At 42.1% G+C, this 1,119,869-nt stretch overlaps 4 protein-coding genes and 1 pseudogene across 20 annotated transcripts; 2 read left to right on the top strand and 3 right to left on the bottom strand.

Annotated features, from left to right (window-relative positions):
* Nucleotides 1–12,042: 12,042 nt before the first annotated feature.
* On the bottom strand, nt 12,043–178,584 carry atp8b5b (ATPase phospholipid transporting 8B5b). Its single transcript, XM_080211768.1, has 26 exons — nt 178,515–178,584; nt 173,455–173,594; nt 165,191–165,289; nt 155,354–155,415; nt 154,287–154,359; nt 146,680–146,750; nt 138,400–138,482; nt 128,828–128,986; nt 125,763–125,851; nt 119,922–120,118; nt 109,048–109,256; nt 101,186–101,229; nt 85,713–85,878; nt 80,015–80,203; nt 79,790–79,905; nt 76,524–76,688; nt 63,757–63,868; nt 61,145–61,250; nt 51,750–51,888; nt 49,648–49,828; nt 45,868–46,091; nt 40,421–40,504; nt 36,441–36,686; nt 30,940–31,078; nt 14,987–15,117; nt 12,043–14,005 (listed from the first exon to the last, which is right to left on the bottom strand). Exons 1-26 carry the CDS (start codon nt 178,582–178,584, stop codon nt 13,790–13,792), a joined length of 3,510 nt encoding a protein of 1,169 aa, XP_080067894.1. The 3' UTR covers nt 12,043–13,789.
* Nucleotides 178,585–244,616: 66,032 nt separating this feature from the next.
* On the bottom strand, nt 244,617–824,866 carry LOC145340852 (protein unc-13 homolog B-like). Of its 9 annotated transcripts, XM_080185311.1 has the most exons (42): nt 824,675–824,866; nt 704,062–704,091; nt 630,260–630,359; nt 552,707–552,824; nt 504,868–504,991; nt 474,594–474,667; nt 467,722–467,779; nt 447,512–447,547; nt 446,579–446,801; nt 433,225–442,191; nt 426,467–426,799; nt 420,931–421,021; nt 393,075–393,127; nt 392,348–392,426; nt 384,439–384,513; nt 380,745–380,964; nt 378,592–378,819; nt 373,847–373,988; nt 369,684–369,853; nt 360,394–360,509; nt 355,901–356,064; nt 353,582–353,732; nt 351,127–351,195; nt 344,703–344,792; nt 340,020–340,154; nt 336,665–336,798; nt 332,615–332,700; nt 325,192–325,318; nt 323,191–323,287; nt 322,343–322,486; nt 320,494–320,571; nt 317,185–317,262; nt 307,069–307,157; nt 303,940–304,092; nt 302,363–302,486; nt 274,698–274,754; nt 273,683–273,763; nt 268,475–268,622; nt 264,863–264,919; nt 260,220–260,312; nt 252,822–252,981; nt 244,617–246,547 (listed from the first exon to the last, which is right to left on the bottom strand). In XM_080185311.1, the coding sequence occupies exons 1-42, from the start codon at nt 824,694–824,696 to the stop codon at nt 246,262–246,264; spliced, it is 13,860 nt and encodes a 4,619-aa protein (XP_080041437.1). In that variant the 5' UTR covers nt 824,697–824,866; the 3' UTR covers nt 244,617–246,261. The 9 variants fall into 9 exon arrangements, with proteins under 9 accessions (XP_080041437.1, XP_080041453.1, XP_080041462.1 ...); XM_080185327.1 differs by lacking the exon at nt 264,863–264,919; XM_080185336.1 differs by lacking the exon at nt 274,698–274,754.
* A 45,114-nt stretch (nt 824,867–869,980) lies between these two features.
* LOC145351203 (U1 spliceosomal RNA) lies at nt 869,981–870,158 on the bottom strand (annotated as a pseudogene).
* An 18,876-nt stretch (nt 870,159–889,034) lies between these two features.
* On the top strand, nt 889,035–1,034,564 carry atosb (atos homolog b). Of its 9 annotated transcripts, none has more exons than XM_080185283.1 (12): nt 889,035–889,151; nt 949,928–950,070; nt 972,165–972,224; nt 974,774–975,008; nt 981,011–981,115; nt 994,225–995,262; nt 1,002,644–1,002,702; nt 1,009,650–1,009,749; nt 1,012,287–1,012,445; nt 1,015,708–1,015,776; nt 1,029,079–1,029,275; nt 1,031,513–1,034,564. In XM_080185283.1, exons 6-12 carry the CDS (start codon nt 994,360–994,362, stop codon nt 1,031,664–1,031,666), a joined length of 1,641 nt encoding a protein of 546 aa, XP_080041409.1. In that variant the 5' UTR covers nt 889,035–889,151; nt 949,928–950,070; nt 972,165–972,224; nt 974,774–975,008; nt 981,011–981,115; nt 994,225–994,359; the 3' UTR covers nt 1,031,667–1,034,564. The 9 variants fall into 9 exon arrangements, with proteins under 9 accessions (XP_080041409.1, XP_080041184.1, XP_080040971.1 ...); XM_080185058.1 differs by lacking the exon at nt 972,165–972,224 and adding an exon at nt 951,630–951,755; XM_080184845.1 differs by lacking the exon at nt 972,165–972,224.
* A 22,599-nt stretch (nt 1,034,565–1,057,163) lies between these two features.
* stoml2 (stomatin (EPB72)-like 2) lies at nt 1,057,164–1,110,664 on the top strand. Its single transcript, XM_080184738.1, has 10 exons — nt 1,057,164–1,057,243; nt 1,084,494–1,084,646; nt 1,089,566–1,089,665; nt 1,094,839–1,094,897; nt 1,097,525–1,097,626; nt 1,102,924–1,103,058; nt 1,103,760–1,103,904; nt 1,106,426–1,106,505; nt 1,106,618–1,106,746; nt 1,109,289–1,110,664. The coding sequence occupies exons 1-10, from the start codon at nt 1,057,205–1,057,207 to the stop codon at nt 1,109,442–1,109,444; spliced, it is 1,098 nt and encodes a 365-aa protein (XP_080040864.1). The 5' UTR covers nt 1,057,164–1,057,204; the 3' UTR covers nt 1,109,445–1,110,664.
* Nucleotides 1,110,665–1,119,869: the final 9,205 nt, after the last annotated feature.

Below are 1,119,869 nucleotides of genomic sequence, written 5' to 3'. Positions count from 1 at the left end.
GAAATGGCAAATGGAGCTAATTCAGACAAATGAAACCAAACATGCCGAATGTTTTCTTCACCACTGTTGTGCCTTTCTTTAAAAAGGGCTGCAGGGAAAAGCCTGCAAACAAGAGGCCAGTGAGCCTCACATCTATTGTGCGTAAGTTGTTAGAAGGTATTCTGAGAGACAAGATCTACAGACATTTAAAGACGCAAGGACTGATTAAGGACAGCTTTATGAGTGGAAAATCATGTTTCACAAATTTGATTGAGTTTTGTGAAGGGGTAACCAAGAAGATAGATGATCAATGCAGTTGATGTTGTCTACATGGACTTTAGCAAGACCTTTGACAAAGTACCACATGGTAGGTTTTCTTTTGTTTTTATTCCAATTCAATCCAATCAAGTCCAATTCAGAGTCTCAACAAATTGAGACATTCCCGATCCAAACTGACAAGACAGGGCTCTCAGCTCCTGTCTTGGGCTTGACCTACATGATCCAAGCTGAATGAAGTTGGCATAGCTCCTCCTCCAAGGCTTGATCTCATTTGCATCTCAGCCAAAAGGCCAAGATGCCGCTTTAAAAATTGCGTCAAATGAAGATGAAATGTAACCTAATGACTGGAACCAAGCACAGCATGTCAATACTACACTTGATCTTGGCCAATCTCACAGGATCCAGGGCAAGGGAGCCAAATAGATACAAAATTAGCTTGACGACAGAAGACCGAGGTAGTTGTAGAGGATTGTTTTTCAAACTGGATGCTTGTGACCAGCAGTGTGCCTCAGGGATTGGTGTTGGGTCTACAGTTATCTGTCATTTATGTTAATGATATGGATCAAAATATAGGAGGCATGGTTAGTAAATCTGCAGATGACATCAAGATTGGTGGCATAGTGGAAAATGAAGGTTATCCAAGATTGCAACAGGATCTTGATGAATTGGGCCAGTGGGCTCACGAATAGCAGATGGAGTTTAATTTAGATAAGTGCAAGATGATGCATTTTAATAGATCGAACCAGGGCAGGACTATTCAGTTAATGGTGGGGCGTTGGGGAGAGTTACAAAACAAAGAGAGTACAGGTTCATTGCTCATTGAAAATGGAGTCACAGGTGGACAGAGTGGTGAAGTAAGCATTTGGCATGCTTGGTTTCATTGATCAGAACATTGAATGTAAGAGTTGGGATGTCTTGTTGAAGTTATACAAGGCCTTGGTAAGGCCACATTTGGAACACTGTGTATAATTCTGGTCACCCTATTCTAGAAAGGATATTATTAAACTAGAAAGAGTGCAGAAAAGATTTACTAGAATGCGACCGGGACTCAATGGTTTGAGTTATAAAGAAAAGCTGGATAGACTGGGACTTTTTTCTCTGGAGCGTAAAAGGCTGAGGGGTGATCTTATAGAGGTCTATAAAATGATAAGGAACATAGGTCAGCTAGGCAATAACTTTTCCCAAAGGTAGGGGAGTCTAAAACTAGATGGCATAGGTTTAAGATGAGAGGGGAGAGATACAAAAGGGTCGGGGGGGGGGGGGGGGTCAATTTTTTCACACGGAGGATGGTGAGTGTCTGGAACAAGTTGCCAGAGGTACTAGTAGAGGTGGGCACAATTTTGCCTTTGAAAAAGTGTCTAGACAATTACATGGGTAAGATGACTATTGAGGGACATGGGCCAAACCTGGGCAACTGGGATTAGCTTAATCGTTAAAAAAAGTTGGGTCAAAGGGCCTGTTTCCATGCTATAAACTTCTATGACTCTAAATGTGAGGTGATGCATCTTGGAAGAAATTCAGGTGAATTATATAATAAATGGCAGAACCTTAGGAGCATTAACAAAGAGAGGGATCTGGGTACATTTAGAAGGAATACCACTGGTCCATGAGTCGTTGAAAGTGGCAACAAGTGGATAAGGTGATCAAGAAGGCAAACAGCACGCTTGCCTTATCGGCTGGGGCACTGAGTGTAAAAGTTGGCAAGTTACATTAAAGCTGTATAAAACTTCAGTTAGGCTGCATTTGGAATATTGCATGCAGTTCTGGTCGCTACACTGCTAGAAAGACTTGGATGCTTTGGAGAGGGTGCAAAGAAGGTTTACTAGAATGTTGCCTGGCCTAGAAGGTTTTAGGTATGAGGAGAGGTTGGATAAACTCAGACTGTTTTCACTGGATAGATGAATATAAGAACATAAGAAATAGGAGCAGGAGTAGGCCATCTAGCCCCTCAAGCCTGCCCCGCCATTCAATAAGATCATGGCTGATCTGTCGTGTCTCAGTTCCACATTCCCACCCTCTCCCCATTACCCTTAATCCCCTTGCCTATCAAAAACCTATCAACCCGTGCCTTAAAAATATTGACCGAGGCAGCCTCCACCACTTCAACGGGCAGAGAATTCCAGAGATTCACCACCCTTTGAGTGAAGAAGTTCCTCCTCAACTTCGTTCTAAACCGCCCCCCCTTTATCTTGAGGCTGTGCCCTCTAGTCCTACTGTCCTTTCTGAGCGGGAAGAGCCTCTCCACCTCTATCCTATGAAGGATGAGGGGCAAGCTGATAGAAGTCTACAAAATTATGAGACACATATATAGGATGGATAGTCAGAGGCTTTTTCCCAGGGTGGAAAGGCCGACTACAAAAGGGCACAGGTTTAAGGTGAGAAGTGGTAGGTTTAGGGTAGACGTGCAGGGTAAGTTTCTCACACAGAGGTGGTGGGTGCCTGGAATGCACTGCCAGTTAGATGTGTTGGAAGAAAGGTATGTGAGCAATGTTCAATGTTGCTATCTTGATAGACACATGAACAGGATAGAAATAGAGGGATAGAAACAGAGGGATAGAAATTGTGTATCACCGCAAGCTTGGTGGACCGAAGGGCATGTTCCTGTGCTGTATTGTACTTTGCATCTATAGGCTGGATTCTCTGACCTCACTTGCAGCTGGGATTCTGTAGTCTTGCTGCAGCGAATGGAGACTTGGTTGAATGCCAAATTCCCTGTTCTTGCTGGCAGCAGTGGCAGGGTGTGACTATCTGGAGAATTCCAGCCCTTATCAATGAATTGGATGAAGGAACCAAACGTATGGTAGTTACATTTGGAGGGAATACCGCTGTGCTGCAATTAGTAGCCTCTTTCAGTCATTCAAAGCACTTAGTAAGGGCTGAGGGTGTTGCAGAGGATGGAGAGAGTGCCTTCACGGCACTTATTATTTTCATCCTCCTTGGTCTCTCTGTTTGGCTCAGGCACTATCGTGCAGCAGGATCCCATGTAACAGGGAGAGGGAGATAAATACAGAATTGTTACAAAAACAACAAAATTGTTCAGCTACTTTTTTGAACTGTGGTGTTCACTATGTAAACCAAGATCTTTTCCAGTTAACAAAATTGAAGCCCATGGGTTGAATGGTGCAGTGTGGATACAAAATTGACTTACAGAAATTTGAGAATAGTCATGAACTATTACTTATGTTTTTGTTTCAGCTTTTTAAGTATCTGGGGTATTTTGCTTTTGTAAAAGTAGTGAATAGATAGGAAGTATATAGTGGTGAACTCAATGATCTCAAGGGCAATTTGGGATGGACAACAAATGCTGGACTAACTAGCAATGCACCAGGCTGGGAAATAGGAAGGCTGGCAAAAAGGCATGAGAAGGTGTGAGATGGTGTCTGATGTCTTCTCACTGCCATGCCATTTGCCAGTGGACAAAAAGCAATTCTGACATTGGAAGACCACTTTTAGAGGTGGTAGACTCTGTCCTGGGCACTTTTTGGTCTAAAGGGACTGTTGTTGGCAATGGTTGCCCTTATGGCAAATGAACAACTTGCCCTCAGTGACCCGTCCCTCCCTACTGCCAGAGCTGGTAGGTCCGGTGACTCCAGTTACCTGATTTTGAGGACACATGGTCATCCTCCATCACTGATTCAGCTAGTGGCCACCCTCCATCATAATAGGTTAGATTGATCAGCCAAGCTAAATTGCCCCACAGAGTCCCAGGATACGTAGGTTCGAGTGATTAGTGGGGTAAATATAGGACCTCGGTGGGATTGTTGTTTCTGCAGACTCGATGAGCCAAATGGTCTCCTTCTGCACTATAGTAAGGCTGTAGCTCTATTGGCAGATACCTAACTGGCTTCTGGCAGCAAAATGCAGTCCTGGTAGTGAAGCTTCAACTACAGTGGCACAGTGATTAGCACTGCTGCCTCACAGTGCCAGGAATCCGGGTTCAATTCTGGTATTGGATCAGTGTGGAGTTTTTACATAAGAACATAAGAAATAGGAGCAGGAGTAGGCCATCTAGCCCCTCGAGCCTGCCCCGCCATTCAATAAGATCATGGCTGATCTGTCGTGGCTCAGTTCCACTTTCCCCCCCTCTCCCCATAACCCTTAATCCCTTCTCTTATCAAAAACCCATCAACCCGCTTCTTAAAAATATTTAGCGAGGCAGCCTCCACCACTTCAACGGGCAGAGAATTCCAGAGATTCACCACCCTTTGAGTGAAGAAGTTTTACATTCTCCCTGTGTCTGCGTGGCTTTCCTCTGGGTGCTCCTGTTTCCTCCCACAGGCCAAAGATGTGTGGGTTAGGTTGATTGCCATGCTAAATTAACCCTAGTGTCAGGGGATTAACAGGGTAAATATGTGGGGTTACAGGAATATGCCTGGGTGGGATTGTGGTCAGCGCAGCTGAGCCAAATGGCCTCCTTCTGCACTGTAGGGATTCTCTATACATATTGGCTGTAACTTCCTCAGAGTGGCAATCAGCATGGATTGCCACTCCTACCAACTTACAACCAATTCTTAAGTGCCTGTCTCACTCTACCTTCCAGACTCAGGCTGGTGAGACTTAAGCAAAGTGTGTCCACAACTCCAGTGGCAAAGATTAACAGGAGCAGAGTGAAGGAAGACATTCCTCCTTTTTATCGCACTAGCTGCTGTAAAGCACCGAGTTTAAAAGTCCCATTGAAAGGGAGAAAGTAAATTTCTAAGGTAACTTGAAGGAAAGTGGGGTGGGTATTTTTGAACATAGGTGGGATTGGATATCAGAGGGTCAGGTTCAGGCAGCAGGTGGGGTGGGTTTAGACATTGGGGTTGGAGGATTAAGACATTAGAAGGGTGGGGAGGGTTAGGACATCAAGGGAGGGTGACGGGATTAGGTACGGGGGTAGGAAGTGGATGGATTCAGACATGGGAGGTTTTGGGGCTTGGAACAAGGTCTGGGCTGGGTTTGGTGGCAGGTGGTTCAGCAGTGGGTTGGGTTGAGGGGGCATGGGGAACCCTACGCAGGTGGGTGGTTATGAATGCTGTGGGGCTTGAGGGGTATCGCATGGGGGTTGGAGGTTACACTGAAGTTAGAAGTGCTTGTTTTCCATTTAACTCTTTCAGATTAACTATGAATGACAAATTGGTAGAACCATCTGAAGTTAGTGATTTAAATCAACCCAGCGCAATTGTCCAGGGGAAGTTAGCGTTTCTGGACAATTGCCTGGTAAATCCTTACTTCGGAAATTTCAACAGGGATTCCCCAGTGTACCCCTCTCAAATCTGATGCTGACGATCTGGCAAGTTATAGGCCTATGTAATATTCAATCCCTGAACTTAACTAAAGAGGACTAAAACTTAGAGATGAATTAAACAGAAAGTGTTCCCTCTCAGTTGTGTGGCTGAGCTCCTGCGCAAAAGTCAACTCATTTAAGTTGACAATAACAGACTCTGCGGCACAACATTTAAAGGGGTCAGACACTTAAACACTTGTATACACATCAAAAATAAGAGAGTATGTTGAACATCAGCCTCACCTTTCCCAATGTTCATGACTCAGCCTAGGTTACTAACGTTCAGGGCTTTGAGCTGTTTCAGTGATAGCTAATAGCTATGTTATTCTGTATTCTTTCCCCGGTCTTGGCCATCTATCTGATGTTGGAACATCTTGTCCTGCAGGTGAAGAGGTGAGGTAATGGTAAGGGAAAAGGTAAGTGGGGATCCATAGAGTTTGTACATATAGTACACGAGAGAAGTGGAAAGAAGCAACGTAAAATAAAGGCATAAGGCCAACTTTTGGAATGTGAATTGAGCAAACGGGTGGAGTAGGTGGTATTCAAGCAGGTACTAAGATATGAAAATTGTTTTTCATTAGGTGAAAAGAACAAAAGATGAATTTAGTGTGTTTGGAATGAGAAAGGGTGGTGTTCTTGTGATGTATACTGAAGAATATGATGGATGGAAGGGAATTGCTCAGTGGTTGAGTTTGATGAAGAATGTGTTATCATATACAATTGAAGGTGGAGAACTAAAGAAATGCACTCATGAGACTATTTGCCCACTTCCTATATTGAATCCAAATCCAGGGGATGATGTTTGGAGTTGAAACTAACCCTGTCAGCCATCTCTGTTCGAGGTCTGTTGAGTTGTGTCCCTGGGGATGCACCTACGGATGGTAAAAAACAGTATCTCCTTCCTTGCCTTAATCTCCTCCATGAAGTAAAACTTTTCCATAATCTTGTGGTCTGCGCTCTCATGCACACCAGGGGCCAATGACAAAACCACCAGGAGAATTCAAGCTTCAAATGATTAAGTTTTATAGCTTTAGCAGCAGTGAAGGAGAGGCAGCAGAATAAGCAACGCAAGATTTATGTAAGTGAAAGACCATAGTCTTGGTGATAGTTCAATGTGCAGAAAGAATTTGAACTCAAAGAGTAACAGTCAGGTGAAGATTCCACATCACTTTGCTCTGCCCAAGTGAAAACCTGGGAGGCTATTAGACTAGAAATAGATAAATGATGTTAGCGGGAGGTAAAGTAAATAGCTTTGATTTTTTAATCTGCGATACGTTTCAGCAGGTTCCACTGTAGTATTGGACAATCAACAACTTTGAGATCAATGGAGAAGGCAGAAGTATCAAGTGGAAACTGACCTTGCTCTCGTAATTGACATTACCAAATGCAGAATTTAGATGAAAGGAAAAATGGGCTCCTGAATGGAGTCTTGAGGAGCATCAAAGATAACTAAACATAGCAAAAGCAATTAGAAGAAATATACCGATTCAACTGGTACAGGTAGGAATAGCATGAAATTGATGCCAAAGAGATAGATCACAGAGGACAATCATTGGAGGAAACTGAGTGCTCAACTATGTCTCGCCGCAGAAAAGTCAAGGAGACCAAGGAATGACACTATGTAGCCATAAAGGACATCTCTGTTTTCATTGATTTGATTTGGTGATTTGGGCAAATTTAAAACATGACTGGAAAGAACCGAATAAAGCACATTTAAGGGTCACAAACAGGAAAGCAAATGAGTTTGGACGCATGTAATCACCAACATGTCATTTTATCAACTGGTTACCACACCATTGGTACACCATACTTACCCACCTGTTATAGTATAATTAAAATGCAGTTGTACCTATGTATATAATTACATAAAAGGCAGAAAAGATAGTTTTTAATGGCCACTTTAAATACAGGAACTTTAAATAATAGTGACTTGATGGAAATCAGCAGAGATGTATAATGGCCAGCTGAATCAATATCATTCACTTTATGCTATCACTCAACATCAAAATTATTCCCAAACATGCAATAGGCACACTACTTTTCCCTTACCAAGTCTCCACTGAAGAATCTCCAGAATACAAGTCTAAATTATCAATGTTAGAATTAATTGGCAATGTTTGAATAATTAAGGTTTATGGTGCAGGTGAGCCACCTCCACAACTCTTTACTCAGGAATTTACTCCAACCAGGCTGTTTTATGAGGAATTTCTATGACGTGTAATGCAGCTGATTAACCTACATAACATAAATTTAATATAAATTATTGGCTAGTCATTATAACACATACCTTTCACTATAATTACAGCAATGAGTTAAAACATTCTTATAATTAAAGAAAATGCAGGAAACACTATTAAGAGATATGAAGTCCTGATAACCATGAACAACAACATTCTAAATTACAACATCATAAATCAGAAAATATTATATTCTGTTGTAAATGAATTTGTAGAGTTGAGGCAAATTTTAAGAATGTGTTACAGTTCACATGGCAAGATTGATATGAATGTACATAACAACAGAGAAATGCAATCATTTGTTACTTTAATTGTAAGTGATTTGATAAAACACTGATTTAAAAATATATATTTAAAGCATTTGCTTTCTTTGGTGTCCATTCACATAAAAAAATTAAAATAATTTTGCCATACATATATTCAATTATACATATTTTTTGTTTAAAAGCGACAAATGAAAACATGTTTAACAAACCTATCATTATTAAAGAATGGAGTGGAGCCAGAAGAGCATTTTTTGGCATGATGACATCACGTGCAACTTTATGATAAAGTGTCACACTATAATCTGTCATTATTCCATATGGTTGATTGCATATGAAAATTCCAATTCCAATTAATTGGAGTAAGCATTTAGACTTTTTGAATACATATACACCTAACTATAAAAAGATTTGTATTAGAAAATTATTCATCACTTTGGTGTCATGTTACCAGCATTTACTCAAAGTGTAAGTAAAGCTGGCATTGTTAGAATTCTTCAAGATCAGTTTTACTGTCAGTAACCCAATTGATTCACATTCCTAACTTTTGTTGTACCCATCTCTTTTTAAAGAAACCGCTTTAGGCGGGAATTCTCTGAACTTGTACGCACCTGCCACTGCTGCCAGCGAGAATGAAGAATTTGGCAAACAACCAAAGCCCCATTCACTGTAGTGGGAGCGGAGAATTTCAGCGAGGTCAGAGAATACCAGCCTAAGTGTTCCTAAAACTTTCTGAACAAGCACCTTTGTTTATTTTAAATTAAGTTATCTACCTTGCATCTGATGTTATGCACCACAGCCTAAAACATTGACTAAAATATTTGGGTGGCAACCTTCTCCAGCTGCTATTCATCTATCTCAGCAAAGGACTTGCACAAGTAACTTTGAAGAATATTGTTAATTGTTATTTCACTCAACAGCATGGTCGAGCCTGAGAATTCATTTTGTTGAATGAGATCATGATTTTATTAAATGACAGAACACGCTTGAGGGGCTGAATGAGAACAATGCTTATTAATTAGATTCATACAAATTTTGAGAGAAGTACAACTGGAGCAGCTTGCATTTGTGCATTCATACATACTTACCAGTGATTTTAAAGGACAACTCACGGGAAAGCCAGTAAACAAAAAGTTATAATGAATTCTCAATCATACAATCTAGATTCAAATCTGCATACCGTGTTGCCAGGAATTGGGATATGTTTGGTGCATTCTTAGTAAACACTGCAAAAGCACAGTATTAAACTTAGATCGTCCAGCAAAATTAACATCCATCTATAAACATGCAATTTGATCTTAAACCTGTTAGCCATACACATAGTAAACTCTATGGTTATGATTACTATAATGTTCTCTAACGTTTAATGGTCGAAGACTAAAATTTTTTGAGGGGAAGGACTTAATTATTTCCATTTTAATCACCTAAGTCTGTCTATTTTTATTGGATTAGTAGTCAAAACTATAAAATAATTTGATAATAACATAAGTTATTTTTAGCTTTCTTCTCTCAAGCAATGCAGTATAAAATGTATGATCAAATGGTGCTGTAAAATGGCTATAGAAATAGCCAAATGTGTAAACCAGAGAATTGCAGACTGTCCCCATCATATTTGGGCAAGTTCTTCTTTGCATATTAAAAGGTAGACATTATATACTTCTTTCAGACATAAATATTTTAGTATTTGTGTTTCTACAAAACATATTCTATGGGCATTTTACCGTTCCTGCTGGTGGATTTGTAGGCAGGGGAACTGTAAAATTCTCCAGGCAGAATTTAATGTCTTCCCACACATTGGTGGCAGGAGTAATTAATCAGGTAAAATAGTAGTGTGTGGGGATCCCTTAAGCTTTAGGTGGTTGTCATAATGGCAGCAGCCACTACCTCCGAGTAATTGCTGCCAGAAACTGGCAGCCCTTGGCAGTTGAGACTTCCATCCTTGGGGTTCTTGATCCCTGAGAAGACGCACACAGTCCAGTTAGTTCCTGAGTGGCAGTTAATTTGGCAGACTTTCCCTAAAGTACGTGACGGAGGGCTGAATGAGATTGCTATCAACTCCATTAAATACGGTCCCTCATGTGGTCAATCTGCCATTCTTCCATTCACCTTAAACAATCCATACTTTTATTGTTATAGTGGGGGAAAGGGAAGGTGAAATCCTGTTTGAGAGACTTGGCATTGGGGCAAGAGGAGACAACAGAGAGTATCAAATGGCTCAGGAACTGTGGATGCTTTTTCTGTCAACATATTGGGTGGCAGGGCTCGAAACCCTGCATCTGAAAAATCTTGCATTACGCTTTAAATTATTAGTAAAATTAAATATAAAATTATGCATATTATCTCTAACAAAACTTAACATACCTACTCAGAAGTTAGCTTGTTCAGTCTTTGTCAAAGGTTTCACAAGTTACCAGGTTTTGAACCAGTTTCAGAACTTTTTCTTACTCCTAATGTGATTCTATAATTTTGCAGACATTATGCGCAACTCAACAGTTAGTTATTTCAAGAAACTATAATCATGGGTACGTAAACAAGGTTTTTTTTCCATTTCAATATGTACATTCATTAAATTGAACAACAAAATGGAAGAGTATCCAGAGGATATGCAGAGATAGAATTGCAAGGCATGGCTTTAAGTATAAAACAAATACACAATCATAAAATTGTTACAGCACAGAAGGAGGACATCTGGTCCATTGAGTTCATGCACAGTCTGCACAAGAGCAATTTAGCTAGTCCCAATTTCCTGGCCTATCCCCATAGTCTTCCAAATTTTATCCCTTTACTTATTAATCCAATTTCCTTTAAAATATCACCCTTTCAGACAGTGCAATCCAGATCAGAAATGCTCTACAATAGATGTTATCCTATTCCTAACCTTTGTACGACTGATTTGTGTTACTCACTAACTTTATATTGGAGCTACATCAAGTCGGGTCATTTTTAGGACCTTCCTTAGTAGTGACTCAACAATGATGCACCCAGTTGGGCATTTTGCACATTTCCCCAAATGTTGCTAATTTTCCGCTTCTAACTGGGCAGACTGATGAATGAAGAACAGACATTTCCAAAGGAGCAAAAGAAAGAGAAAAAAACTGATAGTTTCAATGGAATTATTGGCCCAGCAAAAAAGATACGTCTCAAGATGGAAAGGAAAGACAAAGGCAACATTTTCTAAGCTCTATTTTAAACCTGCTGTTTTAGTTTATGTTAAGCATATATTCATTAGTTATTGAATGGTTACAGAAGACAAATTCACAGTCTGCATATGGTTCCTGAAAGAAATAGTCATGATGATGTGTCCCGAGCTGAAATATCAACTTGAGTGTTCTCTCCACGGTTATTGTCTGACCTGATAAACATTTCCAATTTTTTTGTTAAAGTCCCCTAAAAATAAACTTCAATATTGAACAAAATGCTGCACAAACAGAAGGCCTGCACAGATAAAGTATAGAAGATTGAAGACCCAGGCTTGTGCATTTGGAAATATAAACCAAATTGCTAATCATTAATAAGGCTGATTACAGGATCTATTTGGTCCAGCTCCTCAGACTGAAGAAGTTTTTTAAATGTGCTCAGGACAATTGTGATCAAGGTACATTGAATAAATGTAGATTAGTTTTGAGGAATGCATATGGTGTGTTTGTGCCTAATATCATTTTGTCATTGGTTGTGTTCCGCACTTACGATAAATTTCTTTTATTTGCAGCGGTTGTTGGCATTTCCCACACTCAACATATCATTCTTTTTTTTCTCTCATACAATATACTGTCCTTCGTTGGTGGAGGTATAAAATAGAAGAGCAATAAATTATGCTACAGCTGTATAAAATACTAGCTGAGCCACAGCTAGAACACTGCCTACAGCTCTGGTAACTACTTTTATAAGAACAATATGATCGCATTCAAGCAACAAATTTACCAGGATGCTGTCAGGAATAGAGAATTTCAACTGGGAAGAAAGTCTGGGTAGGCTGGGGTTGTTTTGTTTGGAACAGAGAAGGTTTGGAACAGAGCATTTAACTGAGATGTACAAAATTAAGTGGGGCCTAGATAGAATTGATATGAGGGACCTATTTCTTTAACAAAGGGATCCATAATAAACAACATTTAAAGTAATTTTGTCTGAACGATTAAAGGGGAGTTGTGAAGAATATTTTTCACCCAGAGTATAGTAGGAGTCTGGAATTCAATGGCTGAAAGGATGGTAGAGACAAAATCTTTCATCAGACTTAGAATAGACCTTGACGTGCTGTCACTTGCACAGCTATGGATCAAGAGCTGGAAAATGGAATTAGGCTGGATAACTCTTCACCGAAAACTTCTCCTCTGGCAAAGAAACAATGCGGCCAATTGCCTTCTGTGCTTCAAATTTTCTATGTTTCTATGCTTCAAAGACAAGAAACTTAAATCTTACCCAACTACTTCATCTGTTAAGGACTATACAACAGGTAAAAGAGAGGTGATGTTCGCACAACCTAGAAGTATTGTGACTAAAATAGCACCCTTTTAGGTCAGACTATTAAATTAGAATTCAGGTTGCAAAATATATTTTGGATTCTGTACTTCAAGGTGTCCCCTTCAATCTATATTGAGATCGCCATGTTTATCTGATGTCTTCCATTTCTGTTTCACTAAATTTAACAATCTTCAGTTTATGCATAATATTAGGAAGCTGAATAGCTTTTATCATATCTTAATTCGGTAGGAGACTATTTCTTTCAAATTTTATTTTGTGATTTCCACCTATTTATTGTATTCCTCTGCAAGGTAGCATGACTATTTCATTTATATGATTGTACTTTAAAATTTAAATTTCTCCATATTTACAATTAAGCTCTCTTAGAATGTTTCACCAGAGCACTACCTATAATAAAAATATCCTCCATGAGATCACATTCCAATAGTAGCCTCAGTGCATCCAAGCTATTCCTGATATGCTTGAACATAAATTTGAAAGCTTAACTTGAACATAGTATTTAATACCTGTAGGATAAGCTTAGCTTAATAGAGAGACTCTTACGTCCAATTTATACTGGCAATTATCGAGCGTTTCCAATTTCTACTACCCTCTGGTTTCCAACTAATAGTATAAACAACTCAGATATTCTTTAGAATAAAGTCATTTCTTTCAGACCTCAGGTGGATCCAGTTTTACCAAATAACTATTGCAAGAAGCAAATAGAAGTGATTGTGGGATATAAACATTAGCCACTGTTGGTATTGATAAACACAAGAGGAATTAACTAGTGCGGCATACAACCTAGCTTAAGTGATTCTATTAATAATCTAGAAGCTTTCTACCTAGTTTCAAAAGCAGTTGTGATTTCTCATTAATGAGAAATTCTAAGCATTCCGGATAGAAAAAGGGGAAACGTAAAAAAAAGTCTTCTTTAAAACAAGCTCCATTTGAGAAAGTAATCTATTTTGGATTACATTGTGATTTTACTGCTATTTTGATTCCTCTACTGTAAACATGTTGCATTTAGCTTCCAAATGTAAAGATTGTTTAAATTTAGTGTGCTTCTAAAAGTCAAAAATAGGTTGTCAGCTGAAGATCTATTCTTGCTATTTTAACTCAGACATCATATCTTGATTTCATTTTTGCACTGTTTTATGAAACTTTGTACTCTTCATGTAAGGTGGCCCCTGTACAGTCAGTACCTTAAGATGCGTAAATACTAAATGTTGTCTTTACCAATAGTCATTTGTCACACTTCCCCACATAGAATTCATTCCAATGTGGCTTCACATTTTAAACCATGTTCATGTTTTCAGTTGATCAATACTTGATGATGTGTTAGTCTTAGAAGGTTTTAAATCGATAGCCCTCGTTCGCATATTCTTCCCTGAAGTAATGAGGTCACCAAAACCCCGTTGATGAGAAAAAGCATATGCAGACCGTCGTGCACTGGGTCGTCTCAAGTGTGGAATTATTCGTTTTGGTGGAAGCATCTTCATTTGATTAATTCTATACTGCAGCTGAAAATATATAAATAATTCTGTGAGTGTTCATAATTAAATAACACATTCAACTAAAATTAATTTCCATATATAGCATCTTCAGACTAAAATGTTAAATCGTTGCTACATATTTGCCATTGTCAATGGGTTGAGACAAAATGGGTATAGCTTGCAAATGCTGAAATGAAGAGTAAAATTTGTATTGACAAACACAAGAGGAATTAACTAGTGCAGCACACTACCTGGCTCACGTGATTCTATTGATAATCTAGACACTTTTACCAAAAATCACAATTGCTTCTGAGAATTTTACCAGCATGCTGCTTCAGAATTGAGGTGGGTGAGGCTTGCAGAATGGCATTCTCTGCTGGCCTCAGACGGGATCTTACAAGCCTCAAGCAAGCGAGGCAGTAAAATTCCAGTAATGATATATGTTCCCTTACTCTTTGGCTTTTGCCACTTTCAACAAATAACTATTCGATGCTGGGAAGTGACAATAAGTACTGAAGCATCAACTTTAATGTCCAGGCTCAGGAATATCAAGGAAATGATTATCCTGTGTTCCGCGATATCTTACATTAACTCTAAAAATAATTAAAAGATGAAATTGCTATCGTCCCAGATGACCATATGCTGCTGTGCTTTTGAGGTGGAGAACTGACTGGTGGTGATTTTAACCTGAGAGTTACTACACCTCAGGCAAGAGAAGGTAGCCCATCATGAATAGGTTCAGGTAGTATGAGAATTGAACATGCGCTGATCGCATTGTTCTGCACTGTGAACCAGCCATCCAGACAACTGAGCTAAATGATTTCCCCCTAAAAATAATTACATTTAAACAAATAACAATATTGTATTTTTACAACTGAAATCAGAAGGATTGCAATACTGTTGTTCATAGTTACAGAATATTCTTTCAAATAATAAGTAACATAATTACAACTAATAAATCATTTTCCTGCAAATAGCCTTATTCTATGCCATGAATTAAGAACGTACTTTATTGCTGAAGGTAGGTTTCAATTCAAACTTGAGGTATCGCACAATAACAACTGGTAGGACACACAACGCTGCTGTTAGAAAAATGGTCAACCATACATGTGGTTGGTTTAAGGCATTTCTTGCAGTACCTAGACAAAACAGAACAGTAAGCTAACTTTAAAATATTCCAAAGTGTTACTTGGCTATTGATGTTCATAATTTTTACTTATTCGCATTAGCAACTTAGTGGTTTATGTAGTTTATGCAATTGATCATTTTCAGCCTCTTGTCGATTCACAGTTATCCTCCTTTTGTTGTTTGATTCTCCCAAAAAAGTTCTAAGTGCTAAATTGACAGGAAAACTGATGTAAATCATGACTGTTTTTCCAATGGGAGTTCGGACTCGAATCTCTCACATTCTATGCAATGCAGAGGTCTCAATCGCGAATATTATTAAAAGATCGGAGGCGGGACCTATTCACGCCGGAGTCTGACAGTTCTGGGCCTCTGTGCACATGCAGTGGCCCTGAACTGTTAGCCTGCAGTTTTCTGGCCAGCTCGATCGCAGGCCAGCCTGGGACCCTCACAGTGGTGCCCCTCCTGACACCCCCACAGCCTGATCATGAACCCCCATCCCCATTCCATCCTCCTGCTCCCATCCCACCTCCCCCCCAACAGTGATAATCCCCCCCACCCTTTTGGCAAATCCCTCTCCCCCAGGCAGACCCCCCAACCCGGCAGAGTCCCCTGGCAGACCAGCCCCCCAGCCCACCCCGATTGCTGGCCTCCCTCTAGCCCTGACCGATCCCAATGGCAGAGTGGCAGTGGAACCCCACACTCCCACTGATCACTGCTAAGCCCTGCCCCCCTAGGCTCTGACCTAGCTAATGTCCGATGTCCAGTGGGCAGTGCCAAGGTGCTCCCTGGGCATGGGCACTTAGGCCTTGGGCAGTGCTGGGGGCACAGGCTAGCACTGCCAGGGTGCCCATGCCCATGGAGCACCAGCCCCCCACCGCCCAACCCCCGAGGGGCCTCGATCGCCCCCCCCACCTCACTCCAGCAGGATCAGGCCATTAGCTCCCCGAAAGTGGGGAGCTAGTCTAAACTCCGCCAAAGTGAAACTATTGGCAGAGTGGTAGATGCTATTGGGTGCAGAGGATTCAGTCCCAGGCCTGATAATGACATTTAAATTACATTAAAATAAGATTAAAATAACTTACTGTTCCTGGCACTTTCCAGCATAGTCCCGACAATGCCGGATATCCAGCGCTGGGAGATGTTTGTGCATCGGGAACGCATGCGCGAATCCCACAAATTGCTGCACACGCACTAAAAAGTTAGTGCATTGGGATGGGAGTATTGCCTCCCTTGTCTCTATCCAGTATTCCTTGTCTGATGCAGATTTTTGCTATGCTACCACTCAATGCAAGTGAGATGGTGGAATATGTAACACACTATTCTAATGTGTTGTGCATGTTGGAGAAACACCCCAGGCCTGTTGAGACACTTGAAGGTCTGTTTCAGCAGCCTAATGATGTGCTCAAAAATCAAACTTGTGTTCTATTACTTTGGTTACACCTATATATATTGCTCAGGTGTCGTAGATTGCAGAAGTATGTCAATTATAACAAATTCCTCAGCAATCAACCTGCTACATTCCTATGAATTCAACATTTGGAGGAATAGTTGAGTGTCACAGGATAGAGGCAATGTGACAGCTAGCCACAGCTAATAGAAATGATATATTGGTTATATATAGTGGTTATATTATTTGACTTGTAATAGAGAGGCCTAGATTAATAATTGAGAGACATGAATACAAATCCCACCATACCAGCTGGGGAGTTAAATTCAATTAATTAAATATGTTTGAAGTTTAAAAGCACACAGCAGTATAGGTGATGAGACAAACAGGATAGTCATACAATCTGGGATACAAATGTAGTTAAGGAAAATAAATGTGCTACCCTTGGCTATGTGTTTGTAGTCCTGCAACAATTTAATTGTTTCTCAATTTTTGTTTTTCATAACAGATCTGGGCTTCACTGGCTAGGCCAACATTCATTGCCCATCCCGAATTGCACTTGAGAAGGTGGCTGAGGGCTGCCTTCTTGAACTATTGCAGTCCCTGAGGTATAGGTATGCCCACACCACTTTTGTCCATATTTGAACCAAGGAAATTGTGGCCTTAGAGGAACACAAACTGAGCATCAGTGAGCAAGTTATTGCTAAGATAGTGCTGCTTGATTGCACTGTTGATGACCCCTTCCATCATGTCACTGATCATCAAGAGTAGACTGATGGCATGGTAATTGGCCAGGTTGGATTTGTCCTGTTTTCTGTGTACAAGATGTACCTGAGCAATTTTCCACATTGCTGTGTAGGTTCGAGTATCATAGCTGTACAAAAACAGCTTGGCTCGGGGCATGGCAAATTCTGGTGCACGTCTTCAGTACTATTGCTCACAGGGCTCACAGCTTTTACAGTATCCAGTGCCTTCAGCTGTGTTTTGATAACACATGGAATGAATTGAATTGGTTGTGTCTGGCATTTGTAATACTGGGGACCTTCCAAGGAGACTGAGATGGATCATCCATTCGGCACTTCTGGTTGAAGATTGTAGCAATTGCCTCAGCCTTATCTTTTGTACTGATGTGCTAGATAGGGCCCCCATCACTGAGGATGACAATATTTATAGAGCCTCTTCCTCCAATGAGTTGTTTAATTGTCCACCTGATGTGGCAGAGCTTAGATTTGATCCTTTGGAAGTAGAATTTCTTAGTCTGTCAATCACTTGCTGCTTATGTTGTTTGTAGCTTGGAGTTGGTTTGTAGCTTCACCAAACTGACATCTTATTTTTAGTTATGCCTCGTGTTGTTTCTGTCATGCCATCCTGCCCTTTTTGTTGAATCAGGTTGATCCCCTGACTTGGTGATGATGGTAAAGTGGATGATATGCCGGGTCATGAACTTACAGATTGAGGCTGAGTACAATTTTGCTGCTGCTGGTCATCCACAGCACATCATGGTTGCCCATCTTGAGTTCTAGATCTATTCAAAATCTATCCTATTTAGCATGTTGCCACATAACACAATAGGCTATATCCTATATAGGACTGTGCAATTGTCACTCCTACTGATACACGACATGGAAAGATGCATCTGTGGTAGGCCTACAGGTGAGGATGAGGTCAAGCATGTTTTCTCTCTTGTTGGTTCCCTCACCGCCTGCCATAATCCGGTCTAGTCACCATGTCCTTTAGGACTCAACCAACTAGGTCAGTTGTGGAGCTACCGAGCCACTGTTGGTATTGTGATGACATTGAAGTCCCCACCCAGAGTATGTTTGGAAGAGTACTGATTTATCAGATAAGAGTTGGGGGAGGGGGGTGCTGTTGAGGTGACAATGCACAGTATGTATTAATCATCAGGAGGTTTCCTTGCCCATGTTTTACCTGATGCCATGAGACTTTATAGAGTCCAGAGTCGACACTGATGACTCCAAGGGCAATTCCCTTACACTGTATACGACTGTGCCACCAACTCTACTGGCTCTATCCTGTCCTGTCTGGTGGGAAAGGATCTACTTAGGGATGGTGATGGTGGCATCTGCGACGTTGCCTGTAAGGTATGATTCCGTCAGTATATCAGGCTGTTGCTTGGCGAGTTGGTGAGACAGCTCTCCCAATTTTGGCACAAGCCTCCAGACATTACTAAGGAAGACTTTGCAGGGACAACAGGGATGAATTTGTTTTGAAGTTTCTGGTGCCTAAGTTGATGCTAGATGGTCCATCTGATTTCATTCCTTTTTGCAGGCTTCATAACTGTCTGATGCAACCAGGGCTGCAATTCTCTCAAATTGGGATTAAGTGCCCATGCCAGCAGGAAAGCTGGAGGGTTTCCTGCTGATGCTGCTAGCAATCTGCATTCACAATTATGTCAATGGGGCATTTCTTCCCCCATTTGTTTCACATAAACTTTCTAATGCCTGGTGCCCGATTTGCCTCAGTCAGGATTTAGTTGTTAAGCCTCCACAAGCAGGATCGATATTTCAGCACTCACTTCAGCAGCACTCTCACTTCAACCGGCAAAATGGCCAGGAAAAGGTCAGCTCCCAGATTTCTAGAGTCAGAAGTTGAGAGGGTGTTCAAAGCTGTGGAGAAGAAGACCACCTTGTTCCTGCAAGTTGACAGGAGGCTGTCTTCAGCCTAGTAGCAGAGGCATGGGAGGTGTTAGCTGTGACAGTGAGTACCAGGAGCTTTACAGAGGGCAGGCATGCAATGCCTAAAGATGAACAACCGGATGGCAAGGATGAGTACCCACTTCCCTGCCTGCCATCACTCATGTCCCTTACCTCTACCATCTTGCCTTAAACCCTCCTCAATCCCACTATCGCTTTCTGCTGCTCTTGTCCTTCTAGACAGTTGTGATTGTGAGTTTGGAAGGTGTTGCTTGAGGAATCTTGGTGAGTTCCTGCAGTGCATCTTGCAGATGATATACACTGCTGCTGCTGTGACTCAGTGGTGAAGGGAGCGAATGCTTGTGGAAGGGATGTTAATCCAGTAGGTTGCTTTTTCCTGGATGATGTCAAACCTCTTGAGTATTTTTGGATTTGCATTTATCAAGGCAAGTCAAGAGTATTCCATCACATTCCTGATTTGTGTCTTGTAAATTGTGGACAGACTTTGGAGAGGCAAGAGAAAGGGTGCAGAGGAGATTTACAAGGATGTTGCCTGGACTGGGAGGCATGCCTTATGAAGTTAGGTTGAGGGAGCTGGGACTCTTTTCCCTGGAGAGACGAAGGTTGAGAGGCGACCTGATAGAAGTTTACAAAATGTTGAGAGGAATAGATAGGTTGGACTCTCAGAGGCTATTTCCCCGGTTTGAAATGGTCGCTACGAGAGGACACAGATTTAAGGTGCGGGGAGGGAGGTTCAGAAGTGATGTTAGGGGTAAGTTTTTCACTCAGAGGGTGGTGAGTGAATGGAATCGGCTGCCGTCAGTGGTGGTGGAGGCGAACTCGCTGGGGTCTTTTAAAAGACTTCTGGATGAGTATATGGGGTTTAATGAGATTGAGGGTTATAGATAGGTCTGTAGGTTGGTAGGTGATGTGGTCGGCGCAACTTGTGGGCCGAAGGGCCTGTTTGTGCTGTAGTGTTCTATGTTCTATGAGTAACTTGATGCAGGATCTCTAGCCTCTGACCTGCTCTTGTAGCCACAGTATTCATATGGATAGTTCAATTCCGTTTCTGGCCAATGGTAACCTCCAGAATGTTGGTAGTGAGGGATGCTGAGATAGTGATGTTATTGAATGTCAATGAGTGATGGATAGATTTCTGTTGCTGGAGATGGTCATTGCCTGGCACTTTAATGGCGTGACTGTTACTTGTCACTTGACATTCCTGGATATTGTTAAGTCTTGTTGCATTTTGACATGGGCTGTGTCAGTATCTGACAAGTCATGAATGATGCTGAACATTTGATGGCACAATGGGTGGCACGGTGGCACAGTGGATAGCACTGCTGCCTCACAGAGCCAGGGACTTTGGTTTGATTCCTGGCTTGTCTATGAAATCTGCATGTTCTCTCTGTGTCTGTGTGGGTTTCCTCTGGGTGCTCTGGTTTCCTGCCACTGTCCAAAAGAAGTGCTTGTTAGGTGCATTGACCACGCTAAATTCTTCCTCAGTGTATCTGAATAGTCGCCAGAGTGTGGCGAAATGGGGGATTTTCACAGTAACTTTGACTGCAATTTTAACGTAAGCCTACTTGTGACACAAATAATAAAATAAAAATAAGAAACTAAACATTGTGCAGTCATTAGCAAACATCCCCACTTCTGACCTTATGATGAAAGGAAGGTTTTTGATGAAGCAGCTGAAGATGGTTGGATCTAGGACATTACCTTGAGTAACTTCTGCTGTGATGTCCTGGAACTGAGGTGATTAACCTACAACAACCACAACCATATTCCATGTTTCAGATATGACTCCTACCAAAGAAGGATTTTCCAACTGATTCCACTTGACATTAGTTTTGCTAGGACTCCTTGATGCTATACTCAGTCAAATGCTACCTTGTTCTCAAAGGCAGTACTCTCACCTCACCTTTCGCATTCAACTCTTTGTCCATGTTTGAACAAGGCTATTATGAGGTCAGGAGCTCAATGACACCGATGGAACCTAAACTGAGAATCTGTGAGTAGATTATTGCTGAGTAAGTGCTACTTGATAACGCTGCCAATTACCCATTCCATCACTTTGCTGATGATCCAGAGTAGAACTGGTCAGGTTGGATTTGTATTATTTCTTGTTCTTAGTCAGCTTTGCCAGCTGTAGACTGGGTCCTGAAATTAAATGGGTGAAATCCATCATGATCTCATTGAATAGCAAAGCAGACTTGAAGGGACAAATGACCTGCTCCTGCTTCTAATTCTTATGTTTTATGTTCTGAAAGTGAAATGCCAAGGAATGTTGAAGAAGGAGGAAACAAAAACCATTGATGACATCAACATGAAGAAATAAGCTGATTCACGAATAGCTGGTGAGTTTTCTTTCCAACCTTAACATTATCTGGGATATAATCAGTGTAAAAGACACAGAGGGAGTAATTTCTTAAATAAACACATTCAGAAGCATTTTAGAGTCATAGAGGTTTACAGCATGGAAACAGGCCTTTCACCCAACTTCTCCATACCACCCTTTTTTTAAAACCCCTAAGCTAATCCCAAATGCCTGCATTTGGTCCATATCACTCTCTACCCATCGTACCCATGTAACTATTAAATGCTTTTTAAAAGACAAAATTGTGCCTGCCTCTACTACTACCTCTGGCAGCTTGTTCCAAATACTCACCACCCTCTATGTGGAAAAATTGTCCCTCTGGACACTTTTGTATCTCTCCCTCTCACTTAAACCTATGCCCTCTAGTTTTAGACTCACTTTGGGAAAAGATATTAACTATCTAGCTGATCTGTGTCCCTCATTATTTTATAGACCTCTATAAGATCGCCCCTCAGCCTCCTACGCTCCAGAAAAAAAAGTCCCAGTTTATCCAGCCTCTCCTTACAACTCAATCCGTCAAGTCCTGGTAGCATCTGAGTAAATCTTTTCTGCACTCTTTCTAGTTTAATAATATCCGTGCTATAATAGGGTGACCAGAATTGCACACAGCATTCCAAGTGTGGCCTTACCAATATCTTGTAGAACTTCAACAAGACATTCCAACTCGTGTATTCAATGCTCTGACTGATGAAACCAAACATGCCTTCTTCACCACTCTGTCCACCCGTGACACCAGTTTCAAAGACCTGTGAACATGTATCCCTAGATCTCTTTGTTCTGTAACCCTCCCCAATGCCCTACCATTGTCATTAGAGAGGTAGTGCTTGATAGACTAATGGGACTGAACGTAGACAAGTCCCCGGGACCGGATGGAATGCATCCCAGGGTTCTGAAAGAAATGGCAGAGGTGATAGCGGATGCCATAGTAATTATTTATCAAAATTCGCTGGACTCCGGGGAAGTGCCGGAAGATTGGAAAATGGCTAATGTTACGCCGCCATTTAAAAAAGTTAGCAGACAAAAGGCAGGGAATTATAGGCCGGTTAGTTTAACGTCTGTAGTTGGGAAAATGCTAGAATCCATCATCAAAGAAGAAATAGTGAGGCACCTAGAAAACAGTGGTTTGATCGAGCCGACGCAGCACAGATTCGTTAAGGGCAAGTTGTGTTTGACGAATTTATTGCATTTCTATGAGGATGTGACTAGTGCAGTAGACAGAGGAGAACCGGAGGATGTGGTGTTTTTAGATTTCCAAAAGGCGTTTGATAAGGTGCCTCACAAAAGGTTGCTGCAGAAGGTTAGGGTGCATGGAGTTGGGGGTAAGGTGTTTGTGTGGATAGAGGATTGGCTGTCTAATAGGAAGCAGAGAGTTGGAATCAATGGGTGATATTCTGGTTGGCGGTTGGTGACTAGCGGAGTGCCGCAGGGATCAGTGCTGGGGCCTCAACTGTTTACCATTTATATAGATGATCTGGAGGAGGGGGCTAGGTGTAGGGTAACGAAATTTGCTGATGACACGAAGATGAGTGGAAAAACAAATTGAGTGGAGGGTGTGGAAAGTCTGCAGAGAGATCTGGATAGGCTAAACGAGTGGGCGGGGACCTGGCAGATGGAGTATAATGTTAGCAAGTTTGAGGTTATCCACTTTGGCAGAAATAATAGTAGGAGGGATTATTATTTAAAAGACGAAAAGCTGCAGGTGCTATGGTGCAGAGGGACCTGGGGGTCCTCGTGCACAAATTGCAAAAACCCAGTCTGCAGGTGCAGCAGGTGATCAAGAAGGTGAATGGAATAGCGAGGGGGATAGAATATAAAAGTAGTGAGGTCTTGCTGCAACTGTACAGGGTACTGGTGAGGCCGCAGCTGGAGTACTGTATGCAGTTTTGGTCGCTGCACTTGCGGAAGGATATTTTGGCCTTGGAGGGAGTGCAGAGAAGGTTCACTAGGCTGATGCCAGAGATGAGGGGGTTAGCCTATGAAGAGAGACTAAATAGATTGGGTCTGTACTCATTGGAGTTTAGAAGGCTGAGGGGGGATCTTATAGAGACGTGTAAGATAATGAAGGGGATAGATAGGGTAGAGGTAGAGAGATTCTTCCTGCTTAGAAAGGATAGCAGGGCTAGAGGGCACAGCCTCAAGATAAGGGGGGAGCAGTTTAGATCAGAGTTGAGGAGGAACTTCTTCACTCAAAGGGTGGTGAATCTCTGGAATTCTCTGCCTGTTGAAGTGGTGGAGGCTATCTCGCTGAATATATTTAAGTCATGGGTAGATAGGTTTCTGACAGACAAGGGAATTAAGGGTTGTGGGGAGAAAGCAGGAAAGTGGAACTGATCCACTTCAGATCAGCCATGTTCTTATTGAATGGCGGGGCAGGCTTGAAGGGCTAGATGGCCTACTCCTGCTCCTATTTCTTATGTTCTTATTAACTGAGTAAGTCTTGGTTCAATCTACCAAAATGCATCATCTCGCATTTATCTAAATTAAACTGCCATTTGTCAGCCCACTGGCCCAATTAAGAACATAAGAAATAGGAGCAGGAGTAGGCCACCTAGCCCCTCGAGCCTGCCCCGCCATTCAATAAGATCATGGCTGATCTGTCGTGTCTCAGTTCCACATTCCCGCCCTCTCCCCATAACCCTTAATCCCCTTGCCTATCAAAAACCTATCAACCCGTGTCTTAAAAATATTTAGCGAGGCAGCCTCCACCACTTCAACAGGCAGAGAATTCCAGAGATTCACCACCCTTTGAGTGAAGAAGTTCCTCCGTTCTAAACCGCCCCCCCCCCCCCCTTTATCTTGAGGCTCTCCCCTCTAGTTCTACTGTCCTTTCTGAGCAGGAAGAGCCTCTCCACCTCTATCCTATCCATCCCATTCATCATCTTATGAGATCGATTATCAATGAGATCTCCCCTCATTCTTCTAAACTCTAACGAGTACAAGCCTAGTTTATTCAGCCTCTCCTCATAGCTCAACCCCCTCAACTCCGGCATCAGCCTAGTAAACCTCCTCTGCACTCCCTCCAAGGCCAAAATATCCTTGCGTAAGTGCGGCGACCAAAACTGCACACAGTACTCCAGCTGCGGCCTCACCAGTGCCCTATACAGCTGCAGCAAGACCTCCCTACTTTTATATTCAATCCCCCTCGCTATGAAGGCCAGCATCCCATTCGCCTTCCTGACCACCTGCTGCACCTGTAGGCTGGGTTTTTGCGACTCATGCACAAGGACCCCGAGGTCCCTCTGCACCGTCGCATGCTGCAGTTTTTCGCCATGTAAGTAATAGTCCTTCCTACCATTATTCCTACCAAAGTGGAAAACTTCACATTTGCCAACATTAAATTCCATTTGCCATTTCCTGGCCCATTCGCCCAGCCTATCTAGATCCTTCTGCAGACTCTCCACACCCTCCGCACAATTTGCCGTTCCACCAATCTTGGTGTCATCAGCAAATTTCGACACCATACACTCGGTTCCCTCCTCCAGATCATCTATATAAATGGTAAATAGCTGAGGCCCCAGCACCAACCCCTGGGGCACTCCACTAGTCACCAACCGCCAATCCAAATAGCACCCATTGACCCCCACTCTCTGCCTCCTATTTGACAACCAATCCTCTATCCACGCTAACACCCTACCCCCAACTCCATGCCCCCTGACCTTCTGTAATAACCTCTTGTGAGGCACCTTGTCAAACGCCTTCTGAAAATCAAGAAACACCACATCCACCGGCTCTCCTCTATCCACCGCCCTAGACACATCCTCGTAGAACTCCAATAAATTCGTCAGACACGACTTCCCCTTAACGAAACCGTGCTGCGTTGATCAATTGATCAAGATCCTGTTGCAATTGGAGATAACTTTCTTCACTGTCCACCATGCCACCAATCTTAGTATCATTTGCAAACTTACTAACCATGCCTCCTATATTCTCAAGCAAATCATTAATATAAGTGTTAAATAACAGTGGACCCAGCACTGATCCCTGAGACACACCACTGGCCAAAGGCCTCCAGTCTGTAAAACAACTCTCTACAACCACCCTCTGGCTTCCGTCAAGGGCCAATTTTGTATCCATTTAGATACCTCACCCTGGATCCCATGAAATTTAACCTTATGCAACGACATATGGTGTCAAAGGCCCTGCTAAAGTCCATGTAGACAACATCAATTGCACTGCCCTCATCTACCTTCTTGGTTACCCCTTCAAAAAACTCAATCAAATTTGTGAGACACGATTTTCCACTCACCAAGCCATGCTGACTGTCCCTAATCAGTCCTTGCTTCTCTAAACGCCTGTAGTTCCTGTCTCTCAAAATACCTTCCAACAATTCGCCCACCACAGATGTGAGGCTCATTGGCCTGTAATTCCCAGGCTTTTCCCTGTAGCCCTTTCTAAACAAAGGCACAAAATCTGCCACTCTCCAATCTTCAGGCACCTCACCTGTGACTATTGATGATTCAGAGGTCTCTGCTTGGGGACATGTAATTTCCTCCCTAGCCTCCCACAATGTCCTGGGATACACTTCATCAGGTCCTGGGGATTTATCTACCTTGATGCGCTTTAAGACTTCCGGCATGTCCTTCTATGTAATATGTACACTCCTCAAGACATCACTATTTATTTCCAAGTTCCCTAACGTCCATGCTTTTCTCAATAGTAAATACTGATGAGAAATATTCATTTAGGATCTCATCATCTCTTGTGGATCTGCACATAGATGACTTTGTTGATTCTTAAGAGGCCCTACTCACTTCCTGTTACTCTTTTGCCCTTTATGTATTTGTAGAAGCTCTTTGGATTCCTGCCAAAACAATCTCATGTCTCCTTTTTGCCCTCCTGATTTCTCTCTCAACTCTACTCCTGCACCCTCTATACTCTTCAAGGGATTCACTTGATCCCAGCTGCCTATGCATGTCATGTGCCTCTTTCTTCATCTCGACCAGGGCCTCAATATCTCGAGTCATCCAGGGTTCCCTACTTCTGCCAGCCTTGTCCTTCATTCTAAGAGGAATGTGTTTACCCTGAACTCTGGTTAACGCACGTTTGAAAGCGTGCCACTTACCAGATGTCCTTCTGCCTTTCCACAGACTCCCCCAGTTAACTTTTGAAAGTTTCTGCCTGATACCATCAAAATTGGCCTCAATTTAGAATTTTAACTTTTGGGCCAGACCTATCTTAAAACCAATAGAATTATGGTCACTAGTCCCAAAGCGATCCCTCACTAACGCTTCCATCTCCTGCTCTTCCTTATGTCCCAAGAGCTGGTCAAGCTTTGTCCCCTGTCTAGTCAGGCCATCCACATACTGAATGAGAAATTCCTCCCGAATACACTCAACAAATTTCTCTCCATCCAACCCTCTAATACTATGGCTGTCCCAGTCAATGTTGGGAAAGTTAAAATCTCTGACTATTACCACCCTATTTTTCTTGGAGCTATCTGGAATCTCCTTACATATTTGCTCCTCAATTTCCCGCCAACTATTCGGGGGCCTATAGTACAACCCTATCAAAGTGATTTCCCCCTTCTTATTTCTCAGTTCTACTTAAATAGACTCAGTGGCTGAACCCTCGGATATATCCCCTCTCACTACGGCCGTCATGCTTTCCCTAATCAAAAGTGCAACTCCCCCTCCTCTCTTACGTCCTGTTCTATCTTTTCTATAGCATCTGTACCCTGGAACATTAAGCTGCCAGTCCTGTCCCTCCCTTAGCCATGTTTCAGTAATTGATATAATACCTAAGTCCCACATACCCATCCATGCCCTGAGTTCATCTGCCTTGCCAGGCCTCTTGCATTGAAATAAATGCAGTTTAACCTGGACTTCCCTTGCTCTCTGTCTTGCTTTTGCCTGATCTGTCTGGTACTAGGATTACTGTCACCACCTTTACCACTTAATGTGCTCTCTTTAACTTCTGTGCTGTCCTCAAACTTCTCTTCTGTCTCCCTACTGCTTTGGATCCCACCCCCTGCCAAACTAGTTTAAACCCTCCCGAGTGGCTGTAGCAAATCTCCCTGACAGGATGTTAGTCCCACTCCAGTCCAGATGTAACCCACCCTCTTTAATAGCTCAGCCCTTCCCTACGATCCAAAAATCTAAATATCTGCTCCTTGCACCAACTCTCACGCCAGGCATTCATCTGCCTAATCCTCCTATTCATACTCTCACTATCACGTGGCAGCAGTAGTAGTTCTGAAATTACTACTTCGAGGTTCTGCACTTTAGCCTTATGCCTAACTCTCTATATTCACTTTTCAAGACCTCATCACTTTTCCTACCTATGTCACTGGTACCAATGTGTACAACGACCTCTGGCTGCTCACCTTCCTCCTTAAGAATGTCTGCAATCGCTCAGAGACGTCCTTGACCCTGGCACCAGGGAGGCAACACAACATCCTTGAGTCTCGATCGCGGCCACAGAAATGCCTGTCTGTGAGGAACCGGTGAGTCCCCTATTACTGCTGCTCATTTGCTCTTTGCCCGACCCTGTCCCACTGCAGAAGCAGCTGTGGTGCCACAGGCCTGACTGCTGCTAGTATCTCCCCCTGACAGACTATCCCCCTCAACAGTATCCAAAATGATATACCAGTTTGAAAGGGGAATAGGCACAGGAGACTCCTGCAGTACCTGCTTGCCTCTCCTGGCAGTCACCCATCCACCTGACCAAACCTGTGATGTGACAACCTCCCTGTAACCAGTGTCTGCCTCCTGTACGCTCCGCAGTGCATCCACCTGCTGCTCCAACCAAACAATGCGGTCTGTGAGGAGCTACAACTGCACGCACTTCTTGCAGACAAAGTTGTCAGGGAGACTAGATTGCTCCCTAATTGCCCATCTCTGGCAATTAGATGTTCTTGCCAATATGTATCAAGCTCAACAACAGAAGGGCAATTCTAGATTTTGGCTGGACTGTTGGTACTGAGGTGGCTAGCTCAACTCAGGAGATTTCCCGATTCAGCACACCCACCTTGGTTTAAATGACTCTGTTAGACCCAATTTGCACTCTAGGGAGGTGAATCCACTGAAAGGGAAAGCAGATTCAAGGCAGTTATGGATGAATGGCAAGATAGGCTCAGTAGGAGGTCTGCATTCATTCTCTGGACTTTGTCCCAGTTGTTTTAGAAACTGTTAGACCCTCTAACCCTCATTCCCCCAATGCCAACTCATTCCCACCACCCAACCCCATGACCCCTCACACAATGACATACTCATAAGAACATAATAAGAACATAAGAAATAGGAGCAGGAGTAGGCCAACTAGCCCTTCGAGCCTGCCCCGCCATTCAATAAGATCATGGCTGATCTGTCGTGGCTCAGTTCCACATTCGCGCCCTCTCCCCATAACCCTTAATCCCCTCTCTTATCAAAAACCCATCAACCCGCGTCTTAAAAATATTTAGCGAGGTAGCCTCCACCACTTCAACGGGCAGAGAATTCCAGAGATTTACCACCCTTTGAGTGAAGAAGTTCCTCCTCAACTCCGTTCTAAACCGCCCCCCCCCCTTTATCTTGAGGCTGTGCCCCCTAGTCCTACTATCCTTTCTGAGCGGGAAGAGTCTCTCCACCTCTATCCTATCCATCCCATTCATCATCTTATACGTCTCAATGAGATCTCCCCTCATTCTTCTAAACTCTAACGAGTACAAGCCTAATTTATTCAGCCTCTCCTCATAGCTCAACCCCCTCAACTCCGGCATCATCCTAGTAAACCTCCTCTGCACTCCCTCCAAGGCCAAAATATCTTTGCGTAAGTACGGCGCCCAAAACTGCACACAGTACTCCAGCTGCGGCCTCACCAATGCCCTATACAGCCGCAGCAAGACCTCCCTACTTTTATATTCAATCCCCCTCGCAATGAAGGCCAGCATCCCATTCGCCTTCCTGACCACCTGCTGCACCTGCAAGCTGGGTTTTTGCGACTCATGCACAAGGACCCTGAGGTCCCTCTGCACCGTCGCCTGCTGCAGTTTTTCTCCATGCAAGTAATAATCCTTCCTACCATTATCCCTACCAAAGTGGACCACCTTGCACTTGCCAACATTAAATTCCATTTGCCGTTTCCTGGCCCATTCGCCCAGCCTATCTAGATCCTTCTGTAGGCTCTCCACACCCTCCGCACAATTTGCCTTTCCACCAATCTTGGTGTCATCAGCAAATTTCGACACCATACACTCGGTTCCCTCCTCCAGATCATCTATATAAATGGTAAATAGCTGAGGCCCCAGCACCAACCCCTGGGGCACTCCACTAGTCACCATCCGCCAATCTGAATAGCATCCATTGACCCCCACTCTCTGCCTCCTATTTGACAACCAGTCCTCTATCCACGCTAACACCCTACCCCCAATTCCATGTCCCCTGACCTTCTGCAATAACCTCTTGTGAGGTACCTTGTCAAACGCCTTCTGAAAATCAAGAAAGACCACATCCACCGGCTCTCCTCTATCCACCGCCCTAGACACATCCTCATAGAACTCCAGTAAATTTGTCAGACACGACTTCCTTTTAACGAAACCGTGCTGCGTCTGCTCTATCAAGCAGTTCCCCTCAAGATGCCTCGCTATTTCCTCCTTGATGACGGATTCTAACATTTTACCTACAACAGACGTTAAACTAACCGGCCTATAATTCCCTGCCTTTTGCCTGGCACCCTTCTTAAACAACGGCGTAACATTAGCCGTTTTCCAATCTTCCGGCACTTCCCCGGAATCCAGCAACGTCTGGAAAATAACCACCAAGGCATCCACTATAACCTCCGCCATTTCTTTCAGAACCCTCGGATGCATTCCATCCGGTCCTGGGGACTTGTCCACAATCAGCCCCTCCAGTCTGTCGAGCACCGCCTCTCTAGTAACATACTCCTATCATACATGCAAAGCTACTCACCCAGTGTCCACCATGGGCAAACCTCAGGAGCCATGTGGAGAAGAGAAAAAAATAAACTTCTAACAGTCTCATACAGGTCACATTCATACATAGTTGTAAGTGAACAAAATAACTTCAAAGCTTCAAGAAATCCATTCAAAGATTTTAAATTTCCTCAGGTGATTAATTTTTTTTATAAACATTAACTTTTACTTAAATCCCATATCAAAGTTAGTTAATCCTTTAATCTACCAATTAAACTATGCATTCTGAACCTCCTGCTGAAATAACTATAGATTTTGAAACTTAACCAAGCATTCATAATGACCAAATTAGCCCTTAGGAAAATATAAACAAAGTACTGCATTGAAATTGCATGACACAATACTTTTTTAAAACTTATACCAGATAGCCTGTCATTCAAAGCAGTTCTGCAGAGTGTTTCTTTAACTGATTGTTAAAGTTTTTCCATGCTTTATAGAGCATTGAATTATTTTAACATAAAATTATTTATACCAAATTATAATAACTGCATTTAAAGTACATACCTATGAAGGGAAATGATGTTGGAAACATCAGATACATGCCATTACTGTACATTGTAAAAGTTATTGCAAAGTAAATAGCTAGACTTCCCCAGATAAAAAAATGGTTGATTGCCGTCCAATATGTTGTATCCAATGCAATCTGTTAACAAGAAGCAAGATTTGTGAAGTTAAAATTAATTTATATAAAATCTTCATTTTATATAAATACACATTTTCGTTATCTGAAGGATTATGTGTAAGTTTCAGCAATATTTGGACGTGGCTTAATTGGGGGCAATCAGCAGCAGATTGTCACTCCATATTGAATTACCTGTGCTTAACCTTTTAAGTACCTGTCTCCACTGAACCTCCTGACTCAGGCCAGGTGAGACTCAGGTAGTAAAGTGTGTACCGGCTCCAGCAGCAAAGCACAAAAGGAATAGGCAAAGGAAGACATGCCCCTTTTTCATAGCCCTACCTTCTGTAAAGCAGGTAAGTTTAAATGCCCCACTGAAAATAACAGGGCAGGGAGAAGTAAGTGTCGAAGGTAAGTGAACTGGATGTGGGGGCCGCAGGTTCAGACATTGGGGGTGTTAGACATCAAGAGTGAGGAATTAAACATTAATGGGGTGCGGGTTGAATTGGGGAACTCTGTGGGGTTGGAGTGCTTAGTTCAGCAAGGTTGGAGTTGGTTGCTGAACTTACGTTGAAGTTAGAAGTGTTTTTATTTCTTTTAACTTATCCAGAGTAACAATGAATATAAATCTGGCAGAATGACATTAAGTTAGTGATTTAACTCATTTTGTTCGATGGTTCCCAAACCAGCGCAATTCTCCAGGGGAATTTAGCACTTCTGGACAATTGTCAGGTAAATCCTCAACTGGGAACCTCCAAGAGGGATTTCCCAGCATATCTTTGGGGTACCCCCAAATCCGACACTGTGGAGTCCAGAAGTTAACAGCCTATTATCAAAGTTATCTCAAAAAGCAGAAACCTATATTAATATGAATTTGTGTGCCAAGAAATTACACAAGTTGAACACAAAATAATGATATACAAAATAGTAATGATAATTATTTCTCAGAAATTGAATTGTCTATTTCTATTAAGCAACTCATTAATCGTAAAGATGCCTCTTAGGCAAAAAATCTGTTTTCCTCACCATAGGGAACTACAAGAAGGTTTGAATTCTGAAAGCACAGACAAACAAAAATGAAGAGAGCCTTGTTAAAAGTGCAGATACACTTCTGAAAGGAAAACCAGTCCAGTACAGACCCTTTACTTTGATTTGTGTAATGTATTTTGGGTCCAGACACTCCTTAGATCAAGATTGCTTTTAAAATAGTAGCTGGCAGGTAGGGAGTGTAAACTAGAAGCTACTGGCAGAAGGTTTACTGACCTGAAACAAACAGTGTGTTGCTCGAAGGTTGTGAGAAACTGCAATTCAGGATTCCTGTGGAGCTTTAACTCCACAGCATGTTAATGGCATCCTTGATTAGTTCCTGATTGTCAGGTGCTCAATTATTGAGTCTACACCAACAATAACTACCACTAAAATTGCACTAATCCCATTTTCCAGCATTTGTCTTATATCCTTGAATGTTCATAAGACATAGGAGCAGAATTAGGCCACTCGGCCCATCGAGTCGCTCCACCATTCAATCATGGCTGATATTTTTCTCATCCCCATTCTCCTGCCTTTACCCCATAACCCCTGACCCGCCTTATTAATCAAGAACTTATCTATCTCTGTCTTAAAGACACTCAGTGACCTGGCCTCCACAGCCTTCTGTGACAAAGAGTTCCATAGATTCACCACTCTCTGGCTGAAGAAATTCCTCCTCATCTCTGTTTTAAAGAATCGTTCCTTTAGCCTGAGGTTGTGCCCTCTGGTTCTAGTTTTTCCTACTAGTAGAAATATTCTCTCCACATCTACTTTATCCAGGCCTCGCAGTATCCTGTAAGTTTCAATAAGATCCGCGCCCCCCCCCTCATTCTTCTGAACTCCAATGAGTGCAGACCCAGAGTCCTCAACTGTTCCTCATACAACAAGCTCTTCTTTCCAGGGATCATTCTTATGAAACTCCCCTGGACTCTTTCCCAGGCCAGCACTTCCTTCCTTAAATATGGGTCCAGAACTGCTCACATAATGGGGTATGACCAGAGCCTTATACAGCCTCAGAAGTACATCCCTGCTCTTGTATTCTACCCCATTCGACATGAATGCTAACGTTGCATTTGCTTTCCTAACTGCCAAAGTTAACCTTACGAGGATCTTGAACAAGGATTCCCAAGTCCCTTTGTGCTCCTGATTTCCTGAGCATTTCCCATTTAGAAATAGTCTATGCCTCCATTCCTCCTTCCAAAGTACATAGTCTCACACTTTTCCACATTGTATTTCATCTGCCACTTGTGTGCCCACTCTCCTAACATGTCTGAGTCCCTCTGCAGCCCCCCTGCTTCTTCAATACTACCTGTCCTGTACATATCTTTGTACCATCTGCAAACTTAGCAACAGTGTCTTCAGTTCCTTCCTCCAAATTGTTAATGTATATTCTGAAAAGTTGTGGTCCCAGCACTGACCCCTAAAGCACACCACTAGTCACCAGCTGCCATCCTGAAAAAGACCCCTTTATTCCCACTATCTGCCTTCTGCCAGTCAGCCAATCCTCTATCCATGCCAGGATTCTACCCATAATACCATGGATGCTTAATGTATTTAACAGTCTCCTTGTCAAAGGTCTTCTGGAAATCTAAATAAATCACATCCACTGGTTCTCCTTTATCTAACTTCCTTGTTACCTTCTCAAAGAACTCTAACAGATTTGTCACTCATGACTTTCCCTTGACAAAGCAGTGCTGACTCAATCCTACTTTATCATGCACTTCCAAGTACTCTGTGATCTCATCTTTAATAATGGACTCTAAAATCTGGCCAATGACTGAAGTCAAGCTAACCGGCCTATAATTTCCCATCTACTGCCTTCTTCCCTTCTTAAACAGCGGTATTACATTAGATACTTTGCATTCCTCTGGTCCCCTCCCTGCCTCCAGTGATTCCTGAAAGATCACGACCAATGCCTCCACCATTTCCTCAGCTATCTCTTTTAGAACTCTGGGTGTAGTCCGTCCGGTCCAGGTGATATATCCACCTTCAGACTTCCAGTTTCCCCAGAACCTTCTCCTTATTGATGGCCACTACACTCACCTGATTCTCTGGAGCTCTGGCATTCCACTGGTGTCTTCCACCATGAATGTTATGATGTTTCATGTGCTTATTCAAATACTTTTAAAGATTCTAAGATTTGCCGCCCTCCACTACTTTTCCAGGATTCCCACCACCCCTGATTGAAAAAAATGTTTCCTCAAATCCCTTCTGAACCCTTTCTCTAAAAATATGAGCCCTCATGACTGACCCCTCAACCAGCTGCTTGCAGTTCACCCTGTCCATACCCTTCATAATGTTATACACCTCAATCATATCTCCCCTCACCCTTCTCTGCTCCAGAGAAAACAATCCAAGACTATCCAGTCACTCCTTACAGCAAAAGTGTCCCATATGCTTTTTTAACTATCCTTTTCATTTGCTTTGCTGATTTCAGGGATCTATGGATAGCTATCGTAAGATCCACCTGTTCCTCTGAGCTTCCTAGTGTCCTGCTATTAATTAAAGACTCCGTCATCTTGTTATTTCTTCCAAAGTATCACTTTGCACTTATCAGGGTTAAAAATGGAACCACATTAGCCATCCTCCAGTCCTCTGGCATTTCCCCCATGGCCAAATAGGAATTATAAATTTGTGTCAGAGCCTCTGCAATTTCTTGCCTTGCCTCACACAGCAGCCTGGGATGCAATTCATCCAGGTCTAGGGATTTGTCCACTCTTAAGCCCATCAGAGCTTCCAATACCTGCTCATTTCTTATGTCAAACTGCAAGTTCCTCCCAGTCCCTTTCCTGAATTCTGTGCCTACATTTCCCTTTTCCTGAACAAGACCAAAGAGAAGTATTCATTTAACACCATTCCAATGTCCTGTGGCTTCATGCACAAATTTAACCCTTGGTTTCTAATGGGCACCACTCTTTCACTGGTTAATCTTTTCCCCTTAATGTATTTATAAAGTATCTTAGGATACTCCCTAATCTTGTTTGCAAGTCCTTTTTCATGCCCCCTTTTTGGTCTATAGTTCTCTCTTGCATTTCTTATACTACTCGAGAGCAATAGCTGAGTTGCTGCCTTTGGACTTGTTCCACTTTGCCTTTCTCTTCTTCCTTTTCCAGTCCTGAATTGTCCCAGACATCCAAGGTTCTTTGAACTTACTGTTCCCACATTTCACCCCCCAAAGGGAACATGTTGGAGATATACTCTCCCTAGTCCTTTTTGAATGCCTCCCACTTCTCTGCTGTATACTTCCCCAAAAGAAGCTGTTTCCAGTCAACTTTGGCAAGATCCTGTCTTATTTTAATAAAAAACTGCCCTCCCCCCAATCCAAGACTGTCTTTGTAGGCCATCTTCAATCCTTTATACTTCCTGGCTGATTTTACTTTCCATTGACTGGAGTGCCAACTTAAGCTTAGTAGATTCTGGCTTCTGAATTGCTAGACGAGTAACCTTATCACTGTTATGATACTCACTGCATGTTTCTCTTTTTACTACAATTAACATAATGGCATGGATTTTCACTCCTGAGTTGATTAGTAGGAATCAGGTTTCCACATCCATCTTGGGAGAAACTCACCTGAATGGTGGGATCTTTGTTTCAAGAAGCAGGTGTGGAACGGAGTTAGTCCACCACCATCAGATCAGCCATGATCTTATTGAATGGCGGGGCAGGCTCAAGGGGCTAGATGGCCTACTTCTGCTCCTGTTTCTTATGTTCTTATGTACCACTGGATGCAGAACAGAAGTGGTCACAGAGGCTGCTGAGTGCCAAGATAGATGTTTAAAAGGCCTGCCTCAGTTCTCTGGGACTTGGTCCCAGCTGTTTTGTTAAAGATTAGGCTCTCCAATCCACACATCCCCTTACAGCCTCTAAGCTAACTTAATGTCAACATACATCCCCTACACACCCCTAAGGTTCTTTATAGCGCCTATGAAAACTAAATGCTAAACTAACCAGCAATTTTTGCTCTCACCCTCTGCGCCAACCCACCCAGTATCCATCATTGGCAGACTTCAGGAGCTATGTTAAAATGAAATAAAATGAAGTTCTAAATATCTAATAGAGTTCACTATATAAACAAAACACTCTCATCCATCAAAGCCCTATCAAACTCTGAACCTATAATCCCCTCTGACAATGATATGTTCTGGAAATCTGCCAGGCATTAACTATGATATAATGAGATCCCTTAGGGTAATCTCATGAAAAAAATAGCTTTGCAACTACTGGAACAGATTTTTGTTTTACATCTATCTCATTGGCAGAGGCAATTTGTTTTTTATGATTTAAAAAAACATAAAGAATTATATCTCTAAAATAACATATAATATCCATTACAACAATATGCAAGTAATCAGTTACCTGTAGAGTAACAGCCACAAGCAAGCATGTCTGAGCAATTAAAGCAAAGGACTGATAGTCAGATACAGTCTTCCCATCATCCCTTACAGCTTCAAAAAGAGCACCGTAAGGAACAAAAAAGAGAACTAGCGAGCTATAAACTCCATGGATAATACATTCCACAAAAGCTAGTTTGTTGAAATAAAGATTAAGCGGTCCAGGTTCATAAAGTTCGGGATACGCCATACTCCAGCGATCATTAACATCCTGTAAAGCAAAATCAATTGTAATCAATATTAAATGTCAGGTCATGTACATTTGCTTACATTTTGTACACATTTTTACCTCAAATTTTGTCCTCCTCTCCCAGAAGTGCTAAATCATGCCAGGGTACAACTCTGGAAACTACACAGTACTTCATCCAAGTGATCATTGTCATGTGTTAACATTGAGAGTGATTGTCAGAAACATGTCCATTCATGTGCCACAACTTAACTGAACCTCATTCTGTATACATCATTTTTTTAAACTCATTTATGGGGTGTGGGCGTTCAATCCCTAATTTATTACCCTTGAGATGGTGGTGGTGAGCTGCCTTCTTGAACTGCTGCAGTCCCTGTGGTATAGGTATACGCACAATGCTGTTAGGAAAGGAGTACCATGATTTAGATCTAGCAATAGTGAGGAAAGGGTGATATAGTTCCAGGTCAGGATGGTGAGTAACTTGGAGGGAAACTTCCAGTTTGTGAAGTCCCATATGTCTACTGCCCTGGTCCTTATAGATGGTAAAACAGTGAAAAGAGGTGCTGGAGACTGTAACCACCACATAGAAGAGTGAAAGAGCAGCAGCAACCATTGACAGTGAGAGAGAAACGGTGGGGTCATCCACAGTGAGGGAGGTGCAGTGGGACCCAAGGAAGAGAGGAGCAGTGAGGCTATTCACCGAGAGCAGCAGTGGAGCCCATTCACAGCGAATAAGGACCAACTAAGCCACTGACAGTGAGAGGTCAGCACAACCCTTGTGAGGCCACCACTGCACTTCATAATTCCCAGGGAGAGAGATCTTGTGGGAAGGAGAAAGGAAGACAATAGGAGTATGTATGTCCTATTTACTTACAGGAGAGCCTAGTCTCTAGTCATTTTGGACTGCTTGCCACTGTACCATCAATCTTTGTTCAATCAATCCATGTGGTAGCTGGTGTGCAACATTAAGAGAACTCAAGCACAGGCATCTTCCACTTCTTAAAATGAAATTCAGGTTCTGGAAGATCAACACCCTCATAGACAACCCCAAAAGTGACAGACCAGAATGGCGTACCGCTATCATTATCCAGGAGTTCGGATGTTTTGCCATTGATATCGCTGCCCTAAGTGAGACCCAGTGGGCAGGGAAGGCTTGTTCAAGGAACAAGGTGGCAGTTACACCTTTTGGAAAGGTAAACCTGAAGAAGATGCCATCTCCGTGGGATTGGTTTCACCATTATAAACAAATTAGTTGGCCATCTCAGATACTTCCCTTGTGGGATGAACAAACTCCACATGACCATTCGGCTCACCCTAGCCTAGAACCAGTGCGTAACGGTCCTTAATGTGTACGTCCCAACACAGGATGCTACAGACAAATCCAAAAAGGAATTTTACTTCACCCTCAAACAATCCTTAACTCAAGTCCCAACAGGCAACAAGCCAATCTTCCTTGGCAACTTCAACGCCTCAGTTGGAAAGAACACAGATCTCTGGGGGGTGTAATCAGCGCACCATACCCACCCCACCCAATTATCAAAATCTACAATCAGGCCTTGGACAACATTGACCATTTTCCATAACTTGGGAACCTACTGTCAAGAAGGCCAGAGATTGACCATGAGGTTCAACACCGCCTTCAGTGTGCCGGTGCGGCTTTCAGTCACTTAAGGAAGAGAGTGTTTGAAGACGTGAGCCTCAGTCCCAACACTAAGTTCATGGTCTACAAAGCAATAGTGATACCCAACCTCCTATAGGGATCAGAAATGTGGATTATTTAACAGGCACCTCCAAACCCTGGAGAAGCACCACCATTGTTGCCTCCACAAGATCCTGCAAATCCATTGGCAGAATAGGTGCATGAACATCAGTGTTCTCACTCAGGCTAACATCCCCAACATCGAAGCTTTGACCATGCTCAATCAGTTCTGCTGGGCAGGCCACTTCATCCACATGTCTGACACAAGAATCCCGAAATGAATGTTCTACTCAAAACTTCAACATTACAAGTGAGCCCAAAGTGGACAGAGGAAACTCTTCAAACACACCCTCAAAACCTTCTTGAAAAATGCAACATTCACAATGACACCTGGTTCAAGACTGCCCAAAGTGGAAGAAAAGCGTATGGGAAGGAGCTGAACACCTCGGGTTTCATCACTGAGAACAAGCTGAAGCCAAGTATTGACAGTGAAAGGAACACATGATGATAACTCAGGCACCTCACCCATCGACTCCTCCAACCACCATCTGCCGGATCTGTGACAGAGACTAAAGGTCACTCATTGGATCCTCCATCACCTGAGAACTCATGCCCATGCAAACTGGAGGAACAGCACTTCATATTCTAATTAGACACTTGAAACCTTCTGGACTTAACATTGAGTTCAACAACTTCAGACTATGAACTCCTCCATCTTCACCCACTTTTTTAATCCAATTTTTGTCACAATGCAATTCACATTTCCCTACAGGCTATCTGTCTTTGTTCTTAAGTTCTGCTTTTAGAGCGCTGAGCTTTGTTCTGCTATTAACACATTCTGTAATCTTACCTTTAAGCCGCTGTCAGTGTCTTCTTTACTCTTTAACGCTACCATTAACTCTTCTTTGTGTTGTACCCATAACACCTTTGCCAAATCTATCCTAGTTCCCACCTATTGGTGACCTTCTACTTATCTCCATTTGCTTCAGCCTCTTGTAAACTAACTGTATCTTGGGCTCTGATTAAGAATCATATGGATTTGCAATGTTAACTCTGTTTCTTGCTCCGAAGATGCTGCTTGAGCTGCTGAGTTTTTTCAGCATTTTCTGTTTTTTATTTAAATTTCTATCATCTGCAGCATTTTTCACAACACCTTCCAAACTCACACCAATACCTGCAAGATCACCTCTAAGCACATCATCCTGATTTGGAACTTTTTTATTTAATTCGTTCAAGGAATGTGGGCTTCCTGACGAGGGCAGTATTTATTGCCCATTCCTAATATCACTCCTCCTTCACTGTCATAGAGTCATAATTTTGGAACCTTCTCCCTAAAAGCACTATGAATGCACTTATACCACACTGACTACAGCAGTTCAAGAAGGCAGCTCGCCATTACCTTCTCAAGGACAATTTGGAATGGACAATAAAAAAGTTGGCCTAGCCAGTGACGCCCATGTCCTATGAAAGAATAAAAAAAATGAAAATGCTACGTTCAGGCCTGAGACAAGACTCCCACAAAAATCAGATGAAAACCTAATTCTAAAGTTAGAGCTACAGAATTACAATACCATCAATGCCATGACTTAAACAGAAATTAAGCAGGAGACCTGAGTTGTGGCATTCCTGGCAGCTGAACTAAAGTAGAAATGGTGGCTTCTGTGGTTTGTTCAGTGCTCAGGATTGTGCTTTCAGTACAAAGACTGCAACGGTTTGAGATCACTCAGCACCATCTTCTCAAAGGTTAAATTTGTAATTTTTTAAAGTTTATTGATTTCTATGCGCTGCCAAAGCCATGCACACATGATAACCTAAAGCTTTGCTCAACCTGCACACAAACTTCTAGTTGCTGTGCAGCTTAGGGGGTAACAATTATTCCTACAGGTTCGGCTTGACAGAGAAATCAAAACTGCTTCCCTGCTCAGGCCTCAGTTTAAAATCACAGATTGGCCCCAACAATGTCATCATAATTTGTTTTGCATATTTAATAGAGTCCCATATAGGCTGGTGCGGCAGATATTATAAGAGATAGAGCCAAACAATAATTTTATTGACATACCTGATCAAATAAACTCATTGCCAATACAGGAAGAGATGTATACACTAAATTGTACAGTGTAATAAACCATTGATCGTATACAGTCTGTTCAAAGAAAAAAAAATCATTAAGATTTATCAAATCTAAATATGAACAACTAAGTATGTAGTACAGATTCAGAAAATTTAGTGAAATAACTTCAAAATAAAATTGGGAACTATGTGGAAATCATGTCAATCCTCAAGTCATATAGCATCCCATTGCAAATTTCCACTAGAATTTTCTTGAATCACTAGTGGATATGACATTTTGATATTTTGCAAGTTGGTTTACCTATGAAGTCCACAGAAAAGTTAGACAATTAGGCAAAGGAAGATAAGGAGAGTTATCCATTTTCAACTGGAAAAAGGATGCATGGGTGTACTTTATAAAATGATGGAAAACTGGAAGCAGTGGAATTTCAAAGAAAGCCCATGGACATAAATCTTTAATACTTTATGGACTGGTACAAAAAAAGTCAAAAAAACTTAATGGAATGTTGACTTTTATATCTCGAGAATACAAATACAAGGGGTTAGATATCAAGCTAGAGCTATACTCAGTTTGGTTAGATGACTTCTGGAGTGCTGTAAGGAATTTTGAGCATCACATTTTGAGAAGGGTGTATTTGTCTTGGAGGGTATGCAGTGTAGGTTTACTAGATTAATAGCTGGACTCCAATTAAATTATAAGGAGAAAATACACAAACTAGGGCTGTGTTTCTTGGAAATTAGAAGATTAAGGCATAATTTAATTAAAGTGTTCAAGCTATTAATAGGAACAGATAGGATAAATAAAGATAAATTATTTATATTGCTGAGAAACATAGCACTAGAGGGCTTGGCCAAAAAAAAGAATCAAGCCATTCAGAAGTGAAGTTTGGAAACTTTTCCACATGCCAGGATGTAGAACTCTCCTCTGCAAATGGCAATTGATGCTGGGTCATTCATTTAATGTGAAATTTAAATTTGAGATTGATTAGATTTCTATTAACCAAAGCATTTGTTGTCCATCTGCAATTGCCCTTGAATTGAATAGTGTGCTTGGCCATTTCAGAGGGCAGCTAAGAGTCAACCACATTGTTGTGGGCCTGAAGTCACATGCAGACCAAACCAGCTAGAATTAATTGAATTACTACAGTGCAGGAGGCCATTTGACCCATCAAGCCTGCAACGATTTTCTGATACAACTTCCCCAAGCCCTATCCCCACAACCCCAATAATCCCTCCACCCTATACACCTTGAGATGCCAAGGGCAATTTAGCATGGCCAACCCACCTAACTTGTACATCTTTAAATGGATGGCAGATTTCCTTCCCTAGAGGACACTAGTGAACCAGATGGATTTTTATGACACTTTATTAACTGAATTTAAATTCTCACCAGCTGCCGTGATAGGATTTGAACACACATCTTCAAAGCATTAGCCTGAGTCTTTGGATTTCTCGTCCAATTACATTACTACTACATCACCATCTCCCCCTACAATTGTATTGACCAAGGCCCTGATACCTACTGGGGCTGGATTTTCAAACTTGGGAAGGAGCTCTGCTTGGGGAATCTGGAAGTATTGGCTAAGATAGACTGGGAAACATTACTGAAATGTAGGACAGTGAACAGGCAATGACACGCACTCAAAGAATGAATAGGTGAACTCCAAAAGTTGTTTATTCCTATTTGGCGCAAGAGTGGAAAGGGAACTATGGCCAAACCATGGCTTACAAGAGAAATTAGGAATAGTATTAGATTCCAAGATGAAGCATACTAATTGGCAAGAAAAAGTAATAAAAGGAATAGAAGCAGTTTAAGATTCAGCAAAGGTGGACCAAGGCATTAATTAAGAAGGGGAAAAGTAAGCTGGCAGGGAACATAAAAACCAACAGTAAAATTTTCTACAAGTACGTAAAGACAAAAAGATTGACAAAACCTAATGTAGGCCCCTTATAGTCAGGAACAGGGGAATTCATAATGGGGAACTAAAAAATGTCTGAGGAACTGAATTTGTACTTTGCCTCTGTATTTACAAAACAAGACATGAATAATGTACTGGAAGTTCTAAGAAACACAAGTATTAGTGAGGAGCTGAAGAAAATCAGTATAAATAGAAAAATGGTTTTAGGGAAATTAATGGGATTGAAGGCAGACAAAATCTCCAGGGCCTGATCATTTTTATTCCAGAGTACTTAAGGAAGTGGCACTAGAAATAGTAGATCCATTGATGTAGATTTCTAAATTTTTTTGTACTCTGGAATGATTCTTACAGACTGGAGGGTAGCCAATATTAGCTCATTATTCAAAAAGGGAGATAGAGAGAGTCCATTATCAATGATTTCATAGCATAGCATTTGCAAAACTGTGGTATAATCAGACAAAAGATAACATGGATTTACAAAAGGGAAATCATTCTTCATGAAATCATAGAATAGAATCATAGAATCCCTATAGTACCAAAGGAGACCATTCAGCCCATCGAGCTTGCACCAATAACAATCCCACCAAGGCCCCACCCTTCCACATATTTGCCCTGGTAATTCCCCTGACATTAATGGTCAATTTAGCATGCCTAATTCATCCAACCTAAGTTTAAGCTTATTTATCAGTATCACAGATAGGCTTACCTTAACACTGCACTGAAGTTACTGTGAAAATCCCCTAGTTACCACACTCCGGTACCTGTTTGGGTACACTGACGGAGCATTTAGCATGGCCAGTGCACCAAACCAGCACATCTTTCAGACTATGGGAGGAAACCAGAGCACTCAGGAGAAAATCCACGTAGCCAAGGGGAGGACATGCAGACTCCACAGAAAGTGACCCAAGCCAGGAATTGAACCTGGGTCCCTGGTGCTGTGAGGCAGCAGTGCTAACCACTGAGCCATCATGCTGCCCAGTATTCTGAAGGAGAATTTAGCATGGCCAATGCACCTAACCAGCTTTGTATGTTACTGTGAGTGTAGAGTCACAAGTAGAACAACAGATCTCCTTCCTCAACATTAATGAATCAGATGGGATTTTACAACAATCAACAATAGATTCCTTGGTCACTATTACTGAAACTAGTTTTCAATTCAATTTTTTTTAATTAATCGAATTCTTTGGAGTGTGGGAAGAAACCCACGCCGTCAGGGATAATGTGCAAACTTCACACTGACAGTGACCTGAGGCCAGAATTGAACCTGGGTCCCTGGTGCTGTGAGGCAGCAAGGCTAACCATTGTGCCACCCACTTGATTAATCTACTGATATTCTTTCAAGGATGTAACTAGTGGAGTTGACCAGGGAGACCCGGTGGATGTGGTTTATTCAGATTTTCAGAAGGCTTTCAACAAAGTATCACATAACAGATTACTATGTAAAGTTAAAGCACATGGGATTGCAGGTAGAGTCTTGGGACAGATGGAAAGCTGGATAGCAGACAGGAAGCAAAGAGTTGGAACAAATGGGTCTTTATCCAATTGGCAGGTGTTAACTAGTGGGATACCACAGGGATCTGTGCTAGGACCCCAACTGTTCACATTATATATTAATGATTTGGATGAGGGAACTAAATGTATTATCTCCAAATTTGCAGATGATACAAAGCTGGTTGGGAGGGTGAGCAGTGAGGATGCAGAGGTGCTTCAGTGTGATTTGGACAGATTGAGTGGAAGATGCAGTATAATGTGGCTAAGTGTAAATGTTAATTATTGAATTTGATAGCAAAAATAGGATGGCAGATTTGAATGGGTGTAAATTGAGAGAAGTGGATACTCAGTGAGACCTTGGTGTCCTCATGCATCAGTCAATGAAAGTAAGCACACAGGTAAAGCAGGTAGTATGTTGGCCTTCATTGTGAGAGGATTTGAGTATAGGGATAGAGATGTTTTACTACAATTGTATAGGGCATTGATGAGGCCACACCTGGAGTATTGTGTGCAGTTCTGGTGTCCTTACTTGAGAAAGAATGTTCTTGCTATAGAGGTAGTGCAGCGAAGGTTTACCATACTGATTCCTGGGAAAGCAGGTCTGTCATATGCAGAGAGACTTAGTTGGTTAGGTTATATTCATTGGAGTTTGGAAAGTTCGGAGAGAATCTCATTGAAACTTATGAAATTCTAACAAGATTAAATAGGGTACATTCAGAAATAATGTTCCTGATGGTGGGGGAGTCCAGAACTAGACGTCACAGTTTGAGGATAAGGAGTAAACCTTTTAAGACTGAGGTGAGAAGAAATTTCTTCACTCAGAGTGATGAATATGTGGAATTCACTACCACAGAAAGTAGTTGAGGCCAAAATGTTGTGTGATTTCAAGAAGGAATTAGATATAGCTCTTGGGGTTAAATGGACAAGGAATATAGGGGAAAGGCAGGATCAGGGTACTGAATTTGATGACTGTCCATGATCATAATGAATGATGGAGCAGTCTTGAAGGCTGAAATGGTCTATTCCTACTTCTATTATCTATGTATGTTTCTATGTAAAAGTATTCACGTATTTTTAAAAATAAGTTCTGCATCCAGAAGCTAGCCTGATTGACAGGGTGGGATCCCTATGAGGTAGGGATTTTTTCAGAAGACACCACATTCCAGGAGCAGAAAAATTTTCTCATGGAAGAGTTGGAAAAGATCAGAGAATAGATGGAGTTGGTGATTGGAAATTGTGGGGGGAAAATCCACATGGAAACAGATTTGCTTGGGGTCAGACTGGGGAATACACCCTTGATCCTCCTGATCCATAAGCAATGCTAGAAAAGCACTTCTGATACATAATAGCTGTCGCCTCCCTTGAGCTACTGGGCTTCCCTGTGAAAGTTGGACGAGGAATAAAATCAGATGCACACACTTCATTAAAATATTTAAATGAATGACCCAGTGCTTGGGTGTTCTTTGGCCATGCTCTGCAACTTGCTGCACCCCACTCCCTCCCTCCCTCCCTCTATAAAAGCCAGATGTAGGCTATTTCGAGGTAAGATGGGTTTGTGTTCAAAATTATTTACATCCCAGTTGACTCAAATATACAGGCTTTTGGGGTTAAAATCACCTTAACTAATTTGGTGCACTGCAGGGCAGACTGATGCTGATGTTATTGAGCTTCTCCACTTAAATCCAATTATAAAAATTCTATTCAAGATTGTTCCTTTCTCATTACTGATTGATTTTAATGGCTAAATCTTGTTCAATGCAAGGAACAACTTCCTTAAAAGCATAGGCTGGGATTTTATGGTCTGCTGTGGCAGGTTTTCTGGCAGCAGAGGTGGCTTGTCATTGGCCACTGGTGGGATATTTGGTCCCAATGACCATTTGAGTTGCTCACTGGCTGCACTGGGCAACAGAGAAAAACCCAGTCATAGTGTTCCACTTGAGTTTTCCCTTCATTCTGCAGATTAGCATTAATTCCAATTTGTGTATGGGTTGAATCCGTGAAAAATAAAGTTTAGGAGTGTTCTCACCTGTGCTGAAAATCCACAGAAAAATCCATACCAAAAATGGACAAATGTAAAGGCAAAATTTTTATAGAAAAAGTAACGGAGAAATCTGCACATGCGAAAATATGACCATCTTCCATGGACTAATAACAGACGCTGGAGATAACGAAACTGAGCAAAGGAGAAATCACTTGAAAGGACAGCCTGTGTTCCTTCCTCACCACTTATACCAACTCCAATGTGAGCAGCTGTAGGAATATGAAATAAACATTCAAAATAACTTTACATCTTTGAAAGCTAGAATGGGAGAAGAGTAAATAACCAACCAGAGGCTCATGAATCAGAATCTCTAAAATGACTAACATTCCATTAATTTCTCTTCCACATAGGAATGTTCCTCAAGAACACATTAGCAAAGTTCAGACCTTCCATGCCCCACCTTCCCATTTTTTAAATCAAAATCCTCCAGAAATCCCTTCACAATGGCTTATTCAAGCTCCTTTCAATCATTCATTCAATACCTGTTAATGTTTCCAGCTGCCCAAATTATGCTATAGCCCCCTGGCAGCTACTATTTTCTGCCTGTTTCAGCTGGGGCATATAGCTCAAGTTCAGGAATGGTAACACAAATCTAATTTTATGATGATGTCCTTTGTTTTGGATTCTTCCATCAGAGGGATTGTACTGACCCACTCAAACTCAATTAAATCACCCTAACCATTCAAACTATTGTGGGAAGTCGATGTCATTGGCAAGGGTCGTATTTATTGTCCATCCATTACTGGCTTGATGGGCTATTTCAGAGGGCAGTTAAGAGTCGACTATCATTTTGGACAGTCTAATACAGATAAGAAATATGCAGTAAATGGCAGGACCCTTGATAAGCAAAGGAATCTGGGTATACAGGTACACAGATCACTGAAAGTGGCAATGTAGGTGGAGAAGATAATTAAGAAGGCATACGCCATGCTTGCCTTCACTGGCCGGGGCATTGAGTTTAAAATTTGGCAAGTCATGTGCGGTTTTATAGAACCTTAGTTAGGCCGCACTTGGAATATAACATTCAAGTCTGGTTGCCACACAGAAGGATGTGGAGGCTTTGGAAAGGGTACAGAAAAGATTTACCAGGATGTTGCCTGGTTTAGAGGACATCAGCTATGAGGAGAGGTTGGAGAAACTTGGTTTGTTCTCATTGGAACAATGGAGACTGAAGTGTGGCCTGATAGAAATCTACAAGATTATGAGAGGCATGGACAAAGTGGATAGTCAGAAGCTTTTTCCCAGGGTGGAAGAGTCAATTACTAGGGGGCACAGGTTTAAGGTGCGAGGAACATGGTTTAAAGGAGGCAGATTTTTTAAACAGAGGGTGGTGGGTGCCTGGAACTTGTTGCCGAGGGAGGTAGTAGAAGCAGATAGATAGTGATTTTTAAGGGGCGTCTTGACAAATACATGAATAGGATGGAAATAGAGTGATATGGTCCCCGGAAGGGTAGGGGATTTAAGTTAAGTCGGCAAGCATGGTCGGTGCAGGCTTGGAGAGCTGAAGGGCCTACTCCTGTGCTGTAATTTTCTTTGTTCTTTGTACGTTACTGTGAGTGTAGAGTCACAAGTAGAACAACAGATTTCCTTCCTTAACATTAATGAATCAGATGGGATTTTACAACAATCAACAGTAGATTCCTTGGTCACTATTACTGAAACTAGTTTTCAATTCAATTTTTTTAATTAATCGAATTCTACTAGCTGCCATGTTGGGATTTGAAGCCATGTTCCCAAAGTTTTAACCTGAGCCCATGGATTAATAGCACAGTGACATTGTCAATGCATCAACACTAAGGAATCCTTGCCAATGCAATATCTCTGTCCTAAGAGCTGGTGCCCAAAACTAAGTGTTCCAGATAGGTTTAACTAAGGTTCTGTACAAACTTTCTTGCTAATGAATTCTAATCCCACAAAAATAAATGCCAATATTCCACTAGCCTTATATATACATGTGCACAAAGGAATGGAATTTAAAAATGAATAAGTAATAAAAAACTCATTAATATTTGCTTAGACCACATAATACTGTGAACAATTTTGGTCACCTATATTACAACAAACATATAACACTGGAGAGAGCATAAGAATAATACCAGAAATGTGAGGATATGCCTACTAGGAAAAGATGAAGTAGCTGGGTATGTTTTCTCTTTAAAACAGAAGCCCAAGGGGAGATCTAATGGAGGCCTTGAAAACAATTAAAGGATTTTCTGGAGTTGACTCAAAGATAAAGTTTCTACTTTTGTGAAGGACATAACTAGAGGTTTAATTTGCAACTAATTTTTAAATCTATGCTTCTATTTAATGAGGTAATATGCAAAGAAAAAATTTGTAAAACTTACACCAATGTTTCTTATTTTTGTTATTCTCATCTCTAACATTATTTAAAAGTAGTCCAGTGATCAGTTAGTTCTTTTATTTAGCGTTTATTTATGATAATAAATAAGTGGGGTCTGACAAGGATCTTATAAAGTTGCGGCATTATCTCCTAACTCCTAAACTCAATCCCTCGATTAATGAAGGCCAGTACACCACACGTCTTCTTGACCACATCCTCCACCTGCGAGGCCGATTTAAGAGTCCTATGGACCCGGACCCCAAAGTCCTTCTGATCCTCTACACTGCTAAGAGTCCTACCCTTGATATTATACTCCTTCATCCCATTGGACCTGCCAAAATGGACCACTACACATTTATCCGCGTTGAAGTCCATCTGCCACTTCTCCGCCCAGTCTTGCATTCTATCTATGTCTCGCTGCAACTTCTGACATCCCTCCAGACTATTCACAACACCACCAACTTTCGTGTCGTCGGCAAACTTACCAACCCATCCCTCCACTTCCTCATCCAGGTCATTTATGAAAATGACAAACAGCAAGGGTCCCGGAATAGATCCCTGGGGCACTCCACTGGTGACCGACCTCCATGCAGATAAAGACCCATCCACAACCACTCTCTGCCTTCTGCAGACAAGCCAGTTCTGGATCCACAAGGCAACAGCCCCTTGGTGTCCTCTCACTTTCTCAAGAAGTCTTGCATGGGGGACCATATCAAACGCCTTGCTGAAGTCCATATAAACCACATCCACCGCTCTTCTTCGTCAATGTGTTTAGTCACATTTTCGAAGAACTCAACCAGGCTCATAAGGCACGACCTGCCCCTGACAAAGCTGTGCTGACTACTTCTGATCATACTAAACTTCTCTAAATGTTCATAAATCCTGTCCCTCAGCATCCACTCCATCAACTTACCAACCACTGAGGTCAGAGTCACCAGTCGGTAATTTCCTGGGCTATCCCTGCTCCCTTTCTTGAAAGTAGGAACCACATCCGCAATCCTCCAATCCTCCGGAACCTCTCCTGTCTCCATCGACAACACAAAGATCATCGCCAGAGGCTCTGCAATCTCTTCCCTCGCCTCCCACAGTAACCTGGAGTACATCCCATCCGGTCCCAGCAACTTATCTATCTTGATACAGTTTAAAAGTTCCAACACATCCTCTTTCTTAACGTCCACATACTCAATCTTTTCAGTCTGCTGCAAACCTGCAGTACAAACACCCAGATCATTTTCCACCGTGAATACCAAGGTAAAGTATTCATTAAGCACCTCTGCCATTTCTGCTGGTTCTGCATAGACTTTTCCCCCTTCACCTTTTATAGGTCCTATTCCTTCACATCTCATTCTTTTACTCTTTACATATTTGTAGAACTAATTTCTGCAAGAAAATTGGAAATCCAATTCAGTATTTGTTTTACTTACCTTTGATCATGCTTACATCATTTGCACCATCCCCAATTGCCAGCGTTATTGCTTTCTTATACTTTTTCACCAGTTCTACCACCTGAGCTTTCTGAAGGGGTGTTGCACGACAACAGATAACAGTTTTACAAAGGCAAGCTGTTTTTATGAATTCTACTTCCATGTCTTCTAAAGCATGCGCCTGTATTTGGATAGAATACATATTAGCAAAGCTACTTAATTAACTGTAATTCAGTAGAAATTCATTATCTCATGTACAGTTTGTACATGACAGATAACAGAGGAATTCAACATTCAAAGGATTCAATGACACATTCATTGTATAACAGTTATTTTGAAGGCTCTGACAACAGCTCTGGAATTAGTTTGAACCTGTAAGCGGGCTTTGTGATTTTAACTTTTTCTGTAGAGTTTCTATTAGGTTGGATTGTAGGTACAGTGAGCCTGTGATTTTATAAAGATCAGTGGAAATTGAAATGAATAATGGATTCTTTGCATAAAAGGAAGCAAATGGCAATGTCAATTTTACCCATGGTTGGCATGTTTAAAATCTCTCTCTGGATATCCAAAAAAAGTGGAATAAAGCTAGTTATTAATTGTGCATTTCTTCTGATCTTCAGTTGACATTAGGATTTTCCAAAAAGCAATAACAGTAGGGTTATACAGGTTGAGTATCCGTTATCCGAAATCCTTTTGGCCAACCTCATTTCAGATAATTTTGGTTTTCTGATACCACATACATTGACCTGATACCTACTTATACTACAATAGCCTGTCTTAGGAAAGCAATAGTCCAAATTAAATAAAATGGTCAGTAAAGTAAGATGTACCACTGAATATTAAATACAGGATACCTGTATTAAGCTCCCACCCATGGAATCATCTGTGCTTCTATTTGTAGTAGGGTTCAGGGTGTCGATGTGCAGATTAACAGACAGATTTCCTGTGCTAAAGGTTGGGTACAGTTGGTGAGGTTTGTGTTGGCTTGGGTCAGGAACTTAATGCACTAGAAGTTGGATGCCGTGGTGAGGTTTGTGTTGGTTCGGGTCGTGTTGGTTCGGGTAAGGGATTTTCCACTCTCAAAGGCAGTGAGATTCAAAACAAGGGGCGGCACAGTGGTTAGCACTGCTGCTTCACAGCTCCAGGGACCTGGGTTCAATTCCTGGCTCGGGTCACTGTCTGTGTGGAGTTTGCACATTCTCGTGTCTGCGTGGGTTTCCTCCAGGTGCACTGGTTTCCTCCCACAGTCCAAAGATGTGTGGGTTAGGTTGATTGGCCATGCTAAAATTGCCCCTTAGTGTCCTGAGATGCGTAGGTTAGAGGGATTAGTGGGTAAATGCGTAGGGATGTGGCAGCAGAGCCTGGGTGGGATTATGGTCAGTGCAGACTCGATGGACCGAAAGGCCTCTTTCTGCACTGTAGGGTTCTATGATTCTATGATTCAAGTGCGGTGTTTGGATGTGTTCAGTTTTTAGGATTTACAGATAAAGGATACTCAACCTGTATCTGTACAATTAGACATGACTTCACTGGGATACACTAGTTTACAAATACCTGCGGTTTAGCTGCAAAAAAATACATTAAATTGTCATGGGATACTAATGTCCTTTCTGCTTGGTAGAAACAGTGTAACACCAGACAGTTTTCCATTATGGAGAAACCACCATCCTTTCAGATTTCCTAGATGGATTCTACTTCCCTATTACTGACAGCTGCTGATCCTGCCTCACCCCTTGTTGCCCCACCATAAGCCCCACACCATCACTTTTATTTAAAAGAGGCCACACCATCATTTGAGGATATTTGGTGACTTTGCCAATTATTTTAAAGACTTGTATAACCCTAAACTTGTGAACAATTTATAAGGAGGTTAGGCAGGGACACCAAGCAGCACACCAGGCCTTAGTCTATATTCTGGAACTATTGGCATATTTCCACCAGATGAATGGCAGATTTCCAATCTCATTATATTCTCTGGGTAAATATGATTAACATTATGGGAATTCTGCCAGGTTTCTCAACAATTACATTCAAATCTTATTCTTCAATAAATAAAAGCAATAATTATTTCACTTTAAAGGTGTTATGTAAAGGTTTTTTACCAGCGTGTCTCCATTGATCACAAGTCCATATTCCCCATCAACATGTTCTTCAGGTAGGAAAACCTGTTTCTTTGGCTGCTTGATGTTGATTACTTCATCTTCTGTTTCGTCCTGCTCTTTCATTGTTGCTGAGGCTTTTCTATGTGGACAAGAGGTTTAATTACATACCAAATACATGACTTAATGAAAATTATATAAACTTGCACTTTTTGTTCAGAAGGATAAGTAGTGCTCTGTGGTAGGAAGTTTCATATTCTCACCACTTGGGTAAAGATGCTTCCCCTGAATTCTCTATTGGATTTAGGAACATAGCAGAAGGAGCAGGCCATTCCACTACATTAACATTCAATCCTTCCACCACCAGCTCACAGTGACACCAGTACGTATCATTTAAAGATGCATGGCAGCAGTTCCTTCAACAATACCTCCCAAACCTCTAGATTTGGCTTATTATTATTGTCACATGTATTAGTATACAGTGAAAAGTATTGTTTCTTGCATGCTATACAGACAGTGCATACCATTCACAGAGAACGAAAGGGTGCAGAATGTAATGTGACAGTCATAGCTAGAATGTACAGAAAGATCAATTTAATGTATGGTAGGTCCATTCAAAAGTCTAATGGCAGCAGGGAAGAAGCTGTTCTTCAGTTGGTTGGTAGGTGACCTCAGACTTTTGTACCTTCTTCCTGATGGAAGAAGGTCGATGAGAGTATGTCCAGTGTGCATGGGAGCCTTGATTATGCTGGCTGCTTTTCCAAAGTGTAGACAGAGTCAATGGATGGGAGGCTGGGTTACATGATGGACTGAACTTCATACACAACTCTTCATAATTTTTTGTGGCCTTGGACAGAGCAGGAGCCAAACCAAGCTGTGATACATCCAGAAAGGATTCTTTCTAGGGTGCACCTGTAAAAGTGGGTGAGAGTTGTAGCAGACATGATGAATTTTCTTAGCCTCCTGAGAAAGTACAGGCATTGGTGGGCTTTCTTTACTACAGCATTGGCAAGGAGAGACCAGGACAAATTGTTGAAACTTGAAGCTCTCAAACAATTTCCACTCTCAACCGTTTTTAGGAGGGCAAGACCTATTAATGCACAACAACACCACCATTTGCATGTTTCCTTTCAAATCAGACAGGAACACTATTACCTGAAAGTTCCCTTTCAAGTGACACATCATTCTGACTTGGAACTATGGATAGAATTCTTCTCCTCTGGCCAGAATGGCATAAACTCATACCCAATTCCGTGCGAATCTCATTAATTAAGCATTTTTCCATATCGCTTGGCAGGCCATGACCTGATTTGATTACCCACCTTTAGTTGGCTGATTCCAAAGTCTAGGCAGCATATTTAAAGAGCAGTGCTACACACTCGTATCACTCTCTCCAGCCCACTTGTGTATATGGCACCATGCAGGATGTCAACAACCCAAATAGTTTGCATCTTGTTTTAATCACCATGCCTGAAGGGCTTGATTTGAGTCCAGGTGCAGGGGTATGTCCTCTAACCCATGGATGGCTCCATCAAGCACAGCAGCCTCACCTCTCCTGCCTGGGAGGCTGTTGCTCAGGAGGCTAGCGTGGCTGGATACGCACCAGAAGTGCATGCAATGCAGGAAGTGGATGAGCGATCTCATCTGATCCATCAGGATAAATCCTCTCTCGGCTTTTTCCATTATCAAGCTCTCAATATGGCATCATAACAATTATTCTCATCATGTACCTTACATCAGTTAACGGGGACACAAAGCAACACTCATACTCTCGTGGACAATTTCACATCACCACTGTACTGTGTCATGCTGTTCACACGCCATCCTTTGGCACGTCTGGGGACAGCTCACCACACACAAGAGACATGCATTTCACTCAATCTCTGTTCCATCTCTCTGGTCACATGCCTTTCTTTCATCTTCATCCAGAGCAAATTGCACAGAACAAACATGAGCAAGCCCAGACCAGGAAAGGGACGGCAGAAATCATCATCTTCACGAGGAGGCTGCAGTCAACCTTGCTGGGGTGGAAAGGGATCTCACTGTGGCTGATACGGAGATTGGCCTTCCCCAACAACCTAGTACGAATCTCAGCTACATCACTTCATCAAATCCTGAGAATCACAGTGAGTCAAATGTATTCTGAAATAGCTTAAGCTCATCTACTAAAACTGTCATTTATTTCTTGCAGGCACCAGCAGATCAAGGCTATCCATTCCTCTGAAAAGCATTCCATGTTCCCAAAGCACATCTGATTATGAGAGGCTCACAAAGAACTATCATAGTGTTTTCCGGCGATTTCCACAAGCGCAGAGACACAACCTTGGTACAGTATAGCTCTATATTAGACTTGAAATGATTTTCTGGCAAACACCTCACAGCAGTCAGTGGCAAGGGCAGCCCAGGTCTCCGGCACATAGAGAACTGCTGGAGAACAGCCATCTGCTCAGTCCCAGTTAAATGATGAGTTTCTGGAAGCAGCTGCCAGCTCACTAGTGGAGATGCAACATTAAACAGTGAAAGAACCACGGTTGCTGATGTTCTAGACGCCGAAAAATCCAGGCACCTGTGAGTCTGAGGATGTAAGAATCATGGAATGTCCCCGGGTAACGTGCACACATCTACAGGATGAACTTGCAGTGGTCACATGCTAGTTGCACACTAATGAAATGGTAGCCCTTGTGGTTCATAAACATTAAGGGCAGCTGCCAAAGAGGCTAATTAGCCACATCTATTGAACTGTGCACTCTTGGGAAGCCTAAGATAGCTGCAAAGTTGGTGAATCTTTGAGCTTGGCTATCCTCATCCAGAACAATCCAGACAAAATTATGAGCCTTCCTTGTATCGATCACCTCCTTTATGCAGCAATATATTGCCAACTGAGAAGTGCTGCATAGATCCCCTGTTGATCCCTTGAAAGATCCAGATGCAAAGTAGTTGCATTCTACTGTCACCGTCTAGGTCACTGCCATGGGAGGCCTTCAACACAAAAGGGGTCCGTTCTTCATGAAGAATATGGCAAATGTGATTTACAAGATCTCTGGACCCGACATTGCCTCTCACTCAACTGTGAGTAACAGATTCTTTGACAATAAACCCATCTTTTCCTCAGCCTCCTGTTCATGTTCAGTCTTCCCTTGGTACTGCCTCCTGTTGGAGTTGTGCATGCTAACATCTCTGTTCTTCGTCTCCTTCACTGAATGAGTATTTGGAGAAACAAAGCCTGGAGCTCCGGATTAATTTGCATTTTTGCCTTCTATATATAAAAAAACAAAGACAACAGTGGTCAAAGGATGTGGAAACTGGAAGCTGTGCCTGATATGACCTTGCCACTGAGACCCTAATACACAGATAGTGATGACCAACTTTGTTTCCAGACCTGTGACATCTGGAGGAGTGATAAGTTGTGAATGGGATGATTAAACCAAAGTATCCCTGCACTGCATTCTTTGATTTGGCAAAACCTGACCTTTTAGTTGTTCATGGTGAATGGAATTTGTTTAGTCACTGATGAATTGCATTAATTGATAACCCATGACTTCCCTTCACTGATGGGATGGCAAAATTGATGCCCTCTTCACTACTGATCACTCTCCAAGGCTGCATTCCTACCTACCACTATTTTGATGCTGAAACTTTGAGGTGAGGCTGTTGTGTTCTATCTATTCCTTTAATAGTGCAGAATAAGATTATTGGCTTGCTGTTGGCTCCTGGGCAATGAGATGTTTGTCCTATGTAATTGACCTAGATCCTGTCCACTGTGCAGGCATCTACAAGTGAGTCTGAGTCCCAAGACGTAGCTTCATAGCCCAGCTTAATGATCCTCCCACACTTCCTCATACCTCTCCCAGAGAGAACCAATTTTAAATTTGGTTTTCATGACACCATTGTTCTGGCACTTCAAGATGATGGGACTTCACCTTTACTGCAGCACAGAGTTCGACCCTTCCTCCCTCACTGTCCAAATGCCTCTGATTTACCCGGAGCCTCCGGGTAAATGTGCAGGTACGAATGCCACCAGCTATTTTCCAGCCTCCCCTGCTAATACTGGATCCTGTCATTGTTTTGATGGACATTCCCACCCTTTCCTCCCATCAGCTGCTCATGGCCCATGTGGACCTCTATCCATCCCATCTGGGACGTGTGTGCACTGTTATGCACGTAGGTGACACCCCTCATCTCCCACTTCGTATTATGTCTTCCCTATCTATAGGCTGCAGATGCCCCCCTGTGTCCATCACCATTCCCTCTGCAGCCCTGTACAGAGCCTGCCAAGCCCAAAGACAGCCCTGTAAGACAGTCCTGCACACCAAGCTGTATATTTTTCCTGTGGAGCACACAACCATGCGCTTCCCTGCAGCTGGAATACACTATATTTCCAACGATCGCTTCTGCTTCATGCCCTCTGCACTTCTGCACTGTCTCCAATCTCTGACTTCTGACTGTGAGGTCCGCATAGATCATGGGTTGCCTATTATTTGTGACTCCTTTCCATTTCACAGGAAGAATGATTGCACCCTGTGAGTCCTTTCTGCTAGTCCCTGAACTAAAATGAGAACCTTGACATAGTTCCCATTTCCAAAGCGAATGGAGGACAACAGTGACACCCCCAACCACTTCAGCTGACGTCTGAGATTTGGTGTGTACCATCTCTAATTCGTCACACTAACAAACCTCGACCCTATATTCTGGATCGATGTGCGTCCCTTTCCAATAAATGATGTAGAGTCCCTTTGACCCCCTTATTTGTCATCATTTCATGCAGTTTTGTCAGGGTCTAGCTTCCTATCCCTTTGTCTTCCCTCCACCTTCCATTGTTTGTCATTTTGATCCATCTCATTATCCTTCTACCTGCCATTGTGCTCCCTCACCCCTTCCCACTGCCCTTGCATTTCCCTCATTCCACATTGCCCCCTTTAGTTTGCCCTCTCCCTGGCCCTTGCACAGCCCGCCTTCTACATTGCTTCTCTTGTCTTTGTCAATGACTATCTCCTAACCTCGGTCAAACATTGGTTTGTTAGAATGAAGGCTACATGAGTCCAGCAGCACATGGCTATCCAGACAGATGACAGTGTGTGGCGCTTTGGGGAGTCAAAAGACCCCTGTACTCCCCAGTCCCAGACACAGTACTGATCTAAGTCGGTGAAATGGGAGGGTCCATGAATCCAACGTCACAATACTGACCATCAGGACCAGCTCAGCATGCAGCTGGAGGACACGAACTGGTCTTCCCAGCAGAGCGGCTTTCAAGGAAGCTTGAGGGGTAAACCCTACAGCAGGTAGACTGTGTATGTTGCACTCACCTCAAATTCTTAAGTGAACTGGAGTCGACTTTGTGCGCATCACTCTCTCTCAAACGAGTTTGAGGTTGCTATGTCTCACTGGTGTGACGCAAGATTGGAGTCCTGATGAGATTTTGATGAGTACTGTTTTAATGAGCATTCATGAGATGCAAATGACCTTCACATCATCCGGCAGCGGTAAAACAGACCTGCCATTAACCTACCATTGGGAGAACTTCTAACTGTTTTTACACCAGAAGGTTTCTTACTTTTCGGCTCCCACTGGATTCTCCACTCCCATCAGCCACAAAATCTGGCATGGGCAGGATGGGGTAATTGAAACCATAGAGCAGTTGCAGTGCAGAAATAGTCAATTATGACCATCACGTCTATGCCAGCCAAAAAAAAAGAAAATAAAGAAACTAGCATTCATTTTAATACCACTTTCCAGCACCTGGTCCGTAGCCTTGCAGGTTGCAGCACTTCAGATGCAGATCCAGGTATCTTTTGTTGAGCATTTCAGCCTCAGCCACCAACTTTGGCAGTGAATTCCAGATGCCCATTACCTTCTGGGTGAAAATGCATTTTCTCATGTCTCCTATAACTTTCCACCAATAATCTTAAATTTTCTCAGCTCAAGGAAACAAGTTTTTGCTGTCTCCCCAACTCTGCCCTCAATAATTTTGCATACCTCCATTAGATCACTTCTTAGCACCCTCTGTTCAAAGAAAAAGAGCACCTGCCTATCCAATCTTTCCTCATGCCTGCAATTTTCAAGCAGTCAGGACGCAGTTGTCCATTGTCTTCAGGCTTTTGAAGACATTAGGAGTTCTGTCAACAACTATCCCACCTGCATCTTCACAGAGCAGACTTGGCCATCCAGAAACAGGAAAGACTTGGCCATCAGGAGAGAAGGCAAACTTTGCCTTTGAGAAAGGGGCATCTTGTTGGGCACCAGCTGAGGAGAGGGCAACAGGTGAGAAGCAGGAGCATCTTAGAACATAGAACATTACAGCGCAGAACACGCCCTTCGGCCCACGATGTTGCGCCGACCAGCTTTTAAAAAAAAAACAACACTAACCCACTAATCTAAACCAATCCCATTTCGTCCATAAACCTATCCACAGATCTCTTAAACACCCCCAAACTAGGCGCATTTACAACTGCAGCTGGCAGGGCATTCCAGTCCCTCACCACCCTCTGGGTAAAGAACCTACCCCTGACATCAGTCCTATAACTACCCCCCCTTAATTTAAAGTCGTGCCCCCTCGTGCTAGCTTTCTCCATCCTAGGAAAAAGGCTATCACTATCTACCCTGTCTAAACCTCTAATCATCTTATATGTTTCAATAAGGTCCCCTCTTAGCCGCCTTCTTTCCAGCGAAAACAACCCCAAATCTCTCAGTCTCTCCTCATAGGATCTCCCCTCCATACCAGGCAACATCCTGGTAAACCTCCTCTGCACCCTCTCCAAAGCCTCTACATCCTTCCTGTAATGTGGGGAGTTCCCATTTTGATGTCCCTTTTGAATGGGCTTACCTTGCATTAAGTTGATCTTTCTCTACACCCTAGCTATGAGTGTAACACTACATTCTGCACTCTCTCGTTTCCTTCTCTACAAATGGTATGCTTTGTCTGTATAGTGTGCAAGAAACAATACTTTTCACTGTATACTAATAATAAACAAAATAACAATAATAAATCAGATCAAATCAGAAATAAATGCACTATCAGAAAATGTTTAACAAAATCTATAGTATCTGCTGGAAGTCAAAAACTCCACAAACTGTAAGAAAATTGCCGCATAAGCACTATATTGGTTTATTGTTAGCACCTGGAGATTCTTTTAAACAGCACTTGGAAAAAGTTACATCAAGACTTGTACTGGCTATAGTTAGAAGGGAGGATAGTGAAGTGATGTTTGGAGAAGGTATGACAAGAAAGCAAGAAAATTATATTAGCATCATAATTATGTTTCATAGGATATGGGTAACAGGATTTTGGACAAGCTGAAGTTTATGGAGGTCATAGAATGAGTGGATGGGCAAACTCACTTCCCATTTGGCCCTGAGCACACCTCCCAATTTGCCCTCCATCAAAATAGATGCTTTATTTCACTTCTATACTGTTATCACATCCACCACATAAGGTTAAAAGACATAGGAGTAGAATTAGGCTACTCGGCCCATTGAGTCTGCTCTGCCATTCAATCATGGCTAATATTTTTCTCATCCCCATTCTTCTACCTTTTCCCCATAACCCCTGATCCACTTACTAATCAAGAACTTACCTATTTCTGTCTTAAAGACACTCAATGACCTGGCCTCCACAGCCTTCTGCAGCAGAGTTCCACAGATTCATCACTCTCTGGCTAAAGGAATTCCTCCTCATCTATGTTTTAAAGGGTCGTCCCTTTAGCATGAGATTGTGCCCTCTGGTTCTAGTTTTTCCTCTGGTAGAAACACCCTCTCCACATCCACTCCACCCAGGCCTCGCAGTATCCTGTAAGTTTCAATCCCCATCATCCTTCTAAACGCCTATAAATACAGACCCAGAGTCTTTAGCCGTTTCTCATACGACAAGTTCTTCATTCCAGGGATCATTCTTATGACCCTCCTCTGGACCCATTCCAAGACCAGCACATCCTTCTTTAGATATGAGGCCCAAAACTGCTCAAAATACTCCAAATGGGGTCTGACCAGAGCCTTATACAGTCTCAGAATCCCTGCTCTTGTGTTTTAGCCCTCTCAGTATGAATGCTAACATTGCATTTGCCTTCCTAACTGCCGACTGATATTGCATGTTAACCTTAAGAGAATCTTGAACAATGACTCCCAAGTCTCTTTGTGTTTCTGATTTCCTAAGCATTTTCCCATTTAGAAAATAGTCTATGCCCCATTCCTCCTTCCAAAGTGCGTAACTTTTCCACATTGTATTCCATCTGCCACTTCTTTGTCCACTCTCCTAACCTGTCCAAGTCCCTCTGCAGCCCCCCGCTTCCTCAATACTACCTGTCCCTCTACATTTCTTTGTAACATCTACAAATTTAGCAACAATGCCTTCAGTTCCTTCCCCCAAATCGTTAATACATATTGTGAAAAGTTGTGGTCCCAGCACTGACCCCTGAGACACACCATTAATCACTGGCTGCCGTCCTGAGAAAGACCCCTTTATCCCCACTCTCTGCCTTCTGCCAGTCAGCCAATCCTCTATCCATGCCAGGATTTTACCCTTAATACCATGGGCACTTAACGTATTTAACAGTCTCCTTGTCAAAAGTCTTCTGGAAATCTAAATAAATCACATCCACTGGTTCTCCTTTATCTAACTTCCTTGTTACCTCCTCAAAAAACTCCAACAAGTTTGTCAGACATGACCTCCTCTTGACAAAGCCATGCTGACTCAGTCCTACTTTATCACGCACTTCCAAGCACTCTGCAATCTCGTCTTTAATAATGGATTCACATATCAATACGTCAGTTGTTAAAGCCCCAATTCATGCCGTTGTCAATTCCAGACTTGACTATCCTATGTTCTTCTGGCTGATCTCGTACCTGCCTATACGTTATCTTGTACCAAGTCCTATTCATCCATCACCATTGCTTTTGATTACCCTGTACCTCAAAGCCACCAATTTCACATTCGTATCTCTGTGTTTAACTAAAGCCTTCATGGCCATTGTTTTCATTATTCTGTTAACTTCCTTCAGCCTACAACAACCTCTTAATTTCCCCTTTCCTATATCTCTGGCTATGTACATTCCTTCCCTCATTTCATTCCACCTCTTGCAGCTAGGCTTCAGACTCTGGAATTTTCTCCCTAAACCTCTCAACTTCCTTTAAGTCCTGCCTTAAAACCCATCATCAACCAAGACTTTTGTCACATCCTTCCTAGTGTACAATGCCAGAATATAATAGCTTCTGAAATTATATCTTGTCTTCAAATTTTAATTTAGTTATAAGGAGGAACTAATATTTTAACACATTAAAGTCAATTTGCAAGTTTGTATGTTTGGCCTCGTTTCCTAGACAAATTATGAATTTCATCCTGTCCATTTTTTTTTGTCAATTTCAACCTTTTATTGTGGGTAAAAAGTAGTCAAATTTAGTTTCTCTACCTTAGTTCTACACGTACTTCTTCAGAATTGTTGCCTTCAATGATGAATATTTTTCTCATATCTTCATGCAGCATATTACAAGCATAACCAATATTTACAGCTGTCTCTGTAAGAAAAAATATTATTTCCATTTCATAATTTATTTTTATTGCTTTTCCACAACAATAGTCCAGATTATCAGTGCTTTTATACGCACAGTAAAAATTGAGGCTGAAATGTTCCGACCATTCTTACCTCAGGTCTACTGGTAAAATGTCATCCAGTTCTCGCCACCCACTATGTTCTGCTTTTGAACCCAGCAGCAAGACTTTTTAACCTCGTGACAAAACTTAGTTTCATTTTTAGTTCATAAGGTATAGGAGCAGAATTAAGACATTTGGCCCATCAAGTCCACTCCACCATTGATCATGGCTGATATGCTCCTCATCCCCATTTTCCTGCCTTCTCCCCATAACCTTTCAACCCATTACCAATTAAAAATCTGTCTAACTTCTTCTTAAATTTACTCATTATCCCAGCATCCACTGCACTTTGGGGTAGCGAATTCCACAGATTCACAACCGTTTGGGAGAAATAGTTTCTCCTCAACTCTGTTTTAAATTTGCTACCCCTTATCCAAAGGTTATGATCTCTCCATCACTCCATTCTACAGAATTGATTGCACTTGTTATCTCTCAGAAACTCCAAGTGTGAGCAGACCTCTTCAAAGTCCTCTGACTAACAGGAAATGTCAGTTTCATGAGGTGGGGGGAACTTTTTTGCTGAATGAGCAGCAGGTGCAGAACTGGCCACTTTGAACTGCTCTGACTGACAGCTCTAGTACAAAGTCTGACAACATCAGGTTAACACCAGGTCCACATCATGACACGTCTAGAGCAGATCAAACAGTTAATGTTGATACAATCCAATAAGCCTCAAGAACCTCCTAATTCCTGTGGCAGTGACGCTCTGGTATGAATGCACGATGTCACTGCCAGAATCACACAGCCAGGGTGTCCCTGCCAGGGTAGTCTCTGCCACTATCACACAGCCAGGGTGTCATTGTCAGTATGTCACTGCGAGGCTCTTACTGCTAAGGTGTAGCTAGGGTGTCATTGCCAGCGTGTCACTGCCACAGTCAATGTCCAACTGTGTAAAGTTACCTTCTCTTTGTCCCATTTCTCTCAATCCAATCATGGACAAACAACTAATTGCAACAGCTTTGATTCTTACTCCAGTACCGTTACCTCTTGTGTTCCCAAAAGATCTATCCGTGATCCCCTCCTATTTCTCATCGACATGCTACCCCTTGGTGATATTATCCAAGAACATGAGGTCAGGTTCCACATGTACACTGATGACATATATCATACCATCTCTTGATCTCAGCACTGCCTTTAATTTTACAAATTTATTGTCTAATATGTCGTACTGGATGAGAATCTTTTTGATGTTTTATTTGCGCAGTATGGTAGCACAGTGGTTAGCACTGCTGCTTCACAGCTCCAGGGTCCTGGGTTCGATTCCCGGCTCAGGTCGCTGCTGTGTGGAGTTTGCACATTCTCTTCATGTCTGCGTGGGTTTCCTCCGGGTACTCCGGTTTCCTCCCACAGTCCAAAGATGTGCAGGTTAGGTTGATTGGCCATGCTAAGAAATTGCCCCTTAGTGTCCAGGGATGCGTAGGTTAGGGATTAGTGCGTATGATATGTAGAGATATGGGGATAGGGCCTGGGTGGGATTGTGTTCGGTGCAGACTCGATGGGCCAAAGGGCCACTTTCTGCACTGTAGGGTTCTATGATTCATCAATGGGATGTGGGCATCACTGCCAAGGCTAACATTTATTGCTCATCCCTAATTTCCCTTAACTTGCTAAGTCAATTCAGAATCAATCACAATGCTGTGGGTTTGGAGTCACATGTAGGCAAGATCAAGGAAGGATAGCAGGCTTCCTTTTCTAAAGGATAATAAAAATGAAACAGATGGATTTTTACAACATTCGACTTGTTATGTGACCACTATTAAAGATTTATTAGCTGAATTTAAATCCTTCAGCTGCTGGAATGGGACTTAAATTCACACGTCCAGGTCATTAGTGCAGGCCTCTCAATTGCTAGTCCAGAAACATAGGCGTTATGTTACTGTTGCTTCCAATCAAACATTTAGGATACAGAGATTTTTGTGCAGAATTTTAACTTCCTCGATTCAGGTGCAAGTGGGGGAGAGGAATGTTTAAGTGATCAGTGTTATATATGAAAATGTTTTATGTGTCAAGATTTGCCTAGGATAAATAATCACATTTCAACTATCACCAATGCTGGATAATTTTTTTCAGTATCATTTAAAGGGCCATATCAGGTTAAATTGATATCATTCTCTCTTTACATAAGTGTTCATTCATTTGGTAGAGTGAGAACAGAGCTAACATATCGAGCCTGGATGACTGTTTGTCAGGGCTCTCTTCACAGATGCTGTCAGACCTACTGATGATAAACTTTACTAGCAAAACTGCAAAAAGAAGAATACACAATATTGTAATTGAAAAAAAATGTGAAAATCACCAAAAATCAAAATGCTTTTCAAATATACTCCTGGCCATTTATTTCTATCAGTAGCAAATCAATCATTTGTTTACCTTGTTTGTCACCTGTGAGGACCCATATCTTGATGTTTGCTTTTGACAGTGTTTGAATTGTCTGTGGGACACCATCTTGGAGTTTATCTTCGACTGCTGTAGCTCCTAACAACTACAAAAAGGAAAACTATGATACAAAAAATATATAATAACCTTTCCTAAATCCTTCTCATGTAACTCTAATCGTTTGTTTTAGCTTTCATTTTTGTTACACAAAGATTTATTTTTGTTACACCAAGGTATTAATGGATGCACCCAAGGTAGGGAGAAGAATTGAGATACAGATAAGAACATAAGAACATAAGAAATAGGAGCAGGAGTAGGCCATCCAGCCCTTCGAGCTGTGATCGAACCAAATTGTGGAATAACTCAAGAAAGCAGTTTGTCTCAGAAATAACTTTGCTTGGAAACTTCTGAAACATAACAAAGGCACAAAAATTACTCATATGAAGATAAAGCTAAAAGCAAATAGAAGAGAAAATAACTATGGAAATTGCATGCAACATAAATTCAAAGCGCTACTGGAAGAAGGTGCACCTGCATTTGAACAAAAAAAGTTAACGTTTACAGAATTCTCTGTATCGATAATATAAATTGATCACTTCTCTTTTCAGGTGCTGGTGGAAATATTTAATCTTTACAATGTTATGATTCTTGACCAAACCCCAAACCTTTGATATGATCTGGATAGGGGCCAATCATGTTTGGTTAAAGTAAACAAGTTTTGAGATTCAAGATACTTGCAAAGAGAATAAAGCAACAAGAATCCAATTTTGGAGCAACAAGAATCCAGTTTTGGAACAACAAAATTAAACTTTACCAACAAATTTTAAAGTTTATTTATTAATGTCACAAATAGGCTTGTATTAACACTGCAATGAAATCACTGTGAAAATCCCCTAATTGCTACTCTCGGGCGCCTGTTTGGGTATACTGAAGGCGAATTTAGCATGGTACATCTGGTACGAATGGCCTCCTTCTACACTGTAGGGATTCTATTTATCTTGGAGAGAAGTAAGTCCTGGACAAGGATCAGGGGAGGTCCCAAAAGAAGCCCCATGTGGATGGTCAGGATTTTGTGTTGTCATTCTTTAGTCATTTGAACTGAGCCCATCTGCTGCCTGAAGAATCACAAAAACACTGAATTGCACATTGATGGGGGATAGTATAAAATGAGGCCCTTCTTTTAGTTATACAATAATAGGTAGACTAGGTTAAGGTAATTATAAAGTGCCTCATATATATAGTAAGAATTTGCAATGTGCCTGGAACAAAAATGCAAAGGTATTATTAGCTGTATATCCACAAATTAACCAAGTACTATAGGGTTAAACTGTATTTTCAACCCTGTATTGTGCTCCTTGACAAACTTTTTCTGAATGCAGCATGATGGGTAACAGTGGTAGACAGACCAAATTCTTTTAATTCAATGGAACACAAAAAGGCAGCTTCTCTTATCTGTTTTTGGATACACAAAAACAAATTGAATCGTAGTCCTGCTATTTAAGTAAGTAAATTCGTTCACGGGTAGTGAGGCTGGAGTATCGCTCAAGCTGATAAAGGAGGCCCAGGTTCCAGTGAAAGAGTGACTCCTTTCACCAATTAAAAATCACCGATGTTAACAATGGCCTTGGTTACTGGTAATGACACGGGTTAGATTTCCTAGGTAAAGGGGGAAGGAACCTACATGGGCAAAAGCTAATAAGCTCCTATTCCTGATGACAGGTGGAATGTTATTGGCGAAGGTAATAATGTTGAATATTGTGATTGGGCCCTCCAGTCTGATTAACAAAACTAGGCGGGATAATGAAATGTTAAAAATAATATACTAATTCTACCTGGAAATATTAGGTAGAGAGCGCAGTCAACCCTCAATGACTGTATCTCTCTTCTGATGCATGCATTAGTAAATAAATTCCTTTTCATTCTTTAAATATATGCTGTCTTTTGCAGTCTATGTTTCGGTTAAGTGAGGTTGAACACATACAGTGCAGCCCAACGGGAACACCCTTCAGAAAATTCCTCTTATACGCATATACCACCCAATCCCAGGCCACACATGCATAAAACACCCAAGGCCTGCTGGGACATGAACATGCCAGTTTCCACTCTCAACAATAAGATAAAACTGGATTTCTTAAAACAGATCTAAGTTTCTTGCACTAAGATTTGACTGAAAGGAGCAGCAAAAGTAATCTGGCTGGTGAGGTCAGTCAGACATTTCTCTGGCTTTTCATCGATTGAAATTGCCAAATGCCATCACCATTGTTAGGATCCCTTTGGGGGAAACATAAACTAAAATAACCAAATTTCCCATACAAATTTAAAAAAAGCCAATAAGATTCCACTTTCTGCAACTTCTGCTTTTACACAAATAAAAAACAACACAAATTAAAGTGAATTAATATGCAAATGATATTTCAGATAAAAAAGTAATTTTCACTTTAAAAGTCACCCCCACAGACATGTGGCTCTATGTAGCTGCATTGTCCATGATGTGCTTTCTTCACTCAACAGAAGTCCAGATACAATTATCATCAATAACTCACACCTCCACAGATCTTTTCTCCCTCAAGTCTCAACACTCCTGCTGTTGTAACTTTCCAGAGTTTCTTTTCAACTGATTAATCAAAAGCACCACAGTTCCTAGCTTGGCCACTTCTAGAAAAACACTCTGTTAGCATCTCTGAGCTATTCACACAGCTTTCCAGGTTTTAGGTCTTTTAAGAACATAAGAAATAGGAGCAGGAGTAGGCCATCCAGCCCTTCGAGTCTGCCCCGCCATTCAATAAGATCATGGCTGATCTGTCGCTGCTCAGTTCCACTTTCCCGCCCTCTCCCCATAACCTTTAATCCCCTCTCCTATCAAAAACCCATCAACCCGCGTCTTAAAAATATTTAGCGAGGCAGCCTCCACCACTTCAACAGGCAGAGAATTCCAGAGATTCACCACCCTTTGAGTGAAGAAGTTCCTCCTCAACTCCGTTCTAAACCGCCCCCCTTTTATCTTGAGGCTGTGCCCCCTAGTCCTATTGTCTTTTTTGAGCGGGAAGAGTCTTTCCACCTCTATCCTATCCATCCCATTCATCATCTTATATGTCTCAATGAGATCTCCTCTCATTCTTCTAAACTCTAACGAGTACAAGCCCAGTTTATTCAGCCTCTCCTCATAGCTCAACCCCCTCAACTCCGGTATCAGCCTAGTAAACCTCCTCTGCACTCCCTCCAAGGCCAAAATATCTTTGCGCAGGTGCGGCGCCCAAAAATGCACACAGTACTCCAGTTGCGGCCTCACCAATGCCCTATACAGCTGCAGCAAGACCTCCCTACTTTTATATTCAATCCCCTTCGCTATGAAGGCCAGCATCCCATTCGCCTTCCTGACCACCTGCTGCACCTGCAAGCTGGGTTTTTGCGACTCATGCACAAGGACCCCGAGGTCCCTCTGCACCGTCGCCTGCTGCAGTTTTTCGCCACGTAAGTAATAGTCCTTCCTACCATTCTTCCTACCAAAGTGGACCACCTCACACTTGCCAACATTAAATTCCATTTGCCATTTCCTGGCCCATTCGCCCAGCCTATCTAGATCCTTCTGCAGACTCTCCACACCCTCCGCACAATTTACCGTTCCACCAATCTTGGTGTCATCAGCAAATTTCGACACTCTACACTCGGTTCCCTCCTCCAGATCATCTATATAAATGGTAAAAAGCTGAGGCCCCAGCACCGACCCCTGGGGCACTCCACTAGTCACCATCCGCCAATCCGAATAGCACCCGTTGACCCCCACTCTCTGCCTCCTATTTGACAACCAATCTTCTATCCACGCTAACACCCTACCCCCAACTCCATGTCCCTCGACCTTCTGCAATAACCTCTTGTGAGGCACTTTGTCAAACGCTTTCTGAAAATCTAGAAAGACCACATCCACCGGCTCTCCTCTATCCACCGCCCTAGACACATCCTCATAGAACTCCAGTAAATTTGTCAGACACGGCTTCCCTTTAATGAAACCGTGCTGCGTCTGCTCTATCAAGCAATTCCCTTCAAGATGCCTCGCAATTTCCTCCTTAATGACAGATTCTAACATTTTACCTACCACAGATGTTAAACTAACCGGCCTATAATTCCTATAATTTAAGCCAGCTCCCATATTGCCTCCCAAGAGCACTAATCTCCTTTCCTGGACATTCTCAAGTATGATTGGCAATGTTTATCTGCACTCGATGGGACCATGATTTTAGAAAAAATGCTGAAGCAAAGTTCTCAAAAAAAAATCCAAACTAACAGGTTTATTTTACAAGGACAAGTTGAAATCTGGGCTGCTTATATTTATGAAGAAAAGGCCCATATCTTTATTCTGTGAGCCAATCTTAATTTTATTTCTATAACAACATTTGTGGTGATGTGTGACCAACATAGCAGCAAATGTGGATACACTGGAAACTGCAGCTGCACACAAGCCATAGAGTCATTTTTCACTGGAACGAAAGAGAAATGGAACTCAGCAGCTTCCTGAGTGACTGAGCAACACACTGCTCATCTTGCTAGTATGAGGAAGGGACCAGAGGCCACAGGGATCCTAACAATGTGGCTGTAAACCAATCTTGAACGGAAAGTAAAGGTGACAACAGTCACCATTTGCACATGGAACATGCTGACTTTCATGGACAATGCTAAAGCTGACAGACTTGATGGAAGAAAGACTCCTGTTGGTAGAGAGCTGGCTAGATACAACATCCAGATCACTGCCCTCAGAAAGACACATTTACCTGAGGAGGATCCGCTTAAAGAAATCGGGGCTGGTTACACATTCTTTTGGAACGGCCATGGGAAAGGAAAATGGAACAAGCTGGCTAGGCTGTCAGGAATTATTTTGTCAATAAGTTGACTTGCTTTCCAAAGAGTGTTAATGGTTGTCTAATTGTGCTTAATCAACTATGTCATCACCAGGCAGAGGGAGAGGGAGGATGTGTTTGTAACGAAAGCAATGTGTGGTGCTGAGTGCTGAACTTACTGTTTCAAAGCTAAACACCAAAATCTATCCTACTTAACTGCCTTATGGAATGAAAATCCAGGAGCTTTTCAATGTCTCAAGACACAAACAAGTAATCATGAAGGGAACTGGTTCAGAGAAATAGAGTCACCTGTCTGACAACAGGTCAACAGTACTCACTGAAAAAGCCCAAATCCTAGAAAGATTGTTAGATAATTCTTAACCACATCCCCAATCAGCCTTCATCCATCAATCAAGGGACAATCATCAGGCAGCCACACGTTGCCATCAACTCTGCTCTTGTTGACCCTCCCATGTTGTTAGAAGCAATGAACACAAATAACTCCTCCCAGCTGGGGTCTACGTGGTTGCAGGTCAATTTGATTTGATGTATTTGATTTGATTTATTATTGTCACATATTAACATATAGTGAAAAGTATTACTTCTTGCGTTCTATACAGACAAAACATACCGTTCATAGGGAAAGAAATGAGAGAGTGCAGAATGTAGTGTTACAGTCACAGCTAGAGTCAATGCCTGGTCAAGAAGCTCACTGAACTCTTTCAGTCTATGTGGAAGCAAGGAATCATTGCAAAAGAATGTAAAGTTGCCTCCATTGCCCATGTGCATAAGCAGAAAGAAACTTGTCTATCCTGAGGGGGTTGAGCTATGAGGAGAGGCTGAATAAATTAGGCTTGTACTCGTTAGAGTTTAGAAGAATGAGGGGAGATCTCATTGAGACGTATAAGATGATGAATGGGATGGATAGGATAGAGGTGGAGAGACTCTTCCCACTCAGAAAGGATAGTAGGACTAGGGGGCACAGCCTCAAGATACAGGGGGGGCAGTTTAGAACGGAGTTGAGGAGGAACTTCTTCACTCAAAGGGTGGTGAATCTCTGGAATTCTCTGCCCGTTGAAGTGGTGGAGGCTACCTCGCTAAATATTTTTAAGACGCGGGTTGATGGGTTTTTGATAAGAGCGGGGATTAAGGGTTATGGGGAGAGGGCAGGAATGTGGAACTGAGCCACGACAGATCAGCCATGATCTTATTGAATGGCGGGGCAGGATCGAAGGGCTAGATGGCCTACTCCTGCTCCTATTTCTTATGTTCTTATGACAATAATGGAGAAGTCTCATACTTTATTGCCGTCAAAATCTTCACTGGAATCCTTCTGAACCTTCATTGCAACATCTCAATCAGGATGTGCTGACATTGTCAGTGCATTTTCAGAAATGTTCGAGGAATCACATAACATGTTTGCCATTAGAAAACTCCACAGGAGGTGCCAGGAACAGGACATGGACCTCTATATCACTTAAATGACCTAAAGGCCACCAACACAGTCAGCTGTGAGGGTCTTCAGAAAGTATTTGTAGCAATTCAGCCAAAGCCAGATTCCTGTAACCAGAAGACCTCCGTGGTAAACCAAAAAGAGACACACCTTTTTAAAGTTTATTTGAACACTTCATTGCAGTGTTAATGTAAGCCTACTTGTGACACTAATAAATAAACACTAAGTAGTCTTAACCAAGAATGAAGCTGCTGTTCCATTAGCAGTTCTGCTGAGGCAACTATTGTTGTTGTGTGCGGCTATAGTCCTATAGTCAAACAAAAGTTGTACAAATTTGGTCTCCAAGAATGCTGCCAGTTGCCTTTTCATACCATTTTTGAAGGCTTGCACCACCTGTTCCATCAGTCCATTTGACAATGGGTGATAAGGTACTGTTCAAATATGTCACACACCATTAAAGAACATGAAGTTCTGGAAGCCACCACTAGTAACTGCTGTGCTTTTATCAGAAAATAGAATGTCTGGTATTCTGTCTGTACAAAAGCTCAGTTGTAATTTCTCGATCGTAGCCTGAAGTTGTGAAAAATCATGCAGTGCGCCTCCAACCATTAGGAATGTGCATCTACCCTGATTAAAAACATGGAACCCAAATGGGCCCTGAAAGTCCACTTGTACGCACACCCATGGCCTGCCAAGCCACTCCCAAGGGCATAGGGAGCAACTTTTTGATTTTCTGTTTCACCAAGTCCATAACATCTGAGTTTAGGCCAGACCATCAGGCGTAGCTCCTGGCCAGCATTTTTAATTTTGATACTCCAGGGAGGCCATTGTAATGACTTCAACAAGGTCCTTAAGGTTGGCCTCTTGGAATATGAACTCCCTGATTGAAGCCATAATTGCCTCCCCAATCAAGGACCCCCACTTGTACATAAAAATGGGAGTGCCAATTCTACTGGCACTTCAGATTCTGACTTTGCACCTGGAAGTGGAATTGAGGTGGTAAATAAAGGGAATCTGGTGAAGGGACATCAGCCTCTGAGTTATTTTAGCCATCACGTATTTCCATTAATATTGGATGTCGTTCTGGGGGCAGAACAACTACTTGGGAACCTCAACACTGAGCCTGTCTTACTTAGCTAGGTACGTTTTCATTTCTTCAGTGGGTCTTCCTTAGAATCCACCGTGTATCATAGAATCATAGAACTCTACAGTGCAGAAAGAGGCCCTTCAGCCCATCAAGTCTGCACTGACCACAATTCCACCCAGGCCCAATCCCCATATCCTGACACATTTACCCGCTAATCCCTCTAACCTACACATCTCAGGACACTAAGGGGCAATTTTAGCATGGCCAATCAACCTAACCCGCACATCTTTGGACATTTGTAGGATTGTATGCCTTATTTTAAACAAGATTGGATCATTTTGTGTTGAGGCTTTAATCTGCCTTGTGGGCACTGGCAAAGTCTCCAAAAAAATTGAGGGTTATCACAACTTCTTCTAATGCTGGTAAATGAGCCAAGCTTCTGGGCATTGGAAGTGACTCAGTGCATTGGCATTGGCTATCCAGGTTCCAAGTGCAGTGTTCTAAAAGATATTCATAGACTACCAATTCCAAGGGGCCCAGTGCTGTATCTAGGCGGAGGAGACATGGGAGATCGCCTTGTCCTCTTTGAAAAGGCACTATTAAGGGTTCATGAAAGTTAACTGTTATGAAATGTCTGCCATAGATGTATTGATGGAACTTTTTTTCACACCAAATACAACCAGCAAGCCTTCTTTCTCAATCTGAGAATACCTTTGCTATGCATCTGAAAGGATCCTGGTTGCGATGAGCTTTTCCATCCCGTCTTTCCATCAGTCTTACAGCATCGTCCCAACTCCACATGGGGAAGTGTTGAATGTCAGCACAAGTTCTTTCTTGAGATCAAAATGGGCCAATAAGTTAGATGACAGTGGTGAAAGCCTCTGTCTGAGGAGCTTCCCAGGACCATCTCTGGTATTTTCATAAGAAGCCGTGCAAAGGGACCAGCATGGAAGTCAAATTCAGGATAGATTTTCCACAATAATTTACTAACTCCAGGAAGGATTTTATCCCCTTGGTGTTCCTTCAGGTTGGCGTTTCCTTGCTGGCTGCTATCTTATCCTCTACTGGATGTAATACTTTTCCATCTACTCAGTAGCCTAAATAGGTTACTAAGGTCACTTGGAAGATGCATTTCTTCCTCTTCAAATGCACTCTCTTGAATATCTCTGCAAGACCTCTTCTACGTTTGTCAGGTGTTCCTGTTCCAATGCCCAGTGAATGGGACTTCATCAAAATACACTGCTACTTTGGATAGCCCTTGAAGGATGTTGTCCACGACTCGTTAGAAAATGGTACACACTGACAAGATCCCAAAGGGCAAGTGAGTATACTCAAAGTCCCCTGTGCATGTTGATCATCACATATTTCTGGGAGGACTTGTCAAATACAGGCTGAAGCTAGGTGTGGTTCATGTCCAAATTGGAAAATGTCTGGTTAACTATTAGCTTAGCGTACAGGACTTTGATTCGGGGCAAGGGGTACTTATCGAGTTTGGAATCCCGATTGGTTGTAAACTTATAGGCCTCACAAAGAAGAACTAATTTGTCAGGCTTAAGAACAGGGACTATGGATGCAGCCCATTCTGCAAATTGCACAGGTGTTATTATGTCTAAACTTTCAAGGCATCCTAGTTTGGTTTTCACCTTCTTCAGCAGAGAGTATGGAACTGGTCTTGCTCCGAAATGCCTAGGTATAGCATTGGGATTGATATAGGTCTTGACTTTAGCCCCTTTTATTTTTCTTAGGCCTCCAGGGTATCTACTAATAACTTTGTACAGTCCTCTCACGCATAACCTGAAGATCTCCAAACAGTTCAATCAGATCTGCTGGAGCCAATCTTCCCCCATAAGGCTTGGTTCTTGTCTTCATACAACAATGAGTAAGGCATGAGCTGATTGCTGCCTATTAGTCAATGGGATTGTTGTGGTGCATTTTATTTGTAAAGTATAGGTGGCTAGTCTGGCCAAACTTAGGAGTTAGATATCAGATTGGAGGCACTTGTGTGTCTGTTCGCCAATAACAGAGACCACAGCCTATATCCACCTTCATTTTCAAGGATACCCATTCATCAGTAACTCTACCATTATACGGGCAATGTTTGTTGTGATGATGCAATTCAACTATAATGTCCCTGTTTCTGGAAGTGGGGATACTTGCATGGTACCATCAGATACTGGCTTTCGCTCTTTACCAGACAGAACACATTTCACCTGTTTCTAAAACTTTGCCTTGGCTGTGCCATTTGACAATGTTTACAATAAACCATTGTCTGGCATCTGCACCTTTCCAAAGCATGTCCTCTAACACTTTGGGTCATCACTGTCTTTCCATGACTGGTAGTGATATTAGAAGTCTGATATTGTGAGGGGCCCTTTAAAACTTGATGCACATAAGCATTCTCCAATGAGGACAGATTACACAAACCGCCTCCCCTAGCTGGAAGACATTGCTGTCTGACATCCCATGTAGTTCTTGAGCCCGTTTTTCTAAAATGTCCAGTGATAAGGTTATTTCTACGGCTTTTTTAAGAATCCAAATTGGGCTCTGCTAACTCTTTGTTTTGGGTAGTTAGGTCATTTAAGCAACATACTAATCTATCTTGCAACATTTCATTTCGAGGCGTTCCAAATTTGCAATGATCAACTAATTTTCATAATCTAGCCAAGAATTTGGGAGACAGATTCCCCAGAGGTTATTCCGGCCATGATCAAGCAATATCTCTACACAATAACATAGTCATAGTGGTTCTTCACCAGACAGAAAAATTTTCAAGTCAGGGGCTTTCAGACAACAATAATCTCTTCCTCAATGTTAACAAAACAAAAGAGATAGTCATAGACTTCAGGAAGCACTGTGGAGAACATGCCCCTATCTACATCAATGGGGATGAAGTAGAAATGGTTGAGAGCTTCAAGTTTTTAGGTGGTCGAGATCATGAACAACTTGTCCTGGTCCCCCCATGCGAACACTATAGTTAAGAAAGCCCATCAATGCCTCTGCTTTCTTAGAAGACAAAGGAAATTTGGCATGTCCACTATGACTCTCTCCAACTTTTACAGATGCACCATAGAAAGCATTCTTTCTGGTTGCATCACAACTTGGTATGGCTCTTGCTCTGCCCAAGACAGCAAGAAACTATAAAAGATCGTGAATGAAGCCCAGTCCGTCACTCAATCCAACCTCCCATTCATTGATACTGTCTATGCTTCCTGCTGCCTGGGAAAAGCAACCAGCATTATTACGGACTCCACACACCCCAGGCATACTCGCTTCCATTTTCTTCCATCAGGAAAAAGATACAAAGTCTCAGATCACGTACCAAACGTACCAAAAGCAGCTTCTTGCCTGCTGCCATCAGATTTTTTTTATTCATTCGTGGGACATGGACGTCGCTGGCTGGCCAACATTTATTACCCATCCCTTGTTGCCTGGGGGCAGTTGAGAGTCAACCACGTTCCTGTGGTTTGGAGTCTCAAGTAGACCAGACCAGATAAGGATGGCAGATTTCTTTCCTTAAAGGATATTAGTGAACCAGATGGGTTTTTCTGATGATCGACAATGGTTTCATGATCATCAGTAGATTCTTAATTCCAGATTTTTTACAATCTGAATTCAAGTTCCATAAGCTGCCATGGCACAGACAGTTACCCAAGCTGGGAATTGATCCCGGGTCCCTGGTGCTAACCAATGTGACACTGTGCCACTATGGCTAATATTACATCCTCTCTACCCTCCTTCTCCATGTATGGTATGCTTTGTCTATATAGTGCGCAAGAAACAATACCTTTTGCTGTATAGTAATACACGTGACAATTATAAAACCTATCAAATCAAATTAATTAACCAGCATTTGACAATGCAATTAATAACTTTGTCCTCAATTATAGGGTAGGGTTCTCCCATCTGAGGCTAAGATCCATTGCAGAGGGAATATAAAATGTTTCCCTCGTGAAGGTCAGCAGGAAGTCACACCATATCATCCAGCCCCAACCTCATTAATTATGCACCCAGGAGTTTTACACCATATTCCATGCTGGGGCAGGCCTGATCGCACATTGCCAATCATTGTATCCAGGCACCATATTGATAAGGTGCCCAACATGACTGATCCATTATTAAATATAGAAAATGGAGCTCCTCAAAATGAAAATGAATCTCTGGGAGCATCTTCAGAATGGAAGATTGATGCCCAGAAAAGAAGATGGATCTCCAGGAACATTCTGAGGTTGGAAGATGGACCTTCTCAATGACACTGAATATTCAAGATCCACCTGCAGATGCTTCCCCACCCACTACTGTGACATTTCAGGACTCGGGATTTGCTGGTAGTTTCCATTCCAGACTCCAGAGGCAGCCCTAGGCATTGTTGAGATGAATCCCTCCGTCTGCACCTCATGTTGTTCCAGACACGTTTTGCACCATCATGTTTGCATCAATATGCTGATGTTATAGAGAATTGGACATGGGGGAAATATTCCAGTTAGGCCCTCATCTACATCCCAGGAGCAGGATGCAAGTAATTGTCATGCCAGTCTTCAATAAGTTTCCGACCTGCCATGGCAGGCACCAGCGAACGATTCTGTGGAAATTCATACCATTGTAACTGGTATGAGTATCTCTCTCGCCTTTGAACCTGTCAGCTGGGCATAGTCTTCTAGTACAAATAAGATCATCTTGGATGGGAATTTTGATTTTTCTTGCCTAATTAGCCTTTGAATTTTGATCTTATTTTGAACCTTCTTAGAAGACAAATGACACCTTGGGAATAAGGAATTGCTGGATGTGATCCACAATACATAAAATCAGTATGCAACCAACAAGATGGACCAGCTGGCTTGACATTTTCCTATGGCAAAGCTGGAGCAATCCCATGACCTCAATTACAAACACAACATATTAAATAACATGGATGATTTTATCTCAACATAATGCTAAACCAATTCCTGAAACTATTCTTTAATAACAGTGTTTTTGTTGTGCACACACAGAAGAAAATTTCCCACCAGGGAGATAAACTGATAGGCTGAACATTAAAATTGCTAAAGTTTGTTCAATAACACACAAACAACTAATCAGACAATATTAGCTGAACTTTATCTGAGCTCTAAATAATGATTGTAATTGTCCTTTGTATTAAGCATAATTAAAATAAATATGAAACAAGTTATAACAGCATTGTTTCCATCTTACTATTTTTCCATATTCCTCAAAGTAAATTTCACCAAAGTTATCAAAACTACCAATCCTGAAATGATGTAGTTTTCAGTGATAAAGTTATAACTTTCCAGTTGTAAAATAATATTCCATAGGTTTTTATGTAATAAAGATTTATGCAGTTTTAATTCTCTGGTAAACACATTGATACAGGTGATATTAATAAGTAACTGACCTTTAAGTCCATTTCAATTTCTTCATATAATTCAGACAGTTGTTCATCCCGATTTTCTAATGCAGTACTTGCTTCCTGGTACCGTTTTTGCCAGTTTGCAAAGTAATTTTTATTTAATTTTTTATATGCCAGGACTAATGTGCGTAAGCCATCACCCGCAAACTCCTGAAAGTAAAATTAGACGATATCTCAGAATGACTGATTACTTCACACAGAAATAATTCAAGATTACTTGTTTTAAATTATTTCATTTGGCAGTGATGGGCACTGCTGGGACTGAATCCAATGCTGAACAACAATTGCTGGGGGTTATTAATACAGTGAAGAGTTCCCAGTAGCCTGGTTTATCAGAAGATGAAAGAGTAATAGCAACAGCTGGCAAAGCCAGCACACACATAGGAGAAGCTCATATTCTGGTTGCTGACCAGCTGAAGGCTGAGAGAGTGGAAGGTTCCTGCTGTTGCATCTCTCTGGGTGGTCTTTAGATGTAATGATAGCACGTGGGTACAGATGATGATGCCCTGCACCTGGACAATCCAATGATGGCGGAGAACCTATATCTTCAATGCTGGTAAGGGCACATTTGTTGTCAACTGTGTATATTGTCCAGTTCTGGCGAATTGTGCATCCATAAAATGAGAAGCAGTGGTGTGCTATCATTTGCAAGATGCCATAGAGGTCTGCAGCTGATCCATGGAAGGAGTCAGAAGTAAAGAAGTGTAAAGCTATAGTGATTTTGACAGCTACTGGAAAAGCATGGCCAGTGGTGCAAAGTGTTGGGCATGATTTTCCCATCCCGCTGCACTTTGAGTATGCAGTAGGCCAGGAAATGAAAGTAGGGGGCCTGTAGTGGGAGTCACGACTGGTGTCCAGCCGATCATGACTTTCCCAGGCCCTTTTTTCAACATAAATCAGTCTCAAGCTGGAAATCATCATGAGGCTGATTACAATATGGAAATTCTTATTTCCATATCTTCCATGTGGGTGGCATGGTGGCATAGTGGTTAGCACGACTGCCTCACAGCACCAGGGACCCAGGTTCAATTCTTTGATTGGGTCACTGTCTGTGTGGAGTCTACATGTTCTCCCTGTGTCTACATGGGTTTCCTCTGGGTCCTCCGGTTTCCTCCCACAAGTCCAAGAGACATGCTGGTTAAATGCATTGGCAATTCTAAATTCTACCTCAGTGTACCTAAACAAGCATTGGAGTGTGGCGATGAGGGTATTTTCACAGTAACTTCATTGCAGTGTTTGTATAAACCTACTTGTGACACTAATAAGTGAACTTTAAACATCAGTGAACTTGGAATAGCATTGTCCAGGCTCACTAATGCTCCCCTCAGCCGTCAGGAGAGATTCCCACCAGCGGGGATTAAAGCTGGTCCCCATCAATGGGCCCCCTCCCCAGGTAGTCAGGGGCTGAGGGGTGCCCTTTGGGCAGGGCCACTTGGCACTGCCAGCCTGGCACCTTGGCACTGCCAGCCTGGCACTCTGGTACTGCCCACTGGGTGTGTGGTCTTAGCTGGTGGAGCCTACATGCAGGCGGGGCTGATCAATGCTGGGGGTAGGGACCTACTTGATACTCTGCATTAGGGATCAGTGGGGTTGGGAGGGCAATCGAGGTGTAGGAGGGACAGGCTGGCCATGGGTTGGTGGTGATCGGGGCTGCCTGGTATGGGAAGGGTAGGGATTCCACTGGTGCTAGCCTCTCGGGCGGGCTTAGGTCCCCCACCCTCCCCTTTATCAGCATGAATCCTCCAGTGGTCTCTGTGAAGCAGAGTGCTGGAAATTCATCCCACTTAATCCATCCCAAAAAACAACCGGGCGAGAAAATTTTCCTGCCTGTTGGCCACTTAGAGTTTTTGGGGGATAATCGCCTTCGTTATGTTTTTGGCAACAAGGTCACAGATACCTGTAATTAAATGCCTGGAGTGTTGCAATCCATTGTGGCACTGGTTCTCAGTCATCTGCAGGTTGCTGTGATTTCACCAGTTTATCCTATAGTGAGGATATGGCCTCCTGTGTCTTTCCTGTCCCTCCTTGCTCTCCTCTTCCCCAGATACCAGAGGCCCTGATCTTCCTGTGGAGGATGTTGCTCGTTCATGCCATTGGGCCCAAAATATAAGAGTCGTGTATCACTGTTAGCAGTTGCCTTTCTTAAGACAGTGAAGCCATTCTCTTCTGCTCCTTTGATGCCAAGAGAATGATGACCCCCTAAATCGCTAGATCATTTAATTGCAATGTTCCATGTGCAACACCAAGAGCATCTATGTGTCTATGATGGGCACCCTCCGTTGCATAAATCCTTTTATGGAGCTAAGGCAGTTCGGTGGGTTCCCCACTTTGTAACTACCTTTCTTTATCTTGTCTGCCCCAAGCAGTGCATGCAATTCATCTGCCACTGTGAAAATCATAGTATTTTTGCTAATAAGCTCACAATGAACTCAACAACCTTAAATGGCCTTGGTTAAGATTGGGTGTGATCACGGCAGCACTTTCCCCAGCCAGTACTTTGAACTCTGGTTGCCTACATTCCTGTCTGAGAAAAAGCTCAGCTGTTTCTTGAGGATTTGAATTTCATAGCAGCATTATAATGGCTCTTTCTTGAATTTAAGCTTGTGCGGTGACATATCCAATGGAGTCAGACTGTGTTGAAGCTCTGGAGGACATAGACTATTATCATCTGTTTTGTCTCTAAGAATCAATGCTGATATATTCATTTAATTCATCTGACTCAATTGAAATGTAATGATTCCATATTTTTAGCATTTGTATAAGTTGCATCAAATAATTGCCCACATCATTTTGTCACACTTAACCAATTCCATCTCATTCACCCCTCCCATGCGATCCCTTCTTCTCACAAAGAAACCATCCCATGCCATTCTATCCTTCTCCATGCTATTCCTCTCATGCCATCTCCATCCCATTCCTTTCATCCTTCTATGCATCCACAACCCGCTTTTGCCATTCCCAACCCTTCCATCAATTTCATCTCATCTCACACAGATAAAATCCCTACAGAGTAACTTTGTTTTTGGATTCCCCTTACCTTCTGATCTCCATTAAATCCCAACTGAACCATTGTTGCCACCTACCATTCACTGCCACACATGTGTCAAGCTCACCATTCCTCCACGTGCCTCTCATGAGCCAGTCATAAAGCCACTAACAGACGTATCCCTTAAACTGACCAATCAAAATAATCTATCCAGTTAAAAACTGCAGTTACAATTGATTTTAACAATATCTATATATTTACTTACATCGAGATGTGAAGTAGTTATATCCTTTAAATGCTGAGATGAAGAATTAAGTCTCTCAAACACAATGGTGTCAGCACCCTTGCAGTACAAATACAGTTTCTTGTCAGGATGTCGTACTATGCAACAAAATAAACCAAAGATGTAAGCAAATGAACATTGCTTATTGGTCACAATCACTCTGAGAGTAAAAATCATTTATATTAATTTTAGGAAGAATAAGCTCACCTATTACAGACATTCTTTTCCTCACATTATCAAAGTCCAGAATGGAAAGCAATTCATAAGTTTTAGTTTCACCCATTTCAACTACAGTTATTGTCTCAGGAGTACGGGATCTGAATACAAAGCCAAAGTTCCTTGCTGCAGTGACAAGTGCACCTTCATCTGGAGATTGAGCCTGATACACTAGGAGACCTTTACAAAAAAAAGTGCTGTAAAGTGAGATACCTCTGAGAAAATTAAAGTTATTTTCAATACCAATACGTTAAAATTGATTATTCATGGCTCAAGTAATTGAATAAAGACCAGTGTCAATGTAATTTACTTCTAACAAAGTTACAGCTGATTTTATATGTAATGAAACACGAGTATTTCATTAAAATATTAATCTATAATTGCATCAACCCTGTGCAGCCTTCCTGCTGTTCTGTAATGACAGATGTCAGACAACAACATTTGTCTGATATTGAGCTTGTCACCACAAGATAGGTTAAAACATCAGAATCCAATGCAGGTCGCAGGTCCATGCAAGAGGGCAGGGCAACTGGACCATGTCAGCAATCTACCTGGAAGTGGTTAATTAAGAGGCCACGGGCAGGCCTATCATCCAATTAAGGTAAACCACCTGTCTCCACAAGGTGCTGTCCAATTAGAAGGCTGTCTGCAGTGCCACAGTGTATCTAAAAACCAAGAACCCATCTTCTTGCCCCAGGAATCCCCCATTGTCCATGCAGTTGACAGCTTCAGCAGGCAACAAGAAGCACTGGCGCCATCGATCGGCTTTTTCATCATGAATGTGGCATGTTGAGGTGGGGGAAGGTAAAGGTGGTCCCTCCTGATGTCTTTTGCCACCATTTCCATGCCCCTCTAGACTGATAGCCCATTTCCCAATGGGCATGCAAAGTCGTGGCCAAGGAATCTGATTTTTCTTTAAAATAAACTTGTATTTATTTGATACTGTTACTGACGAAGCATATTAAGGTTATGATGATCAAGAGTGGGACTGTTCACTGCTGATTATACATTCACTATCATGAGACGTGTTGGATGTGATTTTCCCATTCCGCTGTGTAATTTTGTAGCACAGCGGACTGGGAGAATCATGCATCGGCCGATTTGTGGGATCACTGCAAGCGTTCGCACCACGCTTGTGTCTCCCAGGCACGGATTTCCAGCGGTGTCTGCCCGGCACCACAAATTGGCTGGGAGGCAGTGCTTGCATTTAAATAATATTTTACATACTATTTAAATACTATTTGCAGGGCCAGGAATGAATTTTCTGGGCCCGCTGGCATCTCCCACTCCTGGACTTGCAAAATCTCACTAACTGTCCTGTCTGGAGGCCATACACGTCTCTTCAACCTGGACTTAACGCTCTCTCCACTCACATTGTTGCAACCATTAAGGCTTGATTAGCTGTAAAGGCTCGCATTCCAATCATTATTCTGTAAATTGAGTTTGTGCCTTTATGTACCCTGTTTATGAACAGAACTCCCACTCACTTAACAAAGGAGCAGCAGCATTTGCTATCAAATAAACCTGTTGGACTTTAACCTGGTGTTGTGAGACTTCTTACTGTATCTCTCACCCCGCCAGAGTATTTCACTCTCGTGAGGTTCACACCAGCTTCCCACTTCCAGGGGACTGGCAGCCCAACCCGCTGAAGTGAAATGGGGGCAATCGGGGTCCTCAAGGGGTCGGGCGGGGGAGGGGGTCTGCCCTTGGGCAAAAACTTACTTATTCTGTTATTCTGTTCTGTTATTATAATTTCCATTGAAGGCTTTCACATTGTAAAATTTTTATTGTAAAGATACCATTGACTAAATACTATTTTCTTTTTGTAGCAACTTACACTTCATATTACAGAAAGAGATTCCCCATTTAATTTTTAGCGCAGCAAAAATTTTCCCATTACAGTTACACATTAAATTATTACTTATTCAGCTTCCAGGAGCTAGGCTAAAATTATACTCAGTTCCTACCGGCTTTCTTCCTTTTCACTTTCCCAATTGAGTATCTTCCAACACCAGAACTGGCTTTCACTCCAAGCGTCGCCCTCCTGACTCCTCTCCTCTAACACCAAGCTAAATGAATCTTGCAGCCTCCTTTAAATTCTCAGAAACCTGGTCCTTTCAATCTGAGCACAAGCTCCCTCTCATGTTCTGCATGGTAACAACAGTCAGCATTTTGTCTGCTTCAAGTGCAGAACCGACTATTGCTCCGTTTGCTTTCAGGTGATTGTTGTTTGTCTGTAATAATTATGGGTTTGTAGGCAAGGCTCTCACCTGATCTCAAGAAAGCCTTCCTATGCTCTCTTCCCCATGGTACTGGGAAACACATTATTCACATATCTGGATAGAAATGCTAATTAATCTCAATTTTTTTCATTTTAGAAGTAAATGGATAATTGTTTACAACCTGATATACATTATACTTTTCTGGGATGTTGGCAGACTCAGGGACTGGAATTTACCACTTCGCCTGCTGCAGGAATCAAAGTGGGCGACGGGCAGATCTGTTGACCTCGGGCAGGATTTTACGGTTTCAGAATGAGTGAGGCCATAAAAGCCCACCTGTGGTTTACTCATGGTATTCGTATGATGTTGAGAGACTTCTTACTGTATCTCCCATCCCGCCAGAGTATTTCACTCTCGTGAGGTTCACACCAGCTTCCCACTTTCAGGGGACTGGCAGCCCAACCCGCTGAAGTGAAATGGGGGCAATCGGGGTCCTCAAGGGGTCGGGCGGGGGAGGGGGGGCTGCCCTTGGGCAAAAACTTACTTATTCTGTTATTCTGTTCTGTTATTATAATTTCCATTGAAAGCTTTCACATTGTAAAATTTTTATTGTAAAGATATCATTGACTAAATACTATTTTCTTTTTGTAGCAACTTACACTTCATATTACAGAAAGAGGTTCCCCATTTAATTTTTACCCCTCATGAGGTAGCTGCCGCTACCATTGTCTCTATGTATAAATACCTTGTGCCTTCTTCAAAGTAAAAAAAATTCAAGCCTTCATTTGATCACTAATAATCAAACCACCCAGTTTTAATATTGCACAGACTGCAGAACAGGTCATGCCTGGGATGGCAGGACTGATGTATGAGGATAAATTGAGTCTGTTAAGATTGTATATGCTGGAGTTCAGAAAAATGATGCGCATTTCTAATAACCAATAAAATTCTAACAGGACTAGACAGGGTAGATGCAAGAAGGCTGTTCCCTGTGGTGGGTTTGTTCCACCAGATTTCCCAGTTTGAGGATACAGGGTAAACCATTTAGGGCAGAGATAAGGAGAATTTTCATCATTCAGAAAATGGTCAGCCTGTGGAATTTGCTACCACAGAAATTAGTTGAGGCCAAAATGTTGCATGTTTTCAAGAAGCAGTCAGATATAGCACTTAAGGCCAAGGGGATCAAAGGATACGGGCAGCAGGGGGAGGCGATTGGTGGTGGTGGTGGTAAACCATCTCCTATGCCACTGCTCTCATCGTCTCCCCACCCTCCTGGAAACAAGATAGGGCGCCACTTGTCATCTCACTTTTCACCCACCAGACCTGCATTCAAAGGATCATCCTCTGCCCATTCTGTCAACTTCAAGCATGATGCCACCACCCAAATACCTCTTCCCCTCAACCCACTTGTCAGTATTCTGCATGGACTGTTCCCTCTGGAACACTGTGGTCCACTCCTCCATCACACCCAACACCCCATGCAATCACAGAAGGTCCAACACCTGTTTCTTTACGTCCTCCATGTTTAATATCTCAGGTTTCAAAAACTCATTTCAGGTGAAGCAGCGCTTCATTTCATCTTCTTTAATCAGGACTATTGCATTTGTTGCTCCCAATGTTGTCTACTTTCCCTCGGAGACACCAAAGGCAGACTGGATGACCGCTTTGCAGCGGCACAAGAAATAGAAGATCTATTGGTGATCATTTTCCAAACTTTTTTGGACTCTGGATTGGTTTTGTCAGAAGTACTGCCTTTTAAATGTACATTTAATTATTCTAAGCTTAATACATAGACATACAGAACAGTACGACACAGTACAGGCCCTTAGGCCCTCAATGTTGTGCCAAGCTATGTCCAAACCCAAGATCAAGCTATCCCACTCCCCATCATTCTGGTGTGCCCCATGTGCCTATCCAATAACTGCTTGAAAGTTCCTAAAGTGTCCAACTCCACTAACACAGCAGGCAGTGCATTCCACACCCCAACAACTCTCTGAGTAAAGAATCTACCTTGGACATCCCTCCTATGGCTCCCACCATGAACCTTATAGTAATGCCCCCTAGTAACAGCTACATCCAGTCTTTTTAAGTCTCTTAAATTCATTGCTTATCAACCCAATTGAATTGAGGAGTAAATTGTAAAGGCAAACACACCTGTCTTTCCAGACAGTTGGTACGACATAATGCATTTCTGTGCATTATGTTTGTTTATCACACTACAGAGATATAATGGGCACAACCTCCGATTGGCAGGAGTAGGGGCTTGGAACCTCCTGATGACTTTCAGTACTATTTTGTTACAGGAAATTAATTTATTGGTGACGTACATAGACAGAATTTTATGGTCCCGTCAAAGTCAGTGGTCTTGTTAATTGTAGGACCTGCTATGAAGGGGTCCTACAATTATGCCCAATGAGTCTAAAATTTAAAGGGACAATGCACAATTGAGGTGTCGAGGGATCATCCCTTCAAGTGGCATCACAGATCTGATTCCAGTAAGAAGTCTCACAACACCAGGTTAAAGTCCAACAGGTTTATTTGGTATCATGAGCTTTCAGAGTGCCATTCCTTCATCAGGTGAACACCTTCATCGGGACTCACTTGATGAAGCAGCAACACTCCAAAAGCTTGTGATATCAAATAAACCTATTAGACTTTAACTTGGTGTTGTGAGACTTCTTACTGTGCCCATCCAGTCCAATGTTGGCATCTCTACATCAGATCCAAAGCCCAAAGGGGAAGACATTTAGAATGCTGGTTGCAAGGAAAGTGAAAGTAATTTAGCATGGGACTCATCCTCCCCGTCTTTCTTCACTCTCAAGCACTGGAGGGGATGTGCTCATTGGACTGTGGCATTTCAATCTCAATGGAAACCAGCGTTGCCACCAATTGATCTTGTACGATGGTAGAGGAATTTTCTCCCTAGACTTTGGAACATCCTTTTCTGCTGAAGCAATAGAAAATCAGAAGCTGGAGACTCAAGATGGAGAGCACTCTTAAAAGCCTGCAAGCTAATTTCCAACTCTAATACAGGATTGGCTGCTCTTTAAATATGGCATAAGCTCCTGAATGACCATCAGATGATGTGGGTTTCTTGTCCCCACAGCTGCCCCCACCATATGATCCAGCAACAAGCACGTGTTAACTGTATTTATGCCATGGAATTGCATTCAGTTCACCATTACAGGTCTGTGTCAGATCCTGACAACTTCCAAAACCTGTTGGCTAATGGTAAGACTAAATGCAGCCCTATACAACTGTTTTTCTGTATTTAATAGTTTGTAGCTTAAACATACCTCAGCATGGTTTTTTTTCTCACTTGGGTATGAAAAGCGAAATTAGTGTAATTCCAGTATTGGCAAGAGAATGGCAAATATTTAATCTTTAAAAAAAAGTAAAAATTCAACTTCATTATTCATTCTCATTAGCGAACCTCCTCTTACTCAAGATTGACAACTTTTTTTTACCTTTCTGCTTTTCCTCAGGCATCACTGTATGGCAAAGTGAAAGCAGACGAAAAAACTCATGGACTTCAGGGTCACCAGTTTTAACAGCTTCCAAGAGACTGTGGTCATGGAACACAAATTTTGGGTCTGCCATGGAGTTATGTGAAAAGTCCACTTTCTTTGTTCTCTGTAGAAGTGAAAAATAAAAATATTTTAGCATTTCCAAAATACTTGTTTGTTTAATATTTGTGGATTAAGTGAAAAAACTACAGGCAGAATTCTCCTACTTTGTGACTAAGTGCGGTGCAGACAGCTCCACAGCGCCTGTTCCACCAACCAGAATAGAGGGATCTCCTGCCACATTTTGTGCTTGGAAGCTCATAAATTATGCACAAGCAAGTCCCCTTCCAACTCTCCTGGCTGGCTGGCACCCGAGGCTGACAGATTTGAAGCGCCATATTTAAACAGCAATCCGGCATACTCATATCACTCTCTCCAGCCCACCTGTCTTTATCACACTGTGCAGGATGTCAGCAACACAGAGGAAAAAGGTAGGCAGCATGAAGAAGTCTGTTCCTTAATTTAACAGCCCATCCCCAAGACCATTGTTTGTGACATATTTGTGTCCCCTTGGATCTCAACGCACTGAATCTGGAGCTTTTGTTAGGCCAGCTTTTTTTCTCCCTAGACTCAAGTCGCATCTATCCTCAGTTAAACTTCAGACCTTTTTTGCAGTGGTAGCATGAGTCCTGCATTACAGTCTTGTGTGGCACCAGAAGCAAGGAGACCCCTGTACACACCAACCACAAATGCAGTACTTATCCAACTCAATGAGAAAGAAGGGTTCATGGGTCTAGCAGCAAGGTGCCATACATGATGACTAGCTTGGCGCAGAGATATAGGAAGGAACCGTTCTGCCCTGGCAGAGTGGTGAATAGTGCATCAGGAATAGTGCAGCATTATGGCAGAGAGCTGTTGCACTCACCCCTGCATCTCTGCAAAGTATTTGATTTATTAGATGTATTGGTAGACAGTGAAAAGTATTGTTTCTTCCGCCCTATACAGACAAAGCATACCTTTCATAGATAAGGAAAGAAAAAAGTGCAGATGAGGGGCCGCCTTCTGCTTGCCTCTCCTTAGCAACTGGATTAGTACCGATGTAGCGTCCCACTGTCATGACACAAGATTGAAAGGCCTGACAGGATACTAGCGAGCAGCTGTTTTAATGAGCATTCAAGAGATGCAATTGAAAGCAAATGCTGTTTGCCAGCAAGAAATGCGACTTGCCATTAACCCACCAGTGGGAGAATTACAATGCAATTTTATGCTGGTGGGTTTCCAATTTTTTGGCTCCTGCCAGATTCTCCACACCTGCCCACCACCAAACTTGCCACAATTTCGTTGGGAGAATTCCACCCATCTAACATGTGAAGCCTAAAGTTGCAAACAGGACAATGAGCTTTCTCATTTTCGTGAGGTAACCTATACTATATGGAGATAAAGTATATGAACAAAGTAGTTGCAGTTTGGTTCCCATTTAATGGAACAATATGCACTGATGATTTAACTGCAATATGTACAAGGCCTTATATGTAATTAAATAAAATTGCAAGAACTTGATTTGTTTCATGAAAGATATTTTTTAAATAAATAAAACAATAGCAAATTTACCATAATAACAAACAAATGTATTAATATATCAACACAGTTCGAACATATATAACATAAGTATTTTGATGTAATTTAAAACCAGGCTCACAGCACAGAAAACCCCTTAGATTGGGTGGAATACTAGTTTTACACCCTGTCAATTGACTTCAAAGGAAAATAAAATCAAGTAAGATAATATTACCAGCACTCAATCAGATCTCATCAGTTTCCCGATGGGTAGGTCAGGTTAAAATTATTCCTTTACTCTTTATTTGAAGGGCATAACCTAATTTTTAAATTACCTTTAAAAAGGATCTGGATGAGCACTTGGCACATTATAATATTCAGGGTCATAGACCAAGTGCTGGCAGACGAGATTAAATAGGAGTTCAGATGTTTCTAATGTTTTAGTGCAGAGTCAATGGGCTGAAGGGCCTCTTCTGCAGTGTATGATCCAATGAATTTTGCACAAATTTGATACAATCAATTGGCCAGATTTTTACTCTATTGACCTTTAAAAATGATACTTGGGACCCAGATTCAGAAAATCAGCCTCCAGTTCTAACAGATCCCATTTTCCCAGTCAGGAATGAGAAATGGGGGTGGCTCACAATGACGGGAACCCAAATCCAGTGCTTAATTCAAATATGCCCCATTTTCACTGTAGCACAGACCTTAGTCACCAGTGCCAGAGTCACAAATGTATAGCATTGACATTACCACTAGTGGAGGGCATATAAAAATCTGTAGAACTGTCAAGCTGTGAAGTCAATTAAATCTCCAGCCCTTTAAAATTATCTCAGGAGAGATAGTGGGGATGGAGGAGGGGAGACATGTAAGTTCACAGTATGACTGACAGTTGTACAAGTTTATTAAAATATCAGCTGTCTTTCATATGGAGATATGAATAAAAGTCTCTTTGCTTTTATAGCAGATTAAGTGTTTGTTGGGCTCTTACGGATTTGAATAGTTTTCACGGTATTTTTAAAATATTAAAGGCTCACAAAAATATTCCAACCTTTATTTGGTTTCATCTCAGCTGAAGTCTGCCCATGAAATATACTGGACAAGTTTGGCCTGGAGGGTGTAAGAGCAAAGAGTGGTGAGTAGGAGGCTTGGGTTGCCATGAATTGCCATACAGGCTAGACGGAGCCATAGGAATTAGTGGGGGAGAGTGAGGGCTAATATGTAACAAAATATCTGGGTCAAAATTCCATAGTAGGAAGGTACTAAACAGCATATCTCAGTACTCAGCAAAACCTGCACCTGCCTCCAACCTGTGTCCAGGGACAGCAGGCCTGACTCAATCCCATACCTCCCTTTCCAGAGCAAAAATCAAGGCTGATGGAGCATTTTTTTCCTGAGGGGGTCGTAATGAGCCAGGTAATTTTCCAACCTGTGCCATCCAGCTGCAATGTGCAAACCTGTCCCATTATGCCTGCTTGAAAACAACAGAAGTTGGTACAAACATTAAAGTCACTAGGCCAGGTTTCTAAGGTGTATGATGTTGATATTAGAATAATAAGGGATGCTTTCAGCTAGCTATCTGTCATTTCAATGTTGTTGATCTTTCTCCCTGAAGGGCTTACTTCTGGGGTTTCAGTTATTCTATCTCGCCTCATTGGAAACTGCTGGGTCCCAATTGAACAAAAGGAGCAGGAACGTACAGCATTCCCAACTCTGCCCCGTCCCTAAACATTTGGTCTGACCCATTATTCATTTCCCTTGTATGGGGATCAGAGTTTCTAAGAGACTGGCCAGCACAAGTCAGTCTCTATTGATTTCTCTCTGGGTTCTGCCAATTTCACACAATTTAAGTTGAATACCAGCAGAATTACCAAATAATTTTAGCAAAACTAATACTGTACCTATTGGAATAGATTATATTTTTAAATTTTCATTCAATCACACAACAATTATGGACAAGGCTACTTATACCATTTGGATACATCGATCATAAATAGTCCTAATATCACCCCATTATAGCACATAATTGTTTCTTAAATTGTTACAGGAATTTTCCTCCACCTCTTTTTCTGGAACTCACCTGCAAGTACTGATCACTCTTTACGCAAAGAAAGATATTCTGCTTTTAATCCTAACCTTTATAATTTACTGATTTGAATCTGTATCTGTTTGCCTTAACTTATATTGCAAAATTTTAAGTCATATTCAGTATTAAAATATCCTATACCAGTAACAATCTCAACCACCGACCACTTTTATAAAATCACCTTTCAGACGCTGTCCTCACATCTTGAAATGCCAAATATTCTTCAGTTTTCCTTCATATCTCAGACCTATGAAACTATGATCCTGATATTGTAACAGATGGGCTGTGTAGGTGAAGTTCTGGGTGGGAATCCAGAAGAATAGGTCTCTCTGAGTGCTATGGGATTTTAACTCACAGCAGAGAGCGTACAAAATTTCCTTTGCGAGAATCCGTGCTTGGAACCAGCCTGATTGAAAAGCTTTACTTCCAGTTGGGCAGGGTACATGCTTAGACAGGTTACAGCAGTAGGGAGGGAACCTGCAATTTGATTTGATTTGATTTATTGTCGTAGGTACTGAGATACAGTGAAAAGTATTGTTACTTGTGCTATACAGGCAAACACACCATTCATGAAGTCATAGAGTCATTGAGGTTTACAGCATGGAAATATGCCCTTCGGTTCAACTGGTCCATGTTGCTCCTTTTTTTTAAATCATTAAGCTAGTCCCACATTTTGCCCATATCCCTCTATATCCATCTTATCCATATAACTATCTAAACGCATTTTAAAAGACAAAATTGTACCCGCTCTACTATGACCTCTAGCAGCCTGCTTCAGATATTCTTTGTGAAAAAAATTACTCCTCTGGACACTTTTGTATCTCTTCCCTCTCACCTTAAACCTATGCTCTCTAGTTTTAGCCACTCCTACATCTGGGAAAAGATATTGACTATCTTTAGCTGATATATGCCCCTCATTATTTTATAGACTTCCATAAGTTCACCCTCCTATGCTCCAGAGAAAAACGTCCCAGTCTATCCTGCCTCTCTTTACAACTCAAACCATCAAGTACCGGTAGCTTCCTAGAAAATCTTTTCTGTACTCTTTCGAGTTTAATAATATCCTTTCTATAATAGGATGGCCAGAACTGTACACAGTATTCCAAGTGTGGCCTTATCATTTCTTGCACAACTTCAACGAGATGTCTCAACTCCTGTATTCAATGTTCTGACCAATGAAACCAAGTATGCAGAATGTCTTCTTCACCACTCTGTCCACCTGTGACTCCACTTTCATGGAGCTATGAACCTGTATCCCTAGATCTCTTTGTTCTATAACTCTCCCCAACATGCTACCATTAACTGAGTACCCTGGTTTGATCTACTAAAATACGTCAGCTAGCACTTATCTAAAGTAAACTCCATCTGCCATTTGTCAGCCTACGGGCCCAATTGATCAAGATCCCTTTGCAATCCTGGATAACCTTCCTCACTGTCCACTATGTCACCAATCACTGAGAACAGAATCATAGAATCCCTACAGTGCAGAGAGAGGCCATTTGGTCCATCAAGCCTGTACCAACAACAATCCCACCTAGGCTTTATCCTTAATCTTTAAAGATTAAAGATAGAAGGATGGTAGGAGATGGGGTCCTTAATTCAATTACTGTCACTAGAGAGGTAGTGCTTGATAGACTAACGGGACTGAAGGTAGACAAGTCCCTGGGACCAGATGGAATGCATCCCAGGGTTCTGAAAGAAATGACAGAGGTGATAGCAGATGCCTTAGTAATTATTTATCAAAATTCGCTGGACTCTGGGGAAGTGCTGGAAGATTGGAAAATGGCTAATGTTACGCCGCTGTTTAAAAAAGGTAGCAGACAAAAGGCAGGGAATTATAGGCCGGTTAGTTTAACGTCCGTAGTTGGAAAAATGCTAAAATCCGTCATCAAAGAAGAAATAGCGAGTCACCAAGAAAAGAACGGTTTGATCAAGCAGACGCAACATGGATTCGTGAAGGGGAAGTCTTGTTTAACGAATTTATTGGATTTCTATGAGGATGTGACTAGTGCGGTAGACAGAGGGGAACCGGTGGATGTGGTGTTTCTCGATTTCCAAAAGGTGTTTGATAAGGTGCCTCACAAAAGGTTGCTGCAAAAGGTTAGGGTGCACAGAGTTGGGGGTAAGGTGTTAGCATGGATAGAGGATTGGTTGTCTAACAGGAAGCAGAGAGTTGGAATCAATGGTGCTATTCTTGTTGGCAGTTGGTGACTAGTGGAGTGCCGCAGAGATCGGTGCTGGGGCCTCAACTATTTACCATTTATATAGATGATCTGGAGGAGGGGGCTGAGTGTAGGGTAACGAAATTTGCTGATGACATGAAGGTGAGTGGAAAAGCAAATTGTGTGGAAGGCGCGGAAAATCTGCAGAGAGATCTGGATAGGCTGACTGAGTGGGCGAAGACTTGGCAGATGGAGTATAATGTTAGCAAATGTGAGGTTACCCACTTTGGTAGAAATAATAGGAGGAGGGATTATTATTTAAAAGGTGAAAAGCTGCAGCATGCTACGGTGCAGAGGGGCCTGGGGGTCCTTGTGCACGAATCGCAAAAACCCAGTCTGTAGGTGCAGCAGGTGATCAAGAAAGCGAATGGAATGTTGGCCTTTATAGAGAGGGGGATAGAATATAAAAGCAGGGAGACCTTGCTGTAACTGTACAGGGTACTGATGAGGCCACAACTGCAGTAATGTGTGCAGTTTTGGTCGCCACATTTGCGGAAGGAAATATCAGCCTTGGAGTGCAGAGAAGGTTCACTAGGCTGATACCGGAGATGAGGGGATAGCCTATGAGGAGAGATTGAATAGACTGGGTCTGTACTCATTGGAGTTTAGAAGGATGAGGGGGGATCTTATAGAGACATATAAGATAATGAAGGGGATAGGTAGGGTAGAGGTAGAGAGATTCTTCCCACTTAGAAAGGATAGCAAAACTAGAGGACACAGCCTCAAAATAAGGGGGGGACAAGTTTAGAGCGGAGTTGAGGAGGAACTTCTTCACTTAAATGATGGTGAGTCTCTGGAATTCTCTGCCCATTGAAGTGGTGGAGGCTACCTCGCTGAATATATTTAAGTCACGGGTAGATAGGTTTCTGATAGACAAGGGAATTAAGGGTTATGGGGAGAAAGTGGGAAAATGGAACTGATCCACTTCAGATCAGCCATGATCTTATTGAATGGTGGGGCAGGCTCGAAGGGCTAGATGGCCTACTCCTGCTCCTATTTCTTACGTTTGCCTCATATATTTACCTTGCTAGCCCCCCTGACACTAAGGGGGAATTTACCGTGGCCAGTCAACCTAACCTGCACATCTTTGGACTGTGAGAGGTAACAGGGCACCTGGAAGAAACCACACAGACACAAGGATAACATGCAAACTCCATGTAGTTACCCAAGGCTGGAATTGAGCCCGGGTCCCTGGTACTGTAAGGCAGCAGTGCTAACCACTGTGCCGACCCTAAGTACATAGGGAAAAAAGGATTATGATAGGATGCAGAATGTAGTATTACAGTTGCAGGTAGGGTGAAGAGAAAGGGTAGCTTAACACATGAAACTGTTCTTGAGTCTGTTGATATGTGTCTTCACACCTTTGTTTTCTTTCTCCAACAGAAGAAGGTTGAAGAGAATATGTACGGGGTGTCTAGGGTCTTTGATTATGCAGGCTGCTCTCCTGAGGCAGTGGGAGGTATGGATGGAGTCAACGGACAGGGGGCTGATTTGCTGATCTATATTCACAACCTTTTGTAGTTGCTTACGGTCTTGGTCAGAGCAGGAGCCATACCAAGTTGTGATACAGTTGGATAGGATGCTTCCTATGGTGCGTCTGTAAAAAGTGATGAGAGTCATTGTGGACAAGCTGAATTTCCTTAACCTTCTGAGAGAATTGAGGTGTTTGTGAACTTAGAATCACAGAATCCCTACAGTGCAGCAAGAGGCCATTCAGTCCATCGAGTCTGCACTGACCACTATCCCATTGAGGCCCTGGAGCAAGACCTAGCTCCTGAGCCACTGTAATGTTTACTTAACTATTGTGTCAATGTGGAGGATCCAGGACAGAACGTTTATGATCTGAACACCTAGAAACCTGAAACTGTGGATCATCTCCACTTCATCACCATTGACCCAGACATGGACTTATCCTCCACTACATTTCCTGAAGTCTATGAAGTTTTGCTCCCTATCCTTGCAGATTGTGGTCTATGGGTTAGGAAGTCAAGGATCCACTCTCAGAGGGAGAAGCAGAGCCCTAGGCCATGGAGTTTGGCGATGGAATCATGGTGTTGAAAGCTGAGCTGTCGTCAATAAACAACAGTCTGACATAAGTGTCCTTGTTATCCAGGTGTTCCATGGTTGAGTGTAGGGCCAGGGAGATGGCATCCACTGTGGGCCTGTTGAGATGACAGTTGGGACTAGGCAATCTGGAAGACTGGAGTTGATGAATGCCATGATAAAACCTTTCGAAGCACTATCTTCTACTGAGAATTTAGTGGTGGTGACGAACCCTTGGAGCAAACTTCAATTCCTGATTTTGTGAGGGATGGGGGCACAGAGAAGATGCTAACATGACTCCAGGAATTCTTGCTATGGGAGAATCCAAGGGAAGAAAGAAAGATTGCCATTTCAGGGAGGGGGAGGAGATCAGGCAGGCACACATGAACCTCCATGAACCACTGCATAACAGCACAGGGTTAGCACTGATGCCCACAGTGCCAGGGGCCTGGGTTCGATTTCCAGCTTGGGTCACTGTCTGTGTGGAGTTTGCACATTCTCCCTGTTTCTGCATGGGTTTCCTCCAGGTGCTCCAGTTTGCTCCCATAGTCGAAAGATGCATGGGTTAAGTGGATTGACCATGCTAAATTGCCTCTTAGTGTCAGGGGGATTACTTAGGGTAAATGTGTGGATTTATGGAGATAGGGCCTGGGTAGGATTGTGGTCGGTGCAGACTCGATGGGCTGAATGGCCTCCTTCTGCACTGTAGGATTCTATGATTTAGAAGCAATGCTCTCACCAAATTGTCCCCATTTTCCTTGGCCAGCCAAGATGTGGGTGGCCAGGGTTAAACCTAATAAGTAGATTAAATATGAGATTGCCAACCTCATTAAAATAATTTGTTAATCCAACTCTTGGGAGTGGATTGTCTGTTTTTCCCCTTTTCCTGCTTCTGTTAAGCCAAGAAGTGAAAGGTTGTGAGGCAGGTTGAGGTCAGTTTTGTGATTTTGTAAAATTTTAACATCTCAATTGACCCAACACACCCACTTTGGAGTTACATGTAGGCCAGGCCAGGTAAGGATGACAGATTTCCCAAAAGAAAGATTGGTGAACGAAATGGATTTTTACAATAATCAACAATTTTAGACTATTAAATCCAGATTTTTTTTATATTGCATTCAAATTGCATCATTTGCTATGTTGGGATTCGAAGCTGGGTCCCCAGAGTGTTACCCTGGGTCTCTAGATTAGTAGTCTAGTAACAGTAGCACCTTGTTACCACCTCCCCTGCAGTACTTCAACCGTTGTGACAGAGTTCAACTAATGAGTACTCTACATTACCCTTGTAATACTTTTTTTTATTCATACATGGATCATGGGTATCATTGGCTGGCCAGCATTTATTGCCCATCCTTAGTTGCCCTTGACATGAGTGGCTTGCTAGCCCATTTCAGAGGGCAGTTGAGAGTCAGCCACATTGCTGCGGCAATGGAGTCACATGTCAGCCAGACCAGATAAGGACAGCAGATTTTCTTTCCCTGAAGGGCATTAGTGAACCAGATGGGTTTTTCTGACAATCAACAATGGTTTCATGGTCATCAGTAGATTCTTAGTTCAAATTTTTTTTATTGAATTTGAATTTTACCACCTGCCACAGCAGGATTTGAACCCGGACTCTCAGAACATTAGCTGAATTTCTGGATTAATAGTCTAGTGATAATACCACTAGGCCATCGTGGATGTGCCTTTAGTTGCCTAAGCCCCCAAGCTCTGCAGTTTTCTCCCTACATCTCTCTCCTCTCTTGCGTCCTTCTTAAAACACTCCTTTTTGATCACGTGCTTGGTTATCTGACCTAATATCTCCTTACATAGCTAGGGATCATACTTTGTTTTATAGTGCTTCTGTGAAACACCTTGGGGCATTTCATTGTATTAAATATGCTAAATAAATATAAAATACATGCGGTTGTTGTTTATCTTCAGCCCTTCTCAAGTCCAGTTTGGTTGAACAACAAATGTAGCGTTAATCAATTTCATGAACGAATAAAAGTATATATTTTTAAGTGTATGCAGATGCAGCAGGCAGTAAAGAAGGCAAACGGTATATTGGTCTTTAGAGCAAGCAGATTCGAATACAGGAGCTAGGATGTCTTGCCGCAACTATGCGGGGCTTTGGTGAGGCCACACTGGAATAGTGTGTGCTGTTTTGGTCTCCTTATCCAAAGAAGGATGTTCTTGCCATAGAAGGAGTGCAGCAAAGGTTTATCGCACTAATTCCTGGGACAGCAGGACTGACATATGAGGAGAGATTAAGTAGGGTATATTTGCTAGAATTTAGAGTTCAGGAGAATGAAGGGGGATCTCATAGAAAATTTAAAAATTCTAACAGGACTAATCAGGAGGAAGTAGGATGAATGCTCCCAATGGTAGGGAAGTTCAGAAACAGGCATCACAGTCTAAGGATAAAGGGGTAAACCTTTTAGGACTAAGAGAGAAATTTCTTCATCCATAGAATGATGGGCCTGGAGAATTCGTTACCACAGGAAACAGTTGTGGCCAAATCATTGCATGCTTTCAAGATGGGAATGGATATAACTCTTGAGATAAAAGGGACCAAGGGATATGGGGAGAGTGGAATCAAGCCATTGAGCTGATCAACCATGATCAGCCAAGAATGGCAGAGCAGGCTTGAAGGGCAGATTGGCCTACTCCTGTCCCTATTTTCCATGTGTTCGCTTTTCTCCAGATTTCTTTTTGCCCATCTGAACAGCCTTTTAACTTTTTTCTTCATTTTCTTGCATTCGTCTTACTAAAACACCTTTCCCTTCAAGATTTGTGCAAGCCATTTTATATCTCCCTTAATTTGTTAACCTGAAGAATTCTGTTCACCACTTTTATTTTTAGCACAACTTCACTGTGCATATTATTAGCCCAAATGATTTGAATATAATTTAACAGATATATTAAAAGTTCTGCTTCCAATTGTTCCAATTTTTCCCAAGTATACGGACAAAAGTCTTCAGCACTTCTGACAAACTCCTGACCTAACTCTTAACAGGAATTAAAACAAAAGCAAAATAATGCAAATGTTGGAAATCTGAAATAAAAACAGACATTTTCCGTTTTATTATCTTGACAGCTGCTTAGTGGACGGGCCTGAAAATAGCTGTGCCTAGAAATGTTGGAAATACCTAAATGAAATCGTGAAGGGCTTTTGGAATCACGATGTAAACGTGAAAAGGAGTTAGCAAAAAAATCCTGCTTTTTAACTTTCTACCTATGATGTTGCTACTACAGAGACTTGGTTAAGGGAAGGACAGGATTGGCTGCATAACATTCCAGGATACAGAAGTTTCAGATGGGACAGAGGTGTTTGTAAAAGGGGCGGGAGAGATGCACCACTGGTTAAGGAGAATAGCTGTACTGTGGGAGGATACCTTGGAGGGCTCATACAGTTTGGCAAGATGGGTAGAGCTCAAAAATAGGAAGGGTGTAGTCACAATGTTGGAGATTTACTATAAGCTGCCCAACAGCCAGCGGGAGATAGAGGAACAGATATCTAGGTAGATATTGGCAATGTGTATAAGTAACATGGTTGTTGTGGTGAGTTTTTAACTTTCCCTATATTGACTGGGACTCATTTAGTGCTGGAGCATGGATGGAGCAGAGTTTATAAGAAGTATCGAGGAGGGCCTCTTGAAACAGTATGAAGGTAGTCCAACTCGGGAAGGGGACGCACTGGAGCTGGTGTGGGGAATGACCCCAGCCAGATGGTCAACGTTTCAGTAAGGGAGTAGCTCGGGAACAGTGACCACAACTCAGTAAGCTTTAAGGTACTGAGGAAAAATATAAGTGTAGTCCTCAAGTGAACGTGCTAAATTGGGAGAAGGCAATTACAAAACTATTAGGCAAGAACTGAAGAATGTAGATTGGAGGCAGATGTTTGAGGTCAAATCCACATCTGGTATGTGAGAGGCTTTCAAGTGTAAGTTGATAGGGATTCAGGACTGGCACATTTCTATAAGGATGAAGGATAAGTATGGCAAGTTTTGAGAACCTTGGATAACAAGAGATATTGTGAGCTTAGTCAAAGAGAAAAAGGCAGCACTTGTCAAAGCCAGGAGGCTGAGGACATACGAAGCAAGAGTGGAATACAAAGTAAGTAGAAAGAAACTTAAGCAAGGAGTAAGGAGAGCTAAAAAGGGTCACCGAAAGTTATTGGCCAGTATGATTAAGGAAAGTCCCAAGGCCTTTATACATATGTAAAGAACAAGAGGATAACCAGGGAGAGGGTTGGCCCACTCAAGGACAGCGGAGGGAATCTATGGATGGAGACAGAGGAAATGGGCGAGGTATTAAATGAGTACTTAGTGTCAGTATTCACCAAAGAGAAGGACCTGGTGGATGATGAATCTGGGAAAGGGTGTGTAGATAGTTTGAGTCATACTGAGATCAACAAAGAGGAGCTACTGGGGTTCTTGAGAAAGGTAGACAAGTTCCCAGGGAATTATACCCCAGAATACTGAAAGAAGCAAGGGAGGAAATTGCTGGGGTCTTGAGAGAAATCTTTGTATCCTCACTGGCCACAGGTGAGGTCCCAGAGGATTGGAGAATAGTCAACATTGTTCCTTTGTTTAAGAAGGGTAACAAGAATAATCTCGGTAATTACTGGCTGGTGAACCTGACATGAGTGGTAGGGAAAATATTGGATGTGATTCTTTGAGACAGGATTGGCTCCCACTTGAAAATAACTGGACATATTAGCGAGAAGCAACATGATTTTATGAAGGGGAGGTCATGCCTCACTAACTTGAGGGAGTTTTTTGAGGGAGTAACAAAGATGATTGATGAGGATAGGGCAGAGGATGTTGTCTACGTGGACTTCAGTAAAGCCTTTGACAAGGTTCCTCATGGAGACTGATGCAAAAGGTGAAGTCGCATGGGATCAGAGGTGAGCTGGCAAGGTGGATACAGAATTGGCTCGGTCATAGAAGACAGAGAGTATGCATTTCTGAATGGAGGGCTGTGACAAGTGGTGTTCCTCAGGGATCAGTGCTGAGACCTTTGCTGTTTGTAATATATATATATAAATGATTTGGAGGAAAATGTAACTGGTTTGATTGGGAAGTTTGCAGACAACACAAAGATGGGTGGATTTGCGGACAGCAATGAGGACCATCAGAGGATACAGCAGAATATAGATCAGTTGGAGACTTGGGCGGAGTTTAATCCAGACAACTGTCAGGTAATGCATTTTGGAAGGTCTAATACAGATAGGAAATATACAGTAAATGGCAGAGGCCTTAAGAGTATTGATACGCAGAAGGATCAGGGTGTACAGTATACAGGTCACTGAAAGTATCAACGCAGGTGGAGAAGGTAGTCAAGAAGGCATACAGCTTGCTTGCCTTCATCGGCTGAGGCACTGAGTTTAAAAATTGGCAAATCATGTTGCAGCTTTATAGAACCTTAGTTCCGCCGCACTTGGAATATAGTGTTCAATTCTGGTCGCCACACTACCAAAAGGATGTGGAGATGCTGGAGAGGATACAGAAAAAATTTACCAGGGTGTTGCCTGGAATGGAGGGCATTAGCTATGAGGAGAGGTTGGAGAAACTTGGTTTGTTCTCACTGGAATGACAGAGATTGAGGGACAACCTGATAGAAGTCTACAAGATAATGAGGGGCATGGACAGAGTGAATTGTCAGAAGCTTTTTCCTATGGTGGAAGGGTCAATTATTAGGAGGCATAGGTTCAAGGTACAAGGGGCAAGGTTTAAAGGAGATGTACGAGGCAGATTTTTTATATAAAGAGTTGTGGGTGCCTGGAACTTGCTGCTGGGGGAGGTAGTGGAAGCAGATACGATAGTTACTTTTAAGGGGCGTCTTGACAAATACATGAATAGGATGGTGAAGGCGGAAAAAAGCCATAAAGATGGGTACCTGGCATAAAAATAGCTGTCCGGCACAAAGGGGGTTAAAAGGCATTAAACCTGCACTGACTTCCAACATAGACACTGACTTTCAAACACAGACAACTACTTAAAATTTAAACCACAGGACAGACAGTTCATTGAATTAAAACAGGAAGCCAGGCACCTTAAAAGAGATGAAGATAGTCCTGGGACAATGGGGTCTGATAAGGAGATTAAGAACACAAAGGAACCACTGACTACAAGAATAGAATAAAATTAAGTAATTGATAAAGAGAAAATGTACCCATTCATGGAACAATGTGATATTGAAACGATCATGGCTGTACCTGTCCATAATTATAAGCTAAGAAATGTTGTACCCATTTGACTATAACGATGAGATAATAGTGTCCGGTCTACCTATTGTGTAAAGGGTATAAAGATGGATTGCTTCTATTGTTTCAACAAGAGAAGGTAGCTGTCCAGTACTGTGGAGTGCTGGTGCCTTTTCTCCATGAAGCTTTGTTAAATAAAACTGTATTGTTGTTCCTCCAGTCTGACTCCGAAGTGGTAATTTTCCCACAACAATGGGAATAGAGGGATATGATCGCCGGAGGAAGGGGATTTTAATTCAGTTGGGTAGCATGGTCAGTGCAGGCTTGGAGGGCCAAAGGGCCTGTTCCTGTGCTATAATTTTCTTTGCTCTTTGTTCTTAAAGGTGGAAACTATTGCTTCTAAATAAAAATACCAGACAATAAGGCATGTAATTCAAATCAGGTACTGGGCAGGAACAAGCCACCTGAAAACTGGACTGCCTGCTACAAAACCAACCAATGCCCATCCCACCTCATTGAATCCCCACAACAGCAAATCAACTTTCCAGATTTAACATCTTTGTGTATGCAATAGAATTTACTGTGGACAATGCTAGACAGTGGGCATAAATATTCACTGGCATAGTACAAAGGGCCCAAAATATTGCAACACTGAATCACCTCAGCCAGAACATTCAGGAAAAATTTCATTAGTAAAAAAGTTAGTTTGAAGCAATGGTAACAGGGACAACCAGCTCACAAATAGAAAAGCTAAATACTGTAGCTGCTGGAAATCTGAAGCAAAAGCAGAAAATAGTCGAAATATTCAGCAGATCAGGCAACATCTGTGGAGAGAAAACAGGATATCAAAATGTTCTGATGAAAGATCACAAGAACTGAACACCATTTTTATCTTTCCACAAATGCTGCCTCATATGCAGAGTATTTCTAGCATTTTCTGTTCTTATTTCAACTATCTCACAAATTTCACCCTGGTGAATGAAAAAAAGAACTTGAAACTCTAGTCCAAGTCTTAATGGATAGATTCAATAAGTAGGATTTAAAAAGCAACTAAAAATGCTGAAAATAAAACTCCAAGCATGATTATAGTTTCATTTGTATATCTTCTGATCCTGTAACTAAGTAACAAACCAATACCTTGAAAATGTTGTTGTCACTGCAATTGAATTAATATCATTGCGTGATGGTGCTTTGGTCATATCGTGTAAAAGTCTAATTGCCCAGCATGTTCTCTGGAAGGTTTGTAGAAGATTGATTAAACCATGGTTTCATATATACTTTTGCTCTATGTTATGTAGTACATAATAAATCTAGAGTAAAGAAGAAAAATTCTTACTGCTGTAACTTCTGTCCTTTGCCCTGAAAAATCGTACACATGCCCTGTGAACACAAAAAAGCAAGAAATGTTTATAGATCAGTAAAAAGAAAAATATTCTAAATGTAATATTGCTTTCAACACAAAATAATTTCAACATTCCCATTCAATCTGATTTATTAAATCATTTATTGATTTATTAAATGTAGATATATATCTCACAATACATAAACTTTTCATTTTGAGTCATATCACCAAACTCTACAGTTGTGGCTAAAAGACAATGGAGATTAGTGTTGGCAATGATTTGCATCTGACAATAAGAAATCATTCAGATGCAACATCTACATACTGTACAACTTAATGCCACTTCCAATTTTGCTTACCAAAAAACTGGATTTAATAATAATTTATTTATTTTCTTCCTTAATTATCTTTCTCACTTACAATTCTTTAGGTGACGCATCCATCAAAGAATTGCAGGTCAGGATTTTCTGTTCCGGGCCTAAGTTCTATGAAGGAGATGAGAAGCGAGAGTATTTCCCTCCAAAGAGCCCAGTAGGAAATTGCTCCAAATCATGCAATGTAGACTCATCAATTATGCAGCTGGGAGTTTCCTAATGTTCTAAAGGTGGGATAGGTAGGATATTGCATGCCCTACTGTCATACCTGGGAGCCATATTTAAAAGGAACATGGACGGCTACTCTTACAAATCTGAACATCGGTCCAGGAAATGGCCCGGAAACACTGAGCTGCATTGGCATCCAGATTTACTGACATTTCCTTGGAGGGACTGCTAAAAGCTTCAGAGGAGAGACATCCTGTGCCCCAGGGATGGAAAGAGGAGACTCAACAATTCACCAACCCCGCCTCGAAGGTAGTTACCAGGGTGGTGAGTGTAAAAATCAAACACCAGTGGACAGCTCTGCGATGCATGTAAAGGATGAATGACTTCATTTGCACAGACAAAGTAGGAAAACCCTCTACTGCTCCAATCTACTTAAAGAGTTGGATCCGGATGATGCACCTCAGTGTTCAGGGTACCATCAGCACTATCCATGCATAAAGGGCTTCTCAACATGAAGCGCTGAGTGTTCACAGTCATACTGCAGATCACACAAAACTTGGAAATATTGTAAATCGTGAAGAATACAATGTAGAACTTCAAAGGAACATAGACAAGTTGTTGGATTGGGCAGATAGGTGGCAGATGAATTTTAGTGCAGAAAACGTGAAGTGATGCATTTTGATAGGAAGAACATGAAGAGACAATGGGATGAATTTTCCAATCCCAGCTGGAGATCAGAAATTCCCACCAGAGGTCAACAGATCTTTTAATGGTCCATTAAATTGTTCATCCTACCCATGACAATACCTACAGTGGGTGTTATAGGAAAATGTACTCCAATAAGGGGTAAAGTTCTTAAAAGGGATCAGGAGCAGAGGGACCTGAATGTATATGTACTAGAGCACTGAAGGTGGCAGGACAGGACAGGACAGGGTGAATGCCATGGAGGTCCTTGTCCATCACAATGACCAGTTTTGGCTGTACATGTATGTTGACCTGCACTTTTATCATAGTACCCATGGGTGAGGTTTCACAGTGGCTCTGCAAGAGGATGACAGGGGAACTTGACCTCCATCCAAGTGCCCCTTCCCCTCAAGGGCTCTAGGGCACACAAAGGAAAGAGGAAATGCAGGCAAACATCCATTCAGGCCTCTCAGAAGGTGTGGTGTCCTTCAGAAGATCCTCAGTCTGTGATCCCATCAACCTGAATGTAGAAGGTGCAACTGCATGAGAGCTGTAGACCCAAAGTAACCCAGGGCCCTTTAGACAAAGAGGCCACCTGCCAAATTCATCATGGGCAGAAGGGCACAGTGGCCAGTGGGCTCCCTGAACCCCTGATCAGAAGTCTGGTGAGAACCTAGACGTGGAGGCATGGTATTAAAAATGTAAGAATTCTATTTTCACGTGGTTACACAGATGCACTTTAATTGTTCAATGCAGTTTTGTAAATAGACTGCATTTTCACTTTAATCAGAGCTGATTTGATTTCATTGTGATTCTTACCCGTTAAGACTGTGTGAGCGTGCCATTTTCTGGAGGAAAGAGCAGGCTGGACCTATCTCCACTGAAATCATCTATGTGCTGGGAGAGAAAGGTATTTACCATGGCCCTTGCAAGCCATGTGCAAGGAACCTCCTGCACATACTGAGGCTTTGCCCTTCACAAGCCTATCTATTCCAATGCACTAGCATTAAGTGCTACATACTTTTGTTTCCCTTGGGTTGCCCAGTTGAAATGACTGACATTCCACCCACCCCTGAAGAGGCTCTTGATAGTTGTGAGTGATGTGGAGATACTGTCATTGGACTGGGGTAAACACAGTAAGAAGGACCAATCCCAGACGCTCGTCTTCTTACTGTAGTTGTGAGTGGCCATATTTTGTGTAATATTTGAAGGGCAGTCCAATACCTTGACGACTCCTCTCATCACCCATACTATCCCTTCTATAACCATTGAACCACTGGGTGTAACACTTGACTACCCCACATTTACCCTTAAACCTGCCCCATCACCCTCCATCACGTGTAGATGAATGTCTATGTGCTCTACCTTGCTGAGGAGCCTACCACTGTGGCAGTGGATATGTCCCCCTCATTCTGCCGACAACCAGAATCCACTTTCACTTTATCCCCTGCAACAACCCTCATTGCCCCTTTGTCCATCACTGCTGAATCCTGACCCTCCCACCATACGAGCCTCCCACTATCCCTTTTAACTCTGACCATCTCTTCCTCCATGTGGGCAGGATGGTGGCACAGTTGTTAGCACTGTTGCCTCATAGCACCACTGTACATTAACTCCCACATCCTATAGCTCAGACATAGATTTGGAACAGCATTGCAGCGTGTCCCAAATGATCGTTCTTATTCACATTATAATTTTATTAAAAGAGAACTCAAAACCATTCATTTTGTGTAAAAACGGAATATATGACATAGGGGAGCTGAACATAGCTCCCTGATTTACAGCCAATGTACCACTGGCTGTAAATCAGCACCATCACCATTCCTGGGTATGTCCTATTCCGCTCCAGCAATCCAGAAGATCCAGCAAAGGCAGTACAGCAGTCAGAAAGGAGTCAAGATCCCATGAAGTCTCACAGTATTAGGTTAAATATATGCAAGGAAGCTTCCTACTGGTTACGATCTGTGACACCGCCCCCCCTAATAAATCAGTATTCCTCAATGTTGAGCAACACTTATAGGAAGCACTGAGGGTAGACAAGAAGTCATGATGTGGAGATGCCGGCGTTGGACTGGGGTAAGTACAGTAAGAAGTCTGACACCATCAGGATTAAGTCCAACTGATTTATTTGATAGTAAACTCCTGTAAAAACTTGATATCTGTGTCGATATGCGCAATCTTCTTGGAGATCCTCTCCACTTGCCACTTGGATCCGGCAGTTTACAGTGTCGATAGTAGTCATGATGTGGAGTTTACTATCAAATAAATTGGTTGGACTTAAACCTGGTGTTGTCAGACTTCTTACTGGGTAGACAAGAACACAGAATCTAGGTGGGGCTGTTAACACCTATCACCAATAGTGGTTTAGTAGCACCTGTACAGACTGTAGTCTGCTCAACTGGGTCTGTGGCAGGTGATGAGGGGAAAAGAAGGAAAAGCCTACTAGGCTTTTCTGTCACAGATGCATCTCTCCATGACAGAGTAGATACAATGGCCACTGTCCAGTCCTTGTGAAGATGAAGTCCTGTCTTCACACTGAGCATGCCCTTCATCGTGTTATGTGGCCTACCACTATGTCAAATGGGACAGAACAAAACTAGCAATGTAACATTGGGCATCCAGGAAATGGCAAATGGAATTTAATGTTGGTAAGTGCGAGGTGGTCCACTTTGGTAGGAATAATGGTAGGAAGGATTATTACTTACGTGGAGAAAAACTGCAGCAGGCGACGGTGCAGAGGGACCTCGGGGTCCTTGTGCATGAGTCGCAAAAACCCAGCTTGCAGGTGCAGCAGGTGGTCAGGAAGGCAAATGGGATGCTGGCCTTCATAGTGAGGGGGATTGAATATAAAAGTAGGGAGGTCTTGCTGCAGCTGTATAGGGCATTGGTGAGGCCGCAGCTGGAGTACTGTGTGCAGTTTTGGGCGCCGTACTTACGCAAGGATATTTTAGCCTTGGAGGGAGTGCAGAGGAGGTTTACTAGGCTGATGCCGGAGTTGAGGGGGTTGAGCTATGAGGAGAGGCTGAATAGATTAGGCTTGTACTCGTTAGAGTTTAGAAGAATGAGGGGAGATCTCATTGAGACGTATAAGATGATGAATGGGATGGATAGGATAGAGGTGGAGAGACTCTTCCCGCTCAGAAAGGACAGTAGGACTAGGGGGCATAGCCTCAAGATAAAGGGGGGGCGGTTTAGAACAGAGTTGAGGAGGAACTTCTTCACTCAAAGGGTGGTGAATCTCTGGAATTCTCTGCCCGTTGAAGTGGTGGAGGCTGCCTCACTAAATATTTTTAAGACGCGGGTTGATGGGTTTTTGATGAGAGAGGGGATTAAGGGTTATGGGGAGAGGGCGGGAATGTGGAACTGAGCCACAACAGGTCAGCCATGATCTTATTGAATGGCGGGGCAGGCTCGAAGGGCTAGTTGGCCTACTCCTGCTCCTATTTCTTATGTTCTTATGTTCAAAAGATCCTGTGAGCCTCAACAGCAATAGAATTGCATTCAACTATAATCTATGACCTCATGGCCCACCCAGATCTCTTAATCTACCATCACCATCAAACCAAGGGATTAACCTGAGTTCAATGAAGAGTGCAGAAGGGCATGCCAGGTTCAGCACAGGCATACCTAAAAATGAAGTGTCAACTTGGTGAAGCTACAAAACAGCTGAATGCCAAACAACTGAAGCAGCATGTGATAGACAGATATGCGATCCCACAACTGACTGTGGCCAAACGGGCCATCTAAAATGGTGATCTGTAAAGCACTCTGGGAAATTGGACAAGAACTAAAACGACAGGCTACAGTTTAAAGACAGAGACAAACAGGCTGCAACCCTGATGAGTGAATAAACAGGATATGGGTCATCTCCAGGATGAAAGAGACTTTCTGGTCACACTGGGTTGTGTACCAGATATAAAAGGCACCATGACCCCTTATTTAGGAGGAAGGTATGTGACCTATGTGTCTCTAGCACCTACAGATAGGGCCGTTGGGGACACACTCAGATTGGTGTGGTAGCACCTGATTGTACTCTTATTGTTCAGGGGGATCAAGTTCTGATCGATTGATTGGCAATGGCCAAAACGGGCGTGAAACCAAACGGGGTATAAAGGACGCTGCGTAACCAGGAATCTCTCTCTCTGAACCCATGAACGAGCTACAACAACAGAGAGCCACCACACCCGAGAAGGAATTAAGGAACACTTCAGAGTGCCAGACCAGACCAAAGAGTGCCAGACCAGACCAAAGGACCAAACTTCGCAGATGACTACCGAGACCAACGCACAGATAAAGGCTAATATCTGCTTGGGTGCTTGCCAGTCACGCAAAGTTAAGGCAAGGTTTTGTATTGGACTTGAATTCTAGTATTTTCTGTAAGATAACTTATTGTTGGTTAGGTGGGTGATTATTGATTGTGTGGGTTTAAATAAATATTGGTTGTATTAATAAGACGTCTACTCGTAGTTATTTATCCACCGTATAAGAGTTAAAACAGACCATGCAGCAGGCAACACAACAGATCAGATTAAAGCACTGCAGTCCTGCCATTTCCAGTTATGAATATTGATGGACAATTAAACAATTAATAGGAGGAAGAGACTTCAGAAATATCCTCAATCCCAATAATGGGCCAGCCCAGCCCTTAAGTGCAAAAGAGAAGGCTGATGCATTTGCAATTATTTTCAGCCAGAGGTGCCACTTGGATGAACCATCTCAACCTCCTCGTGAAATTGATTCTACATAATATTAAGAAATTACGGAAAGTACTGGGTACTGCAAAGGCTATGGATCCTGACAGCATGCCAGCAATAGAACTGAAGACTTGAGCACCAGACTTCGCAACACCCATTGACAAGTTGTTCTAGTGCTTAACACTAGCATCTTAAGTGCAAAACCCATGAAATACTTGGACAAATGGTGCAACTGACTAATATCAACCATTTATTCAATTTCTCCAGGCACTCTAAAGATCTTCCAGTGAAATTACAGTCATAGATTCATAGAGTTTTACAGCACAGAAAAAGGCCCATCAGCCTATCATGTCTATGCTGGCCATCAAACACATATCATAGAATGCAAAGAATGCCTATAGTGCAGAAGGACGCCAGTTGGTCTAGTGACTCTGCACTGACTACAATCCCACCCAGGCCCTATTCCCATAACTCCACTTATTTACCCTTCCAATTCTCCTGACACTCAGGTCAATTTAGCATGGCCTATCAACCAAATCCGCAGATCTTTGGACTGTGGGAGGAACCTGGAGCACCCGGAGGAAACCTACGCAGATACATGGGGATAATGTGCAAACTCCACATATACAGTGACCCAAGCCAGAAATCGAACCCGGGTCCCTGGTGCTGTGAGGCAGGCAGTGCTAACCACTGTGTCACCATGCTGTAATTTAATTTAAACTGACATTCCAGCATTTGGTCCATAGCCTGATATGTTATGACATTTCAAATGCTCAGCTAAAAATGGTGTGAGGCTTCCCACCTCTACCAGCCTTCCAGGCAGTGAGTTCCAGATTCCTACTGCCATCTGGGTGAAAATGAATTTCCTCAAACACCCGCTAAATCTCCAGTCCCTGTCCTTAAATCTACGCCCCTTGATTGTTGACCCCTCCACTAAGGGGGAAAAGTTTCTTCCTATCCATCATCTACATCTCCCATAATTTTGTACACCTCAATGAGGACCCCCTTAGCTTTCTCTGCTCTAAGGAAAACAAGATGTGGAGATGCCAGCGTTGGACTGGGGTAAACATAGTAAGAAGTCTCACAACACCAGGTTAAAGTCCAACCAGTTTATTTGATAGTAAACCCACAATACAGTTTACTGTTTCTGTAAACTGTGTGTGCCTTTATACGGCCTTCTCTGATCAGAACTTTCCACACACCTGACGAAGGAACAGTGTTTCCGAAAGCTTGTGAGTTTACTATCAAATACACTGGTTGGACTTTAACCTGGTGTTGTGAGACTTCTTATTAAGGAAAACAACCCAGACTGACCAGCCTCTCTTCATAGCTGAAACACTCCAACATGCTGATGAATCTCCTCTGCATCCTTTTTAGTGCAATGACATCCTTCCAATTTGTGGTGACCAGAGTACCAGGGCTCTTTTATGACCGAACAAGGGTTTTATACAGCACCATTATAACCTCCTTGCTCTTATATTCTATGCCTCGACGAATAAAGATAAGTATCCCATTAACCTCTTAAATCACCTGTCCTGCTGCCTTCAGGCATCTTTGGACATGCACCCCAAGGTCCCTCTGGTCTTTTGCACTTCCATGCATATGAACAACATACCTACAAGTTCCCCTTCAAGTCACAGAATACTGTCTTGGAAATATATCACTGATACTTCACTGTCACTGGATCAAAATCCTGGAACTCTCTCCCTAACATCACTGTGGGTTTACCAACACAGTATCAATTGCAGTGATTCAAGAAGGCACCTCATGACCAATTTCTCAAAGATAATTATGGAAGACAGTAAATGCTGCCCTAGCCACAGAATTCACATCCCATGTACAAATGAAAAAAAGATTTCTGGAAAATACTGCATAAATTATTTTCCATTATGCTTTCCAGAAGCATCTAGACAAAATGCATTTTGCAGTTCCTTACCATACATTTTGCCATTAATTGTGCATTTGTTGAATATCATGATGTTCTGTGTCAGAGTTCCTGTTTTATCAGAGAAAATGTACTGGATTTGTCCAAGCTCCTCAGTTAATGTAGTAGTACGTGCTGATGCAGGAGTGTTCTTTTTTGGGTAATACATTTTGGTATCCCAATCAATATAGAAGCTACTGCCCAATCGTATTACTTCAATACTAGTGAAAAAAGGGAAAAATCAGTCAATTATTTTCTTTAAAAAATATAACTCCAAAAATAATCCATTAGGAACAAGATTAAAATATTTTCTTAAATTTACTTTTTGATAATATGTATTGCATTACAACAAGCCATATTCTTAACATATACTGAAATTGCTCATGTTTTCATCAGTTCTGGAAGAAGCATTGCACTGTTGGAGGTGCCATCCTTCAGATGAGACATTAAATCAAGGCCCCATCTACATGCTCAGGTGGGCATAAAAGATGCCATTACACTGGGAGAAATTCTCCCAAAAAAATTCTAAGTGTCAAATTCACAGGAAAACTGGAGTAATTCAAGCTGTTTTCTTCTGTGGGAGTTCACACTAGAAATTCTCACACTCTGCAAGCAGAGGCCACCAGGTGAATCTCATTAGATTTTAGGGGCCGGGGCCTATTCATACCAGAGAGCTGAAATCAGCGGGCCTCTGTGCATGCGCAGTGGCTCTGAAGTGTCAGCCTCTGGTTTGCTGGTCAGCTCGATCGCTGGCCAACCCTCGACTTTCACAGAGCTGCCCCCCAAACTCCTACAGCCTAATCGTGGCTCCCCTGACCATTCCCAGGCCCAGCCATCCCCGCCAGTCCAAAGCGAGCAGATCTGCAGACCTACCGCTCTGCAGTGACAATTCACCCCACCCCCCCACCCACAGGCAACCCACCGTGGCTGACTGTCCCACACACTACCCTCCCAGCCCATCCCAATGGCTGGCCTCCCCGCAGCCCTGACCAGATCCCAATGCAGAGCAGCAGCAGGATCCTTCACCACCACCGATTGCCCCTAGGCCTCACCCGCAACAGACCCTGCCCGTCGGCTCACCCCAACAGCCCAGCCCCCTTGGCACTGCCGTATGCCTGGTGGGCAGTGCTAAGGTGCCTCCTGGGTATGGGAACTTTGCCCCTTGGGCAGTGCTGGGGGGTACAGGTTGCCACTGCCAGGGGGCATCACCCAGCCAACCTCCCGATCCCTGGGGGGCCCTGATTTCCCCCTTTCAGGCCAGCGGAGTCATCCCGCTGGGTTCCCCGAAAATGGGGAGCTAATGTAATCTCCGCTGGAGAGAAATACTCTGGCGGGGTGGGAGATGCTAGAGGGCCCAGAGAATTCGGTCCCAGGCCTACTGATAGTATTTAAATATTAGTTAAGATTCTGCTGCTGTCCAGACCGATCGCGCCCTCCCCTCAATCCGATTGCATTGCAGATTGGCAGCAGGGCCCATCCCATAAGCCCCACTCATTGGCACTATCCAACAGGCAGTGTCAAGATGCCCAGTGAAAATTGCCAGGTGCCAGTCTGGCAGAGCCAATGTGCCAGGATTTCACTGCCAGGATGACACTGCTCAGAGACACCTCTTCTTGCCCCCAGCCTCCCCAGGGGCCTCAATGGCCTCCAGTTCCACCAGCAAGGCGAACACAACATTCCCCGTTCATGGAGAGCAAGCATTTTCCTCGCCGGAAAGAGCCTCTCCTGATGAGGCGTTAAAGAAGAACAAAAACAGCCCGGGAAACAGGCCCTTCGGCCCAACAAGCCCGCGCTGCCATTTTAACATTACCAGTACCCCCCTCCACCCATGACCCTTATCTATTGTTTTATGGCAATCCACATTGAGGGAAACTAATTTAGGGACCATCTATTACTTCCAATCAGCCTAATATAGCACATCTTTGGGGTGTGGGAGGAAACCGGAGCACCTGGAGAAAACCCACGCAAGCACGGGGAGAATGCGCAAACTCCCACAGACACTGGCCCGAATCCATGTGTCTGCACAGCAAACAGTGATAGTCACTGAGCTGTCGTGTTGCCCAGCATCTGGTCCAGTTTAAGCACACACTATGAAGCACTAGGCCAATGTCGAACATTCAGGAGCAGACCAAGTACGACCCATCGCGTATATGCCCCTCGTTGGACAACAAGGCAAGTGAGCCCAGACAATTCAGTGCCAGGCTCACAAAACACAAGTAAATCAGTACTGACATAAACCTAAATAAATTATTTAGCCTCTCGCCCATTTCCTGCGAAAAGCTGACCTTGTCTGAAATCTGGCTCTTGTAAAATCACTACAGCCGAGAAATTGGGCATGACCTTGATTTCCCAGCTCTCGCGCGATTTTACCATGTCAATGGGCGGGGTGAACTGGTTAAATCCTGGCCTTTCAGTCCAATATGTCTCTTCTTTGGAATGTCGGACCATTGAACCCTTACATTATTTCGTATACTACCTTACTTAGTGTCATCAGCAAACTTGAATGTACTGCTTTCTACTATTTCATGTAAGTAATTGTTTTAAAATGTATTTATTTGTTAGCATCATACGCGGGCTTACATTAACACTGCAATGAAATTACTGTGAAAATCCCCGAATCTCCACACTCCGGCAGCACCTGTTCAGGTACGCGGAGGGAGAATTTAACATGGCCAACGTACCGGATAACACAGTCTTTCAGACTGTGGGAGGAAACTGGAACACCCAAAGAAAACTCTCGCAGACACAGGGTTCACACAGACTTCACACAGACAGCGGCCCAAGCCAGGAATCGAGCCTGGTGCTGTGAGGCAAAGAGTCATTCAATGGGCTGAATGACCACCTTCTGCACTGTACAGTTTCTATGATTTCTATGAAATATGTGGGGTTACAGAGATAAGGCCTGAGTGGGATTGTTAATGATGCAGATTCCAAGGGCCGAATGGCCTCCTTCTGCACTGTACAAATTCTGTGATTCTATGAAGAACAAAGCAATTGCTCCCAGTGTCCTGGTTAATATTGCCCTCTCAATTAAAATCACACATGGTGCTAATCACTGTGCCACCATGTCGCCCTCTGATAAATTGATTGATAAATGTGGTGATAAGCTGGACCTTAGTACAGATCCCTGGAGGGCATCACTAGTCACAATAGGCTGTATGTTGGCTATTCTTCCTCTCTGTCTCTTGCCTTTGCATGAAAATTAAAAGGGAAAGTTTGAGTAAATAAGTATGAGCCCCCATAGAGGTAGGAGAAGGGAAATAAAGAAGTGGAAAAATTTCAAGATGCAACTGGTCAAGTGTCTCAAGATTCAGTGCTTGGGCCTCAGCTATTTATAACCTACATTTATACTGATATTAAGTGGCAATACCTTGTAAGAGAGTATACTGTGTGAAGAATGCAAAGAAACTGCATAATGATCTGGACTGATTAGGAGAGAAGGTGGCAGAGGGTGCATAATTTGGGCAAGTGTGAAATTATTGGAAAGAATGGAAAAGCAAAACAGTGCTTGTCAGACACTAGTAAATGTTGCTTTTCAAAAAGAAAGAAAGACTTACATTTATGTTGAACTTTGCATGACTACCGGATGTCTCAAAGCATCTTACAGCCAGTCGAGATCATTATGCAGTTTTACAGCCAGTACGCTACTTCTTGAAATATTGTCATTTGGGAAATTTGTTAACTAATTTGCGCTCAGCAAACTCCCACAAACAACAATGTGATAACAACTGGATAATTGATTTATTTTTCACCTCTGACAAAGGGTCATCCAGACTCAAAACATTGGCTCCGTCCACTCTCTCTCCACAGATGCAGTCAGACCTGCTGAGATTTTCCAGCATTTTCTGTTTCTGTTTCAGATTCCAGCATCCGCAGTATTTTGCTTTTAATTTACTTTTGTGATTTTCATTGAGAGATAAATATTAACCAGGACACTGGGAGTAATTGCTCTGCTCTTCATAGAATCCGTACAGTGCAGAAGGAGGCCATTCGGCCCATGCAATCTGCACCATTAACAATCCCACTCAGGCCCTATCTCTGTAATCCCACATATTTCATAGAAATCATAGAAACTGTACAGTGCAGAAGGTGGTCATTCAGCCCACTGAATGACATTTTGACGGTGAATCTTACCCAGGCCCTCTCCCCTTCCTATTCCCATAACCCCATATATTAACTATGGGTAATCCCCCAACCTACACATCTGTGGACAATAAGGAGCAACTTAGCATGGTCAATCAACTTAAACCGGAGGAAACCGGAGCATCCAGGGAAATCCACACAGACAAGCTGAGAATGTGCAAACTTCGCACAGTCATCAGAGGCCGAAATTGAACCCGGTCCCTGGTGCCATGAAGCAGCAATGCTCCCCACTGCGCCATTGTGCTGCCCATATTCAAAATAGTGGGGGTGATTCTTCCATCCTGCTGTGTTAATTATTTAGCGCAGTGGTCCGGGAGAATCGCGCATTGGCTGATTCGCAGGATTCCCACGAGCATTAGCTGGATTCCCAGCGGCATCCGAAAATACCTATTTTCAGTCAAGCTTAGTTAAATGAATTTAATGAATCCCCAGCAGGGGATTTATGCCGGTGGGAGGGGCAGAATTTAAACCTGCCCGAGAGGTGGGCACTGTACTGTCAAAGGGACTATTCAGTATTCATTGTATACAGGGAGATTGGTTGACTTCCACCTCCCCAACATTGCCAGCCCTGACTGGCCCCCTAATACCATGGCCAACCTCAGCCTCCAAGCACCGGCTGTGCCACCAGCCCCCATCCCTCATGCTGAGTTTCCCCCAATACCTTCCCTCCTGCCTCCCCCTACCTCTATGTCTGGCTCTGCGTCTGCCTAGGCCCCCTCAGCCCTTGCCCTTTTGGCAGCCTTTTCTAAAGTAATTAATGTATTTCTGTAATAGTAACACATATAAATAATAAAGAAAATTACAGCACAGAAACAGGCCCTTCGGCCTCCCAAGCCTGCACCAAACATGCTGTCCGACCAAACTAAAACCCCCTATCCTTCTGGGGACCATATCCCTCCATTTCCAACCTATTCACGTATTTGTCAAGATGCCCCTTAAAAGTCACTATTGTATCTGCTTCCACTACCTCCCCTGGCAGCGAGTTCCAGGCACTCACCACCCTCTGTGTAAAAAAAAAACCTGCCTCGTATATCACTTTTAAACCTTGCCTCTTGCACCTTAAACCTATGTCCCCTAGTAATTGACTCTTCCACCTTGGGAAAAAGCTCCTGACTATCCACTCTGTCCACGCCTCTCATAATCTTGTAGATTTCTATTAGGTCACCCTCTCAACTTCCATCGTTCCAATGAGAACAAACCAAGTTTCTCCAATTTCTCCTCATAACTAATGCCCTTTATGCCAGGCAACATCCTGGTAAATCTTTTTGGTACCCTCTCCAAAGCCTCCACATCCTTCTGATAGTGTGATACCCAGAAATGAATAGTACATTCAAAGTGCGGCCTAACTAAGGTTCTATAAAGCTGCAATTTTTAAACTCAGTGTCGATGAAGTCAAACATACCATATGCATTCTTGATTACCTTCTCTACCTGCATTGCCAATTTCAGTGACCTGTGTACCTGTACATCCAGATCCCTCTGTCTATCAATGCTCTTAAGGGTTCTGCCATTTACTGTACATTTCCTATCTGTATTAGACCTTCCAAAATGCATTACTTCACATTTGTCTGGATTGAACTCCATCCACCATCTCTCCGCCCAAGTCTCCAACTGATCTACATCCTGTTGAAACTCTGATGGTCCTCATCACTATCTGCAAATCCATCAATCTTTGTGTTGTCTGCAAACTTTCGAATCAAACTAGTTACATTTTCCTCCAAATGATTTATATATATTACAAGCAGCCAAGGTCCCAGCACTGATCCCTGAGGAATACCATTTGTCACAGCTCTCCATACAGAAATGCACTCTTCCACTGCTACCGTCTGTCTTCTATGGCCGAGCCAGTTCTGTATCCACCTTGCCAGCTCACCTCTGATTCCATGCGACATCACCTTTGGCACTATCATTATCATGAGAGACCTTGTTAAAGGCCTTACTGAAGTCCATGTAGGCAACATCCACTGCCCTATCCTCATCAATCATCTTCGTCACTTCCTCAAAAAACTTGCTCAAGTTAGTGAGGCATGACCTCCCCTTCGCAAAACCATGTTGCCTCTCATAATACGTCCAGTTATTTCCAAGTGGGAATAAGTCTTGTCTTGAAGAATCCTCTCCAATAGTTTTCCTACCACTGATGTAAGGCTCACTGGCCTGTAATTACCTGGATTATTCTTGCCACCCTTCTTAAACAAAGGAATAACATTGGCTATTCTCCAATCTTCTAGGACCTCCTCTGTAGCCAGTGAGGATACAAAGATTTCTCTCAAGGCCCCAGCACTTTTATCCCTCGCCCCTCTCAGTATTCTACAGTATAATCCCATCAGGCCGTGGGGACTTATCCACCTTAATGCTCCTCAAGAACCCCAGTACCTCCTCCTTTTTGATCTCAACATGACTCAAACTATCTACACACCCTTTCCTAGACTCATCATCCACCAAGTCCTTCTCTTTGGTGAATACTGACACAAAGTACTCATTTAATAATCACCCATTTCCTCTGGCTCCATGCATAGATTCCCTCCACTGCTTTTGAGTGGGCCAACCTTCTCCTTGCTTTTTATATATATATGCCGTAGGATTTTCCTTAATCCTGCCAGTCAATGCTTTCTCGTGATCCTTTTAAGCAAGGAGTAAGAAGGACTTAAGTTTCTTTCTACTTACCTTGTATTCCACACTTGCTTTGTGTGTTCCCAGCCTCTTAGCTTTGACAAAGGCTTCCTTTTCCTCTTTGACTAGGCTCACAATATCTCCTCTTATCCAAGGTTCCCAAAACTTGCCATACTTATCCTTCATCTTTACAGGAATGTGCCAGTCCTGAATCCCTATCAACTTACGCCTGAAAGCTTCCTACATGCCAGATGCTGGAGCAGAGGAGTGAAGGAGCAGAGAGAGAGATAAGAATTTACCTGTTAAAAACCTGTTTAAATAAGTTTAAAGCACTTTGTTCCTTGTAGAACTGTTTAAATCATTTAAAAGCATTTTTGCCGGCTTTTTGTATTTACCTCTTTAAGAATTCTGAGGGAGTGGTTAAAAGGGAGTTGTGGGCCAGCAAGCTTTAAATCAGCGCCAGGTTTAAAAAGAGGCCTGGTGTAGACAGCGGGCAGCGTCGGAGTGGGCAGCGGAGTGAGAGGGAAGCAGAGTGAGCTATTGGGGCTTAATATCAAAAGGGCTGGAGAGAAAAAGGGCCAGGTAAGTTCGTGTTGAAATTTTCAATACTACTACAGTGAATAATGGAGGGGCATGTGATGTGTTGTTTCTGTATGATGTGGGAACTGGTGGACCCCAGGGTCCTTCCCAGTGACCATGTCTGCAGTAAGTGCAGGTTGCTGGAGGAGCTCCAGCTCAGGGTAAATGAGCTGGCCTCTGAGCTACAGACGCTGAGGCTCATCAGGGGGAGAGAGGGTGCCATTGTCAATGGGGTGCAAGTGACATCCACCCCGCCTAGACTGGCTAACTCTAAGGGTCAGCAACAAGAGGGGGCTGCTGAGAGGAGGAAGGGGGGTGGGGAGAGGAGGAAGGAGGGTGGGGAGAGGAGGAAGGATGGTGGGGAGCGGTGGAAGGAGGGTGGGGAGTGGAGGCCTCAGCCTCTCAATCTGCATAACAGGTTAGAGGCTCTTGCTTCCAGTGTGGACGAGGACGAGGGAGGTGAGGTTGGTGAGCAAACTGCACACGGTACAGTGATGCAGCAGGACATAGGCAAGGAGAAGGTGAAAAGGAACATAGTAGTGATTGGGGATAGTGGGGTGAAGGGTATTGACACTGTCCTTTGTCACAACGACAAAGTGCACAGAAGGGTGTGTTGTCTGCCTGGTGCTCGGGTCCGGGATGTCGCATCTGGGCTACAGAGGAACCTGGAGTGGGAGGGTGCGAATCCGGTCGTTGTGGTACATGTGGGTGCCAATGACGTAGGCAAAATGCGAACTGAGGATCTGGGGAGGGAGTATAAGAAGCTGGGAATGGAATTAAAGAGTAGAACCGACAAGGTAGTTATCTTTGGGCTATGCCTGAACCGAGTGCAGACGGGCGTAGGGTTGACAGGATTAAGGAAGTGAATGGGTGGCTCAGGGATTGGTGTGGGAGGAATGGGTTTGAATTTATGGGGCATTGGCATCAGTATTGGGGTAGGTGGGACCTGTTCGGGCGGGATGGGGTGGGTCTGAACCGTGCTGGGACCAGAGTGCTGGCGAATCGAGTAAAGAGGACTGTAGACAGGGCTTTAAACTAATTGGGGGGGGGAGGGTGCAAGGGTAGGTGACATTACGGGGTCTAAAGTTGAGGAGAGGGTACAGGTAAGGGAAGAGGCCGAGGATGTCCCAATAATAGAGGGAGTAGGGGGCATGAGCATGGTTGGTGGCGTTACGGCAAATAGGGTCCAGGTGAAGGCTGGGATGAAGGCACTTTACCTGAATGCACGAAGCATTCGGAATAAAGTGGATGAGCTGGTGGCGCAGATCGGCACAAATGGATATGATCTGGTGGCCATTACAGAGACGTGGCTGCAAGGTGACAGGGACTGGGAGCTGAATGTCCAGGGGTATCAAGTGTTTAGGAAGGATAGGCAGGAGGGAAAAGAGGGGGGGTGTAGCTCTGCTGATTAAGGAGAGCATCAGGGTGGTAGCAAGGGATGATATTGGAGCCAAGGAGCAGAAAGTGGAATCGTTGTGGCTGGAGATTAGGAACAGCAAAGGGAGGAAGACGCTGGTGGGTGTCGTCTATAGGCCCCCGAATAATGATCTGGAGGTGGGGCGGGCTGTTAACGCGCAAATAAGTGCAGCGTGCAGGAATGGGACGGCCGTAGTTATGGGGGATTTCTCAGCTATTTACCATTTATATAGATGATCTGGAGGAGGGAACCGAGTGTAGGGTGTCGAAATTTGCTGATGACACCAAGATTGGAGGAAAGGCAAATTGTGCGGAGGGTGTGGAGAGTCTGCAGAAGGATCTAGATAGGCTGGGCGAATGGGCCAGGAAATGGCAAATGGAATTTAATGTTGGCAAGTGCAAGGTGGTCCACTTTGGTAGGAATAATGGTAGGAAGGATTATTACTTACGTGGCGAAAAACTGCAGCAGGCGACGGTGCAGAGGGACCTCGGGGTCCTTGTGCATGAGTCGCAAAAACCCAGCTTGCAGGTGCAGCAGGTGATCAGGAAGGCGAATGGGATGCTGGCCTTCATAGCGAGGGGGATTGAATATAAAAGTAGGGAGGTCTTGCTGCGGCTGTATAGGGCATTGGTGAGGCCACAGCTGGAGTACTGTGTGCAGTTTTGGGCGCCGTACTTACGCAAGGATATTTTGGCCTTAGAGGGAGTGCAGAGGAGGTTTACTAGGCTGATGCCGGAGTTGAGGGGGTTGAGCTATGAGGAGAGGCTGAGTAAATTAGGCTTGTACTCGTTAGAGTTTAGAAGAATGAGGGGAGATCTCATTGAGACGTATAAGATGATGAATGGGATGGATAGGATAGAGGTGGAGAGACTCTTCCCGCTCAGAAAGGACAGTAGGACTAGGGGGCACAGCCTCAAGATAAAGGGGGGGGGGGGGGGCGGTTTAGAACGGAGTTGAGGAGGAACTTCTTCACTCAAAGGGTGGTGAATCTCTGGAATTCTCTGCCCGTTGAAGTGGTGGAGGCTACCTCGCTAAATATTTTTAAGACGCGGGTTGATGGGTTTTTGATAAGACAGGGGATTAAGGGTTATGGGGAGAGGGCGGGAATGTGGAACTGAGCCACGACAGATCAGCCATGATCTTATTGAATGGCGGGGCAGGCTCGAAGGGCTAGATGGCCTACTCCTGCTCCTATTTCTTATGTTCTTATGTTGATTTGCTTTTAAACATCTGCTCCCAATCTACATTCTTCCTGCCCTAATATTGCTGTAATTAGCCTTCCCCCAATTTAGCACTTTCACTTGAGGACTACACATCTTTATCCATCAGTACCTTAAAGCTTATTGAATTGTGGTCACTGTTCCGAACTGCTCCCCTGCTGAAACATCGACCACCTGGCTGGGTTCATTCCCCAGTACCAGCTCTAATATGGCCCCTTCCCTACTGGACTATCTACATATTGTTTCAAGAAGCCCTCCTGGATGCTCCTTACAAACTCTGCCCCATCCATGCCCCTAGCACTAAATGAGTCCCAGTTAATATAGGGGAAGTTAAAATCTTCCACCACAACAATCCTGTTACTTTTACACCTTGCCAAAATTTGCCTTCATGTCCGTTCCTCCATCTCCCGCTATCTAAAACATTGGTTCCTGAGGGCAAAACTCTGCTGTAGGAGAGTGGGAGAGAAGTGAGAGCAACTTACATAAAAAAAAGAGAAAAGATAGATCCTTCTATGCTGTTTCAGTTCAGTGATTAAAGTAATTTACAGAAGTAGTGATAGCTATACAGAAAAAAGATAATTACAAAGAGAAGACAGACGAAGTATGAAGCTAAATGGATGTGTTGTCATCTTCGCAACATTCTACAGTGTGACAGTCACACAGAAAACAGGAAGAAAGATGAGGTGGAAATTGTGAATTACAAAAATAAGGGGATAAAGAATATATTAGGTAAAGAGATGATGAAAGAGACAAAGAAGATAAAAAGAATTGGATGATGGGAGACAAGCAACCAGAATGATATTTATAAAGATACAAAATAAATGTCCCTAAGCGAATAATGCTGTTATCATCGGTGAATGATGCATTCACACAAAGAATGTTTTAAATAACATTGGAGTGAAGGTTAAAAAAACTTACCTCACATAAAGGGAAATTGGGACAACAGTATTCAGAATAATCACATATGACCAGAACATAAGAAATCCAGAGAAAGAAGAATTTGGCGGGTCATGGATCCAAGGCAAGTAGACTTGAAAGTAATACCCTTTATAAGATTCCCAGATACCATTTCCAACAGCAAGTACTGTACACATCATGACAAGGAAGCCAAAAATCTGCAATCAAGCATAAAATATCAATGTTATTTTAAGGTTGGCAGTAAATAATACCCACCTGATTCATTACGTTGACTTAAGGGGTGGATTTTCTAATCTCCCACAGTTACATAAATGGGGAGTAAAGGCAGCCCTTGGACTTACTACACAATTGGTTCCTGAGAACTGTACTGTAAACTGAAATTTAGTAAGTTGGAACTGGTTTTCTCATAGGAATAATGTTATACGTAGGGTACAGTTTGCAAACCAAAGCACAAAACCCTATTTTCACTAAAAAGTTTCTGAAATCATACTCAAGTAGTGTATTCCCCATACAGTAATGCATTTCCTTACACTTTCAAAGACACTTCTATATCTGAGAAGTAATTTCCCCTGCCTAAAGTTCTGCAAGGGGGAAGATAACAGTTTGTGAAGACACTGACATTGTGACATAAAAGCAAACTGGGGTTGTAAACTTGAAACAGGGTGTTCATTTATAAACGTTGCAATGTTGTTTGTCATAACTCGAATGTCACAAATTCAAGGACTGCCTGTAATGGAAACCCTCAAGAAATAGCTGCTTACGTTAATCTTCCACCAAAGTTTGGGTGGAGGCCCAGAGAAATCCCCTGAAAATTATAGTCATTGAACTTTCCCAAATAAGTTGTGACTACTTAAAGCATATACACAGAGCAAAAGAACATTCAGATGTATTGGAAACTTAAAACAAACTATATGCATTCTCCTGTCCCTTAACTTATGTATTCTTTTCAGCCATGTTGGTTTAGGAGATTTGCTTTTCCTCTGTGCATTCTGACACTGGCAACCACAACAATGTCATAGATCATAGAACCCTACAGTGCAGAAAGAGGTCCTTCGGCTCATCGAGTCTGCACCGGACACAATGCCACCCAGACCCTACCCCCATATCCCCACATATTACACCCACTAAGCCCTCTAACCTTCACTACCCTGGACACTAAGGGGCATTTTGTTAGCATGGCCAATCAACCTAACCCGCACATCTTTGGACTGGGAGGAAACCGGAGTACCTGGAGGAAACCCATGCAGACACAAGGAGAACATGCAAACTCCACACAGATGGCAACCCGAGCCAAGAATTGAACGCAGGACCCTGGAGCTGTGAAGCAGCAGTGCTAACCACTGTGCTACTGTGCCGCCCGTGTCATGTGGGGTGGGGCTCTACAGGAACAGCTGTCACTCTGGGCTTAACTTGACATTGTCTAGGTACGGTTCCATAGGCTGACTTGGGCTCCCTCATATTCGAATCCTTCCGAAGGGCTGCTACGTAGTGGTCTGCCCCCTACTGGTAATCCCCTAACCCAGTCTCCCTGGTGTTGGCCTCTATCTCCATCGGGGTACCTTGGAGTATATGCGCTCCGCTTGTCGCTTTTCTAATGACAAGGACAGCTGTAATACCTTTTACAGTCCGGCTGAGCCTCTGCCAACAGGCATTTCTGTATAGTCAAATCATTAATTCCACACACCAATTGGTCTCGGAGCATTTGTCCCCCGACAGTAGGACTAGGGGGCACAGCCTCAAGATAAAGGGGGGGCAGTTCAGAACGGAGTTGAGGAGGAACTTCTTCACTCAAAGGGTGGTGAATCTCTGGAATTCTCTGCCCGTTGAAGTGGTGGAGGCTGCCTCGCTAAATATTTTTAAGAAGCGGGTTGATGGGTTTTTGATAAGAGAGGGGATTAAGGGTTATGGGGAGAGGGCGGGAAAGTGGAACTGAGCCACGACAGATCAGCCATGATCTTATTGAATGGCGGGGCAGGCTCGAAGGGCCAGATGGCCTACTCCTGCTCCTATTTCTTATGTTCTTATGTTCTTATGTTCTTATGAATTCACAAGCCTCCACCAAACATCTTAGCCTTATCAGGAAACTGGTGATTGACTCCCCCGCTTTTCTAAATGGAGAGTAAAATCAGTCCCTCCGCAGGATCAAGGATGGCTTAGGGTCATAATATTCTTGAACTAAGTTTGACAACTCTTGGAAGGACTTTGTATCTGGTATTGCCTCTGGGAAAGTTAAACTGCTTATAATCAAAAAAGCAGCTGATCCACACAAAGTCAGGAAGATAACCCTTCACTTCTCAATCTGAGGTTATGTCATTTGCCCTGAAGAAATACTTCATCCTTTTCACATATTGGGCCCAATCCTCCACTGAGGGCTCAAAACCCTCATGTTCCCAAACATGTTTTCGCTACAATATGTTTCCCTCAATATGTGCAGTGATTCAGCAAATTCCTTCAGATCACTCCTTTTTTCTCATCACCACTGTAATAACTCCACGGAAGTGAAAGTCCTGTCATCAAGTTACTTTATTTACACCATACATCTGTACACAGCCAGCTCTCCAGTTGCTCCTTGCTGAATGTAGGCTGATAGGCTGCCACATCTGTTTTAAGTAGGGAGCATAAGACTTCCTGATTTAACCATGAATTCGGGTTCTTCATGTAGTTCATACGCCAGCAAGCCAACCTCATTAGCTTGGCTGAAGTCATCACACTTACCAATTTAGTTCATTTTTTTTGAAGAGGTGACAAAGATAATTGATGAGGGAAGGGCTGTTGATGTAGTTTATTAGGATTTTAGTAAGATATTTGACAAGGTCCCACATGGCACACTGGTTCAAAAACTAAAGTCACATAGGATTCAGGGTAGATGGACGCAAGTCTGGCTTGGTTTATGGAAGAGAGAATAATAGTGGAAGGATGTTGATCAGAATGGATATCTGTATCTAGTGGTGTTCCACAAGGATCAGTGTTGGGACCTCTGTTGTTTGTCGTATATATAGATGGTCTGGAGGAAAATGTGGGGGGTCTGATTAGTAGTTTGCAGATAACATGAAGATTGGTAGAGTTGCTGATAGCGCTGGGGATTGTCAGAGGGTACGACAGGATATAGATAGATTGAAGACTTGGGCACAGAAATGGTGGTTCAAGTTTAATCTGGGCAAATGTGAGGTGTTGCATTTTGGAGAATCAAATTTAGATGTAAATTATATTGTACATGGCAGAACCCTTTAGAACATTAACACATCTGGGCATGCAGGTCCACAGTTCCTTAAAAGTGGCCAGACAGGTGGCCAAAGTGATGAAGAAAGCATATGGCATGCTTGCATTCATCAGCTGGGGCAATGAGTACAAGAGTTGGGAAATCATGTTGCAGCAAAATTAGGCCTTGGTTCGGCCGCAATTGGAATATTGCGTGCTGTTCGAGTCACCACACTACCAGAAGAGCATGAAGCTTTGGAGAGAGTGCAAAGAAGGTTCATCAGGATGTTGCCTGGTCTTGAGGATGTTGGCTATCAGGAAAGGTTGAACAAACTAGGATTGTTTCCACTGGAAAGACAGAGTCTGAGGGAAGATCTGAGTTCCTCAAAATTATGACAGGCATAAACAAGGTGGATAGTCAGAGGCTAAGAGTGGAAGTGTCAATTATGCAGGGATACAGATTTCACAGTGAGAGGGGGAAGGTTTAAGGGAGATGTGTGAGGGAGTTTTTCATGCGGAGGGTGGACGAGTGCTTGGAATGTGCTGCCAGAGATGGTGGAAGTAGGCACATTAGCAACATTTAAGAGGCATCAGAATGGGTACATGAATAGGGACAGAACAGGGAAACGGATTGAGTAAGAGCAGAAGATTTATTAAAATTTAATTAGGGAATCATGATTGGCACAGGCTTGGAGGGCTGAAGGGCCTATTCCTGTGCTGTACTTTACTTTGTCAATCCAAGCCTGTGTGCTATCCAGCCTGTGTTGTAGACTGGCATCATTATCTATGTAATTGTGAATGAAGCTTGACATCAAAATTCACATATCATCACATCACTTTGAATATATTGGCACAACAAATTTGAATTTGAATTTGAATTTAAACTGTTTGAAAGAAAATACAGCAAGCAAAACTAGCGGTGCAAAATTTCCCTTTTTGCCAATATAGTCAAATAAAACATCGAGGCCAGAACTTTCTGACCATTCATGCCAGCATGATCTTCCAGTCAAAGAAAAAAGAAAATTAAAGCATGGGAACAGGCCCTTTGGCCCTCCAAGCCTGCTCTGACCATGCTGCCCATCTGAATTAAAGCACCCTACATTTCTGGGGACCATATCCCTCCATTCCCATCCTATTCATGTATTTGTCCAGGTCCTCTTAAAAGTCACTATCATATCTGCTTCCCCCAGCAGTGAGTTCCAGGCATCCACCACCTTCTGTGTAAAAACCTGCCTTGTACATCTCTTTTAAACTTTGCCCCTTGCACCTTAAACCTATGCCCCCTAGTAATGACTCCTCCAGCCTGGGAAAAAGCTTTGGACTATCCAGTCTGTCCATGCCTCTCATAATCTCATAGACTTCCATCAGATTTACCTCTGTTGCTCCAGTGAGAACAAACCAAGTTTCTCCAACCTGTCCTCATACTTAATGTCCTCCATACCAAGCAACATCCTGGTAAATTTTTCTGTACCCTCTCCAAAGCCTCCACATTCTTCTAGTTGCGTGGTGATCAGAATTAAACACTATATTTCAAGTGCGGCTGAACTAAGCTGCAACATGATTTGCCAATTTTTAAACTCAATGCCCCAGCCAATGAAGGCAGCATGTTGTATGCCTTCTTGACTGCCTTCTAAACCTGTGTTGCCACTTTCAGTGACCCGTGTACGTGTACACACAGATTCCATAGCTGATCAATACTCTTAAGGGTTCTGCCATTTACTGTATATTTCTCATCTGTATTGGACGTTCCAAAATGCATTACCTCATATTAAGCTCCACCTGCCATCTCTCTGCCCAAGTCTCCAGCCGATCTATATCCTGCTATATACTACAATGGTCCTCATCGCTATCCGCAAATCCACCGACCATTTGTCATCCACAAGCTTACTAATAAAACCAGTTACATTTTCCTCCAAATCATTATACATATATATATATATGGCAAAAGCAAAGGTCCCAGCACTGATCCCTCAGGAACACCACTAGTCACAGCCCACCATTCAGAAATGCGCCCTTCCATTGCTACCCTCTGTGTTCTATGACTGAGCCAGTTCTGTATCCATCTTGTCAATTCACCTTCTCTACCAGTCTGCCATGAGGGACCTTGTCAAAGGCCTTACTGAAGTCCATGCAGACAACATCCACTGCCGTACCCTCATCAATCATCTTTGTCACTTCCTCGAAAACTCGATCAAGTTAGTGAGACACAATTTCCCCTTCACAAAACCACGTGCACAGGCTTGGAGGGCCATACGGCCTATTCCAGTGCTATACTTTCTTTGTCAACTCAAACCAGTCCTGCCAACAATGCACCCTGTTGCGGGTTTCACAATGTGAGAGGTGCATTCAATGGAAAACTCTATTGACAAACAGCAGGACTAGAAGTTCCCATTGTCAGCAAATGGAGAGCCACCTCCGCCATTGAGAAACACATGGTAGGTTGTATGGAAAATCCTGCCCTATGTGTTTCAAATACACTTGGCAAAATTCCAAATTTAATCCCCATTTTAAAGTCACGATGGTGATTTTGAGTATTCATCTAGTTGATTCCATTCAACTGTTTGAAAATTCATAACACAATGCATCAATATTTATACAACACTGGCTGACCCTGAAGGAAATGGATTCATTACTGCCACTTACCCATAGAACGAGAACATTCATCAATCGATCTATATTAGTCCGCTTCAAAGCTGACAATCCACTATTCTGCATTAGCTTTGTGTCTTGTCCTTGAAATAAAAATTGACTAAGTTACATCTAAGAAATACAATGTAACATTTTCAGAATGTTTCCATTAATACTATTCTTTAAAAAAGTATACAGGATCATGAGCTTTATAAATATAGGCATAGAGTGTGAAATTAAAAGATATGGGAACGTTAAATCACTCGTTAAGTCTCAGCTGTGAGCTGTGTACACAATTCTGGGCACCGCACTTTCACAAGGATGTGCGAGATTTGAAGAGGATGGATTAAGGAGATTGAGTATAATCTTACCAGCCACAGTAATGACGGTCTTCAGTTAAGTGGAGAGGCAGCACCTTCCAAACCTAGTCACCAACACTTACATTCTAGAAGGGCAAGAGCAGCAACACCTGGGAGCACCACTACCAGGAAGTTCCCCTCCTAACAACTCATCAACTTGACTTGGAAATATATTGCCTTCCTTCACTATCGCTGGGCCAAAGTTCTGAAACTTTCCCGAAGAGCACTATGAGTGCACCTACACCACAGTGACTGCAGCAGTTCAAAAAAGCAGCTCACCATCACCTTTTTAAGGGCAATTAAGGTTGGGCAATAAATGCTGGTCTATTGAGCAACATCTGCAATATGCAAATGATTTAAAAAAAGCAGGGATTGTTTTTCATAGAGCAAAGAAGATTCAATTAAGTGCAAAATTATGAGGGATTTAGATAAGAGTAACTTGGAAGAACTTAAGTTTACTCAGAGAGTCATTGAGCTTTACAGCATGGAAACAGGCCCTTCGGCCCAACTTGTCCACGTCACCCTTTTTTTTAAACCCCTAAGCTAATCCCAGTTGCCCGCATTTGGCCCATATCCCTCCAAACCATTGTACCCATGTAACTATCTGAATGCTTTTTAAAAGATAAAATTGTACCCACTTCTACTACTACCTCTGGCAGCTTGTTCCAGACACTCACCACCCTCTGTGTGAAAAAAATCGCCCCTCTGGACACTTTTGTATCTCGCCCCTCTCACCTTAAACCTATGCCTTCTAGTTTTAGACTCCCCTACCTTTGGGAAATGATATTGACTATCTATCTTGTTTATGTCCCTCATTATCTTTAAGATCATCCCTCAGTCTCCTACGCTCCAGATAAAAAAGTCCCAGTCTATTCAGCATCTCCTTATAACTCAATCCATCAAGTCCTGGTAGCATCCTAGTGAATCATTTCTGCACTCTTTCTAATTTAATAATATCCTTTCTATAATAGGGTGACCAGAATTGCACACAGTGTTCCAAGTGTGGCCTTACCAATGTCTTGTACAACTTCAAAAAGATGTCCCAACTCTTGTATTCAATGTTCTGACCAATGAAACCAAGCATGCCAAATGCCTTCTTCACCACTCTGTCCACCTGTGACTCCACTTTCAAGGAGCTATGAACAATGTACCCCTAGATCTCTTTGTTCTGTAACTCTCTGCAATGCCCTACCATTAACTGAGTGAGCCTGCCCTGGTTCAATCTACCAAAATGCATCACCTCGCATTTGTCAAAATGAAACTCCATCTGCCATTCGTCAGCCCACTGGCCCAATTGATCAAGATTCTGTTGCAATTGGAGATAACTTTCTTCACTGTCCATTATGCCATCAATCTTGGCGTCATCTGCAAACTTACTAACCATGCCCCCTATATTCTCATCCAAACCATTAATATAAATGACAAATAACAGTGGACCCAGCACTGATCCCTTAGGCACAGGCCTCCAGTTTGAAAAACAACTCTCTGCAACCACATTCTGATTTCTGTCAAGAAGCCAATTTTCTATCCATTTAGACATCTCACTCTGGATCCTGTGAGATTTAACTTTATGCAACAACCTACCATGCAATACCTTGTCAAAGGCCTTGCTAAAGTCCAAGTAGACAATGTTGACTGTACTGCCCTCAGCCACCTTCTTGGTTACCCCTTCAAAAAACCCAATTAAATTTGTGAGAAATGATTTTGCACTCACAAAGCCATGCTGACTATCCCTAATCAGTCCTTGCATCTCTAAATGCCTGTAGATACTGTCTCTCAAAATACCTTCCAACAATCTACCCACCATATATGTAAGGCTCACTGGCCTGTGGTTCCCAGGCTTTTCCCTGCAGCCCTTTTTAAACAAAGGCACAACACATTTGCCACGCTCCAATCTTCAGGCACCTCACCCGTGACTACCGATGATTCAAATATCTCGGCTAGGGGATCTGCAATTTCCTCCCTAGCCTCCCACAATGTCCTGGGATATACTTCATCAGGTCCTGGGGATTTATCTACCTTGATGCACTTTAAGACTTCCAACACCTACTTCTCTGTAATATGTACACTCCTCAAGACATCACTATTTACCCAAGTTCTCTAACATCCATGCTTTTCTCAACAGTAAATACCGATGAGAAATATTCATTTAGGATCTCGCCCATCACTTGTGGATCCGCAAACATAGATGTCCTTGTTGATCCTTAACAGACCCTACTCTCTCCCTTGTTACTCTTTTACCCTTGTTATATTTGTAGAAGCTCTTTGGAGTCTCCTTTACCTTATATGCCAAAACAATTTTGTGTCCCCTTTTTGCCCTTCTGATTTCTCTCTTAACTCTACTCCTACACCCGCTATACCCTTCAAGAGATTCACTTGATCCAGCTGCCAATGCATGTCTTGTGTCTCTTTCTTCTTCTTGACCAGGGGCTCAATATCCCAAGTCATCCAGGGTTTCCAACTTCTGCCAGCCTTGCCCTACACTCTAAGAGGAATGTGTTTAGCCTGAACCCTGGCCAACATATTTTTGAAAGCATGCCACTTACCAGACATCTCTTTGCCTTCCCATAGGCCTCCCCAATTAACTTTTGAAAGTTGATACCATCAAAATTGGCCTTGCCCCAATTTAGAATTGGGTTCAGGACTCTTTTAGGAAAACGTTAGCCTTTTGGTCATTGTAATCCACACTACAACTGAAGTGTCCTCTTGCTTATAACTTACCTGCAAAGATAACAAGTCCAAAACACCATTCTGTATTCCTCAAAGTGCAGCCACGTAGTAATATTTTTTCATTGTCTAAAGAATATTTATTTGCCTTGTAGGTAAGTGTTCCTCTAAATTTGTCCAACCTGTTATTGGGTGCTTCACATTTAACCTCACCTAGGATATGAAAAGAATGAACGTACCATTAAATATTTTCTGAATCATTTCATTGGTATGCTTAATATATAATATTGGGTGATAGGGACTAAGAATTTGTAAGGAAGGAACACAATTTTAGGATCCTCGGGAGATTGAGATGTAACGCATACCAAAAAAGATGATGAATCACTTTCTTTTTGTCCTCAACCTTAGAGGTTGCACCTATTTCTTCGACTTAAATGCTGAACATATCTGACTGAAGAACAATCAGCTTTGAAAAAAAATTCACAAATTTTCAGATTGATGTCTGTAATTAACAAACTTTATTAATGTGAATGATCAAATGTTGCATCCTGATCAAATTTAAGAACATAAGAACATAAGAAATAGGAGCAGGAGTAGGCCATCTAGCCCTTCGAGCCTGCCCCGCCATTCAATAAGATCATGGCGGATCTGTTGTGGCTCAGTTCCACTTTCCCGCCCTCTCCCCATAACCCTTAATCCCCTCTCTTATCAAGAACCCATCAACCCGCTTCTTAAAAATATTTAGCGAGGCAGCCTCCACCACTTCAACGGGCAGAGAATTCCAGAGATTCACCACCCTTTGAGTGAAGAAGTTCCTCCTCAACTCCGTTCTAAACCGCCTCCCCTTTATCTTGAGGCTGTGCCCCCTAGTCCTACTGTCTTTTTTGAGCGGGAAGAGTCTCTCCACCTCTATCCTATCCATCCCATTCATCATCTTATACGTCTCAATGAGATCTCCCCTCATTCTTCTAAACTCTAACGAGTACAAGCCTAGTTTATTCAGCCTCTCCTCATAGCTCAATCCCCTCAACTCCGGTATCAGCCTAGTAAACCTCCTCTGCACTCCCTCCAGGGCCAAAATATCCTTGCGCAGGTGCGGCGCCCAAAACTGCACACAGTACTCCAGCTGCGGCCTCACCAATGCCCTATACAGCTGCAGCAAGACCTCCCTACTTTTATATTCAATCCCCCTCGCTATGAAGGCCAGCATCCCATTCGCCTTCCTGACCACCTGCTGCACCTGCAAGCTGGGTTTTTGCGACTCATGCACAAGGACCCCGAGGTCCCTCTGCACCGTCGCCTGCTGCAGTTTTTCGCCACGTAAGTAATAGTCCTTCCTACCATTCTTCCTACCAAAGTGGACCACCTCACACTTGCCAACATTAAATTCCATTTGCCATTTCCTGGCCCATTCGCCCAGCCTATCTAGATCCTTCTGCAGACTCTCCACACCCTCCGCACAATTTGCCTTTCCCCCAATCTTGGTGTTTAAGGAAAGAGAAGTGAAAATAGCAATGAAATTGTTTCAACAGCAAGGCCTGGATTTTCCACAGCCAGGGCAGCTTTGCAGAGTCAGGAAATCTCCTGATTCACCACACCCCGCTCAGGAAAAATTCCTGTGAAAGATAGGATCTTGATTCCAGGGAAGTGTGCGTATTGGAGTTGGACCATCAACTGAGAACGCAGAAACTGAGGTGGTTATGGGGGCAAATCAAATACCAAGGCAGGCTCATTAAAAAGCCCATTTCAGTTTTCAGGGACTTTGTCCCAATTGTTTTGTTAAATCTTTGGCCTTCCAACACATACCCATCCCCATTGTCCATTGATGCACCTTATCCACTTCCAATAGTTGGCCAATAGTGCCAACTCAGGTCTCCCAACCCCCTGATGGCCTCTTCAATCCCCATGCCAATTTCTTATCAACCTTGGTCTTTTACCCATCTCATGGTCCCATGCCAATTTGGTGCCAGCTTTGAGGGGCAATTGACCTTCAAAGGACTACTCAATACTGTTAGCAACTTGATAGCATATAAATAACCATGTCCAACAAGAACATGCCCAATTAATTCCCATTAATCATCATTGGCTTAGCCATTATTGAGTCTCCAACCATTAACATCTTGCTAGTCATCACTAACCAAAAGCTTAACTGGACAAGCCATATCAATATCAGGAGTTAACAAGTAGAACATAGAAAAGGTACTTTATGTCATGAACTTTCAAATTCTCTCCACATTAGGAGTGTGATAGATGGGTACAGCTGCAGCAATAATCAGCATCCTAAACAAAGCACTTCACTTATATCACACTAGTAACAATATCCATCCCTCCACCACCTGAGAACTGTGTTCATCTACGCACCATCTACATTTAAAATTCACCAAGCTTATACAACAGTACCTTCTGGGCCTAAAGCATTTATCTCAGAGATGGACTTCCTAGTATTCCATCAGAACTTCACAACAGTGATCTGTGTTTCTACTTAAAGCTACTGTTTTCCCTCTGATTTGTTTTGTCCAAGTTAATTTTTTTTAATGATCAAACAATCCAGGGTGTTTTACTCAGCGACAGTAAGAGAAATGGATGCTGAATCAAGGATTAAGTAGTGACCAAAAGCTAGGTGTCTGATTGGCATGTTGGACACAGGTGTAGTATAAGGGTGTTCATCAGATGAGAACAGTCTGTACTACATGCGTAAGTAGAGACTGGAAAGATCCAGCATGGAGAAAGAACCTATGCAAGACAGTACTTTGGGTATGTACAAAGATATGGGTTACCAATAAATGGTTTATATTTAATCTTACAAGCCTCCAGATCTCTGCACGAGACACCAAGCAATCTTACAACATGGCAGCAATAAATGATGGACGCCGATGTCCCAAAGAAGATAGAGAGGGAACCCAAATTCTTAAAGCATGAGAAACTAAAGAAAATTAAGCCTGACCTGAGAGATGTAAGAACATAAGAACATAAGAAATAGGAGCAGGAGTAGGCCATCTAGCCCTTCAAGCCTGCCCCACCATTCAATAAGATCATAGCTGATCTGTCGTGGCTCAGTTCCACATTCCCGCCCTCTCCCCATAACCCTTAATCCCCTCTCTTATCAAAAACCCATCAACCCGCGTCTTAAAAATATTTAGTGAGGCAGCCTCCACCACCTCAACGGGCAGAGAATTCCAGAGATTCACCACCCTTTGAGTGAAGAAGTTCCTCCTCAACTCCGTTCTAAACCGGCCCCCCCCCCTTATCTTGAGGCTGTGCCCCCTAGTCCTACTATCCTTTCTGAGCGGGAAGAGTCTCTCCACCTCTATCCTATCCAACCCATTCATCATCTTATACGTCTCAATGAGATCTCCCCTCATTCTTCTAAACTCTAACGAGTACAAGCCTAATTTATTCAGCCTCTCCTCATAGCTCAGCCCCCTCAACTCCGGTATCAGCCTAGTAAACCTCCTCTGCACTCCCTCCAAGGCCAAAATATCCTTGCGTAAGTACGGCGACCAAAACTGCACACAGTACTCCAGCTGCGGCCTCACCAATGCCCTACACAGCCGCAGCAAGACCTCCCTACTTTTATATTCAATCCCCCTCGCTTTGAAGGCCAGCATCCCATTAGCCTTCCTGACCACCTGCTGCACCTGCAGGCTGGGTTTTTGCGACTCATGCACAAGGACCCCGAGGTCCCTCTGCACCGTCGCCCGCTGCAGTTTTTCGCCACGTAAGAAATAGTCCTTCCTACCATTATTCCTACCAAAGTGGACCACCTTGCACTTGCCAACATTAAATTCCATTCGCCATTTCCTGGCCCATTCGCCCAGCCTATCTAGATCCTTCTGCAGACTCTCCACACCCTCCGCGCAATTTGCCGTTCCCCCAATCTTGGTGTCATCAGCAAATTTCGACACCATACACTTGGTTCCCTCCTCCAGATCATCTATATAAATGTGTACATAAGTTGAAGACAAAGTTGGAGATCACCAAAGAAGAAGTTGAAGACACAATGGAGATTGCTGTGGTAAAATGCTCCATTGCAGACATGGAGGCTGAAAGTCTCCTCCAGGGTACACAGAGGTCCATTGCCAGTCCTGATAGAACACAAAGTCAGGGATCTAGCAATATCAAAAAAATGAGAAAACGGCCAAAAGACAGTCAAATAATTCACCGTTCAGATGAAAAGTCAGACCTGCTCGAGCAGAGTCAAAGGTTCAAAAAAGAATAATCTACTGTGCAAATAAAAGGAAGAACCTGAGAGAAAGCAGTCAAGATACCTAATCAAATCGTAAGAAGGATGAGCAAAACTGGCATCTATCCTGATCAGCGCATCCAAGAAAACTGCAACAAGTAGGTCCACAGACTGCAGTATAACATTTAACAGTTGAGCTTGGTTAAGGGGAAGAAAAAAAGTTTTCAAAAATAACAAGCAGAGTTAAAAAAAAATCTCCTGCCATTTGGTTCTGAGGCTTGGAAGAGCAGATTACTGGCCCAAATTTATTGGAATTTCCTGAGGATGTAACTAGTAGAATAGATACAGGAGAACCAGTGAATTTATGTATTTGGATTTTCAGAAAGCTTTTGTTAAAAGTCCCCCGTAAGAGGTTAATGCGCAAAGTTAAAGGAAGAGGAAGCGAGTGAAATGTATCTCTCGGGGTTGGGGGAATGGCTGACCGTTGTCTGGTTGTAGGGGGGAGGCACAATCACTCACTGATGGGGCGGAGGGCGGATGGATCTCTGGTGGGGGGGTGGGGCAGGGGTGTCTGCTGCCACTCTGCAGGCGACCCCTCCTACCCACTGGAGGAACAAATCCCTCTACATGGTTTCCTATTGCTTTAATATATGTAAGACATGAGAAATATACACTAGGTGTCATTTAAAAATTGAATCGCTGAATTTATTCATAAGTGTTGGAGCTTAGGCTCATTGAAACATGCATTCATTTAGTTGGTGAGAAGTGACGCACTGTCACAATGGGGAGGAGGGATTCATTCCTCCGGTGGGGAGGATGGGTTGCCTGCACAGTGGCAGCAGACACCCCTACCCCTCACTCTCCACCAGAGATCCATATTCCCCTCCACCCCCCCATCAGTGAGCAATTGGGCCTCCCCCTCACCACCAGACAACAATCAGCCCTCTTGCCGCACCACCCCCCCACCCACCGAGATACATTTGATCTCCCCCCACCTCCAGAGGATGCCTGACCACTGCCCCCGCCACCCCAGAGGATGATTTGGGTCAGGGAGCTGTTGCAGGCTCTGAAGCTGCTTCGAAGGCTCCCCTGCAAAATAAAAATTGGCTTCAGATTTTTATTTTGCAGGTCGTTTACAGCGTGGATCCGGAACAGACCAGAAGAAGGTAAAGTGGGATTTGGTGGGAGAGTTGGGCACATGGTTCATTACATCGATTTAAATGCATGCTAATGCATTTAAATTGTTGGGCCGCCCAATTCGGGTGTGGACCAGATCCGCGCCCAAGTCAGGTGTTGGTAAAGCCGTGATTTTCTCGGATTCGGGTGCAGATCGCATTAAAGGCCTGGAGCCTGAATTTTCCGCGATTTCATGCCTGTTTAAAATCGGGTCCACTCTGTGCAATGCAGATGCCACTAGCGTAAAAATCATTAAATTTCAGAGGGTGGGATCCATTCCTGCCTGGGAGGCTGAAACCATCAGGTCTCTGCTCATGCGCAGTGATCCTGAACTGTCAGCCTCCGGAATGCTGGCCCCCACAGTGCTGCCCTCACAAAGCCCCCACGGCCTGATCGTGGCCCCCCCGACCATTTCTGGGCTCAGCCTCAGCCCACCCCTCATCCCAGATGCCCCCGATCCTTAGTACCCACCCCCCACAGTTTCCCACCCTCCAACAACCCCTCCCCTCCTTCCCAGACAGTACCGACCCTCAGCAGGCAGATCTCTCCCTTGGAGGCAGACCACACCCCCCCAGCTGACCTCCCCGCAACCCCAGCAGACACCCCCAGCTCACCCTGATTGCAGGCCTCCCTCTTGCCCTGAGTGATTCTATGTAGAGTGGCAGTGGGGCACCCCCACCCCCCACTGATTGCCCCCTACATCCCGCCTTCACCAGGCCCCGCCACCTTGGCACTGCCCCATGCCCAGTGGGCAGTGTCAAGGTGCCCTTGGGCATGAGCACATTGTCCCTTGGCAGTGCCGGGGGTACAGGCTGGCACTATTAGGTTACCACCCCTCCGTTACCCAATTCCCTGGGGGGCCCCAATTGCTCACTTTACTCCAGCGGGGTCATCCCTATTAGAACAAAGAACAAAGAACAAAGAACAAAGAACAACCCAGCATGGGAAACAGGCCCTTCGGCCCAACAAGCCCGCGCCGCCGCATCACCCTACACCTATTCTACCCTGCGTGTCTACGAATAGAACCCCTGACTTAGCCAGATTCAGGGGAGAATAGTGTCAATTTGGTAAAACCAATCAGCCTAAGAGCACATCTTTGGGGTGTGGGAGGAAACCGGAGCGCCCGGAGGAAACCCACGCATCCGCAGGGAGAATGCACAAACTCCCACAGACACAGGCCCAAATCCATTTATCTGCACAGCTAGCAGTGCTAGTCACCGAGCTGTTGCGGCGCCCGTCTACCGGTCCAGGATCAAGCACACACACTGACACGAAGTACTAGGCCACTCCTGGAACCTCCAAGAGTAGCCCACGCACGACCCACCGTGTGCATGCCCCTCGTTTGACAACGAGGTGGACCTCCACCTGCGGAATAAAAGACAAAAACGTTAATCACAAGCCTGCCTTTCCGGTCTCTCCTGAGGTTCTAACCCTTATTTAATACCCCTACCATAACCCTCCATCCTCGTTTCACTCATGTGCCTATCTAACTGAACCTTAAACGAGTCCAACGTTCCCACCTCCACCACCCTACTCGGTAGCGCGTTCCATACCCCCACAACTCTCTGCGTAAAGAACCTTCCTCTCATATCCAAATTATATCTCTCCCCCCTCACCCTTAAATCATGTCCTCTTGTATTTGTTACCAATCTAGGGAGCAGTCTCTCACTATTGACTCTGTCTATTCCCTTCAGTATCTTATATACCTCTATCATGTCCCCCCTCAATCTCCGTCTTTCCAAGGAGAACAGTCCCAGTTTCTCCAAACTTTCCTCGTACCCCAGCCCCTCCATGCCAGGCAACATCCTGGTAAACCTCCTCTGCACCCTTTCCAGAGCCTCCACGTCCTTCCGGTAGTAAGGTGACCAGAACTGGACGCAGTACTCCAAATGCGGTCTAACCAACATTCTGTACAACTGAAGCATTAGACGGCAGCTTTTAAACTCTATCCCCCTTCCTATAAAGGCTAGCATTCCATAAGCCTTCCTGACAACATTCTCCACTTGTGTTGCAACCTTCATGGATTTGTGAACCTGCACTCCCAGGTCCCTCTGTGTTTCTATACTCCTAATTTGTCTACCTTTAATCACATAGCTCCTCTCTACATTATTCCTTCCAAAATGCATCACCTCGCATTTGTCAGGATTAAATTCCATCTGCCACCTATCTGCCCACTGCACCAACCTATCTATATCCTGTTGTATCACCTCACAATCCACTTCGGTACCCGCCAACCCTGCCATCTTGGTGTCATCAGCAAACTTGCTGATCACACCACCTACGCTCTCTTCCAAGTCATTTATGTATACTACAAAGAGGAGAGGTCCCAGTACTGAGCCCTGCGGCACACCACTGGTCACTGGCCTCCAGCCGGACAAAGTCCCCTCCACTACTACCCTCTGTCTCCTATTACCCAGCCAGTTCTCAATCCACCTAGCTACATGACCTCGTATCCCATGCGCCTTAACCTTTTCTACCAGCCTACCATGAGGGACTTTGTCAAACGCCTTACTGAAATCCATACAGATGACATCAACGGCTCTCCCATCGTCAACCGTTTTTGTCACCTCCTCAAAGAATTCCACCAGATTCGTAAGGCAAGACCTCCCTCTAACAAAGCCATGTTGCGTATCCCCAATCAGACCGCAATGCTCCAGATGCTCATACATCCTACCCCTAAGTACTTTTTCCATTTATTTCCCTACCACCGATGTCAAACTCACCGGCCTATAATTTCCAGGGTTATCCCTGCTACCTTTTTTGAACAGCGGTACCACATTTGCTACCCTCCAGTCTTCTGGGACCTCACCTGTGTCCAAAGAAGAGACAAAGATTTGCGCCAGAGGCCCAGCAATTTCATCTTTCACCTCCCTAAGCAGCCTGGGATAAATACCATCAGGCCCCGGAGCTTTATCCGTCCTTACACTACCTATAAGCCCTAGCACTTCCTCCCTCGTAATAGATATTTCCTGCAGCTGATCCTCAGCTCCCTCTAACAGACCGCACGATTCCGAACCCCTTTCCTTCGTGAATACCGACGCAAAGTATTCATTCAGGAGCTCCCCCATTCCCTCCGACTCAATACATATCTCCCCACTTTTGTCCCTAAGAGGACCAACTTTCCCTCTAACTACTCTCTTGCTCTTAATATAGGAATAAAATGCCTTCGGATTTTCCTTAATCCTACCAGCCAAAGCCGTTTCATGCCCTCTCTTCGCCCTTCTAATTCCCCTTTTTAGCTCCCTCCTACTCTCTCTATATTCCTCCAGCGCACTCTCTGTACCCAGTCGTTTCGACCTAACATACGCCTCCCTCTTCTTCCTGACCAAGTCTTCAATACCCCCTGTAATCCACGGCTCTCTAATCCTACCTTTCCCATCCTTCCGCTTAACCGGAACATACCTCCCCTGCAACCATTTCATTTTGCCCTTAAAAGCCTCCCACTTGCCAACCGTGGACTTGCCAGCTAACAGTCCCTCCCAATCAGTGTCCTGCAGCTCCCTCCTAATCCTGCCATAGTTCGCCTTTCCCCAGTTCAGCACACTCCCGTTCGGCCGGCACTCGTCCCTTTCCATTTTTATCCGAAAGTAGACGGACTTGTGGTCACTATTAGTCACATGTTCGCCTACCTCTACCTCTCCCACCTGCCCCGGCTCATTACCCAACACTAAATCCAGTATAGCCCCTCCCCTAGTCGGACTAGTTACATACTGCTCTAGAGACCCTTCCATTGTTCCCTGAAAGTGGGGAACCTACTCTAAATCCCATTGGAGTGAAAACTGATGGAGTGGGAGAGTCTAGTGGGCTGGAGAATTCAATCCCAGGCCCGTTAATTATATTTAACTTGTATTAAAAATAATTGACTAACGTACCTGGCCAGCAGAGAATTAACCTTTCTGCACTCCTCAACAGAAACCTTCTAAGGTTTTAGGTATACCACTGATTTGATTGTAAGAATTTCTATCTCTAAAACTGTTGTGGCCAGTAAAACCAATTGTTTGAAATGATTAAAGCCTTTGTTGACTTTAGCTCTAGATTATCTTAAAATGTATCGCGGTATTTAAAAAAAACCTCCACACCCTTCAATTTAATGACTGCATTTTGACTAATTTTCTCAGCAATTTGGACACAATGAAGTATCCTTGGTAACGCCTTCAATGTTCAAGTTAACAATTGTTATTGCAGCATTCACATGAAATCAACAATTACGATATGTTTCTTTGTTCCACTATTTTAACAAAATACTTTATAATGAAAATTAGCATACCATCAAATTCTGCCAGATCCTGGGTGTTCTCTCCCATGTCAGAAGTTACTGTTAATGCCTGCTTAACTTTTAGATTGGTTTCCCTATAACAATCATATTAATATTCATGAAAATCATAAAATAGCCTTCCAGAAATTATAACAGAATGGTCACACTTTGCAATTCAGCCCTTCTAGCAGAGATTTGCACAACAGGGATACACATTAGAGATTCACATAAGGAAACAGTCCACAAGAGTTTGCATTTATTTATCTCAGGGTATTATAGTGGGCAATACAGGAAGACAACAAAAGCCCCAGAATCACAGGAAGTATATTGAGGAAACCCCCAAACGTTTCAGACCTAGTAAATCTGGCAATTTTATTAACTTACTAGAAGATTTAATTCCTAACTATATTTTGGAGCCCTTGATTAGTGTTTACATTAAGACAATGTTAACTTTAACCTATGTGAATATTTCTAAATTATATGTCCTTTGCAGGTGACAACATTCCAAAATTAATACTTGCAAGACCATTAATTAGTATCTGTAAGATGTCAAATGAAAGCATGTACATATGCAAAATGTGCTTCATCAAAATTCAATAACATTTTGTTTGTGAATTAGAAGCTTGCATATAATAATAATAAGTGCAGAGGAGGGAGGCTACTTATCCATCCAGCTCAGCCTTGCACAAAAACCAAGGCAGACTTTTACTAGTCCCTTGGAGATGGGCTGGAAGGCAGTGGTAAAATGGCAGTGAAAGGCATCATTAGGAAAGCCTTTTTGTATCCAATATGGTGTGCTTGAATGCACCACTTATCAGCGGTGCCGCAGAGGCTGCAGAATTGCTTGCCCTTGACTGGACAAGCAACTCAGAGAGGCAGACCACCATCCTTAATAAGATAGTGGCCCTGGCAGAGATCTCTTGATTGGTCACCAGTTATAACATTATCACTGCTTTCCTGCAGTTCATCTGTGCAGGCTTGGAAACTGTTCATATGGGGAGGCAGTGCCCTAGTGATATTGTCACTTGACTAGTAATCAGGAGACTCAACGTCTGGGAACCCGAGTTTGAATCTCACCACAGCAGAGCGTGAAATCTGAATCAAAATGTCTAATGATGACCATCACACCATTGTTGCTGTTGCCAAAAACTCATCTGGTTCACTAAGGCCCTTCAGGGAAAAGAATCTACCATCGTTACCTGGTTGGGCCTACATGTGGTTGACTCTTAACCGTCCCCCTCAATTAGGGATGGGAAATAAATGCTGGCCTAGCCAGCAACACTCATGTTCCACCAAATAATTAAAAATAAAATTCTAAGGCAGCTTGACAAAGTAGACACTGGGAGTGTTGCAAGTGATTCCCCTTATGGGAGAGTCGAGGACCAGGGAGCATAATTTTAGAGTAAGGGTTACTCATTTAAAACAGAGATGAGAAGGATTTTTTTCTCTCAGGGGGTAGAAAATCTGTGGAATTCTTTACTGCAGAGGGCTGTGAAGGTTGGGTCATTAGAGGCTGAGATAGATTTTTACTTTGCAAAGGAATTAAGAGTTGTGGGGATAAGGCAGGAAAAAGGAGTTGAGGATTATAATTTCAAATAAGTCATGATCTCATTGAATTGTAGAACAGACTTGATGGGTTGAATGGCCTGCTTCTGCTACTAGGTCTTATGGTGACCTCTGCTGCCAGACAGCAACAGAGCACGTTGGTCGTCAGGTAAGGCATGGTGGTGAAAGGTTTGCAGTAGCAGCCCATACAGGAAATCCTTCTACCACCTTTTTAAAGGACACGGAGGATATGTCTGTGACAACTCAGATTGTTGGGTACTAGCAACTGAGGGAAGGTATGGAGCTTGGGACCTTGGCAGTTTTAACTGGGAATGTTGACATCTAATAATATTCTAGTTAATTTCCAAGTTGTTGCACATTAGATCGATTCAAACTGGTTTGAATATTAATGAGGCAGATAGGAGGGGTACAGGGAATGGGGCAGATAAATAAAAAGAGAAGAGGAAAGGGGGAAGTGATGGCAGAAGAGAAAGAGAGATACTGGAGAATTAGAAGAGCAATCAGTCGATGGGTAGGGGAGCAGAATGGTGAAGACAATGGAAAGGACAGGGAAAGAGAGGACTGGGGAAAAGACAGAGTGGCGAGAAAGAGAGATTGGAGGTGTTAAAATAGCCAATTGCTTTGACATTCTGCACCTTTGGTCTGTCATTTACATGTTTTGATCTCTTAACAGATGCTACGAGTATCATTCTCAGCCTTTATCACCACCATTTACATTCCCTTTGTCTTTTTATCTATGACATCTTGGTCAATTAGACAACAACCCCCCCCCCCCCAACCCCCTTCAGCTCTGATGAAAGGTCATCCAGACTCGAAATATTGGCTCTAGACGTGGCTGCAAGGTGACAGGGACTGGGAGCTGAATGTCCAGGGGTATCAAGTGTTTAGGAAGGATAGGCGGGAGGAAAAAGTGGGGGGGCGTAGCTCTGCTGATTAAGGATAGCGTCAGGGTGGCAGCAAGGGACGATATAGGAACCAAAGAGCAGAAAGTGGAATCGTTGTGCGTGGAGATTAGGAACAGCAAAGGGAGGAAGACGCTGGTGGGTGTTGTCTATAGGCCCCCGAATAATGATCTGGAGGTGGGGCGGGCTGTTAACGCGCAAATAAGTGCGGCGTGCAGGAATGGAATGGCGATAATTATGGGGGATTTCAATCTACATATTGATTGGTCGACCCATGTTGGACACGGTGGGCTCGAGGAGGAGTTCTTGGAATGCTGCCAGGATAGTTTCCTTGAACAGTGTGTGTTGGAGCCGATGAGGGAGCAAGCTATCTTGGATCTGGTGTTATGTAATGAGGCGGGTAGAATTAGGGACCTTGTGGTGAAGGATCCTCTGGGGGAGAGTGATCATTGTATGGTGGAGTTTCTGGTGCAGGTGGAGGAGGAGAAAGTGGGTTCCCGGACACGCGTCCTTTGTTTGAACAGAGGGGAGTACGGTAGGATGAGAGAAGAATTGGCGAATGTGGACTGGGGGAGCGCATTGGAAGGTAGGTCTGCTGAGGAGCAGTGGAGGATCTTTAAGGAGATCTTTCTTGGTGCTCAGCAGAAATTTATTCCGATGGTTAAAAAGGACCGTAGGAGGAGAGGTAATAAGCCGTGGATAACGAAGGAGGTGAAGGAAAGTGTTGAATTAAAAGCGGAGGCGTTTAGAGTAGCTAAGAGTAGTGGGCGAGAAGAGGATTGGGAGAGGTTTAAATGTCAACAAAGATTGACAAAGAAGTTGATAAAGGAGGGTAGGAGAAACTATGAAGCTGGGCTAGCGCTTAATATAAAAAAGGATAACAAGAGTTTTTATAAATATATAAAATGGAAGAGGCTGGCTAGGGTGAATGTTGGACCCTTAGAGGATGAGAGGGGGGACTTAGTGGTAGGGGATGGGGAACTGGCTGAGGTCTTGAATAAATTTTTGTTTCGGTCTTCACGGAGGAAGACGTGAATAATTTGCCGGGTGTTAGCGATGGAAAGGTGGTAGGACTGGAGGGTCTCAATGACATTACTGTTACTAGAGAGGCGGTGCTCGACAGACTAGAGGGGCTGATTGTGGACAAGTCCCCAGGACTGGATGGAATGCATCCGAGGGTTCTGAAAGACATGGCGGAGGTGATAGTGGATGCCTTGGTGGTTATTTTCCAAACGTCGCTGGATTCCGGGGAAGTGCCGGAAGATTGGAAAACGGCTAATGTTACGCCGTTGTTTAAGAAGGGTGCCAGGCAAAAGGCAGGGAATTATAGGCCGGTTAGTTTAACGTCTGTTGTAGGTAAAATGTTAGAATCCGTCATCAAGGAGGAAATAGCGAGGCATCTTGAGGGGAATTGTTTGATAGAGCAGACGCAGCATGGTTCCGTTAAGGGGAAGTCGTGTCTGACAAATTTATTGGAGTTCTATGAGGATGTGTCTAGGGTGGTGGATAGAGGAGAGCCGGTGGATGTGGTCTCTCTTGATTTTCAGAAGGTGTTTGACAAGGTACCTCACAAGAGGTTATTGCAGAAGGTAAGGGGGCATGGAGTTGGGGGTAGGGTGTTAGCGTGGATAGAGGACTGGTTGTCAAATAGGAGGCAGGGAGTGGGGGTTAATGGGTGCTATTCGGATTGGCGGTTGGTGACTAGTGGAGTGCCCCAGGGGTCGGTGCTGGGGCCTCAGCTATTTACCATTTATATAGATGATCTGGAGGAGGGAACCGAGTGTATGGTGTCAAAATTTGCTGATGACACCAAGATTGGTGGAACGGCAAATTGCGCGGAGGGTGTGGAGAGTCTACAGAAGGATCTAGATAGGCTGGGCGAATGGGCCAGGAACTGGCAAATGGAATTTAATATTGGCAAGTGTGAGGTGGTCCACTTTGGTAGGAAGAATGGTAGGAAGGACTATTACTTACGTGGCGAAAAACTGCAGAAGGCGACGGTGCAGAGGGACCTGGGGGTCCTTGTGCATGATTCGCAAAAACCCAGCCTGCAGGTGCAGCAGGTGGTCAGGAAGGCTAATGGGATGCTGGCCTTCATAGCGAGGGGGATTGAATATAAAAGTCGGGAGGTCTTGCTGCAGCTGTATGGGGCATTGGTGAGGCCGCAGCTGGAGTACTGTGTGCAGTTTTGGTCGCCGCACTTACGCAAGGATATTTTGGCCTTGGAGGGAGTGCAGAGGAGGTTTACTAGGCTGATACCGGAGTTGAGGGGGTTGAGCTATGAGGAGAGGCTGAAAAAACTAGGCTTGTACTCGTTAGAGTTTAGAAGAATGAGGGGAGATCTCATTAAGACATATGAGATGATGAATGGGATGGATAGGATAGAGGTGGAGAGACTCTTCCCGCTCAGAAAGGATAGTAGGACTAGGGGGCACAGCCTCAAGATAAAGGGGGGGGGGGGGGGGGGGTTTAGAATGGAGTTGAGGAGGAACTTCTTCACTCAAAGGGTGGTGAATCTCTGGAATTCTCTGCCCGTTGAAGTGGTGGAGGCTGCCTCGCTAAATATTTTTAAGACGCGGGTTGATGGGTTTTTGATAAGCGAGGGGATTAAGGGTTATGGGGAGAGGGCGGGAATGTGGAACTGAGACACGACAGATCAGCCATGATCTTATTGAATGGCGGGGCAGGCTCGAAGGGCTAGATGGCCTACTCCTGCTCCTGTTTCTTATGTTCTTATGTTCCACGGACACTGTCAGACCCGTTGAGATTGTCCAGCATTTTCTGTTTTTGTTTCAGATCCTAGCATGTTTTGTTTTTATTACTTCATTTAAATTTTGTTTTTTGACTTCTTGTTCACTTTACCCACTCCTTCTGCCCCACCATTGCCTGCTCTGACACTCTGAAAATCCTCCTGTCCCCCACTTAAACCTCTCCACCACTCTTGTCTCTTTTAAGGTGCCGCTTAAAGCCTCAGGGTAGGGTTTGTGGCACAGAATGAAGATTATAAAGCAGAGTTTGAAGACTGAACAACCTGAGGAGCTTAAAGAAGCAGAAAGTGCTAAAGGACTGCAGCAAAGATCAGGTCATGATTTAATGAGAAAAGCCCTACTCTCCATGGCTGCTTTGTTGGGGCTGGAGTAGATGTCATGGGCAGGTGAGGAGGCTACAGTTACGGAAATGGTGTCACCACCTGTGGAAGTCATTTACAGCAAGGTTAAGTGGGGTGGCATGGTGGCCTCACAGCGCCAGGGATCCAGGTTCAATTCCCAGCTTGGGTCACTCTGTGTGGAGTTTGCATGTTCTCCAGGTGTCTGCATGGGTTTTCTCCAGGTGTTCCAGTTTCCTCCCACATTTGAAAGACATGCTGGTTAAGTGCATTGGCTATACTAAATTCTCCCTCAGTGCACCTGAACAGGTGCCGGCATGTAGCGACTCGGGGAATTTCACAGTAACTTCATTGCAGTGTTAATGTAAGCCTACTTGTGACACTAATAAATAAACTTTAAACTTGAGTTGTGGAGGAATTACTTGATCAAAGAATTGTGAATCTTTGTGATTTTCTACTCCAGAGGGTTGTGGATGCAAATCATTTACAGATTTAAAGCTGGGCTAGATCGATTTTTCATCTCTCAGTGAATTAATGGATATGGAGAGCAGGCAGGAAAATGGCGTTGAAGCTCAAGATCAGCCATGGTCATACTGAATGGCAGATCAGGCCTTGATGGGGCATGTGGTCTGTCCCTTCTCCTATTTATTCTGTTCCCATGTTCTTTTCAATTATCTGCAGAGCATCAAATGGAATATAGGAACTGGAAGTAGCCACTTACTCCCTCAAACTGTATACTGCATTTTATGAGATCATGGCTGATCTGTACTTGAATTGCAATTGCCTACCCTTATTCCATAGCTCTTGATACATTTATCTAGAAAAAATTTATTGATCTTGTCTTGCACATTTCAATTGATCTAGCCATTTGAGGAAAAAGTTTGAGATTTCTACAAGCCTCAGATGAAAAACTGATTCCTAATTTCACACCTAAATAATCTAGTTTTACTTTTATGATACTCTTTTTGTTCTGGATTCTTCATTTGCAGGAAATATTTTCTCTATATTTACTGTAATAATTTTGTCAAAGCCAGTCTTCCATCACCATCACCCTTTATTCACAAAATGGCTTACAGCACACCAATCCAAGATGAGGACCTGCAGAATATTGGCCAGGTTGAGGTAGCAGGTTTTAAGCCCCTGCTGCTTATTTCCCCTTTTCACTCAACTGGGGATTCCGTATTCCACTAAGCCTATGGGAAGATCTATTGATGATCCCAAGTATCCTTCGTGGTCCATATAACCTCTACCCTCCCAGGTCACTTGAATGTTTAAACATACTTCAGAGTGTTCACATCTGTGATGGGTAAATTGTTGGAAGGTACTTTGAAAGACTGGAACTACAGGTATTTAGAGATGCAAGGACTGATTAGGGAGAATCAACATGGCTTTGTGAGTGGAAAATCATGTCTCATGAATTTAATTGAGTTTTTTTGAAGGGGTAACCAAGAAGGTAGATGAGGGCAGTGCAGTTGACATTGTCTTCATGGACTTTAGCAAGGCTTTTGACAAGGTATCGTATGGTAGGTTGTTGCATAAAGTTAAATCTCATGGGATCCAGGGTAAGGTATCTAAATGGATACAAAATTGGCTTTTTGACAGAAGTCAAAGCGTGACTTCTTGACATAAGTCAAAGAGAGTTATTTTTCAAACTGGAGGTCTGTGACCAGTGGTGTGCCTCAGGGTTCAGTGCTGGGTCCATTGTTATTTGTCTTTTATATTAATGATTTGGATGAGAATATAGGGGGCATCGTTAGTAAACTTGTAGATGACATCAAGATTGGTGGCATAATGGACAGTGAAGAAAGTTAACTCCAATTGCAACAGGATCTTGATCAATTGGGCCAGTGGGTTGACGAATAGCAGATGGAGTTTAACTTAAACAAATGCGAGATGATGCATTTTGGCAGATTGAACCAGGGCAGGCTTACGCAGTTAACGGTAGGGCATTGGGGAGAGTTACAGAACAAAGAGATCTAGGGGTACATGTCCATAGCTCCTTGAAAGTGGAGTCACAGGTGAACATAGTGGTGAAGAAGGCATTCGGCAGGCTTGGTTTCATTGGTCAGAACACTGAATACAGGAGTTGGGACATCTTGTTGAAATTGTAAGGACATTGGTAAGGCCGCGTTTAGAATACTGTGTGCAATTTTGGTCACCCTATTATAGAAAGGATATTATTAAACTAGAAAGAGTGCAGAAAAGATTTACTAGGATGTATCAGGACTTAATGGATTGAGTTATAAGGAGACGCTGAATAGACTAGGACTTTTTCCTCTGGAACATAGGAGGCTGAGGGGTAACTTTATAAAGGTCCATAAAATAATGAGGGGCATAGACAAGGTAGATAGTCAATATCATTTCCCAAAGGGAGGGGAGTCTAAAACTAGAGGGCATAGGTTTAAGGTGAGAAGGAAGAGATACAAAAGTGTCCAGAGGGACAATTTTTTCACACAGAGGTTGGTGAGTGTCTGGAACAAGCTGCCAGAGGTAGTAGTAAAGACGGGTACAATTTTATCTTTTAAAAAGCATTTAGATAGTTACATGGGTATGATGGGTATTGAGGGATATGGGCCAAATGTGGGCAATTGGGATTTGTTTAGGGGTTTTAAAAAAAGGGCGACATGGACAAGTTGGGCCAAAGGGCCCATTTCCATGCTGTAAACCTCTAAGACTCTATGAGAGTAGAAAATGTTTATAACTTTGTAATTCACTTACCCATCAAGCTCAGCCGTCTCTATGTAAACCAAGCCATATGGTTCACTGCTGGATAACAGCAGCAGGTCTGCCTAAGTAGAAATACAAGGGAAGAAGCACCTATTATATTACATATAATTAATTTGAATAGGTGCTTTGTACATCATAATAATGTTTATAATAAAAACACAATATCAAATTTACTCCTTTCATAGAACAAATACAATCAATCTCACCCTGAATTTGAACCTTGATTTTAATTTATTTAGGTAGAATAGTTCTGAATCATTCCAAAACCAAACTTCATCAGCTCCTAACTGACAAACTCAACCAGTTTGGCTTGAATATAAACAGAGAATGCTAGAAATGCTACGGTCAAGCAGCACCTTGAACAGAACAAAACAAACGGTTCAGGTTAATGACCTTTTGTAGAACTGGAAATCATGAGAGATGTAAAAGGTTTTAAGCAAGTGAACAGTAAGGTTATGGAGAGAATAAAATGTAAGGTCTGTAATAGGATGGAAGATAAGAGAGATTGTATGACAAAAAGGTGACTTCATAAAGCAAAGGAAATGGGAATGCATTTGCTTTTAATCAATATTATTCTTTGTCATCAAGTTCTCCTGTCTTCAAAGGGTGGTGAATCTCTGGAATTCTCTGCCCGTTGAAGTGGTGGAGGCTGCCTCGCTAAATATTTTTAAGATGCGGGTTGATGGGTTTTTGATAAGAGAGGGGATTAAGGGTTATGGAGAGAGGGCGGGAAAGTGGAACTGAGCCACGACAGATCAGCCATGATCTTATTGAATGGCGGGGCAGGCTCGAAGGGCTAGATGGCCTACTCCTGCTCCTATTTCTTATGTTCTTATGTTCCTTTGGTTAATACTTCAGCCATCCTTAACTTTCCCAATTCTGACTAAAAATCATTGACCTGAAATGCTGGGCATAATTTTCTCAACCAGATGGAGGTGGGTTCCAAAGCATTCAGTGTGAGGAAATCACAAAAATGAATGTCAGATTGGGATGTCAATGTGATGCCTCCGTCTTCTGGTTTTCCATTGGTGAATTGGATTGCAAGTTTAGTGGGGAAACCTTGTGGATTTGGCAGGATGTACATTAAAAGGCTTTTCATTGCCTGTTTAAGTGTTAAAGTTTATCTATTTGTGTCACAAATAGGCTTACATTAACACGACAATGAAGTTACTGTAAAAGCCAACAACATCCAGGTTCGGAGGTGTGTTGACACCACCAGTTGGTGAAGAGAATGAGAATCCATCAAAGAATGAAACAGTCTTGATACGAGCAGTATAAAGAATGAAACTGGCAAGCCTGTGGTCAATCACAGTAAAAGGGCTGCACTGTTGGGGATGGTTCTTTCAGCTTAAAATCACTGATTTTATTGGGGACAGCAGCACTGTGCAACTTATGTCAAAGTGCCTTAGTATTACTGAGAATAATCTCACCTTATTGTTCATCAAACCTCCCTGTAACATGGTGTTTACATATTCTGCAATTTGTTGGACTGAGGTGGAGCTGCAGCTCAGTCCAGGACAGCAGCCAGAGTGACAAGGGCAGCAACTTTGGATTGGTGTAAATTTTTGATTGATTACACTCCTGTGAAATGCCTTGGAATATCACAATACCTTAAAGGCACTAAATAAATGCAACCTGCTGTCCTGTAAGGTTCTTGGCAAACTTGCACTCTTTCTTCTCACTGAAGTCTCACCCTCACATTCTGTCTGAAAAAATACAGCTGCTTTCACATAATCCAGTTTGTGTCTGGTCTTCCAAAGCGCAACAATACTAGAATTCACACCTTTGAACTAGCGTTTTGGTTCGCCCTCTCAGGAGGGCACACAAGATTCAATAACACTAAAAAAGGAAGGAAAGGGAATTCTTCTGGAGGCCTTGCCAAAATTGAGCCAACCAACACCCAAAACTGGAATGAAGGAAGAATGTACATAGTTATAGGAGGAGAGGGGAGAAATGATATGACAGCAGGCGCAGATACGACAGGCTGAATAGCCTCTTACAGTGCTGTAACAAATGGGTGGTTCTGTGAAATAATTTATTTGTTGTTTCTGCATAAATTGGCTGCCATGTTTCCTACATCAAAGCTGTGACTACACTTCAAAAAATGTCTCATCGGCAGAATATATTTTGGGATGTCCTGAGGATGTGAAAAGAGCTATTTAAATAATTTTTTCTTCTTTTCCAGAGATTGATCATCAGCCTTCCAGCTCCTTAGCTCATGCAATAAGAGGATCTCAGTGCATCGTCAGAAGCTCAGAGGCCAAGCTTTGAGATATTGCATCAGAGTGATTTCAGTTCGGCATTAAGAGAAGTAAGTTTTGTCAAATCCAGAATGTAAAACATAGAGTTTTTTTTTGCATAGATGTTGATATTTCTAGTCATGTGTAAGTTAGTACTAATGGAGGGTATTCAGAAGGTAGGTGAAAGGAGTGGGTCAAATAGAAGATGTGACTGTGTAGGGCCTAGTGAAACGAATCTCTCCTCACTAATTAGTTGTCCTTTATTGTTTATAGTATCTTTCGGCACTGCTCATCTTTGGTCTTCCCCAAAATCTTCATATTCCTCATTCTCTTGCTCCTCCACTACTTCAGGTTAGAAATAAAACAATACAGTGCAGAAGGAGGCCATTCAGCCCATCAAGCATGCACCGACAACAATCTTATCAGGCCCTACTCCTATTCACGTATTTACCCTGCTAATACCCCTGGCACTAAGGGTCAATTTATTATGGCCAATGCACCTAACCCGCACACCTTTGGAGTGTGAGAGGAAACCGCAGCACCCGGAGGAAATCCACGCAGACACAGCAAAAATGTACAGACTCCACACAGATAGTGACCCAAGTTGGGAATTGAACTCAGGTCTCTGGCTCTGCGAGGCAGCAGTGCTAAATACTGTGCCACCATGCCACCCTACATGTTGTGATGACTGAAAGGTTTGGCCTCTCTTTATTGCATAATTCTGCAGCAAGTGGTAGATATTACAAATCTGGGGCCCGATTCTCCATCCTGACACACACATTTTTGGTGTGTCAGGTTAGGAGATGCACACGTCGGCCATTTTGTGGGATTAGCACATGCGTTCCCGAAGCATGCGTGTCTCCCACAGCCAGACAGCAGACGCAGTCAATACCACGCTGGAAATCAGCGGGAAGACAAGGTAAGTGATTTAAATCTATTTTTAATCTATTTTAAATGTCATTATCAGGCCCAGAAGAGAATTCTCCGGCCCGATAGCATCTCCCACCCTGCCAGGAGTATTTCACTCCAGCAGGGTTTAGAGTAATTTCCCCCTTGTGGGGAACTAGTGGGAGAACCGGCTGGAGTGAAGGGGGGACAAGCGGAACCCCAAGAGGGTCGGGTGGCAGGGGAGGGTGTTGTCCCCTGGGCATGGGCACCCTGGCAATGCCAGCCTGTGCCCCCTGGCACTGCTCAAGGGGTAAAGTGGCCCTGCCCAGAGGGCACCTTGGCTCTGCCTACCAAGCATCAGGCAGTGTTAAGAAGGTGGGACCTAATTAGCAGGGATAAGAGAGCAAGGCCTATTCTGGGCAGGGTTTAGGGTGTGAGTGGTAGGGGTGGGGGGGTACCGCTGCCACTCTGCAGATAGGATCGGTCAGGCTGGAGAAAGGCCAGTGATTGGGGTGAGCTAAGGTGAGGGAGGGGGATCTGCTGGGGATGGCGGGGATCTGCCTCCCATTGGGGACTGCTGGCCCAGGAATGCTTGCATGTTGTGTGGGCCACAATCAAGCTGTGGGGATGTCACGAGGGACAGCAGTGTGGGCGTTCCGAGCTGGGCAGCAAACTACAATCTGACAGTTCGGAGCCACTGCACGTGCACATGGGATGGGAGAATCGGCCCCAGATTTGTAATATTTACTGCTTGCTACAGAATTATGCAATAAAGAGAGACTAAACCCTCCAGTCGAGTTTTTCAAGGAAGTGACGAAGGTGATTGATGAGGGTAGGGCAGTAGATGCTGTCTACATGGACTTCAGTAAGGCCTTTGACAACGCCCCTCATGACAGACTGGTGCAGAAGGTGAAGTCGCACAGGATCAGAGGTGAGCTAGCAAGGTGGGTACAAAACTGGCTTGGTCAAAGAATACAGAGGGTAGCAGTGGAAGGATGTGTTTCTGAATGGAGGGCTGTGACAAATTCCTTAGGGATCAGTGCTGGGACCTTTGCTGTTTGTAATATATATAAGTGATTTGGAGAAAAACATAACTGGATTGATTAGTAAGTTTGCGGACGACAAAGGTTGATGAATTTGCAGATAGTGATGAGGACCATCAGAGGATACAACAGGATATAGATCAGTTGGAGACCTGGGCGGAGAGATGGCAGATGAAGTTTAATCTGGACAAATGTGAAGAAATGCATTTTGGAAGGTCTAATACAGACAGGAAATATACAGTAAATGGCAGAAGCCTCAAGAGTATTGATAGGCAAAGGGATCTGGGTGTACAAGTACACAGGTCACTGAAAATGGCAATGCAGATGCCGAAGGTAGTCAAGAAGGTATGTGACATGCTTCATCGGCCGGGGTACTGAGTTTAAAAATTGGCAAGTCATGTTGCAGCTTTATAGAACCTTAGTTAGGCTGCATTTGGAATATAGTGTTCAATTCTGGTTGCCACACTATCAGAAGGACGTGGAGGTTTTGGAGAGGGTACAGAAAAGATTTACCAGGATGTTGCCTGGCATGGAGAGCATTAGCTATGAAGAGAGGTTGGAGAAACTTGGTTTATTCTCACTGGAATGATGGAGGTTGAGGGGAGGCCTGATATAAGTCTACAAGATTATGAGAGACATGGACAGAGTGGATAGTCAGAAGTGGTGGAAGCATCAATTACTAGGGGGCATAGGTTTAAGGTGTGAGGGGCAAGGTTTAAAGGAGAAATATGAGGCAGATTTTTTACACAGAGAGTACTGGGTGCTTGGACCTCGTTGTCAGGGGAGGTAATGGAAGCAGATATGGTAGTAACTTTTAAGGGGCTTCTTGACAAATACATGAATAGGATGGGACTATAGGGATATGATCCCCAGAAGAGTAGGGGGTTTTAATTAAGTCAGACAGCATGGTTGGTGCAGGCTTGGGGGGCCAAAGGGCCTGTTCCTGTGCTGTAATTTTCTTTGTTCTTTGTTGTCTGTCATCACAACATTTAGGGCGGCATGGTGGCTCAGCACTCCAGCATGAATAGCCCAGCCCCCCTGAGCTTTTAATGAGATTCACGATTCTGATCTCTGCAGTGCACAGAACGTGGGTCTGAAGTTGTACTGTAAAAACGAGCGTGATATACACCAGTTTTCCCACGAATTCGATACATGAAACTTTTTTGGAAGAATCGGGCCCTGGAGACGAGTTCAGTACTCCTCTGTATCAGTACAGGCACCAAAACCTTCACTGGAGGGTGTTCATGGTTGGTTCTCTGAGATGTCTATCTTCTCTGTGACTCTGATTGACCCTTTACAGATGTGGTCATCTCTGAAAGCACTTCAACTCCTTCTTCTAGTAGTATGTCCTGCTCTGCTTGGTCTGTTTCCATTCTACCTCATGCTGGTAAGTGAGGTGGATAATGATATTATGTCATACAGTTCAGTGATGACTGCATAATGTTCAGCACCATTCGTGACTCCTCAGATATGGAAGCGGTCCATGTCCAATGGCAGCAAAGCTTGGACAAAATCCAGGCTTGGGCTGACCAGTGACAAGCAATATTCACGCCACACAGGTGCCAGGCAATGTCCACCACTAACAAGAGAGGATCTAACCATCGATCCTTGACATCCAATGGCATTATCATCACTGAATCCCCACTCATCACATGCTGAGGATTACCACTGAGCAGAAGTGGGACTGGATTTGCTAATATAAATATTATGGCTACAAGAGCAGGTCAGAGGCTGGGATTTCTGTGGAGAATAACTAACCTCCTTATTCTTCAAAGTCTGTCCATCATCTACAAAGTCAGAAATGTGATGGAATAATCTACACTTATCTGGATGAGTGTAGCTCCAACAACACTAATGAAACATGACACCATCCAGTGCCACATAAAAGATTTGCGAGCACTATCCCAAAGCTGAGCTAGGAAAATTCTTCTAGGAAGTTCCCAGACAAGAGTTTACCCAACAATTGCCCAAACATGCTAAATTTCTCTGGACAATGGGACACTGGGCTGGGAACCATTTGACAGAAGTAATTTAAATTGCTTTGGATGGTTCTGTCATTTTTACCCTTATAGTTACTCTAAACAAGTCAGAAGGGAAAAAAAGTGACTTCTAACTCCAGAATAACTATCTGAACAGACCCAGCATCAGACACACACACGACCCCCTTTAGAGGACCCATCACAGCAGCTTATCCTCCGACACCCAACCCCAGCCCCCTGTGCCACTCTGGCCACCATCTCATTATGCTTTATCCCTCTTTATTCACCTTTATCCCTCCCCGTGGCTCTGCTTTTGCCATACTTCTTCAGCTTTGACCCCCTCTTCGTTCTGGTCCACCTGCCTGCTCTTCCCTCCCAATTTCCTTTGAAACTCATCTGCTCCCTTTAAATTGTGCTTCTAAACATCCCCTTTGCTGCAGCTACTTCCATAAAAGGGGGGAATGACTTAACTCTCTGCATCCCAGTTACTCCATGCTGATGCTACTGGGGATGTGCTTCTTTGCTCTGTCTCACCCAGCCTGGGTGAGGAAGGTTGAGTGAGATAAGCCCAAGTTCATTCAGAATGGCAATCGACAGAGATCGCCACTCTGAAGTAATGGGCCCATCATCATTAAACTATATTCTAAAGCACTGAGACTAGTAGGCAAGATTTTGCCTCTCTAACCTCCACAACATGTTAGTGAGGTGACAACCCAAGTGGACAGTATTTGATAAAGTTCCATGTGAAAGACAACTAGTTAAGCTCAAAGCACCAGGAATTCAAAATAGAATATAGAAATGCATAACAAATGGGCTAAAGGACTAAAAAATACGGGTTAGAGAGGTAGAGAGATTCTTCCCGCTTAGAAAGGATAGCAGAACTAGAGGACGCAGCCTCAAAATAAGGGGCGGGGGGGCAGTTTAAAACAGAGCTGAGGAGGAACCTCTTCACTCAACGGGTGGTGAATCTCTGGAATTCTCTGCCCGTTGAAGCGGTGGAGGCTACCTCACTGAATATATTTCTGATAGATAGATTTCTGATAGACAAGGGAATTAAGGGTTATGGGGAGAAAGCAGGAAAGTGGAACTGATCCACTTCAGATCAGTCATGATCTTATTGAATGGCGGGGCAGGCTCGAAGGGCTAGATGGCCTACTCCTGCTCCTATTTCTTATGTTCTTATGTTCCAGAGATGTGAGCTTTATTTCCCTCCAAGTGGCATAATGGAGAACCACCATCCTATGTAAATTTTCTGCTAACCCACTGCAATTTCCTTACAGAGTTTCCATGAGTTTGGGATAGCACTGCAGCTCCTAACTGAATTTCCTTCCTTTCCTGTAGGCAAGCAGGAAGGAGGGAGGGAGGCAAGAAGGAGGGAAGGAAGCAGGGAAGGAGGAAGGGAGAGAGGGAAGGATGGATGAAGGAAAAAAGTTTTAATTTCTACTTACAGTCACAAAATGGTTATTCTCCATCTTAATTATATCTCCCACTTGAACATGCATCCATTTTTCTCTTCGCAACCTACGAGAAAATAAAATGAGCAGTGCTAGATAACTTCAAAGCAAAAATCATTTTCGTGGATTTCCAGTGAAATTGCTTATGCTAGTTTAGGATATGAGCATAATGTGTGATGCACAATTGGAATGAATGCCTATGGCAAAAGTTCACATCCAACGATCTTAACTTAGTTTATCTCCTCCGATAAGGCTCATGGTCAAGAAAAAAACCTCCCACTCTTCTTATAACTAACTGTCCCCTTATTTTTGCTTTTTTTTGTGCTACTCTGTATGCTATGGCTTTTCTCTCTTCAAACCTTTATCACTGCAGTTTCTGGATCATTCTCTCTGACTTTTTAATCATTGAGCTGAGTTTTACAGGATGGCATGACCCAACTTGCTGGCTAAAAGGTCAGTGACAAGCCTATCCAACATAATGATGGCTGCCCTCAGCAACTTAATGTTGAAAGCAGTGTTAATTGTTTTAAGATGAGTCTTCCAATCCTATCTTGGGAAGAAGTCCCACTTTGGAGAGTGGCTAGCCAATTAGATGGCTGATAGGCTACAACAGTAATTGTTTGAAGGGAATAAATCTAAATGTTTGTCGAAGGACAGTCTGCACTGTTAAAGTCTTGTTCTAACTCTAATGCTGTCCCTAATTATCTTTTTATTATTATATCCAACATGTGAGTGCACTACCTTTGGCACCCTGAGCTAACTCAATTTTTAATATAGAATGGGTATATATACTGGGAAGCAGAAAATAAAGTTGGCTGAGTACAAGATATTCTCTGGTACAGGCTAAGAAACTGAAAGTTTACTGTGGCAGTTTTCATTATAAATATGAATATATGAACTTGTACTGAGAAATAAATGGCATCAGAGCATGACAAAAAATATGACAACAGGCAGTAAAATTCTTTAGACAAGACATATAAGCAGAATATAATGTAATAATTATAAATAGGGATATAATTAATTTGTGGAAGGCAAACAAGTAGCAAAAGTGTGTGACTTACTTCCCATTGATGAGAATCATAACCTCCCGATTGTTCACTTGATTGTCACTCTTATAGCGATGCTGGAAAATTAACCAAATAATACAAATCAGTGTTAAGTTCAGAGAGAATGCTATCTAAATAGAGCAACACATAGCAGTTTGAATTTACATTATGCCAAAACAATGCTTTCTGACTCAGCATGCCTGAATGAAAATAATGCATTTTAATATCTCAATACTGATCCATGGACCACTCAAGTGAATTCAGTCAACATACTGATTTCGAGAGGCAGGCATATGTTTTAACAGGTAAGATTCAAGAGAAAGTAAATAGGACGAATAGCTGTTATGAGTACACAAATGAGATCAGATTCCATTGTGAACTATTTTGCATTTGCAATTTTAAAATTTCAATAATAGGCAGAACTTTGAGTTTCAGGAAGGAATAAAATAGAAGGATTGTTCACTTGTTATCTTCATTGAAGTTAATGGAAAACAGAATGAGGAAGGAAATATAATGAATAGCTGAACTGATCCCTCTTTAACACACTGCATTCTATATATACACAAGCTGAAAGTTCTGTCCACAGGTTCTTAATTAGAAGTGTGAAGTACTTTCCAAGAGGCATGAGGTTGGAATTTCTTACTGTTAAGGACCCTGCTAATGTTAACTGTGAGAATATCCCACAACCCAGAAGGTAACTTGGACAAAGTATTCTAGGGGTACATATTTTCAATTTAATATACTGTGAGAAAAGGTATACAAACAAGGGAGGAACAGTCCAGTCATTTTGTGCTCGATTAATAAAGATTATTTATTATTTAAAAAGAAAAATGCATGACAAGAAGGACTATAAAACACTACAACAGTACACGTATCTACACTGATGGCTATATGTGATGAAATTATTCCTTTGTTCCCAACTACCTCCGTGTCCTTTCCCAAATAACATCCAATATTATATAACTCTATGAGCTAAATCCAGCAGATAATTACCATGCCCAGGTTATTTGTCCAAATTTGGAGAAAACCATCTTCCCTTTGAGTTTTGAATTTTAACTAGCCACCCTTTTAGTGATAACCTGTTTTCAGGGGAGATTGTTTTCTGCAGCTGGGTGTGGCTGTGATTGTAGCTGCTGCTACTACTGTGTGCCTTCCTTCATTTATTGTGCCATGAATATATCATTCTTTTCCTTTGATGTTACTCACCCTTTTAGGATAAACTTAGAATAAACTTCCACTCTGAAGTTTATTCTTCTACCCTCACTGTTCTCCCCTAATCATGTGGATAAGCACTGGCTTTTCACATTGGTATGCTAATTCACATGTCAAAACCCTTTCAGACAGCTGCCCTTATCAATTCCTCTTTTTATTTTATCCAATTTCATTTGTAATCTTAATTTTCCCTAATTCCATTACCATTAGAATTTATATATGTCCCCTTAAACACAAAGGTTAGGAACATGGATGACAACCCAAATTTTTGCCTTGATGGAGAACACAGCATTTTCCATTTTTATAAGGATGGGGCAAATTTTACGTATGCATGTTTCAGAGGCAGCTGGCCATTTAAATCATCACCTGCCTCCACTCTAGTCTAATTTTGGTAGCCTAGGAGTGTGGATCCAGGTATGCAAAATAAACCTGGTAAGAGCAGATTTGAACTTGGTGAATTTCTTTGGGTTGCCAAGCAGTCCTTTTGGAGAGGTAGAGTTGCTCTGTGGAGTTTGCCTTAAAATTTTGTTCACAGCCCCAGAAGTGGTACAAAGCAAATTCAAAATTTAGGAAGGTGGAGCTTCTTGTGTCACAGGGCAATTATTGTTGCCCCTAGTAACTCATGTGCCCAGGTGCCAGGACGAACTTCGTGCTGGTGAAGAGTGCATAGCCATCTGTGTGAAAGAATATAGAAGATTACACACAGAAGCTGTAAAAGCCAGTCGCCATGAGCAGAAGGAAAGCAAAACATTAGGAGGGAGAAGTTGCAGCCCACACAACACCAAGGAGGAGGAGAGGCAGGACCTGTGGAAGGGTGCTCAAAATCAGGACATCCTACCTCAACATGATAGAGAACCAGTATTGTAGGCGACTGAGGTTAAGCATTGAGATGGTGACAGACATGTGTCGCATGGTCCAGCAGCAACTCGAACCTGAATCTATCAATCCCGATGCTCTGCCAGTGGCTGTGAAGGTAACTGTCACTCTCAACTTCAATGCTTCAGGATCTTTCCAGACATCATCAGGAGACCACTCTGGTCAATCCCAGTCAACAGCACACATTAAGGCTGTAACTGTTTGCTCATGTAATGGATCATATTAATTTCCATTTCAATTTGGCATTTCAGATGCAGACAGTCATGGCCTTAGCCCAAAATGCAGACTTCGCTCAGGTGCAGGTAATATTAATAATTGTAGCCATGTTGCCATAAAAACTGAAACCTAATATCTGCACACCTTTTTGAACTGTAAGTCCTCCCACTCAATGTGCAGGTGATTTGTAACTATCAAAAGGTTCTCCTTCATGTGTGCATAACAGTTTGCAATTCCCTCAGCCGTTTCAGTCACCAATGTATCTCTGTGTTCAGTTATCACAGAACAAGGGCTACCGTTTAAGAAATTTGATAATGATCCTCTTTAGGAATCCACAAATGGGCACAACTTCAGTCATACTGCAAGCCCGATCTGTGAGCCCAGGATCATATCAAACAGCATGGCCATTCAGCTGATCACAACAAACAATGTACTATCCATACCAATCAGCCTAGGCTTATAAAACTCAAAACAATGGGCGGGATTTTAGGGCCTCATTCGGGCAAGACTGGAATTTCTGCCCACGGTCAACTGAGATTTCCGTTGTCAGAGTCTCATCTGCTCCAATTCCACGACGGGCGAGGTAGTAGAGTTCCGGCCATAGTGTCCAACATCAGATGCAATTGTGTGATGGGACAAAACTTGCTAAACAATCCTATTCGTGCTAAGAATTACACTGAAAACCAAAGTAAGAATGTCAGTCGAACTCACAATGTAGCTCAGAAATACTTGATAGAAGGATACTGCCTCTGTAGGCAAAAGGAACATGTCCACACATAGAACATAGAACACTACAGCACAAACAGGCCCTTCGGCCCACAAGTTGCGCCGATCACATCAATACCTACCAATCCATAGACCTATCTATAACCCCCAATCCCATTAAATCCCATATACTCATCCAGAAGTCGTTTAAAAGACCCCAGCGAGTTTGCCTCCACCACCACTGACGGCAGCCGATTCCATTCACTCACCAGCCTCTGAGTGAAAAACTTACCCCTAACATCACCTCTGTACTTGCTTCCCTGCACCTGAAATCTGTGTCCTCTCGTAGCGACCATTTCAACCCGGGGAAATAGCCTCTGAGAATCCACCCTATCTATTCCTCTCAACATTTTATAAACCTCTATCAGGTCGCCTCTCAACCTACGCCTCTCCAGGGAGAAGAGTCCCAGCTCCCTCAACCTATCTTCATAAGGCATGCCTCCCAATCCAGGCAACATCCTTGTAAATCTCCTCTGCACCCTTTCAATAGCTTCCATGTCCTTCCTATAGTGAGGCGACCAGATTGTGCCTTTTTTAATTAAACAAATTAAAAAGGGAACAGCCACTCTTTGGTTTGCTCCCCAGGGCAATGTCTTGACTAATCAGAGTTGACTTGACAGGTTGCCCCAGGGATCTGTTCTAGGACCCTTGTTGTTTGTTGCCCCAGGAATCTGTTCTAGGACCCTTGCTGTTTGTCATTTTCATAAATGACCTGGATGAGGAAGTGGAGGGATGGGTTAGTAAGTTTGCCGACAACACAGAGGCTGGTGGTTTTGTGGATAGTCTGGAGAGATGTCAGAAGTTGCAGCGTGACATAGATAGGATGCAAGACTGGGCGGAGAAGTGGCAGATGGACTTCAATGCGGATAAATGTGTAGTGGTCCATTTTGGCAGGTCCAATGGGATGAAGGACTACAATATCAAGGATAGGACTTTGCAGTGTTGAGGAGCAGAAGGACCTTGGGTCCGGGTCCATAGGACTCTTAAATCGGCCTCGCAGGTGGAGGATGTGGTCAAGAAGGCGAATGGTGTGCTAGCCTTCATTAATCAAGGGATTGAGTTTAGGAGTCGGGAGGTAATGCAACTTTATAAGACCCTTGTCAGACCCCAACTGGAGTACTGTGCGTAGTTCTGGTCGCCGCACTACAAGAAGGATGTGGAAGCTATTGAGAGGGTGCAGAGGAGATTTACAAGGATATTGCCTGGATTTGGAGGCATGCCTTATGAAAATAGGTTGAGGGTGCTCGGTCTCTTCTCCCTGGAGAGATGAAGACTGAGAGGCAACCTGATAAAGGTTTATAAAATGTTGAGAGGCATAGATAGGGTGGATTCTCGGAGGCTATTTCCCAGGGCTGAAATGGTCACTACAAGAGGTCACAGGTTTAAGGTGCTGAGGAGCAGGTACAGAGAAGATGTCAGGGGTAAATTTTTCATTCAGGGGGTGGTGAGTGAGTGGAATTGGCTGCTGTCGGTGGTGGTAGAAGCGAACTTGCTGGGGTCTTTTAAGAAACTTCTGGATGAGTACATAGGATTTAATGGAATTGAGAGTTATCGATAGGCCTGGTAGGTATGGATATGATTGGTGCAACTTATGGGCCAAAGGGCCTGTTTGTGTTGTAGTGTTCTATGCTCGATGTTTGAATTTGAATAAAGTTGGGCAGTTAACTGTTCGATGCAGCACTTTCCATGGCAACACCTCCACCAATCAGAGTCCACTTTCCAACCATAGAAACATAGAAACCAGAAGCAGGAATATGCCATTCGACCCTTTGAGCCTGCTCCACTTTCATTTTGATCATGACTGATCATAAGAACATAAGAACATAATAAATTGGAGCAGGAGTAGGCCATCCAGCCCTTCGAGCCTGCCCCGCCATTCAATAAGATCATGGCTGATCTGTCGTGGCTCAGTTCCACATTCCCGCCCTCTCCCCATAACCCTTAATCCCCTCTCTTATCAAAAACCCATCAACCCGCGTCTTAAAAATATTTAGCGAGGCAGCCTCCACCACTTCAACGGGCAGAGAATTCCAGAGATTCACCACCCTTTGAGTGAAGAAGTTCCTCCACAACTCCATTCTAAACCGCCCCCCCCCCCCGCCTTTATCTTGAGGCTGTGCCCCCTAGTCCTGCTGTCCTTTCTGAGCGGGAAGAGTCTCTCCACCTCTATCCTATCCATCCCATTCATCATCTTATATGTCTCAATGAGATCTCCCCTCATTCTTCTAAACTCTAACGAGTACAAGCCTAGTTTATTCAGCCTCTCCTCATAGCTCAACCCCCTCAACTCCGGCATCAGCCTAGTAAACCTCCTCTGCACTCCCTCCAAGGCCAAAATATCCTTGCGTAAGTACGGCGCCCAAAACTGCACACAGTACTCCAGCTGCGGCCTCACAATGCCCTATACAGCCGCAGCAAGACCTCCCTACTTTTATATTCAATCCCCCTCGCTATGAAGGCCAGCATCCCATTCGCCTTCCTGATCACCTGCTGCACCTGCAAGCTGGGTTTCTGCGACTCATGCACAAGGACCCCAAGGTCCCTCTGCACCGTCGCCTGCTGCAGTTTTTCGCCAAGTAAGTGATAATCCTTCCTACCATTATTCCTACCAAAGTGGACCACCTCGCACTTGCCAACATTAAATTCCATTTGCCATTTCCTGGCCCATTCGCCCAGCCTATCTAGATCCTTCTGCAGACTCTCCACACCCTCCGCACAATTTGCCTTTCCTCCAATCTTGGTGTCATCAGCAAATTTCGACACCATACACTCAGTTCCCTCCTCCAGATCATCTATATAAATGGTAAATAGCTGAGGCCCCAGCACCGACCCCTGAGGCACTCCACTAGTCACCATCCGCCAATCCGAATAGCACCCATTGACCCCCACTCTCTGCCTCCTATTTGACAATCAATCCTCTATCCTCTATCATCAAATTCAATATCCTGATTCCCCCCTCCCCCCATATCCTTTAGCTCCAAGAGCTAAATCTAATTTCTTCTTGAAATCAGACAACATTTTGGCCTCAACTCCAGTGCGTGATCGTGAATTCCACACGTTCATCACCCTCTGGGTGAAGAAATTTCTCCTCTCCTCAGTTCTAAAAGGTTTATCCCTTATCCTCAAACCATAACCCCTAGTTCTGGGCTCCCCCATCATTGGGAACATTCTATCTGAATGTGTCCTGTCTAACTCAGTTAGAATTTTATAAGTTTCTATGAGATCTCTCTCAGTCTTCTAAAATCTAGTCAATATAATCCTAACCGACTTAGTCTCTTAGTTTACCAGACTGATTCCTGCCTCGCAGTACAGGCCCTTCGGCCCTCGATGATGCATCGAGTCTGGTAAACTTTTGCTGTACTCCCGATATAGCAAGGATATCATTCCTTAGATAAGGACACCAAAACTGAACACAATACTCCAGGGGTGGCCTCACCATGCTCTGTACAATGGCAGCAAAATGTTCCTGGCCCTATACGCAAATTCTTTCGCTATGAAGGTCAACATCCCATTTGCTTTCGACCCATCAAGTCTGCACTGACAATAACTACCATTAAAGACGCACTAATCCCATTTTCTAGCAATTGTTCCATATCCCTGAATGCCATGACATTCCACGCGCTCATCCTATTACTTTTCAACAGTTGTAAGGTTTCCAGCCTCCCTACCTTCCCCGGCAGTGCATTCTAGATGCTCATCAGTTTCTGAGTGATTTTTCAATTCCCCTCTAAATCTCCTGCCCATCACCCTAAAACTATGCCCCCCATGACTGACCCCTCAACCAACTGAAACAGCTGCTTCTTATTCACTCTGTCTATGCCCCTGATATTATTCACTTCAATCATAACACCTTCAGTCTTTGCTCTAAAAAGAACAATCCAAACCTACCCAGTCTTCCCTTATAGCTCAAATGCTCCATCCTAGGCAAAATCCTGGTGAATCTCCTCTGCACCACTCGAGTGCAGTCACATTCCCCGATAGTGAGGTGTCCAGAATTGCACACAATACTCCAGCTGTGGCCTAACCAATGTTCTGTATAACTTCAACATAACCTCCTTGCTCTTATGCTCAATGCCAAGACTGCTAAAAGTTAGTGTCCCATATGCCTTCTTAATTACTCCATTCACCCACTCTGTTGCTTTCAGAGTTCTGTGAATAAGTATCCCTAGGTGCATCTATTCCTCTGAGCTTCCTAGTGTCCTGTCATTCATTTTGTACTCCCGTGTGTTGTTACTTCTTCCAAAGCGCATCATCGCACACTTGTCAGGGTTAAATACCATTTGCCACTGCTCTGCCCATCTGACCAACCCATCTATATCTTCTTGTAACCTATGACTGTCTTCTTCATTATTAACCATCCTACCAATCTTAGTCTCACATTCTCATCTATATCATTTATGCATATAAAGAACAATAAGGGACCCAGCATTGATCTTTGGGCATGCCACTGGACACCAGCCTCATGTCAGTCAAACAGCCTTCTACCATCATAATTTGTGTTTTATTATTAAGCCAGTTTTGGATCCATCTCTCCAATTTTCCCTGAATTCCATGTGCTTCAACTTTCTCAATTAGTCTTCCAGATGGGACCTTGTCAAAGGCTTTGCTAAAATCCATGTAAACTATATCAACTGCACTTCCCTCATCCACACGCTCGATCACTTTTTCAAAAAATTCTATCAAACTTGCCAGGCATGATCCCCCTCTGACAAAGTCATGCTGACTGTCCCAAATCAACCTATTCCTTTCCAAGCGGGGATTAATTTTGTCTTCAGAATTTTCTCCAATAGTTTTCCCACTGCTGATGTGAGACTCATCAATCTGTAATTCCCTGGTTCATCTCCACCACCCTTCTTCTCATGCAGTATAAACCGTTCTCCCATTAATGTTGGAAATTTCTTGCAAACTATGCTGATACTGCAAGATGAAAAACTTTGATGGTATGTTACTTTTTTGGTAATACTTAGTGTTAATTATATGATTTATGAACATAAATAAAAATATCTGATGAATTTTAGACATGCGGGTATAAGCTTGCGATTACCAATCATTTGTCTCAAATTCTTTCCTTCTCTGTTTCATGAGAAACTTTAAAATAAATGGTTTGATGCCTGAGCTATTCATTGGTAATGATATAATTGCAGAATTCATTTTCTTACAATATAGTGGAATGAATTTCCACAAAGATGTCATCCATCTTAAGTATATACAGGCACTATAAAAAATGCAACATAGATTTGCAAGGGTGATACTGGAACTGGAATTATACCTACCGGGAAAGACTGAAGAAGCTGGGACTGTTGTTGAAAGTTGAGGGATGACTTAATTTAAAAAAAATGAGAGTGTTTGATACAGTAGACGCAGTGACAGGCAGTGATTCTCCCATCCTGCTGCACTAAAAAATTAGTGCAGTCAGCCGGGAGAATTCCACGAAAGTCAATTTGTGGGGTTTAATGAGAGTGTTCATACCCCACTTGGGTCAGTGTTGGATTTCAGGCAGCATCTACTCCATGGCGGAAATCAACGGGGAGATGCAGAACATTTAAATGGTAATTTTAATATTATTTGAATGTCATTAGCCGGCCCTGGACTGAAGTGTCTGGGCCCACTAGTGACTCCGGGCCCACTAGCATCTCCCACTCTGTCAGAGTGTTTCACTTCAGCGGGAATTACCCCAGCTCTCGCAGGGGGGGGGGGGGGGGTGCCACCTGGGCATTGGCATCCTGGGCCCCCTGCACTGCCCCTTAGGCAGTGCCCCCTGGGCTTTGGTACATTATCGGGCATGGTGCAGGATTGAGGCTGGGCGCTGGAATGGTCGTGGGGGCCAGCAAACGGGCAAGGCTGGCCAGCAATTGGGAGGCTGGCAATGCGGGGCCACTGCGCATGAGCTGATCTGTCAGTGCATGTGCAGTGGTCCAATCCGCCTCTCCAGTGTGGATAGATCCTGCCCCCCGAAATTTAATGATATTCATGCTGATGGCCTCTGCAGTGCACAGAGCATGGGAGATTCTTCTCTGAACTCCCAGTGAAAAAAGTGTGAATTATTTCAGTTTTCACATGAATTTGACATTTCGACTTTTTTTGGGAGAATTCCACCTAAGATGGTTCCTCTTGTGGAGCATTATCCATTAAAGATAATCACTAATAGATCTGATAAGGAATTCAGGAGGAATTTATTTATCCAGAGGGTAGTTAAAATATCATACTTGCTAACAAATGGATACCATACAGTTGAAATAAATAGTTGAAAAAAGCAAATTACTGCGGATGCTGCAATGCGAAACCAAAAAAGAAAACACTGGAAAATCTCAGCAGGCCTTTGACAAAGGGTCATCTGGACTCAAAACGTCAGTTCTTTTCTCTCCTCACAGATGCTGCCAGACCTGCTGAGATTTTCCAGCATTTTCTCTTTTGATTTGAGATAAATAGTTTATATATATTTTTGTATGCAAGCTATTTATCTCAACTATGTGGTATCCATTTGTGCATATATTTGGAAGCTAAATTTTAAAAAACTATGTATGGGAGAAAGAAATACAAGAATATGCTGACACTTTTAGATGGAATAGGTTTGTGTTGGGCCAAGTGTCCCTCTTCTGTTTTGTAAGTTCAAAATAATTCTATGTATGTTCAGCTGAAAAGCCATGAAAATCTCTGAAAACCATGTTTACTTATTATTGAAGGTCATTAAATAAATAGCTAGCTAAAATTACACTCCACACTGAAACTTGGGACTATTTTCATAAAGTAAATAAAGACATGGAATTGTTAAAAAAAACTTACAAAATCATCAATGGCATCCTTCACTGCTGTAATTATCAATACCAACATTAATGGTACAACAGTGGTGTACCAGGACAGGGACGAAATTTCTGGAATAAGCTGAAAGAAGGAAGTGAGATGTATTTATTACATCCAAAGTAAATAACAAAAATATCTTGTAAATAATTATTATAAGATGCATTTCTATTATTGCAGTGAAAGCATCTAGATGTCTTAGATTGTAATATTTCATAAATAAATATAAATGGTTTGAAATATACATTATAGCTTTATATTAAACATATATTTTAGGTTCATGATTGTTTTGAATATAAATTTGATTGTATTAAATTTAATTTGGACACTGGTAATGCAGTAACACACAATGATACCTTCATGACAATTTACTGCAACATTTCATTCACGTTTTAGTGACTCAATCTGCTGTAACTCTTATTTGGAACTGCTCATCTTTCCATACTTCCTGTAATCAATGGGTAGAATTTTACACCCACTCTGGAGGCAGTTTAATAAATGGGCATAATATTGAAGGCCATGTCACAGGCCCTGTACCCAGCACCTATTCACCTTTCACCATCCCCTCAGCAATTTCACCCAAGGTAGGGGAGGCATCAGGCGGGCCAGTTTAGCCTGTGATCTAATTAATGGCGACTTCAAGAGCTCCTCATGCCACAGCTGGTATTTTAGTCTTGGTGCACCAAGTTCAAAGCCCAGCAGCCTTCACTGCTTGAGTTGGTTGAAAGCATTCAGGGTTATCTCGTTTATAGGTCTCCTGTGCTCACTGAAGTCTCCAGTTGTAACTTCCAAGTGAAGGCTTTCCCTCTGCCATGATTCCCCTCCCACTCAGCCCTGTACCAAGCCAGCAACCCCACTCCCCTCTTCCCAGCCAGAAAGTCAGTCCCTGACAAGTCCCCTCCACCATTCCCCTTTTAGCTCAGTGTGCAGCTGCAGCAATCACTGTTGCTGAGGACTGGTTATAGTCCCAGCAGTGGTCACTGTTTCTGGTGGCATAGCTAAGATCAGAAAGTTGCCAGCCATTTGATTGGCTAGCAGTTGTTGGAGGTGGGACACCCTTTCTCAATGAGACCTAGCTCAAGTCAATTAATGGTCCAAGGTGCCCCATCACCAGTGAAAAAGCAAATTGAATGTTTCTATATTGAAGATTATCGTTTCATGCCAACAGTAAATGTCTATTTATGTGCATGAATTTTTATCAAAATAAAATATTAGAACTTAAACTTACTTCACAGGAAAACAATCCCATTATTATAAAAATAATAAAAACGTATTTGTTGAAATTATGTACTTTTTAATATAATTTAAAATTTATAAATTTTAAACTATCATAAGACAACATTAGGAAGCCTTTTGAGCTCATTCACCAAAAAAGAACACAGAATCTCTTTGAGCTACTCCTGCTCCATCACGACAACCTTAACATAAAGAGGATTTCTGAAACAGTTGCAATAAACTTACAGCAAAAGAGTAGGAATTTGGAGGAAATTCCCATATAGGCAGCCTCAACAAAGTATCCAAATAATTTGAAAAGATTTTAGCCTGATCAATGGTACACACAGACAGGCAGCAGGCCTTCTTCAGTAATTTATAAGCAAGTCAATTAAGGACAGCAGGCTGGAGAGTTGACCGATTAAGGGCAGTGGGCAGTTCATAATGCAAACAGCTTGCATTTAAACAACATTTTTTAAAGACACATGTACAGCATCAGGCAGAATGCAGACATAGACAAAAAGGAGGGGGTATAGAGCAACAGACACAATGATGGAATGGTGGACAAAGAAGGGTCACTCCAAGATTCAGCAACTGCCCCATCGGAATTCCTGAAGGCTGTAAGAACAAGGAGGTGTTCTGTTTCGGCGTCATCAAGAGGAGGCCAGCAAGCCTGACCAAGAAGCATAGCTGGAAGTGGGAGTCAGACAAGAGGTCCTTACAAGAAGCTGGATTTTTAAAATTATTTTTTATTCTTTTCATAGAATGTGGGCTTCGTTGGCTGGTGCAACTTTTATTATTTAAAATCTTTGTATCCTGTTTAGCCATGGGCGAGGTACCAGAGGATTGGGGAGTAGCTAACATTGTTCCTCTGTTTAAGAAGGGCAGAAGAGACAATCCATGAAGTTACAGGTCTGGGAACCTGGTGCAGCAGGTGATCACCAGGTGTAGCAGGTGATCAAGAAGGCGAATGGAATGTTGGCCTTTATAGTGAGGGGGTTAGAATATGAAAGTAGGGAAGTCTTGCTGCAACTGTACAGGATGCTGGTGAGGCTGCAGCTGGAGTACTGTGTGCAGTTTTGGTCGCCACACTTGCGGAAGGACATATTGGCCTTGGAGGGAGTGCAGAGGAGGTTCACCAGGCTGATACCGGAGATGAGGGGGTTGGACTATGAAGAGAGACAAAATAGACTGGGTCTGTACTTGTTGAAGTTTAGAAGGATGAGGGGGGGATTTTATAGAGACGTATAAGATAATGAAGGGGATGGATAGGGTAGAGGTAGAGAGATTCTTCCTGCTTAGAAAGGATAGCAGGACTCGAGGGCACAGCCTCAAGATAAGGGGGGGGGCAGTTTAGATCGGAGTTGAGGAGGAACTCCTTCACTCAAAGGGTGGTGAATCTCTGGAATTCTCTGCCCGTAGAAGTGGTGGAGGCTACCTCGCTAAATATATTTAAGTCACGGGTAGATAGGTTTTTGATAGACAAGGGAATTAAGGGTTATGGGGAGAGAGCGGGAAAGTGGAACTGATCCACTTCAGATCAGCCATGATCTTATTGAATGGCGGGGCAGGCTCGAAGGGCTAGATGGCCTACTTCTGCTCCTATTTCTTAAGTTCTTATGTCCTTATGAGCCTTACATTAGTGGTGGGAAATTATTAGAGAAGATTCTGAGGGACAGGATGTATTCACAATTGGAACAGAATAGGCTTATTGGTGATAGACAGCATGGTTATGTGAAGGGGAGGTCATGTCTCACAAACTTGATTGAGTTCTTTGAGGAAGTGACAAGAAAAAATGACCAGGACAGGGCAGTAGATGTTGCATACATGGACTTCAGTAAAGCCTTTGATAATACTCCTCATGATAGGTTGATACAGAAGGTGAAGTCATATGGATCCAAGGTGGGCTGGCAAGATGGATACAACAAAACAGGCTTGGGCATAGAATGCAAACAGTAGCAGTGGAAAGGTATTTTCCTAACTGGAGGTCTGTGACAAATGGTGCTCCACAAGGATCAGTACTGGGCCTCTTTTTTGCAATATGTATAAATGATTTGGAGGAAAATGTATGAAGTATGACAAGTAAATGTGCAGATGATGCAAAAATTGGGGAGTAGCAGATAGTGAGGAGAATTGTCAGATGATACAGCAGGATATAAGTTGGCTGGAGACCTGGGCCGAAAGACAGCAGTTGGAATTTAACCCTGACAAATATGAGGTGATGCAATTTAGAAGGTCTACTGCGGAAGGAAAGTATACGGTAACTGATACAGCCCGTAGAAATATTAGCATACAGAGGGATCTACGCGTGTAGATCCACAGTTCCTTGAAGGTGGCAACTCAGGTGGACAAGGTGATCAAGAAGGCATATGGCATGCTGGCCTTCATCGGTCGGAGTGTTGAGTATAGAAATTGGAAAATCATGTTGCAGCTGTGTAAGACTTTGACTAGGCCACATTTGGAGTATTGTGTACAATTCTGGTCGCCGCACTACCGGAAGGATGTTGATGCATTGAAAAGGGTGGGGAAGAGATTTACCAGGATGTCACCTGGTTTGGAGGATATGGACAATGAAGGGTGAACAAACTTGGACTGTTTTCATTGCAGCGTCAGAGGATGATAGAGGTTAACAAGATTATGACAGGCTTGGATAGAGTGGATAGTCATAGACTTTTTCCCAAAGTTGAAGGATCAATTACTCGGGGGCATAGGTTGAAAGTGAGTGGGGGGAAAGTTTGAAAGAGATGTAAGGGTAAATTTTCCACACAGAGGGTGATAAATGTCTGGAACACATTGTCAGAGGAGATGGCGAAACCAGATTCTATAACAACGTTCAAGGGGCATCTGGATAGATACATGAATAGGCAGGGAAAAGAGGGATATGGACCACATAGAGGCAAGAGAATATTAGGTTATAGAGGCATCTGTGTCGGCACAGACTTGGTGAGCCAAAGGGCCTGCTCCTGTGCTGTATCATTCTTTGAGACAGAAACTGAGCTACTTGTCATAAAATCTTCTTGCCAGATCATGTATCTTCAGTATTTACAGGCTGGTCTAACGCAGTTTCTAGTTAATGGTAAGTCCAAGATTTTGATAGTGGGAGTTTAGCAATGGTAATGCCATTGAATATCAAAGGGAAATAGTTAGATTTTCTCTTGATGGAGATGGTCATTGCTTGTAAGTGAATAGCTGTTATTTTTAAAATGTTTTTGAGGAATATTGTTTTTTTCTGTAAATAAGGGTGTGTGCGTGTGTCCTAAGGCAAAGTTAATAAAGTCAACTTGTCTGGAACAGTTGAGAAATAAAAGGGCTAAAGGTGCTACATTTGTAAAAGAAGGCCATGGTGAAGTGGATTTATAAATAATTATTTAGGTTTAGAAATTTACATTAGGAGAGAGATAGGCTTAACTTCTCAGTTATAGAATTTCAAAGGAGAATAAGGAATCTTTACAACTTACAAAAGTTTCATAAGTAAATAATAGAGGGTTATCAAGTTTTATTTGACCTGAACAGGGAGCCAATAGGAAGACATGAATGAATTTTACATTGTTGGTAAAGCTAAGTTCAAAAGGGTGCTGAATCATAGGATCCCTACATCACAGAAGGATGCCATTCAGCCAATCGAGCCTGCATTGACAGCAATCCCACCCAGCCCCTATCTTCATTAGCCTATATATTTAACCTGATAATCCCCCTGATTAGCCTTAGGGGCAACTTAGCATGGCCAATTAACCTAACCCGCACATCTCTGGAGTGTGGGAAGAAACCAAAGCACCAGGAAGAAACCCATGCAGATATGGGGAGAACTTGCAGCTCCACACTGTCACCCGAGGCCAGAATTGAACCCAGGTCCCTGGCGTTGTGAGACAGCAATACGAACCATTGTGCTACCATGTCACGCTGAGGACAATGTGATCAAAACAGAAAAGTCAAATTTAAGGAGTGATGTTGAGTTGAGTTGTGCTAACTGTGTGGGGAAGATATCCTGGGGTCAGCTGTGCACTGATAGAACATGTGAAATCTAAACAGCCATCTAGAAACCAGAAAGTCTTTGTTTCAGAAAGTAGTCTTGTTTCTGACTTTTCTTGGATCTCCACATCAGAGTGGAAAAGTTTGAGAACTTGAGGCATATCTTTACTAAAGGGACAAATGTTTTGCGTTGTTAATATTACTGGATTTTTAGAGTTAAAAATTTTGTAAGGGAGTGTTCCAAGCTGTTTACTCATTCTGACCAAATGGACGTTTTGGAGGTGTTTTGTAAGTCTGCTTTTAACTGGGTAACCTTGACTTGTGCGCTTAAGTTTTTTTTTCTTCTTGTTAATAACTCTTTTAATTTTTAAAATCCTAAAAATGTCACTGGAAGTCTATGCTCTGGGATTAGTAGGCTTCTTCTCGTTTTCAGAATACAAAAAATAGATTATAGTCAGTATGACAAGTTTCCCTCTGGAATTTGACCGACTGAACAAATGACATCCGCTGTGGTCATAACATCTGGCACTTGTGTGGTGTGAGTGTCACCTGTCACTTATCAGAGGTAGCGCAGGAAGTGATTTCATGACCTGTTGCAGTCTTGGAAAGATGAGTGGTTTTGAGTTGCAAACTGGAAATCCAACATGAATTTGAAGTTTTGCATCAACTGCAACAATAGGTGGTTGATCCATGCATAGGGCAACAGCAAGCAAACAGGTGGCTGGCCCATGCATAGTGCAACGCCAGGTGCTAACATTGACGTTAAGGTGTCACATACACACAAACCCAATGGTGAGTGATGGGTGACTATTGCATTGAGATAACTAAAGAGCCACATCACCATACCATCCCAGCACTTGGTAGCGCACATTTACTGTACTTGGAAGTGAGCAGGATAGAGTGTGACAGGGGAAGTGTGCCCATAATGCTTCTAATCATGGGGAGACTCCAGGCCTTGGTTGAAGGAAATGTTGTTTCACTGAAATCATGTCTCTCCAGCAGGTAAGAGGCAAGGGCTACTGCTACAAAAGAAAGGTCAGAAAATGCAATACCATCACAAGACCACTTTATTCCAGCACATCTTCCACCAGCACAGATATATTCTGGAAAGTAAGTTTTGTTGCGTATGTAGAAAAGGTGTCACAATCTAGTGAACATCGCACAGATACATAAGAGGTAATGGAGGCAATGAGAGCTACGGCCACATACTCTTGGAGAAATGAGGAGAGGCCCAGTGATGCTCAGCTTTACGTAGACAGTGAGCCTCTGGTATCTCAACAGTAAAACTGTAGATACTTCAGCAGTTGCATTAAAGGTACGACTGTCTGTTTGAGCTTCCAAATGCAATACAGCAGCATACACAAATGATGGAGGAATTGATCCATGCTGTAAGTAGCAATATTTCTATCACATGAACAAAAGTTGCTCTCAATTGCAATTGCTTAACATATCAGAGAGACACATCAAGATGTGAATGGATGAAAAAGATGAGCACAGACTTCACAGCATGGCCTCTCCATAAGAACTATGAAGCAATGAGTCAGCAAGATGCGCCAGCCATACATCTCCAGATGGTGAAGAACTGAGCCACTCTAGGTAACCAAGGAATTATATGCAGGGCCTGAAAGGGCAGATTGAAGACAATGGAGGCTCCTCACAAGATGCATTAATTGCTGAAGGCAGATCCTCAATCCCTTTGACAGTGACACCAATTCTGCATGTGGTCTTATTGACTGAGGCATTTCGGCACAAATACAGTCACCTCAAATGTGCTCAGTCCCAATAGGATTCAGGCAGCAAGAAACCAAGCCATTTAATACAGCACGCAAGAAAGGTAGCAGATGGCTCAGTATCAACTACAGGTGCAGGTGAAACACCTGTAAAAGTTACTCTAAGCCAGCACATAAGTACACTTGGGATTTCACTTAGAGTTAATGATGTCTAATGAAACAAATGGACAGGCAAGTGTCAGATGGAATTTAATACAAAAAAGTGTGAGGAGATTCATTTTGGCATTTGTAAGTCTGATAATGGTTTAGATTGGATAGAGTACTCAAGATATGCACTACCAAAGTGGTGTACTGAAAAGGTATACAACTATTCCCTAACCTATATTCTCTGGGATTTAGAAGGAGAGTTCATAGAACCATAGAATCCCTTCCATGCAAAAGGAGGCCATTTGGCCCATTGAATCTGCACCGACCACAATCCCACCTATTCTTGTAACCCCACATACTTACCCTGCTAATCCCCTGACACTAGGGTCAATTTAACATGGCCAATCCACCTAACCCACACATGGGAGGAAACTGGAGCACCCAGAGGAAACCCACACAGGCATGGGGAGAATGTGCAAACTCTACACAGACAGTGACCTGAGATCGGAATTGAACCCGGGTCCCTGGTGCTGTGAGGCTGCAGTGTTAACTACTGTGCCATGAGTTGAGTTCATTGAACCAAAATATTCTGAAGGGACTTGGCAGGGTAGATAACAAGTCTGTTTGCACCAGCCGGAGAATATTAAACATGGGGACAAAGTTTCAGGATAAGAGGATAATCATTTTGGACTGAGATGAAGAGAAATTTCCTCACTCAAAGATTTGAGATTTGTTGAGATTCTCTGTCCCAGAGGGTTGTGGATGTTCCACTGTTGACAGATTTTGATCCTTCAGGAAATCCAAGGATATGGGGAGGAGATGTGAAAGTAGAGCTGAAGCCCAAGATCAGCCATGATCATATTGAATATGGAACAAGCATGATGGCTCATATGATTTACTGCTCCTATCTCTTGCGGTCTTTTGTTTGCACAGGACATGAGTTCTGAGGAAAGGCTAGAAATGCAATGGTCTTAACTGTTGGAAGGGAATTACTTAGAGAATAATTGATTGCATGACAATACAATTTCTACCTGTACAGGGTTTAATGTAGAAAATATCCAAAGGTGATTCACAAAAGTGTCAGCAAGCAAAAATCAATGCCAAGCCAAAGGAGTCATCCAGGTGACTAAAAGCTGGGTCAAAGTGATGGGTTTTAAGGTAACATAAACACATATTAAGATAAACACTTACCTGCAAAATAAGTAAAAATAAAAAATAAGCATTGGCAATTCGCTGGAACTGTTCAAACAAGTTGATTGGCAAGAACGTGAAAACATTATATTTGGAGGTTTTAATTTGATTGTTCTGAAATGAAAAACAAAATTTGGTAACTATCGAAAATTAAATAACAAGTTACAAAATAAATAATTGCACTATGCTCATATCAAATTCAAAGTTCTGGTGATTGCAGAAAAAGATATGATTTGGAGAGGATGAATAATCTAATGCAAATAATTTTAAAACAAAATATGCTTAATTTAGTAACAATAGAAATGTGAAAACTGCATTTTTTATCCCGAACATTCATATGCATAATAATAAATCAAGTAGAAAGGAGCATCCTCAAATCAATCCATGGAAACCACTTTTTATTAAATTATTGACAGAAATCTTGTAAAATGTTTTGCCTGTCCCTCTTCTACTGATCAGTAGAAGTTTTTTTTATCTATTTCAATGTCTGTAAAAATAAGATTTGACTTTATGGTTTTAGTGTAAAAAAAAGTCAGCAAGTTCTGGCCTGTGAGCTGTGCCCTGATGCTTCCTGTGTTGACCAAATAAGGATAGTTGTTTAAACTAAGATTGATATGGGTTAAGGCACTGCCACCTACATGCCATTTAAACTAAGCATTACAGGTTTTCTGTGATTAACTCCATTGGCCTGGTCAGACAATCTGAAGGTTTTAATGTGACAGAGTTCCAGAGAACTTTCTAGGAGGTTGGGACAGTTTAGGGATAAAAGAGATATTTCAGTCTTTTGGCTTCAGTGATAACTATGAACAATGTTAAGTCAGGGCCTTGGAGGAAGGTACTAAATTGTGGGGGGGAGCTATTTGTTGTTTAAGAAGGGTCAGAGGGATAACCCAGGGAATTATAGGCCGGTGAGCTTGACTTCGGTTATAGGCAAGCTAATGGAGAGGATCCTCAAGGATAGGATGTATGAACATCTGGAGCGCTGCAATCTGATCAGGGATACGCAGCATGGCTTCGTTACAGGGAGGTCGTGCCTTACGAATCTAGTGGAATTTTTTGAAGAGGTGACAAAAACGGTTGACGAAGGACAAGCCGTTGATGTTGTCTATATGGATTTCAGTAAGGCGTTTGACAAGGTCCCTCATGGTAGGCTGATAGAAAAGGTGAAGGCTCATGGGATACAAGGCCAGGTATGTAGATGGGTGGAGAACTGGCTTGGGAGGAGGAGACAGCGAGTAGTAGTGGAAGGCTCCTTTTCCAATTGGAGGCCTGTCACCAGTGGTGTGCCGCAGGGCTCGGTACTTGGACCTCTTCTATTTGTGGTATATATTAATGACTTGGAAGAGGGGGTAGGTGGTGTGATCAGCAAATTTGCTGATGACACCAAGATGGTTGGATTGGCGGGTACTGAGGAGCAGTGCCTGGCAACGCAACAGGACATAGACAGGCTGGTAGATTGGGCAGATAGATGGCAAATGGAATTTAATCCGGAGAAATGCGAGGTGATGCACTTTGGCCGGAATAATGTGGAGGGGAGTTATACGATAAAAGGTAGAACTATCCGGAGTATAGATACGCAGAGAGACCTGGGGGTGCAAGTGCACAAGTCCCTGAAGGTGTCGGTACAGGTGCAGAATGTGATGAGGAAAGCGTATGGTATGTTAGCCTTCATAGGAAGAGGTATAGAATATAAGAGTAGGAGTCTGATGTTGCAGTTGTATAGAACGTTGGTTAGGCCTCACTTGGAGTACTGCGTCCAGTTCTGGTCGCCGTACTACCAGAAGGATGTAGAGATCCTGGAGAGAGTGCAGAGGAGATTTACCAGGATGTTGCCTGGTATGGAAGGGCTGTCTTACGAGGAAAGATTGAATGAACTTGGGCTGTTTTCCCTTGAGAGACGTCGGCTGAGGGGGGATCTAATAGAGGTTTATAAGATTATGAAGGGGATAGATAGAGTAAATGGTGGTAAGCTTTTTCCGCTACAAGAAATGGATAGAACGAGGGGTCACGGGCTTAGGGTGAGGGGGGCTAGGTATAAGACAAATATTAGAGGGCAGTTTTTCACGCAAAGGGTAGTGGGGGTGTGGAATGCACTGCCGAGTAAGGTGGTGGAAGCAGGCACGCTAGGGTTGTTTAAGAGTCACTTAGACAGCCATATGAGCGGGCTACATATAGGGGGATACAGTAGGCCTTACTGAACATTGTAGGCTTGGGAATACGTTTTGCCTCAGGAATGTTAGTCTTTGCCTGTTTAATAATGAATTTTTTTGTCTCCACAGGCATTTAAGTCCAGCAAGGGGCATGCAGGCGGCAGGTTGTAGTGGGCTGCTCTTGGATGTTGCTTCGGGAGTTGCCTATTGCTTCATGTCGTTAGTGTGCTTAAACTGGATCATCTCGAGGGCAACATGACAGCTCAAAGACTATCTCTGTTGCTGTGCGGACACATGGATTTGGGCCTGTGTCTGTGGGAGTTTGCACGTTCTCCCCGTGGTTGCGTGGGTTTCCTCCGGGTGCTCCGGTTTCCTCCCACATCCCCCAAAGATGTGCTTTTAGGCTGATTGATTGGGTACTAAATTGTCCCTAAATTGGACCTCCCTGATCCTCGCACGTTAGGTGTAGACTAAAATCATGAATAGGTCACTGAGATAGTAGGACGGCGGCGCGGGCTCGTTGGGCCGAAGGGCCTGTTTCCCGTGCTGTGTTGTTCTTTGTATCTTTGTATTTATGACAAAATTAGGCAAGAGGTAGGGACAGTTACTTAGGAGCAGCTGATATCATTTGATATGCTATTTGATAGTCCACATAGTCACATTTGATATGCTATTTCATAGTTGTTTAAAGACCTTCTAATCAGAGTTCAAAACCAGCATAGAATCGGGTTTACAGCATGGAAACAGGCCCTTTGGCCCAACTTGTCCATGCCACCCTTTCTTTTACCTACTAAGCTAGTCCCAATTGTCTACATTTGGCCTGTATCCCTCTGTACCTATCTTATCCACGTAACTATCTAAATGCTTTATAAAAGACAAACTTGTACCTGCCTCTAGTACTACCTCTGGCAGCTTGTCCCAGACACTCAGCATCCTCTGTGTGAACAAATTGCCCCTCTGGACCCTTTTGTATCTCTCCCTTTTCATCTTAAACCTATATCCTCTAGTGTTAAACTCTCCTATCTTTGAGAAAAGATATTGACTATCTAGCAGATCAATGCCCCTCATTATTTTATAGACCTCTATAAAATCATCCCTCAGCCTTCTGCGTTCCAGAGAAAAAAGTCCCAGTCTGTCCAGCCTCTCCTTATATACCGCAAACCATCAAGTCTCGGTAGCATCCTTGTAAATCCTTTCTGCACTCTTTCTAGTTTAATAATATCCTTTCTATAATAGGGTGACCAGACCGATACACAGTATTCCAAGTGTGGCCTTACCAATGTCTTGTACAACTTCAACAAGACATCCCAGCTCCTGTATTCAATGTTCTGACCAATGAAACCAAGCGTGCTGAATGACTTCTTCACCACTCTGTCCACCTGTGACTCCATTTTCAAGAAGTTATGAACCTGTACTCCTAGATCTCTTTGTTCTGTAACTCTTCCCAACACCTACCATTAACTGAGTAAGTCCTGCCCTGGTTCAATCTACCAAAATGCATTACTTCGCGTTTATATAAATTAAACTCCACCTGCCATTCATCAGCTCAGTGGCCCAATTGATCAAGATCCCGTTGCAATCCGAGATAACCTTCTTCACTGTCCACTAAGCCACCAATCTTGGTGTCATCTGCAAACTTGCAAACCATGCCTCCTATACTCTCAGCCAAATCATTAATATAAATGACAAATAACAGTGGATCCAGCTCAGATCCCTGAGGCACACCACTGGTCACAGATCTCAAGTTTGAAAAACAACCCTCTACAACCACCCTCAGGCATCTGTCATCAAGCCAATTTTGTATCCATTTAGCTACCTCACCTTGGAACCCCTGAGGTTTAACCTTATGCAACAACCTACCATGCAGTACCTTGTCAAAGGCATTGTTAAAGTCCATGTAGACAACATCAACTGCTCTGACCTCATCTACCTTCTTGGTTACCCCTTCAAAACTACAATCAAATTTGTGAGACATGATTTTTCACTCACAAAGCCATGCTGACTGTCCCTAATCAGTCCTTGCGTCTCTAAATGCCTGCAGATCCTGTCTCTCAAAACATCTTCCAACAATTTACCCACCATAGATGTGAGGCTCATTGGCCTGTAGTTACCAGACTTTGCCTGCAGCCCTTTTAAAACAAAGGCACAACATTTGCCTTTGTTTTCTTCAGGCACCTCACCTGTGAAGGATGTGGAGGCTTTAGAGATGGAGGCTGAGAAGTCTATAAAATTATGACAGGAAGGTTGGGTTGATGGTCAGAATCTTTTCCCATGGTTGAAATGTCAAATACTAGGGGGTATGCACAAGTGAGAGGGGGAAAGTTCACAGGAGATGTTACACAGAGCATGGTAAGTGTTTGGAATGCGCTGCCAGGGTGATAGTGGAGGCAGATACGATAGAGGTATTTAAGGGACTTTTAGATAAACATATGAATATTCAAGGAACAGAGGGATATGGACCAAAGGCAAGCAAAACTGATTAGTTTCATTTAGCATCATATCTGGCATAATATCCTGGCCAAAGGGCCTGGTCATGTGCTGTACTATTCTATGTTTTATAATAACTCAGAGATCAACCATCACAAATGTGCCCTGAAGATCATCTTTAGAGAAGACAAAAAACCACATGGAATCTACATTGGGAACGAAATTGGCCATTTTGTTCTAAGCTGGGTAGTATCCATTGTCAATTAAAGAATTAGAGTTCATTTTCATTTAAAGAGTAAATGTTCAATAAAAGAGTTAAAGGGTAGGATTTTACTGCCTTCCTCATCCAGAAACCATAAAATCCCGCCTGAGGTCAATGGACCTTTCCATGGTCTGCCCCTTATCCATTACAATTTCTGTGGCAGGCGGGACAGTAAAATTCCAGCCAAAGTGTTGCAACAGGTATTGGTTTGAGATTGGTACCTGAAGTGTTAAACAAACAGAAGTTTGTTGAAGTGAATCTGAGTCGACTCAAGTCTTTTGCTTTTGTCATTGTAAACTGAGTGCTTGGAGAGAGTTTAAGTTAGTAGCTGAATAACACCATTTAAGACAAAAAAAAATTTTCTCTTAGAGTTTTACAGCACAGCAAAAGGCCCGGTCCATCACCACTCAGAGGGTAATGAGTCTTTGGAACCTTCCACAAAAAGTAGTAGAAGCAAAATCTTTGGATGTTTTTAAGGCAGAGGTAGATAGATTCTTGATAGACAAGGGAGTGAAATTTTATCAGGATAGGCAGGAAGGTGCAGTCAGATCAGTTATGATCATAGTGAATAGCTGAGTCGGCTCGAAGGGCCAAGTGGCCATACTCCTGTTCCTAACGCATATGTCTGTAATTACTTGTATTTCAGCCTGTCCCTTTAAAGGCACACTCAAAAGTTTGATAGGATGGGAATAGAGATTCCAGGAATCCTGAAATTAAAGAGTTCCTGAGTTAACCAAAATATTAAATCCATTTCCCTCCATAAATGCTGCCAGACCCACTGAGTATTTTCAGCATTTACTGTTTCTCTTTCAGATTTCTAGTATTTACAGAACTTTGCTTTTGTAATTCTGTATTTGGATTAACAAACAAATTAAAAATGAGAAAAGAAGGAAAACACCTCTGCAACAGCTGTAGGAAGAAAGGAGAAGAAGCTTGATGGGAGGAGGAGAGAATCCATAAAAACAAGTTAAAGGTACAATCTGAAGGTTAAAGACAGTTTAATAAAAGATTTGATGCAGATATGCTCAGTAAAACACTCAAAGCTATGTAAAGCATCAATCACAAAAAAAGGAGATGGATAAATACCTAACTAGTAACAGGATAAAGGTTCTGTGGAAAGAAACAGTTTGAGTTGGACAAATGCTCCCTGGGACATCTGAGGGGCAGAAAGGGAAGTAACTCATCTGGGGAACGTATGATACAAATATAGTATATTTTTCTAGGTTTAGATTGGTGGCTGTCTCTTTAAATCCGAAGCAGCAAAGAACAGTTAGCAGGTCTCAGTTCAAATACACATGGGGCAGAACGATACTGTCTATGTCACTTTCTTCTCAATCCCTTTGACATCTGGCCCCCTTACTTAAGGATGGTGATCTTCATGTCTTATCACTTTACTTTGGACATGAACCACCTGAGACTAACAACATTCAATCAATTATTAACATGCCTTTTCTCTACTGCATACGTTGTGAACTCATGGGTAGTGTAGCCGTGACGATTGGGGGATCTCTCCATTAAGCCTTCAGGATGACATGTAATTTCCAGTATGGAGCACATTGAAGCTTCAGATTTATATTCCTCATACCTAATTTCTCCTATCAACATTGTCTGAAGGCATAATTGAAGGCTCCTAATTATTGCCCATTAGATCCATGGCCCACCATGTGACCATTTTGATGCAACATTAGTGAGTGCAGCCAGTGGTCAGGTGAGGAGGCGCACTGTACTGCATCATACATTGAAACAAGAGCCATGTGGAAACAACATACACACATCTTTACAATTACACACACTCTTAGACATGTAAGTTCAAATGCAAGGATACAAGGTTGGCTGAGAGGACAACATCTCATACTTTCAAATTGGAAAAGTGCTCACACCTATTGTATTAGATGTATTCAGGAAGTCTCAAGTGATGCTGCCAATGGGATCATTCAGGCCCTTGCAGTTTGGGGTCATTGCATGCAAGCGCTGACTGATGAGACTACATGAAGTTCCAGGGCATATCACTCTTCTCCATTTGTTAATGCTTCTGTCCTACATGATGTAAATGCACCCCTGCATTTATGTCACACAGTCAACACTAAAAAGATTATCCTGAAAAGCATTTAAATCACATGCCTTTCGCAAGAGCAGATAACATGATGGGTGCTGCATCACTAATGTCAGAAACGAAATGAAAACAGTCAAATGCTGCAGTAAACATATAACCAGTCTACAAAAATAAATGCCCATGATCAAAACATGCACAAGAAGTGGAGGGAGAGACTATAGTTTGCCACCTGAGTAATTGCAACACAGCTCTTAATAAAAACAAAGACAAGCACAAGAGGAAATGTGGAATGGGGCTTTTCCTTTATATCGTTGTGTATATTATATACATCTTGTGAGCATCCATGGCACTGCTGTACTCCTAATATTTCTTACTTTTCTAAACCCTACTATTGCATCTTGGTCCATCCCTGACATCCACAGTGGAGGTGGAGGCAGCCTGCTGACTGCTACGCTGTGTTGTCTATGATGGCCTTGGTGGGCATCCTCTGGTGGACCAAGACTTGGAGGACCCCAGCCTGCTTAGGTTATTCTGCTATGGGCCAGGTACACCCTGCTCAGCTTGTGGAGCTGAAATTGATGACATCATAGAAAGAGGACACTGGATCAGCTGGATACTCCTGGAACCACCAGGGTTGTTGGCCATGGGATGTCAAGCTGCTGGTCCTCCTCCCTATTCCATTTCCATTGATACTGTTGGAGGCCAGCGACTTCAGAAATTTACTTCAGCTCACGCAACAGTGCTGGACTAATGTCCTGGAACAAGGTCTCCACAGCAGCTGCCAACCTGCCAGAGTAAACCTCAGTGTGTTGGCAAGACAGTGTGATCACCTCAGACTGAAGGAGGATGGACTAGTCCATCATGCATTGCAATCTGAGGAGCACAGCTCACATCCTTTCATGATGGTACTATGATTGACGCTGTAGTTCCATCAACTGATTGAGGACAGAGCCCAGAGGCTCATCATCTGTCTCAGCAAACTGCTTCCTCCAGCAGTCCTCTGACTGAACGTAAGAACATAAGAAATAGGAGCAGGAGTAGGCCATCTAGCCCTTTGAGCCTGCCCCGCCATTCAATAAGATTATGGCTGATCTGAAGTGGATCAGTTCCACTTTCCCACCTGCTCCCCATAACCCTGAATTCCCTTATCTATCAGAAATCTATCTACCCATGACTTAAACATATTCAATGAGGTAGCCTCCACCACTTCAATGGGCAGAGAATTCCAGAGATTCATCACCCTCTGAGAGAAGTTGTTCCTCCTCAACTCTGTTTTAAACTGTGCCCCCCCCCTCCTTATTTTGAGGCTGTGCCCTCTAGTTCTGGTTTCCTTTCTAAGCGGAAAGAATCTCTCTACCTCTACCCTATCTAGCCCCTTCATTATCTTGTAAGTCTCTATAAGATCCCCCCTCAGCCTTCTAAACTAAATATATTTAAGACACGGGTGGATAGGTTTTTGGTAGGCAAGAGAATTAAGCGTTATGGGGAGAAAGCGGGAAAGTGGAATGAGCCACTTGAGATCAGCCATGATCTTATTGAATGGCGGGGCAGGCTCGAAGGGCTAGATGGCCTACTCCTGCTTCTATTTCTTATGTTCTTATAAACTCCAACGCGTACAGGCCCAGTCTATTTAATCTCTCCTCATAAGCTAACCCCCTCATCTCCAGTATCAGCCTGGTGAACCTTCTCTGTACTCCCTCCAAGGCCAATATATCCTTTCGCATGGCAGCAACATCTGCAGTACTTTCTTCCACCAGCTGTGGACCAGATTGTGATCTCGAACCTGCTCTACACTTAAGTCCCACCAAGGTGTGTGCCCATTGGATGGCGTTAAGGCTGGAACAAAGGAAGATCATTGGTTTTTGGAGATCAATAATTTCAGTTCCAGGACATCACTCTAGGAGAACCTCAGGATAATGTCCTTGGTGAATCCATTTTCAACTGCTTTTTCAATGACCTCTCTTCCATCATAAAGTCAGAAGGAGATTGTTTGCTGATAATTGCACAATGTTCAACACCATTTGTGACTCCTCAGATACTGAAGCAGTCCATGTCCAAGTGCAGCAAGGCTTGGAAAATATCTAGTCTTGGACTAACAAGTGGCAAGTAACATTCACACCACACAAGTGCCAGGCAATGACCTCCTCCAACAAGACAGGGTCAACCTTTGACATTCAGTAGCATTAGCATCACTGAATTCCCCACTATCAACATCCTGGGGGTTAACAGCCACCAGAGTAGGAACTGAACTAGCCATACAAATACAGTGGCTACAAGGTGCAGGTCAGAGGTTGGGAATCCTGCAGTGAGTAATTCACGTCCTGACTCCCGAAAGCCAGTCCACCATCTACAAGGCACAAAGCAGGAGTGCGATAGACTACTCTCCACTTACCTGGATGGGTGAAGCTCCAACACCCAGGAATCATGACACATTCGAGGACAAAGCAGGCAACTTGATTGGCACCACATCCACAAACATCCCTCCACCACTGATGCACAGTGGCAACAGTGTGTACCATTTACATGATATGCTGCAGCAATTCACCAAGGCTCCTTCGATAGCACCTTCAAAACCCATGACCACTACATCTAGAGGGACAAGGGCAACAAATACATGGGAAATACCACCACCTGGAAGTTTCCCTCCAAGCCACACATCATCCTGACTTGGAAATATATCTCAATTCCTTCATTGTCACTAGGACAAAATCCTGGAATTCCCTCCATAATAGTATTGTGGATGGACTTACACGATATGGACTGCAGGGATTCAAGAAGACAGCACATCACCATCATCTCAAGTGAAATTAGAGATGGGTAATAAATACTGGCCAGTGACACCCTCATCCAATGAACAAACATAAAAAAAACTAGAAGGGTCCTGCATAGATTAGTGCTTGGGCCTCAGCTATTTGCAATCTATATCGATGACTGAATATCATGCATGTAAATAGTAAAATCTTAGGTAGGATGTAAGCTGTGAGGAGAACACAAGAGGGCATAAAACTAAACAGGTTCAGTGAGTGGGCAAGAGCAGGGCAGGTAGAATACAATGTGCTGAATTGGCGAGAAATGATGAAGTGTGAAATTATCACTTGGATTGGAAAACCAGAAGAAAATTGTGAGAGGGTGTGAAATTCAAAGGAAGCAGGGTTTATTTATGCACAAAAGCCACTTATAGTTAGAATCGCTACAATGCAGAAGAAGGCCACTTGGCCCATTGAGTCGACATTGACCACAATCCCATCCAGGCCCTATTCCTATAACCCCACATATTTACCCTGCTAATCCTCTAACATTAGGGTCAATTTAGCATGGCCAATCAACCTAACCCACACATCTTTGGACTATGGCAGGAAACCAGAGCACCTGGAGGAAACTCACACAGACACGAGGAGAACTAGGGTTAACAAGCCCCATTAACATAATAAAATGTTCCGAAGTGCTTCACAGATGTATTACAAAACAGGATATGATATTGAGCCGCATAAACAGATACAAGGTCAAATTATCAAAACCTTGGTTAAAGATTCAGTTTTTTAAGAGATATCTTAAAGAAAAAGCACAATGTGCTGAGGCACAGGTGTACTGGATAGAATCTTTTTGTGGCATTGGGATCTCACTTGTTAACTGGAGACCCAGAAAGAGACCTCTGCTGCCTCTTTTCAGGAAGGCCGTCAAAACTGCATTGCAATCAGGCAATGGAGAGGCCACTGATAGTAATGCCTAACAAGAGCCGTTGGCCAATCAGAGGCTATCAGACATTGCATTCAGCAACACCACCGAGGAGGCTGTGACTGATGCAGAAAAGACACCCATCAGAGTTCCAGCATTTCTTTGTGACTGAAGCCACAGGTAAGGAACAAGGACAAGTGAGAGTGGGTTTCACTGGGAGATTGCAGGGAGAAGGGGGAAAGGGGTTTAAAAGCAAGGGTGTTTCGTTGGCTATCAGAAGCCTTCCCCTTCTCTTCCCAACATCCAATCAATCAAGGAGAAATCGGCTGCCTCTGATCAAGAACCACACCCCCACCAACCTCCACAGTGACAAGCAAAGGTTCACCGGACATACACGACATACAGGCTGCAATTCTCCCAACCCGACCCGCAACTTTTCTGGCAAGTTGGGTTGGGAGATGCGCATCGCCGGCCTTGTTCCAGGTTTTGCACATGTGCTGGGACTGCATGCGCATCTCCCAGAGCTGAAGAACAGTCGCTGGTCAGACCACGCTGGAAACTGGCAGGAAGGCAGCTAAGTAATTTGAATCTGTTTTTATTATATTTTAAATGTGATTATCGGGAACTTGCCGGTCCCGATTGAATCTCCCACCCCGTCAGGAGTAATTCATTCCGTTGGGGTTTAGGGTAGCACCCCACATTCGGGGAACTGGTGAGAGACCCCACCGGAATTAAGGGGGAGGCAATCAGGGCTTCTTAGGGGGTCAGGGAAGTGGTGCCCCTTGAGCATGAGCACCCTGGCAGTGCCAGCCTGTGCCCCCGGCACTATCCAAGGGGTAAAAGTGCCCATGCCCAGGGGGTATCTTGGCACTGCCCATCGGGCATTGGGCAGTGCCAAGAACATAAGAACATAAGAACTAGGAGCAAGAGGAGGCCATTTGGCCCCTCAAGCTTGCTCCGCCATTTAATATGATCATGGCTGATCTTTTTGTGGACTCAGCTCCACTTACTTGCCCACTCAACATAACCCTTAATTCCTTTATTGTTTAAAAATTTATCTTTCCTTGCCTTAAAAACATTCAATGAAGTAGCTTCAACTGCTTCATTGGGCAGGGAATTCCACAGATTCACAACCCCTTGTGTGAAGAAGTTCCTCTTCAACTCAGTCCTAAATCTGCTTCCCCTTATTTTGAGGCTATGCCCCATAGTTCTAGTTTCACCCATGGGTGGAAACAACTTCTCTGCTTCTATCTTATCTATTCCCTTTATAATCTTATATGTATCTATAAGATTTCCTCTCATTCTTCTGAATTTCAATGAGTATAGCCTCAGTCTCTCCTCATAAGCCAACCCTCTCAACTGTGGAATCAACCTAGTCAATCTCCTGTGCACCCCCTCCAGTGTGGTGTCTATTGTGGGTGGGGCTGGGGGAAGCACAGCTGCCACTCTGCAGACAGGATCGGAGGTCTGGGACAGAGGGAGGGCAGCAATTGGGCGTGCTGGGGGAGGTGGGGGGAGGGGTTGGTCAGCCAGGGTGAGAGGGGTGGGGGTATTGCCACTGCTGGGAGGTAGGTGTGGGCTGGACATTGGGATGCTGGCTAACAAATGGGGAGTTTGACAGATCAGAGCCACTGCGCATGTGCAGAGTTCAGAGCTGTCAGACTCCAGCGTGAATAGGCTCCAGCCTCCTGGGTTTTTGATGAGATTCCTGATTGGGACCTCTTCAGTGCACAAAGGGAAGATTTGGGTGAGAATCTGAACTGACAAAACAGTCGGGATCTAGAACAGTTTTCCCGTTAATTCAGCACTTTTGGGAGAATCACGTATAAGATGATGAAAGGGATGGATAGGGTAGAGGTGGAGAGGTTCTTCCCGCTCAGAAAGGACAGCAGGACTAGAGGGCACAGCCTCAAGATAAGGGGGAGGGCAGTTTAGAACGGAGTTGAGGAGGAACTTCTTCACTCAAAGGGTGGTGAATCTCTGGAATTCTCTGCCCTTTGAAGTGGTGGAGGCTACCTCGCTAAATATATTTAAGACGCGGGTAGATGGGTTTTTGGTAGGCAAGGGGATTAAGGGTTATGGGGAGAAGGCGGGAAAGTGGAACTGAGCCACTTCAGATCAGCCATGATCTTATTGAATGGCGGGGCAGGCTCGAAGGGCTAGATGGCCTACTCCTGCTCCTATTTCTTATGTTCTTATGGCTTCAGATTCACTTGCAGCTGGGTTAATCTCAACAGCAACAGTCATCAATTTACCACTTAAAGGTCTAAATTGGCTGTGATGTGGGATGATTGACCATCAGCCATCCCACCCAGAACTTAAATCTGGTGGAAGCAGAAAGGCAGAAATATTTCAGAAAACTGGAGAAAAATTCTGTCTATTCAGTACTGGATGCTGAATAAGCTGTCTAATAATTTAGCTATAGAAGTTGTGAGAGCTAGGCGGTGTTGGCGTACATGACGGCAGCAGTGGTTAACACTGCTGCCTCACAGTACCAGAGACCTGGGTTTAATTCCAGTCTCAGGCGACTGTCTGTGTGGAGTTTGCATGTTCTCCCTGTATGCCTGCTTGGATTTCCTCTGGATGCTTCAGTTTCCGCCCACACTCCAAAGATATGTGCGTTAAATGGATTGGCCATGGTAAATTGTCCTTTAATGTCAGGAGGATTAGCAGAGTAAATATGTGGGGTTACAGAGATAGGCTCTGGGTGGGATTGGTGTTGATGCAGGTTCAATGGGCTGAATGGCCTCCTTCTGCACTGTAGGAATTCTGTGATTCTATGTGAAAACTAATACTGTGCTTTTGGATGATGTGCCCAAGGGCAGAACATAAATGAAAAACAGAGGAACAAGAGTGGATCCATACGGAATACCAGAAGTTACTCTGCAGAAGTCAGAAGAAAAGCCATTGCAATTTGTGATTAGATAGTTAAGAATGAAACTAGATGAGGGCAATCCCAGCTGCTAGCCAATACTAGTAGAAAGGTATTGGAGGAGGTTGGTATGGTCAACTGTGTCAAAGATTGCAGTCAGATTGAGAAGGACAAGAGGGTTAGTTTATTTTTATCAGTCATATAGATTCACAAATTACAAAAGGTTAACATGCAGGTACAGCAAACAGTTAGGAAAACAAAGGCTTTCTTAAAAATGGACAAAGACACATTTCTGCAATTATATAGAGTCTTGGTGAGATTACTCCTGCAATATGTATTGTATACAACTTTGACCTTACTGCCCAAGGAAGGATATAACAGCCCTAGAATGAAAGCAACTAGATTTCTGGGATGAAATACCACAAGGAAGGATGGAGTTGACTATGCCCATATTCACTGGAGCTTAGAAAAATGAGAAGTGACCTTGTAGAAATATGTAAAATTACTAAGAAACTGACAGGGCAGATGCTGGAAGTATGTTTCCTAAACACTAGTTCTAGTGTTTAGAACTATGGTCTCAGAATAAGAAGTCAGCTGTTTAAGACTGAGATGAGGATAAATTTCTTTGTTCAAAGAATTGTGTACTTTTGGAATTCTACATCCCAAAATTCTGTGGATAGAACATAGAACAGTACAGCACAGTACAGGCCCTTCGGCTCTCGATATTGTGCCGAGCTTTGTCCAAAACCAAGTTCAAACTATCCCACTCCTTCTCATTCTGGTGTGTTCCATGTGCCTATCCAATAACCGTTTGAAAGTTCCTAAAGTAATCTGACTCCATTATAGAACATAGAACACTACAGCACAAACAGGCCCTTCGGCCTACGAGTTGCACTGATCATAGCCATACCTACCAGGCCATAGAACTATCTGTAACTCTCAATCCCATTAAATCCTATGTACTCATCCAGAAGTCTTTTAAAAGACCCCAGCGAGTTCGCCTCTACCACCACCGACAGCAGCCGATTCCACTCACTCACAACCCTCTGAGGAAAAACTTACCCCTAACATCTCCTCTGTACTTGCTCCCCAACACCTTAAACCTGTGTCCTCTTGTAGCAACCATTTCAGCCCTGGGAAATAGCCTCCGAGAATCCACCCTATCTATACCTCTCAACATTTTATAAACCTCTATCAGGTCGCCTCTCAACCTTCGTCTCTCCAGGGAGAAGAGACCTAGCTCCCTCAACCTATCTTCATAAGGCATGCCTCCCAATCCAGGCAACATCCTTGTACATCTCCTCTGCACCCTCTCAATAGCTTCCACATCCTTCCTGTAGTGAGGCGACCAGAACTGCACACAGTACTCCAAGTGGGGTCTGATAAGGGTCTTGTAAAGTTGCAGCATTATCTCCCAACTCCTAAACTCAATCCCTCGATTAATGAAGGCTAGCACACCATTCGCCTTCTTGACCACATCCTCCACCTGCGAGGCCGATTTAAGAGTCCTATGGACCCGGACCCCAAGATCCTTCCACTCCTCAACACTGCTAAGAGTCCTACCCTTGATATTGTACTCCTTCATCCCATTGGACCTGCCAAAATGGACCACTAACACATTAATCCGCGTTGAAGTCCATCTGTCACCTCCGCCCAGTCTTGCATCCTATCTATGTCATGCTGCAAATTCTATCCACAACACCACCAACCTTTGTGTCGTCGGCGAACTTACCAACCCATCCCTCCACTTCCTCATCCAGGTCATTTATGAAAATGACAAACAGCAAGGGTCCTAGAACAGATCCCTGAGGGACTCCACTGGTGACCGACCTCCATGCAAAAAAAGACCCATCCACCACCACTCTCTCCCTTCTGCAGGCAAGCCAATTCTGGATCCACAAGGCCAAAGCCCCTTGGATCCCATACCTTCTCAAGAAGTCTTGCATGCGGGACCTTACGAAACACCTTGCGTTATCACAGCACGCAGTTCATTCCACACTCTAACCACTCTCTGAGTAAAGAACCTACCTCGGACATCCATCCTATATCTCCCACCATGAACCTTATAGTTATGCCCCCTAGTAACAGCTACATCCATCCAAGGAAATAGTCTCTGAATATATTGTTGTTGAGTATATTCAAGTCAAAAGTCTATAGAATATTGGTTATTAAGGGAATTAAGAGATATGGGCATAGTACGGGAAACTGTGGAAGATCTTTCATAATCGTACTATATAACAGAGCAAGATCAAGTGACCAAATAGCAAACTTAAGAACTTCAAAAAACCTCAAAGGGCCTTGCAGGCTCGAAGATCAATCTTCAAGTATCTGGAGCAACTGACAGGTAAATTTGTTCCTGCGGCAAAATCACAGACACTTTCTTGCAGTTAACAGTGCAATGTGGGACAACTTTACAATATCTGTGTGAAAACACGATTCACAGGCTATCCTGCACAAGACAATTAATTGAATTTTATCACTCATATGTTATCTGATCATCTTCGCTTATGGAAATATGAATTATATGACATAGATGTTCAGGATGTATGTTTCACTGAAACACCCCCAACTAAGCTTTGCTCAGGAACATCCATAATGTAGTTACACACTGCACTAACTTTGGCTCTAGCAGAATTATCCTTTACTCTAAGGGTAAGATACCAACAATGCAATGACAGGTCAGATATTTGATCGTACAAATTATATTACTGTGTATTGTTTTCCTGCCAATACACACCAGGGATTATACGATGGATCTTCAATGCCATTTTATTCAATATATTTTCCCACAAAACCATCAAAAATGCTTTGTCAACATTTAAACATTATGTCTACTCACCACATAATTGAATTTTAGATTGAATTCTCTGTCATTTGCCTTTAAATATCTCTCTTGCTCTGTGGAACAAAAACAAATAATTGTTACACAAACATATGTATTTGAAGAAAATTAATCTCCAAGATTATGGGAAAAAAATTGGAATGTTGAACTAAGTTGAAGTTCTTTGGACATGATGAACTGAGTAACGTAATTGAGGTGGAAGTAGGAAGGTGACGGGATCTCCACCTAGCTTCCTCCCATCGGATTAAATGCCCCTCACCACCAAACTTCCTATGGAGGACAGCATTAAATTCCACCCTATGGGCACCCAAGTATGTGTACCCAAGTACTGATCCTTGCAGTACCCGAGTAGTCAAAACCTGCCATAGTGTGAATGAATCTTTTCTCCTTACACATTGTTTTCTGTCTGTTAACCAATTCTCAGTCCATATTAGAACATTACTGTGATGTGGAGATGCTAGCGTTGGACTGGGGTGGGCACAGAACATTACCCCGAATTCCACGTGCTCTAATTTTGCATACTAACCTCCTGTGGGGACCTTAACAAAAGCTCTCTGAAAATCCAAATACACCACACCCACTGGTTTGCCCTTTCCTTTTTTCAAATTAATTCATGGGAAGTGGGTCATAAGAACATAAGAAATAGGAGCAGGAGTAGGCCATCTAGCCCTTCGAGCCTGCCCCGCCATTCAATAAGATCATGGCTGATCTGTCGTGGCTCAGTTCCACTTTCCCGCCCTCTCCCCATAACCCTTAATCCGCTCTCTTATCAAGAACCCATCAACCCGCTTCTTAAAAATATTTAGCGAGGCAGCCTCCACCACTTCAACGGGCAGAGAATTCCAGAGATTCACCACCCTTTGAGTGAAGAAGTTCCTCCTCAACTCCGTTCTAAACCGCCTCCCCTTTATCTTGAGGCTGTGCCCCCTAGTCCTACTGTCTTTTTTGAGCAGGAAGAGTCTCTCCACCTCTATCCTATCCATCCCATTCATCATCTTATACGTCTCAATGAGATCTCCCCTCATTCTTCTAAACTCTAACGAGTACAAGCCTAGTTTATTCAGCCTCTCCTCATAGCTCAACCCCCTCAACTCCGGTATCAGCCTAGTAAACCTCCTCTGCACTCCCTCCAAGGCCAAAATATCCTTGCGCAGGTGCGGCGCCCAAAACTGCACACAGTACTCCAGCTGCGGCCTCACCAATGCCCTATACAGCTGCAGCAAGACCTCCCTACTTTTATATTCAATCCCCCTCGCTATGAAGGCCAGCATCCCATTCGCCTTCCTGACCACCTGCTGCACCTGCAAGCTGGGTTTTTGCGACTCATGCACAAGGACCCCGAGGTCCCTCTGCACCGTCGCCTGCTGCAGTTTTTCGCCACGTAAGTAATAGTCCTTCCTACCATTCTTCCTACCAAAGTGGACCACCTCACACTTGCCAACATTAAATTCCATTTGCCATTTCCTGGCCCATTCGCCCAGCCTATCTAGATCCTTCTGCAGACTCTCCACACCCTCCGCACAATTTGCCTTTCCCCCAATCTTGGTGTCATCAGCAAATTTCGACACCCTGCACTCGGTTCCCTCCTCCAGATCATCTATATAAATGGTAAATAGCTGAGGCCCCAGCACCGACCCCTGGGGCACCCCACTAGTCACCAACTGCCAATCCGAATAGCACCCATTGACCCCCACTCTCTGTCTCCTATTTGACAACCAATCCTCTATCCACACTAACACCCTACCCCCAACTCCATGTCCCCTGACCTTCTGCAATAACCTCTTGTGAGGTACCTTGTCAAACGCCTTCTGAAAATCCAGAAAGACCACATCCACCGGCTCTCCTCTATCCACTGCCCTAGACACATCCTCATAGAACTCCAGTAAATTTGTCAGACACGACTTCCCTTTAATGAAACCGTGTTGCGTCTGCCCTATCAAGCAATTCCCTTCAAGATGCCTCGCAATTTCCTCCTTAATGACGGATTCTAACATTTTACCTACCACAGACGTTAAACTAACTGGCCTATAATTCCCCGCCTTTTGCCTGGCACCCTTCTTAAACAACGGCGTAACATTAGCCGTTTTCCAATCTTCCGGCACTTCCCCGGAATCCAGCGACGTCTGGAAAATAACCACCAAGGCATCCACTATAACCTCCGCCATTTCTTTCAGAACCCTCGGATGCATTCCATCCGGTCCTGGGGACTTGTCCACAATCAGCCCCTCCAGTCTGTCGAGCACCACCTCTCTAGTAACAGTAATGTCATTAAGACCCTCCAGTCCTACCACCTTTCCATCGCTAACACCCGGCAAATTATTCACGTCCTCCTCCGTGAAGACAGAAACAAAAAAGTTATTCAAGACCTTAGCCATATCCCCATCCCCTACCACTAGGTCCCCTTTCTCATCCTCTAAAGGACCAACGTTCACCCTAGCCAGCCTCTTCCTTTTTATATATTTATAAAAACTCTTGCTATCCTTTTTTATATTAAGTGCTAGCCCAGCTTCATAGCTTCTCCTACCCTCCTTTATCAACTTCTTTGTCAATCTGGGTCTTGCTGGCTTGGTGAGGATTTATTGCCCATCCTCAATTGCCGTTGAGAGGGTAAGTCTGCTAGTTACACCCTCAAAAAACTAACTGGTTTGTCAAATACGATTTCCCTTTTATAAACCGATGTTGACTGTGCCCAAACCTTCCATTATTTTCTAAGTGTCCAGTTGTCAGATTCTTTATAATAGTTTCTCCCATTTTTCCTATTCCTGATGTCAGGTTAGTAGTTCCTTGTTTTCTCCTCCCTCCTTTCTTAAGAAGTAGAGTTACAGTTGCTAAATTACAATCTGCAGGAACTGTTTCAGAATCTATAAAATTTTGGAAGATGACCATTAACACATCCACTGTTTCTACAGCCAGCTCTTTCAACACTCTAGGGCGTAGGCAAGACCGCAGATGATCAACTTTCAGTCCCATTCATTTCTCTTTATTACGAATGCTTTCTTTCAGTTCTTCATTCTTGTTAGCCCTTTGGTTCCCTGGTATTCCTGGGAATTGATTAAAGGCTCATTTACAAGGGTTGAGAAGATTTTAATGGGAACTCATGGATTGCATGTGATGTCTATGGCAAATCAGGTGAAAGGAGGTAGACACAGAATAGATATCAGTCAGCGCCACCACGGGAAATAAGCTTCGACTCATAAAAAGGTGAACAGCGCAAATTAAGATTCTCCTAACAAATGGTCACAGATATCTACACCCTCATCACCAAAGACAGTGCAAGTGGACTCAACATTGACTGCAAAACTTTAGAGCATGACTTCTGCCCCCATCTTGTTTCATGCTTTTTTGCTGATTCAGTTTTCCTTGTTTCTTTCTTTATTTCTTCATCTTCTATTTGACAGTTCTAATCACACCTCATCTGGACAAAACTTTCATTTTTATATTTTACTCATTTTCACAAATTCTTCTATCATTTAATCTTTCTTGCATTCTTTCCAATCATAAATCATTATTTTTATTCTTTCTTTCCCCTCCTCACTTCAGTTGTTCAGAACATTTAAATTTCTATATTTTCTCAGTTCTGTTGAAGTGCCTGACTTGCTATTTTCTGTTTTTATTGTCTTGAATAGTATTGAGTTTCTTGAATGTTGTTGTAGCTTCATTCAACCAGACAAATGTAGAGTATTCTATCACACTGCTGACTTGTACCTTGTAGATGGTGGTCAGGCTTTAGACAGTTAGGAAGTGAGGTCTCAATATAGAATTCTGATGCCTCTGACCTGCTACTATGTTCTTATGTACGGGAGCCACAGTATTTTTGCGGCTGGTCCAATTCAGTTTCTGGTCACTGGTAACTCCAGGATGTTGATAAAGGGAGATTCAGTGATGGTAATGCCATTGAAGGGTTAAATTCTCTTGCTGGAGATATGGAATAGCTTGGTGCTTACGTAGGCAAAGTGCGGACTGAGGATCTGGGGAGGGAGTATGAGAAGCTGGGAATGGAATTAAAAAGTAGAACCGACAAGGTGGTCATCTCTGGGCTACTGCCTGAACTGAGTGCAGACGGGCGTAGGGTTGACAGGATAAAGGAAGTGAATGGGTGGCTCAGGGATTGGTGTGGGAGGAATGGGTTCGAATTTATGGGGCATTGGCACCAGTATTGGGGTAGGTGGGACTTGTTCGGGCGGGATGGGGTTGGTCTGAACCGTGCTGGGACCAGAGTGTTGGAGAATCGAGTAAAGAGGACTGTAGACAGGGCTTTAAACTAATTAGGGGGGGGGAGGGTGCGAGGGTAGGTGATGCTACAAGGTCTAAAGTTAAGGATAGGGTACAGGTAAGGGAAGAGGCCGAGGATATCCCAATTGGTGGCGTTACGGCAAATAGGGTCCAGGTGAAGGCTGGGATGAAAGCGCTTTATCTGAATGCACGAAGCATTCGGAATAAAGTGGATGAGCTGGTGGCGCAGATCGACACAAATGGATACGATCTGGTGGCCATTACAGAGACGTGGCTGCAAGGTGACAGGGACTGGGAGATGAATGTACAGGGCTATCAAGTGTTTAGGAAGGATAGGCAGGAGGAAAGAGGGGGTGGCGTAGCTCTGCTGATTAAGGATAGTATCAAGGTGGTAGCAAGGGATGATATCGGAGCCAAAGAGCAGAAAGTGGAATCGTTGTGGGTGGAGATTAGGAACAGCAAAGGGAGGAAGACGCTGGTGGGTGTCGTCTATAGGCCCCCAAATAATGATCTGGAGGTGGGGCGGGCTGTTAACGCGCAAATAAGTGCGGCGTGCAGGAATGGGACGGCAGTAGTTATGGGAGATTTCAATCTGCATATTGACTGGTCGACCCATGTTGGACGAGGTGGGCTCGAGGAGGAGTTCTTGGAATGCTGCCAGGATAATTTCCTTGAACAGTGTGTGTTGGAGCCGACGAGGGAGCGAGCTATCTTGGATCTGGTGCTATGTAATGAGGCGGGTAGAATTAGGGACCTTGCTGTGAAGGATCCTCTTGGAGAGAGTGATCATTGCATGGTGGAGTTTCTGTTGCAGATGGAGGAGGAGAAAGTGGGTTCCCGGACACGCGTCCTTTGTTTGAATAGAGGGGAGTATGGTAGGATGAGAGAAGAATTGGCGAATGTGGACTGGGGGAGCACGTTGGAAGGTAGGTCTGCTGAGGAGCAGTGGAGGATCTTTAAGGAGATCTTTCTTGGTGCTCAGCAGAAATTTATTCCGATGGTCAAAAAGGACAGTAGGAGGAGAGGTAATAAGCCGTGGATAACGAAGGAGGTGAAGGAAAGTGTTAAATTAAAAGCGGAGGAATTTAGAGTAGCTAAGAGCAGTGGGCGAGAAGAGGATTGGGAAAGGTTTAAATGTCAACAAAGATTGACAAAGAAGTTGATAAAGGAGGGTAGGAGAAGCTATGAAGCTGGGCTAGCACTTAATATAAAAAAGGATAGCAAGAGTTTTTATAAATATATAAAAAGGAAGAGGCTGGCTAGGGTGAACGTTGGTCCTTTAGAGGATGAGAAAGGGGACCTAGTGGTAGGGGATGGGGATATGGCTAAGGTCTTGAATAACTTTTTTGTTTCTGTCTTCACGGAGGAGGACGTGAATAATGTGCCGGGTGTTAGCGATGGAAAGGTGGTAGGACTGGAGGGTCTTAATGACATTACTGTTACTAGAGAGGTGGTGCTCGACAGACTGGAGGGGCTGATTGTGGACAAGTCCCCAGGACCGGATGGAATGCATCCGAGGGTTCTGAAAGAAATGGCGGCGGTGATAGTGGATGCCTTGGTGGTTATTTTCCAGACGTCGCTGGATTCCGGGGAAGTGCCGGAAGATTGGAAAACGGCTAATGTTACGCCGTTGTTTAAGAAGGGTGCCAGGCAAAAGGCGGAGAATTATAGGCCGGTTAGTTTAACGTCTGTGGTAGGTAAAATGTTAGAATCCGTCATTAAGGAGGAAATTGCGAGGCATCTTGAAGGGAATTGCTTGATAGGGCAGACGCAACACGGTTTCATTAAAGGGAAGTTGTGTCTGACAAATTTACTGGAGTTCTATGAGGATGTGTCTAGGGCAGTGGATAGAGGAGAGCCGGTGGATGTGGTCTTTCTGGATTTTCAGAAGACGTTTGACAAGGTACCTCACAAGAGGTTATTGCAGAAGGTCAGGGGACATGGAGTTGGGGGTAGGGTGTTAGCGTGGATAGAGGATTGGTTGTCAAATAGGAGGCAGAGAGTGGGGGTCAATGGGTGCTATTCGGATTGGCGGTTGGTGACTAGTGGGGTGCCCCAGGGGTCGGTGCTGGGGCCTCAGCTATTTACCATTTATATAGATGATCTGGAGGAGGGAACCGAGTGCAGGGTGTCGAAATTTGCTGATGACACCAAGATTGGGGGAAAGGCAAATTGTGCGGAGGGTGTGGAGAGTCTGCAGAAGGATCTAGATAGGCTGGGCAAATGGGCCAGGAAATGGCAAATGGAATTTAATGTTGGCAAGTGTGAGGTGGTCCACTTTGGTAGGAAGAATGGTAGGAAGGACTATTACTTACGTGGCGAAAAACTGCAGCAGGCAACGGTGCAGAGGGACCTCGGGGTCCTTGTGCATGAGTCGCAAAAACCCAGCTTGCAGGTGCAGCAGGTGGTCAGGAAGGCGAATGGGATGCTGGCCTTCATAGCGAGGGGGATTGAATATAAAAGTAGGGAGGTCTTGCTGCAGCTGTATAGGGCATTGGTGAGGCCGCAGCTGGAGTACTGTGTGCAGTTTTGGGCGCCGCATCTGCGCAAGGATATTTTGGCCCTGGAGGGAGTGCAGAGGAGGTTTACTAGGCTGATACCGGAGTTGAGGGGATTGAGCTATGAGGAGAGGCTGAATAAACTAGGCTTGTACTCGTTAGAGTTTAGAAGAATGAGGGGAGATCTCATTGAGACGTATAAGATGATGAATGGGATGGATAGGATAGAGGTGGAGAGACTCTTCCCGCTCAAAAAAGACAGTAGGACTAGGGGGCACAGCCTCAAGATAAAGGGGAGGCGGTTTAGAACGGAGTTGAGGAGGAACTTCTTCACTCAAAGGGTGGTGAATCTCTGGAATTCTCTGCCCGTTGAAGTGGTGGAGGCTGCCTCGCTAAATATTTTTAAGAAGCGGGTTGATGGGTTCTTGATAAGAGAGGGGATTAAGGGTTATGGGGAGAGGGCGGGAAAGTGGAACTGAGCCACGACAGATCAGCCATGATCTTATTGAATGGCGGGGCAGGCTCGAAGGGCTAGATGGCCTACTCCTGCTCCTATTTCTTATGTTCTTATGTTCTGTGAATATCACTTGTTACTTTTCAAGCACAAGCGTTGTCCAGGTCTTGTGGCATAAGGGCATGGAATCAGTATCTGAAGAGTTGCAATAGGTACTAAACATTGTGCAATCATTAATGAACATCTCTACTTCTGACCTTATGTTGGAGGGAATTCCATTGATGAAGCACCTGAAGATGAACCTAGTGCCACCTACAAGATGCACTGCAGGAACTCAGCAAGTATTCCTTAGGCAGCACCTACCAAACACACAACCACTAATACCTAGAAGGACAAGAGCAGCAGATACTTGGGAACACCACCACCTTAAGAAAACAATTAGGAGGGGAAAAATAGAGCCGTGAAAAAGGTATAGTGAGTAGATTAGGGAGAATCCTAAGATATTCAATAAATACATTAAGGAGAAGAGGTTAACCAGGGAAAGAGTAGAGCCTATTAGAGACCAAGAGGGCTATCTGTATATGAAGCAGCAGGATATTGGAAGGGTGTTAAATAAATACTTCTCATCAGTCTTCAGTCAGATTAAGGATAATGTGGGTACAGAATTCAGGAAAAGGGACTGTGAGGCACTTGCACTGTTCGATGTAGGAAATGAAGAGGTATTGGAGGCTTTGACGGGCTTAAAAACAGACAAATCTCCAGGCCTGAAAAAACTGCACCCAGGCTGCTGTGGCCCTTGAAGCAGGAATTACAGGGGCTTTGAGACAAATTTTTAATTCCTTTCTGGCCACCGGAAAATGCCAGAAGACTGGAGGACAAGAAATGTGGTTCAATTGATCAAGAGGCTGGCAGATAAAAACCAGGAAATTACAGACCAGTGAGTCTCACTTCAGTGGTAGGGAAACTATTGCAGAAAATTCCTAAAGAGAGAATTAACCTCCACTTGGAAAGACACAGATTAATTAGGGACACAGTAAGAAGTCTGACGGCACCCGGTTTAAGTCCAACCAATTCCAAGCAAATAAATTGGTTGGACCTAAACCTGGTGTTGTCAGACTTCTTACTGCGTTTACCCCAGTCCAACGCTGGCATCTCCACATCTTAATTAGGGACAGCCAGCATAGCTTAGTCAGGGGGAGATCATGCCTAACAAACTTGATCAAGTGTGTGGATGAGGGAAGTGCAGTTGATGTAATTTATTTGGATTAAAGCAAAACATTTGACAAGATCCCACATGGGAGGCTGATAAGCATATTTAATTCTGGGAAACTTAGCAAGATGAATCAGAAACTAGCTTAGTAATAGGACACAAAGAGTGGTTGTGGAGGTCGTTTGAGTGACTGGAGGCCAGTGTCCAGTGTAATACCACAAGATTCAGTGCTGCAGCCCTTGTTGTTTGTTATATACATAAATGATATAGATGACAATATGGGAGAATGATAAGTAAGTTTGTAGATGACAGCAAGAGTGTTAGGGTGGTTTATAGTGAAGAAAAAGGTCATAGGTTACAGGAAGATATGGATGGGTTGGTCAGATGGGCAGAGCAGTGGCAGATGGTACTTAACCGTGATAAGTGTGAGGTGGTGCACTTTGGAACAAAACATGGGAGTATTTAATGAACAGCAGGACAGTTAGAAGTTTAAGGGAACAAACGGATCTTTGGGTACTTATTTACAGATCCCAGAATACAGCAGAGCAGGTAACTAGGATAGTTAAGAAGGCATATTGGGCAATTATTTTAATCAGTTGTAGCATATAGTATAAGAGAAAGGAGATAGTGTTGGAGCTACACCGAACACTGGTTAGGCCACAGCTAGATTACAGTGTGCAGTTCTAGTCACCGCAGTATAGGAAGGATGTTTTAGTTAAGTCGGACAGCATGGTTGGTGCAGGCTTGGAGGACCGAAGGGCCTGTTCCTGTGCTGTAATTTTATTTGTTTTTTGACGTGATTACACTAGACAAGATACAGAGGAGATTCACCAGGATTTGCCTGGGTGGAGCATTTGAATTATAAGGAGAGGCTGGATGGGCTTGGATAGTTTTCTTTAGAGTAGAGAAGGCTGAGGGGGGACATGATTGAGGTGTATAAGAACATAAGAACATAAGAAATAGGAGCAGGAGTAGGCCATCCAGCCCTTCGAGCCTGCCCCGCCATTCAATAAGATCATGGCTGATCTGTCGTGGCTCAGTTCCACATTCCCGCCCTCTCCCCATAACCCTTAATCCCTTCTCCTATCAAAAACCCATCAACCCGCGTCTTAAAAATATTTAGCGAGGCAGCCTCCACCACTTCAACGGGCAGAGAATTCCAGAGATTCACCACCCTTTGAGTGAAGAAGTTCCTCCTCAACTCCGTTCTAAACCGCCCCCCTTTTATCTTGAGGCTGTGCCCCCTAGTCCTACTGTCTTTTTTGAGCGGGAAGAGTCTCTCCACCTCTATCCTATCCATCCCATTCATCATCTTATACGTCTCAATGAGATCTCCCCTCATTCTTCTAAACTCTAACGAGTACAAGCCCAGTTTATTCAGCCTCTCCTCATAGCTCAACCCCCTCAACTCCGGTATCAGCCTAGTAAACCTCCTCTGCACTCCCTCCAAGGCCAAAATATCTTTGCGCAGGTGCGGCGCCCAAAACTGCACACAGTACTCCAGCTGCGGCCTCACCAATGCCCTGTACAGCTGCAGCAAGACCTCCCTACTTTCATATTCAACATATATGTTGATGTGTATATGTTGAAGTGTGTGTTGATGTGTAACATCATGTGTATAACATTATGAAAGATATAAACAAGGTAAATAGGAAGCAGCAGTTCCTCTTGATTGAGCGGTCAATCACAAGGGGGCATAGCTTTCGGGTAAGGGGAAGAAGTTTCAGAGGGGATTGAGGAAAAAAAATCGCTCAGTGGAAATATGGAATGCACTGCCTGGGAAAGTAGTGGATGCTAGAAACCTTACAACCTTTAAGAAGTATTTAGATGAACATTCAAGAATATTCGAGGGTAACATTCAAGGACATGGGACAAGTGCTGGAAAATGGGATTACCACTTTAGTGGTAGTTATTGTCAATGCAGATTTGATGGACCGAAAAGCCTTTTCTGCGCTATGACTCACAGACAGAAAGACAAGCATACTAGCGCATTGAAGTCTGAAATTAAGATAGATAGAACAGCTATTGCAAGTATCTTACCTGTATGTTTGGACCGCATGCAATCTGTACCAAATAGTGGCATTTCAAATGTTTGTTTTCAGTTCCCTATACATCAATTCCTGTTTAAAAAAATAGTAATTAATACATCTGCAAATATAGATCATAAAATTAAACATGTCTTCTAATGCCTCCCACAACCACCCCCACCAACCCTTATCCCACCCCAGCCAACTCTCATTTATTTTGCATTTTTCTATTTAATTTGTGTATACCACAGTAGTCATGATGTGGAGATGCCAGCATTGCACTGGGGTAAACACAGTAAGAAGTCTCACAACACCACGTTAAAGTCCAACAGGTTTATTTGATAGTAAACGCCACAAGCTTTCGGAACGCTGTTCCTTCGTCAGGTGAGCGGAGAGTTCTGATCAGAAATAGGGCATATAAAGGCACACACAGTTTACAGAATACTGATTAGAATGCGAGTCTTTACAGCTAATCTGCTATTCAAGTCTTAAAGGTGCAGACAATGTGAGTGGAGATAGCATTAAGCATGGGTTAAAGAGATATGTATTGTCTCCAGACAAGACAATAAATGAGATGTTGCAAGTTCAGGCAAGTCATGGGGGGTTACAGACAGTGTGACATGAACCCAAGATCCTGGTTGAGGCCGTCCTCATGTGCGCACTTCTTGCCTTCAAACAACCGCACAACCTCAAACAGACCATTGTCCACAGCAAACTACCCAGCCTTCAGGAGAACAGTGACCACAACACCACACAATCCTGCCACAGCAACCTCTGCAAGACATGCCGGATCATCGACATGGATGCCATCATCTCATGTGAGAACACCATCCACCAGGTACACGCACATACTCTTGCAACTCAGTCAATGTTGTCTACCTAATACGCTGCAGGAAAGGATGTCCCGAAGCATGGTACATTGGGGAGACCATGCAGACGCTATGACAACGGATGAATGAACACCACTCAACAATCACCAGGCAAGACTGTTCCCTTCCTATTGGCGAACACTTCAGCAGTCACAGGCATTCAGTTTCTGATCTTCGAGTAAATGTTCTCCAAGACGGCCTTCACGACATACGACAGCGCAGAGTCACTGAACAGAAACTGATAGCCAAGTTCCGCACACATGAGGACGGCCTCAACCAGGATCTTGGGTTCATGTCACACTACCTGCAACCGCCATGACTTGCCTGAACTTCTAACATCTCACTTACTGTTCTGTCTGGAGACAATACACATCTTTTTAACCTATGCTTAATGCTATCTCCACTCACATTGTCTGCACTTTTAAGACTTGAATAGCAGATTATCTGTAAAGACTCGCATTTTAATCAGTATTCTGTAAACTGTGTGCGCCTTTATATGCCCTATTTCTGATCAGAACTCTCCACTTACCTGATGAAGGAACAGCGTTCTGAAAGCTTGTGGCGTTTACTATCAAAAAAACCTGTTGGACATTAACCTGGTGTTGTGAGACTTCTTACTGTGTTTACACCACAATACCCATTGGGACCCACAGCAGCAAGTAATCAAAGGTTAGGTTTTCAGTGTACTGTACTTTAATAATTTTCTGGAATAAGCATTAGGATAACGCAGTTTTGTGGTACAACTACTTCTTTCCTTCTTGGGAACGGCATAGAATTAATTTTGCTAAATTTGGTAACTTAATGAAATGGGATCAACCCAGCATCTGACTATTTCAAATTTAGCACACCGGCATGCTACACCAGCACAAGAAATGTGAATTTGTGAATGGCATATCAAACAATGAAAATTCAATTGTGTGATGATACTATGCATTTAAGAAATGTATTTTGTTCATATTCTCAGCAGACAGACCCGGTATTATAGTGTTGCCATTTGTCTAGCTGGCGTCCTCTAATTGTTACTGAAGCAATACAATGGATCTCTGAATGTTGACTGGGGGAGCGCGTTGGAAGGTAGGTCTGCTGAGGAGCACTGGAGGATCTTTAAGACGATCTTTCTTGGTGCTCAGCAGGAATTTATTCCGATGGTTAAAAAGGACCGTAGGAGGAGAGGTAATAAGCCGTGGATAACGAAGGAGGTGAAGGAAAGTGTTAAATTAAAAGTGGAGGCGTTTAGAGTAGCTAAGAGTAGTGGGCGAGAAGAGGATTGGGAGAGGTTTAAAAGTCAACAAAGATTGACAAAGAAGTTGCTAAAGGAGGGTAGGAGAAACTATGAAGCTGGGCTAGCGCTTAATATAAAAAAGGATAGCAAGAGTTTTTATAAATATATAAAAAGGAAGAGGCTGGCTAGGGTGAACGTTGGACCCTTAGAGGATGAGAGGGGGGACTTAGTGGTAGGGGATGGGGAAATGGCTGAGGTCTTGAATAACTTTTTTGTTTCGGTCTTCACGGAGGAGGACATGAATAATTTGCCGGGTGTTAGCGATGGAAAGGTGGTAGGACTGGAGGGTCTCAATGACATTATTGTTACTAGAGAGGCGGTGCTCGACAGACTGGAGGGACTGATTGTGGACAAGTCCCCAGGACCGGATGGAATGCATCCAAGGGTTCTGAAAGAAATGGCGGAGGTGATAGTGGATGCCTTCGTGGTTATTTTCCAAACGTCGCTGGATTCCGGGGAAGTGCCGGAAGATTGGAAAGCGGCTAATGTTACGCCGTTGTTTAAGAAGGGTGCCAGGCAAAAGGCAGGGAATTATAGGCTGGTTAGTTTAACGTCTGTGGTAGGTAAAATGTTAGAATCCGTCATCAAGGAGGAAATAGCGAGGCATCTTGAGGGGAATTGCTTGATAGAGCAGACGCAGCACGGTTTCGTTAAGGGGAAGTCGTGTCTGACAAATTTATTGGAGTTCTATGAGGATATGTCTAGGGCGGTGGATAGAGGAGAGCCGGTGGATGTGGTCTCTCTTGATTTTCAGAAGGCGTTTGACAAGGTACCTCACAAGAGGTTATTGCAGAAGGTAAGGGGGCATGGAGTTGGGGGTAGGGTGTTAGCATGGATAGAGGATTTGTTGTCAAATAGGAGGCAGAGAGTGGGGGTTAATGGGTGCTATTTGGATTGGCGGTTGGTGACTAGTGGAGTGCCCCAGGGGTCGGTGCTGGGGCCTCAGCTATTTACCATTTATATAGATGATCTGGAGGAAGGAACCGAGTGTATGGTGTCGAAATTTGCTGATGACACCAAGATTGGTGGAACGGCAAATTGCGCGGAGGGTGTGGAGAGTCTGCAGAAGGATCTAGATAGGCTGGGCAAATGGGCCAGGAAATGGCAAATGGAATTTAATGTTGGCAAGTGCGAGGTGGTCCACTTTGGTAGGAATAATGGTAGGAAGGACTATTACTTACGTGGCGAAAAACTGCAGCAGGCGACGGTGCAGAGGGACCTCGGGGTCCTTGTGCATGAGTCGCAAAAACCCAGCCTGCAGGTGCAGCAGGTGGTCAGGAATGCGAATGGGATGCTGGCCTTCATAGCGAGGGGGATTGAATATAAAAGTAGGGAGGTCTTGCTGCGGCTGTATAGGGCATTGGTGAGACCGCAGCTGGAGTACTGCGTGCAGTTTTGGTCGCCGTACTTACGCAAGGATATTTTGGCCTTGGAGGGAGTGCAGAAGAGGTTTACTAGGCTGATACCGGAGTTGAGGGGGTTGAGCTATGAGGAGAGGCTGAATAAACTAGGCTTGTACTCGTTAGAGTTTAGAAGAATGAGGGGAGATCTCATTGAGACGTATAAGATGATGAATGGGATGGATAGGATAGAGGTGGAGAGACTCTTCCCGCTCAGAAAGGACAGTTGGACTACTCAAGATAAAGGGGGGGCGGTTTAGAACGGAGTTGAGGAGGAACTTCTTCACTCAAAGGGTGGTGAATCTCTGGAATTCTCTGCCCGTTGAGGTGGTGGAGGCTGCCTCGCTAAATATTTTTAAGACGCGGGTTGATGGGTTTTTGATAAGCGAGGGGATTAAGGGTTATGAGGAGAGGGCGGGAATGTGGAACTGAGCCACGACAGATCAACCATGATCTTATTGAATGGCGGGGCAGACTCGAAGGGCTAGATGGCCTACTCCTGCTCCTATTTCTTATGTTCTTATTTATTTTTAACCTGGCCTAATGGAGTGTCCTGAGGTTTTATGGTCCTTTTGGAATTGTTGGGTACAGCATGATTGACAGGTCAGGTTTCTAAACAAAGTCCAATATTTTAGTTTCAGTTTAGATGCTATTTGGATGTGAGACAAAAAGCCATGGCTCTGGTTTTCCCTTCCCTCAGGAGTTGAAAATTCTGCTTTTTCAGTTGCTAGCTAGAAGCTGGAGGAGGCTTGCATGTCTCTCTCCCTCTCTCTCTCCAGAGGCGTGCTGAAAGTTACAGGACTGGGGAGCCACAGAGTTTCGATCCAACATTCAAAGGACTATTTCACAGCAGGTGTTAAAAAGGAGCAAAATTCAGCATCACGTGAGCACACTTGTTTTCTTTGCCAAGTCTAGAAAGAGGCAAATGTTTGTGGGGTGTTGTTTGACTTGGAACATCATTGTTAACTGTTAAGGTTTATACTATATCATGGTTGATTTTTATAAATAGTAAAAGTTATGCTATTTTTTCTGATTATATTCTATCTGTGTTCTTAAATAAACTTTGTTTGATAAACATTTCCTAGTGGGTCACTTGAATCATACCTGGAGTGAAACCCCTGATGCTTACCTATGCTAAATTCAAAGCGAAAGACTTAGAGTCTATGCTATCTTCATAAAACATGGTGGAGTTTCTGGCCTGGCCACAGCAACTGGATCAGCTATTTGAATGCTGTGGCTAGGATAGCAGTGATGTAGAGATGACGGCGTTGGACTGGGGTAAACACAGTAAGAAGTCTCACAACGGTAGGTTAAAGTTCAACCAGTTTATCTGATAGTAATCCCACAAGCTTTTGGAAATGGTGTTCCTTCGTCAGGTGTGTGGAAGGTTCTGATCAGAGAAGGGCATATAAAGTCACGCACAGTTTACAGAATACTGATTAGAATGCAAGTCTTTCTTTTAAAGTGCTCTGAAAGCTCATACTACCAAATAACCTGTTAGACTTTAACCTGGTGTTGTGAGACTTCTTACTGCACCTAAAAGGAATGTTTGGAGCCATGGACAGTGAGGGTTAGGAGGCAGCAGGGTAGGTGTTACAATTTCTACTATTTTATGGGAAGGTGCCATTGGAAGAGAATGAGGAGTTGGGATGATGGAAGAGTGGACCAGCATGTATGGAGGGAGTGGTCCATGCACAATGCTGAAAGAGTGAAGGGGGAGATTGTGTTTGATGATGACATCAGGCTGGAGTTAGCAGAGGTGGTGGAGGATGATCCTTTGAATGCGGAGCCTGGTTAGGTGAAGAAGAATCAAACAAACTTGAAACATTTGGTATGATTCTCCAGCCCCATGCACTCAAGCGCAAGTCACACAAGGGCTGGAGAATTGTGGGGGACGGGCCAGTGCACGGTTAGCACTGGCAAGAACTCCTATGGGATTCTCCCAACCCCCGTGCCCCAACGTAAACTGGTTCATGTGCAGCAAGGACATGATGATTAATGACAACTCAGGGGCAGTAACCTCTAGCTGGAAGAGTTACCTAACCCAGTCTAGTCTCGGGCAGTCGTCTTCTGAGAGAAATCCAACTGTGAGATCACGGAAAACAGATAACTGATTGGTTGGTGAATATTTTGCTTGTTTATTTTCAGAACTTGTAATTTATCATTAATTGTAAGTTTCTTTATTTCCTGTAATAAGATTTACTAGCACATGTAAGGGGAATATTGGGAATATCAGTTTTATTTATTATAAATTAATTAAGATTAAATTAATTAATACAATTGAGGAACAGTGAAGGACTTTCAATGCGATTTTTCGCAGTGCTCAGCAAAAGTAAATACCAGTGAAAAGGAAGGACTATGGGAAAAGGAATAATCAGCCATAGATATCTCAGGAAATAAAGGAGGGTATTGAATTGAAAGAAAATGCATACAATGTGGCAAAGATTAGTGGGAAACCACAGAATTGGGAAATCTTTAAAGATGAACAGAAAGCCAAGAGAAAAGCTATAAAGAAATGTAAGGTAGACTATAACCAATTTCACCCAAAAAAATTCTAATTGTTGAATTTGCATGAAAAACTGGAATAGTTCATGCTGTTTTTTTCAGTGAGAATTCAGACTGCAATCTCCCACATTCTGTGCACTGCAGAGACCACCGGCGTGAATACCATTATAGATTAGTGGGCCAGACCTATTCCCACCCAGGAGGCTGAAACAAATGGGCCTTTGACATGCGCAGTGGCCCCTGCACAGTCAGCCTCCCTCCTGATTGCTGGCCAGCTTGATTGCTGCCAGCCCCGCAACCCCTCACAATGCTGCCTTTCCAACACCCTCCAAGGCCCGTTCGGGGGCCCCCCAATCATTCTCGGGCCAGCCCCAAACCCCCGTCCCAGACCACCCCGATCTCCACGTCCCCATCTCCACCCGATTCCCACCCCAGCAAACAGACCCCTCCCCCATCCACTGTCTAACCCTTCCCCCCACCCAGATTGCTGGCCTCTCTCCTTAGTTGACTGATCCCAATGGCAGAGTGGTAGTGGGACTCTCCACCTTCACCAACTGCCCCCTCGACCCCTCCCCACTATGCCCACCCACCTGACACTGCCCTATGATTGATGGGCAGTGCCAAGATGCCCCTTGGGCATGAACACTTTGCCCATTGGCAGTGCCAATGGGTACAAGCTGACACTGCCAGGATGCTGATGCCCAGGGAGCACCACCCGCTTCTGTCGCACCACCACTGTGTGGCCCCAATAGCGCTTCCCCTTCATTCCAGCAAGGTCAGGCTGCTAGCTTCCTGAAAGTGGGGAGCTTCTGTAAACCCCGCTGGAGTGAAACACTCTGGCAGGATAGGAGAATTCAGTCCCGGGTCCACTAATAGCATTTAAATATTTAAAATATCATTTAAATGCTAGCGCCTCCTCCCCTTCTGGCACAGAGCAGGGCATGAACTCTCACACGAATCCTGTGCATTGCCCTTCGTGCGATTCTCCCGGCCCACTACGCTAAAAAATTAGCACAGCAGGATGGGAGAATTGCGGCGAGCAATATAATATAACACAATATAATAGATAGCAAAAGTTGCTACAAATATATAAAATGAAAAAGAGTGGCTCAGGTAAACATTGGTCCTTCAGAGAATGAGAAGGGGGAGTTAATCATGAGGTAACTGTGTACAGTTTTGGTCTCCTTACTTGAGAAGATATGCTGGCACTGGAGGGGGTGCAGAGGAGATTCAATAGGTTGATTCTAGACTTGAGAGGGTTGGCTTATGAGGACTTAGTAGACTGGGACTATACTCATTGGAATTTAGAAGAATGAGAGGGATCTTATAGAAACATAAAATTATGAAGGGAGTTGATAAGATAGAAGCAGGGTTGTTTCCACTGGCGGGTGAAACTAGCACTAGGGGGCATCGACTCAAAATAAGGGGAGCAGATTTAGGATTGAGTTGTAGAGGAAATTCTTCACTCAAAGCGTTGTGAATCTGTGAAATTCCTGCCCAGTGAAACCGCTGAGGCTATCTTGTTAAATGTTTTAAGGTAAAGTTAGATAGATTTTGAACGGTAAAGGAATTAAGGGTTATGATGAGCGGGCAGGTAAGTGGAGCTTATTGAATGGCTGAACAGACTCAAGGATCCAGATAGCCTGGTCCTGTTCCGAGTGCTTATGTTCTAATAAAAATGGCAGGGAAAGTGATGTGACAACACTGCAGAATATGGAAAATATAAATCCAGGTCAAACACATCTGCAATAAGTGTTGTGGCGTTAGGTGTTTTGGCTCACTAAGCTGGAGGCCGAGCTGCAGACACCGTGATGGTTCAGAGAAGGAAAGCTTTTTGGGCACTTTATACAAAAAGGCAGTCACACTCCTTAGCATTGGGTCTTCTGACTTATCAGTGGTCAAGGACAAGAGGATGAGAGTGTGAGTGAGGCCCAGAAGGTAGAACTGGAGGAGCCTAAGCCTTTGCAATTATCCAAAAGCTTTGAGATTTTTGCAGTCTGCATGGATGAAAGTGGTGGCTGCAGATAAATGAGCAAACTGACCATGCCATTTAAGTGGAGGAGTTAATAGGAATGTAGCTTGGGACAGGATAGTCAGGGGCAGATAGACAGAGATCTCTATAGCTGAGACAGGCATCCAAACTGCTGTGTTGTCTTCTTGGTTCCAGGGTTCTGGCCATCAGCTCTGGACTGGAAAGGAATTTACAGCAGGAGAATCCAGTGATTGGTGTCCAGGTTGATACTAATGACATGGGTAAAACTAGGAAAAAGTTCTGAGGGGCTTAAGCAGCTAGGGGCTAGATTGAAAAGCATAATCTCAAAGGGAATAATCTCTGATTGCTCCCTAAACTTCAACTAAATTGACCTAAGGTAAATTAGATTAGAGTCATGGCTTGAAGAATGGTATAGTAGAAGTGTGTTTCACGCAACACTGGTGCAAATCCTAGTAAAAGCAGAAGCTGTACCACTGGAATGGTACCATGCTGGGACATGTGTTTTGGTGAGTTCTATATGGGAAGAAGCGAAGGCTGTAAACAAAATAGTAGGGGCGAGGGATTAAGTTTGAGATGTGATAAATTAAGTGGAGAACTCAAGCAAAAGAGCAAATAGAAATAAGGGAAATGATGATCAGAGCGTGGCAAGAGAGGATGGTATGCATAAACTTAAGAGTGCACCAGCAGATAAGGCTAGCAATTACAAATAAAAGTAAAAGGGCATCACTAAAGGTTCTGTATCTGAAGGCACATAGCATTTTTAACAAAACAGCTGAATTGACAGCACAAATAGAAATAAATATGTATTAAAGAGACATTGCTGCAGGATGACAAAGACTTGGACCTGTACATTCAAGTGTGCATTACATTTAGGAAGCAACAAACTAGGAAAAGATGGATATTGATTTGATTTAGTTTGATTTATTATTGTCACACGTATTGGTATACAATGAAAAGTATTGTTTCTTGCCTGTTATACAGACAAAGCATACTGTTCATAGGGATGAAAAGGAGATGGTGCACAATGTAGTGTTACAGTCACAGCTTTTTGATTTGATTTGATCTGATTTATTATTGTCACATGTATTAGTATACCGTGAAAAGTATTGTTTCTTGCATGCTTTATAAAGCATAACGTTCATAGAGAAGGAAACAAGAGAGTGCAGAATGTAGTATTACAGTCATAGCTTTTTGATTTGATTTGATTTGATTTGATTTATTATTGTCACATGTATTCTGCTGCAGAGGGAAGGGGTAAAGTGTGCCAGTGCAAAAGTTATAGGGGAGTCAACTATAAGGGGAATAGATAGGCATTTCTGTGGCCGCAAATGAGACTCTAGGACGGCATGTTGCCTCTTTGGTGTTAGGTCAAGGATGTCTTGGAGTGGATACAGGACATTCTGGAGAGGGAGGGGGAACAGCCAATGGTCATGGGTACGTATTGGTGCAAACGACATAGGTTAAAAAAAAATAAGGTTCTAAAAGCAGAATACAGGGATCTAGGAAGAAAGTTAAGAAATTGGACCTCAAAGGTAGCAATCTCAGGATTACTACCACTGCCACATGCTGATTAAATTAGAAATGACAGGATATAGTGGATAAATACGTGGCTGAAGAGATGGTGTCGGGGGAGGGGTTTCAGATTCCTGGGACATTGGGACCTGTTCTGGAGGAGGTGGGACCTATACAAATTGGACAGGTTAAACCTGGGCAGAACTGGGACTAATAACCCTCAGGGGATTGTTTGCTGGAGCGGTTGGGGAGGGTTTAAACTAATATGATGTGGAGATACTAGCATTGGACTGGGGTAAGCACAGTAAGAAGTCTCACAACACCAGGTTAAAGTCCAACAGGTTTATTTGGCTGCACAAATTTTCAGAGTCTTGCTCCTCCATCAGGTGAGTCACGTGAGACTTCTTACTGTGCTTACCCCAGTCTAACACTGGCATCTCCACAACTTGGCTACCATTGACACTGCAAACTGACAGCTCCAAGTGGAGAGGATCACTAAGAAGATCACGCATATTGAGACAGACATCATTCACCTGATGAAGGAGCAAGACTCCAAACGTTGTGCTGCCAAATAAATCAGTTCGACTCTAACCTGGTGTTGTGAGACTTTTTATTAAACTAATATGCCAAGGGAGTGGGAACCTATTTAAGGACTCAGAGAAGGAGGAAGCAAGGTCAAAAACAAAAGGTAGAAAAGGAAATAAGAACAGTAATAGGCACAGAAACCAAGGTGAAAGTTCAAACAGGGCTATAGACAAAAATATTGGAAGCAAGACAAACATTGTTAAAAAAAAGCTGAAAGGCTCTGTGCCTTAATGCGCAGAGCACTGGTGATAAAGTGGATGGACTAATTGCGCAGATAGTGAACAGGTACAATATAATTGGGATTATAGAGACATGGCTGCTGGGTGACCGGGGTAATATATACATATATGGAGGACATACTGAATGTCCCAGGGTATTCAATATTTAGGAAGGATAGGCATAAAGGAAAAGGTGGTGGAGTGGCACTGCTGGTTAAAAAGGGAATTAACACAATAGTGAGAAAGGATATTAGTCTAACAACGTGGGGTCTGTATGGGTAGAATTGAGGAATATCAAGGGGCAAAAAACTTTAGTGGGTGTCATATATAGGCTCCCAAACTGCAAATGGTGCTGTTGGGAGTGACATTAAACACAAAATTAAAGATGCATGTGAAAGGGAATATCGATGATCATGGGTGATTTAATCTGCACATAGATTGGGCAAATCAAATTCGCCACAATGCCACTGAGGAGGAATTCCTGAAGTGTATATGGGATAATTTTCTTGACCAATATGTGGAAGAACCAACTAGCAAGCAGGCCATCTTAGACTGGGTATTGTGTAATGAGAAGGGAATCATTGTCAATCTAGTTTATGAGACCTCTTGGGGATGAGCGATCATATCTTGATAGAATTTTTTATCAAGCTGAAGAATGAAATAATTGATTCGGAGACTGCTGAATCTTAATCAAGGAAACTATGAGGACATGAGGCATGAATTGGTCTTGATAGATTGGGGAGAGTTATTTAAAGGGAAGACAGTGGATAGGCAATGGTAAACACTCAAGGAACGCAAGGGGGAACTACAGCAATTGTTTATTCCTGTCTGGCACAAAAGCAAAATGGGTAAGAGGGCCAATTCATAGCTTACAAAAGAAATTAGAGAGGGTATCCAATTTAAAGAAGAAGCATATAGATTGGCCAAGAAAAATAATAGGTCTGAGGATTGGGAGCAATTTAGAATTCAACAAAGAAGGACCAAGGGATTGATTAAGAAGGGGAAAATACAGTACAAAAGTAAGCTTGCAGGGAACACAAAGATTGACACTAAGAGTTTCTATTGATATGTGAAGAGAAAAAGGTTAGTGAAGACAAATGTAGGTCCCCTACAGGCAGAAACAGGGGAATGTATAATGGCGGACAAAGAAATGGCCAAGCAACTGAATATTTACTTTGATTCTGTTTTCACAAAAAAGACACAATTCAAATGCCAAAAATGTTGGAGAATGCAAGATTTAGTAAGAAGGAAGAACTGATGGAGATCAATATTAGTAGGGAAATGGTGCTGGGAAAAATAACGGGATTGAAGGTGGATAAATCCCCAGGGCCTGATAATCTTCATCCCAGAGTACTTAAGGAAGTAGCTCTAGAAATAGTGGATGCATTAGTTTTCATCTTCCAGGATTCTATAGGGTCTGGAACAGTCCCTGCAGATTGGAGTGTAACTAGCGTCACTGCAATATTCAAAAAGGGAGGTAGAGAGAAAAAAGGGGATTATAGACCTTAATATCAGTCGTGGGGAAAATTCTCAAATCCATTTTCAAGGATTTTATAGTGGAGCATTTAGAAAGCAGTGGCTGGATCATACAGAATCAGCGTGATTTATGAAGGGGAAATCATGCTTGACAAATCTGTTGGAATTCCTTGAAGATGTAACTAGTAGGGTTGACAAGGGGGACCCAGTCGATGTACTATATTTGGACTTTCAGAAAGCATTTGACAAAGTCCCTCACAAGAGATTATCGTGCAAGATTAAAGTGTATGGGATGGGGTGAAGTGTATTGAAATCAATAGAGAACTGGTTAGCAGAGAGGAAACAAAGAGTAGGAATTGATGGGTCCTTTTCAAATTGGCAGGCAGTAACTGGTGGGGTGCCACAGGGATCGGTGCTGGGACCCCAGCTATTCACAATATATATTAATAATTTGAATGAGGGAACAAAATATAACATCTCAAAGTTTGCAGATGATGCCAAGTTGGGTGGGAGGATGAACTGTGACAAGGATGCACAGATCCTTCAGAATGATCTGGACAGGTTGGGTGAGTGGGCAGATCAATGGCAGATGCTGTATAATTTGGATAAATGTGAGGTTATTCACTTTAGAAGTAAAAATAAAAAGGCAGATTACTACCTGAATGTCTGTAAATTGGAAGAGGAGAAAGTGCAGCAGGACCTGGGTGTCCTTGTGCACTGGTCACTGATGTTAAGCATGCTGGTGCAGAAGGCGGTAAAGAAGGCAAATGATATGTTGGCCTTTGTTGCGAGAGGTTTCTCGTATAGGAGCAGGGACATGTTGCAATTATACAGAGCCTTGGTGAGGCCACACTGAGAGTATTGTGTGCAGTTTTGGTCTCCTTTTCTGAGGAAGGATGTTCTTGCTCTCGAGAGTGCGCAGCAAAGGTTTACCAGGGCTGATTCTGAGGATGGCAGAACTGATGAATGAGGAGAGATTGACGAGGTAATGATTAGTTTCACTGGAGTTCAGGCAAATGAGTGGAGAATCTCATAGAGACTTATAAAATTCTAACAGGACTAGACAGGGTAGATCTAGGAAGGCTATTCCCAGTGGTGGGGGAGTCCAGGACCTTAGGTCAGAATCTTAGGATTCAGGGTAGACCATTTAGGAAGGATGTGAGGAGACATTTCTTCACCCAAACATAGAAACATAAATGATAGGAGCAAGAGGAGGCCATTTGGCCATTTGAATCTGCTCTCCCATTCATTATGATCACGGCTGGTCATCCAACTCAACAGTCTAATCCTACTTTTTCCCCATAACCTTTGATCCCGTTTGCCCCAAGTGCTATATCCAGCTGCCTCTTGAATAAATTAAATGTTTTGGCATCAGCTACTTGCTGTGGTAATGAATTCCACAGGCTCACCAGTCTTTGCGTGAAGAAATGTCTCCTCATCTTCATCCTAAATGGTCTACTCTGAATCCTAAGACTGTGACACTTGGTTCTGGATTCCCTCACTATTGGGAATATCATCCCTGCATCCATCCTGTCTAATCCTGTTAGAATTTTATAAGTCTCTATGAGATTCCACTCATTTGTCTGAACTCCAGCAAAAGCAATCCTAACCTAGTCAATCACTACTCATACATCAGTCCCGCCATCCTCAGAATCAGCCTGGTAAACCTTTGCTGTGCTCTCTCAAGAGCAAGAACATCCTTCCTCAAAAATGGAGACCAAAACTGCGCACAATACTCTTGGTGTAGCCTCATCAAGGCACTGTATAATTGCAACAACACATCCCTGCTCCTGTACTCGAAACTTCTCATAATGAAGGCCAACATGCCATTTGTTTTCTTTACTGCTTGCTGCACCTGCATGCTTACCTTCTGTGACTGGTGCGCAAGGACACACAGATCCCGCTGCACACTCCCCTCTCCCAATTTACAGCTATTCAGGTAGTGATCTGCCTTCTTGTTTTCACTTCTAAAGTGAATAACTTCACACTGATCTACATTATACTGCACCTGCCATTGATTAACCCACTCCCCCAACCTGTCCAGATCATTCTGAAGGATCTCTGCATCCTTGTCACAGTTCAACCTCCCACACATCTGCAATCTTTGAGATGTTACATTTTGTTCTCTCATCCAAATCATTTATATTGTGAATAATTGGGGTCCCAGCACCGATCCCTGTGGCACCCCACTAATTGCTGCCTGCCAATTTGAAAAGCATCCATTAATTCCTACTCTTTGTTTCCTCTCTGCCAATCAGTTTTTTATTCATCTCAATACACTTGCCCCAATCCTACGCACTTTAATCTTGCACGATAATCTCTTGTACAGGACTTTGTCAAAAGTCCAATTATACATAAACTGGTTCCCCCTTGTCAACTCTATAAGTTACATCTTCAAGGAATTCCAGCAGATTTGTCAAGCATGATTTCCTTTTCATAAATCCATGCTGACTTTTCTGATTCTACTACTGCTTTTTAAATGCTCTGCTATAAAGTCTTTAGAGTCCAAAGAGTAAGCTTGTGGAATTCATTACCACAGGGAGAAGTTGATGCCAAAACATTGAATGTAATGAAGAGGTGGCTGAATATAGCACTTGGGGTGAATACAATCAAAGGCTATGGGGAAAAAACAGGATTAGGCCATTGAGCTGGATGATCAGCCATGAAGGTAATGATTGGCGGAGAAGGTTTGAAGGGCCAAATGGCCTCCTGCTGCTCCAATCTCTATGTTTCCATGTCTTAGTATACAGTGGAAAATATTGTTTCTTGCACTATACAGGCAAAACATACTGTTCATAGAGAAGGAAATGAGCAAGTGCAGAATGTCATGTTACAGTCATAGATAGGGTGTAGAAAAGATCAACTTAGTGAAGAATAATGAGAGAAGCAAGGGAGGAAATTGCTGGGGCCTTAAGAGAAATCTCTATATCCTCACTGGCTACAGGGGAAGTCCCAAAGGATTGGAGAATAGGCAATGTGTTACTTTGTTTAAGAAGGGTAGCAAGAATAATCCAGGTAATTACAGGCCAGTGAGCCTTACATCAGTGGTCGGGAAATTATTGGAGACAGGACTTATTCCCACTTGGAAATAAGTGAACATATTAGTGAGAGGTAACATGGTTTTGTGAAGGGGAGGTCATGTCTCATGAACCTGATCGAGTTTTTCAAGGAAGTGATAGAGATGATTGCTGAGATTGATGGGGGCTGGAGAGTGGTCAGCAATCGGGGTGGGTGGGGAGGGGGGGTGGTGGTGGCTGGGGGGTTGGGGGGGATTGTGCAGAGAAGCCTGCCTCCTGGGAGGAGGGGAGGCGGGGATGCAGTTCTGTTGCTGGAGATGGATCTCCTTGGAGCGCTTTGTCAAATTGAAGACATATAGTTATGAGCCCACTGACGATAATGGAACATCTCCTGCCTCTTGTAGAATGTTGTTGTGGCTGGGTGCTGAAGAAACTCTTAAAGAGGCAGCACTTCCTGATGTCTGATGACAGATTCCCTTCTCCGGTTAGCACCTCATGTCAGCAATGACACATGTTCCTGAGACTTTGTCATCCTTCATAGGATCAGATAATGTGAGCCTGATGTGTAACTAATCCATCTGCATGTTGAAATGCATGGTTAAAATGAGAGGAATAGCAGAAAGCGTTTGACAAACTCCCGCATATGAGATTATCATGCAAGATTAAAGGGCATAGGATTGGGGAAAGTGTATTGTGATGGATAGAAAACTGGTTGGCAGACAGGAATTAATGGGTCTTTTTCTGGATCATTCAGACCTCTTTAGGGGCAGGTATGTCCTGTACAAAAAGGACAGGTTGCATTTGAATTCCAGGGGAACCAATATCCTGGCGGGGAGGTTTGCTAAGGCTACTAGGGAGAGTTTAAACTAGAATGGTTGGGGGGTGGGAATCAAAATGAAGTGACTGGGAGAGAGGTTAGCTCGCAAATAGAGAGAGCTTGTCGACAGTTTGAGAGGGAGGATAAGCAGGTGATTGAAAAGGGGTGCGCTCAGACTGAAGGTTTGAGATGTGTCTATTTTAACGCAAGGAGCGTTGTGAACAAAGTGGATGAGCTTAGAGCGTGGATCACTACTTGGAAATGTGACATGGTGGCCATTACAGAGACTTGGATGACTCAAGGTCAGGACTAGGTACTTCAACTGTCAGGTTTCAAATGTTTCAGAAAGGACAGGGAGGGAGGCAAAAGAGGTGGGGGAGTGGCACTGTTGATCAGAGATAGTGTCTTGGCTGTAGAAAAGATGGACGCCATGGAGACATTGTCTATGGAGTCTCTGTGGGTGGAGGTTTGGAACAGGAAGGGGCATTAACTTTACTGGGTGTTTTCTATAGGCTGCCCAATCATAACAGGGATGTTGAGGAGCAGATAGGGAAACAGATCCTGGAAAGATGCAATAATAACAGAGTTGTAGTGATGGGAAATCTTAATTTCCCAAATATCGATTGGAATCTCCCGAGGGTAAGGGGTTTAGATGGGGAGGAGTTTGTTAGGTGTGTTCAGGAGGGTTTCCTGGCACAGTATATGGATAAGCCTACAAGAGGAGAGGCTGTACTTGATTTGGTTATGGGAAATGAACCTGGACAGGTGTCAGCTCTCTCAATGGGAGAGCATTTTGGGGATAGTGGTCATAACTCTACCTCCTCTACATTAGCATTGGAGAGAGATAGGATCAGACAAGCTAGGAAAGTGTTTATTTGGAGTAACAGGAATTATGAGGCTATCAGGCAGGAAATTAGAGGCATACATTGGAAAGAGGTTTTCTCAAGAAAATGTACAGAAGAAATGTGGCAAATTTTCAAGGAATATTTGTCTGGAGTTCTGCACAGCAACGTTCCAATGAGACAGGGAAGTTATGGTAGATTAGAGGAACCGTGGTGCACGAAAGCTGTAATGAATTTCGTCGAGAAGAAACGAAAAGCTTACAAAAGCTTCAGGAAGCTAGGTAATGTTAGAGATCTAGAAGAGTATATGGCTAGTAGGAAGAAACTTAAGAAGGAAATTAGGAGATCCAGAAGGGGTCATGAGAAGGCGTTGGCAGGCAAGATTAAGGAAAACCCCAAGACATTCTACAAGTATGTGAAGAGGATAAGTGAAGGAATAGGACCTATCAAGTGTGACGGTGGGTAAGTTTGTATAGAATCAGTAGAAATAGCAGAGGTACTCAATGAATACTTTACTTCAGTATTCACAGTGGAAAAAGATCTTGATGGTTGTAGTGCAGACTTGCAGCGGACTGAAAAGCTTGAGCATTTAGACATTAAGAAAGAGGATGTGTTGGAGCTTTTGAAAAGCATCAAGTTAGGTAAGTCACCAGGACCGGATGGGATATACCCCAGGTTACTGTGGGAGGCGAGGGAAGAGATTGTAGAGCCTCTGGCGATGATCTTTGCATCATCAACAGAGACGGAGAGGTTCCAGAGGATTGGAGGATTGCAGATGTGGTTCCTTTATTCAAGAAAGGGAGAAGAGGTAGCCCTGGAAATTACAGACCAGTGAATCTAACCTTAGTGATTGGTAAGTTGATGGAGAAGATCCTGAGAGGCAGGTTTTATGAACTTTTGGAGAGGTATAGTATGATCAGGAATAGTCAGCACAGCTTTGTCAAAGGCAGATCATGCCTTAAAGCCTGATTGAATTTTTTGAGAATGTGTTTAAACACATTGATGAAGGGAGAGCAATAGATGTAGTTTATATGGGCTTCAGCAAAGCGGTTGATAAGGTGCCCTATGCAAGGCTTATTAAGAAAGTGAGGGGGCATGAGATCTAAGGGGACATTGCTTTGTAGATTCAGAACTGACTTGCCCACAGAAGGCAAAGAGTGGTTGTAGATGGGTCTTCTTCTGCATGGAGGTCGGTCCCAGGGATCTGTTCTGGGTCCCTTGCTCTTTGTGATTTTTATAATTGACCTGGATGAGGAAGTGGAGGGATGGGTTGGTAAGTTTGCCAATGATACAAAGGTTGGAGGTGTTGTGGATAGTGTGGAGGGATGTCAGAAGATGCAACGAGACATTGATAGGATGCAAGACTGGGCAGAGAAGTGGCAGATGGATTTCAACCCAGCTAAGTGTGTGGTGGTTCATTTTGGCAGGTCAAATAGGATGACATTATAATATTAAGGGTAAGACTCTTGGCAGTGTGGAAGATCAGAAGATCTTGGGGTCCAGGTTCATAGGACGCTCAAAGCAGCTTCGCAGGTAGAGGCTGTGGTTAAGAAGGCGTATGGTGTACTGGCACTCATTAATCGAGGAATTGATTTTAGGAGTCGGGAGATAATGCTACAGCTATATAAGACCCTGGTCAGAACCCCACTTGGAGTACTGTGCTCAGTTCTGGTCGCCTCATTATGGGAAGGATGTGGAAGCCATAGAAAGGGTGCAGATGAGATTTACAAGGATGTTGCCTGGATTGGGTGGCATGCCTTATGAGGATAGGTTGAGAGAGCTTGGTCTTTTCTCCTTGGAGAGACGAAGGATGAGGGGTGACCTGATAGAGGTGTATAAGATGTTGAGAGGTATTGATCGAATGGATTCTCAGAGGCTTTTTCCCAGGGCTGAAATGGTTGCCACAAGAGGACACAGGTTTAGGTGCTGGGGAGTAGGTACAGAGGAGATGTCAGGGATAAGTTTTTCACTCAGAGGGTGGTGGGTGCGTGGAATCGGCTGCTGGCAGTGCTGGTGGAAGCGGACTCTATAGGGTCTTTTAAGACACTTTTGGATAAGTACATGGAACTTAGTAAGATAGAGGGTTATGGTAAGCCTAGTAGGTAGGGACACATTTGGTGCAACTTGTGGGCCAAAGGGCCTGTTTGTGCTATAGTTTTTCAATATTTCTATTTCTATGTTTTCAAATCGGCAGGCAGTAACTAGTGGGGTGCCATAGGGATCAGTGCTGGGACTCCAGCTATTCACAACTAATATTAATGATTTGAATGAGGGAACAAAATATAACACCTCAAAGTTTGCAGATGATACCAAGTTGGGTAGGAGGGTGAACTGGGACAAGGATGCAGATATCCTTCAGAATGATCTGGACAAGTTGGGTGAGTGGGCAAATCAATGGCAGATACTATATAATTTGGATAAATATGAGGTTATTCACTTTGGAAGCTAAAACAGGGAGGCAGATTACTACCTGAATGATTGTAAATTGGGAGAGGGAAGTGTGCAGTGAGATCTGGGTGTCTTTGTGCACTAGTTGGTGAAGGTAAGCATGCAGGTGCAGCAGGCGGTAAAGAAGGTAAATGGTATGGTGGCCTTCATTGCCAGAGGTTTCGAGTAGAGGAACAGGGATGTGTTGCTGCAATCGTTCAGGGCATTGGTGAGGCCACACTTAGAATATTGTGCGCAGTTTTGGTCTCCTTTCCTGAGGATGTTCTTGCTCTCGAGGGAGTGCAGCGAAAGTTTACCAGGTTGATTCCAGGGATGACAGGACTGATGTATGAGGAGAGATTGACTAGATTAAGTAATTCTAGATTATTGTTTTTGCTGAGTTCAGGCGAATGAGGGGGGATATCACAGAGACTTATAAAATTCTAACAGGACGAGACAGGGTAGATGCAGGGATGATGTTCCCAGTGGTGGGGGAGTCCAGAACCGGGGGTCACAGTCTTAGGATTTGGAGTGTTTCATTTAGCGTGGAGATAAGAAGACATTTCTTCACACAAAGATTAGTGAGCCTGTGGAATTCATTACCACAGGAAGTAGCTGATGCCAAAACATTAAATGTATTCAAGAGACGGCTAGATATAGCACTTGGGGCGAACAGGACCAAAGGTTATGGGAGAAAGCAGGATTAGGCAATTGAGTTGGACGATCAGCCATGATCGTGATGAATTGCGGAGCAGATTTAAAGGGCCAAATATCCTCCTCCTGCTTCGATCTTCAATGTTTCAATGTTTCAATGTTTCCCATGCATGAATATTTAACACAGTGGGACACAGACACTGTGTACATAAGAACATAAGAAATAGGAGCAGGAGTAGGCCATCTAGCCCCTCGAGTCTGCCCCGCCATTCAATAAGATCATGGCTGATCTGTCGTGGCTCAGTTCCACATTCCCACCCTCTCCCCATAACCCTTAATCCCCTTGCCTATCAAAAACCTATCAACCCGTGTCTTAAATATATTTAGCGAGGCAGCCTCCACCACTTCAACGGGCAGAGAATTCCAGAGATTCACCACCCTTTGAGTGAAGAAGTTCCTCCTCAACTCTGTTCTAAACCGCCCCCCCTTTATCTTGAGGCTGTGCCCTCTAGTCCTACTGTCCTTTCTGAGCAGGAAGAGCCTCTCCACCTTTATCCTATCCATCCCATTCATCATCTTATATGTCTCAATGAGACCTCCCCTCATTCTTCTAAACTCTAATGAGTACAAACCTAGTTTATTCAGCCTCTCCTCATAGTTCAACCCCCTCAACTCTGGTATCAGCCTAGTAAACCTCCTCTGCACTCCCTCCAAGGCCAAAATATCCTTGCGTAAGTGCGGCGACCAAAACTGCACACAGTACTCCAGCTGCGGCCTCACCAGTGCCCTGTACAGCTGCAGCAAGACCTCCCTACTTTTATATTCAATCCCCCTTGCCATGAAGGCCAGCATCCCATTCACCTTCCTGACCACCTGCTGCACCTGCAGGCTGGGTTTTTGCGACTCATGCACAAGGACCCCCAGGTCCCTCTGCACCGTCGCCTGCTGCAGTTTTTCGCCATGTAAGTAATAGTCCTTCCTACCATTATTCCGACCAAAGTGGACAACTTCACACTTGCCAACATTAAATTCCATTTGCCAGTTCCTGGCCCATTTGCCCAGCCTATCTAGATCCTTCTGCAGACTTTCCACACCCTCCGCACAATTTGCCCTTCCACCAATCTTGGTGTCATCGGCAAATTTCGACACCATAAACTCGGTTCCCTCCTCCAGATCATCTATATAAATGGTAAATAGCTGAGGCCCCAGCACCGACCCCTGGGGCACTCCACTAGTCACCAACCGCCAATCCGAATAGCACCCATTAACCCCCACTCTCTGCCTCCTATTTGACAGCCAATCCCCTATCCATGCTAACACCCTACCCTCAACTCCATGCCCCTTGACCTTCTGTAATAACCTCTTGTGAGGTACCTTATCAAACGCCTTCTGAAAATCAAGAAACACCACATCCACCGGCTCTCCTCTATCCACCGCCCGAGACACATCCTCATAGAACTCCAATAAATTCGTCAGACACGACTTCCCCTTAACGAAACCGTGCTGCGTCTGCTCTATCAAACAATTCTCCTCAAGGTGCCTCGCTATTTTCTCCTTGATCACGGATTCTAACATTTTACCTACAACAGACATTAAACTAACCGGCCTATAATTCCCTGCCTTCTGCCTGCCACCCTTCTTAAACAACGGCGTAACACTAGCCGTTTTCCAATCCTCCGGAATCCAGCGACGTTTGGAAAATAATCACCAAGGCATCCACTATCACCTCCGCCATTTCTTTCAGAACCCTTGGATGCATTCCATCCAGTCCTGGGGACTTGTCCACAATCAGTCCCTCCAGTCTGTCGAGCACTGCCTCTCTAGTAACAATAATGTCATTCAGGCCCTCCACTCCTACCATCTTTCCATCGCTAACACCCGGCAAATTATTCACGTCTTCCTCCGTGAAGACCGAAACAAAAAAGTTATTCAAGGCCTCAGCCATTTCACCATCCCCTACCACTAAGTCCCCCCTCTCATCCTCTAAGGGTCCAACGTTCACCCTAGTCAGCCTCTTCCTTTTTATATATTTATAAAAACTCTTACTCTCCTTTTTTATATTAAGCGCTAGCCCAGCTTCATAGTTTATCCTACCCTTCTTTATCAACTTCTTTGTCATTCTTTGTTGACATTTAAACCTCTCCCAATCCTCTTCTTGCCCACTACTCTTAGCTACTCTAAACGCATCCGCTTTTAATTTAATACTTTTATCTCCTTCGTTATCCACAGCTGATTATCTCTCCTCCTACGATCCTTTTTAACCATCGGAATAAATTTCTGCTGAGCACCAAGAAAGATCAAAAATGTACAAAAACTCAGCATTGCAGCCAATGAGTAAAACACCATTTTTCACCTCTGCTACTGCATTTAGTGCACTGAAGGGAAAATCTTGCCCTTGGACCTACAGTAAAATATTTGGCAAAATGAGGAAAATATTTTTTGAAAAAAAACCTTTCAGAAGGTCTCAAAATTTAGAAATTGAGGCTGGAAAAAAATTTAATTCTTTAGTTTTAAAGTAGCTTGTTTCCCATGGTTTGTGGTCCTAATCTCAGATCTTGTTTCTTAAAGAGGTACCTGAAAATATAGTGAAGTTCAATCCAGCAGTCTATCCTCAATTTCTCAGGATGCCACACATCTACGTACATTACTTTAAAAAGAAATATTTTAAAACCATAATCCTAAAGAACCACTTCCACCGATGACATAGAATCATAAAATGTGAGGATCTTCAACATGGAAGCAGTTGTAACATCCTTTGTGATTACACCATTCGACTGATTATCAAATTAGTGAATGTCCTTGTACAATAATTAGGTGAGTTTACTTCAATTAGTCAGTTGCTTCCACATCTCCTAAAGCAAATCTCTGCATTTATACTTTAATTCCCATCACCAAGCAAGCAAAATTCTAATTTTTTTGATTCATCTATCTCCAATACTTAATCCTAAACAACCACTTCCACCGATGACATAGAATCATAAAATGTGAGGAGCTTCAACATGGAAGCAGCTGTAACATCCTTTGTGATTACACCATTCGACTGATTATCAAATTAGTGAATGTCCTTGTACAATAATTAGGTGAGTTTACTTCAGTTAGTCAATGTTATACATGGTATGTGTAAAATAAGACAGTGTGGCACATATATACACATTGCAATATGAACGTTCAGTTCCTAAACTTGCTTTAATTATAAAGGATTAATTGTGGTCTCAATACCAATTAACCATCATGATGTATTTTCTGTATAATCATCTCAGGCTTTTATGGTGGTTGTAAGAACATAAGAAATAGAAGCAGTAGATCATTTGGCACCTCAAGTCTGCTCCATCATTCAATACGATGATGGCTGATCCTCTACTTCAACTTAACTTTCCTGCCCGCTCTCCATATCCCTTGATTCACAGAGAGATCAAAAATCTATCGGAGCATCCACCACACTGTGGAATAAACAGTTCCAAAGATTCACAGCTCTGAGTTAAGAAATTTCTCATCTCAGTCCAAAATGATCAATGCCTTCTGACAAACTGTATTATATTTTGCCATTAATTAACAATTGCTCTGAATTGTGGTTACTTTATCAAAGGAAAATAGGTAAACATAATTCTCACCTGAGCAGTTCCTGTTTTTAATTTCTGCTTTTCTTCAGTGCTTAGTCACACAAGGGAAATTGCACTTAGTAACTTCAAACCATAGCACCACAAGCTGTTTCTTCCGTTACCGTCAACAAATGTCAGCGACAGTATAGAACCACCCAGTAATTAAATCCATCAAACATCGGTTTAGTTCTTATGTTCTCAAAACTGAAACAGAAAATTCAAATGACAGAAAAACTTTAGATATTAAGTGAAAAAGTACTGGGTTGCTTCAACGAGTTGATTTGAACCCTTGACTGATAGGTACACAGGGCAATTTTAGTGACGAGGTGGGTGGATCAACCTGGTACAGTGCAGCACTGAACAAACAAAGGTAATTGATCGTTGGACCTGTTTGTACATTACATCATGTGTACATAACACCTGAAAAGGCACTGACTCAAAAAACTGCTATAGTAAATGGGGCACTTCAGTAGTTCTTCATGTGAGATAGAATACAATATCACCCTGAAAAATTATAGTACAATTCTTTCTAATGAATTACGAAGTTTTAAAAATATTATGCAAACCAAGCCATATTACAAAACTTCTATAAGACGTCAAAAGTAAATCTGTAATTGATAGAAGTATATCTGACACATGGAAAGCTCACTGGGATATTCAGAAAAATACTTGTCACAGTTAAATAGTTCAGTAAGACCAGGATATGGACAAGCCTGGTAACATAAGGACTGCAAATAATTGTTCCATCTGTTCATAGGACCTCTTACTATTCCTTTACGTTTACTGAGAATATTTTACCTCTAATGTCAATTTCAAGGCAGCAAATTGATCCTTCACTCAGCTTACATATAGTGCAACACCAGTAACCACAAAGTGCTAGCTGAATTGATCAGTAATGTGAATGGAGTGATAGCTTTGATAATAGGGTATCAAAGGTTATTAAAGAAAATAAAAGTTCATGGAGTAGGCATAACATATCGGCATCGATTAAAGGTTGGCTAGCTAACAGGAAACAGAGAGCTAGCATAAATGGATCATTTTCTGGTTGGCAGGATATGACAAGTGGTCTGCCACATGGATCAGAGCTGGGACCTCAACTTTACAATTTATATAAATTATTTGGATGAAGGGACTGAAGGTATGGTGGCTAAATTTGTGATGACACAAGAATAGGTCGGAAAGTAAATTGTGAAGGAGGCTATAAAAGGATGTAGATAGGTTGAATGAGTGGGTAAAGAATCTGGCTACAATGTGGGCAAATGTGAAATTAGACATTTTGGCAGAAAGAATAAAAAGTAAGCTTATTATCTAAATTGTGAGATTGTAGAGCTCTAAGGTACAAAGGATTCCTGGTGCATGATTTACAAAAGGCTGATATACAGATACAAGTAAGTAGGAAAACTAAAAGGAAAGTAGGAAAACTAAAAGAATGTTACCTTTTACGGTGAGGGGAATTTATTACAAAAGTAAGGAGATTATGCTTCAGTCATACAGGGCATTGGTGAGACTATATCTGGACTACTGTGTACAGTATTGGTCTCCTTATTTAAGATGTAAATGTGTTGGTTCCATTCAGAGGTTTACTAGACGAATACCAGGAATGGGTGGGTTGTCTGATAAGGAAAGGTTGGAGAAGTTAGATTTGTATCCATTAGAGTTTAAAGAGTAAGAGATAACTTGATCAAATCCCGAGGGGCATAGACAGGGTGGATGTGGAGAGGATGTTTCTCTCGTCGGAGAATCTAAAATTTAGGGTGACTGTTTAAAAATAAGTGCTCGGGTCCAGTTAAGACAGAGATGAAGAGAAATGTTTCTCTCAGAGGGTTGTGAGTCCCTGGAACTCCCTTCCTCAAAAGAGTGTGGAAACAGAGTCTTTGAATATTTTTAAAGCAGGGCCAGATGGATTTTTGATTAACAATGGGGGTAAAAGGCAGGATTGTGAGGTTGAAAATACAATAAGATAAGCCATGATTTTATTGAATGATGATTCAAGAGGCCGAGTGGCCTCCTCCTGCTCCTAATTTGTATTTCTGCATCATCATATGACAAGAGTACTTTCTATTGACACAGTCTTTTGTAAACTTGACTTTATTTACTTGTTTATTTGTAACACATGTAAAATATATTTAAGCACTGACAAGTAACCTTTACTCTGTAACTACTTGCATTTATCCAGCACCTTTAAAAGCAAAAACAGCCTGAGGCTAATGTGCAAAATCCTTTCTCAAAGCAAGGTGAGAATGATTGGCTTTAATACCAAGGCAGTATTTGACCAGGCGTAGCATCATAAAGCCCTAGGAAAGCTGAAGTCAATGGGGATAGGGGAAAACTCCACTGATTGGAATTGTACCTAGTATAAAGGGAGATATTTTTGGCCAAAGCAAATTACTGCGGAAGTTGGAATTTGAAACAAAAGCAACATCCGTGTAGAGAGAACGGAGCTAATGTTTCAAGTGTGGAAGACTCTTCATCTGAGATATTTGTGGCTGATAGAGAGCAATCATCTTAGTCCCAGAACATCGCTGCAGGTGTTCTTCAGGGTAATGTCCTAAGTCCAAACATCTTCTGTGACTTCAATAACTTTCAATCATAGGTCAGAAATGGGAATTCTCACTGTTGCACAATGTTCAGCATCCCATGCATGACACCTTAGAAACTGAAGCAGTCCACATCCATGCACAACAAGACCTGGGCAACATTAAGTCTTATGCTGATAAGTGAAAAGTAACTTTTGTGCCACACAAGTGACAAGCAATGGCCACTTCCAGCACAAGATAATCTAGCCATCACCCTCTGGCATTCAATGTCATTACCATCTCTAAATCTCCCACTATCAAAACCCCAAGGGTTACCATTGACTACAAACTGAACTGGGCCAGCCATATAAATAGTATTGTGTTGGAGCAGAGAAGACTGAGGGACAACCTGAGTGAGGTGTACAAGATTATGAGATACATGGACAGAGTGGATAGCAAGCAGCTGTTCCCCTTAGTTGAAGGGTCAGTCAGGAATGTGAGGGAAAACCAGAGGGTGGAAACAATCCAAAATACACTACCTGGGAGGGTGTTGGAGGCGCGATGCCTCACATCCTACTTTTTAAAGTGGAAAAATTGGATGAGAACGTAGCATGTCATAACATTCAAGACAAGGGGCCATGAACTGGTAAATGGAATTAGGTAGATGTGTCAGGTGTTTCTCACATGCCAGTACAGACTCTTTGGGCCAAAGTGCTTCTTCTACACTGTGTGATTCTTTGAGTAAAGCTACAAGAACACATCTGATGCCGGGAATTCTGCAGTCATTATCTCACCTCCTGACTCTTCAAAGCTTGCTGTCCATCTATAAGACACAAGTCAGGAGTTTAATAGAATACTGTCCATTTATCTCAATGAGTATGGATCCAATAACACTAGAAGCCCAACCCCATCTAGGACAAAGCAGCCCACTTGATTGGTATTCCCCTCCCCATCCAACACAATAAACATTCACTCCGTCTATCACCAGCGCACCTAGAAGATGCTCTGCAGCAACTTCCAAACATGCAACCTAGAAGGACAAAGGCAGAAGATACATGGGAACACCACCACCTGCAAATTCTCTTCCAAGTCAAGCAGCATCCTGATTTGGAACTCTATCAGCATTCCTTCACTGTCACTGGGTCAAAATTCTGGAACTCCCTCCCTAATAGCATTAAAGGTGTACTAACATTACATGGTAAGCAGCTGCTCAAGAAGACCATCATGGGCAATTAGGGATGTGCTAAAAATGCTGGACTAGCCAGCAACATTCACCTCCTGTGAAAGAATACAAAAAAAACAAATTTACAGACAATTGTAGGTACAAACATTTCTCATTTTCTATGATTCTACTTATCTCCACAGTTCCCAATGATCTGTCCAGAGCTCTTTGTGTTCCTGTTTACAGGTTATCATTTGACAACAGAAACTTGGGGTTATCTTCTCCATGCATATTCACAACATCCAACTTTACCTTTTTGCCATCTTGCTTAACCTCTCTACTGCTTCAGTGTTGTCAGATTGTTTCTCCAACAGTCAGTCCTGATTGAGCCACAGCTTCCTTTGGTTAAACACTGGAAGGATCAAGGGCATTGTCTTGACCAAAATCTCCATGGCCTCACCACAGATTCTATCTGCCTCTCAGTCATTGACCCGATAGCCAGACTGTTCACAGTCTGACCAGCATCATATCAGAAGCTGAACTTTCAACTCCATATATCCTCAATTACAAACATTTCTCCTATTCCTCTTCTGAGAACCCTCAGTACCCCATAAAACTAAATAATAGGTGCTAAACTGCCCAAACAAATATTTAGTCCAAAATATGCTTTGGTCCAGACCAGTTCAGATTTCTGGTTCTTTACTGTGTTTTTGCAAAGAACTAATTCTCTTTATTATAATTATGATTCATACAAATAAAAAAATCATTTCTCTCCTTATTAGAAATGCCTTGGAATAAAACACAATTTCCTTGTAACCACATAAAACAAAGACTTAAGCGCATGCAAGAGCCTTACTAATGGAATTTAATAGAAAAGAATGCTTTGGTTTTTTCTTTAATGAGATATTGTAGCTTCATCTCTCCAGGGTTTATTTAAAGCATCTTAAATTTGTTTTCCTTAACATTGTTCTAGTGAACCTCTAATCCAGCTGGTAACAAACAAAACATTAAGCCGACAGAATCTGTTGGTCTCCCCATGGGATCAATAAACAATTCAGAGGTTATATTGTACCTGATGGAAAAAAAACATGCAGAACTCCACTATATAAAAAGGACAACATTTCAATGTTGTTTCACGTGAACAAGTATTTCTGATAATATATAACTTGGACATTTAATCATCTGAAGAGCAATACATCTCATTCTTGCTCATCGATTCCACTCATCTTCCTTTATAATTTGTATTACAAACTTAAAGAAATTTAATTGGAAAAAGTACTGAATAATAGCTGCACAATTATCACAGCTATATTCACATCATAATTTTTTAAAGACATAATTTATATAACAGCAGACTGTTCACTGTTGCTAAAATCTTGTTATGATAAAGAAATTCAACACCACGTACAAATAAGGATTTGCATATGGAAATGAAGGAAATGGTCGTGCATAATCCAATCTTTTTTTCACTGTTATCTTTAATTTGCTCTCATTAAACCTTTTTTGAGTAATATTACTGGTTCCATCCAGTAAATCAGCCTGATAATTACAAAAGATGACTGCAAGGAGAAATCGAATTAAGCAAAATACTTGGATGCTGGAATGCTGAAACAAAAGCCGAGGATGCTAGAACTCAACAGTTCCGCCAGCATCGATTAGGCGAGAAAGCAGTTAACATTTGGAGACCTTTTACTGACGAAGAGTCAAAGGACAAGGAATAATCTGTTGTTTCAATATATATTTTCAGTTTTTAGTGATCTTTGGCTTCCTAATTCACAAAATCCTTTTTTTAAATAATTATATAAAAGAATAAGAACTGTAAAAGTGGAAACTCAAGCCCATTTCAGGGTTTACAATAATTAGAGAAAATGGAAAATGACTTTCAAAATACATGATAAAGAAACAAACTTGTTCCCTCCATCAGACATGCACAATTCAATTCCCATCAGGAATACTCAGCAAATGTGTTCCTGATAATAGACCAGGCAAAAGGAATCAAGATCTTGCGCTTAACCTCACATTTCCACTCTAAGTGTTTGCTGACTCTTCAAGACTTCTTCCACCCAGGCATTATACATTTCAGAGTGTGGAAGTACATATCAATGAGTATTGTTTCCAATTTTTTTGTCAATGTGTGGCAGGAAAAAGAATAAACTCTAGATTCAATATTAATACTCACTTTGTTGATATAGTTTATTTATGAAATTTAACTGGTGTTATTTGTGCATCAAAATACGGTGCAGGTTTGCACTTACAACAGCACCTTTGGCCAACAGCTATTTCAGCCTGGCCATACTTGTCAGAAGATTTTCGAAAATAGCTGAGACCTATTTATAGCATCATGCCTGTTTAAACGCTGTTTATCTTACACCCTGTGAAGAGAATGAAAGACTTCACTATTTCCCTTCTCGTTGTGTTTTTTTTTGGTTTGGGATATCAGTCCAGGCTTCACTTGCACAGAAAGGGCAAATCTTGACAGTCAGAAGATTTGCTGAAAGGTTGCACCTCACCCACCTTTCCGCGGTCCTGGGTCGCTAACGTGCAAAAGAAAAATACATTTCCAACCACTCGCTTCCATCCCCCTAAGGAATTTAATGAAACTCAGTAAGTTCACTTCCGAGCCCACCCATCTAGAGGAGCGAATCTATCTCTCTCTCACCGGCTGCTGGGGTCCCTCATCTTCATTGCCCGCGCCCCCGCCTCAAACCGACTCCTGCCCGGGAGCCAACATTTGAAAATCCCGCCTCGCGCCGCCCGCCCCTCGCGCCCCCGCCCCCCGCGTTCCATGTGGAACCCGGGGGGGAGCCCACGTGGTGCCCGGCTGGCGCGCGCGACGCGGCTGCCCGCACCCAGCGGCACCGGCAACTCCGCCACACCTCACACTGCAACTTCGCTTCTTTTTTTCGCGAAGGGTTTGCACTCATTTCGAGTGCAGGTTTGCCACATTGGAAAACACGCCCGCATTAAACTTGTCGGGTGCCCCTTCATTCCTGGGCAGCAGGGCTTTGCAAATGGGCAACAGGCGTGAATCGCACATAAAACTGCAGTTGTTGAAAAGTGTATTAACATTTTGCCTTCGAAAATCAGTCCCTGATCTAATCGTGAGTTCAAAGCGATTGTTACAGCAAAATTGGAAATGGCACTTTATGCGAATATTTTCGATCCATGCCTTATCAAATATGAGGAACTTAATCTTTACCACCAGCGTGTATTGCTCGTATTGGTAGTGAATGACTCATGTGACATATATTTGAACCTGCCCTCGGGGTTTATTACCAGATATCCTAACCGCGATGAAAACCAACCAGGTGAAATTATAACCGCAAAGAAGCTGAAGCTATTGTAATGTTATATAGCCTAACTGATCAATGCAACCGGTGTTTAGAAGGCGAGCTACATTCAATGGAGAAGTTTTCAGTAGGCAAGGAAGTGTATTGAATAATTGGCTGCGAGATATTTGCAACATTTAAAGCCAATGGTTCCTTCATAAAATAATGTCAAGGAAATAAATAAGACAGCACATATTGTTATGGACATGAGGGGATCAGTTCAAACAGCACTGATTTCCTTTTACCAAAAGAGAAAACGCTGGAAAATCTCAGCAGGTCTGGCAGCATCTGTAAGGAGAGAAAAGAGCTGACATTTCGAGTCTAAATGACCCTTTGTCAAAGCTAAAAGACATAGCAAGTGGGAGATATTTAAACTACAGGGCTAGGGAATAAAAGATGAATTATAGCTGCAGAAACTAAGGGAAAAGACTGCAGAATAAAGTATGAATGGCCAAACACCAGAGAAGCTATAAACTGACAGACAAAGGTGTTGGAGGAGGGGTGGGAAGATGAGACAGGTAAAATGTAGAGAAGGGGAAGTAGGCGGGGGAGAAAAGTAAGGGGAGGGGGTAAAGTAGGGAGAAAGAGTGGGGGGAGAAAAATGAAGAAAGCCAATAAAGAAATAAAAGGTAGAGAACAATAAAAAAAATTAAATAGAATGAAAACAAAGGAGGCCAAGGTGGGTTAGAGCTATTCAGCTGAAGTTGTTGAATTTGATGTCGCAACTGGAAGGCTGTAAAGTGCCTAGCCAGAAGATGAGATGCTGTTCCTCCAGTTTGCGTTGAGCTTCACTAGAAGGGCATGGGAGCAGGATCGCATGTTAAAATGGCAAGCAACCAGAAAATCAGGGCCTTGATTGTACACAGACTGAACTTGCTCAGCAAAGCGATCACCCAGTCTATGCTTGGTCTCTCCGACATAGAGGAGACCACACTGGGAGCAGCGATCTCTGCCTTCACTTTGAAACAGCTGTTTCAAAGCTAGACCACAATGGGCATTCGCAGTCTGGCCCCGACAGAAGGGGTTTATGGCTAGAGTCCTCCTGCATTGCGCCGGGGCTGTGGAGATTGTAACACTAAAGGCTGAAGGCTGTTGCTCCAATCGGGAATTGGATTGCAATTTTTGAACGCAGGCAAGTGGGCAAAAGATCAACTATTTTTGGCATCCTATGGCTTTCCTCTGCTGTTCATAAGAAGTAATTTGGTCATATAGATTCTTGATTAACAAGGAGTGAAAGGTATTGGGGTGGGCAGGAGTGTGGAATGAATGTTACAATCAGATCAGCTATGATCTTACTGAGTGCCAGAGTTGGCTTGATGTGCTGAATGGCCAACTCCTGCTACTAAGTTCTATGTTTGCATGGAAATAATCATTGTGAAAAAATACAATAGAATTTTACACACTAGAACGTTTAGTTTCATACAAGACTATCAGAGCCTCTCGAAATTCTTGAAATAGACTGTGGGGTTTCCAAAAATTGGGATAATCCTACAGTAGTTATATGAGTACAGTTTATCTACAAGAATAAAAATAGAAATATATTTTGTCATAACATTCATATTTATATTTCAAAACAAATATTTTCCACAGTATGAAGTTGAACACAGATTTAATTATTGCCTGTCATACCCACTAGATGGTGCTGATTAAGGTTTTAAATCTTAAGTCACAACACTCATGTAAACCATTATATAGTCATATTAATTTTTAACCTACAAATTTCTCAGAATACTTCCTGAAAAAGTAATTTTCCCCAAGTTTTTTTCACAGTAACTGAATGTCCAAAATAAAGACTTAAACAAAACAAAAAAGAAATCTTTTTCACAATAACACTATTCATTTCACAAATTATATTTTATTCATTGGTCATTTAATGTCTTCAGGTTTTAATGCCCTGAAGTTTTCTGAATCCTCAGAATCCTGACTCAGGTACTTTCTGTTTTGAGTGCAATCGTGAAATTGTGCCAGCTAGGTTGAAGCTTAAATTTAAGCCGAGAGTTAATTGCATAATCACAAGTATCAAATTTTTTTTTGTACCTTTTGGTACTTTATTCCTAATGACAAAAACCAGTTAAGTACAATCAGAGTCCCTACACAAGGGACAAACCAGATCCAAGCTGACAAGGCAAGGCTACACATCCCATCTTGGGCTTGATCAAAACAAGATCCAAGCTGACAGGAGGAGGCATTACACCCCTTCCCGATGACCTAATGCTTCTAAGCCAAAAGACTTTGGAAAAAATTGAATCAGGTAAAACCTCAGTTTAACCTCATTGGCTACCCTGATCGCACAATCTACCCAGGGAAAATCATGATCACAAGCATCAGCACAATTCAAGTGAAATGGGCCAGCCACGTTTTTTTAACCGAGAAGCTGTAATTTTGAGAGGAGTAAAGAAATAAACTACAAACTTTGAGACTTATGAGCTTCAGCAAGCATATTAAGATAAGGCAAATCTAACAGCTTTCCAAATCTAACTGGAATTCATTTTTTCAAAAAAAGTTGCACTTGAAAGTAATCTGAAAGCCAGCACATTGCTGACACTGACATTTCTTACCCAAATGTTAGTTAAGAACATAAGAAATAGGAGCAGGAGTAGGCCATCTAGCACTTCGAGCCTGCCCCGCTATTCAATAAGATCATGGCTGATCAGAAGTGGATCAATTCCACTTTTCCGCTTTCTCCCCATAACAAAGTTGCCACTTAGCAGTCTAAGCCTGAATGTTGTCCAGGTCTTGTGGCATACAGTCATGGACCATCAACAGGTGAGTAGTTATGAATGCTACTGAACAATCATCAGCAAAGCTTAAACTTTATTTATTTATTAGTGTCACAAGTAGGCTTACATTAACACTGTCACCACACTCCGACGCCTGTTCGGGGCAATGCACCTAACCAGCACGTCTTTCAGAATGTGGAAGGAAATTGGAGTACCTGGAGGAAACCCATGCAAACACAGGGAGAACATGTCTCTGCTCAGACAGTAACCCAAGCCAGGAATTGAAGCTGGATCTCTGGCGCTGTGAGGCAGCAGTGCTAACCACTGTACCACTGTGAGCTATTCAAACATCCATACTTCTGATCTCATGATAGAGGACAGGTCATTGGTAAAGCAGCTGAAGGTGATTGTGCTTAGGACACTACACTAAAGCACTCTGCAATGATATCCTGGGACTGAGATGATTGGTGTCCTACAATCTCAGACATCCTTCTTTCTATCAAACATATGACATCTACCAGGAGAATTTTCACGATTCTCATCGACTTCAGTATTGCTAGGGTTCCTTGATGCCACACCCTGTCAAATGCTGCCTTGATGTCAAAGGCACTCTCTCATCTCACCTTGAGTTCAACTTTTCAGTCCATGTTTGCACCAAAGCAGTAATAAGGTTAGGGGCTAAACACAAGCTGGTGGAATACAAACTGAGCATCAGTGAGTAGGTTATTGCTACAGAAGTACTTCATATATTGTTGACAATGCATTCCATAACCAAATATTGGATGTACACATGTTTTCTGGCAAATATCCTACCTCCTACAATTTCAGTGGTGTGAGAATTGATCTGACCCAGGTAAATTAGAATCAGAGATTGGTGGGCAAAACTGAACAAAACAATAGGCTACCTTCAAAGAGTAGATAGTGTGGATATAGGTTTGATACATTCCCGCAAGGAGGCAAGGTAAAACAACAAAAGCCAATGTTTCCTGGAAAACAAGAGAGTTAAGACATTAAGATGGAGCAAAGTTGCGTATGGCAGATGTCAGGCTAACAGTACACTTAAGAACCAGGCTAAGTATAGAAAGTTCAGGGGGGGAGTGAAAAAGAAAATAAGGATGCCAAAGAGAGAGTACAGGAAGAGACTGGTAACCAACATTAAAGGGAACTCAAATGACATATGTAGGCATATAAATAGTAAAAGTGGAACTGACTAGGAACCAAAAAAGGACCTACACATTGGAGGCAATGGACTTGGCTGAGCTACTAAATAAGTACTTTGCATCTGGTGAAAGAAAAGGTAGTTGAGACAGAGGAGATAATAGGTTGTACTTAAAGCTGCTAAGTCACCAGATGAGATGCATTCAAAGATAATGAGGGAAGTAAAGGGAGAAATTGCAAAGTCATTAGCCACCAGTTTCTGATCTCGCTTTGATACAGGAACGGTGCTAGAGATCTGGAGAATTGCAAATGTTAACACCCTTGTTCAAAAAGAAGTGTAAAGCTACATCCAGCAACTTCAGGCCCATCAATATAACCTTAGTGGTGAAAAAGGTTTTAGAAACATTAATCAAGCCAAAATTAAGTTACTTGGACGAGTTTGGATGAATTAAGGAAATCCAGCGTAGATTTGGTAAAGGCAAATTTTGATTAACTAACTTGATTGAGTATTTTAATGGGGCAATATAGAAGATCATCTGAGGAATAGAGTTGATGTGGTATACATGGACTTCCAAAAGGCTTTAGATGACATGCCATGTAATAAGCTTGTCAGCAAAGCTGAAGCTCATGAGCTGAAAAGGCAACATGGATACAAAGTTGGCTGAGTGACAGAAAACAGAGTAGTGATGAATTTTTTTTTGGATTGTAGGAAAGTATAAGTAGGTTGGTACTGGGAATACTGCTTTTCTTCATATATAGTAATGACCTAGACTTTATGACGGAATATTCCTGTCCCATCTGCCATAGGAATTGTAACAGGCAGGACACGGATCGTGCAAAGATCCGTTGACCTCGGGTGGGATTTTCCCACCTTGGCGCGAGGGTGGCCGGAAAAGCCCACCCGATATGTAAGAATACAAATTGAAGGAAGTTGTGATGAACCTTTATGAATATTGGTTCAGCCCAAACCAGAATATTTGTCCATTTCTGGGCATCACGCTTCAGGGAGAATGTGAAGGCATTCGAAGAGTGCAGAAAATATCTTTAAGGACGGATCCAAGGATGAGAGACTTCAGTTACATGGATTATTTGGAGAAGCTATGATTGCTCTCCTTAGCAAAGAGAAGGTTGAGAGATTTTATAGAGATATTCATGATTAAGAGGGGGTCAAGACAGAGTAGATAAGCAGAAACTGTTTATTACCATTGTTGGAAGGGTCAAGAACCAAAGGATATCTATTTAAGGTGGTAGGAAAAAAGATACATGAAGTTTTTTTTAATACAGCTATATATTTATCCCCGCCTGAGAGCTTGGCTTGGCTTTAAGAAAGGAATTGGATAAGCATTGAAAGGCAAACAAATGTGGTATGTAGGAAGGTCTGGGGACACGGATGAGCCAAATAGCTCTTGCAAGGAAGCTGGCGTGCACTAAATGTGCTGAATGGCCTCCTCTGTGTTGTGACCATTCCACGATTCTAAGCTTGATGAACCTCGGCAACTGGTCTGATATGATTTGCTCCTTCTACATTAATAATGGCTGTCTTATCAAACCTTCTTATTAAGTTCTTCTAGATAGTCCCTTAAAATACAGGGAGGTTGTGCCATAGTGGTTGTCTCTGGACTAGTAATCCAGAGATCCAGAGTAATGCTCTGAGGACCCAGGCTTGAGTTCCACCACTGCACATGGTGAAATTTTAATTTAATAAAATCTGTCATTTAAAGTCTAAGGATGACCATGAAACTATTGGTTGTTGTAAAAACCCATCTGGTTCATTTAATGTCCTTCAAGGAAGGAAACCTGCCATCCTTATCTGGTCTGCCCTATAATGTGACTCCAATCCACAGCAGTGTGGTTGACTCATAACAGACCCCCTAAAGGTCAATTAGGGATGGGCAATAAATGCTGGCTCAACCAGTGATGCCGACATCCTATGAAAAGTTTCAAGTACCTCCCCAAAAATTAAAGGTTTATATTTTGCAAGTTGATATCTTGTTCTTCTTTTAAAGATGGGAGGACTAATTGAACTTTAACATCTTGAACATGAAGCATGTTGTCCTTCTGATTTTTCTTTGTTGATGTTATATATAATTCTGGACTGAAATCTAATTCAGAAGAAATTTCTTCACGAGAGAAAATAATGTAGAACTCACGACCAAAGTATGTGGTTGAATGGTATAGGACAGATGCATTTAAACAAAAACTAGACAGGTAAATGAGAGAGAAGGGGATAGATGGGATTTACATAAGAACATAAGAAATAGGAGCAGGAGTAGGCCAACTAGCCCTTCGAGCCTGCCCCGCCATTCAATAAGATCATGGCTGATCTGTCGTGGCTCAGTTCCACTTTCCTGCCCTCTCCCCATAACCCTTAATCCCCTCGCTTATCAAAAACCCATCAACCCGCGTCTTAAAAATATTTAGCGAGGCAGCCTCCACCACTTCAACGGGTAGAGAATTCCACAGATTCACCACCCTTTGAGTGAAGAAGTTCCTCCTCAACTCCGTTCTAAACCGCCCCCCCCCTTTATCTTGAGGCTGTGCCCCCTAGTCCTACTGTCCTTTCTGAGCGGGAAGAGCCTCTCCACCTCTATCCTATCCATCCCATTCATCATCTTATATGTCTCAATGAGATCTCCCCTCATTCTTCTAAACTCTAACGAGTACAAGCCTAGTTTATTCAGCCTCTCGTCATAGCACAACCCCCTCAACTCCAGCATCAGCCTAGTAAACCTCCTCTGCACTCCCTCCAAGGCCCAAATATCCTTGCGTAAGTGCGGCGACCAAAACTGCACACAGTACTCCAGCTGCGGCCTCACCAGTGCCCTATACAGCTGCAGCAAGACCTCCCTACTTTTATATTCAATCCCCCTCGCTATGAAGGCCAGCATCCCATTCGCCTTCCTGACCACCTGCTGCACCTGCAGGCTGGGTTTTTGCGACTCATGCACAAGGACCCCGAGGTCCCTCTGCACCGTCGCCTGCTGCAGTTTTTCGCCATGTAAATAATAGTCCTTCCTACCATTATTCCTACCAAAGTGGACCACCTCGCACTTGCCAACATTAAATTCCATTTGCCAGTTCCTGGCCCATTCGCCCAGCCTATATAGATCCTTCTGCAGACTCTCCACACCCTCCGCGCAATTTGCCGTTCCACCAATCTTGGTGTCATCAGCAAATTTCGACACCCTACACTCGGTTCCCTCCTCCAGATCATCTATATAAATGGTAAATAGCTGAGGCCCCAGCACCGACCCCTGGGGCACTCCACTAGTCACCAACCGCCAATCCGAATAGCACCCATTGACCCCCACTCTCTGCCTCCTATCTGACAGCCAATCCTCTATCCACGCTAACACCCTACCCCCAACTCCATGCCCCCTTACCTTCTGCAATAACCTCTTGTGAGGTACCTTGTCAAACACCTCCCGAAAATCAAGAAAGACCACATCCACTGGCTCTCCTCTATCCACCGCCCTAGACACATCCTCATAGAACTCCAATAAATTTGTCAGACACGACTTCCCCTTAATGGAACCGTGCTGCGTCTGCTGTATCAAGCAATTCCCCTCAAGATGCCTCGCTATTTCCTCCTTGATGACGGATTCTAACATTTTACCTACAACAGACGTTAAACTAACTGGCCTATAACTCCCTGCCTTTTGCCTGGCACCCTTCTTAAACAACGGCGTAACATTAGCCGCTTTCCAATCTTCTGGCACTTCCCCGGAATCCAGCGACGTTTGGAAAATAACCACCAAGGCATCCATTATCACCTCCGCCATTTCTTTCAGAACCCTTGGATGCATTCCATCCGGTCCTGGAGACTTGTCCACAATCAGTCCCTCCAGTCTGTCGAGCACCGCCTCTCTAGTAACAATAATGTCATTGAGACCCTCCTGTCCTACCATCTTTCCATCGCTAACACCCGGCAAATTATTCACGTCCTCCTCCGAAACAAAAAAGTTATTCAAGACCTCAGCCATTTCCCCATCCCCTACCACTAAGTCCCCCCTCTCATCCTCTAAGGGTCCAACGTTCACCCTAGCCAGCCTCTTCCTTTTTATATATTTATAAAAACTCTTGCTATCCTTTTTTATATTAAGCGCTAACCCAGCTTCATAGTTTATCTTACCCTTCTTTATCAACTTCTTTGTCAATCTTTGTTGACTTTTAAACCTCTCCCAATCCTCTTCTCGCCCACTACTCTTAGCTACTCTAAACACCTCCACTTTTAATTTAACACTTTCCTTCACCTCCTTCGTTATCCACGGCTTATTACCTCTCCTCCTACCGTCCTTTTTAACCATCGGAATAAAATTTCTGCTGAGCACCAAGAAAGATCGTCTTAAAGATCCTCCAGTGCTCCTCAGCAGACCTACCTTCCAACGCATTCCCCTAGTCAACATTCGCCAATTCTTCTCTCATCCTTCCGTACTCCCCTCTGTTCAAACAAAGGACACATGTCCGGGAACCCACTTTCTCCTCCTCCATCTGCACCAGAAACTCCACCATACAATGATCACTCTCCCCAAGATGAGAAAGATAGAAGTTTGATTAGAGCATAAACTCCAGCAGGGATTGATTGGGCCAACTGATCTGTTTCTGTGCCATATATCTGATTTAATACCATTACATTACTTTCCATTTCTTCTTAATGTTACCTCAATGGCAGCATAAGGCAAGTAGTTGGTATTTTCCATCTTATTACCTCATGTACTGGAACCAGACTGCAACAGGTCAAGGCAACAGCTCATCACCACCTGCTGGAGGGCAGTTAGGGCTAGGTGATAAATGTTGGCTTAGCCCGTAATGCCCATGTGAATGAATAAAATAAAAAAGAACACATTGCAGCACCAAAATTCTACAGTAGTATTTGCAAGAGAAGCTCTGACTGTAGTTCTGACTATGAAGGCTCAATTGCAGATTGCCTTAGAGGTGCCACATGTTCCATCATGGAATTGTCCACATCAATGATCAGATCTTGGATGGTGTAGCAGGAGACACTGAAACCCCTGCTTATTAAGGGGCTTTTAAAACAAAGTAGACTAGTCTAAAATATGGACCATAATGTGCCTTATATATATACAAGGGTGTCACAATGTGTCTCCCACATATATGAAGGTATTGTCTTAAATTCTGATAGATTTTTAACAAGTGTTGTAACTTTGAAATGTAGTTTTAAAGGAATTTGTGAGTTTTGATCAAAAGCACCTGTTCAACAGCATAGTGGGAAAAAGCAGAACCAGACAGGCCACATTCAAATTCAAAATACAACTTAATCAGTGAGAGGCTTTGGAAGACCTTGCAGCTGTGTAGTACTAGATAATGGAACAAATAGAAGGATTCAATTGCTAATTAAAATGAATCGGAGCATTTTGTTTCTCATTTGGCCTAATAAGATATAGGCAGTTCGGCAGGATGACTCCCTTAGTTCCCACAGCACGCAGGTAGTAGGAGTGAATGAGCTGTCTTTGTGATGGAGGGTATTATGGGGTTGGGAGTGTAGGTTCAGGTAAAAGAGATACATTTTGTTGATGTTTGTAGATCATTTTCTTTTATTTATTCACTTCTTCCCAACCAAAATTCTACTGAACACAAATCTGAATTCAGATTTCAGATAGCACAGTGGTTAGCACTGCTGCCTCACAGCATCAGGGACATGGGTTCAATTCCTGTCTTGGGTCACTGTCTGTGAGAAGTTTGCACATTCTCCCTGTGTCTGCATGAGTTTCCTCCCACAGTTCAAAGACGTGCTGGTTAGGTGCATTGAACCTGTCAGACATGCATAAGCAGGTTAAGCAATGGAGGAAAGATTTTTGAGTTCAATTAGCCAATGAATTCCTACTTATTCCAGGAGGTAGAATGCTATTAGCCAAAGTAGAGTTTGTATGACAGATTGGACAAGGAACACGAATCTTTGAAAATAGTATATCAGATGGGTTCATGTGATGTAATTGTAGACAGAAGTTGAAATCCATCTGGTATCTCTCTCCCAAGTGTCTTGGTCAAATAAAGAACGTCTTTTGCTGCAGATGGTCTCTCGCAAGTTTTGTTTCAGCTGAATTCAGCTCATACAGGACCACCAAAAGGAAGCCCTCAGAAAATTACCCTAACAGATGGTGTTTACCACACTGATGAAAAGACGTATGAAATGTTAACTCTTGCCAAACAAAATGCCAAGCAGCATTTTCTGTTTTTATTTCAAATTTCCAGCATCTGCAGTATTTTGTATTATTTTATGTTCAATATAATTGCTTATAAAATATTGTAGAATCTGTTTTTGTAAAAGATGTGGATGAAGTAGTTTATCTATTAGTTACAAGTAGTCTTACATTCACACTGCAATGAAGTTACTGTGAAAATCACCTTGCCGCCACACTCTGGGTACACTGAGGGAGAATTTAGCATGGCCAATGCACCTAACCAGCATACCTTTGAAGTGTGGGACGAAACTGGAGCACACGGAGGAAACCCATGCAGAACGTGCAAACTCCACACAGACAGTGACCCTAGCTGGGAATTGAACCTGCATCCCTGATGCTGTGAGGCAGCAGTGCTAACCACGCTGCCCCTTGAATTCAGATTTGTGTTCAGTAAACTTTGGTCAAGAAGAGAATGAATAAAAAAAATCTACAAACAGCAACAAAATGGATCTCTTTTGTCTCAACCTACATTTCCAACCCCATAATACCCTCCATCACAAAGACAGCTAATTTCCAACTCTAACATCACCACCCAGCCTACTCTAGTCTCAATCCATCTGCCTTTGAAATCTTCATCCATTCTTCATCACTGTCAGATTATTCCAATGGTTTTCTGAGTTGCCTTCCCCATTCCCCAACCTATGTAAAACTCTGTTCCCCAAACTTGGTCTAGTTAACCTATCAATCCTTTCCTTGCTGAGTTACAGGAAGTGCAGGAAGGATGTTCCCAATGGTGGGGGTGTCCAGAACCAGGGGTCATAGTCTAAGGATACAGGGCAAACCTTTTAGGACTGAGATAAGGAGAAATTTCTTCACCCAGAGAGTGAAGCCTGTGAAATTGCTACCACAGAAAGTATTGAGGCCAAAATATTGTATGTTTTCAGGGAGGTGTTACGTATAGCTTTTGGGGCAAGATGGATCAAAAGATATGGAGGGTGGGTGGAGGCAGGGTCAGACTATTGAGTTGATCAGTCATGATCATAATGAATGGTAGAGCAGTCATGAAGGACTGAATGGCCTTTTCCTGTTTCTATTTTCTATGTTTACATTGGCTCCTCATTCATCAATATCTCTAATTTTAAATGCCACTGCATATATGCTAATCTGTCAGCACCAAAATCGGCGCATGCACAGTGGCCCTGCATTGCCAACCTCCCGATCACTGGCCAGCCTTGCAACCCCACGTTGCTGCCTCTCCAACACAACCCCCTTCTCCCACTGCTGGTCTCCTGGGCCCCTCCAGGCAAGCCCTGTGTACCCCTCCCACACATGACCAGCCCTGATCTCCACAACACCTCCCCACCCAGATGGCCAGCCCTGGTCAACCCCCCCACCCACACACACACACACATCACACTCCAACAGGCCCTTCCCCCTCTGGCCCTGCCCTGTTGATACTGCCTAATGACAAATGGGTTTCCCTTGGGCATTGCCAGTCTGCCCCTGGGCAGTGCCAGGGGGGCAGACTGACAGCGTCCTGGGGCACCCCCCACTTACCGCTGACCTCCTGGGAGGAGGGGGGGGGCCTCCATGGCCTCATTCCCCATTAGTGGGGAGCACGAGTAAACCCTGCAGGAGTGAATCAGTCCTGGCGGGGGAATGGGGGAGACTCCAGCAGGCCCAGAAACTTCAGTCCCAGGCCCGCCAATGAAATTGGAATTTAAGTATTTAAATCAATCCTGTGTCGTGAAGCTGATGATTCCAAAAATTTTGGAGCCAGAAATGCATTGAGGCCATGGCACCCAGTGGGAACCCGCTAAATGGCCTCCGTTGATGTCTCCTTTGTTACAGCAGTGCAGCAAAGTGGGAGAATCATGCCCCCATAACTTTCTGATTTAGAGGTGTGTACTCCTTACTCAGTCAAGTCGACATAACTCTTTACAGACAAGAGAGAAAAAAAAATCCTTCAAATCATTATGTTGGGTCAGATGCAAACCCAGGCACCACTGAGGGTGGCATGATGGCATAGTGGTTAACACTGCTGCCTCACAGTGCCGGGGAGCAGGTTTGTATTCCTATCTATGTTTGGAGTTTGCACGTTCTCTCCATGTCTGTGTGGGTTTCTTCTGGGTGCTCAAGTTTCCTCCCACAGTCAAAGATGTGTAGGTTAGATGGATTGGCTATGCTAAATGCATGAGGTTATAGGGATAGGGCTGAGGAAAGGGGCTATATGTTCTGTAGTTCCTTTGATGTGTTGGGAAGATACATCATTTATCAGCAAATGGAGTTACATGTTTCTTTATAAAGAAATGTCATTACAGCAATGCCACAGCCCTGTAAAAGTTTTATTAGGGCACATGAGAGAACAAACTATTGATACACTTTTCTCAATCCATTCATAGAAGCTCCACCCTCATCTGAAGTAATTCTTCTTCAGACCAAGAGCAGTCAGAAGCAAATTGTACCCTTAGCACCATGTTACTAATGGTCTAAAGAATTCTTTCAGGAAAACCTACAAGTTCTTCTAGATTTGAAAGACAGAAGGAAGTGACTCCTGGGCAACACTGCAAGGATCCCCTGTGGCAACTTGAAAGGATGCAGTTTCAAAAACGTTCAGGGTAGATGTCACTTTCATAATGACAGTCAGAACTGTTCTTTGCAAAGATTGCACAGATGTGTGATGGCAGATTTCATAATCATATCTTTCATACACAGAAATCCTCCAAGTGTTGCCTGAAGGACTTGTACTGCCCATAAGATACTGTGGAGGGTGTTTTGCCATGCGGCCTTATTTTCTCAACATCCATCTCATTCTGCATAAAGATGGCATGGAACACAATGTCCAAACTTCTCCAAAGTTGTTCTGGGTATGTTGGGGAGAATGGAGGGAAAGGTCTGGTGTGGGTAAAACTCTAGAGGCAAGTCTGTAGAACTGTGGAGGAATTGGTCAAATGCATGTCTCAGACAAAATAGGGAAAATAGCATGAGAAAACAGAAACCTTAAAAAATTTCAAACAAATTTCTGTTGTACAGGTGACCAAGGATGTTGCAGTATCTATTTTATATTGGTCTAACCTTTGCAGAATGCAAGTGACATAAAACCACAACATTCCCAAGGATAGTGCTCTTATATGCGAGTGAGTCTGACAAGCCTTGGACAGAATTGTCTAAAGATACCAAATGCACCGACCAACTCACATTTAGTATTGTGATGGCACTAAAGCCAAAGACATTGAGGAAGTTCAGAGGAAAAGGGTCTGCCTGTGACTGTCTGAATCAGGGATAATTGAAGGAAACACCTTAATCATCAAAAATTAGCTGAAATCATGACTTGTTTGCACAAAGATCAAGCTGAACTTGGTTGACTTGATGTATGTAATCTTACAGTTTACATATAAGACTCTCATGTCTGTTCAATTTCTTGAGCATGTTACTTATTCAGCATTTATACTCATGTTTCATTTACAGTTCAAAAACCGTAGAATGAATTTTACCAACAAATGGATCTCCTTCCTTGCAGTTAATTCATTCTGACAGTTAACATCTGCTTAATTATACATTCTCGTCAATTTTTGTCTGATAACATTTCTCTGAAGCACCTTGGGATGGATGTATTTAAAAAACTAATGACTTTGATAATGTGTTTCACCAACTTATTCAAGGTTTGTTTTTCAATGCTTTCTGATATTCAAAATAAGGTGTACCACCATTTTCCCAAGGGCAATTAGAAATGGGCAACTGTAACTTGCCCACTGTAACTTTGGCAAAATATCCTCACAAGCATTTGAGAAGCAGTGCAAATACTGGAGAGAATCTTACTTAACAACACTCTGCCATTGTTTCCGCCAAGAAAACCAGCATGTTTCTCTTCAGATCTTATGACAGTCAGCCAAAGATGGAGCCGTGTTAAGCCATCATGCAGGAGGATAGGGCTTCAACACACAGGCAAAACCCAGTTGCACTGAGAGCATGACACCATCTTTAAAGGGTGCCCTGATCAGAACATGTATATATCTCCCCACACCCGCTCCTTAAAAGGTCTCAGGGGCTTTCCTCTCCACCCCCGATTGAGTTGGCACTTCTCTTCACATCCCCACCCCTGATCATTGGCCCCTTAGTCCCTTCATAGCCATTCCCCCCCTTCCCCCACCCCCACCAGCTGGAGCTGAAGCTGGCACCCACCTCCCCACACCCTTCCCTCCCCCTGTCCCCAACCACCATCACCAGCACCCTCAACTCCTCTCGGCTAGCACCAAATACAAATTAACCCCTCCCCATGAGGCTCCCACTGGGGCCTGCTCCTTGGCATAGGTTGGCACTGACAGATTGGAATGGGCATGGTGCCAACCTGACAGTGCCAATCTGTGCCATGTGACAGTACTAGGGGCATTACCAGGCCACTGCCTGATCATGTCCCTCTTCCCCAGGGGGTATACTCACCTTAAACACTTGGGGAGATCCCCCTCCACACAGTGTAATGTCTGGCTGAACCTGTTGTAAACTGTGTCAACATGATGCATAGAAGTCAGAGGGTCAACATCTGGCAAGTGGGCATGTAAGTGGTGGACATCACAGGGGAGAGGTGAGGAAGATCGGAGATTGAGATCTCATCTGCATGATATGTGATTTCTGGATCTTGAGCCCCTGCCAGCATTTGCTTGGATGGCGAGCATGGGCTCAAGATTGCCCCACTGTTTAGAGTTTTCCCAAGGTTTGTGTGGACTCTTTGCCAAAATTACATGATTGGGTGAACTCTGAGGAATTCAATGCCTGGAGATAAATATTGATTTTCCCAACAATATTAAATACATGAATGTGAATTACAAAGGAAATTATTTTGTACACGTGTTGCTGAAAATGTCATTAGAAATGCAAGCACAGCATTTCATGCAATCCTGAATGAAGCTCCACAAATATCACTAGTGCACAAAGTTATTTGTAATCATTTTCAAAATATTCAGTATCTAAGGACCATATTTTCAGTTGGCTAGGAAATTACAGAAATCAAAATGGTAACAAATTCAAGATAACTTTCACATTTTATCATAAATCTATTCAGAAAGAAATAGTGGAATAAACATTTGGTCAACTTTCTTCCATTTCCCTATCCACTTATTGCGGGATTAATTTACTTTAAATTCCGAAAAACTATTGCATATTGTAACAAAGTGACACTTGCTTTAAAAAAATCAGAATTTCATACTTACACCACACTGATTAGTTTCACAAAGCGTCAACGCAACTATTGGAAGTTTCAAGCTTGACGGTATGGCTAAAAGACCGTAAGCACAAACTATTTACGTACAGGAACCTTGCTGTACGTGGCAATGCATTTTCATGGAAACAGCTCGAATGTTTTAATATCAATATTCCTATAAATAAAATGCGTGATTTTAACTACAACAGTGTAAAGACATCCTTTGGCAATCCTATGGGAGGGAGACGAAAAACTGAGGCACTAGGATGGAGTGTAGGATATTTTTGACCATTTCTCAGTAGTACATCTCACTCTGAAGGATGGTATCACAGTGCTCAATTAAAGTGAAAAAATATTCTGGGACTCTCAGCCTCAAGTCCAGTTCATAAAATTATTTACATAAATGTAAGCGTCCTATTTTTTTTAAAGCAATAACCTTTTATTCTAAACATGATTTAATTTTCTGCTTACTGTAAATAAATAAAATTCACATAAAGATCTATACTTTGATTGGTATACAACACATGCTTATTAACAAAGACAAAGTAGTGCACAGAGTTCCATTTACAAAAGAGAATTTGTTGAACACTTGCACATATTGGCACGAGGTATAAATTAGAAACCAAAAAAATGCAGTGACCAATGCCACTGAAATAAGAAACAACACTCAAATAATCCATGATTCAACTGCCCTCTTCAGCAGACCGTGATTCAGATTTCAGTTTGACAAATTCTTTTGCTACTTCGTCATTGGTTCTTTGTGATAGTATACGGAGAACAGTTAGTCCTGTCTCATCCATATGAATTCTGCGACCCAGTGGACACCAGCAAGCACAGCTGCCTTTATCTGCAATGTCTCGAAGCTGCATTAAAGCAATCCCAATAATACGATCTTCTCTGGCAAAGCAGTAATCCTTCACACAGACTTGAAGTTCGTAAGAGTCTGGACCATCCTCATTACCCAATATACTGTAAAAGGAGGAAATGAAAAAATAATTTTATTTCACATTGAGAACAATTTTCTAATTTGACATCTCAAGATCAATTAAGCAATAAATGTTGCCTGAGCCAGCAACACCCACATGCCATGAAAGAGTATATTTTAAAAAATTATCACAACATTGTCATCAGATAGTTTTGATGCTTTAAAACAATCAATGAAATTTAATTTATATCTCATTCTTAATCTTTACATAATATGCAACCTGAAATTTTTAAGTTTCCACAACAATACAAAACAACGGCAGGTACCCAGTTTGGCACTGTCAGTGTGTCTGGAGCAGTGTGGAGGGGGTAGGGCCTGAGCAGGGGATGGGCTATGAACTGGTGGCTGGTTCGTGAATGGGGAGGGGGGGCCGTGATGTGGTGGTACTGAAGGGGGGTCATGAAGAGGAGTATGTTGCTAGCCATGAAGAGGGGCATGCACCAAACATGAACGGTGACCCACTGGGCAGGTCTCAATGTCCAGATGCTGGTGGTCTATGTCAGAGAGGGGACAGGGAAACACGCTGCCAATGTGTGTGTGTGGGGGGGGGGGGGGGGGGGGGGTGCGGTCTCCAGTGCAGTGTGGTATTGAGGTACGCTTCCAGAATCGCACCTGATCGCTTTGCAGCCAGGTTCACTGGCATGTTTAAGCCCCACCCCTCCCAGAACCAGCAAGCAAAACAACACTCCCAGAAAATGGCTAGGTGTGGGATGATTGTGGTCTGGTCCATACTGAACAGGCCAGTGCTGATCGCTTGGGTTTTCTCACCATAATAATATTTAGTGTCAAATGAGCAAGAAAATAGGAGAGTTTCAAATTTGTTTTTTGGGGAAGTTTGAAAATGCAACCTTATAATATCTAATGCGAAAGAAGGTACCAGGATGCAATTCCCGCCAGCAGGTGCAGGGGGCACTATCCTATCCTGCCCCCGACCACCCAGGGACTTCAATGGCCTCCAATCCTCCCAGCAAGGCCTTAACATCTAGTCCCCGTTGGTGGTGACCATATGTGATTCTGACCAGGGAAAACTCGACGGGCGAGGTGATTAAGGTAAAAATAGCATCCGGGACTCATGTCATTAATACTTAAATGAGTGGGTGTGAACTTAATTTTGCCAGCAAAACAGAGCCGGTACGATCAGGGGAGGTGAAAAACAGGGCACGTTTCTGATTTTTCACCTCCCGCCTGATCTTACCACCTTGCCTCGCCAAATGTTGAGCAGGATGAGATCGTAAAATTGTGCACTGAGTCACTTTTTTGGAAAATCGCAGCCGATATTCTGGCATGGATATAAGATTGGCTAACCAACAGGAAGCAGCGAGTAATGATAAAGGGATCATTCTCAGCTTGGAGATCAGGAACGAGTGCCACAGGATTCAGTGCTGGGTCCGCAGCATTTCACAATATATATTAATGATTTGGAGAAAGGGATAGAGCATTCTGCGGCCACATTTGCAGATTATACAAAGGTGGGAGGGAAGGCAGGCTGTAAGGAGGATATAAATAGCTTACATAAAGATATAGACAGGCTATGTGAGTGGGCAGAAATTGGCAAATGGAATTCAATGTGGGGAGAAATAAAATTATTCATTTTGGCAGAAAGAATGAGAAGGCAGATTATTATTTAATTGGAGAGAGACTGCAGAAAGCTGTAGAACAGAGGCGCTTGGGGTTCTGAAACCCAGAAAGCTAGCATACCGGTGCAGAACAATAGGGAAGGCAAATGGAATGCTGGCTTTATTTCAAGGGGACTGGGGTATAACAGTAAAGAAGTATTGCTGCAACAATGCAAGGTACTAATGAGGCCACATTTTGGATACTGTGTACAGATTTGGTCCCTTATTTCAGGAAAGGTATATCATTGGAGGCAGTACCTAGGAAGTTTACAAAGATGATCCAGGTATGCAGAGATGCCATATAAGGAAAGATTAAATAGATTGGGTCTATACTCCTTAGAGTTCAGAAGAATGAGAGGTGATATGATTGAAACATATAAGATTCATAGGTGTTTAAACTTATTTGTCTTTTGTCATTTATATTAATGATTTGGATCAGAATCTAGGAGACATGGTTAGTAAGTTTGCAGATGACACCAAGATTTGTGGCATAGTGGACAGTGAAGAAAGTTATCTCCGATTGCAATGGGATCTTGGTCAATTGGGCCAGTGAGCTGACGAATGGCAGATGGAGTTTAACTTAGACAAATTTGAGGTGAACCAGGGCAGGACTTCCTCAGTTAATGGTAGGGTGCTGGGGAGAGTTACAGAACAAAAAGATCTAGGGGTACATGTTCATAGCTCCTTGAAAGTGGAGTCACAGGTGGACAGAGTGGTGAAGAAGGCATTCTGCATGCTTGGTTTCATCGGTCAGAACATTGAATACAGGAGTTGGGACGTCTTGTTGAAGTTATACAAGTCATTGGTAAGGCCACACTTAGAATACTGTGTGCAGTTCTGGTCACTCTATTATAGAAAGGATATTATTAAAATAGAAAGAGCGCAGAAAAGATTTACTAGGATGCTACCATGATTTGATGGTTTGGGTTATAAGGAGAGGATGGATAGAGTGGGACTTTTTTCCCTGGAGCACAGGAGGCTGAGGGGTGCACTTATAGAGGTCTATAAAATAATGAGGGGCACAGATCAGCTAGATAGTCAATATCTTTTAAGGTGAGAAGGAGATATACAAATGTGTTCAGAGGGGCAATGTTTTCACACAGGGAGTGGTGAGTGTCTGGAACAAGCTGCCAGAGGTAGTAGTAGATACGGGTACAATTTTGCCTTTTGAAAAGCATTTTAGATACTTATATGGATAAGATGAGGTATAGATGGGCCAAATGCGGGCAATTGGGATTAGCTTAGGGGTTTGAAAATAAGGGCAGCATGAACAAGTTGGGCTGAGGGGCCTGTTTCCATGTTGTAAACCTCTATGACTCAAACAGGATAAATTTTGGGAGGATGTTTCTGCTCAGGGAGAGTGTGAGACTGGAAGGAAAAGTTGCAAAATAAGGGGAGGCTCATTTAAGACAGATTTCTCTCAAAGCGTGGTGAATCTTTGGAATTCTTTACCCTGGGAGGCTATGGATGCCGAGCCGTTGAAGCATTCCAAGGCTGAGACTGATAGGCTTTTAATCAGTAGGAGAATTAAGCGTTACGAAGAGAAGGCAGGAAAATTGTATTGCTGAGTGTTAGTTTTTTCAGCCATGATCTTATTAAATCACGGAGCAGACTCAAATGGTTGAATTGCCTACTCATGTTCCTATTTCTTAAGGTCTTGTTAGATTGTGGCAGATTCAGGATAGGCAGGAGGTTATAGACAGATTAGCCATGATCTTATTGAATGGTGAACCAGACTTGAAGGCCTGGGTGGCCTACTCCTGCTCCTAGCTCACATGTTTGAATTCTCATCTTCCAATGTAGAATAGCTAAACTATTCTCTGTCACTCATGCATTCCCAAGCTTGGAATGTAGCTTGGCAGTGGCTTAATTGAATTGTCACCAGTATCACAGAGACCAGGGTAATGAGAGCTTATAGAATGCCTACAATGTAGAAGGAGGCCATTCAGCCCATCGGGTCTGCACCAAATCTCCAAAAGAACATCCCACCAAAGCCTCCCCTACCACCACCCTGCAACCACATGCATTTACCATAGCTATAGAGACGTATAAGATAATGAAGGGGATGATAGGGTAGAGGTAGAGAGATTCTTCCCGCTCAGAAAGGACAGTAGGACTAGAGGGCACAGCCTCAAGATAAGAGGGGGGAGCAGTTTAGAATGGAGTTGAGGAGGAACTTCTTCACTCAAATCTCTGGAATTCTCTGCCCGTTGATGTGGCGGAGGCTACCTCGCTAAATATATTTAAGTCACGGGTAGATAGGTTTTTGGTAGGCAAGGGAATTAAGGGTTATGGGGAGAAAGCGGGAAAGTGGAACTGAGCCACTTCAGATCAGCCATGATCTTATTGAATGGCGGGGCAGGCTTGAAGGGCTCGATGGCCTACTCCTGCTCCTACTTCTTATGTTCTTATGTTAATCCACCTAACCTACACATCCCACCACAGCAGATAATGAAATAGAATCTGGAATTAAAAGTCTAATGATGAGATGAAACCATTGTCGATTGTCTTAAAAATCCATCTGGTCACTAATGTCCTTTAGGGAAGGAAATCTGTTGTCCTTACCTGGTCCTTACACGTGGCTGCAGATCCACAGCAATGTGGTCGACTTTTAAAATACTTCCTCAAGGGTAAATAGGGATGGGCAATAAACAAATGCTGGCCCAGCCAGCATGAAGTCCATGAAATAATTTTTAAATATGTTAGGGGGGTGACTCTCGCATAAATTATTTAAATACCAATTGAAATATATTTTAAGTACAACTAGCGAACCCAGGATTGAAGTTTCCAGACCCACTAGCCTCCCTTCCCCTCCAGAGTGTTTCACTCCAGTGGGCTTTCCTGGTGCTCCCACTTTCAATGAACCAGTGGTCCAACCTCACTAGAATGAAGGGGGGGTCTCTCACAGAGTTGGACAATGGGAGGAGGAGGAAATAGTGCTCCCTGGTCACTGGCACCTTGGCAGTGCCAGCATGTGCCCCCGGCACTGACAAAGGGGCAAAGTGCCAATGCCCGGGGGCACCTTGGCACTGCCCATCAAGTATTTGGTAGTGCCAAGGGGCAGGGCCTAATAGTGGGTGAATAGTGGAGGCGAGGGGTCCTGCTGCCACTCTGCGGAGGGGATCAATGGGGGGGTCGGGACTGCGGGGCAGGGGGGAGGATGTTGAGGCCGGGCTAAGCATGCTTGGGGGGCAAGCAATTGGGCCATGAGTGAGGCGGGGGTGGGTTCGCAGGGCTGGCCAGCGATCGGGAGGCCAGCAGACAGGAGTCACTGCACATGTGCCGATCTCTGCGCTGACCAATTGGTGCATGCACAGTGGCCTGCTCACTGCTGGCCTCTCCAGCGGAAATAGGCCCCATCCCTTGAATTCTGGAGTGAATCACGTGAGTGCACTCTGCAGTGCACAGTGTGGGAGATTCATTTTGAAACTCCAGCTGAGAAAAACCAGCGTGATTTACTCCAGTTTTGACATGAATTTGACTCTAAGGGCGGGATTTTACAGCCACTTTAAGTTTCGTGGTGGGAAAATGCCATAAAATTGGGCATAAAGCGGCTAGTGTGAATAGTGCCGGTTTTCGCAACTATCGGGATTTTACGGCAGCGGGATTTCTGGTGCGGTCAGCCTCTCGCTGGGAATGGGCGAGAGGCTGGTTAATTTATTTAAATTGATCTGAATGTTTATTTCATGTGTTTAGCGAGCTCGGTGCTCAATCATCTGGGCTCGCTTGCCTTTATGGCCTGAGGAAAACACCTGCTCCCCATGAACGGGCAACAGTTGTGTTGACCTCGCTGGTGGAACTGGAAGGCCAAGGGTAAGCTGGGGCTGTTCCTTTGGCAGTGCCACCCGGGCACCTTAGCAATGCCAGCCAGGCACCTGGGCAATGTCCACCAGGCAGTGCCAGCGGTGGGGTCAATGGGGACAGGGCCAATGGGGGTCAGTGCCAGGGCTGAGGCCTGTTGCCAACTGCACACTATCGGTGGAGGATGGCCAGAGTCCACAATCGGTGGGGGAGAGTGCTGCAGCTGCGAACTTTGGGGGAAGGCCTAGGTGGCGGGGTTGGTTGCAATCTGTCTGGCTGGTGGGGGGGGTGGGGTGGTTTCACTGTCAGTCTGGGCGGCGGAGGCTGCATTTTAGGCCACGGGCCTCACAGGGTGGGGTGTGGGGTGTGGGTACAGCTGCTCTCAGCTGCCTGACAGCTCTCTCTTTGTCCATCAGACCACTGCTACTGTTAATGTGCATGTGTAGCATCAGAGGTCTGCATATGGGCACTACCTCCCTCTACAGGTTGTGTTAAGCCCCACCCACAGCCTCTGGCCAGAAACTTGGGTTCAAAATTTTGCAGATAGAATGCATAAGATCGAGCCTGAAACTCCCCCCAAAAAAATTGATCTTGAACTCTCCCAGTTTCACACCCATCTGACACTTAGAAAAAAATCACGTAAAATTCTGCCCTTAAAAATTTTGTTGAGAGAATTCCGCCCATTGTCTTAGCCTTTAAAATGATTCAATCCTCTTCGACTAAACATTTTCAAAAAAATTGTTAATTCATATGGATTTTGTTTCTCCCTTTTTATGTTGGATTCCGTACAAATTCTGATCATGCTTAAAAAAAATTGCAACTAAAACCAACATTTACTCACAAGTGAAATGTCTCGTTGTATTTTGGAGCCCAGTTGTTGCTCTTCGATTTTGTGGTGAACTTTCTTTTCTTGTCACTAAGGTGTGGTCCAATCATAGTGACCTCAACAAATGGCCGAAACATACCACTTGTCTGCCATTTTAGATCATTGGCCGCTACCACTGTAACACATAAATCATCTCAGACTGAATTAACTGTTTCAACAAACCTCAGACCAAATCCTAGAAAATACACTGAACCCTTTATAAAACAAAAGTATACATCTACTTAATGAAATTTGAATCTGTCCATCCAAAAGCTCCAAAAAGAGAACATGTGAAATAAACCATTCTCAACAGAAAAACTGACTACGATTACCAATAATTGAAATATTCCGATGTTTACCTGAACTACATCATGCAAAACCACAACATTTTCAGACCTGAACTTTACGTTTGGGCGATCCCAAGGTTTACAAGAGTTCGGGAGGTTGTGAAACCCACTCCCGCCTGAGACTAAGCGGTTAATGCAATATTACATTAGATGGTCAGTCAAGGCCAGCTGAGCATGTTGGGACTCTGTGTGGGTTAGGTGGGAACACACTGGGTCCAATACAGATCTGGTGAGCAGTTTAAAAGGAGAAGAGGCAGCTTCCTCAATGCTGCCTGGTTTTTGGGGAAGGCTGAGGGCATAGTGAGGCTGAAGACTGCTCTCCAGAAATGTCATCAGCACCAGGAGGTCATGGAACATGGGGGGTGGGGAGGGGGATGCAGTTGTGTGGGCTAAGTGGCCCCATTTCACAAATAAGTGCCTGTGTGTGTTGGTGCAGGAGGTCAGTGCAAAGTTCAATATCCTTCCCACCCAGGGACAGGAAGAGAAAGCCGCTCCACCTGAATAAGGCCTGGAGTGAGGTGCCCGATGAGGTCAGGGAGTGAGATAGAACATAAGAACATAAGAAATAGGAGCAGGAGTTGGCCATCTAGCCCTTCGAGGCTGCCCTGCCTTTCAATAAGATCATGGCTGATCTGAAGTGGATCAGTTCCACTTTCCTGCTTTCTCCCCATAACCCTTAATTCCCCTGTCTATCAGAAATCTATCTACCCATGACTTAAATATATTCAACAAGGTAGCCTCCACCACTTCAACAGGCAGAGAATTCCAGAGACTCACCACCCTTTGAGTGAAGAAGTTCCTCCTCAACTCTGATCTAAACTGCCCCCCTGCCCTTATTTTGAGGCTGTGCCCTCTAGTTCTGCTATCCTTTCTAAGCGGGAAGAATCTCTCTACCTCTACCCTATTTAGTCCCTTCATTATCTTGTAAGTCTCTATAAGATCCCCCCTCATCCTTCTAAACTCTAACGAGTACAGACCCAGTCTATTCAATCTCTTTTCATAAGCTAACCCCCTCATATCCGGTATCAGCCTGCTGAACCTTCTCTGTACTCCCTCCAAGGCCAATATATCCTTTCGCAAATATGGGGACCAAAACTGCACACAGTACTCCAGCTGCGGCCTCACCAGTGCCCTGTACAGTTGCAGCAAGACCTCCCAGCTTTTATATTCTACCCCCTCACTATAAAGGCCATTTGCTTTCTTGATCACCTGCTGCACCTGCAGACTGGGTTTTTGTGATTCGTGCACAAGGACCCCCAGGTCCCTCTGCACCGTAGCATGCTGCAGCTTTACACCCTTTAAATAATAATCCCTCCTACTACTATTTCTACCAAAGTGGATAACCTCACATTTGCTCACATTATACTCCATCTGCCAGGTCCTCACCCACTCGCTCAGCCGATCCAGATCTCTCTGCAGACTTTCCGCGCCTTCCATGCAATTTGCTTTTCCACTCATCTTCATGTCATCAGCAAATTTTGCTACCCTACACTCAGCCCCCTCCTCCAAATCATCTACATAAATGGTAAACAGTTGAGGCCCTAGCACCGATCCCTGTGGCACTCCACTAGTCACTTTCTGCCAACCAGAAAAGCACCCATTGATTCCAACTCTCCGCTTCCTGTTAGATAACCAATCCTCAATCCACGCTAACACCTTACCCCCAACTCTGTGCACCCTAACCTTCTGCAGCAACCTTTTGAGAGGCACCTTTCTGAATGCCTTCTGGAAATCTAAAAACACCACATCCACCGGTTCCCCTCCACATCTACTGCAGCTTGATCTTGGGTTCGGACAGTGAGGGCCGAAGGGCCTGTACTCTGCTGTACTGTTCTATATTCTATGTCAGTGAGCCCTACCAGAGCTGGAACATCAGCACAACAGGCTTAAGTGCATTGGGAGGTGGGTATACCACAGTGATGCCACAGTGAGATGGCCCACAAAATGTCTCCATGTGAGGGGAGGGGCATCTGTAATGGTCCTCAGGAAAACAGAACCTTAATGAACTGTTCTATTGCTTCCTGTAAGCAGAAGATAAGTCACAATAATGTGGTGTTGCTGAACTAGTGGGTGAGTCCACATTCGACTGGTCCTGATTAGGAGTGAGAATAATGCCCTGGAGCTTGCTCCCATGATCCTGGTCAGGCAGGGGTCTGAGATGAAGGTAGGTATGTAGTACTAGATGGATGTGCTGTGGGCATAATGGAGTTCACGGCCCTTTTTATCAAAAAGTAAGCTGCCCAAGTCAGAGTGCCCATTGAAGCTCCAATGCAGTTGCCACCATGCAGCATTTCTGCATTGTTTCAGCAGGTCACCTAGCATCTATGGTGATGATGATGATTGAATTCACTAATATTGTGTCTTGTTTCACAGATGAGCCAGCCTCACCAGTCACAGGAGACCTCAAGAACCTCCCACAGGCACACACACAGGAGGACATTGCTCCTACACCTGTGCCATGCTGTCTTTTGTTACCAGACAACAATGCAGAAACTCACACATGGGTGGGCATTAGACTGCCACTACCATAGGTAGTGCACAGTAGTGAGGGCACATCACATTCGCTGAGATGGTGGCAGAGAGAGAGGTCCCAGGGCACCAACAATGGGAGCACAGTTGGAAGCCAAGATAATGCTGAGTCAGAGGCAGCCTCTGGAGTCACACTGTATTGATCCTGAGTACCCAGCACACAGCCTCGTCCACTGAGAGAGTGATGATTCTTGGGGATATGCTGCTTCAGGGACATGTTTAGAGGTTCCAGGGGTCACGCTTGGATCTGCAAGCCACCACACAGGCTGTGACCTCTGCCAATGTGAGAGATGGATGTGACATCTAACTTCTATCACAGGTGCCAATCCATCAATGGTCAGCTGGGAAATACAAATGCAAATCATGCTGGTGGATGAACTGCCGGTCTTCTTTGTGGGCTCCTCTATGGGCACTCCTTCATCCCTCTGCTCGTTGCCACTGCAACTGACAATGCCACAACATCTCAAACATCTTCCCAGTTGGAGTCTACTCAAGCACTGGTAGCCAAAGGATGCCCGCCAACATAATCAAGGCCACCACAATTGTAAAGTCAGCAGGTTGCCTGCAATGTCACTGCCAGTGAGGGCGGTGGGGTACCAGGGCGCAGGACTGGTACTTAAGACACCTTAAGCACAACAGCGGCATGTTCATTACATTTTTGGATAAATTTGGAATATTTGTATGCTGTCCTTATGTTAATATGCAGTCACATAAACATATTCAGCAATTCAACAGGCTGAGTTGGCTACATGCTTTGTACATTGACCAGATGTTGCACAGCTTGTAAGGTGAGAGCTTTCTGTGATCACAGATTACTGGGTTGGATTCTGAAGAAAAATTTTATTATGAATGAGACATTACCATTGGATTTAGACAGTCTGCATGCCTTGTAAGTCTAGCTGAAGGTTTGCTGTATCAGTGCATCCTTCGCATCCCTGCCCTCCCTTGAATGTTCCTATCATTTGCCTCAATGTCCTCACCCTGGCCTGTGGTCCTACTTCACTCTCCTCCATGTCCACTGTGTTACCCCGCTGTCAGTGCTATATTGTGCAGGATGCAGCATGGGACAACTATGAGCAAGATACGTTTTAGTGGATATTGCAATGACCTACAGAATAGTCAAGGCATCAGAAGTGCATCTTGAGCAGCACGATGGTGTTCTCCACCACCACTCTTGTGGATGCATGGTGCCTGTTATATCTCTCCTCTGCCTCAGTTCTTGGGTGTTGGAGTGGGTTTACTAGGTGGTCTCTCCACACAAAGGTGTGCTCTCCCAACGATAGCAAAATGCCCTAGAGGCAGGAAGAGAGTTTCAATTGATCATTTAACAGTCTTCATTGAATTCTGGGTGGGTAGGCCGTCTGCCACTTTTGCTGTCATCGATAAAAGGCACCTAATGCCAACCAACACCATTTTGCAAGCCTTCCCAGTACCCAGCCCATCCCCACACGGTTGGTAAGATAGAGCCCAAACTTTCAAGTGGAACTCAAGTGCTGCTTTTTTGAAAAATATTGGGGGAACCCAATAATTCAATGTAGTTTTGGATAAGTTTGGAATATTTGTATGCTATTCTTATGTTAATATGAAGTCACATAAACATATTCAGCAATTCAACAGGCTGAGTTGGCTACATGCTTTGTACATTGACCAGCTGTTGCACAGCTTGTAAGGTGAGGATCCGCAGAAGCCTGAAACAACCCATTTACCTATGTTTATTTAAAAACATGTGGTCGCTTTACCAAATACCTCCTGCTGATTTAGTTCTCATGATTAATGCGTACTTCACATCACTGCTTTGCTTCATACTTATGCTTCAGTCAATGTTTTGCATTAGAATTTTATTATAAATGCTGCATTCATTATATTCTAAATTGTCCTTTTAGCAATCAAATTACTTAACAATAACCTTTGTTATCACACAATGAGCTTGGTAAAACATTAGTTTTTATTTCTTTTCTTTGTACCTTGAAAGTCAAGAAGCAATTATCGCAAACTACTTATACTTCTGAGTCGCAGGGATATGAACATGACCATTCAGATACATTTATCTGCTTCTTTAAGGGAATATCTTTGGTGGAAAAAAAAGTCAAGGATGGAAGCATTAAAAAAATAAAAATGACAAATGGATAGTCATGAGAGTCACAGTTGAGGTGCCTGAAGATTGGAGGGTGGCAAATGTTGTGCCTTAGTTTAAGAAGGGCTGCATAGAAAAGCCTTGGAACTACAGGCCAGTGAGCCTCGCATCTGTAGTGGGTATGTTGTTAGAAGATATTTTGAGAGACAGAATCTACAGGCATTTAGAGACATAAGGACTGATTAGGGACAGTCAGCATGGCTTTGTGAGTGGAAAATCATGTCTCACATATTTGATTGAATTTTTTGAAGAAGTAACCAAGAAGGTAGATGAGGGCAGTGCAGTTAATGTTGTCTACATGGACTTTAGCAAGGCCTTTGACAAGGTACCACATGGTAGTTGGTGCACAAGGTTAATTCTCACAGGATCCAGAGTGAGGTAGCCAAATGGATACAAAATTGGATTGATGACAGAAACCAGAGAGAGGTTGTAGAGGGTTGTTTTTCAAACTGGAGGTCTGTGACCAGCAGTATGCCTCAGGGGTCAGTGCTGGGTCCACTGTTACTTGGATGAGAATTTAGTAGGCATGGTTAGTAAGATTGCACATTAAACCAAGATTGGTGGTATAGTTGACAGTGAAGAAGATTATCTAGGATTGCAATGGGATCTTGATCAATTGGGCCATTGGCTTGACAAATGGTAGGTGGAGTTTAATTTAGATAAATGTGAGGTGATGCATTTTGGTAGATTAAATCCTGTCCTGGTTCACTCAGTTAATGGTAAGGCACTGGGGAGAGATATAGAACAAAGAGATCAAGGGTCCTTGAAAATGGAGTCGCAGGTGGACAAAATGGTGAAGAAGGCATTCTGCATGCTTGGCTTCACTGGTTAGGACCTTGAATACAGGAGTTGGGACGTCTTGTTGAAGTTGTACAAGACATTGGTAAGGCCACACTTAGAATACTGTGTATAATTTGGGTCACCCTATTATAGAAAAGATATTATTAAACTAGAAAGAGTGCAGAAAAGATGTACCAGGATGCTCCCGGGATTTGATGGTTGAGTTATAAGGAGAGGCTGGATAGACTGAGACTTTTTCCTCTGGAGCGTAGGAGGCTTAGGGATGATCTTATAAAATAATGAGGGGCGTAGATTAGCTAGATAATCAATATCTTTTCCCAAAGGTAGGAGAGGGTATAGGTTTAAGGTGAGAGGGGAGAAATACAAAAGGGTCCAGAGGGACAATTTTTTCACACAGAGGGTGGTGTGTGTCTGGAATAAGCTGCCAGAGATAGTAGTAGAGGCAGGTACAACTTTGTCTTTTAAAAAGCATTTAGTTACATTGGTAAGATTGGTGTTGAGGGATATGAGCCAAATGCAGGCAATTGGGACTTGCTTAATAGTTTAAAAAAAAAGGGTGGCATGAACAAGTTGGGCTGAAAGGCCTGTTTCCATGCTGTAAACCTCCACCATTCAATGGATAAGGAAAAACTTAATTTCTGTAAAATTTTGTGCCTAGACCAGTATCTCATATAAAAACAGGAAGTGCTGAAAGTACTCAACAGGTGTGGCAGCATCTGTGGAGAAGGAAACAGAGTTAACATTTCAAGTTAAATGTCACTTCTTCTGAACAAGTCATATGTGACTCAAAATATTAACTCTTTTTTGAAGGGTTTTTAAGTGACACTAATGGTATAAAATGGCAAGTTCACATCAGTTCAGTGATGTCAAGTGACTGCAGTCTGGGGCGACTCTAACTGCACTCTGGGCACAATAACATCTGGATCTCTGTGTACAACTTTGCATGCACAAGACTCCAGAAACTGCTGTCAGTTTAAGAAGAATGATGACGAATGTCGACAGTTTCTTTACCAGTATACATGATATATTTTTGCCCTTAAAAGAGCAGTTTAATTTATGAATAATGTCACCGGAGATCAGTTAGTTTCCTTTATCATAGGATCCCTACAGTGCAGAAGGAGGCTACTCAGTCCATCAAGTCTGCACCAACCACAATCCCACCCAGGCTCTAATTCCATAGCCCCACATAGTTCCCTGAATTGAAAAGTTAAAACCAAGAAAATGAATGGAATTAGACTTTTTAGAAAGAAAAAAATTTAACAATTACAGAATTAACTTTGACAGTAAAATATGAATTTAAATAACAAAACTGCACAAAAGATCAATGAACGATACCAAAAGAAATAATTTTGGAAGGGCAATTAATAACTTGCTGTCTTTTAATGTGACTGGGAGGGAATGGGAGACACCTGCTTTGAAGTTTGACAGCCAGCAAAACAGCGATCTCAAGCCATGTAGGTCAATGAGGTTCTCCAGATTGCTGCATTGGAGTTTGAATTTGTTAGGTACTTTGGAAGATCCAGTGCCTTTCTATTGAGTATCTGTTGATGATATAATTCTTACCTTTCACTGTTACTTTATGTTCTCCTGTTCCTGGATGGGTGAAAAGATCTATTTGTATGGAGACTTCACCCACTGGGTCATCCACACCACAGCCTGATTAACAATTAAAACGAAAAGGTAAGCCTTAGAAATTACAGGCTCATTCTGTAACTACAACATGTAAGTGCAGTCATATCATTGCCACATTCATATCAGGTTACGGTGTAGCATACTTGAAGAGGCTGTGCCATTAAAATAAAGGATTTTCATGCTTGAAAACATTCTGATGTGGTGTCATCCATGCAAAACATTTCCACATATTCATGCATACATTCTGGTCAAAACTAAGAATTAAAGATTACTTCAAGGATAGGAGGTAAGAAACCACTGGCAGAGGAAACTATTGCTTTAGTTGGGTTCATGTGACATTCAACAATATATAGCTGGTATCTATTGATTTGTGTATTCACTTTTAGATCCAGTAGATTCCATTTACTGCTTCAAAGGCTTTTGCATGGAGCTGTGTTTTAAGGCATGAAAAGGTAATTAAATGTGAAGACTTGGGAACAAGTAAAGAGTCGAATGCAAGGATACCCTGCTAATTGAAGATCTAATTCACAAATGCAGACTATCCTGCACATATAGGTGTTGACTCCAGGCAGCATAACATTTACATAGTTTTCATTACTGTAATAATGTTGAAGTATCTATTTTTTTCCATTTAGGAAATACTATACTTCATTTTTGGTAGAAACAGATCCAAAGCCATTTACTATAGAGTTTCAGGTTACATTATTGAAGTTAGTGCCATTTTTAAGATAGAACTCATAACATGCCCATCTTATGAGACAGCCATTATTCACTGTAGCCTGGTTGCAGTCAGCTCTGTCTCGGTATAATCCTCCTGTCACTGCTGGAAATGACATGGAGTTGCTTTTGCCAATCGGTGGCTTTTCCATTATGACACCTGGAAACTAGTTTAGCCAAAAGTTTCAGTTCTTCACAAGTCAACTAATGAAGTGGGCTATTTGAATGCAAGAACAACCTCTTTCAGAAACGAAAGGTCATAGTGCATAATTTAACTACATAGAATCCAAAACGTTTCAATGAAGTAGCTAAATGCAGCCAAATCAAACTTTTTAAGGCCACATAAATGCTAAATATTGAAAGTTACAATTCGGATGTCAATTGTAAATTTTTCAGTTGCCACTAATTTCTGAATTAGTAGAATGACAAAACATAAGGAAAGGAAATTTGGACAAGGAAAATTTACATCAGATTAACAAAGACAATAGCTTTGCAAAGTAAATTTTTCAATTTTCTATTTATAGCATTATGTTCAGTGACAACAATTTATGTATTTCTTTCCTCATTAGGCCTTTCCCAATTGAGGGTGAATAAATAACTTTTCCTAGGTTAATCTTTAGCCAGTTATTGGGGCTGTACAGAAATGTCTTGTGAAGTGAATTTCTGTGGCAGTTTGTTCTCTTGCAGTGACTCATTTCTCAAATTTACCCTCCCTCCTTTCAGGAACATGTAGTTACAATTCAGGCACTCCTTCAGTGGCAGAACCTAGACTTGTTCACTGAACAACAGTCCTGCCCTCCAGAAGATAGTCTCTCTATTTATGTTAATAAATATAAACACAAGTGGTGGGGTGTTTGTGATACTGGACCTGATGAGGCTAAAATCTAAGTTTGTGCAACAAAAGTCAGGTCAAACAAGACTTTGCTTGCGTAAAGTCAGATTCATTCATAATAAAAGCTTCAGAAACTGCTGACAAGGCTCAAGGGGAAATTAATGATTGTAATATAAATATCTTAAAAATATTTAATGGGAAGTTTTTCAAATATTCATATTAGATATTGTTTTAACGTCTTTCACGGCAGTGCACTGTGATAAGAATCATTGCACAGTGACTTTGTTTACATCGCCTTTCTCCACATATTAGTTTGTTGTTTGAAGGAGAGAACATCACATTCCGTCCTTGCCTTGAAGCCACACTTAGATATTTCTTTTGAGGTTGTTACAAGGATGAGGAAACATGTCTATTTTTTTCTCTGTCATTTCAGGGTTGTGGAGACTAAATGCACTTTCCTAACTCCCACCTTCAGATTAGCTAGCTTGGCCTGGCTAATTGGGCAGACAAGCAATGAAACTTTCCTGGACTGTGGTATTCAGTATCATGTTGTGAAGTGCATTTAAAAAGAATTCAGTATAATTTAGGAACTAGAAGCATTTAGGAACTAGAAGCAAAATAAGATAAATATGTAGATTGATAATCTCCAATGCAAATCAAGGACAAGAAATTATCAATCTCCTGCTGTCATTACACATAAGTGAGATATGGTTTCAAATTTCAATGTTCAGTAATATGTTTACTGACATAATGTTGAGTACGGAAACAATAAATGAGGCTAGCGAGACAACTTGTTTAATAAAGGCTTGCATATTGACCTTTCTCTGAACTGCACTTCAGTTCTTTGTTCTAGTGCAGTCCAATTTTGTGTAGTTTGATTTAGCCCATAAACCTGGGTTTTAAGTTGGAGTGATTGTAAGAAGCCAATTGGGTACATGCAGTTAATTCATAAAAGCCATGCAAGTAGCATATTAAATGGGAATTATATCAATGACATTGTAAACAGAATGCAAGTAGGCAATATTCAATCAAAAATGCAGGCATTTAAGTCTGGTCTCTAACCAGGACATGATGCAATATTAAATAACACTCAGTTGGTCAACAGATGAGAAGATTTTAGGTTTAATGCTGTCAGTTACTATTTGAATAGATTTTCATATTTCCCTTTAATTCCCTTACATCTGTTTGCCTCTCTACCTCACTTTCTTCCTTTAAGATACTGCTTAAAACATAACTTCTTTGACTAACCTTTGGTCATCTCCTTATGTGGCTCTGTGTCAGAATGTGTTTTATTCTCTGAAATGCTTTGAGATATTTCATTATGCTAAATATGTTGTTGTCAAAAAAATCTTAATTAAAACAGGTTAATATGAAATTGTTAACTGCACAAAAGCAAAACTACAGAAGATCCGATGGCTGCCTAATATAATTTTGAATCATTATTCTGAATTGTAGAAAAATTAAGCAGATAAATTATTTAAATTTAAAGAACCAGTCCAATTATTTGTTTACTGAATGAGGTTACAATTTACAACGTGTTAAGCATTGCATGTGGAAGATTCTTTAATCTGTTATGAAACCTTTCATAGCCACCTGAACGACAAAAACATGCAGCTAGGTTTAATGTCTTAATGGAAGGATACATGGTGCTTTAACTTCAACATCAATATTACTGAGCTTCATGGCCAAGTGAACCAATGGAAAGAGCCAAAGTATCTTTAGGGAAAACACAGACAGGGTACAGCAGTACAGCTGTGCTATCTCATCACCAGTTGTTTTTACAGAGACTCAACCTTTGGAACAATATATCATGTGGCTTGTATGTTAATATACCATAAACCTGCTGGGTATGCTGTAACTGAAAAATATTATACTCAACTGGACTCAGTGGGTTTTCTATTTATAACATACAGCATAAACAACTTAAAGTTATACTGTAAAGAAAAGGTTGGAGAAATTACTCAGAGTGGAAGTGACGTATAACATATTTCAGGATATCATAAAATACATAGTGTTATGATAAACCAAAATAGAAAATTACAATGATTGATTATTTAACTATTGCTGTTTCTTGAACCTAAAAATCACTTTTCTATAATTAAGTAAGGACTGCTGCCAAAAAGACCTCCAGACACACAATACGGCTGAGATGAAAACGGGACATGACCTCTGTGATGAAAAAGTTCCATGTTCCGATCCTCAAGCATTCTAAAATGAGTTCATTAGAAATTTAGTGCTAATTTTAATGTTTGTGTTTATATAAGTTTTATGAAAGCTCAAACATATTTTTGTCATTCTACCGTTAGTACTCTGCTACAGCTTCAAATGTTTAAAAAGTGTATTCTATTTGAAATGTTCTATGAAAAATGTACCTTGTGAACTTTGAACGATACTATAAAATCCCTATTGATTACAGAGCTGTAAAACAGTTTGACAGCATTCTGCTTACATGGGCAGATGATCTGGAGCAAGAAGTAGTTTTTGACTTCAATGTTCAATGAGTTTTACCAATCTATAGTTTCTCCTAGATAAACTAAACCTCATGCATAGAGTAATCTTTTTCAATCGCACTTTGGCTAGTTTATAACTTTACAATTTGAGTTTGTTTTCACAAAAGAGATTTGTTAATGTAAAATGTCCCAAAATGTCTCACTGTTTGTTAAAAACAGTAAAGCAAAGACAAATCAAATTTGTACTTTACTTGTTACTTTGAATTTTTTAATACTACTTACATTACTCAATGTTCAATTCTTTGCATTGAATACATTAATATGCATATTCAGTACAAGTAATTGTTTTATTAGTATTTCTTCATAATCTATAGAACTTTTGCAAGTTATAATAGACATGCTCACTCTAATACGATTTCTACCGTACAATCATTAGAATCATGAGCAAGGACTAACTCTACAGCAAGGAAGCACAGCCCTCTGAAGCATTCCAGTAATAATGGGAACGGTTTGTTTTATTAAGTCTCTATTTGGCTAATGTTGTCACAGCTGGGCAACATTAGTTGCAGACATACCCTTGTCAGGAAGAGCGTCCTCATTAGCGGTAACCCTAATACCCTTTCCACCATGCACTGATTCATGTTATCAAAGCCAGCAAGCAGGATAAAAGGGAGAAAAAAATGGAGTGAGATTATAGGTTACACCATCAAGTCTTGTAGCAGTGGAAGATGAGAAAACCATGGAAATGAGGCAAAACCCATACTTGTTGTCCTTGCCTACATGCACATTACTGCCCAGAGGAAACAGCCTGAAGGTTTGTAGAAGAGAACACTCAATGTTAAGTGCAAAGACCAATAGAACAACGTTAGTTTTAAAAAGTAAAGTCACAAGTAGGCTTATATTAACAGTGCAATTAAGTTACTGTGAAAATCCCCTCGTCGCCACACTCTGGCACCTGTTTGGATACACTGACAGAAAATTTAGCATGGTCAATGCACCTAAGCAGCACATCTTTTGGAGTGTGGGTGGAAACTGGAAGAAACCCACGCAGGCACGGGGAGAATTGCAGACTCCACATGGACAGTGACCCAAGCTGGGAATTGAACCCAGGTCCCTGGCACTGAGAGACAGCAGTCCTAACCACTGTGTCACCATGCTGCTACCAGTACTTCTTTCATCATTACTGCTCTTTTCTTCATTATTTGCGGCATTCTCAATGACATTCAGTCTTTCCAAAAGAAAAGAAATGCTGGAAAATCTCTGCAGGTCTTACAGCATCTGTACGGAGAGGAAAGAGCGGCCATTTCGAGTCTAGATGACTCTTTACCTTTCTTTCCTTACAGATGCTGTCAGACCTGCTGAGATTTTCCAGCATTTTCTCTTTTGGTTTCAGATTCCAGCATCTGCAGTAATTTGCTTTTATCCAGTATTTTTTACATTCAGTCTTTCGGTGACAGTGATAACTTATTTGAAAGAATTTAAAGAAAAGACCACTCCCAACAGTAATGTTTACCACAAGTGGAGAGCAATAGGCCATAACCAGAAATCTCACCTCAGGTATAGTGCAGATAATTTGTAGCTTCAAAATTAAAATATACAAAACATTTCTGTCTTTATAAGAGATCCTTGAAATATCTTGAGTTATCTATCCAAACCATTCAAAGCAAATAGTTCATCTCATATTTTAAATATGAAGAGTATTGAAAGATTCTTTTGGCATAAATGAATGAAAAAAAATCACAATAAACAAACAAACATCCCAGTACTACAAGCTGTTTCAAATTAACTTGGTGTTATACCTCTCAGCTTAGTCAAGCTTGTGAGCTTTTCTGTTTGTCGTCAGAGTAATTAAAATACTCCTAAAGAGAGCATCAGTTTTCAAAAGTAATTAAGCCCTCCAGAAATCATTGCAAAATTGACAGCCAATAATATGTGATCTTTCCAGTTTACTCCCATGGGGAGATGACAGAAAGGCCATAAATCAGCCCAGGAACTGGACCCACCAGTGTTGCTTGGGAGTTAACATCTGATTTTTAGGGGGCAAAACACCAGTCAAAGGTGATGTACTGAAAGGAAATTTTTGGCTCTGGAAAAGCAACAGACTGAGACACTGAGTGAGACCACACTAACTGAGCAGTCTAATGGCAGAAGCGGGACACAGGATTTTTGAATATTCCCACAACTTGTTTCTGCATATTCCCTCTTAGAAAATGGGCCTAAGGAGCACTCATCTTGGGGAGATGGGTCCTTCCCCACTGCAAACCCATCCCACCCCCTCCATGATTCATGGCCTCTAGTCACATCTTCAGACATGTCCCCTAGTGCTGTGGGAACCCATCCAGGAAAATGTAAATTAGATAACCTCCCACTGACCATCCAAACTTTTTGGGGAGGGGGGGTGGTGTTGTTAATGTGTTAGATCATGGGTGATCATATCCTGCCACATATAGCTGACTACTGGGCGATGGATTTGCATTCCCCATTATTCAACACCTATCTTGAAGTACACTTTTTATGTGCTCAAAATATAAGAAACATTATGCACCTTATTTATAATTCAGGACTATTGTAAGATAGGGTATACATTCTGTAGGTCAGTTCTTTATGATACATTTCATTCTCACAGCAAAGTCAAGTGATTTCTGATTTATTGATGGTGGAGCCAGCTATAGCTCACCGTATAGATGAATAGAATTTGGCAACAAAAAAATCCTGTGCAACTCACTAAATGAGATACTGATCCCTGCATAATCAGCACCCATAATTCCTGAAAACAGTTGATTAAGCAATAAAAAGGCTTAATAATACAAGAAAAAATTAAATCTAAAATTTAAATCTTTTAAATACTGCAATACTGAAAATAAATCAGTAAGAGCAACATGCCTATTTGGCTCTGTGTATCTCAGCACGTACATATTTTTAAATGCATATTGTTGACACTATGCATATCTGCTATTTTGGACAGTTAAATAGTCGCTAATGGACCAATCATGAAGCAACATTCACCACCAGGTCTTCTGGGTACAATGGATCTTGGCATTCCTTCAGAGTCTGATTTTTATGGGCAGATAATCTGTTTTCTCCAAACTAAGACAGCAGAGTTGAAGGGGATGTGGCTGAGGAACAGTTCTTTGACTATGGAAAAGTTGTGGACTGGGACACTTGAGAGATACCAGATTCACTGTAGCAGAAGTAGGGAACAAGCCTGGGTCTTTGAAGGTCTGTTCTTAGAAAACGGGCCAAAGGAAACTTCTGTTTCTTTGTGGCTAAATGGAACTGATGTGTCAGCCCACCCCAACCTTCTCCACGGTGATCAATGCCTCCCTTCCTCACTGCTTTCCACCCCCCCATATTCTGTAAAACTACAGACCATAAATTGTTACATGTTCAAATATAAACAGCTACATGTACAACATAAAAATGACTCTATTATTTTTTAACTTATATATCTAAATACTTAATTCTTCATAATTTACATTTTCAAGCTACTCACTCCCACTTGTGCTTTCTTTAGGAAAGACAGACATAGAGGTTGCTAATTTTTCTTTAATTGCATGAGCCAGTTCTGCCCTAGAGCTCAGTTGACAGAAATTCTATTGGGTCATTGCTATCATCTTCCTCTTAATGTAGCACCCTTCCTTGTAGACCGCCTGATAACCAACTCCTTCCCAACAGATTCAGGTCATGGTCACAAAACTAATTTTCAAAGCCACCTTTCATATTTGATTTAATGATGACAAAACAGAATTACTGATCATAATCTTCTGAATGGGCTAGTACAATTTTCTTTTAGGACCCATATTTGACAGAAAAATAAAACAGAAATAAAATGCAACCAAAACAGACAATGCTGGAAAATCTCAGGAGGTCTGGCAGCATCTGTAAGGAGAGAAAAAAAGCTAACGTTTCAAGTCCAGATGACCCCTTGTCAAAGCCAAATACTGTTCTTAATTTTCAGTAGTTCCGTAACACAATAGTCCAGTTTTCCAGGAAGTCAATATCATTATTTCTAGCTGAAGAAAACTAACTGCTAAGTATACAAAAATATATGTGTCTAAGAGCCTTTGAACTGAGGAGGAACGTTGAATAAGAAAAGATCTGGTTTGCTCACTATGCTAATCAGGAGTGCAGCTCAAACTAATTATTTCAGAGCTTGGTGCAGAAGACGACTCCTTTAAACTACTTACCCTGAGCAGTTTGAGATTGGACGAATGTTTTGATGAGGGTATCTGTGGTCTGAGTGTAGAGCGAGAGTGCATATCGCAAGGACTGAAGGTCTGGACTCTTCTCCAAGAAAGTTTTTTTCAGACCATTTCCACCAGCATGGAAGTATTGCTGTAATATCAAAATTTAAAAATAAACACTCTGAACTCATGAATTACTAACATATGTACCATTCTGCTATAAGACAACTTTCTAATAACAGTAAAGCGGAAGTTATCATCAAAGCTTAGTCTGTAAAAATGTATCTTGCTTAAATAAACTCAAAATAGAATGGTGCTAATGACATCTAAAAATACTTATATAGGAGAATAGTTATGCATTTACATTGTTTGCTATTCGTCAACCATCTCATTTGACAAAATGACAATGGGGGGATTCACTGACCCAGTTCTCTGCTGGCAGAAATCCTGATGAATTCCACTGAATAGGGCATCAGGGCTAAAACAGGATTCCCAACAGATGTGAAACATGCTGCCATTTACCAGGTCTGATCCGATCAGATTTAAACTATTGATTTTGCAGAACTGCCAATTCAAATGAAATTAGTGGGCTTGAAGCTCAATTCAAAGCTCTCCTGCTATTCACTCACCTCCCCAGTAGGGTCTCACTAGGCAGGCTTTGGTACTGATCATGAGTATTGTGGACGTGGTGCGGCGGGGGTCAAGGAGGTAAGTGCAGTGCCTATGTGCCCTTCTGCTGCTGAAAAGGGAGGGTTCTCCAATGCTGCTGGGGATTGGGTGGGCTTGGGCTGGAGACAAGTTGTTGACCTCGGCACTCTCCCCCAGGATGGGGATCTTGTGGATAGACTACCCCTTCTAGCCCTGGGAACCATGAACATGGCTTCAGGTATAGTGCCGGAAGACTGGAGGATAGCAAATGTTGTCCCCTTGTTCAAGGGGAGTAGAGACCATCCTGGGAATTATAGACCAATGAGCCTTACTTCTGTTGTGGGCAAAGTTTTGGAAAGAATTATAAGGGATAGGATTTATAATCATCTAGAGGGAAATAATTGATGAGGGATAGTCAACACAGTTTTGTGAAGGGTAGGTCGTGCCTCACAAACCTTAGAGTTGTTTGAAAAGGTGACCAAAGAGGTGGATAAGGGTAAGGCAGTTGACGTGGTGTATATGGATTTTAGCAAAGTGTTTGATAAGGTTCCCCATGGTAGGCTATTGCAGAAAATGCAGATGCATGGGATTGAGGGTGATTTAGCAGTTTGGATCAGGAATTGGCTAGCTGATAGAAGACAGAGGGTGGTAGTTGATGGGAAATATTCAACCTGGAGTGCAGTTACAAGTGGTGTAGCTCAAGGATCTGTTTTGGGGCTACTGCTGTTTGTCATTTTTATAAATGACCTAGATGAGGGTATAGAAGGATGGATTAGTAAATTTGATGACGACACCAAGGTCGGAGGAGTTGTAGACAGTGAGGATGGATGTTACAGTTTGCAGAGGGACATAGATAGGCTGCAGAGCTGGGCCGAGAGGTGGCAGATGGAGTTTAATGCGGAAAAGTGTGAGGTGATTCACTTTGGTAAGAATAACAGGAGTACAGAATATAGGGCTAATGGAAGGACTCTTAGTAGTGTGGGCGAGCAGAGGGACCTCGGGGTACATGTGCATAGCTCCCTGAAAGTTGGCACCCAGGTTGATAAGGTTGTTAAGAAGGCGTACGATGTGTTGGCTTTTATTGGTAGAGGGATTGAATTTCGGAGCCATGAGGTTATGTTACAACTGTACAAAACTCTGGTGCGGCTGCACTTGGAGTATTGTGTACAGTTCTGGTCGCTGCATTATAAGAAAGATGTGGAGGCATTGGAAAGGGTGCAGAGGAGGTTTACCAGGATGTTGCCTGGTATGGTGGGAAGGTCTTATGAGGAAAGACTGAGGGACTTGAGATTATTTTCATTGGCGAGAAGGTTACGAGGTGACCTGATTGAGGTATACAAGATGATCAAAGGATTGGATAGGGTGGACAGTGAGAGCCTTTTACCTCGGATGGAGATGGCTAACACAAGGGGACATAGCTTTAAATTAAGGGGTGGTAATTATAGGACGGATGTCAGAGGTAGGTTTTTTACTCAGAGGGTAGTAAGGTCGTGGAATGCCCTGCCTGCAGCAGTTGTGAACTCGCCAACTTTAATGGTCAAATGATCTGTGGTTAGGCATATGGATAGCATTGGAATAGTTTAGGTTAGAGGGTCATTAGATTGGTTCCACTGGTCGGCGCAACATCGAGGGCCGAAGGGCCTGTATTGCGCTGTAATGTTCTATCTACCTATCTATCACTTTTGGTATGGTGATTTCAGAAATCTCTCTGGTCAAAGTCTTCATTCTGGTCATGGATGGTAAAAACTTTGAAATGGGTTGGCCATTTTAATCTTCTTGCCCTCTGGACACCTTGCAGGCTTCTAAATCACAGCAGCATTCCATTATGCGGAAGTGATTCCCCTCTCTCTCTTTTTGAAGCTGCAGGTGGGAGAAAGCCCCTTTCAAGTCCTCTATCTGATAGAAGCAGTGACTTTCACTGGGGTGCGAAGGTTGGCGGGGGGGAGCGAGGGAGGTGAATTCCCTTCTCCACATCAGCTCATTCAGTCCATTTTTTAACACTGCATTTATTCCTAGTCTCTGAGCTTTCTGACAAAGCATAATTCCTTGGAAATCCTTTGCTTTCCTTTGAAAACATTTGCTTTTATTCAATTTCATAATGCAGCCTAACAAGCCTTTGATTGACAGCCTAATGGTTTTTGCACAGCATGCAGCATTTATCTTTCCCTTTATGGTTGATTGTATCTGAATTATCCCCCATTGTTCCTACCCGTAATGTTTATGCAAAAAAAGAACTAACATCACTTGGCTGCTTTGCAGTTGCCTGCAGCTGTCAATCAAGACAACTGGCAATGCATTTCACATTTACTAGATAAAAATGATTCATTACTGAACACACCAGTCCCTGAGCTATGTGCCATGACAGCCCAAAATGAATTATTGTGAATTCACATTATACAGATTTCAATATCTTAATTAAACAATTTTCATTTTACATAGCTTCAGCATCATTGAAACAAAACCATAGAACCCATTCCTGATGAGGGTCACACCTAAGCACTAACCTATCCATTTTTCTTTGAGATGTTAATTAAATTATTTGCATTTCCGACGTTTTTTGTATTAAAACCTCAAAATAAATGACACTAGAAATTACAGTGGCACTAATAGCAGACAAGTGCTTTGTCTCAGTTATTTTACAGAATGATTAATACATGTAAAAGAAAGAGAATAAACACTTCAGCTAAAACACTGTCAAAAGGCTATCATTCAAATATAATGAATAGCCATTTACTATTATTGTCAACTGTACTTTCCAACCGACATTGCATTTTTCTTCCCTGTCAATGAAAGTTTATTTTATTGAACCAGAAGTAAAAATGATTACGCACTGCAATCGTTAAAAAATTATTTTGCTCTTGGGCAGACCTAATCAGTGTGTTAGTTAGAGAAATGCCATCTATTGACAACAAAGTAAATAAATTGAAAATAGCATTTAAAATTACACAAAGTAACTGAGCTCTACAACTCTTCCACAGAAAGACAAAAACCTGTATCATACACCATAGTAGTAAAATGTAAATTAGTAAGTTCAAATATAGTGAATACATTCATCCAAGGGAGCAACCATCCAATGTCATAAAAGCAGCCTGAGCCAGATTTGAAGGAAATAAACCTTTATGTAAATCAGCAGCTGGGCAAGTCGCAAAGATGCATTTAGCAGCTTACTTGATCTATATTTGGAACAAACACTTCACAAATGTATCATTAACTGTGATACTCATCAATTACATTTTAAAATTTGTTTGTAACCAGTGCTGAAATAAAGTAACATCTGACTGATTCATTACTGAATAAAATAATACAACAAAATAAGTGTGAGGTTATTCACTTTGGCAGGAATAATAGTAGGAGGGACTACTATTTAAAGGGCGAAAAGCTGCAGCATGCTACGGTGCAGAGGGACCTGGGGGTCCTTGTGCATGAGTCGCAAAAACCCAGCCTGCAGGTGCAGCAGGTGATCAGGAAGGCAAATGGGATGCTGGCCTTCATAGCGAGGGGGATTGAATATAAAAGCAGGGAGGTGTTGCTGCAACTGTACAGGGCACTGGTGAGGCCGCAGCTGGAGTACTGTGCGCAGTTTTGGTCGCCGCATTTGAGCAAGGATATTTTGGCCTTGGAGGGAGTGCAGAGGAGGTTCACTAGGCTGATACCGGAGATGAGGGGGTTGGACTATGAAGAGAGGCTGAAAAGACTGGGTCTGTACTCGTTGGAATATAGAAGGATGAGGGGGGATCTTATAGAGACGTATAAGATAATGAAAGGGATGGATAGGGTAGAGGTAGAGAGATTCTTCCCGCTCAGAAAGGACAGTAGGACTAGAGGGCACAGCCTCGAGATAAGGGGGGGCAGTTTAGAATGGAGTTGAGGAGGAACTTCTTCACTCAAAGGGTGGTGAATCTCTGGAATTCTCTGCCCATTGATGTGGTGGAGGCTACCTCGCTAAATATATTTAAGACACGGGTGGATAGGTTTTTGGTAGGCAAGGGGATTAAGGGTTATGGGGAGAAAGTGGGAAAGTGGATCTGAGCCACTTCAGATCAGCCATGATCTTATTGAATGGCGGGGCAGGCTCGAAGGGCTAGATGGCCTACTCCTGCTTCTATTTCTTATGTTCTTATGATTATTTTGACAAGCTCCACTCCCAACTTGCAACCAACCAGAATGATGGTATCTACCAGAAGTGATTGAATCTGACCTTTTAAAACAATCAGTTTGCTTCTGACAAATACTAATTGTATCTTTAAATTAATCTGATTGTTTAATATTCTCAAGTTTTGTCAAAATGATGATTTTTCTTGTGAAGTGGTAACAAGCTGTGTTGAAATACAAACAACTTTAAAAAAACAAGTGGTTGACACTTGGATACAGCCCAAAGAATATCAACAGATATACAAATAAATATTGCAGGAAAAGCATGACTAGGTATGTTCAAAATATGAGAAATTCCGAGTAAATGTTCATCTGAAGGCTTGGTTGCTTACAGAGTATTGGGATTATCCAGAATTTTTCTGATCTCAGTTACATAGATTAATTTTAGAAATTAAGCTAAATTTCTCTCACCTTAATTGTGTCCAATGCCAAATCCATAATGGCACATTGTTTTGGTGTAAGGCTTTTGGCTTCTTCCCGAACCATGTGATCCTGGAAAATTGAATCTTGCACAGTCAGACATTTCATAAAGAAAAGAATATTGCTTATGAATTGCAAGAAAGGGCAAGTTTTTCTGCCTATTCGGACAAAGAGCCCAAAACATCAAAATTAGCTTTTTTTTTGGTCTGAGGGTAAATAATTTACTAAGAATCTTCCTCAAATTTTTCTGTTGGAAACTTCCTAACAGCTTGAGAGCTGACCACCAAACACTTGCCATGCAGCAAGAGCACATTTGTCATCAATTGTGCTCAAAAAACAAAATTAAAATTTATTGCTTCAAGAAAGGAAAATAATCTACAACTGATGAAAATCTATTATAAAGATGCATTAGGGAATTGCATGGCTACTCACTTTTGTTTACGAACAGCCAATGTTACTAGAAATGTAATAATTATAAAAGTTTGAACGCAATTGAATTTCTGCTTATGGGCATTTTAGTGTGATTCCTTCTCCTGGTCCTGTGAAACAGAATGTTTATTTCAGTTCCATTCCAGAGAGCATATCAGTGTGTATTAATCCATGCTTTTCAAATTTACAATAATAAGTACAGAACGCCAAAAATGCACCCATTTTTGCTTCACTGGAGGATTTTATCTGAATTCAAGTTTACTTACAACCATTGGCATGCATACAGAAAACAAAAATTTGTATGTTTTGATTTCTCATCTTTCTGTTGTTACAATTCGCTTCAAGGCAATATTGTATAATGCACACTGGAAAAACACTTTTTTGTAAACAGATTGCAAATAGTATTCTTGCAGTTCATAAGACAGGCAAAGATAATTTATTTATTTTAATTGCTCATAGAAAATAAATATTTAAAAAAATTAAAAACACACCAAGCTTTCTTTCTTTTGAACACAAAGCATGCATTTTTCTACACAGCACACAGACTTACTGCTCGTGCAACAAAAAACACTGATACCTTCAGCTTGGATAGCTGCCCCAGTTCTTTAGCAGCAGTGAAAATCAACTGCGTACCCTGTGATTGCATGCATTAAAAGGAAGAAAAACAATTAAATGTTGAAAATTTTTACAAAATCTTGTGAAGCTATTTAGCAAAGTAAGTGGACTGCAAGTACTATACAGATACACACACACATTTTATTGTCTGGATTTTGCAGTCAGCAACAGAGCAACATGCCATTAAAGTCCTGTCACACCTCATTAACAAAGAACATAAGAAATAGGAGCAGGAGTAGGCCATCTAGCCCTTCGAGCCTGCCCCGCCATTCAATAAGATCATGGCTGATCTGTCGCTGCTCAGTTCCACTTTCCCGCTTTCTCCCCATAACCCTTAATCCCCTTTCTTTCTCAGAGTTTTTTTAAGAGTGATGTTACGTATGCATGTCAGTTCACTGAATTCTAAACATTGCCATCTACAGAGACTTCACAACACAATCCGTGGAGGAACAGCTCCCAATCTGCAACCTCTATATGTAACCGTGCATCTGCAAATGCCAGAAGATGCTTCCCGTTTCACATGCATGATGGTCTCAGCACTAACAGTTTCACTGTCATTACTACCACAAAATCCAGGCCTAACTATTACATAAAGTACAGATTTTTAAAACCATGAAGTATCTAATTATACAAATGAAATTATGACAGGAGTGGAGTCATTATCTTTCAAATGAAGCAATCTCCAGTGCCTCTTAGAATATCTTACTTACGAATTAATCTGCCACATAACGCTTGAGGTAACAATTCATCCATCAGCAGCCCAGTATGTTCCCAGAGTTTAAAGAAACTGCTGAGAGTGAATCAAAGATTTGTATGATTCATATGCATTTATATAATTAAATGTCTTGTGTCTCATTATAGTTTCGCAGCTCTCAAAGGTGTCACATCCCCACAGAGCTTAAAAAAAGGGTGGTTGAGAAAACCGCTATCTGATCATTCGTGATAAAGTTACAGATCCCATTAACTAAATGAAAATCATTTAATAGGTTAGTTTGAAAAGTACCAGTCAATAACCACAACTGTCATAAAATATTGCAAAGGAGAAGGGGGCTTGTGGTGTTTTTGTGGGATGGAAGTTGAAAGCCCAATTTAGACTATCACATAAAATCAAAATTACCATCAATGATTGCAGGTTGTTATGGGGGGAAATCTCTGAAAAAGTCAGTAAGTTAACTTGCATTCCCAAGAATGATGATTGTCTGTTGATGTTTAAACTCTGTTTGCACAGCAAGAGGTAAACAACTCTCAGCAGAGTGTACATCCCTACCATGACCAACCATGAAGAAGTCAAAGACAAATTCTATGACGTCCTCCACTCATTGATTGCCACTGTGCCAAAGTCAGACATAGAAATCACTCTTGGTGACATCGACACAGAAGTTGCTGCAGATCACCAGGCACGGGAAAGGGTCATCAGAAAAAACAGGGTTGGCACTTTGTCATAGTAATGGTTTCCTCTTGCTGAAGATGTGTGCTGAGCATGAGCTCTTCATTACTAAGTTTTTCATCTCCTGAAAAGCATTGAGACATTTTGGATGAACCCCTGTTCTATGCATTGTCATCTAATCAACTACATAATCACCAGAGAGACAGATAGGATGTGTCTGTACAAAAAACTGCAGGACTGACCAGTGTCTTATCATTTCAGAGCCAAACATCAAGATCTATTTCTCGAGCTGTCTTCTAGCCATGAAAGTCCAGAAGCATTTCTATATCTCAAAGATCAAACAAGCAGTCAGAAGGAACCTCTCTCAGAGAAATTAGAAAGCTGCCTGTGCACAGTGAAAATGGACTCTCACTGCATCAAAGATGACCGGGCAACCTTCAGGTGTATTCCATCACTTCAAAGTCCCTCTCGTCAGCATCTAGATTGTTTTGATCAAAATAATGAGGCAATGCTGAAACTACTAGAGGAGAAACATCTCCTCTACAGGATTTGCCTCAATGACAATCATCATTGTCCAAGCATGGTGCCTCCCAAAATATCTGCAGGACTGTCCAAGTCACATTAGGAGAGATGCAAACACTTTGCTGAAATCAAAAAGCAAATAAACTTCAGACATGTGCACAAAAAGGTTGGAACAAATGATACAATGCTTTAAAATCTGTCTACAGGTTACAGCCTACACGATCATCATAATGTTGACCAGTCAACACTGCTCACAGAAAAAGTCCAAATTCTAGAAATATGGCAGAGCACTATAACCACATCGTCAATTAGCTCTCATCCTTCAATGAAGAAGCAATCAACAGGATGCCACAAGTTGGCATCAATTTCTCTCGATGACCCTACACTGTTAGAAATAAAGAATGCTGTTACTCGTGTCTAGTAGCAAAGTTATAGGAATAGGTAGTGGCACAGTGGCATTGACGCTGGACTAGTGATCCAGAGAGCCAGGATACTGCTCTGGAGACCCAGGGTCGAATCCCACCTCGGCAGATAGTGAAATTTGAATTCAATTAAGATCCAGAATTACAAGTCTAATAATGATCATGAAACATTGTAAAAACCCATTTAGTTTACCAATGTCCTTTTGGGAAGGAAACTTGCCATCCTTACCTGGTTTGACCTACATGTGACTCCAGCACTACAGTAATGTTAGTGACTCCTACTTCCACTCAGTTCAAGGGCAATTAGGGATGGGCAACAAATGTTGGCCTATGTGGAGGGTTGGATCAGTATGTTTGTTGATGACACAAAAATTGGTGGGGAATTAACAGTGAGCTTACAGGAAGATATAGACAAGATAGTCAAATGGGGAATAAGTGACAGATGGAATTTAACCCTGAAAAGTGAGAGATGATACATTTTGGAAGGATTCATTTGACAAGGAAGTATACTATGAAAAGTCTGACCCTAGAAAGTTCCAAAGAACAAAGGAACCTTGGTGCGTGTGTTTTTTGCCATAGATCTCTGAAGACAGAAAGGCAGGTTAATAGGGTGGTGAAAAAGGTATATGGTACATTCGTCTTTACCAATTGGGGTATAGATTACAAAAGCAGAGAGGTCGTGACGGAGTTGTATAGAATTTTGGTGAGGCTACAGCTGGAATACTGTGTGCAATGCACATGTCCCGACTGACAGTATGCCTTCTGAATCACCCCCTATTAATAGAATTAGACATGATTTTGTGCTAGTGCCAACCCTCTTCAGCATGCTTTTCTCCACCGTGTTCTCCAATGCTTTCCTTGATGGTGATCTTGGAACAAAATCAGATTTTGCATGGATAGGGAGTTGTTCTATCTGAGACTGCTCCAAACAAAAACCAAGTTTTCCAAGGAAATATTTTGTAATTTTCTGTTTGCTGATGACTGTGCAGCAGCTGCCTATTCTGAACTGAACATACAACATAGCAAAAATTTGTTCTCCAATGCATGCGACAACTCTGCCTTACAATCAGCACAAAGAAAACTGAAGTGATGTACCAGCCTGTTCAAGGGAAGCCCAAGGTTTCAGCCCATGATGAGAACCTGTCAGCAATGGATAAGTTTACTAATCTCAGCAGCACATTATCTAAGGCTGTCTGTGTTGATGAGGCACATGCAAGAATTGCCGAAGCACTGAGGTCAAGCTGGCAAAGCCCAAGTTGGCATGCCAAGCATCCACATCATGTTGAGACAGTCATAACTGAGTTGAGCTTGTTATGTAGCCAGAATGCCTGACATTTGCTAACCATGGACAGCATAAGTTTGGGGTGCAATCCCATGATGATCAAAGGAAGCATCACTAGGTTTCACTTCAGTAGGAATAGATTTGCTTCAATAAACTGGCAACAATTTTATCATCAATCACCAGAGGGAGACATACACCACCTAAAGCAACTCATTTTAGTTTCAGTCATTACATTTATTTCCCTTTTTTAACAAGTCACCTATAAAGTCATAATTTTCTATATTTTAAACATCAACAGTGGCAGCTAAGCAGCACATAATTCAATTTTGATATTTTAGACACACAAGGCACGAAATTTGCCAGGTGCCAGGAATCGATCAGTGAGTCTGTGGCCGGGGAATCTAGAAATACTCGGAAGATGAGGGTCCTGCTGAATTTAGGAGCAAGATCTCATTAACACTTTTGATGGGGCGTTAGAGATCTCGGGAATGGAGGAATATTAGGGAAGAGATTGGCTTTAGATTGGCTAGGAGGGAGTTGAAGAGTGAGTTAAGAAGGGCTAAAAGAGGACATGAGAAGACTTTGGCTGATAGGATTAAGGAGAATCCTAAGGCGTTCTATAGGTATGTCAAGAGCAGAAGGTTGGTTAGGGCAAGATTAGGGCCAGTTACAGACAGTAGAGGGAAGTTGTGTGTGGAACCGGAAGAGATTGGAGAGGCATTGAACCAATATTTCTCTTCGGTGTTCACGCAGGGGGACATGAATATAGCTGAGGAGGACACTGGGTTGCAGGGGTGTAAAATAGACAGTATTGCAGTTGATAAGGGGGATGTGCTGGATATTGAGGGTTTGAAAATAGATAAGTCCCCTGGTCCGGATGGGATTTACCCTAGGATTCTCTGGGAGGCAAGAGAGGTGATTGCAGAGCCTCTGGCTCTGATCTTCAGGTCGTCGTTGGTCTCTGGTATAGTACCGGAAGATTGGAGGATAGCGAATGTTGTCCCATTGTTTAAGAAGGGGAACAGAGACTTCCCCGGGAATTATAGACCGGTGAGTCTTACTTCTGTTGAGGGCAAGGTTTTCGAAAAAATTATTAGGGATAGGATTTATAGTTATTTGGAGAGTAATGAATTGATTGGAGATAGTCAGCATGGTTTTGTAGCGGGTAGGTCGTGCCTTACTAACCTTATTGAGTTTTTTGAGAAAGTGACCAAAGAGGTGGATGGGGGTAAGGCAGTTGACGTGGTATATATGGATTTTAGTAAGGCGTTTGATAAGGTTCACCATGGTAGGCTTCTGCAGAAAATGCAGATGTATGGGATTGAGGGTAGTCTAGGAAATTGGATCAGGAATTGGCTAGCAGATAGGAGACAGAGGGTGGTGGTTGATGGTAAATATTCGTCATGGAGTTCAGTTACGAGTGGTGTGCCTCAGGGATCTGTTTTGGGGCCACTGTTGTTTGTAATTTTTATTAATGATCTGGATGAGGGTATAGTTGGGTGGATTAGTAAATTTGCTGATGACACCAAAGTCAGAGGTGTGGTAGATTGTGAGGAAGGGTGTCATAGTTTGCAGGGAGACTTAGACAGGTTGCAGAGCTGGGCCGAGAGGTGGCGGATGGAGTTTAATGCGGAGAAGTGTGAGGTAATTCACTTTGGTAGGAATAACAGATGTGTCGAGTATAGGGCTAACAGGAGGACTTTGAATAGTGTGGATGAACAGAGGGATCTAGGTGTATGTGTACATAGATCCCTGAAAGTTGGGAATCAAGTAGATAAGGTTGTTAAGAAGGCATACGGTGTCTTGGCGTTTATTGGTAGGGGGATTGAATTTAGGAGTCGCAGCGTCATGTTGCAACTGTACACAACTCTGGTGCGGCCGCACTTGGAGTACTGTGTGCAGTTCTGGTCCCCACATTACAGGAAGGATATGGAGGCTTTGGAGAGGGTGCAGAGGAGGTTTACCAGGATGTTGCCTGGTATGGAGGGGAGGTCCTATGAGGAGAGACTGAGGGATTTGGGATTGTTTTCGCTGGAAAGAAGGCGGCTAAGAGGGGATCTTATTGAAACATATAAGATGATTAGAGGTTTAGATAGGGTGGATAGTGATAGCCTTTTTCCTCGGATGGAGAAAGCTAGCACGAGGGGGCATGGCTTTAAATTAAGGGGGGGTAGTTATAGGACGGATGTCAGGGGTAGGTTCTTTACCCAGAGGGTGGTGAAGGATTGGAATGCCCTGCCTGCTGCAGTTGTAAATGCGCCTAGTTTGGGGGCGTTTAAGAGATCCGTGGATAGGTTTATGGACGAAAAGGGATTGGTTTAGGTTAGTGGGTCATTGTTTTTTAACTGGTCGGCGCAACATCGTGGGCCGAAGGGCCTGTTCTGCACTGTAGTGTTGTATGTTCTATGTTCTATGAGACTGGAGGATGGGGGAAATGGGCAAGGACTTGGGAGAGACTATATGGTAAACAGAAGAGAGATTGCAGTGGATGGTTTGCTTGTGGAGCCAGGGATGCAATCCTGCTGTTCCCAGCATCTAAGCAGTGCTGGTAAAAATGCTGGGTCCACCAGCTCCGGCTAGGTTTTCCTGCAGCCACTGAATTCAAATAGCTCAAAGATTCTGAGGAATGGAGGAATATCAATAAAATATTATAATGGTCAGCATGCCTCTGCATAGTGGGTTATTTTAATGTTCCCAAACCTACTGCAACTAACCTGGAAGCAGTTGGGTTTCATATTTTAACAACTTATCCCACCTCCGCAATGCTCTCCCAACCATTTTGGGGGAGTGGAAAATAAAATTCCCCCATTACATTCACACAATCTGAATAATGATACAATGAATATTAATTTTACTCTTTACCACAACATTGTTTTGAAAGATAAATCCATTCAGCTCCATTGGAATAGAAGGAAAATGACAGCCCATTTGTAAGAACACAAGAATGAAGAGCAGGAGTAGGCAATGTGGCCTACTGAGCTTACTCGGCTTTTCAATAAGATCATGACTGATGGCATTGAGGTGTAAACTCCACTATCCTGTTTGCTCTCTGCAACCCTCAACTCCCTTATAATCCAGAATCAGCCTAACTTAGGCTTGAATACATTCAATGCCCCATCTTCCAGTGCTCGGTCAGGGAGGAAATTTCAAACAGTAACAAGCCTCCGAGAGAAGAAATTCTGACTGATCTCTGTCTTGAATGGGAGACCTCTTATTTTAAAATTGTTCGAGATTCCTTCACAAGTGGCAACATTCACTCAATATCTATCCTATCAAGTCCCCTCCAAATCCTATATTCCCTACTTTTATACTTGCAATAAAGGGGAGCATTCAATTTGAGATCCTATTTACCTGCTGTATCTGCATGTTAACTTTCTGGGATTCAAAGACACTCTGCTTGCAATATTTCACAATCTCCCACCATTTAGGTAATATTCTGCTTTTCTATTCTTCCTGTTAAAGAAAATAATGAGATCTTTTGCATTTATTTCATGAGACTCAAGCATTGCAGGCTAGGTGAGCATTTATTGCCCTTCAGGTGGTAGTGGTGATGAGCTGTCTTCTTCTGCAGCTACACCCAAAGTGTTGTTTAGGTAGGTGTTCAGGAATTTTGAACCAGCGACTGAAGGAACAATGATATATTTCCAAGTTGGGTGTCCTTTGAATCTTTTAAAGTTGATGGCCCCTGCCCTTTGTCAATCTGACCCCTATCCCTTTTTAAGATCACATAAAGCCTGACTTTTCAGGAAGCTTCCATGACACCATCTAAAAACCCCCCCATAGGAACAGGAGTAGGCCTTTCAGTCCATCGCGCTTGCTCCGCTAGTTAATATGATCATGGCCGATGAAACACTTCAATGCCTTTTAAACCCACTATCCCCATAACCTGTTAGGTTATTGTTAATCAGAAATCTATTAATCTCTGCTTTAAACACATTCAATGATTGAGCTTCCAAAGTTTTAAAAGTTTAATTTTCAAAGTTTAAGTTTTCACAGCAATTTCGTTGAATATGTTTAATTTAAAGTTTTTTTCACTTTAAACTTTAAAACTAAACATATTCAATGACTGAGCTTCCACAACCCTCTAGAGCGGAGAATTCCAAAGATTTGCAACCCTCCGTCTAAAGAAATTTTTCCTCATCTTGGTCCTAAGTGGCATCCCCTTTATTTTGAAATTACGTCCCCTGGTTCTCGACTCCCCAAGGGAAAATCTGCATCTACCTTGTTGATACTTCTAAGTATTTCAATGAGATCACCTCTCATTCCTCAGAAATCGAGAGAATACAGGCCCAGTTGCCCAATCCTTCTTAATAGGAAAGTCCCACAATTCCTGGAACCAGTTTGGTGAACGTTCGTTTCACTCCCTTTGTAGAAATAATATCCTTTCTATGATAAGGGGACCAAAACTTTAATACAATTCTCTAGGTGTGTCTAACCAAGCTCCTGCACAATGAAAGAAAGACCTCACCATTCCTGTACTCAAATCCACTTGTGATAAAGCTAACATTCCATTAGCCTTCCTAATAAACAGCTTGTTGCACCTGCAGTTAGTCTTCAGTGACTTGTGGACAAGGACACCCAGGTCTTTTTGTACATTTGCATTTTCTAATTTCTTACTATTCAGGAAATATTCTGCACATCTGTTCCTTCTACCAAAAAGCAGATTACCTCACATTTTTTCACATTATATTCCATCTGCCATGTTCTTGCCCACTCACTAAGTCTGTCCAAATCCTCCTGTCGCCTATAGGAAGAATGCTTTTTGTGGTGCATCTTTAAAGTTGGAGAGAGCTGTAGCGCACATGCCAAATTTCCTTAGCTTCCTGAGACAGTAGAGGTGTTGGTGGGCTTTCTTAATTATATCATTGGCATGAAGGGACAGGTTGTTGGTCATCTTGACACCTAGAAACTTGAAGGTCTTGATCATTTCCACTTTGACCCCAGGGGCATGTCCTCCACTATGCTTCCTGAGTTCGATGACCATCTCCTTTGTTTTGTTGACATTGAGAAAGAGATTATTGTCGTCAAACCAGTATACCAGATTTTCCATCTGTTGCAACATAAGAATTATAATATATAATTATTCTAGATTTTCTCGACTACTGATGTAAGGTTAACAGGTAGTAGTTACCTGTTTCCTTTCTCCCTCCCTGCTTCCCTTTCTCCCTGACATTTGCCACCTTTCAGCCTTCAGGAACCATTTCAGAACCTATAGAATTTTGGAAGATGATCACCAATGCATTCCATTATCTCAATAGCAACCTCTTTCAACATTCTGGGATGCATAATGTCAGGTCCAGGGATTTATCATCTTTCAGTCCCATACAAAGAACAAAGAACAAAGAACAACACAGCACGGGAAACAGGCCCTTCGGCCCAACGAGCCCGCGCCGCCGTCCTACTATCTCAGTGACCTATTCATGATTTTAGTCTACGCCTAACGTGCGAGGATCAGGGAGGTCCAATTTAGGGACAATTTTAGTACATTTCTCCAATTCAAACTTGTTACTCATAGCAATTTCCTCCAACTTCACATTCTCCCTAGTCCCTGGGATCTCTATATCTAGGAGATTTCCTGTGTCTTCATAGTGAAAATTGCATTGCATTACTACCACTGACACAGTTTAAGGACAGAACCTGGAAATGTTCCAAGCACCAGGTTCCTGGCCCTGAAATGAAAGTTCTCCCTTTGGAGTCAGTGGATGCACAGTTCAACGCAGAAATCCAGAAGTGGCTGTCAGTGATTCTATGTTTCTCCATTAGGTGCACTATTGAAGTAACCACAATAAGCAAACACTAAAGAAAAATTGAACTGACAAATGCTTTCCCCTTTACATTATTAGCCTTGTGAAAATGATGCACCCTTGAGAAAGCTACCCCCCTCCCCCGACCCAAAATTCCCACATGATGTTTCAATGTGAACTCACAGAGCACAATCTTACCAGCCATTCATGCCACGTTCCCACTGCAGTGAAGTCAGAGAATTTGGCACTCAGCCAAATCTCCGTTCACTGCAGAGGGATGGGAAAACCCCGCCAGTGTGAATGGTCACAACATTCCAGCCACAAAGTTTACTCCCACTACAGAAGTGATGGTTATGTTTGAGTGCCTTGTAGAACATGAAGAAAAAAAAAACATCAAGGAGTACTCTGGTATAAAAGTCGTTGGAAGCTATTGACATAACTAAATTATCATGTTGCAACATACAGAACTGCTCAAAAATATACACATATGCTGTCTAACAAAGGCAAAGGAGCATGGCATGACATGGGTTAGTTACAAAATTCTCTGACTTAGTAACTGAAGCCTTATTTAGCTTTTTTAAATTCATCCATGGAATGTGGTATCACTGACCAGGCCAGTATTTATTGTCCATCCTTAATTGCCCTTGAGAGGGTAGTGATGATGAGCTGCCTTCTTGAACTGCTGCAGTCTATGTAGTGAAGGTACACCCAGTAAGAAGTCTGACAACACCAGGTTTCAGACTTCTTACTGTGATAACCCCAGTCCAACGCCGGCATCTCCACATCATGAAGGTACACCCACAGTGCTGATAGGGTTGGGATTTAGGCCTGGCAACAGCGAAGAAACAACCAATTATTTCCAAATAAGGATGGTGAGTGTCTTGGAGGTGGTGGTGTTCCCATGCATCTTTTGCCTTTGTCCTTCTAGGTAATAATGGCCATGGTTTGGAAGGTTCTGGTAAAGGAGCCTTGCTAAGTTCTTGCAGTACATCTTGTAGATAGTGCACACTGCTGCTGCTGTTCATCAGTAATGGGGTGAATGTTTGTGGATGGGTTGTCAATCAAGCAAGCTGCTTTGTCCTGGATGGTGTCAAACATCTTGAATATTGATCGAGCTGTGGCAAGTGGAGAGTATTTCATCATATTCCTGGTTTGTGCCTTACAGATAGTGGACAGCCTTTAGGGAATCAGGATGTGAGTTACTTGTTGTAGGATTCCTAGCCTTTGACCTGCTCTGGTAGCTATTGTGTTTATAGTGGTTGAGTTTAGTTTGTGGTCAATGGTAACTCCTGGGATGTTGATAGTGGGGGATTCAGTGATGGTAATGCCACTGAATGTCAACAGGCAGTGATTAGATTCTCTCTTGTTGGAGATAGTCATTTCCTGGCACTTATATGGCACAAATGTTATTCACCACATGCCAGCCCAAGCCTGGATATTGTCCAGATCTTGCTGCATTTGGACACAGGTAATTGCAGGACTCATGAATGGTGCTGAACATTAAACAGTCATCAGAAAACGTTACTTCTGACCTTATGATGGAAGGAAAGTCATTGACGAAGCAGCTGAAGAATTGTAACATTTATTTTTTGCCCTTCACTCCTACATTAATCACAATTGTTTCTTTATAGTTAGAAACAACATTACTGATATTCAGCTGCCACCTCTTTTCTAATGTGTTTTTGAAACTTAGCCTAGTTTTTACAATTTTATTGCAGAATTTTAACATTTATCTTTACATGTGTGCAGGAGGGTTTCCTGACACAATATGTGGATAGACCGACAAGAGCTGGGGCCACACTGAACTTGGTACTGGGTAATGAACCGGGCCGTGTGTTAGATTTGTTTGTGGGAGAGCACTTTGGAGATAGTGACCACAATTTGATGTTTTTCATTATTGCAAAGGAGAGGGATAGGGCCATACGGCAGGGCAAGATTTATAACTGGGGGAGGGGTAATTATGATGCGAATAGGCAAGAATTAGGGAGCAGAAGATGGGAACAGAAACTGTCAGGGAAAGGCACAAATGAAAAGTGGAGCTTGTTCAAGGAACAAATACTGTGCGTCCTTGATAGGTATGTCCCTGTCAGGCAGGAGGAAATGGCTGAGTGCGGGAGCCATGGTTCACAAAAGAGGTTGAATGTTTTGTCAAGAGGAAAAAGGAAGCATATGTAAGGATGAGAAAACAAGATTCAGTCGGGTCGCTTGAGGTTACAAGGTAGCAAGGAATGAGCTAAAGAAAGGGCTTAGGAGAGCTAGGAGGGGGCACAAGAAGTCCTTGGCAGGCCAGATCAAGGAAAACCCCAAGGCTTTTTACTCTTATGTGAGAAATAAAAGAATGACCAAGGTGAGGTTAGGGCTGGTCAAAGATAGTAGTGGGAACTTGTGCATGGAGTCAGAAGAGATAGGAGAGGCGATGAATGAATACTTTTCTTCAGTGCTCACCAAGGAGTGGGGCCATGTTTCTGAGGATGAGAGTGTGATACAGGTTGATAGACTGGAGGAGGTAGATGTTCTGAGGGAAGATGTATTAGCAATTTTGAAAAACCTGAGGGTCAAAAAGTCCCCTGGGCAAGTTGGGATATATGCTAGGGTCCTTTGGAAGGCAAGGGATGAGATTACAGAGCCTTTGGCTTTGATCTTTGGGTCCTCACTGTCCATGGGAATACAGCTAGAGGACTGGAGATGGTGAATGTTGTTCCTCTGTTCAAGAAAGGAAATAGGAACGACTCTGGTAATTATAGGCCGGTTAGACTTACTTCGGTGGTCGGTAAGTTAATGGAAAAGGTCCTAAGGGATAGGATTTATGACCATTTGGAAAGATGCAGCTTAATCCGGGATAGTTAGCACAGATTCGTGAAAGGTAAGTCTTGCCTCACAAATTTGATTGAATTCTTTGAGGAGGTAACTAAATATGTAGGTGAAGGTAGAGCAGTTGATGTTGTATACATGGATTTTAGTAATGTGTTTGATAAGTTTCCCCATGGTAGGCTCATGAAGAAAGTAAGGAGGTGTGGGATAGAGAGAAATTTGGCCTATTGGATAAGTAACTGGCTATCTCATACAAGACAGAGGGTGGTGGTGGATGGAAAATTTTCAGACTGGAGACCAGTTATCAGCGGTGTATCACAGAGATCAGTGCTGGGTCCTCTGCTATTTGTGATTTTTATCAATGACTTGGAAGAGGGGGCTGAAGGGTGGGTTAGTAAATTTGCTGATGACACCAAGATTGGTGGAGTAGTGGATGAGGTGGAGGGCTGTTGTAGGCTGCTAAGAGACATTGATAGGATGCAGAGCTGGGCCGAAAAATGGCAGATGGAGTTTAACACTGATAAGTGCAAGGTGATTCATTTTGGTAGGGCAAACTTGAATACAGTTTACAGGGTCAACAGCAGGGTTCTGAGGAATGTGGAGGAACAGAGAGATCTTGGGGTTCATATCCACTGATCTTGGAAGGTTGCCACTCAAGTGGATAAAGCCATGAAGAAGGCCTATAGTGTGTTTGCGTTTATTAACATGAGGTTTGAGTTTAAGAGCTGTGGGGTTATGCTGCAACTGAAAAGGACCTTGGTGAGGGCACATTTGGAATATTGTGTGCAGTTCTGGTCACTTCACTATAAGAAGGATGTGGAAGCATTGGAGAGAGTGCAGAGGAGTTTTACCAGGATGCTGCCTGGTTTGGAGGATAGGTCTTATGAGGAAACATAAGAACATAAGAAGTAGGAGCAGGAGTAGGCCATCTAGCCCTTTGAGCCTGCCCCGCCATTCAATAAGTGGCTCAGTTCCACTTTCCCACTTTCGCCCCATAACCCTCAATTCCCTTGCCTACCAAAAACCTATCTACCCATGACTTAAATATATTTAGCGAGGTAGCCTCCACCACTTCAACGGGCAGAGAATTCCAGAGATTCACCACCCTTTGAGTGAAGAAGTTCCTCCTCAACTCCATTCTAAACTGCCCCCCCTTATCCTGAGGCTGTGCCCTCTAGTCCTGCTGTCCTTTCTGAGTGGGAAGAATCTCTCTACCTCTACCCTATCCATCCCTTTCATTATCTTAGGTTGAGGGAGCTAGGGCTTTTCTCTTTAGAGCGAAGGAGGATGAGAGGCGACTTAATAGAGGTTTATAAGATGATGAGGGGGATAGATGGAGTGCACGTACAGAGACTATTTCCTCGGGTGGATGTAGCTGTTACTAGGGGGCATAACTATAAAGTTCACGGTGGGAGATATAGGAGGGATGTCTGAGGTAGGTTCTTTACTCAGAGGAGTTGGGGAGTGGAATGGACTGCCTGCTATGATAGCGGAATCGGACACTTTAGGAACTTTCAAGTGGTTATTGGATAGGCACATGGAACACACCAGAATTATAGGGAGTGGGATAGCTTGATCTTGGTTTCAAACAAAGCTCGGCACAACATCGAAGGGCCTGCAAAGGGCTGTACTGTTCTATGTTCTATGAAGTTTTTCTTTGAAACTCCCTTTTTTCACTTTAAAATTGAGCAGTTCAGGCATTTGTAAGGAAATTGACTGCAAAGCTCAGCACAGTCCAGTGCTGCTGTAACATTTTTAAAATTAATCTGAAATGAAAGATGTCATGGGGACTGAACACAATCTAAGTAGAAAAGCAGATCTCTTCAAAAGTATGTCTTCTGAAGTAGAGCAGCTACAACTATTGAGAAAGATCATGCCTATGATTATTTTTATGCACATTTCATCATTTAAAAGTTGAATGTGAATATTCATAAGATCAATATATGGAATGGTGTCAAAGTACAAGTTTTCAAATTTAGTAAAAACATAAAAAGATGTTTGAATCCTACTCCAAGCTTCTTCCTTTTGTCTCATATCCGAGTCCTGTATCACTGTACTATCTATGACCAAAGATGGACAGGCAACCTAAATTTCTCAGGCTGCTAGGTCATCAAAATGGCCTCAGATTTCTCCTTGTCATGGGTGGGATCAATAATGCACTAGGATAATCCTGAACTCAAATTGTACCACACTGTGATGCATCATGTTGGACTCCAAGCATGCAAAGCCACAATGCTTGGTCTTGGAGAAGTATTCTGTACAACTTACAAAAAGGAATAACCTTCACTGAAAGTAACTTATACCTATGTGATAAGAAATAGCACTGTAATCATTTATTTGCAGATCAGCAGCTAATTAACAACAGTTGTTAAATTGCAGCCTGAAACTTATCTTACCCCAGTAAATCGATATGTCAAACATATTCAGAGGGGCAGCACTAACATAGAATAAACAACATGGGTTGCACTGGCTTGCATTGTTAATATTATATCACAGCATCATATCAAGCATGCATGATAAACATGTCAAAATAAGCACCAATAACACAAAGGCATTTTCATTTTTCAGAAATTCTAATTGGCACAAGATTTCAGCTTCAATTGTGAGAGAGTTAACGGAATGGACACTAAATTGATCTTGCACTAAAGATCACTGCAGACAAACTATTTCACTCAATGTTGCTTCATTCTCCTTGAATAAATTGCATGGCTGCTTGGCAACTCTAGTAAACAGCTGGTCACAGTGCCATAAATGGAAATTAATCTTTCTACACAAACAAGTCTAATAACATGATTAAGACTGTTGGAGATTGAGGAGCTGAAGGTGAAATTGTGAAAGCATTTCATTGTTGTCAGCTTTTGGTTATGTGCATTTATAGAACACAGATTGGAAATTCTTTCATAGATTTAAATGTATGCAAGTGAGTAAACAATAAAATGCACAGCATTAATACTTCACATAACAGTTAACAAATCACTGGCTATACTATTGGATAGGTGAAGGGAAGTCCTGCTGAGGTCAAGGTAGCGGGGTAGTAAGAAAGTTACCCAGGAGTTTAGAAGTGGCTATAATTCTTCTAACTTTTCCTTGTTCATATTGTTCCAAGACAGTTGGAACCATCTGAAGTTTGCAATTTAAATCATACTTTCTGGGCAATTGCCATGCAATACTTACTTGGGGACATCTGGGCTGGGCAGTATTGGTTCCCGAATGACTCTTTGTGTGCCTCGCACATACGATGCCTCATATTGCAGAAGTTACAGGCCATAGTTTATAACATTTACATATAAACACTTACTCTGAAATAATTTCTTTTTGAAGACTTTTGAATATTAATTAGTAAACTATCAGATGGGAAAAAAGACAAAGTAGTTACAAAACGGAAGCCACTCTCATTGGATCCTGCAAACACTCACTTGGTTCTGTTATTGACATCAAAAACACCTTTCCTCCAGCTCAGGGTAAGCCAAGAGGAGTACAATTTTGGTATTCTACTCAACCTCCAGTTCATCTTCCTCCTCCTCTATGACGTATTAGTACAACTGCTTTTCTCATCTTTGAAACATTCTCCATCCTGACCTTGCCTGCTCCTCAAGTGCCTAAACAGTAATCCATGGGCAAGATTGTCCTGGAAATTAGCAAAGGCCGATAGGGAGCAGGAAAAGCAGCACTGAAGCCACCAGCGGCAATGGCAGCTTTCTCCACCATATAGTGCAGCACTTTGCAAAACAACTTGAAATCATGGGTTTCACAACATATTGCTGGCGGGCAGGCTCTGATTTGCATCTCCCACCAGCAATTTAAGGCACTTGAGAATCAGAATGCCACTTCTAAAGTCTGCCTCAGAGCTGAGTGAATAAATCAATTCAGCCTGGAAAACCTGAAACTCCCCTTCTGGCCCTTCTTCTTCCCCTCCCACCAGTCCCTGAGTGCTGCATGCACTTGAGCTCTCCTGTGAGGTCTGCACACCAGGTACATGCCTTGGGAGACCAGTCATGATTTACATCGTTCTGACGTCAAGACCCATAGACCATAAGACATAGGATGCATCAATCCAGCATGGATGGATTTTCTGATGGGGAAGTAGGTGGTGGTGGTGGTGAGAGTTGGGGGGTGGTGATTCCAACATCTGGGCCTGATAATGATAAGGTAGTTTATTATACTGATGTTGAACATCTGGGTGGCAGCACTGACAGGAGGGAACAATCATATCATGCATTTACACCAAGATAAAACGTGGCTTTGCAGTTCTTGTGATATTTTCTGCTCCTATTGCCGAACCTATCTGAGATAAACAGGAGCAGAAAGTCCCGCCTTTTGTCTTTGTACCAGAAGATTAATTTATCATTATTCTTATTTGTGGGGTGTGGATGTCAATGTGGCCAATATTTACTGCTGATTCGTAGTTTGCATTGTTTTCATACTTCATTTAGTTTCACTTTATGAAAACAAAGTGAAGAACTTAGCAGAAGTACAGAAAATTCCATAATTGCTGGAAAGGTCAATCTAGGATCTTCAACATCTTATTTAAACAGAGCATTAAAAAATTAAAGCAAACCAAGGAAATGGCATCAAAATCAAAGATACAGTGTTCACAAATATTCTGAAGCAGTCTTGAATAACTGCTTTGTAATTCTTTGTAATCTAAGGTCAGACTTTCATAAAAAGTCATTTGTGAAGAAGTCAAAGCTGACCATAAAAGATATTTCAGAAGTTTAAAAGTGAATCAGGGTACATATATTTATTCAGTTATTCTCTGAAAGCTATAAAATTAACCTAAAACTTAGAACAAAGAACATGACAGCACAAACAGGCCCTTCGGCCCACAAACTGCACTGGTCATATCCCTACCTACTAGGCCTACCTATAACTCTTAAATCCATTAAATCCCACGTAGTCATCCAGAAGTCTCTTAAAAGACCCCAATGAGTTCGCCTCCACCACCACTGACGGCAGCCAATTCCACTCAACCACCAATCTCTAAGTGAAAAACTTACCCCTGACATCTCCCTGTACCTACTCCCCAGCATCTTAAACCTGTGTCTTCTGTAGCGACCATTTCAGCCCTGGAAAAAACTTATTAAACAATACCACATTTCAGAACTCTCAATTCTTCCTCCAAAATAGAAATAGCTTGAAAACTGAATTTGATGCATTTTCAAAATTTTTTTCACTGATACACTGGAGAGCGCATTTCAAGAATGGGTCACTTCTTCAATAACAAAGTTGCACTGGTCATTGAAACAGTGTTCAATTTTCCTTGGAACAGAAATTGGAGCCCAGACCAATAACCCATGATACTGAACTCTTGCTGGGAAATCTAATTTTTACATCAATCACATAATCAAGACACAACGGCAAATTAAGCAGTGATTAAATATTTTTGAATCAAAGCTCCATACTCCACCACAGGTAGCAATACATTTGGCTGCAGGAAGCTCATGAAAACAGTTTTGGTTATTGAAATTGGGCAATATTTTAAAAATTATTCTTTTCACAATTCCTTTCCCAAGTCAAGACATTTAGAAATATCTGTAAGTGTTACTGCTTTGCATCACTGAATCTCAGAATCTCTTTTTAACAATGTTATCATGAAACAGTGGTAAGTGATTTACTTATGGTGCTTAACGTTAGAATAAGTTATTTCCCTGGATTGTTTTCAGATATTCACAAGTTCAATTTCATTTTTCCCATAAAAAAGTGCTAGTTCCCACCCAACAATCTCTTTTTGTGGGTATGGTGAATGAATAATCTCAGTTGAAATGCACATATCACTAAAGACATATACAAATGTACTTAAATTACCTTAACCTTTTCTTTCTTTTAGTGATATTGGGACAGGGATGGAAATGTTAGGCATTCTGGTAGAAACAAAAAAGTTTCTATTCTCCTGGGTACAATTTACATGTTTGATTTTCATTCTCAAATCTTCACTTTCCCATTTCATTGCTTCTTCTTGTCAAGATATCTATCAACACTAGAATAAAAGCTAATTGTAAGTAATCTGACCTTCATTCCATATTTAATTTCTTCCTATATTCCTAATAATGCTTCCACTAACTGAGATTTAATTGAAATAGCAATGTTTTAATTGGAAATTAACATTTATTCTAGTTGAACAACACCACACAATGGGCCCGATTTTACCATTGTGTCGTGCCCAAAAACATGGTAAAGTCGGGTGTGAGGCAATTAACACGATCCACACCCCACATCCACACAGTTGGCCACTTTACTGAGACCCAGAAATGGCCATGATCTGATTCGTGCCCGAAATTGGCGCAATGGCAATTTAAATGCATTTGCATGTATTTAAATTGAATTAATGAACTGCCTGCCCAACTTTATCAGCATTTCCCTCTTTACCACCGGGTTCGCCAATCCAGAATCGTGCCGAAATGGACATGCTGAATAAAAGTCTGTTTTGGCACTTTAGCTGCTGAAAAGATGAGTTCAGAACTTCCAATGGCTCTCTGACTCAGATCAGCGGTGGTGGTGGGGATGGGAGGATGGGGGCACGAGGATACGGGGGGGGGGTGGAATGGGTCAGATCATTCTCTGGTGAGGGGGGGAGTGGGGGGAAATGATGCCAGAGGGGGGTGGGGGGAGGGCGGTGGTGGTGTGAGGCCAGATCGTTCTCTGGGGGGGTGAAGGAAGGGGAGTGAGGCCAGATCATTCTCTCGTTTGGAGGAGGGAAGTGGGTAAGATGTATTTCTGGTGGGGGGGGGGGGGCGCTGCCACTCTGCGGGTGATCAGTGGGGGGGAGGGGGAAGGGGGCTGGGAGTTGCCATTGGTTTGGGTAGTGGGGGTGTGGGTGGATAAGGGGGACAGTGTTGTGGGGGTGGGGTGATGTCTGTGGGGCCATCATTCCCACTTTTCGCTCCTGGGCCGCTTTCTCCACTTTCTGTGGCCTGGGAATGATCTGTCACGGATACGCTTTTTCAATTTTTTTTCTAACTGCACATGTGCAGTTCAGAGCTCCAATAGTTTCGGGCGCACTAAGCCCACCCACAGCACGATTCAGACCCACGACTTTCCTTTCAGGCTAAGTGCATATGGGGGTGCATGAAAGCAGATTTCCAAGTCGGATCTGAATTGCGCCCAGATTCAGCACTTATGAAAATGGTAAAAATCAGGCCCAATGTATCGAGCGTGTTCAAGTGCAAAATTAAAGCCGACAGTCTGTACCATTTTTTTACCTTTCTGGTTTACCAAGGGGCAACAAGTCTTTGCTGATAGTCCTACAGATTTATTTAAGTATGCAAGTGTTGTGACAGCAGGCCCCAAGCACTCACCCCACTCCCTGACTCTACAATCGCGCCACACTCATAAAAATCAACTCCCACAGCCTAAAAATCACTAACACTGATCTTTTATGGTTACTTGCAAATCAAGAGATTCACCAGCCTCTGAAGGAAGACCTCAACCTGGCAGTGACCCAGAGGAACCTGACATAAGAACATAAGAAATAGGAGCAGGAGTAGGCCATCAAAAACCTATCAACCCACGTCTTAAATATATTTAGCGAGGCAGCCTCCACCACTTCAACGGGCAGAGAATTCCAGAGATTCACCACCCTTTGAGTGAAGAAGTTCCTCCTCAACTCCGTTCTAACCCGCCCCCCCTTTATCTTGAGGCTGTGCCCCCTAGTCCTACTGTCCTTTCTGAGCGGGAAGAGCCTCTCCACCTCTATCCTATCCATCCCATTCATCATCTTATATGTCTCAATGAGATCTCCCCTCATTCTTCTAAACTCTAACGAGTACAAGCCTAGTTTATTCAGCCTGTCCTCATAGTTCAACTCCCTCAACTCCGGTATCAGCCTAGTAAACCTCCTCTGCCCTCCCTCCAAGGCCAAAATATCTTTGCGTTAAGTGCGGCGACCAAAACTGCACACAGTACTCCAGCTGCGGCCTCACCAGTGCCCTGTACAGTTGCAGCAAAACCTCCCTACTTTTATATTCAATCCCCCTCGCTATGAAGGCCAGCATCCCATTCGCCTTCCTGACCACCTGCTGCACCTGCAGGCTGGGTTTTTGCGACTCATGCACAAGGACCCCCAGGTCCCTCTGCACCGTTGCATGCTGCAGTTTTTCACCACGTAAGTAATAGTCCTTCCTACCATTATTCCTACCAAAGTGGACAACTTCACACTTGCCAACATTAAATTCCATTTGCCAGTTCCTGGCCCATTCGCCCAGCCTATATAGATCCTTCTGCAGACTTTCCACACCCTCCGCACAATTTGCTGTTCCACCAATCTTGGTGTCATCAGCAAATTTCGACACCATACACTCGGTTCCCTCCTCCAGATCATCTATATAAATGGTAAATGGCTGAGGCCCCAGCACCGATCCCTGGGGCACTCCACTAGCCACCAACCGCCAATCCGAATAGCACCCATTGACCCCTACTCTCTGCCTCCTATTTGACAGCCAATCCTCTATCCACACTAACACCCTACCCCAACTCCATGCCCCCTAACCTTCTGTAATAACCTCTTGTGCGGCACCTTATCAAACGCCTTCTGAAAATCAAGAAACACCACATCTACCGGCTCTCCTCTATCCACCTCTAACACCTGGATGAACCCCCCCCCCACTTCCGCCATTCTCACCATCCCAAGCTTCCTAGCAAATGTCCAATCTCTGGATAACAAGCCAAACAAACTTAAAGCCAGGCTCACTTTCCAAAGAGAACTGAGGGACTGTTGTGTGTGCTCTAGGCAAGTCTAGGGGAGGTGGGGTCTGCCTTCTAATCAACACCTCACGGTGTCTAGACATAGCTACACTGTTGAGTTTCTGCTCCCTGGACCTAGAAAACCTGATGCTAAAATGCCACCCTGCTACTTTCTGGAGGAGTTCACTTCTGTTATCCTGACAGCAGTTTACATCCCACCGCATGCAGACGTGAAGACTACACTGGCGAAATATACACCACCACAAATAGCCTTGAGACGAAACATCCCGAGGCCTTGTTCATCGTGGCCAGGAACTTCAATCAGGCCAAGCTCAAAAGCCCTCTACCTCAAGCTCAAAAGCCCTCAAGATACCACCAATACATCTCCTGTTCCATCAGAGGCCCAAACATCCAAGATCATTGTTACACAAATATCAAAAATGCCTCCCGCTCTATCGCCCACCCATTTTTTGGTAAATCAGACAACAAGGTTGTGCTCCTGCTCCTGGCTTACAAACAAAAACTGAAATCTGTCAAAGAAATTCATGCAATGTTGGTCTGAGGAATTGGACAATCTCCTATTGGGCTGCTTTGAGTCAGTAGACTGGTCAGTATTTAAAAACTTTGCGACTAGGCTGAATGAGTACGCCACTACCGTAACCGACTTCATTACTAAATGTGTGGAAGACAGTGTGCCAAAGAAGCAAATCTGTGTGTTTCCCAGCCAGAAACCATGGCTGAACAGGGATATCCACTGTCGAGGTCTGAGGCATTCAAATCAGGCGACTCTGACCTAATACAAGAAAGTAAAAAGTCTGACAACACCAGGTTTTAGTCCAACCTATTTATTTGATAATATTCTCACTAGCTTTCGAGGGGACAGCCTCTTCGTCAGGTAGTGACTAAAGCTAGTGAGAATATTATCAAATAAATAGGTTGGACTAAAACCTGGTGTTGTCAGACTTTTTACTGTGTTTACGCCAGTCCAACGCCGGCATACCCACATCATGACTAATACAAGAAAGCCAGATATGATCTGCGGAGATCCATCAAAGATGCCAAAAGACAGTACCGGACCAAGCTAGAATCCCAGGCTAGCCACGTGGATTCCAGTTGACTATGGCAAGGTCTGCAAGGCATAACAGGCTACAAGATGAATGCAGATAAAATCGCCAGCTCCAATGCATTCCTCCCCAATGAGCGCAACACATTCAATGCCCATTTTGGGCAAGACGTCAGTGAGATCATGCTCTCTAGCCCGGAAGCCTCGGATGAACCTGTATCCAAGGTCACCACTTCTGACTTCTCAAAAGTCAATCCATGGAAAGCAACTGGTCCAGATGGAGTACCCAGACAAGCATTCAGATCCTGCGCGGGAGTATTTGGGAGTATTTGGAGGCATCTTCAATCTCTCTTTACACCAATTTGCAGACATCTTCAACCTCTCTTCACACCAATCTTTACACCAATCTGCCTCAAGAAGACGACCATCATCCCAGTACCAAAGAAAGGCCAGGTAGCATGCCTTAATGACTATCATCCAGTGGCTCTGATATCCATCATTATGAAGTGCTTTGAAAAGTTAGTCATGGCACAAATCAATTCCTGCCTCCCAAATTGCCTGAATCCACTACCAGTCCACAGCAGATGCCATCTCCCTGGCCGTTCACTCAACCCTGGAACACCTAGATAACAAAGACACCTATGTCAGACTCCTATTTGTAGACTACAGCTCAGCATTTAACACCATTATTCCTACGAGATTCATCTCCGAACTTCATGGCTTGGGACTCAGCTCCTCCGTCTGCAACTGGAACTGAGACTTCCTAATCCACAGACCACAGTCAGTAAGGATAGGCCACAGCATTTCCTCCATGATCATCCTCAACACAGGTGCTCCGCAAGGCTGTGTCCTCAGCCCTTTGCTATACTCCTTATACACCTCTGACTGTGTGACCAAATTTTCTTCCAACTCAATTTTCAAGTTTGCTGATGATACCACTGTAGTGGGTCAGATCTCAAACAACGATAAGACACAATACAGGAAAGAGACAGAGGATTTGATGAACTGGTGCGACGACAATAATTTCCCTCAATGTTAACAAAACGAAGGAGATAGTTATCGACCTCAGGAAGCGTAATAGAGGGCATGCCCTGTTTATATCAATGGGGACAAAGTAGAAATGGTTGAGAGCTTCAAGTTTTTAGGTGTCCAGATCACCATGTCCTGGTCCCTGCATGCTGACGCTATAGTTAAGAAAGCCCACCAATGCCTCTACTTTCTCAGAAGACTAAGGAAATTTGGCATGTCCGCTACGAATCTCGCCAGCCTTTACAGCTGCACCATAGAAAGCATTCTTTCTGGTTGTATCACAGCTTTGGAATGGCTCCTGCACTGTCCAAGGTCGCAATAAACTACAACAGGCCAAGAAAAAAGCTTAGTGCATCGCTCAAAGCAGCTTCCCATCCATTGCTTCTGTCTATACTTCCCACTGCTTCGGAAAAGTAAGCAGCATAGTCAAGGACCCCACGCACCCCGGACATACTCTCTTCCACCTTCTTCCATCAGGAAAAAGATACAAAAGTCTGAGGACACGTACCAATCAGCTCAAAAACAGCTTCTTCCCTGCTGCCATCAGACTTTTGAATGGACCTTCCTTGCATCAAACTGATCTTTCTCTACACCCTCACTATGATTGTAACACTACATAGAACATACATTCTGCATGCTCTCATTTCTACACATACGATATGCTTTCTCTGTATAGCATGCAAGAGATAATACTTGTTACTGTATACTAATGCATTAGACAATAATAAATTAAATCAAATTAAAAAACTGCATTGATAATTGAGAAAAATAGCTATAAGTATCATGATAAACATCCAAGCAGCAATCTCTTTTTTGGATATAATTAAGCATAGAAGACACTAAAGTCAAAATAGACAGTCTACAAACCAATGAAATCCCTCAGCTTTTACAAACAAGACATCTCAATTTTCTACAAATGGCGTACCATCTAGTGTCACTGCAGTGGCAGACAAGAGACTTTACGAATAAACAAATCACAAGGTAGAACATTTAAACTAGCACAAACATTAAACTCCATAAGAGCAACAAGTGATGAAACCAGCTGCATTTCAAAGTGATAATACGCACTGTTACAGGAACAGGAAGAGAGTGCTAACAAACACACCTAAGCACACACACAAAAGCAAGATCATACTTACAATCATCTGTAAAAACCGGCATGTAGAACAATTAAAGAAATAGTCATCAATCAATGTAAGGCAATGACATTGGCAATAATCACAACAGCAAGCTGTATTTTCCCTACTGGCACGTGGGTTGGGAGGTACAGGGATCCATAAAATCATGGGGAGCTCGGACCCTGACATCACCTGCCATCAGAACATTTTCCTGGTGCAGAACCAGATGCAGACAGTCTGCTTGCCTCCTTACTTGTGCAGTCTTATGAAAAGCTCTTTTACGTTGGAGTGAGACCCACTGTCTGGATCAATTGCCATGTAAATGGAGGCTGCTTCCCAGTGGAAGCCAGGGGGAGTAATCACGGCCCCAACAATCTTCTTGAAGAGGTTTGCACTCCAACATTTGGCCCTATGAATTTTTTTTTAAAGTTTCTTTGCCCACTTGCTGCAGATCCAAGTTCTCTCATGTTCGATGGCAGCAAACACTACTTCTTCTGGAGGTTTCAGAGCTGCCGGGCCTATGATTGGGTCAGCGGCATCGAGCACCCACCCACAGTCACGAATTAGATGGTGGCCCATAAGTGACCAATTAGAAGGTTGCCTGTGTTTGGCACGGGGTCCCCAGTCACCTTAGTAAATTCAGCTCAGTCTTCTTAATCAGCAAACAAGATACTTTTTGTAAAGACTGTATAAAACAAGAGCAGCCTATATATACCACCTGTAATTCAATAAAACTTTCCAAGGCACATCACAAGAACATTATAAAACAATGTAAACAAAATAAGCCACAAAAGGAGATATTAGACCAGATGACAAAAAGTTTAGTTAAACAGTAGGTTTTAAGGAATGTCTTAGAGGAGGAAAGCCAGGTAAAAAGATAAAGAGTGAGTAAATTCCAGAGTTTAGGACAAAGAAACCAAAGGCTCAGATACTAATGAATGGTAGGATGATTAAAATCAGGGATAATTAAAGGGCCAGGACTTGGTGGACACAGATATTTTGGAGGATTATGGGGCTGGAGGATATTACAATGAAAAGGAAGGGTCAGGCTGTGGAGGGATTTGGAAACTAGGACAAAAATTTTAAAAGGAGAAATAAAGTGATTTGTTTTGGTAAGAAGAACATGCAGAAGCAATATAACAAAGGATACAACTCTGAAGGGGGTGCATGTCTAGAGGAACATTGATGAAAACTCGCATGTCATTGAAGATATCAGGACGGGTTGAGAGAGCAGTTAATAAAACATACAGTATTCTCTGCTATATTAATGGGGCATAGCACACAAGACCAAGAATGTTATGTACAAGACACTAATTTGGCCTCAGCCAGAGTACTGTGAGCCGCTCTGAAGCACTGCACTTTAGGAAAGATGTGAAGACATTGGAAAGAGTGCAGAAAAGAATCATGAGAACTGTTACAGGCATGAGGAACATCAGTTATGAAGACAGATTGGAGAAGGTATGACTATTTTCCTCGGAGGAGAGAAGATTTGATAGAGATATTCAAAATCATGAGGTGTCTACTCAGAATAGATAAGGAGAAACTTCTGCCACTCAAAAGGATTGAGAATGAGAGGGTACAGATTTAATATAATTGGCAAAATTTCTGCTCATCCAGTACTGGATGTCCAATAAGCAGTCTGATAATTTAGCAACAATGGAGATATTGAAAGAGATGGTAAATCTGGATGTTGTCAATGTACATGTAAAAATAACATTGTCCTTTTGGATGATGTTGCTGAGGGGCAGCATGTAGGTGATAAATAGGAGGGGGCTATCCTTAGAGAACATTAGAGGCAATGGTGATATGATAAGAGATAAGAATGAAACCAGCAGTCCCATCCTACTGGATGACAGTAGAAAAGCAATGAAGGAGGATGGTGTGGTTCACTGTGTCAAAGGTTGAGAAGGACAAGCTTAGAAAGTTTACATTTGTCACAGTGACACAGGGTGTGATATATGATTTTTATAAGAACATTTTCAGTTCTGTGGCAGGCAACCCAAATAGAGGGATTCAAAAATCGAAAGATGAGAATGGATTTGGGAGGCAATCACAAGTTCAAGGATTTTGGAAAGGAAAGGGTGGTTGGAGAAAGGGCAGTACTTTGCAAGGATGGTGAGATTAGGGGTTGATTTTGTGAGGATGATGATAGATTTAAAAGATGGGGGGGCAAAATCTTAAGAGAGAGAACTGTTAACAAGTTAGGCTAACAGGGGAACCAGGAGGGGAAGTCGGGTAGTCAGATCAATGGAAATAGGGTCAAGGGGGCAGAGGATAGGTCTCATGGGCAAGATGACCTAAGAGATGTCTTGAGAAAAGATATGTGAGAAACTAGAGAAAGATGAGAGTTTTGCCTGGTGGACAAGTGGAAGGGAGGACCATGACAGAGACAGCTAATCGGATTGTCTCAATCTTAGTGACAAAATAGTCCAACAGCTCCTCGCCCTTATTGTCGGAGACAGGACAGTGAAGAGGGGTTTAAGAAGATGGTTTGCAGTAGAAAAATAGTTCTCTTTGCATTGCAGAATGATCTTGGAATAGTGAGCAGTTTTGGGGATGCTTAATGTGGTCCAGCTCAATGCAAGCAAAGTGGTGGATGGCTAAGCCAGCTATCCATCATATCCTTTCAAGTCTGCATCCCTAGGCTTTAAGGGGGCTGAGATGACTGCCACACTGGGGGAATGGTCAGAATGAGACAGAGTAACAAGTTTATTAGGGACTGGTGCAAATGGGATATTACATAGACAGTCAGTTCAATACAAAACATGAAAATAGTATATATTCGAGAAATGTTCTGACTTGTATTCCACCAAATATCTACTTTTGCAAGGAAGGACCTTTGGTTTGATTATACAAGGCTACCCAGATCTATAATTAAAAACTAAGCCACATGTAAAGTCTTGAGCACTGCTCAAGCACTGTTCTTAATTTAGAAAAGAGAAGCAGTTGCCAAGTGTATTGCTATATAACATGGTGATGAATATTGTGTTGTCAACCTTTAGGAATTTCAGTGCAGTATTAATAAACAAATTAATTAAAAATAAATTGGTTTAACACATATAAACAGTACAAAGTCTAGCACAGCATTATTTAAACTGCTCAACACATACGTTATCTATTTTCTGGTACAAGAAGCCCCAGATGCTGTTGCACAATTGCTCCAGGGACCAAAATACAGTATGAACCACACTGGCTACGCTCCATAACATTCTGTACACAGACTGTAACAACGAATGTAAGTCTGTAAATCAGACTAATCAAATATTAGATTTGAGAATGTGGAACTCACTACCAGAGTGATTGAGGCAAACAGTATAGATACATTTAAGAAGTTATACAAGCATATGAGGAAGATGGGAGCAAAAGGTTATACTGGTAGCATTAGGTGAGGGATGATGGGAGGAAACTTGAATGAAACACAAACACCACAGTATGGACTGGTTTGGCTAAATGATCAGTTTCTCTGCTGTATATTGAATGTAATACTATTTAATTTTATATGTGTAAGAGATTTCAAATTGAACTTATCACAATGCTTGCAAAAAAATCACCAATACTTTGCCTACTCACCGACTGATCAGTTAGAGGAGGCAGCACAATAGTCCTTTCTATTGTGTTCACTACAATTTTCCATAGTTCCTTGAGGACTCGTTTCAGCACTGTCTTCTCACAGACTTTTGCAAACAATGTTAGACTGCAAAAAGGAGGAACTACATTTAATAAAGCTTGGGTACAGTTTGATAAGTATAACAATTCTAGCAGGAGATGGTGCAGAGATAATATCCCTGGGCTAGTAGTCCAGAGCCCCAGGTTCATGTTCTGGGGACAAATGTTCAAATCCCAAATCCCAGAATGAATTCAATAATTTGAATTCAGTAGTGGTGATCATGAAACGATTGTTGTGAAAACCCATCTGGTTCATTAATGCCGTTCTGGGAAGGAAACCTGCCATCCTTATCTCATTTGGCTAACTCCAGGCCCACAGCATTGTGGCTGACTCTTGACTGCCCTCTGTAACGGTCTGGCTAGCCACCTGGTTCAAAGGCTATTAGGGATGGGCAACAAATGTTGCTTTGCCAGCAATACCCACATTCCTAAGCAATTTTTAAAAAAAAATTCTACTCCAGATCAGATTATGGCAAGTGTGGTACAGTATAATTCTTCCTGGTGTCTTTCCAACTCAATGCCAATAATACTGTAACTATTGAAAAACATCAAATGAACTCATCTGAAAACGAGACTGATGTTTATAAGGATATGCATAGATGCAAGTGAACAAATATACAAGATACTATCGTTTTGATCCTTTTTAGACTATAGGAACAATACCTTTGGAAAGCATAAATTGAACAGTAATGGGTATTACACTATTTTTGTTAAATTACCTTCAGAAACCAGGGGCATCTTAAATATGTTGGGGAGTCTCCACACAATACAAAATTGTCTGTTGGAACCAGCAAAATTAATCATAGAATCACAGAATACCTACAGTGCAGAAGAAGGCCTGTTAGCCCATTGAGCCTGCACTAACCACAATCCCACCCAGGCCTTATCCCTGTAACTCCACGTATTTACTCTGCTAATTCTCCTGACACTAAGGGGCAATTGAACATGGCCAATCATTCTAACCTACCCATCTGTGGACTGTGGGAGGAAACTGGAGCTCCTAGAGGAAACCCCTGCAGACATAGGGAGAACGTGCAAACTCCACACAGACAATCACCCGAAGACGGAATCGAACCCGGGTCCATGGTGCTGTGAGGCAGCAGTGATAACCACTGTGACACCATGCCACACTGGGTGGAATGGACTTAATTTGTAGTTACGTTTTAAGACAGAAGTGCATTGCATCTAGTGGTACAACCAGAAGAAACATAAACTTAATAAGAAGAATAACTGTGCTTAAATAACAGGGAGAAGGATTGCCAGGGTTGATGAAGGGCATTTACTGTTACACTAGGTTCATTTTCAACTACTAGTATTATGAGAGAATAGCATTTGTAGAAAATAATTGCAACAACTAATATTTCCTAAAACTACAAGCCAGGAATTTATAATGTGCATTTTCAATTACATATTTAGTTGTTACTCTGAATTGCTTCATGCTTTCTATTACATCTCACTTACTATTCTTTCTCATAACTCACTTGCCATCCAAGAAGTCCATTAATGGTCCAAGCACATTATCTGCATCCTGAGCCACACTATTGCGAGCAGTAGCTGGCACATTCCCAGTCCCTTTGACCTGGCTTAGAATGTCTCCCATCTGTTTAACACATTCATCAAGCCGAGGCTGGAAACTACAATGTAGCATAGGTTAAAATCAATACAATCTCACAACAATAAAGTCCGCATGTAAAACAAGTAAAAATTTTAAAAGGAATGCATTTCAGATTACAAGTTGCTTTAATTAAAGCTATTGTTCACTGGACATTAGCTTCAAGACTATCTCAACAACTACAAACTTCATATTTTTTTATGTGTAAGTGTTGCAGAAAAGATGGACATTGAAATTAGTCTACAACTGTAAAATGAAATAGAATCTCTACAGTGCAGAAGGAGGCAGTTGGCCCATCGAGAACACCTGCCCCATCCCCGATCCTGGACTCTGGAACTTTGATCTGGGATTGTCTGTATTGGAACTAGTGAACTGCTTGACTGGCAACTTTCTGGTGCTCCAGCCAATTAATGCTCCTTCGAGTGTTAAATGGCTGTGGGGCCACTGTCAAATGTATGAGAGAGGGGCCAGGAAATCCTGCCATTCAATCCTGCCCAATACATATATCAGGAAAACTGTCAATTAAGTTGGAAGGGCCCAGTGCAGGAATCCTTTGGCTTCACCAATTACCCTTGCTCACTTTTGGCATGTGGTCTCTTGTTGATCCTAGGTCTCTAGTGGGTGCATTACTGGGAGCTGCCACTAATTCCGGTGGCCTTGCCAGCAATGAGGAACTGCCAGGTTCTAAACAGCTAGCAACTCCCATCTCTTCAATCCCAGGCAAGTCCCAATGATGGCCAATTAAATACTTTTGGAGCACTTCATTCCATTGGGGGCACCCCATCCTTTTCATATTGGAGGACAAGACCCATTGGGCCCATTAAATCCCACTCTTCCATTCCTCCATCAAATACAAGTTCTCATTCCCCGAGTCCTTTGACATCCTGTTCTGTTCCCCGTTGCTTAACCCACTTAGAACATAAGAACATAAGAAATAGGAGCAGGAGTAGGCCATCTAGCCCTTCGAGCCTGCCCCGCCATTCAATAAGATCATGGCTGATCTGTCGTGGCTCAGTTCCACTTTCCCGCCCTCTCCCCATAACCCTTAATCCCCTCTCTTATCAAAAACCCATCAACCCGCGTCTTAAAAATATTTAGCGAGGCAGCCTCCACCACTTCAACGGGCAGAGAATTCCAGAGATTCACCACCCTTTGAGTGAAGAAGTTCCTCCTCAACTCTGTTCTAAACCGCCCCCCCTTTATCTTGAGGCTGTGCCCCCTAGTCCTACTGTCTTTTTTGAGCGGGAAGAGTCTCTCCACCTCTATCCTATCCATCCCATTCATCATCTTATACGTCTCAATGAGATCTCCCCTCATTCTTCTAAACTCCAACGAGTACAAGCCTAGTTTATTCAGCCTCTTCTCATAGCTCAACCCCCTCAGCTCCGGTATCAGCCTAGTAAACCTCCTCTGCACTCCCTCCAAGGCCAAAATATCTTTGCGCAGGTGCGGCGCCCAAAACTGCACACAGTACTCCAGCTGCGGCCTCACCAATGCCCTTTACAGCTGCAGCAAGACCTCCCTACTTTTATATTCAATCCCCCTCACTATGAAGGCCAGCATCCCATTCGCCTTCCTGACCACATGCTGCACCTGCAAGCTGGGTTTTTGCGATTCATGCACAAGGACCCCGAGGTCCCTCTGCACCGTCGCCTGCTGCAGTTTTTCGCCTTCAGCTTCTCACCTTCAGCTATCTCGTCCGTGAAATCACTGACCTGTTCTCCTGACCCTTTTCTATTCTATCTCCAGACTACCCAATGGCACTCTTTGCTCATGCTTGCTAACATCATTAAGATGTCTCTCTGCTACAAAAATGTTCCCATCACCTCACAACTTCCATTATTTGTCCCTTCTTCAAGAATCCATTCTAGCCACTCCATGATATCTCCAACCTTTCTTATCTACTCAAAGACCTGGATTGCTTCACAATTGCACTCCCACCACTCCTCAATAGAGATCCCTGAATTTGTGCTTCCATCCTGCCCATGGTATTGAGAGTAGATTAGCCAACATTACAAATGGCATCCTACATGATTGAAACTGTGGTTTTCAGTCTCTTCTTAGCCCCAGTTGATAAGTCTATCTTGATTTCACTCAACTGTCACAAAGCAAACACCATATTGTTTTCAATGGCTTGCCTTGTACTGCATGTATGGTTATCTGCAATGTGCTCTGGGAATTCATTCTTGCCTTCTTCCTCTTCATTCAGATTGTCCCATATCTAGGCTGGAATTTTACCATCCTGCTGCCACTGTAATCGCAGCAGGCGAGGGAGGGACCATGGGAAGGCCTGTTGACCTCAGGTGGGATTTTACGGTTTTGGGACAAGCAAGGCCATAAAGTCCCACCCCTAGAATTTAATTTTGTCCAAAGGCTATTGTTACAGTCCCCAAATGTCTGGCCAATATCAATACCTGAATGATCAAAGATTTTCTCTAGCTCAATGGCAGCCGATTGTATTCTCATTCATTTCCACTAGAATTCATCTGCTTCTTCCCTTTATTTCATCAATATCCTCACCTACTTCTTGAGCCTGAGCCCGGCTTTCTCCGCATATCCATTCTGCTTTCATCCACCTCCCCAACCTTTCCTCCTTCTTCTGCTCTTTTTTTCCTCACCTTCCAACTGATGGAAAGTTGCTTCAGTTCAAGGCTGGATGGCCCTGAAGTTCTCCTATCTGGCCTCTCTGCTTCAGAGCCACAAGTTTCAGCTCATTCAAAACAATACAACATAACCCCTCTTGACAAAACCCCACACTCAGCTTAATCCCACCTTCTCCAACCAATTTGGCATTCCTTGCACAGCTGAATTTAACCCATCTTAATGATCTGTTTCTGCTTCAGTTGTTTGAAGAAATCCATCCCTGTCCCTCCAAATCATCAGGAGCTCAGTTTTTATGATTTTGCAGCTAAATTTCTTCAGTTCATTTCCATAACTGATTATCACGAAGCAATTTACATTATAAAACAGATAAAGGCAAAAGGTGATAATTACTTACCTAACACCAAACACATCACTGAGATCATCTAGAACATTGTTTAGTTTCACCTGAAGATCTTTTAAACTCTCGCTTGCCTCAGAATCCAGCTGTGATGAAAGATATATCTTATATCAGTTTCAATAGTTACAATGAAATATTCCTAAATATATAAATGTGCAACATGGTGGCACAATGGTTAGCACTCCTGCCTCACAGCTCCAGCGACCTAGGTTTGATTGTCGGCTTGGGTCACTGTCTATGTAGAGTTTGCACATTTCTCCAGGTGCTCCGGTTTCCTCCCACATTCCAAAGATAGGTGGATTGACCATACTAAATTGTCCTTTAGTGTCAGTGGGACTAGTTAGGGTTGTGGGGATAGAGCCTGGGTGGGATTGTGGTCGGTGCAGACTTGATGGCCTCCTCCTGCACTGTAGGATTCTATGATCTATGACACTATAGTGTTTCCACTTAAATGAAAATGTGTGCTCTACGTGTGTGTGCGTGCGTGTGCATGTGAAATAGAGGGGGCGGGGGGATGTGGTTAATGAGAGGGTGAGAGTGCGATGTTCTCCTTCCAGCTTGCTGATTTCTCCAACTTGCCTCACTGACTCTGGACACATTAATTCCTTTTGATCTTCAGCTATTATGGTGCCTAAATTTCTACCTCTTGTCCTTGCTATCCAATGCTTTTTGAAGACCATGAGCATTCATTTCATGGCTCTCACCCAAACTCAACACTACCCCTTCCAACCCATGAGGTTCTTCCCTGCCACGTGCAATTCTTTCCTCTTTTTCCACATCTTACTGTCTGCCTTTCACGATCCCATTTCTTTGGTGTTTCCTTTTCTTTTGTCTCTACCTTCTCATTCATCTTCCAGAATGTTCAAAACAGAGGTTGATGGATTTCTAGATATCAATGACATTAAGGGATACAAGAATAGTGCAGGAAGATGGTGTTGAGGTAGAAGATCAGCCACAATCTAGTTAAACAATGGAGCAGGCTCAACGGGTTGAATAGCTTACTCCTGCTCCTGTGTTCCTTTCTTTCCATTCTCCAATACTCTGTAAGCTGATCTCTTCCCTGAAACTAACCTCCTGCCACTTCATTCTCTCCTTAATTAATTCGTAACCACGCTCCCAACTCCCTTTACTGGCTCTAATGCTTGCCAACAATGTTAATTCTCTTCTCAGTTCAGGTTTCATTCCTCAACTTTTCAAATCTGTCATCATCATCCCTGCTTAAAAACCCATCTTTGACCTATACTTCCTCTCCTGCGATCATCGATTCTCTGCCTCTCCTTCTTGCCTGACGTTCTTGAAAATGTCATTTCTCAGCAAACTTGCAATTCTCACAGCTGGAATTGCTTCACTGCCATTTAATCTCGTCATTACACACAACATATGTTTGCCTATTACCATCATCCAAAGTGGGCTAGCAATAAGATCATATGAAATAGAAACTGGAGGAGGACATTCAGTCCCTTGAGTCAGGCTGATAACTATGGCCATAATTCCACTTTCCTGCCTGCCCTCACAGAAGTCTGTGTAACTCAGCCTTGATTATGTTCAATAACACAACCACCACTGCTCTCTGGGGAAGAGTATTCCAAAAATTAATGACATGCAGGGTAGAAATTCATAGAATCATAGAAACCTACAGTGCAGAAGAGTCAATTACTAGGGGGCATAGGTTTAAGGCGCAAGGGGCAAGATTTAAAGGAGATGTACGAGGCAAGTCTCTTTACACAAGAGGGTGGTGGGTGCCTGGAACTCGCAGCTGGGGGAGATAGTGAAAGCAGATACGATAGTGAGTTTGAAGGGGCATCTGGACAAATACATGAATAGGATGGGAATAGAGGGATGAGGTTCCTAGAAGGGTAGAGGATTTTAGTTCAGACAGACAGTGTGGTTGATGCAGTCTCAGAGGGCTGAAAGGCCTGTTCCTGTGCTGTAATTTTCTTTGTTCTTTGAGGCCATTTGGCCCATCGAGCCTGCAGGTGCAAACAATCCCACCCAGGCCCTATCCATAACCCCATGCATTTACCCTGCTAATTCTCCTGACACCAAGGGGCAATTTACCATAGCCAATCCAGCTAACACGCACATCTTTGGACTGTGGGAGAAACCAGAGCACGTAGAGGAAACCCATGCAGACACGGGGAGAATGTGCAAACTCCACACAGGCAGTGACCTGAGGCTGTAATTGAACCCAGGTCCCTGGTGCTGCGCAGCAGCAGTGTTGTCCACTGTGTCACCATGTCACCGCTAACCTATTTACCTCAAACTTAAATGTGAAACCCCTTATTTTTAAACTATGCCGCTTAGTTTTAGATTCTGCCGCTAGATATCATTAGCCATACAGTTGTAAGAGTAATTGTTACAAGCTGGCTCATCACTATTTCCTTCAGCCAATATAAGTCATTGAATATGGAGGGCATGCTGAGAGCAGTTAATAAAGCATATGGTAGCCTATGTTTCATTAATAGAAGCATTGAGTACAAGAGTAAGGAGGTCATGTTGAACTTCTATAAGAATAGATTGGAAAGGTTGGGTCTGTTTTCCTTGGAGAAAGGAAGGCTGAAAGGAGACTTGGTAGAGATATTCATGATGATGAGGTGTATGGACAGGGTAAACAGTGAGAAACTGTTCCCTCTCAAGTAAACATCAAGAACCAACACGGCACACATTCAAAATAATGGGCAAAGGGAGTAGATGTGATTTGAAGAAAATATTTTCACCCAGTGGGTAGTTGGAGTCTGGAATGAACTTCCTGAAAGGGCGATGGAGACAGGCTTGATTGAGATGGTCAAAAGGGAATTGTGTTGCTATCTGAAAAGAAATAATGTGCAAGGTTATGGGGATAAAACAGGGGAATGGGATTAGTTAGAATGCTCTTTCAGTGAGCCATTGCATATTCCATGGCCAAATGGCTTCCTGCAATGTAAAGATTCTGGAATTCTGTAAACTAGGGATGGACATGGTACAGACTTGCCTGGATTACAATCACAAAACAAAGAGAAATGAAATACTGTAAATAATAAGTGTCAACTGTAACCTTAGAATAGACTCTTTCCTGCATGTGACTGAAAATACAGCAAATAACCTCAAGCATGGTCATCTTTAGGTGTATACAAGAAAAAGCATAGAAAACAGTGAAAAATTCACTACATGACAAGTTTGAACATGATAATACTGATTACATTGGGAATATAATTCACATGCTACTTTTATATTATATATTGTAGTAATCAGCCAGTCTGAAAGCAACAGAGAAAGCCTTGTTTATTAATTCCACGGAGAGCAAGAACAGATGCAAGGATATTCACTGCCATGGCAAACTGGCTAAACAGAGAAAACAAAGCCTCTAGACAATATGTAACAGGATGCTGTTTTATACTAGCATTTAATTAACAGGGACATTGACAATGGTGTCAATTCAACCTTAATTTGATCAGAGGCATATGGGCTTGTAATAGCTTGGTCAAATCATGTATATAAGAAAGGTTAATATAAATGGAGATTAAATTCTTAACTTAATCCTATTTTCACCTATCTGCACTTTTGTGTGTAATAAAATGTTACATAAATGGTGGCTCTGGGCCAGATAAGGCAGTTTTCAAATATGGAATTAAACCACAATTAAATGATCAAATAGGTAATTTTGTTTTGTGATTCATTTAAGGTACATGGACTCTACCAGCTAGGCTAGCATTTATTGTGCACCCTTCATTTCCCTTGAGAAGTAGTGGTGAACTGACTTTTGAACTACTGCAAGCCATGCTGTGTAGGTACACCCACGGTGCTGTCGTGGAAGAGTTCCAGGATTTTGACCCAGTGACACTGAAGGGAGTGATATATTTCCAAGTCAGGATGGTGAGTGACTTGGAGGGTAAATTCCAGGTGGTGGTGTTCCCATGTATCTGCTGCCCTTGTCCTACTACATGGTAGTGCTCATGAGTTTGGAAGGTGGTGTCTTAGGAGCCTTGATGAGTTCCTACAATGCAACTTGCAGATGGTACACGCTACTGTTACTGTATGTCATTGGTGCAGGAAGTGAGTGTTTGTGGATGAGGTACCAATCAAGTGGGCTGCTTTGTCCTGGATTGTGTCGAGCTTTTTGAATTTTGTTGGAGCTGCACCCATCCAGGCAAGTGGAGAGTATTTCATCACACTCCTGACCCCTGCCATGTAGATTATGGGGAGTCAGGGGATGAGTTAGTTGCCATAGGATTTCCAGCCTCTGACCTACCACAGTATTTATGTGGCTAGTCCAGTTCAGTTTCTGGTCAATGGTGACTCCCAGGATAACGGAAAACTCAGCTTTGGTAATACCACTGAATATCACGGGGCAATGGTTAGATTCTCCCTTGTTGGAAGGGGTCATTGCCTGGACTTGTGTGGTGCGAATATTACTTGCCACTTGTCAGCCCAAGTTTGGATGGATATTGTCCAGGTCTTTCTGCATTTGGATAAGGACTGCTTCAGTATCTGAGGAGTCGTGAATGGCGTTGAACATTGTGCAATCATCGACAAACATCCCCATTTCTGATCTTATAATGGAAAAAAGGTCACTGATGAAGCAGCTGAAGATGGTTGGGCCTAGGACACTACCTGGAAGAACTCCTGCAGTGATGTTCTGAAGTTGAGGATTGATCTGTCACATCTACAACTACCTTCCTTTGTGACAGGTATGACTCCAATCTGTTGAGGTTTTTCCCTCTGATTTCCATTCATTCCAGTTTTGCTATGGCTCCTTGATGCCAGACTCAGTCAAACGTAGTCTTGATGTCAAGAGCAGTCACTCTCATATCACCTTCGGTGTATATGGGTTGAATTTTCCCAGGTGCATCGTAACTCCAACAGCATTTCTGGATCAGAAATTTTACTGGAGATAGCCAATAACTAGTCAACTTTGAGAACCTCATCCAGTAAGGGATGACAAGGTTCAATGCTTGGAGGTCCACTCAGCGTGTAAGCTATGGAGACACCTTCAATTGGGGTGCAGCTGTTGACATTGTGACCAGCGTCATAATGGCTCAATATAACAATCTCCACAAACCCATCAAGGCTTCTTCTGTAGCACTTTCCAAACCTGTGACCTCTACCACCTAGGCAAGGGCAGCAGATACATAAGAACACTACACCTGGAAGCTCCACTCTCAGTCGCACACCATTCTGATTTGGTAGCATATCGCCACTCCTTCATTGTCACTGGGTCAAAGCCCGGAATTCCTTGTGGGTGTTCCCCCAAAATATGGAGACCGAAGCTTTAACAAAACTCAAAACCACTTTCTCAAGGGCAATAACGGACAGGAATAAATGGGGGTCTAGCCAGTGACACTCATATCCCATCAATGTTAACTGAATAAAAGCAGCTGCAATAGAATGCCTTCATGCTTGGGGAGACTTAATGCTCGTGACCTACATGAAAGGTTTCACATGTTTAACAGCTCGAACATTCAGCTGTGAAGGTGCACTCTCTCACTTTCTGGGTTCATAGAATCATAGAATCCCTATAGTGCAGAAGGAAGCCATTGACCTTTTGAGTCTGCACCAACAACAATCCCACCCGGGTTGGACCTATCTTTGTAACCGCGTGTAATCCCCCTGACAGTACGGGGCAATCCCACCCAGACCTGCTCCCTGTAACCCCAAATATTTACTCTAATCTACACATCTTGGGACACTAAAGGAGAATTTAGCATAGCCAATCCACTTAACCTGCGCATCTTTAGACTGTGGGAGGAAACTGGAACACTTGAAGGAAACCCATACAGACACAGGGAGGATGTGCAAACTCCACACAGATAGTGACTCGAGGCCAGAATTGAACCCCGGTCCCTGGCACTGTGAGGCAGCAGTGCTAACCACTGTGCCACCATGCCGCCCCACCATTCTTGATGCATGGAGTTTGGCCGTGTGGAAAATTATGATCTAATTTCTCAATAGGGATTAATTACCCCATTAAGAGCTATCAGTGAGCAAACATTATTGCTAGGATCCTACCTGCGCGAAAAATGCACAGAAGCAGCAAAAAGTCACAGAGCTGGTCAAGGCAAATTAATTACCCTTTTCCCTTTCACCCCACTCTCCTAAGCAGTCTTCCTGGATGGGGAAAAGTCAGCTCAATGAGTTCAGCACCAAGACCATTGGCAGCAACAAGTTCAACTGTTATAGCGATGAAGAAAATATGCCAAGTTTCAGAATGGCTGGGAGTCTATCCGATTTGGCATCAATCTCCCAACAGCTATTACAAACAATGTGGGAGATTCCATTCTATAATTCATAGTCCCTGGTCACAGGCCATTCATGAGCAAGATCACTGTGTTTACAGCAGCTGTCTAGGTGCCATGTCATGACACAGAATGTAAAATGATGTGACCGCGCACACATAATGTGCTACCACTGCCACCGCCTGTTTTCCCACCTGCACTGCCTTGTCTGAGCTTCAACTAATCACAGCCCGAATCAAGGGGCAAAGCATGTTGTCCTTCAGTGAGTTTTTAAATACACCACCGATTATTATGTTACAGCTGAATCCAAACAACAAACAAATCTGACAAGGCGTTTTGCGCTTGAGTAGAAGCTTTTACATAAATTGTATTCTGTGATTCAGTATGGTTTTTATCCAGGTTCCTATGTTCAGAATAACAGACGGGTGAGAGCATGGTACAGATCACTCTAGTGACAGGTGAGTCACTAAATTAATGCTGAAATCTGACAGGCCTGTAAATCACCAGTGGCAAAGATGCAAATGACTTATTCTGACTTTCATTCATACATGGTGACCCTTTTAAGTACCTCTTGACCCTATCACGTTGTGGACTGTTTGAGGGATTAAATGGCCTCCTTCGGTGCTATAATTTCAATCACTGTATCAAGTCTGAGCCCAGGAAGTGGTTTAGAAATGTTTCTGCTGACTTCAGGACAATGTGTCCTTGACAACCAGCTCGCTGCTCATTGTGTGATTAATGGTGTTCAGTGCCAGACAGTTTTTAATGTGTGAAGCGCAATTATAGATCAACACTGACTGAGGCTTTCAGCTCAGAGTTATCACCTTAGCGTGGAACGGGCTCCACATAGAATCCATGATAGTGGCAACACTAGGGCCTGCTGACACGGATTGGAAGTCCAATTGTATCTTTTGGTTGCAGGGTAATTTTTGCTATGGTTTTCAGTGTTATCATCTGTGGGTTATAAACGTGCTAATAATTACAGGTAAGATATTGGGATGTTGCAGCTATTACTTCCCAGATACATAGTGAGTTATACTAATAATAAAATAAAATACTGCAGATACTGGAAATCTGAAATAAAAACAAGGAGTGCTGGAAATGCTCAGCAGATCAGGCATCATCTGTGGAGAAAGACATAGTTAAAGTTTCAGCTCAAGATGACTCTGTTTCTCACCAAAATTACTGAGAGACTCGCTGAGTATTTCCAGCATTTTATAGTATTATTGTTGCTATGAGGAGATCTGAATGTTACCAGCTTTACTGCTCCTTGTGGGTGCAACTTCTGTCCATTGCTAATAGTTTTTGGTGGAATTCGTTTGACCTTTCATTTTGTTTCTATGAATCTCCCCCACCTTTGATTATCCCTCTTCCCCAACTCAAGTTTTTGCTCTTTGCCTAACCTGTCAGTGATTGGATTGAAAAAATTTGCGACGATACTCAGCTACAGAGGATTCAATCTGTATGAGGTTAATATAATAGCATTTGCAGAAATCACATGATTCAATGTCACATGATGGAAGATTATATGGACAGGCAACATGTGATTGGATATTAGATAATCAGCCATCATGTGGCCATGTGGTCAGATGTCAAATGGTCAACCCTCTAAGAATGCCTCCAACCAAGGTACTTCACAGAAGAAACTAGGTGCAAGCCAAAGGTGGAGATAGTAGGAGGGATGACTAAGCGCTTGGTCAAACAGGTGGGCTTCAAGAGAGATTGTAAAAAGGGAGAGGTGGAGGGAATGTACAAAAGGAATTCTTAAGTATAGGATCTACACAGCTTAAGTTTTGGTCAACAATGACAGAGCAAAGAGAGGGAGGGCACACAAGGCTATAGTCAGAGCACCGATGAACTCTATGGAAGGATATTTGAAAGAAGAGGTCATAGAGTTAGGAAGGGCAAGATGATGATTAGATTTTAATGATGGGAGAAAATGTTGAATTGGACTCATTCAAGGATTGCAGTCAATGTAACTCGTAAAGGCAGAAATGACGGGTGAGCAAGAATTGGTACATGATAGGTTACAGAACAAAGTTTTGGATGAGTGAATAATAGAGTATGGGAAGCCAGCCAGAAGAGCACTGGAATAATTGAGACTGGAGGGGACAAAAGGTGTGGGCGCCAGCAGTAGGTTGAGCTAAGACAGGGCAAAAGCATTCAATAGTTGTAATGCGATCCCTTTGACTTAAACTAATACTGATTCAATCAGCTGAAACTTTCTAAGTTTATGTTTAACTGGCCAATTAAAACTGTACGTTAAACATATACGATAAAATTAAATATTTGTTATATTGATCTAATAAATCTCCAGCATCATGAAAGTGTTGAAAGTTGCAGACTAATAGCCAAACGTAACATTACAATTCTAGATCATTGATGATAGATTGGGAATTAACAGGGACTGAAGCTGAATAATCTGCTGCTAGTCTTAGCCTAAATATAACAAACATAGCTCCCCTGCACAGAACTAAAGCTCCAAATATACAAATTGCACTTGAAATTTACTTGAACAAAAAATACTTGCCGCTTCAGCCACACACATTAGCTACAAAACCAGAGCAATCATAGATATACTTCATAAAATATGAGCACTGTTGCTTGTTGCGCTTTTAATCTAAATATGAAGTCCACATGTTAAAGAATGAGCAGCTTGGCTGTGATGAAATGGTGTCAGAGCTGAACTTTGATTGTAATACAGTTACAACCACCTTCTTAAATAAAGTTCAAAAAGAACTGAGGCAGCTACTGTATAGCTTTTTAAATTTCTGATACAGAAGAAAGTTTGATCTTACAGAATTTCAACTGCTGTATAAAGACTGGTGAGCAGCAGGTCATGCATGTACTGAAGTACAGAGCTGTGCTAATATGTGCACGGAGAGGTTTGTTTCCCAGTTCCAACTGTGAGTGAACACTGTGTGTAAGTGTGAACACATTTCTTACTCTTCACTTTGAAATGCTCCTACTCTGTCTTTCATTTGCGGTGGGGGACCTTATTTCAGTAGACAATGCAGACTTGACAACAGAATCATATTGCAAACTTTCTATTCGAAGATTAGTGCAGTTTCAGAAGACTTACAATACTGAAAATGCAACTGGTAGAGATATCACAATGAGTCAACTGGATAAGAATATCTTGAAAGTAGTTTAAGAAATATGTCACTACCTGCAAATGATACTGAAATATATTCAGGAGACAATGGCATAATGGTAAAGTCACTGAACTAGTGATCCAGAGGTCCATTCTAATGCTGTGGGGTTGTGGGTTCAAACCCCACCACGGCAGCTGGTGGAATTTAATTCAATAAACCTGAAAGTTGGTCTCATTAAAAGCGACATAAACTCTCATCAATTGTAAAAAACCCACCTGGTTCATTAATGTTCTTTCAGGAAGGAAATCTGCCATCCTTACCTGTTCTGGTCTACCTGTGACTTGAAATCCACAGAAATGAGTTTGACTCTTATCTAACTTTGGAAATGGCATAGCAAGGACAATTAGGGAAGGGCAACAAATGCAGGCCTTGCCAGCGATATATGTCCACATCCATGGAAAGAATACGCGAGCAAATGGGATTAACTTAGTGTTAAAAACTGGGTGGCATGGAAAAGTTGGGCCAAAGAGTCTGCTTCCATGCTGTAAACCTTTATGATTCTATAAAAAGAATATTCACTGGTCACTTTTTCAATTCTCATACCAAGTTTATTTGTCTCTATTTGATAGACTAGGATACTCACTTGTGTATTTCGAAGCCAGTGTCACAGCAGAGAAGGATACACTTTTATTTGTGTGTACTCTGAAATTATGCACAATTGGATGGCAAAAAAATTCACTGCTCTGAGCAATGCTTTAGTACATCATTAAAAGGTGTGGAGGAAATCTACAAGTTCAGTCTCTTACCTCTTTACCACCCATAGCTTCAAACATCTTTTCCAGCTGAACTCTCAGTTGTTGTACATTATTCATCAGAATGCAAGGCTGGCGGAGGAAATGTAAAATTGCTCAATTAAAATGACTCAGGTTCTTTAGTTTTTTCAGTCAAATCTGCATTCAGTTTTATGTAACAGCATATAAGACATCTATATTCAGTTTCAGTTACAAGAAAAAACTGCAGAGATCTTGAAGGCTTGTCAGGCTGAAACGGCTGCATAGATAGGGAAGGGTGAGGCCATGGAGTGTTTTCAAAAACAGGGATGCGGAATTTAAAATTAAGGTGTTGTCAGAGTGGCAGCTAGTCATGGTGTAGCTATAGGTATGTAAACAGAAAAACATTTAACAAAAACGAATGTTGGCCCCTTACAGTCAGAAACCGAAGAATTTATAATGGGGAATAAAGAAATGGCCGAAAAATTAAATTCATAATTTGCTTCAGTCTTCACTAAGGAAGACATGAATAGTCTACCAGAAGTTCTGAGAGAAACAACTTTTAGTGAGGAGCTGAAGGAAATCAGCATTAGTCGAGAAATGGTTTTAGAGAAATTGATGGGATTGAAGGTGGATAAATCTCCAGGTCCTGATAATCTTCATCCAGAGGACTAAAAGGAAGATGATACAAAGTTGAGTGGGAGGGTGAGCTGTGAGGAGAATGCAGAGATGCTTAGTGTGATTTGGACATATGGCAGGTGCAGTTTAATGTGGATAAATGTGAGGTTATCCACCTTGATAGCAATAACAGGAAGACAGATTATTACTTGAATGGGTGTAAATTGAGAGAGGTGGGTACTCAGCGAGACTTTGGTGTTCTCATGCAACAGTTGCTGAAAGTAAGCGCGCAGGTACAGCAGGCAGCAAAGAAGGCAAATGGTATGTTGGCTTTCATAGCAAGAGGATTTGGATGTAGGGATTAGGATGTTTTGCTGCAATTGTTTAGGGCATTGGTCATGCCACATCTGGAGTATTGTGTACAGTTTTGGCATCCTTATCTGCAGAATGATGTCCTTGCTATAGAGGGAACACAGTGAAGGTTTACCGAGGGATGGCAGGTCTATCACATGAGGAGAGACTAAGTTGGTTAGGATTACATTCACTGGAGTTTAGAAAAGTGAGGGGGATCATAAAGAAACTTATAAAATTCTAACAGGGTTAGACTGGGCAGATTCAGAAAGAATGTTCCCAGTAGTGGGGGAGTCCAGAACGAGGGGTCTTAGTTTGAGAATATTGGGTACATCTTCTAGAACTGAGGTGAAGGGAAATTTCTTCACCCAGGGGGTGGTGAATGTGTGGAATTCACTATGGCAAAATGTAGTTGAGGCCAAAACATTTTCTGTTTTCAAGAAGAAATTAGATATAGCTGTAGGAGCTAAAGCAATCAAGGGATATAAGGGGAAGGAGGAGAGCAGGATATTGAATTTGATGATTAGCCATGACCAAAATTAATGGCAGAGTAAGCTTGAGGGGCCAGACGGCCTACTCCTTCTTCTGTTGTTGTTGTTTATTTATTTGTCACAAGTAAGGCTTACATTCATACTGCAGTGAAGTTAATGTAAAATTCTGCTAATTAACACACTTCGGCACCTGTTCAGGTCAATGCATCTAACCCAGCACATCTTTCAGACTGCGGTAGGAAACTGGAGCACCCAAAGGAAACTCATGCAGACATGGGGAGAATGTGCAACCTCCACACAAACAGTAACCTAGCTAGGAATTGAACCCCAGTCTCTTGCACTGTGAGACAGCACTGCTAACCACTGTGCCACCTTGCCACGATGTGGGAATGCCGGCGTTGGACTGGTGTAAACACAGTAAAAAGTCTGACAACACCAGGTTTTAGTCCAACCGATTTATTTGATAATACTCACAAGCTTTCGAGGGGACTGCCTCTTCGTCAGGTGAATGGAGAGTTCTGGCCTCAGACAGAGCATATCAAGCACAGATAGTTTAGAGATTACTGATTAGAATGCGAATCCTTACACCTAACCTGCTGTTCAAGACCTGAAGTGGCTGACAATGTGAGTGGAAGGAGCGCTGATCACAGGTTACAGAGATGTGTATTGTCTCCAGACAGTACAGTAAGTAAGGTTTTGCAAACCCAGGCAAGTCACGGGGGTTACAGATAGTGCGACATGAACCCAAGATCCCTGTTGAGACCGTCCTCATCTGATAGCCAAGTTCCGCACACATGAGGACGGTCTCAACAGGGATCTTGGGTTCATGTCGCACTATCTGTAACCCCCGTGACTTGCCTGGGTTTGCAAAACCTCACTTACTGTACTGTCTGGAGACAATACACATCTCTGTAACCTGTGATCAGTGCTCCTTCCACTCACATTGTCAGCCACTTCAGGTCTTGAACAGCAGGTTAGGTGTAAGGATTCGCATTCTAATCAGTAATCTCTAAACTATCTGTGCTTTATATGCTCTGTCTGAGGCCAGAACTCTCCATTCACCTGATGAAGAGGCAGTCCCCTCGAAAGCTTGTGAGTATTATCAAATAAATCGGTTGGACTAAAACCTGGTGTTTCTACCTTGCCACCCCATAGTTTGTTTCTACGTTTGTAGTGCTAACCACTGTGCAATGTGTCTCCCTACAGTTTCTGTGTTTCAATGGTTAGGAGGTCCAGGGCTGATGGCTAAATGAAATTTGGAGTCAGTTAATATATGGGCATCAAAATTTAGAATGAGCACAGGCCTATATAAATGGGAAGCTGGCCAGGAAAACATTGGAGTGAAATTTACAGCTGAAAAGGTATGGGTGAAGATTTCAATAGCAGGTAAGCTAAAGGTAGATCAGAGTTGAGCGATGTTACAAAGTCTTAGTGATTATGTCAATGTGTAGTTGGATATTCAACAAGACCTCTCTCAACACCAATATTTTTGAAAGGTCTTGCTCAGCGCAAAGGCAGTTACTGGGGCAGGAATCGTTGCACAGAAAACAGAGTTTACGTCGGACCAGACAATGGCCTAATCTTCCCAGGAAGTGACTGGGAAGTGAAGTGATGAATGGACAATTTTAAGAAGATATTAGCAGATTAGGAAGAATTATGCTGGATGAAATTCGTGCAGAGAAAGATGATGTGATATAGTTAGGGAAGGATAAAGACTTGAACAACACGTTAAATGGTGAATCAAGTACAGAATTCGATAAAAATAGGAGATCATTTATAAAATTATAAACATGCAATCTTGGGTTTTATAATTAAGAGCTGTAAAAATATAGTTAAATCTAAAATGATATGTAGCAAGAGTTAGAATTAAGAAAAATATACTAACTAATGTCTCCTTAGAACAGTAGGACTTGAAGTTCTTCAAAAGAATATCTGCATACTGTAGCAGCACTTTGCTTATGGTCTGCCAAAGAGAAAGAAAACGCACTATGAACTCAATTCCTTCTCACTGTTCATGCATATGACACAACATATAAATGACTACTAGCAATAAACAGAGATGGTACAATCCTAAATAAGAGTTTATTATTTTTCACCTTACAAGGATAAAATTGCAAGATAAAGTTTATCAGAAAGAACTGACTAGCACTTGTCATGTGTACTCAGAAAATGCTATTGCTTTTCACAATTTATAGACACTAAGCATTATCAAATAGCACTTGGAGTACTGTGCGCAGTTCTGGTCGCCTCACTATAGGAAGGACGTAGAAGCTATTGAAAGGGTACAGAGGAGGTTTACAAGGATGTTGCCTGGATTGGGAGGCATGCCTTATGAAGATAGGTTGAGGGAGCTGGGACTCTTCTCCCTGAAGAGACGAAGGTTGAGAGGTGACCTGATAGAGGTTTATAAAATGTTGAGAGGAATAGAAAGGGGGATTCTCAGAGGCTATTTCCCCGGGTTGAAATGGTCGCTACGAGAGGACACAGATTTAAGGTGCGGGGAGGCAAGTACAGAAGTGATGTTAGGGGTAAGTTTTTCACTCAGAGGGTGGTGAGTGAATGGAATCGGCTGCCGTCAGTGGTGGTGGAGGCAAACTCGCTGGGGTCTTTTAAAAGACTTCTGGATGAGTATATGGGATTTAGTGGGATTGGGGGTTATAGATAGGTCTATGGATTGGTAGGTGTTGATGTGATCCGCGCAACTCGTGGGCCGAAGGGCCTGTTTGTGTTGCAGTGTTCTATGTTCTATAATTTTGAAGTATATCCAGCATGAACTTGCAGCATAATCAGAGACATCAGAAATATCAATCAATTATTCTTTTAAAAAGAAAGTAAAGGCAAACAAGTAAGTCCAGATTTTAATTCTCTGGCTGGAGATGTGCACAGCGAGAAGTCTCACAACACCAGGTTAAAGTCCGACAGGTTTATTCCTGTTGGACTTTAAACCTGGTGTTGTGAGACTTCTTACTGTGTTTACCCAAGTCCAACGCTGGAATCTCCACATCATGGAGTTGTGTAGTTAGAGTTCTGAGGTAAACATGAAGCCATCCAGTCTTCCAGAGCAACAGGCCAAGGGCATTCTAACTCCCAGCCTCATCCGTAATGGCCTGCCAATATTCTACCAGAAACTGTCAGAAATGATGATGGTTTTCAAACAGTGGAAGACCTGAAGGAATGGTTCTTGGATTGCCAAGTGAGTGGTTGGAAGAGGGGATCAATTATGCTGGGGGAGGGAAATCCTCATGCATTCCTCATGGGGTGAAAAATGTTTTTGAAAAAAATCAATGGAGCTTTCGGGATCTTCTCTGGCTCAGTTCATTTTTCCCACAAGCCACAACTGTTTCTCCACATAGACACATAGTCACAAAGCATCCGTGGGATCTTTGGCTGACGAGTAAGCACTCCATGATGACATCTTTAAGCTACATCAGTTCAGCAGTATCAAAATGCCTAAACTGAAATTCTGTTGAATGCAAAAAAGCTTCTTTCATCCTCCAGGACACAGAAAGTGATAAATTCTGGGCACTAAAAAATTCTCAACTTTCCACAGTTGCCCTCTTTCTTCACCATAACAACTACCGATAAGAACACTTTTCTCACTGCGCTCGTTTTAGCTTCCCTCAATTCACATTTTGAAACATGTACTAATAATAACAAAACACACAAGGAGTCACCCTAAAGGTAACATTTTTAGTCATTTTTTTCAGCTGGAATGTTGAAAAAACTATTCTTACCTTTGCAAATCTCCTCATGTAATGAGCAACGATCAAGGGATCAGGACACTCAAGTTTCTTGATAATCTCAAAGCTCTGATTTAATTGCGTGAACACATCCACCACTGAGCAGGAGAATAAAGCGTGCTCAGATGTTTGCTGGAACTAATGTACAACATATAAATTCAGTTTAGAAGTCAAAGTATTTACAGCATAGCTACAGAATTAAAGTTAAGTTTTCTAACCCCAAATTACACATTTTTTGCTTGGATGCTTTAAGATTTTAAACTCTACAACCTAGCCGTCAAATCCTAAGCTTGACAAAAAGAGCCTCCCGGGATTGCTTTTTCTAGGTTGCAAACAGCTTAAAGACTTCCACCAGACCCTGCTAGTCCCCTGTTCCCATGTGGGTAAAGCTCCATGGTTAATATGAACATGCAAATTAGGAGCTGGAGTAGGCCATTCGGCCCCTTGAGAATGCTCTGTCCTTTAATCAGATCATGCCTCAAATCCACATTCTGCTAACTCCTGATAACATTTGAATCCCTTGTGGTCAAGAATCTATTGACCTTGGCCTTAAAAATATTAATTAACCCTGCCTCCATCACTCTCTGGAGAAGGGAGTTCCAAAGATTCACAACATTCAGATGGAGATGAAAGGTCAAATCAGGTCAAGGTGGTATCCTGCTGATGAGTCTAAGTTCTGTGTCCCATCCCTATTATGCGCCAAACAAACATTTGGGATAGAAAGGTAGAAGACATTTTCAACTTCAAGAAGCTGAGACAAATATCAGAAAAGTGTACCTGAAGAGTCTTTGATGAGGTTCCTCATTACATAATTAAAAAATACATAACTTCTGAATACATACCCCATCCTTTTTATCTCTCTCAAGGGCTCCATGCAGGAATTCCAAGGAAACTTCCTCATTTTCATCTAGCCACTGCATTGCAAATTGTTCAAACCACCTAAATTATATAAGATTTGATACCGTCATCAAGATGCAAATAAATTTCTAATAAACTCAAGTCATAAGTCAGAATTAAAATTTTTTTGAAGACATGTAGTCAGATTTAATATACAGATATAGGGGATAATTTTCAAGCCTCGCCCTGCCTAGTGCAGATTGTGCCTGGAAAATAGCGAGCAGGCCTAAACATTGGTTTTGCTCTTGATGCCAAATTGTTTCCAATCATCCTGGTCCTTTTCTAATGGTGCAAATTGGATTGCCCCCAGAAAGGGCCCGAGGTTGATTAGCATATTTAAAATAGCATTTAAATATGCAAAGTCTGTTCGACACTGGATTCTCCCAGCTTCCTGGATTTTCTGATCTTTGGGCGCAGTGCAAGCCTGGCAAAAAATCATGATTGATTCCCACCAATGGAAACCAGGTGTGACGGCCATGCTGGGGGAGCCCAGAGGCCATTGAAGCCCTGGAATGGTTGGGGACATGGCTGGGTGATACCCAGCTGGCATCCTGACAGTACCCATCTGGCACACTGGACTGTCAATTGGGCAATGCCAAGGTGTGGACCTAAGTGGGGGGGGGTTCAGCCTGAATAAGAGCTCTGATGTCAGAGCCTGAATGAGGGTGAAATTGGGAAAAATTCACACTTTTTAAAAAAACTTAAAAATCAATTCTTAACTGACTTAGTCAAAAAATTCTTGCCAAGCTTGGATTCCACCAGTAGGGTGAAAGGATGGAGCCTAGCTCAACCAAAATCTGGCTGACAGCAGCAGAGGTTGCAATTGCACATGTGCAGATTTCTACGCTCTGAGAGCACAAAATCCAAGCTATAGCCGGCCTTCTGGCTGATCACCCACCCTGCCACCAACATGGGGCCTCATGTCCGATCTCACTACTCCCCCCAGTTGCTGTTGCAAAGTGGCAGCAGTCCCTCCTCCTCATTGATCGCTGTTGCAGAGTGTACAACTGTCTTACCCCCCGCACCAACGAATGGTTCCACCCATGGTTTGGCCCTGTCTCTGGTGCCTAGTGGCAGACTGGCAGTGCCAAGGAGCCAAGTGGGCAGTGCCAGGTTGCTGGGCATTTTAAATAACATTTAAATATTACAATCAGCCTCATGCCCTTTTCGAGTGTAAGGTTGTTCATACCAGTTATCCAGTGCCAGTAAGATCATGAGCGGTGAGAAATCAGTGCGAACCTGATTTCTTGACTCTTGCAATTTTACTGGCTCACTTCACCATTGGCACAATGGTAAGGTCACCCTCTTATTTTTTGCAAAATTGTGGCGACATATTTCTATAATATATTATAAAGCCTCAAATTAATGTCAGTGGAGGTTGTTTCAACCCATCTCTTAGGTGATCAACTCAGATACTTATCACAAATTAGAAGATTAATCAATTGGTCTGAGTATTACTTCGAAGATTTGTATAAGGGTTCAGATTTCTTGGGCCTTTTACTGCAGGTAAGATTCTCCCTTCAAAGCTCCCCTAACTATCCTACAGTTTTATGCTGCCAGTTCAACATAGACATCGCTAAGGTCTTCAGAACTCTCCTGGTTCCAATTCTTAGCTATTACATCCTTTAGTTAAAACAATTTTTAATCTCTGTTTGCCAGCACTCAGAACGTCAAATGAATTATGCTGGAAGAAAATGTTCCCTGCTCAGCAGTCAGTTTGTTTTAAACTCAAAGAACCTGCTTGACTGACACATGCTGACACATACACTGACACACACACACCTCCCCGCCATATATTAACTTCTGTTTTTCTTTCTTTATTGTTAATCTGCCAGGCGACTTGGTCCCTTGATCAGATACTGGAAGCAATGTGCTGTACCAGAATTATCTCCCCAACATAACACATATGCTTTTCTCCAAAAACACTTGGCCATCACAATACTCACGCTGGATATTCAGGTACAGTCCCTTTGATAGCAGGAAGATCTTGGACATATTCATTATATAGCCATTTTACTTTAAAGTGCAAATTCATGTAGTCTGCACTTTTACAGAGCCTGTGCTTCTCGTGTTCTGAAGAATGAGAACATAACAATGGAATTAATAATACATGTGTGACAAATATATTGTCCCTTAACATTATACAGCAACAAAATCAAGGTATGGCTTGTTTTTTTCATTATAGCAAAACAAATGGGGGCGATTTTCCCATGCTGTTTAGCAGCACAGCGGGCCAGGAGACTCAAGCAGCGGCTACGTAGCGATGTTCCTGCTAGGTGCCACAGCCTCCACAAGTGTCCGCCCACCAGATTTCCGGCGCCATTAGCTCGGCACCAGAAATCGGCACAGAAGTATGTACTGTATTCAAATAAGGATTTGAATCTCATTAGTGAGCTCCGGACTGAAGTCTCCGGGCCTGCTCGAGTCTCCCCCCACCGCCAGGAGTGTTTCACTCCAGCGGGTCTGCAGTAGCTCCCCACTTGTGGGGAGCTGGCGGTCCAACCTCGCTGGAGCGATGGGAGACCATGGAGGCCCCCCAGGAGGTTGGGAGTAAATGGGGCTTCCCCCCGGGCATTGCCAGCTTGGCAGTGTCAGCCTGGTCCCCTGGCAATTCCCAAGGGGCAAAGTAGCAATGCCAAAGGGCACCTTGGTAGAGCCCATGGGATATCGAGCAGTGCAAGGGGTGGGGCCTAATGGGGCTGAGTTTAATGAGGAGGTAGGGGCTCCCTCTGCTACTCTGCACTTGGGCTTGGTGACAGAGGGAGGGAGGGAGGCGAGTGATCGGGACTGGCCATTGGGCTGGGTGTAAGAGTCAAGGCTGCGGGCGGGGGGGGGGGGCAGGGGGGCGATGCTGGTGGGAGGAGGAGTTGTGGGATGCTGGCCAGCGATCGGGAGGCTGGCAGTACAGGGATACTGCGCACGTGCCAATCACCACTATGACAGTTCAGCGCATGCACAGTGGATGGCACAGTATGATGCTGCCAGCTTCTCCAGTGGGAATAGCCCTGTCCACTGTGATTCATGCTAGCACACTCTGCAGTGCACAGAGTGGGAGAATCATTTTGAAAATCCCACTGAAAAAACAGCTAGATTTACTCCAGTTTTTACGCAATTTGACAGTTGGAATTTTTTTGAGAGAATCCTACCCATGCTATCTGTGCATCATGTTGTTCAATGACAAGACCACGACAGAATGACAACACATCAGTCTTGGGCTCATTTAAAACACATGAAGACAAATACCATATCTCCGTTCATTGCATTTTATAAAGATCAATTAGCATAATAACATCAGCAACTCATAGCAAGGGACCACGGCAGCAATTATGAAATGTTAAATAGAAGAATAATTTTCCAGTGAAGAATACTGGAAATGTTTTCTTTGTTTATTTTCATTAATTCTAAAAAAAATCATGTGGAACATTTATGCAAAAATGGCTTAAACTATGTGCGAAATTCATTAAACTCAGGAAATTGACTTTTGTAGTAAATTAAACAAAAGCTTTAATTTATACATTAACACATTACAAGAGCAGGACTTAAATATGAATTATATTTGTATAATTATACAGCCATTCTTTCAACAGATGCCTTTAAAAACAGCTCTTCTCATTGGAGTTAGCTTTTTCTTCCATGGGATGTGGCCCGTCCCTAATTGCCCTTGAACTGTGTAGCTTCCTAGGGCCATTTCAGGGGGCATTTAAGAATCAATCACTTTGCTGTAGATCTGGATTCATATATAGGCCAGGCCAGGTGAGAACGGCAAATTTCTTTCCCTGAAGGACATTAGTGAACCAGATGGGTTTTTATAACAATTGACACTGGTTTCTTGGTCACGTTTCTACTTTTTAAATTCCAATCATTTGCCATGTTGGGATTTGAACCTGAGTCTCCAGACCTTTACCTTGGGTCTCAGGATTACTAGTCCAGTGACGATGCCACTGCACTACTGGTACCTCGCTTCCTAAGATCATTGCACTGCTGTCATCATTAAGGGGCATTGGTGAACCAAATGCTATTTTACAAAAATAATAGTTTTGTGGTCATCATTACTCAGACTACTTTCTAGTCCAGATTTATTAATTGAATTTGAATTCCACCAGCCATATGGTGGGATATGAATCTGTATCCCTGGAGAAATAGTCTGAGTCTCCAGATTACAAATCCAATGATTTTACTACTACACCACCACTTTCCCTCACTGTTTATTCTTAGCTCCCTCCTCTTGATAATGCCATCCAAAGGCAGATTCCAAATGCAGCTGCAGCTTTCACTTGACTTTCCCCTCCACACTGCTTGTCTGAAAACCAATCCAGTCTCTCCAGTTAAATATTAAAAAGACTAAACAAGCCATCTTCAGCTCTTGCCCCAAACTTCGCATTCTCACCACCAATTCCATCCTCTTTTACAGTTGTTCTATATGACTCAGAATCGAGCTTCTGACCCCAACATCTCTCCATTATAAAGCGTTTCAAAATTATGCTGTCCATTGCTTTTCGCCTCAGCCTAGAAGCAAATCTGATTATCCCAGGGGAGGCAGCACATAGTGGTATTGTTGATAGACTAGTAATCCACAGACTCAAGCTCTGGGGACCTGGGTTCAAATCCCACCATGAAATTTGAATCAAAAGCTAGGATTAAAAGTCTAATGATGACCATTACATTATTGTTGAATGTCATAAAAACCCATCAGGGAATCTGACATCCTTACTTCGTTTCCAAATCCACACAATTGTGATTGACTTTTAACTGCCCTCTAAAATGATCCAAGAAGTTAGTCAGTTCAAGGGCAATTAAGGATAGGCAATAAATGCTGGCTCAGGCAGCAACGGCCACATCCAATGAATTAAAAAGAAATTCCACCAGTCTCCTAGCCGATCTCCATCTTCATCCATCATCCAAAAATTTTAACTTGTATAAAACCAGTGCTCATTGACTGACATTGGCCTGTGGCCTTGGGATGCTGCTTTCCATTAAAGGCACTATAAAAATGTGAAATTTTGTTGAACAAAAAAAATTCTGCACACAGTGTTGCAATCACGATTTCCCTATGCATTTATTTGGCTCAATGAGCTGATTTGTGCAGCTTTCAATGAGTTACTTTTATGAAAATGTACCTTTGGCAAACTATATGCTGAATCAGAACATGCAATTTATTTTCTTAATTTAGCATCTGATGTTGAACACCTAACGTGGGGTTACCAACATCACACTGTACACCCACACAGTCCCACAATGTTCCTCCATGTAAACTTTTCTTCCCTCATTCATCATCTCTCCAAAGTGTGATTCATATTGTAATATGATGTTGTACAGTCATTAGCAGCTGTGTGGCACTAAGCCCAACTGTCAAGTGTAAACCTTCAGTCTATCATGCTATTTTTTTTCCTTTCTTGAAAGTACTGGCAGCTTGGTACCTTAATATCAACCATGTGTGAGCTTAGATATTATTTCTCAAAAGATGGGTTTGAGAGGGTCAGATGAGATGTTAAAGACTTAATTTAAAAATATTGGAAACCTGCCCCCAACAAAGTGTGGTGACTTCTCCAAGGCTTCCTGGCCTCATACCATAGGCTAACCCTCCCCACTTGGCAAGGCTGCCAACATGGCTGTCTGTTGAGTGGAAAATGGAACAAAACATTGACAATGGTTGATGTTAAGTTTGGTACATCATACCTGTAGATATTTGAATGAGAACAAACAGAAGTGGACTCAGCCACTGGCACATCACCCAAGAAAGCTACAGACTTAAAGCACCTTCTCCATAGATAGCTCAATGTTTGCAATTTATCTGTTTCACTGGTTTTAGTAAGTTTAAAGTTTATTTATTAATGTCACAAGTAGGCTTACTGTAACAACACTGTAATGAAGATATTATGAAAATCCCAATGTGAAAAGGTGCCACATTCTGGCACCTGTTCAGGTACAGCCTTTTTAGCACAGCCAATGCACCTAACCAACATATCATTTGGACTATGGAACAAACCGAGGCAGTCAGAGGAAACTCATACAAACACAGGGAGAACATCCGGAGTCTGCACAGACAGTGGCCCAAGCCAGGAATTGAACCTGGGTCCCTGGTGCTGTGAGGCAGCAGTGCAAACACATAATTTATGAATGTTTCCTGTTTTGTTTTAGAAAGCAGTGAGGAACTAGCGTGATTCTCTACATCCTCTAACAGATGAAATGCATTCTTCAATGCGTTTCATTTTCAACTTTATAAAGTAGTTGCTGGAGAATTGTTATTCTGGAGAGGTACAGCTGAATATAGATAAGCTAAAATTAACAGTAGCAACAGGACACCAGATAATTAACAGCTACAAGAACTTTTGGGTATCCTGATTTCAGTTTTTTATTAGTTACATTTAATTTGATTTTTGTGCTATATGAGTTTGATTTCCTTTGTGATAAAGTCCATTGTAGATCTGGTGTTAAAGCAGCATTTGATGCTGCTCAATTATTCCTCTGTAGAGATGCACTAAACCATTGTCTTCTATAATTAACTCTACACGAAACTTTTATTTGAGGTGGGAATTATCAGGATAGCAACAATGGATTAATTAAAACATTGATCAGTGGAGGTACATTCCTTTTGTCACAATGCCAATGTAACAGGCTTGTAGGAAATTGAAGCTGCAATCCCAGTTCTGTCTGTCTGACAATTATTTCGAAGAGTCCCCTGCGTTTCACTTCTCTAATGATTTATCTGCAACAACCAAAATAATTGGTCCTTTTTCTGCTTGTTACTACTTGTTACTTTCTTACTGACAAGGAAATATCCATAACTTGGACTATGCTCCCACTCAGTCAAAGATGTCATGGAAAAAATGACTACATTAAGTTGGAAAAAACAATAATTTAAAAAAAAGACAACTGTTTTTGTAATGCTTGTTGACAGATTAGATCCACTGAAAGTTACATCTCTGAATCTGGAAGTTATAAATTTAGCCTGGCCCAGAAAGCTGAACTTAGCCATGGTCTGTTTAGTATAAGCTGCAGTTGAGGTCAGGGAGCAGAGTGTTGCTTTGGAAGTCCAGGTTTCCAACCATGAAGAAGAGTTTAGTTTTTACAACACCCTCACCAGAAATCAGCCTGATTGACAGGCCTGGCTTTCAGCCAGACAGGAAACACTCTGAAACAGGCCACAGGAGCTATTAAGTCTGATCCATGACCCTGAGGAACAGAGTTGGGTTTCTGCCAGCCCCATTAAAGTATTTAAATTGTTGACCTACCTACTGGGAGTGGCTTTGGTTGCCTGATGTTTAAATCCAATGTGGGCATTAGGTTAAGGTAGGGTTAGAGATTTTTTAAAAAACTCATCCCTGAACGTAAGAAGCAGAAAAAGGAGAAGGCTATTTGGCCCTTCAAACTGGATCTGGCATTCAACATGATATGGTTGACCTTCTTCAATTCCACCTTTCTGGGCCGAAGCTGATTTGTTTAAGTGTCAGGAAAAGTAGCACTATTCCAATAGGTCACTTAGAACCCTAAAATCTTTCAGCTTCTGGCTTGAGATTGAGCATCTACAGCTCTCTGGGGTAGAGAACGCCAACGGTTCCTTTTGAGTGAAGAACTTTCTTCTAATTTCATTCCTAGATGGCCAAATTGTCAATGTTCTACAAATTAAATTAAATTCCCTGCTTCAAGTATAAGTGAACTATTGTCATGAAATAAGAACTCACAAATGGAGCATAAGTCCCAGTTCCTCCATGCCAATGCTATAGTTAAGAAAGCCCACCAATGCCTCTACTTTCTCAGGAGGTAAAGGAAATTTGACATGTCCACTACAGCTCTCAGCAACTTCTACAGATACACCATCAAAAGCATGCTTTCTGGTTATATCACAGCTTGGTATGGCTCCTGTTCTGTCCAAGACCACAAGAAACTACAAAGGGTCGTGAATGAAGCTCAGTCCATCACACAAACCAGCCTCCTACCCACTGACTCTGTCTACAATTCTCACTGCCTCTGAAAATTAGCCAGCATAATCAAGGACCCCATAAACCCCAGATATTGGGAAAAACATACAGAAGTCTAAGTTTACGTACTTAAGAACAGCTTCTTTCCTGCTGCCATCAGACATCTGAATGGACTTACCTTATATTAAGCTGATCTTTCTCTGTACCTTAGCTATGACTGTAACACTACATTCTGCACTCTCTCCTTTCCTTCCCTATGAATGGTATGCTTTGTCTGTATAGCGCACAAGCAACAATACTTTTCATGGTATACTAATATACGTGACAATAATAAATTAAATCAAATAAACATTTTAACCACTTTTGTTTTGATCAGAAATTCGTTTCAAATATCACTACAAAATTCTGTTAAGCCACTCAAGAAACATCATTACATCTAATTACTGATAAAAGACACTACTATTTCTGAAAATGCAGTTGTGAATTATATTTTACATTAAATTATATAAAGCTGGAATTGAGAAAAAATGTCAAAGAAATATAAAGAAAATAACTTATTCAGGGATGATAAAAATTAAAACTAGCACTTTTTTTAAACATTGAATTCACTTAATAAATTTTCTATTTGAAAATACTCTCTCAGATTGAAAACAGCTCTGACTAATACGTTCCGAATATACTTAAAAATTCTCATGGACTAAATCATTACAAATTACATATCAGATTTTGATGAGTTAACAAAATAGGACATAGTAAAATAACACTAAAAGCTTAAAATCCTTCCAACTATTGCAGCTTTATTTAAATACAGTGAAGCAGAAAAATGCATAATAAGAACACAAACTGGTTGCCTAGCAGCTGAGTAATTAGGCCTCAACTAGGCGACCCAAATTCAAATCCCAGTCTTGAAGTGTGTTTACACTATTTATCTCCTGCAGGGGTAAATTTGCCAGTCTTGGCTCAATTGCCTGACAGACAAAGAATGAGCACAGAAAGACATTCTTTCCTATAATGCTCTAGCAGGTCAAAATAAGTTGTACTTTCTGGTGATTATTGCAGGTTAGGTTTCTTTTTATCCTAAGCTAAGGATAGAATGAAGTAAGTAGAGGAATGAGAATTTATAAGATTTTAATTTTTACTTTTATGGAGCTACTATTGTAGCCCCAATTTGTCAGTTGTATATTTTTTTAAAAAAAGAGAAAGTCACATACATAAAATGTGGACATGATAATATAATTGCTAAGTTTTAGCAATTAGAAATAGTGCAACAGCGACATGGCATACATTCCAATCTGCAAATTTTCCAGTCTGGTGATCTTAGAGGCTAAACAATACAGACCAAATAATTCTGACCATTGGTCCTTCATAAAATTGGAAAAATAATAAAAGTGGTTCCTTACTGCATCGCTCTTCATATCCAAATAATAAAAATGTTTAGCTGAATACATACCTTCCATGGCATATTTCATGTCCTGTGCAAATAGGTTCCACATTACTTCTGCGCTTATCTTTCCCACATTAAGCTCCTGTGGAAATCTGAAATTAAGGAAATATTATTTGAGACAAATCGACTGTAGGAACAAAATTGTTCAGTTGTAGAAAACAGATAAGCGGTCAAAGCACCTTAAGTGAATAATTGGATAAGGACTGAAAATTGTTCCTGAGATCATGATGCACCATTAACCTATGCCAATCTAGTCAGACCCAAGAAGTACACAAATTTCATGCATGTGAGAGGCTAGCACCACTTTAAGTTAGCCTGCACTACTTCAGCCTAGCATGCACCTGTTAAAGGGGAGGTGTATTCTGACTGCAGCAGCAGAAGCTGTAACTGGTTACAGAAGATATCTAGAGGAGGAAGATGAGTGAAAAGTATGTTACAGGGCAGAGTATGTTCCAAGGTCCTCTGGTAGAACACTGGATGCCTTGGTGGGTGGGCAGAAGGAGAAATTTCCTTTACCCATAGGGACCAGCAGGCCTTCCAGACAAACACCAAAGACAGTGGGAACAGATATCCATTATATCAATGCAAGTATTCTGGCCCAGAGGACCTAGATACAATGCAAGGAGAAGTTTAATGATCATATGAGTGGTCAAAGTCAGTGAGTCTTCAAATGCCACTTCTTTACAGGTAAACCACTGCTCTCACACACTGCTCAATTCACCAGATCCACTTCACTCACTTAGCAACATTCTCTATCAAGAATAACACATACTTCCCATTCATAGCTTCATTTCAGCCTCATACAGTTAGCATTGCTGCAAGCCTCATATCCACATCTCTCAGCTTGCACACAATGCCAACTATTCAGCCAGGGCAGGTACGTCACCCAAAGACAGCACACAACAGTCATTCACACACTTCCCACACTTTTGCAGGACAAGGTGTGAATAACTATTGGTAGCAACAGCTAAGCAGCCAAGCAGAGACACGGCTGCATGTTCTCATTACCTGGAGGTGATGCTGGCCATTACTGGTTTAGCTCTGACTGAGGTAATGCTCAGCAGTAAGGCTGAAACCATTGAAGATGACACATCCCACTTCCCCCTCATCCCAGAATCTCTACTGATTAACAAGCTACAGATAGTCAAAATGTGCAGCTGTTGCATTCTTCACTTTCCCCACCCTTAAGTCTTTTGCTCTTCAAATTCCCAGGAAGTGTAAAAAGTAGCTGGGGAGCATGAAATCTGATCCTGTCCAGTTTAAGTGGAGCTCATCCCATCAGAACCAATACTGGTATCAGTGCCTCATGAATTAAAATCCCTTCTTCCCATGCTATGCTCTAAGCCACCTGCTTAATTTTCCAAGCTGCTTGACTCTTCTCCAATTGGCGTGACTCACGTAGCAATCCAGGGATTATTTCCCTCAAGGTTTTGTATTTTAACTTAAGGCCTAAATCCTCAAACTCTCAGCAGAACATAATTTTTTTATGAGATGTGTGAATCACTGGCTGGGCCAGCAATTATTGCCCATCCATAATTGCCCATGAATGTCTTGCTGGACTATTCCAGAAAGTCATTTAAGAATTAACCACATCAACCATATTTCTTGTTCCACTTATGTCGTTGGTTCCTACATGGACCACAACAACTGGATCCTTCCCCTTTCTCTCCAAGTTTGTCTCCAGACATGAGAACTACAAACTTGACCTTCAAAACCCCCAGTCGTTACTGCAGAGAAAGTACTGGGCCAGGATTCCTGCAGTATGTTACAGGCTTATCTGGAAATCTACTTAAAAACTAATGCATTTACACTATTCACAGTACATACAAAGTTATCAGGAAGACACATTTCCCCTTAGGACTTCCCGTCTACTCTCTACTGTACCTTGCCTGTTGTCAGTGCCAATGGATCAGCATTTCCATTCTGTTAGTCCTTTACAGTACAAGGGAGCAAGTAGACTGATCAACATCTTTCAAGTCAGAAACAAGGGGCAGAATTTTACAAGGTTGATTCCAAGTGTCCAGCCAACGTGAAAATGGGAGAGTTGCAGATCCATTTTTTAGGCGGATTTTCACACCCAATCCTACGTATTTAGTTACTAAAAAAATGCAGGCAGTGGACTTGGCTTAATTCAACAGCCAGCCAGTAGAGGGAGCTGCTGCACATGTGCAGGCCTCTGATTCCATATGTGTCCAATAGCAACTGCAGGGGTCTGAACAACAGTGTCAGGCCCCTGCTACTGAGGCAGCCTCAACCAGCTCTCCCGCACCCCACCGCAATTGTGGGGCCCACAGCCAATTGTGAGCCACACAATGCATGGGCATCTAGCTCCCGCCACCCCACCTTGTCACCCAGACTGATTGCACCCCCTCCTCCCTTGATCCAATTGCAACTGCAGAGTGGCAGTGCCCCCCCCACGAGGCACCCTGCCCCCGCAGCCACCCCCCCCACCCCCCGCCCCCCAACGATCTGATCCTGTTGCAGAGTGCACAGCAATCCCCCCCCCCCACTGATTAGGCCTCCCCTTCATGCCCTGCCCCCATAGGCCCCACCCCCATTGGTCCTGCCACCATAGGCCCCACCCCTTGCACTGCTTGGTGGGCAATGCCAAGGTGCCAGGCTGGCAGTGCCAAACTGGCACTGCCCAAGGGGCACCCATCCTTGCCCTTGGCCTCCCCAGGGGGCCTCAAAGGCCTCCAATTTCACCAACAAGACAACCAGGACTGTTCCCCATTCGTGGGGAGCAGGTGTTTTCCTCGCCAGTGAGAATCTGTCCCGGCGAAGCCATAAAGGCAAGTGAGCCCAGATGATGGAATGCTGAGCTTACTAAACACATGTAAATTCTCATTTAAATATATCTGAATAAATTACTCAGACTCTGACCCATTTCTGGAATCAGGCTGACCTTGCAGGAAATCCAGCTCTCGTAAAATCATGAGGGCCAAGAAATCGGGCATGGTTTTACATAAAATTCCACCCAAGGTCTTCACCAGGTTTAGCACAACTCCCTGTTGACCTCACCACCTATAAACAGCAGTGGCACTCAGAACACTTCCACAAAATTGGATAAAACCAGTAGAAATTACTCAGCAACTAACCTGAAAGTAGTTTATGATCTCTTCAGAACAACAGCAGGATGAATACCTCACAAAGCACTATTTAATGTCCGGTTCTGAGTGTTTTAGCTGGCATGAGCTAAAATAATGATGATGTCAACTCAATATTACCTACTGACTGGTATCACAATTTGCCTACTGTGCATACCTCCGATGCACACTTCCAGGACCTGTGCTAATGCTCTCACCAAAATGGCATCTATCGTGCGACATGCCTAAAGTTCAAATGGAGTCCAAAAAGTAAGCAGATCCTGCCATTCAATCTGACAGAACCGAGGAAAAATTGTTCTTTTGGGTTTCCCAACCTCAAAACTGTCCCATGATTGCCCCAATTTCTGACCACCTCCCTTTCAACATGAGGTCAATATTTCTACAGATTAGTTCAGAATTGAACTTTCTTAAAGCTTAGGTTTCTGTGTTCTATTATTCTGGATGGGATGAAACAGCTTGTTATTTATTATTTATTCTTTTTTCAAATTCTTATGACAATAATTATATCATTTCTCAACTTTATTTTTGAGAATGTTCCCAAGTTCCATCATCTTTCCTCAGAATACAATCCCCTAATTTCTGTCAACTATTTTGTTTGCTCACTTCTGTACTATTACAATAGCTGCCATATCCTTATTGAACAATTTGGACCAGACCTGTATACTTATTCGGCATTTGAAGTGTGGCTGTGCCAACGATTTATAATATGACTGAATTACCTCAGTATGTCAACTCAGTATTGACCTTCCCAAACATCCTAACATCTAATTTGCAGTACCTTCTGCAACAGTGCATTGTTAAGATTCCTTCAATTTATTGTCAATTTGGATACCCAGATCACTGTCATTTTTCATGCAATGCCCAAAATGTACTTGATCTATCAGCATCTCAGTTCAGGAGATTAAATTGTTTTCATTCCACATGAATTATTATAGTGAGTCCTGCGTACTGATTAAGGATTGGCGTGTATGAATTCTTATCCTCTTCAATTATGGAGACTATCAGAGTGATGAGTTTTGGCCAGAAATCCAAATTCTTTATACTGGGTCCCTGCTCCTCAGGAGGCAGCTCTTGCTTTTTGTTCTGTGAAAAAATAAACATGTACAACATTCAAAACACGGAAAACCTGACAAAATGCATAGCTGAAACTTGTAAACTTATTAATTGCACCTTAACACTGTTTTCCATAGCTCAATACTAAGGTTGGCAGCATAAGGAAAGAAGTTTTTCTTTAAATGTTACCAATTTTTGCCCTTCTTTCCATACTTGCTGAAGTATAGCTTCTTGGCCATTCTGCATATGCAGACCTAAACTTCACTGATTCTGTTCCATTGTGGGTATGCCTATGCAAATTGTGCGGAGGGTGTGGAGAGTCTGCAGAAGGATCTAGATAGGCTGGGCGAATGGGCCAGGAAATGGCAAATGGAATTTAATGTTGGCAAGTGTGAGGTGGTCCACTTTGGTAGGAAGAATGGTAGGAAGGACTATTACTTACGTGGCGAAAAACTGCAGCAGGCGACGGTGCAGAGGGACCTCGGGGTCCTTGTGCATGAGTCGCAAAAACCCAGCTTGCAGGTGCAGCAGGTGGTCAGGAAGGCGAATGGGATGCTGGCCTTCATAGCGAGGGGGATTGAATATAAAAGTAGGGAGGTCTTGCTGCAGCTGTATAGGGCATTGGTGAGACCACAGCTGGAGTACTGTGTGCAGTTTTGGGCGCCGCACCTGCGCAAGGATATTTTGGCCCTGGAGGGAGTGCAGAGGAGGTTTACTAGGCTGATACCGGAGTTGAGGGGATTGAGCTATGAGGAGAGGCTGAATAAACTAGGCTTGTACTCGTTAGAGTTTAGAAGAATGAGGGGAGATCTCATTGAGACGTATAAGATGATGAATGGGATGGATAGGATAGAGGTGGAGAGACTCTTCCCGCTCAAAAAAGACAGTAGGACTAGGGGGCACAGCCTCAAGATAAAAGGGAGGCGGTTTAGAACGGAGTTGAGGAGGAACTTCTTCACTCAAAGGGTGGTGAATCTCTGGAATTCTCTGCCCGTTGAAGTGGTGGAGGCTGCCTCGCTAAATATTTTTAAGAAGCGGGTTGATGGGTTCTTGATAAGAGAGGGGATTAAGGGTTATGGGGAGAGGGCGGGAAAGTGGAACTGAGCCACAACAGATCAGCCATGATCTTATTGAATGGCGGGGCAGGCTCGAAGGGCTAGATGGCCTACTCCTGCTCCTATTTCTTATGTTCTTATGTTCTTATGTTCTACACCACATGGATTACAGTGGTTCACCACCACTTTAGGTAAGTAGGGATTAATGATAAATGCTGGCCTAGCCAGCGATGCTCACATGCTGTGAAAGAATGAGAGAAAACACGACAGCCAATTCTGTCATCACTTGGGCACTTCAATTGAGAATGGTTACCAGGAACATGAGCACTGGGTGATTTTCCATTCCCAAATGCTGCTGAGCCAAAGCTAATTTCACATCCCTTTCACCATTCTCATTAAGACGAGTGATTTACACAGAGCCAGTACTGGACCTAGAAACTAAGTTCAGTAACTGCGAATATTTCCTTAAAAATATGGTCAAGAGAATTAACTACCACCAAATCAAAATTACACTACATGGCTATTCTTTTTTTGGAGAGAACACTTTGGTTTGATTACAGACAATAAAAAAATTAGACATATACTATACCTAAATGTTTAAAGCAAAGTTTATATTCTGACCATTTTCTTGCTGGCCATTTTCCTCTGAAGCACCCTGGAATGTTTAACAGATTAAAAACTCTGTAATACAACCTGAAGTGATGGCTGGGATTTTATCAGCAGTGGGAGCAAATAAGGGTCCCAAGCTTGAGTGGGCAAGTGGTGGAACCTGTGGCTGATATAGCAGTGGCAGCACCCTCCTCTTCTCCACATGTACTTGATGAATGGTATGTTTTGTATAGCATAAAGAACAAAGAACAAGAGCATGCAAGAAACAGTACTTTTCACTGTATCCCAATACATAGAGACATAGAAGCTAGAAGCAGGAGTAGACCATTCGGCCCTTCAAGTCCCCTCCACCATTCATTTTGATCATGGCTGATCATCGAATTCAATATCCTGATTCCCAGTTCCCCCCATATCCCTTGATTCCTTTAGCCCCAAGAGTTATTTCTAATTTCTTCTTAAAATCAGACAATTTTTCGGCTCAACTACATTCTGTGGTAGTGAACTCCATACATTCACCGCCCTCTAGGTGAAGAAATTTCTCCTCACCTCAGGTCGAAAAGGTTTATCCCTTATCCTCAAACTATAACACTTAGTTCAGGGCTTCCCCCACCATTGGGAACATTCTTTCTGAATCTATCCTGTGTAATCCTGTAAGAATTTTGTGAGTTTTTTTGAGATCCCCTCTCACCCTTCTAAACTCCAATGGATGTAATCCTAACCAACATAGTATCTCCCCATATGACAGACCTACTATCCCAGGCTTTAGTCCAGTAAACCTTCATTGTACTCCCTCCATAGCAAGGACACCTCAGATAAGGACACAATACGCTGGGCATGGCCTCATCAATGCCCTATACAATTGTAGTAAAACATCCCTATTCAGGGCGGTATGGTGGCACAGTGGTTAGCACTGTTGCCTCACGGCTCCAGGGACTCAAGTTCAATTCCCAGCTTGGGTCACTGTGCAGAGTTTGCACATACTCCCTGTATCTGTGTGCTCCAGTTTCCTCCCATACTCAAAGATATCTGACTGAAGATAGTTGCAAGATAGATGACAAAGTGTCATCTGGACTCGAAATGTCAGCTCTTTTTTCTCCTTGCAGATGCTGCCAGATCTGCTAGATTTTCCAGTGTTTTCAGATTCCAGCATCCGTAGTAATTTGCTTTTATCAAATGCTGTGAATAATCCTGTTCCTGTAAGTGTGCATTCAATATCTATTGAACATTGATGCATGAAGGTGAGCTTTTCTTAGGAAGGAGATGGGCAGCCAGCTAGTAATCATTTTGCTTTCTGCCCTAATCCCTAAGGTGGAGAGGGAGGTAACATAGCTGACACATTTTTTATTGATTTTAGCTGGGTCACTAGTACTTTTGCCATCTGTTTTGCAAGCTGACCGGAATGACTTTACTTATTTATGCATGCTGTATACATTTAGTTTCACAATTTGCCTCTGAGGTCACAATGCCTTGGTGCAGTGAAGTGAGAATTGTAGCCTTAACACTAAATGCCTTGCACATCTTTAAACATAAAAAAAATTTTGGAACATTTTATAGGCTTGCAAAGTGATTATTAAATTTGTCACTTACGGGGTCAGTCTGATATTCTCGACTATATAGTTCATGGCAGTTATTGAAAATATATTCATATGTAGAATTGAGGCAAGCTTTCACACAGTCCTTCACCACTTGACTGGCTCGAGGTGGACTCTGCAATTCTTGCACCTAAATGAGGAAAAGATTATGAACGTTTAATTTCTTTTATTGTGTTCGAATACTGTATCCTAGAAATGAATATTTGTAACAGGTTCAAATATAATTAGAGGTAAAAAAAAGAAATAAAGACATTGATATTTAACATTTTTAATTAAATTCAGTTCAACCAAAAAGACAGTAGCAATGTTATTGTGAGATATAAATCAAATGACTGCAGGGATTACTTCATGTGGAGCAGGGCACAGTTGTAGCTGTCACATTAATGGACTATAAAATCATACTTGCCAAAATACTCATATTGTGACATTAAAAACTGGCTTGGCACACCCTACAGTGAGGACCAATAAAGACTTATTTCTCAAATCTAAGAGTCCTTAGGTGGTTTGATGTGTTGTCAACTGGAAATTAGACAGGATGCTATCATGCAGTTCTCCACAGCACACAACAAAACTGCCAAAAGGCAGATAGAAACAGTGTTAATTACATATCCAAGCCCTGAAATTGCTTTGAATATTTAGCACAATTGTGCAAAATACAGATCAGGATGAGAAACTTAAGGCAAGATCCAGGTTAGGTGAGTATTACCCTTTTTTTGTAGTCACAGTCGAGCTCTCAAGAGGAGAAGGTGCTAAAGGACAAGAGAGAGACAAAGATGTAATTTGCTGACAAGAGCCACACCACCACAATTGTGGCTTGGATGGGATAGATGACAGAAACTGCAGTCAGGCCAAGACTTAGTGAAGGGCAAGGTTTTGCCACTTGAGAGTCAAGATTCAATGAAAGCCGTAATGCCAATGCAATTGTCCACAATAAGCAGACAGGTAATAAGGACTTGTTTTGTGAATAAATGGAATTCAGGAGAACAACGTGGTCAGGGCAGTTTTACTGAGCCAAAAGCAGAGTCTAAAATGGCACAGGGTGGGTGAGTGGAATAGGAAGGTAAGTGAGCTCAGTACCCAGTGGGTGCGCTGGGTTGTAGCAGAGAGGTAAAGGACAGTTAGGATTGTTGTGCACAATATATCAGCCAAAACAGCTTTGGAGTACTCTTTGAATAATACCAATAGGTGTACTGGCCATGCTAAATTTTCCCTCAGTGTACCCGAACAGGCACTGGAGTGTGGTGACTAGGGGATTTTCATAGTAATCTCATTGCAGTTTTAATGTAAGCCTACCTGTGACTAATAAATAAACTTTAACTTTAACCAAGGGCACAGAGGACATCTATGAGTTTACCCCGGGGGAATTGAAGCCTGAGGAAACAGCAGGTGAGTAGTGATGAGTAAAATTGGGGATTGGAAGGAAGGTAATGTATCTTACATGAGAGAAATAGAAATTAACTTGCCAAGTGACAGGAAAGAAAAGCCTCAGTCAAGTCAAGAGGAAAAAAGGGAGGAAGAAATAATGGGCTTGGAACCAGAGCACAGAACACAACACGTACACAAATTAATTTGGAGGAAATTCAAGTAGCAGAGGGTAGCACAGATAAGGACAGATTTTTCTTCGTCAGCAATGGTGGAGAGGGAAAAATGGTATGAAGAAATACGAAGTTAAAGTCTGAGGTCCAGTGGTGGAATGAAATTTGACTTGCAGGCAAGAATCAGCTGGGAGTATTTCTCCAAGGTTTGAAGCCAAATGCCAAAGTGAATTTGGGAACTCTTCAAAGTGTAGAGTACACTGAGTGGAGGATGCATGCTGCTGGACATTGTTTAGGGAAATCATAGGGCCAAGGAGTAGTGGAGAGTTAACATTGAATGAGAAGAGTTTGAACTATAGGTATGTCAGGAATAAATCTATAGGTATGTCAGGAATAAAAGATTGATTAGGGCAAGATTTGGGACAGCAGTGGGAAGTTGTGCACGGAGCCTGAAGAGATAGGAGAGGCACTAAATGAATATTTTTCGTCAGTATTCACGCAGGAAAAAGTCATTGTAGTCGAGGAGAATACTGAGAGACAGGCTTTTAGACTAGACGAGATTGAGGTACATAAGGAGGAGGTGTTGGCAATTCTTGAAAGTACGAAAATAGATAAGTCCCTGGGCCAGATGGGATTTATCCTAGGATTCTCTGGGAGGCTAGGGAGAAGATTGCAGAGCCTTTGGCTTCGATCTTTATGTCATCATTGGCTACAGGTATAGTGCCAGGAGACGGGAGGAGAGCAAATGTTGTCCTCTTATTCAAGAAGGGGAGTAGAGACAATCCTGGGAATTATAGACTGGTGAGCCTTACTTATGCTGTGGGCAAAGTCTTGGAAAGGATTATAAGTGATAGGATTTGTAATCATCTAGAGAGAAATAATTTGATTAGGGATAGTCAACATGGTTTTTGTGAAGGGTAGGTCGTGCCTCACAAACCTTATCGAGTTCTTTGAGAAGGTGACCACAGAGGTGGATAAGGGTAAAGCAGTTAATGTGGTGTATATGGATTTTAGCGAAGCTTTTGATAAGGTTCCCCATGGTAAGCTACTGCAGAAAATATGGATGCATGGGATTGAGGGTGATTTAGCAGTTCGGATCAGGAATTGGCTAGCTGATAAAAGACAGAGGGTGGTGGTTGATGGGAAATATTCAACCTGGAGTTCAGTTTCCAGTGGTGTACCGCAGGGATCTGTTCTGGGGCCACTGCTGTTTGTCATTTTTATAAATGACCTAGATGAGGGTATAGAAGGATGGATTAGTAAATTTGCTGATGACACCAAAGTTGGAGGAGTTGTAGACAGTGAGGATGGATGTTACAGTTTGCAGAGGGACATAGATAAACTGCAGAGCTGGGCTGAGAGGTGGCAAATGGAGTTTAATGTGGATAAGTGTGAGGTGATTCACTTTGGAAAGAGTAACAGTATTACAGAATATTGGGCTAATGGAAGGACTCTTGGTAGTGTCGATGAACAGAGAGATCTCGGTGTACATGTGCATAGATCCCTGAAAGTTGGCACCCGGGTTGATCAGGTTGTTAAGAAGGCGTATGGTGTGTGAGCTTTTATTGGTAGAGGGATTGAATTTCAGAGCCATGAGATCATGTTGCAACTGTACAAAACTCTGGTGCGGCCACACTTGGAGTATTGCGTATAGTTCTGGTCGCCGCATTATTATAAGAAAGATGTGGAAGCATTGGAAAGGTGCACAGGAGGTTTACCAGGATGTTGCCTGGTATGGTGGGAAGGTCTTATGAGGAAAGGCTGAGGGACTTGAGGTTGTTTTCAATAGAGAGAAGGTTAAGAGGTGACCTAATTGAGGCATACAAGATGATCAGAGGATTAGAAAGGGTGGACAGTGAGAGCCTTTTTCCTCGGATGGTGATGGCTAACACAAGGGGGCATAGCTTTAAATTGAGGGGTTATAATTATAGGATGGATGTCAGAAGTAGGTTCTTTACTCAGAGGGTAGTAAGGGCGTGGAATGCCCTGCCTGCAGCAGTTGTGGACTCGACAACTTTAAGGGCATTCAAATGGTCATTGGATAGGCGTATGGATAATATTGGAACAGTTTAGGTCAGAGGGTGATTGGATTGGTTCCACTGGTCGGCACAACATTGAGGGCCGAAGGGCCTGTACTGCGCTGTAATGTTCTATGTTCTGTGAACGAGGGATTCAGCAGAGAAACATAGTGGTCTCAGATTTTAGCAATGCACACTAGCAGATCAGGATTAACAGCAAAAGAGTGAGGTGCAGGGGAAGTGAAACACAAGAACAGTGAACTTGAGGGAGTTGTAGAGGGCAAAAAAGAGAGCGGGTGCAAGGAACATATACAGGCAAGAGCTTGCAATATTGGGAGCAGCAGCAGAAGCTAGAACAGTTGATTCAACTCGATCCAGGAAAGAGAATTTTTAATGATAAGCAGAACCAGCAGCCACAGAAACAAATAATGAATCCTTAGTAAGAACACTTCGCAATTTCTAATCAGCAAAAATACATCTCATTGAACAGGAACATAATTTTTTTAATTTAATTATACGTTATTTGAATACCTAAATATTAGCTGTGAAGCATGTGAGAGATTCAAAACAGTTTATGAAGTGTGACACTTCATATTTGTGGAAGGGACACTGAAAAGAGAAGGAATTGGGAGGAGGAGTATAACTCATTGGGGTTGTGGAAGGAAGGTGGAGAAAACAGGAAGCGGATAAAAGAGCAGGGAAGATAGAAGAGATACAGAAAGAGGGTAGAAAGAGAAGGGAGGGAGAGTGTGGAATGGAAAAGGTGGGGAGGGAAGAGGAAAGAGAAAAGGAAGGAGAAAGAGAAGGAATGTAGAGAGAGAGAATTGAAAGAGGGGAAAGAGGAGGATGCTAGAGAATTGAAGTGGAGACAGAGAGAGGAAAGAGGAGACAGAAGGAAGAGAAAGGAAATTTTCCAAGAAATTCACCATAAACAAGAAATAAAATTACAAAACCACAGCAGAATGAAGTCCAAAAAGGAGAGAAAATATAAAAAATCGAAGTTATTAAAGAAAAGCACAGAACCATCAAGCAGACTTATCTTCTTCCCTTAAGAATTTGAAACTATTATTCATTGTTTAAATATTATAACATGTGCACAATAAAATGACAGTAAAAAGAGAATACCTTCATCCTGAAGAAGGTTATACTGGTCAGGAGATCAACTGTGGATTTTAGATCTTGCAATCGCTCAGGGCTACTTGCTGGGAAATTGTTCTGTTAAAATAAAATAGGCATTCAAATTCTCCGAGTATTTTTTGATATTTCAAATTGAGACGAATAAAACATGAACTTGAAATTACACTTTTTAAAATGCATGTTAAATCTTTAGGTCATTTTTCACATTCTATTCAATTTTCAATACATAAACCATGACTCATTCTGGATTCCTTAACCCTTGAGGAAGATTTCATTTTTGCTGAATAACTTACCTTATATCTTGAGACAGAACAAAATACCCCAATTTATTTCAGTAGCAATGAGTGCACATTGACTGAGGTGGAATATGGGGGAGGCAGTGGCGTAATGGTATTGTCGCTGGATTAGTAACCCAGAAACCCGGGGTAATGCTCTGGGGACCTGCAAAAGGGAAATCTGCTGTCTTCACTAGTCTGACCTACATGTAACTCCAAATCCTAACCAATTTGGTTTATTCTTAAATGCCCTGAGAGTTGGGGATTAAACACTGGCCCAGCCAGTAATGCCTGCTTCCCATGAATGTATAAAAGGAAATGATAATAAATCACTTTCTTATTGAAAAGAATTGCTCATTATGACGTGCAATAGAGCTCTTGTTTAATTGACATACAATTAGAGCTCCAATCCAAAACAATCCAAAGGAAATAAATCACATCATTCTGCATGATATTTCATTTTCTTATACATTCTAGAACATAGAACATAGAACATTACAGCGCAGAACAGGCCCTTCGGCCCACGATGTTGCGCCGACCAATTAAAAAAGCAATGACCCTCTAACCTAAACCAATCCCTTTCCATCCATAAACCTATCCATGGATCTCTTAAACGCCCCCAAACTAGGCGCATCTACAACTGCAGCAGGCAGGGCATTCCATTCCCCCACCACCCTCTGGGTAAAGAACCTACCTCTGACATCTGTCCTATAACTACCACCCCTTAATTTAAAGCTATGCCCCCTCATGCTAGCTTTCTCCATCCGAGGAAAAAGGCTATCACTGTCCACCCTATCTAAACCTCTAATCATCTTGTATGTTTCAATAAGGTCCCCTCTTAGCCGCCTTCTTTCTAACGAAAACAACCTCAAATCCCTCAGTCTCTCCTCATAGGTCCTCCCCTCCATACCAGGCAACATCCTGGTAAACCTCCTCTGCACCCTCTCCAATGCCTCCACATTCTTCCTATAATGTGGGGACCAGAACTGCACACAATACTCCAAGTGCGGACGCACCAGAGTTTTGTACAGTTGCAACATGACGTTGCGGCTCCTAAATTCAATCCCCCTACCAATAAACGCCAAGACACCGTATGCCTTCCTAACAACCTTATCTACTTGATTCCCAACTTTCAGGGATCAATGTACACATACACCTAGATCCCTCTGTTCATCAACACTATTCAGAGTCCTACCGTTAGCCCTATACTCTACACATCTGTTATTCCTACCAAAGTGAATTACCTCACACTTTTCCGCATTAAACTCCATCTGCCACCTCTCAGCTCAGCTCTGCAACTTGTCCAAGTCTCTCTGTAAACTATGACACCCCTCTTCACTATCTACCACTCCTCCGACTTTGGTGTCATCAGCAAATTTACTGATCCACCCAACTATACCCTCATCCAGATCATTTATAAAAATTACAAACAGCAGTGGCCCTAAAACAGATCCCTGAGGCACACCACTTGTAACCGAACTCCATGACGAATACTTACCATCAACCACCACCCTCTGTCTCCTATCTGCTAGCCAATTCCTGATCCAATTAACTAAATCACCCTCAATCCCATACATCTGCATTTTCTGCAGAAGCCTTCCATGGTGAACTTTATCAAATGCCTTACTAAAGTCCATATATACCACGTCAACTGCCTTACCCCCATCCACCTCTTTGGTCACTTTCTCAAAAAACTCAATAAGGTTAGTAAGGCACGACCTACCCTTCACAAAACCATGCTGACTATCTCCAATCAATTCATTACTCTCTAAATAACTATAAATCCTATCCCTAATAATTTTTTCTAAAACTTTGCCCACAACAGAAGTAAGACTCACCGGTCTATAATTCCCGGGAAAGTCTCTGTTCCCCTTCTTAAACAATGGGACAACATTCGCTATCCTCCAATCTCCTGGCACTATACCTGTGACCAACGACGACCTGAAGATCAGAGCCAGAGGCTCTGCAATCGCCTCTCTTGCCTCTCAGAGAATCCTAGGGTAAATCCCGTCCGGCCCAGGGGACTTATCTATTTTCAAACCCTCAAGAATATCTAGCATATCCTCCTTATCAACTGCAATACTATCCAGTTTACAACCCTGTAACCCAGTGTTCTCCACAGCTACATTTATGTCTACCTGCATGAATACCGAAGAGAAATATTGGTTCAATGCCTCTCCAATCTCTTCCGGTTCCACACATAACTTCCCACTGCTGTCTCTAACTGGCCCTAATCTTGCCCTAACCAATCTTCTGTTCTTAACATATCTATAGAACGCCTTAGGATTCTCCTTAATCCTATCAGCCAAAGTCTTCTCGTGTCCTCTTTTAGCTCTTCTTAACTCACTCTTTAACTCCCTCCTAGCCAAGCTAAAGCTTTCCAGTGCACTACCTGAGCCCTCAAGTCTCATCCTGACATAAGCCTCCTTTTTCCTTTTAACCAGCGAATCAACTTGTTTAGTGCACCACGGTTCCCTTGCTCGACCGTTTCCTCCTTGCCTGACAGGGACATACATATCAAAGACTCACAGAAGCTGCTCCTTGAAAAAACACCACATTTCGGATGTTCCCAGCCCCTGTAGTCTCCTAGTCCAACCTATGCTTCCTAATTCTCTCCTAATAGCCTCATAATTACCCTTCCCCCAGCTAAAACTACTGTCCCGAGGTTCATGCCTATCCCTTTCCATCACTAAGGTGAACGTAACCGAATTGTGGTCACTATCACCAAAATGCACACCAACTTCCAAGTCTAACACCTGGTCTGGCTCACTTCCCAGCACCAAATCCAAAATAGCCTCACCAATAGTTGGTCTATCTACATACTGAGTCAAAAAACCATCCTGCATGCTTTGTGCAAAAACTGACCCCTCTAATGAGCTAGAGCTATAGCTATTCCAATCAATATTAGTAAAGTTAAAGCCCCCATAACAATTACCCTATTACTTTCACTCCTATCCAGGATCGTCTCCGCAATCCTTTCCTCAACCTCTCTAGAACTTTTAGGTCTATAAAAGACTCCCAACAGGGTGGCCTCTCCTCTCCTATTTCTAATCTCAGCCCATACTACCTCAACAGACAAGTCCTCATCAAACTTCTTCTCTGACACTGTGATACAATCCTTGACTAATAATGCTACCCCTCCCCCCCTTCTACCTCCTTCTCTACTCCGACTGAAGCATTTGAACCCTGGAACCTGCAACAACCATTCCTGACCCTGCTCTATCCATGTCTCTGAAATGGCCACAACATCAAAGTTCCAGGTACTGATCCACGCTGCAAGTTCATCCACCTTATTGCGAATACTCCTCGCATTAAAGTATACGCATTTCAAACCATGCTCTGCTCCACCCCCACGATGCCGTGCATTGCAGTCCCCATCTACGCCCCCCTCACTTTCATCCCTGCTACTCAGGATCCCACCTCCCCTCTGAATCAGTTTAAACCCCCCTGCATAGCCTTTGCAAATTTTCCCTCCAAGATATTGGTTCCCCATTGGTTCTCTCCATTAACCAAAGAGTTAGGAACTACCATATGGTTTTGTGAAAGGGAAGTCATGTCTCACGAATTTGATTGAGTTTTTGGAGGAAGTGACGAAGATGATTGATGAGGATAGGATAATGGATGTTGTCTTCTTGGACTTCAGTAAAGTCTTTGACAAGGTCCCTCATGACAGACTGGTGTATAAGGTGAAGTCGCATGGGATCAGAGGTGAGCTGGCAATGTGGATACAAAACTGGCTCGATCAAAGAATACAGAGGGTCGCAGTAGGAGGGTGTGTTTCTGAATGGAGGACTGTGACAAGTGGCGTTCCTCAGGGATCAGTCCTGGGGCTTTTGCTATTTGTAATATATATAAATGATTTGGAGGAAAATGTAACTGGTTTGATTAGTAAGTTTGCGGACAACACAAAGGTTGGTGGACTTGCGGATAGCAATGAGGACCATCAGAAGATGCAGCAGGATATAGATCGGTTGGAGAGTTGGGTAGATGGCGTTTAATCCGGACAAATGTGAAGTAATTCATTTTGGAAGGTCTAATACAGAAATGAAATATACAGTAAATGGCAGAACCCTTAAGAGTATTGATAGGCAAATGGATCTGGATGTACGTGTACACAGGTCATTGAAAGTAGCAATGCAGATGGAGAAGGTAGTCAAGAAGGCATACGACATGCTTGCCTTCATCTGCCAGGGCATTGAGTTTAAAAATTGGCAAGTCACGTTGCAGCTTTATAGAACCTTAGTTAGGCCGCACTTGGAATATAGTGTTCAATTCTGGTCGCTGCACTACCAGAAGGATGTGGAGGCTTTGGACAGGGTACAGAAAAGATTTACCAGGATGTTGCCTGATATGGAGGGCATTAGCTATGAGGAGAGATTGGAGAAACTTGATTTGTTCTCACTGGAACGATGGAGGTTGAGGGGCGACCTGACAGAAGTCTACAAGATTATGAGAGGCATGGACAGAGTGGATAGTCAGAAGCTTTTTCCCAGGGTGGAAGAATCAATTACTAGGGGGCACAGGTTTAAGGTGTAAGGGGCAAGGTTTAAAGGAGATGTACGAGGCAGATTTTTTACACAGAGATTAGTGGGTGCCTGGAACACATTGCCAGAGGAGGTAGTGGAAGTGGATACGGTAGTGACTTTTAAGGGCATATTGACAAATACATGAATAGGATGGGAATCGAGGGATATGGTCCCCGGAAGGGTAGGGAATTTTAGTTAAGTTGGGCAGCATGGTCCGTGCAGGCTTGGGGGGGCCGAAGGGCCTGTTCCTTTGTTGTAATTGTCTTTGTTCCCTTTGCTCTTTGTATATGAAAATTATTTTTGTCTCAATACTACCTCACTGAAAATAAGTCACCCATATTCATATATTTTCACCATGATGATCCAAGTCTCCCAGTCTTCAGATAGTCGTACCCTGGGAAGTCCCAATGCAAGGGCTCCGTAGGAATTGACCAGGAAATTTCAACTTTTGTTGGGCTACCCTCTGTGATTGCCAATCCTTGCATGATTTGACAGAATATTATATGACAAAAAGTTAAGCTAATTCTAAGAAAGAGAGCTGGATTTTTTTTCCCCTGTCCCACCCCGAATTGGCTGGGGTAGCAATGGAACAGCAGGATGAGACCTGTTCCTGCTTCACTGGATGTTCTTCTCCCAGTGCTGGGACTACTACTGGCCACCTCGTCTCCAATCACAAGGTGCAAATTTCCCTGAGAAGGTGCATCCAAATAACTTGGCCCATTTTCCTCTTGCTTATTCTTTTTTTTAAATGGGCATTTCCCATATGGCTAGATTGAAGAAACGGGAGGTCCAGTTCTGGCCCAAAGACTCCTGATGGACACCTCTGGCTCAGAGAAAGTTTCTTCTCCCTTTATTTCAGTCACAAAGACCAGTGTTCTTAGGCCTTTTCCACCCCTGGAAGTCTCTTCTGTCCCTTTAAATAACTGACTGGTTCTTCAGATGCTGCAGTGATACAACAATACGCTTCTTCTTAGTGACTGGGATCCTGTCCTACATGACAAATAATACCTGACCTAAGGAAATCGATCAGAGCTGTGACAAGGGCAAAACATAAGGCAGTAAGCAATCAGAAACATCTTTCTAAACTCTCTGATGGAAGAACCACAGCAAACAGAACTGGCAAAACCACAGTCAAGCCTAAGTGCCCTGAATAACATTAGAAAATACATGGTTGTATCCTGGAATGGTATGAACTTCAATATGTATAACTGCAATCTTCAATAGTGTAAATTCATGAACAACTTTCAAATAAATTTTTGCCCAGTATTAAATTTTCTACCTGTGCATTCAATAATATCCACACAGACTATGGAGAGAACATGCAAACTCCAGACAGTCACCCAAGGCTGGAATCAAACCCAGGTTCCTGGTGCTGTGAAGCAGCTGTGCGAACCACTATGTCATCGTATCATCCATTATCAGCTCAACTGAAATGTTCTGATTTATAATGCCATAGGTAATGATGGCACATAGTTTCAAGCTGTGTCTCATATTTTCTGTTCTTCTGTCACAGTGGATTACCAAGAAAAGATGCAGGATTTACTGAGGAAATCACTATGCAGTATTTTACAATTTTATATTCATGAGGTAGGTAACACCATTTGCACTCACCCTATACATGGAGAGGTCAATGCGAAGAGAATTGTGCAGTTGGTCAAGCAGTTTCACAAACCTTTCTTTCTGATTTGTCAAAACAGAAGGAAATTATTAGAATCATTATTGTACAAACATGAAAAATTCTCGCTATTGAAAACCATTATCTACAATAGACAGAAGATGTTGGAAGTGTTCTCAAGTTATTGCTTGGCAACATATTTGGAAACTCAATTACTTTTTAACTATTTTACTCATCCTGTTTCTGTTTTTTTGAAAATACTTTTTACTATTTTCCTTTTCATTTGCAAAATTAGTATGTAAACATTTTCCATTTTGCGTTGTTTTTCATCATTTTTGAACAAAAATATAAATATGGCTTATGTTCTCATCCTTTCCAGCACCTAGTTATTGTTAGGGATTTTAATAATACAAATTAGTGCACCTAACAGTTGCTAAAAAGCAGTTAATGAATCAGTAGCCTAATGTAAGATACACTTTTATGCAATATTGCAACATAAGCAGTCTACAGAAGAAAAAACAAATAATTTTCTAAATATAATCTTGATATCAAGTTACATAACATTCACAAGCTGCTGACTTATTCTTAAGGCTACAGTAACAAAACCATACAAACCATATATGTTATTTAGAACACAGATAGCAAAGCGAAGCACAAGTGACATATAATGTGACATCCCACACAGTGGCCGCAATTTAGCAGCAGTGCTGTCCACAGGCACAAATCCATCAAAGGTCGCTAAATTAAATAAGATACCAAAAACACGATTTGTGCTGGCAAGAATCCTGGGCATGATTTTTCTCGCCCTGCTGAATTCGCAATCATGTTCTACCTGATTAGCATACTTTATGATAGATTTAAATATGATTAACAAGTTTAACACTGCTGCTTCCATCCTCATCGTATGTTCCCACCTGATGTGACGTCACACAGGCATGAATCACTTCTGGTTTTCAGGAACAAAAACAAGTCGTGATGACCGCGCAGAGAGGTGTAGTGATGCAGGACATAGTCAGGCAGGGCCAGAGTTCAAGTGCCACAGTGGTGCCAAGAGCAGACTCTTGGGGAAGCCCTATAGAATCATAGAATCATACAATGCAGAAGGAGGCCATTTGGCCCGTCAAGTCTGCACCGACCACAATCCCACCCAGGCCCAATCCCGATGGTCCCATGCATTTATCCTAGCTAGTCCCCCCCGACACTAAGGGGTAATTTAGGATGGCTAACCAACCTAACTCACACATCTTTAGACTGTGGGAGGAAACAGGAGCGCCCGAAGGAGACCCATGCAGACATGGAGAGAATGTGCAAACTCCACACTGACAGTCACCCGTCGGGCATTGAACCCGAGTCCCTGGTGCTGTGAGGCAGCAATGTTAAACACTGTGCTGCCCATAGTTGAGGTGGGGCTGTTGGGGGGGGGGGGGGGGGGTATTGGGACTGGAGCCTGTGAAGGGGGGTGGCGGCAATGCCTGCGATGAGGAGGGTTGCAGTACCAATGATGAGGAAGGAGGCTGGAGCCCGTGATGACAGCGAAACTGGTACAAGGAATAAAGGGGTCAGAGCCTATGATGAGGAGGGAGACTGGATCCTCTGATGAAAGAGAGGTTGCACTGCCAGTGATGAGAAAAGGGGGCCACTCTGATGCCTGTCAGGGGGGAAGAAAGTGATCAGGTCACCCCAATGTTTGTATGATGGGGGGGATGCCCTGATCTTCATGTTGTGGAATAAATGTCCCAAGGCTTGGGTGGCAGGGTGGTCAATTTCCTGGCCTTGCCGGCTTCTTCACTCAAAGGGTGGTGAATCTCTGGAATTCTCTGCCCGTTGAAGTGGTGGAGGCTGCCTCGCTAAATATTTTTAAGACGCGGGTTGATGGGTTTTTGATAAGAGAGGGGATTAAGGGTTATGGGGAGAGGGCGGGAAAGTGGAACTGAGCCACGACAGATCAGCCATGATCTTATTGAATGGCGGGGCAGGCTCGAAGGGCTAGTTGGCCTACTCCTGCTCCTATTTCTTATGTTCTTATGTTCTTTAGGTTCTGCCCTCCAGCTGACTGACCGATTCTCATTTTAAAATGCGTTGTGTCATAGTCTTGTTCAGTATGGTGAGAAAAGCCTGCAAGCTTCAGGAGACTTTTCATGCCTGAGTCAACACTGCATTTTTGGGATGATCCTGCCCAATAACTTCTCCATCTCAACCAGACTGTTTCAGAGGAACTGTATATGGAAATCAAGAGAGGCACAAATAGCAAAGGCAAGTTATCTTGTTCTGTTCTAGCAGGCCTGTAACTGGCCAGCTCTAGGAGCGCCCTTGAGCACGATACCTGTTTGATCACCCCTGATTCTAAACGATGTATACTATGGAATAGGAACACTGGGAGGAAAACAGCTGATGAAAATGTAAATAAAAGTAATGACATAAACATCTGAGCAACTGTGTGCAAAAACATACCCCAAAGTTTGAAGCAGCGAAGCGATCAGAGGCAGATACATTGGTAGAGGCAGTGGTGTGTGCATAGTATGCATTGATATTAGCTAACAATGTACTCATTACTGCTGGCACTCCAGGGCACATGTATTTAGAAGACAAACAAGCAAAATGCCTGCAATGGCAGAAGCATACAGTTAGTACTCACTTACAGTCGAAACAGATAAGATTTTGAGTTTACTGTGAAATTTTTCAAATATCTCCAGCAAAGTTTGTATTTGTAACCCATGATGATAAAAAAAACTAATCTTTAGTTTTAAGATAAAAACAAAATTATCATAAATAACAATGTCAGTTGATATCTAAAAATAGGTTAACATTTCAGGTAAAGACTATCAGCATGTAGGTTCTGATGGAGGAGGTCCATGTAACACATTAATGTTTCTTATCTCAGAAAATGTTTTTAATTTAAATTGCCAATGTTTGTACTTGTGCTGGTTAGATAGGCGCAATGGCCATGCTCTGAATCTCCCTCAGTGTATGCAAACAGGTGCCAGAGCATGGCAACTAAGGGATTTTCACAGTAACTTCATTGCAGTATTATTGTTAGCCTACTTGTGACAGTGATAAATAAACTTTAAAGCATCTCATACTTCACTCTGAAGTTCATAGCCTTCTTTTGGCTATTTCAATTTGAAGTGTCTGCTCTGTAAATCCTTTGTGTTGTTTTAGTCGATATACTAATGTTGGATGTTAACTCCACTCACAAATAAACTTAAAAATTGCAGAAAGAAAAATCATACAGTAACATTCAAGTAATTGTATTATTCATATCTGTTAGGTCAAAAGCTGAAAGTAATTCTAATCTGACTTGGCAAAAACCAGGTGGATAAAATAGTCTAGAAGACTGACCAGTCAAAATCTCATTTTAACTGCTGTTTTGAGAAGACAGAAAGGACACCCACTGGAAAACGGTGGAGTCCTTCTTTAAATATACAGACTGTCATGAGGTTTCATAAGAACATAAGAAATAGGAGCAGGAGTAGGCCATCTAGCCCTTTGAGCCTGCCCCGCCATTCAATAAGATCGTGGCTGATCTGAAGTGGATCAGTTCCACTTACCCGCCTGCTCCCCATAACCCTTAATTCCCTTATCGATCAGAAATCTATCTTCCCGTGACTTAAACATATTCAACGAGGTAGCCTCCACCACTTCAATGGGCAGAGAATTCCAGAGATTCACTACCCTCAGAGAGAAGAAGTTCCTCCTCAACTCTGTTGTAAACTGCCCCCCCTTATTTTGAGGCTGTGCCCTCTAGTTCTGGTTTCCTTTCTAAGTGGAAAGAATCTCTCTACCTCTATCTTATCTAGCCCCTTCATTATCTTATATGTCTCTATAAGATTACCCCTCAGCCTTCTAAACTCCAACGAGTACAGGCCCAATCTATTCAATCTCTCTTCATTAGCTAACCCCCTCATCTCCGGTATCAACTGGTGAACCTTCTCCGTACTCCCTCCAAGGCAAATATGTCCTTTCTATCCTTTCATCTGCTACCTAGTGAAGCCACTGTGATCTGCCACTGGAGAGATTTGGAGATGCCGGTGTTGGACTGGGGTAAACACAGTAAGAAGTCTCACAATACCAGGTTAAAGTCCAACAGGTTTATTTGGTAGTAAACACCACCAGCTTTCGGAACGCTGCTCCTTCGTTAATTCCGCACACAAAGACCAAATATATACCACCAAATAAACCTGTTGGACTTTAACCTGGTGTTGTGAGACTTCTTACTGGAGAGGAGAGATAGGGCCACAAGAGCACCATGCAGATAAGGCTTTCCAATCTACTTTCCTTCTGGGACAAGAAAGGCTTCACACAAGGAAAGTTTAGGCCTCCTGGTTTCAGGGTCTCCATCATCCAATACCAGGGTCCTTCCAAATACCCCTCCCTGTGACTTTGGTCCCTGATGCCAACCTCTTGCCACATGGCATTCTACTTGCTGGCTATTTCCTCCTGATTTGTGGTGGGCATCTGACTAGGTGCTGTATGTAAGGCTTTGGATTTCAGATTGCCTGGGCCATTCTGCCAAGGCCAAGAGTGTTTGCCACCTGTGTGCATTGATATTAGTCCTGAGTAAAGGTCAGGGCTAAACTCTGTTCTCAGGCTATCATTGAGATGCATGCAATAAGATAACTGTTGAAATATTCAATCTCATTTAAGTCGCATTCCATTGTAATCTTATTCTATTTATCGCGCTGTTTGGTCATAAACAGAAATACCCGGGTTTTCTTTCTTTCTTCTGTAAGTTATCACTCGTCTTCCTAAAAATTGTGTTTTAAAACTTACGTCATTGCCTGGTAAATGGATTCTATTCCATAACGCATTGCAAACTCATCTACTATTTCTTGCGCAGTTTCATCGAAATAAACCTTCCATGCATCGTCACCTTTTGCATCTGGTATCTTTACAACCCCACTACTCTGAAGGTCTGTGAGAGAGTGGAAGAGGTTCTGCAAAAGAGGAATGATGAGAAGCAGCATTCGAAAGCACAGCAAGTAATCCAGACCATTGATCATTTTCCACTCAAACGCTATTGTTGACTGTAAGAAGTGTTTAAAAAAAACAGTTGCAGCATCCATGACATTTAGTGAAATTCCATGATGCCATTCCCAAGCTGTTACAATTGCAAAGTTTTGCCATAAATAATTGAAGTGGATCACCGTAATATTTCCTTCCATGAGAGGAGGATAAAAAGGAAATGGTTCAGAGGTAGGTAAAATATTTGTCTCAATCTTAGCAATTATTCCCTTGCACATGCTAAATCTCGTCACTACCAGTCAGCTGCATGAGATAAAATTAGAATAAATATTTTCCTGGTAGCTTACTGATTTGAAGCATTGCCTGCCTCCAAAGCCATTGCTGCCCTTCTGTTGCAGAAGGACACATCCATTCCTTCATCAAATCAAGACTCATCTTCTCTAGTACCTTTCTATCGAGTATCACATAAAAAACTTATCCAAAGTGCCAGAAATGAACCTCCACAGGCACCTTTTTCCACATACTCATCATCCCTTTCCTCTCCAAACTCTACTGGCCATCCATTGCCTGTGACTGCAAAGACCCCAGCTTACTTATCTCTCCATGGTCTTGTACCACTTTACCTTCTCCTGCTTTACATTCCCGAACAGATCCTACACCCCTGTAAAATTGCACTTCTATCTCCTTACTCCTTCTGCTCCACTACCTGTGGCTATGCTTTATATCATTATGCTCCTAAGCTGTGGAATTCTTCTTGATCCCTCCACCTTGCCACTTTTTTTCACACAACCAAAGCAAAATAGTACGGATATGGATACCTAAAATAAAAACAGAAAATGATGAAAAAAAATTGAGCAGGCCAAGGGACATCTATGAAGAGGAAAACCGAGTTAACTTTTCAGGTTGATGACTTGGAAACAGAACAACTCTCTCAATGCTTTCAAAGGTGTTTTCTTAAATCACAGCAATCACCAATGCTTAGCACCATTCATGTCTCTTCAGATACTGAAGCAATTCATGTCCAAACACAACAAACCTGGACAATATATATCCAGTCTTGGGTTGACACGTGGTAAATAACATTCACACCACACAAGTGTCAGGTAATGACTATCTCTAACAAGGGAGGATCTAACCATTGCCCCTTGATATTCAACGGCATTAGCAATGGTGAATCCCCCCACTATCAACATCCTGGGGTAACCACTGACCAGAAACTGAAGAGGATTAGCCATATACGCAAGGGTTGTTAATGAAGCCCAGTTTGTCACGCAAACTAGCCTCTCATCCATTGACTCTGTCTACACTTCCCGCTGCCTCAGAAAAGCAGTCAGCATAATCAAAGACCCCACGCACCCCATATATAGTCCCTTCCATCTTCTTCCTTCAAGAAAAGATACAAAAGTCTGAAGTGACGTACCACTGACTCAAGAACAACTTCATCCCTGCTGCCTTCAGACTTTTGAATGGACCTACCTTATGTTAAGTTGATCTTTCTCTACACCCTTATTATGACTGTAACACTACATTCTGCACTGTCTCCTCTCCTTCTCTATGTACGGTATGCTTTGTCTGTATAGCGCGCAAGAAACAATGCTTTTCACTGTATACTAATACATATGACAATACAAATCAAATCAAGTATAAATACTGTGGTCACAAGAGCAGGCCATAGGCTAGGAATCCTGCGACAAGCAGCTAAGTGCTTTGCAGTTACTCTTTTGTGTAAATATTGGGGATACTTGTGATGGATTCAAGCATAAAGAGAAAGGTAAATAAATACAGCTGACTACATGCTGAGTAAGAACTATTAAGTTGTTAATCAAAGGAGAGTTAAAAGGACTAGAGTGAACGGAAATTAAACGGAAACAAAGGTTTCCGGAGGGTTTGAAGATATTTCAAAGGCTTTTAAGCTTTCAATGAGGGCTTGGAGATTTGAAATAAATGCTGTGTTAAAACTGTAGGGCTGAGTAAACAGCTGTGGAGAAGGAAATTCCCCACCCTCTGAAAGTGAGTGACTTCTTTCTGACAGGGGACTTGAAAGGGATATTCCCACACCTGCAGCTTCCTAGAGAAAGGAGAATCCTTTCTACTGATTGGATGGCTGTGATGATTTGGAAGCCTTCCAACTGTCCAGGGGACGTAGAGATCAAATTTACCAGGGGAACAAGTCAATGGGTTGGGGGATGGTGGAGTGGGGAGTGTTCCAGTTAGAAACATAGAAATGAGAAGCAGGAGTATGCCATTCGGTCCTTTGAGCCTGCTCTGCCAGACATTTTGATCATGGCTGATCATCGAATTCAATATCCTGATCCCCCCTTCCCCACATATCCCTGGATCCCTTTAGCCCTAAGAGCTATTTCAAATTTCTTTTTGAAATCAGATGTTTTGGCCTCAATTACACTCTGTGGTAGTGAATTCCACACATTCACCACCCCCGGGTGAAGAAATTTCTCCTCACCTCAGTTCTAAAAGGTTTACCGATTATCCTCAAACTATGACCCCTAGATCTGGACTCCCCCAATGTTGGGAACATTCTTTTTGAATCTACCCAGTCTGTTTTTGGGGGAGAGGGGGTCTGTCTTTGAACGTGGAGATCGGGGTGCCTGTCAAAGATCGGGCTAGCTGACGTGATTCCCATGATGCATGAATTTGTATCTATCAAGTGGGTGAGCCCCACCTGACAGGCACTGCCTGCACTGTCGTGGACACTCTGGTTTTCCCACTGCATGGGTACTGCGAGCCAACCTGGGTTAATCACAGCCAATGCTTCAGAGAATTGCTGAAAGATTTGAAAATTGTGCTTCAGCAGTTTCCTTGATAAATCAAAAATCCTATTAATGAGCGATATTATTGCTGAGTAATAATAGAGTTAGCTGTAAAATCCCCCTTTCCCACACAACTAAGATCAGTTAACTGAACAAACAGGGTATTATATCTGCAAATTTGTGATCCATGGGCTCAATTACTCCCATAACAAAGCGACAGAGCCAGTGGGACAACTGCTGATTTTAGTTCTTATTTACTCTGAATTAAACATTTTTGGAAAATCACAGGTGGTCCAAAGGAGAGAGATCAATAGCAGGACGTACTGCCACGATATATACACACATACACACAAAGGGACATCATTTGCAAAGTGAATTAAATGATGTATCTTTGTGACGAAATTTCAAAGAACAAAGCCTTTTTTAAAAAGAATCCAATTCCCATGTTCCCATATTACTTCATTCTCATTGTCTTCAACCAGCTTTACAGACTCACAACTCTTAAGACAAAGGCTTTCCTCTAATGTTTGTACTGGAACTCTGAGAAATTTAGGTTCATCGTTTCTGTGAGGCAAAATTTAGATAAAAAATGGATATCATAAAAAGAACAATTGCAATATGACCAAAATGATTAGCCCTATGTTTGGAAAATCATCCTCTTCATTATAACTTAAATTCTCAATCTTCTCGCTTTAGGTGCACCACATGACAAAGGCATTTTATCAAATTTTCAAGACAGTTCAATGTTCTCTCTGAATTCATGTTGTTTGATGAATTGTGTGCTCATTCAAGTAAAGGATGCCAGTGGCTAGGAATGCGACATGTTTCCAATTTGGGCACCTATAGTGGCAGAAGCTAACAATCCCATATTAGTGATCCAATGTACAATAAAGATTTCTTTGCCTGTACCTTAACACAAAACATGTGAGTCTTGTACAAAATCTCTAATTTCTCACACTAACTATGTTTACATATTCTAAGAATGGCAAATTCAGAGCATATATGAGCTGTGAACTGACAGCCATGGTGGCAAGGGGGAAAGAGAAAACATACAAGATAGGTAGACAGAGACACACAAACACTGTCTAGTCCATCAATCCTGTTTGGATGTGAATGCTGATTTCAGATGTGGAAGGAGAATGTTCTAATGCACTGTATGCTCCTGTTTCAATTTAGAAAATTAGACATGACCTTAAAAATAACTTGCTGGCCTCCCGCTGTTCTCTCAGGTTATGCCATAATGACACTATATGCAGCGTTGTGGAGTTTTCTTTAATTTAGCACTTTAAAAAGAAACCCAAATCCTGTGATATTAATAATGTATGTTATTAATATAAATAATATAACATCAAAGTTCAAGAAGTCTACAAAAAAATCACTGACTTTAAATCTTATAAAGGATATTACATCCAGTTCTCAGTGACATACATTCACAAGGTCACGCATGATTAATCACTGTACAAAATTAGCATCTGGTAACAGTTCATTTCTATTATCATTCAATCTTCCACACATCTTATGTACTGAACTTACTTCATGCAGGCAAGTATACTGGATATGATAGGGAGCGACTTTCTCTTCACCTTTGATTTCAACACTGATTTGCAGTCGAATAGCACCGGAGACTGCAGATTTATCTGTTCTCTTCTCTAGGAAAGAAAACAAGTTAACTTAGGATATTTGTCCTCATAGACATTCATATTAATGAACAGATCACTACAATGCAAAGTTCAGCTGAAAAAGCCACCTTCAAGACCTCCCAACCATGAAATATAACTAAAATATCAAAAGACAATTAAGCCTTGGCCATAGCTTGGACTAAACTAAAAGGCTTGCATGACAATTGAATCTTGATTGATCAGAGGCTCTGATTACTTAATAGCAAATAGACTTTGCGATCTTAAAAGCCAACAGTTCAATATTTCTAGCAGAATGATATCATTGTAGATGGCTTAGCACATCCTGTCTTGATAATTGATGGACTGAAAATTGGGCAGGCTGCATTTCTCTTACCAAACAGTCCCCTCATTTGTCAGGGAAATTCAAAGACAATATCATAGAAATTTTGAAAAAGACATGCAATCCTCAACTATACTCAACTATATGGGCAGAATTTTCTCAAAAAATTTTAAGTGTAAAACAGGCAAGAAAACAGAAGGTTTTCTCACTAGTTTTTTCAGCGAGTTAAGTCACAGTAATTTATGGCACTCCATGCAATACAGAGGACATGATGTGAATCGCGCAAGTAATGGGAGGGCTAGAGTTTCAGCTTGCTCGTGGAGCCAACTCCTGAGCTCGAGAAGTGTCATTGCAGAGGTGCCTCAATCTCTCAGTATACAGTACTGTACACAGTCTACTGGGAGCTCCGTGGCCCACCAGGCCCCCTTCCTCCACTCCAATCATCGTCCTGGCAGATTGCCTGCCACATCACCCTGATCATCGTCCCGAATATCGCCCCCCACACCCCCAATCATGACTTTGGCCAATCACCCTCCCCTCACAATCATGGCCCCAGTCAAAATTGCACTCCCCTGACCCTCAAAATTTCCCAGCTAGTCAACCGCACCCCCCCCAAGAGGCTCCACCCCCTCCCTTGCCATGGCCCTGTTCCCCCTCCCCCAGGTGCTGTCCCATTAGGCCCCATCGCATTACACCCTTAGAGCCCAGTGGGTACTGTCAGGAAGCCAGACTGGCAGTGCCCCATCCCACGGGCACTGCCTGGACTCTGTCCCTGACCACACCAGGGGCTTCAATTGTAAGCAAGTACCATAACGCATTTGCAACCAAACAAAGGAATCCATGGAATATTTCAACACATTTAGAAGTGTTTTAATTTATCTTAATTATTGGACTACGGTAAGAAAGAATATCCTTGCATTTATGTAGCCCCTTTCATGATTCCAAAACATCCACAACATGCTTCATAATCAATTAATTAGTTTTGAACGGTGGTTATTGGTGCAATGTACAGAAGCAACAATACTCCCACTGAATCACAGGCTGCACCATACACAGCTTCAACATGCAAAAGATAGCCAGCTAAAGTATCCTCATAATTCTGAATTTTCCAGGCAGGATTAATTTAAACTCTAACAGATAAAACGGGAATTTTTTTGTTTCTTTTCAGGTGAAACACACAAAAATCTCAACAATGTTCTGAAAGCTTCTCCGTTGGGATGCACCCCAGTTAAATTGAGCTGGAACTCATCCTGGCAAACTAAATAACCAGGGCAGTAGAGAGTACTTTAAACTAATAAGAGGGGTGACAGCGTTCAAGAAAGCGTAAATTAAAAAGCAGCAGACATGTCTAGGCTTTGGAAAGCAACAGTATTTTGGGTAAACACGATCAGTGTGCATCAGGAAGGGAGAGTTTCATATGGAATCAGGCATGAGTGACTTAGGTGACATCAGGGAAACCTAGAGAAAAGTCAAAGTTAAAGGTTTCATATCTGAATTTGCAGACTGACGTTCCTACATCAAATATAGCTGTATTTGCATAATAAGTAACACTCAGCCAGGTACTTCTTTATACAGAGTATAAACCCAGAGTGCCAGTAACCCTGACACTCCACATTGTGTACACATGCAGGAACCCCTGATTGGAGAAGCCAATACTGCCTTAATCTGGGATCTTGTATTCTAAGAGATCCATGTCATGGGTCTCATTAAAGTGATTACACAACACATTTGAAACAAATTAGTTGAATCAATAGAAACTAGCAGGTTTGATGTAATAGCTATTGGGGAGAGACAATTGCAAAGTGACCAAGGTTGAAATAGGCAAAATGTAAAAGCAGAAGGGATTGTTAATTGTATATTAATAGGGTTTAATTGTATGCAGGTGGTGGGCATTAACTGGGGATTAATTTGTGCCCCCATAAATAGAAACAGACAAACTATGCTTTTCCATCTCCACAGGCATTGTGAGACCTGCTATGAACTGGCAGCATTTTTTGTCTTAAAAGTTGTTCGAAGGTTCTCATGCTGAGAACAATAACATTGAGTAAGACGGTTTTATGGCTACAACAGATAAAATTTACTTTGAGAAGAGCACTGTTACCTTAAAAGAATGCAACAAATAGGAGGGGAACATTAGGCTATTCACGTCCCCTCCACCATTCAATGAAATCATGGTTAATCTTCTACGTTAACATCATTTTCCTGCACCATCCCCATTCCCCTTGATATTTTTAATATGTAAAAATCTATACATTTCAGTCTTGAATTTACTCAATGACTGAACCTCCACAGCCCCCAGGACAGAGAATTCCAAAAATTCATCACCCTGTAAAATCCCTTCTTGTCCCAGTCCTAAATAGCCTGCCTGCTCCTTATTCCAAGACCATGTACCCTGGTTCTACACCCTCCAGCCAGAGAACATCCTTCCTGAATGCACCTTGCAAGGCCCTATAACAATTTTGTGCATTTGAATGAGACCATAGGTAGGATTTTACGGCAGCACTCAAGCAAGACTGGAAATTCCTGCCCGAGCTTAACAGATGTTTTCATTGTCCACCCTTCAGCTGCTATGATTCCACGGTGGGTGGGGTGGTAGAATTCTGGCGCACATTCTGTTCTTCTACATTCCAGAGAATAAAGGTCCACTTTAATGTTTCCTCAGAACAATTCCTCCATCTCAGGAATTAATCTGGTGAATGTCCGTTGCACTCCCTTTATAGCAAGTTTTTCTTTCCTTACATAAGGAGAGCAGAACTGTGCACGCACCGAGGCTCTATGTAATTACAGTAAGACATTTTTATTCCTATACTCAAATCCTCTTGTATTAAAGGCCAACATACCATGTATGTTCTTAATTGCTACTGTATCTATATATTAGCTTTCAGTGACTCATGAACAAGGGCACTCAGTCCCACTGAAGTTCAGCATTTACCAGCCTCTCTCCATTTAAGAAATACACTAGGGGCAATTCTGAGACTGTGTTTGTGATCTGTGCAAATGCCTGTGAAGGCTCAAGGTCTGGAAGTTGATCTTCCCCGCCCCTCACAGGCAGTGTCATTAAGTACATGACCTGCTTTGAATTGATCTGAATGTATGTAAATATTATTTATTCGCCCTCTTGCCAGATATTGACCACCACCATATATTGACACTGCGCTGACATGAATCTGTCGTGGTGGTCTCCCTGAAAGATAAGTATAAACCCCAGGGGAGAGGGACTTGGTCAGTCAGTGGCCTGACAATACCCTCTGCACTGTCTCTTGACACTGTCAGGTTGGCACTGACAGGCAAGGTGTCAACTTGGCAGTACCAATCTGTGCCAAAGCACGGGCCGCAGGGGGAGCCTCATGGGGAAGAGGGGATTCATTTAAATGTGGTGGTATCAGGACCAGACAGAGGAGCTGAGAATGCTGGCAATGGCCACTTGGGGGGATGGGTGTTGAGTGGAGGTGGGTGCGGAATCACAGTGGAGATGGGGGGAGCGAGACGAGAGTGATCGGGGCTGGTGGAGGTAAAAGAAGCCAACTCCAATTGGGGGTGTGGAGGGGAACTCCCGACACCTCCATGGTGAGCTGGGGTGAGGTTTATACAGCTTATGATGGACACCCTTTAAAGATGGTATCCCTATCTTTGAGCAGCAAGGTTTTGATGGCATGTTAAGGCCCTGCCCCCTGTACGACAGCCTGAAACATGCCCCTTGACTTTTAGGCAGTGTGCAATAAGGTTTGGAGAGAAAACCAGCCTGTTTGTTTGGAGAGAAACATGCCAACTTTCTCACTGGAAACAACGCTCTGCCATTTTTTGGTAAGGTTTCTGTCTTTCAGATCAATGTGGATAACCTTACATTTGTCCACATTGAAATTACATTTGTCCACATTGAAGTACATCTGTCAAATTTTTGCCTACTTAGTTAGGCTCGCCAGACTGCATTCTCAAAGAATTCTTTAGAAGAATTGATAGGCCTCAATGTGTCAGGCAGCAGACACTGCCCAACACCACTTTATCTCACTGAAAACTTACAGAATGCTGAAAGGCCTGGATAGAGTGGACGTGGGGAAGATGTTTCCATTAATAGGAGAGACTTGGATCCAAGGGCACAGCCTCCACATCAAAATAAAGGGATGGCCCTTTAAAACATAGATGAGGAGGAATTTCTCCAGCCAGAGGGTAGTGAATCTGTGGAATTCCACGCTACAGAAGGCTGTGGAGACCACGTCATTGAGTATATTTGAGACAGAGATAGATAGGTTCTTGATCAGAAAGGGGATCAAAGGTTGTGGGAAAAGGCAGAGAATGAGTTTGAGAAACTTATCAGCCATGATTGAATGGTGGAGCAAATTTGATGGATCAAATGGTCTAATTCTGCTCTTATATTTTATGGTCTTATGGATCATCATTCCTCCAGATTCTTCATGTTCTTCCTATTAAAATGTATCACTTCACACTTTTAAATTAAATTTTACGTGAAACGTGTCTGCCTGCTCCACCAGTCTTAAAATCTATCACTGCTCTCCTCAAAGTTCACAATACTTCTAAGTTCTGTGTCATCTGGAGACACAATAATACTGATCTCCAGTGAACCCCACTACATACCTTCCACGAGTCTGAAAAACAACTGTTCATCCTACACTCTGTTTCCTGTTAGTTATCCTTGCTTTCACTGTCCCTTTTATTTCATGAACATAGAACATTACAGCGCAGTACAGGCCCTTCGGCCTTCGATGTCGCGCCGACCAGTGGAACGAATCTAATGACCCTCTAAACTATTCCAATGTTATCCATATGCCTATCCACTGACCATTTGAACACCCTTAAAGTTGGCGAGTCCACGACTGCTGCAGGCAGGGCATTCCACGCCCTTACTACCCTCTGAGTAAAGAACCTACCTCTGACATCCATCCTATATGGGTCCTTCATGGGTTTTAATTTTGCTGACAAACTGTTATGTGGTACTTTATCAAACATTTTTGGGATGTACATGAATACCATACTACCTACAACATCCTTTTCAGCCCTTAGGAACATAGCTTGTCCCAAATAATTGTGGTATCTTATGAGTCATGATATATAGGCCAGCGTTCTCCCAAAACGAAACTAAGTGCCTAACAGGCGGGGAAATGGGAGAATTTCCCACCCGTTTTTTGGTTATACTTAGTAGAAAAGGGTGTCCCTCGAAAGCTTGTGAGTCTATTATCAAATAAATAGGTTGGACTAAAACCTGGTGTTGTCAGACTTTTTACTGTGTTCAAAGAGTGCCTCAGGGAGATTCATACTGGAAAGTGGGGGCAGGGCTTCATCCCGCTGGTGAGGCCGGCAAAATAGTGCTGATCTGTCAATGCAGAATAGGCACATGTGCACTGGCCTCCCCATCATTGGCTTCTCAATCACCACCTTCTAACTATGTTCCTGAGCCCCCCTCCCTGATTGCCAGCCTACACTCCACCCACCTCAACCCCTGCCACGGCCAGCCCCAATTGCCCAGCCCTGATCCCTCCCTTACATCCCAAGGCCAGCCCTGGCCCACCCCCACCATGGCCAACCCCAAGCTCCCCCTCTCCCCCATGTGCAGTCCCAATCGCCTCCTTCCCTCACCGATTCCATTGCAGAATGTGCAGTGGGTCCCCCCACCACCGAATGCCCCTCTCCCCCCATTAGTCTCGCTACAATTCCCCACTCCACCTAAAATCTTATGATCTCCTAAGAGCAGCTAAAAAAAAGATAAAAACTCACATCGATTTGGTGAATAAACGTCTGGGAAATGCTGCCAAACTCATAGTGAAAGAGAAGGTAGCTGAGACACTGGATGGGCTAAAAATTAATGGCATTAGAACATAAGAAATGGAGGGAGTAGGCCATTTGACCTGTTGAACCTAATCTGCCAATCAATAAAGTCTTGGTTGATCTGACTGTGGCCTTGACTTCATTTCTCTGCCCGCATTCCCAAAACTCCTTTGTGGATCAAAAACCTTTCTAATTCAACCTTGAATATATTCAATGTCCCAGCCTTCAATATTCTCTGGACTAGAGTATTCCAAAGATTAGTGACTCTCAGAGAAGAAATTCCTTCCCGTTTCATTCTTACATGGGAGATCCTTTATTCTGAAATGTGCCCCCTATTTTGAGCTTTCTTGACAAGAGGATTACCCTCTCAGCTTCTACCTTGTCAAACCCTCACAAATTCATGCATTACATAATGAGGAGATATTACAAAGTCTGGCTGTACATAAACGTTAATGGACCAGATTTTCCAATCAGTGGCAATCCTCAGTGCATCACTGCTGACTATAAAAATCATTGCTTGCTTATCTTTTTGTTGACTTCCAGCTGGAGCTTCTGATCTAGCTGAAACAATGAAGCCTTGGTGCATTGATCTGGGAGGGGAGGGGTGAAGAGGAGCAGTACATGTAACTCTTTTAAATGACATCAGCTGCCATATTGAGGTGAGCTCTTAAAGGTCTCAAATCTTTCAATGGGTGGGTGAGTGGAAGGGTGGGTGAATAGGTGACTGAGTGAATGCGTAGTGGGATGGATGTGGTTATTGGATTGGCCATTGGGTAGTCAGATTAGGGGATGGGTAACGGGTCAGGGATGGGTAATTGGGTTGAGAATGGGTTGGTAATGGAATCTGGGTTGCAGGGTGTTGGGGCAGGGGCATGAGGGTATGTGCATCTGGGGTGAGACTGATGGTGGCTTCCAGGTCAGGGGGATGGAGGGTTGTATTGAGTCCAGGGAATGGATTTCTGGGTTGGTGGGGTGGGTAAAATGGTCAAGGGGGTGATTGGAGTGTTGGTTTTATCACTGACTTACATGAGAAATTAAAACGTTCAACAATTCTAAGGTAAATATCCCTGGAAGTAGCACATATCTAGCTCAAATCTCTGACATTGAGACATTTACAGAAAGTCCCAAGCAGCACCAATCAGTCCATGAGCTGTTTAAATTTCCTGGGAAATACAGTGCTGGTTTGCACATCAGCATTTCCTCAGGATCCTGACTCACACCAGCATCTTATGTGCATTGTGTTCCCAATACTGATAATCCTAGCTAAATAAGTCACCAAGGCCGAATCAAAAACATCCAAGGATACTTAGGGATGTCAGGGTGGAATTTGTGAAGCTGCTGACCATAATATTCCAATCCTCCTTCAGAAGAAGTATGGCACCAAAAGGCTGTATAATTGCAGATGTAACAGCCTGGGTCAATAAACTGTGTAAGGATAAACGCAGCAACCACAGGTCAGTCAATATAAACGTGTTGGTGGGAAAGTTTTTAGAAATCACTTTGATAATTGTGATTTAGGAAAGCCAATATGGATTTGTTAAGACCAAATAAGTTGATTACAATCTTTGATTAGGTAACAGAGCGGGTTGATGAGAGTAATGCTGTTGATATAGTCTGTATGGAATTCACAAAATTCAGGCAGCAAGGAGGCACAGTGGTTAGTACTGCTGCCTCACATGCTATGGACCTGGGTTCGATTTCCAGCTTGGGTCACTGTCTGAGAACAGTCTGCACATTCTCCCCGTGTCTCTACGAGGATTTCCGCCAGGTGTTCCGGTTTCCTCCCACAGTCCAAAAGACATGCTGGTTCGATGCACTGGCCATGCTAAATTCTTCCTCAGTTATCCAGACAGGTGCCTGAGTGTGGCGACTAGGGAATTTTCACAGTAACTTTGTTGCAATGTTAATGTAAGCCTTCTTTTGACACTGATAAAACAAACTTTAAAATTAGGAAGTGCCACACAACAGGCAAATCAGCCAAGTTGAGTCCATGGAATAAGAACATAAGAAATAGGAGCAGGAGTAGGCCACCTAGCCCTTTGAGCCTGCCCCGCCATTCAATAAGATCATGGCTGATCTGAAGTGGATCAGTTCCACTTTCCTGCCTTCTCTCCATAACCCTTAATCCCCTTGCCTACCAAAAACCTATCTACCCACGTCTTAAATATATTTAGCGAGGCAGCCTCCACCACTTCAACGGGCAGAGAATTCCAGAGATTCACCACCCTTTGAGTGAATAAACTGTGGTGGCATGTGGCTGAGTGACAGGAAACAGACTGGAGGAAGGTATATAGTGGGATTTCCTCAAGGATCAATATTATGATAATTGCTTTTCTTGATCTTTATTCAGAACCTAGGATATGGCACATAAAGTGTTCCCATTAGCTCTCAGAAGCTCACTGCCAATTCACACTCAACTGAGCATCTTGAACAAGGACAAAACAGTATGCTCAGTGTTACACTCAACTACCCTATGAATGCATTGTTTTCACTTACACTATTGCTTCACAGCATGACATTTTTAAATTTTAATGACGTACGCACTAGAATAACCACACCTCTCTCTTTCTCCACCTTTCACGTTTTTTCCCTGAAGGGTGTATGAATGCTCAGCATTTACCTTGCCTAACAATGCTGTAATTCAGATCATGCATCCTTTGTCAGTCATGAACCCATTCTCCCAACACATCTGATATTTTATTTCTCCAGCCCGACTACAGGCTGCCTGTGACAACCTGATCCCTGACCTCTGCCAATTCTCTAAGCAAACAAGTGCCAGTGGCCTAATGATTTTCACACTTACAATTCCCACATGAGGAGCATTAATTTTCAACTGAACACATCTCAGTTCAGCCACATGAGCTTAACCTCCAGTTCACCCATTCGTACAGCATTCTAATTGGTATTTCTTGATGCTGCTTGTTCACACTGTTTCAAATATCTTTATGTGGCATCAAGCCACAGAGAGGTGGTGCTCAAGTTTCTATGCCAACTTCAAATATTTAGCATGGTGACAGCATGACTGAAATTGTTGGGGGTTGACATGTGAAAATTATCCCATTCCACATTCTTCTTTTACTCACCAAGATTATACCAGACATCCATTTCACCACTTAGTGTCCGAACCTCAATGATAGTTTGTCCCAAGAAATCATCAGATTCTCGTTTTAGCCTCTGTTTAACACGTGATTTAATGTCATCATCCTCATCCCACACTCTTACTTTGATTCGATCAGAGGAATTGTGGCATTCACTGTGAAAGTAAAATAACACCTGTAACTGATGTGCAATAATACCAAAACATTATTTTAAATGTATCTGTTCACAGAACATGGGTATGGCTGGAAGGCCAGCATTTGTTGCTTATCCTTAATAGCCCTTGAACTGAGTACCTTGTTAAGTCATTTCAGAGAACGATTAAGAATCAACCACATTGCAGTGGTCTGGAGTCACATGTAGACCAGACCAGTTATGAGCAGCAGATTTCGTTCCCTGAAGGGCATTAGTGAACCAGATGGGTTATTACAACAAATGATGATGATAGCTTCATGGTTACCATTACTGAGACTAGTTTTCAATTCCAGATTTGTTTTTTTTTATGAATTGAATTTAAATTATACCGATTACCATGGTGGGATTTGAAACCAAAGCATTAGTCCAATGACACTATTACTTCGCCACTGTCTCCGCAATGTGGTACAACATCATCTTTCTGGCTCCTCAGTGAGTTTATACATAGAACCATAGAATCTTATAGTGCAGGAGGCAGCCATTCGGCCCATCAAGTCTGCATCAGCCACAATCCCACTCAGCCCTTATCCCCATAACCCCATGCATTTACCCCTGCTAGACCCCTCACACTAAGGGGTAATTTAGCATGGCCAATCCACCTATTGTGCACATCTTTGGAATGTGGGAAGAAGCTGGAGCACCTGAAGGAAACCCACATGACATGAGGAGAATGTACAAACTCCACAGAGACAGTGCCCCAAACCAGGAATGAATCCGGGTCCTTGGCACTCTAAGGCAGCAGTGCTAACCACTGTGCTACCGTGCCACCCCAAGCTGTCTGTTTCCCCTCCCAGTCTTTTTGTGTCCTCCCTACAGCTCTCATCAGCTAAATTTTACCCACATGCTCCAGCGATAATTGAACTCGTGACTCCTGATTTACAAGACCAGTGCTCTAAGTCCTGAGATATACAGCCAATTTTCTTTCCAGCAAAAAGAAAAGATACACACCCAGCAGCATCCAGGTTCAATAACATGTTAGAGGTCATACCAACCAAAGGATGACTACATTGTTAGGCAAAACTTCCTCAATAAGAGAGGAGAAATTAAACCTAATCATTAACCATCTACTCCCACTGTAAATGCGTGTGAATGCCAGGAAAGGACAGAACTGGGCCTTTTTGCAATGTCTTCCATGGACATTTGGAAGAAGCAGGGCAGGTGCCTTCAAGAGAATAGGTGACAGTGAAGAACTGGTGAGGAAAAAGTGATAACAACTTACAATATCCTCTATGTTGAACTGAGAATTTTTATAGCTTTTGGGATGTAACAAAAAAGTTCTGGTTGTGAGGCAATAAAACAAATTTATGTGAAAATTAACTAGCTACATTAAATTGATTTGACTAAAGATTATTGGATATATCCTTGAAGAGAAAACAATTCTGGGCAATGGGGTAAGAGTTAGAGAATGAAACTAAATGGATAAATCTTTCAAAGAGTTAGCACAGGCACAATGGAATTACTGTCTGTACTCCATTATTTATTATTCATTCATGGGGTATGGGTGTCGCTGTCTAGGCCAGCATTTATTGCCCATCCCTAATTACCCTCAAGAAGGTGGTGTTCAGCTGTCTTCTTGAACCCACACTAATTCCAGGATTTTGACTTAGTGACAGTAAAGATCCAACAAAATATTTCCAAGTCAGGATGGTATGTGGCTTGGAGGGGAACTTTCAGATAATGTCTTTCTAGATGGTAGCAGTTGTGGGTGAAGAAGATGCTGCCTAAGAAGCCTTGGTGAGTTCCTCCTGCCACTCTGTGTCGGTGATGTTAGGTGTAAATATTTGTGGAAGGGGTGCCAAGCAAGCAAGGGCTGTTTAGTCCTGGGTGGTGTCAAACTTCTTGAGTGTTTCTGGAGCTGCACTCATTCTATGATTCAAATTAGTGCCATATTATGGATATGTTGAGAAACTCGGAGGTGCAACTAGGAGGCACAATCATGCACGTAACCCAGGATTTATGAGAATGTTGTGGTTTTAGTGTTACAACAACTAACTGTCCCAAACTACAGACAATTAAGAAAAATAAGATCATCCGTCACCAGGTTTGTGTAAAGTTTAGTTTATTTATTAGTGTCACATCAATACTGCAATGAAGTTACTGTGAAAATCCCCTACTTGTCACACTCTAGTGCCCGTTTGGAATACACTGAGTGAGAATTTAGCATGGCCAATGCACCTAAACAGCATTTCTCTCAAACTGTAGGAGAAAACCCACGCAGATACAGAGAGAACGTGCAGACTTTGCACAGTGACCCAAGTTGGGGATCGAATCCTGGCCCCTGGCGCTGTAAGGCAACACTGCTAATCACCGTGCTGCCCTATGTATGTCTTGAGCACGCTGGAAGAGGCATCTACATTAACTCTGACAATGTGAAGTGAAAAACAAATAAAATCTGAAAAAATTAACAAATTAAAATAACTATAAGAATTGTATATGATATAAGGCAGAAAAAGCCACAGCGATTTCTACCCCCAATCTAGCATGCTCTTCATGACCTCTTCCGACTGCAATCAACATTTCAAAGTTCACGTTTTGCTTTCTCTAACGCAGGTGTCATTAAAGTCCAGAATGGAAGGCATATCAGTTGGGATTTTTAATTAAATGAGATGATAACACAGTGGATCTGACCTTTGCTTGTTTGAGCAAATGCTCCATTACAATGGTGTTGGAATTACACTGCTCCCCCAGGCTCACTAGCAGACTCATGTCATCCAAATGATTTCTAATTTTGATCCAAAATCAGATTGGAAGCTATTAGTAAATCTAAAGGTAAATGTGCATGATTTATATGTCGCACCTTTCCCAAAAAGAAAGAACAAAATTAAAATTTGAGTACATGATAGAACAGTGACTATTAACATGCTGCCATACAATGTGGCAATTATTATAAAGTGAATATAGGCTGAGTGAATCATGCAAAATAAATGCATTGTACCAGACTATTTTTAAGTGCAAGATTATCAAAACATGAACAGCCTATTTTGTGTCAGGCTGCAAGCATCAAAGGAAATGGGAGCTGACAGATATATAGTTGTGCCAAAACAGAGAACAGAAAGTGAAAGCCTAATGCAGATGATACAATTTCCAGAGTCAGGATTCAAAAGCAGAAAATGTATATGTTATCACTGTGATTCGTTAATGTATTCATTTTCCAGCTTCCAAAGCTTCAAGGGTTTGGTATAGCATGTACAACATGCTATAGCAAACATGCTGATAATTTAAACTGCAAATAAGGAAACTAAACTAGGTTCAGGTGAGAATGATGAGACAACAAAAATTGAGAAGTTGATTGAGCTACAGGACATGAGTAGGTTCTGCGGTAAATCAGGATCAGGAAAATAACTGGAACAAGAAAGATGAACAAGCTCTGAAGAACAAATAAAACTCTGAATATTTATTATAGAGCATATCCTTGTAAAGTCAAGAAATGTTCTATATGCTCTGAAGATGGTATCAAAGCACAGAAGTAATGTTAATTTTGACAATGAAGTAGAGCTGACAATATCGGATTGGCTGGTCATATACACCCAGTCTGATTTCCCTTTCCAATAAGCGGTGTGTAATGGTTGATGATTCAAGTGTAATGGATTCAGATCAGTGATGATCTAATTCAACGACTGAATGCATATTCCTGTTTTATGAGCCTTAAGGTGAAGAGTTAAAATTATCCCTGCTATAATCTTTACAGACCCACTTGTAGCAAAGTTCCTAAAGGTAAGCACTGTCTGCCAAAACCTTCCATGAAAACAGACAGCAGCCTACATAATTAGTGTGTTCAGAAGAAACAAATGTAAATGAACTAAGTTATGTCAAATGTTATTATTTATTACTGACATTTTCCAAAGCCCAAAGTACAATCAACTTTTAAAAAATTAGATATAAATGAGATTAATAATAAATAGTAAAATAAACAACATCAAATTTAACTTTTATAGTTCTAAAGCAGAAAACTTACAAATAAAACTTCTCCTCCCACACAGGATTCAGGTTTCCGTAGATAGTCTTTGTTCTCTTCTTGGTTTTGCCAACCTGAACAGTGACATATGGATCACTGGAGCCAGTTTTATCCTTTGCTTGAAGTCCCTGAGCACACACCACTGCAGAAAGTTGGAAATCAAGCTTTAGAATAGTCTAATTGATTGGCAAGTTTTTTTTTAATTTAAGAAATAAAGGCTTAAGAAATAAAGACTAGAATGCCTTCCATGCTTATGGGTTCTCAATGATTTCCCTTTCATAATGTTTAAATCAACTGACTATTATGAGATGGAAGATGCAACCAAGCCAGAGTCCCTGTATTTCGCAACAACCCACTCAGACAACAGTAAACACTCTGAGGGGGGCGGGGGGGGGGGGGGGGGGGGTGGTGGTGTGTGTGTGTGTGTGTGTGTGTGTGTGTGTGTGTGATTTTCAAACAGAGTTCGCTGTCAGAGGGATTGATGTCGCAAGTTTCATACCCACAAAGGATGAGAACCACATTTTAATGTATTTTAGTAGATTTTAATATAATTATTAGGCCTGACCTGTCACATTTTCCCATCTTGGTATATTTTTAAACCTTATAGACGTGACGTTATGTCTGTGAGGCTACATCATGGGGATCCCTCTGGGGGCACAAAGGTGAATAACCCCCCCAGGGGAGAAGGACATGGCTGGGCCTGTGCCAGGTGGCAGTGTTAGAGGCAGACCATAGTGGGAGCCTCATGGGTGTGGAAAGAGTGGTCTCATGTTTGTGTAGGAGGGGGAGGGAACATGCACGGAAGGTGTGAAGAAATCTCTGAGATTTTCCAGCACTGAGATATCCAAATATCTGCAGTATTTTGCTATTATAACATTAATTCTCAAGGACACTTAGGGATGGGCAATGAATTCTGGCCTAGCTACTGATGCCTAAATACTATGCATGACTTTAAAAAAAATTCACAGTGAATAATACTATCAAGTGTGGCCCTTTCCTCAATTAAATTTGTCTTTTTCCATCCACGCTTTGCACACTGACACAAATATATACATTATGCACAAACGTGTGGACAATTCCCCAATGCAAATAGCTAATATCCACAAGTCTCCACATAGAATCACTACCATAGATAACAGTATGTTGCCTCCAGTAATATAACCAAAATTTTATTCAACCCAAGCTCTGTGAAAATGTTTAACGGGTCTCTATTATCATAAACGTCGATTGTACAGCAGCTTGTTAATATCCTTTTGAGAAGTCATGGGTATAATCTCAATCAAGACGTAGTCATCAACCAACCTTGTAACCCCGATTCAAAAACGTCAACTAGATTGATATAACGTAATCTTTTCCAGTAGCCATGTTAAAGCACTTGAATAACCCCTTCTCTGTCTAGGTGATTGTGTGGAGCATCACAAATCAATCCTGCTGGCAACTTGCTTGGGGTATCTGTCAAGCAAATTAACCTTCCTCTATCCATGGGAACAATTCCTGACTCTAGCGACTCATTCAATATGTAAGCAATGGGCTCAGTGATCAGAGTTCCCCTTTTTTTAGACAACTTCTGGTTCTTTAGGAACCTTTTATTGTTTCCAAAATTATACCTGCAACCACTTAGGCATTTACAACTTTATTGTCAACTATACACTATGTTTAATGGCAACTGAACACAACCTAACAGAGGGAACATTAATGGAAATTATCATGTAAAATGTCTACAAATAAAAGACTAGGAGAACTCTCTTGCTCTTCTTTAACCTTTATAGGTCATTTGGGGAGGCAGAAAGCACTTCCATTTTACATCTCACCTGAAAGTTCAAACTGTAGTAATGTACTGAACTGTCAGCCTTGATTTAATGCTCAGCTCTGTAGCTGGGGTTGAACAATGAAAACCAGAATCCAATCAGAATGACAGGAGTGCAAATAAACTACATTCAGCATTTGAAATAGTTCTGAAAGGATGTGGCATATTTCCTCATTAACATTTGTGCATTAAATAATTGTTCTGTGCACTGAGGAAGCGCATAGCTGATAATAAGATGGGAAGTAATGAAGATTATCTGATTTTTTTCGTCCATTAGTTAGTGAATGGACAATGTCACTTGGACAAAAGCAAATTAATTAAGGAAAGCCACCATTAACTTGTTAAAGGTAAGTTTAATTGAGCTTTTGATGAGGTAACAGAGTGGATCAATTGGGTATGGCAAGATACATGGACTTCTACAAAGCATTTGATGAAGTGCCATGTAACAGGCTTGTCAAGGAAGATAAAGTTCATGGAATAAAAGGAACTGTGGCAGAATAGATATAAAGTTGGTTGAATGACATGAACAGAGAGAAATTACGAACAGATATTTTTCACACTGGAGAAAGGTATGCAGTGGGCTTCCTCAGAGGCTCACTGCTGTTTCTGATTTATATTCACGACTGAGGCTTGCATGGGCAATGCAGAAATCCAAAATTTGAACATGACACAAACTTGGAAGTATTATGAACTCTAAGGAGTATAGTGAAGAAGAAGAAGAAGACAGTGATGATGTTGTATAAATAGACTGGTAGATTAGCTTCAATGCAGGAGCAAAGTGACCTGGGGTATATGTGTGCATAAGAACATAAGAAATAGGAGCAGGAGTAGGCCATCTGGCCCCTCGAGCCTGCCCCGCCATTCAATAAGATCATGGCTGATCTGTCGTGGCTCAGTTCCACATTCCCACCCTCTCCCCATAACCCTTAATCCCCTTGCCTATCAAAAACCCATCAACCCGCTTCTTAAAAATATTTAGCGAGGTAGCCTCCGCCACTTCAACAGGCAGAGAATTCCAGAGCTTTACCACCCTTTGAGTGAAGAAGTTCTTCCTCAACTCCGTTCTAAACCGCCCCCCCTTTATCTTGAGGCTGTGCCCCCTAGTCCTACTGTCCTTTCTGAGCGGGAAGAGTCTCTCCACCTCTATCCTATTCATCATCTTATACGTCTCAATGAGATCTCCCCTCATTCTTCTAAACTCTAACGAGTACAAGCCCAGTTTATTCAGCCTCTCCTCATAGCTCAATCCCCTCAACTCCGGCATCAGCCTAGTAAACCTCCTCTGCACTCCCTCCAAGGCCAAAATATCCTTGCGTAAGTGCGGCGCCCAAAACTGCACACAGTACTCCAGCTGCAGCCTCACCAATGCCCTATACAGCCGCAGCAAGACCTCCCTACTTTTATATTCAATCCCCCTTGCGATGAAGGCCAGCATCCCATTCGCCTTCCTGACCACCTGCTGCACCTGCAAGCTGGGTTTTTGCGACTCATGCACAAGGACCCCGAGGTCCCCCTGCACCGTCACCTGCTGCAGTTTTTCTCCACGTAAGTAATAATCCTTCCTACCATTATTCCTACCAAAGTGGACCACCTCGCACTTGCCAACATTAAATTGTTGTTGAAGATGTTGAAGTTGTTGAAGATGGCAGGACAGGTTGAAAAAGTGAACCAGAATACAGGATCCTGGATTTTATACATAAAGGCACGAAAAGTAAGGAATCTTTATAAAACAGTGGTTCTGCCTCAACTGGAGTATTGTGTTCAATTCTGATTACCAGAGGATGTTGACTGATTTCAAGAGGATGTGAAGGCATTGCAGGAATTGCTGAAAAAGTATAAGAGAATGATTTCAGAAATGAGAGACTTCAGATACATTTCTTTCCCTTATTCTTTCATGGGATGTCTCCCTAATTGTCCTTGAGTTGAGCAGAATAACAGATACCCTTCCCTAAAAGATACTTGTGAACCAGATGTGTTTTTATGACAACTGATGATGGCTTCATGGTCACCATCAATAAGACTAGCTTTTAATTCCACATTTTATTGATTTATTTAAATTCCACCAGCTACCATGATGGGATTTGAATCTGTGCTGCCAGAAGATTAGCCTGGGCCTCCAGATTACTAATGCAGTGACGTTACCACTACGGCACCCATGCACAGATTGCAGAAGCTGAAAAATTACTAAATTTCCATTCCTGTCATAATTGTACAGCAAGAAAAGTTTGTTATTTTGCATATGCGAGGCTAAAAAAACACATTAGGCTAATTTCCTTTTACAAATGAAAACTATTAAATCAGAAAGTCAATTCTAAAAATTTTCACATGCAGAAAATTTGCCTTCCTACCATGATCCTCATTAGAAAAGAGAAGATTAAGAGAGATTTGCTAATGGTATTCAAAATTAGGAGAGGTCTGGGTAGAGAATATAGGGAGAAATTGTTCTCATTGGTGGAAGAGTCAAGAATCAAAACTTTTTATGCAGTGAGTGGTTAGATTCTGAAATGCACTGCCTGAGAGTCTGATGGAAGCTGATACAAAAGTGGCTTTCAGTGAGGAATGAAATAATTATCTGAATAGAAAATAATTCCAAGACTACAGGTGAACAAGACTCGCTGGGTTGCTCATGCAGTGAGCCAGTATGGAAGTGATGGTCCAAATGGCCTCCTGTGCTCTATTATGTGCAATTCTAAGATGTGCGAAGCTGATTATTATCACAGGATTATAGCAGTTACGTCATGGGGAAACTTTCCAACCAGTAAGCAGTACATCATTGCCAGGCATCAAGGCACTGAAGATTTAAACAAAATCTTCAGAATCTTCCAGAATTTCTAGCTTTTATTTGAAACCACTGGAGAAATGCATCACCGGCAAAATATTTGTTGTTTACACATCCTAGTCCATCAAATATAAGTCATTGATAACTTTTATACTGTACCAGTTATAGTAATCTTCGCAGACCATTTAGATGTGCCATCAAGTACACTTTGTTTGATGGTCTTCATCTGCTGCGCATGTGTAACTTTTATCACTCCAAAGACATCTCGGATCAGCTCAAAGATTTCTGGCTTGTTTCGTTCTCGGATCTTCATCCTATCTTTCATTGCCATGATAATATTTTGTGTTCTGTCTTCAGCACCATGTTTGGAGCTTTTCTCAGCTGCGCCTATTTACAGGAAAAATTGCTGCAAACTGTTACAATTAATATGCAGAAGTGGTTGTGAAAAAATAATATTAAATTTTCTTTCTTGTGATGATTGTACAGTTAGAAAAGTTTGTCATTTTGTATAGTCAAGCTGGGATAATTACATTCGGCTTTTGTTTTTACAGTGTGTAAAGTACAGAATCAGGAAGTAACTCTATTCTAAACTTTTCTCCTGGTGTAGCAGAGATTTATCTTCCTGACATAATTTTCCATGTTGCTTTTGTTTTTTGGAACATTTCTACAAATGCTTTCAGCTTGTTACCCGGTACATACAAGGAAAGAATGGACTAGGAATGGCAACATGCATCTATGCAGTACCTTTAATGGAGAAGACTTGGGTTTGGAAGGTCAGTTCAGTGTAAAATAATTTTCAGAAGTTATGAACTGTCTGATTCAGCCTGTGGCAGTGGACAGGGAGGAGGATGATATCAGTACCAGGGCAATGAAATTTTGGTTGGTGATGGTGGTTTTTATCTTCCCAATGGTCAAATGGAATAAGCTGCAGCTTATACACAAGACTGGGGCTGCTAATGTTTTTGCAATGCAGGCCAGGAGATTCTTGCATCGGCCAATTCGTGGGGTTCACGCAATGCTATGTGTTCCTTTTGCGTCTCCCAGCGCTGGATTTCTGGCAGCGTCTGCTCCGCACCGGAAATTGATTGGGAGGTGCAAGACCGTTTACACGGTCATTCTAATATAATTTAAATATGATTATCAGGCCCGGGGCTGAAGTCTCTGAGCCCACTAGAATCTCCCACCTCGCCAGAGTGGTTCACTCCAGCGGGGATTACAGCAGCTCCCCACTTGCAAGGGATCAGTGGCCCAACTCTGCTGGAGTGAAGGGGAGGATAATTGGGCCCACAGAGGGTTGGGCAGGGAGAGTAGGATGCCCCAGATATTGACACCCTGGCAGTGCCAGCCTGTGCTTCAAACACCCCAAGGGGCAAAGTCCCAATGCCGAGGGGGCACCTTGGCTCTGCCCATCAGGCATGGGGCAGGGCCAAGGGAGACTGGGTTTGATGGGGGCTGTGTCAACGATCAGGGGCAGGCCTGCAGGGGTGGGAGGGTCAATGATCAGGCATGGGTGGGCGGGGGGGGGGAGAGAAACGGGGTGAACAGCCGGAGTTGTGCAGATTGCGGGCAATCGAACTGGCCAGCAATTGAGAGGCCGTCAGTGAGGGGCCACTGCACATGTGCCAATCCTGGCACATGCAGCGCTGATCTCAGCCTTTCCAATGGGGATAGGCCCCCCTCCTTCCTGAAATTTAATGATATTCATGCTGGTGGCCTCTGCAGTGCAGAGTGTGGGAGATTTTTCTCTGAACCCCCACTGAAAATTCCAGCATGAATTACTCCAGTTTTCAAGCAAATTCGACACTTAGAATTTTTTTGGGGACAATTCCGACCCGAAATCTAACAATATAAATGCAGCAAAACGGCTCGAAAGGGGTGGTGGAAAAGGAGAACCTGACAACATCTGTATGCCTGTAAATGCTGCCCTCAGATCTTTGGATGATGTCACCAAATGACAGCTGGGTAGATGAGAAGGGGAGAAGGCCTAGGATAGATAACTGGGGAATAGCTGGAGGAAACGGTATGACAGTGAGAAGATAAACCATTGATTGCAGCAGGCGGTTTGGCTACAATCAGATCGGTAAGTTGCAGCACTGAGCAAGGGCAATCCCACCAAGCTGGACAAAGGAAGAGGAACAGAGTGCATGTCCAGGTCTGTAGGGAGTTGAGGATGAGGGGAATATTGCAACATTGTCACAGTCACAAAGGACTGACTCAGCAGAGCTCCAATTCTGGAGATTGCTGGACTGCAAATTAAAGTGATGAATGGAAACATAGTACAAAACAAGTAAACACTCGGGAAACAGACTTACGTTGTAAACAGTCAGCATTTAGTAGGTCTTGGCACTTTTCATGACATTTTACCCCACACTCAGTGCACCGCATTCCCTGACGAGCAATGCCCCATAGTAATCCCTCACATTCATAGCAGTATGTAGGCGTGGTGGCAGTCCAGACCTCAAAATTGTGCGGTGTGGTACAAGAGATAGGGTAGATTAAGGCTTGGAGGGTCTTCTTATAAACATGGTTTTTCTGAAAAGACAAATGCAAACATTATTAAAAATTTGCATGATTCTCCTGGCAACTTTTCCTGTTCTAAATTCCTATACTCATATTAGCAATGCCAACTGCCTACCTACACTTGTCATGTTGTAATTGCACTCTTGTAAAGAAAGCGCTGCAGAGGTGTCACTGATGAGAGGGTGTTTATCCTCTGAGGAAAACCCTCTCTGGCTGAATGCCAGTAATAATACAAAAATACATTTCTGTTGTATAAATCTGCAAAAAAAACTTTTATATTTAAATTATTTTTGCATCTTTTCCCTTCCCCATTTGAGCTATTTTACCCCGTGACATTACAATTCACAGTTACCAGTCTGAATCAGAAATTTGTCATCTGGTGCATGTCAGGGCCAAGATCACTTCTCGTCATTCTACAGGGCAATTGGCTTTCTGACCTGTTCCATCAGCACTTTAACAGCAGACAAAATAGCAAATAATATAAAAAAGAACCCAAGATCCACTAAAGAATTTTACATTGTTAAAGCACAAATGTGCACAACAGTGTAGAAACGTTATCCTTATGTCGCATTTGGTTTAGAAGGGGAGACCGCAGTTATGCATGGGAAACACAGAAATATGTGTTTCTCAACATAAAAACAAACAGAAGCAGGAGTAGGTCATTCAGCCCATCGAGCCTACTCGTCATTCAATAAGATCAAGGTTGATCAGAATGTGACCTTAACTCCACTTTGCTGCCTGCAACCCAGCATAATCCGTAACTCCCTTGTCAACCAAAATTTGTTTAATCCATCTTGAATATATTCAATCAGCTAGCCTCGACTACTTGTTGATGATTTTCTATATTTCCTGCTTCTAACTCTTAAATATTGGATTCTAGCATTTTTCCAGTGAGATATTAGGCTAACTGATGTACAGCTTTCTGTCTGTCTCTCTCCTTTCTTGAATGGAAATGTTAAGTTTGTGGTTTTCCAATCTGCTGGGACCTTTCAGAATCTGGGGAATTTTGAAAGGTTACAGTCAATGCAACCAGTATGTCTGCAGCCACCTCTTTTAAGACCCCATTATGTAGGCCAGCAGGTCCACCTTTTAGTCCTATTCATTTTCCCATTTTTTTTTTCTTATGGTGGCAATTGTTAAAGTTCCTTCCTCTCTTTTGCCTCTTGATTTCCTACCATTCTTGGAAATTTTTGTTGTCTTCTTTTGTGAAGATGGAGACAAAATGCTTGTTCAAAGCCACTGCAATGTTCTCATTTTCATTATTAGTTACCCAGTCTCACCCTTCAAGGAAACAACACTCATAAGAACATAAGAAATAGGAGCAGGAGTAGGCCATCTAGCCCCTCGAGCCTGCCCCGCCATTCAATAACATCATGGCTGATCTGTCGTGGCTCAGTTCCACATTCCCGCCCTCTCCCCATAACCCTTAATCCCCTTGCCTATCAAAAACCTATCAACCCGCGTCTTAAATATATTTAGCGAGGCAGCCTCCACCACTTCAATGGGCAGAGAATTCCAGAGATTCACCACCCTTTGAGTGAAGAAGTTCCTCCTCAACTCCATTCTAAACCGCCCCCCCTTTATCTTGAGGCTATGCCCCCTAATCCTACTGTCCTTTCTGAGCGGGAAGAGCCTCTCCACCTCTATTCTATCCATCCCATTCATCATCTTATATGTCTCAATGAGATCTCCCCTCATTCTTCTAAACTCTAACGAGTACAAGCCTAGTTTATTCAGCCTCTCCTCATAGTTCAACCCCCTCAACTCCGGTATCAGCCTAGTAAACCTCCTCTGCACTGGTGACTAGTGGAGTGCTGGGGCCTCAGCTTTTTACCATTTATATAGATGATCTGGAGGAGGGAACCGAGTGTAGAGTGTCGAAATTTGCTGATGACACCAAGATTAGGGGAACGGCAAATTGTGTGGAGGGTGTGGAGAGTCTACAGACGGATCTAGATAGGCTGGGCGAATGGGCCAGGAAATGGCAAATGGAATTTAATGTTGGCAAGTGTGAGGTGGTCCACTTTGGTAGGAAGAATGGTAGGAAGGACTATTACTTACGGGACGAAAAACTGCAGCAGGCGACGGTGCAGAGGGACCTCGGGGTCCTTGTGCATGAGTCGCAAAAACCCAGCTTGCAGGTGCAGCAGGTGGTCAGGAAGGCGAATGGGATGCTGGCCTTCATAGCGAAGGGGATTGAATATAAAAGTAGGGAGGTCTTGCTGCAGTTGTATAGGGCATTGGTGAGGCCGCAGCTGGAGTACTGTGTGCAGTTTTGGGCGTCGCACCTGCGCAAAGATATTTTGGTCTTGGAGGGAGTGCAGAGGAGGTTTACTAGGCTGATACCGGAGTTGAGGGGATTGAGCTATGAGGAGAGGCTGAATAAACTGGGCTTGTACTCGTTAGAGTTTAGAAGAATGAGGGGAGATCTCATTGAGACGTATAAGATGATGAATAGGATGGATAGGATAGAGGTGGAAAGACTCTTCCCGCTCAAAAAAGACAGTAGGACTGGGGGCACAGCCTCAAGATAAAAGGGGGGCGATTTAGAACGGAGTTGAGGAGGAACTTCTTCACTCAAAGGGTGGTGAATCTCTGGAATTCTCTGCCCGTTGAAGTGGTGGAGGCTGCCTCGCTAAATATTTTTAAGACGCGGGTTGATGGGTTTTTGATAGGAGAGGGGATTAAGGGTTATGGAGAGAGGGCGGGAAAGTGGAACTGAGCAGCGATAGATCAGCCATGATCTTATTGAATGGCGGGGCAGGCTCGAAGGGCTGGATGGCCTACTCCTGCTCCTATTTCTTATGTTCTTATGTTCCCTCCAAGGCCAAAATATCCTTGCGTAAGTGCGGCGACCAAAACTGCACACAGTACTCCAGCTGCGGCCTCACCAGTGCCCTATACAGCTGCAGCAAGACCTCCCTACTTTTATATTCAATCCCCCTCGCTATGAAGGCCAGCATCCCATTTGCCTTCCTGACCACCTGCTGCACCTGCAGGCTGGGTTTTTGCGACTCATGCACAAGGACCCCGAGGTCCCTCTGCACCATCGCATGCTGCAGTTTTTTGCCATGTAAGTCTTAGCTACTTATCCCTTTTTATGTTTTTTTTATACATATACTGTCTATTTTTATATTTTTCTAGTTTTCTCTCATATTCCAATTTCTCCCTATTTGTTTTACCAGTCATCCTTTGCTGATGTTTAAAACTTTCTCAGTCTTCTGGCCTACCATGAATCGTCACAGGCCTGACTGCAACCTGCACCTGTGCCTCCTGAAATCACGTCATTCATGGCACTTCCTTCTGTGGCGGATGCACCAAGGAAATTTTCCAATTCAAATTACTCACGTTGAGATTAAATCCAGCCTATTAACTGTCTCTCTCCACAGATGCTGCTAAGCCTGTTGGGCAGTTCCAGCATTTTCTGTTTTTAATTAATAAAAAAAACTAACACAGGGGAGTCTTCTTCATAAGCATTCTTCTTACCAGCTCTTCATCTTTTAAGGAGGTGCGAGTAGCCATTGCAGAGGTAATGCCAGCTTTCCTTGATTGCACAAGTGACTGTAATAGGAAAACCAGGAGTATTAGTATACATTTAGGATCAATGCAGCTCTTTGACATAGTTTAAAAAAAACATGAAGCAGAATAGGATCACTAAATTAATTGGGGAGTTGCATAATATAAATCAATAACCACATACATGTAAACTGAAAATTGAGAATTTAAGGGAAAAGAATCCACACATGTTTGATCTTTACCATTAAAAGAATGAACCTTATATATGATTATTGTAAAGGATACTCTTAAATACCCAAGTGACTGAGAAAATGTTTACATTATTAGTATAGTGAAGAACAACAGCTCTTCCAGTGGTAAATTCCCTCTAGGCATTCGCTCTAAGTAGGCATTTGCTGTCTCAATGCAGGATAAATATACATTAGGCTGGGGGAAATAAAAGTAGGCAGGACCTGATTTCAGGGTTCCTGCCCACAGTCCCATCATGTAAAATATTTAAGGGGCATGAGATAAGGATGCAGGTCGTGAGCCCACTTAACAATCCCAATGCCTTGTTACTCTATTGTGGGCATGGTGATTTCAGACACCTGGAATTTTCATGGAGTCTGCCCGCCTCCTGACGGAGATGATGTTCATGCCAGTTCAGAACTGTCATGAACCAGAGGGGAAGCCTATTCTGGAGTTAGGAATCTTTCAACAGGCAGGTGTTGATAACTTCACATGTCAAAATTAATGCCGTGTAATGTAGTGATTGTTGATATGGTTTTGTTTATAAAAGATAAGTGATTATTAAATTTACCTGCAGTGAAAGTTGAAAAGTCTTCAGATGCAACGGATTACCTTCTGGATAAATGGCTGTTTGGCATTAGATTTCATGGTTTCAATTGCACACAATATTTTGATCTTTTAATTAAATATCAGGTTTAATTTTTGAAGCAGTGCAATCAACGGTTACATTTTTAATTGACAGGTTAGCCATCTTTTCAGCTTTTAAAGCAGTGGATGAGACGGCCATCCGTTCCACTACTTCAAAGGTTTTAATGAATTCAACTCTGGTACCTTTGTTGACTCAGTTCTGCTAAGGAATCATATTATGAATGCTTGGATGAGTCCAAACCCCACTAATGGAATCTGCTCAGCAGGGGTTATTGATATAGCTGTCCAAGTGACTGTGAACTTGTTTTAAATTGGCAGTTTTATGAGCTCCTAAGAAGACCCTGTGTTTTTGAATGGCTGTCTGTTTATTTTGGCAGTCTTTTGACCATTTAATAGAAATGAGGTTATTTTTCATGAAGTTTGTTTATTTACTTTGACTGTTTCATGAGCATCGCAAAGACATCTCAATATCACAGAGAATTCTATCCATATTGAATGCTAGATGAATGGGCATGGGAGGATATGGAAGGGAATAAGAAAATGGAGGAGGGCAGTGAGGACAAGGATGCCTAACACTCAACTTCAGAACTGGGCCAATGTCCCAGAAAATGGTGGTGAGTCTTCCAGCTTTGACATACACTACCTCTGTTACCATCTTGAGTCTGCTTCAGAAGGTGGCAGCCCTAACTCTAGCTCATTTCCACCATCCTGCCATGAAAATAGCCCCATTGGCACTGTTGGGTAGGAGTGGAATCACAACATTGGCAAATTTCTCAATTATTGATTCTTGCTGCAAAGGGGAAAGTATAATCCAAAGAATCTACATTCTGCTGATCCCAGTTGGCATGCAGAACATAGAACATAGAACATAGAACACTACAGCACAAACAGGCCCTTTGGCCCACGAGTTGTGCCGATCACATCAACACCTACCAACCTACAGACCTATCTATAACCCTCAATCTCATTAAACCCCATATACTCATCCAGAAGTCTTTTAAAAGACCCCAGCGAGTTCGCCTCCACCACCACTGACGGCAGCCGATTCCATTCACTCACCACCCTCTGAGTGAAAAACTTACCCCTAACATCACTTCTGAAACCTCCCTCCCCGCACCTTAAATCTGTGTCCTCTCGTAGCAACCATTTCAACCAGGGGAAATAGCCTCTGAGAGTCCACCCTATCTATTCCTCTCAACATTTTGTAAACTTCTATCAGGTCGCCTCTCAACCTTCGTCTCTCCAGGGAAAAGAGTCCCAGCTCCCTCAACCTAACTTCATAAGGCATGCCTCCCAGTCCAGGCAACATCCTTGTAAATCTCCTCTGTACCCTCTCAATAGCTTCTACATCTTTCCTATAGTGAGGCGACCAGAACTGCGCACAATACTCTAAATGAGGCCTGACAAGGGTCTTATAAAGTTGCAGCATTACCTCCCGACTCCTAAACTCAATCCCTCGATTAATGAAGGCCAGTACACCATACGCCTTCTTGACCACCTCCTCCACCTGCGAGGCCGATTTAAGAGTCCTGTGGACCCGGACCCCAAGATCCTTCTGCTCTTCAACACTACTCAGACTTCTGCCCTTGATAGTGTACTCGTTCATCCCGTTGGTTCTGCCAAAATGGACGACTACACATTTATCTGCGTTGAAGTCCATCTGCCACTTCTCCGCCCAGTCCTGCATCCTATCTATGTCCTGCTGCAACTTTTGCCATCCTTCCAGACCATCCACAACACGACCAACCTTCGTGTCATCAGCGAACTTACTTACCCATCCCTCCACTTCCTCATCCAGGTCATTTATGAAAATGACAAACAACAAGGGTCCCAGAACAGATCCTTGAGGCATTCCGCTGGTGACTGAAGTGTGCTACAGTGTTCAGGACCTGAAAGCTTACCATAAAATGGCAGAGGGTTGGTTCCGGCACGAAAAACAGAGTGCTGATGGCGTAGGCATGTTTTGGGCCAAATCTTATGCCTCAATGGTGATAATTTTTATGCCAACGAGTTCCACGCTGCTCCAGTGGCATGTTCCCCCTGACTGGTGCACCCGCAATATTTTAACCGCTGTAAGCACTGGGGAACTCTACATAAATGGCTAGGTAGCACTTGTTCCACAATGCAGGGGAGGTCAGGCAAGACAGCAGCACTGCCCTTTTCACAGGGGGGCCCTCACAAGGATGCTGGATGGAGCGGAGCAGAAGCAGGACACTCTACCCCTGCTCTAGGAGACAGCCTTCCAGCAGGGTCATCATCTCCACCTGGGATGTAATGGTCACCCTGGTCAGTGCAAGTGCACTCCATAAGAGGACTGGACAGTCATATGGGAAGCAGATGAATGATCTTCTTTGCTCAGCCAGGATAAGTGAACCATTCCCAGTCTCCCACTGAACCCCCTTGCCCACCCCTTTCAGCCACCTTGGCTTTGCCAATACCAGGCTCCCCACTTGCTCCAATAATCCTCCAATAGTTGCGCTGCTCTTCACACTCAAGCCCTACTCCTGCCACACCTCATCACCACTTTAAATGTCAACATTCCCACCTATACTCTTCCTCTCTGTGTCACTGCAGGACAAACTCTACCACAACCTCAACAGGCATCAGTGGGTATAGCCACCTAGAGTCATGCCTAAACTACCAGCAAGCCCTCAACCTGGTGGGAGGAGGAAGACCATGCCTGCGCTGCTGGAGAAGTGTGGGCAGCAGAGAAACATGAGAATTCTCAACACATATGCTGTCATTCCTCAAGTCAGTCATTAATGTTCCCCCTGTAATGCACTGATGCCATGTCTCTTCTCTTGCAGGCTGACCAGCGGAACAGGCCAGACCATCCTCATGCCCCCTGGACCCATCAAACTCCAACAATTCAGAGGGGGAGTTCACCAACCCCAACGCTGAAGTGGCTTCACAGCTGTTACCTGCGCCTAGCACCAGTGCAGATACTCACACCTTGGTGGGTTCAATAAGTTAGTAGGGTCTGGGTCACTCACTGGTGAGCAACAAATAGCTGAAGATCCACAACAGGCAGAGACAGATACGTCCCAGAGAACCGGCACGTGAACTCTGCTGAGCCCCTTACCAATGATGTGTCTCTGGACCTGGTTGTCCCACAGCTGCTGGGCATGCAAAGGCAGAGTCGCAAGTGTCAGGAAGGAATGACAGAAGCCCTCCTTGAAGTGTGAGGCTGATTGGAGGAGTCCCATCGCCTTCTATTCAAGAATATGATGCCATCTCTGCAGTGCAGCAAGGTCAACACTGCGAGATTCGTGCCCACAGAGGAGACGTGCACTCCATGGCAAGAGATGTCCACACCATGATGTAGGGCTTCGACTGCTTGGTGCAAGTACTGGTGCCAGAAGACGGTGGGCCTTCTTCACCTTACTCCAGCGGCTCCTCCATCCCATGGAAAAGCACAGGGGCCCCTGGGAACCATATGGAAGAGAATTGGCAGGAGTATAGCCTGGGGCCCTCCAGCCTGGGGACACTGGGTGTTTCCAGTCCATCTGACATCCTTCTCCCTGTGAGTGACACGCCTCCAGCCCCCTGATACTGAGGAGGGAAGCAGTCAAACATGCATGCTGCCTGAAAGAAGGCCTGGATCCTCCAGCTCCTCCTCCTACCTACCCGCCACCCCCCTCCCCCCCCGGATGTGTGCCAAGGTCATCTCAGGCAAAAGAGTGTGTAAGTCTCAACCTCAAATCCTGGGGATGTACTTAGCAGCAGAGTCAGGAACATTAAGAAACCACTGGCACTTAGAGAGCATGGAGGAAATACAGGCATTAGCGTAGCTACATCACCATTTTAAATTTCACTTCATTCACCCACAGAGCCTCCACTTGCCTGTTCACGTCACCAAGCTTGGGAGAACCACCATGCTCACCCAGTACCTCATCGCTGTGGAGCTGAGAATGGCAGTTCTATGTCCCTCCCATCCTTTTACCAGCCCCCACTAAGGAAGGGTACTTCCTTAGCTGCAATATGGACAGGGGCCCAGGAAGGAGGAAACAGGAAGCACTCCCTGCATACCAGCCTTTACAACCTGTTTAAAACATGGGGCACCCTGACATGAAAGTAAAGTAAGGCTTGCAAAATACCCCTCCTTATTCCTCTCCTCTGAATGGCAATGCTGGGGACACAACTCTGGCCTTGAGTTGTTCTTTTCTGTATCTCCTGAGTCCTCTCTACAGTGCCCCTTGAGCAGTGCACACCACAGAGGATTTGGCTGCCTGAACGCTCACCTTCTCCTTGGAGGTGAAGGTGCCTGGTTCATGCTTACGTGGACCTGTTGTAAATGGCGCTAGTGTGATATCACATCAGCACCCGCTCAATATTCAGTGAGGTGGGGGGAGGGGTCCCTGAGAGAATGTTCACTAATGACATGCTAATGCACTTTCTGTGGTCCCGCAGCATTTTTCCCTCCACTCCACCAGTGAGGGGCCAGTAAGATTAGAACTCAGAAACTCGCCAGCGCAAATTGAGCTCCTGGATTTTAAGCACGTCCTGCCATTCCCACAGATAGTGCGTGGGATCAAAATCGTCTCCTGCACTTCTTCAAAATACAGGGATAGGGTGTTTTACTTTACCTGAAAGAGCAAAAGGAACCCTCGTTCAATGTCTCATCTGAAAGACAAGACTAACAACAGGAGTGGGATTTGAACATGCAACCTTGTGAACCAGAAGTGACAAACTTACTGTCCAGGTTAGCACATTAAGTGTAGTTACTTGGATTTGAAGTATAAGCTTGAAACTTTACCCTACAAATGTCCATAATTTAAGGAGAACATTGTCAGGAAAAAAGGAGTTTTGCAAAAAGTATTACCAAAAATATTAGGAAATTGGTACCAAGGTGTTCTGCAACTTTAACCTCATTAGGAATAAGGTCTGTATTAGCATGGCTGTGTTCCATTTCAAGGTATTATTGGCACTATTTGGCTATAATCTGTAAAAATTATTAACCTCCAAGGTCTTGAATTGCCTGCTTAAGTACATCCTTGAAGTTATTCTTGAAAATGCACCAATTCCCATAGGCATTTTCCCAATCTCAAGATACATGTTAATTCTCTGCCAATCTAATTAGAATATGCTCAAATACAGAATGTAAATATTGTGGTAAACTAGTGGAGGGCAAGGAAAGGGTCAAACTCACACCATATTTTCTTTTCCTGAGCATAAAAATGAAAGCTTTAATTCAATCATTCACACCCATGTTTCAGAATCTCCAATTAGGGAAGCTTTTCAATTTTCAAGGTGCTTTATGCTTTTGCCAGAAAAATAGATCAAGAGAAATAGAAAGTATAGTGCAGCTCTTATCGATTTTAAAAAATAAATGTTAAAAAAGCAATACAATTAAAAAATGCCAAACTTCTGCACCCAAATCTGGTTGTAACACTAAGAGGACATCTGAGCTTGCACAATTGGAGGAAAGTTAAAATTGAGGCTCTGAAACTTAAGGATGTGACCAGCTTTAGGGACAGAGATGCGTTTGGATGGAAGGATGAGTGGCTGTAAAACATCAAAAAGGTTTCAATGCATTGCAGTTATTAACTTATTCATGTTCAAAACTTTGTGATCTTTTAAACTTCATAATTAGATTGTGCCCATGTTACATGATTCTGGGTGCCAATATGGAGATAATTCATGGATTGCTGTGGTAAACCTAAAACTGCTAATGAGGGATTGAATATTTCTATACTCGTAACTAACTAAATGTGACACATACTGACACAATGATTTATAATAAAATTCTAGCCTGTGAATCCTTTACAGAAATCAGTTTTGTATATATAAGGTTCATGTGTCTTACATATTTTTAAATATTCAGTATGCAGGAGTGGAAGCTTTCATGGAAATGCTGTAAGGTATGATGAAAAAAGGAAATGGAAGGTTGAGGGTTAACAAGCATTAAGCTCCTGTTTTGTTCACTGGGGAGATTATAGTACCACTTACCATGGCCTGCACAAAAGGAATGTTTGCATACAAAAAAATTACAATATGTTATTGCAGAGTTCAACTCTTCTGATGCTAATAACAATCATGTCATATTAACACTTCACTTCTAGAATGGACCCATTTCAGAAACTACAGCCCCAGTTTCAACCTAACCCACTCTGAGAAAATAGGGTTCGTTTGGGTTGGATGCCTGAGTTACAATCTACCCAATTTTACAACCAATTGACTAATGTTCCTAAATTTGGTGATTTGTTTTAAAAATGACTTAAAAGTCAATCCTGGCTTTTAGAAGAAAATCACCTTCACAAGAAGCTGAAAAAGCCAATAATTGACATATATTCCACTGAAATCACATGATACAAAAACTATTTCTTCTTGCGACCAGCCACATTTCAATCGCTTAACTGGCAGGAATTTTTTTTCAAGTGCAGAATCAACAGAACATAGTATTAATTATTAAATCAAAACAATCTTTTAAACATCTTCAGACTATTATTAAGCCTGCTTTAAAAATGCAGCTGAGCAACATCCAGCTCAGTGTAGCATTACTGAAATAAGTACAAGGACATCTATTAAATAGACAACAAAGTAACCCCACATATACTGAAGCAGCTGCCAATTATAAATTCTTATACCAGAGTTGGTTTGAAACTGAATGGCCTCAAGTAGCTGAAAGAATAGCAAATGATTCTGTTTTAGAAAAGAGAATAAAGTCACTACCACTAAACTGAAATCATGAACAGAAAACAGTATGGTACGTCAGATTCTCCAACAAACTATTCAACTAGAGATTATTCCCTGTTCTGCAATTTCCCATCATGTACAAGGCATCCCTGAAGTTGCCTGCCCACAAATGCATGGACAAAATCCCAGCTGGTGTCAAGCAAATTACTCCTGTTATCTCAGAATCCCCGATCTAATTTTTGGTCAACTTTTGGGCGTAAACCAACAAAGAAAAGCAAAGCACATAGCATCAGCAGTGGCAGTAATAAAAACCTAACATCCTGCAACATACAAACCATTAACTGAAAGGGTTAAAAAGGTGACTTACCAGATCACTAACAAGAGGGATTGGTTTTTTCTTCCGAAGGTCTGGCATACTGTCAATACCGTACAGCCCACCTCCAGTCCTAGAAAAGACACCAACACAGATCTTTGATCTTGGAAAGTCAGTTATAAACATGCGATCATGTAGTTTGGTGTTTATGTAACTGGGCTAGTACTCAGGAAATATGAACTAATAATCTAGTGAACATGAGTTCAAATCGCATCATATAGTTTGAGAATTAGATTGAATGAGTTACATGTAACTTACAATAGAGAAACAGGGCATTCAGCCCAACAGGTATGCAGGTATTTATGCTATACGCAAGCTTCCTTACATTACTTTATTTTCTTCAATGACACATCCTTCTATTTACCTATCCCTCATGTACAAGCCCAGCATCCCTGTAAATACATCTATGCTATTCTCCTCAACCGCTCTATGTGGTAGCAAGTTTCACATTCTCACCATACTGAACTCATTGGAATTATATAAACCTGGAAATTAGAAGTTTGTATCAGTAAGACCATGACTATGACACTACTGTTTGTCTTCAAAGCTCAAAATATTCATTATTGTCCTTTAGGAAAGACAATAAAAACTTCAGAAACTCCAAAGATATGGGGGTTAGGTTCATTGGTCATGCTAAATTGTCTCCTAGTGATATCGAGCAAAATGTACATATTAATTATTACACCTGGTTAATGGTTACTTACTGGAAACAACAGCTTACCCTGTTTTAAACCAAGGTGGCTTTGATGGATCTCCATCATTTCCAAGTTGAGCCTATTTTTTTTTTAAAAGAGGAATAAACATTTAAGAAATACATATTAAATTGTTATCAAAGTTATTAAGACAAATGTATTTAGTCGAACAATCAGCTCACGTTGCTATTGCATCATCCTGTTTCCAAATGCACAAAAACACAAATATCTGTGTTGAAACACAGCAATAACAATAGTCATAAAAGATAAGAGAATGATGGGAGAAAACGTTGTAAACTTTCTTTATTACACAGGAAATTAAATGATCTGTTTGCTGAAAATTTAATCAAACACAAAACTTAAATAATATTCCAAATCTACATGATTGTAATGACCGATGGTAAATTGAAAGAATAAACTGTATGTTCAATATGAGTTTAGATAAATATTTTTGAGCCTGACTGCATTAACAGGTTATGGTGGTTCCCAGCTGCTCTGCAGTATTAAAGGTTTGTTTTATTAATTGCTTCATTGTGATCAAAAAAGTGCAGCTGGGCACATGTAAATTTAAGTTTGCATACACCCTCAGCAAGCAGTCACTCTGGTGTCTCCATTTATATGTTGCTGGGTAGAGACAACGCTGTTTTTTTTGACTACATCCCATTCTTCCCTAGAAATTGTAAGCTGCTTCTTTGAAATTTGGAGCTCAATCCATTACATGACCAATTGGTTAGGAATTTCTTCACTGTCTCTTATTTTCATAGAATCATAGAATGATTACAATACAGAAAGTTGCCATTAAGCCCGTTGTGATGGTGCCAGTCCTCTCAGCTAGTCTCACTCCTCTGCCTTTGTGTGCAAATTTTTCTCTTAAGATAATTATATAATACCCTTCTGAAAGCCGCAATGTAATGTAACAAATCCAAATCCCAACCTCCCACTGCGTGAAAAAGTTATTCTTTATGTCGCCGTTAGTTACTTTGCCATTCAAATTAAAACAGTGTCCTCTGGGTCACAATTCATAGAATCCTTACAGTGCAGAAGGAGGCCATTGGGTCCATCATGTTTGCACTGACCACAATCCCACCCAGTACCTATCCTGGTAGCCCCAAGTACTTACTCTGCTAGTCCTCTTGACACTAAGGGGCAACAATTTACCATGTGCCAATCAACCTAACCCATACATCTTTGGACGACTTCTGCTAATTGGAATAGTTTCTCCCTATCTAGTCTGTCCAGATGCTAATGATTATGAGCCCCTCTATAAAGTTTTGTCTTCACTTTTCCCTCTCAAAAAAGAACAGCCTGAGCTTCTCCAATCTATCCACATAACTGAAGTTCCTCACAACCATTCAACATGCCAACACTATAGTTAAGAAAGCCCACCAAAGCCTCCACTTTCTCACAAGACTAAGGAAATTTGGCATGTCCACTACGACTCTCACCAAAATTTACCATAGAAAGTATTCTTTCTGGTTGTATCATAGCTTGGCTCCTGCTCTGCCCAAGGGCACAAGAAACTACAAAGGGTCGTGAATGTAGCCCAATCTATCATGCAAACCAGTCTCCCATCCATTGACTCTGCCTACACTTCCTAATAGCTCAGAAAAACAGCCAGCATAATCAAGGACCCCATGCACCTTGGACATACACTCTTCCACCTTCTTCCGTCGGGAAAATGAGACAAAAGTCTGAGGTCATGTACCAACCGACTCCAGAACAGCATCTTCCCTGTTGTCATCAGACTTTTGAACGGACCTACCTCACACTAAGTTGATCTTTCTCTGCACTTTAGTTCTGTCTGTAATACTACATTTTGCACTCTCTCCTTTCCTTCTCTATGAACGGTATGCTTTGTCTGTATAGTACACAAGAAACAATACTTTTCACTGTATACTAATACATGTGACAATTATGAATCAAATCAAATGAATCAAATCAAATCATTCTTGTAAATCTTTTAGGCATCCACTCTAATTCTTTCACATCCTTCCTGAAGTGTGGGGCACAGAGCTGGATACAACTCTCCACTTGAGGCCAAACCAGTATTCACTACGATTGCTTTGTTTTTGTAACTGTATCTCAATTTTAAAGCCCAAGGTTCCACATGCATTCTCAATTACTTTTTCAATCTGTCCTTCCACCTTCACATTTGTTTGCACGTACACTCCTAGGTTCCTCTGCTCCTGCACTCCCTCTAGTATAGAATTTCAGACTCATCTGTTTCGTAAGGTTGAGATGTCATTTGTGGGTCCAGATTTTAGACATGTAAGTTGTTGTTCCTATCTCCCTGTACAGCAATCAATTCCTTCGGTAATAACTGGCGCAGAAAGAACAACTTTTTCCAGCTTATAGAAAAAAGTAATTCACACTACATATTGTGTGCGACAAACACATTGAGTTTCATCAGTAAAATCTGCTAACGGCTTTTACGGAAAACAGTTTTAATTTAGGGTGTTTATCGGTATCACTCACTTACCTAAGCGTTTGTAGAAATGAACAAAACCTGCACTTTCTGGGACTTCAATCGACATTGAATTAGAACAAAGAAAATTATAGCACAAGAACAGGCCCTTCAGCCCTCCAAGCCTGCACCGACCATACTGCCCGACTGAACTAAAACCCACGATGTTTCCGGGGACCATATCCCTCCATTTCCATTCTATTCATGTTTCCCTAAAGAAGCCATTCTATCCATGTATTTGCCCAGACACCCCTTAAAAGTCACTATCGTATCCAACTCCACTACCTCCCTCAGCAGCCAGTTCCAGGCAGCCACCACTCTCTGTTTAGAAAACTTGCCTCATACATCTTTAAACCTTGCCCTCGCACTTTAAACCTATGCACCCTAGTAATTGACTCTTCCACTCTGGGAAAAAATTTCTGACTATCCACTATGTCCATGCCCCTCATAATCTTGTAGACTTCTATCTGGTTGCCCCCAACCTCCGTCATTCCAGTGAGAACAAACCAAGTTTCTCCAAACTCTCCTCACTAACGCCCTTCATACCAGGCAACATCCTGGTAAATCTTTTCTGTACCCTCTCCAAAACCTCCACATCCTTCCGGTAGTGTGGCGACCAAAATTGAACACTATATTCCAAGTGTGCCTAACTAAGGTTTGATAAAGCTACAACGTGACTTGCCAATTTTTAATCTCAGTGCCTCAGCCGATGAAGACAAGAATGCCGTATGCCTTCTTGCCTAATTATGCAGTTTAAAATAAAAACTACATTTTCCACATTTTAATGAAACATGATAACTAGTAGTGTGGTGACAAAAACATGCAGCTGTAGTCAGAACAAGATGATTATGTATGTTATTTTAGATACATTATACATAATATTCCAATAGGCATTCTATCTATTGATAGTATGTATGATATATGGATCCTTAGTTGCCGAAATTCAGTAATTACAGATATTTTAACCTGGAGCTCTGCAGTACGCCCTTCTGCAAAATAAAAACAAAGAAAATATTGTTAGTTTGCATAGACATAATAGTCAAAAAGTCACAAAATTGTGTGCAAGGAAGATTTTGTCCTGCCTCTGGATGTGCTTTTCTTATATTTACTTCCACACAGCAAAAGCAAAATGGTTTGAAGTTTCTGCTACCAATGCTGGCCTGAATTCAGCAACTTAGATAGTTTTAATCTGGGATAACTCTAATTACTCCTACTGTCATTCAAAACATCTAGCTTTTTGCTCAGACCTCCCTTGTAAAAAGACTATCCACCATCTAAGGGCTAGGGAATAAAAACCCTGCCAACCTACTCTGTGACAAATTGTTGGAATTTTAGAGCATTTATGCTGGCACATATATTTTAAAAGTTTTTGTTACAAATGAAATATTGATATTTATGCAATTGCTCAGTTAAATTAATTCAAGCTTTAATTTTCTAATTTTGATCAGTGGGAAATAACACCACTACTATGTATACACACATTTACGTTTACCAGGTTGCTACTAGCCTGTCATGTGGTACTGACGATGTCATTTAGCCTGACCACAGCAAGATAAGATTTGTTATATCAAATGACCTGTCTTCATTTTCCAAAGTTTTATAAAGCTAAAACTCAAATATTAGTTGGAAAAGCAAGGAAACACATTTGTGCTGACATTCTGCGTGCACCTGACTTAGAATGACTTAGAATCCCTACAGTACAGAAAGAGGCCATTCGGCCCATTGAGTCTGCACCAACCACAATCCCATCCAGGCCCTACCTCCATATCCCTACATATTTACCCACTAATCCTTCTAACGTATGCATCTCAGGACAGTAAGGGCAATTATAGCATGGCCAATCAACCGCACATCTTTGGACTGTGGGAGGAAACCAGAGCACCTGGAGGAAACCCAAGCAGACACGAGGAGAATGTGCAAACTCCACACAGACAGTGATCCAAGCTGGGGGTTGAACTCAGGTCCCTGGAGTTGTGAAGCAACAGTGCCAACCACTGTGCTACCGTCGTGTACACAGTCATTAAATACACCGTCGTGTATATAATGATAAATACTTAATATCCAATCTTATTAGCTATTAGGCCAAGGGGCCACTTAATCCATAATACAACAATAATGGAATTGTTGATTAATCATAGTAATCATTCCAGTCGATGACAAAAACAAAGTTTGGGAACCATACAGTCACCAGTTGCCTCCAAGCATGTTACATTTGCCGCATGTCATTTCTCAATTTACTCATATACAGTTTCTTAAAATGTTATTTCCTGAAAGAAATTTTTCCAATCTGCTTTGGAATGAATCAATGACACTTGTTTCCAATGTCTGCTACAAAAATTTGCACTCTGTCACTGCAGATTTGAATTTATTTCCCTTCAAGCAAAGGTCATGTACTCTGGTCCTGTTATGGACAAGGTGAAAGAGTTCATCATATAACCCAGTCCTCCTAAAATCCAAAAACTAGCAAAATCACCTTTTTATTTCCACTAAAAATGTACCTAATTTGTGTAATTGTTCACCATAATCCAAGCCCTCCCTCCATTTAATCAAACAACACGTTTAGCCCATCAATCAATTTTCAATTACTTTTTTTTAATTAATTGAATTTATTAATTAATTAACTGAATTGAAATTCCATCAGCTGGGAATTGAACTTATGTCCCCAGAGCCTGGCCCTCTGGATTACTAGTCTAATGATATTACCACTAAATGGCCATCTCCCCCTATGATGGGATATTCCACGCTTGCCTGAGTGAGTACAGCTCCAATGACACTCAAAAAGATCAACTCATTCTCAGGCAATGCAGTCTACCAACTTAAACATTCATTCCCTCCACCAACAGTGCACATGGCAGTAGCATGTACAACATACAAGATCCACAGCAACAACTGGCAAGATTTTTACAACAGCGCTTTTCAAATCTGCAACCTCTGCCACCCAGAAGTTCATGAGCATGAGGTGAGTGAAAATACCATCCTTGCAAGTTCCTCTTACTTGTTATTAGTGTTTCCTCTACTGTTGTTTTGTCAATGTCCTGGAACTCTCAGCCTAACAGCAGTATGGGAACACCTGCATTGCACATACTACGGCAGTTGAAGAAGGCTGCTCGCCACCATCTTCTCAATGGCAATTAGGGTTGGGCAGAAATGCAGGTCTTGTCAGTAATGCCCATATCCCATGGACAAATAAACAAACGTTAATTAAAGAAGAAAAATAAAGATTTTTAAACTATTAAGAATATTTTTATATTTTAATATTTTGACACTAACTCCACTCCTGCTTTGACAAAAACTTTTAACAGAGAGAAAAGGAAAATATTGGCCCAGATCTTCCATTCCCTGGAGGGTCATGCCCAGCAGATTGACTGCGAGAAATGTGATGCCCCAGTCTAAGGTAAGAAAATAGGAGTGGAGTGGCAATCTGACAGTGACTTGCCACTCCATGGAAAATTTGGCCCATTGTGCAGGTTTCATTGGAAACTCAGAGCTAGCTTTGCATTTTACATTACACGTAAACAGTGCATACCATAATTTACATTCCCTGTGTATGACACTCCTTGTGTAATATCCTAATTTGTTCCTTCAATTAGCCCTACTGCATCAAATAAATATTCAAATAAAACCCAAATCTGGAAAAGCAAAACATATGTGGTGTTCAAGTAGATAATGGTGTAATAATGTCACATGCCCTCCATTATATTTTAATGAAAGTATACTGACAATACTGCAATGTCATAGGAGACAATTCACCTTTTTAGGTAAGGAAAAGCACTATCTATATTAGTTATTATCATTGTAAAGTTGCTGAACTGAAATAGATTTTATACAAAACATGGAATAAATAATTAGCAATCAATGATGCCATAACTATCTGACATTTTTATCTGAGTCTTCAAGACATTTTAATGATCATTTGCAAATGGTTACTTCAGGTCTCTTTAAGATCCATCTTATGTCAGAATCATTACAGTACAGTCCACCAACAAAAACTACCCTTTTAACTCAGTAATGTTAAACTGTTTGATCATAACTCAGCCTATGAACATGTTTGCAATTATCTTACTTGCATGTCGAAACCACTTAATATTTTCTGAAGTACATATGCTGCATCTATATAAAATAATTCCATTAGTCAGTACTCTGATTACACCAGTTACAGTTTTGGTGCCCACCAGGGAATTTCAAGCATGTATGGTTACATGCATGTGCAGTTTTTGCACTGCTGGAAGTGACTGCAATCTATAAATAATTTTGTACCTTCAGCTAGGTTTAAAGAATGCCTAGGATGTTGAGTGGTCACCCTATACACTTTTTAAATCCAATTTAAAGCTGCATTTTATTGTTAAAAAAATACAAAACTGCTTCCTTTGCAGAGTTTTACAATGTCTGTTTCCACAGTCAAATAAGATCATGGTTCTGGAAACCATTTTGCAGTAATTCTAAAGTTGTACAGTCAAATTTCCGTGGATAGGTTTATGGATGGAAAGGGATTGGTTTAGGTTAGAGGGTCATTGCTTTTTAACTGGTCGGCGCCACATCGTGGGCCAAAGGGCCTGTTCTGCGCTGTAATGTTCTATGTTTTATGTTCTAATACATACGTATACTTTTTAATTATGCAGGTGTAAATTTGTGCATTTTTGGTCATTGATCTTAATTATATTGAAATCTCTAATTTGTAATCCCTTAATATTCAGTTGTAAACTTCCAACTTTCAGGTAAACAAAGCTAATCAGTTTAAGGATTATAATGAACGTAAACTGATATAATTCATTGCTAATATGTACATTTTTAATATGTACCTGGTTCTTGTGCTTTTTGTTGATCAGCATACCTCTGGTTGGTATTATGTTTCATTGCTTTTAACACTCTTTGTGGTCTCTCCTCAAGCACACTTCTGAAATTATGCCGGCATTTATTCAAGTCTTCTTTATCCCTGCACATTGCCTGTTGCATACTGGTTCTGTGTTCAAAGCTATGTGACAGTAAAACTACCTTCTCTCCGTTGCCATTTATTTCTGATCCTCCACAAAATGACAGCAGCATTTGATCTTCAGAAGAAAGTTTAGTCTTGCAAGTTAACACATTCTGCGGTGAACATTTGAGTACTTCATGTTGGCTATAAGTAAAGCAATCATCAACTGAGGGTAACTTGTGATCTGCACTGGCTTCAAGTATCAATTGGTTAGGCTCTTCTGCAGAGGCCATAAACAGATCTTTACTGCCATTTCCATTTTCACTTTCCAGATGTTTCTTTCTGTAAGATATTACGCTATTATTACTTTCTGCTAGATTCCAGTCAAGTGTGTTGAAATCCAGCAAATCCTCATGATTCTGTGAATTTGCATTATCTAATCCTAAAAAGGCTTCCTTCAGGGTAGATTTAAAATCCAGAATCCTTCTTCTTAACTTTTTCAAGTTAAATCTTATGTCTGTTGAATTAACGTTTCCTTGGTTGTGATCTCCAACTGTCCCCATGTTATTAAAACTTTGCTCTGAAAAATAGCTCCATTCCTCATAATCAACTTTCTGGTCATTTTCAAATATCTCATCATTAAAGTTGCTCAACAATCCACCTCCTCCACCACATGACAATGGTATGATATTGCTCAAGTTTTTTTCTCCCATAGGTATCGTGTTCAATAAATTTATATCTGAATTTCTATTGGACAGTTCAGATACTTGGTTGGTAGGTACAAGATATTTATCCAAGAAAGGTTCCACTGTTTGATTTTCAGGACTCATAAAATAATGTTCTTTCTTCTGATGTATATAATAGTCCTCCTTTGTGCAATTTTGGCACTTACAAGGGATGCTTTTCTCCAAGAGAGCCACATCTTCTGGAGACATTTCACAATATTCTACAAAGTCAACAAAGCATCCAGAAGTTTCTGATCCATCTATCCTAGATATATAGTTGGTATCTACAATCTGACTTGTCACACAAGCATCGGAATACACTTTAACATTTGCGGTATGTGCCAATTCATATTCTTCAACTGGTTTGCCAGGGTAACCTTTTTCTCTATTGGCCAAATTTCTTATATTTTTAATTTCTTTAGTCTTTCTAATTTTGAAAGATAATTCAACTTCTGAGTCATTTTCTATTCCATTAAGTGTGTCTTCACAAACGTAGAAGGTTTCACTTATGTGCTCTTTCAAATCCTTCTCTTCTGATGGTTTCATTAAAGTCAGTGAATTGGGGCAGTTTTTTGTAGAAGGTGCGTAAGTGGCAATTTGAATCCCCATGCTTTGCAAATGATGACATTTTGCACAGATAAGATCCCAGTATTCAGGACAAGCACAAGCTGCCACAATAGGTCTTGGCTCTCCTCTCACGTTTCTCATCAAGTCCAATCGATAAGCCTCCTTGATATGCAAAAACTGTTTAATGCCGTCAAAATAATGATTTTTCATCAAAATATTATTAATTGTATCTTCTGGGTTTTCATTTGCTTCCTCAGGAATATTGTAGAAGTACAATAGCAAGTCATCTTGGATGTTTGCATTTCTGTCTATTTCACACAAGCAGCTTGATGTCTGCAATCCATTTCTCAACCATTCTATTTTCTCAAATATTGCATCTAAACGACTGGACACTTCATCTACAGATCCTTCTAATGAAATCAAATGTCTCCGTAAATCCACAATTTCTCCTCGTATTCGATTAATTCCCTGTAATTCCTTAAATATAAGTTCAACAATACTGTCTGGTTGGTGTGAAATGTATTCATTCTGTAAGGAACAGCTATAAGTAGCACCAGGTTCTTCTTTGTTGTTCTGAAACATAATGTAAGCTAACACATTGTCATTACTTAGGTTTTCAGCCAGATCTTTATTGTGAAGACTTTGAAAACCATTCACCCATGACAGATCTGTCAACTCTATATTCTGAAGATCAGTTCCATTTTGTTTGACTGCATCTTGGTCTTTCAGACAGTCATTTCCATTCATTTTCTGTTCATTCTTGCACCAATCTATTTCAGCCAAGTCACTTTTTCTGGGAAGTAAATTGGAATCAGTTCTTTCACAGGTGGAATTCATTGCCTTTGGATTGTCCGACTCGATGCTACACACAAACATATCTGTTTCAATTTCAACAGGAGGAGGTTGGCAGTTGTTGGACAAATGAAAAAATAACATTTTTTTCTGTGCTTGTCCCTTAGACCAACTAAGAAATATACGGTTTTGTTTTCTTCTTACTTTTGGGTCTTAGCCATACACTTTTATTTAACAGCAACAACAGCATACTATACTCTTCCTTTTTATCTGTATATGTCTTATCCAGTAAGCACTGTACATTTTGTTTATAAGTAGAGTATGATGGCCCTTATTATATAATGTATCTCGTTACCAATTACAGTTTACAATAAATGTGGAGAGATTTTCAATAAATTGTTTGAGATGAGATACCCTCTCTACATGTGACCCAGGAGCCCTCTTCTCCCATCCCACCCTATGAGGCCAGAGGGCCTTTATGGAGAGTCATAGAGCCGCAGCAGCCACCGTGGAGCAATTTATTTAGGGCACAAAATCCAACCACCCTAGTTTTTGGACACAGGGATCATGTGCCCTCACCAATTTTAGATAGGATGAGTAAAACATAAAATTTGTCTAACACCTCAGTTCTGTGGTTGTGTTATGAAAAGTTGTGGCACATGGCAGCCTCAGTGTCCATTTCTTTGCACTCTCCAGGGGGCCAAGTAACACTATCAGCCTTTGCTAATTAAACATACAGTCCCCATCAAAGACAAGTTGCAGTGATACACTGCAGGTGCTGAATTTGACCACTGACACCGAAGCCATCTCACAGCAGGAGTAGGAGAGGGCTCCTTTAGTGACACTGCTCTGAACACACTACAGAGAGGTTAAAACGAGGAAGGAGGCAATCATTCCAGCAAGGGAAAAGAAGGCCTCCGACTGACTCTGAAAAGGGAGTGGGTGCACCAATAGGCACGAGATCAACGGCTGCCATCCAGTCTATGCCCTCCAGGCAGCCATCACGTACATAGACCTCAAAGCAGTCCAGCAAACTATGCTATAGCAGATAATGAGAATTACTGAGATGCTGCCCGCAGAAGTGGCAATGACGCTGTGGCCCACAAACCTGCTGTTGTCTCACAGGGTAACAATATTTGCATTGCCACCATTACCACTGCGCCAATGCCCTTTCTGTTGCTTCTCAGTGAGCCAGATGCAGTCAAGGCCAGGCCCTTAAGGCCCAGAGTTACTCAAATGTGTCTTCCAGAATCATCTGTCATCTCCAGCAGTGAAAGACAGCAGCCTACCTTCAGCAATTCTACAGCCATTGGGTGGCACTGTATAGGAGCTCTGGGCTTGGTAAGGGCACCTACAAAACAGGTACCAAGGAGTTGCACAAAGGTGATTTTTTTCTGAATATTGCTGTTGGTCTTTATTAAGCGAGTGAGGCCAAAAGGGTCCTGCCATGGGAGTCTGAAACTTACAGAAATGGTAAGTTCATGTGGAGATGAGGAATTTCTTTCAACTGCAGTGAAGACTTACTCCCTAGTCACTCTCATTCTGTCCAGATGCAATTGGTGCACATGATATCCTTCCTTTCTCTTCTGCTTGCTACTTCTGCGGTAGCCTCTGGATCCCAGAAGGTAGTGGCTAAGCCCTGATAATCATGAGGTTGGAGAGGATCCAGTGCTTATGCTGCAGAAACATCTCTATGTGCTCAAAATCCTAGTAGAACAATGGTTTGCTCCATGGTGGCTTCTGCGGCTCTATGGCTCTCCATAAAGGCCCTCTGGCCTCATAGGGTGGGATGGGAGAAAAGGTCTCCTGAGTCATATGTAAAGAGGGTATGTCATCTCAAAGCAGCTTACCTGTTGTCTGGGTTAGAGACCCGAAGACAGTGGGTGGTGCAGACTGCGGAAGGATTAAAGCATTGTGTGCACTTCCAAGTCAGTGGGTATTCACCAAGATAATTTCTTGGTGAGGTCACAAATCAATAGCACCAGGGGCCCGGGTTCGATTCCCGGCTTGGGTCACTGCCGGTGCGGAGTCGGCACATTCTCTCCATGTCTGTGTGAGTTTCCTCTGGGCGTTCAGATTTCCTCTCACAGTCAGAGAGACACGCTGGTTAAGTGCTTGGCCATGCTAAATTCTCCCTCAATGTACCCGAACAGGCACCGGAGTGTGGCGACTAGGAGATATTCACAGTAACTTCATCGCAGTATTAATATAAGCCCACCTGTGACACTAATAAATAAACTTTAAAAAAAAACACTTTACACTCAGTCATTGTGCTATTGTTTAGTCATGGTGGTTTTGGTATCACTCTCCGTATGTGCAGTCAATGGCACCTGTGCCATCAAAATTTACTGTTATCCTGGTGACCTCACGTGCCCACTGGTTCGGGTCCAACTCACTCAGGAAAGGGATGAAGAAGTCCTATCTCCTCCTGTAGATTGATTCCTTCAAGGATCCAGGTCTTCATGAAGGAGGTGACACAACTCTGTCGCCAGCTCCTTCGTAAAGCATGCCTCCTGAGGCATTGCTCATGAGTTAATCCTAAGAAGGGCTGGTGCTTCAGGATGACGCTGTCAGGATTTCACTTTTTAAAGAGACCCCTCCTTCTCTTCACTGTTTGCAAAGATATCCTCTCTGCAACCTCTACTGATCCTGCTCAAACTACAGAGCAAGGCACTGCAGCTACTGCCACAAACTTATTCAAGGCTCTGCCATTTTATCTCAGTGCTTCTCTGGTCAGCAGAAACTTCAAACTCCCCCAGCAACATGCCACAATGTTTCCATCAACTTTGCCGAAGCACAAGTAAATTAAAAGCATCCAGTTGCAACACGCTGAGTGGCTCTTTCAATAGCTTCAATAGCTTCAGGATAAGGCCCGTACTGCTTGTTAATGCTTGATATTTCCAGAGTCAAAGAGGAAGGTGTTCCCTGCACATCCATGAGTTAATTTTAGCATTCATGCATTGCGTCAACATCGACAAGTGCTCACAGAGGAGACATGTGGGGGATACTCCAGTTAGTTGACACTTTGGAGGAAGTTTACCAGAGGCACCTCTCGTTATTCTATGATGGAGGTATGTTGGCATAGTACTGCCTGAAGGGTTGCTACAGAACTGAATTTTGTGCCCTGAACATCCCAATATTTTGCTTTTATTGCATTTGTTGAAGAGCAATTGAAAATACAATATGCACTTCCACATAAGCATAACATAGCACAATGGAAGTAGCAATATCATACATGCAACAATTCATGAGGACAACAATACAAACAACGAGTATATTGTGTCTTGGATTGTAAATGTGTACCTCCCCAACCTGCAAACTTCTTGAAATGTAAACATGTTAACTATTCCTGTAAGGAAAACCTTCCATTTGAGAAACCATGTGCTTTGAAGGTTTAATCTGAAATAGAGCAATACTCTTGCCGCCCTCCAATACTGTAAAATGGACAAGTTGACCTAATCAAATGTTAGCTTGATCCCATATTTCAAATAACAACTGGGATTGCATCTGTCACTGCAATGAAGCTGAACCAGCTATGCTAGGTTGTGATGGCACAGCAGGTATCCAAACACCTTTAAAAGTGAAGGGATGAGGGGGCAATATTTTTTAAAAGGATTACCATTTTTCTGATTTGGAATATTCTCAATAAAAGGTACATTCTTATTCAGTTAGATTATATGTTAAAAAAATTATCATCCAAACTAAGGCAATTTGATTCCCACAAGTTAATCCAATTCCCTCACAATACAGCATTAAATGTTAACTCAGTTTCTTTCAAATAATCTTATTCACAAACCATTTAAATCAAAAAAATACTTTTTTAACAACAGTGTACTTATAAGTAAACAGGTATAATTTACAGAAAAAAAAAATTCTTGTTCCTTTTAAGCATAATAAATAGATTCTGGTAAATGAGGATAATGGGTGTTAAAGTGGATTGAGAATTTATTATGATTGATTGTTGAAAAATTAAAAAGAAATTTACCTTCCAAGTCCTTATTTTTAATCTGCACAGTCTAAGTCTTCATTAATGACCTAGGTTACCAACTTTCAAAGCTGGAATCATTTCTAATCCAACCATGAACTGATGAAATGGCAGCAGTGCAATCTAATACTGAATCCAGCCGTGTGCTGATTCGCAGCCAGCTCTCAGCCTTTCTCGCGGCATATTAAAAACAAATATTTAAAATGTTAATTTTGTCGACTATCTGTTCTTACGTAGCACAACTAAATTTCTCACTTGAATTTTATTTCAGTTAGAAGCTCTTCTCGGGAGATTAAGTTCACACAACATATATATATATGACTTACATACGACTTAGGAAAAATGAAAAATTGACAAAGTCACATTCACAGGACTGTTACAGTGCAGAAAGAGACCATTCAGCTCATTGTGTTTGTGACTCCAAGTATACAATTCACTTACTGCCATACTCTTACCACCTCCCTGAAACTCTTAACATTCTTACCTTTCAGATACATCTTTGAACGCTTCAGTGGAACTTGCCTTCATCATAATCTCAGGCAATGTATTTTAGGGTTAACCAAGAGGTTTCTTTCCTCACGTTGCTTTTGCTTCATCTGTCAATTATTTCAAATCTGTGTCCTCTCATTCGTGATTCTTTCACAACTGGGAAGTTTCTCCCTATCTACTCTGTCCAGATCCCTCATGATGTCTAATCTGACGTCTATCAAATCTCCTCTGTCTTCTTTTCTACAAGGAAAACAGTCTTAACTTCTCCAAATAATCTTCATAACTGAAGTTTCTCATCATGAGAGTGATTCTCATGAATTTTTCCACATCCAGAACTTGACATAATATTTTATCTGGGGTCAAACTAGTGTCTTAAACAATAACCCCCTTGCACTTGTATTCTCTGCTCCTATTAAGAAAGTCTATGATACTGAATGCTTTATTAATCATACCATCAACTTATCTTAGCACCTTCAATGACTGCGTACATACCCAGATCTCTCTGCTTCTACACCCGCTTTAGATTTGTACCCTTTATTTCCCAGTGTCTCTCTATGTTCTTCCTACCAAAATAAATCCCTTCATAGTTCACTACATTCTACCCATACCATCAACTTGTCTATGCCTGACTGAAGATTACACTATCCACTTCAAAATATTTCCAAGTTCGTATCATATGTAAATTTTGCACTTAAATGTCAGGAGAAACAAGGGTCCCAACACTGACCACTGAGGAACTTCACTAAAAACATTATTTCAGCATGAAAAGCATCCAGTAACCACTATTCATTTTCCATCACTCAGCCTTTGTGTCTCTTGTTTGTTTTTTCACCAACCCCCTCAATCTTCTATATTCGGCTTAGTTCTCGGTTGTATTTTCTACCTGATTTTTTTTTGCTTCATTCTAACTGCCATCTATTTTGTCAACAGGGAAGCTCTGGATTTGTTTGCCCTACCTTTTGCTTTTGAGAAAATATACCTTGATTGTCCTCATTCAAGGTAGCCAATTGTTGAACTCCTGTTTTTACTGCCAATTTTGGACTCTGGATTATTTGGCCCAGTTCTGTCTTTAGATATTGACGTTGACTTTCACTCAATTAACTATTCTGTTCTGGATTTTTCATGGTTCTTTTGCATTGTCATTCCTAAACCTCTGGATCTGCTCTGACTAATACTCATTGCATTGAGCCCATCTCATTCCCAAGAACCAGAGTCCAGCAATATCATCTTTCACGTTGAAATGGAAACTTAATGATATAGAAAGTTTTCTTGGACACGTTCTAGGAACCCTGTCTTTCGCACTACTACTGTCCCAATCTATATTTGGGTAATTAAAATCTCCCATTAAAACCACTCTATAATTTTAGCACCTCACTAATTTCCTTCCAAATTTGTTCCTTTACATCTTTCCCACTTGTTGGTAACCTACAGATTACCCAAACAAATATGTAAATTGAATATTTTTGAAATTTGGGACAAGTAACTAAATTAGTTGTAGAATTCAAGATATTTTAATTTACACGCAGAAATGTGTGAACTGACTAAAGTCAAATACATTTGACAATATAAATCAAAGTCATTTGTGATTTGAAGCATTGATATGGAGTTTTCAGAAAATAATGTGAGATACAAAAACTGGAAATGGTAAATATTTGCACCTTGACTATTCCTTACAAATTAGATAAAGATGACATAGTAAAGGTGCTCTGTAAAATTCACTTCATCTGCTGAATTGTTATGTCAAGTAGCATATGTTAATGATATTCATACTGTAGCCAACCCATCCCTTACTGTGGACTTCAGTAGATATATTTCTCCTGTGCAGCTAGGTATAGTACACAGCTGCAGATTGAAATTTTATGATTTGTGGGGTTAGATTTCAAAAATTTACCTTTAGAAAAATGTTAAGCTGAGCTCAGGAGTATGACATTGAGATAGAGGATCAGCTGAATAAGCTGAATGGCAGAGCAAGCTCAATGGGTCAAATGACTTACTCCTGCTCCTACTTTCCATGTTTCCATCTGATTTCCCAAAGTAACTGCCTCCTTGAATTTAAGAAATATGATTGGTCTGTAACAAATCCATCACGGGCTGTCAGTCCCAAGCCGATGCATTTTCCAAAACTGATTGAATCCTGGCAGTGCAATGCGCTGTAATTTTATTTAGCTACTTCTTTGATGGTAATGATACAATAAGCTACAATTATTGGTAAGTTTCTGGTGTATCTGCTGAGAAACAATGATGGGGAAGGAGAGAGGAAAATAGAGACAGAAATAAAGAGAGCAAGAAAAGTAGGAGGTGGAGGGAGATGAAGGAAGTAAAGGGAAGAAAGAATGGAAGAAAGGGTGAAGGACAACATATGCAAGAGAAGAAGACAGCACACAAGCAGGTAGGTGGAGGAAGTGGGAGGAGATGGAAGAGAGCAAGAAAAGGAAGAGAAAAAGCCAAGTAGGAATAGTGGGTTAGGAGGGAAAACAAAGAGGGTGGGGAGGAAGAGAGAATATAAAGACAGTGAGGGGAGGAAAAGAAAAGAGGTCAAGAAAATAACAACAAATTATGTAGGAATGGAATAATTTGAAGCAGGCCAAACAAAATCACAGTGTTGTGAATTTATGGTCCGAGAAGCCATTAAATTTAGGCAGCTTTGCAACTAGCAATGTCAGAACCCCTTACCTGGTTACAGAACAAAGAACAAAGAAAATTACAGCACAGGAAAAGGCCCTTCAGCCCTCCAAATCTGCACCAACCATGCTGCCTGTCTGAACTAAAACCCCCTACCCTATCCGTCCATTCCCATCCTATTCATGTATTTGTCCAGAAGCCCCTTAAAAGTCACTATTGTATCTGCTTTCTCTACCTCCCCCGGCAGCGAATTCCAGACACCCATCATCCTATGGGTAAAAAACTTGCCTCATATATCTCCTTTAAACCTATGCCACCTAATAATTGACTCTTCCACCATGGGGAAAAGCTTCTGGCTATCCACTCTGTCCATGCCCCTCATAATCTTGTAGACTTCTATCAGGTGAGAACAAACCAAGTTTCTCCAAACTCTCCTCATGGCTAATGCCCTCCAAGCCAGGCAACATCCTTGTAAAACTTTTCTGTATCCTCTGTAAAGCTTCCATGTCCTTCTGGTAGTGTGACAATCAGAATTGACTACCTTTGTTGCCACTTTGTGATCCGTGTACCAGATCCCTCTCCCTCTCAATACTCTGAAGGGTTCTGCCATTTACTGTATATTTCCTATCTGTATTAGTCCTTCCAAAATGCATTACCTCACATTTGTCCAGATTAAACTCCATCTGCCATCTCTCTGCCTAAACCTCCAACTGATCTATATCCTGCTGTATCCTCTGATGGTCTTCATAAGAACATAAGAAATAGGAGCAGGAGTAGGCCATCTAGCCCTTCGAGCCTGCCCCGCCATTCAATAAGATCATGGCTGATCTGTCGCTGCTCAGTTCCACATTCCCGCCCTCTCCCCATAACCCTTAATCCCCTCTCTTATCAAAAACCCATCAACCCGCGTCTTAAAAATATTTAGCGAGGCAGCCTCCACCACTTCAACGGGCAGAGAATTCCAGAGATTCACCACCCTTTGAGTGAAGAAGTTCCTCCTCAACTCCGTTCTAAACCGCCCCCCTTTTATCTTGAGGCTGTACCCCCTAGTCCTACTGTCTTTTTTGAGCGGGAAGAGTCTTTCCACCTCTATCCTATCCATCCCATTCATCATCTTATACGTCTCAATGAGATCTCCCCTCATTCTTCTAAACTCTAACGAGTACAAGCCCAGTTTATTCAGCCTCTCCTCATAGCTCAATCCCCTCAACTCCGGTATCAGCCTAGTAAACCTCCTCTGCACTCCCTCCAAGGCCAAAATATCTTTGCGCAGGTGCGGCGCCCAAAACTGCACACAGTACTCCAGCTGCGGCCTCACCAATGCCCTATACAGCTGCAGCAAGACCTCCCTACTTTTATATTCAATCCCCCTCGCTATGAAGGCCAGCATCCCATTCGCCTTCCTGACCACCTGCTGCACCTGCAAGCTGGGTTTTTGCGACTCATGCACAAGGACCCCGAGGTCCCTCTGCACCGTCACCTGCTGCAGTTTTTCGCCCCGTAAGTAATAGTCCTTCCTACCATTATTCCTACCAAAGTGGACCACCTCACACTTGCCAACATTAAATTCCATTTGCCATTTCCTGGCCCATTCGCCCAGCCTATCTAGATCCTTCTGCAGACTCTCCACACCCTCCGCACAATTTGCCGTTCCCCCAGTCTTGGTGTCATCAGCAAATTTCGACACCCTACACTTGGTTCCCTCCTCCAGATCATCTATATAAATGGTAAAAAGCTGAGGCCCCAGCACCGACCCCTGGGGCACTCCACTAGTCACCATCCGCCAATCCGAATAGCACCCGTTGACCCCCACTCTCTGCCTCCTATTTGACAACCAATCCTCTATCCACGCTAACACCCTACCCCCAACTCCATCTCCCTCGACCTTCTGCAATAACCTCGTGAGGTACTTTGTCAAACGCCTTCTGAAAATCTAGAAAGACCACATCCACCGGCTCTCCTCTATCCACCGCCCTAGACACATCCTCATAGAACTCCAGTAAATTTGTCAGACACGACTTCCCTTTAACGAAACCGTGCTGCGTCTGCTCTATCAAGCAATTCCCTTCAAGATGCCTCGCAATTTCCTCCTTAATGACAGATTCTAACATTTTACCTACCACAGACGTTAAACTAACCGGCCTATAATTCCCCGCCTTTTGCCTGGCACCCTTCTTAAACAACGGCGTAACATTAGCCGTTTTCCAATCATCCGGCACTTCCCCGGAATCCAGCGACGTCTGGAAAATAACCACCAAGGCATCCACTATCACCTCCGCCATTTCTTTCAGAACCCTCGGATGCATTCCATCCGGTCCTGGGGACTTGTCCACAATCAGCCCCTCCAGTCTGTCGAGCACCGCCTCTCTAGTAACAGTAATGTCATTAAGACCCTCCAGTCCTACCACCTTTCCATCGCTAACACCCGGCAAATTATTCACGTCCTCCTCCGTGAAGACAGAAACAAAAAAGTTATTCAATACCTTAGCCATATCCCCATCCCCTACCACTAGGTCCCCTTTCTCATCCTCTAAAGGACCAACATTCACCCTAGCCAGCCTCTTCCTTTTTATATATTTATAAAAACTCTTGCTATCCTTTTTTATATTAAGTGCTAGCCCAGCTTCATAGTTTCTCCTACCCTCCTTTATCAACTTCTTTGTCAATCTTTGTTGACATTTAAACCTCTCCCAATCCTCTTCTCGCCCACTACTCTTAGCTACTCTAAATTCCTCTGCTTTTAGTTTAACACTTTCCTTCACCTCCTTCGTTATCCACGGCTTATTACCTCTCCTCCTACTATCCTTTTTGACCATCGGAATAAATTTCTGCTGAGCACCAAGAAAGATCTCCTTAAAGATCCTCCACTGCTCCTCAACAGATCCTCCCTCCAACACGCTCCCCCAGTCCACATTCGCCAATTCTTCTCTCATCCTACCGTACTCCCCTCTATTCAAACAAAGGACGCGTGTCCGGGAACCCACTTTCTCCTCCTCCATCTGCACCAGAAACTCCACCATACAATGATCACTCTCCCCAAGAGGATCCTTCACCACAAGGTCCCTAATTCTACCCGCCTCATTACATAGCACCAGATCCAAGATAGCTCGCTCCCTCGTCGGCTCCAACACACACTGTTCGAGGAAACTATCCCGGCAGCATTCCAAGAACTCTTCCTCGAGCCCCCTGCGTCCAACATGGGTCGACCAATCAATATGCAGATTGAAATCCCCCATAACTATGGCCGTCCCATTCCTGCACGCCGCACTTATTTGCGCGTTAACAGCCCGCCCCACCTCCAGATCATTATTCGGGGGCCTATAGACGACACCCACCAGCGTCTTCCTCCCTTTGCTGTTCCTAATCTCCACCCACAACGATTCCACGTTCTGCTCCTTGGCTCCAATATCATCCCTTGTTACCACCGTGATGCTATCCTTAATCAGCAGAGCTACGCCACCCCCCCTTTTCCCTCCTGCCTATCCTTCCTAAACACTTGATAGCCCTGTACATTCAGCTCCCAGTCCCTGTCACCCTGCAGCCACGTCTCTGTAATGGCCACCAGATCGTATCCATTTGTGTCGATCTGCGCCACCAGCTCATCCACTTTATTCCGAATGCTTCGTGCATTCAGATAAAGCGCTTTCATCCCAGCCTTCAAAGAACAAAGAACAACACAGCACGGGAAACAGGCCCCTCGGCCCAACGAGCCCGCGCCACCGTCCCACTGTCTCAGTGACCTATTCATGATTTTAGTCTACACCTAACGTGCGAGGATCAGGGAGGTCCAATTTAGGGACAATTTAGTACCCAATCAATCAGCCTAAAAGCACATCTTTGGGGGATGTGGGAGGAAACCGGAGCACCCGGAGGAAACCCACGCAACCACGGGGAGAACGTGCAAACTCCCACAGACACAGGCCCAAATCCATGTGTCCGCACAGCAACAGAGATAGTCTCTGAGCTGTCATGTTGCCCTCGAGATGGTCCAGTTTAAGCACACTAACGACATGAAGCAATAGGCAACTCCCGAAGCAACGTCCAAGAGCAGCCCACTACAACCTGCCGCATGCATGCCCCTTGCTGGACTTAAATGGACCTTCACATGGACCCTATTTGCCGTAACGCCACCAACTATACTCACGCCCCCTACTCCCTCTATTATTGGGACATCCTCGGCCTCTTCCCTTACCTGTACCCTCTCCTTAACTTTAGACCTCGTAACATCACCTACCCTTGCACCCTCCCCCCCCCTAATTAGTTTAAAGCCCTGTCTACAGTCCTCTTTACTCGATTTGCCAGCACTCTGGTCCCAGCACGGTTCAGACCAACACCATCCCGCCCGAACAGGTCCCACCTACCCCAATACTGGTGCCAATGCCCCATAAATTCAAACCCATTCCTCCCACACCAATCCCTGAGCCACCCATTCACTTCCTTAATCCTGTCAACCCTACGCCCGTCTGCACTCGTTTCAGGCAGTAGCCCAGAGATAACCACCTTGTCGGTTCTACTTTTTAATTCCATTCCCAGCTTCTCATACTCCCTCCCCAGATCCTCGGTCTGCATTTTGCTTACGTCGCCGGCACCCACATGTACCACAACGACCGGATTCTCACCCTCCCACTCCAGGTTCCTCTGCAGCCCAGATGCGACATCCCGTACCCGAGCACCAGGCAGACAACACACCCTTCTGTGCACTTTGTCATTGTGACAAAGGACAGTGTCAATACCCTTCACCCCACTATCCCCAATCACTACTACGTTCCTTTTCCCCGTCTCTTTGCCTATGTCCTGCTGCAGCACTGTACCGTGTGCAGTTTGTTCACCAACCTCACCTGCCTCGTTCTCGTCCAGCCTGGAAGCAAGAACCTCAAACCTGTTATGCAGATTAAGAGGCTGAGGCCTCCGCTCCTCACCCCCCTTCCTCCTCCCAGCAGCCCCCTCTTGTCCCTGACCCTTAGAGTTAGCCAGTCTAGGGGGGGTGGATGTCACTTGCACCCCATTGACAATGGCACCCTCTCTCCCCTTGATGAGCCTCAGTGTCTGTAGCTCAGAGGCCAGCTCATCCACCTTGAGCTGGAGCTCCTCCAGCAACCTGTACTTACTGCAGACATGGTCACTGGGATGGACCCTGGAGTCCACCAGTTCCCACATCATACAGAAACCACACATCACATGCCCCTCCATTATTCACTGTAGTAGTTTTGAAAAAAGTTTTTTTGTTTTTTTTTCCTTGTTTTTCAAACGAACTCACCTGGCCTTTTTTCCTTCCAGCCCTTTTTGATATTAAGCCCTAGTAGCTCACTCTGCTTCCCGCTCAGACGCTGCCCGCTGTCTACACCAGGCCTCCTTTTAAACCTGGGGCTGATTTAAAGCTTATGTCCCACAACTGCCTGCTAACCACTCCCTCAGAATTCTTAAAGCAGTAAATACAATAAATAAATGCTTTAAACAGTTCTACAAAGAACAAAGTGCTTTATCCACCAACCTTTGTGTCATCCACAAACTTACTAATCAAAGCAGTTACATTTTCTTCCAAATCTTTTCTGCATATTACGAACAGCAAAGGTCCCAGCACTGATCCCTGAGGAACGCGACTTGTTATAGCCCTCCATTCAGAAATGCACCCTTCCACTGCCTACCTTCTGTCTTCTATGACCTAGCCAGTTCTGTATCCACCTTGCCAACTTACCTCTGATCCCGGGCGACTTTACCTTCTACACCAGTTGGCCATGAGGGACCTTGTCAAAGGCCTTACTGAAGCTATATTATATGATGGTTATATTATACACTGTTGTTCTGTAGGAAATGGACGAGTAACCTAATGTTGCAAATTCAAATGCAATGAAAAAAACAAAGAAATAATTTTATAATTAAATGATTAATTATTCTCGAACTAATTTGTGGGTTAAATTTTTTAAAAAATATCAATCCTCCACATTGTCAACAAATCAACTGATTCATAACATCAGTTTTTAAAGGGAGCTTGCCAGTTTCATTTGGTCTAGTCTAAACATGAATCCAATCCACATGACTTGTTGATTCTTAAGGCCCTCTGAGGTGAGGATATAATTCTAAGAAGGTACCAACCAATATTTTTTCCGGGCAACTGAAGTAGGGCAATTAACAAGTGATGGCCTTGTTAGAATGTTAATTGTATATTAATTATGTTTAATTGCAGGCAGGTGGTGGACATTAACTGGGGATTCACTTGCGCTAAACACAAACTTAAACTGAAGTTGTTGGGTTAGGAGGTGCTTGCTTGTAACCTGTAACAGTATTAATAAATGCCTATAAAAAGTCTGTAAAGATTGCTTCCAGTTACTTATTTCACCAACAGACTTTCTGGATTATAACGCTGCATCCCTTAGATCTGAGATCAATTGCTTCAGTTATGTAATAAGCCATGACAAATATCCATGTTCTATTTTTAAATGTTCTCCCCCTTTCTAAGACCCGCAAGCCACAACAAGAAGTCATATTTACATAGCACTTTTAATGCTGTAGAAGATATGAAGGTATTTTACACTGATGTTAGCAAACAAAATTTGACACCGAACCAAGTAGTGATATTAGGGCAGTAATGAGAAACTGAGTTCAAGAGGTAGATTTCAAGAAGCAATTGAAGTGAAAAGAGAGAAGTAGAGGGGTTTTGAAGAGGAATATTAGAGTTTAGGGCCTAGACTCAAGGCCCTACGTCAATGGCAGAACGATAAGTATTGGGGTCCATTAGCTCAGTTGGTTGGACAGCTGGTTTATGATGCAAAGTGATGCCAACAGTGTAGGCTCAATTCCCGTATTGGCTGAGGTTATTCATAAGGGCCCGCCTTAACAATCTTGTCCCTTACCTGAGGTGTGCTGATCCTCAGATTAAATCACCAGCAGTCAGCTCTCCCCCTCACTGACTGGAGGAGTACAGTGATGTTGATGGGTTGTGGGGCTGGAGAATGTGATAAAGGTGGGGAGAGGTGAAACATGGAGGAATTTGAAAACAAGGTAAGTGAAGAAACATTGCAACCAACTTCTGGAAGTTGCCTGGAGGGTGCCTTGTTGATTTATCATTCATTTTCTGTCTTTAGGAAACATTTTGTCTTTCATGTCAGTTTCTACTGCCAATCTTAGTTAGTTCATGCCTTGGGGAAATCACATTACCTGTTTTCCCAATATGAATCCTTACTGTGGAACAATGCCATTCACAACATCAATTCTTTTTAAAATTACCAATCACAGAAGATAAACAAAATAGTAAAAATTTGGTCAGGCATGAACTGTTTGAAAGAAAAAGATGAGCAGATGTTAGCCCACCCCCCCCCCCCCCCCCCCGCCTCCCCCCCCACCCCAACCAGCAACAGAGTGTCTTACTCAGGCGCTGTCCCTGTAACTTACCTCGCTAATTCCCCAACCTGCATAGCTTGGGACACCAGTGGGGTGAGGAGGGGTGGAATGCAATTTAGCATTGCCAATCAACCTAACCTACACATCTTTGGACTGTGGGAGGAAACTGAAGCACCTGATGCAGACATGGGGAGAATGTGCAAATTTTACACAGTCACCCAAGGCTGGAATTGAACCAGGGTTCCTGATGCCGTGAGGCAGCAGTGTTAACCACTGCGCTGCCCTTAAGTGATATACAATGTTTTAATTATAACTCATTTGATCTGATTTTATATTTTTCAGATGCTGCATCATTTCACCTTTATACCTATGTTTGGAAACTAGTTTGCTATATAATCATTCATATATTTTCTGAAAATGAATATATACAATTAAATAAAAGCTTCATACTAGATTAGACAAAAGCTTTGATTGCTATTCATTCTATTAGCAACTAAATACTTAATGTATTCATATTGCATTGCTTTGTCTAATATTTTATCGTAAGAATGAACTAACTTATAATGATTGGTTTAATGCCCATACACAAGTTCAAAACAAAGGATGGTCATATAAAATGTCTGTTGACTAACATTGCCAACAGTAATATTTAAAATAAAGTTATCAATTCACTACCAACTTTGCATTACCATGATTGTTTGATGTAACTATTTTCTTAGTGATCTGAATAATACCACCCTGAAAAATGTAACATTTTTAAGGAACGATGTCAGGTAAATATTTTCTCATTTGCTAAAGTCTTTCTGCACTGTAATCAACTTCAGTCTAAAAATATATACAAAATGAAGTCATCTGAATAGTAATTAATTCACAATGATGGCTAATTAACATAAAAATGAAAAGCATGCTGTTTATTTACATAAAAAGATTTGTGTTATAAACAAAGACATACCTGTCACTTTCTTCTTTCCCCACAAAGTATAAAGAATTACCTATGACTTAAAGTTGTTCAGTCTCATCTCCCATATAAACTCTTGAAAAATCTCTGAATTGCTGTGAAGCTAATCCATCTCTTGGGGTTGCACTCGGATACAATCTTAATATCGACAATATCTCTGTGAACTCTGTGAATGCTGTTCAATTCCATACATCACTCAGCAGGATGCATTTTGGGCTATTTTCTTCCTCCCCATCGTGGAGCTTATACAACAGCTGGTTATTTTCTTCCTCATTATTCATGGTCAACTTGATAGTGCCTGATCTTGGGATGGATGGTGTCAATTCACCTCTTAAGATCTGCCTCCTGCCCAAAGCATTACACTTTATTTGAAAGCACTGACTGTGCTGGGCAACTGCTAGCAGAAATTCAAAGGGCCAGTACAATTAAGCTGTCAGGACTGACTTGCTTCAGGAAGAGGAGTGAGTATTCAGAAAATTGTACAACAGAGCTTTGAATAATAAACCATCATTTCTGTCATCCATCAAAGTCAATTTCATTATGCTGCTTAAAATGTAATTACAATGTACGTAGAAATAGTTAAACATTATGCCCATTACCACCTTGTCACAATTACAGGGTGGCAGATTTCAATAGGCTGGAATTTTGGAACTAGTCTACAAAAACAGAACTGTAAATGAAACAGCCATTATGAGCCTCAAGCAAAGTTAAAAGATTATATCTGCTCTTTGTTCTCATTTTGTGACATAACATTAAATGATCTCTTTTCTGCTTGCTCACATACCAAAAACAAAATCAGAACCTACTAGGTAATAAAATTCCACTTTAATTAATGCATTATCAAGGGTAAAGAAAGGAAAAAAAACAAGTGGCACGTAATCCCCTGACAGCACTCTGCTCTTCTGACTCTGATCTTTTGTGCACATTCCCTTCCTTTTGGTGCACCATTGGTGACCATGTATTCAGCTGTCTAAAACTAATCTTTGGAAAGTTTTCCCCTAAATCCACCAATCTCCTCACCTCACTGAACAAGCCTTCGGTCACAGTCTCCTGATTTTTGCTTGGAGCCATTTTATCAGATCATACCTTGATGAAGCGATTTAGGACAATTTTTTGCATTACAGGTGATATATAAGTGCTAATTATAATTTCCATTTGCCTATTTTCAGAGTTGATTGAAACTCCAAGTAGTTTCAGTAGTGCTGGATGACTAAACTACACATAGTATCATAGAATCCCTACAGTACAGAAGGAAGCCATTTGGCCCATTGAGCCTGCACGACACAATCCCCCCAGGCCCTATCCCTGTAACTCCAGGCATTTACTCTAGCTAGCCCTAACACTAAGGGGCAATTTAGCAGTCCAATCCAACTAATCTGCACATCTTTGGACTGTAGGAGGAAACCGGAGCACCTGGAGGAAACTCACACAGACACAGGGGGAATATGCAAACTCCACACAGACAGTGAGCTAAGCCAGGAATCGAACCCTGGTCCCTGGTGCTGTGAGGCAGCAATGTTAATCACTGTGCCACCGTGCCGATAGTATAAGTTATCTGAAGAAGAAAATGCCACAAAAGTCTATGCATTTTACTGAATCTGGATCATTGCAATCTGGGGAAGATGGTAGATGAGGCACACTTGTCTTGTGCTGCTAGTCTGTCACTGGTATAACAAAATAACCCTGAAAATTGAATAAATGGCTCTTACTATTTTCAGCCTTGGAATTGGGTGTGTTTGGAGGGGAAGAAGTAAAATATAATAAAGGCATATTTAATATGTGATATTATGTAAACTATGCAAAAAAACTGATTTATCTGAATATATACTGCTTTAAGATGCTATTAATAACATTATGTCACTAGAAGGAAAAACTAGGAGAATAAGATTGTAGTTCATTTGAGCATAAATACACCATAATATTTGATAGCATATACCACTAGTATACTGATGTCATGATATTGAGAACTGAAAGCATTTGTTTTATCAACTACACCAATAACAAATCTAGCTTTTCCTTGCTACTCAATTAATTACCGTAGTCACAGAGCACCATGAACTGTCATTCTGCATTTTTTTAATGACCATGATATTCTTCAGTGATCAATTCTGTTCAATTTTGATCTGCGTCAAGTGTCCAAATCTTTTCAGATACCACAGATGGAAAATGTGAAACTGGTACTGAAAATGCCTGTTTTTTCTTAAATATCTTGTCATACTGCATTATCTTCCACACTAGTCTTTTACCTCTGTGTCATTATGGATCATTGCCATTATGTGAGCTTTTAACTATCCCTACCATCCTCTTTGAATTTAAAACCCACAAAATGAAAGCTGTATTTCAGAATAACTCATCTGACTCTACCTGCTTTGAAAAAGAAACTGGAAGTTTTTCAACTATTATGTTAGCTTGAATGCACTGGTTTGACTTTTAGAACTTAGTCATCAGTGCTTTTTGGTCGAAACATTATTTAAATAGTGCTTTCAATACAAGATGGTTTTTCAAATCCCCTGTATAATCATCTTTATTTTCACCTGAACAACTACCTCTGACTCTTGACATTAGTGGCTATTTAATTAGTTATATGTATGGTCAAGGATGATCAATAATCTCCATAATAAATATATTTTCAACTAATGATAAATTAATACTGAACTTTATTTTTAAACCTCTGCTCCCCCACATGAAGAATTTGTGTAGAGTTTTTGATAATTATGCAACTAGCTGAGCCAATGACTGAGAGGAACATGTTGCTAAGCAAGGGGATTATATTACCTGAATGTTATCTTTGGTGGAAGGCTTGAATCTTGGCTGTGATTAAATCAATCCCCTACATTTTGCTATATCTATACACACAAATTCATGCAAACATCATCATCATTATCTATCTAACTCATTTATACTGCAATACAATCAAAAATCAAAATAAAATAGGGACAGTCACTGATATGGAGCAATAAATAATTCAAATTTGTAATTTATACATTTGGAAACAGGATCAATCAGAATGTAACTCCTAAACCGCAGCACTACCTCTTGGATTTGTATTCGGATTTTGTTGATGGCTCGAATCCAGCGTGCTCTCGCAGGAGAAAACGGAGGCGTACAAACTTCATCACTGTAGCTGAAAAAAAAGGTTCCAAGTGAATAATTACATGAAAGAATAATAACCAAATTGTATTAACCAATTTGGTCTTGTCCAAAGATGTACAATTTAAAACAATCATGAGTGTTAGAGGGAAAGAACTAGGAAAACTAATGAGATTAAAGGCTGACAGGTCCCCTGGACCTGACAGCCTGCATCCCAGGATGTTAAAAGAAGTAGCTGTAGAGATAGTGGATGCATTGGTTGTAATTTTCCAATATTCCCCAGATTCTGGAAAAGCCCCAGCAGATTGCAAAGCCACGAACGTAACACCACTGATCAAGAAAGGAGATAGATAGAAAGCAGGAAACTATAGGCCAGTTCATCTAAGATCAGTTATGTAAGCTGAGATTTGCATCTGGTATGGTTCTCGTACCTATACTTCAAACATACTAGGCTCCATGCTTATTGACTGAGGCATCAGGCAGCCCTAGGAATGCAGTTTTATAATCTACTGGACTGAAGTAGAGGACAGTATACACTATTCCTAAAGCTGAAGTGAATCTACCATTAAAGAGGTAGTAGCAGTATTTTCACAAAATCAGACTACAATGAGGCAGGGCCAACATAATCTCGTGAAAAAAAAAGTGTTTGAAAAATTAGAGTTCTTAAGAATGTTACCAGAGGATTTAAGTTTTATTTATTATCGTCACAAGTAGGCTTACACTGCAATGAAGTTACTGTGAAAATCCCCTAGTCGCCACACTCTGGCGCCTGTTCAGATACACTGAGGGAGAATTTAGCATGATAAATTTAGTATATTTGGATTTCAAATGGGATTTGATAAGGTGCCATATAAAAGATGATTGCTGAAGGTGGGAGCACATGGTGTTGGGGAAATTAGATTGGCAAATTAACAGGAAATTGAGTACAGGGATAAGTGGGTAATTTTCAGGTTGGCAAACTATAACTAGTGGAATGCCACAGTGATCAGTGCTGGTAGGAGAGAGAAAATCAACTGATTGCTTTTTTGCATTTTTCTTAGTGCCTACTTTATGGTGTCTTTTCAAGGTTTAATGTTCCCCCAACAGCTGCAGCATGGCTGGCGTAAGACAACTGAGTTTTAGTTGGGAAAGACTATGGATGGCCTTGCAGGATACCCTCAAACAGCTCTGGGCCTGAAAGGCTTGGCTTCAGATTATACACAACTAACAGCAGTCCGGGCTGGCTGGCTGACAGGCAACAATACGGGTACTGATAGAATGGTTGTGAGGGGTGGGAGAATGAAGACTGTCACCCTGAAAAAGGACAACTAGTTCATGTTCCACAGAGTCACTGCCACTTATCCTAGGGCAGTATCTCAGCAATCCTAGTCATCTGTCTGAGGATAGATTGCTAAATTCCTCTGAAAGTCTCCAAACATATTTGAACATGGTATTTTCACTGCAGCACTCAAAATGTTGGGTGGCTTCTGTTTGTGCTGCAATGCACATTAGCCATGGGCCACTACATGAAGTTTAGGTCGGTAGGTTTATCACCACTTCCACATTCAGAAGAATGTCCTCCCCGATCTGTACAAAGTCCTATTTCAAATTGGTGGCAGACTCCTTCATGCTCCTTGCTAGTTATAGCAAACTTTTTGGCAGGCTTGCTCATGTAAAATTTCTATATGCATGATGCCAACCATCTTCTATAGATTCCATTGAAGATCTCAGCTGAATTTCCTGCAACAGAACCCATGTTTGGCCATGCCCTGTGGAGAGCTGGCACATGCATCAGCCTGTCCCCTATCCCTGACTGTAGATCACTTGTGCCTGATGATTCAACGAGCGGGATTTTCTGGTCTCTTTTGCCCCAAAACCATAAAATCCCGCCCAAGGTCAATGGACCTTTGCATGGTCTGCCTCTTGCCTGCTACAATTCTCGTGGTGGGCAGGTTGAGAAAATTCTCCCTGACATGTACAAATCCCACCCTCTCCTCTAAAGTTTGTGACTAGTCAGTACTTGAGCTGCAGTGGTTGCAAGTGTGAGACTGAATGAAGATTCATATTCCTTCATCGTTAGGGCCCTGCACCTATTGCACTTCATGGTCCTACATGAGTACTTCACTGGAGGGCAGTTCTTAGATATCTGAAAGGGGAAAGGTACAAGTGGGTTGCCGTGAGAGAAGGGGAAGAGTGTAAGAGGTGCATGCTGACAGCATTCACAGCTTATAAATCAGAAGAGATTGTGGGATAAAGAAAATGTGAGATAGTGAATGAGGCAAAAGAGTCCTTCATTTTTCATGGTTCAGCCTTGCCCTGGCCATGATCTCACCAATGACTGTTCGCACCATCTCCTTCACGTGGCTGTACTTTTACCTGTTAGTTAGGAGTTGATGTCTGCAGTAATGTACCATTTGTCCAGGTAGAGAGAGGGATGTGCATTCTCCAGTGTAGTGAAATGTATGTTGAGTGATGTGTCTGACATCTTGAACAGCTGGCATTTAATGCAAAGCGTATGTGAGGCTTACAGCATTGCTACGTATGTGAATGTGAGGCAAGACTATGGATATTAGGTGTGAGTCATGCTTGATAGAGAATGTTGATAGGTGAGTGAAAGTGGGGGCAGTGCGAGACTAGTGGATCATTCATAAGGATATGGTATTTGAAGATACACTCACAGACCCGTTACCATTCATGTAAGATCATAAAATCTTTCCTGCACTACATCTAGTCTTTGGGATAGACATCTCTTATTGAAAGCAATGATTGTCTGCTCCCGTTGCCTTCTCATTGACTGGAGTGTGTCCTTGCCCCTGTGGAAAAAGGATCTCTCTCTTCTAGCCTGCCTCTTGGACTACATCCTCCAATGCTTCAACAAGAAGCTTGGAGAATGATATCTTCCCTGTTATGCCACTTTCATGATTCCTCCTGCTCAAAGACCCTTCTGCAAACAGTTAATTACCTGCTGCAGCCAAAATGCATCTTCCCTTTTAAGTAGTGCAGGCTAGCTTTAAGTAGTGCTAGCTTTGCCCAAACTTTGGTTCTCTGATGAGGCATGCAGCTATTCAGCAGCGCATTCAATGCTGAGCTGCATGCTATCATTTAGATTAGATGGCAGTAGGAAGGTTGTGTGATGCCTGCATCACTCCAAGTGGGAGTGGGTTAATCATGTATCACAAGCCCCATCTTTCTTAGGTGGCTTTTTCCAATATTTCCCCTGCAAAAGCTATTTTAGAATAGTTAATTCAATGTCAGATCACATACAGAAAGCAAAACAGAGGGAAAGAAATATGAGGTTACAAGAGATAAAAGCGGCAGAAAGGAAATGTTAGAAACAATTGTTTACATCTTTTAATTTTTAAAAATCTCTCAATAATTAAAATATGAGGAAATTAAATCCCAAACTTGTAAATTTTTTTTTTAATGTGAAAGAGGTTTCTTAGCAGTAATTAAATCTTATCACACTGTTAAGGATTAAGTCACACTTGAATGGTCAAACCCTCATATACTTGGTGCATTTAGTGGATCTTCATCATGTCAGCATTCCCATTTCATACCTTCTCATTATTTGAATGCTAAATCTATCAGTGAGATACTGTTATTGTAAAGGTTGTGGAGGAGCAGGCAGCTTGGATTGTCGCATCCTGATTTTTCCTTTTAATTGTGCACGTGTGGCAATTGGAAGTTGGCACCTGATTTACTCTATAATAATAATGAATGCTCTTATCCTCACAGTTAATTTACCACAAGATTTGGAACAATATTTTCACATTGGATTAACAATGGATAATGAAATTCAACACAGATAATTGCATAGTTTTATATATTGGAATTTAAATAAAAATAAACAACTGATTAATTCAATGAATAGTGTCGAGCTAGCTAAGGGAGAAGCCTTGAATTTTTAAATTGTTGCAGCAGGGAAATAAATCAAGCAACCAGAATTCGGACCCATGTTGGCCAGTCAAGAAAGAAGTCAGACAAAATCATGATAAAGTTGTATCATACTCCAGTCTGAGCATATCTTGAACACTGGAGTAGAAATTTATCATTGTCAGAAGCACAAAATGGGTAGAATTGCAGCAGCCACTTATTACATGCCTCAATCGATATTCAGTTCCACAATGGATCTGAATCTCAAAGCAGTGTAGAGCAGACTGCCCATGGCCTATTGTTTATTTGGTGCGACTAACCAAGACAACTTGTTAACCCCACATCTGCAATTCTAGTCACCAAAACAGAAGGGAAACAAATGTTCAATCCATGAAAGTGATGTAAAAGGGAGCCACAAATCTGATCACTAATGCCCGAGAACTTCTGAAAAAATGATTGTAAAAACTGGTCACTTCAATTTTGAAAAGGAGAAGAATGAGAAGTTACTTCACACAGGTACCGAAGACAGAAAGTGGAACAGAAATGGGTCACTCTAAGCAGCATTTTAAATTGAACCAAGGATGGAGGACAAAGGCACACATATAAATTGATAAAAGATGAGTTTTGGAATAACATTAGCAGTCACTTTTTCAGAAAGAGATTCATGCTTAGAATTATTTTTCTGATTTGTTGTGAGGAAAGCATCTCTGGAATCATTCAAGAGGGGATTAGATGCGTGACAGTCAGGAAAGTTGAAATTGAAAGACTGAACAATCCCCCTCATTAGTAATTTCGAATTTGATCACAAAAGATCAAATTTGTGATCTTTGTTGTGATACTGGTATACATGACACCTTGTTTTCAATAAAAGCCAAATCAAAGGCTGTTATAAAATTTAAAGCAGTAAGTAGCTTTGACAAACTGGAGGTGGATAAGTGAGTAATCAGTGGGTACTGTTAGAGGTTTGAACTTTTTTTATTTGAAATAGATTAATGTCTACATTAAAATGCATAGAAAGGAATGTTACTTGAATGTATTAATTGTTGGGGGGTTACTAACACAAACAGTAAATCTTGTATTGTTACTGAGTTGAAAGAAACATTTTCTAAACATGATGGCACAGTGGTTACCAGTGCTGCCCCACAGTGCAAGGGCCCAGATTCAATTCCAGCCTTAGGTGACTGTCTGCGTGAAGTTTGCACATTCTCCCTGTGTCTGCATGGGTTTCCTCAGGAGCTCTGATTTTCTCCCCCAAAGATGTGCAAGTTAGGATGATTGCCTATGCTAAATTAACCCTAGTGTCAGGGGAAGCAGCAGGGTAAATGTGTGGGGTTATGGGAATAGTGCCTGGGTGGGATTGTGATTGGTACAGACCTGATGGGCAAAATGGCTTCCTTCTGTGCTGCAGGGATTCTATGGTTCTATGAAATGCAGTAATAATCTTGATTACTTCTATGATTCTATGAATGCCAGAACACAGATTGCAATCTTCAGCTAAAGCATCTGCCTAACTGACAGCTTTTTAAAAGATGACACTGGTTTTTCAGGAAGGCTTCTAACTGTCACAATCCAACTCAACTGAAACAAAAGCACTTATGAAAGTAGATAATATAATTGCAGTACTGACTTGTCATGTGGTTTTATAATCTCCTCGAGCTGTGGGGAGATACTGTTGAGGGGAATCTCAGGTGCAGTTTCATCAACTTCTCCAGAATCTTCATAATGCTGAACGTCCCTGCATTCACTCAAATGTTTCTGTTGCCCATCATCTTCATTGTACCATTCCTGTGTATTTTGTCTCAAACTCCCTGAGCTGTGATGAGAGTGACATGACTCTTGATCTCGCCTTTCATCCATCCCAGACCCATGGATGCTCTCATTATCATGGTCAAGTTCACTAAGTTGAGAACTGCCTTGGCTTAGGTTTCCTGATGAGCCACATCTGCTACTTCCTTCAGGGCTGTGGATCATGAATAGAAAGTTCAGCAAGTAACTCAGGGCAATTGCAGCAAGATTTGTATGTATATTGCATAACAGATACCACAGATGTAGAACTTAATATCAGTTTACTTTTGACACCTTATAAAAAGTGTATTTAATTCCAAAGTATTTTTAAATTTACACTTTTACAAGGAATGATTATTCTCCTCTAATTCTATATATGAAAAGAACCGAATTTTGAATTGATTTCTATAATGTAAGCAAAATCAACCAACTGTTTTCTACCAGAAAATATATTTTTATGCACATTGTTTCTGATTCAAGGTTTGCTGGTGAGATAATAATGAACTAATTATTTTATTAATTATGTTTACAGTCGATCAGTTTAATGATGTAAACTGTTATGCATACACATGATACTTAATGAGTCAGCTCGTAAGTATTTAGAATTTCTTTAAAAAGTTCACTTTGCTGAGTAATTATAGTGGCATGTGCCAAGGAGCAGTGACAACACACAGTACCAGAAGCAGCAGGTGTTACTACACTGAGCACACTAAAGACAAAACTGCCGCAAAGTCACCTTCACATAAAGCAAACTAAAGCTGAGAACTTCCACAAACACCTAGAATAAAAAGATACTTTACATAAAATATGTTTTTTTCTCTACAAACTTTTCTGTGGTGTTAAATGATAATTAAGCAATGATCTGTAATTGAAAGTAAATGGTAATTAAGGTGTTATAAAATGTTACTGCGCTTTAAAATAAGTGATGGGCATTTTGCAAAGTGGTAATACTCAGGGCTCCAAATTCAAAAGGTCATTAACAGAGATGGACCATCAATATCCCCCTATTTTGCTCATCAAAATTTTAAGAATCAAGATGCAATCAAGCCATAAATTTAGATAATTTAGTAAAGTAGAATGTATTTATCATTCTGTGGAATATTCAACTGTGCAGTTTTAGGTTTTCAGTGTTGAGCCACATATGTGAGTTCATTCAAAAGTAAACCATGTGTTCTTTATTTGTGCCAATTGTACTTATCAACAGGTGAAACTACAATTCTCAGTTCCACCTGATGCACAGAAGTTATGTTAAAAGTGATATGACAACTGAACTGCCCAAAAGTAACTAACAAAATGTTCTGAAATTCTAATGTTTCAGATATAGTACAAATGGATCAATTGTTAGTTTGAAGAAAGGGGAACTCATTCGAACAGACTTTTAACATGTCTAATTTGTCAGTCTGGTGAAAAGGAAGATTTTCTATGCCTGTTATGCATCTGTTATGCATCTGGCACAGTTAAATGTAAAAAACAGTTTCTCTTTAGATTGCAAGTTCATATGAACACAAAGGTTGAAGTTTTGCCTAAAAGTCTTGTATATCCATAAAAATCAAAACAAAAGAGTCACCATAAAATGTGAAATACAATGATGATCCCAAATTAGTCATATCAGATATGACAACAGCTATAAGGCCACTGTCGGTTGACATACCTGCGTGTTACGATAGTAACACTACAGTATGGCGGGGAAGCCTGCTAGCATCATGTTAATATATTCATTTGAGGATCCCGACCTTCTTGGGCAGGAACCTCAGTACGTTGCTGGCAGAAGGCAGAGAAAGTCAGTAAACAACCCATGTTGCCATTTGCACTTGTGTCAAACATAGGCATAAAATCGCCCACAACATGTCACACAAAATACCACATTACAGGGATCAATTTTTTACTATGTTTATTAATGTTTTCTTTTATCAATGTTTGTGAATGGGTGTTTACTAGTTAAAATAAAAAGACTGTGCCACAAGGCAAATAGGGAATAGCTAGTGAAGTTGAGTTTTGAAGGGCAGGTTTCCACAGCTCATTCCTCAACAATTGAAGAATCTTCTATGTCTCAATACTGCAACCTGCTGTAGCTAATGTCACCCCTAAGAAATCCTATTGCCTCATAAGGTGGCTTCCAAGTTAGCCAAAAAATTGTCAAGATATATAAAGGCAGAAAGAGACATCAAGATTTATTTCCTGTTTTGACTTTCATGTTTGTCATTTGTGTTCATAAGTTCTGTATCAAGTTGGACCAAAAATGTCACTGTAGTGAGAAGATACCCATGATCTTCTGAACAAATAAAGAAGAGCAAATGGTGCTTTGTATGAAAAGTTTAACTTCATGGATTCCAACTGACATCCTATGAAGTCTACAGGGATACTTGCAGACCCCTGGAAACTGCTAGACACCAACATTTGAATTGATGCGTTTGAATTATAAAACTTTAAAAAGTAAGTGCTTGGCATAGAGCAAGTTGTTAAGTACATAAAATTATGCTGTGTGAATCCCTGGAATAAAAATGAAAATCCACAAAAGAATCAAACACATATAAAACCAGTATTTTCATCAGAAGAAAGCAAAGATTCTGATAATCAAGTTTGAACAGCTTGTACATTACTAACCAGCCAACTCTGATTGATGGCAAAGTAACAATTGTATTGAAGCAATACACATAAATATGCTGTTGTCTGAAGTTAGGAAAATGCTTGTGGGTCACTTGATTACGAAATAAATGTACAGAGATGTTTTCTGCAACATCACAGTCCAATAGGATCAAACTTCAAATTGTGGGAACAGTTACTTGAGTTTATTTTGCTGAAAATGGTGGTAATTTCATAAATCCATTTTCTTCATGGATATACATCAGTGTCCATTCCTTCAGTTTATGCAGCTTGCGTGCAATTGCAAGGAAAATACCCATAAACGTACAGTTGCCCTCCTCTAATGGAAAAGCATATTAATAAAATCCAAAAAGGGATCCTTCATGAACGCACAAAGAGGAACATGAATGCTATGAAATCCTTCAAAATTTATATAAGGTCTACACAAAGATGGAAACTGGAGCACATGTATCTATGAATGGAAAGTATTTCCCGCATCTTGGTTTGAGTCTGAATCCAACATCAGACAAAATTATAAACAATGAAAGATAACAAAGTTGATTACTCAGTTGGTCTGATACGTAGGGAGGTGATTGCTTGTAAGAAAATATTTTGCCGTACAATATTATCAGCAACACGGGATTAAAATGCTCATGAAAAATTGCTCTGCATCAAACAGAAAGCGCGTTTCTGTGCATTATGCTGAATGAAGATTGCTATGATGATAGTACATCGGATAATCGGAAAAGTGAATAGCTGAAAAATTACAGAAAGTGACCAAGTGTACGAATGTCATTGAAACACTTGTAATTCTGGAAGGAAGAAGTTTGTTCAGGATCCTAAGAACAAAGCAAAGCCGTTCAACTGCACAAGAGGTATTGTGGAACATCCCATGGAGTAATAAGGTATCATAGGAGCATTTAAGAAACCAGGATCAACAATTCAGATCTCCTGTGATGCTAAGAAGGAACAATAACTATTGTGTGAAGGACACATGAAACCAGACTCATGGATCTTTGCTCAGACAGCACACTTGTTCAAAAGCTTGAACTATTAAGTCAATTTCTCTTCAAAGATGCTGCCTGTGTGTGAGTTTTTCTAGCTATGTTTATTCTTATTACAGGTTTTCAGCATTCAGAGTATTTTGATTTTGTGTACATCTTCCTGGTGTGTGGCTATGACAGTTTTCTCATTAGTAGATTGAAAGAGTTGTTGGTGTAGAAGAGTAATACATTTCTGTACATTTAATCATGATGCTAGCAGTTGTCTATCACACTGTGATTTTAATCCTTTCCAGTTCTTGCATCTTAATTTCCTGTGATAACGTTAGCCAAGATAAAAAGCAATCTCTGACAATGGGCAGAAATTCTACTACTTGAGACTAAGTGTGGTGGCAGGCAGCCCCACTGGCACCTTTTCCACTGGCCAGGATGGCAACATTCAACACCAGAATCTGTGCTTGGAATCTTATTAATTATGCCCATTGTCACCACTCCAGCACACACGTATTACTCTTCCCAACCCATCTGTCTTTACCAGATCACACAGGATGTCAACAACCTAGAGGAAAACAGCATGCAGCCTCAAAAAGAAGTCTGTTCCTCAACTCAATGACTCTCCCACCAAATCCGTCACCTGCAAGTCTCCCATGTTCCACCTGGACCTCTATCCACTGCATCTGGAGTCTTTGTGCACTACCTTGTTTGTGAGCTTTTCATGCAGTATGTGGGGATCCAAACTCCCTCCCCTCTGCTTTTCATTGTTCATCTTCTTCATCCAGCTCCTTGGCCCTCTGCCTGCCCTCACCCTTCCCCCCAAACTTCTTGCACCTCCTTCCATTTTTCTGCCTTTGCCTTCGTCAGAACACCACACCACTTTCCTCCCTTCCCCGACTCACTTTGTACTCCATCCCTGGTCAAATTCCGGAGCTTTGTTAAGGCATGAGTCCCACAGCACTGTCCTGTCCAGATAGACATCTCTGTGTGGCACCAGGGAAAAGGAAGCCCTGTGCTCTCCAACCCCAAGTGCAGTATTGACCTGAGACAGTGACACAGGAGGGTCCAGCAACATGATGCTGTCCATAAAGACCAGGTCAGCATGGAGATGGGGGGCAGGAACTGGTCTGCCCTGGCAGAGTGGTGAACAGCGCATCAGGAGCAGTGCGGCTGAAAAGTTGTTACACTGACCTCAAAGTCTCATGAGAACTGAGGATCACCTTGTGCACACCACCCTTTAGCAATTGGGTTTTGGACCAATATAATTTTATGCTGGCATGATGCAGGATTGGAAGGCCTGATGGGATGCAGGTAGTTTGCTGTTTAAATCAGAATTCATGAGATGCAGGTGAATGCAAATGGTACTCACGCCATCGGCCATCAGGAAGACCAACCCGCCATTGGGAGAAGTGCAACATAATTTTATGTCGGCAGGTTTCTGAGTTTTTGGCTCCCGCTGGATTTTCCACTCCTACCCACCATGGACAAGATGGAATAATTCTGCCCAATACTTCAAAAAACCTGACGAATTATTTCTCAAATATAACTGAACAAGTCATCACAGATGGAAAATATATAATTATTGGACACAGCAGGTCATGATAGCAAATTGTCTAACCCTTAATCACACTTGCTTAGAACCATAATATTTTATAACAGGCAGCATGTTGGCACAGTGGTTAGCACTGCTGCCTCACAGCTCCAGGACCTGGGCTCAATTCCTGGCTTGGGTCACTGTCTGTGTGGAATTTGCACGTTCTCCCCCGTGTCTACGTGGGTTTCCTCTGGGTGCTCTGGTTTCCTCCCACAGTCCATAGATGTGCAGGTTAGGTGCATTGGCCATGCTAAATTGTCCCTTAATTCCCAGGATGTGTAGTTTAGAGGGGTTGGTGGGGTAAATGTGTAGGGTACAAGGATACAGCTTGGGTGAAATTGTTGTTTGTGCAGACTCGATGGACCAAATGTCCTCCTTCTGCACTGTAGGGAATTCTACGATTCAATGAAAAGTGATGTCTTTCACAAATAGAGGACAAACTTGCCAGCATATTCTTCACCATCTCATCAGATGGTTGACAGCAAAACTGCTCATTTTTCCCCAAAGTGATGTTCTTTGTAAGAAAATGGCAAGTCAGCAAGCATAATGATAAAGTGGTCAAAGACAAAGAATGTCATACAAACATCTGAATTAGGAGCAGGAGGAAGTCCATTCAACCCTTGAACCTACTCTGCTATTTAACAGGATTATGGCCGATCTGATTATGGTCTCAACTCTACATTTAATTTACCACCAATAGCTCTTGTTGGTCAAGAATCTATTGTCCCGTACTTTAAAAATATTCAATGACCCTACCTCTACCATTCTCTGGGGAAGAGAGCTCTGAAGATTAACGATCGTCCCATCTCTGTCTTCAGCATCTAACAATTTAGGTTTCATAAATGCAGAAAAGGACTAATGTTTAATAGTTGCCAATATGCAATGTGTTAAATACTGCAAGAAAATATAGTGGACATGATCAGCATATCACTCTAAAGAAGCGACAATGGACTGGTCAACCTTGGTCAACAAGAATCTTATGACTTCCAATTCACGTTGTATTTTTGATTGTGATTTATAAGGTAAAAGAATACCAATTTTGTTTGTTATCAATCTGTTGCAATTAATGAATGACATTTTTTTCTGAAAAACAGATTGTGCATTAATAAAAAATGGTAAACTTAAATGGTCAGTGATGGGATGTATGTTATTATAACTTATATGAAAGGCAAGATGTGGTATCTTGATTCTCTTAGTTAAGCTGACAAACCATTATAAATGGTCACCTGAAAATTATGGGACATGTTTTTAGGTCCTAGCCTAAAAGACCTGGAGCCCTGACTGTAACATAAATTAGGCATTTAAATGTAAAGGGAGAGATTAAAAAAACTGCACTACTTCCAGTCATGTACTTCACTATTACATGACGAGAGCATTATTAATGGTTCACCTTTTGGTGCCATTTATCATGCTTAAACTTAAACTGGCCTTTTCACATTCAAAAGATCCAAACTGTGTAAAGTTTGCTCCTGTGTTCCAATCACTACTTCTGGCGATGAGCAGGCCGCAGTTTCATTCTCTTGTATCTTCTCCCAGTTAATACCTGGCCGTTGCAGTGACTCTTCAGAAGGAGTTATATCCGGACTATCTTGCAAAACGTCTGGGTTTTCTGCTGTAAGAAATGACTGTTCTTTCCTGGTATTGGTAAGACTTTCATCTTCAGCAATGTTATCTTTAGCTTCTGGTGTTAGTTCTGACTGTCCCATTCTCAGCTCATTTGTTAACATGCTACTCTGGCTTTTGTCAACTACACTGTGACCTAATAAATCAGATTTTGAAATGTCGGGGATATGCATTTTATCTCTTTCTAACGGCTGCTTTGTGATAACAGAATTAAACTGACTAGCCATGCCCTCTTTTTGACCCCAGGCATTGCCCAGTTTTCCAAAAACAGAACTTTGTTTATTTTCCTCTCTGCTCACCATTTGATTAGCATCCCCTTCAAATAAGGTTTTTGAAAACTTCTTGAAACTGGATAACAACCCAGTATCCCTGAATGAGCTCATTTTAGGAGATGGCTGCTGTGAAAACAAAGAACTAAAGGGCTTTCCACCTTCTCCAGAAGATAGAAAATTAAATTTAAGAGCTCGGACATTAGGAATTTCAAAACTCGACTTGGGTAGTTCATAATCAGTTTTTTGTGAAGCTGGTGAATGATCAGCAAGTGGCTCTTCATTAGTATTGACAGTGGTCTGTAAAACAGCTGCATCCTTATCTTGAACCTCAATACTAGTGATTCCATCATCTGATTCTGTAATGTTATTTTCCAAAGGTGGAATGTCTACATTTACTGTAACCTCAGTATAGGGGATATCATTTGTAGAAACTGCAGTTGCCAGCTCTTCCTTTTTAAATTCATCAGAAGATTGCACATTTTCATCTGTTTCCAGAATTTCTTGGGGTTTTGGCTCTAATGTGCTGTCAGATTCTATTTCACATATACCTTCAGTTTCCTTGTTATCTATCACCCTGTCATTTGTGTTTTCATGGACAAATTGGTTGCTTTCAGTATAGCATTTATATTCCTGTTCCAATGAAGGAGGACCAATGGTATCACAATGAACAATATCTATATTACACTCAGAAACATCAACAGGCATTTTTTCAGAATCTTTCACAGCTTGCAAATATTTTCCTTCTTTAACTTCACCAATTTCTTCTTGAAACAAAGTGGTTTCTAAACTTACAGCTGGTTTTGTTTCTTTAGGAGGTAATTGAAAGTCATTGAGCAGATCAGCTTTGGCAGATGGAGTCTGGCTACCTTGTGGAAAATTTGAAAATGAGCTTCTCTGCTGAGTGCCTGATACTGAGCTTGAGTTTGTAAATACTGACTGGAGTGATGAAATCGAACTATTTGAACTTTTAGTAGATTCACTAGTGGAAAACAGCTTCAATTTTGTCATAAAACCAGAAAACATTTCTACTGATGAGTCTATCAAAGACTTTTCACATGCAGGCAGCTTCACATTTTCACAAGAATTTGTAAGACCAGAAACCGTATGGGTTGTTAGAGTCTCATGCTCTTTATTTATCAGCTTTTTAAAATCATTTGCTGGAGAACTTTGCAATTCCCAATTTATCTCTTTTTCATCACCAATCTTGCGTAAATCATTTTTTATCTCAGGACATATGTCTTCAGAAGCATTTTTACGTGATTCTTCAACCACATAAGATGGACTGTTAATAAGATCAGTTTGTAGTCCACCTTCATCTGCAGCATTAACATATACAACATTCTCATCCCCAGCTGAATTATCAATGCTGATATAATCTGGTTGAGGATTCTCAAGAAAACTAGGGTCGGATATGGTAGGACAATCATCCGTTCCAATGATATGACCATCATAATCTTTAATATGGCATGTTACATCAAATGCATCCTGACTTTCATTTTGATCTGAACAAAGCAAGTCCTCAGTAGTAGCATCGTTTCCATCTGTTACAACTTTATTATTTTCATCATTGTTTTCCAAGGGTGATAAATTATTATAATTTTCATTTCCAGTAGTATTGTTTTGCTGTAGAACTGATGTTATTATGTCCAACTGCCTTATTTCTGTGGCATCTCCTACATGGCTTGCTGTTGCTTTTTTATTTTGGTTTATATTTTTTTCAAAGTGTCCCTCAAAACTTGGTTTAGTAGGCTCTGGTTTTGTCTTTTTCTCATCACTAAATGTCACGTCAAAGAAACTAAAGACAGAGCTACTTTTATTTGTTTTTTTCTCAACTAAGGGATTTGATGAGAAGAATGTTGGTAATTTGAAGAATCCTTCTGAATTGCCTGCTTGTTTGGCACCAGGTGAAAGTGGATTACTATTAGCGACTCGGGTAAGATTTGATGTTTCATCTGCTGCACTGAAAAAAGAAAATATGCCCTTATTTGTTCTTTGCTGTTTGGAGCTTGAAACGTTAGGAAGTTTCCAATCATCTCCTCCAAAGGATAAATTAAAAAGCCCTGCTTTGGGTTTTTGTTCTGCTTTCCCTTCATTTACTGGCGAAGCAACTACATGGCGATTAGTTTGACCCTTATCTGTTTTTTGCAGCCCTGTTATGATTTGAGAACTGGGTTTTCCCAAACCAAGTTGGTTATTCAAAGTGGTAACAGGTTTATTTGTGACATTTGAAAGTTCTTTAATATCATAAAACTCTGCTTTCGGAATATTCTGTTTGGATTGCAATGCAGCAAGAGAGGGATATTCAGTATGTGGCGCAGACGATTCAGTGATCAATGATCTATCATTACCTGGGCTGGTTTCATTACCCATCATCTGAGAAAGTGGAGCATTTCTATCTTCTGTCCCACTGAGAGCATTTTTCACGTACACAGGTCTGTTACCATCACCATGCAATGATCTCACTTTCATTGTACCTGATTCAGATTCAGTATTCCATTCCATTAGCGTTTGCTGTTTTTTCAAGCCTTTTGGCCTTGGGCGTGTTGCCTCACATTTTAAGGGTTCCAAAGGAATGTTTTCCTGTTGCTTTTTCTGCATTTTATTTTGCATGCTGCTCTGATCTAAAACTGAGGTTTTATTTTCATTTTTAGTTATGTTCAAAACATCTGATTGCTGAACTGGACCTGCATCCCTTTTAAAGAAGCCTCCAACTGAGCCTAAAAGAGATGAGATGCCAAAAGGCTGCCTTCCTGCAGTACTAGGGGTGGTCACCACTTGATCTTTCTCCTGCTTGAATGTCTTGTCCTCTGTTCCTTTTGGCAAATTGAAGCCTGAAGAGGCCGGTTCTTCCTTTGATCTGACTGTTCTAAAAAAATCAAAGACATTTCGAGTTTCCTCATCACTTTTGACCTGGGATTGATTTTCTGAAAGATGAAAAAGTTTGAAAGGGTTTTTAAAGAATGAATCCTGCACAGTCATGGTGGAAGCCTCAGGAGCAACTTGGTGTGACTGAGATTGTATCTCAGTTGGTACAACTTTAACTTGAGATGTTGCAGTAGTTGAAATCTCATCCATCCTGGAGATTCTCTCTGATACTGGTTGCAAGCATGTCTTGGTTGTGCCTCGACAGAAGTCACTTTGCTCATCAAATGGCAACAGATCATATTTGGACACTGACTTGGGCAAATCTTGATTGTAATTCTCATCAACAAAAGTTGGCTGTTCTCCATCTACGCTTGTGTGCAATTTCCAGTTAGTGGAAATAGATTTTAAGCTTCTAAGCCCAGATGCAAATATATTATTTGCTGAATGATCCTGTTGAACAACTGAAGGTTGTACATCTCCAGTATGTTGGTGCACTTTGTTCCCATCATTAAGTACAGGAGTTCCATCCCTATCCATTTGAAATGCCTTCTTTGTTAGACTGTCAGATGTTGCATTAGCTGAAGCAGAATTCGAATTATCAGAATTTTCAGTGCTTTGTTTTGCAACTAAACCACCCAATGCAGAGAAAAAATGTCTGAGCTTCTTAACAGGACGTTTGTGTTCTTCTTCATTTAGCTCCTTGTTAGTCTTTTGTTCAGAATATAAAGAATCTGATAATTGAACAGAAGAATGAAGTTGACTTAATCGTCTTGTTGAGGTAGGCTGTGACAAGGACTTAGACTGTGATTTTTTGAATGCTTGATCACTTGTTAATGTTGTATCAATTATGGGCTTCTTCTGCGTCAAATGTCCACTTTGGACTATTCTAAGATCAAAAGCAGTCGCCTGAAGTTCTTCATGCAGATGAACTAGTTGCTGTTCAGACATGAAATCCATCTTACGTTTTTCCAACCTGCATGTTTTCTGCTTTGATGAAAAGTCCAATGGTTCTTCTCTGTCCCATTCTATTGACTCCTTAAACACTAATGAAAAAGGACCCAGGTGTTTACTTAGTACCTGTTTACTTTCCTCATAAACCAGAGAAAGATCAAGTGGTCCATCATCAATTTCTGATTCAATTTGTTGTCCTTCGTGGTACCAGAATAAATCCAAATCACTTGAAATTGGCACCTTAAAACCACATACAGAAACCATGTCATTACTGAGTCCTACTTCATAATCACCATTTGACTGTTGATAATGTTCCATTTCTTCTTGCTCTTCATCTGTGTCTGGCATCCACACATACACATATTGGCCGCTGCCATCAGTAAGTAAGGAATATATGTATTGATTATCACTATAAATGTAGTAACCATATTCAGCATCATCTGAAGGCCACCATACTCCCTGTTCAAGTAAAGTTACCCAGTCTTGGTATTCTTGATAATCACTGATGCAAAATGAATTTACGTTTGTACTCAATTCTTGCTGTTCTGTAAACAGCCAAGTAATTGCACTGCCAGTAGAGCTTAAATCCATAGGCACTTCCACAAACAAATTCCTTTCATCAGTTTCATCAAGTTCTAATGAATTCCAGTATCTCTCCAAATTTCTGATCACACATTCCTCACCTCTTTGGAAAAAATTATCATATGAAAAGGGTGCATTGGGAGCACTTGATGTTATGCTAAGACCTAAGTGGTCAAGTTGCAAATTACTTTGAGCCTTATCTGTAAGTAAATATCTGCAATCTTCGTTTCTGGCATCTTGCTCATTTACCGATAAATTTATTACATCATAATATTCACCTGTCCCATTATTCCACTCTCTATACTGAATCGGGAAAGCATTTTGATTTGTAGTAAAATCATCTATCTGGTACATATTGGCATCTTTATGCAAATAATTTTCAGTGGAGTCATTTGTTCTCAATTTCCTTTCAAGATTAAAACTGTTTACATCGTTCTGACTTTTAAATGAATGTGGCAATTCGACTGGTTTTCCATCATTTATTGATGACAAATCATATACCAGACTTTCTTCATATGAATCATTCCAGGGAACCTCGTATTCTAGTGATCCAGTTGTATCTTGCTTCAACTCCTGCGAATCTTGGGGAACATCTTTGTAATGTTTTGTGAAAGATTCCATCTGATTAGTGTTCAGTATTTCAGGAAAACTATGTTCATTCTGGCATTGTTGCATTTGGTTCTCAATTTTATCATTAGTACTTTCTGATGTATAGACATTTTGTTTGAAAGGCCAAAATGATTTTGCATGTTTATCACAGTTCTCCTTAGGTTTTGACTTTGTGTCTTCATCCTTGTTCTCCTTTGGTTTAGAAGAAAACTGGTCAAACAAACTGAAAGATGATTTTTCATCAGTCTTTTTTTCTGCCATATTAACATTTGTGAAGAGGGAATTTCCCTGACCGCCTTCACCCTGGTTCTCAGCTCTTGATTTACCAGGGCCAGCTATATTCATAAATTTGAAAAAACCTAAAGGACTCTCGTGTTTTGAATTTGTGGCTTCTTGCTTTTTTGGTGACAAATTAAACAAGCCTGAGAAAAACCCTGACTGGTTAGTGTTGTCTTCCTCTTTTTCAGATGCATGGTTTATTTTCACAGCTTCATTTTTACCTTTAAGCAAACTGTCGGTTAGATCTGATGGATTTAATGACATATTCAAAGAAGAGTCTTCATTACATTTTCTTTGTTCTTCTCTTCTCACTGTTTTATCTGAGAAACCTTTGTCATCAACTTCCTGTTTTACTGCGGATGAGATCTCATTAGAAGTACATTTCAAAAAATCTGAACAAGACCCACGCTCACTGTGAGTTAGTTTATCTGTTTCAGGTATGTTTTGCTTCGTTGGTGTCACGTGTTCATATTCCAGAGTAGATTTAGCTCCTGCATCTGAAAATGTGTCTTGTTTATTTAGATTTGTTTGTTCCAATGTTGTTTCCATAATTTTGCCTGTACCCCCTATATCATTCAATTCTAACTTTGGTGTAGACGTGCTTTCGCTTGAGGAAAATTTAAACAAGCCTGAAAAAAATCCCTCTTGGCTGCTGTTCTGTTTTTCTTTTTCATTACCACCAGTCCCTTGTTTTGAATTTGGTGAAAATTTTAAAATATCTAAAAACGTACTTTGCTTACTCCCTTTGTCTTCAATACATGTTCTAATTTTATCTGACTCGGGCTTATCATTTATTTCTTGTTTTGACGTTGATGTTTTCTCAGTCATCGGAAATTTAACAGAAAACAATCTTCCCTCAGATTTTGCTTCTTTTTGATTTTCAGAAGAAATATTGTCAGAAGAAAAGAAGGGAAGTTTTAACTTTCCAACAAGGGAGAAAGTCTGATCACCTTTCATTTTCTCCTTGTCAGCTCGCACATCCTCGGCAGATCTGTAAAAGGGAAATCTGGATGTGATCCCAGAGGGTATTTCTGCTTCGTTGTCCGATGAGGAAGCGAACACCTGACTTAATGACTTCTTAAGAGGGTTAAAAAATCCCAAATTAATCCCAGAGCTGTTCGTTGTGTCAGACTTGGAATGTGAATATTCCATTTTCTGAGAACCTTTTGCTTCTTTCTCTATTTCATTATTTTGAACATTATGTGATCCCAGAGTTTCAGGAGTATGTATGTCCTTATTTTCTTGAATTAAGGGGATTGATGGTTGCACAGTTTCTGTCACATTATCCAACTCAAACACATGACCTGCACATTTATCTGAAGCAATCTGTTTCTGCTGTTCATTGACATTAGTTAAATAGCTATTCTGCTGATGGAAATCATCAACACAATTTTGTGAACTATTCTTAATTTCATCAAAGTGGAGACATTTTTCAAATATTTGTGAAGCATCTTTTTCTTCACCGTTTGTATTGATATTTTTATTAGAAACATCATTCATGTTCTCCACTTCAAAAGTTTGATTTTTCTTTTTCTGCCCCAAGTCCTTCTGAGAATCGTTTGTCAAATCTTTCTCTGCAAAAAACTTTAAGGGATTCAGTTTTTCCAGCAATGAGTCAATGACAGTGTTCTGCGATAGTGGTGATGATTCTGTTGTCATAGAAATGTTTTCATCCTGCGGCTTGCACTGTACAAATGATTGTACTGGCTTGTCCTCTGCTGTATTAAGTGCACTAGGGGAAACAAATTCTTCATCGTCGGCAGAGTGAAAGGGAAATTTGGATGGCAAAGTTCTTTCTGGTTCATCTTTCACAGGGCCATGTGTTGTTGAAATACTATTTATAGGTTTGTGCGAAAATGAATTTGGGAGACCAATTTCTTCATTATTCTTTTTGTCTGGGCTTCTTAAAGTAACAGAAACATTTCTTTTCATAGATGACGGCTGCTTTTTACCTACTCCTACTTTCTCACCTATAGAGCTGAACAGAGATTGTATGGTATTCTTCACTCCAGTGAGGTCCGGAATAGAATCTAGTTTTTGATTATTATTCTCAGTACTATATTTTACGGCGGATTGCATCAGTCTTTTCTTTTCTTCTTGTCCCTGAGTATGACAACATCCAGCTATATCATCATTAATAATTACATTAAGGTTCTTTCTCTCCCCTTGAGACTTTCTGACAGTTTTGATCTGTGTTTTTGGAAGTGACCCAAATTTACTAATTTCCTCTTCTTTCTCAGCTAAGTACTCAGACACAGATGCCACCAGGCACTGGAGTTCATCCATTGCATCAACAAAATCTTCACTTATTTCCTCACTTTGAGATGAATGCAACTCTCTTCTCATTTGGCTGAATCTGTCATTGACTTTGTTGTCGTGGCTGTGTTTTAGTTGGTATTTGTTCTGGAAGGCATGTGGATCGGCTGTATCATGTTCCCTATAGTTGACAGAATTGTCGCAACGTTCATGCCATGATTGTGCAAATATCAAAGCCTCCTGCTCGTCATCAGACTCAAGTGAGCAGTAAAGTTCATCAGAATCACTGCTGTCATATACACCGCAAATGTAAGGCAACATCTTTTTCTTCAACATTTGTTCATCATACATTTCTTCCAAGTATTCCTCTACATCCATTACGTCTTCAGGGTCATTACTGAATGACTCATTCTCTGTCCACATGTTGCTTTTTACCATAGATTGCCATTTATACTGTTGGTCTGCTGTTGCCATGTCATAGCTATAGAGCAAAGGGTCACTGTGATTCAATTTCAGCTTTTTAGAATTTTTGCTAGAAAGATCACTATTTATTCCTCCCTCGGTGGTATATTTATCTAAACTATTTGAATGGTTTTGCCTTCTCAGATCATTATCTCCCAAACTATTGCGTCTCCATTTCTTTTTTCTCCTCCTAGCTATTGTACTATATTCATTTGGATAACTAGTGTATGAAAGCTTTGATTCTCTTTTCGGAAGTTGTTTTTGCCTAAATATTGTTTGCTGTGCCCTATCTGTACATTCTCTGTGTGTGTGGTTTGTTCTCACTGGAAGGTTTTCCTTTGGGGTTTCTTCTTGCCAGATTTTCTGTCTTTCTATCAAAAATGTGTCATTGGGTTGTTGGTTTGCCTTCTCATATTTACTTTCCCAATCTTCTTCACCAACGTCAGAATCCACTGCTATGAGCCTGACTTTTCCTCTAAGTGGGGAGGAGCTCCAACTTGTTATGGAATACGGCATGCATAAGTGGATAACAGAAAGTTTTGGAAATAAGTAGTAGGGGAAAGGGTAAATAAAAAAGAGAATTATATGCAAAATAGTTCAAATCAATGGATACTGAAAAATATAAGATAAACCATAACATAAATACTGTATAAAACTAAACAAAAAGATTATGTTTGTTCATATTCATAAATGCGATTGTGCTAGCTTTATTTATCATAAATTTGAATTAATTTTGTCCCTAACATTGGCATGACACATATGGAAACATTAAAACATGCAAACAGTTGTGCCAACACTTTCTTCATAGCACCACAGCACACCATCACATGGCAACATCAAGGCTGTAAAGGAGAACAGGACCCACCTATCCGACAGATCTAGAGACTGCCTACTTTCGAGGGAGTACTGGCGGCTGGTTAGCTGACTAGACTCAGATGCAGACTCTAGATCACTACGACCATTTGCAGCAGAATCTATGCTATCATGTCGTCTGGTGGGGAAAATGAATGACAGAGTGGGAAACAGGAGGATATAAAATTATTTACTGTACACTGCACTGCATTTCAGTCCCCACATTGGTTAATATTTATGTGAACTGCATTCAAATTAAACAAAGCTCCACTGAAATTGCTACTGAAATGCATTTTTTAAATGCTGCTTCAAGTTCACATAAATTTAGGAGCATATCACACCTTGGTAACTTCTTCTTTCTAAACCTTGCATTTCATTGCTTACAATAAAAATACTTACAAAAAATTAGTATCCTGTAAATGAACAATGTTAACAACACATATTTATTTAAAAAGATGCAAAAACATTGCAGTTGCAAGGAACACCAGAAATTAACTTACTTTCAAATTGTATCAAACAATTCCCTGGTACGTTTATAAATACTTGTTTCTTCTCTTACAGACAATTTGATTATTATGCATTATCTTCACATTTTTCAGCAACAATAATCAAGGATAGCTAAAATGTTACATTAGCCAATCTAAAATAGAATTTCACATCAACCTATATGTGGGTTTATTCAACATATGTCACACACTAGTTGAAAACAAACATACATATATATATAAATACACTGAGACATGATTCACATTGGTGGATTTCTGCAACAAAGCTCGACATTATTTTCCCTTCAAATGTATACGATTATCCAGAAAAAAGCTTTAAAGATTTTTTTTTCTACAATTTCAAATGTTTCCCATATTAGTTTTGTTTTTTTTTCAAATTAATACTTTCTCAATTATTTTCATCTTTAGCTGCTCCCAAGAGAAGTTGATAGATATCCTGACAAATATTTGGGTATTAAAACATAAAAGAAGAAAAACATACGAGTAAGAGGCTTTTTCAAAAGTGATATCATTGGACCAAAAAACAGCACTCTTTTTAAAGTCACAGCAAAAGATTAACTTGTCCCATTGAAATTCAAATCCAAGGACCCTTCAAACATTCAGTGATTCAATGCAGCATTTAGAAACTGGAAGTATTATAAACTACAGCGAGGACAGGCAGGAGTTCAAAAGGACACGGTCAAGTTGGTGCAGTGAGCAGACAGGTGGCGGATGAAGTTCAGTGCGAAGAAGAGTGAGGAAGAACATGGAGCGTCATTATAACATTAGAGGTAAAATTCTTAAAGGGGTTCAGGAGCGGATGGACATGGGTGCATATGTGCATAGATCATTGAAGATGGCAGCACAGCATCTCATTTGATAAAGCATACACTATTCTGCGATTTATTAATAGAGGCATAGAGTACAAGAGCAAGAAGATTGTGCTGAACTTCATAAGACACTAGTTAGATCCCAGCTGGAATACTGTGTACAGTTCTGGGAGCCACACCCATATGTGTGGCATATAGGAAGGATGTGAAGGCATTGGAGAGGGGGAAGAAGAGGTTTACATGAGTGGTTCCAGGAATGAGGAGAGGTTGGGACTATTCTCCTCGGAAAGAAGAAGATTAAAAGGAGATTTGGCAGAGATGTTGAAAATCATGAAGCAGCTGGACAGAGGAGATAAAGAGACACAGTTCTTGATCGTAAAAGAACCAAGAACAAAAGGGCACAGATTTAACGTGATTTGCAAAAGAAACATGCGATGTGAGAAAAAGCATTTCACACGAGAGGTTCAGGTCAGGAATGCACTGCCTAGAGGTGTGATAGAAGCAGGGATATGGGGAAAAGGCAAGGGAATGGCACCAAATCATGTTCCTTGTTTGGAGACAGTAAAAAGTCTGACAACACCAGGTTTAAGTCCAACCGATTTATTTGATAGTAAACTCACAAGCTTTCGGGGTTTGTCCCTTCGTCAGGTGAATGGAGAGTTCTGGCCTCAGACAGAGCATATAAAACACAGACAGTTAGTCTAACTGTTTCAATCTATTTGCAATCAGTTAGTCTAACTGTTAGACTAACTGTCTGTGCTTTATAGGCTGTGTCTGAGGCCAGAACTCTCCATTCACCTGACGAAGGGACAAACCCTGAAAGCTTGTGAGTTTACTATCAAATAAATCAGTTGGACTTAAACCTGACTTTTTACTGTGTTTACCCCAGTCCAACGCCGGCATATCCACACCTTGTTTGGAGAGCCAGTGCAGACACAATGGGCCAAATGGCCTCTATGTGCTGAAACAATTTTGTGCTTCTGTGAAACAGTTCAATCTCTGGCATTCCATTGTAGGTCAATTGATTTTATTCTGGGCAATAGGAATGACAGGACTGCTGTCCTGGATATTGCTGGCATAGCAATGGGAAGAATGATTCTTTTCTTTGTTGTTTATCTGATAGTTCTTGGGGCTAATATATTAGCATGGATAGAGGGTAGGAAAAATGTGCCATTTTCAGGATGGCAAACTGTTAACTAGTAGGTTGCCTCAAAGCTCAGCATTGGGCCTCAACTATTTGCAATCTATATTAATGACTTGGATGAAGGGACAGATCATCTTGTAGCCATATTTGCAGGCAATACAAAGATAGTCAATAGTCAAGTGATTAAAACGGAGGATGCTCAGGAGGTCAAACTTGTAGGAGCACACTTATTATGGAGAGTTATAAGGCCGGAGAAGAAAACATTGATAGAGAGGGGTGAGATGCCAAAAGGATTTGAAAACAATGATGAGAAGTTCAAATTTAAGGCAAGGTTTAAACAGAGCCAATGTAGGTTATAAGCACAGGAGAGCTGCAAGTTAAGACATGGGCAGCAGAATTTTGGACTTCCTGAAGTTTACAGAGCATTGAAAGTGAGAGGCTAACTAGTAAATTGGAATAATCAAGTCTGGAGATAACAAAGGGTGTTTAGCTGCAGCAGAAATGCTCAGATAGGGGCAGAACGTGGCAATCTATTGAGGTGGAAATAAGGAGCTTTAGTGTTGGAGTTAAATGGGGTCAAAAACTCAGCTTGAAGTTGAATTGAACATTAAATTTGCAAATGGTCTGGTTCAATCTGATACAGTGGTATGGTGGAGTTTGTGACATCATTAAGGAGTTTGTGTTGAGGGCTAACGACAGCAGCTGTAGCCTTCCTAATGCTTAGTTAGAGGAAATTGCGCCTCCCTCAAGAGTGGTTAGCAGCCATTGTCATCTAATTTTATTAAAGGAATGTAAATTTGTTGCAACTCTTGTATTAATTCTTTAAGTGCGAGCCATTGCTTACCGACCAGCACAATTTTTAATGTAGTTTCCCAATCTACCACAACCAACTTGCCCTTCATAAATTTGTAGTGTCCTTTGTTGAGATTAAATACCTTAGTTTCTGATTGAACTAAATCATTTTCAAACTTCATGTAAAATTCTATCATATTATGGTCATTCTGGCCTGAAGGTTCCCTTATAATGGAATTATTAATTAGCCCTTTCTCAGTGCACAACACGAAATCTAAAATGGCCTGTTCTCGAGTTGATTCCTCAATTTAATGTTCTAGAAAACCATTGTACATACAATACCCTTATTACATGCACCTCCAATTTACTGATTTATACCTCGCCAGACACTACCATTACCATTCAGTGGCCTACAAACAACTCTTACCAATTAATTCTACATCTTGATCTTCCAATCTAAGGTTCTCTCTCTCTAATATTCTAATCCTATCCTTGCTGAACTTGCTGAGGGCAAGAAAATCAGAGGTGGAGTTGAGAAATTACCACCTGCAGCAGAGGAGTAGAAAATAGGAATGTATGGTTAAGTGAAAAGGAACTTCCCGTTTGAAAGTTCAATGGTACGGGCCTTGAGGAAACTGTCGCAGTTTAAATATGATGAACAGTTCATTAAAAAAAACCATAAAACATACCTGATTGCTAGCTGTATAGTGTATTCATTTCAAAACTGATCATAAATATAACAGACAGAAATGCTACCCTTTTCAAAAATGGACTGCATACCTCATTCCTTTTTTCTCACGACAATCTAGCTCATAGTTTTGTATTGAATCAGCATACGAGTCCCGTGAACTTCCTTGGAGCTGCAGCCGTGATTGAACTGGAAACTGATGGACCGATGCATTGGGCTGAGAAGTGGTATGATACGGAGGTGGAATGCTGTTACTGGTCTCACTACGATAATCGCTATCCCTATCATCAACAGCACTATCAGGATCTTCAAACGCTGAAATGATAAACAAAAGAAAACAATTACACCTGTTGTCTATAGTATGTTCACTAAGATTAGAATGCAGTTTTCAGGTTTTTCTTTGAAAACTGTTTTTGTTTCCTCCACAAGGCAAGTAGAACCAAACAGGCAACATGACAAATATTTTTAGACCAAAACACTACCTTCAGCCCAGTGGATTTTCAAATAAAAGTTCAACTAAATTTTTAAAAGTCTCTTTTAAAGTAAATATTTTGTACTCTGCACATCAAGAGAAAGAGGTGAAGCATTTCAATTATCCCTTATACTTAGATATTTAATTACATAGAAAGCAGGCACACTGCTTTAAATTTCAAACTTTTGCTCTTTCTGACACTATGATGTGCAGATATCAAAGCAAAACTTTAGCTTTGAGGGGGTTCATGCATGCTCTATTTGATAAATACTCATGCATACAGTGATCATTTTTGTTTTCATTCTTATAATGTAATACAAATATTTTGTGACAGAAGGAAAACAAATATATGATGATTGCACATCACAGGCATGACAGACAAAGAAAATCAAATTATGCAGACAAAGACTACATGAGGAAAAAAATAACATTAATGTAATCATACAATGAGGGACCTTTGTATCCCCTATATGCATGAATACTCCAAGTCTCTCCAGTTGGAACATGCTAATATAGGAGCCAAGGTACTTGTGAGTAATAAATCATTACATACTTTGCTGCTCTCCCCATCCGAAATAACTCCAATTGCCTGGTGGATGCAAATGTTGGCAAAGAAGGGGAAAAAGAAGACTTCAGCAAAACAAGGGGTATAACTGATCTTTGATCCAGATAGAAATCGCAATATCTTTACTCCTTGCTTATATAATAACTCAAATAGCATAATAATTAGGAAATAAAGTTTTTGCTGGTCCGTAACAGCTTGGAAATTATTGTAAGTGATGTTATAGTTTAAGCACTTAATGAATTTGTATCAAACCTCCTTCTGCACTATTTTAACAGAAATGCTATCAATTTACTTTAAATGGGTTAATAAATCTGTTAAAATATTGGAAAGAACCATTCATACACTAACAATCGGTCGCAATAATTTCTAGGCTTATGTCCTTGTACAAATGTATATTAACTATATTTTTTAAAAAATGATATTATTTCACATTAAACTTCTTTCCAGAGCAAAATCATTATAAAAAGACCTAAAATAATAATTTCTCCTAAATTTACTATTTTATTTCATTGTCCAATGTGCCATATGATTCCTCAGAATCAAGTGACAATGCTTTGCTGCATCTCTCATTCTGCTCTGTGTGGTAATAGAAAATGCATTTCTGTATGAGTTTTCTCCAAATTTTAAATTATACATTCTTCCTCAGATTGCAAGGCATCCCCACAAAAAAGAATTAAACATTTACTCCTAGCCATCCTTATGGGCCCCTTCTGGTTGGTCTAAGATGTTAACACAGAATTCTAGGAACAGATTGTACACAGTATTAAAGATAGGGAAGAAGCAAAACATAATCTCTAATTTTTAGACATAAAATTTTACTCCATATGGACTTTTTGAGTGTTTTGAAATGCCATTTATAATCAGACATTTGCTTCCATTGAGAAATTAAACTGGACCAAGTGTATAAACACTGTTGTTACATGAGGAGGTCAGAAACTGGGAATTCTGTGGTGAGTAACTCACTTCATAAACTCCCCTAAACCTGTTCACCATTTGCAAGGCACAAGTCAGGACTGTAATGGAATATCCTTCACTTGCTTGGATGAATGCAGCTCCAACAACACTAAAGGGGCTCAACACCCGACAGAACAAAACATTCCCTGCAATTGACACCTCATTCACTACCTTAAATATTCACTTTCTTCCCCCAGTGATGCGTCATGGTTTCAGTGTGTACCACTTATAAGATGCACTGCATTAACTTGTTAATACTTCAAGATTCCTAGATGGCACTGGGGTGTGGCAACTTCTAACAAGCTGTGCCCAGCAAACCTTCTAATTTTACCTTTTACTCTCACTCTATGCTGTTAAAACTGTATTCTAACTCTTTCAAATTAGGGTTAGAGCCATAAAGGTTTACAGCATGGAAACAGGTCCTTCAGCACAACTTGTCCACGCTGCCTTTTTTTTAAACACCTAAGCTAGTCCTAATTGCTCGCTTTTGGTCCGTATCCCTCTATACTCATCTTACTAATGTAACTGTCTGAAAGCATTTTAAAAGACAAAATTGTACCCGCTTCTACTACTACCTCTGGCAGCTTGTTCCAGACACTCACCACCCTCTGTGTGAAAAAATTGCCCCTCTGGACTCTTTTGTATCTCTCCCCTCTCACCTAGTAAACTCTGTTACAATGTTACCTTATGTTAAATTGATCTTTCTTTACACCCTAGCAATGACTGTAACACTACGTTCAGCACCCTCTCCTTTCCTTCTCTATCTATTGTATGCTATGTCTATATAGTGCACAAGAAACAATACTTTTCATTGTATATTAATACATGTGACAATAATGTACAAATCAAGTCAAATCCTGGGGAGATGATGGCCCAGAGGCATTATCATGAGACAATTAATCCAGAAACTGAGCTTGTCCTGAGGACCTGGGTTTGAATCCAGCCATGGCAGATGGTGGAATATGAATCCAATTCTAAAAAATCTGGAATTAAGAATGTACTGACCATGAAAACATTATTGGTTGTTGGAAAAACCCATCTGGTTCACTAACGTCCTGTGGGAAGGAAATCTGCCATCCTTACCTTGTCTGGTCTACATGTGCCTCTAGAGCTGCTGCTATATGGTAGACTCTCAACTGCCCCGGGCCCATGTCCAAAAAATGAATGAATAAAAATCACCTTCAAAACCTAGGATCTCTATCATCTAGAAGGGGCAGTAAGTGTACAGGAACACCACTATCTGCAAGTTTCCCTGCAAGTCACACACATCCTGACCTGAAAATATACTGCTATTCTTGCATAATCACTGGATCAAAATTCAGGAACTTCCTACTTAATAGCGCCGTGAACCTACACTGTACATATGCAATGGTCTAAGAAGTAGCTCATCACCATCTTCTCAAAGGAAACTTGGGGCGATAAATGCTGGCCTTACCAGTGATGCCCACATCCCCCAAATGGATTTAAAAAGCACAACATAGAAGGAAGCCATTTAACCCACTGAGTCAAAAGAATTAGAAAGGTGTAAGTCACTCGACCCCACAAGCTTGCTCCTCCATTCAATAAGGCATGGTTGATTTGATTGTAAACTCAACCCCACATACTTGCCTTTCCACCTCCTTGTTATTCACAAATCTATCTAGTTTCTGCCTTATTAGGTGAGAATGAATTCTTTTAAACTCATTGGAATTTAAAAGAATGAGAGAGAACCGCTTTTAAACTTATAAACTTCTGACAGTGCTGGACAGATTGGGTGCAGGGATGTTATTTCCTCTGGGTAGATCCAGAACAAGCGGTCACACTCTCAGGATATGGACTGAGAAGAGTACTTTCATTACTCAGAGAGTGATGAACCTGTGGAATCCTTACAACAGAAGGCTGTGAAGGCCAAGTCACTGAATATATTTAAGAAGAAAATAGGTAAGATTTCTAGACTCTGGATTTGTCAAGGATATGGGGAGAGTGTGGGAATATGCTGTTTCGATAGAGGATCAGCCATAATCATACTAATTAGCAGAGCAGGCTTGAAGGCAGCTATTTTCTAGATGGGATCTGAAGCCCACTCGCACCATCTGAGGGACTGCCAGTGAGGGCACAAGATCCAGCAAAACCCAGAATTGACAAATCCTACTGGCAAGATCATGATATCCAATTTTCAAATCTGATTCACACTCACAACTGGCACAAACCTGATTTTAACTCATTTAAGAAGAAAGGGCAAAGAAAATTACAGCATAGCGACAGGCACTTCGGCCTTCCAAGTCTGCACCGACCATGCTGCCTGACTTAAGTAAAACTGCCTATCTTTCCGGAGACCATATCCCTCTATTGCCATCTTATTCATGAATTTGTCAAAATGCCTCTTAGGAGTCGCTATCGTATCTGCTTCCACTACCTCCCCCGGCAGCAAGTTCCAGACACCCACCACCCTCTGTGTAAAAAACTTGCCTCGTACATCTCCTTTAAACCTTGCCTCTCGCACCTTAAACCCATGCCTCTTAGGAAAGACTCTTCTGCCCTGGGAAAAGCTTCTGACTATTCACTCTGTCCGTGCCCCTCACAATCTTGTGAACTTCTATCAGGTCGCCTCTCAACCTCCATCGTTCCAGTGAGAACAAATCAAGTTTCTCCAACCTCTTCTCATAGCTAATGCCTTCCGTACCAGACAACATCCTAGTAAATCTTTTCTGTACCCTCTCCAAAGCCTCCCTATCCTTCTGGTAGTGTGGCAACCAGAATTCCAAGTGCAGCCTAAGTAAGGTTCTAGAAAGCTGAAACATGACTTACCAATTTTTAAACTCAATGCCCTAGCCAATGAAGGCAAGCATGCCATATGCCTTCTTGACTATCTTCTCCATCTGTGTTGTTACTTTCAGAGGCCTGTGTACCTGTACACCCAGATCCTTCTGCCTATCAATATTCTGAAGAGTACTGCCATTTATTAGATATTTCCCATCTGTATTAGGCCTTCCAAAATACATTACCTCACATTTGGATTAAACTCCATTTGCCATCTTTCCGCCCAAGTTTCCAACTGATCTATATATATCCTGCTGTATCCTCTGATATCTGCAACTCTGCCAATCTCTGAGTCGTCCGCAAACTTACTAATCATACCAGGTATATTTTCCTCCAAATCATTTATATATTACAAACAGCAAAGGTCCCCACACTGATCACTGAGGAGCACTGCTAATCACAGCCCTCCATTCAGAAATGCACCCTTCCACTGTTACTCTCTGTCTTCTACGACTGAGCCAGTTCTGCATCTATCTTGCCAGCTCACCTCTGATCCTACACGACTTCACTTTTTTACTTTCATAGAATCATAGAATCCCTACAGTACAGAAAGAGGCCATTTAGTCCATCGAGTCTGCACCGACCACAATCCCAGCCAGGCCCAGGCCCAGGCCCAACACCCCACCCGCCCCCCCCCCCACCCCACATCTCTACATATTTATGCACTAATCCCTTTAACCTACGCATCTCAGGACACTAAGAGCAATTATTTTTAAGCATGGCCAATCAACATAACCTGCACATCTTTGGACTGTGGGAAGAAACTGGAGCACCCGGGGGAAACCCATGGAGACATGAGGAGAATGTGACCCATGCCGGGAATCGAACTCAGGTCCCTGGAGCTGTGAAACAGCACTGCTAACTACAGTGCTACCGAGCCACCCCAATCTGTGCCAATCTGCCATGAGGGACCTTGTCAAAGGCCCTACTGAAGTCCATGTAGACAACATCCACTGCCCTACCCTCATCAATCATCTTTGTCACTTCCTCAAAAAACTCAATCAAGTTAGTGAGACATGACATTCCCTTCACAAAACCATGTGAGGCATCTCATCATTGTACTCTCACTGGCTACAGGGGAGGTCCCAGAGGACTGGAGAATAGCCAATGTTGTTTCTTTGTTAAAGAAGGGTAGCAAGAATAATCCAAGTAATTTAGGCCAGTGAGCCTTACATCAGTGGTAAAGAAATCATTGGAGAGGATTCTTCGAGACAGGATTTACTCCCACTTGGAAACAAGTGGACGTATTAGAGTACAAAGATTTCTCTCAAGGTCCCAGCAATTTCCTCTCTTGGCTCTCTCAGTATTCTGGGGTCTATCCCATGAGGCTCTAGGGATTTAAATGCATCAACATATTATTAAAGACCCCCTCGCCATATGTTGGGCCTGAGGCGCATATTCAAACTTCGCTGGCATGATATCATGTTGTCATCTTGCATGGTTTATAACAGGTTCATCCAGATATGAATCCATCATGGTCATCCATGTGTGTGTGTGTGTGTGTGTGTGTGTGTGTGTGTGTGTGTGTGTGTGTGTCCACCAGGGGAGAGGGACCCTGGCACTGCCCCAGCACAGTTTGGTATTGTCAGTTTCGCACCATGCCACTCTGGAAGTGCTAACCTGTGCTGGGGACAGGAGACTCCAGTAGAAGCTCATGGATGGAGGGGTGCACCGACATTGACTGTTGGTGGGGGAGGGGGAGATTTCAGTTCAGATCATGGGAGAGGGGGATTGGTGAACATCAGTTCAGATTGAAGGAAGGGAAGAGAGGCAAGTGGAGGCTGAGACCTCTATGGTGGGGGGGTGGGTGTTACTGTTGGATCAGGGTACCCTCTAAACAAGGCAGCCGATCTCAGTGCAGCCTGGCTTTGCTGCCGTGTTTAGGCCTCACCCCTCTACAAGAAACACAACTGCTTGCTTTTTCTTGATGGAGTGTTGTAAGATCTGGAGAGAAAACTGGCCTGTTTCTAAACTGAAGGGAAACTGAGGTGTAATAATATCCATGCTCATAACTGTGAAGGAGAATATTAACCAATCCATATTAATAACTGTGGCCAATGAAAGGGTTAAAAACAAAGGGCCTGCACACAGTTATTACTGGAGAGATGCACACCAGAATAATAAGTTGCTGTCTTTTCAGACAAGAGGGGAAGATAAGGAGTCTTAGTCTGGAAAAAAAAATTAAAGGAAATGTTGAGATGATTTGTATTCTAACATTCAGACACAGTTGGGATGTGTCAAGGTTGTTGGAGCAATGCCCTATCAAAGCAATTCAAACCTTATGTTGGTCGGACATTATAATTAAGCAAGTGTAAGGTGATTGTAATTGATTTTAATACCGGTACTTTATGAGCAATGTAACTTAATCGATAATTGAGAGTGGATAGAGGTAGCTCCTGTACTTTGATTGGTATATGCTAATTACTTGTAATCAAAATTGAAACTATAATTGCTTGTATATTTCTGAATTCTGCACTCTGACTAGTTTTAAAGATAGGATCAGTATCCTGTAGCTGCAGTTATCAATAAATCATCTTATACCATTCCATGACTTTGTCTGGCAAGTTGAGGGAATGATAGTTTTAACTACAACAAGAAAAGCATTGTACGAGCCCTGCAACAGAAACAAGCTGTTTTTCTCAGTGGAACTGACACTTTGCCAAATTCTAATAAGATCACCGTCAAGTTGCACTGACAAGGCCAAGGATAGATGTGTGTACGGACTGAAATGACAAACCATTGGAAGCTTCGGGTCTTGCTTGAAAAATTACCTGAGGTGTTCTGCAAAGCAGTCACCTAATCTGTGTTTGGTCTTTCTATTTTAGACCAGATTGCAATTAATACCAATGCACTAAATTGATGGAAGTACAACAAAATCATTGCTTCACCTGGAAGGAATGCTTCGAGCCTTAGTTAGTGAGGAGAAAGGAGATACAAGACCAGGTGTTGCACATGCTTCTGATGTCATGTGTATGCACAAATCCTTCCTACCATTTTGGCACCTTACACATTTCCATTTCCATGATTACGTGGAAAAGTGCTGTGAGAAGGGAACAAGGTGTTGGGAGTGATTGAACTGCTCACCAGAGTGTTGTGGAAGGAATAGTCTCTTCAGAATATTAACAAGGGAGGAAAGGGAAAATGTTTGGATTGCATTATGCTGGAGGTGACAGAAATGGTGAAGGATGATCCTTTGAATGTAGAGACTGATGTGGTGGATAGTGAGGACAAGGAGAACCCTATCAAAGTTCTGGGGGGCAGAGGAAGAGGTGAGAGCAGAAGTGGTGGAAATGGGTGGACAGTTAGGGGCCTTGTAAATCCCACTGCAGGAGTGGGGGAGCCTCACTTGTGGGAAAAGGAAGACATGTTCTGAAGATGCTACCTTCTACAATAGTGACTCTGATATGAGACAAGGATTTTCTGTTGGGTAATTTAAGCTTTTTCTTGAGATCGTGCTCATGAATATGATTCTGAAAGAACCAATGTCTGCTCAAAGCCTTGAAAATATCTGGAAGGGGGGTGGGGGGGGGCAGAGGTGGGGGGGGGCAGGGGTGGCAATCGGTCTGGGTAGTAGGGGGATGGATAAAGGGGCCAGTGATGTGTGTAGGTAGTGGGAGAGGAGGATAAGGAAGACACACATACATCACTGCCCGCCCTTACCCTCCCCCCCACTACCCAGACTGATCACCACCCCTGCCCCCCTCCCCCCCACCGGTTGCCTGCAGAGTGGCAGCAGACCTCCTGTGTCCCCCACCAGAGATCCATCTGACCTGCCTCCCTCCTCCTCCTCCCACCAGAGATCCATCTGACCCGCTTCCGTCCTCTTCCCCCCACCAGAGATCCATCTGACCTCACGCCTCTCCTCCCCCCGCCAGACAGCGATCTGACCTCACTCCCCTTCTATTCCTACCAGACAGCGATCTGACCTCATTCCCCTCCTATTCCTACCAGAAAATGATCTGACCTCACTCCCCTCCTCCCCTCCAACCCCAGACAATGATCTGACCACCTCCACCCTCACCCCCACCACTGATCTGAGTCAGAAAGCCATCGGAAACAATGAAGGCCCTCTTCAGAGGCTGGAGCACCTGACTCAGACTTTCATTTAGCAGGTCCGTAACGGTGCGGTCCCGGATTGGCGAACACGGCGGTAAAGGGGGAAATGCTGATAGAGTTTGGCGGGAAGTTCATTAATTCAATTTAAATACATTTGAATGCATTTAAATCGTCGTTGCGCACGATTTGGGTGCAGAACAGATCCGTGCCATTCGCATGTCTCGGTAAAGTTGTGATCTGCTCAGACTCAGATGCAGATCGTGATAAAGGCCTCACACCCGATTTTACCATGATTTCGCGCCCGGAAACGGGCACAAATTGTTGGTAAAATCGGGCCCAATGTTTAGTCTGGAAATCTGCGTAGCATCTAATCGTAGTTCCTCCAATTTGTATTGGGCTTCACTGGAAAATTGCAACAGACCAAGGATGGACATGTGGATAGGAGAGAAAGACAGTGTGCAAAGATGGCAAGTCATACTTGTGGACAGACCAAAGATGTCCTGCAAAGCGGCCACCTAGTCTACATTTGGTCACTCAAGAATAGACTGCATTAGGAGCAGCTTTTTATGCTTAGCACTGTCTCCACGCTCCCGACCCCAGCAAAGTCATCTGTTACCTGTCTCAGCTTGTCCTTTAACACACTGCTAATCTTTGGTCTGCCATTTATACATTCTGATCTCTTAATGTGCCATTCTCTATCTAGCCCAAAAAGCTACCCCTGCCCTCTCCTCCTCACCACAACACTATAAATATCATCCTATTTTCTATTTGATAGTCATAGATTCTTCAGCTCTGACAAAGGGTCATTCAGAATTAAAACGTTAGCTCAGATCTGTCTCCACAGACGCTGTCAGATCTGCTGAGAATTTCCAGAATTTTCTGTTTCAGATTCCAGCATTCACAATAATTTGCTTACATACATATCGTATATGTATGTATTGTATATGTAGATACATATTTATCTTGAGGTTACCTTTTCCAAGGCAGGTTTGGAAAGAGTTTGTCAGAGTCAGAGTCATCAAGGGAACTTTGAAAAAACAATTCTAGGACTCATTTGCAGCAAAGAAGATAGGTAACTTAATTGAACGTGGAACAGGGAGGAGTTGGTGTGCCCCCATCCAGGCCTCTTCTCTTGACCTCCGCTTTCTACCCACGACCCAGTTATCAGAACCATGACCTCACTTACCCGAGAACCGCTTCTTGTGCGCAATGACTCAATTTTTTTTTCAGTCATCTTGGACTGTTACAATGAGGGCCCAATATCTTGTGAGCCTTGAGATGGTCTTTTTTGAATTTCTGGTCTTTAATTCTGAGCTCTCAGAGATACTTTTTGCACGATGCCAATTTATATGGCCAGCATCAATTGTTCTTTAAATGCAACTTTTAACCAAAGCAACATTTCCCAATTTAAATATCTGCAAATATATGAAAGGAAGGTGAGAAAAGACCTTTTCATCCACATATTCTCATCCAAGATTTCTGAAGTGCAAAGTGCTTCCCGATCTGCTGTAATGCTGGTTGGGTCAGCTATATTCCCAGCAAGAATAGAGATTTATTGGCAATAATTTATATGCAGCTATCTGTCTGCCACTAACTGCATTTTGTTGGAGAAATAGTCAATTTGTAATGTAATGCTACATGCTATACATCACATTTTACTGGGGAAATCATGTGCTTTTATTGGGCCAGGTTGCTGAGTTTTACTGCCACAAATCGCAAACAGACTGCAAATAAACTGTGTTTGCTTTGTTGTTAGCTGAGTAAATATGTTAACTCCTGCTGGAAGTGCTGCTCCGGACCTCCAACTTATCGGTTGACACTGTGAAGGCATTCGAACACAGAGCAATTTAAATAAAGAGAAAGAAATACATGAAAACCCCTCAGGGAAATTTTCGTTCGTCTTTCTGAAGATATTCAACCAAGTCCCTGAGATTTACTGTTGAAGGATTATAATGCACACTGATATTAGTCATAGGCTGAAATTCTCCAGCCATTTATGCCAGCAGTATTCTCTGGCCCTGACGGAGGCACAGCTTCTCCACAGGTTTCCTGGTGGCGTGGTGGGGGTCGGGTTGGGGCGGGGGGGAGGGGGGGTGCTTCAATGGGAATTCTGACCTCACTATCTGTTTTTACATCGTTTGTAATTTACTCTCTTAAAGTTGCATTATCTGGGCCATAAGACAAGAAAAGAGGTATTTTAAATTACAACAGCAGACGAACTCTAAAAGTTTCATCCAGAAAAGAAAATATCAGTATTTTGGCCATTTGATGAGAGCTAAAAAGTCCCAGAGATCTTTTCTAGATTGCAAAGTTGGAAAAGCAAAAAGAGGGCTCGACCTACATGTAGATGGATGTTGGGTGCCACAGAGAGGTTGCAGATGAGCTACAGTGAATGCGAGGATGGCACAAGACAGGTATATATGACATACCCGTAAGTCATATAATTTATTTCGTGATTTGTTCCACAATGTATTGTTCTAGGAAACTGACCAGAATATATTCTGTGAACTCCTCAAGGCTACCTTTGCCAGTTTGATTTGTCTAATCAGTAGCAGGATTTAAGTCACCCACAATTATTGCAGCATTTTTCTTACATTATTTCTTAATTTATGCTCTGTCCAACAGTCCAGCTGCTGTTCGGGAACTATAAACTACTCCCACCAATGACTTCTTCCCCTTGTTTTATTTTATATCCACCCAATCTATTCTAAATGTTGATCTTCCAAGTCAAGATCGTTTCTCATTGATCTCACTCTTTATTAACAGGCGATGCCACTACCTTTTCCTTACTTCCTAAACTTTCAAAGTATTAAAATATCCTTACATATTTGATTCTTTGCTGTGCTCATCTTTCAACCATATCTCTGCAAAACCAACACATCATACTCATTTATTTCTATTTGTGCTATCAAGTCATCAATCTTGTATCAAATACTGTATATATTCGGATAAAGAGAGTTTAATTCTGTATTTTTTATCATTTTTCCATATTCTGACCCTATTTGTTGGTGCAGTCTTATGTTTTTAAGCTCTGTCTTCTTGGCCATACCCTGGTTATCGTAACTCCTAATGCTTTATCTTTTCTCTCTAACTTTCTAAATTTCCCCTACCATGAACTCTTCTAACACCAAGCTATTTATTTTCACATTTCTAAATAATTACTAGTCGAATTCTGAAAGATCATTTAAACTCTCTTCTCTAACTTCAAGAGTTCAGAGATTGATTTCTTACTCTAGAGAATTAGTTGAAGAGAAGCACTGATGTGTTCTGACCCCGCTATGGATAAACTTTGGCTGGAATGTTACCACTCTTCAAGCTGGCGGGATTTTCCCATCCTGCTGCAGTGAATGGGGATTTGGCTAGCCGCCAAATTCTCCGACCTTGCTGCAGCAGAGCATGGCATGAATGGCTGGTAAGACTATACCCACAACGTTTAGTATTTCCTAATAAGAACATACAACTAGGAGCCGGTGTAGGCAATTCAGTCCCATGAGTCTACTCTACCATTCAATACGATCATGGCTGATCTTGTCTCAGCCTCAAATCCACTTTCCTGCCCCTTCAGCCCATTACGAATTAAAAATCTGTCTCTTTCCTTCTTAAATTTACTCAATGTCCTGGCATCCACCAAGCTCTTGGATAGTGAATCCCACAGATTCAGTATCCTTTGAGAGAAGTAGTTTCTCCTCATCTCGGTTTTAAATCTGCTACCCCTAATCCGAAAACAATGACCTCTTCTTCTCCCCACAAAAGGAAACATCCCCTCCACATGTACTTATTGTACAAATGAGAGCAAGTTAAGCTGTTCAAGTTGGCAACCTTCCCAAACATTGAGTTGGAGGGAATACTATAAGCATTATAAATGCCGCCAACATACAAGGGTTATGGACCAAGTGGTGAAAAACGGAATTAGGATAGATAAATGTATGATGGCTGACACAGACATGATGGGTTGAAGGGTCTCCTTCTGAGCTGTAAAACTCTATGGCCTCCACTCAGTGATGTGCTCAGTGGTAAGCAGCATGTCATTTGCTGGTGGCGGGATCCTCCCAATACTTAGAAATATCATGAGAAAGCCAAAGTCGCATTTCCAGTCAATGTAAAAGCAGCGAGTATTGTCTCCCCTCCACCATCAGTGGCAAGCAGCATTACCAGCCTGCCGTTAAACCTCGAGAATCCCATTGTAATACACTTACACATGATTATTGGGTTCATATTTCGGAATTATACACCAACATCAAAAAAAGTGTCAACAGCAACGTGATGTCAGAACATGCAATACACAACTGATCTCATAAGGCATGCACCTAGCAACCGTTACTCCAAGGGGATCTTGCAGGTGATCGCAGTACTGAGGGGGATGCCTTACTGTGCCCCTGGCCTGAAGGTTGTTTCCTGCTTAACTGGCCTTGCACTATGGCAGTCTTTAAAAAAATGGCATTCTGATAATTGAAACACTGAGTTGATAGTGGGGTGGATGGATCAGAGACCACCTGCCAACAATACATCCTGGAACCCTTGCCTGCCTACTTTTTCTTTTTCTTTTAAATAATGCAGTGTAAAATGCCATCATTGCTATCAGCGGCCTCAACACCACGTTTCCCACCAACATCAGAGTTGGCCGATATTGGAGAAACTCTCACCCTAAAAGCATCCATTTTACATAAAAGGAAGAGAGTAGCTAAAGGATAGGACTGCGGGATTAATAATGGGAAACAAGGAAATGGTAGAGACTTTGAACAAGTTTTTCTCTCTGTCTTCACAGTAGATACCAACAACATTCCAAGAATCAAGGCAAAAGGAAAGAAGGAACTTAAAACAATCACTATCACTCGAAAAAAAGTACTTGGAAAACTAATGGGGATAAAGCTGTGGTGGGTAACCTGCAGCCAGGGACCACATCCGACCCATCTGGGTTCTGAATGCGGCCCATGAGATATTTTGTTGACTGCTATCCACACGGAGGGCTACATATTCTGCTGATTTCCATCTGTGCAGTTTTTTTCCTACTGATATGACTGAAATGATACACACAAATCAGGGGCAAGTGAAGTGAGGTGCACGCCAATTGCACAAAATAATGACTGTGACAGTTATGGATGTCCTCTGTGTCCAAAGTGTAAATACTTCTTTTGTTTTTACCATTTGAGTTCATGATAGTTCTCTTCACATATAAATGATGAAGCAATTTTTAATAATTCAGTATGAAATATTCTACATGTACTAAATTTATTTAATCTTATTTTTGGAGTCACGGTTAGTGAATAAGTCCAACTTCAATTTTGCGGCCCACTGAGATGAAGGAGGGCCACTCAAGCTGCCAAATCACTAGTCTGGGTTGCCCATCACTGGACTAAAGGCTGGCTAGTACCCTGGACCTGATGGTCTACATCCTAAGGTCTTAAAAGTGGCTGCAAAGAGAGTAGATGCATCGATTGTAGTCTTCCAACATTCTCTAGGTTCTGAAGGGTCTCATTGGATTGCAAAAGCACAGATGTAAATCTCTTACTCAAGAAAAGAATAGAAAGCAGGAAAGAATGTTAGCCGAATACCTGTCATTTGGAAAATGTTAGAATCTACTAGTAAGAAAATATTTGCAGCATATTTATAAGAATATAAGAAGGAGGAACAAGATAGCTTTTATTTCTTATGAAACATGAGAATGAAGTGTCCAAAACGAAAAGTAGAGAGTTTAAAGTACAGCGTTTCCCAGAAGCAGTGCATGGTTGCTCACGTACAGCTTATGGGGACATTGAAATGGTACTGAACTAGCTCTTCAACCTAATTTATTTCAGAGTAAGTACGTATCTTCTCTTCACCAATGCTGCATCTGTACTGTACCTGGTTCCAATTGCTCTATCTTTACCATTCGCAAGGTATTAAATGCACAAGAACCACCTAATTTAAAAGTGAATATTTTGTCCCATTCCAGTCTTTCCATTAAAAAGATACAATTGGAATAGCAACATAAAAATATATCAAATTTCACCAACCTCATATACAAGTCTGACAACTCATATCACCCTATCGCGTAATCAGCAATGCAGATTTTGTCAGGGGCTATGCTTAAGCGAAATTTATAGATTCTTTACTTTAAGGATGCATACTGTTCGTAAATAATTGAATTTAAATCTCAATTTCCCAAGTGAAGTAGTCAGAAAGATAAATATAATGCCTACTCTTCCCATTGTTTCTTTCACATTCAATCCCAAGTGAAAATGGGGCATTTTGTCCTTGCAACATTTTTGATCCACCAGCTCTTTACATGTTTTTTTTGGGCATTCAAAATAGGATTCCTTAGAGAACTAACCTAGTCATCTTTCATTAGTCAGTCCTACAGGCAAACCAATTGGGATGTTACTAGCTAGACTTTATAAGAACATAAGAACTAGGAGCAGGAGTAAGCCATCTGGCCCCACGACCCTGCTCCACCATTCAATAAGATCATGGCTGATCTTTTCGTGGACTCAGCTCCACTTGCCCGCCCGCTCACCTTAATCCTTAATTCCTTTACTGTTCAAAACTTTATCCATCCTTGCCTTAAAAACATTCAAATGAGTTGGCCTCAACTGCTTCACTGGGCAAGGAATTCCACAGATTCACAACCCTTTGTGTGAAGAAGTTCCTCCTCAACTCAGTCCTAAATCTGCTTCCCCTTATTTTGAGGCTATGCCCCCTAGTTTGAGTTTCACCCGCTAGTGGAAACAACTTCCCTACTTCAATCTTATCTATTCCCTTCATAATCTTGTATGTTTCTATAAGATCTCCCCTCATTCTTCTGAATTCCAATGAGTATAGCCCCAGGCTACTCAGTCTCTCCTCATTAGTCAACCCTTTCAGCTCCAGAATCAAACTAGTGAATCTTCTCTGCAGCCCCTCTAGTGCCGCTATATCCTTTTTCAAGTAAGGAGACCAAAACTCTACACAGTACTTCTGGTGTGGCCTCACTAGCACCTTATACAGCTGCAACATGATCTCACTGTTTTTAAACTCCATGCCTCTAACAATGAAGGACAAAATTCCATTTGCCTTCTTAATTACCTGCTGCACCTGCAAAGCAACTCCTTGAGATTTCTGCACAAGGACACCCAGGTCCCTCTGCACAGCAGCATGCTGCAATTTTTTACCATTTAAACAATAGTTCATTTTACTGTTATTCCTACCAAAATGGATGACCTCACATTCATCAAATTGTACTCCATCTGCCAGACCCACGCCTACTCACTTAGATTATCAATATCCCTTTGTAGACTTTCAGCGCCCTCTGCACACTTTGCTCTTCCACCCATCTTAGTGTCATCTGCAAATTCTGACACACTACACTTGGTCCCCAACTCCAAATCATCTATGTAAATCGTAAACAACTGCGGCCCCAACACTGATCCCTGAGGCACACCACTAGTCACTGATCGCCAACCAGAAAAACACCAATTTACCCCCAATCTTTGCTTTCTGTTCGTTAATCAATCTTCTATCCATGCTAATACATTACCCATAACATTTATGTAGCAGTCTTTGGTGCGACACCTTGTCCAATGTCTTCTGGAAATCCAGATACACCACATCCACAGGTTCCCCACTGTCCACTGCACATGTAATGTTCTCAAAGAATTCCACCAAATTAGACAAACATGTCCTGCCCTTCATGAACCCATGCTGCGTCTTACCAATGGGCCAATTTATATCCAGATGTCTCACTATTTCTTCCTTCATGAGAGATTCAAACATTTTCCCCACCACAGACGTTAAGCTAACCGGCCTATTCATACCTGCCTTTTGACTACCTCCTTTTTTAAACAGTGGCGTCACATTTGCTGTTTTCCAATCTGCAGGGACCACCCCAGAGTCCAGCGGATTTTGGTAAATTACCACTAGTGCATTTGCTATTTCTCCCACCATCTCTTTTAGTACGCTGGGATGCATTCCATCAGGGCTAGGAAACGTGCCCAACTCTACCTCTTTCGTGATAATGATAGTTTCTAGGTTCTCACCTGCTAGAGCCTTTTTGGCATGTTGTGTCTTCCACTGTGAATACCAACACAAAATACCTGTTCAATGCCTCAGTCATTTTCTCATTTCCAGTTATTACATTTCCCTTCTCGCTCTCTAAAGGACCAATGCATTTGTAGAAACTTTTGTTATCTGCTTTGTTGTCTGTTTTTATGTTCTGAGCTAGTTTATTTTCATAATCCATCTTACCCTTCTTTATAATGTTATTCATGGTTTTCTGCTGACCTTTAAAGATTTCCCAATCCTCTAGGTTCCCACTAATCTTTGCCACTTTGTATGCATTTTCTTTCAATTTGATACCCTCCTTTATTTCCTTCGATATCCATGGCGGATTATCTCTTTTTCTACAGTCCTTCCTTATCACTGGTATATACTTTTGCTGAGCACTGTGAAAGATTGCTTTGAAGGTCCTCCACTGTTCCTCAATTGTCCCACCATAAAGTTTTTGCTCCCAGTCTATCTTAGCCAACTCCTCCCTCATCCCTTTATAGTCTCCTTTGTTTATGTTTGATTAACTGAAAACAATTTTTGTTGAAATCTCCAAAATATAGTTTGTGATAGGTACTGACTTGGATTTTCAATGCACCGGTGTGTTTGGTGGTATGATCAGAAAATCTCATGAGTAGACCCTTACATGTTTCCTAGCGGCGTATATCCAGAATTAGAGTGTGGAGAGGGCAAGGTAGTGTCAAGTGGTGCCTTGGAGGGTAAAGGCCCAAGTGCTTAGACTCTAGCTTCAAAAGCAATTCTAAAACCCGTTCAGCAACACAAATTCCTGATAATGCCACTGACTGTTCCTCACTGGACCAGGGTATATAGAAGGCCCAACCTGAAGATAAGCAAGAAGCAGTGTCACCAAAGACTGTGATCATCAAGGGAACTGGTTATTCACATATGAAACACTCTGCAGGATGTGGTCCTTGGACACTTGGAGAGCATCTGTTGCCAGTGGCACTGAAAGTGGCCACTGCGCTCAATTTTTACAGCAGTGAGTTCCAGGGCTCCACTGGTGACATGTGCGAGATCTCTCAAGCCTGCACCCACCAATGTTTCCAGGAGATCACAGTTGCCATCTTCACCAAGGCACACAACTTTGTCAATTTCGACAGAGATCAGGTGAGCCAGAAAGGAAGACCGTGGCAATTGCTGACATTTGTGGTTTTCCACTGGTGTAGGGTGTCATTGATTGTATTCACCAATCTCTAAGATCTCCATAGCAACACACAGTTCAATATGTGAACCGAAAGAATTTCCACTCTCTCAATGATCAGCTGGTGTGCAACCATAACAAATGGATCACGCAGACCTGTGCACAATACCCACCTTCCAGCTCCACGGAGGAGCTGCATAGCTGGCTCTTTGGGAACAAGGGCTACCCACAGAGGACATGCCTGATGGCCCCCATGGTGTGGCCTGAGAATCCAGCTGAGAGAAAGTGCAACAAGACTTATGCCGCAACATGGATTTTGGTAGAGTGCATGATTAGAATCCTGAAAATGAAGTTCATGGCAAACTTTAAGTTCATGTGAAAGGAACTAACAGACATTCAGGATGGAATTATACTTCTACTTTCCCATTGAAATGTTTTGCAAGTATGGCTAGCAAAAAATGGGGTAGGTTTCAACATTATAAAGCTCAAGTGGGCTTTAGGAAGGCAATGGGCAAAATGAATGCAAAATGCAGTCAGAAGGGCTTGGAGTGTAAACTGGGTGATGATTGATCAAATTGGTTCAGGTGAAAGGACGTTGCATGGTGAAAGCCCATGGACAAGGAGTTGAATCATGTAGGGCAGGATTTTCTGGATCTTTTCACCAGCAGAATTTTTCAGTCCCACTGAGGCAGATTCCTGCCACCCTGGAAGATCATGTAGTTGACCAGCTGCCTCAGCTGTGGGAATTCTAGCTATAGAATGGGTTTTTGGAGAATCTTATGGGAGGAGTGGAGAGTCAGAAATTTAACTGCAGAGCCCAAAAAGCAGTTCTGCTGTTCCTGGTCTCACAAAGGTAAGTTTACACTCACTTTGAAGAGTCTATGCCAGTGCAGAATCGCTGCAGTCCTGCATTAGTCTCGTGGAAAACCAGAGGTTTCCCCGCTGAAGCCTCAGTTAAAATGTCATCAGCATCCATCTGACATAATAGGACACCAAAGTGCATCGTTCACAAGATCCCTTCCTGCTTTTGGGAGATATTACTGCTGACTGCAAAACTCTGATACTTGAAATGTGAAATGGTGGAAAAATAGCCTGCTCAATTTTAACAACACACCAACTTGGCGTCTGCCATTCCACGCATTATTCAGCTGCCTGAATCTTTAGCACATCAAAAGTAACAGGTAAGAGCTACACCTTTTGATTGTGTCTCTTGTGCAACATATATCTAGCCCATTGCAAAGCCACATTTCAAAAGTGCTCAGTTGATCCATTGCACTTTTTGAATTTATTTTCCAATTGCATGATTTGTTTAATATCTCAAGTTAGAAGACTGTAGCTCCTACAAAACTTCAGGAATAATAGTGTCCATTTGACAATAAAATTAAAGTTAGGGCAACTACAATTCATGTTTTACATTTGCTCAGAATACAAAAAGAAACAATAATTAATAGTAAAAATAACAACAATTATTCATTAAACTCAGTATGTAACAAAATTGACTTTTACAGCACCTTCAATGTAATAAACAACCCCAAAGTCTTGCTGCAACTGTACAATGTACTGGTGAGACCACATCTGGAGTACTGTGAGCAGTTTCAGTCCCTTTATTTAAGGAAAGATATTGGCTGGAATTCTCTGGCAGTGCATTCCTGCTCACGAGTTTCCAAGCAACATGGGATGACTTCATGGGAAATCCCACTGACAGCAGCGGGACGAGAGAGTCCTGCAGTCACTGAATGGCATGGTGCCTCTTGCCACCGAGAAGCACCCAGCTCGGAGGCCACACAATCCCACCCATTATTTCAGTGGAGGCAGTTCAGAGAAGGTTCACTAGGATGATCCCCAGTATGGAGGAAATGTCTAATGAGGAAAGATTGAGCAGGTTGGGACTCTACTCATTGGAATTTAGAAGAATGAGACGTAATTTCATTGAAACAATTAATTCTTAAGGGGCTTGACAGGATTAATGTTGAGAGGATATTTCCTCATGGGACAATCTAGCACCAGAGGGCAAAGGCTCAGAATAAAGGGGTGCCAATTTAAGACTGTGATTTCTTCTTTCAGAGGGCTGAGCGTCTTTGGAACCCCTTGCTACAGAAGGCCTTGGGGCAGAGTCCTTGGGTATATTTAAGGCTGCGATAGGTAGATTTTTTGATCAATAAGGGAATCAAGGTTTACAGGAAAGGGCAGGATCAGTCATGATCTGATTAGTGGTGGGTGGAGCAGGCTCAAGGGGCAGAACAGTCTATTCCTGTTTCTATTCCTAATGGTCTTATGGTCTTAATAGTCAAACTTACAAAATCTAAGAATTAGGAATAGGAGTAAGCCATTCAGCCCTTTGAGCTTATGCCCCTATTCAGTATGAATCGAGCTGATGAACTAATTCAACTCTATCTTCCTTAATTCCCTTTGTGCCCAAAAACTATCAATCTCTGTCTTGAATATATTCAATGACTGAGCATAAAGATTCTAAAGATTCACAAGCTTTGAGAAGCTAATTTCTCCTCATTTCAATTCTAAATTGCTGAACCCTTAATTTGAGACTGTGACTTCTTGTTCCAGATTTGCCAATGAAGGCAAGCATCTTCCCCGGTAATTTGAAGTTTCAATTATATCGCTCCTTGATAGCAGTCCTATCTTTCATTGTTAAAGGAGCTGCATAAATGCTGGTAATTGTTGTTTTAGTGGTGTTTTAGGGGAATTAATTGTAATAAATTCTATTTCTACAGACAAATGCTTCATATGACGCTTTCATTATTTGGCATTTTACCTGTATGGTATTAATTTTCTAAAAAAACTGAAGTAAACTGCCTTTCTAAAATTGAATTAAAAGTAAAGTACATATTTGCCGGCATTGAGAATTATCCACATTTTGCGAGTGCGCATGCTTAAATGACATAAACGGTACTGTGCATATGTCCCCTCTTTCAACCTGCAAAGGAAACATTTTTGAGCAGAGATCTCTCTAGTGGAATGCTAGGTTTATTTTAAATAGTAAATATCTCAAAGGTGCATTCTGTACAATTATTTAACTATCTTCTGTTGTGGGGGAATTATCCAACTATGATTCTCAAATAAAAGGCTGCAGGGTGAATATTAGAAATAAACAAAAGTATGCATTTTAGATATGAGAAAGAAAAATACAACGAACAAACCTTCCTAAGCAAAGCACTGAACAGTGATTAAAGCTGCAGTAAACTTGATGATAATCATTTAAAAAAAAACTTACAACACTGTGAGGGTGCAATGGGCATTGGCTTCTTCTGAACTTCTTCACTGATTGAGTACTGGATAAGATACAGGGAAGTAAAGAGTTAATCAGACACAATCAAATATTACATTTCAAAAAAAGTACCACTGCAGTAACAGTGGCAATACTGATATTAGTTATACCAGCATTATTTTTAAAAGTCTCGATATATTTACAGTGTATGGGGCAAAACTTAATTACATAAAAGAATCAAAAGATTCATATGGAGCTACTCAACTTGAGGAAAACATGCTACGAGTAAATCCTGGTCATACAGGTATGAAGTTAAGCAGGTAGATTTTGGCTTTGAGGAACGTAATGCAGCTGAATTTAGAGTTGGCAGTTTTACATCTCTCCTGATTTTAATGTCCACTGATTTGAAGTTTTAATCTGTCCTAAGGTGTTCATTAAAACAAATAAAGCTGCTCTACTGTATTGGCAGCATCAAGGGGAGAGGGGGCATAGTGGTATTGTCACTGGACTAATAATTCAGAGATTCTGGATAACGTTCTGGGGAAATTTCTGTTTTTAACAATTTACGACCTGTAGTAATGCAGTTCCACAGTTTTAGCTGAGTCCTTTGACCAGAGATGCTGAGCAGCGTTGCAGGAAACCCAATCTCTACATTTAAAAGATACTAATGCTCTTAAGTACCAGCCTAACTTTCTGTGCCAAGTTTAATTTGTGGTTGTGTTCAAATGCAGTAATTTCTTCAAAACTTACTGGTAGGATGCCATTCTAATGAGGCCAATGTTGTACCCACAGAAGTAGTCAAGCAACTTATAGCAATTTGTAATTCAGGGGACACACTTTTCTCACCACAACATGTTGGACAATTTGCACATTAGGAACAGTGTGTATATTTAAAACAACTGTCAATTTGGCTGCAAATTCTACAGCCAAATTTAAATATTCAAATAATATTTAAAACATTCTATGCCTTTTAGCTTTGACAAAGGGTCATCTGGACTCAAAACATCAGCTCTTTTCTCTCCTTACAGATGTTGGCAGACCTGCTGAGATTTTTTCTTTTGGTTTTAAATATTCAAATGGCTGCCTGTTTGAACCAGTGACGTTTGCTGCCAATACTGGGCATGTGCAGGCAATTCTGTTACTTTCTTAGGTCACAGTAAGCAACGGTCGGCAGTGGCCAAGGCCAAAAATGGCACAGCTCAAATAATCATCGCTACATTTGCTCCCTTTGAGCCCCCTATAATAACAAAAATAATTTGCGTCCACCTGACACTGTAAATTAACCGGGCTTTACTTAAGTTTGCCTATGTTAAACTTAACCACTTTTACTCAACAAAGGTCAAATAAACTGAGGGAAACATTTAGTTGTACATACTACTTCTATTTAAACCTAAGCACATTTCAGCAATTTAAATTGGACAATACTTGCTACTACCCTTTCTTTTCTGCACACAAACTTTTAAATACCACATGTCCCTGAAGGCACTGATACTAAAGTTTAAAGTTAAAGTTTATTTATTAGTGTCGCAAGTAAATTTATATTAACGCTGTAATGAAGTAACTCTGAAAAATCCCCTAGTCACCACACTCCGGCGCCTGTTCGGGTACAGTGAGGGAGAATTTAGCAGAGCCGATGTACCTAACCTGCACATCTTTCCGACTGTGGGAGGAAACTGGAGCACCAAGAGAAAACCCATGCAGGTATGGGAAGAACATGCAGACTGCATACAGATGGTGATCCAAGACGGGAATCAAACCTGGGTCTCTGGCACTGTGATGCAGCAGTGCTAACCACTGTACCACTGTGCTGCCCATGATATATCATAAATTCAATACTCTCAGTAAACATTTCACCTGATGAATTTATGAGTGTAAAATTTTAAGTAGTTCCAAATTTGACAAGGGTCAGATTGCATGAATTGTCAATGTGCTGTAACAGCAGCTCAAGTTTCTCAAATTGATATATTGTAAATTGTATCTGTAGGAGTAAATATAAAGAATTGTTTGAATTCTTCAGTAGAAGAGGCAACACTTTCGCTGATTGCAAACTTATGTACATAGGCAGCTTGTGATCTGTAACAGTGCTGCCTCAGTTTAATAACTCAGATTGTCTTTTATATTTAGTTCAGCAACTCACACAAACTGTTGCGAATTACATAGTGTAAGACTTGAGAATAATTCATTCAGGTCATTTGCGATGCGTAAAGACAATAGCCTGTAATGTCCTGGCTCCCCAGCATCCGATTTGTGGGGAACCCTGAAGATACGCTGGGGGATTCCTCTGAAAAGTTTCCAGGTAAGGGTTTTTGCGGCAATTGTCCAGAAGGGCTAACATCCCTGGACATTTGCCCTGAGCTGGGAACAATCCAACAAAGCAATTTAAACTGTGAACCAGATGGTTATGCCAGTATTGCTCTGAAATAGTTATTCTAACAGAATTAGAAGAAATAAAAGCACTCTTAACTTTAGCGCAACTGTCTTAAATACCCAAACCAAGTACCACATGGGACACACCCCACACTCCCAAACCCTTGTGGACTCTCCCACACACTGCTGACTAAACACCTCAACCACCACCCCTCCCCAAGCTATTCCCTACCTCCCTCAACTTGACTCCTCCAACCCAAACTCCAGCCCTAAACATGACAACCCCCATGCCTCCCTATCCTGACCTGACTCCACATTCACTAACTCAAACTGACCTCCCTATTCACAAAGTTCCCTGACCTGACCCCACCTCATTGGCACAACATCCCACCCCCGATGTGCAACCCCCAGATACCTGACCTCCTACCCCGCCTGAATTTTTGAATCCCACCCTCCAAAAGTCCAACCCCATCCCGAACACTCCCTGAAGCCCAAACACCTCTTCAGTGTTTAACCTCAGCTGAAGTCCAACGCCCCACCTCAAGTCCAACACAACCTCCAATGTCCGAAACTCCACCCCATTATCCAAAACTCCACCTCGATGTCCAACATTCAGCCCTCACACCCCCCAACATGTTCGAATCATGTTTAAACCCTCACCCCCTACATCCCATCCACTTACCTTAGACCTTACCTTCTTCCTGGCCTGTTATTTTTATTGGGACCAATAAACTCATCTATTTTATCGCTGCCAACACTGTAAAACAAGGAATGGGCCCCCTTCGCTCCAGCCTGAGTCAGGAAGGTCAGGCGAAACGGACACTTAAGAATTTTATCACACATAAGTCTGTATGGAATGGCAGTATAATGCTCATTGGGCCATTACTTCTTCAGAATGGCAATGAGTAACTTCAGTTTGAGATTTAGTTGTTCAATTTAGTATTTAATAAGAATAAAGCAGAAAGCTCAATAGAATTATCAGTGAAATAGCGTATAGCACAGTTATGGGAGACAGGATATTGACATAAATTCAAAGCTAATATCAATCTTTTGTAATTATATTAATCGGTTTGAGTTTCAAGTTTTCACTTGTCAATTGCTGGTCATATGCAGTTTGCAACTTCCTACACTTTGAATAAAATCAGATGAACAATTTCTCGAATGCCAATTTTCTGGGAAAACTGTTTAATATTAAATTAGTGACAACTATCTTGCTATCCAATGAAAAACGACATTGAAGCAACAACATGATTATGGCTGCACACAAAAGATATAATAACCGGATACATATATTGCCGAGTTGCAACATTAAATTACTTTGTTTTCCATGTGATTCACACATGCGCAGAGGTGTCTCACTCACTGTCTGTGCATTCACAGGGCAATGCACATTTTAAAGCCAGATTCAGCAACCAATTTGCATTGGCTGGAGCTGCAGTAGTTTGAATCAGAAAATGAGTCTTATGTTTGGTCACAAGTTTGAAAAGTCCAAATTGTGAATGAGAAAGATTTTTCAGTTTCTCCATTATCTTCCCACCCCATGAATGTTGGTTGGAAATACATTTCTCTTTTTAAAAGATAGAAAATCAGGACAATAGTTGAAAATTAATCTTTCTCCACACCAGTTATCCTATTTCATACATTTGAAGGTGAATTTATTTTTCACTAACATTTATTGTAGCCTGTCCCTGCTGTTGAGAAGGTGGTAGGGAGCTGCCTTTTTGAAACACTGCAGACCATGTGGTGTTGGCATACCCACAGCATTATTGGAAAGCAAGTTCCAGGATTTTGAACCAATGATAGCAAAGGAACAGCGACCTATTTGCAAGTCAGGATGGTGTGCAGCTTGGAGGGGAACTTGCAGGTGTTGTTATTCCCAAGCATCAGTTGCACTTGTTCTTCTCATACAGGTTGCAGGTTTGGAAGTTTGGGGCGGCACGGTAGCGCAGTGGTTAGCGCTGCTGCTTCACAGCGCCAGGGACCTGGGTTCGATTCCCGGCTTGCGTCATTGTCTGTGTGGAGTTTGCACATTCTCCTCATGCCTACATGGGTTTCCTCTGGGTACTCCGGTTTCCTCCCACAGTCCAAAGATGTGCAGGTTAGGTTGATTGGCCATGCTAAAAAATTGCCCCTTAGTGTCCTGAGATGCATAGGTTAGAGGGATTAGTGGGTAAAACATGTAGTGAAATGGGGGTAGGGTCTGGATGGGATTGTGTTCGGTGCAGACTCAGTGGGCTGAAGGGCTTCTTTCTGCACTGTAGGGTTCTATGATTCTATGCTCTCAAAGAAGCACTGCCAAGTTGCTGCACTGCATCTTGTAGATGATACACATTTAGAAAAAAATCCCTACAGTGCAGAAAGAGGCCACTCGACCCTTCAAGCCTACACCAATAACAATCCCACCCAGGCCCTATCCCTGTAACCCCCACATATTTACCCTGCTAATCCCACTGACACTCAGGTAAGTTGGCAGGGTCAATCAACTTAACCCGCACATCTTTGGACTGTGGGAGGAAACCGGAGCACCTGGAGGAAACCCATGCAAACACGAGGAGAATGTGTAAATTCTACACAATGATCTGAGGCTGGAATTGAATCTGGGTCCCTGGAGCTGGGAGGCAGCAGTGCCAACTACTATGCCACCGTGCCACCCCACTTCTGCCACAATGCGTGATGGTGGAGGGAGTTAATGTTGATGGTGGTAGAAGGGGGTGTCAATCAAAAGGTTGCTTTGTCCTGTATGATGTCAAGTTTCTTGAGCACTGATAGAGATGCACTTGTCAGACAAGTGGAAAGTATTCCATTACACACTTGGCATGTGCCTTGCAGATGTTTGACGACCTTTGGAGAGCCAGTGGGTGGTTCAGTTCAGTTTCTGGTCATTGGTAACCCCCAGGTTTCTGATAGTGGGGGATGGGGCAATGGCTGGATTCTCTCTTCTTGGAGATAGTTATTGCCTGTTATGTGCCTGACACGAATGTTATTTGCCACTTGTCAGCCCAAGTCTAAATATTGCCAATCTATCTTGCTGCATTTTGACATGGACTGCTTCAGTTTCTGAGGAGTTGCTAGTGGTGCTGATATTTGTGCAATCATCAGCAAATATCCCCATGTTTGACCTTCTGATGTAAGAAGGTCATTGACAAAGCAGCTGAAGATGGTTTGGCCTAGGAGACTGTCCTGAGGAACTCCTGCAGTAATGTTCTTGGATTGAGATCGCTGATCTCCAACTACCACCACTTTAGCGCTATGTATGATTCCAACCACTAGAGACCTTTCTCCCTGATTCCTATGGACTCCAGTTTTGCTAGGGTTATTTTATGTTACATTTGGTCAAATGCTGTCTCAAGTCAAAGGCAGTCACTCTCAGTTCAACTCTGGAGCTAAGCTTTTTTGTCCATGTTTGGTTCCAGAGATCAGAAGCTCAGTGGTTCTGCAGGAGCCCAAATTAAGCATCGGTGGGCAGGTTATTGCTGAGTAAGTGCCATTTGATAGCATTGTCAATACTCCTACCATCACTTTGTTGATAACATAAGAACATAAGAAATAGGAGCAAGAGTAGGCCATCTAGCCCCCCCGAGCCTGCCCCGCCATTCAAGAAGATCATGGCTGATCTGATACTGGTTCAGTTCCACTTACCCGCCTGCTCGCCATAACTCTTAATTCCCTTGTTGGTCAAACATGATGATTGGAAATAGACTGAATTGTCAGGTCAGATTTAGTTTGATTTTGGTTTTTGTGAATAGGACATATTGGGAAATTTTCCATCTTGCTGGGAAGACACTACTAATGTAGCTGTCCTGGAATATCATAACTAGGGGTGAGGCTACTTTTGGAATGCTAGTCTTCAATACCAATCCCCGGAATGTTATTAGGGCCCATGGCCTTTGTAGTATCCCATGCTTTTACCCATTTCTTGACATCGTACGGATTGAATTGAATTGGCTGAAAACAGGAACTTGTCTTGTGGGACCTCAAGAGGAAGTCGATATGGATCATCCACCGAGCACTTTTGGCTGAAGATGAGTGCAAATGTTTCAGCCTCATCTCTTGCATAGCTGTGCTTGGCTCCCCATTATTGAGGATGCGGATATTTGTGGAACCTTCTCCTCTGATTAGTTGTTTAATTGTTGACCACCATCCCCAACTGGATGTGGCATGACAGCAAAGTGAATCATCATTCCCAGCTTTCATGGTAATTGTGAAAATGTAGCCAAAAATAAAATGAAATTGCTTGGCCTAATAAGGCTATGTCATTCATAATTGGACTAGGTTTACATTACTAATATATAGGTGCATTTTTGATATGAAGAATCATATATCGGGTTTCGGGCTATCCTTTCACAAGGGCTCTTCAAAAATTCACTCTCACTGATAAATGACTATTTCAATAATTTATTTATATTGCAGTCATTTATTTGACAAGTGTACATATGCTGAGCTTGAGTTCAGCTACATTTTATCTATTGAAACATCACAGCATAGCTTATTGCTCTATTTCCATTACCCACCTCATCATGGTCCCTTAACGCATTCAACTGCTCTAGTTTCTGAGTCCAATATCTTGCCTCTTCTTCTGGGATATCTGTAAATGAGACATTGATGCTGGAACTAAGTTTTCAGAAAAATAACCGAGCTCTTATTCTGTCAATTTGATACTTATGGCAAGACAAAACACAGCAAACAATAAAAGCATACATATATAATGCACTATAGGTATTTCTACCTAACTTATCTTGTAGTCTCCACCTCCACCTCAAATAATTAACTTCCTTGTACTAGATAATGTGCCCTGTTGCACGTCTTGTGAAGGAGACAGCTAGTTTTCTGATTTATCCAAATACAAGCCTCTGTTTTGCTCCTCCCCACACAAACTCAAGGAGAGAAAATTATAGACATGATTCTACAGGTCCATTCCCAATTCTTTTAAATAAATATGTTTTCCATCATCAACTTTTTAGGCTCCTCCTGATGACATCAGTCTTCCTGTTTTCAGCCAACAGTTCGTTTGCAGGCTTCTCCCAATATTGTGCTTGACTGGTGCACAGCTAAAATTCCTTAATCCCTTGGTCAAACTGCTACACAGTGCTCCATGGAGCAGGCTGCACCATGTTAGGTGGAAGAGCACTGTAGGAATGATTGTAGGAATTTCAAGTTTGCTGACGACAGCATCGTAGTAGGTCGGATCTCAAATAATGATGAGACAGAGTACTGGAATGAGATAGAGAATCTGGTGAACTGGTGCAGCAACAACAATCTCTCCCTCAATGTCAACAAAATGAGGGAGATGATCATCGACTTCAGGAAGCATAAAGGAGAACATGCTCCTGTTTACATCAATGGGGACAAAGTAGGAAGGGCATCAAGTTTTTAGGTGTCCAGATCACCAACAACTTGTCCTGGTCTCCCCCATGCCAACACTATAGTTAAGAAAGCTCACCAATGCCCTACTTTCTCAGAAGACTAAGGAAATTTGGCATGTCAGCTATGACTCTCACCAACTTTTACAGATGCACCATAGAAAGCATTCTTTCTGGTTGTATCACAGCTTGGCATGGCTCCTGCTCTGCCCAAAACTGCAAGGAACTACAAAAGGTCGTGAATATAGCCCAATCCATCACGCAAAACAGCCTTCCATCTACTGACTCTGTCTACACTTCCCGCTGCGTCAGCAAAGCAGCCAGCATAATTAAGGACCCCATGCACCCCGGACATTCTCTCTTCCACCTTCTTCCTTCAGGAAAAACATACAAAAGTCTGAGATCACATACCAAATGACTCAAGAACAGCTTCTTCCCTGTTGCTGTCAGACTTTTGAATGGACTTGCCTTGCATTAAGTTGATCGTTCTCTACACCCTAGCTATGACTGTAACACTACATTCTGCACTCTCTTGTTTCTTTCTCTACAAACGGTATGTTTTGTCTGCATAGTGTGCAAGAAGCAATACTTTTCACTGTATGTTAATACATGTGACAATAATAAATCAAATCAGAATGACACTTGTCCAAACACCAGTCAACCACAAACTGACACCTACAGCCAAAGTCGAGAAATTCATGACAAAGATGATCATGTCCAATCACCTCAAAGGAATGGTGTCATGTGAATCAGAGTCATGAGGGGAGGAAGGAATGTCTCTAAATTAGCATGCTCAAATTACAAAAAACAGCCCAAAGTACTCCTTGGGAATGATTGCTCACACTGCAGTTTCTCATTGTAAAGTTAACAGTTGTTTGGGGGGGTGGTAGTTGGAGAAATGCAAATGCAGCCAAACTATCAAAAATAAATTAAATTCTACGATGGCTTAAAGTATACCAGCGAGTACTCGGTTCCATTACAGTTCCAGTGAATGACACGAGTCTGCAGCAAAATCAATTAATGTTGTCATTAAAGTTGGAGATAAACATATTCACAGGGCAAATGCATTACCCAAGGCTTTTACTTCAAGCTGTGTTTGAAGAACGGTGAGATTGAGATTTCACACAGGTATGAACATACTGAAGAACCAATTGAAATTCTGCAAACACTACACAGTGATATACTGAAATGTTGTTTTCTACAAAAATAGCTAATTTTAATTTATCATCCTTAATTTCACTCTGCAAGAACATACTCTGTCTCAGAAGAATGCACAATACAAAAGGAAAACCACACCACTTAAAATCTCACAATGTAGGGCTTATCTCACAGTGCACGTCCAATATCTTCTTTGTCGGTTTCTGTAAGTGAAGAGGGTTTCTGAATAAATCACTTTACAAGGTAGAAAGCTAAACGCAATTTTTTAATGGCTTCCATCCAATGGAACAAGAATAAACACCCATCATACAAACAGAAAATATAAAAACTTACATCCCTGGATTTGGTTTAAAAAGAAGTTTGAATAAGGAAATATTTGTAGAACTTCTGGCTTCTTCTTAGAAAGATGTATGCTATCAGTTAAGGGAAAAACAACATGTTACAACAGTACAAATTATCAATAAAAGACAATGGGCTGGATTTTACACTGTCCCATTGACAGATGGAGATGCCATAAAATCCAGCAGATGGACTCCTCCCACTTACTTGCCCACCCCGGCATGTTTATGGATCTCATCTCATCTCTGTTATCTTACAGTAAAGAAAGGCCCTCATCTTGTCCAGCAACTTCAGCTGCCCCCACACCTCCCCCCAACAATCCCCCCCAAATCCCCAAACAACCTGAGGACAGAAATCCCATCTCCTATTAATGTCAGTAAAATGATTGCAGGCTAAACGTCCTTTCCCCGCTGTGCTGGTGAGAGCATAGCTGATGGTAAAAGCTGAGTCATGCAAATCCCAAGAGGGAAACTTGAAACAACTACCCTCAACTGTGTTTGCAGTTTGTATTTTCTCAGGAGGCTAAGGATATTCAGCATTTCCTCTAAAACTCTCACCAATTTTTACAGGTGGACCAAAGAAAGCACCCTTTCCGGATGTATCCCAACTTGGTATGGCTCCTGTTCTGACCTACAGCCGTGGATAACGAAGGAGGTGAAGGAAAGTGTTAAATTAAAAGCGGAGGCGTTTAGAGTAGCTAAGAGTAGTGGGCGAGAAGAGGATTGGGAGAGGTTTAAATGTCAACAAAGATTGACAAAGAAGTTGATGAAGAAGGGTAGGAGAATCTATGAAGCTGGGCTAGCGCTTAATATAAAAAAGGATAGCAAGAGTTTTTATAAATATATAAAAAGGAAGAGGCTGGCTCGGGTGAATGTTGGACCCTTAGAGGATGAGAAGGGGGACTTAGTGGTAGGGGATGGGGAAATGGCTGAGGTCTTGAATAACTTTTTTGTTTCGGTCTTCACGGAGGAGGATGTGAATAATTTGCCGGGTGTTAGAGATGGAAAGGTGGTAGGACTGGAGGGTCTCAATGACATTACTGTTACTAGAGAGGAGGTGCTTGACAGACTGGAGGGACTGATTGTGGACAAGTCCCCAGGACCGGATGGAATGCATCCGAGGGTTCTGAAAGAAATGGCGGAGGTGATAGTGGATGCCTTGGTGGTTATTTTCCAGACGTCGCTGGATTCCGGGGAAGTGCCGGAAGATTGGAAAACGGCTAATGTTACGCCGTTGTTTAAGAAGGGTGCCAGGCAAAAGGCAGGGAATTATAGGCCGGTTAGTTTAACGTCTGTTGTAGGTAAAATGTTAGAATCCGTCATCAAGGAGGAAATAGCGAGGCATCTTGAGGGGAATTGCTTGATAGAGCAGACGCAGCACGGTTTCGTTAAGGGGAAGTCGTGTCTGACAAATTTACTGGAGTTCTATGAGGATGTGTCTAGGGCGGTGGATAGAGGAGAGCCGGTGGATGTGGTCTTTCTTGATTTTCAGAAGGCGTTTGACAAGGTACCTCACAAGAGGTTATTGCAGAAGGTCAGGGGACATGGAGTTGGGGGTAGGGTGTTAGCGTGGATAGAGGATTGGTTGTCAAATAGGAGGCAGAGAGTGGGGGTCAATGGGTGCTATTCGGATTGGCGGTTGGTGACTAGTGGAGTGCCCCAGGGGTCGGTGCTGGGGCCTCAGCTATTTACCATTTATATAGATGATCTGGAGGAGGGAACTGAGTGTATGGTGTCGAAATTTGCTGATGACACCAAGATTGGTGGAACGGCAAATTGTGCGGAGGGTGTGGAGAGTCTGCAGAAGGATCTAGATAGGCTGGGCGAAGGGGCCAGGAACTGGCAAATGGAATTTAATGTTGGCAAGTGCGAGGTGGTCCACTTTGGTAGGAATAATGGTAGGAAGGATTATTACTTACGTGGCGAAAAACTGCAGCAGGTGACGGTGCAGAGGGACCTCAGGTTCCTTGTGCATGAGTCGCAAAAACCCAGCTTGCAGGTGCAGCAGGTGGTCAGGAAGGCAAATGGGATGCTGGCCTTCATAGCGAGGGGGATTGAATATAAAAGTAGGGAGGTCTTGCTGCGACTGTATAGGGCATTGGTGAGGCCGCAGCTGGAGTACTGTGTGCAGTTTTGGGCGCCGTACTTACGCAAGGATATTTTGGCCTTGGAGGGAGTGCAGAGGAGGTTTACTAGGCTGATACCGGAGTTGAGAGAGTTGAGCTATGAGGAGAGGCTGAATAAACTAGGCTTGTACTCGTTAGAGTTTAGAAGAATGAGGGGAGATCTCATTGAGACGTATAAGATGATGAATGGGATGGATAGGATAGAGGTGGAGAGACTCTTCCCGCTCAGAAAGGACAGTAGGACTAGGGGGCACAGCCTCAAGATAAAGGGGGGGCGGTTTAGAACGGAGTTGAGGAGGAACTTCTTCACTCAAAGGGTGGTGAATCTCTGGAATTCTCTGCCCGTTGAAGTGGTGGAGGCTACCTCGCTAAATATTTTTAAGACGCGGGTTGATGGGTTTTTGATAAGAGAGGGGATTAAGGGTTATGGGGAGAGGGCGGGAATGTGGAACTGAGCCACGACAGATCAGCCATGATCTTATTGAATGGCAGGGCAGGCTCGAAGGGCTAGATGGCCTACTCCTGCTCCTATTTCTTATGTTCTTATGATGGCAAAGTTACAACAGAAAGATATAGAAATAAAACAGTTGTATCAGAAAGCATACACTGAAGAGGAATCTAAGTGTATAGCAGAATGTAATTACGTTAAAAATATGTCTAAATAGGGAAATACAGACTTTTACATATTTAGGTGAATGAAAAGTGGGCAGAAGTTCATCAAGGTGTATTGCCGCTAGAGGGTAGAAAGGAGATATTGCAAGTAGCACATGAGGTACCAGAAGGAGATCATAAAGAAAACTCAATCTAATATACAAAAACATTTTTATTGGCCTGGACTGCATAAAGGCACAGTTACATTTTCCCAGTAATGTCACACATGTCAAGTAATAGGGAAACCTCAACTGACAATAAAACCAACACCCTTAATATCCATTCCAGCATTTGAGGAACCTTTTATAAGGGTCTTAATTGATTGTGGCGGACCCCTTCCTTCAACAAAAATTGGGAATCAATATCTTTTGACTATAATGGATGTGTCTACTTGGTTTCCAAAGGCCATTACGCAATATTACAATTAAAAGGATGGTAGAGGAGTTACTTCAATTTTCTACTAGATATGGACTACCCACAGAAATACATTCAGATCAAATTTTACATCAATGTTATTCAATGAGGCTATCGATAGTTTAGGAATAAAACAGTTTAAATTAACCACATTCCATCCAGAATCGCAGGGTGTGTTAGAGCGGTGACATTCTAGCGCACTCCTCTGCAAGGCCCAACAGCTCTCCCATCACTCACAGCACCTTCCCATGCAATCGCAGAAGGTGTAACACCTGTCCCTTTACCTCTTCTATGCTTACCATCCAAGGTCCAAAATATTCATTCCAGGTTAAGCAGAGTTTCACGTGCACCTCTTTCAATTTGGTCTATTGCATTCACTGCTCTCAATGTGGTCTCCTCTGTATCGGAGAGACCAAGCATAGACTGAGTGATCGCTTTGCTGAGCGTCTTCAGTCTGTGCGCAATCAGGACCCTGACCTTCCGGTTGCTTGCCATTTTAACACACAATCCTGCTCCCATGCCCACATGTCTGTCCTTGGCTTGCTGTAATGTTCCAGTGAAGCTCAACGTAAACTGGAGGAACAGCATCTCATCTTCTGGCTAGGCATTTTACAATCTTCTGATCTCAACATGGAATTCAACAACTTCAGATGATTAGCTCTACTCCACCTTGTACCTGCTTTGTGTTCATTTTATTTACCTTTTATTGTCTTTCTTCATTTTTCTTCCGCACCCCCCCCCCCGACTTTACCCCTACTTTATCCCCCTTCCCTTACCTATTCTTCCTCCACTTCCCCTTTTCCACATTTTATCTCTGTCCCATCTTTTTCCAACCCTCCCTTCCCCTACATCTTTATCTGTCATATCTTATGGCTTCTCTGCCATTTGGCCATTCATACCCTTTATTCTCTCTGTGGAGACAACCGTCAGCAGTCTTTTCCCCTGGTTTCTGTGGCTATGACTCATCTTTCCTTCCCTCATCTCCCACTTTCTCTGCCTTTTAGCTTGTCAAAGGGTCATCTGGACTCGAAACGCCAACTCTTTTCTCTCCTTACAGATGCTGCCAGACCTGCTGAAATTTTACAGCATTTTCTCTTTTGGTTTCAGCGCCTCAAGACTGGACATCTTTGTGGCTGAGTACAATTCAGCAGCAGCAACCTCATGCCTGGCATATGCCCCATTCTACCATTACCAGCAAGCCAAGGATTAACCCCGGTTCAATGAAGAATGCAGGAGGTTATGCCAGACGCTACACCAGACATATCTAAAAATGAAGCGTCAACCTGGTGAAGCTACAACATAAGACTACTTGCATGCCAAACAGCATTAGCAACAAGTAATAGGAGAGTTAATAATAGACAAGTAACAAGATTGGCAGGCATCTAAAGGAATAATGAGATGAGATTTGCCTGTAATAAGATTAAAAGGTATCTGGAGACATTGAGGTGTGAATTGTCATATCAGAAAAACTGTTTACTAGAGATCAGTGGGCTTCACAAACAATAACTTTGAAAGGCAAGGAATTTGAGAGATGTACGCAGCCGAATTGACAGGGTGAAATATCAAAAAGACTGAACGTTATAACTGCTAGCACAGTCATTGGAAAAGGAGACCAGTTTTCAATCCAGCAGTCAGACAGCAGATACTGTCCCCTACAAAACATTAATTTTGTGCCATCACTGAACCAGGAAAAGATGTTTTCCCAGACTTGGTCATCTAAGCTATATTGAGTGGTAACAATTAGCTGGATTGTAAAAGCTGGAAGTAAATGTGATCATAGTGGGTTTCTGGGTATTGAACCCCTCAGCAACACCTGAACCCACCACACCTTTGTCAGTTGAAATCCTGCTCAATATGTCTTCAAACTGAACACAGTAAAAAGTCTGACAACACCAGGTTTTAGTCCAACCTATTAGTTGGACTAAAACCTGGTGTTGTCAGACTTTTTACTGTTTACGCCAGTCCAACGCCGGCATACCCACTTCAATCTCAACAGCCAGGGAGTTTTCATGTAATCAGATCAACATTGGAAATGCTAAGCATTTTGGAACAAGATCAATCAGATGTAATTAGATCCAAGTCAGCAAGAAGAAAGAACCATTAATATTTCATCAGCAACAGACAAGTGGGACCTGTCCAGATGGAATGCTTACTGTACTCATCCAACTTAAAACTAATTACATTAACAGTATTCTAATAGTGAACATTAAAAATTCAACACCACAAATTGAAAATACACATGTTCTGGCACTTGTTCCTCAGGATCTCAAAGCAAATGACATTCCACCTCTTAAAAACTCACTCTCACCATTGTCATCAGGTGCTTCTGAAACAACCTCAATTCAAGGAAAAGTCATTTTGTTTCTTCATTCATTATTTTGCAGCAGTGAGACAATAGGCTTCATTGTCAAGCTCCATTTCTTTTGTTCATCTTGTAGTTGTAAATAACATATTTGATTTTTTTAAACACATGCTATCTTTTCTGGCAGAGTACCTAACCAAAATAGATTTTAGTACAACCGTTGGATTAAGTAGTCCACTGCATTAGCTGGTGGGAGAAAACTGTGCATCCATTGTGCACAGTGGTTAGCACTGCTGCTCCACAGCGCCAGGGACCCAGGTTCAATTCCTGGCTTGGTCACTGCCTGGGTGGAGTGCGCACATTCTCCCCTTGTCTGTGTGGGTGCTCGGGCTTCCTCCCACAGTCCAAAGACACGCTGGTTAGATGCATTGGCCACGCTAAATTCTCCCTTGGTGAGAATAGGCAGTGGAGTGTGGTGACTAGAGGAATTTCACAGTAACTTCATTGCAGTGTGAATGTAAGCCTACGTGTGACTAATAAATAAACTTTAAAAAAAGATGAGACACCCACCTAAATTACCACTAGAAAGACTGATGTAATCTTACAGAACAAATCTAAGTAGCAGAAAACTGAACAATTTTTATTGATCGTTGGCAAGAAATATTCTATGAAATCTGCAAATGAAAAAAAAAGTTATTTCTGAGATCACGATGTTGGAGTTAAGCAGAAGCTTGTAATTCTTTTGTGCAACTTTAGACAGTGCAAATGGATGCCCAAATTAATGCCCTAATCAGAACCCTTAATTCTGCTACAGTCAGGAATTGTTGGAGAAAAATGCTGTTATTAGAAGAATTTTCATATATTTTGTTCTGCAGAAAGAAAGAGTTAACTTGAGCACCAATCCCAAATTTGTTTTATTATGGGAGCTGCCCTGCTCCCATAATAAAACATTCTATAGTGCTTAACAAGAACAATACCAGGAAACCATATCTGACACCAAGCCACAGGAGGTAGTCGGACAGATGACCAAATGTTTGGCTAAATGGTCAATTTTTAAAAGCCATCTTAAAAGGTGGCGACAAAGGTAGAGAGATCCAAAGTTTGCAGAAGAAATAAAACTTGGAATGTAGTAAATAGTGAGGACGCCAGTAACAGATAACAGTGATTGATAAGAGGGCAGACACACGGCAGGTGAAATTTAATGGAGAAAAGTGTGAAGTTATTCATTTTGGGAGGAAGAATGGAAAGAAACCACATAAACCATATGGTATAATGTTGAAAGGGTTGCAGGAACAGAGAGAACTGGGGGCGTACATACACACGCCTTTGAAGGTGGCAAGACACGTTCAGAAAACTGTTAAAAAGGCATATGGGATTTCTTGGCTTTATGAATCAATGCACAGAGATAAAAGCAAGAGTTAGAACTTTAAATATCACATTAGGGAACGAGTTGGAGTTTAGTGGCCAAGTTTGGCACAATCTGAGAAAAGAGTCAAGGCCTTGGAGAAATTTTAGAGGGGATTTATGAGGATGGTAACAGAGGTGACAGAGAAGTTGGGATTGGTTTCCTTAGAGCAGAGACCGTAAAAGGGAAATTGGATCGAGAAACTGCTTAGTGGCAGAATTGGGTCAGCAACCAGAATGTAGAGATTGTCCAGGAAAGGTGGCGGGGGAGGTTTAAAAAAAACCTTCAGGAATGGAGTTACTGGTGTCCGGTGGGTCTTGGGAGGTGAACCCATGGTACTGGTGACAGGATTGTTATTAGAAGAATTTTCATATATTTTATTGTGCAGAAAGAAAGAGTTAACTTGAGCACCAATCCCAAATATATTTTCCATCCTTGCTGCCCTCCTCCCATAATAAAACATTCTATAGCTCTTAACAAGAACAATACCAGGAAACCTGGTATTGTTTCCGAGGGGGAAGTAGGATGTGGGAAGGTGACAGGACCAGTGTGTGAGTTGGGTTGGTCAAGGTATCATGGGGGGGTTGTCATGGAGGGATACTAGGCTAGGATAACAGTAGGGCTGTCAGTGTGGGAAAGCTTGTTGGACAACAGTGGAGTCCAGGGTAACATGGTCTTTCAGGTAGGTGGAGTTCAAGTTCAGAACTTGAACTCGTGGAACTGAGATGATTTACTTCCAATCATCACTTGATGTCAAAGGTAGTCACTCTCACTTCACCTCTGGAATTCAGCTGTTTTGTCCCTGTTTGTACTGAAGCCGTAATGGGACCAGAAGCTGAGTGGCCCTGGAAGGAGCTAAATTTAGCATCAGTGACCAAGTTTTTACCATTCTTCAATTAAGTGCCACTTGATAACACTGTTGATTACCCCTTCCATCACTTTACTGAGGATCAAGAGTGGACTGATGGGGCAACACCTGGGCAATTTTTCACATTGTTGGGTTGATGCCAGTGTTGTAGCTTTACTGGAACAGCTTGGTGAAGGGTGTGGCAAGTTATGGAGCACAAGTCTTCAAGACTATTCCTGGAGTATTGTCAGCCTTTACAGTATCCAATGCCTTCAACTCTTTCTTGATATCACGTAAATCTAATTGGTTGAAGACTGATATCTGTGGTGCTGGGGAGCTGCAGAAGAGGCCGAGGTGGTTCATCCACTCAGCACTTTTAACAGAGGATTGCTACAAATCCTTTAGCCCTAACTTTTACACCAATGTTTCGGGCCATCCCTGGGCTTCTTGGTGATGCAGAATTAATGAGTTGAACAGCAGAATATCATGCATGTTCAACCACCCCAACACCCAGCAGGATGAGTACTTGGCACGTCATAACATTCAAGGCTATGGGCCAACAGCTGGCAAGTGGGATTAGGTGGCAGGTCAGGACATTTCATGTGTCAATGCAGACTCGATGGGCCGAAGAACCGCTTCTGCAATGTGGTATACTGTACTTCTAAGTCAACTCAACTTTCTCGTCTGCGACTGGTACTAGACTCCAGAATGGAAGATTCTGTCCGATAGTGTGAAAAGTCAAAGACACTTCTGATCAACATAGCGTGGCTGAAATTAGATTTGCAGAAAGTTGGTGCTGCAGCTCGGACATGTGTCCAAGCTGAAGGTCCAAGGATTGCTTTAAATTGGGCCTTCTGTCTCATCTCCATCATGAGTTATAGACATTAAATGAATTCAGAAAATCAGCTGGCTTGGGCGATGACACAGCCTGCAACAACATACTGCGTAGGTTGCCAGAGGCATCAAAGCAAAGAGCACCGCCCATTGCTAGGTTCCCTAGGTTTGCCTGTTGGCTACGTAAAACATACTTTAGAAGCCAGCAGTGCAAATATTTAACTGGCACAAAAGTAAAGCAATGTGTTCCTGAAGATGGAAATCATATAAAAATATTAGAGAGGTTATAAGGATAGAATATGCTAACTGGCATTGTGCAGGCTACAATATTAAGAGTTTAAGCCACACTAAAGAGAGACACATATAGAGTGACGCTAGATAAGCTTTTTATCACAGCAAGGGGTGAGTCACAAAGCCAGTGTAAAGAATACATTTCCTTTACAATACAAAATTAGGAGAGATTAGACATCAAAGACGTACACAAGGGGAACAGCAGCTGTGCCAACAGGAAAAACATAGGGAGGTTGTGACATCAGAATGTTCCTTAGAATTGCCCTGTGCAATGAGTCAGTTAGATAAGGAGGAAAGGGAGGTGGTTTCTGCGATCCTGAATACCGGTATGTATCAGTTGGACTGAATGGTCTGTCTTATGCTGTAAATTCTATGCAAATGAAACCTGAAAGAATATTATATTCAGAATCTCATGAGAAAGAAGAACTCTTCAATCTCTTTCTCTGAGGCAAGAGTAAACAGCAGGAAGGTCATTACTGCTCCACCAATGGTGGCCTTGCCTTTAATTGCATAGATCCCAAGTTCTGGATTCCTCCCTACAAATCTCCACCCCTCTACTTCGCTTTCCTCCTTTAAAACATTTTTTTAAACCTACCTATTTAACCAAGCTTTTGGTTTACTGAGCTAATGGACTAGATTTTGGGTAACCAGGAAACCAGGGTAGCAGGAAAACCTCCCCCAATTAAGTGGAAATACGGACGTGCATGACACGGGATAGCAGGACACCGCTTACAGGTTGTAAATTAATGAGGCAATTGACATCCATTGTCTCTGAATCCACTGCGAATTAGTGGCATTTGGGGGAGGATCGCTCACTATCAGACACTCTGTATCTGGTCAAGGAAGCCAGCACCAGGCAGAGTGCCACGAGCAGCCACCACTCCAGCTGGTGTTGCCAACAGAAATACATTGCTGACCTTTGATTGGCCAGCAGCTCTCACAAGGTGTGACTTCCACCACTAGATTATGGAGTACAATGGCCAGTTCAGAGTATTTGACTCTGTTGGGTCACTCCCATAGAACGTTGCTTCTCTGGCCAGAAGGCAAGGCAACCATTGGCCCAAGAAAATCATGACCTATAACTCCCTCAGTGTCATATTTTGTCGTGTGATATTCCTGTAAAGCACTTTGGAATGTTTCATTATGTTAAAGGTGCTGTTGTTGCTGTATATAATTGTATATGAGTAGTACTGGTATTTGCAAGTCTTATGCTGTACATATAGTATTTCTTAAATTTAATTTAATAAATTTAAATTTATTAAATTAATTACTTCATAGGTTTAATTTAATGAAGAATACAATGAACCCATGGAATTATGGAGACTGGGTGTCTTTTATTTGCAGAAATCCTTATTTTCAAAATGGACATTGCACAGTAAACTGGATAAGCCACATATTCCATGACTGACTTTATTTCCTACTGTGATCCTTCTTTTATTCAGATTCACCTGAGATTGTAACTAACTCTGGAGCACTGACAGCAGGATTTGATGCAGTTTTATTTTCCGTATATTGGCATTCTCAATTCATTGTTATCTCAAGGGTTAGATAGGGTGGATAGTGAGAGCCTTTTTCCTCAGATGGTGATGGCTAACATGAGGGGACATAACTTTAAATTAAGGGGTGGTAATTATAGGACGGACGTCAGAGGTAGGTTCTTTACTCAGGGGGTAGTAAGGGTGTGGAATGCCCTGCCTGCAGCAGTTGCAGACTCACCGACTTTAAGGGCATTCAAATGGTCAGTGGATAGGCATATGGATAACATTGGAATAATTTAGGTTAGAGGGTCATTAGATTGGTTCCACTGGTCGGCGCAACATTGAGGGCCGAAGGGCCTGTACTGCGCTGTAATGTTCTATGTTCAAGTCATTTTCCATTGAACATACATATGAACGTACCAATTATGAGCATGAATATGCCATTCAGCCCCCAGAGCCTGCTTTGCCATTTGATAATGGAGGGAGGGATGTACTAACTTGGGATTTGGCTGCATTGATAGCCCGCACAGAGTGAGGCTGCTGTAAGGTCAAAGTGCTTCTGAGATTCCAGCTAAATTGGTAAGAAATAAGGAAGGGATGCCATACTGACACAGTGAAATGGAATTCTCCAATTGCACCTTTATTTTTATTACTCTCTCACTGCCTGAACTTATTCATTTGTCGTCTTGAGTATTCAGTCCATGCTAATGCCCAATGTTCACAGTCTGAATGGAGCTTATCTTCTGTGTGGCTGCTTTCATGTTCTGTAGTTAATCCCATTTTAAATAAGAAACACCTGATAATTGTCGACAGGAAAAGTGTGGATTCCACCTCCTGATTTTGGATGACATGCTACTTAACAAACTAAGACTTGAAGGACACCCAGCTAGGACTGCAGACTCTGGTTGGAGGTGTTGCGATGTGGAGATGCTGGCGTTGGACTGGGGTAAACACAGTAAGAAGTCTCACAACACCAGGTTAAAGTCCAACAGGTTTATTTGCTAATAAACACGACTAGCTTTCGGGGTTTGCCCCTTCATCAGGTGAGTGGGAGTTCTCATCACAAACAGAGCGTATAAAGGCACACACAGTTTACAGAATACTGATTAGAATGCAAGTCTTTACAGCTAATCAAGTCTTAAAGGTGCAGACAATATGAGTGGAGATAACATTAGCATAGGTTAAATAGATGTGTATTGTCTCCAGACAGGACAGTAAGTGAGATGTTGCAAGCCCAGGCAAGTCATGGGGGTTACATGGGGTGTTGCTGCAGATTTGACACAACCATTTAACGCAAGATCTTATGTGACATCTAATCACATAACTATTTTAAATATTACTATATTCACCTTATAAAGATTGGATCTCCTATATTTGAGTATTTCACTTTTGGTTTTGCATTAGCAGCTGTTGAATAAGAAATGCCAAGAAGTGGGGGGCCATCTGTGAGCAGCTGAAGTGAGAAAAAATGAGAATTGGCACTACAAGAGGAAGACTTCAGACCTTTCTACTGGCACTTTCTGCGCTAACCCCCAGATGCTTTTATATTTCTCCTTTCCAGATGGTTATCCCTGGTGTTTAATAAATGTGATTTGTATTTTTTGAGTCAGAATCAAGCTGAAATGTAAACTGAACTGAATAAGAGAAGCAGAACAGACAAATCGAGAAAAGAAATTAACCCTCCCAGTTTCTAAGGAAACACAAACAAACTGACGTTTGGAACCCAAAATTTCTGACAAATTGAACCCGTTGAAAATATATAAGACAAGGATCAATCCCAAGCTGTGCATTAGTACTTGATGGGTCCACTAGTATACTACAGGCAAACTAAAGACGGATGAAGAGAGAGACCAAACTGAGCAGATTCCTCAAATGTGTGCCATATATGGTGCAGAGCATGCCCATGGAATTCAGGTTGGTTGCGTACAACTATTCGCTGGGGATAAGACTAACTCCTCAAAGAATTAGAGATGAAATTCACTGTGAGAAAGACTTGATTATACAATAGACAGTATTTATGTTTGCCTTGTTGGCTCTTGTAAAGTATAAGCTCTTCTGTTTAAACCATGAAATCTTGTGACTTTATTCATTTAGCAAAGAACTAGGACTTACCATTTTGTTAACATTAAAAAAAAGCTACCGGTCTTTGCTGTGATGGTACAACACTTCTCTTTCATATTAATTACTGGCTTCTATCTCAATAGCCAAAAACGGTCTAATGACCCTCATTTTAAGGAAGATTTTCCTGTCCTACTTCTTCCATTTCACTGGCTGCTCCTTTGGGCACTTTTCTTATTCCAGGCAGTTGACGATCCTCTCAGTTCTGCAAACAATGCTCTTTTAGGGGTGTTTATACTGGTATCAGCTGTTTGTCAGTGTTTCCCTACTCTTCAAACTTAATGGTAAAAGATATATGATAACACAATACCCTAAAATACCTCAATAAAAGCAATAGGAATATGTGGCAATGTCCAATATAAACACAATTAAGGCAATTCTCATGGGAGAAGATATCCAAAGCCATCTTGGAACCTTTGGAGAGAAGGATCCAGAGGAGGCTGCGTGTGCAATTCTTCAAATTATATCATGACCCACTTACTTCTCTGCTCGAGCTTATTATAAATACTTGAGCTAACTCCTGAGAAATAAAACAAGTCAATCATCTGAGCAATGAGCAGCCTCATTTTAAAGCAGATTTGTAAGAGATTAACTCATCCATATCGACCATTCTAGGATCAGTCACTTGTGAAGATCATGTGACTTCCACTGGATAAAGATAATGGACGCAATTTTCCCAGCCCGCTGTGCTGCTCGAGTAGCACAGTGAACTGGGAAATGTCAGTGGATGGCCTACAATGGGATTCGCAACCGGCCAGACTTTCCCAGGCCATTTTTTAAGACATAATCAGCCACTAGCTGGTAAACAGCACGAGGCTGATTACAATAAGGAAATTGACATTTCCATCTCATTATTGAGCCCAAGATGGTATTGTCTGGGCTTGCTAATGTTTCTGACCCCACCGGGGAGGTTTCCACCAGTGAGAATTAAAGCTGGTCCCCATCAACAGGGGTCATGATGTGGAGATGCTGGCGTTGGACTGGGGTAAACACAGTAAGAAGTCTCACAACACCAGGTTAAAGTCCAACAGGTTTATTTGGTAGCAAACGTCACTTCATCAGGTGAGTAGGGAGTTCTGATCACAGACAGGGCATACAAAGACACACACAGTTTACAGAATACTGATTAGAATGCGAGTCCTTACAGCTAATCAAGTCTTAAAGATGCAGACAATGTGAGCGGAGATAGCATTAAGCGTAGGCTAAAGAGATGTGTATTGTCTCCAGACAGGGCAGTAATTGAGGTGTTGCAAGCCCAGGCAAGTCATGGGGGTTGCAGATAGTGTGACATGAACCCAAGATCCCGGTTGAGGCCATCCTTATGTGTGCGGAACTTGACTACCAGTCTCTGCTCAGTGACTCTGCGCTGTCGTACGTTGTGGATGCTTTGGAGAACGCTTACCCAAAGATCTAAGCGATCTGTAAACTGAGTGTGTGTCTTTATCTGCCCCGCTTGTGACCAGAACTCCCCACGCACCTGATGAAGGGGCACAGCCCCGAAAGCTTGTGGTGTTTAACACCAAATAAACCTGTTGGACTTTAGCATAGTGTTGTGAGACTTCTTACTGTGTTTACCCCATCAATGGGGACCAGGCATGATGGCCTCACTGGTAGGGGCAGAGGCACTAAGGCACCCCCAGGAGGTTGGGACCAGGGAGTTCCCCTTGGGCAGTGCCAGCCTGGCACTACCAGCTTGGCACTCTGGGACTGCCATCCTTACTGGGCACCCTGGCACTGCAGAGGGTGGTGGGGACAGGGTTGGCCATCAGAGGAGAGATTATCAGGGCCAGAGATTGGAGGCCAGAGATTGGGAGGCCAGCGATAAGGTGTTGGGGGTACAGTGCACATGTGCCAATCTCCCCACTTCTGGTGCCAGCTTCTCAGGCGGGATTAGGCCTCACCACCCTTAATAGCGATTTCCCCATTGAATTCTACGATACACAGTATTCTGGAAATTCAACTGAGTAAGTATACCCAAAAAACGGGTGGGAAAATTCCTTGTTTTCCCACCCATTGTGCACTTAGTTTATTTTTGGAAAAATCATCCCTATGAAGCTTCAAATATTTATACCCATTGAGAGAAGACACTCTGTCCTCTCAGTGGCCTTAGCAATATATGGAAGTGAATCTCAAGGGGAATGAATAGTGGTGACACATATATCTAAATTAAATACTTGCAAAAGACAAAGACTTCTTTGAAAAGATACAAGGACTGTGTCCAGAAATTGACAATAAAGAACTAACACACTGAAACTTCAATTGTGTTCTGCAAGTAGGTCCACTGGATTAACAGTTAGTGAAACTCTTTCCTTCTAAGTTCATAACATTAAGCTTCAAATATGCAGGGGGGTTTCAAAGGTGGAGTACACGGAACAAGCTTTATTCACATAAAGCACAGGTGATCAATGCAACTACACAGGAAGTGGTTATTTGGTTCTTTACTTCTCAATACCTCCAAATAACTAGAAAACCATGCTTCTTTAATGCCTTAGTTTGCCTACATCAAAGGCACATGTCATAAATTAGATCACTGATGTATCTGCTTCCGAATCCTTTGAAAATAGCTTATTTAGATAAACAGTCCGGCTTATTTACTTCAAAGATACTTCCCTCAAATAAGATTTCTCTTTTTGAAGGAATACTTTCATTAACAGTGAATCTGCCAAAGCACTGTTTCTATAATGAAGCTAATTAAATGCTCTACCTATGTTTATGACATTGAGGTTATTCTTCAATTATTTGTTGTGTGTATTACCATTTTAAGTTGTTAGGCACAATGTTGTAGCACCCATGTTAAGGACAGAGGGTTAAAATGGCCAGACGGGAAGCAGAGATTATGACGGAAACAGACCTTTCTCTGACACCATTTAAACCCAAGAAGGATAGAAAGTGAGAAGATGAAAGTAAGTGGCTAAGGAAGAGAAGGGGCAGTTGGAACTGGTCAGGAAATTTCATCTTATTTCAGAAAATTAAGTGCTGAGGGTGGAAGTGATATCAGAAGACTTAAGTGTTTTCACTGTAACAAGTTGGGACAAATTCAGGCAGATTGCTAGAAACTAAGTTGGAGACCAATTACAGTGGCAAGAAAACTAGCACCAGAAAGGGAAATGGTTGTTCAATGTTTTTAAATTATTTTTATTAGTGTCACAAGTCTGCTTACATTAACACTGCAATGAAGTTACTGTGAAAATCCCCTAGTCACCACACTCCAACGCCTGTTCGGGTACACTGAAGGAGAATTTAGCATGGCCAATGCACATAACCAGCATGTTTTTTGGACTGTGGGAGGAAACCATAGCCCCCAGAGGAAACCCACACAGACACGGGGAGAACATGCAGACTCCGCACAGTGACCCAAGCCGGGAATCGAATGCAGGTCCTTGGCGCTGTGAACGTACTTCCCTAAACTGTAGCAGTGGTGAAGATAAAATGTGTTTCTCCAGAACTTATGAGAAAGAGGGATATGGCTCAGGGTACATCAGAAAATTCTTTGGGTACTGGTAAAGGAAGTCAGGCTGTTAGAGGTACAAGACATTTTGTTTCACAGGGAGAAGTGTTCACTTACTCCTCCAACAAAATGAGTAAACAAATCAAAATTTTGAGACAGATCAATCGTTAATGGCGGTTGAATTGTGTTCCAGGTAGTATTATGAAGGAAAAAGTATTAGTCAGGGGTATGAATGGAAATTACGAAGTATCAAGAAAAAGGACTGAAATTACAAAATAATCTATCGAGGTCAATGACCCAGAGAAAATGCAGTTGAATTTCACAGCAGTACCGTTCACAATAAAACACAATTGTCAAACACACTAGAATTTAAAGGCATTAACTTCAAATACATGATTGCTTTGAGTGCCCTAAATCTCTCTGCAGCTACAAATCCCTTTCAGGATAAAGCCAATATATGAATGATCCTTAGTTGCTCAAACCCATTATGGGACACGTCACCAGAAACATTTAGCTTCATCTCGTTTTTGTAGCCAGGTGCTGAATATTACACATTTCCTGCCACCTTATGTAACCTTTGATCAGTTAATAAGTGCTTATTTTGATTTCAGGAGTGGTTATTGAATCAGAGGCCAGAATTTCATGGTTTTAGTTGGGGGATCTTATCGTGAATGATGCTGCTGTGAAATCCGGCTCAGTTTTCTCTGCAGTACGAGTGTAATGTTTTCTTTAAAATAGCATGCGCAACACTCACTCACATTGCTGACGTAAGCCATACAGATGCCATTTGATGAGGCATTAGTTTGTGCGCACAGAATGCTGTCCAGACCTTACAAGTGAACTGTTTCCATTTGAAATACTAATGGAGTTATACCAAGCCTATCGCACAACACAAAGCAAGGAGTTGCTGTATAACGGATGAGACCTTCTGTCATTAAATTTCTTTCTGTATGGCATCAGCATTTGACTGTGAAGACATTATGGAGAATTGCTAGACCGTGAAAGGTATAAGATGCACTGCAGCAACTTGCCAACCCTCCTTTAACAGCACCTTACACACCCCGACCTCTACCAATCCACCCAGTGCTTCCCAAATCATTTTCCAACACAACCTCATTTTAACACATAAATGTCAGTGCCATTGAAAACAAAATAGTATAAAGCAGCATCACGGCCTACATTTTCTGTGTCAGTGGGTGGAATCTTATGATTCTTTTTCAAATTATTGTTCAAAGGGGTAAAGCGGAGGACAACCTGCCAGCTACTTTGCTTAGAATCATAGAATCCCTAAAGTGCAGAAGGAGGCCATTCGGCCCTTCAAGTCTGCACCAATCACAGTCCCATCCAGACCCTATTCTCGTAAGCCCATATATTTACCCTGCTGATCAATTTCGCATGACCAATCAACCTAATCTGCACATCTTTGGACTGTGGGAGGAAACCCACACAGACATGGGGAGAATGTGCAAACTCCACATAGACAGTGACCCGAGGCTGGAGTTGAAGCCAAGTTTCTGGTGCTGTAACGTAACAGTGCCTACCACAGTGCCATCCACATTTCCTGCTACATTTTCAAGCACTTTGAAAAAACCATGGAAGGGGCGGGTTCACAGATTGGAAAAATAAAACAAAGTTTGCCCCCCCCCCCTCCTCACGAAACGGAACTCTCCCCCTTACATAGATACGGGACTCCTGCCCCCAGAGACAAACCCCACCCCCAAGTGTAGTCAGAACAGAGCTTCCATGAAACAAGTAAAATGAGAAAAAAAAATGTGAAAGGAAGTCAGAGATCTGTCATATTTTTTCTTAGAATGTATGGTTAGGTTGTTTAAAGTATGTCCGAGTGGCGATAAGGGTCGGCATGTGGGGGAATTCCTACCAGGAGGCTAAAGAACCCCACCACCTGACAAAACCTCTGATGTGACATACACCTCGGTCCAGGGTATCATCCCACCATGTTTGCCTGAGATTGGCCCAGGAACCTTGGAGGAATTCAGAAACTAACAAACTAATAAACCTTTTGATTATATATAAAGAGACATATTTTAAATTATTTTCAAGTCAATCTTTTTAATGTTCTCTGAGTACAGCAAGACCTCACAACACCAGATTCCAGTCTATTGATACACCCACCTACAGGCTGCACAGATATGAGAATGTGAAGTGGTGCTGAGAACAGACCTCATAGCTCTGTGAAAATGAATGGCTAAACATGTTCCTATTAATAGCATCATAATAATTACCAAGAAAAAAATCAGAATACATGTCCGCAGGACTGAGTGTCACTAGCATTAAAATAGTTTCCATAATTTTGGAGTTTTAGTAGCCAAGAGCTTAGAGTAGTATCACCCTGCTTCTCAACTTGTGAGCGACGAATTTTACACTTTGCTGTTGAAGACAGTGTTCATTTCTTCATGTGGCTGAATGATCATGTATTCCTTTTGCATTCAATCCTGCAGGACAACTGTTCTTTCAACTGTTTATTTCTCTTGTTAAGTGGGTTTCCTCCTGGTGCTCCAGTTTCCTCACACAGACTGAAAGACGTGCTGATTAGGTGCATTGGCCATGCTGAATTCTCCCTCAGTGTACCCGAACAGGCACCTGAGGCGACTAGGGGATTTTCACAGTAACTTCATTGCAATGTTAATGTAAGTCTACTTGTGACACTAATAAATAAGCTTTAAACTTTTAAACTACTTGCTGTTCTCTCTTTCTGGAGACTTTTGTTGCCATTCCTCAGAGCTGTTTTCTGGCCCTCAATGGAGTTGCTCTCTCTGGGGTCTCTTGTTGCCTATGGATCTTTATTGAGAACTGCCCTCTCTCTCAGGTCTCTTCCAATTTTCTGTCCATAACCATGTTTTACTTGTAGTTGCTGTTCTAAATTGTTCTACCTCTTTAAGACTGAGATCTTTTTCATATAGGCTGGAGTTTCTAGAATGCAGTTGGCTTTCTTCTGTTTTGGTGAGGTATTGCTGCGTGGTGGATCTTTGAAAAAATAAACTTTTCAGGTATATTTTGCAACAAATACATCAATTAAGGTGTAGTGTGTTCTGGCTTCTGTATTGTATCATTGTGGGCTTGAAGCTTAAATCTGCTCTCTGTATTTAAAATAAGAATGAAGATATTTCCTTTCAATTTTGAGTATTTTAAAATTAAAATATTAACATTTTCATCTGCTTACCTTGAAAGGGGATATTTTAAGTGCCTTTTCTGTTTCCTCAGAACAGCAGTAATTCTTTTTTTACATGAAATACTTTTTTCAAGTGAGAACAAATTCCCTTTTCCTTAAACTCTGCAAGCTTCTGTTTTTAACTCTGTTAGCCTCTTTTCTGCACGGTTTCCTCTTCCCCACCTGCCTTTTTTAAAAATGGTTTTTTATTGTAGCTATCTTTCAGCTTCTGTAATCTAATGTGCCGGTGGGGGACTACCAGCTGTTCTACAATGTAAGTACAGCTTCCTTTTTATGACTGTGCCACTCACTTTCCTGGGATTTTCTGTGGTGAAGCTTCTTCAACTTTTTCTTCAACTTTTTTTCGTAGTGCAAGTCTCCCTGGTCTGCCTTCAGTTTTACATACCTTGGGGTGTTGATTTTAGTTCATTATTTGAAATGTCTTCTTTTAGATCACAGCTGATTACTGCTGTGATATACTTTATCAGGTCCCACTTGTGCCACCCATGTCATACAGTGGTGTATGGCAATGTCTCAACAATGGGGGCTTGAAATTTGTATATTTAATCATTGATGCTTTAATGTTAGTCTAACAATCTACAATCTGCAAGGTACAATCATGTATTGAGTTGTTCCATGCAGGCAGGCTGCTTGCAGAGTTTTGTTCTAGACTATTCTCTCAGAGTCCCTTACCATGTGACTGTGTATCATACCACTGGTGGTAATATTCTCCAGTCCCATGTTAATCCTTGCTCTGCTGGATTTGGATACATCACAATGCATGCAGGTATATAACACAACAGGATGCATTCTAGATAGAGGGAAATAAGAATGAATATTGTGGTGGCTCTGGCCACAGTCTTTGAATATTCTTTCGCTATGGGCTTGGTGCCAGAGGACAGATGATTATAAAAGCAAATGACTGCAGATGCTGGAATCTCAAACTAAAAAAACGCTGGAAAATCTCAGCAGGCCTGACAGCATATGTGGAGAGAGAACACAGCTAATTTTTCGAGTCTGGGTAACCCTTCTGAAGGGTTAGCTCTATTCTATCTCCACAGACGGATGATTATAAAGTGCTCCATCCCTGTTCAAAAAAGGAAACAAGGAGAAATCAATCAATCAGCCGAATACACTGCTGATGGAAAACGTTTACAGAGAATAGTCTGGGATAAGATTAACTGGCACTTGAAAATTATGGGCTAATAATTGAAGGCCAGCATGGCTTTGTTAAAGGCAAATCATGTTTGTCAAAGTTGACCATACCATCCTTGTTCAATGTTGAGGGGAATCTGCAGCAGCCTGGTTTCACTTTTGTCTATCTTATTGCAATCACTTACACTGGTTATAATTCTGTGGAAACCTGTGGAAATCATGCAGATCCCACTTTGATTTGAGCAACTCACCTTCAGTTAGATTAAATGCAATAAACGTGGATGTCTGTTAATAATAGTGGGACTTTAAATAACAACCGCACAAAAACAAGTTGATTAATTAAGAACTAATTAATACAGTTATTATAATTTATCATCATAGTTACGGTCAGATCAAAATCTAGTGCTGTGTAAATAAAAACTCTGTAATTACTTCAAAGAGGCTTATGAGCTAACACAATTATACATTTTCAAAATAATTAAATAAGTCTTGATTTAAAATGTTGCAATTTTGCCATGCAAACACCAGTTGGCCAAAGATGGCTGTCTGGTAAACTACACAAACAACATGATTAAAAATCAAATGTCATATTACACACCTGGATGGAGTGGGGGGAGGGGGCAATTGGAGGCAAGAAAAACAAAATAGGGAAAGGGCCTGAGTGGGATTGTTGTCAGTGCTGGCTTGAAGGGCCGAATGGCCTCCTTCTGCACTGTAGGGATTCTATGATTCCAGAAAGATACTATTCAACTGTTTGCAACAGATTATATTTCTCAATTTATAAAAAGTCTACATTTATTAAGACAAAATTCAAGAATGCACTTTTTAACATTAACCTATTAGAATAGCACTGGAGACGTATGGCTTCACATTACATCAAAAGAATCCCTGTTTAAGCAACAGCAATGATGTAGAGATGCCACCGTTGGTCTGGGGTAAACACAGTAAGAAGTCCCACAACACCAGGTTTAAGTCCAACCAGTTTATTTGATAGTAATCCCACAAGCTTTCGGAAACGATGTTCCTTCGTCAGGTGTGTGGAAGGTTCTGATCAGAGAAAGGTATATAAAGGCACACGTAGTTTACAGAATACTGATTAGAATGCAAGTCTTTGCAGCTAACCTGCTATTCAAGTCTTAAAGATGCAGACAATGTGAGTGCAGAGAGCATTAGCATAGGTTAAAGAAATGTGTATTGTCTCCAGACAGGACAGTAAGTGAGGTTTTACAAGCCCAGACAAGTCATGGGGGTTACAGATAGTGAGACATAGGCCCCAGATCCCAGTTGAGGCCGTCCTTATGCGTGCGGAACTTGGCTATCAGTCTCTGCTCAGCGACTCTGAGCTGTTGTGTGTCGTGAAGGCAACAGCAACACAGACAATTTCAGTGCTCTCACTTTTTATGGTGCTTCCTATATGTGTAAAAGTTATGGACAGAACATTGACGTACCAAATATCTCCCATGAGTAATGCTTGCTGTGGCAAACGGCACAACAATTGATTATAGTTTTATCAAGCAAATTTGTAATGAAGACTTGGATGAGGAGGGAAACAAATGGAGGTAAAGAATGGAGAGAATAAACTCAAGATCATAAACTGAAGAAACAGAATAAAATAGATGAGGCAAACAAACCAAAAAGATAACTCACAAGAAAAACGTGTCAATAGAGAGAAAAAAATAAATGCGCAGAAAGGCAAAAGGACATATGAAAATCAAAATGTTAGGAAAAGGAGAAAAGACAAGAATGAAAATCAAAATGTTAGGAAAAGGAGAAAAGACAAGATCATCAAAAACCAAATAATATGATTATGGAAGCATTGCCAAAAATCAGATAACAGATGGAATAATGCTTTGGCCCAAACTATGTGAGTACAACATTTACAACAGCATCACTATGACCCAGATTTTCACCTCGATAGCGAGATTCTTGAAAATGGCAAAAGAGGCAGAAAATCTCAAGCCCCTCTCCCAAACACTACACTTTCATAGCGACAGGAATGGGGACGGGGCACATGTGGCACATACACATTTTAGGGCCAATTCATGAGCTGCTGGCCATTGAAATCATAGCTGCCTCCACTGAAGTGAGATTTCAGTAGACCAGGTGTATGGAATCCACAATGTGCAGATAGGTCAGGTTGAAGCAGGTCTGAACTTTGTAGATTTGTTTGGATAGTTAGGGTATCCTTTGGATCTGGTCCTGGACACCTTCAGGGAGGTTCAATACCTTTTGGCAGAGGTCAGGTGCTCTTTGGAATTGTTAAAAATAGGCATAAAGGTGCTCAAAAAGTGCATAAACCCATTATGGTCAGGCTCATTGGAAATGTTAACACATTTGTCAACATCATGATGCTGTGAATCTCTATAGTGTAGGAGGCAACCATTTGGTCCAGTGAGCCTGCACTGACAACAGTCCCACCCAGGCCCTATATTTAGCTCACATATTTACCCTGCTAATCTCCCTGACACTAAGGGGCAATTTAGCATAGCCACTCAACCTAACTCGCACATATTTGGACTGTGGGTAGAAACCAAACACCGAAGGAAACTCACGCAGACAAGGCAAAAACATGCAAACTCCACACAGTCACCCAAGGCCCGAATTGAACCCGGGTCCCTGATGCTGTGAGGCAGCAGTGCTAACAGTGCTAGCAGTGTTGCACCGTGCTGCCCAAAATCAATCATCAAAACTGTCAGCAGCACCTGTTAAAGAGACATGTCAAAACTGTTATAAGTAGCTGTCAAGGGAGCTTTCAAATTGTTAAATAATTTTAAAGTCATGCCCTTTAAACCTTTGAAAATATGACTGCAGTGTTAACAGACTGATTGCTTGCTATTTTACTTTGACTCTTGACATAAGCCTGAGGATTTCCATTCCTGGATTAGTACTGCATGACTGATTTCACAACCATCCTGGTGTCTGCTATTTCAGTTTGATTGACAGCTACAACTGGTTATAGACCTTTTGATATGTAACTGTGAATTCTAATATTTGTAGTTATAAAAGATCGTGCACTTGAATGAAATGTTTCTTGTTGTCTTTAGTTGAAGGATGTAAATGCAGTTAATGGGTTTTTATAAATGAATGTTTTTTTCAATACAGTGAAGTCTAAGTAGACACTATGCAGTTTATTTTACCTTATCTCTGCATGGATCCTGAGGTCTGTCCATGGTGGATATAGGCGAGGTGGCACGTAGGCAAAGGATTGTGTGTGAAATGCATGATTTGGCATGAGATGGCATTAAGGTGGCATGGGGCTATAAAGGACACGGAGATGGGTGCAGGAGTATAGGCTTGTATATGGGTATGATAGATTATGGGAGTTGGCGGAAAGCATTATGTGCCATGGATTGGGCTTGAGGTGTGAGAACTCAGAGTTGGAGGGATGTTTTATTTTTAATCTTTATTTTTAAATTTTGGATACAGTGCTGGAGCCCAGAGCCAAGTCATCCACAGAGCAGTCCTCTGTAAAATAAATAAAATGGCACCCACCATTCCCCTCAGTTAATCCTGGATCATGCCCAGGCACCAATTTTTAAAAGTAAAGTTTACAATGCCTGGATTTCTCCCTTCACTGCACACTTGACCAGCAGCGAAAATTGGACTAATAACTACTGCAACACTAGTCGGACACTTATGAGACTCAATTGATTTAGCAATGGTTAAAATTTAGTTTGTCCTTTCACAGTGGAACAGAATTGAAATTTTATATTTTTTATTTATCCATGGGATGTGGATGTTGCTGGCTAGGTCAGCATTTATTGCCCATCCCTAGTAATGCTGACCTAGCCAGCAACATCCACATCCCATGGATAAATAAAAAATATAAAATTTCAATTCTGTTCCATTGTGAAAGGACAAACTAAATTTTAACCATTGCTAAATCAATTGAGTCTCATAAGTGTCCGACTAGTGTTGCGGTAGTTATTAATCCAATTTTCGCTGCTGGTAAGGGTAATTAACCAAGGGTAATTAGGGATTACCCTAACGCTGCTGGTAAGGGTAATTAACCAAGGGTAATTAGGGGTGCCTTCTTGAACCACTACAATCCGTGTGATGTAGGTGCACACACTGTACTTTCAGAGAGAAAGTTCCAAGATTTTGACCCAGTGACAGGAGCGAACGGCAATATATTCCTAAAGCAGAATGGAAAATGGCTTGGATGTAACTTCCAGGTGGTGATGTTCCCATGCACCTGCTGCCCTTGTCCTTCTAATAGTCATGATTTTGAAAGGTGCTGTCAAAAGAGCACTGGTGAGGTTCCTGCAGTGCATCTTGTATATGCACACTGCTGTCACTGCATAGGCAGTGGAGGGAAAAATGTTATTGAATAGGATACCAATCAAGTGGGCTGCTTTGTTCTGGATGATGTCAAACTTCTTGAGTGTTGTTGGAGCTGCAGCCATCTAGGCAAGTGGAGTGCATTCCATCACACTCCTGACTTGTAGATTGTGGACAGGCTTTGGAGGGTAAGGAAGTGAGTTACTCACTGTAGGTTTCCTAGCCTCTGGTCTGCTCTTGGAACCATAGTATTTGTATGGATAGTTCAGTTAAATTTCTGGTCAATGGTAAGCCCTGAGGTTTTGGAGAACAACGAGTGAAGAATAGGCATTCAAAATGTTATAGGATTTCAGAACATCACTGTACAACATTAATACGTTAGCCATGTAATTAATATTATTCTGCATTGGGTGGGTATAATCGACTTTGCCAAAAGCACATGGTTATCATGATTACAGATACAAACTATTGTTATCAACCTCTATTGTGTTTTACTGTCCTCAGTTATAACCATTCACTGCAACTCCACGATGACTGTGAGAAGAAAACAATCTCCAACATTTTCACTTTATTACTAACTTTGGACCCCTCTCTCCTACACCTTCCAACCTCATTTCTAGCACGTTCCCAGAGTTTACTGACTTCTTTGCCACTGATTCGGACCATTTATTCAGCCAGCTCTGCTGCTTGGCTCAGTTCTTCTTGTCCACAAGCCAAACTTCCCCCCAGGACTTTCCTGGGTCAAGTTCTGAATCTGCGCCAATATGTCTTTCTCTCCCACCTTCCCTCACATCTTCAGCACATCACGTCTCCAAGAGCCACCTCTTGCTCACTTGACCTCAGTCATACTAAACCCTGAGCACCCAACTTTCATTTCTAGTTCCTATACTAACTGACATTGAAAATGGTTCCCTGCTCTCCAGAACAGTCCACCTCCCTTTCAAAAACCTATTTCATCAAAAAACCGACGCTTACGCACTCTGCCCTTTCAAACGACCACTCGATTTCCCATCTCACTTGCCTCTCAGAGTCGTCCACTCTCAAATTAGTGCTCATGTACCCTGCAATTTCATGTTTAAATCTCTTCAATCAGTTTTCCATCATTGATAGAGCATCAAAGTCACCATAGCCAATGTCATTAATAACAACATATATAACTCTGACCATAATACATTAACCCCCACCCCATCCCATCCTGACTCTGACCTCTTTGCATCCTTTGAAACAGCTGATACTTCTCCAATGCTCAGTTCAGTATAACTACCCTTGCTTGGTTTCACTATTACCTAAGCAATTGTAATCAAATCATCTATCTTGTACCATTACCCCAAGCATCTGTCCTTGACTTGATCCCCTTGATGAACTGCATTTTTTTTCCACTGTAAATGTAAGACCACAAATTTTCAGCCCCACTTTTGCTGTAATCTTTCCAGCTCTTCAACTCCCTCCCTCCCATTGGCTCTGCCTGAGGCAGACTCTTTGCAACATCAGCAACAAGATCCCTCGTTCAGATACTGTCATGCTTAGTAAGGCAATCTTCTTTCCCTATTAATTACCCACTTAAGGGCCTCAATTGGCAGTGGGTTGTGAGCCTTCCTGCCACAGAGTTAACTGGGGGGAGGAAGGGCCCATAGAACTGACGACACCTGACCACACCCCATCCTCCAACCTGGCTCGACCTGATGTGGCCAGACACCCCACCTGGCCCAACTCAAGACAGCCAGATTTTCACACCTGACTTGAGATCCCCCTGCAGCCTGATGCAGCCTGGCCCCCTCCATCCAACCTGACACCTGATCCATGTGGAGTGGACAACACCCTGTCTCCCCCAGATGACCCATGTTCCTTCGCAGATCTGCAACGCTCCCACACTCCCTCCTGAAGTCTGATCCCACTCCCTGCTGTCCCCAGTGTCCAACACCCCCCAACCTCTGATTCCCCCCAGTACCCCAAATCCGATCCAATTCCCTTTGACATTTACCTTCTCTTTGGTTTATCAGTTTCAATGGGACCTTTAAACTTACCTGCTCTACAGCAGCTAGTGCAGTAAGATAAGAGGCTCTGTCCTCCTTCATTCTGACGCTGACCCCTACGTGTGTAATAGGATGCAACTTCCTCGAAGTGGCAATCAGTATCAAACTGCCTGCCACACTTTATCTACTTACCTGTGCTGAATTTCTTACGTGCCTCAGACTCGACCTTCCTGATTCAGACTGGATGAAATCCAGGCAGCACAGATTTCACTAGAGTCCAACATTGAAATCTATTAGGATCAGACTGAAGGAAATGAGGGGGTGGGGGAGCTGAGGTTGAGGGGGTGTGGGATGGTGGTAAACGGTATGGTCGTTGATTATCCTTATGGGTCCTGGAGCACTTTGACACTCCTATTATTTACTTAAGAGTTCACTGGTTTTACAACTGTAATGGAAAGCTCTAAGTAAATCTGTGTAAAAATCAGGATAAGTATAGTGCAAACAGCCCAAGTCTCCATGGTTCTGACATCTGATTCCATTGTTCTTAGAATTATGGAGCAGTCCAGGCAGGGCAAAACTGGCAATCAGAACTTTAAACTTCACACATAAGTACCACAGGTATGCACAAATTGGGACTTCTTTGGGATCCCAAGTATATTAACGTAGTAAGTTGAGTCAGTGACCTCTCCCCATACTGGAAAATCAGGACTACTGTTCACAACAAAGCAGCAGTACTAAATTGCTTACTTTCTTTTGTAAGCTTTACATCCATTCATTTAATAAATACAGATTCAGGCATCATAATCTGTCTTCTGTTCATAATAAGATTTGCAACAAAAGACTAAAATCATCACCATACAGTTAGATGGTTTAGCACTGTGACATAAGGCACTGTAACAGTGTTCTGTGTGAGCCAACACTGAAAACACTCAGTGTCTACAGGGAGATGCTTTCCAGCAATTTCAGTTTTTAATTACAGATTTCCAACATCTGTAGCATTTTGCTTTACTCTGCGGTGCAAAGCTCAAGCCTCTGCACAGATTAAGTCAAACTAGAAAATATTGGAAATACAAAGCAGATCAGTCAGCCTCTAAAAGAGAATTAAAGCTCATGTTACAAATGGAACCTTATCTGATCTGGCAGAGACTAAAGAATAATAGCAGTGGTCGAAAGAAAACAACAGAAGAAAGGTAAGAGTAAAAATGTATAAATTACTCAAAGAGGTAATCAATGGATTTATTGTATAAACACATTTTAATGCACTGAAAATTTTGCCGTGCAAAAATATAATTCCAACAACTTCTATTTGTAATTGCAGATTTCAGCAAAATTTTCAAGTGATTTTCAAGATCACTATGGTGTGAAGCTGATTCAGTTTCCAACTATACTCTCAACAATTTGTTCCTCCCCATCTAAACGTAGTTCATAGGTACTTACCAAAAGGCAATTCAAACCGGGTGTCTAACAGGATTCTATGTGGTGTTGGACTTTTGGTTCCACATATCTCATCTTCCTTCATCAAAACTTCTGCATCCAATGTTGACCAATCCCCAGGCCCTTCCTGTTAAAACATTAATCACAAAAAGTTAAAAGAAAACGTGAAAATAGGGAGAATGATTGGGAAATTTGCAAACGACATAAAGATTGACCAAGTGGATAACGCAGAGGATAGCTATGACCTCCAAAACAATATAAATGCATTGCCTGAGTGGGCAGTAAAGTGGCAGATGAATTTTAACATAGAGAAGTGTGAGGGTATGCATTTAGAGAGGTCAAACAGTTATGAGGAATAAACAGTAATATACTAAGTGGGTAGATGAAGTGAGAGATTTTAGTGTACAATTACACAGGTCCTTAAAGGCAGCAATTCAAGTGGACAAGGTTGTAAAGAAGGCACATGGAATGCGCTCCTTCATTGGCAGAGGTACAGAATACAAAAGGAAGGATATAATGTTCGAATTGCATAAAACACTGTGACGCCACAACTGGAGTCTTATGTGCAGTTCTGGTCATCACATTACAGGAAGGACATAAATGCTCTGGAGGCAGTGCACAGGAGGTTTGCAAGAATGTTGCCAGGGCTAGAAAAGTGTAGCTGCAAGGAGAGATTGGATAGGTTGGGGTTATTTTCCTTGGAACAAAGAAAACTGAGGGTGACTTGATTGAGGTGTACAAAGCGGATGGGATAAAATTGCTTCCCTTGGCGGAGAATTCTACAACTAAGGACATAGATTTAAGACAAATGGCAGAAGGTGCGGAGAGGACATGAGGAATAACATTTTTAAGCAGAGGGTGGTGGGAGTCTGGATTCACTGCCTTCACTACCAAATAGAGAAGAGACCCTAAATTATTTTAAAAAGTATCTGGATCTGCACCTTAAGTGCTGTAAACTACAGGCCAAAGACTGTATATGTTGGAAAGTGGAATTAGAAAGAGCATCTGGGTGTCCTTGGGCTGCCATGGACAAGATGGGCTGAATGGTGTCCTTCTGTGTTGTAACCTTAGGTTCTGAGAACCTAAGAAACTACAGAATTATGAAATAGGCTAATACACGGTGAAGTAATATTTAAATACAGCTTGTGGAATCAGACACCCAGCATTCAACTTTTGCAGAGACATAGCTGATCTGCATCTCGCTATACACCTTGTATGATTTACCTACCAATTAATTCAAAGGACTATCAGGTACTCTGTTTAATGAGCGACCAATCCTTCACAGCCAAAGTGCAATGTTACATCCCATGCAGAATTATTTACAACACACTGAGTGGCTAAAACCACATTATTATTTTCTAATATATAATGTCTAATTTCTGATCTATAAAACCTTATTAAATGATTTTTACCAAGTGCTTTTTCGAGAATTGTGGAGGCAGTGCAAGACATGATATGGTTACATGTTTTGATTCCAAGCACTAATGGCATCCAAGTAAGTAAAACGCAAACATAGAAAATAAGATGAATAGGCCATTCAGCCCTTCAAGCCTGCTCCACCTTTCAGTATGATTATGGCTGATCATCCAACTCAATTGCAAGATCCTGCCTTCCCCTCATATCTATTGATCCTTTTTGTCCCAAGAGCTATATCCAGCTCCTTCTTCAAATCATACAATGTTTTGTCCTCAAATTCTTTCTGTGGTAGCAAATTCCACAGGCTCACCATTCTCTGGGTGACAAAATTTCTCCCCATCTCAGTCCTAAAAAGTTTACCCCATATCCTCAGACTATGATCCCTGGTTCTGGACCCTTCCACCAATGAGAACTTCCTTTCTGCATCTACCCTGTCTAGCCCAGTTAGAATTTTATAGGCTTCTATGAGATCTCCCTCATTCTTCTGAGCTCTAATTAATATAATCCTAACTGACTCCATCTCTCCTCATATGCCAGTCCTGCCATTCCCAGGTATCAGTCTGGTAAACTTTCATTGTGTTCCCTGTGTAAACTTTCATTGTGTAAGGAGACCATAACTGCACACAATGTTCCAGGTGTGGCCTCACCAAGGTTCTGTATCATTGCAGCAAGACATCCCTGCTCCTGTACTCAAATCCTCTCACTATGAAGGCCAACATACCATTTGCCTTCCTTACCACCTGCTGCATCTGCAGGCTTATCTTCAGTGACTGGTGTACAGCGACATCCAGGTCTCGTTTCACTTTGGCTATAGCCATTCAGGTAATAATAATCTAGTTTTGCTACCAAAATGGATAACCTCATATTTATCCACATTATACTGCATTTGCCATATATTTTCCCACTCACTAGCTTGTTCAAATCAAACAAAAGCACCTCTACTTCCTCCTCACAGCTCACCCTCCCACTCAGATTTGCGACAACTGCAGAAAGAATCTGACTCTAGTCTCCCTAAATAATGGGCCTTATTCTCAGCCTCAGAAGGCTGTTCCCCTCCTGCATCCACGTGAAACATTTCAACGTTCCACTTGATCCTTCCAAGCCCTTCGGTAATGCAACTGTGAATTTTGTGTTGTGATCAGCCTGCATTAAGAGGTTGTAGCCACCCCAAATTTTATTAGGCACTTTTAAAAGGAGATATGCTTCCTGTCCGTCTGTATTGGATTCAAACTCAGGTCCTAATGGTGAATTGGCTCTAACGTTCATATTCTATCTATTCCTGATCCTCTACTTTTACCTTTCTTTCAAAAAAAATGTAATTCAACCTAAAACCATGCATTTTTCATTTGTTAATCAATAAAGGCAATCAAGTGAAATCTTACTTAAAAGATTTGAATGGTATTTCCAACAGACTGACATTGCAAAACAAATCAAAACAGAAACTAAAAAGATATTTATCACTATTAAAAGAATTATGTGACTGTCATCATTGATTTTAAATTGCAATTAATACAGTTCGAGCACTGCCATTATCGATTATCTCCTTTAGAAATAAGAAGCATTGATCGCTGGACTTCACAGAAATACATCAAATACGCTACAAGGGAATAAAACAACTAAAAGAAAGCAACTAACATGATATTGATCTAAATGCACACTTTTGGATTCTGTCACGCATTAAATGCTTTTTCTGAAAAGATCAGTGTAGATTGCGGTGATTTATCTTGCAGGGGAAAAGCATCCGAAAGAAAATCTTACAGCTTTGCAACAGTTGATAGAATATGACAGCAACCATTTAGGCAGCACACTCAATTCTGAAAAAAAAGACTTGCAGTTATTATCGCTCCTGCCACAATGACCAGATGTCCCAAAATGCCTGATGGCCAATTAAATCAGAAGTGTTCTACTGTGGTAATACCTTTATTTAACATTGTAGATAAATAAAATTAAGATAAAAAATTATGTTCTGTGGTCCAGAAAACAAGGTGTTTCACATAAAATGCATCAATGTTAATCTCCCTCATTTATCCTGTGAAAAATACAAAATATGTCAATTGCTGCTCCAAAGATGAGATGCAAAATGGATGGATTCCACAGCAGTCATTCCAAAAATATCTAGCAAATGCTGGCTGAACATTTTAAACTGTGGCTGCTGAGACAGTAGATGTGATAGCAGGTATTATTTTTTGAAAACTTCCTAGATTCTGGAAAGGTGCCATCTGATTGGAAAATAGCAAATATAACTCCCTTATTCCAGCAAGGAAGGAGAGAGAAAGCAGAAAGCTACAGGTCAGTTAGCTGAACATCTGTTATGGGGAAATGCTGGAATCTATTACTCAGGATGCTACAAAAGGGCACTTAGAAAATCTTAATGCAATCAGGCGGAGTCAACATGGTTTTGTGAAAGGGAAATTGTGTTTATCTAATTTATTAGGGTTCTTTGAGGAAGTAACAGGCAACATGGATAAAGGGGGACTTGTAGATGTGATGTACTTGGATTTCCAAAAGGCATTTGACATGGTGCCTCGTCTAAATTTACTACACAAATTAAGAGCTCATGGTGTACGTGAGCAGTAATATTTTAGCATGGACAGAGGATTGGTTAGTTTACTGGAAGTAGAGAGTACAGCATTTCAAGCTGGCAAAATGTAACTAGTGGAGTGCCTCGGAGATCACTGCTGGGGCCATGACTATTTATGATCTAAATCAATGACTTGGATAAAGGCACCGAATACATGGTTCCTAAATTTGCTGATGACACAAAAGAGAGTCAGTTGTGAATTGGACATAAAGAATGTGCAAAAGGATATAAATAGGCTATGGGAGGGGCAAAACATTGTCCGATGGAGCATAATGTGTAAAAATTAGAATATGTCCACTTTCGCAGCAGGAATAGAAAACAAGCATATTTCTTCAATGAAAAGCAATTGTAGTACGGTGCGCCAGAGAGGGACCTGGATGCCTGGGTACAAGAATCACAATAAGTTAGTATGCAACTGTGTATGGCTGAATAGACTGGGCTTGTACTCATTAGAGTTTAGAAGGATGAGGGGGGATCTTATTGAGACGTATAAGATGGTGAAAGGGATGGATAGGGTAGAGGTGGAGAGGTTCTTCCCGCTCAGAAAGGACAGCAGGACTAGAGGGCACAGCCTCAAGATAAGGGGGGGGGCAGTTTAGAACAGAATTGAGGAGGAAATTCTTCACTCAAAGGGTGGTGAATCTCTGGAATTCTCTGCCCGTTGAAGTGGTGGAGGCTCCCTTGCTAAATATATTTAAGACAGGTTTTTGGTAGGCAAGGGGATTAAGGGTTATGGGGAGAAAGCGGGAAAGTGGAACTGAGCCACTTCAGATCAGCCATGATCTTACTGAATGGCGGGGCAGGCTCGAAGGGCTAGATGGCCTTCTCCTGCTCCTATTTCTTATGTTCTTATAACAAATGAGTAGGAAGGCAAAGAATGGAAAAAGTAGGACAGTTTTGCTACAGTTCTGCAATTAGTGAGACTGCATCTGGAGCAGTGTGTACAGTTTTAGTCTCCTTAGTTAAGAAAGGATATAATTGAACCAGAAGCAGTGCAGAGAAGATTCACTCTGATGCCCGGGTGATCTAACGAGGAAAAGACAGGCTGAACCTTATTCATTGAAGTTTAGAAAATTGAGAGTTGATGTTATTGAAATGTACACAATCCTGAGCGGACTTGACAGGATGGAGCATTTTCCGCTTATGGGGAAGACTACAACCTTGGGACACCATTTAAAAATAAAGGAGTCTCCCATGTAAGACAGAGTGTTTCCCAGCGGTGAGCAGTGCATTCAACGGGAAATCCAATTGACAATAGCGGACCAGAAGATCTCACTGCCAACCAATGGTGGCCTGCCTCCGCCACCACAAACCTGCGGCAGGTTACGTGGAAAATCCCACCCATTGTGTCCCTTGTATAAAAATACTTCTGTGGTAATTTTAGTGTCCCAAATGAAAAATCTATGCTTGTTTTGAAATTGACATAATGGTTCGTGGATGGGTTACAATTAGTTTCAACCACTTCTAGGACCTAAGAGGAAAAAGCACGTATTTCTGGCATTTGGATGCAGACAGAATCTTTAATGGTCCTGACAGCTGAATAGCCTTGAGATACTCACTGTCAGGTTAACAATTCTTTCAAAAGACTTCCTCTTCATCGCCTACATGGCTAATCTATCAGCTGATGTGCAACTCTTGGTCTAGATGATCATTGCCTTCCCCTGCATGAGTACATAAAGGAGTGCTGAAGGTAGTAATGTGCTTCGTTCCATCATCAGTCAACAATTAAATGGAGATCATATTGGTCAACATGACGTGATCTAAACTATGGGTGAGATTATGTGCCCCCCCCCACCCTGTGGCATATTTTCAGATGGCGGCACAATCTTCTGGTTCAGCCCATGCCTACAGGGTTTTGTGCACACTGTACCCTCCGCTGACAGGGAACATATGGCAGAGGGTCGCCATTGATGGGACCCGGACTTCCTGTCGGCAGAAAGGGCCGCAAAGTTTAGCCTAAAATCCAATATAAAGTCAAATTATTGAAATATAACACAAGTCTTTGAAAATGACCCATCTTTGATCCCTGGTAATTGTATGAGAATGGTCTAAACAGGCATGTAAGCTGATTTTACTGTGAGATCACCCAATGATGAGCAGCCACTTAGCGTTAAATGCCATAATTAAGCAGATACCGCTGTGTATGACTTCAAAACTGACCTAATAGGGCGATAAGTCTCTGAACCAATGCCCTGCAAATAATAAATGCTAATTTTCAGTCTGGAGAAAGTAGGCAATGGTAAGATAATATTTTAACATTAAGCTAAATGAATATTCATTCGATTAGCAATTTTTTTTTACCAGTTATAAAACAAGACAGTGTGTAATTTAATATATACTTTTTTCAGTTACACCTAATCTTTAAGCAACAATTTGTCAGAAAGATTAAGTTTAGTTACACTGAATGATGTACTTTGGCAGCACTGGGAAATAGTTCCGGGCTAGTCATGTGGTGTGAATGTTGGTATTTGACAGCTGAATGGGATGGCTGGTGCACTTGAGCAGTATGGGCCACTCTTTGGTGTGGTAGAACTGCAGGGAAAACCAGAGGTCTGGCAGAACTCATGAAATTCAATTTATTGCAGCAGGCTTGACTTGAAATTTTCTAAGATAACTTTACAAACCTTGGTTTTGTTTTGTGCAGAATTTTACAGTCCTCTGCCAACAGGTTTGCAGGTGGGGGTGGTTAGTATAATTCCCCCAGGGATCTTGTTGCCACCTTCTAATCCACCCATACCTGTCCATAATTTGATGGAGGTGGGAACAGTTGAGGGCAACGTCTCCCAGGTAACCTGGCTAACCTCACCCCTATTGAGACCCTTAAGTCAGTTACTGACCACCTAAAAGCCACTTCCTGCTTAGCCTTAATTTTGAGGTTGGCAGCAGCACTTCAGGGGCAGGTGCAAGCCTGTCATGCCACCTTGCTTGAGTATCATAGAGATTTACAGCATAGAAACAAGCCCTTCAGCCCAACCTGTCCATGCTGCCCAGTTTTTACCATTAAGCTAGTCCCAGTGCCCGTATCGAGTGGGAAGGATGGATGTCTCCTGGGCCTCACCTCCCTATCCCTTGTGAGATTATTTTGAAACTTCCCCCTCCCCTCTAGTTTTTGATTCCAAGATGAAACATCTTCTTGACATCTACCCAATGAAGCCTCCTTAGTTGTTTGTCCATTATCTTCGATGAGACCCTCAACACCATTAGTCATTTTGAGGCTGGTTGCGGTGTGTCCGAAGATGACTGATCAGGCCAATTCGGGCACAGAATGGCTTGGCACATATTGGACAGACTTGTGTAGACAGTGTAGTTGTTGCGCTGGTGGCTCTGGACTTGCGCAGCTCGCGCTTAAGTTGTGCCTCAGCAATACACCTTGCTTCGTGAGCTTGATAGCCATTGTGGATGATGCAGCGCCAGGTAGGACGGTTTTGTGCCAGCGTTTCCCAGGTGGTCATGTCAATGTCAAGTGACTTCAGGGAGGCTTTGAGTGAGCCTTTGAAATGTTTCTTCTGCCCTCCATGCGAGCATTTTCCAGCAGAGAGTTCCCCAAAATGGAGCTGCTTGGGTCTGCGCTCATCTGACATACGGATGACATGACCTGCCCACCGGGTCTGCGCTCTCATCAGCAGTGTGTGGACTGATGGTAGACTTGCTCGAGAGAGAACTTCAATGTCTGGTACTTTGTCTTGCCATCAGATGCGAAATATTCTGCAAAGACAGATCATGATTGAGTGGTCTTGCATGCCTTCGATACACAGTCCATGGTTCACAGGCATACAGGAGGGTAGTGAGTACCACGGCGCTGTACACCTTCAGTTTTGTTGCTGGGCTGATTCCTCGATGTTCCCATACAGTGGAGCACAGCCTACCAAAAGCAGAACTTGCCTTTGCTATTCTGCAGTTAACTTCTGCATCAATAGTCACTGCTTGGGAGAGGGTGCTGCCAAGATAAGTGAACTGGTCCACTGCCTGTAGTTTCTGCCCTTTGATTGTGATTATGGGCTCTGTGTATGGTGCATGAGGAGCAGGCTGGTGCAAGACTTCGGTCTTTTTAATGTTGATGGTGAGTCCAAAGTTGTCACAAGGCATGGAAAATTTGTCCATACTGACTTGCATCTCTGGCTGTGATCCAACATACAGGGCGCAGTCATCGGCAAAGAGGAAATCTCTCAGAACAGTCTCCTTCACTTTGGTAATAGCTTGAAGTCTCCTCAGGTTGAAAAGCTTCCCATCCACTCTGTACTTGAGGCTGATTCCAGCGACACTGTCCTGGAAGGCATCATTCAGCATGGCAGTAAACATCATGCTGAACAGAGTGGGTGCGAGCACACAGCCCTGTTTGATGCCATTGGTGACTGGGAATGCCTCAGAGGATTCTCCGCCAATCAGTGCTCTGGCCATCATGCCATCATGGAACTGGCGTACCATCTGAATGAATTTGGGGGGTCAGCCGAACTTTGACATGATCCTCCACAGGTCTTGTCGGCTTACAGTACAGAAGGCTTTCGCGAGGTCAATAAAGGTTGTGTAGAGCTCACAATTCTGCTCCTGACACTTCTCCTGAAGTTGGCGCGCAGCAAAAATCATATCAGTAGGCCCATGACCTTTGCGGAAACCACACTGTGACTCTGGAAGCAGGCCCAGCTCCAGATGAGTGACCAGACAATTTAGCAGGACCCTTGCGAGGATTTTTCCTGTGATGGAGAGCAGTGAGATTCTTCAGTGGTTGTCGCATATTTGCCGATTGCCCTTCCTCTTGTAGAGGTATATGATGGAAGCATCTTTAAGTTCCTGAGGAATGGATCCTTGCTTCCAAAAGGACTGGAACAACTCGGTGAGTTTCTCAGTGAGCTGAAATTGACTCATTTATCCTGATTCTCTCTGTTTCTCATTAGTTAGCCAATCCTCTACCCATGCTAAAATATCATCCCCAATACCACACGCTCTTATCTTGTGTAGTGACCTTTTATGTGATACCTAAAAGACTGGAGCTGGGAGGATAAAAGAGTGCAAGTAACAATGATATTGAGAGTGGAGCCAGGGGATAAAGGAGCACAAGAAAGTGTGACACTGAGAGCGGAGCCGTGCGAGTCGAAGGGGACAAGGAAGATCAAGACTGAGAGTGGAGAGCCAGCTTGGCACTTGGTGCTCCTGAGGTGACACCAGGATTCAAAAGTGAAGTAACATGGGGCAAGTGAGAGGGGATTGGGTGAGTACGGTCAGGTAAGTATTTAGTACTTCCATCAATTATAATTTGCAAGGTCTTTTTTTAGAGGTTTATACCTTGTAAGGTACGTCTTTAGCAACAAGGACCAGGGAAGAAGAGCCCTGGAGTAATTGATATTACTGGATTTTAAGTATCTTCCAAAAAGTTTAAATTAAAAGTGTAAGTCATGGTAGGAGAGCAATGGCTTCATGGTATCATCGCTAAACAATTAATCCAGAAACCTTAGCTAATGGGGACCCGGGTTTGAATCCCGCCGTGGCAGATGAACTCAATTAAAGAAAACTGCAATTAAGAGTCTACTGATGACCATGAAACCATTGTCGATTGTCGGAAAAACCTAAATGGTTCACAAGGGAACGAAATCTGCCACCTTTATCTGGTCTGGCCTACATGTGACTCCAGAGCCACAGCAATGTGGTTGACTCTCAACTGCCCTCTGAAATGGCCTAGCAAGCCACTCAGTTGTATCAATCACTACAAAGTCTCAACAAAGAAGTGAAACTGGACGAACCACCTGGCATTGACCGAGGAACCGGAAAAGACAATGGCAAATGAACACCCCTGTCGACCCAGAAAAGTCCTCCTTACTAACATCTGGGAGCTAGTGCCAAAATTGGGACAGCTGTCTCACAGACTAAATCAGGCAACACAGTCATAGCCATTGACATCGTCATTCTCAGGGAATCATGCCTTACAGATAACACCCCAGACACCAACATTACCATCCCTGGATATGTCCTGTCCCACCAACAGGACTGATGCAGCAGAGGTGGGTGACGACACAGTAGTATACAGTTGGGAGGGAGTTGCACTGGGAGTCTGCGGATACACGGGAACACCACCGCCTGCAAATTCCTTTCCAAGCCACTCATCGTCCTGACTTGGAAATGTATTGCTGTTTCTTCTCAGTCGCTGGGTCAAAATCTTGGAATTCTCTCCCTAATTGGCATTTTTGTGGGTCAACCCACACACATAGACTACAAGAAAGGGGTACACTACCACCTTTTCAAGGGCAACCAGGGATAGGCAATAAATGCTGGTCAGCCAGCAATGCCCACATCCCACAAATGAATAAAAAAAGCCAGAGGTACAAGGAAAAGACTGATGAACTAAATACATAATTTGGTTCTGTCTTCACAAAGGAGGACACAAATAACATACAAGAAATATTGGTGAACACAGGGTTTTGTGAGAGGAAGGAATTAAAGGAAATCAATATTAGTAGAGAAATGGAGAAATTGATGGATTGAAAGCCTATAAATCTCCAGGGCCTGATAATCTACATCCCAGAGTACTGAAGGAAGGGCCTGAGGAATAGTGGATGTATTGGTGGTTATCTTCGAAGATTCTACAGACTCTGGAACTATTCCTACAGATTGGAGGGTTGCTAATGTAACCCCTCTATTTACAAAGGGAGGTAGAGACAAAACAGGGAATTACAAACCAGTAAGCCTGAAGTCGGTAATGGGGAAAATGCTAGACTCCATTATCAAAGATTTAATGATGTGGAGTTGCCGGCGTTGGAATGGGGTAGGCACAGTAAGTAATCTCACTACACCCGGTTAAAATCCAAAGCTTTATTTGGTAGCACAAGCTTTCAGAGCGTTGCCCCTTTATCAGTTGAGTCCTTTCACATGATGAAGGGGCAACGCTCCAAAAGCTCATGCTACCAAATAAACCTGTTGGACTTTAAATTGGTGTTGTTACAAAGATTTAATAGCAGACCTATTCTGATCAGTTTATAAAATTATGAGGGTGAACAGTTGGAAGCTTTCTCCCAGGGCAGAAATGACAATCACAAGGAAGCACAAATTCAAGGGAAGGGGGGAAAGGTTCAGTAGACATGTGCGGGGCAAGTTTACTTTTTTACACAGAAGGTGGTGGGGGCCTGGAATACACTGCCAAGTGAAGTAGTTGAGGCAGATACATTAGCAAGATTTAAGACTTATCTGGATAGGCAATGAACAGGCGAGGTATAGAAGGATACATGCAGTTTGTTTAAATAGGACAATGAGATTGGTGTAGGCTTGGTGGGCTGAAGGACCTATTCTTCTGCTGTACTGGTTTTGTTTTTTTATTTGTCACTTGGAAAATAGTGACAGAATTGGACAAAGTCAGCTTGGATTTACAAAAGACAAATGCTTGACAAATCTGCTGGAATTCTTTGAGGATATAACAGGTAGAGATGATGAGGAGGAGCCAGTGGATGTGGTTTATTTGTTCTTTCAAAAGGCTTTGACAAAGTTCCACATAAGAGATCAGTATGTAAAATTGAAGTGCATGGGATTGGAGATAGTATATTGAGGTGGATAGAAAACTGGTTGGCGGACAGGAAGCAAAGAGTAGGAATGAATGGGTCTCTTTCCAAATGAACATAAGAACATAAGAAATAGGAGCAGGAGTGGGCCATCTAGCCCTTCAAGCCTGCCCCGCCATTCAACAAGATCATGGCTGATCTGAAGTGGCTCAGTTCTACTTTTCTGCTTTCCCCCCATAACCCTTAATTCCCTTGCCTACCAGAAACCTATCTACCCGCATCTTAAAAATATTTAGCGAGGCAGCCTCCACCACTTCAACGGGCAGAGAATTCCAGAGATTCACCACCCTTTGAGTGAAGAAGTTCCTCCTCAACTCTGTTCTAAACTGCCCCCTCCCTTATCTTGAGGCTGTGCCCTCTAGTCCTGCTGTCCTTTCTGAGCGGGAAGAACCTCTCCACCTCTACCCTATCCATCCCTTTCATCATCTTATACGTCTCAATGAGAGCTCCCCTCATCCTTCTAAACTCCAACGAGTACAAGCCCAGTCTATTCAGCCTCTCCTCATAGCTCAACCCCCTCAACTCCGGTATCAGCATACTGAACTTCCTCTGCACTCCCTCCAAGGCCAAAATATCCTTGCGCAGGTGCGGCGACCAAAACTGCACACAGTACTCCAGCTGCAGCCTCACCAGTGCCCTGTACAGTTGCAGCATGACCTCCCTACTTTTATATTCAATCCCCCTCGCTATGAAGCCAGCATCCCATTTGCCTTCCTGACCACCTGCTGCACCTGTAGGCTGGGTTTTTGTGACTCATGCACAAGGATCCCCAGGTCCCTCTGCACTGTAGCATGCTGCAGCTTTTCGCCCTGTAAGTAGTAGTCCTTCCTATCATTATTCCTACTGAAGTGGATAACTTCACACTTGCCAACATTGTATTCCATCTGCCAGGTCCTCGCCCACTCGCTCAGCCTATCTAGATCCCTCTGCAGACTTTCCACACCCTCCGCATAATTTGCCGTTCCACTTATCTTTGTGTCATCAGCAAATTTCGATACCTTACACTCGGTTCCCTCCTCCAGATCATCTATATAAATGGTAAATAGCTGAGGCCCCAGCACCGATCCCTGGGGCACTCCACTAGTCACCAACCGCCAATCCGAATAGCACCCATTGACACCCACTCTCTGCCTCCTATTTGACAGCCAATCCCCTATCCACTCTAACACCCTATCCCCAACTCCATGCCCCCTAACCTTCTGTAACAACCTTTTGTGCAGCACCTTATCAAACGCCTTCTGAAAATCGAGAAACACCACATCCACCAGTTTCCCTCTATCCACCGCACTAGACACATCCTCATAGAATTCCAATAAATTCGTCAGACACGACTTCCCCTTAATGAAACTGTGCTGCGTCTGCTCTATCAAACAATTCTTCTCAAGATGCCTCGCTATTTTCTCCTCGATTACGGATTCAAGCATTTTTCCTACAACAAACGTTAAACTAACCGGCCTATAATTCCCTGCTTTTTGCCTGCTACCCTTTTTAAACAGCGGCGTAACATTAGCCATTTTCCAATCTTCCGGCACTTCCCCAGAATCCAGCGAGGTTTGGAAAATAATCACCAAGGCATCCACTATCACCTCCGCCATTTCCTTCAGAACCCTTGGATGCATTCCATCTGGTCCTGGGGACTTGTCCACCATCAGTCCCTCTACTCTGTCGAGCACTACCTCTCTAGTAACAATGATCTCATTCAGGCCCTCCACTCCTACCATCTTTCCATCGTTAACACCCGGCAAACTATTCGCGTCCTGTTCCGTGAAGACCAAAGCAAAAAACATTTTCAAGGCCTCAGCCATTTCCTCATCCCCTACCACTAAATCCCCCCTCACATCATCTAAGGGTCCAACATTCACCCTAACCAGCCTTCTCCTTTTTATATATTTATAAAAACTCTTACTATCCTTTTTTATATTAAGCGCTAGCCTAGATTCATAGTTTATCCTTCCTTTATCAACTTCTTCATCATTCTTTGTTGATATTTAAACCACACCCAGTCCTCTTCTCGCCCACTACTCTTAGCCACTCTAAATGCATCAGCTTTTCATTTAATACTCTCCTTTATCTCCTTCATTATCCACGGCTGATTATCTCTCCTCCTACGATCCTTTTTCACCATCGGAATAAATTTCTGCTGAGCACCAAGAAAGATCTCCTTAAAGATCCTCCACTGTTCCTCAGCAGACCTACCTCCCAATCTGCTCCCCCAATCCACATTCGCCAATTCCTCTCTCACCTTATCGTATTCCCCTCTGTTCAAACAAAGGACACAGGTCCGGGATCCTACTTTCTCTCCTCCATCTGCATCAGAAACTCCACCATACAATGATCACACTTCCCAAGAGGATCCTTCACCACAAGGTCCCTAATTCTACCCGCCTCATTACATAACACCAGATCCAAGATTGCTCGCTCCCTCGTCGGCTCCAACACACACTGTTCAAGGAAACTATCCCGGCAGCATTCCAAGAACTCCTCCTCGAGCCCACCGCGTCCAACATGGGTCGACCAATCAATATGTAGATTGAAATCCCCCATAATTATCGCCGTTCCATTCCTGCACGCCGCATTTATTTGCGCGTTTATAGCCCGCCCCACCTCCAGGTCATTATTTGGGGGCCTATAGACCACACCCACCAGCGTCTTCCTCCCCTTGCTGTTCCTTATCTCCACCCACAACGATTCCACATTCTGCTCTTTGGCGCCTATATCTTCCCTTACTACCACCCTGATACTATCCTTAATCAGCAGAGATACCCCCCCCACCTTTTTCCTCCCGTCTATCCTTCCTAAACACTTGATACCCCTGGACATTCAGCTCCCAGTCCCTGTCACCCTGCAACCACGTCTCTGTAATGGCCACCAGATCATATCCATTTGTGCTGATCTGCGCCACCAGCTCATTCACTTTATTCCGAATGCTTCGTGCATTCGGATAAAGTGTCTTCATCCCAGCCTTCACCTGGACCCTATTTGAAGGAACGCTACCAACCTTACTCATGCCCCCTACTCCCTTTATTATTGGGACATCCTTGGCCTCTTCCCTTACCTGTACCCTCTCCTTTACTTTAGACCCTGTAATTTCACCTACACTCGCACCCTCCTCCCACCAAATGGCAGGCAGTGACAAGTGGGATACCACAGGAATCAGTGATGGGAGCTATTCACTATGTATATGAATGATTTAGATGAGGGAACTAAATGTAATATCTCCAAATTTGCAGATGACACAAAGGTGGGTGGGAGGATGAGGAGGACACAGAGATGCTTTGGTGTGATTTCAACAAGCTGAGTGAATAATTAGACAAATGCATGGTAGATGTAAAATAATGTGGATAAATTTGGCAGCAAAAACAGGGAAGCAGATCATTATGTGAATGACTATAGGTTGAAAGAGGGGAATATGCAACAAGACCTAGGTGTCCTAAAACATGAGTCGCTGGAAGTAAGCATGCAGGTGCAGCTAATGATAAAAAACGCAAATGTATATGTTGGCCTTCAAAGCAAGAGGATTGGAGTACAGGAGCAGGGATGCCTTGCTGTAATTATACAAGGCCTTGGTGAGATCACACCCCCTTTTCTGAGAAGGATGTTCTTGCTATAAAGGGAGTACAGTGAAGGTTTAGCTGAACCCTGGGATTGCAGGACTTGTGACGAGGACAGATTGAGTCAGTTCAGATTGTATTCACTGGAGTTTAGAAGAATGAGGGGGCATCTCATAGAAACCTATAAAATTCTAACAGGACTAGATAGGTAGATGCAGAAAGGATGTTCCCAATGGCAGGAGAGTCCAGAACTAAGAGTTACAGTCTAAGAATACAGGATAAACCATTTAAGACTGAGATGATGATCAGCCATGATCATAATGAATGGCAGAGCAGACTCAAAGGGCCAAATGGCCTCCTCTTTCTCCCATTTTCTATGTTCTATGTTATTGAGTTTCTTTTGGAAATAAAAACACACATCTAATGGTTCTGCTTTATCCAACCTGGTTATTAGAATCTCAACAAATTTTAATAATTTTGTCAAAAACAATTTCCCTTTCACAAAACCAGGTTAACTGATTGGAATATGTCCTGAAACTACTTGCTGGATAATGATGAGGACTGTCGAAGAATACAGCAGAATTGGTTGGAGACTGGACGGAGAGATGGCAGATGGAGCTTAATCTCTACAAATGTGAGGTAATGCATTTTAGAAGGTCTAATGCGTATGGGAAATATACAGAAAATGGCAGAACCCTTAAGAGTATTGATAGGCAGGGGGATCTGGGTGTACAGGTATACAGGTCACTGAAAGTGGCAATGCTGATGGAGAAAGTAGTCAAGAAGGCATGTGGCATGCTTGCCTTCATCAGCTGGGGTATTGAGTTTAAAAATTGGCAACTCATGTTGCAGCTTTATAGAATCTTAGTTAGGCACACTTGGAATATAGTGTTCAATTCTGGTTGCCACACTACCAGAAGGATGTGGAGGTTTTGGAGAGGGTACAGAAAAGATTTACCAGGATGTTGCCTAATATGGAGGGTATTAGCTATGAGGAGAGGTTGGAGAAACTGGAATGATGGAAGTGGAGGGGCGGATCTGATAGAAGTCTACAGATTATGAGAATGGATAGTCAGAAGCTTTTTCCCAGGATGGAAGAGTCAATTACTAGGGGCATAGGTTTAAGGTGTGAGGGCAAAGTTTAAAGGAGATGTACGAGGCATGTTTTTTTTACACAGAGGGTGACGGGTGCCTGGAACTCGCTGCCAGGGGAGGTAAAGGAAGCAGATACAATAGTGACTTTTAAGGGGTATCTGGACAAATACATGAATAGGATGGGAACAGAGGGATATGGTCCTCAGAAGGGTAGGAGGTTTTATTTCACACAGGCAGCATGGTCAGTGCAGGCTTGGAGGGCAGTAGGGCCTGTTCCTGTGCTGTAATTTTCTTTGTTCTTACCCCTTCTTTAATAATGGATTCCAGAATTTTCTGGTTGGCAGAATGTAATGAGTGGTATACCACAGGCGTCAGTGCTGGGGCCTCAACTTTTTTACAATTCATATAAATGAAGGAACAGAAGGAACAATTGCTAAATTGTCACTGACACAAAGATAGGTAGGAAAATAAGTTGTGAAGAGGGCATAAGGAGGCTGCAAAGGTTATAGAGAGGTTAATTGATGTTGGTAAAGATTGGGCAAATGGAGAATGTGGGAAAATATGAAACTGTTCATTTTGCCAGGAAGAATATTGTCCATATGGTGAGAGATTACAGACCTCTCAGGCGCAGAAGGATTTTAATGAATCGCAAAGATTAGTATGCAGGTACAGCAAGTAATTAGGAAACCCAACGGAACGTTATCATTCATTGTAATGGGAACAGAATACAGAAGTTGAGAAGTTATGCTTCAATTATACAGGCATTTGTGAGACCTGTGTACAGTGTTGGTCTCCATATTTAAGGAAAGTTATAAATTCATTGGAGGCAGTTCAGAGTTGGTTTACTAGACTAAAATCAGGAATGGGCTTATCAGTAAAGGTCGGACAGGCTAAACTTGGTTCCATTAGAACATAAGAACATAAGAAATAGGAGCAGGAGTAGGCCATCTAGCCCTTCGAGCCTGCCCCGCCATTCAATAAGATCATGGCTGATCTGTCGTGTCTCAGTTCCACCTTCCCGCCCTCTCCCCATAACCCTTAATCCCCTTGCCTATCAAAAACCTATCAACCCGCGTCTTAAATATATTTAGCGAGGCAGCCTCCACCACTTCAACGGGCAGAGAATTCCAGAGATTCACCACCCTTTGAGTGAAGAAGTTCCTCCTCAACTCTGTTCTAAACTGCCCCCTCCCTTATCTTGAGGCTGTGCCCTCTAGTCCTGCTGTCCTTTCTGAGCGGGAAGAACCTCTCCACCTCTACCCTATCCATCCCTTTCATCATCTTTTACGTCTCAATGAGATCTCTCCTCATCCTTCTAAACTCCAACAAGTACAAGCCCAGTCTATTCAGCCTCTCCTCATAGCTCAACCCCCTCAACTCTGGTATCAGCATGCTGAACCTCCTCTGCACTCCCTCCAAGGCCAAAATATCCTTGCGCAGGTGTGGCGACCAAAACTGCACACAGTACTCCAGCTGCGGCCTCACCAGTGCCCTGTACAGTTGCAGCAAGACCTCCCTACTTTTATATTCAATCCCCCTCGCAATGAAGCCAGCATCCCATTTGCCTTCCTGACCACCTGCTGCACCTGTAGGCTGGGTTTTTGCGACTTATGCACAAGGATCCCCAGGTCCCTCTGCACCGTCGCATGCTGCAGTTTTTCGCCATGTAAGTAGTAGTCCTTCCTACCAAAGTGGACAACCTCACATTTGCCAACATTAAATTCCATTTGCCAGTTCCTGGCCCATTCGCCCAGCCTATCTAGATCCTTCTGCAGACTTTCCACACCTTCCGCACAATTTGCCGTTCCACCAATCTTGGTGTCATCAGCAAATTTCGACACCATACACTCAGTTCCCTCCTCCAGATCATCTACATAAATGGTAAATAGCTGAGGCCCCAGCTTAGAAGAATAAGAGGTGACTTGATTAAAACAAAAGATCTTTACTGGTCTCAACAAGGTTGATGTGGAAAAGATGTTTCTTCTTGAAGGAGAATCTAGAACTAAGGGTCACTATTTGAGCAAAAGGGGTCACCCACTTAAGACAGAGATGAAGAGAACTTCTTTTAGTATTTAATGTTTATTTTGTTAGTGTCAGAAGTGGGCTTATATTAACACTGCAATGAGGTTACTGTGAAAATCCCCTAGTTGCCACACTCCAGTACCTGTTCAGGTACACTGAGGGAGAATTTAGCATGGCCAATGCTTATCAGAGGGTAGTGAGTCTTTGAAACTTTCTTCCTCAAAAGAGGATGAAAGCAGAGTCTTTCTTAAGGCAGAGTTAGATAGATTTTTGATGAGCAAGGGGACAAAAGGTTATAAGGATAGTTGAGAATGTGCAGTTGAGGTCACAATCATATTAGCCATGATGTTACTAAACAATGATCAGGCTCGAGGGGCCAAGTGGCCTCGTCATGCTTCTATTTTGTGTGTATGTAACATCCCTTCCAGGTAAAACTTAATTTTGCTTGAAGAAAAAGAGAAAACAGAGAACACTTTTTTTTAGAAAGCTTTCCGCTATTTTGACATAATAGTACATAACAGTATTACCAATTTCCAGCAGAATGCCTCCACATATTGTGACATGCCAGTGCTGTCACTTAATGCTGGTGTTCCCATTAGAGAACTAACTTGTAGCATAACTAGCACTCTTGCGATCATACCGGCTCGCCCTGCCCAACGGTTGGTAAGATCCGCACCCCTCCCCCCAGATTTCTGTTAAGGGGCATTTAATGAGACACGATATGAAGCAGGAAGAAATCAAGATCAGCAAAGAATCCTGCCGAAAATCCTTCAACAGGCAGAGAATTACGCTAACATTTACCTCGTTTTGAACGACCAAACCAGGTTTTTGCTGCAGGAGTTTGACTTTACTACGACTGGAGTGAAGGTAAAGAAATCTGCTACTACAAGCAGTAATTCACTGTGAATCCATTTTCATAAACCTCCAACTTCTAAATGGACCCAGGAAGAATCACAGGTCTGTGATTATCCAAAAGGATATCAATGGATTGGCTTAGGTGGGCGGTAAAGTGACAGATGGATTTCACCACAGAGGAGAGAGGTCATGCATTTCGGGAAGACAAATAGTTATAGGGACCATACAATAAGTACTAAGAGGGGTGGATGAAGTGAGAAATCTTGGCGTACAAGTACACAGGTCCCTAAACAAGACTGTAAAGAAGGTATATGGAATGCTCCCTTCACTGGCAGAGGTATAGAATACAAAAGTAAGGAAAACATGTTGGGATTGTTTAAAACACTGATGAGGCCACAACTGGAGTATTGTGTGCAGTTCTGGTCACCACACGACAGGAAGGATGTAATTTTTCTGCAAAGAGTGCAGAGAAGAACTATAAGAATGTTGTCAGGGCTAGAAAAGATTATTTTCCTGCAGCATAAACCTGGTTTGGTCATTCAAAACAAAGAAAGCTAAGATGTGACTTGACTGAGGTATATAAAATTATGAGGGGAAGAGATAGCATGGACAGGATAAAATTGTTTACCTTGGCAGAGATTTCTAGAACCGGGGACATTGATTCAAAGTAAGTAGCAGAAGATGTTGGGGAACATGAAGAAGCACTTTTTTATGCCGAGGGTAGGGGGTGTCTGGAATTTTCTGTCCGAATTGATGGTGGAGGCAGAGACCCCAAACTATTTTAAAAAGTACCAGGATGTGCACTTTAAGCTACAGGGCTATGGGCCGGGTCAGAAAGATGTGATCAGAAAGGGCACCTGGGTGTCCTCAGATTGGCTTGGGCTGAATGGCTTCCTTCTGCGCTGTACCTTTTCTATGATTTTATTGCCTTTACTGTTTCAAATGCACATCATACCTTGAGAGAACTAAGTGTGGCCCTGATTTTTTTGCATTTTTAAAACTTAAGTACACGTTATCTTTTTTGTCATCCCCATAATTTCTTCAGTGTATTTGTGTGTCTGCATCGGTGTGTGAGTGGGTGCAGTTGGGAATACATTTCAGCTGTTGAGCAATAAACATTTATCTTTTTTAAGCTACCAAAAAAAACCCATTGTTTTCTGTTCTTAATATTGATTGCACTCAAAAGGGGTTAAAACAGAGAACATAGAACCCCACAGTGCAGAAAGAGGCCCTTCAGCCCATCGAGTCTGCACCGACCGCAATCCCACCCAGGCCCTATCCCCATAACCCCACACATTTACCCACTAATCCCTCTAACCTACACATTCCAGGACACTAAGGGGCAATTTTAGCATGGCTAATCAACCTAACCCGCACATCTTTGGACTGTGGGAGGAAACCGGTGCATCCGGAGGAAACCCACGCGGACACAAGGAGAATGTGCAAACTCCACACAGACAGTGACCTGAGCTGGGCATCGAACCCAGGTTCCTGAGCTGCGAAGCAGCAGTGTTAACCATTGTGCAGCTGTGCTGTCCACTTCTACATTTGAAACATACCTGCCTTTACTCAGCTGAGAGGTGGAAAAAGGAGGAATCATCCTATCATCTCTCATCTGTCCATAGCAAGATACACATCACAAGCACAATAATGTGGGTGAAGCAAGTGTTTGAAGATATAACCAAGTGGGGATTTTCAGTTCGGCGGAGGTATTGTTATCTCTTAGCCTAGTTCACAATAAGCTTATAGATTGCAAAGATCTTGTTCTCAAGTGATCAAATATTCTAGGGAGCTGCAAAACAATGGCATTGATCCACTGGCAGAGCCCAGAGTCACTAATGGTGGACAGGGAGGAGACTGGGACGGTTAGTTCCCAGATCTCAGGGCAGGGTGGTCCTGTTTTCTCAACGGGCCAACATTCCAGAGGTGGATGAAGAAACCGCTTCAAAGACACTCCAAAGCTTTCCTTGCAATGCAGCAGCATTGACTGTGCATTTACTCACTTGTAATATCCATCTCTGAACTTTGACAACAATTCGTTAATGCTTAATGTTCACTCCTCCCTATCCACATGAACTACACATTAAGACTTCTGCTAACTTGTTGTCAAACGTTCGCTGTCGTAGTTTGTAGAAGGCTGAACTGTTACAGCTGACCTGGTGTTGGATCTTCTCATCAATGCTGGCCTTTTGAGAAAGGTGCCTGCCGAGGTAGGGGAAGGACTCAACGTATACCAGAGTCTCTCCTTCAACATACATGGAAGTGTGTTGGCTGATCGGGTGTGAATTGATATGAGATCTGTTTTGATATGATTCAGGGCAGGCTGAATACAACTGAAGAGCTCAAGAATAGTTTGCAAATCTGGTGCAGAGTCTGCAATGACGCTGTTGTCATTTGCAAACTGTAGATTCTGGTAGCAAAGGGAAATAAATCAGAGATAATACTGGCTGGGAGGAGATTGCTACTAATCACTTAGAATGGCAAAAGCTGGTTCATCAAGCTGCATCACATCTTGAATCCCTACATCTTAACGCTGAGGCAGAGTGATAGCAGAGGAGGAAAGAAAAGAAAGGAAATCCTGCACAAACCATGGAATATTTTATTCTATATGCCCAAAGATATGCAGGTTGAGAATTGGCCTGTTCAGTCACATGAAGACTGAGGACAGAAACTCTCAACCCTGACTAGACATCGTGCTCAAATCAAGCGACAACTGACTTTGACAAAATATAGACTTTTAAATGGAATTAAAATCACCAGCAAGTGCATTTTACCTAAGATTATTTATTTTCACAATAAAAAACGATGGGATCTCTTTACGTAGGATTGTCATTACTCTGAGCTGTCATTTTGACTGCTTCCAGCAGAGGGTGTACTGGTCTGATTCCATCTGAAATAATCAGTTGATCTACTAATTCTACTTCACGCATGATCCACTTGTATCTTAATCAGACAGGGCTAAATCACAGTGGCGACAGACAAAGGTCCAATTTACTTCAGTTGATTTGCATTTCTGGCACAACATATCAGGTATAAAATAACCTTTTCCTCAGATGCTTGGTAGCCATTTCTCCCCTTTTTCCTGCCAAAATGTAACAGACTCCTCTTTATAAAGTTAAATATCGTGCAGCTGTTTCAGGGAACCACCAGTGTCAAGTGTACTGATGCCACATTTAATTGGAGCAGCATACCTCTTTATAATTAGTCTGACTCATGCATTGTTTGAACTTCACACGATGTTTTTAAAATGCTGAAACCACGCCAAAGAAAATCCTAGTGCATTTAAGACCTATTTAACACCAAGTTATCCATGCCATGTTTATGTTGCAATGATAGTAAATGTGGCATTAAAATAGCACAATAGACTACCAGCACCTTTGTAACCCTTCTGAAAGATTTCCATTGTTAACTTTGATAGAAAAATCAGAAGTCAATTACTGATTCATATGCTTAAAATATCACTATCGAAAGCAAACAGCAGAAATATTTCCATACGTCTCTTCCCACAACAGGGACTTGATGATTATGATAAAATTGAGCACCACCAGAAGTATCAGGGTCCCAATTCATTTTCTGGCCCATTGCCACAGTTCCACGGAAGCTCTGTAAAATGGAGCAGCTCAAAACTGAGCATCCCTGAGAATTTGGTGATGGTAATCCCATTGAATGTCAAGGGGAGATAGTTAGACTCCGACCTTGGAGGTGGTTTTTGTGTGGCATCAAAGTAGCTTGCCACTTATTAGCACAATCTGAAGAGTGTCAAGGTCTTGCTGCTTCCTGGCACACTTTGCTTCATTATTTTAAGAGTTGCAAATGGAATTAATTACTGTGCAATCATCAATGAAAATCTCACTTTCTGCCCTTGTGTTGGAGACAATCACCAACATCCTGGGGGTTACCACTGACCACAAGCCACATGTATACCATGGCTACAACAGCAGGTTGCAGACTGGACATTTTGTGCTGGGTAACTCACCCATTGATTCCCCAGAAACATTCCACCAACTTCAAGGCATAAATCGGGACTGTAATAGAATATTCTCTACTTGCCAGAATGAACAAAACTTCAACAAGACTCAAAAATATTGACATCATCCAGGACAAAGCAACCCTCTAGATTTTATACCTTCCAGCACCTTAAACATTCTCTATTTCTATCACCAGCACAGTGTGACAGCATGTAGCCCAAATGCAAGATACGTTCCAGTGACATCCCAATGCTCCTTCACTCGTATATTTCATATTCTCAACCTCCACCACCTACAAGAAAAAGGACAGAAGACTCATGGAAACACCACTACCCTACAAGTCATACATCAATCTGACTTGGAACTATATACCCACTCCTTCTTCATCAGTAGTTGAAAATCCTTGAACTCCCATCCAAAAAAGGACTTGAGAGTACCTTCACTACATCGAGTGCTATAGTTCAAGGGAGCAAGTCATTGCTATCTCCTCAAGAGAAACTAGGAATGCACAATAAGTGCTGCCCTTACTGGTGACATCCACACCACATGAACGAATAAATTAAAGAAATTACTGCGAGACCCTATCGGAGGGATGATTTATAAAATTAAAATAAAAGGATTAGGATTCTAAAATTGTGCATGAACAGATATTTTTAAAATTCTAGCCCTCAATCTGCCTCATGAAAAGGTCAACTGGATAAAATCAGCCACGTTTTCGTATATCTAAAATGACTGCACTTCTTCTCATAACAGTTGGGAATCCAATCTGATGAATTATCCACTCTCAAAGATGCCAAACCCTTGACTACTTCCTCTCTTGTATGTTTATCCCATCCAATATTTCACAAATACTCTTTGATTTTACTTGCCAATATTATTTCTCTCCTTTCCCAATTTCCTCTTAAATTCACCACTACATGTCAGGGATTCCTCCTTGTTTCAGATTAAGTTCAGTGCTGCAGAAAGTCAGGAGAAATGCCTGAAGGATATTTGACATCCATGGCATTTGGAAGTCCCACCCTTTTTCTTTGTGGGAACACACTTATTCTGAATCCTTTTTCCTGATTTAAAAGTTCCCCAATGCTCTGATCTAATAGACATAATGGGTGAACTGGACACAAAAATCACACCACACTTTACTACAAGTTGGTACGCAGATAAAAAGTGATAAGGAAGGCAAATAGAATGCTGGCATTTATTGTAACAGGACAGGATCAGTAAGTCCATCTAAGCAATGACAGGATCAGTCTAAATCAGCATGGATTTACTAAAGGGAAATTGTGCTTGATAAATCTTCTGGAATTCTTTGAGGATGTGACCAGTAGAGTGGACAAGGGTGAACCAATGGATTTTGTGTATCTTGACAAGGTCCCACACAAGGTCCCAATTGGGCCTGTTTGTTTCCACACTGTAAACCTCTATGACACAAGAGATTAGTGAGCAAAATTAAAGCTTATAGTATTGGTAAAGTATTGAGATGGATAGAGAGCTGGTTGGCAGACAGGAAGCAGAGAGTGGAATAAAACAAGTCCTTTTCAAAGTGACAGACAGTGACTAGTGGGGGTTCAGTACTGGGACTCCAGCTGTTCACAATATAAATTAATGATTTGTGCAAAGGAATTGAATGCAATTTCTCCAAATGTGCAGACGACACTAAGTTGGGTGGCAGTGTGTACTGTGAGGATGCTAAGAAGCTGCAGGGTAATTGGACAGCTGACTGATTCGGCAAATACTTGGAAAATGTGATATAATGTGGATAAATATGAGGTTATCCACTTTGGTGGCAAAAACAGGAAGGAAGATTATTGTCTGAATGGTGGCAGTTTAGGAAAAGGGGAAGTGCAACATGTCCTGGATGTCATGATGGAACAGTCACTGAAGGTTGGCACACAGGTACAACAGCAGTGAGAAAAGCGAACAGCATGCTGGCCTTCATTGCAAGAAGATTTCAGTATAGGAGTAGGGATGTCTAGATTCAATTATACAGGACCTTGGTGAGCATTGTGTGCAGTTTTGGTCTCTGAGTCTGAGGAAGGACATTCTTGTTACTGAGGGAGTCCACTGAAGGTTCACCAGACTGATTCCCAGAATGGCATCACTGATATATGAAGAAAGACTGGATGATTGGGCTTCTACTCACTGGAATTTAGAAAAATGAAAGGGGACCTCATAGAAACACAAAATCCTGATGAACTGGACAGGCTAAGTGCAGGAAGAATGTTCCCAATGTTGGGGAAGTCCAGAACTAGGGGGCACAGTCTAAGAATAAGGGGTAAGACATTCAGGACTGAGGTGAGAAAGAACTTCTTCACTCAGAGTTGTGAACCTGTGGAATTCTTTACCATAGAAAGCTGTTGAGGTCAGTTCGTTAGATATGTTCAGGAAGGAGTTGGATGTGGCCCTTGCACTGAAGGGATCAAGAGATATGGAGAGAAAGCAGGAATGAGATTACTGAAAGTGCATGATCAGCTATGATCATATTGAATAGTGGTGCAAGCTTGAAGGGCCAAATGGCCTACTCCTGTAACTACTTTTTATATTTCGATGCAAGATCAATCATGATCAAATAGTGGGGTTGGTTTGAGGGGTTGAATGGTCTACTCAGGCTTCTAATTTTTTTGTTCTTCCATTGTGTCTTGACCTAGTCAGTTTGGATACAGGAAGCAAAGTTTTCAGTGAGTTCCTGTTCACAAAAGGTACAAGTGGACAGTCAGTCAGGACAGCATTGAAATAGTTGAGTCTAGATAGAACAAAGACTACGGTTTCAGCAAAAGATGAGCTGAGACATGACATAGATGGGTAATGCTACTGAGGTGAAAGTAGATAGTTTTGGTGATAAAGAGGATTTGGGATTCAAAACTCAGTTTAGGATTAAATAGGGCACCAAGATTCTGAACAGTTTGTTTTTGTCTCAGATAAAGATGAAGGGGTATGATGGAATTGGTAGGTGGAGACCAAAGATAATGGCAGCAATATGCAGTGACAATTGAATGCATGCTCTAGTTGTGATTGTGAGCAACTGATATTAATTGGAGAAAGGTTAAAGCACATATGTAAACACCAGTTTCCACCTGTGTGGAAGAACTACATGGAAGGGAAAAGTAATCTGTACTTATGTTATGCTGAGCTTTGTGAACAAACTTGGGTTGAAGACAGATTCGTTCCAGCTTCTTCCTTATCCAGACAGTTGTTCACTCGATTAACAACAATTTAAAAAAAAATTACCAAGGGCAGCACATAAATGAAAATAGGAGGTGAACTTAGATACTTGGATTACTCTAGAGGTAACAGTGTGGTCACAGTGAGAATCAAGTTAATTGTAAATAAAAGTTTAGAACAAGAATGAACAAAAACACAGTTGACAATTTGCCGTCAAGATAATAGCAAGGCTGAAATAAAAACAAAAAGTGCTAGATAAACTCAGCAGGTCTGGCAGCATTTGTAGAGAGAGAAACAGAGTTAATGTTTTGAGTCCATGTGGTCCTTTTATAGTAAGGCTATATTTGTGCACAAATTCTACAGAAACTTCAGGTGAATACAGGTGCGAGGTTAAATACAGCTGCTAAGATGTGCTGCTCTATTATCAGCTTTGCAAATATAGCATCTCATGATCTATCTCAGCAACAAAATGCATTAAACAGTGTAAAGTTGCTTTATTTTTACTGAAGATACGAATTAAACATCCACAGATGCCCGGTCTGCACACTGAAATGCAATAATCTCTCATATTTTGCAACATGCCCTCCAAAATGTAGAAATGTAAACATACATGCAATGTGCTCGAAAGAGGTTTCAGAGCCTTTGCTATTGTCCTCAGTTGTTTCTGAACACAAGCCCTTCATTAAAAACTTCATATGAGAAATTAATCTCATGAAACCACCCATAAGCACTCAACTCATATTGTACCACAGCAACATAAGAATCTGAAGATTATAGGACACTAGTCTGGTAATATCACAAACTTAAATTTGACATCCCAAGACATCTAATAACTATTTCATATGCAGCACTTATTAATGAACTTGTCTCTCTCAGATTGGCCTCCTCAGCCATTAGCAAAAGTGCACCATGTGAAATTACCCCATCATACCAGAAATAATGGGTAACCTTGGGGCTAATAAGAATGAGGAAATTAAGATAATTATTCACAGAGAAACACAAGGGATGAAAATCTGACAAATTCCCAAGACATGGTGGCCTACGTTCTAAGGGTTTCAAAGAGATAGCTACAGTGATTGAGAAGGCGCTGGCTATGATTTTCCAAAATTCCTTAGATTCTGGAAAGCTCCTTGCGAATTGGAGATTAGCAAATGTAACACTGCTATTAGAACGTAGAAAGAACATAGAACGACTACAGCACAAACAGGCCCTTCGGCCCACAAGTTGCGCTGAACATGTCCCTACCAACCAGACTTACCTATAACCTCCGTCTTACTAAGTCCCATGTACTTATCCAAAAGTCTCTTAAAAGACACTGTCGAATCTGCCTCCACCACCACTGCCGGCAGCCGATTCCATGCACCCACCACCCTCTCAGTGAAAAACTTACCCCTGACATCTCCTCTGTACCTACTCCCCAGCACCCTAAACCTGTGAAGAAAGGAGGGAGAGAGAAAACAGGGAAGTACAGGCTAGAATTATAGAACCCCAACAGTGCAGAAGAAGGCCATTCAGACCAACAAGCCTGCATCAATAACAATTCCGCTTAAGCCATATCCTGTAACCCAATGTATTTATCCTGCTAATCTCCCTAACACAACGGACAATTTACTATAGCCAATCAACCTAACCCGCACATCTTTGGAACGTGGGATGAAACTGGAACGCCCAGAGGAAACCCATGCAGACATGGGGACAACATGCAAACTCCACGCAGACAGTCACCAAGTTCAGAATTGAACGGGTTATGGGGAGAGGGCGGGAATGTGGAACTGAGCCACGACAGATCAGCCATGATCTTATTGAATGGCGGGGCAGGCTCGAAGGGCGAGGTGGCCTACTCCTGCTCCTATTTCTTATGTTCTTATGTTCCGGGCACTTTGAGGCAGCAGCTAACCATTGCGCCATCGTGCTGTCCCAAGGCTAGTAAGTCTGACAACATCATTGGGAAAGTGCTGAAATTTATTATTACAGAAGTCTGAATAATTCACTAAGGGCAACACAGTAGCGCAGTGGTTAACATTGCTGCTTCACAGCGCCAGGGGCCAGAATTCAATTGCGGCCTTGGGTCACTGCCAGTGTGGAGTTTGCACATTCTCCCAGTGTCTGAGTGGGTTTCCTCCAGGTGCTTCGGTTTCCTCCCACAGTCCAAAGATGTGCGGGTCAAGTTGATTGGCCATGCTAAACTGACCCTAGTGTCAGGAGTTTAGCAAGGTAAATTTATGGGGTTTACAGGCATAGAACCTGGGAGGGATAGTGGTTGGTGTTGATTTGATGGGCCAAATGACCTCCTTCTGCACTTTAGGAATTCTGTTCTATGGAAAGCATAGTAAACATAGAACATGGTTTTACAAAAGGGAATTCCTGCTTGACAAAATTATTAGAGTTTTTTAAGCATGTAACTAACAGCATGGTTAAAGGGGAACTAAGGTGCAGCATGGTAGCAGAGTGGTTAGTACTACTGCCTCACAGTGCCAGGAACCAAGGTTCAATCCCAGCCTTGGGTGATTATCTGTGTGGAGTCTGCATGTTCTCGCCATGTCTGCATAGGTTTCTTCCAGGTGTTCTGGTTTCCTCCCACAGTCCAAAGATGCGTAGTTTGGGCAGATTAGCCATGGTATATGCATGGTGTTATAGGGATAGGGTGGAGGGGAGTGCCTGGATGGAATGCTCTTTTGGAGAGTCAGTGCAGACTCAATGAGCTACATGGCCTCTTTCTGCACTGCTGTAATTCTATGGATTCTATGGATCTAGTGTACTTGGATTTCAAAAAAGAAATTCGATACGGCACCACACAAGAGGTTAATATACAAGATAATGGCCTCTGGAGTCGGGGGTTATATCATGGATAGAGGATTGGGTAACAGACTGGAAGCAGGGTAAGTGGGGAATTTTCAAATTAGCAGGCTGTGAGGAGTAATGTCACTAGAATCTATGCTGGAACTTCAGTTATTTGTAATCTATATTAATGATTTAGACAAAGAGGCAGAGACTAATGTAACTAAATTTGCTGATGATACAAAGCCACTATGAATGCAAGCTGTGTGGTGGGCACAAGAAGCTGAAAAAGATATAGGAGCCAATTCTTCCAGTCCACTGCGCTCTGGGAGACTCAAGCAGAAACAGTTTAGTTGCTCCCCGCCAGGCCCACGGCCTCCGCGAGTCTCTGGCCACCGGATGTCCGGCATTGTCAGCTCTGCGCGAGAAATCGGTATAGATTATAAATTATGCTTAATTAGCGAGCCGGGGACTGAAGCCTCCTGGCCCTTCAGAATCTCCCCCCGACTCCACAAGTGTTTCATTCCAGTGGGATTCATACTAGCGCACGGAGTGTGGGAGATTCATTTTGAAAATCCCACTGAAGAAACCAACGGGATTTAGTCCAGTTTTTACGCAAATTCGACACTTGGATATTTTTTGGGTGAATCCCACCCACAGACAGGTTTAACGCCACAAGTGGCTGACGGATATAATCTGGGAAAGGATAAGGTTATTCACATTGATTTTGAGAATAGGAAAGCAGAAGATTTTTTAAAAATGTTTGAAACTTGTAAAAGGTTAGCATGCTGGTAGGACAGCAAGCAATTAGGAAAGCAAATGGCATGTTGGCCTTCATTGCAAGGGGATTGGATTACAAGAATAAAGAAGTCTTACTACAATTGTACAAGTCTTGAAAAGGTACATGGATAGGAAAGGTGGCTTGGTGGCTCAGTGGTTGCACTGCTACCTCACAGCACCAGAGACACGGGTTTAATTCTAGCTTTAGATGATTGTGTGGAGTTTGCATGTACTCCCCATGTCTGCATGGGTTTACTCTGGGTGATCCGGGTTCCTCCAACACTTGAAAGATGTGTGGGTTAGGTTGATTGGCTATACTAAATTGCCTCTTAGTATTAGGGAAAGTAGCAGGGTAAACATTTGGGGTTACAGGGATAGGGCCGAGGTGGGATTGTCGTTGGTGAAGGCTCAATGGGCTGAATGGCCTCTTCCTGCACTATCGGGATTGTATGATTAGAGGGATATGGGCCGAACGTGAGCAATTGGGACTAGCTGGGAAGGCACTATGGTCAGAAATGACTGGTTGGGCCAAAGAGCCTGTTTCCATGCTGTATTGCTCTATGACTCCTATTTTGTTGTATACGCTTTGTGCGTTCAGATAAAGAACAATTAGCTCTGATTTTGTATGGTTATTTACAACTCTGAATTGCTCAATGTCACTCTATAATAGTCAAGCTTCCCCTCATTATCCAGTACCACCTCTCCTGCATATACCCCTGGTATTTTTTAAAATCTTCCATTCTTCCTAGTAAAGGCTCTTTAATGAGTCCTGGGTGTAATAATAATATTGATACAAGTCTGTCCCTATCTGTAATTTTCTGTTGGTACTCAGACTGATCACTAACCTGCACTTCTACCTTTAACTTTGACATCCTAATTTTTCAAGCAATTGAACCCTTACCTGTGATAATATTAGAATGTAACAGGTGGCAACTTTATATTGGATGTAATGTAACAATGGGAACCAGATGTAAGGGTCAGCTGACCCAGTAAAACATGGAACCAATTACAGAGTGATGTAATAGTCAGCTGACCAGCTGATTCACTATCAGCTGGTCAGCTGACCAGCTGGGAGTGGCCGAGGGTGAGGCTCCAAGTTTGGATTAATGATGTTTCTTTATTAAACCCTTTCTTTGATTTATAAGTTGGAGTAAGTTTTGTTGTATTTCTATTAGCTGCATTTTGGAGAATTCCTTTTCAAGAAACAGACGAGAGGCTGAGATAATTGGGCCTATACTCTCTGGCGTTCAGAAGGGTGAAAAGTGATCTCAAGATTATGAAGGAGCTTGATAGGGTAGATAGTAAGATGTTGTTCCCATTGGCTGGGGAATCTAACAAGATGGCACAATTTCAGGATAAGGGATGGATCATTTAAGACAGAAACAAGGAGCAATTTATCCACTCAAAGGTTTGTGAATATTGGAACTCTCTATCGCGGAGGGTTGAGGATATGCCACAATAAATATCGTTAGGATCCTTGGCCATAGTTAGTGGCATCCAGTTAGAGATCAATAAGACTTTGTTCAAAGTAAACAAAGCTTCAGATTCAAGATACTTAATGAAGAAAACTACAAGATTCCAAGGAATTTGAACAAAAGTAAACTTTACTATACAAGGGCAAAAAGATAAAACAACTTACAATATTTATCTTATACTCTAACATTCAGGGTAAGTATGAGAATTAACAGACCAACTGTGGTTGAACACAGCACAATACACAATAAAGACAGATGCAAACAAAATTAATTTTGTGGATTTCTCAACAACCCCACCTAGAAGTTACTCATACTGTGAGTCAACTAATCTCACTGAAACTCCATCTTTCTCATGAGGGATTCCAATCTTCATCATCAAAAATCTCGTCTGGAATTCTCTCCAAAGATTGCTGCAACTCAAAATGCTTCAATGACGGCCAATCTCACAGTTTTAATTTCGTCTTCTGTGATTTTGTTCCTGTCAATCTCCAATTACACTGAAAGAATAGCTCACAAACACAATTTCAGCTGTTCGGTTGCACCCAGCAGAACACCATTGCTAAAAGGGGAGCCTTTGCTCTTGTGACCCTCTTTACTCAAAATCTGCTCCCCACAGCCCTTTATTAAATTTGGAGCCCCTTTCTCTGCTAGTTTATTTTTCTTAACCGGGACCTGTTTATGTTTTTGTCCCTTACCTGGGACACTTGCTGACTAACTCAAACTGACTGCTCACCAAATGACTCAAACTGACAGTTTACCAACCCTTGAGCTAATCTGGTAACCTATCAAAACACTCCAAAACGGTCCAGCCCTGGTTACTAGGCAGGGACAAAAAAAAATAAATATTGGAACATCCTATACCTTAAATGTTACAAACTCCACAAACTGCTAAAATAGCACTCAGGAGCATTAAGAAAACAAGTTTCATAACAATATATTTAAAACTGAGATTGACAGATCTGGGGAGGAGGGAGGTGGTGTGATTCTCCCATCCTGACACGCTAATTTTTGGCGGGTTGGGCCAGGAGATTTGTGCATGCACCGATTTGCGCGTGCATTCCCAAAACACGCTCATCTCCCAGCGACAGAAATCCATCCCAGTCGGGAACACCAGGTAAGTTATTTTAATGAGATTTAAATGTAATTATTGGGCCTGGGACTGAATTCTCCCACCTGTCAGCACAACTTAACTCCGGCAGGGTTTAGAGTGGCTCCCCACTATTGGGGAACTAGTGGGAGACCCCGCTGGACTGAAGGGAGGCAATTGGGACCACTCAGGGAGTCAGGTGACAGCCTGTGCCCCTGGCACTGCCCAAGGCAGAAAGTGCCCACGCTCAGGGTAATGCCAAGAGACCAGGGCTTAGGGGGCGATTGGTGGGGATGGGGGGGTCCTGCTGCCACTCTGCAGACTGGATCGCTCTGAGCTGGAGGGAGGCCAGCAATCAGGGTGGGGGTCTGCGTCCCATGGGGGTGGGGTGAGGGGGTGCTTGTCTCCCAGCAGAGGGAAGATCTGTCTCCAGTGGGGTGGGGGGAATCATCACTGCTGGGGGCCACGATCCCAGAACTGTCAGACTCTGGCATGAATGGGCCCCACCCTCAAGCTTTTAATATTATTCACAATTGTGACCTCTGCAGTGCACAGATTGTCGGAGATTTGAGTCTGAACTCCCACTGAGAAAGCAATCATGAATTACACCAGTTTTCCTGTGAATTCAGCACTTGGAATGTCTTTGGGAAAATCGCTCCCGGTCTCAAAAGTGCACTTGAAGCTTAAAATCAGCCATGATCATAAAAAATGGCAGAACAGGCTTAATGGGCAATTTGGTCTTCTGCTCCGACTTCTTATGTTCTTGTTGTTTTTGCTGTTTGTCCATCGTCTTAGATACATGGAAAGATACAGGCAATGTAAAGGAGGATCAAAATAAAAGGTATTCCTTGCATTTAATCAAAGCTTATCCACTTTGAATTGTTTCCGGTAATGGTAGTACAAAGACAAATGGGAATTCTACAAGTCTAAATGACTTTAATCAGCACTAAACCTCATTAGATTTGACTTAATTAAATTCATATCTGAGGCAGTTAGCTATATTCCTTCCTGGATAACAACAGATTGCAATTGTTATATGATTTGGGGAATTCCGAAGGTGTAAAAGATAATAAAATAAATAAACTTACGAAGATCAGTTTTCCTTTATCCCTAAGAAATGAATCCTTCTGCTCACATGTGCACTTAAGAGGACAAGATAATTATTGTAGACTAATCTCATTCCCATTTACAATTTTATAGAAAATAAATTTAAGATTGAACTTAAGATATAAGCATATTTATTAGATTTTTTTTAAATCTAGGAGATTTGCAGAGATTTGATATGCCACAAATATCAAGTTAGTTTTTCAAGGCCAGAGAGATTGTTCTTCAGTAATTATGACATTATGCAATGTTAAAAACGTTGTTATCCCTCATTCAATAGGGTATAATAATTTCAAGGGTTTTTTTCACTGGGAGAATGCCAATGTAAAAAATAAAAGTAACAATTCAGTGATTTCAAATTGACTTTCATCCATGACTTCAATAGTGCATGTGGAGGAATGGGGAATCACTGAAAGTAGCTTCTGGATTTTCATATTTCATTGTATTTGTATAACTCCAGAGGTTTTAAAGATAAAGCAACAGTAAGGATAGGCAACATCACCTCTTGCACGATGATCCTCAACACCAGTGCTCCACAAGGCTGTGTCCTCAGCCCTCTACTATACTCCTTATACATCTATGACTGTGGCCAAATTCCCCTCCAACTCAATTTTCAAGTTTGCTGATGACACCACTGTAGTGGATCAGAGCTCGAACAATGATGAGGCACAGCACAGGAAAGAGATAGAGAATCTGATGAATTGGTACAATGACAATAATCTCTCCCTCGATGGCAGTAAAACAAAGGAGATAGTCATCGACTTCAGAAACCATAGTGGAGGACATGCTCCTGTCAACATTAATGGAGATGAAGTAGAAATGGTCAAGAGCTTCATGTTTCTAGGTGTCCAGATCATCAATAAGCTGTCCTAGTTCCTCCTTGCCAATGCTATAGTTAAGAAAGCCCATCAATGCCGCTACTTTCTCAGGAGGCTAAGAAAATTCAGGAAGTCCACTACAATTCTCACTAACTTTTACAGATGCACCACAGAACACATTCTTTCCGGTTGTATCACGGCTTGGTATGGCTTCTGCTCTGTCCAAGGCTGCAAGAATCTACAAAAGGTCGTGAAAGAAGCCCAGTCCATCATTCAAACCAGCCTCCATCCATTGATGCCCTCCACATTTCCTGCTGCCTCAGAAAAAGCAGTCAGCATAATCAAGGACTCCACACACCCTGGACATATTCTCTTCGACCTTCTTCTATTGGGAAAAAGATACAAAAGTCTGAGGTCATGAACCAACTGACTCAAGAACAGCTTTTTCCCTGCTGCCATCAGACTTTTGAATGGACTTATCTTCTATTAAGTTGATCTTTCTCTACACCCTAGCTATGACTGTAACACTACATTCTGCACCCTCTCCTTTCCTTCTCTATGAATGATATGCTTTGTCTGTATAGCGCGCAAGAAAAAATACTTTTCACAATATACCAATTCATGTGATAATAATAAATCAAATCAAATTAAGTTTCACTGAGTGATGGAACTGAATACTGATAATTTTGCAATCATTACAGCTTCAAAATCCAGGCCATTATGTTATGATTTCAAACCAGACCCCCAAATCTTTACGTTAATCTGGTTAGCAACCAGAAAATTTTGTTGCAAAGTAGTCAAAGTTTGAAATCCCGGATATTTACAAAGAGGATAAGGCCACAAGATTCTATGGTTTCAAACAGATTTTTTAAAAACTTTTCAACAGTCACCAAGGCAAGCAGCTGATATTATCTGTTGAGCCGGATTCTCCGACCTTGCCCACAGATGAAAATGCTGTTTTGGAGAGTTGTTGCAGACTTAATGGGCTGAATGGTCTCCTTCTGCACTGTAGGAATTGTACGGTTCTAAAGAGGGTATTTTATGTCCCTTTACAGATCATACAATTTAAATGATGCTGGGAATGCAAAACTGCAGTTCTGGGTAGAGAGATGAGCTGCTGAGACTGTTTCCAAAGAAGTTAAGAAAAGATTTAACACAGGGTCTTATAATTATTAAAGGTGAATAAGGAAAGACAATTTCCTCCAATTGGCAAGTCAATTATCAAGGTATACCAATTTAAAATATCACTCGAAGCATGAGAAGGATAAAGTGAAATTTCTTTACCTGGTGGATTTTCTGTTGCATGGAAAGGGATCAATGCAGAGATGGTTACAACAATTAAAACTAAAATTGGATAATTGTTTGTAATGGAGAAAAGAACCAAGGAAATGTGAAGACAGTGCAGCATTCGTCAAGTGAATTTTAAGATAAATTAACTTTTAGCTTCAAAATCGTATATTTTGATTCTGGAACCCACTTGAATAATTCAAATTCCAAATGAAGTCAGATCTCGTCAGACTAATTGCAATGGAAGAATCTGATGAGACTGAGCCCCCCGGGGTTGGCACCTCAGAGGAAAGCTCCTTAGAAAGCGTGGATCAGATGACACAGGCATCACCTGCACCATCCACCAGCACAGATACAGTTACCCCAGTGGGCCATGTTAGTGGTGAGGCTTTTCGAAAATTTCTGGTGCGCATCACATGGTCCTAGATGCATATCGGGTGGAGGTGGGAACATCCAAGGGCTTGGGCAGGTGGAGGTCCACTGGAGTCAGGGAAACTGCTGGCTCACAGCCAGTTGCCAAGCTGTTGGGGTCAATTCTCACAAAACTGTTGAAGATGCAGAGGCAGAGCTGGGGATTGCAGGAGTGGGTGTTAGCAACACTCCTGCAACTCTGAGGCTGCCTGAACGAGTCCACAGACTTCAGGTGGAAGAGATAGTGCCAGCATTGAATGGCACCCAAGCCAACACTGCAAAGGTGGCGGCCGCAATGGAAAGCGTGGGGCAAGAAATGGTAGCCATGGATGGCCGAGGGTCCAAGGCATGGCTGAGTCTCAAAGGACCGTGGTTGATGGCCTTGGTAGCATGTCCAAGACACAGAGGGCCATAGCTGTGGGCTTCAAGAGCATGGCCTAGTCACAGTGGGCTATCACTGAGGGGCTCCAGAGCTTGGGCTAGACTCAGGGTGCTTGCTGAAAGCTAACACACCATGGTGCAGACGCAATTGGACCTCCAGGACATGCAGCACCAAGTGGCATCAAGGCCTCTGGAGCTCACTCCAGCTACCCCATGGTGTGCTCCAGGGCTCACAGGCACCCCAAGGGACGAGGAAACACTGAAGCCCATGCAGGGTCCTACCATTCAGGAGATGACTTTTCCTACTCAGGAGTGTCTGCGTGATTCCTCCCTCCTCCTCCACCAGGATATGACCCACTGCAGGAAGACAGTGCGGCACCTCATGAGGCAGGTGGACACCTGCTCTCTTTGGCAGTGAAGGCCATGGAGGTCCTCAACTTCTATGCCATCAGATCCTCCAGGCCCCTGGCAACATCTCCCAGTCCTCTGCACACAAGTGCATTCGTGAAGTGACTTTTTGTCACCATTTACTGAAAGGAATAATTTACACAAACAGTTGGTAGCAGAGTTTTCTTTTTTACATGAGAACATTAAATAAATGATGAGTAGCGATTATTCAACAAATCATGCACCACCCACCCTGATCATCACTAAGGCTAATAACTCTCTACAGCAATTAAACCAACACCAAAAAATTCAGCTTACTATGACTCTATGACTCATAAGTTAACACACCTATTGGTTCTCAGGCCTTGCACTTTACACCTCCAACTTTACATTTCAATACCTTTGTTGTGTTTTTCATGGCCACACGTTCTGCTTGTGATTTTAGGGTGGCTCTTCACTAAGTTCCCCAGATCCCTCTCTCCTGTGTCACATTGCATGTAAAACATAGAAACATGTTATGTTCCACCACTGTTCTATGCAGCACCTCCTTCTACTCCTTTTCCAAATATTGCTGAAAAGAGAGACATTTGCCAAAGCTTTTTAGCAAATGCTTGAGCAATAAAAATGCTGGCCTATCCAGTGACACTCATGTCCCTTGAAAGAGTAAAAAATAAATTATTACCTGAGACACAAGCAAAATGGCACAGAGTAAATAAGGTCAGTGGGTTGAATGCTTGGCTCATGTTTGATGTGTTAAAGATGGGTTTCGATTTATGGGTCACCAACATCAGGAAAATGGGGACTGGATTGTTGGGGCGGCCTTCATCTGAACTGTGCTGGGAGCAGTATCATGGTGAATCATACAACTAGGGCTGTAGAAGAGGGGGGAGGATTCACTTGTGTGAGAATTGTAATGTTGAAAAGGAAGGACATAGTGCCAGATTTTCAGACAAAGGATGTCTTGAGAGACCTTTAAAAATGGCAGGTGATACAGAAGTCCTGCTCTATTTCCAGCCAATAATATTTCCGCAGGTAGTAGAAAAGGATGGGTAGTGAGTTGCACAAGTGTGGAACACCAACTTGTGGGGCCATTTGAAAATAGTACTGAGTTCAAACACACTACATTTTTGCTGTCCCAAGGGCCTTTATACATAGAAACATAGAAGATAGGAGCAAGAGGAAGCCATTTTGCTCTTTGAGCTCGCTCCGCCATTTATTACAATCATGGCTGATCATCCAACTCAATAGCCTAATCCTGCTTTCTCCCCACAACTTTTGATCCCATTCGCCCCAAGTGCTATTTCCAGCCACCTCTTGAATACATTTCATGTTTTGGCATCAACTACTTCTTGTGGTAATGAATTCTACAGGCTTACCACTCTTTGGGTGAAGAAATGTCTTCTCACCTCTGTCCTAAATGGTCTATCCTGAATCCTCAGGCTGTGACCCCTGGTTCTGGACTCCCCCACCGTTGGGAATATCCTCCCTGCATCTACCCTGTCTAGTTCTGTTGGAATTTTATAATTCTCTATGAGATTCCCCCCTTATTCATCTGAACTCCAGCTAAAACAATCCTAACCTCGTCAATCTCTCCTCATACATCAGTCCCCCCAATATCCGGAAACAGCCTAGTAAACCATCGCTGCACTCCCTCGAAAGCAAGAAAGCAGTGCATGAGTCATGGAGGTCACATTATCCCTCTCGAAGGCTCAAGAAAGTCTGTTCAGTGCCATGATCTGAAGTTATTTAAATTCACAACCTTTCAAAAATGAAAACAAAAACTAGGCTGCAGTTGTCTACTTGAGTAAAAAAAACACTCGCTACTCTCTCTCAAACACTCGCATTAACTGACTGACTGACAGGCCATTTGACAAATCAGCCATGATTTTATTGAATGGCGGAGTAGGTTCGAGGGGCCTGATGGTCTACTCCTGCTCCTAGTTCTTATGTTCTTATGGTGCGTCTGAGAAAAAATATTAGGATCTGTTCCTGCAGGTCAAAAAACCTCATTGCCGACATTTTCCAAAGACTGTTGTTACAGCTGGGCCCATTGTAAACATTTGGCTTTCAAAATATCGAAATCCACTTATCTCTGCAAGGTGACCGAGTTCACAGTTTGAGTGGAGATAAGAAATAAGGAAGAAAGTCACTGGTAACAGCAGTTTAAAGATACTCTGAGGGCAGTTACACTGGAGAACTGTGTAGGACAATCAATAAACATTGAGGCCTTGTACAAAAGAATTGCAATAATTCTAGGCAATTTGAATCCTCATATAGTTTGGACAAATTAAATTGGCAAAGGTACCCTGAAAGATAAGTTCATAGAGTGTGTACAGAATAGTTTCTTAGACCAACATATTCTAGAAACACCAATGAACAGGCTATTTAAGATACAGTAATATTTAATGAGACAGGCTTAACTGATGACCCGACTGTAAAGTGTACTCTAGGTAAGAATGATCATAACATGGTAGAATTCCACATCTGAGAAACGTAGTTCTGAAATTAGAGATTTTAACTTAGAAAAGGAAATTACAAGCGTATGAAGACAGAATTGGTTCAATTAGAATGGAAAAGCAGGTTAAAAGGTAAGAAGCAGTAGCAGACACATAAGAGATATTTCATAACTCTTAACAAAGATATATTCCATTGAGCAAAAAATGACTCTATGAGAAGGATGCACCATTCGTGCTAACCAAGGAAGTTAAGGGTGGTATCAAATTGAAAGAGAAGATGTGCAATTCTGCAAAGATAAAAGGTCGAGCTGAAGATTAGGAAGATTTTAGAAACTAACTGAAGACCATAAGATGTAGGAGCAGAAGTAGGGTGTTTAGCCCACCAAGTCTGCTCCGCCATTTAACAAGATCATGGCTGACCTAATTTGATAATCCACATTCCTGTCTTATCCCCATAACGCTTGATTCCTTTACTGATTAAAATTTGTCTATCTCAGCCTTGAACATACTTAATGGCCCAGCCTCTACAGCCCTTTGTGGAAAGATCTCCACAGATTCACTATCCTCTGAGAGAAGAAATTCCTCCCCATCTCAGTCTTAAATAGGCAACTCAGTGCTTCGAAATGTTAGTCATGGCACAAATCAATTCCAGCCTCCCAAATTGCCTAAATTCACTTCAGTTCACCTATTACCATAACAGGTCTATCCATGACAGACGCCATCTCCCTAGCCCTACACTAAGGCTTGTACTCGTTAGAGTTTAGAAGAATGAGGGGAAATCTCATTGAGACGTATAAGATGATGAACGGGGTGGATAGGATAGAGGTGGAGAGACTCTTCCCGCTCAGAAAGGACAGTAGGACTAGGGGGCACAGCCTCAAGATAAAGGGGGGCGCGGTTTGGAACAGAGTTGAGGAGGAACTTCTTCACTCAAAGGGTGGTGAATCTCTGGAATTCTCTGCCCGTTGAGGTGGTGGAGGCTGCCTCACTAAATATTTTTAAGACGCGGGTTGATGGGTTTTTGATAAGCGAGGGGATTAAGGGTTATGGGGAGAGGGCGGGAAAGTGGAACTGAGCCATGACAGATCAGCCATGATCTTATTGAATGGCGGGGCAGGCTCGAAGGGCTAGATGGCCTACTCCTGCTCCTATTTCTTATGTTCAAAGATACCTATGTCAGACTCCTATTTATTGACCACAGCTCAGCCTTCAGCACCATTATTCCTACTAAACTCAAGTCTAAACTCCATGGCTTGGGGTTCAGATCCTCCCTCTGTGACTGGATCCTGAGCATCCTATCCACAGACTGCAATCTGTAAGGATAGGCATCAACACCTCCTCCACGATCATCCTCAATACCGGTGCCCCACATGGCTGTATCCTCAGCGCCTTATTATAATCTTTATATTATGACTGTGTGGCGATACTCCCTTCCAACTTGGAGCTTATGACATCACTGTAGTGGGTCGGATCTCAAACAATGATGACATGGAGTACAGGAAAGAGATAGAGAATCTGGTGAACTGGTACAACGACAATAATCTCTCCCTCAATGTCAACAAAATGAAGGAGGTTGTCAACGACTTCAGTAAGTAAAGTAGACGACATGCCTCTGTCTACATTAACAGGGATAAAGTGGAAATGGTCGAGAGCTTCAAGTTCCTTGGTGTCCAAGTCACCAGCAACCTGTCTTGGTTCCTCCACACCAACGCTATAGATAAGAAAGCCCACCAATGCTTCTACTATCTTAGGAGGCTAAGAAAATTTAGCACGTTTGCTATGACTCTCACCAACTTTTATAGATGCACCGTAGAAAGCATTATTTCTGGTTGTATCACAGCTTGGTAAGGCTCCTGCTCTGGCCATGTCCGCAAAAAAGTACAAAGGGTTGTAAACGAAGCCCAGTCCATCACGCAAACCAGCCTCCCAGCCATTGCCTCGGTCTACTATTCCCTTTGCCCCAGAAAAGCAGACAGCATAAACAAGGATCCCACATACCTCGGACATACTTTCTTTCACCTTCTTCCGTCAGGAAAAAGATACAAAAATCTGAGGTCGCGTACCAACCGACTCAAGAACAGCTTCTTCCTTGCTGCTATCAGACTCTTGAATGGACCTATCTTGTATTAAGTTGATTTTTCTCTGCATCCTAGTTATGACTGTAACACTACATTTTGCATCCTCTCTTTTCCTTCCCATATACAGTTTGCTTTGTCTGTATAGCACACAAGAAATAATTTTTTCACTGTATACTAATACATGCAACAATAATAAATACTGTGTGGAGTTTGCACGTTCTACCTGTGTCGGCGTGGATTTCCCCCGAGTGCACTGGTTTCCTCCCACGCTCCAAAGATGTGCAGGTTCGGTTGATTGGCCACGTTACAATTGCCCCTTAGTGTCAGGAAACTAACTGGTTAATATGTGGAGTTACAGGAATAGGGCCCGGGTGGGATTGTTGTTAGTGCAGGCTCAATGGCCAAATGGCCTCCTTCTGCACTGTAGCGATTCTAAATCAAATCATTACTCTGACATTATGCCTCTGGTCTTAGACTCTAAAGGATACAATCTCTTGGTGTTTATGCTGTCAAGCCCCTGAGAATCCAAGATATCTCAAAAATGTTGTCTCTCATTCTTAGAAACCCCAGTGAGTATAAGCCCAACCTACTCAACCTTTCCTCCACATTTGGGATCAACCTCATGAACCTTCTCTAGACTGCCTCCAATGCCAGTATATCTTTCCTTCGATAATGGGACCAAGACTGTTCAGAGTATTCTAGGACATCCTCATCATATGATAGATTTGCTTATGTCAAGTTGAATAATGCAGCATGGTTTTTGATGATTTGATTGAGAAGAAAACAAGCCTTAACACTTTCCACCCAGCAGAAGGACAGGTGTGGAAGTAAATCGACAATCAAGCACTCATTGTGTGCAAGTGATTCTGCCATATCGTAGGAATCCTATACACAACATCCTAATTCTGTGACTTCACATCTTGCTCTAGCCAGCAGGCACCAGGTCCCAGTAAGATAGTTCGAATTTGGGAGCACTTAATTAGCATAAGTCTACCTGCTGCGAAGTTTGTATAGGAACATGTATCAAATAAATGCCTCTAGAAAGTCTAGTTTTAAGGAGAACTCCACAGAGAGTAACTCTACTGTTCTTACAGAAGGGTGATTGGAGATTTAAACACAGTAGATTGGCTAAGGAAGCCAAATGTTACTGGATTGTTTATCTAGTAACATCCAGCTTTCAAAAGCTCTGAATAGCTAAAAGGGACCTACAAAAAACTTTTTCCACTGATTAATATTACCTTTGAGGTCTACAGTTCTTTTCATACCAGAATCACTACTTTGTGCATAGAACTGAAAGCAAGCCAAAAAACCAGAAACAAGAGCTCAACTACGCCACCATTTCAGCCAAGCTACAACATTAGACCAACTAAGGCTGTGGCTATTTAAGGTACTGTAACTTAGGGAGCTACATGGTCTGAATAGTTCTTCATGTTTCAGATAAATTCCTAATAATCCTCCAAAAGGCCATACGATGACCAGGAAGTTTCCAACTTTCAATTGGGAAGCAGCAGATATCCTATCTGAGTTTATTTGTTTTGACAACATGTAGAGCTGTGTTTTCTGGATCTTCTGCAACCAGACAAACAAGACCTAAAAATTAAAATTGTTAAAAGGTGATGAAGGCCTCCACAAACTAAACACTTCAGGTCTATCAAATAATGACCTTACAAAGCCAGATAAAATATGGTCAACACACAACGATCAATTACGAGCGAGGCTCAAATTCGGAATACACTATCTGGAATCTATGGATGCAACCCTACCTACCGTTCATGCCACTCTCCTGCCGCAGCAAGATCGGAGAATTCGGCGGTCAGCCAAATCTCCGTTCACTGCAACGGGATGGGAAAACTAGACCTTCTAGAGGCACCTATTTAATACCTGTTCCTATACAAACTTTGCAGTAGGTAGACTTATGCTAATTAAAGTCCCAATTCCAGCCCATATCTTTTAGACAACAACCAACAGAGACCATTGATCAATTCAAAAATCTTTTTCAAAATGGAAGTATGGATTGACAATATGGCACCTTTCTGTGTTTGTTCAAACCTTGTCAGAGTTCACAATGAAGAGTCATTAAAATGCTAGGACTCCATGGATGTCCATTGCATCTTACAGGTGAGAAAAACTGTTTTACCTCTGTGGAAACATGAGACAGGAAGGGGCATCAATGGAAACAATGTAATTAACTTCTCTGCTTGGTGAGACGATGATTCATCAAAATTAACATTGCAGTCATTTTGTTTTGGTTGTGATAAAGAAAAGCTGTGAAAGCCAGGTATCACAACCCCATGAAGAATTCTGAGAGACATCATCAGTGGCTTCTCTCTGGCACTGACAGTCACAGAGAAAGATTATCCAGGAATTCACTGCTGTTTTGCTGAGAAGAATCTAGGCAATCCTCCAGTGTTCTAACCACAGAATTAGTGAGGAACAAGAAGCTTTCTCTTTCTCTCCAACAACTTGCTTGACCTCCTGAGTCCACATGAAAGACGCAAACAGTGACTAGTCGACTGCAGAAGCCTTCACAACTGCTAAACCGAACCTCAATTTTCAATCTCTTCACTTTGAAAAGAAGGAATTCAAGCAACAGGCCCACAACGTGTAAGTTAGGTGGATTAGCCATGGTAAATGCATGGAGTTTCAGGGACTGTGGGGTAATGGGAATAGTGTGGAGGTGGTTGGATCTGGGCAAGATACTCCTTCACAGAATTGGGGCAGGCTCAATAGACAGAAAAGCCTCCTTCTGCACTGTAAGGACACTACAGCTTCCATGGCAATGATATCCCATAGCGACTAATCTGAAAACTTATTAAATATCTTTCTTTATCCGCTTTTTAATCTTATCTGCATTTTCGGGGTGAACTTTTATCACTTACACTTAAATAACTCATACTAGTAGTTTCATCATAAAGTAACCTTTATCTTCAAGAATAAAGCTTAACTGCTGGGTTATGTTTAAATTGAATCACTCGCAAATTAAAAAGGGACGACATACACACATACAAATTATTACCTCATGGGCCATTTTAAGGAAACACATTCTCTGTGGCAGTGACATACAGGTTGATGCAAAACAGTGACTCACAAGTTAATCCACAATAAAATATAAATGGGCAAAGCTTTTTGTTCAATGGGGGGTATGAAGTATTACTGCCATTTTTGGGGAATTTTCTAAAAGTGTCAAGGATTGATTTGGAGGTGAAGAAATTGGGGAAACAGCAGAGAAAGACATTGTGCCATTTCCCCAATGGGTTCCTACCATCTTACACTTTTCCCAGAGGTAGCTTCTGTGCAGTGATGACGGCCTGCCCAGCAGGAAGCCAATTAAGCTTACTGAAAAAGCAATAGCAACAAATTTCAAGGGCAATGTAATTTTGATAGCATTGCACAGGCCCCAAGCAGTTTCAGAACGTCAGCTGCTCAGTGAAGGTGGCTGCACATTGGCAGGGCTATCAGTTGTCTCAGCTTCTCCTTGCAGCCATTTTGCTTTGGCTCCTTTGAGGCTTTCACCTCTGCAGCACACTGATACTCCAGTTGCAGCGAAAGCTGCTGATTGGCCTATCTGTCAAGAAGCAGTGATCTCTTTTATTGCTGGGTGTTAGAAATAAAGTATAGATTTAGGTGAGTTTAACTTAGTATTTTTGTATCAGAAAGGGTAACACTCTAGCTGGACTCAGGTTAAACAAAGGCGTTTGCATGTATGGGGATTTTTCATTTCAGTTCAAGCTGAGGCTGTAATTCTCAGAATCATACATCCCACGCTTGCTCACAGTGACAACGGAGAATTTGCCGCTCAACCAAATCTGTTCACAACAGCAGGACCAGAAAATCCCAGCCTGTCAGGAGACAGTTTGTAATGAGGGAAGTAAACATGAGCTTGGAGAAAGAATGAGCTGCTGCTTAGCAACCAGGGGACACTTTAAGAAAATACTTTGCACATTTTAACTGATTTCAAAAGGCAGATGGTGCTAGAAGCAGGGAAGCCATACTGCAGAGTTAAAATCAAAATGCTGTAGTTCCTGGAATTTGAAACAAAAACAGAAAATGCTGGAAAATCTCAGCAATTCTGACAGCATCTGGGGAGAAAAAGAATAGAACCAACATTTGGCGTCTCAATGACCCTTCGTCAGAGCTCTGACACTGCTCTGTCATCCAGACTCGAAACATTGGCTCTATTCTCTCTCCACAGAAGCTGTCAGACCTGCTGAAATTTTCCAGCATTTTTCTGTGTTTGATCCATACTGTGGAATAATGAGCAAGAAGTCCAGAGAAGCTCAAGGACAGTTAGTTCTTGAAATTAGAGAATGAAGAGAAGTTTTCAAGAACATTGAAGTAAAAAGGAACAAAGAGAAACTGCAATTGGTACTGGGCACTACTTCTTAAAGTCAGACCTGGAAAGGACACAGCTGATGTGATTAGACAGAGAAAAGCCACATTTCTGAAGGAATCATAATGTTTAAGTTTATTTATTATTGTCACAAGTAGGCTTACACTAACACTGCAATGAAGTTACTTTGAAAATCCCCAAGTAACTCGACACCTGTTTGGGTATACTGAGGGAGAATTTAACATGGCCAATGTACCTAACCAGTACATCTTTCGGAATGTGGGGGGAAGCCAGAGTACCCACAGGAAATCCATGCAGACATGGAGAAAATATGCAGACTTCGCACAGACAGTGACCCAAGCTGGGAATCGAACTTGGGTCCCTGACGTTGAGGTAGCAATGTTTGCCACTATGCTGCTGAGCCGGTTTGGCGTCCTTATTTCCAGTATTTAAAACAGTAGTGTGCTGTTGGGGACTGAATATCTGAGAGTTTATGTGGAAATTTACATGAATGTGGCAATTCAAGGCACAGAAATATGGGAAGGAGAGTTGGGAAACCTGGAGGCAGATCCTATCAAAACAGCTAAGAGAAAGCCTTGTTTGAAAGGAGAGGTGGAAACCTTGGAAGTAGATACTTCATGCAAACAACTGAGGGAAAGCATTGATTGAAAGAAGATTTTGCATCTTTTGAGAGTATAGAAACACTTATGCGATAATCATCTGGGAGGCATTTGAGGAGAAATCCACATAAGATCGATTGACTGGTATCTGCCACTGGGTTTCAGAGTAGGATGTTACCTGGCCATAGTTAGCTTGTTTGGTTACAGGGACTATGTGTTTATTGAGAACATTTTAGTGTAACATATACTGTAATCTGTGCAATCCCCTGTAATCTGTGTAATCCTTAAAATTCAAAAACATTGGTGAAAATAAGTGGGAGTGTAGAGGTATCATGTTATAGGCAAGCTTTTCATGTTTAATAAATGTTTTGTCTTGCCGTTAAATGATAATTGCCAGTCCTGTCTCTCTGTTCTGCCATGTTTTTGAAAGAAAAAAGTAAAAAGTTACAAGCTTTTGAGTCAGGATTCCATCATGATACCTTCCGTCCAGTAATAACACCAACTGGGGTCATAACACTTCTTCCCTCCCAACCCATCTGCTGACACTAATTGAACAGCAAAGTTCAAAGTGGCCTGATGATAGGTCATCTTTTGGAAAATTGACCTGGAAATCATCCTGTTCTGAAGCTGGATTATAGGACCATATATTAAACCAATGGTTGAAAATATATGACTGGAAAATACAGTCCTTTATCTGTGATAGATGTCTCTTATAGAAGCAGGAAGCTACATGATCTTTTAGCTTGCCTGCGTATTGCAATATCTTGCTTCAGTAAATTTACCATTTTGTGAAACTATTCTAAATCTGTAGTGGAAATATGGTGAACTTTTGATATGGTTTTCTATGGTCTGTATTATCCATATCTTGGGTTTTCCACGAGCAATGCGTACTAATTATGTGATAAACATTTAAATATTTCAGCTGGGTCAGAAGTATAAGTGAAGACTAAAACCAGCTTGAAAGGCAATAAATTCAGTGAACAATTGTTTGAACTTGCAGTTCAAATGGTGCTGGTGTGCAAAGAGAAACTGCTGCAAGTGACACTCTGTATATGCTTAGATAGATAAAAATGAAATTACGTAAGGACAATCTCATCCAGCTGGATGACAGCAGAAGGATGTTGGAGGAGGAAGGTGTGGTTATCCATGTCAAAAGCTACATTTGGATCAAGAAAGACAAGGAGGGAATGTTTACATTTGTCACAGTCACATAGGATTCTATTTATTATGTAATTCTACTTTGATCAAGCGTTGCCATGGACAAAGCTAAGAAACAATTGCAGATGATGCAAATAAAAAATAAACAATGATTAAGTATAATTACAATCAAATTCAGAAGCAATACACTGCAGATACATTAAAGCAATTAGTAAGGGAGCAAGTAAAAAAGAGGAAATGTGTGTAAATGAAACATATCCTGGTCTTGGGCTGCATGTCATAAAGCTAAGAAACAATAATACTGTTCTTAACCACTGGATTTAGGGCACAAATGTTATAATATTTAATATAAGTGATATAAGTTACCAAAAAAAGCTATTAAAAGTGGTATTATTCAATGGTTTGGAAGAACAAAGGAACTGTTTGCAAAGAGATTTTTTTCCAATATATTTCTGCAAAATGCAAGCTAAAAAGGTATTTTGAATTATGTTCAAGCTACTTTACCTCATCAGATTGCCGAATGCACTTCAGTGGTATCCATACATTGCCTACCATTGTATCCCAGATTAGCCCTTTGTTCCAGACCTCAACGATCAAACCAAGTTCCAATCGGCTGATCTCACTGTGGAAAACAAAATGAATGCATTGTTAAATCGCAAACCCGATCGCCTCATGGTCTTTGCAAAGACAAACAAACTACTGCCAGAACACAGCTGTACCTTTCAGTGTGTAAGAAACACTTAAATCTGCAAGAGGCATTTGTGAGTCCACCAAGAGACTCAAACAAGCTGACAGCTGAAGACTAGCCCCGAATCTATATCTCATGGCACATAAAAACTAACAATGCACTGAAAGATGGACAAGCTCATAACTTAAGCTACAGGTCACACCCAATGTTTTTTTATTTACATTGTAATCAAAAAATCCTAGAGTATTTAGCAAGTTTGCAAGAATGGCACATATTATAATTTCAGAAGGAGAATATGAGTACCCAAGGTGAGATTTATTTATTTTCACATTGAGGATACCCTCCATTGTGTGTTGTGTGGCACTATCACTGTGCTGAATTGGATAGATTTCAAATAGATCTCACAATTCATGACTGGGTATCCATGACACAATCTGGGCCATTAGCAGCAGCCAAATAGTACTCAACGCAACGTGTCTCCTCATGGCCTAGCATATCCCCCACTCTAGCATTACCACCAAGCCAGGGGATCAACAACAGTTCAATGAAGAGTGCAGGAGGGCATGCCAGGAGCAGCACTATGCATATCTAAAAATGAGGTGTCAAGCTGGTGAAGCTACAACACAGGAATATGCACGCGCCAAAGAGCATAAGCAGAAGCAAGACACAGAGCTTTGGTTCCACAACCAACAGATCAGATCTAAACTTTGCAGTCTGCCACAATGAGTCATGAATGGTGAAGGACAATTAAATGACTCACTGAAGAAGGCAGCTCCACAAAGATGGGGGAAGCCCAGCACAGCAGTGCAAATGCTGAAGTGTCAAGTGAATGAGACACTTCAGGCTCCTCTGGAGATCCGAGCATCACACAAACTTGCCTTCAGCCAATTCAATTCATTACATGTGAAATGGTTGAAGGCACTGGATCCTGACAATATTCCAGCAACAGTGCTGTGAGTGTTAGTCGTAGAGGCATACAGTGCAAAAAAGGCACTTTGGCCGATCGAGTCTACGCCAACAATAACTACCACTAAAGGCATGCAAATCCCATTTTCCTGCACTTGTCCTGTGTCCTTGAATGTTATGATATTTCACGTGATCATCCAAATATTTTTTAACGGTTGTAAGGTTTCCGTCCTCCACTACCTTCCCCGGATGTGCATGCCAGATTCCCACCAGTGGATTTTGTTTTCTCAAAACTCTTGTGAATCGCCCACCTCTTATCCTAAAACTATGTCCCCTCTTGATTGACCCTCAACCAAGGGTCCCTACTCACCCTTTTTATACTCATATTCTTATACACCACAATTACGTCCCCGTCAGCCTTCTCTGCTCAAAAGGCTGTCTTTCCTTATAGCTCAAATGCTCCATCCCAGGCAACATGCCGTTGAACCTCCTCTGTACTCCCTCTAATACCCCAGTGCTGCAAATTGAAGTTTACTAGCATTTTCTGTTTTTATTTCAGATTTCCAGCATCCTTAGTATTTTATGTCTATTATTATCTGGATCTTCATTTGGTGAATAGAGCATATTTGTGTGAGTTCGAAGAAAAAAACTGGGTTGTTTACCATTGTGAAGGAGGTCATTGGTACTTTGTAGGGAAGTAACCAGGAATTGTCATACTTAATCATCTATAACAAGTTATATCATATGCTATAGTCAGTATTCAATTGTGACATTTTGACAGCTTAGCTCTGTCGTGCGCATAAATATTTTAGACAGAGCATCCCAATGACTACTAGCTATTCTAAATCCCCAAAACCAGTTGTCATCGTAACACCCCAGGTTGCTGTACATCTGAGGAACTCTGTCTGAGTAGCACTGTGGTGCGTGAATATTTTAGACCCAGTGTTTAACCACTAGCTGTGCAAAGTTTCCCAGAACATATGATCCTTCACCATAAAATCTCAGTGGTATTCTGATGAGTTCTAATCTTTTGAAAAATATAATTGTTCATCAGAAGAAAAAGGTATGTATTTTGATTGTTAAATATTTATCAATTTAATACAGCCGGATTGACAAATCTGAGAATGCCTTTTAAAACCTTATAGCCCACAAACTCCTAGAAAGATTGGTTTGGAGATATTGAAGGGTTTGCTGATTTGCAGGTAAGGCCACGGAGGGATTTAAACATGGCACCATAGCCCAGTGGCTAGCACTGCTGCCTCTCAGCGTCAGAGACCTGGATTCAATTCTAGCCTTGGGTGACTGTGTGTGAAATTTGTATGTACTCCCCAGTGGGTTTCCTCCTGCTGCTCTGATTTCACCCCACAATCCAAAAATGTGTAGGTTAGGTGAATTAGCCATGGTAAATGCATGGAGTTTCAGGGATAGGGCAGAGGGGAGGGGCTGGTGGGATGCTCTTTCAGAAAGTTGGTGCAGACTCGATGGACTCTTTCTGCACTGTGGGGATTCTATGGTTCTACAAGGTGTTCTACAAGGATGGAAATTTTAGACACTGATGGATTAGGAAGCAGTGTATCTCAATAAGATTCAGTATGATGGGTTAATTTGGATTCATGGAATTTGGATTAAATAGGATGAAAGCACCAAAGCTTCACAAGATTGAAGCTGATAGAGAACTGAGGATGGGAGGCCAGTCAAAATAAGTAATTGTAGTGATCGTGGTATGGTTAAGAGGTTCAGCAGCATATAGGCTAATGTAGGAGTGGAGGCAGGCAACATTAAGATTGTGCAAGTACATGATTTTTATCATGAAGAATGTAATAATTCTTGTCCACCAATTAAGGGAAAAGCTATAACATTTATTTACAGGTAAAGGCTGTACAGAGGCTTGCAGTCAGCTGTAGTCAACTCCTGAGATTGTTATGGAACAGAAAACTGAGCTCACCAAGGTGATCTCCTATCCTGCTCCCCGATTAGTTTCCCTGGGTCAAGTGACCCTTACTCTGCAAATTGATCCTCAAAGAGACAATCACCACATCCCTGCCTCCTAAGTCCTTTTATGCAAATATCAATATTCAAGTTACACAGTATAAGATAATTAAACATTTAGTCAATTATAAGTTAAGTCTTTCAGGAGGTTTCCAAATCCTTGTGGTGCAGTGTTATTCCTTTGCCTGGAGTCCTTCCACAGGATTGCTGACAGCCAAAACCACAATGACGGGTGCCTCTTCAGGCCCAGGCAGTTCAATTTTATCTGTTTACATGGAGACGTCGGTGATACCTGCCGCAGCATAACCAGATACTTCAGTGCCAGTACTGATGGCAGTCCTGGCTGCTGGGCAACTGTCACTCTCTCAAATGGTCTACGTTTTTCTGGACAAGCCTTCCTTCGACATCCACTTGATAACACAGCGACTGGTTTTGTCTACAATGAGTCCAGGAACCCATCTCAACCCACTTCCAAAATTCTTCACATACACAGCCTCATCCATTGAAAAAGACCACATTGACTGACATGAATCATGGTTTGTCTTATGGCTGTTTTGGTGGGGCTCTACCCTCTCTGGAAAATTTGGAAATGCGATGCTCAGTCTTGTTATGAAACAATGGTTCATTAACAACTCTGCTGGGGCTCCCGTTGTTGCAGGTGCCATGGTCCCATAGCGCAGAAGGAATTGAGAGATTCTGGTCTCCACGGTCCCTCCTGACTGCTTCTTTAGGGCAGTCTTAAAGGTTTGGACTGCTCGTTCAGCTAATCTGTTGGATGCTGGGCGTTAAGGCACAGTCCTAATGTGCTTGGTACCATTGAAGGCAGTGGAATGCTGAAACTCAGTACTCATGAAGACTGTTCCATTATCAACCACTAAGTTCAGGTATCCCATGGTTGGAAAAACATTGGAGTAATTTCTAAACTGTCAGGTGCAATGTCAGAAACTTCACCTCAAACACTTCTGTCCACTTTGTTCATCGTCAAGGGGCAAAAACACTATGCCCGTGAATGAACCAATAGAATCAATATGGACTCATATCCATGACAGCCAGGTCACACCCAGGGGTGTAGTGGGACTGCAGCAGGCAACCTTTGTTGTAATTGGCATTGTTCATTGTGATTGACTAGCCACTCAACGTCAGCGTCAATGCCAGGCCACCAGACATAACTCCTGATGAATACCTTCATCTTAGATATACCTGGATGGGCGTTGTGTAATTCAGCTCGGAATTCCCACCCTAACTGGTGAAGTGTTACATTTTACATGCTTTGTAACTCCTATCCACCCTTTTCAGCGCTCTCCATTGTCAATGCTATCTCCAACACTCATTTAAAATTTATATCTGCCTCTGAACAAAGAACAAAAAAAATTAAGCACAGGAACAGGCCCTTCAGCCCTCCAAGCCTGCATCGACCCATGCTGGCTGACTTAACTAAAACCCCCTATGCTTCCAGGGACCATATCCTTCTATTCCCATCTCACTCATGTATTTGTCAAGAAACCCCTTAAAAGTCACTACCGTATCCGTTTCCATTACCTCCCCCGGCAACGAGTTCCCACCACTCTCTGTGTAAAAAATCTGCCTCATACATCTCTTTTGAAACTTGCCCCTCGCACCTTAAATCTATGCCCCTGAGTAACTGATTCTTCTGACTATCCATTTTGTCCATGCTTCTCATAATCTTGTAGACTTCTATCAGGTCTCCCCTCAACCTCCATCACTCCAGGGAGAACAAACCAAATTTCTCCAACCTCTCCTCATAGCAAATGCCCTCCATATCAGGCAACATCGTGGTAATTTTTTTCTGTACCCTCTCCAAAGCCTCCACATCCTTCTGGTCATGTGGTGACCAGAAATGAATACTATATTCCAAGTGCGACCTAACTAAAGTTCTATAAAACGTCAACATGACTTGCCTATTTTTAAACTCAATATCCAGGCCGACGAAAGCAAGCATGCCATATGCCTTCTTGATTACATTCTCCACTTGCACTGCCACTTTCAGTGACCTGTGTACCTGTACACCCAGATCCCTTTGCCTACCAATGCTCCTAAGGGTTCTGCCACTTACTGTATATTTCCTATCTATATTAGACCTTCCAAAATGCATTACCTCACATCCTTCCTATACGCAATACTCAAAGTGCAGCCGCACCAGTGTTTTGTACAGTTGCAACATGATGTCATGGTTCCGAAACTCAATCCCTCTACCAATAAAAGCTAACACACTGTACACCTTCTTAACAACCCTATAACCTGGGGTATATCCCATCAGGCCCTGGGGATGTGTCTACCATAATGTTTCTCAAGAACCCCAATACCTTCTTTTTGATCTCAACATGACTCAAACTATCTACACATCCTTTTCCAGACTCATCATCCACCAAGTCCTTCTCTTTGGTAGATACTGACGCAAAGTACTCATTTAATACCTTGATCATTTCCTCTGGCTCCACACATAGATTCCCTCCCTTGTCCCTGAGTGGGCCAACCCTCTCCCTGGCTACCCTCTTCCTCTTTATATATGTGTACAAAGCCTTGGGATTTCCTTTAATCCTGCTGTCCAATCCTTTATCATGACCCCTTTTAGCTCTTCTTACTCCTTGCTTAAGTTTCTTTCTACTTTCTACTCTGCTAGTAACTGGGATGGAATAGCCTCATTATTCATCCCACAGACAAATCTGTCCCACAGCATATTATTCAAAGTGGCTCCAAAGTCGAGGTGTGGCTGAGATTTGCTTTGACTTGGTAATATAAATTGCAATAGGTTCCGCTGGGGCTCTCCCTCTTAAATTAACCTTGAATCTTTAAGATGGAATTGAATTTACCAATTTAACAGTATCACTATTGACTTGGGGTTCAAGCACACTTGGGGTTGTGAAACTGCGAATCAAATTGTTAAGACCTGGGTGCACATGCACTCAGGAGAATTGCTTTTCTCTTCCCCTGCTCCTCTAGTCCCTTGGTCTGAAATTAATAGCCCAAATGCTATATGTATTGTGTTCAGTTCTCCATGGAGGTGTCAAAAATATCTATCCATCCAAATAGGGGCATTTTTGTAATCACTCTTCTTTGTTTCAACTTCACTGGAAGCTGTATATACAATTCAAAGCTCGCTTTAACCCTTGTCATCAATGTAATAATTCTTGTACACCAGTTAAAGGAAAAATAACAACACAATTATTTACAGGTAAAGGCTATAGAGAGGCTTGCAAGCCTTGTGGCTGCAGTCAGTTCCTGAGATTGTTCTGGAACAATCTGGAACCCAAGCTCACCAAGATGATCCATCACCCTACTCCCCAATTGATCCATGTGGCTCTTACTCTGCAAATTGTGGTGAATGTCTCTTTAAGGATCAAAGTGTCTGATTTTTCTCATGAACAGGAAATGCTAACAGAAGATTAGCTCAGTCACACAGGATGCAAAGATTGCAAGCTGTCAGGCTCAGGTACTGCAGTTGTCAGGGAGGGGAATGGAGTCAATAGATTGTATTAGGGATTGAAAACAATGGCTTTGGTCTTCACAATGTTTATGTGGATAATGTTTTGGCTCATCTGCAATTGGATGTCAGTCTGGAAGTGAAAAGAGAATCCATTGCTAGAAATGTTCTAACGTCATCAGATAGGCAAGAGTAGAATCAAACAAGGGTAGTTCCACTCAGCAAAGTAACAGAGAAGAAGCATGGATGGCGTGGTCAACTAAACCAAAAGGTATAGAAAGGGTACAAAACAATAAAAACTAAGGTCTTGGTACAGAATATTGTTTACAACTTTGCTTTGGGCTATTTCTGTGGTGTTGGAGGAGTGGAATCCTGATTAGTGTGATCTGAACAGTATGTTGCAGGAGATAAGCATATGGGGTTGTAAGAAGCAACATTTTCAAGAACTTTGCAAGTAAAGGACAGTGCTGAAAGTGACATCATAGCTAGCAAGGATGAAGGGATTGAGCAGAAGCTTTTTGGAGGTTGCAAGGGTGGCAGCAGTGAAGAGAAACTGCAAGAGGTCAGTAACAATTAATATCTCAATTACATGGAAATCAGAAAGAGAAGGTGGGAGGTAATGTAAACAATGCCTTAGTCACAGTCAATGTTGTTCATGACAGAAAAGACAGGAGAAAGTAAAGGAGAGATAAAGAAGAACTTAGCAGAGATGGAGTTAACAGCAAAAATAGAAGGGGAGGAGAAAATAAATAGACATAGTGAGCAAAAGGAAGGGTCATGCAACAGAGGCAGCTGAACAAATGAGATTTATCTTGTGACAAATAAGTCTGTGAGCTCGTTGTACCTGTTAGTGGTGAGAATAGAGGGGTCAGGAGAAAGAGATTGAAAGAAGTGATTGCAATAGAGAACAAGAGGATGCAATTATTTTGATCTCCAAGATCTAGAATCGTATAGCATAGAGGAGGAAAATCATGTCATCATGTCTGCGATAGCTTTTTGAAAGAGCTGTCCAATTTAGTCTCATATCCCAGCCTTTTCCTACTGTTACTGACTCAGTTTCCAGAGGAAATAATTCCTCCTTACCAAAACACTGCACAGATTTAGCAGAAGATTTAGGAGTTTTAGAGGGGACTTGAGGTGATATCTTTTCACCTAGAGGGTGGTGAGAATCCTTAACTCACTGGCTGAAAGGATGGTAAAAGCAGAAATTCTGAAAATTTCTATGATCCATAATTCTATGAGACTGGTTGCGCCTCTGTTCAAGGAAAAGAAGAATAGCCCACAGATCATTCTGGTGGGAATGAATTGCAGTTGGAATGTCCACAATATGTGCATGAAATTGGAAATGGTTAAAGTGCACTCCAGTAGTAGTCCTTCATTGACATTAGCCTGAATCCATTGGCTGAAAGTTATCAGGTTGATCATGACCCCTTTTCAGAACAGCAATTTAATATTTGTAATCCTCCAATCCTCTGACAGCACTCCCACATTCAAAGAAGCTCAAAAAATTGTGGTCAGAACATCTATTATTCTCTGCAACCTGGTCCACTCTTCAATCTCTGCTCATCTTTCTGGACCAGGCAACCTGTTAACTTTAAATGATACCAATCTACTTAGCACCTCATTTTTAAAAAATCTTCTCCCACATCTCTGCTCCTTGTTGCTTCTCCCATTATGTTACTCCCAATCTAATCTCTCTTTGCCCTTGTATCATTTTCAATTTCCACCTGCATCTCTGCATTCTCCTTTCTTCTCTACTGTATTCTCTACTTGGCATTTGTTATAAACCTCTCCTTTGTTTTATTTCAACCTCTATTCCATTTGGTCCCCAAGGAGCTCTAACTCAGAATGTCCAATCTTTCCTCTTTATGGGAATATGGTTTGCTTGTACCCAAACTATCTCCACCATGAAGAACTATCAGTGCTCATTGCTACTTCTGTTGGTGAATCATTGTTTACATCTCTGCTACATCCAATCTCTAAACATCAAGGTTGTCCTGCTTCCTGTTGAGTATTTTCACTTTTAATTTTCCTTTGTCCAATTCAATAGAACAGGACACATGGATGGAAAGGGTTTGTTCACAAGTGAGTGAATGTCCTGGAAGGGAGTATGAGTGAATGGATGAATGTATGCTGATCGTCTATGCATTGGCAGGGGGATGCAAGACTGAATAGAACAAGAAGTTAGTTGATGAGGTTGGTCGCTAAGACATTATGAAAATTCAGGGAGAGCACAGGATACACAGTTGGGGTTGATATTTTAATCCCACTTTCCTATTTTTATTTCTATCATAATGGTAATCCCCACTTAGTCCAAAAGAGGCACTGAGGATAGCTATGGGCTGTCTCAAAAGGGATTCAAGACTGAGATGATGGCAGGAGAAAAGTAAGACTGAAAGGTAGTGATGTGTTGTGGGCTAGGGAAGGTCAGGGATCAAAATAACCAAAAGGGGAGAGATGAAAATCTAGATGGGGGCGTTAGGAGGAGAGCACAGTGCTCAAGAAGGGGGCAAGAAAGAGGGAAAGAATTAGCAGGCTTGGGGCCGGAGAAGTAGTTAAAACACATATATAAAATGAGCAAAAAGGGAATTCTGAATTATGTTCCTTATTTACAGAAACAATTGGGCCTCTAGGCTATGAATGACATGTTGACAAGTAGTTTTTAAGATGCTTACGATTTTGAAGTGCTTGCTTTCAATTTAAAAAGTTAACATGAAAATGATTATAGCAGCTGGGTTAGGCTAAGCTTTTATTCAGTATTGTAGTAAGCGTAATAAGGTAAAATCCTTCTTTGGACTTTCTAACTCTTGCAAACCAATCAATCATTTCATAGTATGTCAGAAACTGACAGAACAATTTGTAAATAGGCTTTCCTATCTTGGCATAATAGATTTAGTACACAAACATAATTAGGTCTGAAAATATCAGTAGCAGATTTTTCAGTATCAAACTGTCAATCAGTATATATCCATGTATAATTTATTCTTGTGGGAATGATTTGTGTTGGTTGCTGTTGCAGGAGTGATCATCAGGATAGAAAATACCTAAAGGACATTGTGCCTGCTGAATCAGAATAAGATGATCAAAAACTATGCCAACTCAAGTGATGGGATACATATGTACTGTTCTTTTAACATGCTCAAAATACAATTTATTTACTATACATTAGATGGCACAATAATCTGCATAAATCCACAACAAAACTAAACATTAACAAATACCAAAATAAATCATGTTCGGTGCTCTACCAGCAATCAGTTAATTATTCGTTTAACAAAGAGGGCAAATAAAAATGATTTAAAGAAACCACAATTATTCAATTAAGGAAGAACATTCTTAAGGATCAGGGTATACTTTAATATTATATTTACATGTTAGTCTAAAAGTGTATAATACACTAAACCATCATGCATGCAATCCATGTCCAAGTAACACTGTACCACATGCATTCATCCATTCCCTCATTCTTCCATTCCCAGCAGAATATTCACTCACTTGTAATAGTGAATTTATTTCATATTTATATAATGATATTAAAAAACATTAATCAATTATATTAAAACAATAAATTCGACTAGGAACATTGGAACAGGAGTCGACCATTCAACTCCTCAAGTTTGTTCATTGAAATCAGGCTACTCTGTACTTTAACTCAATCAACCTACTTTGGCTTCATACATCTGGCTCACAAAAATCTAACATCATCAGACTTAAAAAGATTGTCTGGGATAGTTCTTCAGCTTTTCGTGGGAGCTAGTTCCACCCTCCTTGCATAAAGACCTGTTTCCCACCTTCTTTGCCTCATGACCTGGATCTAATTTTAAGTTAAGTTCACATGTCCTACGGAAAGATTAATCCTGTCAACTCCTTTCAAAATCCTAAACTCCTCTTTAACCTGCTTTATTCCAGGAAATACAATCCTGGTCCATGCCTCCTCATAATCTAACTAGTGAAGCTCTGGTAACATACTGATGACTCTACACTGCACTCATTCCAAGATCAGTATACCTTTGAGATGCAGTGTCCCAGAACAAAACACAATACCCCCAATATGATCTAACCCTGGCTTTGTACATCTGCAATAAAACCTCTCCCCTTGAAGCCTTGTAGTTATCAAGACTAACATTCAATTAGTTAGTTGACCCTCACTGATCAGTATACACGTGGACCCCTAAATCTCTTTGGACCTCCACTGTTCCTAGCCTTACACCATTGAAATAATACTCAAATTTATCATTTTTTTGTCTAAAGTTTACCTCCAGACTCAACGACTCCAATACATTCCCGACCAATCTCCCATATGCTACTTCCTATATACTTGAAGTCATCAAAACCGCTGCTGACCATGTCTTAACTCGCATCAAGTTCTATTATGCAATCATTGCTTGTGGACCAATGTTAGCTCCGGGTCAAGCAACATCTTTATTTAAAAATTCTCATTCTTGTTTTCAGTTCCTTCCAAGGGCTCGTTCCTCCCTATCTCTATAATCTTCTCCAACCCTCATGACCCTCTGAAGTATCTGTATGCCTCTCATTTTGACCTTTTGTGCACTACCAATTTTAATTGTTCCTTTTCTTTTCTGACACTATTCTTATATTTGCAATTTACCAACTGAAAGCATTTTCCTGAATTGTACAGTCAGGGTTCAGTGCTTTGCTGTTTGTAATATATATAAACGATTTGGAGGAAAATATAACTGGTTTAATTAGTAAGTTTGCGGATGACATAAGGTTGGTGGATTTGCAGGTAGCAATGGGGACCATCGGAGGATACAGCAGGATATAGATCGATTGGAGAGTTGGGCAGAGAGATGGTAGATGGAATTTAATCAAGACAAATATGAGGTAATCCATTTTTGATGGTCTAATACAGATAGGAAATATACAGAAAATGCAGGACCCTTAAGAGTATTGATAGGCAGAAGGATATGGATGTACAGGTACACAGGTCACTGAAAATGAAAACACAGATGGAGAAGGTCAAGAGGGCATACAGCATGCTTGCCTTCATCGGCTGGGAGCATTGAGTTTAAAAATTGGCAAGTCATGTTGCAGCTTTATAGAATCTTAGTTAAACCACACTTGGAATATTGTGTTCAACTCTGGTTGCCACGCTATTAGAAGGATATGGGAGCTTTGGAGAGGGTACACAAAAGATTTAGTAGGATGTTGCCTGGGTATGGAGGGCATTAGCTATGAAGAGAGGTTGGAGAAACTTGATTTGTTCTCACTGGAATGATGGAGGTTGAGCGGCAACCTGATAGAAATCTACAAGATTACGAGGGGCACGGACAGAGTGGATAGTCAGAAGCTTTTTTCTCCAGAGTGGAAGAGTCAATTACTAGGGGGTATAGGTTTAAGGTGCGAGAGGCAAGGTTTAAAGAAGATGTACGAGGCAAGTCTTTTTACACAAGAGGGTGGTGGGTGTCTGGAACTCGCAGCTGGGGGAGATACTGGAAGCAGATACGATAGTGACTTTTAAGGGGCATCTAGACAAATACATGAATCGGATGGGAATAGAGGGATAGGGTCCCCGAAAGGGTAAGGGATTTTAGTTCAGACGGACAGCATGGTTGATGCAGGCTTGGAGGGCTGAAGGGCCTGTTTCTGCACTGTAATTTTCTTTGTTCTTTGAGAGTACCTCAGAAAGCTATAACTAAAGCACTTAAAATTTCCTCACTGACTACCCTTAAAGGTCTGGGTGCAAACTGTCATGTCCTTGGATCCGTTCGTCCTCAGTATCATTATTTTTTCTGTATATTGTTTTCTTGTTTACAGTAATTTTAGTGACTTCCAGTCCTTGAATAATTATTCATTTCCCTGGAAACGGCACAAAAAAAATTTAACGAGGCTGCTATTTCCATTTTCTTATTTGAAATATTACCTCCATTTGTTACTAAAGGTCACATTACCACTGAATGCACTTCTTCCCCAACGTAAGTGCAAAAACCTTTACATTAACCTTGATATCCCTTATAGGTTCCTTTTTATGTTCTTTTTGTAGCTTATATTATCTTTTATTGTTTTATTGTTCTTTACATCTCTCCCAGTTCCCTGGTTACACCTGATCCTTCTTACTTTGATATGCTCTTTCCCTCAGTATTATATTATCTCTCTTGTCAATTTCTCTTGTCAACCACCGCTGTTAAATTTGAAAGCTGAACCTCTGAACTCATAGCAGCAATAGAATGGCTATCAGGCCTGTAGACAACTTCCACTACTAATCCTGGTCTTAAACCAGATTTTTTTTGCTTCTACTCTTGGGGTCTTTCTTAATTGTTTCCCTTATATATGCATATTATTTTACCAACGTAGTAGCAGTGTCTTTAATCAATTAGATTGCCCTCCCTCCTTTTCCACTTTCTCTGTCTTTTCTAAAGACCTTATTATTTGGAATATTTAACTCCCAATCATGACCTGTTTCCTCTGTCATGGAAACCGTCTCAATCCATCAAGTTGTCTTTGAGCCTTAATCTATTGCTTACATTCTGTGCATTAGTAAAAGCACTCCTATTTGAACCTAAGACCGTAAATTGTCATTCTGCTCTGCTGCTTTTTCAATACCTCATCTCTAAATTGTCAATCTTGCTGTAATTACTTTAGCTATTACAGCATTCCCTTTACCTGGGGTATGTATGTCACTGCTTGTAAGATGAACTTTGCTTTTTGACCTGTACTAAAAGTACAGATAATCTCTGTACTTTTAGTGACCTACAGCCTGCCATTACCATTCTCTCAACTGATTCCATACATCTCCTGGAATGTTCATTCCCACAATAATACCCGATCGATGCATTCTCCTGTGCTCTATCCTCAAACAGATTCTGGACACATGCCACACCTGTCTCCTGTTGATACACACAAAATGCATCTCATCTACATCAGCTTTATTCCAGCAAGGAACCGCTCACTTTCACTCTGGACTCCTTCCTATTGTCTCTGATCTATTAATGATTTACTATTCTAATGTAATTTATCCTAATATTTGCTACATAACCAGACCTATGTGATTTTGTTTTTATCATCAGACCCAAGTCGATCACTTTTATTTATACCTTTTCCTCCCCATTAATTTTTACCTCTTGCCTCTTCACTGTTCCTCTCACCTGTTGCCATAACTCCTTTTTATTACTTGATTTGATTTTTGATTTGATTTATTATTGTTACATGTACTGATATACAGTGAAAAATATTGTTTCTTGCGCACTGAGCAGACAAAACATACTATTCATAGAGTACATAGGGGAGGCAGAAAGGAGTGTTTAGAACATAGTGTTACAGTTATAGCTAGGGTGTAAAGAAAGATCAACTTAATAAAAAGTATGTCCATCCAAAAGTCTAATGGCAGCAGGGAAGAATCTGTTCTTGAATCGATTGGTACATATCCTCAGACTTGTGTATCTTTTTCCCAAAGGAAGAAGATGAAAGAGAGTGTGTCCAGGATGCATGGGATCTGATTATGCTGACTGCTTTTCCAAGGCAGCAGGAAATGTAGATGGACTCAATGGATGGGAGGCTGGTTTGTGTGATGGATTGGGCTACACTCACAACCCTTTGTAGCTTCTTGCAGTTTTGGAGCAGGGGCTATACCAAGCTGTGATTCATCCGGAAAGGATGCTTTCTATGGTGCATCTATAAAAATAGATGAGAGTCATAGTGGACATGCCTAATTTCCTTAGTTTCCCGAGAAAGTAGAGGTGTTGGTGGGCTTTTTTAACTATTATATCAGCGTTGTTGGTGACCTGGACATCTAGAAACATGAAGCTCTCGACCATTTCCACTCCATCGCCATTGATGTAGACTTCCCTCACCATCAATGTCCCTGACAGAAACTGAACAGGACAAGCCATATAAATACTGCATGAGCAGTTCAGAACCTCAGAATTCTGCAATGAGTAACTCACTCCCCAAGTCACAAAGGCCTGTCCACCAACTACAATGTACAAATCAGGAGTATGATGGAATGTTCTCCACTTGCTTGGATGAGTTTCAGGAACACTCAAGAAGTTCAACTCCATCCAGGACATAGCAGCCTGATTGATGGGCACTTTCTCCACCAGAAGCTCATGGTAGCAGGATGCACCCTACTATTTTCTGTGTCTGAAAAAGTCTCCCTATCCATTTACAACCCCAATTCCAAGATTTCACTGGAGAATTTGGCCTCTGCCCCAAATTTACCATGACAATTTTGCAGCTACCAATCATCTCATCTCCATCTTCAAACATAGGGTCCCCGAAAGGGTAAGGGATTTTAGTTCAGATGGACAGCATGGTTGATGCAGGCTTGGAGGGCTGAAGGGCCTGTTTCTGCACTGTAATTTTCTTTGTTCTTTGAGAGTACCTCAGAAAGCTATAACTAAAGCACTTAAAATTTCCTCACTGACTACCCTTAAAAGCCTGGGTGCAAATTGTCACGTCCTTGGATCCGTTAGTCCTCAGTATCATTTTTAGGAGGAGTAGGCCAGTTGGCCCCTTGAGCCTGCTCCACTACTCAATAAGATCATGGCTGATCTGATTGTGGCATCGACTCCACATTCCCATCTACTCCTGATAACCTTTGAGCCACTGATCCCTGATTACCTTGTCCCTATTAAAACCCTTACTCCCTCTCACCCTGAGCATTCCCCCATTACAGCTCTCTTCTCCCCTCCCATTATTTCAAGAAATCTGACTTGAGCGGATATGGTGGACAACTGGTTTATCGGTTCATTGCCATATTTGGCTAGACTACAAAAATATTAACAGATCTTGCTCGTCTGCCAAAAAGTGCCCAATACTCCAGGACAATCTTGGAATTAAATACAACTAATGGGTTCTCTTCTCTCCTACAGACCTTCTGCTTAAATTCCTCTTCCACCTCCTCCACTATCACTGCCAATGCTATGCAAGGAGCTCATGGCTGCCTTTATCACTAAGCCTGAGATCTCTGGTCAGCTGCTTCTGCCACTTCTTTTTGCTAACCCATTCGGCCAAGCTTGCTCGAAAGATTCCCCCTTCCTTAAACCTAAAATAGCATCCTTCCCTAGTTTTCCGCTATCCGTCAGATCCAGCACCAGTTGCCTCAACCCTATCACCACTAAATTGTTGACTACAGAATGTCCCTTCCTGATTCACGTTAACTGATAATTGATAGCTGTTCAAATAGCTGACCATCTCTCTTGGACAACCACTTTTGAATATCTCACATGAGGTTTTGACTGTTATTACATCAACAAAACAGCTCTGATAAAAGTTTTTTTTTTAATTGTTCATGAGATGGGAGCCTTGCAGGTCAGCATTCATTGCCTGTTTGCAATGATTCCTGAAAAAATGTTGGAGATCGTGTTGTCGAATTGATGCAGTCATTGTAATGTAGGTAACCTGCAGTGCTGCTTGTGAAGGAGTTCCAGGATTTTGACCCAACGACAGTGAAGGAACAGTAGTGCTATTTTACCAAATAAGAATGGTGTGTGAGGACATTTGCAGTTTGTGGAATTCCCATAACTCTGCTGCCCTTGTCCTTCTAGGTGGCAGAGATTGCAAGTTTGGATAGTGCCTTGCTGCAGTGCAACTTGCAGTCAGTACACACTGCTGCCATTATGCATGAATGATAGTGAGAGAGAATGTTTAAGGTGGATGGGATTCTTTGCATGCTTTGCCCCGGACGATGACAAATTTCTTGAGTCACAAATAATATCTTACCTAACCAGGGCAGAGATAAATGATCCCTTCTCAACATTTTCAATTCTTCTGCACTCTTTGATATGGTTGATCATACTATACTCCTGCAATGCCTATCTATTGTTGTCCAGTTTCTGTTCTTATTTTATCTATCTGCAGCCACTGTACCACCTGCAATTGATCCTTCTCCTGCTCCTAAACCAAATCCTCTAGTATTCCTGAAGGATCTATCGTGCCTCAATGTTTTTAATCTACATGCATTTTTTTGACTGTTTTTACTTTCTCTCTTTGTCCAGTCTTTATTTCCCTCGCTATATTTCACTTGCCATTCACAAATAATACTGAATTTACTATTCTACTTTACATTTCCTGGTTCAGGTTCTGTTGTTTCAGCCTCAATCCTTCAAATCTCATGGAAATTAATTGGGAAAGGGCACCTTTACCACCAGTTACAATAAACTCTGATCTCTTATGTAGAATATGCCATACAAATCATTATCCTATCCAACATCTTGGAAAACAGTTTCATTCCAATTTGAAATTACTTTTGTCCTATGTGATCCTAATATCCCCAGCTAATCCCAAACTAAACCACTGGTGCCTGAAAGGATAATTGGAATGGATTGTGAAATATAGAGGTAGCTATTGTTTGAGGAATGATGAAGAACCGAATGCTCAATAACTATACTGCTACAGTAAAACACTCTTCCATACCACCTGCCAATTTCCACCTATAGTATGTGTAGAGAAATTAAGGGATGATCATTCATTTGCAACTTAATTCTAAGAGGTTTAAGAGTTATTTATAAGAAATTTGCAACATGACTGTCTACTTCATAAAATAGTTGCACATACATAATCGGTTGAATGGCCTCCTTCTGTGCTGTAACCATTTTATGGTTCTGTGATATAATCCCAACCTTGACGATAGCCAAATGTTTTGATTTACAAAATAAATGAATACATATGACCAAAATTAATTGAGAACAAGATAATGTCTGACAGTTTGAGGATATTCCTGTATAGCTGCTTAATTTCAAATCTTAGAATCGATAATGTTGTCATGAAGCATATGCAAACCTTTCCAGAGGACCCTAAGTAGAATGGGTGTACTATGAAATTGTATGCCATTCACTACGGATATTGTGCTTTTCTCATTCAATGCTTTACATTCTCAAATAAAATGGTATGTACATTGTAACTTTGAGATGTTCCCTGGAGAATGTACTTAAATGTAACATGCAATTAACTTTAAAAATTCCTTCATTCAAATTTGAACCATGACTGCATCGTTGCTAGTAGCTTGATTAGCCACACAAGCCAAAATGGTCCTTTCTGTCACAATTACCAGCAGGTATGTAGTAGGGTCGTGCAGTATCAACAGGCTGCTGAACATAAGAACATAAGAACATAAGAAATAGGAGCAGGAGTAGGCCAACTAGCCCTTCGAGCCTGCCCCGCCATTCAATAAGATCATGGCTGATCTGTCTTGGCTCAGTTCCACATTACCGCCCTCTCCCCATAACCCTTAATCCCCTCTCTTATCAAAAACCCATCAACCCGCGTCTTAAAAATATTTGGCGAGGTAGCCTCCACCACTTCAACGGGCAGAGAATTCCAGAGATTCACCACCCTTTGAGTGAAGAAGTTCCTCCTCAACTCCGTTCTAAACCGCCCCCCCTTTATCTTGAGGCTGTGCCCCCTAGTCCTACTATCCTTTCTGAGCGGGAAGAGTCTCTCCACCTCTATCCGATCCATCCCATTCATCATCTTATACGTCTCAATGAGATCTCCCCTCATTCTTCTAAACTCTAACGAGTACAAGCCTAGTTTATTCAGCCTCTCCAAGAACCACAGAAACATTACAACTCAGAAAAAACCATTCAACCCCTGGGGCAGCACTGTGACACAGGTGATTAGCACTGCTGCCTCACAGTATTAGAAACTCCAGGTTCAATTCCCAGTTTAGGTCAATGTCTGTGTGACATCTGCATCTTCTTCCCATGATTGCATGGATTTCCTCTGGTTGCTTCGGTTTCCACATCACAGTCCGAAAGAAATTTTGGTTAGGTGCATTGGCTATGCTAAATTCTCCTTCAGTGTACCCGAACAGGCGCCAGGGTGTGACAACGGGGGGATTTTCACAGCAACTTAATTACCATGTTAATGTAAGCCTACTTGTGATGCTAAGGCCGCGATTTTACCGGCCCACCAGGCAGTGCTAGGGGTGGGGTCTTGAAGGGGCAGGACAGCCCGATCGGGAGGGAAGGGGGGGCCCACTGCCACTCTGCATCGCGATTGGTGGGGGAGAGAGGGGGGCCCACTATCACTCTGCAGGAGGTCAGTGGGGTAGGGGGCCAGGGGCATGATTGGTCTGGGTGAAGGGGGGAGGGAACAATATTTCTGGGCGGTGTGAGACTTACAATCGGCTGCAGGCTCCCATGATAGCTTGGGGGAATGCTGGGTCGAGGCCAGCAGCAACAGCAGAGGCCTAACAGATCTCTCTCTTCTTGTCAGGCATCTGCTGTTCGTCAATTGTGCATATGCAGCCACAGAGGTCTGAGCATGTGCAATAGACCCCTCTGCTGCTAGAGAAAGCTGGCTGGTGATTTAAGGCTTGCCCTCTGCCTTTAGTGGCTGCAAATAGTCTAGCCCATTTATTCAATGCACTAAGTGCCTAAGATTGGGAGTAAAGACTCGTCCAAAAAATATATCTGAAACTCTCCCATGGTCATGTCAGCTGTATATTTAGAATTCTTCTCATAAAATCGCCCCCAATAAATAAATTTAAACATCATGGCTAACCATCACCCCTTCATATTCAATGACATTACCATATTACCATCACTGAACCACCCCGCCCCCCCCAATCAACATCCTGGAGGTTACCATTGACCAGAGTCTTGGGCGCCGCACCTGCGCAAGGATATTTTGGCCTTGGAGGGAGTGCAGAGGAGGTTTACTAGGCTGATACCGGAGTTGAGGGGGTTGAGCTATGAGGAGAGGCTGAATAAACTAGGCTTGTACTCGTTAGAGTTTAGAAGAATGAGGGGAGATCTCATTGAGACGTATAAGATGATGAATGGGATGGATAGGATAGAGGTGGAGAGACTCTTCCCGCTCAAAAAAGACAGTAGGACTAGGGGGCACAGCCTCAAGATAAAGGGGGGGCGGTTTATAACGGAGTTGAGGAGGAACTTCTTCACTCAAAGGGTGGTGAATCTCTGGAATTCTCTGCCCGTTGAAGTGGTGGAGGCTGCCTCGCTAAATATTTTTAAGAAGCAGGTTGATGGGTTTTTGATAAGAGAGGGGATTAAGGGTTATGGGGAGAGGGCGGGAAAGTGGAACTGAGCCACGACAGATCAGCCATGATCTTATTGAATGGCGGGGCAGGCTCGAAGGGCCAGATGGCCTACTCCTGCTCCTATTTCTTATGTTCTTATTTCTTATGTAGAAACTGGGCTTGTACAGCCGTAAAAATTCCGTGGCTACAAGAGCAGGTTAGAGGCAGTAAATTCTGAGGCAAGTAATTCAACCAACTCCCGAAAGGCTGTCCATCCTCTACAAGGCACAAATTAACACTTGCCTGATTGTGGCTCCAACAATATTCAAGAAACTTGACATTATCCAGGACAACACAACAGGCATTCGATTCACCACCTAAAGTAACAACTTCCTTCACCACTGATGCGCAGTGGCAGCAGTGTGTACCAAACAGAAGAAGTATTGCAGCAACTACCAAAGCTCCTTCCAAATCAGTGATCTCTACAATCCACAAAGGCAAGGATCGCAGACAGACAGGAACACCATCACCTACAAGTTCCCACCAAAGTCACTTACCAATGTGTCATTTCTTCACAGTCATAAGGACAAATCCAAAAAGTAATGTGGATTCCTAAACCAGATAAATTGCAACAGTTCAAGATGGTCGCTCATCACCACCTTCTCTAGGACAATTATGGATGAGGAAGAAATGCTGGCCTTGCCAGCGACACTCACATCCCATAAAAGGATAGGAAATTACAAACAGTCACTTCATGTTTCATGCATTCCCCACCCCCACCCCTCCTCAGCAAAGTTGGACAGCAAGTCAAAAATTCCTTCATTCTATTAATACTGAGATGATAATGAACGAGTTCAATCTGCTGTTTTGGTCTCTGAATGCACCCACCTTTATCTGAGCAGGTGCTCCTAACATCTTGTGGAAGAATTGCCAGATAACCTGAAGAGATCTGAAAATGGGCATGGATCCTGCAAAGGTGACCGCGCATTATTTTCCACAACAGTCCTGCTGTTAAAACAGTGGAAATTCTGCCTTAAAATTACAAAGGAAGGACATTTGCAAATATGAAGCACAAATGTAGAACGATCTGAATTGGAACAATTCAATGATGTTCTTATAAAGGGTAGGAACACCGTAGTGAAAAGTCCAAATTAGGTGCAGTAAAGCCTCCATGCTGATTGAAATATATTGAAATTAAACTAAGCCTTTTAGATCTGACGCAGAAACTGTTAGACTGCACGCATATTTGGAGTGATACTAAACCTGATAGTCAAAAGAGGTATGATTTACTTCCTATTTTGCCACTGGCTTTTTACAAAGTAAAGTACATCCACAACAGTGGTGTCCAATATGTTAGCCACACGTGGCTAATTAGGAATCCAGAGATAGCTAATTGCACTCTGATTAGTAAATAAAAATGATAAATAGACACTGTCACGGAACACGTGATCACAATACAGGTACTCACATGTGCATGGCATTTTTTTTCTAATTTTGCTCATTTATTGATAAAATGCAGAGTAGTGCTAGTGTTTTGCAATCATTGTGAATATTTCACTTCCTCGGTAACCAAATAGTTGGAGATGTTTGCTAAGTAAACACACGTGAAGTGCATTTACCTATAGTGTATGAAGGAATTTTCTTCCATAAAGATTCACCATCACAACAGAGCCACACAAATGACAAGCCAGCAATTTCAACAAACACTGACCTGCAGTGATACAGTATATTTTGCAATTATAAAGTATAAAAACGTGTTTGACAGCATGAAATAGCAACTGCATAAGCCAAATGTACAATATTTATTTACTCTCAGATTAATGATCGAAATATTTGAAGGTTCAGAATGCACAACTTAGAAACAAGCAATGGATCTCTGAGTAATCATAACTTAATTAAATATAAAAATGTTACAATAAAAAGTGGACAAATCCAATGCAGGAGTCAAAAGTAGGTCACCTCAATAATATTAATTACATATAAACTTATGAAAGGAATTTACTTTTACCTGTTTAAACTGCTAAACATAGGATAATGATTTTATACAACTATACGATCAAATAAAAACTAGTATCTAAGGATCAATTACTGATTACTAGCATCTAAGGATCAATTTTTAGAAATCACATACCACACAAAATAGAACTGTAGTGAAATGAATTAATTAAATTCAAATAACAAGTTGTGCTGCTATTCTGAAGACAGTAGGTCCAACTCTCAGAGGACTGTATTAGCATTTGCTCACCAAGTATAAAAATAGAACAAGATTGTGATTATTTGAATGAATTTAAACTGAACAAAAATCATTCTGCAATTATTTTCAAACGTTTTCAAAAGATGAATACATTTATGTATTTTTTCAACATCTTACAAGAAATATAATTTTTGATATACATGGAAGTCTTTATTAGCCTGGAATTAAATAAACACAGCAGAGATATTATACTGTGAGACTGCTGTGGTACAATGGCAATTAAGAGTAACATATTTGGATATGATGAATGCATGCTGTCTTAAATCAGGCAGCTCTTCCTACATGAACAGTAGACATGGCGACTTTTTTTATTCGTGGGACATGGGTATCGCTGGCTGGCCAGCATTTATTTCCCGTGATTCTATGACAGAATTTGCAGAAGTAGTGAGGGGTGAGTAAGGGAGTGGGAGGAGGAAGGGGATGAGCAGCAGTGAGGAAAAGCTGGAGAGAGGAGAGGATGGAAGGAGAGAGGAGAGGATGGAGGGGAGGAGGGGAAAAATGTTTGTTTGCTTGCAGACTCCTGTGAGGGATGGGGACGAGTCCTTCATTCAAAGGTTCAACTTGATGGTGGTACCCAACATTAGGAAGGGGGTGGAGGGTCACTGTGGATCATCCCCCTGTTTTTGCTGACGAGCCTGCTCCCACCCTTCCCCAACAACCCCCTGCCCCCCTCCACAACTATCCTTCCCCGATTGGAAGCCTCAGATGGGTGACCACTGAGCAAAGAAATTAAGCTCTTGCCTCAGAGGAAATTTGCAGATGTCAAGTAGCCTAGCATTCCTAATTTTAAGAAAACAGCCACAGCACTGCAATTCAGATGAATTATCCAGTCAAGTTCTGCAAACAGCAATTCCTTGTCCCCTATGTTCACAGAGCTATTCCAGCACGTGTTGGCGTGAAGACACTCTCCTGGATTCAGTAAAGTCAGCCACAATTGCAGTTAAACAGCTATGCATCTCACTGACCCACTGATCAAAGAGTCTGCCACCAGATTGGACTCAGAATCCTCTGAGGATCTCTTATCTGGATGAAACTGGGATTAATTGCGTTGTACTACATACTCAGCCATTTTGTGCTTAGGAGAGCAAACATTATTTTGATTTTGTGAATGTATTTTTATTACTACTGTAACTACTTTTGCAAATGTCATTGTCAGAACAGGTTTTTGACGTAAAGCTGTCATTTTTTTTCTTCCACTACAGCTAAAGTTTTTTTTCACTCACAGGAATAGTGTGCCTAAAGTTTCTATAAGATCTCCCCTCATTCTTCATAATTCCAATGAATATAGCCCCAGTCTATTCAGTCTATCCTCATAAACCAACCCTCTCAACTCCAGAATTAACCTAGTGAATCTCCTCTGCACCCCCTCCAGTGCCAGTATATCCTTTCTCAAAGAAAGGAGACCAAAACTGTACACCAGCACCTTATACAGCTGCAACATAACCTGCTGTTTTTAAACTCCATCCCTCTAGCAATGAAGAGCAAAATTCCATTTGCCTTCTTAATTACCTGCTGCACCTGCAAACCAACTCCTTGTGATTCATGCACAAGGACTCCCAGGTCCCTCTGCACAGCAGCATGTTACAATTTTTTTACCATTTAAAAAATAGTCCATTTTACTGTTATTCTTACCGAAACGGATGACCTCACATTTACCAACATTGCACTCCACCTGCCAGACCCTTGCTAACTCACTTAGGTGATCTATATCCCTTTGCAGACTTTCAGCATCCTCTGCCACTCTTTTAGTGTCATTGGCAATTTTTAACACACTACACTTGGTCCCCAACTCCAAATCATCTATGTAAATCATAAGCAACTGCGGTCCCAACACTGAACCCTGAGGCACACCACCAGTCACTGATTGCCAACCAGAAAAACATGCGTTTACCCCCACTTTTTGCTTTCTTTAAGTTAACCAATCCTCTATCCATGCTAATACATTACCCATAACATCGTGCACCTTTATCTTATGCAGCAGCCTTTCATGCAGCACCTTGACAAATGCCTTCTGAAAATCTAGATACACCACATCCACAGGTTCCCCATTGCCCACTGGGAACGTAATTAATGTTCTCAAAGAATTCCAACAAATTAGTCAAACATAACCTGCCCTTCATGAACCCAAGCCGTGTCTTCCCAATGGGACAACTTATATCCAGATGCCTCGCTATTTCTTCCTTGATGATAGAGTCAAGCATTTTCCCTACTACATAAACATTTAAGATTACAAAGGGAATAGATAAGATAGAAGCAGGGAAGTTATTTCCACTGGGTAGGTGAAACTAGAACTAGAGTTCATGGCCTCAAAATAAGGGGGAGCAGATTTAGAACTGAGTTGAGGAGGAACTTCTTCACACAAAGGGTTGTGAATCTGTGGAATTCCCTGCCCAGTGAAGTAGTTGAGCTATCTCACTGAATGTTTTTAAGGTAAAGAAAGATAAATTTTTGAACAGTAAAGGAATTAAGGGCTATGATGAGCAGGCAGGTAAGTGGATCTAAGGCCATGAAAAGATCAGCCATGATATTATTAAATGGTGGAGCAGGCTCAAGGGGCCAGATGGCCTACCCTTGCTCCTAGTTCTTATGTTCTTATTTGAGTGCCTTAGATACTATACCATGAATAACAGTAGAAACAGTGGGGGTGATTCTCCCACCCAGGAGACATAACTAGAGGCCATCTAGCGAGTTTCCCACTGGGCGCCGTGCCCTCTGTGTGTTTCTGGCTGCCGGAATTTCGGCATTGTCAGCTCCGCACCATAAATCAGCGTGGACCCATTAATGAGGAGGTGCAGCCTGACGCAGCTGGAGTGAAGGGGGCTGGGGTTGGGGTAAGGGGGGGGTGCGCCCTGGGCATATCCAGCCTGACAGTGGCAGCCTGGCACCTTGGCACTGCCCAAAAAACAAGGTGGCAATGCCCAGGGGCACCTTGGGACTGCCCACTGGGCATTGGTTAGTGCCATGGGGGCAGGGCCAGAGGTCGGCACGGTCTATTGGCAGGACATTGGTGGGGTTGGGGAGAGGGGGGGTCCCACTGCCACTCTGCATAAGAATTGCAAGCAGAGGCAGAGAAGAGCTGATTGGGGCTGGCCATGGGGGCTGGGGGCAGCTAGCCTGGAGACGCCCAGGAGGCCAACGATCGTGGGCGGGGCGGGGGGGGGGGGGTGGTGGTTGTAGGGGTGTCAATGGGGCAATGTTGCAGGGTCACAGGGCTGGTCAGCAATCATGCTGGCCAGCAATCGAGAGGTCAGCAGTGTAGGCCTACTGCGCATACAGTAATCTCAGCGCTGACAGATTGGTGCATGCACAGTGGCCCATTCAGTGCTATGCTCTCCAGCAGGAATAGACCCCACCCACAGATTTTCATCACGATTCACACTAGGGCACTCTTAATGCATAGAGTGTGGGAGATTCATTTTGAAAGTTCTGCTGAAAGAAGCAGAGGAATTTACTCCAGTTTTTACACAAATAAGAACGTAAGAACTAGGATCAGGAGTAGGCCACTTGGCCCCTCGACCCTGCTTCGCCATTCAATAAGATCATGGCTGATCTTTTTGAGAATTCAGCTCCCACTCACCATAACCCTTAATTCTTTTATTGTTCAAAAATTTACCTATCCTTGCCTTAAAAACATTCAATGAGGTAGCCTCAACTGCTTCACTGGGCAGGGAATTTCACAGATTCACATCCCTTTGTGTGAAAAAGGTTCTCCTCAACTCAGTCCTAAATCTGCTGCCCCTTATTTTGCCCCCTAGTTCTAGTTTCACCGGCCAGTGCAAACAACGTCCCTGCTTCTATCTTATCTATTCCCTTCATAATCTTATTTCTATAAGAACTCCCCACAGTCTTCTGAATTCCAATGAGTATGGCCCCAGTCTACTCAGTCTCTCGTCATAAGCCAACCCTCTCAACTCTGGAATCAACCTAATGAATCTCCTCTGCACCCCCTCCAGTGCGAGTATATCCTTTCTCAAGTAAGGAGATCAAAATTGTACACAGTACTCCAGGTGTGGCCTCACCAGCACCTTTTCCAACTGCAACATAATTTGCTGTTTTTAAACTCCATTCCTCCAGCGATGAAGGACAAAATTCCATTTGCCTTCTTAATTACCTGCTGCACCTGCAAATCAACTCCTTGAGATTTCTGCACAAGGACACCCAGGTCCCTTCTGCACAGCAGTATGCTGCAATTTTTTACCATTTAAATAATAGTCCATTTTGCTGTTATTCCTCCCAAAATGGAAGATCCTTGTCCAGTCACTCAAATTATCTCTATCTCTTTGCAGACTTTCAGCGTCCTCTGCACACTTTGCTCTTCCATCCATCTTAGTGTCATCTGTGAATTTTGACACATTACACTTGGTCCCCAACTCCAAATCATCTATGTAAATCATAAACAATTGCGGTCCCAACACTGATCCCTGAGGCACACCACGAGTCACTGACTAGTTCAGCACTTTGAATTTTTTTGGGAGAATTCCACCCTGTAAATCTATGTCAATGTCAGTGTAACATTTAACTTCACTAAACAATATTCCCAATTCAATGGCACAGCTCAAATAAAGGGCTTTTGTACATAACTGACATTTAACATACTTAAGTCAGTTGTTATGTAAATTAGAAGAAGAAAAGTTATTAAATGATCAAAATATTTACTCTCAAAGAAAAATCTTTCTGTACTATACATTGATTTACAATAGAAAAATATGCCTCAGATCATTTAAATTAATTCATCAGTGGTGGATGTCATTGAATTCAATGCTCTACATTGCTGGAGCTGCCTTATTTGGAATAACACATTGGCCTTGGATTTTGTGGTCGACAGCAAAGTGCTGATGCTTGCCACAAAGAAAGAAGAAAGCTGTCACAATGATCTTTCAAGCTCTATGCTGTGGATTTTAACTTTTCCAACGTTAATTTCATTCCAGTCCAGGGGAAGTGAGGCCATCGTGGTAAAATCACTAGATGAAGAATCTGGAGGTCAAGATTAATGCTCAGAGCACAAAGGCTCAAATCCCACCATGGTAGTCAGTGGAATTTGAATTCAATAAATAAATCTGGAATTTTAAGAAGTAATGTTAAGTTGTTGTATTCTTTCACAGGGTGTGGGGGTCACCAGCAAGGCGATGGTGACCATAGTGATAATGATGACCATGAAACCATTGTCAATTGTCATAAAAACCCATCTAGTTCACTGAGGTCCTTCAGAGGATGAAATCTGCCATCCTTACCCAGTCTGGTTGACGTTATTCCAAACCCACAGCAATGTGGTTGCTCCATACTCCTTACACTCTGCAAAGGCCTAGCAAGCCATTGCAGAGTCCAAAGTCAAAAGGCAATAAAACCCAGATGGATCACTGGCATTATCACAGGCACCAGATATTAAAATGGCACACTGGGGGCTTGAGCCAAAACTGACAGAGCTGAAAAAACGATTTGACCTTGTCCTCACAAGTTTACCAGATTAGTCAAGCAACAGCTTCACGTAGTCATACTCACTGAATCATACCATCACCACCACCTCTGGTTGTGTGCCATCCCATCCTCAGGACAAACAAGTCAGTGGTATACAGGGAGAGAGCTGCCCTGGGAGACTTCAACATTGATCCCAAACCCCATGAACTCTAATGGCATCATGTTAAAAATGGACGAGGAAACCACTGACCACTCCCCCGTCCATCCAACTGTTACCACCCACTCACCATCGCTTGCCCCTCCCCACACACCTCCAGCAGATGAATCTATATTGTTCTATGTTGAACACGATTTGGGGGAAGCACTGAGGATGATTTGAGCACAGAATGTACTCTGGGTGGGGTACTTCAATGTCCAAGATACAAAGAGGAAGTGGTATTGAGCAAATTGTTGTTGTATCCGCAGGCTGTAAAATTGTCAGTCGGAATCGACTTCACCCTATGATCTTAAAATAAGTGGTTAATGGGATAGTTGATGGATTGGTTTTAGTTTTCCAAATTTCCCTAAATCCTGGGAACTTTCTATTCGGTTGGAAGAATGCAAACATAACTCTTTTACTCAAAAAGGGAGGGAAACAGAAAGCAGGTAACTACAGGCCAGTTAGCCTAACATCTGTCATAGGGAAAATGTTAGAAGCCATCATTAGAGATGTTATAGCAGGGCATTTGGAAAAAATAAAGGCAATCAGGCAGAGTCAACATGGTTTTGTGAATGGGAAATCATGTTTAAACAATTAATTGGACTTCTTTGACTTCTTCTATGGTTCTATGGAGCTGAATGTGCTGTGGAAAAAGGGGAACAGTGACTTGATGAAAGATCTGAGGAGTACTGAAAAGGTAGGTATAGGGAGATTGTTTCCTTTTGACTTGAACGTAAAACTAGGGGTCAATATTTAAAAATAAATAGTTGCTTATTTAAAACGGAGATGAGGAGAAGTCATTTCTCTGAGGGTTGAGTGTCTCTAGAACTCTTCAGCAGTCTTTGAATATTTTTAGGGCAGAGCTAAATAGGTTCTTGATTAACACAAGAGTGAAAGGTTCTCGGGGTAGGCAGTTTTGTGAGATTGAGATTAAATCAGTTCAGCCAATTTCTAATTGAACGGTGGAGCCAGGTGGCCTACTCCTGCTCCTAGCTTGTATGTTCATATGTATGGTATAAACACTCCTTAACAAGCTGGTCAAATCCTAAAGGACATAGTTGTTAAACTAGATCTGTGGCTGGTGGGTGGGGGTACCAACGAGAAGGAAAAAATTATTTGACCTTGTGCTCACAAGTCTACCAGTCGCAGATGCATTTGTCCATGAAATTATTGGCAGGAGTGACACATCGCTGCACAGTCCTTTTGAAACTGAAGACACCCACTGTCTAATATATTACATGGCACTACCACCAAGCTAAATGGGATAGATTTCAATAGATCCAGCAACTCAAAGCATCCATGAGGTACCGTGAGCCATCAGCAGCAGAAGTGTATTCAACCACAATCTGTATAACTTCATGACCTGCATAACCTCCACACCACCATGACCATTACTGCCGGGGTGAATGGGGGAGGGAGATCAACCCTGATTCATAAGAACATAAGAACATAAGAAATAGGAGCAGGAGTAGGCCATCTAGCCCTTCGAGCCTGCCCCGCCATTCAATAAGATCATGGCTGATCTGTCGCTGCTCAGTTCCACTTTCCCGCCCTCTCCCCATAACCCTTAATCCCCTCTCTTATCAAAAACCCATCAACCCGCGTCTTAAAAATATTTAGTGAGGCAGCCTCCACCACTTCAACGGGCAGAGAATTCCAGAGATTCACCACCCTTTGAGTGAAGAAGTTCCTCCTCAACTCCGTTCTAAACCGCCCCCCTTTTATCTTGAGGCTGTGCCCCCTAGTCCTACTGTCTTTTTTGAGCGGGAAGAGTCTCTCCACCTCTATCCTATCCATCCCATTCATCATCTTATACGTCTCAATGAGATCTCCCCTCATTCTTCTAAACTCTAACGAGTACAAGCCTAGTTTATTCAGCCTCTCCTCATAGCTCAACCCCCTCAACTCCGGTATCAGCCTAGTAAACCTCCTCTGCACTCCCTCCAAGGCCAAAATATCCTTACGCAGGTGCGGCGCCCAAAACTGCACACAGTACTCCAGCTGCGGCCTCACCAATGCCCTATACAGCTGCAGCAAGACCTCCCTACTTTTATATTCAATCCCCCTCGCTATGAAGGCCAGCATCCCATTCGCCTTCCTGACCACCTGCTGCACCTGCAAGCTGGGTTTTTGCGACTCATGCACAAGGACCCCGAGGTCCCTCTGCACCGTCGCCTGCTGCAGTTTTTCGCCCCATAAGTAATAGTCCTTCCTACCATTCTTCCTACCAAAGTGGACCACCTCACACTTGCCAACATTAAATTCCATTTGTCACTTCCTGGCCCATTCGCCCAGCCTATCTAGATCCTTCTGCAGACTCTCCACACCCTCCGCACAATTTGCCCTTCCACCAATCTTGGTGTCATCAGCAAATTTCGACACCCTACACTCGGTTCCCTCCTCCAGATCATCTATATAAATGGTAAAAAGCTGAGGCCCCAGCACCGACCCCTGGGGCACTCCACTAGTCACCATCCGCCAATCCGAATAGCACCCGTTGACCCCCACTCTCTGCCTCCTATTTGACAACCAATCCTCTATCTACGCTAACGCCCTACCCCCAACTCCATGTCCCTTGACCTTCTGCAATAACCTCTTGTGAGGTACTTTGTCAAACGCCTTCTGAAAATCTAGAAAGACCACATCCACCGGCTCTCCTCTATCCACCGCCCTAGACACATCCTCATAGAACTCCAGTAAATTTGTCAGACACGACTTCCCTTTAATGAAACCGTGCTGCGTCTGCTCTATCAAGCAATTCCCTTCAAGATGCCTCGCAATTTCCTCCTTAATGACGGATTCTAACATTTTACCTACCACAGACGTTAAACTAACCGGCCTATAATTCCCCGCCTTTTGCCTGGCACCCTTCTTAAACAATGGCGTAACATTAGCCGTTTTCCAATCATCCGGCACTTCCCCGGAATCCAGCGACGTCTGGAAAATAACCACCAAGGCATCCACTATCACCTCCGCCATTTCTTTCAGAACCCTCGGATGCATTCCATCCGGTCCTGGGGACTTGTCCACAATCAGCCCCTCCAGTCTGTCGAGCACCACCTCTCTAGTAACAGTAATGTCATTAAGACCCTCCAGTCCTACCACCTTTCCATCGCTAACACCCGGCAAATTATTCACGTCCTCCTCCATGAAGACAGAAACAAAAAAGTTATTCAATACCTTAGCCATATCCCCATCCCCTACCACTAGGTCCCCTTTCTCATCCTCTAAAGGACCAACATTCACCCTAGCCAGCCTCTTCCTTTTTATATATTTATAAAAACTCTTCTTGCTATCCTTTTTTATATTAAGCGCTAGCCCAGCTTCATAGTTTCTCCTACCCTCCTTTATCAACTTCTTTGTCAATCTTTGTTGACATTTAAACCTCTCCCAATCCTCTTCTCGCCCACTGCTCTTAGCTACTCTAAATTCCTCCGCTTTTAATTTAACACTTTCCTTCACCTCCTTCGTTATCCACGGCTTATTACCTCTCCTCCTACTATCCTTTTTGACCATCGGAATAAATTTCTGCTGAGCACCAAGAAAGATCTCCTTAAAGATCCTCCACTGCTCCTCAACAGACCCTCCCTCCAACGCGCTCCCCTAGTCCACATTCGCCAATTCTTCTCTCATCCTACCGTACTCCCCTCTATTCAAACAAAGGACGCGTGTCCGGGAACCCACTTTCTCCTCCTCCATCTGCACCAGAAACTCCACCATACAATGATCACTCTCTCCAAGAGGATCCTTCACCGCAAGGTCCCTAATTCTACCCGCCTCATTACATAGCACCAGATCCAAGATAGCTCGCTCCCTCGTCGCTAAGAGTGCAGAGGGCATGTCAGAAGCAGAACCAAACCAAACTAAAATTGAGATGTCAACCTGGTAATGATATAAGCAGCAATGATATAAACAGTCCTAGGTAATTTCCCAACCAATGGATCAGATCAAAATTCTGTGGCCCTGCCATATCCAGTTGTGAGTGGTGATGAACAACTAACATGCCATTCCTGAATGACCCTGCCACTTACCTGTCCTCTGGGTCCAAGGATTAGCACAAGGCAATTCCCTATAGTGCCTCTCTTGGTCACTTCAGTGATGAGCATGGAGGCGCAGGAGAGTTGCCAGCCAATCTGATTGGCAAGCTGCTCTCCAAGGCAGGACTTCCTCTTGAGTGAGGAAAAAGTTCCAACCTTACATCAATCAATGCTTGTTAAAGCATAATATAGCATCAGGACTCCTGAAATACTGGTGGTCTAGTGATATTATCACTGGACTAGTAATCCAGAAACACAGGGCAAAAATCTGGGGACCCAGGTTCAACTCTCACCATGGCAGATGTCAGAAATTTGGAGCTAGCAAGGATGTCATCCTAAAAATTCAGGCTGAGGTGATAACCTGGAAGCTACAACACAAGAGTCCTTAATACCACACTTGGACAAATATTACCCATTGGTTTCAGGATCACTTTTGCTATATTCACTTTTTGTTTTTAAATTGCAGATTTATTTAATCGATTGAATTTAAACTCCCCAGCTGCCACAGTGAGATTTGAACTCATGCCTCAAGATTATTAGTTCTACCTCCAGGTCACTAGTCCAGTAAAGCAGCTTTTACTACAAACTGCTCGCTCTCACTTCACATTTTCCAGATGTAAGCATCACAAGGATTGCTATATCACATATATAGGCTTGAGAAATAAAAGCATAAGTGCAAATTAATATCAACTCTTAAGGCATTATCGTAAACACTTGAAATAGCTTTTCAAGACAATTTAACATGATGACACCATCCTTCATTAAGATTAGATAGCGAGACATTTAAATAGTCCATGGACAACAGTGACTATCATGAGCTCTGCATGATGACAATGATAAAGAAATACAGTTCTAAGCACTCTGCAGTAGCACCAATCTTCCTGCTGGCCTTCATTAACTGGACCATCTGCACTGATATTTCAGAACACCTACACTAGCAACTGATTTTAACTAATTTATGCAAAAGCACATTTAAACAGGCTGCTCGCAGTTTCATGGAGTTTCTCTGAATAAACACAGGAAGCTCAAGCTGTTAGATAAGAACATTAGTCTGTAAATCTTCACTGAATCTGACTCCTGCCTTTCTCTTCATGAATGACTATCAATAATCAGCATGACAGGTAATAGGTACAGATAGACAGATGCTTCATAACAGATTACACTTCCAAAGATATCCATAATCATTTTAACATTTGAAAGGTGTAATTTCACCTTTATATATACATATATATAATAGAACTTACAATTTTTTTTCCAAAAATATACTTTATTCATAAAAATCTCAATTAAAACATTGCAAGTCTACATGTCTATAAATTGTAAACAGTGCAGAATAAAACATTTTACAGTTCTATATAAATTACAGTTATTTCATTTCAACACTTAAAACTATATCCATGCCTCAAAAATTACTGTGTGCCTTTATTGCTCAGATTGGCACATAGTTACGCAGGTCAATGGTATTCTGCAGTTCCCAGGCCCTCGTTCTGCCTCCGTTAAAAGGCCTTATAGTGTGGCCTTTCCCCATTGTGCCTTTGCAGTGGCTGCCCCAAGCTTCAGCGCGTCCCTCAGCACGTAGTCCTGGACCTCGGAATGAGCCAGCCTTCAACACTCAGTCGAGGACAGTTCTTTCAACTGGAAGATCAGCAAGTTTCAGGCGGACCAAAGTGCATCCTTCACCGAGCTGATGACCTTCCAGCAGCAGTTGATATTTGTCTCGCTGCGCATCCTCGGAAACAGCCCACAGAGCACAGAGTCCTGCATCACCGAACTGCTTGGGACGAACCTTGACAAATGCCACTGCATCTCACTCCAGACCTTCTTTGCAAAGGCACATTCCACAAGGAGGTGTGCGACCGTCTCGTCAGCCCTGCAGCCGCTCTGAGGGCAGTGTGCCATGCTGTTGAGACCTCGAGCGTGCATAAAGGATCTGATGGGGAGTGCCCTTCTCACCACCAGCCAAGCCAGATCTTGGTGCTTGTTTATCAGTTCTGGTGATGAGGCGTTCTGCCAGACGACACTGACAGTCTGCTCAGGGAACCATCCGACAGGATCCGCCATCTTCTTTTCTCCCAGGGCGCCGAGGACGATACGCGCTTACCACTGCTTAATCACCATGTGGTCAAAGGTGTGTTTGCGGAAAAATTTCTCCACGAAGGACAGGTGCTGCGGTACGGTCCAACTACTTGGAGCGTTCCACAGCAGCGTGGCCAGACCTATCCTTTGCAACACTCGGGACAGGTAGAACCTCAAAAAGCAGTGGCAGTTGTTGTTAGTGTACTGAGGATCTACGCACAGCTTGATGCAGCCGCACACAAAGGTGGGCATCAGGATGAGGGTGGCGTTGGGAACGTTTTTCCTTCCGTTCTCTAGAGATTTGTGCATCGCCTCCCTCCGGATACGGTCCATCTTTAATCTCCAGATAAACTTGAAGATGGCCTGCGTCACTGCTGCAGTGCAGCATTTGGGGATCGGCCACACCTGCGCCATGTACAACAACACGGACAGCACCTCGCACCGGATCAGCAGGTTTTTTTCTGTCATGGAGACTGTCATTGAACTTACAAATTTTACCACAGTAAAGAGCCATTCTGCCCAACATATGCATCCCTTTTGCAAAAATCACTCCCAGCATATCCCTGAATTCCCTCTTACTCCAGAAAGATATTCACTTATTCAATCAATTCGTACAGACTGTTTTAAATATTCCTGGAAATGTATTTTGAGCTCATTATGTTTTGAATAGAAATCATGTTTCCTTTTATTCTAACTTTCTAATTTTAATTATGAGAGACATTCATTTTAATGAACAGATTGACAGTATAAGTCTGACCAATGCCCCTTAAAATATGGAAAGCTTGAACTAACTAACCTTAATATTCAATACTGGCATGAAAGTTGGCATGAAACGAAATGCAATGTAGAAAAAAAATTTAAATTACTTTTTATGTCATTCCTTCGTATACCGTAATCTATTTGCAGTAAAATTTAGAATTTAGAGCACAATCACATACCTAGATGATTGAAGAATGAAAACACAGAAATAAACAGCACAGAAGGAAGCCATTTGGCCCACTGTGTCTGTACCAGCTGAAAAACAACTGTTTTTGTATTCAGTCGATATTATCTATCAAAATACCTTCCCCAAAAAGAAGCCTTTACAGCTTAATACAGTAAATCATTATCCTTGTATTTTAGAATTAAATTACATTTGATCCAGCTTTCGATTTAAACAGCTCTATGTTCAAACAATGCTGATGTATTCGAAGATGTGTGGTACGTGACAATTTTGTCTGTGTTCAGATGGAACTATCAGAATGAAGGATTTGGCAGACAAACTGGCATGAATTTTAGGGGCAACTATCCATATACTGTCTTAACTGCCTTGCCCCCCGCACCCCCCCTTCAAAAAAATGCATGTTGGGTTTGTGGCATGTTACGTTATCTAAAGCAAAAAAATGACTATTTGTGAGAACCATTTTCTTATTCTACAATTATTCAGCCATTTCGTAAAGAGATCTTGTGACCTGTAATCCCAAAGCTGTACCTTTTCTGTAATTTCCTTTGCAGAATTACATGATTTTAGGGATTAAAATTTACACTACTTGAAGTAATCTGCTTACTGGATTAAACCTAGTTTCATTTTACATTGAACACACACTTTCAAAAACTGGAATTGGAACAGAAGTAGGCCATTCAACTCCTCAAGCCTATTCTGTGGTTCGTTTTGATCATAGCTGAACTGTACCTCAACCTCATTTATCTACCTTTGCTATCCTTATGTGATAAAAATGTCGGTCCCCGTCTTGCAACTATCAATTGACCTTTTTTTGGAGAACCAATTCCAGATTTCCACAATTTACAGAATCACACAGTGCAGAAGATGTCCCTTTGATCCATTGAGTCTGCACCAACATGTGAGGAACAGCTGACCTATCTACCTAATCCCACTCACCAGCACTTGGCCCATAACCTTGAATATTATGAGGTGCCATGTTCACATCCACGAGTCAACTTGCATCTACCAGCCTCCACAACAACACATTCCAGACCATCGTCCTCCTCTGGGTAAAAAGCTTTCCTCCCATCCCCCCTAAACCTCCTGTCCTTCACCATGTGACTCGTTCCTCGTGACTGATCTTTCAACTAAGGGGAACAGCTGCTCCTTATCCACTCTGTCTTTGCCCCTCATAATCTTGTACACCTCGTTCAGGTCACCTCTTCAGTCTTCGATGCTCCACCACAAACAATCCAAGACTATTAAATCCTTTCATCATTTTAAACATTTCAATTTGATGAAATACCTACCTTTGAAACTTGAGGACATGCAAGCCACATTTTTGCAGCCTGTCAATTAAATCTTTTAAGCCCTTGTATCGTTATGGTCAATCCGCACTGTAACTAATTCAAGACAAATACTTGAGTTACAGTACCGAAAACCAAACACATTGCTGCAGGGAAAGTCTGACCGTGGCTTGGCACAATTGAAGCATAATGTTTTCTCGTCTTAATTCCAGACTTCTTGAGATAAAGCCAACAACCCCTTAGTTAATTTAATTAGTTAGTGTAATTGGAGTGCCTGGATGCCTAAATATTTAAATGCTTAAATGTCTGTGTGGAGTTTGCACATTCCCCCCACATTTGCATGGGTTTGCTTTGGTTTCCTCCCACAATCCAAAGATGTGCGGGTTAGGTTGATTGGATATGCTAAATTAACTCTTTGTATCTCGGGATGTGATAGGTGAGAGGGATTAGCAGGGTAGCTAAGCAGGGATAGGACCTGAGTGGGATTGGTGTCAATGCAGACTTGATGGACTGTGCTGTACACACACTAGTCCCTGCCTGGGACTGCTATATATTAAGCCTAATCTTAAGCCTGCCTTATAAAAAGGCTCAGGTTCCAGCTAGATGGGCCTCTGCCCATCTGTCCATGCTCAACAAGCCCCCAAGGAGATCAATCACCGAGTTCTCTATGGACTTTGTGAGTGTTATCACAGACTTAAAGGTGGAAAGAGAAATAGAAAAAGACAGAGTAGCTTAGAGAGGGAACTCCAGAGGTTACAGCTTTGGTAGTTGAAGACGTGACCAGCAATGCTGGCTTACACAATATTGGGGAAACTCAAGAGGCCAGAACTAGAGGAATATAGGCATCTCAGCGGGGTGATGGAACTGGAGGAGATTACCGATATTGGGGGCAGGGCAATGCTATGTGGGGATTTGAAAATGAGGATTAGAAATTTTAAAATTTAGCTTTTGCTTAACAGGAATCAGTCTAGGTCAGGGAGTTCAAAGCTGATGAGAAATAGAACTTGGTGCTAGTTAGAACCTGGTCAGAGAGTTTCAGATGAGCTCATGTTTATGAAGGGCAAAAGCTAACAGGCCAGCTAAACATACTTGAAATAGTCAAGTCTCATGGTAACAAAGGCACAGATGAGCGATTCAGCAACTGATAAGCTGTGGCAGATGTGACATCTGGCATTACCATGAATATTGAAATAGGCAGTCTTAGTGATGGCACAGATACGTAGTGCAACCTCTTTGGGTGTCAAATATCATGCCCAAGTTTGCAAACAGTCTGATTCTGCCTCAGAGTGATGGAGTCTGTGGCTAGGAAACAGAACTTGTGACAGGGTCACAAGACAATGGGGAGGGGGATTTTCTGCTCCCATTTTTGGTGGGTGGGAATGGAAGAGGGGGCAGAGAATCGAGGGGCGTCCTAAAACAACTTATACACCAGCAGGATTGCCCAAATGATTGTCCCCAACACCTGCCAGTGACATTATAGTGTTCTTACCATGTAATGACAGGCACTCCATTTGAATACATTTTAACATAATTAGCTGCAATATCCCCCAGTGCAGCAAAGTTCTCCCGCCACCCAGTGCCAAGAACTGATTTATGGAAACAACTAGAAGTAATGGTACGGAAGCAAGAAGAAAAGCCTATGCTAGTGATTCCCTGGCAATGATTAGGTAGATAAGAATGGAAATACTTAGTGTAGTCTCACCTAGCTGGATAATGCTGAACAAGCATAGAAGAGGATGGTATATTCAACGGTGGTGCAGGTAGATTGAGAGGACAGAGAGCAATAGTTTACCACTATTCATAGTAACAAAAGATGTCACTTGTGACTTTTATAAGAGTAAGAACATAAGAACATAAGAACATAAGAAATAGGAGCAGGAGTAGGCCATCTAGCCCTTCGAGCCTGCCCCGCCATTCAATAAGATCATGGCTGATCTGTCGTGGCTCAGTTCCACATTCCCGCCCTCTCCCCATAACCCTTAATCCCCTCGCTTATCAAAAACCCATCAACCCGCATCTTAAAAATATTTAGCGAGGCAGCCTCCACCACCTCAACGGGCAGAGAATTCCAGAGATTCACCACCCTTTGAGTGAAGAAGTTCCTCCTCAACTCCGTTCTAAACCGCCCCCCCTTTATCTTGAGGCTGTGCCCCCTAGTCCTACTGTCCTTTCTGAGCGGGAAGAGTCTCTCCACCTCTATCCTATCCATCCCATTCATCATCTTATACGTCTCAATGAGATCTCCCCTCATTCTTCTAAACTCTAACGAGTACAAGCCTAGTTTATTCAGCCTCTCCTCATAGCTCAACCCCCTCAACTCCGGCATCAGCCTAGTAAACCTCCTCTGCACTCCCTCCAAGGCCAAAATATCCTTGTGTAAGTACGGTGACCAAAACTGCACACAGTACTCCAGCTGCGGCCTCACCAATGCCCTATACAGCCGCAGCAAGACCGCCCTACTTTTATATTCAATCCCCCTCGCTATGAAGGCCAGCATCCCATTAGCCTTCCTGACCACCTGCTGCACCTGCAGGCTGGGTTTTTGTGACTCATGCACAAGGACCCCGAGGTCCCTCTGCACCGTCGCCTGCTGCAGTTTTTCGCCACGTAAGAAATAGTCCTTCCTACCATTATTCCTACCAAAGTGGACCACCTCGCACTTGCCAACATTAAATTCCATTTGCCAGTTCCTGGCCCAATCACCCAGCCTATCTAGATCCTTCTGCAGACTCTCCACACCCTCCGCGCAATTTGCCGTTCCACCAATCTTGGTGTCATCAGCAAATTTTGACACCATACACTCGGTTCCCTCCTCCAGATCATCTATATAAATGGTAAATAGCTGAGGCCCCAGCACCGACCCCTGGGGCACTCCACTAGTCACCAACCGCCAATCCGAATAGCACCCATTAACCCCCACTCTCTGCCTCCTATTTGACAACCAATCCTCTATCCACGCTAACACCCTACCCCCAACGCCATGTCCCTCGACCTTCTGCAATAACCTCTTGTGAGGTACCTTGTCAAACGCCTTCTGAAAATCAAGAAAGACCACATCTACCGGCTCTCCTCTATCCACCGCCCTAGACACATCCTCATAGAACGCCAATAATTTTGTCAGACACGACTTCCCCTTAACGAAACCGTGCTGCGTCTGCTCTATCAAGCAATTCCCCTCGTTTTGGTGATGTCGGCATGGGCAGAAATCTGACTTTAGGAATTTAAGAAAGGACTTCTGCGGAAAACGGGTACTGATTTGGGAGGCGACAAAGAAGAAGAAAATAGTTCAACAAATATAGTTCAGTACTATTCCAAAAATAGCAACAGGAGTAGTCAATTTATCCCTTTGAGCCTGTTCTGCTATTCACTGAAATCATAGTTGATCTTTCTGTTGATTCTTTCATGGGATGTGAGCATTAATGGGCCAGCCAGCATTTGCTGCTCATTCCTAGCAGCCTTGAGAGGGTGGTGATGAGCCAACTTCATCGGCCCTCCTTTTTCCTGTCTCCCTTAATATCCCTGATTCGAGAATTTATCAATCTCAGATTTAAAATAAACATCAAAAGCGTCATCTGCTATTTGCCATTTGAAGAGAGTTCCAAAAACTCCTTAACCTATACGCACAGACAGGTTTCCAAATTTCACTTCTGAAAGGTGACTCTAATTTATCGATGAAATCACCTAGACTTATCCAACTGTCCGGAACAGTTTTCCATTATCTGCTTGTATCTGCTCCCCTTGTATAATGAAAACAATTCACCTACCCCTTCAACTTCAAAACTCTAAGTAACAATCCTGGTTCATGCAAAGTCAGCTCGTGCGTTAACCTTTGGAATCCAGGTATCATCTGGTAAAGCTTCACGGCACTCCAAGGTCAACATATCCTACCTATTATCAAGCTAAATTTTAATGAATAAAATTCCAAGTTGAATTTATTATGCTTCTTTGAAAAATGTGTTTACATAATTGTGGCCAGAATTTTATACTACCCCAATGTACCTGCCCAGTTGGCTGACATAGATCTGTCTCCTACCCACCCTGGAGATATTTTACCCACGAGGGGAGGTGTCAGACGGCCCATTCAGCTGTGGGCCAATTAACAGCCACTTAAGAGCCTCCTCCCACCATTGCTGGAAATTCACACAGGGAGGGGAAGGCCAATGCTAAGTATCCAAGCCGCCCAGTAAAACCTGTGAGCATTGTGGCTTGGCTGGAGGAGGTGCCATCAGATCAGGAAAAGTGTCCATTGAGGGTTAACCACCACCTCCCTCCTCCAGCTATCTCACTCTATCTACACTTCACCTCTGCTGTTAATTCCAAATCTTGAGCCTCTATTAGCTTGGCTATGGCAAAATCCTGGACTTAACTGTAAATCTGAACTCTATGTTGTTTGTCTTCAGGCACTGCCTGCAGTCCCATAAGTAGTCATCTCTTCCAGTACTGCTACTGAGACAATGTAGCTGCACATCATTTGATGGGCTGGCAGCTCTCTGAGGTGGGACTTCCTTAAATGGCTGCAGAGCCAGATGGCCAAGAAGAGATGCCTCACCTTCACCTTTAAAGCAGTGGGTAGGGATCCTGCCACCAGCACAAAGTTCAGCTTTAAAGGTTTGCTCACATCAGGCCTTTCATCCCCTCTGGCATTCAATTGGAATGTAAGCCACACATTACAATATTACTGGTTCACCAAGTTTCAGAATTAAATCTTGGCAGCTTTTAATCTGTGGGAACACAAGAGCCAATCTTCCTGGAAATCTCCATTTCCTGTCTCAGCAAGAGCAAAATATGTTTAAAATAAAGGTTGCTTTCAGATGCTTGTAGGTAGATTCGTGGGAAGACAATGTTTATCAATATTATGTTTTAAGCTAAAAATGCTTTCTAAGAAATTAAATTTTGAACACATGCCATTTACATAAATGTAAAAATGCACTTTCACAGACTTGATTAGTAAACACAAAAGATATTTATTAATAACGGTTGTACAGCAGCTTCATGGCTGTAGCAAGTTCCCAAAACGTCTCTCTGTCGAGGAGCCTTTTCCACCAATCCTGGGATGATTCTACATTCCTGATTGGTCATCCGTGCCATGTGACCCTTATCCTGATGTGTTGCAGTTAAAGGGACAATCACCACCATAAATTAAGATACATCGGTTTCTTAGAGCCCAAGACATATAACGAAGTGCAGTGTAGCCCTCTGAGTAGCAACCCCCCCACCCCCACCCCCACCCCCACCCCATAAGCTCATTAGACAAACTGAAGTTGTTACTTCAATCAAAACACCTCTGGGCAGTTTGAAGTTGCAAAAGCTAACTGAACTAACATCATTATTAAAGCAAATGTCCTCCATGAATTCTATATACCATGAATTTTCAACTGAAAAAGACACATCTTTATGGTTTCATAGGATGTGGCCATTGCTGGCAAGGCCAGCATTTGTTACCCATCCCTAACTTTCCTTTAAGTAATTGGTTTCTTGGGCCATTTCAGAAGACAGTTAATAAATAAACACACTATTGTGGGTCTGGAGTCATAGGCAGGCCAAACCAGATAAAAATGCAGATTTTCTTCCAGAAACAATATTAGTGATGTGTTTTTATAACAATCGAAAATAGTTTCATGGTCACAATTATTGAGACTCGTTTTAAGTTCCAGATGTATGAATTTAATTTCTACCAGCTGCCATGGTCAGATTTGAAACTGCATCCCCAGGTCATTAACCTGGGCTTCTGGATTACTACTCCAGCAGCATGATATAAATTACTTCAAGGAATTTGAGGCTAGGCCACATAACCTTCTTTCTTTGCAAAATGCACACGCCTCTCCCATCTATGAGTCATTTGCTTCATAAGATACCAGAGATAATCCTAATTTTTTTTCTTACGAAACTGGTTTTGATGGTTTTTAATAGGTTCTTCTCTCTCTCTCATAGTTTCTCAAAGCAAGAAGGCACTTGTCACAGAGTACAGTCTCTGGCAAGAACCGGCAGATGGTGTCCTTTAAGGTGGAGCGGGGGGTGCTATTATGCTGCCACCTACCACACAGTTCTAGCTCATCAGAGACGCTCTTTCACTTCCCGCCTGCCACAGGCACATTAGAAGGATTTGCAACTTGCCAAGTGGTTTTATGAAAAATAGATCATTTGACAAATTTATTTAAGTCCCACGAGAAAACAACAAGCAAGGAGGATAAGCAGAAAACTGCGGATGTGCTGTTTTTGGATTTCCAAAAGGCATTCGACAAGGTGCCACATCAAAGATTACTACACAAATTAAGAGCCCATGTTGTAAGGGGTAACACATTAGTAAAGAGGATTGGTGAGTAAGCAAGAAACCAGGAAACAGGAAGAAAAGATCAATCGGTCTTTTTCAGTTTGGCAAGCTATAAATAGTGAAATGCCACAGGAATCAGTGATGGGACCTCAACTACACACAATCTATATCAATGACTTAGCTTAATGGCCAACAGTATGGTAGCTACATTTGCTGATGACACAAAGTAGGAAAGCAAGCTGTCAAGAGGACCTAAGGAATCTATAAAGGAATAAAGATAGGTTAAGTGAGTGTCACATGCCTTTTGTCTGCCAACTGCTTGCTGCACCTGCATGTTAAATTTCTGCGTTACTTCAAATCCCTATTTTGTATTCTTATGACCAAAATGAACAACTTTCCACTTTTCTATATTATACTTCATCTGTCATCTCATTATGAACTCATTTTACCTATTTATATCTCTTTGTAGCTTCTCTGTGTCTCCAAGATTTTTAGTGGAAATGTTACCCAAAGTTTCATAAGTTTACAAATGTAAAGTAGCTAGATGTATTATATTATTGTTTTCCTGCTTCCACTGGACTTAATACAAGATACTTTAAAGTCGGAGTTCTAGTGGGTCCTGATTAATATTCCTCCCTCAGCCAACACCTACAATTTAACTGGTGCTTAACCTTATTATTGTTTAATGGATATTGCTGGGTGTAAAGCTGGTCATTGCATTTCACAACAAAAACTATATTTCAAAAATAGTCAATGGATTGTAAAGCACTTTGTGAATCACAGTTCAGAAAAGGACTCAACATGTTAACACTCTTTCTTCTCTCCACAGATGCTGTCTGGCTTGCTAAATTCTTCCAGCACTTTCTGTTTATATTATTAAGAATTGGAACTATATAAATGCAAATTCATCCCTTTCGGTAAAATCACAGAATTTGACAGTTTATTTTTTTCCCATTCACTTTCTTCAGAAGGTATTCCTAATGCGATCTGAAAGTGTAGGTTTTGCCTCCATCCCATGCAAAATCCGCCTTATCATGATAAACAATAAAACTGAATACTCACAATGCTGAACACAGAACAGGACTGTTGAACATTGGCCACCTTTGGATACCAGCTGTGGTCAATTATGCATCATGGTGAAACATTAATGACATGCAAATAAGAAAACAAGAGCTAGAAACAGGAATACAAAGAACAAAGAATAGTGCAGCACACAAACAGGCATTTCGGCCCTTCAAGCCTGCACTAATCACTTTTATCTATCTAAACCAACCATTTATATCCCTCTATTCCCTGTTTGTTCATATGCCTATCAAGATAAGTCTTAAATGTGGCTAACGTAACTGCCTCAACCACCTCAGGAACAGGCAATTCAGCCCCTTGAGCATGCTCCATCATTCAATGCAATCATGGCTGATCTCATCTCAGCCTCAACTCCACTTTTTTACTGCCCATTCTCCATAACCCTTCAATCTATTACCAATTAAAAATCTGTCTATCTCCTCAAATTTACTCAATGCCTTAGCATCCACTACAAACTGGGATCCTGAATTCCACACATTTACGACCCTTTGAGAGAAGTAGTTTCTCCTCATCCCTGCTACTTCTTGTCCTAAAACTGACCTCTCATTCTAGGTTGCCTACAAGAGAAACACCCTCTCGACCTACCCTATTAATCCCCTTTATCATCTTCTATACCTCAATTAGATTTCCCCTCATTCTTTTAAATTTGAGAGAGCATAAGCCTAAACTAATGTGCTGGCCTTGGAGAGAATCCGGTCGAGGTTCACAAGAATGATCCTGGGAATGAAAGGCTTGACGTATAAGGATCATTTGAGGACTCTGTCTGTACCCGATGGAGTTTAGAAGGATGAGGGACGGATCCTATTGAAATTGAAACATAGAGTAATGAAAGGCCTGGATAGGGTGGATGTTGAGAAGATATTTCCATTAGTAGGAGAGACTAGGGTCCGAATGCACAGCCTTGGAATAAAGGGATGACCCTTTAGAACTGAGATAAGGAGGAATTTCTTCACACAGAGGATGGTGAATCTGTGGAATTCATTGTCACAGAAGGCTGTGAGACCAACTCATTGAGAGATAGATAGGTTCTTGATTGGTAAGGAGATCAAAGATGAAGAGAAAAAGGAGGAGAATGGAGTTGAGAAACATATCAGCCATGATTGAATGGTGGAGCAGACTCAATGAGTTGAATGGTGGAGCAGACTCAATGGGTTGAATGGCCAAATTCTGATCCTATACGTTATGGTCTAAACTGCTCAACCACTCTTTATAAGACCAAACTACATAAGACAAAAGGGGAAGGAAGAAGAAAAGAAAAGCAATAGTGAAAAGGGATTCATTCGTCAGAGGAGCAGACAGGCATTTCTGAGGCCGAAGACGTGATTCCAGGATGATGTGTTGCCTCCCTGGTGCCAGGGTCAGGGATGTCACTGAATGGCTGCAGGGTATCCTGAAAGAGGAATGCAGTGAGTTGGAGGTTGTGGTACCTGTTGGTAGCAGTGATATAGGTAAACTGAAGAGTGAGGTTTTGCATCAAGGATTCAGGGAGCCAGGCAGATTAAAAAGCCTTAGTCATTATAATCTCTGGATTTTTCCTGGTGCCATGTGAGGATAGAAAGAAGAAAATAGAGCAGGTGAATGCGTGGCTGAAGAGTCGGTGCAGGACGGAGGGTTTTAGATAACTGGAGCACTGAGACCATTTCTGGGGAAGATGGGACATGTACAAAAGAGATGGTTTGCGCCTGAACCATATTGGGGCCTTGCAGATAGTTTGCTAGTTCTGTTGGAAGGAGTTTAAACTAGTTTGGTGGGGAAGGGGACGCAGAGCATTATATTACAAAATGGAGACACACTACACCATAATAAAAGAAGCAAGTCAGAGTGATTTCAGCTATGTTGAGTGTCATGAGAGTAAGGCAAGGCTGGATGGTCTCTACTTTAATTCTAGGAATGTAATAATTAAGACTGATAAGTTAAGTGGATTGATATTGTTGCCATCACAGAGTCATGACTGAGGGAAGGGCAGGACTGGCAACTTAACATTCCAGAGTATAGGACCTTTAGGCAAGACAGATGTAGGTATAAAAAGGGAGGTGGTGTTACACTAGGGGTAGAATTAGTAACTTTGCAGATGACACAAAGATTGGCTGGGTGGCTAACAGTGAGGCAGAGTCTCTTGGGCTACAAGAAGATAAAGACAGAATGGTCAAATAGGCAGATAAGTGGCGGATGGAATTTAACCCTGAAAAGTGTGAGGTGATATACTTTGGAAGGAGTAATTTGACAAGTATTCAATGAATGGTAGGATACTAGAAAGTTCTGTGGAATAAAGAGACCTTGGTGTGTTTGTATACAGATCTCCAAAAGCAGAAGGGCATGTGAGTAGGATGGTGAAAAAGGCATATGGGACACTTGCCTTTATCAATCAAGGCATAGATTACAAAAGCAGGGAAGTCATGTTGGAGTTGTACAAAACTTCAGCGAAGCTACAGCTAGAGTACTATGTGCAGTTCAGGTTGTCTCATTTTAGGATGGATTTGATTGCTCTGGAGGGGGTGCAGAGATTTACCAGGATGCTGCCTGAGATGGAACATTTAAGTTATGAAGAGCAGTTGCATCGGCTTCAGTTGTTTTCTTTGGAGCAGGGAAGACAGAGGGGTGACTTGATCAGAGTATACAAGATTATGAGAGACATGAACAGAATGGATAAGGAGCAGCAGTTCCCCTTAGTTGATATATGTTTCTATAAGATCATATGTTTCTATAAGATCTCCCCTCATTCTTCTGAATTCCAATGAGTATAGCCCCAGTCTACTCAGTCTCTTCTCATAAGCCAACCCTCTCAACTCCGAAATTAACTTAAGGAATCTCTTCTGCACCCCCTCCAGTGCCAGTATATCCTTTCTCAAGTAAGGAGACCAAAACTGTACACAGTACTCCAGATATGGCCTCACCTTCACCTTATACAGCTGAAATATAATCTCACTGTTTTTAAACTCCATCCCTCTAGCAATGAGGGACAAAATTCAATTTGCCTTCTTAATTACCTGCTGCACCTGCAAATCAACTCCTTGAGATTCCTGCACAAGGATACCCAGATCCCTCTGCATAGCACCATGCTGCAATTTTTTTACCATTTAAGTAATGGTCCATTTTGCTGTTATTCCTCCCAAAATGGATGACCTCACATTTACCAACATTATACTCCATCTGCCAGACCTCGCCCACTCGCTTAGATTATCTATATAAGTGTGCAGACTTTCAGCGTCCTCTGCACACTTTGCTCTTCCACCCATCTTAGTGTCATCTGCGAATTTTGACACACTACACTTGGTCCCTAACTCCAAATCATCTATGTAAATCGTAAACAATTGCAGTCCCAGCATGGATCCCTAAGGCACACCACCAGTCACCGATCGCCAACCAAAAAACACCCATTTACCCCCAGTCTTTGCCTTCTGTTCATTAACCAATCCTCTATCCATGCTAATACATTACCCGTAACACTATGCACCTTTATCTTATGCAGCAGTCTTTGGTTCAGCGCCTTGTCAAATGCCTTCTGGAAATCCAGATACACCACATCCACAGGTTCCCCATTGTCCACTGTGCATGTCATGTTCTCAAAGAATTCCACCAAATTAGTCAAACATGGCCTGCCCTTCATGAACCCATGCTGTGTCTTCCCAATGGGACAATTTATATCCAGATGTCTTGCAATTTCCTCCTTGATGACAGATTCAAGCATTTTCCCTACGACAGAAGTTAAGCTAACTGGCCTATAGTTACCTGCCTTTTGTCTACCTCCTTTTTTAAACAGTGGCATCACATTTGCTGTTTCCCTTTCTGTAGGAACCACCCCAGAGTCCAGCAAATTTTGGTAAGTTACCACTAGTGCATTTGGTATTTCTCCCACCGTTGCTTTTAGTACCCTGGGATGTATTCCATCAGGGCCAGGAGACTTGTCAATGGACTTGTCCCATTAACTTGCCTAACACTGCTTCTTTTGTGAAAATGATAGTTTCTAGGTTCTCACCTGCCATAGCCTTCCTGTCATCAATTTATGGCATTTTATTTGTGTCTTCCACTGTGAAAACCGACGCAAAATACCTGTTCAATGCCTCAGCCATTTTCTCACTTTCAGTTATTAAATCCCCCTTCTTGTCCTCTAAAGGACCAATGCTTACTTTCACCACTTGTTTTCGTTTTATATATTTGTAGAAACTTTAGATATCTGTTCTTATATTCTGAACTAGTTTACTCTCATAATCCATCTTATCTTTATAGCTTTCTTCGTGGCTTTCTGCTGACCTTGAAAATTTCCCAATCCTCTAGGTTCCCAATAATCTTTTCCAATTTGTAAGCATTTTCTTTCAATTTGATACCCTCCTTTATTTCCTTAGATATCCATGGCTGATTATCTCTTTTTCTACAGTCCTTCCTTATCATTCGTATATACTTTTGCTGAGCACTATGAAAGAAAACTTTGAAAGTCCTCCGATGTTCCTCAATTGTGTCACGATAAAGTTTTTGCTCTCAATCTACCTTAGCCAACTCCTCCCTCATCCCTTTATAGTCTCCTTTGTTTAAGCACAAGACACTGGTAATGGATCTTATCTTCTCACAGTCCATCTGTATTTTAAATTCAACCATACTGTGATCGTTTCTTCCAAGAGGATCCCTAACTGCAAGATCATTAATTATTCCCATCTCATTACACAGGACCAGATCTAGGATAGCTTGCTCCCTTGTTGCATACTGTTCAAGGACGCTATTGCGGATTCATTCTATGAACTCTTCCTTAAGGCTGCCTTGACCAACTTGGTTTGTTCAATTGATATGTTGGTTAAATCCCCCATGATAATTGCTGTACCATTTTTACATGCATCAGTTATTTCCTTGCTTATTTTTCACCCCACTATGGTGTCATTATTTGGTGGCCTATAGACTATACCTATCAGTGACATTTTCTCCTTACTATTTCTAATTTCCACCCAAATGGATTCAACTTTTTTTTTCCATAGAACCTATACCATCTCTCATTACCACCCTGATATCATCCTTAAATATTAGAGCTACACTACCTCCCTTACCTTCTTGTCGGTCTCTCCAAACAGTTTGGTACACTCTCAGTCGTGGCCATCCTGCAACCATGTCTCTGTAATGGCCACCAAATCATACTCGTTCTCAATCGTTTGTGCTGTCAACTCATTTACCTTTATCCGAATGCTGGTAGCGTTCGAAACAAGTGTCCTTAAGCTAGTTATTATACCTTCTTTTTGAATTCTACCACTTCCATTAATAACATCTCCTGAGTTCTTCCTTTTAACATTTTCCCTGATTTTTGATGTAGTTGGAACCTTCTCCCCATATTGTGTTCTTGCTCCCTCCTTCTCGAAATCCTTACATAGGTTCCCATCCCCCTAACATATTAGTTTAAACCATCCCCAACCGCTCCAGCAAACACTCCCCCGAGGGCATCAGCTCCAGTCCTGCCCAGGTGTAACCCGTCCAATTTGTACTGGCCCCACCTCATCCAGAACCGGTCTCAATGCCCCAGCAATCTGAAACCCTCCCCCTGACACCATCTCTTCAGCCACATATTTATCCAATATATCCTCTCATTTCTACCCAGACGAGCATATGGCACTGGTAGCAATCCTGAGATCACTACCTTTGAAGTCCGATTTCTTAACTTCCTTCCTGGCTCCCTGTATTCTACTTTTGGGGCCGCATCCCTTTTTTTCCCTATGTCGCATGTACCAACACATATTACAACCACTGGATGTCCGTCCTCCCCCTTCAGAATGTCCTGCAACCGCAGCCATGGGCCAAGTGCTGACAGATGGGATTAGGTGGGAGTTGAGGTGTTTCTAATGTGTCGGTATAGGTAAGCAACAAACAATGGGTTGTCAGCGACACACACGCCTGATGAGAGAACAAAACAAAGGAAAATTGTCACAAAAAAAGTGAAATTTCACAAAGTATATAATTTGTGTTAAAAAACAAATAAAATTATCTTGATATCTGAAGGGCCTCTTCTGCACTGTATGATTCTGTGATTCTATTAATTAAGGAATCAAATACTGTAATAAAGAGAGAAGACATCTGAGAAGCGTCTTCAAAGAAGGATTTGTGGGCAGAACTTAGGAATGTAAAGGGGGTGGCCACATTACTGGCAGTGTATTATGGCTTCCAAAGAGTCTGCGGGAAATAGAGGAGCAGATATGTAGGCATTTCACTGAGCAGGGATCCAAACATTGATTCCTGGGGAATTCCAATCTAAACTTTCTTTCAGTCCAAGAAGTCCCTTTATTTCCTGTCACTCAGTCAATTTCACACCTGTGCTACTATTGTTCCTTTTATTCCAACTTTGTTTTATTCCAGCTCCAACTTTGCTCACTTTGCTGCAACTATTCTGCAGTGCTTTATCAAATGTCTTTTGGAAGTCCATGTACACCACATCAGCAACATGACTCACCAACTCTTTCTGTTACTACATCAAAAATATCTATGAAAGTTACTTACATACAGTTTTCCCTTATCAACTCCATGCTGATTTCCCTTAATTAATGAACATTTGACCAAGTGACTTAAATTTTTTAAATTATTGTTCCTAAAAGCTTCCCCACCATCCAAGGTTAAATTAACATTCCCTGGATTACTAATTAACCTTTAAATAGGTGATCCCAAAAAACAGTTATTAAGTTTATAACTAAAAAATATAGGAACAAAAATTCAGAGGCTCAGGGAATAAGCATAAAGTAGTGCGATTAGGGTAGCCAAAATCTGGAGGAATGAGACCCTTTCCTGCTCAGTCTCCATTCTCTTGTTTTTTGCAATGCTAAATTCCATTGAGTGAGGTAGACAACTGTTTTCCTGCAGCCATCCCCTCTGCTTCATGCAGACATCCAAAGTGGCAGGACTGTTAGGATGACCTACTCACTTACGAATCTGCTAATGATAAACATGAAAGAGTGTACTTGTCTGCCAGAGTCACAGCATGGCAGAAATTATGCCCACGGTTGCTTCAAATGCTCGATTTGTGAAGCTGAAAGTTGAGAATTTTTAAACCTCAAAATTTTCTCGCCATCTTTAGGTGGAATGGCTAGCTTTCTTGCAACTACCACTGAATTCCTGCTCTATGCTGAAGTGCATGTGCCAGAAAATGCCCCAGCACGTTGCTCTCATATGCATATGACTCCTTCTCGGAGATTTAGAACAGCATCAGTAGAATTTATAGCAACAGCAATCGGCCAGTGTCTAAGTTCTGTTCTTTGGCTAATCTGCACCTTAACTCCATCTTTCTGCCTTGGCTTTATAACCTTGCTGAACAAAAGTCTTTTCAATCTCAGTTTTGAAATGTTAAAATTGACCCAGGTTCAAACAGCTTTTTGACAGTGTGTTCCAAATTTTCACTATCCTTTTTTGTGAACTTTCTCCAACAACATTTCCAATGACAAAACAAGGTCCCAGGAATGTCTTGCCTACAATGTTATGGAATATACCAATCTAGCCTGGTAAGATTTGAATTTGTTAATCAATAATGAAAACCATTACAGTTCTCAAATCTAAATATTCTGTTTTTAACATTGCTCTTGTTTTTTTGAATTCATTCACAGAACCTTATATGTTCTCATGCAGATCAAGTATGCTTGTCAGATTTAGCACTGAGATTAGTTGCAGAGATTCTCAAGAGAAAACAATTGATTAATATCCAGAATTACCTTTTAATATATGAACAAGTTTAATGCATAAATACAAATCAGAACTGTCAGCAATCTTTATTTGACAGAGTGCCAAAGCTTTCTTAAACAAAGCGGGTGGGGGGAGGCAGTTTTTTCAGCCCACCATAAAAGGTCAGGAATCATACTATCAAACATCATACATATATTATCATACATTTAAATATCACTCGCAGACTGCTCCACTGTATTATCCCCCCACATAGGGAATAGTACCCCCACCCCTGCACCCCTTTGTCGGCATGACAACAGGTCTACAGCACTGGGGACCTGACAAACCTGCAAGTACTTCAACGTTGTTGGAAAGGTCTAAAAATTGCGAATAGCTCCACACTTTCTAAAGGACAAATCAGCCTACTTGATTGACCCTCTTTACATTAATTCCCTTCATTACAGCATGTGACAGCAACAATGTACACCATCTGCAAGATTCATGACAACAACTTACTGAGCTTCCTTCAACAGAAAATTCCAAACATGTGACCTCCACTACCTAGAAGGCCAAGGGCAACTGATGCATGGGAACACTGCCATGGACAAGCTATCTCTAAGCCACTTAGTACCCTGCTTTGGAAATGTATTGCTGTTCCTGATGTCACTAGGTCAAAGTTCTGGAATTCCATCCCTAACAGCACTGTGAGTGTACCCACTGCAATGGTTTAAAAACAGTGAAAAGTCTGACAACACCAGGTTTTAGTCCAACCTATTTATTTGATAATATACTCACAAGCTTTCAGGTTAGTCCCTTCGTCAGGTGACTAAAACCTGGTGTTGTCAGACTTTTCACTGTGTTTACGCCAGTCCAACGCCGGCATACCCACATCATGGTTTAAAAAGACAGTTCACCACTGTAATGATTTTAATTAGGCAATTGAAGTTGGCCTGCTTGAATATGAACTCCTAATTAACCAAATTGACAGTCCGATCAGGGAGCCCCATGCTCTGCACTTAAACAGAAGTGTCAGTTTCTCTACACTCCAGATAGAGACTGCATACTGAGAGCACTCTGTATAGTGTTGTTGAATCTTGTAAATAAAGCAACTTTAGTGAAGGAACTTCCACCTCCGAAGACTTATTACAACTACCACCTTCTCAAGGGCACCTAGGAATGGGCGATAAAAAATTCAGTAATGGTAATGCCATTGAACATCAAGGTTGATGGTTTGTTCCTCTCCTATTGGAGATGGTCATGGCCTGACATGAATGTTACTTGCCATTTGTCAGCCCAGGCCTGCATATTCTCCAGGTGTTGCTGCATTTGGACACAGGCTGCTTTGTTATCTAAGGAGTAGCAAAGGGTGCTGAACATTGTGCAATCATCGGCAAACATCCCCGTTTCTGACCTTCTGATTAGTGGAAAGTCAATCGTAAAGCACTTGAAGATGGTTGGGTTTAGGACACTAACCTGAGGAATTCTTGCAATGGTATCCTGAAGCGGCGATGATTGGCCTCAAATCATTACAATTATCTTTCTTTGTACCAGGTATGCCTCCAACTAGCAGAGGATTTACTCTGGTTCCCATTGACACTAGTTTTGATAGATGATGCCAGATTTGGTAAAATGCTGCCTTGATGTCAAGAGCAGTCACTCTCACCTTACCTCCGGAGTTCAGCTCTTTTGTCCATGTTTGAACCGGCACTGGAAAAGATCAGGAGTGACCATACAGAACCTGAACTGAGCATCGTGAGCAGGTTATTGCTGAGTAGGTGCTGCTTGATAGCACTGATGATGACCCCTTTCATCACTTTACTGATGATCAGGAATAGACTGCTGGGGCGGTAAATGGCCAGCTTGGATTTGTCCTGTTTCAAGTGTACAGTACATAACTGGGCAATTATCCACATTGCCAGGTAAATGCCATGTTGTAACTGTACTGGAACAGCTTGTCTTGGAGCTTGGGAGGTTCTGGAGAACATGTCTTCAGTAATATTGCTGAAATCTTGTTAGGGCCCATAGCCCTTGCAGCAACCAGTGCCTTCAGTTCTCGATTTCACATGGAACGATTTGAATTGGCTGAAGACTGAAATCTGTCGATACTGAACCTCTCCAAAGGAGGCTGAAATAGATCATCTGTTTGAGATTTCTGGCTAATGATTGTTATGTATTGCTGTACTGGGCTTCTCCTCCAGTGAGTTGTTTAATTGCCACCACCATTCACGGCTGAATGTTGCAGGACTGCAGATCTTAGATCTGGTCTGTTGGTTGTGGGATCGCTTAGCTCTGTCTATCTCTTGCTGTTTTTGCTGTTTGGCATGCAAGTAGTCCTGAGTTACAGCTTCACCAGATTGACACCTGATTTTTAAGTATGCCTGGTGTTGTTCATGTCAGGCCCTCCTGCATTCTTCATTGAACCAGGGTTGATCCCCTGGCTTAGTGGTAATGATAGGGTGGTGGATATGCCGGGCCTTAAGGTCACAGATTGTAGTTGGTACAATTCCGCTGCTGCTGATGGCCTTTCATGGATGGTCAGTCCTGAGTGGCCAGAGCTGTTCAAAGTTGGTGCTACACAACATGATGAAAAGCTTTCTCAATGTGAAGACAGATCTTTGTCTCCACAAAGACTGTGCAGTGGTCATTTCTCCCAACACTGTCATGGACAGATGCATCTGCAGCAGGCAAGTTGGTGAGAATGAGGTCAAGTATGCTTTTTTTATGTTCTTATGTTCTTTTCCTCTTGGTTACCTCACCACTTGCGGCAGTCCCATTCTAGCAGTTATGTCCTTTAGGATCAGTCTGTGGTGGTCCTACCAAGCCACTCTTGGTGATAGCCAGAGTACATTCTGTGCCCTTGCCACCCTCAGTGCTTCCTCCTAGTGGTGTTCAACATGAAGGATTATAGAAATTATATAACCCCTACAGAACAGAGAGAGGCCGTTTGGCCCATTGAGACTGCACTGACCACAATTCCACCCAGGCCCTACCGCCATATCCCTACATATTTTACCCACTAATCCCTCTAATCTATGCATCTCAGGACACTAAGGGACAATTTTAGCATGGCCAATCAACCTACCCCGCACATCTTTGGACTGTGGGAGGAAACCGGGGCACCTGGAGAAAACCCACACAGACACGAGGAGAATGTGCAAACTCCACAGAGACAGTGACCCCCAAGCCAGGAATCGAATCCAGGTCCCTGGAGCTGTGAAGCAGCAGCGCTAACCACTGTACTACCGTGCCGGTAGTACATTGATTCATCAGCTGACGGGGAACAGTACATGGTAATCAGCAGGAGGTTTCCTTGCCCATTTTTACTATGGAGTCCACAAATAGTTTTAAGGACTCATAGGGCTATTTCCTCCCGACTGTATACCACTGTGCTTCCCATCACCTCTACTGGGACTGCCCTGATGGTTTCAGGGACAATATCTGGAAGGTATCATTCTATAAGTATGACAATGTCAAGGTATTGCTTGACTAGTCTGTGAGACAACACTTCCAATTTTGGCACAATCCTCCACATGCTAGAAGGGTTAACATGGCTGGATTTGCCATTGTCATTTTCACTGTCTAAGTTGGTGTGGGTAGTCCATCTGGTTTTATTTCTTTTTGCTTTCTTTGTAGCTGTTGGATCCAACTGAGTAGCTTGCTAGGCCATTTCAGAGGGCATTTAAGAGACAACTACATTGCTCTGGATCTGGAGTCACATGTAGGCCAGACTAGGTAAGGATGGCAGAATTCTTTCCCTAGCAGCTGCAGTGGAGGGATTCAAAGCCAGGTCCCCAAAGTATTACCCAAGGTGTCTGGATCACTGGTCCAAACACTAAGAATACCACTGCGCCACCGCCTTCCCTGTGGGTGACAAGCAGCTCCCCACTAAGGGAGGACAGGAAATGTAACAATGCAATCATTTTAAGTGGAAGAGGATGGGGTGAGAGTGGGGGTGCAGGTAGGCAATCAAACATACAATTTACAAGGATTCAGCATCAGGACCCATTCAGGTAATCTAGAAATCAAATAAATGAAAATAATATTTCCAGAACTGTTTCTAGTAAGGGACATATAATATTAATACTGCTTTGAGTGGGAGCACCAGCTCCCACTCCCTATATTGAGACCCATTCAAAAACTGCATTTATAGGCATCAGACAGGAAATCAATGGTCAGTTTATATTTCTGTCTTGTTACTGCCCCTTTGTCCTGAATGACTGGATGACAGAATCTCAAAATTGTCCTTCTGGCATATGATAAAATTAGCAAAAACACAAGTTTTGTTTAAAAAAAAGAGAACCTGAAAGGTGGATTATGGATTTAAAAGAGTGATCAAATTTAAATGTCGGGTTTAAAACACTGAATTTCCTATTAGTGTTGGATGGCTAAAATTATTTGATATTGATATTCCTGGCATGGTGGGGCAGCAGTGCTAACCACGTTTAGCTAAATTAACTGAGTTTTTTGAAGAGGTAACAGAGGTTTGATGAGAACAATGAGGATGACATGATGTATGTGAGCTTTTTCAAAAACATTTGACAAAGCACCACACAATAAGCTTGTGAGCAAAGTTGAAGCTCATGGAATGAAAGGGGAAGTGGCAGCTTGGTTACAAAGTTAGCTTTGTCACCTTAGTGACAGGGAAGAGAGCAGTGGTGAACAGCTGTTTTTCAGTTGATTGCCTTTATAGAGGGTAGGACTAATACTTGCAAATATCTGGATTAATTAGGGTAACCAACATAGATTCATAAAAGACCACAGGTATCTGACAACAGAGTTCTTTGAGGAAACTGAGTATATTTATGAAGTAAACATGGTAGATTTATTTTATTTCAAGATCACTAGTTTATAAATGTAAATAGGAAAAAGAAAGATTATTCTAAAATTATGCAAGTCATGGCTTAGGTCACAATTAAATATTGCAGCAGAAATTCAGTTCAGCCCATTTTCCGACCTACAGGCCAGAACTTGCCATTTGTTTTCCCAGTGTGACAGCAGGTGGTTCTGCTGGCACCATTCCTGTTGGCTGGAATAGCAGGAAATTTCACCCAAATTCAGCCTCCTTAATAGGCATGAAGGAGCATCTCTTTAGTCACCTAGAGGGTCAGGAGCCGATTCATCTGCCTGCCATCAACTAACTGGTTTGGAGGTCCAGGAACCATATGTAAATGCCAGTCCAGGACACTGCAATCACTCTCTCCAGCCCAGAAGTGTTCATGACACAGTGCAGGATGTTCAGAACTCAGAGGCAAAAGCAACCTCAGGAAGTTTGTACCCGACTCAACCACCTTGCCCTTGAGATCTTGATTCCAGGAGTCTGAGACATGTTCACTACCCAAGAAAAGACTCTAAGGAAACACCAACCTCATCTCTCCAGCCCGACAGACTTTACCCAAGTGAACACAACTGGCAAATGTGCCGGAAGTATCTCACAGCGCAGGAAGGCGATAAATGATCTCATCTGCTCCCCCAGGTTAAGTATTCTCTCAGATCCCTCCACTATCAAACTCTCATCATGTACTCAAACTGTGTCTCTCTTCACAGCTCTCACACATCCATTAGCAGGGGACGCATATTTTCTCATGGACACTTTCACATCACCACTACCCTCCTTTCTCTCATTCTCTTTGCATAGCCAGATTGTGAAGGGCCCAACAAACTGAGGTCATGCAGGAAACCCTCTCCACTGCATATTGCTGACAGCCACCAGGGCAATCCAGACATCTGAATCACATCTTCAGAAGTCCTATGGTTTGCTCTACATGGGAGTATGTGGAATTGTGAGCAGTGTTGTATATCCCCTTGGCACTGGATTAATCACCTACTGTTTAAGTGAGTAGCCCTTATCCCCAACATCCATCCTTGTGGATGTTCTGCGTTCAGTTGTTGTTGGGCATTTCCACTCTCCCATCACCTACAAGGCCCCCAAGCCCCACATGGACCTCTACTCAATTCATCTGGAGTCCACATACATCCTCTCCTAGTAAATAATGTAACCACTTTAACTGCCTTGTTTGTGAACATTTCATGCAGCTTTGTTGGGATCCATTTTTCCTTCCCTTGGTCTTTCCTCTGTCTTCTGTTGTTCATCATCCTCATCCATCTCCTTGCACCTCTGCCTACCATCATGCACCCTCACCCACCAGTCTTGCTCTCTTTCTATATTTTCCCCTCGTCTTTGCCAGACCCTCCCCCTCTTCACTTCACATCCATCTTGATAAAACTTTGATCTGTGGGAGCAGAGGGTCCATGGTTAGCATGGAGTAGGAGGGCAGAAAATGGGCTATACCAGCAGAGTGGCATTCAGCACAACAGAGAGCAGAAGAGCGCAATGGCAGTAAGCAATATATGTTGCACTCACTTCAAAGTTTTGAGCAAGCTGAGGTCTGCCTCATGCACATCCCTCTTTTTCAAACAGTTTGACAATGATTTAAGTGCCCACAGGAATGGAAGGCCTGATGAGATTTTGGCAAGTAGCTGATTTGATGAGTATTAATAAAATCCAAATAAATGCAAATTGTGTTCATGCCACCAGGCAGCAGGAGAACAGACTAGCATGTTCCAAGACAATTAGTAATTCTCGTCACTAAACACATACAGTTCATATACAAAGTACCCACCCCCCCTTGTTCCATAATATATCTCTGATCCCTGAATTCCTTAAGACTTTCCTTTTCCCAAACAACATCAAATTAAAGAGATCTATAAATCAAATCCAGCTTATAGTCACCAGACAATACAATGCTGAGGATCAAATCTGGAAAACGTCCTTTCATGGTGCATGAAGCTATTAAAACTGCCGTTATGAAGGTTTCTGCAATGCCTTGGCTCTGAGATCTGGATGTGAGCCTAGCTTCCTGGCTGAGTTATGGAATGGCCTTTCCTCTCTCGGCTGCTAGAAAGAATCTCTGTCTCCTTTTCACAGGGTGTTGATAATTATATCATTTTTCCTCATTCTTCATTCTGTGTAGTTGGCTGTCCGCATGTCTCAAATTCCTGGACTTTCGAAATTAGCATGTTTATGCTTCCACTGATCTCTCAGTTATCCAGGTAAGCTATTTCCTACTAATAGGACAATTTATACCTAGTTCTGTCAAGATGCCTACTAATCTCATTACTGGAAAAATCACATTTTTTGAATGCCGTTACTACAGATTTCTACCTGTTATTGGGCAGATTGCATCCTATCAAACCTCATTAAATTCTTGTTACTACTGTTATTAGGCACATCCATGATATTACACATAAGCTAAGTAAGCTAGGGCCTCTCATTATGAGGGCAACCAAGCATAAAAATACTACATTTCAAATTATTGGTTGAAAAATAAAGGAGACAAGGCAAAAAAACCTCTCCAAAATGGACATCTTGATTCTGTATGACAAAAATATACTTTTTCTGGCTATACAATTATTTGTTATATTCTGTATATAAATTTGTGCAAAAATAGCTATAATTCATATCCTTGCTGCTGCACCTTCCCCTGACCTCAGGCAGTCACATGACCCTTTAGATGCTTCAATCACAAAATAAAATAATTTTATTTTAATATGTCTCCCGTTAAAAAGTAGTAAAATATGAAAAACACACGTGTTTGCAGCCATAAATCCGTGATACAGTTGTCTTCAGAAATATTTTGAAGTGGCATCTGTTATACCTGGTCCAAGTTGCACAAGGATCTCCCTTCTCTCCTTAACACCAAATAAACATATATAAGTGAAATTTATGGGATTTTTTTTGGTTCTGCTGTACTTGTAACCGTAAAGGATTGAGTTCAAAGAATTTGTTTGAAGTTTTATTATAAAGAGGTCTGCTAAAAATGAAAATAACTTTTGAAAGTAGATGTCATAGGAGAAAAAAAGCAGCAGTTGAAGGGTGGATAAAATAATTACCGAAAGCTGACAGTTATTCAACTGTAAAAAAGGAGGGACCTTATACTTGAGGGAATCAGTCAGGTCCACACGCAGCCACCTCTCCTACCAAGATAGAAGATACAGATATGAATATGACTATGACACCTAAGAATGTTACAGAGTTGAAATCCCAGATGAAGGAAATAGAAACACCAAGTCCAATGACGTTAGTCTCTGGGGTGTCTTAATTGAGGATGATATTTTATTCTGGGTACAGAAAGGCCCCTCAGGAGTATCAACATTAAAACAGCCCATTTTAGAAATCAAAGTGGTCATTCAAAAGCCAAATTAACTTTTGCTCAGAGTCTGTTTCACTGAATGAAAGTTAATGGTAGAAAATACAATTGAGAGTGACTCTTACATTCTCTCAGTAAACTGGTCCTGTTTACTGTTTATCTACTAAACATCATCAACAGCTCTGGCTAGTGATGCGTTTAATGACTGGCAAAACTCAAAATCATGAGTACCCCAAGGATCACAGAAAATCTTTGCTTATATATTTAACTAGGCAACATGGGACTAACATTGGACTCACATCTGCAAAAAAGGAGCAAGAGCACTACAAACATGTACCTGAAATTGTTATTGTAGTTCTGTGCACATTAGCAGAATGTAGACTTGCTTTTAGGGGAGGCAGTGGAAAGTATGGTCAACCATGTAAGAGGAAAATGCTTGGCTTGGTAGAATTCATTGCTAAGTTTGACCCATTTCTTGCCAGCCATATAAAACATTATGGAGGTAGTCAATCTGGGAAGCCTTCATCCTTGTCTAAAGCAATATGTGATGAACTCATCCAGCTTATGGCTAAATAAGTAATATGACAACAATCATATGACAACAGGTAACATGGCAGGAAGGTGTAATGGCATGCAGCAAAAACACCCAGAGAAAAATAACTGTGCTATACTTATTCCATGCACTGGACATTCACTGAATCTTGTTGGCCATGCTGCAGTTCATTGCTGCCTAGATGCAGTTAAGTTTTTTTTTCTGTTGTGCAACAAAGTTACACATTATTTTCTGCCTCTATAAAATGTTGGACAGTACTCAAATCATTTTGGAGTCCTGATTCCAGCACAGCAAAACATCTCTCTGACACTAGGTAAGGAGCACATGCAAAGTTTACTCCAGCCATAGCTGAGAGTTATGATTCAATTGTTCATGTCCTTACACAAGAAAGTTTTGATGAAGTGGAACTCAAAGTAAAAGAAAACCTGCCTGATGTAGACTACATGTGTGTATAAAAGGAAAGGAATAAGGACGAAAGCGATGAATATGATGATGCATCAAATGCGAATGAAACACCTTCTCCAACAGTCAAGTTTTGAGTGAAATCCTTTATTTCTATGATGGACGCATAATGAAACCAACTTCAAGAACAGAGCAATCATACAAAAATACTGTAAACAACTTTTCATTTTTGACTAATTTAGGTGCCTTGAAAAAACAGCTGTGTGAAGGCGTAAAGCTTTTAATGAAAAATTATCCTGACAATATTGATGTTTACTTGTTGGAGAAATACAGCACTTCCAACCTCACAGCAAGGAACATTATTCAAATAAAAGTACTTTATGCCACCAGGACTTATATCAAACTATCATCCAAGATAAAACTCAGTCTCGCGGTAGCAAACAGCTCAGGAGAATTATAATTTCCGTGACTGAAGACAAGAACGTTGCAAGAAAAGCTATCTGCACTAAGCATTAAGTGCACAGAAATTTATAAACTTGATAGCTTATCATTGGAGAACATTAGTGACTTTGCTGGCCAACTATCACAAAAAAAGTTTGTTTTATGCAGGTTGCATTGCTGCTTCCATTTAATAAATGCTGATCTGTGTAGTTGCTCGTGTTGCCGAAGATTAAATGTCTTCAAACACGCTAATTAAGAAATCTGTACTTCCTAATGCAAATAGGCTTATTGCAAAACATACGTTTTGGTTAGATTATTAGTTTTTTGTTGCACTATTACCTATGTATATGTCTAAGTTTGAAGCTTTAATATTTTTATTTTCATTGTCCTTTCTGTTAGAATAAAAGTTTTTTTGGTAATGCTGTGGGGCCACTCAAGCATGACACAGCTTAGTGCCTCAGCATGTTAAAATCCAGCCCTGCAGTTAGCCCAACAAAGTGTAAAAGTGTTTGAAGATCAGGCTACCATGGCACTGGTCACAGTCTGAATTAGTTGAGAAAGGTAGGGTTTGGAGGAGGTGTGGGGAGTGCGTGCCAGCTAGCTTCCTGGTAACCATGCGGCTAAGCGATGTTGATTGGTGGCCCACATTAAATGGTGGCCAAAGCAGCAAGCATCTATTTTTTTTTGAATGTGAGATTGGAGAGATTATTCCTACCTATCCTGGCTCCAGATTCAAAAGAGTATATGTCACTAAATAACATTGCTGGTTATAGCCAAACACATAGTCCCTTTAAGGATGTGCAAAGACTTCATGCCAAATCAATCATGCAGTGTGAGATCACTCTCAATCACATCAATTTAAATAGGTTTAATTCCAAAATATGCTCTAAACACCATCAAACACAGTTTCCTTAACCACAGCACTCTGTACAGAAATCAATCACTGCAGAGAACAATGTCGTATTCTTATCAAAGCCATGTTATCAAAGCAAACAAAATCAAAATAATGTAGATATTGGAAACCTGAAGTAAAAACAGAAAATGCTGGAAGTACTCAACTGGTCAGCATGCATCTGTGTAAAGAGGGATAGAGTTAACCATTCAGATCTTTCAAAGTTCAAGGTCATCAGCCTGAAACATTGAGGGGATTGTCCCACCTCACTGGGCGTCCCAGCCCACTAGCATCTCCCAGCACCGGATTTCCGGCAGCATCACATCCATGCCGGAAATCAGCAGGGAAGCGTATAAATTATGATAACACAAGTTACTATATATTTTAAATGTGATCCATGGGCCCAGGCATCTAGTATCTCCCCTGCCACCAGAGTGGTTCACTCCAGGGGGATCACGACAGCTCCCCTCTTTTGGGGAGCTGGCAGCCCAACCCTGCTGGAGTGAAGGGGGGGCAATTAGGCCCCCCCCTCAGAGGGTCGGGCTGTCGGGATGTTGGGGGGGGGGGGGGGGCCTGGGCATTGGGTAGTTCCAGCATAGGCCTCCTGGCACTACCCAAGGGGCAAGATGCCAATGCCCAGGAGGCACCTTAGCACTGCTCATCGGAATGGGGCCTATGCGGGGTCCTGTTGCCAGCCTGCATAGGGATCGGTGGGGGAAGGAAGGAGGGAGACCAGCGATCAGGTCTGGCCACTGGGTCTGTGGGAGGTGGGGGGCAGCAGAGACAGGGCTGGATATGGCCAGGGTGCCAGCGATCAGGCTGTGGAGCAATCAAGCTGTGCATGCGCTGATCCCGGCACTGACAGATCAGCACATGCACAGTGTCCCGCTCAGTGCTATGTTGCTGGCCACTCCAGCAGAAATAAGTCCTGCCCCCTGATTTTCAGCATGATTTACACTAATACACTCAGCAGTGCAGTGTGGGAGATTCATTTTGAAACTCCTACTGAAAACAAACAGTGTGATTTACTCCAGTTTTCATGCAAAATTGACACTTAGAATATTTCTGGGAGAATTTTGGCCATTATGTTTATCAGATAGAAAGTTGGATCTATGAAGTTCAATATAATGTGGTACAGTTTCACAATTGAATTAAATCAGTTTACTGTGAGAATAAATAAGGTACTTCTGATCCTTTATTACGTAGCTGACACTTGTGCAAATATCATAATGCAACTGACATTAAAGGTTATGGGGCCTTGATGCTCCTACTCCCAGTTAATTTAGCTTCATTCTTTATAGTGAGGACTTGAAACAACCTTTTCATTTGAATTATATTTCCTGGAATAAATTTGATCACCGAAGTCAACAGAAATAGGAGTTCTTCGGCGCAACTAGTGGGCCGAAGGGCCTGTTTGTGCTGTAGTGTTCTATCTTCTAATGCACCAGTGTTTTCCACAATCAAAATGATCCCCTCAGTTCTTCTTTACTCTTCCTTCAGTGATATGCAGAATGGTGGTAACTGGAATCTGGATACAAATAAAGGTCCAGATTTTTGTTCCAGGTCAAGTACAAGAATCAGGAGATTCCCTGGTTCTGTAAACCCAATCTTTAAAAATATCCAAGAGGAGGGATTCAAAACAGGCAGGTTGAAAAGACCAGAATTAGATGAATAGATGAAGCTGGAGGAAATTACAAAGGTAGGGAGGGATGAGGTGTGGCAGGATTTGAATTTTAAAATCAATATGATGCTAGACCAGGAGTCAACATAGATCAGTGAGCACAGCGAAAGTGACTTGGTTCAAATAAGGAGATGGGCAGAAGGGTTTTAGATAATATTTTCAGAGCCCTGAATGTGGAAGGCCAGCCAGGAGTGGATTGGAATAGTAATGTCTAGAGGCAGCACAGGCATGGATGAATGTTTCAGCAGAAAACAATGGTTTCAGTCTTCCTGTGATTTACTTGGAGGAAATTTCTGCTCAAGCAATTCTGGCTATCCACTAAGCAGTCTAATAATTTAGGAAGTGGTGGATTCAAGAAAGAAAGTTAAAGAAAGCAGGGTGTCATTACATATTTGTGAAAGCTAATGCTGTGTTTTCAGCAAGGGAAAGGGTAAAGATGAAAAATGGGAGGAGGCCAAGGATAGGTCCTTGTGTTTTCACGACAGGTAAAGGAACGGTTGCAGGAAAAGAAGCCATGATAGTCTACTATGATCAGATAGATAAGAATGCAACCAGCAGAATGCCAGTTGGTTGACAGTGGAGAGGTCTTGGAGGAGGTTGGTTGGGGGGGTGGTGGTTTTAATTGCACCAAGGGTAAAGGGTTAGAGTCATTGAGTCAGAGTTTTAGCACAGAAAGAGGCCCTTGAGTCATCATGTTTCACCGCCCATCAAGCATCTATCTATTCTAGAGGATAAAGAGGGTTATTTTCTTGTTGTCACAGTCACATAGAATGTCATTTGTGGTAAATGGCAGGAGCAGAAGTCTGATTGCAGGAATTCAAGCATGGAATTCTGGAAAAGATGGGCACAAATTTAGAAGGCAACGTATTCAAGGACTTTAGAGAAGGAAGGGCAGCTGCAGATGGATAGTTGTTTGCAAGGAATTTTTTTGAGGAGCAGAACCATAATAACAGATTTAAAACAGAAATAGTTTATAGTATCAGTTGACAGGCCGACCAGGAGAGGAAGTTGGGTGGTCAGCAGTTTCCTGGGAAGACAGGTGTAATAATAAGTGTTTGTCATGTGAACAGCGAGAGTAAGCAAGGCCTGTGTCCAATGACGTTGTTAACGTCAATGAGATGTGCAGGACCCTCTTTGCGCTTAATGTAACATAGAATATATCATTCAAATTTGCAGAAATTTTAAACTCATTCATGTTTTCAAGTAAAGTGCAATTTTCAATCCAACTGAAAAAATGCAGATAATTTAAGAATATCTGAAAAATCCTCTACCACTCCAACCCTCGCATAACATCATTAGATACATATGGCTAGAAATGAATTCATTGTCTTTATTTTACACGCCAATTATTTCCTGTGTCGTGATTGCCCCCTTTTCACTTCTTTACAATAATCTATTTTTTAAGTACACTTCTGATCCAGCTTCATCCTTCAATGACAAGGTGATCAGTTTGATACTTGAGAATGCAGAAATAGAATTTTTCCCCTCCCTTCATTATTTTAATTCCTGCACCAATAGCATGTGCGTGTAAATATCTAAACTGTTGTTGAGCCTTCACACAAAAGCTTCTATGCTCAGTTTCATCTCACTCAAAATGAATTTCTGAGTGACAAAACACATCACATTGCCTTTATTTATCATTAGATTTCTCAGAAGCCCCTCTGTAGCTATGTGTGAAATTTTCTTCACGCTGCTGAGTTATATTTACAACTGATTTGCATTCCGAAGGAACAGATCAATGATTAAACCAGCATTTTAGTAAAGGGAAAAGAGTTGAGCTCATCTTTAATCTATTTCTACAATTGGGAGGGGCGCATGGTCTCATTATCATTAGAAGCTATCAATAGCAATACAAAAAACAGCCTGCTTTGGGAAATGAGTCGCATCAATAAGAAAGAAAATCCTACTAATGAATAAAAATGATTGTGAAGTGTGTAATTAAATCAAAATATTGGAGATAATAAGTCACAAATTTCACTGCTCCCTTTTAATGATACTGCTAAACAATAAATGAAAGGCCGTGCGCATCAATACTGCCATATGAGTTGCTTATCACAGAATTCTGACAATAAAGAACAAAGAACAAAGAACAACCCAGCACGGGAAACAGGCCCTTCAGCCCAACGAGCCCGCGTCGCCGCATCACCCTACACCTATTCTACCCTGCATGTCTACGAATGGAACCCCTAACTTAGCCAGATTCAGGGGAGAATAGTGTCAATTTGGTAAAACCAATCAGCCTAAGAGCACATCTTTGGGGTGTGGGAGGAAACCGGAGCGCCCGGAGGAAACCCACGCAACCACAGGGAGAATGCGCAAACTCCCACAGACACAGGCCCAAATCCATGTATCTGCACAGCTAGCAGTGCTAGTCACCGAGCTGTTGCGGCGCCCGTCTACCGGTCCAGGATCAAGCACACACACCGACACGAAGTACTAGGCCACTCCCGGAACTTCCAAGAGCAGCCCACGCACGACCCACCGTGTGCATGCCCCTCGTTTGACACAAGGTAGACCTCCTCCTGCGGAATAAAAAGACAAAAACGTTAATCTTACAAGCCTGCTTTTCCGGTGTCTCCCGAGGTTCTAACCATATTTAATAGCCCCTACCATAACCCTCCATCCTCGTTTCACTCATGTGTCTATCTAACTGAACCTTAAACGAGTCCAATGTTACTGCCTCCACCACCCTACTCGGTAGCGCATTCCATACCCCCACAACTCTCTGCGTAAAGAACCTTCCTCTCACTTCCAAATTATACCTCTCCCCACTCACCCTTAAATCATGACCTCTCGTGTTTGTACCCAGTCTAGGGAGCAGTCTCTCACTATTAACTCTATCTATTCCCTTCAGTATCTTATATACCTCTATCATGTCCCCCCTCAATCTCCGTCTTTCCAAGGAGAATAGTCCCAGTTTCTCCAACCTTTCCTCGTAACCCAGCCCCTCCATACCAGGCAACATCCTGGTAAACCTCCTCTGCACCCTTTCCAGAGACTCCACGTCCTTCAGGTAGTAAGGTGACCAGAACTGGACACAGTACTCCAAATGCGGTCTAATCAACGTTCTATACAACTGAAGCATTAGACGGCAGCTTTTATACTCTATACCCCTTCCTATAAAGGCTAACATTCCATAAGCCTTCCTAACAACCTTCTCCACTTGTGACGCAACCTTCATGGATTTGTGGACCTGCACTCCCAGGTCCCTCTGTATGTCTATACTCCTAATCTGTCTACCTTTTATCACATAGCTCCTCTCTGCATTATTCCTTCCAAAATGCATCACCTCGCATTTGTCAGGATTAAATTCCATCTGCCACCTATCTGCCCAATGCACCAACCTATCTATATCCTGTTATATCACCTGACAATCCAGTTCAGTACCCGCCAACCCTGCCATCTTGGTGTCATCAGCAAACTTGCTGATCACACCACCTACGCTCTCTTCCAAGTCATTTATGTAGACTACAAAGAGGAGAGGTCCCAGTGCTGAGCCCTGCGGCACACCACTGGTCACTGGCCTCCAGCCCGACAAGGTCCGCTCCACAACTACCCTCTGAGTCTCCTATTACCCAGCCAGTTCTCAATCTACCTAGCTACCTGGCCTCGTATCCCATGCGCCTTAACCTTTTCTACCAGCCTACCATGAGGGACTTTGTCAAACGCCTTACTGAAATCCATATAGATGACATCAACAGCTCTCCCATCGTCAACCGTTTTTGTCACCTCCTCAAAGAATTCCACCAGATTCGTAAGGCAAGACCTCCCTCTAACAAAGCCATGTTGCGTATCCCTAATCAGATCGCAACGCTCCAAATGCTCATACATCCTACCCCTAAGTATTTTTTCCATTAATTTCCCTACCACCGATGTCAAACTCACCAGTCTATAATTTCCAGGGTTATCCCTACTACCTTTTTTGAACAGCGGTACCACATTTGCTACCCTCCAGTCTTCTGGGACCTCACCTGTGTCCAAAGAAGAGACAAAGATTTGCGCCAGAGGCCCAGCAATTTCATCTTTCACCTCCCTAAGCAGCCTGGGATAAATACCATCAGGCCCCGGAGCTTTAAACCTTCCTTCCAAACCATAATGGAATTTCATTAAACTTCCTTTGTGCATTTACAATGTGGGGTATGTGTAATATAATTAAGAGTGAAAACCTTGTGTGTTATTTTATCTTGCAATATACTCTAAGCCATTGAACTTGCCATTAGCAGTCTCTGAATCTTTCAACTGTAGGATTTTAGATCAGATGTATGCACATTTAAATTAATTAAAGGAACCTTATTTTTGTAAAGCAAAAATTTAAATTCTCTAAATTAATGAATGAACAATTTGGAATAACAACCAGATTTCCCATGCCATTGACTATGGCAAGCCCAGATCACTGGAAGGTAAATCGTCCAAAGATGTGCGAGGTAAGTTGATTGGCCATGCTAAATTAGCGTCCCAGGATGCACAGGTTAGAGGGATTAGCAGGGTAAATATGTATGGTTACAGGGATAAGGCTTGAGTGGGATTGTTGTTGGTGCAGAGTTGATGGGCCGAATGACCTCCTTCTGCACAGTGGGGATTTTATGATCTATGATCACTATAAAGTGATAGACAGCACACAACAAGGATAAATTACCAAACATCTGTCAATTGATAGCTGTTTCAAACCACCATCCAATAGTGCTATGGGACACTTTACAATCATGTGAGGAAGCTGACGAGCCTTGAGAGAACACAAATATCTAGTGAAAACATTTAGAGAGAAATTCATAAGAGATTCTCCCCAGAAATTGTGAAGTAAATATTTTTTGCTTGGTTTCTGGGGAAAAAAATCTTTTTTTTACTTCTTGCAAATAGTTAGATACATTTTGCTTCCCTCATGAACCGTACTAACCTAAATAAATCACTGCATGGAATATGCAGAATCATTTGTTTAGAATGTGGCTAGTTAACCTTGAAAGACAAGAAATGAACAGAAGGGTTTTTGTTTTCATTCTACCTTTGCTTCTGTGATAACTGGAGGAGACTCAAATTTGGCTCATTAAACTAAGATAGCTATTTATTATATAACGTCTGACAGAAACTTTGCACAGGATTGCTTTGTTCCCCTCCTTGTAGCAGACTTTCCACAGTGATCTGGTAGGTTCAGGCTGATGAGACATCAAATGGCAATTGAGTATACTGACATAACCCTATGCGGGTGTTAATGGTGACCAACCTTTGGGATTCTTCATCCAGCTCCAGCTGTTGGTACGCATGACTGAAATCTAGCTTTGTGAATTTAAAGCCTCCTGCTAATTTTGGATACAGGTCCTCTATCGTCAGAATGGGGTATTGATCTATCTGGGCTCCTCAGTTCACAGTTAGCTTGTAGTCTCCACAAATTCTTCCAGTGCAATCTGGCTTCAAAATAGGGACTGTGGTCTCGTAACACCCAAATCTTCCAATCTTTTCAACTCCACTTCACGGTGAAGTGCATAAGGTATTGGGCAGGTTTGAAATAATTTAGGTCCAGCCTCAGGGTTCAAGTGGGCGGCATGGTAGCATAGTGGTTAACACTGCTGCTTCACAGCTCCAGGGATCTGGGTTTGATTCCCAGCTTGGGTCACTGTGTGGAGTTTGCACATTCTCCTTGCGTCTGCGTGGGTTTCCTCCAGGTGCTCCGGTTTCCTCCCACAGTCCAAAGATGCGCGGATTAGGTTGATTGGCCATGCTAAAAATTATTCCTTAGAGTTGTGAGATGCGTAGATTAGAGGGATTAGCGGATAAATATGTAGGGATATGGGGGTAGGGCTCGGGTGGGATTGTGGTGGTGCAGACTCAATGGGTCGAATGGCCTCTTTCTGTACTGTCGTGATTCTATGAAGTACATTTTGGCATTCGCCCCTTTTATTCGCCCAGTTTCCTCTGGAAAAAATCTGAGTATCTGCTCAGGACCTCTTGAAAACTTCTATCCCAGACATTCAATATCTCCAGTCAGTCCAATTTTATATGTTTCACCCAGTCTCGACCCATAAGATAAGGCTTGTGATCCTCAATCACCAAAACTGGCAACTATGCTGCCTGGATACTGGTACTGCATCTGTCCCCATTGTCTTCAGTGTCTCTCCAGCATAGGTTGATAAGATGGCCTTGGAACAACTCTCAACCTTAAGGGTTGCAGCACTTTCTGGAGTTTAACTCTGATAAGTGTGAAGTGATTCATTTTGGCTGGACAAATTCAAATGCAGATTACAGGGTCAACAGCAGGGTTCTGAGGAATGTGGAGGAACAGAGAGATCTTGGGGTTCATATCCACAGATCTCTGAAGGTTGCCACTCAAGTAGATAATGGGCCAGTGATGTTAGGTAGCTTTTCAATATGGCACTTGGACACAACAGAGAAGTATGCGTCATCCAGGCCTTCCTGGATTAAAACAACCAGGCGCAAAAGGTTTGGCATGTTTTCCCATCTGCTGCCGCAGTTTCATGTTCTCGCTCCTGTTCTTACGATAGTACCTAGTCTCAAATTGGGAGAATTCCACTCAATATTTCAACTCTTTTTAATTCAGAGTTCAAGCAACCATAGTATTTTGCTTGGATTGGTGAAGGTCCTGCTTTACTTCATTCTTGATATTTTACACAATAAATCCAGTTATTTACACTGCTTTAAATACGGCTTCCTCGGAGTTTTAATTTAATAGTTTTCCATCTGAGTAGAAGAGTTGGTAGAAGAGATATTGTACCCATCACTGTTTCGGGCTAAAATGTAATGCTGATAGATTTCTCCTTGAGGAGGTCTTGTGGGACAATGTGCAGTGTCCCTGCCTCTGAGCCAAAGCTCTGGGTTTGAGTTGCACCCCACAGGATGGTACATTAATAACTCACCAAATAAGTTGATCATCAACCTGCAACCCATGAAGGATCCCAGCTTAGCCCTGTGAAAGAAAGGAAGTTGGTGCCTCGCCCATTACTATCCAAAAAACTCCAGACTGTAGCATGCATGTAAAAGTGCACATTGCTCCAGCTGCTCAGCATTCTTGAGTGATCTGGAACACACCACAACTAGATTTCTTCTCAGTGTTGATTGGTGCAGGGAGTTAATTATTGAGGTTCCCCCAAAGCATAGGAGCTTTGAACCAAGGCTCTAAGCAATAAGTTGACAAATTTGTAAACAAATTGTCAACCAGATAAACTCTATTATTATCCAAGATTTTTCAATGGAAAGAAAACACTGAAGGACACAGAGCTGAAACTTTGCCCAATTACTTATAGAGATACATGAGTCTGTCTTCTGGCATATTGGCTGAACTCTGTGGGTAAAATTTTTAAAATATATACTTTGGCTCTGAACATCAGATGAATGCTGTTATTAACTTTTTTTCTAAATTAAATATCACCTCCAGCACTTCAGTATTCACTTGAGTGAAGCATGACTGCAGCTAAGTCATTGGATCCCTCCTTGCCACAGGGTTAGATAGCAGCTACAGTGCTGAGCTGCTTTGAGGACACACTGGGTTTCAGTAACAGGAACAGGAGGAGGTCCATACCAAATCTGATGCCAGAGCTGCATGTTTGTGAGGATTGACTCATCATTTCAAGAAGTTCCAAAATGCAACTATAAACAACTAGACTATAGGGATTGATTGAAATAATTGTCAGAGACTATACCATCTGATTCATCCAAGGCTTATTCATATCATTGCTGAATGTTGTTATGGTGGAATACCATGTACTATGAAACTAATGTTGGAATTTAAGAACTGCTGCTGTTCAAATGGTCAAAAAAATCAGCTGAATGTTTAAAATCCCTTTTAGTAGGATTCACAGTGAATTGAAATATGTGCCGTGCCTCAGAGGTGAGCTATGGTCTTTAAATGTTCCGCTGAGCTCTCAATCTATAACAGGGAAGAATGCAACAAAAGACTAGGCATTCTCCTTGATGCTGAGCTACTGTATTTTGTATGGAATCATGGAGGAAAAGGAAGGTTGCTTGACGATAATTTTTTTTAATGATTGTAACTTTTGCTTCTCTGACAAGGAAATTGCATTAACACACAATTTGAATAAAGGAATTATTATTCCCTGATAAAACAAACCAAATAGATGGGGACAAAGTCCCTCTGAAGCCATTCTGAATCCATTATAGTTCAGGAACCTGCAGATTTTTTAACTCCTTTCAGGATAAGACATGCTGCATAGAGGGAGGAAAGCATGTGCTCCATGAATAGAACTGAATCAGAGAATAAAGCACAACAGGAGGCTGAATGGAAGCAAAACATTCTACACTTGGGAGTATGGAGACTGAGTCACTGAATGTACTCAAGGCCAAGTTAGGCAAATTTTTGATCGACGCTAGAGTCCAGGGTTGTGGGGAGGGAATGGCTGATTCATTCACTCATTTCTTATATTCTTCTGTTCAAATCCAGCTGTGCTATCCCTTTGAAGTGGTAGCCTTGCTGCATCCACACCTGGATTCCTGCAAGTTTCTGACCCTCAGAAACTTGTCCAGCTGCCTTTTAAAATCATTTATGGAATCAGCTTTCCGCCATTTTTGTTTTCAGGAAGTGTGTTCCAAATCCCAACAAAATTCTGAGAAAACCATTTTTTCCCCATCTCTTCACAAGATCTTTTGCCAATGATTCTAATTCTGTAAACCTTAATTATTGCCTTTGACCCACTCTCTAATGGGAATAGCTTCTCTGTATTCAATCAAAACGTATGTTATTTTCTTGCTTCTTTCAACATCCTGATTTGATTTACTTCTGTCACATGTAGTAGCATACAGTGAAAAGTATTGTTTCTTGCATGCTATAAAGACAGAGCATACCGTTCATAGAGAAGGAAATGAGAGAGTGCAGAATGTAATGTTACAGTCATAGCTAGGGCACAGAGAAAGATCAACTTAATGCAAGGTAAGTCCATTCAAAAGTCTGGCAGCAGCAGGGAAGAAGCTGTTCTTGAGTCAGATGGTATGTGACCTCAGACTTTTATATCTTTTTTCTGAAGGAAGAAAGTGAAAGAGAAAATATCCAGGGTGTGTGGTGTCCTTAATTATGCTGACTGCTTTGCCAAGGCAGCGGGAAGTGTAGACAGAGTCAATGGATGGGAGGCTGGTTCGCGTGATAGATTGGGCTACATTCACGGCCCTTTGAAGTTTCTTGTGGTCTTGGGCAGAGCAGGATCCATACCAAGCTGTGACACAGCCAGAAAGAATGCTTTTAATGGAGATCTATAAAAACTGGTGAGAGTCGTAGCTGACATGCCAAACTTCCTTAGTCTTCTGAGAAAGTAGAAGCATTGATGGGCTTTCTTAACTATAGTGTTGGCATGGGGGGGACCAGGATAGGTTGCTGGTGAGCTGGACACCTAAAAACCTGAAGCTCTCAACCCTTTCTACTTCGTCTCCATTGACATAGACAGGAGCATCTCCTTTATGCTTCCTTCGTTTCACATTGAGGGAGAGATTATTGTTGCCGCATCAGTTCACCAGATTCTCTATCTCATTCCTGTACTCTGTCTCATCATTGTTTGAGATCCGACCCACTACGGTGGTGTCATTAGCAAACTGGAGATCAACTTGTCGGGGAATTTGGCCACAGTCATAGGTATATAAGGAAGATAGTAGGGGGCTGAGAACACAGCCTTGTGGAGCACTGGTGTTGAGAATGATCGTGAAGAAGGTGTTGTTGCCTATCTTTACTGATTGTGGTCTGCGAGTTAGGAAGTTCCGGGCCCAGGAGGAGGGAGGAGCCGAGGCCTAGGAATAATGGTATTGAATACTGAGCTGTCATCAATAAATAGGAGTCTGATATCGATGTCTTTGATTTCTCGGTGTTCCAGGATTGAGTGCAGGGCAGGGAAATGGCATCTGCTACGGACCTTTAGGAAAACTGCAGTGGATCCAGGGAGTCCGGAATTGATTCATGTCATAACTAATGTTTTGAAGCACTTCATAATGATGGATGTCAGAGCCACCAGCCGACAGTCATTAAGGCACGCTGTTTGGCTTTTCTTAGATACCAGGATGATGGTCGTCTTCTTGAAACAGATGGGGATCTCAGATTGTTGTAAACAGAGGTTGAAGATGTCTGTGAATACCCCCGCCATCTGATCTGCACAAGATCTGAAATGCTCGTCTGGGTACCTCATTCGGGCCAGTCAATTTCTGTGGGTTGGACTTCGAGAAAACTGCTCCGACATCTGCAATGGTGATGCCAGATATAGGTTCATCCAGGGCTTCCAGGGTGGAGGGCGTGCTCTTGCTGACTTCTTGCTCAAACCAGGTGTAGACTGCATTGAGCTCATAAGGGAGGGGTGTGTTGGAACCAACGATTTAACATGCCTTCATTTTGTAGCCTGTTATGTCTTGCAGATCTTGCCATAGTCGGCGGGGGCCCATGTGGCTAGCCTAGAACTCTAGTTTGGTCTGGAACCGTCTTTTGGCATCTTTGGTGGATCTCCAAAGATCATATATGGACTTCATGTATAGGTCAGGATTGTCTAAATTGAATGCCTCAGACTTTGACTTCAGCAAGCACTGGATATAAAGAACAAAGAACAAAATCAGCCTGGGAAACAGGCCCTTTGGCCCAACGAGCCCGCGCCGCCACCCCAACACCACCAGTCCACCTCTCTACCCACGACCCCTGTCTAATGTTCTCTGTTCATCCATGGTTTCGAGTTGGGGAACACACGGATTTGCTTCTTTGGCACACAGTCTTGTACACACTTACTAATGAAGTCAGTTACGGTAGTGGCGTACTCATTCAGGCTGGTCGCAGAAATTTTAAATACTGACCAGTCCATTGACTCCAAGCAGCCCCGCAGACGACCATCCGATTCCTCAGATCATCATTGTATGACTTTCTTTGATGGATTCTCCTGCTTCAGTTTTTGCTTGTAAGCAGGGAGCGGGAGCACAGCCTTGTGGTCTGATTTGCCAAAGTGTGGGTGGGCAATAGAGCGGTAGGCATGTTTGATATTTGTGTAGCAGCTGTCTAGGATGTTTGGGCCTCTGGTGGAACAGGAGACATGTTGTTGGTAACGTGTTAGTTACCAAGTAACTTGGTAGTTACCATCCTAGAATACATTCCATCTGGGACAGGTAACTCACCAACATTCAGTAATACAAATCTTTTTGTTTGTCTTCTTTACTATTGAACTATCCATAATGTCCCTAGAATCTAAGTAAAATGTGATAATGCAGTAGACTGTAAATCAAAGGAGGGAGTGATTACACTGCATAGCGTCCAGTTCTGGTTACAAAGGAATGAGAGAGAGAAAAATTTGCGTTCTGGAGATGGTGCAGAGAAGAGACATGTGGTTAATCCCAGTGCCAGAGGAATGAGTTATGAGGAAACATTTGGCATTTACAGCCTGGACATACAAGACCTTATGGAGGAATAAATGACTTCTATGATGGATGAATTAAAAATGACTGTCCTCAACAGCAATTATTTTATGATCTTTAACAATAAAGATCTGTAAAAAAAAACTATGATTTTGGGAAAGTCTAGTTTCAGCACACCAGGGACCCAGGTTCAATTCCAGCTTGGGTGACCAACTGTGCAGAGTTTGCATGTCCTCGCCATGTCTGTAGGTTTCCTCTGGGTGCTCTGGTTTCCTCCCACAGCCCAAAGATATGTAAATTAGGGGGATTAGCCACGGTAAATGCGCATGGTTACAGGAATGGGGTGTGGGAAGGGAGGGATAGAGTGGATGCTGTTTCGGAGAGTCAGTACAGATTCGATGAACCGATGGCCTCTTTCTGCACTGTAGGAATTCTATGGTTCCATTAATTAAAAATTGACTCAACACAACAATACAGCAAATACAAAAGTATCATTTTAATTTTCTTTTGAAACCCATAAATTTCAATTTGTAAATTTAAGACATTGCTCCCTACAGCAAATAAAAATTAATTATCTTCCAAAATGTAGCCAATTCCTACTATATTATGAAAACAGCACCATTAAGATTCAGCATTTGTTGATCCTTTTCAATGCTCTCATTCACTAAACTTCAAAGAGACCCTGTAATGTCAGTAGTGGCACGATTAAAAAACGTCAGCAAAGCATGGTTAGGATAAAAAGGCTTACAGAACTGAGCCTAAAAACTATTGCTCAGTGATTGCAAGCTCAATTTCACTCATTAGAAATGGGACATTAGTATGCTTAATTCTTTTATGGATCTACAGCAGCGAAGGAAAATAAATCATCTTCAAACTCTCAGAAATTAGGAGCAAAAGTAGGCCATTCAGCCCCTCAAATCTGCACCACCATTCAATAAGACTATGTCTGATCTGACTGTGGCCTCAACTCCACTTTCTTCTCTGCCTCCCATAGCCCTTGACTCCCTCGTCACTTAAGAATCTATCCAATCAAACTTGAATATACTCAATGACTCAACTCCACTGCTCTGTGGGAAAGATAGTATACAAAATAAAAATCCTCAGAGAAAAAAATTCTCTTTGCCTCAGTCTTAAATGGGAGAATCTGATTTTTAAACTATGCTTTCCTCGCAATTCAAGACTCCCCCTCAAGTGGAAACATCCTCTCAGTATCCACACTGTCAAGAATCTTAGGATCTTGCAGCTGGAATTTTACAGGCACATCCATCCCGAAATCAAAGAATTCCACAGAATGGAATTCTCCCTTGACCTTGAGTGGGATTTTACAAGCCTCGCCTGAGCAAGGTCGTAAAATATCGGCATATATGTTCTTATTTCAATGGAATTAAATCTATTAGCCTCTCTGACAAGTCAATTATTTATAATGTACAGGTGATTCCAAATAAACTGAAATTGCTTGAACATAAGAACATAAGAAATAGGAGCAGGAGTAGGCCATCCAGCCCTTCGAGCCTGCCCCGCCATTCAATAAGATCATGGCTGATCTGTCGCTGCTCAGTTCCACTTTCCCGCCCTCTCCCCATAACCCTTAATCCCCTCTCTTATCAAAAACCCATCAACCCGCGTCTTAAAAATATTTAGCGAGGCAGCCTCCACCACTTCAACGGGCAGAGAATTCCAGAGATTCACCACCCTTTGAGTGAAGAAGTTCCTCCTCAACTCCGTTCTAAATCGCCCCCCTTTTATCTTGAGGCTGTGCCCCCTAGTCCTACTGTCTTTTTTGAGCGGGAAGAGTCTCTCCACCTCTATCCTATCCATCCCATTCATCATCTTATACGTCTCAATGAGATCTCCCCTCATTCTTCTAAACTCTAACGAGTACAAGCCTAGTTTATTCAGCCTCTCCTCATAGCTCAACCCCCTCAACTCCGATATCAGCCTAGTAAACCTCCTCTGCACTCCCTCCAAGGCCAAAATATCTTTGCACAGGTGCGGCGCCCAAAACTGCACACAGTACTCCAGCTGCGGCCTCACCAATGCCCTATACAGCTGCAGCAAGACCTCCCTACTTTTTTATTCAATCCCCCTCGCTATGAAGGCCAGCATCCCATTCGCCTTCCTGACCACCTGCTGCACCTGCAAGCTGGGTTTTTGCGACTCATGCACCAGGACCCCAAGGTCCCTCTGCACCGCCGCCTGCTGCAGTTTTTCACCCCGTAAGTAATAGTCCTTCCTACCATTATTCCTACCAAAGTGGACCACCTCACACTTGCCAACATTAAATTCCATTTGCCATTTCCTGGCCCATTCGCCCAGCCTATCTAGATCCTTCTGCAGACTCTCCACACCCTCCGCACAATTTGCAGTTCCCCCAATCTTGGTGTCATCAGCAATGAGCTGTTTAACTGTCAAACACCCAAAATCTTTTTTAATAGATATTATTGTGGGCATTTTCCAATTTAAATCATTACCTTATAAACAATTTATCTCTTTTTTTTGTCATGGATTAATTAGCAGCAGTGCAAATCTAATTTTAAAGTATCCAAGCAACTCGTCATTATCACTCTAACACATAGCACCATAGTATCAGGATTTTGATGGCATGGCCATTATTTTTCACAGAGCAAGTTCCCACTCTCAGCTGTGTCATCTGAGCATGAGAAAGAAAAATTACAAGAAGAACATTGTAATGCACATTCCAAAACCAGAGATTTTATCCAGCAAGTTTAATAAAACATCTAACTTAAGTGCTAGGAAAGATATAAAGGACAATGAGACATCAATCAGCATGGTAAAATCTCTATTATTCACATTTTTACCTGAAACAATCAAATAAGGTAAAATAATTAAAAATAAATATATTCAATGATAGGTAAAGCAAGAATCCTGCTTTGCCAGTGGGAGGGCTCAGCAGTATGTAACTTTTTATATTCCTGATCTATTTCCAAAGCCATACAATGACACTGTGACAGATGTAATAGCTGCACTACCACATCTGTCACTCCATGAAGCAGGACTCACGCTGGACCAGTTATTGGGTGAAAAGCTGTAAGAAATAGAATTCTTTTTCAATACAAGGCACACTTAGAAAACTTTACCATTAGACTGGAACACTCCAATTAATTTTAATAGTAAAATGTTAATTGTTCCTGTCAGAATTCAGAACGTGATCCTCAGTTCATAAAACCAAGCAGCAGATTAGTGGGCAAAGTAATATTCTAAATCTACCATCTGGCGAGCAATTATGAGGATCTAAATTTGTCAGTGACATAGATTTCAAGGCAATTTTTGCATAATTAAATCTTCTTGAAGAATCCGAGAAACAACTCATCACATTGGCTTTCATAAGCCTTTTCATTATGCTTTTATTTATCCAGGTAAATTGTAGAGGATGCTGTACACAAGAAGTCCCTTTTTTTGTACCCTTGTCTGAAAAACTTGTCTGTTAAATCATTACTTACAACATGAAGTCTTGCTCCCAACAAGGCTGATCCCCTCGCACTGCTATTGTGGTGCTTTTTACATTCTGTACTTTCAGCGTCACATAAGTGTTAAATTTATCTGTCAAAGAAGAAAAAGACCTTTTAATCTGAGTGGGAGTCAGATACAAATTCCAGCAGTTCCTTTTTAACTTAAGCAACCACCAGTGGTTTTTGCAGAGGAGAACAACAACTTAAATTAACTTAACATCTCTAATACACTAAAAACATCACAAAACACTTTACAGGAACATTAACAAACATTGAACCACATAGTTTTTTAAAAAATACAAGTTTCAAGGAATGACAAAGGAGAGAGATAGAAATAAAGACAGAGTTATGGATGGAATTCCAGAATTTAGAGCCCACACAGTGAGAGCCATAGAGGTTTACAGCATGGAATCAGGCCATTCGGCCCAACTTGTCTATGCCGCCCTTTCTTCTTTAAAACCCCTAAGCTAGTCCCAATTGCCCACATTTGGCTCATATCCCTCTATACCCATCGTACCCATGTAACTATCTAAATGTTTTTCTAAAAAACAAAATTGTACCCACCTCTAGTACTACCTCTGGCAGCTTGTTCCAGACCTTACCACCCTCTGTGTGAAAAAATTGCCCCTCTGGACACTTTTATGTCTCTCCCCTCTCACCTTAAATCTTTGCCCTCTAGTTTTAGACTCCCCTACCTTTGGGAAAAGATATTGACTATCTAGCTGAGCTGTGCCCCTCATTATTTTATGGACCTCTGTAAGATCACTCCTGAGCCTCCTATGCTCCAGAGGAAAAAGTCCCAGTCTATCCAGCCTTTCCTTATAATTTAGTTGAAGGCATAGCCACCAATACTGTTACATTAAAGTCAGGAACGCCAAAGAGTCAGAAATGGAGGAGAGCAGGGATCTCAAAAGATTGTCAAACTGCATAAGATTAGAGACAGAGAGAAGTGATGCCAATTCTCCCTCTAAGATCTACAAGTACACATCCAAGCAACAATCTGTAACATGGTTACACAGGTTTAAAGTTGATCTGAAGTTTAAAGTTTATTTATTAGTCACAAATAAAGCTAATATTAACCCTGCAATGAAGTTACTGTGAAATTCAGGGTGGCAGGTGCCTGGAACTCACTGCCAGGAGAGGTAGTGGAAGTAGACATGATAGTAACTTTTAAGGGGCAACTTGACAAATACATGAATAGGATGGGAATACAGGGCATTGTCCCTGGAAGGTTAGGGGTTTTAGTTCATGGTCGGTGCAGGCTTGGCTGGCCGAAGGGGCTGTTCCTTTGGTCTTTGTAATAAACAAGCCTCTGACAGCGACAAGCTCGAGCAATCAATTGGGACTGAGCATCAAATCCCATTCATAATAGTGGTTGGAAAGAGTAAGAAAAAGAGATTGAAGGAATATGTGTTCAAGTGGAGGGAGAGCAGGGTGTGCCCATACGTCAACAGCACACGGTGAGAAGGGCAGGAGCCAGGACTTAGATTAGGTCTCACAGCTCCTGTGAACTTTGGAACTCTGAATTCATTGGGAAGGTTGTGGGAGGGAGAAGAGACTTGGGAAAATTATCTGTAAGCTGGCAATCTGAAGGAAAAGGTTAAGCCAGGTGGAACTGACCAATCCAGTATCTGCATCTGGTTATCAGCCCTGGATTAATAATGAGCCTTGGGAGTGCTTCCTATTCAGTAGCTTTCAATGAACCCTGACTCCAGCTGGAGCCGAGTGGCTTAGAGAGGCTTACAGTACCTGAAGATCACAATGCCAGTGGGTACAGCCCTTCATGACCAGATAAACGCGAATCTGGAGTGAAGTTGATGAATGGATTTAGTCTCACAAAGCACATGATTTTTTTCTGACAGGTAGTTTTATGATGCAGATTAGGTCATTGATTATATCTGGAGTATAGCCAATGAACACCTGCCTTCAGCATTTACTGAGTCACTTATACCAATCTGGAAATCACAGCTTAATTGAAACTGTCTATTGATGGATGAGAGAATAGAATTTGTTTCACTGTTTGACTTTTAATGTTTTCTAAGATTCAGGACCAGACTTTCAAGCTGTCTACATTATCCTGACTGATTTCGCACTTCATCTGCTTTGCTAAAAGTGTAAGTTCTTGTGTTGGGAAACAGGAGCTAACTGTGGGATGTGAGAGAGCTAAAATGGAATGGATATGAATATGAAGAGTAGAATGAGATGTGTGAGGAGAGTGAGAATGCTACCAGTGAGTTAAAATGGGATTTTTGAAACTAGAGCTGGAATGGGGCAAATGCTGGGATAGGAGTATAGGGCCAGTGGGAGAACAGTGACGTTGGCTCTAAACAGCACGCATGCACAACCATGCAGAGATCTGTAATGGACCATGTAATAAAACAAAATGGATCACTCACAACTTTATGAAAGGCTGTAGGCCTTTAAAGCATAATTTACCCATGGATAACAAAATAGTGCTGAGGGGAATTTCCAGCCACTATAAAAAAAAAGGGGCAGTATTGGGCAGGGCCATGGAGGTATATCAACAAAAAGATGAGATTTTGAATATAGAGGCATTGCCAGTGTAAGTCAACAAGCCTGATAACAGCAGAAATAGACTCTTGGCAAAATCTTCCGCTCTGAAGTCTAAGTTTGACGGTACAAGCGGAATTGTGGGAGATTCATGCTGGGCTGCAGGACGGCTGAACACGGCAGTCTTATAATGTTCAGTTCATTACTTAGGGATTGACTCAGAGCAACATTTGCCCTCCTCAGCATTACGTCATAGGTTCGAAGGTAGATATTTAAAGGGCAAGCAGACAGTCTCCCCACCCCCCACTATTCCCCCCACAACTCCACCCTCTTCCCCCGTTCCCCTTAAGCCATCTGCAAAGTACTTCCAGCCTTCAGTTTGTGCACCTGGTATAAGTGAAGATGTGAGTTATCCCCAGGAATGTGAAGGCAGCATTCACTGACCTCAAAAACATGGAAGAGTTGAAGTTCACCAGGTGCACACCAATCTTGTAAAATTGTAAAATTGAACGTCCTTAACTTGTATTTGGTGGAGGAACTTAATTCCAGCAAGGTGGTCTTTGAATGAGCATGCATCGCATGCTAATGCAAGTAAATGGTTTCTCGAAAATTCACCCTCTGCTGATGGAACTTTGCGTGAGATATGAGTAGCAGAATTTTTGGATGAGCTCAAGATTATAGAGGGTGGAGTGAGCACTGAAACAGCCAAGTTGGGAGATAAAGACATGGGCAAAGTTTAAAGTTTTTAAAATTTACTTATGAGTGTCACAAGTAGGCTTACATTAACACTGCAATGAAGTCACTGTGAAAATCCCCTAGTCACCACACTCCAGCACCTGTTCAGATACACTGAGGAAGAATTTAACATAGCCAATGCACCTCACCAGCACATCTTTCGGACTGTGGAAGAAATCAAGAGCAGTTGGAGGAAACCTACACAGACACGACAAGAACGTTCAGAGTCCACACTGACAGACAGTGACCCAAGCTGGGAATTAAACCGGGTCACTGGTGCTGTGAGGCAGCAGTGCTAACAACTATGCCACTGTGCTGCCCACACAGACAAGGGAGGCCACTTGTGCCAAAAACTTGCAGAGGATATCCAAGTTAGCAGCAAACTTTTTTTACGTATTAAAAAAGAGGGTAATAAAAGGGAATTTGGGCTAATTAAAAACTAACGTAGGCATTATAATGGACAATAAGTAAATAACAGACTTGTTAAATGAATACTTTGGGCCCGACTTTATCAATTTGATTTTAAATGCTGAATCTGGGAGTGTTTCAGACCTAACTTTTAGACCTGTTCTCAGGTGCCCCCATTCATTCTCTGCCTGAAAAAGAAATTAGCAATTCTGAATGATGCTGCAGAAGACTGTGGGCGGGGCTTAACCCATCCAAAACACTGCAGCTCTGATTGAAGCCGTCAACTGCACATGCGCAGTAAAAAAAGAAAAGTACTCCCCTGCCACATCGCTCCCGGCCGGATAATGCCACCCCTTGGTCCCCACAGACTTTGCTCCATCCCCACAACATTACTGTCCCCCTTATCCCTCCACCCACCCCCTGCTATCCAGACTGATCAGGGCCCCCTACCCCTCTTGCCCCGCAACAATCGCACGTTGAGTGGCAGTGGAATCCCTACCACCAGAGAGCCATCTGACCCGCCTCTCTCCCACCCACCACCAATCTGAGTCAAAAAGCCGCCAGAAGCTCTGAACTTAACCTCCTCAGAAGCTGAAGTGCCCAAATCTGTGGCAGGTGAACATAGTGATAAAGGGGAAAATGCTGGTAAGATTGGATGTCCAGCCCATAAAGTCAATTTAAATGCGTGCAAATGTATTTAAACTGCTGTTGCACCCTTTTTGGATGCAGTCCAGATCATGACCATTTTAAGCGCTTGGTAAAGGAGGACCTGGCGCAAAGGCGGTCGCCGATTCCGCTACTCGCCTCACACCCAACTTTACCAAGTCTTCGCACCTGAAAACGGGCGCAACTTGATAGAAAAATCAAGCCCTTTGTATCCATTTTCAAAAGATCAACAGTTCAGAGGAAATCAAGTGGCAGATGGAATACGATGTGGAAAAATGTTAGGTTATACACTTTGGAAGGAGGACTGGAGGCAAAGACTATTTTCTAAATGGGGAAATGCTTAGAAATCAAAATCAGAAAGGAACTTGAAAGTCATTGTTCAAGATTCTCTTAAGGTTAATGTGCAGGTTCAGTTAGCAGTTAGCAAGACAAATGCAATGTTAGCATTCATGTCGAGAGGGCTAAAATACAACAGCAGGCTGTATAAGACTCTGGTCAGACCCCATTTGGAGTATTGTGAGCAATTTTGGGCCCCGTACCAAAGGAAGATGTGGCTGGCCTTGGAAAGGGTCCAGAGGAGGTTCACAAGAATGATCCCTGGAATGAAGAGCTTGTTGTATGAGGGACGGTTGAGGACTCTGGGTCTGTACTCGTTGGAGTTTAGAAGGATGAGGGGGGGATCTTATTGAAATTTACAGAATACTGCGAGGCCTGGATATACTGGATGTGGAAAAACTAGAACTAGAGGGCACAACCTCAGACTAAAGGGGCGATCCTTTAAAACAGATGAATTTCTTCAAGCCGAGATTGGTGAAACTGTGGAACTCCGCGCAGAAGGTTGTGGCGGCCTGGTCATTGAGTGTTTTTGAGACACAGATAGATAGGTTCTTGATTAATAAAGGGATCAGGAGTTATGGGGAAAACGGAGGAGAATGGAAATGAGAAAATTATCCACCATGATTGAATGGCAGAACAGACTCAATGGGCCAAGTGGTCTAATTCTGCTCCTATGTCTTATGATCTTGTTATGTTCTACAGAGGAGCTAAAAATCTGTTAAATAGATCAACTTCATGGACTCAATATAAATAAATAAATAGTAATAGAGAAAATAATGGAAAATAAAAGAAACAACTGTACAGGACCCGATGGTTTCCATTCCAAAGTATTAAAACAAAAGGTAAGGAAACTATAAATGCATTAATCTTAATTTTCTGGAATGCCTTGGGGTCCAGAATTGTGTGTTTTGGTTGGAAAACTGCAAAAATAGGTACATTAAAGGAAAGGAAAAACCAGGCGACTACTGTTGTGTCAGTATAACATCATTTGTGGGGATGTTATTGGCATCAGAGAAAGTGTGACACAGCATTTGGACAAATATACCACAGTGGTTAGCACTGCTGCTTCACAGTGTCAGGGACATGTGACAGCTTGGGTCACTGTCTGTGTGGAGTCTTCACCTTATCCCGTCTGCATAGGTTTCCTCCGGATGCTCCAGTTTCTTCCCACAGTCCAAAGACGCGCTGGTCAGGTGAATTGGCCATGTTAAATTCTCCCTCGGTGTACCCGAACATGCGCCAGAATGTGGCGACAAGGGGATTTTCACAGTAATGTTAATGTAAACCTATTTGTGACACTAATAAATAAACTTTATAAACTTTAAATACAAGCTGATCACGGAGAGTCAGTGTCAAATTTTTCAGGAGGTCCTTGGCATGGTGAATGGGGGAATATCTGTGAATTCTGTTCACATGGATCTCTAAAAGCCATTTAATAAGATTCCATATAAGAGATGACTTGCAAAAACAGAAGTACACAGAATTGGGAATAACAATGTGACATTGGTTGGTAATTCATTGGCTGGTTGTAGACACAGGGTAGGAATAAAGGGAACATGATCTAATTATGCATATAAATGACTTGGATTAAGGAATAAACGTTGTATATCCAAGTTTGCAGATCACAGTGTGTTAGGAAGCATACTAAATTGGGTAGGTAGGAACAGTCTGCTTAGACTGAGTGGGCATAACAACATGGTGGCACACTGGTTGGTACTGCTGCCTCATGACGCCAGGGGCTTAGGTTTTCAATTCCAGACTTGGTTGACTGTAGAGTTTATGGGGCAATTTATGGGGCATTGGCACCAGTATTGGGATAGGTGGGACCTGTTCAGGTGGGATGGGGTTGGTCTGAACCATGCTGGGACCAGAGTCCTGGCGAATCGTGTAGATAGGACTGTAGATAGGGCTTTAAACTAATTGGGGGGGGGGAGGGTGCGAGGGTAGGTGAAATTACGGGGTCTAAAGTAAAGGAGAGGGTACAGGTAAGGGAAGAGGCCAAGGATGTCCCAATAATAAAAGGAGTAGGGGGCGTGAGTGTGGTTGGTGGCATTCTGGCAAATAGGGTACAGGTGAAGGCTGGGATGAAGGCACTTTATCTGAATGCACGAAGCATTCGGAATAAAGTGAATGAGCTGGTGGCGCAGATCAGCACAAATGGATATGATCTGGTGGCCATTACAGAGATGTGGCTACAAGGTGACAGGGACTGGGAGCTGAATGTACAGGGCTATCAAGTGTTTAGGAAGGATAGGCAGAAGGAAAAGGGTGGGGGGTGCGTAGCTCTGCTGATTAAGGATAGCATCAGGGTGGTAGTAAGGGATGATAATAGGAGCCAAAGAGCAGAAAGTGGAATCGTTGTGGGTGGAGATTAGGAACAGCAAAGGGAGGAAGACGCTGGTGGGTGTCGTTTATAGGCCCCCAAATAATGATCTGGAGGTGGGGCGGGCTGTTAACGCGCAAATAAATGCAGTGTGCAGGAACGGAACGGCGATAATTATGGGGGATTTCAATCTGCATATTGATTCGTCGACCCATGTTGGACACGGTGGGCTTGAGGAAGAGTTCTTCGAATGCTGCCAGGATAGTTTCCTCGAACAGTGTGTGCTGGAGCCAACGAGGGAGCGAGCTATCTTGGATCTGGTGTTATGTAATGAGGTGGGTAGAATTAGGGACCTTGTGGTGAAGGATCCTCTTGGGAAGAGTGATCATTGTATGGTGGAGTTTCTGATGCAGATGGAGGAGGAGAAAGTGGGTTCCCGGACATGTGTCCTTTGTTTGAACAGAGGGGAGTACGGTAGGATGAGAGAGGAATTGGCAAATGTTGATTGGGGGAGTGTGTTAGAAGGACTATTACTTACATGGCGAAAAACTGCAGCATGCGACGGTGTAGAGGGACCTCGGGGTCCTTGTGCATGAGTCGCAAAAACCCAGCCTGCAGGTGCAGCAGGTGGTCAGGAAGGCAAATGGGACGCTGGCCTTCATAGCAAGGGGGATTGAATATAAAAGTAGGGAGGTCTTGCTGCAGCTGTATAGGGCACTGGTGAGGCCGCAGCTGGAGTACTGTGTGCAGTTTTGGTCGCCGCACTTACGCAAGGGTATTTTGGCCTTGGAGGGAGTGCAGAGGAGGTTTATGAGGCTGATAACGGAGTTGAGGGGGTTGAACTATGAGGAGAGGCTGAATAAACTAGGCTTGTACTTGTTAGAGTTTAGAAGAATGAGGGGAGATCTCATTGAGACATATAAGATGATGAATGGGACGGATAGGTGGAGAGGCTCTTCCCGCTCAGAAAGGACAGTAGGACTAGGGGGCACAGCCTCAAGATAAAGGGGGGGGGGCGGTTTAGAACGGAGTTGAGGAGGAACTTGTTCACTCAAAGGGTGGTGAATCTCTGGAATTCTCTGCCCACTGATGTGGTGGAGGCTGCCTCGCTAAGTATATTTAAGACACAGGTTGATAGGTTTTTGATAGGCAAGGGGATTAAGGGTTATGGGGAGAAGGCGGGAATGTGGAACTGAGACACCACAGATCAGCCATGATCTTATTGAATGGCGGGGCAGGCTCGAGGGGCTAGATGGCCTACTCCTGCTCCTATTTCTTATGTTCTTATGTTTGCATGTTCTCCACGTGTCTGCGTGGGTTTCCTTCAAGTTCTCCAGTTTCCTCTCAGTCCAAAAATGTGCAGGTTAGATTGACTGGCCATAGTAAATTGCCCCTTAGTCCATTAGTGTCCAAAGATGTGTAGGTTAGATGGTAAATGTGAGGTGTTACGGGGGACCACCTTCCAAAGTGTAGGAATTCTATTTCAGGATTGTGGTAATTCAAAATCAGAATAATTTTGTCCTTGTGGCTTTTGTTCAAAAACATTTCTAAGGATATGCCCAGCAATTACGGACCAGTCAGTTTAATTTCAGTAGTGGGGAAACTTTTAGAAAAAACTATTCAAGGTAGAATTAATAGTCACTTGGAAACAGGTTGGTTGATTAGGAACAGCCAGCATGAATTACTAAAGGGAAAATCATGCTTAACTAAGCCAGATTTTTTGAAGAGATAGCAGAGGGGGTTGATGAGGGCAATGCTGTTAATGTGGTATATAAGGACTTTCAAAACATGTACACAACGAACATGTGTGAAAAGTTTTCGCTCATGGAGTAAAAGGGACAGTAGCAATGTAGATACAAAATGGCTGAGTAATAGGAAACAGTTATGATCAATGTATATTTTTCATATGTTTAAAGGCAGGAAAATGGCACTAAACTGTAATACTCTTTTGGAGAGCTGATGTAACCCACCATGGGCAAATGGTCTCCTTCTGCACTGTAATAATTCTGAGATTCAGTGATATGGGCATCGCTGGCTAGACCTGTATTTGCAGCCTTCCCTTAGGGTGATGCACAAAGGATTTGTGCATCCATGTGGGCAGAACATGGGAAGTCATTGCACAGGTAAAAAAAAACACTCAACAGTTCATGAAATATTGAACTTAGGGTTTGGCATACAAAAGTTAAGACCTGATGTTCAGTTGTGCAGAACCTTGGTCATTCATCTGGAGTACTGTGTTTCATTTGGAAAAATTGGCTTTGGATGGATTCACCAGATCGATACCAAGCCTCAACGGGTTGAATTATGAGGACTTGCTGCATAAACTTGGCTTGTATCCCCTTGAGTTTCGGAGTTTGTGGAGTGATGTAAGTGAAATTTTAAAATGATAAAAGGATTCATCAGAATAGACAGGGAGCAGCAGCTATTTCCTCTTTTGTAGGGAGAGGGGAAAGATCCAGATCTATGGAGCACAATCTCCAATCTGGATCAGGGTCTTTGAGGAGTGAAATGAGAAAGCATATTTTTACACAATGAGTCATGGAAATCTGCAACTCTCTCCCAAAAGGCTGTGGATGCTGGGTCAATTGTAATTTTCAAGATTGAAATCGACAGATTTTTATTAGCTGAGGGATCAAGGGATATGAATCGAAGGTTGGCAAAATTGAGTTAGTTGTACAGATCAATCACAGTCTGAGTGACTGGTGAAAATGCACCAGATATGCCAAAGAAATATACTTCATAAAAATGCTACACTACTTGCTTTCTTTCCAGGATGAGGCCTGAAGAAGGCGACTAAAAAGTTACAGCAGACCTAGGCAATTTGCACATATGACATCACCAAGTTGCCAAAGCCATACAAGTACAGCCTCATAACAGAGCCTGACTAAGTGGCCAAGGCCTGCAGTAGTGTAGCAGACAAATGTTGACAACACAGACTTCCTATTATAAAGTGGGCAAAATAAGTTATTTAAAAATCAAAATAGAAATAGTAAGTGTGGACAGGAAGTGCACTCTAAGATTGTGCATGTAAAAATAAGTACTGAAGGCATGAATGGTCCAAACATGGCAGAGGTACCAATGGAGGAAATGAGGGAACTTAGAGCTAAGTGAATAGTGGCAGGGAATGTAAAGTGATCAATGCAAGCTACAGAGATACAGATGTAACCAAAATATAATGAGATGAAAAGAAAGGCATCGTTTTGCAGATATAAGTAATATACAATATATAATATATGCATTTGTAATATACAAGAAATAAATTCACATCGCTTTTCTCTCCAGCACATTAAGCATTATTAAATTTAACTGGAAGGGGGCTTAAAGTGGAAGGACAGGGAACCCACCAAAATGCTTAATTTGTTTTCCCACCAATTTGTTGGCTTCAGCATTAGTTTTATATATTTTAATCAATGGAAGATGAGAGAGGCAGATAAGAAGAGAGACTCATTGTAATAAGGTTATTTTTAATTGAAATGGAGATGAAACAATCAAAATGCTTTAACTTTTCCTGTTCGGGATATTAAGAAATATTCCTACATCCTGTACATGCAAATTTTTAAATTATATTGATTCTGCGCAGTATATCACGCCTATTAATACTCAAGCTTGACCACAAGCTAAGAACTGCTGGAGCGGACATGAACAGGATGTTACGTTAAATCCGGAAAAATTAAGCTGCATAACCAGGTAATCCAACTTCATATTCAATTTAATTTCAATTCAAATGCTAGACCATATAATAAAAAAAATGGTTAGCCAAATATGTATATTATGCAGAAATACATACATTATGTGGTTTTCCTTACCTGCACATCTGTATAAAATTACCAAAGTAAACACAGGGAACTGTAGACTCTTCAATTTGTACTGAATTTTGGTATAATATATCACATATGGATTGCTCATCATTGGAAATAAACTAAGTTTCAGCATCCTCTGGAGTACATTTCAGGTGCTGGATTTTCAGTCTGTTTCACTGATCTCTTGCAGGCACCCAACTCCATGCTGCATCAGTATCAAAGATGCAAGGAGATTTTTATATGCATAGCCCCTGATAGGGCTGGAGGTGAGTTTGGTGCCCAGTTAATGGAGTTGGGCACTGCCTGAAGGCAAGGACCAGCTCTTCTAGAACTAGAATTTTCAATGGCAGAAGGCAGCTTGAATGGATTTGCTGTTGCCTGGACAAATGGAGCACACAGGAGAGCAGAGGACCAGTAGTTTCATGGTCCAAACAAATGTCCAGTAGTTCACTCATCAGGTACTTAAATTGCAACAACATTATGCTACCACATGAGCCCCTCAATTTTTCCATAATAAATAATGGTTTCCCCACTGTGCTCCTGACAGCTGTGCACTAACATGCTTCAGGCTGTTCACTCTTTCTGTTCTTACCTTTGAAAACTTGATTCCATCCTTCTCCGGCCTCTAAACTCATCATCAGGCTTAACAGCAACTTAACTGGATTGCCTGCTTCCCCTTTTTGAAAATTGCAGCGTGACAAGGAAGTGTCAAGAAGCTGACAAGCCATCCATGAGTGTAATTTTCAAAGCACACTTGCACTCAGCTTCCCCCCATGGGCAACTGAAAATCCAGCCCTAGGTTTCCTCAATTTGTATTCCTTTATTAAATTTTAAACTGAAGACACAGTTACGGGTTACTATTAGAATGCAACTGGGTAGATCTTGCTATGTGATATTGTAAATCGGTTGGTAGCAAGTTGGCAACCCATTTTACATCTCCCAACTTTTATTTCCATTGGAGCAATCACCCTTTTGACACTATCACATGAAATAAAAATGTATCCCACTTTGTTTGAGAATTAAGATTTGTTTCAGTTCCGAAGCTTGTTTTTTTTAAAGCTTAAAAATTAATATATTTCACAATTTCGGCCAGGGTTTCAAGATCTTGTGGAGTTGGGAGCCCAGCATTCAGCTATACACACAAAGGCATTCTGCAGGTCACAAATATACAACTATAATACAGAACAGCAAATGCAAGAGTTAAGTGATGCTGCTATTTTTGTTGCTCATTGAGGGGACATTTACACAATGAGCTTAGTGCTCAGCAAAGTTGTTTTGGTTTCACACCAATTCTAATCTTGCCTAGTGCCAGTTGGAAGTCAGGGCTCAAACGGATTCCAGATTCTGGCTACAATTACATCATAACGGCCGCATGAGTAAAAAATTAAACCAATTCAGGTTGAATGTGCAGCTGTAGTTTGGATACAATCAAGTTGTGCTAAATTTAATCTACAACTAAAATTGTATTTTTCTTTAATTGCCTGTCTGTAGAACTTTACCTTCGCAAAATCATTGCTACACACCGAACATTTCTCCCCAAACTATTAATTTCGTGCAATTATTTATACATAGAAATACTACTTACCACTCCAAAACTGAGTTATGGGACAGTTTTGCTGAAGTGAAACTAAAATTTAAATAAAAAATACAGCACACCTCTCAATGCAAGGCTAACATTAAATTTTGCCACTGCTGCGTCCCTGAGTACAATTTGCTAACCCCAAGGCGCAGAAAGCTTAATACACATAAAACCTGCAGCTTAAGAAATGAAGATGCAAAATTAAATTGTAGGAAACATGACTGCACAATTAGAAATTGAATCACCAATCTTTTGCAAACTCCGTTAACAGGACTTCAGGACAAGGTTTCAACAGCCCATGCTTACTGGAACTCAAGTTAACGAAAATTCTGTTGTTACAGCATTTGTGCAGCTTGATAAATGGTAACATGGAATTACACTTTTTTCACTTACGTTTCCCAACAAGCAGAAAAAAACATTCATGCATTCATTTTCAAATACATTAATCAGACATGCTATAAACCTCTATGACTCCATGACTCTAATAAAGGGTGAAGTTAGCTGCAATACTATACATAGCAGGAAATAGAAATGAAGATACTGTTTTTAATCCAGGTGAAGGTATTGCAGCAATAAATTCAGGATACAATTTCAAAAATATTTATCAGAGGGGGATGATCTATTTTCAAGATCACTGAATTCCACAAAATGTATGTACAGCTCATATATTGCCCAAAATATTGGCCAAGTAACATCATTCCAATTATACTTTCTGCCAGCAAGAAAATAATTACATGGAGCCTATGGCACAACAGACTAATTAGTCCATGTTGGTACTTATGCTCTATATGATTCCCCTCAAAACTTCTTGGTCTAACCCAGTGCTTCCCAAACAATTTTCCAATGTGACCCTATTTTAACACTCGAAAATTAAGGTGACCCCAGAAAAGAGACTATAGATCACGTACTGGAAAATTGGATTGGAATAGATAGGTATCTGATGTTCGGCACATTCACAATGGGCTAAAAGGCCCTTTCTGTGCTGTAAAACTCTGTGATCAATAGAAACAAACAATAAAGTTGCACAGTAACATTTAATATATAATTAACACTTGTGTTTTATAGCTCAACACATGCATCATACAAAAGGGGACATAAGGTTGCCCCAAGAGGTAGGTTTAAAAGAGTATCTGAAAGTGAACAACAGAAGCGAAGAAGTTTAGGGAGGAAATTCTAGAGCTTAGGGCCTTGATAAAATGAAGGCACAGCCAATGGTGCGGATATTAAACCCAGGAGCGTGTAACAGGCCAGAATTGGAGAAGCACAGACCTTGGAGCATTATAGAACTAAACGAATTTATGGGCATAACATATTTCACTTGATGTGAGTTATTATATGGACAGCTGAGTTTTAACTAAGCTCAGGCTAATACAATCCTGCACATCGTAATGAAAGTAGCAAACCGACTTTCAATTTCAATATCTTAATACCGAGACGGAACATTTTATAATAATTTTATGAGGTTTGAAAATGCCAAATAGCAGAAAATATTGTCAGTATCTTTTTTACACAGAGGCTTTGCTTGCTTTCATGGCCAGTTCATACTCCCTACATATCCTGACCACAAAATGGATCAGCTAAAGTAAACTGATGGATACAAAAATCACTGAAAATGTGAACAGTTTTCTTCAAATGCTTTTGTGGAATGGTCAACAATAATAAGTAAAAACAAGGAAATAAATACTTAGCACTGCCCATTGACATTGCATGTGGCAAAGACACCTACCCTATGTTTTTGCATGCTCAGAACTGAATGAAACCTAGGAACAATTATACTCAGTTGGTTTGAATTTTAGAAATAACAAATGCTGATTTCAAACATCCTTGTATCACAGGCCTGGGCAACCTGGTTGTGCGCTGATGGCAATCGTGCTGTCGAATACATCTTTGGCGATATCCAAGAGAAGCAGTTGAGAGAAGGTTCTTTAGACTAATGCCAGATGGGTTCTTTTATGAGGAAAGGTTGGAGAGGCTAAGTTTATATCTACTAGAGTTTAGAACAGTAAGAGGAGACTTGGTCAAAACCTTTAAGATCCTGAGGGGCATTGAGAGGGTGGACCCGGAGAGGAAGGTTCCTCTTGTCAGGGAATCTAGAACTAGGAGTCAATGTTTAAAAGTAAGGGGTCACACATTTAAGACAGAGAAGGGAACCTTTTCTCTCAGAGTCGAGAGTCTCTAGAACTCTCTTTCTCAAAAGGCAGTGGAAACAGACTCTTTGAATATTTTTAAGGCAAAGCAAGAGAGAATCTTGATGAGCAAGGGGGTGAAAGCTTATTTAGAGTCAGCAGCGATATGGGGATGAAGTTACAATCAAATCAGCCATAATCTTATTGAATGGTAGAGCAGGCTTGAGGGGTTGAGCAGCCTATTCTTTATAATTCGCATGTTCGTATTCATAGAAGTCATAGAAATCATAGAAATCCTACAATACAGAAAGAGGTCATCTGGCCCATCGAGTCTGTACTGATCACAATCCCAACCAGGCCCTACCCCTATATCCCTACATATTTACCCACTAATCCCTCTAATCTTTGCATTTCAGGACACTAAGGGCAATTTTTTTTTAAGCATGGCCAATCAACCTAACCCGCAGATCTTTGGTGCCATCATGTAGCCCAGCCAGCAGGGATAGCTCTGGTTGAAGAGGTCAAACATATGGGGACCCTTACACCGATTATATTTCCATGCTTGGCCCTCTGTGTTTCCAGGAGGTACCCTGTATCTGTTTGACAGTGGAGGTGGAAGCTTGTTCAGCTGCTTTTCTTGGTTTGCATAAGTTGTCCATGCCCCGCTATTGTAAAGGAGAGTATTGAGAACACAAACCTGGTACACATGGAACTTTGTACCTTTGGTTTTCTCAGAATATGTCATGGTCAAATCCAGTTTTTTTTATAACCTTGTGCTCCAATGAGTAGTCAATAATAGCTTTATTTGGCAAAGTAAACTTGCATAATATTTACTTAGTAGAGCATGTACAATGTAGAGGACCTCATGAAACACAGGACACAGAAATTGTAATCCAGTGTAAACAAAGATCAATAGTGGCAAGGGCGTTAATAAATGAATAACCTTGAACAACTATTCCTTTAAACAATCCTTAAGCCAGCAATACTAGTTTTTAAAGTGTGATCTCATAATGGAGACAACAGTTAAAACTCATTACATAAGAACATAATAAGAACATAAGAAATAGGAGCAGGAGTAGGCCATCTAGCCCCTCGAGCCTGCCCCGCCATTCAATAAGATCATGGCTGATCTGTCGTGGCTCAGTTCCACATTCCCACCCTCTCCCCATAACCCTTAATCCCCTTACCTATCAAAAACCTATCAACCCGTGTCTTAAAAAAATTGAGCGAGGCAGCCTCCACCACTTCAACGGGCAGAGAATTCCAGAGATTCACCACCCTTTGAGTGAAGAAGTTCCTCCTCAACTCCGTTCTAAACCACCCCCCCTTTATCCTGAGACTGTGCCCTCTAGTCCTACTGTCCTTTCTGAACGGGAAGAGCCTCTCCACCTCTATCCAATCCATCCCATTCAACATCTTCTACGTCTCAATGAGATCTCCCCTCATTCTTCTAAACTGTAACAAGTACAAGCCTAGTTTATTCAGCCTCTCCTCATAGTTTAACCCCCTCAACTCCGGTTTCAGCCTAGTAAACCTCCTCTGCACTCCCTCCAAGGCCAAAATATCCTTGCGTAAGTGCGGTGACCAAAACTGCACACAGTACTCCAGCTGCGGCCTCACCAGTGCCCTATACAGCTGCAGCAAGACCTCCCTACTTTTATATTCAATCCCCCTCGCTATGAAGGCCAGCATGCCATTCGCCTTCCTGACCACCTGCTGCACCTGCAGGCTGGGTTTTTGCGACTCATGCACAAGGACCCCAAGGTCCCTCTGCACCGTTGCAAGCTGCAGTTTTTCGCCATGTAAGTAATAGTCCTTCCTACCATTATTCCTACCAAAGTGGACAACCTCACATTTGCCAACATTAAATTCCATTTGCCAGTTCCTGGCCCATTCGCCCAGCCTATCTAGATCCTTCTGCAGACTCTCCACACCCTCCGCGCAATTTGCCGTTCCACCAATCTTGGTGTCATCAGCAAATTTCGACACCATACACTCGGTTCCCTCCTCCAGATCATCTATATAAATGCTAAATAGCTGAGGCCCCAGCACCGACCCCTGGGGCACTCCACTAGTCACCAACCGCCAATCCGAATAGCACCCATTGACCCCCACTCTCTGCCTCCTATTTGACAGCCAATCCTCTATCCACGCTAACACCTTACCCCCAACTCCATGCCCCCTGACCTTCTGCAATAACCTCTAGTGAGGCACCTTGTCAAACGCCTTCTGAAAATCAAGAAACACCACATCCACCGGCTCTCCTCTATTCACCGCCCTAGACACATCCTCATAGATCTCCAATAAATTCGTCAGACACGACTTCCCCTTAACGAAACTGTGCTGCATCTGCTCTACCAAACAATTCTCCTCAACATGCCTCGCTATTTTCTCCTTGATCACGGATTCTAACATTTTTCCTACAACAGACGTTAAACTAACCAGCCTATAATTCCCCGTCTTTTGCCTGCCACCCTTCTTAAACAACGGCGTAACATTAGCCGTTTTCCAATCTTCCGACAATTCCCCGGAATCCAGCGACGTTTGGAAAATAATCACCAAGGCATCCACTATCACCTCCGCCATTTCCTTCAGAACCCTTGGATGCATTCCATCCGGTCCTGGGGACTTGTTCACAATTAGTCCCTCCAGTCTGTCGAGCACCGCCTCTCTAGTAACAATAATTTCATTCAGGCCCTCCACTCCTACCATCTTTCCATCGCTAACACCCAGCAAATTATTCACGTCCTCCTCCGTGAAGACCGAAACAAAAAAGTTATTCAGGGCCTCAGCCATTTCCCCATCCCCTACCACTAAGTCCCCCCTCTCATCCTCTAAGGGTCCAATGTTCACCCTAGCCAGCCTCTTCCTTTTTATGTATTTATAAAAACTCTTGCTATCCTTTTTTATATTAAGCGCTAGCCCAGCTTCATAGTTTATCCTACCCTTCTTTATCAATTTCTTTGTCATTCTTTGTTGACATTTAAACCTCTTTCAATCCTCTTCTCGCCCACTACTCTTAGCTACTCTAAACGCATCCGCTTTTAATTTAACACTTTCCTTCACCTCCTTCGTTATCCATGGCTGATTACCTCTCCTCCTCCTATCCTTTTTAACCATTGGAATAAATTTCTGCTGAGCACCAAGAAAGATCTCCTTAAAGATCCTCCACTGTTCCTCAGCAGACCTACCTTCCAACACACTCCCCCAATCAACATTCGCCAATTCCTCTCTCATCCTACCATACTCCCCTCTGTTCAAACAAAGGACACATGTCCGGGAACCCACTTTCTCCTCCTCCATCTGCATCAGAAACTCCACCGTACAATGATCACTCTTCCCAAGAGGATCCTTCACCACAAGGTCCCTAATTCTACCCACCTCATTACATAACACCAGATCCAAGATAGCTCGCTCCCTCGTCGGCTCCAACACACACTGTTCAAGGAAACTATCCTGGCAGCATTCCAAGAACTCCTCCTCAAGCCCACCGCGTCCAACATGGGTCGACCAATCAATGTGTAGATTGAAATCCCCCATAATTACCGCCGTATTAAAGACCAAACTGTTTTTTTAAACAGACAAACCAAGATCATGTAACAACTTATCTGAAATGTTAACTGTGTTTCCCTCTCCACAGATGCTGCCAAACCTGCAGAGTATTTTCAGAATTTTCTGTTTATACAGAGGAGTAGGATATTCAGCCCTTACAGCCTGTTCCACCATTTGACAGGACTATGATTGGGGGCCTTGGGAGGTCAGGATGTACGGTGCAAAGCTCGGTCTGGATGTTTAATTTATTCTTAAGTTAGAGATGCTTTTTCTGTTTACAGCTCTTTCAGAGTAATTACGAATACAAAAATGGAAGAACCATCCAAAGTTGCTGGTTTTAAATCGCATTGTTGAATGGCAGATTTCCTTCCCTAACCAGAATTATTGAACCAGATGGGTTTTTACAACAATTGCTGATGGTTTCAGGGAAACTATTATTGAAACTAACTTCATATCCCAGATTTATTTGTTCCAGAACCCATGCCCCAAGAGCATTAACATTGGTTTTTGGATTACTGGTCCAGTGGCATTACCACTACGCCACTGTCTAACCATCTATCCCATATCTTTGTCATTTAGTTCCAGACCTCTTCAGTATTTGATAAGATTTCACATTTATGATCTTTAAAAGATAAAAAGCACACAAGATATTTCCAAACCAGCTAGCTGGAAAGGTGGTATCTTTTAACATCCTGCAAACGTGAACTCTCAATTCCATCTGTCCTTCTACACTATCAAGTCCACCTCTACTTGGAGTATGTTGACTGTTGTTTTCCTTTCTCTATAAACTATCACGTCCCACTTACTTTTCTCTTTCCTAAACTCCCAACTGTATTTCCAGGAGTTTGCTTTGTGTTATTTCTAAATCATCCCAGACAAAGTTCATTCTTAACCATGTTTAGGGTGTTATGTATGAAAAAATCAAATGACCTTCACTCCTCCTCAAGGTTTCCATGGAAATTTTAATTTACATTAATTTTCCATCAATAGATGTCTGCAAGATTTGGCAGACTGACATATATGAATATTTGGTACTCTGTGAATAGATAGGCTTGCTCTCAATCATGAAGTTCTGAAAATGGTGTATATAAAGCACTGAGCCTCACCAAACTAACAGGGATGAGACTGGGAACGTGTAAAAATCGAAGGCTCAGGTTTCTCAACGCAGACTTCTTACAATGGAAACATTATCACACGTCTAAGTTAGATGATATTTTCCTGGTTTTTATGTATTTTTTCTCCTTCTTGCTCTATAAAAGTGAGACTTCTTGAGAAGGTGAGACGGCATGGAATCCAAGGGGCTTTGGCCTTGTGGATCCAGAACTGGCTTGCCTGCAGAAGGCAGAGAGTGGTTGTGGATGGGTCTTTTTCTGCATGGAGGTCGGTCACCAGTGGAGTGCCCCAGGGACCTGTTCTCGGACCCTTGCTGTTTGTCATTTTCATAAATGATCTGGATGAAGAAGTGGAGGGATGGGTTAGTAAGTTCGCCGAATATACGAAGGTTGGTGGTGTTGTGGATAGTCTGGAGGGATGTCAGAAGTTGCAGAATGACATAGATAGGATGCAAGACTGAGCAGAGAAGTGGCAGGTGGACTTCAACACGGATAGATGTGTAGTGGTCCATTTTGGCAGGACCAACAGGATGCAGGAGTACAATATCAAGGGTAGGAGTCTTAGCTGAGTTGAAGAGCAGAAGGATCTTGGGGTCCGGGTCCATAGGACTCTTAAATCGGCCTCGCAGGTGGAGGATGTGGTCAAGAAGGCATATGGTGTACTGGCCTTCATTAAGCGAGGGATTGGGTCTAGGAGTCGGGAGGTAATGCTGCAACTTTATAGGACCCTTGTCAGACCCCACTTGGAGTACCGTGCCCAGTTCTGGTCACCTCACTACAGGAAGGATGTGGAAGCTATTCAGAGGGTGCAGAGGAGATTTACAAGGATGTTGCCTGGATTGGGAGGCATGCCTTATGAAGATAGGTTGAGGGAGCTAGGTCTCTTCTCCCTGGAGAGACGAAGGTTGAGAGGAGACCTGATAGAGGTTTATAAAATGTTGAGAGGAATAGATAGGGTGGATTCTCGGAGGCTATTTCCCAGGGCTGAAATGGTCGCTACGAGAGGACACAGGTTCATGGTGCTGGGAAGCAAGTACGGAGGAGATGGTAGGGGAAAGTTTTTCACTCAGAGGGTGGTGAGTGAGTGGAATCGGCTGCCGGTGGTGGTAGAGGCGAGCTCGCTAGGGTCTCTTAAAAGACTTCTGGATGAGTACATGGGATCTAATGGTATTGGAAGTTACAGATAGTTCTATGGCTTGGGAGGTATAGATGTGATCAGCGCAACCTGTGGGCCGAACGGCCTGTTTGTGCTGTTGTGTTCTATGTTCGATGTTCTATATGCCTTGATCTAGTAATAAGTATTTAGTCAACTGGAGAATACAACAACGGAAATAATTTTTTAAAAACACCCGAAAGGCGTGCTGATAGGTGCCTTAGCCATGCTAAATTCTCCCTCATTGTACCCAAACAGGCACCAGAGTGTGGCGACAAGAGGATTTTCACAATAACTTTATCATAGTGTTAATGTAAGCCTACTTGTGACACTAATGAATAAGCTTTAAACTTTATTTTTCTACTTCTGCAATGTTTTATTTGTGATTTAGCTCGTTGTTTATGTTGGGTTCATTATCTTTATACATCCCTACTAGATGGCTGTTTTTCCTGATTTTATTCTCATGTTCCTCATCTCTTACTGCTATTTTATGAATACAGATTTGACCTAATTAATTGCAAGAAACTTGCAAAGACACAAAGGATAATTTTAACAACGATGTAAACAGAGCGTTATCTGGTTGGTCACCAGTTGTACATTTCTCCTGATTCCAGTGAAAACCATGATATGTGTAATGGGTGGCTAATCAAATATCATCTATTTACACTATCACAAAAAGTTATTATCCACTAGGAGCAGTGAAGCATGATGTGACAAAATATATAGTAGTCACATTACACGTAAGTCAGTTAAAGCAAATATCCACTTGTGCAGTTATCCCATTTCCCACACCCCATTCCAAACTTGCTCCCCCTCTCCATTTCAAACATCAAATTGATTCTTGAAAATTACTTATACTGCTTTCATCAAGAAAAAGGAATGGCATTTTTAATGTAAATTATGATTATTAAAAACAGAAATTGTGGGACTAAAGAAGTGAAATTTGCTGATTGTACCTGTGTCTCTTCAACTGAAGCCAATAATGTTTTTTCAGAGGTTTGAACAGATATGTGGCACCTTTTTCTGAACTGCATATATGCAAATCTCTTGCCATCAATTAGATATCTTGGAATAGTTCAAGGGACAAGTAGGTGCACCAATGGCAGGGCATTAGACATTTAAAGAACGATAAGGTAGTGGGACAAATGACTTTTACATCTGTACCTAACTTGCTATCATGTTTATTTTCTGTTCAGTTTTGTGCAATTTTCCCTTATATTCACTATAAGCATTTTTATATCAATCTTTTGCATATTTTGCTCAATTATTACATTCATCAACATGCAATTGACATGTTCCTACTCCAAAATTGACCCCAGTAAGCTGGAGATGGTCTTCTTTCTTGCTCTGACTCTGAGAACATGGAACCCACATTGGTATTCCAGCTTATTATTGCCAAGAAAATGTCACAAATCTCAATTGGTCAGGTTCTAATCCCTCCCAAATCACCCAAGAAAGCATTCAATAGATAGAAGGGCAAGTCATTTTTGGCACTCTTCAGTGACTCCCAGCTGATTGTCAGAAAATAAACTTGACTGATTCCTAACATGCCATGAGCAACATTCATTAATTATAAAGAAAGCACTCAATATTCACCACAACACAACAAACTCAAACCTATGTTTAATTATGATCTATATTGCTGGCCTGCTCAGTCAGTACGGCATGAATATTTAATGGTTGCTTCTTTAGGGATATGCGTGCCAGAAGGATCATATTTTTTGTTGTTTTATGGCTTGTCATACAAGGTTATATTATTGAGTGCTCACATGACCATTATGAACAAAATAGAGCAACTCAGCTCATTAGAGAACTGTAATAGAATACACCCTTACTTTTCCTAAGATTAATAAGGTTGCCATCGTTGAATAGAGATTGGCTACTGGGAGTTCACTGTCATTAACCGAACCATCAGTATTTTAAACCATCTTTCAAGTTCTTGGAAATGCTGGAAAAGCTTTCACCTATTAGAATAGTGGGTGCCAATGAGTAGTGAAGGAAAATCAATCATTGAAATTAAGTGTGTTTCCTGGCCACCGTTTCCAATCACTGGGGTTAAGGAAAGTATATCTGTCACAGGTTCAGTGAACTTTGAACTCGATACTTAATTTCATTCCATCATGCGGACTTTTTTTTTCAAACCAGTTATTATTTGTATTTTTTCAACTTAAGTTGCATTCAACTTAATCTGCATTCCCCGAATCAAACACAGAAAATACGCTTCAGGTAATATGTTTCAATTCAGTTACCAGGCATGATAATGAGTTCCCCTTGGTTGAAGGATCAATGACCAGGGGACTTAAGGTAAGGGGCAGGAGGTTTAGAGGGGCTGTGAGGAAAAACATTTTCATCCAGAGGGTGATGGGAGTGTGAAACTTACAGCCTGAAAGGGTGGTAGAGGCAGAGAGCCTCATAACATTGAAGAAGCATTTAGATAGATACTTGTGTTGCCAAGACATATAAGGCTAAGGGTAAAGTGCTGAAAAAATTGGCTGTTTTTGACTGATGTAGACACGATGGGCGAAAAGGCCTTTTTTGCGCTGCAGACCTCTATTCCTGGCACATCATCATAAATTTCCTTCAGGTCATCTCTCGTCCAATGACATCCTTCCTGTAGTATGGTGATCAGAACTGCACACGGTACTTTAACGATAGTAGATAAAGCTCTTGGGTGAAGGGGATCAAAAGGTATGGGGGCAGAAAGTGGGATCAGGTTATTGAGTTGAATGATCAACTATGATCATAATGAATGGCAGAGCAGGCTCAAAGGGCCAAATAGCCTACTCCTGCTTTTACTTTCCACGTTTATAAGCAACAACAGGTGAGTTCTCATGATGTCCTGATTAACATTGATCCTTCTACCAGTACCATTAAAACAGATTATCTACATACCTATCTTGTTTTGTTTCTGAATATTGTCATGCACAAATTGACCACTACATTTTCAGACGTTACAACCAAGATGGCAGACTTGACAGCCTATTTTTATAGGCTGTCAAGTGTTTTGGTGTATCCTAAGGTTGCAATATTGTGATAGAAATGCAAGTTCTTCTTTCAGTTTCAACTGTTCCAGTAGAATGGTCCAATCAAATAGTCACTCATTTTAAATCATAAAAAATATTCAATTAATTCCATTTCTCGTGATATTTTCTTTTAATCAATCTGTACATGAACCAGCATGTCCTGTAGCATCAGAGAAACTTCCAGCACACGAGGTCCATCCATACTCTGCTGGCTCTTTGGAAGAGGACTCATGCTCAATTCCAAACCCTTGGTTTTTGTCCATAAGCCACAAGGTTCCTCATCCTCAAATGTCCATCCAAGTCACTTAAAATTATTCCAGGAATCACTTTCTAGCATCTTTTCAGGTAAAGCCTTCCAGATTCCAACAACACTATAACTGAAAGAATGACTCTCCATCTCCCCTCTCAACCTTCTGTCAATGTTTCAATGATCCATTTGTCAGACGGAAAATTTTTCCCTACATAACATAAGAAGATAAGAACATAAGAAATAGGAGCAGGAGTAGGCCATCTAGCCCCTCGAGCCTGCCCCGCCATTCAATAAGATCATGGCTGATCTGTCGTGGCTCAGTTCCACATTCCCGCCCTCTCCCCATAACCCTTAATCCCCTTACCTATCAAAAACCTATCAAGCTGCGTCTTAAAAATATTTAGCGAGGCAGCCTCCACCACTTCAACGGGCAGAGAATTCCAGAGATTCACCATCCTTTGAGTGAAGAAGTTCCTCCTCAACTCCGTTCTAAACCGCCCCCCCTTTATCCTGAGACTGTGCCCTCTAGTCCTACTGTCCTTTCTGAACGGGAAGAGCCTCTCCACCTCTATCCTATCCATCCCATTCATCATCTTATATGTCTCAATGAGATCTCCCCTCATTCTTCTAAACTCTAACGAGTACAAGCCTAGTTTATTCAGCCTCTCCTCATAGTTCAACCCCCTCAACTCCGGAATCAGCCTAGTAAACCTCCTCTGCACTCCCTCCAAGGCCAAAATATCCTTGCGTAAGTGCGGAGACCAAAACTGCACACAGTACTCCAGCTGCGGCCTCACCAGTGCCCTATACAGCTGCAGCAAGATCTATCTACTTTTATATTCAATCCCCCTTGCTATGAAGGCCAGCATCCTATTAGCCTTCCTGACCACCTGCTGCACCTGCAGGCTGGGTTTTTGCGACTCATGCACAAGGACCCCGAGGTCCCTCTGCACCGTTGCAAGCTGCAGTTTTTCGCCACGTAAGTAATAGTCCTTCATACCATTATTCCTACCAAAGTGGACAACCTCACATTTGCCAACATTAAATTCCATTTGCCAGTTCCTGGCCCATTCGCCCAGCCTATCTAGGTCCTTCTGCAGACTCTCCACACCCTCCGCACAATTTGCCGTTCCACCAATCTTGGTGTCATCAGCAAATTTTGACACCATACACTTGGTTCCCTCCTCCAGATCATCTATATAAATGCTAAATAGTTGAGGCCCCAGCACCGACCCTTGGGGCACTCCACTAGTCACCAACCGCCAATCCGAATAGCACCCATTAACCCCCACTCTCTGCCTCCTATTTGACAGCCAATCCTCTATCCACGCTAACACCCTACCCACAACTCCATGCCCCCTGACCTTCTGTAATAACCTCTTGTGAGGCACCTTGTCAAACGCCTTCTGAAAATCAAGAAACACCACATCCACCGGCTCTCCCCTATCCACCGCCCTAGACACACCTCATAGAACTCCAATAAATTCGTCAGACACGACTTCCCCTTAACGAAACTGTGCTGCATCTGCTCTACCAAACAATTCTCCTCAACATGCCTCGCTATTTTCTCCTTGATCACGGATTCTAACATTTTTCCTACAACAGACATTAAACTAACCGGCCTATAATTCCCCGCCTTTTGCCTGCCACCCTTCTTAAACAACGGCGTAACATTAGCCGTTTTCCAATCTTCCGGCACTTCCCCGGAATCCAGCGACGTTTGGAAAATAATCACCAAGGCATCCACTATCTCCTCCGCCATTTCCTTCAGAACCCTTGGATGCATTCCATCCGGTCCTGGGGACTTGTCCACAATCAGTCCCTCCAGTCTGTCGAGCACCGCCTCTCTAGTAACAATAATTTCATTCAGGCTCTCCACTCCTACCATCTTTCCATCGCTAACACCCGGCAAATTATTCACGTCCTCCTCCGTGAAGACCGAAACAAAAAAGTTATTCAAGGCCTCAGCTGTTTCCCCATCCCCTACCACTAAGTCCCCCTTCTCATCCTCTCAGGGTCCAACGTTCACCCTAGCCAGCCTCTTCCTTTTTATGTATTTATAAAAACTCTTGCTATCCTTTTTTATATTAAGCGCTAGCCCAGCTTCATAGTTTATCCTACCCTTCTTTATCAACTTCTTTGTCATTCTCTGTTAACATTTAAACCTCTCCCAATCCTTTTCTCGCCCACTACTCTTAGCTACTCTAAACACATCCGCTTTTAATTTAACACTTTCCTCTACCTCCTTCGTTATCCACGGCTGATTATCTCTCCTCCTACAATCCTTTTTAACCATTGGAATAAATTTCTGCTGAGCACCAAGAAAGATCTCCTTAAAGATCTTCCACTGTTCCTCAGCAGACCTACCTTCCAACGTGCTCCTCCAATCAACATTCACCAATTCCTCTCTCATCCTACCATACTCCCCTCTGTTCAAACAAAGGACACATGTCCGGGAACCCACTTTCTCCTCCTCCATCTGCTTCAGGATCTATCAAAATCTGCATCAGAATCTATCAAAATCTCTCATCTTTAGAACCTTTAATACGTCACCTCTTAAACTTCTCTATTCCAAGGAGAATAATCCAAACTTGTCAAACTACTCCTCATTCTGATAACATCCTCGGCATCCTCCTCTGCAGTTCTTCCAAGGACTTTTACACTTCAATTAAATGTGTGGTGCCAAAACCGTCCACAATCTGACAACTGAGGCCTAATCAGTGATGTATAAAGTTTTAACACAATATTGGGTTCCACATGTACACTGACAACACCCGGCACTATCCCACTACCATCTCTCTTTAAAATGCTTACTTGTCTGATATCCAGCATTGGATGAGTAGGAAAATCTTCCCGTTTATTGGTGCCAGGGACAAAAGCTCTGTCTTCAGCCCCAACACAAACACTGCTCCCTCGTCATTGGCTATATCACTCTCACTGAGAAATGTCTGAGCAGAATCAGATTGTGTGCAATGTTGGTGACATATTTTACCTCAAGTTGAGCTTCCAACCACATAGCAGTATGTTCACCATTTTCAGGTCATCACCAGATTTCACTGCACTAGCTGACCTGATATTCATCCGTGCCCATGTTACCTCTAGACTTGACTATTCCAATATATTCCTGGCTACCCTCCTATCTTCCCATCCTCCATAAACTTAAACTAATCTAAAATTCTACTTCACATGTCCTAATTTGCACCATGGGCAGCATGGCGGCATAATGGTTAGCACTGCTGCCTCAAAGCGCCAGGGACAGGGGTTCAATTCCTGGCTTGGGTCACCGTCTGTGTGGAATATGCATGTTTTCCCCATGTCTGTGTGGATTTTCTCCAAATGCTCCAGTTTCCTCCCACAGTCCGAAAGACGTGCTGGTTAGGTGCAATTGCCATTTCTCTCTCAGTGTACAGGTGCCAGAGTGTGGCAACTAGGGGATTTTCACATTAACTTTATTGCTGTTAATGTAAGCCAACTTGTGACACTAATAAATTAATTTTTAAACTTTAACTTTTAAAACAATATCTTCTCCAAGGAGAACAGCCCCAGCTTCTCCAACCTATCCATATAACTGAAGCCTTCACATTCTTCCTAAGCTGTGGTTCCCAGAACTGGACACAGTGAATTAGTTGACGTTGATCTAGACTTTTATACAGGTCTATCAAACTTCTTTGCCTTTGTATTATATAACCTCTTGTGCATTTATAATGATTCCTTACAACAGTATTAAGATGATGCATGCATGACATCACCGGGAGTGAAGTTATTGACCGTTTGTGTGGGTAACTGCAGAGTAGGTTTGCAACCTGTACTGAACACAGCTCCTTAATAAAACTTCTTAGTTTGTTGAATATCTGTGGTCTCCCAGCTTCAATCCTGTGAACAGCATATGACCCTGCCATTTTCAATGATGTATACACATATACACCCAGGTCCCTCTGCTCCTTTTATTCCACAGACTGTAACCTTGCTCAAGCCGATTCTGTGGCATTTTACCAAATACCTTTTGGAAGTCTGTGTACATCATATCATGATGTGGGTATGCCGGCGTTGGACTGGCGTAAACACAGTAAAAAGTCTGACAACACCAGGTTTTAGTCCAACCTATTTATTTGATAATATTCTCACTAGCTTTCGAGGGGACAGCCTCTTCGTCAGGTGAATGGAGAGTTCTGGCCTCAGACAGAGCATATAAAGCACAGACAGTTTAGAGATTACTGATTACTGATTTGCCTTTAGCAACAGATCTGTGTTGGCATTCCTCAATTAAGCCATTTTTCTTTTTCTAAGTGGTGATTAATTTTGAATTGGTGTTTACTAAAAGTTTTCCTACTATCATGGTGAAACTGAATGGCTTGTAGTTGCTGTGCTTGACCTTTAACCTTTTTTGGAACAAGAGTGTAATAGTTGCTATTCTGCGGTCTTTAGCTTCACTCCTGTATCTAAGAAGAAATGGAAGATTATGGCCAGTGCCTCCACAATTCCCATCCTTACTTCTCTCATTATTTTTGGCTGCATCTCATCTGGTTCTGGTGATTCGGCAGCTTTATGTATAGCCAACATATTTAAAACCTCTTTTTATCGACTTTTGGCCCATTTATGATATATAAGGACATTAAAAATGGGAGTTGGAATAGGCCATATGACTCTAAGTCTGCTTTGCCATACAATAAGAATCAAGGCTGATCTACCTTCATGCAATTAGGATCAAGGTTGATCTACTTTAACTCCACCTTCCCACACTATCCCACCTTCCTTGATTCTGTTCATGCCCAAGTATTTGTTAATTTCCATCTTAAATTAGCTAAATGTCCAAGCTGCCAGAACCCCCTTGGTCTGGAAAATTTCAAAGATTCATTATCTTCTAAATGAAGAAATTTCACAGATTCACAGGGACTTTATAGTGCAGGAAGCTATTCAGCCCATCATTCTACCTGGTTCCACTCCTCTGCCTTACCTCAATAACTTTGCATATTATTTTCAGATTGCAATCCCATTCCCTTTTGAATACCTCTACTGAACCTGCCTCCACCACCTTCTTAACCCATCACAATGACCACCTGGTGAGAATCTTTTTCCACACATTACATTTACTTCTTTTGCTAATTATTTTGAAGCAGTGCCTTCCAGTTCTTGATGGTCTCTTGAGTGGGAACAGCTCCTTATTATTTACCTTGTCCATACCCCTCAGGAGTTTGAATACCTCTATCAGCTTCTTTTCTTTAAGGAAAACAGACCAACCTCTCCAATCCATCCTCTTAGATACAGTTCTTTATCCCTGGAATAATTCCTGTAAATTTTCTGTGTACCCTCTCCAATGCCTTCATATCCTTCCTCAAGCATCCAAAACGGAATGCAGCACTCCACATGAGGCCTAACTAAGTTTTTCCTCATTTGAATCTGCAATGACTGCCCCATTTCCCTGCAGCAATGATCCTTAGTTCTAGACTCTTAAGGCTTTTGCTTTGATTTATTATTGTCACATGTATTAATATACAATGAAAGTATTGTTTCTTGCGCGCTATACAGACAAAGCATACTGTGCATACAGAAGCAAAGGAGAGGGTGCAGAACGTAGTCATGGCTAGGGTGTAGAGAAAGATCAACTTAATACGAGGTAAGTCCATTCAAAAATCTGATGGCAGCAGGGTAGAAGCTGTTCTCGAGTCAGTTGGCACGCATCAAACTCTTGTATCTTTTTCCCGACAGAAGAAGGTGGAAGAGAGTATGTCTAGGGTGCGTGGGGTCCTCGATTATGTTGGTTGCTTTTCCGAGGCAGAGGGAAGTGTTGACAGAGTCAATGGATGGGAGGCTGGTATGTGTGATGGACTGGGCTTCGTTCATGACCCTTTATAGTTTTTTGTGGTTTTGGACAGAGCAGGAGCCATACCAAGCTGTGATGCAAGCAGAAAAAATGCTTTCTATGGTGCATCTGTAAACGTTGGTGGGAATCATTAGGGACATGCCAAATTTCCTTAATCTTCTGAGGAAGTAGAGGGTTTTCTTCACTATAGCGGCGTGCAGGAACCAGGACAGGTCGCTAGTGATCTGAACATCTAGAAACTTGAAGCTCTCAATCATTTCTACTTCATCCCCATTGATGCAGACAGGGACATGTCCTCCACTACGCTTCCTGATGTCAATGACTAGCTCCTTCATTTTATTGACATTGATTATTGTTGCTCTAGTTCACCAGATTCTCTTTCTCTTCTGGCTTATGTGTAAATAACCACTTGGGCGAAGTACCAGTGGAATGACAGGTTTGTTGAATAATTTTTCAGTAGGATATGTCTTTCTAAATGGAAATGCTTCATGCTGCCATATGGTGCCAATAGGATTTGTTTGTTTGTCTGTTCGAGTCAGAGGATGTTGATGGCTTTCCAGACATCCCCCTCTATTTTCTGTATCTCCAGTTTTATGAATAAATTCTATTTTTGTGCTGTGCACTATCAAGCTACTGAATATTATGACATAAAATTATGAACGGTTGATTTAAGCACATTTTCAAAAATCCCACTGCAAAAAAACATTCAAATGGCAAGAAAAGTATAGTCATACTCCACACTAAGATTAAAATGAACCCATTATGTTTCCATCCTCATTTGCTCGACTTCCAAGAGAAAGATAAAAATCTACAGAATCATTACATAAGAACATAAGAACTAGAAGCAGGAGTAGGACATTTGATCCCTCGGTTTATGTCCGTCATTCAATAATATTCCTATGAAATTCATCTATAAACTCAGTGGCCTGGGCTTTGGCTCCTCTCTCCGTGACTGGATCCTGAACTTCCTAACCCACAGACCAGATCAGTGAGGATAGGCAACAACACGTCCTCCATGATCATCCTCAACATCAGTGCCCCACAGGCTGTGTCATCAGCTCCCTACTCTACTCCTTATACACCTATGACGGTGGGACCAAATTCCCCAGCAACTCGACTTTCAAGTTTGCTGACGGCACCACAGATCTCAAACAACGATGAGACTGAATACAGGAACAAGATAGAGAATTTGGTGAACCGATGCGGCAACAATAATCTCTCCCTCAAATGTCAACAAAACGAAGGAGATTGTCTGTCTGTACTTAATGTTGATAAGGCACCAGGATCAGATGAGATGCATCCAAGTGTACTAGGGAAAGGAGTTGAAATTGCAGAGACACTGGCTGTAATCTTCCAATCTTGTTTGGAGTCATGCCAGACAACTGGAGAATTGCAAATGTTTTTTTAAAAAGTGTAAGGATAAGCCCAGCAACTACAGATCAGTCAGTTGAACCTTGGTGGTGGGGAAATTTCTAGAAATGATAATTTGGGATAAAATTATCTAGCAATTGGACAATTGTGGATTAATTAAGAAAAACTAGCATTGATCTGTTATGAGAAAAATCACTAAATTGCTTGAGGTTTTGATGAGATAACATTTGATGATGGCAATTCTGTTGACATGGTGTAAGATGACTTCCAAAAGGCATTTGAAGAAGTGCTGCACAATAGACCTGGGAACAAAGTTAGAACTCATCGAATAAAAGGGATAGTCACAACATGGATACAAAATTGGCTGAGTAAGAGGGAACAGGGAGTCTTGGTTAATGTTTTTTGGAGTGGAGTAAGGTTTATAGTGGAGTTCCTTGGGAATGGTGTTAAGACCCTTCCTGAGGGCACAACTTCGAAATTTAGAGATGATACAAAATTTGAAAGTTGTGTGAACTATGAGGAGGATATTAAAGCATATAGATTGTTGGCATGGACAAGTGGCAGATGAAATTTAATGCAGAAATTGTGAATCGTAGAAATAGCATCACAGAATTCCTACATGGCAGAAGAAGGCCATTCGGCACATCAAGTCGACAACAATCGCATCTGGGCCCTATCCCTGCAGCCCCACACATTTACTCTGTTAATCCCCCAGCACTAAGGGACAATTTAGTATGGCCAAGCAAACTCACTGCATATCTTTAGAATGTGGGAGGAAACCGGAGCATCCGGAGGCCTGTGTCTGTGGGAGTTTGCACATTTTCCCTGTGGTTGCGTGGGTTTCCTCCGGGTGCTCCAGTTTCCTCCCACACCCCAAAAATGTGCTCTTAGGCTGATTGGTTTACCAAATTGACACTATTCTCCCCTGAATCTGGCTAAGTTAGGGGTTCCATTCGTAGACACGCAGGGTAGAACAGGTGTAGGATGATGCGGCGGCGCGGGCTCGTTGGGCCGAAGGGCCTGTTTCCCATGCTGGGTTGTTCTTGTTCTTGTTCTTGAAACCCACACAGACATGAGGAAGACGTGCAAACGCCACATAGTTACCCAAAGTCATTATTGAACCCAGGTCCATGACACTTTGAGGTAGCTATGCTAACCGTTGTACCAGTTTTGTCGGAAGAACACTGGAGAAACAAAACGAAATAAACGGTACAATTCTAAAGTGGGTGCAGGAACAGAGGGTCCTGGGTGGACTAGTGCATAAACCACTTTATGGCACGACAGATTGAGAGCATGGTTAATGAAGCATATGGCTTTCTAAGCTTCAAAGGAGATGTAGGGGACAAAAGCAAAGAAGTTGTGTGAAATATGTGTAAAACATTAGGTTTAACTTCAACTGGAATATTCTGATTGGTTCTAGGTACCATACTTTAGGGAGGATGTGAAGCCATCACAGAGGGTGCACAAAGGATTTTCAAGAGAGGTTCCGAGGCTGAGTAATTTCAGTTACATGGGTAAATAGGACTGTTCTCCTTGGAGAAAAGAAGTTTGCAAGGAGATATGATACAGGTATTCAAAATGATGAAGAGTCTTGACAGACTAGCTGAACCAGAGGACACAGCTTCACGATCACTGATAAAAGAGGTAATGATTCAAGAAGAAAATTATTTTTACGGAGTAAATGATTAGAATTGGAGTACACTGCCTGGGAGAATGATAGAAACAGGTTCCATTGAGGCATTCAAGAGGAAATTTGATTAAACAGTATAGTTCTTAACAGCTAGCTATCTCTGTTGTTCCAATTTAAAAGTAATACCACATAGACATACATCCTTCTTCAGAATTGATTAGCACTTAAACAAGTATGCTCACCTGATACAAGATTTACAGCTTTTAACACCTATAGAAATTCAAATAGCAGATTTCAAAGGAGGATATATCCAAATCCAAAGAGCAGTTTACAGAGGATATATCCAAATCCAAAGAGAAGTAAACCTAGTCTCCAGAAGCTTCCAGTCTTCCAACTTCAGAGACAGTAAAAGATACTTCCCTCTCTCTGCAGCTTCCAAAACAACAACCCTCAGAGAGCAGAAAAAAGACACTGCTCTTCCCCCCAACACTAAATAGTGTCTGAAAAGACCAACAAGGATGGAATTCTCTGTGAAAGCTTTGCTGTCTCCAGTCACATGACCTGACCTGGCAATCGTCCCAATCAAGTTCTACTCTGCAATCCCAGGAGAATGCTAAAACAACAGAACATGGCGTTTGTTCAGATTAAAATAAACATGGTATCAATTATACCATTTCAGTAACTATAGGGGACACAGGCTGCAGACAAAATGACTCCGACAAAATACCAGAGACTGCTCGAAACATCCTGCAGAGAAACAAGATTAAAGTACATTTCTTAAAAGCACAGCATTATCACAGGTGACTCAGTAACATGTATGGATCTGTCTTCAAATGAAGAATTCATGTTCTGAACTGAAGAGGATCAGTAAGAGAATTTTGTGAGAAAAAGCGAAAAACAGTTTTTCAATGTTTATTCTGGGAGTGGATGGGTGAACACAAACAAAAGGAAGATTTCCTCCCTTTTGAAATGAAGCTACGCTGCACATGATTCTCTCCACTAGATTTTGATTACTGCAAAGAGTTTTTATTCGGATTTCTGTCGCAAGTTTATTGGCTTTGAGGACTAAATACATATATTGTGCAGAGTGTCTGTCAATTAAAACAACACTTTTTCCATATTGATTCTCCCACAGTAGATTATCTGACTTGCTAGTTGTACATGGAGGATTGTTTGAAATTCTGCTTTGCCTCAGAAGTGTGGAATTTACCTTTTGGCAATAATCCCAGCCATGGTTGTGAAATTATAATTTTGTCATACCATTTTATGCCAATACTAAATTGGACAGATGGACGAACTGCATCAATATATATTTTCCATAAAATGGATGTTCTGCAATTACTGTGCATCTGTTGATGTGAATTAATTTACATACATTCTGGATGATTTAATCAACCGAGTGCCCAGAATTTGTCCCTTACATCTTCAAATTATAAAATGTATTTACATTCTGTGAAAGACAGACCTTTTTATTCAGATTTACACAAAGTGTTTGGTAGTCAATTAACTGTTTTTTTATATCTTAGACCATATAATCCTGAGTGTGTGTTTTAAGTTTCATGCATAAGAATACTGCATACTGCAAGGTTTTCATTCACTGTCCTTAGAATTTAACCTGCAAAATCTTGCGAATGATAATCAGTCCATTATGTCCACTTCAGTCCTTTGAAAGAACTATCTAGTTCGCCTTCTTCCCACGTTCTTTCTCCATAATCCTACAGAACTTTCCTTCTTAAATTAACATCCAGTTGACTTCAATGTTTGGAAATGTAGTAATCAGTGAGGAGGCCTGTAACAGATTTCAAGTCACAGATGATATTTAGAGAAGTGTGAAATGATGCATTTTGGAAGGATTAATGAGGAGAGGTGCCTATGCTTCCTTCAACAACATAGGGTATATCCCATCTGGACCAGGTTACTTGACCACGTTGAAGACTTCCAATTTGCCTTTGTAATTTAACCTCTCAAGAAAATTAATTTTTTTTTACTTGCGAAGCATAGTAAATTTAGTGCACAATCAACATTTTCATTTGTCTGTGAAAGGAGCTTTGGAAGAGTACACCATATGTACCCAACTGGTTCCTCCTTACCTCAGAGAAGACAATGTCTCTAATACATTTATTGCTCTGGATACTGGCCATTTCTATTGGTAGAATAAGAAGGATGAATGTGAAGTGTCTGAGTACTATTCCAGTGTGACAACAAAGAGATATAGGGGACCACATGAACAGAAAAACACTAAGCAAAATTACAAAAGTTAATAAAAGAGACGGTGAACAGCACTAAACAGCAGCAGATGTAATCTGTGCTGTCAAGTAACAGAAACATTAAATATACAAAGGAAAGTGAATTTTAGGAGCATAGGCTGGGCAAATCCACAGGTCCACCATATATCTGTATGAGTCAAATTACATTTTTATAGTTCGCACAGCTGCCTCACACGCCAGGAACCCAGGTTCGATTCTCAGCTTGGGTCGTTGTCAGTGTGGAGTTTGCACATTCTTCCTGTGTCTGCGTGGGTTTTCTCCAGATGTTCCGGTTCCCTCCCACACTCCAAAGATGTGCTGGTTAGGTGCACTGGCCATGCTAAATTCACCCTCCATGTACTCAAACAGGCGCCTGAGTGTGGCAACTTGGGGATTTTCACAGTAACTTCATTGCAGTGTTAATGTAAGGTACTTGTGACTAATAAATAAACTTTAACTTTTTAACTTAAACTTAGCATCTTCCCTCCCATCCTTTCTTTCACAGAAACACAGGGAGAAACATAAGAACAAGGCAGCATAAGGAATAGGAGCAGGAGTAGGTCATTCAGCCTCTCGATCCTGCACTCCAATCACTTAGATAATCTTCATTCAGCTAATGACCATCTGCCTCAAAGTGATTTCACAACACTCTTCCCATATTCCTTGATGTTTTTAATATCTAGTAACGTATTGATCTATTGAACATAATCACTGAACAGGAACACAGGAAATAAATGGGAACAGAAACTGGAATTGGCCATTGTTAGGAGGGCGAAATGAGACAATTAAATTTTAAACTTTCTCCTTTAGTTTAAGATAAAACAAGAATATCCTGGAATATCACACTGAACTCTGCATGGAGACAGACCCATGTGATGTGGTTGTCATGGAAACAGACGCCCATATCAAAACCCAGAGAAACAGAAGGGGCGATTCTCCCATTCGACCCGCAAATTTGCTGGTGGGTCTGGTCAGGAGAATCAAGTGTTGGCCATTGGGAACGCATGCATGTCTCCCAGAGTCAGGGAACAGTCGCAGTCGGGAGCGTGCTGGAAACCAGCAGGAAGAGAGTCAATAATTTAAATCTGTTTTTAATGTATTTTAGATGTCATTTAAATGTGATTATCAGGCCCAACATGGAACTTGCCAGGCTAGATAGCATCTCCCACCCCACCAGGAGTACTTCATTCTGGCGGGGTTTAGAGTAGCTCTCCGTGTTCGGAGAACCAGCGGGAGGGGTTGGCAATTGGGGTCCCAGGGATTCAGGCGGCTGGAGGGGGTGGTGCCCCCTGGGCATGGGCACCCTGGCAATCCCAGCCTGTGCCCTCTGAATCTACCCAAGGGGCAAAGTGTCCAAGCCCAGGGTGCCATCAGGCATTGGGCAGTGCCAAAGGGACGTGGCCTAGGGGCAATTGAAGTGGCTGGGGGATTCTACTGCCGCTCTGCATTGCGATCAGTCTGGGCTGGAGAGAGACTAGTGAGTGGGGCAGGCTAGGAAGGGTGGTGGTCTGCTTCCCGGGGGAGATATCTGCCAGATGAGGGGGGTTGGGCTGGACATCGGAACACTCTGGGGGTGGGGGGGGGGTTCAGGGCTAGCCCAGGAATTGTTGTGGGGTCTGCGATTGGGTACTTGGGGCGGGGGGCTGGCCAGTGATCGAGCAGGCCAGCAAACAGGGAGACTGACAGATTGGGATCACTGCGCATGCGCAGAGTTCCAGAACTGTCTCTCTCTGGCCCTACCCCTCTGGGCTTTTAATGAGATTTTTAATGAGATTCACGATTGTAACCTCTGCATTGCACAGAGTGGGGAGATTCAGGTCTGAAGTTGCACTGAGAAAACAGTCGTGATCCAGACCAGTTTTCCCACCAATTCAGCACTTTTGGGAGAATCACTCCCAGAATTTACAGTTTTGACATCTCGGTCTGGCTGGATACAGATTTATCACTAAACAGGGAATTGAAGAATAAGATGAAAACACCAGCTGTGCCAAGCAGAGGGAAAGACTTTTTTGTGTTAACCACCAAACAGAACACTGGTGAGAATGGATTCCCTGTTTGAAGAGATGCTACTTGCAGGAATTTTGCAGGAATTTGAACACCAAGGAGTTGTCAGAGGGTGCCTTGCTGTTGGAAGTTAGCCAATGATTCTTAGATGATTGAGTGAAAACCTTAAAAAGGAAGACTAACACTGATATGGCAGGGAGAATGGATCCTGTTGAATAGCTCGAAGTTGTCTGGGACGACAAGGAAATCTACCTGTTGAGAATATGGTGTAGCATATTAACATGGCGTGGGGTTTTCGGTCATGTTAGTTAATGGGGAAAGTACAGTTTTTGTAATTTAATTGATATGAAGTAGGTAAAGACCAGTATTTTTTTTGGAAATCCAAAAACCCAGGTTTTTTTCAAAAGATTGTAGCTGCAAGATCACGACTTAAAATAAATCAAATTTATTACACAAAAATCAAGAACATGAACACTAATAGCTATATTACTCTACTTAAAAGTCCATTATATTAAAAATATTGGAAGTAATATTCATATTGTAAATTATTTATTTACACTCTTAACCAGACTTATTGACTCAAATTTTCTCTCACACTCATTTGCTTTACACCCCCAAATCAGATATTTGTCAGATTAAGATTAATCACTATTTCAAAGATTTGTATAAAGGTTGTGATTTCTTAGACTTTCTGCTTAATTTTGGTAACATTGCCCCTTCAAATCTCCTCCAACCTTCCCATGGTTGTAAACTCCAGTTCAATGTAGGCATTACCAGAATCTTAAGCATAGCTACTTTGGCTCAGGGCTTTCCTGGTTCTAAACGTCTTTAACTGAGGGGTCTTGCATCAAGGAACTCTCGTTCCCTTGTCTGCTTAGTTAACCCAGAAATTAGTTGTGTCCTTCAGTTACCCTTTACCCTTGTAGCAAGCACACAGAATTTCAACTGAATTTTGCTTTAAAAAGATGTTTACTTCATCTAACTTGCTCTAAACTGAACTGCTTGAAAACAGAACCACGCACAGAAATATACTCCCCCATGTCATTGACTTTGTGTTTATGCATCTTTTACTTCTCTTTATTTTCCAAGTAGCTTAGTAACACGATCAGCCACGGGAAGCAAGTTTTTTTTTACAAGAAATCATCTTCCAGAGAAACTTAGTTCTTAAAAGACAGGGTTTTCTCCAAAAGCACATGAGCCATCACATTGTGTGTTAGTTGTCCACTATGTAATATTTAGTCAGTATTGATTTCAGTTTGCTTGTTGCAGTAAAAGTTTCAAAACCTGAAATCTTGTGCAATTCTTTCAGCTGATTGCAGGAATTGGATTTCTATCTCAAAAGAATGAATGTGCAAGGTTACTATCCCTCCAACCTTGCAACGGAATGGGACTGGGTAGAATGCTCAAGGATATTTTGAATTTTGGCTGATTATTTAGAATTTGGAGAATACTGAAGGGACAGAAAAACAGTTTGCTAAGGGGAATAATATGGATTATAAGATATGTCCATTTCCTTAATCAGCAGATTGAAAACTACTGATATCATGCCTAAGTGAATCCCAGGTTTGTGCCTCTTGTTGTAATGATTATTTGCAAGTCTAATTGTGTATGCTGACATGTCTTTCCCATTGGAATTGAGGAATTGTTATGTCTTAGTTTGAGAATAGTTTAAAAAGTGTTACTAGAATCTAATAATGGATATTTGAATATAAAATATTTTAATAGTAGGAGTAGATATTCTGTTACAAGCATTGCTGAAACAAGCAAGCGAGCAATTAAATATTGAAAATCAATATCCTTCGCAAGAAATAAAACTAATTTGAACAGATTTGGAACAGCTAGTCTAAACATTTGTGGAAATTTGTTGCACTCTCTGGCAAATGGGAAGTTTTCAGGATAGTAATTGGAAGATTGTTCAAAGTTTGAAAATTGGTCATCAAGACTATTTTAAACATGCCCCTCAAATTTTGTTTCTGAAATAGTAAATCTTGCCACAGCTTTGGAGGCGGGGGGAAGCTTCTGCATCTGATGTAAAACAACTCCTTTGAAGGGAAATGTAAAGCATCCAAATGGATGACAAAGGAAGTAAAAGTTAAAATAAAACCAGGAGGAGGAGGCTGACAAATGTCAGTAGCAAGATTCAGTTCATAACGAAGAAAATTATAGGAAGGAAAGGAGCAAATTGAAAAAAGTTAAAAAGTTCAAACACGAGGGCTTGGGGCAAAAGGGCAATTAAATTCAACCATAAATCATTTTAGAAACATGTAAAGTGTAAGTGATGATGCAAAGGACAAATTTAGGCCTCCAAGGGACTCAAAGGGAAATCTTTGCGAGGAGGCAGAGGACACGGCTAGCATATTAAATGACTATTTTGCATCTGTCTTCACAAAAAGTGATGTGAACATCACACTAAAGGAGCAGAAGGAAATTGTGTCATCATAGTAATAGTGAAATGTAATATTTTTTAAAAATGTGTTACTGTCAGTTGATACATCACATGATGTGGACCGAATGCAGACTAGGCTGCTGAAAAAAACAAAGGCAAAGATAACAGAGGCCATTGGTCACAATTTTTCCTTTGGATACAGGAGTAGCAGATACAAGGGTTGCTCATGTTAAACTATCACTCACAGAAAAGGAGGTGAATAAGCCAGGAAACCACAGGCCAGTCAGCCTAACATCAGTGGTGAGAAAGTTATTAGCAACATTTGTAAGGGACAAAATAAACTTTTAGTTTGAAGGCATGATGTTATAGGTAAATCTTGTCTAACTAATTCGATTGAATTCTTTATGGTAACAGAGAAGAATAATCATCATGATGCAGTAGATATTAAGAAGACAAATAAGATCAGGAGTTTGCCATACGGTCCTTCGAACTGTTCAATAAGATTGTTTGCCTCAACTCTAGTTTCTTGTCTATCTCAATATTCCTTGTTTCCTTTAATGTCCAAAAATCTATCAATCTTGATCTTGAATATACCTAACAACTGAACATCTCACAGCCTCTAGAATGGAGAATTCCAAAGATTTCCAAATCTGATTGAAAAGAGTTCTTCTCTTATTGGTCCTGAACAGCCAATCTTTTATCCTGAGACTATGACCGACTCAGAACTCTTGACTCTTTAGCCAAGGACAACAGTCTTTTAGGATCTACTTTGTCGATAGTATATATCAACTTTTGAAAAGCATATAACAAAGTGTCACACAGGAAACTCCTAAGAAGATGGACACCCATAGAGAAATTGATGTATAAATACAAAATTGGCTCACTGACAGGAAGCAGACAAAGAGTGGCAGATGGATAGTTCAGTAAAAAGTCTGACAACACCAGGTTTAAGTCCAACCGATTTATTTGATAGTAAACTCACTAGCTTTCGAGGTTACCCCCTTCGTCAGGTGAATGGAGAGTTCTGGCCTCAGACAGAGCATATAAAGCACAGTTTACAGATTACTGATTAGAATGTGAATCTTTACACCTAACCTGCTGTAATCTGTAAACTGTCTGTGCTTTATATGCTCTGAGGCCAGAACTCTCCATTCACCTGATGAAGGGGGTAACCTCGAAAGCTAGTGAGTTTACTATCAAATAAATCAGTTGGACTTAAACCTGGTGTTGTCAGACTTCTTACTGTGTTACCCCAGTCCAACGCCGGCATATCCACATCATGACACACAGATGGATATTTTACAGACAAGCTGGGGAAGGGGGCACAGGATGGGTGTAGTTTGTGGTGGTATTCTCCAAGAGCTATCTTTGAGTCTCATATTCTTTGACGTTTAAAAATGACTTAGATTTGGTCATAGGGAGAAGCATTATAAAATTGGCAGATGGAAGGTTCAATGAAAAGAACTGTGAAATGATGTACTTTAGACAGGACTAATATGGAAAGACAATATACTATAAATGGCATGATTTTGAAAGGTATGTATGAGCAGATGTCTATACACAGAAATTATAAAGGTGGAGCGGGGCAAATTGATAGGTTGTTTAAAGCATATGGATTACTCAGGCTTATAGAGATGTAGAGTGTGTAAGAGAAGAGAAAGAGAACATGCTGCAGCAACAATAACTTGCTTTTATAAGGCATCTTTAGCATGGTAAAAGATGGAGCAACACTTAGAGGAATGCTATCAATTAAAGTTTTCCACAGGAGGAAATACTATAGAAGATGACCAAAATCTTGGTTAAAGAGGTAGGGTTTAAGAAGCATCTTGGAGGTGGCAAGAGAGAGGGGAGAGGTTTAGGGAAGGAATTCCAGAGCCCAGGTCCTCACCAGCTGAGGATACAGACACCTATAATGGAGCAATTAAAACTGCGGATGTGCAAGAGGCCAGAATTCATGGAACTCGGATACCTCAAAGGTTAAAGGGTTAGAAGAGATTACCAAGAGGGATGAGACCATTGACAGATTTGAAAACAAGGATGGAAATTTTAAACTTGTGGCATTGATCAATGAAGAGGTTAGGTAAGTCAGTAAGCATGGAGGTGAACAGAACTTGGTGCAAATTGGGATATGTGAAGTAAAATTTTAGATAGGTTTAAGTTTATGGAGGGTGGGAAGGTAGGAGGGTACCAGGAAAGTTTTTTAAAGTTTAAAAACTTTAAATTTTGAAGTTAAAGTTTTAAAGATTTTAAACGAGCTGGGATTTGATAGAGTTGTTCAAAATGATGAAGGACTGGACCAGGTAGATAGGGAGAAACTGTTCCCATCTATGGAAGGACAGAGAACCAGAGGACATGGATTTGAAATAATTGGCAAATGAAGCAATGGCGACATGAGGGAGTTTTTTTTAAACCAGCAAGTGGTTAGGATCTGGAATACACTGCGGGAGTTTGCGGTGGAGGCAGATTCAATCATGATTTTCAAAAGCGAATTATCTGAAAAGCAGGGGAGGGAACGTGGGGAGTTGCTCTTGCAGAGAGCCAGCAGAGACAAAATGGGCCGATGGTTGGAGTACAGAAACAGCCTATTCTATCAGCAACCAAAAACTGAAGGTTATTACCATCCAATTGTGTCACTGCCTAGTCTCATGCATATGTAACTGCACAGAAATATTATCCAGCTCACAATCTATGATAAAAATAGACAGTTTCAACTTCTGCAATAGCTACATTTGAGTTTTAAATATATTTTAATTTTGATGCAGAAAAATAGTCTGATGACAGAATTTTTTAAAAGTCTAATGCTTGGACATCATTAGTCATCAATCTACAATGCTGTTCTGAAATGAATAAATTGGTTGTAGGTATGACAGTCTTCAGGGCAGTAAAAAGTGTCAGCTAATAAGTACAATTTTTCCACATCATTCATTCACTACAGAACACTCCCTTTCACAGAAAGGGGTGGAAGCAGAAATGACTCAGTCCCGCTAAGTAGCAGGTTACAGAACGCAAATGGCCTTGGAACAAGTTGGCTACTCAACCTCCTAACTGGAAACAGTGAAGGAAAAGAAATTGCTTTAAAAAAAAGTCAGAAAATTAAAATACTATTCTTTGAAATATCCTCTTGGGAATTTCAAAACTCAAACTCAACATGCAAAATCCGCCACAAATAGCATTTTCAATACTAGCTGCAACCAGTATGTTTTCCCATTATACATTACACGTAATGCATGAAAGCACAAAACTCACATTAGCTGGTTTCTCCAGAGAAATGCTTTTGTAATACTTCAATTACTTAGTTAAATATGAATAATTGATAGCACATCTTCACACTTCCTGCATTTCTCCCCAGTGACACATGCATTTTAAGACTTTTGCAGTTTAGAGTTGCTGGCCAAGTTCCTGTAACAAATGTTCATGTTTTCCAATAACACTGAAGTACATTATGTACAATAACTTCCTTTGTTCTAAGTGCCTGGAAAACCTAGATCATTCTTATAAAGTATTTAGAAAGGCCTTAATGTACCAGGTTTTGCATTCACTGGCAAAGGAGCTGATCTCTGTTGACTATAATAATCGCTGCTCCAAGAATTTTTGCAGGTTTTCAAGCATGGATGTGTTGGGGGTGATCTTACCAAAAAAACTCTAAATCCCAAACGAGTGTAAAAGTAGGAGAAATTTGCACCTTTTTTTGGGTATCTTAAAAATCCAACCTTATCTGACTTTGTCAAAAAAACTTGACAAACTTGAAATTCAACAGAATGAGTAGTGGGTGGGGCCTAAATTGCCTGAAAGCAGCAGAGGACATAATTGTTCATGTGCAGATTTCTGTGCTGGGAGCACAGAAACCTGTCAGTGCCTCTGCTGCCATCAACTAAACTTCATGGTCGAAACCCGTGTCATGTTGGGGCTCCACAGCTGGTCACCTCCGCCCGATTGCTCCCCCACTCAGATTGATTGCCCTCCTTCTCAATGCCCCCCGACCAATCATTACTGCAGAATGGCAATGGTCCCCTCCCTTCCCCCAACCTGGCAGCGGTCCCCCATCCCATCAACTGATCACTACTGCAGAGTGGCAGTGGTCCCCCACTCCTCCCCTCCTCACCCCTGCCCAATCGCTACTGAAGAGAGGCAGCGGTTCCCTCAGCCCAACTGAAAAACCCACCCCACTCTGGCCCCGCTCTCTCAGGCCCCATCCCTTAGCACTGCTCGGTGCGCAGTGCCAGTGGATATCACTGGCGCAGATGGCGAAATTTAAATTTCGGTTCATATATTTAAAATAAATCTGTGAATTAAAAGCTAGTCTCAATAATGATGACCATAACAATTATCATTGACTGTCATTAAAAACCCACCTGGTTTATTAGTGTCCTTTAGGGAAGGAAATCTGCCAACCTTACCCAATTTGGTTATTTTGAAATAAACAGGGTTTGGCATGGTAAAAAAAAATCAATTCCACTTGAGTGCATCAGCCCATAGCTGTTCAGTTGTGTTAACAGAGACTGAGTTGACAGGTGCCTCAACTTCATGTCTTTAGTTAATTTCAATGCAAAACCAATCAGCAAGGTACTATTATAGAATGGAGTAACAGGGTCTGCTGGTCATCTCATCAGTTATTTCACAGCGCAAATTCTAGGCCATTATGCGCACTATAAACAACTCAAAACTATCAGTTACCCAATTAAGTATAAAAGTTCAAAAAGAATCACAATGCAATTTGTCACCAGATTCCTATTGCGATAGCAATATTTTAATATTGCTAGATTTTTATTTCAATTTGGGGGAGGGATATAATATTTCCTCACATATGGTCATGGGACTGAATATCACAGTAATCAAGTCAATTTCATGAATTGAATAATGACAGTTACAAAGTATAAGAACATAAGAACATAAGAAATAGGAGCAGGAGTAGGCCATCTAGCCCTTCGAGCCTGCCCCGCCATTCAATAAGATCATGGCTGATCTGTCGTGGCTCAGTTCCACATTCCCGCCCTCTCCCCATAACCTTTAATCCCCTCTCTTATCAAAAACCCATCAACCCGCGTCTTAAGAATATTTAGCGAGGTAGCCAGGCACAGAGATCTAAAAAGAGATGAAATTGCTTCTCACCCCAGTTCCCAAATAGTGAAAATACAACATCTCCAGCAAATGATTAGAGACTTTAAGGTAGGAATTATCAGGACACCTGCAAAACTTACTGCTTCTGAAAGTAGTGTCAAGGAATTATTAATGCGTATTCTTAACTGGTTGGGTGACCAGACATTCTGGATTTGCCAGGACAAATCTGATTTTTCATTAAATGTCCCTATGTGCCAACATGTGACATATCCAATATGCCATAGATAAGGTACATTCTCTAGTTTAAATTCCAGCTTCCTATAAAATACTGCTGCTGGAATGCAACGTGGAAATTAAAATAAACAAGGCTTTTCAATGGGGATTGGTACCATTGTACTTTGAACAGTAAAGTTAGAGGATTCTGACTGGGATCTTGTGACAGAGTAAGCCTCGGTTCAGTTTTGTTCGGAAAATGAGCCAGAACGTCACTGAATCAAAAGTCTGTGGTTCATAACTGCTGTCTTCAATAACTAGGCATCTTTAAAGCTGCAAGCTCTAGCTGTACATAGTCTGGGAGATGTCATCACATAACTGTACATAGCTTTTCACATAACTGTACTTTCCAGACTCCTGCCACTGGCTGCTCACCATGTCAATCATCACAGAACCATGCCCTCCCAAAGCTTTTCAATGTCCCGGATATTCCGTGAAGCAGCAATCAGTGCTTGATTTCTGTCCACTCATACTTAGCCCACCTTCAGGCCTACATTATCCTCACCCAAGCCAGACATGTGATAAGGTGTCAAATGGTACTATGGACATGTAGTCACATAGTCCACTTTGGACTCCTGTTGCCCCTGCTTTAGGAGAATGTTTCTGTTACTGGATCTACTGCATAAAGAAAGAAACTAACTTGAAGCTTTTGCTCCTTTTTGTGTAGACCGGATGCAGTCCAGTACCAGAGAAAATGGCATTTCCACATCTCCCATTACTGGCCTCTCTGCAGACCTTTGAAGGCTAAGGACAAAGACTGTTCACCAGGTACAGTCAGTATTAACTCTCCCCAATGTGCCTCTTCCTTCTGCCAAATGTTCTACAAGTTGCATTCGAAGGTTTCTTCGCCTGATGATTCCTTCAGTAACACTGATGTTTTTTTTATGTCAATGTCTCCACTACTGCCACTGTGTTCTGAATGGGTCCCTCTTATCATGGACTCTAGGTGTGAGATTTGGTTAGACAGACTGCAGACATACTCTAGTATTTGCTTAGCACATGCTTTAGTTCCAAGCCTAAACAGGTTACAGATTATGCTCATTGCTCTGAGGCATGATTCCAACCTAGAGAGAGAGAGCACAAGAGAGAGATAGAATTGAACATATGACTCATTTGTATCATAGTACTTCATCATCTACATCATACATTAGCATATCCCTTCTGTCAATCCTCAGCCTGCCATAGTAGATAGGGTGGCAGGCCGATCAGGGTAGTCAGGTCAGGGCTAGTCAGGTCATGTTAGGGAGCAGCCAGTGATCGGGAAGGTTGTCAGATTGGGTCAAAGGGGTAGCTAGGTAATCAGAAGAGTATGTTAGAGGTAAGTCAAGGAATGGGGGAAGATCAAGAAGGTAGTCGGGAGATTAGAGGGGAGTTGGTGTGATCAGTGACTTGGGCATCAGTTCTGTAGTTACCCAAGAGTTAGGCTTGGATATTTCTGTCGAACATTTGCTGGGTCATTATTCAGGTAAGTCCCATAGGATTGTCCAAAGTATTTAACCCAAGCCTATGGAATCCGGAGTATCTCAGCCAATGTGTACTGGGTTTGACTGGTGATCCTATGCACAGGCAAACAAGATTTCACTTTAATGTCTTATCCAAAGAATGCCACTTGCAATGCAGCATTGAACTCAAACCTGAACACACTGATCTAAAAGCAAAATTGCCATCAGCAGAACTAATTGCAAAAATTATTAGGCGGGATTTTACAGCTTCATTCATCCTGAAATCGTAAAATCCTGCCCAAGATCATGGACCTTCCCACTATCCGCCCCTCACTTGCTCCGATTCCTGTGGTAGGCAGGAGGGTAAAATTCCAGCTCTTAGGTTGGAAGGGGGAGCAAACAAGCATATAAAAGAAAATATTATTTGTGGGGTGGAAATGGTTCACCCACTAACAGTGAACGCACGGTGACATAATTTCATGTTTGAATGGGGAGTGACTTCCGGGAGAAGTTGCAAGTGGTGTTGTTCCCACGTCTCAGCTGCCTTTGTCCTTCTAAAAGGTAGATGTTGTGGGGTTTAAAAAGTACGATTGAAGTAGCCTTGATGAATTGCTATAGTGCATCTTGTAGATGGTACATGCTGCTGCCACTGTGCATCAGTGACAGAGGAAGTGAACGTTGAAGGTAATGGATGGGGTCTCAATCAAGTATACTGCTTTGTCCAAAGTGGCGTTGAGCTTCTTGGGTGTTGTTACAGCTGTAGTCATTCAAATAAATGTAGAGTATACCTTCATACTCCTGACTTGTGCTTTGTAGATGGTGGATAGACTTTGAGGCATCAGGAAATGAGTTACTCACTGCAAAATACCCAGTTTCTGATCTGCTTTTGTGGCCACAAACTGTTCCAATTCAGTTTTTGGTCAACTGTAACTCCAGAATGTTGATACCGGTTGATTCAGAAATGGTAATGTGATTCAATGTCAAGGGGAGATGGTGGGATTCTGTCTTGTTGGAGATGGTCATTGCCCGGCACTTCTGCGGCAAAAAAATTACTTGCCACTTAGCCCAACCCTGAATGTTGTCCAGGCATTGTTGCAATATGGGCATGGACCACTTCAGTATCTGGGGAGAGAATGAATAGTCATGATCAACCATCAGTGAATATCCTGATTTCAGGATTTATAACAGAGGGAAGGTCATTGATAAAGCATCTGAAAATGACTGGGCCTAGAACAGGAACTTGAGGAACTCTGAATTTGGCAAGAAGTGACTCCAGTGCTGCTAAGTGTTCCAAGAACTTATTGTAACAGAATATCAGGTAGCTTCCTCATCTTCATTTTGATCCCATAATTACAGGTTTTAAGACACAAACTGAACTTGTGCAGGTGGGAAATAAAAAAGGTTGCAGTTATTTCTAAATTACTATAAAATATTTGAGGCAAAGAATTTCTACCTATTTCTGTCTTGCATAAACTTTTATTTGAAATTTGTAGCCATGTCTTTACATTTCTTTCAGCGCATATGTGCAAGTTAAACTGACCCAGAAACATAATTACCTCACTACAAGCCTCATAAATCATTATTCTGCTGAAGGAAAATCTAATTAGGGAAGTTTTGAAATTGTATGGAAAAGTAAATGAATTAGAATCAAGGAAATTTTGCCTATTGCAACAGAAAATTGATCAAGACAAGTTTGTGGTTTAAACACCATTCACTGTTTCATTTTTAGGTGGCAACTTCACTCGCTGAGCGAGTGGGCGAGGACCTGGCAGATGGAATACAACGTTGGCAAGTGTGAGGTTATCCACTTTGGCAGGAATAATAGTAGGAGGGACTACTATTTAAAGGGCAAAAAGCTGCAGCATGCTACGGTGCAGAGGGACCTGGGATCGCAAAAACCCAGCCTACAGGGGCAGCAGGTGATCAGGAAGGCAAATGGGATGCTGGCCTTCATAGCGAGGGGGATTGAATATAAAAGTAGGGAGGTCTTGCTGCAACCGTACAAGGCACTGGTGAGGCTGCAGCTGGAGTACTGTGTGCAGTTTTGGTCGCCGCACTTGCGCAAGGATATTTTGGCCTTGGAGGGAGTGCAGAGGAGGTTCACTAGGCTGATACTGGAGTCGAGGGGGTTGAACTATGAAGAGAGACTAAATAGACTGGGCATGTACTCGTTGGAGTTTAGAAGGATGAGGGGGGATCTTATAGAGATGTATAAGATGAAGGGGATGGATAGGGTAGAGGTTGAGAGGTTCTTCCCGCTCAGAAAGGACAGCAGGACTAGAGGGCACAGCCTCAAGATAAGGGGGGGGTGCTTTAGAACGGAGTTGAGGAGGAACTTCTTCACTCAAAGGGTGGTGAATCTCTGGAATTCTCTGCCCGTTGAAGTGGTGGAGGTTACCTCGCTAAATATATTTAAGACATGGGTAGATAGGTTTTTGGTAGGCAAGGGGATTAAGGGTTATGGGGAGAAAGCGGGAAAGTGGAACTGAGCCACTTCAGATCAGCCATGATCTTATTGAATGGCGGGGCAGGCTCGAGGGGCTAGATGGCCTACTCCTGCTCCAATTTCTTATGTTATGTTCTTATGCACCACATTCTAAGGTACCAGTTATGTAGATGTTTTCCCTGTGCCAGCCAGTTTACTGCTACTCAAATTAAACCTTTTAAGCTTCATGGGTGTTTCTTTGTTGGCACATTCTTTCAATGTGGTTGCAGGAAATAGATTATGAACTATTGTTCATAAGAATCCATGTCTCACCAGTATTCTCTTCAAACCATCAAACTCCTCAATAACATTAATCGGACATTTTGCCTCACCATTCAAATTGAACCATATTTGTACCACAAATTGCAATATCAAAATGATAACGTTGCAGAAGCATTATTGTCACATTTGGGACCTCATGAATGTCATGCCCAACTGTAAATCACTTCAATCAATGGAAGAAAGGATAGAAAAATAAACAGAAAAAAATGACAGAAATGAATAAGATATATAGAAAAATAAAGAAGAAAGAATAGAGTATATTAAAGAAAAAAAAAGGAGAGGTAAGTAAAAAAATTAAAAACAAGCAGGAGTAGCCTATTGTAACCACTTGTTTGGGACAGCTTCGTATTGGTTTTTGGGAAGCTAATTGGTGAAAACAGGTTGGGATGTATAAAATGTACAAACACTCTTGATCTACCAAAGGTAGGACCAGTGGCTCCATCCATCAGGATTAGGAAAGTTAGAACTATTTTCTTAGAAGTGTATGTAATGCTAGATGAGAAAAGACCCAAGTCTATCTGGTTCACCTTCTAACATCTTGGCAATAGAGTAATTTTAAAACATGTATTCATTGGGATAAGGCTGTCACAGGAAAGGCAGAATTCATTACCCATCCCCAATTATCCTAGAAAAGATGGTGGCAAGCCAGCTTCTTGAACCGCTGCAATCCACGTGGTACAAGTTCACCTAGTATGCTATCCAATAGGGCAGGGGTGTCCAGACTTTAGTAATATGAGATCTATTTTTTCAACAGTCATCCTAATGTGGCTTCCCACCCTCCCCCACAGGGTCTTTCAAATAGGTTGCACTTTATAGCCTTATGCGATTGAACAGACTTTCACGAGTTGCAAGAGTAAAATTTGTAGATGATGTCGACTACCGTCATGGTGTGTCTGTGATGGACACGGTAAATGCTTATCGCTGTGGATGAGGTGCAAATCAAGCAGCTGCTTTGTCATGCACAGAATTGAGCTTCTTGCATTTGGAATTGCAGACTTCTTGCCGTGGAGATATTGAATCACTATCCTGGCCTATGTCTTGTGAAGATAGAAGGCTTTGGGGAAGCAGAAGAGGAGTCACTCATCATAGAGTTCCCAGCTTCTGACCTTTCTTGCAGCGATAGAACTTATGTGACTGATCCAATTAAGTTTTTGCTGAATGGTGAGCCCCAGGATATTGATGGGGGAAGATTTACTTTTGGCCAATGTAATGGGGAGGTGGTTGAACTCTCTCTAGCTGGAAACGGTAATAAGAACATAAGAAATAGGAGCAGGAGTAGGCCATCTAGCCCTTCGAGCCTGCCCCGCCATTCAATAAGATCATGGCTGATCTGAAGTGGCTCAGTTCCACTTTCCCGCTTTCTCCCCATAACCCTTAATCCCCTTGCCTACCAAAAACCTATCTACCCATGTCTTAAATATATTTAGCGAGGTAGCCTCCACCACTTCAACAGGCAGAGAATTCCAGAGATTCACCACCCTTTGAGTGAAGAAGTTCCTCCTCAACTCCGTTCTAAACCGCCCCCCCCGCCTTATCTTGAGGCTGTGCCCTCGAGTCCTGCTGTCCTTTCTGAGCGGGAAGAACCTCTCAACCTCTACCCTATCCATTCCCCTCACCATCTTATACGTCTCTATAAGATCCCCCCTCATCCTTCTAAACTCCAACGAGTACAAGCCCTGTCTATTCAGCCTCTCTTCATAGTTCAACCCCCTCAACTCCGGTATCAGCCTAGTGAACCTCCTCTGCACTCCCTCCAAGGCCAAAATATCCTTGCGCAAGTACGGCGACCAAAACTGCACACAGTCCTCTAGCTGCAGCCTCACCAGTGCCCTGTACAGTTGCAGCAAGACCTCCCTACTTTTATATTCAATCCCCCTCGCTATGAAGGCCAGCATCCCATTTGCCTTCCTGATCACCTGCTCCACCTGTAGGCTGGGTTTTTGCAACTCATGCACAAGGACCCCCAGGTCCCTCCGCACCGTAGCATGCTGCAGCTTTTTGCCCTTTAAATAGTAGTCCCTCCTACTATTATTCCTGCCAAAGTGGATAACCTCACACTTGCCAACATTGTATTCCATCTGCCAGGTCCTCGCCCACTTGCTCAGCCTATCTAGATCCCTCTGCAGACTTTCTACACCCTCTGCACAATTTGCTTTTCTACTTATCTTTGTGTCATCAGCAAATTTCAACACCCTACACTCAGCTCCCTCCTCCAGATCATCTATATAAATGGTAAATAGCTGAGGCCCCAGCACCGACCCCTGGGGCACTCCACTAGTCACCAACCGCCAATCCGAATAGCACCCACTGACATCTACTCTCTGCCTCCTATTAGACAGCCAATCCTCTATCCACGCTAACACCTTACCCCCAACTCCATGCCCCCTAACCGTCTGTAACAACCTTTTGTGCGGCACCTTATCAAACGCCTTCTGAAAATCAAGAAACACCACATCCACCGGCTCCCCCCTGTCCACCTCACTAGTCACGTCCTCATAGAATTCCAATAAATTTGTCAGACACGACTTCCCCTTAACGAAACCGTGCTGCGTCTGCTCTATCAAACAATTCTTCTCAAGGTGCCTCGCTATTTCTTCTTCGACGGATTCAAGCATTTTTCCTACAACAGACGTTAAACTAACCAGCCTATAATTCCCTGCCTTTTGCCTGCTACCCTTTTTAAACAGCGGCGTAACATTAGCCGTTTTCCAATCTTCCGGCACTTCCCCGGAATCCAGCAAGGTTTGGAAAATAATCACTAAGGCATCCACTATCACCTCTGCCATTTCCTTCAGACCCTGGGATGCATTCTATCTGGTCCTGGGGACTTGTCCACCATCAGTCCCGCTAGTTGATCGAGCACTACCTCTCTACTGACAGTGATCGCATCCAGGCCCTCAACTCCTACCATCCTTCTATCTTTAATACCCGGCAAACTATTCGCGTCCTCCTCCGTGAAGACCGAGGCAAAAAACTTATTTAAGGCCTCAGCCATTTCCTCATCCCCCACCACTAAATCCCCCCTCATCCTCTAAGTGTCCAACATTCACCCTAGCCAGCCTCCTCCTCTTTATATATTTGTAAAAACTCTTACTATCCTTTTTTATATTTAGTGCTAGTTTAGCTTCATAGTCTATCCTTCCTTTCTTTATCAACTTCTTCGTCATTCTTCATTGATTTTTAAACCTCTCCCAATCCTCTACTCGCCCACTACTTTTAGCCACTCTAAATGCATCAGCTTTTCATTTAATACTCTCCTTTATTTCCTTCGTTAACCACAGCTGATTATCTCTTCTCCTACGATCCTTCTTTACCATCAGAATAAATTTCTGCTGGGCACCAAGAAAGATCTCCTTAAAGATCCTCCACTGTTCCTCAGCAGTCCTACCGACCAATCGACGCCCCCAATCTACATTTGCCAATTCCTCTCTCATCCTACCGTACTCCCCTCTGTTCAAACAGAGGACACAGGTCCGGGACCCTACTTTCTCATCCTCCATCTGCATCAAAAACTCAACCATACAATGATCGCTCTTCCCAAGAGGATCCCTCAAAACAAGGTCCCTAATTCTACCTGCCTCATTACATAACACCAGATCTAAGATAGCTCGCTCCCTCGTCGGCTCCAGCACATACTGTTCAAGGAAACTATCCCAGCAGCATTCCAAGAACTCTTCCTCAAGCCCACCGTGTCCAACTTGGGTCAACCAATCAATATGTAGATTGAAATCCCCCATAATTATCGCCATTCCATTTCTACACGCATCATTTATTTGCGTGTTTATAGCCCGCCCCACCTCCAGGTCATTATTTGGGGGCCTATAGACCACACCCAGCAGCATCTTCCTCCCCTTGCTATTCTTTATCTCCACCCACAACGATTCCACGTTCTGCTCTTTGGCGCCTATATCTTCCCTTACTACCACCCTGATACTATCCTTAATCAGCCGAGCTACCCCTCCCCCTTTTTGCTCCCGTCTATCCTTCCTAAACACTTGATACCCCTGGACATTCAGCTCCCAGTCCCTGTCACCCTGCAACCACGTTTCCGTAATGGCCACCAGATCAGATCCATTTGTGCTGATCTGCGCCACCAGCTCATTCACTTTGTTCCGAATGCTTCGTGCATTCAGATAAAGTGTCTTTATCCAAGCCTTTATCTGGACCCTATTTGAAGGAACACTACCAACCTTTCTCATGCCCCCTACTCCCTTTATTATTGGGACATCCTTGACCGCTTCCCGTACCTGTACCCTCTCTTTTACTTTAGACACTGTAATTTCACCTACCCTTGCACCCTCCCCCCCCCACAATTAGTTTAAAGCCCTATCTACAGTCCTAGTTATACAATTCACCAGGACTCTGGTACCAGCACGGTTCAGACCAACACCATCCCATCCGAACAGGTCCCACCTGCCCCAATTCTGGTGCCAATGACCCATAAATTCAAAACCATTCCTCCCACACCAATCCCTGAGCCACACATTCATCTCTTTAATCCTAAAGAGACTAATGACACAAAGATGGTGACACAAATGCTACTTGCCACTGATAAGTCGGAGCCTAAATAAGAACATAAGAACATAAGTAGTAGGAGCAGGAGTAGGCCATCTAGCCCTTTGAGCCTGTCCCGCCATTCAATAAGATCATGGCTGATCTGAAGTGGCTCAGTTCCACTTTCCCGCTTTCTCCCCATAACCATTAATTCCCTTGCCTACCAAAAACCTATCTACCCGTGACTTAAATATATTTAACGAGGTAGCCTCCATCACTTCAACGGGCAGAGAATTCCAGAGATTCACCACCCTTTGAGTGAAGAAGTTCCTCCTCAACTCCATTCTAAACTGCCCCCCCCCCCCCCTTGTCTTGAGGCTATGCCCCCTAGTCCTGCTGTCCTTTCTGAGCAGGAAGAATCTCTCTACCTCTACCCTATCCTTCATTATCTTATACGTCTCTATAAGATCCCCCCCTCATCCTTCTAAACTCCAACAAGTACAGACCCAGTCTATTTAGTCTCTCTTCATAGTCCAACCCCCTCATCTCCAGTTTTCCAGGTTAATTTTGTTTATTTTCTATTCATTCGTGGGACACAGATGTCGCTGGTTGGCCGACATTTATTGCCATCCCGAGTTGCGCTTGAAACTGAGTGGCTTGCTAGGCCATTTCAGAGGTTGGTTGACAGTCAACCACATGACTGTAGCTCTGGAGTCACATGCAGGCAGACCAGGTAAGGACACAAAATTTACTTCCCTAAAGGCCATTAATGAACCAGGTGGGTTTCTCCGACAATTGACAATGGTTTCATGGTTATCAGTAGATTCTTAATTTCAGATATACTTATAATGCTTAGTAATAATATCAGTGAGGATCAGAACAATCTTCATGATCCAAACCTCAATTTATTTTTTTTTTTAATCCTTCCTCATTCCTGTAATTAAGGGTTGCTCAGGCAACAACCCATGATTATATGTGGTCTGCAAATCCTGACAACCTGTTCCACGAGTGGCAGCCCATCATTACCTACTGCTACTTCTCTTACCTTCACTGATTTGTCTGTTTCAACTTCATAAGCCTGGAGGTTTGGAAAGGTCTATCCTGAGACAGATGCTTCACTGGTTAGTAAACCTGAGATCAGAGCATCACGATATTTTAGTCTGCAAACATCTTGAATTCAATATACTAACAGGAACATGAGTTGAATTTCATATGTGGCCCACAAGATTCCATGGTATGCATCAAAGCAATTAAGAGGACAAGATCGAACAGTCCTGACCTTTGTCTTTAGAGTTATTGCTGGCCGAAGGTTAAATAAGTGTGAAAATGTTGAATGGAGCCTTACTAATGTTTTAAGACATCAACATCTTTTTCTTGGTGTTATGGATCTGCATATAGTACTAGCCTTTACATTTCTCATAACTGACATGACAATGTTCCTCAACTGTTCAAAAACAATCTTTCCTTGCTGCATTGTTTTTGATTTATATAGTCTTCACTCAGTTGTTATACTTTTCACATTAACTGCCATTTCACTCTACAGCTCCTAGTATTAAATGTTCTTTGAAAATTAACTTTGAATTTGCTAAGTCCATCTTGATGTCAGAACTTTTTTTTACATTCCTCTGAACATCCTTCTTTCTCACTAAGCCGGTATCATCCTGAATGTAGGTGCCCCATTAATCAATGATGCCCAATTAAAATGTATATAGTGAATACTACTCATTTTCTATTCAACTAGTTAACCAATTTATAACAGAACTGCTGTCCTCTATGTCAAAAAAATTGTTACACTGAATATGGATGTCAAAAAAAAAATGAATGTAGCGATGAAACATAGCAACTGATCCATACTGCACAATGGTAGAGATGTGTGGGTTGCACAGTGAAAATTATATATCCCTAATGATTGCTAACAATGAAAAGTACAAGCATCCACCTACATCAAATGTTAGAACGCCAGGCAGTGTGGAAAAATGAATGTCAGCCACTGGTATTTATATTCAGAAATGTAAATACAAGAGTGATAAGCAGTAATTTATTCCTTACGCTTTCTGCAGTTTCTTGCACTTGACACCTTTCTAGGTTATGCCAAGGTTTAGAAATAGATTTTCTGCAAAGAAAAGTGGGAATGTAGCTGGTAATTTTGCCTGCACAACTTGCTTTCTTCCAATTATTTTTACAGATTCTTCCAATTAAAGTCTTTGTAGTATCATATACTCAGAATTTTTTTTTTTCAAATCCTGCTTTCCAGCTTTACTATAAGATTCAGCATTTGCTCTTCTGAAATCTTTTTTGTATATTTAATTCTGGCCTTGGTTTTAATATATGTCAAATCTAACAAAATTGTTAGAAGGCAAGTTCTAGTTCACATCAATAATGTGTATTGATATAATAATTTTAATGAAAAAAATTCTAAGACATTTCATTGAACAAAAAAAATGTGCTTTGGGATTGGTCAGATCTGTTGGTGCACTAAACACCTTTCATAATTTAGATGTTTGGGCTACTTAGCGCAATCAAAGCTTATGTTTAAGCCTCATAAGCAGCATGGTCACAGCAGTTAGATTTGAATTTCAATCCATCTTGGACGCAGTTGCAAATTATGCCAGGATAAAGAGTGCAGAAAGAAAAGGAAAATTTATTTTCAAGAAGATAGGCGTGCAGAACAGCGAACCAAGAAAACATTTTTTATACATCTTTATCCCAGTACAGAAAGTGCAAAATGGTTGGAGCTGCCAACTTTCCGATGAGATATTGAACCAAGATCCATTATTCTTTGCTGAGAACAAAAAGATCTCAAAGCATTATTCAATAAGAAATAGGCATGTTCTCCAGGTAAATATTTATCCTTCAACCAACAACACTAGAACAAATTATCTGATAATTTATTGCTATGAAACATTTTTATAGCAACATATACTGTTATATATTTGGACGTACTTCATATGGATGTCGGACATTTGGGATACCCTACGGTCATGAAACGCAGAATATTTTACTTCTATGTAAACATCACTGGTAGGCCAGAATTCATTATCTGTGACTAATTGATCTTGAGCGGAGGTAGTGATCTGCTGCAATCAAAATAGTCCCTTTAAAGGAAGGAGTTCCAGGATTTTGACCCAGCAATAGTTAAAGGACAATGATTAGTTCCAAGGCAAGATGGTGTGTGCCTTACAGGGGAACTTGCAAATGGTGGTTTTCCCATGTGCCTGATGCCCTTGTTCTTTTGGGTGATGGAAGTCACAGGTTTGGATGGCACTGATGAATGAGTCATGGCAAATTGCTGCAATGCATCTTATGCATATGCTGCTATTGTGCATTGGTGGAGGAAGTGAATGTCTGAGGTGGTGGATGGGGTGCCAATCAAGCAGACTGTCGCATCTTGGAAAATGTTTTCAGTGCTGATGGAGCTACGCTGATGGACAGCATTTCTTCACACTCCTGATTTGTGTCTTGTAGATGGTATATAGGGTGTCAGAGGCTGAGTTACTCACTAAAAAATTTCCAACCTCTGACCTCAGGATTTATATGGCTGGTCCAGTTAACTTTCTGGTCAATGGTAATGCCCAGGACATTGATGGTGAGGTATTCAGTAATGGTAATGCTATTGAATGTCAAGGAGAGATGGTTAAGATTCTTGTTGGAGATGGTCATTGCTTGGTACTTGTGTGGTGTGACTTTTACTACAAGCTTTTTCTATACATGTCTCCAGTTCATGTTTTACAAGTTCTCCTTTTTCTCACGCTGCTTGTATCACTTAACAGTTTCAAAATCTGTTGTCTGCCTACGCATTGTCTGAACAATTGGACTCAGCAATTCATTTTCATTATACCCTGTTATATACGAATGTAAGAGGAGAAGTAGGCCATTTGGCCTCTCCAGCCTGCTCTGCCATTCAATAAGATCATGGCTGATCTGATTGTGGCCTCAACTCCACTTTCTTGCATATCTCCAATACCCTTTGACTTCCTTGTTAGTCAAGAATCTATCTACCCCGACTTTAAAAATATTCAATGACCCTATCTATACCACTCTCCGGGGCAAAGTGTTCCACAGACTCATGAACGCCCCAGAAAAAATTGTCCTCGTTTCCGTCTTAAATGGGAGGACTCGTCTTTAAACCATGTTCCATAATTCTAGTCTCTGCCACAGGTAGAAACCATTCAGCATCCACCTTATCAAGTCCCCTCTGGATCTTGGGATTCAATAAGACTCATTCGAGATTCTATCCAATTGGGTTATAGTGCAGAAGGAGGCCATTCGGCCATTCAAGGAGGTCATTCAAGCCTGCCCCAATAACAGTGGTCTGGAGTTGAATGGCTCTGACAAAGCCCAATTGGAACATAAATGAACAGATTATTAGTGTGTAAATACTACTTGATAGCACTGTCAATACCATCTTTTATCATTTTAATGATGATCAAGGATACACTGATGGGGCAGTAATTAGCCTGATAGGATATGGCCTTTTTTTGGACAGGACATATCTGGGCAATGTTCCAAATTGTCAGGTAGATGTCACTGTTGTAGCTGCTTGGCTAGGGGTGTGAGTAGTTTTAGAGATTAAGTCTTCAATATTATTGTTAGGATGTTCTCAGGGCCTTAGCCTTCATTATATCCATCCATTTCTTGGTATCACAGAGTGAATTAAATTGGCTGAACACTGGAATATACAATGTTGGGTCCTCAGGAGGAGGCTGAAATGGATCATCCATCCCTAGCCAATGATTATTCTAAATGTTTAAGCCTCATCTTTTGCGCTGGCATGCTAGGCTCCCACATCACTGAGGTTCAGATAATCGAGGTGCCGGCTCCTTTATTAATTGCTAAACCATCCACTACCACTCATGGGGGAGCACAGGGATTAGCACTGCTACCTCAGTGCCAGGGACCTGCGTTCAGTTTCAGCCTTGGGTGACAGTCATTGTGGTGTTTGTACATTCTCCCAATGTTTGCGCAAGTTTACTCCGGTTTTCTCCCACAATGCAAAAATGTGCAGGTTAGATAGATTGTCCATGGTAAAAATTGCCCCTTAATGTACCAAGATGTGTAGGTTAGATGGATAAACCGTGGGAAATGGGTAGGGTTATGAGGATAGAGCAGGCGAGACAGCCTGGGTAAGATATTCTGTCAGAGAGACAGTGCAAACTCAATGGGCCAAATGGCTCTTCTGCACTGTTCAGATTCTATGTCTGGATGTAGCAGGACAATAATGCTTTGATCAGAGCTATTGGTCATAGGATTGCTTAACATATCTAATAACATATGTCTATAACATGTTGTTTTAAATTGGAATCTAGATATGCCTGGTGCTGTTCCTTGCACATACTCCTAATTAAACCAGGATTAGCTTTCAGGTTCAACGGTATTCCAATGAGAGGAGGGGGAATATGCCAGGCCATGAAATTATAGATTGTGATGGAATACAGATGTGCAGCTAACGATGGCCACAATGACAGAGGGGTTTTTAATGACAAATTGGTCATCATTGTTACTGAAATTAGCTTTTTATTCTTGATTTATTTATTAAGTACATTTAAATTCTTCTAATCTGCAGTGGTGGGATCTAAACTCATGCCTCTGGAACATTAATCCAGGCCTCTGGATTACACAATCATCCAAACATTCCCACCCACTCGATCTGGGTCCTTTCTAATTTTATACACTTCAATTATATTTTCTCTCATCCTTATCTGTTCTTAAAAAAAACTTCATTAATATAGTACTTTTCATGAGAGAAGGAGTTTAAAGCCAATTAAGTACTTCTGAAGTATAGTCATTGTTGTAATATAGAAAACACAGCAGCCAAATTGCTGTTCTTGTGATATCGATTGTGGGATACTTATTGGCAGAATATCAGGGATAACTTCCTAGCTCTTCATCAAAATAGTGCCATGGGATCTTTGAATCCATCAAGCAGGTACCCGATTTAATGTTTCATTCAAAGACAGCACCTCTAATAGTGCAGCACTCCCTCAGTATTGTACTGAAATGTCAACGTTGATTTTTGTGGTCAAGCCCTGGAGTGGATTTGAACCTGGAACCTTCTCATTCAAAGGTGGCAACAAATTGAATCTCAATTGATACTCAAATAGTGTTCCCCTATTAAAAATGTTAACAAAAGACATTGCTACTTGAATCAAAGCATTTTTCTGACGCATAGCAAAACCAACATGAAAATTGCCTTCTGATTACTAATTCTTTTCCAAGTAGGTATTTCTGAGATAGCTAGGGAATTTTAATTGTAATTTTGCATATTGCAATTTTCTTCCATAATCTGCAACAGCTGACAAAATACAACGTTATTTAGGAAGTCAGGGGTTAAAATATTAATCTTTGAAATCTAGCAATATTATTGTATCTTAGGCATGTATTATGATGTAAACTGAAATACGCTTTCTGATCAACTAAACACCCATGTTCATGTGGCAAGTAATGCCAGGGCAGGGAGGGGCACAACAAAATGTAGAAATGCAGAGAACATTGGGAATTCAATAGCCTGAGGGATAAAAAGATGGTTCAGCATCACTGATCTGAGTTACAATGGGATATTAACTCCCTGTTGTACCTGATATTTCAGAACCGGTACAAACCACTTTGCCAGTGATGGGGTGCCTCCACAAATCGTGGTTCACATTGAAACCAAACAGAAGGAAAGAGCTAGGTCCTGCAATCAGAGTTTCAAGAGTAAAGAAGAGTAGATTCGCAAAAGATGGTAATATCTTGATTACCCCCAAGTTCACATGTCAGTAAGTAAAAGCGCGCCAAGAGTAAGCAGGTTAACATGTGGCTAGAGAAATCGCGCAGAAAGGCAACCTCATGTTCCACAGGCAGAGATCCTGCAGGCGATTCTCCCAAAAATGCTGAATTGGAGGAAAACTGTTCTAAATTCTGACTGTTCAGACAGCTCAGCTTCTCACCTGAATCTCTGCACTCTGTGCACTGAAGAGGTCCCAGTCACGAATATCATTAAAAAACTAGTGGCGCTGGTCCTATTTGCGCTGGAGTTTGACAGTTCTGGAGATCTGCCATTGCGCAGTGGTCAACCTCCTGTTTGCTGGCCAACTCGGGACCCCCGCAGTGCTGCCCCGCCAGCAACCCCCCAAATGCAGCCCCCACAGCAATTCCCTAACCCCTCTCCACACACCTGATGAAGGAACAGTGTTTCCGAAAGTTTGTGGGTTTACTTGCAAATGAACTGGTTGGAGTTTAACCTGGTGTTGTGAGATATTTTTTACTGGTATTTACCCCACTCCAATGCCAGCATCTCCACATCATGCTTTCACCCACGCCCAGAGCACCCTGGTGCCCAGGCCCCAACCCCCAACATGATGATCCCCCCCCCACCTGACGACCCCTCCCCGGGGTCTGACCCCCCCCAACCCGGAGATAGCGCCCCCCCACCCCCAGCCTAATTGTTGCCTTCCCTCAATCCCAATGCAGAGTGGTAGCGGGACCCCCCCACCCTCAACAATCGCACCTTGGCCCCACCCACAGTAGGCCTCACCCATTTTGCATTGCCTGATGCCCACTGCACAGTGCCAAGGTGCACCCTGGGCACGGGCACTTTGTCCTTTGGGCAGTGCTGGGGGCACAGGCTAGCACTGGCAGGCCCATGCCTAGGGGCACCACCACCCCTGCTGCCTGACCACCTGGGGGACCCTGACTGCTCCCTCCTTCATTCCGGTGACGTCTCCTGCTAGTTCTCTGAACGTGGGGGACTAGTCTGAACCCCACCAGAATGAAGTACTCCTGGCGGGGTGGGAGATTCAATTGAGACCTGAAAGGTCCCGATAGTTAACAAATATACATATTTGAAATACATGCAGAAAAAAAAGATTTAAATGACTTACCTGCCTTCCCGCCGGTTTGAAACTTGTACATCTGATGTACTAAGTGTAATTTTACAAGATGTAAATTTTAAATTTAAATTTAAACCGTTCACCGGCTCCAAGAGATACACGTGCATTCCTGGCGCATGTGCAAATCCCTGTTCAAGGCCAAGACACATGTCCCTCACCACAATCCCACCAGAAAACTTGCGAGTCACAAGGGAAGAGTCACGGCCTCTATTTGTGTGGCAGTGAGACCTGTACAAGGCAGATGGGTTGAATTTTAATAGGGGTGGGACTTTTGCCCATTCAGGAAGTTAACTGGTGCTGCTGAAGCGGGTTGAAAGAAATTTGGCAGTAGAGGATGGTACCAGATGAAGCAATATCAAATAATCATATAGCCCCAAAGAAATGCATTTAGCCCATCATATTTCTGCTTTAGTTGAGCTATGCAATTAATCCCATTCTCCTGTTCTTTCCCCATAACCATAGTAGTTTTTTCTCGAGTATCTATACAATTTTCTTTTGAATGTTATTGGTAAATGTACTTCCACCAGTCTTTCAGGCAGTGTAATCCAGATCACAACCTACTGCGTGAAAAAAAAATCCCTTCTTCAACCCATCACCTGAAATCGATGTTCTCTTGACAACTGAGCATTCTGCCACAGGAAACAATTTCTTCTTATTTACTGTACCAAAAATGGTTCATGATTTTGAACATGTCAAAGGAGATAATTTTTGTAAAGATCACATAGGATTCTTATATGTGATATCCACCTGCTGTATTATTCAAATGCCTTAAAGCCAACATTGATGCCATATGTATTAATGAAATCACATCATTCAAGTTACAAATGTTTTTTTTAAACCAACTTAACTTTTTAAAGCAGTTACTTTAGAATATTTAGCAAAGAGTTCGAACTTAAATTTGTTGAGAAATAAACCATTGTCCAAAAAATTGAAGTTGATCATTGTCGGTGTTCGTTATTGCATGCACTAGGGCACAATTCTGAAATCCACAAGGCAACAGTATACACGTAAAACCAAAATTACAATTTCTCTAGGTTTTTATTATAACCAGCAAGAACATGGGACAGGAGTTTCCAGCCCTTCTCACCAGTAGTCCCTCCACCACAGGTTTTCTGGCAATGGAACAGGCAAGCCATGCACATCGGTCTAAACATCAGCTGGACCGGTAGATCCCATCAGTGGCCAATGCTGAGCCATGTCCGTTACCAGAAAACCTGCTGTGATGAGGTGGAAAATCCTAGCCGTTGTGTTCTTTCATACAGAAAATCATTTTTGTCCAACCACACTTGATTCAGGCAATGCAGTCAGGGTAATGAATTTACCTTGGAATCATTAAAGCACTGAAGGGGGCCATTCAGCAAATAATGACTAATTCAGCTCTCTAATGAGTATTATGACTTGGTATCATTCACCTGCCTTTTCTCTATACCCCTATACATTGTTTCTATTCAAGTAAATTCTAATGCCCTTCTCAGTGTCTTGATTAAGCCTGCCTCCACCACACATAGAACATGGAACATAGAACACCACAGCACAAACAGGCCCTTCGGTGCTCATGTTGCGCCGATCAAATCCCCACCTACCAGGCCTATCTATAACTCTCAATCCCATTAAATCCCATGTACTCATCCAGAAGTCTTTTAAAAGACCCCAACGAGTTCACCTCCACCACCACCGATGGCAGCCGATTCCACTCACCCACCATCCTCTGAGTGAAAAACTTACCCCTGACATTTCTGCCGTACCTACTCCCCAGCACCTTAAACCTGTGTCCTCTCGTAGCGACCATTTCAGCCCTGGGACATAGTCTCTGAGAATCCACCCGATCTATATCTCTCAACATCTTATAAACCTCTATCAGGTAGCCTCTCATAAGAACATAAGAAATAGGAGCAGGAGTAGGCCATCTAGCCCTTCCAGCCTGCCTCGCCATTCAGTAAGATCATGGCTGATCTGGAGTGGATCAGTTCCACTTTTCCGCTTTCTCCCCATAACCCTTAATTCCCTTGTCTATCAAAAACCTATCTATCCGTGACTTAAATATATCTAGCGAGGTGGCCTCCACCACTTCAACGGGCAGAGAATTCCAGAGATTCACCACCCTTTGAGTGAAGAAGTTCCTCCTCAACTCCGGTCTAAACTGCCCTCCACTTATCTTGAGGCTGTGCCCTCTAGTCCTGCTATCCTTTCTAAGCGGGAAAAATCTCTCTACCTTCATCTCTCCACTCTACTCTACTCTCTCTCTCTCTCTACTCTCATTCTTCGTCTCTCCAGGGAGAAAAGACCGAGCTCCCTCAACCTATCCTCATAAGGCATGCCACCCAATCCAGGCCACATCCTCATAAATCTCCTCTGCACCCTTTCAATAGCTTCCACATCTTTCTTGTACAGGCAAGGAATTCCAGACACAAACTACTCATAGAATCATGGAGTTTTACAGAAGAGGCCTTTTGATTCTTCGTGTCTGCGCCAGCCATCAAGTACCTATCTATTCTAATTCCATTTCTAGTACTTGGTCTGTAGCCTTGTATGCTATGCCATTTAAACTGACCAGCTAAAGGTTTCTTAAAAGTTGTGAGAGTTCCCACTTCTATCACCCAGATTCCCACCACCCTTTGGATAAAAAAGTTTTTCCTCAAATATCCTCTTGCTCCTTACATTAAATCTATGCCCCCTGGTTAGTCTCACATCACATTTGCTTCTTTTGCAACTCACTTTCAATCTGTGCTGTGCCCTCTCATTCTCAATTTTGTTACGAGTGGGAACAGTTTTTCCCTCTCTACTCTGTTTAGCCCCCTCGTGATTTTGAGCATCTTGATCAAATCTCTTTTTAGACTTCTCCTCTCCAAGGAGAACAATCCCAACCTCTCCAAACTATCATAACTGAAGTTTCTCATCACTGTAATCATTCATGTAAACCTTTTCTACACTGTCTCCAATGCACTCCTATCCTTCCTACAGTTTGGTACCTAGAACTATACACAATACTCCAACTGAAGGTCAAACTAATGTCTTGTATAACTCGAGCACAATTGCCACACTTTTGTACTCTATGCCTCTATTAAAGCCTGGGATGCAATCCATTTTATTAAATGCTGGTTCCACCTGCCCTGTCACCATCAATGAACTATGCAAATACATCCAGGTCCATTTGCTCCTTCATCTCCTAATATTACCCCTTCTTTCCATGTCCATGTTCTTCCTACCAAAACACATCACCCCAAATTTCTCTGCATTGAATTTCATCAGCCATCTACCTGCCCACTCCACCACTTAGGTGACATCGATATCACATAAATCAGGATGTGCAATTTGAAGAGGCAAGGTGTACTATGTCTTTTCTACTCATATGACATGCTACACCTGCAATAAGATTCCAAGCAATAACAGCTTAAACCGATCAAATCAAAGCTAGTATATCAAATAGGCATGCAGCCCTTGAAGGTAACTGCTTTAACATTTTTTAAACTGGTGAAATTAAATCTAATTTGGTTCAATAAAATAAGACCAATCAAGCTCGAATGTTCAATCCTGAAATTGTTTTTTCCCTTTTCTGAACCAGAAGTCTACCTATCCTGAAATAGAATAAATATAGATATCCTAGAAATTCATAAGTGTATAAGATAGTAACTTTGGTACTTTTTATGCTTTCAAGCACTTTGAGATAGTCTGAGGTAATGAGATGCGTTTTATTAATGGAAGTCTTTCTTTCAGTTCCCAGCAGATTTTGGCTTTTGTATCAGAGCTATTTTCAGAATCAAAATATATTAAAATACTGATGGTAGCATTATTTCCATAAAATGGAATTCATACCATGAAGGTTACAGAAGTTTTATTAACATAAGAACATAAGAAATAGGAGCAGGAGTAGGCCATCTAGCCCTTCGAGCCTGCCCCGCCATTCAATAAGATCATGGCTGATCTGTCGTGGCTCAGTTCCACATTCCCGCCCTCTCCCCATAACCCTTAATCCCCTCTCTTATCAAAAACCTATCAACCCGCGTCTTAAAAATATTTAGCGAGGTAGCCTCCACCACTTCGACGGGCAGAGAATTCCAGAGATTCACCACCCTTTGAGTGAAGAAGTTCTTCCTCAACTCTGTTCTAAACCGCCCCCCCTTTATCTTGAGGCTGTGCCCTCTAGTCCTACTGTCCTTTCTGAGCAGGAAGAGTCTCTCCACCTCTATCCTATCCATCCCATTCGTCATCTTATATGTCTCAATGAGATCTCCCCTCATTCTTCTAAACTCTAACGAGTACAAGCCTAATTTATTCAGCCTCTCCTCGTAGCTCAACCCCCTCAACTCCAGCATCAGCCTAGTAAACCTCCTCTGCACTCCCTCCAAGGCCAAAATATCCTTGCATAAGTACGGCGCCCAAAACTGCACACAGTACTCCAGCTGCGGCCTCACCAATGCCCTATACAGCCGCAGCAAGACCTCCCTACTTTTATATTCAATCCCCCTCGCTATGAAGGCCAGCATCCCATTCGCCTTCCTGACCACCTGCTGCACCTGCAAGCTGGGTTTTTGCGACTCATGCACAAGGACCCCGAGGTCCCTCTGCACCGTCGCCTGCTGCAGTTTTTCGCCACGCAAGTAATAATCCTTCCTACCATTATTCCTACCAAAGTGGACCACCTCACACTTGCCAACATTAAATTCCATTTGTCATTTCCTGGCCCATTCGCCCAGCCTATCTAGATCCTTCTGCAGACTCTCCACACCCTCCACACAATTTGCTGTTCCACCAATCTTGGTGTCATCAGCAAATTTCGACACCATACACTCGGTTCCCTCCTCCAGATCATCTATATAAATGGTAAATAGCTGAGGCCCCAGCACCGACCCCTGGGGCACTCCACTAGTCACCATCCACTAATCCGAATAGCACCCATTGACCCCCACTCTCTGCCTCCTATTTGACAACCAATCCTCTATCCACGCTAACACCCTACACCCAACTCCATGTCCCCTGACTTTCTGCAATAACCTCTTGTGAGGTACCTTGTCAAACGCCTTCTGAAAATCAAGAAAGACCACATCTACCGGCTCTCCTCTATCCACCGCCCTAGACACATCCTCATAGAACTCCAATAAATTTGTCAGACACGACTTCCCTTTAACGAAACCGTGCTGCATCTGCTCTATCAAGCAATTCCTCTCAAGATGCCTCGTTATTTCCTCCTTAATGACGGATGCTAACATTTTACCTACAACAGACGTTAAACTAACCGGCCTATAATTCCCTGCCTTTTGCCTGGCACCCTTCTTAAACAACGGCGTAACATTAGCCGTTTTCCAATCTTCCAGCACTTCCCCGGAATCCAGCGATGTCTGGAAAATAACCACCAAGGCATAAATGCTAAACAAGGTTGGGAACTTGTGAAATAAAAATATCTTACAAAAAAAAAACAAAGGCTTAAATGCAAGTTGCTGGCACTGCATCGAGACTAGGTTATTGCATTGACTTCAATGTGTGAGATTCTGGATCCAGCTGTCTCTACTTCAAACCATTCTTAAAAATCCACAAGGGAGACCATGTGTTCAGGTCTGCATAATTATCTTAAAAAGAAATAAACTGTTCTAATCAATATTCAGAGTCAGGAAAAGAACTTAAATCTGCTAAAAGTCACTCAATTTTAGATAAAAAGCCAAAATCTCAATTGAATCTACTGGTAAAAATTTTTGATCTGTTTTCAAGCCTACTGTGCAATTAGAAACCTCACTTCACTGCTGCCATTTTCATTCCGCATTCTCCAAACATTGTTGGAACTTGACCAGTCTTGACTGAGTCTGGGAAACTATATACTGAACACATCCAGAAAAATATTGCAATCAACAAAATACTGCAGATGTTAAAACTATGGAAATAAAAACAGTAAAAGTTGAATATCTTCAACTATCAGGTAGCATCTGGGAAAACAGCAGCAGCTGTTGCTGTTATTCCATGAACGCTATTACACCATGAGCAGTTCCAGCTTTTCTCATTTATATTTTTATAAAACAACTGAGTGCCAATTTCCACCATCATTTTTGGTAACAAACTAGTGAAGACTGAAGAGCTTCAAAACATTGATCAGCATTGATTAACAGCTGCAGCTAACAATCCCGTAAATATTATTAAGTCAAAGAGAAAAAAACTTACAATTAGGCAGTGCCTTTCGCAACCACCAGACTTCCCAGCTGGGTCAAAATCCTGGATCTCCCTTCCTTATAGCACTGAAAGTGAATCTACACCACATGGCCTGCAGCAGTTTAAGAAGGTGACCCATCACCACCTTCTCAAGGATGATTAGGAATGGGCAATAAATGCTGGCCTAGTCAATGGCGCCCTCACCACACAAACAAAAAATAAGTTGTACAGGGCTTTGGAGAGACCATGCCTAGAGAACAGGGTGCAGTTTCACCTGGATTGCTGAGGAAAACATCTATGTGCTTTGGAGAAAGTACAGCAAAGCTTCAGTAATTTGGTCCCTGGGATGAAATGATTGTCCTTTGATGAAAAGTTGAGAAAACTGGTTATATATGCTAGTTTAGAAGAGTTAGAGGTGATCCCATTGAAACACACAGGAGTTTGAAGGGGCTTAAGGGCAGACAGGTAATTCCAATTGGCTGGGGCAGTGTCTTAGGAAATGCAGCTGATCATTTAGAACTGGGATGAGGAGGGATTACTTCTAGGTGCTCCATTGTTGACAATATTTACAACCTTCTGAACTGAGCATTCAGTTCAATAATTGCAGGCCATAAACTCTCCTTCATCTTAACCTGCTTTTTCAACTCAATGTGTTTACCCAAACATGTCGATCCCCTCCCCTACAGGCCATCGGTCACTTGTTCCTCAGTTTTGCTTTAACAAAGCACTGACCCTTGTCTGCAATTAACGCATTCTGTTATCTTTACGCCACAATCAACACCTCCTTTAGTCTTTAACACTGCCGTGAACATTTCCTTTATCTTGTGCCCATGACCTCTTTGTCAAATCTCCTCTGAACTTCCACATCTCCCTGGTCCTGCTTATGCCACCACCTCTCTTCAACAGTCTAAAACTCATCATATTTCTACTTCTCTTAAACTTTGAAGAAGTCATACGGACTCAAAACATTAACTCTGTTTTTCTCTCCACAGGTGCTGCCAAACGTGCTGAGTTTTCCAGCATTTTCTGTTCTTGTTTCAAACTCAAATGAGTGTTGGGTAAACCAGAGGGCTGTAATTAGAATATCAACACAAGCACATTATATAACGTGGCACTGACACAGTGGTTAGCACTGCTGCCTTACGTTGCCAAGGAACCTGGTTCGAGTCCAGGCTTGGGTGACTGTGTGGAGTTTGCATGTTCTCCCCATGTCTGCGTGGGTTTCTTCCAACATTGCAGTTTCCTCCCACAGTCCAAAGATGTGCAGGTTTGATGGATTGGACATACTAAATTGCTCCTTACTGTCCCAGGATTTGTAATTTAGGGGATTAGCAAGACAAATGCGTGGGGTTACTGGGTAGGGACGGGATTGCGTCTGCATAAGATGCTCTTTTGGACAGTCAATGCAGACTCAATGAGCTGTACTGTAGGGATTCTATGTCTTAATTATAATAAACATGCAAGGCATCTGCCAGCCATTTACTACTCATTCAAGTTTTCTGTGGCTAAAGTTAGAATTACAATAAGATAGAGTTAATTTTACTTTCTATAAGGAGGTACTGAAGGAAGTAATTCATCCAGTTAGACATAACAACATAGAAAAGACAATTTAATGTTAGCATTTGCTCCACCAGTTTAACAAAAATTTGATGTGAAAATTATTAGTGCTGGAGTCAGTCCTCAAAGACACATTTTTTTTCCAAGAATTCAATCTCACATGTCAATTTCTCCAAACCTGACCGAAAATTATTCATAGTAGGCTGCCTTAGACTATTATTCAGCAGTCATTCACTTGTACATGAGTACAACAAGAGCCATTTGCTGATGTCTATTTGGATCACCTTGAAATAGGACAGCATGGACACCTACATGACAAGCTGTCCTGGAATTTCCATCAGTTCATTCCAAATGAATAGTATCAGGTAGCTTTTGTCACCAATGGTTGGTGCAGTCGTTTTGTTTACATTTTCTTTACTTTTCCTGATACTTTTAGGAATGGTCAAATTAATTTAGTTATCCAGCTAATTATAAAAAATGCCACAATCAAAGGTTACCAATCAGCTTTGATTAGTCATGATAATTAGTAGTTGAATGAAAGAACAGTCATCCTATTTTAAAAATTTAATTAAAGGATGTGGATATCACTGGTTGCCAGCATTTGTTGCCTGTCCCTAATTAGGAGTCAACCATGTTGCTGTGGCTCTGGAGTCACAAGTATACCAGGTCAGATTAGTTAAGGATGGCAGATTTCTCTCCTAAAGGTCTTGAGTGAACTATATGAGTTTTTACAATATTCAACAACAGTTCCATGGTCATCGTTAGACTTCTAATTCCTTAAGATTTTTTTTTATTAAATTCAAATTTCACCATTTACCATGGTGTGATTTGAACCTGGATCCAGAGCCTGGGTCTCTGGCTTACTAGTCCAGTGACAACACCACCACACCACTGCCTCTCCCAACTGAATTTTAATTTCCATTAACAGAATGGAGAAAATCATCTGGGGATACTTCCTTTTAAGAAGCTGCCCCTTTTATAGGTTGTGTACCTTCTTCCTCACTCAATATATAAATACAATCTCTAGGATAGGAGCCAGAACTGATCAAAAGATGCAGAAGAAATCATTTTGAATGACGATTAAACTTCAACTAAAGAATATGACAAAAAGGCTGGTAAATTATTCTTCATTTGTTTCTCCAAGAACGTCTTTAGGCCAGCTCGGAACTTTAGCATGTCTAAGTATAATGGACTATATCAAGATAGCAGCATTGGTAAAATGCTTCTGCTTGGCTTTGCATCCATTTTCTTTGAGATTCATAAATAAAATTTAAAATGAAACAGGGAAAGCAACGATTACCTCATGTAAACGTTCTCAGTTGTCAATCATAGCAATCACAGGGCAGCAACTGGATTGCAATAATATATATTTACAGGTTCAGAGGATAGCTAAAGGCAAGATTGCTGAACCATGTACTCACTCTGTACAGTAAGAGACAAATAGGAGAAAGTTGTTCACAGACAGGCTTCTATATCTTATAATGTGTTCAAGGTTTTGGTGATGAAATCAAAAAGTATGATTACCTGGTCTACAATGGTGAATGCAGGACATGCTGATTGAATTCCCTTCTGGGAACATAGAGAGGAGTTTTAAAATTGGTTCTGCCAAGCAGAATCAGAGAAAGAGGGCAGAGGGGAAAGTAACTGTGCGCAGTTTTGGTCGCCGCACTTGCGCAAGGATATTTTGGCCTTGGAGGGAGTGCAGAGGAGGTTCACTAGGCTGATACCGGAGATGAGGGGTTGGACTATGAAGAGAGACTAAATAGACTGGGTCTGTACTCATTGGAGTTTAGAAGGATGAGGGGGGATCTTATAGAGACATTTAAGATAATGAAGGGGATGGATAGGGTACAGGTAGAGATAGAGAGATTCTTCCTGCTCAAAGGACAGCAGGACTAGAGGGCACAGCCTCAAGATGAGGGGGCGGGGCAGTTTAGAACGGAGTTGAGGAGGAACTTCTTCACTCAAAGGGTGGTGAATCTCTGGAATTCTCTGCCCATTGAAGTGGTGGAAGCTACTTCGCTAAATATATTTAAGTCACGGGTTGATAGGTTTTTGGTAGGCAAGGGAATTAAGGGTTATGGGGAGAAAGCTGGAAAGTGGAACTGAGCCACTTCAGATCAGCCATGATCTTATTGAATGGCAGGGCAGGCTCAAAGGGCTAGATGGCCTACTCCTGCTCCTACTTCTTATGTTCTTATGAACATGACAGTCATCTAAGACATTGCTGGAAAAGAGCAGGCAAGATCTCTTTCTCTCTCTCTCAGGAAGCTAAAAAGGTCTTCAAACAAGTGCAGGTTTGAATAAAGTCAACTCCAGAATTCTACACGAAACCATTTATCTTCGAACGGCCAGAGGGTTCAACTATGTATCCCTCAATGACAAGCAAAAGACTTAACTTTAATTAAAGTATAACCTCCTTACATCTGAGATCTGTGTGTCATTGCGCCATTCTTATTTTTTCTCAGGTTTAGTAACTAATGAATTTGCTCTTTGACTCAAGAAAACCTGGTTTGATTGCTTCCTTATTGGTAAATACATATATTTGCATTTGAAAAGACAATTACAGCAAAAAAATTTATAAACCATTGTTGCAACCAAATGAGGGAGCTGAATTGATTAGGAGCCAGCTTAGTCCTCACCTGGCTGTAATGTAACTATGATAATAAAAAAATCCATTCTACTTAAGTCTCAATACTTCTGTTTAATTTTACAAACTGATTATTTCTACTCAAGAGAGGAGAAAGACAGAAAGCCAAAAACTACAAGCCAGTCAGACTATCATCTAGGGTAAGTTCTTGAATCTATCATTAAACAGCAAATCGCAGGGGATTTATAAAAGATCGTATAGAGAATTAGAATATAATCAGGCAGAATCAATATGATTTTGTAAAAGGAAAATCATGTTTGACTAATTTATTTCGAGTTTGTTGAGATAGTAACAAGCAAGCTGGACAAAGGGTAACCTTTGATATGGTGAATTTGGATTTCTAAAAGACATTCGGAAGGCGCATCTAAGGTTACTTTGCAAAATAAGAGCTCAAGGTGTCGGGAGTAATAACATATTAGCGTGGATAGAAGATTCGTTCCCGATCAGGAAGCAGGGGAGGGATAAATGAATCATTTTCGGATTGGCAAGCTGTAGCTATAGGAAGGCCGTAGGGTACATTATTGGGGCTGTAACTACTTATAATTTTTGTCAATGGCTTGGATGAGAGGACTACATACATGGAACTAAATTTGTTGATGACTCAAAAGGTAGAAAGGAAACAAAGTTGTCACGGGGAAATAAAGAGTACACAAAGGGATATAGATAAGTTAAGTAAGTGGGCAAAAATTTAGTGGATGAAGTATAATTTCAATTTGTCCACTTTGGCAGAAAGAATGCAAAAGGAGTATAATATTTAAATGGAGAAAGACTGCAGAACCCTGCGGTACAGAGAGATCTAGGTGTCCTGGTACATGAATGACAAAAGTTAGTTTACAGATAGAGAGAGTGAATAGGAAGGTAAAGGAAATGTTGCCCTTTATTGCGAGGGAAATAGAATATAAAAATAGAGAAACGTTGCTACAGATGTACACTGCCTTGGTGAGACCGCATCTGGACTACCGTGTACGGTTCGGTCTCTTATTTAAGAAAGGATATCAATGCATTAGAAGCTGTGGAGAGATTCCTGGAGTTGTCTTATGAGGAAAGGTTGGCTAGGTCTTTACTGACTGGATTTCAGAAGAATGAGAGGCGATCTTACTGAAACACAAGTTCCTGAAGGGATTTGACAGGGTAGATGCTAAAAGAATGTTTCCCCTTGTAAAATGTCTGGACCTAGATCTCCCATTTAACACAGATGTGGGAAGTATTTTTTTCACTCATGGGGTTGTTAATCTATGGAATTATCTTAAGTAAAACAGATTTTTTATCATCATAGTTACATTACAACCAGGTGAAGAGTAAATTGGCTCCTAATCAATTCAGCCCCCTCATTTAGTTGCAACAATGGTTTATTAAAAAAAAAATTTTTGCTGTAATTGCCTTTTCAAAAGCAAATGCATTGGAGCAGGGTCACTGAATATTTTTAAGGTCAAGAAAGATTGATTCACATGTATTATTGGAACACAAGTTTAAGTTGAGCAGGGAAAGTTTAAGGGAGATGTGCAAGGGATGTTTTTCATGCAGAGAGTGGTGAGTGCCTGGATTGCACTGACAGAGGAGGTTGTGAAAGCAGGCACATTAGCAACATTTAAGAGGTACCTCAATGAGTACTTGAATAGGGAGGGAATTGAGAGATACAGACCAAGTAAGGGAAAAAGGTTTTTTTTTAAGCTTAGCTAGGGCTTCATGATCAGCACAGGGTTGGGGGGGCAAAGGGCCTGTTCCTGTGCTGTACTTTTCTTTGTTCTTTATAAGGGTAGGTGGTAAGGCAGAGGCCACAATCAGATCAGCCATGAACTTATCAAATGGTGAAGCAGGTTCAGTGGGCCAAATGGCCTACTCTTGCTCCTAATACATATGTCTGTATGATGGGGTTTGCCTATGAGTAAAGTTTGAGCAAGTTGGACCATACCCATTGAAGTTGAGAAGAGAGAGGTGGGGCATGATCTTAAACAGCCATTCACGTCCCGTTGCCACTGCAAGTGAGGACGGAGAATTTGGCACTCAGCAAATCTCCGTTGACTGCAGAGGAACCAGATGATCCTGCTGGTGTGAACAACTGGAAAAGTTTGCCGTAGGTACTACTGAAACTAGTAAAATCCTCAGGGAACTTAATAAGGTGGATCCTAAGGAGATGTTACCCTTCATGGGGGAGTCTAGAATGAGGGAACATTGTTTAAAAATTAGGGATCATCCATTTAAGACTGAGAGGAGCTGATTTTTTTTCCCCTCAGAGGGTAATTAGTCTGTGGAATTCTCTTCCCCAGTGAACAACAGAGGCTTGGTCACTGAACATATTTAAGGCTGAGCTAAATAGATTTTTGATTGACAGCTGAGGCAAGGGTTATGGAGGCACAGAGGTAAGTGGAGGTGAGGCTACAATCAGATCAGCAATGATCTTATCAAATAGCAGAGCAGACATGATGGGCCGAATGGCCTACTCCTATTCATAATTCTTGTGTACAGCAAACACAACATGCATGGCATTCTATTATTAATCCAATACATGAGTCTTACCTGGAGGTCCACTGAGGCTGGCTTTCTTAACTACAAGAGAAAGGTGGGGAGAAGAAAAAGAAAAACATTAACTCCAAGAAACAATTACTTCATTGTATTAGTAACATACATGTGAACGAACAAACAAAGCAGACTGTGCAATCAATCGTCACCCCTTAAAATTGATCTATTAGCTTCTCCCAAGAAAATCCGAACAACTGCATAGGCAGCACATGATTGTGTGGAAATAACTAGCTAAACTGTAATTGCAACTCTAACTAGCTGAACCTGTGGAATTCATGACCACCAGAAGCCGTTAATGCCATAACATTGAACGTATTTAAGAGGCGGCTGGACGTGGAACTTGGGGTGAATCGGGTCAAAGGTTATGGGGAAAAAGCAGGATTAGGCGATTGAGTTGGACAATCAGTCTTGATTGTAATGAATGGCAGAGCAGGCTGGAAGGGCCAGATGGATTCCTCCTTCTTCTATCTTCTACATTGCTCATCTGTTGGCAGTATTAAAGCCACAATATTGCTGCAGAAACTCAGTTGATTACAAAGGTCTGAAAGCTACACATTTTACTCCTTTTAATTCAATGTCATTTGATTCAAATTGCCTGATAATTCCATCAACCACTATAATTCCTACTTTTTATCTACACTGCTAATTTCAAATTATTGGATAATCAAAAAGATTTTTCAGCACAAAAAGATCTTCAAAATCATCAGGAACTAATTGCAATACTCTAGAACTGAACAGATCTTCTTAGCTATCTGACATTCATTGACAACCATTTTTTTCAATTTCTCCCACAAGATTATAGGCTAGCAATTTAATGAGTAGATGAGCAGGGTTTAATACGTGAAAAGTTCATTACAAAGCTCAATTGCTAAAAAAAACTTTTTTTTAAAAAAGAACAATGCAAGGTCAATTTGTACTGAGCTTTTTAGACATCTCCAATTAGTGTCTGAGCATCTAAACTATCAGTCATCTACAAAAAAAATGCACACATGACAAAATGATAAGCATGTCTGCATTCAAGTGCAATGTTCCACAAAACCTTTTATCATTTTTGAACTGAGACTAAAGGCTATGAGCTTTACATCCAAAAACATTCCAGGTTAAAAACTGCAAAAAAAATTATTACTTTTTTTTAAGGTTCACCATTCCTAAAAACATGCCTTTGTCATTTTCTTAGTGTTTGAAATTATATACAGCACAAATTTTGTGAAATTGTTCACTTGCTTGCAAGACCATGTTAAAAATAAACACTTCTTGCTCCTTTGATGAAATAATGCTTGCCAAAAGCACACAGGGTATGCTTCCACTAGATTACTGGAACCGCACATATCCAGTGCAGCCAATGGAGAGCTTATAGACTATACAGTCTGAAATCTATTAAAAGAAACAATTCCTGTACAAATTGTTTTCACTGTTCTATTTAACAATTAACTTTTCCCATTTGACCTTACTGGCATAGCATTAGCTGGACTTTCTTTGCAAGTATGTGATTAAGTACTTTGTGCACTATACCAAGATTTACTGCATGACTGATTCATTTTTATGTCTTTCCACCTTTAGTTTCTCAACTTCCCAGGGTTAAAATTATGTTGAACTGCTCACTGCAGAATCGTATATATACTCTTCATAAAATTGGCCTGTTTCATATGCATTGTGCCAAATTACCTTTTATTTGGCCATTACTCAATGCATTGCACTCTGCCACTATCACTATTATATATGCCGTAGGCAAACTATCTGCTGTTAGAATCATTATCCAACAACGCTTGTTTGACAATTACTTTTTAAAAATTATTTTTTAGATCCTAAGTTTGTTCTGTACAAATCTCTGGTGATTTTCAGCTAAAAATAAAATATGGCAGAGAAGTAAAATTCAACAAATAGGACTTGTTGCGATAACTTTCTATGGCGTATCATTCTACTGCAAGTACTATTTTGAAGCCAGGGCCTTGTCTGCTGCCAGGTAAAAAGTAACTATATTTTACTGGTATTCAGTTAAATTGACATGTTTAATAATGGTAGTGACAACTCAAAATTAACAATTTAAAGTCTGCAATTCAGTTATATTACAGTACCGTGAAGTTAAAGCTGTGCAGGGGTAACTCCATCAGCTGATCTATATCACATTTTTGCTGCCTACACTTGGTGTTCAATATAAATAGCTTTGTACGTACAGGTCATCTTAATCTGCCATACTAACACAGCAAAATGACTGCAGTAGCACCAACATTTAAACTGACTGCAGTGGTATGGCGAAGGAATTGAGGGCAAGGTAGGCAAGACATGTCCACTAATATATGAACCATAAGACATTTGCATACAGACATCTAACCAATACGCTGCTTTTTAACAATAAGACATCATAAGTGTCAGATGTAGTTTATTTTCTCCTCCACTTTCTTCATAGAGGTTGTGTACAATTTGCCACATGCCATTTGGTTATCAACAAATTTCAAAAGCTCCTTCAATTCCAAAATCCAGATTTCTTATGCATTTGGTAAATAACAATATCATAATACAGACGTGTAGAAAAACCACGTACCATATCTTTTCAATTGAGAATGTCCCTCTTATTCCTTCCATTTGCTTTCCTTCCATCAACCATCTTTCTCTCTCTCTGCCCAGCTACATTCCCCTTCTCAATATTGTTACGATCTGATTCGTGACATATTAACTGTTTGTTTAAAGTGGATGATATGTGAAACCCAGTTACCCACTAGGAGGATCAAGCTACAAGATTCCCCAAAAGTATCAGTTCTGTCTGAGAGAACAAGAATTATGCCACAGTCATTAACAAAAGCTATTAATTTATTTTTTTCACTGATGGCATGAGAGCAGCTTTCACAAAGTTTGAAGGTATAGAAATTCAATTATGCAGAAAGGGGGCACAGAGGTGGTAGATCTTGCACTCCACATGCATGTTAATGCTGTATTTGTGTTGCCTGCTTATTATATTGTATCCAGTGCTATTCATTGAACACCTTTGTTTGGGTGTGTGGGTATCAGGTATCACTCCTGATACTTACAGATAGCCAGCAATTTTTTTTTTACAAACTAAATGCATTCTGGCTGCTGGTAAAAGGGAAAATTTGTATGGACAAAAATGGCTGCAAGACAAGCACCAAGTTTCACTGATGTGGTCTTGAAGACCTGGATGCAACCAATTAAGGCTCAGATGTTCTTCCCCCACTTCAGAGAATAAAAAGCCCTCCAGACAACAATATCGTAACCAACAAGAAAAGCTCACTGAGGGAATTAATACCAGAAACTTAAGGATATGGCTGCAGTGGTCAAAATGTTCAATGGCTTCAATCCCTTCAAATGAAACAGATTGAATGCCATGAGCAGTGACAGCATCATGACACTGTAATTGCAAGAGTTATTATAGAGGGTTTCATTCCACCTTCTTTATCCCTCATGGATTCTATCTCATCCCACATACTCTCTGAACAACTAGCAGGCGCTTTCAACAGCCATTTCCAACTTGCTCTGTCTCTCTCTCTATTTCCCCATTAAACTAAAATTTAATGCTTATTACCTCTTTCAAGTGGTGCATATGTGGATATGGCTGTGCTGCATGAGGAAGAAAAGGTCAGTTTTTTGTAATGATGCAGCATCACTCAATATCACCCTTACAAGCACTAGATCAGATGTGGGTAAAACATAGCAAACCTGGATACATGGTTTTCTATCCCATTATTTAAGTAGTTAGTAAATACAATGAATATTTGAGGCTTCAGTGTAGATTGTTACAGGTCACGAAGAGTCACATTCCATCAATTAAAATACCTGCTCATTAACCCTTCTCTCCAAGCCAATTTCCTAACTAGGTAAATATTTTGCCTTTAATTCATGAGGCTCAATTTTGGTTAATCATCTCTTCTGAAAGTCTTTATCAAATGCCTTGTAGAAGTCAATTAAGTGGAATTCCAAAACATTCCTTTGACCAGTATGCAAGTCACTTCTTCAAAAAATTCAGTCAGGTTCATCAGGCACAAATCCATGTTGGCTGTAGAACTTCCAAGATACTCTAGCACACTATCTTCAATTGTAGACAATAGTAATTTCTCGACAAAATTGATTTAAATGAACAAGTATATAATGCCCTGGCTTCCCCCTCTCATTTCTCTTAATATCTTGATTTGATTTGATTTGATTTTCTCAAACAATAATGAGATAGAGTACAGGAATGAGATAGAGAATCCGGTGAACTGGTGCGGCAACAATAATCTCTCCCTCAATGCCAACAAAATAAAGGAGATTGTATTCAACTTCAGGAAGCATAATGGAGTACTTGCCCCATCTACACAAATACGGATGAAGTAGAAAGGGTCGAGAGCTTCAAGTATTTGGGTGTCCAGGTTACCAACAACCTGTCCTGGTCCCCCCATGCCTACACTATAGTTAAGAAAGCCAACCAACACCTCTACTTTCTCAGAAAACGAAGGAATTTTGGCATGTCAGCTAAGACTCTCACCAACTTTTAAAGATGCACCATTGAAAGCATTCTTTCTGTTTGTATCAAAGCTTGGTATGGCTCCTGCTCTGCCCAAAATCGCAAGGAACTACAAAAGGTTGAGAATGTAGCTTAATCCAATACGCAAACCAGACTCCTATTCATTGACTCTGTCAACACTTCTCACTGCCTCGGCAAAACAGCCAGCATAATTAAGAACACCACGCACCCTAGGCATTCCCACCTTCTTCCTTCGGGAAAAAGATACAAAAGTCTGAGGTAATATTTCTGTTTAACATGTGTTCAGTTAGGTGAGCTTAAGGAAGGATGTCAATGATACCACTGAGTGGAAAAATGACAGTGTTGCTGCACAATGACTGATGTCAAGATCTGCCTACTATGTATATTTCTCCTTTTCACACGAACTAATTAATACCTGCAACAAAGGCGGCATCTGCTGTGCTTTACTCCGTATGCTTACTCCTCCTAAAAAGGGCATTATTCTACCCAATTTCTTGCCCAAGACATGCAAGACAAGCCTGCTGCAAAATGAATTTGAGGTTTCTTATGTTACTTGTATTCATCCTTCTCTACAACCCAGATAGCAAACTGAATGTTTATTAGCCACAATTAACAATATATTAAATATCATAGCCATTAAGTGTACATCAGATGAGAAAGGTTGAGAATTTTTTGCCAAGCCAGCACTTTCCTCCAGTAGAATAGACTGGGCAGACTCATAACAGAATTATTTAGGTAATGTCCCAGAAAGTATGTCATCAGGAAAACAAAGGTAGTTTTAAGGGATTTATATTGGTAATTATTAGAAATAAGATATAGTTTTTAATGGGTTTAATTTAGTGTTTCTGTGCAAGGAAAGATAAACCTAGATTCATGCTGGATAAAAGGTGTTTGTGTAGTGGTTTTGGTTTCAATTCAAGCTGTGTCTCGATTGTGCTTAGAGAAGTTACAGCATGAAGAATAACTAAAAGCTATAGCACAAGTAGAAGTCAAAAGTAGAGTCCTCAGTGAACATCTGTTTAGTAACCAGGGGCCGCTTTCTAGAGAGAAGAGATTTCCTTTGTCCTTAGTTTACACAGGAAACCAAGGCAGTTCAAGATCAGATGCCAGGGAGCGAACATCTCCCAATTCTACTGGAAGAAAGACTGGACAGGACAAAGGGGCTGCAAAGGGGCAGACTTCCCAACAAACCAGATACAGTCCAGATAACCATGGAACTGGGTTAGAAAGAATGTCTTATGAAGATTAATGTTAAAGGAACAGAGGCCAAGAAGTTGAAAGAGGTACTGGTCAGGGCAGTTCAAGGGAAAAGCTGAAAAAGTGCTCTAAGTTAAAGAAACAGATGCAATAACCAGATTTAAAGTAGGAAAGATGACTTCAGAAGTGAATCGAAAGTTTGGTGCTATCTTAATGCAGTTTGGGAATTGATAGTTAAAGCAATTGTGAAACATTTATTTAACAAACAAAATAAAAGAATGCTGAAGGGAGAGATGTAAAACTTGGTGCTGGGTTCCTTGTTAAAAGTGGAGTATAATTGCAACACCTGGAATGGATTCATTATGCAAACTGCTGGTAGAAAGCTTTGTTTTGAAAGAAGATTTTAAATTGTGTCTTTCTTGGCATAGAGGTTGGAAACTTTCATGTGGCAATCCTCTAGACAAACTGTGGGAAAAAAGGTGAGTGGCATCGGCCATTTGGTCTCAGAGTGGGGTGTTGTCATTAAAATCTGCGTATATCTGTGAAGCTAAGGAGAGAGTAAAGGAGTACTGTATTATAATCAAACTTTTCATGTTTAATAAACATGTTTTTCCTTGTTGTGAAAAATAATTAGCAGTCCTGTAGTTTTGTTTCTCCACGTTTCTTGAAAAATGCCAACTTTTGAGCTAAGATTCCATTCTAGGAACTTCCTGTCCAGTTATAATACCAACTAAGATCATAACAATCTAAAACCCAAGGAAATAAACTTCCACTAAAATTTAGGATTGGGAGGATTTTTTTTAATCTATGAGGCAATATTTAAATACATTTATTTTTACAACAGTGACATTTCAATTAGCTATTTCATTGCATTCAGATTTATTTACAAGACTGAAGAATATTTCAACCATCTAAACTCTAGTGGTTACAATTCCCTTTAAATAATAATTAAAATGTACTTCATTTCAACATTAAAGGATCCCTTGCCGCTGGAATTAGAATAACAAACATCAGACACCTACTGCACATAAATTTATCCCTGATCTTCAAACCTGCTCTTTTGCTTCAAGGAGGAAGGAGAATTATCAAACGATCAATTCCCCAACCAGCCTGATTACGTTTCCAGGATTGTTACAATGACAGACAGAACAGTGAACTTTCCGTAATTTTCCTTGGACCATGCCACAGATGGACTGAAACAAATATGTGCAATCAACTAAATTCACCCTCACTGTCCTGACAATAGAACAGGAATGCTCCTACTGGTATGCAAACAGAATTGTAGTTGAGAGATTGCAATGTCTGATTTGCCCAACGTTATTGTATAGTTCAATCAAATAGATTACTAAACAATAATCTGTATGAACATGATGGTGTAACTTAGAATCAATACAGATGGAGGCCATTCAGGTCTGAGCTGGCCTTCTGGAAGAACAATTCACCTAGTGCTATTCCCCTGACTTTTCCCCACAAATCTACAAAACGTAAATTAGCATCCCTAGCAATTCTCTGCTATAACATGAAATTAGCTACATATTTACCTTGAGAAAAAAGTGTAACCTCTAATTAATATAAATGAACCAATTAAAATGTCCAAGAAAAACAAAGGGATAATAAATCAGTGAAAATGGAGTGTGGGAAGGAAAAGTACCTGCTAACCAAACTATCACAATTTACAAATAGATGCCGATTTATGAAGACTCGCTGACGTGATTACAAGCCCCAAGGAGCAGTAAATTACTATGTGCAACTTAGATCTCTGACTGTCAAGCAGCACAATTGTAAATAGCCTAATCCAGGGCCTACAGGAAGATGGTTGTAGTTGTTTGAGGCCAGTCCTCTTAGCCCCAGGGCAACACTGCAGGAGTTTCTCAGGCCAAGTCCTAGCCAAAATCATCTGTAACTGCTCCAGTGAAGTTCTCTCCATCACTAAACTGAAAGCAAGAATCTTCAGTAACATTCAAGACTCCACAAATACTGAAGCAGCCTGTGTCCATATACAGCAAGACCAGATATTATTCAAGCTCTGGATGATAATTCGCAAGTAAAATTCACAGAAGTATCAGGCAATGACCATCTCTAACAAGAGAATCTGACCATCATCCCTTATGTTTTGCTAACTATTCTCTCAATACGCCCTGATGCCATCAAGTATCTATTCACATAAACCCCCAGGTCATTCTATCCCTGCACATTCTTAGGACTGTGCCATTGAGTAAATATTGCCTTTGTCGATCCCTTCTGCCAAAATGCATTACCTCACTTTTCTGTATTAAATTACATCTGCCACTTGTCTGACTATTCTACTCACCTGTGTCCTGTCGCAATTGATTGGTATCATCATCACCATTTGTCACAGGTATCAATGGCAAATTTTCAAAATATTCTATATTCACATATTTTTTGTGATGTTAAAATTGGGGTATTTGGCAAATAGCAAGCAGTATTATAAACAAATGCAAGAGGGCTGAGATTGAAAGGCAGGGAGGTCAGTGGAATGGATGGGTGTACATGTTGAATAGTTCAGGCTTCTGAAGGTTCTTTGGAAAACTTCACTGAGAATCTCATCAACAACTTGTATTTATATTGAACCTTCAATGTAGTATTGTAGTGAAACTCCCGAGTTGAAGGTGGATATTTTGTCCTTCGGGCTGCTCTGCCACTCAACCAAAATCTTGGCTGATCTTCTACCTCAAGTTCATTTTCCCGCACTACTTGTATATCCCTCAACATCCAAAAATCTATTGACTTCTGTCTTTAATGTACTCCATGAATGAACATTCGCAGCTTTCCTGGCTGGAGAATTTCCACCGTGTGCATAACAGATTTTAAGATCCATTCTTTATTTCGACAGACAAGTTCATTGTCAAACTTTGAAAAAGGCTTTGTACAGATTCAGTTATGGCATTAATTCATATAAACAGATAGAAAATCTAAGCAGTAGGCCATTCAGCCCTTCAGGCCTGCACCACCATTCATTTTGATCTTGACTGATCATCAAATTCAATATCCTGATCCCATTTTCCCCCAATATCCCTTGATGCCTTTAGCCCTGAGCTATATCTATTTCCTTCTTGAAATCAGACAATGTTTTGGCTTCAACTACTTCCTGTGGTAGTAATGCCACAGAGTCACCACTTCCTTGGTGAAAAAACATCTCCACTCTTAAGTCCTAAAAGGTCCCTTATCCTCAAGCTATGGCCCCTAGTTATGTTGAGAACTCATCCTTTAATACCTAATCTGAAAGTGTGATCAGGATTTGATTTGTTAAATTACTTTATTTTACAGTAAACATACAGAGCATCAGATATGAGATTCAGTTAATTAAAATATTGGTAAACATGCATTAGCCTAATGATATAAAATAATAAATATTTGATAAACTTCAATTCAGTAAGTTGTCTTAACTAAAGGAGAAAAGTTCCTTTAATTTTGTCCTCCAGTCCAGGTCAGAACAAATTTTCCCTGCAGCTTCCTGTCTTATCTCAGTCTTTTGTAGCCTGACTGTCTATGAAGCTTTGATGGGATCTTTAGCCCGCACTCTCCATCTGCAAAATTGCCAGTGGGGGCTTAAGATCCAGTGAAACCCAGAAATCTTGAATCTTGCCTGCAAGATTGCAATCTCCAATTTTTGCCACCCCTCACCTGCGATTAATCAGGTTCACGCCCGTAATGGGTAAGAACCTGAATTCTATACGTGCACATGTATAGGTACCAGAGTATGGCAAATAGGGGATTTTCACAGTAACTTCATTGCAGTGTTAATGTAAGCCTACTTGTGACACGAATAAATAAACTTAAGTAAATTTAATTCTAATTAAACACCCTCACCAGAATTACACCCCTCACCTGATTTTCTTAGCTCGCCGATGTGATGTCACATCACTGAAGTTTCAAACAGGTTCAGTCAGGGGGCATGACCATACAGTGCCCTGGCAATATTCATTGGCACTGCTCCCTGGCATAGGTTGGCACTGCTAGGTTAGCAGCAGACTTGACAGTGCCAACCTATGCCAGGGGCATTGCCAAGGGGGGGGGCCCTAGGAGGAGTCTCACTTGCAGGGACTCATCTATTTGTACTTAGGGCAGGCACAGAGTGATGGGGATGCTGTTGATAATTGGAGGGGGGGGTGGGTCAATGCTGAGGATGATTGGGGGCAGGGACTTAAGGCCACAGATTCCTCTGTTGTGGAGTGGGGGAGAGAGGGCAATTGTTTCAATGATTAGACTCAGTCCCCAGCTCTAAGAGGCCCCACCTACCAGCATGATGGCTCAAACCACATCCACTCTATTTCTGGCAGTTGAAGCAACAAGATCTGAAAACAGAACTGGCCAGTGGAACTGGAGAGTTCCAGGCCTGTTTTCTCACTGGAACTGATGCTCTGCCACATTTTTATAAGATTTTGCCCAATGTCTTTTCAAAACATCAGCCCAACTTTCTGATGACTTTGTCTCTCTTAATTCCAATACAATGGACAAGAAGAGATCTTCCAAATATGCAGGTGAACTAACTCGTCATTTAAACATGGGGAATAAACAATTTCTGTTTGACGTTTTAACCATCTTCTGTCCAGGTAGCAACTTAAAATATAAATATATAAAACCCCAGCGTTAGAACAATCTTTTCTCCTCAAATCCTCTCTGTAGAATAATAATCTAGTCGTCAGGAAAAGTGTGATATTCAGCAATTTTAATACAACCTGACTGTAATGGAACACAAAGAAAAAGCAACTAGCAGAAGGCTTGTGGCGTCAGTTGAATAATCTCTTGTATATTGCTGATGTGCAATAATTGGGAAAAAGAAACCTTTATACAAAACAAATGAAAACTAGAATATTCCCAAATACTTTAACACAAAATAGTACTCACCAACAAATACAGAATGTAAGAACATAACAAAAAGGAATAGTGGACCATATGGACCCTGGGCCTATTTTCCTTTCAATAAGATACTGGCTGCTTTTCCATCTCAACTCCACTTTACTGGCTACTTGATATATTCCTAGATTCCCTGGGAAATCAAAAATTGAGCAATCTCACTCGAATATATTCAATGACGGACCACCCTCTACATGATGAAATTTCTCCTCATCTCAGTCTGAAACGATTGAACCCTCATCCTGAAACCATGCCCCCATATGCTAGAATCCCTGCCAGGGGAAACAACTGCTCAGTATCTACCCTAGATTCCCTTAGGAATTGAGATCACTTCTCATTCTCCTAAATTCCAGAGTATAAGTCCAATTTACTCAGTCTCTCATCATGAGACAACCCTCTTCTCTCAGGGGCCAATCTACTAATCACTTTGCTGTACTGCCTTCAAAGCAAATATATCCTTCCTTTGAAATGGAGATAAAAACTGTGCATAGTACTCACCAATGCCCCATACAATTGTAGCAGGATTTGCAATTCAGTTCTTTAATCTGATACTGCAATCAACTTGCAATGAAGGCCAACATGTCATTTGTCTTCCTAATTGCTTGCTGTACCTGCACGTTAACTTTGTGTTCCTTGTACAAGCACATCCAAGCCTCACTGAACATGAACATTTACAAGTTGCATGCCTTTCAAAAAATATTCTGCTTTTTTGTCCTTACAACTCACACTTCCTTACATTATGCTCCATTGGCCACCTTGCTGCCCACTCACTTGATGCGTCTATATTCCTTTGCAGCCTCATTGTATCTTCCTCATCACTGACATTGTCATCTATATATGTAGCAAATGTGGGTATATTATTCTTGGTCACTTCATCAAACTCATTAATATAGATTGTTAGACTGATCCTTGCATCATTCCAACAGATGTTGTCTACCAAATTGAAAATGTTGGTTTACCTCTACTCTTGCCAACCTGTTTACCAATCATCTATCCATGCTAATATATGTCTCCCAACTCCGTGAGCCCTTATCTTGCACCTCATCCTTTCATGTGGGACCTTACTGAATGCCCTTTGGAAATCCAAATATACAACTTCTACAGGTTCCTATTAACCTTACCAGTAACACCTTCAAAATTCAAAAAAAAGTATCAAACCATGTTGACTTGTTCTAATCAATGATTTTCAAAGTACATTCCAAACTGCGCGGAGGGTGTGGAGAGTCTGCAGAAGGATCTAGATAGGCTGGGCGAATGGGCCAGGAAATGGCAAATGGAATTTAATGTTGGCAAGTGCAAGGTGGTCCACTTTGGTAGGAATAATGGTAGGAAGGACTATTACTTACTTGGCGAAAAACTGCAGCAGGCGACGGTGCAGAGGGACCTCGGGGTCCTTGTGCATGTGTTGCAAAAACCCAGCTTGCAGGTGCAGCAGGTGGTCAGGAAGGCGAATGGGATGCTGGCCTTCATAGCGAGGGGGATTGAATATAAAAGTAGGGAGGTCTTGCTGCAGCTATATAGGGCATTGGTGAGGCCGCAGCTGGAGTACTGTGCGCAGTTTTGGGCGCCGCACCTGCGTAAAGATATTTTGGCCTTGGAGGGAGTGCAGAGGAGGTTTACTAGGCTGATACCGGAGTTGAGGGGGTTGAGCTATGAGGAGAGGCTGAATAAACTAGGCTTGTACTTGTTAGAGTTTAGAAGAATGAGGGGAGATCTCATTGAGACGTATAAGATGATGAATGGGATGGATAGGATAGAGGTGGAGAGACTCTTCCCACTCAGAAAGGACAGTAGGACTAGGGGGCACAGCCTCAAGATAAAGGGGGGCGGTTTAGAACGGAGTTGAGGAGGAACTTCTTCACTCAAAGGGTGGTGAATCTCTGGAATTCTCTGCCCGTTGAAGTGGTGGAGGCTACCTCGCTAAATATTTTTAAGAAGCGGGTTGATTGGTTTTTGATAAGAGAGGGGACTAAGGGTTATGGGGAGAGGGCGGGAATGTGGAACTGAGCCACGACAGATCAGCCATGATCTTATTGAATGGTGGGGCAGGCTCGAAGGGCTAGATGGCCTACTCCTGTTCCTATTTCTTATGTTCTTATGTTCTTATAATAGGTTCTAACATTTTTCTAACAATATATTGGCCCATAGTTTACAGTTTTCTCTCTTCCTCCTTTCTTAAATAGCAGTGTTACATTTGCCAACTTGTAATTCACTGCGATCATTTTAGATTCTAGGGATTTTCCTTTCCCGCCCATCATGGGAATAGTAGTGGGCGGGACATGGACCATGCAAAGGTCCACTGACCTTAGGTGAGATTTTCTGGATTTGAAGTGAGTGTGGCAGAAAAATCATACGCGAGGTATTTTGAAAATACAAAGAATACAGAGATAGTTCTACAGCTATTTCTTTCAGAACCTTAGGATGTAAGCGTATTGTTTCCCTAAATTTCCCCAATACCTTTTCTCTGCTGATAATAATTAAAGTTCCTCATTCTTCCTAAGCCATCATCTTGGGGCCTATTTTACCATTTTGATTTTAAGTGCTGGATGGACTTGAAACTGGGAATGTTTCAGATCCAACTTTTAGACCTGTTCTGAGGCGCCCCCATATGCACTCTCCTGAAAAAATATCAGCAATTCCGAATCGCACTGCACAGGCCTGTGGATGGGGCTTAATGTGCCCCAAAACCCTGCAGCTCCGATCGGCACCTCCAACTGCACATGCACAGAAAAAAAATGATAGAATAATGCTTCCCTGTCACATCCCTCCTGGGCTGGATAATGCCTCCACTTGGTCCCCACAGACATTGCTCCAACCTCCACAACATTACTGACCCCCTTATCCCCCCACCTCCCATCACCCAGACCAATCGTGGGCCCCTCCCTATTCCCCCCATCGATCTCAGGCAGAGTAGCAGCAGACACCCCCTTCCCCTCCACTGATCTCAGCGGACCACCCCCCCCCAGGGGGGTGCATACCCAGGGGTTCTGATGGCAATGGGGCCTGGGAGGCAGTCACCACTGCAGTCAGTGCCAGGGCACTGGCCCCCCAAACCAGAAAGCAGTGCCGGAAAAAAGTCAGTGACCTCATCTAGTCAGCAAGGGTGAGTGCTCAACTCCATCCAGCATCTTCCTCTTAATCTCCCCCAGATCGCCCCATTCTCAGCACCCTGCATGCCTCCGGCTCCTGACACCCAACCACCTCCTTCCTATCCCCCCGAGAGCCCCACTGTGCTTCCCTCACAGGGCCACCATCTGATACACGTCACTGTTTCTTTCATGGCTCCTTCTGTCTCAACAGAAGACTGACCATAACATCTGTGAGAGGGCGAAGACAGGGGTGGTGAGCCAGACCTCTGGGTCTTCAACCACTTTGAGGAGTTGGCGCTCTTAAGAGAAGGGGAGATGCAGGCTATCAGTGACAGCACGGTTGGGCTGCCATCAAGATGTGAGCACCTGTCAGTCCTCCACTTACTTTGAGGCACCTTCTCAGGGGCGCCAGTGAGGGGCAACGTTAAAGGGGACATATGAGGCATATTTATTTGCACAGAGAGGATAGTGGGAGCCTGGAACCCACTGCCAGGGGAGGTCATGGAGGCAGATACGATAGTGACCTTTAAGGAATGGAAATACTGGCATATGGTCCTGGAAGGATAGGGGATTTAAATCAGATGGGCAGTCTAGTCGCTGAAGGCTTGGAAGGCTGAAGGGCTTGTTGCTGTGATATAATTTTCTTGGTGCTTAGTTCTGTGTTCAATGTAGAACTGAGAGTCACATGTTTAGCACTCTCTTGCACTTAACCTTATGTCCTGTGTTGCAGGGACAGAATTGAACACCCCAGGGCTTTCTGGACCACAGGCCCACATTGCAGTTCCTGCCCATCCTATTAGGACAACTTGGACGAGTCCTCAGAGGATATGGCTGCAGGAACCTCCAAGGTTGGCACTGTTTTGGTGTCTGCTTCCACCTCACAACTCACCATCCCAGATACTGACATGTTGGTGGTCCCAGTTAGTGGTGAGGCTTCTGGGTCACGCTCTAGTGAGCACGACACAGCTGTTGGTGTACATCGGGTGGAGGAAAGAACATCCGAGACCTCTGGCAGGCGTGGGCCTGCCAGAGGCGGGGATTCAACTGGCCCAGGCTACATGCTGGGCCTCTCAGTTCTCCCTCAGCTGCTGGAGATGCAGCAACAGAGCCAGAGAATTCAGAAAGGGCTGACGGCCACACTGGGCCAACTGCGAGGCTGTTGGGGGGAGTCCCAAAGCTTTCAGGTGGACCAGCTATTGCCCATCCTGTGTGCTTCCCAGGTCAACATTGCAAGGGTAGTGTCTGCAGTGGAAAGCCTAGGGCAGGGCATCCTCACCATGAGTGGCAAGCTCCAAGCGATGGCAAGTTACAGCAGGCCACAGCTGAGGGACTGAACAGACTTTGAGATTCTGTGGTCCATGGTTGAGGGGCTCAAGAGCTTACGGGCCAGTGCTAGGACCCAGCAGGCTTTTGCTGCAGCCTATGAGAAGAAGCCCAGACGCAGAGGGTCATGTCTGAGGGTCTGCAGAGCTTGCAGGAGATCCAGCAGGAGAGCACTGGGACACAGTAGGCTATGGCAGCAGCCCTTGAGAACATGGCCCAGTCACAGAGGGTCATGGCTGAGTGGCTGTGGATCATGGCCCTGTCTCTGGAGGGCACTTGCTGTGGCCATTGACAGGTGGCCCCCGACTCAGGTAGCCATTACAGAGAGCTCAACCACCATAAGACGCAGGTGGTCCTCCAAGACTGGCAGAGCCAGGTAATGTTGGAGCTTCTGGAGCTCACTGCAGAAGCACGGCCGTCCCATGGAGTGACCCAAAGGTTCACAGGAACCCCAAGGTAGGGGGAAGGGCTCGAACTCTTGCCGGGGCCTTCCAACCAGGAGACTGTGGCTGTGGCTACACTTTGACTCCCCCCTTCCTGACTCCAGGGCATCCAAGGGGGAGCAGGATGAGGAGGGTGTCATGGAAACATCCCAGACAACTGGAAGCCAGCCAGAGCCCTCAAGGTCCAGGGCCTCAAGAGAATGCCTGCTAGGCACATCACAGGTCACAGGGCAAGGTACGCAGCTGGCTCCCTCCACCTCTGATGTACATTCTGGGGAGTCACTGAGACGTAGTGGGTAGGCCATGTAAGGTTAGGAAGTTGCAGTTGCACTGAGATGGCATGGGTGAAGGGCTGCACTAGTTATTTAGATATTTAAACATCTTAACCTTTTTGGTTCACCAGTTTTTAAATTATAACTTATTATTTAAAGATCTTTATAGCAATTATTAAATTTTTTTTACATCCACTTGTGACTAATTTGTCTTAGATTTGTCTTGAATATGAATGCTCTTCCATTGATGACTGCTGGAGTAATGCTTCATGTTGATGTCAGTTGGGGAGGCACCTCAAAGCTGTGTTTCTGAGAAAAGGAAGCCACTGGTTCCCTAGAACCCTCGAGCAATTCCCTCTCATTCCCTACCCCACCTGCCCCAGGACCCTGTGTGGGGGTTTAGATCCCTTACCCACTACACAGATATGGGCCCAGGTGCCAGCATGCATGCAGAGCTCAGGTAGGAGGGGTCAGACAAGTTTGCACCAGGGCATCATCATAATGGTGCTGAGCAAGTCGTCATTACCCTCCTGCCTGCCAAAAAACTCACTAACACAGCATATCCAGGCCCACCACTCTGGTGTGACAGTGTTGCAGGAGATAGAAGGAATTTGGGGGTGGCAGGTCATCCTCCTCCCCGGCGGCACCCAGCTGGTCAGCCTCCATATCCTGCTCCACCTCCAATAGATCACACCTCTGCACAGCGAGGTTGTGCAAGGCACAGCACACAACCACAATGCAGGAAGAAATCATAGGGCTGTATTGGAGGGCCCTGCCAGAGCAATCCAGGCACCAGAATCTCATACATCTCCTAGGTGTCATGGAAACCCCCCATCCCACCCCTAGGTGCCAAGTCCTGTAACAGGTTGCACAGGTGTTGTACTTTCGGAGACAGAGACATCAGCAGCACACAGCGTCTGACATCTGTTCAAATGGCACTCATGCACAGAACTGCTGGGGTTTCTGCTCCCTCCTTCTCTTGTACCCACCCCCCCCGAACAAATGGCAGTCACCTCCTGCCTCTCGAGGTTGTCTCCCTCTACTTCTGCAAGTTGTAAGGCCTGAGCCTCGTGTGCCACAATTCTTTCTCCACTCCTCCTCCTCAGCTCCAGCAGCAACCAAAAGAATGGCAAGATTGATTGGTTGTATCACAAAAGCCATCTCGTCCCTGAGGGGGGTGGTTGGAGATGGGGAGGAACACGTGGAGGCTAAGGAATGCTGCTTGCCCTGAACCCATCAACGGTCATTGTCCATACCCCCCAATTCCCCCAGCCACATGCTCTCCATAATTACAGCCCCCCGCCAATTCACTGAGCCACATGCTCCCCAAAATCACAGCTCCTTGAAAAATTGGGAGGCTGCATCATTGCAATTTGCAATGGCTTTGTGCACATCCTTCAGCTGGAAGAGTGCTGGAAGAGCACCATCAAATCTGAGTTCAGCACTGAGAGCTGGGTCCATGTGCAAGTCAGATATTGGAGGCCCTGCTGAATGACAGCCCCGCTGAATGACAGCCCCCACCTCCCCCATTCACTGGCAGAGCTGCCACTGACCAAAGAAAGAAAATAGATAGAAAAAGGACACCCATGAGCAGCACACAGCCATTGGACGCTACGTACTTACCTCCTCACAAACCCTCAATGATGGAGCACCCAAATCGGACTTTTATGGAGCGTTTGTTTCGTGCAGATTCTGGATTGGCAAACATGGTAGTAATGGGGGGATGCTGGTAAAGTTGAGCATGCAGCCCATTAAGTCAATTTCAATGCATGTAAATGCATTTAAATGGCCGTTGGGACCATTTCGGGCACGGTCCCAATCGCATCCGTTTTCAGGCCTTGGTAAAGGGGGAACGGGCACGGATCATGCTTCTCGCCTCACGCCCAATTTTACCAAGTTTTCACACCCAAAAACGGACGCAACTTGATAGTAAAATCGGGCCCCTAAGAGTTGTGTTTTATGGATACATTGACTGGCACCACATTCTTGAGTCCTAAACGCTGGAACAATGGTCCCTTATTTTATTTATTATACCAAATTTAAATTCATGAGTGATAATAGCAGAATATATTGTACAGAAATAGCTAACTTTAAAATGTTGATGAAATCTGCCAAATTTCACTGCAATGTGCGTAACTGAATATCATGTAGATTTCTAAATGTACAAAAATAGAGAAGAAAAAAAATCAAATACTTTCCTACTCCAAATTACCAGCAGAAGAAAATATATTTTGTGGATTTATTCCGTCAGCTAATTTGCAGAAAATCTAAAGTTACAGAAAGAAACTGTGAAAATCTAAATAACTTAGGTGATCGAAGGCTATAGAACTTTACAGCACAGAAAGAGGCCCTTCAGCCCAGTATGTCTGTGCCAGCCGTCAAGAATCTAGCTATTCAAATCTAATTTTCCAGTGCTTGGCTGATAGCCCTGTATGCTATAGAATTTCAAGTGCTCATTTAAATGCTTCTTAAATGTTGTGAGGGTTCCCATCTTTTCCATCCTTTCAGGCAATGAGTTCCAGATTTGCACCACCCTCTGGATGAAAATGTTTTTCCTCAAACTTCCTGGCCCTGACCTTAAACTTATGCCCCCTGGTTATTAACTCTTCAATTAAGAGGAACCAATATTCCCTCTACGCTATCAATGTCCCTCATAATTTTGGATGCCTCAGTCAGGTCCCCTTTTCTCTCTACTCCAAGGAAAACAATTCCAGCCTCACCAGCCTCTCTTCGTAGTTGAAATGCTCCAGCCCATTCAACATTTTCATGAATCTCCTTTGCACCCTTACTACTGTAATCACATCCTTTCTATTGTGTAGTGACCAGAACTGCATACAGTACTTAACTATGAACTAACATTCATTTTATACAGCTCCATTATAACCGTCCTGCTCTTATATTCTGTGCCTTGTAACAAAGGCAAGTATCCCATATACCTTCTTAACCACCTTATCTACCTATCTTGCTGCCTTCAGGGATCTTCGAACTGGCCACTGCAATCTCCTCTCTTGCTTCCCAAAGCAGCCAAGGATACATATCAAAGTTCCTCTGGTCCTCTGCATTTCCAAGCATCCTACTAGTCATTGTGTATTCCCTTGCTATGTTAGTCCTCCCAAATGTATCACCTCACAATTTTCAGGGTCTACAAAATAATGAGGGGCATAGATAATGTAGTCAACATCTTTTACCAAAGGTAGGGGAGTCCAAAACTAGAGGACATTGGTTTAAGATGAGAAGGGAGAGATACAAAAGAATCTAGAAGGGCAGTTTTTTCAGAGGGTGGTGAGTGTCTGGAACGAGCTGCCAGAGGCAGTAGTAGAGGCAGGAACAATTTTCTCTTTTAACAAGCATTTAGACAGTTACATGGGCAAGATGGGTATAGAGGGATATGGGCCAAATGTGGGTAATTGGACAACTTAGTGGTAAGAGTTGGGTGGCAATGGACAAGTTGGGCTCAAGGGCCTGTTTCCACACTGTAAACTTTTATGACTCTATAGATTATCATCTAATCTCAGGCTTTCCCTTTCACTATTTATCACATAACCAATTTTCATGTCATCTGCAAAACTTACAGATCATAACCCCCCACATTCACATCTAGGTCTTTAATGTATATTACAAAAAGCATGTACCACTGATCCTATGGTACACCACTGAACACAGGCTTCCAGTCACAAAGACAATCTTCAACCATCACCATGTGCTGGCTGCTACAAAGCCGATTTTGGATCCAGTCTGCCAAACTGACCTGGATCCCACTGGCTCTTAACTTCTTGGTCAGTCTCCCATGCAAGACCTTATCAAAAGCCTTAATGAAGCCCAAGCAGTATTACATCAACTGCACCGCCCTTCTCGACACACCCAGTCACCTCCTCGAAAAGTTTAATCAAATTTGTTGGATATGATCTTCCCCTGATAAAGCTATGCTGACTATCCTTAATTAATCTCCAAGTGGAGATTACTTCTGTCCCTCAGAATTTTTTTCCAATAATTCCTCTACCACTGATGTTCAACTCACTGGTCTATAATTACCCCATTTTTTTCCCTACATTCCTTCTTGAATAGTGGTACCATATTAGCTGTCCTTCAGTCTTCTGGCACCTCTCCTGCGGCCAGGAAAGATTTGGAAATTAGTGTCAAAGCCACTGCAATCTCCTCCCTTGCTTCCCACAGCAGCCAAGGATACATATCATCTGGACACTTTTATGCCTGTTAAAACTGCTAACTCCTCCTCCCCCTCTCAAAATTGTTAAAGGTTCTGATAGAGTGGTGTTATGACTGGGATGGGAACAGTGTCTAGTTGATCGAGCCCCACTGTTCCACAGGTCACAAAGTAAGTGTCAATGTTTAACTCACTCTAAAAAAAAAAGGCCAACTATTTACCTTTGCTGCTGTTGGACCGAGAATAAAAGAGAGACCTCAACCAGGGCTCTTGCAACAAACTCAAACTGATTGACTCATTTAAAAAAATCCTTCATTAAAGCAAATTGCAAGAACTTGTTAACACACAACTATATTCTGGAAGTATAACTATCCCTTCTAAAAATACCCCAGCACATGCACATACATACACATGCAAACAAAGGACAAACAGAGTTTCTGCAGAGATGGGCTTTGCAGGATAGGCTTTATAATTTAAAGGATGAAGTTTGTAGGGTTTCAATGCTGTTGATCTGGAGCTTCCTCCTGAAGTCAGGTCCTGCTGAATCTGGTAGATATCTGGAGGTACTCACCAACAGAGCTTCAGCATGGAGAAAATAGACAGCTGGATCATTTCTTCTCGTTTCAGCTTTTCAGATTTCCAAGCGCAGACAAGTTATAGTCAGATGAGGATTCTCTGGCACCAAGTTGATAACCACATACAGAATTGCAAGCAAAGCAGAATGAGAGTGTTAAGGCAGCCTTCCTTCTCAGCCTGTTTCTCAAAACACAGATTTCAAAGACCACAGATCCAAGATTTAAACTTTGTCTTTGCCACGTGATTTCCAGTAAACCACAAGCCTTGGCCAGTTTTTCCCTGACAGCCTCGGTGTTGCACAGTGTGCAGTAAATTAATTTCACAAAGCTCACCCAAAACACGGGCATAAAACCCACGATTTTCTCAACAGTGAATATAGAGAGAATACTTTCCCTTGAAAAGGGCATAACTGGAGTCCATCATTAGAGGATACTCATCAAGAATTCAAATAGGGAATTCAGAAGAAACTTCTTCATTCAAAGCACGGCAAGAATGTGGAACACTCTATAACGTGGAGTGCTGAAAGGAATAGAACAGATGTATTTAAGGGGAAGCTGGATAAACATTTGAGGGAGAAAGGAAGAGATGGTAATGATAATGGATTTATTTAAGGAAAGATGGGAGGAGGCTCGAGTGGACCATGAATACTAGCATGGACTGACTAGGCTGAAGGGCCTGCTTTTGTGTCATATATCTTATGTAATCCATTCCAACCTGTTATACAGCTGCACTGTTAAATATTATGGAAAGATTAATGGCATGATGTGAATTTTATTCTCAAAAATAAACCGATTCTAAAATAAAACATTGCATTCACTCCAATTCTACTGAACACAGCTTTAGAAATTCTGAGTTCTAACTAGCAAGAGGTTAGTGACCTTGGGAGTTTATTCATGTTTCTATTCATTACGTCGTGGTCAGCAAAGAAAGCAGACAATCAAGCAATTCCAGATATTATCCCTCTCACAGCTTTTTCTGCTGCAGCATCAGAGTTTGCACCGCCTACACAAGCAAGGATTTGAATATTATTTATGAAAACAAGCCATTAATATTATTGTGTGGTATGGATTAGCCATGACATAAATGAACATACATCTTAGAAGCAGAAATAGGACATCTGGCCCTTCAAGCCTGTTCTGCATTCAACACGATCATGGCTAATCTGACTGTAACCTCAACTCCACATTCCCAATAACATTTCACTCTCCTCATTTATCAACAACGTATCTTCCTCTGCCTTAAAAATATTCCACTGCCTTTTGAGGAAGGGAGTTTCAAAGATTCAAGATGCTCAGAAAAAAAATTCTCATCTGTCTTAATGGCCAACCGCTTAGTTTTAAACACTGAACCCCTGCCAACTGCCGCCCCCTCACTGACCTCCACCATGCTAGATTCTACCACAAGAGGAAACACCTCACCAAACTGATGCTATCAAGACCTTATATGTTGCAATCAAGTCACCTCTAACTCTTCTAAACTCTGTCATATTCAACCTTTCATCAGAAGACAAGCTACCCACTACAGACATTAGTCCAGTGGACCTTCTCATGTTAAGACTCCAGCTCATGTTATAACTGGACTGGAAGATCCTAGAATGGAACCTTGGCTCAAAAGACCATAATCTTTATTTTTTAAGAAAGTATGGAGTAACAGGATCACAGAAATACTAGTTTCAACAACAAGTAAACAAAGTGTGAAAAAATGGATGATGATACAATATTCCTTTACTCACCCCATAGTGTCACAAATATACACAAATTTTAAAGCTGCAAAGCATATGCTAAAATGGTCTCAGTAACACAAGGTCTCTTTAAACACACAGACGAGCTGTGTCAAAACACACATTCCACTCTGAATCCAAGTTCATGACTCTGGATTTCTGCTCAGGATCCCCCCCTCTGATGATTGTCACATGAGAGTTTCCAAACTCCACTCCCAGAACATACGCTTTAAAATTTTCTTTCACAACACTGCTTTCCATCAACAGTTTGCATTCTGAAATCCAGTCCAGGTTTTTCAAATGACTCTTTTAGCACTGATCTCTGTGGCACATCTTGCCAACCAGGAAAATTTATGCTCACTTTATGTTTCATGTTAACTAGCCAATCTTCATTTTTTGCCAATATGTTACCCACTACACACAAGCTTTAATTTTTCACAATAACATTTGATGTGACATGCTATCAAATGCCATCTGGAAATCTAAGTACAGTGCATCTACCCGTTCCCCTTTACACACAGCATATATTACATCTTCAAAGAATTCCAATAAATTGTTGAACAGGACTTCTCTTTCACAAAACCATTTTGACTCTGCCTGATTACACTGAATTTTTTCAAGTGCCTTGCCATATGTCTTTAATAATAGCTTGTAATATTTTCCCAATGAGAGATGTTAAAATAACTGGTCCATAGTTTCCTGCTTTCTGTCTTCCTCCCGTTTTAAATAAGGGAGTTACATTTGCAATTTTCCCACTTAATGAAACCTTCCCCAAAATATCTCTAGAAACTCATACTATTTCTCTTTATTTTTCTAGCTACCTTTCCTTGGTACTTTAACTTTCCTTCCTGATTAATCTTTTGTTCATTCTGTGCTGTTTTTATATCATTCTGGAAAGACAGATGGTAAATTCTGACCTCCTAAATCCCAAAGGGAAACTTGAAATAACTGCAAAAAAGTCTTTGTCCCAACTTGTATTTTTACGAGAGATGGTTTTAAAATCAGGAAATAATGTCCGTGACTACTTGTGATAATTTTATAGTAAGTTTTTTTTGAGAAAAATACACAATTACAGTTAAACACAAGAATGGCTACACCCAATAAACAGTATTTTCAAACAGTTTCAAAAGATTTTAAACTACCTGTACGACTAATCTTCTCCTTTTCTGTTCAGCAACTATTCTTTTAGATTTGAAAATCTATGGAGTTCCAGAAACTTTTACCACACAATGCCCCTTTTTCCTTTGGTTGTGCTCTGAAGCTGACAGCAACTGGTTCTCCAGGCTGGACCTTGTTCACACTGTCTTCAGGGAGATCTGACCAGCTATCCCGGTGTCTTTGGGAGATCACTTAGGCGTCACTACTTCCTTAGATACATTCCTTTCTTTTGCTTTCTCTATTGTTTTCAACCAGTCTCATCAGAAACACTTTCTTCCCAAAACTGACTGCAATTATTTCTTTACTTTAGCTCTTAGGCTTCAAAAACATGAACTTACCTATTGTTACTTTACTTGCTTACATCTTTTTATAACCTGTGTCATTCCCGCTTTGAACTAAAACAATCCTTTTTAAAACCAAAAGTACCCTTCAATATTCATGTCCCAATCTATGGTAAAGTATGATCAAAAATAGTCAGCACAGCTTTGTCAAGGGCAGATCGTGCCTTACGAGCCTGGTTGAGTTTTTTGAAGATGTGATTAAACACATTGACGAAGGAAGGACGGTAGATGTGGTTTATGTGGACTTCAAGGCGCTCGATAAGGTGCCCCCTGCAAGGCTTATTGAGAAAGTGAGGGGGCATGAGATCCAAGGGACATTGCTTTGTGGATCCAGAACGGGCTTGTCCACAGAAGGCAAAGAGTGGTCGTAGATGGGTCTTTTTCTGCATGGAAGTCAGTCACCAGTGGAGTGCCCCAGGGATCTGATCTGGGACCTTTGCTCTTTGTGATTTTTATAAATGACCTGAATGAGGAAGTGGAGGGATGGGTTGGTAAGTTTGCCGATGACACAAAGGTTGGAGGTGTTGTGGATAGTTTGGAGGGATGTCAGAAGTTGCAACGAGACATAGATAGGATGCAAGACTGGGTGGAGAAGTGGCAGATGGACTTCAAGCCAGACAAGTGTGTTGTGGTTCATTTTAGCAGGTCAAATGGGATGACGGAATATAGTATTAAGGGTAAGACTTTTAGCAGTGTGGAAGGTCAGAAGGATCTTGGGGTCCAAATTCACAGGACTCTCAAATTGGCTTCGCAGGTAGAGAATGTGGTTAAGAAGGCGTATGGTGTATTGGCCTTCATCAATCGAGGGATTGTGTTTAGGAGTTGGGAGATAATGCTGCAGCTTTATAAGACCCTGGTCAGGCCCCACTTAGAGTACTGTGCTCAGTTCTGGTTGCCTCATTACAGGAAGAATGTGGGAGCCAAAGAAAGGGTGCAGAAAAGATTTACAAGGATGTTGCCCGGATTGGGTGGCATGCCTTATGAGGATAGGTTGGAAGAGCTCAGTCTTTTCTCCTTAGAGAGAGACAATGGATGAGAGGTGACCTGATAGAGGTGTATAAGATGTTGAGAGGTATTGGTCGAGTGGATTCTCAGAGGCTTTTTCCCAGGGCTGAAATGGCTGCCACAAGAGGACATAGGTTTAGGGTGCTGGGAAGCAGGTACAGAGGAGATGTCAGGGTTAAGTTTTTCACTCAGAGGGTGGTGGGTGCGTGGAATTGGCTGCCGGTGGAGGCAGATTCAATAGGGTCTTTTAACAGACTTTTGGATGAGTACATGCGACTTAGTAAGATAGACGTTATAGGTAAGCCTAGTGGGTGGGGATATGTTCAGCACAGCTTGTGGGCCGAAGGGCCTAGTTGTGCTGTAGTTTTTCTATGTTCTATGTCATTCTGCAGCCATGTCTCTGTAATGGTTGTCAAATCATATTTATTTGTATTTGCAGAACTTTAAAATTTGTAATAAATCAAAAGAAAACTGTCCTTTTCAGCTTCACAAATACACAAAATGTAAAAGACATTTGAAGATGCAAGTCATTTTGGAAATCAGAGAACAGTTTGAAACCATGAAAGCAAAATTGCCCTTACTGATTGTATCATCTGCAACCCTCCTGTAGACTCTGCCTTGCAAATCAATCCATGTAAATTTATTCTCAAAGATTTAAATAGAAGCAAAATACAGACTTCAACATCTTCATTTTTCCATATTTTTAATACTGTATTATGTCCATCAATTGCATCATTAGATAAATTAAATCACATTGCTAAGTACTCTGTTAACAGATGACCTGCAATACCAAATGTAAGAAATTTGAATATTGTTGAAAAAGACATTTTTGTCAAACTTTTCCATTTTGCACTCATCAGGACATTTGCAAGAATACAATGCAACAGAAATCAACAAGTAAACTAAAAGTAAAGTTTATTTATTAGTCACAAGTAAGGCTTACATTAACACAACTATGAAGTTACTATGAAATTCCCCTAATCACCACACTCCGGCGCCTGTTCGGGTCAATGCACCTAACCAGCAAATCTTTCAGACAGTGGGAGGAAACTGCACAGACATGCATAGGGAGAACATGCAAACTCCACACAGACAGTGACCCAAGCTGGGAATTGAATCCAGGTCCACTGTGCCGCTCATGTATACTGTATGAGAATAAGAACATAAGAAATAGGAGCAGGAGTAGGCCATCTAGCCCTTCGAGCCTGCCCCGCCATTCAATAAGATCATGGCTGATCTGTCGTGGCTCAGTTCCACATTCCCGCCCTCTCCCCATAACCCTTAATCCCCTCTCTTATCAAAAACCCATCAACCCGCATCTTAAAAATATTTAGCGAGGCAGCCTCCACCACCTCAACGGGCAGAGAATTCCAGAGATTCACCACCCTTTGAGTGAAGAAGTTCCTCCTCAACTCCGTTCTAAACCACCCCCCCTTTATCTTGAGGCTATGCCCCCTAATCCTACTGTCCTTTCTGAGCGGGAAGAGTCTCTCCACCTCTATCCTATCCATCCCATTCATCATCTTATATGTCTCAATGAGATCTCCCCTCATTCTTCTAAACTCTAACGAGCACAAGCCTAGTTTATTCAGCCTCTCCTCATAGCTCAACCCCCTCAACTCCGGTATCAGCCTAACAAACCTCCTCTGCACTCCCTCCAAGGCCAAAATATCCTTGCGTAAGTACGGCGACCAAAACTGCACACAGTACTCCAGCTGCGGCCTCACCAATAGCGTGCTGCTTGGTTGGTAAGTGGACTATGATTGGTAGAGAAATTGCTATGGGTGATGCACCAGTTGACGGTGACTGACAGTTAACTGCCAAGTGTTTCAAATTTAAATCAAGCAGCTTGACTGATTGTTCAAGGCATTGCTTTGACCTAATTATACAGCTCTCTTCTTATACGGTACAAATGTCTCGATTTCCCTGACATTGTATTCTTGTGAATGTACTGCTGAGTGCAAGACAAAAAAAAATTTAAAAAGTATCTTTTTTCAGGTGTACTCAAATTCTATACTACCAAACAAATATAAGCGATTTGCAACAATATCATGAAACAATTTCCCACAGTTTAAATACCTACATATGACATTTCAAATATAATTCTCAACATGTGAATGCCATAAGATTGTCAGGAAAGCTGCATTTTGCCCATTACTAGTTCAGGTTTGCTACAAATATGCTCTCATTAAATGTCAAGCATTCCAAACCTACTTTGTACCTCTTAGAACTCCAGCCCCCTTCTCTTTCTCATCAATATGTTGCCCTTTAAAATAATTTGCAAATACAATGTCAGGTTTCCTCATGTTTACTGACCCTACCCAGCCCTATCTCAGTTCCTCCACTGTCCCTCTGTCATCAGATTGCTCATCTAACATGCAGCTCTGCAAAAGCTGAAATTTCTTCTAATTAAATATCAGAAAGACTGAAGCATTACCTTTATTCCTACCCACTGATTCCCTCTCTCCTCCGTGGCCATTATTCTGAAAGACGAGCTGGTGACGACCCGAACAGGTGTCAGACTGGGGTGATTAGGGGGATGTCACAGTAACTTCATTGCAGTGTTAATTTAAGCCTTACTTGTGACTGATAAATAAACTTCACTTCACTTTACCACTTTCTCTGACTATGTGATATTAGTGTACCTTTAAGAAATGTATTTTTTTTATATCATGTTCCCTGCAATTTGCATCAATGTCATGAAACAATGCTCCACAATTTAAATACCTACATATCATTACATTTCAAATATAATTCTCAATTCTCTGCAGTTAAAACGGCTTTTTTTAATTGTTGCCATGCTGTCTGCTCGGAGTCCTCTTTTGCTGCTTCAATCACTTAAATGGGGTTTTGTTTATTTTTAAATGTGACATCACTGTTCAAAAAAGGAGGTAGTCAAAAGGCAGATAAATATAGGCCGGTTAGCCTAACTCCTGAAGTAGGTAAAATGCTTGAATCTACCATCAAGGAAGAAATAGTGAGATATCTGGATGTAACTTGTCACATTGGAAAGTCGCAGCATGGGTTCATGGAGGCAAGGTCATGTTTGACTAATTTGGTGGAATTCTTTGAGAACATCACATGTGCAGTGGACAATGGGGAACCTGTGGATGTGATGTATCTGGATTTCCAGAAGGTATTTGACAAGGTGCCGCACCAAAGGCTGCTGCATTAGATAAAGGTGCACAGTGTTACGTGTAACCTATTAGCATGGATAGAGGATTGGTTAACGAACAGAAAGCAAAGAGCCGGGGTAAATGGGTGTTTTTCTGGTTGGCAATCAGTGACTATGGTGTATCTCAGGGATCAGTGTTGGGAGCGCAATTGTTTACAATTTGCATAGATGGTTTGGAGTTGCAGACCAAGTGTAGTGTGTCAAAATTCACAGATGACACGAAGATGAGTGTCAGAGTAAAGTGCGCAGGGGATGCTGAAAGTCTGCAAAGGGGGATATAGACAGTCTAAGTGAGTGGGCAAAGGTCTGGCAGATGGAGTGCAATGTTGGTGAATGTGAGGTTATCCATTTTGGTAGGAATAGCAGTAAAACGGACTATTATTTAAATGGTAAAAAATTGCGGCATGCTGCAGTGCAGAGGGACTTGGGTGTCCTTGTGCAGGAATCACAAAAAGTTGGTGTGCAGATACAGCAGGTAATGAAGAAGGCAAATGGAATTTTATCCTTCATTGCTAGAGAGATGGAGTTTAAAAAGTGAGGTTACGTTGCAGCTGATTCCCAAGTTGATGAATGAGGAGAGACTAAGTAGACTGCGGCTATACTCGGTGAAATTCAGAAGAATGAGGGGAGATCATAGAGAAACATAAGATTATGAAGGGAATAGATGAAATAGAAGCAGAGAGATAGTTTCCACTGGCAGGTGAAACTAGAACTAGGGGCAAGGCCTTAAAATAATGGGAACCAGATTTAGGACTGAGTTGAGGAGGAACTTCTTCACACAAAGGGTTGTGAATCTGTGGAATTCCCTGCCCAGTGAAGCAGTTGAGGCTACCTCATTGAATGTATTTAAGGCAAGGATAGATACATTTTAAAAGAATTAAGGGTTATGGTGAGTGGGCGGGTAAGTGGAGCTGAGTCCACAAAAAGTTCAGCCATAGTCTTACTGAATGGCGGAGCAGGCTTGAGGGGCCAGATAGCCCACACCTGTTTTTAGTTCTTATGTTCTTATGCTCCTGCAAGTGCATTGGGACATTTTTACATTGAGCTTTAATGTTGTTATTATAGTTGTTATTATAGTTTAGTGGTGGGAAGTAGGACTATCTCATCGAAATTCCCTCATGTTCTGGATTGGCTATTCACACTCCTTTAATTTCTCCAAGTACTTCAACTTGTGCTTTATTCTACTACAGGCAGAATGTATACGAATATGGTGAGAGACACTTAATACAAATAAGAATAACTTTTGTTTGTATACTGCCACAAATATAAAGAAAACATTTATGCTCACCCATTTTAGTGGGCAATTTATTATTATGGTGGAAGCGCAAAATCTCTCTCACTGGAGCAGAGGATCTCCCCCTGTTCTTTTGATACTTTTCCAGATATTAAAATGCATTTGTCTCTGAGCTCCAGATTGAGCATTTGCCCACACCACAGTGCTAGGTACTTTTCTATGTATGACCAAGCATTACTCATGAATTTCCTACTGAAACCCTTCTTATCCCACGCATAATTAATATTCATCCGTCTACAGAAATACAACTACATTACGCAGCTGTCCTGAAAAGTAAGCAAGCTTTTGTCCAGAAAACCATTTTTAATTGCTTTTCTCCAAGTCTTTTCTATGGAAAATACCAAACCCCATGGCAACCTGCATAAATGTATTTACTTTTCAGAGAGATAAATAAAACCTGTCAAACCAGGAAATTCAAGAAATCGGAAATGAAAAGCACTGACATATGTTTACAACAATTTGTATCCTCAGTTGCTCAGATGCCAGGGTTTCTGATCATGAAACTAGCAGGTTTAAGCCTAGAATGATGCATTTTTTTGTCCCGGAATAACATTAACTAGTTACTTCAGATCAATCTTGTATAACTCCTAACTCAGAAATAGAAACATAGAAAAACTACAGCACAAACAGGCCCTTCGGCCCACAAGTTGCGCCGATCATATCGCTACCTTCTAGGCTTACCAATAACCATCAATCTCATTAAATCCCATGTACTCATCCGGAAGTCTCTTAAAAGACCCTATCGAATGTGGTTAGGAAAATTCCCAGTGCGTATCGCCAAGGCTGTCTGCTTGGCAAGGATGATCACGTCCAACGGGAAAATACAAATAAAAATGAATATATAGCTCAACTATTCGTCATGATGAGAAGGAGTACAGGAAAGAATTAGAGAATCTGGTGAGCTGGCACAACCTCAATGTCAGTAAATCAAAGGAGATAGTCGTCAACTTGAGGAAACGTAGTGGAGGACATGGCCATGTTTACATGAATGGGGACAAAGTTGAAATGGTAGACTGCTTCAAGTTTCTGGGTGTCCAGATCACCAATCTGTCCTGATCCCTCCACTCCGACACTATAGTGAAGAAAGCCCACCAACACTTCTACTTTCTCAGGAGACTAAGAAAATTGGCATGTCTGCTACAATTCTCACCAACCTTTACAGATGTACCGTTGAAAGTATCCTTTCTGGTTGTATCACAGCTTGGTATGGCTCCTGCTCTGTCCAAGACCGCAAAGTAGCCACAAATGGTTGTTAACATGGCCCAGTCCATCACACAAACCAGCCTCCCGTCCACTGATTCTGTCTACACTTCCCGCTACCTCAGAGAAGCAGTCAGCATAAATCAAGGACCCCACACACCCCAGACATTCTCCATTCCACCTTCTTCTGTCGAGAAAAAGATACAGAAGTCTGAGTACTTGCCAACTCAAAAACAGCATCTTCAAAGCCATCAGACATTTGAATGAACTTATTTTAAGTTTATCTTGCTTTACATCCTAGCTATGACTGTAACACTACATTCTCCACTCTCTCCTTTCCTTCTCTATGAACGGTATGCTTTGTCTGTGTAGTGCACAAGAAACAATACTTTTCACTGTATACCAATACATGTGACAATAATAAATCAAATCAAATTTGGATGTTCACCCATTTTCTTTTTATTTATGAAGCGTACAAATAAACTAAGTTGAAACAGTCCTACTCTACTTGGATAGATCCTTGTTTGGCAAGGTTATGGAGGGAAATGGAGTGGAGGTATGATCAACCATAATTGAACTCAATGGCACAACTGGTTGGAATGGCCTCCTCATTCGATAAGCTAAGGTCCAGAATATTTATGTATGTAAAAAAATGTTTGGAGAGGAAAGGATTTCTGTCATACCAGACGTGTTTTGATTTGATTTATTATTGTCACATATAGATTGGGACTTTTCCACATATATATTGGGGCTCGCATACTGTTAAAGGTTTAGACGGAGTAGAGTTTGTAAGGTGTGTTCAGGAGAATTTTCCACATCAGTATATAGAGGTGCCAACTAGAGAGGATGCAATATTGAATCTCCTATTGAGAAATAAGTTAGGGCAGGTGATGGATGTGAGTGTGAGGGAACACTTTGGATCCAGTGATCACAATGCCATTAGTTTCAACCTGATCATGGATAAGGATAGATCTGGTCCTCGGGTTGAAGTTCTGAACTGGAAAAAGGCAAAATTTGATGTAATGAGAAGGGATCTGGGAAGTGTGGATTGGCACAGGCTGTTCTCTGGTAAGGATGTAAATGGAAAGTCTTTCAAAGGAGAAATTTTGAGAGTGCAGAGTTTGTATGTTCCTGTCAGGATTAAAGGCAAAGTAAATAGGAAAAAGGAACCTTGGTTCTCAAGGGTGATTGTAATGCTGATTAAGAGGAAGAGAGAGTTGTATGAAATGTACAGGCAGCAATGAACAGATCAGATGCTTGAGGAGTATAAAAAGTGCAAGAAGCTACTTAAGAGGGAAATCAGAAGGGCTAAAAGAAGACATGAGGTTGCTTTGGCAGACACAGTGAAAGAAAATCCAAAGAGTTTCTATAGGTATGTTAGGAGCAAAAGGATAGTGAGGGATAAAATTGGTCCTCTTGAAGATCAGAGTGGTATGGATCCAAAAGAGATGGGGGAGATACTAAACGGTTTTTTTGCATCCGTATTTACTGAGGAAACAGGCATGGAGTCTACGGAAATAGGGCAAACAGGTAGGGAGGTCATGGAACCTTTACAGATTAAAGAGGAGGTGGTGCTGGCTGTCTTAGGCAAACCAGAGTGGATAAATCCCCACGACCGGATGGGGTATTCCCACTGACCTTGAGGGAGGCTAGTAGTGAACTTGCAGGGGTCCTGGCAGACATATTTAAAATGTCAGTATTCACGGGGGAGGTGCCGGATGATTGGAGGGTGGCTCATGTCATTCCGTTGTTTAAAAAAGGTTCCAAAAGAAATCCAGGAAATTATAGGCCAGTAAGTTTGACGTCGGTGGTGGGCAAGTTATTGGAAGGTGTGGTAAGGGATAGGATCTACAAATATTTGGATGAACAGGGTCTTATTAGGGAGAGTCAACATGGCTTTGTGCGTAGTAGGTCATGTTTGACCAATCTATTAGAGTTTTCAAGGAGGTTATCAGGAAAGTGGGTGAAGGGAAGGCGGTGGATGTTGTTTATCTGGATTTTAGCAAGGCCTTTGATAAGGTCCCTCATGGGAGGTTAGGAAGGTTCAGTCGCTAGGTATACATGGGGAGGTAGTATATTGGATGAGACACTGGCTCAATGGAAGAAGCCAGAGACTGGTTGTGGAGGATTGCTTCTCTGAGTGGAGGCCTGTGACTAGTGGTGTGCTGCAGGGATCGGTGTTGGGTCCATTGTTGTTTGTCAACTATATCAATGATCTGGATGATAATGTGGTAAATTGGATCAGCAAATTTGCTGATGATACAAAGATTGGAGGTGTAGTGGACAGTGGGGAAGGTTTTCAAAACTTGCAGAGGGATTTGGACCAACTAGAAAAATGGGCTGAAAAATGGCAAATGGAATTTAACGCACACAAGTGTGAGTTATTGCACTTTGGAAGGTCAAACCAAAGTAGAATGTACAGGGTAAATGGTAGGACTCTGAAGAGTGCAGTTGAACAGAGGGATCTGGGAATACGGGTACAGAATTCCCTAAAAGTGACATCACAGGTGGATAGAGTCGTAAAGAGTGCTTTTCGTACATTGGCCTTTATAAATCAGAGTATCGAATATAAAAGTTGGAGTGTTATGGTAAGGTTATATAAAGCATTGGTGAGGCCAAATTTCGAGTTTTGTGTACAGTTTTGGTCACCTAGTTACAGGAAGGATGTAAATAAGGTTGAAAGAGTGCAGAGAAGGTTCACGAAGATGTTGCCGGGACTTGAGAAGCTGAGTTACAGATAGAGATTGAATAGGTTAGGACTTTATTCCCTGCAGCATAGAAGAATGAGGGGAGATTTGATAGAGGTGTATAAGATTTTGACGGGTATAGATAGAGTGAATGCAAGCAGACTTTTTCCACTGACGCAAGGTGAGAAAAAAAACCAGAGAGCATGGGTTAAGGGTGAAAGGAGAAAAGTTTAAAGGGAATATTAGCGGGGGCTTCTTCACATAGAGAGTGGTGGGAGTGTGGAATGAGCTGCGGATAAAGTGGTAAATGCGGGGTCACTTTTAATATTTAAAAAAAACTTGGACGGGTACATGGATGAGAGGGGTGTGGAGGGATATGGTCCAGGTGCAGGTCAGTGGGACTAGGCAAAAAATGGTTTGGCACAGACAAGAAGAGCCAAAAGGCCTGTTTGAGCTGTAATTTTCTATGGTTCTACGGTTCTATGTATTAAAATACAATGGAAAGTATTGTTTCTTGCACGCTATACAAACAAAACATACTGTTCATAGAGAAGGAAATGAGAGTGTGCAGAAATGTAGCATTCCAGTCATAGCTAGAGGAAGGTTAACTTAATGCAAGACAAGTCCATTCAAAAATCTGACAGCAGCAGGGAAGAAGCTGTTCTTGAGTCGGTTGGTAAGTGACCTCAGACTTTTGTATCTTTTTCCTGAAGGAAGGAGGCAAAAGAAAGAATGTCCAGAGTTCATGGGGTCCTTAATTATGCTGGCTGCTTTTCCGAGGCAGCAGGATGTGTAGACAGAGTCAATGGATGGGAGGCTGGTTTGTGTGATGGACTGGGCTACATTCATGACCTTTTGTAGTTCCTTATGGTCTTGGGCAGACCTATACCAAGCTGTAATACAAGCAGAAAGAATGCTTTCAATGGTGCACCTGTAAAACTTGATAGGAGTCATAGCTGACATGCCAAATTTCCTTAGTCTTCTGAGAAGGTAGAGGCATTGGTGGGCTGTCTTAACTATAGTGCTGGCATGGGGGTACAAGGACAGGTTGTTGGTGATCTGGACACCTAAAAACTTGAAGCTCTCGATACTTTGTACTTTGTCCCCGTTGATGAAGACAAGGGCATGTTCCCCTTTATGGTTCCTGAAATCAATGACAATCTCCTTCGTTTTATTGATATTGAGGCAGAGATTATTGTCGCTGCACCAGCGGCAACTGCCAGCAGGAGATAGAGGAACAGATGCGTAGGGAGATTTTGACAAGGTGTAAAAGTAACAGGGTTGTTATGGTGGGAGATTTTAACTTCCTCTATATTGACTGGGACTCACTTAGTGCTAGGGGTGTGGGTGGGGCAGAGTTTGTAGGGAGCGTCCAGGAGGCCTTCTTGAAAAGTATGTAGATAGTCCAACTAGGGAAGGGGCCATACTGGACAATAAGCCTGGCCAGGTGGTCGATGTTTCAATAGGGGGGGCAGTTCGGGGACTGTGATCAGAATTCAGTAAGCTTTAAGCTTTAAAGTGTAGTCCTCAAGTTAAGGTGGAGGAAGACTGATTACAACAATATTAGACAGAAACTGAAGAATGTAGACTGGGGGCAGATGTTTGAGGGAATGTGAATATCTGGCACGTGGGAGGCTTTCAAGTGTAAGTTGATAGGGATTCAGGACTGGCGCATTCTTGTAAGGATGAAGGATAAGTGTGGCAAGTTTTGGGAACCTTGGATAATAAGAGATATTGTGAACCTAGTCAAAGAGAAAAAGGAAGCATTTGTCAAAGCTAGGAGGCTGGGAACACACGAAGCAAGTGTGGAATATAAGGAAAGTAAAAAGAAACTTAAGCAAGGAATAAGAAGGGTTAAAAGAGGTCATGAAAAAGCATTACCAGCAGGATTAAGGAAAATCCCAAGGCTCTTTATATGTATATATAAAGAGCAAGAGGGTAGCCATGGAGAGGGTTGGCCCACTCAAGAACAAGAGAGGGAATCTATGCGTGGAGCCAAAGGAAATGGGCGAGGTATTAAATGAGTACTTTGCATCAGTATTCACCAAAGAGGACTTGGTGGATGATGAGTCTGGAAAAAGATGTGTAGATAATTTGAGTCATGTTGAGATCAAAAAGGAGGTATTGGGGTTCTTGAGAGATATTAAGGTAGATAACTCCCCAGGGCCTGATGGGATATACCCCAGAATACTAAGAGAGGCAAGGGAGGAAATTGCTGGGGCCTTGAAAGAAATCTTTGTATCCTCACTGGCTACAGGGAACGTCCCAGAGGATTGAAGGATAGCCAACATTGTTCCTTTGTTTAAGGATAGCAAAAATAATTACAGGCCAGTGAGCCTTACATCAGTGATAGGGAAATAATCGGAGAGGATTCTTCAAGACAGGATTTATTCTTAGTTGGAAATAAGTGGACGTATTAGTGAGAGGCAACATGGTTTTGTGAAGGGGAGGTCATGTCTCACAAACTTGATCAAGTTTTTCAAAGAACTGATGAAGATGACTGATGGGGGTAGGGCAGTGGATGTCGTCTACATGGACTTCAGTAAGGCCTTTGACAAGATCCATCATGGCAGACTGGTGCAGAAGGTGAAGTCGCATGGGATCAGAGGTGAGCTGGCAAGGTGGATACAAAACTGACTCAGTCAAAGAAGACCGAGGGTAGCAGTGGAAGGGTGCATTTCTGAAGGAGTGATTATGACAAGTGGCGTTCCTCAGGGATTAGTGCTGGGACCTTTGCTATTTGTAATATATATAAATGATTTGGAGGAAAATGTAACTGGTTTGATTAGTAAGTTTGCGGACAACACAAAGGTTGGTGGATTTACAGATAGCAATGAGGACCATCAGAGGATCTGCAGGATGTAGATCAGTTGGACTTGGGCGGAAAGATGGCAGATGGAGTTTAATCCGGACAAATGAGAGGTAATGCATTTAGGAAGATCTAATACAGATAGGCAATATACAGTAAGTGGCAGAATCACAAAGAGTATCGAAAGGCAAAGGGATCTGGGTGTACAAGTATACAGGTCACCGAAAGTGGCAATGCAGATGGAGAAGGCAGTCAAGAAGGCATATGACATGCTTGCCTTCACTGGCCAAGGCACTCAGTTTAAAATTTGGCAAGTCACGTTGCAGCTTTATAGAACCTCAGTTAGGCCGCACTTGGAATATAGTGTTCAATTCTGGTCGCCATACCATCAGAAGGATGTCGAGGCTTTGGAGAGGGTACAGAAAAGATGTACCAGGATGTTGCCTGGTATGCAGGGCATTAGCTACGAGGAGGAGAGATTGGAGAAACTTGGTTTGTTCTCACTGGAATGACAGAGGTTGACGAGTGATCTGATAGGAGTCTCCAAGATTATGAGAGGCATGGACAAAGTAGATAGTCAGAAGCTTTTTCCCAGCATGTAAGAATCAATTACTAGGGGGCACATATTTAAAGTGTGAGGTGCAAAGTCTAAAGGAGATATAGGAGGCAGATATTTTACAGAGAGTAGTGGGTGTCTGGAACTCGTTGCCAGGGGAGGTAGTGGAAACGGATACGTTAGTGACTTTTGTATTTGTTTTGACAAATACATGAATAGGATGGGGAGAGAGGGATATGGTCCCCAGAAGGGCTGTGGGTTTTAGTTAAGTCGGGCAGCATGGTCGGTGCAGGCTTAGAGGGCCTACAGTTGCAACTGTACAGGGTACTGGTGAGGCTGCAGCTGGAGTATTGTATGCAGTTTTGGTTGCCGCACTTGTGCAAAGATATATTGGCCTTGGAGGGAGTGCAGAGGAGGTTCACTAGGCTGATACCAGAGATGACGGGGTTGGCCTATGAAGACACTAAATAGACTGGGCCTGTACTCGTTGGAGTTTAGAAGGATGAGAGGGGATCTTATAGAGACGTATAAGATAATGAAGGGGAGGGATAGGATAGAGGTAGAAGGATTCTTCCTGCTTAGAAAGGATAGCAGGACTAGAGGACACAGCCTCAAGATAAGGGGGGGTGGTGCGGGGTGCAGTTTAGATCAGAGTTGAGGAGGAACTTCTTCACTCAAAGGGTGGTGAATCTCTGGAATTCTCTGCCCGTTGAAGTGGTGGAGTCTACCTCGCTAAATATATTTAAGTCACGGGTAGATAATTTCCCTGTCTATCAGAAACCTAAGGGTTATGGGGAGAAAGCGGGAAAGTGGAACTGATCCACTTCAGATCAGCCATGATCTTATTGAATGGTGGGGCAGGCTCGAAGGGCTAGATGGCCTACTCCTGCTCCTATTTCTTATGTTCTTATGTTCTTAAGGGCCTGTTCCCGTGCTGTAATTTTCTTTGTTCTTTGCATGCAAACCAATAGTTTTCCAATACTTGGTCGTATATACTTGCAGTGGAGATTGGATACTACAATAAATTGAAGGTGACTCATTGTGGTTGAAAGTATGAAAGGGTTTATTACCAAAGATGAATAGTTGTTTAGAAACAAAGGTCTGACAGAACTATATGTGCAATTATTCTCCACTCCTCCCTGGCTCCAACCGAGGATCTTCCCCAATCCCTGGCACTCAACCCTTGCACCCGATTGATTCAGCTTCCTTCCTTGACACTCCACAAAGTCTGACCCAATCACATGACCCTCAGGAATAGCTCCCTTAAAGGGGCCACACTATCAAAGATACCACAGAAACCTGCTTCACACAAAGCAAAGAATGTACCTGATGGCAATGAATTTTGCTGTTTCAACAAATGTTTCTCTGTTCTATGTGACTGCAACTTTGTGTGTGTGTGTGTGTGTGTTGGGGGGGGGGGGGGGGGGGTGGGGGCAGGGGGGTGGTGTTAAAAACTGCAGCCAGCTGCTTGATTTCAAGCTCACCATAAGATTAATCATTTTAGCAAGTCTAAGAGGCCAGAAGTTCACTTGACATAATGCAAGGCGACAAAAATAGCATCCATGTCATTTTTTTTATTACTTCCTTGAAGAAACTCACAATCCATCTATCTGTGGTAGCTTTAATTAGAAACTAGCCAAGAACTTAACAATATGATGTGCATCAGCTATCCTATTAGTCTAGCGAATAAAAACGGATTGCATCGGAAATCAATTATTCATACAAACTAAAAGGTCTCAGGCTGGATGTCTAGCTCTTACTGAATAAGCTGATCTCACCCAAAGCAGCTACTGAGGTACAACTTAGCTTCTATGAGGAGGAGAGTTTTTAAGTTGGCAGGTACTTAAGGTAAGCAGGCTTCTTGCCCCTGACTGTCTAATGACCATTTTTGACATGTGTTGAATCATAGAATCCCCACAGTGCAGAAGGAGGCCATTTGGCCGATAGAGTCTGCACCAACCACAATCCCAGCCAGGCCCTATCCCCACAATGCCATGCATCTACTCTAGCTAGTCCCCCTGACAGTAAGGAGTAATTTAGCATGGCCAATCCATCCAACCTGCACATCTTGGGACTGTCGGAGGAAACCCACGCAGACATGGGGAGAATATGCAAATTCCACACAGAGTGACCCAAGCCAGGAATGGAACTCAGGTCACTGGCGCTGAGGCAGCAGTGCTAACCACTATGCCACCGTACCGTGTACATCTGGGTGTTAAGGACAACAGAATCAGGCATCAGCTGCAATTCCCTCTATGGTTGAAACTGCCTGCTTCACACAACAATGGCAAGGGATCAGCACCGAGTTTGAAGTTAGAGCAAATACGATTTTCAAAGCTCAGGAAACAGACAGGTTTACCATCTGTTTGATTTGGCACAATATAAATCTGATCTGAAGAATACAAATAGCAGGGAATGGTTTACAATGCTGTGATCTGACTCAGGGGGCTAGAGAAAAAATGACTCCAAGGAAGCTGCCTGTGGACAACAAAACAATTTTTAAAAAAATGTATAAAACAGCTTTCCCACTCTATCAGATACAATTAAGTAAGTTTCAACAAATATCTCCTGCACCAGGACCAATACCATTCCTGAATCCTCAGGACCAAATGCCAGAAAATAATTGACGAGCCAAATAATTTATCTTTCCCTTCATGACATCCCAAAATGTAGACAGAATTTTGGAAAAATGAGGATATTTAAGGGTCATTGGTAGATTACCAAACTGTACAAAAAATCTCCTTTCACTTTGGCCTTCAAAATGAAGTGTCATATAAAAGGCTCAGTCACAGCATTTCTGCCTGCATCAGAAGAATATGGGTTCAGGTCCCAATCCAGGAAGCAGAAAAGACAGGGAAAGACTCCAATGCAGTGCTGCATTGTCGGAGGTGCCACCTTTGGGAATGAGCCATTAATCTTAAAGCACTGTCTGCTATTTCGAGTGCACATAAAAGTATCCAAAGCACCAAGAGCAAGGTGTTCTTTCTGCAATCTGGTCACTATTTATCCCTCAACCATCAAAAAGCAGATTATCTGCTCATTATCACATTGCTGTTTTTCGGAGCTTGTTGCCATGTTTTCTACAATACTTCATTGGTGCTTCATTGGCTGTTGCACACTTTGGGACATCTTAAGGTTGTGGAAAACATGTCTTTTTTTTAAAACAACTATTATTAATCCTATGCCAGCACAATTTATTCTATTTTCTACAACTGCCACATTACTGTATTTTCTTTGTTAGATACTTACATTTAGATTGATGTGTGTGCTTGGACCCATGAACAAATAGATTGGAAACTGCATAAACTCATTTCATATACAGGTTGCCTTAGAGTCAGCAGTCAGCCAACACTTACGTCTCATTAATCGGACTGCTTTTGGACCCACATCCCAGGGGATTATTCACTGTGTGCATCATTCACACGACGTATGAAGGATAACGAATTTCATGCTCATCTATTATAAATAGCTTCGATGGAAATTTCACCATTAAACCTGGAACAATTAGCCATTGTCACAATCAACAGTCATACACTGCTAGAGCAGCGTTAACATTAGTTGTAAAAAAAGACATGCTTCTCACAACTTCTGGCTGACATATGCTTTGGGACATCCTATCAAGTACCAAACCTTGTAATGTAGAAAACACAGGACAAGCTCCACAATTTCCAGGAGCAGAGAGAGCAGTAAAGAATGTGGGGAAGCAAAGGAGGCCAGAACGCAGAGCAGCAAAGATATGTGAAAGACACAGAGCTGTGGGACAGAGAAAATATAGTTTCAACTTCCCAGCATTGTAAAGCCAACAAAGAACTAAGCAGCTCACACAGCCCACATCTTTGGAGCAACAATTCAATTCTCTTTGTAATCTCTCCAATGAATTATGCAGCCCATTGCTATTCCCTAACCCTACACTGCACCGAGAAGCCATTCACTTTTTCTGCCTGCTGATCTTTATATTTTTTAATCAACCACCCAATCCTTGAAGCCATCCATTATAAATTCCACTACTCTTCAACTTTTGTGCCTTGGGCTAACTCACACATCACTCCAGCAATCTGTTTCTATCAATCCACACGTTTATTTCACTAGCAGCCTCCAAAATCTTTGACCATCAAACTTGTCAGATCATCCCTGTCCATAAATTTTGTTGCCTGCTGGGTTCTCAACATCTAAGTTGAAAGGAATAACATATCCCCATTCAGGACCACTCAGTGACCATTCCAATCCAACATGTACGAAATATTTCTCTACATAAATACAACCCATCTCTTCACCTGCAGACTCGGTTGCGAACATTGTGGATATATTACTCATTTTTAGAAGAGTACAAACAAGTCATGGGAGAACAGGCAGCAGTTAGGAATATAAAACATTGGCCTAGATCTTCAAAATCAGCAATGCTGGGCACACTGCAGCTGCTTGCAAAGTTAATTTGCAATGTTGGAACTGCCCATTTCTTCTGGGATCTTCCAATCTAGGCTGAAGCAGAAATGGGCAATGCAGGTCCATTGAGCATGGAAGAGTCTGGGGAAGAAGAAAACATGCTTCAAATTAAATGACTGTAGCTACCATACTTAACGAAGTATTTAAAAGGTCCAAATCTTTTAATGAATGAGTATAGGTGGGTGAGGTAGGGAGGTGAGTGTGAGAATTAATGGCTAGTGAATTTGGAGGTAGTTGGGTGAGGGGTGGACATCATAAAGATAACCAAGCAGTTGCAGTGGTTAGGTCGGGTCAGGAGGTAATTGGGGAGGGCGATTTTGGGGTTCAGTTGTGATGTTCACTTGAGTTATGCAGCTGTCAGAACACGCATTAAACTGCCCAACATTTCCTGGGTAAGAATCCAGATAAGTCACACATATATAGCTCAAGTCTTCACCCTGAGCTCAGAGTCAGAGACATTCACGGGGCGCCAGGCAACAGGGAATTAAACAATTGGAACATTAAACTTCTTAGCAATTTCCACCCTCATCTGTGCATCAGGACTTCTGCAGGGTCCTCATGTGTATCTCACAATGTACACGCCATCTCAGGCAATCCAGAGACTAAAGATGTGGCCACTGACATTTCAGATCGATGAATGCTTTAGACTTATTCTCGGTTTAACCAATCACCTGATTCTCAAAGAAATAGGATCATAATATTCAGAAAGTCCATTTAAACTAATTAATCATATAAATTAATTATTGACCACCAGATGCAAAACAGTACCACCTGTGATAGATTGACTGCGCAGATTTAAAAAATATACCAAGTTATCGATTTAAATCTAAGCTACAAAAGTGAGAGAGAGAAATGAGAGGCATGAAAATAGAAAAACAAAATAAATAATTAAGTCCTGAAACGTATTCCATGTTCACTGAATTGTTACGGTCCAAAGGAGACAACTTGGCCCATCGTGTCTGCCCCAGCTCTCCAAACGAGCTTCATGGCCTCCTGCCATTCCCCTATCTTTTCCCCACACCCCTCAACATTATTTTTATTCAAATAATCTTGTGGATGTCTCCTAGCACCACCAAATTCCCTCTTAGATCCCTAATCAGCTCATCCTTTTACTATTTACATGCGTTTAAAGGAGGCAGTGGCACAGTGATTAACACTGCTGCCTCACATCACTTGGGACCCGAGTTCAATTCCTGGCTTGTGTCACTGTCATGTGGAGTCTGCACGTTCTCCCCATGTCTGCGTGGGTTTCCTCTGGCTGCTCCAGTTTCCTCCCACAGCCCAAAGATGTGCACGTTAGATGAATTGACCATGCTAAATTCTCCCTCAGTGTAGGCGCAGATGTGGCAACTAGGGAATTTTCACAATCACTTTGTTGCAGTGTTAATAAGAACATAAGAACATAAGAAATAGGAGCAGGAGTAGGCCATCCAGCCCTTCGAGCCTGCCCCGCCATTCAATAAGATCATGGCTGATCTGTCGCTGCTCAGTTCCACTTTCCCGCCCTCTCCCCATAACCCTTAATCCCCTCTCTTATCAAAAACCCATCAACCCGCGTCTTAAAAATATTTAGCGAGGCAGCCTCCACCACTTCAACGGGCAGAGAATTCCAGAGATTCACCACCTTTTGAGTGAAGAAGTTCCTCCTCAACTCCGTTCTAAACCGCCCCCCCTTTATCTTGAGGCTGTGCCCCCTAGTCCTACTGTCTTTTTTGAGCGGGAAGAGTCTTTCCACCTCTATCCTATCCATCCCATTCATCATCTTATACGTCTCAATGAGATCTCCCCTCATTCTTCTAAACTCTAACGACTACAAGCCCAGTTTATTCAGCTTCTCCTCATAGCTCAACCCCCTCAACTCCGGTATCAGCCTAGTAAACCTCCTCTGCACTCCCTCCAAGGCCAAAATATCTTTGCGCAGGTGCGGCGCCCAAAACTGCACACAGTACTCCAGCTGCGGCCTCACCAATGCCCTATACAGCTGCAGCAAGACCTCCCTACTTTTATATTCAATCCCCTTCGCTATGAAGGTCAGCATCCCATTCGCCTTCCTGACCACCTGCTGCACCTGCAAGCTGGGTTTTTGCGACTCATGCACAAGGACCCCGAGGTCCCTCTGCAGTTTTTCGCCCCGTAAGTAATAGTCCTTCCTACCATTCTTCCTACCAAAGTGGACCACCTCAAATGTAAGACTATTTGTGACTAATAAATAAACTTTAAAAATTTTACTTCAGGATTCCCCTTTATATTGACTACCAGTCTTTTCTCCTCTAATGCACTTTTCCATCTTCCCCCTCTAAAACTTCTGTATTTCTCTTGGTTCTCAAGTGTACTTTCTACCTGACACCTGAGTTCCTCATAAAGCAAATACAAAGGCATTAGACACTATTTGCCATGGCAGCTGAACGACACAGTGAATTAGAAGTTTATTTTAATCATTATGAAAAACCAGACCATTTTGCTCAATTAAACCATTTACTAAACAGATAAGACTGGATACTTAGGAGAACGTGTCAAAACCAGCACAGGTATCAATGTATTGAATACACATTGCAGCTCTAAGCTAATTAAAACATTTACTTTCTAAAAAGCATTCTACGACAGGATATTTATATTAATTCAAACAAAGCACTTCATTGAAAATGCAGGGCACTTTTGTTGTAAGTTATAATTCGCCCATTATTCTAAGATAACTTTACATCGATCATGCAACGTTTGTCTTTTGTTGCAGATGATTCAATCACCTATTACAATAAAATGAATCTTCAGAGTGTTTACTTTTAATCACTGAGCTGCGAAAAGAACATGAAAACACATGATCCAGTGATCCTGGATTATTTTCAGAGATACATTAGCTCATTAAATCAAAGTAACGACATTCACAATCACAGAAATTACAGCACAGGAGGCTGCCATGCAGCCCATTATCCTGGTGCCAGAACTAATAGTTAGCTGAAGCTATTTACTCTAATTCAATTTCCTGCTTGCAGCATTTATATTCTTCCTTTTCAGACCCTTATTAAATATCAGTGGCTGAGTAAATTGGGCCTATAATCTCTGGAGTTTATAAAAATGAGAGGTCACATCAATGAAATGTACAAGATTATGAAACGCTTTGACAGTGTAGACACAAAGGTTGTTTCCCCAGTCTGGAGAATCTAGAACACGGGGGTACAGATTCAGGATAAGGGTTCGCTCATTTAGGGATAAGATGAGGAGAAATTTTGGAATTCTCTGCCCCAGGCAATTGTGGTTGCACTCTTTTTGAGTACAATGAAGGCTGAGATAAACAGATTATTGATCTCTCATGGGATGAAGAGATATGAGAGCAGTGGGAAAGTGAAGTTAAGCCCGAGATCAACCATGATTGTATTTAATGGCCGACTAGACTTGAGGGGTCATATGGCCTACTTCAGCTCCTACCTCTAATATTCTTCTGGTATCGTATTTGTTGCATCAATTGCCATCTGTGTAAGGTATTCCATTTGCCAATAAGCCTCTGAAAGATAATATTCTTGCAATTTTGTTCCACTGGTGATAACCCTGAGTATGTACCCTCCAGTTACTAATTCAGTAACAATTGGAAATAATTCTTCACTACTTAGCACTGCAATGCATTAGACAGAATTATAAACCTGTCTTAAGTTCCTCCTTTAACTTTCACTACTCCTGGTGAAAAAAAATGGTAATTTTGCTTTCATTTGTAGCAGTGGAATGCAAGCTCAATAAACCTGCACTGAAAAACTTCAATATTTCAAATTTTGCTTTAGCTTCGAAATTCTGGAGAACATTTGAAATCAGAACAAATTGCTTTCAAAGATATATAGTGATCATAACATGGTAAAATTTAACATTCAGTTTGAGAGTGACAAATTCAGGTCAGAAACACCTGTGCTGACTTAAATAGGGGTGATTTAAAATGTGGGCAGAGTTGGCTGGAGTGGATTGGAAAAGGTGTTTATCAGAAAGATCAGTGATCAACAATGGCAGACGTTTATGAAAATAGTTCATGTCTCACAACAAAGACATCTCCCAGTGAGCAAGAATGATGCTGGGAAGGGGCTAAATCAACCATGGTTAACCAAGGAAGTTAAGAATAATAATAAACTGAAAGAAAAAAAAATATAATGTGGCAAAGATCAGTGATATATTAAAGTCATGGACTCAGAGATTTATAGCATGAAAACAAGCCCTTCGACCCAACTTGTCCATGCCACCCAGTTTTTATCATTAAGCTAGTTCCAATTGCCCATGTTTAGCCCATATCCCGCTATATCCATCTTACCCATGTAACTGTCTAAATGCTTTTTAAAAGACAAAATTATGCCCGTCTCTCTTACTGGTAAGTTCCCTGAATCTGATGGGTTGCATCCTAGGACATTAAAGGAAGTAGGTGCAGAGATAGTAGAAGCACTGGTAGCAATTTTCCAAGAATCCTGAAATTCCGGACAAGTCCCCGAGGATGGAAATCCATCAACATAACACCCTTATTCGAAAAGGGAGACAAAAACTAGTAACTATAGGCCAGCTTAACCTAAGAAACCGATTAAGTCTCAAAAAGGTCACAAGACAGGTGGGGATACTAATCTCTACACTAACAAGAAAGTTGCTATTCCTCTGAACTCCAACGAGTACAGTCCCAACCTACTTAATCCCTCCACACCCAAGATCAATCTTGTGAACCTTCTCTGGACTACCTTCAATGCGTGTACATCTTTACTTAAATAAGGGAGCAAAACTGTTCACAATATTCCAGGTGCGGTCTAATTACTGCCTTCTTTGGCTTTAGCAAGACTTTGTTACTCTTATACTCAATTCCATTTGAAATGAAGGCCAACATTCCATTTGCTCCCCCTATTACCACAAGAACTTGCATGCCATCTGAAAGGGTGCACCTACGGTGCAGGTGGCCATTCAGCCCATTGAGTCTGCACAGACCACAATCCCACCCACACCCTATTCCTGTAACCCCACTAGTTCACCTTGCTAATCCCCTTGACATTAGGTCAATTTAGCATGGTCAATCAACCTAACTCGCACATCTTTGGACTGTGGGAGGAAACCCATGCAAACACAGGGAGAATGTGCAAACTCCAAACAGGTGACCCAGGTCCCTGGCACTATGAGGCTGCAGTGCTAACCACTGTGCCAACCGAAAAGAAAATCAAGGTTGGCCTCAAACCCAAATCCCTGAGATTAAGAGTCTCATGCTCTACTGACCGAGCTAGCTGATCTCCTAAAACAGATATTGCTGCCATGCTGTCATGGAACTTGGCACCTCCAGAATTGAACCCCAGTCTCCCACGTAATAGATGGGGATGCTGACCTCTACACTAACAAGGGAGTTGCTATTCTTCTAAACTCCAATGAGTAAAGTCCCAACCCACTTAACCTCTCCTCATAAGAAAATCCCTCCATACCGAAGATCAATCTTGTGAACCTTCTCTGGACTACCTTCAATGCATGTACATCTTTCCTTAGATAAGGAGAGCAAAACTGTTCACAACATTCCATTTACGGTCTAATTACTGCCTTGTATAACTTTAGCAAGACTTTGTTATTTTTATACTCCATTCTATTTGAAATGAAAGCCAACATTCCATTTGCTTCCCCTATTACCTCAAGAACATGCAGGCTATCTGAAAGGGTGAATAGTCACACAAGTTTAAAAATCACACGGGCTGAAAACCAAAGATCTTCTTCTAAGAGCCTTCACAAACAGATACCAAAGTTATTAATCTAGCAAAGCACATAAATTAGACATCTGTAACTGGAAAATGCGAATACAAACTGTAGTATGAACTTTTCACACTGATTGGATGTTGCAATGAAGCAAGCATAAAGTAATTGGTTTACGCTAATTATTTGTAATCAAATTTGAAAACATTGATTGCCTTTGTATCTTGGAAATATGCCACTCTGGCTAGCTACAAGGAAGTAAACTGTAGCTTCCCAGTGACATTGCTATAGCTTGTATTAAAACACGGATTTAAGGAAACTATGTTACTTGTCTGGTTACTCCAAGGGTAAATTAATTAAAAGGCTGACATTAAAGTCTTTTTGCGACTTATGCATGAGGACCCCCAAATCCCTCGAGCTGCAGCTTTCTGCTGTCTTTCTCTATTTAAATAATACTCAGTTCCTTTATTCTTCCTATCAAAGTGTATGACTTCACATTTTCTTACATTATATTCCATCAGCCAAGTTTTTTGCCCAGTTAACCTGCCTATACTCCTCAGTAGACTTTTGTGTCATTCTCACCAATTGCCTTGCCACCTATCTTTGTGTCATCCACAAACTTGACAATAGTACATTCAGTTCCCTCATCCAAGTCATTAATATATATTGTAAATAATTGTGGCCCCAGCACTGATCCCATCTCTTATCCAATTTTCTGTCTCCTATTAGTTAATCAATCCTCAATCCTTGCTAATATACTATCCCTCAATATCATAGGCTCTTGTCTCATTTAGCAACCTTATCAAATGCTTTTTGGGAACCCATGCATAATAATCACCCTGGGTTTGACAGGATAGATGCTGAGAAGTTGTTGATAGATGCTGAGAAGTTTCCCCATGTGGGGAAAGTCTTGAACCAGAAGGCATAAGTTCAGAGTGAACGGTCGTTTATTTAAGACAGAGAGGAGGAGAAGGAACTTCTCTCAGAAGGTCATGAATCTGTGGAATTCTTTTCCGCAGAGGGCAGTAGAGGCTGGGTCATTATGCAAATTCAAGGCCAGGAAAGACTGATTTTTTAATGAGTAGGGGGATCAAGGGTTTTGGGGATAAGGAAGAAAAGCGGTATTGAGAATTATCATATTAGATCAGTCATGACCTCATTGAATGGGGGAGCAGACTCGATGGGCCAACTGACTATTTCTGCTCCTATATTTTATGGTCTCCCAGTTTGCTTTTCTTCACGTTTCAGTAGAGAATCATGCTAATTAGTTGTATTTGCAAGTATCATGGTACTTCACTACAGAATCAGATCTGTCCTCATATCTCCAAGTAGAATGAAACTTAAGCAAGGAGTAAGAAAAGGGGTCATGAAAAAGCATTGGCCAGCAGGATTAAGGAAAATCCCAAGACTTCTTACACATATATAAAGAGCAAGAGGGTAGCCAGGGAAAGGGTTGGCCCACTCAAGGACAAGGGAGGGAATGTATGCATGGAGCCAGAGGAAATGGGCAAGGTACTAAATGAGTACTGTGCGTCAGTATTCACCAAGAGAAGGACTTGGTGGATAATGAGTCTGGAAAAGGATGTGTAGATAGTTTGAATCATGTTGAAATCAAAAAGGAGATGGTATTAGGGCTCTTCAGAAATATCAAGGACAAGTCTCCAGGGCCTGATGGGATATACACCAGAATACTGAAAGAGGCAAGAGAGGAAATTGCTGGGGCCTTGACTGAAATCTTTGTATTCTCACTGGCAACAGGGGAGATTACAGAGGATTAGAGAATAGCCAATTTTGTTCCTTTGTTTAAGAAGGGTATCAAGAATAATCCAGGTAATTACAGGCCGGCGAGCCTTACATCAGTGGTAGGAAAATTATTGGAGAGGATTCTTCAAGACAGGAATTATTCCCACTTGGAAATAAGTGGGCATATTAGTGAGAGGCAACATGGTTTCGTGAAGGGGAAGTCTCACGAACTTGATTGACTTTTTTTAATTAAGTGACAAAGATGATTGATGAGGGTAGGGCGGTGGATGTTGTCTACATGGACTTTAGTAAGGCCTTTGACAATGTCCCTTATGGCAAACTGGTGCAGAACATGAAGTGGCATGGGATCAGAGATGAGCTGGCAAAATGGATTCAAACTGGCTCGGTCAAAAAAGATAGAGGGTAGCAGTGGAAGGGTATCTTTCTGAATGGAGGGCCATGACAAGTGGTGCGCCTCAGGGATCAATGCTGGAACCTTTGCTGTTTGTAACACATAAATGATTTGGAGGAAAATATAACTGGATTGATTAGTAAGTTTGCGGATGACATAAAGGTTGGTGGATTTGCAGATAGCAATGAGGACCATCAGAGGATACAGCTGGATATAGATCAGTTAGAGATTGGGTGGAGAGATGGCAGATGGAGGTTAATCTGGACAAATGTGAGGTAATGTATTTTGGAAGATCTAATACAGATAGGAAATATACCATAAATGGCAGAGCCCTTATAAGTGTTGATAGGCAAAGGGATCTGGGTGTACAAGTACACAGGTCACTGAAAGTGGCAAAGCAGGTGGAGAAAGTAGTCAAGAAGGCATACAACATGCTTGCCTTCATTGGTTGGGGTACCAAATTTAAAATTTGGCAAGTCACGCTGCCGCTTTATACAATCTTAGGCCGCATTTGGAATATAATGTTCAATTCTGGTCACCACACTGCTAGAGGATATGGAGGCTTTGGAGAGGGTATAGAAAAGATTTACCAGGATGTTGCCTAATATGGAAGACATCAGCTACGAGGAGAGGTTGGAGAAACTTGGTTTGTTCTCACTGGAGCGATGGAGGTTGAAGGGAGACCTGATAGAAGTCTACAAGATTATGAGGGGCACGGACAGAGTGGATAGTCAGAAGCTTTTCCCAGGGTAGAAGAGTCAATTACTAAGGGGCATAGGTTTAAGGTGTGAGGGGCAAGTTTTAAAAGAGATGTACAAGGCAGATTTTTTACAGAGTGGTGGGTGCCTGGAACTTGTTGCCAGGGAAGTAGTGGAAGTGGATACGGTAGTGACTTTTAAGGGGCGTCCTGACAAGTACATGAATGAGATGGGAAGAGAGGGATATGGTGCCCGGGAGCGTAGGGGGTTTTAGTTAAGTCAGCCAGCATGGTCGGTGCAGGCTGGAGGGACGAAGGACCTGTTCCTGTGCTGTAATTTTCTTTGTTCTTTGTACTTCTCAGAAAATCACTCAACAGAAATCAGGAGTGAAGATCATGGCTTTCCCTTTTTACAGAGATTTATGGGATGAGGGCATTGCTAGCCAAGCTAGCATTTATTGCCCATGCCCTCCAGAAAGTAGCGAACTGCCTTCTTTAATGACAGTAGCCTTGATGAGGAAAGTTCTCTTTTGATGTGGTTACAGAGGAAGCGCCAGGATTTTGACTCAGTGGTGATGAAGGAAATATATTTCCAAGTCAGGGTGACGTGCAACTTGAAGGGGAACTTGCAGATTGTGGTGTTCCCATCTGCCCGCAACCCTTGTACTTCCAGATGGTAGAAATTATCACATGTACTCATTTCAGTCAGGAGGGTACTAGTGAAGGGGATTAATATTTAAGTTGGCAGAAGGAGATCCAAATCAAGCAGGCTGCTTTGTGGTTGATAGCAAAAAGCTTTTTTGTACATCATCATTGAAGCTGATCGCTTCCTGGCAAACAGGGAATATTTTTTCACATTCCTGGCATGTCTCATGAACGGTGGAAAGGGTTTGGGGAGGCAGGTGGTGAGTTATTCAGTACAGAATTGCAAACCGCTGATCTGATTCTGTAGCCATAAGTTTCTGGTCAACTATAAGGCGTTTGACAAGGTACCTCACAAGAGGTTATTGCAGAAGGTCAGGGGACATGCAGTTGGGGGTAGGGGGTTAGCGTGGATAGAGGATTGGTTGTCAAATAGGAGGCAGAGAGAGTGGGGGTCAATGGGTGCTATTCGGATTGGCGGTTGGTGACTAGTGGAGTGCCCCAGGGGTTGGTGCTGGGGCCTCAGCTATTTACCATTTATATAGATGATCTGGAGGAGGGAACCGAGTGTAGGGTGTCGAAATTTGCTGATGACACCAAGATTGGTGGAACGGCAAATTGCGCAGAGGGTGTGGAGAGTCTGCAGAAGGATCTAGATAGGCTGGGCGAATGGGCCAGGAAATGGCAAATGGAATTTAATGTTGGCAAGTGCGAGGTGGTCCACTTTGGTAGGAATAATGGTAGGAAGGACTATTACTTACGTGGCGAAAAACTGCAGCAGGCGACGGTGCAGAGGGACCTCGGGGTCCTTGTGCATGAGTCGCAAAAACCCAGCTTGCAGGTGCAGCAGGTGGTCAGGAAGGCGAATGGGATGCTGGCCTTCATAGCAAGGGGGATTGAATATAAAAGTAGGGAGGTCTTGCTGCGGCTGTATAGGGCATTGGTGAGGCTGCAGCTGGAGTACTGTGTGCAGTTTTGGGCGCCGTACTTATGCAAGGATATTTTGGCCTTGGAGGGAGTGCAGAGGAGGTTTATGAGGCTGATGCCGGAGTTGAGGGGGTTGAGCTATGAGGAGAGGCTGAATAAACTAGGCTTGTACTCATTAGAGTTTAGAAGAATGAGGGGAGATCTCATTGAGACATATAAGATGATGAATGGGATGGATAGGATAGAGGTGGAGAGACTCTTTCCACTCAGAAAGGACAGTAGGACTAGGGGGCACAGCCTCAAGATAAAGGGGGGGCGGTTTAGAACGGAGTTGAGGAAGAATTTCTTCACTCAAAGGGTGGTGAATCTCTGGAATTCTCTGAAGTGGTGGAGGCTACCTCGCTAAATATTTTTAAGAAGCGGGTTGATGGGTTTTTGATAAGAGAGGGGATTAAGGGTTATGGGGAGAGGGTGGGAATATGGAACTGAGCCACGACAGATCAGCCATGATCTTATTGAATGGCGGGGCAGGCTCGAAGGGCTAGATGGCCTACTCCTGCTCCTATTTCTTATGTTCTTATGGATTTACCAAGAAGTTGATGCCCCTCTCCCTAACCCAAACATTGATGAGGCTAACTTTAATTAGTCAGACTGTGATCCTAATTACAGCCATTTCAGCAGTGTTGCATCTGCATGACTCAGAAATAAGAATTAAGTATATTACAAAAGCTATAAATAAGTGATCACTACCCCATTTCCAGTTACCTCCTGACTGGATAAGACAACAACTTTCAGAAATCAAGCCTTGTCAATTAAATTGAGCACCAGACAAATAAATAACCTTAGATGAGGCACAGAAGTTGGAACTTAGATCAAATCTAAATTGAGGAAGTGGCTCATGTGTAGAAGATACTTTTAGATCACATTGAAGGGTATGTTGTATACTTGGGTCTGAAAAATCTTTGGTATGGCGACAAGATACAAGGATATTCAATAAAGATTAAGAACAAGTAAAGATTTGGAATGTGTTCTTGATTGATGCCCACAATCCTTATTCTGAAGGGAAATAGGGTTTTGATTCCCACCCAGGATACACCTGCTCTGACTTGTACATGATTTTATGCTGGGACAGGCAGGGCCTCAGACAGGAAGCCCACCCTTGCCCCAGTAAAGGTCTTGTCCCACCCGGCCTCAGTTTTGAGGCTGGCAGGCACCTGACAGATCGGGGGTGGGGAGTAACCTGATACTACAGTCAATCTTGGATGATTGGTGGAGGGGTGAGAGGGTCATCTCCATCAAAAGCCCCCTTCTAACATGGAGCAGAGTGACCTCCAGACTATTTCCCTGTCCAAAAACCCCAACCGCACCCTCACAACCCACCAAGCAACTTAGTGTTCAATTGGTGTTGATGTGTTTTGAGCAAAACTTGCTGCCACAGAACTCAAATTTAAAAATACTTTTAAACAGAGAAACAGCCTTGGCTCTCACTTATGCCATCAAAAAATTTACTTGGCATGAGATGTGAACACGTTACCAAACAACATTTAATCCACCAGTTTTGCACCCATCATTCATAAAATCAGTTAATATCCTACATTAAAATTAAATTTAAAAACTGCTGTGAGCCAGTATGGAGGCAGATCAGAAAGCAATCTGCAGAAGACTAGCAATGTCACTGTCAAAACAGAACAGTTAAAACATGCACTTGGTCTTTAATTTATAAGATAACAAAATTACATACAATGGCCTGAATTTTCGCTTTCTGGATCAGGAGAAAGTGATTGGAAGGTCAGATTTTCACTGGCCACAGTTCCCAGAGTGTTAGGCCGGGGACCCCACAACAAGTCTGGAAGATCCTGGATTCAAAAGCCCTGCTTTGGTGCACTGGCATTACATTAAAACTTTGAAGAAAACAGAATAACATACAACATCCCTCGCACCACCTCAAATGCCACACATCCCCATTCTTCATCCCAAGCCACATCATGTCCCTCTGCTCACTGCCCTCAGCCAATCATTTGCTCTATGCCAACCTATTGCCCTCTGCTCACCCCATGGGCCCTCATACCCTCCATGCCAACCTATGCTCATCTGCCCTCCCTGGCTCCTCATATGCACCATGCCCAATCTATGACCTCCACTCAGCTCTTTATAGCCCCTAAGCCAATTTAGTGTCAATGCATGCCAACGTGTCTCAGCTCAGTCCTAATTGGCTGTGACTCCTTGTTCTAGACCCCCAGCCAGAGGTAACAACATCCCTGTATCCAATTTGTTCAGCCCTGACAGAATTTTAAACATTTCAATTAGATCCCCTCTCGTTTTTCTCAATTCCAGTAATTACAGGTCCAGTCAACCCAATCCCTCCTCATACAACAATCCTGCCATCCCAGGAAATCGGACTGGTGAACTTTTGGTGCACTCCATCTATGGTCAGTATACACTGTGATGTTACTGCGCTTTTAAGAAATATATTTTTATCATATTTCTTGTAAGGGGCATATTTGAAGGTCATGCCTGTTTCCTACAGTGTCAACTTGCTGGCATCAGGCAATTCAAATATTGAGAATGCAGAATAATGACTGACTTCAGCTAACAGTGTATATGTTTAAATAGTGTTAAAGCATTTTTGTTTACTTAGGTTCCCCTTGGGGTTTCAGAGTTGGATTTTGATTAGGTTGACAGAGTCATGCGATTAATAGGAGCAGCTAAGATTGCAGGAAAGACTGTGTTAATTTCACTTTTTAAAATCATGATGTGGATATCAACATAGTTGCTGTTTAAAAGAGGTGACTTTTTCTCTCTCTGAAAAGATCTCTCGCTCTCTCTCTCTGTCCTGAGATGTTCAAAAAGCTCTAGAACTGTTAACAAGTACAAGCATATAAGCTGGTGATTTTTTTACTAATTCGTTTTGAAGAAGGGTTTGAAATCTGTAAGAGGCATATTGCTTGAATTGGAACTAATTGAGATAGGTTAGCAGTTAGGAAGTGTATCAGGTCATGTTTAAACGATGTTCAAATGTTAAACTGATTCACTTGTTATAGTTAACTGTATTGTGCAATAAAAGTTTGTTTTGGTAAAATTTTCCTACTGTGTCACATTAATGCCAAAATACCAAATAGCTGGGGTCTAGCCTCATTTCATAACATACCTTAAGGTTGCTGATTTTGTATCTAACAATCCTTTCTTAGATAAGAAGGCCAAAACTGCATATTGTATTCCAGGTGTGGTTTTACCAAGGACTTAAAAAGCAACAGTAAGACACCCTTGCTCCTGCATGCGCGTACTCTTGCGACAAAGGCAAACATGCCATTTGCCTTCCTAACTGCTTGCTGTACCTGTATCCTTTCAGCAACTGGTGTACTTTGTCAACATTTCCCATTAATGTCATAATTACCATTTAAATAATACTTTGCCATTCTGTTTCCCCATCTGAACTTCACATTTATCCACATTATTCTGTATCTGCCATGTGTTTGCCAACTCACTCAACTCGTCTAACCACCTTGAAGCATGTTAAGATCCTCTCTATCACTCACTTCGAAAAACACTTACTCTTTTTTCCGACTCTGTACCCTGTAACCAGTGCAAATTACCCCCAATCCCTGTACTTTAATTTGCGCACTAACCTCTTATGTGGTATTTTAATCAAATGCTTTCAGAAAATTCAAATACACAACATCCATTGGTTCACCCTTATCTATTATACCAGTTATGTCTTCAAAAAACTCGAGTAGGTTTGTCAAACATGATTTCCCTTCCATAAACCCTTGTTAATTTTGTCTAACCCTGTTGATATTTTCTAAGTGTCCTGCTACCACATCCTTATAATAGTCTCTGTTATAACAGGCATTTTCCGTACTACTGATGCTAGGCTAACTATTCTATAATTCCCCGTTTTCTCCCTCCCTCATTTTTTTGAATAGTGGAGTGACATTTGTCACCTACCAATCTGCCAGGACTGTTCCAGAATTAGCAGAATTTTGAAGATGACAAACAATTCGCCCACTATTTCTCTGGCCTCCTCTTTCAGTATCCTGGGATGTAGATTATCAGACCCTGGGGATTTATCGGTTTTCATTCTATTAATTTCTCCAGCATGATGGCATAGTGGTTAGCACAGCTGTGTCACAGCGCCAGAGACCCAGGTTTGATTTCAGCCTTGGGTGACTGTCTGTGTGGAGTAGCACATTCTCCCAGTGTCCGTATGGTTTTTCTGTAGGTTTTCCGGTTTCCTCCCGCATCCAAAGATGTGCAGATTAGGTGGATTAGCCATGCTGAGTATCCCCAGATGTATACATTTGGGGGGTTAACAGGCTAAAAATGCTGGGTTACAGGGACAGAGTGAGATGCTTTTGGAGAGTCAATGCTGAGTCAATGGGCCAAATGGTCTCCTTCTGCACTGTAGGGATTCTCTGATTTACTACTTCCTAAGACACATTTCATTCAATTCCTCCTTCTCACTAGACCCTTGATTCCCTCGCATTTCTGTGAAGTTATTTATGCTTTTCTCCATGACAACCAAAGTAGTTGATTTGTCTTCAATAAATCTTTTTCTGCTTATTTGTAGAAGCTTTTACAGTCAATTTTTATGTTCCTTGAAAGTTGACTCTCTTGCTCTATTTTCTCCCCTCAATCAATCTCTTCATCCCCCTTTGCTGAATTTTGAACTGCTCCCAATCCTCAGACTTGCTATTATATCTGTCACCTTTATATGACTCCTCTTTGTTTCAAATATGATCCCTATTTTGTGTTGTAAGGCATGGTTGGGCTGCTTCATGTTTTTTGTGCAAGAAGGAATGTACAGCTAATGCAATGCTTAAGTTAGTTCCTTAGTTAGCCAATTGCCTATCTACCATCAAGCCTTTTAATGAAGTTCCTTAATCCATTTTAGCCAAGTCACATCTCATACCTTCATAGCTTCCTTTGCTTAGACTCCTAACCCTGGTTTCAAATCAGACTTCTTGTCTTTTCACCCTAATGAAGAATTCCATCACGTTGTGGTCAAAGGACTACCACAACAAGTTTATTAATTTACCCCTTCTCACTGCATAACATCAAAACTAAAATAGTATGTTCCCTAGCAGTTTCCTTGGCATACTGACCTAAAAAGAATCTCGTGTACATTCCAGGAACTCATCTGACATGGTGTTGTTAGTAATTTGGTTTGCCCAATCTGTATGTGATTATTGTAGCACTCTTGTTACATACATCTCTAATTTCTCTTTTAATGCTGTTCCTGATCTTACCACTATTGTTTGGAAACCAGTAAAACAACTCCCACTAATGCTTACTGTCCCTTGTTGCTTTCTAGCTCCCAGACTGATTGGATATCCAGAATCTTTGGCCTTAGATCCACCATGCCACCTCACCCAGTATTCACCATGGGCAGCCCTCAGGACCCATGTCGAGATAAAATAAAATAAATTTTCAAGCATCTATCACAAACTTTATTTAAAAAAATTATAAGACCCATTTACTAGATTTGCATCCTTTCAACAACACTACCCCTTATAACATCAACATTTCATTAATTTGCATAATCCTTTTAAAAACAAGCCCTAAAATTCATAAACCCATGTAAGTCAGTCCTAACAACTTGGAGCTGTCAAATTGGCAGGCACTCCACTGTGATAACTGCTATGAAATTATTCATGCAGCACTAATCTAGAAATTGTAGTCCTAAGGCTGATGTCAACAGACAGAGTAAAATAGCAAGCAATGTTTTGCTGACGGTTTTTCAAGGAATTAAAAGTACAGGGGCTTTAAATAACATCACAGTTGTTTTTGACAGTTCCCATAAGCTTGAGTGTTATACTGAGTTTATGCACTTTTTATTTCCATTCATGCTTACTTCTGGCCATTCTAAAGAGTATATTTTAAGATAGTCCCCAAACGGCAGCTGACCTCCCCCAAAGCTGTCCTGCAATAACACATCCAAAGTAGTACCTTACCCCCCCCAAAGCATGTCTTGGCTATCCAAACAAATCCACTGCTTCTACCAGGTTCAATCTGTGCATATCAAGCTTCAGACACCTGTCACACCAAAATCTCACTAAGTGGAGTCAACTGCTGATTTCTATGGCAGCTGCCTCTGTGAAACACACATGTGCAAATTCTGACTGTAACATATTCTGGACTCTGCAAACATGGTGGGTTCCATGTTTGGGGACAGGACTTCCAGAATCGGACTACTTCCTCCATGATGGAGAGACTTTGTCGTGAAAAGATTCCAGACCATATTGACTGAAAGGGAAAATTAAATCATGTTGGTATGGTAGAGCAGTGATTATGTATAAGTAAACTAAAGCCAGGATTAATAACCTAGATAAATGGGAGTTGGAAAAGCAGTTTGAGAGGTTGAACTGAGCTTTTCAAAAATTTGGAAATAAAAAGCTGATATTATTAAACTAAAGTATGAAATTACTGGATTGTCATAATAAGAAAGTTGTTGTTGTCCTGATTAGGGAAGGAATTCTGCCTCCCTAGCTTTTAAGTCTTGACTATACAAAGACTTGTACTTATATGCTGCATTTCATGACTTTCAGAATGCCCCAAAGCACTTTATAACTAATGATGTACTTCTGAAGAGTAGTCACTATTGTAATACAGGAAATGCAGCAGCCAATTTCCACACATCAAGCGCCCACAATTGTACTTGTAATGAGTAGATAATCTTATTCTGTGATCTTGATTTAAGGATAAATATTTGCCAGGATTCCTGCAGAAGTCCCCTATTCTTTTTCCAAATAATGCCAATATGATCTCTTTCTTCCAGCGGACAGGGTTCCACTTCAATGTCTCATCCAAAAGACAGGACTGCACTGGAATGTCACTTAGATATTTTTTCTAAAAATCGTGTTCTTACTGTTTCAGGCACCTCCCTTTTTTCAATTTTGCCTCCTCATGTAAATTCCAACCTTTCATCAAGTGCACAATTCTCACAAGTCCTTTCCAATAACCTAGATGAAGGGAAGTATAGTTTGAATTCACTGAATTGCCAGTTATTTTACTGTAAAACAGTCACACAGAGTTCTGATTTGGCAGCTTCTTCAGTAATTATCTTCCTGACATCTGCTGCTGCCCCAGGGAGCTGAAGAGTTCAACAAGCTTATGTTTTGATCATGCAATTGTATTTGATGCCATTATGATTAATATAATGCAAATAATTTTCATCATGAAACTGCTGGAAGTAATCACTGTGTACTTGCATTGTTCATCACAAATTTTACAGAAGACTGATCACTTTCACTGATAAGGGACCTTAAAACCGGTATCAAAGTTTTTGGATTTAGTATCTGTTCTCAAAAGAGCCAAACAAAACTGTTCTGATCATTTTTATCAACAGTAATGCGTCAGTTTTGCTAAAGGAGGAACAATGATTATTTGAAAGAATGGATGGATAGCCAACTGAAAATGTAATCCTAATCTGAAAGGCAGATGAAAAGTCATTAGTTAATACAACAGCTGTCTCCTTCAAAAATCTCAGATACGTTATTACTAAAAAAAGGAAATCCCGTGGAATCAAAAACAAATTCTAAATCCAAATTAAGATTTGTTCTCGGATATACTACATTGCATCAACGAGGGTAGGTTGGTGCTTGAATAACAGAAATTAATTACAAAATCATCTTGCATTTAAGGGAGACAATATTGAGGAAAAGTGTTGAGCAATTTATAAACACAAAATTGGTTGAAGTTGCACACAGCTTTTGCTCTGGTGATGAAAATGACAGGCATCTTCTGAATTACTTTTCCCAAATATCTTTCCCTAATGTGTCACTGTCATTCTGATTTACAAAAATCCTAACTAGTACTGTGCATCATGTCATTGGAGAACTATTTTTCCACCAAGCAGCTTTGAAAGTAGCTCACCCTCCCACCCAAATTTGCAGATCATACAAAGTTGGGTGGGAGGATGCAGAGATGTTTCAGCATGATTTAGACAGACTGACTGAGTGGGCACTCATGGCAGATGCAGCATAATGTGGATAAATATGGGGTTATCTACTTTGGTAGCAATAATTGAAAGACAGATTATTACTTAAATAGGTGAAAATTGAGAGAGGTGAATACTCAATGAGTCCTTGAAGTGCATGTGCATCAATCTCTGAAAGTAAACGTGCAGGTGCAGCAGGTAGTAAAGAAGGCAAAAGGTATGTAGAACATAGAACATAGAAAAACTACAGCACAAACAGGCCCTTCGGCCCACAAGTTGCATCAAACACGTCCCTACCTACTAGGCTTACCTATAACCCTCTATGTTGCCTTCATAAGCGAGAGGATTTGACTATAGGGATAAGGATAGGGATGTTTTGCTGCAATTGTATAGGGTGTTGGTGAGGCCACACCTGGAGTATTGAGTGCAGTTTTGGTGACCTTATCTGAGGAACAATGTCCTTGCTATAGAGGGAGTGTAGCAAAGGTTTATCGGGCTGATTCCTGGGATGGCAGGTCTGTCATACGAGGACAGACCAAGTCTGTTAGGATTATATTCACCAGAGTTTATAAGAATGAGAGAGGATCTCACAGGAACTTATAAAATTCTAACAGGGTTGGACAGGGTAAATTCAGCAATAATGTTCCCAATGGTGGGTGGTCCAGAAATTGGGGTCATGATTTGAGGATAAGGAGTAAATCTTTTAGAACTGAGGTGAGAAATTTCTTCACCCAGAGGGTGGTGAATGTGTGGAATTCAGTACCACAACATGTAGCTGAGGCCAAACCATTGCCTGGTTTCAAGAAGAAATTAGATATGACTCTAGTGACTAAAGGGATCAAGGGATATGGAAGGAATGTGGGTGGGCAGGAGGAGGGTAAAATCAGGATATTGAATTCAATCATCAGCAGTGATCAAATTGGATAATGAAGCAGGCTCAAAGGGCCGGAAGGCCTATTCCTGCCTCTAGTTTCTATGTTTCTATGAAAGGCAAGGTTCTGATTACAAAATCAGAATTTCTGAAGGACATCAACAGACGATTCACCAGGACGATGTCAAGAATGGGAAATGACATTTATGAGGGAGGCATGAGAACTATTTTCACTGAAGCAAGGAAGGAAAACAACAAATTTAGTCAGAGGTTGTTTAAATTGTGTAAGGAAATAAAAAACCTAATGGATGCAAGGTGAAATTTGGTACACTGTAGAATATTTGGTCATTGGAAGTGACTTCTAAAGAGAAGAACAGATAAGCATTTGAAACAGAAGGATAAAATAGAGGTTTAAAGAACACAACAGATGGATTAGTTTTGGACTGCTCCACTTTAAATCAACACAGACACAACAGAACAAAACGTGTCCTGTAAAACTATTTAGTTCTTTGTCACAACTACTGTGAATAATTTCCAATATGATCGCTGTCACAGTAGAATAGAAATAGAGAATAGGAGCAACTACTGAGGCTGGGCATGAACTCACTGGAGAAGAGAAGTGCTGTAAAGCACTTTGGGAAGTCCTGAAGTTGTGAAACACATTTTATAAATGCAAGCTTTTTTAGTAAATATTTAAGATAAAGCCCATTCGAAACACCACGTTAGTTGCCCTTTAAAAGATCAGCGATCTTCAAAAGCTCATGTGGAATATAATGATGCACTATTATTGATGTTTTTAAAAATGTAGAGTTCAAGTGGCATCATCAAAAAAGGGAGTGAGACAGAGGAATAGGTTCTTGGCAAGGCACTGAGACCAGATGAGATGCAACCAAGGAAGGGATACGAACAGATCTGGGCCAAATAAATTGGAGTCAAAAGTTGGCAGGAGGAACAGCAGCTAAACAACGGGCGGCCTTCAAAGAATAGATTGTTGGACCACAGTCAAGGTACATTCCCTGAAAGGGAAAGGTAGTGAAAACAAATCCAGATCACCTTAGATGAAATAAAAAAATGAAGACAAAGAAGAAATTACGATTTCTTTAACAGATATCAGGTAGAAAATACAACTGAGAATCTGGTCGAATGTAGAAGTTTCAGAGAGGACTGTAAAAGCGAATAAAAGCAGAGTGTGAATATGAAAAGAGACTGGCAGCCAATAGAAAGTGAATCCTAAAGTTTTTAATACGCATATAAACGGTAAAAGAGTAGTCAAAGCAAGAATAGGCCCAATTAAGAACCAAAAAACAAGCATTTATGCGTTGAGTCAGAAAGCACAGCCAAGATATTAAATAAATGCTTTGTATCTGAGTTTATTAAGGAAGATGTCAAGTAGGCAAAGGCAAGAGAGGAGGCACTTCAGATAGCAGATGGGAGTAAAATTGATAAGGTGGAGAACTGGAAATTAGCCACACCTCCAAGTTTGGAATCATCAGCAAATGTTGACATTTTACTTTGTATTTCGTTTACCAACCAGCCTTTTCTGTGGTGCATTGTCAAAGATTTTCTTAAAATCCATGCAGACAACATCCTTTCATCGACCTTTCTGTACTTCTTCGAAACATCCAACTATATCAAGCATTTTACGATTCTGTACTGACTTTCTTTAAATAACTCAAACCTGTCCAAATGACTGTTGATTTTCTCTCCCGATTGTTTCTGAAATCTTACCTATCATTGATTTAAACTGACTTGCCTGTAGTTAATAGGCCTTATATCCACGGATATCTTGGAAATCTTTCTGCCAACTCCATGACCAAGCCCCAGCAACCTTGGATGTGAGCCATGCAGAAATGTCATTATGACTCTCACGTCAGAGGCTAATTGGCTGAGAAATACAACGTGCAGTGATAAAATGATTGAGGAAGACTTTTTTCCATGGGCAGAAACAGAAGGAAATGGGAAGGGAAGTATGGGTGGACTGAGAGAATTAAAGAATTGATGAGAGATTACCTCACTATAGTTATTATGAGAGGAAGAAGGCCAAGTAAAGGAAGTTAGCCTTGACTGTGGAGTTATTATATTAGGAAACATGTATAGATTTTCCACCATGGCATCAGTAGCCTTCATCTTTATCTCAGCCTATTCGCTGCTGAAAACCTCTCACATGCCTTTTGTCACTTACAAACAACTTATTCCAGTGATCTCCTGACTGGTCTACAGCATCTATAAACTCAGCTCACTTAAAACTGATGTTTCTATTCTATTCCACGTGAAGTCCCATTGTCCTCATCCTCCCCAACATCCTTGGGCTTAAACAGTGTCATTGATAAGAGCTTCAGTTCTGTTGATGGGTCAGTTAGATCCAAAATTTAACACTTTCTCCCCACAGATGCTGCCAGACCTGAGTTTATCCAGCATTTTCTGTTTTTATTTTATCCTCGAGTTAATGAACTCTGAATTCCTCAAATTCTCAATCATGCTTAAAATCCTGCCCATCTCTAAACCCCACTTGCAGGCTTGGTCCACTGCCACACCTCTGCCACCTGCCCCTACAACCCCCATCCACTCCTCTGACTTCATATACATCTTCTACTTGGAGTGCCCCAGGGGTCGGTGCTGGGGCCTCAGCTTTTTACCATTTATATAGATGATCTGAAGGAGGGAACCGAGTGTAGGGTGTCGAAATTTGCTGATGACACCAAGATTGGGGGAACGGCAAATTGTGCGGAGGGTGTGGAGAGTCTGCAGAAGGATCTAGATAGGCTGGGTGAATGGGCCAGGAAATGGCAAATGGAATTTAATGTTGGCAAGTGTGAGGTGGTCCACTTTGGTAGGAAGAATGGTAGGAAGGACTATTACTTACGGGGCGAAAAACTGCAGCAGGCGACGGTGCAGAGGGACCTCGGGGTCCTTGTGCATGAGTCGCAAAAACCCAGCTTGCAGGTGCAGCAGGTGGTCAGGAAGGCGAATGGGATGCTGGCCTTCATAGCGAGGGGGATTGAATATAAAAGTAGGGAGGTCTTGCTGCAGCTGTATAGGGCATTGGTGAGGCCGCAGCTGGAGTACTGTGCGCAGTTTTGGGCGCCGCACCTGCGCAAAGATATTTTGGCCTTGGAGGGAGTGCAGAGGAGGTTTACTAGGCTGATACCGGAGTTGAGGGGGTTGAGCTATGAGGAGAGGCTGAATAAACTGGGCTTGTACTCATTAGAGTTTAGAAGAATGAGGGGAGATCTCATTGAGACGTATAAGATGATGAATGGGATGGATAGGATAGAGGTGGAGAGACTCTTCCCGCTCAAAAAAGACAGTAGGACTAGGGGGCACAGCCTCAAGATAAAAGGGGGGCGGTTTAGAACGGAGTTGAGGAGGAACTTCTTCACTCAAAGGGTGGTGAATCTCTGGAATTCTCTGCCTGTTGAAGTGGTGGAGGCTGCCTCACTAAATATTTTTTAAGACGCAGGTTGATGGGTTTTTGATAAGAGAGGGGATTAAGGGTTATGGGGAGAGGGCGGGAAAGTGGAACTGAGCAGCGACAGATCAGCCATGATCTTATTGAATGGCGGGGCAGGCTCGAAGGGCTAGATGGCCTACTCCTGCTCCTATTTCTTATGTTCTTACGTTCTTATGTTCTTATGTTTCCCTTACAATTAGTAGCCATATCTTCCCTGTTCTCTGGAACTCACACACAAGCCAAAATTTTCATCCAAATGTAATCATCGTCACACTCACTGATCTGGCCCACAGAATTTTCATGATTACTTCGAAAAGAAAGTCCAAAAATCAGTGCATTGTGCAGATTAGAATCTGGGTGCTCAAAACAGACAAGTTAAAAATCAAATGCAAGAGGTAGCATGGTGCAGCACAGCGGTTAGCATTGCTGCCTCACAGCTCCAGCGACCTGGATTCAATTCCCGGCTTGGGTGAGTGTCTGTGGGAAGTTTGCACGTTCTACTTGTGTCTGTGTGAGTTTCCTCCCGATGCTCCAGTTTCTTCCCACAATCCAAAGATGTACGGGCTACGTTGATTGGCCATGCCAAATTGCCCCTAGTGTGGGAGGATTAGCAGGGTAAAAATGTGGGGTTACAGGAATAGGGCCTGGGTAGGATTGTAGTCAGTGCAGACTCCATGGGCTGAATGGCCTCCTTCTGCACTGTAGGGATTCTATGGATTCTAAGGTAGCGGTGCTGTTGGGGGTGAGCTGGGGCGTGGGTTGCAATTAGAATGTGGATGAAAGGAAAGGATCCAAAGAAAACAACAAGGGACCAAGAAAAACACAAAAGCAAGAATAAAGAATTACAAACATTCCATGACAGATTTTTTTTTGGGTATGCACAAAACATGAAAATACTAAATACAGGAAACATCAGTGTTTTCCAAGAAGTTTAAAGCAATAACTGTGTAACCATTCTGTGTACAAATTTACACATGGAAGTGTCATCTTAAGTTAACCTTCAAACTTCGTAATTAAGCCTCTTACATTCTGCTTGAAAGATCTTGTGCTGAGAGTTTTCACTGAAGTGGATTATTTATTATTGTAAATGCTCAAAAGGTTTGTTTTTTCCACAGTTCCACTGCATCTATCTATACTGTGAAATTAATATGATCCTGTACTCCACTCACGCACACTTTTAGAAAAGAAAAAGACTTTCAGATATAAAGTGTTTTTCACTAATGCACAACAGCCAATCATGCACTTTAAGTGTAGCCACTGTTGTAATGCAAGAAATACAGCAATAATTTTCCACATAGCAAACTCTCAAACAGCAATTTGAATATGACCAAGTAATCTGACTTTGTGATCTTTAACAGATAAGTATTGGCCAGGACACAAGGCAAAATCCTCTGTTCTTTGAAATAGCATCATGGGATCGTTCAGACCCACCAGAGTAGGCAGATGGAGGTGGGTTTAATCTCTCAACTGAAAGACGTCATCTCCAACAGCGTAGTACACCCTGAGTATTGTACTGCAATGTCAGCTGTGATTTTTGTGTTCAAGTCCTGGAGTGGGATTTGAATTCAGATCCTGTAACTGAGGCAAGATTGTGAAGAATTAAGCCAAGCTGAAATGAGAGAAAGGAGTCTGGTGAAAGCAATTTCTCATGAAATTGGCTCAGACTCCAAATTTTAGTGCAAAAATGTTAGTAATGATGTGATCATTTGGATCATGCCACAAACACTGACCAAGGAACTAAATGAGTAGAATGTCTACCTGTGATGAAACAACTCACTAACTGAATCAGCACTAGTATTTGTAAAATTCACTAAGTTTCAATGCATCTGTAGTTCATCAAATCTTGCATGATACTGAAGATGGCATAAAATGTCACTTGAACAGCACAGGGATGGAAAGAGTGATAAAATAAAAACATGATATCTTTGTACAGTAGTATTTTTATATTAATTCCTAGGTATGAAAGAAATGAAGTTCATTTAGACTGCACACTCAAATTATTTCATGTATACACTTGTTAATAAATTATACATTATAGTGAAGGAAGAAAGGAGTGGGAAAAATAATCTACAACCAATTTATTTATTACTCCAGGAGGTATTTATGCTTTGCTTGGAAGGAAAGAAGAAATATGCTCAAGGCTGAGATGGACCAATTTTTAATCAGTATGGGAATCAAAGGGTATGGGGATAAGGCAGCAAAGTGGAGTTGAGCATCATCATATCAGACCAGTCACAATATCATTCAATGGTGGAGCACACATGAAGAGCAGAATGTCTGCTCCTACACCTTACAGTCTAAGGTTAAAATGAAAAAAAACAAAAATCAAGCATCTAGCTTCACAAACACCATAAAATTGCTAGATTTATTAGGATGGTCATAGGATTTTTTTTTAATTTAAGGTATGACATGTCACACTAGTATAAGGATACAGAATTAATTCCCAAATCGACATCATTTGCCAACTTCAATCGATGTTCCCTCTATTCTTTTCTTCATCGTGCATAACCTGCTTGGTTTCATATGCAGTACGTTTTCAATTGCTGCATGACTACAGAGTTCGGACTGAACACTGGCTCCAATTATGTCAAACACACAGTCTTCTTGCTCTAGAAGAGTGTGCATTGGAGAAAGAGTGAAGATTGTTGAAATACTATTGGGTGCCTCACTGCAGCTAGGGAAACAAAATCAGAGACTTGTAGTCCAAAATATACATTTCAGGTAAACCTATAATGACTTGATGCAAAGCGAAAAGGAAAGGGAAAAAATATAACAGGGGCGATTCACCCAGCCCACTGCATACAAAAGCAATTCAGTGGGCCTGAAGACTCTAACAGAGGCCATTTTGCACGCTCCCCACTGGAGAAATTGTCACAGAGCTGCATGATGTATGCAAGTCCTCATTTTAACCTAATTTAAATACGTCTGGGGGGCCTGGGACTGAAATCTCCCATCGGGCAGTGTCAAGAGAACGGAGTCTCATAGGGGCAGGGCAATCTTTGGGGATGGGAGGTCCTGCTGCCACTCTGCTCTTTGGGATGAGCGACAGTGGGAGGGAGGCCTGACGTCAGGGATGTGCAAGATGTGGGGAGGAGGGCTGGGAGTCAAGGCTGGTCCAGGCATGTTTGGGGGGGCCAGTGTTTGAGTTATGAAGGTTGGAGGGTAAATGGGGGGGGGGCACATGGCCAGTGATGCCAAAGTCACGGGGTTAGCCAGCAATTGGGAGACAGACAGATATGGACCACTGCGCATGTGCCAATCTCAGCACTGATAGGTTGACGCATACACAGTAAGAAGTCTGACAACACCAGGTTTAAGTCCAACCAATTCATTTGATAGTAAACTCACAAGCTTTCGAGGTTTGCCTCTTCGTCAGGTGAATGGAGTGTTCTGGCCTCAGACATAGCATATAACAGAACAGACAGTTTACAGATTACTGATTAAAATGCAAGTCTTTACAACTGACCTGCTATTCAAGTCTTAAAGAGGCCGACAATGTGAGTGGAAGGAGCATCGAGCACAGGTTAAAAAGAGATGTGTATTGTCTCCAGACAGTACAGTAAGTGAGGTTTTGCAAACCCAGGCAAGTCATGGGGGTTACAGATTGTGCGACATGAACCCAAGATCCCTGTTGAGACCGTCCTCATGTGTGCGGAACTTGGCTCTCAGTCTCTGCTCAGCGACTGTGCGCTGTCGTGCGTCGTGTGTCATGAAGGCCGCCTTGGAAGGTTACCTGAAGGTCAGAGGTCAGAGGCCAAATGCCAATGACCGCTGAAGTGTTTGCCAACAGGGAGGGAACAGTCTTGCCTGGTGATGGTCGAGCGATGTTCATTCATCTGTTGTGGTAGCGACTGCATGGTCTCCCCAATGTACCGTGCTTCGGGACATCCTTTCTTGCAGCGTATTAGGTGGACGACGTTGGCCAAGTTGCAAGTGTATGTACCATGTACCTGGTGGATGGTATTCTCACGTGTGATGATGTCATCCATGTCAATGATCCGGCATGTCTTGCAGAGGTTGCTGTGGCAGGGTTGTGTGGTATTGTGGTCGCTGTTCTCCTGAAGGCTGGGTAGTTTGCTGCGAACAATGGTCTGTTTGAGGTTGTGTGGTTGTCTGAAGGCAAGAAGTGGGGGTGTGGGGATAGCCCTGGCGAGATGTTCGTCTTCATCAATGATATGTTGAAGACTCCGGAGAAGATGTTGTAGCTTCTCCGCTCCAGGGAAGTACTGGACGACGAAGGGTACTCTGCCCACCGTGTCCCGTGTTTGTATTCTGAGGAGGTCGGTGCTGTTTTTCGCTGTGGCGCATCGGAACTGTCGACTGATGAGTCGAGCACCATATCCTGTTCTTATGAGAGCATCTTTCAGCATCTGGAGGTGTCTGTCACGATCCTCCTCATCCGAGCAAATCCTGTGTATACGGAGGGCTTGTCCATAGGGGAGGGCTTCTTTGACGCGAGGCATGCCAGATCAACATGGATGACATCATCACACGTGAGAATACCATCCACCAGGTACACGGTACATACTCTTGCAACTCGGCCAACGTTGTCTACCTGATACGTTGCAAGAAAGGATGTCCTGAAGCACGGTACACTGGGGACACCACGCAGGCGCTATGACAACAGATGAATGAATATCGCTCGACAATCACCAGGCAAGACTGTTCCCTTCCTGTTGGTGAACACTTCAGTGGTCATTGGCATTCGGCCTCTGACCTTCAGGTAAGCATCCAAGGCGGCCTTCACGACACATGACAGCGCAGAGTCGCTGAGCAGAGACTGATAGCCAAGTTCTGCACACATGAGGACAGTCTCAACAGGGGTCTTGGGTTTATGTCGCACTATTCTTAACCCCCATGACTTGCCTGGGTTTCCGAAACCTCACTTACTGTACTGTCCAGAGACAATACACATCTCTTTTTAACCTGTGCTCAATGCTCCTTCCACTCACATTGTCGGCCTCTTTAAGACTTGAATAGCAGGTCAGTTGTAAAGACTTGCATTTTAATCAGTAATCTGTAAACTGTCTGTTCTGTTATATGCTCTGTCTGAGGCCAGAACACTCCATCCACCTGACGAAGAGGCAAACCTCGAAAGCTTGTGAGTTTCCTATCAAATAATTGGTTGGACTTAAACCTGGTGTTGTCAGACTTCTTACTGTGTTTACCCCAGTCCAAACGCCGGCATCGCCAGAGATTGGCACATGTACAGTGGCCTGAAGGGCACTATACTCTCCATTGGGAGTAGGCCCGGCCCACAGCTTTTTGGACTGATTCATGCCAGTTCAGCAGTGCAAAGAGCGTGGGACATTCATTTTGAAACTCCCACTGAAAAAAACCAGAATGATTTACGATTTTGTGTGAATTAGACATAATTTTTTTTTGGGGAGAATTGCCCCCAACTTCTCCTTAAAGTTTGAAATTTTGAAACATTGGAATATGGCTGTAATCATTTGTGAAAGTGCTCTAACAACAGTAGTTCAATATATTCTGTCAACATAAAGATAAAACAAGCAAAATAAACTGTAAAATCACATAACAGAGCAAATTAAAACCCACTGGATTCTCATGGGAACAAAGCATTCACAAGACTCCTTGAATTTTGCTCACACACACACTTCAGAAAATCAGATGAGTCTCAAGAGTACTGCTGTGTAATATCTCTGATATCTGTTACCTATTATTTAAATATTTATGTTCTGTTCACATTATTATCCTAAATTAATCAATGTTGCTGAGAAATTAACTCATCAAGGTGAGCCCTATATATGTTCATGTGTACATGTTTTAATTTACACAATAAAGATGTCTCCACTGACAAGTGTTATAACAGCTTTAGTATCTTGGGCCAAAGAAAAATCAAAAAAAGACAAGTTGGCAAACTAGAATTCCCACCACTGTTCACTATCCAATGATTCCTGCTGGAAAGTGTGCACGTGTGGTGTACGTTAGATTTCACTGTGATCTCGCAATTCCATCCTCTCCTCCACAGGAAAGGGAATTCACTGTAGCATGAAAATCCAAGGGCAAACTTGTGGGATTTACAGAGCTCTGCCCTAACAAAATTCATCACTTTTGAGGGAAAAAGGGCATGCAAGAAAGGGTATGGATGTGTGAGAGAGTGCCAAGAGAGTAGGACAGAGTCACATGCATACGTATAGAAAGACAGAGAGGGGGCAGGGGGTGGTATAAAGAGGAAAGAAAGTAAGAAGCACCTCTGGAAAGAACACCCAAGCACCTGTCAAATTTCATCATGTGTGTGAATCAGTGCACGATAAAATAAAACAACTTTGTTCTGCCTATGGGATTGTAAGCTGTATATTGTGAAGAGAACTTAAGGCAAGGGTATTTCGGCAAATAAGGTGGGTAATGGAATGAGTGAAAGTCACTCAGCCATGTCTGTGATTATCTGAAATATGTTAGCTTGGTCACTTGAGTTTACAGTCAATGGAACTGAATTTAAGGGGCCAATGTAACCCTGGTAACAAGCTGATTTAAAAAGATTGAACAGGACAGAGTACATTTTGCCAGGTCCACATTTGTCTTTCTGTTGTCACTTGTGTGTATCTTTGCTTCTGTGCAATTTATTGGTAACATGCATGGCATGTAATGATCAACGGTAAAAATGATTTACAAGTGCAAGTGAAACACTATGACAGTTACTCATGGGAACTGTAATTATGATATCTCCATAAAGACCTGATTGTTACAATTGTGCGTGCGATTTATTGTGTTAACGGTAACAAGCTGAATTCTGATAAGTAAGCAGTCCAATAAGCATCTATAAAAATGTGTTTAAAGCAATGTTAGCAATGCTTTTACTTAAAATTTAGATTCAACCATTTATCTAAATTACACATTTATATTAGGTCGAGAGACACAATGCTGTGATATAATGTTTGTGAAGGAAATAAATTAGAAACAAACTATGGTTTGTCAGCAAAGTGGAACAAAGTTCAGAATTTGAAAAAAGTACCTCTCCCCCTTTGAAGGAGCAAAAACACAAATTAAATGCACTTTAATTCACATCAGATACACAAATTTGCAATCATTTGAATTTAGATTATAATACTGAGTATAGGATTTTAGCATTCTGTAATCTTAAAAGGTGGAAAACAGACCTTTTGCCTGTACAACATGCAGAAGGTAATGATTTTTATTTCATTGAATAATTGCTTTTTCAATCACTGACAGCTGAATGTAATGTCAGTAAACAAAATGGCTGCCATGTGTTTATTTAACAGCACTAAGTATACTTCAAAGCATTCATTGTTTGTTAAGGTTACTGTGATAGCAAAATGCTATACAAAAGGAAAGCTAATACTTTACATGGTATAGAAGATTATAAACAGTAACAGCCTGTTTTCTAAGCAGTAATACAGCAATGCAATAGCTGTTTTTCATGCCTTTTAAAGAGGAACTTTCACAACAGCATTGCACATTTATACAGCACCTTTAAGTATAACAAAACATTCAAAGCATTTCACAGAGATGTAATCAAAGAACTGGATGCTGAGTCAAAAAAGGAGGAGTGATTAGGAGGGTGGTTGTGATCAAGAGTTCAGTCAAAAGTGTGTTTTAAAAAGGAGAAACAGCATATTGAGGAGTTCAAGAAAAGAGATTACTGCAAATGATGGGGTGGAGAAATGCACAAGATGACAAGAACAGAAAAATGGCAAGTTTTGGTGATATTGTCATACCAAGGGAGATTTGAGATAGAAAAGGGTGCGACAATTACAGCATCTAAACACAAAAATAAGAATATTAAAATTTAAGTACTGGAAGACAATGTAAGCTAAATAATCAGGAATTAGGGAAGAATGAGATTTGGTGTAGGTTAGAACACAGACAGCAAAGTTTTGGATGAATTGAAGTCTGTGGGACTTGGAGGATAGGAGGTCTGCATTCTTTCAGCAGCTGAAGTAGCAGACTGGTGCAGAAGGTGAGGTTGCATGCGGTCAGAGGTGAGCTGGCAAGGTGGGTATAGAACTGGCTTGATCAAAGAACAGTAAGAAGGTTAAGGCACATGGGATACAAGGACAGGTAGCTAGGTGGATTGAAAACTGGCTGGGCAATAGGAGACAGAGGGTAGCAGTGGAAGGGTCCTTTTCTCGCTGGAGGTCAGTCACCAGTGGTGTGCCGCAGGGCTCAGTACTGGGACCTCTCGACTTGGAAGAGGGCGTACGTGGTGTGATCAGCAAGTTTGCGGATGACACCAAGATGGCAGGATTGGCAGATACTGAGGAGGACTGTCAGGTGACACAGCAGGATATAGATAGGTTGGTATATTGGGCAGATAGATGGCAGATGGAATTTAATCCTGACAAATGCGAGGTGATGCATTTTGGAAGGAATAATGTGGGGAGGAGTTACGTGATAAAAGGTAGACCGATTAAGAGTATAGAAATACAGAGGGACCTGGGAGTGCAGGTGCACAAGTCTCTGAAGGTGTCAACACAGGTAGAGAAGGTTGTGAAGAAAGCTTACGGAATGCTAGCCTTTATAGGAAGGGGTATAGAGTATAAGAGCTGCCATCTAATGCTTCAGTTGTACAGAACATTGGTTAGGCCGCATTTGGAGTACTGCGTCCAGTTCTGGTCACCTTACTACCGGAAGGATGTGGAGACCCTGGAGAGGGTGCAGAGGAGGTTTACCAGGATGTTGCCTGGCATGGAAGGACTGAGTTACGAGGAAAGGTTGGAGAAACTGGGGCTCTTCTCCTTAGAAAGACGGAGATTAAGGGGGGATCTGATAGAGGTGTATAAAATAATGAAGGGTATAGATAGAGTCAACAGTGGCAGGCTTTTCCCTAGATTGGGGACAATTACGAGAGGTCACGATCTAAGGGTGAGGGGGGAGAAGTATAATTTGGATACGAGAGGAAGGTTTTTCACACAGAGGGTCGTGGGGGTATGGAACGCGCTACCAAGTAAGGTGGTGGAGTCAGGCACGTTGGACTTGTTTAAGGTTTACTTAGATAGACACATGAGCGAAACAGGGATGGAGGGTTATAGTAGACGGTATTAAATAGGGTCAGAGCCTCGGGACGACACCGGAAATGTAGTATTACATGTTAATGTTTTGTCTTTTTTAATCCACAGGTGTCGGTCCACCTTGTTGTCAAACGAGGGGCATGCACACGGTGGGTCATGCGTGGGCTGCTCTTGGAGGTTCCGAGAGTGGCCTAGTACTGCATGTTGTTGTGTGTGCTTAATCCTGGACCAGCAGACGGGCACCACAACAGCTCAGTGACTATCACTGCTAGCTCTGCAGATACTTGGATTCGGGCCTGTGTCTGTGGGAGTTTGCGCATTCTCCCTGTGGTTGCGTGGGTTTCCTCCGGGTGCTCCGGTTTCCTCCCACGCCCCAAAGATGTGCTCTTAGGCTGACTGGTGTACCAAATTGACCCTACATTATTCTTCCCTGGATCTGGCTACATTAGGGGTACCATTCACTTACACACGGGGCAGGGTAGGTGTAGGAAAATGCTTTGTTGAAGGGGCGGCGCGGGCTCGTTGGGCCGAAGGGCCTGTTTCCCGTGCTGGGTTGTTCTTTGTTAAGTCTCACAACACCAGGTTAAAGTCCAACCAGTTTATTTGATAGTAATTCCATAAGCTTTCGGAAATGGTGTTCCTTCATCAGATGCGTGGAATCTTCCACACACAAGTCTACAAGATTATGAAAAGCATGGACTGAATAGATAGTCAGAAGCTTTTTCCCCCCAGAGTAGAAGAATCCATTACTCGGGGGCACAGGTTTAAGATGCTAGGGGCAAGATTTAAAGGAGATGTACGAGGCAAGTTTTTTTACACAGTGGGTGATGGGTGCTTGGAAATCGCTGCCAGGGGATGTAATCGAAGCAGATACGACAGTGACTTTTAAGGGGCATCTTGACAAAAACATGAATGGGATGGAAATAGAGGGATACGGTCCCCAGAAGGGTGGGGGGATTTTAGTTCAAATCGGGCAGCATGGGTCGGTGCAAGCTTGGAGGATGGAATGGCCTATTCTTGTGCTGTAATTTTCTTTGTTCTTTGTGCAAAGAAACCAGATGATGTTACAAATGTGAAAATAGGTAACCGTTATAACAGAAATAATACAAACTCAATTTAGGATTGAACAGAATGCTAAGGTTGCAAGCAAATTAACAAAGAGCAGGGAACAGATGGAGTCAATGGTAATGGTAGTGTTTGTGGAAGAATTCTTTGCTCTCCCGATAATTAAATGGAATAAATTATCATTCATCCAAACAAGATCTGATGATACAGACAATCTAACAAATTAATGGCAGTGGAGAGCATGAGCTGGGTGCCACCAACATAAATGGCCCAATAACTGCAAATGATGTCACTAAGGACCAGACTGCAGATAAGGAGGTAGAAGATGCCACACAAAAATACTAGTATGAAACTTGTGGTAACAATGCAGGGACAGAAAGGGAAGTCTTTGCCAGTAACGTTCTGGCTACAATTGATCATTAACAGTAGAACTAACAACAGTTTCTGCAGTTCTGGTCACCCTATTTAAAGAAAGGATATTATTAAACTAGAAAGAGTGCAGAAAAGATTTACTAGGATGCTGCCGGGATTTGATGGTTCGAGTTATGTGGGGAGGTTGGATAGACTTTTTTCCCTGGAGCGTTGGAGGCTATGGGGTGATCTTGTCTAGGTCTTTCAAATAATAAGGGGTATAAATAAGACGGTCACCATCTTTTCCCAAAGATAGGTGAGTCTAGACCTAGAGGGCATGGGTTTAAAGTGAGAGGGGAGAGATACAAAAGTATCCAGAGGGCAATTTTTTTCACACAGAGGGTGGCGTGCATCTGGAATGTGCTGCCAGTAGTAGTAGCAGAGGTGGGTACAATTTTGTTTTTTTGCAAAGCATTTAGACAGCTACATGGGAAAGATGGATATGAGGGATATGGGACAAATGCACCAATTGTCACAGGATAACCCTTTCTTCCCAGGGATGAATCTAACAAATCTTTGTTACATCGCCTCCAATAAAAGCATATGGTGTCAGAGGGGTTTACAGCATGGAAACAAGCCCTTTGGCCCAACTTGTCCATGCTGCCCAGTTATCACTAAGCTAATCCCAATTGCCCGCATTTGGCCCATATATTGGCTATCTAGCTTATCTATGCCCTTCATTATTTTACAGATCTCTATAAAATCAGCCCTAAGCCTCCTATACTCCAGGGAAAAAAGTCCCAGACTATCCAGCCTCTCCTTATAACTCAAACCATCAAGTCCCAGTAGCATCCTAGTAAATCTTTTCTGCACTCTTTCTAGTTTAATAATATCCTTTATATAATAGCTGTGCACAGTATTCTAAGTGTGGCCTTACCAACGTCTTGTACAACTTCAACAAGACATCCCAACCTCTGTTTTCAATGTTATTCTTAAGAACATGGAGTTCAAAACTGTGCATAGTACTCCAGGTGTGGTCTCACCAAAGTTCTGTACAATTGTAGCAAGGGTTCCTTCTTGCACTTATTCTTATACTTATACTTCTATCCTCTTGCACAAGGCCAATATCCCATTTGACTTGCTAATTGTTTGCTGTACAGACATGCTAACTTTGTGTTCCTTGTAGCACACCCAAGTCTCTCTGAACATCAACAAGTTTCACACCTTTTAAAAAATATTCTGTTTTCTGTTCTTACTACCAAAGCGAATTACACTCCATCTGCAACATTGTTATCCATTCACTTAACTTATATCCCTTTGCAGTGTCCATGTCCTCCACACTAATGATACACCCACTGTTTGCTAATGACAGAAAAATTAGAGACATTCTTCTGTGTCTCTTTGTCAAAGTCATTAATATAGAATGTAAATAGTAGCGGTCCTAACACTGATGCTTGTGGCATGCTACGAGTTATAACTTGCTAATATGATAATTCCCCGTTTCTCCCAATTTTCTGTTTCCTGTCCATTAACCCATCCACCATTCATGCCAACGTATTATCCCCAGCTCGATGAAACCTCATCTTACTTGTAATCCTTCTGTGTGGTACCCTATCAAATGACTTTTGGAAATCTAATTAAAGTTCATGCTATGCTTAATTCCTCAAAATTCTCTAAACTCGTCAAATGCTATTTCACTTTTGCAAAACCATGTGGACTCTGATCACACTATGATTTTCTAGGTGCATTGTTAAGAGTTCCTTAATAATTAGTTCCAGCATTTTCACAACAGATGCTAGGCTAACTAGCATATGGTTCCTCATTTTCTCTCTCCTGCCTTTCTTGAGGCACACAAGATTATGAAGCAATAACAGAAGCCTGAAAAGCAACAGCTCAAGGGCAGTAATGTCAGTGCTACTGAAAGGATGATGATAACAATAAAGCTGCTGAATGGAAGCACAATGCAGAAGAGTTTGGGAACCAGCAGCACTGGAAAGTCTATTCAATATGGAGCCAAACTCCAGGCCTACACGGTTCTCCATCACATAATGATTTATGCTTAGCTTCCTGCTACACAAAAAAGTGACAGATTTCTTCTCATTATACTGCTAGCCTCAGTACACCATCTATCAAGATGTTAGAAAATGATGTGATTATCCTCTCAATGTCTAGACACATTTGATGCTTTACTCACCTATGTCAAAAATTCCCACTTAAAAGTACAAATAAGCTTTTCTCCCCATTTCAGTACGACTGATTTAAAGACAAGGACAGCACTGCCAGCTTCATCAACTTATAAAAATGGATTGACAGCACAAACAATAAGAGGTTTTTATTTTTAATTGTTTTAAGTGCTTAATTATTCTCCTCTGTGTACCTGCATCATAACATGAAAAATTTGTAGCACAGAAGGATGACATCCAGCTCACTGGGCCCGATTTTACTATCAAGTTGCATCCATTTTCGGGAGCAAAAACTTTTTAAAATTGGTGTTGGACTGGGGTAAGCACAATAGGAAGTCTCACAACACCACTGGCTTGTGTTACCAAATAAACCTGTTGGACTTTAACTTGGTGTTGTAAGACTTCTTACAGCATCTGTGAGGACAGAAAACAGGATTAACACTTCAGGTTTATTTGACCCTTCATCAGAAGGGAAGGAAGGAAATTTAGTTAGACATTATGTTTTAGCTGGGAGAGAATGAAACAAGACGTAACAAACTTAAGGACAAGAGACGAGAGACAGATTACCTGGTGGGGGGGGTAGGGGATGGTGAGCATTTGCATTAAGACAGTAAGCATTTGGGATATAAAACAAAGGGTTTAAGATGGAGGAGAAAAGTCACAGTCTAAAATTGTTGAACTCAGTATCAAGTCCTGAGGGCTATAACGTGCCTGACTGGAAGATGAGATGCCACTCCTGCAGCTTGCGTTGGGCTAAGTTATATTTGTGGTGGGGCTGTTAGAAATTAGATCTAGCTTGAAGTTTAAGGTTAAGTTTGATTTACATTTCTGTATGCATGTGCAAGGAGCAGACTTGGATCTCCTGGCTTCTAGCAAGCCCATTTTGTACCAAGGAAATAGCCAAGTGTTCTGTTGATATGACTGAATATCTGGAGAGAGAACATGCACACAATACTCCAAATGCAGCCTAACCCAAGTTTTGGAGAACATACTGAGTGATAGGATATATGCACATTTGGAAGAAAATGGACTAATTAGTGACAGGCAGTGTGGTTTTGTACAGGGAAGATTATGTCTCACCAACTTGATTGAGTTTTTTGAAGAGGTGATAAAGGGATGTGGATGTAGTTTTTATAGACTTTAGTAAGGCGTTTGACAAGGTCCCATATGGCAAACTGGTACAAAAACTAAAATCACTTTGGATTCAGGGTGGGCTGGCTGGATGGAAATAGAATTGGCTTGGTTACAGAAGACAGGGAGTAACGGTGGAAGGGTGTTTTTCAATTGGAGATCTGTAGCTGGTGGAGTTCTGCAGGACCCCATTTACTGGGGTCTTGCAGAACCCCACCAGGTACAGATCTGGGACTTCTGGTGTTTGTAGTATGTATAAATGAACTGGAGGAAAATGTGGGTGGGTCCGATTAATAAATTTGTGGATGACACGAAGATTGGCTGAATTGCTGATAATGCCAGGGATTATTAGAGGATACAACAGGATATAGATAGATTGGAGATTTGGTCACAGAAATGGCAGATAGAATTTAATCCAGACAAAGGCAAGGTGATGCATCTTGGATGATCAAATTTAGCTGTGAATTATATTGTAAATAGCAGAACCCTTAAGAACATTAACATAGAGGGATCTGGGTGTGCAGGTCCACAGTTCCCTAAAAGTGGTAACATAAAATGGCCAAGGAGATTAAGAAAGCATATGGCATGCTTGCCTTTATCAGCTGGGACACTGAGTTTGAGTTGGAAAATCATGTTGCAGCTATACAAAACCTTGGTTAGGTCAATTTGGAGTATTGCATACAGTTCTGGTCCCCAAACTACCAGAAGAACATGGAAATTTTGGAGGCAGTGCAAAGAAAGTTCACCAGGATCTTACCTGGTCTCGAGGGTGTTGGCTATGAGGAGAGGTTAAATAAATTAGGATTGTTTTCACTGAAAAGATGGAGGCTGAGGGGAGACATGATAGAGGTCTACAAAAATATGAGAGACATAGGCAGGGTGATTGTCAGAGACTTTTTCCAAGGGTGGAAGTCTCAATTAACTGGGGGCACAAGTTCAAGATGAGATGGGGGGAAGATTTTCCACGCAGAGGGTGGTGAGTGGCTGGAAAATGCTGCCAGAGGAAGTGGTGGAAGCAGGCACATTAGTAACATTTAAGAGGCATCTGGATAAGTACATGAATGAGGAAGGAATAAAGGGATAAAGACCAAGTAAAGGCAGAAGTATTTTTTTTTAAGTTTAGTAAGGGCTTGGAGGGCCTGTTCCTGTGCTGTACTTTTCTTTGTTCTTTGCAAGTAGGAAATGGTTTACCTGATGAACGAGCGGCGCTCCGAAAGCTCATGCTACCAAATAAGCCTGTTGGACTTTAATCTAGTATTGTGAGACTATCTATTGTGCCTACTCCAGTCCAATGCCAGCAACTCCACGTCATAAGTAGGAAATGTTCAGAAGAAAGATGAAAAAAAGTGAGACTGGTTGGCTCACTGTGTAACAAGCATCTGGGAGGGAATTAGGTCAAATGGCCTCTTTCTGTAGCAATTCTATGATCTAGTACTGAGTCCAACTAAATCTCACTGGAAATGCACTTCCAGTCACAAAACCATTATCTGCAGCATTCACTCCTTCTCAGACAGTGAAGCAGTCTGTGTCCACATGCAAAGATCTGGAAAATGTTCAGGTTTGGGTTGCTAAGTGACAAGTAACATTCCTGCCACACGTCCCAGGTAATGGCAAGCTCTCTAGATTCAATGGCATTACTATTGCTAAATCCTCCCCTTTCAACATCCTTCACTGACCTTCCTGGTTACCTCCTCAAAACATTAAATGTTAGTCAGACACAATATTACCTTAACAAATCATTGCTGGCTATCCTTGATTAATAGTGCCTTAATAACAATTTATATTGTTCCTCAGAATTCCTCCAATCATTCACCCAACTTAAGGTTAGACTGACCCAGCTTGTAACTTAGTCTATTTCTTTCTCTCCTATTAAACAACAGCACAATTTCTGCAGTCCTGAAATCCACAAGCAATATACCAGGGGTAGTTTGAAAATAGCAGATCTCTGATATTTCCTTTACTTCTATTAGAAGCTGGGATAAATTTCATCCAGGCTTGGCAATTTATCAATTTTCAAAGATGCTAAATCACATAATATTTCCTGGTTAATACTGCCAGAATTTATTGTATTTAAATGCAATAAGTAAATCTCTCTTCCATTGTATGCTACATCAATGACACCAAAGTCGGAGGTGTGGTAGATAGTGAGGAAGGGTGTCTTAGTCTACAGGGAGACTTGGATAAGTTGCAGAGCTGGGCCGAGAGGTGGAGGATGGAGTTTAATGCGGAAAAGTGTGAGGTAATTCACTTTGGTAGGAATAACGGATGTGTAGCGTATAGGGCTAATGGTAGGACTCTGAATAGTGTGGATGAACAGAGGGATCTAGGTGTATGTGTACATAGATCCCTGAAAGTTGGGAATCAAGTAGGTAGGGTTGTTAGGAAGGCATACGGTGTCTTGGCGTTTATTGGTAGGGGGATTGAATTTAGGAACCGCAGCGTCATGTTGCAACTGTACGAAACTCTGGTGCGGCCGCACTTGGAGTATTGTGTGCAGTTCTGGTCCCCACATTATAGGAAGGATGTGGAGGCTTTGGAGAGGGTGCAGAGGAGGTTTACCAGGATGTTGCCTGGTATGGAGGGGAGGTCCTATGAGGAGAGACTGAGGGATTTGAGGTTGTTTTCGTTAGAAAGAAGGCGGCTACGAGGGGACCTTATTGAAACATATAAGATGATTAGAGGTTTAGATAGGGTGGACAGTGATAGCCTTTTTCCTCGGATGGAGAAAGCTAGCACGAGGGGGCATAGCTTTATGACCATTAATATATAATTTATAATTTATTAATATATAATTTATAATTTATTAATATATAATTTATAATTTATTAATATATAATTATAATTTATAACCCATTAAGGGTTATGGGGAGAGGGCGGGAAAGTGGAACTGAGCAGCGACAGATCAGCCATGATCTTATTGAATGGCGGGGCAGGCTCGAAGGGCTGGATGGCCTACTCCTGCTCCTATTTCTTATGTTCTTATAGCTTTAAATTAAGGGGTGGTAGTTATAGGACGGATGTCAGGGGTAGGTTCTTTACCCAGAGGGTGGTGAGGGATTGGAATGCCCTGCCTGCTGCAGTTGTAAATGCACCTAGTTTGGGGGCGTTTAAGAGATCCATGGATAGGTTTATGGATGGTAAGGGTTTGGTTTAGGTTAGAGGGTCATTGTTTTGTAACTGGTCGGCGCAACATCGTGGGCCGAAGGGCCTGTTCTGCGCTGTAATGTTCTATGTTCTATGTTCTACATCCTCGTTTTAAATGGTCTTCTTTTAAGCAATTTTAATTTAACATTTAGTTTCTAAATGGGGTCGGTATTCGCATTTGGCATTGTGGATTCATATTAACACAGTTTTGCACTGTGAGACATATGGTTGCGTGTCCCAATCTGCACTGTTTTGGAGCACCCACTTTGCCGGCCAACCCTCTGGGTCATCATCTCTCCAGCTTGCGGCTTACCTCCATGACCTTGAAACTCAAGGCTGCTTTCACTCCATAGACATAGATTCGTACCTTCTGTGGCTTATCTATAAACAACAGTTGTGGGAGGATTTCATAACTGGGCATTTGGGAGGTAATGGTATAATCAGATAAAATCGGCACGGATTTACAAAAGGGAAATCATACTTGAATCTAAACAAAGAACAGTACAGCACAGGAACAAACCCTCCAGCCCACCAAGCCTGCGCCAGTCACGTTGTCCTATCTAGACCAACCACCTGTATCCCCCAATTCCTTGCCTGTTCATGTGTCTATCCAGTTAAGTCTTAAATGTCACTAACGTGTCTGCCTTAACCACCTCACATGACAGTGCATTCCAGGCCCCCGTCACCCTCTGAGTAAAAAATTTGCCCACACATCTTGACTGAAGCTTTCCCCCTTTCCTTGAACTTGTGCTCCCTTGTAGCTGTCATTTCTGCCCTGGGAAAAAGTTTCCAACTGTTCACTGCCCCTCATAAACTAATAAACTTCCATCAGGTCACTCCCTCAATCTCCATCTTCCCAGGGAGTACAATCCCAGTTTATTCAATCTCTCCTCAAAGCTAATGCCTCCATGCCAGGCAACATCCTGGTAAACCTTTTCTGTACTCCCAAAGCTTCCACGTCCTTCTGGTAGAATTGGACACAGTATTCCAATTATGGCCGAACCAACATTTTATGTAACTGTAACATAACTTGCCAACTTTTATACTCAATGCCCGAGCCAACGAAGGAGCACATCATATGCTTTCTTCTATTGGAATTCTTTGAGGATGTAACTAATAAAGTTGACCAAGGAGAACCAGTGAATGTGGTTTGTTTAGGCTTTCAACAAGGTCTCACATAACAGACTACATTATAAAGTTAAAGCACATCGATTGCAGGTAATGTCTTGAGATAGATAGAAAGCTGGTTAGCAGTTAGGAAGTATAGAATTGGCATAAATGGGTCTTTTTCAGTCAGTGACAAGTGGGGTTCCACAGGGATCTGTGTTAGGGCCCCAACTATTCACATTATATATTAATGATTTTGAACAGGGAATTGAACGTATTATCTCCAAATCTGCAACTGGCACAGTAGCACAATAGTTAGCACTACTGCTTCACAGCTCCAGGGACCTGGGTTCGATTCCCAGCTCGGGTCACTGTCTGTGTGGAGTTTGCACATTCTCCTCTTGTCTGCGTGGGTTTCCTCCGGGTACTCTGGTTTCCTCCCACAGTCCAAAGATGTGCGGGTTAGGTTGATTCGCTGTGCTATAATTGCTCTTTAAATGTCCTAAGATGCTTAGGTTAGAGGGATTAGTGGGTAAAATATGTAGGAATATGGGGGTAGGGCCTGGGTGGGATTGTAGTCAGTGCAGATTCGATGGGCTGAAGGGCCTCTTTCTGCACTGTAGGGTTCTATGATTCTCTGAAAGGTGGGTGGGAGGATGAGCTGTGAGGAGTATGCAGAGATGCTTCAGCGTGATTTGGATAGGATGAGTGTGTGGGCATATACATGGCAGATGCAGCATAATGTGGATAAATGTGAGGTTATACACTTTGGTAGAACTAATAGGAAGACAGATTATTACTTGAATGTTTGAAGATTGAGAGAGGTGGATACTCAATGAGTGCTTGGACTCCTTATGCATCAGTCACTGAAAATAAAAGCGCAGGTAGTAAAGAAGGCAAATGGTATGTTGATCTTCACAGTAAAAAGTCTGACAACACCAGGTTTTAGTCCAACCGATTTATTTGATAGTAAACGCACAAGCTTTCGAGGTTTCCTTCTTCGTCAGGTGAATGGAGAGTCAGGTGAACTCTCCATTCACCTGACGAAGAGGGAAACCTCAAAAGCTTGTGCGTTTACTATCAAATAAATCGGTTGGACTAAAACCTGGTGTTGTCAGACTTTTTACTGTATTTACCCCAGTCCAACGCGGGCACATCCACATCAGGCCTTCACAGTGACAGAATTTGGGTACTTGGATAGGGATGTTTTGCTGCAATTGTATAGGGCATTGGTGAGGCACACCTGGAGTATTGTGTGCAGTTTTGGTGTCCTTATTGGAGGAAAGATGTGTTTGCTGTAGAGAGAGTACAGCAAAGGTTTACCATGCTGATTCCTGGGAATGGCAGGGCTGTCATGTGAGGAGAGACTAACTCAATTAAGATTATATTCACTGCAATTCAGAAGAGTGAGAGGGGGTCTCATAGAAACTTAAAATTCTAACAGGGTTAGACAGATTCATAAAAAATGTTCCCAATGGTGGGGGAGTCCAGAACCAGGGTCATAGTTTGAAGATAAGGGGTAAAAGTTTTAGTACTGAGATGAGGAGAAATTTCTTCACCCAAAGGGTGGTGAATATGTCGAATTCATTACCATAGAATGTAGTTGAGGCAAAAACATTATCTGATTTCAAGAAATTAGATATAGCTCTTGGGGCTAAAGGGATGAAGGGATATGAGGTGGATGCAGGTGGGGATCAGGATATTGAATTCTTCAGCCATGATCAAAGTGAACAGCGAAGCAGGCTCGAAGGGCCTAATGGCCTACTCCTGCTTCTAGTTTCTGTCTTAACTGGTATTGCATAATGAGAAAGGATTAATTAATAACTTTAGTGTCTACGTAGCAACAATCATAACATGATTGAATTTAACATTCAGTTTTGGGGAACAGAAGGGTATCCAAGATTATATTTTAAACATAAAATAGAGCTAGCTAAAGTAAACTGGCAAATTAGGTTAATGGGTAAATTAATAGAGATGCGATGGCGGACATTTAAAGGGATATTTCAGAATACACATTAAAGATACATTCCAACAAGAAACAAAACTTCCAAGGGTAACTAAAAAAAATTAAAGATGGTATCAAACTTAAAATAAAAGCATGTAATTGTATAAAAGATGGTTGGCTGGTCAGAAGATTGAACAGAATAGTTGAGGGGATTGAGCTATGAGGAGAGGCTGAATAAACTAGGCTTGTACTCGTTAGAGTTTAGAAGAATGAGGGGAGATCTCATTGAGACGTATAAGATGATGAATGGGATGGATAGGATAGAGGTGGAGAGACTCTTCCCGCTCAAAAAAGACAGTAGGACTAGGGGGCACAGCCTCAAGATAAAGGGGAGGCGGTTTAGAACGGAGTTGAGGAGGAACTTCTTCACTCAAAGGGTGGTGAATCTCTGGAATTCTCTGCCCGTTGAAGTGGTGGAGGCTGCCTCGCTAAATATTTTTAAGAAGCGGGTTGATGGATTCTTGATAAGAGAGGGGATTAAGGGTTATGGGGAGAGGGCGGGAAAGTGGAACTGAGCCACAACAGATCAGCCATGATCTTATTGAATGGCGGGGCAGGCTCGAAGGGCTAGATGGCCTACTCCTGCTCCTATTTCTTATGTTCTTATGTTCTTAAGATTGATTAGGGAGGAAAATGAGAATGCTAGGGGAAACAAGAAATAAGTTATTTTGTTTACGAATAAAATAATTTAGCACTTAAAGTATTTAAACTGACATGGTATCAAAGTTCAACCTTTTCAGATGGGATACATCCCATAGAACCTATGAGGTTTTACATTCATTATGGGAAAGTCTGTTTTGCTTAATCTTGTTTCAATTCACATGGCACGTTTCAGGAATGCAACTACAATGCCCAACAAGGAATTACTGCAAAAAAAAATGAAGTTACTTGTTGCTTATTTAACATTTTGCTTTTTTCACAATTTCTTTGAATGCATAAGAATTGAATTTTTGCCATGGAGGTGGGAAACAGAAGCCATGTTTGTTTTCAGGTCAGAATCTACTTCCAGTGGGCAACTGATTTGCAAATTTCCACCTGGATAATCCCTTAAATTGAAATTAAGGCAAGTTTCATGTTCACATTGAGTGAGAATGCTTTAGACACTCCCAAGGCAGCCATTACTGAAGTTGCTGGCTGCTGAGGGAGAGATTGGCCATTTGGTAAAGTGGAAGGCTTTGGCATGGAGGGGAATTTCAGGCTTAGCATGCACAACAGAACAGATCCTCATTTTATTGCTGCCAACTTATGCTGAAGGCTGTGAGGGAGACGAGGAAGGTTCTCAGGATGGCAGGAGGAGGCCACCTTGCTGTGCAGCAGGGGTATCTTCCTCTGTCTCCAGTTCCTCCTCCTCTTATCTCTTGCATCTCCCATTGAGCTGTTTACTTTCAGGGTATCACCATTCTTAAGGTCCACACCTTGGTGTTGGGATTACCAGGTCACAAGGTCCTCTCCAATTCTGAACAGTGCAACAGACTACCACAATACCAGAAGCCCTTACACCATCTGACCAGTCCCATCACAAGAATTACATCTTCAGAAGCCCGAAGGCCTGTTCAAAAGTTTTCCTGCAGAGCAGGCAACAAATTTAAAGTTCAGATTTTTTTTTAAAGTTTATTTAATAGTGTCACATGTCAGTTTGCATTAAGACATTGTTAAGGCCACACTTGGAATACTGTGTGCAATTCTGGTCACCCTATTATCGAAAGGATACCATTAAACTAGAAAGAGTGCAGAAAAGATTTACTAGGATGCCATCAGGACTTGATGGATTGAGTTATAAGGAGAGGCTGAATAGACTGGGACTTTTCTCTCTGGAATGTAGGAGGCTGAAGGGGTGACCTCATAGAGGTCTAAAATAATGAGGGGCATAGACAAGGCAGATAGTCAATATCTCTTTCCAAAGGTAGGGAAGTCTAAAACTAGAGGGCATAGGTTTAAGGTGAGAGGGGAGGGATAGAAAAGTGTCCAGAGGGGCAAATTTTTCACACAGAGGGTGGTATCTGGAACAAGCTGCCAGAGGTAGTAGTAGAGGTGGTACAATTTTATCTTTCAAAAAGCATTTAGATAATTACATGGGTATGACGGGTATTGAGGGATACGAGCCAAAGGTGGGCAACTGGGATTAGCTTAGGAGTTTTTAAAAAAAGTGCAGCGTGGACAAGTTGGGCCGAAGGGCCTGTTTCCATGCTGTAAACCTCTATGACTCAATGAATTTCAGAAGGTTCTACTCCCAGACTTAGAATTTTCAGCCTTGACAACATCTAGTCTCACAGCGTATAGTGACAGTATATTTCCCTCCTATAATTTTGCATTTCATTGCTTTCATGGATGGGGTTATAGGGATAGGGCCTGGGTGGGATTGTTGTCAGTTCAAGCTTGACAGGCCGAATGACCTCCTTCTGCATTCTAGGGATTCTATGATTCTATGAAATGGCATCTGTGGTAGAATGACAGGTTAGTGACCCCTGCTCAGCCTGTCATTGCTTTCTACAGTTAGTCAGTTGTGTGCAAGAGCACTTTAATCTTTTTGTTATCCCTGTCGGGGAGTGTTGTATTAATAATACAAATGAAGGGTAGGCAGAGAAGTTGAACACACCTTTAATGGATATTTGTTGCTTCAGCTTGCATATACTTACTGACTAGGCTAGAGAACTGGGTCAAGTGATACCATAGCTTTGCACAAATGTATATTTAAAGGATTACTTTTAACATACAAGTACACGATCACGACATTCCCCTTCCCATAAATAACAATGTTATATCACAGCATTAATATGTATCTGAATAAGCAACCCATTATAAAAGAATTTGACAGCTTTAATACTATAAAATATTCTATAGTAACTAAACATTTGAAACCCTTCTCTTTCAAGGGTTGGCTGTGTTCCAAAACATACTGATCATCAGTCCCGACCAAACAATGTGGCATTTGGATGTGTTATCAAATTATTCTACCTCTCCTGGAAGTGGTTTGGGGAGGGATTTCTTAAGTTGTCAGTGCGTTGCTTGTTATCCCTTCAGCAGCAGAAAGTGCAAGGGTCGTGTCAGTTTGCTGGGTTTTTCACCTTGAGCATGGCTTGCAGGGAATGGCCTGAGATTAAATTGATTCCTTCACAATACCTCAACATTTGGTGCTGCCACCTCATACGAACAAAGTTCTTGCATACTTTGGATATCTCTGCTGGGATCCTCACCTGTTCTTTCAGATGTAGGACCACATATAAGTGTGAGGTGATTTATTTTGGTAGGACAAACTTGAATGCAGATTACAGGGTCAACGGTGGGGTTCTGAGGAAAGTGGAAGAACAGAGATCTTGGGGTTCATTTCCACAGATCTCTGAACGTTGCCACTCAAGTGGATAGAGCCGTGAAGAAGGCTTATAGCGTGTTAGTGTTTATTAACAGGGGGTTTGAGTTTAAGAGCCGTAGGGTTATGCTGCAACTATATCGGACCTTGATGAGACCACATTTGGAATATTGTGTTCAATTCTGGTCACCTCACTATAAGAAGGAGGTGGAAGTATTAGTAGAGATTTACCAGGATACTGCCTGGTTAGGAGGGTAGATCTTGTGAGGAAAGGTTGAGGGAGCTGGGACTTTTCTCTTTAGAGCGGAGGAGGATGAGGGGCGACTTAATAAGAGTTTAATAAGATGATGAGGGAGATAGATAGAGCAGACGTGCAGAGACTATTTCCTCGGGTGAATGTAGCTGTTACTAAGGGGCATAACTATAAGGTTCATGGTGGGAGATACAGGAGGGATGTCCAAGGTAGATTCTTCATTTGGAGAGTGGTTGGGGTGTGGAATGGACTGCCTGCTGCGATAGTGGAGTCGGACACTTTAGGAACTTTCAAGCGGTTATTGGATAGGCACATGGAGCACTCCAGAATGATAGGGAGTGGGATAGCTTGATCTTGGGTTTGGACATAGCTTGGCACATCGAGGACCGAAGGGCCTGTACTGTGCTGTACTGTTCAATGTCTATGTTTCTATGTCTTTGTCCCCGTGGAAATTCTCAACCATATCAAACCAGTCCAAGCACAACCTCTGGGTGCGCAAAGCTCAAGCACTGAGGTTGAAGAGGCCAAGAGCAAGGGGCAGGAAGCGGAGCTTCAAGTTACAAGGTTGCAAGTTGGTAAGATGGCAAGAGGGAAGGTCGGCAAGGAGGATCAGTGAGAGAAGAGCCCACTCCAAAATGGCACTGGTTGGGTCACGCACCGTTAATTAGACCCAGCACAAAATGACATTAAAACAAAACTCCCGATGCCAAATATGAATATGGATCCATTAACTAACTGACATTAAAAATAAACAACTTAAAATGGAGGCTTACTGTATATTTAACATGTTAGTAAATACACTATCACAACAGGAAATTTTTCTCTTCTTGTTGCTCCCTGCCTGACCCTCTGTCCCACTAAATGCAACATACTCAAGACCTGAAACTGATCTTATCATCATTCAGGAAAATGGAATAAGCAAACAAATATATCACTTCATGGCACAATTTTTGACTTCAGAACAACATGCTAAAATTTTAAAATTAACTAGGTTACTCAGTTGCGTTCTTGAAATCAAATTGCAAAAGACACCAAAACGAGCTTTACGTTTAACAAGCATGGCCAAATTACCAGGCAAAGTTTCGAATTACCTAAATGGCATTTGTCACTAATGTATTTTCCAGCTCTGAAAGCTAACTTAGCAGTAAACAAGTTCAGCTGAAAATTTGCAAAATTTTGACACACTATTTCATTTATTTCCTAATTACTAATCAACCAGTAAAAGCTAGATCATACCAGAAACTGTATTGGTCCCTTTCACTGCTTACTTGCATCACAAACTCAGTTTCACAATTACCCTCTATCTAGTTTCAATTTAACAGATACCACTGATAGCAAGTGACATGCAACAGCCTGAAGATCCATGGTACCACTTATCACTGATTACAGCATCACAGCATCTGTGGGAATCTTTTCTGCTGTACTTCTACTACTTTTCTGGAAGAAAAAGGAAGCCTCGAGAGATTTACTCAAAAGCTGTCTGGTCAATAATTACTGAGGTTGGATTACAGCTGCAACACTATCTATTGTAACCAGCATCCTTTTAAAAGCTTCTCTCTTCTGAGCACCACATTGAGTTCAGCTTCCAATAATGCTGAAGGAAAATAAATATCTAAGATTGGCTGATACGTCTTCCAAAAATCCTTACTTAAAAGATACATGAATGAATCATGCTTGGTAAGAGAGTTCACAAAACAGATAACATTGTGAATTGGTCAGAGTTCATCACATATTCTCAATATATGCTGTACTGCCCCCACTAGAACTGCCACTACCCTCCCCCATTAACTTTCAATCTTCTGAAAACCAGAAAGCACCATATAAAGAGATGATTAAAAGATGCTTAAAAAGCAACAGTACACACTATTTGTTTGTTTATGAAAAGGCTGGCATCTGCAAATACCTTTCATTCACACTTCAAAGCGAACAGTTCAAAAGATTTTGCAACTCATTTGAATCCAACACTGACTGAAAATATATATTGATATTGTATAATGCCATTTTGAGACCATGGTAACCTTTCAAAATGTTGAATCAAATAAATGCTCTGCTTTCATAAAGAATATAGCCTGCAAACAGGCAATTGCTTTAGAATTATCTCTTCAAATGAAGAATCTAACAGTGTACATTATATACACATACTGGATATTTTTAAAACCATTGCAACTTTATGGACAAAATAATGTGACAGTTATCAAAGAGATAACATTTCAGTGTGATTAGCAAGTTTGTTAAAGTCATACTTCCCTACATTTGGCAAGTTCTAGACACAAAAGACTTGAAAATTGTTGAGATTTGGCATTTTGTCAACCAAAAAAAAAATCACTTGTTCCTGTTGGACAACTTGTTTATTAGGGGAAACAGGAGCAAGATACACATGTATTCAATTCTCAACAAGGAATTGCTGTCAACACCCAGGCTATGAATCTGGAAATCTGCAGCCAGGTTGATGATTTGTTTTTGGTTCAAGTGGAAGAATAAAGTACATTTATTCTTGAAAACAGCAACATAAAAACCTCCCATCTTTGAACAGGCTGAATGAGCAATCTCAATTAGGAGGAGAACTATCTCACTTTCTTATTGACCCCTTTCCTGTTAACTATCAGTCTTCATTTTGGCTTCTCCTTTAACTTTTCAACTTGTTGCAATTGTATTAGTCATTTATCTTCAAGATTTCTTTGCTGTCACTACAGTCCAGCGCACAGATCTGCTAAAGAATGTTGTCACTCACTGCAGAGCATGAAATGTGTCCCTAAAAGGGAAACATTCAAACAGCATTAGTGATTTAGTGGAAGACACATTTGTTAACAATAGAATTCAAATGTTGTTTCCTTACCTTAAGCACTATAGAAGCTGCAGATGAGTACATATTCTATGATAAACAAAATCTATTCACGACTTTTAGATGGAAATTGAGAGTTCAAAGGCCAAGAAGTTATGCTGAATATATTGCTGAAGTGTACATCAAATTGTAAGCACCACACTTTAGGAAAGCTTTGGAGAGGGTACAGACAAGGTTTACTAACATAGTTATAGGGACGAGCAATTACAGTTGCACAAATAGATTGGAGAAGCTGGGATAGCTAAAAGGAAAAGAAAAGATTTAGTTAAGGAGCTTAAAATCACAAATGTTTTGCTAAAAAAAAACTGCTGCCAATGACTGAGAGGAGGGATGATAACCAAAGGATACAGACTGAAGGTGGTTGACAAAGATTGGAGGCAAGAGGAAACATTTTTTTACACCAGTGAGTGGTTAGGATTTGGAATGCATCACTTAACGGGATGGTGAATATAAATTCAATAATAGCCTTCAAATGAGAATTCGATAAATATTTGAGGGAGACTATGATTGCAGAGATATGGAGAGAGAAATGGGGGAGTCAAACTAACTGGATTCCTTTTCAAAACAGCCAGCGAAGATTAAATGAGCATAATTCTCTCCTTTCTGTATTGTATTATTCTATGTTTCTAAATGAAGGAGGACACCGTAGACAAATGAGGCAACTGGAAAACTGGAATGCACTGGGCAAAGTTTCCATGTAGGTAGAAAAACTGCAGATAAAGCTTAATGCACAGAAATATAAAGTAAAGTATTCTATAAATTAGAGAGTATAAAGCAAAATCCAGCTCATCCATAAATTTAAGGATGAGACCGAAACCCAGGAGTCTTATTAGAGTTAATGCTTAATTTGCCCAACCATTGGAGACTAGCAATCAAAAAAGTCAACAGTATACTCAACTCAGGTGAACACTAGAACCCAAGTCAGAGGAATTTATAATTAAGTTCCATATTTTTTTGTTCAGATCACACTGCTAAACACTAGATCACAAAGTCACACAATACCACAGTGCACCAAAACATGCAAGGTCCTCAGCTGCTCACCTAATCCCACTTGCCAACACTTGGCCCAAAGCCTTGAATGTTATGGCATGCCAAGTACACATCCGGGTACTTTTTAAAAGATGTGAAGCATTCCACCTCCACCATCCTCCCAAGCAGTGCATTTCAGACCATCACCACCCTATGGGTAAAATCATTTTTAAAACTTAACGTTTTTAAATCTCCCACCCCTAACTTTTAACTTGTGTTCCCTCATTGGAGAAACTTAAAGCTAGAAAAGAAGTGTCTGCAGGGTACGGAGGATCGTTCATAGTACAGAAAAGCAAAACCACGATGTTCATTAACATTAAACAGATAACTAAATCACAGATCCAAACCAGTACAATGTTAAAGGAAGAATTAGTATCAGGAATTCCTTCTTCACACAGAATGATTAGCATATGCAGGAAAGGCACAATTCCTGAAGTTAAATGCTGCACAAGGGAAACTATAATGGAAGGTGGACCAAACGGCCTTCCTTATTTATAATTATATTGTGACCCTGAGGATTCATAAAAGAATTACACTACTCAAGTGCATTTCTTTCAGCACTCTCTTCTCATCCCATCATCTTGGAGCTCTAATTCTGTAGCTATGTCAATAATGTATGAAATGGGAAAAAGAATGTGTTCATTGCAAACTACAATAAATTCAGTTTAGGATTATTGTTTGCTGGAGCAGACGAGTGAAGGAGCAGAGACAGAGCTAAGATTTTACCTGTTAAAAACCTGTTTAAAATAAGTTTAAAGCACTTTGTTCTTTGTAGAACTGTTTAAAGCATTTATTTATTGTATTTACTGCTTCAAGGATTCTGAGGGAGTGGTTCGAAGGGAGTTATGGGCCAGACAGCTTTAAATCAGCGCCAGGTTTAAAAGGAGGCCTGGTGTAGACAGCGGGCAGCGTCGGAGCGGGCAGCGGAGTGAGAGGGAAGCAGAGTGAGCTAATAGGGCTTAATATCAAAAAGGGCTGGAGTGAAAAAAGGCCAGGTGAGTTTGTTTGAAAAAACAAGGAAAAAAAAAAATATTTTTTTTTCAAAACTACTGCAGTGAATAATGGAGGGGCATGTGATGTGTGGTTTCTGTATGATGTGGGAACTGGTGGACCCCAGGGTCCATCCCAGTGACCATGTCTGTAGTAAGTGCAGGTTGCTGGAGGAGCTCCAGCTCAAGGTGGATGAGCTGGCCTCTGAGCTACAGACACTGAGGCTCATCAGGGGGAGAGAGGGTGCCGTTGTCAATGGGGTGCAAGTGACATCCACCCCCCCTAGACTGGCTAACTCTAAGGGTCAGGGACAAGAGGGGGCTGCTGGGAGGAGGAAGGGGGGTGAGGAGCGGAGGCCTCAGCCTCTTAATCTGCATAACAGGTTTGAGGTTCTTGCTTCCAGTCTGGAAGAGGACGAGGCAGGTGAGATTGGTGAGCAAACTGCACACGGTACAGTGATGCAGCAGGACATAGGCAAAGAGAAGGGGAAAAGGAACGTAGTAGTGATTGGGGATAGTGGGGTGAAGGGTATTGACACTGTCCTTTGTCACAATGATAAAGTGCACAGAAGGGTGTGTTGTCTGCCTGGTGCTCGGGTCCGGGATGTCGCATCTGGGCTGCAGAGGAACCTGGAGTGGGAGGGTGAGAATCCGGTCGTTGTGGTACATGTGGGTGCCGGCGACATAGGCAAAATGCGAACTGAGGATCTGGGGAGGGAGTGTGAAAAGCTGGGAATGGAATTAAAAAGTAGAACCGACAAGGTGATTATCTCTGGGCTACTGCCTGAACCGAGTGCAGACGGGCGTAGGGTTGACAGGATAAAGGAAGTGAATGGGTGGCTCAGGGATTGGTGTGGGAGGAATGGGTTTGAATTTATGGGGCATTGGCACCAGTATTGGGGTAGGGTGGGACCTGTTCGGGCGGGATGGGGTTGGTCTGAACCGTGCTGGGACCAGAGTGCTGGCGAATCGAGTAAAGAGGACTGTAGACAGGGCTTTAAACTAATTGGGGGGGGGGGGGGGGGGCGGGGGGGGGAGAAAGAGAGAGAGAGAGAGAGAGAGTGTAGGTGACGTTACGAGGTCTAAAGTTAAGGATAGGGTACAGGTGAGGGAAGAGGCCGAGGATGTCCCAATAATAGAGGGAGTAGGGGGCGTGAGTATGGTTGGTGGCGTTATGGCAAATAGGGTCCAGGTGAAGGCTGGGATGAAAGCGCTTTATCTGAATGCACGAAGCATTCGGAATAAAGTGGATGAGCTGGTGGCGCAGATCAGCACAAATGGATACGATCTGGTGGCCATTACAGAGACGTGGCTGCAAGGTGACAGGGACTGGGAGATGAATGTACAGGGCTATCAAGTGTTTAGGAAGGATAGGCAGGAGGGAAAAGGGGGTGGCGTAGCTCTGCTGATTAAGGATAGCATCAAGGTGGTAGCAAGGGATGATATCGGAGCCAAGGAGCAGAACGTGGAATCGTTGTGGGTGGAGATTAGGAACAGCAAAAGGAGGAAGACGCTGGTGGGTGTCGTCTATAGGCCCCCGAATAATGATCTGGAGGTAGGGCGGGCTGTTAACGCGCAAATAAGTGTGGCGTGCAGGAATGGGACGGCCGTAGTTATGGGGGATTTCAATCTGCATATTGATTGGTCGACCCATGTTGGACGCGGTGGGCTCGAGGAGGAGTTCTTGGAATGCTGCCGGGATAGTTTCCTGGAAGAGTGTGTGTTGGAGCCGACGAGGGAGCGAGCTATCTTGGATCTGGTGCTATGTAATGAGGCGGGTAGAATTAGGGACCTTGCAGTGAAGGATCCTCTTGGAGAGAGTGATCATTGTATGGTGGAGTTTCTGGTGCAGATGGAGGAGGAGAAAGTGGGTTCCCGGACACGCGTCTTTTGTTTGAATAGAGGGGAGTACGGTAGGATGAGAGAAGAATTGGCGAATGTTGACTGGGGGAGCGCGTTGGAGGGAGGGTCTGCTGAGGAGCAGTGGAGGATCTTTAAGGAGATCTTTCTTGGTGCTCAGCAGAAATTTATTCCGATGGTCAAAAAGGATAGTAGGAGGAGAGGTAATAAGCCGTGGATAACGAAGGAGGTGAAGGAAAGTGTTAAATTAAAAGCGGAGGAATTTAGAGTAGCTAAGAGTAGTGGGCGAGAAGAGGATTGGGAGAGGTTTAAATGTCAACAAAGATTGACAAAGAAGTTGATAAAGGAGGGTAGGAGAAACTATGAAGCTGGGCTAGCGCTTTATATTAAAAAGGATAGCAAGAGTTTTTATAAATATATAAAAAGGAAGAGGCTGGCTAGGGTGAACGTTGGTCCTTTAGAGGATGAGAAAGGGGACCTAGTGGTAGGGGATGGGGATATGGCTAAGGTATTGAATAACTTATTTGTTTCTGTCTTCAAGGAGGAGGACGTGAATAATTTGCCGGGTGTTAGCGATGGAAAGGTGGTAGGACTGGAGGGTCTTAATGACATTACTGTTACTAGAGAGGCGGTGCTCGACAGACTGGAGGGGCTGATTGTGGACAAGTCCCCAGGACCGGATGGAATGCATCCGAGGGTTCTGAAAGAAATGGCGGAGGTGATAGTGGATGCCTTGGTGGTTATTTTCCAGACGTTGCTGGATTCCGGGGAACATAAGAACATAAGAAATAGGAGCAGGAGTAGGCCATCTAGCCCTTCGAGCCTGCCCCGCCATTCAATAAGATCATGGCTGATCTGTCGTGGCTCAGTTCCACTTTCCCGCCCTCTCCCCATAACCCTTAATCCCCTCTCTTATCAAGAACCCATCAACCCGCGTCTTAAAAATATTTAGCGAGGCAGCCTCCACCACTTCAACGGGCAGAGAATTCCAGAGATTCACCACCCTTTGAGTGAAGAAGTTCCTCCTCAACTCCGTTCTAAACCGCCTCCCCTTTATCTTGAGGCTGTGCCCCCTAGTCCTACTGTCTTTTTTGAGCGGGAAGAGTCTCTCCACCTCTATCCTATCCATCCCATTCATCATCTTATACGTCTCAATGAGATCTCCCCTCATTCTTCTAAACTCTAACGAGTACAAGCCTAGTTTATTCAGCCTCTCCTCATAGCTCAATCCCCTCAACTCCGGTATCAGCCTAGTAAACCTCCTCTGCACTCCCTCCAGGGCCAAAATATCCTTGCGCAGGTGCGGCGCCCAAAACTGCACACAGTACTCCAGCTGCGGCCTCACCAATGCCCTATACAGCTGCAGCAAGACCTCCCTACTTTTATATTCAATCCCCCTCGCTATGAAGGCCAGCATCCCATTCGCCTTCCTGACCACCTGCTGCACCTGCAAGCTGGGTTTTTGCGACTCATGCACAAGGACCCCGAGGTCCCTCTGCACCGTCGCCTGCTGCAGTTTTTCGCCACGTAAGTAATAGTCCTTCCTACCATTCTTCCTACCAAAGTGGACCACCTCACACTTGCCAACATTAAATTCCATTTGCCATTTCCTGGCCCATTCGCCCAGCCTATCTAGATCCTTCTGCAGACTCTCCACACCCTCCGCACAATTTGCCTTTCCCCCAATCTTGGTGTCATCAGCAAATTTCGACACCCTGCACTCGGTTCCCTCCTCCAGATCATCTATATAAATGGTAAATAGCTGAGGCCCCAGCACCGACCCCTGGGGCACCCCACTAGTCACCAACCGCCAATCCGAATAGCACCCATTGACCCCCACTCTCTGCCTCCTATTTGACAACCAATCCTCTATCCACGCTAACACCCTACCCCCAACTCCATGTCCCCTGACCTTCTGCAATAACCTCTTGTGAGGTACCTTGTCAAACGCCTTCTGAAAATCCAGAAAGACCACATCCACCGGCTCTCCTCTATCCACTGCCCTAGACACATCCTCATAGAACTCCAGTAAATTTGTCAGACACGACTTCCCTTTAATGAAACCGTGTTGCGTCCGCCCTATCAAGCAATTCCCTTCAAGATGCCTCGCAATTTCCTCCTTAATGACGGATTCTAACATTTTACCTACCACAGACGTTAAACTAACCGGCCTATAATTCCCCGCCTTTTGCCTGGCACCCTTCTTAAACAATGGCGTAACATTAGCCATTTTCCAATCTTCCGGCACTTCCCCGGAATCCAGCGACGTCTGGAAAATAACCACCAAGGCATCCACTATCACCTCCGCCATTTCTTTCAGAACCCTCGGATGCATTCCATCCGGTCCTGGGGACTTGTCCACAATCAGCCCCTCCAGTCTGTTGAGCACCACCTCTCTAGTAACAGTAATGTCATTAAGACCCTCCATTCCTACCACCTTTCCATCGCTAACACCCGGCAAATTATTCACGTCCTCCTCCGTGAAGACAGAAACAAAAAAGTTATTCAAGACCTAGTGCCGGAAGATTGGAAAACGGCTACTGTTACGCCGTTGTTTAAGAAGGATGCCAGGCAAAAGGCGGGGAATTATAGGCCGGTTAGTTTAACATCTGTGGTAGGTAAAATGTTAGAATCCGTCATTAAGGAGGAAATTGCGAGGCATCTTGAGGGGAATTGCTTGATAGAGCAGACGCAGCACGGTTTCATTAAAGGGAAGTCGTGTCTGACAAATTTACTGGAGTTCTATGAGGATGTGTCTAGGGCAGTGGATAGAGGAGAGCCGGTGGATGTGGTCTTTCTGGATCTTCAGAAGGCGTTTGACAAAGTACCTCACAAGAAGTTATTGCAGAAGGTCGGGGGACATGGAGTTGGGGGTAGGGTGTTAGCGTGGATAGAGGATTGGTTGTCAAATAGGAGGCAGAGAGTGGGGGTCAACGGGTGCTATTCGGATTGGCGGATGGTGACTAGTGGAGTCGGTGCTGGGGCCTCAGCTTTTTACCATTTATATAGATGATCTGGAGGAGGGAACCGAGTGTAGGGTGTCGAAATTTGCTGATGACACCAAGATTGGGGGAACGGCAAATTGTGCGGAGGGTGTGGAGAGTCTACAGAAGGATCTAGATAGGCTGGGCGAATGGGCCAGGAAATGGCAAATGGAATTTAATGTTGGCAAGTGTGAGGTAGTCCACTTTGGTAGGAAGAATGGTAGGAAGGACTATTACTTACGTGGCGAAAAACTGCAGCAGGCGACGGTGCAGAGGGACCTCGGGGTCCTTGTGCATGAGTCGCAAAAACCCAGCTTGCAGGTGCAGCAGGTGGTCAGGAAGGCGAATGGGATGCTGGCCTTCATAGCAAGGGGGATTGAATATAAAAGTAGGGAGGTCTTGCTGCAGCTGTATAGGGCATTGGTGAGGCCGCAGCTGGAGTACTGTGTGCAGTTTTGGGCACCGCACCTGCGCAAAGATATTTTGGCCTTGGAGGGGGTGCAGAGGAGATTTACTAGGCTGATACCGGAGTTGAGGGGGGTTGAACTATGAGGATAGGCTGAATAAACTAGGCTTGTACTCGTTAGAGTTTAGAAGAATGAGGGGAGATCTCATTGAGACGTATAAGATGATGAATGGGATGGATAGGATAGAGGTGGAGAGACTCTTCCCGCTCAAAAAAGGCAGTAGGACTAGGGGACACAGCCTCAAGATAAAGGGGGAGCGGTTTAGAACGGAGTTGAGGAGGAACTTCTTCACTCAAAGGGTGGTGAATCTCTGGAATTCTCTGCCCGTTGAAGTGGTGGAGGCTGCCTCGCTAAATATTTTTAAGATGCGGGTTGATGGGTTTTTGATAAGAGAGGGGATTAAGGGTTATGGGGAGAGGGCCGGAAAGTGGAACTGAGCCACGACAGATCAGCCATGATCTTATTGAATGGCGGGGCAGGCTCGAAGGGCTAGATGGCCTACTCCTGCTCCTATTTCTTATGTTCTTATGATTATCCTGGGCAGATACTGCCCTCTGGCATTATTGTGTCTAATTGGGACTGGTGGGACTATCACATTTGGGGAAAGATGCTTTAAGTTTAGTAACATAATTTTAGCAATTATCAGCTAGGAATGAAAAAATTCTTCCTGAGCATTTAGTACGCATCTCTTTTCGGAGGTCAAGGAACTTCCAGTGTCTGTGGTGACTGAACTTTACAATTTATTGGATTTCGCCAAAGGGATATAGTTATACTGTAGTTCGAATTATTTAAGTATACCAGGCTTAATGATAAACATTACACATATTGATCTGCATATCACATTCAAACAACTTCTTTTCATAGAAGGATACATTTATGAAGGACAATCTTGTCACTTGAGAGTAGTATATGCAGCTGAAAAGGTGCTACAGCAGAACCTACAAACTACAATACCATATAATTTGGAAAGAAAAGGAACTGGGGACTGTTGTGTCCGCAGGATTGATACTAGGAGGCACAGAGACTGACAAATTAAAGCAGCTTTATTAATGTGTTCAGTCCAAGCTGCTTCTTTACTCTGCACATTTACTTGTACCACCAATTGATGTTTCCATTTCCACTGATATCATGCATATATTACTATACAGTCTTCAGTGCCACTCCAGTGCTAATTTGCCAAAATTAATATAGATATGTAACATTTCCTCTCTCTTCAAATCGAACGTCCCCAACAAATTTAAACAACTGTAACACGATTCAATAAGTCAGACAGTATGGAGATTGGTGTTCTCTGAATGGCTGCTGGAGAACCTAAGGTATCTGTGTCTTAGCATTAGTTGTAACCTCTGGCGTTTCCGACTTTATACGAATGTCACCTATTAGTTATTTGACCGGTGTCAACATTGTAACTAGAAGTTGACACTGCCCAGTCTGAAATTGAAGTGCCATTTTCCTCAGCCAGGTCTGTTGGCGTCAGGGGTTCAGGAAAGTTCAGGTCAGAATCTTGTATACTTGAATTCCAATTCACTGTAGGTTCTACCTCCAACAGATCAATTCTCCCCATCAACAGCTGATTCACATTCCTCTTCCAGATGTCATCATCCCAGGTCTGGACAGTATATGTGACTGGTTCAGTCTCTATAATGATTATGGCAGGAATCCATTTCTCTCCTGTAGAATAATTCCTAGCCAGAACCTCTTGTCCTTGGTGGATGCATGTTTAGCTTTGTTTACCCATCATTTGATCTGACTTTGTTCTTTCTTTTGGACGATTCCTTGCATCTTTGGAAGCTTAAATAAGTCAAATTCTGAACATAATTGTCACTTCATCATCAGTAGTGCTAGAGCAATGTTTGTCATCGAATGAGTAGTTTTCCTACCCACGAGTAGGAACTGATTCAGATGTTTGGTCAACAAACCTTGTTTCCTGGTTGCCTTCATTTTTTGCACAAAACATTCTTCTAGTCTGTTTGGAGTAGGATGATACAGGACAGATCTAATACATTGTTTACCATTCTCTTTCACAAAACTTGAAAATTCTTGAAATGAATTGTGGTCTGTTTTTACTCATTAATTGCTCAAGAAATCCAACTCTACTAAAGATTTCCCTTAACCTCCTGATCATTTTTTTTTTAAATATTTTTATTGAAGACTTTCCATTTTACCAGATAACCAAAACTCTGGTATTTTCAAAGAATAATAGGCAACACAGGCCTCAGTCTCATATATCAAACACCCTTGTCAAGATAAAAGGCAGCATCACAAAATCAGGATTATAATCACAAGGGGAGTAGCTCAGGATTAAATGATGAACTGCAGGACAACACAGCCATCCACTGAACTTGAAAAGGCCAAAGCCTTGACAACATCAACGATCCAACCACAATTTCACTGAGGTCTCTATACCTCCATTGTGCCATCACTCAGAAGCCCCAGCAGAGAGGCTTAGACTTTGGCAGGTGATGAGATCCCACTGCGTCAAACCATTCTAGTCCTTCTTAATGAATACTCTGTTCAAAACAACCGAAGATCATTGACAGGGGTTTATTACCAATCCCAGATCTCAAAGACTGGATACAATATATCTCTTCAAACTCAAAACATCCTTTAATCAAGATTATAAAAGAATGGCAGCCAGTTGTCAAATTCAGCTGCAAATTTATCCTCAGCTCCCTTCAGAAGATTGAGCATTCAGTCATTCCTTCTCCAGTCCCACGTCCCCGAAATAACCAGAATTTCCGACATACCATGTAAGAGGATTTCCAAAGATTGATGATGAGCCTCCACAGCAAACTGTCCTCTCACTGACAGGATTCGTTCTTCCGCTTCATCCATTTCCTTTCAGATATCTTACAGTTCAATGTGAGTACCAAAGATCTGAGCCAGGGAACTGAGACCATCATCCACAACTTTCCTCAAAATGGCAGCCATTATCCCAAAGCCTCTAACATTGCCAGAGCACGAGCCTGTTCATCAGCTAAACCACCACTGCAAAGAAGGCCCCACACATACTGTCTCCTACTGCCTTGATCAAACAAGGATTTGTTTTGACTCTGTTCAGCTCCCTATCACCCAAATTTAACCAGGAACTTAGCATGGAGTATACATTCCAAGATTAGATAACTATAGGTTGTGCATCAGTACAAGTAAAAGGATTAAAAGATAAGCAGCACCAGAGTTTGCAAAATTGCAACCGTTCCTGTACTTACATCATATGACCTCCTCCCACCACGTTCTCTGATGAAGTTGACTCCATTATGGTGACTTCTGGCAACTTGGAATGAGCATCAACCGTGACTAGAAATGTGTGTCCTTCAAAAGGTCTGAAAAATTCGACATGCACCAGTTGTCAAGCCTCTTCTAACCAATCCCAAGGATACAGTGGTGTTAACAGTGGTAGGTTTTGCACCTTTGCGCATGAAGAACACATTCCAGACTTTTCTATTTCTGTGTGCCATCCAAGTCACCAGAAATAGCTCCTCATTACCTCTTTCACTATTCCACGCTTGCCCTCATGACTCTCGGCCCACAGTTCTCCAGTTTTTGAAGACTGGCATCCAGGTTCTTATTCACCTTTACCAATAACCAAGATGTCATCCAAATCACACTGGATTTCACTTAGCCCACTCAGGATTTGATCCATTCTTCTCTGGAACAATGCCAGAGCTGATGTGTACAAATGGTCAACTTGATACCGAAACAAACCTTGGAGTCACAATCATCAGGAGCTATTGAGACTTCTGGTCTACATTAATTTGTAGTTATGCCTGGCTTAGATTGATCTTGCTGAAATGAGTGTGTTGTTCCACAAATCCAGTGTTGTGTAACATGATTTTGAAGCTCCAAAAAGCCATTTGAATCCATCATTTTTAATAATTGCTACAATTGTTGTAGCCCATTCACTAATGTTGACAGTTCCAAGACTCCCTTCTTCACCAACCTCAATTTTCAGTCTGATGATAGCATAGCACATCGACCTTGCCTTCACTTGGCTCCCATCTTTAAATCTTCAATTTGACTACGATGTCTTTCATTCTTCTCCATCAAACATGTTGTTGTGATTCTTGAGAATTTTTCTAAGACTTGACTCTGCATTCGTCATTGTGTTGACTCTGGCCCAATTCAGTCAAATCTATTCCAACTATGTTTGACCCATCAATGCTGGATAATTGCCCTTTACTACAGCAAAGACAAGTCTGTCATCCATCCATTCAGTTGTATAGCTATGTCAATGCGGCCCTTCAATGGAACCACTTCACCAGTGAATTTCTTCAGCACTATTCTTGAAAGTTATGTCTGAGATTAGACAGTCTCTGGCACCAACGAGAATGCTGCATTGGAGTCAGCTTCCACCTTTTACTAGCAGTGGGGTGACCCAGTGTCTGTTGAAACAGGAATGGCTAGCACATTCAGTGACCAATCATTTTCAGTATAGCCAGTGAGCTATTGAATAATACAAAAATGGCCAAGCAAAATATGTTTAACTTCAGGACAAGAGACTTAAATTCCAGGCTGAGTATGTGGACTACTCTGTTTACTAGCAACAAGTGGCTTTGGTTTTATGATGGGTAACAAAGTCAGCAGAATACTGGACGATGGTTGTTTTCAAGGGAGCAGTTGTAACAACACATCCATCAAAATAAAATCATTCTAAATCAATCAAATGGATACAAGCCAAATAAAATCAGACTTCTGGCTCTATTTGTAAGTGTTAATTAGGCTTGGGACACAGCTCTAGGGTCAAGCAGCTACAACAAACCAATTTGAATGATATGCCAATGGTCAGTGCACGTTTGCAGAACTGCATGTATTTAAGTCAGTCTCAAGGAATAAATACTGGATTTCTTGAAAAACAAAATCAGAAGAGAAGAGAGAAAGCATGGAACAGAAGAAAGGAATCTCAAGCAGTAAGCTCGAAGTTTGATTCCTCTCCATGCCTGGCCAGGATGAGTGGATAAAGATAGTCCATTAGCCATGTATAAGTAGTTAAAATCTATGTTAGTATGTTTGTTACAGAATATTTACAGAGGAATAGAAGCATTGATTTGTCAGACAATGTAAGAGAGTCAGTCTTGTAGCAGTCAAAGATAATGTCTTTGTATCTATCCATTAACTGGAGCAAAGGTCTCTGTTAATACTCAGACTGCAAGTCACTTCATTTTTCCTGATTCTTTTGCACAGCATGAACACTTGCTGTTTGTTCTGCTTACATGCTACTTGATTTGTTCTTGTTTCTTATTATTTCTGCTCGTAGCTTACTTTTTCTTCCAGCACACATTTGATGTGGCCTCTTTTTCCACAACTTCTGCATATAATATCCTGGGACCAGGATTCCACAGCAGATTGTCCTGTCTTCGCCCATCTATGGCATGTATGAGTTTGAGTTTCAAAACTCTTAAGTGTCAACTCAACCAACATTTTGTGCACCTGAATACACTTATTCAATTGCTGAGCTTCTTTTGCTGCCAATTCCATTGACACAGCAACTTCCAGGGCCATTTTCAGAGTGAGGTTACTCTTGGTTAACATCTGTTTTTGTATTACCTCATCTGTCAGACCACAGAGCTGTCTATCCCAAATTGTATCATTTAACACATCACCAAATTCACAGTAGTGAGCAAGTGTTTTTAATACAGCCAAATTGGGCAGTCTTGATTACATTTGTGAAATCTGAAGCGTTCTATAATCACTAAAGTGTGGTTGCAGAATCTCTACAAGTTCTTCATATATCTTGGTGCCTGGCTTCTCTGACTGCATTCAACTTCTGAAGAGATTAAACATTCCTCTTTCTCCTCCACTACGCTCAGGAACATGGGCTCTCTAAAATCTTCTGCTCTTCTGTTTGCTTGCACAAAATAGTCAAACTGCTCCATGCAGGAGCTCCATCACTTCACATTTTCACTGCAGAGTCCCATGGCGCCCAAATCTCTTGCCAATTTTTTCCAAATGGGAGGACTTCAGTGTGCACAGGTTGCATGTTGTTTTCAGTAGCTACCTTACCTTGCCTTTCCCTTTTAAAACAAGGCACAAATCAAACTTTGACCTGTGTTTTTTTTTAAGAACACCTCCAGTTCTATATCTGCTTCTGCAATCATTCTTCAATCATCTTACCGGACAACCGTTCCTGAAGTCCACTGAGCCCATTCTGTCTGGCACACATGGATAACTTGTCTTCAAAGTCCTTTCTCGGACTTCAATGACAATATTTTCCTCCTCGCCGGTTGCTAGCAAGTGCTGTTTGTCGTCCTCTTTGTCAGTTTCTGCATTGTATCCACAGGATTGATGCTAGGAGGTACGAAGACTGACAGACTGAAAAGAGCTTTGTCAACAATACGTGCTCAATACAGGCTGCTTCTTTACTCTGCACAGTTACCCTCACTAGCGATTGGTGATGTCATGCAAATATTAAGATACAGTGCTGAGTGCAGTTTCTCCAACATCAATATAAGTACATAGCAAGGACCAAGATCTAGACCATCATTTATACTGTTATTACAAAGGCAGGTTTGCCAGAATCTCAGCACCAAACATTACTATGAAAAGTTTAAATTGACTTATTACACACCCTGTCTGGCTGATTTTCTCAAGTTGCAACAGGTGATTTACATCAAACCTGATACAAAACAATTTAAGATCTTCAATTGTTAACCAAAACTAAGCACGCGTCAGACCTGCAATTTAGTGCTTTGAACCTTGCAAACTGAATTGAAACAACCCTCCAAACAAAGCAAGCAGGAAACAGTATTTAGTTTTGGTCATCATGACCTCAATTCACTGATTTATAAAGAGCTGAGCTATAAATGGCTCACAGTGAAACTTCAGCAAAGCCATTGTGAGCAAGAATAATTAAAAGCTATAAAAGACTGGGTGCAGCATTGTAATGCAATTTACACCATTAAAGCAAAATCCCTTAATACAGGAATAAGAAACTGGATAACCAAAGAAATAAACAACCTCTCTAATTTGGAAACAATGGCATTTAAGGACTATTTAAGTCACTTACTTGCCCCATTAATGAACTAACTTCTCCCAGAACAGTTGCTCAGGATTGAGAATAACTTGCTTTCCCTCCAGTCCAGTGCATTTTATGAAGTCTGATGCACAACCCAGGTGGGGTGGAGTTATTTGGGGAGCTGTGCACTTCTGCTGTCTGACTTGGCCTCTTTGGGCTTCCTCTCTCATGGTTCTTCTCCAGTTTGGAAGTCACAGGCCATGAGTAGGTAAGGGTGTTGAATTACTACAGGGATTCTTTCAAAATATCCCGAATGCATTTCCTCCACTCTAATGCAAATCTTCTTTGCCCTCTAGGGAATCACTTGTTCTGATGAAGTTCAGAGTCAGGCATGCAAACAAAAGTGAAACAGCCCATGAAGCTAGTTTGTGATGATTAGCAGCTCAATCCCTCAAATCAGGAGAATGTACAGGAGTAGAAGGAGTATTGTTCGAAATCCAGAGTCACAGCTTCATAGTTAAAAAATGGATCCAATTTTTGCAGACCTTAGATTAACATGGGATTGCCTGTGCAAGAGTCTGCTCTTTGAGAAAATTCATTAAACTCAAGATCATTTCTTTAGCAATAAGAAGTGACACATTCATTCAATCCGTCTGTCAGAAATGCAGAAAATTGAAGGCGAGGCAAGAGGACAAAGTTAAGTAAAAAGACAGTTTGTCATTTTACTTTTAAAAGTTTGAAGTATTCAATAGTGCACAAACTGCACATATCCTCATCCACTAACAGTCTGATGGCTTAGACTTGCCAGTTTCTGGAGATACCACATTGCTGGAAAAAGTTGACTAAGAAAGGCACTCTGACATGACAATGGAACTTCAAGATATTGATAACTCTTTTGTTGAAGCAAGGGAAGAAACCTACCCAGAAGACATTGCCTTATAGCCAAAATCTGTTCCATTGGATGTGATCGAACATTTTGTATTAAATAAACCAGAATACTTGGTAATATGGAAATTTTGAGAAAAGAATGTGAGCTTGGAGAAGGTTAGAAGTCTTCATAAATCCCACTTTCTGAGGGTGAAGAGAAATGGGTGACAGAAATTAGGAATTGGTTGTTTTTTTTTCCCTCAGAAACCTCTAAGATAATCTACTGCTGTGGTTGTTACTTACTTCCTAGAAATGACAAACAAGCATTCGTCAATGGGTACTCTAATTGGAGAAATTCTGGAAGAGATCTTGCTGTCCATGAAACTTCCTAAGCTCATTAAATCTATGTGCATTTGTTCAAAGATGTAAATTATCTGGAATAACTGATGCTGCATTACCAGCAGTTTGGTTTGAAAAGGAGTGTTCTAATTGGAGGAAAGTGCTGATACATGCTGTTGCCAGAATCAAACTGCTGCCTTCTCTGGGACTACCCTAAGGGGACATGATGAGTCAATGATTTATTATTGTCACATGTATTGGGGTACAGTGAAAAGTATTGTTTCTTGCACGCTCATCAAAGCATACCATTGAGAGAGAAAGAAAGGAGAGGGTGCAGAATGTAATGTTACAGTCATAGCTAGGGTGTAGAGAAAGATCAACTTAATGTAAGTCTGATGGCAGCAGGAAAGAAGCTATGCTTGAGTCAGTTGGTACGTGATCTCAGACTTGTATATCTTTTTCCAGGAGAAGATGGAAGACAGTAAGTCAGGGATATTTTTTGGGGGGGGTCCTTGATTATGCTGGCTGCTTTTCCAAGGTAGCGGGGAGTGGAGGCGGAGTCAGTGGATGGGAGGGTGATTTGTGTGATGGGTAATGTCAACTTGTAGGGATTTTTTTTTAGTTTTTCTTGATTATCTCAGTGAATTTGATGAGCTTCTTAAAGAGTATTTGACAAGTTATCAATATTGTGGTTCAGGGAAGACCAACATTTTAACACTCCAAACCTACAATAACTTCATTGCTATAATAGAAAAGTGGCTTAGAAACCAACACACAAAGGAAATAAAAGATGCCAAATACTATTCCATAATAGTCGATTCTACACCAGATGTGTCATGTGGACAAATTAACACTCATTTTAAGATATGTGAACATTGATAATAAAGTTGCAGAGTGATTTCTTGCTTTGTCTAGCTACAACTTCACAGTTCGTATTATGAACCCTGCTCATATTATATGTAAGAATGTCCCAACTTGGAACACTGGTTCTTAGTTATGTATATTTGTTTGGATAAATGTGCGGAGCCATGTACAATTCAGTGATAAAATCATCCAGTCTTAATGCAAACAAGAGTATTTATAAAATGGAAAAGAAAAATACATGACATAATTATGTGGATTATAGTGTCAGTGTATCCTTAAACACATAGGGGACAATTCTAAAAAATTGTGTGTCGAATTTGCAGGAACACTGGAGTAAATCACGCTGACTTTTCAGCAGGAGTTTCAAAATGAATCTCGCACACTCTGCACTGCTAAACGCACTGGCGTGAATCAGTTCAAGAAGCTGTGGGCAGGATCTATTCCCATTGGAAAGGCCTGCAGCATAGTGCTGAGTGGGCCACTGCACATGCGCCAATCTGTCAGTGCCGAGATCAGCGCATGCACAATGTCCTTGGCTGCCAGCCTCCCAATTGCTGGCCAGCCCTGTCACCCTCGCTGTGCAACCCCCATGGCCTGATTGCTGCCGCACCTCCCCCCCTCCAAACATGCCAGGGCCAGCTTCGGCAACCCCCCCACCACCAGTAGCCCCAGCCACCTCAGCAGGCTGAAGCCACCACCACCCCACTCCCCAATCTCTGGCCGGCCTCCCTCCCTCCCTCCCTCTCTCACTGATCCATGTGCAAAGTGGAGGTGGGATCCTCCCAATTCCCACCTCCATTAGGCCCTGCTCCATTGGCACTACCCTATGCCAATAGGCAGTGCCAAGATGCCCCTGGGGCAGACACTTTGCTCCTCAGGCAGTGCCAGGGGGCTCAGGATGGCAATTCCCAGGTCCCTCCCCCCCCCACCCCACTGCCTGACCTTCTGGGGGCCTCGATTGGCCCCCTTCACTCCAGCAGGGTCAGGCTGCCAGCTCCCCGCAAGTGGGGAGCTATACTAAATCTTGCTGGAGTGAAATACTTCTGGCACTGGCAGATATGCAGAGGCTGCAGCGCCCAGTGGGGACCTCCAAAACGGCCTCTGCTTGAGTCTCCCGGTCCGCTGCATTTCAAAAGCAATGCAGCAGGACATGAGAATCACCCCTACGCAGTTTCCCTGAGTTTACCTCCCATTCCCAAACTATATCCACGTTCCCTGAGCTCACTGAGAACCCCTTTTCCCAAACAACATCCACTTTAGTAAATCCAAGTCAAATCCAGCTCTTACAGCAACAGAACTTTGATGATCAGGTATGGGAAACTGTCTCTCATTGGTTCAGCGAAGGTATGAACTTGCATTTTTAAGAAGAATTTCTGCAATATATCTTGGCTCTGAATTGTAGATGAAAAATGGCTTCTCGGTACCCTCTCTGGCTGTTAGGTGGAACTGGCCTCCTGGGCTGTAGATGTAAAACTAGCCTTCTTCTGTGTTAAGGATGCTGGCAATCATATCCTTTCGCTTCTGATGTCTCATTCTGTGGATTTGGCTGTCTGCATCACTCAAACTCCTTAACCTTAGATATTAGCATCTGTATACCGCCACTGATCTCTGTCATCTGGGTAAGCTGTTTCTACTGATTGGGTGTAAATTGCCCTATCTTGTGTAGGTGCATGCCAATTGTATTATCGGGCAAATTACGTCTCATTATGCTTTTGGAATGTTGGCTACTGCTGCCACAAAGCAGATGTCTACCCATTGGTGGACAAATTGCTTCCGAGCATGCCTTTTTAAATTCTTTTTTCTGCTATTGCTAGGTATATCCTTGATACTGGAGACTACGGTTCGGAAATCATTGTAAATTTAGATTTGGACATTAAACATTTTCACAGGCAGAGCTTTGATAATGCCACAAATATGACAGGAACATATTTGGGTCTACAAGCAAGACTGAACTGAATGCAAGTTCCTGTGTATTATCTTTTCCGTGTTCCAGACACACTTTGAATTTAATTTGCAATGTTGCAGCTGAATGCTGTGAGGAAACCTTGTTCAGAAAGTACATGCCTTTTTTTTTCAGGATTGCACGCATTGGTGGAATATGTTGCAATCAAGCTTGGAGCAGGCAAATGGAAAACATTTGATGGTCAAACAATTTTGTGACACCGCTGGTGGAGATGTCGTTTTGGCTTTGAAAATTAACTTTGATATAAAAGAAACATTTAAGAACATAAGAAGTAGGAGCAGGAGTAGGCCATCTAGCCCTTCGAGCCTGTCCCGCCATTCAATAAGATCATGGCTGATCTGTCGTGGCTCAGTTCCACATTCCCGCCCTCTCCCCATAACCCTTAATCCCCTTGCCTATCAAAAACCTATCAACCCGCGTCTTAAAAATATTGAGCGAGGCAGCCTCCACCACTTCAACAGGCAGAGAATTCCAGAGGTTCACCACCCTTTGAGTGAAGAAGTTCCTCCTCAACTCCGTTCTAAACCGCCCCCCCCTTTATCCTGAGGCTGTGCCCCCTAGTCCTACTGTCCTTTCTGAGCGGGAAGAGCCTCTCCACCTCTATCCTACCCATCCCATTCAACATCTTATACGTCTCAATGAGATCTCCCCTCATTCTTCTAAACTCTAACGAGTACAAGCCTAGTTTATTCAGCCTCTCCTCATAGTTCAACTCCCTCAACTCTGGAATCAGCCTAGTAAACCTCCTCTGCACTTCCTCCAAGGCCAAAATATCCTTGCGTAAGTGCAGCGACCAAAACTGCACACAGTACTCCAGCTGCGGCCTCACCAGTGCCCTACACAGCTGTAGCAAGACCTCCCTACTTTTATATTCAATCCCCCTCGCTATGAAGGCCAGCATCCCATTCGCCTTCTTGACCACCTGCAGGCTGGGTTTTTGCAACTCATGCACAAGGACCCCGAGGTCCCTCTGCACCGTCGCATGCTGCAGTTTTTCGCCCCGTAAGTAATAGTCCTTCCTACCATTATTCCTACCAAAGTGGACAACCTCACATTTGCCAACATTAAATTCCATTTGCCAGTTCCTGGCCCATTCGCCCAGCCTATCTAAATCCTTCTGCAGACTCTCCACACCCTCCGCACAATTTGCCGTTCCACCAATCTTGGTGTCATCAGCAAATTTCGACACCATACACTCGGTTCCCTCCTCCAGGTCATCTATATTTGACATTGTGGCATTAAATTCAGGAAAACCATACAAGAAAGCTGAAGTAAAATTCTTAGCAAAGAGATCTGAAAAGTAGGTCTTTCCATTTTTACTCTTTTATGGAACCGTTTAACACAAGAATGAATGCTGTCAGCAACTTGTGAAATGTTGATACAACTTTATTGAAAGCTGCACAATTGTTGATTTATTTTGTGTGCTTTCTGATTATATGAGAATGTTAAAAGCCACTGCAGTAAAAAAAATTAAGTCAATTTTACTGGAGAGGACATAGAACACAAATAGCTTTGTAAATGAAGTGAAACAATTCATTCACGACCACCAGCTGCTCTGAACATGATGATCTGCAGACAATCTTTCCAAATGTGGAAACTATTTTGAAAATACTTTTAACATAACCTCTCAGGAATGCTTCCAGTAAATGTCCTTTTTCTGAATTGAAAAGGGGTAAAAATTATTTACGAAGTATGATGAGTCAGAAGCACTTGACAAGTTCAGTAATATTGACAACTGAAAGCATGTCTTTACAAGACTTTGCCTACAATGTTGTATTGATGCTTTTGTAAAAAATAGTTATCTCAATTGCCATGCTGACAAAGGATGAAGCAAGACAATTTTAAACATCTGTTGGTCTTCCACATTCACTTGCTTAAATTCTGTTTTCAAAATGGGCCATTGCTAGTGTGATATAATGGCCACAGCTCACATACTAATTCTAATCACTGTTGCTAAGAATGGCCTTCATAAAGTCTCTTCTCCGGCAAAGAATGGAGTCACTGATATTGGACTTGAACTCACTGGGCACTCCACTCGTGAATTTAGAGTAATAATTTATTTGATTTTTAGAAAGAGAAAATAAGGAAGTTAACTTGCGAAACTGAAGGAGACTGAAAGAAACTAAATGGCAGCATATACATTTTGTTGGTTGGATGATTTTGTTCCAGCACTGGACAGGGTCATTCTGTTCAGCATTGCTTTGTACTGCAGTGATGTCATCAGCTACTTTGTCCCCCTCCTTGCTCATCAGAAAGTTAAGACACACATCGCAATATTGACCATCTTTATCGTCATTCTGACAAGAGTTGAGCATAAATTTCAATCAGCAATTATTCAGATAGGTGTGCTTTTACAAATTAAAAGCAGTGATCAACTTGTGCATTTTTTTGTGGCTTACGTCCTTGTGGTCTGTGGACGAGGGTGGGTGGGGTGGAAATGAACATGAGCATGGGACCCCACTATAATAATTCCAGGAGTTGGCTATCAAGGAACAGTACTTCTATTGCACAAAACAATGTAAAACAAAAACCACAAGCTTGTGGTGAACACAACTGGGGCAAAAGGAATAACAGACCCACTCAGGGTCCTGCTTTATACAAGGCTCGGTATATGAGCTCCATCTGCTTGGTTAATTATCAATTCCCAGGAAGCTCGTTTTCAACAAGTCCTACAGGGAGGGCAATTAGTGATTCTCCATGCAAGTCATGACGGCCATACACCCACAAATTGTAAATCTGCCTCTGGAACAAAGGTTTATGGTATGTCTTTAATTTTTCTGCATTCAGACATTTGCCATGATCTTTCACTTCCAATGATAACATGTAAGCCATGATCACCACAGACCCTAATCTCAGTGAAGGTGGGAGTGACACAAAACTGTACCATCGCATCAACACTCTTAATTTTTCTTGATGAAATTCTGCACTTCAGCGATCCATACAAGCAAGCACCAGTCAGTGTTTTCACATTTGCCAAGAGCCTCTATGTTTCACGCTAGTTGTCTCAGCCAGCAAACTGCTCAAAAATCAGCATTCTACATCTACTGATTTCCTGTCATTTTGTTATGAACAGAAAATAATTATTTACACAATGATGCTGGTTTCCACTTGTTTATAGGCTATTCAAGTATTTTGACTCTGGTCAAAAGTTTTTTTGCAATATTTTACAGTCACAATAATACTCTCTCACAAATATATTTGATCAACTAATGTAAGATTATTTAGTAGCACAGGAATTGCCATCTCCCTCAGAAGTCAGTCGCAGTTATACCAAGTTATTTATTAATATTATAAAATGTAATATTGTAAAGCATTCCTCTGCAGATTAAGTTATAATATTCCACTTTATTCCTAAATATCGCAAAAATTGTGCATCTCATAACAGTTATGAATTCCAAGACAGTCATGTTTTAAACTGTCTTTTAATTTTAGGTAAAACAAGTTGGCCTGGAAAGGAGGATGGTGTGAATCATACTAAAATCGGTCTGAAGACACACCCATGTGATTTGGATGTCATGAGGACAGAGGGCCAGGTTGAAATTCATAGAAACTCGAGTAAAATTTTTCACACCCTGATTAAAAAAAGAGTGGCTGATCATGTTGAACACAAACTCTCAGTCTCAGTTAAAGACACCACAAGAGGAAAGCCAAAAAACAGTGGCTGTTGTACCACAAAGAGGAAGAGACTGTTCCGAGCTAATCGCCAACAAAATGCTAAGTAGGGAGCACAGGTTCCTGGTTGAAAAGTTGGGACTTAAGAAGATTTAAAAGACCAGGAGGTTGCCAAAAGGTGCCTTGCTGCTGGAAGTCAATTTGATTATACTCTGATGGGCTGGGTGAAGAGACTTTTTAAAAGGACATTGTAAGACTTTTATGAGGCAAAGAGAAGAGAGCCCGTTGTATGAACGTCAGGAATCTGGGACTTTACGAGATGGTTACATATTTCCATAGTGGCATAAAGTATAAACGTACCAGGGGATATCAACTGTGCTAATTAGTTAATGGGAAAATATCTTTTCTGTAATTTAGTGTACTTGTTACCCACAACCATATGCTATGCAATGCTTTGTGTTTGATTTTAGTTTGTATTAAAGTAAAAGTCATAAAGCGTGAAAACTTGTGTGATTCTTTGCGGTCACTGAGAAATTCATGGATGGTATTTTCCTAGAAAGTGACATAACTGTGGGAAAATGGGAGCCCTTCAAGTTAGTCTTTGGTGAACTCTATGCTATAGTTTTCTGACACTTTCAATTTTATTGACAGGTGAGAGCTTTGTCCTGGTATTGGATATGGGAGGGGAATACGATCTCAGGATATAAATCAAAGATGCCAAAAGACAGTACCAGACCAAGCCAGAGTCCCAAGCTAGCCACACGGACACCCACCAACTATGGCAAGGTCTACAAGGCATAACAGGCTACAAGATGAAGGTATGGAAAATCATTGGTCCAACATACCCCTCTTTGATGAGTTCAATACATTCTATGAGCAAGAGGACAGTGACAGCATGTTCTCCACCTGGAAGTCCTGGATGAACCTGTATCTGAGGTCGCCACTGCAGATGTCAGAGCAGTCTTCTTAAAGGTCAGCCCATGGAAAGCGACTGGCACGGATGAGGTATCCGGACGAGCAGATTCTACGCGGATCAGCCAGTGGGGGTGTTCACAGACATCTTTAACCTCTCTTGACACCAATCTGAGGTCCCTATCTGCTTCAAGAAGATGACCATCATCCCAGTGCCAAAGAAAAACCAAGCAACGTGCCTTAATGACTATCAACCAGTGACTCTGACATCCATCGTTATGAAGTGCTTCGAAAGGTGGCCGAATCAATTCCAGCTCCTGAACTGGCTGGGTTGACTACAGTTTGCCTACCACTGCAACAGGTCCACAGCAGACACCATCTTTCTGGCCCTGCACTCAACCCTGGAACAACTAGATAACAAAGACACCTATGTCAGACTCCTATTTATTGACTACATCTCAGCCTTTAATACCATTATTCCCATGAATCTCATCTCCAAACTCCATGGCCTGGGCTTTGGCTCCTCCCTCTGCAGCTGGATCCTGAACTTCTTAACTCACAGACCACAATCAGTAAGAATAGGCAACAACATCGCCTCCATGATCATCCTAAACACCGGTACCGCACAAGGCTGTGTTCTCAGCCCCCTACTATATTCCTTATACACCTATGATGGTGTGGCCACATTCCCCTCCAACTCTATTTTCAAGTTTGCTGACGACACCACGTAGTAGGTCGGTCTCCAACAATGACGAGACAGAATACAGGAATGAGATAGACAATCTGGTGAACTGGTGCGATGACAATAATGTCTCCCTCAATGTCAACAAAATGAAGGAGACAGTCATTGACTTCAGGAAGCATAGTGCACAACATGCCCCTGTCTACATCAATGGGGATGAAGTAGAAATGGTCAAAAGCTTCAAGTTGTTAGGTGTCCAGACCACCAACAATCTGTCCTGTCCCCCATGCTGACACTATAGTTAAGAAAGCCAACCAATCCCTCTACTTTCTCAGAAGACTAAGGAAATTTGGCATGTCAGCTACAACTCTCACCAAATTTTACAGATGCACCATAGAAGCCGTTCTTTCTGTTTGTATCACAGCTTGGTATGATCCTGCTCTGCCCAAGATTGCAATCCATCACACAAACCAGCCTCCATTCACTGACTCTGTCTATGCTTCCCGCTGCCTCAGCAAAGCGGCCAGCATAATTAAAAGGACCCCACGCATCCCAGGCACTCTATTTTCCACCTATTTCCGTTAGGAAAAAGATACAAAAGTCTGAGGTCATGTACCAACTGACTCAAGAACAGCTTCTTCCCGGCTGCCGTCAGACTTTTGAATGGACTTACCTTCCACTAAGTTGATCTTTCTCTACACCCTAGCTATGGTTGTAACACTACATTCTGTACTCTCGTTTCCATCTCTATGAATGATATGTTTTGTCTGTATAGTGCGCAAGAAACAATATTTTCCCTGTATACTAATACATGTGACAAAAATAAAACAAAGAATTTGGCACTTGGCTAAAACTCCACGCTTGCTGGTAGCAAGGTGGATATGAACAAGATCAGAGAACACCTTCCAGTAAAACTTGCAAAAGGTAGCCACGTAAAACACTTATCTGAATAGACAATTAAGCACCAGTTCCATTACTTTTCTATTCAGGTGATTTCTGCATTTAAATCCATCTATATTCCTCACAATTGCTACTGCAAAACATCTTTTCAATAACATGCTTAAAACCAGAACATTGTGTGGCGACAACTACACAGCACTGTGTAGTTTGAACTACAGAGCACTGTGTCACTCCATAAAGAGTGACAGCATAAAAATTAACAGAGATAGTACACTTGGATCTAGCAACGCTTTAAATACATAGAAAGGAGTTACCTACCACAGATTTCTCACAGTTGTAATTTTATAACCTCAATCTGTCCACATATTAAGGCTGGAGATCCAAATTTTTGTCCTGAATGCTGTCATTATACTGAATAACAAAGCATTTCAAATCATTTCCATTTTAAGACTATTATAACAATATTACTTGTCTTGTCCTCAGTTCATTAAAATTAGATAAACATCATGTTTGAGCTTCATGGTGTTTCATTTCCTAGCCCAGACACAAAGGCAAGGTTTAATAGATCTGCTGTTGTCTTGGTTTAGATTAGACTGACTTTTTAAAATTACATGTCAATGTAATATTATCGAAAATGTTGACCCAACCCCAAATCGCTTTATAATTTTAAAAAGAGATAGTTTAAATGCAACAAACTTGCCACTTCTAAAACTATATGAAAAATTTCATTAAAATCCCTAAAGTTGACTTAATTTGATGCAAAGTTAACAACTTAAGTAAGATGGACAAGAGATATCAAACATCACCAGAGCCCTCACCAGCATTATTCTGGGATCAGCTGGTGTGAAAGGTGCTGAATCACAATGATGAGGTGTGCAACCTGTCACTTTTCTTTCTGTTCCAACAGCTAAGCACCAACAGCCACCTGGAGCAGTATCTGACAGCCTGGACAAGATTGAAAACTTGCAGCTAGAAGAAACCCAACTGTGAATATCAGCCACAGCTGTGATTCCAATCTGGTCCATGTTGAATTATGCAGTATTAAAAAGATGAAACAATTGCTAAACTTCCATGCTCGTGAGTTGAAGGAGCTGGAATCCTTTAAGTAAACCTTCCTGAAAAATGAAAACAGACTTGAAAAGCTGTTAGAAAATTGCTATCATGTATGCCATCTGGAATCAACTATAAAATATAGTTTTGTTACTCTGTACAATATAGTCAGTCCATCAAGAGTCACCATTTCCATTTTAAAACGAAACACACAATAGGGCAAGCTGAAAACATTATGACAAAATTGTGTCACTGACTCCAAGGTTTTTAGCTAAATTAATTGGTTTACATTGCATATTATTTGAAAAAGTATTGAACACAATTCACTGATAAAGGATACACCAGTATACTGTAATTATCTGCATTCCTTGGTAAAATCTAACCTAACATTGGTACATCAGTGGATATATCATATACTCAACATATTTACCTGATCTGCATTTTAAGTACACCAGCTCCACTTGCTGAATTTATAGGCGTTTCCATTATGGATTAAATTTTGAAGCACTGAGTGTTTTATCATTGTACGATTTTACATATTCTCCCGATTGAGTGACACAGAAAATGACCTTGTCACAACTTACGCCCTGTTCCAGCAAGACAAGCACAGGAGCTCAGAGCAACAATCACAGTTCAAACACTGGTACTCAATCCACTACATCATCAGTCAAGCAAGGGTGATGTCCACATCATTGCACGAGCTAATCTACCATTGCCATCAGCCTGTATCCAACACAATTCAAGCAACGCCACAAGAAAATTAACACTGAAGCCCTCAAAGATCCCATCAAGGCGCCCTTTTCATTCAGCAGCTCACTCCAATCTAACAGTCAGCCACCAGGATGTAGGGGGTGTCCATCGTGCCTGCTCAACCCCAACGTCCAGCATAACAAGCATCTGTGAAGAGGTCCTTGGTCTCTCTATCAGGAAACATAATGACTGGTTTAATGAAAACAACCACACAATACAGAAACTAATCAAGCGCATGGCTTTTACAAACTGTAAACTTCACCACACCTCAAGATCAACAGGTTGGGACTGATCCTTGCATTTTTCTTGAATTCATCATACGGTTGAGATCATATCTGTCATCCACCTACAAGATGGATGAAAGCAGTGATACAAAATAAAACCTGTGACATGAAGAACAAATGGTAGGTAATAGAGAGTATAGGAGACCCAACAACTCAGACATCAACAAAATGTGTGGTTACTTCAGCACCGTCAAGTTGTCTAGTCCAAGCATTCAAGGGCCCACTCTGCTGCAAGCCATGTATGGAGAGGAGCTCGGAGGCAATGAGCACTTGCTGAAGCGAACATTTTGAAGAACGTCTCAACCAAGACTATCTTTGACTTGAATGTCCTCAACTCCATTTCACAATATCCAAACCAGCTAAGTCTTGACACCACCTGATTCCAGAGTGAAGCTGCAAAAGCCATTCTACAGTTGAAAGACACCAAGGCCTTCAGCGAAGATAGAATCCCTGCCAAAAAATTCTGAAATAGGGCAGACACACATCCCTGGCACTGCTCACTCAGAAAGAATAGTGCATGCCAGGGAGGCTGTGATTGTGACTATATTAAAAGGAGAAAGCCAAGTCAGGTTGCACTAACCAAAGGGAAGTCTCCCTACCTGTCTGCCACAAGGAATATCGTTGTAAGGACATTCCTCAATTGCCTCCTCTCAATGGCCAAAAAGCTCCTTCCAGAGGTGCAGTGCAGTTTGCCCCCATTGAGAAGCACCACAGATATGATCTCAACTGCATATAAGTCCAAGAAAAACGCAAAGATCAGCACCAACCTGTTGCATGCGCCTTTTTCAACCTCACAAATGCCTTTGACTGTGTCAGATCAAATGCTTATGCAGTATCTGTCTCAAATTTAGTTAGCCTCAGAAATATTATCATCCTCCACAACGGCATGCAAGCTGTGATCGTCACCAACAGAACACCATACACCCTGGTCAGAATTCGCCACTCATGCCCCATTACTGCTGCCAGCACGAACAGAGAATTTGGCGCTCAGCTAAATCTCCATTTACTGTGGAGGGACCAGAAAATCCCAGGTGCGGGCAAGGATTTCAATCTGTGGCTGGAATTTTACCACCCTCCCATCATGGGAATCAGAGCGAGTGAGAGATGGGCCATGGAAAGTCCATTTACCTCAGTTAGGATTTTACAGTTGTGGAACAAGTGAGGCTGGAAAATCCCATCCTCCATCTCAATGAAAACTGGGGTCAAACCAAGCTGCCTCATTGCGCCATCCACCTTTTCCACCTTCCTTGCTGCAGTACTGCATATCACCTCCATCAAGTTACCCACATAAGTGAAAATAATTTACAGATAGAAAGCAAACCGTCCAATCTACACTGCCTTCAATCCAAAACCAAAATCAACCCAACAGGTTGTGTCAGTGTCATGCAGCAACTGAACTGCAGGTCACTGCCAACTCAATCTCCCAAGCATATGAGGATGGACCTTTCAGTAAATACATTGAAAACTAAAGTCCCCTTCCAACCAGCTCCTACCTCACCCCAGATCCTGAAAAATGTGAACCATTTTACACATCTTGTGAGCCTCCTCTCAATGAAGGCAAACGTGGACCATGAAATCCAGAATCAACTGAAGTACACCATTTCAATCTATAGTCAACCGAGAAGAATATTTGAAGAACAGGATCTCAGACATGAAACTAAAGTCATAGTATACTGGACAGCAGTGATCGCCGCACTTCTGTATGTGTCAAAAACTTATGTAACCTACAAAAGGCACTGAAGAAGTAATCAGCAGTGTGCCTTTACAAAGGCCTCCAAATCCAGCATCAAGAAAGGTGGTTCAACAGCAGCATCTTCCACAACCCAACATTGAGACGCTAATCACTCAAAACCCACTCTGCTGGACAGGACACATCAGTCATTTGCCTGACACCAAATGCCCAATCTTTTCAACTCCGAACTTCATCTTCCAGGAAAGCAGCAAAAGAGCTCAGGAGCTTGCTTAAAACATCCCTGAAGAAATCAAACTTCCCTGTGTCCTTATGGCAGAGCTTGAGACTGGCGAGATGGAGGTGGTTATTCAGGAGAGTTCATCAAGAGCACACAATGGGGAGATCAAAGGGTCATCAAGAGTGCAAAGTTTTTATAAATTGGTATCACAAGAAATGGGTTCCATGAACACTGCAATGAAGTTAGTGTGAAATTCCCGTGTTGTCGAGAGTGCACAAACTTCCAAACACCTCATCTTCCCAACCCTTTGAGCATCATCTGTCCTGCTGCACATGGTACAGTCTGTAGATCACACATTGGACCGACCAACCATTTTCAACCCATCAAACCACAGTGGACACAAGTCATCCAGATCCAGTGTGGTTGTCTAAGGGACTGCTGAAGACACACTAATTAAAGAGCAAGATAAAATCTGGATAATTGTACATGCAGAGCACTGCAAGAGGTCACTCCAAAAGACAGTCAAATCTTTCCTAGCAATTGATATTTCCATAAGCCTTGTTAAACTTAAAAAAAAACTATAAATGCAAAGGAAGACACATCTTCTAGGTCATTCTGCATCTGATGAAAATATTGAACTAATAGCAGTTCAGCTGTGACCAAAAGAGAAAAAATGCTGGAAAATCTCAGCAGGTCTGGCAGCATCTGTAAGGAGTCAAAGCTGACAAAGGTCATCTGGACTCGAAACGTCAGTTCTTTTCTCTCTTTACAGATGCTGCCAGACCTGCTGAGATTTTCCATCATTTTTTCTCTTTTGGTTTTAGATTCCAGTATCCGCAGTAATTTGCTTTTATCCGAAGTTCAGCTGCTATACCGATGTTGCACTGCTACAATAACAAAACCTCTTGGCAAAAACACAACTTGGGTGTTATAGTTGTAAGAGTTCTTAGGCCCAAAGAGTCGCTCATGCGAGAACTGATAAATTCAGAGCGGTGAACAATGTCAGTTACGTACCAGAGCAAAAAAAAATCTCCTGATAATTATATCTTTGATCGTTGGAGTTTAGTAAGTTCTGGAGGTATTGAACATCTTACGGGAAGGAAATATTTCATCTTATAAATTTATGTTGGTTCAGACACCCTAATTCTTGGATTTTTGGAATCAACTGCTTCATCGAAATTAAAATTTCTCGCTAAGACTAAAACGCAAATTCCGAACTGAACCCGAATTCTTGGCAATGCAATATGCACAGCCCAAGATGGAAATCAACTGGACATATTTTCCTCCTGCAATCTAGGCGCCTAATTTGTCTTGCAATTGTCTAAATAGTTCAGATATGCAAAATCAAAAGTCTTCATGATTGTAAATTGCTATAAAATCCGATTCAAGAGAGACAAGATTGGGATATTTGCAGATTGAAAGTAAATGGAATGATATTTCAATTATAGTAATGAAACAAGGATGAGGCAAAATTTTCCACTTAATATGTTAGGGAACGATGGCTTCCTCCAGCTTTCGATGCACAGTATTCCATATTCGTGCTACCGTTTTAGATAACCTATATTAATCATATTGAATTTCGTAGAATGTGGCAAAATTAAGTTGATTATACCAATCATTCACGTCTTCAAAGATAAAGACGATATCGAGTTTCGTCTTTCAAAGTTATCTTCACCCGTCCAATATTTATAAATGCCAAATGCAAAGTGAACAAGCGCTATGACAGCAAACTGAAACCTTTCCGCAATGCCAAGCTCGCAGCTAACGGCGTGCATCCTGTAACATTTTATTTGCTGTAAAAGTTTTCCACGTATACCAAAAACAATGTAAACAGAGTAATGTATTGATTATAAATCAGTTCAAAGGTTGTGTTTAAGCGAGGCTCCCGTCGCACACCAAATGCTCCTGTGTGCATCCGCAAACTAGAGGAACCTCTTGAGTTTGTCCTTTATCGTGTTGATGGTTTATCCCAAGGCGTTTATCCGCCACAATGGTCGCCCTCCAAGGGGAGGGTTCAGATCAATTACCATAGAAACGGACTTGATCATAAACCCATCCTGTTTCAATGGCAAGTGATAACACTTACCGTATCTCAGATGAGACCCAAAGATTATTTTAATCCTGAACTGATTTTAACAGTTTAAGGATTTCGACTCTGGAAGGCGAAACATACCAAGTACACGATACACTAAAAGAAAAGTTTCACTGAGCAGCACAGCTTGGAACATTTACAACCGGCACTTTGGTGTGAATAATTTTCAATACGGTACAAGCAGCCGAAACGGGGTGGAGGAGGAGATCGAGGGATAGACAAATAAACGCTGAAACTGCAACAAGCCATTTACAGAAAACAGTTTAGTGCGGCAGAAAAAAACTACAGATTATGCCGAGACTGTTTGATCAATTACATTTTATTTATAAAATAAAGTGATGATTGCGACAGAGCTTCTTGAAAGCAGCAACAAGTCCGCTATCAAGACTTTTTCCCCCTTAGTTTGATGACTGATGCCGCCTCTCCGGAGCTGGCAAGTCGATGATGACTTGAAGGCAGATTGGGTACCAGCAGAGTGTGCCCCAGGGCCCTGTCCATCCCTGCCCACCCACTCACCCACCCACCCTGCCCAACACACACCCCTCAGCAAACACACTCACCTCTCACACAAAGTAGAGACATAGTGCAACCAAAGTCCGCCCAAAGCCGAGCCGCGAAATGTCAAGCAGGATTTTAGTGGCGGAGGGGAAGGGCTGGCTCTCCGCCCGGCATCGCCACTGACATCTCGAAACAACTGTGAGTGTGTCGGCACGGCCACTGACAGCCCATCGCCATGTTGATTAGCCTCCTGATTCCAGAGGCGGAAGTACCATGTCTGGGAAGAGGCGGGGGGTGGGAGAGAGGGGGGAGGGGAGGGAATGGGCAGTTCCAACCAATGGCGCAGCGCCCCATCCGAGCAGTGAGCCAATGGGAGAGCGCGGGGGGCGGCGCTTGGGCGGGCAGGGGGTGGCGCCCGCTCGGCGCGCGCCTGTCAGGTGAGTGACGTCAATGGAACTCGGACCCGCTCCCGTTGCCAACCCTCCCGGGCTCCAGGTGAAGGCTTCGCTCCGCTTCATTTCCGGACAGCAGTGATCCTTCCCAGGCTGGTCGCTCTCAGTTCACCACACACAGGCTGCAGCAACAACAGATGCACAGTGCAACTCACTCTGAGTTGGCTTTGCCTGTCATTCAGAGGATTAATTGCACACTGAGCCCTCTAGGGATTTGAAATCTACACAACTTGTAGCTGGGTGCACAAAGAAATAAACATTTGTCACTTAATGTATTTTTTAAAAAGGAGTCGGTGCATTGCCAATTGGACTCGGTTCGAATTCCTGTTTTGCGAAACCAAAATAAATTAATCCAAATTAAACTGGATGGATAGTTAGGTGTAAACATGCACCATTCAATCGGGTTATTTACTAAAAGGATTTTTTTCACTCGTTGTATCACTAGACCGCGCGTATCTACCAGCTCCCACACATTACAAAGGGTCGTGAACGAAGCCCAGTCCATCACTCAAACCAGCCTCCCACCCATTGACTCTGCCTACATTTGCCGCTGCTTCAGAAAAGGACCCCATGCACCCCGGACATTCTTCCCCCTATGTCCGCCGGGAAAATGATACAAAAGTCTCAGATCACGTAGCAACCAACTCAAAAACAGCTTCTTCCCTGCGGCGATCAGACTTCTGAATGGACCTACCTCACATTAAGCTGATCTTTCTCTACACGCTAGCTATGACTGTAACACTACATTCTGCATTCCCTTTCTTCTCTATGTGCGGTATGTTTTGTCTGTATAGCGGGCAAGAAACAATACTTTTCACTATATGCTAACTAATACATGTAACAATAATAAATCAAATCAAATTACAAAGTTTATTTCAGACAAAGGGGTTAAACATAATTCAAGTCCTTTTGAGTTATACGTATGGTTTCCTGTGGATACCCTTCCTGCATCTCACAAACACAAGTCTCACTAAAATATTGCTGTAATATTCTATGTTCTATTAAGTGCATGATACAATAAGGATACGGATGCAAATAGTTCTTCCTCCTTCATAAATATAATATTGATGTTACAGTTATGTATTACAGTATTGCCACAAAGCATTTGATTAGATATCAACTTTCTTGGTGGAATATAAATAAATGTCAGCGTTCCCATTCACTTTTATTTAAAATTCACTCCTTTAAAAACACTTTTATGTGAATATTTACAATTCCTCCACATTTCGGCTGACTGAACTAATTTGGAGATTAGGCGTTCTGATTGAATATTCATTAACTGTAGACACGTTGCGATGAAAGGCAGTTGACCTGAAGTGTCCGCTCTGATCCTCTCTGCACTGATGCTTCCTGACTTGTTGAGTGTTTCCAGCATTGCTTTTATCCCAATTGTTGCAACCACAGACAGGACCAAATTGAATTATTAGAAAAGAGACTCGCCCCACCCACCCCACCCCCAGCCATGAAGAAACATCGCGCGAGTGATATCACAAATTGGCACATGTTTGTTAATACCTTTCCGGACGTATATCCATGAATATGTTGAACTACGGTGACAATAGGCGTGCATAATAAATGCACGTCCCGATATGTTTTTTACTATCTGTTTTTGACTGACTGTAGATGGAAGTCTATACCAAACGGTGATATCCTAGTGCTCCTTAATCCTGCAGGTGAAGTTCGGTGCCCACAATATCCTCATATTTCAGCTTTTTTTTTCTAAATTTCAGGTTATTCCCTGCTGAATAACTAAAATTATAAGTCAAACTAATAGGGCCTAATTGGCAGATGTTAAGTAAGCATTCATAGTTGGTCATTTTATGATTGGACAGAAAGACTGTAACTATTGCCCATGAACGTATAAATGTTCATCTGTTTTTTTGTAATTCCAGAAGTTAAAGGAGAACGAGAACTGGTATATTTACGACCTGACGGCACGTAGCGTGAATCATTTAAATGAACCTTCTTCAGTCTGGTTAATGTGGGTTGTACGCTGGGCATCTGTAACTATATCGTCAAGACAATCAATCTTTTCTATCAGCTGTTTATATGCATGTGGGCTTTTTGTTGTTCATTTTACACTGCCTCAACATATGGTTGGCGCCATTTGAAGAAACAATAATGTAACAGAACTCCTCATGCTGTTATTGTAAAATGCACCTCAACCGCAAGACTATTAGAAGTATTATTTCTCATTCTTCCGCATTAATTTGGAATTAAGTTCTTGTATCGTGGTATTTACGGTCGTTCTTAAAATAGGAAAACTAACACTTTTGATGCCACCTCAGAAATATGTTAGTATTATTGTATTTTTAAAAAATACGTCTAAATCAATTTGAAATTCAGACAGCTACGTGTTACTCAGTCCCGTTAATCACATTTTACTCGCTATCTATAACAGAGGTGGTGTAGCACATTTTAGCATCAGTTGGATCCGAACTAAAATGTGCATTTGCCAAGAGACTTTTAAAAAGTCGGCTGTATTACGTTCGTACCAACAGACTAATTGCGGCTGTAGTTACTTAAACCCCACTGACAACAAATTTCGGATACGAGCTGAAAGCTGACCTGATTACTATAGTTTATTTACAACACACACGAGTTTGTGTGCACATTTGACGGAAAATAGTGCCACCTTGCTGCGTATAGGAATTACCTTTTGTTCATCTCAAAACCTCAAAACTTGTTTTTCAAAATTGTCTTCTCCCCAGAGCCTCTCCGCCACCTAATGGGCACAAGTTGGGGAGTGTGATGGGCTATACCATGCTTTTTGCGAACACCGCCCACAAATGCAACGTCCCATATTGTGGGCTCTACTGGAACTGCCGTTCAAGTCTAAAACTTAGTTCTGGTGCACAGGGTCTTCGGTTTCACAGCTGGAATGTTGTCAGAATCCATACTTTGTTACTTGTGTTCATCGTAATTAGCTGTTTTTAATATTAGGTGGAATGAACAGAAATGTTTGAACACTGTCATCCACAATGGTGATTTGATTTATTATTGTCACATGTATTAACATACGGTATAATGACATGTATTGTTTCCTGCGTACTGTACAGACAAAGCATCCCGTTCATAGAGAAGGAAAGGAGGGAGCTTAGCTAGGGTATAGAGAAAGATCAACTTAATGCAAGGTAGGTCCTCTCAAAAGGCTGATGGCAGCAGGGAAGATGCTGTTCTTGAGTCTGTTGGTACATGGCCTCAGACTTTTGTATCTTTTTCCCGACTGAAAAAGGTTGAAGAGCGTATGCCCAGAGTATGTGGGGTTCTTAATTATGCTGGCTGCTTTGCTGAAGGGGTGTGTTGAAGCTGGCAATTTGACATGTCTTCTATCTTGGAGCCTGTTAATGTCTTGCAACTTTGCCATTGTCGGTGGGAACCTGTATAGCTAGCCTGGGACTCTAGTTTGGGTCAGTACTGTCCTTTGGCATTTTTGATGATCTCTGTAGATCATATCTGGCTTTCTTGTATAGGTCAGGGTCCCCTGACTTGAGTGTCTCAGACCTGGGCTTCAGCAAGCAGTGGATATCCCTGTTCATCCATGGTTTCCAGTTGGGAAACACTCGGATTTTATTATTTGGCATACAGTTTTCTACACACTTATTACTGAACTCAGTTCTGTAATGCCACAGTCGTTCAGGTTAGAAAAGAACCATAGAAAATTTACAGCTCAGAAACAGGCCTTTTGGCCCTTCTTGTCTGTGCCGAACCATTTTTTGCCTCGTCTCACTGACCTTCACTTGGACCATATCCCTCCACCCCCCTCTCATCCATGTACCTGTCCAAGTTTTTCTTAAATGTTAAAAGCATTTACCACTTTATCCAGCAGCTCATTCCACACTCCCACCACTCTGCGTGAAGAAACCCTCCCTAATATTCCCTTTAAACTTTTCTCCTTTCACCCTTAACCCATGGCCTCTGGCTTTTTTCTCCCCTAGCCTCAGTGGAAAAAGCCTGCTTGCATTCACTCTATCTGTACCCATCAAAATCTTATACACCCCTATCAAATCTCCCCTCATTCTTCCACGCTCCAGGGAATAAAGTCCTAACCTATTCAATCTCTCTCTGTAACTCAGCTTCTCAAGTCCCGGCAACATCCTTGTGAACCTTCTCTGCACTCTTTTAATCTCATTTACATCCTTCCTGTAACTAGGTGACCAAAACTGTATACAATACTCGAAATTTGGCCTTACCAATGCCTTACATAACCTTAGCATAACACTCCAACTTTTATACCCGATACTCCAATTTATAAAGGCCAATGTACCAAAAGCACTCTTTACAACCCTATCCACCTGTGACGTCACTTTTAGGGAATTCTGTACCTGTATTCCCAGATCCCTCTGTTCATCTGCCCTCTTCAGAGTCCTACCATTTACCCTGTATGTTCTACTTTGGTTTGTCCTTCCAAAGTGCAATAACTCACATTTGTCTGCGTTAAATTCCATTTGCCATTTTTCAGCCCATTTTTCTAGTTGGTTCAAATCCTGCTGCAAGCTTTGAAAACCTTCCTCACTGTCCACTACACCTCCAATCTTTGTATCATCAGCAAATTTGCTGATCCAATTTACCACATTATCACCCAGATCATTGATATCGATGACAAACAACAACAGACCCAACACCGATCCCTGCAGCACACCACTAGTCACAGGCCTGACTAGTATTTGATTGCTGAGGTTGATTGTCGAGTTTTTAAATATTGACCAGTCCACTGACTCGAAGCCTCAAAAGCCTCAAACAAGCCTGAAAGTCAAGAGTCTCAAACAAGGGAACGTAGCTGCAAGACAAAGGGTCAGTCATTCAAAACTAAAGTGTGCAGAAATTTCTTCTTGCAGAGGATGGTGAATTTCTGGAATTTTCTGCCCCAAAGGGTGGTGGAGAATGGATAATTAACAGTATTCAAATTGGAGGTGAATAAATATTTGATAGATTGAGGAGTAGAGGGCAATGGGGAACTAACACAGAAAAGGAGCTGAGGCCAGCGTAGATCAGCCATGATCACATTGAATGGGGGCCAGGATTGAAGGGCCTGGTGGCCTGCTTCTATTTCTTATGCTGTGTTCTTATGTATACAGGACTGGAACCTATCTGGGAAAGCAGGAGAGTTTGAGGTTGTGCAGTTCAGGTAAATAGCTGCTTCTCTTTATTCTAGATGAAAGCCCTGGTTAGGCCACAGCTAGAGAATAGGGGCAGCACGATGGCACAGTGGTAGCACTACTACCTTACAGTGCTAGGAACTCGGGTTTGATTCCCAGCTTGGGTCACTGTCCATGCAGAGTTTGCATGTTCTCCCCATGTCTGTGTGGGTTTCCTCTGGGTGCTTTGCTTTCCTCCCACAGTCCAAAGATATGCTAGTTAGGTACATTGGCCATGCTAAATTCTCCCTCAGTGTACCCGAACAGGTGTCAGGGTGTGGCAACGTGGAAATTTTCACAGTAAATTCATTACAGAGTTAATTTAAGCCTCCTGGTGATACTAATAAATAGACTTTTTAAAGAATTGTGTCCACTTCTGGCCATCGCACTTTTAGAAAGAATTGAGGTCCTTGAGAGGATGCAGAGGAGATTTATCAAATGATTCCAGGGATGGGGGTTATTAGTTACAAAGTTTGATTGGAGAAACTGGGGTTGTTCTCCTTGGAGAAAAGGAGATTGAAGGAAGATTTGATAGATTTGTAAAAGATTATAATAGAAAAGTAGAATACTGTGTGTGCTGGAAATTTGAAGTAAAAACACGAAATGCTGGAAATATTCAACAGATAAGGCAGCAGCTGTTGAGAAAGAAAAGACCTCTGTTGAGAGTTCATGGGCGGGATTTTACAGTCTTGCCCGTGTTGAAACTGTAAAATCCCGCCTGAAGTCAATGGACCTTCCCATTGCCTGCTCCTTGCCCGCTCCAATTCCTGTGTCAGGCAGGGCAGTAAAACTCTGGTGCATGTTTCAGGTCAATGACCTTTCATCAGATCTAAGAACAGTTAGCGATTCAATAGGATTTGAGCAAAGGGGTGGGTGAGAGAAGATTAAATGGAGGTCTGTGCCAGGGCGCAAGACAGGAGAGATTTCAGGACAGAAAAGTTGGCCTTACAGGACCAAAGGGATTGGTAATGGCCCAAGAAAAGAAGTAACAAAATAAAAGATAATAACAAAATACTGCAGATGCTGGAACCTCAAACACAAACAGAAAAAGCTGGAAAATCTCAGCTGGTCTGTGGATTTTCCCTTCCATTTTGACCCAACTTTGTGCTTTTTGGTTTGCTTGGATTGTACCAATACAACTGTCCCCACCCCCCCACCCCCCACCACCCCCAAGCCCCACCCACGCCATATGGCCATCTCTTCCTTGTTTTCAGTTTTGCTTTCGCTAAGCACTGACCTTTGTTCTGCTATTAGCACATTCTGCTATCTTACCTTTATGCCATTATTAGCATTTCTTCAGACCATAACTAACATACAGAGGGATCTGGGCGTGCAGATCCACAGCTCCCTAAAAGTGGCAATATAGGTGGCCAAGGTGATTAAAAAAGCATATGGCATACTTGCCTACATTGACTGAGGCATTGAGAATAAGAGTTGGGAAATCATGTTGCAGCTATATAAAACCTCGGTTAAACTGCATTTGGAGTACTGCTTTCAGTTCTGGTCGCCACACTACTAGAAGGATGTGGAAGTTTTGGAGAGAGTGCAAAGAAGGTTCACCAGGATGTTGCCTGGTCTTGAGGGTGTTGGCTATGAGGACAGGTTGAATAAACTAGGATTGTTTTCACTGGAAAGATGGAGGCTGAAGGGAGACCTGATAGAGGTCTATAAAATTATGAGAGGCATAGACAGGGTGGATAGTCAGAGACTTTTTCCCAGGATGGAAGTGTCAATTACAATGGGGCACAGGTTCAAGGTGAGAGCGGGAAAGTTTAAGGGAGATATGCAAGGGACATTTTTCACACAGAAGAGTGATGGATTCTTGGAACATGCTGCGTTGCCAGAGGAGGTAGTGGAAGCAGGCATATTAGCAATATGTAAGAGGCATCTGGATGTGCACATGAAGAGGGAAGGAGTAGAGGGGTACACACTGAGTAAGGGCAGAAGGTCTTTTTTTAGTTTAGCTAGGGCATCATGATCAACATGGGCTTGGAAAGCCAAACCTGTTCCTGTGTTGTACTTTTTTTTGTTCTTTGTTGTTTATTTGTAATGCCACCATTAAAACTCCCTTTGTCTTATGTCCATGAAATCTTTGTCAATCCCTCCTTGGTTCTGACCTGTCCCTCTTTTACCCCAGCTCCCCCTAACACTTCATACATTTCTATCCCTCTTCAGTTCTGTGAACAGTCATGTGGACATGAAATGTTAACTCTTTTTCTCTCTCCATTGATGTTGGCAGACCTACTCAGTTTGTCCAGCATTTTCTGTTTTTTATTATAGCTGGAGGAAACATGTTATTTGATTCAATCAACCAATCGATGAAATGTTCTTGATGTATCTGGCATTGTATCGGCCTGAAATTCATGTGAAGCATGGGGAGTCTACAGTTTGCTGTTACCTTCCCCATGGGAATGCCCTGGACATCAGAATTTGCCAGTCTTGCATTTGTCCTGATGAATGCAAGACATAAAGTTTCAGCAAATTCCCTTTCTTTTCAGCAATATTCAAGTTCTGTACTGCCAGGCAACTGTTTGAATTCTTGGATCAGTACTAGTGTATAAAATACTGAATTATGCTAACGTCTCACACGGATAGGCAATTAGTTTTAACTGATGCTCAGTTCCCAAGAAGGATGGCTCCTGCCTTAAAACAATTCCTGGAATTGGGACGCCAGGAAGTTTCTGACTGCTGGAGGGGAAAAATTGACAATGCAGAGTTCAGAAAGATGAGCAACAATATAAATGTCATGCTCAAGAATCCTGCAGCTGAAGGTCTTTTCAGCAATGAACTTTGTGAAAAGAATCATGCCGTGATTGATGAAGTGCTGCATAAAATTTCAGTTTATCAAGCTGACTGCAGGTTTACCACCATCCTGGCATGGACAGTTCATGCAAGGAATTCACATCAAATGGTAGGAGGGTATTGTTCCTGTCAATTCATCTGTGGATGAAATCCAAAATTACCTGCTGTTCTGTGTGATAGTTTTCTTACGCTGGAAGGTCCAGCAGTTAGTTCAGTTTGGACTCCGTAAGTGCATCCTGTTTTAGTTTAGACGGACATCATGATCGGCACAGGCTTGGTGGGCCGAAGGGCCTGTTCCTGTGCTGTACTATTCTTTGTTTTTTCTGCATATTTGAATGTTTTACATGCAGAGGGATAGGCTTTCTTTAAGTTTGAAAAATCAGAGAAAAGTTTTAAAAAAACACTGGGGTATCATGCAAGACCATCTGAAACAGACTTTAATTCATGACATTTAGGATACAATAAAAGAGAGGGTCATAGGGAATGGAAATGTCCTTGTTAGGTAATCAAGTCTGACGGTAAGATGGCATTTCTCAAATATGGCAATCAAACTCACAAATAAGTGTAATAAGAATTAACAACAATATCTCAGACTTTGATATAAGTAAACAAAGCACCTTATACCTCAAATAATTATGTCATTTTTGATAAGGTCCTGAAGAACAGCAAATCAAGGATTGTGCTAATTTGAGTGTCCGTGACACATTTGACAATGCTATCACATCCACAGGCCAATTGCTCAGAGCAGTTACACTTTTAAAAATTATTTCAAGAGGTGTGGGCATTGCTGGCTAGGCCGTAATTGCCTTTGAGTTGGTGGTGGTGAGTAGCCTTCTTGAACCGCTGCTGTGGATCGGATGCAATGCTGTTAGGGAGGGAGTTCTAGGATTTTAATCCAGGAACAGTGATATAGTTCCAAGTTAGCATACAGTGTGACTTGAAGGTGAACTTGCAGTTAGTGGTGTTTCCACACATCTATTGCCCTTGTTAGATGCTGCGAATTTAGAAGGTGCTGTCAAAGGAACGATGGTGATTTGCTGCAGCACATTTTGCAGATGGCGCACACTGCTGCTGTTATATTCTGTTGGTGGACGGAGTGAATGTTTAAGTTGGTCATGGATTGCTGACCAAGCGACTGTTTAGTCCTGGATGGTGTCGAGCTTCTTGGGTGTTGCTGGAGCTGCATTTAACCAGGCAAATGGAGAATATTCCATCACATTCCTGAACAAAATATATTCCAAGGTGATCAAATAAATGAAATGATGCAAGAATTGTGGGACGTGCAGGAAAATCTGTTGGGTGAATATTCAGGATGCTGGCTAAGAGATATGGTCCATGGACTAGTTGAATGGGGTGAAAGAGAGGACAGTAAGAAAGCAGAGTGCAGGAACTAATTGTAAATCCAGATGTAACTCTTGATTTTGAAAATGATCAGAAACCGGAGAAAAAGTTTCCAATAGTTCAGATGAACGATCTCACAGTCAAGATAGAAAATAGGGTGAAAGCAGTACTACCACCATGCTAACATTTCCCTGTTCTCTAGAACAGAGAGTCAGTGATCCAGATAGTATAGTGGATTCACAGTGATTCAGTGATATAGATATTAAAGTGGATTTACATGGACTGAAAAAATAATCTTAAAAATTGTTTTAGTTCTTTTGGCCACATATTCTTGGCAGTGTGGATCAATTGGCATTAAAGCCATTCTCCAGAATGACATTTTTTCAGAGTGTTTGTGAAAACATCAAAAGATGCAGCAGATACAGTAGGGAACCAATGGAAACTAAACACATATATGAGTGGCCTGAATGATGTTTCCTAGATGTGGTATTTTTCAATGCAATCTGTTTTGCTAAAGTCAAAGCGAATCCTGCAAAGTTTCAATGGTGCCATAAAGAAAACTGTCAGGCACCCTGAAGATTTGGTACTGTGGAATTTAATAAATGTCAAGACTAACATACAATTTAAAATTCAAAGTCAGGCTTGTGGGTCTTTTCATAGGATAGAATCCCTACAGTGCAGAAAGGAAGCCATTTGGTCCACTGAGCCTACATCAGCAACAATCCCACCCAGGCCCTATCCCCATAATCTCATGTATTCACCCTGTTAATCCCCCTGATGCTAAGGGCACTATTTTACCATTTTGGTAAAGATTGTGGGCCCTTCCCCCCACTTCCTCCTCACTGATCACAGGCAGAATGGCAGCAGACCCCCCTTCCCCCTCACTGATCACAAGCAGAGTGAAAGTGACCCTCCCCCCTTTCCCCCCACTGATCTCAAGCAGAGAGCCATCGGACTCACCTTCCTCTTCTCACCTCCCCCCCTCTCTCCGATCTCAAGCAGAGATGCAATCGGATGCTCAACACTTTCCTCCTCACTAGCTGGAGCACCCGGATCGGACTTTTATAGAGCATGTCTGTTTCACACCGATTCTGCATGGGCAAACGTGGTGGTAAAGGGGAAGTGCCAGTAAGGTTGGGCATGCAGTCCGTTAAGTCAATTTAAAAGTGTGTAAAGATATTTAAACACGCCCGTTTTGGGCTGGTCCCGATTGCAGCCATTTTCGGATCTTGGTAAAGGGGGAACTGGCACAGAGACAGGCATGGATCGTGCTACTCACCTCATGCCTGACTTTACCAAGTTTTCACGCCTGAAAATGGGTGCAATCTGATGGTAAAATCGAGCCCTAAGGGTCAATTTACTATGGCCAATTAACCTAACCCACACACTTTGGACTGTGGGAAGAAACTGGAGTACCCAGAGGAAACCCATGCAGACACAGACAGAACTTGCAAACTCCACAAGGACAGTCACCTGAGGCCGGAATCAAGCCCGGATCCCTGGCACTGTGAGGCAGCAGTGCTAACCACTGTACCACTGTGCTGCCCAGAATATGTTAGTTCAAATATAAAGCAAAGCAAGTCCAGAATAACTTTAAATCTACTATCCAATTTAGATTCTCACTCGCCTTCTGTGAATCATAGTAGGCCATGACAGAAAGATGATAATTTAAAGAAGAAACAGAACAACTGTGCTGCTTGATTGACTGCTGACAGTGCACTCAGATTAAACCAGGTTCTAGTTTTAACCTGTTGCAGTACGACGAAACACATTAAGGTAGAGAATGCTTTCAAGGTGATTTAAAAATGAAGAATGTGATTCAAAAAACTTGTACCTAGCCAATTTTACACCTGTTTAACATGGCAATCTTTCTAATAGCTATTGTATTGCAGTTGGTTTCATAATAATTCATCTCAGGATGTTAAGGGGTAATTTTTAGCATAGCCAATCCACCTAACCCGCACATTTTTGGACTGTGGGAGGAAACCAGAGCACCCAGAGAAAACCCACACAAAGGTGTGCGGGTTAGGTTGATTGGCCGTGCTAAAAATTGCCCTTAGTGTCCTGAGATGTGTAGGTTAGAGGGATTAGTGGGTAAATATGTAGAGATATGGAGGTAAGGCCTGGGTGGGATTGTGGTCAGTGCAAACTTGATGGGCTGAATGGCCTCTTTCTGTACTGTAGGGTTTCTATGATCTTTCTATAATTCTGATGGGTGAAAATGGGAAACGTTGTCCTTTAGCTAGGGAAACTAAGGAAATAAAAAAGGGTTTTTTCAAGTACTTTGTCCACTGAAACACTCAGTTCTGTAGAGACTGTAGAAATGGGATTTTATTGTTCAAATATTTTAAGTGAGATCCTATAAAATGGGTGTCCATTGAATATTATGCAAATAATCATTCCTTATAAGATAACATACACTCTGTCTACAACAGTCCTCATCAATGGAAATAAGGCAGAAACCTTCGAGGTCAAGACTGAAGTCCTGTAGTGGCTCCCAGCCTTTTCTCCATTTGCATCACCATCATTTTTCACCTTGTCAAGAAGAAGCTTGCACTGGACATCATCTGCAGGATGGATGGAGAACTTTTCAATCTCAACCAGGTGAAGTCCAAAAAGAAAGCGAGACTGACATCACTCATGGAACTTCAGTATGTGGATAACACCGCCATCTCCATTCTCTCAGAAGAGAATCTCCAAACCATACTTAAAACCTTTGTGGAAGTATGCTTAAGAATTGATCTCAACCTCAATCTCAAGAAGACTCAAGTTCTTTGCCAAGCTAAGATGTCTCTTTCCATCAAAATCAATGTAGAAACTCTGCCAAACATGAAACATTTTCCCTTACCAGGGGAGCCTGACATCAATGCGGAGATCCAACATCATATCCAATCTGTGAGCACTGGCTTCGGATGCCTATGGAAAGGAGTTTTCAATTACCTTAATATTTGTGATGACATCAAGATCCTTGTGTACAAGATAGTCATCCTCCCAATTATTCCATAGGGCTCAGAAACTTGGACTGTATACAGACACCACTTCAATTCTCTGGAGAAATACCATCAACACGGCCTGAGACAGATTCTCTGCATCAGCTGGGAGGATAGACATGATGACATCAGCATCCTTGGAGGAGCCAAGAGCACCAACATAGAGCCCATGATCATCAATGAGCAATATGGTGGCACAGTAGTTAGCACTGCTGCCTCTCGCCAGGGATCCAGGTTCGATTCCCTCCTTGGGTGACTGCCTGTGTAGAATTTGCATATTCTCCCTGTGTCTGCTGGGTTTCGTCCAGGTGCTCTGGTTTCCTCCCACAGTCCAAAGATGTCCAGTTTGCTCCCACAGTCCAAAGATGTGCAGGTTAGGTGGATTGGCCACGCTAAATTCTGCTTAGCGTTCAAAGATGTGCAGGTTAGGTGGATTGGCCATGCTAAATTGCCTTTTAGTATCCAAAGATATGTAGGTTAGTTGGATTGGCGGGGTAAATGTATAGGGCTAGGGGTGAGCCCAGGTAAGATGCTCTGTTGGCGAGTTGATGCAGACTCGATGGGCCAAATGGCCTCCTTCTGCACTGCAGGGATTCTTTGATCCAAAACCAACTCCACTGGTCTGGCCATGTGCGTACAATGTCAGAGCCCTGACTACCAAAGCAAATCTTCTTCATCCAGCTCAAGGAAGATTCCCAAACAAGAGAAGGACAAACAAAGTATTTCAAAGACAGCTTGACAGCTTACCTCAAGAAATGCAAAATAGATGTCAATGACCTTGCTCAGAAAAGACCAACTTGGAGGAACCTCCTGACTGAAGGGACACAACTCATTGAAGACACCTGGTGGCAAGATGGGGCCTGGAAATGTAGCTTGGGAAAGGAATTCCAGCCACTCAGCGTCCAAGGAATAAACCCATCTCCTGGAAACACTTGCCAAGTGCGCAGTCGAAGATGCAGCTCTAGGATCAGGCTCATCATCCACACAAGGACCCACAGAACCCACATCAGTTACAAAGTGTTTCTTAGAAGGACAATCATACTCATTAGTGAGTGATTGCCAAAGAAGAAAGGAAGATGTTCTCTGAGAACAGTGAGCGGGAAAATGTTATGGATTGATCTTACTGGCCTGAAACAAAAGCTAGAGAGAAAGGAAATCTCTAACATTGAATGGCCAGATGCATATCATCAACTCACAGATTGTTTTACAAAAAGGAAGGCATATACAAATAATTTTGAGGGGTTTACAGCAGGGGGATCTTGCAATGTTAATGCCTTGTAGAGAATATAGAGGCCTATGATTTAGATTGCTTTGAAATTGTGCTTGTACATATGAACATGCAATCTTAGTTGAAGAAAGACGAGGGAATCTGTTAATCCTATGTTAATTGCAATTAATTGTGTGGAGATAGTGGGCATTCACTGGAAATTTACTTGTGGCCTACATGGTAGAAACTGTGGTTGTTGGTTTAGAAGGTGCATGCTTGTATTGTGCATCTATATAAGTAAATGTTGGAAAAGTATGTAAAGATTGACTCAAGTTTTATCCTTCCCCATCTGGCTTTCTGGAATCTAACATCCACTCCTTCACCACTACTTTGTGCACAGGAATTGAATGTTTCCAGGCACTCAGGCAAACAATCCCATTATCTCATTTACTTGACATTCAACTTCCATTTCCTTGTGTTCTTGAAGCTTAAATTTTTGGATGAAGCTGGCTGAGTCTTGCAGCATTTTACAAATTTCCTTCTCTGTACTGTCTGTGAAATGTGTCATTCAGATGCAGAAACTGCTGTAGTGCATTATGCTACACTGATGTTGGTATGTGCTTACTACGTCAGTGGAACTATATAAAGCTGGAATTACAATCAGCAAAAGTACATTTCCTGATTGAATTTTTAGAAACCATCTGGCACACATTTGGAAATACTGAAATCTTGGTGAGCATTGGCAATTGCTTCCATATTTTACAATTGGCTATTCTGAATGCACTACAGACCTTCCTGTCTTATGCTAGAATTGTACAGTGGGTGACAAATTATATGTCATCACCAATATGTCATTTTAGAGATTTGCAGTTCAGTTTTTCACTTAAGAAAAGTAAATAAAATTCAATGTTTCATTCATCAGTGGACAACAAACATTTGGGGAAAAACACACAATTTATCACATTTGAAAACATGATGGATATTTTGTTTTTAACAGACATAAGATAGCAATAAAAATTATACTGCATAACTTGTAACTAAGGCAGTAACCACTAACTGTCAACCAGTGACACCTGAAGTATGTCAGAAAGTTTTTGCTTGTGTATTTGGTGTACTAATGCCAAAAATACCAAATAAATAATCACATTCCCTTTCTGTTAATGTCTCAATTGTTAGCAATGGTGGTTTGGTCATAATGCTTCTGTAGATGATTGGCAAAACAGCTAATGAAACATACCAACGCCATGCATGCTCTCATCCAGTTTTAGACTTAACAATAGATGGTAACCCTATACTTAATCCCCCTACATAATGAAATAACAAAAGCACTCTGGTGTCAAGCTGCCATAATGTAGAAAAGAAAAATACAGTAATAATCTTGTTCAAAATGTAAAAGATTTGTTAATATTTGACATTTGAAATTCCAAATCGTTTGGAATGAATAATGCAGCCACAGTATTGTAAACAAGTCAATCCAATGCTACTGACCGGGAAATAATGCAATTAATCTTGGGAAAAAGAGCAGAGTAAATGTCACAAACATAGTTTGTTATGGGATGATGAGGGGGTGGGTATTGTGAAACATGAAGAACACACAACTGCTGTCAAATCATGTTACAGTAGTCGGAGCTAAAAATACTTTTCACATGTCACACTTTTCCATATATCATCCAGCACCCTATACGTTCCACCACATTAAAATTCCATGTTACTACTGTGATGCCTATACTTATCTGATAAAAAGTAACATATAATCCTGTTTTAAGATACAGAATGGAATAATGATGGCAACCATTGTGACTGTATAATGGGTAGAGGAAAAACCCTTCCAGAGACAAACAGGAGAAGAATATCCAGCGAAGGCAGCAGAGAGACTTCAGTGAGGAGCATTCTGGGAGAAGTCACCACAATCAGGCTCACTGTATAGTGGATAGAGGAAGAACTGGTAGCAAGGCTTGCAAAGGGAATGGGTGACACCAGGCAGAGCAAAAGAGTTAGGCAGGTAGTACAAGAATCTCCTGTGGCTATTCCCTCGCTAAACAGACATACCATTTAGGATACAGTTGAGGGGAATGGCCTTTCAGGGGAAAACAACAACAGGCAAATCTGTTGCCCAACGGTTGGTTCTGCTGCAGAGCGCCTGAGTATAAAATGTGGGTATGCAATAGTTATAGGGGATTCAATTATAAGGGGAATAGATAGGTGTTTCTATGGCCACAAATGACACTCAAGGATGGTATGTTGTCTCCTTGGTGTTACGGTCAAGAATGTCTCAGAGCAGCTGCAGGACATTCCTAAGGGGGAAGGCAAACATCCAGTTGGTGCAGTACACGTTGGTACAAATTACATAGTTAAAAAAAAGGATGAGGTCCAAAAAGCAGAATATAGGGATCTAAGACACAAGCTGAAAAGTAGAACCTCAAAGTTAGTAATCTCAGGATTGCTACCCGTGCCACATTCTAGTCAGAACAGAAATAGCAGGATACATAGGATGAATACATAGCTGAAAGGTAGGTTTGAGGGGAAGAGTTTCAGATTCCTAGGGAATTGGGACTGTTTCTGGGGGAGGTGAGATCTATACAAACTGGTTGGGTTATACGTGGGCAGGATCAGGACTGATGTCCTTGAGGGGGTATTTGCTAAAATGTTTGGGGAAGGTTTAAACTAATATGCCAGGGGGGTGAGAATCTTTGCAAGGATTCAGAGCAGGAAATCTTAAAGCAAGAGGAGAAGATAGTAAGGCAAATAAGGAAAGTGATATCAAGGGCCAGATTCAGATAAGGACCGAGTAAAAATAGCAGGAAAGGGAAAAAGAATGTTATAAGTGTCCGTCTTAAGATTTTGTACCTGAATGCTCAGAGCGCTCAAAACAAAATGGATGAATTAGTTACACAGATAGACGTAAAAGAGTATGATATAGCTGGCATTACAGCTTCAAAGTGAGCAAGAGTGAGAACTAAACATTGAGAGTATTCAGTGTTTAGGAAAGATAAATGGAAAGAACATAAGAACATAAGAAATAGGAGCAGGAGTAGGCCATCTAGCCCCTCAAGCCTGCCCCGCCATTCAATAAGATCATGGCTGATCTGTCGTGGCTCAGTTCCACATTCCCGCCCTCTCCCCATAACCCTTAATCCTCTCGCTTATCAAAAACCCATCAAACCACGTCTTAAATATCTTTAGCGAGGCAGCCTCCACCACTTCAACGGGCAGAGAATTCCAGAGATTCACCACCCTTTGAGTGAAGAAGTTCCTCCTCAACTCCGTTCTAAACCGCCCCCCCTTTATCTTGAGGCTGTGCCCCCTAGTCCTACTGTCCTTTCTGAGCGGTAAGAGTCTCTCCACCTCTATCCTATCCATCCCATTCATCATCTTATATGTCCCAATGAGATCTCCCCTCATTCTTCTAAACTCTAACGAGTACAAGCCTAGTTTCTTCAGCCTCTCCTCATAGCTCAACCCCCTCAACTCCGGTATCAGCCTAGTAAACCTCCTCTGCACTCCCTCCAAGGCCAAAGGAAAAGGTGGTGGAGTTGCACTGTTGATTAAAGATAACATTGATACAATATTGAGGAAAGATATTAGCAAACATGATATAGGATATGTATGGGTTGAGTTAAGAAACCACATGGGGCAAAAAACATTGGCAGGGGTGACATACAAAACACCAGATTGTAATGATAATGTTGGGAAAAGCATTAGACAGGAAATCGGAGATGCATGTGTTAAGGAACAGCTGTGATCATGGGTGACTATAATCTGCATATAGATTCGGAGAATCAAATTAATCTCAGTACAATAGAGGACAAATTTCTGGAATGCATATGGGATGGTTTTCTTAAGCAATACATTGAAGAACCAACAAGGGAGCAGGCCATCTTGGGCTGGGTGTTGTGCTGTGGGAAATGATTAGTTGACAATCTAGTTGTGAGATAACCCTTGGGGATGCGTGACCATAATATGGTAGAATTCTTTGTCAGGATGGATAATGATGTGGTTGATTCTGAGACCAAAGCCCTGAATCTCAATAAAGGTATTGATGGTATGAGGCATGAATTGGCCATGATGGACTGGAAACATTACTGAAAGACAGTTGACAGGCAATGGCAGGCATTTAAAGAACAAATAGGTGAACTTCAGAAGTTATTTATTCCTGTTTGGCTTAAGACTTGTCAGGAAATTGTGGCCAAGCCATGGCTTACAACAAAAGGAACATCATTGAGCATAGGCATGTAAGGTACAAGACATTATAATACCCCAGGAGATTCTCATCACAAGTTCGATCGAGTCTTCCTGACCCTGGAGTAATGTCTCAATTCAGTATCATGATCTTAGAATCATAGAATCATAGATTCCTAAAGTGCAGAAGGAGGCCATTCAACCCATCAGATCTGCACTGACCACAATCCCACCCATATAGGAATAATGGTAGGAAGGATTATTACTTGCGTGGAGAAAAACTGCAGCAGGCGACGGTGCAGAGGGACCCCGGGGTCCTTGTGCATGAGTTGCAAAAACCCAGCTTGCAGGTGCAGCAGGTGGTCAGGAAGGCAAATGGGATGCTGGCCTTCATAGCGAGGGGGATTGAATATAAAAGTAGGGAGGTCTTGCTGCGGCTGTATAGGGCATTGGTGAGGCCGTAGCTGGAGTACTGTGTGCAGTTTTGGGCGCCGTACTTACGCAAGGATATTTTGGCCTTGGAGGGAGTGCAGAGGAGGTTTACTAGGATGATGCCGGAGTTGAGGGGGTTGAGCTATGAGGAGAGGCTGAATAAATTAGGCTTGTACTCGTTAGAGTTTAGAAGAATGAGGGGAGATCTCATTGAGACGTATAAGATGATGAATGGGATGGATAGGATAGAGGTGGAGAGACTCTTCCCGCTCAAAAAAGATAGTAGGACTAGGGGGCACAGCCTCAAGATAAAGGGGGGAGCGGTTTAGAACGGAGTTGAGGAGGAACTTCTTCGCTCAAAGGGTGGTGAATCTCTGGAATTCTCTGCCCGTTGAAGTGGTGGAGGCTACCTCACTAAATATTTTTAAGACGCGGGTTGATGGGTTTTTGATAAGAGAGGGGATTAAGGGTTATGGGGAGAGGGCGGGAATGTGGAACTGAGCCACGACAGATCAGCCATAATCTTATTGAATGGCGGGGCAGGCTCGAAGGGCTAGTTGGCCTACTCCTGCTCCTATTTCTTATGTTCTTATGTTCTTATGTTTTTTTACACGATGACCTTGTATTTCTATAACATAGGAGACTGGTCCTGTTGTTTCCACAATTTTCCCAGCCACCCATATTGGTCCTGCTGCAAAGTTCCTGGCCATAACTAATCATCAACTTGGAAAACTCTGTCTTTTTTCTCAAGTCATGATTTCCTTTCTGGGGGGCTTGTCCAGCCTCCATCCACCCTGCCATATCTGGGAAAATCGTAAGACCATAAGACATAGGGAGTCTGCTCCACCATTCAATCATAGCTGATATTCTTCTCATCTCTATTTTCCTGCCTTTTCTCCTAAGTCCTGATCCACTTATTAATCAAGACCCTATCTACCTCTGTCTTAAAGACACTCAGTCATATGCAACTTTGTTCTTAATTGGTGCCCTATTAGTAATTCAGCTGGTGTGAGCTCCAGGCTGCATTTGTTCCTTAAAGCAGCCATTTCCCATCACAAAGGTTCCACCTTGTTGGGCATACCTGTTTACACCCTGTTCAGTGCATTCAGTCACCTGGGCCATCTCCACAACTTTTTCTGAAGAGATTTTGGTTGCAGCCAGTAAGTTCTTCTGTATTATGAGGCTGTTTATTCCACAGACTAAACTGTCTCTTAACATCTCCCCTAAAGCTGGGGGGAATTTGCAATGTTCTGTTTACTCTCTCAATCTGGTCACAAAATCTGAGATGGTCTTCCCTGAGTCCCAGACTGCTGAATAAAATTTATACCACAACGTAATGATTGAGGGTTAGGGTTAACTGTTTTTTTTTTTGACCAATTAGACTCTCTGGTCAAAAGACTTGGGCTGGAATGTTATGGCCATTCATGCCAGTGGGATTTTCCCATCCTGTTGCAATGAATGGAGATTTGGCTGGGCACCAAATTTTCCGACTTCGCTGCAGTGGGACTGGTAAAATTGTGCCCTTTGTGTCTGGAGCATCAGGTGATCTTAGACTCTTCACTAGGCTCTAAGTTTGTGGGCCACAGACTGAGCATCAGCTTTTGTTTTTCCTCTGCTGTGATGTCATTAACTACAAAGAAATAATGCAGCCTTTTGATAGACTGTCCCCAGTTTTCCACCTCTGGGTTAAACAGCTCATTTGTTCCAATTAAAGGATTTTTATGCATAGGTACATTGATTCTTTATTGTTTCATTACCCACTCTTCTCCCCCTCCAGCGGCACACTACAAACCCCAATGACTAACAAAAGCTTTTCCTCATCGCCAATGTGGCGATGTTCAAAGGCACCTTGTTGTAGCTTCAAGTTATAAAGGGTTAATTACCATTTATATATATATATGTATATATATATATACAAACAAAGGCCTGACAAAACTGTAGTACACACCTATTCTCTTCTCCTTGCTGGCTTCAACTGAGGTTGCTCTCGACCCAGGACGCACGCCCTTGGGTTGGTTTCCCAAGCTGCCTCTCCTTAGGTTCTGGCCTGATCATGTGGTCATTACAGATTGCCCCCTTAAACGGGCCAGGATGTTTCCAATATTTCAGAGTGCCTTATCTCAAATCAGTTGTTGACCGAGATACAGAATCAACACTGAATTGCTGCTGATAGAAGGAATAAGAAAATACCAGGGCAAAGGCAGAAGCCTAAAAAACAGATGGCTTGAAACACAGAATAGAACCATAATACAAAAGCAGGAGAAGGCTATTTAGCCCCTCAAAGCCTGTTTTGCCATTTAGTGAGATTGTGACTGATTTGTGACCAAATTCCTTTTGCCCATCTTTGTCCCATATCCCTTAATACATTTGGTTATCAAAAAATGTTACTCTCAGATTTAAAATTAACAATTCACCGAGAGTAGATGCCAGTTGCAGAAGCGAGTTCCGAGCTTTTATCACCCTTTTTGCGTGAAAGCATTTAATTTCACACCAAAAAGTTTAGTCTCTAATTTTTCAGCTATGCCCCCTACAAAGGGTCGTGAACGAAGCCCAATCCATCACTCATACCAGCCTCCCACCCATTGACACTGTCCACACTTCCCACTGCCTTGGAAAAACAGCCAGCATAATCAAGGGCCCCACGCAACCTGGACATTCTCTGTTCCACCTTCTGTCAGGAAAAAGATACAAAAGCCTGAGAACATGTACCACCTGATTCAAGAAAGCTTCTTCCCTTGATGCCATCAGACTTTTGAATGGGCATACCTCGCACCCTAGCTATGACTGTAACATTACATTCTCTACTCTCTGGTTTCCTTCTCTGTATCTACGATATGCTTTGTCTGTACAGCACACAGAAAACAATACTTTTCACTGTGTACCAATACATGTGACAATAATAAACCAAGTCAAATCAAATCAAATCAAATCAAACCTAGTCCCTAATCCCCCCCGCCATATATTATTTCCCTCAAGATATAACGGTCAACCTTCCATTAGCTTTTTTTAAAAATTATTTTCTGTGAAATGTTCAAGGCATTTTAATGATCTATACACCCAGATCCCCAAGTCTTTTTGAAGTTTCATTGTTTCTAATCTCATACCTGTAAGAAAAATATGTTAAAATTTAAGGGGAAGAAAAGAATAAGAAAAGTGACAAGGATATGACTAATATGTTCACTCAAGAAAACATCTGAGTGCAAAACAAATACTCTTGCAGGTGACACCAACTGAAATTCTACATGAATGATTGGTTATGAAAAATTGTAAACTTATGTTAAAATCTAAAATCTTATAATTTTGGACATGACACAATTCTGATGTTTCTCTTGATTGCACGTGTTCTTAATCATAAAATGTGGGAAACAGTTATTCATTTATTATTTGGTAGCACCCTCTATTGGACACTTAGAATTCTGCTACACTGAATGTTTTGTATTTCTCTGGCACAATGGATTTAAAGGTTATCGAGCTAAAGTGCTGTTCATAAAATTCTGTTGGATTGTAAGTACACCGACACTGTCTGATTATCGCTACAGAAATCAGAACCAATCTTTCTTAAGGAGTAATGGATGAGATTGCTTCTTCTTTCAATTTCATGTTTTCACTGCGTGTCATTCACAAATGAACAGTACGAGTGACCTGATCCACTAGTCTTTCTCTGCTACCAGTTACAAGAGGTGCATAATGCCACATTTGATGGGTCTCTCTTCAGCTTTATCCCCTTACAGATGAGAAAGTGTCTGGCATCTATTTAATGTAACCCGAGATGAGATTAAAACCTCAACCTAAGGGATATTTTAAGAACTGCTATCCCCAGTATCATTGTTAAAGTGATTGCAGTTACTGGGTTCCTACGCCTTACTTGTCACTATTTAAATGGAGTGGATTTGATTTGATTTATTATTGTCATGTGTATTAACATACAGTGAAAAATATTGCTTCTTGTGTGCTATACGGGCAAAACATACCATTCATAGAGAAAGAAACGAGACAATGCAGAATGTAATGTTACAGTCATTGTTAGGGGGTAGAGAAAGATCAACGTAGTGCAAAGTAAGTCCATTCAAAAGCCTGATCTCCTGTGAGGAAATTTTTGATCCTTGTCATATGAGCACTTTCACCTTGAGTGTGGCTGAAAAAAAGACATGGTGCCAATGTTTATTGTCTTGCACTCAACATGATAATTGCAAGAATGCCAAAGATGAAAGGGAGCAACAATTTATGCTGCATGAGAATAGGGTGCTGATTAGTTGGAAAATTGACATATCAAGGCTTTGATATGGAGAATGTAGAGGGAACTATTGTGCCCCACACTTTCACTTAGTTCAAAAAGGCACAATGCTTGGACATGTTCTTTTTGCTTGCAGAGGACATAGAAATATATCTAGCAAACAGAAGTTGTAAGCATTGCTGATAATCTTAAATTTGTTATAAGTTTAATTCTTAGCACCATCAGGTTTGTTCAGCAAGTGCTGCCCAATTGCAACATCACACCTAACGTTAGACGTGATGTTCTGAGTTTTTGCAAGTACAGGTTGTTTGAGTATGGTGCAGACAGCAAAGGGATCATGCTGTTTGATACAATCCGCCAATCCATTGGGAAAAAGATAAAGTCTGAGGTCATGTACAAACCTACTCAAGTACAGCTTCTTCCTTGCTGTCATCAGACTTTTGAATAGACTTAAGAACATAAGAACATAAGAAATAGGAGCAGGAGTAGGCCATCCAGCCCTTCGAGCCTGCCCCGCCATTCAATAAGATCATGGCTGATCTGTCGTGGCTCAGTTCCACTTTCCGGCCCTCTCCCCATAACCCTTAATCCCCTCTCTTATCAAAAACCCATCAACCCGCGTCTTAAAAATATTTAGCGAGGCAGCCTCCACCACTTCAACAGGCAGAGAATTCCAGATATTCACCACCCTTTGAGTGAAGAAGTTCCTCCTCAACTCCGTTCTAAACCGCCCCCCCTTTATCTTGAGGCTGTGCCCCCTAGTCCTACTGTCTTTTTTGAACGGGAAGAGTCTCTCCACCTCTATCCTATCCATCCCATTCATCATCTTATATGTCTCAATGAGATCTCCCCTCATTCTTCTAAACTCTAATGAGTACAAGCCTAGTTTATTCAGCCTCTCCTCATAGCTCAACCCCCTCAACTCCAGTATGAGCCTAGTAAACCTCCTTTGCACTCCCTCCAAGGCCAAAATATCTTTGCGCAGGTGCGGCGCCCAAAACTGCACACAGTACTCCAGCTGCGGCCTCACCAATGCCCTATACAGCTGCAGCAAGACCTCCCTACTTTTATATTCAATCCCCCTTGCTATGAAGGCCAGCATCCCATTCGCCTTCCTGACCACCTGCTGCACCTGCAAGCTGGGTTTTTGCGACTCATGCACAAGGACCCCGAGGTCCCTCTGCACCGTCGCCTGCTGCAGTTTTTCGCCACGTAAGTAATAATCCTTCCTACCATTATTCCTACCAAAGTGGACCACCTCACACTTGCCAACATTAAATTCCATTTGCCATTTCCTGGCCCATTCGCCCAGCCTATCTAGATCCTTCTGCAGACTCTCCACACCCTCCGCACAATTTGCCGTTCCCCCAATCTTGGTGTCATCAGCAAATTTCGACACCCTACACTCGGTTCCCTCCTCCAGATCATCTATATAAATGGTAAAAAGCTGAGGCCCCAGCACCGACCCCTGGGGCACTCCACTAGTCACCATCCGCCAATCCGAATAGCACCCGTTGACCCCCACTCTCTGCCTCCTATTTGACAACCAATCCTCTATCCACGCTAACACCCTACCCCCAACTCCATGTCCCCCGACCTTCTGCAATAACCTCTTGTGAGGTACTTTGTCAAACGCCTTCTGAAAATCCAGAAAGACCACACCATATAAGAACATAAGAAATAGGAGCAGGAGTAGGCCATCTAGCCCTTCGAGCCTGCCCCACCATTCAATAAGATCATGGCTGTTAAGCTAATCTTTCTCTACATCCTAGCTGTGACTGTAACAGTATATTCAACACCTTCTCCTTTCCTTCTCCCCTATGTACTCTATATACCACTTGTGTTGCAACTGTGTTGTAGCAATGTGAAATGGCTAGTATCATTTGTTGCTCAAATTTCTAAGGCACATAACAGCAGTGGTTGGCACTGCTGCCCCACAGCGCCAGGGATCCAGGTTTGATTCCTGCCTTGGGTGACTGTATGGAGTTTGCATGTTCTCTCCATGTTTGCATGGGTTTCCTCCAGGTGCTCCAGTTTCTTCCCACAGTCCAAAGATGTGCAGGGCAATATGGTAGCGCAGTGGTTCCCTCCCACATTCTGAAAGATGTGCCGGTTAGGTGCATTGACCCAAACAGGTGCCAGAGTGTGGTGACTAGGGGAATTTCATTGCCGTGTTAACATAAGCCTTACTTGTGACTAATAAATGAACTTTAAAAAAGTTAGGTGGATTGGCGATGCTAAGTTGACACTTAAAGCCCTATTTTACCATTTTGATTCTAAGTGCTGGGCGGACTTGAAGCTGGGAGTATTTTAGATCTGACTTTTAGACCCATTCTCAGGCACCCACATACGCACTCTGCCTGAAAAAATATTAGCGATTCCAAATTGTGCTGCAGAAGCCTATAGGGTGGGGCTTAACACACCCAAAATCCTGCAGCTCCAATTTGTGTCCCCAACTGCACGTGCATGGCAAAAAAAGGATAGAATGCTGCTCCCCTGCCACATCCCTCCTGAACCAGATAATGCCTCCCCCCACAGACATTGCCCCAACCCCACAACATTACTGGTGCCCTTATTGCCCCACCCCCTGCCACCCGGACAGACTGCAGGCCCCTCCCTGCATTTCCCCTCACTCATCTCAGGCAGAGTGGCAATCTACACTGCCTTCCCCCACACTGATCTCAGGCAGACTGGCAACGGACCCCTCTTCCCCCTCACTGAACTCAAGCAGAGAGCCGTCGGACTCACCTTCCCCCAACCAGCCCCCAACCAGAGTGCTTTCGGATGCTCGGCACTTACCTCTTCATTAACTGGAGCACCCAAATCGGACTTTTGTGCCGATTCTGGATGGGCGAATGCAGTGGTAAAGGGGGAAGTGCTGGTAAGGTTGGGCATGCAGTCCATTAAGTCAATTTAAATGCCTGCAAATGCATTCAAATGGTTGTCGTGCCTGTTTTGGGCACGGTCCCAATCATGGCCATTTTCAGGCTTTGGTGAAGGGGGAACTGGCATGCAGGCGGTTGTGGATCACACTACTCACCTCTTGCCCAACTTTACCAAGTTTTCACACCAGAAAATGGGCCCAACTTAATGGTAAAATTGGGCCCTTAGTCCCCAAAGACGTGCCGATTTGGTTGATTAGCCATAGTAAATGCATGAGTTTATGGGGATAGCGCAGGGAGCTGGGCCTAGGTAAGATGTTCTTTCAGTGCAGAGCTGATGGGTCAAATGGCCTCCTTTTGCACTGGAGGGATTCTATGTTCCAGGGTAATCTGACATAGACCAGCACTTTTCAGATCCAAAAGTGACAGCCTTAGGCCCAATCATAAGTATGCACAATACACAGCTAGCAATAATCTGCCCAGTGTAACTATTAACCTTCAGGATGGGTTTGATACATCTTATTTTGGCATCAAGCTTGGTCAGCAAATGTCTTGGGCTTTACTTATGAGATTGCTAATAAGGCCAGTCATATAGTGCATGGGGCTGTCAGAAGCCCAACGTATATATTGATCAGCAAAGGTAGACAGTAGGAGAAAACCCATTAGCAGATTTCTCAATTAGCATTTGGAAGAAAGGGAGCACATTAGACTCCTCCATATAAAAGATTAATCTGAGCACAGCATTGAGCATATTAAGGTATGTAAGGAACTTCTTACATGCACCCGCAGATTTGAATATAGCAAACGTATCATCTATGTGTTAGAACTATAGAAGGGTAGGAGGTTAGGGATCATTGCATTGAAATGTGTTTCTCATATAAACCGACAAAAATATTAGCGACAGCTGGGCTTAGAAAGGATCCTATTCCAATTTAGTATAGCCACTAACATTATTCTCCTGTGCTCTCGCAGGAGAAAAGTTGTCCAGATTACCAGACAGTGGCCCAAACCAGTTGCCGCATTCCGCTCATCATTATCCTGACCACAATAGAGGAGAAGGTTTTAGAGCTGGCAGGTTCCCAAGCTGATCATCCATTCTGTACAGTGTTCTAGTCGGACTGTTTTGGATTCAATGTGACTTTTCTCAAAAAGCTCATTTCTCTTTGGTTACACAACATCAGGATGTGCAAACATAGAGGCTGATCTCCTCTTGCACTTGTTCTGTGGTGACTCCTCTACTAGAATAATTGTGCAGCATACAACATACTATACTTATTTTGGCATTTTCAGGATAATACAGCAAGACATCCCAAGCCCTCTGTGCATACTTTTTGTTTCAGCATGCGTATGTATAACACTATTTGTATTCTCACGTGCCTTTTTTCCTCTATGCAGATGTAAAACCTGCTCCTGACCAAGATTGCTCTGTTAGTGTGATATTATGCCAGGTGGCCAATTAAGGCCCATCCAGCATGTACTGCATCTGCTAGTTGGGCATTGCATAGGATGTGGGAACGCATTGGGTTCCAGGTCCAATGGGGACCGGCAAGGAAGTTTTAAAATGAAAGAGACAGCTCCCTGAAGGCTGCCAGTTGTGCGGGAGGTTGAGGGAGCCACCTGGAAGGATTCCAATAACTGTCCAGTTCTGCAGTCATGGCTTCAATCCCTGGTGCTCATGGAAGGTAGTAGGCCAAATCCAGTGGGCTCTCTGCTCCCCATTTCTCTGATGAGTGCCCGGGAGTCCTGGTGGCAGGGTCAGTGCCAGGCTCAGTGACAGCAAGACAAGGCTGCCCCACCTGACCAAAAAGGCCTGGGCAGAAGTTGCCGCCCATGTCAGTGGGCATGACACAGTGCACCACAGATGGCTTCAGTGTCACAAAAGGTTCAATGATCTTCTGTGGTCAGCAAGAGTAAGTGCAGAGAAGGCATGGACCTGTGCAGGGAAGAATAGTCGGATGCATGATCCTCTGAATGCTCAGGAGTCTGAAACTGTATGCCTACTGGTGCTGAAGTCTGCTCTACCAATGCTGGAATGTCAGCACGATTGACTGTGCATTGGAGAGTGAGATGTGACAAAGTGAAATGGTCCACTTAATGCCCAGGTAGGGGGGTTGAAATGGATCTCCAGGGAGACAGAACATTAATGAATTTTCTATTGTTCTTTGTCAAGAGAAAACAAATCATATTGCTGAGAGCAGCACAGAATTGGTGGGGGAACATTATGGGCTTCTGTCATCAGAAAGTGAGCTGTGGCAGCCAGAGTGCCTACTGAAGCTTCAGTGCAGAAGGCACCATGTAGCAGATCTCCATTGTCTCCTCAGCCGCCTAGCATGCATAGCAGAGTGATGATGATGACTGAATTTACCAATCATTTTTCTTCCATCAACAGAAGCAGCCAGTGGCCCAAAGTCACCAGGAAGCTTCCAGGAAGACATTGCTGTTGCTGTACCCTCTCTTGGAACCAGGCATCAGTGTACATGTTGGCAGACATTAGGCTCTGCAAATCGTGCATCAGGACTACATCAGACTTAAGTGAGGGGATAGCAGTGGCAGATAAGTCCCAGGAAGCAAACAGTGGGAGCATTGCTGGAGACCAGGAGCATGTGGAGGCGCATGATGAGCTCTGGAGATGTCTATCAAGCAGCAGATGCTTTAAGCTACTGTTCTATTCTAATTGTAGCCTTTTGTTCCATCCTTGGATGAGGAAATGCAAAAAATGTAATAGATGCCCATCTGTTTTATTCCCCATGCAACAAACACAAAATCGCAATATAAAATTACTGTAGATTGGACTTTTAATGGCCTTAATTGATCCTTTAATTATGGTGGGCACACATCCAATTTGCATAAGCGCCTACCTCAAAATCGTGCATGTGCTCAATGGCGCCAGGACTGCTTTGCCCAGGCATGTAAAATTCTGGTCAATGAGTCTATTTTGAGGATACCTTTCATTCACCACGACAAGACAGTTTTGGTGGTTACCTGGAACTTGGATATTGACGAGACAGAAAGGCTGACTATCTGTAAAAATGCTGATGGCTGCAAATTTGTGGTCCACACTGCAAGTGACATTCAGACCACCCTCAACCTCTTCACCTCCATATACAAAAGGTTGGTCTTTCACTCAACATCAAAATCTTCCACCAGCCCTCCTGTGGACATGCAACCTATATGTCCAACAATTGCAATTGACAGAGAAACTTCTTAAATCATTGAACACTTCTGAGGCATTGACTGTAAAGTATGATTCTGTGAATAAGACTAAGTCAGGCAATCGCTTGACTACATTGTGGGACAGCTGTCTTGATTTTGGCAAAAGTCCTCTTGTGTTATGTTGATACGACATTGCCCCTTAAGAGCTGGATTTCTTTAATAATTAAACAAGTTTTATGTCTGTCACATTTCTCAATGACCTCAATGGCAAATAACATAAGAAACAGGAGCAGGAGTAGGCCATCCAGCCCTTCGAGCCTGCCCCGCCATTCAATAAGATCATGGCTGATATGTCGTGTCTCAGTTTCACATTCCCGCCCTCTCCCCATAACCCTTAATCCCCTCTCTTATCAAAAACCCATCAACCCGCATCTTAAAAATATTTAGCGAGGCAGCCTCCACCACCTCAACAGGCAGAGAATTCCAGAGATTCACCACCCTTTGAATGAAGAAGTTCCTCCTCAACTCCGTTCTAAACCGCCCCCCCCTTTATCCTGAGGCTGTGCCCCCTAGTCCTACTGTCCTTTCTGAGCGGGAAGAGCCTCTCCACCTCTATCCTATCCAACCCATTCATCATCTTATACATCTCAATGAGATCTCCCCTCATTCTTCTAAACGCGAACGAGTACAAGCCTAGTTTATTCAGCCTCTCCTCATAGTTCAACCCCCTCAACTCCGGTATCAGCCTAGTAAACCTCCTCTGCACTCCCTCCAAGGCCAAAATATCCTTGCGTAAATACGGCGACCAAAACTGCACACAGTACTCCAGCTGCGGCTTCACCAATGCCCTATACAGCTGCAGCAAGACCTCCCTACTTTTATATTCAATCCCCCTCGCTATGAAGGCCAGCATCCCATTCGCCTTCTTGACCATCTGCTGCACCTGCAGGCTGGGTTTTTGTGACTCATGCACAAGGACCCCAAGGTCCCTCTGCACCGTCGCCTGCTGCAGTTTTTCACCCCGTAAGTAATAGTCCTTCCTACCATTATTCCTGCCAAAGGGGACCACCTTGCACTTGCCAACATTAAATTCCATTTGCCATTTCCTGGCCCATTCGCCCAGCCTATCTAGATCCTTCTGCAGACTCTCCACACCCTCCGTGCAATTTGCCGTTCCACCAATCTTGGTGTCATCAGCAAATTTCGACACCATACACTCGGTTCCTTCCTCCAGATCATCTATATAAATGGTAAATAGCTGAGGCCCCAGCACCGACCCCTGGGGCACTCCACTAGTCACCAACCGCCAATCTGAATAGCGCCCATTAACCCCCACTCTCTGCCTCCTATTTGACAACCAATCCTCTATCCACGCTAACACCCTACCCCCAACTCCATGCCCCCTTACCTTCTGCAATAATCCCTTGTGAGGTACCTTGTCAAACGCCTTCTGAAAATCAAGAAAGACCACATCCACCGGCTCTCCTCTATCCACCGCCCTAGACACATCCTCATAGAACGCCAATAAATTTGTCAGACACGACTTCCCCTTAACGAAACTGTGCTGAGTCTGCTCTATCAAGCAATTCCCCTCAAGATGCCTCGCTATTTCCTCCTTGATGACGGATTCTAACATTTTACCCACAACAGACGTTAAACTAACCAGCCTATAATTCCCTGCCTTTTGCCTGGCACCCTTCTTAAACAATGGCGTAACATTAGCCGCTTTCCAATCTTCCGGCACTTCCCCGGAATCCAGCGACATCTGGAAAATAACCACCAAGGCATCCACTATCACCTCCGCCATTTCTTTCTCTTACTATAAATCCTCCTCCTTCAGATACATCAGATTCCTTTGATTCCTGAGGCCTTCAGGTAATTTTGAAGAACAATTCATTGCACCAAGAAACTTTTGACATACAGCAATGTACAGCAAGAGACCAACATCATTTTGGTGACTTGGTGATTTCAAATGATAGCCTTTAACAATGCCCAACTGAGCTAATTGCACCTGAAAGCCTTTCTCATTACCTTGAGACATGATGTGCCTCAATTATTGTATCCATGATGAGGAGATGCTGGTGTTGGACTGGGATGGGCACAGTAAGAAGTCTCACAACACCAGGTTAAATTATTTGGAATCACGAGCTTTTGGAGCACTGCTCTTCTCATCTGATGAAGGAGCAGTGCTCCGAAACTTGTGATTCCAAATAAAACTGTTGGACTTTAACCTGGTGTTGGGAGACTTCTTAATTATTGTGAGTAATGCAGATTTGGGAGAATATCTTGCCCACATGTCTCATTCCAGGAACTTGACACAAAATGTAAATTGACATTCTATTGCAGTACTTTACAGAGGGAGTGCTGCAACATCAGAGGTACCTTCTGTTTGCCCTCTCAGGTAGATGTGTAGAATCTCTTGATACTACTTTGAAAAGCAAGGAAGTTTTCCCCAGTGACCTGAGCAATAATTATCCCTCAACTCACATCACTAAAACAGTCATTATCTCAACACTTTATGTGGGATTTTGCTGTGCACAGACTGACTGCCACATTTCCCAAATTATAAAGCAATATCACTAAAAACAACTTCATTGGCTGTAAAATACTTTGGGATACCCTGTGGTTGAAAAGTGCTATATAAATGCAAGAATTTGTTCTTTCATTGTTCTCTAAACAGGAAATAACACATGCTGTCAATGAAACTTTCCAGAGGGATCGCATGACCTAATATATGTGTCGGCTGTTAAAACATCATTATGTTAGACCTCCAGAGAATTCAAAATAAATGCAAGAAGATACTGAAAAAGCATAATTAACATTGTGAGCTACACAGGTATGATGAGCTGTGGATTTTATAAAATGTAAAGGGTGATAAAGAAAATGATAGATGTGGTTTAAATTCTTTCACAGCTAAAGCTACTTAAAAAAATCATGAAGTTTTATTTGAACCATGTTACTACCAGGCTGTTTCTATTATTAAACATTATATTGACTGCTTTTCGTAGTTAACATCTTGCACTGAACATGAATTCTCCAGTGGCCTGTCAGAATGTAGTTCTAATTGGCTATCCACTTGTTGGGGCATGTGACTTGTCCCTGGAGTGTACTATTGACAGTTACCATTTTTAGCCCAATATTTATCTGGCTCTTCTTGAAGGAGTTAATTAACAGCAGCAACCACTTCTGCGAGGATTGTTAAAAATGTTTTTGTTTCAGTATACAGACAGACTACATTTCTGTGCCTGTATTAATCATGAGTTCAAACACAAGGTCAAAGATATTTGCAGGTTTATTAAAGATTAGGTGTTACATATACTCATGGCCAACACCGAGGTTACGAGGAAAAATAACCCATTTCAGCCGCTGAGCTCAATTTACAGCTGCCAGATGCCTCCTTTCTTCCTCTCCCAATCTATGATTATGATATTATCCCATATAGACTGTAGCTGCATTACTTGAAAGGCTCATGAATTCCATAATCCTTTATCCACTTTTGGTTCCAGTTTCAATCAAGATGCCTCTCAGCTGCTAAATATGATATGACCCCAAAGCAATACATAAAACATTGATGTTTGACTTAGCAGCAGATAAAGTGGGAACCAAGTCTATAATTGGGGTGATACAGTAAGACTAATATGGAATCAAGTATAAGAATAAAAATAAACATGTAAAATGGATTTTGTAACCAATTTTCAATCTTCATTTTTAACTGGTGACTGTTTCACATACTTGCTGCAGCATGAAAAATCTTCTGTATTATTACTTAATACTTCTTCATTTTAAAACCATGTTTACTTCTGTCAAATAACAATGAGTTAAGAAATTAGTTTGTACTTAAATGTTTTGCAGAATTTTAAAGATTTAGAATATCTTCCTCACAATAGCCCTTCCAATCCATTATAACTTGCCTTTCCCAAGTTAGAATCAAAAGCAATGGAATCATTACTAGTCACTTTTCTTTCTGGCCTCACTAATGGCTTCAACCTATTGAATTGAGGGTGCTGATGTTGCACACCATGGTATAGGGGTGTGGGGGGAAGGGAGGGGTTGTTCTGGTTGCTTTACATTGTATTGTATAATATTTACGACAAAGAAACATGCCCTTTGGCCCAGCAGATGATGTTTATCCAACAGTTCCCTCTCACCCTTCTTTACCGAACCCTATCAACGTGTCCTTCTATTTTCTCCTCTCCCATGGATCTTTCTAGCTTCCCTGTAAATGTTTTTCATCTCAGCTGCTTCTGGTAGTGAGTTCCACATTCTTTACTACTCAAGGTAAAGAAGTTTCTTTTTGTGGTAAACCTGTCATTTTTTTCTGTGGTTGTTTGGTAGTACAAAACTTGACTATTGCTGAAAAAAGACATTTTGTCGAAACCTTTTGTCAAGCACACATCAGGATAATTGTAGGAATACCAATGATAAGGAAAACAACAACTTTATCCTGTATGACAAGACAGTGCTGATTACTGAGAATGTCATTAGACTCATAATCCAGAGGTGAAAACAGAAAATGCTAGATAAACTCAGCAGGTCTAGTAGCATTCGTGGAGCGAGAAACTCTGTTAAAATTCCAAGCCCATTGATCCTTGTAGAATTTTCTGTTTTTACTTCAAACTTGCAGCATCCACAGTGTTTTACGTTTATTATCATAACCTAGAGGCCTGGACTTACACTCTTGGAATATGGATTCAAATCCCAGCATAGCAGCTAATGGAATTTGAAATCAATTAATAAACCTAGAATAGAAAAGCTCGTCTCAGTGATGCTGATCATGAAACTATCATTGTTAGTTGCTAAAAACCATTAGGTTCCGTCTGGCCTATTTCTGACTCCACACCCACAGCAACATGAGTAACTCTTAACCTATCCTCTCAAATGGCATAACACCCCACATAAGGTAATAAAAAATACCTTTCAGTGAATGACCAAATCATTTTCCATTTTCATCTTCAGAAATGAACACTCATTCATGTGTTTCCTCTCCTAGTATTTACTGCCTGACATTTGTGGGGTCACTCTTTCAACAGCAATTTTTTTTTCTTTATTCTTTTGTAGGGTGTGGACATCGCTGGCAAGGCCATTTGATGCTAATCTTGAATTGCCACTGAACTGATTGGTTTGCTAGGCCATTTCAGAGGGCAGTTAAGAATCAATTATATTGTTGTAGGTTCTGGAGCCACGTGTAGACCTATGGCAGAATTCGTTCCTTGCAGGGAATACTTACTTCAGAAATAATGAATGAACCAGATGAATTTTTATGATAATCAGTAATAGTTTCATTGTCGTCACCACTGAGACTAACTTTCAATTCCACATTTATAAATTGGTTTTTAATTCCATTAACTGTCATGTTGGGATTTGAGCCAGTATTCCCAAATCATTTGCCTGGTCTGTTGATTACTAGTCCTGTGACATTGCCACTATGCCAACATCTCCCCCTACACACAACATATCTTGCGCTACTTAGGAACATAATAGGCCAGTGGCGGACATTTCCTCAAGATCAAGGACTTCAATGGCAGCAGTCCTGAGAGTTGCTGGCCAATCAGAGAATGACACTCAACAGCACCACTGGGAAGGCAATGGCTGCTACAGGTTTTACACCCACCAGGGACTTCACGTCGAGGAGGGACCCAGGCACAGCTGAGCAATAATAAAAACAAAACACTGCAGATGCTGAAGATCTGAAATTAAAACAAAGTGCTGGAGAAACCCAGCAGGACTGACAGTATCTTTGGAGAAAGAAACAGAATTAATGTTCTGAGTCCAATATAAGACTTCCTCAGGACTAAGCTAGTTGATGATGGAATGGTGGGGGGTTGCAGGGGAGGTAGGTCAGCAGAAAGGGCAGGGCTTCCTGATGTCATGTCCCATGATCAAGTACCAAGTGCCTTTGAACAAGGGGCCTTCCATGGGATCCCACAAACAAACACACCAGAGCTTGTTTGCTGTGTTCTCTATGGTGAGCCTCCTGCCTGGCAATGGGTTAATACCAGCTGTGACAGCATTAATTGCCGACTTAAGGTCCTCAGTTGGTGGCAGGACAGGAAGACTGCCCATGGGCTTTCCCACCACGGGGGTGGAATAGTGGCGCAGTGGTTAGCACTGCTGCTTCATAGCACCAGGGATCCAGATTCGATTTTTGCCTTGAGTCACTGTCTGTGTGGAGTTTGCATGTTCTCTCCGTGTCTGCATGGGTTTCCTCAAGGTGCTCAATTTCCCCCCACATTCTGAAAGGCATGCTGGTAGATGCATTGACCTGAACAGGCGCCAGACTGTGATGACTAAGGGAATTTCACAGCGTAACTTCATTGCAGCGTTAATGTAAGTCTTACCTGTGACTAATAAATAAACAAACTTAATCAGTGTGAAAACAGCTAGGCGGTGGGGTCCTCACCAGCCAGTCTCCTGCCTGATTGAGTGTCCCCCACCACCAAATTCATTGCGTGCTAGGATCTGATGCACTTCATTATGATTCCCCAAATATTAAAGTTGAGACAGATGATTAAAAAACTGTGGTGATACTTGCATAAGCCGTCTGCATGTGATGCAGCAAGTGAGAAGGTAGAACTACAGAAGAAATGTTCAAACAAATTACAACTAGCAAATCCTTGGTGATGTGCATGCCTTACTCTATTCCTAATTAAGGTGATTTTTTTTAACACTGTTAGATTTGCTTGTTTGAATTTGAATGGCCCAGGGGTCTATTCTCAGTGCAATACATCATTATTGAATTTAAGATTTAAGATTAATTTAACAGTGAGGGAACAGCATTAAGAACAAATCCGACAGCGAAACAAATTGTCAAAAGATATGAAAAATGGAAGCAGGAAAATTCACCTTCAGAACAATCCTCAATTCCTGTCTGTGAGCCATGTGTGACTCTTGTAGCAAATAGTTACGAGAAACAAGGTACCTACTCAGTTAAAGTTTTAAGCCCTGTTACAAAAGTTTTATTAGAAGGCCGAGGGCAGATTACATCTCCAATATTCTTCTTCTCTTCCTCATTATTTAATGCCAATGAAGCTTAAATTGCTATTTCTATGATTTAGCATGGACAGGTAAGAGTGTTAGACTCTGGAAGGTCTAAAACTGCACAATCATTTCACCATATACATATATTAAATAAATAAATAACCATCACAGTTGGTTCATGTAACCTGGTGCTTCTATATAAAAGAAAAGCAAAGAAATCAAATAACAGGATGAGGAGAAAAAAGACAAATGCTGTGAAGAAATGAAGAAGTGTCACTCACCCTCGACAGGGCTGAATACTCTACAGAAAACCTTGTAGGAGTAAATCTGCATTACAGAATCTGTATATTTAAGATAGGGGTGCCACAACTTTGGAATGAATCCAACTTAGATCCAAATATGCAAGTTAGAAATCCCTTGGGATATATTCTATAATAATTTTGTACTACTTCTGTACAGAAGGTGACTTATTAATCCAAGAGCATAAATTTTTTTTCTGTGTTAGAATATTATCCAACCTGTGTTAGAATATTATCCAACCTGTTCTCATTGACATCAATTATCCATTTATCTGGAAACCCCAGGATCAAAAATATAGGATCCATCTCCAGGATCATATCAAATATATTTTTCCAGCTCTTTGAGCATGCCTAACTAATAGCTTTTAATTTTGACACAGGACTAGACACAGTATGGTCCCCCTTTTAGCAATTTACATTTACGGCACAGTTTGGATATGTTGAGGTTCATTATGTGTCTTAAGCTTGGTGTGACATGCAGACTGTGTAGAATATTTAGATATTTACAGACTGAGATTTTATTTGCATTCTCCCAGGAAACAGCCCAGATCTCTTCATCAATATTCACCGCAAGATCCTTTTCCCAAGTCCACAGAATGTGGACATTCATATCGGAAGTAGAGCATAATGTGTCATAAAACTTATTAATTAGTCACTTTGGTTGTGTAGACAGTGTAATAATCTTACTGAGGCCAGTCTTCCAACAACAATCACCATTTATTTACAATATGTTCAAAGTATTGCACAGCAGCTACAGAGTGCAGGTCAGCCTCAAGTCATTCGACTGACTCAGTAGAGCCAGCTGGTTTTAAACCGTCCTCTTTCCCACCGCTGCTTCTTCCCTATTGAGCAAGCCACCATGCCTAATAGGGGAGCTCATATTCTGTGAGGCCCATGGGAAGATCTACAGATGATCCCCTATGGCAATCATAAAAGGCAGTAAGATTTCTTCTATTGGGGAAACACTGGCATTAAGATGTAGAGATGTTTCATTAAGAATAAAGTTACTAAGTTGGAAGCGTCTAAAAATAGAATGTCTTGGGATTGGTAACACATTTGCTCAAAATATAACAAGGAGGCCTCTCTAAACAGGTCCCCAATCTTGTGAGTCCCTCCAAATGTCAAAATCATGGTCGATGAGACCTAGAGGAAATCTGGATTACTCTGTATGGAAGCAGAAGTCAACACTGATCTTCCCTCCAAATCATGGACCATATTCCACGCTTTCAGAATATTAGTGATTATTGGATTCTCACATTGGTATCGTCCTAAAATCTCAAAGAAACAACAGAGTTTGTAAAAAGTATTCAGACCGACCAGTTTCAATATCGAGTCAAATGGAAGTGGAGTCCCCTCTCATTCATTCTCACATAAGAACAAAGAACAAAGAAAATTACAGCATAGGAACAGGCCCACCAGTCCTCCAAGCCTGCATTGACCATACTGCCCAACTGAACTAAAATCCCTTACCCTTCTGGGACCGTATCCCTCTATTCCCATCCTATTCATGTTTTTTTGTCAAAACCCCTCAAAAGTCACTATCGTATCTGCTTCCACTACCTCCCCCAGCAGTTCCAGCCACCCATCACCCTCTGTGTAAAAAACTTGCCTCATACATCTCCTTTAAACCTTACCCCTCGCACCCTAAACCTTTGCCTCCTAGTAATTGACTCTTCCACCCTGGGAAAAAACTTCTGACTATCCACTCTGTCCATGCCCCTCATAATTTTGTAGACTTCTATCAGGTCGCCCCTCAACCTCCATCGTTCCAACAAAAACAAAGCAAGTTTCTCCAACCTCTCCTCATAGCCAATGCACTCCATACCAGGCAACATCCTGGTAAATCTTTTCTGTAACCTCTCCATGAGGTTACAGAAACTGGACAAGATACTGGGCAAGACGACAGCTCAGTGACTATCGCTGACTGCTGTGCAGACACATGGATTTGGGCCGGTGTCTGTGGGAGTTTGCGCACTCTCCCCGTGCTTGCGTGGGTTTTCTCCGGGATGTCCAGTTTCCTCCCACACCCCAAAGATGAGCTGTTAGGCTGATTGGCAGGAATAAATTGTCCCTAAATCAGTTTCCCTCAATCTGGATGGCCATAAAACATTAGACAGGGGTCGTAGTTAGAGAGGTGGACTGGTGGTGTTGAGATGGCAGCGCGGGCTCGTTGGGCCGAAGGGCCTGTTTCCCAGGCTGATTTTGTTCTTTGTTCTCTTTGTTGTTTCAAAGCCTCCACATCCTTCTAGTAGTGAGTCGACCAGAATTGAACACTATGTTCCAAGTGCGGCCTAACTAAGGTTTCATAAAGCTGCAACATGGCTTGCCAATTTTAAACTCCGTGCCCTGGCCAATGAAGGCATATGCCTTCTTGACTACCTTCTCCACCTGCGTTGCCACTTCCAGTGACCTGTGTACCTATATACCCAGATCCCTCTGCCTTTCAATAATCTTAAGGGTGCTGCCATTTACTGTATATTTCTTATCTGTTTAAGACCTTCCAAAATGCATCACCTCACATTTGTTCAGATTAAACTCCAACTGCCATCTCTCTGCCCAAGTCTCCATCCTATATCCTGCTGTATCCTCTAATGATCCTCAGTGTTATCCGCAAATCCATCAACCTTTGTGTAGTCTGCAAACTTACTAATCAAACCAGTTACATTTATCTCCAAATCATTTATATGTATTACAAATAGCAAAGGTCCCAGCACTGATTCCTGAGGCATGCCACTTGTCACAACCCTCCATTCAGAAGCGTACCTTTCCACTGCTACCCTCTGCTTTCTATGACCAAGCCAACTCTGAATCCACCTTGCCAGCTTACCTCTGATCCCATGCGACTTCACCTTCTGCACCAGTCTGCTATGATGGGCCTTGTCAAAGGCCTTACTGAAGTCCATCAGCTAACATCGACTGCCCTACCCCCATCAAACATCTTTGTCACTTCTTTGAAAAACTCTCAAGTTAGTGAGACACGACCTCCCTTTCACAAAACCATGTTGCTTCTCGCTAAACCTAAATCTAAAATGAGAGACTAACTGATTCAATTTTTATTTTCTGCATACCAATGTCCTCTTTTGAACTTGGAAGTTGTAATTTGGCCAATTTTAAGTGAGGTCTCTTTTTGTTCCATATATAGGAGCTAAACCCCCCCATTAATCTCCTTTAGGACGTTAGCAGAAAGTTAAACTGGTAGCATCTGTAGAGGGTACAGCAACCTAGGTACTACATTCATCTTAATCAGTGCTATCTAGCCCAGTCATGATACAGGGAGAGAAGACCAGTGATGTAGATCCCACTTTATAGATGCAAGGAGGTAAAGTTTGCCTTATACAACTGATGAAATGAGGCGGGTAGTAGAAATACCCAAAGAAGTCTAAGGGGGAACCAGCTGAAGGGGAAGGGAGCAAGGGAAGGAGGTCTCCCCCTAAGTCTTCCCAATGGCATGGCCTCTGACTTGGCAAAATTTATTTTGTAACCTCAGAGGAATCAAACTGACTCACAATGTCAATTATGGCAGGAACAGAAACTTACAGCTTAGACAAAAATGTTCTGCTCCTTTCAGCACATTGATCAACAAAGAGTCCAGTGGCGTTTAAGTTGCATTAATTTCTTCCAGAACTAAATGGCTAGGATTCTCACCATACTCTTTTCCTGTTTCAGCCAATTTTACTTCCACCTGGCATTTATGCTAAAGCATTTTACACTTTGGGTTGGCCATATATGAAATGACTAGGCCTTTTGCAAAAGTCTTATGAGTTACAAAGTGACTGTTTGATAAGGTTTATGCAGAAAAATATGTTTTCTTTAGTTGGGAAAGCTCTAACAAGGGGACACATAAAGTTATGTCATTCAGGAATGAAATCAAAAAATTGTTTTGCTCAGTCATTGAGCGTGTTCAACATGGATTCTACTTCATAGAATCCTACAGTGCAGAAAGAGGCCATTCAGCCCATCAAGTCTGCACCAACCATAATCCCATCCCGGCCCTACCTCCACATCTTTTACTCGCTAATCCCTCTAATCTATGCATCTCAGGACACTAAGGGACAATTTTTAGCATGGCTAATCAACCTAACCTGCACATCTTTGGACTGTGGGAGGAAACCCACACTGATACAAGGAGAATATGCAAACTCCACACCGACAGTAACCCGAGCCGAGTATCAAACCCACGTCCCTGGAGCTGTGAAGCAGCAGTGCTAACCACTGTGCTACCATGCTGCTTATTCAAGATATCAAGGGATTTGGGATAAATTGGGAAATGGCATTAAGGTAAAAGATCAGCCATGATCTGGCTGAATAGCAGAGCAGGCTCAATATGCAGAATGGCTTACTTCTGGACCAATTTCCTAAGTTCCAATAAGAGGTCTCTATGGTTGGAAGTGAGTAGTTGTGGTGTGACCAGGAAGACGGTGCAATGTAGCAAGTGCTTCAGTGACATCATAAAATGTGGAAAGGTGACCACTGAGAGGCCCTCAGTGAGAGTACTCCAACAATGTCCACAGCAGCATATACACAAGTTCAGCAGATAGCACGTTCATAGTACCCTATTACATTTTTGGAGTGAGTACCCAGTTGCTTCATTGAAAAGTCAACCACTCTCACATGTTGGGTGAAAATAACAAGTGGTCATCGCTAAGGAATACAACTGCTTGTGTCAATGACATGCAGTGAAAGTTGAATGAGAGCAGCCTACGTATGCATAATTCCCCCCTCACTCTGCAGGAGAAGGGGACAATGGCCAGGAGATGGTGCATACAGGAAGTGGCATGGCAGATCTGCACCACCTCACAGGCATGGAGAGGCTGTGCTGGACATCATATAGATGTCACTGTGGCAGGCCATTGGCAATGGCAAGGCTGGAAGCTGAGTAAATAGAGTCATTTGATAGCTGCTTCTCCAGGTGAAGTGCATGGATGTGACTCCTCACCATTGCATGGTGTGACCCGTCAACTGCTGTCACCTCTAATGTTGGTTGTGCTGATGCACCTGCTGACTTATCTATTTCTTTATCAACATTTTCTTCTCGTTTTGTCTAAAGGCCTATCATTTGAGTCATGCAAAGGGAGTTTCAAATGTTGCTGGCCTCCTTGGCAGGTGGAGACCTCACAAAGTCTGCACCGTCACACCGTACTTCTGCATCAACTATCAGCATAGATACACAATCTAGATTAGAGTAGGGAGCTGTGGCCAAACCTCTTCAGAGGATGGAGGACAAAGAAAACCAAAACTTGCAGGGCTGAGATACTCAGGTATCATCGTCAAGGAGGGACTTTTGGCACCATCAGAGGCAGATGAGTTTCTGAATGTTGAAGGTCTCTGAGGCATTGCAGAACCATTAGCAGATAATGGAACTGTCCATCTAGTACTTGTGCTCTGTCATGGCTCAAGAATTTGAGCACATGAGTTCCTGCATTGAGAGAATGACCACTCTCTTGGAGAACCTTATGCAGCACCACTCTGAGTGGCTGCAGCAGCAACACACTGACACACACAGTCACATAGAATGCTTGGTGCCACTAGTGGAATGGAGAAGCAAGGAATGGATACAGCTTCATCCCAGCTGGTGGCCTCATCCATCTATCAATGACACCTTGAAATCTTTGAGGAAATTGCAGAGGATGATGAGGGAGCCATCCCTCAGCGGACACAGGCATCATCTCTCACTTCCTAGGCCCCAACACTTGATGACCCACCCGTCCCAAAAGGTCCTGAAACAGAGGCTGTTCCTACAATTATGCAAGCACAGCAAGTTGTGAAGGATCCCCACAAGCACCTTCAAGACGAGCACAGAGGCTGCAGGCCTTCCAGCCAGATGTACAAGGAGCAGGCTGCACATCTCTAATTGCCATTGAGAAGATGCTGGTGAGCCACATTCTTGAATTGCTGCAGTCCATCTGGTGCAGGTACATCCAGAGTGCCATTAGAAAGGTCAACACATTCTGGCCTTCATATTGATCATTGAGCAGTGGTTTATACAGGCCTGGTCTCCCATTGATCTGGAAAATTTGTTAGAACGAGAGCCAGGAAAATCACTTTTTTCACCTAAACTTACTGTCTCTCGCTAGTCCCATTGGCTAATAAAAAGCACTCCACCAGTGGCAGCATGATTTTCATAGATCTGAAACATGATGGCATAATGGTATTGTCATTGGACTGGTAATCCAGAGACTTAGGGTAATGCTCTGGGGTTTGAATTCAATTAATTCTGAAATTACGAGTCTGATGATGACCATAAAAAAATTGACATCTGTGGAATACACAATGAACAGTAAGAATCTAAGAAACACAAAAGACCAGAGGGACTTTGGGGTGAATGTCCACAGATCCCTGAAGGAAGCAGGACATGTAGATAATGTGGTGAAGAAGACATAATGGATACTTGCCTTTATTCAATGAAGCAAAGAATTTCAGAATAGAGAGGTTATGACGGAGCTGTATAAAACGCTGGTTAGGTACAGCTGGATTATTGTATGCAGTTCTGGTTGCCACACTCTAAGATGGATGTAACTAGAAAGAGTGCAGAGGAGATTCATCAGATGTTGCCCTGGTTGGAACGTTTCAGCTATGAAGAGAGGCTGGTTAAGTTGGGGATATTTTCCTTAGAGCAGAGATGGCTGAGGGGGGACTTTTTTGAGGTGTACAAAGTTATGAGAGACATAGATAGGGTAGATAGGGAAAAGCTTTTCCTCTTAATAGGAGTTAATAACCAGAAAGCATAGCTTTAAGGTGAGGGACAGGAGACTTAGAGGGGATTTGCGGAAAAACCTTTTTGCCTGGAGAGTAGAGTGGGAATCTGGAACGCACTGCCTGAAAGGATGATAAAGGTGGAAAGGACGAGAGGTGGCAAATGGTGTTTAATACGGAAAAGTGTGAGGTGATTCACTTTGGTAAGAGTAACAGGAGTACAGAATATAGGGCTAATGGAAGGACTCTTAGTAGTGTTGACGAGCAGAGAGATCTTGGTGTACATGTGCATAGCTCCCTGAAAGTTGGCACCCAGGTTGATAAGGTTGTTAAGAAGGCGTACGGTGTGTTAGCTTTTATGGGGAGAGGGATTGAATTTTGGAGCCGTGAGGTCATGTTGCAACTGTACAAAACTCTGGTGCGGCCACATTTGGAGTATTGCATACAGTTCTGCTCGCCGCATTATAAGAAAGATGTGGAGGCATTGGAAAGGGTGCAGAGGAGTTTACCAGGCTGTTGTCTGGTATGGTGGGAAGGTTTTATGAGGAAAGGCTGAGGGACTTGAGGTTATTTTCATTAGAAAGAAGAAAGTTACAAGGTGACCTAATTTAGGCATACAAGATGATCAGAGGGTTAGATAGGGTGGACAGTGAGAGCCTTTTTCCTCGGATGGTGATGGCTAACACGAGGGGACATAGCTTTAAATTAAAGGATGGTAGTTATAGGACAGATGTCAGAGGTAGGTTCTTTACTCAGAGGGTAGTAAGGGCGTGGAATGCCCTGCCTGCAGCAGTTGTGGACTCGCCAACTTTTCGGGCGTTCAAATGGTCAGTGGATAGGCATATGGATAACATTGGAATAGTTTAGGTTAGAGGGTCATTAGATTGGTTCCACTGGTCGGCGCAACCGAAGGGCCTGTACTGCACTGTAACGTTCTGTGTTCTATGTGGAAACCCTCACAACATTTAAAAAGCATGTAGATGAGCAATGCAATACAGACCAAGTGTCGGAAAATGGGATTAGAATAGATGGGAATTTAGAATAGATAGGCAGCACACACATGATGGACTGTAAAATTCTCTAACTCTAAAAGCCTATCTGGTTCATTAATTTCCTTTAGGGAAGGAAATCTGCCATCCTTACCTGGTCTGGCTTGCACGTGACTCCAGACACACAGCAATGTTGTTATCTTTTAAATGCCCTCTGAGATAACCTATCAAGCCACTTAATACAAGGGTACTTAGGGATGGGCTATAAATGCTGTCCAGACAGCGACACTGACATCCCATGAATGATTTTTTAAAAGTCCCCTCCCTTGTACACATTAGTGTGGGCCTATCTGCCTCATGATGATGCCTTGGTGTAATGACAAGTACCTTAAGCCTAGCACTATGCATTTGCTTCCTTCAGAACAGGATTTGCGCTTGCTATCTTTGTGGTTTGTGTACCTTTGAGAGAGAAGTTACCAAGCCATAAACAAAATACAGTAAAATGTGCAAATTGCAGCAAATTCCATGCAGCATTATTCCAGATCCAAAACAGAGTGGGAAACCCGAAGTTTACAGTCAACAACAAAGATGTTAGTTTCTGAGCAGATCCATGCAGTAAGTAGTAGAACAGATTCTCCAGTTGATATATTTAAAATCATAGAATCATAAAATCCCTATTGTGCAGAAGGAGGCCAATTGGCCCATCAAGTCTTCACCGACTTCAATCCCACCCAGGCCCTATCCCCATAATGCCATGCATTTACTCTAGCTAGTCCCCCTGATACTAACGGGCAATTTAGCGTGGCCAAACCACCTAATCCACACATTTCTGGACTGCGAGAGGGAACCAGAGCACCTGGAGGAGAACCCACGCAGACACGGGGAGAATGTGATTTTCAGAATGGATTGAAAATTTGTTCTGGCAGTGAACAGAGGAAGGTGCTGATAAACTTATAGAATTGCACAATGTGGAATTCTGAGTCAACTATTCATAATAATATGGAGATGGATATTTCCAAGATAAAATCTGCTGATCTCTCTCTGATCATTGTAAAGCAAGGAATTAGACCATTATTTCAAAAGGCAGGGTTATTGGGAGAAGGCAGGGGAATGGTATGAGTTGAATTGCTTGTTTGGAGAACTGGTACAGACATGATGGACCAAACTGACTTCTTTCTCATTGCAGTAATTCTGTGATTCTGTAAGGTTCATAGAAAGCTCAAAGATGTAGACTAATTGAATTGATGAGCTAAGAATGAAAAAGCGCATTTTAAATCGATAATGTTAAGATAGTGTACCGTGGACCAGAGAATATGCATGCACTGTAAATAATGTCCAATTAGCAAGGACAGAAAAGTTGAAAACTTGACTGTAATTATGAACTATACATTGAAAGCATCAGGGAAGCCATTATAAACAAAGCTGTGAAATATGAAGATCAACAGTACTTGATTAGAAATTGAATCAAGTTATGACTCATTGCTGAGGCTACATTTAGAATAAATTTTATCAGTCCATCTTTGTCATACAGAAATAACAGAAATAACCGTAACTGAGGAAAGGTTTATGACTTGACATGATCCATATTTGCCATATGTTGAGAAGCACAAATAACACAAAATATTTAACTTGGACCCTCCAATTTGCACAAATTTTGCAGTTGAATATCCTGCATTTGGGGACATTGCAGGCATCAGCACACCCTGAGTGCAGTGGGATAACCTCATCCTGGGAAAACAACCTCCTGATCTTTGACTCTCCCCTGCCAGGTAATTTGCACACCTATGAAACTGTACGGTAACTCAACAGTTCCTACTCAAGTTGTGTACAAGTCAGCCCCTTTAAGTTACCCTGATTTTATAGGGCATTGCAATGATGATTTCTTAAATGGATAGGTTGATCAGTTCTGTGAAACATTAAATTCTGCAATTAAATCAGTCCATACACACCTTGACCATGGCCATACACGCTCAGGATGCCAACCTACCTTTATCTGAGTTGGCATGGTTTCACAGTGGTTAGTACCGCTGCCTCACAATGCTAGGGACCTGGGTTCAATTCCTGACTTGGGTCACTGTCTGTGTGGAGTTTGCATATTCTCCCTGTGTCTGTGTGGGTTTCCTTCAGGTGCTCCAGTTTCCTCCCACAGTCCAAAGATGTGCAGGTTAGCTTGATTGGCCATGCTAAAATTGCCCCTTCATGTCCTGAGATGCATAGATTAGAGGGATTAGCGCGTAAAATATGTAGGGATATGGGGGTAGCGCCTGGGTGGGATTGTGGTCAGTGCAGACTCAATGGGCGAAATGGCCTCTTTCTGCACTTTAGGTTTTCTATGATTCTATAGTAGCAGTAAATTGTGGCTGCCCCATGTGAAGGATGCTTCTGCTAAAGCCAGAGGGACTACAGATGAGCAGAAGGGAAGGGAAGCATACATGCACTAAGATTTGAACATGGAAACATGAGAAAATTTTATATTGCGAAGTTTCCATTCTTTAGCATACTGTAAATTTTACTGTTTTGCACCACTTCTCTATTTTACCCAGTCTTGGTCACTGGGTGACAATTTGCCTCTGAGCATGCTTCATGATGATTTCACAGTGGTTAGAACTGCTGCCTCACAGCACCAGGGATCTGAGTTTGATTCCCAACTTGGATCACTGTCTGTGCAGAATCTGTGTCTGCGTGGGTTTCCTCCAAGTGCTCCAGTTTTCTCCCACAGTCCAAAAGACATGCTGGTTAGGTGGATTGGGCCATGCTAAATTCTCTGTCAGTGTACCCGAACAGGTGCCCAAGTGTGGCAGCTAGGGCATTTTCACAATAACTTCATGGCAATGTAAGCCTACTTGTGACTAATAAACTAACTTTAATGATGAGGACCATTTGAGGGATATGTAAGAGGTGATTGTTTTTTATCTGATTTCTTCATGTCATTGACATTGATGGCAGCAGGGAAGTTTCAAAAAATAAATACTTCTTACATCAGTTCACTGTGCAACCTCAGTGAACCTTGTGTTAATAAGAGCATTCCAGACAGCAATGTAAGTGGGTGGTGCTTCATTTCTTTCATCACATTCCTCCTTATTGGCTTTCTACTCCTCCTTAGAATTGTCTACTGAAGATCTGCACCTTGCATCTTGTATTTCCTGCAGGCCAAGACGTGCTGCTGGCTACTACATGCAGAAGATCTGGCCAGCTTCATTAAGTGTATCTTCAGCGTGCAATGGCTTGTTTGATTAGGTATCTGAAGGTCATATAGCATTCACTGTTATGCTTTTGAGCTTCATTGGTTAAATTTGAAGTGTTTTCCAGCAACCATCCTTGTAGTTTGTTCACAAATCCAAAGATGTCAGGCTCCTTGGACTACCACAAAATAAAGCATCATGACACCTCCCTTCGAGCTTGCACACACCTGCAGGGTTTTTTTGTTGTTGCACACCAGCTGCACATTGATAGAGTGCAATCCTTTGCAGTTCATAAATGTTCCCTGAATGTGTGATCCTGTAGAAAACCAGCTAGAGATAGAAACCTGAGTGCCCATGCTCATTCTGGCTGGCATCATTGTAGGCAAAGTTCACACAATTGCCAACCTCAGCAGGCAACCAATCGGTCACCTGTCTTATATGATTGTAGGCTGCTCCAACTCGGAGATTGTGGTTATGTCATGGCAGTGTCCTGAAAGTATCTGGAAGCAAAAAGATTGAAAGCAATGGTCACTTTGATAGATACCAGCAGGGAGCATGTCTTCTTCAAGGAGGCTGTAGATGTTTGCCACCACTTATCATGACAACCAAATCTTCTGAAGCATCTGTTCTAACACATGAAGGAAACTCAGCATCTGCCTTTACACTGTGTGTGCAGTCCTGCTCTCCTGCACCTCTCTCTGATGTAAAAATAAAGAAATCTGGTCATCATGACCTGTAAAGTCTACTCAATGTTTAACGGGATGTTTGCAATGTCAAATATCTAATCATACCCAAAAATGGAACAATGTGATCTTAATTAGATATTCATGTCCTTCATATTTATTGTCACACACACCTCTGCAATCTTTTGAAAGGCTTGAAAATTCTTGATGACAAGGCCAGATATACATTACTTGGCTGCTTTATTCCAAGCAAGCGAAGGTACAGAGCAATGGCCATAGGAACATAGGAATTAGGAGCAGAAGTAGGCAAATTCAGCCCTTCAAGCCTGCTCCGCTATTCAATTTGATCATGGCTGATGTCTCCCTGGTCTCAAATCCACCTCCCTACCTGTTTCCCACATCCCTTTATCCCATTTTTTATTCGAAATATATCTACCTCCCTCTTGAAACCATTCAACAATTCAGACTCCAACATGCTATGGGGCAGCTAGTTCCACAAATTTACCATCCCCTGCAAAAAGTAGTTCCTCCTCATCCCAGTTTTAAATCTACCACTTCTCAACCTATATCTGGGACCTCTTGTTCTAGACTGTCCCATAAGAGGAAAAACTTGAGTCTACATTTACTTTAGCAATCCCTTTTAAAATTTTACATACTTCAATCAGATCCCCTCTATCCTTCTAAACTCCAGTGAGTAAAAGCCCAAACTGTTTAATCTCTCCTCATTCGTCAACCTGTTCATCCCCAGAATCGATCTAATGAACATCCTGATCAAGTTATGATCAGACATAGTTAATTCAAAGCACAGCTTTTCTTAATTACATAATAACATGCTACATTTCCCACATTAATGGATTGGCTCAATAGACAAACAATATGGACTAAAAATTCCATTAGTCCTGTTTTCAGGTACAGGGGTGGGGAGGCAAGTGCAACTCACATCTGTGCTGCCTCTTCACTAAGTGATTGTTCTGTTGGCCCAAGCAGACTCCATGCTGCTGGCTGGCTGGCTAAGGTTTCACAGTAAGAAATCTGACAACACGAGGTTAAGTCCAACCCTGACGCAGGGAGAAACCCCAAAAACTTGTGAGTTTACTAACAAATAAATCGGTTGGACTTAACCTGGTGTTGTCAGATTTCTTACTGTGTTTACCCCAGTCCAACGCCGGCATCTCCACATCATGGCTAAGGTTTCAGCAGGAGGCTCAGCATTGGAGATGAGTCATTGGACATGTTGACAGCAACCAGGACAGAGAAATGGATTGTTTCTGTGACAGCTCATTAGATGGTGAGGTTGCAAACAAGTTTAGCTGCAGGAGACTCAGAGGTAAGCATCGATTGGGTGGCATACAGGAACACACAGAGAATATGTGCAGTGAGATGCTTGGCACATTGGCAGGTCTGTCAGACATCCTTGTCACTCTTAAGGATCTCAAGTGTGGTATATAGCACCACCCAGTTAAGGGAGTTGATTCTTTTCAGTTTGGAAATGGTGGTCAACTCCATGATAATACCAGACTCTGTTTGCTGAAGTCCCATTTCTATACAGCACGGGAAGAAGCCATCCAAATCTGGGTGCTGCAATTAAGTCATACTGAGGTCATGAGATCCATGTTTGCTGCCATGCAGAGTCATTTTAATGCTGAAACAGCAGTCCAGCAACCTACTCTCCAACTGTAAGACTGTTGAGACATGTCCAACAGAGAGTGGTGCTAGCTTTTCTTTACTGTACCTTCACATCCACACTGATTTTCCCTTGGAGGATAAAGTGGTGGAAGGATTCATGAGTTGATTATCAGCCCTTGAACTGCATTATGAAAGCTCCTTCTGTAGCCAGCAAATCCTGGCATTGGATTTGAACTCAGAGACTCTGGTCTAGAGATCAGAGACTACCACTGTACCACAAGACCTCCTAGTGGAGTGATAGTGACACTGCGGTACGCAAACCTCCTCTCTATGGATGGAAGTGTCTGAGCTCTCACTGTTGCCTTGCTCGTTTATTTTACAATTGCCATAAAAACCAATAACTTTAAGAAGACATTAGAACTTCCAATTATTAGCTGCAATAGTAATGATGGGGAAACGACAGGGAGAGGAGATGGTGATGTAGTGATATTGTCACAAGCATAATGCTCTGGGAACCTAGGTTCAAATCCCTTATGGCAGATTTGAATTCAATATAAATCGGGAATTAAAAGTCTCATGATGATTGTTCTTAAAACCCATCTGGTTCACTAATGCCCTTTATAGAATCCCTACAGTGCAGAAGGAGGCCATTTGGCCCATTGAGTCTGCACCACCAACAATCCCACCCAAACCTATCCCTGTAACCCCAGGTATTTACCCTGCAAATCCCCTGACACTAAGTGGCAAGTTAAAATGGTCAATTAACCTAACCTACATACCTTTGGAGTGTAGGAGGAAACCAGAGCACCCAGAGGAAGCCCATGTAAACACTGGAGAACGTGTAACTCCACACAGAAAATCACCCAAGGCTGGAATTCAACTCTTGATTATGCACGTTCTGTAATTGAGCAATTTAGTTTTGTTCTTGGGGTTTTAAGGAAATGTTTTGCATTCTGGACTTGGAAGTCATTTAACTACATATTTGCTCCTGTTCATGAAAACCTTTTCTAATTTTCCATTGCTTTTCAGATTCCAATGTACTACCAATTATCTACAGCAACCTTGCTACAGAAAGGTTTAGGTTTGCTATGAAGCATCTTAATCAAATAGCTTTCACACAGATAACATTGTACAAAGGTCAAGGCATAACAACTAACAGTTAATCGCCCTTAAAGTGGAAAATGTATTTTTTATTCGAGAGATTACAGGTAAGTGTAGAGACAAATGACCAAATCAGCTGTGTTGCCTTTCTGCTTTATATAACCTTGGACAGGACTGGAATAAAGTTTAACAAAGATGAAGGTAATTCTGTCAATTCATTGCCAAATCTTTGCATTTCTAACATTTTAGGCCCACAAATAAGTAGACCTTTAACAAAGTCCTACCCAGACTTGGTGGTTTGAGTTATTAGGACAGGCTGGATAGACTGGGACATTTTTCTCTGGAGTGACTGTCCTCCTAACATTGTGTTCCCTTTGAGTCATTGAGGAACCATCGAGTTGTAGAGTCATAGAGGTTTACAGCATGGAAACTGGCCCTTCGGCCCAACTTGACAATGCCACTTTTTTTTTAAACCTCTAAGCGATTGCCTACATTTGGCCCATATCCCTGTCTATCCATCTTACCCATGTAACTGTCTAAATGCTTTTTAAAAGACAAAATTGTACCTGCCCTACTACTACCTCTGGCAGCTTGCTCCAGACACTCACCACCCTCTGTGTGAAAAAATTGCCCCTCTGGGCCCTTTTGTATCTCTTCCCTCTCATCTTAAAGCTATGCCCTCTAGATTTAGATTTCCTTGCCTTTGAGAAAAGATATTGACTATCGAACTAACCTATGCCCCTCAGTATAAGAACGTAAGAACATAAGAAATAGGAGCAGGAGTAGGCCATCTAGCCCTTCGAGCCTGCCCCGCCATTCAATAAGATCATGGCTGATCTGAAGTGGATCAGATCCACTTTCCTGCTTTCTCCCCATAACCCTTAGTTCCCTTGTCTATCAAAAACCTATCTACCCGTGACTTAAATATATTTAGCGAGGTAGCCTCCACCGCTTCAACGGGCAGAGAATTCCAGAGATTCACCACCCTTTGAGTGAAGAAGTTCCTCCTCAACTCTGATCTAAACTGTCCCCCCTTATCTTGAGGCTGTGCCCTCTAGTCCTGCTATCCTTTCTAAGTGGAAAGAATCTCTCTACCTCTGCCCTATCCATCCCCTTCATTATCTTATACGTCTCTATAAGATCCCCCCTCATCCTTCTAAACTCCACCGAGTACAGACCCAGTCTATTTAGTCTCTCTTCATAGTCCAAACCCCTCATCTCCGGTATCAGCCTAGTGAACCTCCTCTGCACTCCCTCCAAGGCCAATATATCCTTCCACAAGTGCTGTGATCAAAACTGCACACAGTACTCCAGCTGCGGCCTTACCAGTACCCTGTATAGTTGCAGCAAGACCTCCCTACTTTTATATTCTATCTCCCTCGCTATAAAGGCCAGCATTCCATTTGCCTTCTTGATCACCTGCTGCACCTGCAGACTGGGTTTTTGCAACTCGTGCACAAGGACCCCAGGTCCCTCTGCACCATAACATGCTGCAGCTTTTTGCCTTTTAAATAATAATCCCTCCTACTATTATTTCTGCCAAAGTGGATAACCTCACACTTGCTAACATTGTACTCCATCTGCCAGGTCCTCACCACTCGCTTAGCCTATCCAGATCCCTCTGCAGACTTTCCACACCCTCCACGCAATTTGCTTTTCCACTCATCTTCGTGTCATCAGCAAATTTCGTCACCCTACACTCAGCTCCCTCCTCCAGATCATCTATATAAATGGTAAACAGTTGAGGCCCCAACACCGATCCCTGCGGCACTCCACTAGTCACCAACCACCAATCAGAATAGCACCCATTGATACCAACTCTCTGCTTTGCACCCATTGATACCAACTCTCTGCTTCAGCACCCATTGATACCAACTCTCTGCTTCTCTCTGCTAGAGTATTTTATAGACCTCTATAAGATCACACCTCAGTCTTCTACGCTCCAGAGAAAAATGTCCCAGTCTATCCAGCCTCTCCTTATAACTCAACCATCAAGTCTGGGTAGCATCCTAGTAAATTTCTTCTGCACTCTTTCTAGTTTAATAATATCTTTTCTATAATCAGGTGACCAGAATTGTACACAATAGTCCAAGTGTGGCCTAGGAATAGGCAGTTTTGGTGATTGAACAAGTATGAAGTTGAAAGCTCATTTTTATGATATGGCAGATGTTAAGTGCAAGACTACCAAAATCCCAAAGGGAAACTTGAACAAGCTATCATAACGATTTGAAATTTGTATATAATGAGAGGGTATATAAAGTCCGGACAAGTAAATTTCAGACCACTTGTGAAGATTTTATAAGTTAAATTTAAAAATTAAAAGGAAAATAACACTTAAAGGTACAAGAACGCCTTTACACACTTAACAGTACATCCACCAACATTTCCTAGAAGATTTTGAATAAGTGTCAGAGCTAAACACCCTTTTGAAAACAACAATCCTCATAGATTTTTTAATCCATTAAAATTTCCAGCACCACAAGAAGCACTGCTGCTGTAGGGGAAACTTAGACAGGCCTTTCCTCATCCCTCATATGATACTGAAAAGCCACAGCTTGTCTCAAAAGCCTTGCAGACAAAAGCACATTTCTCTGAGGGTGAAAGCAGCTAGTTTTCATGTCTGTCATCAGCACACGCTGTCTTGTCAAGATCTTATAGCCACATCACTAACAGTCTTCAATTCCTCTTTAAATATATTTGTTTCCTTCGATCTTTCACTCTATTGTTTCTACAGTTCTTTAGAAGTTCCTCTTCCCAGAATTTACCAATCTTTTGAGTTATTTTATGACTATTTTATAAAAGTAAACCTAATACTTTGCCTCAGACAATATGATCTCCTATTTTTATATGTTCTTTTTGAAATACAACAGTTAATTGTAAATCACTTTCCTTGCCTACCTAACATAAATTTCTATTCATGCCACACCCTGGCACTCCATTTTAGTTCTGTTAATTTCCCCTTCAGCCACTTGCTTTCACATATACCTCTTACTGATGTTTCGACCCTTGCAGTCTAACTCTCTTCAATTTAATTAAACTAATCACAGCCATACAAGCCTTAGTTTATTTATTTACTTTTATTAGATTCACAAGTAGGCTTATATTAACACTGCAATGAAGTTGTGAAAATCCCCTAGTCACCATACTCGGTGTCTGTATGGGTACACGGAGGGAGAATTTAGCATGGCCAATGCACCTATCCAGCACATCTTTTGATGTGTGGGAGGAAATTGGAACACCTGGACGAAATCCATGTAGAGATCGGGAGAATGTGCAGACACCACACTGACAGTGACCCAAGCCGGGAATCAAACCCTGGTCCCTGGTACTGTGTGGCAGCAATGCTAACCATTATGCCACCGTGCCGCCTGTTTCACAGTATGTTGCAGCGATGCTGAAAAAAATTGAGAAATATTAATATTTTTCCTCAATTCATCTTGGGATCAAATGTGAGATGAAGATTGCAAACCTTCATTAAGTATGGAAAATGTTTAGAATAAGTGATTCTTAATAGTGCTAAATAACATAAGTTTTTTTCGTTAAGATGGGTGCAAATTAATATGAACTTTAGTTTTAGATTTCTTGGCTCTTGCTATATTTAACACAAGATAAACAAATATGACTCACCCAAGGTTGCGAACAGACTGATTCAATCTCAGGCTGTTGCCAGGGAGAGGGACGCAGGTGGAAGTTGGAGAATGGAGTTCGGACCAGGGACCAGAAACAACAGCTTCAATTGTCCCAAGATTTAATTAGATGAGATTACTGCTGGTCCAGTACTGGATATCAAATAAGCAGTTTGATAATTTAGCAGTGATGAAGAAGGCAAAAGCGGTGATATGAGGTAGAGCTAGGTGTTCATCAATGTACATGTAAAACCTAATGCTATGCCTTTAAATGATGTCGCTGAGAGGTAACATCTAAATGAGATTTAGGAAGGGGCTGAGGAACGGTCATTGGGAAACAACAGATGAAATCATGCAGGAGAATGAAGACAGGGCATTGCAAGTGATTTTCTTCCTGTGGTTAGACACATATGAATGGAGCCAGGCAGAGTGGTGCTGCTCAGCTGGGTGACAACAGAGAGGTGTTGGAGACTGGTGTGGTCAACCATGTAAAAGGTTGTAGACAGCTCAAGAAGGACGAGGAAGAAAAGTCTGCATTTGTCACAGTCACATTGGAAATAATTTGTTACATTTGTGACAGAAGAGAGGAAGGGATATGCAACACCATTGGAAAGAATACAGAGGTTTAAAGCTGCTTATGGTCTTAAATGGGTGAGTCATATTTGTTCAGCCTGTGTTAAATATAGCAAGAAGCAAGAAATGTACAACTGAAGTTCAGATTAATTTGCATCCATCTTCCTCAACTAAAAGAAATGCCGCATTATTTAACATTATTAAGAATCGCTTACTCTAAACACTTTCCACACTTAATGGAGCATTCCTTTCAGAATTTGCTTATCTTCAGTTTTCTTCTAATCATTTTTCACCTGCACAAATACAAAGAAATGTAGTGTAACAGTTTGAACAGATTCTAAATTATAAATGAAATGAATATAAATGAAAATTGTCACATTTGTCACATGTAACATCTTATATTTACCAAGTATACAAATTGGATTCATTATTTTCCAGCTATTTCTGAAATATTCAGAATGTTGAAATTTAACCTTGTTTTGAACAATATTTACTCAGCACTACTTCCAAAATGGACTCTTCTCTGTGTTGCTTTGAATCACTTTGAAGTCCTTTGTTCACATTCAATTTCATGCCCCACGAACATTTAAAACCCTTTTGATTTCCAGCCCCAGTCTATTTCAAAGAAGGGATTTGTTCAGACAACCAACAGAGAGTGTATTACTCTATTAAAGCTTTTTGATTGACAAGTCCAGGCTATTTCAAAGGAATCTCAGCAGGTTTGATTTGAAACGTGGGCTCTATTTTCTGTCCACAGATGCTGCCAGACCTGCTGACCTCTGATAAAGGGTCATCCTCACTCAAAAAGTTGACTCTATTCTCTCTCCACAGGTGTTGCCAGACCTGCTGAGATTTTCCAGTATTTTTGTTTTTGTTTCAGATACCAGCATCAGTTGTATTTTGCTTCTATTTCATGAACCTATTTGAAAGGACTGTTGAGCTCTGTTTGTTAGCACAGCACTTTCACATTCCATTAATTCTGAAGTGCTTCCTCTTCTGAGTAGGTAAACAGTCTGATCACAGTTCATTCATTCCAGGTTGGCACTGCCATTGCCAAGGAGTGGGCCTGAAGGGATGGGGCCTTTCGCGACCCCAGAGCAAAGTGTCAGTTATCTGGGGAGGGATGGTTCTGGTGACGGGGAGGTTGGGCCAAGCTGATGCCTGTGTGGTGTTTGGGGGGTGGGGTGATCAAGGAATCTGGTGGTGGGAGTGAGGTTTTCCCTCTGTGCTGAAGGGTTGTCTATGGGGACTCACGATGTTCTTGGGAAAGTGAGGCCTGCCTCTTTAGTCTGAGATCAAAGCGCCCTTTGGAAAAGGCATTCCATTTTCTGAGGAACCTGACAAATCAGCCTGTTTAAATCTATCAATGCTGGGCAAATCACAATCCCCCCTCCAAAAAGTGACTAAGTGTGGATGGATTGTGATCAGAATTTCACCCACCTATCTGACACTTTTCTTGGGTGAATTTTTTTGGGTGAATGGCATTCTATGTCTCATTGCATGACACTAGGCATAAAATGGATTGTTCCCTAGTTGGTTTCACATCATAAACATTATTGCCTAAACCTAGTTGCCCTTGAGAAGGTGGGTGAGCCGCTTTCTTGAATCATTGCAGCCCATGTATTGTGGGTTGACCCACAATGCCATTAGGGACGGACTTCCAGGATTTTGACCCAGTGATTGTGAAGCAACGGCAATATATGTCCAAATCAAGACAGCGAGTAGCTTGGAGGGGAACTTGCAGGTGGTGATGGTCCCATGTATCTGCTGCCCTTGACTTTCTAGCTTGAAGTGGTCGTAGGTTTGGAAGGTGCTAAGGATCTTTGGAGAATTGCTGCAGTGCATTTTGTACATAATACATACTGCTGCTAGTGAGTGTCAGTGGTGGAGGGAGTGAATAGGTTCATAGATGTGGTGCCAATCAAGCAGGTTGCTTTGTCCTGGATGGTGTCAAGCTTCTTGAGTGTTATCTTGAATACATTCCATGAACTTTGACACCATACTATTACCATTACTCCACACTTTTGCTGTTATGTGGCTTAGTTGATCATATTCTTTGGAGGAGATGGTGGCGTAGCAGTAACGTCACTAGGGTTTTTAAAAATCATTTATGGGACATGGGTGTCGCTAGACAAGCCAGCATTTATTGTCCATCCCTGGTTACCCCTGAGGTGGTGTTGGTGAGCTGCCCCTTTGAACTGCTGCAGTCCCTAAATGTACATAGAACATAAAACATAGAACACTACAGCACAAACAGGCCCTTCGGCCCACGAGTTGCGCCGATCACATCAACACCTATCTATAACCCCCAATCCCATAAAACCCCATATACTCATCCAGAAGTCTTTTAAAAGACCCCAGCGAGTTCGCCTCTACCACCACTGATGGCAGCCGATTCCATTCACTCACCACCCTCTGAGTGAAAAACTTACCCCTAACATCACTTCTGTACTTTCCTCCCCGCACCTTAAACCTGTGTCCTCTCGTAGTGACCATTTCAACCCGGGGAAATAGCCTCTGAGAATCCCCCTTTCTATTCCTCTCAACATTTTATAAACCTCTATCAGGTCGCCTCTCAACCTACGTCTCTCCAGGGAAAAGAGACCCAGTTCCCTCAACCTAACTTCATAAGGCATGCCTGCCAGTCCAGGCAACATCCTTGTAAATCACCTCTGTACCCTTTCAATAGCTTCTACGTCTTTCCTATAGTGAGGCGACCAGAACTGCGCACAGTACTCCAAATGAGGCCTGACAAGGGTCTTATAAAGTTGCAGCATTACCTCCCGACTCCTAAACTCAATCCCTCGATTTATGAAGGCCAGTACACCATACGCCTTCTTGACTACCTCTTCCACCTGCGAGGCCGATTTAAGAGTCCTGTGGACCCGGACCCCAAGATCCTTCTGCTCCTCAACACTACCAAGACTCCTGCCCTTGATAGTGTACTCGTTCATCCCGTTGGTTCTGCCAAAATGGACGACTACGCATTTATCCGCGTTGAAGTCCATCTGCCACTTCTCCGCCCAGTCCTGCATCCTATTTATGTCCTGCTGCAACTTTTGCCATCCTTCCAGACCATCCACAACACCACCGACCTTCGTGTCATCAGCGAACTTACTTACCCATCCTTCCACTTCCTCATCCAGGTCATTTATGAAAATGACAAACAGCAAGGGTCCTAGAACAGATCCCTGGGGCACTCCACTGGTGACTGACCTCCATTCAGAAAAAGACCCATCCACAACCACTCTCTGCCTTCTGCAGGCAAGCCAGTTCTTGATCCACAAGGCCAAAGGCCCTCAGATCCCATGCCCTCTCACCTTCTCAAGAAGTCTTGCTGAAGTCCATGTACACCACGTCCACGGCACTTCCTTCGTCAATGTGTTCAGTCACATTATCGAAGAACTCAACTAGGCTCGTAAGGCACGACCTGCCCTTGACAAAACCATGCTGACTATTCCTGATCATGTCAAACCTCTCCAAATGGTCGTAAATCTTGTCCCTCAGAAGCCCTTCCATCAGCTTACCAACCACTGAGGTCAGACTCACCGGTCGGTAATTTCCCGGGCTATCTCTGTTCCCTTTCTTGAAAATAGGGACTACATCCGCAATCCTCCAATCTTCCGGAACCTCTCCCGTCTCCATTGACGACGCAAAGATCATCGCCAGGGGCTCTGCAATCACTTCCCTCGCCTCCCACAGTATCCTGGGGTATATCCCATCTGGTCCCGGCGACTTATCAATCTTGATAGAATTCAGAAGTTCTAACACATCCTCCACCTTAATATCCACAAACTCAATCTTTTCCATCTGCTGCAAATCCATGGCAAAATCTCCCAGATCAGCTTCCACCGTGAATACTGAGGCAAAGTACTCATTAAGCACCTCTGCCATTTCTTCTGGTTCCACACAGACCTTACCCCCTTCACCTTTTATAGGTCCTATCCCTTCTCTTCTCATCCTTTTACCTTTCACATATTTATAAAAGGCCTTGGGATTCTCCTTAATCTTACCCGCCAAGGTCTTCTCATGACCCCTTCTGGCTCTCCTAATTTCCCTTTTAAGCTCCTTTCTACAGTCCTTATACTCCTCAAGATCCTTAACCTCTCCGAGTTCCCTGAACCTTTTGTACACCTTCCCTTTCCTCCTGACTAGGTTCAACACAGCCTTCGTGCACCTTATCACAATACCTTCGTGTAGGTATTGTGATGCTATTGTGCCTTTAAGAAATGTATTTTCATCATGTTCTATGCACAAGGTTTTTCAAGCAGACCTGGCCTTTTGTTTTGGCACTGTGCCATCTGTACCAATAATGTTTATGGTTACTGAAGCAGTATAATGGACATCTTGTTTATTTTTAATGTGATCTAATGCAATGTCCTAGAGTTTTAAGACCTTTTTGAATTGTTGGGGGAAGAATGATTGACAGAGAATGTCAGATGGTTCCTTGGGACAGTTTTGTTTCACAGGGTAAATCCAAGGGTTAGTTTCATGTTTGTTCAAAGCTGTTTGACTGCAAGTTGATTGCAGTGTTTTTTTGTCTCCCTCTCTCCCTGGTGTTGGAAATTCTGCTGCCGGTGGCTGGCTGGCAAGCTAGAAGACAGAGGCAAGTGGTGTCTCTGGGCAAAGTTTACTGGCTGCACTCGTGCCAAGACCAAAAATTCCTGCCGACTTCAAAGGACCTTTGCATGGTCCACACACACCCACTACGATTCCCTTGACAGACGGGACAGCAAACTTCCACCCTCTGTCTTTCAAAGTGTGCTGAATGTTCCAGATCCGAAGGACCCAGTGTTTTCAATTCAACATCCAAAGGAGTAATCCACAGCAGGTGTTGGAAAGCTGCAAGATTCAGCATCACATGTGCATACTTGCTTTCTGTGCTAGGCCTAAGCTTATATAGGGATATTTGGCTGGAATAGTATATTTAGCTGTTAAGGTTTATAAAACATAATGGTTTCTTTTTCTTGTTTGTAATTGGTACAACTACATGTAAGTTTTGTAGCTACTTGCTCTCACATTATCACAGGCTTACAAAAAAGGGCTATCAGGAAATTGAAATTATATCAGCGTTAAAAATTATTGACCAGTTTTTGTATGCTTTACAGATGGATTTGCATTCTCTGTCTAAACTTTTAACCCCCCACCCAGCAATAAAAACAGACAAGAATGATACAATTGGGCAACTCCAGCAATGATTGATTCCATGTGCTTAAATATTGAAATTCCTTAAGTCGTTTTTTCAGCAGCAAAACCTAACTCTGTGACATCTGTGGCTCAGTTGGTAGCACTGTCATCTGAGTCAGGTGGTTGTGGAATAAAGTTCCACTTCAGTGCAGTATTGTCGGATTGCAGCACTGTTATAGGTGTCATCTCTCAGATGAGAAGTTAAAGTGAGGGCCTGCTTGATCTCTGGAATGGAAACAGTCACATAGCATTATTTTGAAGAACAGCTTTAAAATTAAATTTTAGCAGGGGTGTTATCCCAAATACAAAAGCAAAATACAGTGGACCTAGAAATCCAAAACAACAGAAGATGAGTCACAGAATTGTTAACAGTGCAGAAGGAGGCCAATCGGTCCATTGTGTCTGCCCCAGCTTGCTGAATGAGCAATGTTGTTCAAATTCTCCTGCGTTCTCCCCATAACCCTGAACAGTTTTCACCTTCAAAAAAGTGTAAATTCCTTTTGAATGCCTTGAATGAACCTACCTCCACCACATTCTCACTGCATTCCAGACCTTAACCACTTGCTGAATGAAAACGCTTTTTTCTCAAACCGCTTTTGCTTCTTTTATTAATTATTTTAAATCCACGCCATCTCTTTCTTGATCCTTTCAGGATCCTACTCAGTCCAGACCCCTCACGATTTTGAATGCCTCGATCAAATCTTCTATTAGCCTTCACTTCTCCAAAGAAAACAATCCTCAGACTGACAGCAGCAATTCAAGAAGGCAGCTCACTGTCACCTTCTCAAGGACAATTAGGGATGGGAAATAAATGCTGGTCTAGCCACCACATCCCACATTGCATGAATACATTTAAAAAAAGCTTTAATCTTTCTTCATGCCAATTTCTTGTGAATCTTTTCTGCACTCTCTCCAATGTCTTTACATCCTTCCTAAAGTGTGGTGCCTAGAAATAGATGCAATACGAGGCGGGTAGAATTAGGGACCTTGCAGTGAAGGATCCTCTTGGGGAGAGTGATCATTGTATGGTGGAGTTTCTGGTGCAGATGGAGGAGGAGAAAGTAGGTTCCCGGACGCGCGTCCTTTGTTTGAACAGAGGGGAGTACGGTAGGATGAGAGAAGAATTGGCGAATGTGGACTGGGGGAGCGCGTTGGGAGGTAGGTCTGCTGAGGAGCAGTGGAGGATCTTTAAGGAGATCTTTCTTGGTGCTCAGCAGAAATTTATTCCGATGGTCAAAAAGGACAGTAGGAGGAGAGGTAATAAGCCGTGGATAACGAAGGAGGTGAAGGAAAGTGTTAAATTAAAAGCAGAGGCGTTTAGAGTAGCTAAGAGTAGTGGGCGAGAAGAGGATTGGGAGAGGTTTAAATGTCAACAAAGATTGACAAAGAAGTTGATAAAGAAGGGTAGGAGAAACTATGAAGCTGGGCTAGCGCTTTATATTAAAAAGGATAGCAAGAGTTTTTATAAATATGTAAAAAGGAAGAGGCTGGCTAGGGTGAACATTGGTCCCTTAGAGGATGAGAAGGGGGACTTAGTGGTAGGGGATGGGGATATGGCTGAGGTCTTGAAAAACTTTTTTGTTTCTGTCTTCACGGAGGAGGACGTGAATAATTTGCCGGGTGTTAGCGATGGAAAGGTGGTAGGACTGGAGGGTCTTAATGACATTACTGTTACTAGAGAGGTGGTGCTCGACAGACTGGAGGGGCTGATTGTGGACAAGTCGCCAGGACCAGATGGAATGCATCCGAGGGTTCTGAAAGAAATGGTGGAGGTGATAGTGGATGCCTTGGTGGATATTTTCCAGACGTCGCTGGATTCCGGGGAAGTGCCAGAAGATTGGAAAACGGCTAATGTTAGCCGTTGTTTAAGAAGGGTGCCAGGCAAAAGGCAGGGAATTATAGGCCGGTTAGCTTAACGTCTGTTGTAGGTAAAATGTTAGAATCCGTCATCAAGGAGAAAATAGCGAGGCATCTTGAGGGGAATTGCTTGATAGAGCAGACGCAGCACGGTTTCGTTAAAGGGAAGTTGTGTCTGACAAATTTATTGGAGTTCTATGAGGATGTGTCTAGGGCGGTGGATAGAGGAGAGCCGGTGGATGTGGTCTTTCTTGATTTTCAGAAGGCGTTTGACAAGGTACCTCACAAGAGGTTATTGCAGAAGGTCAGGGGACATGGAGTTGGGGGTAGGGTGTTAGCGTGGATAGAGGATTGGTTGTCAAATAGGAGGCAGAGAGTGGGGGTCAATGGGTGCTATTCGGATTGGCGGAGGGTGACTAGTGGAGTGCCCCAGGGGTCGGTGCTGGGGCCTCAGCTATTTACCATTTATATAGATGATCTGGAGGAGGGAACCGAGTGTAGGGTGTCGAAATTTGCTGATGACACCAAGATTGGTGGAACAGCAAATTGTGCGGAGGGTGTGGAGAGTCTACAGAAGGATCTAGATAGGCTTTGGTAGGAATAATGGTAGGAAGGATTATTACTTACGTGGCAAAAAACTGCAGCAGGCGATGGTGCAGAGGGACCTCGGGGTCCTTGTGCATGAGTCGCAAAAACCCAGCTTGCAGGTGCAGCAGGTGGTCAGGAAGGCGAATGGGATGCTGGCCTTCATAGCGAGGGGGATTGAATATAAAAGTAGGGAGGTCTTGCTGCGGCTGTATAGGGCATTGGTGAGGCCGCAGCTGGAGTACTGTGTGCAGTTTTGGGCGCCGTACTTACACAAGGATATTTTGGCCTTGGAGGGAGTGCAGAGGAGGTTTACTAGGCTGATACCGGAGTTGAGGGGGTTGAGCTATGAGGAGAGGCTGAATAAACTACGCTTGTACTCGTTACAGTTTAGAAGAATGAGGGGAGATCTCATTGAGACGTATAAGATGATGAATGGGATGGATAGGATAGAGGTGGAGAGACTCTTCCCGCTCAGAAAGGATAGGACTAGGGGGCACAGCTTCAAGATAAAGGGGGGGTGGTTTAGAACGGAGTTGAGGAGGAACTTCTTCACTCAAAGGGTGGTGAATCTCTGGAATTCTCTGCCCGTTGAAGTGGTGGAGGCTACCTCGCTAAATATTTTTAAGATGCGGGTTGATGGGTTTTTGATGAGAGGGGATTAAAGGTTATGGGGAGAGGGCGGGAATGTGGAACTGAGCCACGACAGATCAGCCATGATCTTATTGAATGGCGGGGCAGGCTCGAAGGGCTAGATGGCCTACTCCTGCTCCTATTTCTTATGTTCTTATGTTCAATACTCCAGCTCAGGCCAAACCATTGTCCTTTAAAAGTTCAACATAACCTCCTAGGTGTTGTACTCTATGCCAGTATTAACAAATCATTGGATACCGTATGCTTTATTAACCATGCTCTCAACTTGTCCTGCTACCCTCAATGACATATGCACATATATACCCATGTCCCTCTTCTCCTGCAATTCCTTTAGCATTATACTCCCTATTTTATACCAGCTCTTCATGTTCTTCCAACAAAATGAATCAATTACATTTTTCCACATTGAACTTTACCTGCCACCTGTCCACCCACTCCACCAACTTGCCCATGTCTCCTTGAAGTTGTACACTATCGTCCTCACAGTTCACAATGCTGCCAAGTTCCTCATCATCCGTGAATTTTGAAATTGTGTCCTAGGTCATGGTGCAAGCAGTTCGCAGAATCTGTCTAGAGAAAAACAGCTAAAATTTCCAATCAGAGACCATTCATCAGTAATGGGAATTACCTCCAATGCCCTGACTTTATCCTACAATCACCATCCCTAAAAAAGATTGTCATGTCATCATCATATTACTGTGGGCACAGTGGCTTCCAGGTTGTCCACATTACAAATCAACTGGGCTTCAAAAGTATAAAAGCATATTTCTGTGGATGCTGGAATCTGAAACACAAACAGAAAATGCTGGAAAATCTCAGCCAGTCCGACAGCAACTGTGAGAAGGAATAGAGTCAGTGTTTTGAGTCTAGATGATGCTCTGATGAAGAGTCATCCAGACTCAAAATTTTAGCTCTGTTCTCTCTCCGCAGATGCCGTCGGACCTGCTAAGATTTTCCAGCATTTCCTGTTTTGGTTCAAAAGCACTTGGTTGGCTGTAAAGTACTTTGGGATGCCCAGCGAATGTGAAAGGTGGTACGTAATTGCAAATCCCACAAAACAGCATCTTCTCATTCGCTTCACTACTAACAGGCATGGTGACACACTGTATCCAAAGAGGCACAGGAATGTGGGGCATAGGGGATTTTCATAGTAACTTCGTTGCAGTGTTAATATCAACCTATTTGCAACAATAAACTTTACAAATCACCCGCTCTCCCTACATGGTGAAAAGGTGTGAAGTTACGTGCTGTACTTGTTGTGCCCTCCCATTGAGGACCTGAAGTCCTTCTAACCGCCGCCCTCCTCCACCCAGCTGACTGACGTCTCACCTTCCTCTCCCGCCCACGTGCTCCACCGCCGCGCCCCGCGACTTGAGCACGTGCACCGGGTCCGGCCGGTCTGTGACGTCGGCTGATTGACAGGCCGCCCCGGGAAGGAGGGCGCGCGCGCCTGCGCGCCCGACGTCCAACTCATCCGCGTGGAGATGCAAATGAGGGGGTGGGGGACGGTCCAATCGCCTTGGAGCTCGGTAGGGGGCGTGGCGGGCCGGGGCGGGGCGCGTGAGCCCAGCACGGGTCGCCTGACAACAGGCCGGAAGGAATGCATGTGTACGGAAGCCAGTGTGGGTCAAGGGGGGCGCTCGGCGGCTGGGGTTTGTTGTACCGCGGTGGAGGAGCAAGAGGGTCCGGCTGAGAGGTAGGGGCGGCTCGGTGGTGGCGGCTGAGGTTAGCTGGGTGCCGGCTTGCGGAGGCAGAGGCAGAGGCAGAGAGAGGGGGGCGGGCGTTCCTTCTCTGTCTTGTTTTCCCAGCTGCTTGAACCGACTGCTGGTGGTTAGTTTCAGGAAGGAGTTAAACTGCCGACTTGCCGCAACAGATCAGCTGTGAGCAGTGAGTGAGTGAGTGCTGCTGCTGCTCGCTGGAGGTGTCTGGCAGGGAGGGGGTTTGTCTGTCAGCTCGCCGTCTGAAGGTATTCAATGGGAGAGACGGGCATCGCCTTTCCCAGTTGTTGGGGGCGGGGGGGGAAGAATGTTGTATCCTGTTTTTTGTGTGTTTTAAAAACCGTAAAAAAAAACTTGCAGGTTTCTATCGAGTTTTAAATCCCGGCCATTAATCCTCTTTCTTTTGCTGCAATTGTTGGGGTGGTGGTGGTGGGGGGGGGAGGTTTTGAGGTGATGGTCTGGGTGGATGGTTGGGGAAGGGACTCCAGGAATGAAGAGAGACATTTATCACCAGCCCCCACTGACAGGGCAAATATCCCTGCCAGAGGCCGGTGGTGTTGGGGACATGAAGGGTTTGGCTGAGATCAGTGACGGTTTTAATCTGTCAACTTATTTGTCAGTCAGTCGATGCATTAATAATAAGGGGAAAAAGAGTGACTCCGGAGAACTTGTCGGATGATTTTTTTTTGATCAGACAATTGTGAATACGTGAGTCCTTGTGGATGCATATCGTGGATTGGTTTTTTTTTTGTGTGTGATTTATCTGGAAAGAGACCGGATCCCCGTGGTGACCATAGGAACGTCCTTTTATAAAGGGTTTATTAAAAGTATTGGCATCTGTAGGTTAACCCATTGAGTCCTGGATTCTAGTTTACTGGGCCTACTCTTCCCAGCACCAAATCGCTGTAATAATATAACATTAAACTGCAACTGAAGTGCAGAAATATTGTCAAATGCAAAGTATTGATGATGCTGGAAATCTGAGAGATAAAATGTTAGACGTACTCAACACGTCTGAGTATCTGTGGAAAGAGAGACAAAGTTAATGTTTCAGTTCTGTGATCAGAACATTTTCATTTGTCATTTGCACCATTGAGCAATATCCCTGAAGTTTTTTTCATCCACTGGTTATTGGAGGGTATATAATATCTTCTAAGGCTTCTAACCTTAGGATATTTGCTTGACAGATATTTGAGTTAAATACTTGTTTTTGGAGGTCTCCTGATAACCATAGCAATCAAGTTTGTCTGTATGTATTATCCAAATCCTGACTGTTCAGCACGATTGGGTGACTATTTAATGTGATTTTGCAAAAATCGTTTTTGAGACCATTTGAAAACTCATAGTAGATAGTAAATTCGTGTTACTGAAGACAATATTACATAAAAAATACCGAAAGTAAGGATTGTATGGTGCATAAGGTGTTAGTTTTCTTGGTTCCTGTTGATGAATATTATAACACTGAAACGATCTGCAAAAGAATCTGCTAATATTCTTCAACCAATACCATATGAGGAAACTGAAATGTTTTTAGTTTAGAACACGGTGGTCAAAAGCAGTTCCAAATTGGTTTATTAAAACATTCCAGTTAGTTAATGAAGCTGGAAGAGAATACATTCCAGACAATGTGGAACGAGCCTTTAGTTGAGTTGTAACATTTTCCTTTGAGTTAAAAAGTGTGAGGCACTGGTAAACGAAGACCAGATATCCGTATCTGAATTCTGGGTTGACACACAGACTGGATCAGATTCTGGTAGATCCCCTTATCATATTGGTATAGGAGCCCACAAACGTTTTCTACATATAACTAATGATTTATCTTATTGGTTGGTATAATCATGGTTGTGTCCATAGAAGGTCATACACATTGCATCCTATTAGATTGGTTAATAAGTTGCAAATCCTTGCAATACGTCATTCAATTCTTCCAAAGGTGAAGCGGGTGAAAGTACAACAATTAAAAAATGGATTTGATTGATTACAGATGTGGGTGTGTGTGGATAATCTGTATTAGTGTTGTGATAAAGAATGGCCAAAAGGTCATAAATCCAGGGGTAATCTATAGAATGTGAATGAACTATTGCTGAAGTTGGTATTGATTGTCTGCTGCTTTGAAGTACTTGAATTAATTTCAATAGAAAATCGAACTTGTCTATATTAAGAGCAGTAATTTTAAAATTAATTATCCTGAATTTTAAATAATAAAATAATATTCCATAAGAATCGCTATCCCTTCTCCCAAACAAGAATGAAAAATAAGAGGAGTACTTTTTTGTCCTTCCAATGTTTTTCTTCTCCCACCCACCCCAGCAGTTTACTTTGGGGCACGTAGGAGTAGGTACAGAGGAGATGTCAGGGGTAAGTTTTTCACTCGGGGTGGTGGGTGAATGGAATGTCGCCGGTGGTGGTGGAGGCGAACTCGTTGGGGTCTTCTAAGAGACTTCTGGATGAGTACGTGGGATTTAATGGGATTGAGGGTTATAGTAGGTAGGGATATGATCAGCGCAACTTGTGGGCCAAGGAGCCTGTTTGTGCTGTAGTGTTCTATGGAGGAAGTGCAATTGCCCTTTCCTCTTTCCACAGCAGCAGTCGGTAATTCTAAGGTAAAAATAATGTATTTTAAAGATAAAATATTATTGCAGTAGAAATTGTAGCAGCAAGGACCCCTTTTATTGTGTGCTGTATTACGAGGACTGCTTTTTAGGTTTTGAGATTTTACTTAGAAAATAGAAGCAGGAGTAGGCCATTTGGCCCTTCAGGCCTGCGCTACCATTTATTCTGATTACGGTTGATATCAAATTCAAGGACTGATTGAAATTGGGATATGGTTCATTCTTCACGCAAGTACTAGTTGTTAGTATCAGAAGGAGACTGAACCTGGGATCTCTGCCATTGTGTTGCATAGGCTGGATGCATTTAACATGCATTTGTTTGAAACAAATGTGATGTTTTGATAGGGTCCTTCTGTGCCACAATATTCAGCATTTCTATAACCTCTAACACAATATAATCTAGTGCTTGTGTATGAATTGTCATCTTTTTGTCATTTCTCCATTAAAAGTTGCTATATATTTATAATGGAAAATGGCTACGAAAACTCCCAGTTGTGATGCATAAGTTAGCCATTGGGATCCTCCAGTTCACTCAATGTTTCTGGAACATAAATGTGTCTCACCATTTTTCCCTTCAATAATTCAAATTTCTAACTGCAAAGTAAGGGTTGAATCAGCATTAAAAATATGAAATATAGATATCAAAAAACACATTCACATATACCCACAATGTTTTTCTTCATCAAAGTTACTGCTTCAAGGCCATTGTCACTTGCATCAACAGGCTTTTGCAAGTGCTGTGGCTTTAACTCCCAACTAAAGTGGACTCTGGAGTGTGCAGCCTGAGTGAGTTTTCTTGATTTCCCATGATGTATCAGTACTGTTCAATCATCTCTATTGATTGAATAATTTTCTACTGCTCCAAAGCATTTCTGCCTAGCATCTTTACTGTCCAATAATTTAGAAACACAAGGCCATATTTCAAGAGCACTTCTGAAGTAAGATGTACATTTTTTTTTAAAGTTACATAGAGAGATCAGGGCCACTGCCCTTGACATCAAGGCAATGTTTGACTGAGTGGAACATCCAAGAGCCCTAGCAAAACTGGAGTTAATGGGAATCAGGAGAAGAACTCTCCACTGGTTCAAGACATACCTTGTACAATGGAAGAAGGTTGAAGTTCATCACAGCAGAGGTTCCTCAGGACTAGGTCTGAACAATTTTGGCTGCTTCCTCAATAACTTTCACTTCATCATAAGGTCAGAAGTGGGGATGTTTGCTGCTGATTGCACAATATTCAATATCATTTGCAGCTCCTCAGATACTGAAACAGCCCCTGTCCAAATGCAACCAAAGTTGAACAATATTTAGGCTGACACGTGGCAAGTAAAATTTGTGTCATGCGAGTGCCAGTCAATGACCATCTCCACCAAAGTATCTAACTATCTCCCCTTGACATTCAATGGCGTTACCATTGTTGAATCACCCACTGTCACTCAAGCTTATCATTGAGCAGAAACTGGACTAGCCATGTGACTACTATGGCTGCAACAGTAGATCAGAGGCTCAGAATCCTATGGTGAGTAACTCGCCTGACTCCCCAGAAGCTGCCCATCTACGAGGCATAAGTCAGGACAGTGATGGAATACCCTCTTCACTTGACTGGATGAGTACAGTTCCAACAACACTCAAGAAGCTTGAGAACAAAGCATTCCACTTGATTGCTACCTTTTTTACAAACATTCAATCCCTCCACCACAATCAAACAGAAGAAAGGGGAAGAAAAGAAGCACCAACTCCTATGGCAGTGGGGTGGAGAGGGGATAGCCTGAGACCTCTGTAGCATATTGGGGGGGGTGGGAAGGTTTCATCTTATGATCCAGAGTACCCTTTAAAGATGGCAGCCAGGCTTTGCCCTACATGATGTCATGAAACACCTTGTTCCCTTGTTGGTTTTTTTAGGCATATTGTTCTAAGCTCTGGTGAGAAATCCAACCTGTTTCTCTGGAGTGAAATATGCCTGTTTTCTCGCCGGAAAAGACACTGCCATTTTTTTTGGTAAGATTCCCCACCCTAACCCAGTGATTGAGGATACACTTCATAAAATTCTACGGTGCAGCAGGAAGCCATTTGGACCACCAAGTCTGTGCCAACCACAACACCACTCAGACTCTACCCCCATAACCCCATGCTCGACTTGGCCCTGTCTACTGTACTGAAGTCCTCATTTGTATCTTTATTATCTCTAGACTTGACTATTCCAATGCACGAAATGAAAGTAAAATGCTGCGCATGCTGGAGATCTGAAATAAGTACAAAATTCTGGAAAAACTCAGCCAGTAGCTTGAGAGAAAAATAGTTAACATTTTAAAGTCCAATATAATTCTTTTTCGGAGTTTCGATTGCGTTTCTCCAGCATATTTTTGGCTGTTCTCTCTCATCCTATCCCCCTTAAACTTGATGTCTTTTGAAACTCTGCTGTCCTTGTTTTAACTTGCAAAGTCCCAGTCCTCCATCATTCCTGTGCTCTCTGGCTCCTGGGTAAGCATCATCTTGATTTCAAAATCCTCACCTTTGTTTTCAAACCTTTCCCATGGCTCATCTCTCTCTCAAAATCCCCTCCAGCCCCATAATCCTGAGATATCTGTAGTCCTCTAATTCTGGCTGCTTCTGCACCTCCCAATTTGGCTTTCCCCATCATTGACTCATGTGCTTTCAGTTGCCTTGACCCCAGCTGTTGCATACTTTTCTGCACCTCCACATCTCTCCCTCACTTTCCTCCTTTAAACTGCCCTCTTTGACCAAGGTTTTGGTCATCTGGCCTATATCACTTTATATGGTTTGGTGTTGTATTTGTTTTGTGATGGTTCTCTAAAGTGCCTTGGGATGTTTGATTATATTCAAGGCGCCGTGTTAATATAACATGTTGGCCATCATTTACACCCTTCAGAAGGTTTTAACTTGAAATATGGAAGCAGAAAGGCAGCTTAATTTTTACTAATTTTTATTCAAAAATTGAAGTTTGAAATCAAATTGAGGTGTTTTGAGAGTGAAGAACAGAAGGACATTGAAGTGGAGAGAGAGGATTGGTTACAGGTTGAAGGTGGGGGATGTCTTGACACCTACCCCAGTGGGAGAGAGTAACTGAAGGGCTGTCAGCAATTACAGAACAATCAAAAGGCAAGGATAATGACTAATTCTGAGGGGGAGAATTATGGCACCTCCTAGCCTTTCATTTTCTATCACCAGTCAAAGTGTTGAAAGTGGGCCAGAGGCAAGTAAAAAGTAAAGTCTATTTATTAGTCACAAGTAAGGCTTACATTAACACTGCAATGAAGTTACTGTGAAATTCCCCTAGTCGCCACAGTCCAGCACTTATTTGGGTCAATGCACCTAATCAGCCTGTCTTTCAGAATGTGGGAGCAATCAGAGGAAACCCATGCAGACACGAAAACATGCAAATTCCAAACAGACAGTGACCCAAGCTGGGAATTGATCCTGGGTCCCTGGCATTGAGGCAGCAGTACTCACCACAGTGCGACTATGCTGCAGGTTGAGGGAAGCATGTGCAGCAAGAAAGGAGGTTCCTGAGGTCCATGTTTATCTTCCTGAAATTTCCACCAGAGATACAGTTTACGACAGTTTATTGCTTCTTTCCTCACACATCATGCTATTCCACCCTTATTTTCCCACCTAGAAGAAATCAGAAGTGGACAATAAAAAGCAAAATCACAGAAGGGAAAGAAAGGCGGAAATGGCAACATGAAGGCAGCAGAGATGGTTGGTATGGGAGAATAGATATGTTAGTGAGCGAGTCATCCAGAGACGTGAATTACGATCCCATGGGAAATTTATAATCAATTAACTAAAAATAAATCTGGAATCATAAAATAGTAACAGTAATACTGGCAATGAAGCCAGTGACTTTGGAAGGAGGAATGGAGGCATAGACTATTTTCTAAATGGGGAAATGCTTAGGAATTTAGAAGCACAAAGGAACTTGGTCCTTGTTCAAGCTTCTCTTAAAGTTAATATGCAGGTTAAGTCGGCAGTTAGGAAGGCAAATGTAATGTTCGCGTTCATGTTGAGGGCTAAAATACAAGAGCAGGGATGTACTTCTGAAGCTGTATAAGGCTCTGATCAGACCACATTTGGAGATTTATGAGCAGTTTTGGGTCTTGTATTGAAGGAAGGATGTACTGGCCTTGGAAGGGGTCCAGAGGAGGTTCACAAGAATGATCCCTGGAATGAACATCTTGTATGAAGAACAGTTGAGGACTCTGGGTCCATATTCATTGGAGTTTAGAAAGATGAGGGGGGGGGGGTCTTGCGAGGTCTGGATAGTATGGACGTGGAGAGGATGTTTCCACTAGTAGGAAAAACTAGAACCAGAGGGCACAACCTCAGGCTAAAGGGACGATCCCTCAAAGCCGAGATGAGGAGGAATTTCTTTCGCCAGAGAGTGGTGAATGTGTATAAATTTTTGATGCGGAAGGTTGTGGTGGTCAGGTCATTGAGTGTCTTTCAGAGGTAGGTTTTTGATGAATAAGGGGATTAGGGGCTATGGGGAAAAGGCAGAAGAATGGGGATAAGAAAAAATCAGCCATGATTGAATGGTGGAGCATACTCGATGGGCCGAGTGGCCTAATTCTACTCCTGTGTCTCATGGTCTTATAGACATATTGTAAAAATCCGTCAAGTTCACTATCATCTTTTAAGGAAGGCAATTTGCCATCCTAACTGGGACTGGCCTGTACATGACTTCAGATCCACACTAATGTGGTTCATTTTTCAGCAACAGCCACATTTCACGATTGGATTAAAGAAATCACTGACCGTGCAAAGCCATGATAGATCAACTAGGAATGTATGGAAAATCTTGTCTTCACATCCTTTTTTGCTCTTTTTTAATATATTTGTGTGCCAAATGTATTTTATGGAATGGTAAAGTGATTAAGCTACTGAGTTCAAATTCAGTCAAGGGGGGTCTTGCTGTCCTTGCAAAGCCTGGCCTACAAGTGATTCTAATCCTACACCAACATAATTGACTCTTAACTCTCATCTGAAGTGGCCTGGAAATCCACTCAGTTGCATTAAACTACTCAAAGCAAACAAGAATCAAAACTGCAGCCTAGTTATTGAATGAGGATACAAGAAAGAAACACTGCAGTCAACCTTGCTGATGTCTGGAGACTTGTGAAAGTTAGGAGAGCTCTGTGACAGACTAGTCAAACAAGATCCTGACACAGTCCTGTACATAGAATCAGTTTCACAAGCCAATGACTCAGTCTCTTCCATCCACATCTCTCTGCATTGCTTATCCCACATGCAAGACTGACTCACCAGAATGGAGGGGTTCATGACTTTTTGGAATCTTCAGTGTTGGAGCCCACGAAGTCTCATTGTTTCAAGCCAAAAATTGGCAACATACAGCTAATGAATCTGTGTTCTTCCACATTGGACATCACTTCATGAAGGTAGCAAGGACACAGGATTGAGTGGAGAGCCAGCAGTATTCAGGGAAAAGGTAAAGAAAAGATGGAGTAATCACATGCTCTGACACCTAGTCTTTCAGTATTCAGCGTGTTATCAGAAACCTGATAAGCAAAGAAGTGGCAGTAATAGGACAGATTCTGGGACCATTGCAAGGAATAGACTCTCGGAAACTGAGTCAATCTATCTGGCCCTACCTGGATGTTTGCATGTCTTTCTGGGATACAAGTCTGATTCTTTGCCATCAGTTTGAAGTACAAGATAGACTTCAATATTATATTTGCTGACTACCTTTAGTTACAACTATATTGTTGAATTATTTGAATGTAGATAACACTGGCTAGATTCTGAAACAAAGTATGAAGCACTGGTGATGCACTTGGGTTAGTTTGTTTAACTGAGAACTTCTCTAATTTCATTTTTTAAGTAATCATAAATGATCTTTCAATGATAAATGAGAGAAAAACATAATTTCCCAATTACATGATTAAATCTGTTTTTCTCTGTGGTCTTGCTTGCTCTGCTTCTCTTTGTGACTTAAATTCTTTCTCATTTTAAGCATTTGGTAATTGGCATGTGAGATTTTATCTGGGTTTAGTGCTCCCCACTGCAAATGTAGAAATGCATTCACAGAATGAAAAGATAAAACGTGCTGGGAAATCCAAGGGAAATCCTGCTGATGAATGCTGGCACATCTCTGCAAACTACATATCCTTAAATTGCAGAGATGTGGCTCGTAACTCCCATCAACTGTTCTGGGGGAGAATTTTAATTAAAACTCAGGAATATGAGGCAGTCTTATACATTTTAAATTAAATGAAATCAACCAATATAGCTCAAGTAAATAATGCAGTGGGTCTGTATCCAACTTTTCTACCTTCTGTTGAGCCACTGCCAACCCTGGAGACAACAGGGAGAGGGACCGTGGCTCTAGGGTCACTAATAGGAGCTCCAATAATGTCTTTATTTTGAAGAGGTGTGTGTGTGTGTGTGCATATACAGTAGTGGACATCTTTCCCTCTTCTCTAGCTCTGGAACCTTGCCTTTGTTTCAGGTTTCACTTTGTGGCTGTCACCAATGTTGTAATTCAGGTCAGAAACTCAAGTGTCCTATGAAGACTGCCTGGATCATAAGTTTTTTTGCACTTTGAATTTGGCTAGGTTGAGCATGGGACACTTCACTTCAGGTATGATTCAACTGTCCCACTAGGGAACTTCTTTCAAACAAAATTTATTTCAGAATATAGTTAACATTTTAGAGAAAGAAAATTAGCAATAACTTTTACCAGTTACAAACAAAAAACAATCATGATATTCTCTAGCCCTTAACAATGCAGTGGAGGATCTTTAAGGAGATCTTTCTTGGTGCTCAACGGAAATTTATTCCAATGGTCAAAAAGGACAGTAGGAGGAGAGGTAATAAGCCGTGGATAACAAAGGAGGTGAAGGAAAGTGTTAAACTAAAAGCGGAGGAATTTAGAGTAGCTAAGAGTAGTGGGCGAGAAGAGGATTGGGAGAGGTTTAAGTGTCAACAAAGATTGACAAAGAAGTTGATAAGGAAGGGTAGGAGAAACTATGAAGCTGGGCTAGCGCTTAATATAAAAAAGGATAGCAAGAGTTTTTATAAATATATAAAAAGGAAGAGGCTGGCTAGGGTGAATGTTGGTCCTTTAGAGGATGAGAAAGGGGAACGAGTGGTAGGGGATGGGGATATGGCTAAGGTATTGAATAACTTTTTTGTTTCTGTCTTCACGGAGGAGGACGTGAATAATTTGCCGGGTGTTAGCGATGGAAAGGTGGTAGGACTGGAGGGTCTTAATGACATTACTGTTACTAGAAAGGCGGTGCTCGACAGACTGGAGGGGCTGATTGTGGACAAGTCCCCAGGACCGGATGGAATGCATCCGAGGGTTCTGAAAGAAATGGCGGAGGTGATAGTGGATGCCTTGGTGGTTATTTTCCAAACGTCGCTGGATTCCGGGGAAGTGCCGGATGATTGGAAAATGGCTAATGTTACGCCGTTGTTTAAGAAAGGTGCCAGGCAAAAGGCGGGGAATTATAGGCCGGTTAGTTTAACGTCTGTGGTAGGTAAAATGTTAGAATCTGACATTAAGGAAGAAATTGCGAGGCATCTTGAAGGGAATTGCTTGATAGAGCAGACGCAGCACGGTTTCATTAAAGGGAAGTCATGTCTGACAAATTTACTGGAGTTCTATGAGGATGTGTCTAGGGCGGTGGATAGAGGAGAGCCGGTGGATGTGGTCTTTCTAGATTTTCAGAAGGCGTTTGACAAAGTGCCTCACAAGAGGTTATTGCAGAAGGTCGAGGGACATGGAGTTGGGGGTAGGGTGTTAGCGTGGATAGAGGATTGGTTGTCAAATAGGCAGAGAGTGAGGGTCAACGGGTGCTATTCGGATTGGCGGATGGTGACTAGTGGAGTGCCCCAGGGGTCGGTGCTGGGGCCTCAGCTTTTTACCATTTACATAGATGATCTGGAGGAGGGAACCGAGTGTAGGGTGTCGAAATTTGCTGATGACACCAAGATTGGGGGAACGGCAAATTGTGCGGAGGATGTGGAGAGTCTGCAGAAGGATCTAGATAGGCTGGGCAAATGGGCCAGGAAATGGCAAATGGAATTTAATGTTGGCAAGTGTGAGGTGGTCCACTTTGGTAGGAAGGACTATTACTTACGGGGCGAAAAACTGCAGCAGGCGACGGTGCAGAGGGACCTCGGGGTCCTTGTGCATGAGTCGCAAAAACCCAGCTTGCAGGTGCAGCAGGTGGTCAGGAAGGCGAATGGGATGCTGGCCTTCATAGCGAAGGGGATTGAATATAAAAGTAGGGAGGTCTTGCTGCAGCTGTATAGGGCATTGGTGAGGCCGCAACTGGAGTACTGTGTGCATTTTTGGGCGCCGCACCTGCGCAAAGATATTTTGGCCTTGGAGGGAGTGCAGAGGAGGTTTACTAGGCTGATACCGGAGTTGAGGGGGTTGAGCTATGAGGAGAGGCTGAATAAACTGGGCTTGTACTCGTTAGAGTTTAGAAGAATGAGAGGAGATCTCATTGAGATGTATAAGATGATGAATGGGATGGATAGGATAGAGGTGGAGAGACTCTTCCAGCTCAAAAAAGACAGTAGGACTAGGGGGCACAGCCTCAAGATAAAAGGGGGGCGGTTTAGAACGGAGTTGAGGAGGAACTTCTTCACTCAAAGGGTGGTGAATCTCTGGAATTCTCTGCCCGTTGAAGTGGTGGAGGCTGCCTCGCTAAATATTTTTAAGACGCGGGTTGATGGGTTTTTGATAGGAGAGGGGATTAAGGGTTATGGGGAGAGGGCGGGAATGTGGAACTGAGCAGCGACAGATCAGCCATGATCTTATTGAATGGCGGGGCAGGCTCGAAGAGCTGGATGGCCTACTCCTGCTCCTATTTCTTATGTTCTTATGTAAGTGTACACAATACTCCAATCAAACAAACTTCCGTATGCAAAACTCTTACCACAAGTTTAGCACTGAAAGTACAAATGCTTATATGACACTGGAACTTAGTTCTTTGGGTGGAGAATTGAAATTCTGACTTCCCAGTCTTGTAACTTCTGGCAGCCCTCTTGATATACAAACATACCTGCTTGAAGTCAAAAAAGCTTCTCAAAACACCAGGGAGAAAGATAAACAACCGACAGCAGATTTTTGTTTCACTCCAGGAAGACAAAAAGCCTTGTTTCCAACTAACCTGTAACATTTCCAATACAAGGAGAGAGAGAGAGAAATACTGCTTTTCAGTCTGATGTCCACCCCTCTTCTCAACTAAAAATGAATCCTTAGATTTTTCTGGGGAGGAACCACCTGACTTTGACTTGTCAGTCAATCTTAGCTCTCTCAATGCAGGGTTGTAAAAGGGCCCAGAGTAAAAATAAACAAAACCCCATTTAAGCCATTGAAGGGCTTCTTGTAGACAGTTTGGCAACAATAAAGAACACCAAAGCTGTTTGAGTGCAGAGAAGATGATTTTAAAAATATATTTCTTAAAGGTTCACACCAGGGAACAACTTCTAGAACCCTGGTTAGGAGGGTTGGCGCTCAAATAAAATGTTGAGTTGGATTGCAAAGGTGAAATTCTCCCCATACACTCAATGTACATATGTTTTGTCTGTATAGCCCACAAGAAACAACACTTTTCACTATACCAATATATGTGACAATAAGAAATCAAATAGTTTTCCCATTAATGATGTTCTCATTAAAATTGTCAACATTTTAAATAACATAGGATTTCCCACTTACTGCTAATGGCACACTTGAGAAATCACATCTTCCTGATATTGGACCAGAGATCCTGTTAACAAATTTCTAAGCCAATTTGGTAGATGTGGGGAGCAAAGTTTTTTTTTAAAAAGTCACTATTTTTGAAAATATCCCAAGCAAGAAATGGATCTATTGTCTGAGCCCTCACTTCTGCTCTGAGCATCTGATTCCCTCCTGCTACCATTGTTGCTTATTGCCAATCTGTTTTTATCAGGAATACTCTGCAAGTCTCACCACTGCTCCCACATCCTGAGGTTGGTGAAATGCGCTATCTGAAACCCACTAAAGCTAGTACTTTCCTTCCAATGTTCTGAAGCATCAGGACCCTTTAAATAAATGCAAAATACTGTAGGTGCTGGATCTACCTTGACACCCCAGAATGCTGTCTCCCTCCCGTTCTCTATCATGATGCCCACCTCCCAGACACTGCTATGTCCCTAAGTATGCTCTTAAATACACTGTCTTTCTTATTGCTTCCACATAGAGCATTGACTCTTGATTGTATCAGATCCCAATGTTCTCATCCATAGTGACTCTTCTCCTAAACTCCCAACGCCACCTTCCTGCAAAATTCCCCTTCTCCTCCACCTACAAGCTTAGCATGTGCAGTTCCCATGGGCTATTTGGAATGAAGACGACCTTCCCCGTCATCCTTTTCTGCATCCAAAGCTTTAAAATTAACAGCATAGTTAAATCATTAATTGTAATCCATGTAATTAATTTACATGGAAAAAGGAACAAAATTATCATGCTTTTGAGAAGTCCTACACTCTAATAGATGACATTGTGGTTTATTCAAAGTCCAAGTGGCCCTGACAATACATCATAGCAGAAAACAATACATCATCTCTCAACAAGTTACTGTTGATCTGTAAGCATTCAGGATAGGAAAAACAATGAAGGATTAACCAGCTCACTGATCTTTTTTTTTCTCTGCCCACCACCATTTCCCAGTTCTCCACTTCAGCTGAGGATATCCTTTACACTAAAGAAAAAGACAGCTACCAGAGCTTTCATGTAGTTCTTAGGGTGATACACCAAATGTTCTTCTAAATAAGGTACTACAAAATTTCATATATAGTTCGGGTGGGTTTAGGGGTTCAAAGGAGCTTCGATTCCACTGGAGTTCCTCCAGTGGTAACTCATGGCTCTTCCCTGTGGCTGTACTTCTGCTATCAGAAGTACAACGCTTTGACATAACATCACCATGGTGGGACGGTTTGAAAACATCAGTCAAGTTGCATGTTAGAAGTGCTGTGGATGCAGTATAACACTTGTGTTTGTGACCTATCTTAAAATTTCTTAATCTACAAGTTCCCAGCACTTGCTCAATAGAGCTTGCTGATTTCAGCATTTGATTTGTACTGTGTGCTAATGGGGCAACTCTTCACATGAAATCTCCAGGAAAAAGACTAAAGTGTGGTGTCAAAATCAGATGTTGGAAATGACGTCCGCACTGACCTGGAAAGCGTTCAGCACAAGTTCTGCGATTTTTAAGTGACGAGTTTCATAACAAACAATGATGTGCTCATTTATTTTGTACTTTAATTTAGGCTAGAAATGAATTAGACTACTTGTTCTGCTGTACTTCTCGTATTTCAACATATTAGTGGTAATCTTATTTCTGATAATTGTATTTCAAAATTTCTAGGTGGCTTTGTGTGATGACTTCAGTCAGGCTAATGAGGTTGGCCTGCTAGAGCATGAACTCCCTAATGGATCAACAATTTGGACTCATCAGGGAGCCTCATGCTCCCTATTTAAAGCAGGTGCCAGTCTCTTTGCCTGCTGAAGCAGGAAGCAACAGAGCTCTGTGGTATAGTATTCTCTTGTAAATAAAGAAACCCTTGTGGTGGGACCTTCGCCTCCATTGAGTTATTTCAGTGACAACGAGGAAAAAGTGACCTGAAGGAACTTGCTTCACCACACTGCGCGTAAGCCATTGTTGGACAAACATGCCGCTGTTCAAAAAGTTGGACTCTTTTGACTCCGCAGTGGAGGACCGGGCCCAATATGTGGAAAGTTTGAAGTATTTCTTCAGGGCAAGCAACATAGCCTGAGATGAGAGGCAAACGGTTAACCGGCTGACTGCTTGTGGACCAGCAGCTTTTGCTATTATGTGCAGTTTAACTTTCCTGGTGGCATCAGACACACATTCTTCCAGGAGTTGTCGGACTTAGTACAAGAATATAATGTCGCTAAGCCACCTCTGATCCTGCAAAGATTACGATTTTTTTTTTTAACTCCACATTCTGAGAGGTGGGGGAGTCTTCACCAGTTTCCTGACAAGGCTAAGATGTCTGGTAGAAGCTTGCGAATTTGGGGTGACATTAAATGAGATGTCCTGAGACTGGTGTGCAGAATTAACAATATGACTATACAGAAACGCCGATTGGCAGAGGCCCAGCTCAACTGAAAACAGGCATTACAGCTGGCCTTGGCATTAGGAAAAAGCAGCAAGCAAAGCACATGAACTACAGGGTACCCCAATAGGAGCCAACAGCAGTGCAACTGCATTGGGGGACTATCACTATGGGGCAGGCCACTGCATAGCAGTCCCTCGGAAGGATTCGGATATGAGGGAGCCCAGATCCGCCTACAAAATTTACCCTAGATGAGGCCGGGTTAAGTCCAGAGTGTTAGCAATCCCTGCAGAGCCATGCCCGATAAGATACTGCAACAGTTGCCAGTGTCAGGAGGCGCAAAAGAAAAGTAAGGTTCCAAAACCAACATTTCTGAAAAGAGCACGTAGGCTGAGAGACAAGAGAAGGCACGACCTGGAAGTTCCACCTCCCTCCGATGAACAGCTACTTTGCATAGTCGTGACAAAATCAGAACCCATCAAATTATCAGTGAGACTGAACGGATGTCCAATTTTAATGGAGGTCAACACAGGTGCAGCTGTGTCGGTCATAGGGGAAACGATGTTTAGCAAGATAGGCCCTGGCTCCAACCTGTAGCCCTGACCAAAACTTTGGCAAGGCTGAGGACCTAATATGGGGGAGCCACTGAAAGTGATACAACCCAGTTGCTTACAGGAAACAACTGGTTAGACCCCCATTAATGGTAGTGGCAGTTTCATGACTATTAGGATGAAATTGGCTGTAAGAGATCTAGCTAGCCTGGGCAAATATTTTTTAGCTGGAAAATAGTCGCCTGAGTGAGGCCCTGAGCAAATACCCAGAGGTTTCTCAGTAAGGCCTTGAAACAATCACAGTGACATTACATGTCAATCTGGAGGCAGCCCCAAAGTGTTGCAAAGACCAACTGGTACCATTTGCATTAAGGGAAAAGGTCGACATGGAAATTAAAAGATTGCAGCACAAAGGAATTATCATTAAACCAGTCCAGTTTTCGGAATGGGCGGCATCAGTGGTTATATCTTAAACTGGACAACTTGGTGCCTCTATTGTGGTGATTTCAAACGGACGATAAATCATTGCACTCAGCTGGATAAATACCCAGTCCCCCGGATCAAGAATCTTTACATAAAACTGGCAGGAGGACTCCTATTCACAAAACTGGACATGAGCCACACATCTGCAACTATAGCTGGATGAAGATTCGCGAAAATTTCCTACAACACACAAACGCCTTTTCCAGGATAAAAGATTACCTTTTGGGGTATCGTCAGCTTGTGCCATATTCCACAGAGCCATGGAGAATCCTACTGGGATTACCACAGGTTGCTATTAACCTGGACGCTGTCCTCATTATGGGAAAAACAAGGGCAGAACATCTGCAGAATCTGGAGGAAGTCCTCAGGAGATTTGCAGCAGTAGGGGTGAGAAATCAAAAACACAAAAGGGACTTGGGAGTCATTGCTCAAGATTCTCTTGAGGTTAACTTACAGGGTCAGTTGGCAAGTAAGGGAAATGCAATGTTAACATTCATGTCGAGAGGTCTAGAATACAAAAGCAGGGATGTCTTTCTGATGCTGTATAACGCTCTGGTCAGATTGGAGTATTATGAGCAGTTTTGGGCCCCGTACCTAAGGAAAGATGTGCTGGTCTTGGAAAGGGTCTAAAAGAGGTTCACAAGAATGATCCCTAGATTGAAGAGCTTGTCAAATGAGTAGTGGTTGAGGACTCTGGGCCTGGATTCATTGGAGTTTAGAAGAATGAGGGGGGGATCTTTATTGAAACTTAGGATACTGAGAGGCCTGGACATGGAGAGGATGTTTCCACTAGTAGGAAAAACTAGAACCAGAGGGCACAACCTCAGGCTAAAGGAATGATCCTTTAAAACAGATGAAGAAATTTCTTTAGCCGGAGAGTGGTGAACCTGTGTAACTCTTTGCTGCAGAAAATTGTGGGGGCCAGGTCATTGAGCATCTTTAAGACAAGTTCTTAATTAATAAGGGGGTCAGGGGTTATGGGGATGAGATAGAAAATTAGCCATGACTGAATGGCGGAGCAGACTCGATGTGCCAAGTGGCCTTATTATGCTCTGATGTCTTATGGTTTGAAAAGAGAGAAATGCATCTTTTTCAGCACTGCAAGTAACCTACCTAAGGTACAAAGTAGATCAGTCAGGCCTACATCCTCTGGAAGATCAGCCATGATCTTATTGAATGGCGGGGCAGGCTCAAAGGGCTAGATGGCCTACTCCTCCTGTTCCTATTTCTTATGTTCTTCTAAGATCGGGTACGAGCAATAAAAGACACCCCAGCCCCCACCACCTTCCAGGACTTAGTTGTTTTTAGGACAGGTGACATACTACAAAAAATTCATACAGAACAGAGCATCCATTCTGGATCCCCTCCTCCGCTTATGAAAAGGGCAAGCCTGGGAATGGTTGGCCCACCAAGACCAGGCCTTCAAGAAAATTAAACAGTAACTCTCATCCGAAAAATGTTTTGGCACATTATGACTTAAAGAAGGAATTGGTGCTCACCCATGACATGCCCCCATATGGGGTTGGCATAGTTGTGGCCCAAATAGCAAAATGGACAGGAGCAGCTAATAGCATACGCAGAATGAAGATATGCCCAAACTGAAAAAGGTCTATAATCTTCGCATTTTTAAAAAAAAACTCTTCAACACTTTTATACGGACAGAAATTCACGATCATCACATCACAAACCCTTGCTGGGCCTACTTGAGGACAAAGCAGTGCTGCCAATAGCTTCAGCCCAGATCCAGCATGGGGCTTATTACTGGCAGCATATCAATATCAGTTGGAGCACTGGCCGAGGACTCAAGTGGCAAACACCAATGCTTGAAGCTGGTTACTATTTACTGGATACCTCATCATTGGTACCTAGAGCAGAGGAGACTGTGATGACACTAAACTATTTGGATACCCTCCCAGGTGGACACAATATACACCAATAGATGCAAAAAGACCCCATATTAGCAAAGATAAAGCACCTGGTGTGAAGAGGGGAGTTGGAAAGACTGGTCCAACCACAGTTGCACCCATATTGGAGCAGAAGAGAGACAATCCACCTGGAAGACAGGGTACTGCTATGCTCAGCATGGGTCATAGCCCCAAAATGGGGCTGTTGGGCCATACTGGCCGAATTACATCATGGGCACCCTGGAATGATGCTGGCCAGGAGCTATGTCTGGTGGCCAGGTCTGGAAGCAGACATAGCAAAATTGGTGGGACAGTGCCAGAAGTGTCAAGGGCAAAAGGTGCCACTGGCAGCCTCACTGCATCCATGGGAATGGCCAGGTAGACTGTGGTCGTGACTCCATATTGATTTTGCAGGGCCCTTTTATGCGGTCCATGGTTTTTGTAAAAAAATTGATGTCCCTTCCAAATGGTTGGATGTCTACAAACAGAACTTGGCAAACATGATGGTAACTGTTGAGAAACTGCTCACCTTAGTTGCAATACACGGGATCCCGGAGGTGTTAGTTTCCAACAATGGATTAGTTTTCACCAGCCTGGAATTCACAATTCAGGAAATCGAATGGGATTTGGCACATCAAGATGGCACCCAGTGCCAAATGGGCTCGCAGAGAGCAGCCTAGATCTCAAAGGCCGAGCTGAAAAAACAGCCAGTGGCATCGTCATAGACTAAGCTCTCAAGCTGCTATTCGACTATAGGACAACTTCACATGTCACTACGAGAATTCCTCCAGCAGAATTATTGATGGGCAGATGACCCCGCACCAGACGGAGCCTGTTGTTTCCAAACCTGGGAAGGAAGGTGGAAAGATGCCAAGACAACACCTGCCAAGACAGGCACTTTGATGCCGGTGAGAGAATCTGGGTAAGAAATTGTGAATGAAACCACAAGGATAATGGGAGCAGTCGGTCAGGAGGGGACCAGTATCCTACCGAGTACTTGTGGGTGAGGCAGTTGTAAGGAAACAGGTCTTTGACTCAAACTCTCCATTCATTCCTGAGCCAAGTCCATCCTGCAGTCCTAGAGATGAGCAGAGTCCCCTTTGACAGGCCAGTACTGTATCACCAGCACTCCTGGTGGGGATCTCAGAGTCCAAAATGAACACAGGACGAAGCTGCAGCAATTTTCTTTCCCCCTACCGCCAGAAGTGGAGGAGGAACCATCTTCCAGCGTTTGCTGCGGAAGGAACAGGTGCTCAACTGTTGACCTGTCGACAACAGAGGCCGAGTTGGAGGATCCACACCCAGCGCTCAAGCGGAGGAAAATGCCCTGAGGAAAGCAAACCAGGAGGATTCCGCAGACTTTTGCAGGTGGGGGAGGGGGTGGATACAGTAGTAGAGAGAGAGTGTGATGACATTAGCAAGCCAACCTTCATAACCTGACTGGAGTATGAACTCCAAGTCCTAATTTGTCCAGTTAGAGCGCTTCCTGCTCCCTATTTTAAGCAGGTGTCAGTCTCTCTGCCTGCTGAAGCAGGAAGTAACAGAGCTCTGTTGTATAGTCCATAAAGAAGCCTTGGTGATGGGACCTTCACTTAAGAGTTTTTTCACTTTGAATACGTAATTCTAACTAGAGTTCTGCCATAGGCAGTGCTCACTTGAACCACAGAAGCTTCCAGTGCAGAGACAGGTCAATTAGTTCGTCGTATGTTTGCTTAAAAGGACTAACAGCTTCAGAAAGGTCATTAACTGTTTCTCATGCCAAAATAATAGGCGTGCTGAAGGCTCTTAGGAGTTTTTGTTTTCATTTCAGACTTTGAGCATCCATAGCAATTTGGCTTTCATATCAAGTTGTTTGAACCAACAAAATAAGTAGATGGAGGAACATCTGTCTCACTGAAGGATGAAGGAAGACACATCAGCAGTGCCATTTTGGAAAGTAGCATTGTTGGAACCGATGCAAAGGAACTGGGAGAATGGGATGGAGTACTTTTGAGATGTGGGTGTGAAGAGCTGTAGTTGAAGTAGCTGTGGGTGTTGTTTGTAATGGATACATATGTACAGTCTACTGACAGAAATGGAAGCACGGAGATCAAGGAAGGGAAGTGTCGGAGATGAACCATGTGATGGTGATAAAAGGGTGGAAATTGGAAGCAAAATTAATAGATTTTTCCAGGCCCAACGAGAGCATGAAGTGGCACTGAAATTGTTGCTTATAAGAGTTGTGGGAGGAGACTGAAACAAGTAATGTTACACTGTCTCGCTGTGTCTCTCTCTTGCTCACTGTTCTCTCCTTTCCTCTGTATGTTGACTGCTTTAAATTGATGATCCCTCATCATTGACTCATTTTAATGCCTCACAGTGCCTGGGACCTGAGATCAATTTTGGCCTTGTGGAGTTCTCCTCCCTTTAGCTCCGTGGGTTTCCTCAGGTACTCCAGTTTCCTCCCACAGTCCAAAAGATGTGTAGGTTAGGGGGATTAATGGGTAAATATGTGGGGTTACAAGGATAGAGGCTGGGTAAGATGCTGTATGAGACAGTCGGTGGAGACGTAATGGGCTGAATGGCCTCCTGCTGCACTGTAGGATTTTGATTCTAACTCCTTACTTCAAATCTAATTTCCTAACTATTTATCATTCTTGATATCACCCTCATACATTTATATTCATTTCTTATGACTTTGATAGTTCTTGTACAAAATGTCATTGGAACAGAAGTGGGTCACTTTGCGTCGTTCTAGATTCTCCAATCCATCAAAATAGTTATTTTCTCAATTCCCACTTATACCTTAATCTTCAATAAAATCACTCCTTAATCTTTTAAATTCCAGGAAATACAATCCTACCTTGTGTAATATCACCTCATAAATTAACCTTTGGAGAGAGTGCATAGATTTACTAGAATGATGCCTGGACTACAAGTCCATTATTTCCTTTGAGGTGTTAAATCCAGAACACAGTACTCCTGGTGTGGTCTAACCTGTGCTTTGTATGGCTGATGCATGAAGTGTAATACTTTGTATTCTGGCTCTTGAGAGAAAAGGGCCAGCATCTCATTAGCCTTCTAATTATTGTCTTTCCACCTGTCCATGACACATGTACACAGACACTTTTGGACCTCCATCACTTCCAGCTTTTCACCATTTAGGAAGCGCCCTTTTTTCATCTGTTTTAATCCAAAATGGATGACCTCCTATTTGTCTATATTAAAATTGATTTTCCATCAAATTGTCCATTCATTAAATCTATTAATTCTTTGTTATACTTCTATCTACACTGTTCATAATGCCAACTACCTTTTGTTTCCATTGTCAAACTTGGATGTGAGGCTCTCTTCCCTGTATCTTTTTGAAGTTGTTAATAAACTCAGTGAATAGGCCCTCATGTAGAATACTGTGGCCTCCACAAGTCACAATTAAAGTACCTGCCCAATGCAATTACATTCTATCATGCGTTTAGCCAATCTCCAAAGCATTGGTCTTCAATTCCATGAGTTTCAACTTCAGCAAATAGTTTCTTATAAGGGACTAACTAAATTAAACACCTGGAAGTCCAAATAAAGAACATAGACGTTCCAATACAACATAACGCACAACAGTAATAAAACCAAACCTTTGCTTTAGACAAATGTATCATTACCCCATATCCTTTATGCTCCTGTTTCTAAAAAAACTCAATATTCGCATGGCCTTGTTTAATTTTATTTGATTTATTATTGTCATGTGTTTGTATACAGTAAAAAGTGTTGTTTCTTGCGCACTATACAGACAAAGCATACTTCTCGTCAAGAAGGAAACGAGAGAGTGCAGAATGTAGTATTACAGTCATGGCTAGGATGTAGAGAAAGATCAACTTAGTAAGGGATTCATCCAAAAGTCTGATGGCAGCAGGGAAGAAGCTGTTCTTGAGTCGGTTGGTGGTTGGCCTCAGACTTTTGTATCTCTTCTTCAATGGAAGAAGGTGGACGAGAGTATGTCCGGGTGTATGAGGTCCTTGATTATACTGGCTGCTTTTCTGAGGCAGCAGCCAGAAATCTGCGTGGAGCTGCTTAATTTATTTAAATTCTAATTTAAATATTATTTGCAGGTCTGGGATTCCCTGGCCAGGTTAGTTTTTCACTTGCAGGGAAGGTCGAGATTGCCAGTAGGTGGGAGATTGGGAGATCAGGGCAGAGTGTTTTAAGGCTGGTGGGACATGTTTGGGGAGGCCAGGGATTGGGCTGTAGGGGAGTTGGAGGGCTAGTGATGCGGGGATCCTGGGGCTGGCCTGCAATTGAGCTGGCTAGCAATAGAGGCCGGCAGTGCTGGGCCACTGCACATGCAGTGATTTTGGTGCTGACGGATTGGTGCATGTGCCACGATACACTCAATGCTATACTGCTGGCCTTGTCAACAGGAATAGTTCCCAGACCAGACCGCACCACCACCACCACCACCACCACACACACACACACACACACACACACACACACACACACACACACACACACACCCGATTTTTCACATGTTTAATGCTAGTGCATTCTGTCGGAAATTGATTTGGAACATCCCATTGAGAACCTGGATTAACTCCAGATTTTATGTGAATTAGACACTTAGAATTTTTTTGGGGAGAATCGCCCCTGCTACCTTTGAGGTTACTGAGGACAGTCTCCATGGTTTAGATAATCACTTCTGAAGGCATAATTGAACAATAAACTGAAGTATTTGGTTTCTATGTATATCTCCAGATAACTGAAGTTAAACAAGATGTATTTGACTCAGTGTTTAGTGATGAACAAGCCAAATTTGAATTGACTTAGCTTTTAAAAGAATTGAGAAGAGGCATTTATTAATAGCAGAAAAATGTTGGCTGTCATAACTTCAATATGTCAGTTTAGTGTCTATTATTATTAGGATTAATGTGCATGGTGCCTTGTGGCTAGTTAAGAGCGTGAATGTATTTTTGGTTTATGGAACTGATTGAATAACTCAGGACTTTGAGTATTGTCTGGTGAAGAAGGTGGTTATGAGGAAAATTGTTCTGTTTCATGTATTCTTTTGGGAGGATAGTTTTCCCTTTTGTTATACATCAATTTGCATGCTCATTTTCAACATACATTTCACAAATGTAAAATGTTAATACTGTTCCACGTAGCAAATACTAATATAAACACGTGGACAAGAAAAGAGCAAGTGCTGTATTGAGTGTGAGTGAGGTATCCTGACCCCATTATCAGTCTTGTAACTCGGGCTGAACAACTGTTCTCTTTTTATATAAACCCTGGGCCAATTCAGGGGGGCAAGAATTCAGAGAAATCTTTCTCTGATGCACAAAATCCTTTCATGAAGGTGTTCAAAACAAGTTCCAAGAAACCACAGTGACTGTGAGCATTTCACCCAACATCCCATGTAGCTTTTGTAAGCTGGACTACCAACATCGATCATGAATTAATTTAGCTCCGTTCTAAATGCTTTCAGCAAATTCACGTTTGCATGAGCTGGCAGTTTGTTCCAACAACTCATGATCTGCAGCGGAAAGGAAAATCTCCTGACGTCTAACCTAGTTCTATCCTTAGATAATTTGTCCTTTTGTTCTCCCTAGCCCGTCTAATTCGAATCCTAAACCTGTCTGGCCTGTAAATGACTCCAGTAATACCTTTTTGAATTGGCTGAGCGTGATGTATCCAAGAAAACAGTTCACCACCCCCTTTCCAAGGACAGTTAGGGATAGGGAATAAATGCTGGCCTCACCAGTAACATCCATATCCCAAGAATGAATGTTGCAACTCCACTTCATGTGCATTTCAGTGATCATTCATTGAATCCCTTCCACTTGGTTTCTATCTTGCCCATGGCATCTATGCTATCCTAGTCAGTGCAACCAGCAACATCCTGTCACTGACTCTGGCACTTAATTCATTCTTGAAATGGTGTTTTACGAAGCAAACCACTTCATTCTCCTTTACAGTGCTGCCTTAGTTTGATTTCACTCTTATCCGTCAGATGCGTGTAATGTCTTCTCTTTTCAACTAATTGTATCTTTAGGCTCCATCGTTATTTGTTGACTACGTGCGTCCGCATGGTGACTTTGTCAATCGGCCTGAGGTTAGCTGCTTAGTGTCTGCTGAAGTCAAGGACCTCTAAGTTTGTACAGAATATTGTTACTGACTGCTGGACGGAGGGCCAGTACAACAACTGGTCCTGCTTCCCATTTTTGGAATTTGGATATCCAGTTTTCAAATCAGGTGGCAGACAGTGCCCTGAGTAGAATGGGGAAATCAACTATCTGAATTTGTTCCGTCACCTCTATTTGAAGTGGTGCCACAATGAAACAGATGCCTGCGCTACACACAGAACCCTACAGTGCAGAAAGAGGCCCTTCGGCCCATCAAGTCTGCACCTGAACACAATCCCACCCAGGCCCAACCCCTACATCCCTGAATATAATACCCACTAATCCCTCTAACCTACGCATCCCTGGACACTAAGGGGCAATTTCTTAGCACGGCCCATCAACCTAACTCGCGCATCTTTGGACTGTGGGAGGAAACCGGAGTACACGGAGGAAACTCACGCAGATACGAGGAGAATGTGCAAACTCCACATGGACAGTGACCCGAGCCAAGAATCAAGCTCAGGACCCTGGAGCTGTGAAGCAGCAGTGCTAAACACTGTGCTACCGTGCTGCCCATGGGTATCGGAAGTCACCATTTCTGGGATGCAGTTGATAAGCAGAGCAGTAGCATCCCTTGTGCTTTCATATTTGTGCCCAGATCTATACTGGAACAGGAATAGTCCTTTCAGCCCCTTGAGCCAATTCTGCCCATCTATAACTTTACCTACTTGCATAATCTGTGACTAAGAATGTACAGGAGGTTGACGGTGTAGTCAAAACCTGTAGGCAGGATGAGGAGGGATAGTTTAACTTTTATCATAGTTATGTGGCTTGTCATTTGTGACATTGATAAGAACAGTTTCAGTCCCGTAGTGGGGTGGAAACTTTGGCCGACAATCTTGCCCTAGAGTGGCACTAAAACCACCAGTCTGTTACCTTTTTGAAAACAATTTAATAATGTGAATAAAATTTGTGTAATGTCAGGATTAAATTTGACTGAATTCTTTCAATTCCAATCTCCAATGCATAAATTTAAGTAGACGTGATCCTGTTAAATGTTGTCCAAATATATCTTCTATCATAAATACACTGGAGGAAAATTGAGGATAAGAATCTCTACAGTGCAGGAGGCTGCCACTCGGCCCATCAAGCCTGCACCGACAATAATCCCATCCAGGCCCAATCCCTGTAACCTCACGGATTTATCGTTCTAATTCCCCTGTCACTTAAGGAGTAATTTATCACAGCCAATCAACCTAACCAGCACATCTTTGGACTGTGGGCAACTGGAGGAAACCCTTGCAGGTATGAGAAGAACGTGCAAACTCCACACAAGGTCACCCGAGGCTGGAATTGAACCTGGGTCTCTGGTGCTGTGGGTAACTTCATAAATAACTTTGCTCAACAAAGTTTCTGTGGTTCCTCTATCAGTTGCAGGTGATGCGGAGGTCTGGTTGTTGCAGCAAAACCATTAGATAGTGTTGAATGAAACAAACAGCTGTGAACAAGTCCCAGTATTTATTGCAGTGGCAGGAATTCCTTTCTAAATTTAAAGATGGAGTACAAGTAACACCGTTTTCGGAGCAAATGTTAACTTTCCAGATGTTAATGTCTTCAATTTACTGATACTACTGTGTGTAATGGTGGGTCAGATAATGTAATGTTACTGCTTCTGTGGGCACTTGAACATGCCCCATGGGTTAATGTCTGAAAGTACATAGCGTACTGTGAATTTCCCTTGCACATTGCTACATTTCATGGGCAGATGCAGTTGGTAGAAATTGACAGACTCTTGAAACCAATTTAATTGCACAGGGTATGAAGTGACATTTTAATATTCTACAGTCTAGATTCTTGTTTTGCACACAACTTGAATACTGATGAAAATCAGTGAGGAAATGAGAGTTGATTTCATAAGAACTTGAGAAGAAAATATTGCACAAACCAATACCGGATTTAAGATTCACATAGGACCAGTGAAGATATTTCTGATATGTGCTGAGATTAAATTATTTTAGCTGCTGTTTTTAAACAGAATTGGCTGGGGGATAGTCACCAGCAATTAGAAGTCAAAGAGGAGTAAGGTGTAGAAAGAAATTAGTTTGACAGTATTAAAGAAGGAAGTATTACCACATTCAATAAGAGCTAAGATCATCTACGAGGAGCACAGACAGGTTTACAATGCATGTATGTAAATATGCAAAGTATGGTGAATAAGTTTGAACTGCAGACACAGCCTTGTGATGGTAATAACAGACGCATGGTTTAAAATTGGTGCTTAATATTGAAGCATATAAAACCGAACTTCCCAAACTCTTTATCAACGTGAACCCATTTTTTAATGGAACCTGGATGTCAACGAAAACAAATAAGCAGAAATAAAAGTAACATTAGGTATATAATTAGGAAAGCTTACTAATTATAGATAAGCATATAATCATATGAATATGAAAATCCCAGGCCCTACGTATCCGAGCTACTGTTGATCGCTAAATCTGTTTGCCTCCACAAGTTACAAGAACTCGCGGTTATGGCACAGCAATCCAATCAGAACTGCCTCAGTCAAGTATGTGACACCAGAGTTCGTCCTATAGTTTCATCCCACTGCTGGGACGGAAGATTACCATGATTTTGTTTCTCATGACTCACGACCCACAATTTGGAAACCGCTGATGTAAACGATTCAGAAAAGATTGAAGGAGAAAAGAGAGGTAGAGTGGTAATACTGATTAGGGAAGACAATGTTGGAAAGGGAGAATGTTCTTGAGAGGACCACATTTGATTGAAGTTGAGAAGCATAAAGGGTATCAGCACATTCTTGGAAGTAAAGATGGAGGAGCAAATCTATAGCAAAATCATTGAGATGTGCAAAGAAAAATAGAATATTGATATTGGGGGACATGGGAGCAGAAAGAGGTCATTCAGCTAACTGAGCTTAAAAATCTTGAATATAAATATGGGGTGGGACCAATTAATAACGGTGATATGAGCTTAAAAGGTTCAGGGCAAGACTAGAATACGTAATAAGTATTTTGTATTGCTGTTTTTGAGGAAGAGCATACTGACAAAATAGAAGTGATGATAAAGGTAATTGATGGGAAAGAGAGGATGGATATACTAAGAGAGGAGAAGTTGCCAGATCTGGATGGCTTGCATACCAGGCCACTAAAGGAAGTGGGATGGAGGTACCAGAATGACTTGCCTTAATCTATCAATCTTTCCCAGATATGAGAGAGAGGCCAGAGGATTGGAGAGTGGGAAATGTAATGCATTTGTTCAATGAAGTATAAGAATATTCCTTGTAACTATAGGCCATTGAGTTTATCATTAGTGATGAGTAAGGTTTTAGAAAAAATAATCATAGAAAAGATTGGCACCTGGAGAGGTTTGAACTAATTAAGGAGTACCAGCATGGACTTCTAAAAGATAGGCTGTGCTTGACTAATCTGATTAAAAAGCAAGAACGTTGTACTGAATTTGTATATTTTTTAAACTCATTTTTGAGATGTGGGCTTCACTGAGTAAGCCAGCATTTATTGCCTATCCCGAATTGCCCTTGAAGGTATTGGTGAGCTGCCTTCTTGAACTGCTGCAGTCCATGTGGTGTAGGTACGTCCACAATGTTAAGTTGGGAGTTTCAGGATTGTGACCCAGTGGTGGTGAAGGAACGGCAATGTATTTCCAAGTACGATGCTGAGTGACTTGGTGGGAATCCTCCATGCAGTGGTGTTTGCATATGTCTGCTATCCTTATCCTTCCAGGTGGTGGCGATTGTGGGTTTGGAAGGTGCTGTCTAAGGAGCCTTGGTGAGTTCCTGCAGTGCGTCTTGTAGATGGTACACACTGCTGCCACTGAGCATTAGTAGTGGAGGGAGTGAATATTTGTAGAGGGGTATCAATCAAGTGGGTTGTTTCATACAAAGGTCTGGTTTGGCCACAAATGGAGTGTTGCACCCAGTTCTGGTCAGCGCACTTTAAAAAGGATGTAAGGGTCCTTGATAGCGTGCGAAGAAAATCTGTCAGAATGGTTCATGGGATGAAGGATAGTGAGAAGATTTATAAGCTGCGTTGGTTCTCATTGGAGCAAAGAAGATTGAAGAGGAGATTTGATTTGAGGTATACAAGATTATGACAGGTTTGGATAAGGTGGTCGAAGAAAAGCTGTTCCCATTTGCTGATGGTACAAAAGATTAGAGTACACAGATTGAGTTTTGGACAAGGGATGTGGAGAGAGTGTGAGGAATAATTTTTTAACGCAGCAAGTGATAATGACTTGAAACTCACTGCCTATGAGGGAGGTGGAAATGGAGGTAATTGATTTCAAAAGGAAATAAATTTGTAGGGCTAGGTGAATAGAGAGAGGTACAGGACTGATTAGATTCCATGACGAAGAACCTACATGAACTGCACAGACCATATGGCCACCTCCTGTGCTAGAATGATTTTATGAATATCTTCCACTGCCCTTGTGATTGCCACTCTAAATTACTGTCTTTGAATTGCCATTATCTCTTCTGAGTTTGCTTGAATGTGCAGCTGATTACGAGCATAGTATCTGCGAATATGGTCATCCTAAGTCAATCCTGATCTCCCTGATTGACTGTGGAATTAGTGAACAATACCAACCGTTTAGAATGATTATGATTCAGCTTATGATATGTTTTCCCTATGGACTCGAAGTTATCCAGTCATTTGTGTTTCTTTTTAAGGAATATTTCAGTGCAGACGGACTGAATTTTAAATGACTGCAATCTCATTCCAAAATGACTATTTAATGTCTGTACATTAAATCATTGGCAGTTTTTATGGCAATGGGTTCTTGGAGCATCCTTTACTGATATTTAACAGCTCTAGCATGTGTTTTAAATACAGTATAAAATAACGTGGAAAACAACCAGCCACATCTTTTGGCAGAAAAATGAACTTTTTCATTTCAGTCAACAGAACTTAAAACTGGACCAACTGGCTTTTTAAAACCATATTTACTTCTGCATAAAATTATGAAGAATATACAGCACAAAATTTGACCCAAAGTCAATTTTGGCATTTATGCTTCACTTGAACCACCTCCCATTCTTTCTCAACTAACTCTATCAGCATAACCCTCATGCTTATCTAACTTTCCCTGAAATATTTTATTCTGTTTGCTTCAACCGCTCCCAGCGGTGGTGAGTTCCACATTCTCACCACTGTCTAAGGACATTTCTTGGGCATTTCCTACTTGATTTCTTAGTGACTATCTTTTATTGATGGTTTCTAGTTTTGCACTTGCACACAAGTGGAAATGCACACTTTGTATCCACTATATTCAAAATTCTTGATAATATTCAAGATCTCTACCAGATTATCCTCTGCCTTTTCTTTGAGGAGTATTGATTCAACCTGTTTATCCTTCCCTGACAAGTACAACCTCTCATTTTTGGGTACAATCCTGGCAAATGCACTGTGCATCCTCTGCGGTGACCAGTGTTGTATGTTGGTTTGTCTGAACATTAACTGGTTTATTGAATGAACACAACTGTTTACAAGTGAACAAGACTGCAAGTATTACTCAGTCTAAGCCATGACGTTTCTCCTGCTAGCCTGATTCATGTGATTCTTGCATCATGTGGGCGTACTGTTTCTCCAGTCTCTCTCAACCCTTTCAGCTCCAAACACCCTAATAGTACACCTCCTCCAAATATATTTTACACTTATTTCCATACTCCATCTTTCCCACAAGTCCAAGGTTTAGGTTTAATCAGTTTGGATGCTTCACGACTCTCCCTGATTGTATCCTTGAGAAGATTGATAGTATTTTGCTTTGACTTATCTGGTCTTTTTGGTAAATGTTGCAGTATCTGGTACATTGTCAACTTGATTCTGGTTCTTTCAAATGTACAAAAGTTCTCTTGTCTGTATCTAGACTTGATCCACTTCTTCCCCTATTTACTTTTGTACCTCTCTCAAGCTATTGTTTCTATTTCATGATCGGATTTTGAGGGTTTATCCCTTTCTTTACATTTACTGTGTTCCCCATCCTTTGAGTTGACTTTTGCCGGTTTTGTCTTCCATTCTTTACCTTTGGGGTGATGACTCATTGCAGCCTTTCGTTCAGAATTTTTTGCAGAATCCCTGATTCTTGCTTTGGGAGGCAATTCTGGAAGCTGTGAGGAAGCCACGTGATCAACATTGTTTTCCTTAAATTCCAGTGACCCCGGTGTAGCTGAAAGGTTACTATCCTCCAATGAGGACAATTACCTGGTTCAGTTCTGATGTTGTTTGACTGCTTGCACCCTGGACTTTTGGTGGATGGATAGATGTGGATGCACTTACCAAGGGGTCAACAATGTCGGATAAATATGGTGTTATATCAACATATTCCATCGCCTGAGTTTTGTTTGCCACCTCTCTGCTCATGCACTGAGTGACAAAAGGTCATGGTCGCGCTCAGATAGTCATTGGTTCTGTTTCCCCTCAGGAAAATAAGTTTATTTTCCAACTCTTGGACGCTGTCTTTGAAAAAGGCTGGACAGTCACACCAAATAAAGAACATTGAAAAATCAGCACAAGTCCAAGTTGAGCTCATCAGAGCAGTTAGACAGTTTGAAGGGTCCAAATTTGGCATAATTGATGACTCTTCACGTCTTCTGATATTTTGATGAGGTTAGGAACAAGGCAGATGTTTCAGCTCAAAAGAAGATTCCTAATTGTGAATAAGGTATCATGTTTCCAGTGTCTGTTTGCTCCTGCAGTGGAGCATTGCTTGTAACATGCCTGGGACTGGTAGTTAGATCACTTCTGCGCCATATAATGGTGTATCAGTTGTCCTCAGTTTGCTAGCCGTGGTTCTTTATTATTCAGAACTAGGTCTTGTATCTGAATTGAAATTGTTGAACAAATGCCTGCATTACAGAAAGTCTGTCTTGGATCTTTGATCTCGCCAAGAAAGCATTGTAGTTCCTCCTTTTATGTAACTAGCTGACTTTGAATGCAAAGGTTTTCCCTGATCCTCGGTCAAGAGGTCTTTCCAAAGTGTCCCAGTCTTTCACAATGAAAGCCTTCAGCAGGTCTTGCAGGACGCTATTCATACCTGTGGGTTTTTTTTGGCACCACAGTGTCAGCATGGTTTGTCAGCATGCTGTGCTTTTGTTCTGTAATTTCTTCTTTGTTCCTGAGTGTCTAATAAACTCTGCCATCGTTGGGGGTTTCTGGGACTGTGCTTTGTCTTCCTTTCTTAGTATGGCTCTATTTTTCTGATGGACCTCCTGATTGTATGACTATCTGTATCACTTGCTCCATAGTTGTATCTTTTTTGGACTGTAGTAGCTCAAAGGATGTCAACAGTCACTCCGGACTATGATGCGGTCTCGTATCAGCTCCAATTTAAGATCACCATATTCAAACCCTTCAGCCAGGTGATACAGATTGTTCATAAAGGTACTTACTAGTTCACCAGGTTTTGGGACCCTTTGTTAAACTTGGCTCTTTCATTCTTGTTGCTCGTAGCTTAAGATAATTATCAAAAGCTTTCAAGACCTATCCAAGTTTGTCTGATTCATTAATGTCTTGTCTTGCTTTGAGAATCATCAGCAATTGCTCCAATAGAATACACTAATGTATTCTCTTGGATACTCAGCCGGTGATTTATTATTCGATCAGGATGCAATTCTGAATCTTAAAAAATCTCTCTTTTTCTGTCCAATTCTGTTTCCGATCTGGCCCTTCCATGTGTCAAATTGGTCTGGCAAGGTGAATTTGGAATCCACAGCTTTAAGCTCATCGAATGTTTTCCTGGATTTTTTAACTTTTGTTGCAGAGATGGAGTTCTCCCATGTTGATCAAGCTTTTACTGATACCCACTACTGACCTCTTTGGTAGTCATTCCTAAACTTCGTGGCCAGTTCGCTACTTTCCTTTTGTTGGGGAATCATTTTGAGCAGCCATTTTTTCCTCTCTTAAATTGCTGACTCATGGTTGCCACGTGTAATGGTGTCAACCTCTCCCGCTCTCATTAAAATGGAATTTCTCCCAGTGCTGCCTACTTCATCATGAATTGGAAGCTTGCCCTTCCTTGATGGTTGCCAGGTTCTTTAATTCTGATGTTGATTTTTCATGGACCACAATGGTGTATGTAGCCTTAGTAAGCAGAACAATTGATTTCTTCTCTTCCTCTCAGCTTCCACAACTTCTGTGAAGCTCTCTTCACAATTTTCAATTGCCTTGCTGATGTTTTCAGATCAGATTGCAAACGTAAACAAAAAAATGATTTTTTGGGGGTCTTTCATTGCTGCTAGAATGTTGTATGTTGGTCTTAAGCCATGAGCTTTCTTGACTTCTAGACATCCGACTCTTGCGTCATCATGTGGGCAGTACTGTTTCTTCAGTTCCACAAGTTAACCTTTTCGTGCCAAAAATGTCCAAATGCTGCAACCAGAAGAGTACATGCTATGTAAGTGTATTCCAAGTGTGGTCTCACCAAAATTTGAACAAGCTCAAATAACTTCTCCACATTGCAATTCTATCCCTCCAGAAATAAATCCTGGAGTTTAGTTTGCTTTCTTTCTGGCCTTTATCAACCTGTGACATCACTTTGGTATATTTATACTCTGATTCCTTAGCTCTGTTACACCATTTAGATTCTTATTTTCTAAATAATACATAGCCTACTTTTTATCCTATGCAAATATAGTAGCTCACAGTTGTGTGCTGAAATTAATCTGCCAATTTACCAGCCAGTAAATGTCCCTTCTGCAAGCTTTTTTAATGTAATTTTGTAATTTCTTGCACTCCTCCATATTGACTACCCCCTCCAGTGATTAGCACTGCTACCTCGCAATGCTAGGGACCCGGATTCAATTTCAGCCTTGGGTGACTGACGAAGACATTCTCCTTGACTCTGCAGGGTTTCATCCAGGTGCTCAGGTTTCTCCCCTTGATTCAAAGATGTGCAGTTTACGTGGATCAGCCATGTCAAATTGCCCTTTAGTGTCCAAAGATGTATAAGTTAGGGGATTAGTGGGCTGTGGGTGTGGGTAAGATGTTCTGTCAGAATCAGTGCAGACCCTATAGCCTCAATTGTTCCTGTACTGTGGGGATTTTATGACTGATTTTCTCGCTACCACAACCCCCAGCTGCAAAATTTGGTATCCTCTGATTTTTGATTATATTTGCATTATGAATATAAATTGTGAACAACACTGATCCTTGTGGAATTTCACTCTCTCCAATACTCCGAAGATCTACCCTTTGCTGTCACTCTCTGCTTTCTGTCTTGTGGCCAGCTAGCTATTCATTCTACAATTTGTCCCCTTATTCCTTAGCATAGACTAATTATTAGTCTATTCTATGGTGATCAAAAACCTAGTGTAAATCTAGATAAATTGCACCTACCATGTTGCCTTGTATGCCCTTGTTACCTCTTCAAATAATTCAATGCAGTTGTTCAAGAAAGCTTTTGTCGTTTGAAACCCATGCTGACTATTATTTTTTGGCAAGATATTGAAAGTGATCATAAGGGGACTTCATTGAATTGTAAGCTTTGTGAAACTTTTATAAAGCAAAATTTCTCAGCATAATGTTAGAGGAAAGCTTGTTTTTCTCCATAAACAAAGCTGCAGGAACATGTGATGTTGAAGGGTGTTTGTGATGATTTCACCTGAGTATGTTGCTAACTATGGTGGTGAAAGCACAAATCCTTTCTGTTAATTGTCTGTGTGTATCTGTGGTTTTGCAGCCAGTTCAAAACAATATTTGAAACAAAAATAAAGCTGTTGTCCTGAAGCGATTGTAACAAACTTCAATATGCCCAAAATGTTTACTAATTGGTATTTGAGTTTAGATCTACCACCTAAAAGACTAAAACAGTACTATAATAAGGTCAATTTGAAACCTCTTGTTGGTGCCATTTTTGATGTCACATAGCATATCATCAGGCTTTGCAATGCTGTTACCAAATTACAGAAGATAAGTTCTGGCAACAATTCTGAAGAAGATTGACATGGATATGTCACATGTATTTAAATGGGGCTGCAACAAAAATTCATTATATAGACTGCTAGTTGTCGAATTAAAACAACTGAACAGTAGTTCTGGGCTGTTCCAACTGTGCTGCTTAATAGCTTTGGCAAGTTATATCGTATATCAAGGTTATCATATAAATGTGACGTTAACATGGTTTTATGATAGGGAAATTGTGTTTGACAATCTGTCAGAGCTGTTTGAGGACATGACTAATAGAGTTAAAGGAATCAGAGGATGTAGTATTCCTGGATTATCAAAATGCTTTTGATAAGATGCCACACAACAGGGTAATGCAGAAGATAAGAACTCGTGGTCTTGGGAATATTACATTAGCACAGATGGAGCATTGGCTAAAGGACAGGATGTGGATATGCCGGCGTTGGACTGGGGTAAACACAGTAAAAAGTCTGACAACACCAGGTTTAAGTCCAACTGATTTATTTGATACTAAACACACAAGCTTTTGGGGTTGGTCCCTTCGTCAGGTGAATGGAGTGTTCTGGCCTCAGACAGAGCATATAAAGCACAGACAGTTTACAGATTACTGATTAGAATGCGAATCTTTACACCTAACCTGCTGTTCAGGTCCTAAAGTGGCCGACAATGAGTGGAAGGAGCACTGATCACAGGTCAAAGAGATGTGTATTGTCTCCAGACAGTACAGTAAGTGAGGTTTTGCAAACCCGGGCAAGTCACGGGGGTTACAGTGCGATATGAACCCAAGATCCCTGTTGAGACTGTCCTCGTGTGCAGAACTTGGCTATCAGTCTCTGCTCAGCGACTCTGCGCTGTCGTGTGTTGACAACGGATGAATGAACATCGCTCGACAATCACCAGGCAAGACTGTTCCCTTCCTGTTGGCGAACACTTCAGTGGTCACGGGCATTTAGCCTCTGACCTTCCCGGCTTTCACAACAGTACAGAGTCGCTGAGCAGAGACTGATAGCCAAGTTCCACGCACGAGGACAGTCTCAACAGGGATCTTGGGTTCATGTCGCACTATCTGTAACCCCCGTGACTTGCCTGGGTTTGCAAAACTTCACTTACTGTACTGTCTGGAGACAGTACACATCTCTTTAACCTGTGATCAGTGCTCCTTCCACTCATATCGTCGGCCACTTTAGGACCTGAACAGCAGGTTAGGTGTAAAGATTTGCATTCTAATCAGTAATCTGTAAACTGTCTGTGCTTTATATGCTCTGTCTGAGGTCAGAACACCCCATTCACCTGACGAAGGGACCAACCCCAAAAGCTTGTAAGTTTACTATTAAATAAATCGGTTGGACTTAAACCTGGTGTTGTCAGACTTTTTAAAGGACAGGAAGCAAAGAGTAAGGATAGACCGGGCATTTTCAGATTGACAGGCTGTGCCTAACTGTGCCCCAAGGATCAGTGCTAGGGTCTCAGCTATTTACAATCTATATTAATCATAATCTATATTAATGACCTAGATGAGATCATGTAGCCAAGTTTGCTGCTGATGCAAAGCTAGGTGAAAAGTAAACTGTAATGAGGACACAGGGTTTACAAACTGGTGTAGATAGGTTAAATTAGTGGGTAAGAACATAGAACATAGAACACTACAGCACAAACAGGCCCTTCGGCCCACAAGTTGCACCGATCACATCATCACCTACCAACCTACAGACCTATCTATAACCCTCAATCTCATTAAACCCCATATACTCATCCAGGAGTCTTTTAACAGACCCCAGCGAGTTCACCTCCACCACCACTGACGGCAGCCGATTCCATTCACTCACCACCCTCTGAGTGAAAAACTTACCCCTAACGTCACTTCTGAACCTCCCTCCCCGCACCTTAAATCTGTGTCTTCTCGTAGCGACCATTTCAACCCGGGGAAATAGCCTCTGAGAGTCCACCCTATCTATTCCTCTCAACATTTTGTAAACTTCTATCAGGTCGCCTCTCAACCTTCGTCTCTCCAGGGAAAAGAGTCCCAGCTCCCTCAACCTAACTTCATAAGGCATGCCTCCCAGTCCAGGCAACATCCTTGTAAATCTCCTCTGTACCCTTTCAATAGCTTCTACATCTTTCCTATAGTGAGGCGACCAGAACTGCGCACAATACTCCAAATGAGGCCTGACAAGGGTCTTATAAAGTTCCAGCATTACCTCCCAACTCCTAAACTCAATCCCTCGATTAATGAAGGCCAGTACACCATACGCCTTCTTGACCACCTCCTCCACCTGCGAGGCCGATTTAAGAGTCCTGTGGACCCGGACCCCAAGATCCTTCTGCTCCTCAACACTACTCAGACTTCTGCCCTTGATAGTGTACTCGTTCATCCCGTTGGTTCTGCCAAAATGGACGACTACACATTTATCCGCGTTGAAGTCCATCTGCCACTTCTCCGCCCAGTCCTGCATCCTATCTATGTCCTGCTGCAACTTTTGCCATCCTTCCAGATCATCCACAACACCACCGACCTTCGTGTCATCAGCGAACTTACTTACCCATCCCTCCACTTCCTCATTCAGGTCATTTATGAAAATGACAAACAACAAGGGTCCCAGAACAGATCCTTGAGGCACTCCGCTGGTGACTGACCTCCATTCAGAAAAAGCCCCATCCACAACCACTGTCTGCCTTCTGCAGGCAAGCCAGTTCTGGATCCACAAGGCCAAAGGCCCTTGGATCCCATGCCCTCTCACCTTCTCAAGAAGTCTTGCATGGGGGACCTTATCAAACGCCTTGCTGAAGTCCATGTACACTACGTCCACGGCACTTCCTTCGTCAATGTTCAGTCACATTATCGAAGAACTCAACTAGGCTTGTAAGGCACGACCTGCCCTTGACAAATCCATGCTGACTATTCCTGATCATGTCAAACCTCTCCAAATGTTCGTAAATCTTGTCCCTCAGAAGCCTCTCCATCAGCTTACCAACCACTGAGGTCAGACTCACCGGTCGGTAATTTCCCGGGCTATCTCTGTTCCCTTTCTTGAAAATAGGAACTACATCCGCAATCCTCCAATCCTCTGGAACCTCTCCCGTCTCCATTGACGACGCAAAGATCATCGCCAGGGGCTCTGCAATCTCTTCCCTCGCCTCCCACAGTATCCTGGGGTACATCCCATCTGGTCCAGGCGACTTATCTACCTTGATAGAATTCAAAAGTTCCAACACATCCTCCTCCTTAATATTCACGTACTCAATCCTTTCCATCTGCTGCAAATCCATAACAAAATCTCCCAGATCGGCTTCCACTGTGAATACTGAGGCGAAGTACTCGTTAAGCACCTCCGCCATTTCTTCTGGTTCCGCACAAACCTTTCCCCCCTCACCTTTTATAGGTCCTATCCCTTCTCTTCTTATCCTTTTACCTTTCACATATTTATAGAAGGCCTTGGGATTCTCCTTAATCTTACCCGCCAAGGTCTTCTCATGACCCCTTCTGGCTCTCTTAATTTCCCTTTTAAGTTCCCTCCTACAGTCCTTATACTCCTCAAGATCTTTAACATCTCCTAATTCCCTGAACCTCTTGTACACCTTCCTTTTCTTCCTGACTAGGTTCAACACATCCTTTGTGCACCACGGTTCCCTCGACCCACCAAAACCCCCTCGTCTCATCGGAACGTTGTCATTCAGAGCTCCAGACACACATTCCTTGAATATCTGCCACCTTCCTTCGGTACTTTTCCCTAAGAACGCCTCCTTCCAGTTTATTTGTCCAAGTAACTTCCTGACTTCTTCGTATCTCCCCTTACCCCAGACAAACACCTTCCTAGCCTGCCTGATCCTATCTCGTTCCAACGCAATTGTGAAGGAGATAGAATTATGGTCACCATTTCCAAGATGCTCACCTACCGAAAGATCCATCACCTGCCCTGGTTCATTCGCCAGTACCAGGTCAAGTACAGCCTCTCCCCTCGTAGGCTTGTCCACATACTGCGTCAGGAAACCTTCCTGAACACACCTAACAAACTCTTCCCCATCTATACCCCTTACCCTAGGGATATTCCAGTCGATGTTTGGGAAATTGAAGTCTCCCATCACGACAACTCTGTTATTAAAACATCTCTCCAGAATCTGTTTCCCTAGTTGCACTTCAACTTCCCTGTCACTATTGGGCGGCCTATAGAATACACCCAGCAAAGTTTTTGACCCTTTGCTGTTCCTAACTTCCACCCACAGAGATTCTGTAGACAATCCCTCCACGACATCCTCTTTCTCTGTAGCCATGACACTATCCCTGATCAGCAGTGCCACTCCACCACCCCTTCTGCCACCCTCCCTGTCCTTCCTGAAGCACCTGAAGCCTGGCACCTGAAGTACCCAGTCCTGTCCCTGAGACATCCAAGTCTCCGTCATGGCCACCACATCACAATCCCAAACAGCTATCCACGCCCTAAGCTCATCTACCTTATTCACTATACTCCTTGCATTAAAATATATACACTTCAGCCCCTCAGTCTGGGCATTTCCCATCTCCACCGCCTGTCTAACCTCCCTCCCATACTGCCTGCGGTCCTCCCCTACCTGGGAGCGAACCTCCTCCGTCCCAGTTTCCCCATCACAGTTCCCTCCCCCCATCCTTTCTAGTTTAAAGTGGCAGAAAGTGGCAGATGGAATATAATGTGGAATAATATTTAGTTTGATAGAATAGGAAACCTGTTTTTTAAATGTCCAAGTTACTAGATGTTGGTATTCAAAGGCATTTGGCTGTTTTTATACATGAAACAAAGTTAATGCCCAAGTACTGCAAGCTGTTGGGAAGGCAGATTGTACATTGGCCTTGATTGTAAATTGTTTGGAGCACAAGGGGTCAGGAATAGTACAGTAAGTCCCCATTTAATATTGCCCCAATTTACATTGATTTGTTTTAACACTTGTCATTTAATGGGACCTGGATTCTCATTAGCACGGTGTTTCACGTTTCAAAATTGTTTCGCACCAGTCTGACCTGATCCGCACTACATAGCGGCTTCTCCAGCTCCCTAACCCACCCACTCGTTATTGACCTTCTGTTGCAAGTCAAAGCTGCTTTTCCTGCCATTTGCTTTACGTCTTCAGAGCCTTCAGTCACAGTGGCACAATGATTAGCACCGCTGCCTCACAGCATCATGGATCTGGGTTCAATTCCAGCCTTGGAGTTTGTACATTCTCCCTGTGTCTCTGTGCGTTTCCTCCAGGTGCTCCAGTTTCTTCCCACAGTCCAAAGATGTACAGATTAGGTGGATTGGCCATGGTAAATTGCCTCTTAATTAGTGTCCATAACTGTGAGTTGTGTGGACTAGCCATGGTAAGTGCATGGAATTACTGGAAAGAGTGCAGTGGTGGTTGGGTGCTGGGTGAGATGCGCTTTGAGAGTCGGTGCAGACTTGATGAGCCGGATGGCCTCTTTCTGCACTGTAGGGGATCTGTGGCTCACAGTGAGGGCTCAAGGAAGGAAAGTGGTAAACAGGGAGCTTGAAGTTCAGCGAAAGGAGGGTTAAGAGAACAAGAGAGGCTGCAAACTGGAGGGCCCAATATGTGGAGGTTCGGAGAACAAAATTTGTGATGTGGAAGATTCAGGAAGCAGTTGGTGAGCAGGATTAGCTACCAGTGGAAAGTTGCCATATTTCTTGTAGATTTTTGGAATTAATCTTGTATTAAAACTTGCAGATTATAATGTTTTACAGTTTTTTTGATGAGTAATGTCCTACAGAACCAACTACAGCTTTTACAATGGTTTTAATGGGAAAACCTGATGCATTTAAAGTCATTTCACTTAAATTTGCACTTTACAGGAACACAACTACAACTTTAATTGAGGACTGACTGCAAAGAGTTTTGTTGAGTCTCCAGATGAAGCACTCGGGCTTTGTACCTGAGGAAGAATATACAGAAGAGTCAAAAGATTTCATGAGAGAGATCAACCTTTTCCCAGGAATCAGAGTGGAAAAGTTGAGTGGAATGGGGCTCTACTCTCGGGAGTTTAGAAGAACGAGGGGGCTTGACAGGGAAGATACTCCAGGCTGTTTCACCTGACTGTGCAGTTTGGAACCGGATCTTTAGAACTGGCCAACTCGCAAGATAATGGGATAGCCTTTATAGAATAGAAGGAAGCCATTCGGCCCATCGATTCTGCACCGGCCACAGTCCCACCCAGGCCTTATTCCTGCAACCACACGCATTTTACTTTGCTAATCCCCTTGACACTAGGGTCAATTTAGCGTGGCCAATCAACCTAATTCACACATCTTTGGACTGTGGGAGGAAACCGGAGCACCCAGAAGAAACCCACACAGACATGGGGCGAATGTGCGAACTCCGCACAGGCATGACCCAAGACCAAAATTGAACCTGGGACCCAGTCACTGTGAGGTAGCAGTGCTGACATGCTTTTAGGATTGCTTTGAGGAATTTCTTCGCTCAGAGGGTTGTGAATCTTTGGCAATCTCTACTGCAGAGGCCTAGGGATGTTCGATGGTTGAATGCATTAAGACTGAGATTGATAGATTCAGGGAATAGAGAATTGAGCTTGGAAGTGGAGTTGAGGTTGTAGATCAGTATTGATCTTATTGATTGGTAGACCAAACCTGAGGGGTCATATGGCCTACTTCTATTTCTTACCATCTTACACCAAATGCAACTAAAGAAATTGAGAATGAAACCAGTTAGATAGCTGTTGATTATGTAAAAAAAAACCATAGGGATCCTGTGGATCGTAGAAGTGAATGGATCTAATTCTGTAAATGTTGTAATGATGTCATGAAACAAAATTAAGTGTTTTAAGATATTGTAAGCCATAATAATAAAGCTGGAGAAATTTCGACATCAAATCACTGCAATTGCAATGTGCTTCAAACACACTCCCAGCTGGTCCTGTGACTAAAGAGTAGGAAGTGAGTTTGAATCTGCAGGTCCTGAATATTCAATCTTTACCAAGCACCAGGCCTCTCCCACCAAGGAGGAGGATATGGGTGACCAGGCCATGCTTAAACACCTTTTCATGTTGGCCTGAAATAGTGATAAACGCTTAGCATGTCTCCAGCCCATACTTGCAACTATGGAAGCGCATAAAAAGAAAACGACAAAGGTCATTGCTGGTTTGAATACAAGTGCTTTTTTTTTGTGGTTGTTTTCCAGCTCCCCAATTCTTTTGCTTCCAAATCCCTCCCTTTTCAAATATCTGCTCCCCATTCCTGGTTGAGGTGAATTGACGCGTGACTGACCTATCCACCACCTCCAATTCCCAAGTTGTGATGAAATGTTGGTCGTTGCAATGATTTGTGATGGTGCCTCTTCCAGAAGAGATGGGCAATTGCACCATCAGGAAGGAATTATCTAGCTTTCAACAGCACACTAGTATATTGCACCAGACGTGGGAATCAAGTAGATAAGGTTGTTAAGAAGGCATACAGTGTCTTGGCGTTTATTGGTAGGGGGATTGAATTTAGGATTCGCAGCGTCATGATGCAACTGTACACAACTCTGGTGCGGCCGCACTTGGAGTATTGTGTGCAGTTCTGGTCCCCACATTACAGGAAGGATGTAGAGGCTTTGGAGAGGGTGCAGAGGAGGTTTACCAGGATGTTGCCTGGTATGGAGGGGAGATCCTGTGAGGAGAGACTGAGAGATTTGGGGTTGTTTTCGCTGGAAAGAAGGCGGCTAAGAGGGGACCTTATTGAAACATATAAGATGATTAGAGGTTTAGACAGGGTGGATAGTGATAGCCTTTTTCCTAGGATGGAGAAAGCTAGCACGAGGGGGCGCAGCTTTAAATTAAGGGGGGGTAGTTATAGGACTGATGTCAGGGGTAGGTTCTTTACCCAGAGGGTGGTGAGGGACTGGAATGCCCTGCCAGCTGCAGTTGTAAATGCGCCTAGTTTGGGGGCGTTTAAGAGATCTGTGGATAGGTTTATGGACGAAATGGGATTGGTTTAGATTAGTGGGTTAGTGTTGTTTTTTTTAAAAGCTGGTCGGCGCAACATCGTGGGCCGAAGGGCCTGTTCTGTGCTGTTATGTTCTATGTGGGCTCCCATATTACTTTGCTGCTTCAATTTTAATGAAGAGAGTAGAATAACGTGGACCATTGACATGTACAATCATTGCTGGTTTGTGTTGGTAAATAGAATGGTCGCTGCATAAGATTTTTCTCTCCTCTCCCAGTAACACTTTGCTAACACCATAGCAAACAGGTGCAGAAAATTTTGTAATTTGTATCTTGGTAGCCAAGGTTTTGCTTTCTAGACTGGAAAGTATTTCTAGTTTTTGTTCTGTATTCTTTCTGCAAACCCCCCCCCCCCCCACTAACTGTGTGCCTGTCTGCCAATGAATTTTGTCTCACTTTCATTTTCTCTCACACGGACTTATTCCTCTTCCTTTTTCCTCTTCGTCAGGTTGCATGTTCTGCCCCATATCCTGACGAATCTGTAGTTATATGTGCATCAGTGTATTCGCTTCAGAACTCTTAACCCTTTAGCTTTAGATCGCTCCCTGGCAACTTTATATTTCGGCTATCTTCTTCAACCTCGATTGCCTTCCTGACTTTCCCTCCTGCATTTTCCCCCACCACTTCCTCACCCTGCCAATTGACAGTGCAGTCTTTGATTTAGCCTTGAATGGTATTCAATCCCTAAATTTCTCCACCTATTCTCTTTGAACCTTTTTCAAAATCTTATCGAAACCCATGTATTTGACCATATGGTCGATTTAATTGCCTGTGTGCATTGTGCAGAATTGTGGAACTTTATTTTTATGTTGGTTGGGGACTGGTTAGTTCAGCCAGATAGATGGTTTATCCTATGACTCAGAATAACATCGCCAGTACACATCTGATTCTCATTCTGGCTGAAGTAGATTTGGGGCCTGCCCCTTATTCTGCTCCGTAATAGTACTTGGCAAGCAATGGCAAACCACCAATGAAAAATATTAGCCAAGAAAATTGCTCAGGATGAAGCATCAGCAGACAGTGAGCCAAGGACCTGCAGGGGCAGAGCCCACAAACATCATCCTCATCAATGATGGGGAATCCCAGCATATCCGTGCCAAACCATTTGCAACCATCTTCAGCCAGAACTGCTGAGTGGATGATCCATCTTGGCCCCCTCCCGAGGCCTATTCTTTCACTGGTGCCAAAAATTAATTTGAATTGCTCAACATGATATCAAGAAATGATTGAATGCAATGGATAGGGCAATGGCTAAAAGCCCTGACAACATTCCAGCTATAACATTGGGGACTTGTGCTCAGGAATTACCTGTGATCCTAACCAAGCTGTACTAGTGCAGCTACAACGCTAGCATATATCCAGCAATGTGGAAAATTGCCCAACTGTGTACAAAAAGCAGGGCACATCTAATTCCTGCCTCCCTCCCCAGCATACAGTGAATCCTTCGCAAAGAGATTGAAGATCTCGTTGACCGTATTGTCAAACAGCACTTGCTACAACCTGCTGACTGAGGTTCATTTTGAGTTCTGCCACAACAACTTGCTCCAGATTTCATTTAAACCTCTGCCTAGGCATGTGCAATGTAACTGAATTCCAGGGATTAGTTGCAAGTAACACCATAGAACATAGAACACTACAGCACAAACAGGCCCTTCAGGCTGCAAGTTGCGCCGATCACATCTATACCTACTAAGCCATAGAACTATCTGTAACTTCCAATGCCATTAGATCCCATATACTCATCCAGAAGTCTCTTAAAAGACCCCAGCGAGTTTGCCTCTACCACTACCGACGGCAGCCGATTCCACTCACTCACCACCCTCTGAGTGTAAAACTTTCCCCTAACATCTCCTCTGTACTTGCTTCCCAGCACCTTGAACCCATGTCCTCTTGTAGCGACCATTTCAGCCCTGGGAAATAGCCTCTGAGAATCCACCCTATCTATTCCTCAACATTTTATAAACCTCTATCAGGTCGCCTCTCAACCTTCGTCTCTCCAGGGAGAAGAGACCTAGCTCCCTCAACCTATCTTCATAAGGCATGCCTCCCAATCCAGGCAACATCCTTGTAAATCTCCTCTGCACCCTCTGAATAGCTTACACATCCTGTAGTGAGGCGACCAGAACTGTGCACGGTACTCCAAGTGGGGTCTGACAAGGGTCCTATAAAGTTGCAGCACTACCTCCCGACTCCTAAACTCAATCCCTCAATTAATGAAGGCCAGTACACCATACGCCTTCTTGACCACATCCTCCACCTGCGAGGCCAATTTAAGAGTCCTATGGACCTGGACCCCAAGATCCTTCTGCTCTTCAATCTAGCTAAGACTTCTACCCTTGATATTGTACTCCTGCATCCTGTTGGTCCTGCCAAAATGGACCACTACACATTTATCTGTGTTGAGGTCCATCTGCCACTTCTCCGCCCAGCCTTGCATCCTATCTATGTCACGCTGCAACTTCTGACATCCCTCCAGACTATCCACAACACCACCAACCTTCGTGTCGTCAGCAAACTTACTAACCCATCCCTCCACTTCCTCATCCAGGTCATTTATGAAAATGACAAACAGCAGGGGTCCTAGAACAGATCCCTGGGGCACTCCACTGGTGACTGACCTCCATGTAGACAAAGACTCATTCACAACCACTCTCTGCCTTCTGCAGGCAAGCCAGCTCTGGATCCACAAGGCCAAAGCCCCTTCGATCCCATGCCCTCTCACCTTCTCGGTCTTGCATGGAGGACCTTATCAAACGCCTTGCTGAAGTCCATGTAAACCACGTCCACCATTCTCCGTCAATGTGTTCAGTCACATTTTCAAAGAACTCAACTAGGCTCATAAGGCACGACCTACCCTTGACAAAGCCGTGCTGACTATTCCTGATCATTCTAAACTTCTCCAAATGCTCATAAATCTTGTCCCTCAGAATCCTCTCCATCAACTTACCAACTACTGAGGTCAGACTCACCAGTCGGTAATTTCCCAGGCTATCCCTGTTCCCTATCTTGAAAATAGGAACCACGTCCGCAATCCTCTGGAAGCCCTCGCGTCTCCATCGATGCAAAGATCATCGCCAGGGGCTCTGCAATCACTTCCCTCACCTCCCACAATAACCTGGGGTACATCCCATCCGGTCCCAGCGACTTATCTATCTTGATAGAATTTAAAAATTCCAACACATCCTCTTAATGTCCACATACTCAATCTTTTCAGTCTGCCGCAAACCTGTAGTACAACCTTCCAGATCACTTTCCACCGTGAATACCGAGGCAAAGTACTCATTAAGCACCTCTGCCATGTCTTCCGGTTCCACGCAGACTTTTCCCCCTTCACCTTTTATAGGTCCTATCCCTTCTTTTCTCATCCTTTTACTCTTCACATATTTGTAGAACGCCTTGGGATTCTCCTAATTTTACCCACCAAGGCCTTCTCATGTCCCCTCCTGGCTCTCCTAATTTCCTTTTTAAGCTCCTTTCTACAAACCTTTTACTCCTCTAGATCGTTAACATCTCTTAGCTCTCTGAACCTTTTATACACCTTTCTTTTCTTCCTGACTAGGTTCACCACAACCTTTGTGCACCACAGTTCCTGCGACCTACCAAAACCTCCTTGCCTCATTGGAATGTTGTCGTGCAGAGCTCCAGTCAAACATTCCTTGATAATCCGCCACCTTCCTTCAGTACTTTTCCCCCAACAACACCACCTTCCAGTTTACTCATCCAATTGTCTGCCTAATGTCATCATATTTCCTCTTACTGCAGACAAACACCTTCCTAGCCTGCCTGATCTTATCTCTTTCCAATGCTATCGTGAAGGAGATAGAATTATGATCTCCATCAAGCCAACATTTGACCATGGCATCAAATAGCCCAAGCAAAGCTGAAGTAATTGGAAATCAGCAGGAAACGTCACTATTGGTTGGTGTCACGCCCAGCAAGAAAGATGGTAGTGGTCGTTAGAGGCCAATCATCTCAGCCTTAATGAATTGCTGTAAGAGTTCAAGGTAGCATACCAAGTCCAATCATCTTTAACTGTTGTGTTACTGACCATCATGTAATTAGATGTAAGGGAGTGTTTGCTGCTTGTTTACTACCCTTTGCAGCTCAGATATTGATCATTGTCATAGAGATTTACAGCATGGAAACAGGCCCTTTGGCCTAACTTGTCCATGCTGCCATTTTTTTAAAACCCCTAAGCTAATCCCAATTGCCTGCATTTGGCCCATATCCCTCTATACCCGTCGTAGCCATGTAACTATCTAAATGCTTTTTAAAAGACAAAGTTGTACTGCCCTCTACTACTACCTCTGGCACCTTGTTCTAGACATTTACCACACTCCTGAAAAAAAATTGCCGCTCTGGACCCTTTTTGTATTTCTCCCTTGTCGCTGTAAATCTATGCCCTATAGTTTTAGACTCCTCTACCTTTGGGAAATGATATTGACTATCTAGCTGATCTGTGCCCCTCATTATTTTATAGAGCTGTAACATCACCCCTCAGCTTCCTAAGCTCCAGAGGAAAAAAGTCCCAGTCTATTCGGCCTCTCCTTTATAATTCAAACCATCAAGTCCCAGTAGCATCTTAGTAAACCTCTTGCACACTCTTTCCTAGTTTAATATTCTTTCTATAATAGGATGACCAGAACTGTACACAGTATTCCTATTGTGGTCTTATGAATGTCTTGTATAACTTCAAGATGTCCCAACTCCTGTATTCAATGTTCTGACCAATGAAACCAAACATCCTGAATGCCGCCTTCACCACTCTCCATCTGTGACCCTGCTTTCAAGGAGCTATGAACATGTACCCCGAGATCTCTTTTCTCTGTAACATTCCCCAACGCCCTACCATTAACTGAGTAAGCCCTGCCCTGGTTCAATCTACCAAAATGCATCAACTCACATTTATTTAAATTAAACTCTCTCTGCCATTTGTCAGCCCATGGGCCCAATTGATCACAATCCTATTGCAATTGGGGGTAACTTTCTTTATTGTCCACTATGCCACCAATGTTGGTGTCATCTGCAAACGTACTAACCATGCCTCCTATATTCTCATCCAAATCATTAATACAAATGACAAATAACAGTGGACCCAGCACACCGCTGATCACAGGCCTCCTGTTTGAAAAACAACCCTCTACAACCACCCCCTAGATCCCGTGAGACTTAACCTTATGCAACAACCTACCATGTGGACCTTGTCAAAGTCCATGTAGACAACATCAACTGCACTGCCCTCCTCTACCTTCTTGGTTACCTCTTGAAAAAAATTCAATCAAATTTGTAAGACATGATTTTCCACTCTCAATGCCATGCTGACTGTCTCTAATCAGTCTTTGCATCTCTAAATGCCTGTAGATCCTGTCTCAAAATGCCTTCTGACAACATACCCACCACAGGTGTGAGGCTCACTGGCCTGCAGTTCCCAGGCTTTTCTCTGCAGCCCTTTTTAAACAAAGGCACAACATTTGCCATTCTCTAATCTTCAGGCACCTCACTGGTGACTACTGATGAGTTAAATATTTCTGCTAGGGGACCCACAATTTCCTCCCCAGTCTCCCACAATATCCTGGGATATGCTTCTTCAGGTCCCGGTCCCGATTTTATCTACCTTGATGTGCTTTTAAGACTTAGAACACCACCACTCCTGTAATATGTACACTCCCCGGGTCATCACTATTTATTTCCCCAAATTCCCTAACATCCATGCTTTTCTCAACAGTAAATACTGATGAGAAATATTCATTTAGGATCTCACTCATCCCTTGTGAATCTGCGCATAGATGACCTTGTTGATCCATAAAAGATGATTCATGCTTACGTGCATGCAAGACCTGGATGGTATTCAGGCTCAGCCTGATAACTGGCAAGTAATACTTGTGCCACAAGTGTTGGGCAATGACCATCTACTTACTACAAGCAGCATCCGAAAGTTCTGATGACCCTGAGAGCAAAGAGGGGATATGGGAAAGCTCTAGCTGGTGGAATTAGGGAAAGATATTCTAAGTATATCAATGGAAAGAGGATAACCAAGGAAAGAGTAGGGCCCATTTGACACCAAGGGGGAAATCTGTGGGTGGAGGCAGAAAATATTGGTAATGTGTTAAGCAAATATTTCACATCCGTCTTCATCCACGAGAATGAGAAGGTAGTTATGAAACTCGGTGAGAGAAACTGAGGCTCGAGAGAAAATGATCGTAGGGAGTGACAAGATAATAGACATATTGGCGAGCTTAAAAGTGGACAAATGTCCAGGTCCAGATGAATTGTGTCCCAGGCTGTTATGGGAGTGAATTGTACGGGCTCTGACACAAATTTTTAATTCCTCCCTAGAGGACTGGAGAGCAATGAACATGATCCTAGTGTTTAAGAAAAGTTGTTGAGACAAGCCAGGAAACTATAGACCAGTGAGTCTCGCGGTTTGGAAACTACTGGAGAAAATTCTGAAGGAGAGAATGTATTTCCATTTGGAGTGGCGAAGTTTGATCAGGGATAGTCAGCACGGTTTTGTCAGAGGGAGGTCATGCCTAACAAATTTGATTGAATTTTTTGAGCGTATAACCAAGTGTGTGGATAAGGGTAATGTAGTTGGTGTAGTTTACATGGATTTCAGCAACACCTTTGACGAATCCCACTTGGGAGATTTACTAAGCAGGCTAATGCACATGGGATACAGGGTGATCTGATGAAGTGGATTCATAACTGACTTAGCGATGGTGATAGTTGGCTGCTTTAATGATTGGAGGTCAGTGACCAGAAGGGCTTCTTCTGCATTGTAGGATTCTGTGACCCAACAACATGCACTGAATCCCTATTATCAAGATCCTGGAAATATCATTTGACCAGAAATTTAGCTGAGATTCTGGATGCACCTTCACCATAGACTGCAGCAGTTCAAGCAGGGAGCTCGCTACCACCTACTGAAGGGCATTTAGGGATGGTATATTGTCTCCTGATGATATGGTGAAGGATATTAGTGTGTAGCTATAGAACATTTTAACAAAAGGAGGATGAGCAGCCAAAGGCAGTATCCCTGTTAGTACCCAATGATATATCCCAATGATATAAATACTGTGGCTACAAAAATAGGTCAGAGATTGGCAGTTCTGTGATCAGTAACTGACCGTCAGCTTCCCCAAAACTTGTCCACCATATACAAGGCACAAATCAGGGAGTGTTATGGACTATTCTCCATTTGCCTGGATGAGTCCAGCTCTAACACCATCCAAACCAAAGTAGCATGCTTGATAGCACTTCATTTATCCCCTTAAAGATTCACTCCTGCTAACGATGTATGGTGGCAGCAGTGTGTACTTTCTGTAAGATGCACTGCAGCAACTGGCTAAGATGACTTCTATTCCAAATCCATGAATCTGCCACCTAGAAGAGCAAGGGTAGCTGATACATGGGAACACCAAGCCACATACCATCTTGACCTGTAATTATATAGCTGTTCCTTCACTGTTGCTTGGGCAAATTCCTGAAACTCCCTTGCTAACAGGATTCTGGGTGCACCTTCACCATAGACTGCAGCAGTTCAAGCAGGGAGCTCGCTGCCACCTACCGAAGGGCATTTAGGGATGGTATATTGTCTCCCAATGACAAGAAGGATGTTACTGTGTAGCTGTAGAATATTTTAACAAAAGGAGGATGAGCAGCCAAAGGCAGTATTGCTGTTGGTACCAGTGAGGAATGAGGTCCTGCAAGACAGACTTTAGGCAGTTAGGGAATAAATTAATATGCAGGACCTCATGGTGCTAGTGAGTACAGAGGGAGATTGTGCAGATGAATGTTAATTTGTGTGATTGATCCAGTTAAACGTTTTGTCCCAGCATGTTGGTGGTGGCAGAGTCAGCATTACTAATGCTGTTGAATGTCAAGGGGTGTTGATTAGATTCTCTCTCATTAAAGATGACCATTGCCTGCCACTTATGTGGCAACAATATAAACTTGTCACTTGTCAATCCGTTATCCAGGCCTTTTGAGTTGCAAAAGGCACTGAACATTGTGTAGTCACTTGCAAGTGTCCCCTCTTCTGACTTTGTATTAGAGAGAAGGTCACTGAAGTAGCTAAAGATGTGTGAGTCTTGGACACAATGCTGAGAAATTCCTTGAGTGAAGTCCCGGAGCTGAGATGGTAGGCCTCCAGCATCCATCATCATTGTGCTAGGTATGACTCCAACCAACGGAGAGCTTTCTCTTTTTCTTGATGCCACGTTTGGTCAAATGTTGCTTGATGTCAAGAATAATTATTCTCATCTCATCTCTAATTCAGCCGTTTTGTCCATTTTTGCACCAAGGTTGTATTTGAATTTTATTGAATTCTTGATTTGACCCTGATGGATACCAAATGATTGTTACTAATTAAGTAAAGGTAAACAATCACCACAATCTTTTTAAATGGCTGAACAGAATCTCATAGGACATATAACATAGGAGTAGGCCACATGACTAAGTCAAAATTCTGGAACTCCCTAACAGCACTTTGGGAATATCTTCACAAAGACTGCATCATTTGAAGATGATGACTCATTACCACCTTCGAGGGCAATTTGGAATGGGCAGCAAATGCTGGCTTTAACAGTGACACCTATGTCCCATGAATCAATAAATGAAGAGAAATAAATGTTGCTGCAAGCATTGTTATGCCATGACTGTTTGAGTGATAACTTTGGTTTAAAATATTTTGACTGTTTACCAGTCTGTTTTAAGTGGCCACTGGCAGTCTTTTCAAACTACATATTTTGTATTCTTTGTGCTGATCAAAGCACTTCCTGGAAATACTTGCAATAATCTGATTTTTTTTTTAATGCTCCACTTTTTTTTTGCTCTCAAAATAGAGGGTTGTCATGTATCTCAAGATTTCCATGTACCATGACGATCATATTTGAAGTGTAATTTTCTGTGTGAAAACTGAAGATTTTGATACAAATTTGTGTGATAATGCATTTTACACTTGGTTCCACAATTGATTACTTTTTAACTGGCTGTCTCACTGAATAAAATTGAACATTTCTGAATCTGTTAATTTTAATGTTCATGTTATGTCGCAATTTCATATTTCAATTTTTGTTTAAAAATTTACGAGCATTTGAGGGTTTAAAAAAGAGAAATGGCTGATTTTAAAAATGCTATCTAATTTCGCAGGGCTTCTGTAATAGCTCTGTTCTTTCAGTTTCTAATTTGTTCTTGGGTCTACTGTGGGTAATAAGTATAAAAAGACACGCTGAAGGTTACATTTAAATGTATTGTCTCCTTTATAACCTGAATAATGTTGGAGCTTTCTGTTCTGTTAGTGACCTACCATGACACTGCAAGGCAACAAAGAGGAGTTTTTCTGTGCAAATTGCCAATCATAGCATGCAGGATTCCCCCAATCAGCTGTGTGCTCTGCTGAAAAGCCAGAGTTGACGGATGAGCCTGTTCAGTCAGCTGGTAGGAATGAAGTGAAAGCTTCCAGCAGGAACAAGGCAGAGTATATGGCTAGAAAAGGGGTGAGAATCACAAAGGGCCACGAATAACTGATGCTACTCAAGATCTGCCTGAGTCTGCCACAAACTGTATTTAAGTCAGGCTACAGAGCTTTATGTTGTCCTCCTGGTTGGCACTATGCAGTCGTGTTAGCAGCATAATATAATATTCTATAGGAAAGTTAGCTGGGTAAGTACTGTTGAATTGTGGTATATTTGTGAGAAGCAAACCAGTGAGCAATTCATCATGTGCTTGGAGTTGTTTGGAAGCATTTTAATAACGTTGGCAGTTTGTTGTTGATAATTCAAAGAGCTGCTGTATTTATTATCTATTTCCATGCAATATATTTACAAATGTTTAATTATTAAACTTGGGAATGGTGTTTTTTTTCTGTCGGCTGCTGCCAGATTGGGAGCTATTTTAATCCTTTTGTCGGATCCGAAATGCTCCTAATTAGTTAATGCGGATAAATGATATTTAAAAGCTGGTAGATGTTCATACATGCCTATGTCACCTAAGGGCTGTGTCAGATTGAATGTGTGAAATACTAAAATGATTGTTCAGCTAAGTACCACCAACAGAACCAAATAAGCCTTTCAGTAGAGTCCAGTGATATTAGATAAATTAGCTCATGTAAACTGCATGTGTGCTGGTTAACTGTTTTTCACACCCTCCCTTTGATTGTTTCTCAGTCTCAAGGGTCAACGATACTTAGTTTTTGTTTCTTTTTGTTGCTGCAGGAAATGCATTGTAATTACACAATTGTTCATTTGTCTTGAAAGGAAATTCTTTAGAGGATGTTTGTTCGCAGTGGTAGTACATATGTTTTGCTCCTGTAACAACTATAATTTACAATGCCTGCCTTTGTGAAATAGATACCGTGAACACACATTTCAGAAAGGAAGATGCACGTTTGCGTTTTCTTGTAATAAAATCACTGGCCTTTTTGCGAATTCAACTTTTCAACAAATAAGTTAGCAAAAGTTAGCAGACTTTTAATTGGTTTACAAGACTTTGTGACATTATACCTGTACTAAAAATTAATGCCTGTGCAATCTTTGTGGACATCCTTAACAATGTGTGAAACATGTGGCTTGTTCACTTCCTCCAAATCTCTAATTTTGTATTTATCTTGAATCTCAGCCATTCCACTTCACACCTTCGTATTCTGCATTACTGCAAGTGCTGAAAAACCTTAATGAAGAAACTAATACATTCAGAAAAATCATGAAGTAAATCTAACACATTTTGAAAATCCTTGTATGATGTGGGGCTTAAATGTCCTTTTTGGGAAAATCATTTTCCCCCCTTCCTTGAAAACATTGTCTTTTTGTTTTCTTCCCTTACCCAGTGATGTGCTGGGTGCTGTTCCATGGATGGTGGTAGCCCACTGGGTATTTTGTCTGAGTAGATCATATTTTGAGAGTCTACTATTGATGGCCCGAATGGCTGGTTACTTCTTTAACAGATGTTCATTTGCCACTGGAAAGCATTAGATTATAATCAACAGTAGAAAGTCTGGTAGTTTTTCTTTTGTCACCTCTTCCTCTTTTGAATCATAGGAGACTGAACTAGTTGCTGTGCCTACCAGACCTAAAGGCAAAATAGTGTGGATGCAGTGCCAGAGCTGCTCCTTTTCATAGCTGAAATCTGTTAAATAAGTGCAGACAAAGGATTTAACTTGGACCCTTCCTGATGATTGTTCATGCCCACAAATACTATATTTATCTACTTAGCCATTTGACATTTCCAAAACTTTCACTTTGCTAAAATCCTTGTCCTTCCCCCCCCGTCCTCGCCCCAATCCCTTTCCCTGATCGTGATTTCATATTGAGGAATAATGATTTTAGGACAGTTTCAGTTTCCTTCTGTTGCAGACCTTTGGGGCATAATTAAATGCTAATGGAAGGACAACATAATAGGAAGCTGTAATTTAAAATAGTCAGAACTATTAGCTGACAACCAGAGTATTGAAGCTTTTTCTCGGGTGTCCATTGTTTGCGTGCTTCCTTGCATTCCTTTCATCTGTTCCATGTCAAATTGATGGATGGAATACTATAACAACTCTTGTATATGTTGCTTAGAATGTAGAATATAACTTCACGTACATGGGAAAAAGTGAACAATGAGCCCAAGGAGTTATTCAAAGTGGTCAGCTGTGGGCTTAAAAAGGAACGATGAAGGACGAAAGGCTTACAGTGGGAATTTCAAAGCGTAAAAAACAAGGTCACCATTGGTGGGACTTTGGTGTAAGGAGCTGATTCAACAAACATTCTGTGGAAAGTTCTCTTGCTTATGGCCATTCTTTGAGTCCCATCGAGTGCTCTTGTCCTATGTGATGCTAGGATTTAGCTGAATGCAGGGTTATGTATACTGAAGCATGAGGGGAATGGGGTGGGAGTGGATAGAGCGTTATGTTAAAGAGGAGTGCTGTAGTTCAGGTTATTTAAATTACTTTTTTTTCGTCCTTTTAAATGTTAAATGTTCTTGAACAAAAAGAAGTTCTTCCATGAGATGGCCAATGAATTTGAATGCTGCAGTGCAATGTGGTTGGACAATAAATGCTCACATCCCATGAATATTTTTTTAAAAAAGCCATCAAGTCTATTCTGGTCAAAAATTTTTTTGACTCAAATTTTATTCTTGTCACTGGTTGGCCCTTTTTTTCCCTACTCCCCCTCTCAAAATAACACTTAATTGTATTTGTGGTTGTCATTACCTTTTTTTCTTTAGCACCAGCATGCACTACTCCAGCACAACTTCTTTCAAACCTGTCCAAAGAACGCAAGACCCATTTCAGCAATGCCTTAATTGTCAGATTTGTGTCAACTGCTGGTATGTTTCCAAAGCCCACAACAGCCCGATGGTGATTTGCTACAAAAATGTCAGGAGGTACACACCCTTTTGAAGAGTTGCTTCTAGTTACTGGAACTTAACCAAAATTAGGTATACGAAAGCTGGAGCTATTTCATCTTGAGCAATTATTTTATTGTTGAAGTATTAGTTTCTGTAAAGTTGTACACTGTTTTCTATTTTGTCCAATGACAATGGTATGAAAGCAATAGAGGTTGAAGATAAATTAATAATTCCATTTGCCACAACTGCAACAGTGCACTCTGAAGGAACAGGATATCACTTACAGCAACTTCCAGATTTCTGCATTTGATTGCTCATGCGGATGCCAAAAGTTATTGCCACTTTTACACATTAATAGGAACAAATACTGAAATTTTGCCATCATTATAATTGTACATCCTGGGCCAATTTGTTGTTTAGTTATCTTCCCAGTGTTAAGCCATGTCAGTGCAAGCTTTTTTGTGACTCTCTTGTAATTTGGATTGTCTTTTAGAGCAAGTTCCTAAAATCTGTGTCAAGGGTGGAGAAAATGTTAGAATACAAAGTATTTGACTTTAGTTAATTTTTCTCGGCACTAAACATAGTCTTTCTGTGTGCTGCTGGACTTGGGTTGAGGTAAACTGATGTTTTTTTTAAAGCTGCTGTCTCCAAACGTCATTCAGTCCCATTCTCAAAAGACTCCAGCCATCATTTAACTCATGTCTCGAGGTACACTTCCCTAATGAAACATCCTGTTCCTGCATATGGTGAGACCTGGATGACAACGTACAAACCAATGCTTAATTTGAGATCAGGCAGGGCCACTCTGCTCCATATTTCATTACAGCCTTCCTCCATACAAACAAAAAAAAAGCTGAAGTTCAGAGGTTAGCCAAAAGTAACTGCCCTAGATGTCGAGCCAGTGTTTTGACCATGTGTGACGTCAAGGAGCCTGAGCAAAATTGAAACAGGGGAAACCTCTCCCTTGGTTGGAGCCGTACCTAACACAAAGAGGCTGTCGTTGGAGGCTAATCACCACAGCCCCTCCATCATTGGCAGCAGTGAGTACCATCTACAAGATGCACCCCAGCAGCTTGACAAAGATTGCCCAACAGTACTTTCTCAAAAAAAGAGCATGACAAACTTCTGCTCTGCAGAATTCCTCTTTTTGGGGGTTGGGGGGGGACTACAGGCAACTGGCCCATGGAGGCAAACATCAAAATTTGGTTCAGTAGTCTTCAGGAAGTATCTGTGCCAAACTCTCATCCACTAGTTTCCCCTTGACAATGATGCTAGTTACATCTTTAATAAACTCCTGCAGGCTTGTCAAAATGTGATTTCAGTCTTATAAATCCATGTTAACTTTACCCAGCCTACCATTATTTTCTTAGTGTTCATCTATCCCATATTTTCTAATAGAAAATAATAGATTGTAGCATTTTCCCTCTACTGATGTCAGGCTAAGAGGTCTACAGTTCTCCCTGCTTTCTAAATTTGGGGGTACATTTTGCAATCTTCTAATCTGCAGGAACAGGTTCACAAATTCATCCAATGTCTCTTTATCATCTCTTTTGACATTCTGGGTTGTAGATCATCAGGTCTGGGGGATTTTATGAACTTTTAGTCTCATTAGTTACTTCAGTGCTGATTTTTACTGTGTTGCTTTCTTTCGGTTCCTCATTCTCAAGTACATCTGTTTTTTTTTGTATCTCCGTCCAAGATGACGGATACAAAGTATCTGCTCGGTTTTTCCGTTAGTTTATTCCCATTTATAAATTCTCCTGTCTCTGCCTGCAGTGGGCCCACATTTGTCTTTAATCTTATTACACGTCTATAGAAGCTTTTACAGTCCGATTTTTAAGTTGCTCGCTAGATTGCTGTCACATTCTATTCTCCTTTTATTTCAGTTTCTTGGTCCTCTTTTTTGCTGAATTATCAATTGTTCCCAATTTTCAGGCTTACTAACTTTTTGGCAACTTGATAAACTTCTTCCTTCAATAAAAGACAATCTATCTTGTTAGCCATAAGTGATTCATTTTTCCTGTTGGACTTTTGTGCCTCAAAGGAATGCAAATTTATTATAAACCATGGATGATTATTTAAATACTAGCCATTACCTGTCAATTTTCATAGCTATTAACGTAGATTCCCAATCTACTATAGCCAGCCCACGCCTCATATCTTTGTAGTTTCCTTTTGTTTAGCTGTAAGACCCTAATTTGAGGTTCAAATAGTTTCAAACTTCATGTAAAATTCTGTCCATAAGAGCTACTTTGTGGGTAGCATGGTGGTACTGTGGCTTTCACTACTGCCTCAGCGCAAGGGACCTGGTTTCGATCCCAGTGTTGAGTGACTGTGCTGTACGCATTTTCTATATGTTTGTGTGTGTTTCATAGAACATAGAACATAGAACATAGAACATTACAGCGCGGAACAGGCCCTTCGGCCCACAATGTTGCGCCGACCAGTCCTATTTTTTAAAAAAAACATTGACCCACTAATCTAAACCACTCCTTTTTCGTCCATAAACCTATCCACCAATCTCTTAAACGCCCCCAAACTAGGCGCATTTACAACTGCAGCAGGCAGGGCATTCCAGTCCCTCACCACCCTCTGGGTAAAGAACCTACCCCTGACATCCGTCCTATAACTACCCCCCCTTAATTTAAAGCCATGCCCCCTCGTGCTAGATTTCTCCATCCGAGGAAACAGGCTATCACCATCCACCCTATCTAAACCTCTAATCATCTTATATGTTTCTATAAGATCCCCTCTTAGCCGCCTTCTTTCCAGTGAAAACAACCCCAAATCCCTCAGTCTCTCCTCATAGGACCTCCCCTGCATACCAGGCAACATCCTGGTAAACCTCCTCTGCACCCTCTCCAAAGCCTCCACATCCTTCCTGTAATGTGGGGACCAGAACTGCACACAGTACTCCAAGTGCGGCCGCACCAGAGTTGTGTACAGTTGCAACATGACGCTGCGACTCCTAAATTCAATCCCCCTACCAATAAACGCCAAGACACCGTATGCCTTCTTAACAACCTTATCTACTTGATTCCCAACTTTCAGGGATCTATGTACACATACACCTAGATCCCTCTGCTCCTCCACTCTATTCAAAGTCCTCCCGTTAGCCCTATACTCAACACATCTGTTATTCCTACCGAAATGGATTACCTCACACTTCTCCGCATTAAACTCCATCCGCCACCTCGCGGCCCAGCTCTGCAACCTGTCCAAGTCACCCTGCAAACTTCGACACCCTTCCTCACAATCTACCACACCTCCGACTTTGGTGTCATCAGCAAACTTACTAATCCACCCAACTATACCCTCATCCAGATCATTAATAAAGATTACGAACAGCAGTGGCCCCAAAACAGATCCCTGAGGCACACCACTCGTAACCGAACTCCATGATGAATAATTACCATCAACCACCACCCTCTGTCTCCTATCTGCTAACCAATTCCTGATCCAAGTACCTAAATTACCACCAATCCCATACATCTGCATTTTCTGCAGAAGCATACCATGGTGACCCTTATCAAACGCCTTACTAAAATCCATATATACCACATCTACTGCCTTACCCCTATCCACCTCTTTGGTCACCTTCTCAAAGAACTCAATAAGGTTAGTAAGGCACGACCTTCCCGCTACAAAACCATGCTGACTATCTCTAATCACTTCATTACTCTCCAAATAACTATAAATCCTATCCCTAATAATTCTTTCTAAAACCTTGCCCACTACAGAAGTAAGACTCACTGGTCTATAATTCCCAGGGAAGTCTCTGCTCCCCTTCTTAAACAATGGGACAACATTCGCTGTCCTCCAATCATCCGGTACTATACCAGAGACCAACGACGACCTGAAGATCAGAGCCAGTGGCTCTGCAATCACCTCTCTTGCCTCCCATAGAATCCTAGGGTAAATCCCGTCAGGACCAGGGGACTTATCTATTTTCAACCCTTCTAGAATACCCAACACATCCTCTGTATCAACTACAATACTTTCTATTTTACACCCCTTCACCCCAGTGACCTCCTCAGCTACATTCATATCGTCCTGTGTGAACACCGAAGAGAAATAATGGTTCAATGCCTCTCCAATCTCTTCCGGTTCCACACACAACTTCCCCCTACTGTCTGTAACTGGCCCTAATCTTGCCCTGACCAACCTTCTATTCTTGACATACCTATAGAACGCCTTAGGATTCTCCTTAATCCTATCAGCCAAAGTCATCTCATGCCCTCTTCTAGCCCTTCTTAACTCCCTCTTCAACTCCCTCCTAGCCAATCTAAAGCTTTCTACTGCACTACCCGAGCCCTCAAGCCTCATCCGAACATAAGCCTCCTTCTTCTTCCTAACCAACAAATCAACTTTTTTCGTGCACCACGGTTCCCTAGCCCTACCAATTCCTCCTTGCCTGACAGGGACATACCTATCACAGACCCACAGTAGCTGCTCCTTGAACAAACTCCACATTTCAGACGTTCCTAGTCCCTGTAATCTCCTAGTCCAACCAATGCTTCCTAATTCTCTCCTAATGGCCTCATAGTTACCCTTCCCCCAGCTAAAACTACTGACCCGAGGTTCATGCCTATCCCTTTCCATCACTAAGGTGAACGTAACCGAATTGTGGTCACTATCACCAAAAAGCACACCAACTTCCAAGTCTAGCACCTGGTCTGGCTCATTTCCCAGCACCAAGTCCAATATAGCCTCACCTCTAGTTGGCCTATCTACATATTGAGTTAAAAAACCTTCCTGCACACTTTGAACAAAAACTGACCCCTCTAACGAGCTAGAGCTATAGCTATTCCAATCAATGTTAGTAAAGTTAAAATCCCCCATAACAATTACCCTATTACTTTCACTCCTAACCAGGATCGTCTCTGCAATCCTTTCCTCAACCTCTCTAGAACTTTTTGGAGGTCTATAAAAGACTCCCAACAGGGTGACCTCTCCTCTCCTATTTCTAATTTCTGCCCATACTACCTCAACAGACAAATCCTCATTAAACTTCCTCTCTGACACTGTGATATAGTCCTTGACCAATAATGCTACTCCACCCCCCCTTCTACCTCCTTCTCTACTCTGACTAAAGCACTTGTACCCTGGCACCTGCAACATCCATTCCTGACCCTGCTCTATCCACGTCTCTGAAATGGCCACAACATCAAAGTCCCAGGTACTGGTCCACGCTGCAAGTTCATCCACCTTATTGCGAATACTCCTCGCGTTAAAGTATATACATTTCAAACCTCGCTCCGCCCCACCCTCACAATGCCGTGCAATGCCATCCCCTTCTATGCCCCCCTCACTTTCACCCCCTCTACCCAGGATCCCACCTCTGGGTGCTCCAGTTTCCTCCCAAAGTCCAAAGATGAGTGGGTTAGATGAATTGGCTGTGCTAATTAGTGGATTAGCCATGGTAGATGTGCAGTGTTAGAATGGATGGGATGCTCATTCAGAGTCAGTGCACACTTGATAGGCTGAATTCCTCTTTCTGCACTGTAGAGATTCCATTGTTTTATGGTCCTGGACGGTTTTGGGATTCTTGACTAGTGTTAGAGCCACACTTATCGAAGCGAGTACTCCATCACACTCAATTTCTGCCTTGTAGAAGGTGGATAGACTTTGGGCAGTCAGACAAGATACTGGCTACAAAATTCCCAGTCTCTGACTTCCTTGTAGCCATAGTATTTATGTGGCTGGTCCAGTTCAGTTTCTAGTCAGTGATAAACCCCAAGATATTGAGACTATAGACTCCCTACAATACAGGAGGCTGCCATTCAGCCCATTGAGCCCTCACCGACAATCACCCCACCCAGGCCCTATTCCTGTAACCCCATGTATTTATTTTGCTAATCCCACTAAGGGGTTGTTTAGCATGGCCAGTCAACCTAACCTGCACATCTTTGGACTGCGGGAGGAAACTGGAGCAGACACGGGGAACATGTAAACTCCACATAGTTATCTGAGATTGAAATTGAACACGGATCCTTAGTGCAATGAAGCAGCAGTGCTAACCACTGTGCCATTGTGCTGCCCACAAGGAAACTTAGCAGTGGTAATACCATTGAATGTCCAGGGGAGCTGTTAAATTCCTTTCTGTGGAAGATAGTAATTGTCCGCACTTGTGTGGCTTGAATGTTAATTAAGTCGAAACCTGCACCTTCCTGGGGCCAATCTTTTAATCAGTGATGTGAGAGGCAAATATTGCCGTCTGATGCCATTTCCTTGGCAGTTCGTGGTTTGTTGTGGTTATAATATTTTCTGAATTCCACATATCATCCCAGTTGGCTTGTGGGGCAGTGAATAGATCAGGGAGAGAACAGAATGAGCTGGCAACACTTGCAGCAGTCTGAATAGTGTAGGAGATCCGAGCTTTAAGAAATTGCCACAAAATTGGATTTCCTTGTGCTTCCAATCCACTGTACAATTTACGTGTTATTGTGAACATGAGGCTGTTAAACAGCTACCAGAAGTTCTAATTATAACCTCCCCGAAATAGGTTAACCAAAACCATGAAGTTTGTGAGATACCATGTAACAAAATTGCAAGAAACCTTAGCTTCCATTTGTATGAGATGCAAAAAATCTTCTCTGGTTTTGCTCTTCCCTTGGTAATGTTAACCTATTTCTACAAAGCATAAATGTATATTATGCTTACTTTGATCCTACAAAGACAAGTTGTAGTTTAACCATAATTCTATTAAATCTGTGTTTTTAGTGTGCTAAGATTGCTGATATCCACAGTACTTAATGAAAAATTATTTCCTTTGTCAACAGATTCTGATGGTACAATAAAGACCATTTTCCTTAAAATCTCTGTCTTTGAGAACATGGTTGCACGAAGTTGAATGTTACACAGATTGTGAGTTGCCAAACTTATGGTAGTAGGAAAATGATGAACCAATGATGTTCATGCAAAGGTTAGTTCTGTGGAGCTGTTTCTGTGAATTCTTAAAGCATGTAATCAGTTGTTCACCATTCCAATTTGTTTCCACAGTATAGGATCTTCTGACCAGTGTGGTTTACTATCTTGCGGAAATAATGTTTTGTGTTCTCTTTATTTCACACTCTCCTTTTTCTTCACCTTTTTTCTTTCTCCTTTTCTCTCCTCTATCTAAATTTTGCTTGCCATGCCAATTCATTGCCTCTCACTTGATTATTGAGTGATTCTTTGGTGCTATTTAGTTAAGTCACTGTAATAACAGATGATCAAAAACAGAAGATGCTGGAAAATCTCAGCAAGTCTGACAACATCTGTGTGGTGAGAGAACATATCCAATAAATCCAATGTTTCGAGTCAGAATGATCCCACAGCTAAACCTGCTGAAATTTTCCAGCATTTTCTGTTTCTGATTCCAGCATCCACAGTATTTTGCTTTATGCATAATGGTATTTGTCATGGCATATTTAATATTGAAATAGCAAAATGCTGCAGAATCTGAAACAAAAATAGAGAATGCTGTAACAACCCATATCTGGCAGCATCTGTGGGGAGAGAAAACAGAATTAACATTGAGCCTGTTTGACCCCTCATCAAAACTAAGGAGGGAGGAAAATGTGTTGGATATTATCCTGTAATTGGGAGAGATTGCACCAAGATGGAGCAACCTCAAGAACAAATGAAAGATTGTGTGGAGGGGGGTGGGGGGCGCAGGGACAATACAGTTTGCATCAAGACAATAGATGTATGGGATATTTGGGTTATGAGGGAGGAGAAGATGGATGTCACAGTCTAAAGTTGTTGAACTCAGTGGAGCCCGAAAGGCTGTAACACACCAAATAGGAAAATGAAGTGCTGCTCCTCCAGTTGCGTTGGGTTTCACTGGTGTATTGCAGCAGGCCAAGGACAGATGTGGACATGAGAGCTCACAGCACCAAGGACCCAGGTTTGATTACCAGCTTAGGTCGCCGTGTGGATTTTGCACATTCTCCCCATGTCTGTATGGGTTTGCTCTCAGTGCTCTGGTTTCCTCCCACAATCCGAAAAACGTGCTGCTTAGGTGGATTGGCCATGCTAAATTCTCCCTCTGTGTGCCCAAACAGGTTAGAGTGTGGCGACTCAGGGATTTTCACAGTAACTTCATTGCAGTGTTAACATAAGCCTATTTGTGACACAAATAAACTTTAAACGTTAAGATGTTGAGTTGAAATTGCAAGCAACAGGAAGATTGGGGTTATGCTTGCAGACTGAATGACCATGAAGCCTGACATGAAGACTGGATTGGTCTATGTAGCACACTAAATTTGAGACTGGCTTTGTTCAGCTTCCTAATTTTCTGAAGTGATTTTTTTACTGTTCTTTTACACTTTTTTCAAACATGTGTTGAGGGAGCACGGTCTACTTTTTAGTTTGAAATCTATAACATTGCTTCTACTCTATTTCGAGGCAAGCAAGCAGAAGTGAAATTAAATCTAAATAGTGCATGTATAATTTTTGTAATTATTTGTACCAATTAGTTTTGCAATGCCATCCTTTCAGGTATTGGTTCAGTCCTGTAGTTGGAATGACCAAATTGGATCTGACGCTCCAAGCAGCTTGGCTGAAAAGCATTAAACCTTGTTATCAATAGACTTCCTAAAGACTCAGGAAAGATCTAACTGGCAGGTGGGTGCTCAAATATGTGTATTAATGTCACCTGAGCATCAATTGCAGATGGATGTGTTCATCTTCAAAAATATCAAATGTTTTCTGAAAAGTTAATTTGTATTGTATATTCTGTTAGTCAAAATATTTTCATTCTAAACATAGTTATAGACATTAAATAGTTTTCAGTGTTGCCTGCAGAGTCACTAGAAAAACAATTTCATTCAAAAGATAGCGCGGGAGTTTAATGATCATTTCTGACTTCTGATGTCACAGTGAGACTAACTTGCTGAGGGACTGACTGCGTTAGCAAATAATGGATGAGCAGGCTGCACTTTTGTCCTTCAATCAGGCTGCCTATGGCTAAGTTACAATATGACCAAACACCTTAAAGAGAAAAGGGTTTTCACCAACTGACTCCATTATATCCTTGGCCAAGCACTACATTATCGTAAAAATTTCTGTTATTCCTGTTGCACAAAATATGAAGCTGTCATAATGACTGGTTCAGCAGCAAGAGAGCTTTGAAAAGGTAAAAAGTACATCTTTCTTCAAAAAGTAGTTTCAACTGTCATATGCTGTTGAGGTTCAAATTACAGGTTAAACTGATGTAGGTTGCTTTAATCGTTCACTGTCATTCAAACTCCTCTCTTGTTATTGAACTGTGGTGCATTTCACTACCACATATTCTTAGTTAAATTGTGCACCAAGTTATGTTTCAATTTTTCTGAATAGTTTGTAAAGAAAGCTGTTCACATTGCGGCTTCTAATGATACAGTTCAGTTAAGTCCTGGGTTTGCAAAATGATCTCACCTAGAGAGAGAGAAGTTGGTTTGCCTCAATATCCCCAAAGTAGAGAGTGGAAAAAAAAAATAAGTTTGGTAGATCGGGTAACCATTTTTTAAAAAAAAACATATTTCTTTGAGGAAAGGAAACCACACTAAGCAAATAATTTGTAATGTCGTTGGGGACAATAGTTTGAGGGCAGTGCGCTGCCTTGCTAGTGTTACCCGTATTTCATCCAAAACTTACTTATAAAATTGCCTGGGGCTCCTGCGTAGCTCTTCGTATGCCCTTTTGATCTTAAAGATGCACTTATAGAGCTTGTGTGCGTATGATATTTGGCTTTGCTGTGATTTCCCCCACCATATTCTTCCTAGTAGTCAAACAATTAACTTGCTATTGCTCGCTAATTAGCGTTACTTGTGGGTTGATAGCAATCCCCTTTCAGAGAAGAAAGCAGAAAACGTTATGACAAGAAAATCTTTAAATGGGAAGAGGAGCTCACTGAACTACTATTAAAGGTTCTGAAAGTAGATTTCAATAATGAGGGATGAGCAGAATTTTTTTAGTGGAACTCCCCATTGTTACTTTTTGTCTGCTTTATCGATCTAACAGTCTCAGTCTTGAAGCTTCCAATTATCCTAATATCCATATCATTTTGGGAGATGGAGTTGCACATTTCAATGTGGAAAAAGTGGTTTGAGGCACTTGATCAGATCAATCTAATTTTCTGCATTCAGAAACACAAACCAAGTTTACGTGACCTGACCTCTAAATTATGAGCTCCAATATCACTGTGCATTGCACCTCCTCTGGGGCTAATGTAACCTTCATTGGGTGTCATGACCAGAACTGAATGCCACACGTAGTGGGGTAAAACCGAGGCTCTATAAAACTGAAGAATAACTTCCTCCTCTTTGTTTTTCCATTTCATTGAGATTAAGACCAAGAGTCCATTTGCTTTCCAGGCTTGATTTATTTTTCTGCTTGTCTATTGGATTTATTTATTTGGATTTACATTTCTTAATTTCTAAACAATTCCTAATTTCTCACCATTCAGAAAATATTCAGCCTCATCTTCTTGGAGTCCAAAGTTGATGACCTCGCACTTGCCTGATCCATTTGTATGTTTTAGAATGTCAGATTGTGAAATAATTCAATGGAATAATCTTCTTAATGTATTTAACTAAATACATTGCCATGAATGATCTCCCATCTCCACAAGTTATTTCCTGTATGATTTCATAACTTAATTATGATGTCACTGGGTAGCTAAACATGAGCTTGACTGTAGTAGCCCAATCCAATTTTAATACTGAAAAGAAATACACCCTGGTAAGGGTGGCACAGTGGTTAGCACTGCTGCTTCACAACACGCAGGACCCAGGTTCAGTTCCAGCCTTGAGTGCCTACATGGGTTTCCTCCTGGTGCTTTGGTTTCCTCCCACAGTCCAAAGATGTGTGGGTTACGTTGATTGGCCATACTAAATTGCCCCTTACTGTCAGGGGGACGAGGAGGGGTAAATATGTGGACTTACGGGTTTGGGACTTGGGTGGGATTGTTGTTGGTGCAGGCTTGATGGGCCACATGGCTTCCTTCTACACTGTAGTTTCTAATTCCCTTGACCAGACAGGTCATCTTGGAGTTTAATGATGGGGGGAGGCTATGGTGTAATTAAAAAAGCAATGTGCCAAAAGTTTATTTTGTACAGGATATTTTTCCACCTTTTGAGTTAAAGCAACATGGGAACAGAATCCATTTGGCCAGTGAATTAATTCTGCCACTTTGTTTGTCATATGCAGCATTTTCTGTTGGCCCCAAAACCTTTACATTTACAACTTTTATTCCACGCCTTATCTTTGAACTTTGATAGAGCATTTATTTTGTTTTCACTATTCTTTAACCAGATTTAATTCCTGGCTTGGGTCAATGTCTGGGTGGAGTCTGCACTTCTCCCCCATTGGCATGAGTTTCTTCCGGCTGCTCCAGTTTTCTCCCACAATCCGAAAAGACATGCTGATTGGATGCCTTGGCCATGCTAAATTTTCCCTGAGTATATCCGAACAGACGGCAGAGTGTAGCAACTAGTGGATTTTCATAGTAACTTCATTGCAGTGTTAATGTAAGCCTGCCTGTGACACCAATAAATATATTTTCACTTTTACATAAGACCTTTCTTCCTGGGTTAGAATTTCAAGATTTTGATTCAAGTTCATTTACTAGAAACAAGTTATTTCTGTGTACCCTATCAATTCCATTATCTTAAAAACCATTAACCTTTTCAATGCCAGTAAATAGCAGTCAGTGTCCATATGCAGCAAGACCTTGACCAAATTCGGGTTTGGACTGATAAGTGGCAAGTTACATTCACACCAGACAAAGACCATCTCTCTCAAGAGAGCATCTAACTTTGCCCCTTGACATTCAATTGCAATACCATTGCTGAATCCCTCACACATTCAACATCCTGAGGGTTACAATTGATCAAAATTGAACTGGGCTTGCCATATAAATACTGTGTCTACAAGGACAAGTCAAAGGCTGGAATTGGCCTTTATAAATTGGAGTATCGAGTCTAAAGGTTGGAGTGTTATGGTAAGGTTATATAAGGCATTGGTGAGGCTGAATTTCGAGTATTGTGTACAGTTTTGGTCACCTAGTTACAGGAAGGATGTAAATAAGGTTGAAAGAGTGCAGAGAAGGTTCACAAGGATGTTACATAAGAACATAAGAAATAGGAGCAGGAGTAGGCCATCTAGCCCTTCGAGCCTGCCCCGCCATTCAATAAGATCATGGCTGATCTGTCGTAGCTCAGTTCCACATTCCCGCCCTCTCCCCATAACCCTTAATCCCCCCTCTTATCAAAAACCCATCAACCCGCGTCTTAAAAATATTTAGCGAGGCAGCCTCCACCACTTCAACGGGCAGAGAATTCCAGAGATTCACCACCCTTTGAGTGAAGAAGTTCCTCTTCAACTCTGTTCTAAACCGCCCCCCCTTATCTTGAGGCTGTGCCCCCTAGTCCTACTGTCCTTTCTGAGCAGGAAGAGCCTCTCCACCTCTATCCTATCCATCCCATTCATCATCTTATACGTCTCAATGAGATCTCCCCTCATTCTTCTAAACCCTAACGAGTACAAGCCTAGTTTATTCAGCCTCTCCTCATAGCTCAACCCCCTCAACTCCGGTATCAGCCTAGTAAACCTCCTCTGCACTCCCTCCAAGGCCAAAATATCCTTGCGTAAGTGCGGCGACCAAAACTGCACACAGTACTCCAGCTGCGGCCTCACCAGTGCCCTATACAGCTGCAGCAAGACCTCCCTACTTTTATATTCAATCCCCCTCGCTATGAAGGCCAGCATCCCATTAGCCTTCCTGACCACCTGCTGGCTGGGTTTTTGCGACTCATGCACAAGGACCCCGAGGTCCCTCTGCACCGTCGCCTGCTGCAGTTTTTCGCCCCGTAAGTAATAGTCCTTCCTACCATTATTCCTACCAAAGTGGACCACCTCGCACTTGCCAACATTAAATTCCATTTGCCAGTTCCTGACCCATTCGCCCAGCCTATCTAGATCCTTCTGCAGACTCTCCACACCCTCCGCGCAATTTGCCGTTCCACCAATCTTGGTGTCATCAGCAAATTTCGACACCATACACTGGGTTCCCTCCTCCAGATCATCTATATAAATGGTAAATAGCTGAGGCCCCAGCACCGACCCCTGGGGCACTCCACTAGTCACCAACCGCCAATCCGAATAGCACCCATTGACCCCCACTCTCTGCCTCCTATTTGACAACCAATCCTCTATCCACGCTAACACCCTACCCCCAACTCCATGCCCCCTTACCTTCTGCAATAACCTCTTGTGAGGTACCTTGTCAAACGCCTTCTGAAAATCAAGAGAGACCACATCCACCGGCTCTCCTCTATCCACTGCCCTAGACACATCCTCATAGAACTCCAATAAATTTGTCAGACACGACTTCCCCTTAACGAAACCGTGCTGCGTCTGCTCTATCAAGCAATTCCCCTCAAGCTGCCTCGCTATTTCCTCCTTGATGAAGGATTCTAACATTTTACCTACAACAGACATTAAACTAACCGGCCTATAATTCCCTGCCTTTTGCCTGCCACCCTTCTTAAACAGCGGCGTAACATTAGCCGTTTTCCAATCTTCTGGCACTTCCCCGGAATCCAGCGATGTTTGGAAAATAACCACCAAGGCATCCACTATCACCTCCACCATTTCTTTCAGAACCCTCGGATGCATTCCATCCGGTCCTGGGGACTTGTCCGCAATCAGTCCCTCCAGTCTGTCGAGCACCGCCTCTCTAGTAACAATGATGTCATTGAGACCCTCCAGTCCTACCACCTTTCCATCGCTAACACCCGGCAAATTATTCACGTCCTCCTCCATGAAGACAGAAACAAAAAAGTTATTTAAGACCTCAGCCATTTCCCCATCCCCTACCACTAAGTCCCCCCTCTCATCCTCTAAGGGTCCAACGTTCACCCTAGCCAGCCTCTTCCTTTTTATAAAAACTCTTGCTATCCTTTTTTATATTAAGCGCTAGCCCAGCTTCATAGTTTCTCCTACCCTCCTTTATCAACTTCTTTGTCAATCTTTGTTAACATTTAAACCTCTCCCAATCCTCTTCTCGCCCACTACTCTTAGCTACTCTAAACGCCTCCGCTTTTAATTTAACACTTCACCTCCTTCGTTATCCACGGCTTATTACCTCTCCTCCTACGGTCCTTTTTAACCATCGGAATAAATTTCTGCTGAGCACCAAGAAAGATCTCCTTAAAGATCCTCCACTGCTCCTCAGCAGACCTACCTTCCAATGTGCTCCTCCAGTCAACATTCGCCAATTCTTCTCTCATCCTACTGTACTCCCCTCTGTTCAAACAAAGGACCCGGGACTTGAGAAGCTGAGTTACAGAGAGAGATTGAATAGGTTAGGACTTTATTCCCTGGAGCATAGAAGAATGAGGGGAGATTTGATAGATGTGTACAAGATTTTGATGGGTATAGATAGTGAATGCAAGCAGGCTTTTTCCACTGAGGCTAGAAGAGAAAAAATAGAGGGTGTGGGTTAAGGGTGAAAGGAGAAAAGTTTATAGGGAATATTGGTGGGGGGGATTCTTCACGCAGAGAGTGGTGGGAGTGTGGAATGAGCTGCCGGATAAAGTGGTAAACTTTTAACATTTAAGAAAAACTTGGACGCGTTCATGGATGAGAGGGGTGTGGAGGGATATGGTCCAAATGCAGGTCAGTGGGACTAGGCAAAGAATGGTTTGGCACAGACAAGGGCCAAAAGGCCTGTTCCTGAGCTGTAATTTTCAATGGTTCTTTTATTACAAGGAAAATGGAAAAAGCCATTCTACAATGATATAGGGCCTTGGTGAATTCACAGCTGGAGTACTGTGTATCGTTCCAGTCTCCTGACCTCCAAAGGATCTACTTGCCTTGGAGGGTGTGCAGTAAAGGTCACAATGATTGCCAGGATGAGGGGTTTGGCCTATGAGGGAAGACTGAATGGATTTGAGTATAGTAATATAGAGATTGTATGACTGGACTAGTAATCCAAACATTCGGTGAATGATCCAGAGGAAGGAGGTGAACTTGACTGACCCTTGGCAGAAGGCTACTAAAATGTCAGGGAACTGCATTAGGGTATTTCCCAGTACAGTCACATTGCTGGGGAAGTGGTAGGAACTGCAACTGACTGGAGGCAGGCAGCAAATTTAAATGAAATCCCCATTGAGTGCCATTTTCCCAAATCCACTGACCTACACTGGCTCGAGAGACTATTAGTGGCATGGAGGCATCCTCCCAGTGACTTCCTGAGGTCATTGGGAGAGGTCCCATCTAAGGCTCCATGGTCCAAGGCTGCCATACCAAAGGCCACCTATGGCACCAATGCTGCCATTGGAGAGATTTCCCCTTTGGTCACCTGGTCTGCTTGACCTGGTCACCCCTGCAGTGAAGGCTCACATTTCCCTCACTACCTCAGCAAAGGCCTGCCCAACTTCCTTAATCGTTGCTGCCCCACCTGCTGCTGCCTGCTGACTCCTGATTGTTGCCCCATCCTTCTAGTATTGCGGAGGAAGTTTTGCTATTCATCTGAAAAGCTCCCCAGTGCTAGGGCTTCCCCCCAAGGAAGATTCCTCGCATGATTTCAGATTCCACTATTGCCACTGGGACATTTAAATTCAATTAACTAAATAAATCTGGGGATCATGGCAGATGTGAAGCTCCCAAATTGTCATAAAACTCCTCTAGCTCACTAATCTTTGTTTAGGAAAGGAAACCTCTCATCCTTGTGTGATCTGGCTTGTATATGACTCCAGATCCACAGTAATATGGTTGACTCTTAACTGCCCTCTGAAATGGCTTAACAAACCACAAGACTGCATTCAGGAAGGTGACTCACCACTTTTCCAAGGGAGAGAGGAATGGGGATATATGTTGGCCTTTCCAACGACATTCACATCCTGTGAACTAATAAAAAAAGAAACCTACTTGGCTATATTCTCTAGAAATTAGAAGAATGAGAAGTGATCTCATTGAAACTCTTAACAGACCTGGTAGGGTAGATGTTGGGATGATATTTTGCCAGCTTCAGAGTATAGAACTAGTGATCCCAGTCACAGAGCATGGAGTTGGCAATTAGACACTAAAATGATGATGGAAGGTTGTATCTCATACTGGAGGCCTGTGATGAGTGGTGTGCCTTAGGGGTTGATTTTGAGACCCTAGTAGTTCGTTATTGATGTAGATAATTTGGATGTGAATGTACAAGACATGGTTAGTAAGTTTGGAGATGATATTAAATTGGGAGGTATTGTTGATCTTGAAGGTTATCAAAAATTACAGGGGGTCTTGACCGGTTAGGGCAGTGGGTAGAGGATTGACAAATGGATTTCAATGCAGATGAGTGTGAGGTGTTGCATTTTGGAAATTCAAACTAGTGTAGAACTTATACAAAGAATTGAACTACATACAATGGGGAGTGTTGAGGAACAGACTGACCGAGTAGTACAATTATGTAGTTTGTTGAAAGTGGCTTCACAGGTATACAGGATAGCGAAGAAGGCATTTAGCACACTGGTCTTCATCAGTCAGGGCATTGAGTATAGGATAAAGGCAAAATACTGCAAATACTGGAATCTGAAGCAAAAATAGAAAAGGCTGGAAAATCTCAGCAGGTCTGACAGCATCTATGGAGAGAGAATACAACCAACATTGAGTCTGGGGACGTTGTGAGGCTATGGCTTTATTCCTTGAAATGTAGGAGAATGAGGGATGACCTCACTGAGGGGAAATTGAAAACTGGAGGGCATAGGTTTAAGGTGAGAGGGGAAAGATTTAAAAGAAACTTGAGGGGTAACTTCTTCACTCAAAGTGGTCTGAATGTGCAATGAGCTGCCCGAGAAAGTGCTGGAGGCAGGTAAAATAGCAACATTTAAAAAGCATTTGGATAACTACGTGGATGGGAAAAGATTAGAGGAATATGGCCCAAATGCAGACAGTTGAGACTAGCTGGGAGGGCACCATGGTTGGTATGGACTGGTTGGGTTGAAAGGCCTGTTTCCATGTTGTACTGATCTATGATTCTGAGGAGAATGTTCTTCATTCAATGCATTGTGCAACCTAGGAATTCTCTATCCAGAGACTTGCGGCGGTTGTTGGGCATATTCAAGAGAGGTCACTGATTTTATTTTTGGATATTAACAAATATCAGGATAGTGTGTAAAGTTGAAGTAGCACATCACCTGATATCATATTGAATAGGGGATCAGGTTCAAAGAATGAAAGGAGCAAGAATAAGCCAATTTCTTTGTAATCATTGCTGGGTTCTAAAATACAGGTTCTTCTTGTGTGTGCCGCCTCCCTTTGCCATTCCTGGATCACAGAAACTGTCATTCATCCATCCAGAAAGACACAATGATCTCCTCTATAGCAGAATCCAATTGCTTCTTTAATGACTCATAGGTTCTTACCTCCAATGCTCAATTCAAGAGTGCTGTCCAAGTCCCAGTTGGATTGTTGTGAAGGAGAATGTATTGATAGCTGTCCTAAATCTGTCTGAAATCAGAGCCATTTGTTCTATTTTCATGATTTAGCATAATTGCTAAATCCAAATTTATCTCCTCCCAACTATTCACTGTCTCATATCTTTCATCTCTCAGACATCTCATTTCAAGTCTGAAAGCCTCTCCTGTCTCCAATAGTTGGCTGTGCATTGCCAACTATTTGGCTATGCTCCAAAAAGTTGATTGCCTCACTTTAGAACAGGTCTAGTTCATTCGTGGAGCTTGTTACATCTTTTGGTTAGATTGTGACTGATCTATACACAGTTCCACTTGCCTGCCTCTGTTCCATATCTTCTGATATTTTTACCCAACACACATCTTGTAGGGAATGCAAGTCTGGAACTTAGTATCTTTCTGTATGAAAAGTTGCTTCCAAATTACCTTGGTCTAATCTAAAATAATCATGGCACCAAAGGAAGTTATTTGACCCATTATTCTATGCTGACTGGAAAAAGAACACCTTTGCTTTTTTTTAATTCAATCTGGGCATTGCTGGCTAGGTCAACATTTGTTGCCAATCCTTAATTGCACTTCGGAAGGTGGCGGTGAGCTGTTTTCTTGAACCACTGCAAACCATGTGGGACACCCAAAATGACTGAGGTAATTAGATACAACTGAGCAGACCAGCTGGGGCATTTAAGAGTCAGCCACACTGCTGTGGATCCGAAAACAAACAGATCAAGTCACGTTGGCAAATTTCCTTCCCTAAAGGGCCATTATTGAATTTGATCTGATGGGTTTTCACAACAATTAGCAATGGTTTCATGGTCATCGTTCCACAGTTTGCCATGGTGAAATTCAAATAGTCATTGGACTAGTAATCCAGGTCCCCAGAGCATAACGCTGAGTCTCTGCATTACTGATATGACAATATCACTAAGCCATCACTTCTCCTCACTAGCATTGTAGGTTATGATTCTCATCAAGGAGGAAATACCGAGGCATCTTGAGGGGAATTGCTTGATAGAGCAGACGCAGCACGGTTTCGTTAAGGGGAAGTCGTGTCTGACAAATTTACTGGAGTTCTATGTGGATGTGTCTAGGGCGGTGGATAGAGGAGAGCTGGTGGATGTGGTCTTTCTTGATTTTCAGAAGGCGTTTGACAGGGTAACTCAAGAGGTTATTGCAGAAGGTCAGGGGACATGGAGTTGGGGGTAGGGTGTTAGCGTGGATAGAGGACTGGTTGTCAAAGAGGAGGCAGAGAGTGGGGGTCAATGGGTGCTATTCGGATTGGCGGTTGGTGACTAGTGGAGTGCTGCAGGGGTCGGTGCTGGGGCCTCAGCTATTTACCATTTATACAGATGATCTGGAGGAGGGAACCCAGTGTATGGTGTCGAAATTTGCTGATGACACCAAGATTGGTGGAACGGCAAATTGCGCGGAGGGTGTGGAGAGTCTGCAGAAGGATCTAGATAGGCTGGGCGAATGGGTCAGGAACTGGCAAATGGAATTTAATGTTGGCAAGTGCGAGGTGGTCCACTTTGGTAGGAATAATGGTAGGAAGGACTATTACTTAGATGGAGAAAAACTGCAGCAGGCGACGGTGCAGAGGGACCTCGGGGTCCTTGGGCATGAGTCGCAAAAACCCAGCTTGCAGGTGCAGCAGGTGGTCAGGAAGGCGAATGGGATGCTGGCCTTCATAGCGAGGGGGATTGAATATAAAAGTAGGGAGGTCTTGCTGCGGCTGTATAGGGCATTGGTGAGGCCGCAGCTGGAGTACTGTGTGCAGTTTTGGGCGCCGTACTTATGCAAGGATATTTTGGCCTTGGAGGGAGTGCAGAGGAGGTTTACTAGGCTGATGCCAGAGTTGAGGGGGTTGAACTATGAGGAGAGGCTGAATAAACTAGGCTTGTACTCGTTAGAGTTTAGAAGAATGAGGGGAGATCTCATTGAGACGTATAAGATGATGAATGGGATGGATAGGATAGAGGTGGAGCGACTCTTCCCACTCAGAAAGGACAGTAGGACTAGGGGGCACAGCCTCAAGATAAAGGGGGGGGGTGGTTTAGAACGGAGTTGAGGAGGAACTTCTTCACTCAAAGGGTGGTGAATCTCTGGAATTCTCTGCCTGTTGAAGTGGTGGAGGCTGCCTCGCTAAATATTTTTAAGAAGAGGGTTGATGGGTTTTTGATAAGAGAGGGGATTAAGGGTTATGGGGAGAGGGCAGGAATGTGGAACTGAGCCACGACAGATCAGCCATGATCTTATTGAATGGCGGGGCAGGCTCGAAGGGCCAGATGGCCTACTCCTATTTCTTATGTTCTTATGTTATATCCAAGTTTCTTTTTAAATGGTTTGAGTATTTCTATTTTTATCATTCTTTCAGGCCCTCCCTATTCACAGGATTTAAAAAAAAATCATCTCTCTCAATTCCCATCTAGTTTTTCTACCATAAAAACAGAAAACGCTGGGAAAAACCCAACAGGTTTGGCAGCATCTGTGAAGAGAGAAACACAGTTAACATTTCACGTCTGGATTACTCTTTAGAGTTAGAGAGGAAGCAATGTGATGGATTATATACTGTATAAGGAGTTACTATACAGAAGCTATTAAACTTAATGTTGAGTCCCAAGTGCTCCAGTGTGCCTAATCAGAAGATGAAGTGCTGTTCTTCTGGTTTGTGTTGAGCTTCACTGGAGCGTTTCAGCAGCCAAGGGCAGACGTGGGCACGAGAGCAAGATGCTGAGTTGTAAGATGAGAGGCCAGCTCGACAACAGAAGCATTACCCTTGTCAGCAGGTTGATAACAAGGTCAGGGTTGGAGAAGGGAGATATTGGAGTGGGTGATGGGGGCAAAAAAATTGAAATGGCTGATGTTGCACTGACACAGTTCTCCACGAAAAATTGTTTTTGTCCCAAAGCAACACCACCTCCACTGGTCCATCTGTCACTAATTCTTGAGTTCTGCTTTTACTGAGCACTGACCTTTGACCTTTGTTCTATTAATATATTCTGCCATCATACCTATGTGTCACTATCAGCATCTTTCACACAGCCATTCACACTTCCTCTGAACTGTGCACATCTTTATTGCAATCTCTCCTAGCTCCCTCCTCTCACTGACCGCTACTCTGCTCCACCCCCTCTTCTCCACTATATAATCCATCAGTATTTTCTGTACATTTTTTCAGATTTCCAGCATCTGCAGTATTTTGCTGTTAATTCTTCTACCAATTACTTTAAATTGATGCCCCTGACTATTGATCTCTGCATGAAGGGAAATGGGTCCTTCCTATTTGCTCTATCTGATCCCTCATAATTTTACACACCTGAGTTAAATCTCCTCTCAGACTCCTTTTGTTCTAAAGAAAGCAATCTGGTCTATGAAACCTTTCCTCATAGCTAAATTTTACCCATGCTGGCAACATCCTCATAAATCTGCTGTGTAACTTCTCTAGTGCAATCACATCCTTCCTTTTAAGGCAAATGATCAGGATGGTATGCATTACTTTCTTTAGCTAGTGTTGTATACAGCTCCAACAAAACCCTTTTGCTCTTGCATTCTATGCCTTGGTTAATAAAAGTATCAAATTTACCACCTTAACAACTTATCAGCCTCTACTATTACCTTCAGGAACCTGTTAATTGGTTGGTAAATATAGACTCCAGACTTGGCAAAGAGGAGACAATTGGTGAGTTGTTACAGTATACCATACTGTGGTAAGCACTTTATTTGACATTTAAGATACGTCAGTGCAGCTTGGCCACGTGAAATATGCATCCTGCAGAACGTGAGAAGTCGTGCAGGCGCAACATGCCCTCGATGACTGTACTTGCAGGAAGTGTCATCAGCTGCAGAAACTTGAGCTCTGGTTTGCAGAATTTGAACTACAGCTGGAATCACTGTGGTGCGTCTGTAAGGCTGAGGATTATATGGAAAGCACATTTGGAGAGATGATCACACTACAGACAAGTAGTATTCAGGCAGAGAAGGAATGCTTGACGGAGTGACCAAAAGAAAGAGGCAGGTAGTGCAGTTTTTCCATTCTTGAACTGTTTTTTCCATTTTGGATATTGCTGAGCAAGATGGTTCTTTGGGGGCCTGTAGGAGCCAATTTTGAGACACCATGGGTGCCTCAGCCTACCCAGTGGGGAGGGGAAAGAGCAGAAGTGCTACAGTGATTGGGGATTCCATGGTTGAGACAGCAGACTGGCATTTCTGCGGCTGTAGATGACTCCAGGATGGTAGGTTGTCTCATTGGTGCGAGGATCAAGGATGTCACGGAGCAGCTGCTGGACTTCCTTTTTTTTTGGAGATAAGTGACAGCCAGAAGTTGTGGTCCACAATGGGACCAACAACATGGGTAGAAAAGGGATTAGTCCTGAAAGCAGATTTTAGGGAGTTGGGATGGAAATTAAAAAGCAGGATCTCGAGTATAGTAGTCACAGGATTACTTCCAGTATAGAACATAGAACATTACAGTGCAGTACAGGCCCTTCGGCCCTCTGGTTCCACTGGTCGGCGCAACAATCTAATGAACCCCTAACCTAAACTATTCCAACGTTATCCATATGCCTATCCACTGACCATTTGAACGCCCGAAAAGTTGGCGAGTCCACCACTGCTGCAGGCTGGGCATTCCACGCACTTGCTACCCTCTGAGTAAAGAACCTACCTCTGACATCCGTCCTATAACTACCACCCCTTAATTTAAAGCTATGTCCCCTCGTATTAGCCATCACCATCCAAGGAAAAAGGCTCTCACTGTCCACTCTATACAATCCTTTGATCATCTTGTATGCCTCACTTAGGTCACCTCGTAACCTTCTCTCTAATGAAAATAACCTCAAGTCCTTCAGCCTTTCCTCATAAGACCTTCCCGCCATACCAGGCAACATCCTGGTAAACCTCCTCTGCACCCTTTCCAATGCCTCCACATCTTCCTTATAATGCGGCGACCAGAACTGTACGCAATACTCCAAGTGCAGCCGCACCAGTGTTTTGTACAGTTGTAACATGACCTTATGGCTCCAAAATTCAATACCTCTACCAATAAAAGCTAACACACCGTACACCTTCTCAACAACCTTATCAACCTGGGTGCCAACTTTCAGGGAGCTATGCATGTGTCCCCCGAGATCTCTCTGCTCGTCAACACTACTAAGAGTCCTTCCATTAGCCCTATATTCTGTACTCCTGTTACTCTTACCAAAGTGAATCACCTCACACTTAGAACATAGAACATTACAGCGCGGAACAGGCCCTTCGGCCCACAATGTTGCGCCGACCAGTCTTATTTTTAAAAAAAAACATTGACCCACTAATCTAAACCAATCCCTTTTCGTCCATAAACCTATCCACCAATCTCTTAAACGCCCCCAAACTAGGCGCATTTACAACTGCAGCAGGCAGGGCATTCCAGTCCCTCACCACCCTCTGGGTAAAGAACCTGCCCCTGACATCCGTCCTATAACTACCCCCCCTTAATTTAAAGCCATGCCCCCTCGTGCTAGCTTTCTCCATCCGAGGAAACAGGCTATCACCATCCACCCTATCTAAACCTCTAATCATCTTATATGTTTCTATAAGATCCCCTCTTAGCCGCCTTCTTTCCAGTGAAAACAACCCCAAATCCCTCAGTCTCTCCTCATAGGACCTCCCCTGCATACCAGGCAACATCCTGGTAAACCTCCTCTGCACCCTCTCCAAAGCCTCCACATCCTTCCTGTAATGTGGGGACCAGAACTGCACACAGTACTCCAAGTGCGGCCGCACCAGAGTTGTGTACAGTTGCAACATGACGCTGCGACTCCTAAATTCAATCCCCCTACCAATAAACGCCAAGACACCGTACGCCTTCTTAACAACCTTTTCTACTTGATTCCCAACTTTCAGGGATCTATGTACACATACACCTAGATCCCTCTGCTCCTCCACTCTATTCAAAGTCTTCCCGTTAGCCCTATACTCAACACATCTGTTATTCCTACCGAAATGGATTACCTCACACTTCTCCGCATTAAACACTTAATGCACTTTTCTGTATTAAACTCCATCTGCCACCTCTCGGCCCAGCTCTGCAGCTTATCTATGTCCCTCTGCAAACTGTAACATTCATCTTTACTGTCTACAACTCCTCCAACTTTGGTGTCATCAGCAAATTTACTAATCCATCCTTCTACGCCCTCATCTAGGTCATTTATAAAAATGACAAACAGCAGTGGCTCCAAAACAGATCCTTGAGGTACACCACTTGTAACTGAACTCCAGGTTGAATATTTCCCATCAACCACCACCCTCTGTCTTCTATCAGCTAGCCAATTCCTGATCCAAACTGCTAAATCACCCTCCATCCCCTGCATCTGCATTTTCTGCAGTAGCCTACCATGGGGACCCTTATCAAAAGCTTTGCTAAAATCCATAAACACCACGTCAGCTGCCTTACCCTTATCCACCTCTTTGGTCACCTTTTCAAAAAACTCTAAGGTTTGTGAGGCACGACCTACCCTTCACAAAACTGTGTTGACTATCCCTAATCAATTATTTCCCTCTAGATGATTATAAATCCTATCCCTTTATAATTCTTTCCAAATCTTTGCTCACAGCAGAAGTAAGGCTCATCGGTCTGTAATTCTTAGGATGGTCTCCTTCTTGAACAAGGGGACAACATTTGCTATCCTCTAGTCTTCCGGCACTATACCTGTAGCCAATGACGACATGAAGATCTGCAATTTCCTCCCTAGCCTCCCAGAGAATCCTAGGGTAAATCCCATTCAGCCCAGGGGACTTACCTATTTTCATTCTCTCAAGAATTGCTAACACCTCCTCCTTAAGTACCTCAATCCTGTCTAGTCTACTACCTGGTATCGCAGTATTCTCCTCGACTAGACTGACTTTTTCCTGCGTGAATACTGACGAAAAATACTCATTCAGTGCCTCTCCTATCTCTTCAGGCTCCACGCACAACTTCCCACTGCTGTCTCTGACTGGCCATAATCTTGCCCTAACCAATCTTTTATTCTTGACATACCTGTAGAAAGCTTTAGGATTTTCCTTGATCCTACCTTCCCAAGTCTTCTCATGTCCTCTTCTAGCTGCTCTTATCACTCTCTTTAGCTCCTTGCTGGCTAATTGTATCATAGTGTATTAAACACTAGTGAGCAGCAGAACAGGAAGATTGAGTAGTTCAACATGACACTTGTGAATTGGAGGGAGAGCTTTAGATTTCTGATGTATTGGGAATGGTTCTGGGGCAGGTAGTACCTGTAAAAGATGGATGGGTAACATTTAAACCAGACTGGGACTAATGTCCTTGCAGGGAGGTTTGCTAGTGCTGTTAGAGAAGATTTCAACTAGATTGGCAGGGAATGGAAACCTGATAGGAAATTGAGTGGAGAGGAGAAAAGCTGGCAATGGGGAGTAGAGAAGTATTAACTTAAGGATATATCAGAGTGGTATTAAGATAAATAGAATATTTGAGAATTTGATAGAATTAGAGTAGATCATAGTAAACCATTAGATGAGGTGGCAACGTGGTTAGCACTGCTGCCTCTGTGCCAGGGACAGTGGTTGGAATCTGGATGAACTTGCTTCTCGAGAGACTGGTTCAGTCAGGCTATTCAATAAGTTATATCGTTGCTTTCTGAAAAAGAATGCCCAAGGTTACAGGGATAAGGCAGGAGAGTGGGAGTAGGACTAGATAGAATGCTTTTTCAGAGAGTCAATGGGTTGACTGGCCTCCTGCACCGTATAGGTCTGTGAATATTCACTCCGAGATCTTTGGGCTCCTCTTCCTTCCCAAATATTCTGTAATTTGTGTTGCCTTGCCTTGTTTTCCCTCCCCAAAAATGTAACCTGAAGCTTCTCCAATTCATTCTCTTGGTTGAATTCCAATTGCTACTCTTCTGCACACCTGACCAGTCCATTGATATCTTTCTGCAATCTACAGCTTTAATTTTCATTGTCAACCACATGGCCAATTTCGGTATCATGCCTTTTTATATTATGCTATCTTATTCTAAATGATTTCTCCTTTATATTGAATCCCTATATCATATTAAATACACCAGCAAAATCACTGGTCAACTTTCTAATTCAAGTGAATACAAACCAAGTTTATGTAGGCATGGTAGGCTGGTAGAAAAGGTTAAGGCGCATGGGATATGAGGCCAGGTAGCTAGGTGGATTGAGAACTGGCTGGGTAATAAGAGACAGAGGGTAGTTGTGGAGGGGACCTTGTCGGGCTGGAGGCCAGTGACCAGTGGTGTGCCGCAGGGCTCAGTACTGGGACCTCTCCTCTTTGTAGTATACATAAATGACTTGGAAGAGAGCGTAGGTGGTGTGATCAGCAAGTTTGCTGATGACACCAAGATGGCAGGGTTGGCGGGTACTGAACTGGATTGTCAGGTGATACAACAGGATATAGATAGGTTGGTGCATTGGGCAGATAGGTGGCAGATGGAATTTAATCCTGACAAATGCGAGGTGATGCATTTTGGAAGGAATAATGCAGAGAGGAGCTATGTGATAAAAGGTAGACAGATTAGGAGTATAGACATACAGAGGGACCTGGGAGTGCAGGTTCACAAATCCATGAAGGTTGCATCACAAGTTGAGAAGGTTGTTAGGAAGGCGTATGGAATGTTAGCCTTTATAGGAAGGGGTAGAGTATAAAAGCTGCCGTCTAATGCTTCAGTTGTACAGAACGTTGGTTAGACCGCATTTGGAGTACTGCGTCCAGTTCTGGTCACCTTACTACCGGAAGGACGTGGAGTCTCTGGAAAGGGTGCAGAGGAGGTTTACCAGGATGTTGCCTGGCATGGAGGGGCTGGGTTACGAGGAAAGGTTGGAGAAACTGGGACTATTCTCCTTGGAAAGACGGAGATTGAGGGGGGACATGATAGAGGTATATAAAATACTGAAGGGAATAGATAGAGTTAATAGTGAGAGACTGCTCCCTAGACTGGGCACAAACACGAGAGGTCATGATTTAAGGGTGAGGGGGGAGAGGTATAATTTGGATGTGAGAGGAAGGTTCTTTACGCAGAGAGTTGTGGGGGTATGGAACGCGCTACCGAGTAGGGTGGTGGAGGCTGGAACGTTGGACTCGTTTAAGGTTCAGTTAGATAGACACATGAGTGAAACGAGGATGGAGGGTTATGGTAGGGGCTATTAAATAAGGTTAGAACCTCGGGAGACACCGGAAAAGCAGGCTTGTAAGATTAACGTTTTTGTCTTTTTATTCCGCAGGAGGAGGTCCACCTCGTGTCAAACGAGGGGCATGCACACGGTGGGTCGTGCGTGGGCTGCTCTTGGAAGTTCCGGGAGTGGCCTAGTACTTCGTGTCGGTGTGTGTGCTTGATCCTGGACCGGTAGACGGGCGCCGCAACAGCTCGGTGACTAGCACTGCTAGCTGTGCAGATACATGGATTTGGGCCTGTGTCTGTGGGAGTTTGCGCATTCTCCCTGTGGTTGCGTGGGTTTCCTCCGGGTGCTCCGGTTTCCTCCCACACCCCAAAGATGTGCTCTTAGGCTGATTGGTTTTACCAAATTGACACTATTCTCCCCTGAATCTGGCTAAGTTAGGGGTTCCATTCGTAGACATGCAGGGTAGAATAGGTGTAGGGTGATGCGGCGGCGCAGGCTCATTGGGCCGAAGGGCCTGTTTCCCGTGCTGGGTTGTTCTTTGTTCTTTCTTTGTTATGTAACCTGTTCTGATAATTTTACTGTTTTAGCCCTAGTATTGTTCTGGTGAATACATGCTGTGTCTCCTTCAGAGGCCAATTTCTGAGGTTTGATGCTCAAACTGAACTTTCTGCTTCTTATCTGACCAAGGCTCTGTGAAAACATAAGCATCGTTTTTTTCACATTGGGATTCCAATCCCCTTGTGATCAGGTCAAACATTTCACTGGCTTTTTGATTTGTATATGTGGGCACTTTTTGTGTATTTGATCATCCACAAAGTCTAGTTTGTTGCCATTAAGGAAATATTCCAATTTGCCTTTCTCACTCCAAAATTGATGCCCTCAAACAGTTTTGTTAGCCCCTGGATTTGATGCATATTGCCCATGACACTTGTCTGTGCCTCTCAAATCACTTCAGTGAGTGCACTCCAGGTACCAAAGTAAAGCTTTATAAATTTAAAATGTAGCTGAAAAAGTACTTGGAGGATAAAATGCAGCAATTATGTTTGAAAACCAAGTGAGCAAGGTTTTTAAAATTTACATTAATGTTTTTTGTAATTTTCATTGTTCATATATGCCAGATATGATTGCCCAAGTATGATCTATAAAATGCATCCAAACACCATTATGGTATAACAGCAAGAGAAGGTACAAGAAATTGAATCCAAGTGAGGCCTTTAATTGCCTCACTTGTTTTAGTTGGCTAGACTTCAACCAATAATATATGGTTGTTTATTTATCTTATAATACTGTATTTGTTAAGTTTTTTTTTTGAAGACTGCAGCTCTTTTCAATTTTATTTGAGCCTATATTCAAGGGCTGGAATTCTTCAATTCCATCTGCCCCACTACCAATGCCAGCAAGAACAGAAAATTTGGTGCTCAACCAAAACCCCATCCCAGATGTGGGCGAGGTTGGAGAATTCCAGCCAAGATGTATTATTACAGAAAAATTAAGCTATGCATGAGTTTACATTAATGTCTTATTTAAACACAGCAAATATGTTTGAAAACATAATTTATTAATTGTGTTTTGCACAACAATTGGAAATGAATTTTCCTGTGCTCTGAATTTTTCCATTATCACTCATTCCAAGGACCAGTGTTGCATGTTTTATAAGCATATTATTCAAGACACCGATATCACATTGCTGTACTGGAGGAGTGCTACATTTTCGGATGCTTCCTTTGGATACGTCAATCACCAGAAATGCTATTTGTCTCTTTGATGGATGTGAAGTTCGTGTTGTATAATTTGAACTAGTGCTTTAAGTTTTCTTACTATCATTGCTTAACCCACTAAGATAAATTAATTTATTGTTTTTGTGATCGTGAGGCTGCATTATTTCCCTTATATACTTAGTCATTTAATTCCATAATAATTCATAGATTAGGAGATTCTTTGAGATTCATCTGAATAATGTGAACAGCATTCTATTATTGCAAATATTCAATTTTCTCTGTACCCCAGAATTCTCAGAATCTTGTGGGTTGTACAGTGGTTAGCATTGCTGCCTCACAGCACTAGGGACCTGGTTTGATTCCCGGCTGGAGTCACTTTGTGTGGAGTCTGCACATTCTCCCCATGTCAGCATGAGTTTCCTCCAGGTGCTCCAGTCTCCTCCCAGAGTCTGAAAGACATGCCAGTTAGGTGTATTGGCCATGCTAAATTCTCCCTCAGTGTACCCAAACAGAGTGTGGCATCTGGGATTTGACAGTAACTTCATTGCAGTGTTACTGTGAGTCTACTTGTGGCACTAATAAATAAACCAAACTTTTCCATTTAGGATACAAATTGTCTTTGTGGCTTCTAAGGGCAACTTGCCATCTGTTTCTATGTTATGAGCAGTTGTGTGCTGTGTAAAAGTCCTAGTTAGAAACTAAGCTAAGACTACATCATATGTTAATCAAAGACTTTGTAGATGCCAGTGCGAGGAGACTGCCCTCTCATCAATCTTGGCTGTTTTGAAGATGCTCCAGAGGTGACAAATATTATGTTTTAATTCACCGCACCACTTAAGCCTGAAGGGAATGTAAACATTTGAAATGTCACTCTTACCTCCTATTCTAAAATTAAATGTTGATTTTTCAGCTGCCATGGTTGAACTTGATCTTTGCAAAAATCAGTAGCTCATATTCCTGCTAACTGAGGCTGTTGAAGTCCAGCATGTGTTCTGGTGGGATGGGGATTTCACTGTCAGCACACTTTACTTTACTTTTATAGTTGGCATCAGTTTTCACTACTGATGCAATCATTTGGTATAGATTTAAAAATATTGCTTAGAAGTCAAAGTTAGTTGTGTTGATCCTTCTTTTAAAGATACTGTTACAGCCATCTTATTTCAAAAATTCCCATGTGCTGTATTATATTTTCTTGTGCTGTGACTTTACACCCCCCGTTACTACAGATATGCTTGCACATTCTGAAATTCTCATTTGATAAATCTACAGGGAATTATATACAACTCCATGCCCGTGTTTATGCACTAGCTAAGCCTCCTCCTATCTAACCTCATCGAAACCTATCCTTCTAACCCTCTATTTCCTTCTCCCTCATATGGTCGCTGAGTTTTCCCTTACCTGTGTGTATACTATTTGCTTCAACCAGGCCCTGTGGTATTAACTTCCACATTCTCGTCACTGGGTAAAGAAGTTTCTACTGAATTCCTTCTTGGATTCTCAGTGACTTCCTGATACTGACTCTAGATGTGCTCCTCCCTACGAGAGGGAATATTCTCTTTACTCTTATTGGAATCTTTCATAATTAGTATTTATATTGGATACTTATTTTCAAAAGAGATCCACCATTATCGATTATTTCATGATACGGAGACATAACTATTACAAGTACCATCCTTATGCATCTTTTCTGTAAATAAACTAGTTGTGTTTTCCCTAAACTGGTGAATGAGCATCACAAAAGATGGGCCAAAAAGCAAACAAAGCACTTCTCTTTATTTCTAGAGAAATAGAAAGTAGAGAAGTTATGCTAAAAGAATAATGTTGGGCAAGTAGTATTTTCCCATTGCTAACTATCCATTATTATACTTCTCCTTTCTAGATGTTCTATTCCCTCATTTTTATTCATCCTTCCATTTTTCTCTACAACCATGAGGTGATTGGCCCATAATTCCTTGACTTTTTTCCTAATCTCTTCAGATTCACTCTTTATAATGCACTATATATAGAATGCATGCTTCTTTGCTAATCCTCAATTCTTCCGTCACGTCTTGATTCAATATGGAGACTCTAATGTTTAGTTTGTTGTTAATGAAATTTATTTTCCTTGTACTCCATTGAACACCACTGAAATGTTTTCCCTTGTACATTGCCAATATGGCTGCCCATGTTATTTTCTATTCTCCCCTCAAAATCAACTTCTCCGATCTGTTAACCTAGTTTGCACCACACTTGCATCCTTCTCCATAATCAGTTTAATGTCATATTATGGTCATTATTGCCTTGACATTCCTGTACTTTACTTCCCTTATCTGCTCTGGTTCATTCTCGATTACTAAATCCAATAATGATTTTTCCATGTTTAGTTTTTTAAATATTGGGTTAGAACAATGTTACAACTCCATTCCTTTGTTCTTTTTACTTACTTCAATGTCCAATTAATTACAGGGTGTTTGAAATATGACTACATATTTCTTCTTTTGCCACAAACTGCGTAGATGTTATCTGTGAGGGTGTCTCAAAACAAAACAGCAGTTCATGGTGGTGTACAGTTTTGCTTTTGGAACAGTGTAAGGATTCACTTGAAATCCCTAGATAGAATAACCAGCCCAGTTGCTGTGTAATGATTACTAAAGACTATTTATTAAATTAAAAAGACAAATGTATACAAAATGGGCTTGATACGCTTAGACAATTAAATATATAAATTACCAAACACACACGGTTTATATAGAAATTACCTTTTGCTCCAACATGTATATCTGTGATTCCTAAACTCAAGACTTTTCCATCCCCAAATGACATCCAAATTAAATATGCTAAAGTCAAATCCAGCTTGTTGTTACCTTAGAACACAAAGTTGGTGACTAAGTCTGGGAAGTGTCTTTTTCCTGGTCGAGCGAAGGTATTCAAGCAGCCTTTGCGAAGGTTCCTGCACTGTCTTGGTTCTTAAGGCTTCTTCGATGTTGACTTAACCTCCCTGGTTCTTGGATGATATAAATCTTCCTTGCTGTTAGATGTTAAACTGGCCTGCCTGCTTCTGCAGGTGCTGAATTTATACTCTGGTTCCTCTCCCCTCTGTGTATCTGGACTGTTTGCATCCCTCACATTCCATGTCTCTCGTTCCTTTTATTCTATTTGTTCTACATTCCTTTTGTTGTATTGTTGTTATTATTACATTATCCCTAATAAACACAGCTACTCTTTTTTTTCCCCCTCCATCTTTTCTGAATGTTACAGCCTGCAATGTTTAATTCCCAGTTCTGATTTTTCTCAAGCAATGTCTCAGTCACCTTGCACATTAAACTGTAACTACAATAACGCTGCAATAAAAATTAATTTATTTCTCCAGTGCTGCAGGGTCCTAGGACTAAAGTGAACAAAAACGTTGTGCTTATTGAAGCAAATTACATGCTCCAGTGATGGTGGAAGTTAGTCTGCAACCAGTTCGTATCTCCGGTTGTCAAGATGGAAGATTTGCCAGAATAGCTGTTGTAAACACTAAAACCATTTGGAATCTCTTGTACCAAGAAAGGCGTGTGACGCAGCTTATCCCTAGACGAGAAGGTCATCAGAATAATGGAATGGTAAGTTTAACCAGCTTACTCTACAAATAGTGCACACACTAATACAGTATATAGTCAAACATGATTCTACTGATCAAAATATCTGTCCTTCCTCAAATAAGGAAACTGAAATTGGACACGCTATACCAGATATTGTCTCAAAAACACCTATACAATTACAACAATAATTCTCCACTTTTATACACAGTCCCTTTTGTAATAAATGTCAACACTCCTTTTGCTTTTATTAAATGCTGCACCTGCATATCAACCTTTTGGCAATTCATGAACATGGACACCCAGATCTCTCTACCTTTTCACATGTATGTTGATGGTACCCAACTCTCCCTTTCTTTGGCTGCTGAATCCCTTGCTTGTACCTTTTTACTAGATTTAACTGTTCCAGGATACTCTAACCTCAACTCTCAAAGTTTCATTTCCCTATTGCCCCTTTGACCCTTGACCTGCATTGTCTCTCAGTCAAGCAATGTCTTGATTTTAAAACTTTGATCTTGATTTCAAATCCCTCCTTGGTCTCTCCCCTCCCCATCTCTATCTTCTCCAATGCCACAGCCCTTCAAGATACCTTTTTAATTCTGGCCTTTTGTGTATCCCCAATTTAAATTGCTCTGCTGTGCCTTCAGATGTCTAGGGCCCCAAGCTCTAGAATAGTCTCCCTTTGCCTCTAACTTTCCTTCTGAGACATTTCTTCAAACTTATTGCTTTGACCAAATTTTTGGTCATTTGACCTAATATTGCCTCATGTTATTCAGTGTCATATTGTTTCCTAATGTGCCTGTAAAGCACCTTGGGGCATTTTGTTACATTCGAGGCGCTATACAAGTGTAAGTAGCTAACTGGTGACATTTTGCAGCATTGATTGGCTCATAACTTTTGAGCTTTGGGGCATTGTATTTTTTTTGGGGGGGCTGGGGGAGTTGAATTTTTTTTTTGGTACAACCCAAAATGCACTGTGGAACTCTCGCTGCCAGACGTTCCCTGGAGAGGATTGCATGGCATTGTTCAGGAAGTTCAGACTTTGGATGGCTAATTGCCTTGCACTGGGAATCACCCAATAATGTGATGAACATAAGAACGTAAGAAATAGGAGCAGGAGTAGGCCAACTAGCCCTTCGAGCCTGCCCCGCCATTCAATAAGATCATGGCTGATCTGTCGTGGCTCAGTTCCACATTCTCGCCCTCTCCCCATAACCCTTAATCCCCTCTCTCATCAAAAACCCATCAACCCGCGTCTTAAAAATATTTAGCGAGGCAGCCTCCGCCACTTCAACGGGCAGAGAATTCCAGAGATTCACCACCCTTTGAGTGAAGAAGTTCCTCCTCAACTCTGTTCTAAACCGCCCCCCCTTTATCTTGAGGCTATGCCCCCTAGTCCTACTATCCTTTCTGAGCGGGAAGAGTCTCTCCACCTCTATCCTATCCATCCCATTCGTCATCTTATACGTCTCAATGAGATCTCCCCTCATTCTTCTAAACTCTAACGAGTACAAGCCTAATCTATTCAGCCTCTCCTCATAGCTCAACCCCCTCAACTCTGGCATCAGCCTAGTAAACCTCCTCTGCACTCCCTCCAAGGCTAAAATATCCTTGCGTAAGTACGGCGCCCAAAACTGCACACAGTACTCCAGCTGCGGCCTCACCAACGCCCTATACAGCCGCAGCAAGACCTCCCTACTTTTATATTCAATCCCCCTCGCGATGAAGACCAGCATCCCATTCGCCTTCCTGACCACCTGCTGCACCTGCAAGCTGGGTTTTTGCGACTCATGCACAAGGACCCCGAGGTCCCTCTGCACCGTCGCCTGCTGCAGTTTTTCTCCACGTAAGTAATAATCCTTCCTACCATTATTCCTACCAAAGTGGACCACCTCACACTTGCCAACGTTAAATTCCATTTGCCATTTCCTGGCCCGTTCACCCAGCCTATCTAAATGTAAATTACAAATTGAGCAGTTCTGGCAGTCTTGTAGCTATGCAGAAAAGAATTAGAATAATGAATAACACTCTTACTTCTGCACAACAATATAACTGAGCCATGGGACTTCCTGACAACCCATGGGAACACCTTCAGACAGATCTCCCTGTCTGAGTCAGAAGGTTGGACAAGAAGAGAATGGATTTCCAGTGAAGTAACTATGTGTGAAATGGCAATCTGACTCAACTGCCAATCTTCCCAGATGTTGTAGCCAATTATTTTCACTGATTACCAATTCCAATTCATCACTGAGAGAATAGATTTGTTATCATCACAACAAAGTAAAAGAGAAATGCCTATCACCACAAACTCTTATTGTACGTTTGACTTGAGACTTTACTTTTCCAGTGCCAACTTGCTATGTTCTACAAATAACAAATAATGCAAAATTTTGCACCTATTGCCTCACCTTACTGACCTCCTTAAGTATTGCACTCAAACTTGTAAAGAAGCATTAAAACTTTCACCCATGCATTAGTGAGCAGACAGTGTTTGGGAATCATGATGTTTAGTTGAGCTATGACAATATGTGCTTGATAGTCATTTCCTCTCTGTCATTTATATCTTTGTATGTTTGTATGTTTTTATGTTCCTTTACAATCCACTCTGTCTCAAATATCTGCTCATATCTTTTGATTCTTCAACTCTGCCCTCTTTTCCCCTCTTTAATACTTCAGTTGCTTCAATATTTCTCCAAGATACTAACTTTCTAAATTCTGCCCAACCATTAAGCATGGTCTCAACCTTTTACTGACAATCTGTTCAATCATTTCTCCCAAAGCTGCTTTTGGGCATTTTTTTTTCCCCTTGTTGTAAAGTGCATTGGGACATTTACTGGATTGAATGTTCTTTATAAGTACAAACTAAATCTTTTTAGTTTTTTTTGGGGGAGGGTGGTTATATAAAATGTTACTGCATTATATCATACTCAGCATAATTTGTTTTAAATGTTTCAAGGGCTTCAGCCCATTGGCATCTGACCTGGGGGCTGCAGTTAATATACAAGGGTGAGAAATTTAACTTTGTTTCAGTTGTCATTTCTTTTACATTTTTGTTCTGAAATTACACAGGCATCCTTAAAAGGCACTTAATCATAATCTTTGCTACGGAGCTCCAGAAATAGAAGTTATCAATTAGTCCACTGAAAACAAATACCAGTTCCAATTTAAATGTAAATTTGACAGCGCTGATTAATTGGACACTGTGTCAAGTTGTACAGAAGTTACCTTTTTTATTGCAAACCCCTTTGCAATATGCTAGCGCTGTTTCCATGCAGAGAATTTAAAATCAGGCCAACCTCCTTTCTCTGAGTTGGTGAGAAGCCAAAATAGACTAAACTTGTTTTCAACTTCACTTGCTCTCAAATTTCAAGTTGCTGGATCTTTTTGTCTACAAAATGTTCTGTCATGACTTTCTACCTCGTTTTGGTATTTGGGAGGCATTTTTTTCTCTTTGATGTTTGATTAATCCATTTATTAAAGCCTTCCTTCCCAAGTTTACTTTTTGAATTGCTTCCTATTTTTATAAATGACAAATGAACATAGCAGTAGGAACAGAAGTAGGCCATTCAGGCCCTTGAGCTGCACTGCTATTCAATAAAAATCCATGGCTGATCTGTTTGTATTTTAAGTTCCACATTCCCATCTACCTCTAAACTTTTTATTCCCTTGCCAAAAATGAATCAATCCAATAAAAATATTCAGTAACCCTCCACCTCCACCACCTTCTGAGTCAGAGTACCACATTTGCACAACCCTCAGAGATAAAGAATTTCCTCATCTCTGTCTTAAAAAGGTGAAGCCTAATTTTAAAATAGTGGCCCCTAGTTATGAACTCGCCCAGAAAAGGAAATAACCTTTCCACACACATCTTGTCAAGGTTCAGGATCTTGTAGACATCAATCAAGTCACACCTTACTCTTGTAAATTCTAGTGGAAACAAGCCCAGTCTGTCTTTTCTCATAAGACAACCCGTTCATTCTTGCTATCAATCTGGTAAACCACCTCCGAACTACCTCAAAAACATTTATGTCCTTTCTAAAATAAGGAGACCAAAGCTATACACGGTACTGAGATGTGGTCTCATCAATATCCTGTCTAACTGATGCATAAAATCCTTAATTTTATGTTCAGTTTCTCTCATAATAAAGAATAGCATTTCATTAGTCCTCTTATAGCGTGCTATGTATCTACCTCCTGACCTTTTGCCACTCCTGCATTAGAACACCTAAATCCCATTGCACCTTAGAATTCTGCAGTTCTCCCTTTAAGTCTTTTTATTCTTCCTGTGAAATTGAACAACTTCACGTTTTCCCACATTGTATTCTATCTGCCAGATTTTGGCACTCATTCACCTCTATCTGTCTGCAGCCTCTATGTCTTCACAACATACTTTTCATTTTTGTGTGCCATCTGCCTTCACTTTCCTCATCTAAGTCATTGCTATTAATTGTAACAAGTCAAGGCCCCAGCACAGACCCCTGCAGGATTCCACTCGTCACATCCTACCAATAAGAAAAATGCCCATTTATGCTTACTCCATTTTAGTCAGCCAACCAATCTTTTATGCACCATGAGGTTTTAATTTCTTCAATAACCTTTGATGTGGCACCCTATCAAAAGCCTTCTGGGAATTCAAGTACAGTATGTCTACAGGCCCACCTTTATCCACAGTGCATGTGACTCCCTCAAAGAATTCCAATAAACTGGTTAAACATAATTTCCCTTTCACCAAACCAATGGCTCTTTCCAGTTACCGAGCTTTTCTTAATGCCCAGCTGTAATCTCTCTAAATTCTAACATTTTTCGAATGACAGACATCAAGCTATCTGGCCTAGAATCATAGAATCCCTATAGTACCTAAGCAGGCCATTTGGCCCATCGAGCCTGCACCAACTACCTGCCAGCCCCCTGACACTAAGGGGCAATTTAGGATAGCCAATCCACCCAACTTGCACATCTTCGGAATGTGGGAGGAAACCAGAGCCCTTGAAGGAAATCCATACAGACATGGGGTGAATGTGCAAATTCCACACAGTCACCCGAAGCCAGAATTGAACTTGAGTTCCTGGTGGTGTGAGGCAGCAATCCTAACCATTGTGGCAGTGTGCCTAATAACTTCCTGTTTTCTGCCTCCCTCATTTCTTGAATATTTGTATTTGATACTTTCTGCTGTGATGGAAGCCTTCCAGAATCCACCAAATTTTAGAAAATTAACCGCAATACCTCATCTGTCATCCCTGTTAAGACCCTCGGATGAAGTCAGGAACCAAAACACTAACCATTTAACCCATAATAATGAAATATATAATTTAGTATTTCGCTTTTCAACAGCTGGATTTTCTTGGGCCTTGAGTGTTCGGATGGTCAAACCCCACTGGTCCTTTCAATTCTATTGAGTTTCCAGTAAATGACTGTCAGAAGGACATTATGGCACTTTTGCTAATTACAGCATTACTCATTGACTGGTATTCAAAATCTGTCTGATGCTCTTCCTAAATGCTGATTGCATGATGTGGGGCATTTTTGACATTCTATTGCTATTTTGGGCCTCTTGCCTCACTAATTCCTGTTAATCTGTCAGCAAATTCCTGCGCTCCTTCCAGAGCGCTCTCACTCCTTCTCTTTTCCTTTTGTAGATTTTGAATTGTTTTTATTTCTGTTTCATTAATTGCTTCATAAATTAACTAAATATCTACGAATGGGAAAATCTCCAGTGGGATCAGAATTATCAAAAAAAAAATGAATATTGATTGTTCAGCATAACAAATTATCTTTGGAGACTAGTAACTCTTTATTAAAGGTCTCTGTCTTGAATACTAATTGCCTTTTTTTATTTCCCCCTTCTATTTTGTTGCTGAGAGAACAAGCAAATGGACCACTCCTGGTTCTGTGCTAACTTTGTGATGTATTGTAACTGACTGAGTTTTTCTTCCCCTTTTCTGTAGGCAGGACCTCGTAATTGCCACAAGACTGAGATGAGGAACTCTCATTATTGACGTATTTGTTGTTTCTTTTGATCTTATTAGAAATTGACTAGCAGTTACCTGGGATGATGCTGACAAATTGACCAGCAATGTTACAGAATTTCACTGATTTATGGGTGAAGCAATAACTTAATCTCTAATTGAAAGGTATTTAAACTCAAAACGGGCAGAGCCCTGTTTCACCTCTTAGTAACATTGATGAGGAAAAATTTGACAGTGTATGCAACAGATTAGATTTTATCAAAAAACGTTGTGTTCCCTTACATTCACTTATTCTTCCTAACATTTGTAAATGTTTTATGGAATCTCTAGTTGAGGAATAGGTTTGCATGTTTTGTATATGTAAATCCCCTTCTATTTGGAGACTGCCATGAATTGATGATACCAGACAGCTGGACAGTTAGTTCAGTTTGCCGAGGAAAAAATTGTCTCACCTCAGATTATTTTGTGACTTTTATTACTATTTTTCTCTAACATGATGTGGGGGAGAAATGAGAGATTTATGGGAATCCCCAAAAACAGAATTGTATCTGGCACCAAGATGGTAATTAGCAAATATCTGTGTGGTGTGAGTCTGCACATTACAGCATATTAAATCTATTTATTGAAAGTTGTCATCAACTAGGGGCAGATGTAACAGAGCATGGTTTAAATTATGCTCTAAAAAGTAATGTTTTTTTTTGCCATTCAAATTCCATTCTGAAAACTATTATTTTTCTAGAATTAAAATCATAATTTTGATTCTTAGGAGTATAATTTTGTAATTGATTTGTGGACATTATGATGATAAAGTTGAAAACCAAAGCTCTTGTGCAAGCTATACATGAAGTAATAGTGTTGCAAAGTTGTAGCATAATCCAGGCTATCAGAAGCTGTTTTCTAAATCACTTTAGATTTATTGTTGCACTTCCTCAGTGTGTGTGTGTGTGTGTGTGTGTGTGTGTGTGTGTGTGTGTGTGTGTGTGTTATTTATTTATATATATTTTTATATAATGTGTGCATACATGCATTACTCACATTGTATATATTTTTTAGTCTTCCTGTCACCCCAAATTAGTTTCATTTTTCATTCCTTGTTCATGCTAGGGAAACTCTGTGGGTTTTTGCAGCCCTCCTGTAGATAATGGAAATGCCTGGTTCAGTAATATTTGGCTATGGAATGCATTTATAAAATATAAGCTGCTTCTAACCTGACACACAGTTGGAGTTAACAGTAAAACAATTTTATCATCCTATGTGACTTTCCTCCTTCCTCGATTCCCAGGCTGTTGAAATGAAGATTGATTCACTTCATCATCCCCTCTAACTTTTACTTCCAGAATTCTTTTTCCCCCACAACCTAAGGGCATTAGGAACCAAACTTGCCTTCACTGAGCCACTATTTATGAATTGGGTTTACCATGTTTTGTCCCTTGGCCTTTCCCAGACTTTAGGAGTGAGTTTACACCTTTGGACTGGGGAGGCAGTAGACAGCTTGTTAAATCTAGCTAACAACCAGCTTGCTGACTGCCCTGCCAGCCCACCCGCCCCAGTCCCAACTGCAATTGTACCAGCAATAATTTGGGAGGGGGGGGTGGTGGTGGTGTCAGGAAGCCCATCACCAATGAATGCCCACTTCAGGGTCTTATCCCACACGTCTGGGTTTCAACTCGTCACAGGAGAGGCCCATGCCATGTGGCCATCTGGCAGGTTTCTGTGTTGGCTGCTGGCAGGTAGGGATAGGCTGCTCCATATGGGCACTCGAGGACCCTACTAAGGTTTAACCTCCTGCTTCCTCAGGGTGCCTTCCTGCCATTGTCTGTCGAGCCCCAGCTCCTCACTGTGGCCTGCCAACTTGAAACCAGGTGAAACCCTCAAACGTACGCCCAAATCCTGATGCAACACTGTACATTGTGTCCCGAAGTGCAGGTGAACTGGTGTTACCCATGTCAGGCCATCCCCACTAGGACTGAAAGTGGGGAATTTGGCACCCTGTATAGTTCAGCCCTTGATGTGCTGTGATATCTCACTGTGTCCTTTTTCTTAAAAAAACAGCAGTTGGAACCTTAGTTTTTCCCCTTATCCAAAGACTTTGAAGCCTTCTGTTAGAATAACTTCTGTCATGCTCCCAGCCCAGACTGAGAATGGAATTTGCAGATTCCTACAACGGGTTGGATGTCTGCCACACTTTTAAAGTGTTTATCTTTCTTGTCTTTATGTAGTGGAAATTCTATTATTGAATTTGGTGATTCAGTCTTCGCCAGCTTTTGACATCAAAATGTTCTTCAGTAACATTCATGAATTTTTGCCTGTTGCTTCTTTCAACATGGCAAGGAATGTTCTTCATGTTTCAGCCAGTTGCTGAGGCCCGCAAACGTTTGTGACAGTCACTCATATTTTTCAAAGAAAGCTACTGAAATGGATCAAGGTTTGCATAGAAACCACTTAAGCCTGTTTTTTAAAATGAGCAAACGTTTGAGATCATGGGAATAATTTTCACTTGTGGGTGAAAAATGGGTAGTTGTTTTGACCCTATTATATGCCTGTCACTATCGTCTGCCTGCTCCCAAGTACCTTTTATTATTTGCATTTATTTTCTCTCGGAACATGACATCATCCCTCCCACCAATTTGAAATATACGAGTGACCAACTTTTTTTTAATGTTTATTGGTCTAAACCTGATCCAAGGAGAGCAACTGAAAGCATGGAAAGTTTACCAAACCAATTTATGTCCATTTGCTCTTTTATTGGCCATAGCTTTTTGGAAGTATTGTTCTTCAATAGTTAGTCAAGTCAGGAGACCCCAAATCCGGCTTTAAGTGCCCGATAGTCAACTATAGAACATAAGAACATAAGAACATAAGAACATAAGAAATAGGAGCAGGAGTAGGCCATCTGGCCCTTCGAGCCTGCCCCGCCATTCAATAAGATCATGGCTGATCTGTCGTGGCTCAGTTCCACTTTCCCGCCCTCTCCCCATAACCCTTAATCCCCTCTCTTATCAAAAACCCATCAACCCGCTTCTTAAAAATATTTAGCGAGGCAGCCTCCACCACTTCAACGGGCAGAGAATTCCAGAGATTCACCACCCTTTGAGTGAAGAAGTTCCTCCTCAACTCCGTTCTGAACCGCCCCCCCTTTATCTTGAGGCTGTGCCCCCTAGTCCTACTGTCTTTTTTGAGCGGGAAGAGTCTTTCCACCTCTATCCTATCCATCCCATTCATCATCTTATACGTCTCAATGAGATCTCCCCTCATTCTTCTAAACTCTAACGAGTACAAGCCTAGTTTATTCAGCCTCTCCTCATAGCTCAACCCCCTCAACATGTTTCAGCAGAGTTACAGAATAATTTTTGTTCAGGTTATGCTTAATTGCATTGAGCCAAGATTTGATTTATAAGACCGAACATAGAACATTACAGCGCAGAACAGGCCCTTCGGCCCACGATGTTGCGCCGACCAGTTAAAAAACAATGACCCACTAATCTAAACCAATCCCTTTTCGTCCATAAACCTATTCACGGATCTCTTAAACGCCCCCAAACTAGGCGCATTTACAACTGCAGCAGGCAGGGCATTCCAATCCCTCACCACCCTCTGGGTAAAGAACCTACCCCTGCCTTCCGTCCTATAACTACCCCCCCTTAATTTAAAGCCATGCCCCCTCGTGCTAGCTTTCTCCATCCGAGGAAAAAGGCTATCACTATCCACCCTATCTAAACCTCTAATCATCTTATATGTTTCAATAAGACCCCCTCTTAGCCGCCTTCTTTCTAGCGAAAACAACCCCAAATCCCTCAGTCTCTCCTCATAGGACCTCCCCTCCATACCAGGCAACATCCTGGTAAACCTCCTCTGCACCCTCTCCAAAGCCTCCACATCCTTCCTGTAATGTGGGGACCAGAACTGCACACGGTACTCCAAGTGCGGCCGCACCAGAGTTGTGTACAGTTGCAACATGACGCTGCGACTCCTAAATTCAATCCCCCTACCAATAAACGCCAAGACACCGTATGCCTTCTTAACAACCTTATCTACTTGACTCCCAACTTTCAGGGATCTATGTACACATACACCTAGATCCCTCTGTTCATCCACACCATTCAAAGTCCTCCCGTTAGCCCTATACTCGACACATCTGTTATTCCTACCAAAGTGAATTACCTCACACTTCTCCGCATTAAACTCCATCCGCCACCTCTCGGCCCAGCTCTGCAACCTGTCTAAGTCTCCCTGCAAACTATGACACCCTTCCTCACAATCTACCACACCTCTGACTTTGGTGTCATCAGCAAATTTACTATTCCACCCAACTATACCCTCATCCAGATCATTAATAAAAATTACAAACAGCAGTGGCCCCAAAACAGATCCCTGAGGCACACCACTCGTAACCGAACTCCATGATGAATATTTACCATCAACCACCACCCTCTGTCTCCTATCTGCTAGCCAATTTCTGATCCAATTTCCTAGACTACCCTCAATCCCATACATCTGCATTTTCTGCAGAAGCCTACCATGGTGAACCTTATCAAACGCCTTACTAAAATCCATATATACCACGTCAACTGCCTTACCCCCATCCACCTCTTTGGTCACTTTCTCAAAAAACTCAAAGGTTAGTAAGGCACGACCTACCGGCTACAAAACCGCTACAAAAAACATGGAGGGAGGTGCAGTGAATTATGAACAAAAAAGGAGAGATTATACATTGGAGGGGGCATCAAATGAAGCTTTGTGCATAGATCTTAGGAATAAAAAAGGGGCAGCCACATGGTTAGGCATTTATTATAAACCCCCAGATAGCTAGAGGGATATTGAGGAGCAAAAATATGTGCTCAGTTTATGGAGGTGTGTAAAAACTAATAATAGGGTTATTAGGTGATTTCACTTTTCCCAACATTAACTATACATCATGTAAATGGCTTGGACAGAGCAGATTTCTTGAAATGTGTACAGGAAATCTTTTTAAATCAATACGTAGAGGGCCCAACAAGGGAGGGAGCTGTGCTGGACCTCATTCTGGAGAATGAAACTGGACAGGTCTTCGGGTGATGGTGGGGGAGCATTTTAGTGATAGTGATCACAACGTTGTACAATTTTAAACTTGTTATGGACAAGGAAATAGATAAGCTTGAATTGGAGGAGAGTGGATTTTAGTTAAATAAGACAGGATCTGGCCAAGGTAGACTGGGAACAGCTACCAATGGGAAGATCTACAGAAGAGCATTGGGGAGTATTCAAAAAGCAAATGGGGAGATTGCAAGTCCAGCATATTCCCTCTAGGGGGATAGGTAAGAATAACAAGCCCAGAGAACCATGGATGACCAGAGATATTCAGGATACAATGAAAAACGATCAGTGGAGGCATTAGTGAGGTATAGAAAGTGCAGGGTGAAAGTTAAAGCAATTAGGAATGCAAAGGGGATATGAGGAAGCTCTTGCTCGTAAAAGTAGAGAAAATTCTAAGATCTCAAAGGGAAAAGAATAACCAGGGAAAGAATAGGGACCAAGGGGAGAATCTGTGGGTGGAGCCAGAGGATATTGGTAGAGTGTTGAATGAATACTTAACATCCATCTTCATCCAAGAGAATGAGTACAGTGGTATGGAATTCAGGCAGCGAGTGTAAGTTTTTGAGCAAATTGACATAGGAAAGGACAGGGTATTGGAGGTGTTTGCAGCCTTAAGCCTTAAAAGTGGATACATCTCCTGTCATACCTAACAAATTTGATTGAATTTTTGATGAGGTGACCAGGTGTATAGACAAGCACAGTGCAGCTGATGTAGTTGAAATGGATTTAAGCAAAAACTTCAAGGGAGACAGTAAAGAATGTAAATTCACATGGGATACAGGGTAATTTGATAAATTGGATTCAAAATTGGCTCAGTTGTAGGAGACAGAGGGTGATGGTAGACAGCTGCTTTTGTGACTGGAAGCCAGTGTCTGGGGGCATAACCCCGGGGATCTGTTCTGGGTTCCCCTCTTATTTGATATTCATATAAATGGCATTGACTACGTGGGGGTAGAATTAATAAGTCTGTGAATGACACAAAGATTGGACGGGTGGTTAACAGTGAGGCGAAGTGTCTTTGGCTACAAGAAGGGATAGACGGAATGGTCAAACGGGCAGGTAAGCGGCAGATGGAATTTAACTCTGAAAAATGTGAAGTGATATAATTTGGAAGGAATAATTTGACAGAGTATTCAATGAATGGTAGGATACCAGGAAGTTCTGTGGAACAAAAGGACTTTGGCATGTTTGTCCATAGATGTCTGAAAGCAGAAGGATATGTTACTATGGTGTGAAAAAGGTATATGGGACTCGTGCCTTTTATCAATTGAGGCACAGATTATAAAAGCAGGGAAGTCATGTTGGAGCTGTATAGAACTTTGAGGCCTCAGCTGGAGTGCTATGTGCAGTTCTGATCGTCACTTTATTAGAAGGGATGTGATTGCACTGGAGGTGGTGCAGAGAAGATTCACTAGGATGCTGCCTGAGATGGACTGTTTAAGCTATGAAGAGAGGTTGCATAGGTTTTCATTGGAGCAGAGAAGACTGAGGGGGCAACCTGATCAAGGTGTACAAGATTGAGAAAGATGGACATCATGGATAAGGAACAGCTATTCCCCTTAGTTGAAGGGTCAGTCATGAGGGGACATAAGCTCAAGGTGAAGGCCAGGAGGTTTAGGGAGATGAGGAAAAACCTTCTCACCCAGAGGGTGATGACGGTCTGGAATGCGCTGCCTGGGAGGGTCGTGGAGGCAGGTTGCTTCATATCCTTTAAAAAGTATCTGAGCACTTGGCTTCATTACATTCAGGGCTATGGGCCAAGTGCTGGCAGATGGGATAATCATAGAATCCCTACAGTGCAGAAGGAGGCCAGTTGGCCCATCGAAACTGCACCAACAGCAATCCCACTCGGGGCTCTATCCCCATACCTCCATGTGTTTACCCTAGCTAATCCCCCTGACACGAAGGGATAATTCATCATGGCCAATCAACCTAACCACACATCTTTGGGAGGAAACCGGGGCACCTGGAGGAAACCCATGCAGACAAGGGGAGAATGTGCAAACTGCATATGGACAGTGATCCAAGGCTGGAATTGAGCCTGGGTCCCTGGCACTGTGCGGCAGTAGTGCTAACCACTGTGCCACCATGTTGACCCAACTAGGTGGGACTTCAAGTGTTTCTAATGTTCTGGTGCGGACTGCAGAAGGATATGGTTTGATTGAGCAAGTGAATGAAATGATGGAAGAGGTGATTTAATGTAACAAAATATTGATAAGAATGGCAGATGGGAATATAATCAAACTAGGACAACACATGAGGTTGGAAGAGTGATCCAAAAAATATAGTGCCCAAAACTGAAAGCAGTTCATTTAATATCCACAAGACTGATCTCCGTATCTGTTGGAAAGATTGGAGAAACTTGGGCTTCTGAGCATTGAAAGGTGGAAGTCACTGCCACACTGAGTGCTTGAACCAAGTATTATTGGCACGTTTAGGCTAGGGCTTGCACACATGAGATTGATGACAGCAGACAGATATGGGTGCAGAGAGATAATTAAAGTGGGAGGGGACTTTTTGGAGTACAGGCCACTTGGGTCAAATTTTGTAATTGCTTTGTAATTCGGTGATTAATAAGTGATCTTGTAAAAATTTAAGATAGTTGAATGGAAGTCTAGAAAATTACTTTGAACTCAGTTGTGAAAATTGGACAAGGGAAATGAAATCAAATGTTTACAGGCCAAGACTGAACTGATAGCTATAAATTCTTCATGCATGGGATGGACCAGATTAGAGGAGTGGAAGAAAAGCCCTAGAATTATTTAAACCATTGGCCAGCACAGTAAGGTTGTGGAGAGACAATTATGGGGTCTTTCTGGAGATCCTAAAATGGACATTCAGCAAATATTCTACATTCCTCACATCACTGTTCTCTCCACAGTCCTGATGACAGGCCATTGACCCAAAACATTAACCATTTCTCCACATAGTCGCTGCCCTGCTGAGCATTGTAAGAAGTCTCTCAACACCAGGTTAAAGTCCAACAGATTTATTTGGCAACACAAGCTTTTGGAGCACTGCCCCTTCATCAGGTGAGTGGGAGTTGTTCACAAACAGGGCATATATAAACACAAACTCAATTTATGGTTGTAAATAATGGTCCACCGTTAACTTGTAAATTGAGTTTGTGTCTTTATGTGCACTGTTTGTGAACACAACTGCCACTCACCTGATGAAGGGGCAGTGCTCTGAAAGCTTGTGCTGCCATAGAAACCTGTTGGACTTTAACCTGGTGTTGTGAGACTTCTTACTGTGCTTACGATGATCTTTGCGCCATCGATGGAGACGGGAGAGGTTCCAGAAGATTGGAGGATTGCGGATATGGTTCCTATATTCAAGAAAGGGAATAGGGATAGTCCAGGAAATTACCGACTGGTGAGTCTAACCTCAGTGGTTGGTAAGTTGATGGAGAAAATCCTGAGGGACAGGATTTATGAACATTTAAAGAAGTTTAATATATCAAAAGTAGTCAGCATGGCTTTGTCAAGGGCAGATCGTGCCTTACGAGCCTGGTTGAGTTTTTTGAAGATGTGACTAAACACGGTGACGAAGGAAGAGCGGTAGATGTGGTTTATATAGACTTCAGCAAGGCGTTCGATATGGTCCCCCATACAAGACTTCTTGAGAAAGTGAGAGGGCATGGGATCCAAGGGGCTTTGGCCTTGTGGATCCAGAACTGGCTTGCCTGCAGAAGGCAGAGTGTGGTTGTGGATGGATCTTTTTCTGCATGGAAGTCGGTCACCAGCGGAGTGCCCCAGGGATCTGTTCTGGGACCCTTGCTGTTTGTAATTTTCGTAAATGACCTGGATGAGGAAGTGGAGGGATGGGTTGGTAAGTTTGCTGATGACACAAAGGTTGGTGGTGTTGTGGATAGTCTGGAGGGATGTCAGAAGCTGCAGCATGATATAGATAGGATGCAAGACTGGGCAGAGAAGTGGCAGATGGACTTCAACGCGGATAAATGTGTAGTGGTCCATTTTGGCAGGTCCAATGGGATGAAGGAGTATAATATCAAGGGTAAGACTCTTGGCATGTAAAGGATCAGAAGGACCTTGGGGTCTAGGTCCATAGGACTCTTAAACCGGCCTTGCAGGCAGAGGATGTGGTGAAGAAGGCGTATGGTGTACTGGCCTTCATCAATTGAGGGATTGAGTTTAGGAGTTGGGAGATGATTCTGCAGCTTTATAAGACCCTAGTCAGACCCCACTTGGAGTACTGTGCTCAGTTCTGTTTGCTTCATTACAGCAGGGATATGGAAGCTATTGAAAGGGTGCAGAGGAGATTTACAAGGATGTTGCCTGGATTGGGGAGCGTGCCTTATGAGGATAGGTTGAGGGAGCTCAGTCTTTTCTCCTTGGAGACATGAAGGATGAGAGGTGACCTGATAGAGGTTTATGAGATGTTTAGAGGTGTTGATTGGGTGGATTCTCAGAGGCTTTTTTCCAGGACTGAAATGGTCACTACGAGAGGACACAGGTTTAAGGTGATGGGGAGTGGATACAGAGGAGATGTCAGGGGTAAGTTTTTCACTCGGTGGGTGAGTGGAATCAGCTGCCGTCGGTGGTGGTGGAGGCAAATTCAGTAGGGTCTTTTAAGAGACTTCTGGATGAGTAAATGGGACTTAATAGGATTGAAAGTTATAGGTAGGCCTAGTAGGTAGGGATATGATCGGCACAACTTGTGGGCTGAAGGGCCTGTTTGTGCTGTAGTTTTTCTATGTTCTATGTTCTATCCCAGTCCAACACCGGCATCTCCACACCACTGCTGAGCATTTCCAGCATTTTCTGTGTTATTCAAATAAACTGGGATCAGTTCTGTTGTTCCATCAACTTTGCTATAATAGATCAATGATTGCGGGGGATAAATTTGGATGGACAAATCTATCCAAAGTGTCAAATTGGCAAGGGCCATAAATGGGGAGCAAGAGAACGCTATGCATAGGGCCATTGACAGTTAAATAACACTTTGAATATTTTGAGGATACACACAAATGCTAAATGATGTTGAGGGAGCATTACACACTAGAAGTACAAAATAAAATATCTACAGGAGATTGATCTGAGATTTTAGTAGATCACACTGTATAACTATGAATAGTTGAGATTAATAAAAAAGCTTAACTGTTTTTAGAATGTGTAACATCAGCTTTAACTTGAATAGTGCCCTTATATGGAAACAGGCCCCAAAGGCACTTGACAGAAATGTAAACATTAGATGCTGAACAAAAGAAGCAGGTATGGCATTGGCAGGGGCATCCATGGGCTCAGATGCAAATGCTGGAAGAGGATATTTAGCTTGTACAAATACTGATCTGACTGTGGCTGTTGTGTATGTTTCTGGGCACCATACCATATTGGGAATACTTTGCCCTTGGATGCTCAAAGATGCTGGAGGGCAACAGGAACCTTGATTTCTGCTTATCCAAAGCTCCCCTGCAAAATTCTGTGCTACTTATTCATCACCACCTGTCATTCAACTTAAAAATTTTAATTCGTGTTCAAATTCTGACTTCACTGCTCCTCATTTCTGTTACCCCTCCAACCCTACCATGTCTCCAAACTTCTGTTCCTCTCACTCAACCATCTTGAGTCTCCCATTAGCAACTACACTCTGTCGCCTCAGTCCCAGGCTGTGTAATTCCAACCCCAAATCTCTCTATCACATTCGTGACCTAAGTAAAACTTTAGTAAAGTTTTTTATCATATTTCTTTGTGATACATTTTAGGCACTCAAAAAAGCACAGTGCAACTGCTGTCATCACCTTCCTGTGTCAACTTCCTTCCTGACCCTAAAACCAATGGTTTGTTTCTCGGCATCTTCTACAGTCCACTCTTCCCATTGTTGTTCTAACTTATTAAAGATTTGTTTTCAAAATTGCAGGTCTTTGGCAGAATCTTACAGCCCTTTGCACTGGCTGGATTTTCTGGTCCAGCCACAGTGAACGAAGATTTGGCTGAGTACCAAATTCTCCATCTTTGCTGCAGCAGCAGTGGGACATGAGCAGCAATTAGTAAGATTGTGCCCGATCTAGACTATTTTTGGAATCATTTGACCAGTTCTGATCTATTGAGTTTAATTAATAACACAATCTAATTGAGTGGCAGAGCAGGCTTAGCTGGGGGTGAGGTGGGGTGCAGAATGGGTTATTTTTGTTCTTCACTTCAGGTTGGTAAAAGTATGAAATAACACGAGTACAAAATGTCCAGTCTAAAATTGAACTAGACTCTCAGTCTCAGGATGAAGTGAATAGCAGAAAGAAGGGAATTCAAACACTGCAAATAAATCTCTCCCCACCCACAAAAAAACAGCTGAATAAACGCCTGGTGATTATCAAGTTATGTATTGATCTACAGAGCTAAATGTTCTTTGGAATATAATTTCTTTTGCTGCTTAGAACCATTTGAATGGAATGATGATTAACAATTGGTTAAATGACTGAAAGATTAGATTGGCCTTTTAAAGTTCTGCTGAATTCTAATTTGAATTGATGCACTGATAGTACTTGTTTACCAAATATCAATGTATTGCAGTAGTAAAGTTAGAAAATTCTGGAATGCTGCGTTATTACAAAAATTGCTCATTCAGCATAGGTTAGGAAGGACACAATTCAATTCATCACAAAACTAAAGCTGTTAACAACTGAAATAAATGACAAAGACAGGTGGTAATTTGATTCACAAATTTTGATATAAGGTGTTAATCGTGAAGATAAATAGTTCTGTTTCTACTCTTCAAAATTTGGGGAAATGTATAGCGCTGGGAAAAAATTTAAAAGTTGAAAACCAGAGGGACAGTCAGATGGAACTTGTACTACCATTTTAAAAATAACACACCAGGATTATCCAAGTAGATAACATTAATTACTCCCTAAGGTACAGTTTGTTGACATGATGGGTTATTTTGCAGCAATATTTAAAATGAATGTGACCAAATCCAAACCAAAGAGTATTGATTAAATATGGTATTGGTATAAGCACTTGAACAAAGGATAATGACAGACATCCAAGTGTAATTCAAGTGAGCTGTGTAGTAACATACTGAAAACATGAGTGATAGGTGATGAACGTTACTTTTTATTGATTTGGTTTGTCATTTATAACAAATGAACAGTGGAAACATCAGAGGGTCTGTCCGCTTTGTTTGATTTGTAAATGGCTGTGGTGCAGCATGGAAGATTGGAACCAGTTCATTGTTTGAGTCAAAGGCAACCTGCCGTATTTTAGGCATGATTGTCGATTAGCGGAGTGGGTTGTCTAGCCAATGCAATTTGGGAGTATAGACCTTTCATTCAAGATTGGAGTCCTTCTCATTCTAGGTCATCCAATTAGCCAATGCCTCATCTGGTAGGGTGGTTAATCATGTTCTTGTGCTTTTACAGTTCTAACCTGTGCCTACAATCTCTCTTGGCATGTGTATATTGGATGTATTCTGCAGCCAGCCAAGGACTTCACATTACTCCATCTCTGGCAGTTTGTCAAGCTTTCCAACTTCTTCCACCCTCTTATTTGGCATCTATATCTTCTACTGGCTAGACCCTAAGCTGAGTGATTCCTTTCTAAACCTCCACATCTGTCATCCTTTTAGACCGCGTTTAACCAAGTGGGGGTTTTATCAGTCTCCTTGTATTGCTCAGTTTTTGTCTGATTCTGTTCCTGTGAAGCATCTTGGGATATTTTATGAGGGAGGCAATTTTTTTGTTTGTTTTTTGTTTTGCGTACACACCAGTGATAAAGGTGGAACCAGCGGTGTACCTTTGTGTGATGTCTCTTCATGGTGAGTGTGTATTCACTACAATCAAATGAAAACTCTCCATTTTGTCAAAAATTTGATTGAGGTTTTCAAGTATGTTAAGTTTTGTGGACATCAAAAAATTCAGAGACCATTAGAAAAAGTAGTAGAGATAAGAATGCAGAATTTTTTTGAATGAAGAATTTGGCAAAATACATTCTATAAAAAATGGATGAAGTCTTATAGTTTGGTACTCACTTAAATTTGAAGAACATCATATTTGTTGACTGTTAGACTGGCAAAGCTCAAACTATTTAAACAGCAGCTTTTGCTGGGAAAATGTACTTCTTTAAAAAACTGAAACTTTACAATATTATTGCATTCATAAAAATATAATGTATTAAGCTAATTACAAGTAAATAGCTTCTGATTGAAAGCAATTATCTATGATTGAGTAATTTTCTTTTTTTTAGATGCTGTGCCACAGTAGTGTCCAGAAAAGCATCTTTGGTTTAACTTCATGAAGGAGTCTCCTCATCTTTGCAAAACACAGATACATTTTTTGCCCTTGGATTTCTGCATTTCTATAGTGTAAAACATAGTAGTCCATGAGGCACATGCATCTGGAGACCTCTCAGAAAGAGCAATCTAAAGACGTGCCTCGGCAGGCTACAGGCCACGCGGATGGCAGCTTCCAAGGTACACCGACGAACGACTATCGCTTGGACTCTAATGATGTCATCTCTGAAAGAGGAGTTTTGGCAGGATACAGTGAAAGTGAGGTTAGATTTCAAAAAGTGTATCAACTTTCAATATTTTCTCACCTATCGAACTCTTCAAATAGCTTGGATCAGAGGAATTGCAAACAGGGTATTAAAAGAGGTCCAACTGAACATCATCCAGACCTTGAACTCAATCAGAAAAGAATCCACGTGCACTGCAAACATTCTGCTACATTGACTGAAAGTCTAAACACATCTTATTGTGGAACTGATAATGGCACTCTTTCTGAAAAGACTATAGAAAAGACAGGTGACTATACAGATCAACAGGATAACAGTTTCCATGATGGAGACCCAGTTATGCATGGTTCTGCACAACACTTTTCTCACAGTGGTTTGCACGTTATTGAACATAAAGGCTCCCATGATAGTATCTTGATAGAAGATGGTGAGACAGGTTCACTCGGAAGTAAATTGGTACCAACAACACCGTCCTCAGAGAAAGATATCCAACCTATTGTCAGCACTGGACTACACTCTTCTGAGAAAACACCCTTCTCCTGTGGACAATCAAGTACAATCTCTGCCAGATGTGCAGTAAAACGAAAGCTGCTATCACCAACAAATGCACCCGGGAAAGAGACATGTTCAGGGGATGATGGCCCTTCTGTTGCAAAGAAATGTAGGATTCAACTAGTTAATTCCATCCCAATTTCTTGCAGAAGTACTGATGCCAAAGCAGCACCTTTCTGGAATCACCTACTTCCATCCTCAAGAGATGCAGCCAAGGTTAGTAATATCATCAGTATCTTATTATTTGCCAAGTTACTATATTTTCTAACCAAGCATCACTTCTCAAATTGATTAATGCAAAGAAAATGTTTAGGAAACTAATTTCTGTAAAAAAAAACTTCTTCCTTCTCTGTTGATTTTTTTCAACGTCTCATATTTCGTTAGAGATATTTATTTTGACAGCATATCATTTCACCATATGTAAACTTGGGTTGAGATTTTCTGGCTCATCTCACAGGATCTTCTGGTCACGCTGCAGTCAACCATGATTTGAACAGTGCACCACATCTGCCGATGGCAGTGTGCCGGATAGGCCAGAAAGTCCTGGCGCTGATACTTGAGATCTCAACACTCTCTCTAGCTGTTCGTAACAAAGATGCCTGTGGATTATAGAATAGAATCAATCATAGAATCCTTACAGTGCAGAAGCAGGCCATTTGACCCATCAAACCTGCACCATCAACAATCCCACCCAGGCCCTTTTCTCGCATTTCCTCATGTATTTACCCTGCTAGTCCCCCTGACACTAAGTAGCAATTTAGCATGGCCAATCAACCTAAACAGCACATCTTTGGAGTCCCCAGGTTTCATCCAAAGTATGAACTCCTTGGGTATTGCATGAGTTATTTGTTACCAAAACATAGCTGTGCTGTAATGTAGAGTGGAAGTCCATGTAGTGGTACGAAAGTTGTATTGTCCCTTTAACAGTAAACTTGAGTTGCCATGACTTCAGACATCCATATTGTTGGAAGACCTGAATGAGCTCGAGGTATATTGATGAATATGTCCCAAATCAAATAATACCTTTGTAATTATATGGCTGCAGCAAATGCAAATAGGAATATTTGCTTCTGCCTTGTTAAACAAATATAGACTTGGCAAAACTGGATCACTGTTCAGGCTTCTCCTATTGCAGTGCTGGGGATGTTGCATCCTGTGGTAAAATAAGTAAAGCTGGGAAAGCTGAATAGCTTCATCAATCAACTTCTCAGAATCCTTTAAAATTTAAAGAATTGATGGAAGATTGTTTGTTTGTTTATTTATTAGCGTCACAATTAGGTTTACGTTAACGCTGCAGTGAAGTTACTATGAAAATCCCTGAGTTGCTACACTCTGGCGTCTGTTTGGCCATGCTAAATTCTCCCTCAGTGTACCCAATCTGCCTAACTAGCATTTCTTTAGTATTGTGAGAGAAAACCTACACAGACATGGGGAGGAAGTACAAACTCTGCACAGATGGTGATCCAAGCCAGGAATTAAACCCGGGTCCCTTGTACTGAGGCGCAGCAGTGCTAACCATGCCGCCAATTGTTTGGGTATTCTGTATAAAAGGCAATTAAGACATGTATGCCAGCAGATTTTTTTTCTTCCATTGCCCACCTAAAATGACTAATTTTTTGGCAAAAATGCCAATGATTCATGACAATATTGAGACTGGGACTTCTTTCTCCAGAGTGTAGAAAGCTGAGGGGTGATCTTCTAGAGTTCTATTAAATAGAGAGGCAGTGATCAGCTAGATAGTCAATATCTTTTCCCAAAGGTAGGGGAGTCTAAAACTAGAGGGCATAGACTTAAGGTGAGGGGGTGAGATTCAAAAGTGTTCAGAGAGGCAATTTTTTCCACACACAAGGTGGTGAGTGTCTGCAAAAGCTGCCAATGGTAATAGTAGAGGTGGGTATAATTTTGTCTTTTAAAAAGTGTTTAGACAGTTACATGGGTATAGAGGGATATGGGCCAAGTGCGGACCATTGGGATTAGTTCAGGGATTTTTAAAAAAAGGCAGCATGGATAAGTTGGGCCTAAGGGCCTGTTTCAATGGTGTAAACCTCTGACTCTGGCACTGTTGTGACATCATCAATCTGCTAGGGCCTTTTATATATTGTGAAATATATTGTTATTTTTAAAATAGTTTCCTCATATGTCATTATTGAATTCAACACACATTCGATTAATGAGAGCATGTCTCAGGCAGAATAATTGGAAGCCAGGGTTCAAAGATTTGATTAAGGATGGGATTGGTGAAGTTGGTATTGTTCTCCTAGGAGCAAAAAATGTTAAGGTGATTCCCAAAATTCAATGTCCTAATAATCCTAGTATTCAAAATGAGGTGGACTTGTTGAGGGTTATTTCCTCTGGTAAGTGGGTCATTCATCAGAAAACATAGATTTGAAGACGTTGTCAAAAGAACTAGAGGGGAAATGAATATTTCTTTTCATAGAGGGTTGTTGAGATTTGGATTGCACTATCTGACAGGATTGTGCAACCCAATTGCATGAGAAATGTCAAAAGAAAATTGGAGCGGATTTATTTATTATTGGAGAGGGTTTTAGGGAGGGAGGGGAAGCTGGACTTTGAGCCTAAATTAGACATTTTTTTCATGCACTGGCATGATGTACCAAATGGCCTTGTTCTATGCTGTAAGCTTCTGTGGTTGATCATGGCATCTGTCTCCCCTGTGGTCCACTTCTGAGAGAATATATTTGCATTGTTCTTTTCCCATCTTTGCTCATACAGCTAGCACAACTCTAGCAATAGGACCACCTCTTGACATGGTTATCTTTGGCATAACCCCAAGTTCATTACTTGGTTGCATCTTTTTCCTGACTTGCAAGTTGTTCCTCAGTGATATTATTCATGGACATGATGTGATTTTCCATATGATGGTAACACCCAGCTCTACTGTATCCATGTTTCCCGTTGCTTAATAAATGTCCCTCTGCTGTCCTATTGCCTGCCCAATGTTGAGTTTTAGATGAGCCAGAACTTTCTACAATTGAATTGAGAAGATTAAAGCCATTCATTGTATTTCCCCTTTGCCAAAAACTCAATAACCTTGCCGCAGAATCAAGTTCCCTTATCATTGTTCATTTTAGCCATACAAGGCAGTCCTTGACACTGTGGTTTGCTCAAGTCAGAGTGGAGGTTCCAGTTGCCAACTCCAGCCTCCACCAAAACTGTTTACTTCCACCTTTCTAAATCACCCATCTCCATTCCTTACATTACTACCAATGTAGTTGAAACCCTAATCAATGCTTCTTTGCTACTTCCAGAAATGTTTATCCATCTTCACTGATCTCAGAAGCTCTTTGCTGCCAGTGAACTCTTTGCATGCAAAATCCCATCATTAACATCCCGTCTGATAAATATTGCTTGCTCTTTTCTCCATTCGTTGCCAGTTTGCATCGGCACCTATTCCAATCCATCAATTTACAAACCTTGTCACATAGCTTCCACGGTGCTATGATTCTATTGATATCCGTACTGGCCAATAAGGAACCACAGTAAGAAGTCTCTCAACACCAGGTTAAAGTCCAACAGGTTTATTTAATAGTAAATGCCATAGTTTTCGTCACCTGACTAAGGGGCAAACCCCGAAAGCTAATGGCTTTTACTACCAAATAAACCTGTTGGACTTTAACCTGGTGTTGTGAGACTTCTTACTGTGTTTATCCCAGTCCAATGCCGGCATCTCCACAACAAGGAGCCATCCAGCTGAATCCCACTTTCTGGCTCTTGGTCTGTATGTACTGGTACTTTTAAAAAGTTCTGGGTATTCCTACCTCTATCAGCCTTTTCAGGCAATGAGTTCCAGATACCCAACATTCTCCACTTGAATCTCCTTAACCTCATGCCTCTTAGCCTAAATCTGTGCCCTCTGATTATGGGGCCCCTCAACCAAGAAGGATAAAATATTCCTTACTCCTCTATACCCTCACGCTTCAGGTCTCCCCTCAATCTTATTTGAAAGAAAACAATCCTCGCCTATCCAATCCTTTTTCATAACAAGATTTCTTTAGTCCAGCTAACAACTTCATAAATTTCCTTAGTATCCGGCCCTAGTGCAATCACGTTTTCCTTTAGTATGGTAACCATCATAGAATCACAGAACCCTAAAGTGCAGAAAGAGGCCCTTCGGCCTATCGAGTCTGCACCAACCACAATCCCACCCAGGCCCTACCCCCATATCCCTCCATATTTTACCTGCCAATCCCTCTAACCGAAGCATCTCAGGACACTAAGGGGCAATTTTAGCATGGCCAATCAACCTGACCCGCACACCTTTTAGACTGTGGGAGGAAACCCACGTAGACACAAGGAGAATGTGCAAACTCCACACAGAACTGCATCAGTTCTCCAACACTCCAGTTGTGGTCTAACTAGTGTTTTATGCAGTTCCAGCATAACCTCCAAGCTCATATATTCTATACCTCAGCTAATTAAGGTAAATATCCCATATCCCTTCTAACCCACTTCTATCAACCATCAGAGATCTGTGGACAAACAGTCCAAGGTCCCTCTGTTCCTCTACACTTCACAGTATCCTACCATTTATTGTGTATTCCTGTGTATAGCCAGCCTCACTCTTGTCTGGGTTAAACACGATTTGTTACTATTCCGCCTGCCTGAAAAATCCATTGATATCTCCCTGCACGGTACAGCTTTCTCTTTAAGAATCAATCACGTAGCCAATTTTTGTGTCATCTGCGAACTTGAACCAAAATCATTGACACATACCACAAAAAGCAAAGGATCTAGTACTGAGCCCTGCAGAATTCTTTTGGAAACAGCCACAAAAATATCCATCGTCGACCATTACCCTTTACTTGTCTCTGGGCCAAATTTGGATCCCATTTGCCACTTTGCTTTTGATCCCATGGGCTTGTGACTAGTCTGTCACATGAGATAATATTAAAATCCTTAATAAAATCCATATTGAGCTATTACATCAAATGCGCTACCTTCTTCAACTCTCCTTGTTACCTTTCAACAATTCAGATACAACTTCCCTCAAGAAACGCTTGTTGATTTTTAATTAATGTATCTTTCTAAATGAAGCTTTATCTGTCCCTCAGACTTTTTTCTAATAATCTTCCACCACCACGTTTAGGCTAACTGGCCTATAATTACACTATCTATCCCCTCTTCATTTTTTTTGAGCAGTGGCACAATGCCTGCATTGACGTCATGACAATGCCTGCAGCCAGAGAGGATCGGAAAATGATGGCCAAAACTCCACTCTTTTCTCTTGCTTTCCTCCGGTACTCACCCAAGCCTGGGGATTTATCCACTTTCAAAGATATTAATGCCTTAGAACTTAACATCTTATTTTTCTCTAACATTTCATACTCCTCCACCCTAATTGCAATGACTAGATCATCCCTTTGGCTTACTTTGCCATAATCTTGTTAATCTTTTCACCCTCTACCCCCTCCCAAGACCCTTGTATTTCAACTGTGTGCTTTTCCATTTATTGTCCCAGGCTGCAAAATATGACAGAACACCCACTTGTTTTGGCTGTACCCATGGGTGGACGCTTTGGAACCAGAGCCTCTTTTCCTGCCTTGCAACATCTTTTCAAAACTTTTAGATCTAACCATGCCTTAAACCCTTGACTTGCATTCTATGACAGGCCTTGCTCTGAAGTTAGAATGTTTCACACATTACACAGAAGGAAAAGTCAGTTCAATTTTTACAGATCACAATAAAAATCCGTAACCACTGGCATCAATCAATGCTGGAATTGCATTTTAACCTCTACAAGACTAGTCTGGAAAATTTTTACTAGTATCCTTCATTGCCAAGTTTTGCTGGTTTTACTTTGGGTATTTGTCAATTATGCAAAAATAACAAGTGATCAAATTGTCATAAACTCCTTGCTTCCTCCTTCTCCCTATATTTATTCTGTCTTTATGTAAAACCTAGTAAACACAAATAATTAAGGGAGGGGTAGGAAAGCATTAATCTCAAACAGCCAAATCCCCAATTTATTGTTCTGTATTTGCATAATAAAAGCAGGTATCTAAACTGTAAGGATTATAGTTGATATAAAGTTTATTAACAATAAGATTTTAGTACATTCATGCACCTGTCTTTCAGTACCTGGAAGTATCGTACTTATCAAAAAAAATTGTGAATTCTAAAGTAAAACGTGACAATTTGCACTGTAATTGAAAAATTATCCGACTATCTCAATCTTGCCAAACAAGTATTGTATCCATTTTTCAGGAATTAGTACTGTCAGGAAAATTATAAAATAAAAACCCAAGTTTATTAAGTAATACGAAAGTAGTGTTTTGCTTGCTGTTTTACCGATAGACTCCTGTAGACCATATAATATGATGTGCAACCCTACACGAATGCTCACGGTTATCCCATGCATGCTGCTGAAAGTACTGGCTGAATGATACTTAACCAGAAATGCATACTGAAGCAAATCTTGTGTGTTAGCTCATGATTGTGTGACAGAGTGGATTCTTTAATGTATTGTTGGACATCTGGAGCATTTGTAGAGTAATTATTTAGTATTTCCATGATATACATAGACATACTTAAAGTTTTAAAGGCAGTGCATGTTTTTAATTAGGATTCCCTTTTCAGGAATAAAAACCAGAGCACATCATTCCAGAAGTAACAGCAGTTTGTCATCAGTGTAGAATTAGAACATAGAACGTAGAAAAACTACAGCACAAACAAGCCCTTTGTCCCACAAGTTGCGCCAAACACATCTCTACCTACTAGGCTTACCTATAAACCTCAATCCTACTAAGTCCCATGTACTCATCCAGAAGTCTCTTAAACGACCCTATCGAATCTGCCTCCACCACCACCGTGCCGGCAGCCAATTCCACGCACCCACCACCCTCTGAGTGAAAAACTTATCCCTGACATCTCCTCTGTACCTACTCCCCAGCACCCTAAACCTGTGTCCTCTTGTGGCAGTCATTTCAGCCCTGGGAAAAAGTCTCTGAGAATCTACCCGATCAATACATCTTATACACCTCTATCAGGTCACCTGTCATCCTTCGTCTCTCCAAGGAGAAAAGACCGAGGTGTCTCAACCTATCCTCGTAAGGCATGCCACCCAATCTGGGCAACATCCTTGTAAATCTCCTCTGCACCCTTTCAATGGCTTCCACACCCTTCCTGTAATGAGGCAATCAGAACTGAGCACGGTACTATAAGTGGGGTCTGACCAGGGTCTTGTACAGCAGCAGCATTATCTCCCAACTCCTAAACTGAATTCCTCAATTGATGAAGGCCAGTACATCGTACGCCGCCTTAACCACATCCTCTACCTGCAAAGCCGATTTGAGAGTCCTATGAACCCAGACCCCAGGAATTGTTAATGAAACATTGACCGCATTATTTCATGTTCATTGAACAGAAATTCATTTAAATCTAACAAACAATTGTGAATTGGATGTGAGAGAATATTCAGTTCAGGGAATGTGAGTAAGCAAAATAAAATCCCGGAAGAGAACTACTCAGTGGCAACTTGACAATATCTGCTCCATTGCTGACCAGGGACAAAAGATATCCCAACTTCAAAGTGTCCCATAGAGTTGTGACTTATCGTATGTGTTCCCTTTATCACTAGAATTCTTCTGATTGCATCAGTGCTGGCAGAAGGTTAAAGAATGGATTACGTCTAAAATCGTAAGTAGACTGCATGTTATCTGCTAATTGTAGTTACACTGGAAACAATTTAGTTTTTTTTTCATTCATGGGACATATGGGTGTTGTTGGTTGGCCGGCATTTATTGCCCAGCCCTAGTTGCCTGAGGGCAGTCGAGAGAGAACCACTTTGCTGTGGTCCTGGAGTCAAATATAGGCCAGACTAGGTAAGGACAGTAGATTTCCTTCCCTAATGATATTAGTGAACCAGATGGGTTTTTCTGACAATCAGCAATGGCTTCATGGTCATCAGTAGAACCAAGGTTCCTTCTTCCCTCTCAAGTGGATGGTAATAGCCTCCATGGCACTATTCAAAGAGAAGAGAGGCTGTACTTTCGTCAAAGCCAGTATTTATCCTTCAAACACCGAAAGTATTGTTGTTTGTGGGAGTTTTCGGTGTGCACATTGGATGCTGCATTTCCTACATTACAAGAGCAATTGCATTTCAGAAGTGCGTTTTTTGGGGCTGGAAAATTCTGAGGTAATGAAAGGTGCTACACAAGTCCCAAGTCTTTATTTTATCTCTAACATATCAAATATGGAATGTCAGATAATCAGCAGCTGTTTCTATTCTTCAATACTTCAGCAATTGCTATGTGATAACATCGTTCCCTAGAGTGACTGACTCTCCATTGCTGCTCACCCCTCCTAAAAAATGCAAGATTATTTCACTCGTAACTCCATGGTCTTCACAGTGTTGATATAACTGAGCATTTGCCCCCACCCTTTCCTCTGGCATGATAGTATGAAGTTCCAGTATGTTGCATCTGAAATATTTCATCTGTCAAAATCCAGGCTTTGAAATATGTCAACTACAGGAATTTATTTCCCACAACTAAAACCCTTTAGGCCTACCATCAGAAAAATATCCTCACATGGTGCAATTTCCACCAATGTTTCGCTTTACAATGAAAGAAGCTTGAAAAGTTTATTCAGTGAAGGATTGCAAAATTCCCCCTGTGCTTTGTAGTTTGAACCAAAGATGGTACAGGATGTCACTGTTATCTTCCTTTGCCCACAACTAGTCCTGCTAAAAGTAGCTTAAGAAAATCACCAAGAAACAGTGTCTGATCCAATGCATCAATTTTTTTTCCAGCAATCCAAATGATCTTCTTTTAATGTTGGCAATCGGTGAATAATTAATTGAAATCAATGAGCAAATTAATCTTTCTTTATTTAGTTTTCTGTCACTTAACCTGTTTGACAAATGATCAGTTTTCAATAAATTCCTTGAAACAGAGTCCTGAAATAGTTTATTCATTCCCAGCACTTCAGTGCTGTTGAACTCTCCACTAGTGATCTTCACTTCTTCCAAATAATCTGTGGCTATTTAAAACCCAAACTTGTCACTGTCTAAATTTTAAATTTGGTCTATCTCAACCCCTATCCTCCTCTTACAGTTTCCCATAATATAAGTGTGGGCTTTTTATTTGACTTTCTTCAGAGAGTTTTTCCCTTTAATTTTTCTCCTTTGCTACCATTGCTGCTTCTGTTGAAGATGGTAACCTAGATGCTGAGCTAAGATTTCACAGTACTTCACTGAAGTTAGCAGTCTTGATCTGTGAGGTTAGATCTTGTTATGCAGCCTATTTTAACTGAGGAATGTCACAGTTAACTCGGATTCTTACCTTGGCTGAAGATACCCCTGCACTCCCACCCCTACATGTGATGGAAGCATACATGTAACACACTAGCAAATATCTGCTTATTTTTCTTTCTGTACTGCACCAAGGTTTATTATCCTGCCCAATAGCATTTGAGGTCAGATGCTATTTAATTTAAAATCCAGCCTCTCTAACTCAAAAGCATGCACTATTGGTTAGCGCAGTGAAATGTTTCCAGCTGTGGCGTATCCATATGCATGTTGATTTTTTTTTCCTTCCTGCATTAGGTCAGTGGTTTGTAATGTTGTGATGTCTTCCAATACTATCAACGCTGACAAGTATCCTCTTAGTTCCATGAACACGCAAACAAGGAGCATGAGTAGACCATTCAGCCACTTAGATTTGATCTGCCATTTAGTAAGAACATAGAACAGTACAGCGCAGCACAGGCCCTTCGGCCCTCTGTCGTACCAAGCTATGTCCGAACCCATGATCAAGCTATCCCACTCCCTATCACTCTGGTGTGCCCCATGTGCCTATCCAATAACTGCTTGAAAGTTCCTAAAGTGTCCGACTCCACTATCGTAGGCAGTCCATTCCATATCCCAACCACTCTGAGTAAAGAAACTACCTTGGACATCCCTTCTATATCACCCACCATGAATCTTATAGTTATGTCCCCTAGTGACAGCTACATCCACCCAAGGAAATAGTCTCTGAATGTCCACTCTATCTAGCTCCCTCATCGTCTTATAAACCTCTAAGTCACCTCTCATCATCCTCTGCTCCAAAGGGAAAAGCCCCAGCTCCCTCAACCTTTCCTCACAAGACCTACCCTCCAAACCAGGCAGCATCCTGGTAAATCTCCTCTGCACTCTCCAGTGCTTCCACATCCTTATAGTGAGGTGACCAGAACTGCACACAATATTCCAAATGCAGTCTCACCAGGTCCTATATAGTTGCAGCATAACCCCATGGCTCTTAAACTCAAACCCCCCTTAACACACGCTGACACGCAATAAGCCTCCTTCACAGCTCTATCCACTTGAGTGGCAACCTTCAGATCTGTGGATATGAACCCCAAGATCTCTCTGTTCCTCTACATTCCTCAGAACCCTGCCATTGACCCTGTAATTCACATTCAAGTTTGTCCTGTCAAAATGAATCATGTGCCTGAAGTTTTGTTATAATCCTCCCATGAGATGTTGGACCTGATTTGAACTCTGCAGATAGTGGGTTCTGAATAAGTTAAAATCTCATTCATAGTAACCAACCTCCCATCCATTGACTCTGTCTACACTTGTTGCTGCCTTGGCAAAGCAGACAGCATAATTAAGGCCCCCACACGCCCCAGACATTCTCTCTTCTACCACCTTCCTTTGAGAAAAAGATACAGAAGTCTGACGTCATGTACCAACCGACTCAAGAACAGCTTCTTCCCTGCTGGTGTTAGACTTTTGAATAGACTTCCCTTGTATTAAGTTGATCTTTCTCTACAACCTAGCTGTAGGTTCACAAAGCTGTGTCAAGTTTGCCATGATGTGGATGTGCCGGCGTTGGACTGGGGTAAACACAGCAAAAAGTCTGACAACACCAGGTTTTAGTCCAACCGATTTATTTGATAGTAAACTCACAAGCTTTCGAGGGGACTCTCTCTTCGTCAGGTGAATGGAAGAACTCTCCATTCACCTGACAGAGGGAGTCCCAGCGAAAGCTTGAGTTTACTATCAAATAAATCGGTTGGACTAAAACCTGGTGTTGTCAGACTTATCAAGTTTGCGAGACATGCCTTGTTTCTAATAAATTAGTCTTGGTTGTCTGTGATTATCTAAAGCACCTCTTGACTTTTGTGATCTCAAAATTATGAATTCTTAAGCCACATCACAAGATTTAGTTGATCTAAACACTCTTGCTTCATCTTTCTTTCCCCACTTTTCAGTTAACACTGGCTATGCTACAGTTCTCCAGCACAATCTGAATATCTAAAGAAGATTAAAAACTTGTGAACAGACTCTGCTATCTCTACCTTTTGATGTATGCCATCAAGGCAATGTGACTTATCCTTCTTAGCATTCTGCTTTCTTTTCTTAAGACAATTCCTTTTGCACAGTTAACTATAGCAACTGTTCCACAGCCTCCTGTAATACATCTATATTTTCATTTCATAGTACCTTTTACGTCCCCGTGCCTCATTTTTCTTTATATTTGTTTCATGTTTTATTGTCTTATTTTCCCCTTTCCATTAAGGGTAGTTATTTTTCAAGTGAAAGTATTGATCTTGGCCATGTAAAAATGGATCCTGTTTGGTCTCTACTACCCAGAAACTAGTCTCAATATATTTAGGTTTCTGGCGTTATTTCTTCAGACATACACTAACATTTTTTAACTTGCATCCTGCACTAGTTAGTGCAAAAATAGCAGTATGTAATCCTGTGATTACTACTATTAAGTCCTACTCTTTGCCTCTAGTTTCTGAAATTTTCTTAGCAGGTTGTCAGCTCTTTTCCATTAGTTCAACACAAACCATGACTTCTGGCTGTTATACTTATCTATCCAAAATCTTTGGCATCTACTCAGTGAAGTCCTTTAGCTTGGCAGTTGCAAGCAACGTGTTATTTGGGACCCTTTCTTGCCGCTACAAAAGCACTTGTCTAGATTCATGTGTAGAGAATTCCTTAATACTGCCATGCTTCTGCTCTTTATGCCAACAATTTCACAGAAACTTTACAATGCAGAAGAGGCCATTTGGCTCATCAAATGTGCTGGTCCTCTGAGAGCATTCCACCTAGTCCCACTCCCCTGCCTTATCCCTGTAACTTTGCCCATTCAGTTCAGATGGTTAAACCTGCCTCTACCACTCCCTCAGAACATTAATTCCAGACTCCAACCACCCTCTGGGTGAAAAAAGTTTGCCTCACATCACTTTTACTCTTTTGCTGATTATTTTGAATGTGCGTCCCCAATTCTTGAATTTGTTCTGTGGCGTTGCTCATGGTTGCCTTCCTTTTGAGTTGCCGCTAGGAGTTGCCTGTCCATCAATTCAACACTCTTGAGGTCACCCATTTCTCTTCCTCTCCTCATTAACTTGCTGTGCTTCCAGTGTGATCATCCCGGAGAAAGTTTTTAAATTAATTTGGCAAGTGTTAGATGCAGCATCGAAGAAGAGACAATGGTCATCAAAAGCTAGCACAGCCAAACAACACCGCAAAGGATTGTGTGATGAACAGAAATTGAATGGCGCCTGTACCACCTCCTCAATGAAAATTCCATCCTTGCAGGCACTTTCTTCAAAGACAGGCAGGCCAAGCAGGAATTTCCCAACTCCAGCTCCCCACCTTGATGATGAAAATACAGCAGAAGCTTTGTTTAGCATTAAGAAATAGAAAAGTTATGTTGCTATATCTTGAGTAAAGACTCCCAAATAATGAGAAGGTGATCAAGGAGCAGATCACTAGGCAAATTTCAGCAAAAAGTATTGGAACAATAGGAGTAGTGGAGCGGTAATGAGTAGGAGATTTCAATTATCCTAATTTATAAACGAATGGGGGCAAAAAGCAATGAAGGACAAGCAGTGTGAAAAGTTCCTAAAATGTATACAGGGGAAATTTATAAATTAGTATATTTCTAGCCCAACAAGGAAGGAAGCAGTTCCAGATCTAATTCTGGGGTGTAATGTATGCAAAGGGAAAGAGAACAAGAGAAAAGCTTTGGTAAGTAATAAAAGGGTGAAATCCCAACATTTTGTATAAACATGTAGAAGGTATTGATGGTGCTGTTTTGGGACAAAATAGGAATGAGTGTCATTGTATGCAATGTAGATGTAAAGAGAAACTAATAGTTTAAGTCAAGTTCCCTGAAGGCCCCACAAATGTTTTGCAAAATAAGATTAAAAATTATTGTAAATGAACTAAATCTGTTCTTCATTTTCAGTTCTGTGGTTGGCATCTCCAGATCGTGATGAACCTTGGGCCTCCCACGCATGCGTTGACTGGGAGTGGGCCACACCAGCGTGGTTCAGGTGTTTTACATTGCTGCTTAATCGATGTAAAAGAAAAATCGCAACTGTACATGGTCTTTTCTCAGACAGCACATGGTGCAGATCCACAAAAAACATTCTGAACCACACGTGTGCAGCCCTTTCCTGGCTGACCCATGCAGAGGAGATCCCAGGTTCTTTGGGAATTGGAGATGCTGACCATGGAGTTGAAGATGGAAGCCCCATATAAAGCCTGCATAAAAACAAAAAGGGCGCAGGAAATAGGGAGAAGTTGAAAACGAGCAAAGACAGGGAGAAGTAGGGGGGAGAAAAAAAGTCCCTAGTAAGGGAACAAGACAGAGGTAAGAAACAGGAACCAATAAAGTTAAGAAAAGGAGAAGCAGGCTCTAGTATTGTATTTGACATGCAAATGATGAAGCTTTCATTGTAAACTACTTAAGCTAATGAAAATTGTATTAAATGGTAGTTTGGCATATTTAGAGATAAAGGCTTGCAAGAGGGCAGTTCAGTTGGAGAAAATAGGAGGTGTGCCAAGACATCCTAAAGGTTGGAAACCACTGGCTTAAGTGGATTACTGCTGGTTTCAAGTTTTTTTTGTTTACTCCTCCTATATCCCCCACTGGCGTTGCTCCAAATTTAGGATCTTCCCTTAAATATCGGGCAGGGATAGAGGTATTGGATCCTTCTGCATGCAATAATAAACAATTTGGTACTTAACATCTGCCTGCGCAATATCAAATTATAGAGCAGCATAAACCAGACATGTAGCAGTTGTATCACCTAGTGATCTAAACTGTTTGCTTTTCAGACATTCCAACAACCCTCACCCCCTGCCTCTGCAATCTTTTCAAAGGCAAGCCAAGCAACTAATGAGACAAGGCCAGATATCAGTCATTAAGGTTCTTGACAGGCAGATTGGCTTACATCAATCAGTGCAACTTGACTTTGACAAATAGAAAGTAATAAATCAAGCTTTACCACATAAATGGGTCATCCTGCTGGGCTTAAATAAAATCACAGAAGTATCCTTCCTGAATTCTGCACCACCTGAACATAGCTAAAACTTGACCTTTTGGTTTTCTATTTCAAAAACTGTCTCTCCATATTCATTAACCAGTGCCAGAATGAGAGCCAGCTGACTAGTCAATCCCTGCAGAGTACATGGGACCAGTGACTCCCGTGGGGAAGCGATAAAAATAAATTACTTTTCCATTTCTATTAGTTTACCAGGAATTTGTTCAGACATAAAATGCAGAAACCTTTCAAAATGAAACTTGCTCATTTGACTAAATAGTAAAGAATATCTTTCTGTATATTTTACTCTTCAGGAGACACCTACGGAGTGCATTTGCAGGAGAATCCAGCAAATTTTCACTGAGAAGCAGTACAAGTCCTTCTGTTAGCCGCTCTTTGCTTGGAAATTTTGAGGTAATACATAATACTGTCAACTCTGGCGAATGTGTTCCAGGAGGTTCCATCAAGTGACTTCCCAGCCAGTCCAAGACTGGTTATAAAATGTAATTTATTCTGTTTTTTAACTCCCTCCACATTGGTAATCACCAACCAAAGTCATAGCTGGAAATATGGTTTATCCATCCGATGGAAAATGAGCGCCATTCCTAGTTCTGGTATGCTGCTACTCCATTCGTTTAGTACGAGAGCTTTACACCTGAGCACATGCCTATGAAGAACCCAGATGGTGGAGTGACATGAAATATCTCTCCTATGAAACACTCTGCAGTGAATGAACCCTCTGTGCACAATGGTAATCCAGCCTGCCAGAGAGCAGTGCTTGTGCAGAACTGCAAGTGAGCTATGCAATGGCCAGACAGTTGGTGTGCTATAATGGAAAATTTCAGTTTACTTGTATTAAACCCTTGCCATAACTGGGACAACAAGTTCAATTAATTAAGCAGAGTGAAACAAAGCAATTTCCCAGCCCTGTAACAACAGAAACTGGGAACAAAGTATAAGATGCACTCTGTACATTCATTGTACATTCACTGAATGTAAAATAAATTAGTGTAATGATTTTTTTTCTGGAGAAGCACTGAAACAAATGGGTATTCTACAAACTATTAGATTCAAACAGGAACAGTTGGGCGGTCCAACTGCTATTCTTTTATACTATGTGAAATTCAACTGTGAAGATTACCTTCTGATTTTTTTTCTACTCCAGTAATTGGTTAGCAATTATGATATGAAATGAATGTCCAATTCTTCAAATTTTTCTGCAGTGTAAAAATTGATACCAGTAAACTGAGTGAATGGGCGAGGACCTGGCAGATGGAGTATAACGTTAGCAAGATGATGAATGGGATGGATAGGATAGAGGTGGAGAGGCTCTTCCTGCTCAGAAAGGACAGTAGGACTAGGGGGCACAGCCTCAAGATAAAGGGGGGGCGGTTTAGAACGGAGTTGAGGAGGAACTTCTTCACTCAAAGGGTCTCTGGAATTCTCTGCCCGTTGAGGTGGTGGAGGCTGCCTCGCTAAATATTTTTAAGACGCGGGTTGATGGGTTTTTGATAAGCGAGGGGATTAAGGGTTATGGGGAGAGGGCGGGAATGTGGAACTGAGCCACGACAGATCAGCCATGATCTTATTGAATGGCGGGGCAGGCTCGAAGGGCTGGATGGCCTACTCCTGCTCCTATTTCTTATGTTCTTATGTTCAAATGTGAGGTTATCCATTTTGGTAGAAATAATAGTAGGAGGGATTATTATTTAAAGGGCGAAAAGCTGCAGCATGCTACGGTGCAAAGGGACCTGGGGTCCTTGTGCACAAATCGCAAAAACCCAATCTGCAGGTGATCAAGAAGGCAAATGGACTGTTGGCCTTTATAGCAAGGGGGATAAAATATAAAAGCAGGGAGGTGTTGCTGCAAGTGTGCAGGGCACTGGTGAGGCCGCAACTGGAGTACTGTGTGCAGTTTTGGTCCCCGCATTTGCGAAAGGATATATTGGCCTTGGGAGTACAGAGAAGGTTCACCAGGCTGATACCGGAGATGAGGGGGTTAGCTTATGAAGAGAGATTGAATAGACTGGGCTGTGCTTGTTTAGAGTTTAGAAGGCTGAGGTGGGGAGGGAATCTTATAGAGACATACAAGATAATGAAGGGGCTAGATAGGGTAGAGGTAGAGAGATTCTTCCTGCTTAAAGGATAGCAGAACTAGAGGGCACAGCCTCAAAATAAGGGGGGGGGGGGGGGGGGGGGGGGAGTTTAGAACAGAGTTGAGGAGGAACTTCTTCTCTGAGTGGTGAATCTCTGGAATTCTCTGCCCATTGAAGTGGTGGAGGCTACTTCGCTGAATATATTTAAGTCATGGGTAGATAGATTTCTGATAGATAAGGGAATTAAGGGTCATGGGGAGCAGGCGGGAAATTGGAACTGATCCACTTCAGATCAGCCATAATCTTATTGAATGGCAGGGCAGGCTCGAAGGGCTAGATGGCCTACTCCTGCTCCTATTTCTTATGTTCTTAAACAATTGTCGATTGTTCAGATTTTCCAGTTTAATTTGCCTTTTTTTAGAAAGGTGTTTTGATTTGGATCGTATATAGGAAATCTATCCTTCAACAAATCAGATAAAAGTGGATGTAATTTGCTGTTGCCTGATGAGAAATTCTACTTTCTTTTCGCTCCTTTCTTGGGCCATGGAAACACATGGCAACAGGACAGGCAATGTCTGCTGGGAAGCAGAGGTGAGAGTGGCCAGCTCCTTTAGGTTTTCACTTTGACAGTGTTAGGATACCAGTGACAACTTCCAAACAGGAGCTGGGTAAAATGGATCTCAAAGCTTCATTCTGTCCTTGCTATAATAGTGCAAGTTGTTCCAATGCCTTATACTATGTTGCAAGAGTAAGTAGAGATGTGCAAATTTTGATGGAACGTAACTATTTTATCCTTTTAAAATATAGGAATTGTAACGGTACCTTTTCGTGTTGATGTCTTTTATCTGATTTCAGGAATCCCTGTTAAAAGGCAGATTTGCACCATCAGGAAGAATCGAAGGTTTTACAGCTGAACTTGGAGCAAGTGGATCATATTGCCCACAGCATGTAACACTACCTGTGGATGTGTCTTACTATAACATTTCTGAACACAGTGCCCCATCACCATTCCTGGTAAGAGAATGGGTATTATGTCAGACTACAATTCGTTGTCCACTTTTCCTCGGTTGACAGACACACTCGCCTTTGAATCAGAAGGTTGTGTACGTTCAAGTTCCATTAGAGAATTGAGTATCAAAATGTAGGCTGAAATTCCAGTACAGCACTGGGGGAGCACTGCCGTGTCAGAAGTACTACCTTTCTTCTGAGATGTGAAACCAAGACCCCTGTTTATAGATGCAAAATATTCCTTGTTATTATTACAAAAAATCTTGAAGGAGCTGTCCTTGGTATCCTGTTAATACTTATTCAATTAACATCACTAAACCAGATTATCTGATCGTGATTTCAGTTGCTGTGTATGGAACCTTGTTGTAACCACTTTGGCTTTAATGATTAGATTGAATAGTAACTGCACTTCAAAAGTACTTCATTGTTAAGCACTTTGGGACATCTGAAACATGCTATATAAAATGCAAATCTATCATTCTTTCTGCTACCTGTTTATAACTTGTAGTCAAGTGCTGATGTTATCCTATAATAAACCTTTTAATTCTTTTAAATATAATTGTATTAATTATATCTCCATACCTAGATGTGAATTTGCTTTCTTTGTAAAATAACTGTTTCCATAGCTGTCATATCATTGATAGTATTCATCCAAAAAATGCTCTTTTTACAATTGCAATTTCTATAAATTTTGGACTTTTCAGTTGATTTTGCAGTTAATGTGCAATTGTCCACTCAACAATTCTTGTACTAGTTGCTAATAAATTGGACCTTTATTATGCAAAGGACATTGCAAGATAGAAATTCAATGGTGCCATGCCAGTTTTTCAAGTACTTGAGCTTACAATATAGCAGGCAGAAACATATGCTGCTTATGAGTAGATAATATCTAGCCCTCATAGGCAATCAAAATGTTTTGGGCCTGATCGTGAACCAAGCTTTGGGTCCATATGTTGATAAGGGACCTAATGCTTGCTTAATGATCCCTCTGCAATATTGAATTGTCCTGGGGCATCCAGTGCTAGCTGCACTCAGGAAATCCAAGTCGACATATGACTTAATCTTTAGAGACTGCTGCAGACTGCCACCATAAAAGGTAACTTTTTAAAAAGTAGTGAAGCCAGGAGGAGCTCAAATTCTTGTCCCAGTTTGTTTCTTTGATGCTGTGCACAGTCTAGATAATCTCTCCCCAGCTGGTTCTACCAACTTACTATTTTGCAGTGTACCATATTTGTTTACAGGATCCAAAAAGTTGTTTTAAAATGTAAAATATTTTCTTTTGTACCTGTTAACTCTGGACATGAAATAATCTAGAATGCAATTGATCGATGCATAGATTCCTGTCCATACAGTTAGGCCATTATACCTTCAGAACAGGAGTAGGCCATGCGGCCCGTTGAGCCAGCTCTGCCATTCAATAGGATCGTGGCTGTTCCAAAATTCTTCACATTCACTTTTCTATCCTTTCCTCATAACCTCTTGTTTTTTGATTTTAAAAAAACCTATTCATTTTTGCCTTAAATATGCATTAGGACTCTGCCTCCACAGCTCTGTGGCAAGGAGTTCCAAAGACTTTCAACCCTCAGAGAAGTTCCTCCTTATCTCGGTCTTAAATTGGTGCCCCTTTATTCTGAGACTATGCCCTCTCACCCTGGCCTCTCCCATGAGGAAAAACATCCTCTCAGCATTTACCATTTCAAGCCCCTTAGGAATCCTATATGTTTCAATGAGGTCACCTCTCATTCTGCTAAATTTTAGTGAGTAGGGTACAAACTTGTTTAACCTTTTCCTCATAAGACAATCTCTTTCATTTTAGTGAGCATTCTCTGAATGGCATCCAATGAAATGATACTTTTCTGTAAATATGGGAACCAGAACTGTTCACAGTATTCCCAGATGTGGTCTCACCACTACTGTATGCATTTGCAACAAGACTTCCCTACTCTAATACTCCAAACCCCTTGAAATAAGAGCTGACATTCCATTAGCTTTCCTAATTACTTGTGTGCTCACTTTGTGATTTGTGCACAAGTACCCTTAAGTCCCTTTGTGTTGCCGTTTTTCTCTATTTAAATAATACTCAGTTCTTTTGTTCTCCCTTCCAAAATGAACGACTTCACATTTCCCATATGCTATGTTTGCCAACTTTTTGCCCACTTAATTAATCTATTAATTTCTCTTTGTAAACTCTTTGTATCCCTTGCTTTTCCAATTACTTTTGTGTCGGCTGCAAATTTGGCTACATTACATTCGCTTCCTTCCTCCAAGTCATTAATACATATTGTAAACAGTTGTGATCCCAGCACTGATCCCAATGGAACCCAACTGGTTACAGGTTACCAACCTGAAAAGTAATCCCTTATCCCCACTCATTGTTTCCTGCCCATTAGCCAATTCTCTATCCATGCTGATATATATATATATATATTGCTTCCAATGCCATGGGCTGTTATCCTGTGACTTAACCTTTTGTGAGGTACCTTAACAAATGCCTTCTGGAAGTTCAAATCCAACACCTGGTTCCCCTCTATCCGCTTTGGTTGAGACTTCCCTGAAAAACTAACAATTTTATCAGACACAAGTTCGCTTTCATGAAGCCATGCTGACTCTGATTAGATTATGGTTTTCCAAATGTGCTGCTTTAACTTAATAATTGATTCCAACATTTTCCTGACAGTAGAAATTTCAGGCTAATTGACCTGAAATTGTCCACTTCTTGCCTCCCTCCCTTCTGGAATATGAGTCTCACATTGGCAGTTTTCCAATCCTCCGGTACTTCTCCAGGATCCAAGGATTTTTGGAAAAATACAACCAGTGCATTCCATACCTCTATAGCTGCTAATTTTAGGATCCCAGGGTGCAAGCCATCACGGCCAGGGGACTTGACTGTCTTTAGCCCCATTTGCTTCTCTAATACTATTTCTCTAATGATGGTAATGCTTCTTAATTCCTCACACACATTCTTTAGTATTAATGTCACATTTGAAATATTTTCCATTAAGAAGACTTGTGCAAAATATCTGTTTCACTCCTCTGTCAGTTCCTTGAATTTTCCTGAAATGTCTGCCTCTGCTTACTTAACTGTCCTTCCTACTAATCTATCTGCCCAGTTAATTAGGCTGTAAGGGTCTACACTATAAGACAGACTGTTGAATAAGCAACAGATAATAAATTTGAGGAGTCCCAAAAAGAGAAACCTCTACTTTAGGGAACTGAACTGTTTCAACTTTATTACTTTATTTATTGTAATATTTTTCTTTCTATTTAGGGTGTGATAAATCTAGAATCTTTGGGCAAGAAGGGTTACAATGTCCCCAAAGCAGGAACCATTCAAGTGGTGAGTTTGGCAATCCTAAACTTTTTTTAAGAGCAATAACAATAGACATACATGCAAGCCACTCTTCAATTTCTAATCCAAAGCACCTTGTTTCTCTGGTCACGTACCATTGGAAAACACCCTGAAATAGCTGCCAGAGCATTTTTGAGGTATTCCAAATGGTTCCCACCTCTGCTGGCTCAGGAACAGAAAAACAATCCACCTCTCCTGGCTCAGGAACAGAAAACAATCCAGATTATTTTCTGGTGCAATTGCTTTTGAATAAATACTGATGAGAACTGGGCGTTGAATGATGAGTTTAGTCTTTAGATTCCATTGTTGATGAGTTTGCCAACAGATGCAACAATTTAGTTCTTCTTGTTCTAGGTTATTACTTTTGTCATAAAAATAACATATGAAAGGTCTGGGAAAACGCTGAGTGCTGGCAGGCAATATTACAGAAAACTGTATTGTTGGGCAAATACTGAACAGAATACACAGAACGAATACAGGCGAGATGTGTCCCTGGGTTGGGCAGTCTAGAACAAGGCAAGACCATTTTAAAATAAGGGGGAAGCCACTTGGGATTGAGATGGGGAGAGATTTTTACTTGGGGGCTGTGAATCTTTGGAATTCTGAGTGCTGTAGAAGCTCAGTCACTGAGAACTTTTAAAGCAGACATTGATTCGTAAAAACCAACGACATAGCTGATCATCCCCATATCCTGCTATGATTTTATTGAATGGTGAAGCAGGTTCAATGGGCTGAATGGCCTATTCCTGCTCCCATGTTTCTATAGGCAAATTGCTTACCAAATATGCTCAATGTATTTGTAATGTTGGGGAATTGTATTGTCGACACATTGACTAGAAAAGGGTCTGAGTAGAGATTACAATGTCAACAATACCCAGACATCCTCAGAGGGCGCACAGAATTTTTGCTACTATGTTTGGCAAATGTGCCCCTTCCACTACCACTGAGTGTCCTTTTTTCATAGAGCTGTGTTGCTACAATTCCTGTTGAAAATGAGACCTAATTAAGATGATCATTCCCATAATGGCAAAATTATCTGGACTGAAATCTCCACAACTAGGAAAAATGAAGTTTTGGCTGAATAGGTTCAACTGGGACAAAACTGAACAGACTTGATATCATCCAGGACAGCAGTTCACTTAAGAAGAGTTCTAGCCATTCATTCTATACCAATCAGTTTACACTGACAAGAGTGTACAATATTTACAGAATGCACTGCAGCAACTCACCAAGATTATTTTTATAGTACTTCTTTTCCTTTGTGATCTCTCTGACTGAAAAGGAAAAGGCAGCAATGTCATGGGAGCACCTTCACCTTCAAGTTTCCCTCCAAGTCTCTCTCAGTCAGTTTTCTGAACTGGTGAGTAGTGTGATTTCAATAGCTAAACTCCAACAGTACACTGCATACACTTAGAGAAAGATTTGGGGAGGAATCCCTCAGTCTTGACTCTTGATAATCTGCATCTCAGTTGTCTACATTTGGTTAGGAGAGAGCACATTCCATAACAGAGAAACCAATTCTTCTTGTTTGGATGTCTTGGTAACTTTCCTTGGACATTCACCACATGACCACCGACTGAAACAGAGAATTCCAGTTGGTCACCTCCAGCATATGCTGTGGTAAAGCTGAATTTAAGAAACAATGCAATGCCGTCAGCAATAATGATCCTTAATCTCATTATTTTTCTTTCCATTGAGTATGGTAAATTATTCAAGATTCTGTTATTTAAGCAAACTAACATTTGTGCTTTTCTTTAAAAGACTATAATTAAATTGGATGTGATTCCCTGGTCCCCCACAGAATGTTTCTTGCTGAATCCTGCCAATGGCTGGCAGCAGGATCTTCTGGTTCTGTTGCTGTCAGTGGAATTTTTCATTGAATTGAGTCCAGTCCACACTGCAGGGAAGCCCATGGGGGAATTGATTGGCTGGAGACAGACTATCCACCTCTCATAAGAACATAAGAAATAGGAGCAGGAGTAGGCCATCTGGCCCTTCGAGCCTGCCCCGCCATTCAATAAGATCATGGCTGATCTGTCGTGGCTCAGTTCCACTTTCCGGCCCTCTCCCCATAACCCTTAATCCCCTCTCTTATCAAGAACCCATCAACCCGCTTCTTAAAAATATTTAGCGAGGTAGCCTCCACCACTTCAACGGGCAGAGAATTCCAGAGATTCACCACCCTTTGAAGAAGTTCCTCCTCAACTCCGTTCTAAAACGGAGGAGGACGTGAATAATTTGGCGAGTGTTAGCGATGGAAAGGTGGTAGGACTGGAGGGTCTTAATGACATTACTGTTACTAGAGAGGCGGTGCTCGACAGACTGGAGGGGCTGATTGTGGACAAGTCCCCAGGACTGGATGGAATGCATCCGAGGGTTCTGAAAGAAATGGCGGAGGTTATAGTGGATGCATTGGTGGTTATTTTCCAGACGTCGCTGGATTCCGGGGAAGTGCCGGAGGATTGGAAAACGGCTAATGTTACGCCGTTGTTTAAGAAGGGTGCCAGGCAAAAGGCAGGGAATTATAGGCCGGTTAGTTTAACGTCTGTGGTAGGTAAAATATTAGAATCCGTCATTAAGGAGGAAATTGCGAGGCATCTTGAAGGGAATTGCTTGATAGAGCAGACGCAGCACGGTTTCATTAAAGGGAAGTCGTGTCTGACAAATTTACTGGAGTTCTATGAGGATGTGTCTAGGGCGGTGGATAGAGGAGAGCCGGTGGATGTGGTCTTTCTGGATTTTCAGAAGGCGTTTGACAAAGTACCTCATAAGAGGTTATTGCAGAAGGTCAGGGGACTTGGAGTTGAGGGTAGGGTGTTAGTGTGGATAGAGGATTGGTTGTCAAATAGGAGGCAGAGAGTGGGGGTCAACGGGTGCTATTCGGATTGGCGGATGGTGACTAGTGGAGTGCCCCAGGGGTCGGTGCTGGGGCCTCAGCTTTTTACCATTTATATAGATGATCTGGAGGAGGGAACCGAGTGTAGGGTGTCGAAATTTGCTGATGACACCAAGATTGGGGGAACGGCAAATTGTGCGGAGGGTGTGGAGAGTCTGCAGAAGGATCTAGATAGGCTGGGCGAATATGGGCCAGGAAATGGCAAATGGAATTTAATGTTGGCAAGTGTGAGGTGGTCCACTTTGGTAGGAATAATGGTAGGAAGGACTATTACTTACGTGGTGAAAAACTGCAGCAGGCGACGGTGCAGAGGGACCTCGGGGTCCTTGTGCATGAGTCGCAAAAACCCAGCTTGCAGGTGCAGCAGGTGGTCAGGAAGGCGAATGGGATGCTGGCCTTCATAGCGAAGGGGATTGAATATAAAAGTAGGGAGGTCTTGCTGCAGCTGTATAGGGCATTGGTGAGGCCGCAGCTGGAGTACTGTGTGCAGTTTTGGGCGCCGCACCTGCGCAAGGATATTTTGGCCTTGGAGGGAGTGTAGAGGAAGTTTACTAGGCTGATACCGGAGTTGAGGGGGTTGAGCTATGAGGAGAGGCTGAATAAACTAGGCTTGTACTCGTTGGAGTTTAGAAGAATGAGGGGAGATCTCATTGAGACGTATAAGATGATGAATGGGATGGATAGGATAGAGGTGGAGAGACTCTTCCCGCTCAAAAAAGACACTAGGACTAGGGGGCACAGCCTCAGGATAAAGGGGGGGCGTCACCTCAGGCAGAAGTCCTGCCTTAGAGCTGTCTGCTGCTCTGGCCAGCAGCCCTGTGGTCCCAGCAGTGGCCAGTTCTGGGATTACAAACAGTCCCCAGGTTCTAAGTCCTGGAGTCCAGGGCCAGGTAAGTGCAGGGTTCGTTGGCAGAGGGGGGTGAGGTTTTTGATGGAGAGACATGGGAGTTGGGGAGCATCTGTGGGCAGCAGATTTTGAGGGTGGGGCACCTTTTCTGGAAAGGGGGTCCTTGAGGGATGCACACCCCCCCCCCCCCCCCCCCCCCAAAAAAATCCCTCACCCACTCTCCTGTCTTGACACATAGGGCCTGATTTTACCAAATATTTGCGCCCAAAGTCGTGGTAAATTCAGGCGATGGGCCTGTAACACAATCTGCACCCAAAACAGAGCAGATTGCACCTTTACTGACACCTGATATCCGTGCCCCAATCAGGCTGCGCGACGATCTAAATGCATTAGCATGCATTTAAATCGACTTAATGAACCATGCACCCAACTCTATCGCCAAAACCCATTTTACCATCTTCGGATCTGTTTCAGATCTACGCTGTTACCAACCTGCAGAATAAAAATCCAAAGCGGATTCCTGTTCTGCAGGGGAACCTCCAAAGCCCATCCTCCTCGAAGACCCTTCACAGACCCCCACTAACCACCCCAGCAGACCCACCGAACCCCCTGGGAGGCAGCCACCCCTCGGCAGAGCACATCCCCACCCCACAATCCACCCCCCACCCTGACCACCACCAGCCCCCCCCCCACCCACCCACACACACACACACACACACACACACACACACACAAGGTCAGACAGCCCCACACACCTAACCTACCTCAGTTGCTGCTGTCCCTCCACCATCCTGCTGACCTGCACTCGATGTGGAGATGCCGGCGTTGGACTGGGGTCAACGCAGTAAAAAGTGTCTCAACACCAGGTTAAAGTCCTGTTGGACTTTAACCTGGTGTTATGAGACTTCTTACTGCAGTCGTTGGATAGCCTGCAGCACCTTCCTGGCCTTCTGCTAGCCTTTGGCGGGGGGGTGGTGCGCAGACTCAGATGGATCTGAGGATGGGGAGAAGATGGACTTGAGACCACCCCCACCCCTCCCAAACCAAAGATCCACTTGAGCACACCCTCTTCCTCCTGGCAGATGCCAGCAGAAGGCCAATCATGCAAATACTGTGGTTACAAGAACCGGCCAGAGGCTGGGAATTCCATTTCCAGGCTTCCCAAGCCTTTTCACTGTCTATGGGCCAGATTTTACCATTCGGAGGCTAAGTGCCGGATCTGGATGTAAAACTGGGCCGGGGGGGGGGGGCGAGAATGCTGCCTCCCAAGGGGGATGGATCATGGGCGGGGCTGTGCTCTGCTGAGGGGGTGCCTACATCCCAGGGGCGATTGCTGCTCATCACCCACCCCAGCTCTCTCGGCTGTTTTTTGTCTTTCGTGCCCGGGCGCACGGTTTCAGATTTTTGTCGAACTGCACCTGCGCAGTTCAGAGCTCTGATCATTCTGGCAGTGCTAAGCCCCACCCCACAGCATGGACCAGACCGGAGCCGGCAAAAAGCGCATGGGTGCGCTGGAACGGGGATTCCGGTATCAGATCCGTTTTACATCTGGATCCGGCACTTAGCCTCCGAATGGTAAAATCTGGCTTGGGAAGCCTGGAAATGGAATTCCCAGCCTCTGGCCTGTTCTTGTAATCACACCATTTGCATGATTAGTCCAGTTAAGTTCCTGGTCAGTGGATTCCACCCCACCTCCAGTGCCCTTACTTCCCTCAGTGCTGCTTCCAGGTTGTGTTCAGCTTGCAGGATGATGATTTCATCAGCTGATGGTTTTCAGTCAGAGGTTTCCTTGTTCATGTTTGACCCAATGCAGTGAGATTCCATGGGATCAATATTGAGGACTCCCAGGGCCAGCATTCCCTCTATAATAGTGTTTGTTTTGAAGTGTGTGGATAATTTACTCAAGCGTGGTACACTTTTGAATATCTTTGCACAGTCAGGCGCATATTGTAATTTAAAGGAGTTCTCTTGTGCATTACCTGCGAGGGGACTTTTGGGTAGCTGTGCAATTTAAAGGGATCATCCTCCTTTACTGTAGCATCATCTCTGATGGATCTGTCCGAGGGGGTGTATCCAGCAATGGTGATGGAGGATTCTGAGTTATGGACTGAAAGATTCTGTTGCTTGACAGCTCTCTGATTTTGACACACAACCCCAGCCATGCTTTACGTTGCATCTTTTATTTACAAAATCTCACATTACTTGATAATACTTAAATTTGCATTTTTCCATCAGTTAAAAAATTCCTGTAGGATGTACTAATGGAATAGCTCTATGTTCTTGAATTCTCACTTCTCCCAAATATTTTATTGTTCCTTGTTCTGTACATATGTTCTTACAACACATCTTGCTCATGGTAAACTGTGGGAAGGGAAATTCCATCTTGCTCTTTGAGGGCAACGAGTGCATTGTAGAATCTGTCTATTTCTTGTAGTTTAAGTACATTAAAATTACCGTTCTGTGTAAGAAATTTTCCAAGAATTGTGCTATGTCATTCTGTGCTTTTTGGTGCTGACTGCATGTTTCTTTTGCCTACCTTTTTCTGTTGTGCTATTTTCCCTGTGGTTTTTCATACTGGAACAAATATTTCCTTCAATCCAATAGATTACTACTTCATCCAAACACATCCAGATTAACAGCCATTAACTTTGATGAAATTGTGGGAGTTATTTTATTTCAATGGGGGGGGGTTTCAAAATAAAATAAAATTGCTAAAATCAAGCTGTAATAACAGATCAGGTGTGTGTTTTTAATTTAAGTGTACACTTTGAATTTTTTTGGTCGGGGAGATGATCAGTTTAACCTCAAAATTGGGTCATCTAAGTAAATGATTTTGAAACCTGCTGGAAAGTTCACAGAAATCATCATATAAGGGAACAAATCTGCCAAAAGACTGTACTAATCTTCCACATGTTTTTCAGTTTGCTTAAGCTGTGGCTGATGATGAACTTGATAGTTGTGTTTGGGTGTTGAAGCCTTCATATGAGATCTGGATGGATCCCAATTTGGTTTCTGGTGTAATCTTTGTCATTGGCAAGCATATGACTATTGCGTGATCTTAATCATTGATAAACATAATGACTAGCTCTTTCGCTCTGAAGAAGAGTAATACAGACTCAACATTAGCATTTTCTGTTTTTATTTCAGATTTTCAGCATCTGCAGTGGTTTGCTTTTGCTGAATTTTAGTGAATAGTTGGGGCCTAGCCCAGACTGTCTGAGCCATCTATAGTCACTCTGTCCTTAAAATCTCTTCCCCATAGCAGCTCTTAGAGTAAGCAGCCCTGTTATTTCATAATTTCTTTTCTTTTCCCTTTTCTTAAATAATGGAGTTATATTTGCAATTTTTCTTTCTAAATTCTTTCTGAATTGTGTGTGCTTTGGAAGATTATGGCTCAAGAATCTAATTTCTTTTTAGTAGCTTCCTCTAAAACCTGCAGGAAAAATATTAAATCCTGGGGATTTTACAATACCATATCTTTTGTAATACTGTTTTCTTTCTTTAATAAATTGGTTAAGGTTAATCACCCTGGAACGTCAAGTCTGTCATCCTTTTCCTCTGTTTTGAAGACTGGCACAATCTGGGGAAACAGCTTCAGGTTTGGGGGTGGCACAGTGGTTAGCACTGCTGCCTCTTAGCACCAGAGACCTGGTTTTGATTACTGTCTGTATGGAGTCTACACATTCTCCCTGTGTCTGTGTGGGTTTCCACCTGGTGTTCCGGTTTCCTCCCACAGTCCAAAGGATGTGCTGGTTAGCTGCATTGGCCATGCTAGATTCTCCCTCAGTGCACCCAAGCAGGCATCCAAGTGTGGCGACTGGGGGATTTTCATAGTAACTTCATTCTGGTGTTAATGTAAACCTACTTGTGACACTAATAAATAAACTTTTTTTAACATACAACATCTGTTTAACAGGGTGTCTATAGTTTTAAGTTTACAACTTTAGGCATACTGTTAAACAGATGTTGGATGTTAAAAATAACATTGGCCCAGATCTTCTGAGCAGTGGCAATAATCATTGGATTGTTGCTAGGATCAGAATTTCTCCCAACTTGACCATGATGGACACATCTACCAGAACTTTCCGAGCCCGGCTTTCATGAAAATGCACAGAGCCCATCATGGAACTCCACCGAATTGGCGCAGAGCTGGGGGAAGACCGAATATGCCCCATTTTTATAACTGCCACATGGTAAGTTTGAATGGTCCAGTCTGAATGTTAGTGAATGAATGCTGGTGGATGGGTATGCTGGGTGAGGGGGCACAGCCAGTGTGAGGAGGTTGTTGGGTTTAGTCAGGGGGATAATGGTTGGACCACTGGAATAATTGGGGATTCAGCTGTGGAATTATTAAAGTAAACTAGATTTTGATCCATCTAACATTTCCTGGGTAACTATCTAGCTTAAGTACAGTCTTGGAGACATTGGCAGAGGGCCTGGAAAGCAGGAGAATTGCCCGTTATAAGTTGGTCCACATGTCAGGACTCCCACAGAGTCCTGATGTGCATCTTGAGTCATATGTCCTGTCTTTGGATCTTCTGGAGACTACAAGATTTGGTCCAGTACTTTGGGAGGTGTCAATGTCCTCAGTGGATTCAGCTAGAATTTCCACCTTGAATCATTTTCCTAATACATTTAATTCATTTCCCTGTTGACCTATTTTTAGAACATAAGAACATAAGAAATAGGAACAGGAGTAGGCCATCTGGCCCTTCGAGCCTGCCCCGCCATTCAATAAGATCATGGCTGATCTGTCGTGGCTCAGTTCCACATTCCCGCCCTCTCCCCATAACCCTTAATCCCCTCTCATCAAAAACCCATCAACCCGCATCTTAAAAATATTTAGCGAGGCAGCCTCCACCACTTCAACGGGCAGAGAATTCCAGAGATTCACCACCCTTTGAGTGAAGAAGTTCCTCCTCAACTCCGTTCTAAACCGCCCCCCCTTTATCTTGAGGCTGTGCCCCCTAGTCCTACTGTCCTTTCTGAGCGGGAAGAGCCTCTCCACCTCTACCTATCCATCCCATTCATCATCTTATATGTCTCAATGAGATCTCCCCTCATTCTTCTAAACTCTAACGAGTACAAGCTTAGTTTATTCAGCCTCTCCTCATAGCTCAACCCCCTCAACTCCGGCATCAGCCTAGTAAACCTCCTCTGCACTCCCTCCAAGGCCAAAATATCCTTGCGTAAGTACGGTGCCCAAAACTGCACACAGTACTCCAGCTGCGGCCTCACCAATGCCCTATACGGCCGCAGCAAGACCTCCCCACTTTTATATTCAATCCCCCTCGCTATGAAGGCCAGCATCCCATTTGCCTTCCTGACCACCTGCTGCACCTGCAAGCTGGGTTTTTGCGACTCTTGCACAAGGACCCCGAGGTCCCTCTGCACCGTCGCCTGCTGCAGTTTCTCGCCCCGTAAGTAATAATCCTTCCTACCATTATTCCTACCAAAGTGGACTACCTCGCACTTGCCAACATTAAATTCCATTTGCCAGTTCCTGGCCCATTCGCCCAGCCTATCTAGATCCTTCTGCAGACTCTCCACACCCTCCACACAATTTGCCGTTCCACCAATCTTGGTGTCATCAGCAAATTTCGACACCATACACTCGGTTCCCTCCTCCAGATCATCTATATAAATGATAAATAGCTGAGGCCCCAGCACCGACCCCTGAGGCACTCCACTAGTCACCAACCGCCAATCTGAATAGCACCCATTGACCCCCACTCTCTGCCTCCTATTTGACAACCAGTCCTCTATCCACGCTAACACCCTACCCCCAACTCCATGTCCCCTGACCTTCTGCAATAACCTCTTGTGAGGTACCTTGTCAAACGCCTTCTGAAAATCAAGAAAGACCACATCCACTGGCTCTCCTCTATCCACCGCCCTAGACACATCCTCATAGAACTTCAGTAAATTTGTCAGGCACGACTTCCCCTTAACGAAACCGTGCTGCGTCTGCTCTATCAAGCAATTCCCCTTAAGATGCCTCGCTATTTGCTCCTTGATGACGGATTCTAACGTTTTACCTACAACTGACGTTAAACTAACCGGCCTATAATTCCCCGCATTTTGCCTGGCACCCTTCTTAAACAACGGCATGTTTGGGGAAAACAGGATTTATGAAAAGGAAATCCTGTTTGACAAACCTACTGAAGTTTTTTGAGGATAATACAAGTAGAATAGATAAAGGAGAATCAGTGGATGTGGTATATTTGGATTTTCGGAAAGCTTTTAATAAAATCGTATGAGTTAATGCGCAAAAGTAAAGCATGTGGGATTGGGGGTAACATGTTGGCATGGATTGAGAATTGAATAGCAGGCAGGAAGCAGAGAATGGGAATTTTTTTGAGTGACAGGCAGTGACAATGGGCTCCCGCTGTGATCGGTGCTTGCGCACTAGTGATTCACAATTTATAGGAATGATTTGGATGTGGGAACAAAATTAATGTTTCCTAGTTTGCTGATGACTCAAAACTAGGTGGGAATGTGAGTGGTGAGGAGGAGGTTAAGAGACTTCAAGGTGCTTTAGTCAAGTTGAATAAGTGAGCAAATACATCACAGATGCAGTATAATGTGGATGAATGTGAATGGCAGAATATTATTTAAATGGTAATAGATTAGGAGATGTTGATGTTCTTGTACACCAGTCACTGAAAGAAAGCAAGCGTGCAGGTGCAGCCAGCAGTTAAGGCAGCAAATGAAATGTTGGCCTTTACTGCAAGAGGACAGGTACAGGAGCAAGAATGTCTCACTGCAGTTGTACAGGGCCTTGGTGAGACAACACATGGGGCAGTGTGCGCTGTTTTGATTTCCTTATCCAAAAAATAATATAGTTGCCCTAGAGGGAGTACAGCAAAAGTTCATCAAACTGATTTCCCTCAATGGCAGACGTGTCATATAAGGAGAGATTGGATTGACTGGGCTTGTATTCACTGGAATTTAGAAGAAGGAGAGGAACCTCATTGAAATGTTTAAAATTCTGACAGGGCTGGACAAACTGGATGCAGAGTTGATTTTTGTTTTCTCTGGCTGGCAGGGGTGGGTGGCGGTATCTCGAATACAGGATCACAGTCTCCGGGTACAGGGTAGGCCGTTTAGGATTGAGGTGAGGGGAAAAAGCTCCCCAATGAGGGTGCAACACTGTCAGATTCTCCAGCACAAAAGGCTGTGGAAGCCAATTCACTGAATACATTTAAGAAGAAAATAGATAAATTTCTAGACTCCAAAAGTATAAAGGGGGATGGGGAGAGCTCAGGAGATAGAAAGTCAGCATGATCATGTTGATTGGCGGTACAGGCTCATATGGCCAAATGGCCTCCTCTTGCTCTCTTTGCTTCTATGTTGTTTTGACAATAGTGCAGAAAATTACTAATACTTTTTGTCCTGTTTGATTGCATTATCAATTCAATAGGAATATTAAAATTTCTCAAGGCTGTTCTAGGTTCCATGTTTACTTCATATTTCTAATGAAGCGGATCAGTAATGGTATCTATTTCCCAACGTTCACTGTGGTACAAGTGACACTAAGCTGAGTAAAGATGCTAAAATACATGACCAAAACCTTGAACAATGAGGAGCAATTTGGGGAGAATTCCAGAGTTTGGGGCTGAGTCAGCTGAGCCTTGGAGACTATTGGTAGAGCGATTAAAATCAGGAAAGCATGAGAAGCACACAGATCTGAAGATGGCAGGGCTCGAAGAAGATTATAGAAATAGGGAGAGGCAAGGCCATGAAGAGTATTGAGAAAACATGAGAATTTTAGTAGCCAGTGCAGATGAGCTGAGTTAGCGCATGGGCAGCAGGGATGGAATCAGGTCAATCCTCGACGGTCTACCCTGTATCCTGAGACTGTGATCCTGTATTCTAGATACCACCACCACCACCCACCCCTACCAGCCAGAGGAAAAAAATCAACTCTGCATCCAGTTTGTCCAGCCCTGAGAGAATTTTAAACGTTTCAATGAGATTGCTCTCCTTTTTCTAAATTCTAGTGAATACAAGCCTAGTTGAACCAATCTCTCCTTTATATGACAATTCTGTCATCCAGGGAAATCAGTTTGATGAACTTTTGTTGTATTCCCTCTAGGGCAAGTATATTAATTTTTGGATAAGGAAATCAAAACAGCACACACTGCCCCATGTGTAGTCTCACCAAGGCCCTGTACAACTGCAGTGAGGCATTCTTGCTCCTGTACCTGTCCTCTTGCAGTAGAGGCCAACATTTCATTTGCTGCCTTAACTGCTGGCTGCACCTGCACGCTTGCTTTCAGTGACTGCTGTACAAGGACATCAACATCTCCCAATCTATTACCATTTAAATCAGGTGAGGTAGTTCTGCCCAGCTGGATGCAGGAAAAGCATTGGAGGAGGATGATGTGGTCAGTCATTTCAATGGCTGCATGCAGGTGGAGGAAGGATGCTTTATATAGTCACTGTTGCAACAGATGTCATTTCTGAATTTGAAAAGCATCATTTAAATTGGAGTTGTATCACAGATCAGCCATGATTTCACTTAATGATTTGAGGAGGTTCGATGGGCTCAAATGTCATCTCCTGTCCATATGTTTTAGTACTGTAGCAGGAGCAGAAACTTGAATGCAAGGTAGACATGGACTTGGGAGGCAACATACATTTAAGGACTTTGGGGAGGAGAGAGAGGTTGGTAGCATCTGTGGGGGGAGAATAGAGCCAACGTTTCAGGCCTAGACGATCCTTCGTCAGAGCTCAACCCAGCATTTTCTGTTTTGTTTCAGATTCCAGCATCTGCAGTATTTTATTTTTATAAAGGCAAGATTGGTTATGGGACGGTATTTTGCAAGAACGCAAGTGTCCAGAGTTGTTTTTTTATGGAGTTGATGAGGATGGAAGATTTGAAAGGGGGGGAACAATATCAGAAAAGGAGATTATTGGTAATATTGGGTCATTAAAATAAATTTAATATGAGGCAACTCCATAGACCAGTTTGTTTATTTGTTATTAGTGTCATAAGTAGGCTCACATTAACACTGCAGTGAAGTTACTGTGAAAATCCACTAGTTACCACACTCCGGTGCCTGTTCAAATACGCTGAGGGAGAATCTAGCATGGCCAATGCACCTAACCAGCATGTCTTTTGGATCATTGGAGGAAACCCACGCAGACACGGAGAATGAGCAGACTCCGCAGACTATGTCCAAGCTGGGAATTGAACTTTGGTGCCTAGCACTGTGGAGCAACAGTGCTAATCACTGTGCGCCCCCCCCACAGTTTATGCCATGCATTAATAATGCTTATTATTTGGATTCAATTACATTTCAATTGACAGCTTTTTTTTGTGTACAGTCATAAATTATCATATGATTCTGAAATGCCAAGTGCTGCTTTTCTTCCCATGTTTCCTCCTACCCTCTGAGGTAAAAGTTTGAGATAGCTGGGCATCTTTTACTGAGATGTTAATGAGATTGTCATTTGTAAACATCAATCTGACTGAATTAAAGGCTATATTTCTTTTGTTGATTTTAAATTGATACCCTGACAATTGCTGTCTGTTTTGCAGACCTTATTCAACCCAAACAAAACTGTGGTCAAAATGTTTTTAGTGACCTATGACTTCAGCGACATGCCACCAAACCACATTACACTTTTGCGACACAGAATATTTCTGGTGCCAGTGGAAGAAAATGAAGGGACACATGAAAATATGGAAAATTCAGAAGTGAAGAAGAAAGTACTATGTTATCTGATTCATTTGAGGTATGTAAATTCTGAGAATAATGTGTACCAGTAAGAAGCATTTTTTGTCCTTCATAGAATCATAGGGTGGACTATATTGGTGGCAGCATGAGTTCCCCCCCCCCCCCCCCCCCGCCACTGGTCATAACCACACGACACCTTTCCACGATGGCCCAATGAGGTAATTAGGCCTTTATGTGGATGGTGTCTGGCCTCCCACTGAATTAAGGACCTAAGAGCAGAAACTCTCTCCCAAAGCTGCAGTACCTGGTCCAAGGCAGAGCCTGAGGGTTTGATGGCCATTGGCCATTGCTGTTATTTCATTGGGACCTCCTCAGAGGAGCAGTGATGGATCATCTGGAGACGGGTAACAGTGGATGGCTGGTTGCCAGGGAAAGGGCATTGGCTGGGTGGGGGAAGTATTTCACAGCACGGGCACTGGGGTGGTTTCCTGGGAACCTCTTTCCCCCCCCCCCCCCCCCCCAATCCGATGTTGAGAAGCTCAATCAGACAAGGAGCGGCTTTGAACTGAGGATACATCCCTAGACGGCTTAATGCACCCTAATAGGGTTTGCTGAGTGGCCTCGCAAGGTTAGATAGCCTATGTCTATTGCTGGTTGAATACCAGCTGTGATAGGTTGAGACCTTCAAGTGACCATGTAAGATCCTCCATTGTCCCCTCAGTAAGTATGTCACTCACAAGCCTCCTCACCCCATATTTATTTGAAGGAGGAGGGAATGTGGCAGAGTCTCCATCTCGCATCCTCAATCACACAGTCCTTCACCTCCTAAGGGGCATTAGATTTCTCCCAGAGACGGAGAACATTTGGTTTATTGTGTCCATCCCTGCTCAAAATGTGTATCAGTGCATTTACCATTGGTTCTACTGATGGATCAGTTCACTGGGCTGTGGGTCTTGAGCATCTAACATTTCAGTTTAACTTTTTTAAAAAAAAAAGTTTGAAAACAATTATTTGAGTCCAATATTAGTAGTATATACACAAGAATATAATACTGTGGACACTGGAAATCTGAAATAAAAACAAAATGTTGAAAGCATTCAGCTGGTCTATGGAGACAGAAATGGAATTAACTTTGTGGTTTGATTATCTCTCTCAGAACCCATATGCACAAACGTGGTATGTATTTGTGTAAAATGCAAAATCATCCTCACGCAACTGAGTAAGTTAACTAAAGAGTGAATGAATATTCGGCATTTCTCCAACAAACCATAAAATAATACACCATGAGCATCCATTCCCAGTCTTGTCATTAGAGGACTTGCTAAGTGTTCCCAAAAATTGAGGACTCCCCAATGGTTGAATGTTAAATCTGAAGCAAGATGCTCTGTTTGCATCACGAGTGCACCAAACCTCCAAACAACAACTGTCCAATCCTTCAAACAATATCTGCCTCACATGTGGCAGAGTTTGCAGATCAAACATTGGGCCATCAACTATTTCAGAATCCATCAAAACTAAAGTTGAAGCAAGTCTTCCTAGCTCCCAATAGATTGCCGAAGAAGAGATGTATCCAATCAGGCAAATTATAAGGACTCTGCTGTTAAATGTTTGAACCCAGAGAGTTATCTGGGAAGGTCGTGCAATTAGCTCAAGCATCCTGAGCTTGAAAAGAAGCAAAACGTTAAGTTAAAGATTGAAGTTTATTTAATGGTGTCACAAGTAGGTTTACATTAACACTGCAGTGAAGTTACTGTGAAAATCCCCTAGTCGCCACACTCCGCCACCTGTTTGGATACTCTGAGGGAAAATTTAGCATGGCCAATGCACCTAACCAGCATGTCTTTCGGACTGTGGGAGGAAACTGGAGAGCCAAGAGGAAACCTACTCAGACATGGGGAGAACATGCAGGTGCCACATAGACATGAACCCAAGCTGGCAATCGAATCCAGGTCCCTGGCGCTGAGTGTCGGCAGTGCTAACCTCTGTGCCACTTGGATCAGGTGCTGACAATCCATTCATGCCTCTGGAATCGTGCCCCAGTATGAGTACAGAAACAGAAGGGAAAGCAGATTTGATCATCTGTGCGTGATGGGGAAGAGTCAAATTCTGTTTGGCCGTAAAATAATTCCACCCCTTTGGTCTGAGGAAAATATCGATTGTTAATCTGACAGGATTTTAGTTGATATGTAGGGTATTTGGGAATTCTCCACTGGGAACTGGCATAAGTTTAAATTGAGTACTAAGTTTTATTATCCAAATATTCACCACATTCTCTTTCTATATCTAATTGTGCAGGTTCCAAAGTTCAAAGTCTGCAAAAATCTACTTGCACAGTGATATCAGGCTGCTGTTTTCCCGAAAATCAAGTGAAGTGGATTCTGGGATACCTTATGAGTTAAAGTCATTTACAGAAATGCCAAGAAACCCAAAATATTCACCACGAGTTTAGCACATCAATTTCAAGATATCTATATTGCAGTTCAATGATTATTTATCTCGCAACTGGCTCTAACTAGTGGAAAAAAATCTCAGTTTCAGTTCAGTGTTAATGCGCATGCTTTGTAATAAACATTAAGGATTTGTTTAAAGTGCAGTTTCCAATTGTGGCATTCTGTAAATTTTGAAAAGCACAGGAAACTTGCTTTAATGTAAACCTACGATATTTAATAGACACCTTTGCCCTCAGTTCATCAAAATTTAGCTCCTTGTCCTCTGTATCAACATCCCATTTTGTTTTGAAACACTGATTTATTTACCTTAAATATCTTCCATTGCCTGTATTAATGATTATTGTAATTATGTGGTTCTTCTGATCTGTAAAATGAACAGGACCACAAAAACAAATATTTGCAATGTTGGGAAGAAATAATTAGAAAATGGTTGTTTTGACTCTTTAACCTGTAGATTGAATGCAGTATTTAATATGGCACATCTTAATAGGCACTCATCTAAGTAATGCTTCTTTTTTCATTTATACTTTTGGAAACTTTCACCCCGTCTCTCAAAAAAAGAATTGTGTTTAATTGGTTTAGCTGTCTTACCAAAAATTCAGTTTGATGCATAAACTGATTTTTAACTTGTTCTAAATATTGCCTCCTTGTATAGAGAATTAATATTAACCAGACTATTGAATAGGGAGAAAGGGGAAGGTAAGAAAACATGGGGGAGTTGGCAGCAGTTTATAAACACTATTTTGGATTTTAAAGTGAATTCTTCCATTTTTAAATTATCTCTTCGCCTTAATTTTTTCACCTATGCCAAGCACCATTTTCTGTTTTGAGAGGGTGAGTGTGAAACTTCTTCCCTAATTTTTGCTAGCACATTCTTCCATTAGCAAATGCATAAGATGGAAGGGATACACTCGATTAGTTTGATTTTTTTGCATTATTAGCCCCTGCACCTCCTGCCACACCCCTTCCAACACACACACCTTCTCCCAACACGTGACATTTCAAATGGTTGTGCTACTTAGTTCACAGAATGTGTACACAAATGCACTGTGATAGTATATTTAATGATCTTCATGTTTGCCAAAATGTTTTTGGAAGGGGATGTTTTCTAAGCCAGTGGACATCCTGGTAGCCCTCTAGACTGGAATGAATTAAACTATACATTTTTGTATAGGTCATCTATAGGTTAAAGTGTTAATTAAAATGTTTCCTAATGTTAGGATTTCTTTCATTATGCACTATGTGGTACTCTATTTGGAAGGTACGCTTCAGAAATCTACATCTGTTTTTGTTATCATCATCATTGTTGTTCAAACTTTTAAACCCACAAATCACATTGAAACAGTTGTAGAAACATGAAGCTAAGTGAGGTAGATTTTTTGATGGAATAAACTGTTCATGTAAAAATGTTGGTTTTGAATGTTCTTTAAAATTTGTGCAAAATAAAATGTTTTGAGTCAATTTTTATGTTCAGTACAGGAATTTACCCCAATCACAATGTTGAAAGCTGCTGATCCATATAGACCAAAAGGATAATCCAATTTCATCCCTGGCCAGTTCTAACTAAGCTCACCTGGACTGCAGTAAAAATGCTACATTGCCATTAGATGCCCATAAGTGTAGAAATAAAAAACAGACTTCGACTGCTGGTGATCAGCTAGAAATGTATGTGGAAGGTGTTGAGTGAGAATAAGCTGGGGTTTGGCTGTGATTTCTCTCCCTCCAATAACCTCCAACGGCTATCTTGGTCCACTAGGGAGAGGTACCCACTGGCATCTCAAGCCTGTGGAAGCATTAGTCTATTAAGGAGTTTTTAGCAGATGGAAGAAACATTGGCAAGGAAGTAAATGTCTATATTGAAGGTGCACAGAATGAGATCTGAGTGCTTCACCTGACTACAATACATGAGATCCAACTGACCACCATCTGTTCTGAAATATTTTTATACGTTAAAATTTGGTACAGTGAGGAAGGCCCTAAGATAATGCCAGGTCATCCCAGGGTCCATGGGAATGGAATATAGGCCCCAATTCTGTGAAAGAGAGAAAATAGAGCTAGATGGAGAGGGAAAGGTGAGGAACAGTGAAATGAAGGGTAAAAGTAAAGTAGAGGGAAGAGTTGAAGAGACAAATTTACTTTCTGCTTTGTTCTCTTGTAAGGGACTTGAGGGTAATGATCAGCATTTTTGCAATGTTTAATAAAGCGGCTAGAGTGTTATAATTGTAAAAATTAACCTGCAGGACTAAATTTTAAACAGTAAGTTTCAGGGGCTTCATCTAACCGAAAACTTCTCATTATAGAGATATTTCTTTATTCTGTTACTGTAGCAGTATGTTATCCTTCATAAAATTATTCTTTTTCCCCACTGCCTCAGTTGAAATTTAATTCTCATTTGGAGGCTGGCCTTTACACTATTATCTGGTGAGAAGTTTAGGCAGTCCTTTGTAAAGTTCAATCTTCTGCTGGGTGCCAGGAGGAAATGAGCAGAAGGAAGCGTCTGACCTTTGGCTTACTCTTTTCTCCCTGACAACCCATCTGTGAAGAAAAATGCCATATGAGAAATAACAGTGCCTGGTTTAATAAAGGTATCGCAAAATCATTCTTGCACAATACTGTACCTGCACTGCACATGTATTTGTGCCTTCAACTCTCAGTATGCCAAGCTATACATTCCGGCTCCTGAGAACTCCTCTACATGTGATCGTGACAAGTATTTTACAGTATGCCACAGAATGCTGAATTTTAAAAAGTATTTTCACCATTTGTTTGAAATAATGTTATGGTGTGCAGATTTATATTTGTAATATAATTGTGTAGATTTTAAGTTTAATGTGTTAAAAGGAGTGTCGCAATGTTAATAAAAAGTACGTTCAACCCAAAGGACTGGGTTATCTACAGCAAGGTGTCCTCTAAACTTGTTTACATATTGTACTTCATGAAAGATAATTGCTTTGTGTTAATTTTGTGGCTGTTAAATGAGTATAGTTTGCAATGAATACAGCCTTGCAGGTGTATCACGGAATTCCAAACGCTTCAAGCAAGACCAGGTAGGAGGTTCATCTTTGAGGACATTCAAGGGAAACTGGAGAACCATGGTGGTCATCTGTAGCTGAAAGTGCATTACAGACAGCACCATAAGGAAAAAAACTTGCATTTATGTTGCACCTTATCAAGTCCTCAGGATATTCTGAACCATCTCCCCATCAATCAATTAATTTGCAGTCATGTAGGTTCCATGAGCAACAAGCTTATCTGTTTTTGGTGATATTGGTTGGGGAAGGGATATTAAATAGGATGCCAGGGAAATTTCCTGCCCTTCTTCAAATGCGGCATTAACAAGCAAATTATAACAGCTTTTGACCATGTAACCATCAGTCAGTACTAAACATAGATGCAAGCCTAGATTAGGTGTTTAAGGGTACAAATCCACATTCTTCTGACGCTGGTAAGAATGGTATTATTGAGTCAAATTGACACCAGGCTAATAAAAACACAACTAACAACATACCCATCAGAACTTTTTTTTAAAAAATAAAACATTTTGAAATTCCAGGCATAAAGTAACTATTAGTGACCTTGGCTGATTAAAAAAGGTGACCAGGGAAAGCATGTGATGTTGCTCAGACTGATGCCTAAAAAAGGAAGCTGCTCTTTATCAGGGTTATGTCTAACATCAGAGACAGCAAATTTCAGTAGTTAATCTTGATGCCCCTCCATCCTTTCTGTGCTTGCCTGTGGTTAATCTAATGGTATAACTTTTCCAGAATTGAATCTTGAAATCAGATGAGAAACACTCATTTCTTAAACAATTGAAATTGTATGATAGCGTTATAATTTCAAAGTTCCGCACCACTGCAACTAAGTTTGCTGCGCATAAAAATTCCATATGCAAATACTGTATTGTCTGTTCAACAAACTGCACATTTATATAGCACCTTTAACATAGTAACATACCAAGGCACTTTACAAGAGCATTATTAAGCAAAGTTTGACACCAAGCCACATAGATATTAGGACAGATTACCATAAATTTGATCAAAGAGGTGAGTTTATAGAATGTCTTAAAAAAAAGAATGTGTGGTTGAAAATTTTAAAGTATTCAATAATAAATTGTGCTGTCAAATGTTCAGACAGCTCATTGAGCAAATTGAGTTTAGTTTGTTTATTAGTGTTACAAGTAGGCTTACATTAACTTTGCAGTGAAGTTACTGTGAAAATCCCCTAGTCTCCACTGTGGCACCTGTTGGGTACAGTGAGGGAGAATTTAGCAAGGCCAATGCACCTAACCAGCACATCTTTTGGAGGAAATCAGAGCACCTGGAGGAAACCCACGCAGACATGGGTTGAATGTGCAAACTCCACACAGACAATGACCCAAGCTGGAAACTGAACCTGGGTCCCTGATGCTGTGAGGCAACAGTGCCAACCACTGTCATCATGCTGCCCTTGAGCACTCTGTGATGTGATACTGTCATATGGAGAATCTAAGGTTTTATGATCAATTGCTATAAATGCCTGCTGGTGTATGATAAATATGATAGTAGATGTCAATTGTCATGATCAAACTCAGCTTTGAGATCCTGTAAACATTTATTGTTGACAATGTAAAATGACAATGTCATTTTACATCTTCAATGAAAAATGTTAACACCAATTATGTAAAACTCTATCAGGTCATCTCTCAACCTCTTTCACTCCAATGAGAATGAGCTGAGTCTATTGAAACTCTCCTCATAACTAATACCCTCCAGACCAGGCAACATCCAGGTAAAAATTTTCTGTACCCTCTCCAAAGCATCCACATCCTTTTAGTAGTGTGACACCTGTGAAGCCTATGGTCCAGCAAGCGTCAATATCTAAAGTTGAAATATATAGGATTTTCACTTCCTCCTTATTTTGTTTTCTTTTTCACTTGTCATTCTAGTCCTGGCAGCCCAGATAGCCAAGAGATCAAGGAGGTTTCCCAAATCAGCTCTAGGAGGTGAACTTGGCGTCAGAACAATAATCCTAATACATAATAGATTACGCTTTAAAAATGTTCTGATTGTTCATTAAGCAAAAGCACAATGTGGTGTGAAACTGGCCACAGCACTGAAGGAAGCTCTTCTGCCTGTTATCTTGGTGCTGGCTCTGTGAAGGATTTTGCCACTTTCCCCACCTCCTCCCCTTGGTCCTGCACATTCTTCCTTTTCAGATAATCAATTCCTTCCTGAATGTCTTGATCGAACCTCCATCCACAATACTTCCAAGCAGTGCATTCCAGATCCTAAACATTTGCTGCATAAAAATGTTTCTCTTCAAGCTGTCATTGCTGCTTTTGCCAATTGTGGGGCAGCACAGTGGTTAGCACTGCTGTCTCACAGCGCTAGGGATCCAGGTTTGATTTCTGGCTTGGGTCATTGTCTGTGCGGAATCTGCACGCTCTCCCGGTTTCCTCCCACCGTCCAAAAGATGTGCTGATTAGGTGCAATGATCATGCTAAATTCTCCTTCAGTGTATCTGAACAGGCGCTGGAATGTGGTGACCAGGAGATTTTCACAGTAACTTAATTGCAGTGTTAATGTAAACCTACTTGTGACGAATAAATTTATCTTAATTCTGTGCCCTCTGGTTATTGATCCCAATAATGGAAATGGTTTTTCCCTATTTAACCTGTCCAGATTTTCCATGATTTTGAATACCTCTGTCAAACCTTGTCTCAATTTGGAGCCATTCTCAAACTTTTCTACACTCTAATACCTTCACATTCTTCCAAAACTGGTTCCCAGAACACGACGTAGTCCTCCATTTGAGGCTGATCAATGTTTTAAGATACAAAATCCTGAGGCGTTTTGGAAGAGTTGACGTGGAAAGGATGTTTCCTCCTGTGGGAGAATCTATGGGGGTCATCTATTTCATAGAATCATAGAAACCCTACAGTGCAGAAAGAGGCCATTTGGCCCATTGAGTCTGCACCGACCACAATCCCACCTAGACCCTATCCCATATCCCGTCCCCTAATCCCTCTACACACCTCAGGACACTAAGGGACAAATTAGAATGACCAATCAACCTAACCCGCGCATCTCCGAACTGTGAGAGGAAACCAGAGCACCTGGAGGAAACCCACGCAGACATGAGGAGAATGTGCAAACTCCACACAGATGGTGACCCAAGGCCAGAATTGAACCCAGGTCCCTGGAGCTGTGAAGCAGCAGTGCTATCCACTGTGCTACTATGCCACTATTGAGGTGAGGAGAATTGTTCTTCCTGAGGATAATGAGTCTTTAGAGCCAGTGGTGGAATATTTTTAAGGTAGAGGTAGATATTCTCGATTAACAAGGGGATGAAAGGTTATCGGGATAGGCTAGAGGTTAAATTCACATCAATCATGGTCTTGGTGAACGGTGGAGCAAAGCTCAAGGGGTCAGGTGGCCTACTGTTCCTAATTCATGTCTTTGTTTATTCCACAAGTTTAACAACTTCCATTCATAAGTATTTCTCACGCCAGTTGATAAGCTACACTACATGCTGGGCTTTATTAACCACTTTCAGCTCTCCTGCTACCTTCAATGAGATGCACATAGATCCATCTGCTCCTGCGCGCTCTTTAGAAGTTGTACCCTTCTATTGTACCAAAATGAATCATCTCATGATGCTCTACATTAAATTTCATCTGTTCAATCCAATGTAGACAATGAGTGCTGGCTGCTCACCCCTCAGGGTGATCTACAGCTTTTCAGTGACATCTTGACCATGGCATCAGGGAGGTAACACACCATCCTGGATTCATGTCTAAGGGCATGAAAATGACTCTCTGTTCTTCTAACTATTGAATCTCCTATCATAATTGCTCTTCCAGTTTTCTCTGTAGTTCCTGTACAGCCGAGCTACTCGTGCCATGGACTTGGCTTTGGCTGCTCTCCTCAGATAAATCATCACTTCTATCATTATTCAAAACTGATTACTGGTTAGAGAGCAAGTTCTTTTTAATTACTGGTTCACAAAATATGGACATTGCTGATCGGGCCAGCATTTATTCCCCATTCCTAATTTCCCTTGAGGTGGTGGTGATGAGCTGCCCATCTTGACCTGCTGCAGTCCTTGTGGTGCAGGTCCACCCACAGTGCTGTTAGGAAGGGAATGTCTAAGGGGACGATGTGAAAGGCACTACCTGCCTGTTTCTTCTTGACTACCCAGTGGTCACCCATTCCTTCTGTCACTGCACACTCTTTAAGTGGCGGGTTAACCACATCTATAAATGTACCTTTCAGTCTTGCAGATGCACCACAGTGAAACCGGCAGCTGCTTAATCTCTGGAACTCGAGCTGCTGTGCTGATGGCAATTGTTGCACATGTGGTTATCCAGAACATGGGAAGTTAGTGACTTGAGTCAGTGACTTGGACTCCAGTCAAATTGTTTTGACTTGAGTTGACTGAACTTGGACAAAATCGACTTGGCCATCATTCCTAAGTTTGAAAGAAATGTTTTTTTTAATCCTGGCATGATGCAGTCAATCAATGTTTCAGCGCTAACTGGGAAGTATGTAGCCCAGCATAGAATTAGTTCTCTTGTGTGATCTCAGCCATTGCCAATGCTGGTTGGATACTCTGGATCCTGGACTGCCAGATCCAGGACAGCGATTGACCGACCAGATTGTTAATCAGCAGTTGTCCATGTGCCAAATTCCCCATTCTGACCTTTCTCACTGACTTTGTGTAAGGCAAGGTCTGTCTGTTAGTGTAACTGGAAACACCTGGAGGCCGAGGATCCAGCTTCCCACGTCTGAATTAAGTAAAGGGATTAAGCTTAGTTTCCACCAGCACATGCCACAGAAAGCTGAAAAAAGAAACTTTTCGTGGTTGGCCTGTAGACTGGGTGGTCATGTGGATGCTGGGATAACATGGGTATGTAAGGGGCCATGTGTCTGTCATGTGGGAGATTCCACCCCACCCCCAAGTGCAGATAGATGCACAGCATGTAAGAGTTGCTCAGAATATTCACTAAACTATTGTTCTAAGTCCTTGGTCACCAGACGTTGGAACCCAGCACATCTACATTGTATCAGGAGCAGATGCAATGGCAGAAGGATGTCATTGCATAAACCTGCTCATATTCGACAAATTGTGGACAACTGGGCAAAGTTTGAAGAAGTGCGGGGCATCTACTGCCGTGATGGTCTCTCAGACAAATCAGAGAAGGTACAGACATAGACTTTAATAAATATAGTGGGCCCCAAGGCTGCCAAGAAATTTGACTCTTGTACTTTACAAATGGAGGAGGAAATATTGTTTAAAAGGTTTGAGCGCATTTGGTTGCCAGTAAAGAACATCATATCTGACAGATACACGTTTAATGTTACCAGTCAAAAGTTTGCTGAATCGATTCAATCCTAACAGCAACTCAAAGTTCAAGCCCAAAAATATGCATTCATCACCTTCATCCAGGAGCTAGTCATGGTCCACATTGTATGTAGGGTCCACAGTGATCTTGCCTGCAAGCAGCTTCTTCATGAGAAAGATCTAACATTGCAATCAGCCATCAGAATCCATATGCTGAATGAGCAGTCAGAAAATAACAGCAAAAAGTTAAGGTAGGAAACAGAAGTTTTCACAATATAGGGCACAACCTGCCCCAACTGCAGCAGCCATCACTAACAGAACAAAACTGCTTGGTAAATGTTGCAACAAATGTGGCAAATGGAACTTACGTAAAATGCTACAATTCCAAACCACAGCCAGCTTCCTTTGCCAGCCACACTGCAGCTGGTAACTCCTCCAGGATTTCCAGCACAAACAAGGTAAATAAACCGGAGATCAACCAGATCAACCCAACCACTGAACCTCCAATAGCATTCTACTTTGACAGTGTCAACTCATTAAGGAGAAGGGTGAGATCTTCATCACCTTGTACACTGCTGCAGCAATGCAAAACTGAAGTATAGATTGACACTGGAACAAAGTGCTATGTACTGCCCAGGTAAATGCTGCAGGAACTTGACCCATATGCTGCCGCAGATCTGAACAGCCAGGTGGACTTTGTGGTATACAGCGGACGAACCACCTCTGCAAAAAGCATGGTCACTGTCCATTGCACACAGGGCAGCTTCACATTTCATACTGTCGCCCAGATTGTAAGGCAGTTGTTGGATCTTTGGGACAGCATCACAATGGAACTAATCCACTTTGGTCCAGATGTACACACGCTGCAGCACCAGAAATGATAGAATATAAAGACCTATTCAACTGTGATGGCATTGGTAAGCTACCTATAATATACCGTATGAGGCTAGATGATTTGGTACCAAGCTGCCCTCCGGGAAGCTATGAAGCAGAAGGTAATTGATGAGCTGCATCAAATGGCAATACTGGGTGTCATAACTCCCACAGACAAGTTTCAGCAATGATGGCTGCAGTAAGGAAAGACAGCATCAACTCAACCTACTTTAAAAAAGGCACTTCTCAGACCTCAGTACCATCTATTTACGATTGAACAGACTATAACTGATGATCCCAATGCCAAAGTTTTCAGCTTTTTGGATGTGAAATGTGGGTTCTAGCAAATCGCACTTAAAGAAGAATCCTCAAAACTCATTGCATTCATGTTTTCAGTAGGTAAATACCGCTTTCTTTGCATGTTCCTTAGGATCTCCATTGGCGGCGAGGTTTTCAAACTGTACATGGAGCAACTCTTTGCAGGCCAGTCCTGCAAGATCATTGTCAATGACATCCTGGTTTGGCATCATAAAATGGAAGAACTCAATGCATGTTTTTGTTTAGTCTTTGACAGAATTAAGACCATACAGTTGAATCTCAAACCCTGTTAAATGCAGAGTCAGGGTCAATCAGTTTTCCAACTTGGGTCACTCCTCACAGCCAAAGGTGTGAAACCAGGTCCAGACAAGATAACGGCTATATAACAGATGTCCATTCCCGTGGACAAACACACTTCTGTCGCATTTCTTTGGTATGATAAATCATCTTTTCAAATTCATTCCTTGTTGCAATGTTCCCACAGGAATTGCATATAGGATACTAAACTTTCTTTTCAGTTGACCTCTTTTGAGGTCATGGCTGGCTGAGGTAAATTCTGTTTCATATTTCCAGAGAGTGGGTCTGTTGGGAGGGAAATCATGAAATTAGTTTACACAGATGTAATGAGAATTGTCCTTCGAGTAAAATCAATCATTTGTTTGCATTGTTAAATGATACTTCAGTTAATTATAGCTCTGAGGTTTGCTAGCTTTCATGAAGTTTCTTATTGTAAATTCTCATTCATTTAGATCTCCTTCCCTCCCTTAGTCTTATCTTATTCTAAGATCTTCAAGCAATTGAACCCGAAGCTTGGCATCACTTGTCACTTTTTCTTGATTTACTTTGTTTAGATAACTCTCTTTAATCATGGTATAGACTGACTGCATCATGGGGCTTCACTCCCAGTTGCTCAATTTTAAACTTTTAAAAGTGGTTAGCACAGCTGCCTCAGAGAGCCAGGGACCCAGGCTCAATTCCAGCCTTGGTGTCTGTGTGGAGTTTGTACATTTTCCCCGTGTTTGCGTGTGTTTCCTCCAGGTGCTCCTGTTTCCTGCCACACTCCAAAGATGTGCAGGTTAGGTTAATTGGCCATGCTAAATTGCCCCTTAGTATCAGGTTGGAAGAGCCAAATGGCCTCTTTTTACACTGTGGAGATTCTATGATTCAAACTAAATTGCCTTTAAGAGCCCAAATCATTCGAGGTTACTATTTTGCTGTAAGACAAATTCTGAACTCTCTTTCACTATCTTTGGGATTTTGGTGATTTTGGCCAAAATGCCTCGCAAAGCTTGACAGTTAGCCATGTTTCACTTCTTGTTGATATAGTTCACGTTTCTGATCAATCACAGAATTCAATTGGCAAAACAACACCCAGGAGAAAAATTAGCAAGACTTCCTGTTTGACCCCTCCCTGAGTTTGAGCAGGCAGAGCCAGTTGATATGGCAAGTCATGGATTGCAGCTGCTGGCTTGTAATGATCACATGCAACCCATCAAACAGAATAGTTGTTGCTAATTACTTTGATCCTTTGTATATGTCATGCCACTGGCTTTTGCTATCAAATAAACCTGTTGGACTTTAATCTGATGTTGTGAGACTTCTTATTGTGTTTACCCCAGTTCAACGTTGGTATCTCCACACCATATAAACAGGCCAATTTGCATCATGGAAGCATGTGGAATCTGGTTCAGACAATAGCTTCAGGCAAGAGTAATTCTCCAATTTGAATGTGTCTCAGGACATGTTGCAGAGGGTATTGTGTTCTCACATTTTAGAAGTTTGATCATTTTTAAAAATTTTTTCACGGGGTGCAGGTATCCCTATCTCGGCCAGTATTTGTCACCCATCCTGAATTGTCTTTGAAAAGGTGGTTTTTGAGCCGCCACTTTGAACCGCTGTAGTCCATCTGATGCAGGTACTCCCAAAGTTGATGAGCTGCATCGGACAACAGCACCAGGTGTCATAGCTCCCATAGATGAGGCCACAGATTGTTAGGAAGGAATTTCCAGTATTTCGATTGAGCAACAGTGAAAGAACAGCTATACAGTCCCAGATCAGGATGGTGTGTGGTTTGGAGCAGAACATGGTGGTGATGGTGTTTCTCCCATGCCTCTGCTACCTTGTCCTTCCAGGTGATAGAATTTGTGGGTTTGGTAAGTGTTGTCGAAGGAGCATTGGTGAGTTGCTACAGTTCATCATGTATATAGTGGATGTTTCAAGTATCAGGATGGCAGCCTTTATTGTTGAGTCTCTGTGAGAGACTTTCATTGAACTGATCTCAAAACGCCTGCCTCCAGAGGCAGGCACATGGCATGGTCACGTGATTACTGAAAATTTGAAGCCTCAGACAGGTTACATTTCAAAACCAATTATTTCCTCTTTCATTTTGAATGAAAGATACAAATACCCCATTTTCCTGGCAAACAAAAGACACTATGTTTGAGTTTTGAAATGTAACCACTCTGATCGGCACCTCAAGCCTTATTGTAGTCATTTGTTCAAGCTATGGGGAGTCTGCCTCTGGGAGAGGACATCTTAAGATCTGTCAATAAAAATCTTTCACTAATGAAGATTATTGTCCTTACACTTGCAACATGGTATCAGAGAGTGGTAAAATAGATTATTGAAACCTGCAAAAGTATCACAGAATCACTACAGTGCTGAAGGAGGCCATTCAGCCCATCAAGTCTGCACCGACAACAATCCCACCCAGGCCCTGTCCCGGTAATCCCACATATTTACGCCACTAATCCCCTCTAACCTACACATCCCAGGACATGAAGGGGTAATTTAGTATGGCCAATGCACCTAACATGCACATCTTTGGACTGTGGAAGGAAACCAGAGCAGCCTGAGGAAACCTATGCAGACATGGGGAGAATGTGCAAGTTCCACACAGAAGTGACCTTAACTGGAAATCAAATCCAGGTTCCTGGAGCTGTGAGGCAACTGTGCTAATGACTGTGCTACTGTGCTGTCCATGTAAGTAGTAGTGGAGGAGACACTGACAACCTAGGAATGCAGGTTCATAATCTGCAAACAGCTGCTGAAAAGAACAAAGGAAAACAGAGAAAAGCTACAAGTGACAAAAGAACACACTGGCTTCAAGTGAAATTATTGACTGTAGAGAAAAAGGAAACACAGACAAAAGTTGCAAGTAAATATTGAGTGGGTAAAAAAAGCTGCTGTAAATTTTCCAATCCTATCTCCAGACTAGTTGAAAAATGATGCATGGCAAAACTGGCAGTGTTTCAGCTCGTAAAGTCAAAGTGGGATGTCAATTTATGAATGTCGTAAGTGCCGTTCATCGTAACTCAAACATTATAATGTTGAAGACTGCCTATACTTGCAACAGTACACATTGCTGCAACTATGTGTTCGTGGTGAAAAGAATAAATGCCTCAGTTAGGGGTGGGTTGCTTTGTGCTGGAGGATTTTGAGCTTCTTGAATGTTATTGGAGCTGCACTAAGCCAGGAACTGGAGGATAGTCCATCAGACTCCTGACTGGTGCCTTGTAGATGGTGGGTAGACTTTGGGGAATCAGGAGATAGTCACCTTAGAATTCCCAGCCTTCCATCTGCTTCTTGTAGCTAAAGTATTTATACTGCTGATCCAGATCAGTTTCTTTAACCCCACCCCCTGCCCCCCCCATCCCTGTCCCCTGCCCCAGGATGTTGATAGATGGGAATTCAGCAATGGTAGATTCTCTCATGTTGGTGACATTCATCGGCTGGTACTTATGTGGCATGAATATTATTTGCCATTCATCAGTCCAACCCTGAATGTTGGCCAGGTCTTGCTTCATATGGACACTGACTGCTTCAGTATCTGAGGAGTTGCAAATGATATTGGACATTGCACAATCACCAGCGACTATCCACTCTTGTCATAGAGTCATAGAGAGTCATAGAGGTTTACAGCATGGAAACAGGCCCTTCAGCCCAATTTGTCCATGCCATCCTTTTTTTTTAAACCCCTAAGATAATCTCAATTGCCCACATTTGGCTCATATCCCTCTATACCCATCTTACCCATGTAACTAACTAAATGCTTTATAACTTTATTGTGACTTTATAAAAGAAGGAAGGTCATTAGTGAAGCAGCTGAAGATGGTTGGGCCGAGGAGACTACCCTGAGGAATCCTTACAGTGATGTCCTGGGACTGAGATAATTGGTCTCCAACAACCATCTTCCTTCTTACCAGGTATGACTCCAATCCATGGAAAGATTTCCCCCCAGTTGCCACTGACTTCAACTTTGTCAGGATCCTTGATGCCACACTTGGTCAAATGCTTTGTTGTTAAGGACAGTGACTCTCATCTCCCCTTTGTGGAAAATACTTTGAGATCAAGTTATGGTTAAAACAAAATTAAGTCATGCAGGTTTAAATTAAGGGAAAGGTCATAGACCACATGTTTGTGCATAAAAGCAAGCATGGTAAATGCTGCCTGTGAAAAAATCTACTCCCAATGAGAGGGAGTGGTTGCTTGGTTGACAGGCCTATTGGCAAATCTCTGTCTTGGAAGGTGCCGGAAACAATGTTCCCTGCTTTTTAAAGACAGAATTAACAGAAGAAAATGAGGCATACAGGCAAGAAAATTTTAATCAAGGAATTTGTGAACAGAGCTTTGGCTGAGGATTTATATACTAAAAATAAAGTCTGTTTTTTCACTTGATAGTCTTGATGAAAGATGATGATGCCTAAAGCAAGTAAAATTAGCCCATAATGGGAACAAGGTGCCAGTTTTTTTTTCCCTGATTGTAACTTTGTATGTTCACTTGCCATTTATTTACAAATAAATGGCAAATGTGTGAAATAAAGTAACTAATTATTGGTTTTTGGCTTTGTTTTACCAAATTTTTCTTATCCTACCTTCAAATGAATTACTGAATGGTACATGAAGGCATTTGTAAAAGACATATAATCCTGCTCAGCTTTTGTTGCAACCCCAGGTCAGGCTATCAGATTTCTTGTTAGTGGAACATGCAGGCTTGAGCCTCGATATAAGATGTTCAGATCATTCATGGAGGTGAGCAGTAGCCCTGTACCCAAAAGAAATCCAACTCAGATCCTAAATTTGTAACAATTCTACAGAGATAAAGGGGAAATAAATATTATCGTCAAACTCCTGGCAGTAAATTAGGTGCAAGCTTCTCCAGCTAACGATGAGAACCGATTCCAAATCCGTCATAATCTTTTCAGCAGTCGGAGGATTAAAGATGCAATATTCTCACATAAATCCAATATTTTCAATACTGCGAGGATTGAACAGATTTTGACCTTCTAACAAAAGCATCTATTTTAAGGTGGTATATTTTTGACCAGTCAGTTAGCAGTACAGATTTCCAATGATAATCAATAGAGGCATTAAAAGTATTACCCCTGTTTATCTGCCTCTTGATAAAAGTAGTTACATCTTCATTCAGAAAGTCACTTCAACTTTTGCTGTCATTAAATTTAGCAACATGAAAGGTTTGAGCAAAACTTCATTGTTTTCTAGCATATTCTGCTTAAGGCAATTCCCATGAAAACAACTTAACCAATGTTATGACTTTAGGTCATTTACCATATCCTTCAATCAGCTCCGCATAAGAACAAAAGTGGCACCAACTAATGATGACCTTCTGCTTCTTGAAGGAACAGAAAAGTTAGAAAAGCAATACTGTACAATGATAGTCAAAGTGGTAGTTCAATTTTGCAAGTCTACATAGATTTTGTTTGTCTGTTATTAGTCATATAAAGCAGAAGTTGCCTGTTAACTTGAGCTCATCCAAAACTCAGCTGTCTGTATCATAACTATTACAACTAATTTATGCATGTACAATAAAGGGCAAAAGCTAGGAGCTGTCTCCATGCTTAGGCTTATACATGCCTCAGCTCAATACCATACTGACCTTGGGTCATGTGCTTCCTTACACCATTGTGTGGGTAGTACTCAGCACCACATTAACCCTTTGTGTGCCCAACCATTATACTACAATATAATATTATAATATGAAAAGAAGTGTTGAATGAGTGGAATAGGATATGCTCATAGATTTGTAGAAGTAAGAAAATACAATGCTAGCAAGAAGAGCATTGAATAATTAAATCCAGATGTGATGATAGTAGATATCAAAGTTTTAGTGACAGATGGACTGAGGGAGGTACGCAAACAGATGATATAGAATCGGAGTTTGGCAGTCTGAGCAACATGGAATCAGAAAGTAGTCTTTAATCTCCTCTTGCCCTGTAAACAAGGCAGCATGGTGGCACAGTGGTTAGCTGCCTCACAGCGCCAGAGACTCAGGTTCAATTCCAGCTCAGGTGACTGTGTGGAGTTTGCATATTCTCCCCGTATCTGAGTGGGTTTCCTCCACGTGCTCTGTTTCTTCCTACTGTCCAAAGATGTGTGGCTTATGTTGATTGGCCATGCTAAATTGCCCCTTAGTGTCAGGGGTATTAGCAGGGTAAGTATATTGAGTTATGGAAATAGGGCTGATGGGCTGAATGGCTTCCTTCTGCACTGTCAGGACACTACAACCCTCACTGCCTCATTAATTTTCTTTCTTAAACCACTCTTTGATCCATCATTCACAACATCTCTTTAGAGATCCTGCATTCTTCCCCAAATTTCTCCACCTCTGTGGCAAACATGTCCCCGTGGTCACCATCCAGTGACATTCCCCAGTGAAAATCTTAGACCATTATTAACAGGAGCCACCATGAATGACAGATCAAAGAGAGTTTAAAAAAATTATAAAAGTTGCAAGTGCCGTTCATTGTAATTTGAACTTTATTAATTTGAGGACAGCCTGTAATGTGAAAAGTTTGGACAAGCATGAGGACCAAACCTAACTTCTGGGAAGATAATGTTGCTCACTCCTTAGAAATTCACATATAAAATTTTGAAAAACCTGGATTCAGGTGGGTGATCATTACTGAAATCTACCAAATTGTCATTCCTGATTTTTGAAGAGTTTCTTACTGACTTCATCAGGCCTGTCTTTGACCATTAAAATCACAACAACCATTAAATTTTCACCGTGGGTTTAATTCTCAGTGCTCTACTTAAAGAACTAGTATTAGCCATGGCAACATGACCATCAACATTCAGGCTGCTTGGGGAATGTATAGCAGCCGCAAATGCTCATGATCCTCAGTTTCCCAAAAATTCTTAATCCAGGTCTGGCTGGCAGATTTATGAATTGACAGGAATAGAGAGAAACAAGAACTTGTACTGAAAACATAATAAAACATTCCAAGGCCTTTCACAGGAGAGTTTAAAAACAAAATTGGATCCTGCAGCAGTACTTTCCAAATCCTTGACTTCCACCACCTAGAAAGAAAGAGTATGGCAAAGATGGTTGAAGACGCTCATACATTTAGTGTGACAAATGATGCACAAAAAACTTGAGTCAGATGACTGGAACATTTCGACCAGTTACAGGCATGAAGGAAATTGCAGATATGGGGGCAGGGCCATGGAGGGATTTATAGTTGAGAATGATTTTGAATCAGATTCAATGGAAGGAAGGGAGTGAACATTTATCGATGAAAACAGTTGTGATGGGAAAATTGCACTTACCACAGAGCAAAACACAGGCAACAGAGTAGTGAATAAACCTGAGTTCTTGGATATTTAACATTTTGCCAACATTGACAACTGTGAAACTCATTCATTTTAACTATCTGCTTTTTTCTTTGGAAAGAAAAACTTTGCCAATTTTCTGACATTGCTATGTATTCCCGCATAAGTGGGTTGTGGTGCAGGAGTTTTTGCTTCCCTCAATTTTATCTGACCATTGTAATTAAGTCACTGTGTTTTTACTTCAGGCTTTTAATTTGGACTGACTGTTCATGCAAGTGGCAACTTCCCTCTTGTTGCCTGGAGAAGATACTTCTGCTGGCATTGGGCGTCACCTAATCCCACCAATTATAAATATAGCCAAGCTGGAAATTTTCAAAATGCAAACCAGATGCTGGGAGCTCAGTGGTAAAAATTAAGACTATTTTTTCCCGTTTCTGTGGAATTGTGCCATTTGTGGTTCCGGGGCCATTTTAACACTGCATTAAAAATTCACACAAGTAGTGGAAGAAACTTACGCTATCAATAGATTCTTATCTGATAGATGAACCAGAATAAGGCAAATGGCCCCATTCTTCCATTTCAGCCTTGTAATAACATTAAAAGATGTGTATTCTTTAAATCAGGATACCGTGTTGTGCATTTAATATTTTATAACTTGAACCGTGACTTTTTTAAATTCTAAAGCTGTTCTCATTGGTTTTCCTTTTAATTGCTCTATGGCTATGTGAGCTGCAATTGATTTATGGAATTTAAAACTCACGTGTTTCGCTCCATAAAGCTGTCAACATTGGGGAAATGTTAAGAGTGAATGTTATGATGAGTGGGGGAGACAGTGATTGAAAAACCTATTATGCAGCTGTATTTAATCGAGATGCACTTGAAAGAGGTCACATTTTTAAACTTAAGTGAATGACATCTGATGTGCCCGTCTGCTTTTCTTGTCATCCTAATTGTATCATTAAAAGGAAGGCTGAAAGTGGCCAATCTGTCAGCCTCATTTCAGAATTTGATATAAAAAGTAACATTATTGGTTTTATGCGGTGAACACCTTGAATTTAATCGAGAGCCAACATTGCCTGAAAACAAATCCCACCCAAACAATAAAAGGAACAATAAGCAAAGCAAACACATTGCGATTATAGTTAGACTCAAAAAAATCATATTATTCAAATGATATAACATTAATACAGTATCTTAATGAATTACATAAAGAAAGCATAGCTTTTAGGATGAGAAATTGTTATCAAAAGTTTACTGTGGATTAACAAGAATATTTTCCTCATTCAGCTCATCTGTCAGAGAATTCACCTCCCCCACCTGACATCTCCCCCCGCCCCCCACCACCTCACATCCCACCACTACCACTCTTACCTATTTTAACATTCAATTGTTTAATATATTATTTTAGATTGCCTTCATTACACAACCAAAATGTTTGTTGCACAAATTTATCATAATGTTACAAAGCGTGATTAGACTATATCTTGAATTTGAGTGCCCTTATACCTCTAACTGCACTGCCTTATTCAAACATTTCCAATACGTTTAACAAATAATAAGTTTAGGTCTTGAACAAAATTGAAAAAAAAATGTTAATGCCCAAATTTTTTTTGTGAGTCAGATTGCAACAGTGTCTATGAGATTATTTTTTAATTCTCGAAAGCTCCAGGATAATCCCATTACTTTTTGTCTGAAGGGTTTCCTGACATCAGACAAAAATTTGCCTTGTTTGAACTTGCAAGCCTTCTCCAATCATTCTTAAATTTGGGTAAACGCACTTACCTTTTCTATACTGCTTTACTGCTGTATACGAACACAAGAACATAAGAAATAGGAACAGCAGTTGGCCAAATGGCCTCAGAAGCATGCTCTGACATTCAATAGGATCATGGGTAAGAACAAAATAAGAACATAGGAAATAGGAACAGGGTAGGCCATTCAGCCCCTTAAGCCTGCTTTGTCATTCAATAAGATCATGGCTGATCTGATTGTGGCCTTATCTCCTCAAGAATCTCCATTCCTCTAAATTCTATAGACTGACCACTCTCTAGGTGAAGAAATATCTCTTCATCTCTGTCCTAAACTTTCTACCCTGTATTGTCAGGCTTTGACCCCTGGTTCTGGACACCCCAACCATCGGGAACATTTTATAGGTTTCTATGAGATTCCCCCTTCATTGTTCTGAACTCCAGTGAACACAATTCCAACCGACTCAATCTCTCCTCATATGTCATACGTCAGGGATCAGTCTGGCAAAGCTTCTCTAAACTCCCTCTAGAGCAAGCACATCCTTCCTCTGACAAGGAGACCAAAACTACACACAATATTCCAAGTGTGGCCTCGCCAAGACCTTGCATCAAGACATCCCCTGCTCCTGTACTCAAATCCTCTCACTATGAAGGCCAACATACCATTTGCCCTTTTTACCGTCTGCTGCACCTGCATGCTTACCTTCAATGACTGGTGTACAAGGACACCCAGGTCTCGTTGCACATTCCCCTCTCCTAATTTATGGCTATTCAGATAGTAATCTGCTTTCCCATTTTTGCTACCAAAGTGGATAACTTCACCTTATCCAAATTATACTCCATTGCCTATCATTCGCCCACTCAGCTTATCCAAATCACACTGCAGGATTTCTGCATCCTCCTTACAACTTACCTTCCCACCCAACATTGTGCCATCTACAAATTTGGAGATATTAGGTTTATGGATGGAAAGGGATTGGTATAGGTGAGTGGGTCATTGCTTTTTTCTTAATTGGTCGGCGCAACATCATGGGCCGAAGGGCCTGTTCTGTGCTGTAATGTTCTATGTTCTATTAGATCCCTCATCTAAATCATAATATATATAGTGAATAGTGGGGATACTATCACTGATCTCTGTACGCCACTAGACACTGCCTACCATTTTGAAAAAGAGACGTTTATTCCTGCTCTTTGTTTCCTGTCTGCCAGTCAGTTTACTATCCATCTCTACTGCCCCCAGTCCCATGTGCTTTAATTTTACCTGCTAATCTATTTTGTGGAACTTCGTCAAAAGCCTTCTGAAAGTCCAAATTAACTACATCCACTGGCTCCCCCTCATCTACTAGTTACATACTCAAAGAATTCCAGTAGATTTGTCAAGCATTATTTCCCTTTCATAAATCCATGCTGCTTCTGTCCAATCCTGCCACTGTTTTCCAAGGGTGTGCAATAAATTATAAGGTAACGGATTTGAGAATTTTCTCCACTATCGATGTCAAGCTGAATGGTCTATAATTACCTGTTTTTTCTCTACCTTCCTTTTTAAATAGTGGGGTTACATTAACTACCCTCCAATCTGTAGGAAAGGTTCCAGAGTCTATAGAATCTTGAAAGATAACCACTAATGCATCCACTGTTTCTTAGAACACCTCTTTAAGTACTCTGGGATGTAAATCATCAGGCCCAGGGGATTTATTGGCCTTCAATCCCATCAGTTTCCCTAACACCATTTCTCTACTAATACTGATCTCCTTCAGATTCTCCCTTTCACTTAACCCTGCTAAACCCTCTGTTCTCCAAAATTTCTGGTATTGTACTTGGTCCTCCTGTGTGAAGACAGAACCAAAGTATGTATTCAGTACATGGACGAGTATTTGAATTCTTATAACATTCAAGGCTATGGGCCCAGTGCTGGAAAGTGGAAATAGTGTAGATTGTGTGTAGTTTTGTGGTGCAGATTTGAAGGACCTCTTCTATATTGTATGACTCTAAGGCATTAAAATCACCGCAAACCTCACAATAATAAAATTGGGCCTCAGCATTTTATAAACAGACATGGTAAGAACATAAGAACATAAGAAATAGGAGCAGGAGTAGGCCATCTAGCCCTTCGAGCCTGCCCCGCCATTCAATAAGATCATGGCTGATCTGTCGTGGCTCAGTTCCACTTTCCCGCCCTCTCCCCATAACCCTTAATCCCCTCTCTTATCAAGAACCCATCAACCCGCTTCTTAAAAATATTTAGCGAGGCAGCCTCCACCACTTCAACGGGCAGAGAATTCCAGAGATTCACCACCCTTTGAGTGAAGAAGTTCCTCCTCAACTCCGTTCTAAACCGCCTCCCCTTTATCTTGAGGCTGTGCCCCCTAGTCCTACTGTCTTTTTTTGAGCGGGAAGAGTCTCTCCACCTCTATCCTATCCATCCCATTCATCATCTTATACGTCTCAGTGAGATCTCCCCTCATTCTTCTAAACTCTAACGAGTACAAGCCTAGTTTATCCAGCCTCTCCTCATAGCTCAATCCCCTCAACTCCGGTATCAGCCTAGTAAACCTCCTCTGCACTCCCTCCAGGGCCAAAATATCCTTGCGCAGGTGCGGCGCCCAAAACTGCACACAGTACTCCAGCTGCGGCCTCACCAGTGCCCTATACAGCTGCAGCAAGACCTCCCTACTTTTATATTCAATCCCCCTCGCTATGAAGGCCAGCATCCCATTCGCCTTCCTGACCACCTGCTGCACCTGCAAGCTGGGTTTTTGCGACTCATGCACAAGGACTCATGCATAAGGACGGCAGATTTCCTTCCCTAAAGGACATTAAAAAGGTTTAAATATTAGTGTTACAAGAAGGCTTACATTAACTCCATTGCAATGGAGTCACTGTGAAAATCCTCTAATTGTCACACGGGAGCGCCTGTTCAGGGACACGGAGGGAGAATTTAGCACGGCCAATGGAACTAACCAGCACGTCTTTGGACTGTGGGAGGAAACCGAAGCACCTGGAGGAAACCCATGCAGACACAAGAAGTCCCTCACAACCTGGCCCCCTCACATAAATGGCAGTGCCTGGAAATGAGGAGCCAAAGTTGCCACCCTGTGCATATTCAAACCATGCCACAATGCTGAGAGTACCGTAATGACTCAAGACTTCACACCCGGTACGCATGCTGATATAATTGGATGTACCACCATGCATGCAGACAAGGCAGATTGTACTGATTGATCCTAAAACTCTGCAATAATGGCTTTTTGAATGAAATTGCACATAATTTATTCTGGCCAACAGTTCAATTTCTACAGTGGATGCCAAATGCACCATTCCAAGCTTTCGTAAACATTGGCTTCCTCGCAAAGCTCATCCTATGCTACCTGAACTGCAAATGCTGCCAAAATAGTGGGACAGCAAAATGTGCAAAGTTACCTTTCCATGTCAACTTGCAATATTCATGCCTCGGCCAATGCATAACACTGCTATGCAGGTGACTACCTTGTATCCAACACTCATGTTTGAGATGCACCTTATCTATTAAGAAGGATGTGGAAGCATTGAAGAGAGTGCAGAGGAGATTTACCAGGATGCTGCCTGGTTTGGAGGGTAGGTCTCATGAGGAAAGGTTGAGGGAGCTGGGGCTTTTCTCTTTAGAGCGGAGGAGGATGAGAGGTGACTTAATAGAGGTTTATAAGCTGATGAGAGGGATTGATAGAGTGAACATGCAGAGACTATTTCCTTGGGTGGATGTAGCTGTTACTAGGGGGCATAACTATGAAGTTCACGGTGGGAGATATAGGAGGGCTGTCCGAGGTAGATTCTTCACTCAGAGAGTGGTTGGGGTGTGGAATGCACTGCCTTCTGTGATAGTGGAGTCTGACACTTTAGGAATTTTCAAGCAGTTATTGGATAGGCACATGGAGCACTCCAGAATTATAGGAAGGGGATAGCTTGATCTTGGGATTGGACATAGCTCGGCACAACATTTGAGGGCTGAAGGGCCTGTACTGTGCCGTAATGTTCTATGTTCTGTGTTCTATGTAATCTTACATTCTGCACTCTCTCTTTCCTTTTCCCCTATGTACTCTGTGAATGGTATGTTTTCTCTGTATAGTGTGCAGGCCAGGCAAGAGTGTTCTCTTCCTGTTGGGAAACACTTCAGCGGTCACAGGCATTTGGCCTCTGATTTTCAGCTAAGTGTTCTCCAAGGCGGCCTTCACGACATACGACAGTGCAGAGTCGCTGAGCAGAGATTGATAGCCAAGTTCTGCACACATGAGGACGGCCTCAATCAGGAGCTTGGGCTCATACCACACTATTTGTAACTCCCACGACTTGCCTGAGCTTGCAAAATCTCACTAAATGTCTTGTCTGGAGACAATACACATCTGTTTAACATGTGCTTAATGCTCTCTCCGCTCACATTGTCTGTACCTTTAAGACTTAATTACCTGTAATGACTCACATTCCAACCATTATTTTGTAAATTGAGTTTGTATCTTTAAATGCCCTGTTTGAAAACAGAACTCCCACTCACCTGACAAAGGAGCAGCAGGTGCTCCAAAAGTCAGTGGCTTTTGCTATCAAATAAACCTTGGACTTTAACCTGGTGTTGTGAGACTTCTTACTGTGATATCAGCAGCAGAGCAAACCATACACCCCCCACCACTCCACCCCCCGCCCTCCCAGGCCAAGAGCAGGTTCACTTGAGGTGAAGGGCATCAAAGTATATAGGGGGAAGGTGGGATCAGATTATTGGGCTGGATGGTCAGCTATGATCCCAACAAATGGTGGAGCAGTGTCAAAGGGCCAAATGGCCTCCTGCTCCTAAGTTCATATTTCTAAGTCACAGAGCCAAGGCTTTGCAGGAAACCTTTGTAAAGGCAGCTTAAATATCTTCGCTGGGCTAGGAAAAGACATTTCCCATCCTTGATCGTCAGCCCTGTATTTTGTGATAACTATAAACTGGATTTGACTTATAGATTTATTTAATTTGGATGTTGTTTGGGAAAGGGAAGTCTCAGTGAGTTCAGGGAGTCATAGACATATTTTGGAACAAGGGTAATTTCCATATAAACTGTGTGTTTAGCTGTTTATATAATTACATGTCTTAGAATATTGTCCTTTTTGTTGTGTATTTTTCTTCTAAGTTAATAATATTTGTTATATAACAACTGGACTGGTTCCTCAATGGGGTTTTACATGACTCCTCACAAAATCCAAAACACCAATGGACCACCACAAACTGGTGTTTCAAGTTGGGACACCCCCATAGGTAACATCACTGTGGTTCATGACACAGAGTCTTTTAGAAAGCTACTAAATGTCAATCTTTACCTTTGTTTATACATCTCAAATGTCTCACCAACATCATCAGCCTCCCGGTTCAACTGAGCTGGAGCTGTTTATGCGTTTTTGTGGCAACTTTTTCTCTCTCTCTGCCACATACTGTTTCGGTTTGATTTTTCTCAATGTAATTCAGCATCTATTTATTATGCTTGTGTTCTATTCAGACACCTGCTGCCACTTTTATGTCCTATGGTTCCCAGAGCAGGGTGACCAATTCCCGTGGTGAAAATTAAGGGACACAGTGGCATGAAGGTCCATTATAGCGGGGTTGGATGGGTGTTGGGGTTGCTGCCAGAGAAGGGGTTGAGATGGCAGACCTGTGAGAAAAGGGATTGAGGAGGTGGTGGTGGAGGGGAGGAGTGGGTGAATGGATGGTGGAGGAAATGCCAGAGCTGCAAGAGGACTCAGTGAGGGAAGGAATGGGTAGTGCTCTGTAAAGGTACAAATTAACAATGTCCTGCATGCATGCAACCTTGATCTCAGAATGGTGCTGTCAGTTATGGGACAAGCCTGTAAAATTAAGGGATGGTTAGTTCTCCTGCCAAATTTGAAATGATCACACTTTTCAACTCAAATGCTGCATAAGAGTCTGGCACATAAAGAGGCTGAATACAGTACTATCCACAGATTGATTGAAAAGAACATATGACCTGCACCTAGCGATTAGTGTAGTGGTGGACAGAGCTGTGTGCAGAAGCAAGTGTGAAGACTGCTCCTAGCTAGAACCTTTACTGTACCCATATTTATAGTAGTTAATAAATACTTACTATTGAACGACCTAAGATTACAAATAATTTAATAAGTCCTACCAAATTACACCCAACACCTTACAACATGTTGGATTTTATCTATATATTTGTCAGATCTTACTATATGCTGCAGACCAACACGTTGTTGGCACTTGCCTGTAGTGTGGGATGAGTGATACGGCATACTAGTTCCTAATATTTTCAAAAGTTCTGAATGCCACATTTAAGAACAATATAACAAAAAGTGTTCAAAGACAATGACGATAACGCATATTTGAATGCTGCAAACATTTTTTTCTCCTGCTAAGCCGGTAATCGTGAGTAGACAGTTAACATTTAACTCTTGGATACTCCAGAACAGTCCTGGAGAGTTGGTAAAGCACATTCGTTTTAATGCAAAATTATATCAGCAGCAAGGACAAGTACCGTTTAAAAAAATTGACAATGGTTCAGAAATGGGGGAGTCACTCTCAGGTTAAGACTGAAATTTTGAAAGAAAGTCGTCTGCCGGAACCTTTAGTGCCTGCTCTATGTTTCCCATCGGAGTAAATAGTTTGCAGCCCAAAATATGTTTTGCCGGAGCTCCGCACTTCCTGTCCGCTTGTTGGAGCTGCAGAGATGTTGCGTTCGTTGATCCGGGGGCAGGCTTTACTCCAGGTAACCATGGAAACGCCGACTGGGGGTGCCCCGCCTCGGGTCGTGGGGCCTCGCGGACAATCAGCGTCCAGGGAGGGCGCGTGCTGTGGCCGTTTGTCAGTGAGGTCGAGCAGATTCACGTGCTGGTTGCTGTCTGCGCACCTCGTGCCCAGGCCAGAGAGGTCACCAGGAGGGAATCAGTAGAGATAGAGTTAGTTCATGGGGGAAGAACAGTTAATAGATACGGGGTCACTTCATGGGGGAAGTACAGTCAATAGATACAGCGTCAGTTCATGAGGGAGGTACAGTCAATAGACATATGATCAGTTCCTGGGGGAAGAACAGACAATAGAGACATGATCAGTTCATGGGGGAAAGGATAGTCAGTAGAGATAGTCAGTTCATGTGGGTGGTACAGTCAAAAGATACAGGGTCAGTTTATGGGAGAAATACGTCAGTGAGAAGTACAGTCAATGGAGACAGGGTCAGTTCATGGGGGACACACAATCAATAGAGACAGGGTCAGTTCATGGGGGAGATAGTCCGTGGAAAGGATTTGAGGGTTAGTTCATGAAGGAGGTACAGTCAATAAAGAGGATTTGAGTGTCAGTTCTTGGGGGATGGAGTGGTTATGGTCAATGGAGAGGATTTGAGTGTCAGTTCATGGGGAAGGTATAGTCAGTGGAAGGGTTTGAGACAGCTCTTGGGGAAGGTGCAGACTGCAGAAATAAGATATGAGTGTCAGTTCGTGGGGGTATTACAATCAATGGAGAAGGTTTGAGTCAGTTCATGGTGAGGTACAGTCAATGGAGAGGGTTTGAGTCAGTTAATGGGGAGGTATAGTCAATGGAGAGAATTCGAGGGTCAGTTCATTGGGGTGATTAGTAGTGGGCGAGTAGAATAATGGGAGAGGTTTAAAAATCAACAAAGAATGACTAGGAAGTTGATAAAGAAAGGAAAGATAGATATGAAGCTAAACTAGCACTAAATATAAAAAAGGACAGTAAGAGTTTTTACAAATATATAAAGAAGAGGAGGCTGGCTAGAGTGAATGTTGGACCCTTAGAGGATGAGAGGGGGGATTTAGTGGTGGGAGATGAGGAAATGGCTGAGGCCTTAAATAAGTTTTTTGTCTCGGTCTTCACAGAGGAGGACGCGAATAGTTTGCCGGATATTAAAGATAGAAGAATGGTAGGAGTTGAGGGCCTGAATACGATTACTGTCACTAGAGAGGTAGTGCTTGATAGACTAATGGGACTGATGGTGGATGAGTCCCCAGGACCGGATGGAATGCATCCCAGGGTCTGAAGGAAATGCCAGAGGTGATAGTAGATGCCTTAGCGATTATTTACCAAACTTCGCTGGATTCCGGGGAAGTGCCAGAAGATTGGAAAACGGCTCATGTTGTGCCGCTGTTTAAAAAAGGTAGCAGGCAAAAGGCAGGGAATTATAGGCCGGTTAGTTTAATGTCTGTTGTTGGAAAAATGCTTGAATCCGTCATCAAAAAAGAAATAGCGAGGCACCTAGAAAAGAATTGTTTGAGAGAGCAGACGCAGCACGGATTCATTAAGGGGAAGTCGTGTTTGACGAATTTATTGGATTTCTATGAGGATGTGACTAGTGCAGTAGACAGAGGGGAACCAGTGGATGTGGTGTTTCTCGATTTTCAAAAGGCGTTTGATAAGGTGCCGCACAAAAGGTTGCTGCAGAAGATTAGGGGGCATGGAGTTGGGGGTAAGGTGTTAGCATGGGTAGCGGATTGGTTGCCTAATAGGAGGCAGAGAGCTGGTATCAATGGGTGCTATTCTGATTGGCGGTTGGTGACTAGTGGAGTGCCGCAGGGATCGGTGCTGGGGCCTCAGATATTTACCATTTATATAGATGATCTGGAGGAGGGGGCTGAGTGTAGGGTAACGAAATTTGCTGATGACACAAAGATGAGTGGAAAAGCAAATTGTGCAGAGGGTGTGGAAAGTCTGCAGAGGGATCTGGATAGGCTGAGCAAGTGGGCGAGGACCTGGCAGATGGAGTACAATGTTAGCAAGTGTGAGGTTATCCACTTTGGCAGAAATAATAGTAGGAGGGATTACTATTTAAAGGGAGAAAAGCTGCAGCATGCTACGGTGCAGAGGGACCTGGGGGTCCTTGTGCATGAGTCGCAGAAACCCAGTCTGCAGGTGCAGCAGGTGATCAAGAAGGCGAATGGGATGCTGGCCTTTATAGCAAGGGGGATAGAATATAAAAGCAGGGAGGTCTTGCTGCAACTGTACAGGGCACTGGTGAGGCTGCAGCTGGAGTACTGTGTGCAGTTTTGGTTGCCGCACTTGCGCAAGGATATTTTGGCCTTGGAGGGAGTGCAGAGGTGGTTCACTAGGCTGATACTGGAGATGAGGGGGTTAGACTATGAAGAGAGGCTAAATAGACTGGGTCTGTACTCATTGGAGTTTAGAAGGATGAGGGGGGATCTTATAGGGATGGATAGGGTAGAGGTAGAGAGATTCTTCCCGCTCAGAAAGGACAGCAGGACTAGAGGGCACAGCCTCAAGATAAGGGGGGGGACAGTTTAGAACGGAGTTGAGGAGGAACTTCTTCACTCAAAGGGTGGTGAATCTCTGGAATTCTCTGCCCGTTGAAGTGGTGGAGGCTACCTCGCTAAATATATTTAAGTCACAGGTATATAGGTTTTTGACAGACAAGGGAATTAAGGGTTATGGGGAGAAAGCGGGAAAGTGGAACTGATCCACTTCAGATCAGCCATGATCTTATTGAATGGCGGGGCAGGCTCTAAGGGCTAGATGGCCTACTCCTGCTCCTATTTCTTGTGTTCTTATGGTTATGGTCAATGGAGAGGGTTTGAGTGTCAGTTCTTGAGGGAGGTACAGACCATAGAGACAAGATATGAGGATCAGTTCATGGAGGTAGTACAGTCAATGGAGAGGGTTTGAGTCAGTTCATGCAGGAGGTATAGTCAGTGAAGAGGGTTTGAATGTCAGGTTTTATTTATTTATTGTCATGTGCACAGTGATAAGTATTGTTTCTTGCATGCTACGCAGATAAAACACACCATTCATAGAGTACATAGGGGCAAAGGAAAATGATAGGCTGTAAAATATAGTGTCGCAGCTACAGGTAGATTGAAGAGAAAGATCAGCTTAATATATGATTGGACCGTTCAAAATTCTGGGAAGAAGTTGTCTTTGAGTCGTTTGGTACATGTTTTCGGACTTTTGTACCTTTTTTCCCGACGGAAGAAAATGGACAAGAGTATATCTGGGGTATGTGGGGTCCTTGATTATGCTGGCTGCTTTCTGAGGTAGCAGGAAGTGTAGATGGAGTCAGTGGATGGGAGGCTGGCTGCACGATGGACTGGGCAACGTTCGTAACTCTTTATAGCTTCTTGCGATCTTGGTTAGACTAGGAGCCAAACCAAGCTGTGATACAACTGGATTGAATATTTTCTATGCTGTATCTGTAAGAATTGGTGAGATGTGGTGGAAATGCTGAATAGGCTTCTGAGAAAGTATAGGCATTGGTGGACTTTCTTAACTATTGCTTCAGCATGGAGGGACCAGGGCAAGTTGTTGGTGATCTGAACATTTAGGAACTTGAAGCTCTTGGGCCACTTCATCACCATTGATGTAGACTGGGGCATATCCTCCACTACATTTCCTGAAATCAATGACTATCTCCTTCATTTTACTGATATTAACGGAGAGATTATTGTCGTCACACTATTTCACCAGATTCCCCACCTCTTTCCTGTCGTCTCTTCTTGAGTTTGAGATCCAATCCAGTACTGTGATGTCATCAGTTCATGGTGAAGGCACAGTCAGAAGGGAGTGTCAGTTCATGGGGGAGGCACAGTCAGAAGGGAGTGTCAGTTCATGGGGGAGGCACAGTCAGAAGGGAGTGTCAGTTCATGGGGGAGGCACAGTCAGAAGGGAGTGTCAGTTCATGGGGGAGGCACAGTCAGAAGGGAGTGTCAGTTCATGGGGGAGGCACAGTCAGAAGGGAGTGTCAGTTCATGGGGGAGGCGCAGTCAGAAGGGAGTGTCAGTTCATGGGGGAGGCACAGTCAGAAGGGAGTGTCAGTTCATGGGGGAGGCGCAGTCAGAAGGGAGTGTCAGTTCATGGGGGAGGCACAGTCAGTGGAAAGGGTTTGAATGTCCGTTGTGGAGGAGGTATAGAAAAGTATCAGTTCATGAGGGAGATACAGTCAGTGGAGAGGGGTTGAGTGTCTACATTGGGGAGTGTCAATCAATGGAGTGGGATTTAATATAAGAACAGAAAATGCTGGTCATGATAGATTCTGGCATTCATTGTAGGGTGTGAAACATGGACCTGGAACTGGTGTTTAACAATTAAATCTAGACAATTACAAATGTATGAAGTGGCTACAGTACAAGTAAGTTAAAAGGTAAAACAGTAGATAAGCAATGGCAAACATTTAATAGGGTGCTATTTCAAACTTTCAACATAGGGTATTTCTTTCTCTGCAATATATCTCTTGAGGAGAATGCATCATCTATGGCTAAAGATGGGATCAAATTAAAAGAAAAGGCATGCAGTACTGTGAAGATTAGTGGTAGGTCAGAAGGTTGGAAAATTTTAAAAACCAGCAAAAGGATGACCATACAACAAGAGGGAGAAATTAGAGTATGTGAATAAACTAGCAAGAAATACAAAATAGCGCTTCTACATATATATAAAAGGGAAGACAGGAGCTAAAATACTTAAGAGGATGAGACAAGGAAATTAATAATGGGAAACAGGAATCAACAGAGACTTTGAACAAGTATTTTCTATCTGTCTTCCAGATAGAAGACAAATATCATCCCAAGAAAAATCAAGAGCAGAAGGGGGAGAGGAACTTAAAACACCAGAGAAATTGTATTAGGTAAACTAATGGGACCAAGAGCTGACAAATTCCGTGAACCTAATAGCCTGCATTCTATTCTCTTAAAAGAAGTGGCTGCATAGATAATGAATGCGTTGATTGCAGCCTTCTTGCAGCCCTCTTTTCCAAACATGTTGTGCTTCAGTGTATTACCGCAACCTTGATTATTATTTGTAGGCATTCACGGTGGGCGTTTGAGACAGTCATTGTCTTGGTTTCAGCATGACCCATTCAAGTTAGGAAGCACCTTTTGGGTAGTTTTGGGAGATAAATAATGACACTTCTTAGTCTGGGATGTGTCCTTTTGTCTATTTGAGACAATGGGGAATCCACAAACCAAATCAAAAGACTCACAGCAGCCACCCCTTGCGGCATTTTAATGTCCTTTTTCTTTAAAAGAAAACTCAGTTCTGGAGCATTCTTTACTGATTACAGTTTACATTTCAAAAGCAATGGGTAGGACAAAACTGTGATGGATGGGACGCAGGGTAAGCTATTTTGGGAGGAAGAATGAGAGAATAGCTACACCAAAAATTAATAGCAGAACAGAGAGATTTGGGCAGGGAAATATGCAAAGGCAAAATACTGTGGATGTTGGAAATCTAAAATGAAAACAGAATGCTGGAAATGTTCAGCAGGTCTGGTACTATCGGAAGAGAGGAAGAATTAGTTTTTTCTGGAATTGAAAAAGGTTAGGGATGTGTAAGCTTTAAACAATTCCAGAGATGAGGATAGGTCTGTAATAAGTTGGAAGGCAGGAGTGATTAAATGGCAAAAGGGATGAAGGTACAAAGCAAAGGGAATTGGTAATTAAGACAGTGAAGAAACAAGAGGTGGGTAAATGGGAACAGCAGAATTATCACTAAGGATTGATGTGTGCAAAATGAGCCTTGTGAAAGTTGACTGTCTATCCGCAAATGGAGGTAGAGAAGTTGAGGAAGTGCATTTGTGATGGGACACATGAAGATGAGAGAAGGGTGGAAATTATAATCAAAGTTAATGAAATTTCCAGGTTGGATGAGAACAGGAAAATGGCATTGATGCAGTGATCAATGTGCCAGGAAAAAACTGGAACAAAGAATTTTCCACATATAACCACACAAAGGCAGGTCTAGCTCGGACCTATAAGTTTTTCTATAGTAACACATCTGGAAGGTGTGAGTGGAATCAAAAGAGAAATTTGTTTAATGTGAGAGCAAGTGGAGCAGGGCAGTGGTGGATGAGAACTAGTTGGGTGTCTTTTTAAGAAGTGGAGAGTCCTCAGGTTGTCTTATTGGAGAGAGTTGGGGATTCATCTACACATATTTTTAGTTAATAAAACTCATGTGTGCACATCTCTTTTGCAGCAACCTGTTTGAATCCCTCCTAATTGTTTCTCTCCCCTTTCACAGAACCAAAATGGATTTAATCAAATTCATGAATGCTGGTTTCAGTGACTGACATCTAGTTCTCCTTCTCTTGACCCCTTCCACTGCCTTTGTGCTGTCAGATGGCTTGTCTGACATCCAGTCATTGTTGAATTTTCACATCCTTTAGCTCAGCGTTGTTCAATACACTCACCATATGTGGTGAATCAGCCACAAACATGTGCAAATTGATGCTGATCATGTTTAAAGCCATGCAATACTGAACTGTGTTAAAATTATAGCAGTGGGCATGAGTATGGATGCCATTTGCTGGCAGCTGTTTTTCATTCGTCCCTAATTGAGCTGCAGGGAAGAATCAACCATGTTGCTACTTGACAGAATTCACATATTACTGACATTGCAGGCATGTTTATTAGACTATAATTCAGTTGTCGGGTTTCTAGTGACCTGGAAGTAGAAGGGCTAAGAAAACAAGAAGAATAGTTCACTGTTTGTTATCTTGTCAATCCCTATTCTCTCTGGTGCCTCTAAGTCATGATGTATTTAGATCTGTGGAAACATTCCTTGATGTGTCATGAAAGCAGGGCTGTCCTTCCCAAAACACAGCACTCTGATTGTTCTTAATATTCTTGGGGAATCTGGTGACATGTGATGCTAACGAAGTAACTTGGTAGTTGGTGTTTTTCACAAAACAGTTGAGTTACGTGAATGATAGATAGATAAACATAGATAGATAAACATGGCTGCCAATGCAGGTTGAAATGTACAGTTTTGGCAAGTTGGGACAGTGCAACAACATCCAAGTATGTTTAGCCTTGAACTTACTAGACCTGTTGAAACAAATGATTGAAAGGAATAGGGTGCTGTTTGTGTAAGAGGAGAGATTGCGGAAGATTGGCAAAGGACTATTAAATGTCCAGATGCTGTGTTGAGAAATGGCAGATGTCAGAACGTAAGCAACCAACAATTTATATTTACAAAGCTTCTTCAGTGTAATAAAATGTTCCTAGGCACTGATTTAGGTATAGATAGAAATAATGACAATTCACATTGCTTTATTAGAAAAACCTGATTTTTCTTTTGTGTTCCTTGCTAGTTCAGTTATGACATTTTTAAAGCAGCTTGGAGCATTTGATTGCTTTCCCCTTTTATTGTTATTACTGTTCCATTTGTTCAGATTTAGCCCACCAAATGTTTGATAACTTCATATGTACATTGTTGTTGGAGTCAGTTATCATATTTTGCCCTAAGACATGTGAATCTCGAGTTGTACTTAGCTATGATCTCATATATTCAGACTATTTGCAAGATTTCTAATTAGATTCTAAATCATTTTTATTTATGAAAAGGGACTTGGTATCAATAATTCTTGGTGAACTGCAGTGCATAACATTTATCATGCAGAAGTGCACAATTATGTAATTGTCCATTTATTAAAAGACTGAAATTATTTGTGCTCTTTTGGAGCTTATTTCCACGCATTATTTTTGGTAACAACTCTGTAGCATGTATGCCCAGCTGCAAACAACGAGCAGTTTTATATTAAAAGCGTAAAGTTTGCAAATAAATCCATGAAAATGAATGCGGTCTGATGTTCAATTGTGAAACTGAAAACAGCATATTGTACATGCTTTGGTGAATGATGTAATATTTTTAATATTTTGATGAATTGCTAACTTTTCAGGTAAAGTAATTGTTGCAGTTTAAACTGAAGCCTTGTCAGCCCAAGGTGAATGTAAAATATCCCATAACACTATATTGAAAAAGAGTTAGGAGCTATTCTTGTGTCCTGGCCAATATTGTTCTTTTACCACCTTCACTGAAAACCCAGGTTATCTTGTCATTATCACGTACATGTTTGTTTGTGGGAGTGAGGGAGAAAATTGCGGGTCGCCTACCTGAGATATTTGAATCATTGATTGTCATGGGTGAGGTGCCTGAAGATTGGAGAGTGGCAAGCGTTGTGCCTTTTTTTAAAAAGGGCTGCAGGGAAAAGCCTGGGAACTAGAAGCCATTGAGCCTCACATCTGTAGTGGGTAAATTGTTGGAAGGTATTTTGGGAGATGGAACTACAGGCATTTAGAAATGCAAGTATTGATTAGGGGGACGGTCAGCATGGCTTTGTGAGTGGAAAATCATGTGCCACAAATTTGATTGAATTTTTTGAAGGCGTAACGAAGAAGAGGGCAATGCAGTTGATGTTGTCTGCATGGACTTTAGCAAGGCCTTTGACAAGGTACTGCACGATAGGATGTTGCATAAAGTTAAATCTCACAGGATCCAGGGTGAGGTATCTAATTGGATATACAATTGGTTTCTTGACAGAAGCCAGAAGGTAGTTGTGAGGATTGTTTTTCAAATTGGAGACCTGTGACCAGCGATGTGTCTCAGGGATCAGTGGTGGGTTCACTGTTGTTTGTCATTAATATTAATGATTTGGATGAGAATGTAGGAGGTATGGTTAGTAAGTTTACAGATGACACTAAGATTGGTGGCATAGTGGACAATGAAGAAAGTTATCTTCAATTGCAACAGGATCTTGATCAATTAGGCCCATGGGCTGACGAATGGCAGATGGAGTTTAATTTAGACAAATGCGAGGTGATACATTTTGGTAGATTTTACCAGGACAGGACTAAATTAGTTAATGGTAGGGCATTGGGGAAAGTTACAGAACAGAGAGATCTAGGGGTACATGTTCATAGTTGCGTGAAAGTGGAGTCACAGGTGGACAGAGTGGTGAAGAAGGCATTGACATGCTTGGTTTCATCGGTCAGAACATTGAATACAGGAGTTGGAATGTCTTGTTCAACTTGTACAAGACATTGTTACGGTTACACTTGGAATACTGTATGCAATTCTGGTCACCCTGTTATAGAAAGGGTATTATTAAACTAGAAAATGCAGAAAAGATTTATTAGGATGCTACTGGGACTTGATGGGTTGAGTTATAAGGAGAGGCTGAGTAGACTGGGACTTTCTTCTCTGGAGCATAGGAGGCTGAGGGCTAATCTTTTCAAGGAATATAAAATAATGAGGGGCACAGATCAGCTGGATGGTCAATGTCTTTTCTCAAAGGTAGGGGAGTCTAAAACTAGAGGGCATAGGTTTAAGATGAGAGGGGAGAGATACAAAAGTGTGGAGAGGGGCAATTTTTTCACACAGGGTGGTGAGTGTCTGATAGCAGTCGAGGTAGCTACAATTTTGTCTTTTAAAATGCACTTAGATGGTTACATGGGTACGATGGGATATGGGCCAAGTGCGGGCAATTGGGATTAGTTTAGGGATTTTAAACAAAAGGGTGGCATGGACAAGTTGGGCCAAAGGGCCTGTTTCCATGCTGTAAACCTCTGTGACTCTGAGCTTGCTGTGTGTAAATTGGTTGCTGCGTGTCCTACATTTCAGCTATAACAACACTTGAGAAATACATAATTGGTTGTTAAATACTTTGGAGTGCTCTGGGTTGCAAAAGGTGTTTTATTAATTTATTAAAAGGCATTTTTTTCTTTGGTTGTATTTTACTGTAAAAATCCAATTTTTCTACTTTCTAGATGACAGGTGAATTGATGAGTAGAAATGGATTTTAAAATGTTGCTTCATACTATGGAAAGTAACTGAAATGGGTTGTCCTGTCAACAGTGTAAATTATAACTCTAATGAGATAAGGAAGTTGTAACTTATTTGTAGTAAGGGAACGTCTAGAGCACTGTTTCTTTTTGTACTCTGTGTAGAATTATTGGTAGGAGTACAAAAGAGAGATACAAGACGAGTTTCTGAACAAGGCTCAATCACGAGGACAGATGACTTATCCCAGTTCATAAGTTTTTGAATTTCCTTCCGAAATCCCTCCAGGTCTCCTCTCCCCCTCTCTCTCTGTGAAGCTCTTAATACCTACTTCTTAGGTCAAACTTATCTGTTCAATAACTCCTTATGTGGCTTGGTATCATTTTCTTTTGATAATGTTCCTGCAAAGTGCATTCGGAAGTTTTATTACTTTAAGAGAACTTTAAAATATAAGTTGTTGATATGGTATTTTTTAAAAAAAGAAAAAAGGATGAATTATAGAACAGATTAATAGCCAGGATGGTAGAATACAAAATTAAGCCAGCTTTTTAAAAAGGACTGGATGAATTCCTGGTTAGTATTTCCAGCATCATAGCATAGAAGGCTAGGTTAGATAAACAAATTATTTTTCCTACCAAAGTATTGTTAAAGTTTGTTTATTAGCACCACAAGTAGACTTGCATTAACTCTGCAAAGAAGTTACTATGAAAATCCCCTCATCGCCACACTCCAGTGCCTGTTGGGGTACACTGAGGGAGAATTTAGCATGGCCAATGCACCTAACAATCTTTTGGACAGAGAGAGGAAACCAGAACAGGTGCGTGAAACCCACGCAAACACGGGGGGGATGTTCAGAGTCCACACAGACAGTGACCCAAGTAGGGAATTGAACGTGCGTCCCTAGCGCTGTGAGGCAGCAGTGCTAAGCACTGTGCCTCCGTGTCGCCCCTCTTCCAGTTTTTATCCTTTGCTATTGTTGCAGATCTACAGGCAGTGAGGACCCTCAGTGCCCATGCAGCCATCATTTGTGAGTAAGCTTGAGTGTTGAGTCATTTAACTATCAGATCCATCTTAGCTAATTTTAACCAGATGTTCTGCCAGCAATTATATGCAACCCACAAATTCTGAATGAGCACATGGTTAAAATTCTTACTATGTCATCATCAGTATGGAATCCAGACCTAGGATGAATTCCACAGACTGATAAACTAGCATATTACAGAATCACCAATTCTACCTAAACAGGCTTTGCGTAATAAAGATGATATCAGGTGTCTTGCCCCTCAAAATAAAATAGCCCACTCGTGTAAATAGAAATGCTTGATGTTAAAGTGACAAATTAATGAAATCACCACATGATCGCTAAATACAGGTAACAGAAGGACCACCATGATGTTGCTCAAATTACATTAGAGCTGTGGAATTGTTCTTCTCAACAACCATATAGATTTCTTTTGTGATCGTACTGCTTTCTTTATCTCTTTGAATCAATACATAATCTTCAACTGGAAAGTAGCTAAAGAATAGAAAGTCTGACCAATTGGAGTTGAAAATGTGAGTTGAAAAAGCTACATTAGTATCTACCTGGCACAGTGGAAAATTATCAGTTATCCTATCTGATTACTCCCCTTTCTCTTCCTGAATCCCATTACTTTATACTTTCATAAAAATTGAGGCAAAATTCTCATGTCATATCCTCTCCATTCCTTTCATTTTTTTGTTCATTTATGGGATGGGGGCATTGTTGCCTAGGCCACCAATTATTGCCCATCCCTTCAGAAGGTGGTGGTGAGTTGTCTTTTTGAATCACTGCAGTCACTGAGGTTTAGGTACCTGTGCACAAGAAACAGGACATATCCAGCTGGCCAATTACTGTCGCATCAGTCTACTCTCAATCATCAGTGAAGTGATGGAAGGAGCCAACAACGGTGCTTTCAAGCAGCACTTGCTCAGTAGTAACCGACTCATGGATGCTCACTTTGTGTTCCGTCATTGTCATTCACCTCCTGACCTCATTGAAGTCTTGATTCAAACATGGACAAAAGAGCTGAATTCCAGAGGTGAGGTGAGAGTGACTGCCATTGACATCAAGGCAGCATATGACCACGTATGGCATCATTGAGGCCTAGCAAAACAGGAGCCAATGGAATTAGAGGGAAAACCCTTCACTGGTTAGAGTTATACCTGGCACGAAGGTTATGGTGGTGCGAGGTCAATCACCTCAGCTCTAGGACATCACTGCAAGAATTCCTCAGGATAATGTTCTAGGCCTGACCAGCTTTAACTGCTTCATCAATGACATTCCTGAAATATTCATTTCATCTTTAGTTGTCCTATCTGATTACTCCCCTTTCTCTTCCTGAATCCCATTACTTTATACTTTCATAAAAATTGAGGCAAAATTCTCATGTCATATTCTCTCCATTCCTTTCATTTTTTTGTTCATTTATGGGATGGGGGCATTGTTGCCTAGGCCACCAATTATTGCCCATCCTTTCAGAAGGTGGTGGTGAGTTGTCTTTTTGAATCACTGCAGTCACTGAGGTTTAGGTACACCCACAGTGCAGTTAGGGATTTTGACCCAATGATAATGATGGAACAGCAATATATTTCCAAGTCAGGATGGTGAGTGTCTTGGAGGGGAACCTCTAGATAGTGCTGCCCTTGTCCTAAATGGTTGTGGATTTGGAAGGTTCTGCCTAAGGAACCTGGTGAATCCCTGTAGTGCATCTTGTAGATGACACACAGCTGCCGTTGTTCATTGGTGCTGGAGGGAGTGAATGATTGTAGCAATTAAGCAGGCTGCTTTATCCTGGATGGTGTCAAATTTCATTGAGCACAGCTCCAACAGCCCTCAGTCAGACAAATGGAGAGTATTTCATTGCACTCGTGACTTGTGCCTTGTAGAGGCTGGACAGACTCATCTCAGGATATTTTTTATTATTTGTTCATGGGACGTTGGCGTTGCTCGTTGGGCCAGCATTTACTGCCCATGCCTAATTGCCCTTGAGGGGGTTGTTAAGAATCAACCACATTGCTGTGAATCTCGAGTCACATGTAGGCCAGACCAGGCAAAAGTAACACAGTGATTAGCACTGCTGCCTCACAACGTCAGGTTCAATTCTGGTCTCTGATCACTTTCTGTGTGAAGTTTGCACTTTCTGCCTGGTGCTCCGGTTTCCTCCCACAGACCAACGATGGATGGGCTAAGTTAATTGGCAATGTTAAATTGACCCTAGTGTCAGGGGTATGAATAGGGTAAATGTGTGGATTACAGTAGTAGGCCTGGGTGGGATCGCGGTCAGTACAGACTTAATGGACCGAATGGCCTCCTGTACTGTAAGGAATCTATTATTTTATGATTTCCTTCCCTGAAGGATATTAGTGAGGCAATGGATTATTTTAAGACAATTGACAATATTTCATGGTTATCATTAGACTTTTAATTTCAGTTTTTAATTAAATTCAAATTTCACTATCTGCAGTGTTGGGATTCGAACTTGTGTCTTGGGATTACTAGCCCAGTGATAATATCACTGTGCCATCGCCTCCCCAGTACCTTCTCCACTTCCTAGCCTTTAACCTGCTCTGCTAGCCACAGTATTTATATGGCTTGTCCAGTTCAGTTTCGGGTAAATGGTAACCCCGAGATGCTGATGTGATTTTATTTATTATTGTCACATGTATTAGTAGATAGTGAAAGGTATTGTTTCTTGCGCACTATATGGACAAAGTACACTGCATAGAGAAGGAAAGGAGAACAGGAGCCATACCAAGCTGTGATGGCATTCTTTCTATGGTACATTGATAAAAGTTGGAGAAAGTCGTAGCGGACATGGCAAATTTCCTGAGCCTCCTGAAACACCTTGGTGGGCTTTCTTAACCATAGCGTTGGCGTGGAGGAACCAGGACAGGTTGATCTGAACACCTAGAAACTTGAAGCTCTTAATCATTTCCACTTCAGTCCAGTTGATGTAGACAGGGGCATGTCTTCCACTACGTTTCCTCAAGTCAATGACAGCCTTCTTTGTTTTACTGACATTGAGGGAACGATTATTGCCGTTGCACCAGTTCACCAGATTCTTCCTTTCCTGTACTCGGTCTTCAGGCGAAGGTGTTAAATTGGGGGAAGACTAACTACAACATTCGGCAGAATCTGGAGGGTGTAAATTGGGGGGGGCTGTTTAAGGATAAATCACCACTTGACATGTAAGAGTCCTTCAAATGTCAGTTGATTGGAATTCAGGACCAGCATGTACCTGTGAGGATGAAGGATAAGTATGGCAAGTACTGGGAACCCTAGATAACAAGAGATGTTATGAGCCTTATCAAAAAGAAAAGGGAAGCACTTGTAAGGTCTGAAAAGCTTAGGACAGATGTAGCTCTTGAAGAATGTAAAGAACATAGGAAGGAACTTAAGGAAGAAGTTAGGAGGGCTAAAAGGAGTCAAGAAAAGTCCTTCGCAAACAGGATTAAGGAAAATCCTAAGGCATTTTATAAGTATGTAAAGAGCAAGGGGATAGTCAGGGAAAGGGTTGGTCCACTCAAGGTTAGTAGAGGGAATCTATGCATGGAACTAGAGGAAATGGCGAGATATTAAATGAATACTTTGCCTCAGTATTCAACCAAGGAGAGGGATTTGAAGGATGAGGAGCCTAGGGTAGGGTGTGTAGATATTCTGGATCATATTGATATCAAAAAGGAGGAGGTATTGGGCATCTTAAAAAGCATTAAAGTAGATAAGGCCCCAGGGCCTAAATACTGAGGGAGGCAAGGGTGGAAATTGCTGAGGCCTTGACAGAAAACATTGTATCCTCATTTCTACAAGTAAAGTTCCATAGGACTGGAGGATAGCCAATGTTGTTCCATTGTTTAAGAAGGATAGCAGGTACTACCCAAGAAATTATAGGCCGGTGAGTCTTACATCAGTGGTAGGGAAATTATTGGAAAAGATTCTTAGGAACAATATTTACATTTGGAAACAAGTGGACTTAGTGATAGACAGTATAGATTTGTGAAAGGGAAGCCGTGCCTCACTAACTTGGTTGAGTTTTTTGAGGAAGTGATGAAGAAACTAGATGAGGGAAAGGCAGTGGATTTTGTATACATGGACTTCAGTAAAGCCTTTGACAAGGCACCTCATGGTAGACTGGTACGAAAAGTGAAGTTTGCACCTCAGAGGAGAGCCAGCAAGCTGGATATAGAACTGGCTTGGTCATAAAATGGCCTGGCTGGAGACAGTACACATCTCTTTAACCTTGCTTAACCCTGTCTCCATTCACATTGTCTGTACGTTTAAGACTTGATTACCTGTAAAGACTTGCATTCCAATCGTTAGCTTGTAAATTGAGTTTGTGTCTATATATGCCCTGTTTGTGAACACAACTCCCACTCACCCAATGAAGGTGCAGTGCTCTGAAAGCTTGTGGCTTGTGCTACCAAATAAACCTGTTGGACTTTAACCTGGTGTTGTGAGACTTCTTACTGTGCATGGCCATAAAGACAGAGGATAGCAACAGAGGGGTTCCTTTCTGAATGGGAGGCTGTGACTTGCGGTGTTCCACAGGGATCAGTTCTGGGACCTTTGTTGTTCGTAGTATGTATAAATGATTTGGAGAAAAATGTAGCTGGTCTGATTAGTAAGTCAGATGACACAAAAATTGGTGGAGTTGAGGATAATGAAGAAAATTGTCAGAGGACACAGCAAGATATAGACCGGTTGGAGACTTGGACAGAGAAATGGTAGATGGAGTTTAACCCGGACAAGTTTGAGATAATGCATTTTGGAAGGTCCAATATATATAGGAATTATATAGTAAATGGTAAAATCCTTAGAGGTATTGACAGGCAGTGACATGTCCACTGATCACTGAAATAGACAGTGCAGGTGGATGAGGTAGTTAAGAAGGCATTCGGCATGCTTGCCTTCATCAGTCAGGGCGTTGAGTATAAAAATTTGCAGGTCATGCTGCAGCTGTATAGAACCTTAGTTAGGCCTCGTGTAGAATATTGTGTACGATTCTGGTCATCACACTATCAGAAGGATGTGGATGGTTTGGAGAGGATACAGAAGAGGTATACCAGGATGTTGCTTGGTCTGGAAGAGGGTATTTGTTATGAGGAGAGGTTAGATAAGCTTGGTTTATTCTCACTGGAACAACAGAGGTTGAGGGGTGACCTGATAGAGGTTTACAAGATTGAGTGGCATGGACAGAGTGGATAGTCAGATGCTCTTTCCTAGGATAGAAAAGTCAAGTATGAGGGGACGTAGGTTTAAAGTGTGTGGGGAAAAGTTTAGAGGAGATGTGCGAGGCAAAATTTTTTTACACAGAGGGTGGTGAATGTCTGGAACACACGACCCGGGTAGGAGGTGGGAGCAGGTATGATAGTGGCATTGGCAACTAGACAAATACATGAATAAGATGGGAATGGAAGAATACGGACTCGGTCACTGCATATGGTTTTAGTTTACGCAGGCATCATGATCAGTGCAGGCTTGGAGGCTGAAGGGCCTGTTGCTATGCTGTACTTTTCTTTGTTCTTTGTACTCCGTCTCACTGTTTGAGATCCAACCCACTATGGTGGTGTCATCAGCAAACTTGAAAATTGAGTTGGTGGGGAATTTGGTCACATAGTCACAGGTGTATAAGGAATATAGGGCTGAGGACACAGCCTTGTGGACAATTGGGAAGGAAATGTTATTGCCTATCCTTACTGGTTGCGGTCTGTGGATTAGGAAGTCTAGGATCCAGTTGCAGAGGGAGGAGCCAAGTGAGGGATTCAGCAACAGTAATGCCATTGAGTGTCAAGGGGTGATGGTTAGATCCTCTCTTGTTGGAGATGGTCATTGACTGGCACTTGTGTGGTGTGATTATTACTTGCCGGTTGTCAACCCGGCATGGAAGCATAGTGGTCAGCACTGCTGCTTCACACCTTCAGGATCCTGGGTTCGATTCCTGGCTTGGGTCACTATCTGTGTGGAGTGTGCACATTTGCACATTGGCCTGTTCTGCGCTGTAATGTTCTATGTTCTATTATCCTCGTGTCTGCGTGGGTTTCCTCTGGGTACATAAGAACATAAGAAATAGGAGCAGGAGTAGGCCATCCAGCTCTTCGAGCCTGCCCTGCCATTCAATAAGATCATGGCTGATCTGTCGCTGCTCAGTTCCACTTTCCCGCCCTCTCCCCATAACCCTTAATCCCCTCTCCTATCAAAAACCCATCAACCCGCGTCTTAAAAATATTTAGCGAGGCAGCCTCCACCACTTCAACGGGCAGAGAATTCCAGAGATTCACCACCCTTTGAGTGAAGAAGTTCCTCCTCAACTCTGTTCTAAACCGCCCCCCTTTTATCTTGAGGCTGTGCCCCCTAGTCCTATTGTCTTTTTTGAGCGGGAAGAGTCTTTCCACCTCTATCTCCGGTTTCCTCCCACAGTCCAAAGATGTGCGGGTTAGGTTGATTGGCCATGCTAAGAAATTGCCCCTTAGTGTCCAGGGATGCGTAGGTTAGAGGGATTAGTGGGTATAATATGTAGGGATATGGGGGTAGGGCATGGGTGGGATTGTGTTCGGTGCAGACTCGATGGGCTGAAGGGCCTCTTTCTGCACTGTAGGGGTTCTATGAACCCAAGCCTGGATATTGTCCATGTCTTGCTGTAATTGGACATGAACTATTTCACTATCTAAAGAATCATGAATGGCACTGATTTGTTTGCTCTGATTTGGTTGATTTTAGCCCAGTTGCAAATTAGCTTAAAATCTAGGCCATAATAAAAATAAATAAAGTAAGGCATATATTTTTATACATCAGCATTCATGATTTCAAAGTATTTTACCGTAGAATTGTAAAGGTGCAGAAGGAGGCCATTCAGCCGACTGTGTTTGTATCAGCTCTCCGAATGAGCATTATGGCACAGTGCCATTCTCGTGCATTTTTCCCGTATTCCTGCATGTTATTTTTAATTAAATAATGATCTAATGATCTCTTGAATGCCTTGATTGAACCTGCCTCCACTGCACTTCCAGGCAGTGCATTCCAGACCTGATTCACTCACTGTGTGAAAATGTTTTTGCATTTTGTATTCACATCCCTTTTCTCCCATGAGGGAGCAGCACGGTGGTTAGCACCGCTACCTCTCAGCGCCAGGCTCAGGGTTCGATTACCAGCTTGGGTCACTGTCTGTGCAAAGTCTGCATGTTTTCCCCACGTTTGCATAGGTTTTTTCCTTCCACAGTCCAAAAGATGTGCTTGTTATTTGCGCTGGCCATGCTAAATTCTCCTTCAGTGTACCCGAAAAAGCACCGGAGTGTGGCGACTAGGGTATGTTCTCGATCCTTTCATTGCAGTGTTAATGGAAGCCTACTTGTGATACTAATAAATAAACTTTAAGCCGAGCTGTGACTTTTCTCACTTGTCTGTTGTTTGGCATTGTATATTGAATGTCTTTTGAAAGTCCGAGAATATCACGTCAGTCGCATTATCCTCATTAATCCTTTCTGTGACCACTTCAAGAAAACTCCAGCAAGCGGGTTAAACACTATTGCCCCTTTAGAAATCCGTGAGGGTCCTTCCTAATCTACCCACTTTCTTCCATGTAGCTATTAATGCTATCCAGAATAATTGTTTCTCAAAGCTTCCCCACGACCAAAGTTAAACTGACTGGTGTGTAATTGCTGGGCTTCTCCTTGCAACCTTTTTTGAACTACTTTGAAATATAGTGACTATTTTGTGGGGAAAATGGCAATTTGAGCACAGCTGGCAATAAATGGCAATGAAATAATGATGTGGAGTTGCCAGCGTTGGACTGGGGTAAACACAGTAAGAAGTCTGACAACACCAGGTTTAAGTCCACCCTATTTATTTGATAGTAAACTCACAAGCTTTCGAGGTTCCCCTCTTTGTCAGGTGAAATAAATCGGTTGGACTTAAACCTGGTGTTGTCAGACTTCTTACAATGAAATAATGACCAGATAATTTATTTTTGTATGGTGATAGATAAATATGACCATGACACCTGAAATAACTCCTTTGAAATAATGCCTTGAGATCTTTAACATCCATTAGGAGAGCAGACTCTCTCGGGTTCAGCATCTCATCCAAAAAAAATTCCATAATCTTTATATTTTAAAAAAATTGGTTTTATAAATGACAGAGTACAAAAGGAATGCAATAATACTGACTCCCTGCAAATCATTGATGAGACAGTGCAACAGAAAATGCTGGAAAATCTCAGTCTGACAACATCTGTGGAGAGAGAAGAGATCCGATGTTTTGAGTCTGGGTGACCCTATTCAAAACGTTGGCTCTATTCTCTCCACAGATGCTGTCAGACCAGCTGAGATGTTCTAGCATTTTCTGTTTTTGTTCTAGATTCCAGCATCTGCAGCATTTTGCCTTTATCTTGAAACAATCCACCTGTTTTGTAACTATCACTTTTTTAGGTTAGATATTTTGGGAGTACAGCATTTCTTGCCAGTTCAGCAAGTGCGTCTCATTCTCGGGGTTGGAGGGGATGTCGGAGAGAATGCTAGCTCCGACCAGGAGTGTGAAAAGGAGCCCCTGAGCCCTCAGTGGTCGTGTGGGGGAAGGTTTATTGCAACCCTGATTGGGGCACCCTTTAAAGATGGCACTTCGATCTCTGCAGCAGAGTTTTGACAATATATGTTTTGGTCTCCACGTCCAGCCTCTTTCTTACAGCTCCTATTGAGACAAAAGCAGTCAACAACTGTTGTCTTAATTGCAAGTGTGGTAGAATCTAGAGAGAAAACCAACTGGCTTCTCTGGAGAGAAAGACATCAGTTCTCTAGCCAGAAACAATACTCTGCCATTTTGTGATAAGATTTAGCCCATAGAAAGATTCATGGCGCAGAATGAGACCATTCAGTCCATCATTTCTGTGCTGACTGAGAAAGAGCTACTCAATCTAATCCCAACTTCCTGTAGATTCCTTGGCCCTGTAGATTTGTACATTCTAGACTGCTTTTTTGTTTTTTAAAAGATTCACATAACTCTGTGGACAAATAGTCGAAGAAATAGATCCTCTCTTCAATACACACCTGACAAATTAATTCAATGTGATTTTCTTTACCTATAGCAGAGGAATAAACTGTAAACGAATTAGTATGTATTAGTAATACATTATTCAAACCTTGTCAAACCATAAAATTTAAAAGATGCCACTTGCTGTCTCTAAACCCAGAATTATAAAACTATAGATTCATTTCTTACCATTTAGATAAAACTACTGCTTGAAATCTCGCTCAGCTTTTTGGGTGGCCAGCTGAACACACTTAAAGAACTTTGAGTCCTTCTGATAACTGAGATGTCTATCTGAGGGCTGCAACTATTTGATGACCTTGTCCTCTTCAGAGCCCTCAGACACATTGTCAATCACGTCCACTGTCTGAGTGGTGCCTGATTAGTTGATCTGTGGCTACATGACATTGAATGAGGACTGCAGCTCCAATTGAGACAAAAGAAGTCAACAACTGATGTCTCAATTGCAAGCAACTATTCATCATGGGTATCAAATCTTTATTTTGCCATCCCAAAATATTTGTTATGTTATGGGTTTGATCAATTAAAAATTAATACCTCAAGCAAAGCATTGTATATGCCATATGAATGTATGTGTATCTTTTTGGATACCTCTGCACAGTGTGCCTGGACTAAGCAGATGATGCTTTTATTATTTAAAAATGTACTTCCATGATCTTGTGTTGATCGTGTACATGATGTTTTTACCTGTACAGGGTATTAGATAACAGCACCACAGACAAAAAAAAAATTACTTTTTTTGTCATACTTTCATTTAAACAAAACTGCTAAGATCACGAAGAGAGTGTAAATGAGATTCAATAAATTACTAGGTGTGGAGAGTCCTTATTTAGGAGGTGAGAATAGAGAAACTAGGGAAAAAAATGCCTACGAAGAGATAAGATAAATGTGCTCAAAAGTTATCAGCCATTTTGATAAGATCAATGGAGAAAATATTTCCACTCATCAGAAGTCGATAATCAGATGGTATAACTTCAACATTACCAAAATAAAGATGAGGAGAGTTTTGTTTTTGCAGACAGATTCTTTGGATGTAGAATGTAGAAACAGTGATGAAAGTGGAAATTGCAATAGCTTTTTAAAAGGAAAGTGGATAAATATTTGGAAAAAGATTAAAGGTTAATGGGAAAAGACAGGCAAATGCAGTTTGAAGTTTATTTATTATTAGTGTCACAAATTGCAGTGAAGTTACTGTGAAAATCCCCTAGTCGCCACACTCCAGTGCCTATTCAGGTACACTGAGGGAGAATTTAGCATGGCCAATGCACCTAACCAGCATGTATTTTGGACTGTGAGAGGAAACCGGAGCACCCAAGGAAACACACACAGACATGGGGAGAACTTGCAGACTCCATACAGACAGTGATCCAAATGGGGAATCAAACCTGGGTCCCTGGTTCTGTGAGGCAGCAGTGCTAACCACTGTGCCGTTGTGCCACCCCAAAAGTGTAGATCTTTCAGAAAGCTGGCTAGGACGTATTGGGCTAAATACCCTCCTTATGTGGCTGTGAGTTTATAATAAATTACTATGGATGATAACAGCAGAAATATGTTGGATATGCTTGTATGATATTCTTTGTCCGCCATTATAATGTAAATTTTGCCCCATTTATTTTTAATGGATTAGTGATTGCACTAAAATAAATTCTACCATTTGGACAAACTAAATTTTCATCTGCTGTTACTGACAGTAGGAATTTTGAGGTTATTTTAGCTCAGTAAATAATGCTTTGCAAACTGAGAGAAGTTAAATCAGAACTGATAAATCGATTGTGAATCTTAGCACTTGGATAAATTGTAATCCATTATTAGTACTAGTGAATCAGTTAAATATTTGAATTTATAACGTATTCTTGGTCTAGATTTGTATAACAAATTTTAACTTGGGGTATGGCTTGGGGTAACCTGGCAATGACAATGCTGGTTCCTTGGTATATTCAACACAGCTGTTAGGGTGGAAGAAAAGAAAATTCATCTGTCAAAGATTTCTTTGGGCTGCTTCTTTGTGCCTGGTGGTGGGTCAGTAGAGTGGCAGCACTGAATTCAGTGTCTAGACATATTGTTGATGTGGATCAAGGAGGAGTGTCGTGGAAGGAAAAGCTTAAGTTGAGATAGGAGCCTTTTAGAAACTGTGAATTGCCACATCAGTCAAACAGACTTCCAGCTCATGAATTTTCATTAGTGGTTTTTCTTTTTGCTATTTTTTATTGTGTAGAATAAATGGTTAAAAACAATTATTAGGAGGTCTTTCTTGAATGTTCAGTGCTTTAGGTAAAAATGATTGCTGAGTCCTTGATTTCAGTCATTTTTTTGAAGCAGTTACTAAATAGTAATATGTCCTTTCCTATATAATGATGTGAAAATCAATGTAACATAAGAACATAAGAAATAGGAGCAGGAGTAGGCCATCTAGCCCTTCGAGCCTGCCCCGCCAATCAATAAGATCATGGCTGATCTGTCGTGGCTCAGTTCCACATTCCCGCCCTCTCCCCATAACCCTTAATCCCCTCACTTATCAAAAACCCATCAACCCGCGTCTTAAAAATATTTAGCGAGGCAGCCTCCACCACCTCAACGGGCAGAGAATTCCAGAGATTCACCACCCTTTGAGTGAAGAAGTTCCTCCTCAACTCTGTTCTAATCCGCCCCCCCCCCCTTTATCTTGAGGCTGTGCCCCCTAGTCCTACTGTCCTTTCTGAGTGGGAAGAGCCTCTCCACCTCTATCCTATCCATCCCATTCATCATCTTATATGTCTCAATGAGATCTCCCCTCATTCTTCTAAACTCCAACGAGTACAAGCCTAGTTTCTTCAGCCTCTCCTCATAGCTCAACCCCCTCAACTCCGGTATCAGCCTAGTAAACCTCCTCTGCACTCCCTCCAAGGCCAAAATATCCTTGCGTAAGTACGGCGACCAAAACTGCACACAGTTCTCCAGCTGTGGCCTCACCAATGCCCTATACAGCTGCAGCAAGACCTCCCTACTTTTATATTCAATCCCCCTCGCTATGAAGGCCAGCATCCCATTTGCCTTCCTGACCACCTGCTGCACCTGCAGGCTGGGTTTTTGCGACTCATGCACAAGGACCCCGAGGTCCCTCTGCACCGTCGCCTGCTGCAGTTTTCGCCCCGTAAGTAATAGTCCTTCCTACCATTATTCCTACCAAAGTGGACCACCTCGCAGTTGCCAACATTAAATTCCATTTGCCATTTCCTGGCCCATTCACCCAGCCTATCTAGATCCTTCTGCAGACTCTCCACACCCTCCGCGCAATTTGCCATTCCACCAATCTTGGTGTCATCAGCAAATTTCGACACCAAATTGTGTCAATCCCAATGTATGTAGATGAAGAAAGATGGAAGGAGGCTTGAGTAGAATATATTCGTGGTGTGGACTGTTTGGGCTGAATGGTCTATTTCTATGCCTTATATTCTATGCAATAAGTAAACCAACAAGTGCCTAATTATTGGCCAGCATTAGCTGGGGCCATAATTTGTTTCTGTAGACGGAACTTTGTAATGACTCAAAATGTATTAATTGCAGTAAAAATTAGAGTGGAAGCAAATTATTTTATTATTTTGACTGATGAATAGCAATAAATTATGGGTAGAATAAGATCCTTGTCATCCGGCATCCTCGGGGAATGGGTGGTGTGGGCTAATCAAAAATTCTGGTTAACAAGGATCTACGTTACTGTGGGCATATGACAAGATGCAGTATATCTTTGTTCAGGCACAATAATAATGATCCAGAAATGTATTAATTTCAATGTTTTCAATTTTTATTGTAGCTTCAATGCAGTGTTAATGTAAGCCTACTTGTGACGCTAATAAAAAATAAAACTTAAGAATAGCTTTGCAGATTTGCAATGTATGTAATTACTGTATACTTTTAAAGAATGCATTATCTAAATGCAAACTAGATCAATGTATCACCAACGAAGATGATCCATGCCTCTAGATCAAGATTAACATGGAGGTCCATTGTCACCAAAACCCCTGTTAGGGTATAGTACCTGAAGGGAGAAAGATTTGAAAGCGATTGGCTTTTTAAGACAATACAGCTGTCAGGTATTCTGGATTGCGAAAAAAATTCTGGTTAAATAGCAAAGTTTACTGTAATACTGACAAATATAACTTTTACAAGGCTCTAACTAGCTCTGTTGTCACTTTGATAACTCTGAATGTGATGATTTCATAAAAATGTTGCTTTGATAAAACTTTGCTTTTTACTAATTGTTAATTTGATGACACTGATGCCTTGGAAAATTGTACTTTGTGCAGAAGGGCAAAATGTTTGCTTGTGAGAAGAAAAGTTGAAACAATTTTTTTTTCCAAAAATATACTTTATTCATAAAAATCTTAAATAAACAATTGCAAATCTACATGGCTTTGAATTGCAAACAATGCAGAATCAAAACATTTTTACACTTTTATACGAATTACAGTTGTTACATTTCCATACTAAAGCTATACACATGCCTCAATAAATTACTGTGTGCCGTTATTGCTCAGATTGGCACACAGTTATGCAGGTTGAGGGTATTCTGCAGTTCCCGGGCCCTCATTCTGACTCTGTTAAAAGGCCTTAGTGTGGCCTTTCCCCATTGTGCCTTTGCGGCGGCTGCCCCAAGCTTCAGCGCGTGCCTCAGCATGTAGTCTTGGACTTTGGAATGTGCCCATCTGCAACACTCGGTCGAGGGCAGTTCTTTCAGCTGGAAGATCAGCAAGTTCCGGGCAGACCAAAGTGCGTCCTTCACCGAGTTGATGACCGTCCAGCAGCAGTTGATATTTGTCTCGGTGTGCATCCCCGGAACAGCTCGTAGAGCACAGAGTCCTGCGTCACCGAACTGCTTGGGACGAACCTCGACAAATACCACTGCATCTCACTCCAGACCTTCTTTGCAAAGGCACATTCCACAAGGAGGTGTGCAACCGTCTCATCAGCCCTGCAGCCGCTTCGAGGGCAGCGTGCAGTGCTGTTGAGACCTCAAGTGTGCATAAAGGATCTGACGGGGAGTGCCCTTCTCACCACCAGCCAAGCCAGATCTTGGTGCTTGTTTGTCAGTTCTGGTGATGAGGCGTTCTGCCAGATGACACTGACAGTCTGCTCAGGGAACCATCCGACAGGATCCACCATCTCCTTTTCTCTCAGGGCCCCAAGGACGTTATGCACTGACCACTGCTTAATCACCATGTGGTCAAAGGTGTGTTTGCGGAAGAATTTCTCCACGAAGGACAGGTGCTGCGGTACGGTCCAACTACTCGGAGCATTCTGCGGCAGTGTGGCCAGACTCATCCTTCGCAATGCTCGGGACAGGTAGAACCTCAAAAGGTAGTGGCACTTGCTGTTAGTGTACCGAGGATCTACGCACAGCTTGATGCAGCCACACACAAAGGTAGCAATCAGGATGAGGGCGGCGTTGGTAACGTTTTTCCCTCCGTTCTGTGGAGATTTGTGCATCACCTCCCTCCAGACGCGATCCATCTTTGATCTCCAGATAAACTTGAAGATGGCCTGCGTCACTGCTGCAGCGCAGGATTTGGGGATCGGCCATGCCTGCGCCATGTGCAACAACACGGACAGCACCTTGCACCGGATCACCAGGTTTTTTCCTGTCATGGAGAGGGAGCGTTGCTCCCACCAGCCCAGTTTCTGCCTGGCTTTCGCGATGTGTTCGTCCCAGTTTTTGGCGCGTGCCCCTGCCGCTCCAAACCATATCCCCAACACCTTCAGGTAATCTGCCCTGACGGTGAAGGGGCAAAGGATTTGTCGGCCTAGTTCCCAAAGAACATGGCCTCACTCTTACCCTGGTTGACTGTGGCTCCTGAGGCCAGCTCGTAGACCTGGAGGATCCTGCGAACAGATGAGGGGTCCGAGCAGAAGACAGCCATGTCATCTATGTACAGGGAGGTTTTGACCTGCGTGCCTCCGCTGCCTGGGATTGTCACCCCTTTGATGCCTGGGTCGCTTCTGAGGGCCTCGGCAAAGGGTTCAATGCAACACACAAAAAGGACAGAGGAGAGAGGGCAGCCCTGTCTGACTCCAGACCTGATTTGGAGTACATTTTTGTGTATTCCAGCTGAGAAATAGTTTGGGTTTGCTGTGGAGTCAGTACACTATTCTAATCAGGCTTACAGAGGATTATACTACAGCATGGTGGCCAAAAGCCACAGAGTCTGTCTACTTTGGCATGTTTCACAACTCAGAGAGTTTAAGGGGAATCAAAGATGAAGGGGAATATTCTAGCTTGTTTTGATATTTCTTTTGTTTTGGAAAGTTTTTTTTGATTTAGCGAGGGGATACTATTGTGTAACATGTATTTGCAAATGGCTGTCAGCAATTGACCAGAAAAAACAAACAATCTGCATTTGGCAGAATATATTTTCTTCAACATGGTAATGGTTTGCCTGACTATTGTACAATGACCCCTGATGGAAAGGACATGTATCGGTTAACATCAAAGTTAGTTTGGATATCACAATGTTCACACCGTCAGAAAAAATTGCTACCTCACTATCTGGAATTGCAGCAGCAGATTGACTTTTTGGGCAAGATAACGGAGGGACATTGATAGGTAACATGGGGCTGGATTTTCCATTTCTCGACCGGGTGAGGGAGGTGGAACTGAAACTGAGTGGTTTGCTCACTCCCACCTCTGCCACCTGTGTTCGCACAGATGATCAATTAGTGGCCATCAAGTGGGAAGAAGGCCAGTCATAAGAGTGCAATGGGCAGGGGCTCTGTGTCCAGCAGCTCTGTGCCCAGCAGCTCAATGCCCAATCGGGATTGTAGGCGGGGAGGGACATCATACAGCAGAGGGGTCATGCCATGAACGATAAGTCATTCTTGGTTGGAATTGTAAGAGTCCCCTGCCCTCAGAGTTAGTAAATATTTTGTACTGAAGGCTTAAAAAATATTTTTAAAAACATACAGACATGTTATTTTTCCCAGCTGATTCTGCTGGTATATTCAACCATGGTACCTGTGGCAGATCTTTTCTTCTGTTCTTGCGTCACCACGACATAGCTATTGTAAAACATTCCCAAACCTCATTTTTATCTCTGCCCACTGCATTTTTCAGGAATCGATGGAAAATTGGGTTGTTAACAAGCTTAATGTCAATTTGTTGCTGCAAAATGGCGTGTGAACTGCCAATTTCCATGCCCACTAGCTGACTGTAACCTGACGTGGTGACATAGTATTGCTGACCCAATATCATTACTCCGAAACTTTTGTTAGCAGGTGGGGCAGTGTGCCTGATTGGTAAATGTAAAATCTAGCCTATAGTCTGTCGCGGCTGAAGTGCATATATTTATGACAAAATTAAGAAGAAACCTATTTTTAGGAGGGAGTTGCTCATTTTCTATTTTAATTTTTACTTCAGCATTCGAGAAGAGGAATACCACGGGCATGGTTAGTAACAACACAGCACCGATGGGCATCGAGCCTACCCATGAACACAGTTGTGCTGTTTGTTCCACAGCAGGAGGCATGGGTGGTAGAAAGAATGGGCCGTTTTCACAGAATACTAGATCCAGTAAGTGGTACCACATGTTGATTGAAGCAGATGCTGTAAAGAAGGAGTTGCATTGCAATCAGGAGCCTTACAAATAGTATTGATTCCTGACTTTTCGTGTTGATAATAATATTGTTTGTTTCTGATTTGCTTTTGGAAATGTGTATTAATTGAAAGTATTTCAGTGCAATATATCTGCTAATGATGTGCCTTTGATCATGGCAATTGTTGCAAAGCACTCATTCAGTGGTTTGTAAAAGGTATGATACTTGGGAGCTGCCTGACTCTGGAAAGTACAGTATCACATTGAGCCGCAAAGCAGCTTTCCAAGTTTGCATAGCCCCAGGTTCTTAAGTTTTCTCACCATACTGGCCATTCTACACAATGTTAATGTCAAAAGATGCCCACCTTCTTCTTCACAATTCAGAAAGCCTGGAAGAGGCAAAGACCTTAAATAGTGTGAGGCAAAAACATTATGTATTAACCCTGTTAACTATTTACTATCTTTTTTCGGATAGAGTTGGGAAATACTTTGAACAGAAAATACTCCCCCCAAGACTTCCTAAAACATAACAAGCTCTTTATAATTGTTTCCTTTTTTTGGAGATTTGCAGTTGATGATTAATTTGTTGTACTCTGCAAGTGCATATGTTTTAAAAAATATAGTGATCTGTAGACTACTCTGGAAGAATATGATTGCTATTTGTTTTATTTATTATCTATCTGGAGACATCTCTGTAGTCTGATTAAATTCTGGAGCTCCAGCAGATGTCTAGCTTTCGGAATTAGTCATGCTTGCTAAATATTTTTAAGTTCCAAAACATTTTTTAACAGTGCTTATCAATTTGCTGAAAGTAAAGCATGAAATCATTTTTAAAAATACTTTTCTAATCAATAAAATATATGAATTAAAATTAAATTCTTGGGAATATCAATAGGTTCTGTTAAAAAGTAGCTGTGGTTTCAGGAGAAATATCCGTGTTGTCTCACACAATTTTGCAGCACTTTATGAAACCCTTCCTGAAATTGCCATAAATCAATTAAATGATAAGCATTCTACAAATAAAAGTTGTACTTTAAATTGCATGCTATAGTTCATTTACTTTTTGAAAAATGCTATTATCTCTAATATTATGCAATATTTGTATGAAACTTCTAAAGGGAGAACTACAGAACTGGTCTGCTGGTATTTACAGAATTTAAAATTATAGCTAGATTGATGCATTGGGTAGAATCTTCACAACCCTATGAAAGCAGATTTGGCATTGGGACATAGAGCAAAATTTGAAATTTGCATATCCCATAGCTTCCCTGACCTGTTCATGCCTCCAAGTCATCTTTCCATATGTGAACTCCAGGCAGAGGTGATAGCTAGCCAATTAGCCCCGTTAGGGCTCCAGTTGAGGACAAGTTGCTGACCATCCTAGTTTCTGACTGGCCGGAAGGGTCATCAGTCCTTCCTTAATGTGCAGCAAACATGTGAAGGTCATATCCTTGACCATTCTTCTTCCTTTGAAAAGAATTCCCCCTAACACTGACGTGGACCTTTTTTTCAAATATTAACCAAGCTTCAGTGGATGTGCCCTCATGCTCCTTGGTTTCCCAAGTGTTGTCAATTGAGGTCCTGTGCTCAATCCTTTTCTAGCATGACAACAACACTGGATGTTGATCAGCAAACGTTTGTGAACCCCCATCCAGATGCACCAAGATCAAAATATAGCTCCGCAGCTATTGCTGTCATCAAGAGCAGCTGCTTGTTGACAACGCCTCTATGAGTTAGTTTAGCTTCACAGAATCAGGATCCTTGTCTGATCCTGAAAATGCTGGTTGTGAAATTCATTACCTGGACCTTTCTTCACTCCCAAGCTTTTGAGTATTTATTTTCTCTTTTAGCTCTTCCTTAATAACAATGAAATGGCAGGTTTAAAGCATTTTCTGGGTATTTCATAGATTCATGAAACAGAATAATTAAAAAACATATTCTGTAATTTCGGTGACGTGCATTGAACTCACTAATGAGTTATGGTTATTTTAGTATTTGGAATATGAGTCATATCCTGTGATTCTACCATGTGTTCTGATTGTGGCTGAAGTCAGGAAAGTAGTATTGTAAGAATTATGTTAAAATGAATGCTTTAAATGCGGACTGGCTGCTAATTGCAGCCTTTTGTAACACCATTGAGCTCATCTCTCGTAAGTCCTGTTTATTGTAGATTATGTGATGATACATATGGGTGAAAAAAAACTCCTTTAACTTGACAACAGGAGGGGCACTCACTATCTTTGCAGTGCCAGGGTGCGGTCTTTGTCAGGGTTCATACCATCATTAAGATGCCAGTACTTAGTTAAATAAACTCTAAGAGCAATCTTGTAATGAATGGACCATTTCCCTAGCTTTCTCTTTTCTCTCCTTACTCATAGAAGAAATAGCTCTGCCTGTCTTGTTTCTCATTAGCAAGCAATTGCTTCATAAGCTGCTGGTTCTGTGAAGGGTTTATTCTTAGTTCAAATGTTCAATAGCTTAAAATTCCCTAACATTTGTAGCTACTTTAAAATATGCCAATTTAAGAATGATATTTCTCTATTTGACAAGTACTAGTTAAATTATTCCAATATAAGGGCAAATCAATAGGTGATATAATAGCAAACTTAAAATTAACAGATGATAAGGAAATAAGTAATCAGATTATAAGGAATGAATGAGAATGAGTAATGTATAACAGTTGCAGTTATATAAACACCTTTAACATACCACATGTCCTAAGACATTTTACAGATGAATGGATGCTGAGCCATGGTGGAAAGTTTGGGAAAGATGAAGGAAAGCCAAGTCACAAAGATGAGTTTTGATAAGATTTTTAAAGCAATGTGGAGAGATTTCAGAAAGGGCTTCCAGCAACTACTACCAGCTGTAGAACAAAGGGAGGAGGCAGAGGAACTCAGACTTGAAGGACCAAAAGGTGCAGGCAGATAAGAATGGTTGGAGGACTTTGCAGAGGTAGAGGTACGTGAGATCATGAGAAATGTGAAGATAAGAATGTTAATTAGGAGTTGTTGGGACTACAGTAGGTCAGAGAGGACGGGTGATGAGAGTGTAGGAGAAAATACAGGCAGATGTGTTTTAGACAAGTTGGATTTTAAGGAGAACAAGCAGGAAAACATAGCAAGTGGGATAATGGAGTAATTGAATATGTTGGAGATGGGCACTTATACGAAGGTGAAAGCAAAATGATATTTGAACATAAAAAAAATTGCTTTATTAAAAAAGAGCAAACTCCATTTAGTTTGCCCTTGACCATCCTGTTAAGTGCATGATATAATAATGAAGTTATTAATTAATCATGGCATCCCAGCTCTACTAATTAATCTACAAGCTCAGACATGAGGCAAAGAAAAACCTCTATGATGGTGATGCAGTGGTTAAGGGATGCAGTCTCAGTGTAAGGGGTAGGCCATTTAGGACAGATAAGGAGGAATTTTTTCACTGGAGGGCAGTAGATCTTTGGAATTCACTACTCCAGAGGGCTGTGAAGACTCAGTCATTGAGTATGTTCAAGACAGAGATTGATAGATTTCTAGACATGGTGTGGGCAAAGGCATTGTGTTAGACGATCTGCCCTGATCTAGTTGAATGGCAGAGCAGGCTCAAGGAGCTGAATAGCCTATTCCTCTTCCATTTCCTATGTTACTTTGTCATGGTCAGTTAGCTCATCCATCCTGCAGCCTCCACTTTGATCCCAACAAACTGAACAATCTGTTGGACAATTATAGTGGCTCTTTTGGCCCTCTTGTATCACTTATGTCACTTGTCCCTGACCACTGATCAAATCAAAAGACTCAATCCTAAGCGGTGTGACTGTTGCCTAGTACAAAGAATGCAGGTAACTTTCCCCCTCCCTGATGTGTTGCAGTGTCTGTAGTTCAGCCTCCAGCTCATAAATTCTGAGCTGAAACTGTCCAAGTTTCAAATTCTTCCTCCAGACATGTTTGCCCTGGATTGATCTGGCGTAAAGGAGCTTCTACATACTGTAACTGTGACAAATTATCTGCTCTGCCATCCTGAACATGTTCTCATTGACTATTTAATTATTTTATTCAATTATATATTTTACTTTTGCTTTCATTATTTTATTAACCTTACCACCAGTTGCTAGAGTATTTTGAACTTTAGGGATAGGCTAAATCAGAGTCACCTACCAGACACTCATCAAACGCCTGGCTCCTTCTCCTAAAACAGAGTAAGACCACTTCCTGAAGGCAGTTAGAAAACAAAAAGCAAAAGAACACTTCTTTCCCTTCCCCTATTCGCTTAAATACCCAGCTCACACCACTCTATTCTAAGTCAGACTTCTTGCAGTAAACCTTACCCAAAGTACCTCTTCCCCATGCACCAAATTCCCATTTTGAATCAATTTCCCCAATATACTCAGTCTCCCTTTCACTCAGGTAGATAGTTTGACAGCACAACTGTGCTGGAAAGATGGATCTATGTGCCATCAACAAAAGTAATCCTTGTCTGCAGTGATATCAACAAGAAGCAGTATGGAAATAAGGAGGCTTTGGGTTCAACCTTGAGGGCTCTTCATTGAAGACGACTGAGTAGAGAGAGAATAAAAACAAAAGATAAGGACTGTTGTTCAAGTTATGTTAGGTTTATCCAAACAGGACAATCCTGTCAAGCTAAACAGCAGACGACATCCAGCAAAGGACAATGGAATTGTCAAATGGAGTTTTTGAGATGATAAAGAGAAGTCAAACATCACCGGCACTGATGGTGTCATTACTTCTGTCTAATACAATTTCTGATTTAATCTTCAAATTTGTTTTATTGTCTATTACTGTGCAATGAGATTAAGATTTTTCTATCTTCCTTGGGGCTTTTCTGACATGATTGACAAATATATATTTGACCCAAATTAATTATTGTTGCCTTCACACAGGGCCTGAATTTCTTGATTCCAATTGTAGATCGGATAAGATATGTACAGAGTTTAAAGGAGATTGTTATTGATATTCCGGAGCAGTCTGCTGTTTCATTAGGTAAGTACAGTAAAGTGTTAAAGTGATAAATTAATTGATTAATTTTGAATTTTCTTCACAAAGTAGCCATTGCTTGTTATAAACTTTTTGCAATATATGGACCATGCAGTATTCATATAGCGTGAAGTAATTAGATCTGTAGCATGTTTTCTGTGTAAGTCATTGCCTGTCAATTTGCTTGTTCATCAAATAGGTTAATCCTGTTGGGTGAGGTTGTTGTGGCAACTGATTGTCTGTCTGAATGCTTTGCTTCCTTCAATGCTCATTTACAGAGAAACACTGAAGTCTGCACATCAAGGGTTATGTCATAACAGCTGTACATCTAGACCACTTCTTTAAAAAGATTCCACATCAATGATGACAGGAGAACTTTTAGATTGTGTGTGTGTATTGAGAGGCATGGACTTGCTTCTTTGGATATTAGCATGGTGTTAATATTAGGTGTTAGCGTGGATAGAGGATTGGTTGTCAAATAGGAGACAGAGAGTGGGAGTTAATGGGTGCTATTTGGATTGGCGGTTGGTGACTAGTGGAGTACCCCAGGGGTCGGTGCTGGGGCCTCAGCTATTTACCATTTATGTAGATGATCTGGAGGAGGGAACCGAGTGTATGGTGTCGAAATTTGCTGATGACACCAAGATTGGTGGAACGGCAAATTGCGCGGAGGGTGTGGAGAGTCTGCAGAAGGATCTAGATAGGCTGGGTGAATGGGCCAGGAAATGGCAAATGGAATTTAATGTTGGCAACTGCGAGGTGGTCCACTTTGGTAGGAATAATGGTAGGAAGGACTATTACTTACGGGGCGAAAAACTGCAGCAGGCGACGGTGCAGAGGGACCTCGGGGTCCTTGTGCATGAGTCGCAAGAACCCAGCCTGCAGGTGCAGCAGGTGGTCAAGAAGGCGAATGGGATGCTGGCCTTCATAGCGAGGGGGATTGAATATAAAAGTAGGGAGGTCTTGCTGCAGCTGTATAGGGCATTGGTGAGGCCGCAGCTGGAGTACTGTGTGCAGTTTTGGTCGCCGCACTTATGCAAGGATATTTTGGCCTTGGAGGGAGTGCAGAGGAGGTTTACTAGGCTGATACCGGAGTTGAGGGGGTTGAGCTATGAGGAGAGGCTGAATAAACTAGGCTTGTACTCGTTAGCGTTTAGAAGAATATGGGGAGATCTCATTGAGACATATAAGATGATGAATGGGATGGATAGGATAGAGGTGGAGAGGCTCTTCCCGCTCAGAAAGGACAGTAGGACTAGGGGGCACAGCCTCAAGATAAAGGGGGGGTGGTTTAGAACAGAGTTGAGGAGGAACTTCTTCACTCAAAGGGTCTCTGGAATTCTCTGCCCGTTGAGGTGGTGGAGGCTGCCTCGCTAAATATTTTTAAGGCGCGGGTTGATGGGTTTTTGATAAACGAGGGGATTAAGGGTTATGGGGAGAGGGCGGGAATGTGGAACTGAGCCACGACAGATCAGCCATGATCTTATTGAATGGCGGGGCAGGCTCGAAGGGCTGGATGGCCTACTCCTCCTATTCCTTATGTTCTTATGTCCTTATATTGTTGCCAACCTTTAACCAGGGACAACAACAAATGCAGTAACATGATTTATGTATAGCATGTTAACATAAAAGATTCTCAGGCACATCACATGTCCATTGAGAAGCAAAATTTGACTATATAAGCCACATAAGGTGACATTAAGGAAGATGGCTGAAAGCTTGGTTAAAGAGATAGGTTTTAAGCAACATTTTGAAGGAAGAAGCTGAGGTGGAGAGATATAGACAGAAATTCCAAAGGCCTAAGCAGCTAAAGGCATGGTCATGAAGGTTGGAGCAATTAACATCAGAGTTATTCAAGAGACCAGGATTATAACAGTGCAGATAGCTTGGAGGGTTCTGTGTTTGAGGAGGTTCCAGAGCCAGGGAAGGGTACAGTTATGGAGGGACTTGAAAACAAGGATGCGAATTTTAAAATCAACGTGTGGCTTAGATAAGAGCCAATGTAGGTCAGTAAGTGCGCGGATGATGGGTGAATAGAACTTGTTGAGATTAACAAATATGGGCAGCAGAGTCTTGAATGACCTCAAGTTTACAGAGGGTATAATGTGAGAGACCAATCCAGAGATAACAAAGGTATGGATGAGATTTTCGGCAGCAGCTGGACTGGTGGTGAGTTACAGTGTGTTGTTGTCAATGTACCTGTGAAAATCTGATGCTGTCTTCTCGGATGTTGTCGCCAAGGGGTAGCAGGTTGATGAGTAATAAAAGGGGCCAAGGATAGATGCTGTGTGAGCAGGAAGATAATTCATTGCAGATGATACACTGGCTACAAGGTGAGTAAATTCTTATCCAACTGGTTGACAATGGAAAGCTCTTGAAAGAGGACAAAATGGCCAACCGTGTCAAATGCTACAGACAGGTCAAGAGGATGAAAAAGGGTAGTTTACTTTTGGCACAGTCATGTAGGAAGTCAATAATGACCTTGATGATAGCTATTTTGGAACTGTGGCAGGGGTGGAATTGAATGGAAAATTGGCAAAGACTTGATCACGCTTTGACAAAATCCTGTGGACCACAGAATAGCATTGGCAAGCCACAGGAAGCCAGTCAACATGGAATCATAGAAACCTTCAGCCTAGCAGGAGGCTATTCAGCCCTCATGTTTCTTTGAAAAAGTTATCCAGTTTCCACAACCCGGCTCTCCCCAGATCTTAGCAACCAGTTGCATGAAAAAAATTCTTCTGATTTCCCATCAGGCTGTTTGCCAAATTGAGTACTTAATTATTTTTAATCTATACCCTCTGGTTCTTGACCCACTTACCAGAAGCAACAGTTTATCAGCTTCATCCATCAAAATTTCATTTTGACGACACTTATTAGTTTTTCTTTTTACTTTACCTGCTCTCTGGAGATTCTCCATTAAACTGATATCCCCCATTCCTGCTTTTTTGAGCTAAGCTTCCTTTGTACCCTCCACAAGGCACAAATGTGATACCCAGAATTATACACGATGTTCCAGCTGAGCCCTAACCAGAGTATGACTTGCTTGTTTTTGATTTAACGCCCTATTTAGAAAGCAAAATATCCTATAAATTTCTTACCTGCCCTTTCAGTGTGCTCTGCCAACTTCAAAGATTTATGAATATGCACCCTAGTCCCGCTGCTCTAGCTTTCAATTCTAAATATTTTCAGTTGGATTGTACTGCTTCTCCATATTGTTCCTCCCAAAGTGCATCACTTATACTTATCTGCATGAAATTGCATCTCCCATGTGCCCGCTCATTTCATTGGTCTGTCTGTGTGCTTCTGAACTCTGCTACTATTTACTGCATTGCCAAGTTTTGCATTAGCCACAAACTTCAAAATTGTGTTCTTTATATCCATGTCCAGGACATGTATATGAAAAAAAGCAATAGACTTAATAGAGACCCTCTGGGGACCAGACCATTCCAGACACATAAGTCTCTATGCACCACTAGGTTCACCAGACTTGTTTTGGGATGGCAGGATTGTCCTATGAGGAGACATTAGGGAAACTGGAAATGTATTATCTTGGATTTTCGAAGAATGAGAAGTGATCTCATTGAAACCTCCAAAATATTTAAAGGGATGGACAAGGTAGATGCATTCATGATGTTTTCCTTCATTGGGTAGTCCAGAACCAAGTGAGGAAGCTACTTGGGAAAGAGATAAGGATAAGCTGTATAAGACCCTGGTCAGACCCCACTTGGAGTTCTGTGCTCAGTTCTGGTCACCTCATTACAGGAAGGATGTGGAAGCCATTGAAAGGGTGCAGAGGAGATTTACAAGGATGTTACCTGGATTGGGTGGCATGCCTTATGAGGATAGGTTGAGAGAGCTCGATCTTTTCTCCCTGGAGAGACAAAGGATGAGAGGGGACCTGATAGAGGTGTATAAGATGATGAGAGGTATTGATCAGGTGGACTCTGAGAGGCTTTTCCCCAGGGTTGAAATGGCTGCCACAAGAGGACACAGGTTAAAGTGCTGGGGAGTAGGTACAGAGGAGATGTCAGGGATAAGTTTTTCAGTCAGAGCGTGGTGGGTGAGTAGAATCGGCTGCTGTCGGTGGTGGTGGAGGAAATTTCGATAGGGTCTTTTAAGAGACTTCTGGATGTGTACATGGGACTTAATAGGATTGAGGGTTATAGGTAAGCCAAGTAGGTCGAGATAAGATCGGCGCAACTTGTGGACCGAAGGGCCTGTTTGTGCTATAGTTTTTCTTTGATTCTATGAAATCTTTTTATGGAAGGGATTGTGAATTGTTGAAATTCTCTACTCCAAGGGGCTCTTTGAGTGTGTTCAACGCAGAGATTCACAAATTGCTAAATATCAATGACATGAAGAGATAGGGGTAGTGTTGAAAAAAAGCACTGAAGTGGATGGTCAGCCAAGATCATATTGGATGATGGAGCAAATCTGGTGGCCGGATAGCCTATTCCTGCTCCCATGTCCCAACAACTGTTCCGTAGCCAACTACATACCAAGTTACCACCATCTCTTTGATATCACATACTTTTTCTGAATCAGTCAATGATGTAACTTTGTCAAATGCCTTTTGAATGTGCATATATGCAACATCTACTACACTAACTTTGTCAAGTACTTCTGTTACTTCATCAAAGAACTCAAGCAGGTCAATCAGATATGATGTATATAACATAATAAACTGGCTGTTTATTAAGCCATGCTGCTCATAGGGAGAATTGATTTTGTCCTTGACAGTGGTCTCTCATAGCTTTCCCATCACTAACAGACTGGCCTATAGTTACCAGGTTTATCCCTCTTCTCCATTTTTCAAACAGGTGTGACATTGCTGTGGGGTAACATGATCACTATTTTGCATTTCAGAGTTTGAAGTAATATAACTTTAGCCAGAGAGTATTTGTTAGTACTTTTATAAGAATAAAAATGAAGAAATAGAATAACTTTTAAAATAATACTTTAATTTTTCAAGATTTTGCTTTGTTTTATAAATTAACTCAATCCTTTAATTGTGTCTGTATTCAAAGTTTAATAGTTGTGAAATGCCTGATTGGTGTTGGGTGATACATGAACTATTGTTTAATACTATTAGTTTCAATTACCGTGTATTGAATGAAATTCAATCAAACATTGATCAATATGTATAAAATTCACAATTTTTCCATCATTGTTGCAGATAATGTGACTTTACAAATTGATGGTGTACTTTATTTACGAATAATGGACGCATACAAGGTAATACAAGTGATGTTTGTAATTTTTTGCCATTGCCTGCTTGAAATGAAATACAACCTAATTGAGCTTATGTAGCCCAATGAAACTAATAGTTTTGGGATAAATTGAGCTGTTTTATAAATGTTGGCATTCCTGCAAATTTTTGTCATGAAAGAAGCTTAGTTAGTTTTTATTACATTCAAATATAAAATAAATTAAAAAGATGAGAACAAGGGACGGGCCACATGGCCCCACATAAGTGATTTAAAGGACAATGAGAGAAGCTTGGGGGTAATTTCAGAGCTTAAATCCTTGGCAGCTTAAGAGCTGCTTTGTCCTGAAAGAAATGGCAGAGGTGATAGTAGATGCCTTAGTAATTATTTATCAAAATTCGCTGGACTCTGGGGAAGTGCCAGAAGATTGGAAAACGGCTAATGTTACACCGCTGTTTAAAAAAGGTAGCAGACAAAAGGCAGGGAATTATAGGCCGGTTAGTTTAACGTTTGTAGTTGGAAAAATGCTAGAATCCGTCATCAAAGAAGAAATAGCGAGGCACCTAGAAAAGAATGGTTTGATTGAGCAGACGCAGCACGGATTCGTTAAGGGGAAGTCATGTTTGACAAACTTATTGGATTTCTATGAGGATGTGACTAGTGCGGTAGACAGAGGGGAACCGGTGGATGTGGTGTTTTTAGATTTCCAAAAGGCGTTTGATAAGATGCCCACAAAAGGTTGCTACAGAAGGTTAGGGTGCATGGTGTTGGGGGTAAGGTGTTTAGCGTGGATAGAGGATTGGCTGTCTAATAGGAAGCAGAGAGTTGGTATCAATGGGTGCTATTCTGGTTGGTGGTTGGTGACTAGTGGAGTGCCGTAGGGATCAGTGCTGGGGCCTCAACTATTTACCATATATATAGATGATCTGGAGGAGGGGGCTGAGTGTAGGGTGACAAAATTTGCTGATGACACAAAGATGAGTGGAAAAGCAAATTGCGTGGAAGGTGTGGAAAGTCTGCAGAGAGATCTGGATAGGCTGAGCGAGTGGGCGACGACCTGGCAGATGGAGTATAATGTTAGCAAGTGTGAGGTTATCCACTTTGGCAGAAATAATAGTAGGAGGGATTATTATTTAAAAGGCGAAAAGCTGCAGCATGTTACGGTGCAGAGGGACCTGGGGGTCCTTCTGCACGAGTCGCAAAAACCCAGTCTGCAGCTGCAGCAGGTGATCAAGAAGGCAAATGGAATGTTGGCCTTTATAGCAAGGGGGCTAGAATATGAAAGTAGGGAAGTCTTGCTGCAACTGTACAGGGTACTGGTGAGGCCACAGCTGGAGTACTGTGTGCAGTTTTGGTGGCCGCACTTGCGGAAGGATATATTGGTCTTGGAGGGAGTGTAGAGGAAGTTCACTAAGCTGATACCAGAGATGAGGGGGTTGGCCTATGAAGAGAGACTAAATAGACTGGGTCTGTACTCGTTGGAGTTTAGAAGGATGAGGGGGGATCTTATAGAGACGTATAAGATAATGAAGGGGATGGATAGGGTAGAGGTAGAGAGATTCTTCCCGCTTAGAAAGGATAGCGGGACTAGAGGGCACAGCCTCAAAATGGGGGGGGGGTGCGGGGCGGCAGTTTAGATCTGAGTTGAGGAGGAACTTCTTCACTCAGAGGGTTGTGAATCTCTGAAATTCTCTGCCCGTTGAAGTGGTGGAGGCTACCTCGCTAAATATATTTAAGTCACGGGTAGATAGGTTTCAGATAGACAGGGGAATTAAGGGTTATGGGGAGAAAGCAGGAAAGTGGAACTGATCCACTTCAGATCAGCCATGATCTTATTGAATGGCGGGGCAGGCTCGAAGGGCTAGATGGCCTACTCCTGCTCCTATTTCTTATGTTCTTATGTCCTGGATGGTGTCAAGCTTAAGAGTGTTTTTGGAGCTGCACTCATTCAGGCAAGCGAAGATTATTTCACTACACAGCACTTGTGCCTTGTAGGTAGTGGACAGGTCATGGAGACATGATTTACTCTCTGCAGCATTGCCAGCCTCTGACGTGCTGTTGTAGCTTCAGTCCAGTTCAAAGTCTGCTTCATTGCAAGCCCAGGGATGTTGATTGGGGGTGGGGCGGAGCGGGGGAGGGCTTCCTAAATATTGTCTAGTTTTGCTGCATGTGGACACAGACTGTTTCAGTATCTGATGGTGTTGATCATTGTAGAATTATCAGTGAATATCCCCACTTCTTGATAAAGTAGTTGAAGTTGTTTGAGCCTGAGGATGCAGTGATGTTCTGGGCCTGAGATGTTTGGCTTCCAGTAGCCACAACCATCTTCCTTTGTGTCAGGCATGACTCCAGCGGTGGAAAATCTTCCCTTGATTGCAGATTTGCTCAGGCTTCTTGTTGCAAATATTATAATTTTTAAATATTTAAATATTGTACTATATATAAGGAAGGAGGTAAAAGGGATGGCATATAAGCAGCACGTTGGTATCATGTTTCTTGATTTTCTATTTTTAACCCCCTCCCATCCATTGTGATGGTGAAATGGGGGGTTTGGAAATGAGGAGGATAATATTGACCATGATGCTTTTTAAATAGTTAGATAATAATGGCTTGATAAAGCTAAAAGAATGTTTGATTTTTCTTTTGTTCTTTCAGGCAAGCTATGGAGTTGAAGATCCTGAATATGCAGTTACTCAGCTGGCTCAAACAACCATGAGATCTGAACTTGGGAAGCTCACATTGGACAGTGTTTTTAGGGTAAAGTAATTTCTGATTCAGGGTGGAATCTTCCTGCAGCAGGAAGCTTGTTAAGCAGGGGAGTTTAATTTGGCATGAGGCCAAAAATATCAGTTTCCTAACAGTGGGATGAATTTTAAGAATTATATTCTTGCGACTTCCAAAGATGGGTCAAGCATCTCAGCAACAATGTCAGGAAGCCCTTCTGCATGCGTCAACAAATCATGCGTACTCATTAATATGCCACCTCAACAGAATTAAGCTCTGCCTCCAAATTAAGTTCCCCACTGTCGAGAAATTGGAATGTTCATTTTTATAACTGTGTATGAGTGGCTTGCACCTGATAAGGGCAACTTCTTCCATGATTAACATTGAGTTACCACTGTATTGTCCTCTTTGGGGAATGTTTGTAAATGCCAGCCTATGCTTGAGATTAGGTGTTAGCAACGCAAGTTGCATAGAGGATGATGAAGGAGGAAAAGTTAGCAGGGAAGATGTTTCTTGATTTTCAGAAGGCGTTTGATAAGGTGCCGCACAAGAGGTTATTACAGAAGGTCAGGGGGCATGGAGTTGGGGGTAGGGTGTTAGCGTGGATAGAGGATTGGCTGTCAAATAGGAGGCAGAGAGTGAGGGTCAATGGGTGTTATTCGGATTGGCGGTTGGTGACTAGTGGAGTGCCCCAGGGATCGGTGCTGGGGCCTCAGCTAGTTAGCATTTAGATAAATGATCTGGAGGAGGGAACCGAGTGTATGGTGTCGAAATTTGCTGATGACACCAAGATTGGTGGAACGGCAAATTGTGCGGAGGGTGTGGAGAGTCTGCAGAAGGATCTAGATAGGCTGGGCGAATGGGCCAGGAACTGGCAAATGGAATTTAATGTTGGCAAGTGTGAAGTTGTCCACTTTGGTAGGAAGGACTATTACTTACATGGCGAAAAGCTGCAGCATGCGATGGTGCAGAGGGACCTCGGGATCCTCGTGCATGAGTCGCAAAAACCCAGCCTGCAGGTGCAGCAGGTGGTCAAGAAGGCGAATGGGATGCTGGCCTTCATAGCAAGGGGGATTGAATATAAAAGTAGGGAGGTTTTGCTGCAACTGTACAGGGCACTGGTGAGGCTGCAGCTGGAGTACTGTCTGCAGTTTTGGTCGCTGCACTTGCGCAAGGATATTTTGGCCTTGGAGGGAGTGCAGAGGAGGTTTACTAAACTGATACCAGTGTTGAGGGGGTTGAACTATGAGGAGAGGCTGAAGAAACTAGGCTTGTACTCGTTAGAGTTTAGAAGAATGAGGGGAGATCTCATTGAGACGTATAAGATGATGAATGGGATGGATAGGGTAGAGGTGGAGAGGCTCTTCCCGCTCAGAAAAGACAGTAGGACTAGGGGGCACAGCCTCAAGATAAAGCGGGGGGGGGGTGGTTTAGAACGGAGTTGAGGAGGAACTTCTTCACTCAAAGGGTGGTGAATCTCTGGAATTCTCTGCCCGTTGAAGTGGTGGAGGCTGCCTTGATAAATACATTTAAGACGCGGGTTGATAGGTTTTTGATAGGCAAGGGGATTAAGGGTTATGGGGAGAGGGCGGGAATGTGGAACTGAGACACAACAGATCAGCCATGATCTTATTGAATGGCGGGGCAGGCTCGAAGGGCTAGATGGCCTACTCCTCCTCCTATTTCTTATGTTCTTATGGAAGGGTGGAGCAATGACAGTGCAAAGGATAGTGCAGGCCGTCTGGGTGCCCTTTAGATATGACACTCAGACCTTCAACTCCATGAGACAACAGTGGGGATGGCAGCTTCCTGCCTGCCCCTACCACTAGAATCAGCAAGTTCCTCATTGATGCATATTTAATGAGCTGAATAGTGCAAGGTCGCTTGTAGTCGGCTGTCCCATCCCCAGCGCCCACCACTGAACGTACATTCCAGAAGATTCCAGCGTCAGTATCACCAATGCTTTTTTAATATTACAAAATCAAAATAATGCAGAGATGAGTATCTGAAACAGAATTGTAGAATTCCTACAGTGCAGAAGGAGGTCATTTGGCCCATCAGCTCTGCACCAGCTTTCCGACAGATAATCTTATCCAGACCCACCTCACCAACCACCATAACCCCATGCATTTAGCCTGCTAATCCCCCTAACCTACATATCTTGGGATACTAAGGGACAATTTAACATGGCCAGTCCACCTAACCTGCACATCTTTTGGACTGTGGGAAGAAACCGGAGCACCTGGAGGAAACCTAATTAGACATGGAGAGAAAGTGCAAACTCCCCACAGATAGTCACCCAGAGCTCCAACTGAACCTGGGTCCCTGGTGCTGTGAGGCAGCAATGCTAGCCACTGTATCACCCTGTAGAAATAGAAATGCTATAAAGTCTCATGAACAATGAACTTTTTAGGTAGATGGTCTTTCATCAGAAAGTGAGATCTAATACTTGATGTTAATGCTGCAACATTTATTATTTTAGATATTTCATTATTACTGTTAACCAGTTTACTTCTAATACGGAGGGAGATGAGAAACCTTCCCTCTGAAAGTTATTGATCTATGATGTTTGATAGACAAGAGAGTCAGGGGTCATGGAACAGACAGGAAAGTGGAGCTGAGTCCAAAGGTATGTGGGTTAGGTGCACTTTTGGCCATGCTAAATTGCCCCTTGGCGTCCAGGATATGTACATTAGAGGGATTCGTGGGGTTACGGGATAGGGCGTAGGTGGGGTTGTTGTCAGTGCAGACTTGATAGACCGAATAGCCTCCTCCTGCACTGTAGGGATTCCATGATGAGTCCATGACCAGGTCAGCCATGATCTTATCAAATACAGAGCAGTTTCAAAGGCCAAATAAATAGCCTACTCCTGCTCCTGTTCCAATGTTGCTCTGTCCTATGTTCCTGTGTACCCTGTTGGGATGGAACAGGCCTAATATACTAACTAGTTTGTCTTGTATGTTCATAGATCTTAAGACTTTATTGATGAATTCCTTAGAAGTTACAGTTTTTGATTTTTGTTACACCTGTAATAATTTAAGAAAGGTTGCAGAACCACATGGAGAAATCTCTATCAGCATATTTATGTGAATGCTGAAACTGTCTTATTTTATGTGTGAATGTATGAACATACAAAATAGGAGCAGAAGTAAGCCATTCGGCCTCTTGAGCCTGCTCCAACATCCAATAAAATCATGGCTGATGTGATTGCATTGAGTTCCACATCCCCCATTAGCCCCAGTATCCTTTAATTTCCTTACCCAACAAGAATCTATCTATCTTGGCCTTAAAAATATTTGTTGACCCTGCCTCCACAGCCTTCTGAGACAGAGTTCCAAAACTGCACAACCCTCCAAGTGAAAAAAAAATTCTGCTCATCTCTGTCCTGTAATGCCTCCTTATTCTGGATTTGTCCACAAGAGGAAACATCCTTTCTGTGTTCACCTTATCAATACCATTCAGGATTATACATATTTCAATGTGGTCACCTCTCCCTCTTTTAAATTCTAGTGAAGCAAGCCCAGCCTTTTCATACAATCCTCATAAGACAATCAGATCATTCCAGATATCAATCTAGTAAATCACCTCTGAACTGCTTCTAATACATGTATATCCTTAAGTAAAAAGACCAAAACTATTCGAGATGCGGTCTCACGAAAGCCCTGTATAACTGAAGCATAGCGTTCTTACTTTTGTGTTCAATTTCTCAGTAAAGAATTGCATTCCGTTAGCCTTCTTGATTACATGCTGCGCCTACATAATAACATTTTCTGACTCATGCAGAACACCTAAATCCATCTGCACCTCCACATTCTGCAGTAATTCTCTATTTAAGCAATAAACTTTTTTATTCTCCCTGCCTTCCTTGTATCTGATTTTACTATTTTAATTTTAGCATTTCTTTTGGTAAACCCCAATTTCAGTTTGAATGGACTTTCCTCTTCCTAAAATGTTAGCAGTATCCTCTTAATTTAAAGAAAGTTCTCTGTTTCTGCTTGTGCAATTGAGCATTGCAGATTTCATAAATTGTAATAGGGTGGTCTCCACAAGCTTTCAAGCAAAAAATCTAAAAACGTTTTCAAAGATTAAAACATCTCCACTAGCAATGCAGAAAAGTACAGGGCCAAAAAAGGTCAATTCACCCATTGATCCTTTAGAAATAGGAGCAGGAGTAGCACATATGGCTCTTAGGCTGGCTCCAACATTCAGTATCTGAACTTCTACATCAGCTCCATGTGCCCAAACTTATCCCACATCTCTTGATCTCCTTGGTGTCCAAACATCTGTTGATATTGGCCTTGAATATACCTATTGACGAAGCATCCACAGATCATTGGGCAAAGAATTCCAAAGATTTATAATTTTCTGAATGAAGAAATGTTTCCTCATCTCAATTTGAAATCACTGACCCCCTTACCCTGGGACTGAAATTCCTAGTTCTAAACTCAATAGCCAGGGGAAACAACGTCTATCATGTTATGTTCTCTAAGAATTTTATATGTTTCAATGAGATCATCTCTTATTCTTTGAAATGCCAGCAACCTGGTCCATTCAATTTCTCTGAGGTCAGCCCTTTCCTTCCAGAAATCAATCTATTGAGCCTTCGTTGCACCCCTTGTAAAGCAAGCATCTAATTCCTTGGGTAAGGAGACATAGTACTCCACATACAGCTTTATGAAAGTTCTGTATAATTGTAGAACAAGTCATTTTGCTTATACTTTCTTTTCTTAGCCTGAATTGCAAGGGAGTTGGACCACAATATACCATTTGCCTTTCTAATTACTCCAGTCCAAAACACCAGTACACTTCTCAAGAACAGTTATGATTGGACAATCAATGCTGATCTTGCCAGTGGCATTCCTCCTGTGAAGGAATTAAAATGAAACACACCAAATATAATTCTAAACCTTCCATATTTTTTCTGCACAATTTCATTCCACTGCTTCTCCATCGAGACAGGTCTAAACGTTTGTCACTGATTGCATAGTTGAATCTAATTTATCTGTGCTGCTTCGCTTTTCCAGCTCTGATTCTCAAATCTCTGTTGCATTAATAGTCTTAAGATTATAGGTCAAGGAAATTGATCTAGATCTTGGCTGCTGATTTATTTTTTTGTCTCAGTTTGTACTTCGTTCTGCAAGAATCATTGCGCCTCAATAAAGCCTGCAAAATTCTTGACTCTAAAGGGCTGCATTAACTATTGGGGATAATTTATTTAACTTGATCATATTTGACTTCCTGACATATAGACACAAGTGATGTTGACTCATTTTCATGTTATATTATAAAGATTTATAAAAACTCCCTTTTCTCTATCATTGCACGGCAGGAAAGAGAAGTACTGAATATGAATATGGTCACTCAGATAAATCAAGCAGCAGATACGTGGGGAATCCGCTGCCTAAGATATGAGATCAAGGATATCCATGTTCCACCTAAAGTGAAGGAAGCCATGCAAATGCAAGTACGTGTGAATTTTGAAGTTTTCTTGAAGGGAAAACTAACTGGCATGCTTAACATTTTGTGTCTGGAAAGTGCTTATATTTATCAGAATTCTCACAAGAGGGTACAATCATAAGTCTCAGTTTAGAATATGAGGCTGTTCATTCATTTTATTTGTCACACGAAGTATTAGACATTTGGCTTCTGTTACTTAAATGTTCAGAAACCAGATGTCTCTTTATTTATGAAAGTTTTATTTAAAAAAATGTTTTCTTTGGCCTAAATTAAAAATTATTTTCTATCTCTATCTAGTGAGAAGGAAGCCAGGTGTCCTGCCTCCATAATTCTTGATCATGCCCCCACCTGCAGGCCACCCACAAAGAGGCATATAAGAACTGGGATGATGGTGAAGTTTCCCCCATTCCTGATGAGCACAATTGGTGCTTTCCTTCATGGTCCAGTCTCTTAACTACTTTTCATGTTGATGATCATGAATGAGATCTACGTTTCTGAAACACCACATTTATACTTCACTAGGTGCCCATGTTGCATACAACAGATTGTACAGATTGTAATATATATGCCATGTGTGTATGCAGAACAATTCTATCATAGATTTGTATAATTAATTAACTCATAACATATTGTAAGGGTTCTGACTAACCTGTCTGGCTTGGTAGCACAAAGAGAACATGGTCTGTTCAATGGGTTACTTTATTTCAGGTTGAAGCTGAAAGAAGAAAACGTGCCACTGTGCTGGAATCTGAAGGAGCTAGAGAGGCTGAAATCAACATAGCTGAAGGAAAGAAGCGATCTCGCATCCTGGCATCTGAGGCAACAAAAGCAGAAAATATTAACCAAGCTGCAGGTTGGATGTTCGTTGCAGAAACTGCAGATTTTTTCCCCTTTTGCTTAAATAGATCTCGCCTCCATTTTACAAATTATTTTATTTATTTTTCCATGGTAAATTGTAGTCTTTGATTTTAAGTATCTGAACATATTGAGATAGTTCAAAAAATAATTGGATTACATTTTAGCATGATACATAATGATGCTTATCTTAAACTCCAGTGTTTGTGGATCTTAATACCAGAGCTACATGACAAACCTGTTGTGATTTCTCTGCCCCCTCCCTCCTTAGTTGACTGTGACACAGAAAAATTGAAGATTTTTTGATCTCAATTATTATGATAGGTGTCCCATTAGCTTCATTCACAGTATATAACGATTTAAATGTTATTTGTATCTCAAGTCTTGAACCAAGCTTAATTGGACAATGTTTCAGGTTTAACCTGGTTGAATGAAAAGATTGAGAAAGGAGCCACTTCACATTTGGACAAACAGATAGTCATTTGTTCAGTTTTATATATAAAGTGGATAGTTATTTTTAAATGCAGTTGACAGTTACTGAAAGTTAAGAATGGCTTTATTAACTGATGTAGGCACTAATTAAAAATCTGTTGCTATTCTGACAGTATATTTGGGAGTCCTTAAATTGATAACCTAATTTAAGCAGCTCCCACAGTGATTCAAAACTCTGTGATTATGAGCCCTGCACATTTCAGCAGAAGATGATGCTAAAATGTTTGCGAACATTTCAGCTGAAAGTGTCATTAGACCTGCCACAATCCTCAGCATTGCAAATTTAAGTTTCCAGCCAACTTCTTTCTTTCTCTCACGTACATAACATGAACAAATGCCAATGTCCACCTAATTTGATGCACCCTGCATTATATGGATACATTTTTAAAATAAGCAGCAGAGTGTATTGGACAAAATAGACTATGAACCCTGATAACAGCCTGCCTGCAATACAGAAGAGATGGTCATTCCCAAGCAAAACTGTTCCCAGTAAACCCATGACATTGACAATATGGAAAATTGCCCAGTAGTTAAATGATGAAATAAGTCATCTATAAAGATGACTAGTTCAATGAAGCAGAGTTATGGTTATGTCAGAGCAATTCCATTTTGATCTTAGCCCAGCCTTGATCCAGATCTGGATGCAAGGGTGAGAGCATTTGTCCTTGAAATCAGAGCAGCATTTAACTAGGGATTGCAGCAAGGACCTCGAGACGAAGTGAGGCCAACAGGGTTTGGGTTGCTTGGATTGTTTTCATTGAAACAGGGAAGACTGAGGGGGCGACCTGATCGAGGTGTACAAGATTGGGAGAGTAGTGGATAAGGAGCAGCTGTTCCTCTTAGTTGAAGGATCAGTCACAAGGGGACATAGGCTCAAGGTGAGGGGCAGCAGATTCAGAGGGATGTGAAGCTGAAATATGGTTAGATGTAGGCAATGTAACATAGGTGGAAATAACTGGCTTAGGTTATGGATAGGATGTGGATTTTGAAGCTCACCTCTGAGACAAAAAGACAAGTTGTGTTACTGGATTAAGTACCTTCCGTTCTTGGGTGATCCTTGCATATAAGAATTCCCCTATCTCTCCGAGCCCTGCATCCTTCCTGAATATCCTATACCCCGTATGTTACACTCACTTCCATCATTCTGGATTAATCATGTCTCGGTGTTCCTTATAAATTATTTTCATTCCATTCAGCTGTTAGGTTATTACAATGCAAAAAGTGCTGGTTTATTTCTATGCAAACCAACACAATCACTACATTCTCCCCATGAACTTGATATGATACTGCTCCTTGTGTCCAGTTTATCTTTATGAATCTGTAATTGAATATGCCCATGTTCAAGCAGAAATTTTTTTTTTTACAGCTGAGGTCTTAACAGTTTTTTTTCCCTCAAGTGATCATAAGAGACCTATTAAGAGCTTTTTTTTTATTTTAAAGTTTGAGTAAATACTTTCCAAACATCTTGTTCCTTCTGAATAAACTTGCCCTTAAAACAAATATCCACATAAGGTTATAATCAAACCGAGTGATGTATATAAATTACTGAAGCTTCACTGCCAAATTTTGCTTGTAATTTTAAATTATCTATTGAAATGATTACAAGGTAATGTGTTGTTTGTTGTATTTATAACCTCTTGTCTCAAACATTAAATTTACACATATCAAAGGACCAAAACGGATGCATACATAGAGGCAATTTAATTAAATTTTTATCTTTGTTTCCAATTCCATTTGAAAGACTATATCATTGTTTATCAAGGTCTATATTTAGCACCTTAATCAAAATAAACTATCCTTCAGATTCTTTAATCTCCCAGATTATATATTTATGACCCAGACTGTGGAATTCTGTTATTTTACTTGGTACCTAGTTCACTATCCACCAAAATCTGTCAAGTCAAACTTATTGGTAAAAAAATATATTGAGGCTAAAAATGGAGTTCAATTATTTGCTGCATATGTGTTTTTGACTTTGATTGATATATGCTTCCCTTTTCATATTTCATTTCTGTGACTGTTCATAGGTGAAGCTAATGCAGTCATAGCAAAAGCAAAGGCAAAAGCAGAAGCCATTCAAATGCTGTCTGAAGTTCTCAGTCAAAAGGTATGATAGAGTGAATCTACAGAGCTGAATTATGTTAAAATCTGTTTTTTTGATTTTAAATGGAATAAAAAAAGGAAAAGTTACACTTTTTTTTTTCCTTTGTGTGTCACAGTGTGGAAGTGAAGCAGCCTCATTGAGTGTGGCCGAGCAGTATGTGTCTGCCTTTAGTAACCTGGCCAAACAGAGCAATACTATTCTTCTTCCTTCAAATACCGGTGATATCAGTAGCATGGTGACACAGGTAAGATGGATAGCCCAACATTTTAGATTTAAGGTGATCTGCATTTTGGTAGTCTTGATATGTATTTGGAATCCAAAACAAATAACTAGTATTGGTGAAAACCTAAGTTTTGCTATTTTGTTCATAAAAATACTTTTGTGTATTTTTCTGCATTGGTATAGTTATTGTTCTGTTGAAAACATTAATTTTCTTTTGGTGAGAATGATAAAACTTTAAGTCAGTGTTTTGATTCAGAAAATTAATCAAATCATACATTATTTAATTTTTTAATTTGACTCTCTCAGATTTTGGTAGCTGTTGCAGACTTTAATTTGATAACTTCCTGCTGAAAATAGTTTGCTATTGTGTCATTGAAATAGAGTCAGAGTGATTTTCAGCCTGCGTTCGCTGCCAGAGAGAATGCGGATGTGGGCTGAAAATCTGAAGAGAAATGGGAAACACGATTCTCTTTGAAGAGATTGTATTCCATGATTTTTCCTGTCCCTCACCAGTGAAGTCGTGAGGAACATGCTCACAGAGGGCAAGAAGCTCATTTAAATTTGTTTTAATACATTTAAATTAACAGCCCCCCCCACCGCCTCCCCGCCACATATTCCCCTCTAGCCATCATGTCAGAGAGGTTTTAAACAGGTTCCCCCAGGGCTACATTTACCTCTATTCAGACATGAACCTGTCAAGGTCCGACAGCAGAGAGAGATATGGTTAGTCAGTGTTACACGAGAATGAAGGAATGGAAGTGACACTTTCACATTAAGAAAGTGAGCGTAGGGCTGTTGAGGTGATTGAGGAAGATTTGAAAGAGTGCAATGAGAGATATTCATGCAAAAAAGATACTTTGAATAAAACAAATGAGACTAACAGTCATGGGTAGTATGCATCCCAGCAAACTTGAGTACCTGAACATAGAAAATAGAAGCAGGAGTAGGCCATTCAGCCCTTCGAGCTGCTGTCATTCATTTTTATCATGAAAGTTGAAGAAATATCAATGCAGACAATCAAAATTTCCAAAAAACTTTACAAATCAAAATTGTGTCAAAGGACTAGAAGGTGTCAAATATTAAAATCAATTATTATGCATGTTAGAAAACTCAATGGTTGAGAGTTGGTGGTGACACAAATAATTATCTAAAGTTCTTTGAAAATATGGATTATACTGAAAGTGTCAAATTTTACAGTCATATTCTTAAAGGCTGATGGAAGGCTCCTGGGTATTGATTATTATTATTGAATTTTTAAAGCACAATTATAAAATTAATAAATACATCAAGTTGCATGTGTTAATCAGGACAATTGTCTTGGATATACAAAGCCTGAGGTTATATTTAACTAATTTGAGTTTTTTTTGAGAAAATACTAGTGCACAGTGGTATACAATGATAAATGCTGTATAAATGGATTTTTATGTTTCGTCAAATGCCACTCGTAGATCAAAGCAATACTGGAGTTTGGTTTACCAATTCAAGCTCCTGGATGCACTTCCCGTCATTTGGGAATTTCATTTTTTGTACATTTTTTTCCTCCTTAACTGCAGTCTGCTGGCGGAGATTTCTACAAGTGCCAGCAACCTTTCAAAGGTACAGCTGTCATTCTTCATTCATGAGCCCAAATAAGATAAAAGCAATTTCACTGTTCACATCACAGCCAATCCCAAAATAGCCCAATACACACACGTGCCCAATGGGGGGGTCACTGAAAATCAGGTTAATCCTCTCCCTCCTCATCACCTGGAATATTGAACCCCAGTTTGAATATCCATTGCTGCCGTGGCAGATATTTGAGAACTTAACACACCAGGGACCAAACCTGGAAACATTTTCTGATCTTTGATTCAGAACCATACTGCACAGTATGTTCTGAGTAAATGAAAGTCTTTTCTCTTTAAAGTGCTTGACTTGCCCACTAGATTCTGCACAGTCTTCTGTGTATTATTTGAAAGTTTTATTTAAATAACATCTCCATGAAGCCAAGATTTTTTTTCCCTGCAGAAAGAATTCATAGGGAAATGGTCTGGTTATGTCTGCCAAGAAGCTTATCCACTATTCTGAAGTACATCAATTGAAAAACTCTTTGCATACAGCTTGGAAATTTACAAACTTCAACGCTGTTCTTTTCTTGATATTATCTGATACTTTTTTCTGCAATAAACACATGTTTTTTTGTTAGGCAGCATGTGAAGGAGGGTGAGATTAAAATGGGACATAATACACTGATGTACTGAACCGGCCCATATTCAAAATGATGACAGGGCTGGGAATAGTGGGAGTGGTCTCAGGAGAGTGATATTCTTTGCTCGGCATGTCTTATCATTTTCTTTTGTTTTATTATTTGGTAGAATTCCAGTGTTCATGATAACAGCAAGCCAAATTAATTGTTATGCCTTTCTAAAAATTAGTTACTGTATTTAATGCCAATGCGATTTTGTAGTTTACTAGTTGATTTACGTTCTACATGTTAAAATATGTTTTTTGTGCAGTTAATGTTTTGGCTCTTTCTATTGCTGTCTATGTTGAATATTAAACTTTCTGCAATTTGTGTGCCGCAGGCCATGGGAATTTATGGAACCCTGACTAATAAACCAGCAGCAACAGAAGATAAACTAACAATGGATGCCTTCCTTGCTGACAAATCACCCCAACTGGTTGGTGAAAGTCAAACATTCCCTTCAGAGAGTGAAGTTCTGAAGTCAAAAATGATCTGAAATTTCTGCTGGATGATGGGATGAAAATTGTAACTGCAGAATGTGTCAGATTTAAACCATTTTGAAATTTGAGATGAGAACATGTCATGCTTACAGCAAAACACTTTTATACTCTTAGAAGAACTGATTTTGTTGGGTATCTGCAGCTTATTTTCCACCTGTACAACTGCATCATGGATATAGAAAAAGTCTTTCTGAACTGGTGGGATCAGTATGTTGCATTTCCTGAAGAAGAAAATAAACGTCTAATTATTTCTTTCTCTCCCACCAACAAAAGTTTCACTATTTTAATTTTCTGTTTTGACTGGATTGGCATTGGCACTCACCTTGCTTGCAAAAGGTAAAACCTGAATGAGCAAGTGACCATAGCATGAAATGTTAACTTTAGCAGCATAATGGTAATGTTTCTGGAGAAAGAATTAGACCAGTATTAAAGGTTAAACAGAAACTGTTGCTTAGTAACTAAAAGTAAATATTGTGATCAAGTGAAATAACTGTGGGACAAGATAAAACAAGGAAATTGACATTTTGGAATCCATAATTGCACATCCTGTTTTGTTTTAAAGAAGGAAATGAATCATCTTTCAGGAACAATTCAGATTGTCAAATAATATTTCATAAAATGGCTTGTGATTTATGCTGATTATTTGAGGTAATTTAAATCAGTCTTATCCTCCAAATATTATCCTCCATTCCTGTGAGCTGCTTTTCTCCTGGGCAAGTTTGTTTTCAGTACATGCAACTATATCTGAGCTCTCTGTCATGAACCTGAGCTCACCTCATCCCAGGGAAACTTGCACATTTAGTTGACAGATTTATTTGCCCGTAAAGCTGTACAATCTAAATTTCTGAAATCTTCATTGCAGATGCAGTTTCCAGGTTTACAAAGACTAGATGAAGTAATCCTATGCTTTTTAGAGTGTTCATCTTTTATACCAACCACATTTGTGCGAACCAAATTTGTTCACTATACATGATAGCCAGTATTGCATGAGACACAGCAGTGCACAGTGCAAGAAACTAAGCAAGACTCTATGCAATGCAAGGGGATTTTCACAGTAACTTCATTGCAATGTGAATGTAAGCCTATTTCTGACTAATAAATAAACAATGACTCTGCATTAAAACTGTGAAACAGTCATTTCCCTCTGATAGTTTTAATGACAGACTATATCAATCTAACGGTCTCCAAATCTGGTTCTATATGTGAGTGTATTTTGCAATGTAAGAACAGCAAACCAACCATCTGTTCACTGCCCAGATCCTGTACCTGTTCTTGGTTTCTTTCCTATCCCTTTTGAACTCTCATTACATCCAGCATTGCTGTAAAGTCACTTTTTCCATGTGCTCACCAAGGTGACATGGAGTAGAGAAATTGTCCTCTGACAGTCCATCCGCTGCTTTCTTCATGAGCATTCATGACAAACTCTGATCAGTGGTTCATACCATCATTAAAAAAGCATTGCTATCTTGAAGCAATACTAGATTGTTTTGCAGATTGACTGGCATCTTTCATCAGATTAATGATGCCCAAGAGACGTTGGGTGGAATTCTCCATTTTGAGAGTAAATGTGTCAATGGGCGGTTCCAGTGGCACCTGTTTTCCAACCAAAATAGTGGCATTCCTATGCCAGAAAGCTCGTTAATTATGCACAAGCAAATTCCCTTCCGACTCTCTTGACAAGCTGGCAGCTGGTTTTTCTGCCTGCCCTCAGCTGATGCGTTTGAAGGACCCACATTTAAATACCAGCCTAGTACATGTCACACTCTCCACCTGTCCTCACCAGACCATGCAGGATGTCAACAACCTAGGAGAAAAGGGCGAGCAGCTTGGAGAGGAAGTTTGTTCCTTGATTCAACCACTCTCCCCATTAACTCATAAGAACATAAGAAATAGGAGCAGGAGTAGGCCATCCAGCCCTTCGAGCCTGCCCCGCTATTCAATAAGATCATGGCTGATCGCCAGCATCCCATTCGCCTTCCTGACCACCTGTTGCACCTGCAAGCTGGGTTTTTGCGACTCATGCACAAGGACCCAATTCCCTTCAAGATGCCTCGCAATTTCCTCCTTAATGACAGATTCTAACATTTTACCTACCACAGACGTTAAACTAACCGGCCTATAATTCCCCGCCTTTTGCCTGGCACCCTTCTTAAACCATCACCTACAAGGCACCCAAGCCCTAGTTGGACCTCTACCCACCAAGGAGAAAGTAAAATGAGACCTGGGTCTCCTTGTACACCAGTCAGTGAAAGTAAATGTGCAGGTGCAGTAGGCAGTAAAGAAGGCAAATGGGTATGTTGGTCTTCATAGTGAGACAATTTAAGTACAGGAGCAGGGATGTCTTCCTGCAGTTATGATGTGGAGAACCTGGCGTTGGACTGGGGTAAAACAGAAAGAAATCCCACAACCAGTTTAAAGTCCAAACAGGTTTATTTGTAGCAAAAAAATGCGGCTTTTGCTACAAATATACCTGTTTGGACTTCAAACTGGTGTTGTGGGATTTCTTTCTGTTTTTCCTGCAATTGTACAGGGCCTTGGTGAGACCACATCTGGAATATTGTGTGCAGTTTTGTCTCCTTATGTGGGGAAAATGTCCTTGCTATAGAGAGAGTACAGGATAGGTTTACCAGACTGATTCTTGGGATGGCAGGACTGACGTATGAGGAGAGATTGAGTCAGGTTTATATTTGCTGGAGTTTAGAAGAATGAGGAGGCATCTCATAGAGACTTACAAAATTCTAAGGATGTTCCTGATGGCGGGGGATGCCAGAACCAGGGGTCATAGTCTGAGGCTACAAAGTAAGCTGTTTAGGACTGAGAGGAGAAATTTCTTCATCTAGAAAGTGGTGCCTGTGGAATTCTCTACCACAGAAAGCATTTGAGGCCAAAACATTGTATGTTTTCAAGAAGGAGTTAAATGTAGCTTTTGGTGCTAAAGGCTTTAAAGGATAAGAGGGGGGAAAGCCGGAACAGCTTAATGAGTTGGATGATCAGCCATGAGTAGGCTGAAAGGGCAGAATGGCCTCCTGCCCCTATTTTCTATATTTCTATCTGGAGTCTTTGTGCATCCCCTACCAATAAATGATGTAGACCCTCTTGTTTGTAAGCTTTTGTGGCTGCCTTGATGGAGTCCAGCTTTTCTCCCTTCTGTCTACCTTCCATTATTCATCTTAATCATTTACCTCTTGTGTCTCTGTGTTCCCTTCCACCCTCCCCCTTAGCAAAGCCCTCCTTCCATATTGCCCCCTTGTCTTCACTAGGCCACACCACTCCTCACCCAGTCTCACCTCTCACTCCATCCCCAATTGAACTTTGGACCTTTGTTGTGATGGCAGCATGAGTCCCACAGCACAGTCCTGTCTTGAACGCTGCCGTGTGGCACCAGGGACAAGAAGATCCCTGTACTCCCCAACCCTGGGCACAATAATGATCTGATTCAATAACAAGGAGAGTTCATTTGTCTGGCAGCATGGTGCTGTCCATCAAGACCATGGCATAGTGATAGAGGCAGGAACAGGTCTGGTAGTATGGTGAACAGCATGTAGGAGCTGTACAGCATTATGGCAGAAAGTTGTTGCACTTACCCCAAAGTCTCTGGGGAACTGAGGACCCCCTTGTGCTCACCATTTGCAATCGGGTTTGATGGCGATGTGAATCCCTGCTGACGTGCTGCAAGATTGAAAGGTCTGACGGGATGCCAGCAGACAGCTGTTTTAATGAGCATTCATGAGGTGCAAATTAATTCAAATGGTATTATCTGCCATCGGGAGAATTGCAACATGATTTTATGCTGAGGTGTTTTGAACTTTTCGGCTCTCGCCAGATTTACCATGCTTGCCTGCCATAGGCTGATTTGGAGAATTCCTCCCATTGTTTTCAGAAATCAAAATGGTGTTCACCTCTTCAAGAGTCTTCCTTCGCATTGCCTTGGCAAAGATCATTTCTTATAGTAGTCATGGCTTAGCTCAAAGGCTGGATCACAGAGGAATACATAGGAGGAGGACACTCAACATCTCAAGCCTGACCTGCCATTCAGTGAGATAATGTATGTTAACCACCTGTTTTGGTTCTGTATCCTGTTGTAGCTTTGTATAGCAAACCTTTATTGATCTTCAACTTCACATTAACTGATGTCACATCTAATGCTTTTTATGAGAGAGTGTTTCACACAATTACCATTTTTTTTGCTCTGATGAAGGGTCATCCAAACTCTGGCTGTGTTCTCTCTCCACAGATGCTGTCAAACCTGCTGAGATTTTCCAGGATTTTCTGTTTTTGTACCACTTTTTATAGTTCACAAACAACACTCATTTGACCGAAACTAGTGGTCTCAAATTTTGTAGCAATAGAATTCACTTCATGTGCATGTTAATAATTCACTGCAGCTGCTTCCTCTCATCTCAAAATGAAATACTTATCTGAAATGAAACAGAAAATGCTGTAAAAACTCTGCAGGCCAGGGAACATGTGCAGGGGAGAAACAGTTAAGATTTCACGTTGGTGACTTTCATCAGAGCCCGAAAATGTTGGTGATGTAATTATTTTTAAGTACTGAGGTAGGGAAAACGGGGGAAAGAGTTGGTGAAGAGAAAAGAACAAAAGGTAATTATGTGGAAGGCTGAAGTGATGAAATAATAAAGGGTTAATTGATCAAAATTAACCTGCACCTATCTCCAATCCTAACATGCAAAATAGAAGCAAAAGGGGCCCCCATTTGGCCCCTTGAGCCCGCTCCATTATTCAATAAATGATTTCTTTGTGTTTCAAATTCCATATTCCCATCTATTCCCAATAACCTTTGATTCTCTTGCATAACAATCTACCTCTGCCTTAAAAATAATCAGTGACCCTAAATGTTGGAATGTATCTGTTCTGTGCATTCTGAAATGTCCTCTTATGTTTGCCACTGCATCTCTGTTGACCCCTCCTTAAACCTATTTTTCAAAATTCACTTTAACCAACTTAGCCTTCATGCTCTCATAATTGCCTTTATTTAAGGTTAAATATATAGTCTCAGACCCACTCCCCTCTCAAACTAAATGTAAAATTTAATCACGTAATGATCAGTTACCTAGGGGCGACATCGCTATGTGATTATTAATTACTCCCATCAGTGGTTCTAGAATATGTTGTTCAAAGAAACTATCCTGGAAACATTCAACGAACTCCTCATCTAGGGTACCTTGGATGGAATAGTAGTTAGCACTGCTGCCTCACTGCACCGAGGAACCAGGTTCAATTCCAGTCTTGTATGGAGTTTGCACATTCTCCACATGCAAGGATTTTCTTTGAATGCTCCAATTTCCTTCCACAGTTCAAAAATGTGCAGGTTAAGTGAATTGCTCATGGTGAATTACCCTTTAGTGTCCCAAGATGTGTAAATTAGATGGATTAGCCAGCATAAACGTGTGGGGTTTTGGGGATAGGACGGGTGAGAGGACCTGGTTAAGATACTTGGAGTCAGTATAAACTCAATAGGCTGAATAGCCTCCTCTTGCACTGTGGGGATTCCATGATCTGGCTTTTCCAGTTTTTATGTAAATTAAAATTGCCTGTGATTATAGCCATTACTTTCTGACAAGCTCCAATTATTTCTTCCTTTATGCTCCACCCTGCAATATGGTTATTATTAGGAGGTTTGTACACAACACGGCACGATGGTTAGCCCTGTTGCCTCACAGCTCCAGGGACCTGGGTTCGATTCCCAGCTTGGACCGTTGTGTGGAGTTTGCATATTCTCCCTGTGTCTGTGTGGAATTCCTCCGAGTGCTCCGGTTTCCTCCTACAATCCAAAGATGTGCAGATTAGGTTGATTGGCCATGGTAAATTGCCCATAATGTCCCTGGATGTCTAAGATAGAGGGAGTAGCAGGGTTGTGGGGATAGGACTTGGAGTGGGATTGTTGCCAATGCAGACCTGATGAGCTGAATGGTCTCCTTCTGCCCTGTAGGATTTCTATGATAGTTTCTATGAACTCCTACAGGTTACTTCTTGCCTTTACTATTTCTCCCTCTACCCAACCACTTCCACATCCTGGTTTCCTAAACTTAGGTTATCCTCTGTACAATCTATCTCAGCCTTAAAAATAATCAGTGACCCTGATGTTGGAATGTATCTTCTGAAATGTCCTCTTATGTTTGCCACTGCATCTCTATTGATCCCTCCCTAAACCTATTTTTCTTAATTCACTTTAGCCAACTTAGCCTTCATGCCCTCATAATTGCCTTCATTTAAAGTTAAATATATAGTCTCAGACCCACTCCCCTCTCCCTCAACTAAATGTAAAATTTAATCACGTAATGATCAGTGACCTAGGGGCGACTTCACTATGATTATTAATTACTCCCATAAAACCATCATTTACTAACAGACACTAATCCACCTTTTCCAGCTGCATGTCCTTCCTGAATGCCCTTCAATATTCAGGTTCCAATCCGTATCCTCCTGCAGCCATGTCTCTGTAATGACTATCAAATCATACTTAGTTATTTCTATGTGTGCTCTCAGTTCATCTGTTTTATTTCAAATGATACATGCATTCAGATGCAGAGATTTTAGTTTTATCCTTTTGTTTTTATAACCTTGTCTCATCTGTTGGTTTACTGCTAGATTTGTACTCTCTATCCCTTCCTGTCAATGTTTTCTGTTTCCCATAATACTTTTTCCTTTGCCTTGTTTCTGCTCATTGATTTACCACATCTTCTCAAATTTGATTACTTGTCCCACTATTTATTTTAAAACCCTCTTTTAGTTCCTTATTTATGCGATTCACAAGAACAACAGTCCCAGCACTGATCCCACTTTCGCCAGAACTGGTGCCAATGCCTCACACATTGGAACTTATTTCTCTCATATCAGTCTTTGATCCATCCGTTCATCCCTCTAATCTGATTTGCCCTATGCCAATTTACACCTAGTTTAGGTAATCCAACAAACCTTTGTGGTTCTGCTTATTAATTTGCTGCCTAGATCCTCATACTAATTAGAACCTCTTTCTTTGTCGTCCCAAGTTGTTGGTTTCTATGTGGACCACCACAGTTGGATCCCCCACCTCCCATTACAAGTTCCTTTTCAACCCTGAGCCCTGGTACCAGGCAGGCAACACAGCCATCTGGACTCAAGCTCTTTGTTGCAGAGAAAAGTGTCAATTTTCCTCGCTATTTTGTCCTCTACAACCACTGAATTCTTACGTGTTCCCAACCACTTGAATAGCTTGCTGTATCACAGTGCCAGAGTCAGTCAGTTCATCTACCCTGCAACCCCCCTGACTCATCCAAACAACCTGAAAGAACTTCAAACCTGCTGGACAATTGCAGAGGCTGACATTCTTGCACTACTGCCCTCTGTTTCCCCTTACCTGCTTCACCCTCCTGTCCCTGTCCACATTCCAAATAAGAAAACCCTGTCCTAAGAGTTGTGATTGCCTCATGGTACAAAACATCCAGGCAACTTACCATACCACTCCTACTCCCCCCCCCCCCCCCCACCACCACCACCACCAACAATGATACATTGCAATACTAGCCTCCAGCTCAAATTCAGACAATACATCCTATCTTGCCACTGTCTGTTGCTAGAGCTAAAGCAGGGTCTGTAATTAAGTTCTAAATTATTAATGTGTCTAAACACTTTTTAAAAGACAAAATTGTATCTGCCTCTACTATCATTTCTGGCAGCTTGTTTGAGATATAAAAAATTGCCCCTCTGAGCCCTTCTCACCTTAAATCTATGCCCTCTGATTTTGGATTTCCCTATCTTTGGGACTATCTACCTTGCTGAATATATTTTCAAACCTTTCATTGGTGTACATATTTGCCAATTAATTCCTGACTTTTCACCCTTTCTCATTTGTTAAAAAATTGATTTCTGTTAAACCTTCATTTGTATAGCATATCCCCATATCTCACCTTTGATATTTGTTATGAAAAAGATCTGGTCTTGCTCACCCTTGGATGGAGATCAAAAAACAGCATGTTTTAAGGCCTAGGCAAGAGAAGATTAGTCTGAAGCAGAGAGGTTCCATTGAAGATCTGCAACTAATAACATCCTCACAAGCTGTTACAGCGAAGGCATGATTTTTAAAATCTGGGCATTTTAACTTCCACTCTACCCCTGGACAATTCCACAATTGAGGAGGAACTTCTTAACTCAAAGGGAATAAGCTGCCAAAGGAAATGATCGACTGCCCCATCACTGGAAATCTTCAAAAACCATCTTCAGATTATTTCCATTTGAATGTTTTCATTATCAGGACTGCCATTTCAGCAGGTCATACGTACCTGGTTTAGCTATGATATCCACATAAATTTGGTAGAATATGAGCCTTAGTCTGTGCTGGGAACACTGCTAAAGCAGGAATAATGGGTGGAGAGAATAAGATGAGTAAAAATGTATGTGCATGTGTTTGTATAAGTTTATAATATAAATGGGACGTTGAATGGAGGGAATGAACTGTTCAGCAGAGAGTCCTAAAGATCTGCTGAGCTATCATTTTAAGAGCAGCAAAAAAAGCAGGTGCTCCTGCATTTTGTCAGAATTATTGACAGTCCCTTATTTTGCAACATTTACTTTGTTTAGTACTGCAATGCTCACCCAACTTTTCCTTTAAGAAATGCTTTTTCCTTTAAGAAATGCTTAGAATGGAGTTGAGGAGGAGCTTCTTCACTCAAAGGGTGGTGAATCTCTGGAATTCTGCCCATTGAAGTGGTGGAGGCTACCTTGCTGAATATATTTAAGTCACAGGTAGATAGATTTCTGATAGACAAGGGAATTAAGGGTTATGGGGAAAAAGCGGGAAAGTGGAACAGATCCACTTCAGATCAGCCATGATCTTATTGAATGGCGGGGCAGGCTCGAAGGGCTAGATGGCCTACTCCTGCTCCTATTTCTTATGTTCTTATCTAGTTGATCTATGCCCCTCGTTATTTTATAGACCTCTATAAGATCACCCCTAAGCCTCCTACACTCCAGAGAAAAAAGTCTCAGTCTCTAGCCTCTCATAACTCAAACCTTCAAGTCCTGGTAGCAATGTAGTAAATCTTTTCTGCGCTTTTTCTTGTTTAATAATATCCTTTCTATTATAGGGTGACCAGAACTGTACACAGTGTTCCAAGTTTGACTGCACCACAACTTCAACAAAACATCCCTACCCCTGTATTCATTAGATAAAAGCAAATTACAGTGGATGCTGGAATCTGAAACCAAAAGAGAAAAGGCTGGAAAATCTCAGCAGATCTGGCAGCATCTGTAAGGAGAGAAAAGATCTGACATTTTGACTCCAGACAATCCTTTGTCAAAGCTATAAGGCATAGAACGTGGTAGATATTTATACTGCACGGTGAGGGAATGAAAGATGAGTCATAAACACAGAAACTAGGGAAGCCGGTTAATAGCTGTCCACAGAGAGAATAAAGGGTGTGAATAGCCAAATGGCAGAGAAGCTAAAATGAAGATGTCAGGGGTGGGGGGAAGATAGTACATTGGTAAGATTTAGAAAAGTAGAAGCAAAGGGAGGTAAGGGAAGGGGCATAAAGTAGGGGAAAATAGTGGGAAGAAAAATGAAGAAACACAATAAAGAAATAAAAGAGAACAGTAAAAAATTAAGTAAAATAGAATGAAAACAAAGTGGTCGCAGTTAGGCAGAGTAAATCATCTGAAATTGTTGAATTTGATGTTGAGACCAGAAGGCTGTAAAGTGCCTAGTCGGAAGATGAGATGCTGTTCCTCTATGTTGAGCTTCACTGGAACATTTCAGCAAGCCAAGGACAGACATGTGGGCATGGGCGCAGGATTGTGTGTTAAAATGGCAAGCAACCAGAAGACCGAAGGTGCTCAGCAAATAAATCACCCAGTCTATGTTTGATTTTTCTGATAAAAAGGAGACCACATTGGGAACAGCGAATGCAATACACCAAATTGAAAGTGGTGCAAGTGAAACACTGCTTAACCTGGAACGAATGTTTTGAACCTTGGATGGTAAGCATAGAAGAGGTAAAGGGACAGATGTTACACCTTCTGCAATTGCATGGGAAGGTACCATGAGTGACAGGAGAGGTATTTGGTATAGTGGAGGAGTGGACTAGGTTATCCTGGAGGGAACTGCCTCTGTGGAATGCTGACAGGAGTGAAGGGTAGATATGATTGGTGGTAGCATCATGATGGAGTTGGTAAAAATGGTGGAGGATTATGCTTTGTACATGGAGACTGGTGGGGTAAAATGTGAGAACAAGGGGGACTCTATCCTTTTTCTGGGAGGGTGGGGAGGGGTTGAGGGTCGTGGTGCAGGAGATGGACCACACACTGTTGAGGGCCCTTTTGACATCTGTAAACGGAATCCCATTTTGGAAGGGATTGAGGAAAAAGGAATCTTAGAGGCCCCACTTTGGAAGGTGGCATCATCAGAATAAATGCAATGGACGCAA

This window comes from Carcharhinus amblyrhynchos, chromosome 1 (genome assembly GCF_965287045.1).
Source record: "Carcharhinus amblyrhynchos chromosome 1, sCarAmb.v2.hapA, whole genome shotgun sequence".
NCBI lineage: Eukaryota > Metazoa > Chordata > Chondrichthyes > Carcharhiniformes > Carcharhinidae > Carcharhinus > Carcharhinus amblyrhynchos.
Note: the sequence above shows the minus strand (reverse complement) of the source record. Positions and strands in the feature narration are given on the sequence as shown.

Bases quoted from the DNA above. Each gene is read 5' to 3' on its own strand.
- atp8b5b (XM_080211768.1), bottom strand. From the start codon at position 178,584: ATGACAAAAGCAAAAGACTTGAGTCGACTCAGATTCACTTCAACAAAC. The intron at 146,751-154,286 runs GTAAGTAGAAAT...ATTTCTACTTAG, and splicing joins AGAATAACCATTTTGTGACT to GCAGACCTGCTGCTGTTATC. The intron at 109,257-119,921 runs GTAAGTTTTTTT...TTTTTTCACTAG, and splicing joins CCAATTTCCCTTTATGTGAG to TATTGAAGTAATACGATTGG.
- stoml2 (XM_080184738.1), top strand. From the start codon at position 1,057,205: ATGTTGCGTTCGTTGATCCGGGGGCAGGCTTTACTCCAG. The intron at 1,057,244-1,084,493 runs GTAACCATGGAA...TTTTTACTTCAG, and splicing joins GGGGGCAGGCTTTACTCCAG to CATTCGAGAAGAGGAATACC. The intron at 1,103,059-1,103,759 runs GTACGTGTGAAT...ACTTTATTTCAG, and splicing joins AGGAAGCCATGCAAATGCAA to GTTGAAGCTGAAAGAAGAAA.
- atosb (XM_080184917.1), top strand. From the start codon at position 994,360: ATGAGGCACATGCATCTGGAGACCTCTCAGAAAGAGCAATCTAAAGAC. The intron at 1,002,703-1,009,649 runs GTAAGTAGACTG...TTTACTCTTCAG, and splicing joins AATGGATTACGTCTAAAATC to GAGACACCTACGGAGTGCAT. The intron at 1,012,446-1,015,707 runs GTAAGAGAATGG...CTTTCTATTTAG, and splicing joins GTGCCCCATCACCATTCCTG to GGTGTGATAAATCTAGAATC.
- LOC145340852 (XM_080185311.1), bottom strand. From the start codon at position 824,696: ATGTCTCTACTTTGTGTGAGAG. The intron at 380,965-384,438 runs GTAAGAAGAATG...TTGTCTTTTCAG, and splicing joins CCTTAAAAGATGAAGAGCTG to AAAAACCATGTTTATAAGAA. The intron at 340,155-344,702 runs GTATTCTCTTTT...TTCCTCATTTAG, and splicing joins TAACCTTCTTCAGGATGAAG to GTGCAAGAATTGCAGAGTCC.